At 44.4% G+C, this 1,153,433-nt stretch overlaps 1 protein-coding gene and 1 non-coding gene across 2 annotated transcripts; one reads left to right on the top strand and one right to left on the bottom strand.

Annotated features, from left to right (window-relative positions):
* Window positions 1-110,984: 110,984 nt before the first annotated feature.
* On the bottom strand, window positions 110,985-838,351 carry NOX4 (NADPH oxidase 4). Its single transcript, XM_086933983.1, has 18 exons — window positions 838,072-838,351; window positions 837,127-837,219; window positions 731,009-731,119; window positions 714,072-714,156; window positions 677,761-677,858; window positions 659,305-659,332; window positions 626,869-626,941; window positions 583,546-583,626; window positions 514,335-514,560; window positions 496,572-496,736; window positions 488,084-488,146; window positions 384,560-384,620; window positions 233,434-233,515; window positions 188,967-189,086; window positions 158,356-158,464; window positions 151,104-151,172; window positions 124,892-124,992; window positions 110,985-111,508 (listed from the first exon to the last, which is right to left on the bottom strand). Exons 1-18 carry the CDS (start codon window positions 838,195-838,197, stop codon window positions 111,388-111,390), a joined length of 1,812 nt encoding a protein of 603 aa, XP_086790109.1. The 5' UTR covers window positions 838,198-838,351; the 3' UTR covers window positions 110,985-111,387.
* LOC147696875 (U6 spliceosomal RNA) lies at window positions 700,534-700,640 on the top strand. The gene has a single exon (XR_015299513.1). It is a non-coding gene; the product is annotated as a U6 spliceosomal RNA (small nuclear RNA).
* Window positions 838,352-1,153,433: the final 315,082 nt, after the last annotated feature.

Consider the following 1,153,433-nt stretch of genomic DNA (forward strand, 5'->3'; position numbering starts at 1 on the left):
CCCACAGTCCGTCTGGGAGCGTTCCGCAGTGCACCGCTCCATCAGCCCTCCGAGCCGCATCCCCCTCCGGCGTTGCGCAGAGACACGGGGTCCTAGATCCAGGGCGCAGTCACGGTCCGCAGAGAAGCGTGCCACTACTCCGGACTGCAGATGGCTAGAGACACCGGGGGAGCACCTCCGGTACCAGCGCGACGTCAGCTACATCCCGCGTACAGTTTCTGTCAGGATCTTGAGCAGGATGGTACTGCAGGGAACAAAGGATCGGGGAGCCGGGCGACTACACGTCCGTCCCGGCCGCCATCTTGGCTCCTCCCTGATATGTGACCATCATTGATTTTGACAGCATTTTTAAATAATTTATCCACAGTCTTTACAGAAGTATACTTGGACCAGTTTTGACAGCTAACAGGAGTTTTGACTTTTACCTCATCACCGAGATTGAACTTGACAACCTTACACGATTTTCAAGCATCAAAATAGTACTTCCTTTTTTCTTGAAGAGCTCGTTCTTTGTCCCTCCAAGCACCAATACCATTGTCCTTAAGAACTTTCTCCAAACACATCCACCCTGGACACAATATAGTATTCGGAGCTCTTCCTTTGAATAATTCAAATTTGTCTTCCCAGTTGAAGAGTGAGGTGAAACTCTGTAAGCAGAAATGCGATTTTGTAATTCATCCCTCCAGTTAAAACTTTTAACTCTCGCCAGTTGTATGCTTTCCTTCAAGGTTTTGTTCAACCTCTCAATGGCACCATTAGACTCCGGATGATTATGTGAAATTTTATTGTGTTCAATACCACACTTCTCAAAGTAATTTTCCATTTCACGTGAACAAAACTGTGGTTCGTTGTTTGAAAGTAATGAACAAGGAAAGCTTTTGCGCTTGAAGATAGAATCCAGGAACTTGATAATGCATTGTGTAGTGATGTCCCTCACAGAACTCCCCTCAATTCATCCCAAGGACACATGGGTAATCTTCTACAAACCATGGGAGGTTGTCTGGGTTTAAGAATTTTGACACTCAGAGCAAGGAACACAATCACGCACCACACGTTCCACCATGAGATCTAAACCAGGCCACCAGAAATCATGTCTAATGCGCTCTTTGGTTTTAGAAATACCCAAGTGTCCTTTGTGGGCCATCTGTACAATATTATACCTTAAACTCTCAGGTGGAACAAGCTTGGTACCTCTAGACCAGAGGTCTTCAAACTTTTTGATGCTGAGACCCCTTGTAAAATCTTTTTAGGGGTAAGGACCCCCTTCCGACAAAAGTTTCTAGAAACTGGAACTCCTCATCATCATCTTTTGACAACCATAAATGCAACAGTTAGACCTCATCACATCCATCCATCATTCATCCACCCACACTTTCACACATCCATCCATCCATTCATCCTTCCATCCATCCATCCATCCTTCATCCATCCACCCTTTCATCTTTCCATCCATACATCCATCCTTTACCCATCCACCCTTCCATCCATCCACCCATCATTCATCCACCCACCTTTTCACACATCCATCCATCACTCATCCATGCAACTTTTTATCCATCCACCCTTCCATCCATCCTTCATCAGTCCACCCTTTCATCCTTCCATCCACCCTTTCATCCATTCATCCACCCTTTCATCCATCCATTCATCTGTCCACCCTTTCATCCTTACATCCATACATCTATCCTTCATCCATCTATCCTTCACCCATCCACCCTTTCATCCATTCATCCACCCTTTCATCCATCCATTCATCTGTCCACCCTTTCATCCTTACATCCATACATCTATCCTTCATCCATCTATCCTTCACCCATCCACCATTTCATCCTTCCATCCATACATCCATCCTTCATCCATCCACCCTTTCATCCATCCATTCACCCATCATTCATCCACCCTTTTTTTCACACATCCATCCATCCATCCATCATTCATCCATGCAACCTTTTATCCATCCATACATCCTTCATCCATCTACCGTTTCATCCTTCCATCCGTCCACCCTTCCATCCATCCATCCTTTCATCCATCCATCCACCCTTTCATCCATCCACCCTTTCATCCATCCATCCATCCATCCATCTTTTCATTCATCCATCTTTTCATCCATCCATCCACCCTTTCATCCATCCATTCATTATTCATCCACCCACCTTTTCACACATACATCCATCCTTCATCCATACATCCATCCATCCACCCATCATTCATCCACCCACCTTTTCTGTGCCTCTCTCATGGAGGGTGGGGGGGGGGGGTGTCTGTATCTCTCTGCGTCTTCTTCCTTCTTTCCTGATCATGGGAGGGCATCTCTGTGCCTCCCTGCTGGGTGCGGGGGACGCGTCATGGGACCCACAGCTCCAGGCACGCAATATCCATTGACCTCAAAGAGCTACACTACAGCCTGCTCCCCCAGCCCCCCTCCGCCCCCCCCCACTTCCCCTCCTCCCCCAGCTCGAACCGGCTTCAGGGACACACACACACATCCACACCGGAGTACTTCACAGATCTTTAATAGACCTTTTACTTGTTAATGAGGCTTTGATGTTTTTCACACCTCGGTGTGAAATAGGCCTCCGCCGTGAGCACCCTCGATCAGCCCAAGCCAGGAACTGGACTTTGATAGAATCTGTGACCCCCTTCCAAGGACTCCACGACCCCCCTGGGGGTCGCGCCCCGCAGATTGAAGACCTCTGCTCTAGACAAAATGCCATCAACAATGGCTAATTCATTTGACACCAATGACCAGGGCTTCTCAAATTTGTTTTCATTCCCTTATGATAACAACTCCATTACACCTAACAATGCTGGATCTTTCTATAATTCTTCCTTCCACTCATTTTCATTTATCACACCTAAAGTGACATCACACACAGATACATTAAACTCATCTTCTGTTCCTTCCTCACAAGATATCCAAGTCGACTCCACAGTGTCCACTAGACGCGAAAGGCAGTAAGGAGACACATTTGAACTCCCAGGAATATATTCAAATACAAAATTAAGCTTCTGCAACAATATAACCCACCTCCTGATCCTATAAGAAATCGAATCTAGACCTTTCTTTTCGAAAACCTCCTTAAGAGGCTTATGATCTGACCTCACGATAAAAGAAGTACCCAAACATTTTATTTATTTATTAAGTGCCCAAAAAATGGCAAGTGCCTCTTTTTCTATGACTGAGTAATTTAGCTCAGCACCTTTCGGACATCTGGAAGCACAGGCAACCAGCTGTTCATGCCCATCTCTCACCTGCAACAATAGCACACCCAAACCTTTTTTGCTTGCATTTGTTATGACAAATGTAACATCACCTAGTCTAAAAGCCTGTAAATTAAGTGCATTTTTTAGATCCATCCTAACTCCCACAAACTCCTCCTTAAACGCTTCATCCCACACAAACTCAGCGTTCTTGTGAAGTAAACTCCTTTAAAGTGCATATGCTCTCTGTGTAAATTGTTATTGTGATTGGTTATCCATTATTGGCATATTTGTTTTACCAGGAAGTCCCTAGTAAAGTGCACTAAGTGTGCCTTGGCTGGTGATTCAAATGCTACTAGTGGGCCTGCAGCACTGATTGTGCCACACGCATGAGTAGCCCTAAATTGGTGTCTCAGGCCTGCCACCGTGGTGCCTGTGTGCAGTTGCTAACTGCCATTGTGACCTGACCAGTGTCCACACTGGCCAGGTCTATCCCTTCCCTTTCTGTATACATTGGACACCCCTATGGAAGGCCCAAGGTACCCCCTTGGGGAGGGTTCAGTGTATGTGAAAGGTAGAGCATGTACTAGTGTGTGTGACATGCCCTGGTAGTGAATTACAGCCATTTTCGTTTTTCACTATTGAAAGGCTATCTTGCCCATAGGCTATAATGGGGAATGCTGTGTATAATGTTTACCTGCATATCTTCCCGTAGGAGCAAGATAGAAAATAAAAGTTTGGTATCCCTGAACTCAGAATTTAATAACCCATCTTTTAGGAAGGATGGTTTTTAAATCCTGTGTTTGAAAACAGCACTTTTAAAAAGTGGCTGCTTTCTTGTCTGACCTTTCTGTGTGTCTTTCGCTGTTTGAGAATTCACTGTCTGGTTTGTGAGTGGCAGGGATGGGGGATTCCAGGAGACGGAATGTGAATTCACTGTCTGGTTTGTGAGTGACAGGGCTGGGGGATTCCAGGAGACAGAAGGAGTCAGCCCAGTGGTGAATAGAGAGATCTGCATCTAGATGGACAGGAGGAGTTGCACCTGGGACCCGAATAGGACTGTGCCTGCCCCCCACAGTGCTGGCTCCACCCCCTGTGGTGCGTCTGATGTCTCTGCCCTGCACTGTGAAAGGAGAGAAGGCATCATGTCAACAAAGTGCTTAAGGGCTGTGCTTTCCCTCCACAATGCTGTCTCCACCTCCTGTGGGGCGTCTGATGTTTCTGCTCTGCACTTTGAAAGGAAAGATGGAGTCATGTAAACAGAGTGCTCCAGAACTGGTTTGGACCGGGCTCGAAGCCCTTCTGCACAAAGGGAACACAGACTTTTTGGGGTAAAAGTACAGAACCCCAGACCACTGAACTTTAGATCATCCTGGAATCAAGAAGGAACCTTTGCCAAGGAGAAAGCTGAAAGACTGAAGAGGAAGGACTGTCCTATTGTGTGTTTGTGGGTTGACCTAAAGTTGCTTTGCTGCCAAGGAGAGGGGAAGGACTTTGCTTTGTGCTGTGGCCCCTTGCTTGAAGAGATCTCCAAGGGCCTGAGTTGAGCTGGCTTCCTGTTAAGAAGTCCCAGGAGCAAAAGAACTACACCCCCAGCTTTCCCCCTGAACTCTTCTGAGAGAGTTCTGTCCTTCCTAGAGTGATTGGGCCAGTCGTGGTGCCTCTGGAGGTTGTACCTGTTGTTTGGGAAGCTGGAAAAGAAGAAACTGAGTCTTTCTACAAAGTTTTACGCATCGCTCGCTTGTGGAGCGCATCACCGTCAGAGCGTGAAAATTCCTGCTACCGCAAAGATCTAGATTGTCGCAGCCCCTGTTGCCGCTGCAAGAACCGACCCATCCTTCTCTTGCGGATCGCTTATCTCCGGTGCAGGGAGATTATCATTGCTGCGAGTATCGTTGCAAAACCTGTAGTCACTGGGTGAGATCGTTGCACCGCCTGCTTGCGGACTGCATCACGTCGCTGCGAGAGTCATCTCTGAGCCATCGCATCGAGGGGCCACAAGAGGAGAAGATCGATGCTGCGCATCGCTGCCCCACCTGAGATCGTCGCAGTGGTAAAGATAATCGCATCCTACCTTTGCGAGACGCTTCCTACGAAACCTGCTCACCAGAATCCACACAAGGTATTGCATCCCTCCCCATACAGACCGGAGTCACTGCAACACGCCCGCTGCATCCAGCGGGGTCATTGCATCACCTCCCCTGGGTCTTAGGAGTGACACATCACTTGTTTGTCAAAGCTGCAGCTTTCCCTTGGAACTTTTGTCGCATCTAAAGGTACTGTTGGCTAAAACGTGACGCAACTGTGGATTATTTTAACGCAACCTTAAGAACTCTTTTGAAATCATATTCTTGAGTTGTGTATGTTGGATTTATGTCATTTTGGTCTTGTTTAGTTTAGATTAAATAACTCTATTTTTCTAAACTGGTGTAGAGTCCATGTGTGGTGTTTTCACTGTGTTACTCTGAGTGTTGGTACAAATACTTTACACATTGCCTTTCATAAGCCTGTCTGCTCATGCCAAGCTACCAAGGGGGTGAGCAGGGGTTATCTAAAGAGTGTACCCCCTTACCCTGACTAGAGGCCATAGACCCTATTTGTCACAAGTACCTACCGGTGCCAACTAGAGACCCTGAAATCTAACCTGCACCACTTCCAAAAATATGATGCCCAAGATAATCAACTTCATTTACACCAAACTTACACTTGTCGCAACATAAAATTAGACCAGCCTTAAGTAATCTTTCAAGCACCTTTGCTACCCGGCAATCGTGTTCTTCAATGTTTTTCGTAAATATCGACACATCATCTTGGTAACATCTAACACCTGGAATACCCTAATGACATCATTCATAATTCTCTGAAAAACAGAGGGAGCTGAGACTAAACCAAAAGGCATTCTCAAGAACTTAAATGCCCCCATGGCATTTATAAATGCAGTTGATTCCTGTGAGCTCACAGAGAGAGGCTCCTGATGGAATGCTGACGCCAAGTCTAAGGTACTAAAATAACATGCACCCTCTAAGGTCGAGACCATTTCCTAAATATTGGGAAGTGGAAACTTGTCCACAACAACCTTTTTATTAAGACGCATCTCATTATTGGTCTTCCGTGCTACAACTATGGGAGCCAACCATTCTGTAGCTTCCACAGGCTCCATCACACCAGCAACCAGTAGTTTATAAATCTCTTTCTGAACTGCCTCCTGCACACTGATTGGAATTCTCCTCACTTTAGCTGCAACAGGTTTTGCACCAAACTTGAGTCTAATCCGACGATTATAACCTTTTTAGCAACCTAAAGTAACCTTCAAACTGTTGCACAAATTTGTTGTCAACGTTCTCAACTGTCTGCACTTGCACAGGAGGTTTACCATTGGGATTGAGAATAACACCCACACGTGCTTGATGAATCCAACTCAACAAGTTGTCTCCTTTCTCAGCCACATCAATTTTTGGATCTGTGAATCTTCCATTACATTCCACACAAATCATAAAATATCCTAACATTTTAATAGGAGTTCCACCGTAGCCAGTAGGTCCTACGTCAGATTTTAACAATTTGATCTTACTCACAAAATTCTTCTCAAACACCTCCTTGGATATTAAAGTGAGATGGGAGCACAAGTCAAATTTCATTTTACCTTTAACATCCCCCACCTTTACCCACTCAGAAGGATGTTCCACCCCACACTCATTCACCTGAAAAGAGACCTATCTCACTTCATTTTTACTATCCGTTCTGTTACGATAAAGACAGTTCTTTGTGTAATAACCCCTTTTCCCACACGAGCAACAAACTACCTTAAGAGCAGGAAACTTTCTTGCATTCACTTTGTGCCCAAACTTACCACAGCGATAACATTTTCCCTGAAATAACTTTGTGAATCTTTTCTCCAAATTTGTACTCTCAGTCTTGTTTTCTACCGCTCTACCTTTGTTGATGGAAAAGTTGGACTTTTGCACAGTCTGACATACAATCTCTTCCACTTTCTCTGGTTGACTTGTTGATTTTCCCATCTAACTCAACTCACCCACACATTTTAGCATATGTCCCACACGTTTACCAGTAATCATAACCTTGTCTAAAGGTGGCTCATCCTTTAACCAAAGCTCTTCTCTTATTTTATCACTGCTACACCTTAAAACAATTTGATCTCGTATCCTTTCTTACACTAGTTCACCAAATTTGCAACTTGAAGCTTACTTCTGTAGAGCAGTCACAAATGCCATCACACTTTCATCTTTACCTTGTTCTCTCAACCCAAAATAATATCGCTCCATAATGGTGCTCACTTTTGGCATATAATGTAAATCTGTTTGCTTGATGCAAATCTCATATTCGTTCAACCCCTCTGGACCGCAGGGCTCACCTGTGGAAGAATCTCAAGCACCTCCTGCCCTTTACCTCCTAGACAGTGAAGCAATAAAGCTTGCTTCGTCGCAGCACTCAAGTTAGACCCACACGCTCTTGCGTATTTTTCAAAAATCTTCTTGAATGAATGAATGAAAACAAATTTATATAGCGCTACTAAGCCCAATGGGCGTCAAGGCGCCTAACCAAAAAGAAGCTAGCTGGAGCAAAAATGCTCTCTTACTGGTAGGCCTTGATAAAGCACCAAGTTTTGAGCGCTTTTTTGAAGAGGGACAGAGACGGTTGGGCCTTAATTTCCAATGGGAGGGAATTCCACAGCCGAGGGCCAACGATGGAAAATGCTCTGCTACCCCAGCGGACCTTCCTAATGCAGGGAACAACAAGCAGGTTCATCTCCTTCGATCTGAGGGTCCTACTGGGCACATGGCGAGTTAAAAGAGAACCCAAAGGGTCCAAAGGACCAGCTGCGAGAGCTCTATAAGCCAGGCACAGGATCTTAAATGAAATCCTCTGTTGTATAGGGAGCCAGTGCAGGCTCTTTCTGGCCATTGCAGCCGAGGATGAATTGGGTAGAGCCAGGACAAATCTCGCAGCCGCGTTCTGGATAACATGAAGGCGCTGAATAAGGCCATTCTTGGAGTCTGCATAAAGTGCATTACAATAGTCCAACCTGGAACCCACTAATGCCACCACAGTCTGCTTACGTGCTTGGGGGGGAGAGGTAATGCATGATTCTTTTAAGAATCTTAATGACCCCCCAGCAAGTGGCCACGGTTCTGTTGACCTGTAGAGTCATGGATAGTGATGTGTCAAATATGACGCCGAGATTTCTGGCCGATTAGAAAGGAGATGGACAAGTTCCCAAAGATGGAGGCCACCACTCGCTAGACCAGATGTCCTGGTCCTTGCAAAGACCAGGATCTCTGTTTTATCGCCGTTCAGCTTTAGGGACTTCTGAATCATCCACTCCGCGACTGTCTGCATACAGTTCCTAAAGTTGACGGCGGAAGTCGTAAAAGAGTGAGCCAGAGACACCATGATTTGGGTGTCATCGGCGTATGACACAACCTCCATCCCCTGCGATTTTACTAACCTAGCGAGGGGAGCCACATAGATGTTGAATAGGGTCGGACTCAAGGCCGACCCCTGTGGCACCCCGTCCTGCAAGGATTTAGCAGGGAAGAGGAACTCACCTAGCATGACTCTCTGCTCTCTTAGATGTAAGAAAGAGTGCAGAAGGCTCAGGGCCGGCCCCAAAATCCCTGCCTCCCTCAAACGAGATGTTAAAGTAGAGGGAGACAGGGTATCAAACGCTGCTGTGAGGTCAAGTAGGACTAACACAGTGGTTTGGCCTGAATCCACCTACAGGCGGATGTTATTTACAACCATAGTAAGAGCTGATTCACTACTATGGGCTTTTCTGAATCCCTACTGGGAGCTGTCTAAGAACCCCGAGGAATCCAGAAAAGTAGATAGATGTAAATTCAGGTGTGACTCGAGCATTTTTGCTGGGGCAGGTAGCAAGGAGATGGGTCTAAAATTCTTAAGCTGTTCGGGGTCCAGGGTGATCTTCTTCAAGAGGTGCTTCACTATCGCCTTTTTCCAAGCCGAAGGGAAAGTACACTGAGCAATGGCACCATTTATCACTTCAAGAAGAGGCGGGACATGGGTCCAAAGGAGAGGCCGACTTTATACGGTCCAAAAGAAGATCAAGCCCATCAAGGGCCAGTGGCGGGAAATGAGTGAGGGTCTTGGTGGGGTCTCTCGACCAAACCTCTAGATTAGCTAGAGTGTGAGAGGAAGAATCCCCCAGCGTATTCCTCTGAATTTCCAACGCATGATAAATATCCTCAATTTTTTTATGAAAGAACTCAGAAATTCGGTTGCACAGCTCCTGTGAGCCCACAACGGGGTCAGGCACTTGAAGGGAACAGAGAGAGTCCACGATCTTAAAAAGTTCCCTAGACGAGGTCAGGGATGCAGTAAGATTTGAGAAAAACACCTGTTTTTCCTTAATTACCCTAGCCTTGTAGTCCCTCAACAGGCGCTTGTGTGCGTCTCTTTTGAAGGGGTCCCAGGCCTTCCTCCATCTTCTTTCCTGTCTCCTGCAGCTCTGTCTCAAAAGTCTTAACGACTCTGTAAACCACGGAGTAGAAGATTTGCGTCGTGCTGAATATCGATAAGATGCAGGGGCTATTTCATCAACCGCTTTGGTGATAGAATTAGCAAGCTCATAGGCTACCTTATCAGCTTCTCTCAGACAAGAGTACCCAGTGATCTTTATGTAGGGGGCAAGGGCTTCGTTAGTGATATTCTTATAATTCCTTTTAGGTCCTCTAGTAATAGCAGCTGGGCCAAGCGTCTCCGCCGAGACAGATGCCAATTCAAGAGCCACCGCCAAGTGATCTGTCCAAACTAGAGGCACTGGAAGACCAACTGAGAATCTAGGGTCATTCGTGAACACCCCGTCTAAGATGTGACCCGCCCGATGGGTTGGGCTATGCACCAATTGGGTAAACGCACAAGCTCCAAGTGAGTCCACTAACATAGCGGTATCATTGTCCCCCAAATTATCCAAATGGAAATTGAGGTCCCCTAAGATGGTAAGGTGGGATTTACCAAAATAGGGTTCAAGAATTCTCAGAAGATCACCGCTAAAACCGGCTCTCGGACCAGGCGGTCTATAGATGAGAATACCAGTAAAAGAGACCGAGGGAGCACATAGAATAGAAAAGTACAATGCTTCAAAAGGGTCCGAGGCCTCAGACAGAGCTTTTATGGTACAAGGCAGAGAATCTTGACAGAGAACAGCCAGCCCCCCCCCCCCCCCTCTGCGTTTGAATCTATCCTGTCTAAGCAGTTTAAAACCCTCAGTAATTGCCAACAATAAATCGTGGCCTGAGGTCTCAGAAGCCCATGTTTCCGTCACAAACACCCAATCGGGTTGTCTATCCGACACGAACTTGTGAAAGGCGATGTTATTTTTAATAAGCGGCCTAGCATTAACCAGAAAGCCCTTTCTGGAAGAAATGGCCCCATATGACGTTGACGAGTTTTGAAGCCTGCTCTTAGAGGCAGCGGGGGACAGAAGGCCAACTTGCAGGTGTTCCATTCCATTTTCCATTTCACTGGAGGTTCCCCAGGATTTGACAGAAAAAACGTGGGTGGAGTTACATTTTGCATTATCACTTACAATTTTCCAATCTACCAACATTTTGAAAAAAACATTTTTTTTTAACACTAACACTGTCACCATTACCATTACTGTCACCATTATCAATTAACTTTTATCCCCTTTTCTTTTTCTTTTTTTTTACACACTGTCTTTCAAGCCAAAATCTCTAGTCACATAATTAATTCTTCCCAATTTCTAATATGGTGTGCCTATCACCGCGATCACAAGCCTGAACACTTGAATTTTTATGCAAATATGTGCCTTCAACACAAAGCATCAGGTGTGCTTTCACTGTGAAGTCAAACTCCATCAACTTCTGAAATCGTCTTCAAAGTTTTCCAAATAATAAACATTTAAATAGGTGTGATGACAAGCTCCAATATCTTATGTTCAAAAACAATTCAAACCTTCTATTTCTTAAAGATGTTTGAAAATTATAACATTTCAGTTTTTGAACTTCAAAATGGCCGCCGACGTATAAACTTAAACATCAGGGCCTTTTTCTACAGTAAATAGGGCTTGTTTTCCAGTAGCATGCAGAAATAGCCTTCGTGCTTATTTCCACATGAAATAGAGCGCATTCAGCGATGACGTCACTAGTGTGAGCCGCAGGCAGGCCCTTGCACTTCACTCAGCAGCGCTGTGCGTTATTTGAATCCACAATACTTGCCGGTTCCCAATTTGCTCTCAACCGCTCCGCGCTGCCTTCATTGACCTGCCAACACCAGTTACACACAAAAGTGATTGGATGACTCGTCTTCTCCTTCCGCTCTCAATTCCTTGCTTAATCTGCTTGATATCTTCCTCCTTTAAACGTTTTTTCGATGTTGGGGTTGTCTGTTACTCTCCATTTCTCCGCTACGCGATTGTCACCAGTTGTTGGAAAGTGGGTTATTGGTAGGGGCAAATGTAGGTCTGCCACTGGCAATAAGGCCACTAACACATGATAGGACTCAGCATAGGTCTTAGAAAATTATTCCTTTGCTCAACCCTTGGTAACGTGGCAGCGAGCAGACAGGCTTAACTTCAAAGACAGGTATGTAAAGCATTCAAAAACACAATTTCAGTAAATAATTAAGACAACGCAAAATGAAAATCCAACACCAATTTATAAAAATAGGTAATATTTTTATCTTTTAAATGACAACAAAACGAAAATAATCCACTGTAGGGAACCAGAGATATGAATTTTTAAAGATTATTCACTTTCTAGTGCTTAGAAACCACCAGTGCCCCTTAAGTCATTTCGTTTTCTCTGTCAGGGACACACCTTTATAAATTGTTCTGAAGAATTCTCACAACTGTAGTGGGCCGCCTTCTTCAGCAAGCGGGGTCCATTTAAAACACCTTCCTGGTGTTCTGCTTGCAGGTACCAAAGTATCCAACAAACAATCTAAGGTTCTGGAATCTCCAAGAGGTTCCTTGAAAGTGTGAAACTTCAATTCCGCAATCCACTTGAACAAAACCCTTACAAATACACTGGTACTCCAGTCTTTGAATTCTTTGAGGGGCTGTCCATGTGAGGTCTGTTAACCTGTAGCTTGCAGGGAGTTTCAACTCTTGAGTCTTTTGGCAGCAAGGTAATCCATGGGGCTGTAGTTTCAGATGGTGCAGTCTTCATAGGTCAGGCCTTAGAGTTCCTTGCACATCAAAACCTTCAGCAGGGCACTTCTTGCTTCAATTAGTTTCAAGCAGTAGATCTGGAGGGCTCTGCCCCTCTCAGATACTTATTCAAAATTCTCTGGGTCAAGCACCAGGTCACTGCTGACCAATGAGAGCAGGGCAACTCCTCATAGTTATGACCACATCCTGTGGAGTGTGGCATTAGTTTGTCCCAGAGTGCATCATCCTTCCAAATCCATAATGGCTGATTTTCCAGCAAGGAGGTAAGAGCTGGCTGAACACACCCCCTGGGATATCTCATTTACATGGACCATCCACATATCATCTGCAAATACCTTTCTTAAGCCTAGTCCTGACTCTGGGTCATGACTGTCATAGTGGACTAAAACCCAGGCCTCTCCTCTTGCCTTTGAAGAGCGTAGTTTACAACGCCACCTCCTGGCCTGCCATTCCTATAGAACAGATCGCTTCCCTCCCAGCAGCCTGGCTAATCCACTTAACTCTGACCAATCAGGGCAGACCACTGAAAGGCTGAATTTGGACTTACAAAGTCTCATAACTTATTGTATGTACACTTTAGGAGAAATTCAACAATATAAAATCGTTGGATTTACTACGCCCATTCTGGGAAGTCTTTGAATGGTCCGGCTAGTCCTCTCCTATCGATATTTATTAATCAATCACTTCCTACCATGTTAACCTATGGGCCATGGGGTTTGCAATGGGGAAAATGACTTGTGCCACGTTTGTAGCACCAGGGCTTATAAAACCATATTTTATAAGTATTTCCCTAATTTCTACCGGACCCCCAACCCCTGTGCAACTAGGGGAGACTTTAGGGGTTCTGAATCTGCAGAAATATTGCAGATCACCCTTACCCAATTCTTCCAGCATCAAAGTCGAATTTGAGCACCTCTTTAAGACAATGTGGGGAGTGAAATGTAAAATTTCCCTTTACGCAGGCTTCTAAAAACTCAGTTCATAAGGGCGCTCCTTGTAGATAACTGACCCCCCACCCCTGGGATACCTAGGGGTGACCCTGGAGGTCCCTAATATGCAAAAACATGGTAGGTTTTTAATTTTTAAGGGCCCCTACACCCAAAGTCGAGTTTGGGCACACTTTAAGGTTTTAAAAGCGGTCCTGGCCACCAGTGCAGCTTTAAACTGACCTTAGGCTTCAGCACTGCACACAAGAGAATCTGCTGGCCTCTAAACTGCCATGCCCCAGGATACTGGAGACTTCTAGGTAGTTTCAATCCCATGCCATAATTACATGCTAGGATTTTAGGTGGTAGGTCATGCCAACTACAGGGGTACCCCACCATACTATAGTGTACTCTAGTGTATGTTGGGTGTCTTAACTGTGTTCTAATGTGTTCCTTTTAGATTCGCCCTGGCTCTGGTTAAACAGAGCCCGGGGTCAGTCAGAGTCAGTTACCACCAGTTCCAGTCAGCAAAAAGTTGGGGGTGCCCAGGGCACAGGATGACTTTGCAACACCAGTGAAACAAAGTCCAAAGGGAGACACACAAGGAAAGTCCAAGAGAGACTTTAATGAACAACCCCTACCATCTTCAAGCAGGGTGTTGTACATTGATTCTTCATGTAACATGGTTGTCTTTTGTCTTAGTCCTTTCTTTGTGTTTTCTTGTTCTCTGCCTACCACAATGCCTATGTATGTTCTGACTTCTACCTGGAGAGTTCCACTAGTGTCAGTTGGTGGTCTGGTCAGCTGGCGAGGTTTGTGCTCGGCTGTGTTCTACAATAAATCTACATGCAATCAACTAGAAGTATCTTGTCATCTATTACGATCTTATTTACAACATTTTGGCGACGAGGGTGTACCCTTCTTTGGGGAGGGTGTGGGGCCTGTTGGTACCCTTAGTTGTTGTTGTTGTACTTTCCTATGGTGGTGTTTTTACCCGTTGGTGTACCCTTCTTTGGAGAAATTGTGTTGGAAGTTAGTCAATCTCCAGGTTAACCATCCTGTGCTGTCGTGTGGTGTAGCCTAATTTGGAGGGTGTGGAGTTGGTGAGTAATCAATACCTATATTAGTTCTCAGGTTGACTGGTTTCGTTTTTCTGTAATAGGTAGTAGTGTTAGTGCTGCTCTTATTGGTCATTGCCCATGTCAGTTCCCAGGTTGTCTATCCTGAGGTGTACCCTGTTTAAGGAAAGTTGTGTTATTTACCAGGCTTAGTTCCTTATGTTGTTCCTTATTTTGAGGGGTCATGTTTACACTGTCTGTGTGTCCGTAAAAAGGGAATTTTTGGTTTCTTTACCTTTCTTGGGGTATGTTGTGTTTCTCCCAAGGGTCTATGTTTATGCCTACCTTTGGTTAATAGGGTTCCTACCCTATGGTGTACTCGTGTTTGGGGAGGTTGTGGGCGCGAGCACCTTTCCTTGTTGGATTGATTTTCTTTCCTCTAAACCTTGTTTTGGTTTCTCTAAGGGAGGGGGATGGAGTGTAATGATATTTCGGATTTATCTTGTTTTTGTACAACATGGGGTAGGGGTTGTTTGGTTGTTTGAGTGTTTTGTTTCACCTCACTCTTCTCTTTTCATCCTGTGTCTCTGATTACTCTTTTGTCTTTGTGATTGTCGTTGCAGTCTTTTGTATTGTAATCTTTGTTTTCCTTTATTTCTTTTCTTTTCTATAAAGGAGGGAGATGTGTTGTACATTGATTCTTCATGTAACATGGTTGTCTTTTGTCTTAGTCCTTTCTTTGTGTTTTCTTGTTCTCTGCCTACCACAATGCCTATGTATGTTCTGACTTCTACCTGGAGAGTTCCACTAGTGTCAGTTGGTGGTCTGGTCAGCTGGCGAGGTTTGTGCTCGGCTGTGTCCTACAATAAATCTACATGCAATCAACTAGAAGTATCTTGTCATCTATTACGATCTTATTTACAACACAGGGCAAACTGGCAAACTTAAAATTCGACGAGGCCACAGTTCCACGCTAGAACATGGAACGTTGGACCAAGCCATGTCACAATGTTGTGTTGAACTTGGCTAGTGCCAGCATCGAGCTTCCCCGTTGTAGAAGAAGCCTCCTGGGCTTGCGTGGCCATGTGCTGTGTTACGTCAGCACAGAGGCCAAGAAGCAATGCGCTGGGCCAGTGCCCGTGCTGTGTTTTCAAGATGCAAGGAGTTGTCGAAGAGGCCTGTTATTTCTCTTTGGCTTTGAACAGGGGGCCCGCCGACTGACCCTTGTAGATATCTTGGGTCCACACAGGCAGACATGGTATCAGAAGGGCAGCTCACAGCAGCAGTAAAGTCCTGCTGAAGCAACAGTAGGTCTTGGGCAGCAAGGCAATCCTCGTCAGCAAGCCAGAGTTTGGGCAGCAGGAAAGACTTCACAGCTTAGCAGTCCTTCCTGGCAGAATGCACAGCTTCAAAAGAGTTGAAGAGGTAGCTCTGAGGGTCCACTATTTATACCTGGTGCCCACTTTGACTTCCAGAGTCCTCCCCCTAAGGTGGGGTCTAGAATTTCCTTCCTTCCTGCCCCAGCCTGTCTGGGGCACAAACGATTGGCGTGAAACCCTTTGTGAGTGTGCTAAGGCAGAATCTTTGTGATGTGCAAATGTGGTAAGTGACAGCTCCTCCCTCTTATCCTGACAGAGATGGTCCATGCTGATAACCTCTACTCCCTCTTTATCTCACTGTCTGGCAGTAATACACAAAGACCAACTGCCAGCTTCACCCAGTCATGTGACTAAGGATACAGGTGCCAAATGGTTAGGAAAAGAAAATGTAATGTTTCTGAAAGTGGTACTTTCATAATTAGAAATTAAAATCCAAGTATAAGAATTTGGGTTACTGGTTGAGGGGAGCAAAACCTTTCCCAAGCAGCAACCACAATTCTTCTCAGGGCGTAGTCAGAAGCAGACCCTGAATTAACATTTGCTCAGCCCTTGAGTAGCCTCGCACAGAGAAGTCCGGCTTATCTCAGAGGCAGTATGTAAAGTATTTGTGCAACAACTCAAACAGTAACACAATGACAACACACCACAAAAGGAGCCCATTACAGAGTTAGAAAATGTAGTAAGACCAAAACAACAAAAATCGAGTTAAGAGAATCAGAGATATTGAATTTTAAAGGCTTAGAGAAGATGGTACCAAAAGGCATAAAGTGAAAAACTTGTCGTGGTGGGACGAAGTCACAGATCAGGCTGACCGCGATTGAGTGTGGGACGGCTATAGGCGCCCAGTTATACACGCTGAACACAGTACTTTAAACCCTGGGTTGTAGAGCCTAAATCTGCATGAAAGATGTGTTGTGCAGCCAAATCAATGCGTTGGTTCGGAAATGAGATGAGGCTGTGATGCAAGGTCTTTTTGGGCCAACGTCAGGGATCCTGTCAACTGAGCTTGCGTTGCGTAGTCTGGCACTGGGGATGCGACACACAATCCAGGCAAAGCATCTGTGGCGAAGTCAGAGATGCCATCGAGGCTGCCACCGAGCGGTGCGAGGGACTGTAGTGCAGCGGGGGTTCTGAAGGTGATGCAAGCTGTGGCAGCGAAGCAAGTCTTTGCGTAAGGTCCAATCCCTTAGAAGCAGAGATGCATCAGTTTTGCACGGTGCAGCAAAGGATATGTCTGTTCTGATGGATCCATAGAGGCTTTCAAAGCACCTTAATCTCCCTTCCAAGGACCCAAGATTGGAGGGGCACCACTTGGCAGGGTAGACTCACAAATGGCAGAGTGCAGATGCAGATGCAAGATTATTCGAAGCCTAATATGTCCCTGAGGCTTCATATCAGGAAGTCAGTCAACTAGCGATTGGAGTCACTCTGGGTTCTAGGGTTAACAGATGCAGGTCCAGTCCTTCTCACCTAGGCAAGAAGGCAGCCTGTCAGCAGTGCAAGCGCCCTAGCGAGTCCAGTCCAACAGAGTGGCAGTCCTTCAGCAGTACAGTAGTCCTTCCTGGTAGCGTATCCACAGGTACAGAAGTGTACTGAAGTGGTGGTTACTGAGATCCCCTAATTCTACCCAGTTGTGTCTTTGAAATAGGGGACATGTTTATAGAGTGTCATGTGGTCTGGCTAGGCCTGGTAAGGAACACTACTATTTACATCCTCATGGTTCTTAGTTACCTTCTCTATTGCCCACAATGGCTTTTAACATACATTGGCATGCTTGACAGTGTAGGATAACATTCTCTGAATTGGCCATGCTTATATTTCTACTTCATATGCACACTATCATGACACACTTGAACATTTAGTACAAGGTATAAAGTTCAACGTGCAAATATCAATATTGGAATTTTCCAGTAAGCGACAAAGCTCTCACTATTATAAACCGTTGCAGCCTGACAGGTGTTGCGACAAGCCCACATGGGTGCTGTCTAATATATATACAGAAGCACTTCCTTATTTAAGGGAGAGGAGCACTCGGCTGACACTGTAAGGTCACTGCATGCCAGAATTCCATCTCAGCAGATTCCTGTTTACCAACACAAGGGCTGTTCAGCTCTACCACAAGACTGTCAGCCTTATGACACTTACCAGCAGGTAATGAGGAGTTAGCCCACCTGACAGGGATTTGGCAAATCAGCCACCCTAGGCAAGAAGAGATTAGGGAGCTTTAGGTAGGACTACACTATACACAGTACTTACATGCCTGCATATATTCACTGTTATAGCACAATGGTGGAATCATTTATCCTTTTCCCTGTCCTTATGGTGCTAAGTACTTGTTTCATTCTGCTTGGTATCAAAGTGCACTTATTTTATACAAGAATCACCATGCTTCAATAAATATTGAAATTCCTTGCTGAGTATTTCTAGTGTATGTCTTTGGGTATACATGAGAGTCCAAACGAAAGGGTTCCAGATCTGTTACCACTATTTCCTTTGGGGATCAGGGTTGTCATGTCCTGAGGTTGCACACACATTTGTTACCCTGTAAGATTGTGGGTCCAGATGGTACACTGTGAGCTAGCAGGGATATAGGCCAGCATTTCCTGAGGGTGTACATGGAATCAGCCTGGCACAATCCTGAGGTTTATGTTGTCTAACAAATACACAGTTTTACCGGAGAGGAACAAGCGGTACGATATGGCACCAACGTTCTCTGTCATGCTCCATTTAATGAACCACCAGAGTAGTTTCTTTTGTGTACCCTAAGACCCCTACTCACCTAATAACGGGAGAAGTCCTTGATGTTTGGGAAAAAATCCTCCTCTGCTGAGTAAGTTAAAGCTATTTATTGTGTGTAGGTTGCTCAAGCTTGAAACTTTCAAAGGATCACCCCATAGTGATACCCTGTCTGAATTTGAAATATTCTTATGGCTGAAACAGCAGCACTGAATATACTTGAAAACTGTAGACATGTAGTTATTCAGAAGATGCTACAAAACAATCTGACACTTGGGGTTGAGGATGTTGTCTTTGTGGTTGATGCACATGAAGCATCTGGGACAGAGGTATTCTATTTATGGGTTACATTCCCAGCAGCAAACAACCTCTCACAGTTGTTTCACACTTACACTGCAACTGACGTTCCAAGAAACTATACAGCTTTAGAAATACCATTGACATACCAAAAACATCAAAATTGATTTGAAGGCGCCCTACCACACACTACTGAAGAAGTTAGACTGGGTCCCCTTAGCAAAGAGGAAGCAACATGGCCAGTCTTAGCCGGTTGCATGCCACACCCAAATGTAGCTTATATGTCCGCAGCAGAGATGCGAAGAATATATGTGAATCTAGTCAGAATATATAGGAGTCTGACGCAGTCTGTCAAGGTGAACACTGACAGTAAACCCCATGAGGACTACTCAAGCTGTACAATCATAATTGGTTGCACCAGGCCTTAGTCCACCGACTAGCAACGCTGTTATGGGTAAAATTCCCACCAGACAGGAGGAAATTCTGTTCTGGATTGCACAAAAAATAAATCTGCTTTAAGCAGTATTTCACAATACATTACCCCAAGAAAAACACAGAATTCTTACCATATGCTTGCCAATTTGGATGCCCCCCCTGTTGAAGACTTCGCCACTTGGGGCACAGTCTTCACTGCAGAACATATCAGAACTCATGGTACATCCTCATTAGCTGTTTTGCCAAAGGTGCTTAAACAGATCCAAAAGGAGTGTAGACAGCCCCTGCCCTAGATTTGAGGATGAAACTGATGGGCAATTTTGCCTCAGTATGCACCATTATGTTAAGCAACATTAAAGGGGTGGCAGCAGTGTTGGCTATATGCCAGAAACTCACTAATTGGCTCCGGGACAGCAGGAGTGTGAATTAGCAAAAATTATTGAAGAATAGGCAGAGATAATTTGGGAGCCAGACCTACAAACCCTCAAATTAAGAGTAATTCTGATAAGGATAACGCAGCAAGCACCCAAATCTTCATCGAAAAAGAAGTGGTGTAATAAGAAACATAAAGAAAAGGGTAAGTCACAGGGCGGAGCTCCTCAACAGAAGGCCACTGAAAAGCACTATAATTTGCTTAAATTGTGATAATATTAAGACACCTGATACTTTTCAGGATATCGATAAATGTCCATCTCGTTCATTTTAGGATAAATTCGAGAAACAATCGGAGAGAGGTGGACGGTCACAGCACTGATCAGAGGAGTACACAAAACTGAATGACTCGCAGTGCTCTTTGGACTGCATAATAAACAAGCATTGGCATAGCCAATAGGTGTCGCCTTTGGGACCTTATAAGTGTTTAGCCATGTAACAGTTCATGTTGTTGCAATAAGGATATTGGCTGCATAACTAAATACTTATAAGGTCCCAAAAGCGAGACCTATTGGCTATGCCAATGCTTGTTTCTCTTGGAAATATGCCAGCCCTATGCACTAAGGATTGTTTTATCTTCAAGGTTATGGCTCAATAACACGTAGGTTAAGGATGCTGATGCTATATGCATGTGAGGAATGTATTGGCGCATGCTGTGTCCTGAGACAGTGAAGCATTTAGGGCGTCCACGTAAGAAGCCGCCCCCTCTTCTGGACCGGAAACAAAGGCTGCAGGAGGAGTTGATGTAAATCCACTGTGCTGTATATCAGGCGCCTTCACCTGGGCAGAGGTGGCTGACGCGGTTTACGTGTGCTTCGGCCGCTGTGTGCACCAGGCCGCAGCCCAGGCGGCTCTGGGCTCAGCTTTCAGCCGCCCAGCAGGTGTTTCTTTACACGGGGCAGGGGAGAAGGTGTTTGGCAAGAAGTGCCACTGATAATTGATCGCTGCACTTCAAAGAGGTTACGGCATTCAAAGGAACTACAACAAAAAAAGAAGAAAAGGGAGGGAAGCTGAGGCGGGAGCGTTGGAAAATGCTTCCCCAGGAGACATGCAAAAGGCGAGATTTGTAGAGCGTTTGGCGGTGACTCGTCCCACGCCTGCTCCATTACTTCATTTGTTTCTGAATGCCAGAAAAGTACGCGCAAGCTGAGAAAACAAGCGCATTCCTTGTGCAAAAAGGAGGCAGCAGGGTGAGGGGCGAGAGGAGGGGGCGAGTGAAAGAGTTTCACTTGCGAGAGCGAGCAGCGCCAGGATCAATAATTACTGCCATATGGCGCCGCGCGCACTCCCGCAAGTGAATCGCAAACCTGCACGCGTTGTCATTGAAGGCAATGGAACGCTTGCATGATTTTGGCTGAAAAGCCAAAGCGTTTGCAAAAGGTCTTTTTGCCTATGCAGCGCATGCGCGCTACGTAGGCGAGACCTAAAAAGGAAGACCAACCCAAACCTCAATTCAAAAAAAGAAGGTAGCAAGACTCAAAGTCAAGCATGCCACGGATATTGAGGACACTGCTTCTGAGCGGAGAGTGGGCTCTGACCATGTTGGGCGGCACAGCAGAAGTCATAGTTCACCAGAACCTGATGTATTGTCTGGTAGCATTGAGTGACAATATCCAGGTGGCAACACCAGATACTAGGGTAAATGTACTGCAGGGATGATATGAGATACAACTCCGACTGGAGAGGGACATACCGAAATACATTAATGATCTATTTTGGAAGAACTTGTCATTCAGCTAAGATATTAGCCGAAAAGGATTGGCCACATGAATTTGTAATGGATTGCCCAGATGGTGAAATGGTAATTTTACCTGCTTCTTCCGACCTCATGGCAGAATCAGAAAAACCTTCATACACCAAGGAGTGGGTGTTAGCTCCTTCTTTATACTGCAACCATGTGGTGAGGGATGACGGTTCCCCTTATCATGTATGACCAGTGATGTCAACCCTGCAACCTCAATGACAATACTCCATTAAAATGAGGTGAACAAAACAAGTTAGTCTCACACAACTTGAATACCAAGGTGTAATAAAAAGTTGCACTGCTCCTTTGAATAATCCCTTGTTTTTAGTAACAAAACCAGATCATTCATATCTTCTAGTATTAGATTGTAGACATCTAAACAGCTAAACGTACATTTGCAGTACAAAACGCGCACATCGCAGCACTAATGAATAATATAATGCATACAAAACACTAGCTATCGCAAATGGATTTTTCTGTCAAAATATAGCGCCTGAAAGCAGGTACTTGGCAGCATTTAGCATGCTGGGCTCTTGAATACAGTTCTGTTGTTTGCTGCAGGGGTATAAGAACAGCCAATTGTTGTTTTCATCCTGGATTATAGAACTTGTACAAGAATTTGATGACCAGGCATTGTCCTATGTTGATGACACATATTTGATGGATGATTACCTTTCTACACCCTTGACAAGGGTAGGTCGCATGGTTCTGGGATTTGCTCACTTGGGCTACAAACCCAAATTTAAAAAAATCAAAGATTGTCCACCTCGATACCCTGTTTCTGGGATATGGGATATCAAGTGAAGGCAAAAGCCATGGAATGCTTTTCTTAGAAAGGTGTGAGCTTTTACAACCACCAAACACATTGAAGAAGCTTCAATCCATATTGGGATTCCTAAATGTTGGCAGAATTTATATTGCAGATTACGCAGAACGGGTCAAACCATTCTGCGACTTGTTCAGACTTTTCAAGCACACGCTGAACAACTAAACACACACAGATTTTATGTTCAGCACAAGCTGACCTGCTAGCTTGAAAACACTTACACATGTGTAAACACAACACACCTGGTGATCTGTATCATTACACGTGCACCAGGATATACTTTTGTTACATTAAACGAGGGAGAGACTGTACCAATTGCATATAAATCACATTTATACACCAATGGCGAGGTGCTTTTGCACCAATATAAAAGATCCTGATGGCGGTACAGACTGCTCAGTGCACTGGCTCAGTGAAAACGAATATTTGTTGTGGCTCCAGTGTCGGCTTTGGAGGATTGTCACAAAGGCCAGTGTTCCTCACGCTAAGGCTATACATCCAAAATGGATTCAGCGGGCCAATTCTCTCACCGCAACAGAGGTAGACTACAGATTTTGCTCTACACTACAAAGACAAGCATACCAGCAATATAAAAATGAATTCCCTCTGCCTACTGAAGGCATGCCTCTTGATCAGTATGATTACATCTCCTATACTGACGGTTCTGGACTGTCTGCCATAGGGTCACATCACCAATACTCTGCAGTGTGCACCGCTGTTAAGGGTAGATAGCAGAATGGTACATTCCACCCTGAAAAGTCCTACACACAGTAACTAGGGGATTTCACAGCACAGCTGGTGGAACTCAGAGCTCTAATTCTGGCACTGGAGAATACGGATTCCCTACACTCATAGTGTGCGGTTCGTATTATTGTGTCAAGTCTTATAATGACTATCTACAGTACTGGAGCTAGAATGGATTCAGATATTTATATAAAACACAAAGCGCTTTGGGGACAAATAGCTAAGCTGAAGGAATGCTTGCCAAGGACTCGGGATTTACACCTTGAGTCATCAACATGTAGGAATACATGCTGCAGGAAATTCCATGGCTGATGAGGCACAAAAGCAACCGTGCAAATTGTTGCTATCACTTTGATTACTCGTTCAAGTACAAAGATAGAAAGACATTATGATGGATATCAACACTGCATGTGACGATACAAGCTTGTCAAAAGGCTTTCCAGCTAAATACTCCTACCAATTAAGTGCTCAAAACATACTGTTTGCCCATATGCCCAGAGTGGGGGATAGAATAATACAAAATTCAGATCACAGGTTAGGGTTAATCCTAGCAGCACATGAGGGCCTAGCATCTGCACATGCAGGGATGGCAGCTACAATTTCACTATTGCAGCAACGCTATTGTTGGGCAGGTCTTTATAAGAAAACTAGGGGCTTTTTCCTTAAATACAACATCTGCCAACAGTTGAGGGTTTCCACCATAGCTTGTCCATCACAGACACCTCTGTTAATCTCAAGCAAGCCATTAGCTTGTGTATATCTGGACCACTGCGGTCCATTATAATGAGATGGGTTTTACAAATATATCTTGGTTGCAGTGGATTATGGCTTTCCATTCCTATGGTTTTGGACACAGCGATCGGCTGACACCCAAACTGTTATACAGGATCCGCAAGTCTTTATCAGGAGCAATTCAGTTTGGACCAGGGGGTGGCTTTTGCTTTGAATGCTTACAAAGATACAATGGGGAAAATTGGGTGTGACCATGCAATACTCCTTCCCCTACCATCCTGAGGGAAATGTAGTAGTGGAAAGAAAAACCGAGACTTAAAGCAGTCTTCCACAGAGAGGGCATTAGACTCCGGTCGCATTTGAGTCCATCACCTATATGGGGTCTAGAGAGCCCTCAACAATCTGCCTAGAAAATCCCTTAGTGTTTGGACTCCCTGTGAGACCATGTTTGGGGGTAAGTTGTATTTTGAATTTGAATTTGAATTTAAAAGCATTTGTTTAGCGCGCTTATACCAAGCGGTTTCATGGCAGTGAAGGAGCTGCTACTAGCCACAGCAACAAGAGGGACAGATTAGGCATCAAAAGCTCTGGAGAAGAGGAAGGTTTTAAGATTCTTCCGGAATTCCAAATAGGAGGTTGCAGATCTGAGATTCATAGGGAGGGAGTTCCAGAAGACAGGTGCGAGGACCGCAAATTTCGCCCCTCCTGCTTTCTTTTTCTTGAAGCGAGGGGTGGCCAGGAGTGCCATGTGGGTAGAGCGGAGTTCTCTGCCCGGCAGGTAAGATTTGATGGCTGAGCATATGAATTCGGGGGCAGTGCCCATCCTAGCCTGGAAGGTGAGGCAACCTAGTTTAAATAAGGCCCGCTCCCTCACAGGTAGCCAGTGCAATGATTTCAGCAGTGGGGTTGCTCGATGGAATTTGGGCAGCCCGTGGATCAGGCGGGCAGCCTGATTTTGCACTAGCTGCAATCGGTGTATGACATAGGCCGGTGCGCCGTTGTAGATTATGTTCCCATAATCGAGGCGCGAGAGCACCATTGCCATCACAATTATTTTCAGTGCCTGGAGGGAAAAGAAACGGGATATCTTCCTAATTATCCGGAGGGAAAAGATGCAGGAGGAGACCACAGAACTCACCTGGGAGTTTACAGATAGTTGGGGGTTGAGAAAGATCCCGAGTGTTTTAACTTTGGGGACCGGGAGGGGGGGACACCAAGTGAAGGGGGCCAGAACGATGGGGACCAGGGACTGCAACCACCTCCTGTCAAGACCAACTCTGTCTTGTCAGGATTGAGTTTGAGGTGGTTGCAGTTCATCCAATCTTGTATGAATAGCATGACGGTTTGAAAGTTCTGAACAGAGGAGGTAGAGTGAGAAAGATTAAAGATAAGCTGGAGGTCATCGGCGTAATTAAACACCGTGACCTCAAGCTGCTGTAATGAAAAGATAAGAGGGTAGATGTATAAATTAAACAAAAGGGGGGATAAAGAGGAGCCCTGAGGGACGCCGCACTCCACCTTTCGTGAGGAGGCAGTAAAACCAGTGAGATGAACAGCCTGTGCCCTGTCACACAGGAAGGAATTAAGCCAGGAGAAGGCAGAGCCCTCTATGCCCGCCGCCCTGACACGAGTGAGAAGAATGGAGTGATCCACCGTGTCAAAAGCGGCGGACAGGTCCAAGAGAACAAGGGCTTGCGGAAGGTTGATGTCAATACCCTCGCGGAGTCTGTCCATCACTGAGATCACCACCTTCTCTGTGGAGTGTAGAGGTCGGAAGCCCGCCTGGCAGGGGGAGAGGCATTGATTTGCCTCCACATAAGTGCTCAGGGTAGTCGTGACGTGGGTTTCTAAGACCTATCCAAAATAGGGTAGGAGGGAAATGGGGCTGTAATTAGCTGGGGACAGGGGATCAGCGCCATTTTTTTAAAAAATCGGGATAATGACTGCTGATTTGTGAGAGGGAGGAACCACACCGTTATTTAGTGAGTCGTTGAGGAACGTAAGGGGAGGGGTGGGGCAGGCCGAGAAGATCTCTCTTAGAACATAGGCAGGGCCGAAATCCAGAGGGGAACCCGACTTCACCCGTCGAAGGAGAGAGTCCTTGGTCAGCAGTGGAATGCTAGCCAGTTTGGAAGTAGAAGGGGGAGGGGACGGGTTAACAAAGGTTAGAGAAGGAGGTGGTATATTGATTTTTATCTGTGCGACCTTCTCAATGAAAAATTCATTCAGCGAATCGCAGAGATATTGAGACGGAGGGACTGTTGTCGTGGCTCTGTCGGATGCTGCCAGTTCATGGACCGTAGCAAAAATCTCTTTGGATTGGGACCCTGCCGCTAAAATCCTTCCTGAGTAATATTCTGTTTTAGCCTCAAGAATACCTTTTTTGTAAATCTGTAAGGCAGAATGGTATGCGGCTTTCAGTGAGGGGCTGTAGGCTCTCCTCCAAGCTCTCTCAGCTCTCCGTGCCGCTAGTTTTTTTGCCTTAAGGTCAGAGTGGAACCACCTATTTGCTGCATGGGCTCGCTTGACCGTAATCTGCCTCAGGGGAGCGAATTCGTCACCCGATTTAGTCAGCCAATTATTGATGGATTCCAATTGGGCTGAGGCTGCAAGGCCTGAAAGGTCGGGGCTGGACCTGGACAAGGACGAGCAAAGGGACGGCATGTCTGCTTTGCCCCATTTCCTGATCCAGGTGTTCTTGGGGAGCAGGGGCTTCGCCTCAGTTGTGGGTACTTGACCTCGACAGTCACAGCACAATGGCAGCAGAAACAACCTTTGACATCAATGAATGTTTGACTGTTTTACAGGTACTGAATGGTTTCCGGGATGCACAGATCAATGTCCAAGTAAAACTCACTAACACTGGAAAAGTGAAGGAAGCACCAGCAACCACTGATTGGATCCCCAAGATTGGTGAACAGGATGCACAGTGCATCATTGATTATTTTTAAGGTTGGGCTCACCATCCATCAACCTGAGCTGAAGCCTGATGTGAGCCTAGCAAGCAGACTGTTTTCCTCTATAGAGTATTTGAGTTGGATCTCTGTGGTGCTCCCTAAGAGGCCTAGAGATTTTCACCAGAAGTGACAATTGGTTGGCTCGATGGACACTGTGGGCCAGGTTTACAGTAGATCATTCCGACTGAAAGATCTGTGGACAGAAAGCTTTCTCATTGTGATTAATAACATGGCAATAACATGCAGTTTTTAGAATTGTATTCTGAAAGGATAGGAGATGCCCTACAAAACACTAACAACTTGAGCAGTTTGACAGAGCAAACAGTGTTGTTTATGACAGAAGACTTTGGCTCTGTATTCCTCCACTTAAGTAAGTACTTAGTGAGTTTATAATACTGTCTGCAATTTTCTACATTGATTCCCTTGTTTCATTATTCCTTACTTTTCGTTTTCATTGGAGTTGGAAGCTGTTCTTGGTTTGATATGTACACAAACACATGGGCTTTAAATTGTTCATCTTCTGGTCCTTTTAGTGATTCATTCTTGGAATTTGTTTTATATCCTATCCCATATGTCTTTCGGGATCAAATAACTGGTCCTAACACTGTAAATAATTGCCACAACTAGTGGATACTGTTCAGCTTACCATTAAGTTCCACTCATCAGGCAGTACACCTACTTTTATTCTTTTTAAAATTATTTTCCTCTTAATAGAATGTTCTTGTTTCTTGTAGACCATTGATAATGACTATAAAATGATGTAGCATTCGAAATGCCATTGACCATTCCGGCTCCTAAAACTATGAAAACCATTGTTAATATAGATTTGGTGGTTCTGTACTTTGGCCCCAGTTATAAGATACTTATTATGTTGGTATGGTTAATTTATGTACTGTGTGATCACTTTTTTTCATTGAGCATGACGGGGATGCGGCCTGTCACTCAGTCTTTCCTGGCCGATATAGGGGTAAACATAAGTGCCCTGTTTGTAAATGGCATCCTACTCGCAACCTCCCTTCCATCCGCCCTATTAAGGACTGTAGCATTAAACATCTTTGTCTACTCCTTAATACCAGGTCGCTGCATCGACACACTCAGGAGATTTTTGATCTCCTCTCTACGACCAGTCCTACTTGTCTGATGCTCACTGAGACATGGCTCAATGAGTCCTCCCACCCGGACATTACGGCAGCCATTCCCTCTGATTACATCATCCATCGACAAGATAGAGATAAGGGAAGAGGGGGAGGAGTCGCACTGGTTGTGAAAAAATCTTTTCCGTGCACGGTCACGCACACAAACACCATCGTAGGGGCTGACTCTCTCGCCTTCACCATCTCCCTATCGCCTCAGCAAGCGCTGAAGGGTCTTGTTGTTTACAGACCTCCGGGCCCTGTGGGATCTTTTTTTGATGATCTCCAGCAGGTTCCGTCAGTCCTTGTTTTAAGATCGGAGCGGTGTATACTGGCTGGAGATTTTAACTTCCATATGGATGATCACCAAGACCAAGATGCTATCAAGCTGTTGGATATTACATCTACCCTGGGCCTTTCCCCCTATCTCTTCGGCCGGACCCATGATAAAGGCCACACACTTGACCAGGTCTTCTCCACCTCACCTATTATGGCTGTAACACTTCTACCGGTCTTATGGTCTGATCATTGTCTTGTTCACTTTGAAATATCATCTACTGTGAATTCAACGGTCAGTGCCACGAGACTGCAGGGTAGCAGCTATAGGGCGTTCCATCGGGTGACACCAGATCTGCTAGCGCAGGCTCTGGTGGACCATCCTCTGTCTTATACGGGTGATCTGGAGAAAGACCTGGAGAGCCTGCAATCCTGGCTCCTAGCTAGATTAAATGAGCTCGCCCCACTACAGTCAGCCAGGTCTGCCACCCAACGGATCTCGACCCTTGATTTACGGAGGAATTGGCCCATCACCGTAGGCAATGCAAAGTCGCAGAGCGGGCTTGGAGAGCCCAGTACGATTCTGAGGCCAAACAAATCTATAAAACCATGATGAAATCCTATCATGATTTAATACTTCAGGGCAAGAAATGCTATTTTGCCAAAAGAATTGAAGATGCGGCAAACTCCTGCAAGGAGATTTTCTCAATTGTTCGAGAATTTACCAGCCCGCGCTCAATCTCAGCTCAGGACGCTCCGGCGGAGACCTGGGCCAACACCATTGCTAATTTTTTTACCACCAAAATTAGGCAAATTCAGGATTCCTTTCCTTCGAGACCAATGGATGACCCGTCGACTCTGCCGATCGAGACAACTCTCCTGTCGACTCCAGGCCCAGTCCTGCTAGATTTCCCGCCCCTTACGGTTTCCGCATCCTTAGCTTTGATGAGGAACCTTAAATCGGGCTCGCCGCTAGAGCCCTGCCCAGCAAAATTCTTAGCGAGAATGGCAGATGCCGTTAACCCATAGCCAATCCCATTCTTAACCTTTCCCTGAGTCAGGGATTTCTGCCTCAATATTGGAAACAGGCCATGGGTATCCCTCTTATCAAGAAGCCTAACCTGGACCCAGAAGTGCCCTCCAACTATAGGCCAATCTCGCTCCTTCCAGCACTTACCAAAATCTTAGAGAAACACGTTCATAGCGTGTTATCTAACTTCCTGGAGTCAAACGAGCTACTCCATGAATCCCAATCGGGCTTTCGCTCCAACTTAAGCACCGAGACGGCGCTCTTGGAAGTCTCTGAGATTGTGAAGGAGGTGCTGGATACCGGAGGCAGGGTGATGTTAGTTATGCTAGACCTGTCGGCGGCGTTTGACACCGTCCCCCATGAGGATCTCCTCACTAGACTACATGACATCGGTCTAGGGGGGACGGTGCTCAACTGGTTTCGTTCCTTCTTAGCCAACCGCCGGCAGACGGTCTGGGTCCCACCTGGATCTGCCGAAATGCCGCCATTGGGAGTCAGAGTGCCTCAGGGCTCCGTACTGAGCCCCACTCTATTTAACATCCTCATGACCCCTCTTGCGACATTGGCAGAGTCCTATGGGGCCCGGATCGTCTCTTATGCTGACGACACCCAGCTTCTGTTCACCTGCCGCAAGAGCGAAGAGTTCGATGGAGAAAGTATCCGTGAGTGCCTTGGGGCTGTTTTTAATTGGTTCCAACTCAACAGCCTCAAGTGCAACTCGGATAAATCCGAGATACTATTCTTCGGATGCCCATCGGAACCAGATTGGCATGGTTGGTGGCCCGCCGACATTTTCCCTCCAGCTCAGTCATCTAAATGGGCTAAGAACCTGGGAGTCAAAATTGACAATGAGCTTTCGCTCAAATCCCAGGTCTCCACTCTTACGGGAACGTGCTTCGGGATCCTCAGGATGCTTCGCAAGTTCTTTCCCCTTCTATCCGAGGAACATCGGAGGATAACTGTTCAGGCACTTATAGGATCCAGATTGGATTATGCAAATGTTCTATATCTGGATCTGCCAGAATATCTCCTTCAGCGCATGCAGGTGACCAAGAACGCTGCAGCTCGAGCGATTTTTGGCCTGCATCGCCGCACTAGTGCCTCCAACCTTCTTCTATCCCTCCATTGGCTTCCTGTACGGAAGAGGATACTGTTTAAGGCCATGACCCTAGCCCATAAAGCCCTGCATGGTAATGGTGCAAAATATCTCCAGAAGATGCTGGATTTCTACCGGCCTACACGGTCCCTTAGATCGGAAACATTGGCTCTGGCAATGGTGCCACGTATCAAAAGGGCTCGACTAGGCGGCCGGTCCTTTAGATTCCTTGCCCCCCAGCTATGGAACTCTCTACCGGTGTCCTTGCGGACCACTTCGAACTTGCTTGCCTTTAGGAAAGATTTAAAAACTTGGCTGTTCTCTGGTTAGTGCGCTTCTCCTTTTTTAGGTTCCTGTCTTTTTTTACTGTTATGTTTTCCAGCTCTTTCTTTAGGTCTGGAGCACAAAGCGCCGGGACACTCCTTTGGAGTAGCCGTTGCGCTATAAAAGTCCCATTTTAACATAACATAACATAACATTATTATATCTTTTTGATCTGTTAGGATTCATAAAATAATTTATTTTTATAAATAGTCCAGTGTGTTTTTGATTACTGTACTGTTAACTGAATTAATGAGCAATTTAAAAAGTGCTTTAAAGGGAGGGGGGTGCCAATGTCACAAGACTTAAGAAGTGCCCCTGTGGAGTCTGGACCCTGTTTGGATTTTTTCAGACGCTAAGAAACAATCTAAACAGCTCATATTTCTTCACTTGGCCGGCATGCAGGCAGGAAGGCATGTAGCTTTTGAGTGATGACCTCAGATCCTGTTTGGATATGTGGACATTTTCAAGCTCTTGCAAATGTAGACACCTGTAAAGTAGGGTCAAAAGGCGAAGTAGAGGGAGTTGCAAAGCAAAGTAAGATGCCCCGCAAAGTTGACTCTTGTACTGTTACAAGGGAAACCCAGTAAAGCTAGTTGGTCAGGGACCATGGGTACATATACTATTTTCAGAAACAGTGATCCCTAGACAAGGAGGGATACTCATGCGAAATATATATAGATCAAATGAATTCTATATTCTCTGTCCAGCCCGACAGGATTTAATAAGTAATAAGATTGTGTAGTCAGTTTATCTATACAATATCAAGTGGGACACAGCATGTGTCCTACTACCACATATAGACAGATGTGAAATGCAAAGAGGGGAAGAGGGGGAAAAAGTTGTCAGGCAAGGAGAGGCAGTCTGCGTACAATCAAATTTCGCATGAGTATCCCTCCTTGTCTAGCTCTCACTGTTTCTGAAAATAGACTCTTGTACTGTGGCATTCTTCATATGCAGCAGCATGTTTTGGGAAAAGTATCTTGAAGATAATATGATACTCTTCACATATCTGGATGCCAGTAGAACAACATAGAAACGTTTGAGTGGTTTGGCTTGGATACAGTATAATGAGGAATTCATGGGAAGTTGGAGATTGTTCACCACTAAATTGTGGGCAGAAATTGAGGTCACGTTGTTGAGTTTCTGAGCTGACAACTTGAAGTTGTTGAAAAGATAAGGAGCTTTGCAAAAAACTGAATAAAGAGGTTCAGGCAGGAAGGATGGTGGGTCCCTTTGTAGGGATGGAGCTCTCAGACTGAATTATTTCGCCACTGGGAGTTCTTCCCAAAAAAGTGGAAGGAGAGTTCCAGCTCATACACATTTGTGATGGTCAGAAGGTTATCAGTAACAGTAAATGACTACAATGGTGCGGGATGGGAGATGAGATGGGTGAAACAGATATGCCGCCATCATTCAGACTTCAGCCAGTAGTACATCTTGAGGATTTCCATCTGACCGGTATTCAATTTGACAAACAAATCTTACTGTACAAAGCAATACTGATGGGCTGCTCTCTGTCATGTGCCATTTTAAACATATTAAGCTCCTTTCTGGAATGTGTGCTAAATAAAGTAGTGTGATTTGAGGAAATGTGGCATGATGATTTGTTTTTTTGTTAGTAGGATGGAAGGGTATTTGGGGGAGTGTAAGAGATGATGAGAGTTGAAAAGGAGATGGCATCAGACTTTGGAGTGAATTTTACACAAGAAAATACTGTGGATACGTCAATAGCATTCCTCAAAATTGAAATTGACTCTTTGGCCATGATGTCACAATTGCCAGCAGGCATGCAAGTGGAATTCAGGGCACCGCTAATGGAAGTGGTGGGCAGAGAAAAAGGTGGTCTGAAAAAATCCGCAGCAGGTTCTTGACCACTTGAACTTTGCATACAAGATTATGGCACCGCAGTTTTTGCACGCAGATGTCTGTGGCCATAACAGCCAAAAGACTTAACTATAGAATGGTGCTTCATTATACTCCAAGATAGGATTTGCTCAAATGTCTTTGGCTTTCCGGGCTGCTACATTGGAACAACAGTGTGGATGAAGACAGATCTCTCCATTTGGACAGTTGACATATTTTCAATAGCATCAGAGGTCGTAGATTTCAACCTCAACTGGAAGGGCAAATGGTGCCCACAGGGTGGTGATTTGATTAGGCACAACAAAACCACAGAATTGCATTGCTGGAATTTTTCTCAGCAATGTCAGCACTGAGACTGTCGGGACCCGACTGGGGGAATAGGAAGACTTGGAGTATTGGTCACTGAGAATTAGGCAGTGTTGAGTGATCAACAAGCTTTCTGCCAGCGACAAGTAGATGTGGCTATTGCATGTGCTGGTTTTGGAATGCGGCAACGAGGAATTTGATATTTAGACCCAGGCATTTAGTGGACTTACAGAACTACGTAGCTAGTGCTTTGTCACAATTTCAGTGGTTGGGATTCCATTGGTTGGCCCTGGGGTGGACTAACCGGCAGCAGCAATGCGAGAAGAAATGTGGAACCAATGGAGCTGAGGGTGATAAGTTTACTCGAAGAGTTGCTGGCCCCTTTCACAAGAGGCAGCTACCAGCAATCATGGACAAAATTTCTGAATAGGAGGTAAGACAAAGGAGTCTTGACAGGTATGGTATGATAAACCTGAGAAATGGCGTGGTGAAATGTGTGTTGTCACTGATCAACAAAGGGCTGTCGCAGCAAACATATGGGAAAAAATAGCAAGAAAAGCTTTCTTCAGGAAGTGGTTTTTTGGGTATGAGCAGTAGTGGGGATTGGGAGGAGTTGTAAGTAGCATCATTGAGAGATGGTGACAAGAGGAGGTGTTCGAGAATATTGATGAGCAAGCAAAACTTGTGTGTGCTTCCCCTTGGAGCTGTCTTATGTACTGTATATTCTGCATTTTGTTCTTTGGAGCTTTTTGAATATCTGAAGTGGTGGGGGTAAAGGTTCACTGGGGTTCGGTCATCTGGCACTCGACAGAGAGTAGTTACATGTCCATGTGCACAAGAGCAAGAGTTTTGAGAGGGGATCAGGATCAAAAAAGTTGTTTATGAAGTCAGGAAAGTTGGGAGTGTGCCCAGTGGAGGGTTTTGGGAGGTATGTGGGTGTCACGGGCTGCGCACAGGGAAAGATTGTATTCATGAGGACAGGAGAAGGGCAGCAGGCAGGCAGGACTGGATGATTGGAGCAGTGTCTACCACTAGGGTAGCTGCCCCAGAAAAGTTTTTGTACATACTTATTTAGGATCCGGGCAGCAGCAGAAGCATTTAGGTTGCGATGGGGGAGTTCAGACTGAAGAGGCTTCAGAGTTGGAGATCGAACAAGGTGTGAAGTGACATGGCCAAAAGAGCTGACTAGGACAGATGAGCAATAATATGTTTTGTATGCAGTGGCTACAGACCTAGAGCTACGGAGTATAACATGATGGACATTAAATGCATAAAGAAACCTAAGGACAGGTTTTGTATTGGAAGAGTAACAGGTGTTAGTGGTATGGACTGTTTAAAGTGGCATGCATTGAGGGCAGTTGTTGCCCATGGTGGTTACAAATGTGCATATAGGATATGCCCAGAAAGGATGTATGTTGTTACAATGCATGCTTTTTCCACGCATGCCTTTACAACGCAGGTTTTACAACGCAAGTCGTTACAATGACTTGCGTTGGGGGGCGCTGGATGGTGAATAGTTTAATTTACTATTCCAACTCCAGTCCCCGTGGATAGTAGGGAAGGTTTTGGATAGTAAATTAAACTATTCCCTATCCTACAGCGCCCTCCAGCGCAAGTCGTTGTAACGATGGTCTAAACAAACAAAGTCATTCTAGCAGAGCTGATGCCGATGTAGAAATACATGACACAGCAGATGAAGTCCTTGACGGACATGGTACGTGTCCTGGAGTGCAAAGCAGAGGATGCGGAAGGGCGCAATCCGAGGAATAATTTGCGGGTGGTGGGGCTACCGGATAGAACAGAAGGGGGCAATATGGTAGCTTTCCCAGAGACATGGTTCAGGAGTGTTGGAGCCTCCCCCGGAGGGCCTCACTGCCTTTTACTCCCTTGAAAGAGCTCACAGAGTTCCAGCCAAACTGCTGGCCCCGGGGAGGCCTCCGAGACCTGTGGTGGCTCGCCTTCTCCATTTTCATGATAGGGATTTGCTTTTGCAAAAAGCAAGAACTGATGGCCCCTTCATTGTGGATAATTCTAGGGTTTCTCTGTTCCCGGACTACACACTAGAGGTGCAGAGGAAGTGGGCCTCCTACATGGCAGTTAAGAAAGCGCTCCAAGATGAGAGCATCCAATACTCTCTGATGTTCCCGGCCCGCTTGCGCATTATACTAGATCGTACTACACACTACAGACTCTCCTCAAGAAGCTTGGGACTGGCTGGAGATGTACAGGAAAGAGACACTAAGGGGAGAGAACTCCAGGGGCACATAGGATCGGACCCCACGCTGAACTTTACGATCATGCCGTCGCCTCCCTAATAGAACCCGGAAGAAACTCATAATGTCCCAGACAGCTTGGGAACGGACGAAGGCATTGCGAGCTGTGGTGGCACTGGCACAGGAACCAACTGTAGTTCCGGAAGGAGAAGAGGTTATCACCACTGAGGACTCTGTGGGAAATGACTCGGACACGTTGCATGTTAGTGGGAAACAGCTGCCCGAGGTGACACCACAAACGGCAGATGGCATTATCTGAAGGAGGGTGGTAAGCTTCAGAGGGTGCCTCAAAGAACACTTATGCAGTTAAGGCCAAGCGAAGGTCCTGAACTACTTTGCTTACAAGGGGGCTGATGTGCAATGGGAACTGTAGTCCCGAGCCCGCTGCGGTCCCCAGAACCTCTGTATTCGACAGAGGACTTAATGTGTGTTATCTTTTTTATGGTTTGGATGGGTACTAGTTTAACGGTAGCTGTCCTGAGGAGGGGGAGTTGGGGATGATTTTTAGGTTGTGGGATAGGTAGGACCAGGTATGTCACTAGAGCAGATTTTAGGGTAGAATTACCGATACTGTGGGAATGGGCGCCGCCAATGACTTAAAGTGTATATCATGGAATGTGCGGGGCATGCACTCTATGTGGCGTCGACATAAACTGCACGCATATTTAGAACGCTGGGGGGGTCCACATAGCGATGCTGCAAGAAACCCACTTACAGGCGCAGGAAGGTGTAGCGTTACAACGGCGCTGGCATAGCCAACTGTTCTATACAGCCTATTCTGGCATTTGCCCGAGGAATGTTGTTTTGGGTGCAGGCGGGAGTGCGCTTCCAGTGCAGGGAAAACCTTATATACCCGGAGGGTAGATACATGGTGGTGATTGGGAACTAGACGGGTGTGACATAGTTTTGGGGAGCATATATTCACCCAACACGGAACAACTTGCCTTTTTTCACAGCTGTGAGGGAAGCTAGCTCCCTATCTCACTGGGTCAATATTGATTGGAGGGGACTTTAACTGTATCTCTGATGTGATATTGGACCGCTCCCCCATTTCCTAATGCGCCCACCCATAAGATTGAAGACGCAAGGCGGAACTAGCAGGGCCAATGGGGACTAGTAGACACTTGGAGGGTACAGCATCCTGGGGAAAGCGACTACTCTTTCTTTTCCGCATTACATGACCTCCACGTGCGCTTGGATGCATTTTTATGCACCCCGTACGTGCATGCGGGAGTGCAGGGAAGCGAGTATCTCGCTAGGACATTATCAGATCAGAACCCCATTTTACTCTGGATGCAATGGTCGCAGGTGCGAGCCAAGCTCCCGACTTGCCGATTGCGCCCGGAGGCATTAGAGGACCAAGTGTTTCACGCCGTGGTGGGCGTCTCCATTACTCAGTATTTTGAGGACAATGAGGGATCTGCCTCAACATCCTTAGTGGAATGGGACGCCTTTAAAATGGTGATTCAGGGTTGTAGTATCGCTGAGATGGTGGGTGTGCGGAGAGTGCTTTTAACGGACCTAGCAGACACAGTACAGCGCCTTTGGGAAGTGGAGAGAGATCATCCTGGAAAGCCAGATTAACAATGGGAGATAGCGGAAGCGCGGGAGGCAGTGACCGCGCACGTGGAGCGATAGCGATGTTTTGATCACAAAGTTTATATTACATGCACCCACGTAGAAGAAGACAAATCTGGTGCACTACTGGCCTGGTTGGCTAACCCGTCGCGTAGAGGCTCGATGATTCTGGAGATTAGAGATCTCCGAGGCGGCGCTTTCTACACACAAAAGGGTATAAATTAGTTGTTTTACGACTACTACAAAGACTTAAATAAGAGCAAGACGACCCAGACCGAGGACGATTGACATGGGTTTACACGTGAACTTCAAATCCCACAACTAGCTGATGATCAGGCGGAGTTGTTGAGCAGTGACATTGAGATTAGGGAAGTAAGAGCGGCTATTAATAACATATGGTAAGGAATGAAATATCGGGGATGGACGGACTCCCGATAGAATTCTACTTAACTTATCATGAGCAAATGTAATAAATAAAATGAAACCCTCAAATAATTAAGGTTTTTTAATTTATTTATTGATAAATGGGGTTAACGCAGTCAGGGCAATGGAGTATATTACTCCCTCGACTTGACAGAGTCCCCGTCTGCCAAATTTAGAAATTACCACCAAGCCAGCGATCATTTCTAAAGCATTGACAAGAACTGCTGTCACATGGCTTCCTCTTGTGCTTTCTTAACATTGATGCACAGCTTCGTCAAAATGCCAGTGAAGTCAGTCAAATGTTTTATTTTATTTTCAAAAAGAAAATCCAGATATGGGATTTTCTTTTTGAAAATTAAAAAATAATGCCCCCCATCGCATCTGGAGATGGGGTTTCATTTTTAACTGCCCCTTACATCTAGATTTGCCTGGCGATGATGGGGAATAAAAAACTGAAATGGGTCCACCCATCTAAATTAGGTGGACAGACATATAGTCGATCTCTGAAAACCCTTACTCCATCAGGTCGTCGGAGACGTTTGGCCATGGCGGTGACAGAGTAGTCTTAGCCATGGGAAAACTATGGACCGCCTTTATCTAAATTAAGTAGAAGGACCATTATTTTGATTATTTTGGTGGTATTCATAATCCATCGCCTTTGTGTCAGAGTATGCTTACCACCACTGAATAAATCAAGCCCTAAATCTAATCAGTATGAATTTTTAAAGTATTTTGTGAAATCTAGTGCCTAAAAGATCAAAGCCTCAACCGCAAGTATCTGGTCGTACGAGAACGGGACAAAGTCAAAAGCTAAGGCTAACCATGATGGAGCGTGGGTTGGATTGGGCCCGGTCTTGGTTTACCTTCAAACTTAGAAACATTTAACAGAAAAATGTCCAGGAGAAGGTAAAGTTCAGTGGGGCAAGGCAGCAGACTGTGTCCAAGGTACACTCATTTTCACTGGGGAGCCACTAGTTGAAGTCTCAGTGAAGCAGTCGATGGTGGATGGAAAAAAGCTCAGAGTGGGAAAAGCTGGATTTCCAAGATGATGAGATTGCCATCTTTTATGGGGAGCTGGCTGCAATCGTACCTGGTGAAGATTTTTATCTGTGGAGTCAGACAACTTTATGAAGGTTGGAGACCTCCAGAAGGATGAAGCTGCAGGCTGTAGCCAAAGAGGGCTCACCAGACCAGATACCATTACTGAGAGGTACTGCAGGGAAGAACGTAGCAGGAGCTAGTGGGAAGTCAGGATGTCGCAATGCACCTTGGGCGGATCATCTGGCAGGTATGTCCCAGTCTTCTGTTGGTTCTCCTAGAAGTTGCAGGTGAAAACATTTTAGGTGAAAACATTTCTAAGTGTTAGGAACCCCAATGCACCCCAATATAGTCCTAGGTAGTTGCATAACCTTTAACCTATATGTTCTACATAACTGTTCTGGTAATGACCTTTTAAGTAGTTAGGTGGCGTATACATTTTTTTGTGTGGTTTTCTCTGAACACTAGCCTAATTTATTATGCAGGGGGATTCTCAGTATCATAGAAGGCTTACCATCTTCTGCATAATAACTCTGTAAATGCGTCACCACTATCGTCATCCTTGCCCGACATTCTCACAAGTACCATGACACATCTAGGTAGCACCCCTGAGGGTACCTTTTGGGTATATAAGTACCACATCTTTGCTGGGTAGGGAGGAGGAGAAAAAGCTTCCATATTGACACAAGACGCTGAGGTCCCTACATGCAGACACTCCAGAACACAGTGGTATGAAATTCCTTGCAATGACACATCTAGGTAGAACCCCTGAGTGCACCTTATGGGTATATAAGTAATACATCTTTGCTGGGTAGGGAGAAGGAGAAAAAGCTTCCATACTGACACAAGACGCTGAGGTCCCTACATGCAGACACTCCAGCACACAGTGGTCTGACATTCCTTGCTGGGTGTCCAACTCAAGACCAAGATGGCGTCCTTCATTCTCTCACTTCATGTAATGGGGTTGGCTCTTTCCTAGGGGGATTCTTGGCTATGTACCTACATAAATTCTGGTTACACTTAGGTGCATCTAGTTAGGGTTAGCATCGTAGGAGTAGACAATATTACCGTCATGTATCCATATGCCTGCATGAATTCATTTGTTTAGCACTATGGTAGAATTCTACCTTTTCTTTACTCTAGTGGTGCTTATAACCATATACATATGTTTCTGTTTAATCGTTGTGTCAGCATGCGTATTTTATACTGAATGACACTGGTTCAATAAATGCTTATTTAAAACATCCCCACCGGTTATTCTGTGTATCTCTCAGAGACTGAGTGAGCACAAGGGACTGAGCGAAAAGTGCTGTACTGTGTCCATGATCCCTGAGGGGTCAGGGTTGTCATGTTCGATAGTTGCAAGAAACTATTTGCTCCTTGGTAAGAGGGGCTCATAGTGGCACTGTGAGACAGCTGGTCCACAGACTAGCATATCCTTTAGGTGCATCTGGAATCAGACTGGACACCAGTCTCTTAGTGTATGTTGTCTAAACGCGCAGATCCTATATAGATTTGTAGGAACTATACGACATGGTGCCGCCAGAGTTAGTTTGGTTCTTATTTAACGGTCAAATCTGAGTAGTTCAGTCATGCTCTTCTCAGAAACCCCTACATTTACCCAGAGACGTCTGGAGTGGGACAGGAAAATCCACCGCAGGTTAGAAGGTATCCCCCATGTAGTGGCTGTAGGTTTATTCAAGCATGAAGGATTATAGTTCCCTATATTGTTCCAAAACCTTATCTTTTTCTATAAACTTCCACCCATAATGTCTCGGACAACAATCACTGCTGCTGATGGCAGTGCTTGTACAAGTAGGGAGGAAGCAGAGCAGGCAGGTGCAATAAACATTTCGGAAAATTGCAGAAATGCACTTCCTGCAAAACCAGCAATTTTGGTCCCTCAACATTAGAAGGGACCATAGCATTTGTGATTGAGGCACACAAGTCATTCAGGACAGAGGTATTCTATTCATGGGTTAAATTCCCACCTGAAGATTCATGTACAAATACATGTTGTTCTTATACTCTAGATGAAATACCAGAATACTGTACATAAGAGGACATAGAAGTTCTGCTCACATACGAAGAGCATATACATTGGTTTAGAGGTGCCCTCTCACACATTACAGAAAAGTTGAGACTTGGTACGCTCGGCAGAGATGGAGCAACTTGGCCGGTCCTAACTGCTTATAGACCGCATCCAGGAATTGACACATGCCAATAGCAGACTTAAGTCCACTTCACAAAGAAATATTAATACTTTACTGAAATCTTACACAGTTTGTTATGAGAACACTCGCACTTCAACCTACAAGGGTTACTCTAGCAGGTAAATTACGAGGGACTGAAACTAAAATTACCCCACAAACACTGAACGTAGTTATGGGAAGAATGCCCACAAAACGTGAGCAAATGATATTCTGGAAAGCACAGAAAATAGCACAGCTAGAAGCAGTGTTTCTGCAACAGGCCCACAAAAAAACACAGAATATTAAAAATCTGCTTGCCAATGGGAATAGCTCCCAAGATAGAGGACTGTACAACTTGGGGCACAATTTTCACTGCCCTCTATACCAGGACTCATGACACCCCTTCAATAGCAGTGATACCAGAAATATTAAGACAAATATAGAATAAGTACAGGGCAAAACCTGCTCTGAAATTAGGGATGAAATTAATAGCCAGTTTTTCCCAGGTGTCCACGATTATGTTGGCAAACATAAAAGGGGAGGCACCAGCGGCGGCCATACGCGAACGCCTTAGGGAATGCACTCCTGCACAACAAGAGCGAGATTTACCTAAAATTATCGAAGATAACTATGCTTCATTAGGTAGAGAGAATTTTTGAGCTAGACTTGCAAAACCACAAGTAAGAGGTAGTCCTGAAAAGGATAGCTCCAAGTAAGCACCTGATTCTTCTGAAAAGAAATGGGATAATAAACAACATACAAATAGAGAGAATAGAACACAATCACAGGGTGGATCTCTTCAACAGGAGCGCTCTGACAGGAGGTATAACCTTAGAAATTGTGACAATATAAAAAACCTGACAGGTATCAGGATACTGATACACGTTCCTCTCGTTCCTTTCAGGATAAATGAAAAAACTCAGAGGCAAGGACGGTCAGAACACAGATCAGAAGAGCGAGCAAAGTCAAGGGATACACGATTCACTTCAGACTATAATATCAAAAAAGAATATAAACCAAAATCCAAACCTCAATTTAAAAAGAAGAAAGTAGCTGGTCTTAAAATAAGAAATGCCCAGGCTGCTGAGGACTCAAATTATGAAAGGAGAAGGGGCTCTGGCGGTGCTAGACAGCGCAGCAGAAGTAACAATAGCTTGCCAGAACCTGATGGAATTTCTGGTGACAGCAGCGTTGAATGAGTATATCACAGTGGAAACACCTGCTACTTGGGTAAGTGTCCCACACCAGTTATATTAAATAACACTCTTTATGGAGGGGGACATACCCAGAAAAGTGAAGTCTGTTTTGGAAGAACCTGAATTTTGGATATGATATCCTTTCGGATGAAAAAGATTGGCCTTCAGAGTTTGTTATGGACTGTCCAAAGGGAGAAACAGTAATTTTACCTGCTTTTTCCGACCTTGTTCCAGAATCTTTAAAATATTAATCCGTGCAGGAGTGGGTGGTAGCACTAGTTCCTGCATTATACTGCAATTATGTAATGTGAGATGCTGAGTCACCTCACCATGTAATCCTAGGGAAAACAACTCCAACTCTGCGAAAGGAGTACCCTATAAAACACGATGCGAAGAAACAAGTCAGGGAGAACTTAGATCAACTTGAATACCAAGGTGGTAATGAAATAGCATCTCTTCTATGAATAATCCTTTGTTTCCTTTAATGAAATCCGACAATTTGAACACATGCACGAAAACATTTGCAGTACAAAATGCACACAGTGCCGCACTAATGAATAACATTGTGCTGAAAAAATTCAAAACAACACTAGATATCTGAAATAGATTCTTTTGCCAAAATATAGCTCCTGAGAGCAGGCATTTGACAGCATTTTCAGCCTTCCGCGTCAATTCTGTTGATTGCCCCAAGGGTAAAAGAATAGCCCTGGGTTGTTTTCAGCAAGAGTATCAGAGTTACTTCAATATTTTGATGAAGAGGCACGGTCTATTGGTATTTATCTGATGGCCAATGAATTATTGAATCATGTGAACAGGGTGAACAACATGATTTTGGGGCTTGCATCTGGGGGCTACAAATGTAACTTTAAAAAATCAAGTATTGCCCCTCTTAATGTCCTATTTTGGGGATATGAGCTCTCAAGTAAAAAGGAAAAGCCTAGCAGCCAATGTATTTGAAAAATGTGCTCTGCTCCAACCTCCAAAGACTCAGAAAAATCGACAATCCATTTTAGAATTCCTAAATTTTGGATTATGCAGAAAAAATGAAACCATTCGACAACTTAATTAGACCTGATTTTTCAGTTCGGCATTGGACACAGGAACATACAGAGATTATCAGTTCCCTACAAGCTGACATGATAGCTTCCAAACACTTACATACATGTGTAAATACTACAAATCTTGGTGATCGGTGTAGTCCTGGGTCAATCAAGATACACTTACCTAACATTCATTGAAGGGGAAACTGTACCCATTGCAAACAAATCACGTTTGTGCACGAATACTGAAATGCGGTTTGCATCCACTGAAAAAATACTGGCAGCAGTACAGATATGCTATAGTGAGAGAAAGACGCAGAAAAAAAAGTGGACCCAACCTTCCTTTAGGGAAGTTCTAGTTCCTTCACAAAGGAAAACAACGTTTTCTGTAAATCCCTCACCCTCCAGGGTTACCCCTTGGTGGCATGCTTCATCATAGGGTCCTTCCCGATCTGCTGCAGAACGGGGCGTGCTGCAACCAGTCGAACTACGTGGGATCACTACATTTTTGACTAGGAGAGACAATGGTATCTGCAGGAAAGGAGTGATGGTAAAGGATGGTGATTTATAAATACTAGTGGGTAATGACTAAGCGTGGGCGGAAAATCCGTTCCGCTCGCGGATTTTGCGGATTTTCGGGAAATCCGCAATCCGCGAGATTTGCGGATTTCCCGCAAAATCCGCAAATTCGCACAGAGCGGATTTTTTTGGCGGCGCGCGGCGTTGGTGATACAATTTTTGCGGCGCGCGGCGTTTCTCATCGTTTGCCGAGTTGTTTTTCTCGATATTTTGCGAGTGCTGCGCCATTTTGGATCTTGCTGTGTGATCCCGCGGGAATTTGGCGAGCGCGATTACGTCATCGCGGCTTGCCAACTTGCACAGCGAGAGTTTGTCAACGCGAGTACGGCGAGATCACGTCTCGCGGTACTTCGCAATTGCAAGATTTGAGATGCGGCGAGCGAAAATATAAATTTGCAATTCTGCACAAGAAATCCACCAGCAAGCAGCATAAACCTTCTAGAAATGATGATTTTTATGTGAATAACTCCTTAGTTTGACATTTGCCTGCACTTTTTTAGCGAGGAGTCCATTTTGGGGAGGGGGCAGGGGGGTGGGAGGAAGGAAGTGCCCCATAGTCTTCAACTTCCTGTTCCTGTTCAGCAGGCTCCTCCCAGTGCTTTGTCCATCTCCTGGTCACTTTTCATTTGGATGTGGACCTGGAAGGATTACTTTTTGTGGATGCTGCTGGATCTTTGGATTTGAGGCCTTTTTGACTTTGTTTGGATCACTGTTGGATTAGAAATTTTACAAGTAAGTTTGTTTGGGGCATTACAGTTGCTGCAACTAAAATTTTGGGATTTTCGATTTTTGGGCTGTTTTGGGGCCTTTTGCCCAGGGCCCAGGGTACTCAGTGGTGGGTGGACTGATTCTTTCTGTGGGTTGTCTTGAACTTAAACATCATGGAGGCCATAGATGAATTGGGATTGTGCTGATTTTTCTGTGTTTTTCGATTTTTTTTTTTTTGTAAAATTTTGTGTTTTTCGATTTTTGACCTGTTGTTGGGGCCTTGACCAGGGGTAGTGAGTGGTGCATGGGCCTAGTCTTTCTGTGGGCTGTCTTGAATTTAAACATCATGGAGGCCATGGATGGAATGGGATTGTGCTGATTTTGCAGTGTTTTTCGATTTTTGGGCCTGTACTTGTGGCCTTTTCACCAGGGGTATTTGAGTCTAGCATGGGCCTAGTCTTTCTGTGGGCTGTCTTGAATTTAAACATCATGGAGGCCATGGATTGAATGGGATTGTGCTGATTTTGCAGTGTTTTTCGATTTTTGGGGGTGTTCATGGGGAGGGACATGCCATGTGGCTGGTGGCCATTTTGAGTGCAGCTACAGGCACTGGCCATGTGCTGGCAGGCAAGTGGCCATTTTGAATGCAGGCTTTGTTGTTAGGCCTCCAACCATTTTGCCTACTTTTCAACCTTTATTTATGCCCAGGGGTAGTGAGTCTTGCATGGGCCTAGTCTTTCTGTGGGTTGTCTTGAATTTAAACATCATGGAGGCCATGGATTGAATGGGATTGTGCTGATTTTGCAGTGTTTTTCGATTTTTGGGCCTGTACTTGTGGCCTTTTCACCAGGGGTATTTGAGTCTAGCATGGGCCTAGTCTTTCTGTGGGCTGTCTTGAATTTAAACATCATGGAGGCCATGGATGGAATAGGATTGTGCTGATTTTGCAGTGTTTTTCGATTTTTGGGCCTGTACTTGTGGCCTTTTCACCAGGGGTATTTGAGTCTAGCATGGGCCTAGTCTTTCTGTGGGTTGTCTTGAATTTAAACATCATGGAGGCCATGGATTGAATGGGATTGTGCTGATTTTGCAGTGTTTTTCGATTTTTGGGGGTGTTCATGGGGAGGGACATGCCATGTGGCTGGTGGCCATTTTGAGTGCAGCTACAGGCACTGGCCATGTGCTGGCAGGCAAGTGGCCATTTTGAATGCAGGCTTTGTTGTTAGGCCTCCAACCATTTTGCCTACTTTTCAACCTTTATTTATGCCCAGGGGTAGTGAGTCTTGCATGGGCCTAGTCTTTCTGTGGGTTGTCTTGAATTTAAACATCATGGAGGCCATGGATTGAATGGGATTGTGCTGATTTTGCAGTGTTTTTCGATTTTTGGGCCTGTACTTGTGGCCTTTTCACCAGGGGTATTTGAGTCTAGCATGGGCCTAGTCTTTCTGTGGGCTGTCTTGAATTTAAACATCATGGAGGCCATGGATGGAATAGGATTGTGCTGATTTTGCAGTGTTTTTCGATTTTTGGGCCTGTACTTGTGGCCTTTTCACCAGGGGTATTTGAGTCTAGCATGGGCCTAGTCTTTCTGTGGGTTGTCTTGAATTTAAACATCATGGAGGCCATGGATTGAATGGGATTGTGCTGATTTTGCAGTGTTTTTCGATTTTTGGGGGTGTTCATGGGGAGGGACATGCCATGTGGCTGGTGGCCATTTTGAGTGCAGCTACAGGCACTGGCCATGTGCTGGCAGGCAAGTGGCCATTTTGAATGCAGGCTTTGTTGTTAGGCCTCCAACCATTTTGCCTACTTTTCAACCTTTATTTATGCCCAGGGGTAGTGAGTCTTGCATGGGCCTAGTCTTTCTGTGGGTTGTTTTGAATTTAAACATCATGGAGGCCATGGATTGAATGGGATTGTGCTGATTTTGCAGTGTTTTTCGATTTTTGGGCCTGTACTTGTGGCCTTTTCACCAGGGGTATTTGAGTCTAGCATGGGCCTAGTCTTTCTGTGGGCTGTCTTGAATTTAAACATCATGGAGGCCATGGATGGAATAGGATTGTGCTGATTTTGCAGTGTTTTTCGATTTTTGGGCCTGTACTTGTGGCCTTTTCACCAGGGGTATTTGAGTCTAGCATGGGCCTAGTCTTTCTGTGGGTTGTCTTGAATTTAAACATCATGGAGGCCATGGATTGAATGGGATTGTGCTGATTTTGCAGTGTTTTTCGATTTTTGGGGGTGTTCATGGGGAGGGACATGCCATGTGGCTGGTGGCCATTTTGAGTGCAGCTACAGGCACTGGCCATGTGCTGGCAGGCAAGTGGCCATTTTGAATGCAGGCTTTGTTGTTAGGCCTCCAACCATTTTGCCTACTTTTCAACCTTTATTTATGCCCAGGGGTAGTGAGTCTTGCATGGGCCTAGTCTTTCTGTGGGTTGTCTTGAATTTAAACATCATGGAGGCCATGGATTGAATGGGATTGTGCTGATTTTGCAGTGTTTTTCGATTTTTGGGCCTGTACTTGTGGCCTTTTCACCAGGGGTATTTGAGTCTAGCATGGGCCTAGTCTTTCTGTGGGCTGTCTTGAATTTAAACATCATGGAGGCCATGGATGGAATAGGATTGTGCTGATTTTGCAGTGTTTTTCGATTTTTGTGGGTGTTCATGGGGAGGGACATGCCATGTGGCTGGTGGCCATTTTGAGTGCAGCTACAGGCACTGGCCATGTGCTGGCAGGCAAGTGGCCATTTTGAATGCAGGCTTTGTTGTTAGGCCTCCAACCATTTTGCCTACTTTTCAACCTTTATTTATGCCCAGGGGTAGTGAGTCTTGCATGGGCCTAGTCTTTCTGTGGGTTGTCTTGAATTTAAACATTATGGAGGGCATGGATGGATTGGGATTGTGCTGATTTTGCAGTGTTTTTCGATTTTTTTGTGCTCTATAACTGAACTGATGTTCCTCTGTCTTCCATTTTTTTTAGGTGCACAAGACTCAAGAGAACCACCAGTGCCAGGAAGAAGTCCTGCAGCGGTGCGTGTGTGTGTGCAGCATAACGTCACGCGACGTCACGTCTGGCCTCAGACAACTCTACAATTCGTGCAACTGCGGCCTGCTGTCTGACCTGCTCTGAAGAAGATGGCCCCGCCCCCAAAGAAAGTTCTCCGTAGCTCCTCTAGCAAGAAAGTTGCTAGTAAGCAGCAGAAGAAGCAAGTTACCAAGGAGGCTGGTGTGCCACCCGCCACTTTTTTTGGGAGCAAAAAAAAAAGTACGCCTGCAGCAGCAGGATCTGCTGGGGACCAACCTGAGAGCAGCACCCCTGCTCCATTGGGTTCAGTGCCTCCACCACCAAGGCAACTTAAGTCAAAGCCCTTGAGTGCTTCAGAGGCAGTCAGTGTACTTCTCCAATCACCATCGACCAGTGATGTTGGCTCATCGCAAGAAAGTAGCAGCAATGTCCCTGAATCAACACAGGTTGTTGTAACTCATCTGACAAGTGTTGAACAACCACAGCCGCAACAACACCATGTGCAAGTACACGCCCAAGTACATGTGGAAGGAGAGGCAGCAAAAGGAGATGCGCAAGCAAAGGTGCATGGAGGTTCACAAGTGCCCACAATAGTTGTTCCTCCCGAAGTAGGGGCACATTTGGAAATCGACATTGAAGCTGAGGTATCATTGGAAGCCGCCACTCCTGATGATCATTCATTGTCTTCCACATCCCTAGCAAGGAAAAGATCAAGGGGGGTGTCTACATCTTCTTCAAGCCCACCTCGTTCTGGTGCAAGTGATCTGTCTTGGGAACCACAACAACTGCGGTCTGACAGTGAGGCAGAGGCACACCATGATCTGACACCGGCACCTAAGCGTAAAAGGAAGGTCGTCCAAAAACTCAAACCTATGGAGTGTGATGAGGCTCAACAAGAAGTGACAGATACTGCTGGTGATGAAGCCTCTCACGATGACGACGAGCCAGTCATCACAAAGGTCACTGCAGCCCCACCGGGCATGCAGCAAAGAGACATTTTGACCCTATCCCGAGAAGCTGCTGAGCGTGATGATGATGTCGGCGAGGAGGCAATGGAAATGGAATCATTAGATTTGGAGTTAAGTAGTACACCAAAACCTACCGCTTCCATATTTCTTCGCAAGAAGGTACCCACCTCGTCCTCGACCTCAATTCGTGGTGGTGAAAGTGCAAAACGTACTGAAGTTCGGCAATCCACATCCTCCACTTCATCTGTCATTAGCAGCAGGACCACCACCACCAGTATCGCCACCTACTCCGGCCCCCGAAGACATTTCAAGTCTCCAGTTTGGGACTTCTTTAGTGTTTGCCCAAAAAAGGAAAACGTAGCCATTTGTAGCCTTTGTAAGCTTCGATTTAGTCGTGGTAAGCTTGGTTCTAACTATGGTACCGGAGGCCAGAGAGGTCATCTTGAGAGAAGGCACGCTGTCGAATGGTTTCCGCACCTAGAGGCGGTCAAGAAAGCCGGAATTGCACGTAATGAAAACGTTGATTTGTCATCTGCTGATGACGAGGAGGTAGAAGAAGACGATTCAAACACTTCACTTACACCCAGTTCCCATGTCAGCAGCACACCCCATGGGAGCCACACTAAGAGTGTGGGAGAGAGTGAGACATCAATGCGGAAAAGTTCATCAGCGAGCGTAACTGGGTCGAAGAGATCATCATCATCCCGTAAATCATTGGTCCAGGGCAACATTAAAAAGATGTTGTTTACAGAAGCGCAATATGAACGCAACCACCCAATGACCCGTCTGTATAACACTAAGCTGGCTAAAATGCTAGCTCTGGACCTTCTCCCTTTTTCTTTTGTAGAAGGGGTTGGTTTTCTAGAATTAGTGGCAGTGCTCTGCCCTAAATGGAAGGTTCCTAGCCGGTTCTATTTTGCCCGAGTTGCGGTTCCAGCACTACATGAAGATGTTCTGAAGGTGATTGGGGCAGCTTTGCAGAAGAGTGCTGTTCACACTATACATCTGACAACAGACATGTGGACCAGTGGCGCAGGCGCTGATTACATGTGCATCACTGCACACTGGGTCTCTTTTTCAGGGGCTAAAGCAAAGCTAAACTCAGGTGTTGACACTAACATTGTTTTTAAAGGTGCTCGGAAACATGCAACACTAGCCATGTTTGGTTTGGAGAAACGTCACACAGCAGAAAACATTTTGGATGTCTTTAACACAAAGGTCCTTAACTGTCTGTCCCCACTAAAACGCAAGGTTGGTTATGTTTCCACGGACAATGGCTCCAATATAGTTAAGGCCATGAGGGACGGTTACTATTTCAGAGTGCCGTGTTTGGCGCACTGTATAAACCTGGTTGTCCAAAAATTCTTGGGTAATAAACGCAGTGCAGCGTACAGTGTATTGGAGAACTGCCGAAAAATTTGCAAGCATTTCAGGCATTCTTTTAAGGCCCGCAAGCAGCTGAGGAGCATGCTATATCAATGTCAAATGCCAGTGAAAGCACTCATCCAGGAGGTGGTAACACGTTGGAACTCAACCTTCTACATGCTTGAGCGTCTGTATGAGCAGTATACGCAACTCGATCAATATTTCTTGAAAGAGGGTATAGAGGAGCTGAGGATGGGTGGGCCGCAATGGAACATAGTTGAAAGCCTAACACGCATGCTTCGTCCTTTTGAGGTCTTCACGCGTGCAGTCAGCAAGGAGGACTCTAATTTGGGAAAAGCTATCCCATTGTTGTACATGCTGGAGGACCAACTGAAGGAGGTGTGTTCTGTGTTTCGAAAAGATGACAAAAAGAAAGACTCTTCTTTGCTTCTGGCTGAGCAATTATTAGAGCTCCTACAAGGTGATGAACGTCTTAAAAAGATCCACTCAGAACAGCATTACATTTGTGCTACTATTCTGGATCCACGCTACAAAAAGGCGCTGGCAGGCAGAGCATTCTTTCCTTTTGCTGATGAAGATGTTACAAAGTACAAACGTTGGCTAGCCTTGTCAGCCAAGAAGTTTGAAACAGAACGGCTGGAAATTGAAGGAAATGGCAGTACATCAGCAGGCCATCCCCAGTCAAAACAATCCACTTCTGCACCTGTGGCTGTGGCACAAGTGACCTCTCAGCCGTTAAAGACACCGGCAACCGGATCATCTGCACGAAAGACAACAGAAACATTGGAGGCTGAAGAGGATTGGCTAGCTCTGCGTGGGTTTGGTTCTCAAAAGGTCAGAGGCACAGCAAGAGCTACGCAAAGTGGAGGAACCTTGGAGGAGGACCTTGAGTCGATGGTGAAGGACTATCTGAATGACTCCACAGAGGTCTATGTTAATTCTGACCCATTGGCGTATTGGCATGGGAAAAAAGAATTGTGGCCACAGCTCACCAACCTGGCTTTAAACTACTTGTCTTGCCCACTCGCAAGTGTGTCTTCTGAACGGGTTTTCAGTGCGGCTGGTGGGATTGTAACTCCCAAACGGAGCCGCCTCTCGCCCAAAAATGTGGAGAGGTTAACAATGATCAAGATGAATCAGCACCTCATACCACCAGATATAAGAGTACGAGAGAGCGTGCCGGATGAAGAGGAGGTGGCCAGCACCATAGATGAGGGAATTTCTACTCTGTCAGGTGGCACTGACCTCACCCTGGCTGAATTCGCAGAGTATGATGACGAAGCCTTATTCTTATTCCTGGACCGTGATACCGACTTCGAGCCCTGAAAATGAGACAACGAATCAATAACTTTCTTTTTCATCCTTATTCACTTTTATTCCTGTGTGTCTGTCTTTCTTTGTTGTGCACAGTTAATATAATTCAAACTTTAATCAGATAATCACAAAAACAAGCCCATCAGCAGAACTGTCTTCACTTGTTTGCTAATTTATTTGAAGGTGCCGCAGTCTGCATTCCTCAGGTTCACAAGTTCAGAAGAACATGCTCCTCTATCCTCCTCCTCCAGACTCCTATTTCCATCAAAGCAGAGGGCTGGTTTACGCCCAATGAAGAAAGACTCAGCACTTGTGGGGGTGTTGTTCTACCTCTTTGCAGGTGAGTTGACGGGTCTGGGGCCATTGCTGGGAAGCACTAAAAGTGGTTTGTGCCAAATCCGAGGCGGAAAATTTTTTGTGTTTTTGATGACTTGCTTGCCTTTGAGGTGCTCTTAGGGGGGGTTCCGTCTGTTTGTGGGTGAGTTTCGTGGTCTGAGAGCATTGCTGGGACACTCTAATCTTGATTGCATTTGCTTTTCAGGAAATCCGTCGTGCCAACCCCGACTTATGGCCTAGCTACGCAGCGCGTTTGGACCGAAGGCCCAGAAATATTGCAAGTATGAGATTTTGCTTTTGGCCTGTTTGGGGGTGTTATGCTTCTTGGCGGGTGGGTTGCCGGGTCTTGGGGCATTCCTGAGAAGGTCTAATACCGGGTAGAAGTGGTTGGTACAAAATCCAGGCCGATTTTTTTTTGGGCTATTTCTGACATTTTGCTCTATGTAGCGTTTTCGGGGGCCTGTTTGGGGGGCTTCCTGGTGTTTGTGGGTGAGTTTCGTGGTCTGGGAGCACTGCTGGGACACTCTAATCTTGATTGCATTTGCTTTTCAGGAAATCCGTCGTGCCAACCCCGACTTATGGCCTAGCTACGCAGCGCGTTTGGACCGAAGGCCCAGAAATATTGCAAGTATGAGATTTTGCTTTTGGCCTGTTTGGGGGTGTTATGCTTCTTGGCGGGTGGGTTGCCGGGTCTTGGGGCATTCCTGGGAAGGTCTAATACCGGGTAGAAGTGGTTGGGACAAAATCCAGGCCGATTTTTTTTTGGGCTATTTCTGACATTTTGCTCTATGTAGCGTTTTCGGGGGCCTGTTTGGGGGGCTTCCTGGTGTTTGTGGGTGAGTTTCGTGGTCTGGGAGCACTGCTGGGACACTCTAATCTTGATTGCATTTGCTTTTCAGGAAATCCGTCGTGCCAACCCCGACTTATGGCCTAGCTACGCAGCGCGTTTGGACCGAAGGCCCAGAAATATTGCAAGTATGAGATTTTGCTTTTGGCCTGTTTGGGGGTGTTATGCTTCTTGGCGGGTGGGTTGCCGGGTCTTGGGGCATTCCTGGGAAGGTCTAATACCGGGCAGAAGTGGTTGGGACAAAATCCAGGCCGATTTTTTTTGGGGCTATTTCTGACATTTTGCTCTATGTAGCGTTTTCGGGGGCCTGTTTGGGGGGCTTCCTGGTGTTTGTGGGTGAGTTTCGTGGTGTGGGAGCACTGCTGGCTATATATACTTTACTTTGCAAGAGGTTTGAAGCAAATCCATGGTGGCTGAGGGGACTTAGGGCCTAGCTGCAGAGCGCGCGCGGAGTGATTTGGGAAATTTGTGAAAAAGTGACTAAGTCCCCATTTTTGTACTTTTGCTCTTTGGCTGTTTGGGGGTCTTCTACTCGTTTTCTCCTGGGTTGACGGCTCTGGGGCCATTGCTGGGAAGCTCTAATACCGGATAAAAGTGTTTTGGACCAAATCCCAGGCGGAATTTTTTTTGTGTTTTTGATGACTTGCTTGCCTTTGAGGTGCTCTTAGGGGGGGTTCCGTCTGTTTGCGGGTGAGTTTCGTGGTCTGGCAGCACTGCTGGGACACTCTAATCTTGATTGCATTTGCTTTTCAGGAAATCCGTCGTGCCAACCCCGACTTATGGCCTAGCTACGCAGCGCGTTTGGACCGAAGGCCCAGAAATATTGCAAGTATGAGATTTTGCTTTTGGCCTGTTTGGGGGTGTTACGCTTCTTGGCGGGTGGGTTGCCGGGTCTTGGGGCATTCCTGGGAAGGTCTAATACCGGGTAGAAGTGGTTGGGACAAAATCCAGGCCGATTTTTTTTTGGGCTATTTCTGACATTTTGCTCTATGTAGCGTTTTCGGGGGCCTGTTTGGGGGGCTTCCTGGTGTTTGTGGGTGAGTTTCGTGGTCTGGGAGCACTGCTGGGACACTCTAATCTTGATTGCATTTGCTTTTCAGGAAATCCGTCGTGCCAACCCCGACTTATGGCCTAGCTACGCAGCGCGTTTGGACCGAAGGCCCAGAAATATTGCAAGTATGAGATTTTGCTTTTGGCCTGTTTGGGGGTGTTATGCTTCTTGGCGGGTGGGTTGCCGGGTCTTGGGGCATTCCTGGGAAGGTCTAATACCGGGTAGAAGTGGTTGGGACAAAATCCAGGCCGATTTTTTTTTGGGCTATTTCTGACATTTTGCTCTATGTAGCGTTTTCGGGGGCCTGTTTGGGGGGCTTCCTGGTGTTTGTGGGTGAGTTTCGTGGTCTGGGAGCACTGCTGGGACACTCTAATCTTGATTGCATTTGCTTTTCAGGAAATCCGTCGTGCCAACCCCGACTTATGGCCTAGCTACGCAGCGCGTTTGGACCGAAGGCCCAGAAATATTGCAAGTATGAGATTTTGCTTTTGGCCTGTTTGGGGGTGTTACGCTTCTTGGCGGGTGGGTTGCCGGGTCTTGGGGCATTCCTGGGAAGGTCTAATACCGGGTAGAAGTGGTTGGGACAAAATCCGCGCGGAAAAGCCTTTAGTTTTGGCACTTTTTGTAACTTAGGGTTCGTTAGGGTTAGCCCTAGCAGCAGGATTGCATGTGTTTCGGGGTGTTCTAGATTTTTCAAACTGAGTTCTGGGGTCTTAGAGCACTCGTGAGAATGTGTAATTTTGGTTGCAAGTCATTTGAAGAAAATCCATGGTGGGAAAGGGGGGATTTGGCATAGTTAAAGAAAGCCTTTGCCACTATTCTTAACTTAGGGTTCGTTAGGGTTAGCAGTATTTCTATTGCATGTGTTTGAGTGGGGGGGATTTCGAGTCTTGGAGCGATGCTGGCTATGGCTACTTTTGCTTGGTTGCTTGCAAGTGGTTTGAATGCAATCCACGGTGGGTAATGGGTAATTAGGGTACTTCGGCCTACTTTTACTTTCAAAGTAAGTTTTGTCACCAGTTTTCTGCTAGGCCTCGTTTTTTGAGATTTGATTGGGGGTCTTCTACATTTTTGCGACTGGCTTTAGTAAGGGTCTGGGTGGGAGCACTGCTAGGAAGATCTAATTTTGTTCTAAAACACAGTTTACAGCCTACATACCTTATATTTATTTATCAGTGGTGTTGTAATATTATATCACTTCCTGTTTTTCGTTGAATAATTACAGGCCGGGTTTCAGTCTCTGCAATGGGGAAAAAAGGATGGAGTCAGGCTTCACAGTAGCAAGCCACAATTCAGCATCAGGCAGGCAGTGGACAGGGTGTCTTCTGGTGACCAACATCGATGGACGAAGCGTCGGCTGCAATGGAGGAGTGCCGCTAATAGGAGGATTTTTTTTCTGCGGGCAACTTACTTACCACTTCCAACAGGACCACTACAACCACATAGATACAGTATCCCTTGCCTTTTTCTCTGACTGTGACTGCATTTCTTGGCTCTCTCTCTGCTTCTACATTGATCCCTTAACACATCACTTAGTCCACTCCACTATCACATCTGCACCACACATAGTCATTTGTAAGTGCTCCTACGTAATTCGCAAGTCGCAGCACGCCCCAGGCCGTAGAGGACTGGGATGGCCCCAATGATGAAGCATGTCACCAAGGGGCAACCCTGGTGAGTGAGGGGACACCTAGAAAAAAAGCAATTTCTCCTTTTCTATCTACTATACCTTCTGTCAGGTTACGCAGCCCCTAAGCGCCTACCGTACTATGAAACTACATTTCCCATGAGTAGGCGGGAGACTTGCAGACTATTTAGTGAGACTATATGAGAGTACCCTTGTATGTTAGGACAGCACTTCACTGATGCCTGTCTTGTCTTCTGTTACAGGTATCCTTTCCCTGCTGACCCTACCTTTACCCATCCCACATTTTTTATTTTAGTTTGTTATTTTTCTCCCCCGCCTAATGCCTCGAACACCCTGTGTTTACACTTCTGGGTGTTGGTGACATTTGGAGGTGGAACCATATTTGCATCGACTGGATCACGGGGAGTAAACCTGACACCTTCCAGACCAACCCCATTGAGTGTTGTTGTGAATGGATTTATAGTGACCAGCAAGGCTCTCAGGTATCTGGCTACAGAGACCTTATGTTGAATATAGTTATCAATATTTCCACCCACGCCCTGTACTGTCGCATTCTTTCTTCCACAGTTGTCGAAAGTACTAATTACTTTTAACTGACATGCATGCAGTTACAGTAGTGTATGCACTTTCAAAGATTGATGGATAGGTTTGTACCCAAAGATTTGTTTATGTTCACAATTGTTCGTCCATGCTGTGCTACTTTTTCTTGTCTCCCAAAACCTTTCCCAAAAACCCCCGTACCCATCCATTTTTCAAACCCTAACCCTCTTCCCCCGGGCTGTGTGGTTTTGATTGATGTGTGACTAAATTACAGCAATAAATCCACACACTTGCTGGGGAGGATAAGGTGATAGCAACAGGCTGGTGAAGAAATCCCAGGATATATTCTTACTCTGCTTGACAAAGACCCATGGCTAATGTCAAAGAACTTCAACCGAATTAGTTATACTTTAACATTTGTTAGGCTACAACGTGCCACTGTTCTAGTGTACTTCTGTCACCTGCTATATTCTGTATTGTACCTTTGTATTGCTCAGGAGGACAAACCAGATTTCATTTTCTTTTTTTCATAGGCAAGCAACTGCCACTGTGTCACACCACTAGTACCACCGCTATGAGGAAATTTTATCCGCCCAGGATTGCCAACCTTATTTGCTGTTTCCCGTGGAGCCAGCCCTGGGCCTAGCCCTACTTGCAAACAGAAATTACAGGTAAGATAGGCGTTTGGTTGGAGGTAGTATAATGGAGTATTAGGAGAGACGAGAGATTTGATTGACGGTAGTACTACTAAAGTCCTAGGACTATTCAGGAAAACAAACTTACTGTTATGTTAAACCCCCACCCACCAGACTCAAAAGCAGTAAAAAACAGGTATGGTCAGATAAAGTTTCAAAAAGTATATTTTTATAGCCCTAACAAAAGAATCTCCCGCAAGACCCTCCCTAACCCCAACGATTGTCCTTCAAAAGTCCCCAAAAATCCCAACTCCCAATTCCCACCCCCCAAAAGTCTCTAAAAAAGGGGCAAGGGACACTATGGCAGGGTGCTGTTGGAATTAGCAGCCAGGGCATCATGCTCCTTGCGGAGGGTGGCAAGTTCGAAGCGGAGGCCCTCCACCACGTTCTTATAATTATGGACCTCCTGCTCCAGGTAGGACAGTCTGAGGGATAAGCGGCGCCGGTGTGCCTTGCAAATCCTGTGAGGGGCAGCTGCTTTCTTTGCTGCTGGGCGGTGGCGTTTGGCTTTGGTAGCCCGGCTCCGTACCGCTGGAGCACTGCGCTGGCTGGCAGCCCGCACGGAGGAGGAGGCAGCTGTCCCAGTGGACGTTGTTGTTGTTCCAGACTGCGTCTCCTCCTCCTCCAGGGACACCAGCCGCCGATATTCAGCAACAGTGGCATCCAGCCTCCGTTGCCGGGCCATTCGAGCCTGCTCCTTCCTCCTTGATGGTGTCTTGGATTTGGAAGGAGCAACTACATGAAAAAAGAAAGACATAGTCTGTAACCAATGCTCCTTAAGATTAACACAAAATGATTGAGCAGAAAGTTGTCACAGTACAAGTAGCAAATTGAAAGCACAGTGCATAACTAATGAGGACAGTATCTATGTAACCTCCGACTTCTTCATCCTTGCTCTAACATTAGTGGGAGTTTAAGGAACAAATTCTACGAGCACTATGGACTTCTATTACAGTCGACTATGACAGTACACCACTCTTATTCTTCTTCTTCTCTCTTGTTTAGGAAAATTGGTACGTTATCTTATGCAAGCCGGCATAATGCCAGCGCAGTGAACTTGCACCCGAGAAACAGACGCACACCATGGTGAGTGAGACAGACTTGCGTTACTGTACCGGTCCAGTACATGCAGGTGGTGAAGCTCTTACTTTTCTATTACGGGTGGCACTGAGAATACTCTGTTAAAAGGGCTACTGCTTAATTAATTTAGCTTTCACCCTACAGTGCAAATGAGTATTAGAAAAGGAAAATGAAGAAGCTAAATTATCTGATTATCTATCACTTCACATGGGATGTATTTGATGACATATGGGATGACTTTAGGTGCTTTGCTTATTATTGAGTGAACAGTGATACCCCCACACATGAATGACGTACTACTACTAAACTAAAGTTATTAAGGGAGGTAGGGAGTGCCCACCGTAATAACTGGATATATGCTGTGCTTGCAGTTGCAATACAAACTACTGCTACTATTCATGGTAGTCTTTGGACAACGTTACAACTTCTTTTCCTTGCCTTTCCTACACTGGAACGGACGTGCGGGTGCGGTGTTACATGCTCTTCAAAGTAACACTTAGTTCATCCAGTGACCGTCTACTCTCTCTAGATTCACATATGCTATCTAAGAGTCAGATAGTACCATGAATGATCCAGGCATCCATCCATCCATTCAAAGTATATTGCACACATACAGTTTCTGTCTCACCCACCCAGGCTGTTCTCCTTCCACCCATCCTTGCTTCATCATTCACCCAGCCATGCACCATACCATTTTCTTACCTTCCCAGCCACCTCGGGGACCAAGCAAACACATATCATTCTTCTTTGCCAGTCATCATTACATTTCTCGTGCTTCCACACTTACTTACACCCTTCTTTCGCTTTTCGTTCATCCCATCCATCAAGTTCACCTCAGATCTGATTGGGATTCTTCTCGCCAAAAACTTCACAGCTAAGTCGAAGTACATTTAGAGGAGGCTACTACCTGCTTTTTTTATAATACACCCGTGCAGAAAGCACACTCTGCAGTCTTCAATCTCAATGACTAAGGAATGTATAGCTTACCTCTGCCCGCCACCACCGTGTGAACCCTCACAGGCATGTCCTTTTCCGGCACTTGCACCGCCTCCTCCCCAGAGTTGTCCTCCTCGTCCAATGCCACCACCTCCGCGCTGGCCCCGTCTCCAGATGTTCCACCTACAAAGTACATTTAATAATGTTAGAATACACCACTCACTACTATATAATATTTGGTCTAGGAGGAAGAAAGAAATGTGAAAAAAAGTGTACAATTTAATAATTTTTGACTGTGTACTCTAGAGTAAAAATGTCCCTTTTTCCAGGGAAGGCTGTTGTCTTGCTGCACTTTTTGGCACAACTGATGAATGTTTGCTTTTTACTTTTTAACACGCACCACTTTTTCTCCTAACAGACAGAACCTTGACTTCTAAGAACACGAGCAGGATCAAGTTCAAACCAGGTGAGAGCTCGGCTCGACCACAAGAAATGTGTCCAATTAATCGTCAGCACTAAGCACTTTTCCATTTTCAGTTACACGTTCACTTTTATGACAAACTTGAATTTAATAAATGTGTTTACTTTTAATAAAGCTTTTAAACTTAAATAGACTCTGTGGTTTTTGGTCCTCCAGACTAGAGTGGATGAGCTAAAGGTTTTCGAATTTTTGCAAGCATGAGTCCGTGCCTCTGCCATCGGTGACTTTGGGAGCTAAATGACTCTGCCACACTATCTAGTCAGTAAGGAGATTGGGGGTTCAACTACAAAGTCTGTTATCACTGAGGTATGTGGAAAGTCTAACAGTTACAGCACCTATTATAATTGATAAGCTAAGCGATGCATTATTTAGTGTCCATAGTTCTGTTTGTGCAGATTTGTCCCTGCAACAGTAGTAGAATGGATTGTCCTATCCAAACCAAAAGTAAAGTAGTATCTTATTATTTCTTGGTGGTGGTCATTCACCTTTTTATTGTTGGCAATGGTCAAAGCATAAACATTTAGAATACTTGAAAAGACATTATGGACAATCCCAGAGGACTACACTCAGTGCATAGAGCTATTGCTGACTAGAATGGGAGTCCAATGGAAATGCCAAATGTGCAATCTTAGTTAGCTACACAGACAGACTAATAAGAATAATCTAGTAATACCACACGGAGTCATAGGGATAAGAATTTAGATCCTGTCTACAAGAAGATCAAAGACGATTTAGAAAAAATCGAATGAGGAACGCTAGGAAAAAATAAGTACTCTATATTACAATTAAAACTTACTGGGGCCAGCAAAGGAGCCCTCGACTGCCCGGTCCTGGCCTGCATCGACAACAGCACCCTCCTCCTCCTCCTCCTGTGTCCTCCTCTTGCCCCTGGGGGAAGCTGATGTACAACATGAAAGAAAGAAAAACAGAAAACATGGATGATATTTATTTCTCAACCAAATCAAACATTTAAAAAAGAACTAACAAAGTAACAAAATATTTTTGCGAAATAGCAAATAGGGAACGACTCCACGGGATATATTATTGACCAATCTCATGTGGTCGACTACGTCATTACTTTAGTATTGCTTGATTTGCGGACCGTCGAATTGGAAACTACCCTATGTAACTCACTAAACAAAGTACTAAAAAGGTTTGCCTAGGATTGGCAGGCAGCAGTCCGCAGCACGCAAAGTGACAGCCAAAGTCCATCGTGATTGAAGATCAGCGACAACACTAAAGTTTCCTACTACATTCACCAGGCATTAAAATACTCAAACTATTAATCCACCACCACTATTTCTTCTTATCGCCATGTGTACAAAGGAAGGACTGGACTTGAGTCTGTAGGGGCTGATTTATAAGGCCCTTGCGGCTCTTTTGCTCCATTGTTGCGTGACTTTTGTGACGCAGCGACAGCACAAAAGAGGCGCAATGGTGCGGCGTATATTAACAACGTGACGCATCTGGGAGATGCATCACGTTGTAAAGCCCTGCGCCAATAGGGGTGTTCCGGCGCAAGGGAGGGCGTTCCTGCGCAGGAACGCATCCTAAAAGTGGCTGAGGGAAATCTACAAGATTTCAATCAGTCACTTTGAGGACAATGATGCGTGACTCAAACCCTGCGCCTGCTTGAAGCAGACGTACGGCTTGACGCAGCATTGGGGAGATAGGGCACCCCAGAGAATTGATGGAGCTGCACCATCGTTGCGACGCAACTCCAGCAATGCGCCACCTTTACGGCACAGATGCGTAACGCTTTGGTGACGTTTTGGGCCCATGGCGCGCCGCATTGTAATACGGCGCACCATGGGTGATGGTGGCGTGATGCACAATTACTGGCGCATCCCTGCAACTTTGCAGGGATGCGCCGGTAATTAAAAATCTGAACCTTAGTGTGTAGCATTGCGCAGTTCTTTCAACTACACTCATACATAATTTCACAGGCCAATGAAATGAACACAAAATCTAAAAAAAATAAGCATAGTAGCAACACTACTGAGAAGGAGAGCAGTGTACCTGAAATGCACAGAAGATTTTGAAATAAAATGTACCTACAATGTAATGAGCAGCATTATTGCTCTTGGTAAAAAACAAAAATTTGCAATATAATAACACAGCAGGAGAAAACATAGTAGTAAAGACATAGCTACTACTACTCACCAAGCCCGGGGATCTCAAGGCCAAGGAGGTCGAGCAGATCTCGCTCACGGGTCAGGACATCCGTCCAGCGGTGGGTGGCCTGGTTGTAGGTGCGCCAGACCCGAGAGTGGTGGTAAATGGCCTGGCACACCTTCTCCCACCGCTTCCGGCGCTCCCGGGCCCCGTACCCGGCACTGATCTTGCCGCCTCCCATGATGGTCCTGGGGAGGCGGCGCTGAACATAAAAAATGAGTTGGGCCACCTCCTCCGGGGTAAAGATCTCCCGTGGCATCACTAGCTCCCCCCTCAAACGCCCGCACGGGAGCCGGACACGGGGTGCGGGACCCTTCCCCTTCTCGGGATGCTTCCCGGCTCCCTTCACCATGGTCTGGGCGGAAAGGAATAAAGAAAATAGAATAGGGAAGAGAAGAAAAGAAAAGAGTTTACAAAAGTAGTTTAAAATTAACCAAAAGTAGCAGTAAACACAAAAATATAGGGCTAGAAAAATAGAGGGATAGATAATAAGTAAAATAGATTAAAAAAAAGTTCAAACAAGCAAAGGATGGCAGAGATTGACAGAGGATACAAAGACCATGCCCAGAACCATAGCAATGAATGAGAAACAAGATGGCCGCGCCCGTTCACGACCGCGCGGGTAAGTTCGCGCGAGATTTTCCTTGCGAACACGCGCGAGACTGTACTGGCAAACCGCGGACTTTGCGAGATTACACTTCGCGCCCGGAAACGGAAATACGTCAGGCAAACAAGATGGCTGCGCCCTTGAACGACCGCGAGGGTAACTTCGCGTCTTGCGCTACGAGCGGCTCGCAAAAACGCACAAAACCTTGCCAACTAACACGCCGCAAAAAAAACAAATTGCATATTCGCACGAATTTGCGGCTTCCGAATCCGATCTTGCGCGTGTTCGCACCCCGCGAACCCCGCGAAATTGCAGAAAAACGAGTTTTTCAAAAGTGAAAGCACTCGGCAGGGGCAAGAGTTCAAACTCATCATTAGTAACAATTCCCGGTAGTGCTTCCTGACTGGGGCCCCTCAGAATTCAGTTGCTAGTTGCAACAATTGTATGACCCTGCTCTGACCCTCACAGCAGGCTCATACAATAGCTACAAGTAGGCCACAAAGAAGGTCCTGGGGAAAAAAAATGCACTGCAACAGAAAGCAAAATTACAGATAAGGAAGCAGGTGCCAGACTGGAATTTTAAAACAGTGACACATTAATAAACTAACCCCAAATTAATTCATCTGAGTTGAAGCAGGGATGGTGTGCTTGCTTTTCCCCCCCATAATCTACAGTAATGATGAACCAGAGGGTGGCATTGATGTAACAGAGGGTTGCAGTGGTGAAACAGAGGGTGCTGGGAACCTGTGATGATGAACCAGACGTAGAAACAACATAATTCGCGACCGTTGCGCGACGAAATGTAAGTTCGCAATTGCGAACTGGTACGAAACCCTCGCGAACTGGCAGAAATCCTTGCGAACACAAAAAAAAAAAAAAATCCGCAAATTCGCAAGAATTCGCGGATTTTGCGGATTGCGAGTTCGCAAATCCGCAAATTCGCGAACGCGAGATCCACAAAATTCGCTCATGCTTAGTAATGACTACTTTTTTCCGACCCATAGTGGATATGGTTAAAAACAGGGAAAAAGATTAGGTATCGTGGATTCAATGTTTCGAATACCTAATGGTTGACATGTTTCTAGCCTACCCCTCTCGGCTAATATTCAGGACCTAGTGTATAAAGTGTCTGATACCTAGTGCCACTCCTATGGTTGTCTACTACTCACAACATTCAGAACTACTTCATTCTTAAGTATTTATAAAGGTGCATATGTATTTAATACCACATAAGATGCGGTTCCTAAACGCAGGAAGAATAGGTAAAATAGCGAACTACGGCCCTGACGAGAGTGTGACTACAGACCGTACTTCCCACCGGTTAAACCATAAGTGCTGGTTTCATACCAAATATGATCATTTGAAAATACAAGTACAGGTGGTATTAAATATGTATGCACCTTTATAAGTACTTAAGAATGAAGTCGTTCTGAATGTTGTGAATACAAACTTGACTCTACCTTAAAAACACAAACATTTTTGCAATATGGATGAATACCCTCTTCTGAATTAAGTCATCCCTTTAGATCAGTATGAATACATAATTTACACTGATGATTCAGCTTAGCCAGCCATAGGAAGTAAACAGCAATACAGCCCAGCTTGTACCATTGTAAAGGGGCGTATGCAGGATAGTAAGTTCCATCCTAGCAATACGCAAATGCAGTGTCTAGGAGATTGCACAGCACAGCTGGCAGAACTAAAGGCTCTGATACTGGCTCTAAAAAATATGGATTGAGAATTCCCCACACTAATTGTGTGTGATTCATTGTATTGTGGCCAGTGTTACAAAAAATATCTTCACTACTGAGGTCAGAATGGATACAAAATGTTGCACAATAAAGCAAAAATAACTTTGGGAACAAGTGGTAGAGCTGAAAAAAGGTTTGCTATAGGCTCATGTGATTCATTCGCTGAGTAATCAACGTGTTGGTGTGCACGTTGAAGGAAATTAATTGGCTGATGAAGCCGCCAAGGGGACAGTGCGAACTACTGCAGTTGCTGCAATCACTCGTTCTAGCACGAGAATAGACGGACAGATAATGGTTGCTGTCATCGCATCACATAAAAACAGCAAAGCCTTGTAGAAAGGTTTTTCACTCAACTACTACTCCAAATTAGATGCACAAAATATTCTAGATGCGCAAATTCCAGGAGTGGGGGAATTAGTAATACCAAACATGGATCTTAGATTACGTTTAATACTAGCTGCACACAAGGGTCTGGGTTCCGCGCACGCAGGTATTACTGTGACAGTGTCATTGCTGAAGCAACATTATTGGTGGTGGGGTCTTACAAAACAGACCAAGGGCATCATCCTTAAGTGCAACATCATCTAGCAGATGAAGGGTTCCACCATAGCACATCCACCACAAACACCTTTACTGATATTAGACAGACCTCTCGCGTGCTTCTATTTGGACCACTGCGGCCCCTTACAAACTGAATGGGCTTACAAGTACATCTTGGTGGCAGTGGATTCATGCTCTAGATTCCTGTGGGTTTGGTCTTGGTGCTCGGCTGACGCCCTAATTGTTATAAAGGACTTGCGAGTCTTCATAGGGACATACGTAATTGGCACATTACATTCTGACCGTGGCCCAGCATTTAGCTCTCGGGCTTACAAAGAGGCTATGGGAAGTTTGGGCGTAGCATTGCGGTACTCCTCTCTGTATCATCCCAAGGGAAATTCGATTGTGGAGAGGGAAAAACAGGAATTGAATGAAATGAAATGAAATGAAAATGGGTTTTATAAGGTTGCCCAGGGGCGTCCAAGCGCTGAACTAAGAGGGGTTCCTACAGATGGACAGACAGCTCCGGAAAATAAAAGAAGGGACCTATTTATTGAACAAAAAAGTTTTCAATTGTTTCCTGAAGGAGGTTAGGTCATTAAAGCAATCCTCAAAATCAAGGGTATTAGGCTTGGGTGCCAGTTGGGTTAATCACCTATATGGGGTCCAGAGGACACTAAAAAAACATGCCAAGAAGCTTTTCTAGCTTTCTACTCCATAAGAAATCCTGTTCAGGATTAGAATGTGGGTACCTGACCTCGATTGTAGCAGCATAGTGACAGATGAAAAACCATTTGACCGTTCACTATCATACAGGAAGTTCAGACAGAAAGACTAATAACATTTGAAGATTCTACTCTAAGAAGTAACCGAGTTGCCAACAAGGGAATGGAACTCGTGCCTATTGAAATTGAACAACAAAAAAACACAAATGAAACACAGATCTCAATTCGGCCTAATACTGACATCTATGTGAATATGCCTCACAACGAGTCATCTGCCAGTTCAACAAAACCTTCTGAGCTACCAATCCCTTAGTTTATGTTGTCTAGATGCGTAGATCCTATACTAATTTGTAGGAACTACACAACAGTTTTAGGATTAGGATTAGGCAGGAGCAGTCCCATAAATACCACTTCCAAGAGACCAGGACCTGGGGGGCACCACTTGGGGGTTAGAACTCACACCAGCAGAGGCAAAGTGCAGGGTTCAAGAGATCAGAAGCTTAGTACGTCCCTATAACCTACACAGGAGGGCAGCCAACTAGCCCTGTAATTCGCTTCCAGTGGTCCTGGGTTCAAGGTGATGTTCTTCAAGGGGGCGTGGCTTGGACACCATCGGACATGGACGCGTGAGCTGAGAGCTCCGTGTCGGCCTCGACAGTCATCCTGATACCAAGAGTCTCCTGGTGGCGTTTGGGGCTCAGAGGAGGGCCCCTAGGGCTGGGGAGTGCCCACACGACAGTCGAGCGGCATTGGGAGGTCCCGAGAGCTGATTACGTGGCGATCCCCGCTGTCCCCCTGGCGCCGCGCGGCCATTTTGACCGCGGCCTTTGGGGGGCCTCGCATCCCCGGCCTTGCGTAATTAGCAGGCCGCTGGAGGAGCGCAGCTTCTCAAACCTGTGGTGAGGCGCTGAGACCGACCACGTGCTGTCTGGACTCCCTGCCGGGGACGGACTGTGCAGCGTGTCCGGCGATGTCTTGGGAGGCACCCAGAAGACCCTGAAGGCATTGTGAGAGCCTTGGAGAGGCAAGACGCTTGGAGCGGAGCGGACGTCGCCATTGCCGGTAGCATCCGCCCCAGTGGCGAGGAGAGGGCACCGTCGGATTGCCGATCCTGCCCTGGCCCCGGCGCTCAGACGTGAGGGACTGGGCGTCTGAGGTCGTGGGGACCTTCCTGAGCACAGTGAGCAGCAGAATATGGACAGACCGGCGTAACTTGGCTGCGAGCTGGTGAGACCTGACAAGGAGGTAACAGAGGTGCTTTGCTGGGAGAGGACACTGCAGGAGCCCTGCTCTACATCTAAACCCCTCTTGCGCCTATACTCCCAGCACTTTGGTGAGGTTGGGGGGCTGTGCACACGGTGGGGTGAGGACAAGTGGAGGAGACCCCCCCCCCACCCCTCAGTGTGGTGTGCTGGTAGACGGTGGGCCAATACCTAGATCAGTGACGGGAGGACTAGCTGGAGTGCAGGGAAAGGGCGCGCAGCTGCTGTGGAGGTGGCGTGACGGTGGCTGTTCCCCGCCTTCCCCCATTAGATCTTCTCCTCGGGGCCCGACCTACTCTGGACATATCGGGACGGCTGGCTCCGCTTGGTGGAGGCCGAGAGGCCCTGCTGGAGATGGCCCTGGCGTGATTAGCGGGCCTGGCACACCGGACTGTGTGGATACAGTGGTGCTTGGGAGCGGATCGCACCAGTTGGGTGGAGAGCAGTTGTGGTGCCCGGGGGCTCGGCGCACCTGAGGAACGTCGCCACCTGGTGGGTCTGGGAGCGGAGCCTGAGGTCGCCTCTCCGGATGGTGGTGGTTGATGCTCTCGGCCCTTGATCTGCCAGCGGGGGGTGGAGGAGTAGTCCTGCAGAGCTGAAGCTCGTTGAGAACACTGGGGCGGTGTAGAATATCTGGTGGACTTACCCTACTCCCCGAGTAAAGCGGTTACGGACACACAGTCCTCGTGAATTGGATTGGAATCCTACCTTCGGGATTGGAACATGGGGAAGCCGTGACGGACAGTTGGGGCGGTGCAATCTGACCAAGTTGAAGACTCTCCTGAGACCCAGGAGTTGGGCTCGACTGGAAGCCAGGCTGCAGGGCTACAGCAACAGCAGATGGAACAGATCCTCCAAGCTATATCAGACACGAAAGAGGCGCTACGTCAAGATATATAGCGCAGGTGTCCACGAGTCTAGGGTTGTTGCGGGCGGATCACGGGAAGCTGGCTGACCGCGTTAAGAGCACAGAACTTGTATTGGAAACGCTGGTGCCGGCCCAAAAGGCGACGTATGCCTCAGTGAGTGACTTATTGCGCAAAGTACAACAGCTGGAAAAGAGGGCCGAAGATGCAAAAGGGCGCAATAGGTGCAATAACATGCGGGTGGTGGGCCCGTCCGAAAAAGTTGAAGGGGACAATATGGTTGCATATCTGGAAACATGGCTGAGAGATGTGGTCGCCCCCGAGGGATTGTCGCAGTTCTACACGCTGGAAAGGGCCCATCGAGTGCCAGCTCGCCCACCGGCTCTGGGCCGCCAACCACGGCCGGTGGTAGCACGCCTGTTGCACTTTAAAGATCGAGACATTATATTGCAGAATGCCTGGACATCCGGCCCATACCGGGTAGACAACGCCTCGGTCTCCCTCTATCCTGATTATTCCCAGGAAGTACAACGGATCTGTTTCTCGTTTTTGGCAGTAAAGAGGGCCCTCCGGGAGGAGGGTATACAATATGCGCTGCTATTTCCGGCACGATTGAAGGTGATGATGGATGGGACTGCGACCTTCTTCGACACGCCGGAGGAGGTGTGGCACTGGCTTGAAAAGTTTCGAGTGGGGACGGATGGCGCCGGGCGATGGGAGAAGACTGCAGAAACTTCATCGAAACCTCGTAGGGGCCGACGTATCAGGAAACGTGTGAGGAAAGACCAGTTGCCATCGACTTCTCAGACGGAACTGGAAAGGCAGGCGGCCTTGTAGGCGGTATCTGTTATTTCGGGAGCTGCGGCCACGGCTTCACCGGCGGATTCGGAGTCCCTGCATGGCTCAGAGGAAGCGGTGTCGGAGGGCTCTGAGGAGGACTCTGGCAATTTACCGCAGGTCACCCCAGGAACTTCTGATGGCCTATTGGACGAGTGACTATGATTGACTCCAGTCCATGTACAGTAAGGGGGCGTGCGTCTAGTGTTGCCCGCTATTGAGGAAGGGAGTGGGTAGGATTCTATGGGAGGTGGCGCGGGGCTTGGCTCTTGGTTGAAGAGGGGGGATGTAGCACGGGAGGGAAGAGGAGATCCTGAAGTGGGGGGGCTCGCCCGGGGCGGGGTGCTACTAGGAGGGGGGGAAATCTGTATAAGAGGCTCAATTAATACGCAGAGCTGGTTAGATCGCTGTCCGGCTCGGCGTGGTGTAGAGTCACCCCCTCTGCCTCACACTTACTGTGAGACTCTGGTAGCTACCAGGGTATTTTCCTTTGCAGGGACTATGTTTGGATGGGTAACTATGGTTTAGCGCCTGTTCTTGGGAAGGGTGGGTGGGGGGTTTGTTGGGGATGTTCTACAAGTTGTGGATGTGTCAGTGTGCCCATTAGGCTGTGTTGGATTGTGCTCTGTTGTAGGCTTCCCTATGGCGACCCGACTTGAGGTTAGATGTATCACCTGGAATGTGAGGGGGTTGAACTCAATGAGGAAACGTTATAAAGTGTATGCATACTTAGTCCGCAGGGGGATCCACGTGGCCTTTTTACAGGAAACGCATATAGATCAGGTGGAGGGAAGGGCACTGCAGAGGAGATGGAGAGGGCAATTGTTTTATACCACCTATTCTGCGTTCGCCAGGGGGACCTTAATCTGGGTGCGATCAGGGGTTCCCTTTCAACCTATGTCCACCATAGTGGACACAGAAGGGAGGTTTGTGGCGGTCCTGGGTCACCTGGATGGCAGAGACGTAACATTTTACAGTGTATACGCCCCAAACTCGGACCAAGCCGCATTCTTTTTCGCGACTGTCCGGGAGGTTGGCACCGTATTTAGCGGGCTCGGTGTATATGGGAGGTGATTTTAATTCCATCGCAGATGTGGAGTTGGACCGCTCTCACCCACCGCTGGCCCAATCAGCGGTTCATAGAGTTGCTAAGGCGAGGAGGGAATGGCAGGAAGCATGGGGCCTTTTAGATGCTTGGCGGGTGCATCACCCCACAGACAGGGACTACTCGTTCTATTTGGTTCCGCATGACTTACGTGTGCGACTTGATGGCTTCTTGTGCACCCAGGGGGCCCAGGAACTCACGTTTCATAGGGAGTATCTGGCAAGGACACTCTCGGACCACAACCCCTGTTTGATAACAGTGAGTTGGTCGAGGCAGCGGCAAGTGATTCCGACATGGTGTTTGAACCCAATGACTTTAGAAGACCCAGTGTTTAAGGCAGAGGTCAGGGAAAGCATTGAACATTATTTTTTGGAAAACTCTGGGACGGCGTTGAGTAGTGCGCATGAGTGGGACACCTTCAAGGTGGTAGAGCGGAGGGCATGCATTTCATCCGTCACGGGCGGGCGGGAATCGCTGTTGCACAACATAGATCGGGAGGAGGCTCATCTGTGACAAGCAGAAAGAGACAGTCACGCGGACGGGGGCAGTCAAGCGGGGGTGATGGCTGCGCGGGAGAAGGTGGCCGCCCAGGTCGAGCGGCATCGCTGCTATGATTATAGAGAATACATGGTGCGCGCACACGCCGAAAGGGACAAAGTAGGGTCGTTACTGGCCTAGCTGGCCAATCCGGCTCTCAGGGGATCTCCCATAGTGTCGCTCTCTACGGCGGATGGGGGTCTAGTCTACTCGCAGAAGGAGGTCAGTGACCAATTTCTGGACTACTACTCACTGCTTTATCAGTGTAGGATGAGAGAACCGCCGGAGGGGCTGGACGTTTTCTTGGCCACAGCACGGTTGCCACGCCTGGACCTGGAGCAGGCTACCAAGCTAGGTGGCGCTATTTCCCTGGGTGAGATTAGAGCGGTGGTAAAAGGCATGGCCAGGAGGAAGACGCCGGGGGCTGATGGCTTCCCGGTGGAGTTTTATGCAACATATATAGACCTTATGGCGCCGCATTTGCAAACTGTGTACTGAGAAGCGTGGGAATTAGACAGACTGCCAATAACCACGAGAGAGGCGATCATAGTGCCATTGCTGAAGAAGGGCGGAGTCCCCACTTCCAGATCAGGGTACCGGCCACTATCGATGCTCACGGTAGATTACAAGGTCCTGAGTAAGATCCTAGCCATGCGCCTATTGGACCACATGAGTACCTTGGTGCACCCGGTCCAATCGGGCTTCACCCCCACTAGAAATACTGCGACGTGCATACAGAGGCTGACACGGATTATAGGGGAAGGAAGCGATGGTTCGTCTGGAGCTTTGGTTCTATCGGTGGTTATCGAGAAAGCATTCGATAGCGTGGAGTGGCCATACCTATTCCATGTGCTGAAGGAATTTGGTTTGGGGGATAACTTTGTATGTTGGACCAAACTGTTATACAGCTCTGCCACGGCCAGGGTTTGTACGGGGAGCACTATATCAGCAGCATGCAAGTTGGAGAGAGGTACCCGACAGGGTTGTTCGTCATCCCCGCTGCTGTTTGCGCTCGCAATCGGGCCTCTGGCAGCGCATGTTCGACAGGGACAGTTATATCAGGGGGTCTTGCTACGCGGAGAGGTTCATTATATCTCCCTTTACGTGGATGACCTTTTGTTGTATCTGGCAGATGCAGGGGACTCCTTGCGAAGCGCTAGAGCATTCCTTAGGGAGTTTTGTCACTTTTCGGGCCTACAGGTGAACTGGAATAAGACCTGTCTGTTTCCTTTGACCTCCGACAGTCAGGAGCCTCTGACACTGGAGGATCTGCGGTGGGAGCCTAGGTGCTTGCAGTATCTGGGCGTCCGCGTGTTCCACACTCACTCTGACCTTCTGGAGGGGAATGTGGGCAGCGCGATGAGGGGACTTAGAGGTACATGGGGTTCTGGCACACCCTTCCCCTCTCGGTGGCTGGGAGGGTGGCACTTCTAAATATGGTGGCACTCCCGCAGTTGCTCTACTTCTTTCGTACATTGCCGGTATGGCTCCCTGTCTCTTTTTTTAAGATGCTACGGGTGTTGGTGACGGGGTTTATCTGGGGATCAGGCAGACGGCGTGTTGCGTTGAATACTTTGATGCGGCCGAGGGACGAAGGGGGATTAGCGGTCCCAGATTTCGAGTGGTACTACCTAGCGGCACAGCTGCATTGGCTTACGCAAGCCGTAGCGTGTTAGTTTAGAGGCCCGGAAGGACCACAGGGTAGAGTTATCCCCCGTCATGTGCTGTCATTCATAGTGATTCAGCAGAGGATCAGGTTGGATCAGCTCATGCTTGAGGAGCGCACCCTCCGCCAGTGCTGGGCTCGGAGCCAGGCACCGGCGGGTTTTGCTGTCCATTATGCCCCGGAGATTCCCTTGGGCATGTGTACTGCCCTCCCGCATGGCAGAGACTGGTCGTCGTTGGCTGGCTGGGAGGAGCGCAGGGTCCACATGGTTGGGGACCTGTATAGGGACGGCGTTCTATTATCTTTCCAAGAACTGCAGAGTATCTACGATTTACAGAGAGGGGATTATTTATTGCTTGCCGCTCTTGTGACGGGAATTCAGAAGCAGTGGAAGATGGGACTGTCAGAGCCCCCGACTTCGTTGGGCTGTCAATACATTACAACGGTGGCGGGGACGTTCAAAGCTATTACTTGTCTGTATAGGAGACTGTCCACGGAGAGGCTGTTACCCCTGGAGAGGTTGAAGGGCCAGTGGGAGGAGGACCTTGGCAGGCCCATTCCCGAAACAACATGGCCGTTACTGTTGAGAAGGGCCTGGAAGGGCACACGCAATGCCAGGTTTCAGCTGGTTCCATTTTTTACTCTCCACAGGGCCTACTTAACCCCGGTTAGGATTCACCAGTATTTTAGGGGAGCTCCACCAGTGTGCCCCAGGTGCAACGCAGAAGGTGCTGATTTCGGCCACATATTTTGGTCCTGTGTGGCTCTGGGATCTTATTGGGCGGAGGTAATGATGTGTTTGAATCGGGTAACGGGGCGTTAGCTGGAGGTAGAGATGGGTACTTGCCTTTTGCTCTGGTTTCCGCATACTCCCAGCACCAAAATTACTAGCAAATTTTATGATTTGGGGTTGATAACGGCAAAGAGGGAGCTCACCATGCATTGGATAGGGAGGGCGGGACCCAGCCTACAAAGGTGGAGGGCGAGCTTTTCGAGCTGGGCGGGCAGTGAAGGGACTCTTCGTCTGCAGCTAGCTAGGCGTACCTTCAATGATAAGGCGCTAGAAGTGGCAAGAGCATGGGGGGCGTTAGTGGCAGAGCTTCAGTCACCAATGGATGCAGACGAGGGGGATGCAGATAACGCTTGACCTGATCAAGGAGCAACGGCAGGGGAAAGAGGAACCGGGGGGCATAATGGAGACGAGGACAACTAGGTATTTAAGGAGAGGGGTCCGCTCACACACTCTAGGTTAAGAATTACTGGGGAGTCATGACCAGGGGTCTGACCACATGAGTAATTATATGGAACCTTTTGATTTCAAAGACTGAAGATGGTGTTATTTTACAATGGCTGGTATGGAGGGCACACTGACGGGGGGAGGGGGTAGAAAGGGAGGGGGTGGTATGGTTAGGAGAAGAATGTTGAAAGTTAATTTCTCCTGCACTGTAAGCTGGATAATGGCCCATCTGGATGATGGTCTGCTAGGTGTCATTGTAATGATCATATGTTGGATGGAGAATTTCAATAAAAATTGTTTTAAAAAAAAGGAGATGTTCTTCAAGCAGTAGAGTAGTCCTCTAGTAGCAGCAGAACAGCCCTCAAGGAGCAGGGCAGTCCTGCTGAAGTCTTCCACAGGTCCAGGAGTGTACTGAAGAGTTGTTCTGAAAGGTCCAATATGTATACTTGGTGCAGACTTGCAACTTGTCCTACACCCACATCTGATTCTGGAAAGTTCTTTCCAGCCCCTCTCAAGGCTTCAAGCAGTCGGGGTGACATAAGGATAGCATCAGGGTCCTTTGTGTGGGCTAGAGGAAAGCCATTTCAACTTTAAATGGGCCACGGAATAGCTCCTCCCCCAGCCACCCTGGCAGAATGGCCCATCTTGCCCACATCTAGTCCCCTTTTCTCTCAGTGTCTGGTAGGAATACACAAAGCCCAACAACAGAGCCACAATCATGTCACTCAGGACACTGGCAAGAAGACGCAAATAGGACAGGAAAAGGCCAAATTTCTAAAAGTGGTATTTTCAGAATTGTGACTTAAAATCCAAATTTACCATTAAAAAGAATTTTAAATTACAGTTCATTAGAGTGTAAACATGATATCTCTCCCTCTTCTCAATCTAAAGTTAACACATATCAAATGTAATAAGGCAACCCAATATTAGTCAAGGGGAGTGATTGATGTTACAGTTGTGAAAAATGGCTTCAGGAGGTTTTCACTACCAGAACTTGTAAAACTTAACCCTGCATGTCCAACTTTTTAAATACAATGCACCCTGCCTTATGAGACTTTAAGGCCTACCTTATGGTTGGCTTACATGTATAAAAAAAGGGTAATATCAAGCCTGGCATAAGGTTTATTTATTTCAGGTTGAAATGGCACTTTAAAACTGCACTACAAGCTGCAATGGTAGGCTTGAGACATGTTTTAAAGTGCTGCTTTAGTGGGTGGCAAAATCAGTTTTGCGGGCCCACTAGTAGCACTTTATTTACAGGCCCCAGGGTGCATGATGTATCATATACTTGGCACATATAACTAAATTAAATGTGCCAATCAGGTGTAGGCCACTTTTATAATGTTTTAGGAAGAGAGCACTAGCACTTTAGCAATGGTTAGCAGTGGTAAAGAGCACAGAGTCCCAATGCTAACAAAAACACATTTTTGAAAATAGGATGGGTGAAGGCAAAGCGTTTTGTGAATACCACACCAAGGATGTCACTTAAAACAGCATGGCAGGGTTATATTAGTCAGTTTGTATATATGTCTAGTCAGTTTGTATATATGTCTTTGTGTGCTCCAACATAAACATAACATAAATACTATGAGTCAATTTTTCAAAATAAAAGCATGTTTTGAATTATTTTCCCAAAGTCCTCTAAATTTAGAATGTGGTCATTTGATGACCCATCATGTCAGTGGAGTATCTGCAGGTCAGATGACACCTTCAATGAAAAAATGGATAAATCTAGTAGGGCCAGGCTTTTAAAATGTGATGCTGACTGGGAATCTGTGTTAACTTTTGCTTGTTAGAAGACTTTGTGGCCACATAGCCTGCCCACTTCTTATCTGCTACTAACAAACTTCTGCTTTGTCTCAAGGGCAAAATTAGTATCTATATGTAGACATAGATAAAGCGAAGCTACATAATGGATAGATTAATCTATACTGTTCCGTGCCATAACTGCTCCTAGTTTATAGTCCCGTCTTTGTCTCACACTGTTTGCAGTAGACCTATACAAAGAGTGACATTCAAAACTAGTAATGCCAAACAATTATTGTTCTCCGACAAGTACAAAACTCATATTGACCCAATAAATCATACAACACCTAAACACACAAGCAGCCAACCTGGAGCTGTATTGCATACAGTGCACTGGAGGGCACAATTCACATGTGCCACTCTTTTTCGCACCCTCGAGGCACTGTAGCATTACAGAAGTTGCTACAGATGCTTGTGTTGCTCCTTCTGTAATACTGATAGTGCTGGTGGGCATGTAGCGGCAGCGCAATCTTCAAAGGGTGTTCTCTCATTTGCCTGGCAGAGTCGCCCCATGCAAATGAAGGAATCATGTTGCCTCTGCGCTCATGCCTTATCACCTCTGTCGATACAAAGGAAACAGTCCCTTAGGAAGTGCACAGACAGTGGACCACCAAAAGGTGGCGCATTGTTAGTGTACCTGCAGGCGAGTGCAGTCACTCACTTCACCCACCTGCAGGGGGATCTCAACCAGTCTTTGAAGTGCAGGTATGCTGCGGCCGGAACAGAGAAACAGACACCAGGGCAGCACTCATTTGCAGCTGCTCTGAGCGCACCACGTTACTTTTAATAGGACAGACTGTCTCTGCTTGCATCTCATGCATGTTTAAAAGTGCGCCATGGCAAAATATGAGGCATGGAGTCACCAACCCCCTCTACCTTAAGAAGGAACGAACAGTGCTAACAGCAGGTGAGGACAAGGGCAACCTCACAAGGGTGATTTGTGTGTGGGCCTGTCTGAGCCAGGTACCTGCAAAGAGCCAGTTAACAGGCAGATAGGCTGCTCCCCTGAGCCATCACAGGCTTCCTACCCTCTTCATCACACACCTTCTCCAGATATCATGAATTTTCTAAAATTAACCTGACTCAATGCTCACACAACCCACAAAACATCAACATTCCTCTTACGACAATACACAATAAACACACTGAACATCCATTAAATGTCATGCTGACCAATCAGGTCAGATATAACAGACTTCATCACCACCCAATGACTTGAAGCAATCGCATATCTGATACAACAAGAAAATTGGAAGCATTTGCTGTAATCCACAGATCAACATGGTCCTGTACAATTATCCAGCAGTTATTTTGAGCTCCTCTCTTGCCACTTCCTACTCTGAGCAATCAAGAACACTTCATTCCAACTGAGTTTACCACCTATCCAAGCACTACCCTCCTTGGCCATCCATTATCACCACCCTTTCCCAGTCCTGCCAAGTATCACGCATCAGGCGTTAGACTAACGCATTTCAGTGAGGTACTCCGCATTACCGCACTGAAATGCTTTGTCACGCCTATGCTGTGTGTCCACTGTCACTAAAAGCGCTGAGAAAAACCACGAGCCTGTAGCATCGCGCAGCCTGTGACTTGCGGGCACTGCTCCGAGTCCAGCAGGCATGGGGTTCACAGCGGAGCTAAGGCTGGTGGTAGCTTTAGCTCAGCTGGTACAATGTATCACACATTTGTGATTCCAACTGCTGGGGCTCAGGTCCTACTGTCAGCAAGCTTGACGTCATCACGTGGGACGGGACGTCAAATCTGTCTGCCTAGCGCGAGGAGTAGTTTCCATGAGATCAAAAGTGTTACAAGAGCAGCAATTCAAGGTGACCTTTCTGAGAGTGAGTATTTAAAAGACGTCTGGATTCTGAGGGCCTTGTTAGGTAATCGACATCTTGATGAGAACAGGAAACAATGGCATGCAGTCAAGTGCTTGTATAGGGGTTGGAGCGATCATGGTCAGATAAAGCGCCCATTTATGTGCAGCAACATATAATTAATGTCAACTCCAATGCATGGAAAAGAGTGTCTTTCTTGTTTTACTCGAGGCATTTGCTTTCAAGTTATTAGCAGAGGTATTCATTTTGCAAATGTGTAGAGTTGTAACTTTGTATTTATTAAACGCAAATCCGAACATGTCTCTGTTTAACTGATATATGGCAGAAGCAAAAAGAAAAAAATGTTGTTAACCATGTCAAAATGTGATAAGAAAATAAGTAAGTACCCAAGCAAAATACACAAATTGTTTAGTGTTGGTTATCTTCTGATGCAACTGAGAACTTAAAATATTTTGTTTAATGTTTTGATAGAGGGGAATGGGTTGAGATAGACCATTCGGGACAGTTGTGGCATGTGATGCAATTAGAGTAGCTGTATTAAGGTGGTGTACAGAAGTAGTGGGTTCATAAAACATCAGAGGCAGGGACTGGAATATGGACGTCTGGAAGGACACTGTATTGTAGTGTAGTTCCTATATTCCCAATAGACTCTGCGCATTGGAATAACATAAACGATAGTTTAGACGTAGGACTGAAGCCAACTAGGTCTCTATTGAATATGTTAGATTTAATTTGTGAATGCCAGCTAGCTCAGAGGTCACTAGAAACTTTCTTGTATACACAAGAAGGGATTCGTTTCTGACAACCATATAACATGACAACTTTGTTCCCCAAGAATAAGGAATGTATCTCCAGAGTCGCGGAAACAATAGATGGCTATTTCACTCAGTCAATCGTGCATGCTTCGTTTCACCAGAAGTGCAGAGAAATAGAGAGACAGGTGTTTTCAATAAAAAGGTTATTTATTGAGCAGTCTTCTTTCTCATGCAAGAGAAGTGAATTGCTACAATCGCAGTATTTGTCATTAAGTAAAGTGCGTACAGTAAAAAGAGTATTATGAATTTATTTGGTTTCTAAGCCATAAGACACTTCAAATGGATAAAATATATAAAATGATAAAAGATGACTAAACATACTCAACTGGTGCTTCTAAGATACGCCTACCCCGGTGTACCTAACCTAAGCCTAGTACATGGGAAGGAGTAAGTGAGATTTAGTTTGAGTTAAATAGTTTCTGCCAAGAATCTATCCGAGAATTCTCTAAGGGTCTAATCAGCTCCGTACCTTGTTTATAGAATGTAGGATGTCTTGTATCTCTCTCTCAAGACTCGATCTTCCAGTAACTCGCAAGGGTAGCCGGGAAACACCAGAGCTGGATTTCTCGTCAAGAGAAAAGACAGCGTCTCTCTCAGTGCGTCAGTTGGAGGGTCGACTTCCTTTGTCACTCGCTACAGCAGGGCATCGGGCAAGTAGTCAGTCGATCTGCTCTAAACCACTGTGTGTTTTGCTAGGGCAGATGCTGGTATATTTATACCTGGAAGGTGCCGAGTTTGACGTAAGGTGGGACATAATACGTCACTAAGAACTCGCAGTTCTTTTAGGACTCCAGTAGTTCTAGGACAAATCAATACAGAAGCAGGGGAAAGTCCCGGACTGCTGGAGGTTTGGCCTCTCCAAGAACTCGTCGTGATTTCTAGGAATCTGTGGAAGTAGCCATGCCGTATTTGGACTAGATTGGCTGTGTCTAAATATGGTTATGATTTTGATGCCTATATAAGATGTGATAAGTTATACCTATATAAGGGCATGAATCGGGAAAATTACATTAGAGCCCTAGATTCGTCTACAACACCCACTCCACATAGAATGTCCATCTTTACTAAGTTCTAAAGCAAGTATAACATATCTAAGCATGTGTTTACAATCCCACCCAAAAATACATAAAATGCATTTGAAATGGTTTATACGCGAAAAATGAGAATTGTACTTTACGTTTTGTAAGCAGTGGTATCATTCAAACAATGCATATAGTTTACATTTGAAATGCTGACTGAATGAATAACGAAAAGTTACATTCATGAAATGGCTCTTAATACAGAAGAGAAGGTCGAGACCATTTCATCACATATTTATACAAGACTGTACATGTGCTAGAGGCTGAGTTCAAATATTGTCTCTAGATTTTTTTTCTTAAAAATAGAAATCTTGTTCTCTAAGAATAGTTCTACTTTAAGCAGATTACTCTGTGCCAAAAAAAGTAAATATTTTGGGAATGAGAAAAAAAATTTTTGTTTGAGGAAAAAATAGTTCCAAAGTTTTAGAAGTTCTGTTTATCAATAACTGAAGGCCGAATTCAAAGTTCAGGGAACGCTGTGTGCTCGTGTTTTCAAAAGTTATTCTCGTTGTTAGGGGAGAACATTAACTCAGATAGGCTGGCAAAGAATTCGTCTATAACAATAGGTGAAAGTTGGACCATGTCCAAAAAAGTAGAAATAGTGCATATGTGAGATGCATTGCCGTCATTGTTGTCTAGATCAGCAATGGTCACGGAATGTTGTACCTGTGTGCCGCTTTCATCTCTTACCTCACTGCCAGCATGTTGCTGTGAGGTCTCAACGAATGCCGTCATCAGAATTGGTAGCTGCTGGGGAAGACACGTTGCATGAGCCGTTACCGAATCAAGCAAAGTATCGAGATCCATAGGTACTGCTGATGGGAGTGTGAGACAGACGTCTCACACACATTCTTCTCCGCAGAGCAGGCATCATAGAACAGGTAGGATGCAATCTTGTCAGATTGGTCTGAATGAAAGAAACCATGTGGTATTCAGATCTCTTAGCCGAGCCAAGCTGAGGATTTTGGTAATCCTATCTCTGTACCGCATTGCCAGGATCGTTTGTTCCATGGTAACCTGGGTATTGCTTGTGACTGGACTTGCTATATCGGAGCAGGAGGAACAAAAATAAAATTCCTGCTACGAGTCCCAAGATGAGAGGCAGGCCGCCGAACACAGAGTGCACGAAATTCGGGAAGATGCTCAGGACTGCTTCAAAGGGTGATAATAGTCCCAAAAAAATTGTCTTAAATACATGTGCGATGCCGCTGGTATCAGACATGTTTAAGATTTGACTTAACATTTCTACGAAATGCACAGGCAATTTGTTGATAATAATGCATGTATCTCTGCTGACGTCCTTGCGACTTGCAGATCATACGTCTCTCTGGACGAGGTCAAAGGCACAGTTTTTTGTAAAAGAATGGCTTTCATTCTGCTTAAAGTATCAATTCGAATAGAAGAGATATTCAATGAAGGCCATATCATTGCCTCCTTGTCTGGTTTGCTGTTTGGATACAATACTTGCATACAGCAAGTGACCCTGGATGTAACACTAACGAGATAGGCCGTTCCTGGCAACATGCCCCAACAGCTGTGGTCACTTAACATAACGTAACTGCAGTTGGAAAGTTGTCTGAAAAAAGGCTCTTTTTGTGTGGCTGGGGTGCCGTGCAGGTGGCAAGAAAGGTCATTTGATGAACCCTCGCAGGCTCCATGCAAGTTAATTCCTTGCCACAGAAGTGTACCACTTAGTGAGTTTTTACAATTGTTACCACTAAGAAATACCTCTTTTTTCCCCCCACTACAACATCTATGTGTGTAAGGTAAATTCCAGGTTGACTTGATGTACCATTTACCCAACTTTTCATACAGGCCCGCTGGTATGTGCTTTAGCAATATTGAAACTGAAATGTCGTTATTGGTATTGTAATGGTGCCATGTATTATCCATTCAATGACAGGTTTTTCGGAAACTGTCAATGGTAATCTTTCTAGTTTTTCAATGCTCAGCACCGTATAGTCTGCTCCTCTTTGTGCCAAAGAGATTTGTTTATCTGTAAAGTTAAAGATAGAAAATAATGACGTTGTGTTGATTAGACGCCAGGGCACGTAGCCTGAACGGAGATTTTGTAACATCCAGCCTAACAGTACAATAGAACGTAATTGGGACTAGCCATGTTGTACCATTAGCATATCCAGTTCTATTATATCGATAGCAGATGATACAATGCTGTCCAAAGAATAAATTCTGGAGGACAGAGTCGTTAACCCATTGTCCACTACAGACAGTGTTTTTCCAAATTAATACGATCAATTTCTCGCATTTTTTCAGCAGTTTCAATTGCGTTACTTTCCAAGCTTCGTTGTAAGCAGCATATATACCGGTGTATATGAAACGTTTTTGACGCTGTTTGCGAGGTCCCAATAAGAAATCTCGCAAGTCAACGCCTTCTTTAAGTAAGGTCAAGTGTTGCTTAATTTCAGGTAGTGTGGATTTCTGTAGCCATTCGAGGCATAGTTTCCCTACACTGTATGTTGTTATTATCCCTAGATGTTGTCTATGGGAATATCTTGGGTCTGGCCTGTTCCGTGTGAACCCCTGTGTTTTGTTCAGGAATCTATCTTGACAGTTATAGATCAACCATTTTCTCCTATCAGGATTAGTTATGTTTTGGTGTAAAATATGGGTTACGTCTATCTCCTCATCTGTAGTGCTATTACTATCAGGTAGGGGCTTTGGTATAGACGGCTTGTTTAAATTCTTTATCTTGGCTAGGCCAAGACAAGTTGTTTGTTGAATGGTGTCATTCAGGAACATTATTTGTTCTGGGATCATACAGGCTCTTAATAATGATTCTAAACCGTGTGCCTACCAGTCTTTTGTACCCCAGACCGTTTTTGTCTCAATGTTGTCTTTCCAAAATTCAAAACCAAATGTAGACAATTGTGCATAACATTTTGCAGAATAAATTAGTTTAGTATTTTTCAACATGTTTTTCATTCCTGTCTTATTCATAATTTTGAAATAAAATGTTTCTGGATCTGTGTTATTAAACCCTGAGAAGTATGAGAATTTCTCAAAAAATGTTTTCGAGCTGCCTTTTGGCGGTGTTGGACAATGTTCCCATTGATTATAAGTAAAAACATTTCTAGGATTCGCAGATTTATGCAAAAGTGGTGCCCATAATGATTAAAGCAATACATTTCTTCATAATCCGATGAACCTTCTAAATAAAAATCATGTCAGTAAATTTTGCTGACATTTCTAAATCTGACATCATGTTGTTAATAGTTTCAAAGTTCCAATCATCAGAGAAAGTGCTCGGTGGGACAAAGTCACTTAAAGAAACCTTGAACTGGTGTGGATACTTCAAGAGTTCAATCGGGCCATAGATGTCGTAATCAGTAGCGTCCCTTGCTACACCACCAGGTATAGGAACGGCTGTGATGTTCACTGATGACAGTTCTCTTTTTTCAATGTTTGAAGATTTGTGAGGCTTTAGAACCAAGTTGATTTTCGAACTTGCTGTGTCCATTGTACTGTATTTTCCATCAATCATTCTTCCCAAGCTTAAAACTAAAATGAGCCAGAGCAGGAGGAAAAGTATACCTAACACAATCCACAATTCAATCCATGGTGAAATCAGATATGTTTCTGCAAGTTGATGAAAGAGTTCTGTAATGTTTTCTTTGAATGTTGTATGTGCTGGCTTTCCTTCAGGTTCACTGGGATCTTCAGAAAAGTCATCAAAATCGATGAAATAGCCAGAGGCAGTTCTGTCAATTGTTGGAATGGCATCAGGATTGTTATTAATCTTTGTATTTGCTAATTCCTTTGTCATATTAGTATAATCATTGTAGACTGGTGTTTCTTGATGAACTGTTGCAATTTGGGTTTCAAGAGGCACTAGTTCCATGGCTTTGTTGCATAGTCCTTCTTTATTCACTGCAGGTTTATCAAATGTGATTAGTCTCTCAGTTTGAACCTCTTGAATTGTAGCAAGGTTTGGTCTTCTGCTACATCTTGGGAGTCCACTGGGCCTACTTCTTATTATTGGCCACATGGTTGTGGTTTTACCAGGTCGATTGATACAACTCTGTTCTCCTTTTTTCCAGCAAGGGGCAGTAGTACTACTGATCTTGTTCTGTGGATTGCTAAGACAGGTACTGTTTTTCTGTAAGAAGGCCCAAATTCCTTCTTCACCGCAATGTTTTTCTCTGACCAGATCCCCAATCTTTGGAATTCAGACAGATCTTGCTGGGACAGGTGGTTTTTCTTCAGTGGCAGTTGGCTTTTGCTTTGTGTTACTTAGACTTCTTCTTGTTTCATTTAAGTCCTGTAAAACAGCCAAACGATCTTTGATATCAAAGGTTTTTTGTTCCACCACTGAAGTCTGATGATCAAGGTCTTCGATTATTATTCTAGTACCAAACAAAAGTTTATACGGAGTGATTCCACCCAGAGAATTTCTTGGCAGATTATTTAGACTACTTTGGATATTTATTAGATGTTTGACCCACCCATCACCCGAACCTAATACCCTCGCTGTTATAGATTGCTTTATGTCACAGTATTTTCTTTCCACTACCACATTACCCTCAGGATGGAAGGGACTAGAGTACCGCAATGCAACACCCAAGCTGGCCATGGCCTCCTTGTAAGCCCGAGAGCTAAACGCAGGACCCTGGTCAGAATGTAGAGTGCCGATTGCGTATGTGCCGATAAAGACTCGCAAATCTTTTATAACAGTTCTGGCGTCAGCCGAGCGCTGGGGCCACATCCAAATGAATTTTGTCTTAGTAGTTGTGGGGTCGCATTCGTCCATAGGGACGCCTGCGTGTAGACAGTCTAATGCTATCTAACAGAGGTGTCGCCTAATCGGAACGTACTTTGCTGTCCCTGCAACTGGAGAAGCCATCAATTGCACTTTGGGGGATATCGAGCTGGAAGTACAGCGCAGCGCCATCCACGGCTGTTAGTCCCCCTCGCCGCTGCTCATTGACATCGAGTGGCCTCCGAGTGGGGGGACTAAAGCCCCCACAATCCCTGCGCTGCCCCGCCTACCAACCAGCACTTCCGTGCCCGGAGGCACAAAACAAAGCTGCTCCCTCGGTGGAGCGGGAGCCGCCTAATCGGTCAGAATGTACTTTGCTGTCCCTGCAACTGGAGAAGCCATCAATTGCACTTTGGGGGATATTGAGCTGGAAGTACAGCGCAGCGACATCCATGGCTGTTAGTCCCCCTCGCCGCCGCTCATTGACATTGAGTGGCCGCCGAGTGGGGGGACTACAGCCCCCACAATCCCTGCGCTGCCCCGCCCACCAACCAGCACTTCCGTGCCCGGAGGCACAAAACACAGCTGCTCCCTCCGCGTCGCGGAACGAAGCCCGGGCAAAGGGCGGGCCCTCTGTGGCCCTCCGAGGACATCTGTGGCAGGGCTGGGCCACCCTACGTAATTGTGGACTACGAGATCCCTGAGTAAGCTAAAGATATATGGATAGTACTCTGTATTATAAGGCTTTGGATTAACGGTATATAGACTTACTAGGAGGGCTATTGTCTGTAAATTGTTTGTTCCTGTCTTTTTTCTAGCTCCATATATAATCATTAGTCAGAATATGACCACCAAAGGGGTTCCGAAAACTATTATCGCCCAAGGGGGAACGCTAAAGGGGACAATAGATCGCTACCTAACAAAGGCAACATCTGCCATTGAACGAGAAATAGAGAGAGCCGAACAACGTCTATCCCTGGAAAACACATCCAATAAACGATCTTCGTTGGTGTTAACTGAACTCTCGCAAACTCCAATTGTACCAGGGGATGAAAATGAGATTAGTACCACTATATGTATCCCTGCAGAACGGGAATTAGAGCCACTCAGTGCCCCTTGCCTTGAGCCAACCTCAGGTAATATAAGTGCTGAGTCCAGTGTACAATTTATATTGGACGAAAGCCTTTTGGATAATGCCCCTATCTTACCAACTAAAGATAACATGAAACCATCTGCACCATTACAGACTCCATCTGTCAAAAGGAAGCGTAAAGGTGCAAAACATAGGGGGAGATAAGCGAAACCACAAAAACTGCATCTAAGCCCCCCAATAGTTAACAACAGCTCCCCAGGTTTGCCAAATTCCACAAGTTCCTGTATTTACCCTGCTGTCAGATCTATTAGTTCAGATGGAACACATGGTTAAATCCTTAATATTACCCCTAGTAGAAAGACTAAAAAGAATAGGGGAAAAGGTGGGGATCTTAGAGAAGATAGCAAAAGAGAATGCCATACTAATAAGTAAACGCACAACCTAACTGAAATTACTGTGACCAAAAGTACTGGGCCAGGGAATACCGCCTTAAACCAACTGGTGGCCCCAAAATTATCATCTCCAATTATTCAGGATCCAAAAACAACTCAAAAACCAGTAAAAGTAAAGAGTCCCGCACCCACATTAGGGTAAATTTAAAAAAGCATTATTCTAAATGGGACAGGTCCTTATCAGGGTGGGTTAAACAGAAGTTTTAACCGTATAGATTTACCACCGGAGGCTGCCCCCTTTGTGTGTGTCCTCTTGGGGGTTCCTGGGCTCATCAAAGAAAAAACTGAAGGACATCAAGAACTAAAAAATAAGGTAGCCTTCTGGCTAACTAAAAATCGACCTCTTCCACCCAATATTGATGGGAAAATTTTGAATGTAAGAAGGGTAGGGTGGCTAGGCCATATGCCAAAGGATATACCTGGAGACTTGGTTATATTAAATTTTAGGGACAAACATGTTATTCCGTACCTCTTAAGCTGGCAACCTCAAATAGGAGATGGCCCTATAGTAACTTGGGAATTGAGTGACTTTTATCCCAGAGCACCACATCTCCCCTCGGTAAGACCACAATTAGAAAATAACCTACTTAGGGGCAATGCAGGCTGTGTACCAAGTAGCTATAATATATCAACATACAATCGGTTTGATTTATTCTCAGGCCTAGATCTGGTGGACTGACTTGATTAATTGATAGTTTGCAATCTACCCATAGGGTCAGTGAGATAAACAAACCAAATCTAGTAGAAGCCATGAGATGTGTAGGGAAGGCAGCTTCATATTGTGTAGACTCTATGCCCCTAGAGACCCTTAACACTAATGAAGGGGATTGTCCTACGAATAATAGTAATACTGAAGTAACGCCACAGGAAAATTGTGGAAAATCTGGATGCTTGGCGGATGGGAGTGAAATAGGTAATGTGCTTATGACTGAGCAAATAGATGGGGCTAATTTGTCTATGATTTCCTTGTGTAGTACTGAAAAAAAGGAATTTTGTAGTTTTATGTTCTGGAACGTGGCGGGGTTAAAATAGAAAATTAAAAACCCTATCTGGGAAAATGTAATAAATAGATATGATATCCTGGCTTTACAGGAAACTTGGCTAAGAGAGCCACTCCATATTAATGGCTATAAAACACTGTTTACATCGGCAGTGGCGGGAACGCATGGAAGAGCAAAGGGTGGCTTGACTACGTATCTTTCTAACCGGCTTAAGTATGAGAAAGTACAACTATTATCAAAAAGTACTTTCTACCAGATGGTAAAGATTGACGTTAAGAAAGCGGTTAGCTTTAATATCATACATTTTTATAATAACATCCCAAATAGTGATGTTGTCATCACTATAAAAACGTTGAGTGATGATTTAAAACAATAAATAGATACCAGTAAGAAAGAAGTAATAATTTTTTTGGGGGAGGATTTTAACTGTGCTCTTTGTAAAAGGGGTCAAAAAGGCATTTGCGGTCTTATGCTAGAACAAGACATTAGCCTTACCCATTTAGAGCATTCAGTGTGTGGGAACATGGGCGAATTTTGCGAATTCGCGATCCGCGAATTTGCGGATTTGCGAATTCGCGATCCGCAAAATTCACAAATTTGTCCGAATTTGCGAATCCGCGAATCGCGCGAAATCGTGGTAAAATCCACGAATCAGCAGGGACGAATTTTCAGCCAAGCACGGGTTACAGCAGCAGGTGCAAAAGTTGAACCTAATTTCTTTGTAACCTTTTACAAAAGGGTTACAAACAAATTAACTTCAACTTTGACACCTGCTGCTAATTGCTTCCTGGTGCCTCGTTGCCTACTTGCAACTATTCTATGACCCTGCTCTGACCCTTGAAGCAGGGTCAGAGAATAGTTACAAGTAGGCAACGATGCACCTTTCCAAGGAATTAAACCTCATCAGGAAGCACTTACAGATATAAAAAACAGGAAGAAGGGAGAGGATGGCAAATACACCCATTTTGAGTTGTCAGGAGGGGTTAAACTAAAAGAGACCTTTACAGCACAATTTTCATATGCATTTTGCTAAAAATGAAAAGCTGTATGTTCGATAGGGGCAACTCAGGAATCTGGCCCTTCAGAGATCCGGCCTCTCTTTCTTTCTCTCGATCTCTCTCTCCCTCTCTCTTTCCCTCTCTTTCTCTCTCTATCTATCTATCTATCTTTCTATCTATCTATCTATCTCTCTCTCCCTCTCCCAATCTATCTATCTCTCTCTCCCTCTCCCATAAACGACTGCATGGGTAACTTCGCTATGCAAGCGGCTCGCGAAGACGCAAAAAGCCCTGCAAACATGCAAAAACCCCGCGAACACGCAAAAAACCCAGCGAACACGCAAAAAAACATTCCCGGACACTGTCTAGGATTCGTATGTACAAGAAATGGGTTATTGTCTGAGGGGTAGAAACCCCTAATCAAACAACAACTACAATCCTTGTCCAGGTGACCCACAAAAGTCACAAAATTAGCATGTACTTAACCCTATGGTAACTTGGCACAAAAGCAACCAAGCCTAATTTGGAGGCATTTTATTAACTATTTATGCAGCACATGAACAGTAATAAAGTAAAAACACACTAAAGAAAAATCCAAAACCAATTTCGAAGGATAGAGTAAAGTTTCATTAACAAAATGAGACAATTGGTGTAAGGTAATTCATTCCGTTTTACTCAATTTTTCTAAATTTATGTGTAATTTTTCTTGTGTTGTGGTTTCACTTTATTAATTCTTGTGTGCTGCTTAAATTCCTTACACTAGTTAAGCTTGACTGATTTTGTGCCAAGCTACTAGAGGGTGGAGCACAGGTTACTTTAGTGACTTTTTGTGGTTCATCCTGACAAGGGTTGTGGTTGTTGTTTGAGAAGGGCTCAGATCCCCCTCAACCAACAACCCAATTTCTCACACACATCATCTCTTGTGGGAATATATACGCCAATGTTTTTTTAACCTGAAGGTAGTCACTAATTTAGCCTTCCTCTCATTTCCAAAGACTGCAAAAGATCAGGAAAGAGAGATCCACTGGTGAATTTAGACACATTCATTTGAGTGTGATGGTTGAAAGCTACAACCTGATTTTTAAAATTAAAATTTATTTGTTAAATATTTATTTTAATATTTAAAAAATATTTATTTATTATATTTAAACATTCTCCCACGCTTTCCCCTTTTTTATTTTTATGTTCTCTGTTTTGCATATTTTTCTTTAGTTGGTTGTTTGTCAGAAGGTCAAAATCAACGGATGCTGCAGCTGCGTGAGGTAAGATCAGCCCTTTTAAATTAAATTAAATTTTAGGTTAGTATTTAAATAACCTAAACAGTGATTTACACTGCAAGGAGAGATTTGGGGAGGTAGTAGAGTTAAGGTAGAAATGTTTATATTTTGCCTCTTTATACCTTTTAAAGCTCTACACAGGTCACCAGTGAATGCGTTGATCTATTTAAGTTTTTCTTTAAAATAGGATTCCCATTTCAAATTGGCAATCTATTTTTTGAAAACTTTGTCTGGATTTTTTGTCAGGGTATACTTTTCCTTTAATTAAGGAAAGGATCCTTTTTTTACAAATAAATATTTCGGAAGCAGTTTAGAGTGGTCGTAGTGGATGTAGTGCAGTAAAACATCCCCTAAACAAACTAAAATATATAGGGGAGGATAACAGTTATCAGTACTATTTGACTGCTCTGTTATAAAATGTACTAACTTAATTCACGTCAGTAAGACAGGGTTTTTGTTGTTGATAAGTTTTTGAGTGGAGGGCAACCCTGTCCGTTCTTTCCCTCTAAGCTCCTTTTTTTGATAGGCTTAACAACAACATCCCTACATCTTCTTTACCTATTGCAAATGGGGTGTGTTTAAAAAAAATGATACGCGTTTTTTTTATGCCCGTGAAAGGTATATCGGATTTCTGGAAGATCTTGATGAGAAGACACAGAAGGTATCACCAAGATTTAAAAAAGAAAACTTCTAAAGGTTAGACATCTTTTCATTTAGAAATGTGAAAAGTTAGCTTTACTCTGACCAATTGGACTACTGAAGGGGAGCCTCAGAGGACCTTTCTTGCACTTGCACTTTTGAGCGGAACGCTACTTGATAGGCCGAGGCGTCCCGCAGTGCTGGAGTCTCAGAGAAACTTTCTGCACTTTTGAGCGGAACCCTGGTGAGAGGCGGGACCAGCAAAGGAGCGCTACTTGAGAGGCCGAGGCGCCCACAGAGAGGGACGCGCCCTGGCAAAGACCGGGCGAAGACGGGCCCGTCTTAGCCCGTAAGAGACCAGAGGAGGCTGGGCTGGGCTAGGCCTACTCCTTTGGCCCTGTGACTATTTGGGACTACACTCATCTGATCCTGAGAGAGCGTGCCTGTAGGGACACTAGTGGGACTGCTACATACAGGCAGCACAGAGTCGAGGTAAGCAAGGATGCAAACTCTTCGATACACAGGACGCATTGGTACAACACCTGTGAAGCAACTCTTAACAGTGGTTACTGTTCCAAATACGTATGCAAAGACTGATTCTATCTGGGGTGTGGAAGTGTAAATTATATCATCCAATTCCTTAGTTTCAGACTATTTACTCGTGGTAAGTCATTGGAACATACAAATGCCCTATTACTCTGTATTCACACTTGTGGAACTTGTGATATATATCTGTCATTACATGATGGGGAAGAGAACGGCTATAACTAATCAGCCCCCACCCTCAAAGAAAGTTCCTGGGATAACACACCTAATGCTTATGAGCTATCTAACAGGGGCTATGGGGGCAATTGAAAGGCAGATATCCAAAGTAGAAGAGTCAATGAATTCAGAAAAACTGGGGATCAGAGACGGATTACATGGGGTAACCACTGTAGTGGGTGGCTCTTCCGCCGGGTCTCCAAAAGACTTAATAACCCAGAATGGCTGCAAACAAAGTGTGTTTGATCATATAGCCCTTAGTGATCACGAATCCGTCACACAGCCCCCTTTGAAATGCCTTAGAAATCTGGTAGTAACATGCAAACCCAATGTGGGTGCAGTCGAAGGCGAAAAAATTAACACATCCAATAGGCCCACGCCATCCAAACCACGTAAAAGATTGACTAAGTCCAATAAAAAAGCGCCCCACCAGATGTAGGAAATAGGGCTAAGATTAAATCTCATTCTAATGAACTTGGGAACCTTACCACACAAGTGGAAAAACTAGATGTATTCTTAAGAAGCTCACTGGGCCACATTAGAGGAAAGAGTCACCCATATAGAAGTAAGACTGATCAACTCCCTGGACAGGAAGGGGTGGCTAAACATATAACTAAGCACAGCAGCCATGAGGGTGAATGAGAACTTAATAGGTCAGAGACAATAATAAATCATAACGATCAGTCAACCACCTCAGTAAATAGAACGGTCATAGGGTTTCAATCTACTAAGCCCTATACACAAACAGTCTCGGGTACCCCCATAGATACTCTCCCGACCCCTCTGGTCCACCACCAATCCAATGTTAAGACAGACAGGGGCAGTAAGGACACCGACACACGGTCAGCCAGTTCCAACCAGACAAAAAAAAAGCTAGTGGAAAACATTCTTTGGAGGGCAGGTAACAACACCGTAATGACATCTGGTATCAATATATTAACTTTGGGTTTCTTTTATCAGCCACCCTCTAATTTGACCCCGAGAAGTAATAGAAGGGATACAAATGAAAGAAACCATTATACATACAATGTTGCAGTGAAAAAATGATTTGACCTTCTCTCCACACTGGATGAGGTAGACGGACTAAATAAACATGTCCCACATGAAACAACTAGAGTAATAGATTACAAGGCGCTGGAATTACCCTTAATTAACCAGCAGGGAAAGCAAATGTATAGATACCATGAATCGTTTTTCTGTTTTATTTTGGAACGTTGCCGGGCTACGATCTAAATCGACAAATCACCTCTGGTACGAATTTGTCAGGAAATGTAATATACTTTGTTTCCAAGAAACATGGTTGGCGGACACAACACATATTAAAGGTTTTAAGACTTTTCATACCTCCGCAGTACCGTCTGTACATGGGAAGCCCTAGGGTGGTCTAAGTATATATGTGTCAAATATGGTGAACATGCTTAAAATATCTTTAATGACCACAGAGACTTACTATCAAATTGTGAACATGTACATGGACAATCAAAACTGTATTGTATTGATTAATTTTTATAATAATGCCCCATAGGAACACGGGGTGGTAATTTTGAAACAACTTAAAAATTATTTGTATAAGCGACAGAATGGAAGTGAAGGGGATGCTTTATTTGTATGGGGCACGGATTTTAACATTGCTTTGTGTCCATCAACTAGAGATGTAACTTGCGGCCTATTAGACGAGGACAACAGCATTTTCCCCCATTTTTATCATTCAATTTACAGGGACTTTTTAAATGAGATGTTATTTGCTTATGATTTAGGTTTTGCTAATGTGTTATGTTCTCCATGAATACCTTTCACTTAGACATTTAATGGGAGAGGTTTGAGTACAATTATAGATGTTATAATTATATCAAACGGATATGCGAAAATCTTAGTGTAAACCAGTGCATGCGGCCCAGAATATAGCAATGGTAAAATGAATGCTTATTCCCTGAAGTGGGATAATGTAGATCCAATTGAGTTTACTAAGAGAGTCATGGAAAACAGTTACAAATCCCTCTTAACCTGTTTGGATGAGACCACGCCACACGATGGGATTTCGGAATCTTATGCCCAGATAACAAGGGATATAAGGAATGCCCTAAAGGTGGTATCAAATAAAGCTCATAAGAACAATCAGGGGTGGTTTGGCTCCAGATGTACAAGAGCTTATTCAAAATTAAACATGTGTTACACAAGCCAATAAGGGATAGAACTAAAATTATGGGGTGCAGGAAGGAATGTAAATGTGCTTTGAAATTGCTTAAAGGTGAATTAAAAGATAAGGCATGGGCCAACCTACATGAAGCTAGTCTGAATAGAGATAGCACAGCCTTTTGGCATGCAGTGAAAGCTCCTTTCCTTACAGTTCAGGATATTTCAACCATAAAGACTGCTATTGATAAAGGGCAATTGGTGGAGTATTTTTCTGAAATGTATAGACAAGAAAGGGTGGTGGGTGGCCCGGATCCTCATTTGGCTCCACAAGTAACATTCCTACTGGCAAACTACCCCATAGCTTTAGCTTTCACCTTAGATGCGGTTAATCGTGCAATAAAAGCCAGCAAGGGAAGAAAGGTTCCCAGCCCTGACGGAGTACCAAAAGATGTTTTCAAATCCAACTTAGATTAATGGGGTCCACTTCTAATGCAGGTTTTAGAATCCTGCTGTACAACTGGATTTATAAAGACCTAGTTGGAATCTATTGTGGTTGCCATATACAAAAAAAGGTGACAGGCAGAACCCAGCATGCTATCGCCCAATATCGTTGCTGGATTCCCTGGTTAAGGTGGCGGGCGAATAGTGCTCAACCGGCTCCAGGAATAGGTAGAAGATAATAATGTTTTATCAGATTTACAGTTTGGATTCCGTGAGGGCCTGGACACAATCGAACAAGGACTCAACCATAATATTTTATTGGGAAAGTATACACTGTCAAAAAAGGGAAGATTATATTTGGCTTGCGTAGACCTCACAGCAACCTTTGACTGTGTAGTCCATGAGAAATTATGGAATACTCTAGCCGTTATGGTGGTGGAAGTACCATTAATACACTTCCTAGGGCAGCCGTATAGCAATGCGAAAGCTAGGGTTCAGTTGAGGTCCAAGGGAGAATGTACTGCGTTGTTCAATGTGGAGAGGGGGTTAGGCAGGGCTGTGTCCTGGAACCTTCTCTAGTCACACTATATGCCAATGGTCTGGAGCAAACCATGGTAGAGAAGTGCCGGGACCTGCCACAGATACACAATCGCCCTTTACCTGCGCTTCTCTACGCGGACGACGCAGTACTAATGGCACGGACCCAACTGGGTCTTCAACGGGCACTTAATAATTATACCAAATATATGAAAAACTAAAGTCTGAGAGTGAATACTACAAAAACCATTATAATGAAATGCAGGCAAAGCAGTGCGATATTTAGAGACGTTTTCACTGACAGTAAAAAGGTGAAAACGACCACCAAACACCCCTACCTAGGCATTTTTTTCGACCACAGGGGATCATGGTGCCAGGCTGTTAAGACTAGAAAACTATTCTTCATGAAAGCAACAGCAGCCCTGGTTAACTTTGGGAAGAAACTAGGAAGAAGACCCCCGGCTGAGATGCTACACATTTACCAAGCTAAATGTGTGAGCACGGCCATATATGGTGCCGGAATCTGGGGATACTGCAAAATCAATCCAGGAGGCTGAGAACGCCCTTTTAAGATTCTTACTGGCAGTTCCATGTAGCACTTCAACATATATCTGTCATGCAGAATTAGGGATCCCGTATATCTCAGACGTAATAAAAGCCCAACCGGTTCTCCTATGGCACCGGATCTGGTCCTCAACTAAAACTTCCCTCAATCATGACATCATAAAAGATAGCTTTAAGCTAGATCGAGTACAAGAGATTTGCTGGCTTATATATATTAAAGATTAATGACTGATCTGGGCCATCTGGAATTCTATGACAACCCTGTCTCTATGTGTTCTATCTACAAAAAGGTTTTAAAAAAACATTGTATGACACATTTAGAGGTAATCAGATTCGCCGAGGAGGCATCCAGACCATTGGTACAATCCAATCAACTGCTTTTATGTACTCCAGGTATGCAACCTTATTTATACAATAGCAAGTGGGTACGATAGACTTGTCCTGACTTGCCTTATTTATTCAATAGCGAGTGGGTACGATAGATTTGTCCTGACTTGCTTTAGACTTGGTATTTTTCACTGCTTTGTAAGCTTCCCCACTATAAATGACTGGTCAAAAACATTAAGTAATTGTCCGTGCGACGAAGTTTCTCCACAATCGTTAATGCATGTAGTTTTATTTTGCAAATGTTATATTGCACAAAGTGAGAGGAGGATCAAACCTATTTTAAAACTGCGGGGTCTTAGACAATGGCGACCAACCTTCTTAGCATTACAACTGTTTCTCAAGATCTATTGCACTATTTCTAAAAAGCACAATTAAGTGCAGGAAAGCTATCTGCACATGAAACTGTATAATGTAAATTTATCTGAACATGTGTTAATGGATTCTAATCATATTCTGTTCAGTGGCCTAATCTGCTATCAATTCTAACTGTCTATCATAATATGTGCTTTGTTTTTTAAAATTGTGCGCTTTTATGTTTTTTTAATCTGAAAATCGAATAAAGCTTATTTGATTGATTGATTGACTACAGGAGGAGTAATGTCAGCTGTTGATGGCATTGTTAGTTTTTCCCTCTCCCTCTAAACATGTAGAGAAGCATTTCCTCCACCCGATTGGAAAACATAGTTTTCTTCAGAAGTCTGACCTGTTTAGATGACCAATGCAGGCTTCTTCATGATAGTTTTTGCAATGGAGACATTTTTGCTTCATGTTGTGAAAAAAAGCAGATTGTGCCATCTAAAGTCGAGGAGGTACAAATTGCAACACTGTTTATTTTACTTTAGTTTGCTATTAGACACAGATTCTTCTGTTTGATTTTTCTTCCAATATTCCCAGTGGAAATGAAAAAAACACCCTTGAATTTGTGTAGCTGAATACATTTTTGGATAGTATCAGTCACTGATAATTCAAAGTCTATTATAGTTCTCCTAGTGCTTGTGTTCATGGTAGAAAAGATTAGTATTTTCTTTTGAGAGTCTTTGTTACACGCCATCTGTTCAAGATTCCCAAAACAAGTCTGTGTCATGCTCACTGACCTCCCTCCCTGCACTGGTTACCTGTCAACACCTGTAATGACCTTACATCCCTAACAGGACTTAGCAACATGAATTGGTAACTCCTAAGATCCGTAGGACGAGAAGTGGTGGTCAATCATTTGCCTATATTGTCCTTAGACTATGGAACTCTTTGTGTTTTAGTATACACAAAACGGAAGATATGAGTTTCAGAAAGTAACTAGTTGTCTAATTCGGTGTGAAATAGGGTCTGAACATTTTACCTCGTGATGGGAGGCCCGTTAGGGTAGCATTAAGCTTCAAAAATGCATACAATAGAATCATAAATCTGGAAAGGTTCATGGTTAAAAGATTCAGTTACTTCAAATAGTATGTTCATTTCCCTAATGTTTTGGGTGTGTTGCATAAACATTGCTTGTCTGTTTTTTCTATGTACGATTCTTCTCACATTAGAAATAGAGGGAATCTTGCTAGCATCATTCATGGGACTATTCTGTGATACTTCTCATAATAATAAGCCATATGGTTCACTGGAAGGTGCCACCAGCATTTATTAACATATTGGACATTTTCATATACTTCCAAGTCAGCTGCAGAGGCAGAGGAGTTATGATTGGTTGGTTTTCAAACATGTCACCCAACGGAACAGGGCTGCCTCTGCAACAGGTTGAGAAGCAGTCCACACACCTCCAATGAGCAATAGGCTAAGTATGTCTCTACTTGCAGTAAATATACCCCCAAGTTTAAGCAATATGTTTCCATGTTTTACAGAGTATAGTTTCCTTTTTGATTGTATTCCATTTTTCTTTCCTAAAAATGGTTTTGAAAAATGAAGTCAAGAATAATTTGGTGTACAATTTTATTTATGTTTCTCATACTCGCCATGCATTATACCCTCACATATTACATCACTCGTGACATGTTTATTAACTGCTTTGATAACATATCTAATGACTTCTGAAATCGCATCATTGATAACAGCCCTGTGCTTAGAAAGGGTGCGAATTATAGTTACTTTAGGGCACAAGTTATAGTTATTTGAGATAACTTTAACTGATGTGTTTTAATGTTTTTGTTAGTTTAAAAAATTATGTTTTAACAAATATTTTCACCTACCTATAATTTCCATTTAACCTTCGATTTTTTTCAGTGACTTTCTAAAGCTTTTTTTTTTTTTTTACTGTAAACCAAGCTATTACAATTCCTAACTATAACCTTTGTTTGTTATTTTCAGTGTATGATCCTTTATAATATCTTCTAGGGGATGTATGTTGCGACTGGGGATGCTGATATACTCTGGTGGTGTCTGCAGATGCACCTTTTGCTGCTACACGATAAGGGAAGCAACGAAATTCCCTCTTTGCCCCCCTAGCTCTGGCCGTTTCATTATCTTTCTTAATTTTCTCAAAAGAAGACTCTATTGAGGGCCACAAATTCCACATCAAAAGGAAGTGCGTGAATATTTTACTGCATTTCTGGCTTGTAAACTGAAACCTTGAGCCAGGCATGTCTTCTTATGAAGAAACTAATGTTAATGTCTCTTGTGGCCATATCAGCTACAACTAGTGCACAGCATATCAACGGGTTAGCTATTAGTTTGCCACCTGAGGCAATGTCAAATGCCTGTTTCTTGTATTGTTCTGGGAGAGGTTGGTGGAGCATCTCCAGTTTGTCCCAGTGAGCTTTGTCACAGTGGAAAGGTGACTAAAGGAGCGGACTATCCTCCAATGGTTGGCTGATTGTGCTGCCACACTCTCTTCCCAGCCACACCTATTTTCCTAGCCTCTTTTTCAGGGGGGGGGTGCCTTTTGTGAGTTTTCCCTCTTTCTTGCTGTGGCAGCTACTAAAGAGTCAGGAGCTAGTTGACCATTTATGTATGTTGGGTCGGTAGGGGACGACTTATAGTCTTTATCCACTCATGGTGTATTGACCTGTGCTGGGTTTAAAAAAAATATCAGTTGGTTGTCTTAGCATACCTTTAAGCATGGGCAGATATTGTGTGGCTGAAAGTGTCTTGAATAGAAAATCATCCTCCAGTGGTTCGGTGTGGAGCTAAACCTTATGATAGCTAGCTGCTCTTCCTATGATGTCATGGTAAGTGGTAGCAGTATTTGGAGGGGAAGTTTTCCCCGGATACAGATCTCGATCCATGGTGGCTGGGGGATCTGTGTCATATGTGTCTGACAGATCATCTTGAGAGGTAACAGAATATTGTTCCCCATGCCCCCCAAATGAATGATTTGAATCCTCTGGGGAGTAGTGCGTATCTGCAGGAGGTGAATGTGATTGAGTGTGCGCCCTTGGAGTCACTGATGGTTGGGCTAATAGTTAGTGGACTGGTGTCCTTGTTCATCCTTCTTCTGTGCTTTGGTGGGCAGGGGCTTTCGAAGGCTTCTTAAAAACGTAACTGTCTCTTTACTGGCTTTCCCCTGGATTGAGGTGGTGTAGCCTTGATTCTACCCGTGCCAGGGTGAATCAACAGTTGTTTTTGCCTGGCATCTAGATGTACTTGTAAGTGTTCAAGTACAGGTTCCACAGTTTCGGAGCTGGCCTTTTGTTTGGCTGCAGTATAGGACTTTGATTCTGAAGCAGCTTTCGGCGCCAATGGTTCGATGCTAAGGGTTTCTGGCTGGATGTACTTGGCTTTGTTGCTGAGGCAGACTGAGGATTCGGGCGCTGAGACTTTCGATTCCAAGTCTCGACTTGGGACATATGACCGTAGGGCATGGGCTTTTTGCTGCTGTTTCGGCGCTGGGCTTGGGCTAGTTGTTTCTGGTACATATGTTTGGTGCCGCCCATTGGCCAAAGTTCTAGAGAAACAGGGAACCCTACTCACAAAGGAACCAGGGTAATGGTTATATAGGAAAAACAGTGGTTGCTGAGGAATGATATACTATGAGGTTATGATACTTAAGCACAATCGTAATATAGAGGGTTAGATAATGGCAGAGTGCGAAGGAACTACTAACACATCGATTCCAGTGTAGTATATTTTATGGATTTTTTAAACAATAAAGTTAGAAGTAAACATTATACATCAAAACAAAATTTGTGTATAGTGTCCCAAGTGACAAAAAGAACCTAAACCTAAATGACAATGTGAATATTATATACAAAGTTTCCACAGTTTGTACAAGTCAACCATTATCAAAATAATTCCATGTGAACAGCAACTATGTACAATGATATGTGTTGGGGAAATGGTTCGCTCCTTCTGTTTGTCGATGGCGTTTCGACCCTCAAAAAAATGTGGGGTCTCTATAGGACTATTGAAGAAATGACTTCTAAAATGGGAATGAAATACAAAGAGCATAAGGCCCATATACCAGCACAAATGCAAAAAAACGAAAATAAAGGCCGTTGGATAAAAGGTACCTGGATTGCGCAGCCTTGTGAAAATGATGTACCACACGTGAACAATAGAGGAAAAGGGTTTACTCACATGAGGACCCGTCCGGGTACTATGAATGTGAGAAAAGAAGAAAAGAAGAATGCTGCAATTACTGATAATAGGACAATGCGCTGTGTATAAACAAATACAAGTTTCACCAAGGATCTTACCTCAATGTGAGGACAGGCTGTCAATCCAATGGGGTATGTAGGTAGGCCAGATGGGCTCAATTAATTTTACGCCACAGACATAGAGTTGTAGAATCCCTTTGTGGATTAACAGTGACAATGCACTGGATGTTTCTCTGGAAATTCAAATAATAATGATATTGGGTCAGTATGCTAAAATAAGGGCTGGGCGCAAGAGCTGGGCGGCCTGGATGTGCCATTCCTTAACTCGGTAGAATATTAGAAAAGCGGCACAGCGCTCCGTGTGTAGATTCAGAAAAAGGTGCGTCAGTCAGCTTGATCAGGTACAATGACAGAGATCCTCATCCAGAGAGGATTGTTATATACAAGGTTTCCCGCTATTTTTGCCAAGGGAAACCAGCATACCTAGCTAGGGAAAACCGCTGCACAGAGCAATCCGGTGCTCCGGTTACGTGATCGGTAAAGAGTGAAAAAAGACCTCAGTGGGAGGTGAAGAACTAGAAGTTGTGGCACAATAGTGGTGTTGCTGCGCTAATGACAGTGGTGAATTCTCTGTTAATAAGTAGAAATTAAGGCACACTATTGGTAATGGGTACAAAATAGGGAAGAACAGGTAAAATTACATATATCCTTTATATATTTAAAAAAATCTGAATTTCGCCGGTATTTGTAATATGCATTCACGCATGCGGAGCACTTCATGGAGTGTGAACATTGTATGCGTGCAGACATTTCACAGTTGTAATTCTTAGTTAGTGAACATGTGTTTCATGAGAGTAGATCTAATATATACAGTTCAAATGTCACAGCAAAAATGAATTAAATAAAGCTGTTGGAGCAAGCATAGTCGGGTGTCAGATGACATACAGGTGTATTCAGGCCACAATTGTTATATCACAGACAGTTGTTTAGCAAAGGGTAGTGACATATCCTCTTCATTCCTCAGCAGAATTAAGCCCTTCATTTATTGAATTAACCTTGTCTATCTGTGATTCTGAACCCGTTTTATAAGATCATCGTATCGTGACGATTTTGGTAACAGCGAACCGCAAATGATGAGTGCGGCAAGTACGAGTGTTTTCGTCATGTTCGATTGATGGATTCACCATGTATACATAGATTTCGTTCTGAACCTTCGGGTTCCATTTTGTGTACGGCAGCCATTTTGTGGTTGCCCTCACATAGGCCAATGACTACGGCCGAGCTAGTCTTTGGGACATATACACCTTTAGTTGACTTTTAGGTGACCTGAGCGAACTGACTCCATTGCCCGAAGCTAACCTTGTTGAGCCAGTTCCTTGTTCGGCAGCTGGTCAAGATAGAGATCAAAGAGCAGGACATTGCTGAGTTTATGGTACACGCACACACCCTTCTATCTTGCTTCTCATCTGTTTCTGTTCCTTCTTTTATGGCCTATTTATGATTTGGTTTTGTGGTCTTTTATTATGGGATCGCCCGGCCTGTCCGAGCAAGAATGTTGGGTTTTCCCCGTGTAATTGATGGTGGGCTGGACAACTGAAAAGTGGGCTTGTCGTTATGCAATACCTTTTGCAATGTCACTTGTGATTGGATAGTTTGTAAATAATTGTTGTTTGTCAGGAATGTGATTTTTGGCATAAAAGACGATGTCTCGCAATACGAAAATTGAGCAGTCTCTGGCGAACCACCCGTGTCGTGCTTTGTAGACTTCTGTTCCTGGTTGCAGCCAATAAATTTGATCTTTGACGTCACCGATAAGTATCCTGTGTCTCTGTATTCTAAGACAGGTGAACCCGAAGACATTGGGTGTGCCCCTGGCGCCGCTGGGTTCTAAAACCCGGTTCTTCAAAGCTCCGCTTCACACAGACGATCACATCGCGAAAATAATTAGCGAACCCTCCCTTTTTTCCGCACAACCTAGTAGAAGCATCAACCCTTGACAACAACTGCTTGAGAAATTAGAAAAGGCCAAAAAGAAGGACGTCGGAACCGAGCTTCGTGCACGGATGCTGACGGAGTACCTGAAGGCAGGTATCATACCGCAGGGACTACATGTCAGGAACGTTCCTGGCATTTTCAGGGAAGACCCCAGGTTCAAAGGCAAATTTTGTCATATTCCCACCACCTGTTCCCGCCATTGGATGGTGTTAGGTGTGGAAACAGCAATTGAGCACGCCAAAGCCGAACTCAAGTAAATAGAAGAGTTAGTAAAAGAACTCCTTGAGGGTGACGCAGTAGCAGAGGCAAAAACTCTACTAGATAAATCAAACAAAACCATGCAGACATTTCCTCTGGGCCATGGTCTGCTGGAACCCATCTGCAAGTGACAGATGTAAGCTATGAGTAACCGCGATAGGTGAAAATACAAACGGTACCTGCCTAAATGCTAGTTTTTCGATGATGTTGAGACCAAGCAGCGGAGTCCACGCGCAAACCCGAGGGGAAAAAAAGCAACCCTAACAATGGAGTCGAGGATCCCACGCATTGCAAGCAAGAGAAGGGGTCACAACACCTTGTGACTCGAAAGACTTCTTCGACGAAAAGCAACTTGCACACATCTGAGCCCAACAGTAGATGGCAGACTTATGCTAAGCAAGTGTAACTACGGCCACACATGCAATCAAACATATGTATTATATATATATATATATCCTCATGAAGACAATTAAGTTTAAATTTCTTAAAACCATTAAAATCTAACTGACTTGCAAAGTAACGTACTGAAATATAACCTCAAAGTAAAAACTGCAAAGTATTGGTAGCACACCAAACTGTACGGTACACAGATGCAATGTTGAAGTAGGAAAAATAAAAATATTTCTCCTTGTTAGCAACTGTCTCAAGAAGGCCTTATTTCTTGGTGCAAAGACCGGTCTGCCATTGTAAATAGATAGAGTTGTATATCAAAACCCATGGGTGATAGTTCGGAATGTCCAGGGGACATCCCCTCGATGGAAAGTAAACAAAGCAGTGCAAAGGGTTACTTTCTAGTGTAAAAAAATGTCTAGCTTGGAAAGTAAATATTTTATTAACACTTAGTACCAGTTTATGACACTTGCATAGAAACTGTTGGTAAATCTGCTCTTTGTAAATAATGAGCTATGCATAGAATTCTAATCAGGAATGCATAAGGCATTGTGGTAGAGCTGTAGGTAAATCTCAAGAGTAGGAGTTACCCTGTGGAAGTGATACAGAATCCTAACCAGTGCCCTGAAAATTGCTAGCTGCATTGAAAGCCCCAACTTTAGTGAATGCAGTAAATCATCCACTGCCTATGGAGGAATTGGTAGGTCAGGTTTATGTTGAGACCTCTCTTTCTTCTACACCTTGTACAATTTGAGGATTGTCTCTGACAAGCATGGCCCCAGATCATCTGCCCATGATGGATCAGAACTCTCCTAGTGCCAGAGCAACTAGCTCTTGGGTCTTCAGTCCAATGGCTCCAGTCTGTCTCCCAAGGGATGGCTCTATTCCTGAATGGGGCACTGCAAAATGAGGCTTTTCCCTTTTAGGTCGAGGTAATATCTGGTCTGCCGAAGTCCGAGATTTTTTGTTTCTTAGTGTTGGACTATTGTCCCGCCTCTGTTTTTTCCTCTCTCCCATTGGCTGGCTTCCTAAACGGAGGCCAGCCTTGGAGGAGAGAGCTGTCCCTCTGAATAGGCTCCATCTTTTTCAGATTTGGGGGCGTAGGTTTTGCTGTTCTTTAGACAGTGACGTTGTCTGTCTCTCAGAACCTCAAAACCACTCCCCCATTCCGAAAAAGACGGAAGCTTGCGGCCGCCATTTTTTTTTTGTCCCGAAGACAAGCTGCAGGACTCCCTTCATCCTCACCTGTGCTGCCGGGCTCTATTCCGCCTTGTACCAATATCTAATTCACTGTCCCTTCGTTATATGGTGCCCCTGGCCCTGACTTGTTTGTACTCTGCAGTGATGGCTTGCAAGCTAGAAACCCTAACCTGGAGACGGACGGAGAGACTGCTCTGTTGCGGCCACCATTTTTTTTTTGTCCCGAAGACGAGCTGCAGGACTGCCTTCCTCCTCGCCTGTCTGTGCTGCGTTCCAAGGAGAGGAATACTGAGGTAAGGACCTGCACAGGGACATGTGACGGGAATTGGCCCTTCACAAGGAATCTCCAGAGCTCCCAGGGCCCTGGGCTTCAGGTGGCAGGGCTAAAAGGCAGAGGAACTGCTCCCGCTTCAAGCGCCTCCGTGGAGTTAAGGGCCGGAGAAGTCTAAAATGGCGGGCGAGCGGGAAGCCAGCTAGGCAGGATCCCCTCAGGAGACAGCCCTAGCCCCCCCCCGCCACCCCCGGCATCTTGCCTGCAGGGCCCCGGGAGGTATCCAGAGTCCCCGTAGGATCAGGGCAGCGAGATCAGCGCAGCGGCGATGTCCGGCACCTAGAAATCTTTTTATCCCCCAAACAGTTCCTTTGAAGCATACTGCCACCCAATATAAACATGATATATATGAAAAAATACATAATATACCTAACAAATAAGTGAAATATGGCCCAACAAAGTCACCCGATGTTTCTGGTGGCATTTACAAGATTCTCCCCCGAACATCTCGATAGAATGATTGAACCATAATATTTACTTTGTGTGCTTTGTTTCATGGCCCAAGGTTACCCTTTTCCCGCTTCACTGCACCCTGGGACATAACGTTTACGAGAATAACTAATGTGCGGGATTTTGTAATCAATGTTATGGTATGTTTTTAGAGGTTTGTGTAATTTAAAGGCCGCTACACCCACCAACAGAGGTGTGAGCGTTAAGAGCAGGACACGCTATCCACCAGCCGCACATGCCGGGTCTAACTCACAGAGATTAAGATGCAGAAATCAAACAGAGCATTGCGCAGGACAAACCATGCGAAGCCTCCCACGCAGCAGCGCCGTGATTACAAAAGCTGCTTCACAGGGACGGAGAGTGCCGGGAAGAGCGTCTCAAGTGGAGGAGGGTGGGCTGCGCCCCTCTCTCTGGCAGCCCCGGGGCACAACCCGATCCATTACTGGTGCAGCGCCTGCCACAAAAGACTTGGCGCTTTACTGGCATCAGGGGGGTGAAAGGCGAAGTTAATCGTGTCTGGGTTCGTGCCGCTCACCTGTAAACTACGCGCACATCTCCCCAACATAGCTCAACTCTCTTCATCTCCCTCACACACTGACCGCAGGGCAGAGAAGGCAAAAGAAACGGAAAATAAGATTCCATATATATGTTGCATTTTCAGAACAAAACCCACTTAGATTTGTTTCGCCAAAATAAAGTATTTTTTGCTCAATGGATTACATGCAAAGCAGGAAAAGTCACTTTTATAAGAAACGCAGCGTCCCTTCATATTATAATTGACGACAGCAGGCACGGAATTGTCTCCTGGCGTGTAAATATATAGTGTTATTATTGATCCGTACACGTACATTCAGTGTATAGTGCTTTGACAGAACGAACCGTGCCAGGAGTCAAGCACTCATCTGGAGCAGGTGCATTAACCTGCTGAGCAATCCTCCTGGGATGGGTACAGGTGACATGTACGAGTCGCTGCACACTGACCTATGCAGCTCTCGGCCGCGCTGAGGCTGAAACCTGTTGCAAGTCAGACATATTTCTGCAGCAGGCGCTCAACCGAGTGAGCGTTCAGCATGTGGAGGAGTCTGTCCCACACGCAGTCCGAAGACTCACAGACAGCACGAGTCCTCTGGCCTTTGGGGATTATGCATCAAGTTATTTAAACGACTTCTTTCTATGGCCGCCTTCGGCCAGGACACAACCAAGGTGAATTCAGAAACAGAAGCTTCCAGAGTCCCTTGTTCGGAGCACGACAGGCGCTGTACAGAATCCACATAACCGAGAGCGCACGTCCGTCCGCACAGGCCAGGCAGCCTGGGACTGGTGCTGCGGGCGCACAGAGCACTTACCGGAGTCCAGAAGGTAGGGCGGCACGGCGCTGGCCGCCAGGCTCCACCAGACAGCGTGCAGCAGCCAGAGCTGGCCCCGGGGCCGCATCTCCGTCATGGTCCCTCCAGCGGGGCTCTCATAAGACAATGACAATGCCATTTATTTAACGATTAAGCTATTGGCAATGTAAATGACAATACCTCTGTGTGTGTATGGGTGGCTCTGTATGTTTATGTGGCTGGCTCAGTATGTGTGTTGGGTGGCTCTGTATGTGTGTGGCTGGCTCTGTATGTGTGTATGTCTGTGGCTCTGTATGTGTATGTCTGTGGCTCTGTATGTGTATGTCTGTGGCTCTGTATATGTGTGTGGGTAGCTCAGTATGTGTGGCTCTGTATGTGTGTGTGCGTGATTAACTTTGTGTGTGTGTGGCTCTGTGTGGGTGGGTCTGTATGTGTGCGTGGTTGACTCTCTCTATCACTAACTCACTCTCTCTCTCCCTACCTCACTCGCTCTCTCACTACCTCACACACTCTCTCTCGCTAACTCACTCTCTCTCTCACTACCTCTCTCTCTCTCACTACCTCACTCTCACTAACTCACTCTCTCTCTCTACCTCCCTACTCAACTCTCTCTATCTCACAACATCACTATCTCACTACCTCACTAACTCTCTCAATACCTCATTACATCACTATCTCTCCCTACCTCACTCTCTCACTACATCACTCTCTATCTCACTACCTCACAACTTCACTATCTCTATCTCAATACCTCACTCTCTATATCACTACATCACTCTATCTCTTTCTATCTCACTATCTCACTATCTCGCTCTCTCACTTTCACTACCTCACTCTCTCTCCATCACTACCTACCTCACTCATTCTCTCTAACTAACTCTCTCTATCACTCTCACTACCTCACTCTCTCAACATCGCTACTCCACTAAATCTATCTCACTAACTCACAACTCACTATATCAAAGCCTCAATACCTCACTCACTCACTACCTCAATCTCATTCTCACTACCTCACAACTTCACTCTCTCTCTCTCTAACTGAATACCTAACTCTCTCTATATCTCACTACCTCACACTCTCTTTCTATCACACTAATTCACTTTCAATATCTTTCACTACCTCACTCTCTCTCCAGCTCACTACCTGACAACCTCACTCTCTATTTCTATTTCACTACCTCTAACAACACTATCCCTCACAAACTCACTCTTGGACTACCTCACTCTCTCTGTCTCTCACTACCTCACTCTCTATCTACCTCACTCTCTATCTCACTACCTCTCTCTACCTCACTACTCCACTCTATCAATCTCACTACCTCACTATCTCACAACTTCTCTGTCTCAAAACGTAACTACCTCACTCTCTCACTACCCCACTCTATATCTCACTACTTCACTCTCTCTCTCTCTAACTCACTACCTCACTCACTCTCTATCTCACTACCTCTCTCTCTCTCTCTCTTTCTATCTCACTAACTCACTTTCACTACCTCACTCTCTCACTACCTCACTCACTATCTACCTCACTCTCCCTCTCACTACCTCACTCTATCTCTATTTCACTACCTCACTCTCTCTTTCTATGTCACTACCTCACTCTATCTCTATCTCACTACCTCTCTCTCTCTCTCTCTCTGCTAATGCAATAGGTCTCGCATATGCAAGCAAATAAGCTATTGCCAATACAAATAACAATGCCATTTATTTAGGGATACAGAAAAAAAAATAATGAGCGATGCCAATAGCTCTACCTATAATATTGATGAGACCATTGCACTGTAAATTCTTGTTCTAATAGCCCCTGCTGGGCTGGATAGGGCTAGTGGCCCACCTGCAAGCCCTGTGAATGGAACAGCACTCCTGTGAGATTCCCACTCTTTTTCTTGAGAAGGAAACTTACTCTGAAGAATCCTCCAGATCTTATATTCATTGTCTCAACAGTCATTCTCCTAAAGGGGACTACACATCCCATCACTGCAGTCATAGTCACTCAAACAAGACTCAGCTTCTTGGGCATGGTACCAGAAAATCATGGATTAAATATTGTCTGACGAAACTATTGTGTCCCAGATATCATTTACTAAAATATTGCTCCACTGGAGTTAACAACATTAAATTTACATCCAATGAGATGATATTTAGGTAAACAATACTTAGGACCCAATATTTATGTTAGGCGATATTGTTATTCGGTCATACCCCACTAACTCATGCAGCATTTCTCAGCAGAGATGCAATGTCGCACTGTCTACCAGGCCTTTCAACGGTGGGGTTCTGAAAACCAGTAAACCTACTACAATAACTCCTTGGACTCTGTATTCACACTTCACATACACTATGTCCTTTCCTTCACCAGGTACTCATCTTTTCTGTATTTGAAATGCATGTGTGTCCTCTGGTCCACAACTGCATCCTCAAATTACATATGTTTAAAAATTAAAATAACTCTTAGTTGTGCGTGGGTGAGAAACGAGCATGGTGCTCAAACATAATACACAACTTGATACAGTAATATCAATGCATCATGCAGAGTGTTTGCAAAATATGACCCTGACAACAGAAGTAGTAAATTAAGCTATTGGGATCACATTAGGACTCAAGATGGTAGGAGCACGAGAGCAAGTGATAGACTGAGCCGAAAAAGAATTCAGCAATAAGTCTTGCAAATAAATGGCACAGATGTGTAGAAAATCATGCCATGCAAAAGTCACTGACAGTTCCAAAATTCTAAAAGGAGGAGAAAAAAGAAAGTAGTTAAGGGATTATAAAAACTGACTGAAGGTGCTATGAATGAAATATAATAAAAGAGGGTAGCCAGTTAACTCACCCACACCACACTCTTGTCCAACTAATGGGGAGCGCTTCATGGGCTGCATGAATAATTTGGGAAGTAGGGTAGGAGAATATTAAGAACAGAATTTGTGAATATGATAAAAAGCCCCAAATTGTGGGTTTCCCCAATTGAGGATCGGATCAGGAGCTGAGTGCTCTGGTTCTCATAAACAAAAAGGGCCAGGATGGGTGTAGCAGTGCAGTCCATGATGGGTGGCCTGCCATTAATCTGGACAGAATATCCAAAGATAGGTCTATATAGATTAATACATTATTTTGTATCCACCAATATTATATGCGACTGTGCTCAGGGTAAGTGGGATCGTGCTGTATTAGGAAGGGTGAGGGCCGGCAGCTGTAAATGGGACTGCACACATGCGTATTGTCCGAATACAAAAATATGGGACATCTTGGAAAGGGAACGCAATAGTAGGAGAATAGTGGGGCCTAGCAGACAAGGCAAGGGAGAGAGTGCAAGGTTCTACATTATCAAGGCAGAAAGAAAATAGAAATAAAGTAAAGGAGCAGAACTGAAATAGAGAAAGCGATGTCATGTAAACATCAGATCAGAAATATACTACAGAAGACATATTGAAGAGGAAGGAAAAAAGGGGAGTCAAATTCATGGATAACCCATTTTTTTTTTAAATCCACCAATTACTACGTAAAAAAGGCAGTATAAATCAAGTCCATAATTAAGTTAGCACAATCAGGGCCTGTCCTCCATATGGTTAAGACCAGAGCTGATGGTATCACATCTTTAAATCCATTCAGGCACTTCCTTATTCAGTAGGCGTGCGGCTCCTCCGTGTCTAAGATCAGATTCTGAATGTTCTTAAAAATGTTTTACCAATGGCACAGTGTGGACCATAAACCCTGAGCCCACTTGTATGTTGGCAGATACGAACTTGAATTTCCTGGGTTGTCTGTCCAATATAAAGAGATTACACAGGCAAAATACCATAGATTATGTTACTGGTGTTGCAATTGGAGAACTGTCTAATGTATGCCCTACTTCAATAACTGATTCATGCTTCAAGCCGGGATGTCCGACAGTTACAATGCCAACACACGAAGTTTTAAAATGATAATTTTAGGCTTTCAACTAATTTTTCATCTATACCCATTCATTTTGCCTTTTTGATTTTTGCTAGCTTTGATATAAATGGAAAAATGCAACCCTGCAATTATCATAGGGAGAAACTATCTCTTATATCATGTGCTACTGTTCAATGTTAGCAGCAGAAAGACCTGTGTATCTAGCACCTGATTTTCACAGGTTAGAGCGTTGTACCTGTAAGCAAGTCATATACAAGTTTTAATTGCACTGTCTGGCTTTTTTAGGTCGAGCCTGATGGCAACACACATGCGCTATCGCTATGGCACCGATCTATTGTATCTGAAAAAATAACTATACAAAAATGGTCTTTTAGCTCGCCCGTTACTTACTATTTGTTAGCTTTATTATCACTCTTGTTTGCTGCCTTCTAATTCGGCAGCCTGTGGGATGCTGTTACTTCCTTTTCTCCAGATAGAGCATGGCCCAAGTACAGATTGATTTAGCTTAATTAGTCTCCGTCCGCCCAACTCGTTGTGATTGAGGTACTATTTCCTTTTTTTCCCATTTTTAAACAGCGTGAAATCGACCTGACCGAAAGTTATGTAGTGCTTCACATGAGCACCAGTTACATCACGCAACTTCACATCCATTTTTATGGCAGGTGAGATTAAGTGATTTACCCAGAATCACAGGACGTTGAGGTGACACTGAGATTCAAACCTGGGTCCTCAGTTCCAAAGTCGACATCCTGTCTGCCTATAGCGCCGCTTTCTTCCTATTGGTGTCAGTTCTTGCTATCTAGATAAGCACTTCAGATGTAGACTTCTGAATGACACCTTGTCCCCAGTGTACGTGACATGCTGCAGCATTTCTGGTGCAAGAGCTTTTCTTTTTTTTAATGGTTCCTCTCTGTGTAGTCTTTTGATCTGAAAGTACAATTTGGCAGTTCTTTCCGTTTTTACCTTCCACGTACACCATAAGGAACTCCAAAATAGATTCGAAATTAGGAGAAAAAAAATCAGACACACCACATGATAACTGTATACCATAAATGTCACTACGTGTATGGATCAATTGCATACTTTGTTGTTGTCAAAATCAAGGTGAAACTGGTATTTCTAACTAAATAGGGATCCTGTAACCTTGGCACGGAACAATTTATTTTAGTTTTTTGGAGACAACATTTTGCATACCAACCACTAGTGCAGACCTAACTGTGCCACCCTAACTCCACACCTTACCAGAGTCCTGTTTTTCCCAATTTGCCAGAAGAATTTCTGCTCGATTGTCAGAAGGCAGTACATCACACGAACATCTGAAGATGGTGAGAGGGGGCTGAAAGCAAGCAGTTAGAGAGTGTGGTGTCAAGAACCACATGCAGCCTTGATCAGCAATAAGACCAGAATAGCTCTCTGAAATCGAGAAAACCTCTTGAGTGTTGGTTCCTCGATGTGGCAGCTCCTTTCAAAACCAAACATGAATAGCAAGTGCAATTGAAAGGACACAAACTCTTTAAATAGAGGTGCTGTCTCAGAAGGCCGTGCCCTCAAGCATGTTCCAAAACGTGCACCTGATGTGAAAGGGAATCCACCCTGAAGTCATCTTCTAGTATACCCAAACACAAACATATGAATCATCAGGCTCAGCAGGTTATTGGAGCATGTTCCAGCACTGACACCTGCTGCCAAAGGGAAACAACGAATGAGTCAACAGAGTCAGCACAAACAAATGAGTGAAGCCCCTTGCTCATGTGAGTGTTAAAGCACACAAAACAATAACAATTAAGACATTAATATATGCTGTTTATACATTGGAATATTATTGGTACAAACATGCTGATGAGATGGAGCTTTAATACTTCTTTTAATACTTGGCAAGGAGTTTGTGACAATTTCTTATAGAAATCCAAATGGTCTCAGGACAGACACCAACACAAACCAATGTACATCTTCACCGAATCATTCAAAATCTTTCTCATTTACTCTTGTGAATAAGCTGCCAGCTGAAGTCCACCTATTACACATAAGAAGAGCACACTTCTTACCACTCTAAACACTACACTCTAAACTTTAACAAAAAATTCTCACTCCCTGAACTGAAGTCCACACTATTTACATTGTGTTCATAGTGCAATCAGCATCACAGCTACAACAAAAGGCCTTCTAAAAACTAAGACCTAACACAAATTCTAGGTGAATCAAACTTTCTCCTGACTCAAGCATACCCTAAAGCAGACACACAATAATTATTATTTGCAGTTCTGTTAAGCCCTTACAACTTTCCTCAGGCCAACAATAAAACAAAAGACTTCTTCTAGGGCATCAAACATTGTATTAATCCTTTAATGCTCACAATCTTAATTTAATGCATAACTTCACTAAGATACATCAAAACTTCGTAAATAATCACAATCGAATTCAAGCTCATCACAACATGCAACCACATGGAGAAATCACACATACGCCTAAGCACATCATCACGTCATGGCACTCTTTCAAGCCTATGACCAATAAATCCCTTAGAAGATTTTCCACTCACAAACTGCAACCAAATTTGCCACAATAATCTATCATTGACTCATTCTCTCCTAACTGTCTCTCCCTGCCTTGGTTTCTCCTCTCATAAAGGGTGCCTTTCACACCACTTAAAAAAACTATAAGATACTATAACTCTTCAGGAAACCATACCCTAACCGTGACCGAGAGACCTTTTACTGTTCCTAGAGAAAGTCCTTAGATCAGAAGCCAAATTGTTCCATATTACATGGACAGTCTATATGACCACCCCGTCATTTTAGTTGTTTTAAGCCCTTACAGTGCAGTGCAAAGGTTGCAGTAGAAGGGCGTGTTTCTAGTTTCATAGTGGCAAATTGACCCCAGAATCTCCCCAAAAACTAGAGAGGTTGAGAATGGGAGGCCACATGTCAGAACTATGTGGGGCAGAAGAGCTGAACCACTTTACCTGAGGAGATCAGAGCACTTTAAAAGCAGCCTAAAAAGCAAGTGCCTTATTTAGAGTATGGGTAATATGAAATATCAACCACAAATTAGTGTCAGTCCCACCTGCCCTATTTCGATTGTATAGGGCCTCTAAGCATTTTAAATAGAGTGGGCAGGACATGCATCTTTTGGCAGATTTCACATATCTGCTAATCTCTAAACTAGGCTTTAAACTTTAAATGCCTGAAAAACAAGATGTAATCCCTGATTACAAGTTTGGCGGTCTTCCTGTAGAACCACCACCAAGGCACTCCCAGGAAGTGAACCCATCTGCTGGATACAGAGTTGAATCCAGGGCTGGGGGTGCGGGGGTGTCACAGCGGTGGGAATGTTTGGATCATTGGAGAGCCTAAACAGCATGCCACTGCCATGACAGTACCTACAGCACCTTTGTGCATGGTGTGGCATGCACAATGTCGTGCACGCCACACAGTGCACACAGATGTGCCCCCACACACTCTCATTAGAAGATTTGCCCGGGGGTCTTGTTGGGGACCCCCTGATGTGCCATTCCACCAAGAATTTTGTGGCTGGGTCCCCGCCATGAAGTGCTTGGTGGAAAGGCAGGTCGGAATTTGCTCGCTCGTGCCAGTATCGACACCTCCGTGTTTCCCGTAAGCTTTCTCCACCGCCGCTACCATGGGAGCCTGGTGGTGGTGGCAGTCTTGTGCCTGTCCCATCACCACCATCGTAATACGGTGGTCAGAACGCCAGGGTGGTGGGGGTCGGACCTCGACTGCGAGTAAGGCGGCACCAGGACTCCGATATTCACAATAAGGCACTTAATCGTGTTCATGCCTGTAGGATATATATCAGTAGTGGTGAGGTGGGGGCGGGGTGTTTGCAGGAATGAAATTTAAAAAAAAAACACTTACCTGGGCTGGCCACCGCCTCTTCTCCTTCCTCTTCTTTCCGTCTCAGCTAGCAGCAGAAAGCACCTGGTCTCCCAGCTCCCCATAGTCAATCACAACACTGCGTTCACCCGGTCTCCCAGACTCCCCATAGCCAATCATAACACTGCAATGCAGTGTTGTGATTGGTCTGAGTGCCAAACCACGGCGCTCAGACAGGGACTTGGAGGCTCTGCATGTTGCTCAACAGGCTGTGTAAAGCAAGCATGGTAGGGAAGATGCAAAGTATGTAGGACTGTTTGCCGGCCCAAGTGGGCTGGCCAAGCAATCATGCGCACTTAAGGAGTGAAAACAACTCCTCTCCCTGCTCCGGCCAGCCCCTTCCCCCCACCCCGAGAGCCACTGACTTCAATAGAAAAATTAAAATGATAATAACTGTTCGTTATTATCATTTTATTTTTCCTTTTGATCAGTGGGTGACGCTCCTCCGCCCTAGCGGAGGAGTCGCCACTGGTACATATAATTTGTGAAGATGTCTTTGTTTTGATAACTGTACACTACTGTCATTGAGTATCCAAGTGTATTTATTTTTCATTGAACTAATCTATCTTATATGATCTGGAATTGAAACAGTCCTTACATCGCATACCGGCACAATGCAAGCTAATAAAATACACACATAATTTGTTAAATCAGATTTTGCCATGCACACCCACACTGCATATGCTTTAATCACAGCACTAGCTCGCATCAAAATCGGAAAGTGTAGGAGGATAAAAGCATTATCTTATATATAGATTCTTGCAAACATCAGCTGTACTAGTGGTTTACATAGAACAGCCTTGTTCTAATAAAAGAACCAGAATCTGCCAAGCCACAATCCTTCAAGAAATCTATTTAATATTCCTCTCTACCCAGACTCATTTTTACAGTCACAGAATACAGCATGGTTATAAATATCCAATCTTCAACAAGGGGACCTGCTAATTGCCCTCACAATAATACTTAAGAACCTTTACAACAACCATATTTTAATAATTAAAATATTTTAAAAGGCGTGTTTTCTTCTCCATGGAAGTTCACAGTGTTAAAAAAACATTGTGCACACAATCACACGAATGAGAAACATCTTCTACAGCTTTGCTACAATACAGTACATAAGACGTCCTACAGCAGTGCTCGTAACTATTGCCTCAGTGTTTTTAATAATTAAATGACGCAGTGCATGTGCTTCTCTTTGGCATATTGTGCTAGGATTCTCCTGCCGGGCGCCCCAGAATCCATTAGCTGAATGATTCCTTGTTGTACTCGAAGGTTGTCCCGAAGGAATTGCTACTGTTGCAAAGTCTATGCAGGGCTTTCGAGATCCCCTTCGGCCCACAGCAGAAGACCCCGACTGTTTTCCTGAAAAAAAAGTTATGAAAGAAATTCATGTCATCAAAGTGTGTTCTCCGCGTGCATTATAAACTGTGAAGCATGTTGTTTATCATTTGTACTAAAAGCATTGAAAGTGACTGGAGCGGAATTTCCTCATTTGTAACACAGAATCCCATCTGAATACAACTGTTGTCTCGCGCCTATGACTGAGGTAGCAGTCCAGTGCCCAAATGTTGCGCTTGCATGTTTACATTAATAAATTAAGTAATTTGCTGAGGGATATATAAGACAACCCCAAGCCTATCGCAGTGGCATAATGAAATACTGATGCTGCGTCCTCCAGCAAAGTTACATAACACTACCCCTAACCGGCCCACCAAACACATCCTCCTACTTGATGACCCACCTCCAAGCAGAGCCCGCTCAGTTAACCAACTCCAAACACAGACCACTGCCGTAGTTCCTGCTACTAACGCATCCATTACACTCTACTCTCACCCCTACGAAACCAGCAGTTATGCTTTTCCACCTGCCTTTAAAACCACCCCTCGGATGTCACTGTGAACCAGTGACCGTCCCCCACTGCTCCCCTGTCCTCCACCAACAGAAAGACTGTGCCGGCCCCATCTAACCACTGCCTACCAGTAAAGACAGAGCCTTTCAGCTATTGCCCTCCCCAATGCCACTGTGATAGTTTAAAACATGTTAAACCATCTCTTTAACTGACCACTCCAACAGTTCTTCCTGCTAGCCTCTACGGCATCAAAGTCGTTCCTGCTACTTTTCATCCTCTGCATGATGCACACAAGAATATTAAATGTACAAAGGGTCCGATTTTTGTTTCCTTACGCCAACATTAATTTACACTATGTACCTAACAGGTATGGTTTATACCTCCTGTCAAAGGCAAACCTGATCCCATATCTAGCACCAGTCAGCAGGTACCCCTAGGACAAACACCAGAGAGAATGCACAATTCATGTAATTAAATCTACAGTGACACGTAAAATTTTCCCACCCACTGTCAGGCCAGCTATGTCTGCAACCGCTCAGTAGCCATCAATACCGGCAAAGCCTATAGCGTATTTCCACTTCCTTTCATTGGCAGCTCCTGATACATATACCTATGCCTTCTGGGCGTAATCTACCACAGACCACAGAATTCTTTGTCTCCCTAAGACTAAACGAAATCAGTTGGCAAATGCTTCTCTTCCCGCTTCCTTACTAATATCTAATATCTAATGGAGGATAAAGAAAAAAATATATAGTATTTTCTTACGTAAATAGTGTATCAAGCACATGCTGTCCACAGTCCTCACCAGATCCACACGTATCAATATTCTGCTGTGCACCATCCTGTCAATCCTAATATTATCTGTAGATGTTTTTTATCCCTTCCGTGAACTGGGAAAAGCAATACCTTGCACGAAAACAAGTCTCTTTAAAAACTTTACTACTTATACAGGCTGGCAAAGCACTTACTTGTTTTACTAACTATTATTGTAAAGCAAACAGGTAACTCATTCTAGGATTGGAATTACTGCTTAGAAGTGTGGAAGTGAATACTGAGACGTAGGATGATTTTTTGCATGTCTGACAGACACTAGTTCTTTCCTGCATGCGCACACAATTCAACAATACAATTTAGCTTAACAAATTGTTCAGAAATGTACAGGAAGGTAAAGAAACAGCCCATATTATTTTTACAAAGAAAAATAGACACTAGTCAACTTTATACCCCATGACATAAAAGCGTTAGCATGCACAGCTTGTTCAAATCCACGCCACCTAATTCTACCATACACAGCACATTTGAACATCTCAAAACTCCATGCCACACAATTCAACTGTAAAGAATTTAACTCTACAACATTCCGTACCACATAATTACAATCCTAAAAATTAAAAAAACACTTATTTCCACTTCACTCCATATCACATAATTCCACATTACATAACATTCCACACAACTTAATACCACTCCAAACCACATAATTATACTCCACATAATACCACTCAGCACCACTAATTAACCTCCACGTGATTATGCTCTACTCAATATTGCATAAACACACTCCACATAAATCCAGTATAAGCCACGTAGCAACATTCCACATAACAACGTTTCACACCAATTTGTATTAATTTACACAAAAACTAATTATTCAGTTATTATTCACATCACATCATGCCTCATAATACCACTCATAAATGAACAAAGTGGAATCCACTAAGGAGGTGGTGGTGGTCCCCACTGTGGTGGGGAGCACACCGTGTTGTTTAAATACCCCTAACACACCAACAGGCCCCTTGGTGTCATGCTTCATCATTGGGGTCTTCGCACCCCTCTACGGGATGCGGCGTGCTACAACTGATGACTACGTGGGAGCACTTGCTGTGGACTATGCGTGGATGTGTGTGGGGTATTCTATGTGAGTGGTAGAGTGGTGAAGGTGATAGTTAAAAAACACCTGGCTCGTGGGGAAAAAAAAAGACTATAATTAAGCCCCTGGCTGGTATTATTAAAAAGGGTGCAGTGTGAGGTTACTGATGTATAATTATGTACATTAACCTCTCTAGTGCGTTGACATGAACATGTTTCGGAGTGTGAAACTCCTTCTTCAGGACAGGAAATGCACAGAATTCCCCACCTTACTCACATGGATGTATATATGAAAGTGTATCATACAAAAACTGTGAACTATAGGTGTGTATGTACCTAAAATGTAGTTCAACACGTAGTCTCTGCGCCCAATTGGCGGTTTATCAAGACTTAGTATTTTAGGTTACAATGCCTCATGAGCCCTTAGCGTTTTATTGGGGGTTCCATTATGCTAGGATCAGCGATGGTTTTACAGGAGACGATCTGCCCTCTTCCCTTCAGCGCTGCTTCAACGTTTTTGTGTGCTTTAGCACTCTGCACATTTCACCACTGCTAACCAGTGCTAAAGTGCTAGTGCTCTCCTCTCTAAATACGGTAAAAGTGTCTGACACCCAACTGGTTTATTTAACTAAATTGTAAGTGCCTAGTAAAGTGGTTTAACAGGTACCCTGGACTGTAAATTAAAAATGGTAATAGTGGGCCTGAAGCACGTTTTTATGCTACCCACTTAAGTAGCCCTTTAAAACTTGTCTCAGGCCTGCCAATGCAGCCTGTGTGTGTGTGCAGTTTCTAATTGCCCTTTTTTTGCAATTCTAATCTAGTAGGCATCCTCGCCCTCCAAACACACCTGTTGAAGTGTGAAAGCGTCAGGCTTAAGGTACGTTGTCATGCATTCGCGCAATGTTCCCGTATGCCGCAGAAATCTCAGTAATAACGAGTGCGATGTTTACAATATCTGTGCCTCTATTTCTTTGTGAATTAGCCTTTAAAAATCAATATCCTTTAAATCACTCGAGAAATGGGTTTCCTTGTGCTCCGTGGTCTCCTAATGCAACGAGTAGCACTTTATAACAAATAGGGCTCCCTCTAATTTCGCGCAATGTCCCCGTATGCCACCGAAGTCTTAGTAATTACGAGTGCGATGTTTACAATATATGTGCCTCTATTCTTTTTGAATTAGCTTTTAAGAATTAATATCTCTTAAGTCACTCGAGAAATGGGTTTCCTCATCCTTAATGCAACGCGTAGCACTTTACAACAATTAGGGCACCTTCTAATTTGTAATCAGTGTAATGGACACAGTATGTGAAGAATAACAAAAGTTAACACGATACCTGCCACTTCTATGCGAGCAGTGAACTTTCTTCACTGAAATTAACATGTATTATTCTGCTGCTAATTTATGCCAATACCCAAGAATGCAAGCTGATAGCAAATTCTATCTTATTGACAGTTGTTCATATGTGTGATAATGGATACATCTGAGTGAGTTGAAACTCCCAATTACAGTGGGGTTAGCAAGTATCGCTATTTTTAATTTTTAAGTTATAATGTTAATTGTAAATCATGTTCTGACCCAAATGACCATTACGTTAATGCCAAAGGGTTTAGTCATTTCTTGTGCCCACAATGTCCTCCCCTCCCCCCTCTCCTTTAATGTCTAAATACTGTTGATTTTGTCTTACAGGTACAATGAGACCTTCATGAAACCAAAGAGAACAGGTTACACCATTTCCTTCTCTTTTATCCTTATAATTAGACAGTATCTATTATAAGACACTATTTCAAGCACTTAGGTCCTGAAGAAAGCCCGTTAGACCTATCTAGGCGAGAAGGGCTGAAACATGTCGACCAGTATTAATTACCCAACTACGTGCATTTGAATTCATAACAAATTCACTTAACGCACGTTTCATTGAACGGGTTATCCAAATCCAGACTGAATAAAAGATAAAATCTGGTTGTCCGGATATTAGAATTTTTCGTTTTGCACCATCACATCACTTATCACTACTGCTTTTAACCATGGGTAAGAACCTCCGGGTGGAGGCTGCATAACCAATCAATCCAATGATTATGCACACACGTGTATGAAGAGCGGAGAATCAAGATATACCGCTACCTCGATCTTTCCAACACGTTCATGAGGGTTTTTTATTTGGGACACACGAATCGTCAAGACCTGCATACCCTGGTTATGCAGGACCAGTGATCCTTCCCTTTTGATTACTAATATTCAAGCCTAGGAAGCTGAACGGATCAGTGATTTCCCCCCCCCCCCTTTTTGATAGAATTGTTACAGAGGATACTTCCGACTCTACGCTACAGGTGTCACACCTTCATTACGGGTGGTACACATTTTAATATGGACAAGGAACTCCTTATTACATAATGGTCTACTACTTGTGTTTAGCCTTGGGAAAGTCCTTTCGGACTAAACACTTGATGGCTGCCTATTTCGGATGACATTAAAACCATGCTTGATATACAAAGAAAAATCAAGACCGTTTTATGGACTTCTTGTATTTTTGAGTGTCTAAAGCCAATTGTACTGTGTTGGACTTTCTTTTGTGCCTCAGCATTTGTGTAGCTCACTTTCGTCTCTAACATCAGGTCCAGTTTGTCAATCTGGGCTGCTTTACGATTGTCATCCATCACCACTGTGAGGGATCATCCCCCATCCTGGTGGGCGTCGGGGGTTCTCTAGTCACCCTGTGACTCCTGCATCTTAATCTTTATTGCTTTTGGTCATCCCGTTTTTATAGGTCTGCGTTTTTTAGACTTCTAGAGTCTTTCTAGGTCTTTCTTTATTGCTCTGTACTGCCTCTTCATCCAACTTGTATCCCAGTCTGCCTCACAATTCTACTCAATTAGCCACTCATCTCCCAAATAATGATTGGCTATATACAGCTTTTCAACTGTAGTATCCTTTCTATGTGTCAGCCTCAGATGGCCATTTTCGTGGCTCAATTGTGCTTCTTTCGTTGCTTTTGCAAGACCCCCCTTGCCCTCTGGGTCTGTGGGGCTCAGTTACCTCACTTTCCCTGGATTAGAGTTATTGAGATCAATGAGTCTCCCTGTCAGCTTCTACATGGAGGGGTGTGGTACTGAAAATTCTGGACCCGTGTTATAAACATCGTCGTATCATGACGATTTTGGTGTCAGCAGACCGGAAATGACGAGTGTAGTGTGTCTGAGTGTTTTCGCATGAATCGACCTAAGAGAACACTCTGTATTCAAGGATTTAGTTTGAACCCTCGGGTTCCATTTTGTGAACGGCAGCCATTTTGTGATTGCCCTCACACAGGCCAAATGACTAAGGCCGAAACGAGTCTGAAGGACACGTACACCTTTGCTGACTCCTCTGTGACCTGGGCAAGCTGCCTCCACTGCCTGAAGCCAAACCTGTTCGGCCAGTTCCTTTCACAGTGGCCGAATGAGATTAGTATCAAAGCACAACATGTCATAAACCTTTCACTGCACACAAACCATGCCTAATCTTACACACACCTGTCCCTGTTTCTTTCTTTATGACTTGCTTTACGAGGAGGAGGTGCCCGTTTTTATTGGGGGTCCGTCGATATCTGATGAAAATACTAGGCCTTGCCGGGTAATTGATTGTGGGCTGGACAAACTAAAATATGGGTTTGTCATCATGACTCTGCTTTTTCTTTGTAGTGAAACTATGTGAATGGTCAACTGTAAAATAAGGAATGTTTGCCTAAAGCATAATATTTTGTATAACAAGAGAAGGCTGATTTGTAAGTTTGAGCAGTCTACTGAGACCATACACCGTGTTGTACTTCTAGGATACCTGTTACTGGCTGCAGCCAATAAATAAGATCTTTGACTTCACCAAGAAGACTCTGTGTTTCTGTAGTCTGAAACAGGAAGAACTCGAAGTCTTTGGGTGTGTTCCCTGGCACCGCTGGGTTCTTAAAAACCCGGTACTTCAGGGGGAGGGAAAAGAGTGACAGCAACCAAACGCCTGAGTCTTAAAATCCACAATTCAATGTCCACCTCAGATCAGGGATGATTTAATGTCTTGAGTGTCACCGCTGAACTGATCTATTTCAGGGATGTTTATTTTATCTCCTATCCGCTTGGCCCTCGCCTTTGAGTCTGACTCCACCACTCCTTTGTCATCTGTTTGGTAATAGGAAGTCACGAAGGCGCTAGGCTGCACTCCTTTGGGGAGGGTAATCTCAGTGGAAGTTAAAAGGCTATCCTGGGTAAACGTTGCAGGACCTCTGCTTTAGAGACATTTAGGCACTGTCAGTAACACTGTCTAAAATATTGGACAGCCTCTGACCTGTTGGCAATACTCAGGGCCATCAAAGACTTTTATGTGTAGAACTGCTAGGCAGTTCTGACAGTCTAAGACACATATGAGTGGTGTCATGGAAGTTCAGTAGAGAATCAATGTCAACATAAACCTTTGTGGCACACAACAAGGGAAGATTGTCAACTCCTGATAGCAAATTAAACATGTTTCATTAGTTGTGAACTGAGGCGAAGAATTTAAATTGTAGCAGCACTTCACCATGTTTCATACAGAGCTTCTAGAGGTGGTAGAGGCTAATACTGTGATCCATAGTCCCAAATATTGAGGAGAGATTAAGACTCAGTCCTGGCCCTAGAAGTAAATGGTTCTTCATGAAAATTCATGAGCGTGAACTCAGTTCCACGCCAAATGTAGAAGTCTAACTGAAGATCACTGAAATGAAAGTTGTACTGCAGGTGGGCAGGCCACCGTGTCATCACCAAGATTCCTAGGACCTTTGCCACAAGTGCAGATTAGAGGTAAACTGATAGTTTTCCTGACCTCCAGGTTGGCAGCTGAAAACCTTTGGATCTGTTCAGGGAGAAATGAGAGCATGGGCCATCTAATTTGTGAGTCAGTTAGAGGCAAAAGACCAAATGTCCCTGTTTACTGGATGCCTTAGACTTCTTAATATTGTAGACATAATTCTACTGGCTCCACGGTTCATGAGTAATAATGCACTCCTTTTTAAATGAACTCCTCTACAAGTCTCACACACATTTTTCACGAATTTCGAATTCATTTGTTTGTAAAATGAAACAGCAGAATAATCACTTTCGCGTAATCAGATGATAAAATAAAATGTCACGTGGCGTGGTTCGCAAAGTCCCAGACGCTGAGAGTTCCCAATGAATCTTGGAAAGCGTCGAATACCCATCTGCCTAATGACGCTCGTCGTGTCTGGCTCGCGCTTCTCCCGGCCGGAAACGCAAGGGTAATAGCGCGCGCATTGCCATTATCTGCTGAGTATATTTCCACTGCCTCAAATGTGGCACATAAAATGACAGAGCGTTGTTACAGTCTGGTGCGTGTGTTTTACAGCAGGGTCTTAAATGCGCCACCTTGATTTCTAGTCAGTAGCAGCCACATTGAATATTGCGTAGTGAACAGATTGCTCCATTTTGCTCAGTCTGAGAAGGGTTTGCAGATTTGGTGCCCCTCCCCCCAGTTGCTATTAGTAACTACGGAGGTTTGAACAGACGTCTCAGTAAAACCTGCAGAACACAATGGCACGTGGTGGATTGTTTTGCAATCTTGTCTATTACAATTTCCCTCTGGCTCTTTTACTTTTATGTTTTGCGTATATGAGATTCCGCTCTTTAAATTTGCAATGATGAACTTGGCATTCCATATTTGGCAGAATAAACCTTGGACATCCTAATATGCCGGAAAACTGCTTTCAGCAGCGCGCGCAGCACTGGCCAGTACCAGGCACTGTATTTCGGTGAGTAATATTGTAATAAAAGCAACAACAGATGGTCCTTTTTTGGTCCCAACAACTCTGGAACCGGTTTCCTTGAAATCTGTGGGATGCTGCAAGAGGAGAGGAGGGGGAAGAAGGAATGTGTTTGCTTTGGTGATGGGTGAAAAGCGCGCCAAGCGTTGCCAATACTATGAGCCTAGAGCAGCAGAGGGATCTTAATAAAGATTCCTTGAGTGGATAGGCTATATCTGAGACAGCAGTGTTGGCAATACCAACTACTCAGGTTGTGGAGTGGTGTGGCTAACTGGTTAGAGGCAGTACGGAGCATCTCACTGGTTAGAGGCGGCAGACCCGGGAGCAGAGGACGGCCCAGGACCAGGGTTCAATTCCCGACGCGGCAGGGTCGTGGACCAGGGTCAGCGGACTCGATAATTCTCACCTCGGTGCCTACTCTAACCAGGGATCACACTTGGCAACTCTGGGCATTAGCTTGCCTCATCTCCACAACGGACCCCCACATACGCCGGGGATGCCTGGTTTCACCTTGGAGATACCCAGTAGGGACCATCTCACAGGGAAAGCCAGGACGGGTTCCCCAGCGGTCTACTGCGCAGAGATATTCCTTCGGGAGTCGATTCTAGCACGTTAGAAACCCACAATTAAATTAAATTAAATAGGGGCAACCCAAGGTCAATTTTCTGAATAGGGGCCCACGTGTTTTACATGCAAAGTTCACTGTAATGTAGTAAACTTTCAAAACCCGGCAGCTGAAGCTTTAGCTTGTATTTTGATAAATTGAACTACACTTCTGACAATGTGTTATATATTATATCATATTATATATTAAAATATATTATATCATGTTGTATTATATTATATTACATTATATCATATTATATCGTATTATTATATATTATGTCATATTATATATTATATTAGATTCTGCTTTTATATTTTTTTATATTACATGCATTCCTACCATACCAACAGGGAGCTCTATGCAAGAACCAGAATAAACAAGATTGAGTTTGTAAGAGTAAAGGATCTATGAGCATCCTTTAAATACATTCAAACTGTAGACGTTTTAGGCAAAGCAGGTTCCACCCTGGGATAATAGCCTGTAATTACAAGTGGGAAAAAGGGTAAAGGAGAGGGCTTCAAGAAGTGTATAATTGCTTACCAGGCTCTATCTGGGGGAAAAGTGGGTCTCTAAAGTTACACTATTAGTACATGGGTTCAGCATAAAACAAAACGTAAAAAATGTATTTGGTTTGATACTGGAAAAAGCCCTCCAGGCTACTGAAATACTAACCCAAAACAAATTGCATGAAGCGTTGACAAAATATTTTTAGCTATAAAGCCTACAAAAATGATTTAAAAAGGTGAAGTTTAACATATTATTTGTTTTTCAGATATTTTAATATTATTAAAGTAAAAAGGTTTGTTTTTAGCTTAAGACCACACCCAAATTCCTTCCCCTTCTTAGGAGGGAAGCGGTCTCTACCACTCCCGCTAGCTTCAACCTGTGGCGCAAGCCACTTGCAGCATGGTAGTTGCCTGCAGTCTATATTGCTAGGTGGCAGCTTGTTGAATAACAGTACATTTCAGTTACAAAATCCTGCCACAGGTTACATCTATTGAATCCTGTCACGGGCATAGAATATTCCCTTGATCTAAATTCTGCACTAGATTCTTGGCCAAATTGCTATCCTAAAATCGTGGCACAAATGTCATTCAGATGACTCAAACCTTTACAGTCACAGAGTACTGAAGCAAATTATTACCACAAGAATGACAGAATGTTGCCACAGATTGCATCAACATACTTGTCCCACAAATTGCTTCCATAAATGTTTTCCATAAATTAGTGACACAAATTACTATACAAAATGTTGTCTCAGATTACTTACACAGATTATTGCTAAAGACTACTAACACAAATTACTGGCAAAATCACTTGCATAAAATACCACTACAGATCACTGTAATCAATCTCACCCACAAAAATATGACAGTCAAGGCATGTTATTTTCACAGTATAATTTCACAGATCATTACCTCAAACTATTGCTCCTATATGCTCGCATAAACTCCTTACACAAACTTCTCTTGCACCCTTATTACACTCTACTCTAGACTTTATCAGTTTTAGCTGCAGGGAGTAGGGTGTGGGTGGGATGGTGCTGCATGGCACAGTTAGGACTGAGGGCAGGCCCTGACAGGTTCTCTCTCCCTTGGACTAGAAGCCAATGATGATACCGCCAGCGACTGGTCCACTCAGCCCGGCTTCTTTATTGACTTGTGAAAACTATCAATGGCAAAGCCAATAGTCCTCGAGTTGTCTACCGACTTCTTGGCTTTGTCAATCCTCATTTTCACCAACATAAAAATCTTTCGCCAAAAGCAAAAATATTTTAGTCTCAAAAAACACACATTGCTATAGAAATATCTGGCACTCAAGGGAACTACTTTGTTTACTAATGTGCTCCTTATGAAAGAGCAGAATGATGTAACTCCCAGTGGAGTTAGCAAATAGCTCAAGTGGGCTGACCTATTAACCATGTTGTATGCTGTAGTGGATGGGGGAAAAATGTCAATGCCACAAAACAGACCAATGCTTAAAGATGACTGGATACACACCCATATAATAAGTTAGTATATTTTGTATATAAAAATCAAAAGGTATTTGTGATGGGAATCAGGACCTGGTTGCAGTGTCCCCCACTTTTTCCCTCATTTGAGACCCCTAGATACTGGTTTTCTGTTTCTGAGAGTGCCCTGGGCTCTGCTAGGCAGGACCAGGACCAGAGCTAATGTGAAACACACTTAAAATACAGTGAAAACACCTACACATACTTAGGTACACTATGAGTTAGGGTACCACTATGATTGGCATGACTTCCTCTATAAGGCCCTAGTCCATAATAGGGCAGGGGGATCAAAACTACCTCTACGTCCCTAGTATATAATAGGGTATTGCAGTTTAGAGGCCAGCAACCCTTTCTACACTTGCATGTAAATTGTATCCAAACTCGACTTTGGTGTTAGGGGCACTTTTAAATTGATACCCTAAAATATTTTGGCATATTAGGTACCCCAAGGTTTCCCCTAGGTGTCCCAAGGGTGGGGGTCAGATACTTAAAAGGAGGAACCATATAAAATACGTTTTATATTTCTGGTGATAGTGTAATTACACATTTCACGTCCCTCATTGTAGTAAAGTGCTGCTCAAAATCCACTGTTGTGCTCGGAGCACTGTGGAGTGAGAATCTGCTATATTTGTACATATTCAGATCCCCTAAAGTTTCCCCTGGTTTTTCCAGGGGTGAGGGGTCCTGTAGCTATGAGCAGGGTCCTTATAAAAAGCATGTTTTATAAGCCGTGGTGTTGGAGAAATTGCCTAGTTCAATTTTCCCATTGCAGATCCCCAGCCACATAGGTTAACGTGACATTCAGTTATTAATCAATAACTAACGCTAGACATTGAATTTTCTTTATTTGTAATGTTTATGAAAAATAAAGAAGTATACTGGAAATGTTTGCTTCAGTCATGTGCGAAATGTGAAAAAAAATCTTACAAGTCGTGTGATATATTTATACCCAATGTAAATGAGTATGCAGTATGGACTTTAGGGGTTTGTAACAAAATATCTTATTGCAAGTACTGAACATGGTGCAGTATTAAATATAATGCACCATGTGATGTTAGCCTAAGGCACACTGTGTGCATGCACAGTAGATCCTTGCCCTTCAGCAATGCCCATTGCACGCTGATTTTGAAACGGTATTATGGACATTTCTATCAACCATTCAACCGTGTTTCCCAGAGGTATCAGACATGCATGAGCATTCAGCTCTTATGCATCCAAATTCAACGAAACAAAGAAAAGCAGCCTCCTGCAATTGTAGATTGATAATTGGCCAAAATCATATTCCTTCAGGATTGCATGAATTTTAAATCATGTTTAAGCCGTTTATACTATTTAGAGGGCAGGGAGTGTTCAATGAATTGGAACCCCACTCCGAAAAATTGCTTTGCCCCTCGAAAGTGTTGTTTGTTAAAGTTCTTTCAATACGTTTGAAGTTATACATACGGTATTTCTACAGCGAGAACGAAGCCAAAAGGCAGTGGAGCAGTGTACATGGCCAAAGGGAAGCAAGCAGTCACCAAGTGATAGGGAAGATAGCTGTTTTGTAGACTGTTAATGCATTGTAATGTAATGTTCTTAACAGAAGGTTGTCAACTTGTTTCTAAATTGGAACAGCTTTGAGGCGGTCTTAATAGACACAGGGATTTTGTTCCAGTACTTGGGTGCATAGAATGGGGCCCAACCACACATTTACTCTCTTTGGTCGGCCCACCAGTGGCGGTTGCTCCGCTAAGGCGGAGGAGCATCACCCGCTGCTATTAGGCAGTGTGAGGACAGGAAAAATAAAATAATTTGTTGTTATCATTTCATTGTTTCCAGCTGCTTTGTGGGAAGGACTGCTCTGCTCTCAGGGCAGGGGTGTTGTGGTTTGCCCACTTAGAGTGCGCATGAATGCTTGGCCGTCCCTCAGGGGCTGGCCAAACAGTCATGCGCACTTTGCATGTTCTCCATGCAGCTGCATTGCAGCCTGCGTGGAGAACATGCCCAGGCCTCTAATCTCCATCTGAGCGCCGAACCACAGCGCTTATACCAATCACAACGCTGCATTGCAACATTGTGATTGGTCAGGAGAGCTTTGGTGCTTACCAATCACACTGCCACCCCCCTCCCCCCCCCCCCTCCGTTCTGTGCCGGCTGACACTGCAGCTCACGAATCATTCTCAAATAACTGCGATATCTGTTGTAGTTCCTGCTGGTGAGTTTTTCCTTTTTTCCTTCTCCCTTCCCTGTCTTTGGTGCCTCCTAACTAAGCATCCAAGACTACCATTGGTGGCATGCAGCACTTTACATAAGTTACAAAAAGTGCTTTTACAAACACCGTTCATATATATTTGGAATTGCATTGCGTAGATATATTTGGGGCTCGTCTGCATGGATTTGTATTCGTTACAAACCAGTTCACCGTGGGTTGACTCAACAAATACACACTTTGTGCAACAGGGATATGTATCTAAAGTGTTTAATCTCAAAGATAAAAAGATAGCCCAGTGGCTGAAACATAAGAGCTGCCACAAATGACAAGCAATTCTAATTTTTTTATATATAAATTGGGGCTCTTGGATTTAAGACATGCACCAAATTGTCTTGTTTATAATATACAGCCTCTTGGTTAATCTGTACTGTTACTTACTGTCGGTTACATTTGGCAAGCTCCTGAAATAAAGTTTTCCAGTTCGGTCGCCCAACAGAAAGACGAGAATTCAGTGCGTGGTATTTCTCACCAATTATTTTCTGCAAAAAATATTAAAATCAGCAAAACATCCTTTCCAAATGCGTGTATACCACATAGTTGTCTACATAAACATTATTGGATAAGAACAACCATTACTACACAAACACAATTGACAAAATTCCATACAGGTGCTAAAATAAATAGTGTTGATAATACCCAACTAAGCACCTGATCACAAGTTTAGGTGCCAGCTATCGCACCTGATAAACAATGACACCACAGGGTATCTTATTTATCGGGTGCAATCATTAGCAACTGTTATGAGTTATTGGGAAATTAAATGCAGATTGTGGTGTTTAATGCACCAAAATCCGCATGAATACTGAATGCTTTCCCCTGTTACATTTTGAAAGGTTTGACCTACTGAAATGTAATGAAGTTTGCGTCATTTAATGCATTCGATAATAATTGGGTACTTTAAATTCCCCCAAACCCGTAATGGTTTAATATTTTGAAATAAAAGAGTTCGTTCAGCTCCCTGCATCCATATGTTAGAGCTGGATGCTTTGCATTTAGATGTGGCGAGAAGTAATTTTCTATACAACAACAAAAGAGTGAAACAGAGGTGCAAAGAAAATTTCTAATAAGCAATGCGACCTAAGTAAGAACTAGCAAGAATATATAAACCATAAAGCCCAGGGGATGTGTGATTGGTGGAAAAAACCTTAGTTTTATGAAAGAACCCTTTCACTTTTCTGTGTCACTCTTTTGTTGTTGTATAGATTATCTTAGGGGTAGAAGAGTGACTAGTTACCCTTTTCTCTCCCGTTGTTTAAGTAGAGAAGTTATTTTCATCATATTAATAAATGCTTTAATGCAATGGAGTTGTAACCAATTTGCAGTGGTTTTTTTTACTGCAAAGGAGCAATAGCAGAAGTGTAGCACAATTTGCCCTTGTCAGCATGTATTTCACAGGGGAAGTCTAAATAATATGCATTGCTAGCTGGTTGTGCTTTTGTTTTCTAGTGCATAAACAGAGAGGCACCTAAAATAGATGAATACATGCCAAAATATCTCGGTACTTGCAGACCATGCAAGAGACCTGCAGATATCCATGCCCATACAGACTCACATTGGTAGAAAGTCACACACGCAGGGCAACATAGACACACGCTTCGACAAGCATACATTTATACATGCAAAAACAAGCAACATGTGTAGCGGTGTACAAGACAACACAGAGAGGCTTAAATACCTTCACAGGCAGCACACACACACTGTCACAGACAAGAAGTGTTTTGAGGCATGCACGCAAACAAAGGTGGATGGACGCACACGTGCATGTTGTCTGCAACTAGGCTTGCTATCCTTGTATGTATGTCTCACTCTGTGTTGATTTTGTCCTTGGATGCCTCTATATGTGTTGACTGTACGTGCATGCATACATGCTTTTATGTTAGTGTCTGTGCACAGGAGTGCCTGTATCTATTTTGATGTGGGTTTAGCAGTTTATATAAATGTTGTTTTGTGTGTGCATATATATGTAGGTGTTTTACTTAGTATGTAAGTTTCTGTCCATGTGTCCCTGCATTTTGCATGTATGTATCATTGGCTCCTTGGCTGGTGGGGAGGTGCATTAATGTACAAAAATAAACTGTGGGTGAAAGATGGCAAAATATATATAAATATATATATTTTTTTCCCCACCAAAAGAATTATACTCGCACTCCACCAGGGTATCGATTTTAGCAGGTTTTATTTTATCAATGTGCCATTACAGCACACAGCCTTTAACCTACGCGTTTCGATCTCACAATCTTGTTCACGGTTACAAACATTTGTCCTCCTTTGATTACAGTCTTTTATACCAGTTGTCATAGCAGCACTATTATGGTGCATTATGATTCTGGTAGTTACTATTCAGTTCATACATAGTTCCTTGTATTGCAAATGTTGTGCTTTGTTACATAGTAGTCTCTGGCAGAGATATGCACAAACGTCTTAGCTTATTGACAATTATAACACTTATAATTCTTAAAGCATCGCAGCGCATTTAGTGCATAATCTCTCAGTGAGTTAAGTGGATGTACATTGCTGCATGCATCAATAGTATAATTTCGTTATATATACCCACTTGTCTACACATTACATTGTCTGCTAGACTGTTTTTGTGCATTTAAGATTGTATAGGGACTTAATGCCCAATTTCTAAGACAAATATACACTGTACAATGTTAATCGTTGTTTTTCTTTGTATTAACCAGATGATTTCTAAGGAGGTTAGAGTTGCTCATAGGTGCACATAAAGTTCTTCGTCCCCGTTCAGTCCATAAGGGCTTTTTGTTTTAAATCGAATGATTAATCTCGATTCAAGTCGGCGTAAGGTCATCAGTCTTTTTCCACCTCTCTCTTTTATCGGCACTGTGGCCAATCCACTGTATGTAATGTTCTTCCATGTCTTTTTTTCTTTTTCATGGGTCAACATGTGTATGACTGCGAGCCATGAATACCGAATTGGTATTCCAATTTTATCCTAATGTTTTTAGATATTTTCACATGCCACTCTCACCGAATTTACACACGTGAGAGGGTTGGATACACTTGTGCAGTGGTGTTGTGACACGCCTGACTCTCACTGGCATGTAAAATGCACAAGTTCTAGAGTCACTGATGCACCTGTTATCATTCTGTTTGTGATATGTTCTCCCGATTTCCTCCAACAGGTACTAACATTCACAACTAGAAGAAGGGTAATATAATAGTGTTTTTCCCTTCCCCCCACTAATGTGGTAGCCATATAAGCACATAGACACCACATTCTAATAGCGTAGACAGTCCTACACAATTAGATACCTGCTAACAGTCAACTAGGTCCTGAAGAATCGCTAATCAATCTTCACAGTAGCGAGAAACATGTTGACCGGACTAAACATTTGTTGATGATAGCTGGAAACAATATTTTCCACCACTCTCCTCTAGAATAAACTTTTTTAACTAAAGCAGTGGCCCTTATGAATAAAGTATTCCCAGTACCACTAGCTTTATTTTAATTTCCCATATCACATCACGTCTACCCTCTAGTTCTGGCCCCACACCCGCACTTCATCCATACGGCTGTTGGAAAAAGATCTCTGCCAAAGAGCCCCTCTATGAGGTGTTGCCCGTTGGGTATTGCACCGACAACCCAACGAGGAGCAGGCCCAAATGATGAAGCATGACACCTGAAAGGGTGTGTGAGGGCATTAAATCCAACAAAATGGATTCCCAGGGCTACCGTCTGGTTACCCTGCCATAAATCATCTGCATCTCAGACTGTAACATTTCTTTCTTTCTCTCAGGAACAACACGATAACCTTTTTTTTAGATCAACTTGTGTTTAGCCATTGCGTAGCTTTGGTCACGATTCTCAATTGCTCGAATATGTTCCAATATTCTGTTATGTAGAGGGCAAATGGTGCTTCCGATGTATCTTTTGCCACAAAAACATTGTAATAAATATACCACATGCGTTGTTTTGCAGGTAATTGTATCCTTTACACTAAATTCCATTATGATTGTTTATAGTTACGGCTTTATCAAGTCCGTGTCCTGAGGAGAACCCATAATCTTTCTGTGGTTCGGAACACGTTGACCCCGAGCCTGTGATAAAGAAGAAGGGTGCCACTAGGGATAAAAATAATACCACGCTTTCCACCCCTAGCAGTGCAACCCTACAATCATCTAATCCCTGGCTCAGTAAGATAGGCAGGCAGTATCCATGAACTCTGTTGTCTGCCTGGCTTCTGGTATATAATACGAAGGACTGGTGCCTATTTATAAAATGGTTCTTAGGCATTGTATTAATTTATTTTTTGTAATGTATTTTTGGTGTCTTTGAAATTGAGTAATGATTTTGTACATATTGAACACTTGTATATATTGCGCACATTGTTCTCTGAATGCATTCTTTATTGTTTGATAACTGTTCTTTTGATGACATACAAAAAATCAAATGAAAAAGTAAAATGAGATAAAAAAAACTAAAATAAAATAGTAGATCACTCAGTACTCACAGGCTGGGTATGATCAAATGACAAAAAAGTAAACCTGTCTGGCTATTTGTTCTGTTTTGTATATTGGAGTGGTCCAAGCCGGTCAGAGATAGGACCCAAACCTCCCTTGTTGCCCAGTTTGACTACAAGGCATGCCCACTATTTGTAGCTGGGGTACTTCCAATACACAGCAAGTACACTAATCTTTTTGCCATGCTCAAGATTATCTTTTGCATGCTACGCATCCACCTGTAAAAATTACAGGAGTGCGTCACTGGGAGATATTTCTCTTTTCTCTGGTATTGCCCCGAAGAATGCCCAAGACCTGTATGGATGTCAGCGTGTTTAGGTTAGGGTCATAGGACCACAATATCTTGATTTCCTCATTTATTCATAGTTTCTAACCATTCCCACTTACCCCACGAATAAAGGGATAGCTTGGGGGGAATGAGGAATTCTTTTATCTAATATTTACCCCCAAGAAAAAAACAATACTCAAAAGAGCTCCCTGGAATATGGCCGAGCCCATCCTGACCTTTAGGAGTCAGGGTGAACCCGAATTTGAAGCATACCACTACTAGAGTGGGTGAGGTTTGTATATTATAAAGGTTTTTCCTTTCCCCACCACTGAGTGCGGCAGAGTACAGGTACACTGGTTTTTAAGGGAGGATACTATTTTTGTTTTGGTTATTGCACAGGGAGTATGCATCCCCTTTCTTTTCAGTTTTTAAAGGATCTCTCTACCCTTGTGTGACCACAAGTTGTTCTCCAGGTCCTAATTGGTTAAAGGCTCCCGTTTGGGTCATGAGAGCGTGATACCTGGAGTTCCTGAGCCTTAGCATATATCCTCCGATGAGGCTACTTCTTCAGAAGGACCTCCTGTCTCAGCAGCAGGGCAGAGTTCTCTACCCAAACCTAAACAATTTACACGTCCATGAATGAAGACTGAGTGGTGGCAGGTAACTGCTTTTGATCTGCTGCCTGAGGTCGTAGATGAAATTCTCACCACCAGATGTCACTTCATGAAATCCATGGGTGTTAGAAGAGGATCGTTACCTGGTGTGGTGCCTGGGACATTGGCCCATTTAAAGCGAAGTTGTCAGACATGTTTTAGTGCGATTTGTCTATAGCGCTGCAAGACCATGCAGTGGGAACTGTAAAATATTATTGATCATCCATTTTGGCCTATGTTTGTTTGCCAGACCAACCATTGTTGTGCAGTTCACCTGTGTGATTAGATTTATTAAAGGTTTGACCATACATGTTCCATCCCACACCGTTTGTGATGCCACAATAGGGTGTTAACTTGGTCTTGTTTTTTTTAATTGTTTGTTTTACTTATTTGTATTAAACACTGCTTCCATTACATCCAAATGTGGACACCTTTCAAACCTATGCATGGTTGCAGAGAAATCTGTGTTTCGATAGAGGATGCACCAGAAATAGCATTAACGGAGGTAAGTAGCTTGTTCTTCTAAAAATGCAAACCAAGTTTATATTTCTCTACATTGAGAACTTTTGGGAAGGAAGTTGAAATTCCTTCTTCTGCATGTAGAAGTTGAAGACAGATTCCTTTTTCAAATAGTACATTAATGAAATCCAAAACCTATATTGCGTTCAACATCAAATTGCATTACTTGTTCACACAACAGGGTCCTTTCTTGCCATAACAAGCATTTGCAATGCAATAGGTCTCGCATTTATGTGAGTTTGAGCTATTGACATTGCAAATGACAATGCCTTTTATTTTTGCTTCCGTTTTTAAAACCTAAATAAAATGCATTGTTATTTTTAAGGCCAATAGCTTAAACTTGCGTAAATGTGAGACCTATTGCATTGCAAATGTTTGTTTAATGTATATGTTTAGTGTGAGTTGTTTTATTTGTAGGGATAAATGGTGGGGTGGTAATTAACTATAATTCTTTAGCAATACATTTTTATTATTAACATTTTAAGTAATATTTTATTATGTATCATGCAAATATTATCTTAAAAAACATTTATAGATATGTGTTGTATACTGTACCGCGCGTAGTTGCTGTGACTTACACTCCCCAGTGTTTCCGTGCGGTAACTGGTCCCACTGGCGGTAACTGGTCTGTTGTTAATACCAGGTGCGGGCAGTTCACCCCGCTGTCCTATAGAGGGCACTCCTGCTCAATTTACCGTGACTCCCACCGCCCGGTGTTTCCCAGGGGTAACTGGTCCCACCGCTGCTGTTCTGGTGCTAACAAAGCCCCGGACAGCCAGGCCCTGCGGGAGGCAGAATGATGCGGTGCCAGCTGTGCAGGGCACTGCGACACAGATTGCGTGTCACTGTTCTGAGTGGAGGGGGGGGGGTGAGTGGGCTGTGTTGGGCAGTGAGGGTGCACTATGGCGCTGCTGTAGTTACGCCACACCCTGGGCAGTGGTGCCCTCTGTCGCATGCCCGGTTCGGAAGGGCGGGGGTGCAATGTGGGGGGGCTGCATGCAGTGAGGGCTGCAGGGTCTGTAAGTGGCAGTGCCCTGCGTGTGTGGACTAACATAACAAACATACCACGTCACGTGTACTTGTAAAGAGCACATTCACCCGGGGGCACTTTGGCACTGAGTAGCAGGTGCTCATTGTTAAACAACTCATTTGTACTCGTTGTTCCGACCTTAGAAGGATGAAAGGCTGAGTAAGCCCACCGGGACTTGATCCTGTGACCATGAGGTCACACGCAGGCCCCACACTATGCCACTTTGCCACTGGTTGTGGTACACGAGGCAGTAGGTGATCTGTAGGGCAATTCTCATTGAAAGTACCAATCTTTGAATGTTCTACCTAACACGAGCAGCGACAATAGGAGCTGCAAGTAACTTTGAATGTAAAGTACTTATTTGACACCAAGACTTAGCTGATAATGAGTTTGTTGGATAGTAAGGGTGAACATTGCCATGGGTATCAGACTTGCTAAAACGTAATTTGTGTGCCCTTCGCACCAGTTCTTATCCACTGGAAAAATACAACAAAACAGAGAAAATGCAGCGCAGTGGTGAAAGCACTACTACAGACCAGGCTTCAATTAACCATAATGCAAAGAAGGACTTAGTTTAAAATCAACGTCCTTTGGATTAACGCCCCAAAAAGCAAAGTTCATAGAAACAATTTAGCATTACGCATTAAGCTGTCCTATACATTAGACCTAAAGGAGTCATACATGTCAAATGCAAACAAGCTTAGTATCCGGGCTGGGAGGAGTGGGAGGGCGGGGGCTGCCTGCGCATGCGCAACATTTTTAAGTTTCGTTTTGAGGTCGGAACGCGAGCCCGGCCCCGGAGCGACAGCGAAGTGCCGTACCTGAAGTCCCGGGACCCAGGAGGGGGCCCGGGTGAAGACCAGCGGGGAGACCCCCAAGCCTAAGGGGAGAGCCCCGCATCTTGCAGGCATGGCAGAGCAGCTCGAGTGCTCTGCGAGGCTCCCGAGAAGCCCGAAGCCCGGTTAGGTAAGAGAAAGGAGGGGAGAGGGGGTTGCCTGTATTTGCCTGTATGTGTGTGCCTGCGTCTGGGTGCCTGCGTGTGTGTGCATGTGTGTGTGTGTGTGGGTGTGGTGTGGTGTGGTGTGGTGTGGTGTGTGTGGGGGGGTGGGGTGTTGAGTTGAACGGGCATCAAAGGACCTTGAGATATTTAACTGCATCTTATCCTGGTGGGAGGTTGAGTACCGCAGTTTCCTGGGGTGTTTAACCTGCGGACTAAATGCATAAAGTGTGTGTGGGGGGGAGGGGAGGGGAGGGGGGGATGTTTGGACGGGCATCGAAGGTCCTCGAGAGATTTCACAGCATCTCATCTCCTGGTGGGAGCTTGAGTTGAGTACCGCAGTTTCCTTGGGTGTTTAACCCGCGGAATGTATGCAGGAAGTGTGTGTGTGTGTGTGGGAGGGGGGGCACTGAAGCACCTAGAGAATTTCACAGCATCCCATCTCCTGGTGGGAGCTCGAGGGCAGGCGGGCTGAGCAATTTGCCGTGACCGGAGGTCCAATTTTGCTGCCTTGAAAGGAAACAATCAGCCCCGACTGTTCTCTGGAAATGAGTATGTAGATTTGTTAACCCCTGCACCGACGCTGCCTAATATCGCATATTTATGTAGAGCGCCGTAGCTCATATAGAAGGGCTGTTTACCACGTGCATTGTGTGTACCATCATTCTTACGTTATTCGTAACATCCAGTAATTCAAGGCACTTTTAAATTGGCGTGTCCCTGCCGTAACTGTATACGTGTCTGTGTAGAATAAAAAAAAGCCTTTTCCGCGTTGTTGACGCCAGCCCCTTTGATAGCACATAAAGGGTATGTGCGCATGCGTGAGTGAGGCTTTCTTTGCATGGGAATATGAGGCACGGCGACGTGTGCGCTCACAAGGTACAATCTCTGGCAGGAGAAGCTCGTGACAGTCTGCTGTCCACATTCCCCCAAAAGTGGTTACATAAGTTGTCTCACCCTAGACAGCAAAAGCTTCGCTTTTGCTTTCGTCTAGGCGAGACCTAAAAATGAGTGTAGATGGTAATAATTTATCAAGAAGTTTCATTCACGATGCACTATTTTCCATTTTACTAAACCTCTCCATGTAAACTCAGACATTCTTTTGAAGACTGTTCTGCTTCTTGACTTGGAGATCAACATGAGTGTGCATTTCGGACCCACATGAAATATTTATTTATTGGATCGTGCTTGTGATCTGTGTATAGAATGCATTTATGCATCCCCTGTTTTTCGTTTTTTCCTTTTTATCAGCTGATGCTTTTCAGTGGCTTTCTTGTAAGCTGCAATTAGAACGCCATTGGCATTTGGGGGCTTTCCTTTAATGATTCCATTCCATTAGTTTTGAAGTTTTGCACACTTTTCTTAGTTCACACAGGGAACATTTGATAGTTTGTATATAAGATCATCAATAAAAATATCAGTATTTGTGATTGTTGTCATCTTTTGGTCGAGAGTGGAACACAGATGACGATATGGCTTCTATACTACCTCTTACGCTGTGTCCCAATGGGCATTCTCATGTCTTAACCATTTACTTTGAGTGATGATGACATTTCATCACAAGTATACAACAGTGATCATACCATTTTTTAGCACACTGGTGAGGAAGAGGGCATTTGTAAAAATACATTTTGATCTACTCTAAGTGCATTAAATAGTTGTAATTATGTCATCATCACAACACAAGCTAATGTTTATTTTAGACTAGCTAGATGACAGTGGAAGTAATTTGATACAGGTAAACTATCAGAGCAAGTGTTAATTGTATTTATTATTAACCTGACGTGTCTGATTCTGTCCTCAGTGAAGATGACTCAATTTTATCATAATTCTACTTAATATTTATATGACACTCTTGTTTTAGTTAACTGATAAATGAATCCCTTTTGCATGTAGCCCCATTTAGTATTTCAATGGGGGAGAAGTATACTTAAATTTCACAGTTCCCCTACTCAAGTCACACACAGGACACTCCTCTGTAGGACTAATGCATCTTTGAGGTGAATGAACATAGTTGGAGAGTTAAGGGATGAAAGTGGAATTTGCAGGTACATATTTGAACTTCCTCAGGGTGTGAACTCTGTTTAAGATAGACATAATGTTTGTAGACCACAAGTCCAACACTATAATTTTCCTCCATAAAGTTATAAACTATATACATCTATAAAAAAGAGAAGCTTAAAAGTCTCAAAGACTGGCACAAGTTGATTGTGCAGATACTTCAGATGTCTCTGAACCTATCTATTAAGAATCACCAAAAGAAAAGGGGAAGTAGAGCAAGCAGCAATTTAAAAAAATTTGAATTCATTAAATACACAGTGGATGAATTAGTACCAACGCAAATATTCAAATGTAAAACATTCATAAAAGTAAGTACTGAAATCGTACCTTCATCAAATCAGTGTCTTAAAGTGGCGGTACAGGCAGGAACAAAGAAAGAAAGTGAGGGGGTAAACTGTGTAATTATTTTCCTAACATAACTTGCACAATTCTAATGCAAATTTCAAGTTTTACATGTATTTTGTATTGTGAGTCATTAACCTGAAAGTGTTAGTGAATAATCATTTCACAACATATCCTCTTATACACAAGGCTTGCAAGATGCATGCTGCAATGTATGTAGTGTCTGAAGTTATGTGGTGAAGGATGCTAGTGCAGTACATGCGACCATGGAACACATTCATTTTCAAAATTCCCACTAGGCTTCTTCTGCTAAAACCAAGTCTGCCAAGAAGGAACATTAAACCATCTACAAAAGCACACAGAAATTGTTCCTTGTGTTAGTTTTGAGAAAATTAATTAAATTGGGATGAGATTAATTTCAGGAGATTAATCTTGTAGTAATTCATTTTGATTCCCTATTTCTACTCGCTTTGGAAATAACACCAGATAAATTAGATATGATTTTTTGGAGGGCTGTATTTGGCAGTGTCTGCGATATCTGTACATATATTACACAGTGACGGTCGGCACCGTATATTTATGGTTCAGCTGCACTTTCTATTGAAAAAGCATTTTCTGATTTTCCTATAAATTTTGACCCTAATTATACATGAAATGTGGCACTCTATCAAACAAGTCAGCTAATTTTTGCTATGACAATTTTCATGAAGATGCATGTATTGGGCTAGAAGCACTCAGGGCCACCATCAGGGATCTTGGGAAGTGCTCCAATGGCAGTAAAATTAGAGTGAGGCAGAGGGTGTCCAATGCAGGTGCAGATTTGTACACATACCACCAGGACCGGCCAGCACAGGTAGGAGCGGTGCGGTACAGCGGGTGGGTCAACAGACAAAGGCATAGGTAAAATAAAATTTAAAAAAATAATAAAACCACTTACTGAGATACTTAGCTAGAGCAAAATAATAAAACTTAAGTTAATATGTTGTTTCTTTTTCCAACAAACAGGCACAGTTACAATTTGAATAAAGTTTACAAAAAGAAGAAAAATACATTTACCACCAATCAGGTAGGAAATTTCTGATTTTCAAAAGTATGCCATCACAATTGAAATATTTATTTTGAAATTAATCTGTTTAAAAAAATTATCGAAATTCACCGGAAAAACACAATTAAGAGTGGAGTGATTGTTCAGACTCAAATTTGTTAAACCACTGAAATTCATCAGGTATCATTTTTGATGCAAAACATAACTATCACCTCCATTTGCGTGCAAATGTCACCACAAGCAACACCATTGATGACATCATAAGTGACAACATTGATTACATAACTTATGGCATCACCAGTGCTATAACCGCTTAAAGCATAACTTGCGCCACCCCCTTGAGCTGACTATGCTATCACACATGAGCACATACGATATTGCACTATTGATTACCGTGATCACATCGCCATGTCCAACATGGATATGAGGCTGTATTGGGTTATAAAAATAGGGCAAAATGATAGACCAGCATTTTACCCAATAAAACGTAATTACATCCAATTTTAGGAGCATTTTGAATAATTTCTGAAAAGAAAATTACATGGATTTCATCAGGCCTAATTACATGCTTCCCTGCATATAAAAAATTTTCTTGGTTCTGATTGTACTGTATTTGCAGGGTACTCTGTTCCCAGTAGGTCAGTGGGGAAACTCTCTGGGGCTGAAAGCATTTGTTCTTAGCATGTGTTCTGAAACTTTTTAAAATCTTTTTTAAATTGATTGCACTTTGCACAGTGGGTGAGGCTTCTTATCTGCCACTTATCCCGGTCCACCGCGGCAGGCTGCCGATTGTGTGGAGGACAGGGTTGGCAGCAACATTCTGCTCAGCTGCACTCTGATGCTGGAGTGAGCAGAACTTGTTTTAACGCACGCTTCCCATGTAAAGCGGCTGGACAGCGGACATGCAGCGAATCCTGGTAGGACTGCTCTCGTGGCTACTGTCAGTGGGGAACCTCTCTGGGGCTGAAAGCATTTGTTCTTAGCATGTGTTCTGAAACTTTTTAAATCTTTTTGAAATTGATTGCAATTTGCACAGTGGGTGAGGTTTCTTACCTGCCACTCGTCGTGGTCCACCGCGGCAGGCTATCGATTGTGTGGAGGGCGGGGTTGGCAGCAACATTCTGCTCAACTGCACTCTGACGGTGGAGTGGGCGTAGCTTGTTTTAACACACCCTTCCCATTTAAAGCAGATGGGATCGCGGACGCGCAGCAGGTGCGCCAATGGCGCGCCGAAGGCAAGCCCGTCTGCGCCCGGCCCGCGTCCAGAGCCAGCCATGCTGCCCTTTCTGATCCATCAACAAGAACTGTCTGGTCAAGGTACCAATTGCTTGAGCTGTACTCAGGAGGTTGACCCGGGCAGCACGCCTTGTCCATGTCCTCTGGAATTAGAGGGATATGCCCAGGAGCTGCGCTGTAAGGCATGCTCCTTTGTACTTGATAAAGGGCAGATCCTGGGAAACGGTGGCAAGGACAAAAGTAAGGCAATATCCGCCATAGCACACACTCCAGCCGCTGGGTCCAATATTAACGCATATTTAATCACCTGCAGATCCCTCCTCAAACATAGGGATGACATCTGGCTTACACTGGAGTCAAAAACCTGGGACTTCATGTTTCTTACTGATACATGGTTAAGAGAAAGCTCTAACCCTGATATACTGTTGGCCATTCCAGAAGGTTACAGAATAATTACAGCCAAGCGGACAGGCAGTGGGTGGCGGGCTTGCCGTGATCCTAAGAGATCACTGGGAGATCTCACATACAAAAATTGAACAGACCAGACTAATTGAAGCAATGTCTTTCAGTATTAAAATCTTATGCTGTGGCAGGACTGCTGGTTTACAGACCCCCGGACTCTGAGTCCTCTGAGCTGCTGGAGCTTTGCGATGTGGTTGCAGATATTTCACTGAGACACAAGAATTTTATAGTCCTGGGCGACTTCAATGTCCATAAGGACAATGACAGTGGTCTCCTGGCCTCCCAGCTGTCCGACTCCTTAAAGGGATCAAACTTTACCCAAAAGGTTGTTCTTCCCACTCATAAAGCTGGCCATATGTTAAATCTGATCTTCACTAATGTCTCTACTTTAAAAGTGGAAGACCCTATTCCCCTTACATGACCAGATCACAGCCAAATACCATTTAACCTCGCTGGTTCCAGCTACAAAGATCCAGCGAGAGCAAAATACGAAGATAGAAGGAATTGGAGGAAAGTGTCCCCTGAATCTATGGAGCTAACACTGTCAAATACCTCTCTGCTGCTCACAGGAAAACCTAGTTACGATGCCTCCACCTTTAACTGCTGGGTTACTGCAGCCCTTGACAAAATAGCCCCGATTAAAAACACGAAAATGGCCAGAAAAAACCTTCCGCCCCTTGGTTCACAGCCGAACTCCACATGGAGAAAGGCCTCTGTAAGAATCTGGAGCGGGTATGGCGAAAAACACACAACATAGAGACTAAGAGCGCTTACAGAGCAGCACTTAAAATAATCAATAAACTCAAACGCTACACCATTAGGGCCTTTGTTGCTGACCAAATTATATCCTCTGACAACTCTGTCAAAGAAGTTTTAGGATTGTTCAGGGCTTTATAAAGCCAGAGGCCTTGAGAAGCACCATAGAGCCTACAGCCACCCTGTGTGAAGATCTTTCCAGCTTCTTTCAGGAGAAAGTTCAGGCAATATACTCTGAGTTCACTCCGACAGGAGCTCCAACCTTGCCCCCACCTAGTCTTCACTGCTCAGATTCCTGGTCTGAATTTCACCAGTTCAGCTCCGATGAGTCCCTTAAAGAACTGATCAAAGTCAAATCTGGATCTCCGATTGACCCATGCCCGGCTAAGTTTTTTACACTAGTCGCCCCGTTATCTTTACCTCACTTAACCAGATTTGGAATGCATCCTTACACTCAGGCATCTATCCATCTCTCTGGAAAACCGCATTGGTCCAGCCAATCCTTAAGAAAGAAGATGCAGACCCGGCAGAATTAAACAAATTCAGGCCTATCTTTCTCTTGCCAGCATCAGCCAAGACCCTGGAAAAGGAAGTGCAGAGACAACTATCAGCATATCTTGAATCTAACAACCTCCTCCATGACTCTCAATCAGGATTTAGGTCAGGTTAAGCACAGAGACAGCTCTGCTTGAGGTGGCGGAAACAATACATGGAACCTTGGATCATGGTAGCTGTGCAATGTTAGTGCTGCTGGACTTGTCCGCAGCATTTGACACGGTCTCACACCAGATCCTCCTTGAGAGGTTTGAGCAGACGGGAGTGAGGGGTACTGTCTTAACTTGGTTCCCCTCCTTTTGTGAGGGCCGCTTCCAGAAAATCCTTCTACGCCCCCATGTCTCCTCCACTCACCCACTTGTCTGCAGAGTCCCCCGGGGCTCGGCCCTGAGCCTGACCCTATTTAATGTTTACCTCGCCCCACTTGCCTCACTTGTCGAGCAACAGGTGGTCTTGTATGCTGGCGACACCCAGCTGGTGTTCTCTTTCAGGGATCACTCTGAGGCAGCTTTCTTCAACTTCAAACAGTGTCTGATTAACATCTCATCTTGGATGTCTGACAACTGTTCAAAGCTAAATACGGATAAAACAGAAGTCCTGTTTTTCAATCAGCCGTCCCCTCCTCGAGCTGACCTCTGGTGGCCAACATAACTTATTCTTCCTCCTCTTCCAGTCCCATCTGCTAGAAAGCTAGGGTTTAAGTTCGACTCCACCCTTTCTGGAAAAGCCCAGATATGCCAAGTCTCATCCTCGTGTTTCTGGAAGCTAAAAACCCGGCGGAGATTCCTTCACCTCCTACCAATGGATTGCAGGAAAACGGTGGTTCATGTACTGATCACCTCAAAGTTAGACTATGCCAACAGCCTATACTTGGGTCTCCCCGCTTACCTGATTAGAAAATTGCAGGTCATTCAGAATGCGGCCGCCAGGCTCATTAAAAATGTGCTACTCCGCCACCACATTTTCACCCACCTGCACAGCCTACACTGACTGCCTGTTGGAGGTAGTCGTGCGCTCTACAAGTTTCACTAATAATTCTTTTTCTGTAATGAAGAAGACTGAAATGAAAAGTAGAAGTGACCGACAACTAACTTGAGCCTTTTCAAACTTTTTAAATGATTTTATCAAATTTATTCCATACTTGTGGTTCACAGTATTGGCTTGAAAACATCCTGATTTCATCAGTTAATGACCGCTCTGCAATGAGGCGGTAATTGGATCTTTATTCACTGTCCCTGACTCTAGCCCAGCACACCAGCACTTTCAGCCCGCTCCCTAGAGGACGCTATTTATCATCAGAGCCGGTCCTGCAGCGCGGGAGACCGCTCTGCAACGAGGCGGTATTTGGATCTTTATTCACGGTTCCTGAATCTAGCCCAGCACACCAGCACTTTCAGCCCGCTCCCTGGAGGACGCTATTTAACATCAGAGCCAGTCCCGCAGCGCGGGAGACCGCTCTGCAACGAGGAGGTAATTGGATCTGTATTCACGGTCTCTGACTCTAGCCCAGTACACCAGCACTTTCAGCCCGCTCCCTGGAGGACGCTATTTAACATTAAAGACGGTCCTGCAGTGCTGGACGCGCGCATGCTCAGTAGAGGCCAAGACCGGGCCAAGACGGGCCCGTCTTAGCCCGTCAGAGCCCGGAGGAGGCTGGGCTGGGCTAGGTCCCTTGGTCCTTGTTCCGGATTGTATGTATGCTTTAACCTCAGAATTCATTAACGAGAACATTGAATGTTTAACCCTTAACTACATCTAATTCTGCCTGTCCTTGTTCCGACTTCTGATTGAAAAAGAAGGCGGTAAAATTACTGCTACTGTTGACCAGATTAGCATCGCTAACTATAGTCGGACACCGTGCACCTAGAAGTAGAAAGCGCATTTTAGTACGTTAACTACAGGAGGCAGTATTATGGGGAAGAGAAAGCTACAAAATATGAGCTCGGGGCAACCGGGTGGTAAACAAGTAAATGTCAATAAGACCATTTTGAATTATCTTAAGGGAGCGGTTGGGTAATTAGACAAGCAAATATCTACGGTTGAGGAGTCGCTAAAAAGGAATCCACAGGATGCAGCTATCACAAATAAGATCATTAATATACAAGAGACGGAGAGGGAAGAGGTTGGGGAGAAGGGACCGCCAGGAAACCCCAGTGGGGAGTTCATAAATGGTTGTATCAAGGTCACTAGCGATGAGATTTTCGCCAGTGACCTGGATACGGAGCCGTCTCCCCACCCAAAAGATGCTGCATGCCAAAATCAAAGACTGTGCCCGGAAACCCACCGGTTGTGATTCACAAAGTTCCACCAGAGCTCCCCTTGCAGACAATTATAGTTAAGAACAGACAGGTGGAATGGCAATTCGGCAGAGTGCAAAAATAAAGGCGCGGGCAGAAAACCCACAAAAAAGGGGTCATGGGACTCCTGACGCAGAAACAAATAGTTTAGCCAATGAACTGATTGATTTAAGTAAATATATCAAACAATCAATTTGCGCCATGGAGTCAAGACTAGTAAAGATGGAAAAGGGTTTGACATTACTAATAGAGAATCAAAATAGGCCCCTTATAGTGGATATTAAAGGAAACAAAAAGAAAGCAGAGAACAAGGGAGACATTGTTAAAACGCATGGCCTGAACACATTAGGTAATACTGTTCCCCCTGGGAAGCAGGTAAAAAGAGGGAATCATACTATGTCGGCTACCGAGCCCAAAAAAACAACTAATGCTGCACATACCAGATGTCTAGTGAATGGTGGTGAATCAACAGAAAAGAGTAGCGATAGAATGGATAAAAGGCAGGATAATAGACAAAAGAGGGAAATGGGCCCTAACACCAGGAAAGAAAACAAAAAAAACGCCTGAACAGCTAGGGAAATACCAAATACTAAATTTACCACCCGCAGCGCAACCATATACAGTGGTGCTGGCAAACGTTCCCACGTTGTTTGAAGGAGAAAAGGAAACATGGGACACACTAAGGACCAAGACAATCCACTACATGGGAACTAGAACAGGTTTAACTATGGATCTTTTCTTAGCCTTCAAAATGGTTAGACGGGTGCCTTGGGTGGGTATAATTGGTAAATGCGTCCAAGGGGACTGTGTAGTTATCTCTCTAGGAACACCATCTCTGGTTCGGGAAATTTTCTGACGAACGGGCAATAATATTAGCAACCTGGAAGCAGGCATAAAGGTTTTACCCCTGAGTCATTTCTATCAACCAGGCCTTCTAAATGGTATAGGGATAGGTATCCCCACGCACAGACCATAAGCAAGCAGGCATATAATATAGAGGTGTCTAATAGCTTCTTGCCGCTCCAATCTTTAGACGAGAACAATTGAATCTGAGATAATGGCAATGGGCATAGTGGTGTTGAAAAAGTAGCACCTCCAAAATTTATCATACATTTTTAGAGAGCGAAGATGGAGGATGTATCTTGGCCCAGAGTGGGACAAAAGATAAAAGGGAGGAATTGATAAATGTATTGATTGATGAGACCAGTATCGTAAGTTTAACCCCTTGGTGGCTTATGACGGAACCACGCTGTAATAAGTCACGGGCGGCGTGTGCTCATGACGGCGTGGTTCCGTCATGCGGCTGCCGCTCCGCCCACGTGGCACTATCTCCACCTGTGCGGGCAAATGAATGAGCGGGCGGGGTCATGACGGAACCACGCCGTCATGAGCACCGCAGCGCCGTACTCACCCCCTAACCCCCCCACGCCGCGGAAGAATTCACACCGCAGCGAAGGGGTTAACAAATGCCTTTCAAAGCAGCGAGAATAAGGAATATACCAACAGAGCCACTGCTCGTGATGGTCTAAATACATATGTTTCGGACAGGATTTGTGTGCTCTTTTAAAATATTGCTGGTTTGCAATCAAAGGTACATAACGCTATCTGGATAGATTTTATATATAGTTTTGACATTTTATGCTTCCAGGAGACCTGGCTACTAAAGGAGGTTAATCTAGATGGCTATAAGACATTTCACATACACGCTGTTAGATCCACGCACGGAAGACATAAAGGTGGCTTGTGTATATACATCACAAATTTGATTAAGGTTAAAAAAATAGAAATGTACAGTTTCACAAGTTACTACCAAATGTTGGGAATCCATTTGAATGCTAAAGTAGTACTATGCGTAGTAAATTTTTATAATAACATCGAAAAGGGTGAAGTGGGCAAAATTATACATTTGCTCAGTGATGAACTGCATAAAATAAGGGTACCAAATGATACCGATGTGATTAGCATATGGGGTGGGGATTTTAATACTGGTATTTGCTGTAATATAGAAAATGGTCAGTGTGGGGTTTATGATGAAGTAAATGTACATATTCCTCATTTTATCCATACTGCAAGGGGCGAAATGTTCAATGATTTTATGGCAGGGCATGACTTGGGTTTTGTACATTTTCTGTGCACTCCTCATGTTGATTTTACACACACATTTATTGGCAGATGCCAAGTCTCATTAATAGATTTTATAATCGTGCCTATTAGATATGCTTCATGGTTCGATAATTTTAAAACTCATTCCAATACTTAATCATCCCCAAACTAGTCGAACAACTAAATAGTAGCTATCTGGCATCTATAAAGTAGAAAGTGCTAAATAATATACTCATGTGTTGCAGTGTTACTGCCCAGAAATAATATAGATTAGGAATTAAAAGCCCTCCCCGGTGTTGCTGTAAGGTCATGGATTTTAATTATCTCCTAATTTTCTTGTACCCCCATATATATTGAGAAAACATTCCCTCTGCATTTTTAAATATGGAATTTCTGGTTCTAAAGGTATACACCGAAAAAGATAAAGCACCTTAAACACCAGTTGGTCTATTTTTTCTCCCAAATTTAGAGGGGGGTTAGTTACAGTCAACAAGGAGCTAGAGCACAATTTCTGTTGTTTTGGATTATTCCCTGTGGGGTTGACCCCATCCCACTTCCTTTTGCTGGATAAGGAGTGGGGAAGAACTGTGTTTTGTGTATTTGCGTTTTTGGGTAGTGAGGGGTGTTCGAGGGGGCTGGCGATTGGAGTTGAATTACGGGCTCGTTTAGCAGGGCAAGGGGAGGAACTTTTGATTTCATTACTAACTTCCACAGTGGCATACCTTGTTTTGCAAAGGGAATTTAACTCGTCCAACAGCGAGAGGTGTTGCGCTATGCCATTCGTTGGGTTGGGAGATTGGTTGGTGGATATGCTGTCTATAATCTTGGCAGGTTCATTCGTAATGGCAGTGGGCGGAGATGACCTACAAAGAACTTGTGACCCAAAGCGTAAGCCTCTCTGGCTGATAGGTAAATTGGTCACCCCCTTGCGAGTCATCATGGAGTGTGCAAATATCAGAGTATAGCAAGGCCGCAAGGCAATCTGGGGATCGTTGGGAATTTTCGACTAAAGTCTAGTGGGGTAATCCCTGTGGGGTAATCCCTTGCCAGAATGTCAGGAGGGGTCAAAAAGTTGTTACCTTAGCGGTGTGATGGAGTCAAGGGGGGTGGCCCCGTCCCGTCCTCCTCGTGCCTCTGAGGGCCACAGAGGGCCCGCCCTTTGCCCGGGCTTAGCCCGGCGTCCCGCTCACGTCCCGCGAGGGAGGGCTGTCCGAAGTTTAATGCGCTTCCTGGCGCTACGATTTGGTCACGTGGTTCTCTGGGCTGCTGGGGCTTGTAGTTCCCTGACCTGCACTACACGCGGCGGCCAGCGCTTCCCCAGATGGCAGTGGGAGCGGGCAGCGGGAGGCAGCCAAGCGGCAACCCCAGCGAGTCAAGAGGGTCAGCAGTCCTCCAACCGGGCTCCCCGGCGGCAAGAGGCAAGTTCCCAGATGCTCCCCCCGCTCAGCAGGGCTGTCCGAAGTTTAATGTGCCTCCTGGCGTTACGATTTGGTCACGTGGTTCTCTGGGCTGCTGGGGCTTGTAGTTCCCTGACCTGCACTCCACGCGGCGGCCAGCGCTTCACCAGATGGCAGTGGGAGCGGGCAGCGGGAGGCAGGCAGGCGGCAACCCGAGCGAGTAAAGAGGGTCAGCAGTCCTCCACCCGGGCTCCCCTGCGGCAACAGGCAAGTTCCCAGATGCTCCCCCCGCTTAGCAGGGCTGTCCGAAGTTTAATGCGCCTCCTGGCGCTACAATTTGGTCACGTGGTTTTCTGGGCTGCTGGGGCTTGTAGTTCCCTGACCTTCACCCCGCGCGGCGGCCAGCGCTTCCCCAGACGGCAGTGGGAGCGGGCAGCGGGAGGCAGGCAGGCGGCAACCCCAGCGAGTCAAGAGGGTCAGCAATCCTACACCCGGACTCCCCAGCGGCAACAGGCAAGTTCCCAGATGCTCCCCATATCAATGCTTTTACAGTATTATTTCATAATACTACTTTTACTGTACGCACTTTACTTTACAATAAGTAATTGTGGCAATTCATTTCTCTTGCATGAGAAAGAAGACTGCTCAATAAAATAACACCTTTTATTGAAAACGCCCGTCTCTCTATTTCTCTGCAATCTGGTGGAACTAAGCATGCACGACTGACTGAGTGAAATACCTGTCTATTGTTTCACACGACTCTGAAGATACACTCTTTATTCTGGGGGAGCAAAGTTGTCATGTTATATGGTTGTCAGAAGCTAATCCCTTCTTGTCTAAATCAGGACGGTTAACTCTTTCCTGAACATTCGAGAAAGTTTCTAGTGACCTCTGAGCTAGCTGGCAAAACTAATTAAGTCTAACATAGTCAGTAGAGACCTAGATGACCTCAGTCCTACGTCTACACTGCTGTTTATGTTATTCCAATGCGCAGAGCCTATTGGGAATATATGAACTACACCACAGTGTATTGAAGTAGGTGAGTCCGCTGGTGACTAAGGGCTTGGATGACAGTTTTTCTGGTGTTAATGGGGAGCCATCTGCAGATGTTTCAGAGCATGTGAAGGGAGGCGGCTTCATTGATCTGGCATTTCATGGTGAGTTTGCTGTCTAGGATGATGTTATCTCATACCTCGGTGGCGTGTTTACAGAGCGAGCAGGATACATTGGAGTGATTGCGTAGCGGATGCAGTCAGTGAGGTAAGTGTGGTGAGGGTTCCCAAGGTGGCAGGAGATTCTGAGTTGCAGGCTAGGTGACAGTGGCGGCAGGTGAAATGTCCTATGGTTGATCTAGACAATGCAAGGCAGTGCTTGTCTTGGGTGAAGCTTTGGAGCTAATGCAAATTAGCAACCTTAAAGCTCAGCCAGAAACATTGACAACTTTCTAAACATTTATTTTCCTAAATATTCATTAAAAAATCAACTTCACCATTGAATTGGAATTAGAATAACTTTTAAAAATAGTAATGTATTTATTTTTCTAGCTGGTCCCTTTGTTGAGTTATCACCAATTGTATTTTAATCTGCACTCCGGTTTTCTACATAGAACAGCTAGGCCTGCCATAGCAAATATAGCTTTTGGGTCATGCCACTATGGGGATATGTTAACGTTAATAATCTACATGTCCCAAATATATAAATAATAATAATAAAAATAAATACCATGCACCCTACCTTGGGGGCTATAAGGCCTACATAGGGATGACATGCTAATATTTAAATAGGAGGTTTTTACCTATCAAAAATGTTATTTTAACAGGTTGCACTGCAGGTTTAAACTGCAACAGTCAGGCAAGAATGGTAGGCCTGAACTCCTGTTTTACTTTTCACATTAGTTTTAGGTACAGTACACGCTGCAGTCCACAGTTGGCATCTAACTTTCTCTGCCATGGTTGCAGTTTCTACACCTTACAATGTGGCCTTATAGCAGAGTAGTTGAATACTTCAATCAGGGAATAGCTAATTTCTACATTTTTTATGAATCACAGCACATACATGGCCCCAGTGTCCAGAATCCAAAAATATGCACTAAAATTCAGCCAAATATTGGGGTGGTCACTCAAACGGGGAATTTGCTCACAGTCATCAATGGGGTTTAGGTCCATGTGTAATGCAGCATCTACCACAAGGGATATCTTGGTGTTAAGACCAACCAGGAGATCCAAATAGCTGTCACTAGGACATCAAGTTGAGATGTTAAGATTTTTTAAAAGAAGGAAATAGACAAGTGTTTAAGGCTTTCCTAAAATTGCTTTGATTGTCTTCCTGCAGAAGGTGGAGATGTAGGACTTTCCTTTTGGTTGCTAACATGTTATGAGTTATATGTAAGGTTATAAGCAGTGCATTACGGGTGCTAGTTAAGATTAGTTTATCTAACTATAACTATTGAATTTCAGTGATTTTTTGGTTTTATTCTGTAACCATACTTGCACTTTAATAGTGCTTTTTCTGTGAATTTCTGAGTTTTTTACAACATACATTAAGGTTCTATAAAGTATAACCAAAGAAAACCATAACTTCACTTTAACCAAGAGGATTTATGTGATTCACTGGCTGTAGCATTTACCACATAATTATGGATTAACCACGTATGCCACTTAATTGCCACATATTTAGCATAATATATAGATTTCACAAAAAGGTATTTCCAGCTCAAATGAGTGAAAATAAAAATGCCAGAGAATGTGCTGCATAATGTACTTTTTTGCCACATAAATTAGATGACCTAATTTGGTCCACCATTCCACATAATCCTAGTAGCCCTAACAAAGATAAAGTAATGCAGAGTGATTTGGGGGCCGTCAATATGTTGATGAAACTCATATTTCACAGGGAACCATGAAATAATTCTAATATTTCAGGTTTATCCATGCAATATGGGTTTTTATACCACTGTGTAATATTTCAAATAGTTGTCTCTGAAGTGCTGACATCCAATCCATTTCTACATACAAAAACAAACAAAAATAGGCACATGGAAGAACTAGACAAAAGAGATATAGAGATATCTAGGGGCTGATCTAATAGTGTTTTATTATCATATTAAAGAGGCTCTAATACATTATTCATTAACACTAATGAAGTCATTTCATCAGAGAAATGTAAGACTTGGTAACCAATTAAAAGTTGATATAACACGCAATGATCAAACACACTTTTGCTCGCTGTTTTAGCGTGGACTAACCATGAAACAATTTAAAAATTAATAATATAAAACGTGGCTGGGATTCTGCTGTTGTGTAGATCACAAAGGGTTGCATTTTTAAAAAAATTACACGAAAAAGTGCGCATGTCAGTGGCCGGGGACTTTTTACAATCGCCTCCACTTAAACACATTAACCCCTTCCACGCTCATGACGAGCTGGGCTCGTCATGGTGTAGCCTCCTCGCACGCTCATGACGAGCTCAGCTCGTCATGTAACATGGGTTTTTTAAAATCTCAGCATACGGCCGTAATTACAATAGCGCCCATGAGGTTAAAGCGTTTACCTGTTAGAGGGAAATAAACATAAATCAAAGCTTGAAATCCCTGGCGGATTAAAACTATTCTGCGATTAGGCTGCCACACGGCGATTCCTATCAGCAGAACAATAAACAAGGCGCCCTTTTATTTCCCAAGGCCTTACATAGACATTTTAAATCCATTAGCATCTAAAGGCTGCGCAGTATTTTGTTTTTTTTTCTCCTTTCATCTACATTATTCTCCGCTATTTGACTGTTTCTGCTCGTTGGCTGTTGTCAGGCACTAGTGTGCCAGCCAAATGTCCTGATTAAAGATAGTTAATCCGGGAACCATAATATTTCATTCTATTCTTCAGGTCCAGTTATAGCTAGCTGCCTTGCAGCAGGACAGCGCCTCTGCAAATAGGCACAAGAAGGGATTACATTCCAACAAATCACTTCTAAAATGGCCAAGGGGCTACGAATTTCCTTGCACAGGAGATGTGAGTCTCTACCATGGAAGACTGTGATTCAAGCCGTGCAGCCGACTCTAACGTTATTTGTATGTTTTGGGCCTGTCTGCACGAGGTCCCTCCGAGGCTAATCCACCTGTGTAAGTATCAACTCAAAGCATGCGTGTGACGCCGAACATGAAATGGCAGCTGGCTTGGAGTGAAGGCCCAGAGAGAAGGCCCCATGCAGCAGAGTCTACCAATGCGGCTGAGGAAGTCACAGAGAGACAATCGTGACCAGGGCACAGGCTACTTTTCAATTACACCATCACGAGTTCCTCTGTGGCGTCCCTGACTGCGGAAACTGCTACAGCTACAACGAGAGGTGAGAGCAAGAGCGATACCCCTGAACGCCCAGGGGGCAACCACTTAGCTGTCAAGAGACTCCCGCCTCCTAATCTGTGGCGCGCTAGCCTGAGTGGAACCACTAGCAACGGGGCTGAAGGCAGGCTACTGCAGCAAGGGAAGAAGCCCCCAGAAAAGACCTGCCTGACCTCACTGCCTGAGCTTAAGATGGCGGCTCAATCCCTTATATCCCTTATATCTCAAGCTCTAAAGGCACCCAGGGGTATACAATAGGCCACGGCCACTCGCAGGAAAGAGACCCTGACCTACAGTGCCACTTGAGAACCACAAGTCTAGTCTGCACACAAGTCTAGTCTGCACAGCCAAGTGAGAGGGAGAACACACGAGTGCACCAACGTGCGGCTTGGCCCCCGGAATGGCCCCTATGCCTCCCAAAAAATCACAAGCCAACAAGGTCTTAAGCTACTTTGGAAACTCGAACACGGGAGACGGACAAGAACTAAGGCAAAGGAGAATATGAAGCCGTGATGATCTCCTGGCCACACTCAGGGGCTTTAAAAGAGAGCTGCGCGACAGCATTAAAGCCAACATCAGCGCCTCTCTTGATGCCTTCAAATCTGCCCCTTACCCTTCCTTGCTCCATCCATCTTGTCCCCTATGTTCCCCTTACCCTTCCTTGCTCCATCCACCTTGTCCCCTATGTTCCCCTTACCCTTCCGTGCTCCATCCACCTTGTCCCCTATGTTCCCCTTACCCTTCCTTGCTCCATCCACCTTGTCCCATATGTTCCCCTTACCCTTCCTTGCTCCATCCACCTTGTCCCCTATGTTCCCCTTACCCTTCCGTGCTCCATCCACCTTGTCCCCTATGTTCCCCTTACCCTTCCTTGCTCCATCCACCTTGTCCCATATGTTCCCCTTACCCTTCCTTGCTCCATCCACCTTGTCCCCTATGTTCCCCTTACCCTTCCTTGCTCCATCCACCTTGTCCCCTATGTTCACCTTACCCTTCCTTGCTCCATCCACCTTGTCCCATATGTTCTTTAAATGCTTTTTTTGATACTTATGTAACTTTTAACTGATGTAAATTGCAACATTATCGTGACTCATGTAAAGCGCTCTGATTCCTTTTGGTCTAGCCAGCGCTATATAAAACTCATTAATTAAATATGTTCCCATTTAGTACTCTTTCTCTCTATGTCTACTTCCCTAGCCCCTATCCCCTCTCCCCTGAATCTCTCCACCTTGCCTGCTACACCGCCTAGGTCCCTGTCCTTCTTTGCCTTTTGACTAAGCACTCCTTCTCCCCTTGTTGGGGACAAATCCAATATTTATATGCTGGAGTCTCAGCGAACCCGCTGAGAGAGTCCACCGTGCCAAGGAAGCCGCTCACAGCTGAGGTAGGGTATGGCACCCCTTGCCAAAGCACTCCCTCTCTCCTTTTTGGGGAAGGATCCCGCATGTAGGCCTTGGAGTCTAAGAGACCCCTCTGAGAGAGTCCACTGCGTAAAGGGAGCCTCTCGCAACATAGATTAGGGAAGTGATAGCACTTCCCCTGGGATCACAGCATACTGGACTTTGGACGTTGCTTTGACTCGTCTCCGGTTTGTGTTCCGTTCGCCCTTCCCCTCCTCTTTCCATGCTGTGTCTCTCACACTCCCCTCCTCTTTCCCACCTTCATTATCTGTCCACTTCCCCTGCTCCAACCCCCTCCCCTGAATCTCTCCCCTTGCCTACTTTTCCACATACGTATTTGTGCTTATTGTTTATCTCGACCTTACAAGTAACTATGTTGCCATGCTCTAATAACTGTGTAACCTTTGTAACAATGTAACCTGTAACTATGATCTGATGCTCATGTGAAGCGCTCTGATATCACCGGGTCTAGCCAGCACTATAAAAAAACTTTAAAATAAAAATAAATTAAATAAATACCAGGAGGGGGATGCAGGGTACATTTTGTCAGCAGCTACTTTTCCTTGCAAGCGTCTCTTTAGCTGTCGTCTGCCTCCGTTACATACAGGTGTATCCCAAAATATTTGATTTATTTATAATATTTTTTCTCTTACCTGTATTCCATCTGCTTGGCTCAGGTACAGCTGGATATTCAAGTAGTCAGGTCGGTTTTCCTGCCAGAGCTGGAGAGAGCATGTAAAAGAAAGCCTGATTTAATAAGTGGATAAGCTATGTATAATTTGTTTTTCCTAATGTGCCTAAAAGGCAGATTTTTCATGCTTCTAGCAGACATTAGCATCACAGTCATATATACATAATGCTCACGATAGACATATACGCAGGGCTTATCATGCTCGGAATGTTAAATATGAAAATCATTTCCACTAGTGCATATTTTATGCTCAATTTTGTTATCATTAGAACGTACAAGATAAACATGCGTAGTGACATAAGCGTAATAATGTCATCAACACTGATAAGACATTTCATAAGATAAGATATTTATTAAAGATAATGCAACAGCAGAACATAGAGAACTGAATGAGAATATTTTGCAGAGACAATGTTTGGAATGAATGAGCTTTGAAAGGTATAATTCACTTACATTTAAAAGTAGTAGATGAGAATATTCAAAAACAGCGAATCCATATGAGTACAGATGCAACATAGTCTTGAAGTTTCATACAGAGCATTATGGCAAGTTCCAAGCATACAAACTGTGGCAAATTTAGTACAGTGAATAAGTAGTGGGCAACCTTACCATGGGCAAACTGGCTGAACTAAATAAACTGATCACATAAAAGAGTGGGGCACTTGATTTTTCACATTTTCTTTCTGTAGTCCTGGTTTCTACACTTTCCTGTTTAAATTTTCAAGTTCCCTCATTTCATCCATGTGTTGGGCTTCTCCACTTTGCATCCCCAAAGCTCCTTTATCTAATTTGCTTCCCAGGGTCATCTGTGTTTTGGGGGTGTAAATTGACTGTATACCCAAAGTGGAGTCATTTAGGAAACTGTTCCTACTTTTCCAACTAGTTCAAGTTAATAGGTTCCAATCAGGCAAAGGCCTACCTAATCAGGGAAACAAAGAACAATGCCCTTTAAAAGTGGGAATCGAAACTCAGGAAAACAGTGCATAATTACGTGGATTAGAGTGTGTGCAAGGATTTTAACTGATAAAGAACTTTATCAAAAACCCACAAAGCTTGATGTAATTGATATTAAACTCAATACAAAAACATGGCGTCTGCCGAAAAAGTTACCCAGTACACTCCAATACTATCCAAAAGGTTGCCACTAGAGAGTCACTTGGAACTCAACTTGCATTTTACATTCGTAAATAAGTAAGACAATCTGGGATCTCAAACACTTCCGCTGTCCGACAGGTTATGGGGTATATTTACAAGGGTATTGTGCCATGGAAACATCACTTTTACTGACGTTCCGGTGGCGCAATGCCCTGCTCCATATTTACAAAGTGTGGTTAGGCCCCTTTTTGTGGCTTAACAACGCTTTGTAAATATGGTACCCTTTCACGCAGTTTACTGCATTAAAGGGGCGGGCAATGTGTGTTGCTGTCAGCGTTTCACTACAACACCCATTGCTTTTTGATGCTGCCCCAGATTTACAAGGATGGGTAAATCTGAGGCAGTCATTTTGTAAGAGAAGCACAATTAGCACCGGGTTTTGTGCATGTTTTTACACATCCTCAAGACGCCTGATTTTATCTAATATAATTCAAATAACAATTATGTTTCTGATTGAATTTTACTTTATTAGATATATTTTTTTCTGCTTTTTATATATTATATTTTTATGTGCAACAAACCATTTCTTATTCACATTTACAGAGTACAGTGATTATTTGATACAGCATTGTTATTCATAACTATATAAAGCGCGAGGTTGACGTTAAACGCCGCCACATACTGAGATGAGATGCCGCTAAATCACAAGTGAACCTTACAATCATTCAGGATATACCATGAAATTGAAAAAAATCCTGGACATCTGATCATCTCCTTAAAGATTATCAGTTTCAACAAGACTGTAGGACCAGTTATAGAATCAAGAATCCAGTTGCCATTCGGACATATCCACATTGTGAGACCAGACACATACTCATTTATCATAGATATCCTTATGATGTCACCATTTTAAACGTCACTTGATGAACTAGGACTAGTCATCCAGTGTTACCGCTTTATGAAGGAGCCACATGCAGGCGGTGGGCTCCACTTTGAAGTCGATCTTTATATCTTCACATCCAGCTATCAATGGTACAGAATATATACAAAATCCCTGAGGAAGGCCAAGCCGAAACACGTTTAAGGACATTTTTCTGTATATAGTTATGAATAACAATGCTGTATCAAATAATCACTGTACTCTGTAAATGTGAATAAGAAATGGTTTGTTGCACATAAAAATATAATATATAAAAAGCAGAAAAAAAGGATAAAAATATATCTAATAAAGTAAAATTTAATCAGAAACATAATTGTTATTTGAATTATATTAGATAAAATCAGGCGTCTTGAGGATGTGTAAAAACATGCAAAAAACCCGGTGCTAATTGTGCTTCTCTTACAAAATCGCTTTCTTCCTTGCCAGGGTTCATCCTTTTAGGCAGGGGCCCCCAATCTTTCCTAAAATAAATCTGAGGCAGTGCCATAAAATGAGGCCATGAAAAAGCAGGCGTTAGAATGGAGTAACAAGGAGAAATACTTTCATTTCTCCTCGTTTTTGCTTTTTCTATGTGTCCCTCATTCTGCTGCACACATAGCAAAACGCCATTAATGATTGTTTATGTGCAGAAAGATGTCCCTTCCTGCACATAAACAATCATTAATGGCGATTTGCTACTTCTATGTGTGCTGCAAAATGCAGCACAAATAGAAGTAACACATCGTCATTATTGATGGTTCATGTGAAGGAAGGGACACTCTCCTGCACATAAACAATCATCCCTGCAACACAGGCACCCTTGCACTATGTAGCAAGAGTGTCTGTGTTGGCGCTAAGCAGCTATTTTTAGTGCAAGCGCTAGGGGAAACACAGGGTGCGCAGCATCCTTGTAAATACGGGGGATCCCTCTGTTTTGGAAATGGCACACCATTTCCTTGTAAATATGCCCCTATGTTTCCCACACCTTCCCATAACTGCTACGGAACTTCTTTGTTGCTGTTGTCCCCCTGAAAAGAATGATTTCCTTGCAAGATAGGTGGATGTGCCACAGGTACTGCTCTGTGGACAACATTGAATAGTTTTTCTCGTTGATTCATAGCTTGGTCTAGCTTTTTTGATTACCTGGGATTTGGCTTCAAAGATGTGGTTTTTTGTAGATTCTTCTTGCAGAGTGTGGTGTGGATAGTGCTTACTGAATTGAATTGAATTGAATACACATTTATATAGCGCATGGCCAGAGATTCTATTATTGCCATGAGGATGTTCATTTTAAAAACAATTGTGTTCTGAATGTTGGCAGATAGTTCTCATAACAAATGAGAGAAGTTTGTTGTGAGGATTGGGAAATTTGGGACATTGGTGTGGCAGTTAGTGTGCATCAAGTTATTTTGCTTACCAGGGAGAATGGGGTGGAATGCATAGGATATACTTTTGTAGGAGCGAAGAATGGGTGCTTGATAGGGGATAAGAGTTGTAAGAGATCCGAGTGGATTGAGATTGGGACAAGTAGTGTGTGTTGTGTGTGAGGTGGTCGATGTGACGTGCGAGTGAGGGTTAATGGATTTTGCTAGGTTTTGTTAGATGAGAGGTGTGTGGTCTGAGTAGTGGGTGCTAGTTCATGTGTGTATGTGCTAATAAAATGGAAGGAGTTCTATAGAGGAGTCAAAGAGAGATACGCATGAGGGTCGGTGAAGACTTACTGGTCTTTCAAGAGGAATTGTGAGAAGAAGTGTGTGTTTACTCATGTTAAAGGGGGAGAATGGGAGGGGAAGTATGACAGGAATTCTTGTTGTGGGGGTTTTAGTGGTTATGGAGGAACAGTTGGATAGAGAGAGAGCTCAATAAATGGGTACTAAGGGCACTTTGGGCATGAACAACTTAAACAGCACATCTATGACAGTGAGGGGAGTTTGTGACTGCTGCATTTATTGCTGCCAGATTTTATATTAAGAAGCATTTTTAAAGGAAAGTTAAACAGTTTCAGATTGCCATGCAAGGCTTGTATCATGACCTTGCTGTTGTTGTAGATACAAATTGCCAATTCTGATTTAAGTTGGGATGTGGAAGAAGCTAAGAGTGTCCGTACATATAGAATTTGGTGAGTATTTTTCATGCTTGGCATAATTCTTATTGCTCTGATCTGGGCATATTGATCAAAGGAAAGCACATATCAAACTGTAGTCATACTTTGAGGTTTCAGTTGCTGAGTAGCTGTGAAACGCCTTTAGGTGAATAGGTTGAGGTTTCAGTCGCTGTGGATCACATGTGTTGATATGCAAGAGCTGTCTTCATTTCACGGTCCACTCAAGAGGCTTCCCTGTTACATGGCATGATGCAGCCATCCTGTGCATTACTTAACTGTCCAAACAAATATAAAGATAACATTTAAAAAATGAGTAATAGTGAGTAATATGTCCAATGGGGCACATACACAGTTATATCCCTTTCCTTCCTCCACCTCATGACAACAATCATTAATTGAAGTTCTATCAAAGTCATGCTATGTCAGAACAGAGGAGATCTTACATGTTCCACATTTGGACACAATGCTCATTTGAGTGAGTTATCGGGGTCCAGTGACATGCTGTGGATGTGATTCATGCTACTCAATATGGTAATCAACAGATAGGTCCCACTCATGGACAACTATAGACACACTTAGTCTATATTACCACTATACCTACTTAGAGCTAGAGTGTAAATCTGTCACCATCCTGGAACTGCTAGTGACCAAAGGCTCAGAGCAGTATCCATGCGGTACATGGTTAGAACAGGGTACCACCTACCACTCAAATATTGTGTTTGAATTTGAGGCAGCAAGTCTTGGTTATAAGCATCAAAACCAGTATCTATACAGTGACAAAATGTGTTCTTGTACAAGAGCAATGAAGAAAGTTGAATATCAAGGTCATAATTGCTACAACTGGGAGTTTTCTCAATGTAGGCTTTATGAACTTCAGATAACTAGGAACTGAGCAAGGCTGATATTTACGCGGTTAAAAATAACAAAAATCTGAAAGGTGACCATTGACAATTTAGAACCAGTAACTTTACCTCCATCTGCTTTTGTGATTTTCAAGTGTGCATAAGAGATTTACTGAGATTATTAGTTGTATTTGAATACTGGCTATAACTTTTCATAGCAGTGGCAGTGTCTTTTTCATGTAGTGAGTGCTGGGCTATGATTGAGACAGTGCCAAGAGTTCCTTACATATACACCCTGGGCTCTAAACATTGGAATTACCACCAATGTGATTTTCTAAGATGTCATTTTCTGCACAGTGCATGATGGGATGGGTTGAAGGGGGAAGATACATTCAAACTCTTCTCACACAGATCATATTACATTCTGTGCATTGTATAGTGGGATGGGTTGAAGGGTGTGTGTGATTTGACCCCTGGGGTGCTCAGATATTAAAGTCACTTTCTGGTAGAACACTTCCTGCTCTATCTGGTCTTAAAAGGGGTTCATGATAGAGTCTACTTTCAGGGCAGGGATTCTGGGTCAAGCACATAGTTGATCTCTCTTCCAGGTTAGGGTCTGTAGATGGTGTCACTTTCAGATCATAGCTTGTGGGTCAGGTTCTACTTGTATGTCCAACTTTGGGTCATGGTCTGTGGCTGACATCACTTCCAGGTCACGGTCCTTGGATGAGACCTCTTCAGGGTCAAGGCCTGTGGATAAGGTCACTCACAGATTAATTTACTGCTGTAACCCAGCAATTGCCTTTCTTATGAATCAAGACGTACCAAAAGGACAGTTGTCTTAACCTCTGTTCAGTCAGATTTCCTTTTTTTTTTGCCGCATGATTTGTCTTTTATTGCTGTGATGTTGGGTCAAGACTTGCACTATTGTGTTTGTAAAGTAGTGGTTGCTAGAAATATTTCTTTTTTAATAAAACATTTTAAACAGTTTTTATTGAACAGTTTCCAGTGCATTTCAATGACAATGGACTTTACTTATCTTGTAAACACATTAGTGCCAGAAGCACACCAAGTCTCTGATATTGCATAAGGAAAAACATTTTCATCACATTTCCCCTTCTTAACCCTCCCTCTACTGCGGGGGCACATTGCATAAAATTATACATCATGTTAAGCTCAATAACTGACATCAGAATCTGAATCTTCAGGTGGCGGGGTTCACATTTCCATCCTCGATAGGTGTTCCATCCCCTCATACCCTCTCCCACTTTTTCAGGCATCCCCTTTGAATATAGACTGGCTGCTCTGCAACCATAGCTAGGTCCATATCTCTGCACCACTGAGCGAGGGTGGGCCCAACCCTAGAACCCCAGCGCTGCGCGATGTTCCTTTTGGCGATTGTCATACCTAACGTCACCCAGTCCTGGGCCGTCGTGTTTAAGTCTGTTGGGTCCCAAATATTGAGGAGGCAGCATCTCGGACTTGGCAACACAGTGATCCTCGTCACCTGGGAGAGCGTCCTCATTACTGCCATCCAGTATCCTACTATCCTGGGACAACTCCAGATGGTATGATAGAACGTTCCCATTTCCCCACATTCTCTAAGACAGTGCAGCGTGTCCACCCTCCCTATCCTGTGGAGGAGCACTCTTGTATAATATGTGTGGTGCAAAATTTTGAGCTGCACTAATCGTAGCCTAGAAGGAATGGCTGCTTCCTTAGGGGAAGCAAGCGCCTCTCTCCACTCCGCCTCATCCATTTCTCCTACTTCTTGCACCCACTTAGCTTTCAGGGTCCCTGTAAGATCTGGTCTGTTGTTTATTATTTTTTTGTATGTTAGCGAAATTGCTTTTTTCTGTAGGTGATCAGTCAGGAGCCTATCCTCCAGTGGCGAGGAGTCTTCCGGGTTTGTGTCTGGTGGTATCAGTTACTGTAATGCATGTGTAATCTGTATATATCGGAACTTCTCTGTCTCCGCTAGATCATATGTGGCCTGCCAGATTTCATTTTTTGATTACTTCTTTATTATGCTGTGTCTATAAGTACTAGTGACCGAAATATGACAATTTTTATGATTGTTGACTGGAAGCCCAATAGTTATTTAGAATAATGTGCAGAAGATTTGAAGTTGTAGGTTTCTCTGATGTAACACTTTACAGCCATGGCTTTGACATGACACACTGTGTTGAAGTACACAGCTTAACTCTGTTCGGATATGAACAAAACACAGGTTTCAATTGACTAGTAGGCTTACCTTGTTATGTAACATACATAGTAAATCGGCAAACCATCGAAAGGACTCAATGTCCCTGCACACCCAAATAAAGTAGAGTCGCCTTAGCTTATACTGCTCCCAGGAACTTCTGCAAAGTGAACATAACCCAAATTAACCAAAGAAACAATTCAGGCGAATTTATTAACATCGAATGAATGTTTTATTAACTGTAGGACTCTACACCAAATGAATCCTAAGGCTGAAAGCACACAAAAAAATAACAATAGTGAATTTAAAATGAAAATATTGTTAACTACATCTGACATTGAAAATGATTTAAATTTGTGGGAGAAGTAAACTAAATATAAGCATACACTAGAGGTTAGGTTACATAAACTGCTCTGTGTGGTACCAGTTTTAGGGTCTCAGCTGTAGACAATACTAGCTGTCTCATGTCATTGAACAATATACCCATATGTACATACATAATACTGAAAGCAGCTTTTACACATCCCCTTTTAAGCCATTGGCTTATGCTGTTGAGATGACGTTAGTCATTGACCAATGGGGTTGTTGGTCATCGTTGGTCACTGCCCATTGCATTTAGCCCATGTGGACTACTTGGAAAAGTATTAACATACTTTTTCCATTTAATTCAATCTTTGTAACCGATTTTACATTTCTTTTTAAAGTAGTTACCTTTTTTTAAGGTGTGCTGCCTTTTTTATTTTGTTGCTTTTTCATTTGCAGCCAAGTGCTCTTACAATTACGAGTGCCAGACAATACCCATTACACGGCCCCTGCTTGCTCCTCTCTCTTCTTGTCATTGTCAAAGCTTTTTTTTTTCTTTTGACGGGCTCAGCAGCAGCTGCTAACTGCTCCTCGGCTACTCTGTTATTTTTCTGCGCTACTAAATGCACAAACTTTGGTTTTTTTTTAAAAACTCAAAAGTATTCCAAAATCGCCACCAGTCATGAGTGTCGTGTCACCATGCATGGAGCTCCATTGGTCTTTAGGTCTCGGCTAGGCAGCGCATGCGCTGTCTCATCGAGAGATGCTGTATACAGTATTGTATGGGGAAGCTCCGCCCACTTCGTGTCTATGTTTTTCATTGGCTTCAATCTTAAATGCTGCATTTTGATTTGCTTTCAGGTTGTCAGTCCCTCCTCCTGACAGCCATGTTTTCATTTATATCCTTTCCTGTGTTCCCCCCCCCTGCCTCCTCCCGCAGTCCGTAATTTTTCACCCCCCCCTCTCCCCTCTACTCCTGTTCGTGCCTTCCTGGACCCCCACCTTCCCATTTCCAATGCAATAGGTTTCACTTAAAAACGCATCCTATTGCATTAAGAAATGCTTGTTTGTCGTGCGATTGTGGGTCAATTCGCACTCTTTGTCTCGCATGCGTGCTATGCCTTACATTGTACGCATGCGCGACAAACAGTGGCAGGCAGAGACAGCAGAAGAGGCGAAGCGGTATCCTGCAGCCTTCTGAGAGCCGAGAGAACAATGGTGAGGTGAATTACAAGCAGGCGCTGATAACTCTGGACCCCCGACTGGGCAGTGCGACATGCACCTATCAGAAGTCACCTCGGTGCAGCTGTAGCTGCGGCACTGCAGTGGCTGTATTTGCAGGGGCACTGGTCTTCAAAGGACCGCACTCCTATGTTGTACAAATCGGAGTTTTGGTACATTTCATTTCCTTACTTATATTTGTGGCACATTCACTAACTGCACCGCATGTGGCTGCAGCACTGTGTATGCGGACGGGCTGCCCTGGGGGCAGAGCATTCGCATGCAAGTGAAATATAAAATGGCTGCTTTAAAGCCGCTGCATGGTTCACAGCACAGGTGGCACCCACCTGCTCTTCCAAGATGGGAGAGAGATCTCCTTGCAGACAGGTGTAGTGAGTGACTACACCTGCCTGCAGGGGTGTGTCTGGGGTACCATGGGACCCACTTTCTTTCCTCGAGAAGGATGTCTTATAGAGGCGTACTGACAGTTTGACTCGATTTTGTGGCACACTGTCAGTACACCTCCTGAGGATGTTTTCCTCTGCTCCAGCATTGGTAATACAGTGCGGACACAGACTCAAGGTGATTTCCATATTTGCAGAGGGCCACGTCACCATCCACATGAGAGACAGCCCTCTCATGATAGTGCTGGCGCTACATGTGCACCACCACTATCAGTCAGTATTACAAAAAGCAAGTTCTGCGGTCCCTTCTGTAATACCAGAGTGATCCTGGGCGTTCAAAGCAGGAGCACACACCCATTGCTCCACTGGGGCACAATTTCTGTAATACAGCCATGGAACGTTACTTTTGACTATTCCGATTAAAAAAAGTTTCACAATATTGCCTTAGAGACGGAAACAGGATAAATAATGAGCGAGGAGATATTTCATCATGGAGCTCCCAAATAAGAGGTCATTACGATGCCAGTTGGACTGGCTGTCTGACCGCCATCCTTGCAAGCCTTTTCCAACCGCCGAGGCCAGAAAGATTCTCCCCGCTGTATCACAATGCAACCACTGTTACCGCGGGGGTCACAGCTACGGCTAAACACATATCCCCAAATATGTTGCTGCAAATGCATACAAAACTCACATTAAACATGTTAATTGTACACAGATGCATGACATTGTGGTGATATGCTTTGTGCACAATGTACGTCATTGCTAGAGTGTGGAGGACTTTTGTTAATTCTACCCTCAGTACCAAGTTTGAGCAAAATCAACTCTAAGCATATAGACCTATATATATTTTGAAGAGACATACACATGTAAATATAATGATTGTTAATTTTAGTTCCAACTCATTGGTTTAAGAAATTGTTTGATCAGTTGATGACGTAAGATGACTTGGGTTTGATGTCCTTGTAAATGAGGAAAACTGGCATATATTTCGAACAGAAAATCTATCTGGAGGGAATGGGGATTATTGAACAAGGGAGCAATTCAAATTTATCAGATGATGGTTTACACCTCAATGGGAGGGACACCAACCTAAGGCCAATGGTTTGAGAGAGATATATGTATGCTGAAGTGGAGGAAGAAGAAACACCCAGACATATAGCATATAGAGACAGACTGGAATTGGATTGCAGCTGCCATCAACGCAGACACTTCACTGACAAAACTGTACGGTTTCTAGCAGGAACACCTTGAATATAATTTTGCGGAATATTGCAGATCTAAAGAGGAACTGACAAAAATTAGATCCAAATCTATTTGAGCAAAATATCTGTACTAACTTTACAAGAAACTTGGGAAATTGAATTCAATTATGGGAATAATTCACATTCTGGCAACCCTTCAGATGGTTTTATTGTAATCAATATTTACTTTCTCCCTGGTAAAACAACCCTATGGTGATATGAGAGTAGGTAAGGTTTATGGTAGTGACTATATGATAGTAGTGGTCGTAATGACCATATACAATCTCCCATTAATTTGAATTTGGTTAAAAAAGGAGGCAAATGTGGAAAATTAAAAAAGTAATAATTAAAAACAATGAGTTTATTTGGTCAGCTGCTGTAAAATAAAACTATCATTGTATAAAGAAATAAAGGTATATCTCAAGAACACACATAAACCAAAGATATATAAAAGAAATGAAAAAAAGAGAACTTCCTATAAAAGATTATAAGAAACAGCTTTGAAATACAATGCGTAAAATAAAATACAAGAATGAAAAACATGGAGTATAGAACCATCATCATTAAAGGATAGAAAACCAACGTTTTTTGGGAACTTGTGGAACACGATGGACAATAGGAAAAAGATAATGGCTAGCCCATTAAGGGAAATATAATGGACAGTGTATTGCACATAAATGTATAGTCTTAAAACTACCAAATAACAGATCTTTTTTCCACTGCAAAAGAAAATAAATAAAACATGACTGTTAGCAGGTTATCAAAGGAACTCTAGATCCTGCTTGAGGACCTGACTATCCAACAGGGAAGGAACTTGAAATCTATGCAAGAGCAACTAAACCTTCAAGTGCTCAAGCCTGGTTTAGAGTTCAGCAAACATACTAAAATCATATGTGAATATCTGGCCATCAGTTCAGCTTCCTGTGATAAAGACCTAAATAGATACACACATGACACTGAAAATCCTGACAAGGAAGTATTTATATCGGGGGAATACAATGGAAACAAAGAATTACTTAATGGACATTCTGGGTAAAATGTATGCACAACCCATATTAACCCTATAGGTGTGGCCGTCAGTGTCGGTGCTGGGGCCATTGGCTGACACTCGTGAGGCACCTAAAGTCCCCTCTGGTCCTTTATTTATATTTTCATCATGCTGTTTGGCAACAGCTTCCTGAGCAGTTTTTTTTTTTTTTACTACAATGCCGATCAGTGCGCAGGGCACGCTGGCGTCATTGCAGTAAAAGTGGCTGATGGGCTCGTTTTACTTTCACTGAATCAGTGCTCAAGGCTATCTCACCCCGAGCATTCTAACGGGAGAGGTATCACTGGAAAGGTTAATCCTCACTTTCCAATGGTACCTCTGCCCAGTGGATCCCTGGTTCGGGTTCGTCGCAGGAGAGTTATTCCTAAGCAGGGATCCACCCACTAGACACCCGTAATATGGGGAGCAGCTCCTTGGGCAAGGGCTTGTGCTCTTTCTTCACTAAATATTTTATTTCAGTCTTTTGCCCCCCTGGGTGGGGCAGATGGGGCAATTACACCTGATCTGCCCCCCTCCCCCCCCCAGAGGCAGAAAGCCTACTAGGCAAAAGGGTTATTTTTCTATAGATATGCCCCCACCCCGAATAAATGTTAACACAGTCTTTCGCCCCCCCCCTACCCCCCTGCCCCCTGGAGACAGATTGGGGTAATTACTCCTGATCTGCCCCCTGGGGATAAAAAGCCCACTGGAATACAGGGATTTTTTGTAATATAGGGGTGGGGCTGTCCTGCATGGGCATGGCTATTCCCCCCGCCGCCCAGGTAAATGGGCAATAGTCTTTCTGCATCATGGGGCAAAGGAGGCAATCACCCTCAATCTGCCCCCCCTGCACTGTATGATAGCAATATACATTTTTAATAAAAACAATGGGGTGGGTCTTGCCCATTCTAACATAAGGCCCCTAAAACCTCAACAATAGTTCTGCTCCTCTGTGGACTAAAGCATCCCATACCAAAGGCAAGCAAGAGGAAATTTGAATCATTTGGGTTTTGTTTTAACATATGGGCCAGGAGGAAAGTGTGGCTAACTTCAAATATTATACACAACAGAAAATGAGAGGAGGGTCTAAGGGCAGATTTAACGACTAACCAGGTACACGCCCCAAACACAATATCATGACACCAAATTGTACCTAGGAGTCAAAAAGAATAAGTCATTCAACATGGATCACAAGACCAATACCATACAGATAACACCAGTGGGAACACACCATGCAAGCTGGTATACAATGCTGGCCAAGTCAAGGCTCAAGAGCATGTGGAGAAAGTTCCCATCAGAAGCCACACTGTACCGCCCTCTTTCTCATCATTTGGGTTCTCCTTACCCAGGAGACAAAACGACCGGTCTGATGTTACCGTGACCGATATAGATGTGAAAAGTGGGTAGTATATGTTATTCAAATGTTGAGGTGGCTACTGAAAAAAAGCAGTGTGTGTTGATAGGAGTGAGATAGTGAAGGGTTTTGTTAAAATTAGGTGAATCGGGTAGAAAAACAATTTTTATTAGTATCTCCCAATCCCTAAGGTTAAAAGGCAAGTGCAAGTGCGGGTTTGAAATAATAACCATACTTGATAGTGGTCAACATGTTTCTGCATTAAGAGAAAAGAGTTTCAAATGCATTCTTCAGGACCTGTTGTTTTAGAACTACTGCTTTACGTGAATAATAATAAAAAAAGATATCACCTGAGAGTCCCAGGTTGTGTGCTCAACCATATACTGTTACCGCATCGTACCACACGGCATTGGATCCAACAGAAAGACAAACAAACAAGAAAAATAAAAGAACATGAGTGTATCATATTCCCGCGGTTTGTTTGGAATATTTTATCAAATAGAACCTCAGTGCAATGACGCCACATTCACACATACCGGAAAATGAATTCCAATATAGACACTAACCCATACGTGGTGGTTGAGGAGCTTCACCCCACCTGGCTGCGGCTCAGGTATGAGGAGCACCGCTCTAGAAATGAGTTTTTAAAAAATGAGTTTAAAAGGAGAAGGAGGCAATCATGGCTCAGTAAAATCCATCGAATGGTACATGGATTGCTTATGAGTATCCCTGCTTATACTGATCCTGTAGAATCAGATATTTGACTATTAACTCAGTTAAAGTCTCAATGTTTTGTATAGTATAGTATATTTCATTGTATATGTAAAGGGTCACGGTAGTCCAGTAATGCCTCAAGACGTCCGTCTTGTAGTTTCACAAAGAAAGAAAGACAACCCACTAGACACATATACACAAAAACATGAATCCCTGGCTTATCGGCGCATTTTGCAATATGCTCGGTTCAAAGTCTACAGGTATGCAAGCCAACACGCTTGCGCTACGTTGCCTATGCGTATATGTTGCCGTCTCCATAGAGTACAGTTGACGAAAGTTGTCTGCCAAGCAGTTCGCGCGCTAGCGTGTTTAGGCACGCGGATACAGGGCAGCCGGCTTACCTGACCGTCGGTGTCTCCTGACAGTCGTCTGAACTGTCTGGGGGGGCACCGGTTGTCTGAATGGAGACGTGTTTATGCGTCCGCTTTTGGACGATAGAGTCACGTGATCGGCTATGGTCACGTGAATCTAGGAATGCCGGGAATTGTAGTTCAAAGGACGTATCGCCGTGGTTTGTGTAAAAACCAAACATTAAACCTGTTCTGTGTGTTGAAAAACGTAACGTTAAGCCTGTTGTATTTGCTTTTTCGTTTTCTAACCACTTATAATGAATTATAGGGAGGCACATTATTATGTGTAGAAAAATTATTGTTTTAGGACAAACAGAGTTTTAATGGGACTAATAGGACTCATTCATTGGAATGTATTATCCACCATAATATATAGTGTATTAACGCCGTCTAATATGTCCAAAGCCTCAAGAATAGGTTGTTCAATTAGTTGATATTCAGTGTATGTAATTTAAAGGCGAAAACCAAAGGCAAAAAACAAAGGCAACAGCAAGTCTATTGGGTCTATATGCTGGACAGTGTATCATGGTAATTTAGAGGGACATCCAAGGTATCGGCTCATTGAGTCCCTCCTTATCACTGTTCAGTCTGTAGACCCATTTCTGTTCAATTTTGAACAGAAAGCGACTAATGTCAGTGCAGAATTCGGGAATCTGTGGTTGTTCTAAGACGGTCCAACAGAATTCGTCGGGGCCATGTCCTTTCTCCAAAAAATGTGCAGTTAGGTGAGTAGCCTGTTTGCGACACCGTACTGTACTCTTGTGTTCTTGTATTTGCGTCCTTATTTTTCTAGTCGTCATGCCAACATATCGAAGTTGGCACGGACATGTTATCAAATAAATAAGGTTACTGCTGTTACAGTTGGTGAACCTAGTTTGTGTCCATGGTCTGTTTGTCCCTATGTCTATGCTGGTTGATTTGCAAGTCTGGGGACATACTGAGCAAGCCCCGCAGGGATGGTGGCCAACGACAGGTGGCAGGTCCCACAACGTGCCCACTTGTCTTGGTTCTTTGTTCCATGGGCGTGTGTGGACTAACTGGTCCTTGAGATTTTGTCCTCTTTTAAAGGCAAAGAGTGGTAAAGGGATATCATCACCCCCAGTTTTTAAGATCGACCAATGTTTTTTTATGATCCTTTGTACTTGATTGGATCTGCTGTTAAATGTATTTACAAAAGTGATACGGTTGGTATTTTCTTTGGGAGGATGTATCTCAAGTAGAGATTCTCTGTTGTTGTTAGATGCCCTCTTTTTGGACTGACGAATGATTTTCTTTGGGTAGTTTTTCTCACTGAGTTGTTGTTCTAGATTTCGCGAGTGGATCTTAAAGGCCTCTTTACTGGAACAGTTCCTTTGCACTCTAAGAAACTGGCCGAAAGGTAAGTTATCTCCTAATGCCCGAGGGTGAAAACTATCGTATCTCAGAAGGGCATTCCTGGCCATCGGCTTACGATAGAGTTCAGATTCAAGGCCTTTAAGATCCACTCGCGAAATCTAGAACAACAACTCAGTGAGAAAAACTACCCAAAGAAAATCATTCGTCAGTCCAAAAAGAGGGCATCTAACAACAACAGAGAATCTCTACTTGAGATACATCCTCCCAAAGAAAATACCAACCGTATCACCTTTGTAAATACATTTAACAGCAGATCCAATCAAGTACAAAGGATCATAAAAAAACATTGGTCGATCTTAAAAACTGGGGGTGATGATATCCCTTTACCACTCTTTGCCTTTAAAAGAGGACAAAATCTCAAGGACCAGTTAGTCCACACACGCCCACGGAACAAAGAACCAAGACAAGTGGGCACGTTGTGGGACCTGCCACCTGTCGTAGGCCACCATCCCTGCGGGGCTTGCTCAGTATGTCCCCAGACTTGCAAATCAACCAGCATAGACATAGGGACAAACAGACCATGGACACAAACTAGGTTCACCAACTGTAACAGCAGTAACCTTATTTATTTGATAACATGTCCGTGCCAACTTCGATATGTTGGCATGACGACTAGAAAAATAAGGACGCGAATACAAGAACACAAGAGTACAGTACGGTGTCGCAAACAGACTACTCGCCTAACTGCACATTTTTTGGAGAAAGGACATGGCCCCGACGAATTCTGTTGGACCGTCTTAGAACAACCACAGATTCCCGAATTCTGCACTGACATTAGTCGCTTTCTGTTCAAAATTGAACAGAAATGGGTCTACAGACTGAACAGTGATAAGGAGGGACTCAATGAGCCGATACCTTGGATGTCCCTCTAAATTACCATGATACACTGTCCAGCATATAGACCCAATAGACTTGCTGTTGCCTTTGTTTTTTGCCTTTGGTTTTCGCCTTTAAATTACATACACTGAATATCAACTAATTGAACAACCTATTCTTGAGGCTTTGGACATATTAGACGGCGTTAATACACTATATATTATGGTGGATAATAAATTCCAATGAATGAGTCCTATTAATCCCATTAAAACTCTGTTTGTCCTAAAACAATAATTTTTCTACACATAATAATGTGCCTCCCTATAATTCATTATAAGTGGTTAGAAAACGAAAAAGCAAATACAACAGGCTTAACGTTACGTTTTTCAACACACAGAACAGGTTTAATGTTTGGTTTTTACACAAACCACGGCGATACGTCCTTTGAACTACAATTCCCGGCATTCCTAGAGTCACGTGACCATAGCCGATCACGTGACTCTATCGTCCGAAAGCGGACGCATAAACACGTCTCCATTCAGACAACCGGTGCCCCCCCAGACAGTTCGGACGACTGTCAGGAGACACCGACAGTCAGGTAAGCCGGCTGCCCTGTATCCGCGTGCCTAAACACGCTAGCGCGCGAACTGCTTGGCAGACGACTTTCGTCAACTGTACTCTATGGAGACGGCAAGATATACGCATAGGCAACGTAGCGCAAGCGTGTTGGCTTGCATACCTGTAGACTTTGAACCGAGCATATTGCAAAATGCGCCGAATAAGCCAGGGATTCATGTTTTTGTGTATATGTGTCCAGTGGGTTGTCTTTCTTTCTTTGTGAAACTACAAGACGGACGTCTTGAGGCATTACTGGACTACCGTGACACTTTACATATACAATGAAATATACTATACTATACAAAACATTGAGACTTTAACTGAGTTAATAGTCAAATTTCTGATTCTACAGGATCAGTATAAGCAGGGATACTCATAAGCAATCCATGTACCATTCGATGGATTTTACTGAGCCATGATTGCCTCCTTCTCCTTTTAAACTCATTTTTTTAAAACTCATTTCTAGAGCGGTGCTCCTCATACCTGAGCCGCAGCCAGGTGGGGTGAAGCTCCTCAACCACCACGTATGGGTGAGTGTCTATATTGGAATTCATTTTCCGGTATGTGTGAATGTGGCGTCATTGCACTGAGGTTCTATTTGATAAAATATTCCAAACAAACCGCGGGAATATGATACACTCATGTTCTTTTATTTTTCTTGTTTGTTTGTCTTTCTGTTGGATCCAATGCCGTGTGGTACGATGCGGTAACAGTATATGGTTGAGCACACAACCTGGGACTCTCAGGTGATATCTTTTTTTATTATTATTCACGTAAAGCAGTAGTTCTAAAACAACAGGTCCTGAAGAATGCATTTGAAACTCTTTTCTCTTAATGCAGAAACATGTTGACCACTATCAAGTATGGTTATTATTTCAAACCCGCACTTGCACTTGCCTTTTAACCTTAGGGATTGGGAGATACTAATAAAAATTGTTTTTCTACCCGATTCACCTAATTTTAACAAAACCCTTCACTATCTCACTCCTATCACCACACACTGCTTTTTTTCAGTAGCCACCTCAACGTTTGAATAACATATACTACCCACTTTTCACATCTATATCGGTCACGGTAACATCAGACCGGCCGTTTTGTCTCCTGGGTAAGGAGAACCCAAATGATGAGAAAGAGGGCGGTACAGTGTGGCTTCTGATGGGAACTTTCTCCACATGCTCTTGAGCCTTGACTTGGCCAGCATTGTATACCAGCTTGCATGCTGTGTTCCCACTGGTGTTATCTGTATGGTATTGGTCTTGTGATCCATGTTGAATGACTTATTCTTTTTGACTCCTAGATACAATTTGATGTCATAACTTCAAATATTGCAATGGTAAATATCTGCACTTTTTGGGCTTGGGTAGGCTTCTGCCTGGTAAAACCTATCAGACTCAGACAGACCTGAAGACTAGACATATGGGGGAGTCTAGGGTGGTGTGCTTCAAATGCATTCCCCACCATTTTCCTGCACACACTACCATGCAAAACTCAAACGATCAGTAAAAACACATTTGTCCCTCACATTTCTTTGTGTTAAACTTCTGGAATCTGACGGGAGCTCACATTTCCTACCACACAGCATTCCCCCAAAGTCTCACAATATAAATGGTACCTCACTTGTGTGGGTGGGCCCAGAGACCTTGAAACAAATGGCCCTAAAGTGCTATTTGGAGGGATTAGCAATATGATTAGCTGCAGGATTTGGGGCCTTGTTCGTCCGCCATCCATGGAAAACCTCTAACCACAGTCACTTTTTAAATAGTAGACAACCAAGGGAATCCATGGTGGTGTGCCTTGCATGAATCCCATGAGGTTTTCTTACCCAGAAAACCCTGCAAAACCTACACTTTCCTAAAATCATGCATTTCCCGTATATTTCTGTGATGAAAACTTCCAGAATCTGCAGGAATCCACAAAATTCCTAACAACCAGCATTATCTCACTTGAGCCAATAAAAACGCTGCACCACTTGTTTGGTAGGCCTAGTGCTCGTAACAGAAACGGATCAAACCGAGTTCATTAGGATTTCCACGCAAGGGCTGTCATGGATCTTGGTTTGATCGTGGTTTAATTGTCGGTTACAGGAAAGGTCACTCCAACCCCAATGGGTTTTGACATGTGGGCGTCATTCGTTCCATAGATAGAAATAACCTATTGAGAAAAATGTAGTTCTTCATTTTTTTCTGTTTCCTTTCTCCTTGTTTCCTTCATTCCTTGTTTCCTTTCTTTCTTTCCTTTCGTTTTCATTTTCTTTTCCCCTTTCCACCTCTCTTTTTTTATTCTTTCATCACCGTTCATCTTTTCTTCCTGTTTCTATTCCTTTTTCTCTTTTCTGCTCCTCTGTTTCTTTCCATCTGTCCCTTCTTTCTCTCTTTCTTATTTTTTCTTCTCTCGTTCCTCACATTCTTTCTTTTTTTCCTCCATCTTTTCTCTTTCTTCACTTCCTTTTTCCTCCTCTTGTGTCTTTTTTTTCTCAAAAGTACAATACTTTCTAAAGCAATCTCTTCACTCATTAATTTGTGGTTTATCTTTGTCTCAGAGATCTAATAAGGAGTATGGGGTGGCTGCAGACATATGCCTACTTGTATAATGCTGATGCCTGCATGTACATACCCTTAATTTTAAATTATTAAGGCAGAACCAGTTTCTGGACATCAAACAATGAACTGTAGAGCATATAGCCAGATAATTGAAGTCTTTTGGGTCCCAGATCTCACAACGAGAGTACTATCATCTCATGTACTGCATGACAAAAAACCCACAAACCCCAGTGAGAGACTGTTCACACATGAAACATAAAAAAATTAAAGGGACAAAATTTTTCAGATAAACCTTTCACCTACAGCTCTTATGCCAATAATGTCATTTGCTGATAGCATCAGGAGTAGGTGCCCTAGGACATTGGACTTTATATTTATGTCTCTTAACCTACAAGTGAAGAGGGGGAGATCAGGCCACCGTACATCCGCCCTAATCAACCACAAATAGGCACGGTAGCTATAGACAAAGGAAACTTGACTGTTTTCCTATTTAGGAGGACACGTCAGAGTCCAATTCGGACATCACAGAACTGCTGCCTGAATTGCAGGAGAAGAGAAGAACATTATTATGGAAGAGGAAGCCTCACACACATATGTGTGTCATGTTTTATCATCAGCAGCCTTACCCACCCTCATTAGACAGTGTCACCTGGGCGAACTTAACCTCCATATCGACTGAAATATGGAGGGAGTTCTTAGATAAAGACAAAGATGGGATCCAGATAAATTAGAAATACCTACCTTGTGGTTCCCCGGAATATCTCCTTTAGTAGGTGGGGACCTCAGGTATGACTAAAAACTGAAGCAAGATAATGTGTTGAGGACAATGGCTCACACCGTCTCTCTAGACCAACATGTTTCTGCCCTACTGTTTAGCCCTATCGGGTCATGGGCATTCTTCAGGGTCAATGATCTCTAAATACCTTAATTCAGCCTAGTCGCAGAACTTTATAATGCTAAAACCAACACAGACCCGGGTGAGTCCTACCTGAGTAGAGGGGGAGGTATATTAACCTATTGAGTTAGATTAAAAAGAAGAAACAATTATTTCTGACTTCCCTACATAAGACACACCTTAACATGATAATCATAATGTGGGCACACCGGTGACACAACACAGCACACCACTGCAAAGTTAACACATGTAATATGTGAGAATGCACCTGCAAAACTAACACACATGCAATGTGAACAATACAATTTTGTCGTTATCATAAGGAGATGAACACTTCCTTATCTTACAAACAGAGGCAACTACCCCTTCCCCTAGATTATAGGGGATGCTGGCTTCCTGGTTAGGGAGGGGAACAATGTACTTTATAATTCACACATTAGTAGAGAATTATGAAGGGTAATGAGAAAGGTAGCGTAAACATTTCGAGTATAATGGACACAAGGATTCTGATTAATACAGGTTGGGCTTAAGATGATGGTGTGCCCGCTCATAAATTGGTGATATTACCCAGATGCATACTTGTCCCAACAGATAGCATAGACAAGAGCTGCTCAAAATAAATGGTCTACATGAGTAATATTGCCAATGGGTGGCTGAATGGCTTGAGTATGATCCAGACCCCAGTAACCTTGTACCCATAGCGTAATGAATAGTAACGGACTTGGGACACATTCACTTTCATTTATTGGTCACTCGCAATCGTTTTTGCAACCCAGTTGGTGCTGAGTAAAATTATACTTAATAGGTTAGGAGATAAGGTAAAACAACCATGCTCCCAATCATAGGTACTGTGGGGCATACAACACCCAATTACTAATCTCAAAGGTACATTGTGCTTTTCCACCTAAACGTATCCTCTCCCAGCCACTGCTACAGTTGGAATGGACGGCCACTCTGCTTATGAAGCCGGCATTCATGGAGCTTCGGACGTGCTAGCACACGTGATGCGTGATGTATCAGCATCAAGTGGGACGCTGTTCAGCAAGAGGCGTCGTTGGCGTTCCATTCTCAATATACTTAAAGAGAATGAAAGCGTCCCTTGAGTATGACCAAGACTTCCATTACCTCGTACCATTAACAAAATGAACAGTGAAGGATCCAACACACATACACCCTCATTGTGATAGCCACTTGCACTTGTTTGTGCAATCCGATTGGAAGTATGTAAAATTATACACAATAGGTCAGGTGCTGTCCACAAACACAGTCATTGCCCCAATGGAGGCATACGACACACACACTACACAAAAGGTACCTTGTGCGTTTCCACCTAGGCGTGTCTGGTACGACTGGAAAGAGCGGCTTATGAAGCGGGCACGCTTAGAGCTTCTCACGTGCTAACACGTGATGGGAGATGAATCAGCATCACGTGCTCAGAGATTCATCAAAAGACAGTGCAGCGGGGGCCCTGGGAAAAGTAGATTTTACGCACGCTCCCTCATTAATAGGTTATGCACATGTCCTCCTTTTTTTTTTTTTTTTTTAAACAATTTTTTATTGAAGTTCTTTGGATTCTTAAAAATCTGAGCCGATATATACAATGTCAAAAATCGGAAACAAGGCATCTGTAAAGTAACATTACATGCAGAATACAAACATAGAATAAATTGAAATAAAAGAAATAACAAAAATAATAATAAACATTATAGGGCGACTTTTTACCAAGCAAAAACAGATCCATAGTTACTCAAAAAACGAATCCCAAGTCTTTTCAAATTTCCTCAACCCTCCTATCCGTTTTGCATATAAAAATTCACTTCTTCTAACATTTCTTATCTTTTGCAGCCATGCTTGGAGCGACGGGACCTGAGTTGATCTCCAATTTTGCAGTATTAACGACCTTGCTACAGCCATTGCAATATATAGCAATTTGACGGTTTGATCATCAATTTCCAATTCGAGATCATACCCATAGAGCATCAACTTTTCATTATATAAAATCTGAATCTTACAATCAGTTTGTAGAAACTTAAATAACTCATTCCAAAAGGGTACAATTTTAGGGCAGTTAACTATGGTGTGAGACCAATTAGCAGGGGAAAAGTGCTGGCATCTAAAACAATTGGCAGATGTGTTAACGTACATTTTTGAGATAGCGGCTGGTGTATAATATAGCAGCCATTTATTAAAAAATAACATTCTTCTCCAATTAGCCCCCCGTAACACTTTGAAGTTTAACTCATTTAACGTTTTCCAAACATTTACAGAGAGAACATGATGTTCTTGATCTTGCCATTTTTTAATAGCTTTCGGGATGACATCTATCTCAATTTGAAGAGCTAAACAGCGTTTCCATTCCCCTGGTTTCTTGGACCTCACGACCACAAACAAATCTTCCCATAGCTGATTCTGTAAACTAAGATTGCCTGGGTCCAGTTGTTCCAGCATTTTATAAATCAGAATATAAGAACCTATTAGCAGATAATTCCCCTGAATCAATAGTTGCATCTCGCACGGCTTTATCCAGACTCCATCCCTTATGAAATCTGATAAATTGTTAAAACCTCGATGAATCCATTGCATAACAATATCTGAACTTATTTTAGTTTCTGTGTATTTGAAGACATATTTCAGAGGAGTTTTAGAGTTGAAGCGTGGAAGGGAATATCTTTTGAGGATAGCATCCCGTCGTTTAAAAAACCAGTTCATGATCTTATATCGAACTAATTTTGGAGATTTCGGAATTTGCAAAACGAAGGGAGTCTGGGTATCATTACAAATAAGGTCAAAGAAGAAATTAATAAATAAACTAGGTCTTTGCGCTCCATTCTTAAAGCGCTCTAGATATTGTGCAAAATATGCACTATAATAATCTTTAATGTTCGGTAGAGATAGCCCACCCTGTTTTGTATCTGTATAGAGAGTACTTAATGCTAGTCTAGCTGTTTTTTTTGCCCAGATGAAACCAGAAAATAAAGATTCTACCTTTGAAAAGAAGGCTGCAGGAAGAAAACATGGAATAGCTGCAAACAAAAAATTAAACAGTGGAAGCACGGACATCTTAATCAGGGCCACCCGTCCCAAGATTGATAATGGCAGAGGACTCCACCTAGTAAACATTAAATGTATTTTCCGCAAAAGAGGTTCAAAATTAAGTATATATAAATCTGCGACCGAAGCCGAAAAGAAAATTCCTAAATATCTTTTTGGCCTTGGATTGATACATCCGACTAACTCTGGGTGAACATTAAGATCCTTCCCTCCACAGACTAAAATTTCGGTTTTTCTTTTATTAATCCTATAGCCACCTAAGGTTTCGAATTCCTCAAAGAGTTTTAAGGCGGAGACCTGAGATTTCATATCTGGTCTGATTAGCAGCATGATATCGTCTGCATACATTTTAATTTTGGCCATAGTAGGAACAGGAGGGACTATATCTAGAGAATTACGAATTGCTATGGCTAAAGGCTCAATAAAGAAAGCAAAAAGAGTGGGGGATAAAGGACAGCCTTGTCGAGTCCCTCGCTGAACTAAGACTGTACCTACTAAAGCCGAATTAACAATTATCTTAGCTTTAGCACCCGTGTACAAATTTTGAATTAAATTAATAATCTGTGTGGGAATGCCAAATTGTGTCAAAATAACAAAAAGTGTGTTCCAAACCACCAAATCAAAAGCTTTTTCTGCATCAAACAATAAAATTAAAGCAGGGATCTTCTTCATCTCAAAATAATCTAAGGCTTCTACTAAAAAATGAGTGTTCGTTGCAAGTTGGCGGCTTGCAATGAATCCATTCTGATCTGGATGTATAAGATCCGCAGCCGCCATGGAGTTAAATCGCAAGGAGAGCAGTTTTGTTGTAATCTTATAATCAGTATTGAGTAAGGTAATGGGCCTATATGAATTGGGGTCTTTACGATCTTTGCCTTTTTTAGGAAAGCTAACCACCGAGCCTTCCGTAAACGAGTTAGGAACTTGGCCCCCATTTAACATAGAATTTAGCAACTGAAGTAGTAAGTCCGTGCACATGTCCTCCTTGATTGGTAGTTTGTACTGAAACATCAAAATACATAGGATAACATAAAGACAGGACCTATTTGTAAGAAGGAGTCAGTTAGTGTGACAGGGGTCAGGCAGTAGTTCTGTTACGTCCTTGATCCTTATGTACCATTATATAATAAGCAGTAACTCAAGATGTTCTTCATAGATCAGAAGTAGCTCTCACCATTAAAAAGATTGGAGATCCCAGGGGATGTGTTACAGAAGGAGCCCACAGTCCCTGTCTGCACCTTGCACATCTTTCAAACACTTATGCGCTGAGGGCAAACAGGGACAGTGTGCCCTATTACAATGAATGTGCTATCCTGGGGACAACGCATTCAGTGAAATATGGAGCGGATGCTTCAAAGCTGCTCTGTGTTCTACAGTGCAGGCACATGCCACCTGCACTTTAAAGAGGGGAGAAAGATGCAGTGAGTGACTGCACCCGTCTGCAGAGGAGTGTCTGGGGGAGGATGATGGGACTTCATTTCCTCCCATTCCAGGGGGTTGCATTCAAGAGCTGTACTGTGAGTGCATCTCCAAAAGACCTGCCTCTGTCGGCACCTGCATCTATAATGCGACATGGGCGCAGAGGCACAGTGATTTCCTCACTTGCATGGGACCATGCCCACATGCAAATGAGGGAACATCCTCTCCTGATAGCTCTGATGCTGCATGTGCACCTGTGCTATCAGTGTTACAGAAGGGGCCACACAGGCATCTGTAGCCCCTTCGTAATGCCATTTTCCTTTTTTATTTATTTATTTATTTTTTGATTTCCAGGAAGCAAAAAATACACACTTTTTATATATATGACATACCAGTAGTGACATATTCCAAACAAGCAGATAGAAACCAATCTGTATTTACCAGAAAGAAGCGGAAAAATGAGACCAGCAAATAAAAAAAAACAAAAAAAAGGGAGAGAAAAGAAACAGAGAGTGGGGACAGCCAAACAGTAAAAACATATATTAGATGCAGACCAAAACAAGCTAAATATCCAGACGTTCTGCCTCTCTTCCCCCTACTCTTCCATCAATAAACCCCAAACCTGTCGATCCCACGCCCTCCCCCTCCGACCTTTACATTCATACAGTGCCATCTCTAGATTAAATATATGATACAGTCTAGCATACCATGCCTGGTATGATAGTGGATCTACATCCTTCCACATAGTAGCAATCAAAATGCGATAGACAGCTGTCGCCATAGAACATAAATACCCTTGAGTAGGGGTTAGCTGTAATCTTTCATCAAACCCCAATATTAACATGCTTGATGTTAGAGATACTTCCCACCCCAGATTTTGGCATAAAAACTGTTCCATACCCTCCTTCAGGGCCAGAAATTTACCACAATCAGCAGACATATGAATTATATCAGCTGGTCCCTGATCGCACCTTGGGCATTTATTATTATCCCGTTTCCCCCACGCCCAAAGTTTATCTGGGGTAAAATAGAGTCTGAACACTGTTGGGCTTTGAGGTTTGCACTATTTCTTAGAGAGCTCTAATGTCCAATTTAGCTGCCCACGCACTTTCTACTTTACAGATGTCATCCGAGGTGGCCTCCAACAATATTGTATAGACATCCTTAACACAAACCTGTTTTTTCGTTAAAAGTTCTAATACCAGAATTCGAGCCACGTTAGTAAATTGCAAGACCAGCTGATTTATCAACTCCCTTGCTTGTATATATTTAAAAATAGTGCACAAATCTAGCCCATATTGTGTCTGGAGTTCCTCAAGCGAAGCAACCCCATTCTGGTCGGCGATGTCACCTATCTGTTTTATTCCTGCCTTTTCCCATATTTTACTTGTATTATCATGGAAGGGGGCTGGAAAGGTGGATGAATGCCACAGCCATGTATGTTTTTGAATTCTGGGTATGTCCACGTTTTTACTAATCTTTCGCCATATATTCCAGGCAGCTCTTATAATCTTAAAACGTGTTTTCTTATAATAACTGCCTTCCAGCTGCCTTAACACTAATCAAGGGGTCTATGTAGAGGGCAAATAAGATAGGGGAGCATGGGCACCCCTGCCTTGTCCCCCGAGTGATCTTAATCCTGCCTGACTTCTTCCCCGTTAGCTGAATTTTAGCATGTGCCTCGACATACATTGCCTGGATAGCAGTTATTATTCTTGTACCAAATCCCTTAGATCTTACATTTTTCCATAGATACGCCCACTCTACTTGATCAAATACTTTTTGTGCATCTAGCAATATCAAAGACATCTGTGTCCCTGTGGCTGCGGAAATATCAAATAAAGAAATAACCCTTCGAACATGATCCATGGTACTTCTACCAGGGATGAAGCCGTGCTGCCATGGGCCCACTAGGGTCCCAATTACCTTAGACATTCTTAGAGCCTATATCTTAGAGTATAATTTCTCGTCAGTGTTGATTAATGATATTGGTCTGTAAGCAGCAGGGTCTTCCGGCTCCTTTCCCTTCTTCAGAAATATTACAATATTAGTTTCCTGCCAAGATCGTGGCGGGCCCCCTTATGTTGTACCAATAAAAACAGATCCAGCAATATTGGGATTAGTTCTGTCTGTAGAGCTTTATAAATCTCCATTGGGATCCCATCCGGGCCCAATGCCGTACCTGAAGCCATTGTCCCTAAAGCCTCAAGGACCTCATTCAGTGTGATATCTACTTCTAGCTCCAGGAGCTGAGGGGCCTCATTCTCCACCTCTACCCCCACTCCATCGGGTATGGAATCCTAAGAGCGATAGGATCCTGATAAAAGTCAGAAAGTATTTTTAATATTCCTGATAAATCTGTAGCTATTATTCCATCCTTCCTCTTAATTGTAAAATATTGTTTGCCCCTGCCCTTTGTTTCATTCACAATGCCAGATGCTTCCCCGCCATCTCTCCGTACTTGTAGTTATCCCGAGTTGCCATTTGAAATCTTTCAGCCATTTTCTTGTTATAAATTCCATTAATTTCCGCTTGAAACCTCCTTACTTTTAATTCTAAACCAGTTTGCTGATCTTTCTGCTTCTGTGCTATGGCAGCCATATGTTGTCGCTCCATCAAACTCAATTCTTCTGTCAATGCCTGTATTTCATCCCTGTGTTGTTTCTGATAAAATACCCCAAAGCTCGTTATTTCGCCCCTAAGCCCTGCCTTATATGCGTTCCAAACCATTTCTCTAGATGCACTATTTCTATTCATATCATAAAACTGTTTGGTCCACCCCCTGATATGTTCTATAAATCCTTTGATTGCTAATAATTTTTTATCGAACGTCCATTTCGTCGAGCCCTTTATATGTGTCGGGCCTCAATGCTCATTACCAGTGGGTTATGGTCCGAGAGGACCTTAGGCAGTCTTTTAATCTGCGCCCCCTCAATAAGAGAGGCTGAAACTAAGAAGTAGTCAATTCTGACGTACTTCCTACGTGGGCATGAGAAATAAGTAAAGCCTGGATCCCCCGTTCTTTTACATGCCCACATATCTACCAGACCATAACTTTCTGTAAGAGCATTTAGAGCTTTATAAACCTGAGGCTTCCTCCCTATATACCCTCCCTTACCCCATTCCCCAGTATCTATATGAATATTCAGGTCCCCACATATAATTAAAGGTGCTGACCAGGCCGCTAATTCTGTCTCCAACTTTACCCACAATTCTGCATCATCAATATTGGAACCGTATACCGTACAAATAGTACAATAATTAGGTATATGAGCAATAGCCCACTGACCCCATTTATCTGCCTTAACTCGGTTAATAGGTAAAAGTCGTGAAGAAACATGTATTGCCACTCCTCTGGTGTTGGTGGATTGGGCTGAGAAAACATCTTGAGAATACCCTGGTATAATATTAACCCCTCTTTTCTGCCAGGGAATGTGTGTCTCCTGCTGACATATGATATCAGCCTCTAAGTGCACGGAGCATTTCCCCGGCCCTGTTTCTTTTACCTCTATCATTTAGTCCACCAACATTGAGTGTAGATATTGTCAGCCTACCCATATTTGCGACTTCCCTGCTTCCTAATTTGGACTTTTAGCCTCTCTCTTGCCCTCCTTCTAGTGTAGCTGCTACCACTGGTGCATCTTGTCTTCTGTCCACCTCGCTTGAATTCCTGGATTTTCTGCTTTTTGCCCCCCTCCGCCCCCTCTCTCCCACCCTCCCTTCCCACCCCGCTCCCCGGGTAGTCCCTTCCCCCCTCCCTGCTACGTAAGGCAGCATGCCTCTCTAGGTCTGTATGTGATGAGTGGTGGCCCTTTCCCTTCCCATGTGATGGTGTGCCATGTCTTCCTGTGTTTTAATCTCACCTAAACATCAAACCTAGACCCAAATGAACACCCCACCCCACACAAATAGCTGTATTTAATCACACTTTCTAGAGATAGGAGAACATAAACGCAAAAAATAATAATAATTGTTTTTGAAGAAACAACATCTTTTAATCACTCTCTAGCCGTTAATTCTGTCAACAAACCAAAAAAGAGCCAAAAAAAGAGTCAGCAAAGATTCACCCCCCTGTGTTAAAAAATTCCTTGGTCTTAATTTCTGATATAAAAAACCGAGTTTGCTCTTTCCAAATGACTTTCAGCCGAGCCGGGTTAAGAAGAAAGGCCTGTGCTCCCTTCTCCTGGAACTGGGCGATCATTTGCCGCAACTGCCATCTTCGCTCCACTGTAACGTGGCAAACATCCGGCCTGGTAAAAAAAGTAAACCCATCAGCCGCCCTCTGTGCTTCTGGTCTAGCCTTTTCAAACACTTTCTGTCTCAACAAATAATTTTCAAAATACACCAGAAGAGCTCGAGGTTTGGCATCTGGGCGAACTGGCTGTCGAATGTTAAAGGGAACTCGATGTGCTCTTTGTATTTCTTGAGCCCAGTTCCATCCTGCCAGTTCGGGAAAAGATTTCTCCAGAAGCTGGACCATGAAAATGCGTGCATCGGAGCCTTCCTTCCCCTCCGGAATTCCCAAAAAACGCAGGTTATTCCTTCTTTGGCGATTTTCGCCTTCTTCAAGTTTCCACTGAATATCAGTGAGCTGCTCCTCGTGTGCAGTAGCTTAACGATTTCCTCTTTTAATGCAGCTGTCCTTGTTTCGAGCTCCGTCATCCGGTCACTTATATCATTACAAGTTCTGGCAATTTTTCTAATTGCACCCTGAATCTTCCGATTGGTGTTCTGAGAGCGCTTACTTTCCATTCGGGCTTCTTCCCTGTGTGCCATAACATACTTCAATATGGATTCTAAAGTGGGGGAGAGTACCGGTGATCCTGACTACCCTTCTTCTAAATTAGGCTGATTCCAGACTCCTACCAGTTGATCTCCTGTAGAATAATCCCGTCTCAGATCATTTTGTTTGGGGTTACCCATTCTCCCGGACTGGAGGTGGGTTTTTCTAATAGATGTAATCCAATCCCTACCTTTACCTTCCATATCCATACCCGAGATACTGTCTACCTCACTTGATTCTGAGTTAGTCCCGTGACCTGAGCCCAGTACAGACCAAGTAGCATCGGAGAGTGAATAAAAATCATTTGCTTCCGAATCCACATCCTTCTCCCTGCCCCCTAAGATGCGCAGGATCCCGCAGGGGCCCTTTACCATCTTTTTTTTTTCCCCTTAAATTTATACGGAATCCTGAGCTTTCCTCCTGTTGCATCACCTTCACATTTAATGGCTCAATATGTCTTAGACCCCCAGTGAGCCCTGATTCACCCACTATAATGCCTTGTGTCTGAGAATGATTGTCTCTATTTCCTCAGATTCCGGTATTTCCCCCTGACCCAGCGGTGGCTTACCGGTTATATTTAGTCCTTTAGAGGTGTCTTATTTATTGCTGCACAGCTGATCCTTTGCAACAACAGAAGCTGAGCTAATCCCTGTGCCCCGGAGCATATCAATTATAGTAGCAGGTCTGGTGGCTGGGGCTGTGCACCCGCACCCCTCCCCGTCCCTTCCTGGGCATTCTCTGTCCTCACACGCTGCTGCCTGTGACCCTGCGCGGCAGAGTTCGGATCCGATTCCGCTATACTCTCCTGCTGGGGCTTTCTTAGGGCTTCCACTGGAGCAGGCAGCACTGGACCTCCTTTTGCTTTTGGGCCCGTCTTCGGAGCCATATCGTCGACCTCTGCGCCCACGGTCAGCTGGGTTCCTCCACTCCCTCTCACGCCCTGAATCTGGGCCAACTCCAGCTCTAGACCGCTGCAGGCAGCCAGCAATCAGCTGCTCTGCGATCTTTGCAAGTACCGATGCCCCCCGCAAAATCTCCGGTAAGCACCTCTCCGTTAATGCGAGCTTCCTTATGGGGGTATTTCTATGCGGACCAAACGCCATTCAGGTCTGCTTTATCCTGTATATAGTCAACAACTTGCCATCACTGGGAAGGCCACCAACGACCGAGCTCACTCAGTCGCCATCTTTCCTCTGCAATGCCATTTTCCCATGGAGCACGCAAAGCTGGCAGACATGCGCATTTATGCCACTGGGGCACAATGTATAATACAGTCCATGACCTACATCCAGCCTTTTGCTGTGCCGGTGCACTTGGGCAGCAGGAACTGCCTGGTTTTTGAGGGTTGCATCTCAGAAAATTCAGGATTCATCCTTATCCAAATGCGCAGTCAGTTGAACAAAAGAGACACCTGCGTACCTACATCTAGAAAGTCTCACATTTTGTGCAACATAACCGATAAAATTTGGTTTTAAAATTCAAACATTTTATATTCGCCACAGGCTTACAAGGAGATTTTCTGACTTCTCTGGAGTCCTTGCTTTATGTGCCCATAACACTTCAGAGAGACATCAAACTAGGCTTCAGATTTTGATCCAACAACGAAACGCCTGAACTCTCTTATAAGTGTAGCTGGAGCATAAAACACTTTAATACCAAAATCAATCTAAAGGGTCTATATAGAAGACATCCTAAGCCACTCAGGTCTGAAATAGCACTGTGCCTATTTCTGAGTTGAAAAGATTCTGAAGAGGAAAAAATGTGGCACTAAAATGTGCTAAATTTGAAGGGCACAAATTTATGTTGGCACAGTAGGAGCAGATTCTTGAAAAAGAAATATGGCACTGAGCTACAGGAGGATGGAGTGGGTGCCCTTCATTCCGCTATTTTCCAGATTTTTTTCTGGTTGCTAAGTAACTAGATCGCCAAAATAGCTAAAGAAAGAGCGGAAGCGGAGCTTTAAGTTATGCAGTTGTACAAAATCTTGCAATTCAAGGAAGAGAATGTCAGATTTATTTTCAGTCGCACTCAGTGGTAAAATGACATGCAGCAGAGAATTATAATTTCTGAGGCAGCAATGAGATTTTAAAGAGACCTAGCAAATAACAATAGACCAAATTGAATCTCCAAGTTGCATCACCTGTGAGACTTTTAAGCTATTAATTCCGGTTTGAAACGAGCATTGGCAAAGCCAATATGTTGCAGCACTCTAAGAGCTATTGGCGTTGTCAATGTCTTTTTAGCCATGCCGAATAGCAGCAAGTCAAGCCACACAACACGGTATGGGGTGAAGGACTGTTAGGGAGAAGGTAAACGAGCAAAATAATGGGGAGGCAAGTCAAGCAACACAATACAAGAGGGGGTGGAGGGCATTTGCGATCTTAGAGCCCATGCACCAGCCATGCTCTGAAAATATTTAATATGTAAATCAAACAACATACATTACATAAAATATGATGTTTGTTCAAAATTCAAAAAACTGTCTTTGTTTTTTTCCATGTGAAATGCACGAGTTATATGGCTAGGTATGTGCAAATGTAGCAGACATGAAATAATACAGTGACTAAGTTTAGATACTTTGATAAAAAAAAAGAGTGGCAGGAAGTTCAAATGCTGCTCACATTAATACTAACATTGCTAGAAGCCACCGTAGTTTATTTGGAGTTTGGGAATACAAAAAGAAGCATTTCTTTTCTGAGCGTGCCACTGAAGTACAATAAACACTAAGGGCAAACAGTTCAGCAGCACACAGGAATAAAACAAGGCAGGGCTACTCCATGACCACCGGCCTATGCTCCCTGCCTGCTAGTTGCAGTCACCAGTCCAGTCCTAAACTAAAGCCAGCCATAACAATGAGCTGTGCCAAGGCGGGTTCCACCTCCTTCCACAGCGTTTGTGTTGCAACCTGTTTCTAGCAGTTTGCTTATAACAGCCACACCTCGGTACCCCCAACTCACTCACGCGACGACGAGAGGGCACGTCATTAGGCCAGAATGTAGATGAGCTGTGACATTAGTAAATAATAGCACTGCACTGAGAAGTTCTTATTATAAGTTTTGTCCAGCTGGTATTCTGAACTATTTGAAAGCGCTAATGAAGAAAAAAAAAAGGTTTGGTGAAATAAAATATTTGGCCAAGAGCTCACATTTAAATTGGAGAAGCTGCGATTTATCCAGGTTTTCTGGTTTCACTTTGTACAGCTCAGTCAGGAAATAGGTATTTAGTTGTCTCTCCTTGTGTTAAGGCCTTGAAATCAAAGCACTTTGCATAAGCACTAATTGCATTACACATGTTCACACGGACTGTTTAGAGGCATGGGGGTGTCACAGAATGTTGAGCAGGCACCGAGAGGGTTGGTAGGCATGGACACAAAGCAGATGATATTTCTGCTAAAGAAGATATTCCACGGGGAGACCAATACATTTGAAGTGCTTTTTAGTGACATCCAGGACCATCTGCTTTTATTCACAGCTCATGTAGAGACCAGCTTCGGGGTGGAAACCCAGCAGTAATGGAGCAGAATAACACATAAAATCAAAAGCATTTCAGGAGCTGCTGTACACAAAGGAGCCACCACCAGCACGCCCCTCCCACCCTTGTCCCTGCCTGAGTGGGGAAGCATGTAAAGCACACCAAAGATGCCTAAAGAAAAACAAATAAAATTAAAACCAAGCACCAAAACAGCTCCCAGTAAGATGGTTGCAGGGAGCGCATTGTTCCACTTGAAACCGCTTCTAGCTTCACTGCCACAACACGAACTAGGTCGGCTGGGGGAAATGGGAGGCTTGGGGGGGGGAGTTTATGAAGCAGGGAGTGGATGAGTGGGGGTGGAGAAGAAATTAAGGAGTGCTGGAACACAAAGAGACAAGCATTTGCAATGCAATAGGTCTCGCATTATTAAAGTTAGAGCTATTGGCATTGTAAATGGCAATGCCTTTTATTTATGTTTTTGCTTTTAAAACATAAATAAAAGGCATTGTCATTTACAATGCTAATAGCTTAAACTTTCGCAAAAGTGAGACCTATTGCATTGCAAATGCTTGTTTAAAGGACGCCCCAGACACTTCTTCCCCAACCTACCAACCTTCAGCGATAGGACAAAACTGCAAGCTTATCTTAGCAAGTCCATACCTGAATACAGCGTGCTTGGAAGAGCAGCACATGCGCTGCTCAGGATTGACCAAAAAAGTCTCTGTTTTAATAGCATTATACAATATGCTCGTGTATACAGGAAAGAGCTGGCAGTGTTGGATAGTTGTCAGGGGCTATTTATTCATTTTTGTGTTAAGCGCTACACATTTAGCAAGTCCATACCTGAATACAGCGTGCTTCGAAGAGCAGCACATGCGCTGCTCAGGATCGACCTAAAAAGTCTCTGTTTTAATAGCATTATACAATATGCTCGGGTATACAGGAAAGAGCTGGCAGTGTTGGATAGTTGTCAGGGGCTATTCATTCGTTTTTGTGTTAAGAACTACACATGGAACATTGTTTAATGTAATTGATACCTAGTGTTAATTTGTCCTTTTTTTCAGTGACTTTGTGTGCATGCGTGCGTGTGCATATATGTATGTGTGTGTGCGTGTGTTTATGTGTTTGGGTTTGTTTGTGTGTGTTTGTATGTACGTATGTGTGTGTATGTATGTGTGTATGTATGTATGTATGTGTGTGTGTGTGTGTGTTTCTCTGCAGATTATAGGTTCACATCTCTGCTGGGCAGCCTCTACCTTTCATCCTTTGGTGTCATTCTCCCTCTGACACGTCATTGGTTTCACACGAGTCTCACTGTGGTGAGAGTGCTGCAGGAGAGTATCAGGGGTACTGGGTCTCTGGATGACAGTTTGTGTGGAATAATCTTTTTACTAGAAAAGTGCTTTAGACCGATGACCCCAGAGCCTGCTCCCTTCCAGTGTGTGGTGAGATTTTTAGGATGTGGGGGCTCTGAAGCGACAAGTTTTATAGCGCTTGGGAGCGCTGTATTCACCTGTCTAGCGCCATAGCTGCCAAGGTTTCAGATTGCTATGTGTGACATATTCATAATTTCAGTGTAATTATGAGTGACATTTCAATGACTGTGAGTGACACTAGCTCCGTCCCCACTGACTAGTGTCACCCGACTATCACCAGCGCGGCCCAAACATAGCTGCCAAGTTTTTAGTACACACGAGTAACATTTCTATGTTTTCAAGACAGGTATAAGTGATTTTCACATATCCTGTGCAACACCTTTAGTGATACCTTATAAAGAGCAGTGGTTTAAGAAAATGTATGGTACAAAACGAAAAAAAATTTTTTTAGTAAGTGCAGTGTGGTGCCTGGATTAAATACACCACTCACACCTGACGTGATTTGTGAAGTTGCCCTGACCCTTTCCAACCATACCATACCATACCTTCCTGTAAAATCTTTTAGTAGCATCTAATCAAATTCAGCTGGTAATCTATACCAAATAACAGCTGTCTTATCTCAGTGTCGGCCTGTATATACCCTTTTGATCTGTAAGTTAGAAATACATTTTGTTGTAAAAAAATGTTACACTAGTTTGGTATTTCAATTCAGTTTCACAATTGATACCCATTACCTAAATTAATGACAGCAGTTTTGCGATCTCTGAAAAACTTAGCTGCCATCTGCCAGTGAGCACGCTGCACATTTATCACTGCTCCCAACCAAATTGTTGCTGCTGGCTGGCCACATCCTCACGCTGGGTTGTATTGTCTCCCAGGTTCTACAGTACATATGTCACAAGCCTCGACTCGGGCTGTTGACATCTTGGGCTGGTCAAGGTCACACTTAAACGCTTGTACTGTCTGCTAACCGAAAAAGGCCCGGGATCGGGAGAATAAACAAACGCTGTGCCCCCGTTCCTGAAACAATATGTGATCGGAGGGCAAGAGTTGTGAAGCGTTTTTTTACAACAATCTGAGGTAAATCTGTGGGGGTTTAGGAAGGCATGGGCCCAGCAGGCTGCAAACCAATACCCTCCACCATGACTCTCCCCACAACACTGTAAGGGTCGGGTCAGATGGCACAAAGACTGCGGATGGCGGCGCTGCAATGAAAAACAAACATGCCGCCCGGCGTCATTCTGTCTATCTGAGGCCAATCTGCGAAGTGTGTGACACTGGTGGTTAACACCGACAAACAGGGTGGTAAGTGGCTGAAACTACTGTCTACTTACAGTGATGGTTTTCACCCAGAAGAGTGATTGGCACGTCGGTGACTCGCACTGCAATTGGGCTGCTGGGTGCTCATGCCACGAGTGAGCTACCCCTTTGGCAGACTTCTGCCAGGCTGCTGCTGTCCTCACGGAGTCCTGGCTGCCGGCGCTGTAAACCGACAGAGACGCCTGTCAGTCATGGCTTTCCATTAACCCGTCCACTGCACTTATTCCCTCTGCCGGCTCGGAAATTCTAACTGAAGAATGAATGCTGCAGCGGCCTGATTATAATGGCCTACAGCACTGAGCAGTGTGTGGCCGGGCCATCACGTACGAGCAAAAGCGCCACTGCCCCATAATTTGCGGCTGCCTTGGCGCCTTAAGTAATTAAATTCTGGAGGGAGCCTACCCCTCGTGTGTCCCCCCGCATCACCGCCGCAGCCCGGTACAAACCGAACATCGCTGCCGGCCTGCGACCAGGAAGTCAGGCCGGGCGGGACAACCGGAAACAGGAAGTAGGAGGGCGGGAGCCTACCCCGCCTCCCACGGAAGAGGCGCGGCTGTTTTGAGCACCGGAGCAGGCAGGAGCCTACCCTGCGCCCCGGTGCCGAAGGAGGGAGGAAGAGTCCTTCTGCCGGGCCCTGCAGCTGCCGATGAGAGGAGAGCTGCCGCCGCACCAAGGAAGCCGGTGAGTGGGGCTTCGCCTTGTTGCTGAGCTGCGAGGGCGGGGCGCATGTGTGTGTGCGCGTGCGGCGGGGGGGCTGTGTATGTGTGTGAGCGTGCGTGCGTGTGTGTATGTGTCTTGGAGTCTGTGTGTGTGTGTGACTGTGGGGGGGGAGTGGGGGTGTGTGTGAGCGAGTGTCTGTCTGTCTGTGTATATGCGCACGCATGTGCACGGCGCGGGACGGAACGTGCGCGTTCGCGCACCCAAATCTGGCAGCAAAAGCTCGTAACACCCTCTTGTCCCTCATTCCCCGGAGACAGGCAGCTGTAAGTCTCCGCCTGGACCCATCCTTCGGATGCTTATTCCAGGCGAGACCTAAAAAGTAGCTCCAAAAATGGGACCAGTGGATGTACAAAAGTACTTGGTCCATGCTCCAGGGCAGGGACAGGCATAGGGAGAGGGCATGATGTAGGCACGCCTTCACAAACCGGAATGTAGGAAATGTAGGTAATGATAGCGACGCTGAAGCAAGTAAACAAACATCTGTGGGCAGGCTATAAGCCCACAGGGGCAGCATATCTTTGAGATCCCCTTGCATCACTATTGCACCACGCAATGAGGTGCAAGAGTGACGCAAAACAAAAATGAGATTTATGAAGCCACGCAAGGCCACCTTGCGTGATTTCATAAATCTTGAGTCATTTTACGCAGCGCAAATCGCTGCGTTGCATTACTCTGTGTCAGGAAGGTTTCCAGGGTGTTGCATGGGTGTTCCTACTCAACATTCATTATGTTGATGCATTCCCAGATTAAAAAGAACAGGTACACCTGGGAATGAGCCAATAAGATATGCCTTCCCCAGGAGAGGCGTAACAGGAAGAAATATCTTAATTTCTCTCAGGATTGTTTTGTGCAGGAAGGTGCCTCTTCCTGCGCAAAAACGATCCTGCATGCAACGCAGGCAGTCTATTGTGTGCCAGTGCAGTGGAAAGGACAGGAATGCTTGTGCAATGCAGTGCTTTAAATGCGGCATTTTCCTTCCCTTACTCCACCACCTTTTCATACGTATGTCTCACAGTGTGTAAAACAGAAATACAGAGGGCGTGTACCTCTCCCTATTAAAAATCCTTACCCGGCATAGGGATACTCTGTCTCCTGTTCCCTGGGTTTTTTCATTTTAATTGCACTTCCCAGGGATAAATGCGCAATTTAGAGGAAAAAAACATTCCCAAGGATAGCTATTATTAACAACTGAACACTGACACTAAAGCTTTGTGTAACTTTTTAGTTTGGTGGTACTTATTGTGAAGAAGCGGGTCTATAGTGAACACAGGAATACCTTGGTTGAGTGTTGTAATTGACTGGAACATCATTGGTGTGTGATACATATCTGCCATGGGGGGGCTTTTATTCTACTGGTCGGTAGTGCCCTGCCCCAGGGTCTGTGGGGCCCCTCTCATTTTCTATTGACCTCAGTGTGTAAACAACATGCCTCGTCTAGGCGAGGTCTAAAAGAGAGGAACTGCGACTGTGCCTGAGGGACTTTAATGCAGGGGCTCCTTGTATGCTGTTGTCTAAAACATGCTTGATTGTGAAATGTAAGCATGCAAGGCATTTCATTAACCTTAAATATGACAGTTTACATACCGTAGTTGGTTGAGTAGCGACGCAAACGGGGTAACTCCAATACCACCAGCCACACAGAGGCTAACCTCATAATTTAACACTTCTTCAGAGGGGCTCCCAAAAGGGCCGTCAATATAAAGTCTGAAAAGGAAAGAAGAATTAGTTGTTTGAATAAATGTGAATGATGAAGAAGATGCATTCTTCGAATGTACTTCCAGTTCGATGTAGTTGATAAAAGTTCTGTCCATCACTCGTTTGATTCACTATATGTGAATTCGCAATCTAATCCCGTTTTAGTACAGTGTTTAGAGAAATTAATGAAACCTACGTCCTTTTTGTCAAGTAATGATATGTGCAGTTCCCTCTGACTTCCTGTCTTAGGGAGCATTTTAATGAAGGAACGGTTCCATAGTTTGCCTGTAATGGCCGCACAATAAAATGTAGCAACATAATTGTCCCCACAACAACTACAGTTACTTTAAATCCCAACGATTACATATATAATACATATTTTATACAATAATTTAAGCACTGTTTTTCCCTCGCACGTTTTTTGAAACCGCAGTCTGACTGCAAGGCAATGATATCAGATCCGAGCCTGTTTGAGCTTCCCATTTTTAGAAATAAGTACTTCAAACCAGAGACCTATTTCACAAAGGAAACTGGTAGTCAAAAGCTGACTGTTGCAATTCTAGTTAGCTCGATCAGCGGGCTAAGGGCTAGATGTAGGTAAATAGGATTTACCGATTCTAAAATACCAAATTTTACCGATTCGGTAATTTAGAATCGGTAAATCCAATGTAGCTAATAATTCGGTAAAAATTACCGAATCGTTAAGATTCGGTATTTACCGAATCGGTATTTACCGATTCGGTATTTGCCATTCATTCCTATGGGCATGGAGGCCCATAGGAATGAATGTCAATTACCGATTCGGTAATTACCGATTCGGTAAAATAGGGAAAGAGTCAAGGGTGGCAGGGTGTCACTTTAACACCCTGTTGCACCCCTGAATAGTGCTTGTGTGCACATGTGGCACACATACATGCCCTAAGGGCATGTATGTCTGTCACATGGCACAGGTGTAAATGCACAGATTAGCATTTACAGAGGAATTCGTTATTTACCACCAACTAATAGTTGGTGGTAAATAACGAATCCTTAAAGCACAGAAGCACTCTTTAAAGTGCTTCCTACATGTCATTACCGACTCGGTAAATGATTCGGTAAATACCGAATTAGTAAATTTCGATTCGGTATTTACCAAATCTGTAAATTGGTCCCTACATAACAAAAGCCCGGCCGTTACCGACCGGTAATAGCCGTCCTACATCTGGCCATTAGTTACCTGTTTCAGAGATCTGTGTGCAAGCTGAGGCACAGACTGCAATCCAAGTGAGAAGTTATAGTGGTGTTTTGCACCTACTGCAAACATGGGAGCACAACCGGTTTGAAACACATCCCAGTCCCTGTCAGCTTGCTCCCTCCCAAGATTGCACTGAATGAGTGAGCTCTGCGTCTATGGATCATGACAGCATATAAGGGAAAATAAAAAGTTGACTTTTATGCACCTAAAATTCACCCACTATTGCAACAACATCACTCCAATCGGCACACATCACAGTCTCTGCTTCTACTGTCCCACTGCTGAATTGCCGCTAGTTAACAATAAAAGGGTAATTGTGCCGTCAAGGGTTTTGTTGAACTGTAGAGTATTCAAAATTATATATTATTTTGTGGTCCTAAGCATTTGACACCACTGATGCACAATTTGTGTCAGACAAAGTTTTTAAACAAATAGAGCTAATACCAAATGGTAATAAAAAGAGAGAGCAATAGCAGGGTGTATGGAAAAGTTCTGTTTGTTTTAATTATTCACAGAACAAAAATAAAATATACATGGGTATACCATTTGTTGCAAAAGCTACAATAGGAAAAAATATCAATAAAACAGCCTATTTGCAGCAATTGTTGTAGCTTATCCACCTATTTACAAGTTATATCATTAAAAGCAGTGGAATAAGCGCAGTCGACGTTTCGGTCTCTAGACTTGCGTTATGGAGACCATCCTCAGGACAGACAAATCAAATCATGAATACCCTTTCTTATAGATAAATGAAGCTCATGGAGTTTAATAGGCCTCAAATTCAAGTAGATGGTAGCGATGAGTACAATCATCTGTAAAGACAGGAATCAACTGATTTTATTTCTCCCTGTGTGACTTTGGAAGTGGCGCTGCTGATGAAAACGCACAGACAGTCTATACTTCAGTTTTATGTGTATTTAAGCGATTTGCAGGCCCTCGATCACTTTTAAATGAAATTCACTTAAAACGGCGGTCCTGGTTAAACAAAGGTCGAAGGCGATCCTCGCAGTTCAACAGGCAGCAGCAATTCGGCAGAGGTGTCAAATGCTTAGGACCACAAAATAATATATAATTTTGAATACTCTACAGTTCAACAAAACCCTTGACGGCACAATTACCCTTTCATACCTACCGCCCAAGCCCTCAAGGGTATATTGGGTTGCTCATTCTTAGTTGACGCTAGTAAACAATGGCCTCTAATAATCAGTTCCACCACCCAGCCTACCTCCCAATCATTTAATGTTCACCCACTGAATCACCAATTCCACTGCAACCTCCAATGCAAGCTAATTGGTGCAGCCTCACACCACAGAGCCGTGCCAACCCTCCCTTCACCTGACCCCACCCACTAGTGAATACTACCACCAGTCTTAAAATAAGTAAAAACCCAAGAGCTATAGAAACCAAACAACCATTAAGACTTCTATTTCAGAAAGTAAAGCACTTCACAACTGGACTCCGCATACTGAAAACCTAAACATGTGCTGAAGCCCTCAGTATTTAACACACAAAACACAATCCCGTTTTTAAATTTTTGATAAAAACATCGTACAACGACGTGCATCTCACTAATAGGGACCAGCTCGTTCCCAGTCGTATTTAGTACTCCGTAATGATTAAAGAGAAGAGAAAGGTCAGGCAGTCAATTCTTGATGATTTAGAATCTTCAGAGGAGGGGGCATGGCTTGGCGCCCGATAGCGATGGCGGCGCCCGTGTGAGGCTCCGTCAGAGACCCGGGAGACTTACCGTTTGGAGCCGCTTTATCCTGCTGGACGACTACAATTAAGCGGCGGATGGTTGCCTGTTGCCGTCGCGATCGCCGGCTTTGTGTTCAAATGCCCTGAAACGGTGTATTCACAATTTGACTGCAGTTCTCCTTCAGGTACTGTTGCAGCCGCCATTTTCTAATGCCGCGTACCTTAGACTCTTCCTGTTCGGGACCTTCTGCGTAGCTGCCGCCGCTTGCCCCCTGACACTGCTGAAACAATTTATTTGTTTATTTTTCCAATGCCTGCAAGCATTTCCTCCGTTTTTTCTCTTTTTAAATTGAACTACGCAATACTGCTGCATCATTCTTCCTCATCGACCGCCATTTTGTGATGCCCATGGAATTTTGCTTTTTTGCTCCGCTATTGTGGTATGGAATTGCCTAATTTTGCTGCAGACAGCCCTTTCTACATACAATTGCAGCTAAATATTATCAACAAGTTTCCTCTTTATGGGTGATTACTACCCTGTCTGACAACAAGCTGTTACCTCTTTGCTATGATACCTCTCTTACCTCAGCTTTACCAGCTATGTGAGCGTGCGGTGTCATTAACCCCTGCATCCTGACTTCCTACCATAACAATGCATTAGAAGATTGCCGCCCTGTTGTTCTTTTCCATCACTACCTTATCTCTTCATTGACACTCGCCTATCCTATTCTGATGGTGGCACACGAGAATAATTATTGCTTCTTCTCTACCTGTCGTTCCACACTGTTGTTTTGGATACTACAGTTGCTGTGCTGTGCTGAACTCTAAATACTCAGTTTCTCCTTGCGTTTTCCTAAACTAAGGCTTATTGTCATCAAGTGTGCCTTCTTGGACTATTTCCCTATACTACACTTTGTGCGCTTACAAACCTCCTTGTGCTCATGTCCCTTCTGTTACGACAGTGATGCGCACTGCGTAGGTTGATACCGTCTCATATATTGTATATGGGCCGCCTGAGATCTATGTCGCGCTCAACCTCCAAAGCCACAACGAAGATAGCCTTCGTGAAGAACTTGAAAGTATTTTCAGCTTTTTCTAAATTAGAGGATTCTCTCACTTCATCAAGTTCCGACACTGCCATGGATCCCTCCCAGCCAGCACCAGGGATGGCCACTACCAAGAGGCTCAAAAAAGACCCTCCATCACCTCTTAAATTGTCTACGCCGGTCTCCATGGAACTCTTGCTGGAAGAAATAAGATCTTTCCGCCCTTTCTTGGAGGAAATTGGGACATTGCGTCCTTTTATGGAGGAAACCAACGTTAAGCTCCAGGCTCTTACCGACAATTGGTCGCAAATTGAAACCAGAGTCTCCTCTGTTGAGCAATCTGTTGCTTCGTTCCAGGAAACCCATACCACGGTTTCTCACCTAAACTCACAGGTTGGCACGCTCCAGCAGCAGGTGGAGGAATTGGAAAACAGGAACAGGCGGAATAACCTTTGCATTTACGGTTTGGTGGAGGGCCTTGAGGGTTCGGACTCAGTCACCTTCTTTCGGTCCTACCTTCCTAAATTGCTTCATCTACCGGAGGGCACATCTCTTAATATTCAACGTGCTCATCGATTGGGTCGCCTGCCTACGTCTGCTTCCATGTCGCAGCGTCCAAGAGGTGTCATTCTCTAATTTTTAGAATACACTGACCTTTTGAAGGTTCTTGCGGCAGCCAAGGCTTCACCAAAATTATCATGGTCTGGTTCTCCTTTGTTTTTCACTCAGGACTATGCTAAAGCGACCGCTAATCAACGGAAGGCCTTTTTAGGTATGAGAGATGTTCTTCGTTCCATGGGCGCTAGATATGGGCTGTACCATCCTTGCTTGTTCAAAGTCACCTACAATAACAAAATGACTACGTATGAAGATCCAGTATGCCTACAGAGTTTCATTAATGCAAACAAGACTTCCGCCATGGACTCTTCTAGGCCTTCTTCATCCAGGCCTGGTTGAGCAGATTTTCTGCTTCCTTATGTTCCTTCTGATGCTCTTGTCTTGACCATGTTTCCCCTTTTTCCTCGTTTTGTTCCCTAGCTTGTTCATTCTCCTTTTATTATACTGTTGTTGAATACTCCTTTTTCCTTGGTCTCTCCATGTGTAATTGGTCTCCGTATTTCCTTGTTTTGTCTCCACAGGTTCCTTCCCCGTTTGATGATGTCTCCCCGGTTATCTGCTCGGTCGAGCACGGTTTTGTCGTCTTGCCTCGGTGGCCCCTTTCCCCCAGCTCCATTCTTGTTTTCTCCTTTTGTAGGTATGTTTTCCCTTTACCCCTCTTTGTTATTCCTTTCCCTTCTTTTGGATTCCCTGTTATTTTTCCCTCTGTTCTTTCTCCTTACTAGTTCTTTCATTTTTGCTAATCCCTTTTTTCTTTCTCCTCTCTTTCTTCTATATTGCTTTTCTTTCTTCTACTTCTTCCTTCTTAATCTTGGGTCTTTCTCCTATTATTACATATATCTTCAATGCACACTGTTTTCTTCTTGTTCAACTCACTTTCCTCTTTCTTCTCGCACTTCTAATCACTTCTTTCTTCTCTCTTGATTTACTCACTTTTATTGATTTCATTATGGATTTCTTATTTAACAAAGTTGTTGCTCTAATGTACAAATTATGTCTTTGAACATAACTTCCTGGAATGTTGAGGGTATTAATTCCCCAATTAAACGACAGCGCATTTTATCTCACCTAGCTAAACTAAATGTTGATATTGCATTCCTTCAAGAAACTCACCTTTCTGACATAGAATCTGATAAGCTTAAAAGAGGTTGGGTGGTTGAAGTCTTCTATTCACAAGGTGATGATAAGCGCAATGGTGTTGCTATTCTATGTCGCAGGTCCCTCCCCTTCTCAGTCATTTCCCAAGAATCAGACACTAATGGCAGATGGACACATGTCAGACTATCGCTTAGAGGTGTTCCAATCTCTCTTCTTAATGTTTATGGTCCCACAAACGGTGAAACCCTTTTTTGGGCTGAGTTTTCTCCGCGCATTACCCAATTCATGGATGATAATTTCATCCTTGCGGGAGATTGCAATCACCCTCTTGATCCTTTTTTGGATAGGAAGTCTGATGCAACTTATATTCCCACAAAACCACATAAGCTTTTGCCCTATGCTATTTCCCAACATAAGCTTGTTGATTCCTGGCGTTTATGTAACCCGACTTTACAAGAGTTTACTTTTTACTCACTTCATCACCGTTCCCAATCACGACTTGACTATATTTTTGTTTCCCATGATCTTGCTCAAACGCTCACTACGGCGGAAATTGGTCCAATATTGCTTTCCGATCATGCCCCTGTAGTAGTTAGCCTTGAGGTTATACCTAAAGTTGATGGACCTAGAAGATGGCGTTTTAATAATGCCCTCCTTTTAGATCCCAAGTTTTCCACTTCCTTCTCTAACTTTTTTGATGTTTTTTTTCTTTTCAATGATGTCCCACCCGTTTCAAAACACAATCTCTGGGATGCTTTTAAAGCAGCTGCACGCGACTTCATTATTAATTTTGTCGCTAAAAAACGCAAGACTGCTCGCTAATTCACTAAATCCCTCCTTCATGACAATAAGCGATTGGAAGACGCCTATTTCACTTCACACTCCTCAGATAGTCTGACAGCTCTGGTCGCTGCTAAAATTAAATTTATTGAGAAATCTACTGAAGATGCTTCTTTGTATTTGCTTAAGTCAAGTGCCACATTTTACGGTGGTTGGAATAAAGCTGGGAAAATTATTGCTAATTACTTAAAGGTCAAGCACAATAAGGTGAACATTGAATCGATTTATGATACGAATGCACACTTACAACATAAGGATGCTGATATTCTTGCTACTTTTTCCCATTTCTACGAGACCTTATATACTTCTGACACCCAATCTTCTCCTCAGTCTCTCACTCACTTCTTTTCCACCATCCAAACACCTACACCTTCCCCTCCTGACCTTTCCTCCTTAGAATCTGATATCTCACAGAAAGAATTGCTTACTGCCCTCCAACGTCTTAAACTCAACAAAGCCCCTGGCCCGGATGGTTTTACCGTTGAGTTTTATCTCCACTTCTCCAAATTGTTGATTCCAAAGCTCCATTCCCTTCTGCACTCTTTTGCTGAATTAGGTACTTCCTCTGGCACCTTTTCAGACGCACATATTTGTTTAATACCCTAACCCGGGAAAGATGTCCAATATTGCAAAAACTACAGACCCATCTCCCTGGTTAATATTGACTATAAAATCTTTGCCAAATCATTAGCGATAAGATTGGACCATTTGCTTCCTGACCTCTTAGGTGACGAACAATCAGGCTTTGTTAAAGGTCGTTACATTACCGACAATACCAGACTCTTATTCAACATATTAACAAAATCCTCCCATCTCCATCATCCTCTCGCGGCGATAGCACTAGACGCTGAGAAAGCGTTTGATAGGGTTGAGTGGCCCTACCTCTTTCATACTCTTAGATGGTTTGGGTTTGGGCCTAAATTTACTTCCTTAATCTCACTATTGTATTCTCGTCCACGAGCTGCAGTTTATGCTAATGGCCAAATTTCTCCTTATTTTGACCTTGGTAGAGGTGTTCCCCAAGGATGTCCCCTCTCACCTTTTCTTTTCAACCTTGCTTTAGAACCCTTTTTGTCCAGACTACGCCAAAATCCTAATATCCACGGCTTTCAAACTAGGGATCTTTCCATTAAACTTGCTGCCTATGCAGATGACAAATTACTTTTCATCTCCAACCCATCGGTCTCCGTCCCCGCTTTTTTGGAGGCAGTACAGACCTATTCCTCAATTTCTGGTTATAAACTCAACCATGATAAATGCGAAATCCTGCCCTTGACGAAATTCACCTTTAAACCTGATTTCAGCACCTCCAATTTCACTTGGAGCTCATCCCATATTAAGTATTTAGGATTGCATATCACTCCTTCCATCCCGGATACTGTTTCCCTTTGTCTTACTAAATGCATTCAGAAATTATCCGACCTTACAGCTAAGTGGCATCCTCTCTACCTGTCTTGGTGGGGTCGCTTAGATACTATTAAAATGATGCTTTCCCCTATTGTTCTTTATACCCTTTCCAATATTCCCATTTCTATTCCAGCTAAGTTTTTTAAGAGAATTAACTTAGTCTTATCTTCCTTTTTATGGCATAGTAATAAACCCAGAATGTCTCTTGCTAAACTCATTCGTCCCGCTTCTGAAGGTGGTGTTAATTTTCCGGATTTCCTGGCCTATCACAAGGCTTTTTTGTTGCGTCAATCTTCCTTTTGGCTACAAGATCCCGACTCCCCTTGCCCTCTGTGGACTAAGGTTGAGCGCCTTTTCCTTTCCCCTTTCTCCTTTGCTGAGTGTATCTCCTTTTCGCGCAAGCCCTCTTCAATTCTTACTCCTATCCATAAATTCACTCTCAAACTCCTTTTATCCTCCAATCCTCCTCCTCCTGTTTGTGTTGCCGATTTCCTTTCATCCACTATTTGGCACAATAAATACCTTCTACTCCGGGGTAAGCCTTTTTACTGGAAATCTTGGAGAACCAAAGGTCTGCTTTGGATATCACAGTTATTCTCACATTCTACCTTTTTTGCCTTTCCACACTCTTTGTTCCACTTTTGATTTACCCCTCTCTTTTGCTCCCAAATACCTCCTCCTTCAAGCATCGGTCATGGAAACCTACAACAGACTTTCCAAACCTATCCCTTCTTCCATCTCACCTGAACCCACCATTCACCTTCATTCTATCTTACACACCCTTCCCAAAGCCTCTGTCATTTATAAACACCTTCATGCAAATACACTGCCCAGATCCAAATCCAAGGTGGAGGAGCATTGGGAGAATGATTTTTCCACATCATGGCCAATTTCTCTTTGGGACAAGATTTGGACAAAGATTTGTAAAACTTCTAGGGCTGCATCTTTAACACAATCTATATTTTTTATATATAATCGCTTGTTACACACTCCTTCTACCCTTCACAAATGTTTCCCTGCCACATCCGATACATGTTGGTCTTGCTCTTTACCTAATGCCACTTTATTTCATATGCTGTTTCTTTGCAAGAAGGTACGCGCCTTCTGGTTACAAGTTTGGGCACAAATTAATGTTATTTTTTGTACTAGTATTCCATTCTCCCATACCCATATCTTTTTGGGAAGTCTTTCCCCCTGTTGGGACAAGACTGATCTCAATGTTCGTATTGTTGATTTATTATTGGCTGTTGCATTTCAACAAATTACTATTAATTGGAAGTCTTCGTCTACTATTACTTTCAAAGCATGGTGGTATAATGTTTGTCACAATCACAGACTTGATACTGCTTTTGTTTTTCCTGCCCATTTGGCAGCTAAGTGTGCTGATTTATGGCTTCCTGTTACGCTGTATTTAGATAATTGTGCAACTCGCTCCTTTCGTCCACGACCTGCTCAGCAGGAGGTTTCCAAACCCCCTTGATGCCCTTTCTCATTCCTCATGTTCTGCTAAGATGTTTAACTGCATAATTATAATTGCATTTGCCTTTATTGAATAATTACTGTACCCTTTCTTTTTACTTCCTGATACCCATGATTAGTTTACTATGTTTCGTATTGCTCATTTCACTTTGCAATGTATTTTGACTATCATTCTTGTGATTCCCCTTCCTTTCCCTTCCCCTTATTGTTTTTCCTCATAATGCTTTACTTATATTTTGTATTCCTACCTTGCACTACTATTAATAAACTTATTTTGAACTCAAAAAAGAATCTTCAGAGGACATTAAGGTCAGTATTAGGCACCTGAAAATGTGGCACTAGCATAAGAAATCACATATCTAATCTATAGCATCCCTTTGATATGGCACAAATGAGTTCCAAGAGATCATAATTATGTTATATCAGGAATTTCAACCTGGGATCTGTATATGCTCAGTCTGCCGGCTAGAGCATGGTTTTAGGGCTCAGCTGCTAAAGGCTGGTTCTAGGCTATCAAAAGATTTCAGTGGCGACCAAGATGCGTTACTTGAGCATCTGAACTGACTTGTGAACAGGTTGCACTTTAAGGCAGATTCTTTATTGGTGAAGAGGAGTAAGTTGTGGGTGATGCACGCTAGGTTGAACCAGAATACACCTTCTGCATGAAGGTAATATTGGCTACCCCGGGGTTGGAAGATAACGTCAATGCTGTTTGCATTGCAGCTAGAGGGTCTATGTTACTGCTGATTTCCTGCATTGAAATGAAGAGATGAGTAGAATAATGATAGCCTGTGATGGACGACCATCACAATGTCAATAAAGGAAACTCATTTGAGCATTCTTCCTTCCTGTCACATCTCAGCCTATACTTTGTATGCACCAAACAAGTATCATACATCGGTACATTTCAAAAATAGAGTGTGAGTCATAGCATCTGAGTTGTAACAGCATTAGCAAATTCATGTGAGTCACAAGAGTGGTAGCATCAATCAGGTAGCTATGAGTCTAGTCTGTGCGCTCTTTCATAACTGGCGACCGAGTGATGGCAGAAATGGGAGGGCAAGGTGACTGCACTAGTATGTTCTTGGACAGATAGCATTAATGGCCTTGAATAGGGAAATAATGCTAATGTGGTCATTAGAATGTTTAACGTTCCATTGAAGACAACGGAGTAACAGAGAGCCAACAATGGATATACACGGGTTCTGCTTTTACGTTCTACCTGTTTAATTTAGAACATTGAGAGGGAAATATTAATAACCTTATAGCACTTCTGCCTTGGGCTATACCATTGTCCTCTATTGTGAGCCAGGCCATTGACTTGAAAAAAAGAGGGCATTTAACAACTGTTGTAGCCCTAAGTAGTGGGCTTTCCTACTATATTTTTGTTTCCATGATTCATAAGCTTGCATCTCATTACCAGAAAATAACTAGCAATATTGAAAGCTCTAAGGTGAAAATGACTATATTGCTTTAGTGTACGATAGTAATATAGCAGTTCCTAATTTGAGTGTTAGTTTAACAAAACAGTTTGTAAGTTGCAAATATGGACAAAATAGGAGAATGGCAGATTTTACATAATATTATACCCCTGCCAAATCTAGTGAAAGAATGTAAACATTCAGGTTAGGATTCCTCTGCATATTTTTCCTGGGAAAGTATTTTTAAAGGTCATAGAATCTCAAGGTGAGCATTTACAAATTCCCAAAATAATGGACTATAATACGAATATAATAACTAACAAGTATGGCCTCCCCACAAAGAAGTACCTTTCTGGAGAGTACTGGAAGCATGAGCCATGTGTCAAGGGTTACCAGGCACTGGGATGTGGTTGAAGCAATCACATATCTACTGTGAGTACATTTCCCATCATGCATTTGGTGAGAACTAGGACAGTCTAGCCAGCCAGTGTGGAAACTCTCTCCCCTTTGGTTGACTGTGAGAAGTACATAACTTTATTGAAATAATGATCTATCTTTGGACAATGAGGACATGCCCATTTGTTACTACAGAGGATTAGGGAAACCTTTCATTCCAAACAAGAACCAGAGTGCACTAAGTTGTGATACATGCATTTGTAAAGGCATTCGTGTAGTTCAGTAGTGCTTTCAAAATATCGCACCCTTTCACATGTCCGGGATTTTTGTGACCGAATTACAACTAGAACAAAGGATTGTCAATTTGTAAACACTCTTGCAAATTCACCCTTAATGCCAATACTAGTTGTATTATTAGCAAGTGTGAGTTTACTGGAATGCTTAGCTAGGTACACTTCTTTGTTCTTTTTTAAGAAACAAATGAAATGCTAATTTATTTCAGGTTTGTGGAAGTTGATATGAACTACACAATAAAATAAACAGTCATAGGGGTTTGTTATTGTCTGGTGTTGTGGTTTTGGAATCAAGGGTAAAATATTATTGCTTTCTGTGTATAAAAATTATAAGAGATACAGAACATAATGTATCATGAGCTTGTGTACTTTTTTGTAAAGTTGTACCTTAAGCATTTCAATTAAAGCATTCCAGGGGAGACAGAATGACACAGCTAACAGCCTTTACACTCAAATGAAAAAGAATGCTCCTCTCGGCAAACCCCAACCCCACTTGATGTATGTGTTAAACAATTAGCAACAACAGACGAAGCAGAAAGATGAGTAGTCAAACCAGACCGCATATAAAGAGCCAAACATACAATATTGTGTACAGCTATGTGAGTGTTCAATGGAATAAACTGATGAGATAGAGGAAAATATTAAATATTAATGTAAAAACTGCTGGAAACGTAAATTTGTAACTCATTTTCTGTTCGAAACATCTGTAGCCAGCTCTACACAACTCTTAGAACGGGAATTTTTGTATTATATGCGTGATATGTAATAGTACACAATCATGTCCACTTTTGTTGGTTGTATTCTTTTTGGAGGACATTGATTGCCTTGCTTACACACGGGTGTGCAGTACTCTGAGATGAAAGTGGGGTTTGCAAACAGACACCACCATTAGAAAGTCGAGCTCTGAACGGTGTCACACATTATCAGGAGACAGATGTCTGTTTCTTCTTGGCTGAAGTGTGTGTCATCGATTACTGGCTGAAGCCCGAATTGATGATTTACCCCGGAAGCAGATAGTCCTTACAAGACGCAGAGCATTAAGGAGTGTTGCTTGTCAGGGGATGCAAGTAAATTACTAGCAGTGAATGGCTGCATCAAGTGGCCTGTGATTTGTGTATGTTGACAACATGAGCCGAGGTGATGAAACTATGAAGCCACAGACCACGGCTGGCTGCTACTGCTGTCACTAACAATGTCCTGAGCTAAGGACATGTATGACAAATAAAAGAGATGGTTTGTACGTTTATCCTGGACATACTAGTTTCACTAATCATTTAATTATATTGTTTTCAAAGTGTTTTACATTTGTAACTATATTGTCACCCTTTACGGTTTGCTGCAATTGGTGAAGCCAATCAGAAATTTTGGAATGCTGGCATTCGCTGGTGTTTTTGACCTGCAATCTAGTTTAGTGAAAGAGTATAGTAGGGATAGGAAGAATACTGGGCCATTTCTCGTCCAAGAGGGGGTCATTTTGGGGGTCTGTTCTAACAACATTTCTGTGTACAAGTTGACCAGCGTTACTAGTCCTCTTCAGGATAATGCATTAACTGATATTAATGGCCCCGTCACAGTACAATAACAATCACACGTTAACCACATGCGTGCGGGGGTTATTTTTGCGCTGTGCGGCTTTTTTTGAAAAACCGCGTTACATGACGAGCTCAGCTCGTCATCCGCACACGACCACCGTGGCTGATGACGAGCTGAGCTCGTCATCAGCATCGAAGGGGTTAAAATATCTTTTTACACATAGAATATACTTCCTATTGACACTTCCTGATGGTTATCCAGATGTAAAATTACTGCAATGAACACAGAGGATACCCTCATTCCCTGAAGACGATTCAACCTCATCCACTCAGTCCTGGCAGCCACACTGGACACTGTCTTTACATTAGTAAAGCTCTCCTACATCACTGTTAAACGAAGAAAGGAATTACAGGAATACCATGCAGAAACTCACTGGCAAATGAAGTAGGACAAGATTGGAACTAAGAACATAGGATGGGCGAGAAGCAAAAAACATTCTGATGTCTTCTTCAACTTGCTATTTGGGAAGTTGCAGACGTTAATGCATACTGCTAATATATGTATACTGTAACAAAAATGACGCCTCATTCAGTCAACCTTGCTCTCAGCAAGTGATTTGAACTGCAATCTTGGACTGAACATCTCCATCGGTAGCCATAATACATAAAAAGTACAAAGAAGAAGACGGCGGGGGACACAATAGTCCCCTGCATGGTGACAGACATGTACCCCTGCCTTGAGTGGCTCAGCTCCATACTTATCTGGACCCCAGTACTGATATTTTGGTAATGAGCAAACAAACATGGCTCATGCATGTGCGCTATTCCCTACACCTTTCTCATGATAATGTAGTCCTACTAGATTGGGTGGGATGCCCAAGGACTACCCTTGTAGTGGGAGAGGGCTACAGCATGTGCTCTAGTGTAGTTCCTATATCCCTAATAGGCTATGCGCATTGGAATAAAAACACACTATAGATTTGACATAGGACTGAGGTCAGTATGTCTCTATCGAGTACATTAAACTTAATTGTGTGTGCCAGCTAACTCAGAGGTCACTTGAAACGTTCTGGAATCAACAAGAAGGGAATAGTCTCTAACAACCGCATAAAAATGACAACTTTGTTTCCCTTAGACTCGGAACAATATCTTCAGAGTCGTGGAAACAATAGATAACTATTTCACGCAGTCAATCGCGCATGCTTTGTTTCTACAGAGTCGCACAGAAATAGAGAGATGGGCGTTTCAATAAAATGGGTTTATTAAACAGTCTTCTTTCTCATGCAAGAGATTTGAACTGCTGCAATCGTAAGACAGAATGCGAAGTATAATACGTACAGCGTAAACAGTAATATAAAATAATACTGTAATAGCATAGTCTGTAGCTATGACATATATAAAAATAAATAACACAGGCTAAAATACTCAACTGGTGCTTCTAAAATCCGCCTTCCCCAGTATACCTAACCTAGGTCTAGTACGAGGGAAGAAGTAGGTGCTGGTTTAGCATAGGTTTTAGTTTTGCCAAGAATTGCCAAAGGTTTCTCTAGGTTCTAATCAGCTCCATACCTTAGAATAAGAGAGGTTGGTATCTCTTTCCCGGGACTCGATTTCCCAACACCCCGCAAGGGGAGTCAGAAACACTGGAGCTGGATTCTCGGCAGGAGGATGACAGCTTCTGGTCAGTGCATCAGCTGGGGAGTTGGCTTCCTTCAGTACTTGCTGTGGTGAGCTGCGTTGTACAAGTGGGTAGTTGAACTGCATCAAACTACACCGTGCTTTGCCATAGCAAGTGAAGGTATATTTATACCTTGAAGGTGTTTTAGGAAAGCGAGTATTGACGTAAGAGTCGGGCATATACACATCATAAATGAACCTCTAAGGAATAGATGTTCATGCATAATAATGAGTTTCTTGGAGAAATCAATATTCAAGCAAGGGGATGTCCATAACGGCTTAAGAGTCTGGTTTTCTAAGAAATCGTTGTGACGTAGATGAACGGATGTAAGTAGCCATGCCTGTAAACGGGTAGTATGGGCGATGCCTAAATAAGGACTGGATATCTATGCCTATATAAGGGCAATGTGAATTGTACCTATGTAAGGGCATGAATCGGGAAATTCATACGGAATCTAAATCGATACACAACAATGCCAGGAGAAAAGTGACACAGGAGCAGTGGTAGCAGCACACCAGTTTTGTGTTTTATAGGAATCAGTACTTTGAACAGGCCTTGCTACTCATGTTACAGGAGTAGTGCCTATGGACCACCCATATAAAGTTTGTGCTGTGTACTTAACTCACATTTGGCGTACATGATGTCCTTATATAGCACTGTGTAGCAAGTGGTGCTGGTGTGTGCATGGTCGGATGCATCTGAGTCTGTTGATGGTAAATGACAAGGAGGCCTGTGGTTAAATTTTGGAAGCTCAGAGTCTGGAAAGGCTAGCTGTGGGTGAGGAGGACTGCAAATCAACAGAGAGGAGAAACGGATTGTTAACATTCCTGAGGGCTGAGGTGGGAGCACACACACTGGAGGAAGGGAAGCAGGGGCCTGAACTCATGGCCAGGTGAGATGATGGGGCTGATAAGGTTGACATTCTAGGACCAGGAAACCATAACAGGCAGGAAGATCTAGGCAATTGTGAGGCATATTTCAGTGGAGACTGACTGCCAGGTGTGATCACCAATTACTCCCTTGGCATGGGTGGTGGGTCAGTCAGTCCTGCTGTGTGTTCTTTTGATCCTTTGATAAAGGAGCAAAGGAAAGGGCAGGAAAGAGGACAAGGAAAACAGAACAAAGTGGCTGGGCAGGGAAGTTTAACAAAAACAAATTACAATCACGTAGTCAATATATACCACGTGACCACCGGGTGAGAATCCCAAAGTAAATTTATTTTTCTTTTTAACTTGAATTCAGAATTCGAAAGCACGGGCACAAACAAAACCAATCTTACGACAGTGGATTCATGATGACATTATCTACAAATATACAAGATTTACAAATGTACAACACTTACAAAGATACATCAAGCAATACAAGTAAACAGGACACACCAAAATGATACAAAATTCAGGAAACAACATCAATTGCCATTATATACAGTGAAAAAACTTTCAGGTGAAAATATGTGACCAGTCCATAAAAATGAGACCATGGGACAGGCCGAGGAGATGGAATGAAAGGCCTGCCTGTCAACCAATCCTGTGGTTAATTATTTATAACGGGTTTGCACGACTAGGATCCAGAGTGATTGATGAAATTCTATCCTAGGGGCACCCTTAGGATTTGCCACAGGGTGGGAGTGTCGACGCGTTTCGAACCAGCGTTATTACAGGTTCTCTTCAGGACAGGGACTGGGGGCTGTAATTCTGTAAAAGACATACAGAGTGGGTGTCAGATGTTTCTAACATGTTACTGTTACAAGATACTCTGACTCCAGGGAACAAGAACACAATAATTACCTGCACAATGGCATATAAATAGTCGCGGTGTCAGTTGGACTCAACCGGGGAAAATTTTTTTCTGAAAAAACAAGTAAAAGAGGGCTCAGCGCGGTGGCAAACCAGGGGAGACGGGTGATACAGACATGGTGGTAGCAAGCAGTGAGTGCTGTTATCAGGGTCCTACCTGTGCTTCAACCAGGACAGAGGTTGGGGTGCAGTGCCCGCAACGCGGTGCACGAGCGGAGTCGGAGATAGCTCACATGTTGAACCGTCTCTGTATGGGATCTTGGGGGTCATAAAAAATGAAGTCCAGAGTCAAAATTGCGCTCCCACAGGTTCTACTAATGTACCCACAGGGAAAACCACGTACCTTAAGTCCCAACCAATCGGGGATGACTACTCCGCGCCAGCAAGCGGTTAAAGATTTAGGCTGGTACCTGTCAGGGAAAGTGCGAGCTTGCATTAGTAACAGGCTCGAGTTTTTGACACATGGCGAAAACAAGGACAAACGCGTCCCAGGGGCGCGAGGCACTTACTCTGTACAGGGGAATGAATCCGGCGTTCTGAGCAGCAGTGCGGTCAAACGGTAACGCGCCGCGCTCAAACCCAGTGCTAAAGAACCCGCCCGGTCGGACGGCCGGTGGGTGTGGCTTAGGGGCTCGCCGGGGATGCTGGTTACTGTAGTTGTAACGGCTCGACTGTGGAGAATTAACGTGGGGGGGGGGGGGGGGAAATGAAAACGAGTATCTTTTTTGGATAAGGTGCAACAATTTTGGTGAATGCGAGCATTTATACACATTGAACATTTCACCACAAAAGCGGATAAATTACGCAACAATTTTGTAAACAGCACAGTAGGGAGAATATCACAACAACTCATTTTACATATTGCAACAATTATGAAGTATGAGAACAAGGAATGTTTGATCTATATACAGTGAACAATCTACACATCAACCCCAGGGATCCCAAGAGTACGTACGATGATATTTAAAACAAAGTCTCATAGACAACGGCCCGCTGACCTAGGTAGTGTGTCAGATGATATTTGCAGGTCCTAAGAAAGACATCCGTCTTGGGCAAACAACCATAGAACTACATTACAGACTTCTGCCCACCCACCCCCGGTTGCCTCAATGCGCCAAACAAGAGAGAATGAAAAAACAAACAAAGTGATAGATTCAAAATGAGCGCACAGCCAAGCTCAGCCAAAAGATTCAGTTCATAGGCTAGTAGATTCAGTCATTTCATTCAGGCCAGAATTAGATGTGTCAAACTTTAGTATGAGATACGCCTCTTTTTGTGAGAGACGGGCATCTGGGTCACCACTGCCGCCCTTGATGACCGCCAACACTGTCCATCTCATATCCTGACTGGAATGTTTTTGTTGTACAAAGTGCGAGACCATGGGGGCCGTCAGGATTTTATTGTTGATTCTTGACCGGTGTTGTATGATTCTCTGACGAACCTCCTGTGTGGTTTTGCCAATGTATAGCAAATTGCACGGACATAGTATGGCGTAGACTGTATATTTGGTCTTGCAGTTTGTGTGTTCGTTGTGACGCCAAAACTTTTTCCCATCCGTGAAGAGTGAGCCTTCCATCGTGAGTTCACAAACGGAACAGGTCCCGCATTTGCGATGCCCTGTAACCGGACTTGCTCCGAAGATTGTGCTTTGAGAGACCTTTTTAGGTGGTGGTCTGGTAGATGTAATCATTTGGCCAATACTCCTGTTCTTCTTCAGTGCAAAAAGAGGAGTACCTATATCAGGAAGGATTTCTTGCACCAAATGCCAACTCTTTCTGATGATTTTCTGGAGTTGATTCGTGTGGGGGCCAAAGGTAGAGACGCACACCATCCTCTCCGTGGTCGGCCTAGGTCTTTTTTCTAGGAGATGTTCCCTAGGTGTCCATCTGGCTCTCTTCATCGAATGCTTCAAGAGTTTTTGGGGATAACCCCGTTCCTGTAGCTTCAAGGTGAGGTTCTGGCCATGTAACTCAAACTGCTCAGTGGTGGTACAATTGCGTCTCACTCGGAGATATTGGCCATAAGGGAGGTTATCCCTTAGGCTCCGCGGGTGGTAGCTCTTGTAATGAAGAGCATTATTCTTGTCCGTCTTCTTTTGGTACAGAGAACACGACAACATATTGTCTCTCACTGAGACTTCGACATCCAGAAATGGAAGTGATCTTTCATGGTAGCTCAAACTGAACTTGATGTCCGGACTCCTGTTGTTCAGCCATACGTGGAATTCTTCCAGTTGTATAGATGTTCCGTTCCACACACACCACACGTCATCTATATATCGGAACCACTGTCCAATGTTGCCTCTGTAAGGGTTGTTATTCAGAACATATTTTTCTTCGAATTGGCCCATGTACAAGATAGCCATTTCGGGGGCAAAAGGGCAGCCCATAGCTGAGCCTTTGATTTGGAGGAACATTTCCTCTTCGAAGGTAAAAAAGTTCTTTTTCAGAGCCACAGTGGCCAAGGAGATTATGAACTCCGTGGGGATTCTGTGAGGGCGTGGTCGGTTATCCAGATACAGTTCCATCACGTCTAAGCCATCTTGTTGTGGTATTTGTGTATATAAGGATGACACATCCATTGAGGCAAGAAGTTGAGTGGTGGGATCAAACGGAAGGCCTTCAACTTTGTTTATGAAATCCATGGTGTCACGCAGGAAAGATGGTACTTGCACCACAAGGGGTTTCAAAAAAACGTCAACAAATTTAGAGATGGGCTCAAACACAGAGTCACACCCGGACACAATGGGGCGGCCGGGAGGTAATTTAGGAACCCTGCATCCTTGGACCTAAAGAATCTGAATACCTCATTAAAAAACACCCAAGAACCCCACATCTGTACTTCCTCCCCAAAGTGCACAAAGATCCTAAATTACCTCCCGACCACGCCCTCACAGAATCCCCACGGAGTTCATAATCTTCATAATTGTTGCAATATGTAAAATGAGTTGTTGTGATATTCTCCCTACTGTGCTGTTTACAAAATTGTTGCGTAATTTATCCGCTTTTGTGGTGAAATGTTCAATGTGTATAAATGCTCGCATTCACCAAAATTGTTGCACCTTATCCAAAAAAGATACTCGTTTTCATTTCCCCCCCCCCACGTTAATTCTCCACAGTCGAGCCGTTACAACTACAGTAACCAGCATCCCCGGCGAGCCCCTAAGCCACACCCACCGGCCGTCCGACCGGGCGGGTTCTTTAGCACTGGGTTTGAGCGCGGCGCGTTACCGTTTGACCGCACTGCTGCTCAGAACGCCGGATTCATTCCCCTGTACAGAGTAAGTGCCTCGCGCCCCTGGGACGCGTTTGTCCTTGTTTTCGCCATGTGTCAAAAACTCGAGCCTGTTACTAATGCAAGCTCGCACTTTCCCTGACAGGTACCAGCCTAAATCTTTAACCGCTTGCTGGCGCGGAGTAGTCATCCCCGATTGGTTGGGACTTAAGGTACGTGGTTTTCCCTGTGGGTACATTAGTAGAACCTGTGGGAGCGCAATTTTGACTCTGGACTTCATTTTTTATGACCCCCCAGATCCCATACAGAGACGGTTCAACATGTGAGCTATCTCCGACTCCGCTCGTGCACCGCGTTGCGGGCACTGCACCCCAACCTCTGTCCTGGTTGAAGCATAGGTAGGACCCTGATAACAGCACTCACTGCTTGCTACCACCATGTCTGTATCACCCGTCTCCCCTGGTTTGCCACCGCGCTGAGCCCTCTTTTACTTGTTTTTTCAGAAAAAAAATTTCCCCGGTTGAGTCCAACTGACACCGCGACTATTTATATGCCATTGTGCAGGTAATTATTGTGTTCTTGTTCCCTGGAGTCAGAGTATCTTGTAACAGTAACATGTTAGAAACATCTGACACCCACTCTGTATGTCTTTTACAGAATTGCAGCCCCCAGTCCCTGTCCTGAAGAGAACCTGTAATAACACTGGTTCGAAACGCGTCGACACTCCCACCCTGTGGCAAATCCTAAGGGTGCCCCTAGGATAGAATTTCATCAATCACTCTGGATCCTAGTCGTGCAAACCCGTTATAAATAATTAACCACAGGATTGGTTGACAGGCAGGCATTTCATTCCATCTCCTCCGCCTGTCCCATGGTCTCATTTTTATGGACTGGTCACATATTTTCACCTGAAAGTTTTTTCACTGTATATAATGGCAATTGATGTTGTTTACTGAATTTTGTATCATTTTGGTGTGTCATGTTTACTTGTATTGCTTGATGTAGCTTTGTAAGTGTTGTACATTTGTAAATCTTGTATATTTGTAGATAATGTCATCATGAATCCACTGTCGTAAGATTGGTTTTGTTTGTGCCCGTGCTTTCGAATTCTGAATTCAAGTTAAAAAGAAAAATAAATTTACTTTGGGATTCTCACCCGGTGGTCACGTGGTATATATTGACTACGTGATTGTAATTTGTTTTTGTTAAACTTCCCTGCCCAGCCACTTTGTTCTGTTTTCCTTGTTGTTGAGATCCGGGCTGGGTAGGTGTTGGATCCAAAACCTTCTCTGTTCTACAGGAAAGAGGACAAGGCACTGTGCTACTGGAACCAAGTTACACCCAGCTGATGAGCCTCAAACTAGTCTTGGTTTGCTTGTGTTTCAGTTCAGGGAGGAAATGACCTCGCAGTTTGGGCAAGACCTTTCCTACTGAAGCTGGGTCATGATTGATTTGCATATAGCTGGGTTCAAACTGAAGTGGAAAAAGAATGATGAGTTGCATTGCTGTCCTCAGCAATGTCCAGTGGCTAGGTATATTGCAAACATTCCTCCCATCACCGTTTGTGTGTTTGATATTCAATCTTAAGTGGCAAGCTTATAGCCAGAAATGGTTCTGTGCAACGTGTACCACTGAAACGAAGCTACACCCTACTATTGAGCTTTAATCAGGACAAAACCATCTTGGTTTGCTTTACTTTCTATTCAGGGATCACCTGGCCTGGCAGTTGAGGTTGGACAGTTCCCGTTGGAGCTGAGTCAAGAATAATTTGTATGCGGCTGGGTCCAAACTAAGGTGGCATGTTGGGCAAAATAATGATGGGTTGGAATACTACCCCAGGCAATTGCCAGTGGTTAGACTTATTGCAAGCATTCCTCCTATCACCATTTGTGTGTGTGTCTTTGTTCTTTATTTCTCTTAACTTGCCATTTTTTATTTTTTATTATGCCACTCTAATTGTAAGGGGATCTTGGACTTGACATGTCCTGTCTTTGGGCCTGGCGGTTGGGTATTTACATTGTCAGGGCAATGGAGTAAAGTACTTTTTCACTCTAAGGGAGTATCTGCCCACCAAATTTGAGGTGTCTTTCGGGCAGTGGATATCTCTTGCATTTACTGGAACCTCTGCCACAGCAGTTCCTGAAAATGCATTGATAGTTTGATGGACAGCTCCGTCAACATGACTAGCTGTGTGACAAACCTTCAATGTTTTTTTCAATTTTCAAAAAGAACATTTCAAAGCAGGATTGTATTATTGAAAACAAAATAATAACCTCAACGTGGGAGTTTTCTCCCATGGTGTAGGGGGTCATTTTACAGTTTTCCTTGTCCCTTACCACAAGGGTTAACCTGAGGAAGATGGACACGGAAAACTGCCCATTTGTCTGTTTACTCTAAGTAGGGTGGGCTGACAAATAGCCAAACCTCTGACAGCCGTTTCTCAGTCAGGCCGTTACAGATGTATGTCAGCAGCGGAGACAAAAGTACCCTCTACCTTCATCACACTGAAGGTCCGTCCATCTATAAATGAGGCGGATCGACCTTCAATTTAACAAAGAGGGTACAGTTGAGATGGACTACAGCTCTGATTTGATTTTATTTACTTGCAAACATATGTTTGAGGTTACCTGGCCTTGCTTGTTTTACTTTCTGATGTTATTTTAATTATTTTATTTGATGGTGTATTTTTCCAATTTTGGTCTGACCTCCACCTGATTGTGGCTGGAGACTGTAGTGCTTGCAGTGACAGCCTCACACTGCTGTCTTATTTAACACCTTCAGTGCGGCGCAAATTCTCGCGCTGTGCTGAAGGTTCTAAGAAACGGGCGTGGCCGTGACGGAACGGTTCCGTCATAAGCACAGCCCAACCGGTGCTCGTGACAGAACCGTTCCGTCAGAAGCATCGAAGGGGTTAATAGTAGCCAAGTCAGGTATGTCTCCCGTGGGGACACTCCAGAGACACTGAATGTGCCTAATGTATGTCCATCTGCACCAACCGCCCCTAGTGGTCAACCATGCAGCCTCTCTTAACTAACCCTGGGCGGAGATTGCGTAGTAGCACTCAGTAAAATTTCATGGAGTTACTAGAAAACTCTGTGAATTTTCTCAGGAACTCACTAGGAAACCTGTCCTACCTATATGCCTTACCTTTGTGCAAGTTCCACCACAAGGCTTCCATTGCTGCTTTTGAGAAGGCGTTATTAATGATGCCTCTTCTACTGACAACCACCTTCATGGAAGTTGAAAGAGCTACTCTGATTACCCTGTTTTCCACACTTTGACCTGCTTCTTAAATTTTACTGTGAGGAATTAAATGTGTAGTTTGTAGTCTCTGAGGATCCTCTGTTAATATATCATTTCCAGGGTCCCACAATTGTAATTCTTATTCTTATTCAAACTAGCTTTTCCCCTAGTTGACCATGCAACCCATGAATTCTCTCTGCTCATACCAACTTTGTCCAATAGTGTCAGCATTTACAATTTCTAGAGCAAAGCAATAGGTCAAGAGAAAATTCTTACTTTCCATCTATCTGTTTCTTACATTTCAGAGTACAGATAGTAAGAATTCACTTTCTGCATGAGCTGTCTCCTCCTCTCAGACAAGTATGGTTTAATGTTTTCTCCAAGACTGAGTATTACAGTAGGATTGAATTCTACATGGCAGGGTTGCCCTTAGTGTATATCAAACCATGGCATGTATCTCAATATATTCCAAGATAAAACCTGTTAATTCAGGGATCCAGACTACACCTCAAAGTAATACCTTGCGCCCAGGATTTAGAACAACATTCCCATATCCGTCAGGACTGACCTAGAGCTGGAATGTTGACTGTTTATTTTTAGATGTGCTAAAATGTAGAGGAGTTGGCCTAATGGCTAGGGCGGTCGACCTCGAATCTGGGGAACCGGGTTCGAGTCTTAGCAATGACGCTAAACATCCTGTGATTTTGGGCAAATCACTTAATCTCCCTGTGAATGTGTCCTCATCTAACGCAAGGGGTACTATGTAAAGCGCTCTGAGACTCAATACCTTCGGGTCTAGTTTGCGCTATATAAAACTCTGGGGAAAAAAAATATTATTGCTGAATTGCATCCATTTATTGTGTTTACATTTCTAATTAATTTACATTAGTATATGAGGCCTTTCCCCCATACGCAAAAAAGGCTTTTTACATGTATCAAACTCCATTTTGCGATTCAGTAATCTGCTACCGAATCGCAATATGGGTTTGCGATTTGGTATTTGGAAGGGGCGTGTTTAGGGCTTCCTTTCCAAATAGCGAATCCTAACGGTATGTATGAATGTTTTGTGACCATAAATGCGGTCGCAAAACATTTATATTTTACCACCTACTTCAAGTAGGTGGTTACCCATTCGCAAATGGGAAGCGGTCCCTTGAGAATGTTTGTTAAAACATTTTTAAAGAGCAGGCAGTGGTCCCTTGGACTGCCTGCTCTTAAAAAATGAAAAAAAAAGTTTGAATTTTTATTTTCTAAACTCAACCCGTTTTCCTTTAAAGAAAATGAAGTGCATTTAAAAAAACTATTGCTTTATTTAAAAGCTGTCATAAACATGGTTGTCTGCTGACCCCAGCAGGCCACCATCCCAGTGATTTTAGTGATTCCTAGGAGGTTGTAAATTGCGTTCTAACTCATGAATATTAATGAGGTAGGTCGATTTGCGACCCACTAGTAATCGATATATGAAATTTATGGAGTTTCATACATTTGAAGTAGCGCTTACCTAATTGCGATTCTCAAAAAATCGCAATTAGGTAATTGCAATTTCCAAATTTGATACATGTGGCCCTTAGAGTTTGGAATTCAGTCTGAACTTGGGCCTTTACCATGGGTTATCACTAGCGGTTTGCGAAATTTACATAATTTAATTTGCATAATTCTGCGAAATTTCTGAAAAATAATCTGAAATTACGCAAACTGCAAATCTGATACCCAGCCCCATATTTAATGCGGAATTCATCTTTACTTATGAAACAATATAAATTGGTAATTTAAAATGATAAATATGAAAAGCTCCCAAGAATCCGATTAGAAAGAAGGTTCATTTCAATTCACTAACCTACAGCACACAGGAATTTCATGTATTAAACAAACGAGTTTCTGTCGTGATGAAAGATGAAAATAACGAGTATAGGCTTCTGTTCAAGAATGCAAAATGATCATAATTTTTGCTGACTCAATATAATAATTAAGTGATGAATCAAAAGAGGAATTTATCAAGAAACTGAAAACAAAAGAAATACATCCCGGACACATTTATTTTGATTGGGCATTTAAAGCAAACGCGCTAGACTGTAAAAATGGGTCCCATTAATTGTGGCTTACAAATACATTTCCAAGAATACAATGAAAGCAAAGTAATCCATGGGTAAGCAGTCGGTCTTTAGCATAGGAGGAAGCGAAAAGCTGTCTGCCCTTGGGACAGCTCATCCTCTGGATGGTAAAATGTCAGGGAAAGTAAATGAGCCAAAGACGCTGTAAGACCTGAAGCAAAAGAAATATGCGATTTTATTTAAATCCTCCCTAGAGAGCAGAAGCAGCCTTCTCTGTTCCTTGGAGAATTATCAGATATCCAAACAGAGAATAAAATGAGCCAGAGAATACCATGAGCAATTCCATCAAAACAGGAAACATGCCTCTATCGATGGGGTTGAAAGCAATGTTTAGAAACAACGGGTAGCCGCGGCTCGTGCAGGTAAGAGTGGTGGGGCGTTGGGGTGTTGGGGCTGGGTTGGGGTGGGATTCGACAGATGATGACGAGGGAAAATTAATATTTTTTTTTGCTTGTGTGGTAGTCTGTTGAATCCCCCCCAATCCGGTTCCACCGCTCTTACCTGCACGGGCCGCGGCTGACAACGGGCCGCGTTATCTCACCACATGAGCAGTCAAATTAAAAGACAAATCACACATATAACCAGTAGTAGATCTGGGACTGTATCATTAAAGTAGGGCTTAGTCTAATTTAATTTTTTTTTTATTTAAACCTATTTTATTGAAGTTGGAATAAGACAGAGAATACACAGTGCAATTTCTGTAAAGGTTGACAGTAAAATCACAGAGTGAAAAGAGCCACAACAAGCAAAACAGATAAATGTCATCTGTAAGTGCCATAATCTTTAACCGGAATGAGTGAATAATCATATGCAGGAGTCGTAAAAACAATCCTTATCAAATGCTTGGCAGAATAATCTAATGTTGTCCGTCGCCAGTCTACCCTTCAGGAAGATGGTTTGAGAGGGGGCAATGAGCTTTAGTATGACCTTTTCCAAATGTAATGCCAGAATCTTAGCATATAGTTTACAGTCTATATTGATTAAGGAAATAGGCTGGTAGTTTCTTATATCCAAATGATCCTTCCCTTCTTGTAGAATAGCCACTATTGTGGCCTCTGTCGCAGAGCCAGTTACAGAACCTACATTTGTGTACTGTTCAAATGCAGAACCAAGAGAATCTGTTACTTGAATCCACAAAGACTTTATAAAATTTGTCAGTGTAGCCATCCGGTTTGGATGCCTTTCCAGCTTTGATAAAATAAATGGCCCTCTGTATCTCTTCACTATCAGTTGGGGCAGTAAGAAAAATCCAATCTTCCTGCGAAGCTTGAGGGAGAGCGCAAGATGAAAGATATTCACGGCTTAGCTCAGGAGAAGTTGTAAGGTTTGGATTGTATAAATCCACATAAACATTTTGAAACTCATTCAGGATGTTCTGAGGTGAGGTGGCAAACTTACCAAACAAGTTACTGATAGCAGAACAGTGGATTTGTGTCTTCAGGTAGTTCGCAGAAACATTCCCTGCTCTGTTTCTGTTCATCATAATATTAATATTCAAGGTCTGCACCCACTTTTGTGCTCTCAAGCTGAGAATTTTATTATAGTCATTTTGTAAACTACTAAATCTTGGAAGATCAAAGGATCCTGCAGAATGTCTGATAGAATAGGAATGTTGCTTGATTTGAGATTCTATGTCTGCCAGCTGGTATTCATGAGTTTTATACTTGTGTCTGCAATTTTTATGAGTGTGCCTCTAAGAGTTGCTTTTATGGTTTTCAATGGCAGAAGTGTCCTCTGGAGGATTCTCCTCTTTAAATTGGGCATTGTTTTTTCTCAGTGAATTTCAAAGGTTTTTTAATTCTATTTCCTAACTATAACGTTGCTGTAACTTTCGGTTTTATTAGTGAAAATATATATATATATATATATATATGTATATATTACCTACTGGCGGTTGCCAGTAGGTATATATACTTAGGACCTAGTTTCCATAGGAAATCCACAACATTCTATTGGGAATAACTTTGGCGCCGGTTAATGAATCTATGTGAATTTCTCAAAGAAGATGGCCCGTTACGCTCCGCTCCTTCCCTGAAAGTTTCGGGGAGATTCGTGTAGCGGGGGCCGAGAAAAAAGGAGGGTCCCAAAACGTGTTTTCCCCTATGCAATTTTCCATAGGACATCTAGACAAGGCTACAGCCCGAACCGATGAACGGAATTACACCAAACTTGGCAAAATGGTAGGGCCTGGTACAGAGTACGCCCTTTTGGTAAAATGGTGTAAATCCCTCCAGTAGTTTTTGAGAAAATCAACTTTGAAAAATTATATATCTATAGGTGGGACACCGTGAGTGCACCCGTGCATACGGGTCCGCGCACGTGCGCGGACCCCGACGTGTGCGATTGAGCTCCTTATTGGCTGGCAGTCGTCTGTCAACATTCCAAACTGTTGAAACCAGAAAGTGTTGGCCACCATCTTGTTTTTCAGAGAACTGAGGCACAAGGGAGCCCAAAACAAGAGTGGAAAATGCGAAAAGGGGGCAGGGTAGAGACCCCCTGACCCCCTAGCCCTTCTCAGGGGGTCCCTGAAGGACCCCCAGGGCAAAAATCTTGTGCTCAGTAGACCGAGGCACAAAAGAAGCAGAAAAACAAATGTGTAGAGTGCAAAAAGGGGGCACAGTAGAAACACCCTGACCCCCTAGGGCTGCTCAGGTGGTCCCACAAGGATATTAACATATTTAAACATTATCCGCTAATAGATTTAGCATTTAGAAAACCTTTGAAATTCATTGAAAAAAACCATAGGTTTCAAGCCTGATATAGTTAGGAATTAGCATTTAAAAAACCTTGCAAATTCACTGAAAAAACCATAGGTTTCAGGCCTTATATAATTAGGAATTAGCATTTAAAAAACTTTGCAAATTCACTGAAAAAACATAGGTTTCAGGCCTTATATAGTTAGAAATTAGCATTTAAAAAACCTTGCAAATTCACTGAAAAAAACCATAGGTTTCAGGCCTTATATAGTTAGGAATTAGCTTTTAAAAACCTTTGAAATTACCTGAAAAAACCATAGGTTTCAGGCCTTATATAGTTAGGAATTAGCATTTAAAAAACCATTGAAATTGCTCCTATATAGTTAGTTGTACTAACTATATTTTGCACACCCGCAATCCACTGCTGATGATGTCACATATTACATCATTCATGACATGGTCAGTGACATCACTGATGACATCACAAATTACATCACTGATGAGATCGCTGATGACATCATCTACGTGACAATCACATACACCTTTTCATACACTAGTAACATCTTTCATCACTCTTTGTAAAATACAGAGTATCATATTTGAATCCATTGACACAGCAATACAAGTATCTAAACACCCACTCAGTGATTCCCAGATGTATACACACATCTAAACACTTAGCTGTAGATTCATTTATACATGCTGTCAATGACAAATAGAACACTAATCAACTATTCACACATGTTTGGGCAGTCACACACCCCCCACCGAACCACACACATTCACTCTCCCATACAAATACTCAGTTAACTAATCAATAACTAATATAGACTTTCACATAGCTAGTAACCAACTGCAGAACCAGTTTACACAACAACTGACAAAGTGATACAGATATTCACGCAGTTTAATCACTATGCACTATATTTAGTTAGACACTATAAAATGTTAACCGCATCGATGCGGATGGTTTTCCCCTGGTGCGCTGAAGCACCACGAAAACGAATGCGATCATGACGAGCTCAGCTCGTCATGAGTGAGGCTCCACTTTGCCTCATGACGAGCTGAGCTCGTCATTAGCGTCGAAGAGGTTAAAGTAAACAGTCAATTACACTGCTACTAAATCCTCCATCCAAATATTTATTTCTATATATCCACTCATTCTTCAATGCAAATTGCTATATATAATGCATATTTAAATAACCAAGCAAACCACATTCACTGGATGATGTCACCAGTGATGTCATCAGTGATGTCATTTGAGATGTCATCAGTGATGTCACTGACCATGTCATGAATGATGTAATATGTGGCATCATCAGCAGTGGATTGCGGGTGTGCAAAATATAGTTAGAACAACTAACTATATAGGAGCAATTTCAATGGTTTTTTAAATGCTAATTCCTAACTATATAAGGCCTGAAAACTATGGTTTTTTCAGTGAATATATATATATATATATATAAATATATATAAACTCACTCTCTCCTCCATAAAGAATATCACCAGAGAGAAAGCGGGGCTTCAGCAGGTATTTTATTCAGGGACAGTGGCATGACCGGTTTCGGCTCTTGCCTTTCTCAAATGCCGTAGTCCGTAGCAGTTCAGGCACCCACCCAACAAATCATTTAAAGCTCCTCCTTCCAAGTGGTGGTGGGCTCACCTGCGAAGGATTGTCCATGCTCACATCAGTATTAGGGACTACCAGTCCCAAAATGCAGCATGCTGGCATTCCAAATGCAGTGTGGTGGGGCTTCACTTAAATAAAACTTGTAGCTTCTAGAGCCCCGAACTTTCTGCCATAACCTCAGAGGCAGCACACCTGAAGGCACAGATCAAGTAACGGCGTCTCTCCGCACCATCTATGCCTGATGTTTTCAGCTGCTTTGAGTGCCTCAGAGGCTTCAATGGCGGGCATAGATTATCCGACTCCTGGGTAACACATCAATCAAGTTCCAATGGTATCCACGGCCACTTGGTGAAAGGGTCCCTCGTGCGTGTCACAGGAACCACGCTAAATATAAACTCACTCTCTCCTCCATAAAGAAGATCACCAGGGACACAGCGGGGCTTCAGCAGGTATTTCATTCAGGAACAGTGGCATGACCGGTTTCGGCTCTTGCCTTTCTCAAATGCCATAGTCCGTAAGCAGTGCAGGCACCCACACAACAAATCAATTAAAGCTCCTCCTTCCAAGTGGTGGTGGGCTCACCTGCAAAGGATTGTCCCTGCTCGCATCAGTATTAGGAACTACCAGTCCCAAAATGTGCTGGCATTCCAAATGCAGTGTGGTGGGGCTTCACTTAAATAAAACTTGTAGCTGCTAAAGTCCCGAACTTTCTGCCATAACCTGGACTGTTCCCATGAGGCACAGGGCCAAGGCTGATTTGCATATAGCCAGTGTCTGACCTAGGGTGGTGTGGAGTGCAAAAAAACAATGGATTTAGGCCCAGATCTTTGTACTGGGGTGAATGTAAGACATTGTTCTGCATTCTGTCCATCAACTGTGTTTTTTGCAATTTTCACCCTGAGTGGGCTGGGTATGCTCAGACGTGAGTCCCAGGCGCTCCACATCACTGGAGTCAAGCTATCCAGGCTGAAGAAGGCTGATAGCCAGAAACCGGTCCTTGGATGCTTGATTCCGGTCTAGGAAAGACATGGCTTGGTAGTTCGGGCTGGACTGTTCCCATGAGGCACAGGGTCAAGGCTGATTTGCATATAGCCAGTGTCTGACCTAGGGTGGTGTGGAGTGCAAAAAAATGATGGATTTAGGCCCAGATCTTTGTACTGGGGTGAATGTAAGACATTGTTCTGCATTCTGTCCATCAACTGTGTTTTTTGCAATAACCTCGGAGGCTTCAATGGCGGGCCGTAGATTATTCGACTCCTCAGTAACACATCAATCAAGTTCCAATGGTATCCACGGCCACTTGGTGAAAGGGGCCCTCGTGCGCATCACAGGAACCGCGGTTAATATAAACTCACTCTCTCCTCCATAATATATATAGTTCCATATTCCAACAGGATCAGCACCCCTTCCTGGGCCACGTTTGACCCCGCGGACCCCATCGTCTGGGGCCTGGCACATCATTTACAGCTGAGGGGCACCCTCCCGGGAATGCTTTTGACCTCAGGCACCCCATCCCCCCGGGCCCAGAAACGTATTTAAGGGGAAGGGGGCATGTGGCCTATGTCCCTGAGTCGATTTTGGCTCTGGGGGCCCGCACCATATTTAAGATGAAGGGAGGCATGCAGCCTCCATTCCCCGGGCTCATTTCGGCCAAGGGAATCCCATCCTTTGGGGCCCTTCAGCATATTTACAGAGGAGGGGACATGTGGCCCTCCACCCGGGCTGTTTTTGGCAAGAGAGATCCCATCCACTGGGGTCCAGCCAAAAAAGGGTGGGTGCCACTGTACCCAACCAGGGCACCCACCACACTACCCCCCAAGGCCCCAGCAGGTCCCACATTGGAGATGCATTGAGCAGCCCCAGTTGTGAGTAAGCGGGGCTGTGATGCAAGGTCTGTATTTAAGATACAACATGCACAATGGTTCTGATGAGCTGCAGAGCTGTGATGGGAGGCCCTGTGTCAGAGATGCAACGCACAGCAGCAGTTCCGAGGAGCTGTGAGTCGAGGTCTTGTCTCAGCTAGGCATTGCGCAGTGGCGTTCTGAAGGGCTGTGGGCTGTGATGTCAAGCTGTGAGGAGTTGCGTTGAGTTGCGTAATTTCTGCTGAAGACCACAACTGGGCTGGCTTAGCACCACTTCAAAGGGTAAAGGCTGCTGGGGAACCACTTAAGGGGGGTTGGACTCACAGCAGGTAATGTCAAGGTGCAAGGTTGGAGCCTTTTCTGTGCATGAGGCTCTGATGAGGAGGCCAGCCAACTAGCCCCTGGAGTCACTCAGGTGATCCTATGATCAAACTTCAGGTCCAGTTCCTCTCACACAGGCATCAGGGAAGCAGGGAAGTCCTTCTTGCAGCAGAGCAGTAGAGCCTTCCTTATTGTGAGTCTTCCACAGGTCCAGAAGTGTACTGAAATGCCAAGTCTAAGGGTCCAATATTTATACCTGGGGCTCTTTGAAGTGGGAAAACTTCTCGAGTCCCCCCTCTACAGAGGTCTGTGGAACTTCCGGCCTTCCTACCTTGGCCCAAGCTGGTCTGGGGGCAGAGAAGACTATTGTGAAACCCTTTGTGATTGTGCTGAGGCAGACCCTTTGTGATGTTCAAATGTGGTGGTAGACAACTCCACAATGCTCGTCCTGATAGAGATGGCTTGTTAATATTGAAAACAATTATGTCAATTTGAATAACGATACATTTATGTATAAAAACGAAGTTGCATCTTTAGTGATGAACCCCACGTCAACCCCAACTTAGAAATACGCCGTCAGGCAGGTGCTGAGACCCAGGCCTGAGGTCATTCATTGACAGGTCAGAGGTGGGGTGGCACATAGCTAGCAGATAAATGTATGAACAATAAGCCCCAGATCAATCCCACAGATAGGCACAGTGACACAATAATGGTCCAGGGAGTTTGGCTCAACCAAGCACACATGGCTGGAGGCATACATGCGTTCCCAAAACACCATAAAGTCAATCAATCAAATCTTTACTCTGATAAATATTTATCCATAAAAGCAGATTTAAAATGCATGGCATTAAAAAGCTTTGCAATATATATTATAAAAAAAGTAATATAATAAACAAAATGAATTTTACAGTTACAGAAACAATATCTTGATCCAATTTACAACCTAAAATGAACTGCACATAAATATCCTAAAACTACTATTAGAAACCATTTCATAAAGATCTATTTCTTAAAAACGGTTTGCCAGCTATATCTTCCTTATTCAGGGTACTATAGGCTCTAATCTTCATATTTAAGATCGTCCAATTCTGCTAGTTATTTTCCTCTAGCAATAACACGTGTAATATACATTGAAACAGTATAAAAGACTAATTCATTCTTGAGATTACATAGCCGTTTAACCCCTTAAGTGCTGATGACGGAACCGCTCCGTCATCAGCTACGGGTGAGCTGTGCTGATGACGGAGCGGTTCCGTCATGGCCCGCTCGGCGCACCTGCGCGGCGCGAATTTCGCGCCTGCGCTGAGCGTTCTATTGAGCGGGGCGGGCCATGACGGAACCGCTCCATCACAAGCACAGCTCAACCGACGCTCAAGCCAGATGTCCAGGCGACCCTCTTAGGGCAGGACACAAACTGATATAATACGCCCAGTCGCATACGTGCATGATAGAATCTCTGCTGGGTGTTTTTCACTAATGATAGATGCTTAGGTAAATCCAGCTGAGACTGAGTAGATATATATCTTATCACAGAAGATTTACCATTCACACTATTCTCCCTCATGCACCTCCTAGATTATTAAAGACCAATTTTAGCTCCCACTTGCTAAACTGCAGGAAGCTTGATGTTATGTTATGTTATGTTATGTTATGTTATGTTATGTTATGTTATGTTATTACCACAAGATGGACCACCTGGAAGACAGATGGTGGTTAAAAGCTTACCATGACCAGAGATCGATGGGCCAGGGCCAGCTGCCACAAAATCCTCATCCATAAAACTAAGCGCCAGGAAACCCCGAATTATTCAGCCACAGGGAGGTCAGTCAGCCATCGCACCACCGCAATAGGGCTCAGATACTTGGACAGACATGTGGCAACAGCAACCTCAGACAGGGACAGGGAAATCAGTCCAGCAGGGTCCAGGGCCACAGCCTCTGCAGGGAGGGGTAACTGTCTGGGGAGGTAATGCCTTCACACAAACACAGAGTCCAAATGTCCAGTTAAACAAACCCCAAGAGTAAATGCCACCCATTCACCTACATCCCAAAAATCAACTGTACCAAAACCAAAACAAGGACCAATGAGACAATGTTGGGCATACAAACTTTTACTGCTGCTGGGGATTCAGGCCTGCTGTATGTTTCCTGTCGATCGGGTATCCTTACTACGCAATTAAGGGAGCCTGCATGACCAATGCATCACTTGGCTGCTGATCCCCCCAGTTGGGGATCAGCGGGTAAGCGAGGTGGTCGCACTACATTAAGGGGCCGATTATGATATTGGTTTTCCCGCATCCTCCGGGCCGGCGGAAGCCACCGCCGACCCGGAGGATGCGGGAAAACCGCTGCGGACTGAAAAAAGACCCCCCGCCAGATTAGGATGGCTGGGGGATCTTTTTACCGTCCGCAGCTTTTCCGCTGCGGTCGCCTCCCGTCCGCGGCAGAAAAGCACTAACATGGCTGGCAGTGCCTATCAGACACCGCCAGCCATATTAGGATGTCTGGAATTCTATGCCTTTACACGGTTGCATTTCCGCCGGCAAAGGTATACAGATATTTGTTTGGGGGCCCGTTGCGGGCCCCCAGGGTTGAAGGGGGGGTGGGTGGTGCACATGGGGGTACCTATGGTACCTCACAAAGCGGCAGGCATCGCGCGGTGCCTGTCGCTTTGTGCATGCAAATGCACAGCTAACATTTTTGACATTGCTGCGGGTGCTGCTTCAAGCAGCACCCGCCGCAATGTTAAAAATACAGGATGTGACCGCCAGGGTGGCGGTCACATCCTAATTTGCACAGAGGGCCCGCCGCTGCCCCTACGGATGGTCCCTCCTACTCCGGGGTGGGGGACGGAGTCAGGTCCGTCCGCCATCATAATAGGCCCCTAAGTCGGTTCTTTAGGCAATAAATGCCGGGAACTGAAGCGTCAGTGTCCGCTCCTGAACTCCAATTGAGTAATATTGAATAATACCCATTGAATAAGGATACACCTACAGAAGAGGATGTGTGCCTCCTGCATTGTACTAGTAAGGATTCTACTGGTCCTCTCCACAAAACATTTCGGATGTGACACACAGACACCACATCACCCAGTTGGTTGCCCACCCCAGTCCTGAAGAAGACCTGCAGGCCAAGGCTCCAAGTACCCTCTGTGCCCCAAGCCAAGTCGGGTCGAAATGTCGACACCTATACCCATCGAACCTGGACAAAAACAACCCCCATACATGTCATGCTAGAAAAAGATACACTCTTGGATTGTGTAATATATGTAAATAGACCATGTAAACTATTGATACTCTATGGCCAGGTCACCCGGATTGATATTCCTCTATCAATCAAATTGCTGAACCACTTTCTAAATTCTCTTCTTATTTCCATCTGGGATCCTTCCCATTCACCACATGTGAGCACCCACTTTTTTGCACGTTCCCTTGGAGCAACCACTCTGCATTTTTTGTTGTTTATAAATATATGAATGTAGGAAAGTCTACAACTGCTTTTCCAATTATGACTGAATGAACTATGTTATTCTGGATATCATTGGCTGCTGCACATTATTCTCTGATACGTTTTAAATACTATGAGCAGACATTTCGTGATCTCTAAAGATTGTTTTGATATAATTGATTTATATTGCATAAAGGAAAGGTTTAGGACCATTGTTTTCTATATCGAACTGAGCCCAGGTCCAAGACTGGTATTGGGTCACCCCATTTTTGTAATGAATATGAATAACTATGCATTAATATATAAAAAGAAGTTGCATCTTTATTGACGAAATTGCTCATTATGAACTCCACGCCAACCCCAACTCAGAAATGCGTAGTCAGGCAGGCGCTGAATCCCAGAACTGAGGTCACTGATTGACAGGTCACAGGTGGGGTGGAATGTAGCCAGGAGACAAACGCACAAACAGGAAACCCCAGATCAATCCCACAGATAGGCGCAGAGGCACCACAATGGTCCAGGGAGATTGGCCCCAATAAAGCATGCATGGCCGGTGGGATAAGTGTGTTCCCAAAACACCAAAAAGTCAGAGGCCACATGAAGTTAGCAACACGTAACCAATCAGAACAGAGCTCATTCAGTGATCATGCATTCCCAATGCCGGATATCTGAACACGCTTCCCACTGGCCACATTGTGTCCACACAAGGTCGAGGCCCATCTGGATTCCTCATTGAATACATTAATTTATGCCTGACTGATTCCGAGGGGCTTTGAGGCTGTGATGTGAAGCTGTGAGAGGTTGCATTGGTTTTGCTGAAGACCACAGATTAGCTGGCAGAGAAACTTTAGCACCACTTCCAAGGGTCAAGCCTTCAGGGGAACCACTAGGGGGGGCCCGGGCGCACATCAGGTAGTGTCCAAGTGCATGGTTCAATATGGTTGGAGCCTTTTCTGTACCTGGGGCTCTGATGAGGAGGCCGCCCAACTAGTCACTCAGATGGTCCTAGGATCAAAATGCTGGCCCAGTTCTTCTCACTCAGGTATCAGAGTAACAGGGAAGCTGGGAAGTATTTATTGCAGGAGAGCAGTACAGCCGTCCTTATTCTGAGTCTTCCACAGGTCCAGAAGTGTGCGGAAGTGCCAAGCCTGAGAGTCCAATATTTATACCTGGTGCCACTTTGAAGTGGGAGAATCATCTAGAGTTCTCCCTCTACAGAGGTGTCTGGAATTTCCTGCCTCCCTGCCCTGGCCATAGCTTGTCTGTGGATGGGAAGACTAATCTGAAACCCTTTGTGAGTGTGCTGAGGCAGAACCTTTGTGATGTGCAATTGTGGTAGGTGACAACTACACATCCCTCAATCTGACAGAGATAGCTTATTAACATTGAAAAAGTTGATGTCTATGTATAAAAATGAAGTTGCAATTTTATTGACAAATTCGCACATCAAATCCCAACTCAGAAATATGTAGTCAGCCAGGCCCTGAGGCCCAGGCACGAGGTCATTGATAGAGAGGTCAGAGGTGGGGTGGTATGTAGCCGGCAGACAAACGTATGACAGGAAACCCCAGATCAATCCAACAGATAGGCGCAGTAACACCAGGGAGATTGGCCCCAATAAAGCACACATGGCCTGAGGCATCCGCGGGTTCCCAAACACCATAGAGTTAAATGCCATATGAATTTAGGAACATATAGCCAATCAGTACACAGCACACGCAGTACACAGCACACGCAGTACACGCGGTGATCACATGCTCTCCATGCCGGATATCTGGACACATTTTCCACTGGCCACATAGTATCCACGCATAATGTGCAAAAGACAGGGGTTCACATTCCTTACCAAAAAAGGATCACCAGAACTATGTTATGGCATTGAAAAAATTGTATAAAAACCCATGTCAGATTGATAGTAAGTTGAGACAGTCCTCACACCCTATGCCCGTAACTCTTCTCCCAGCAGCACTGTTTAATTAAATGAACTGTTCCTGATTTGCCAAACGCTTCTGGTCTCTTGTGTTTTTCAAGGTACTTCATGTTCAAGCAACATGCTCATTCTGCATATACCTAGCTCCCCTTTGTGTTACTGTCTGGAAGCAATACACAAAGACCAACTTTCCAGCTACACCTAGTCATGTGACCCAGGATACAGGTTGCAGGCACCATATGGTCAGGACAAGAAAATGCCATATTTCTAAAAGTGGCATGTTCAGAGCTGTTACTTAAAATCTAACTTTACCATTAAAGAGGGTGTTAAATTACAATTCTTTAGAGACCAATCTTTACTTTTTTACCCACTCTCAATTGAAAGTTATCGCTTATTAAATGTAATAACATAACCCAATGTTATCCTATGGAAGAGACAGGCCTTGCAGTAGTGAAAAACGAATCTCAGAGTGTTTCACTACCAGTACATGTCCAACTTTTTAAATACACTGCACTCTATGGTCTGTCACGGCCTATCCTAGCGGTGATTTATATGTATTAAAAAAGTAAAGTTTAGGCCTGGCAAAAGGTTTATTTTGCCAAGTCGAAATGGCAGATTAAACCTACATACACGGGCTGCAATGGCAGGCCTGGGAAAAATTTTACAGGGCTACGTAAGTGGGAGGCACAATGAGTCGTGCAGGTCCATTAGAAGCATTTAATTTACAGGCCTGTGTATATGTAGTACCCTTCACTAGGGACTTAGAACTAAAGTAAATGTGCCAACTGAGTGTAAGCCAATTCCACCATGTTCAAGGAGAGAGGGCTTTAGCACTGGTTAGCAGTGGTAAAGTGTGCAGAGTCATAAGACCAACAAAAACAAATATATAAAAAAACAGGAGGTATAAGATAAAAGGTTTGAGGGAAGACCATCGTAAGGCTGACAGGTCTAACATACACGCACAGTGCTGGATATAAATGTCATGGATTTAAAGGGCCTGGCTGCGGAGGGGATAGTTCTGGCTGCTTGGTATACCACCACTAGATGCAAGCTTGACTGATTCAAGTAGCCCTGCAGTGGAGGGGCTAGGTTAGCCTTGTTGGTACATCACCACAGGGTTCAAGCTTCATTGACTAATGGTGCCCACCTGTGGAGACACTAGTGCACCACCACCAGTTGCAAGCTTCATGGCTGCATATGGCCCAGAGGAATGGTTAAATGTACCGCAAACCTACTGCCAACCTGGCATACCAACACTAGGACAAGCTTTACAGACCAAAAGAGCCTTACTGCACCCAGCCCTGTAACTGAACCCCACTACGTACTGTCAAAGACCATGAAATATGGCTATTGTTTATTTATTTATTTAAAACATTTATAGAGCGCGACTGTCACCTGGCAGGTATCCTGGCGCTGGTAGCTTACTCCTGGGTTAGAAGCAACGGGAGTTAATTAAGGGGGGGGCGGGGGTGGAGGGCTGGGGGAAGAGCCAAGTTTTTATTCGTTTCCTGAAGGGTAGGAGCTGAGGAATTTGGCGAATGTCGGCAGGCAGACTGTTCCAGAGCTTGGCAGCAGCTACTCTGAAAGATCTTCCCCCGATCCTAGCCTTCTTAAATCTTGGTACTTTCACGAGGCAGGCGGTCGCGGATCATAGCGTTCTGGTAGGGATGTACCAAGAGAACAGATGTTGAAGAGGTCTTGGTCCTGAACCGTGTAGTGCCTTGAAGACCAAGCAAAGGGCCTTGAAAGCTATTCGTTGCTTCAAGGGAAGCCAGTGCAACTTGGCCAAGGCAGCAGTGGCCGAGGATCTCCTGGTCCATCCTAGGGCCAGTTTGGCTGCTGCCGACTGGACTCGTTGGAGTCTGTCCAACAGTGTCGAAGGAGATTCAAGCAGGAGGGCGTTACAATAGTCTAGGCGACTTAGAATAGTGCACCTGACTATCAATGCTCGGGCTGGAGGTGGTAACAATGGAAGGATTTTGCGCAGAGAGCGCATAAGGGCTGAGCAGGTGGCGACTGTTCTTGTAACCTGCGTTTCCATGCTAAGTTTGTTGTTTAGCATGACGCCCAAATTGCGAACGCTGGCGACAGGTAGCGGATTGTTTCGGTTTTCCGGGGGCCAGAACTCCGCAGGCAGAAGGCGAGGTATACGGCTCGCAGGACAGAACAGAACCTCAGTTTTCGAGGAGTTGAATTGGAGGGAGTTCCGGTGTACCAGCCTGCGGTGTCTCTTAGGCAGTTGTGGAAGGCTTCCAGAGGAATGGAGTCTTCGCCCTCCCAAGAGAGAATGAGCTGGGTATCGTCCTCATAATTTACTGTAGTCATCTTGTGGGATTTGATTAAAGTGACCAGTGGTTTTAAGTACACATTGAAAAGGATCGGACTGATAGAGGAACCCTGGGGTACACCGTGAGGGACAGGGGAGAAGGCAGATTGGAAAGGAGGGAGGGATACGGCCTGTTTTCTATCTCTAAGATAGGAGTGAAACCAGAGCAGGGCCGTGCCATCAACCCCAGCCTCTCTCAGCCTCTCTCAGCCTCTCAAGCAGGGTCACGTGGTTGACAGTATCGAATGCGGCAGACAGATACCTACAGAGCAGTTGATTTAGGTTTGAAAACAGATTCTGCATACAAAATCCCTGGTACAGTTAAGTTACAGAGACTAGCCATAAACATGTGTGATGCATTCAACCCCTGCTTTGTATGTCTACAAGCCATGTCCTGCAATAGTTAGGTTGTCTTCAAAGGTTTTCTACAGAAATTGCAGCAATTCCTTACTAGTCACAGCCAAAATATGTGGACAGCAATGGTTAGAATTTAACTTTAATATGCTTAAAAACCACAGAAATTCACTAATAAAAACAAAAGATTGAAGTGCAGTTATGGTTAGGCTTGCTCACAACACCATAGCATATGTTTCGGAAACCTCAGACATTCAATGAACAAACCAAAGTTAAGGTGCAGTCATGGCTGCAAAACAAAACCTAAAAAACACTAAAATTCTGACATTATGGTTCAGTAAACTAACTTTCACCCAGTCATGTACTGCTTAAGACATCACATATTACATCACTCTTGACATGTTAAATCATTAACAGCATCATTAAAGACATCTCAAATTACCTAACAGAGGACATCACCAAAGTCGCAATGAGAGGAAGGCCAGATGTTGCCTACAATGCTTTGCTGCATAATAACCAGACCTGCCTTTTATGACGAATATGCCTGAATGATATTCTGACAGCAGTGATAATATATTCAGAAATGTACTGGGTGTCCCAACAGTGCCCATTTAACATTTATTAATGGAAGATTGTAAGAAATTGGACTATTAGTTGGGGATGAGAAGTAGTTGAGGGAGGTCAATTAATAATGATAATCTTTATCAGTTTGAACCACAAAAGTCATTAAATAAACCTGTGCTTCCCCTTTGGTAGCTTGGCACAAAGCGGGCAGGCTTATCTTAGAGGCAATGTGTAAATTATTTATGCAGTACTCAAATAGGAATGAAGTGAAAACACAACACAAGAAAAATCCCATACCAATTTAGAAATATACAATTGATTTTAATAAATAAAATGACACCAAAATGAACAAAACCCAATATGCAGTGCTGGAGGTATTAATGTTTTTACTTTCAAATTAAAACAGTGTCAAATAGAACAAAGCACCATCCATGGTTGTCTGATCACGCTAGCCAGGATCAAAATCAAAATGCAGTGGAGTGTGGGTCGGATACAAGGGTCAGGTTCATCCCTGTGAAAAGTTTACCTTCTGATTTAAAAACTTTTATAGAGAAAAAGTGATCATCGACACGTAGTCGGTGGGGAAACCTGCAAGCTGGATCCGAAGTGATGCTCAACAACAGGAGGTAGCTGATAAGCTGGGAACTGGTGCGGTCGTCAACAAAGGCGGGAAAGTCACAAGGCCTTGATGTTGGTCGGATGTTGATCATCATCGGTCTTGATGACGCCCTCTAAGTTCGAACCTAGAAATTTTTCCAAAATTTGGATCTCCTTCAGCAGCACACACCAGCAAGTTGAGGCAAATGGGAGATTCAACGTATGTTGCTACAGTTCCATTGTGACCCTGGTCTCTGTCTGTGCTTTGAACAGAAAATTGGCAAAAAGTTTCCAAGTTCCACTTCTTGTGATTGGGGGAGAGGAGGAGTACATCCAAACACCAGGACCTGAAGTCAGGACTCACTCTAACAGAGGCCAGCAGCAGGGTCCAGGGCAGGTCCAGTTGGTACTGGTCAGACGATCCTCTGGAAACGTGTGTTGTCCCTATAGCTTAAGTAGTAGTTCGCCAATTGACCCTTGTAGTCACTTCTGGGTCCTGGGTTCAAGACAAGCAGGTACAATCTTCCATCAGGTTTCAAACAGCAGGGAAGTCCTTCTTCTGATCTTCACAGGCCCAACAGTGTTCTGACGAGAGGTCTGTGAGGCCCACTTTTATGTGCCAAAAAGTTGAATGCCATATCTAACATGTTTAGAGAGGAAACTATAAGGACTTTAGCACTGGTTAGCAGGACTAAAGTGCACCGTGTCCTATGGCCAGAAGAAACAGATTCAGCACAAAAAAGACAATCATCTGGAAGAATATCATGCAAAAAAGGGTAATTTCTAACAGATATACTTGCCCTAGTGATGGAAATCTCCACAAACGGCCAGAAAGTTACTAAAAATGAACTTCAGCTTAAAAAAAGAGTTGTCCGAGTTTAAGTGGGAGGAAATCTTGATAAGGAAATAATGAATTGCATCCATAGGGAGATCCTGTCCTTCTGGTGCAGGCGTAGATCTCTGCCTGAGGCGATCATAACATGATAACTTACCTTTGCGAATAGGATCAGTAATATTGAAAGGTGTGTAGCATGCATACAGGATCATTTCTATTGCAACAAACAGGGACAGACAGTTATATTATCACTACATAGGTTTTTACTCCAGAAATATGCTGGTAGCATCACCTTAAAAGTATAACAGTCCTTGAGGGACATAATGGCTCCTGTAAAGGGATGGTAATCCTGCAGAAAAGAATTTTGACCGCCCACAATAGGCATGGCCAAGAAATGCTGATCTATTACAAGTATTCTAGCCCTGCTAAGGAGTGCTTATACTGTCCTTTACAAGTATTCCAGCTTTTCAGAGAAATGCTGCTGATACTGTCCATTTCTAGTATCACAGTACTGCTAAGAAGTGCTGACGCTATCCGTCCATTAGAAGTATTGCTGAGAAGTGCTGGTATTGCCCCATACAAATATCACACCCCACTGAGACGTGAAGTATCGTAGTCCTTCTGAAGAACTAATGCAGCAATGCTGAAAAGTGCTGATACTGTCCTATACAAGAATTGCATTCCTTCCAAGAAGTGCCTATTATGTCTGATTAACCAGCCAAGTCCAGGGTACCTTAGCGACCACTTTATAGAGTTCAAACCCTTTTCGTTTTTGAGGCCTATATGGACCAGATCGATCCTCCCTCCACTAAATCCCTTTATATAAGGTTCAGGTTGAGCACTCTTCTCCTCACATCATTTACAGCTCTAAACGGGAACATGGCCAGTGGGGGAAGTAGCCTCTGTGCAGCATGCAATGGGTGTGAGGAAACTAACTACCATCTGCTGTTTTTTCCCCTTCTATTTCAGGAGCGCAAATGCGGGCTTGTCCCCCTTCTACGTTTGTTAGGAGTGCACCAGTATAGGGTTGCCCTGAAATTTTGCAGAGTCGTCACCTCGACCAACATCGTGTTTTCGATCACCAAGTTTCTAGAGAGTGTCTGGCTGATCCGGTGCAAAGCCATTCAACGCTAATCTCTAGGGCTGAGATACATTTTTTGTTGCATAACTATAGCGAATGGAATCATTCCTCTTGCACGCACAGTATATGTGTACATTTTTTAAAAATGTGAATATCTTTCTATTTATGGCTTTTAAATTATTATTTTATATTATTGGTTTTAAGACTTATGGTATTTGTTTTGCTGTCACTTAAGTGAGCCCACATTATTTTTCTTAAAACGTTGCGTTTTGTTAATAACTGTTTTTAACTGTGCTTTTTAACTGGGCTTATGTACTGTATTTTATTTTCTCCTCTGTGACTTTTATGGTCTATGACCGAAATAAAGTTTAACTTGACTACTTATACTGTCCATTTGAGGAACTGTTGCCTGTCAACATGACCTATTAGTTTCGTCCCTTGCACCTGCCGTGATAACACGTTCCCATTGGGACATTTTTTTCCTCCCATTTAAAGTGCCAATCCTAACATAGTGGCTCAAATTGGTTGTGTGAAATCACTTCCCACCAAACTGTTCTGCTCAAAATGGTCCAGCAATAACGTTTTGGAAGACTTGTGCCCTACTTGCTAAATTGGCTCTGAATCCATAGTTTATTTACTCTTTTTGTTGCCCGAACTACCAGTCGATAAGAAAAAAATAGATTATTCCGTTATGCTTCTTGGTGGGCCAAGGGCATCATCTAGAGGTCTTAAGACTCTTATGTACTGATACCAGACAACCTATTGTATTTGGTCTTTCTAGATTCTGGCATGCTCTTTGGATTAGGCGTAAAAAATTATGTAGCTGCGTCACTGTGTTTTTGGAAAGCCTTGCCAGATCAGAATGTTATCAATTTTCTTTTTTTTTTTTTTAAACATTTTGCTATTTTGTACTTGTGGGAACTTCAAGCACCTTATCCTGTGCCATACTTGTTGCTGCTTTGCACATATACACTTTAAAACTGTTCTTGGGGCCTAGTCATTTTTAATTTGTAAAAATGTTTTTATCAATTTTTATTCCATACTTTATCTATATATTTCGGTGTATACTTTCTTGGGACTATTTGCTATATACATTTTAGGATCTGTGTGAACGCAATAAAGTTGTAAGTAAGCAAGTTGTGTGAAAGTGGTCTTACCACTGCCATTCTAGTTATACAGGACTAAATGTTTTCCCAGCTTGCCCAAGCTCATTTTTAGAGAGTTACAATTGTTTTAGCATGCCTCTGCTTCTCCTGCATAGCTTGTTGAAACCCAACCTAATCTGTCAGCCTTAAAGGGGGATCCCAGCAGGTAAGAGCAGGGATTATCTGATAAAAGATCTGCCAGTGTCAAGTGAAATGAAACTGAGCCGCCCAGCTCATCCCAATCACCCTGCCAGCAGCCCCTCACCCAGAGCTGGTCCGCTGCCAGAGCGTGCCCATGGCTTCCTGGCACATCCAGGCAGAGCACAGCGCTGACTGCACAGGAGCTCTGCTGCAAGCTGCCCTTTCAGAAAAAAATGTTTTTACTTCTCAAAAACAAAAACACCCTAAAGACAATAGCAGAATCTCTCCTCCGCGCCTTACTTACGAGGGATAATGCCTTTGATGAAGGAACGGTAAAATCTCTGCAGCGTCACTGGAATGGGAAAGCAGTAAATCCCGAAATCTCTCTGCAAAAGAAAAGGTCACAGCCAGTAAATCATGCAGCTAGAATCCTGTTCTGAGCAACTGCTTTAATTGTAATTATTTCTGAAACCAGCTCTTTATCTAGCTCATAAAAGAAGATTAATGTGGGTTTGGAAAAGACATTTGGCACATCAATTTTCTCTATCCTCGTTTTACCTTTAATAAATGCATTATAAATAAAACAGGTTTTCGTCCTGGGCAAAATAAAGACGCACTAAAACTACAAAACAGCATTACTAAATTCATTGTCCATGCTTTCATTGAGGTTTCCTTTTTTGCTTGTGATACATAGAGCTCCTGAGCAAAGAGACCAGAAAACCTAGGATATACAATAGAACGGGTGGGGTGTATCTGTTTGCATAAACATAGCAACATAGCATGCATAACACAACATGACATGTAGTGAGTCGGAAACAGACTAGTTCTCAAGTCAGGGGATAAAATGCAGCGATTTGGTCCAATAGCCTCACTCCTACGTTTCAAGTAAATTCCTTCTTTTCAGGGACTCACAGAAAATCCCTGGAGAACTCTTATCAAACCAAGACATTCAGAGTTTTCCATGAGTACTTACATAACGCTGACAGATGCAAATATTCCACAATGGGAACATTCCTTATATGGAAATCCATCACAAAGCTGCATTTGCAGAGTGGGCTTTTTTTATTCACAATTTCGGTAAATAGGTCATCCGATAAAGGAACTACTTCCTCATTCATTCCCAATTCAGTGTAGTACCAGAATATTCAGTGGGGAAAGCTTGTTTTCGTGTAGGGGAATGGGGGGATTGACTTGTACCTCAAGGGGCACCATGGTTAACCACAGGAGACATTAAACTAGTATTGGAAATGCAATAGGTCTCGCATTAGAAAAGTTGGAGCTATTGGTTTTGTAAATGACACATCTGCACATAAAGTGCAAAGGACTACCGCGAACGTGTGCTTGTTAAGATTACAAATATTTTTGCTTTTGGCCAACTTTTTATTACATTGGTGATAGAGCCCTGGAGTCGGTCCAAAAATAACGTGTGCAAAAAACATGTCAAAACAAAGCTGGAATTGAGAATGCAAAAAGGCTGTTAGCCAACTCCAGACCTGTTGCTATTGCCAATGCTTGTTTGTGTTGTTTTATAGACGAGAGAGTCCCCAACAACCCCCCAGTTTCAGATTCACGAGAAAAACGGTTTAAGAGTTAGCTGATGAGAAATCAGTGCATTCATTGTCAGCAACAACTTGAACTCAGGAAATACTTATAAGTTCTTTGGGGTGGGAACTTCAAGAGGGCGTAAGCAAAGGAAATGCGGGAAGCTGTGGACTACAGGGGCCAATAATTACAGTCTATGTAAGACTTCACGCGCGTATGCAAGTGTGCACAACCCTAATTTGCATGCCTAGAAGGGAGCACGAGAGCAGCAGAGAGACGCGCCCTTGATGTTCCACTTATCCATGCTGCCCATTACACGGCCGGCCGTGACCTTTCCCCTCCCATCTCCTTCCGGGTTCCTCTGCAGTGCAGGCAGCCTTGCTGAATGGCACCTAGCCCGGCTGAGGCGGACACGCCCGGGGAGAGGAATCCGCGGCCCCCGTGTCTGGGGCTAATGCACAGGCTGAGCCTATGCACGGCGCTGGTGTGGGAGGGAGACGTGCATGGGGGCGCAGGGAAGCGTCAGGGGGAGTAGGCGAGAGGCATTATGGTAATGTGGCAGGTCACTGGGAGGTGCTCGGAGGGAGGTGGCAGCCACTCAGTCGTGTAATTCAATAACCGAGGCTCGCTTTCCGGGGTTCATAGGGCGGCCCTACAGATTAGTAACGAGAAAAGTGAAATCCGTGTTTTCCTTTGTTGCTGGCTTTATTCATCTGCTCGATAAATGGGAGAAAAAAAAATAGGATTGACAACAATTGGGCAAGAACATTTGTAATACAGCGCCAGTGGTAAGCAATAATGGCCCATAAATAAATGGAACATTGGACAAGGATCGTTGGTCCTGCGCGCCTTTGCCTTGCACCACGCAGAATGAAGCTGACGTCACTCGTACAATCCTACTGTGGAATGCATTTCCTGCATACTACGCCCAACCGTGGTTTCCACTTTCAGCTGTTGTATTTCCAGTTCTGGCTGTTTTAGCGTTATTGTTCTTCATGGCACTCCTGGGCGTAGAAAACAGCACATTGGCGCTATATATAACAATAACATCAAAATAGTATGTGCACACTAGACGCAAAGAGAGTTTCTTCACTGGACGCTGAAGTAATTGCAGTCCAATGAATGACCTGTGCTCAGCACACGCTGGTACTGGAGTGTCAGAGATTCCCAAGTCGTCACGGAGGTTTGCTCAAATCAGCTGCTTTAGTAGTTGTGTAACACGGGCCATTGAAGTGTGGCTGTGGTTGTGCATCACGTGACCCCCCAGCACCAGCTGCTTAAACAAGACGGAGGGCATTGCTATGGGGAGGGGGGAGGAGAAATGCGACAGAGCGGCGATGAGGGAATGTGTGAGGCAGCAGGGGCCTTTGAAGTGAAGCTAAGCTTCACTTCAAAGGTGTGGGAGGAGGGTTGGGGAACAGATGGCTGGCGATTTGATGTAGTGCACGTGCATTTTAACTCATTGCGCTTGCGCATTGAGCTAAAATCGCACATGCACTTCATCAAATCGCCAGTCTGGTCAAACTCTGTTTAAGCCCCTATAGTCTCGCTCCGCTCAATGCGCATGCGCATTGACAGGCGAGACCTAAAAACAGGAGGTGACATTAAGGGAAGCCTTGAACACTGGCGGCTAGTGTGAAGTCTAACAGCGGGTGGCATAAATATCTCCTACGCATTTCACATAGGGAGGGAGCAAAGTGAGAATGTTGCATAGGGTTCTCCACCTGAGAAATTGTTGTAATGTGGCCAAATGCTACATTTTAGAGCACAATTTGTACCAAATTGGCTAAAAAAAACTAAAAAAACCATACTTTCAAAGAAGAAAGTATGAAGAAGAAAACTTTAAAAACGAAAGGCAAAATTGCACAATTTCACGAAAATGACCAAAAGCCATGTGCATTAAAGGCACTTAAAAAATTTGGGATAATCGATTTAACATGAACAAGAATTTTTTTTAATGAACCTGCCCTCTTCCTTTACCGTACACATCTTTCTATTTTTCCATACTGCCCTACAAGAAGAATATCAGAGATCACTCTCCACGGTTGACAGGCTACTTGGAAGGGCCTGGAGAAAAAACGACAAGTTACACAGACACTAAAACTCAGATGGTAGACAGCAATCACAGACAGATCTCACAGAAAGACTCAAAGAACAGAGCTAGCTCTACATTATTGCCTCAAGCCTCAAACAGCAGCAGCCATCAAGTCATAACAAACTGAATCAGTATAGATGATGAAATGCCTCTAGTCGTGAATCAAAAGTCATAGCAGGAAATACCTCAGAGCACCATGAAAAAACAACAATAAGTTCTGGAAATATGCACACTTAGCTAACAATGTTAATATTTTGGAAAACTAATCATAAATATTCGAAAAAAGCATGGCATTTAAAAAAAATAACACTATTTTCACCGGAAAACTAGTGTATTTTTTTGTAAATATACTGTTCATCTTTAAAAAATGAGAATGCAAAAATATGCATGGATGAGCCCAGGGAACAATGTTGATGGTCGGTGTAGATGCAAACGAAACACCCTCTAAGAAGAGGAACGAGCATTTGCAATGCAATCGGTTTTGCATTTGTGAAAGTTAGAGCTCTTGGTGTTGAAAATCACAATATATTTTACTTTTGCATTTTGTATCCAGTGGCGTGATGATATTTGCTTTGCGCTATTGCCATTTGTATGACCTGGCGGCACTGAAGAACCAGAAAATGGTAAATAGGTTATGAGGGAGGGGAGACAATTAATATGCTGGCTGAAAAAAAAAATAACAACATCCTGGAAATAGCATACACTCATAGGGAATGCAAGATTAAGTAAAGCATGTGAAATGTAAGCAAGAACAACACAGTTACCTTAATGCTTTTACACTCATTATTCAGAAATCATTAAATGTGTTTGCCTGAAAAGTTAAGAACACAGACTACAGGGCCGGAAGGGACCTGTTATGAACTAAAATAAGGAAAACTGCTGATAAGATCACATTAAACGTTTTTCACTTTACGCATTAACCAGGTATTGCAGTACCTCCAGGAATGGTACACTTCCAGTTTTTCAAAGAAAGAGGAGAAAATTAAATTAGCTCTTCACTGGTAAACTCTATAAAGTGGTGCTAATGTGTGTGTTGTGAATAGAAACCAATCTTGCCATTGCTTTATTGCTTTACTTAGTTGTTTTTTTTGTTTCTTATTTTGAACCTTTTTTTCTCTCCGTCTCAAGGGTGCTTTTTGGAATAGAAAAATGACAGAAAAATACCTCAGAAAAAGACGAGATTTGCAGCCAAAGTATTTCTTTCTTTTTTGCATCCATTTCACTGGGGAACAAACAAAGGAAAGGAGAGGCAAGAGAGGGTAAGAGCCATTTGTTGACACCATAATTTTCAGCAAGTGAGAAGGAGCGAGACAAATACAGACAGAGAGGGAATAAAAGGAAGAGGATGAAAGAGAGAAAGGGAGGGGCAATGCAGAGCAGGAGAAGTGAACACAGTTGTTCAAAGAAAGAGAAATTAAAAGTAGCACTTCACTAGCAAACTTTGTAAAGTGGTGCTAATGTGTTTGGTTGTGAATTAAACCAATCTGACCACTTTTTTTTCCGACTCCGTTCCGAGGCTGCACTTTGGAATAGAAAAATGTCAGAAAAAGACATTTACAGCCAAAGTGTTTCTTTCTTTTTTGGATCCATTTCACAGGAGAACAAATCAAGGAAACGAGGGGAAAGAGAGGCTAGGTGACGTTTGTAGAAGTCATGGTTTTCAGCAAGTGAGCTGAGGAGCAAACCTAATGCTGTCAGATGTCCTCAGTGGAAAATGTTAGCATGACGAGCTGTCACTTTAGAACTAGAGAACTGTTGCTCGCGTAAAGGGTTCCAATTAACCCTGGGCGGAGTGGGCGGAGTGGGGCTTCGTGGAGCTACGCGAAGTGGGTGAGAAACTACGCCCACCTCCGCACTCCGCGTAGCCCCACTACGCAAACACCACTGGCCGCCAGCCCCGCCACCCGCCTCCCTCCCACCCTCCCTAAATACTTTCAATGAAACGAGTGAACTAATTAAAACGCACTTACCTTGCCCGCCGCGTCCCCGGGGCTCGCTATCTGCAGTCTTCCGTCTTGTTTACTAATGCGCATGCGCGGGCGGCCGCGCATGCGCATTTCTCACGAGAAAATGCGCATGCGCGGCCGCCCGCGCATGCGCATTAGTAAACAAGACGGAAGAATGCAGATAGCGAGCCCCGGGGACGCGGCGGGCAGCGGCGGGCAAGGTAAGTGCGTTTTAATTATTTTACTCGCTTCATTGAAAGTATTTAGGGAGGGCGGGAGGGAGGCGGGTGGCGGCCAGCTACGCTCCGTCTGTGGAGCGTGCGTAGTACCGCCTGGCTACGCCCGCTCCGCAAAATGCGGAGTAGGCGGCACTACGCACACTCCGTGCACGGAGCGTAGCTGGCCGCCCACCCTTAGTTCCAATACCTTCCAGTTGGGTTTGCGCTACAACTGCAAAAAAAAACCAAGCAGTGTTGTGAGGGTGCAGTACCACAGACTGTCACTAGGTGACCCTGGGGACCTATTTTAGCCACATATGGTACTTCACCCTGCAACATGGCTAGGCAAAGGAAATGACGCAGCGGTGAGAGCTAGTGAGCTGGGGATCCGTGTTCGAGTCTGCTGTTGGCTTAACATAGTGTGATAATGGGCTGACTGTTTAATGTCCCCCAGCCCTTAGCTAGAGGCTTTATATAAATAAAAAAGAGATTTTAATGTAAAATACCATAAGAATTCAATGGCACAGTCTTTGGGGCGGGCAAGCAGTGTTGTGCTGGGGGTGGGGATAGACTGCAAAGGAATATTAAACAAGAGCACGGCATTGCAAATTATGCGTAAATTAAACAAAAAAACTTGCAAAACAGCAGTTCCTCCAGCGGGCAGTGGGGGACTGCGAGCAGTGTTGTGAGTGGGGCATGGTGTGGGAGGGGCATGGGGAGGCAGGGAGAGATAAAGTGACAGCAAGCAAATGATGCAACCGAAGTTTCATTGCACAAGTAAACAGAACAGTTAATGAGCAAAGAGGCAAGTCAACTGAAAAAAGAGTTCTCTCTAAGTATAAATATCCTGAACAATAAGAACACATGCAGGAGGGCCAGTCCTCATGGGAGGGTACCAAATTCCAAAAGGAGGGCCTACTAAGTGTATTCACCAATGAAAAGCCATAATTTCTAAAGGACAGCAACAGGAACCAATGAAAAAAATGGGCAATTTTTCAAGCTCATATCCTAGAAACAGCATGCCTAGACAAGACCTAAAGAGGGATGAGACATACCAAAAATAGTACATGGTAAGCACACCATTTTAATACAAATGTCTGTTTTTTAGCAGGAAAATCTCCAGAGTGGGGAAAGTTTGTTGAAGAGTGGAAACTTTTAACATGAGTATTGCCAGGTGAAGGGGACAGACACACTCCCTTACACACATTAATACGCACACACAGAGACATTCACTAACACATGCACAAGGGCGCCCTGGAATTTAAATAAGGGAGAGGTGAGAAATGGAAAGCAAAGAATGCCCTTCCTATTACAACCAATTAACAAAACCATAGTTAGTACAGTAAATAAATAACAAATAACAGGTAGGGAGTCTCAGAGGTGTACAGTGGACCGGCCCCACGTGTGCTTTCAATATATAAATGATGTGAAATGGTTACAGGCTTGTCTGTGTCGTTCCACAGCAGATCCTGGCAACCTGCAACAATTTAGCCACCGTTTTCTCAGTATTTTAACTCCTGAATCGAGTGTTCTTATGACCTACATTCTTTGCATGATTTATTTCCTCTAGAATATCAAGGCCTAAATTTTCAATGAAGAAGTAAACCTGTGCAACAGGTAATGTCCCAAATATGCAAGTGTTCATGACGAAATGGTTGGGGTTTTGAAAGATCTGCTAGTTCAACTGTCCTTAACCTTTTGACTTTTGTGGACCGCTAATGAATCATTACTGGAAGATGAGGACACCTGCCGAAAACAATTTGTATGATTTGAACTTAAAACAATACACAACATTACAGAAGCAAGTATACATGAAATCAGTACACAAATAATCAAAAATGTGATTTAGATCACAAACAAAAGAGTAGGCACAAATCTAAATTTATATTTTTAATGGTAAGATTGGAGCCTTTCAAAGTTTACTTTTAATTCTAAGAGATGACGCGATAAGCTAGACTCTATCATATTATTTTCTCTTTTTGCTCCTGATGTATGCTCTCTTTTTGTCGATGCATAACAGTGCCTCTTTTGAGGCCACCAATCATCCATACATGATTCCATTTGCTATGATTGCACTGCTCTCATGAATCAAGATAAGGATAACAACTTAAGTTTTAGCCTCCAATTGCAAATACGTTCACATTTGCAGAGAGTATTAAAATGTACATTTTTCAGTTGTGCTTTTGTTTGTATATATACTTTATTAACATGCTAATTCTATTTAATTTGATAAGCAGCCACAGGCCCCCAAGCGACCTCGAACCACAGGTTAAGAACCACTGTGCTAGTTGTTTCCTTCAAAAGCAAAATGGAGGGGGTTGTTGACGAATTTAGGGTGCTGTCAAGAAAAATCTACCTAATCATGTAAGTTTAAGCCTGGGGTGCCAGTGGGGTGCTCTATAGAAAACATTTCTATAGAGCACACCACACAGAACTGCTTGTCTGTTGTGAACAAAACACTGAAAATGGCAGTAAGGGAATTTGTCTGTTGCACCACCTAGCTATACACGAAAGGTACTTTTGGTGGATATGACCTCACAAGCTGCCCACCTCACTAGTCCATTGCCACGGGACTAAACAATTATAAACAAATTAAAAGAGAACACAGAGAGGCAGCAATCACAATACACTATACAATGCTTCAATGCACATAAAGAGACACATGTCCTTCTTTTGGTATGAAAAAAGTCCTTATTTTTATTCTCGTTGTATTTTGCTGATAAAAAGATGTACAAAACCACAGCCAATGTTCATAATGAATGGAGACCAAGGAAACAGTCAACGTGTTTCACCCGTTTGCTTCTTCAGGGCTAAATAGTGAGAATACAACTGGTATCCACTTAAATAACTGATCCTGAATGAGTCCACTCAAGAGCTGGGACGATACGAATGGGACGTGAAAACACGGGTAGAAAGATTCCAACTATTTATGTCACGATGAATACTTTCAAAGCAAAAAGTAATGCCTCACTGAGTTCACAGTACAGTAGCACCAATTCACAAGTATATCGATATTTCAGGCATATTCTTCATGGTACTATGATATGTACCAATTCTGCAAGTCCAATGTTGATTATAACATCCCTGTTTGGTCCATAGTTCCACAGCTCAACAGCAGCATCACTGACAATTTTGCACGAGTTGTGAATACCTAACTAAATGATACTTGTTATATGCATGTCAGAAAGATGACAGGCAGAAGCTAACTTAAAGTTTTCATTTTATCAACCTCAGAAGGGTGAGACACTGAGCTTATGCTATAGGTGCCAATTTTCATGGAGATCTCTGTAGTAGGTTCTCAAATCCAAAGCAGTCCCATGCCCATATTCACAGTGGCATTGGGGCAGTGCCAGGAAAGGCATATTTGCTGCCCACGTCACGAATATAGTATACAAAAAGTGAGGGTGCAGTTCCAATTGAATGGGGTAGGATTAAGGATAAGAATTTACTCTTAAGGGACCATGTCAAATAGACACTCATGATTTTACAGATGGGTCTTATGTTACATATTCACTTCCCTTATTGACAAAAACATTTGCTGTGGTTATGCACCCCGATACTTTATATTCGCCTGCGTCAAATGTAGTAGAAACAAGTGGAAGCCACTTCACACAGTGGTAATTCCAGACCACTGCATTGAGAATTGCTTAGTTATGTATTTATGTATCCAGCATATGCCCAGTACCACAAGAGCCTATAGATATTAATGGTACCTCAAACATCAGCAATGGCTCAGTAAGGGATGTACTCTAGTTTGTGCTGCATGTGAACCTGGGACACAGGCCAAACTCCATGCAGCAAAAAACAATGAATATGCAGAAGCCACACATACTCCAAGCTCCTTCCTCTAGTGCAGAGGACAAAGAGTAGCAGACACACCCACCTAAAATCCAACAGAAAGAACTTCCCTGGGGTGAAACAAGAGCAAGCCACAAACCACAAATCTGCTTTGCACGATTACATTTTTACATCATATTTGTGACTTGCCCACCATTCAATAATAATAATATTTCACTAAAGAAAATCCTTGAAAACAGTCGTTTGGTACCAGCTGAAGAATACTTTTATAGTTGTGCAATGACTCGGACGTATGCTGGAACTGTCAAAACTCCCTACCCCTCTACGTGCTTATGTATTAGTTTAGGGAGTTTGGGGTAGTGGAGACTCTTTTTTGACCCTCTCCCCTCTTATGTGAGTTATAAAACTCCAGAGGCACCATTTTCCATATGTTTTTCCACTGTAGAAAACCAGGGCGGGACTGGAACGGTGGGGGCTGTTTTTGTTACTGGGTGCCAGTTTTGCAGCAGTGCAGCAATATCGACCCCTAGTAACAAAAGCAACAGTGGGCGGGCTGGATTACGTAAACAGCAGTGTTTCAATTAGCACCCTCTCCCATCCCCTGAACGTACCCAACTATCAACCTCCCTCCCATCCCTTAGGGGCCGGTCCAATTGAATTGCCAGGGCTGCTTTGTGTTCTCAGTCCAGTCCTGTAGAAAACTCCAATGTTTCTGGAACGAAATTCTGAAAACCATAAATGAAATCTTGAACATTGAGGTCTCCCTGAATATCCTTACAGTTACCTTAGGCCCTGGGCCCACTCTTCCACCCTGAAACTAAACCCATCAGACATGTGTCTCATGGATCTCCTACTAACACTAGGAATAAAAAACATTGCATGCGAATGGAAATCATTTCAAAACCTTTCATACTACTCTTGGTGGGCATGGGTGTGCTTCATGAGAAGTCGAAACAACATACTTTCTACCAACAACTACAACTATCAGACATTTCAGATACTATGGAATAAACCAGATTTAAATATGCAAAACATCGAACCTCCTTGAGAGTAGAACACCTCCACGCCCATTAATGGTGGCACTACACCACACCAACTCACCTCTTGCTGTTAGATGTTTTAGCAACAAATACCTACCTTCACATTGATGCCAGTACCCTACCATGATTAAGAGGAAAGGGGTCCCAGTTACGGAGGAGTGTATGAAATAAACAAACAATTCATTAAATCAAATGAACAAAAATGCATCTATATGTTTTATTCACATTATAGGATAAACCAACAATTATAATTTCAAACATTGTGTATTATGAACTACTGGTTTGAACTATGACCGTTTTGCTATACATTTATCATTGAATTTGTGCAAACGTTTGATATATCCGTAACTGGGACCCCTTTCCTCTTAATGCTGATACTACCCAGGTCCCAGTGACTTAATTGGGTTAACCCTCCTTTTTGATTCTATAGTACCCTACCATGGACATCTCTCTCCGTCCACCCCCTCTCTCCTATCCCACTATCTCCCTGGGGCCCCTCATCCCCGGTTTCCTCTACCGGGGTTTACCCTCATTAACCCCTTCGATGCTCATGACGTAACGGTTCCGTCATGAGCGTCGGTTAGCCTGTGCTCATGACGGAACCGTTCTGTCATGAGCCCGTTGGCTCATTAGAACGTTCAGCACAGCGCACGAATCTGCGCCGCGCTGATGTGGTTAATACCTCTGGGCATTCATATGTGATTTAGCTCTATACCCAGCTGACTATGTCTTATTTTACACAATATATAAGGACCGCTGCACTCCAAGGTGAAAAAATTAAACTGGGTAATGTGGATAATCTATTAGATAGGTGCGCAGGAAGTCACCTTCCTGGTCCAAAAGGTGCGTTTGATATGAAAGCGATGGGAGCCTTACAGGGGGTAAGGACAAATCCTGGGCACTCTGGTAGGCACTTTGGTGCGTAAATATATTCAATAAAGATCTGAATCCAATGTTGGACAAGACTATTGTTTGATTTATTTCAACAAATATTCATCATCATAGTAGTTAGTTAGTCAATAGTTCAATATTTCCATTGTCATATTCTAGTCATATGATCCAAAATCAAAGTTTCAATGTTCTTGTTGAATTATACGAATTATACATTCGAAAATCGTCCCCGATGCATTTCGTGCAAGGATGCACTTCTTCAGGGGGAATCTAAAAGGTAAGAGGAAACAATATGTAGGGCGCTAATACAGGAGTACTAAAAGCACACCATGCACTAATTGGGAGTGAATGAAAAAAAGGGGGAGAGTGATACTAAAGTTAACATAGCAGTGCTATAGGGGTGTGGGGTCATTGCCGGTCTGTGAGGACCGGCAATGACCTTATTTTACCCTTGGACGTACTTATACTTCTATACCACAAGCATTTCCTCATTATGATTATTCAATACCACCACCACCATTTTCTTTTGCCTACCCCTCGTCTTTTTGTACCCTCTAAAAATCAACCAAATATTTTGAAACAGATACTTATACAATGTGGTCTTGTGGTCACGTCAAAGGGCCAGGCCAACACCTACATCTTGCTATTTACACATAAGAGATTTGAGGCACCTGATCTCAGACTACGCACATGTCTAAAATGTTGCACATTTGCAAAAGGCCAAATGCTGTACTAAAGCGTTTGCAAAGGAAAAGTGCACATTCAGTACTACACAGCAGAGAGAATGTGTTTTGCTGTCCTAAAGACTCAAAGAGCAAACATTCACAAAATGGTGCGCACTAAATTTGTGAATATTTATAAATATTCACAAAAGGCATAATTTAGCCTTCATATTTTCACCGCACAAGAGAAAATGAAAGCCGCAAGAAAAGGTGCAGGCAGTCCATGGAGAATGCAGAAGGAGACAGCATGTCTTTCATACCAGATTTATCATATGCTAACAAACGGAGAAAGAAATCTACCAGAGATATTGATACAAATATGACACCATCCAAGTTCTCACTGCAAATCTAACATAATTCTTGAAGCCTCAGACACAAAAGAGCGATTCAGTCCCAGCACATTTCAGGTTGCTGTGCCTGGAACAGGGCAATCTGGCAGTGCTTGAAGGGCTAGTCTGACACATCAGTGTGTGGGCTGTTTGGCTGTTGTGGGCCTCTTGGGCCGGTTTTTTAGGTTTCGCTGGGGGGCGGAGCCGTTAGGCTCCTCCTCCAGAGAAATCTGTAGTTTCTAGTATGGGTTACTTGAACACGCCCCCCCGCCTCATTGGCTAGCTCCATAAATGGAGCCTAGCCATTGGACGAGGGGCCTGTCCATCAATGCCGGACCAGACACGGGGGCGTTCCCGAGATTCTTTGGCTTTGGCGACGTCACGCGACGCCGGGAACGCCCCCGAGTCTGGTCCGGCCGGGCCGTGCTTGCTGCTGTCCTGCCTTGTGTCCCTCCTCCCGCCGTCCCCACGTTTCCCGCCTCCCTCCCGCCGTCCGTTCCTCTCGTGTCCTTTCCCGCCCCCCTCCCGCCCCCTGTGTCTTCTCCCGCCCCCTCCCGCCGTCCGTTCCTCTCCCGCCCCCCCCTGTCCTCGTAGGTGCTGCCGCCATTTTTTTATTTTTTTTTTAAACCGCGGCTGCCCACGCCGCACTTGTGCCAATTTTCGTGCCTCACGCCCCCTCCCGCCGTCTGTTCCTCTCCCGCCCCCCCTGTCCTCGTAGGTGCTGCCGCCCGGCAGCTGCTCGGCACCTTGGCCGAGGCACGAAGGGGCTGCGACCGCATTGGTGGCTCGTCGACAGAGGCGCGCTCTGATTGGCCGCTGCAGTGGGCCTGTCCCCGTGAGCTGCGCCGCCGTTGGTTGGAGCCTCGCCGCGTCATCAGGATCTGCCCCGGGAGCCGCGCTGTGAGTGGCTGACTCCGGGGGAACCCTCGACGTCAGCGGAGGCCAGTGGGAGCTGCGACGGGGGCCGTGCCTGCGAGGGTGAGTCACACCGTTTTTCCATGGCGCCTCCCTTTAACCTGAATTTCACATCCTTGTTTTACAGTACAGAACATATTGTCACCTCACCAAAACAGCACCGACCATGTTTTTTATTCATATTTTTGGTAGTTTTATATAGCGCTAATTCGGCCCAAGGGCATCGGGGTCCATTACATGGGAGATGAAGTGATTTGTCCGGAATCACAGGTTGTTGAGCCGACGCCGAGACTGGAGCCGCATTCCTAGGTTCTGAAGTGCGCAGCTCTCGTCGTAATGCCACATGCACTTTTACCCACAACGTCAGCAGAGAGCGTCTGCATAAATAGTATAAAAGTATAATTATACATATTTATACTGCATTAACACCTGCGCTACTTCAACAGATACGGATACGGACAGATACGGCTAGCAATCCTTACAATAATTCGACGGATCTCTTCAAGGCGCTATCGGAGGTGCTTTAACAGTCGTGGATAAACAAGTTGCAGCCATCGCTGTACGCTTGTTCATAGACTAAAGGCATAAAATGCGTGTCTCAGTGGGTGACGTAAGGGCGGTAGTCTTTACCTCACCAATGCTCGTCCGCGCCAATCATGGCCTTACTTTCTGTCTCTGGCAGGCTGATTATTCATTCGTCATCATCAGAGTCCATTTGTTTGCCGTTGCAGACTACAGTGGTCAGCCGAGACTACCATTTCTTTTTTTATCATCGTGTAGTCAAACTATTTGAGAGGATTAATCAGGGGATATATATAACCCGATACTAAGACCAGCACTCTCAGGGAAACTGAGTGCCATGCTAGCAGGGCCCATGCTGAAGCCATTCCTGCTGCCTGGGCAGAAAGGGGAAGATATATATTTATTTATTGGAAGACAGAGCTTACTGTGGTATAGCTATTGCCCGAACATGAAAGTTCAGCACTCCTACATTTATTCATAAAACGCTGTCTGCTTCGCCTGAGCCAGACCAAGCCTTTTCTGTTTTTTAAAAACATTTTTTATCAAAGAATAGGAAATATCTTTACTTGCTCTGAATTTGAAGACAGCACTGAGAACCAAATATTTCTGACTGGCTTGGCATCTCCTTTTGGCACGTGGAGCAAAAGACAATCCTCGCAGAAGCCCGGTTTCCATAGCGCTCCACCTGGTACCGTGTTCTGCTGTGTAATATCAAATGAGTCGGAGAGAGCACTTACATTTAATTCATAAGGAGAACAAGCATTGGCAAAGCCAGTAGTACTCAAGGACTATTGTCTTTGTCAGTGGTGTCTAGATTGGCAAACGTGAATTATCCATTCTATTTCTGGAGTTCGTCTGCTACAACTACAGATCTCCCTACACTGTCAGTCTGTAAAAGCTTGGCAGTCCTGTTTTCATTGTGGCAGTTTCCTAACAGCAATCCTTCATTCCAGTTAAATAAGTGAGCTCTAACTTGCCCACAAGGGCTCGTGACAAAAACCTTCAAGGATGTAGACTTTGGGGGTTTCGTTTTTCATAAGACCCTGGATCGTGATTGCCATTCATGTCCTGTATCCTGGCTCTAGTGTATTTATATTTTACCTCTGGTGAAAATATTAAATTGATAGTGCCTGCAGTGTCCGTCTGTCTGTCTGTGTGTGTGCCTGCAGTGTCCGTCTGTCTGTGTGCGTGCAGTGTCCGAGGTCCGTCTGTCTGTGTGCCTGCAGTCTCTGTCTGTCTGTGTGCCTGCAGTGTCTAACGTCCGTCTTTCTATGTGTGTGCTGCAATGTCAGCCTGTCTGTTCGTTCCCCCAGCAAAAAAAAAAGTGAGCACCTACTGTCAAGGCAACCACAGTGTCATGGAGCAGCCCCTCTCCTATCTGTTCCTTCCTTCAACAAATCTCGCACCGGGTGAAACGCCGAAGATGCGCCACTCCGTGCCAGCAGGAATAAGAAACAACCCTTGTGTCTAGGTTTACAATGTCAACCGGCCAGGATACGGTGCCTGTCTGTGTGCCTGTAGTGTCCATCTGTCTGTGTGCCTGTAGTGTCCATCTGTCTGTGTGCCTGAAGTGTCCGTCTGTCTGTGTGCCTGTAGTGTCCGTCTGTCTGTGTGCCTATAGTGTCCGTCTGTCTGTGTGCCTGTAGTGTCCGTCTGTCTGTGTGCCTGTAGTGTCCCGCTGTCTGTGCGCCTGCAGTGTCCATCTGTCTGATTGCAATGTCCGTCTATCTGTGTGCCTGCGGTGATCGGCTGTCTGCCTGCCTGCAGTGTCCGTGGTCCGTCTGTCTGTGTGTGTGCCTGCAGTGTCCGTCTGTCTGTGTGCGTGCAATGTCAGCCTGTCTGTGTGCCTCCAGTGTCCGTCTATCTGTGTGCCTGCAGTCTCTGTCTGTCTGTGTGCCTGCAGTGTCTAAGGTCCGTCTTTCTGTGTGCGTGCTGCAATGTCAGCCTGTCTGTTCGTTCCCCCAGCAAAAAAAAGTGAGCAACCACTGTCAAGGAAACCACAGTGTCATGGAGCAGCCCCTCTCCTATCTGTTCCTTCCTTCAACAAATCTCGCACAGGGTGAAACGCCGAAGATGCACCACTCCGTGCCAGCAGGAATAAGAGGACTTTGCAAACAGCAAAAAAAAAATGGAGCACATTAAAACTTTGCTGCGCAGCCATGTAAGAGGCAGGGCATGTCTGCGCTTGTGCAAAGTAGTATATTATAACCAGCCACGTAAAAGGGCCGATCTGCGCTTGCGCAGAGTCCCCATCTCCAGACCTCACACGCGTCACCCAGCATCACAGGCACTGGTCACGCTCGAACCCGCGCCATCTTAAACCTTTGCACCTAGGATCTCCGTGCAAACCAGAGCGCTCCACAGCCCGGGGATGAAGTGCTGTGTAAATGTCACAGTGCAGTACATGGTATAGGCCAATTCTACTACAGTACCTGCTTCAGTGCACACTTGCACTGAGAGCAACTGCTGTACTGTGACAGCTGTGTGGGCGGATGGCTGTGAGAGCTGTGTGGGCTGTGAGAGCTGTGTGGGCTGTGAGAGCTGTGTGGGCTGTGAGAGCTGTGTGGGCTGTGAGGGCTGTGAGAGCTGTGTGGGCTGTGAGAGCTGTGTGGGCTGTGAGAGCTGTGTGGACTGTGAGAGCTGTGTGGACTGTGAGAGCTGTGTGGGCTGTGAGAGCTGTGTGGGCTGTGAGAGCTGTGTGGGCTGTGAGAGCTGTGTGGGCTGTGAGAGCTGTGTGGGCTGTGAGAGCTGTGTGGGCTGTGAGAGCTGTGTGGGCTGTGAGAGCTGTGTGGGCTGTGAGAGCTGTGTGGGCTGTGAGGGCTGTGAGGGCTGTGAGGGCTGTGTGGGCTGAGAGCGCTGAGAGCTGTGTTGGGCTGAGAGCTGTGTTGGGCTGAGAGGGCTGTGTGGGCTGTGTGGGCTGTGTGGGCTGTGAGGGCTGAGAGAGCTGAGAGCTGTGTGGGCTGAGAGAGCTGAGAGCTGTGTTGGGCTGAGAGCTGTGTGGGCTGTGTTGGGCTGAGAGCTGTGTGGGCTGTGTTGGGCTGAGAGCTGTGTGGGCTGTGTCGGCTGTGGGCTGTGTGGGCTGAGAGAGCTGTGTGGGCTGTGAGCTGTTGGCAATATAAATAACAATGCCATTTATTTATAAGTAAAAAAAAAAGAAATGTCATGAGCAATGCCAATAACTCTAACTTTTCCAAAGGCGAAACCATTGCATTGTAAATGCTTGTACTGTTGAAGTCTCTGATTTTACAACAAACGTTGTCTATAGCAAGCACAAATGCATGCAGTCTCCCGTACCTTGCAAAACACCCATATAGCTTATCTTTAGAAAACTAAAAATGCCCTGATTTGTAAATGTGGGTCACGTTTTTAGCTATCTCATTTACTAATGGGGGCTACTTTTTAGCTGTCTTATTCACTAACAGAAGCCACTTTTAATCTAGTACTCGGGCCTATTTTCTGTCCCAGTCCAGCCTTACCCTTACTATCCTCCTTGCCAAACAACTGCTGCAAATGTGCTTTACACCATCCCCAAATGAAATCTTTTAATAAGCTCAATAATTAGCTTGAACTTCAATCCACGGAAGATCTCAAGAGTAAAGCAGGAATCTTACAGTATTGCTAATTTCACTACAACGTTTGGTGTGGTGGAGGTTGATCCATTTGACCGCAGCTTTTAACACCGAGCAAATTCACAAGAATTGAAAAGTACTTTGTTCTTTAACCTCATCGCTGCGGCGCGAATTCCGCTGCAGTGCTGCAGATTCCAATCGCGGGCGTGGTCATGACGGCTCCCGGCCGTCATCAGCACACGCCCACCGTGACTCATGACGGCCGGGAGCCGTCCTGAGCATGGAAGAGGTTAAAAAATATTATGGTGTGCACCAGTGTAGCAACAAAATACGTACTCGTGGAGTGCCCCTGACTTTTGAGGAATATCAATCCGTGTGCACAGTTAGAAGAAGGAAAGTACATAAATACTTAAGTGATGGGTGAGTCTATGAACATCTGTTAATAGGCACAGATTTGATCTGCTGTGCACCATGAGTAACTCGAGTTTTGTATTTCACAAGTGCCTGTGTCTACACAGACCTGGATCATAACACTACACATTAACCCACAAGCATAATGTGCTATAATGGAGCAGATATCAGAACCATGGGAGTGGTTAAACTTATCTTTGAAATACTAAGGCCCAGGTACAGCTGTCTCCCTCAATCAGATTCCAGTTTTGCGATATGATCCTGAAATCCTACAGAATCCTAGCGGTGAATCTTAAGCTACAGAATCTTGCAATGACAAAGAAGCTGCATACAAATATGAATAGCTACCAGGACCACAAAATAGTGTATGAGCATGATTCTTGCTAGCAGTCAGTGGGTACAGAGACCACATTTTGATCTGTATGTTGGGAATATTGTTCATGCATGTTCATGTGCTTGAAACCAAATACAAAAATATTGCAAGCAGAGTAACCTTTTGCCTTCACCACTCTTGTTTTCTGAACCAATTTTTATTGGCTTTTAGAACTCTGTGGACTTCACCACTGCTAACCAGGGCTAAAGGGCTTGTGCTATCTGTAAACATGCTCAAATTGGCTTACACCCAAGTGGCATATTTACTTACTAGTAAGTCCCTAGTAAAACAGTACTACATTTATTCAGGCCTGTTAATAAAATGCTACTAGTGGACCTGCAGCACTTACTTTGCCATCCACTTCAGTACATTTTTAAGAAAGTCTCAAGTCTGCCATTGCAGCATGTGTGAGTAGTTTAACTCTTTGATTCCTATTCATATTCTAAAGATTTTATTAACCCTTTGTATACTCAACTGCAGCTGGATGTTTACATCTTTATTGCAACTCAGAAAATGTTGGTGCAGTGTTCCTCAAGTCACTTACACCACCCCCATTAGGTTTGACTTGGACTGCTCATCCAGGTCTACTTTGAGAGTCAATGAGTCTGGGGATACCAATTTTCCAACGCCAACTGAGTATCTACACTCCTAGTAGCTGGTAACACCAGAGCTTTCGCCCTTAACAGTGCTTGGTTGTTCATGAAACTTCATGGAACAAGCAAAAGCCCGAAACGCCCCTTGAGATCAAGAGGATGTCAAACGTATATCTCTTTGAAGAGCCACTTTCACCTGGGTTGTGGATAAAGTTTACTCGTCTGCATACCTGAGAGCTAATTTTCTAACTGAAAGTCATCAAGTTGATTCTGACACGTCTCCGTCTGTTGCTGTTGAGGCCTGTTGTTTTGTGGTGCTTCTGCTGGTTTACCAAATTGCAACTGGACCCTGGCTATGGGTTATTATCACTATGACCACCATTAGACAGTTTAGAGGGGATAGGCTAAGGGATAACTGGCTGCATGTGAAGTGTGAATAATTTTCCCTGGCTGGGGCGTGTGGAACTGCATCGCCATTGGTATAAGGACATGGACAAATTGGGAATATGGCAGCTGCGTATATGGTTTGAGCAACCCATATAAGATCATGTAAGCTCTGTGAACTTAATGGTCCTGGGCTGAGGCTGAAGAGGAGTAGTAAATAATGTCACTTATATTAGGCACACATAACTTGTGGCAAAGGTGCAGTTTCAGGTGTTGTTTATTTTTGCTTATCTGCATCTTCTATGGTCAGGCCCACATTTCCTGTGGCAATACTAGACTCAAACCTCATAGGAGGTTCATAAAGGCCTGCAATGACATGCTCTTCCTGTGGCGTCTGCTTCTGGGCTTGTGATGTTTGACCTGCAGTCGCAGACACTTTATTTACATTTTCCATTGTAGGCCTCTTAAAATTGGGATATCCCTTAAGCAGATACTCTATTACTCTATAGGTATCAATGCAACAGAATTCTTGGTTCAAGATTTGGGATGATCAAGGATAGGACAATGCCCTCCAGAAGCCGCCATGCTCTTCACACAGGTGCAGCACCTGATAAGAGTGTGGTGTCTATGGGATGTAGTCCCAATTTAAGAGGAAAAAACCTGCTAGGCCGGAGCTGGTGAAAGTAACACCCGGCCAGAAATGCATGGGTGGCACTAAATGATGACTAGGTGGCAAGAAGACAATCAAGGGACTGCAGACTACACAAAGCTGAAGAGCACCAAAGGAATAGAGACAAACTGACAAGAGAAGAGGAGATACTATAACCTGACAGGATTTGGATAATGAAACAGTGGGCAGTCAGGATTACGAATACAATGTGACACAGAGCTACTGTTCTGTTGGTATTTTTATACTTATAAGACAGGTAACAAGAAGTGTGCAACTGGAAATGCAGCCATGTTGGACTGAAATGAAGTTAGAAAAGAGAATTAATTCTGCCATCTTGGATCCAAAAATGATTCTTAGAAGAATGGGCAGGTATATAATTGTAAATATTAAAAAAACTATTCTGGTTTTCACTTTTAGTAGTCTCTCCATTACCCACCAGACATGCCAGAGGGAAATGTGGCGGCCTTGATGCTGTGGGGTACTCTGTCACTGACCCAGGAAATTTAAGCCTGTCGAGCCGCACTGCATGCTACCTGAGACAGGCTGTAGGAAGGCACCTGGAACAGCGATCCAACCGCTGGGTGGAGGACCACAGGTAAGATCCTGCTGCGTGGGATCACGCGTGACCATTCGCCGACTGGCACTCAAGCTCCTCAGTGCTGCACCCATGACCCCACATCTTGACAGCAGGCAATAGGTCACTTTCTTATATATCCATAACGAGATATCTGTTTCACATTTGAATTCACGTGGTGTAAAGGTGCACCAAACAACTTGCCCTGTGCTATGAGCACATCTGTTTCCTACTGGGTGAATTTATAGGTTCTCTTCCTGCCCATTTGCTGGAGTATGTACATGCATTTCTTTTGCCCACTGATGCAACACAAGGAGATGGAGAATCCAAGGTTAGTGATTGGCCTTCCATTTTGAAAATTCCACCCAATAGAAGAGGTCTGGTGTCTGAGCCTGTAGTACACATGGGCAAAACTAACAGTAATGCCAGTGGTGTAGCTGGGATAGGAGGTGGGAGCGATATGCTCCATGTGTCATTTTTTAGGGGTGGCGGCGAGCCACGAATGCAAGGTACGTTTTTTTTCTGTATTGTCCCCCGTCGCCGCCCCCGCTTGTTGTTGTCTGTTGATAAACCCCCCATCCTCCCCACACGTGGTCATTCGTCTGCACACGCCTCCACGCTCTTGCTGGCACTAGGCGGAAAACTGTGGTATCGACCTATGCGCCAAAAGCCTTAGCTACGCCCTGAATAATGCATCAGGTGAAGTGGCACTGGGGTCGGGGAAGAGTGAGCAAGGAGGAGTACGTGGCCCTATGCACCTAATAAGCAGCTGTCTAACTACAAAGCTGGTTGTTGGGGCGCCTTGTCCTTGCTTGCATAGGGTCCCTTGGCACCCTTGCTATGCTGACAGTACAAACTTCTCCACACACACTGGTAGCAGCACACTTCTCTTGTGTGTATCTACACTGCTCCCAGCACTCTTACGCCTTCTGTGATCCTATCAAGGAGCTAAAGTTGCTAATTGCTGACACGTCACAAATTTAGAAAATCGCAAACTAGAGATTTTCCAAAGATGTCTGAAAGATCACACATAAAGTGAATACATTTTAAGATTTGCTGATTTTTAAATGTAATGCTTTATTTTTGCACAGCAAATATAAAAAGAGGTTCTCGTTAGTAAATGCACCACTTTATTAATTTATAGTGGAATCACGTGACTTTGCAGCTAGCACTAGTATGATACCTCAACATGGAACATTCAAGAAGGAACCTGATTTAAAAATGATTTGTGTTATTGTTAGCAAAATAACAGCCAAAAACACATTTTTTTGTTCATTTCAAATAACTAGTTGCTGAGGGTAAGATTTCATTTTACCTTCCATTGTAGGTTGAATGACTTTAGTGATTTCATTTAAGTGGTGCCCAAAGGGGAGAACTGGCCCATACATGGCTTCTTTTGAGCCAAGCCAAGCAGACCACACATTTATCTTGTCCAAATGTATGTGGTGGTGTGAAGTAAAATCCTAACGCAATTGACATTTTGCTATACGAGCGTGGAGCCAGTGTGGACAGCTGTTGCAATCTGTCTGCAGCAGTAAATTGGCAAACAGCTTATGCTGTGCCAGCCTCAGTCATATCACAGCACTGGACATTGGTTGGAAACTGCATCTGGCATGGTCAGTGTTTTTTCACAGCTGTCATTTACGATTCCAGCACTGAATAGAAAATCCCCCGGATGGATTAAATATTGTGCTGGTTGTAATATTTCGTATTACGTTGTATTATATGAAGCCAGACATATTTCATGCAGTCACATTCATCTCAACAGGCTGCGTCAGGACATACATCTAAAAATAAGTATATTATGAGTGTTTAGTTGTGTAATACATATTGAATGGCCTTGTAAATAACACTCGCTACCGTTGTATATAACAGGTGATGCGACTATTCAATTTAATGATATTCTTGTTATGGTAATTAATGTTCTTCTAAACTGTTAGTCCAACTAATGCATGCGTCAAAGCAGTCTATATACTGCTATTACACTGTGCCATGTTATGCTATTTCATGTCAGGATCATGCCACCTTTAGTTATGCAATGCTGTGTTTTGCTGTATGAAGAGTTCTTTGAAGTGCAGTGCCAGTCGTGTTTCTCTGCTTAGAGGTGGGCGAGCCACTGAAAGCTCGAGCCAGGCTCGAGCCTGAACTGAAGCCTGGCTCTGGCACAGCTCGAGGTCCTGTTGTAACCTCGAGTCCATAACGAGCCCACTTTCATGTGGCTTCTGCCTGTCTCTCTCCCTGTACCTTGGATGTGGCCTTACGGCCAGAGCTGTCGACTCGACCTCGGCTCAACACCCTGTGATTCTGGGCAAATCACTTAATCTTCCCATCTCTCTAAACAATGAATGGTGACCTTGTGTACTGTAACTGGTGCACATGTAAAGGCTCAAGTAACGTCAGGTCGAGGTCACTCTATAACAAAACAGCAGAAAAGTGCACAAATAGGTGAAAACAAAACCCTATCATAAGGAAAGACAAATTGATACCCTGTTACTGGCCGATGTGTTCACTGTGAAACCAGAAAACCTGGATAATTCACAGCTGCCCCACTTAAATTGTGTGATCTTAGGTAAATATGTTAGTTCACCAAAAGTCTTTTTTCTTCATGATCCCATAGGAAAAAACGTTCAAATGTATGAATTCTGATACCTGTCGTTCAAAAACCTATTATGTTTAGTTGAATAAACTATAATGTTGCTCAATAATAATGTGAGCCACGTACATGACAATTGTTTTGCCTCTTAGTTGACTAATATTTCATGTTTAAAAAGTACCTCTTTTAATAAGGTGCTGTGCGATGCTGCCACATGTTAAAGAAATACATGTTTTTGAATTTTGGAAGAGACTTTTTTTCCTATCTTTATCATATCCAGGTGTATGATTTAATTAGTAAATATTTTCAGGACTCTGGATGTCAATTTCTTGGCTCCACCTCAAGTTTCTCTTGCTGCTTTTTAAGATGATGAAATCATCGCCAATGACGTTGACATAACCTCCTGACTGTTCTTTCACCCAAATTCTTTACGGAGAAACTAATTTGAAGTTTTATGGACGTGTATTTTGCGCATAGGCACTCTAATTACAAATTCCCTTCGTGTGTAGTAAGCCGCCCCCTCCCTGTCTTCCAGTAAACAACAGATGTTTTGTTTTAATCAGCCATTCATTATTCGTGACATTAAACCGGAAATGGCGTGTAACCTCACCAAGGGCGAGGCAGCGTGCGCGCGGGCTTGAAAGCCATTTTTTCCAGTTTAAGATTTACAAAAGCCGCCTCTGTGCCGTAGGTGACGTTTAGAAGCACTCAAACCTCCGCTCATTTGCATACACATTCTCAGGCCCTCCTCGGAGCCTGGAAATGCTGCAATCGGCACTTTCCTGATGCCCCATCAGCATCATACCCAAAAGGTACGCACTACGTTTAGTGTTATCAATTAAAAGCTGCGTAATGGCAAACGGAAAGAGCAACCGGAGGGCAGACGTTTGCCGCATGCCATTTGTTTTAATGGCTCATCCCTTGCATTTTTAATGCGGAAGTGTTTCCACAGAGAGCCATTTAAACATTCTTCAAAGGAGATTATTGCTGCGCGGGAGGATGATCGCCTCGGCTTGTGTTCAGACAAATAAAAACCGCTGGGAGATGAAAGGATCCTTTTACCCAGCGAGAGGGTAGCCACGAAATCCCTTGCAGCACATTCTCGGCTATTACTAATGCATGGAAATCCCTCCTCAGTCATCTGTGGAGGTGTACCCCTGCTCCTGTCTCTGAACTAGAAAGAGGACTGCCACCTCCAAATCCCCTAAGGGTGGGAAAGGGGAACACCAGTAAAATATAATTTTACACCCTGGAGCGCTCTCCTAAGTTCTGACCGGGTGCAGTGACGGGTCCCTGCCACTGTGTGGCAGCCTAAAGCTTACTTTCATCTGTCGAAGCACCTTCCTGGTCCACGTGCACTGGATGTGGCTGAAGCAATGTGCAGAGCCGACTGATTTATGTAATGTGGTGAATTGATCACACATGTGACTGCTTTATACATCGGCAAACACAAGGAGATGATGGACGGAGCGCTGAAACTTTTCAGGCACTCATGCCCAGTCATAGATCTGGGTTGAATCCGTCATTGTTCTTTAGCTCACTTCGCCACCCCAGTTCAGACACAGCTATATGCAAATCAGTCTTGACCCTGTGCCTCATGGGAACAGTTCAGCCCGAACTGCCAAGCTATGTCTTCCCTGGACCGGAATCAAGCATCCTGAGACCGTTTTCGGGCTAACAGCCCGAATCAGCCAGGCTAGCTTGCATCCAGTGCAAAGTGAGCAAGCGACCCACGTCTGAGCATACCCTGCCATATTAGGGGGAACAAAGCAAACACAAGGAGATGATGAACGGAGCGCTGAAACTTTTCAGACACTCACCCCAGACACAGATCTGGGTTGAATCCATCATCGTTGTTAAGCTCACTTCGCCACCCCAGTTCAGATACAGCTATATGCAAATCAGTCTTGACCCTGTGCCTCATGGGAACAGTCCAGCCCGAACTGCCAAGCTATGTCTTCTTTGGACCGGAAACAAGCATCCTGGGACCGGTTTCGGGCTAACATCCCTCATCAGCCAGTCTAGCTTGAATCCAGTGGCAAAGTGAGCTAGGGACCCACATGTGGGCATACCCTGCCAACTAACAAAGGAGAGTTTGAGCTATTGGCATTGTAAATGACAATAGCTTAAACTCTCATAAATGCGAGACCTATTGCATTGCAAATACTTTTTTGGTAAAAGGGCCCATGCAGCGCTTTCACGTTAATAGAGGCCACGCCCCTTTCTTTAGACAAACCAACTAAAGAAAGGAATGTGGCAGCTATTAAAGAGAAACCTCGGCATGGGGTGCTTTTACAAAAAAAAACCATTTGTTTGTCAAGTTGACAAACAAATTCTTTTTTTGTAAAAGCCCCCCACGCCACAATTTCACTTGAGTAGCTGCTGCAGACATTTTTTCCAACGCAGCTCATCTGAAGAAAGGGGCATGGCCTCAATATACGTGAAAGAGCGGCATTGAGCACTTCTAAACAAAACTAAAAATGGGGAAAAACTTTCGGCTTCATTCAGCACCGTAAAAAAAACAAAGGAGCGTCCGCCAGAGTGGCATGCTGTGCCATTAAAAAAAAAGAATTAAGCGTTAGGAGAGAGCGCGTCTTGTCTGTAACAGCAAGCAAGTGAAACCCATTGAAAGAAATGGGGCTCAGGGGCTGTAATTAAGGCCTACAGAGTAACAACACAAGTAATAGAGCCAGTCCTTATGGGAGGTTACAATATGAGACAAGGCAGTACTAAGGAGGGACTACTGAGCATATAGACCAATGAAAATCCACAGTTCATAAAGGACAATGACACAAGTCAATGAAAGATTATGGACAGAGAGTGGAGGAGCTTCAAGTCCATACCTGAATGCAGCATGCCTCGCAGAGCAGCGCAAGCTCTGCCCAAGCTCGACCTAAAAAGATGTTACCCTCTGTTGCTACCTCATAAAGAAATTTCAGGTGGCTCTGTCTGGACTCCTTAAGAGCTCCGGGAGCAGCACTGGAAAGCAGGGAGCATAGCTTATGAAGGAGAAGGCAGAGTGTGTGGTGGAGGTAGATGGCAGAAGGCTAGGTATTATTTTTTGCACATTTTGGACACAGAAGAGAGGCCATGTTATGTATGGCTCCCTCATTACTCCTCTGCTGCTGAGTAGTAGTTGAAAGCAAAGACATGATTTTGAAGCCCATACGTAATATAACATTATAGATGGAATAAATGTGAATTACAGAAAGGTTCTTCACTGGAAAAAAAGGCTTAGACGACAGGAGTGCACATTAGAAAAGAAACCTTTTATCTTCAAAACCCAGAAAAGGTCATTCAAATGACTAGAGTACGGAGAGAAATGTGACATCACTGACTTGGGAATCTCACAGAGAATACACCTGCGATTTTAGGTATCATGAATAATAAATTTATAAAATCCTTACTTTAACACTGCTCAATATGAGACAAATGAAGTCTCAATACCGATTAATCCTTGATAAAGATTCTCATCTGTCAGTACTGCTATGCTTGGAGGAGTTCTTTTGTAACAACCATATCCAAAACCAAGCAATTAACATCACCTTCCTAGGCTCTGCAGGGCACTCTGCCCTGAAACTGAAATCACACATTCAAGGCATTGTGAAGGGAACTGATGCATCTGTGGGAAGCACGTCATCACGGGGGAGAGTGGGGGGTGGGGGGTGTACTTCATTCACCGAAAAAGTGAATATCAGTGTTTGCTTCAAGAGTTAGACAGAATTCAGCCTGCAAACAAAATGGATAACACAGCAAGCAATCAGATTTATGAAGAGTTCCAATCTGACTAGAAGGTACGGAGAGAGGGGCTCAAGGAGACTCCGACATTTATATCTGTCCCACAGCCAGTTTAAGATTATATCTGAGGTTCCATGCCTTGATATTAGATTTAAAACACTTCACAATTAGTGTATCTGATTTCCAGGCAGTGGTGGTTTGCCAATAGGGGCATGCCAGTGAAGACAGCTCCCCAGAAACCCTGGAAATGTCATACTAAGGAACTGGGGGTTGTTGCTTTCTGTACACCGCATGCAGTGGCACTGTATAGATTCAGTCTCCCTAACTCACACCAAAGACCAATGTAAACTGTATAAGTATGGGCTGTGTGGCCTTTCATTCAAGCACTCTATAACCAAGGGCGGCTCTAGGCTCATGGCGGCCCTACGCAGGGAGCGTATGTAGGGGGCCCCGGAAGAGGGTGTCCGGGCGGGGCGGAGCGCGGAGGCCAGTGAAGAGGGGAGGGTTAGAGGGGGGGGAGGGGTGTTTGGAAATGTAACAGAGCCGGAGGCCGCCAAATCCCTGCCAGGGGCCACCACGCAAATATGTATCCATCCTCAGAGGATTATTATATTAAGGATATATATTGGCGTGGTGGCCCCTGTGGTTTGGTGGCCCTGTGCAGGTGCACAGCTTGCACATGCCTAAGGCCGCCCCTGCTATAACATTTTTAGGGCGTGCAAATACTAGGGAAACAGAGCTCTGTGCATCTTCAATCCACAGCCAATTACGCTCTTTTGCAGGTCTCACGTTCACCCATAATGTGAAGTAGACCGCGCAGACCTGCAGACCATGGCCAAGCACCATACCGGCTACTCAAAGCTGCATGACTAGTATCCACGTTTTGAAGACGCAAGGTGTCACTGGCCCTCATGTTTCTGATGGTCGGTGTGCTGTGGAAGAAAGAGGGTGCTGCAGTTCTTGCCAAAAACATAACAAGCATTTGCAATGCAATAGGTCTCGCAGCATTAAAGTTTGAGTTATTGGCATTGTGTATGACAATGCCAATAGCTATAACATTTGCAAATGTGACACCTATAGCATTTGTAATGCAATATGAGTTGTATTTACATGACTTAGATGTATTGATATTACAAATAACAATGGTTTTTCATTTTTTTAATACTTAAATAAAAGTTATTGTAATTGAGTTGGTGGAAGGGTGAAGTGGGTCGTGTCCCCGAGTGATGTGGTGGTGTCCCGAGTGATGTGGTGGTGTCCCCGAGTGATGCCCCCGAGTGATGTGGTGGTGTCCCCGAGTGACGAGTGGTGCCCCTGAGTGATGTGGTGGTGTCCCCGAGTGAAGTGGTGGTGTCCCCGAGTAATTACCACACCCTATAAATACTGAAAACCTCTGTTGTGGTTTTTATTTTTATTGTCTGCTATGACTGCTACATTCAAGGGTGGCAGACTCCAAACAAAGGTCCTCAGTATAAGAGGCCTCTTAATTCCTATGGGGCCGGTACCGGCTTCATTTGAATCACGTTTTTATGTCACCCAGAGTTTTGAGTTGCTAAAAGGAGCCAACAAGCCTGGTGAAAGTCCAACCAAAATGAGAATTTACCATGGAAAAGACACCCAGATTCACTGATTCCTGTGGGAATTCCTCATTTCTTAAGCTCTCATTATGAGTGGCCTGCTAAATGGCCTAGATTTTCGACCCGACCCCCCTCCCCACCTCAGCTGAAGTTCTCCCTCAAGAGTTAGAAAAAAGCATGTATAGGCAGCTCTGGGGTGTTACCGATACCTGGGCTAGGCGTACAGGCAGTGGTGGGGATAAACAAGCCCATTACAAGTTGGATCCTGAAAGTCCACCAAGAAATGAAGAATTACCAGGAAATGGGTAACTCTGGGTTTGATCTCTCTTGTAGTTCCTCATTTAGCAGAGGTGTTTGGGTCCTCCAGCGGAGGCGGTAACTTGAGGCAATTGCTTCTTATTCAAGCCTCAAAAGAATTTTGGGGACCTTCGTTTTTCTTTTAATTACCAATGAAGCACTGGAACAGTCCTACAACATCTTTATTCACCACTTTTTGTTTGCATTTTTAAAAACGTGTTAAGTATGGGAAAATTAAAACCACACATGTCAAAATGCAATCAGATGCCAAGTGGTCCCATTTTATTTGTAGCCCCTTAAGATTAAGACAGCCCTGGCTTCTAGGCATTTGCATTTTTGCATTCTTCAGCTTGCAAGTCTAACTTTGCATACTATCGTGCAGCTTTACACGTTTCCGCATGAAATGGCCGCTGGCCAAAAAGTCAGGGCTTCTTTGAGCCTGCCAGACATGAAATCCTGCGATATGACAACCAACTAAGATGTTGCACAACATAAATTAGAAATACGTAGGAGAATGTGACATTGTGATAAATTCACAGCTGGCACGGAGGACTTCACCCCCTGTTCCCCAGAAGGGAAATGCATCGGCTCCTTTCTGCATGTAGCAGCAAGTATTCTGCTTGGAAGACGCAGCACTGAACGTGATACCACTTCCGCTTCCCACATTACGCTTTACGCGCGCACGCTGACAGCGGCTTCTAAGAAGTTACACAGGTGCAGCCACCCACCCACAGATTGCGAAGGCCGACATCACGGACATATCTTTAACCGGATGGAACGCACTCCCTACTTTAATTTAAGTGTTAATTATAAAAAAAACAATTGTTATTTGTAATATCAATATATCTAAGTCACGTAAATACAACACATATTGCAGTACAAATGCTATAGGTGTCACATTTGTGAAAGTTATGACTATTGGCTTTGTAAATGACAAAGTTATTAATTTCTTGACTTTCAAAACCAACACATAAATAAAAAATGTGTCATTTATAATACCAATAGCTCAAACTTTCCTAATGCGAGACCTATTGCATTGCAAATGCTTGTTTTAAAGAAGTTGCACCGGGGTGTCATGATAGTCTACCTTTAACACGCTAACACGCAGCAGGATCTCGAAGGTGTGTTTAGAATGCCTTTGGGCTTTACCTCTAGTGTGTAGTGAAATAGATAACACACTCTACACAGATAGCGCTGTGTTTGTGACGCTAATTCCACATACACTTTGTCTTGATGCAGGGTTGAAGTGAGAACCTATCTTTATGGCACATACTAATGACAGGCGCGTCATTTGTAAGCTTCAAATATTACTGTATGAGGATTTGTCATTCAGGAGGACTTCATGCTATGAGCATACAAAAGCGACAGGGGTGTTTATTAAACGGTTACGTTATCATTTTTTAACTAAAATTAGGAATACATACATACTCTTATGACCGAAAATGTTCTTTCAAAGTTGTTCTCCTGCTCGATGCTGTTGTAATCTGGTTCACACATAGAGATTTAAAAATCCGGACATGAAACATGTTGACAAAGAACCGGCGGTTTATACTGGGCAGCAAGAGCGAAAGCACCAAACTCATATTACATTAAGGAAACACTAGAAACCCAATTTTGCAAGAGGGAGGGCGTTGCAAAGGGAGGGTAAATTAAATTAAGATGTGCCGCCTGCTCGCCCTTTGCTCCTTTGCCGAGGCTACCGCCAAAGTGCAGCACGGCTGCATACGTCACCCATAGCTCTCTCCTGTGGAATGGGCGTGGCTCATGGGGACACTTGCGCTTTCTGATTGTATTTATATAGCGCTTACCTAATTGTGTATGTATGTATAGGCATTTATATAGCGCACTACTTACCCGGAGGGTCCCAAGGCGCTTAGACCGCTGCGAAACCCTTCCTGGCTTCCCTGAGAGATGGTCCCTTAATGGGTATCTCCAGGGTGAGACCAGGCATCCCCAGCGGTCTGGTGGGGCCGTTAGTGAAGATGAGGCAAGCTAATGCCCAGAGTTGCCGAGTGTGATCGCTGATCAGAGTGGGCACCGAGGCGAGAGAATTATCAAGTCCGCTGACCCTGGTCCAGAAACCTGCCGCGCCGGGAATCGAACCCTGGTCCCGGGCCGTCCTCTGCTCTCGGGTCTGCCGCCTCTAACCGGTGAGCCACACTACTTCAATTGTGTCGCACTTGGGTGTTTAATAACCCCATGCCTTCAGTGATGTAACACTGATCGCTGCAGTGTAGCACTCCACTCTGTCCGCTGTTCCAGACCACCTGTCCGGAGGTCGTGGGGTCTCCCACCCCACTTTTCAAGGGGCACCTGAAGATAAAGTCAGGAATCCCGTGTTCAGGGCGCAAGGGGCGAGGCCTCCTCGCCTCACCTGGGCCCACAGCGCGCGCCTCCAATTAAATCCGGTGTTTCTTTTAATGGCCCTTTACGCTGACAAGTGGCGCTCTTCCCGGGCCAGAAATACTGGGTTGATAATGCCCAGCGCTTTCAATCAGGGCCCTCTGTGCGCGCTAACCACTCCGCAGCCTCCCCCAGGGCCCGGCGCTTTCCTCCCTTTCTTGTCCTCCTTCCCGGCCATCCCCGCTCCCTCCTTCCCGCAAATTACCGCACAAAGCGTGCGGCCGGCGCGGGCTCGGCGGCCTGTCGGCCCTAATGAGGCAATGCAAGTTTGCGCCTCTCTGCTAAATTCTCTCTTGATTGGCAGCTGCTCGCGAGCCGCGCTCACAGAAAACCTCTCCATACACCCCGGAATCCCGCCGAGGCCACCCCGGAAGTCAGGCACGGTCGCCTGTGACGGGGGCGGGGCCACGTCCAGACCAGAAGAGGAGGCAGGCGGAGGCAGGCGAAGTCAATGCGTCTCGCGGCCCGGGGCTCCTGTGAGCGGTGTGGAGCCCCGGGGCCGCGCTAGCAGGAGGTTGGGCGCCGCGTGCTGAGAGAAGAGTCCCCGACATTGGCCAGGTAAGTTCCAAAGGCTGGGGGGGCTTGGTGCACTTGTGTGTGTGTGTGCGTGTATGCTCGTGTGTGTATGTATGTGTGCGACGGTGACGGCGGGGGAGGGGGGCCTCGGTGCACTTGTGTGTGTGCACGCGTGTGTGTATGTGTCAGGGGGGGGTGTCTCTGTATGTATGTATGTGCGTGCGTGCATGGGCGCTTGTGTGTATGTATGCGCATGCGTGTGTGGTGCTTGAGCTTCCCAGGAGACAGCGCCTGGCCACAGCGCGCGTTCCCGTTTCAAATCGGCTCCAAGGATGCGCGCGGCCGGGACTGTCTCCTGGGAAGCACAGTCGCTAACAAAAGATCTCTAGCGAGACACAGCGCTGACGCGCTGTGTTTTCGCTACGAGACCTAAAAATGGATGGACGGAATGCTCGTATTAATCCCAGCTGCCTGTCTAGTACAAACTCCAAGCTATTCCCTACCTGAAAAAGAACACAGGTGGCCCAGCAGCTTTTTTAGTCCCTCAACTCTGCACTTGTGGTAGTGGATGAAAGTTACACAACATCGGTCAGAAAGGATTGGGTAAATACATCAACTGTCGTGTGGAGGAGTGCTACCAGGAGAGGAAAGCATAGATGGATGTCAAGGTTAGAGTGTTCTTGTGCATGTATGTGTCTTTATATCAGTGCCTTTGAATAAAGCCTGCATTCATAGGTAAATGCATTTGTGCATGTGATTTCTGTGTATGTTTGTGGCTACCCCAGAGCATGTGGTGGCCACCAAAAGTGTAAAAATGACTTAAGTTTCCCTGGAGCAGGCTGCAACCTTGACTCCTTCATGTGGGTTGGCTCATGTAACAAGACTGGTGACGTTCTAAATACAGGAGGTCTAGTCACATGCTTCACTTAGCTAGAAGCCCAGAGGACAGCCTTTAGGCCTATGTGTGCCAAAGCAACAGTATAGCATTGTCCGGTGATGCTACCCACAGCATGTTTCAAAGCAGGCAAACATTATTATTCAACAAACACCCCACTGAAATCAGGGACCTGCTACATAACGTTATGGCCCAGATTTTCTCTTTCTTACAGAAACCTGGCGAAACCCTACCTCTGCACCCGGCATTTCTACAGCCATCCCGGCCAGCCACAAGACTGCCAGGCAGGACAGTCAATGCAAGCTCAAAGGTGGAGTCGCCATAGTAATCAAGGACCCCATCCACACCTACTAGCTACATGGAACATCTCGCTTTCAAGCTGCTCATCACAGCAAACGTCAGCCTATGTGGAATCCTTATATGGAATCCTGGTATATATTCTTCAAGGACAACTCACTAACTTTGCTAACAACATCAGAGACTTTGTAGCAATCTTTGTCGTTGACTCCAGCCTTCATCTTGTTTGGAGACCTACATTTTCACTTGGAAGACTGCACAGCTTGAACATGATTGACATCCTAGCTAGCATCAGCTTCGCATACCATGTTACCGGACCCACCTGGACCCAATTTTCACCTCCCACATCAACGTCACAGTTGACAAGCCATCATCAATTACATGGACAGATCAGACCCTCGTCGGTTTCAGCATCCCCATCACGCATCATTACAGATCATAAACCACTGGGTATGCCCTCCGCAGCTGGAAAAACATCCAAGAGGAAGGCTGGACTTCCACGCTGTCAGGGCACCAGCCTGAACACACCAACAACCTGCCAGAAAAAACTTCAACATTTAGATCACCACATGCACTCACACTGTGGATTCCTTCAAGCGCAAAACCAACTAGAATCCAGCCACAAGCCAGCTGGTACTCAGGCTGACAATGTGTCACTGCAAGCAACTGCAGTGAAATTGGAGAACGATTCAAGACACTGTAGACAAATGCATCTTCAAATATATCAAAATACCACAAACAGATCCAGAATGCCATACACAAAGCACTCATAGACCCCATTGACGCCGACACTAAGAGTAGCAAGGAAATCTTTGCCATCATTAAAGAATTCATAGAACCTGTAGCCACCTCCAGCAGTATTACCACGTTTGCGACAAGCACTTGGAATTCTTCTGCATCCAGATCACCTCCACCTCAACAGAACCCCATCACCCTTCCCATCACGGCCGATGAACTGACCCTCACCTAGTGATCAGCCGTCACCGCAATTGAGAGCACCAATACCATGCAGTCCATTCACTCTGGGGCCATGTCAGACCCCTGTCCCCATGCCTTCACCAAAGGACGTCTACCAATCAACAAAGATCAAACACACATCCTCAGTGCTTCCATCACCTCAGTCTCCCAGATGATTGGAAATACACCATCACACCCTGCTCAAGAAACCATCCACAGACCCAGCCATTTCATAGACTACAGATAATGTCATTTTATGTTGTATGGCTTAGATTTATAAGCTAAAACAAACTTTACTTACCCACAGACCACAGATCAATATCCCTCCTACCGTAATTTGCAAAGGACTCAGAGAAGCACACCAACAGACACCTCACCAAACACCTCAGCAACAACCAGCTATTTGAAGCCACACACTCTGGTTTCATACCCAACCACAGTGCTGTAACAGCTGCTTTCGCCACCATAGATGACATCAGCATGATGTGGTCATCCTCCAATACCACTCAGCAGCATTCAACAAGGTCTCTCACCCCATACACATCAGACATCTACACAAGATAAGAAGCAAAGGGCCCTCTATCCACTGGATCTACTCCTTCTTGACAGATAGCACACAAGCTGTCACCCTGGCACTGTACCTCAAAAGCCTACAGTCTCATCTGTAGTGTGCCTCATAGTTCGTCCTTTAGCCCAAACCTCTTCACCGTATACATGATGCCAATGTCATACTCATGAAATCAGCATCCTTTCCTACACCCATGACATGCAACTCATACTCTCCCTCTCGGACAAGAGCCCCAGCACAAGGAATAAGCTCACTACATGCATGACCAAAGTCGCCAACTGGATGAAATTCAAATGTCTCAAACTTAACACCGACAAGAAAGAAGAAGTGATTTTCAGCAAGAACACCTCTCCAATGGACTCCATCTGGTGTTGGACCTACCTACCTTGGACTCACACCCACCGACAGAACCCTTGCTAGAAATCTCAGGATTATCATGGACAGCAGTTTGTACATGACCAAATAAATCAGCAATGTTACAGTGACCTGCTCCCACACCCTAAAGATTCTGAATAAAATATTGAAATGGATCCCAAGCAACACCAGGAAAACCATCACTTACGCCCTCGTCACCAGCAAGCTGGACTATGCGAACATCTTCCATGCAGGAATAATCAAGCAATCCACTAGAAGACTGCAAACCATTCAGAACTAGTCAGCCAGATTCATTGTTTTAAAAAAAAAAACAATTTAAGACCTTTATTTCGAAAAAAGTGCACACAGCTATTCAGCCTGACATCCCAGAGGCAAGGCAGCATAACGGATCAGGAGAACAATAGTGCAAGAATCAATGCAGCAGCACAGTGAAGGTTGATTTTACTTTTTTATAAAGGAACACAGAGAAAAGAAGAAGAAAAAGGAGCGCCAGATAGGGCGCAAAGAGATAGGCAATGGAGTACAAGAAATCAGTGAGGCGTTGTTGGGGGGCAGGGGGGAACATAGGGAACACAAGTATGTAAACAGGATAAAAGGTCAGAAGCGAGGAGGGGAGGGAGGAAAACACAGGATAATATTCCCAGCGTATTGCAGTTGGTGTCGCAGGCTACGGCGACAGATGTTCCTCCAGCGAGACAGGTTCCGGGGGTATGCAAATGTCTCCCCTGTACGTATTCCAGGCCCCCCACAACTTCTGCCACTTTTTGGGCTTACCCCTGGCAACATAGACAGTCTTCTCCCTAATCATACACCAATCCATATTGGCTTTCCATTGCACAACCTTAGGAGCTACCGAGGCTCCCCACTTCTGAGCGATATCACGTTTAGCCACCATGTTGCCAAGGGTCACCCATTGCGTCTGAGCCACGTTGTGGTCCGTCGGATCCCAGATGTTGAGGAGGCACCTCCTGGCCTCCGCATTCACCGCCACCCCAGTCACCTCACCCATAATCAGGTGCACACGTCTCCAGTAAGAGTCTATGGCTGGGCATTCCCAGAGGATGTGCATAAAAGTGCAAGGGCACCACAGCCGCGGCGACAAAGCCCATCGACCGAGTAGCCCATGTGCACAAGTCGGGGGCCAGTCACGTAAACCCTGTGCAGGATCTTAAGCTGCACCAGTCTGAGACGGGAAGAGATGGCAACCTCCTTGGGGGAGGACACCGCACTCTGCCAGTCCTCGTCATCGATTTCCAACCCATCACGCACCCACTGATCCCTCACGCCCAGGAGGAGGTCGGTACGACATTTATAAGCTTCTTATAGGACAGTGAGATGGCGCTGTCCGGCATATGGCCGTCCAGCACCCTATCTTCCAACGGGGAGCTTTCTGGGATCGCCCCCTCTTCCGGCCTAGCAGAAAGCAATGCGTGTCGTAGCTGGGCATACCGGAAAAATTCCGAGGTACCCAACTGGTATTCATCCTGTAGCTGGGGAAAGGTCTTAATCTCGCCTCTCGACAACATATCATCCACTCTGGAGATGCCTATAAGGTCCCACTTATCAAAACCCTTGGTGTGCCACAATTTGCCCAGGATGTCCGAGTCGTATAGTGGGGTCAGCCTGGTCAGTAGCCCTGCGCCTTGGTAATTGCCCTCCAAATATGAACCACCGTTTTCGTTGGACCCGACATCCGCCCATACAGAGACCCCGAGTAGAGCGCCCTATAGTAATTTCCGCCACCCAGGAGCCACCTGTCCATGGCGTATCCAGGGTTGTCTTCCGGACCATAGAGACCGTGATTGATGGCCGATAACTGGGAGGCCCAATAGTATCTACGCACATCCGGTAGCGCTATTCCCCCATCGTACCACGGAAGCGTGAGCTTCGTGATAGCGATGCGGGGCCGGCCATCCCAAAGCAAAACACGTTGAAGGCCCTCGATCTCCCGGAAGTACCAGGCGGGGACCGGATCCTGAGTATTCTGCAGGGCATAAAGGAACCTGGGCAAGGACATCATTTTAAATAGTGCCGCGCGCCCAAGCAAAGAGAGCGGAAGTTTGCGCCAACCCTCCACATCTCGCCGTAGGCGGAGAAGAGGGGGAAGCAGGTTATGTTCATAGCGCGCCTTCGCATTACTGGAGATATAGATCCCCAAGTACCTGAAGCCCTGGCTGGCCACCTGGATGCCGCAGCCCCTAGGGAGGCGCGGTGTTACCCCTTTCAGTACATACAGATATGACTTGGCCCAGTTGATAACAAGGCCAGAGTACCGGCCAAAAAGCCTCAGTATATCACAGGCCACGATAAGGGATGTGCAGGGGGAAGTGAGGTAAAGCAGAATATCGTCCGCGTAGAGGGAGACTCTGTCCTCGAAACCAGGGGCCCACCTGATACCATGCAGATCCGGATGAGTCCGCAACAAGGCCGCGAGTGGCTCGAGCGCGAGTGCGAACAGAAGAGGCGACAAGGGACAACCCTTCTGGTGCCCCTGTGAAGGGCAAAAGTCGCCGAAACACGGCCATTAACGGCAACATTAGCCAGCGGTTCAGCGTACAGTAGTTTAACCCATCCCACAAACACCGGGCCAAAACCGAGCTTCGCCAACACTGCCCAGAGGTAACTCCACTCGAGGGAGTCAAAATCCATTGTGGCGTCCAAAGACGCCAGGACAGCCGGCTCCTCAAGGGTATGGGCCCTGGCCAGGGCACCGTGTAGCCTACGCAAGTTAAGGGCAGTGTTGCGGTGTGGAATAAAGCCCGATTGGTCCGGGTGCACTAAGTCGCCGATAACACCAACCAAACGATTGGCGAGCATCTTGGCGAGAATCTTAGGCTCAGCGTTCAGGAGGGAGATGGGACGGTACGACCGGCACAAATCCCTCGGCTTCCCTTCCTTATGGATGACTACAATGGTGGCCAACCTCTGGTCAAGGGGAAGTAGACCATTCTCCCGTGCCTCCAGGAACATATTGCTCAGGTGTGGGGACACCACATCCGGCCTGATCTTGTACAATTCAACCGGGATACCGTTGGGACCAGGCGCTTTGCGCGACTGCAGTGAGCGGATCGCAAGTGCGACCTCATCTACGGAAACGTCCCTGTCCAGGTCATTACGTTCTTCGTCCGACAAGCACGGGAGATCGATATTGGAAAGAAATGCGGCCGAATCGGTCTCAGACCGGTCCGAGACAGAGGAGTAGACACCTCGAAAGTAATCCGCAAAGGACTCAGCAACGGCACTCGGGTCAGTGACCACCACTCCGTCCTCCCCCAATATCTCAGGTACGACACGACTGGCCCTCTCCCTCCTGTCCAGCCAGGCCAGCAACTTCCCGGCCTTGTCGCCGACGTCATAAATCCGACCCTGCTGTTCTTTAGCCAGGACGAGGGCGGCGTTAGTAGCGAGATCGCGGCACTCCGACTGTTTAAGGGAGAGATCATGTAAGAGAACAGGATCGGGCTCTGCCTCCAACCGGGTGTCCATCTCCATGATCTCCGCCTCGATGCGCACCAAATCGGCATCTCTAACTCTACGGGCGTCTGCTATAAGAGCAAATCCCTCGCCCCTCAAAACTGTCTTAAATGCCTCCCATAAAGTGGCGGCCGACATGACCGACCCCTCATTTTCGGTGAAGTAGAGATCGATGGCCTTGGCCAGGAGACTACGAGTTTTGGGGTTGCGGAAGTACCACGGGTTGACGACCACCGGTCGTTCCGACATAACAATATCAAAGTCAAAAGAGACCAGACAGCGGGGAATGATCAGAAATACCCCGTGCCAAAAAACGGGCCTCGGAAACCGCAAGCGCGTGAGTCGCCAGGGTAAGAACGTAGTCGATTCTGGAAAGACTACCGTGGGGGCCAGAGTGGAAGGAATAGTGACATTGAGTGGGATGCAGGAGTCTCCAACTATCGACCAACCCCAGTGTCTCAAGGAAGGTGGGCAGCCACAATTGGGAGCTACGGAGGTCTCTAGGCGGATGTCGGATCAAGGAACCGGAGCAAACCGAGTTAAAATCACCCCCCACAATCAACAACCCAGCAGGCAAATTCAAAATGGCGCCACCAAGGTCCTGGAAAGTGCTAGTCTGTAAGCCCGGGGGAACGTAAACTGAAAGTAATGTCAGGGCACGCCCTTCCCATCGACCCGCAACGGCGGCATACCGCCCCCTCTCATCAATCACAGTAGTGTCAATCTCAAACGGAAGGGACGTACGCACAAGAACACCCGCCCCCCGAGATCCCGAAGAGAACCCCGAATGGGCCACCATTTTAAACCCTTTACGGTTAAGCGCTTTACATGTATTGCCAACCAAGTGCGTCTCCTGCAAGAGAACAATATCCGGCATATGTCGTTTAAGCAACTGGAGCACAACCCCTCTCTTAATACGGTCACCCAAGCCATTGACATTCCAACTGAGAACTTGCAATTTCCTACCCCCCATCATCATGTCCCAGGTCCCACCCAACCCCGAAAAGCCTCAACAACAAGTGAAACAGAACAATACATACGACCCATTGCCTAAAAGACAGAAAAGGAGAATAAAGAAAGAACAATCGAACATCCCCACCACCACCCCCCACCCTGCACCCCTGCAGCAGACTAAAAAGCCCCCCCAACCAGCAGTGTGCCTGTCGCCCCATAAACTAATCTACAAGAAAGACCCTGGAGGAGTGAGGAATCCCCTCCCGCCACCCTCCATGTAAAAACAGAAGAAACAAAAAATGGAAAAGCTTTGGCATTCACAGACACAGACATCGGGAACACCAACCGCCAGAGTTGGCGCAACAGAACCTAGTCCTGGAGGTCAAGGCCCCCGGTTGCGCCTCCGGAGTGCTCATCATGCTCTTCTCGACGTTGCGGCAAGGTATCCAGCTAGTCGCTCGCAGACTCGGGCATGTCGAAGAACAGGGCTCGGCCCTCGTACTCGATCCGGAGTTTAGCAGGGAACAGCATAGAGTACTTGAAACCGATGTCTCTAAGGCACCGTTTCACCCCCGCAAAGCTCTGACACTGTCTCTGAACGGCCCTGGCGAAGTCCGGGTAGAAGTGCACTTCAGCGTTCTGGAATTTAAGCGGCCCATGTCTCCTGGAAGCTTGAAGGATCACATCCCGGTCTCTAAAGTTGAAGAGCCGGGCGATGATGGGTCTAGGTACGACACCCGACTTCGGAGGGCCGCCAGGTATCCTATGAGCCCGTTCCACCGAGAAAAAGTTACTCAGTCCGGCTGGTGCAAGATGTGTCTGTATCAAGTCCTCCACGAAGAGGTCTACAGCCGCCTCTTCCGCTCCCTCCGGTACACCAATGATGCGGACGTTCTGTCGCCTTGCACGCCCTTCGAAGTCCTCCAGTCGTCTAGAGAATTGGTCGTTAACCGATCGTAGGGTCCGGACCTCTGCTTGCAGGTCCGAGACATCGGTAGTCAGGCTGGAGGTCTTAATATCAAGGGATTTCACCCGATAATTGGTTTTGCCCAAGTCGGCCCTGATCAGGTTGAGATCAATGGCCAGGGTGTCCACCTTATGTGTCAGGACCTCATGCTGTTTCTGCATTTCAGTCCTGATGCCCGCGATGGCCCCCATGATGTCACCTAAAGTGGGTTCCGAGCCGTCAGGCGAGCCCGTGCGTAGAGAGTCTTTAGAAGGAGCCACCACAGAAGGCGAGGTCCTTTGCTGGGCATAACGGTCGATCTTATTCGACTGTGGCTGAGTCGTCCTCCGAACGCCTCTGTTCGCCGTCCTGTCGGGGTCCCCCCTGCCGGCCATGATGGATTCAAGGAGAACAAAGGGCTACCCAGCCCAGACAAAGTGGGCAGATGCGTAGGGCCGAGGCGAAGCCAGCACACAAGCCAGGCCAACAGCAGGCGACTCCGCAGCTACGTGCACTCCGCCAGTAGGGATCGAAGGTTCTCGCTTCGCATTTCAATCATGCGGCGCGCCGTAACGATCATCAGTCACCCATGAGACAATGGCGCATCCCTGGCACAAAGTTCAGCACGACGTAGCTTCATCTAGGAACAACGGATTTGTAGGCGGAAAGCAGTTCCCGCGTCTGCGACCTTTCACCAATCGAAATCCACTACCGTGGAACAGGATAACCTGAAGGATATTTGCGGAGGGTCCGCGGAGCTCCGAGCTTACGCGGCCATCTTGCTCTCCCGCGAAGCTCCTCCCCCAGATTCATTGTTAACCTCTTATTCAGAACACAGATCACATCACACCTCAGGAAACTTCACTGGCTCCTGATTCACAAACATGCACATTTTAGACTCTTCACTCATGACTTGAAACCTAACATCAAAAGGTCCAGCCTGCCTAAATGTTTGCCTTACCTTCCTCAAACCTCCCTGACACCAGTGGGCTGCCGGTCTCCTACTCAGACAAAACTTACAAATGCACAGAAATAGATCCGGAGGCCGGAACCTCCCATACATCGCTTGTAATGTGTAGAACGATCTCCCATCTCTAAAATCCTCTCTACCTTAAACCCAAATAACCACTTCAATGAGCCGCTACAATCCAATTGCCTCGCCGCAGCCTCCCAAGCCATTGTTCCTTGCTGGACTGCAATAATCAACACCTCTCTCCAGCAGGGATCGATCCCGGACCCCTTGAAAGCCGGCCAAGTCCTCCCTATTTCAAAAAACCATTGCTGTATCCTGCCTCCCTTGATGATTTCAGACCTATCTCCAATATCCCTCTGTTAGCCAAAGTGTTAGAGAAGTGTGTCCAACAGCAACTAAGTCAACACATCAACACATTTAAGCATGGGCGTAAAATTCGTTCCGCTCATGGATTTCGCGGATTTTCGGTAAATTCGCAATCCGTGAACTCTCGCGAAGTTGCTGAAAATCTGCAAATTTGCACGCGGCGGATTTTTTTGCTTGGTGATACAATATTGCGGCACGCAGCGTTCACTTACCGTCATTCAGCGTTTGCCGAGTTGTTTTTTCTCGATATTTTGCAAGTGTTGCGCCATTTTGGATCTTACTGCGGGATCCCGCGGGATTTTGGCGACCGCGATTACGTCATCGCGGCTTGCCACCTTCCACAGCGAGTACGCCGTGATCACGTATCGCGGGAGTTCGCAATTGCGAACACGTAGATGCGGCGGGCAGCAACAATCTATCGCTCGCGAAATTACAAAATTTGCAATTCTGCACAAGAAATCCACCAGCAAGCAGCATAAACCTTCTGAAAATGATGATTTTTATTAGAATAACTCCTCAGGTTGACATTTGCCTGCACTTTTTTGGATTTGAGGCCTTTTTGACTTTCTTTGGATCACTTTTGGATTAGAAATTAACTTTCACAAGTAAGTTTGTTTGGGGCATTACAGTTGCTGTTCTGCAGAAAAACGAGTTTTGCAAAACTGAAAGCACTCAGCAGGTGCAAAAGTTCAAACTCATCATTAGTAACCATTCCCTGTAGTGCTTCCTGAAAGGCCCCTCCAGAGTTCAGTTGCCTACGTTTGTTTGGGGCATTACAGTTGTTGTTCTGCAGAAAAACGAGTTTTGCAAAACTGAAAGCACTCAGCAGGTGCAAAAGTTCAAACTCATCATTAGTAACCATTCCCTGTAGTGCTTCCTGAGGGGCCCCTCCAGAGTTCAGTTGCCTACTTGCAACTATTCTATGACCCTGCTCTGACCCTCACAGCAGGCTCATAGAATAGCTACAAGAAGGCCACAAAGGTCCTGGGAAAAAAAATTGCACTGCAACAGAAAGCAAATTACAGATAAGGAAGCAGGTGCTAGACTGGAAGTTTAAATTCAGTGACACATTAATAAATCAACCCCAAATTAATTCATGTCAGTTGAAGCAGGGCAGGTGTGCTTGCTTTTCCCCCATAATCTACAGTGATGAACCAGAGGGTGGCAGTGTTGATACAGAGGGTGCTGTGAACCTGTGATGATGAACCAGACGTAGAAACAACATAGTCGCGACCGTTGCGAGCCGACAAGTAAGTTCGCAATTGCGAACTGGTACAAAACCCTCGCGAACTGGCAGAAACCCTTGCGAACATAAAAAAAACAAAAAATCCGCAAATTTGCGAGAGTTCGTGGATTTTGCGGATTGCAAATTCGCGAATACGAAAAATTCGCAAACGCCAGATTCGCAAAATTCGCCCATGCTTAAAAACATTGATGACTTTCAATCTGATTCAGACCGGAGCACAGCACGGAAACTACTATGCTCCATATCGTGGACAACGCCTTCCAAGTCCTTGACCAATGCAAAACCTGCCTTCTAATCCTCTTAGATCTATCCTCCCCCTTTGATACAGTCAGCCATGAAAAACTACTCGAACGCCTTAAACTCAGGATGGGTCTAGATGGTGTTGTCCTAGAATGGTTTAGGTCCTTCCTCCATAACCGACCTCAGAGATTCCTCATTAACGGCAACTTATTAGCTCCCACCCCAGTCACAGTTGGAGTCCCCACAGTTCCTACCACATGTACGCAGACGACACCCAAATATACATTAATATTGCATCACTCGAGGAGATCCTTGCCCTGAATGAGACCCTGAACCTAACTGTCCAATGACTAACGGCTAACCAACTGAAACTCAATGCAAAGAAAACTGAATTTCTCCTGATCTCCCCCTCAAAAGTCAACCTGGAGATTCAGATGTGGATTAATGCCATCACAGCCTTAAACTTCCCGCCGACCATTGTGGACTTTGTCAAATCTTTGGGCATATTCCTCGTAACTTGAACATGCGAGACCACATTAACTCAATGGCTAAATCAGCCAGATTCCACCTGAGCTACCTGTGGAAGCTGAAACCTTTCATCGATGCTCCTGACTTAAAAATGTCAGTCCAAGCACTAGTCATCTCCAGACTGTAATATGGATGTTCCACCCTCACGGGATTACCCAAGATCTCCTGGGCACCTCTAAAAGCCTGCCTCAACACGGCTGCCAGACTACTCACAGGCACTAGGAAATTCGACCACATCTCTCCACATATGAAAGCACTAAATTGGCTCCCTCTGGAGGCCAGAATACTGCTGAAATTGGCATGCATTACACACAAGGCCTTATACACAAACTCTCCTGCTTATCTGGCACAGAAACTTGTGATATCTGGAGGAAGCAGGAACTCCCGGTCCGCTAGAAACCTCCTGCTCCAACCTGCCCATTTAAAAAAAAAAATAACCTACAATAGGGTGTTCTCCGGAGCAGCACCAAGAATTTGGAACTCTTTCCCACCTGAGATCAGAAAAACCCCTTCTCTACCATGAAGGAGGCCAAAACTTTCCTCATGGGTAAATTCCTGGTCTAAGGCCTGCTCTCATCCGCACAGTGTGCCTGACAAATCTAAATCCATTGCTTTTTCCTCAGATCACCAACTCACCCGACAAAAAAATGTGGGGCTTCTGTTTTTACTGATCCTAATTATAACCGTAACCATACATTTGTGTCCCCTTTTGTCTCTATGCTCTCAGCACCGCTACCCAGCGTCAAACGTTGTATTTTTCTGTACTTGAGACTGTTTGTTTGTTTACCTCTGTAAGCCGTGTAAAACGCTTTGATACCCTCATGGGTCAAGTTTGCGCTCTATAAAACATTACAATAATAAAATAAAGTAATAAATAAATAAATAAATAATAATGAATAAATAAGTAAATAAATAATAAACATCAGAGTCTCCTCCTCTTTTCTTGAGTTCCACAAGAAGCCAAAGACCTGGCTTTTTAAATAACTCTGACTAGGCTAGGATTTGCACACATAGTGCCAGTGCCAGTTTGTCTTCACAGATCATAGTGCACTTTATAAATACATATACCATAGCAATATTATTGTACAGCTGCACACATACAGAGCATGCAAGCTGTTGCCACTGGAGATGTGACATATGCTGGAGTCAGGACTGAACCTATTCTAGAAAGTGGTTTCACTAGCATCACACATAGTTAGCAAAGGTAAGTGTGGATGCACAGCAGCAGTTCTATCTTATGAAAAAATGGTAAACGCTACCATTGATGTGACCACCTCAGTGACCTATCTCCCTTCTGAGTCAATCATCCAGGTGGAAGGAATCGCTATAGTGTGTGCACTTCAGAAAATACCAAATTACATGCAGCTTTATGGATTTCACATTTGCACATTTTATTTTGGTCACTTTACCAACTACTGAATACCAGGGACAGTCTGTATTTCTTTTAACAATGACCTCTGCCCACCAGTGCTTAGTCTGAGCCCATGGTTGCAGGTGGGGGCAACCAATACTCATTTTTGGAGACAAGCACTTATTTTGATTCATCTGTTTTTGAGCAAGAGAGTGAAAAATACATATGAGAGATACAGAAAGCAGTAACATGCAAGAATGTGATAAAGGGGCAGTGAGTGTCTGGTGGTGGATTAAAGAGGCCTGGGGTGGATTCACTACTACCTAGCCATGGGAGGTGGCATGCAGACATTCAATAGCACTGGCCGTGGGCTTCTGAGCAAGACATTGGGCCCCCACACTTTTTCTTTCACAAATTAAGCACTGATGTCCACTGTATCCAATCCTTCAGCTCCCCTTTTTCCTATGTGATCACTGAGAGCAATTACATAATTATAACAGGACTAAAGGCCATGGCCCTGTCTGCAGGATCACCCTCAAACCTTTTGCCTTCACCACTCTTGTTTTCTGAACCCATTTATATTGGCTTTTAGAACTCTGTGCACTTTACCACTGCTAACCAGATCTAAAGTGCTTGTGCTGTCTGTAAACATGCTAAAATTGTCATTCAACCAAGTGGCATATTTACTTATTTGTAAGTCCCTTTTAAAACGGTACTATATTTATTCAGCGCCTGTTAATGAAATGCTACTAGTGGCCCTGCAGCACTTACTTTGCCATCCACTTCAGTATATTTTTAAGCAAGTCTCAGGTCTGCCATTAGAGCCTGTGTGTGCAGTTTGAAACTGCAATTATAGCCTGGCAAATAAACCATTTGCTGATCGACACCTTCCTTTTTAACACATATTAGTCACACAGAGGGTTGGCCTTAAACAGCTCAAAGGGCAGGGTACAGTGTATTTAAAAAGTTGGATATGTACTTTTAAGTTTTACATGGACTGGTAGTGAAAAACTCTCAAATTAGTCTTTCACTACAGCCTACCTCTCCCATAGGATAACAGGGGGTTACTTTATAACATTTAATAAGTGATAACTTTTCCTTAAGTGCAGGTAGGAATGTTGTATTTGGTGTCTGATAAATTGTAATTTAAAATTCTCTTTAATGGTAACTCAGATTTTAAGTCACAATTCTGAAAATACCACTTTTGGAAAGTTCGTATTTTCTTATCTTAACCATGCATGGCCTGCAGCTGGTTTCCTGGGTCACATGACTGGGTGTAGTTGGCAGTTGGTCTTTGTGTATCCCTCTCAGACAGTCACACAATGGAGGGTCTGGATGTTGGCAGGTTGGGCCATTGAGAGCTATTTGTAACAGCGAACGGACCTGTTCCAGTCAACATCTTTGTGCTGGACTTTAGAAGGTAGCTTTTTCAGCGAGACTAACCTGGTCCTTTTATCCCGCCCATTTTCTATTGCGGTCAACCTGAACTTGTGGTTTTCACCCAGTCTCGTAGGACCAGATAACTATGAGTGGTGCTTTGTGATTTAGGCGCTACACTTACCATAAATCTTTGAAATTGCATATCACCAGTTCTACTGATTGAATTTGTGTCATTTTGATGTCAAATCATCAATTAAATTTTTTTCTATTTTTCTAAAGGTGTGGGATTTTTCTTGTGCTGTGTTTTAACTGTATTACTATTGGTGTGCTGCATATATACCTTAAACATTGCCTCCAAGTTAACTCCTTCGCCGCTGGGGGGATTCCCCCGCTGTGCTGGGGGGCGGGAGGCGCGTACAGCGCCCCCATGCTCATGATGAGGTCAGCTCGTCATGAGCCACGGCGCTCCGGTACTCATGACGAGCTGAGCTCATCATGACCGCACCCGTTCCAATGGAACGTTCAGCACAGCAGGGGAATCAGCCCAGCATGCGAGCGTTCCATCTAACGGGCGCCGTCATGACGATCTCAGCTCGTCATGAGCACCGGAGCGCCGTGGCTCATGACGAGCTGAGCTCGTCATGAGCGTCCAAGAGGTTAACCCTGAGTGCTTTTTGTGCTAAACTACGAGACGTTTAAGCACAAGTTAATTTAGTGGCTTTTGTGATTTACCACAGCAACGATTGTGGCTGATGCTTGAGAAGGGCTCACACCACCTCAACCAACAACTCAATTTCTCACAAAGAACTTAAACTCCTACCGACCCCTTAATTTAAAGGTGCAAAAAAACTGTCACACTAATTCTAATTTATCCTCAGTTGGAGGCAAATTAAACACGAATTTAGTTGCCCCCTAGAAAAATTACCTGCTTTATAGAATAGAATATCGCAGCGAATGTGTACTGTGCTTTGCAGCAGGCAGGCCTGGCAAAGGGAGTAGAAAGTTAGACTTGGATCTACTCAGATTTGTCTGGCTGCAGATCGACATTGTTTGACACCTATTTATGGGTTGATGTTCCAATAAAGAAATGTTTTTGATGGGTTGAAGCTGGGGAATGAACTGGATCCAAAAAGCATCTCAACTGAAATGCATTGGTCTACAGTCCAAATAACAAGAATAACATTGAAATAATAACACAGATGTTAGGATTACCAGGAATACCAATGTGCACGGGCAGTAGTGTAAACGAAGATTGCCCTGCAGCATTCATGCAATAAGGGACTGTTTGGTTGCTGTGTGCTTCTAGGGAGAAACGCATTTTAATCCCAAATCTGCCGAAGTCATTCATATGTTTTAAATTTGGAGCCAGTCACCCAGTTTGCTCTGAACTGGCATGCTCAAAGCGAGGTATGCTAATTGAACTGAAATAGAACATCAGAAGTGAAAGATGAAAGAAAACGAATAAATCAAAAATGCAGACATGAAAATCTTTCTTAAAACAACTATAAAAAAAACAGGAACAAATTGGAAACATGCTAACAAAAAATAACCGGAGTGCATACTAAGGACAGCAAGAAATGAAATATCTAAGTTTTAAAGATGAAAATAGCCAATGGCTATTCTGTAACAAAGCAGAAACAAAATGCATGCTTTTCATGCGCATTTAAACATGAAAGGGCTTTTTTTCAAAGGCAATTTTGAGTACATAAAGTATTATACCTTTACTACGATTTTACTCATATATGTCTTTGTTAATTAATCCCCAAAACACAAAAATAGGAGTTAAGGGGGAATATTCATGTACCAATAGTACAAATAAAAAACATTGTGCCCTCTGCGTTTTTCACAAAAAAGGGCTTGTAAATTGGGTGGCTAATTCACTTAGGCGTCAAGGAGTATGTAAAAGAGTACTCCTGTAGTACTTCTTCCCAGACTCAAAAATGCATTCGTCAATTGGACCTTGAAAGTCTAAAATGAAACTATTATATTCTTTGAAATCTTTAGAATGGGGGAAGGGACGCTGATTACAGAAGGGTGAAGCTGACTACAGATGGGTGGGGGTTAGAGGGGTGCAAACAAATCTTTACCTCCCTAAAAGTCTGAAGGCCACCCCCCTCCCCCTCAGAAGAGAGTGAGTACTGTAAGCCACCTGCACCAGACCATGATTGCTTCTCAAGTGTTCCAACTCCAGCATGTAATCATTAAGCAAGTTTGTGATAGGCAACCACAACACCTGCCAGAACACAAGTCACCCTATGCTTGCCTGATGCTGCACTCTATATTTGGCACATGTTAAACATGGTTCCCTGGCAGGTGCGTGGTTTCGATCCTGGAAAGAATATTGGTGTACCGAAGACCGGTCTGCTTACCAGCCCTCTCAAATCACTGCCTCTGTTAAGTGGGGGCGGTTATCAACAGAACTGGACAAGCGCAATAGTGCGCTTCGGGGGGCATTTGATTTGGAACACTGCAGTTTTTAAACGTGTTGTGTGTGAAAATTGATTTTTAAATACTTACCTGGCACATTTTCGATTATTTGCACGGTTGCTAAAGTTACACGCTTGAGGGGAATTAGCACAGTGGGAGCCGCCATTTTGGTCGGTGCGCCAGTTATTTTATTTTCTCTGACCAACATTATAAATGAAGGCTGGGGCACGATCACTCTGTTAACGCGACTCGTCGCAACTGCTCGCTTTGTTTACCCTGACCAACACTATGAATGAAGGCAAGCCCGTTTGCGTCTGTCCGAGGATGAACGGTACCAGGGGCCAGGAACACTGCTCCACCAAGCATAAGTAAGTTCAAACATTCTTCACTACAGTTGCGGGCTTTGAAGAGATCAACCATAGAGAAATGCCTCCTCTCCATCGATTTATTAAAAGAGAAAATGCAATGCAGGAGCTGTGCCTTTGTCCCTCAATACACTTCCACCTCCAAGATCGCCAGTGGAAAAATGACCAGCTGGAATATGTATATGATTAACTGGAGATTGCTGCATGGTCAAAAGTTGGAACTTTTCTCCTTCTGGGAGGAGAAAAAAACAACAAATTACTGATGGAAACCTGGCTTCATGCAGAGGCAGGACCTGATATCACAAAAGCCGTTCCCTCAGGTTTTTACATATGCCGGAAAGACCATATAGATAGGAAGGGTGGGGGATTGCAATCATCCTAATGGAAGCTTTCAAATGCTTCCACAAACCCCTACTACTCCCAGACTGCAAAAGTATGGCATTTGCAATTTGGCTGTCTCCAACATTCACCTTCTCATTTGTGCTCGTCTACCACTCCCCTGGCCCGTGCTGCCATTTTATCCAGTCCTTCCCTGAGACAATTGCCAGTGGGGCAATTAAAAAAACAAACTTCACCATATTGGGTGATTTTAACTCACATTTGGAAGATCCAGTAGGCTCACAAGCCGCTGGTCTTCTGCAAGATCTCTCTGCTATACAAATGTCTCAAAAAGTACTCAGCCCAACCAGGCCCGGACTGGCCATAGCGGGCACCGGGCAATCCCCCGGTCCGCCGCAAGGGTGGGGGCCGGTTTTGAGCCCCTGGGGGCCGATTTTGTTACAGGACCGTTTTTGCAGCATAGCTGCTAAATCGGCCCTTCAACAAAATCGGCCAAAAACCGACCCTAGCAAAGCGCTCTGCGGCACCTCCAGCCCCCCTAGTCGGGAGGTGGGGGGGTGGGGGGGGCGGCCAAGCACTTTGCCAGGGCCGGTTTGGTTCCCAGTCCGGCCCTGAGCCCAACACATGAAAAAGGTCACTTGTTCGCCCTGTTTTTACTAATGATCCCGTATTCAACATGCTGGTCACGTTCCTTGTGGTGTGGTCAGATCACATCATGATTCCCATGACCCTGAACACTCTCAGTCGTAACACACTTCCTAATCCAATCATCTGGAGAGATCTTAGGGGCATATTATCAAGGGCCTTATCTCTGCTTTTTTGGCTTTTAAAGCCAAAAAAGCGGAGATAATCTTTTTGCCCTATTTGCAAACCGGTGCTAACATGCATTAGCGCATGTTATCAGCCTTTTTGCCTCTAATGAGATGCAAAGTGGGCGTCACTGGGCGTAGCCCTGATGGACTACCCTATAAATTATTGCTAAATGCACATCACAATATTTACAAGGTGGCCCTCAGGATTTTAGCAGACCTTAGTTTTTGGCGAAAACCGCGGTTTTCACCAAAAACTAGCGTCTGCTAAAATCCTGACTATTGTATGTTGACAATGGGAGGTGGATTGATGTGTTATGACCACAGGGTCGTATCATCAAGCATATCGCCATTTTGCAGGGAACATCGCTGGAAAACCACCGATGTTCCCTGCAAAACCGGTGATTTCCCCGCTATCACTGGATTATATATCGCCCAAGAGTTATGCGTTGATGATAAAACGCTAATTCGGCTACTTAATTCAGCGATAGCCGGCGTTAAGGAAATCAGAACTAGGGGCGCTTGGCGATAATTGTCGCCCCTCGTTGTTGATACGCACCTTAGATGGTCAAAATTAAATAGGACAAAATGGAAGCATACCCTCATTGGATCTAGGTATTCCCACAAAAATCCTAACCCAATGTGCCAAAAACGAATCTGCCCTGTCGTACACCCCATACCTACCGGTTCTAAAAAAAGAGTTTAAAAAAGGGGATAGGAAATGAAAGAAAGACTATGGGGAGTTAGGTAAATTATAATATCGAGAATCCATGAGGAGATACCACTCTGGCATTAAAAAAAAACAACAGGCATTAAAAAAAATAAAAAAACAGCATATTACGGAACTAAAATCAGTGGCACATCCAATTACACACATGAAATTTTCCAGATCATGAAAACACTGCTGGAGCCCACCACAGTTCCTCCCCTGCACCTACACAAACTCGCTGCAATGAACTAGCAAGATCCTTTCTTTAAAAATTCACTGACGTATATTCAGTATTTCATGAGTAGGATAAAGACTCAGGGCCCATCTTCACCAATGGTAAGCAAGAAAGCATCCTCACAGACTTCCCCAGCCTGACCTCGATAACTTTGCAATTTTATTTAGCAAAGTTAAATTAGGATCACCACTCAAGCCTGCCCCACCACATTCTCTCCAAAGCAGCAGAAGCCATCTTCCCTATTATGCTGGAACTGGACAATCTTTCCCTTGCACAGGGAATGGTATCCCCATCATGGAAACATGCCATGGTAAAAGCCCTCTTGTAGAAACCCAACACAGGTCCTTTGTGTTCAGGTAATTTTAGACCCATCTTGCTTCTTCCTGGACTAAGCAAAGTATTAAAAAAACATAAATCATTATCTATCAGACTTCTAAGAAGTAAATAATGCCCTCCATCTCACCCAAACGGGATTTCGTCCTAAACACAGCATGTAAATCGCCTTCCTGGTTGTAGTGGAAGAATAAAAATGGCTGCTTGATCAAGGATCATACTCCTGGATCTAAGTGCATCATTTGATACAGTAAACCATGCCATCCTTTTCAAAAGAAGCAACAGTGCAGAAGTCAAAGGAACAGCATTAAATTGGCTACTCTCTTTTCTGAAAGATAGAAACTTTCAGGTATTTGATAAATCCTACTCATCAGCTATTTCCCCTCGAAAGTGTGAAGTACCGCAGGGCTCGTCACTGAGCCATGATCTTTTTAAATTACATATGCACCCACCTGCAGACATTGTATTGTCATACAGCATATCTATAGTGTGAAATGCCGACGACACCCAACTAGAGTTTTCTCTTACTCCTGGCATAATCTCCAACCCTGCTCATTGGGACCTTGTCTGGAGAAAGTAGCAAGCTAGATGGCCAAGTTCTGTCTCAAATTAAATGGGGATCAGACAGGGCTCATTGTACTAGGTAACAGTATTTACCCCCACCTGAGGCTAGGCTGGCCATATGGTCTGGGCATGCCTTCAGACCGCAAGATGGTTATTACACATCAGGGGCATGGCTGGACAAATCTCTGTCAATAGAAGCTCAGGAATCAAAACTCTCAGTCAGCTACTAGGCATTCTTAGAATGCTTCGCAAAATCCCACACCTGCTTCCATTCCTCTCCAGAAGGCTAGTGGTCCAGGCGCTAATCCTCTCCCGCCTGGACTATGGTAACACGCTATACCTAGGAGCGCCAAAAGAGGTTACAAAAAAACTCCAAGTTGTGCAGAACGCCACAACCCGTACCTTGCTCAACGTCCCCAAACACAATTCAACCCAGTTGTACTTGGCCACTCTCCAACTGGCTACCGTTTGAGAAGAGGGTTAAATGCAAAGCCCTATGAATAGCACATAGGGCGCTTCTAACCAAAAACCTATCAATCCTGTGCACTTTGCTTTCACCTTACACCCCGAGCAGAACCCTTCAATCCACCAATTCTAGACTGGCCACAGTTCCAATTGTTCGAAAAGCAAGAAGCAGATGGGGTTCCTTTGGCTATAATGTGGCTAATCGCAGTAGCGGCTGCTACCGGACCTGGGTGGTGACGCAGGGGCAGGAGGGTGGAGGGGAAGAATTTTTTATTTTTTTTAAACCACTTACCTGTAACGACTGGACAGGCACCGCCTCTCTATCATCCTCTTCTTCCTGTCTCCAGTACGCAGCAGGATGCAGGAAGCAGCAGTAAGCAGCCCCCAAGTCTCCCGATGGCCAATCACAATGCTGCAATATAGCATTGTGATTGGTCTGAGCGCCGTGGATCAGCACTCAGCCAGGGAATGGGGCTTGGGCATGTTCTATAATGCAGCCTGCAGGGAGAAGATGCAAAGTGCGCATGAATGTCTTGGTGCGGCCAAACAGTCATGTGCACTCAGGAGTGGGAAAATCACTCCTCCCCTACTCCTCTGTAGTCGAAGCAGCCTTGCCCCACCCCACAAGCCGCCGCTGCAGATGGAAACATAAAATGATAATAACCCGAGTTATTATGATTTCATGTTTCCTTTACTTCACTGCTGTGAAGCAGTGAGGAGATGTTTCTCTGACTTAGTGTAGGAGCTGCCACTGGCTAATTTGTGGAACACCCTTCCCCATACAATGCAGCTCATGGACAATGAACTGCTGTTCCAAAAAATTCTAAAAACCTAGTAATTCGACAACTAAAACCTCCTTTAAACCCCTCGAGCATAATGGTGGTTCTATGTTGTATTGTGTTGCTAGTGCTGGGATGCCCAAGGATAGGCAAGAGCTCTATAAATGTGCATAGAATAGAATAGAACTTCTGGTCTGTCTTCAGATTCATCCATGTCAAGCTTTCAACGTTATTACAGTCTAAAACTCTGTTGGTGGATCAGTAAAAAGAGGTGTGTGAATGTATTGTAATTGTGCACTGGTACAGAATTATAGTTGCTGGTTATCAAGCGTTGATAGATAATCTTTAAATTCTGGTGCTTTTAGGTTTGAATGTCTAGAAGGGAGAAAGATACAGGAAACGAGGCTTGTCTCGTGCATTTTTTAAATTATTTAAAAAAAATATCTTTATTGCATTTTTGAATTTTGTAATATACTGAGGTCATTCGGAAAAACATACATACAAGTACATATCTACACTGTAAAAGAGCACATATAGCAGAGGTGCATATCAGAAACATGAGTAAAGGATATATGTGGATACATACATCTCTACAGGTGTACCATGTTATTAATCAGTTGCATGCTGCTCACTTCTCGTATTTCACCGTACCAGTCTATTATTCACAGATAATAACGTCTGCCAGATATGCAGTCACGTCTCACATGACATCGCTCAACGAACACGTGTAATGTACAGAAGCGAATCACATGGGGGCTGCGAATGTATGGCCACCTCAGTATAAATTAAGAAACCGCAAAATGTGTCAATAAGATATACGTTATCTGGTATGCTAAACTAATACCTTACTAAACAAACTGCCATCAAGAATTCATACACAACTGGGTATGGGCTTGTGCGTCGATTAAATTATACCATGTGGACTCGCCAGGGGGCACTATGACTCATACAGGTTATGAGGAGAGGGGCTGTGAGAAAGTCATGGGAACAGAGAAAGGACTTACCGGACTATCACGGGGGGGGGGGGGGAGAGCGACAACAACGGGTTCCATCTCGGAACTTTAAAAAGGGACTACCGATACCATACTCCTTTCCTGTTTCTCCACAGGAAAACGCCGACAAGGACAGCAACCCGGAAGAGACCCCTATGAAATCCGGAAGTATTAGGGACGGTCCAATGAAAAGCGACCAAGTTCAAAAGGCAGGGTCAGAGAACGTTGGCGCGAAAGGAGCGGAAAGGAGTTGGAGTGAGGAAGTGAAGAGAGAAGACGCGGGACCCGAGGAAGAAGACACAGGACCCGAGGAAGAAGACGCGGGACCTGAGGAAGACGCGGGACCCGAGATACCCGACGCAAGACCACCAACAAACCAGGAGGGAGAAGAAAGCTGGTGCCGGAACTGGTGGTGTCCGGAGGATGCTGGGGAGCGGCCGCAACTCTGGAGAGTTGCGGCAGAGCCGTGAGTACTAGCGGCTCAAGGGTACCGGGAAGTGGGTTGGGGGAAGTGGAAGGGAATACCGGGTGGGGCTATGGACCGAGGGAGGCCTCTAGGCATTTTCCTGGTTGGAAAACTTGGTTATATTGCAGCGTATCGGTTTTGAGTATACAAGTCACATTATTTTGCGTCGTCTTTTCCCCTATAAACACCCCTAAAAGCACCAGTCTGAAAGATACCCTATGCACTTAAAACCTGACCCTCTTCCTTCACAAACCCCTATCTGAGCACCAAGACTTTCCTACCCTTCACTGATTTTCTTATGCACAACTATAACTCTACAACACAAAAAGGTGTGGTGAAGGTAGAATCCAAAACCTTAAACAGAGCATTTTCCTTACGGTTCCCTCATTGTTTCTCATCCTCCTATGAGCCTCCGGGGAGACCACCTCAGTCAAGAGGAAAAGGAGAGCGAGTCATCACTTGTGCAAGTCTCAACCCCCTCCAGCTCATCACAGGATTCATCATAAGAAGAAGAACCCTCGGGACAGTCAGCCAACCAAACCAAAACCCCTTCTGTTGTCAATAAAACTCCCTATTTCAGACCAATTCTCCAGCCTCCCCGCCTGTTTATGAAACTCGCAATCCCAGAGGGGCATACTAGATAATCGGTCGGGGACCATTGGAGATCCTCAGCGGCGGGTTCAGGCCTCAGACATGCTTCACAATAGGTAGTAAGGGTAATAATGGAGTCCATAAATTTGCGGGCTCGGAGCCTCCGCTATGAAAGTTATGCACCAGCAACTTCATTGGCATTCTTGTGCGTGAATGCTGTGAGTATGGTATCCCAGTGCTGTGCTATCGGATATTTGCGGAGCCCAACTGTCTCCTCCCTGTGCAGTGTTGTGCTTTCCGCTGACTATTTCTGGAGTGGTATTGTGTTTCCACCTCTTCGTGATCAATAGCTTTGCCACTATCAGACCCAGATCCCAAATCCAGATTGTGACCTTATTTTTTTTTTTACCTGGCATATAGCCCCAGAATACAAACTTCCCATGTATTCGGCAGGGGTAGTATCAAGTGCCATGGTTACTGAGTGCCATTAGAGTTGTAGGGAGGAGCAGGACCAAAGCATGTGCTAACAGGTTCGCATTAAGCTGTGGACAGCACGGACACGCAGAAATGGCAATGTTAAAGTACTTGTTTATGTCATCAGGTGAGAGGTATGCTCTATGGATAATGTATGTTTGTATACGCCTAAATTTGGAGCTTCTCGGTATAGATGTGGAGCTGACTAGGATAGCACTCCATTCTTTCTCCATCCACAGTTGCCCCCTGTCCACTTCCCAGCGCGTGCAAAGACTCAGCATGGGTTTTAGTGTATGTGTAAGCAGAGCTGTCACCAGCCAGTGCACTATGTGTGAACCCTCACCCATTACATGTAAGTACTGCAACAGCATGTGTGTTGTCGGTTCAACCGTCATGACCCCCAGGCAGCAGAGAGGGCCCTTGTGAGAGAGGTGTCCAAGAGAAACTGCCTTGCCGGCAAGCCAAAATCTCCCGCCAGTGCCTCAAAGGAGAGTAGAGAAAAATCCATAGTTGGATCATGCTCATGTAGTGGTCTCCCAGATCATATTTGTGTATAACCAACACTAGATGGGGCCACTCCAGGGAGTCAAAGGCCTTCTCCAAGTCTAGCACTAGGCAGTCAGAGCTTGGCCAGCTGTGTAGCGCATATTTTTGCACCCGGAAGAATCTACGTATATTAAGTGAGGTGTTTCTGGTGGGGACAAAACCATTCTGATGGGGTGCACCAGAGCCTTTACCAATGGCGACAGGCGTTTGGCAAGAATTGATGCAAAGATCTTGTAGTCAGTGTTCAGGAGGGCCAGTGGGCGATAGGAGCCCAGGGACTCAGTGTTCCTTCCAGGTTTGAGGAGAGAGATCAGCAACGCTTTGTTTTGCGTGTCAGTAAGTGTAGTGTCGTCCGCCGCTGTCTCATACACTTTTAGCAGATCTGGCGCTAGTATATGTGCTTAGGTCTTTTATAAAATTCTGTCGAAAGACCGTTAATTCCCGGTGATTTCCCATTTGACAACGAGAATATGCAATCCTGGACCTCCTCTCGAAGGATGGGGTCATTTAGTTCCTCTCTCTGAGCCTGCGTGGGATGTGGCAGGTGAATCCCTCAAGATAAAAATGCAGTTCCATAGGGGTAGCCTGCACGTGGGATTTATATAAGTCTTTGTAATGCATCACAAACCTGCAATGTATGTCTCGCTGTGTGTATGCTGTAACCCCTTGCGCCGTACGTATTCAAGCCACAGGGGTCGATGACTCATCTTAGCGAATCAGCCACTTGAGCAGTTTCCCCGCTTTGTCCCCCATGTAGTGCGTTTGCGTTGAATACGCCGCATAATTAAGGCAACGTATCCGTTCTAGCAAGCGAGCGCGTTCCTCCCAATGTCGGGCAAATTGCCCTGAGGATTCCTCAGTCGCCTCTTGTTCACTAGATGCCAGCTTTCACTCTATAGTGGTGAGATCTTTCTCTAGCCGTACTCAAATGCCCGCTTGTTCTCCCAGACAATGCCCCCTCACAACTACCTTAAGGGTGTCCCACTCCAACAGTGATGACGAGGCTGTGCCTGCGTTTTCCTCAAAGTATTGTGCTATGGTAGTAGCTAACAAATTACGAAAAATGTGAACCATAAACAAAGAAGAATACCAAAAGGGTGAGTGTGCAACAGGCAATCGTCCAAATACAAAGCAAGAGCAGAATGCAACTAACGTATAGCGGGGATTATCGCGCACAGCAATCTACGAGGCGTCGGTCAGCAGGGATCCGTCACTAATAGCTCCCCCATCCACTGTCCAAGTACACATGGGGAGGGCCCTCATTTAAATGTCATGCATAATGTTCCCACAAAGAGGGAGGCCATAAGAGCTCGCCACCTAGTCGTGCCGGGACCTGACCGCTATCATATTACCCGCCTCCCGATTGCAGTTAGGGCCCTAGCGCTAATACAGATTTCTGACAGTGGAAGCAAAGGGAAGCGCTATGCAGCCTGCGCACAGGTCCATTCTACTTGAGTATAGGGTGACACAGTCTTCTGTGTGGCCAACAAAGAAAGCAGTAAAATCAGGAGATTAGGCAATATCATCAGAAGTCTGTGGAGTGACCTGGGGCAATTCACATGAGTCTTGTGAAGCAGGAAAACTGTCCGAAAGTACGTCCTCACTTGGCGGTCCTTGCTGGTCAGAAGACGAATTCGCCTCTTCATCCTGTGTCCCGCTGATTACTGCCACCGCCTGTAGGGCCTGGATCTGGCCTTTTAGTATCTGTTCCAAGGCAGGACCGAGGGATCAAGAGGTCAGGGCCTGTACTTTCTTCCTCCCCCTGTGGCGGCGCAACCAAAGACCTCCGGGTTCAGCTCTCTCGCAGGGTCATAGGTGTCCAGACAGTCCTCCGCCCCCTCTGAGGTGGTGAAAAAAATTAGTCTTGCTGTTTGCGATCACCCTCAGCTTTGCCGGAAACCGGAGTCCCTGGCGAAACGTAGTCGGCGCCTCCCAAGGTAATGGAGACCCGCTGGGCGGCTTCAGGGTCCGAGTGGTTTGTTCCATCTCCTCACGTCACGGAGGGAGTGTGAGTTGGCGGTCCCCTGCGGATGTATGCAACCGTTGCTTTGTGGCCAGGGAAGGGAGTCTGCAACTGAGCTCTACATGAGCACGTCTGACTCCATTGCTGGCTTAGCCACGCCCCCCGAGGCTTGTCTCATGCATGATGCTGAGCAGGTTGAGTTCTTTGTTGGGCTCCTCATATGCTGTGGGGAATGCCAGAATGCCCTTTCACTTGGAATGCATTTTTTTAACTGTTCAATATTATTAGAGTTGTTGCGGCTTGATTAGGAACAACGTAAGAAATTTCATCTTGTCCCTTGTTGGGGTATGATTGGGTGATCCACGTATGCTTCCCTTTGCATTTCCATGCTTTTTGGTTCGACGTTTTTCATTTTTGTCAATGGGCTATCAGTGTTTGAATGTGTGGAGAAGGGTAGGACTGGAACTCTTATCATTGGATCGCTTTTCTTTTCTTTCTGCTTCTGCTGGCCGCTACTCAAGGTGTCTTGCATGAGACATGCATCACTTCCAACTATCTCAGATGCACTCATTATGAGTGACTTCTTAATTCTTAATCAGTATAATGAGATTTGAGGAACAAAACAGACCAATGAGGAAATACCAGGAGAATCAGATCCAAAATTACTGATTCCATTGGTAATTCCTCATATCAAGGAGAAATCAGGGTTTCATCTGTAATCCCCATTGAATCAATTTCCCAGAGTTGCCAGATCCTCTGGTGGTCAAGGGGGGGTCTTACCTAATGGGTCAAATTCAGGCCACTCATATTGAGTGCCAAGGCGGCCAAAGATAGTTCTTTACAGCCAAGCAACCTCCACCGCCCTTGGAAAATGTGGAAGTTGTCTTCTCTGATTGGGGAGTACAGGCACATTATCCTGATCCTAATTAACCCAAACAACCTAATACCTACTTCATTTTTGTATTTGCATGTTATAACTTACATTCATTGTGGCAATTTCTTTTTGGCATTATGCGATGAAAGTGTTATTAGTTTAGCTCATATTAATTTTCTGATTTCCATGTTGACAGCAAGTAATTTTACCTAAATTGTAGTTATTTTCGTAAATTACCTCATAAGGGTACTGGCTCCACTCTTCTGGGCTGAAAATGAGAATCAACCGTGTACAGGTTTTAATGAACATATAGACCGACAACAACGGTTGGAAGCTGGAAAACTACGGAAGGTCATCCTGTATGACCCCGGAACATGAACGTCAATCCGCCAAAATGTCTGGGGTAGCGGCGGTGACATCACACGCCATTTAACCTTACTTTCACTCACACGCATGATTACACATACACACACATACTCTCTCTTAAACACTTTCACCCGCAAGCATGCACACTGCCGCATGAATTTAAAATCATTTTTCACTTACCTCATCTGCCGGGGAGGGTCATATTCCAGCAAATTGTAATTCATTATTTATTATACTTTAAGAAGGATCTCAAAACGTACCTGTTCTCACAATAATAGCTATACTCTGATGCCATCTTAGATACTGTGGCTCTGCCTCTCCCACCTATTCTAGCGCGGGGACACGCCGACATGGCGTAACCAGGCGCTTTACAAAATTCATTATTATTATTATTATTACTAATAGCGAATGATATAACATTTAATTCACTATTAGAGTAATAAAACATTGACAGGAAAAAATGAATGTGGAGCTGTCCTTGTATTCTTGGCACTCATTTTGCTTCTTCTGAGGCCAGGGGTCGCAAAGGCAGCCACAGGGGTCTCAAGGCGCAAGCCAGGGGTCACAGCTGCGACCCTTGAATGACATCATATTTTCCAGGGGATTTGTGTTCAATATGGATCGCTCCCGTTCAATTGTTGGCATGCAGGAGGGTGGTGAAAGCAGTGGAGGTCATATGGGATCAGTCTTTGAATGAGCCAGATCTGTAAGATTATACATATGGCACTTGCCACACAACAGTGATAATGTATGAAAAGAAGGAAATCTAAGAGACATGGCTTAAAATAAATAAACTGTTTAAAATGTATGAGCAACTGAATGAGTTAGTTTAACATGGAAATGGCACGCAATCCTTAACCCTGTAGCCCCGTCACGCATACAATTGCAGGCTTCCTCTACAACATACAACCTAATCTCCTCAGTTGTTGTGCATTAAATCATGAAAAAAATGTATATGACATTTTCTTATGCCCCCCTAATCCCTCAATATCTGGGTAAATGGCCTCAGACCATAAATCACCCCCTTTAAAATATGATTCCCAATAATTGGACTCGGGAGAGATAGATGCACGCTGAGCCCTGTCTGCTACTGAGGACTGCCGTGAAAACAGCATTTCTGCTGTATTTCGTCTGTTCACCCATGACTGCGCAAGCATAAATGTGATAACACAGAAAAGTAATTCACACTGAATTTAATCTTGGATGATGGAATGGGTGTCCTTAATAGATATGAACATCCCTAACAACAGAAACAGCTTGGTACAGCCGGTCTACATACCTTTTACCTCTAATGTATAGATCAATCATCCTCTCTCTACACCATGAAAAGCTCTGACAAATGGGAAAGTCCTATTACATACACATTTTTCACCCTGCTTTGCTTTTGAGCAAATGTATTGGAAGTTAGGTCAGATAAAGGAAATGTACCATCCATTACAATAAAAAAACATGCATCATATCAGCTTGCTAGAGTGACAAGAAATGAGTAACTCTCAGGGGGTCTTAATGTCTCACTGCTGTGGCAGCCCGTCTCCAAGAAAATTGGCACTGGCAAAATTGCAGACAGCAGGCAATCCATGAAAGGTGCCATCTGGTCAATGACATCCAAGTAGGTCTCGAATCCCAAGCAGACATCATCAAACAAAGGAACACTCTAGAACGGTAATTGTTGGTGATTTTAAGAGATGCAGGACTGGGTAAAGAGAACTTTCGTGATACCCATTTTAGTAACATCCAGTTCTCTAATACTGTTTACAGTCAGATCTAAAAAGGTAGGAGTTAGGATACACTATAGGTGTACAAGTATTATAGCTACAGGAAGACAACACACTGGCCATTTTTTCATTGCTTGATTATTTATTTATGTTATTTGACGTTATAGCACAAACTCGGCTCAAGGGCATTGGATTGCTGTATAATGAGCTCTGTTAGACCTGTTACCTTTAGCTGGTAGTCCCCCAAAATCTTTTGATTTCACCCGCCTGTTTGCTGAATTCGGTGTTGTTGGATTTAGGACTCTGTACGCTTTACCACTCTTAAACAGAGCTAAAGTGCTCCCTAAAACATGTTAAAATTGGACTACACCTATGGGCACTTAATATCACTCCTTCGATCTGCAGGGTCAAAGCGGATCTTAAGGTGTGACAGTCTCTCCCATAGACTATTCCTCTATAAAATGATGGTGCTGGCAAGTTTCCTTTACCTTTTGGAGAGCATTCCATAGATGCTACCCCACCACTGGTTTCAAGAGATGGACTCTCTGGCCACCGCCTTTTTGTGGCACGATTGAAGACCACACTTGGCCTATGCCAAGTGTCAATGCGCCCCATATGATGGTGGCCTTGGCATGGCCATCTCATATCTGTACTATCTTGCATCACAGCTCCTAGTGATTATTGACTGGCTCACCGGAGAGTGGTCCGACCTGGCCTACAGAGTCGAACTTAACTCAATAGGCTTTCACAGATTAATGACAATGCTCTGCGGTGATACGGTCCCAGCTACACTACCTGAGGTGACCCAAATGGTGTTTCTTGTACGGAAAGTGTCAATGCACCATACAGGATGGAGCGCAACACTCAACCAACAGACTCTGATATCACAGGGCAGGTGGTTGGGAGAGGTGGTCTCCGTACACGTTCCCGAATGCTTCTGCTGCTCCAAGTCTCCTACAGATTTCTATCACATGGTCTGGTCCTGTCCACTCATACAAAGCTACTGGAAGGCTATGGCTGCAGAACTCTCAGCCGTACTGGTATGTCGGACCTCTCCCTGCTATTGCTGATATTGGGAGTACTTAAGGGCATGGGGGCATATGGGCAGGCCGGGCCCTGCTAGGCACGTCCACTATGGTGGCAAAATGTGATATAGTGTCTCACTGGAAATCTTCTGAACCTCCCACAATATCTCATTGGCACCGTGGCATAGACTGGTGCACCCAACAGGAGAAGTCAGTGTACAAGGCCCTGGGCTGCCCCAACTAATACATCAAGGTATGGAACAACTGGTGGGCTGACTCTGGAATAGATCTGATGTATTAAACTCAGACACTACACCGATTAATTAGCTGTCCTGTTGGTTCTCTCTGGGTGCAGTACTACCTGTTTGGCTACAAGTATCTAAAAGTGGTTCTGACGAAATCCTTGATATGCTTATGACCTGCTGTATTGTTTTAAAATCAATAAAGTTGTTTATAAAAAAATATTGGCCTACACCTAATTGACATATTAATTTACTTGCACGTCCCTAGTATATAGTACTACATTTACCCAGGGCCTATACATTAACTGCTACTAATGGAGCTGTAGCACTCATTGTGCCACCCACTCAAGTAGCCCTTTAAAACATGCCTCAGGCCTGCCATTGCAGCCTGTAGTGCAGTTTTAAACTTCAATTTCTACCTAGCAAAATAAACCTGTTGCCACGCCTAAATGTACCTTTTTAATACTTCAAAATCATCCCTACGGTTGGCCCAAATGCTCACAGGGCACTCAGCCCCCTGAGCTAAAGCCTATTGACTTATCTATCCTTGAACCCACTGGTGTGAAGAAACTAGGGCAAGGTTCAGATCTATCACAGTATACTTGAAATATTGTATCATTTGATGTAGCACCATTCTGGTATTGACAAGAGCATTTGAAAAGTGCTGTAGTAGTGCTGCAAAGTGGGCCCCAGCAGCTTCTGAAGATAGTGCAGCTTGTCCAAACCTTTCCCTAATGGTTGGCAGTGGCTCTTTATCCACATGTTATTTTCAACATACAAGCAAATTAGTGAACTTTCAGATTTTTGTCTTATCCATTCTTTTTGAGACATTACTTTGATATTCATAAATAAAAGGTATGGTTTGGGGAAGCTACCTAACAAATGAAACCCGCCTCTATACATTAATGGTACTGCATAGAGTCAAAGAAAACATAACAGCTATGCATTTGAAGACCATCATTCTTTCACTGATAACAGCACAACTATGATAGTGGCTGCACACGTGCAAATCCTTTAAAAGTTACTGTTCTGTCTTCTAAATAATACTAATGTTTTCTGATGTGTACAGTTGTACACCCTTAAATATTCAAATTAAGGTGTGTAAGGTTCCATGGTGATGATCAGTACAGTTCATAGACGTGTGACTGTGAGGGTTCAATATTTGCTGGGTGTGAAGTATTTTTCTACCCAAAAGCCAAGGTCACAAAATTCTAAAAAGAAGTAGTCCATTCCCTTCAGACTTTCATAATATGAAGTACAGTGGTGGTGGCTGGTCAATTTTTGAAAGTGATGGGGCTATCACATGAAAGTATTAAATGGTAGTCAGGACACATACAAACAAACACTCACATACGCTCATATACACACACACTGGCACAATCTTGTCGACAGGCACATAAACATAAGCACGCTCTGAATCATACAAACGACATGGAAACTTACCTGGGTTAGTCTTAATCATACAGTTTCTTTTGCATGTCGATTCCCAACTTTCACATCAAACAAACCAGGCACCAGAGCGAGGCTCACACATTTATGCCCAATCAGAATCTCGGATAGGACGGAAGGGTGTCTTTTATCATGTATTGTGGCTTCTGATGGAGCATAAGGGTGCATGGCTGACAGGCCCCAAATCACCATTCTCTGACATGCCACACTGCCTGACGCTAGAGCAGCATGTCAGAAATGTACGGCATTTGTGAAAGGACAGGCTGCAACGGCCCACGCCTGACACATGTGCAAATTATCCCATGGGAGTCTCTTCAGGTGAAGGGTGATATTGCAGCTTTTACATGCAAACAAATGACTGGTGAGTTTATTTTGTTACATGTAAAAGCTGTATTAATGTACAAATGAGATGCAAAAAGTGACCCGGGATTGCTTGGGGTCGCCGCCCTTTTGACCCTCATGAATTTTGTATCATGAAAATGTTTTGCATTTTTTTAATATGAGAATAAATTACAAGTCTCTTTCATATACAGTGTGAAAACTAGCAATTTTTGCTCCCCAGAGCAACTCCTGCCTATTGAATGCTTGGTAGTCTTTGGGTGGAGATGCGCAGGGCCATCAGAGGTGTAATACATTATGTGGGTTTATATAGTGTTACCGGATACTTAATTCTGTCCGGAATATGTTCTTCTGTACCGCAGCGCGGGGACACACTAGTCAGTGTAACCATGCGCTTTATAAATGTGTTTATTATTATTATTATTAAGTCGCATTGAAGCACTTTACAGCAAGTAACAAGGTACTCTGGAACCAGAGATTAGTGGTTCATCCAGTGGCTTTTGGTCATTGTTGGTTAACTGGGATTAGTTGTCCACCCAAGGAAAGAATTCAATGCATTTGCCTCAGTTTTCTTGTAGAAGATTCGATTTAAAAGGTAGGAGTTTGTCTGTAACATAACTGGTGCTCATGTAAAGCGCTCTGATACCTTCGGGTCTAGTTCGCGCTATATAAAACTCCACACAAAAAAAAGTGTACATTAAAGAGGCTGTGTGAATTCTTGCAAATGGGGATAATGGACAGATTAGAGGAGATTAGACATTGACTGGTTGCATGGATGCGGTTCCAAAGAAGCGGAGGTTGTGATCTATGAAGGGAGGTGTAGACAATCTGCAGAAATACTACAAATACTATCATGCCCTATATATAACAGAGAACTCAATTTAATTTTTTCCATTTTACCATTGGTGGTTTTTCTTTCTCGTACCACCTAGACCTCAGGCATTGGACCGCCTATGTTGAAAGCCTTCCTTATGGCATGGGTATGGATGTATTATGCTTAGATGGGTTAATTATTTGTTCATTTCCATTCTCTCCTTAAAATTATTTTCATATATAATTTATTGCCTATATTTTTGTGATTCTTTGTTGTATGTGTTATCTATCAATATAAACAGACATGTAACTATTGTACCAACAATAGCAGTGACAGGTCAAGGCCAACTACAGGTTATGTATCTAAAAAATAATTCAGGATTGTGATATGATAATGATTGGTGCTCTCTTCACTTTATTTTTCTTTTCTTGTTTATTTCCACCAAGCATGTTGGGATGACGATTGTCAGACCAACATCAAATTTTCTTGGCTTTGTTGATGACTCTCTATTTCATTCCGTAGCCTGTGGCTGACATAGCTATATCTCTTTTTACATTTTCAATAATTAATGGGTCTCTACATTATTAATATTTGAAAAGATACCCAGGGGATGGAAGTTACAATCTTACCCATGATTATAAGTCACTCAAATTGCCTAGAAAGGCCATGGCATTAATACTACCATTAAAATAAGTTACCAGATCTTGATATGGCTGCAGTAGCCCGTTGCTAGGACTGTCATCGTAAATGTTTTTGATGTAGTTAAATATACCAGTATTTTACTAGGAATCAAGGGATCTTTTTCCAGATTCATCAGGTGAAGTGAGTATTAGTCCATTAAAGAGTACTGTGTCTACCACAAAAGATCTGGATTGGAGTGTAATAGCATACGCCCATGGCACAGATTCATGTGTGGCTTGTACTGCTTTGTAGGAGACCCAACATGCCATCTCATTCAGATTCAACCACGTGCCGCAAACATTCAAGGAGGCAGCACTTGGAGATGGCAACACAAAATATGCTTTGTTACTTAAACACCATATTAGAACATTGGAATGTTGTTGGTAGCTTCATTGAAGACAATGGAGTGCTCCGGGCTTCTAATGGCTGGTAGAAGCATCTACATTCCATTGTTTGTTCACAGCTATTGCTGTGAACAAAGCCCCCAGGGAGCCAGAGGGAATTTCAACCCCAGGGGCTCTGTGAGGTCTTTGTTTTACAAATTAGAACAATCTGCCCACTAGGGGTGGAACATTCTAATAGCATTAGAACCTTCCATAACGGGCTCTACCGTGTTTATTGATTCCGTTTTATTATACCTCCTTAAATTTCATTTGTATATCTCTTATGCCTCTCGTTGATTGACTGTATTACATTTTGTATTTATGCTATGTTGTTGGTTTCAATAAACTTGAACTTAAAAAAAAAAAAAAGGACTGCTCCCTTGGTAAAGGCTTGAGCCGAATACTGGAGGAGGCCTTTAATGGCCCGTAAAGCCTAGTAAGGAGGGCTCTAAGGCTATAATAGTGCATCTCTGGTTCTAAGCATATCAAGTAGATTAGAGATTAACAGTAGCTAGTGCCAGCCAACACAAAATGACTAATGCACAAAAGGCATCATCCCCAAACTAAGCATAACACCACATTGCTAGTTGCTCATCTGAAATAATGAGTGAGCCTCTGCATCGCAGTCCACTGGTCACTTATCTGGAGGGTCACCTTTATCTCTTTCTGACTTTTTACTCAGGACTTCCCATACTGATACTTACTGGAATATTCTTATTTTGGGAAAACTGAAACTGCTAGTTTCATAATCAAAAGTATTCTCTGCTACAATGCCAGGACTAGCTGAAGGTGGACCCTAATGACACAGATTGGTTGGCGGCCATACAGGACCTAGATAAACTACTTCAAGTGAGTGGCGCACATACGACTTATACAGACACAGGAAAAATTGAGATGGGCAAGTTCAATGATAGACCAAAATCTACCTGTGAGAGAGGGCTGTGGGAGCTACCCAAGAAGAAGGTATCTTTAACAAAGCGGAAGGTTAGCTTAAAAGTGGAATACTACATAAAAAGAACTATGACTTTACAGTGAAAAGAATAATTATGGAAAATATTTAGGGCATGCAAAGTGGAACATTCTAAAGCACATTAGAACTCGGTTGTAGCTTAGGAGTAAGCATGGGCGGAAAATCCGTTCCGCTCGCGGATTTTGCGGATTTTCGGGAAATTCGCAATCCGCGAGATTCGCGAATCTCCCGCAAAATCCGCAAATCCGCGAGCAGCGGATTTTGCTCGCACTGCTCGCACTGTTCGCGTGAGTTCACGCCCCGCGAATAAGTGCAAAATTGCAGAAATACGCTCTTAGCAAAACTGAAAGTAACTACTTACCAGGTTCAAAAGTTCAGGCTCATCATTAGTAGCCATTTCCTGTAGTGCTTCCTGAGGGGCCCCTCCAGAGTTCAGTTGCCAGTTGAAACTATTATGTGACCCTGCTCTGAACCTCAGAATAGTTACACATATGCCACAAAGGTCCTGAATTACAGCTAAGGGAGACAAGCAGGAGCCAGGCTGGAAGTTAAAATCCATTAATCAGCCCCTAATTCATTATTGTCAGTTGGGGCAGGGCAGGTGTTGTAACTAATTTTGCAACAATGAAAGCACTTAGCAAGTGCAAAAGATCACTAATCAGGGCGCACTAAGGAAGCAGGTGCCAGCTAAAAAAATATTCTGTGACACATTAATCAGCCCCAAATTAATTCAGGTCACTTGAGGCAGGGAAGGTGTGCTTTGCTTTGCCGAAAATAATGTACACTGGACAACCAGAGGGTGTGGTGATGAAACAGAGGGTGGCATGGGTGGGCCAGAGGGTGGCATGAGTAGTCAGAGAGTGGCAGTGGTGACAGAGAGTGGCAGTGATGAAGAAGAGTGTCCCAAACAGGCTGGACACGTAGAAACAACAAGTTCGCAAAACTTGCGACCCGACAGGTAAGTTCGCAAATTGCGAAATTGTAAAAACCCTCGCGAACTGGCAGAAACACGGGCGAACACACAAAAAAAAAAAAATCCGCAAATTCGCGGGAATTCGCGGATTTTGCGGATTGCGAATCCGCAAATCCGCAAAATTCGCGAACGCGAGATCCGCAAAATTCGCCCATGCTTACTTAGGAGCAGGTCAGCAAGGATGTTAGCTTTACTGTGTTTGTAAGTGCGAGTTACAAAGCAAAAAAGGTGCCTTCCAATGGGAGTACCAAGGAAGATGGCCTAGCAATTATGGAGAACACCTTAAAAGTCATAATGCTGTTGGTGTTCACAATGCAATTTCTACATTTGTTGCATTTCTAAACCTAATGATATTGATGGTTACTGGAGTAGAGTACAGAAAGAAGAAGGGGTTCCTTCTGTTAAAGTACTTTACTTGAAAAGAAACAATGGGAAAAGAAAAATGAGCAATTTGCATTCACGTGGTGTGGCTGACATGCGTACGTTAGTGAAATATGAAAGTTGTTTGGTAAAGTTAGTGCCATTACTGTCGGCAATGGTAACATCTTTTTAGGTTGAACATGGGCAGCACATGCGCTGCTCTGTGAGGCATGCTGTTTTCGAGTATGGACTTGAAGTTCCACTCACTCTTTGCCCATATTTGTCATTGACTTGTGTCATTATCCTTTGTAAATGCTGGTTTCTGATTCGTTAATAGGCTTGTTAGTCCCTCCATAGTACCGGCTTGTCTTCATTTGTATTCTCCAATGAGGATTGGCCCTTTTTCTTCTGTTGTTACATGGTATGTCTTATTTAGTCTGTAAGCACTATTTTCTTTAAGGAGTTTCTCCTACTGCAGGCACAACATGCTTTCCTGCAATATTCAGTGTGCAATGCGCGCTTTCACTTTCCAAGCAGCTCGGGACAATGGCGGCCGCATTTACAAGAGTGTAAGCTCTTGGCATTGTAAATGAAAATGCCCTTTATTTATGTGTTGATTATCAAAACAGATAAATGAAAGGCATTGTCATTTTCAATGGCAATAGCTCAAACTCTCAGAAATGCGAGACCTGTTGCATTACAAATGCTTCTTTTAAAGTCATGTTATTAAAGTGCTTAGAAACTGTATTAAGTTCTTTACGAAGTGGTATGTTCCAAAACCGCTATTAGAGTTAGATTTTTTTGTCTCTGTGTTCCTTAAGAAAAGCCTCCATTTAGCAAGCAATAATCTCCTCTTTCCGCATTTGTAATTATAGTGCATACTGAGCAAGGCTTTCAGAATATATCCCTGGTGAGAGAGGTAGGACATGTTAATCATTTAAGCTTGTTTCCTAAAACCATCATCATGCATTCTCTCTAGGTTTTATTGTTCAGATCTCACCATGATATTGCTCATCCTCACATGTGTTGCTGTTATTTTCTTTTTCAAATCATGTCCTGTGTTACTTTCCCTAAGCAGCTTATTTTAAAGACAACCCTTCTCCATGGCCCTCTAGATGAGAGCAGCTTTCATTTTCCTTATTGCTGTTGCCAACTAATTACACAATTAATCCACTTTCACTTCACAGTAATGTCATTAAGCGACTTTGTAATGAAGAACTGAGGCAACCGAAAGAACAAACTGAAGATTGCTGTAGGTGTTTTGAGACTAACAATGTTACAATTAGGCACAGAACTGCACCCTACACATGGGAGGCTGGTCCCAAATTTCATTAATCGAACAATTCCCTTTTCATTATGGTTGAGGGCTGCAGTTATTGTGGTTATCATCATGCATTGTTTACTCTCTGAACAACAAATGGAGGAGAAATCAAACATACATTCCTACTTGTATATTTAAGCCATGCAATATGCATTACCTGTTAGATAACAGGTCCCATACCGAAAACAGAGCTATGATAACTTCATCACTAAGCAATCCTATTGGTTAGTTGTATGGTGTTACCAGATGGCTCCATGTTACCGGAATACCATATTTTAACGAAGAGAAGGGAACGGATGGGATAGGTTCAGTGGAATTGAGCCGGAGCTCACAGCTTCGCAAGGTACCACAGAGCTCACCATTATAGAAGCTCATATTAAATGTGTACATGCTCCCACTCACCAAAATTTGGACTTTACCATATTCATTTCCAGATGTATTCCATAGACATAAATACACAAAATAGAGAGTAAGGGATTTGATTCACAAACGTGAATGGAGAGTACTCCTGATCCCCTGGGTATCAGTAATAAACAAACAAAAAGGAGTACCATCAGAAATAGCTTAAATAAAGCGATCTGAGTGGGATGATTGAAAAAAAGAAGAGAGTCTTTCCTTTATTAAAAACCCCTCACTCACCGACCTAGTCGGTGACATGCTTCATCATCGGGGTCCACCCTGACAGCCGAGTGCCATCAGGGTGTGTTGCGACACCTGGACTACAGTGGAGCTGGTATTTGTGTGTGTGAAGTGAAAAAAAGTGTTAAAAATCGTCCTGGTATACTTGTATGAAAAATGTATTCGCAAGAAACTGGACAATATTAAAATTAAGTGTGTGGATACATTAAGGTGTTATGACCATGTGTATCACTTATGTGTGAGGTCTACATGTTTCAACCCGTAGGATGGAAGGTACCGGGTTTTCGTCAGGACCAGAAGGAAAATGGGTGGTCAGGACACACTAACGCCCTGCCGTTCCCTAAATTCCAGTGCACTACTGACAATTAGTCAAAGTGAAAAAAGCTCAAAAACAAAATAGTCGAGCTAAAAGCAAAAAAGACTCCTATTATGGATCTTTTAGGCTTCACGGGGTGGAGGGAAGGTAATAAAACTCAAACTGCCATATTAGTTTAGTTGGGTTTAGGATTCTGAGTACCTATCCCTCAGCGGGGAGGCACAGAGAGGCGAGTAGGTACTCAGAATCCTAAACCCAACTAAACTAATATGGCAGTTTGAGTTTTATTACCTTCCCTCCACCCCGTGAAGCCTAAAAGATCCATAATAGGAGTCTTTTTTGCTTTTAGCTCGACTATTTTGTTTTTGAGCTTTTTTCACTTTGACTAATTGTCAGTAGTGCACTGGAATTTAGGGAACGGCAGGGCGTTAGTGTGTCCTGACCACCCATTTTCCTTCTGGTCCTGACGAAAACCCAGTACCTTCCATCCTACGGGTTGAAACATGTAGACCTCACACATAAGTGATACACATGGTCATAACACCTTAATGTATCCACACACTTAATTTTAATATTGTCCAGTTTCTTGCGAATAAATTTTTCATACAAGTATACCAGGACGATTTTTACCACTTTTTTTCACTTCACACACACAAATACCAGCTCCACTGTAGTCCAGGTGTCGCAGCACACCCTGATGGCACTCGGCTGTCAGGGTGGACCCCGATGATGAAGCATGTCACCGACTAGGTCGTTGAGTGAGGGGTTTTTAATAAAGGAAGGACTCTCTTCTTTTTTTCAATCATCCCACTCAGATCGCTTTATTTAAGCTATTTCTGATGGTACTCCTTTTTTGTTTGTATTCCATAGACACCCAGTTCCATCTCCGACTGCAGAACAACGTGTTTGATCAACGCCCATCACAAAATACCTAAAGTACGTATTTCAAAGATGGTGGACAGTTTCCTCTGTCGTAATAGTTAAACACTGACGTTCTTGTATATTGGAGGGATCTGAACACCAACCCACACCTACCTCCAAAGCATTTTCAGTTACAAGCAACAAGCCCTTTATAAGCAATATGGATCCCAATCATGGATCCTACAACCTCTCTTCACCCTGCCTCTTACATTCTTGCTATTCACATTAATATATTATGCTGTTGTTTGATAGAGAATAAAAATCTAAGCCTAAATTCATTTTAAACCACAGGGGAAAAACAATTGTACACATTACCCACAAGCAGCTGCACTTTCCAAAACCAAAAGACACCTTTTTAAATATTGGATAATTTTCATTAATTTTATAGCGTACATCGAATGCTTTAAATGCAAATGATTGCGCTGTTATAGTACAGAGTAGTGTAACCACTTAAAAACATTGTAAGAATGTAATTAAAAGATTTCTGCCTCAAGCCTTATGCTTTGTATGGCTGTAAGCTCCTTGGAGGCCTATCATTTATTAATTTACAGTTGTCAGTAACATTAATCTGCATATAAAACTTAATTCAGGATTTTACTATGATAATGTTTAGTGCTCTCTCTTCTTGAGTTTTCTTTGTGCTAATTTGAATCAAGCATGTTAGAAGGATGATGGTAAGCACACCATCACATTATCTCGACTTTAGTGATGCCTCTCTATAGAGGTCTGTAGCCAATGGCTGACATAGCTATATCTCTTTTTACATTTTGGAAAAAGTTAATGGGTCTCTACATTATTAATATTTCTAAAGATACCCAGGGGATGGAAGTTACAATCTTACCCATGATTATAAGTCACATAAATTGCCTAGACAGGCCATGCATCAATATTACCATCAAAATAAGTTTACCATGACCTTGATATGACTCTAGTAACTATTCTAATTTCTCTTTAAGAACCCATCTTTTAGGTCTTCAAACTGAACACTGAAATGGAGAGAGCAGAAAGCCTCCCTTCCTACCACCAAGAACACCTACCTGCCTACAACAGGCTTTGCAACCTTTACCCTGAATCACTGCTCTAAGTACTTGTTCTAAGAACTGTCAGAGATGGTTCACTGATTGCATCCTGGGACAGACGATCTAGGTGTGATTGGGTCAGCTTGTTTACACGCTAGGGTACAAGTCTCCCTGACCTATGGTGCTGGGTTGCTGAGAACATCCAGATCATTTAGGTACTGACCTTTTGGGGAATTTCGAGTTGGCTGGTGAAGTAGCAGGAATATTTACTGGACCAGTGACATTTGTGTCAGGTGATGTGGTGCTGTTCATTGTTGTAAACCACTATCAAATTGACTCCCTATGGTCTAGAATGCAAAAGAAGAGAAGGTCCAGTAACAGAAGTAGCATGCTATAGAGTAACTTAAGTGGAGTCTTGGGAGGTATTATTGGACTTATTTTCAGTTTTAGGAACCCAACAAGAGAGAAACAACATGCTTCAACTAAGGTATGTGACTTCACCACAATTTCGGTGGTCAGTGGGAGGGCTTATGTTCTTAGAAAATTTCCCTTGGTGCAATGTTGGGGACATTGTTTTAAAATAAATGTATTTTTTATTGCTTTTTTCATATAAAGCAAAACATAAAACAAAGCATAAATACACAATACACAGCGCATAGCATTTCACAGTGGCCCCGTAGGGTGAGCATAAACCAAAAGAACCATCTCGGTTGAAGCTAGACAGAAGTGCGAGCGGGCTAGGTGCAAAGGGAGGTCAGAGGCAGTAGTACATTTCTCATGGTTACACATAGTTAGAACAAACAGTACATCAGTCAGGGATCTGCCCTGTGTCTTTCGGACGATGGAGTCCCGCCCTCTTCATCTCCTTCCACTTCCAGACCATAGTATTTAATCCATGGGGCCCATATTTTTTACAAACATTTTAGGACAGCCTGGGCCTTATATGTCACCCGTTCCGCAACCATGCATAACTCCAGACTTGCCCTCCATTCAATATTAGTAGGCGTTTGTGGAGCCCCCCAGTATTTGGCTAGGTCCCATTTGGCTACTATCAATCCCAAGTTAGCTAAGACAAGTTTGCGCCTTGGGATGTCTACCTCTGGTTGCATCCCCAAAAGGAGAAACCGTGGCTCCAATTCTTTTTGGACTTCCAATATATGATTGAATTCCCCGACAATCGATCCCCAATAGGCCTGTATCTCAGTGCACTTCCAGAGAGTATGGATAAACCTCCCAGGCTCAGTGTGACATCGGAGACACTTGTGGCTCTTCCTATTGTATGCAATTTGGCTCTATCAAAATATGCGCGGTGTAATATTTTGTACTGGATGAGATGTAGCCTCAAACTCAATTGCCACTTTGCGTGGTTGCATGAGAGCTGCCTCCCAATCAATGTCCTCCAACCCACCGGTGACCCTTTCCCACTTTGCTGGTCTAGCCAGCATGTTATTAAGTAATATTTTGTAAGTAAAGGAAATGGCTTTAACTGGGAGTTCCTCCTGAAGAAGACGACCTTCTAAGGGGGCACATTCCGGCAGAGTTATACCATCTAACCCCTCCGCCATCCAAGCATGCTGCAAGCGAAGATACGCTAATGCCTGAGTGTCGTGCAGTTGATATCTAGCTTGGAGCGTGCAGAAAGAGGCCAACACACCATGATCAAGGACATCACCAATTTTGGAGATCCCAATTAGGTCCCATTGCCTAAAGCCTCTCAACTTTCCAATCTCCTTTAGCCTAGCCCCCTCCCACAGTGGGGTTTCCCTGGTGTATTTTTGGTCCCACTTTATTTGGCGCTTTGCACTCTTCCATGCCTGAAGTAGTCTTCTACATCCCTTACCTCCATAAAGATAGTGAAGAAGGGTAAGGTCTTTAAACTGCTGCCTTTCGAACCTATAAGTCGGATGACCCCCAGATGCATGAATCCATTCATTAATGGCAATAAGGTGAGCCGCTCTATAATAAGACCGAATGTCTAGCAGAGCCAAGCCCCCATTATAGGGATTCCGCTGTAGCATTAAAAGTGCAATACGTGGATTGGCCCCATCCCAGAAGAGTAAGCGTAGCTCACTGTCAATGCCCTTAAATATCGGATCTGGTATCTTAATGTAAGTATTTTGCAATACGTAGAGCAACTGCAGGAGCGTTACCATTTTAAACATGGCAGCCCTCCCCATAATAGTTAAGGGAAGCCTCCGCCATCTCCTAACATCCTCTTGAAAATTGGAGAAGACCTGCCGAATATTGCGAGCCAGACTGTTGTGTACATCCAAAGTAATGTACAAGCCAAGGTAGGTGATTCCCTCGGTGGACTGGTAAAAGCAGCTAGGCAGAGCCTGAGTTTCCATCACCCCCCACTGGGGACAGGGTGGACTTGGTCCAGTTAATCCTATCCTGCATAATACCCTTAATCTTCAACTATTCGCAGGATGTGAGGGAGCGTCTCTGTCAGATTCGTCACATACAGTAAAATATCATCTGCATATAGTGATATGCCTTCCTCTACCATCTGTCGAGAATCATCTACGAAGCCACCCAGTCCCGGGTAGGCCCTAATGACACAGGCCAGTGGTTCCAAAATAAGTGCAAACAATAGGGGGATAGCGGGCAACCCTGTCTAGTCTCCTGCGGAATCAGCCAGGTCTCCGAAAGAGCACCATTGACCCTGACCCTGGCCTCGGGCGCATTATATAACAAGGCAGAAGCCCAATTTCTCTAAAACGTGTCTCATGACGGGCCAATGGATGATGCTGAACGCTTTTTCTGCGTCCAGGGAGAGTAGCAGATGAGCCTCTCCTCGGTCTCTGACCTCATCCATCCACTTGGCCACTCGTCGTAGGTTGTAAAGTGTTACACGTTTCGGCATGAAGCCAGTCTGGTCCCCATGTATCCGGGAGGTGATAACAGATACGAGGCATGTCACCAGACAGTGGCCAGGATCTTAGTTTCTATATTTAAAAGTGAGATGGGTCGGTAAGACCCACACTCATCTGGGGGTTTCCCGTCTTTAGGAATCACCACCATCGTCGCTAGTCTAAGATCTGCCGGGAGTACCCCTCCCTCTTTAGAGGCCACAAACATCTTAAGTAAGTGCGGAGCCAGCATGGAACTATACGTCTTAAAAAATTCCCCTGGAAGGCCATTAGGACCCGGGGTTTTCCCTGCTTTCAGCCGACCAATGGCCTCCGTGAACTCTGCCAGAGTGCTATCCTCATCAAGCCTGTCCCTCTCATCTGGGGGCAGACAGGGGAGTTCAACCTTCTCAAGGTATTGAGCTATTTGTATCTCGGTGGCCTGCGTCAGGGCGGCATAAAGCTTTGAATAGTATCAAGCAAATGCCTTCACAATGTCTTGTGGGGCAGTATAAACAACGCCTTGTTCTTTGATAGTCGAGACCTACCTCGACTCTTGCTCCTTCCTGCCCAATCACAGCGGGTAAAAACAATTTACCCGCTTGGTCTCCAGTCCCATACAGTCTATGTTGGACTGCGAGTTGATGCGCCTGAGTCTCTTTATTAACGAACGTTTGATATTCCTGTTTAGTAATGTCTATTTGACGTAGGGTATGTTCACTCAAGGGAGGGGCACTCCCTGTTTCAAGTTCCAATAGCCTGCTTTCGAGCTCCAGTGTCCTCTGAAGTTCCCGTCTCTTTTTGTGAGCTATAATATTTTGGGCCCTATCATGTAGTACAGTCTTTAAGGCCTCCCAGAGAGTGACCGCTGACTGCACAGAGCCCTCATTTTCTTTAAAATAGAGGTCAGTGTCCACCCCAATTTCTGCAGCAACCGCTTCATCCCTCAGAGCCGAAGCATTCAGCCTCCATGTGGTGCCCTGACATCTCTGTCCTCTCCCCACCCGCAGGTACAGCGGTGAATGATCTGAGATTCCCCTGGCTAAATAATCCATCTCCTCGATCCGGTCAACCTCACCGGCTGGGGCAAAAAGATAGTCCAGCCTAGAAAACACTCTATGGGCCCCAGAAAAGTAGGAGTATGCATACATGGAGGGATGATGGCGCCTCCAAAGGTCAGTGAGTCCAAGGTCTACCTGAAACTTAGCCAAGGCTGTGGCCTCCTGTCGCTCTGGTCGCGTCAGTGTATGATCTAAGGCAGGATAGCTTACGTCATTAAAGTCTTCTATGAGGTGTGCCGCAGGGCCAGACTGTAGCAAGAGGTCGGACAGTTTATCCAGAGTACGCTGCTGGAGGCGTGGGGTGCATAAACACTGATAATTAACCAACATCTGTGCTTTCAAGTGTCTTGGACTGCCACGTACATGCCCTCTGGATCCTCCTACCGTCTAGTGACCCGGAAGAGCGATGACCGCTTAACTAGAATTGCTACTCCCCTCGATCCTCTGGTGAAGCAAGCGTGTGCCAAAGTAGTGTATTGTCTCCTGCCCAGGAAAGCGCAGTGTGACCCCATGAGGGGAGTATCCTGTAATAGTATGATGTCTGGTTTAAGCCTCTAAATATATTTCGAAACTAACCCCCTTTTGATTTTATGTCCTAGGCCATGGACGTTCCACGTTAGCACTGAGTACCCATCGATAGCCATTGTACAAGATAAATTAGAGATTCCTGCTCCCATCTGAGTCCCCCAACACCGCCCATGCCTTCCCAGATCACTGCAATGTCAGCATTCATGCAAATTTCAAAAACAGAACTAACCCCCCTCCACCCGAAACACGCAGACCAAAATAATTAACAGTATCCATCGTGTCTCTCTGCCCACACTCTGCAGGTACCCCCACCACCCCAAATCTCATTAACACGACAACACTGGCACAGGTAAACCACCCAGAGGTCTGTAACCCACCCCCTTCCCCACATACTCAACTATTTGACACTACAAAAAAAGAGCAACCCGCTGTATAATTCCCTTCCCCGCAGCAAAGGGACCAAATGTCCTCTACACCTCAGGGTTAATACGCGTCTCTAGGAGGATGTCTGGCCCCACCACATCATTCCTCCTCGCCATTAGTTAGAAGCTGCAATGAACAGGAGACCCCACCCGGGGGGCCCGGGTCCGAAGTCTCCAACTGCTGAATATTCTCCAGAAGAGAGTGTGTATCGTCTGAAATCCGGGAGTCATGCTTTTCCGATTGATCAGAGTCTCCATGGCCACTGGACCTCTGAGAAATTCTCGACGCGTATTCCAGGGCTATCTCATCGTCCGAGTCTGATATAGTAGCTTTCAGGTCTCTGGGCCTCAGGGATCTCCCTGGCGTAGCCCCGAAGGAAGTCCGGTGCTTGAGCATTCTTCTTTGTCACTTTACTTGAGGGCACTTCCAGCTGGAGCTTGGTTGCTTAGCAGCGGACAGGAGAGCAGGAGAAGGTGACCCACGTCATAGTTGAGGCCGCTCCTCAATCCAGGCCAATGCCTCCTCTGGTGTCTGAAAGAACTGTGTGGTACCCTGAAAAATAACTTTCAGTTTGGCCGGGAACAGCAACATATACTGGAGTTCAAGGGCATAGAGTTTCACTTTTATGAGGTCTAAGGTGCGCCGCTGTTTTTGAACATCTTGCGAATAATCAGGGAACACCATAACTCTCATGTTCTCATATTTGATCTCACCCTTCTTTCGCAAGTACCTGAGGAATAGATCCCTGTCCTGAAAATTCAAGAATCGAGCTATCAGCGGCCGAGGGGGGCCCCCGTCTGTGGTCTATCCCCAGGCATCCTATGCGCCCGTTCTATGACAAAGCATGAGGAGAATTGCACTTCAGGAAGGGCATAAGAAAGGTCAAAAGAAAATGTCCCGGGTCCGAGCGCTCCGCATTTTCCAGAAAACCTATAAAACGCAGGTTGTTCCTGCAAGCCTTGTTTTCGGCTGCGTCGACTCTCCAGGCCACGTCCTTCACTGCAGCCCGGAGATCAGTCACGCCTTTGCGCATGGTCCACAAGGTGTGTCGAGCTCTGAGACACGTTGTTCAAATTCGGTCACCCTCTTGGAAACCTTGCACAGGTCCTGACGCAGAAAGGAAACTTCCGTCTGCACCTCCGCCATCTTACCCTCCAGGCTTTTTCGAGAGGCATGGATCACCTGTAGGATTTCATCATTGTCCGGGCGGGGGTGGCGGGCCTCCCTCCGCCCCTGCGTGCGCAGAAAGGACTTTCGCAAAGTGTTGGTGACATTTTTGATAAAAAATATTATTTTGGTGGTAAAGGTTTGCCTAATTTGCTTTTGTCACAAGGTTATTCTCAAATATGTCCAAAATGTGCAATTAGTGTTAAAAATTGTTTTTGAAATGCTTTAGTTTTAACCCGTTCGATGCTGATGACGGAACCGCTCCGTCATCAGCTGCGGTTGGGTTGTGCTGATGACGGAGCGGTTCCATCATGGCCCGGCCGCCGCGCCTGCGCGGCGCGTTCTATTAAGCGGGGCGGGCCATGACCGAACCGCTCCATCACGAGCACAGCCCAACCGCGGCTGGTGACGGAGCGGTTCTGTCACCAGCATGTGGCCGCCCTGCCCTGTTAGCGCTGCGGCGGAATAGCCACCGCAGCGAACGAGTTAATGATGCCTATAGTTGTAAAAATGGATGCCGTTTCTTCTGTTATATTCAACTAGTCCTGTCTATTCCCCCCTCTGAATCAGTGTCCCGCTGCAAAACCACCTCTCCTCTTGTACACTGAGAATCAAGCAGATGATGTCAACGAATCAGCTCTGCATAATGTTTTGTTTGAAAGTGTGTATAGTGAATAAAACTTCCATGATGTACCCAAAGTATCACTTTCATGAACGTCCGCCAGAAGTTCCACTGAGCAACTGTGAGTTCTATGAGCCATGGTCTTAAAAATGTTTCATTTGTGTTATGCATCACCGGAGTGCAGTTGCTGTTGTACGTTGTGGTTTCTGATTTTCCAAATGCGACCCTAACCATAATCATGCTATGCTGAATTTGCAGAATGTATTAATAGAATGTGTGGTTTTGTTAGAAAACCTTCGGTATCTTGTATTTAGTGAGAGGATTGTTATTTGGCCTATGTGCTTTTGATGGTTTTCATTCTTCCTTTTTCATAGATCGGGATACTTTGCCATTTTCCTTTTATGCTGTCAGGACCCTTCATGAGATTGACATTTAGCATTGTTATTTAGAATATGCACGACTGAGGTTTATGATTTTGCATTGTACGTCTGCCTTGAACCTACATGGTGATTTTGATTATTCTCCTTAATACAGCGTTTGATATATCTCTGTTTTTGCCTATTTTTCATGTAGAACTCAGTCCTTTACAAGTCTGATATTTTATTACCTTTAACTCTGCTAAATTGGTGTTTCCCTGATGAGAAGTGCAGTCTCTAACAGCTAGATGAATTCAAGATCCTGGACCAAAATTTTGGTAAATATTGGGGTGATCAAATATTTGGGTTCAGAATATTATAGAGTTTCAGTTCCGATTCTTTCAACTGTAAAGTTAATGGTCAAAGAATATTTTCAGAAAAAATTAAAGTCTCATTTATCTTTGCTTCGGACATTTCTGTTTCATGTTTAGCCCATAAAGACCCAAGGGCTGTGTAACCCATTAATTTGTTTATTAATGACCATTTTGTGGTGTAGCTTTTTTATTTTAAAGTCTTTATGCTCTTTAGTTCCCTAACTATATTGTTAATTGGCTGGCTTGTTACACACAACTTCTCATGCATTTCTATTGTAATCACTTTGCTCTGACCTGGCTATTGACCTTTATGGATTCCTGTGAGCCTTCACGATTTCTTTTATTATGGTAACTTAAGTGTGGACTGTGGGCTCTGCCTCCCAAAGCATGTCAGTCTGATTTCCTTTAGTATATGTTTTTAACTTTATTATCAGGTCCAAAAGAGGTAATGAATGAAGAAACGGAGAATAAAATAGTCCGAATAGCCCAACTGTTTCTGGTCTGATGCATTTACTAAAGCTTGTACGATGTATAAAGTGAACGGTACACTTGCATGCATGGATATACACTCACCACAGGCAACTGTGCATACCCAGGTCAAATGAAGTGAACACTCATACGCCATACTACACTGATCTGACAAAACAACTTATCACCAAGTTTGTTTTTCATGTAGATCACATATATCCATTTGTTTGTCCCAGGATACGTCTGCCTTCTCTAAAAATAAGTCCCATGTTGGTTATTTGTGCAGTTTTCAGTGGCTTAGCTGTCAGTTTCAGGAGATTTTGTACACAGCTCCTGATGTTTAGGCTATTGTATCTTACTTATTAGATACACTTATTCTATGTAGAGCCCAATGCTCATTGAGGACTATTATGGCGAGACTGCACCCAAAAATTAAGGATGGTTACAAGTGATTAACTGGAAAAATATTATGTTTCCAAATAATTTCTGGAGGTTGCCAGAGAGGGTTGAGCCATCAGTATTGAAAGCAAATGAAGAGGATTTGCTATGTTATCGCTGCAGGAGAAATCGCACCAGGGTTCAAAGCATGAGGAGCCATTTGCACCCCAACTATAGCCATATTTCATCACCTAACCGGGGAATCAGATTGGGATTAGGGCTCACGAACCCTTACTGTGCAGTGAGTGAGGAAGCGGGAGGAGGATTGGAAGGCTGCATTTCTGCACATAAAAAAGAGTAACAGAGTTCTCAATTGTTTGGAGTGTTGTAATCTATAACAGGCCAAGGCAATCTGTACAGCAATGGGAAAAAATTATCTCTGAGGAAATGTCCCAACAATATTTCTGGCTCCATTGTTTTGCAGGAGTAGGAGTTTTTTTTTTTACACATTTGTTTGGGAAATCAGGGAAACATCACATTGTAGCTTCGTTGGATAAAGAGAAGAAGGCAAGAGTTGACAGATAATATTTCATTGATAAGGCATAACCTATAAGAACTGACTGGTCTAAGTGATGAAAAATATCATAGGGTCAAAGTAAATACTGCGGTTTCTGACTTCTCTCAGAGGCCAGTGGGGAAAACACTGGGGGCTAAAAGATAAGTTGTATGGGTTAAATTATTTTCCGATTATGGGAATTCTGAATCTGGGTTCATGAAGCTCATGCAAGTTGTATTTGATTTGGTTTTAAAAGATAAAAGACCAAATCTGGATCACTGATGCTTGCTCCCCTTCTAACTAGAAACTCTGCATTTATGTAAATGAATACTAAATTACCAGTGGTTTCATGCAAGTATTGAAAAGCATTAGAGTTATAGTGGAATCTTGTGTGACCCATACAAAAGCATCTTAAAGTGGGTAAATTGAGTCATTAAATTTGACTCCTGGAATACATAAGAAGGGAAGGAAATACACAATTGTAAGACAGTATATCTTTTACCAAATTCAATTTAAGCATCTCAAAACATTGTAGTTTGAATCAAATTAACCTTTCTGATAGGCGTTATTAGTCTAAAAGTAATAATGATGGTATTAATCAATCAATCAGGATTTATAAAGGGTGGCTAATCACCCATTAGGGTATCCAGCTGCTTGAAGTTCCCGGAGGCCTATTCAAACAGTCAGGTCTTGAGGGCCAATCAGAATTCTTGAAGTGAGGTGACGGTCCGGCAGTGCGTGGGGAGTCTGTTCCGGTTTCATGTGGGAGAAAGAACATCCTACATTTCTGCTTCGGTAGATGCGGGGAGTATGGGCAAGTGAAAGGGAGGTGAAAGGGAGGTGGAGAGTAGTCTTCTTGATGGTTGGAGTAAGTTCAGGCGATGGTGAATGTATGGGATGGTTAATGTATGCAGGTCCTTGGTTGTGTGTAGCCTTCTGTGTGTGAACCAGCAGCTTGAATTGGCATCTCTTCTGTACAGGGAGCCAGTGGAGTTGCCTGAGGTGGGGTGTGATGTGGATTCATCGGAGAAGATCAAGGATGAGTCCAGCTGCAGCGTTCTGTATGGTCAGAAGTCTCTGTAGGACGTGATCAGTGATTCCTATGTAGAGGGTGCTGCCGTAGTCCAGTTGGCTGGTGATGAGGGCCTGTGTCATGGTGTGTCTCATTTGTAGGGGTAACCACTTGAAGATCTTATGTACCATGCGCAGAGTGAGGAAGTAGGCATAGGAGATCGCGTTGATCTGTGATTTCATGGTGAGCTTGTTAATTCTGAGGTTTCTGGCATGGTCAGAGGGAGTGGGTGCGGGTCCTAGGTCTGATGGGCACCAGGAGTTGTTCCATATGTTGTTGCTGTTGCCAAAGATCAGTACTTCCATCTTGTCTGTGCTCAGCTGCAGTCAGCGACATTTGTCATGCATCTTTGGAAGTTGGTTCTGGTGGTGGTGGGGTTGTCAGTGAGTGAGAATATGAGTTGGGTGCCGTCTGTGTACGAAATTATGTTGGAGCCGTGGGATAAGACGATGTTCTCCCGTAGGGTAATATTTGCATTGATGAGCGTGGGGCTGAGGGATGAGCCATGGGGGACACCGCAGGTTATCTCCTTGGATTCAGAGGTGAATGGTGGGAGGTGGATCCTGAGGGTTCTTTTGGGGAGGAAGGAGGTGATCCATCTGACTATGTCCCCTTCAATGCCGATCAGCGTGTGCTGGGGTACGTTGTCAAAGGCTGATCGAGGAGGATCAAAGCTGCTGTTTCTCTTTAGTTGAGGAAGGTTCGGATGTCGTGGTGGCTGTGATCAGGGCCATTTTCATGCTGTAATTGCTACAGAAGTCGGATTAGGAGGCATCAAGTAGCTGGTTATGCTCTAGGGGTGTCCTGAGTTGATTGATGATGATCTTTTCCAGTACCTTCACTGGGAATGGGAGCAGGGAGATTGGCTGGTAGTTTTTGAGTTCGGTAGGATCAGCTGTTTTTTTTTTAGTAGTGGTCTGAGTTCAGCATTTTTGCATGCAGTGAGAAATGTTGCATTGGTGATAGAGGTGTTGGGCAGCATGGTGAGTTCCTGGCCGATCCTTTGGTTTCCAAGGTTGAAGATGTGGTGCGGGCATAGGTCTGTGTGAGCTCCTGAGTGAATGGATTTCATGGTGGAGGTGGTGTCCTGGGTGGATAGGGTGTTCCACGTGGTCAGTGTGTGTTTTGTATCGGTTGCGATCAATGTGTATCTGTGGAGGAAGCCCCTAGGTATGGGTTGGGGTATGAAGTTTTCAGTATAAGATTGCTATCTTGTTGAGGAAGAAGTGGGTGAGGTTGTCGCAAAGCTCCTGTGAAGGTATGATGCTAAACCTCCTATTTCTATTATGTTCAACAAATGCTCTCTCTTCGGTCATTGCTGATTTAATCTAGTTTTGGTACCTCTATATTACCACACCCTTGAATATCATCTAATAATTGGTGAACTTATTCTAAGGACTGGGTATGATTATTTGAGGTTTTCTCACTATGCCTGGCTACGTATATTATTTTGGAGATAGGTCTGCAATTGTACATGGATAGTGGAACCCATAAAGGTTTTCAACAGCAGTATTATGATGGAGTAAGTTAAAGAAGCAGACATGAGTCACATCAATGAAAAATTCCGGAAAGTCTTCAAATTGCTTGTTTATGACTAAGAGCTTAGGTATCACTAGAGAATATGCAAACTTTTTTTGTTTTGTCCGATCCAAATGATTTTTTGTGACTAATTGTTGTGAAGAAGCAGAAAGTGTCACCATTCATTTTTCACATGATTGTTTGACCAAATTGTCCAGTATGAAATCCCAGAAGGTTGAATAAATAATCATGTTTTCAAAAAAGAGCGGGTCTTTGATGGCAAGTCGTGACCTGCACCAGTTTATGGTCTCAAGAGTCTGGTACTCCTCTCAGGATATGTTTACAAAGACCCCAATTTGCACTCCAAATATACGTGCTCCCCCAAATGCTACCTTTAGAAATGCATCTTCATGGTCATTGAGAAAGAGAGGTGCAGCTTCTGGCTTCCACAAACGTATTCTAAGTTCAACTCCTGCCTCCTGTCAGACTGATCTCCAACTCAAAACCGACTAACATTCTCCTTCACCTCATCACCAGTATAAACATTCCACTGATAATAGGATGCTTCAGCCTTCGCTAGCACTGAAACATTCTGCACAACAGAACATCTGCATATAAATGTTACACAGATAAACAATCTGCAGAAACTTGGTGAAAGGTGCATCTAATCAATACACAATATAAATGTTAGCATAAATCCTATTCAAGTAAATTACTTTGAAAAATACAATATAGTGCACTAGCATCACCTCATCTGCTATCACTCCTATGCACGCATTTGAAGACTGACCCCCAAAAGGCTGGCAGATACAGATATTGTAGTTATGTTATAATTTGTTTATGGCCTTAATGAAGTGCAGTAGCACAGAACATATGGCAGTTGCAATGTGGGCTATCCTTTTGCTATTCAATAGTGAATACAATAAAATTAGCAACATGACGTGTGCCTGCCTCAACTAAGTAATTCATATTGAATTGGATGCGAGGCCAACTCCAGAAAGTGCATTCCTCTCCCTAAAAAAAAGTAGAAGACATGAAAATATATATTTTTTTTTAATGAAACCGTAAATTGTAAATCCCAGACTGTGAGTGATTGTAAAGAATACTAGGTAATCAAGGTACTTTGATGGTGATCTCAGACCGTGCAACCAGAACTTGTGAACATTTTGGAGAATCTTTTTTTTCTTTTGAAAGTGTGTTTTGCAGCTAAATACAGAGTTGCATTCCAAGGTTGAAGTCATGTTTTGGAAACCAACTATTTTGATATAATGCTTCTGAGATTACCTTTAAGAAATATAGGACAACCTCCAATTTTTATATCTATTGACCCTTGAGCCTTGAAGTTTTATGGCGGCTCTGTGCTTTGTTTAGAAAAAAAACCCTGCCTTTTTGCACATTATTTTATTCTTTAGAATGTGAGGAAACAGAAAGGATCCTCTTGAAATACTTATGATGAATTTATTATATTTAAACCAGTGTTGGGGGCGTGGCTTGGATGGCAAGGAGGCAGCAGACCTAAGTCCGGAGCTCCCGACCCCCAAGTCGAACGAACGGCGAGCAGGAGAAGCGAAACGCCAACAAACACAACAAAAAACACAAGGAGAGGTGTATGAACGGAAGGGGCACCCCCCACAAGCATCTGCAACCTGCAACGTCCGCTGAGAAGGCAGATCGAGGCGAGGGAAAATTCAGCAAGACGAGAGAATAAGGAAGCGCAAGATGGCGGCGAGCACCTGAGAGACGACCCTAGACTACAACGGATCGCCGGACTCCAAGTAAGAGCGACCAGGGCAGATGCCGGAAACAAGCCGCACGCAGTTTCTTTCCAAGCTGCTACTCCCCCCCCCCCTATGCGAAGTCCTAGAAGACCGCCAACCGACATCAACGCAGGGGGAAGAGGGGGCATAACGCGAACAACAGGAAGCGGCCATATTGGTTAGGACCGAAGCCGAGGGCGGCCATTTTGGAACAGGCGGAAGGAGCATAACGCCGACCAGCGCAAAAAAGCCACAGAGAGACGCGCACAACAGCAGGTAGCGCCCGCCTCAACTGGTAACAATCACCGCAAGCTCACATACGCCAGCGCCCGCCGAAACGCCGACCAGCACGAAAAAGCCACAGAGAGACGCCCATAACGAGTTGCCGGCCTCCAAGCAAGAGCGACTCAGGGCAGACGCCGGAAACGAGCCGCAAGCAGTCTCTTTCCAAGCTGCTACTATTTCCCCCCTATGCGAAGTCCTAGAAGACCGCCTAACCGACATCAACGCAAGCGCAGGGGGAAGAGGGGCACAACGCGAACAACAGGAAGCCGCCATATTGGCTAGGATCGAAGCCACAGGCGGCCATTTTGGAAGAGGGGGAAGTAGCGAAACGCCGACCAGCGCGAAAAAGCCACAGAGAGACGCGCACAACAGCAGGCAGCGCCCGCCTCAAACTGGTAACAATCACCGCAAGCTCAAGCTGCAACGGATGGTAACAAGCCTAACAAGCCAGATTTGAGAGACACACCACAACCACCGCTACGCGACGCAGGCAGGCAGGCAGAAGGGGCGGCCATCTTAACTGAGGCACGAAGTAAACAAGTGGATACCTCAAGGGCGAGGCGCCACAGCACCGCAGTAAAGGGCAACCAGACTGGGCAAGAGTTTCGCGCCGACCTGCGGTGGCCAGAAGAGCGGACCATCCGCCAACAAACCCAAGGAGAAGTAGACGGGCACCTTCAACGGCACAGGAGCATAAGGAATAAAAAGGTAGACACCGCAGGAGGCTGGCGGAGTCCAGGACCAAGACCAGAGTGGTCAAGTGGCCACCCAGATTCAGGGATTGTAACCTAACCACAGCGTCCATCCCAAGCAACAAAGAGGACACAAGACAAAAAAAAGGACCCACAAAACACCAACCAACAGAAGTGAAACCTCAGACACATCAGGTCAGAAGGGGTTTTGACGCAATGGCAGGGAAAGATGGCAACCAAATCACAAATGTCCAAAAGAAGAACAAGAACGATCTAACTGCCTCACCCGCGAATGAACGAGGAGAGCAAGGCAACGAAACAACCACTTTGGACACACTACTAAGGAAGATAACAGAGGGTAATGACCTAGCAAAAGCCACAAAGAAAATAGTGTACAACATCCAAATGGAACTAATAGCAATAAGAGCCGAGTAAAGCAAAGCCAACGGCAAAATAGATGAGGCAGAGAAAAGAATAAGCCAGCTAGAAGACCGTGCCAATGTAACACACAAGGACCTAGGCCTAGTCATAAAGAGAACAACAGCTATACAGAGATCCATGGCAGAGCAAGAAGACAGAAGCCGCAAAGGGAACATAAGACTACTGGGGATACCCGAGGACGAAGAGGATACCCCGGGAGCATGCGCCCTGATGCTGGAAAGCTTAATCCCCAAATTGACCGGTCTCACTTTCGACAAACCGCTCGAACTCGTCAAAGCATACCGCATACCAGCAAAGAAACAAACAAACAGCAACACCCCCAGACCAATAATATGCAAACCACTACGAGACAATCACACAGATGCAATATTCGCAGTGGCCAGGAAGGGCAAGCCAATGGTGATAAATGGAAAAAAGGTAACAATCACCCAGGACTTCTCTAGGCTAACGGTGGAGGTGAGGAAAGGCTTCCTAGCCCAGCGGGAGACCCTGCGTAAAAACAACATTACCTTCTCCTTCGCAGGACCCTCAAAACTGAGAATCCTAGACAGACATGGGAGCAAAACATTCGAAGACCCCAACGAGCTGCACAGGTACCTGCAGGGGCCGGCCCCAGAAGAAATGGAGCACCAAAGCCCAGGAGCAAAGAGAAGAGCTTCCACAGACGGGGCAGAAGAAGAGGACATATGATAAGGACAGAGAACACGCATCTAGTAACCCCTGAACTTTGAACCCAAACGACCATACCCACCTCGAACATGCACATACACAACAACGCATCTACCTCAAGGCGGGAACGACAGGAAGCGACAAAGAAGGACCAAACAACAGGCATATCCTTTTTTCTGTTTCCGCAATGGGTTGTATATGCTTATTTCTCCCTTCACACCCCAGGCACGGGAACTATCACTTCACACCGGCGGAAGAGGCTATGTAAGGACTATGTAAGGACTTGGGGGGGGGGGGGGAGTGTGAGGACCCTTGCTGTCGCACACCCGTTTCCCGTTTTTCTACAGGCGGGGGGAGGGGGGATGGGGGAGGTCAGAGGGGGCGGGCGGGACAGATGGACATGAAGGCTGACGAGACAACAGGCATTTGTGCAACGTATAATTCCTTTTTCTTCCTTTGCTATATCCATTCCTTACCTATAACCCCTTCCCACTCACTAAAACCCCAGGGGGGAGCACTCAGGGCTCACAATGGAACAAAGACTGGCATCTCGGAATCAGGTCAGGAAGCAGACAGAAAGACTAGCGAAAACACGGAACCCCCATGACAGACCAAACAAGAGCCAGCCTAGCCACGAACCTAAAGGTGGTGTCCATGAACGTTAAAGGCCTGAACCATCCAATCAAACGCAGGAAAATACTAGACCATCTGGCAAAACTTAAAGGGGATATTTACACGCTACAAGAGACCAAACTCTCAGAGGAAGAAACAAAGCTACTCAAGGCAAGATGGATAGGAGACGTCCTGTGCTCGCCAGCAAGGGGTAAGAAACGAGGTGTAATAACTATCCTAAGCAAGAAAGCCAACCTCACCATCCAAAAGACGCACACGGATGAAGATGGTCGCCTGCTGATAGCAAGTGTCCAGAGAGGAAATGATCGGATACACGTGGCCAACATCTATGGGCCAAATTCGGAAGACAAAGATTTCTGGCACATGGTGGACAGCAAGCTCAGCGATCTACCGCAGGAGGACCTTCTGATCGCAGCAGGTGACATGAACAGGACGATGGACCAGACCACGGATAGACACCCGACCAGACCAAGCCACAACTCCCAGAGCAGCAACACCCTTAAAGACCTATGCATCAAACACCACCTAGCAGACCCATGGAGACTACAGCACCCAACAGCGCGTGAGTACACCTTCTACTCGCACCCGCACAATTCATACAGCAGGATCGATTATATACTGATGTCCAACAACCACACACATCTAATCGAAAACACGGAGATAGCCCCCATAACCATCTCCGACCATGCGCACATACTCCTCGCCCTGAATGGCAAACACAACGACAACCCGACGAGAAGATAGAGACTGAATGACGACATCCTACAGAACAAAGAGAATGTAAAAGAAATAGAGGAGGCACTAAAGGACTACCTTAAACACAACGACAACGGCGAGGTAGGAAAAAGCACCGTCTGGGACGCACTCAAAGCAACACTAAGAGGCAAACTGATAAACATCAAATCAAGAATGAACAGAAGCAGGAACAAGAAAATCTCAGAGATAGAAGGCGAGATAGATGCACTGGAAAGAGGCCACTGCGCAAACCTAGCAGACAAGAATACACTCACCACGCTCACAAAAAAAAAGTACGAACTGAACAAAATCCTGAGCGAACGAGCAGGTTCGTGGCTAACAAAATTCAAATCCGTGAATCTGTGCAGGGCCAACAAAGCAGGGAAACAGCTGGCGTCCTACCTCAAAGCGAAGCAAAGGCAACACACAATAGCAGCAATAACAGACAAAACAAACAAATCGCAAACAACAAACAAAGGAATACTAGAAGTCTTCAGACAGTTCTACCAAGAGCTATATTCCGAAGATAAGAACCTGAGTAGAGATGGAGGCTGCGCTCTCCTAAAAGACATCAACCTGCCAAAACTCAAAGAGGAGGACAGAACAACCCTCGAAGCAGACATAACGGAAGAAGAAATTGAAGCAGCAATCGGCCAACTAAAACGGAACAAAGCGCCGGGACCCGACGGATACACCACCGTGTTCTACAAAACCTTCTGCCAAAAAATCAAAAGAATACTATCGGAAACATACTCCGCCTGTATACACAACGGCAAGATGACAAGCACCATGAGTGAAGCCAACATTACAATAATCCCCAAGGAAGGGAAAGACCCTCAATACCCGCAGAACTACAGACCCATCTCGCTCATAAATGTCGACTGCAAAATCTATGCAAAAGTGCTGGCAAATAGATTAAACAGAGTCCTACCAGACATCATCCACAACTCACAAGTGGGATATATCAAACATAGACTATCGCAAGACAACACAAGGCTGCTATGCCACCTAATCAACCACACAACACAAAGTAACGAGCAGGCAGTCATGATAGCGCTGGATGCTGAGAAGGCTTTCGACAGAGTCTCGTGGCCCTTCCTCAGGAACTGCATGGCAAAGTTCGGCCTAGGGGAGAAATACATAGCAATGGTAATGGCCCTATACAACAAACCCAGAGCAAAAATAGTGGTGAATGGAAGCACATCGGAGACGCTCACACTAGGAAGAGGAACTAGGCAAGGATGCCCACTGTCACCAGGCCTCTTCCTACTGGCACTAGAACCCCTACTAGCAAAAATAAGAGACAATGAGGAGATTACGGGTGTTAAGATCAAAGAGAAAACAGTCAAACTGGCAGCATACGCAGACGACATCCTCTTCACAACCACAAACCCATCAACGTCAATCACAGCGCTCATGGACACAATAGGAGAGTACGCAGAGGCATCAGGGTACAAACTCAAAAAAGACAAATCGGAATGCAAACCAATGAACATCCATACCACAAGATCAGTACTCGGGGACTCAGGCCTAGCCTGGCAAACAAAACCACTCAAGTACCTAGGGCTACAGTTTGGAAGAGACCTAACATCCACAATACAACACAACGAGGACTCATTGCTAAAAAAAGTAAAAGAAAGACTAGAACTGTGGTCGCCAAAATACATCAGCTGGTGGGGAAGGATAGAAACGATTAAAATGATGTTAACACCTGCAATAAACTACACGCTAAACATGCTACCGATCCCAATGACAGAAAGCTTCCACAAAAGATTGGACAGCATGATCAACACCTTCCTATGGAGAAACAAAAGACCCAGAATCGGCCTACCCAAACTGAGACTAGCGAAAGAACTCGGAGGCCTCAACCTGGCAAACTTTAAAGTCTACCAAACAGCGTGCCTGGCGAAACAAGGGATGGCATGGATCAACGAAAAGCAACAGTACAAACCGGTCTGGCTAGAGCTGGAGAAAGATCTCCTGGGAGGTATGCACCCGATAGCTATACTAACGGCAAACAAACATCCCCTAAGGTCGAACACAATACTGAAACACACCAGAGAAGCGCTGATGAAAATTGACAGGCGAATGATACGGAAACTGAGAGGTACAACATGGGAATCCATCTGGTTTAACACAAAAATAACATATCAAGGGGCAACAATGAACAACGACACATGGATCAAGAGAGGAATCAGCCTCCCCAAACAGATGGATACCAAGGGGAAACAGCTGACATTTTCAAACATACAACAACTAAACGACCTCCCCAACAAAGAGCTATACACCTTTCTAAAGATCAGAACTGCCATAACTAGAGCTAATCTACACAGAGAAGAACCGGGCATCGTCAAATACGTAGAAACCCTAAACTCGGCAGGCCACCAAACCGCAAAGATCTATAAACTACTGAGCCCCTCCACCATGTCGCTAAACAAAAAAACGACAAACTCATGGGAAACACTTCTAGGCAGACAGCTAAATGAAAAAGAACAGGCACAAATGTGGAGCTCAGCAACAACGAACAAAATAACCCCACAACTGGCGCAAACAAAATACTGGCTCCTCCACAGAGCCTACTGGACCCCATCCAGGCTCCACAAAGTCGGCATCGCAGAATCAAGCAACTGCTGGAACTGTCAGAAGGAGGAAGGCACCCTCGAACATCTCATCTTCGGATGCGTGAAAGTCAAGAAGCTCTGGGCGCAGATTAACGCATTCATAAACGATATGCTCAAAACAGACTTAACAATCAGCTATGCGAGCCTGGCGACAGGGCACCTAACAGCGAACCTAAACAACAGAGAAGAGAGAGCCCTACTAGATCTGCTACTCACAGCGGCCCTAAAGATAATCCTAACCAACTGGAAAAATACGGCGAAAGCAAACTTCAAAACATGGATCAACTGGGTCACCTTCCTGAGAGGAGCAGACAACATAACAGGCAACTTCTTAAAAGAGCACACCCCCAGGGGGCTCATGTGGGACCCACTCGACGAACACTTAAAGACAACGCAATAACCCCCCCCCCCTTTTTCTTTCTTATCTCTCTTCTCTCTTCTCGACAAGCCAAGAAATATAACTAACACAAATGGACTGTATACAACTGCCAATGTACATTCCATTTATATTTTTCAATAAAAAACTTTTATAAATCAAAAAAAATAAATAAACCAGTGTTATGTTTTAGAAGAAGAGATCAATATAAACTATATATTTCTAGTCAATGGGCGCTGAAATTCAGTGCTTTACCCCAATTGGTCTTCAGAGGGTGTTAGGGCGCTGCCTCACTAGCGCTGCCTCACTCACAGGTAGACCTGCTGGTCCTGGGATCAAGAGGGGCAGAGTCCTTTTTGGGCCTCAGCGGGTTCCCCCTTCCAGTTGTTCATGGCTGTCGCAGTCCCAGGCTTCAGCATTGAAGAGCACAAAACAGCACCAGCCAAGAAAGTCTCCCCCTTGTGCAAGCATTTCTAAAGAAGGTGTAGAAGATTCTAGGAGCCAGGCTCCCCTGGCTAATCCTAGGGTGCAACATCACCTCTCCACCCCGGTCCCAACCCTCCTTCACAGCATGCTGGGATGTTCAAGATGGAGTCATCCATGAGTCACTGGTCATATGTGCTCCTTGTGACTCGGATCCACTCCTCAATAACATTACTGGCAGGGCCTATCCACCAAAAGTTCAAAGAGGGACCTCTTCCCGTGTTGGCTCCAGTTGTCCGGGCTTCCTCCTTTGTTCAGTTGGTCTGAGCTGTCCCCTGCCCTAGTGCAGTATCACAGACAATTAACAGATGCAAATTTTTATCTTCACCCTTCCCTTCTCAGGAGCTGAGGAAACCACTGTCAATTACTACTTTTGTGTGTAGCAGCCTTTGTTCCTGTTGCTGGAGAGAAATGCAATAAACTTGGGGCACAGCAGGATGACAAAAAGCCTGGTCACCCACCCTAAGCTGAGGCAGAGAAATATGGCAATTCTGAATAAACCATAAGTTGTACCGATATACTCTTGGAACTCGCAGATTTGAATCTTGCACAGGATCCCCCCCATTTTCATATGTCACTGGACTTTGTAGGCCAAAGGGATATAAAACTGCACTCTAAGTTTTCCCCCAATTTGTATGATAAAGTGTCACTACAGACAAAACAGTAAATCACATTGACTTTCCCTCTGAGTATACACTAACAGTATAAGGCATACCCCAAGTCAATATCTATATATGCAAAGTCCCCTCTGAGCTGGTCTTACTGTGCACAGTTACGGGGCTACGCATGACTTTAGTTTACACGAATAGCCGTGCACCTACATGTAGCCAGTAAGGTCACCCTCACCCTAGCTGCATCACAGCGGCCTTCTCTTAAAAGCCAGACAATGGTGGTAAACACGCGCCGTCCATTAGCCATGCGATTTCTGTGGGTGAGCCACGCGTAGTTAAACTCACCTGCACTAAAAAGTCCAAAACCGGGTGAGCCAAAAAGCAAGAAAATCCAGGCATTTTGAATGGGCGAAACCCAATTGCAGCAGAACATAAGACAATGATGGTGTTTCATGTTTTTTTTGACTGACCACCAAGCAAAATTAGGTTTAAAATGCAAAATTAGCTTTGGAGGAGATAAATAAAAATGGGTGTATTTTTTGGTCTGACACACAATACACCCTGTGTTTTGGCTGCCCATTCCTTCTAGGACCCCAAATGTTTGCAAATGGATGTGTTGGCTGTGCACAAGAATTCCAGTTGGCTACAACCATCCAACCAGAATATTACTATTATAGGAACATATTCAGATTGGTTAAAAGAGTAGTCCCTTTTTAAACAAGTCAGAAAAGGGTCATCTGTTATGTTTCTAACATATCTTCGTGAACTGGCCATTGCTTGCAACCAGGTCGGTATTTTGCTGCTTGAAGTTTGCCTCCTTATTAGTCCATGTCAATAGAAGCAGATCCTGCAAAAACTAAAGATTTGCATTGGGATTCACTTTTGTTTAAGACAAACAAAAACTTGCCTTTCACCATTTTCTGCTCCTTAACAACCTAGCTGTTAACCCTTCCCTTTGCCTCCTCTGCACCAAAAAGTGTGGAGGTGTCCCTCATGCTTCTTGCTGCACCAGACTGCTTTGTTAGCAACACTGTTAATGGCTTCTTGAATCCTCAGACCTTCCATTCATATGATAGAACTTGTCAGTTTGTATACATTTGCAAACATGAACGTCCGAATTTTAGGCTTAGCTTTCATAATTTTCATTTTCTACTCTCATCCTTGACCTTCACATCTTTTTCTATTTTTTATTATTTACCAGTGAAGAGGGAATTTCCTATGCATATCAAATATCAAATGGTTTTTCACTAAATGCCAATCATGTGTGTCAACAATCTTATTCATACTGACAAGGGTAGTATCAAGATACTATACACCCTTTCATGCAGAATAGGTGCTGCAGTAGTTTGCACATGTGAATCCTGTGCTTGATGTACCACAGGACACAAGCTGCACCTCATTGATGAGACCCCCCCCCAAAAGAATAATATATCCCCATCTTAGTTTGCTTCTGCTCCCTTTCAGAGGACACATGGTCTAGCATTTCAGGCTGTATTTTTTAGAGGCATACCTCTTATTTTTATCTAAATTAAACACTTTCAGGATTCTGGGACCTGTGGGAAGAATACCATAAGAGATGAACTAAAGGGTGTGGTATATATAATGTCTATTTGAAACTTGAAGGTAACATTCCTGGCTTTCTATATCACCTCCTCTGTTTACGGTCCAATGATTACGCTATCGCAACAATGATGAGAAAGGCTTGTAAGAGTAGCAAAAATGGCTAGCTCAACCCACTAGGAAAAACCATGCCTCCTCCCTATAAGTATGTGGACGTAAGGGGTTTCCTTTCTCAAGGGTGCCACGAATGTTGAGAAGGATCCCCGAAAACTCCTGACTTTTAAATGTTGCGTAATGAGGACACAAAAAAAAAAAAAAAAAGCATTTCAGGCTGTATTTTTATTGTTTTGGAAAGACTAAAGCTCATTTGAATAAGGCTGGTCACTGTCTGGAGTGGGTCTGGGGGGCTAAAAAATGATGAACTGGAATTCAAACAAGATTAATCAACAGCACCTAAGTTTAATTAAAGCATTCCACCCATCACTTCCCAATTTTTCGTGGTCATGTGAAACCTATCGGATGCACATTTAGATTTACTTTAGTAATTATTAAGGGTAGAATCTGATATAATGACGATTCTGTAGGCGATTTCAGTACCTACGGTATATTTTACAGTTGTCAAAACCACAGGGAAAAATCAGATGAATAAAGCAGAATATCCAGGCTTTTAAAAAAGAGCGTAAGTCAAGTTAAGTCACTGAAAGCTTTCACTAGCAAATGTCGGTTGCCTGGCAACCTACCAAAGAAATGGATTGCATTTTTCAGCAAACAAAGCAAGCAAACAAGCTAATATTTTTCATAAAGAAATGTCACCAGAGTGGGCAGAGCTAAGAATGGACTACTCAGTGTAGGTACATCAGATATGCTGAAAATTGCATAATGGCACAGGTTTCCACTGGACATTTAGAAGCTTCAGCGCATTTCACCCTTTTCGGAATAATGACAGGCATGATGGGGAACTAGTAGCGCTTTTGAAGAAAACATTTTGTACTTCTGCATGCTGTGTATAAGCTCACACTTTCTATAAACAACCTGTCTTTGAAAAACAACGCTACATAATAAGCTGTCCGGATGGCTGATTAGAGTAACTATTTCAGCAACTGACTGCCCAGTCACAATTGGTGTGCGTGCTTGTGAGAGGCCATTATAGTCATTTAGAGTTGTGTGGATAAAAATCACTGCTGTTGATTGCCAGTACTCTTGTCTGCTCTTCCTTTGCTTGTCCTACTCCTTTAGAATTGGGGGATCCACAGGATTTCTGATTGGAAAGCATCTGCTATCGAAAACCCTGGACCTAGTTGCCCATCTGCCGCAGTGAAGTGTGGAATGAATGAAATGAAATGAAATGAAAAAGACTCTTATACAGCGCATGGCTACTCGGGAGCATACCAGTGCTTAGAAATGACCAGAAGGGTGAGGGCAGAGTGCGGAGAGGCCAAACAAGCCTGGGGATCTAGACTCTAGGGAATAGCCAAGTTTTTAACTTTCTTCGAAATGCGAGGAGATTGGGCTCCTGGCGAAAGGATGGGGGCAGGGAGTTCCACAATTTTGCCGCATTATATGAAAAAAGACGGCCGCCAGAACGGGTCCTATTGATTCTAGGGATCTCTGCAAGGTTCAGATCGTTAGAGCGCAGAGTTCTGGGTGCTTTGTATGGTCTGATCATCTTGTCTATAATGGGGGGGCCTCTGCCATGGAGAGTTTTATGCACCATACAAAGTGTCTTGAAATGGATCCGTTCCTTCACAGGGAGCCAGTGGAGAGCGTTCAACGCGGGTTTGGCTGAGGAGCGATGACTGGTGCCCATTAACAGTCTCGCCGCAGAATTCTGGACGACCTGAAGTTGACGGGTCACCGATGTTGGTGATCCTAGGTAGATCGCGTTACCGTAATCTAGCCTAGATAGGATTAGGGCCTGAACTAGGATTTTCTTGGCTTTTTCTGGCAATTGAGGAAGGATGCTCACTTGTAAAGGGTCGAGCCCTAGGCCCCCATCCAGTAATAAGTATCACACAGACATAGTTACTTGGCATCTGGAACTGGCCCAGGGGACATGCGCCCGGCCCCATTTATTGGCAGGGTCACATGTTCTGTGACACCTGTGATGGTTGGGTGTGGGGGGATAGTATAAGCCAGCCTTGGGGGAATGGCTGGTACGAGAAACACTAGAACAGTGACCAGCCGGTCACTACATCCCTTCCAAACTTTATTGCAAATGGAACAACAAGTTCAAACTGTGGAAGAGTACAAAACAATAACAGAAAACTCCACAGAGCCTATTAGGCTGCTTTCTGGACAGGATGAGTGTACATGTGCAGTTCTAATCGGCAGAGCGTAACAGTGAGCTGTGGATCCTGTCCTACCTGGACTCAATGCATGGAATTCTATTCACAATGTCTATATACACTGTTTGCTGTGACAGTGCATGTGGAGCAATAGTGAAGTCAGTCCTGCCTCCATGAATATCAAGCCTCCTGAGACATTGTTGACGAGCCTTCCTCAGATGCTGCACTGCTTCAAGATGCCTGAAGGTGGAGCAATTTCTGACATCCTTCTCTCACTAGGATTCCCCCTTCATACCAAGATTCCGCTCTCATGTGAGGCCCCTGAAGTCCTCTCCACCAGGCTTCCACAGGACTGTGTGGACTTCACGGGTCGCTCCAATGCCGTTTTTAGGCCCCTGGAGGAATCTCTACGAGTCCCACGTTCAATTCACTCGCTCCGCCTTGAGGGTAGGGGGTTCCAGATTGGGTTACTCCTGCCATCCGGCTCTAGTGCACTGGCATGGACAGGGGAGTCTTTGGAGTATTCAGGCTCCAACAGAGATCTTCATGCATCCCGATACCTGCTGGGGAGCTGCTGCAGATGCAACTCTCATGTCGGGATCCCTTTATCACCAGTAATTCCTGAGGCTCTTGCCACTGGCTGGTGTGGATGGATTGGATTCTCTTTTAGACCCCACGACCGAGGTCACTCCGGGCGTCCGAGCAGAACCACCATCCAGTCTCACATGCGACCCGATAGGTGGATGATACAAATGGTCTAACTCGCTCTCTTCCACAGACTTCAAGTGTGCTTGGTGAAACCAAAGACTTCGAGACAGCCAGCTTCTCATAGTGCCATGGATGTTGTTCTTGGAGATGCACTGGAAATCAACAGCACTCACAGTACGTAGTGTGCCAGGTGTCAACTCCACACCATTCTCTCCTTCTTTACTTCAATCATTCCTCTAATTTAAACTTGTGGCCTTATGCCACTTCTTCACTTTCATCTTCATCCTTTACATGACGCGATCTGGTGCAATCTTGTCTTACTCTTCTTTCTTTTGAACAGGCCTCTCTCTATGTGATGTGCACTTCACATGGGTCTCCCTGGCCATGTCCTACCCCTCGGACTGAATCTTCTCCTCATCCACTGACCAGACCTCTCGGTGTGACCTTCTTCATTTCGCAATCTCTCCTAGGTCTTCTTCTTTCTACCGCTTGCAAATCCTCTTATCCGACCTCACAGGCCTTCCTCTCTAACCTCTGTCCGGTCATCTTCTCCAAACTCTCACAGGTCATCTTCTCTGACTTCTCAATGGTCATCTTCTCTGACCTCTCGCAGGTATCCTCTCAACCTCTCACAGGTCTCTTCTCTTGAGGACGCACTCCTGGCACCAACGCGGCGCTCTCTTCAGTCTCCACTCAGGCAGGCTTTGCAGGGTCTATCACACCCTGTAACGACATTGGCCCTCTTCTTCGCAGGGCTCTCACTCTCGGGCTCCAGCCCATACTGTCCGCTTCTCTGGGACGGTCTTCAGCGCACTTCTGACTTTTGCGCCTTCAGTCCACTCTTTCTGCTGGTGCCTTGCTCACCCTGTTCCTCATCTTGCAGTGGCATCCCTTTGCCACTGGCGATAAGCCTGCAGCATGCATTCTTCTGTCCTTCACAGCCTTGCTGCCTGAGGCCTTGCTGTTTAACCCTCTTTGCCATTAGTGGACTCTTGTTAGCTTCCTAGACTCACAGCCTGGAGCTTCCTGGAGTTCGTGGTGGGGAACAGACTCTTCCCCCAAACAGTGAGCTGATCACTGGGAGCATGTGGCTTAGTCTAACCCAGTCTCTTTCTCTGGTGCCTGGGAGACATGTCTAGCCGTTCTTCCTCTCAACTCTCGCTATGGGTGCTGCCCCTATGTCCACTGCAGCCCATGGCAGCCTTCTTCGCGCTGTGGTCCTGTCTTTTGTGCAGTGTTTACTCTGAAAGAATTGAGTAACCACCTATGAATGTATTTATGTTCCTTTATTCTGCAAGCAAGAGCCAATACAGAGACTGCTACTGCTGATAGGTACAATCCAACTGCCGCCTGTAACGTTCTCTTAAACATACACATATTCTATATTACCTCACTACATTCTACCTGCATCACTAGGAAGCAAGTGATGTAATCTTCAATAAGTAAACATAACAAAATACATAAGGGGTACTCGAAATATATCGTCCTATATTGCCTTCAAAAGGTTCTGGGGACACTTAAAAAACAGTCAACCCTATGCCTCAGGGTTTATGATGTCACCAGTACCATCGGTGGCAATGGAAATATTAAAATATATTACAGTTACCTGCTAAGTATTCACACATACACATTATAGGTGAAAATTAAAGTGAAAAAATAAAGGGTTAAATTAAAAAAACACCACTGAAATTCACCAGGTATAATTATCTTAAGTAACTATAACTCATGGCCAGGCCCTTCAGCCAACCCCCGCAGGCAAGCAACCCCACGCTGTGCACAGGCTTCTCCCTTGCGCAGCATGGGGTTGGTCGCAGGGCCTGGCCTACGGCAGGTCCAACCACCCCTGCTGAAGTCTGTGTGTGAGAAGGGGTTGGTCACAGGGCCGGGCCTTCATCCATTTCCCCCCCTTGGGAACCGAACCTCTGCTGAAGGCTGTGCGTTATGAGGGGTTGGCAGCAGAGCCTGGCAACCCTGTGGCAAACCATTCACATGCAAGCAACGGCACATCACGCACAGACTTCGGCCATGTGCGGTTGGCCGCAGGGCCAGGCCCTACGTCCCACCACCCATGGTCAGCCATTCCCCACCATGCATAACCTTTGGCTGTGCGCAGCATGTGTTTGGATGCAATGCCTGTGGCCAACCCCCACAGACAGCCAACCTCCCACTGTACAGGCCATGTGTCAGAATGCAGGTCTGGGAGGCATTCAAGTAGACTTACTAACTGCCAAAGAGTTACAACATCAAATTATTAAAAGAGAGCCAATGATAAGTTTTTCTTGAAAATCACCACTATTATTTTTACTTTCATACTGTGTGCCCCATTGTTTTTGTTTAGAAATTGGCCCCAGGGGATTGGATACCCTGGTCCCAACAGCGGCTCTGGGAGGGGGCCCCATTCACACTCCTCTACCCTAATATTTAATAACCTCCCAGCCCTGGACCATTCTTAGACCTGTCAGCCTTAGGGTGAACTTCCGCGAAACTGTTTGCCCTACTTCTTTATTTCTGCTGATCTCATTTTGTTTGCCTTAGAACTCTGTGCACTTTACCTCTGCTAATCAGTGCTAAAGTGCGTGTGCCCACTCCCTATAACATGGTAAAATTGGCTTCCACCCAATTGGCATATTTAATTTACTTGTAAGACCCTAGCAAAGTGGTAATAAATGGTACCCAGGACCTGTAAATTTAATGCAACTAGTGGGCCTGTAGCACTCTGCCATTTCGACCTAGCAAACTAAACATTTTGTCAGCCCTGAACCTTTCTTTTTAAATCCTATAAGTCACTAGGATACGCCCTAAACAGCCCATAGGGCAGAGTGCAGTGTATTTTAAAAAGTTGGACATGTACCTTTAACTTTTACATGTCCTGATTGTGAAAAACTCTTAAATTAATTTTTTACTACTTCAAGAGCTGCCTCTACTATAGGATTACATTGGGTTATCTTACTATATTTAATAAACCATAACTTTCAATTGGGAGCACGTAGAAATTTAGACTTGGTAATTTAAAACCCTCTTTAATGGTAAAGTCTGATTTTAAGTCACAATTCTGAAAATGCCACTTTTAGAAAGTTAGATCGCATGTATCTAAATGATATCCTATATACTCATTAGTAAGTGTGTTTGATGGAAACAAATTGTCTTCATGACAAAAACCCTCACTCATCCAAGGGTGGCATGCTCCATCATTGGGTTCCCTCCTCACACCTGAACTGCAAGGTCCATGGTGTGGGCTACAACTCCCCAAAGGGTAGAAGCGGAGATGTTTCACAAAGATGAGCAATGAAAAGGGCTTATCGAGAGGCAGAGGTCAGCAAAAAATATATATATACACCGGTGATAAATAAAACTACCTCCGGGGGTCTGAGTAGGCTTTATTTAGTGGGCCTCTAGGATAGACTTTTAAATGAGGACTAGGGATCAAACAAATATATCCCTATCAAGGAGTGACATGTTTCTGCAAATATATGGTCCTTTAACGGGATACCGGGCAGTTATCAGGACCTTAAAAGTTATATAGTCACTCTGCGAAAACCTGTGAAAATCGGAAAAATTTAATAAATGTAAACATACTGGCCACCACGCGATCAAAGCGGCCAGGATAGCAATGACCTGTATTATTCTGGGAACACCGTCTAGCGTCTTCAGTTATCATCACAGTGTACAAAAATTTCAAAAGGTAGTTCAATTCCGTCCATACCCTGTATCTATTGGAACTCTTCAATAGTAAAAATATCTGTGAAGAGTTTTGACTTTGCTAGGTAGTGTATAATTGATCTGACCTAGCGTTCAGAAAAGTGGGGTCCACTCTCAAACCATTCAGTACGTCTTGTGGTGCCCAACTGTAAGTGAAAAATGCAGCAATTGCTGACAATACATTCAGAGCTATGAAGTCTCACAAACTACAGGAGATACTGTGTCTTGGTCTAAACGGGATATATGATATCTGGGGAGGGGATTTGCAAGACAAACTCTCAATATTCTTTTTTGTACGTCTTGCAGTGCCCATCTAAAGGAAAATTATGTGCAGATATAGACATTGCATTCAGGGTAGTGGGAAATCACAAACTTCACAGGATAATGTATCTCTATCTAGTCACGATGCATATCTCGTACAGAATAATCTACTAAAACATCAGCAGAGATTGCAGGCAACAGTGTCCTTTTATAATATCTGTGAGTAGATCTAGCAACATGTATATATGTGTTTCTAGCAGTATGCATATACGTGTGTATGGCATTGTCCATACAAGACCGTCATGTGATCAGGGCCAGTCAAATCAAAATACCATGTGGTCCCTCCCTCCTGTGAAGGGGCATTTTCCGTGTGGATCTTGCTCTGTCTGTCCATACACCCTTGAGACACACAAGATTGATCTGGGACTCAAAACACCATGGGAACTCTTGAAGTATACGAATTGCAACACAGAGGGTGTCATATATCTACTCAGATGCCCCTGCAAACTGAATTACATAGGCATGACCACTCGTAACGTTAAGACCAGGATCATTGAACACAAGAGCTCAGTGAGGCGTACAAAAACCAACACCAAATTCACCAGATACGTTTTGGAACTATCACACACAGAGAATGATTTAACACTGTAGGTGACAGACAACCCAAACTTCTCACCAGTAATGGGCTCCCATGCATCAGTCTTTTTCCAGTGGGAATAATGCTGGGTCTTTAGACTGAAGAGTGATAGATGTGGACTGAATGATGACATCCCGTGGACCAGCATAAATTTTGACTTATAACAACTTAAAGTCTGGAGAGATACCACTTGATACAGATTAAGACCATACACACAATAAAGCCATGTTAATACATATCCAGTTCGAGGTATATAATACCTAAATATGTCTTTTATATAGCACTTTTGACCCTTCTCTTTTAGGATCTCTATCATGGCCCTTGATGACCTCCTAAATGGCTCTTTTTTATTCATTTAGATAATGGACCTTCCATTGAGTACTCACCCAGGGGAAGGAGAGAAAACACACACATATCAGACGCAGTATATAAACACCATAAGGCATCTGTAATGCAGGACATTGCCACCTCAGTGCACTATACAAACGAGTATACAAACTTGAATCTTTAAACTATCACAATAAACACAATGAGTATTTTTTTACACTGCCCGTATTTTTCTGGACTACATATTCCGAGATTCCCAGGCAGTAAGTCGCGGGCACTTCGCGCACGCTGTAGGCGTCATGCACCAGCCCTATGAACAGTACACGGACAGCAGTAATTTTTGACTATCACTGGGACGTCTGTTTGGGGTTGGCACCTACCAAAGAAATAAACGGGGCACGGTACAGCTTACTAGCTTCACAATGAATAGCAGGAGACCCTGACAGAGTCATGCTAACCATCTGCGCTGCAGGGTCATACTAGTCGGTTTTTCACCAACGTCCTCAGTTGTAGTCTGGAGGAGCCTACTGTAAATTCATAATATTAACTATCACCATATCTAAATACACGATATTCTGATTTGGGTAGGGTCTACGAGAGAGATTATGATACATCCCCACGTTCACACGCACTCATGTACTGCCATACACACGTATATACATGCTGCTAGACACACATATATACATGTTGCTAGATCTACTCGCAGATATTATAACAGGACCCTGTTGCCTGCAATCTAGGCAATAAAAATATCTCGGCTGATGTTTTAATAGATTATTCCGTATGAGATATGCATCCCAACTAGATAGAGATATCTTATCCTTTGTAGTTTGTGATTTCCCACTACACCGAATATAATGTCTATATCTGCGCATACTTTACCATTAAATGGGCACTGCAAGACATAGGTTTGTCTTGCAAATACCCTTGTGTGATATCAGATATCCCGATTAGACCTAGACAAAGTATCTCCTGTAGTTTGTGAGACTTCATAGCTTTGTTTTTATTATCTGCTATTGTTGCACTTTTCACTTACAGTTGGGCACCACAAGACGTACCGAATGGTTCGAGACTAGACCTCACTTTTCTGCTCACTAGGTAAGACCAATTATACACTACCTAGCAAAGCCAAACCTCATCACAGATACTTTTAACTATTGAAGAGTTCCAATAGATTAGATGCAAGTTAAGGATGGAATTGAACTGCCTTTTTACATTTTTTAACACTGTGATGATAAATGAACTATGACCTCTGTTTTTACTATCACTTTCAGGTAGATTGTGTTCCCAGAATAATTATGGTCATTGCTATCATGGCTGCTTTGATCTCGTGCTGGCCAGTATATTTACATTTATTAAAGTGTTCTTGTTTTCACAAGTTTACGCAGAATGTCTCTATAACTTTTAAGGTTCTGATAAATGCCCCGGTATCCTGTTAAGGGACCAAAATGGGCAGAAACATGTTGACCCTTGATAGGGATACATTTGTTTGATCCCTATTCCTCTTTTTACATTCTACCCCAGAGGCCCACTGAATAAAGCCGACGCAGACCCCTGGAGGTAGTTTTATTTATCATCTATATTTTTTTTTTTTCTGCACTCTGCCCCTCGCTAACCCCTTTTCATTGCTCATCTTTGTAAAACACCTCAGCTCCTCCTCTTTGGGGAGTTGTAGCCTACACCATAGACCTTAAAGTCCTCAAGCATGACACCCTTGTGTGAGTGAGGGTTCTCTGCCTAAAGACACATTTTTTCCATAACATACACAGATCCTCTGTGTGGAGACACATTTAGAAACTTGCTATTTCCTTGTCCTAACCATTTAGTGCCTGCAGCCTATATCATAGGTCACATGACTATGGTGTAGCTGGAAGATGAACTTTGTGTGTATCTTCCAGATAATGAGACAAAGACGGAATAGGTGATGGCAGGATGGGACACCATTGACTTGATAGGGGAGGAGCTGTCACCTACCATCTTGCACATGCATCAGAAAAGCTCTGCCTCAGCACACTCACAAAGGGTTTCACACCAGTCTATTGTGCCGCCAGACAAGCAGGGGCCAGGTCAATGATGCAGAAAATTTCAAACACCTCTGGGGGTGGAAACCTACAGAACCTTCTCATACTTCAAAGCTGGCTATAGGTATAAATAGTGGACCCAGAGACCCAACTCTTCAGTACACCTCTGGACCTGTTGAAGACTCTGAAGTACTGCTGTGCTACTCTTCTGAAAGAAGGATTGATACTCTGGTGCCCTGCTTCCTGATTGAGAAAGACTGGACCTGCATCTTGAACCCAGGACCATCTGAGTGACTCCAAGAGCCAAATTGTCTGAACTCCTGATCAGAGCCTCAGGGACAGAAAAGGCCCCAAACACCTTGAACTCAGCACTTGAACTCTGTCTGCTGTGAGTTGTATCCAACAAGTGGCACAAACCCCATCCTGGACCTTAGGAGGTAGGACTGAAGGTGCTCTGCCAGCCCATGTAATCTTTTGGACAGAAGCAATGCAGCGTAATGCATCTCTTTGCAGGTCCACACCCGCCTGATGCAGGACAACGCATTGCTGCTCGCAGCACCTCAGAACAGCCACCAATACGTGATGCACCCCAGGACTTCGCATTGCAAGCCCTTGTCAACAGCCTCTGTGACGACAATGCAGGACCTCGCATTGCGAGCCTCGTCAACGGCTTCAACAGAACCACCTCTATGCGATGCATCTCCAACGCAGAACATCGCATCGCAGCCTGCAGCATCTCGGAACCACTGCTGCTCAAGGCATCCTCAACTTGGGCTTTCACAAAGCCCTGCAACCAGGATTTAAGGTAATTTGTTCCGCGGGTCTAACTTTTTCCCTATATCTGGCCCGTGCTCCATATATGTTTTTCATCTAAGTGAGTGTATATATGTATATATATATATATATATATATATATATATACTATAATGAAGCAGAAACTTTCAGGCTTTGAGGCGGGTAAACTCGGGAACCACTGCGCCAATCTACACACCGAGTACACCGTTGAAATCGGCAGGGTGTGTAGATGGTGATTGGTTACATAAACTAAAAAAATAAACGGTATTTAAAATTTTTAAAAAAAAAAGTAGTCCCTCAAAAGTAGCGCCAGCCGCGACGTGCGTGGTCACGTTAGGAGCACGGGGAGGAGCGGCTTCCGAGGAGCGGCGGACATGGCGCGGGGGAGAAGCGGTGGTGTGAGCGGACAGGCGGGAGCCGCGCCGCCGGAGGTAAGGGCACTCATGATGGGGCAGGCGGGGGTCGGGCAGGCGGGGGTCAGGGCAGGCGGGTGACGGGACGGGACGGGCGGGTGGCGGTCGGGGAAGCCTGAGGACAAGAAAGAGGAGGCAAACGGTGCACTACAAATGTCAGACAAACGGTGCATTACAGGAGGAAAACGAGGAAAAAGTTATGTGTAGCCAGAGGGGTTTTAGATGCTGTAAATGTTTGAGCCACCTCAGCTTCCGTAGGATAATCCCATGCTCTTCTCAATGGGACTCTGTGCTCCGCCGTTAACAAAGTGCGCAACGAAGGTCTACACACGGTCAGGAGAAAAACGGTACCACCTCGAACGAGGCCACCTTCTGTCAAAAAGGGGAGAGTTTGCTCACATAACTGTCAGCGGTGAATATGTTATTGTTTAGATGCGTTTGCTTCACTATAGGAGATTATATTTATATAGGAATATTTCCTCCACGAATACCTGCGTCCCTTGGGTGGAGTGGAGGGAAGGGGGTGGATGACGTGTGCACGAGGAAAAAGTGGCGTGCGCAGGTTACAAAAGTGGGGCGGGCGGGGGCCCTGAAGCAAAGTAAATTACAGGAGGAAAAAGTGACGTCTGCAGGTTGCAAAAGCGGGGCGGGAGGGGGCCCTGAAGCCTAATTGCTCCCGGGCAACGTCGGGACGGGCTGCTAGTATATATATATATATATATATATATATATATATATATATATATATATATATATATATATATATATATATATATATATATATATACAAATATACATAGGTTAAATTGGATTTATTCCCTTTTGAGTGTTGAGCTTGACCTGAACCTCATTGTGCTATGTGCTACCCTGATCCCGAAATGTCACAGGACTATGCACACCAGGTACAGTGAATTTCTATGGTCTTCCATCAGGTGCTATTCATCAAGATAGTTGTTGTGTATACCTGTGTCTGTGCGCTGGAGTACGCTGTTAAGGTTAATATACTTGGTTCTGCTTATCTGCAGGAAGCCCATAGGTGCCCCCAGGTGCACTCCCTTTAATGGTCACCTGTATACAGATATAGAAGTGACAGGTGTCTCAAAGTATCCTTCTTATGCCTCTCTGCTTTTTTCACTGTCTTGACTGTGTATACATGTTTTATATTTCTGTGCCTGATTAATTTGCTGTGGATTTGCCAAAGGGTGGTAAAGTTAATAGTGCATAAAAACATTGTTAACACTTGTCACTGCATTAAACATGGGATGCTTGCACTGTTCAAGTTGAAATACTTACAGAAAAATCCATGATGGAGTTTATCTGGAGTTGCTAAAAGGGGGCCAAAGTCATTAGCAAATTAACACAATTTGCCACCCCGCCCCTTAACTATACTCCCTTGACGGATATTCATTAAACTCAAACTAACAAAAATAAGTTAAGCTTGCCAAGTATGTGCAAAAACAATTAGTGCTAACATATGAAATAACACCAAACTAATAGTAAATTAAGTAGGTTGAACATATCATGTGTCTTCCAAATGTTGTAGTAGTCCATGAAATGGCACCAAAATTATAAGCAAAGCCAATGATTTATTACCACCCCTTTTACTCCCCTCCCAATTGATCTCAATAAAACCTGAAACACCTGCGCTATGCTTAACTTGCGAACAGCCTACAGAATGTCATGGCGATTCATTAAAGATCACCGAGTTATCAGCAAATACACACTTTATTGTAACACCTTCTTTAACTGTGCCTCTCTTGACAGATTTTCATGAAACTCTAAATATCAGGAGTAAGATAAACATGCTTAGTGTCTGCCATCTGCTGTAAAGATCCCTGACACTGCTCCAAAGTATTAGTTTTTCTGTGAAGATCCTTGACACTTCTCCAAAGGTATTAGTAAATCATTTCCTTTTTCCTCCCATTTAATTTTGCTTCCCACTCACCTTTTTGGATCTGCATGAAACTTCAGTTTCCTGTAATGAACTGCCTTGTCGATAGCCTGCCACATGTCATGCAGATTAAATAGTACTTATATTACTGTATGAAAAATGTGCCACCCCTTGATTAATTTGCACTAATTTAATAATCTTCAGAGTAAGCAATGTATTCTAATTGGCTCCAAACTTTATGCAAATCCATAAAATGCTGCTAAAGTTGTAGCAAACCAAAAAATAATTATCAATTGTCAAAATATTTCTAACATTTAACCCTTGAAGCCCACTCTATGCATTTGTCTACCGACTATGTCTTAAAACTGTAAGTACTGGTCTGTTTTGTGGGCTGAATTGTCTCCAGAATAAAAGGAAGATACACCATATACAACAGCTAGATGCTTCATTCGAAACAAACTAAAGCTTGTTCATGTATTCCTGCCATTACATTGCCTATATTCAGTCATGTGCAAATGCCTTGTTTGCAGGATATTGACAATAACACAAACAATGTTTGAGGAACATACAATCCTCGACATGAAACTGGCAACAATTCTAGGCCTAGTTCTTTTAAGCTATAAACTTAGATTCAAATCATTACCTAAATATACAAAACAAATGAATGCTGATCAATAACATTTAGTAAATGGATGACAACTGTTTTCTTAATTTGTTTTTTGAGGGAGAGATGACTATTGCAGTAATCGTTCTTGAGGAGTAGCAGTGACATCAGATGAAGGCTGTAGTGTTCTAGAAGCCAGATTGATTGTATTATATGCAAGAGACCTATCTACGGCTCACCTCGTTTTCAGGACTGTCTGCATGCGCCATGAGACTCCCTTGGATGTGATATGTGCGCAATACAAATGTCCAGACTAGACTAGACTAGACTAAAACAGGACCACAAAGGTCATATCAATAGTGAGACCAAACAGAGGCCTAAGAGAGATTCATGGAGGGAATGGCACAAAGGCAAGATTTTAGTCACAGACTGATCAGAAACTATAAGCTTTCCAGCCTATCTATTACTTTAGTAAATCGTTTGAGAATCTTTAGCGTGCAGACCCCTTGTGCCACAGCACAAATCACTGTGCAAGCAGTAACATGCCACCAAATAAAATAAGATACTCTTCAAACTTGTGAAAAAAAACATTTCAGCAGCAATATTACTGGTTGATGGTATTAAAGCTTCGGAGTATGTTAAGACATCATTGTACATGGCAGCTTCACAAAAAGTAGAATTCAGACCTCCAAACAATTTTCTGGATAAATGAACAATTTTTTAGTTTTGAGAAGAGCAGCAAAGCATGCAGGTGTTCTATCCTCTCTTGCTTTTTAGGTCTCGCCTAGGCAGCGCTTGCGCTGACTCTCCAAGACAAGCTGTATTCAGGATATAAAGACTAGGGGCCCGATGTAGGTGGCAAATACCGGTCGGAAACGGCCGAATTCGGCCGTTTCCGACCGGTATTTGGCATCTTGAGATGTAGGGGGCCAGATTTTACAGATTCTGGAAATTTACCGAATCGGTAAATTTACAGAATCTGTAAAATACCGAATCAGTGTTTTTACCGATTCGGTAATTCCCAGATGTAGGTGGGACTCTTCTGAGTCCCAAAGGCCCTACAAATTCGGTATTTTACCACCCAATCCAATTGGGTGTTAAAATACCTAATTCAGGTGTGCATGCACATGTGTGCATGCACACCTAGCCATGTGACAGACAGACATGCCCTTAGGGCATGTCTGTGTGCCAAATGGCGCACATGCCTATTTTTGGGGTGCCAGAGGGTGTCAAAGTGACACCCCCTGCACCCTTGCAAAATTCTATATTTACCGATTCGGTAATTACAGAATCGGTATTGCCCATTTATTCCTATGGGCTTTAAGGCCCATAGGAATCAATGGGCAATACCGAATCGGTATTTACAGATTCGGTAAATACTGAATCTTAACGATTCGATATTTACAGAATCTGTAATACCTACATCTCCCCCCTTCATATTTACCGACTCTTAAATACCGAATCTGTAAAATTTGGTATTTAAGAGTCGGTAAATATGAATTACCTACATCTGGCCCCTAGTCTTTTCATAGTATGGCAGAAAAGGATTCACTTTCGTTCAGTGAGAGCCACATTCAAGACTTGATCGCATCCTCACCTTTCTCATCTGTTGCACTCAGCACTTCTGCTAAACAGCAAAACAATTCTGAAAAATTGATTCGTCTTTATAAGAAACATATAAGGACAGAACTACATGGACATTTTCTTTTAAAACATCTGAAGGGAGGCCCCAATCCATGGGGTCTCCAGGTTAAAAATGTACCAGTGATTTTTGTGGAGGACACCGAATATAAAAAGGGCTTTAGCTATATAAACACCAAATGTAGTAGGGATTTGATGGTTCACACAATTGAAACAGCTCAGAGACTTTGCCGCAAAGAAGAGGAAAATATAGAAGAACTTACTCAAGCTTTAAGCAACAATCAGGCGGTCACAGACGCTAAGGGTCTTTTAGAGAAAATCGACAAAGAAATTCAGACTTTTAAAGACAATACAATTAACGACAAAAGTAGTAAATTTGAGAGAGACTCTAAAGCCTTCAAAATAAAAGGTCGTCGCAAAATACCATGGGAAATGAGGACAAGGAACCAATACTACAAATCGTAGGAGGTCCCAGTACGGTGGTCAATCTTTCTCCAAAAAGTACTTTCTATTGATGAAGAGGCTGTTTTAAATTTGGGTTTGAAGTTCGTGCCATGTAAACAGACTGAATTTACTAAGCTCAAACTAGAGGCCATAGATTTTTGCAGAAAGATACGCTTGAAGGCTTTTTTTGCTAACCAACCAATGATAACTAATGAAGAAACTACTGGTCTCAGAAACAAATCAACATTTGTTCCTAATCAAAACATCCTGAAGCAGGTGTATGCTTTCGAACAAGTGCTACTGTCATCAATAAATAATTTTGAAAAGGGTAAAAAATACGTGAAGCAAAATATCAGCCACAACCAACGCATGGCGATACAGTCACTGAAAGAAGATCAGTCTGTAGTGATAAAGCAGGCTGACAAAGGCGAGGCGGTAGTCATCTGGCCCTGCGACATGTACCTGACTGAAGGCCTCAAACAGGTACAAAATGAGATATGGTACCACCATCTCACTGAAGACCCATTAAAACAGATTCAAGGAATAATTGCGGACAGTTTGCTAGCAGGTAAAGACGAAGGATATCTGGGAGCAAAGGAATGTGACTTTTTAATACAAAAATTTCCCAGGACACCCGTTCTTTACCTCCTACTAAAAATTCATACAAACTTACAAAACCCCCCTGGACGACCCATAGTTTCTGGGTGTGACTCCTGCCTTAAGCCCATCTCAAAATATGTCGATTGTTTTCTTGAAGCCATTCCTCAAGGATGTCAAATCTTACTTGAGAGATACGACCGATTTTCTGACTAAGGTAGAAGGCCCTGCTTTTGATCCAATGACACAGATAATGGTCACTATGGATGTTATGTCCTTATACACCCAGATCCCCCAGGACGAGGCACTAGAGGTTATTGAATTGTACCTCGAGAGCAGAGACAGACCACATCAAGTGCCTACTTCATTTATTCTCAAATTGGCTAAAGTGGCTCTAAAAAAATACTACTTCATGTTCAACTAAAAATTTTACATGCAAGTGAAGGGGACTGCCATGGGATGTCCTTATGCCCCAGAGATGGCAGTCCTCTTCATGGCACAGTATGAGAAGAAATTTGTTGAAATGAACAATCCATTTAAGGAGAATATCAATCAATGATTGGCGCTATATAGACGACATCTGGCTCCTGTGGCAGGGGAGCCAGATGGAACTGTTGGCGTTTCATGGTTGGTTGAATGCGAGACATGCTGACATTAAATTCTCGATTGAGTCCAGCAAGGTACAGATGACATTCTTAGATGTCGCAATAACAGTAGCCGAGGGTCAACTAAAGGCTTCTTTATATAAGAAAGCGACAGATAAAAATACCATTCTTCATCATAGAAGTGCCCACCCTAGGAATCTTAAGGAGAACCTGCCTTACGGACAGTTGCTCCGAATGAGAAGAAATTGCACAGAGCTAAGTGATTTTGATGAGCACTCTCAAACCTTCTGTAGTGAAATGACACAGAGGGGGTACCCCAAAAAACTCCTGACCCATTCTCGCAAAAGAGCAAGATTCACGGCCTGTGATTGTCTATTAAAAATAAAACCAAAGAAAGAGCTAGATAGACTAGTATGTGTGACCACGTTTGGCCCCGTGACACACAAAATGAGACAAGCGGTACTTAAGAGCTGGCACCTCCTCGAGGGTCTGGAATGCCCCTTTCCGAGACCTATTTTTGCCTACAAGAAAAATCAAAGTATAGGCCAACAGATTGTCAGGGCTGACATCTCTGTCCCTAAGGCTAAAAATGACTTACTCAGTCAGTGGAAGAGGAAACCACTTGAAGGCCATCACAGGTGCGGGAATTGTGTTGCCTGCTCCAGTACGGTAGAAGGAAACGAATTTTCACACTTGGGCACGAAATGGAAACATCATGGATTTACAACATGTAAAACAAAAAACGTGGTGTATGTCATAATATGCCCGTGCAACAAAATCTATATTGGCAAAACTAACCAGTAGGTCAATCTGAGAATAAGCCAGCACAGATCGCGCATAAAAAAGAACGTCATGTCTGCCCCTATGGTCGAGCACTTCCTAGAGAAAGGTCATAGCGAGAATAATTTTAAATGGTCGATCTTATTCACTATGAATCAGATCAAATGTCTAACTGATGTAGATAGAGTTCTACTACAGTAGGAGGCATACCTCATTCTGAAATTCAACAGCACGGTTACAGGATTAAATAGCCTGTCAGAAATAGCACGTCTGTGAGTATTCCAATTGATGTAGGTACTAACATTTGGAATTCCATAATGTGCCCCTTTGTCCTGCCTCCGTAATTTTCATATGCTGCCAAACAGGACAACATTGATGGCCTTTAATAATAATCTCCTCTGTGCCATGATTGCTGCTATAATGGCCGTTTCTTGAATTCTAGTTAGCCCCTCCAAGATGTAGATAAGTTACAAAACCTGGTTTCCGTAATTAATACTGGTCAGGCTTTATTTCAATCGAAGGTCCGAATACAACACGTCTTATTTTAGTACATCCAAATACACTGAAATCTCGTTGTCACAGGTCTTTTTAGCACCCTTAACGTCCGCTTCATTTATAGAAACTACGAGTCCCAGAAATCTTGAGGTGACCGTTTAGTTTGATATATAGGCCTTTTTTGACGGCCCCCGGGAATACCAGCATCGAGTGATACAGTTCCAGGCGAGTTGGTGACAAGAGGTACGAGTCAGAAAACCTTTTGTCTTAGCGTTGTGTTCAAAAAGAAGCTGCGGTATGCATCTTTAAGTCCTTGCGTACTAACAAAAGAATGTTTTTTCCGTAGGTGTTGTAGTGAAGGACAAGCTTAGTCTCTCTCAAATAAGCTACGCAGACAAAACAAAAAGCGCACAACTATTCGCGCTCTCAGCGCTCCGCGAAGGAGCCCTCTAATGGGCGATTGTGAATGATATTTTCCTTCGCGTATTTTGGAAAACAAGGTATGGGTTTGTAAGACTTCTATACAAAGCACTTTAGCGCAATACCTTAAAATATATGGGGCTAATGAGTCAATCCATCCCTTTACTAGATCCCGTCACAAAATAGGAGCAAGAATGGATACATAGCCAGGTATGGCATTATTGTGTTCTACTTTCAATAAGCCCTAATGGGATTCACTTCTCAAAAGTTACAATGTAGCCTCCATTTCGTTTTTAGGTCGGATTGTCCTCATTTCCCTATAAGTAACAGAACAGTTTACAGATCCTTTTTACCTGAACCTGAAGATACCGAAAGAGGTCAAAGGTTTTTTCAAAAGATCCCAGGTACTTTCTTGTGTAAATAAGGGAGATGCACGGATACTTTTAGGTCGGAGAAGGGGGTTCGCCAAGGGTGTATCCTGGCCCCCCTCCTTTTCACCATTTACATAAATGGGTTGGGAAAACATCTAGAAGAGGGGGCGATAGACGTTCCGCGTGTGGGAGGACTGCAGGTCCCGGCCCTCCTATACGCGGACGACGCCGTATTGATTGCACGTACAGGCATCGGTCTACAGACATTATTGGATCGGTTTGGTTCCTTCATGGAAAATCTTGACTTGAGAGTAAATGCCAAAAAATCTCATTCCATGATAGTGGGTAAACAGAGAGGAAAGCTTAGATCCAAAAGCCTCACATGAAAAGGCCAGGTGGTTTCCAAGGTTCCGGTCTTCCCTTACCTGGGGGTCCTTTTTGATGAAAGGGGGTCCTGGGCCACCCAGATAAAGGTGAAGAGTCTATCCTTGGCCCGTTCGACATCTGCACTGTTGGGTTTTACTAAAAGGTTGGGGGCCAGGCCGATGGAAGCGCTTTTAAAGGTTCATACCACCAAGTGTATTCCCATTGCCACCTATGGGGCCGCCTTGTGGGGCTATGCTACCAATGACAAAATCCAAAGGGTAGAAAATGGGATAATTAGACAATTGCTCTCTGTCCTCAAATCCACCCCTACCTTTTCTATCCACGCGGAAGTTAGTTTGCCTTACATCGCAGATAGGTTGAACTTGGCACCCCTCTTATTCTGGGCAAAGACATGGCTTAATTCAGAGTTAACTCTGAACCATCTTTTTCTGGAGGACGTCATTTCTTTGGAACACGCCATGAAAATACCGTGGCTGAAGTACTTAAAGAATACATTTTCTGTTCTAGGTAGACCGGAACTTTTTTTATCTCCATCTAACATCAGGAGAGAAGATGTAAAATGGATCAACAAAGGAGAATAAAGAAAACTTGATATATATAGATCACAATGGAACTCTATATAGTCTTAGAATTCCATGACCAGCCGGCCAAGGAATATTTATTGATTCAATTGTTTTATGATGTCAAAGTTACGGCAATTAACCCAAACAGTATGGGTTAAATTGGGGCACAGTCCTGTGCCATCCAAGAAAGGAGAGAACAAGAGGGTAAAGGTAAGTGGGGAAAGTTATCAGGCAAACAAAGTGAGCTGACAGGTCACTGGCATTTAGTATACATTTAACAGTGTATCCTGAAGTCATTCATACACACAATAATATTATGTAGGTACATGTATGAATTACTTAAAGGTCGACGTTTCGATCCCTAGCTCAGATATAACGGGATCATCATCAGGACAAGACATTGATATTGCCTGAACATAATTATTAATAACACCTGTTTTGAAGGAAAAAATGGAAAAGGAAGAAAGACAAGGTATACAAAGTCATTGTTTGTGCGGTCAGCGCTCACTTATTAACAGTAGACATTTCATTCGGAAACGCAGTGGTCCGTGTTGCCATGAGGCGTGTGTTTTTGTGCTGAATCTCAGGAATTCATGCAGTTTCTGGGATCTATCATGCGTAATGGAGTGGGGTGTTTGTGATGGACCACACTGGAGTTGTGAATCAAAGTGATGGGGGAATTTACATGAGCCGTGAGTGGGTGAGGCTTGTGTTGGTTGACAAGTGTTGGTAGACAATTGGGTTTTTTGGGGGCGGACTATCAGGGCTCATGATGATTGTAGGCCTGGGGCACCTACCGAGTTGGGGACCCGGGAGGGTGTTGGCTTCAGTTCAGAGGGCCTTCTTGGCGGGGTTGCACGAACCAACTGGATTCTGCAAAGAATAATTGATATTACTTCCTGACCGGGGATTTACAGGCAGAGGGGAACTTGATATTAAAGAGCCCGAGTACCTTAGTGGGTTCAATGTACTTCAATCAGAGGGTGTGTTGAAGTTCTTTCGAAACGCTGGTCAAGGTTTACAGACAAGCCCCAATCTGGAAATAAAGGGTTATGTCATTTCCTTGGAACACACACATTTGGGGTGTTGATCAGAGGGGGGGGGGGGGGGGGGGGGGGGAAGGGGGGGAGGGGGGAGGGAAACCATGAGAGGGTTACCTTCAGGGTTTGTTTAATGAGGTTCCAAGTCTGGGGAATCCTCAATTTGAGAGCTTCTCTGCCTCTTCAGTTGGTTGCTAGTAAGCAGATCAGAGAGAGCGGCGATTAAATTAATTAATATAAAATACTAGTGACATCAAGGAATGTAAACTCCGATGCAGTTACCATGGTTTCGAGTGCCAAAACTTAGATGTGGCATGAGTTCTAGGGGTGAATGAAGTTGCTGGTTGATGCCTCTCAATCGAGCTAGACAATATAGCCAATCTATATGGGGGACAAAAAACAGTTACAACGGGAGTGAAGTGGGGCGGGAGATGGGTGGTAGAGGGTATCCGTGGATCGCGTTACATTACCGGATGTTTTTAACGCGGGTGCGCTGTCCTCGCGTATCCTCGATCACAACCAGGCGACGGAGTGCGGCCAGGCAGTTAGCTGGTCCGCTGAAGGTGAAAATTAAAGGGGAGGTTAAGTTTAGGGCGTTTAACAGAACATGCCTGTTCTGTTCGAGTAAAAAGGCGGCGCGCTTACCTATGGGAGACAAACGTTCTCCGGGAGTGCCGTTCAATGAGGCTGCTTGCGTAGGACCCTTCCGTTTACTTGTGAAGCGCCCTGCTTATTGGCTGTGAATAAGGTCACGTGGTTGGGGACAGTGAACCGTGATTGGCTAGTGGGAGGGCACGTGATGGGGGTGGCCGCCGGTCATGGTGGCTTCAATACAAAACGGGGCGGACATGTTGGACCGGGTGAAATTGTACTTATTGGAAAAAATGCCTGTTAATTAACATTAGCTTTGGGCAGTTGCTAGGAGTGAAAAAAACCCCTAATCAGTGGGGGATTGGTATGAAAGGTGCCGAAAAAGTGCTTCCAACATGCATATCATTTCCGCAAACATTAGTCACACCAGTATTTAAATTGCATTCAGTTAGAGCAGTTCATAAGTAAGGTTATACTTAAACTGATCTACGCAGTCAATTGTCTTTTCAGAGTATCATCAGTTCTGGGCCATGACAAGTGGTACATGGTGGTTAGCTGGCTTAAAGCAAGGTTGTCCAGTCCTCACTTCTGTTTAGCCCTGTGTGGATGGTGTCGAATTGTATGATTGTCTTTAGTTCCTCTCGATTGAGGAGTTGAGCCAAGTTACCCCCTCTTGGCGGGAGTTTCACTGTCTTCAACACTGTCCACTTGATATCATCCACGGTGTGTTTCAAGTCTGTGTAGTGCTCAACGAGCGGTGCGTTTGGGGTCCCACAGCGTATCCGGCTTCTGTGCTGGCCAATGCGAGTTTTTACTTTCTGAGTGGTCTGGCCAACGTACATTTTTGGACAAGGGCAAAGGATGGCATAAATGACATTATTGCTGTTGCAATTCGTGAAGCTTTTCATGGTCATTGTCACATTATTATGACTGAAATTGCGTGTCTCAATAGTAAATTCACACATCGTGCAACTGCCACACTTAACGTGCCCTAGGATAGGAGGGAGGCCCCAGTTGGATTCAATTGTAGTGGGTGGGGTAGAGGCTGGTAACGCTGCTCTTATCAGATGGTCTCTCAGATTCTTACTTTTCTTAAAAGCGAATACAGGCCTCTCTAAATTAATAGGTCCTGCATTCAGGGTGGGCCAGTGCTTTAGAATGGATTGCCGGATTTTATTGGAGACAGGGGAAAAGGTGGTTACGCATGCTATCCGTTCGGTTTTATCCCTTATTTTTGGTGTCAGAAGGGCTTCACGGGGGCAGTACCAAGCCCTTTTAGTGGCTGTTTTGACCAGTCTCCTCGGGTAGCCACGTGCCCTCAATTTGCTTGAAAGCACGTCTGCCTCCCTGAAGTAGTCTTCTTTAACTGAGCAATTTCTCCTGATCCTTAGAAACTGGGAGTAGGGTAGGGAATCTTTTAATGCCCTAGGGTGGTTACTTTGGTAGCTCAACAGTGTGTTGCGTTCCGTGGGTTTGCGGAAAAGGCGTGTTAGTAGCTCATTGCCATGATGAAAGATGGTCAGGTCTAAGAAGGCTATCTGGTTCTTATCATGAGTCAAAGTGAAATTTAAGCCATCACAGTTGTTGTTGAGCCAGTGATTGAAAGACTGTAGTGATGGTATGTCCTGATTCCATATAAGGAAGATATCGTCTATGTACCGACGCCATAAGCAAATCCCGGTATGGAAGGGATTGCTTTCTGTTAAAATGTTACTAGTCTCCAAGGCATCCATGAAGAGAATCGCCAGGTTGGGGGCAAAAATAGCCCCCATGGATGTACCTTTCACTTGCTGGTAATAGGTATTGTCAAACATGAAATAGTTTCTGGTGAGGCAAAGTTCAAGGAGCTGTAGGATGAAGATCGAGGGAACCCTGTGAGGACGAGGACGGGAATCTAAGGTTCTTTGGATGACTAGTAGAGCCGCTGTTTGTGGTATATTTGTATACAATGACTCAACGTCCATGGTACATAGGGTATGTGTTGTTGGGTCAAATGGGTGATGCTCCACTAAATTGATCATTTGCATACTGTCCCTTACGTAACATGTGGTGGTCGGTACAAATTCTTTTATAAAGAAATCAACATAAGAGCCCAAGGGCTCTAAAATTGATCCACATGCAGACACTATGGGTCTGCCCGGAGGACAGTTTATGCTTTTGTGAACTTTGGGTAGGGTGTAGATGACTGGCTGCCGCGGGCTTTTTACGTTGAGAAATAGAAATTCTTTTTTACTCAGGAACCCTTGGGAAACTGCATCTGTGGTGATCTTTAGTATTGTTTCCTGTATACTTTTGGTGGGATTACTTGGTAACCTCTTGTAGTACTCAGTATTACCTAGCTGTCGTAAGATCTCCAATTTATAGGCATCGACATCTTGGAGGACAATTCCTCCGCCCTTGTCGGCGCTTTTGATCACAAGAAGGGGGTTGGTCTTTAGTGTTTTGATGGCGTCTTTCTCTGCCACTGAAATATTATACGGTACAAACAATTTTTTATTTTCAATGGTACAGAGATCCTTATGCAGACTGAGCTGCTCAGGTTTTTCAGACTAATTCGCTTGAAAGCCTTTTTTCAGCTGCATCCTCCGCCAACCACCACCGCTAACACTCCTTTTCGACCACCCTCTACATTCCTCCCATCAGCGAGCATGATTCCCGCAGAGGTCAGAACCTTTGAAAAACTGGTACATAAGGATCTCTGTACCATTGTTGGGCAATATTTACGTTACTTTTAGCGTTGCCAGTTTTCTAGCGGAAGCTTTTAGAATTAGGAAGAAACGTGTACCACTGAACACCTCATTGTAAACATGGTATCGTTTTCACAGATTTTGTAATTTTAGGTGCCAAATACGATGTAGAGCAGTCTAATCATGATCTGCACTGATTTTGTATATAAATGAATTGTTGATTTTATTAGTATCCACTCCTGGAGTGTTATCATCCTGGAGTGTTATCATCAGTATTCATGCCACTATTCAGGTTCAGGATAAGTGACCAAACACGAAGAACCATGTCAGTTTGATTTTGAAGAGTATAAATTATTCTCTCATGTGATTCTGTTTGGAACATAGTTGTCAACCATTCTTCTTGGGAAGGAGGAGATGTAGATTTCCAATGGCGTAAGGACATAGCTATTTGAATGTACTCATAATACTGGATTTACCACATCTACTGCAGGATGCAGTACCATATGTGACCAAAAGAGGTTTTCTTTTGCCCACATATGGTACTGCACCCTGCAACATCGCTAGGTTAAAAAACATCGCCATTTATAATGCCAATAATCCAACTTGTAGACATGCAGTGCTGGTGCCAAGCTCAGTAGGGACCTCTAGGAGCAGCTTCGGTACTTCACCTAGACACGCAGGGCTGGTGCCTTGCTCACTAGGGACCTCTAGCTGCAGCTTGCGGTGCTGCACCTAGACATGCAGTGCTGGTGCCTTGCTCACTAGAGACTTCTAGGAGCAGTTTGCGGTACTGCACTGAGATATACAATGCTGGTTCTCGCATTACTGAAAGTATGAGCTATTGGTGTTGCATCATTATTTACATGCTTGATTCCGTTCTGGGAAGGACATGGCTTTAGTAGTTCGGACTGGACTGTTCCCATGGGGCACAGGGTCAGAGCTGATTTGCATATCGCCATTGTCTAACCCAGGGTGGTGTGGAGTGCAAAAAAACGATGGATTTGGGCCCAGATCTTCGGACTGGGGTGAATGTGTGACATTGATCCACATTTGGTCCATCACCTGTTTTGTTTGCATATTCCGCCCTAAGTGCGCTGGGGATGCCCAGACGTGGGACCCAGGCACTCCACACCACTGGAGTCAAGCTAGCCGGGCTGATGAGAGGTGTTACCTCGAAACCGGTCCGGTCCTCGGATGCTTGATTCCGTTCTGGGAAGGACATGGCTTTAGTAGTTCGGACTGGACTGTTCCCATGGGGCACAGGGTCAGAGCTGATTTGCATATCGCCATTGTCTAACCCAGGGTGGTGTGGAGTGCAAAAAAACGATGGATTTGGGCCCAGATCTTCGGACTGGGGTGAATGTGTGACATTGATCCACATTCGGTCCATCACCTGTTTTGTTTGCATATTCCGCCCTAAGTGCGCTGGGGATGCCCAGACGTGGGTCCCAGGCACTCCACAACACTGGAGTCAAGCTAGCCGGACTGATGAGAGGTGTTACCTCGAAACCGGTCCGGTCCTCGGATGCTTGATTCCGTTCTGGGAAGGACATGGCTTTAGTAGTTCGGACTGGACTGTTCCCATGGGGCACAGGATCAGAGCTGATTTGCATATCGCCATTGTCTAACCCAGGGTGGTGTGGAGTGCAAAAAAACGATGGATTTGGGCCCAGATCTTCGGACTGGGGTGAATGTGTGACATTGATCCACATTCGGTCCATCACCTGTTTTGTTTGCATATTCCGCCCTAAGTGCGCTGGGGATGCCCAGACGTGGGTCCCAGGCACTCCACACCACTGGAGTCAAGCTAGCCGGGCTGATGAGAGGTGTTACCTCGAAACCGGTCCGGTCCTCGGATGCTTGATTCCGTTCTGGGAAGGACATGGCTTTAGTAGTTCGGACTGGACTGTTCCCATGGGGCACAGGGTCAGAGCTGATTTGCATATCGCCATTGTCTAACCCAGGGTGGTGTGGAGTGCAAAAAAACGATGGATTTGGGCCCAGATCTTCGGACTGGGGTGAATGTGTGACATTGATCCACATTCGGTCCATCACCTGTTTTGTTTGCATATTCCGCCCTAAGTGCGCTGGGGATGCCCAGACGTGGGTCCCAGGCACTCCACATCACTGGAGACAAGCTAGCCGGGCTGATGAGAGGTGTTACCTCGAAACCGGTCCGGTCCTCGGATGCTTGATTCCGTTCTGGGAAGGACATGGCTTTAGTAGTTCGGACTGGACTGTTCCCATGGGGCACAGGGTCAGAGCTGATTTGCATATCGCCATTGTCTAACCCAGGGTGGTGTGGAGTGCAAAAAAACGATGGATTTGGGCCAGATCTTCGGACTGGGGTGAATGTGTGACATTGATCCACATTCGGTCCATCACCTGTTTTGTTTGCATATTCCGCCCTAAGTGCGCTGGGGATGCCCAGACGTGGGTCCCAGGCACTCCACACCACTGGAGTCAAGCTAGCCGGGCTGATGAGAGGTGTTACCTCGAAACCGGTCCGGTCCTCGGATGCTTGATTCCGTTCTGGGAAGGACATGGCTTTAGTAGTTCGGACTGGACTGTTCCCATGGGGCACAGGGTCAGAGCTGATTTGCATATCGCCATTGTCTAACCCAGGGTGGTGTGGAGTGCAAAAAAACGATGGATTTGGGCCCAGATCTTCGGACTGGGGTGAATGTGTGACATTGATCCACATTCGGTCCATCACCTGTTTTGTTTGCATATTCCGCCCTAAGTGCGCTGGGGGTGCCCAGACGTGGGTCCCAGGCACTCCACACCACTGGAGTCAAGCTAGCCGGGCTGATGAGAGGTGTTACCTCGAAACCGGTCCGGTCCTCGGATGCTTGATTCCGTTCTGGGAAGGACATGGCTTTAGTAGTTCGGACTGGACTGTTCCCATGGGGCACAGGGTCAGAGCTGATTTACATATCGCCATTGTCTAACCCAGGGTGGTGTTGAGTGCAAAAAAACGATGGATTTGGGCCCGGATCTTCGGACTGGGGTGAATGTGTGACATTGATCCACATTCGGTCCATCACCTGTTTTGTTTGCATATTCCGCCCTAAGTGCGCTGGGGATGCCCAGACGTGGGTCCCAGGCACTCCACACCACTGGAGTCAAGCTAGCCGGGCTGATGAGAGGTGTTACCTCGAAACCGGTCCGGTCCTCGGATGCTTGATTCCGTTCTGGGAAGGACATGGCTTTAGTAGTTCGGACTGGACTGTTCCCATGGGGCACAGGGTCAGAGCTGATTTGCATATCGCCATTGTCTAACCCAGGGTGGTGTGGAGTGCAAAAAAACGATGGATTTGGGCCCAGATCTTCGGACTGGGGTGAATGTGTGACATTGATCCACATTCGGTCCATCACCTGTTTTGTTTGCATATTCCGCCCTAAGTGCGCTGGGGATGCCCAGACGTGGGTCCCAGGCACTCCACACCACTGGAGTCAAGCTAGCCGGGCTGATGAGAGGTGTTACCTCGAAACCGGTCCGGTCATCGGATGCTTGATTCCGTTCTGGGAAGGACATGGCTTTAGTAGTTCGGACTGGACTGTTCCCATGGGGCACAGGGTCAGAGCTGATTTGCATATCGCCATTGTCTAACCCAGGGTGGTGTGGAGTGCAAAAAAACGATGGATTTGGGCCCAGATCTTCGGACTGGGGTGAATGTGTGCATTGATCCACATTCGGTCCATCACCTGTTTTGTTTGCATATTCCGCCCTAAGTGCGCTGGGGATGCCCAGACGTGGGTCCCAGGCACTCCACACCACTGGAGTCAAGCTAGCCGGGCTGATGAGAGGTGTTACCTCGAAACCGGTCCGGTCCTCGGATGCTTGATTCCGTTCTGGGAAGGACATGGCTTTAGTAGTTCGGACTGGACTGTTCCCATGGGGCACAGGGTCAGAGCTGATTTGCATATCGCCATTGTCTAACCCAAGGTGGTGTGGAGTGCAAAAAAACGATGGATTTGGTCCCAGATCTTCGGACTGGGGTGAATGTGTGACATTGATCCACATTCGGTCCATCACCTGTTTTGTTTGCATATTCCGCCCTAAGTGCGCTGGGGATGCCCAGACGTTGGTCCCAGGCACTCCACACCTCTGGAGTCAAGCTAGCCGGGCTGATGAGAGGTGTTACCTCGAAACCAGTCCGGTCCTCGGATGCTTGATTCCGTTCTGGGAAGGACATGGCTTTAGTAGTTCGGACTGGACTGTTCCCATGGGGCACAGGGTCAGAGCTGATTTGCATATCGCCATTGTCTAACCCAGGGTGGTGTGGAGTGCAAAAAAACGATGGATTTGGGCCCAGATCTTCGGACTGGGGTGAATGTGTGACATTGATCCACATTCGGTCCATCACCTGTTTTGTTTTCATTATTTACAAAGCCAATACCTCAAACTATCAGTAATGCGAGACCTATTGCAGTGCAAATGCTTGTTTTACTATTGTAATGGAACTTTTCTTCAAAAATAGCCTGATATACATGTTTCTGGAGAAGTAGAAGCTAGAAACTCGAACACTAAAAAAAACAATCGCACAATACACTACTGGACTATGACATTTCACAAATCCTGATTATTGCAAGGGTTTTAACTAATAATAAACCAAGGATTGATTGTCACCTGAATCAATACAAATACTTTTTCTCATATTTTTATGCCTAACTCATAAAAACCTACCCTTAAACAACTATGCCAACTCTTAAGTGAGGTAAATGGGTTTACAGGCTTGCGCGTAATACAAACCACATGATCTCAAGACCTGGATGTTTGTTTTAACCAATAAGAGAAAAGGGAAATCGCTCTCCCAGCGCATCAAGACCCTCAAGGGTGATGCAGTCAAGCTGTCCAAATTCGATTGATTGACTGATATAATGCATAAAGACAAATCTTGTAACACAATTGCTTCACCATTTCTCAAGAATCATTCTGTTGATACTGAAGGAATTCTCAACAGGTTTACTAAAAATTGCTTTATGGGGCTATATAAGAATCACCAAATTAATGTTGCTTGGATGGAAAATTAATTGCTTTATGTGTCCTTGATATTAAAAAGCACTACCAGGTTTAACATTTTGGGGGCACTTGTGCCTGAAAGTTCATCCCACACTTCGGTGATGTGAAAAAACAGCTTCCAATATTAGATCTCTGCTAACTATAAAGACGTACATGGAAGTACAGTTCTAAAAACTCAGAGGTGTTTTCCGACATTGGAGGACACTGATGAATGTGCTAGCACATAATTTTATATTACATGGGCGCATTTTAGTGAACATGAATATCACTTGCAAAAATAGCAGAAGCAAGAAACAAGTGCTGGAACTTTATTGTTGAGGTTCCCCAGGGCAGCAAAAGGAGTGTGTGTCCTTTATTTATCCCAAGCCCCCTTCATCATTTCAGTATTAGACAAGGGGCTGCAGATTGTGTGTGGCGCCATCTGTACAATGGATCTTGCAGGTCAACATTTTCCACCTGCCTGAGGCCACATGCAAATACTGACTTTGCACCCCTGCTCCTGAGAATTTACAAAGAAACAAAATGCCCTTTATTTTTGCACTGGACAGAAAAGAAAACTGTTGTTATAAAAGACGTAGTGAAACACAAGCTATCCTAGTAGCATCACGAAAGCAGCAATAGCAAACCTACCTACACATTGATAACTTGTGATGATTCCTACCACCTCCTGAAATCATGGGTACTTATGCCTCCCCGAATCAGTGACTCAGCAGACCGCGATTGTCGGGCTCCTTGACTCTCTGCACATGGCTCCTGTCCTCTGCTTTCTGCAGGATTGGGGGCAACTGATTGTGCTGGCAGATACTCCCTGACAATCCAAGAGCTATTAGGAGTACAACCACGGAGGTGGGTGATTGCTTCTCTCGCCGGCGCAAATGTTATCAGCTCACAGTAGAGGAGTGCTGACAGCATAGGACGCCTAACAGCAGTTCCTAATTTGAGCCGGTGATTTCTGGGGCTCAGCACCAGCACTTAATTGCCAGAACCTGCACTTATGACTGCTGCCACATGGTGGCGCTGTTTGTGAAATTTAAAGATGAGCAGAAAACAGCTGTTTGTTAATTCATTATACATTAAAAACAACTAATACCAGCCACCCAAGCCATTCTTAAAGCTTTGGCAGCCGTGAACTTTCTGAATTGTCACACTAGCAGTGTGATGGTTAGTAGTTGTGTGGTGCAAACTGTAGTGGCCTCACAAGGGCCAGGCACTTATTTTGTTTTTACAAATCACACACTGCCTAACAGACAAAGAGTTGAGCAAGCACTGTACCTCAATCAGTGAGGGGAGAAAAAAAGCCCTTCATCACCATGCCTCCACAGCCCTTGGTGTGCTGGGAGTAGGGAGGTAAGTGGAAGGTTGCGGGGATACAGAAAAACCTTTGTCTTTGCTAGTGCAGAAGAGTGGCTGAAAGGAAGCTACTCCTGGGTGACCCACTGTTTATTGTACAGTACTCTCAACACAGCCAAGGTTAAAAACAAAAGTAAAATAAAGAAGTTCAGGAAGAGCTCGGCTTGCGCCTCAGTGGTAAGGTCAAAGTAAATATAGGACAGAATAAAAGGCGGTGATGGAAGATGAGGTAGTCTATTGTGTTAACTTCTAGACATAGCTAAAAGTGCTCTAGGGCATTTCAGACTTAAATCATTTTCAGTAGACAGCAAGAGGAGTTGTCGTATGACGGAAAAGATTTTAAACACGAGGGAAAAGAGGTTACAAGAGGTTATACGTTTTTATTCTCACCTGGTTATATAACTAATCTTGCGCATATAATAAGGCCTTACGAATCAGGGAATTGAATTATACCTGAACAGGAGAGAGATGCAATCAAACCACAAGTAAAATCATTCTTTAAAAAAACAGGCTGGGTTGATTTTGCATCAAAATGTTTCCCTGTGATACAAAATGTAAGGGTGCAAGACTAGCTCAAATGTTCTTATGGACAAAGGTAACTTAGAATTTATGCTACCAAGTATGAGAATGGAAGATCCAGTTTTTTCATTCTGAAGGGGGCACTGCACCCATACCATATTACTGGGGCAAAGAAGCCATTGGAAGGCCCATTAGAGAGCGCAATTTGAATGAAAAGTATATCCGTACCATATTTACAAGACTGTAGCGTAAAGTTAGCATATGTAACGTAAGTAATAGGAAATGTATCTGTATTCACTCTAGAAAATGCATTAGAATTAGGAAAGCCGTATATAGGATGGGCTAAAGTAGAAAATGTGTAAATGTTTAAGAACAGTAGAACGTGCTAAACAGAGAATGTACGTATGTAATTATAAAGCAGAGAAAGAAGATGAAATGTAAAGTGAAGAAATGTGCAGAACGTATAGCACTGCGTAAGAATAAGAGTATAACGTTGTATTTTATGTAATATGGATTCGATTATAATCAAATGATTTGCTAATTCGATTATATATATATATGTGTGTTAAAAGTCATACCGTGTAGAAGAGTTTGTAGGAATTTTAGCATAATGTGTTCATATGTGGTTTTAACCTAACTGACCAAGGGTTCGCAAGAGTGTAGTTCACTGCATGTAATTTAGTGGGCTCACAGGAATAGGGGATAGCTTTGATCTGAAACGTGCGAGCCAAGAGTCAAAGGTCTTGTTTAATTTAAAGTGACAATGCTGGACGAAGTTTATGGCCTAATGAGATAAGAGACGCTTGGAATTTGGGGTCTTGTTTAGAAGTGACTGTTCACAGGACCAAAAGAGGTTATAATCACAACTGTAATGAATAGAGTTCTGTTGAGGTGATAGACTTTGGACTGAAAGTGTCAACTGGAATGTCATGAGGTTACCAGCACGAAGATGAAGTTGGCGCCTAAGAAGCAAGGTCAACTTAACAGACGACGCAAAGAGACGAAGCTATGGAAAGAACCAGAAGCGGGATCACGTGAAATGAGCACATGGTGGGCGTCTCAAAGGGGCGTTCCACCCATACTGTGATTTTGTATTTAGGGACAGCACCCCGGGGACAGATCAGAGCAGATGGCCTGAGCAAAAGAATAGAGAAGTCAGAGCAGCAGAAGAGAGCAGTAGGCCGAGGACCCTTAGAGAGCGGATGGGTAGGCAGAAAGGGTACTGCTTCTCGACATAGGTTTCCATCAGAGAATAAGAGAGTTTGAACTTCTTTGGAAGTCAAACTGCTGACACCTTTTTAGGTAAAGGACTTGCTAGTAGGGATGTCATCTAGCATAGAGTAGGGACAGATTTAACTTGTTTATTCACTTTCTGTAAATGACGCATCAGATTCACTTTGTGTCTATGCTATTCAATTTGCTGATTTTGGAATTAGTTTTGATTGTATTCTTTTGTAGACTAAGATTCTTTAGGGAATTTATGTTCCTTTTAGTTCCTGTATACTTGTTGAATCTTATCTTGAGAGGATTGTATTTGCAATTATCTATGATTTTATATTAAACTTTTAAACTTTATCAGTCGTAAGTGGTTCTTCAGAGTTGTGTCAGTCTATGGGGTTGATTTAACTTATGTGGGTTTGCCTTTTACTCAATGACAGATAATAATCGATCCAAAATTGGATGAATGAGATAGGTATCTAGGTGATCAGAAAAGGTATCAAAATCTCATTCCCCGCAGTTGGTAGCAGAGAAAGATGGTTTTCTTCTTGAGGAAGGCAACCTAGGTCAGGTCTAGATTACCCCAAGGTCCCTAGTCATCGACGACCAGAAGAAGAATCCCTGCCGAAGAAGGTGCGGACGGTTCGAGAGAAAAAGCAGCAGAGTCGGTCGAGAGTGAGTATAAGGGTCATGCGTTGCCAGATTGCGGTGTTTTGTGTTGTACCTGTGTTGTAATGTCAAGCGGAGTTGAATGCCTGTAGTGTGATTGTGGGAAGGTTGTGAGCGCGCGCAACCGGATAAAATCTTAAGTCCACAGAAGGGCATAAGTGGTTCGGGTGTATCGAACACCCAGAGTAATTGTCTACCATTGTAAAGGGGGTCATGAGGTACCATTGATCGCCCGTAGGACCGTTGATAGGGGGAGTGTCAGAGTGAGTGTATGAGTAACGGACGCTGGTCGGACGTTTACTGTGTGTGAGTAACCTATCAGTTAAGGCGAGCGTCTGAAGTGAGAGGAAGACGTCTCGCCAGTTGAGGTGACAATTACAGTTAGACTGTGGACGTACAGTCAAGAAAAGTGATCGCTTGGTCGGAAGTAGTCATTTTTCGGTGTATGAATGAGACGCATGCAAGACCGCGAGACGACCTGAGAAAGGAGGGGAACTGCTGCAGAGGGGACGAGTGACATCAGAGTAGAGCCGCGCTGGGATTGGCCGGTCAGCGTAGAAACGCGCTGGGATAGGCTGGTCAGCGAGAGCCGCGCAGGGATTGGTGGTTTGTCATCGGGAAGTAAAATAAGGAAGAGAATTAAGGAAAATCGTAGATTCTTGAAAATGAAGTGTTTTAAACGTTTAAGGGCGATCTTTAAGAGAGATAGAGGAAACTTGTATGCAGGGGAAGAAGCCCCACCAGAAGGCACACCAGCTTATTATATGGCTGTGAATGTAGGGTTACACTCAATACTATGGATCTCCGAGTGGAGTAAGCTAACAGAAGGAAATGAGGAACTGACGTTCCCGAGATACGGGACGTTTAGGGTAGAAGCATTGAACTAACTGAAAGCGGTAATGCCCGCAACGAGACCTCTACCGAGGCCAACACAGTTCGAAGCCCTCAATGCATGGTTCAGGGCGGCACACGATAGGAGCTTGAATAGACGCCAAGAAAGAGTAAGACGATCGGTAAGAGCAGTGCAGGATGCTAAATGGGACGATGAAGCTAAAAAGTGGAGGGTGCAAAAAATAGAAGCAGACAAATTGTACCCAATGCTAGAGGCTACGGGAGAAAAGAAGCCTCTAGAAGAAGATGAGGACAGCGAGTCGGACGATGGTCTGATAGAGAGGCTATTAATGGACAGACCACCTCCGTACAACAGAGAAGCCGAAGGTCCCGAATTACAGCAGGGGGACGGGGCTAGGCAGGGGGAATATAAACCGCTCCCCATGTCGGAGTGGGAACCCAAGAAAGGTGAAGAAATATCTCAATCTAGTCCCATACAGAGAGTAGTAGGAAGGTTTGTGGTCCAGAAGGTGCCAGAAACGGAGCGTGCAAGGTCGTATCAACTGCCCGATGCTCTACAAGTACCTGTTACCATAGGTCCTATAGTGTCAATTTATAACCCGGAGGGAGCCCAGCAGGAGGAACAGGCACGGTGGGACAGGGAAAGGACAGAGATGGAAAGTAGGAACAATACGATCAATTCCCAAAGGCAGTTGCTAGGACCAAGGAGTCGGAGTACCCCATTGGATCCAGTAACGGATCCCTGGATAGAACAGGGGGATCAGAGAGGACATATGGATTTGAGGGGACCGAAACCGAAATCCTTTAAGGACTTAAGGGAATACTTGAAAGAATGGGATGCTTCCGTAGAGACTCAGAATAAAAGAATAGAAACAGAAACAGAATGGAGAGATCAGGATAACAGGATCCTCTCTCACTGCGGAGCTGGCGAAAGCAGTCCGGAGTGGGAGGGAGGGAGTCAAGGAAGCAAAGGAGATACTTGCCATACTATCAGTGGCAATAGACAAATGTGTGAAGACAAGAGTACAGGCTGTGGGGGAGTGTCTCGCCCCATCCTTAGTGAGGGAGAACGAAGGACACAGGAGTACCAAGATAGTTACAGGTGCCCCACCATACCCCGGATGAAAATGTGCGACATTGGAATTACGAGAGTATAGGGAGTCGCGAAGGGTCTTGCCATGCATCCGGTGATCACGGACGAGATCGCGGGAACATGGAGGGCCGTGAAGGATCTTATCGTTTATTGAGCGACACCAGACAGCAAGGGAATTGCAGTGATTTAGAACAGAACGGAGGATCCTATCTCGCAGCTAGAGAGACCGAGCCGAAAAGACAGACTGTAGTAATGGGGAATAGAACATTGTTCCACCACACCCCTAGGGAAGATGGGAAAGCTTGGGACCTAGAGAGGTGGGAACAAAGAGAGGCAAGGAGGACTCCTCATAACTCACCTGTGCCTAGACGTAGGACTCGTAGTGGGGGTGAGAGGGATGTAAAAGAACCACCTAGGAGTGAGGTACTGAGAGCTGAGATAAAAGCAAAACGGCTCGATGTAATCAGTTTAAAATCAGACTTGGAGGAAATAATAGACGGCACATTGCCAATGGAAAGGATCGATCTGTATGAACAGGATGAAATACTGTTTATGTCTAAGGATGTTACTCGGAAAGCGAGGTCAGTTCATGAAAAATTATCTGAGTTGGCAAACAGGTATATGATAGACCTATCACGAACTAAAGCTTTACAGGGTAACCATAGGCTAAATTGCACGGATCAGGATCTAGATGAGCGTAGGACGATTGGGCTGAAAATACACATTAAAGAACTGATCTTGAGTATCAGAATGTGGAGGGATTTGGATAAATGGGAGGAAAGATGGTCCAAGAAGGGAACCGTCAGAAGGAGTATACTTGCAGGGTCCCCGGAGGGAGGGCTAATGCGAATGGAAGCTTTCCCTTTGCGAGAAATCGCGAACGGAAACTACGTGCACGTGCCCTGGAGTAGGGGGGATCTAGCGGCATTTACTAATTCCTTCCCAAAGCTAAGGGAGAATCCCGTCGAATGGTACAAACAGGTAGAGAGGTTCGTGAAGATCTCTAAGGTGCTGTGGGTCGACTTGAACACCCTGTTTGACATTGTAGTACCCGGAGATTTGTGGACAGCATGTAAACTTAATGTCGAATGGCCCATTTGTGAACCCGAGAGGGATCCCCGGACGAATGGACCATCAGAGAGAGTCATGGAAAAGTACGAGAGGGTAATGGCATGGTTAAAAGAGAAGGTGCCGTTGCAGGACATAGACTGGGTTAAGATAGATCGAACAACTCAGGAACCTAAGGAGACCGTTCACGAGTTCTATGAGAGATTGCTGAAAGCATTCAAACAGTACAGTGGATTGGACGTGATGGATCCTAAGGACATAGGACAGTTTGTGTCGAAGTTCGTTCTGGGATTGAGATCAGACATAAGCTTAATGATTCAACAGCATTTGATCTGTTGGCAAAACAAACCTTTAGATGAGATCCTGAGGTATGCGAGGTATTGCAGCAATGAAATAGATACGAAAGCAAAGAAACTTAAGGAGAAGCTGATGTTAGTGCAGATGCAATCAGCTGGAAAGGGTGGACAGCGGCAACAGGGAACAGGAACCCTAGGGAAGAAACAGAATAATCAAAGTAGAGATGAGGAGGAAAAACCGAGACCTAGGGTAGATATCGCGACATTGAAAAAGACAACGAGGTGCCATCAGTGTAACGAGGTGGGACATTGGAGACGCGAGTGTCCCTATAATGTCGAGATGGGGGAATTAGAACAGGAGGAGGATGAGGTTCAGAACAGCCTGGTAAAGGGAACAGCGGTCCCGAAGGGAAAGTTTGTCAAAGGGGGGACTCAGACTCCTCGAGCTCAGTTCCCTCAACCGCCTCGCATTGCAAATGGAGGGAAAACCTATAGACAACTGCCACTGTTCGTATGTGGAGAAGAATGCTATTACGTTGATCCCCTTACGGGAAAACGAGTGAATAGGGATGAAGACTGTACTCTAGGAGCAGCCCTGGAGGTAGACCAGAGAGGACCATACGTGGAAGCTGAAGTAGCTGGATGTCCTACGCCCTTTTTGGTGGATACGGGGGCCACTCGATCCACTTTGAGATCGGCGGTAGTCCCAGGTCTGCCAATATCGGGAGAGACGATCCAGGTGGTAGGAGTCGCAAATAGGAGAATGACGAATCCTCTGACCGAACCAGTATCAGTGAAGATAGGGAAATACAGTGATGAACACCAGTTTGTGATTTGTGATTCTAGCCCTGTGTGTCTGCTAGGAAGAGATCTGTTGTGTAAACTAAACTGCACAATATATTGCACATCTGAAGGAGTAGAAGTGCAGACTAACGATGATGATGCCGACTTTAAGGTTGTAAACTCGCAGGGATGCGTGGAACTATACCCTACCTTAACGGTGGAGGAGCTTCCACAGGATTTGAAGGAGATGGTGTCGGCTGAGGTGTGGGATTTTACTGGAAAAAGAAATAGGACTGATCAAAGGAGTAGAACCGGTAAAGATCATGGTAAAGCCCAATGCCGAGTATCCAAGAACACCACAATATAAGTTGACACCGGAGACGATTGCTGGAATAAAGCCTGTGATCGAATCCATGATTAAACAGGGAATACTGAAGGAGATCGTGGGAAGTCCATGTAACTCCCCGATTATGGGTTTGCAGAAGCCTAGTGGGAAATACAGAATAGTGCAGGACCTTCGAAAGATTAATAATATCGTTGTTTCATGTTGTCCAGTGGTACCGAATCCATCAGTGATATTGTTTCAGATACCGTTCCAAGCTGAATGGTTCACAGTGATAGACTTGTGCCAGGCTTTCTTTTCAATCCCTTTAGATGAGGAGAGCCAGCATCTGTTCGCTTTTAAGCTGGAAAATCGCGTTTTAACATGGTGTCGTATTCCCCAGGGGTACACAGAAAGCCCATCGATTTTTAACCAGCTGCTGAAGAAAAATCTTGAAAGTCTAGTACTGCCTATGAACTCGGTTCTGGTCCAGTACATAGATGACCTACTTGTGGCGTCAGAAACTGAGGAAGCTTGCAAAACAGACACCATCACCTTATTAAATCACTTGGCCGAGAACGGACACAAGGTGTCTCCAAGTAAATTGCAGTATTGTCTGACCGAAGTGCAATACTTGGGCCACAGGATTGAAAAGGGAAAACGGAAGGTGTCTCCAGACAGAATAGAGGCGATCATGAAAATGAATGCGCCTAAAACACAAAGAGAAGTCAGGATGTTTCTAGGCATGGTTGGTTATTGTCGGCAGTGGATAGCCAATTTTTCACTGAAGGCAAAACCTTTACAAAAACTGACGCACAAGGGGGTGAGTGATCCGGTACCATGGGACAAAGATTGTTTGATGGCATTTTTGCAGCTGAGGGAGGACTTGTGTCGTGCCCCGGCTTTGGGAATGCCTGACTACGAGAAACCATTCTTGCTTTACTGCTGTGAAAGGGAAGGTTGTGCTTTAGCAGTTTTGGCCCAGATACACGGAAATGCCCGTAGACCAGTTGCATATTTTTCGGCTACCTTAGATCCAGTAGCCGCAGCGTTGCCCGGATGTCTCAAATCCGTTGCTGCAACGGGTGTCAGCATTGAAAGGTGTGAAAATGTGGTTATGGGGCACCAGTTAGTGGTGTACGTACCGCATTCTGTGGAATTGTTAATGACCAGGACCAAGACTCAGCATCTGACGAATAGCAGGCTCACACGCTACGAGCAAGTCATATTGGCTGCTGAGAATGTGACCCTAAAGAGATGCTCTGTTTTGAATCCTGCTACTTTGATGCCACTTCCAAATGATATTGATGATGAAATTTGTACAGATCATGACTGCCTTGATGTGACTGAACTATGCACCAAACCAAGACCAGATATCGTAGATGAGCCATTGACTGACCCTGATGAAATATTCTTTGTTGATGGTTCATGCGTAAGAGATGATATCGGTCAGCTGAGAGCAGCATATGCAGTTTGTACAATTACCGGAGTAGTGGAAGCCGCCTGCCTGGAAGGAGTACATTCCGCTCAGGTAGCTGAAATCATTGCTTTGACCCGTGCCTGTTTGGCAGGCAACAAAATTCGAGTCACCATATACACCGATAGCCAGTATGGTTTCGGGGTAGTTCATGACTATGGGCAGTTGTGGTCTCAAAGAGGTTACATGACCTCCTCAAGTTCTCCTATTAGGAATGGAGAATTCGTGAGATTATTGTTAGAAGCATTACAAGGACCAGCAGCTATAGCGGTTGTCAAATGCGCCGCGCACACGAAAAATACAGATTTTGTGTCGCAGGGTAACCGATACGCAGATGAAGTCGCACGTTACTGTGCGGAACAGGGGTATTCTCACACCAAGGTAGAAGTGGGGGGAATACAGGAAAGAACTGATTTGACTATGTTGTTAGACACTGTAGATACGTGGGATGAACTGAAGTGTGTCCAGGAGAATGCGCCTGATTTTGAGAAAAAAGTATGGGAAACAGCAGGTTGTACCAAAAGTGAGATGAATTTTTGGATTTCTGCAGATGGGAGAGCAGTTTTACCAAACGAACTTGTTAGTCCAATGGCAAGGAGATTGCATGGACCAGCACACATAGGTAGAGATGCTATGGTGAGAGTATTCAGTATAACGTGGTATAATTCGAAGTTTAGAGTAGCGGCAGAAGCAGTATGTCAGCGTTGTGCGATTTGTCAGCAGCTAAACGTAGGAAAAAGAACACCAGTCACATTAAGTCACATAGGGAGGTCTGGGGGGCCTTTCAATAGAATGCAGCTGGATTTTATTGAAATGCCCAAGTGCAATCGACTCAGATACGTCTTAGTGATTGTCTGTATATTTTCCAGATGGGTTGAGGCTTATCCTACACATAGGTGCGATACACTTACAGTAGCAAAGTTGTTGCTTAGAGAGTTAATACCGAGGTTTGGGGTGCCAGCCTCTTTGGAATCGGACAGAGGAACTCATTTCAACAGATAAATAGTGAAGATGCTATGTTCAGCCTTGAGCATAGACCAGAAGCTCCATTGTAGTTATCGACCAGAAGCTTCGGGGATTGTAGAACAAATCAACAGCACAATAAAGTCCAGACTCGCCAAAGTTTGTTCATCGACATCCCTGAGTTGGCCTGATGCACTTCCATTGGTTCTTATGAGCATACGTAGCACACCAGATAGAAGGACAGGTCTCTCTCCACACGAGGTGCTAATGGGGAGAGCTATGAGACTGCCATCGGTTCCGACTGCAGCATTGTTGAACATCACAGACGATTTGATCTTGGACTACTGCAAGGGACTATCTGATGCCATTCATTCTGTGTCCCTCCAGGTCCAGGCTGTAGAGGTTCCATCAGCTCAAGACCTGTGCCATGACCTGTGTCCAGGGGACTGGGTCCTGGTGAAGAAGCATGTCAGGAAGAACTGTCTAGACGTGCGCTGGCGTGGACCATTTCAAGTCATACTAGTTACGAACACTGCAGTAAAGTGTGGAGGCTTACCCAACTGGATACACGCCTCGCACACTCGAAGAGTTCCAGCACCTCTGGAAGAAACAGCTCCTCTCTCGGATGAAAATCCAGCAGAAAGCGGAGAAGCCACAGAGAGGGAAAGTCAAGCTGTAGAGGTGATTGAAGAGGCTGAGCCTGTGTCGGAGCAGGCTGATGACGGTCAAAACACCAGTGAGACCGAAGCTGTCTCAGAAGAGGAAAGTAGTTGGGAATTCGAGTCAGACACCGAACAAGCGATAAGTGATCAAGAGACGAGTCCAAAAACAAGGAGCAGGAGGACAAGGAATGGAGAAGCTAGTTGGCCGGAAAGAAGGAGAAGGTCGACCTTGAGAGCAAATCCAGAGAGCACCCTTGTCCCGATTGCTGAAGATTCAGATCTAGACGAAGAAGCTACGGACTCAGGCTCTGAGAGTCCGAGAAGATCCAGGAGGGTACGTGTGCCCTGCAGAAGATACGCCACCCCAGAGTGGACTTATCTAGCAGATGTCTTGGGGACAGAGATCTGGGAGAGTGAGAGAAGTGCAAGTGACCAATCTCGATCCAATTGTGACGGTGGAGATATGGATGTTGACGCCTGGAATCGAGACTGAGGGGTTACTGACCTTCACACTTCCCATTCCCCTTTACCTAAGTCGGATCAAAGACCTGGTGCTGAATCGATTAGAGTTTCCAACTTTTGGTCATCCAATACCAGCACAAGAAGAAAAAGTCATTTGTTTAGAACTATTGGAATATGTTATTAGAGCTGCAGGTACGAGAATCATTGTAGATGCATAAAGACTTTTGTGATTAAGCTATAAAGAAGAAGATAACCTAGCGCCGAGTGGAAAGAAGAATAAAATTAGGATTTACATTTAGAGGACGGAGAAGGGTTAGGGTTGTCTGTTGCTAAAGATAAAAGACATTGTTGTGAAAAAGAGACTTTTTGTTGATTATGAGCGCTTCACGGATTGAGAAATCAAATAAAGCAAATAAAGACTTGAAAAGAAAAACTTTTCCACGAGAAAGAAAGAGCTACATTGTTTGATAACATGGAGAATGGCAACCCAAACCGAAAGACCAAATGCATATTAGGTACACTAATAGCAGTAGTAATTTTTCTTATTTTTACAGTAGTTACCATATCATACATAGTAGGACATACAAGTGTGAAGGAGACAACAGATGTAAAGCCTGTAACGACCTTGAAACATGCTCTTGTTGGGAAGAAGGAGGAGGGCAATGTAATCCATGAAAAGGCGTTACTGGCAGATGAAGCTCGTAGGTTACACATAGACGAGTCACAGGGAAATTTTAAATCAAATGCATATGCCAAACTATTGTATGAGTATATCGATGCCATGGAGGCCAAAGATTGTTATGTTTGTATGCAATTGCCGGCTTCTGTAGATGAAGGTATCAGATATCATCATCTCCCACTGACATATGGGATAACATGTAGTTTATTGCTTAGTATATTTTATGGTAGAGAGGGGTTTGAGTACTACTTTTCAAATTATGATTCGGTACTGCCTGAAGTCCCGAATTATAAACAAATGAATAAGTGGGACTACTACAAAAAGGAAGATAGATTGGCAAAATTCTTTCTTCCTTGGGATACATTAGATACTTCATATGCACGCAGAAATAATCTGACTTGCAAGATGTCAGAGGTAGAGAAGAAATTCATTGGACAAGTAGATGACAGATACAGGAGGCAGAAGATTCTAAAGATGTCACGACAGTGGAAAACAGATTGGACCGAAGAGGAAAAGGCACACAAAAGGAAAGGTAGCAATGGTCCAATAGCTTTGGATAGAACGCAGAAAGGAAAGTTATGTATAACTCGAAGCAAGACATATTATGAGAGTGTATTTGTAGGTGAAGTTAATTGCAAACATGCTTTCAGGTTAGAGTATTATACGAAAGATTTCATGAAGGAGATGCAAGCGATTCCTAATGTATATTTTGTATGTGGAAGAAATGCCTATGTAAAATTGCCTGACAATTGGTATGGTTCATGTTATCTGGCAATTGTCTTCCCCAAAATATATCATGCAAAGGATTTAGAGATCATAGAAGGAAAGGCTTCGACAAGAGCGAAAAGGGAAGTAGGAGATGCTGAGGTAGTTGGAGACATATTTGGAGCAATGTTTCCTCTTTTAGGTTTGGTACTTAACGATGTTAAGATCAGGAGACTAGCTACAGTTGTGGATAGATTGTCTGCTAGTACTGCAAGGTCATTGATGCTAGTGGAAGGAGAGATGCAGTCGATTAGAGCAATGGTTCTTCAGAACCGTCTTGCTTTAGATGTTCTGCTAGCAAAAGAGGGCGGAGTCTGTAAGGCTTTGAAGGTCCAGGAATGTTGTACTTATATTCCAGACAATTCAAAACCACTTGAGAAAGTCATACATAACATTACAGAGATACATCAAGAAATCGAAGATTTAACAAAAGTAAATGTTTGGGAAAAAGTAGGTCATGGAATGGGTAAAGTTGGAGATTGGTTTGCCAATCTGGGTAAAAGTGTTGTTTGGTACATCTTGAAACCTGTCTTAATAATATTGATTTGCATAATCGTATTGTGGGGTTTAGTGAGATTGTACAAATGGTATAGGACGAACCGGTTGCAAAGGTCCATGAGAGAGCAAGAAAGGAGATTAGCTGCTTTACAAGATCAGCAGTATAAAAGTTTGAGATCTCTCGAGACGATAAAAAGAGGGAGCCTTGTAACTAGTTCTGTGTAAAGTATCATTCAAATTGAGGTGTTAGTGATGACCCCTAGAGGTCATCAAAGGGGGGAACTGAGAGAGCGCAATTTGAATGAAAAGTATATCCGTACCATATTTACAAGACTGTAGCGTAAAGTTAGCATATGTAACGTAAGTAATAGGAAATGTATCTGTATTCACTCTAGAAAATGCATTAGAATTAGGAAAGCCGTATATAGGATGGGCTAAAGTAGAAAATGTGTAAATGTTTAAGAACAGTAGAACGTGCTAAACAGAGAATGTACGTATGTAATTATAAAGCAGAGAAAGAAGATGAAATGTAAAGTGAAGAAATGTGCAGAACGTATAGCACTGCGTAAGAATAAGAGTATAACGTTGTATTTTATGTAATATGGATTCGATTATAATCAAATGATTTGCTAATTCGATTATATATATATATGTGTGTTAAAAGTCATACCGTGTAGAAGAGTTTGTAGGAATTTTAGCATAATGTGTTCATATGTGGTTTTAACCTAACTGACCAAGGGTTCGCAAGAGTGTAGTTCACTGCATGTAATTTAGTGGGCTCACAGGAATAGGGGATAGCTTTGATCTGAAACGTGCGAGCCAAGAGTCAAAGGTCTTGTTTAATTTAAAGTGACAATGCTGAACGAAGTTTATGGCCTAATGAGATAAGAGACGCTTGGAATTTGGGGTCTTGTTTAGAAGTGACTGTTCACAGGACCAAAAGAGGTTATAATCACAACTGTAATGAATAGGGTTCTGTTGAGGTGATAGACTTTGGACTGAAAGTGTCAACTGGAATGTCATGAGGTTACCAGCACGAAGATGAAGTTGGCGCCTAAGAAGCAAGGTCAACTTAACAGACGACGCGAAGAGACGAAGCTATGGAAAGAACCAGAAGCGGGATCACGTGAAATGAGCACATGGTGGGCGTCTCAAAGGGGCGTTCCACCCATACTGTGATTTTGTATTTAGGGACAGCACCCCGGGGACAGATCAGAGCAGATGGCCTGAGCAAAAGAATAGAGAAGTCAGAGCAGCAGAAGAGAGCAGTAGGCCGAGGACCCTTAGAGAGCGGATGGGTAGGCAGAAAGGGTACTGCTTCTCGACATAGGTTTCCATCAGAGAATAAGAGAGTTTGAACTTCTTTGGAAGTCAAACTGCTGACACCTTTTTAGGTAAAGGACTTGCTAGTAGGGATGTCATCTAGCATAGAGTAGGGACAGATTTAACTTGTTTATTCACTTTCTGTAAATGACGCATCAGATTCACTTTGTGTCTATGCTATTCAATTTGCTGATTTTGGAATTAGTTTTGATTGTATTCTTTTGTAGACTAAGATTCTTTAGGGAATTTATGTTCCTTTTAGTTCCTGTATACTTGTTGAATCTTATCTTGAGAGGATTGTATTTGCAATTATCTATGATTTTATATTAAACTTTTAAACTTTATCAGTCGTAAGTGGTTCTTCAGAGTTGTGTCAGTCTATGGGGTTGATTTAACTTATGTGGGTTTGCCTTTTACTCAATGACAGATAATAATCGATCCAAAATTGGATGAATGAGATAGGTATCTAGGTGATCAGAAAAGGTATCAAAATCTCATTCCCCGCAATTGACTGGTCATCCTCTAGGGAGTGACTCAAAATTAGCATGTCCCTTGAGGGCCAACAAGCTCCTGATACTCCCTCAGTGGGTGAGTGCAGTCAAACACAGAACCTGCCTGAGAGGGAAGCCCTGCCTCCTCTTTAAACTGAGACCAGTCTATCTGTATTGAATAGTAGACTGGTGGTAAAAAACTATCTATCTGTCTTTCATTAATTTGCTCTCAGGATTTAAGGGATGAATTCATGCTTTCATTGGTGTCAACATATTTTCCCTTCATTCAGACTCATAGTCCTGGTCTGTGCCTGATACACTCAAAAAGGGTGGTCCACAGCGCAGACTGGAATTTTGCAGTCAATGATTGTTGGGGACAGCTATCGATAGGGTAACAAATATGTGATTCCAAATCTATATACATTTTTGCATAATTATGGATTTGTCATATGATTTATAATCTGCACAAGGGTTGTATCTAGCTCTGTTGAATGCTGTTTTCCACCATTAGGGATTCAATTTTGCCATGTGGTGTTAAAAGTGTGTCTAATAGAATGACTGGGGGGTGGGAGTACTTTTGACCCCAGCAGGATAAACATTTTTATATTTAAATACTTTATAGTTGGTGCAAATAATCATTCTTTGAAATACAAATGCCTGTTTATGAATGTTCTTAAAGAAAGGTGTCCAAAATGTAGAAGAATCCCAAAACTTTGAATGTCATTCTGATGCCTTGATTCTTAGTAATGCCTTACAGTACAACACTTATAAGTTATAACAAGTATATAATGCACAAGACTGTTCTGAAGGTTTATTTTTTCTTGGAAAAGGGTGCTTGCTCCAAATGTTTTGCACTGTCAACATAGAACAGATCTCCTTCTGAGGTCCAGGAGACAAGTATGAAAGTACAGTTAGGATGTGCAGACGTTAAGTCATGTAAGTTTTATCACAAGACATTTGGGTGTTGTGTTCTGATGAGTACAGCACTGTATATGTTTTGCACAAATTATTTTATTCTGGAAGGTAAAGAGGAAATTATGAATGCATTTGCATTAATTTGCTCAAATATAGTAGAAAAATAATGAATTCTTAGTGAGAAACATTTTGCTCAATATTGGCTCAAGCTTCGCATTCTTCCTTTTTTTAAGCAATGCCTCTATTTTTAAAGCGTGGGGATTCACTTTGTATCAACGTACTTGAACATTTCACAATAGCTAGGTAGATGATGAAATCAGAGATTGTCACATAATCTGGTTTTGAAATGTAGTGCGTAATATGCAGCATAACCTGCCCTTTCTTGGTGCCTAATTTAGTCCACACTGCCACATAACATGTTCCTGCTACCATTATCCTATTAAGGATTTTGTGGACCAAGAACAAGAAATAATTGGGCATTCCCTGTTTGGAGCACCTTTCAATTTTCTTTACCCAAGTTCTTCCAATTCGCGACCCATGGTTCAAAAACAATATTGAATTGTGTTCAATAAAGGGTGAGCTTGCGAAATTGACAGAAGTTATATAGAGAGAATGTTCAGTCTCTTAGGAGCCTTTTGGAAGGTTGGGGTCCAGGGCAATTGCCAACTTTGCCATGCCCTACAAAGCCTCTGCCTGCTGCCACTTAATCACAGTGACCACAGATAGGTAAACAATCAAAATGGTATCATAAAGATGAAATGCATCGACACGTTGTCATCACTAAATGGAAGGCGTTCACAGGGTCAATTGGTTTCCTCCTGTGAAAAGATTTACAGCTAGATTCATCAACGTAAAATCGGCTCGCAAATGGGCCAGATTCTGAGAATCTGGCCCTTTGCGAGCGCAATTTTTGCATTTGGGATTCATCATCCCAATTGCAAAAATCGCTATTATAGAATTCGCAAATTTGCGAGGAATTGCATTTAAGGAATCTCTATTTGAGATTCCTTAAATGCAATTCATGAAACATTTAAAAATTGCGAATTCGCAATTTTGGCCAGTATTTACCGCAAGGTCAAACCTCGTGGTAAATTTTGCGATTTCTACATGCATCCCGTTTTGCGAGTCTTTAATAGCGATTCCTTAATAATCGCTATTAAGGACTCGCAAAAGAGGAGCATGATGAATCTGGGGGTTAGAAGAGTATTGTATTCTGGGATATTGTAGCAAAGACGAAAATGACCTTGCTCTAAAAGATTAATTTAATGGCCCATAAGGAACCGATGATAGATTGAAAAAAATGAGAAACTTGGGGAAAAAAACAAGCATTGTTTAGCAATGTATAGAATACAGGTGTAAACTGATTAAGGGATGAAGAGGAGCTGCTAGAGAAGGAGAAAGAAAGAAAAGATTGCAGGAATACAAACTTTTAAGCCATTGTGGACATTACGCATCAGCTTATTTCCTCATAGACACAAAATAGATAAAACACGTTGGCACATACGGCCCCAAATTCCTTCTGGGTTGTAAAAGATGAAAAAGCTGTACTTCAAAAATAGACTAAAATAGTAAATAAAGAAGTAAACAAGGCGAGAATTTCATTTTAGTCTCAGTCTTATTTTACTCTCGATGAAAATAAGAGAGAATAATAAATGTGCCTGAAATCACAGTCTCAGCGTGTGTTCTTACTGGTCAGGCTAGACCTGATCCCCTTCACTGCTAACAGCGCCAGAAGACATGCCAGGCAGGGGTTTTGCTGCAGGAAACAAGGATCAGGGAAAGAGGCAGAACAAGCCCTGTATCTGGAGACAATTACACTCGGAACATTATTTTTTTAAGGAGAACAACAGAAATGATGAATTATGTATTAAATATTAAATTGAAGCATATTCTACCACATTTTTTTGCTGTCTCGTCTTGATGAATAATGGTTGAGGAAAATAATTTGATTTATTCCTGTGATAACTTTTTTAGATCCTTATCTATCCCCTGAGGTTACTTTGTGTATGATCTTCTATTTTTAATGATGTAATATTTACAATCGATTTTAAAACTAATTTTTAATGTAACACGATCTAGTAAATTTTGTGTGTGTAGTGGTTGAGAGTATAAAATGTTTTTTATCCCACCCACCTATCTTTGCTCCTGTGCCCCATGTTGACTATATTTATGTAATATAGCATGTAGAAGCAGCACCGACATGTAATGTTTATGAATTGTATCTTTTATGGTTCAAGTGACCGAAAATAAAGAATAAATGAAATTTGATTAAAAGAAAATAATTGTGATCCGGTAAATTACATGCGAGAAATATGTCAATAGATGCATAAAATAGCATGTAAGACATGCCCACCAGCAGGAACGTGCAAAACATTAAATAGGGTGTAGAAAATTGCCCCTTTATTGCATTGAGGGCTCTATTACACAGTATGCCTTGGTAACTACTGTCATACAAGATGTATTACAATCCTGAAAAGATCCCACATTTGCATAAGGCCTTCTGACATTGCTATCCTGTTGATGCTTTGTCAGCAGGTGGGGAGAAACATCACAATGACCTCCCAGCTGCACACATGTGTGAGTGAAGTTCCAGACTGAGCCTCCATAGTGACATGGACAGCATCCGACCCTCCACCACCCAGTCCCCCCCGACCCCCCAAAAAAGACAGACCTGGGCTGCCCTGGTGCTTATTTATTTATTTCGTGTAGCACGAATTACAAGCATAGCAAAGAGCTTAACCTAACTTAAATCAGGAAACGAGAATAAGCAAGGAAGATCTTCAAAATGTGTCTTTCCAGTATACTTTAGAAAGACAGGCTATGCCACAGCCCTTTTCACTGGTTGATGCTTTTCTGTAGACAACAGACCAACACTGCTTGCACACTAGTAAGACCCTCTGCTTGGTTGCCATCTTCAGATTCTTTTTTCCCCTTGGCGACTCCTACCATTGACTTGGCTTCCTAGTTCCTTCTAAATACTGTTTCCACTTCTTGGCTACACATTTCCCCATTTCATCGGATGTGGGTGAGGGTCCCATTTGAATCTCAAATATTCTTCTAGGTGCAAAACTACTCCAACAGTTAGGTAACCATTTTGTTTTGCAGCATGAATCTTTTCTGTATTAAATTGCTGTGCATCAATTTGCTAGTAGTATTCTCCCTTCTTAAGAGGCTGTGTTGAAATAAGTGTATTTGTGAGCAGGTGCTTCAATATTCTGTCCCACCTGTACCTCTTTGCTAGCTGGGATATTCACGCAGTAATGTTTTGTGAATGTGTGTACAGAGGATTATGTGGCTGCCATACAGATGTAATTTATGGAAACATTATCTATGAATGCCAGAATTGCTCCCTTGTTCCTTATTGATTGTGTTCACTGTTTTTTTCTCCCAGCACTACTCCTTCTGCCTTGTAGCATGTCTATATTGGCTGAACTATCCATCTCGTGAAGGTTCCCAAAGTTACTGGTGAGCCCTCTCTTGCCAGGGCAAAGGGGATCAAAAATTGGTTTTCTTCCTGATTTGGCTTGTTTCCTACAGGTACTACATGACTGTCTTCCATGCGTCCAGCATCTGAAGACCCCTTTCTGCTTGTGATCTTCGTTGTTAGAGAAGAAATGTAGCAGTAAAGCATGGTTGACATTAAAATGTGATACAACTCTCGGCAGGAATTGTGGATTTGTCCTCATACATATTGGGTCCTTATGTATATGCAAGTAAGGTTCTTGTGATGTGAGTGCTTGTAGTTCACTAACTAATTACAAGAATGTGATGCAATCAGGATGACTGCCTTGCTTTTTAGGCAATTGAGTCCTTTCTTATGCATAGGCTTGAAAAGCAGCTTCATCAAATGTGTTAGCACTAGGTTTAGGTTCCACAGTAGTGTGGATGCTGACCCTGGTGTAACTACCCTGGTTTATCAATCTAGGATTCTCTAAATACGAGCGTGTTGAAAAAAAGTCTTCCAATAACACCCCTTGGGTATACCACTGCAGCTGAAAAGTGCACTTTTAGTGAGGTGTATGAAAGGACCTCATCTAGCAGGTGAGTAAGATGCCTGACAATAGTAGTGCCCTTTGTCCAGCTGTCCCCTAAGCTGTTCCATTTTGTGGTGCATCGTTTTTTGAGTGGTAGGCCTTCTGGGCTCTTGTTGGACTTCCATGGATTTCTGGGGTAGTCCTAGGTGACTTAATTTTATGTCTTCAAGAGCCAAGCCGCTAGGCTGAAAGGGGCTGGTTCCAGGTGATATGCCTGGCCTCTTTGTATTGTTAACACGTCTTGATGAGCTAGCAGTCTTCTCATCCAGTCCTGTGCCAAATACAACAGATTGGACAACCATGCATGTCTGGCCCATTGAGGTGCTATTAGGATTTGTATCATGGTTGTTTGCTCCTGTCAAACTTCAATGGCATAAGCGAGAATGGGGGAATAATGTATGCAAATTTTCCAGATCGGTCTATAGATACATCATTCCCTAGCGAGCGTTTGTGTGGGTACCTGGAAGAAAGGTTTTGGTACTTTGCGTTCTATTGAGTGGCAAAGCAGTTTATCTGTGGCTTGTCACACTCCTGAAATGTTCTCTACACCATTTGCTATAGCTCATATTCATATAAGGCACTTGCTTGCTTGTTTAGTCTGTCCACCTGTTTATTTTGAATCCCTGGTAGATGCATGAATACTAATGTTATCCTTCTCTCTTGGGTCATTTCCATATGTCCTGAGCTATCTGTGAGAGTCTGTGTGACCTTCTTCCCCCTTGTTTGTCGAGGTAAAACATAGTGGTCACGTTGTCTGTGTGGATTTAGACCTTTTTCTTCTTGACTTTCTGATCAAAAGCCGTTAAGTCAAAGAATACTGTCTTCAGTTCCAATAAGTTTATACGTTTTACTGGTTCCATTGGACTCCATAGGTCCTTTCTCATGTAGCCTCCCTTCCTCCTGTGGGATGCATCTGCTGAGATGGTTACATAGGGAGAAAGTTGTTTTAATTTTATGTCTACATGATGTTATTTGTGTTCCAGTACTGTATTCCGTTTTCCACTTTCTCTGTGACAACCACTAGATCCTCCCAACTCCCAGTTGCTTATGACCATTGATGCTGTAGCCTTTCTTGTAGTAGTCTCATGTTTTGCCTGTCCTGTGCATTAGGGGTGTGAAAGATGCAATCATGCCCATTTGTTCACCACTGTCAGAGGTTGCCCCTTCTGAAAAAGGCAAGTTTGCGCTGTCATTGCCAGGATTCTCTTAGTAACTGGGAATGCCTTGGCTCCCAGGAATCTAGTCTCTCACCCAAAATTGTGTTCTCTTTCTGAGGGACTGGTGATGGTTTCTCCAGGATAAAGGAGAACCTCACTCTCTTGAGTATCTAGACTGCATTTATGTTCTTCTGGCACTGTCTGAATGACTTTGCTTTACCAACCAATCATCTAGGTGAGGGTAGAGTGGATCCTCTTTCCCTTCAAGTGCATTGCATCTACAGCAAGATACTTTGTGAAAACACTTGGTGCAGATTTTATCCCAAAGTGGAGTACCCTGAATCTGTAGCATACCATGTCCACAATGAACCTCAGGGACCACTTGTGTCCGGTGTTCATCGCTACATGCAGATAGGTGTCCTTGAGGCCTATTGTTGCCATAGTGGCTCCTTTCCACAGTCAAGGGATGACCTCTTGTAGCTCAGCAATTTTTAACATTTGCGTGTTTATAAACTTGTGCAAAGCACGTAGGACTAGAATGGGTCTGACTGTCTTGAATGGCTTTGGCAAAGGAAACAAGCAGAGAATAGTAATGTATTTATTACATTGGACCCCTCTCTTATGCCTGTTTTGCTTAGAAGGTCTTTGGCCTCTTGGTGTAGATGCAGCATCTCTTCCCTGCTGCAGGTTGTTGTTTTTGACCTGATGTTTCTGTATGATAACTGTTGAATTTTGTATAGGTCCATTTATCGGAGGCGATTGCCCTCTTTTGCTGTGTGTAGAGGTCATTCCTTTGGCAAGTCACTTGCTCGATGGTTAAGACCCTTGCAGGGCGGTACATCTCCCCTGGCTCTTCCTTGAAAGGGCGATCTTGGCATATTAAGATATTGCCACTGCGATGGTGCACTCTGGGACTAGTATGTGGAATGCAGTTCGCATTGAGTTTGTGGTGTTCCAGTCCTCTTGCAGACAACCACTTTGCTGTTTCACTGATTTTTTTCATATTCTGCAGCGACTCATTCACTGCTAGCTCCAAGAGGTTCTTGCCCATGCATGTCAAATTTACTACTGCTACTCCTACTTATTACTTGAACCCAGACACCCTCAGCCAGGCATGTCTTCTTAGGGTGGTGCCTGCACACAGTTGCCTATTGGCTATATCAGCTGCATCCAAAACCGATTTTAGGCAATTGTTGGAGATGGTCTTGCCCTCTGGATCCCTGCCTAGCTCTCTTTCATTACTGCTGTGGGAGGTGCTGCATTAAATCCTCCACCTCCTTTGGTATCTGTATCTGTTGAGCAGCGTGTTGAAGTTCACAATGTGCCACTGCATTGCAGATAACCCCTCTAGTATTTGACCCACCATCTCTATCCTCTTAATCTCCTTTCTATCCTCTTACTCTCCTTTCCCCGTAGAGGTTCAATGGCAGTGGGTCTGTTGGCTCTCTTGCAAGTCAAGGTGACAATGATGGAATCTTCTGGAACATTGCCTTTGAGGTAGGTAGGGTCCAGGGAAGAATGTCTGCATTTCTTCTCCACCATGAGGGTTATGGTTTTGGCTGAGGCTGGCTCCCCAAAGGCCTCTTATCCCTGGTCCAAGATGCTGGTAAACATTGGAAATAATTATTTTTAGGTCTGATATGGTAACAGGCTCTCTAGGAGGACGAATGATTCAAACTGATCCCCGTCCAATTGGAATCCATTGGTTCCCACTGCCCTCTTGATTAGGGCATTATACACCACAATGTCATCAGGGTAAAGATCTGGAGGTACACAGGTTGACCCTTTCTCCTGGGGAGTCAGTCTCTAGATCTTGCCACCCCTCCTCCATTGATTCTAGGTGTTACAATTAACCCTCTTCAAATAGACCTTCTTTCAGGTTAAGTTCCTCCTCTTCTTCAGGTTCTGGCATTGTAGGAGGCTCCAGCTCTGTGTGCTGCTCTTAGTGATCCTTCTCAGTCTGAGGTCTTAAAGGGATCCAAAATCTTTTGAGGAACCTGTAAAACTCCTTTTTATTTCTCATGAAGACTTCCTTCTCCGCTTTGAGTCAATCTTTTTTTTTTAAAGTCAATACGTTTTGCTCGTTGTTGAGCACGGCGGCCTTCCTCTTTGGTGTAGAGCCCTCCTATCCAGTTTCCTTCTTCCTTCTGTGCCCTGGATCTCCCTTCGAGGTTGGGGCTAGTTCTTAGGTTTTACCGCTAATGGTGTGCTTCAACTTCAACCCCTGGCACTCTCTCTGCTTTTCCTTGTCCTCAATCATCAAAAGCTTCAGTGTTGTGATACCTTCGGGGGACATCAGGTCAGAGGGCTTTGGTTATGTCTTATTGAACCCCTGTGGTGTAACCTGCTGCCTCTTCAACTGGGTATCCTTCTGCATCTTCAACATTGTCTCCTTCTCTGTTTCAATGACTTCTTTAGCATCTGAGCCCTCCCCTTGTTCACCTCAGTTTCCTCTATGCTCTATTTGTTGCTCTATAGCCCGAGGTCCCTTAGCAATGTTTTCTGATGTGACTGTGTCTTAACGTACTGTGCTCACTTCTGCCTCTACTTTGTCTTCAAAGTACTAGGCAGGAACTCTGCATGTGTTGCCCTCTTCAGAGCTGTGATCGTTCAGCAGACCAAAGTTGCAGACCTCATGACGGTCGTTTTGTGTGAATTTGCAGTGGCACTTCAGTCAGGACCTAAAGGGAGTATGGGTGATCCCGGTAAATATTTTAATTTCCACAGGGTCAATGTTCATACATCAAAAAAGCTCCCAAAACTTCAGTTGTCTTCAGTGTTAACTGGGTTCCCTCAACATCAGTTGTCTAATCCATGGTCCCCTTTGAGTTTTTTTCTGGTGATCTCTCGAAAAAGCTTTGTCTTCAGTTCTTTGAAGCTTCAGAATTTCTGCAGTACTTCCAGACTCAATGGTGAAAAAAAAAGAATCTGAATGTGACGACCATGCAGAGGAGCTTCCAGTGATTACATCTCACATCACTTGAGATGGACATAATACCAAATGGTTGATACCAGCTGCAGAAAAAAACAGACGACAAAGAGAGAATTGAAGACCCAACCCCTAGATGATGGAATGAAACACAGCATGTGAATCCAGAAAAGATTCATGCTGCAAAACAATATATGCAGATCTAGAGAGTCGCTGGTGTTGAGAGTGCTCTAACAGGGGCTGCTTTCCACCTAAACCTGAGAACTACCCAGAGTTCTCTCCTTCTTTTTTGTATATATATATATGCAGCGTGATCAAGGGCATAATTTGCCAGAAACGCGTAGCTGCTCTCTGTGCATCAATAAACTTACCGATGCTGATTCATTGTGGTCCGTCTCCCTTTGTTTACTGGCGTGCGAGGCTGTGCTGGGTCTGAGACGCCGAGAGATTCGAGGAGGAGCCACGTGGTATATATATATATATATATATATATATATATATATATATATATATGACAACCAAGTCCTTGAGAAGCACAGCAGTAGGGCAAAACTCCACCCAGCGCCTCGAAAACAGGACCGGACCGCTACAAAAGGTAATATTCTTTAAAGTGCAATTTTATTTTCCTCCAACATGACGCGTTTCAACCAGGTTTCCCCGGCCTTGATCACATGACATGCTTAGAGAACCCACGCCCTTAAATACCACATGGCTCCATTGGAAACACTCCCCACAGTTCATAGAAATAGAGAGCAGACTTTGCAATTAAAGTGCTACATAAATAACACACATTAAATTATACATTACATATTACATTATCTGCATTCATATATAGATATCCACACCACTCCACTCCCACGAGCTGGTTGCTTGCGCTTTCTCTCCCGGAAAGAACGTGGAGCACAGACCCAGGTTAGTGCCAAAATTCTTATTTATTTAGCTGTAGTTCTGTCGGCCATTACGCGTTTCGGTACACAACGTACCTTGATCACATGACACGGAAAAATGTCACCTGATTCTTTAAATGCCAACAGTTCTCACTTTTTTTCTTTTTTTGTGATGCAAACTTAAAGTGACAGTGCTCATATTTTAGTGCAAAACGCTACATTGTGACATCTTAATTGTTATATCGGTACAATACCTGACTACAATTGACCTCTTTACAAGTATGTACGTATGATTTTATCTATTGATTTGTGTAATTTCGCATAGATATGTGCAAATTACGCAATACAGTACATCATTTTATACAAATTTCTGTTGTTCTCGTGCAAAGCTCGCAACAATTATCACGGTATAAATACCATATGTGCAAATCCTGCTTTTATGTGCAAATGAACAAGTCGATATTGTATATAAATATAGTGCAAATTCAAACCTATACATATATATATATATATATATATATATATATATATATATATATATATATATATATATATATATATATATATATATATATATATGTTAAACACACACACGCACATAAAAAAGGAACTTTCACCTGATTGGTCGTAAACCCTATGTACACTGCTATATTAAAGTTGGCTTTCATTTTCCGGTCAAGTGCAAGCTTTTTGAATGAACATGTAAGGGGACATTCCTTCAAATGCATTTACCACGGTGTCTTTTCCACACATGCAGGTAAGAATCATTTTATGTTAATTTAAAAGAAAATTGTGTATGTGCGGGTAAAGATAAATGGCGGTAAGTGTGTTTTTAGCGGTCAGTGAAGATAAAGGGAGGTTGAAAGAAGGGTGGTAGGTGAGATTTTAGGGTTTACAGGTTGGTAGAAGTAAACAAAGGTAAGGGTAATTTTAGGGTTATGGGTGGGTGAGGGTAAAAGGAGGTCAGGGTAATGTTTTGTAGCGGTAAAGGGATATATGGAATACAAAATGGGCAGTTGTGTGTGTAGACAAAGACATACATATATAGTGGAGTAGAGTGGAGTGGAGGGGCATGGCGTAGAGTGGTGTGGAGGGGCGTAGAGTGGAGTAACGTGGATTGGAGTGGTGTTGAGTGGCTTGGAATGGCGTTCAGTGCCTTGGAGTAGAGAGAAGTTCGGTAGAGTAGAGTGCCGTAGAGTGGAGTGTCATAGAGTGGAGTAGAGTGGCATAGAGTGCCACAGAGTGCAGTACAGTAGCAAAGGGTAGCATAGAGTACAGTGGTGTAGAGTAGAGTGGAATAGAGATAGAAAGAAGTGTAGTACAGTGGATATATATATATAGATCGAATGGGGGAGTAGTTGAAAGTTTTTTTTACTACTGTGTAAGTGGAATTATTTACTCGGTAGACAAACAATTCATCACATTACCGTTCAAATCCTCTTATCTGAAACCTGCACATTTAGTTGTATTTTATTCCATTATCTTTCCAGCACTTGGCAAAGGACAGAGGGTTATTGTTGAAAGCAATCTAAATGCTACATATGATTATTAATTGCAGAACCGACAATCTCAGCATCTGCCAGCTCGTAACATGGTCGATGAGAGGCAAGGCGCAGCAGGAGCTGTTTCACAGCAGCCCAGTAATTAAACCTTCCTTCTGATGCCTGCGGTGGGAAGTGCATGCACGGAGCGCACACGCCCCCAGACCCAGTTGAAACTAATTACAGCACCAAGCCCTGGCGAGGGCATTGTTTCTACGTACCCGTCCAATCTCCCACGACTTTCAGATGGACTCCGAACGTCGCTTTGTTATCTGTAGGGCACTGAAAGGAAAATCAGATACACGTCTATCAACAGAATAGCATTCGAAAGTCAGAACTGAATGCATTAAAGGAACATCAGCAACACAAACGTTAAGAGGATTAAATAACGAGCTTTGTATTCGCAATGGTTAAACAAAAAAAACATCAAAAAAAACAGTGGTAAGCTTTTTGATACACCGCGTGGCAGATAATGAAGGAATACATATTGCCTGAACATTGACTAGCTTATTCAGAACTCTTGGAAAGAAGGCTGTATTTTATGTGGCTCGCTAACCTTTGCAATGCTGATATGCTGTAACAGTGCCACGTTGACTGTATTTATGTTTTCTTTAAATTAAAATTGTTTATAAACCCACAAAACGATCCCATAAGCACACATTTATAAGGAATCCTTTTTTAAATCCACGGCAGACTTAAAAGCGGGCAAAATCATTATATGAACGTGCTAAAGGAATCACTTTCACATCATTTTAGGGACCTATGGGCGAGAGATCTCAGTCTGGTTGTAAGCCTGCTTCTGGGCTTTGGGTGACTTGGGAGCGTGCACTGCAATGGTCCCCGATGACCTTGAGGCAGGTAGATGCGTCACTTTGTAAATCCCTGCGCCACATTATACCTGCACCAGGCATAATGTATGCAAGGGGGCGTTTTGATGCACGAAAGGGTCATGGAAGTGAAGCAGTGAAATCTATAAGATTTCACAGCGCCATTTCTTGGCCGCTAATGCGTCAAAATCTTACGCCTGCTTCATGGCAGGTGTAAGACTGACGCAGGCACTAACAACATGGGACTTGCCCATGTGAAAGTACACATTGCTGGAGTTGCGTCACTTTTGTGACACACTCCAGCAATGCGTCACTTTTGCGCCTACAGATACGTCAGAAATACTGACGTATCTGTAACTCCTTGCGACGCATCAATCATGACGCAAGGAGTGCGCACTGAGAAGTGACGCATCGGTGCTTTCACGCAGCGATGCGTCATTTCTCATTAATAAGGCCCTGTGTTCAGGCTCCTGGCATGAGCAGATCACTCTCCTCTGACATTATGGGTAGGGGGCACGCACGCTTTACAGTCAGCTGCTTGTGGCTAACCCTGGACAACCACACCTCCCTAGGAGGCTCCTTCCCTCTCTCAACAGGCAAGTTGGTTTCCTGGAGCTCCAGGACAGTTTTTTATTTCTAGGGTAGACTCCAGGTGATGTCGCCTCAACTCTATGAAGCTGACTGTCAGCCACACACCATCTCTGGTTGCACAGAGGTCCTCAGAGTGCTCTGCGGACCACTCACTTCTTTTGATAAACTAGAACTTGGAACAAGAGAAACAAGTGGGTCAGCAGCTCCCACTCTTATACAGTTGAAGCAAAGGGGAGTGTAGATTCCTTGTCTGCAATTTTAGAACTGGTTTAGGGTGGTTCTAGTTTTGTGTATCGTCTCCAGGCAGATCACCAGCTACAGCCTTTGTGAGGAGTATTATTCATCCTCCAGTACCAGCAACATAGGCACAAAGAGGTGTGAGCTTTCTACACCTGGCTACTAATAGCCACACTGACAAGTAATCAGGAAGGAGACAGTAGACATGCCTCACCTAAATGACCCTTCTCTCACTGAATAGCAGAGGTTGCATCCCACCCTTCACCTTCTACAAAATTGCAATGGTGAAGAAAACTAATCAGCAGTCCCTCTCAGAGACAGGACTTACTTTCTAAAGGGAGCCCTCTATCATTTTCCCATACTTCAGAATCTAGGTCTCCACCCTCCAACTTCATGATTGTCAGCAATACACTTCCAATGTCTGAAAAATCATCCTCACCTCCATCTTGTGCACTTGAACAGGGCAAGGACTTCCACAACAGAACCTAAAGGCCTCAATTATTCTGGTTCACTCATACAGCAACAGCATGTACCACTATAGCTACACAAAAGTACATGCATACCATACTTGGGGTGCTAGTGCTAGGATCTGGGTTTGCTCATAGAGGCGGAACGTCACATAAGTGGGCCAGAAGCCCCCATGCTAGTAGCACAGATAAAAAGGTCTGGTCACAACTACTGATTTGCAAACCACGGTACAGTGCAACCACCGTTCTACACGCTTAACCCCTGTTAGGGACAGTCATCCACTGTGAAACAATTGAAGCACACTTTGTGCGCCATTCCAGGTCTGTGACCTGAGTCATATCAAGGGATAGGCCAAGGCATTTATGCACACTCTAAACTTGGCCATAATCAAAAACCTCGGCACGAGGTACTCACAGTTGGGCACTCAGGACATGGGAACACTCCTGCACACCATGCAGGGGAGATTTCTGTCCCAAAGCTTCGCTTCAATACCACTTATTGGTGTTAGCACAATTAATCATGTGGTTACATTTCATCCCATTTTTCTTCACTGCAACTCCTGCTGAGTATCTTGATCTTTTTTGGCACTCGAGTTTAGAGAAAGGTGGCAGAGCCCCTTTGTGAGGAGGAGGTACACTTTAACAACATACTGCTCAGTACCTGTCCAGGATCAACCTTTTCTGCACAGGGACATCTCTACTTGAATAATGTAACCAGATTCTCAGGTGCCCAGCTGAAACTCCAAACACGTAACATCAATCCAGCCTTAATAGAATGAAACAGTTGCAAGGAGCTGCAATGACGCTAAATGTGAGATAATGCAACCACAACTCCAGTAGATAGTTCTATTTAAGGAAAGTGTAAGGAAGTGTTTACCACATGAACAACTCAAATTTCACTGCAATAAAGCAAGGTGTGGGAAAATCCATTGCAACATGCCAAGACGCCCATGGGCATACGCCGCGCTTTATACATTTTAAAAATAAAGAAATAAATAAATAAACATCAATAATTACAATGACTGTAACCATGAGGACAACAATACTACAGGGAGACCAGAAAGAGAAGGTTTTTTAAAGCAAAGGAATACATCCGTAGGTTAACAATGTTGGTTTGATGGAGAGTACCCACATTATGTATGATGCACATTAACAAATAACAAAATATAAACTGAGGGGGTCAGTACGATGACGCGAGACCGCCACTGACAGGCTGTCGATGGTGGTCTCACAGCCATCGGAAGGCCATTCCCCTTCTGCCACATTACATCCACCACTCATCTGACGGGCTCCTTGAGCCCGACAGTGCGGCGAAGGGCCTCCCAATCCCTGCATTGGTGGCAGTGCCTACCAGGCACCACCGTAGGGATTAGGATGTCCCTCCCCGCTTGCCTTTCTATCGCGGTTCACCCTCCATAAAAAGGCTGATGGGGATGGACATTGGTAGCCCGTAGCAGACCCCCTTCAACTTTGGCACATTTCTTTGCGGCAGTCGCATCATAATTTGGCCTGTGGGACCGCCGCCTTGTAGGCGGGCGGTCCCAAATACGATGCGATGGCAGACGGACTGATGTCCGTCCGCAATCGTAATCACCCTCTTAGTTTTTATATGACATACATTTATAATTCGGGGTGAGAGTAGATGCAAAGATTGCACACAATCGCATGATTCTTGGTTACTTTCCTAAACTGGGGTTATAATCCATATGTTTGGGATACAAGAGGTAAAAGGAAGGTTATCTGAATATGGTAAGTGACAGGTCCTGTTTAGTGATTACAAGGCAGGCAGTGGCTACTGAGCCTCAGCCGTGGTGGTTGAGGCTATTTGCCTCAGGTGTCCCGGGGCCCACCCTCCTATATTTCCGTAAACTGTGCCAAGCACAACCCTTTCTGCACTTTACTCTCAACAGTAGCAGAGGAGAGCAGTCGCAGGGTGCTCAGGGAGGTAGGCTGGAGTGTTTGAGCTCAACAGTTAACAATAGGCAAATTAACTCCAATGTCCAGCCCATTGTTTGTCTTTTAGAAAAAGTACTTTTAATCACAAAGTTTAATTAAATACTATACAATCTGCTTAATTATACGTTTAGTGCCCAGTGTCCATGGGTGTGCTACTTTTTTTGTGGTACTATACACAAGATCCCCTTTATCAGCCCCTCTATCTGCTGGGTCCCGCTCTTTGGAATCAGGTAAATTTTGAATCAAGTGAGGATGCAGCCTTTTTGTTCTCACACAGTCAAATGTGCACTCAGTTCAAGCCTTACCCTCTTTGCTGAGTTGGCTAAGCAAAAACCGAGTTTGTGTTCGTTTGTAATAGGCTGAGTGGCACACTCGCACATCTTGTTGTAGGGGCCACAGTGAGCATGAAGTTCAGAAATCACCATTGAATTTGGGTGCGTGCTGCATCTCACTACGTGCCCACCCAACCTCAGTCTTTCTTAAACCACAGGCACTGTCACAGGTGGAGACCTGGCTGTGGAGGTTACTAGCAGTTACAAAGCTGCAGCCTGGGGCTGATAACATAACATAACATGTGTATGTGTAAAGCGCACGTTCACCCAGAGGTCTCAGGCGCTGAAAAACAGATGTTCATTGTTACCCAAATCAATGGTACTCATTTTTATCGACCTCAGATGGTTGAAAGGCTGAGTGGACCCGCCGGGATTTGCTAATGTGACCATGAGGTCGAACACAGGCCCCTGCAATGGATGCATTAGTCCATTGAGCCACCAGACCCGGCTGGCTGATGACAGTCGCAGCCCCGTTCCGGCCATTAGTGGTCACAGCAGTTGCAGTTCTGATTGTGGCAAGTTATAGTTGTAGCCCTAACTGGGCCAATGATGATCCAAGCAATTGCAGACCCAGTCCAGGCCTGCCATCTCACACTTACTACCCCAATTCACAACCTACATATTTATTCTTAATTTAAAAACAATGATGGAACACACAGGGCAAATGAGTGGGCCAGTGCATCACTGCAGCCTTCCACCCCATAACCTGGTCTGTTCCCCTCCCTGAACAGAATTTTGGATGGCTTGCACAATACGCGAAATGGTTTTCCTGGTTTGCCTGCCTCATTCCAACTGCACCTTGACCTTACCACTTCACACTAAATTGACACCACTACTCCCCCGGCACTGCTCTAGCCTCCCTTACAAGAACCCACTGATGTTATGTGAGATGGTGCAAACCCTTCTCCTTAAAGAAAATCAGGTTTTGGCCCCAGGGAATGGGGCCAAAACCTCTGCTTAGGGAGGGGGGATGCACACCCTCCTCAATAAAAACATGATTTGGCCCAGAGAGAGAGTGATACCCAGGGCCATAATTTGGCATGGCAAGGGGGTGGGGTTACATACCTCCGTCCTCTATATAAATATATTCTGGTGTTCCCTGGGCCACCCTGGGGAAAGGGAGCTTAAAAAAGGTCGGGAGCCTATTTTGTTTTTAAAATGTAAAGTGGATCTGTAGAACCTCTGGAATCCCCCACTAGGCCTAAGGGTGCAGGGTATCCCTTTCCTGCCTCCCTGTATGCTTTTTAACATTATTTGAGAACAAGGAACAGAGTCCAGAGTCCTAAAATGGCTGCTGCCACAGCTTTGTCAAACAGACCTAAAATTGTAATGCCCAACTTCAGTTTAATTAATTCAGTGGGACAGACTCTTTGTGGAATCAATACTTACCTCTACATTCACCTTTGATACGTAAATTGTGAAGTTTTCAGCAGTGTTGCTCTGATGCATTCTTAGCGCACCTTTACCCTAAATGCATTTTACTTTTTAATTCATAGAACAAAGACATTTTCAAGCTGTTTTTATGGAAATATCAACACAAGCTTCTTCCAATTTCCAATCACAGGTACTATTAGTACGCCTTGGCGTAAAACCACTCAATAAACACAGGGGAGGGTTAGCACCAATTAATGTTACTTTAGTTCATTTTTTAGATCACACTAAGTCACGCCCTGATGAGAACCCCACAAATAGTTTTGGGGTTTGAAACGCGTCGGTACCTTTTCCCAGTGTGATACCTTTATTGCATTTGAACCTTATTTTAGGAAATATTCATTTGTTTAAATAAGACTATCCCTAGATACATAAAATATGTTCCCACTGGTAGCAACCCCTAACTTGGATTTTAACGTGGTTAATGGATTACCAGAGGTTGCTTTTCTTTGTTGAAACCATAACTGGCTTTGACTTGATATATTGTCAAATGTGCACCATAATGTGTTGGTTTTCAGTTGTGTTGATTGTTTGTTCAGTTGTGTAAATATTTATGTTTCCCTTGTTCTGAACACACTAAAAAGATACAAATTATTTTTTGAAACAAGAGAGTAATTGAGAAAATAAATACTCCAAACCATAGAATCGTCATATGGTTTGTTGTTTAATCAATATTTGTGCTAAATGTGATGACTAGATTATCCTGCTGTTTCCAGCTTCAGGTTAAGGCATTCATCATTTTATTGCTTGTCACCCAAAGACCCAGATAACTTCATTTAAAACAGTCTTAAAGGCGAAGACACCACCAACGTTCTTGTATGGACTTGAATTCATTAATCAGCCTTACTAAACTTGGAGACAATATTATTTTCATTATATTTATTTTGGATTCCTAAAACGAAATCCATACTACAGTGTATGAGGCCCCAAATTTTGACTTTGGTTTAGCTGATCATAGATCTAAAGGGACTGCACAAATGCCTTAAACTTGACTTAAACTTCCTAAAGCTCCAGAGAACACCCATGGTCATTGGTTCATAAGGTGGTGGATCAACCATCAAAAGAGAAGCATATGAATTTGTGTTCCATACACCATGAAGAGATCTATATGTCATTCAGCTGAAATATGAGCAATAAGGTACAGATATACCATCAAAAACAGCAATGCTATCAAGTAACAAATTCAATCTTTAATTGAGGTATTGCTTATATTAACAGCAACGTGCACCAGTCACCAAGCGGCCCGGTGGCTCAACAAAGCAATGTAATATATTCAAAAAACCAATTTGCCTCCTGGGGAGAAACTGTTTTCTAATTTTGGAACTGTGAGACTTCCACTTAGGAGGAACATAAGACAATGTAATAGGTTGCAATTACTTAAGAGGACTTGCGATCTGTGCTACACAGCATCTCATGAGTTAACACATTCACAGTGTGGGGTTAGGGTGTCCCGGGCCTCAATTATGTAAGGAAGGAAATTATAACCACCCTCCCACCCCCAATCAACTGGCTTTATAGTAAAAAGAACAGCCATTATTAGGGTTGACATAGCCACCTAACACTCCTGTGCCAGGGCTTTAAGTGGGCCGGGTCTCACTGGTGCTGAACACAGGCAGTTTTTAGGTCTCCTGGCGTTTAACAGCGTGTCAGCGCTGTGTCCGCCAGGAGATCTTTTGTCAGCGACTATCATTCCCAGGAGACAGTCCTGGCCACGCGCATCCTTCCAGGCGATTTGTAACTGGAACGCGCGCTGTGGCCAGGCGCTGTCTCCTGGGAAGCGCAAGCACCACACACGCATGCGCATACACACACACACGCGCCCACGCACGCACATACATACATACAGAGACACCACCCCTGACTCATACACACACGCGCGCACACACACAAGTGCACCGAGGCCCCCCCTCCCCCTGCACCGAGGCCCCCCCTCCCCCGCCGTCACCGTCGCACACATACATACACACACACACACACACACACGAGCATACACACACGTGCACCTACCTTACCTCAGCACGCGGCGCCCAACCTCCTGCTGGCGCGGCCCCGGGGCTCTACACCGCTCACAGGAGCCCCGGGCCGCGAGACGCTACGACTCCGCCTGCCTCCTCTTCCGGTGTGAACGTGGCCCCGCCCCTGTCACAGGCGACCGTGCCTGACTTCCGGGGCGGCCGCGCAAGAAAACTGCAAACAGGTTGGGCTTAAGCAGGGCTTTCACTTATCTGCCCCCACACCAAAAAAAAATTAAAAAATTGCAGCCACAATAATTTATTTTAGACATTTACTAACTATATTAATTCATGGAAAACGTATGGCCTATTGGGAATTTCTCTTTAAAAACTTATCGGGATTTTTTTTCTTTAAAACTCTTGAGCATTTTGCGTCACATTAAAATGCGTTAAGGTATTTCTCCAGCACATTTAATGCTTTTGTCCATGTGAAACAAGGGCTTCTGTGTTTTCCCACGTTCTGCACCACGTGTGCCAGTTACTTTAGGGGTGAATTTAAAACGGCGTTGAGCGTGGGAAAGGCATGGCGAATATTCACATAGCCGTGACCCTTTGTGGCGTGTCCAACACAAGCCCAGGAGAGCGGGATGCAGGCTGCATTTTAATGCTGTCCACTTAAGGCACATACAACCAACCTGTTGTGCGAGTGGCCTTTTATGTTTAAAGTTTGGACTAGATCCGCCCCCGGGCCTGCTGTGCTCGACACCCCACCCATAGTGCCTCATGACCTCTGCACACTTCAATTTATACTTATTTTAGCGTTTTGCAATCATGCTGAAGTCGAACTCATAGCTACAATGGAAGCATTTGGCCCGACGAAAAAGTACGTCTGCTCTGTGCAGTTTGTATGCAACATGCGCAGTTAATTGAGGGGGTGGGTGGGGGGGCGAGGGGAACGGTGGATAAAAATTTAAAAATTGCAGCCACAATAATTTATTTTAGACATTTACTAACTATATTAATTCATGGAAAACATATGGCCTATTGCTGAGTGCAGAGTGCAGAGTGCAGAGTAGTGAGTGCAGAGTAGTGAGTGCAGAGTAGTGAGTGCAGAGTAGTGAGTGCAGAGTAGTGAGTGCAGAGTAGGGAGTGCAGAGTAGTGAGTAGTGAGTGCAGAGTAGTGAGTAGTGAGTGCAGAGTAGTGAGTAGTGAGTGCAGAGTAGTGAGTGCAGAGTAGTGAGTGCAGAGTAGTGAGTGCAGAGTAGTGAGTGCAGAGTAGTGAGTGTGCAGAGTAGTGAGTGTGCAGAGTAGTGAGTGTGCAGAGTAGTGAGTGCAGAGTAGTGAGTGCAGAGTAGTGAGTGCAGAGTAGTGAGTGCAGAGTAGTGAGTGTGCAGAGTAGTGAGTGCAGAGTAGTGAGTGTGCAGAGTAGTGAGTGTGCAGAGTAGTGAGTGTGCAGAGTAGTGAGTGCAGAGTAGTGAGTGCAGAGTAGTGAGTGCAGAGTAGTGAGTGTGCAGAGTAGTGAGTGTGCAGAGTAGTGAGTGTGCAGAGTGAGTGTGCAGAGTGAGTGTGCAGAGCATTGTGTGCAGAGTGAGTGTGCAGAGCATTGTGTGCTGTTGAGTGCAGAGTGCTGTGTATTGGCAATGTTAATGACAATGCCGATTATTTGTGATTTAAAGAAAAAAAAAATGTCATGAGCAATGCCAATAGCTCTACCTTTAATGATGCCGAGACCATTGCATTGCAAATGCTTGTTCTTGCAGCATTTACCATCTTTATACAACAATTCAGAGTTTGATAACAAATTAATGTAACACATTGTAATATACAATGCCAATAGCTCAAACTTTAAAGCTGGGAGACCTATTGCATTGTAAATGCTTGTTTAAGGGGGCCTCGAAACAAGTCTCTATCTGGCTCTGTTTTGTGCCATGGCACAGGCGGTCCATTTTTTTACAGACTGCAGTGACAGCAGGCACATGGATGCTCACACTGCTCACTTCTCACTAATGGAGACGTTACGACATGACGTCATGCCATGTGAGCGTTGTAGGAGAAGGGAAATCATTTAAAGAGAGTCATTTTCTCTCTGGATTTCCCTTCTCTTTTTGAAACTCCAGAGCAGCAACATTGTTGTGGTGTCACCAGGACTTCAATATTATATACAAGGCATAGTTGCTGCTTATTTATCTTATGCCACTAACAACCGTTGACAAAGCCAATAGTCCTGACTTGTTGTAAATATGAGGTACTTGTATCATATATCTGGATGCAATGACAGAAACAGCAAAATACAAGTCGGGCGGCACACTATGCTAAGCACAGATTTTTAGCTTACATGTTTTAAGCCACGCCCTTAATTACATTGGCCACACCCCTTTGAGAGACCCCCCCCCCCCCTCCCCCCGAGTTTTTTCAACCCACTTAAAGCCCTGGCTTCCCCAATGCACGGTTGGTATTTATTTGTCCTGGACTGGTCAGTGGACAGTGGAAATACACGAGACCTTTTATTTAGCAGGACAAGCTGCCAGGATATGACTTGTTTAACTCAGTTTGTGTCTATATTTGTGACTACTTACATTTTTCACATGTGAAGTGTTTTATTATTAAACTAGTACATTTTCCACATGTGAAGTGTTTTATTATTTAACTAGCCCCTTCTTAGGCAAACTGATTGAAGGTGCTACCTCCAAACAGGTCAGCGATTGTCTGCAAGGAAGCAAGCTACTTCCAGGCCACCAAACATAGTTCCACCCAGAACAGGCATCAAATGTGCCATTTTCCATCAGGAATAGACTCTTTACAAGAAATGGGCTTGTCACACTTCTTCTCCTGCACCGATCTACTGCCTTCGACACTCTACACTACCCCTTCCTCCTATTCAGATAAGAGGAACTTGACAACGAAACCACCACCCTAGTCTGGATAGGTTTCTACATTTTAGCCACATCTCGCCGACACTAGGATCTCACATGAACACAGCACTGTCATACCTCAGGATAGGACCACCTCCAGACCTCATCAGGAATGTCAGCCTGTCCTGCTAAAACTATACTTCCTAAAGATGGAGAACCTGCGTCTATTGCTTACATGTTTAATGGCATTTTGTTTAATTTAATTGAACAGAGTTTTTTCAATGGGTTTTGTTTCATTTTGTTCTCAAAGTCGTTCATTTGATAAACAGATGGCATCCGCAGCCCCTTTGGTTTGTCTGCTAATGCCACTAGTGATTTGAGGATCAGAGGTGCTGGCATTTCCAATGCTCCACACTCTCATTTTACAAAGCTGACACTTCCCCACACACTGCATTCAGAGATGCTGCTCCAGTTTCCACAAATGACGGAGAATTATTTTTTGACAGCGGAAAATTAAAGCTGCCGCTGGCGTTATTGTGTTGTCAAGTGCAATAAAATGTGTCACTTCAATGAATGGCTGCTTGACAGCTTTTTGAGTGATTACAGTCAAAAGCGGAGCAGAGGCCAGCATCCATAATACCTTTTGTTGTTGGCCATGGCATGGAAAGCGTCGAACCTGGCCAAAACCTCTGTTCGATGTTGCTGTCTATGAAATTGTTTTGCTTTATGTGGTTCTCAGTCATCATGGCTGGCATTTATGGGGACTGGTGGGCGGGAAAATGGTTGGTGGGTAAAAATAAAAAACACTTACCTTAAACACGACTTCCTCCTCGCTGCACCTCTTCCTCCAGCCTCTGCAGTCCGACGTGGTCCCCAGCTAACCAATCCTGGCGCTGCTCTTACCAGCATGAGAGAGGCATCAGTATTGGAGGGAGTGACCTCTCAAGCTGCTCCCATGGACACTGGAGCCCTGTATTTGCTCTTGCTCCAAACCAGCTGTCTCAAGACAGCTGGGTTAGAGCTTTCAAAGGGCACAGGTCTGGCTAACCGTCGCAAGATGGGCGGCCAAAGGGATAGGCGCACTATGAGAAGTTCCCTGGCAGTTCAGCCTCCTCCCAGCTGTGATCACTCTGCAAGCCCCGCCCCATCCTGACCCTCGGTTCGGGTCAGAGTGATAAAAAAAAATGGTAATAAATTAACTTTATTACCATATTTTTTTTATCTCTGAGGATTTTGGGGGCAATTTAGGTGGTGGGCGGTGCTCCTACTCTCTCACAGAGGAGCCTCCTCTGGTGGCACTGTCGTTTGGTGTGCTGAATCAGCAGGCACCTTTAGCATCTGAAGTAGCAAGCGCTCAGTACTTTCTATGGAGCTGCTTCTGTTGGCTGTTTTGGTGGCCTCTGTTATTGCTGGTAAGTGTGCTGCTTCCTCCCCCTTTACTTCTTGCCTCCGTATCCTTTTAAGGGTGCGATCACGGGAAGAAAGGAGAGGATGGAGGTGCGGGGTGCTTATGGATAGCCGTGCCTGGAAGCATGTTGCCTGACGTCTATATTTCAGGCTGTGGGTGGCCGTCTACTCATTACTTTCTCATCATAGTATCTTTGGCCACTGCTCATCAAGAACCAGTACTTCATTTTTAGGTTGAGCCTAGGGGCAGCGTGTATGCACTGCTCGCTTTGCGAGGCATGCTGTAATAGAGTATGCAGTGGAAGCCCAGCCCACTCTCCACCCATATTTTTAATTGGCTTGTGTCACTGTCCTTCATAAACGCTGGCTTCCGAATCATTATGAGGCTTGTTAGTCCCTCCTTGATACTGCCTTGTCTTCGATTGTTACCGCCCATGAAGACTGGGGGCCATATGTAAGTGAGGGACATTTACCTATTCTAAAATACCGAATTTTACCGATTCGATAGCTATGTAGGGAAAAACTGGTAAGTATTACCGAATCGTTAAGATTCGGTGTTTACCGAATCGGTATTTACCGATTCGGTATTCCCCATTCATTCCTATGGGCCTGGAGGCCCATATGAATGAATGGGAATTACCGAATCAGTGAATACCGATTCGGTAAAAGGGGGAAAACATTGAAGGGTGGCAGGGTGTCACTTTGACACCCTGTTGCACCCCTCAATTGTGTATGGGTGCACATGTGCCACACATACATGCCCTAAGGGCATGTATCTCTGCCACATGGCACTGAAATAATTTGCATGAAATTGCTTTTTGTTTTTTTTTCGTTATTTACCACCAACTTGTAGTTGGTGGTAAATAACGAGTCCTAACATGGGAAAAGCACCCATTTAAGTGCTCCCTTCATTAAGAATTCGGTAATTTACAGGAATCGATATTTAAGAATTCGGTACTTTACTGGTTCCTTAAATTACTGATTCGGTAAATTACCGAATCCTTAGATTAGGCCCCTACATCAGAAAAGCCTAATACCGGTCGGTAATGGCCGAAATTCGGTAATTTCGGCTGTTACCGACCGGTATTAGGCTTCCTACATCTTGCCCTGGACCTTTTACTCCGCTACTTACATGGTCTGTTTTATCTAGTAGGTGAGCATGGGTTTTTGTTATGGACACTGATGGGGACAATGGTGGCTACTTTGTTGTTAGGTCTCGCCTAGGCAGCACGCATGCGCTGCCTTAGGAGGGCCTTTAGCCATCGGTCTGCTCATTTTCAAGCACGCTCGTGCTTGTGGCAGCATCCACCTTGCTGGAGCGAGCAGCGGTGCGCGTGCTAATTGGCCGCTGCTCGCTCTCGCAAGGCAGATGGCACCACAAGCACAAGTGTGCTTGAAAACAGCTACTGATTGTTTCAGCATTAGTCATTCACAGTCATTAAACACAGTGCAGGCCACGTTTTCTTTTTTTTTCGCATTGTCTGATTTGAGTTTCAGCATAAGTCATTCACAGTCTAACTCTAAACACCCTCTTGGTGGCATCACTGCTCCAACACACCACAGACCAGGGCAGCTCATCCTGACTTCTATTCGTTGGCCTCTTGGCTGAGTTAGGTGGGATTTCCTCATCAAATGAAAAAACACAATCGCTGCTCGGTGGCTTCTGTTGACACAAGCTGTTTTCTAATTGCTCTAAAATGCTCTGAAAAACAGCTGCTGCGCCACCCTTCGCTCATCACACTCTTCCCTCTTCCTTATTTACACGTTTTTTGCTGTTATGTCCCCCTCTAATGAATTATTACTTTTCATTACAGCTTTCTACTGCCTCAATTCCCAAGTACTTAATGAATCCTTCATTCGGACACAGTACTTCACCTCTGGGATGTGTAACTAGCAAATCCCTCATTAACTTGCCGGTTACCAGCGAGTTCTCCGGGATTGGTGCCTGGAGAGAAATGCTGTATAGGCCGGGCCATTTTATTGACAGCCGCGCGGCCCACGTCGTTGCTCGAAGCGAGGCAGGAAGCTTCTCAGAGGACAACTCGAGTGCTTGGCTACAGAAATAAATGCTGAAGGCTTGCAGGAATCGTGCAGAATAAATGACGGCATAAACACGAGTCCCCGGCAGCAGTGCTCAGAGAGTCGCGTGCTGCTGTGGGATTACAGGAGACATCATGCCTCGTTTGGTGTCTGTAGTAACAGTCCATAATGCCCCCTCTCGATTAGAATACCACTGGCTCGTTTTACCGTCTAAAAGTGAGAAATGCTCTGCTTGGACAATTAACAAGCATTGGCATAGCCAATAGGTCTCGCTTTTGGCCAATGCCTATAACCATTCAACAGCTAATGGTGTTGCACCAAGGATATTGTGCTGCATATCTAAATACTTATAAGGTCCCAAAGGCAAGACCTATTGGCTATGCCAATGCTTGTTGTATTTGTATGCTGTGCGTGGCGCCTGCTTTAGGGACACCGCGCTCTGTTTGTTGTTATTTTTTCAAACTTTAATACTGAGCGCAGGGCCCGCTTCAGGGACACCAAGCTCAGTTTTATTCTTTTTTTTTTTGTAACTTTAATACTGAGCGAGGTGCCAGCTTCAAGGACACATTGCTCTTTCTTTTTTTTTTTACTATTGTAAATGCTTGCTATTAAGATGCTTGCTGATCATGCTAAACATTACGCCATGTATGGGCAGTACTTCACAGCGGAACCGGCTTGAGCAAAGAAGCAGTCAGAGACAGTACTGGCCTGTCCACGTCCCTCCATGTTTACAACTTTACACTTTCACCAAGCCCAGCTTCCCAGGGACAGCCGCTGTCAGAAGTGCTTCCAGCAGCATGTTGTTGAGCTGCCTTAAAGTCCGAACCAGCCCTCATGTTCCCACGCACGTCTTGTCAGAAGTGGCCTCTCTCTTTCCTGCCTTTCATTATTAGCTCAGGCATTCAACCAGGAGAGACGTTATGTTATGTTATATTTAATTTATTCAAAGCGATACCAAAGGGGTTGATGGACGGAGCGTTTGAGCAAATTAAACACTCACCCCCAGTCAACTGATCTGGGTTTAATCCATTATCATTCTTTAGCTCACTCCACAACCCCAGTTCAGACATGGCACAGGGTCAGACTGATGCATATGGCCATGTTTGAACTGGGGTGGTGGAGTGAGCTAAAGAATGATAATGGATGAAACCCAGATCAGTTGACTGGGGGTGAGTGTTTGATTTGCTCAAACCCTCCGTCCATCATCCCCTTTGGCATCGCTTTGTTCGCCCTAAGTTGGCAGGGTATGCCCAGACGTGGGTCCCTTGCTCACTTTGCCACTGGATTCAAGGTAGCCTGTCTCATGAGGGTTATGAACCCAAAACCGGTCCCAGGATGCTTGTTTCTGGTCCAGGGAAGACATGGTTTGGCAGTTCAGGCTGGACTGTTCCCAGGAGGCAAGGCACAGGGTCAGACTGATTTGCATATGGCCATGTCTGAATTGGGGTGGTGGAGTGAGCTAAAGAATGATGATGGATTAAACCCCGATCAGTTGACTGGGGGGTGAGTGTTTGATTTGCTCAAACGCTCCGTCCATCATTCCCTTTGGTATTGCTTTGTTCATCCTAAGTTGGCAGGGTATGCCCTGACGTGGGTCCCTTGCTCACTTTGCCACTGGATTCAAGGTAGCCTGTCTAATGAGGGTTATGAACCCAAAACCTGTCCCAGGATGCTTGTTTCCGGTCCAGGGAAGACATGGCTTGGCTGGACTTTTTCCATGAGGCACAGGGTCAGAATGATTTGCATAAGGCCATGTCTGAACTGGGGTGGTGGAGTGAGCTAAATAATGATGATCGATTAAACCCAGATCAGTTGACTGGGAGTGAGTGTTTGATTTGCTCAAACACTCCGTCCATCATCTCCTTTGGTATTGCTATATTTAATTTATACAGCGCACGGCTACTCGAGAGTGTCCTGGCGATTGCTCCAGAAAGAAAAATGCACACAAATCAGAGGCTAAAAAAGCAACATTTTTAGTTTTTTCTTAAGCAGCAGTGGATCCTGGGTGCCCCGAAGAGCCAAGGGCCTCATGTTCCAAGCCAGACCAGCTTTCCGCACAAAGGAATTCCCACCGAGTCTGTGCCGATTGAACCTAGGGATCTGTATCAGCAGCTGAGCAGACGAGCGCAGCAGTCTCCCTGGTTTTTAGAAGGCAAATCTCTTTTGCAAATAAATAGGGACTAGGACATAAAGGGCCCAATGCGCGATAGACAGCATTTTGAATTTCAGACGAGATTCAACTGCGAGCCAATGCAAGGAGCCCAGGTGGGTGCGAACATTGGCAAGAAAGCCCAGACTACCACCCAGGAGGGCGTTGGCATAATCCAAGCGGGACAAAATCAGGGCACGGACCACAGTTTCTTTGGCACTACCGGTTTGAAGGGGAAGAAACTTCCTGAGGGTTTTCAAAGTGCCAAAGCAGGTACCAGCCAACTTCTTCACTTGTGTCGAAAAGTTCAGATTTTCATCGAACCAGACGCCAAGGTTTTTTGCGATTCAGAAAAGGGGGTGGTGATGGACAGAGTGCCTGAATTAAGCAGACCACTCCTACCCAGTCCAAAGATCAGGGCTTGATCCATCACCGTTTTTTAGCTCACTGCACCATCCCAGCTCAGAACCTGGCTACATGCAAATTGATCTGTCCCTGGCCCAGTGCATCATGGGAACAGGGCAGACCAAACTACCAAGCCAATTCTTTTACTGGAAAGGAAACAAGCTTCCGGGGACCGGTTTCTGGCATTACAACCGTCTTCGGCCCGGCTTGCTTGAATCCTGATGGTGCAGTGAGCAAGGGACTCACATCTGAGTATACCCTTCCACGCTTATGGTGGACAAAACGATTCAGAAAAGGGGGTCGTGATGGACAGAGTGTCTGAATTAAGCAGACCACTCCTACCCAGTCCAAAGATCAGCCAGGTTCTGATCTGGGATGGTGCAGTGAGCTAAAGAACGGTGATAGATCAAGCCCTGATCTTTGGACTGGGTAGGAGTGGTCTGCTTAATTCAGATACTCTGTCCATCACCACCCCCTTTTCTGAATCGTTTTGTCCACCATAAGCGTGGAAGGGTATGCTCAGACATGAGTCCCTTGCTCACTGCACCATCAGGATTCAAGCAAGCCGGGCTGAAGATGGCTGTAATGCCAGAAACCAGTCCCCGGAAGCTTGTTTCCTTTCCAGTAAAATAATTGGCTTGGTAGTTTGGTCTGCCCTGTTCCCATGATGCACTGGGCCAGGGACAGACTAATTTGCATGTAGCCAGGTTCTGAGCTGGGATGGTGCAGTGAGCTAAAGAACGGTGATGGATCAAGCCCTGATCTTTGGACTGGGTAGGAGTGGTCTGCTTAATTCAGATACTCTGTCCATCACCACCCTCTTTTCTGAATCGTTTTGTCCACCATAAGCGTGGAAGGGTATGCTCAGACATGAGTCCCTTGCTCACTGCAACATCAGGATTCAAGCAAGCCGGGCCGAAGACGGCTGTAATGCCAGAAACCGGTCCCCGGAAGCTTGTTTAATATCCAGTAAAAGAATTGGCTTGGTAGTTTGGTCTGCCCTGTTCCCATGATGCACTGGGCCAGGGAAAGACTAATTTGCATGTAGCCAGGTTCTGAGCTGGGATGGTGCAGTGAGCTAAAGAACGGTGATGGATCAAGCCCTGATCTTTGGACTGGGTAGGAGTGGTCTGCTTAATTCAGATACTCTGTCCATCACCACCCCCTTTTCTGAAAGGTTTTTTGCGGCGCCTTTGCCCGCAGTTGGTCGCGGAAAACCGTGAGGCCATAGCCTTTCTCTGAAATCCGCTGAGAAAGAGCCATACAGGAGCATCTCAGATTTTCCTTTGTTACACTTCAGCTGTGCATTCGCGAGCCAGTGAAAAACCGAAGACAAACAATGTTGCGCAGCCACAACCGAGTCATCCTCCTTGGTCCTGGAAAACAAGGGCTGGGTATCATCGGCGTATTCCATCACTTTAGCCCCTAATGACTCTGCGAGATAGACCAGCGGAGTCACATAGATGTTAAAGGGGAGGTGGCTAAGTGATGACTTCTGCGGCACACCAGTAGTCATCTGCATAGGCACGGAGGAACATGGAGGACGCCAGACCTGCTGCGACCGGCCTTCCAAGAAGGACCTCATCCACTGCATAGCCGAGCCAGAAATGCCTATTTCTGATAGACGGTCAAGGAGCAGGGAGTGGGGCACGGAGTCGAATGCCGCAGAGAGATCTAGCATAACCAAAGCTGCTCTCCCGCCGGCATTCAAACACTCCTGGATCGCCTCTGTCACCTCTAGCAGTGCTGACTCCATACTATACGAGGCATGGAAACCGGATTGTGCCGGATGAAGCAGGCCTGACACCCTTACATAGTTGGTAAGTTGAGACGCAACCACCTTCTCAGTTCGCTGCAGTTTTTTACTTACGAGATTGTAATACGTAGGAGCCCCCGGTCCATGTGTACTGCCAGGGTGCGAAAGAGAGTCCTCCTGTGCACCGGCTACCTGCTGACATGAGCGGCAGTGTTTCAGTGGATGGAGCAGGGAGCAGACGGAGGTTAAACACAGGACAAACCACCACAAACTCGACTTGAGGCACAATTTTACCTGTCTGCAGTTGAAAGATTTGGAGCATCTCTGTTAGAAATGGGATATCTGGTTGTTTAGGCTTGCACCAAAGCCAGGCAGAGACCACCACTCTAGTTAGGGCAAGGGAGTTACATGCCATAGATAACCCCTGCTCACCCCTTTGGTAGCTTGGCATGAGCAGTCAGGCTTATCCCGGAGGCAATGTGTAAAGCGTTTGCGCAACACACACACAGCAACAACATACTAGGCACACCACAAAAGGTTATATCAAAAATAGCCTTGGTAGTATCATAAAACACATTAGAATAGTAATCACACAATATACACTCTGCCAACTGGCACTAGGAATTATTTACAGGGGATTATATGCACCTGAAAGGGGCCAATTGGGCCACTGTCAAAACTATCACAAAGTGAACTTAGTAAATGTAGAACATATCATAAACGTAGAACACAACCAGTAATTACTGGCAAACACTGTACTCAGCATCATCCTGTAACACAAACCATATTATGCCCAGTATCACATTAGGTGTGAAATATTTTCTGCGCCAACCTCATAAGCCTAAACATATTAGACCATAACCTCCTAAGCATAAATCATAGATTGCAAATTACTTCAAAAACATAGACCACAGTTAGAGGCATAAAACAGAGTACGCAAATCATCGTACATGAATCACATTTCCTAGCACCACATAAATCACCTTAGGGGTTGGCACCCTACAAACCCATGGTTCCCCGGGCCAACTGGCTTTCTCAGAGGCTCAAATGCACTATGTCCAACAAAGAAAGTCAGGGCAGCTGCAAATGCAGCAATATCCAAAAGCGTGCTATTGCGCAGGGGCGGAGGAGTGCATCTCACTCCTATCTTACTCAAAAATGCCCCCAAAGAACTGCGGCCTAAAAGTGGCAGATGACAGTACTTGCTGTGCATCTGTGATGAATTGTAGGCCTGGGCACTTACTATGCCCTCTGAATAATTATGCACAAACGTTGCAGCTGCCCGCGCTGGTGCGGTGCAGCTGAGGATAAACACGCAGCACAGGGGCCTTGGCACATCTGGGCCTCTTCAGCCTCTCTGGGCCCTTCTCTAAATCAAGTTGCCCCCTCGTTGCAGCTGCCTGCACTCTCCCAGGACAGCTGGGATCAGCCATCAGCCGACGGAACCCCCTGGGCCCACTTGACCACCACGGGGGCCCTAAAATCAAATGTGGCCACGTTGGAGGGCAGGCACCGACAATGTGCCCCGATGCACCGCCCCATCAGGGACTCAAAAAGCAAACAAGCCCCCGTTTTTTGGAGCAGCCCCCTATCAGGTGGGGGGCGCTCAGGACCAAGGACTTGCACTGTGAATTGCTCAGCACCAACTCAGGAGGGGCCCTAACTCACCGGGTCTGAAGGCTCTCTGGCAGTGTCACCTTCCGGACAGCTGGCGGTCCCTCGGCAAGGCCAGCACTATGCGGGGCTCTCTCCTAACTCACGGGAGCCCCGCCCTGCCTTCGGCGGCCTCGGCCGCTTCTTTAACTTCACCCGGGCCCCTCATGGGACCCGGGACTTTGTTGTGGAGCCCACAAGGCTCCGGACTTTCGGTTCTTTCGGGCGAGGCACCGCCCACGTCCCAGTGAAGGTTGTCTGACTTCCTGCCCCGCGGTCGGGGCCACGGCGTGATTCCTCTCGGCCGGACCAATGCGGGTTGGGAACCCGCTTAATTAATAAAACATAAAGCGGGGTAGGCACCCGCTCAAAAGGCAAACTAGCCGGGGGCACCCGCAAAATAAATAAAAGAAGGCATAAGCTGGGAGGGCACCCGCAATTACACCGGGATCACGGGGGAATCCCCATGATGGGGATTCCCTCTTAAAGGGGCTGCAGCACAGAACTGCGCATCACACACGCTCTTCTGGGGAAAAATACAAATAAAGTGCTCACAGGGCGCAGGATGCTGCACAAAGTCCTGAAGGATAAAAAACACAAAGCAAAAAGTCCCTGGGGCATAGCTGGGCCCAGGGAGGCAGCCCTCATATCAGTTACTCCTGGGCCCCAGCAGCAGCACGCCCCAGCAGGATCAGGAACAGCACCAAAGTACAGATATGAACAATTTCATGGGGTCACAGCCCCTGTACTTATACCATATAATCCTTTGTCTGTAGTGCAGGGCATGGGGAAACCAGATGCAACTGGTTCAGGGGGAATTGGAGCACTTTGTTTTGCAAGCTCCTCTTCCCCTTTGTCAGGTGGGGGCTAGGTGATCAGACACACCACAGGGGACGGAGCCAGCATTGTACAGGGCAGGCACACTCCTATTCAGAGTCAGGGGGTTACTCTTCCCACTACTCCCAGCAGAGATGTACTTTTCAGCCCAGCGCTGACTCACCCTGCCCCTCCTGGAGCCACACACATCTCCCAGCCCCTGTCACTCACAAACCAGACATGCAATTCACATCAGGCATGAAGACACATAGCCCACAGAAATGCCAACTTCTAAAAGTGGCATTTCTCCCATAGTCATAATAAATCTGCGCACACCATTGCGCAGCATTTATTCTCACAATTTCATACATACTAAACTTGACCACACTGCTCCTCCCATACAATGAATTACCACTGACCCAAACTGATAAGGGTATCCCCAATGCATTCCAATGGGAGGGCAGGCCAACCTTACTAAATGTACACAGAAAGCGCACGCACTTTATACTGGCCCACAGGACTAAAGTGCCCAGAGGCCTAAAACTACCAACACCAGGTCACAGAAAAGGCAAAAGGTTTAGGGGTGCACCTGCCAAAAAGGGCCAAGTCCAACAATCTTATTGAGGTAAGTAAGGTGTGACGGTCCAAATTCATCGAAGCTGCCCATGTTTGGTTGGCGCAGACAAATGGACTGTATTGCATTGTAACTGCATTTATATGGTGCTGCTAAGCCCTAAAAAGGTACAAGAGCATTTTCTGGATGGGTAGCACGCTACTCCTTGCATTGGTTGGAAAACTATGTATGATAAATGGCTCATAAAGGTAGTGTCGATATTGTCCAAGTGGACAAAGGTTCCGCTCTTGTCTTGTTTTGTGGCTTGCGGCAATTATGCATGAGTTTGAGGCTAAAAGGAGTGAGAGATAGGATACTGAAGGTTAAGAAATGCATGATGCGAGCCATTATGCACTCTACCTGGCTGGTGGTGAAGCAGGCCTTAATGCTAGTGAGGACAGCAATACCAGGGCTGTAACGGGTCCCTCAGCATAAAGGCCCTGTTGCCAATGCACCTGCTGCACCATTGATAGGTATGCCCCTGATACCTACCTACCATTTGATGTCACAGTCTAAGAATAGTGGTACGGATAGTTCAGTATAGATTTTGGCCAGTTCAGACAAGACTTGAAAAGCTATTAAATGGTGAATGTGTGTTATAACTCTTCTTTGAGGTTCTTTTTATAGGACATGTTTAAAAAAGTCCACAGGGCTAGAAGATATAGAGAGATGTATGTAGTTATGTCAGGTAATTTGGTACTTGCATGGTGCCAGCAGCTGCCACTAGTGTGGCACTCTGTATCCAGCAATGGCAGGTGGACCTACTTGTTTGGTTGGAGAAGTGTGTGATTTTTGGATTATGTATGTGGGAAAAGACTGGCTGAGATCCTTAAGTGATTTGACAGTGTTGCGGTGGAAGTGCCCTGCTGGTTTGTGGTTCATGGTTAAAAGGCATGTTTGACACATGATAGAACATATGCCATGCAATTTATTTCACCTGATGTTATTGAGCTCTCTCCTGGAAGATATATTGTCATCTTTCGTATTGTGGTTCACTAGTTTTGAGGTTGTCTGGTGGTTCCATGGAGGATGCTTAGATATCCCTTAGTTTCCCAAAATTTTTAAAAAAGACACATTTTTAACAGCCTTCCACACAGCCAGCTGGTTTTCTGGTTTCCTTATGTGGATGTGGCTGCAGTTCCACAGTTTGTTTGCTTGAATTGAGAAGCAGTGTTGGACTGGCTTGTCAGGCACTCTGGCACTGCCAAATGGTCCAGCATGAAAGGACCAGTTTGTGGGCTATTATTGGACCCTTTACGGCCACAGGACCAACAAAAAAAAACGGCCCAGACAATAGCCTTTTTAAGCTGGGTCATCTGACAGTGCCAGACTTCCCAACAGGGCAGTATGACACTGCTGAGAAGAGAGATCTCTGTGCTGGGTTTTGTTGAAATGTGACACTTCGAGATGTCCACGTGTTGAATCATAGGGTTCATCTAGGGCATGTAAGGATGGGGCCCTAGGCCTGCATGATATAAATAAGTGTGACACGGGACACCAGCTTAGGGATGGTAACTCTGGCCACGAGCACGTGCGCTCGGGTTCTTTTATTAGCAGCGTCACCTGACCCAGTGACGTCTGTGGTGGGTGGGTGCACAGTGTTTGGTTACACTGAAAACAACTAGACTGTGTCCTGGCAGGACACTACATCCCTCCCAAAATTTAATGAAAGGAAAACAAAATGTCCAACCTGCAAGAAAACAGAACAACAACAATTTACAGCCCCAACAGATTTTTTTCAGGCGATCGGCTGGGAGATGTTGAAGTTCTGGGCCACAAAGTCAGTCAGATGAGCTTCACCTTAGCGGTGTACTTCAGATCATCCATGTCTTGCTGTGTTGACGCTTATCTACAGTGTTCATCACTTGGAGCATCGGGAGCAGAATGGGTGTGACCCTTGAGGGGTCTCGCAGGTGTTCCTAGTCCAGTGGATGACAAACGCTTGTTGGTTGGTGGAGACGACTGCAGCACAAGAGGTCTTTCTTTGGATTTGCTGATCTTGATGCTCTCACACCTCCATCCGGCCAAGTAACTTCCGACTTGCCTTTTTTGCCGGACTCCTCTTGAGGTTCCGTGACAATTGTAAGTGGTGTTTCCGACTCGCACGAATATGGTCGAGTCTGGTATCTATGAACCGCAAATGACGAGTTTAGTAAGTGTGCGCAGTTTCGCTGTGCTAACTTAAACCGTTCGTTTGTTACGTGGGTTTCTCATCTGTACCCACGGGTTCCATCTTAGATACGGCATCCATTTTGTCTCTTGCCCTCAAGTAGCCAGCGAACGGACGCTGTCCGCTTCGCGACCCTGGGACTTCCAAGATATTTTGCGGAAGACACATGTCCTTTGAAAGTGTCTTTATGACGAGGGGGTTGCTACTGTAAGGCAGGTGGCGCCGCTCGAGGCTCATCTTGCCGCACGGACTTATTGTCTCAGCCGTGCATCTCATTAGGCACGTCCCTTTGATGCCTGTATCTCGTGTTTCCCGATACCTCCCCTTTTACACCCTTTCCGATCTCCCCACTGCCTCCGTCTTCCTCTGCACCTGTCTTCGTTCCTGTTTCGATCTGTTTGATTGCTGATTGGAATTTGTTAATGGTGGGAAGATGGGTTTTTACAGTTGGGAACCGCCAAATGTTTCCGCACTTATGATCCGGACCTCATGTGTTTGAAAGCGACCAAAGCGACCCCTCTGGGAGCTTGATGTGGGAACCAAGTTGTAAACCTTTGTGTATCATGTTAGCCTATGGGTAAAAACTGTATAAAAGGAGCGATCCACAAAACCAATTTGAAGCAGTCTCCCCGAACTACACTCGATGTACTTCCTGTGACTTCTGTGTTCCCTGCAGTAAATAAACCTTGACTCTTTGACGCCGAAGGAAGTGTCCCGTGTCTCTGTGACTTGTACGCCGGAACAGGTTACCCACGAAGGTTTCAGGTGTTGTGCCCTGGCACCGCTGGGTCCAAAAGAACCCAGTCCTTCAGTTGGCGCCCAACGTGGGGCTGCATCAGTGGTACCGGTCCAAGCCCGACGATCGTGAGGAACTTCGTGTGAAATCTCCGAGGGAAGGTGCACCCCGCTTCATCGATCCTGTTGTCGAAATAAGTGGCCCGAAGACTTTTCCCGCGAAGATTCCCGCCTCCTGACGGCTGCGACGGACTGCTGCCCTGACTGTAGACCTGTTTTGGCGCCTGGCGTAGACCTTGGTATAGCGAGACGATTGACGGGCCTTCCTGAGGACGCCATTGATCTTTGAGTTAAGTATTTGTGGGTCGCTCCCAGAGTCCTTGGTTGTAAACACTTTAGCGAGTGTTTTTGTTGTAGACACTTTTAGCAAGTGTCCTTGTTGTAAACACTAGTGGTTTTTGTTGTACACGCTGTGTGAGTGTTTTTGTCGGTGACACTTTGCTAGCGTACTTTGTTGTTGTATTTGTTTGACGACTGCAGCCGCCAAAGACCGAGGGTTTTGTTCTTGCTGGGATTTGGTAAATCCCGTAACCCTTGAAGTTTGTGAAACTCGGCTAGTGTGCAAGATGCCTGGTCGCAGTACTTTGTTCAGTTGTTGTAGACCTTGTGGTGCGGATTCCCTGCTGGAGGACTCGTGTCCGATACCTCCGGTTGGAACTCCTACTTATGACTTATATAGCAAACATGGGCTAGGCCCGATTGCTTTTAACGATTACTGGATAAAATATACAAAGAAAGACGGCGATCTTCGTTGGCCACCTCACGGTAGCTTCGAAGCGTCGATCTTAGATAATTTGGAAATAAAGTTGTTCGAACGTAAATCTAGGCCGGCCATGTTTGATGCCTTTCGGTTGTGGCGCAAAGAAGCCCGACAGAAAGAAATCAGACAGAATAAACGTAGTGAGCGAGATAATGTTGCTACCATAGTGAAGAAAGCTGAGCAGTTTCAGCGTGATAAGGAGGATAAGGATAAGGAAGTGTTTGAGAGGCTACAACGTATGACCATAGATAAATGCTATCCTGTTTTGCCTAAGGAGTCGGATAACAAGGAAGAGGCAGTTGAGGATCCTTTAATGTCCTATCTTATGAAGTCGCCACCTCCGTACGTACAGGGTACCGCAGCTCCTGTGGTCCCTGCCGTACCTGTTCTTCCACCTGTTATTCCTCCACCCGTTCCTCAACCTGCACCCGCTCTTCCGACTGTTCCTGCTCCTGTGCCTGTTTCTATTCCTACTGCTCCTCCGCTTCCACATACTCCTACTCACGCTACTGCTCCTGTGTTGTTAACCCCTGTTGTTGCTAACGTTTCTACCCCTCCTCTTGTTAGTCCTGTGTCTTACTCTTGTCCCTCTACTCGTAACCGTAATTCTCCCATTGCGACAAATTTCTTTCAGTCGCTCGGACCTGTCTTTGGGTCCGCTGGTTCTAATGGTCCGCCGCAGAGGCGTAGCCAGCTTCCTGGTAATAGGGAACGCGCTGCGCTATACAATATGGCGATGGGTTGGATGGACAATCCGCAGAGAAATCCACCCCGAGTTGTTCTTGAAACATTTAGTCAATTCAACATACCAACTCAGAGATATGTGTTTGACGAAATGTGTAAACTTTTACATGATCAGATAGCGGCCGTTGCGCCTGACGAGGTGCTGACCGCCCTGTCTAATCTTCGGCTTCAGTTCGCAACTGGACTGATAGTCGATACTAATGTCCGACGTGCTATTGAGCAGTTGCTGTCTTTTCGGCTCGCTCCTATTCCTCACGCACTGTTTGTTGAGGATCTTGAACGCCAACAATCCGAGTCTGGCCAATATCCTATGCGTGAAGTTCCGCCGGTTTGGATACCAGCTGATAATACTAATGTTAATGCTCCAGTGGCAGCACATTTCCAGAGAGTGTGGATACATCTCCCATGGAAACGATCGGAAGTGCTTCAGGTGAAACAATCTTTGCCCGATCCTCGTAAAAATCCTGCTGGGTATTATAAGGAATTATCGCAGCTCGTAGATGCTACGGTAATGAATCTTGCCGATATCGACATGTTGTTTGGCAACGTCGTACCACAACCGGTATGGGCTAAGATTCGTCACCAAGATCACGCAAATGAATTAGGTGGTGATTGGAATGCCATTACAGCGGCAGACGCTGGACAAGTGGCTGCTACTAAACCCGATCAGTTGATTGAACTTCTTCCTCAGCGAATCATTACATTAATGAAAACGCTTATGCCAGCTATGAGGGTAAATTGGGACAAGTTGTCAGCCTGTAAGCAAAAGAAGGATGAGAGTGTATCAGACTTCTTTACGAGGTTTGAGGAAACATTTGTCGATCATAGTGGACAGGATCTGGGTACTGAGGGTGGACAGAGGTTGTTTGTGGATAAATTTGTATCGAACTTATTGCCCGACTTGTGCAATAAATTGAAGAATTCAGAAAGTGCATGGGCCGTTTCTACCTCAGCTCAGATTCTGGCTACGGCACAATATTATGAAAATAGAGAGAAAGAAGAAAATGACCGAGCTGATAAAAAAACGAAAGAGCTGAAAACTAAAGTGTTGTTACAACAAGCGTATCCGCCGCGTTCTAATCAGAATGCGTCTCAGCAGAATAGATCACAGTCGCAATCGAATCGATCGCAGTCGCGTAACGATTCCTCTTTCCAAAGATCTTCGTTGGGGTACAATCAATGTGCTTATTGTAGACAGGAGGGACACATCAAATTCAATTGTCCCGCTTTGAACGAACGTATTAGTGGTAATTCGTCTAGAGGAGGCCGTGGTGGTTCGCAGAATGCATCACGTGGTAGAGGTCGTGGTGCTCAGAACGACCGTTCTGACAACTCATCACATTCTAATAATTGTTTCGATCAACGTGGATCATCGCAAGGACGATCCGCGCAGTACAATGTAGACGATTATTACGTCGATCAGGGAACTGACGATAGTAACTACTAGGACAGCCAAAGACAAAAGGAGGGAGTGGTATCAGTTCCGGTTGATCAGAGAGGGCCTTACGTCGCAGTTGCTACATCGGGCGTCGTTGAGCCTTTTCTGTTGGACACTGGTGCAGCGAAAAGTTCCATTATGCATTCGAAACTCCCTGGCGCACCTTTGTCTGGCTTAACAAATGTTTCCGTTGGATTCTCTGGCGCCCCCGTTAGCAATCCAGTTTCACGCCCTTTGCCCCTTAAAATTGGGCCACGTGAGCTCGAAGCTCCGTTGATTTTGACCACTGGTTGTGGCGAAAATCTTTTGGGTCTGGATTTGCTTAAACGTTTGTATGCAACATTGTATTGTTCTCCTGCGGGTGTAAAGCTTACGTTAGGTGAGAGGGTTGTCTCTCCTATGTATTTGTCTCTCGATAAGCTTCCACCGGAATTGGATTCTCTTCCTACGTCTTTGTGGGCAACGGGTCCAAATGATGTGGGCCTACTTGATATCTCCCCTTATGTTGTTCAGTTGAAAGCTAATGTGCGATTGCCACGTATTCCCCAATATCGTATCTCCCTTGATGGTGAGCGGGCTTTGTTAGCGATCATCTATGATTTGATCGAGAAAGATGTTATTGAGGAGACTCGGGGAAACGTGTGCAATAGCCCTGTACTGCCCATTCTTAAACGTACTGATCCTACCAAACCGCCTGTTTATCGTTTTGTTATCGATTTACGGGAGGTGAATAAAATTGTGGTTCCTCAATTTCCTGTTGTGCCTGACATCACGGCGCTACTGACTCTGATTCCAGCTACTGCTTCATGGTTTTCGGTGATTGATTTGAAAAACGCCTTTTTCAGCATCCCGATCGCCGAAGAGAGCAGGGACCTTTTTGGTTTCTCTCTTGGTGGACGTAGCTTCCGGTTCAAACGCGCTCCTCAGGGCTACTGTGAAAGTCCGTCTATTTACAGTCAAGCCTTGAAGGGTCAACTGGATGCGTTTAGGTTGCCGGTTGGTGCGGCCTTAATCCAATACGTCGACGACTTATTGGTGGCTGCTGATACTCAGGACATTTGCAAAATTGCTACGGTGTCGTTGCTGCAACATCTCTGTGAGTTAAATCATAAGGTGTCACCTTCTAAACTCCAATATTGTTGTCAAGAAGTAACCTATCTAGGTCACTTATTGTCAAAGGAGGGAAGGCGATTGACCCCAGAGAGAATTGCAGCAATTGCGCGAATGGCTGTGCCACAAACCCAAAGAGATGTGCGTGCCTTTCTAGGTATCACGTCGTATTGTAGGCAGTGGATTCCTAATTTTTCATTGCTAGCGAAACCATTGGTGGCTCTTACGTGCAAGGATGTTTCAACTCCTTTACCATGGACGGAAGAATGTCAGAAAAGTTTTTCTGAACTGCGTGATTCATTGTGTTCGGCCCCTGTGTTAGGTACCCCTGACTACAGTAAGCCGTTTACGTTATATGTTCACGAGAGGGAAGGTTGCGCGTTGAGTGTCTTAACGCAACCTTTTGGTGGTAAGCAACGTCCATGTGCATATTTTTCCTCGACCTTAGACCCAGTAGCTAGAGCATTGCCGAGTTGTTTGAGAGCAACTGCGGCAGCTGCGGTCTCCATCCGACAATCAGCAGGATTGGTCATGGATAATATGCTTACGGTGATGGTTCCGCATGCAGTCGATACTCTTTTGAATCGAACGAAAACTCAGCACTTGACGAGTGCGAGGTTGTCTGGGTACGAATTGACGCTCTTGGCAAGCCACATTCAAATAAAACGTTGTAATGTCCTAAATCCGGCAACTTTGTTACCAATTAGTGCAGAGTCAGATCAAGTAACAGAACATGACTGCTACTTGCGTACAGAGGAGGAAACAAAAGGTCGAGTGGACCTTAACAACACCCCATTGGAAGACCCTGACGGCACTTTGTATGTGGATGGGTCATGTTTTAAATTGCCGAATGGTGATGTGACTACTGCTTATGCTGTTGTGACGTTGAATACTGTTGTTGAGACTGCGAGATTGAATCAGAATTCTGCCCAAGCTGCAGAGCTGATTGCTCTTACTAGAGCATGTGTATTAGCGAAAGGAAAACGTGTGAATGTGTACACCGATAGCCAGTATGCTTTCGGTGTAGCGCATAGCTTTGGACGATTGTGGCGAGAGCGTGGTTTCTTGACGTCACACGGTACGAAAATACAGCATGGCCAGCTTGTGAATGATCTTTTGGATGCATTGACTTTGCCTGCTCAAGTTGCGATTGTCAAGTGTAGTGCGCATCGTAAAGTGACGGATGATGTTGGTCGTGGTAATGCGTTTGCAGATGAGATTGCTAAGGAGACTGCCCGGAACCTTAGTACTCGAATGTATGTGACGAGTTCGGTTAGGTGGCCTACAGAATCAAGTATGTGTGTAGATACTTTTGAGAGTGTGAAAGCAATTCAGAATGAGGCCACTGAGACTGAAAAGACGAAGTGGAAAGAAAGCACGGGAAAGTTGGATGCGAATGGTTGTTGGATTGATTTGTCAGATCAGAAAAGATGGATGTTGCCTGATGCGTATGTGCTGGCCGTTGTGACAATGGCACATGGGTTAGCACATATCAGCGCGAAAGGTATTTGTAAGTTGTTGTCGCCTGTGTGGAAGAATGATGGTATTACAAAGTGTGCTGAACGTCTGGTGAAGAACTGTATGGTGTGTATAATGTACAATCCTGGCAAAGGAACCCCAACTCCCCCAGGCAGTTTTGCTCCTCCTTCGTATCCCTTTGAGGTGATCCAATTGGACTTCATCCATATGGAGCGATGCAATAACTTGAAATATGTTTTGGTTGTGGTTTGCGCATTCTCCCGATGGATTGAGGCCTATCCCCTCAAAGACAATACTGCTTTGTCTACTGCGAAAATCCTACTGAAGGAATACTTTCCTCGGTATGGAATGCCTAGAGTTGTGTGGTCAGATAACGGAAGTGAGTTTGTTGGGAGTGTGATGAAGAGTGTGTGTAAGGGCCTTGGAATTACTCAAAAATTCCATAGCGCCAATCATCCCCAGTCAGCTGGGTTGGTTGAGGGTTACAATGGCACCCTTAAACTAAAACTAGCGAAGATTCAGACTACGACTGGACTTTCGTGGCCTGACGCTTTGCCTCTAGCATTACTGTCAACTAGGGCGACTGTACACTCCCGAATAGGGCTTAGTCCCTATGAAATAGTGTTCGGCCGTCCTGCGAATGTGTGGGGGGTTCCTAGGCCAGGTATATTCGTTGATCTTGAGTATCCGATGTTGATTGACTACTTACATGACTTGACTGCTAAACTGAGGTTAATTCATCAACAGGTTTACGACGCTTTGCCGACGCAGACGGAGGGTCCAGGCCACCAGCTCCAGCCCGGTGATTGGGTAGTTACCCGTAACTTCTCACGCAAGAAGAATCTGGACCCCCGCTTTGTTGGACCTTACCAGGTGCTCCTGGCCACGAGGACTGCCGTTCGTCTTGAGGGGCGGAAGAATTGGGTACATGCTACCCATTGCAAACGAGTCCCTATTCCTTTGCCGGCAGACCCGTGGGTAAGGAAAGGCATTGCGTCAATAGAAGCAGAGACATTGCCGGCGTTTGTACCTTTTAGCGACGCACAGCTTGTTGAAGAAACCTCAGCGCAGCAGAAAGCCACTGATGAAACATTGTCAGCAAAAGACTTAAGACCAAATCAACAAACTGATCAGCAGGACGCTGTCCCTTCGACGGATCCTTTGTTCGACGAGCAGACACGTCCCGGGAGACATCGATATTCTTTGCGTTCTCACACTAAGGACAAATAAAGTTTTTCTTGCTTTGCTGAAATTGATAACTGCAATATTTTCGTTTCCCCTGATCAACTTTGAACATTCGTATCGTTGAAACTTGTTTTGTACATATCTCAAGCTTCTTCCTTGTATCCTTTTCCTTCCACAGCAGAGAATTATTGTGCTAAATAAATACATATTGTGTATTGAGGGCCGTAGGGCCGCGCGCGTACTTCCTTCTGGACAGTAGGTCTTGACGTTAGGTCAAAGGCCGTCGGTTCCTAGGAACTCCTGGGGATTGACTATTGCTGCACAGAACGAAGTGCGTCAAGAAACGTTGCGGACGGTCGTAGGGAAATGGCATTTTCGAAGCTGAATGATTTGGAAGGAGCTCAGGCGTACAGAGTCGAACTGCAGAAACTCAGTCGTACTAAATGTGTTGTATTCCAATTGTTTGTATTGTTTTTAACTGCTTCTGCATTCTTGGCGGGTGGGGTGTATTACACTATGTCTTACCTCTTACTTGCTACCCCTACTCCTACTCCTTACCCTAACCTTACTTTTACTACTACTACTGCTTCTCCCCATTCCTTTCATATTTTACCGGAACACGAACAGGCTAGACGTGTAGAATTCCGCAACAATTCCTTTATCCAGCTCCTCCATCAGCATCAGTTAGTGGTTAACACTACTAATTGTTGGGTGTGTGGGTTGATGCCACATACTACGGGTAAGGGAATTCCGTATCTGGTGTTACCGTATAGTTCCCAAGGGTCAGCTCGAGCATTCCAAACAATGCTTCGAAGCGCACTGGGTTTCCACCCCACTCCAGAACAACGTTCCCCCAACTCTGGTCCTACCTCGTATCAGTGGGTGCTATCGATGGCAATAGAGGATATGGAAGATGAGATCCATGATGCTTTTCTCATCCCTAAAGAAGAGGTACAAGCCTATAGGGTCCTGAGTAGAGGGGAATATAGTATGTTCATTAATGAAAAGCAGCTTAAAAGCTCGCCTCCAATATGGGTCGTACCCCACACTGGTAATCTTTGTCTCGTGGGTCGTGGTTCGCAAGCCTCACTTGGAGCCAGTGCTTGCATTGAAAGTTACGTTCTGCCAATGTCCCCGTCCCCTGTGTTTCTGGCTGCCAAGGGTACGTACTTCATCTGTCATGATCGTGCATACACATGGTTGCCCGTAGACTTTATGGGCTCATGTTTTGTTGCAAATTTGTTGCCTCCGACGTTCACTGTAGATGCCGATTACCATAAGACTAGAGTTGTACGAGGCGTAATTAGCGAAGAGGACACTGCCGGTCAAGAGGCAGGAGACTTTTTCAAGGGTTTCCTTCCGTTTTGGGGACCTATGGTTAATAGTAGGAACCTGAGACAGTTGACTCGAGTGGTAGAATCGACAGCTAATGTTACTGCTAGTGCCCTTGGTAATATCACCTCAGAACTTCAGGCGGAGAGACTTATGACGTTACAAAACCGTATGGTTTTAGATGTCGTCTTGGCAGATCGCGGTGGGGTATGTAAAGTGATCCATTCGAGCTGTTGCATTTTCATACCTGATAATGCTCCTACTGTCTATGAAGCCATCTCGAAGTTGCATAAGATCTCCGAATCCATACACGTGGATGTAGGGGATTGGACGCTACTCGGTTGGTTTTGGGGCCTGATGTCGACCTGGGGTTGGAAGATTCTGATGATCATCGGAGTTGTGGTAGTGTTCCTGTTCACGTGCTGCCTTTGTGTGCAGTGTGGTCCTGCCTTATGTGGCCTCTGTGCTACAACGTGTATAAGACAACCACCTGTTACCAAGGGGACTCGGTCGGACAGAGCTATGCTACAACGACATCTTGATGGTCTGATGAATATCGAATATGATTCCGACTAGTGCTTGCCTACATGAGGGCAAAAGGAGCGTCTGAGGTTCCGTGACAATTGTAAGTGGTGTTTCCGACTCGCACGAATATGGTCGAGTCTGGTATCTATGAACCGCAAATGACGAGTTTAGTAAGTGTGCGCAGTTTCGCTGTGCTAACTTAAACCGTTCGTTTGTTACGTGGGTTTCTCATCTGTACCCACGGGTTCCATCTTAGATACGGCATCCATTTTGTCTCTTGCCCTCAAGTAGCCAGCGAACGGACGCTGTCCGCTTCGCGACCCTGGGACTTCCAAGATATTTTGCGGAAGACACATGTCCTTTGAAAGTGTCTTTATGACGAGGGGGTTGCTACTGTAAGGCAGGTGGCGCCGCTCGAGGCTCATCTTGCCGCACGGACTTATTGTCTCAGCCGTGCATCTCATTAGGCACGTCCCTTTGATGCCTGTATCTCGTGTTTCCCGATACCTCCCCTTTTACACCCTTTCCGATCTCCCCGCTGCCTCCGTCTTCCTCTGCACCTGTCTTCGTTCCTGTTTCGATCTGTTTGATTGCTGATTGGAATTTGTTAATGGTGGGAAGATGGGTTTTTACAGTTGGGAACCGCCAAATGTTTCCGCACTTATGATCCGGACCTCATGTGTTTGAAAGCGACCAAAGCGACCCCTCTGGGAGCTTGATGTGGGAACCAAGTTGTAAACCTTTGTGTATCATGTTAGCCTATGGGTAAAAACTGTATAAAAGGAGCGATCCACAAAACCAATTTGAAGCAGTCTCCCCGAACTACACTCGATGTACTTCCTGTGACTTCTGTGTTCCCTGCAGTAAATAAACCTTGACTCTTTGACGCCGAAGGAAGTGTCCCGTGTCTCTGTGACTTGTACGCCGGAACAGGTTACCCACGAAGGTTTCAGGTGTTGTGCCCTGGCACCACTGGGTCCAAAAGAACCCAGTCCTTCACTCTCTCACTGGAGCCTCGAAGACTGGCCTCTCCTGCTAGGACTCTTCTGTGACTAAAGATGCTGGGAGGACCCTCTTGCCGGACACGATGGGACCGGGTGGACCGTGCGGGGCTTCGCATGAGCCGCGCAAAGGCGTCACTGAGGAACTGCCAATGGACTCACCGCCAAGTCTTTCATGATGTCCTCGGGGGTGTTGATGTCATCCGTCAGGATAGTCTTGCCGTTAGGACATCGGTTCAGTGCCTTCTTCAGACCGTTTCTCGGTCACAGGTGTTTTCCTGGGGCCTTCGTGCTTCCTGTTGCCTGTCGTGGAGCTACCACTGCTGCACCTCTCCCATCCGGATTCCTCTCTCACAGGACATGCAGCCGAGGCCCTTGTCCCCTGGACTGCCACTTGATCGCGTGGGCTGTGCGGGTCGCTGCGGAACTTCGGACATGCCACAGTTGAGTCTTGTGTAGTCCACAAGGGTGGATTGTCTAATGCTCGGGTATGCTCTGCTTCGGCAAGCTTCAGGTTCACGGGCACCCCTACGGTTCTTCAGTGGTTGGTCGCCTCAGGTGCAGGTTGTCGGGATTACTGGGATCCACACGATGTTGCGACGTTCCTTGGACAGCCCCGATGTTCCTGTGTGCTGACTGTTGCAATGCTCTTTGGACAGCACCGATGTTCCTGAGTTCTGACTGTGGTTCTCTCTCTTCCTCTGTGGAGTGATGTTGTGTTACTCCATTCTTCCTCTTCTTTCTCTTCCTCGACGCGGTCCGGTCTTCTTTCTTGCTTACTCATGCTAACCAGGCTTCTCCATGTAGCGGGCCCTCTACATGTCGTCCCCTTGGTCTTGTCCATGTGGTAGGACACTGTCTTCCCCTGGCTTGTTGACTAGACCTGTCGTCGTATCTTCCTGTTACTTGATCACTTCTGTTGACTTCAATCAGGATACCCTTCCTTGGTCAATTCCATTGTGACTCTCCTGTCTCGTCGGGTTCCTTTGGCTCTACTGTTCCTCCTTCCTTTTCTTTATGGCGTCGTGCCCTTCCTTTCAATGTTCCTTCTTGCGACGTGGTCTGGTCCTCTTGCTGTTGTTGGCCTTCCCGACCAGTCTTCCCCAGGCAGCGTGCACTCCACCTGTTTCTCTCTGGTCTGGGCATGGCGCTCTTCTCTTCTTTGACTGGACCGTTTGTCGCGATCTTCTCTGTTGCTTCTTTTCTTTCCTTGGCGACCAGACTGGGTGGTCGGCTTTCATCTTCGGCATGAGTCGTCATGCTGTGCTATCTTCTCCGTGGTCGTTATTCACCGTCACGGTGTTTTGGCGCTGGCACGCTTTGTCTGCGCGGAGGAGGGTTGCGTCACTGCTCCTGGTGCATCTCTGGTGCATGCCGCCATGTGTGCTGATGATGGTGCTATGGTTGCTGTGAGATGTCGCTGTCTCTCTTGGGGACCTTTGTGCTCTGTCCCGTGGCGTTGGCGTGTCGCTGTGCAGCGTCACTCTGGCGCTCTTGATTCCTGGCGCTCCTGGCACATTCCGGCGCAGTGCTGCGCGGTCCTGTCGTGCGGGTGTGGAGTTCTTGCACTCCTGGCGTGTTCTTGCGCTTTGTGGTACGATTCCGTGCTTCTGGTGCCTTCCTGCGCCTTGTGGCGTGTTCCTGCGTTGCTGGCGCGTTCCTGCGCTGTCTCATGGTGTGTTCCTAGCGCTTCTGGTGCGTTGCTGCGCACTCACTTGCTGCGTGGCCTGTGCTGTCTGTTGGACAAAGTAGACTCTTCTGTGAGTGCCGTGGGGTAGCTGGACACGTGCGCACTATCCCTTGCATGCCGCCATCCTCAATGTCCAAGGCTGTTTTTCTTTTCGTCCTGGGGTTTGGGTTCTTCTATTGTCGTTGTGGTGGCGGCAGCACAAACTTGCAGGTGTGGACGTGGCTTTTCCACTTGCTTCTATGGTTTGACCAATGCTTGCTTGCTGCTTTGCACTTCTTCCAAAAGGCCTCTAGATGGCAGTGGAGCAGTTCCTCTCTCTATGGCCAATGCTGGGTTCCAGTGCTGCTGATATGGTGGGGTGCAGAGCCTCTCGGGAAGTCAGTGCCGGACCCTCGTGCACCCCGTCCCGCTTTGTGCCTATCTTTCTGTCTTGGCAGAGCAGGCTACACACGTCACTCTCCACCTACTTGAGGCTCAGCAGCTGCTCCTCTCTGCCTCTGATGCCTTCCTGATCCCAGTCACCGGGACTACGGTAGGTGCTTTGACATTGTCATTGTTATATTTATTTATTTTGTTCTCCCCTCTCCCAGCCCGCAGCAGCTTGCGCTGGGTGGGGGAGAGTCGTTTCAGATGCTGGGGCCGGCCTTGCTGTCTGGAGCGTTCGCGGCTGCTCCTGCTGCTTTTCTTAGATCACTGTCACTGGGGCACTACCACCCCATGCTGTCCCATTCGCACTCACTGTGTCCACGGGCGCCACCACTACTCCGCCGAGGCCCTCACACCGGGCAGCAGCACCTCCTCGCTTCCCCCGGTAAGTTTATTCCCGCTTTGCAGCTCCAGCAGTGCGGGGAGGAACGGTGAGCCATGCAGGCTTCGGGAGAGTCTCGGGATGGTTGTGGGGCAGGGCGCCACTTAGGTTCACACAGCCCTGCGGGGCTTTTGCTCACAATCCTCTTCGCCCTCCCCCGCCGCGGCAGCTACACACTGTTCCTTTGGCTGCGCGCACATGGAGGGGGGGGCGCTGTACTGGCACCACACACTGCTTGCACAGAGGCGGTGCAGAAGTCCTTCGCCTCGCGGGTGGACTCTGCTTTCGTTTTCTACTTCCCCGGTGCTCTTTACACGTCCCTTCACTGTCGGGGCCTGTAGCCCTTCGCTGCGGGGCAATCGCGGGTGGGCTCCGCTTCACTTATTCGGCGCCCGGCAGCTATTCACACGCTGCGGGCGCTCCGTTATCAAGTTCATTCACCCCGCCGCCGCACTTCACACACGCGGCGGGGGACGCTGCAGGCAGGCCGCGGGTGGGCTCCGCTGGTCCTGCTTTAGTATATAAAGTTTATGGTTAGCCGCATTTCGCTCGGCATAGCGCCATTGCTACGCGGGTGGGCTCCGCTTTATTGTTCAGTCATGGGGGGTTGCTTCAGGCTCACGTGGTCCCCGAGGCTTCTTCAGTGCCCGGGCTTACCTCCGGCCGACGGGCCTCCTCTCACTTCATCGCGGTCGACGCGGGTGGGCTCCGGTCGATCCGCGTTGTCACTATCTCCCTTGCGGCCAGTACAGGTGGGCTCTGGCCGGTCCGCTTATTCTCTTGGGGGCACCGCCACAGCAGGGCGGCATTCCGCAGGCTGGAGAGGTGTGGGGTAGGCTCCCAGTCACCTCCTCCTTTTCCCCCAGGCTCGGGGCTCGTCGCATGCCCCGTTGGCCTCTCGTCGGCCGGCTCTTTCTTTAGGGGGTGTGCCTTCACTGCTAGCAGCTCCCCTTTCCTTCTTCTCGATGTTATTCAGCCGCGGCACGCGTGGCTAGCGTTACCGCCTCGTCGCCAATGCAAGGATGGGGCACTAGGCCCGCATGATATAAATAAGTGTGACACGGGACACCAGCTTAGGGATGGTAACTCTGGCCACGAGCACGTGCGCTCGGGTTCTTGTATTAGCAGCGTCACCTGACCCAGTGACGTCTGTGGTGGGTGGGTGCACAGTGTTTGATTACACTGAAAACAACTAAACTGTGTCCTGGCAGGACACCACAGGGCAGCGGGTCTTGGATTTTTGTCATAGGTATGCTGGCCCATCCCATACAGCGTGCAAAGTGTTATGAACAACGCTTTGAAACTGATCCTTTGCTAGGTTTCAGTGGCAGAGTAGCCTGGCAGCTGAATACTGCAACCTTAACATTTGCTTGAATACATTTCTGGCTCCTGCACCCATAGTTCAGGCGAAAGGAGAAGCTTGTCTACATCTTTGACTCGCTGACAACCTTTGTTGAGCATTTCCCTACAGCATCTATTTGCATTTTCAAAATATGAACCACATTTCGGATGACTCATCGGTTTTGGTTGTCTTTCTATGTGTGAGGTCTTCTCCCAGGTCTGCAGGCCAGGACTGGTTCTTTTGTGCCGGTGTCTGAGTTCCACATCTAAGAATTTGTTTTGACTGGGTAGAGCTTAAGATGGTTTATCGTCATCCCGTTTTTCAATGTGATCAAAAAATCAGCCATTTATGCCAATGCGTGTGTGAATAGGCACTGGAAGTACCCCAAAAATAACCACGTTTTGGAGTTCAGAAGGTGAATGAACAATAAAAATGCCTTTAGATTTTATCTTTTCACATTTGTTATGTGTTCAAAGACAGAAGTCAAATGCCAGGCATTGTCTTCTGACAATCAGCTGTTTATTTGGAAACTGGTGTTTACTTTTATTTCTCTTACTGCAAAGCGAGAGAATTTTGTAAAAGTGACCCAAGTGGCAACCTTGCTGGGGTACTGGAAGTGAAAAGAAGGGTTACAGGATGTCAGTTTTTTTCTAACAAACAGAAACATGTAAATACCTGTAAACGAACACATATACACATATTTTAACTATATCAGCATTAAGAGAGAGCAAATGAAACACATTTTTTCTAACTCTGAAGTGTGTTCAAAACAAAGATTTTAAAAGAATCAAAATAAAATCAAGATACTTTGCTTGGTGATGCGCAATTGATAAATATTCTGTGAAACTCAGTTTCTACACTTTATCTTTGTGTGCTGTGCAGCTGTACTAGTAAACTGCACGTCTACGCTAATTCAGTGGCCATTTCAATGAAAAATGTGCTGTCTGTATATGAGAGTGCACAACCAAAACAGTGCTGCAAAACTCAGCACTGGCTACATACCACACCCTTATCGCTCTCCTACTGAATTGGCGTGATACATTTGTTACCCTTGTTTTGGTGTTACTCTTGGATTTTTCACAATCTTTGTGACTTTAGTGATGTAACATTAATGGCAGCACACCCACTCTGACATCGGCCCGAGCTATCATCAGTGGGAGCCATCACAGTTTCCACCTCTTCTTTTGAGATAAAGAGATTAGTCTATCTGTTTTCTCTTAATGTCATTTTATATTTGATGTTAATAATGTAACAGTTTTTATCAATTTGTATCTATGGTATTAAATTTTACATGTGATTATAATTAATGGTTATCTCGCTTTCTTTTACTTGTGTTTGTATATTATTGTACTACAATGTTTTTTGCCAGATTATTCTTATCCCTTATTGCCTGGATATTGTTGTTCTCTATTACTTGTTGTTCCCTGGTCCAGGAATCTGACTTTGCTCAGGGGGTCCCTGTTTTCCACAATAATAGCACACCCACTCTGACAATTGTTCCAGCACCACTGTGTGTGTGACCCAGAGATTGCCTATAAGATATGGCAAGGGTAGTCAGTTAGGCTAAGGAACAAAGAGATCTGCAGAAAGTGTTATGTCCAGGGACAAAGGCTATGCTTAGAGCAGTGTGAACAGTGAAACGTGTGCCTCTATGTGATAGATTTACAGTGGTACAGTCAATGTGCTATCCAGAGACTGGACTAGAGAGATACAGAAAAGGTTAAATACAGGGTGTGGGTTTGTGCCTCTGGGCGGCAGGTTTAAAGAAGTACCATCGATCATACTCAAGGCGCCAATGGCAAATGCCATCTGTAGCTTGGAAATTGTGAGCTGTGAATTGCAATATTCATCTGTCATTGGGCTACTTTTTCTAATCAGAATCAAGGGGTATGGGGTTCATTGAGATTTCCTTTCAGAACCGCCCCTTTTTAGGTCGAGCCTGGGCAGCGCATGTGCTGCGGTGCGAGGCATGTTGTATTAGAGTATGGACTTGAAGCGCCACCCATACTTGTCATTGGCTTGTGTCAGTGTCCTTTGAAAACACTGGCTTCTGATTCATTGACTTGTTAGTTTCTCCCGAGCACCACCTTGTCTTCATTTGTAACCTCCGAAGAGGACTAACCCTTTTACTTCTCTTGCTACACAGTATGTCTTATTTAGTCTGTAAGCCCTATTTTCGCTAATGAGTTTCAATTAGTGCAGGCACAACATGCTTCCCTGCAACATTCAGCGCGCCATGCTCGCTTTCACTTTCTAAGCAGCCTGGGACAATCGTGGCCGCTTCTTCGAAATGAAATAGGTCTTGTGTTTGCAAGAGTTTGAACTATTGGCATTGTGAATGACAATGCCTTTTATTTATGTGCTAATTATAAAAACAGATAAATAAAATGCATTGTCATTTAAAAGGCCAATAGCTTAAACTCTCACAAATGCGAGACCTATTGCATTGCAAATGCTTGTTCTCAGTGGGCAATGGGCTTTGTATAACAAGAATGTGATTTTATAATTTCATTCATTGTTAGATAGAGCCTACCAGACAGCACAAGCTGCCAAGCTGCAAGGCCGCAAAAGATCGATAGTGGGTTGTCCAAGAACTGGCTTTCAGACCTGTGCACGAATAAATAATGCAGCTTTGCATCAATGTTTTACAGCACCACCAACAGGAATTGGACAAGCCAATAGGTTCCAAATGCAAGACCTATTGACTTTGCCAATGCTTACCAGCTTGAGCGCTATCATTGTTCTTCTTTTCCTTCCTTGTCACCTTTGTTTACTCTTGTTCTTTGTTTCGTCTTTTTTTTTATTATGCCTGTACTTTGTAATCATTGCCAATAAATATTTATACCATCTCAACAGGACTAAGGCTGATTTTCAGATGGCGGGTTCCTGTCAGAGGTGCATGATGGGAAAAAGAATAGGGATGCTGTACTGAGGAATTATGAGTGGCTGAAATTAATTCAAGCATTTCACCCATGACTTTTTGTATACCTCAGTGTAATGCCATACATATGACTGGCAAGCCAGGATATGGGCCCTTGCTCACTATGCCATAGGAGTCAAGCTGCACCGTACTAATGATGCTCAAACAGGCTGAAACCATTCTGGGGTTGCTTGTGTTCTTGGGTGCATTGAGCATTTTCTGCACCATTATGTTCAGAGCCATCTTGCAGATTACAACCACCTGGCTAGTGCCTTGAAACAGGCTGTTCATTCTCTCCATCTGGCTATTGCGTTATGGAATGTATGGTGGGAAGTTCAATTAAATTATGCTGTGCTATTTTAACATTCTGGTATGAATAAATGCCGTTTCCATTAACAGCTCCGGTGGTAGACCCCAGTGATTACTTCATTCATAATTATTATTTTTGTAATTTCCTAAATATTTCCTGAATTCCACTCAAAACAGGTGGCACATGAATCGCTTCAATAAAGTCTGTATTTTTCTACTCCTCTCTGGCCTTGTCATTTGTCACTGGATTGGTACAGGTAATTAATAATTCCTCATTTTGCTTCCAATCACTACATCTTTGCACAAACCCGCCTCTTTGTCTGTCTGTTCCAGGCACAAGTACATTTCTTTGAGACTTATTTGTCAGAATTTCACCAAATGACCTACATGTGCCAGTGAACTCAGTTTCATTCGTATAATCTTTGGATTAACCGATTTCTCCCTTCTCATCAACACCCCTTCCACTTTTGCGAACTTCTCCTCCCCTTCCGCTCGGTTTTGAGCGTCGGGTACCGAGGGATAGAGCAGGGCCTCAATTTCCCGAGCGGTTGCCGGGCGAGGTGAGGTCTTTACCTACCCAAACCTGGGAAGAAGATCTCTTTCCTGTCGTCAGTGGACACTGGGGTCCCAATTTTTGGGGAGAGACATGACTTCCTTAAGTTTATTGCAAGATATTGATGTAACTAATTCTTTTCTATGTTTGTACACCCCTCACACTGTGTTGCAGTAGCCTATCTTCTTTAAGGTCCTGATGAAAGCTGGAGCAATACTCCTTCTAGCTGAAACTAGTCGACCACTCTGCACAGCGCCATTATGTAGTTTTACTTACCTACTACTAGGCGTATTTTTAATCTTGACACCTACACTAATTTCTATAAGCATCTCCCTTAGTCTAGGTAGTCAATTTTAGCAAGCACTTTTTCTATAGCACTGCATTCTTTTTGTATTATACTTTGAGCACGACTGTGGCTAAATGTGCCGCTCTCCATTTCTGCACCATCACCTGATGGTATAGGCGGTGCATGGAGCGACTACCAACCCCCATATGATGATATGCCGCCACAAGGGTGGTCTGATGGGATTTTCTTACCCCAGCGAGACTCAATACTCTATTTCACACTTGTACCCGTGTGATTCTCGTTCACCATTCAAGACAGCACACCACCTTGGACCTGGTCTTCTCTTTCCGTGTTTCTAACTTCTCCTACCAAACAGTTGCAGGCAGTGTTTAACTTGTACAAAAAAAGATAAGTGCTAGCGCCTAAAATGTTCTAATAAGGAAAAGCCCACTACCTCTACCAGCCTCAGTGCCGCCTGCTTCTAGCTCTCTTTTGACATTACTTAAAGAGTGATCTGCCCAGACTGTAATCCTTGCCTCAGCAAACCACTACCCTTTGACAATGGCACTCAAACCACTACGCTCCTGGAAAAAGGCGGTCTGTGGGCCATTCTTGGTTCCAATGTAAAGAAGAGCTGTCTCCTCCAGGAACAGAGGAACTGAGATTCTGAAGCGACACTGCATTCTCACCTCATCTATCAGCCACCAGATGACAACACAGAATTTATGGAACACATCATTGAAATCATCTTGAAGAACTAAGTTGCAGCAGGCAACATTTCAGTCTACATTGGGCAAATCCAAGTGAGACATCCATTTAATAGCTTAATTCATTTTTAATAACAATACCAACATACAAGTCAATGATTGCAACACTCACTTTATTTGCTCAACCCTAGACTTTTTTGTAGCCAAAAAAGGGATGATCAAATTGGGGAAACCATTCACTGTGAACTGATCTCACTATCTCATATGCCCTTCATCTTCCTTTCCGTCAAACTCCTGTCTTCGGGGTAACTCAAGACACCCATAGAATGCATCAGAGATTTAATAATAATGACCTAGAAGTCACCTAGCTTACAACCAGGGCCGAACTGGGAACCACAGCCGGCCCTGGCAAAGTGCTCGGCCGGCCCCCCCTCCCCAATTGGGGGGGTTGGAGGTGCCACCGAGCTCTTTGCCGGGGCCGGTTTTTGGCCAATTTTGATACAGGGGGGATTTTGAAGCTATGCTGCAAAAATGGCCCTGTAACAAAAACGGCCCCCAGGGGCCCCAAACCGGCCCCCACCCGTGCGGCGCACCGGGGGATTGCCCAGTGCCCGCTGTGGCCAGTCCGGTCCTGCTTACAACCCAGTACTTAAAGACAATTACCTGAATCATTGATGCAACTGCTTCTAGGAGGTTTTGAGGAAATAACTACAAAAATCAGCAGAATGGTATTCAAGAAATCTGAATGATAAGGGAAAGACCTCAGCACTACAAAACACATTTGGGAAATACATCCTTAGCCTTTGACACTTGCAATTACACAAATATCACTTCTTATGAAGATAATGTCTTACCATCGTCCTTCAACAAAGCTTTCTCTGGGAACACTCTCTGACCACCACTTACCATTGTTAATGCCTCCATCACTCATCCCATCTTCTCTAAAGCTCTCTTAACCGGCCAAATCCTCCCACTAATAAAGAAACCTACACTAGGTGCTGATGACCTCACCAACTACAGACCAATCAATCACCTACCATTCATAGGCAAGATCACTGAAAAAGCAGGCTATATTCAACACCAAGGTCACATGAGTGCTATCCATCTCCTGCACGACTACCAGTCTGACTTTAGATCACACTGCAGCATGGAGAGCTCTACCATACACATCGTAGAAATGAGCTCTTGACTACAGATAAAGATTACCCCTGCTTTCTGATATAGCTGGACCACTTGGCTGCCTTCAACACAGAGGACTATCTCACTTTCATATGCACTCTGGAGCATTGAATGAGATTCACTGGTAAGGTCCTTCACTGGTTCTTCTCTTACCTTTTCCAACCAACACCAGTTTATTCACATGGGCACCTATAGGTAACAAAAGATTATCATCACCCGTTGAGTCCCCCAGGGCTCCATGCTGTCCCCTGCCATTTTGAAATGAAATGAAAAAAGTATTTGATAGAGCGCACTGCAGCCAAGCGGCTTTCCTGGCACTGGGGACCTGATCAAGCTCACAGAGGGAACCCAGGGAGACTAAGAAGGGAATGCCTGAGAGAAATGAAAGGTTTTGAGGTTTTTCACCCTTTACGTTGGGCCACTTGGTGCTCAACCCATAGATACCAGCATCAAAATTCACCAGTATGCCAATGATACACAACTCTAATTGAAAGTCTCTTATGCTTCTTCTCAAACACTGCCTGCATATTATCCTGAAGTAGATGTCCAGCGCTTACCTGAAGCTCAACCCAATAAAGACTTACTTTTATTTGTCAGGTATAGCAAACAAGATACAGTAAAGACCTGGATCAATGACCTAACCCTTGATGGATTTGAACCCCAATATTTTGCCCAATAGCATATCACTGTGTTATTCATCCTGGACACCAACCTCACCAACAAGGAAGACATTGCCAAAAAACACAAAGACGGCCTTCCACCAGCTCACCTTGTGAATAAAAATGTCAAACTGCTTCTTCCACAATGCAACTTCAGAATTGATGTTCAAGCCCTCATACTCTTGCATCTGGATGCTAGTAATGCCCTTCTCTATGGCCTTCCAGACTCACACCCATTATATTCTACATGCTGTAGCATGTCTCATCAAGAGCGTAGAGAAATATGATTGCATTAACCCTATCCAGATGGCACCACATTGGCTCCTTTACTAAGCCATCACAACCAGCACAACTCCCGTTCTTGCAGACAAGCTCACCATCTCTGGTGGTTCTTGGCACACCTACAGCGAGGACACCGTCAGACTGCAGATACTAAGAAGTGTAAAATAACTAACAAAATATTATTATAAGGTCATTTCTGTCTTGCACCTAGCATCATTAACAACATCTCTAAATCCATCAAGACCGCCCAACTCAGCTGCAAATTAGGAAAGAGTTGAATACGCACCTCTTTACACAACAGTACATCACAATGCATTAACTGTCCACAACCTAGATTCCTCTCCTATTACTCATCGCTTGTCTTTCAGCATGTACAGTGTTCAGTTTCTTTTGGCTAGGTTCACTCTATAGAAATACTATATATACACCTATATATCCAGCTATATATAGAGAGATATCTATACATCTCTCATCTCTCTCTCTCTCTCTCTCACTCTCTCTCTCTCTCTCTCTCTCTCTCTCTCTCTCTCTCTCTCTCTCTCTCTCTCTCTATATATATATATATATATATATATATATATATATATATATATATATATATAGATATATAGATATATACCATCGTAGAGTTTAGCCCTCGAAGGAAGAAGCCACAAGATCTGTAAAATTTGCATCCATTTCATTTAGGAGTCAACTGCAACAGGAGACGCAGAGAAAACAGTTACCATCTATTCTTTTCAGCCAAACCGGTTTCGGGAATCCTATCCCTTTCTCAATGGCATCTGCTGGCAATGATGATGCAGCATGCACGTAATTTAAAGCACCTGCCTCCATGGGCGTGGTCACATGAAATGGCCTTCTGGATTTTGTAGTGCATGAACCAATTGTCTCGAATGAGTTCATCATTGAAGCAGTAAATAACTGTGTGATTAAAACCCCTGTGGGCTGGTGAAAATGTTGAGCTGGGTGTCCTATTGTCTGTGGTCAGCTGCTCCTGGACACCAATCTCCCGTATATTGATATCGCCATTGGGCGCCATCACCGGTTCGCAGCAAGCGGCAGGCTTTCTTCCGCAGCTGGGCTACAGCCACAAACAAACCATCGTAGAGTTTAGCCCTTGAAGGAAGAAGCCACAAGATTGGTAAAATTTGCATCCATTTCATTTAGGAATCAACTGCAACAGGAGACGCAGAGAAAACAGTCACCATCTGTACTTTTCAGCCAAACCGGTTTCGGGAATCCTATGTGTGTACATATATATACACACATATATAAAATTTCCTCGAAGTCATACCCTGCACACTTCTCAAAGAGATTAGATCAGCAGTTTCTTTATGCTGGACAAACTGAATCATCACTTCTCAAGTCACAGAGCCAGAATGCTGAAAAATATTAAAAAAACTAAGTTGGAATCCGGAGGATGTAAACAGTTTCTGACTAGTGGCCAACCTACCCCTCCTACAACAATAGGTCTCGCCTTTGGGACCTTATAAGAGTTTAGGTATGCAGCACATTATCCTAGGTGCTACAACATCTACTGGTACTTCACATGACACTGCCTAATGGTCACAAAACAACCATGCAGATAAAAAGTATAGGTGTACACAGAGGGCATTTATCCTTGATAAAGCAGACAATGTGACACGATTACCCAAAGAAGTGCCTCTGTAAAATATATGTTGAGCTATAGCATACAAAAAGGCCAAGTGTACACAAATAAGTACAAGTGAGCATTCGCTTTTGTCTCCTGCTGCATGCCTGTGTGTGCAACATACTACGTTCCTTCTTTTATTAACTTAATCACAAAGATTTGGTAAACAGATTTTAATCCATTTAGTACGTTTTTATTATTTCATTTATTTGCATAATTGAGCTGCAAATAAAATCACATATACATCCATGTGCTCCCTCTCATTTCGGGATGCACTCCCCTGAAATATCATTTTTTTTAAAGCTCTTTTTTTGGCAAGGAGACATTTTGAATGTTTTTTTAAAATATCCAGAATGCAACCAAAGGGTCTTAATGACTGCCTTTTAAACGTTTTGTTTTTTGTACCAGACTTTATTTATTTCATGTAGTATAAATGGTAAATATTATTTGGCATTGACAGTTAGGACTTTTGAAATTCCATTCACTGTTATTTTCCACATTCTCCATGTTGACCACCAGGGTGCCTACCAGTTTAACACAGTGGAGCATTGCAGTTATGCACCACCTCAGGACACTACCATAGACAATCACTATTCACCCAGTCTGGGTTCTGAGCCTTCATTCTGTTTTATGGGTACCTACTTTCCAAATTATCACTTGGCAGAATAAGTTTGCTGAGACACTTTGAGTGTGTCACAGCACTTTGTATGCACTGGGTCCTTAATATGCAGGAAACCTGTACTGCATACAATATATGGCTACAAACCTGCTTAGCCTAATAGGGTTGCCACCTTTCTTAAACAAGTAACGTGGGGGAAGGGGAAGGGATGGAGAGAGGGGCAACAAGCAATGGAGTGGCAGGTGCATCCACAATAACGAAAGATGAAGCGAAGCGGCTGGGGACAGGGACAACAAGCAACGGATTGGGAGCTGCAGCCGCAATGACGAAAGATGAAGCGTGGCGGCCAGGAACAAAGTAGTGTTTACGTGAAGCCTTTATGGAACGTGTCACGTGACAAGGTCTGAGGCAGGGCTAAAGTAATGTGGTGGGAGGGGTGTGGGAGGGGTTGTGGGACAGCAAGCAACGGAGCGGGAGGTGCAGTTGCAATGATAACAAACAGAAAGAAAAACAAATTTGCATCAGACAAACCATAAATAAATGAATGAGTAAGACAACATGAAGCAGGGGTAGGCTTCATGGGAGGGAACCTAACACCTAAAGGGGACAAAGAAAACAAAGGGACCATAGAAAAGCAAGATTGTACTAAGTTCACTACAAGAAACCAATGAAAAATGATGGCAGTGCACAAAGCCCATAGAGCAGGTAAAGCATGTCTCGAATGAGACAGCACATGTGCTGCCTTGGTGGGACCTAAAAAAGCCCAGTGACTCATCTCAAAGAAATTATTGCCAATAATGATCTCATCAATAAACTTCAATGTGGCATCAGGTCAGTATGCAGCATGGAAAAAGCAAAAATGGTGGCCGATGCTCTTGGCATTCAACGTGACGGGCACTCCGGCATACTCATGCAATTGTATCTGTAAGCAGCGTTTGACACTGAAGATCATTTCTCTCTTCTTGGAATCCTTAGTGAAAGAATGAGAATGAGGACATCCTCAGTTGGTTCCCATCATATTTCAGTAACAAGTCCCAACACTTAAAACTGACTCGTTCACTCTCAGCCCTTTGAGGCTCAGACCATTGGACACTACAAACCCATTTAATATTAAAGAAGTAATTAAAATGTTTGTTGTTGTCTTTCACAATATTGTATCATATTCTTCACATTGTAAGCTATATTCCTCGTCTTATTTGTATTTATATTTCAGACTGTCCACTCGTATGTCTGATAATATTGGTGCCTATTATCTTAACCATGCTCCTGACATCCAGTTTTATTTGGTCTTGTTGGTGTAATATGCTTTGCACCCACTTGGTCTAGTCAGTGCAATACAAAACTGCTAGTAAATAAATAAGTATGCAAGTAATAAATATGTTTGCAATCCAAAATGTTTTTAATGGCTGCATATGGTAGAGGTAGTTACCAGTGCCAAATGTTAACAGGAACATAGCGTCGCCTGGTTTCAATATTGTCACAGCACATAAATGCACAAATGTAAAAGTTTAAGTTAGGGTAATGGCTAAGACAATGGTTAAGTCGAGCTGAACATGGTAAAAGGACATTAGCAGCATTTCCTTTTAAGTGGGGCAGATATGAAAACACCACATCTATGGGCTAATGATCTTGAAGAGGAGTTAAAGGAAATTCACAGCACTCCTTTGGCGTGCACACTCTCTGCATCCCTGCTTTGGTGTAAATCTGTCTAGCAGTTGTTGTTGTAGAGAACAGCAACAATTGCTATGGTACTTTGGGTAGTAAGTGCACGCTACCCCGTACCAATCTCCCTCTTCAACTTGGAGAATCATAGCAAACTACTCCGTGATCTGAATGACATTCCAAATATACTTCTTTCTGTAAAGTTGAGCATTGAATGGTATCCGAAAATCACATCTTTCAGAGTAAAGAGCAATTCAGCCAAAGACACAGTGGCAATCTGGCCTCCTCTATAATAAAGTTTAAATACTGCTTTACACATTCCCATCTCTTGAGATAAAGCAAGGGTTGCCATAATGGTTGGTTTGTACTGTTTGACAGAGACTTTCTTATAGTTTTTGTAATATCTTTTAATAGTTTATGACTAAACACCAATGTGTTAAAATGTCAATGTAATTGGCTGTATGAGGATGAATCACTTTCCATATGTCCAGCGTTTTTCATCTTTCTGTTTAAAAGAGCGGCGTGCTAATTAAAACAGTGCCACAAATGGCCCTTTGTGATGCCTTGATTAACAAAGGTGAAGGGATTACACACAGTACCACAGGGTCCTACAATGAAATGATTAACACTGTACGACTGCAAGTAGGTCAGTTGGTAGGCAGCAAGTGGGTCATGCAAGAGTACAACTCACAGTGATCATCAAACTACAGTGTAAAATAGAAACATGTCTCACAATGTAATAAGCCAGTGGCAGAATAGTGACCTAGAAAAGCATCCAGAAAATGGCCATGTAGCCCGCTCTCAGCCAGATACAAGGCAAATGTTTTCCAGATGGCACCAAACTATTGCTATCCCATTATATGATTAACTATCTTCCACGCCTTCATACAGAACAAACAGCATACAATATGAATAAAATATTAAAAGCAAGCAATAATGAGAGAAACAAAAGTTACTTTCAGGTCTGCATATCCAAGACTGACTCTTGGGACCTCATCCACATGTATAATGATGTGGATATTGGACCACTGCAGAACCTTTACATCTATGTGGATAATAATGGCATTTAAAAATTATTTTCATAATGCTTTTCTTTCAGTCTGACTCAGGATGCAACAGCATCATGTCTTCCACATAGGGCTTCTTCTACACTGCATTCTTGTTGGATATTCCTTGGTCTTGGAGACGGAATGACAACGGCCATTAAATACTAAGGGCCTGATCACGATGTGACTTAGAAAACCTCTGACTAGTGGTCGGAGGCTTTCTGGGTCACATCGTAGGTTTCACTTTTGACCGCCGCATTACAATGCAGGTAGTCAGAAGTGACACCGGCCCGTCATTCTGGCTGGATCCTAATGGGCTCAAGGAGCCCATCGGCCAGTCTGAGGCCCCACTGTAATACCTTTGGACGACGTTTCTGCCATTGGGATTACGATGTTGGTTTCCTTCAGGCTTTCCATGTCCGGCTTCCCAACATGGAGAGCCTGTCGAAAAGCAACTTTGGGGCCCCCTAGCAGGGCCACCTCCTCCCTGCGGCCACCGGTTGAGGTCGGGCGGGGGGGCATCTATGGTGCCCCCCAGTTAATCTCTGCACCGTGTGGCAGGCACCTTGAGGTGCCTGCCACGCGGTGCAGGGATGAACAGATTCTCGCATTTCTCTTTGCGAGCGTGCTACACCCAGTTTGCGGCTGCAGCACAAGCTCCTATAGAGAAATGGGAGTATGCAACAGCACCATGGGCTGTTGATTTGTAATACTGCGGTCGGGACCATCGACCGGAGGTAGGTCGGTCGGTCGGTCCCAATTCCACAACATTGTCCCGCTCAACATTATAATGAGGCCCTTAATGTATCCCACCACACACTGAAACCGGTCATAGAAGAAGTTGAACTGAGGACAACACTCTGTGCAATCTCAAAGTGGACAAATGCTCCTCTTCAAGGTGCACAATCCTGCAAAAACAAAAAAAGCTGACAGTATTTCCTTACTGAAAATCTAAAAGCTTAGGTAAAGCCTAGCTCTAATGATATTAAATACAGTGAAATGTTAATATTTTGGAAATACTAGAGATATTCAAATTCTTGTCTTATTTTATAGCAAGCATTCTTTAAAATAATTGTCAATACAGATCAGACCTTTTCAAAGGAATGGGGACAACTCATGTGGGCATTAGGGAACAGTTTATCACCGATATTTGACTGCTGCTCTCAAACGACTTGGTTTTTTGGCTTTAATTTGATACCCAAAAACATCATCTATTACCCTACTGCATCAGAGTTCGAAAAGTGTCAGAGGAACACCAGTTAAGTGGTATTCACAGCTCTGTAAATAGATGAAATTGTTAGCACTGCTTCTGGAATTCATTACAGTTACCGAGTGGTTACCACAAACCTTCACATTGTGATAGATCTTATTTCATATGTCTATACCACTATGAGATAGGACCGCTGGCTCCCATGAGTGGGGTTTCTGTTGGTATGACAATGATAGCTCATACTGCATTAATCTACAAGTGTTACAAATATTTTATCCTCAGTGATTAATTGTCTGACACGCCCCATAACCGGAAATAAAAGGAGGAGACACATGGTCTGATCGCAATACTGCAGTTTTGAACTCACTCCATTGTCTCACCACTACATAACATATTTTAACCCCCACTGCTTGGTGAATAAATCAGTGCCGGGGCCACCTTTTAGGTACATACCAGAATATCTCATCTCAATCACCCTTCCATTATACATTTGACCAGTTAGAAAAAAAAAGATTGTTTCTACCCTGGGTGCAATACCTGTGAATTCATGGTGGATATTAAAATTTCAGTGGTCTAAACTATGGAACACTTACCCAAGACACCTAAAGCATGTGATACATTTTGCAAATACCCAAGTTGCAATAAAGCTTGTTAGCTTTGTTGCAGCTGACTAATTAGAGGCTCATTTGGAAGTGTTACACACATGTGAGGGCTGTGTGTGTGAGACTGCTGTCATATGCAGCACAGTAACTGCACACAGGTAGCCTGGTGCAGAGGAGACTCTGCAGGATTAGATAATTACCTGACATAGGCCTTATAATGTTAGCATTCACTCATAAGGGAAGTCAGTGTGGTTTACTGTTTTGTCTGTAGTGACACTTTATCATACAAATTGGGAGAAAACTGCCTTAGAGTGAAATTTTGTTTTTCTTTGGCCTACAAAGTCCAGTGGCATATCAAATTGGAGTGGATCCTGTGTGAGAAAATCATATCTGTGAGTTCCGAGAGTATATTTGTAGCAGAAACGAGGAGAAATAGTATTACTCCTTGTTGCACAAATTTAACTCCTGCTTTTCAGTGGCGTTAGTTTTTTGTGCTGCTTTCAGATTTACAGATCTTTGTAAATCCGGGACAGCGTCAAAAAGCAATGGATGCTGAAGTGGAACGCCTACAGCAACACTCTTGCACACTCCTTTCAAGCAGAATACCTGCATGTAAGGGTTCAATGTTTACAAAGCAGTGTTAAGTCACGCAAATTAGCAAAACGCCACTTTTGTAAATACGGAGCAGGGCATTGTGCAACCAGAGCATCCAAAAATGTGACGCTCCAGTTGCGTATTGCCCTTGTAAATATACCCCATAGTGTGCTTTGACTAGACCATGTTTCCCGGAGCAGGCATACAGATTATGTTTTTACAAGTTCTTCGTGTGTATTTCCACTTCTCCCTTAAACCTTGTCACTCTATCTTCATACTTTTACCTATTACTAACATATCATATCTCCCTAGTTACTCAGTAGAGTTTTCTCCCATCTGTTTTGCATTTCAATTATTTATTCTTACATCCCTCTACTGTTGCACATACACTTTTATGCTTTCTTTCTGCATATATTTAATTAATTTTCTAATTGATACTGTAGCCGTCTCATAATTTAGAATATTTTGGACCAGCAAGTTGGTGGTGAGAAGTGAAAACTGAACCCTTAGAATACCCAGCTCATGTGTATCAGACCAACATGAGCATGGCATCAACATTCTGGTAAAACTAGCCCAACCCCTCTTTCCCCTGAATTCATACTCCCCTAGCTTCTAGTGCAAATACAGCAAAACAGGACCACACTCTGATTTCAAAGCGCCTGTTTCACAAAAGCATTTTTAATTAGGGGCTGTAGTTTTGCAGAAGTACTCTTTAAGATATGACTGCGTGCCTTTCGAATCGGCACTGAAACATCCAGCTCCGTATTAATAAAGGTGAGTAGGGCATTGTCCTTTCTATTTGTACTAATCGTTTATGAATATTTCAATTTTAAAGGTTTTTAGGCCAAATCACAAGGCATATACAGGGATACTACTTTACATACTCCAGAAAGGTTGTCTGAATAGGCAGGCTTAGTTGTCCACATGTTAAAAAGCAAAGGCGAGCAAGAAGTAAAAGAAAGAGTTCACCCAAAAAGTAAATAGTCACTCTCTTTGACACCAAATATAACATGTACATCTTGATTTTTTGTGATGGCTATATTCCCATGCTTATACTAACAGGCCTTTCTTACATTTGTAAAACTCAAACTACCATAAAGATCCACACATAATGCAGTCTGACCTCTTTGCATATACCCATTTCTTTCTATGTAAAACTCTCATCCAGGTTAAAAGTTATATCACTCTACCACTTCAAATGAATTTAGATGTATAGTAACTCAAGTCCAGCATAATCAATCAATCATTTGTAGAGCGCACTACCAACCCGTGAGGGTCTCAAGGCGCTGAAGGGGGGGCTGCTGCTACCGCATGAACAGCCAGGTCTTGAGAAGTCTCCTAAAGGTCAGCAGGTCCTGAGTCTGTTGCAGGTGGATGGGGAGGGTGTTCCATGTCTTGGCAGCGAGGTGCGAGAGCGATCTGCCGCCGGAGGTTGTTCGGTGGATGCGTGGAACGGCGGTGATGGAGAGGTCAGCTGAGCGAAGCTGGCGGTTCGGGATGTAGAAGGAGAGTCGTTTGTTGAGGTATGTTGGTCCGGCATCGTGGAGTGCTTTGTGAGCGTGGGTGAGGAGCTTGAAGGTGATCCTCTAGTTGACGGGGAGCCAGTGCAGGTCTCTCAGGTGGGCAGTGATGTGGCTGTGGCGGGGGATGTCCTCGGACGAGGTGTGCAGAGGCGTTCCGTGTTTGTTGAAGTCTTTCCTGTAGTTTGGTTGTGGTTCCTGCGTAGAGGGCATTGCTGTAGTCCAGCCTGCTGCTGACAAGGGCAAGGGTGACCTTCCTTCTAATTCTGGTGGGGATCCATCTGTAGACCTTGCGAAGCATGCAGAGGGTGTTGAAGCAGGAGGAAGAGACGGCGTTTACTTGCTGGGTCATGGATAGTGATGAGTCCAGGATGAACCCCAGGTTGCGTGCATGGTCGGTGCAGCATAAGTGATTGGGAAGGATCCCCTAGTCCCTCCGAGGGGCATCCAAGGATCAAGACGATGGGAGGAGCTTCATTAGGGGCTAAGGGGGGCTATCCATGTCCCGTGCTCCTCCCTCACCATGACCTTCAGCTCAATCCTCTATTTTTCTGTTGGAGACAGAGAGGTAGGTGGAAGTTAGGGTGGGAAGAACTGCCCTGATCTTCCTATATGCCTTCCCACCACTTCTCCTACCTTTCCATCAGAGGATTTTAACCACGAGGTGGGGACTGAATGGGGATGAGCTAGAATCGTTCCAAGTTCCACCATTCCAAGCCCTACTTCATGGCTCAGTTGCACACAGTTCCTTTACTTCACAATGGTTCTCTGTCCAAGAACCAGACACTGTTGGTGGAGTGGGGGGAGGGGTGTACATGAACGCTATGAAACTTTTGATCTAGGACCCTTGGAAGGGGCAGAAAGTCTTGCCTTTTGTTTTAAGATTGGTCCCTCCTAGTCCTTTGCAGGTGGGCTGATCTATTGCACCCCAGACTTAGGCCCCAGTTTTTTTTAGCAGCGTTAGGAGAAGCTTTTGGAATTTTAACTTTAATCTGGAATGTAGCAATGATCTGGAGGGTGCTAACTGTACTGATACTTTAAGTACCTTTGGTCTTTATCAATGGATTGATTCACCTATCCACACTGCAGGGCATAACATGAGCAAAATTTGCTCTAATAACTTCAATCTGCAGTATACCTGCTTATCCTGCAGGCTTGGGCCGACCATATGCTGATTCTGTTTAGAATCGAATTTCAGCCAGTTAGCCAATCTTAGTTTCAGGGTCCCAAAGCACATGGAAATGGGGCAAGGTGTTGTCTGACCCTAGTTTGTAAAGGCATGTATACACCTCCTCCCTTACCTTGTCGGGAATTGTAGCAGAGGCTGCCTTGGCCTTTAAGAGCTGAATTACCCATGTTATTAAAGAATTAGCTCCATCAATCCCTCTAAAGAAGAAATAGAGTTCTCAAACCTCAGATCCATGGTACACTCATGCTCTAGCAGAACAACATCTACACTGCAAGCAGCTTGAACGGAAGTGGCAGAGAACCTACATTGCAAAGAACCTAATCCAGTTTAGAAGGGAGAGAAAAATCTACCATTGCCAGATTCAAACTGCGAAAAAGGCATATTTCTCAAGGAAAATTGATGAAGGTCAAGCGAACCAAAAAACTATTTTCACAATTGCTAAATCATTTCTACAACCGAAAGCACCGTCCAGAGATATTCCACCATCTCAAACCCTATGCAACAAAATGTCTTTGTTTTTTTAAGAATAAATACGGAATATCCAATGGGAGTTTAGTTCTTTTTCTCCATTTAAGATTGACTTGAAGGACAATATCCCCGTGATAGGAGCGTCCTTGTCAGCCTTTTTCACAAAATTATCCTAGCTCAGTCACAATCAGCTACTCTGGCTTGTAAATCGGGATCCCAGTTTGACCCCTGTCCCCCTTCAATCCATCAAAAAGTTGTGGACATTGTCATTCCAGTGAACAATTAAATTTTGAATACTTCATTGGCCTCCACCGAGGTCTCAACTGACTGTAAGCTAGCAGCCATCAAACCTCTTCATAAAAAACATCTGGTGGATCCCTCAACTTTCTCAAACCTTTGTTCCATTTCATTACTTCCTGCTCTTAGTAAAATCACAGAAAAATTGGTAAAGGGTCAATTAATTACTTTTTGGGAAGAGGCTAATATCCTCCATTCACGGCAGTCTGGCTTTCGTTCAAGACACTCCACAGAGTCAACTCTGTTGGAAGTTGCAGACATTTTAAAGTTAACTCTAAATGTTAGAAATAATGCAGTGCTGAATTTATTAGACTTATTAGCTGTATTTGATACCATCTCCCATGACATCCTGCAGCAAGTTGTCAAGAACTGTGGTATTTCTCATCATGCCCTGGCTTGGATTAAATCCTTCCTTTCTGACTTTAGACAAACAGTTGTGTTAGGAACTTTAATATACCTCAAAAAGACAGTAATTTCAGGGGTATCGTGGGGCTCATCACTCAGCCCTTCACTATTCAACATTTATATGGCTCCCCTGATTTCATTGATCACTTCCTTTGGAATTGAAACTACATCATATGCCGATGATACACAGCTAATCCTGGAATTTGAATAAAGCATTCATTGGCTCTGAGTTTAACTTCAAATACTGTTTAACCGAAGTTATCCGGTGGATGCAATCCAATCATTTAAAATGTAACATCGATAAAACATAGATTATGCTGCTTGGTAAGTCCAATTGATTTGACCTGGTGTTATGGTGGCCGAATTCCGTCCGCTACAGTTGAGGTCGCAAAAAACTCAGAATGAAATTCGATGCTTATGGGGGCGTGGCTACGGCGCCGTGCAGGATGGACGGCTAAGGTGTTTGCTCCGCCACACCGGGCTTCTCACGGACACCTATGCTGCAGTTTTCCTGCAGCTCCCTGAATACAGATGGTTTGATCACGAACCGGAACGTTTACTGAGTTGGTATCGCTCTTGTCGCTGCAGCATGTTCCCTCTACTTCTGCAAGGAATGTTCTGACTGTCCTCAGAACTGTATTCTACTATAGTGCTCATCCATTTGCCTGCTCTATAGGATCTATCTGTTGACTTAAATTGGCCTGTTTTCTGCTTCTTTGGCTCCCTTTGGTGTAGCGGTTCTCTGCTCATCCACTGCTTGGAGGAATTGGCTTTTATGGGCAGACTACGTAATCCAAAGTTTGTTTTTGTTCCTTCTACGCGTGCTCCAGAGACAACTTCCTCACATTCTTCAACATCAGGCTATTCCTCCACTATCTCCCAAATGGCTGGAATGACTCCTAATCGTTCTTCTTCAACACAGCCTGTTTCAAGCAAGCCCTCTCCTTCTACAACTTCTACTTAACACTTGAAACAAGATCCCCCATCTCCGGATAAACCGTCATCTCTCATCTCTATGGAGTTACTTCTAGAAGAGATTTTTGCTTTACGCCCATTTGTAGAAGAGACTAATAATAAAATGCAATTTCTCGAGGAGAAATGGTCAACTATGGATAACAGAGTTACATCCGTGGAACAACAAGTTTCAGGAATGCAAGATAATGCTCAGCGCATCTCTTCTCTGGAAAAGTCGGTTCTTGCTCTCCAACAACATACTGGGGATTTGGAAAACAGGAATAGGAGGAATAATCTTCGTATTTATGGTCTGCCGGAATCCCTGGAAGGTGAAGACCCAGTGTAATTTTTTACATCTTTTCTACCAAAACTTTTGGACATGTCACCTACCACTTCTATCAGCATCCAAAGGGCTCACCTGCTTGGTCCACGTTCATCTACTTCCACCAAACCACGTGGGGTTATCATTCTCTTCTTGAAGTTTACAGATCTTCTTTCAGTACTTTCTGCAGCCAGAGCTAAACGTCAGATATCTTGGTTGGGTCAAAGAATATTTTTATCTCAAGACGTGTCTAATGTTACAGCAGCTAGAAGAAAAGAATTTCTAAACCTACGTGCTCCTCTGCGATCTCTTGGTGCTCGTTATGGTTTATTTCATCCATTTATTTTTAAAGTTACCTATAACAATCGAACTTGGACTTTTCAAGATCCTGGAGAACTTAAGAACTTCATTCACTCTAATGGCGGCATGGATACCTCCGCCTCTCCTAGTGGTTGATTGAGTGTTTAACATTGTTCTTTTTTCTTATTGCATCTCTGAGGATGTTTTGCATTTAGGTTTACCTTAAGATTAAAGTTTAAATGTTTAGTATGGTTCTTCTAATTGTTTATGCTGTTTGTTCTCACTTGTTATTGCAATTCCTTAAAATTTCCTTCGTTTCCACATAGCTTGTTGATTTGATTTGTTGTCTATATTCCAATGTATATACCTATTGTTAACTCTTTTTTTTTCTTCTTATGTTTCTTTATGTAGGTTCGTGGAAGTACTTCCTCTCAACTTATGTCATTTCCTTCTTTCGTTTCCCGTCCCGATGTGGATGGACTCCGTCTTGTTGAGGGTCACCATTGCCCCATTGTCCTCTTGTATGTTTCCCCCAGGTATGTTTTTCTCAGTCATCCTTTTGGATATGTACTGTCTCCTCTTGTATCTTCTTCCTCTCTTCCCTTCCCCTTTTTCCCTCTCTCTTCCTTTTCTTCTCTAGTTTTCCTCACTTTTCTTCAATTTTTCTTCTTTCTATTTCAGTATCAGTTTTCCTATTAGTACAGATTTCTTTTTCTTTCCTTTCCTTTGCCTCTGCACTCTTTTTCAATTTTTTTGCTGCACTCTTTTTCATGTCATCTGTTATATTCTCCTCACCCTTCTCCTTCTTTCCTTTTTCGGCTGTGTTCTACATATATAGCCTTATATTTATGTGTTAATGCTTTTTCTGTTTATATTAATTTTATACTGCTTAGTAATTCAGAGTTCTTTCCTGGAATGTCAAAGGTTTTATTAGGCCAATTAAACGGCAGAGAGTCCTTTCTCATTTAGCCTCTTATAACCCTGATTTGGTTCTCTTACAAGAGACTCATCTTACAGAGGCTGAATCCCTTAAATTAAAAAGGAATTGGGTGGGTACTGTTTTGTTTTCGCCTTCCACTAATAAGAAGAAAGGTCTTGCTATTTTATGTCACAAGAAATTAAAATGTAACATTTTGTCGCAGGAGAACGATGCTGAGGGAAGGTGGATTCTTGCTAAATTACTAGTTAATTTGCTTCCTTTGACTGTTTTTAATATTTATGGTCCCACGCAACCTGATTGTTCTTTTTGGCCTTCAATTACTAAGAAATGTATTCAATATAAAGATGACTTATTTATTCTAGGTGGTGATTGTAACCAGATTGTAGATCCATTCATCGTTCGTAAATCCACAGTTCGCTTTATTCCTCATAAATCTCACAAACAATTTCTCGACACCATATTGCAGTCACATCTTATTGATTCTTGGAGACTCTCTCATCCTGACATCTTGGACTATTCTTTTTTTTCTCCTCCCCATGCATCTCTTTCCCGTCTTGACTACATTTTCCTCTCTCAATCTTTTTCTCAAAACGTACTTTCCTCCTCTATTGAACCCATAGTGATCTCGGACCATGCCCCTGTTGTAACAGATCTTGATCTACTCCCACCACAACCTAAGTCTTCCCGTTGGTGCTTTAACACTTCCCTTCTTTCTTTTTTTTTTACAACAAATTTTATTGATTGATCAGGTAAAAGCAGGTATACAGTTCTCCACAATCAGGAGGTCACTGTAAATTATCAACACATAAGTATCATTGTATCCCAATCAATAAAAAAAGAAACATTTCGCCCTAACCCCCCAAATCCCACAGCCACCCAAGAACCCCACTACCCGCCCCTTATCCCTCCCTAGCCCTCTACACGTGATCATGTCAAGCCTTCTGTATGTGCTATTTGTAAGTCCGGCGCCATGCGTCACTCTAGGCCTGGCGTCCATCACCCAAATCTAGATCTTCGTCCGGCTCTGCTGGGGGATCAAGAGTCAAACCCCTGTAATCTGTCCACCGTTTCCAAATTTTATAATGCTTCCGGGGGCAACCTCTGGCCTCGAACACTGGGCGCTCCAACCCCATAAAATAATCTAGTCCAGCTTTCCACGCACTCAGGGGGGGGGGCTCGCTCATTCTTCCACGCTCGTGCCAAGTCCCGCTTGGCCACCACTAGGCCCAACAGCAAGAGATGACGTTTGTAAATATTTCCACCTACCCCCTCCAACACATGAAGGAGACCCAGACAATGGGTGCGGGGGAGATCCCAGCCCAGCACTTCCGACAAGCAACTCCAAACACCATTCCAGAACCTAGTCAAGCCAGCACATGACCACACAGTATAGATTAGGGAACCTATGTCCGCTCCACAACGCAGGCACTCCGGGGACCCGATCAGGCCCGCCTTCCACAGTCTCTCGTGTATAGTAGGCCCTGTGCAAGTATTTAAATTGGATTAGTCGGAGCCTTACCGCAATAGCACTTCCCTTCTTTCTGATCCTCATTTCTCTTCTTCTTTTCGTACATTTGCTAATGATTTCCTTTTGATCAATTCCGCTCCTAATACTCCTCCCCATATTCTTTGGGATTCATTTAAAGCCACTGCAAGAGGTTTTATAATTGATTTTGTCTCTAAGAAAAAGAAACAATTTCTCCAGAAACGTATGTGCTATTTGTAAGTCCGGCGCCATGCGTCACTCTAGGCCTGGCGTCCATCACCCAAATCTAGATCTTCGTCCGGCTCTGCTGGGGGACCAAGAGTCAAACCCCTGTAATCTGCCCACCGTTTCCAAATTTTATAATGCTTCCGGGGGCAACCTCTGGCCTCGAACACTGGGCGCTCCAACCCCATAAAATAATCTAGTCCAGCTTTCCACGCACTCAGGGGGGGGGCTCGCTCATTCTTCCACGCTCGTGCCAAGTCCCGCTTGGCCACCACTAGGCCCAACAGCAAGAGATGACGTTTGTAAATATTTCCACCTACCCCCTCCAACACATGAAGGAGACCCAGACGATGGGTGCGGGGGAGATCCCAGCCCAGCACTTCCGACAAGCAACTCCAAACACCATTCCAGAACCTAGTCAAGCCAGCACACGACCACACAGTATGGATTAGGGAACCTATGTCCGCTCCACAACGCAGGCACTCCGGGGACCCGATCAGGCCCGCCTTCCACAGTCTCTCGTGTATAGTAGGCCCTGTGCAAGTATTTAAATTGGATTAGTCGGAGCCTTACCGCAATAGCACTTCCCTTCTTTCTGATCCTCATTTCTCTTCTTCTTTTCGTACATTTGCTAATGATTTCCTTTTGATCAATCCCGCTCCTAATACTCCTCCACATATTCTTTGGGATTCCTTTAAAGCCACTGCAAGAGGTTTTATAATTGATTTTGTCTCTAAGAAAAAGAAACAATTTCTCCAGAAACGTATGTGCTATTTGTAAGTCCGGCGCCATGCGTCACTCTAGGCCTGGCGTCCATCACCCAAATCTAGATCTTCGTCCGGCTCTGCTGGGGGACCAAGAGTCAAACCTCTGTAATCTGCCCACCGTTTCCAAATTTTATAATGCTTCCGGGGGCAACCTCTGGCCTCGAACACTGGGCGCTCCAACCCCATAAAATAATCTAGTCCAGCTTTCCACGCACTCAGGGGGGGGGCTCGCTCATTCTTCCACGCTCGTGCCAAGTCCCGCTTGGCCACCACTAGGCCCAACAGCAAGAGATGACGTTTGTAAATATTTCCACCTACCCCCTCCAACACATGAAGGAGACCCAGACGATGGGTGCGGGGGAGATCCCAGCCCAGCACTTCCGACAAGCAACTCCAAACACCATTCCAGAACCTAGTCAAGCCAGCACACGACCACACAGTATGGATTAGGGAACCTATGTCCGCTCCACAACGCAGGCACTCCGGGGACCCGATCAGGCCCGCCTTCCACAGTCTCTCGTGTATAGTAGGCCCTGTGCAAGTATTTAAATTGGATTAGTCGGAGCCTTACCGCAATAGCACTTCCCTTCTTTCTAATCCTCATTTCTCTTCTTCTTTTCGTACATTTGCTAATGATTTCCTTTTGATCAATTCCTCTCCTAATACTCCTCCCCATATTCTTTGGGATTCCTTTAAAGCCACTGCAAGAGGTTTTATGATTGATTTTGTCTCTAAGAAAAAGAAACAATTTCTCCAGAAACGAAAATCCTCATTAGCTCATTTTAAAGCATTAGAACATACATTTTATACCTCCTCAGATAAGTCTATATCACCTGATCTCTCATGAGCTAAATTAGAGTTCAATAAGTATACCACTGATAATGCTTCTTCGATACTTCTTGATAGTAGTGCTCGTTACTAAGGAGGTCGAAATAAGTCAGGGAAACTTTTAGCTAACTATCTCAAAGCTCGCAAAGAGCGTTCACTCATTGATTCTATTTACTCTTCTGACAATACTCTTCTTCACAAGGATACGGACATTCTTGATCAGTTTCGATCATTTTATCAACACCTATATACCCCAGAATCTCCTCCCACTTCTTCCCTTATTCAAACCTATCTTGAGACACTTCCTAAATCATCTACTTCTCATCTTAATTTTTCAGACCTTGAATCTGATCTCTCATTATCCGAACTTTCCGCTGCCTTGAATACCCTTACTAAAGGTAAATCACCCGGCCCAGATGGTTTCCCAGTTTTACTTACATTTTTCTGATCTTTTACTTCCCAAACTTTTATCTCTTTTTCAATCTTCTTACTCATCTGGTAAGTCTGAGGGGTACTTTTCAAGATGCTACTATTTGTCTTATTCCTAAAGATGGTTGTGACCCCCTATTCTGTAAAAATATCATTAGTTAATGTGGATTATAAATGATTTGCCAAATTGCTTGCGTTACGTTTAGATTCTTTTATGCCACATCTCATTGGTAAGGAGCAGTGTGGTTTTGTTAAGGGTAGACTTACTTCCGATAACTTTCGTCTTTTTCTTAATGTTCTCAATAAGGCTTCCTCTCTTTCTATTCCTTTAGCTGCTATTTCTGTTGATGCAGAGAAAGCTTTTAATAGAGTCGACTGGACTTTTTTGTTTGCTTCCCTTCGTTGGCACGGTTTTGGCCCTAAATTCATTTCCCTTATTTTCCTGTTATACTCTGCACCTAAAGCTTCAGTCCTTGTGAATGGCCAGATTTCCTCATGTTTCCCTCTTCAGCGTGGTGTTCGACAGGGTTGTCCCTTATCTTCTCTTCTTTTCGGTCTAGCTCTTGAGCCTTTTTTATTCTCCATTTGTAACAACAAATCCATTTCTGGTTATCCTTTCGGTGATAATCAGTTGAAACATTCTGCTTATGCAGACGATATTCTTCTATTTATTTCTGATCCAGAAAAATCTATTCGTCCTTTATTGTCGGAGTTCGACTCTTTTTCACAGGTTTCAGGATACAAGATTAATTCAGACAAGACTGAAATTCTTCCTCTCACGAATTTTTGTCTTCCTCATCTCTTTTCCTCTACTGAGTTTGCCTGGAATAGTACGAAGATTAAATATTTAGGTATTTGGTTCTCTAATTCTGTAGTTAAGTTGAATATGTCCGCAGTCCTATCCCGCCTTCAAGCTTCTTTCACCTCCTGGAATCCTCTTTTCCTTTCTTGGTGGGGACATCTGGACTCCATCAGGATGGTGATTGCCCCCATATTAATATATGTTTTTTCCATGTTACCCGTTCATATTCCGATTATCTATTTTAAACGTATAGACTCATGCCTCTCGAAATTTCTTTGGAAAGATAAAATATCTAGAATTTCTTTAGCAGCTCTTCAGAACTCTAAATGTAGTGGTGGTGTTAACTTTCCAAACTTCTGTCTTTATCATAAATCTTTTTCACTACGCCAGACTTTGAGATGGCTTGCATCAGATCTCTCTCCCTTCGCTCCCCTTTGGCTCCTCATGGAACAAACACTATTGTTCCCCTTCTCATTTACTGAAGACATAAGCTTTTCTGCCAAATCACCATATATTTCATCTCCCCTTTTTAAACATACTTCTTCTCTCTTAAAACACTTGATACATCCTTCTTCCATCACACCTGAATCTTTTTTAACCACCCCTATTTGGTATAACTCACTTATTCTTCTCAATAATAGACCCATGGACTACCTGGCGATCAAAAGGTATTATGTGGGTCAATCAACTCTTTGATGGATTATCCCCTTGCTCCTTTCCTCAGTTTCGTCTCTGATTTCATTGCCCTCGATCCTTTTTACAGAAATTTACTATTCTTATGGCAGTTATTCTTGATTGTTATTGCTCTCTCCCTTCTTCAGCGCCTCTAGTTCCTCCATCTCCCCTCCTTGCGATTCTTTCTACCCTACCTAAGGCCTCTCTTATTTATAAATCTTTCTCTGCTCCTAATCCAGATCGTGTTAAATCTAAATTGGAACTCGCTTGGGAGTCGGATTGGGATGTGCCTGGTCTGTTGCCCTTTGGGATAAAATCTGGTCCAGAGTCTTAAAAATGTCTCGATCTGCTTCTCTCACTCAATCCCTGTTTCACCTATATCACAGACTTTATCTCTCCCCTCTTTCGCTGTCACGTTTTTCCTCCTCTTCTAACTCTAATTGTTGGACTTGTGATTTTCCTAAGGCTGATCATCTACATCTCTTTTTTCTTTGCCCTGTTGTTTCTAAATTTTGGGATAAGATTTGGTTATATATCACTCGCATCCTTTCACTTTCTATTCCTTACTCTATCTCTCTACTTTTCATAGGCAGCCTTTCTGATTCTCTTGACCTTCCACCACATTCACATGGTCTTTTTGATCTCATGCTTGCTCTTGTATTTCAACACTTCTCTTCTAATTGGAAATCTCTTGCAAATATCTCCATACAAGCTTGGTGGAACTCCCTTTGCCACTTTCACAGACTTGATGTTCCCTTTGCTTCTTCCTGTAAACCATCATGTAACATGGACCTCTTCTGGTTGCCTCTCACTTCATATTTGGATCATATGTCCCGGAAAACTTTTCTGCATTTCAACTCAGAAAATTTTAAACCACCTTGAAGGTCTTTGACTCTCTCCTCTTTACTACCTTTTACTAGTTGCTTTCTTCTGTATGCATCCTATTTCAGGCTTCATAGTACATATTGTTTATTCATGCCGTATGTTTGCAGATCATAACTGATATGTATATTTTGTAATGTTATTTATTATCCTTTCCCCCTTTCTTTCCTCCCTCTCCTTCCTCCTTTACCTCTGTCTTAAAACCTTAGAAAATGCTTTTTGTTGCTTAAACTTGATATCAGCCCTGTTACTGCTGTAGATGACTTGCAAATATATTTCCTGTTTTACGCTGATGTCTTTATATAATATCAGTTCTCTAAATAAAGCTTTCAAACTTTAAAAAAAAAAGAAATTCGATGCTTCTCTATCTTTACTTGCACAAGCTCTTGCAGTTGCAGAAATGTGTTTTACTTTAATAAAATCACTGAAAAAATTCTATAATTACCTCCCACTATCAGCAAGAAAGACAGAAACCTTTGCATTGATACATTCAGATTGGACTATTGTAATAGTCTGTATGCAGGTGCCAAAAAACAAACGATTCAGAAACTGCAGGTGGTGCAACAAGCAGCGGCCTGGCTTGCACTGAAACTGCCTCAACGATCATCAGCCTTGGCTGCTCTAAACACTCTATACTGGCTGCCAGCACATAACAGGGTCCTTTTAAAAATTCTTCTGTTTACTTTTAGAGCCTAAAGAAGTTTGGGGCCAAGATATCTAATTCTAGATTTACCTCCAATCCACAAGCCAATCTTCTGAAGCCCTAGCAACGGGCAGCTCAGGTAACCATGGTGGGGCAGGGCAGGGCAGGGCAGGGGGGTATCCAACAGACGACGGAATAGGTATTATTTATTTATTTATTTTTACCTATTCCGTCCTCTGTTGACTTATCTCCCTCCCAACCGCCTGGCCCAACGCTCCACCACATTTACCCGTGCCGGCAGCCGCCGTTGTGAAACCCCCTACTTTTGGACTCAAAACTAGATGAGGCAAATCATTTACTGTTATTGGTACAAAGGCCTGGAACCAACTCCCCAGTCACTTGAGACTCATTGAATTGGATTCCATCTTTAAAAAGCAGCTGTAGACTTGGATTTTTGCTGCCGCCAATTGGAAGTGTTACACGCTCATTCAGTGATTTTTCTCTCAGTAAGACTCACATATGTGCCATGAAGGCACTTTTTATTGCCATTTAGTGTCAGGATGGTCCTGCCAGGGTGACAGCTGAGCTTTAAAAATGATACTATTCATTCATTCATTCATTCATTCATTCATTCATTCATTCCATGTTTCTGAGTTTTGGGAAAGGGGACATTTGTTGCACCCCAAATTCTGGATTATCTGTAATGCATCATGATTTTCAGGATGTATTTTTAAAGAAGTGTTTTGTGGACACTGACATGATGCAAAACCAACAATATGAAGAAATTCAATAGATAGCAACCCTACCATCCTGCATTCCCCCCACCCACATGCACGCAAACACACCAATAGCCCACAAGCATATTTGCCTGGGACAGGGAAGGCCCAATATGAATGCAACCATGGAAAGTGGACGAAAACATTTTGGAATCCAGTTGATTTTTAGGATGTCAGTAAGCTGGGTGTTGTTTATTGCATGAATAACACTAATTTGTCTTACCGATAAAATGTATTCTGTCAAGATATGTTTCTGCGCATGGAAATCTAAAGGAAACTACCATACGTTTCGGGAAAAAATGCTGAAAATTTGGCAGATTTTTTATTTGTTACATTGTTCCAGCCAGCCAATCGGGGTAAGGGTTGTCAAGCACCTAGCAATAAAAACCATAAGAAGTGTAGATTTATAAAAATATGCCGCTGAGGTATGTTTGTATAGGGCCCGGATTTGGGACAAAAAGACAGATAGACTAAACCAGCATTTTGCTTTCTTTTGCTTTTGAGATTTCCCAAATGCACTGCACATTGTTTTTGTCTTTGGGCGACGTAAACACATAGAAATCCCTTACATATCTTACACTCCCATGGTCAGGAGACCCAGAGGAACAAAGTTGGGTTGGTAGGGATATGTTTCGGCACAGGAGAGACTTAAAGAAATTACTAATCTTTAAGAGAAATGCTAAAACGATGATAAACTTATTGTCCAGTGCAATCTATAAGCCAGCCATTTAGGTTGAGTGAGGACAGGCATCCAGTCATAGAAACCTTAGGATGTGTTGATCTTAGAAATTAATTGGTTCCTTTATGTTTCCTTACAGCCCATTGGTGACATGTGTAACCAAAAGACAGGCTAATTCGGCATTTCTCTTTCAGTTATTTTCCAAACATTCAGAATTCACGGCACCCAGTTTATTGCCTGTGAGCTCCTGGCACCCATAGAAAACTCATAGGCGTCTGGTACCACCATGCTTAGGACACCAAAGGAACAAAGATTGGGTCCAGACTTGGCAGGGATAGATTTCTGAGCACAGGAGACTGGAGGGAATTACCATGTTTTGAGAACACAGAATGGATAAAGTCTAATCTATGTCCTGTTCAGTGTGTTCTTCCAATGAGCAAGTCAGGGCAGGTGGGATCTGGAATACAAACCACTGTTGTCTTATATAATACAGAATAAGAACATTTATAGTTTTTATATTCCCACATAGGCCTGACTTCTGTGATCAAATAAGCGGTACACCATAAACCGTGATACTAGCACAATCGTGTGATCTGAGCTTATATAACATAAGTGACTGTGCAGATTACATTTTCTAGGGAAGCACAAACATTTGGTATTGCCAGACTCCCGATATTCAGTGCAACATTTAATTCCTCGTTTCCGGGAATTATGTTTGCCTGTTTGCGAATTTTTGAAGAAATTTGTCAAAAAAATGAAAACATCTCCACATTTTTCATTATGTGTTCAGGCTTCAATGCGATGTCAAAGCTGGGTTTGCAGAAATATATAGGCCAGCATGTTCTGAAACAAAAACATACATTTTGTATAGGTACGCATAGAGATCATAGGGGGTACGTGTATTTAAACAACCTAACACTAATTTGTCAAGAAATTAAATTCCCAGGCATTGGGATGTGCAAACAACACAGCAGTTAAAGGGTTAATCCAGCACGAGGCCATTTTTATCAAAATCATTATTTATTCCAGCTGAATAAAAAAATTAAAAATCCAATTGACTTCTAAGACTTGATAGCACCACTGTTCATTACCTTCTAAGACTTGATAGCACCACTGTTCATTACGTCTTATTAGCATCACTGTTCGTTACATCTTATTAAGAGCTTCACATTTTGAGTATGGCTCATCTGCTGTAGATTAAAAAAATCTCCCAAACCAGTCAGTGTATGTCAGAGATCTTCAAACAGGGGGCAGGCACCTCGGGGGGTCTGAATGTGTCCTTTGGGGGAGCACCAGACTCTGGTGAAGTGGAGCTCCCTCGGGAACATAGACAAATTAATTCTTAAACTGTGCTGTCTATTTTAGTCAAAGAAAACTAAGTGGAAGTAACCCACTTTGTAATTGGCAATTAGTAATATCTTTTTTCACTCATGTCCTGGCTGGGAGTAGGTGTCAAATTGGGGGAGATGGGATAGAGGACTCTGAATATCCCTCAAAGTCCCTCCATCTATTTCAGAAAAGGTTCACCGTGGATATGCTTACACTAGGGGCCAAGGGGCCAACTAGCATGTTGACAGTCATGCATATAATTGCATTTTTAAAAGGAATAGCGGAACATAACAGGAATGTCTGAATTGCTAAATAATTTCAGCACTGCCAGTTTTTCAGAATTGTTTTTTTTCATATAGTTTGCAATTAATTTCCAGTTACGTTGTACACCATTTCCAAAACTGTTGCAGTACATCAGGTGTATAAAGGCAGGATTAAATCACAACATAAGGAAAAAAACGTATTCCCCAACATCCCCACCCCCTGATTGCTCATGTGAGAATACAATATACTTTTAATATTATCGATAATCCACACAATTTGGATCATGGAGTATTGGTTTAAATTCGCTGTGGTCAGGTTTATCTTGCATTTGGCTGGCCTCTTGTTCACTTTCAAGCCACTTTCCTGGGATACAAGTTCCTTGCCTTCACCCTCTTTCATATTCCCTAGTACCCAGACCTAACGGAGCAATTTTTATATCTTATTACCAGATCCATCCTTCTGCTCCTCATTTTTTTTTTTACTTCAAATAGCATGCTAACATGTCCTCCCCAAGGCTTTAATCACATCTCGAATGCTTCATCCTAACCAACTCAACCTATCCTCATTCAGACATATCTTATATATTGGGGGGGGAGGGTATGCATTCATCCACTTAATGACAATCCTCCTTTTAGTAGCACCAAACCTAGCACCAGGACTTTACGAGTAAGTTTCCTTTTAGGAGGGGCTGGTATCAGATCCAGCAGTACCTTACATGGGTTACACAGCTCTACCCACCCGTCACCCCATTTAGGCTCCGCAAGACCTAATTCCAGTAGGGCACTATGAAGGAGCAGCTGCTCACCATATGTATAAAGTCGGCTTCAGGGACCCATATGGCAGGTATATGTCAGATCGAGTGGGATAAACGGCGTGGAGTGTCTTGGGAGGGAGGTACGCCTGGTGTATATAGTTATATTGAATAACTTTAAAGCATGCATTAGAGTTTACAGTACATGTCCCCATGTTTACTTTTTGCCATACTTGCAAAGTTAAGACCTCACCTAGCAGGTTCTTCCATCTGTCGTGTTTTTCAGGAACCACCTCCGGCATGTCTTCTCTGAGCGACTGATATAAATGTGTTATGAGTCTGCCGCCTCCAGTTAGATCTAAAAGTCTAGTCGGTGTCTGTGAAGGTAATCGTTCGTCGGGGAAACAGGACCAAATCTCACAGGTCGTAGTCGATAACTAAGCACATTGTTGATACTGTTCAGTACCCAATGCAAATGAATCCAGTGCATCGTCTCGCATGATAACATGATAAACTGTCCACCGAGATATAAGTCTCCCTGGGCGTCACATCCCCCCCCTGCCATCGCTGTACTGACATCACCTTTGCTATAGCCCGAATGGTTTAGAGACCTAAATTCGGCATATCTTGCGCACGGTGGAACACTCTCATAACCACTTGTTCCCATATGCAACCCATCTGTCGGTCCAGGGACAACTGTGTGGTTGGTGTCCGTGCACTGCACATAAGCAGCTCAGGGAGGGTGTAGCTCCCTTGTGAACCTCTCTTTTCCCAGTTGTTGTCCTCATCAATCCAGTGGATCGCATGCTGGAAGTGGGCCACAAAGAAGGAGAGTTCTAGACTGGGAAGTTCAATACCTCTCCGTTTCCACATCTACTTCAACAAGGCCAGCCCTATCTATTTCCTTTTAGTGGCACACAGGAGAGCTATTGTCAAACTATCTAATTCTTAAAAGTATCATACAGGGATCTCATGGAGCGTGCTCTGTAAGACATACAAGTAATCACAGATCTTTCTGCGTTTAGTTATTCATTGTGGAAACATAATCCTCTAAATCGACCAGTATTTTTCAGTAAAACTTTAATAAATACAATGATTAATTCTCTGTATTCTAGAATGTACTGAATAGAAACTGCTGCCTCCTGAATGACACACCAATACACCTTTAATGTGTAATTCTTATTCCTTTTTGATTTTTGTTTTGGTTTGATGACACACCTGGGGTCTACTTTGTCTTTTCTTAGTGTCCTGAAAGACACTCACAATATTGTTAGTTTAAATAATTCCTGTCTAATAAAAAATTCGGTTTGGCTGAATCGCAGTTTCTTACAAAAATACTGGCTGTGCTATTATTGTCCCTGCAAAATGTTACAGGCTAATACAGGTCGATTTACGCGATTATGTTTCCATAATGATTAAATCCACACAGAAAGATCTCGGACACTAATAATTTGCTTAAAGATGTGTTCCATGTGAACACCTGTTCCAATGATTACTTGATACTCCTGTTCAGATGGACATAAGGGTTGCTCTTGTTTCTGTAAGTTATACAAACATTATGGTAACCTCCTCATCGTCACCAATGCAACCCTGCCCATCAGGGAGTGTGGGAGTTCTTTCCAGAACCGTACCTAAGCAAACAAACCCTCATTTACTCTACCTTCCTTAAGATCCAGGAAATGCAGCTTCTCGTATGCAATCCTGATCGCAAAATAACGTATCCCCTCTGCTCCCCAAGGCAGCCCAACTAGTGGTAGCATATCAGTGTCCAGTCAAGACATGCTGCCCACCTGCAGCAGACATGACTTATTAATGTTGACATACAGCCCGCTCACTTCTCCAAATTCCTCGAGGGCTTCCAACAGCACTGGAATCGAGTTCACAGGGTCTCACAGGTACACCAGGGTACCATTGGCATTCAGAGACACCACATGTGTGAAGTCACCCACCCGGATCCCCATTAGTTCAAGCCTATGGTGCAACAGCACCACCAATGCCTCCTTTGCCAGGACGAACAACAGTGGCGACAGGGGACAACCCTATCTTGTGCTGTGATACAATGGACAACTCGCAGATACCAGACCCTAGCTTTTGGTTCAGCCTAGAGCAGTTTAACCCAATAAATATATCTAGGTCCAAGACCCACCCTCTCCAGGACAAACCACAGAAAGTCCCTCGAAACTGAATGAAACACTTGTTCAATATCAAGAAACGTCACAGTTTTACAGAATATTTATAAGAATCTGTGCGTTGGCACATGAGATTGGATAAGTGTGGCAAAAGAAAGTTTAAAGGCCAATTATGTATGTGGTATTTACATGAAAATATTTGCAGTTGCTTCTTTTTTGGGACTTTAAAAAATGTGTCTCTCAGATTGCATCTAAGGGTGGGTGGCGAACTCTGCTCCGCCAGTGGAGTTAGCGGAGTTTGGCCAAATCTGTGCTCCGCTGGGAGCGCGGAGTTCAGTAAAAAGAACTCCATTTCCGAAGGGTGGCTGAGTTTGCCCATGCCGCCCACCCCTAGTTCTCACAGACTCACATGGATCTCAGCATGGCGTTCTCCATGCCCAGGCCGTCTCCTCGGCGGTGCAGGATTCTTCTCCTGGGCTGTAACTAAAGAAACCCCCTTCTATGCAGGACTCAGGAGGACTCAGGAGGACTGTGCATGCTCGCGCATGGAGAGTGGAGACCGGGTTAAGGTCTCCACTCTCCATGCACGGGCATGCGCAGTCCTTGCAATTCCTGCAGCGAAGTGGTTTTATTAGTTACAGTCCAGGAGAAGAAACACCACGGATCACCGTCACGAGAGCAGGAGGGTTGGCAGCACCGGCAGCGCAGAAGAGCAGCAACTAAACTGCCCAGGACCTGGGGGGTCAGGTGAAGGGGGAAGAGCCCTCCATGACAAACGCACAGGGCGCTGCCCAGCCAGGTCTGGGACTCTGCTGCTGCATAGGGCAGAGCGGCAGAGCGGACCTCCGCAGAATTCTCGGAATTCTGCGTAGTGCTAATCAGTCAACTCTTCCCACCCTTTTATTGCATCAACATCAATAGGAAATAAGCAAAAGCAAATGGTTGGGGATCTGAAGGAGGAGGGGGTGCGAGGGATGACTGAGGATGGGGTAGCAGGGGAGGGAACACGGCCTGGGGGCATAGGGGAGGAGAAGCCGCAGAGCGCACGCTGGGCGAAGCCCTTTGATGTGCTGTGAGCGGCCGGGAATGAATGATTAGGGGAGGAGAAGCGGGAAACTGAAAGTACGGCCGGCCTGCGGCCGGCCGTGAATGCGCGTGCATGTTTGCTCACGTGATTCACGTGAACTGCAAGAAAACCGCAGGGCTGAAAGCCCTTGGTTTGAAGAGGATTTTGCCAACATGAATTCTTGCTCCGCTCAATGCGCTTGCGCGCATTGATAGGTCGCGAGACCTAAAAAAACAGTGTTGACTGCTGAGAGTAGACTGTAAATTTCTCACCTTTCATTCACATTAGTGCTTCATGTGCCAATATTTTAAGAAAGCTGGAAATTTAAACACTGAAAAAGATTGTTTTGTTTGTAAACCAAGCAGTTTCATAGCTAGCGATGGAAGCTACTGAATTTCAGTGTCCGAATGTCTGAATGTAATGTGTATATTTACAGGAATATTTCCACATAAACACAGTAGCACAACCCTATTTATATTTCCTCTAATGATACTGACAGGAGGGTTTGCACTGGTTTATTCGTAACCTATTAGTAAAATGATAAGTTCCATGGATGTTTGGTACATTAAACTGTTCTTTCCATTTTGAAACATGATGTACCCTAAGCACAGTTTCCTTCCATTTAACCCTTTTTTAAAAGATCCTCAAGTTTTCAAGTGTATAGCATTTGGCGTCAGGGAAAAAAATACCTAGCCCCTCTATCTGAATTCATTGGACTGCTCAGTTAGAATTTGGGACTAGATGTACATAGCATTTTTACTGTCACAAACAGCCCAATTCGCAAAATCAAGCCATTTGCAACAGCAAAAATGCTTTTTGTAATGCACAAACACCAAATTGAATACAGTAAATTGTTACCGAATTGCAGTTTGGGTTTGCGCACAAAACCAGATTTGCAATTTGGAAGGGGCGCATCGCATCCAAACAGGCACTAAGAATAGTCATAATAACAAAGAAGGAGTGCCTCCTTGACAGTGAGGAAAAAGGCAAATCGCTTTTCCCAAAGATATGTGTTAACAGAAGCACATTAGTGCCCCAACACCGTTCGCAGGACAGTAATAGTCCTTTAAAAAGACCCCTCACTCACCAACCTGGTTGGTGACATGCTTCATCATCGGGGTCCCACCCCATAGGCCGAATGCCTACAGGGTGTGCTGCGACACCTGATTACAGTGGAGCGGGATTTTGTTTTTTTATATGTGCTAACTATGCATGTGTGAGGGTATATTAAAAAGGGCCAGTACTACTCCGTTCAAGACTTTATTCTTGAGCGTCTGAACCCTAATTAAAAACAAGTGTGGCACCTTTGCCCAACTAGGAGGGCTTTGGTGTCTAGAGAAGTGTTATATTAAAAACCGTTATAAAAATAGCCAAGTGTGCTATGTGACATGAAATAATAAAGTAAACTAGGTCTACATGTTTCAACCAATAAAAAAATTCTATGGTTTTCGTCAGGACCGTGTATATTACAAGGGGCGGTAAGAATAGTCAGCCAGATTCATCATCGGCATGTTTTGCGAGTCTGTAATAGCGAATAATAAGGAATCGCTATTACAGACTCGCAAAACGGGATTCATGTAGGAATATCTAAATAAATTGCGATTCCTACACATTCCTTATTTGCGATTAGCAAATTGCTAATCGCAAATAAGGAATAACTCCCCATTCATTCCTATGGGCCTAAATGCCCATAGGAAAGAATGGGAAGACATATCAATGTGCGAATCGCTATTAGCGATTCGCATTTTGATTTTGCGATTTCAAGGGTGCAGGGGTGTCCAATGGACACCCTGTTGCACCCCTGAAATGTAAATGTAGCCTGATGTTGCGCACACACATGTCCAAAGGACATGTGTGTGTGTAACATACCACTTAGAAAAATGCACTAAAGTGCATTTTTCTAAGTTTTCGCTATTTACCACGAAGTTACACTTCGCGGTAAATAGCGGCCAGAAATAGCGAATTCGCAAATAATAAATGGATAATGAATTGCATTTAAGGAATCTCTAATAGAGATTCCTTAAATGTGATTCCTCGCAAATATGCGATTTCGCAATTAGCGATTTTTGCATTTGGGATGATATATCCCAAATGCAAAAATTGAGCTCGCAAAGGGCCAGATTCGCAGAATCCGGCCCTTTGCGAGCCGATTTTTCTTTCATAAATCTAGCTAAGTATGTACTAATGATTTGCGACCAACTGTCTGTACAAACACAGAATATACCTTGTCTCCATCATCTTACTAAAGTCTCCAGAGGTAGGAAGCAGGCAGACAGGCTCTCTCGGCCAAATGCAAACCACTCTGATGTTATCTCGTCATCATCTAAATGTAGTTCACTTTATTTTCAATTTCAAGTAAATAAATAACTTCAATAATCCATCAACACTGAGGAAGCAAAGCTTGTGCCCTGTCACATCTCATCCTTTTAGACTTACTGCATCCAGTGATAAAACTCAAATGGATTCTGTCAATTTGGAAGTTAATATTCAAGGCTTTAAAATATGTATGCATTGTGGTGAATATAGTGTCATAGCATGGTCCACAGGCTAAAGAGGGGGTAAAAGGTGTGATCAATTAATGTGCAACATTAACTTCGCAATCTCAGGCAGAGTAGAAATGGCAGTCGAGAACTTTTGAGTGAGAGGCAACAATTATGTGTCATTATATTAAATGTGGGCTTTTCTTTAAATCAGTAAATGAATTAGACTTTATTACACATACATTTTACAGAACAAGTTTTTTTCCAAATCCCAACTAAATTCAGAAAGGTACAACCAGTAGTTGTACTTCAGTGGTTAAAAATATTGTTCGGTTATTAATTTTTTCCAGTTTTGTATTTTAATTTGTATTTAAAAGGAGTCCTTTGACTCAGTCAGAGGAGACATCAGGAAAATTCATTGGCTCCTAGTCAAACAACGTGTTAGGTTCAAGGCACTCTGCTTGGCCTACACATCATTGCATGGACCAGGGCCATCTGGGTTCAAGAATAAGCTCAAATGGTATATCCCAAGGAGGACGGTACAATCCTGTTCAGCTATGAACCTTGTAGTCTCTCCCTTCAGGGGAACAACCTGAGGTGGGAAGAGCTTTTTCAAAACTACCACTCTGATCTGTAATAGCCTATCTTTGGGGCCCATTGGGGAAAGGGAGGGGGGGGGGAAGAAAAGCACCGACCCGAGACTCAATGTAGGTGTGATAAAGGCCGCTTTATTGGAAGCAGGTGCATCCTACACAATAACATCCTTGGCCTGCGCCGCACAATCTAAACCTCATAAATATGTAATTTCCTGACTCACCCCCACCCCCTCCCCTAACTGATTCCCACAATCCACAAACAGTAACAATTAGCATAACATCAATTTGCCTCTCCACCTGGCTAAATACTTTATTGTGCTTGACCTACCCCCGATAATCCAAACAGTTCTCCTACTCTTCCCCCATATATTAGGAAGAACCGCCCCTACATGCAGAATGCACCCCACACCCGCTCCAGCGACATGTGAAACCCCCCACCCAATCCTAAAACCCCCTTTGCACCAGCCTCCAACAAAACATCGCCCAAAATCCCCCGACACCCCCAAACTCCCCCAAAAAAGAAACTCACCCGAAAACAGCAATACCTGCCCTTGGGAGACCCCCCCCCACTGTAACATGACCCAGGGAGGGGAAAAAATGTCCATCCGCCACCCCCCGCCCGGCGGCCGAGACACCACACTTAAAATGGTGTCTCTGCCTCGTGCCCGGACGGATACCAAAGCCGAGCCCAAAAGAAGCCCAACAAAGCCCCACCCCCCAGCCCAAAAGCTACCAAAACACCCAAACCCGTCCCCGGGCGGCGCCAGCTCCACCCCCCCCTTTCCCCGGCCCCCAAATTCCCCCCGGGTGGGGCAGGCCTCCCTTTGGTCGGCCGCCCCCCCCAGGACCCCATTGGGACTTAAAGTTGCTCCCTCGCTATCTATTTTTTAGGAAGGCCTTGAAAACCTCTTCAGCAGGGTTAGGAGATATTAGAGTATCTGCAAGGACTAACATTTTTGTAGCTGCACTCGTTTTTTATAGCGTCAACACTCCCTTGGGAAAGATTTTGCGCATTATTCATCATGATGCATTGAATCGTGAAAGCTGAGAATTGCTATTACAATTTTTAAACTAGCAGTGAGAAAACCCGTGGTTTAACTATTTGTTGTAGTGAAAACCAAACAGGAACTCAACTTTCCTTGGTATCAAATATTTATTCAAAGCTGAGGTAAAACCTCAATGATGTCTTGCCAGGCACAGTTGGACAGTCAACTGCCAGATCCCACAAAGAACCCCATTACATCATCATGGAACACAGGTACATCATAGTTGGTTGTAGACCCAGCCTAACTGAGACTGCCTAAGTGCATTACAACACTATTTTACAATGAAACCTTATTTATGTTCACACACTGACACACAACTGCAGAAGCGGATACCTCTAGGACATATATGTAAAAGGAACAGGATAATGGTTACCGTATTGGAGCGCCAATAGGGTTCAGAAGGACTGGAGCAATATAACAGACGAGGGTAAATAATAGACAGCTTAGAGTTGTGAAGTAGAGATGGATGCAGAGGGGGAAGAAGCAGTAAAAGTGGTGACGGGCACTGCAGTGGGACACAGCGAGGATGAAGCAAATGTAATATTGACAGGCAGAGATCCACCAGTGTTCTTGTGAGCAAGCAGAAGGTATACCTCTGTAATGCAAAGAGCAGTACAATGGAGATCAGAAAGAGACAATGTTAAAATGAAGGATGTAGTGTCTTAGGTTATAAAGGATGTAGGTTTATTTAGTTTAGATCAAGTTACAGGTAAATCAGGTAAAGCCCCACCAGGAGCAGCATCCTACTGTCAGCCCTTCTCACTTCAACTGTTCACTCATTCAAGCACAAACACTCTTAAAATTCCAACTTTCCAATGACCTGACTCACTGGCTGAGCAGCAGGGACTTGAAACTCTGGGAGGGTGCATAGTAACAAAGACAAGCCACAACACGCAGCCTAACAGCATCATAAGCATTTTGATAGTAAAGAAAGCAACAATGAACAAAAATAATTTACCAAGAAATGATTATGAACTAGAAATGCATTTTACATTACATTGGCCATTAAGACCATTATAAAGAATGTCAAAATGAAAAACAATCCTTTACCACTAACTGGTCTTAAACTCAAATCCCAAGTCTAGTCGTTGTACAGTTCCATCAAGACAACAAATCCCAGAATAGGTTTGCCTCTCAAAAAGTCACAAAGACACGGAAAGAAGTTGACCAAACCTTTGAATATAAATCTGAAAATATCTAACTATAAACCACATGCAAATGAGCAAAGAAAAACAAAAAGTTGGAATCCATGACCTTGAATTTAGCTGGACAACAAGGCAGAGAAGTTCAGATTTCAACTACAAAAACTAGAAAATGGCTGGAAAAGCAAGATACATTAAGAAAGATCTAGGAAGATCTGAAAGTGATGAAAAGTAAGATAGTAGATGGTGGCACACAGACACAAAGGAATAATCTGTGAGTTGCTGGTATTATTGAGGGGTTAGGGGAGCATAAAGAAAATAAAGTTGTTTATGGCAGACTTAGTAAAAAGTAACCTATTTTCAGATGGTGACTACACTGATTTGACACTTAGAGAGCACATTGAGTTCATGCACATATTGCCCAATACAAAGACAGATAATGTTAATATATTTTTTTTAACCACTCTTTATTGAATGAGTTTTCATAACATTTTGTTCAACCCCCCCACCCACCCACCCCGATACAGGCAATTTTAAACGATACAAAAATCCATATCAGCGTACATTAAACATACTAGACAAAATAAACAACTATTACAAGAACACAATACTACAGATATTTTCAACAAGGTAATTAAAGTCATTACTGCTCTAGACATTCAATCCAGTGAGCAAGTGGGTACCACATTTCTAGTCCCTTCTTTTTCTTATTCATACCCTTCCTACTGTATATAGCTTTTTGCAGGCTATATGTCGATAGTAATCGTTGCCCGCCATTATTGGAAAGACGGGGGAACAGTGTCCAGCCAGGCCGAAGCCAGACAGATTCTAAGCACGGCCATAGAAATAAACAGGAGTACCTTTCTATTGTCTGCATTAACGTCTCTGTCTACCCCACATATTATTTCTGATGTAGTGATCTCCATTTGTGTCTCAAATATTTCAGAAAGAAAAGTAGAAATCTCACATCTAATGGTGCAGAGTGCCCCGCATGTAGCAAACATATGAATTAAATCTGCTTCAGGTATCGCACATCTGGGGCAAGATGTCCCTTTACCTGTACTCCATTTAGCTAGCTTGTAGGGGGTGTGATATCAATGAAAAAAAGTTTTATAGAATTGAGCTTGCAATTTAGAGGACATTAATAGCGAATGAGAAAATTGAAATGCTTTCTGGATAGAAGTAACTGGGGTTCCAAGTTTAGTCTGCCAGTTGTAAGTATGTTTATCCAGGTCGTTGGGAAAGCCAATGATTAAGTTTTTATATATTTCCCCAATTTTAAAGCCACTACACTGAACAACTGTTTCGAATAATTCAATTTTCTTGAATCCCACCCTACCACCCCCCTTCTTCATTATAAAATCCCTAACCTGTAAGTATTTGAAAAAATCCCGATGCTCTAAGCCAAATATTTGTTTTAAAGATTCAAATGAGATGAAGCCTGCTGTCTCATACAAAGAGCCAAATTGAAATATACCCAGTCTGATCCACCGAGTCATACAGGTATCCGAGAAAATCTCTGGGAGGTTTTTGTTACTAATAAAGGTCGTGTAGTAGGAGAACCTACCTAGCCCCAGATGCTTGTGAACATAATTCCAGGCAGCGTAGATGCCTTTAAAAGTTTTGAAGCGCACTTTCTTAAAATGGCAATCATAGGTCAATCGCCACAGATGTGTGCCCGCTTGCTTACCAAGAATAAGTTCCTGGTGAGTTGGAACTAAGCTCTCTAGAGCATAAACCTGATTTGAGGTTAACAACAGTCTACTGTATTTAGGAACTGCCGTCCACCAATAAGCTTTAAGGTTAGGAAGTGCTAGGCCTCCTCTGTCTGTTGGCAGGGTGATAAATTTGTTAGCTCTACGGGTTCTTCCATATCCCCATATAAAACGGGCAAAGATACTGTCAATTTCCTTAAATAACAGTGATTCAAAGTTTAAACAGATTGTGCAAAACAGATATAAGAATTTAGTAAAAAATATCATTTTGATTAAGTTACATCTTCCTATAATTGTTAGATGTAGATTATGGAACTTTAAAAAACTTTTTTCAGTTTGTTTCATTAAAGGGTCTATGTTAAATTTTACCATTGATTATTTCCCATTGATTCCTATGGGCTTCAAAGCCCATAGGAATCAATGGGTAATAACGATTCTGTGTTTACAGAATCGGTAAATACCGAATTTTACAGATTCGGTAATTCAGATTTTAAAATTACCTAAAACTGCCCCCTTCCCATTTACAGACTCTTAAATACCGAATCGGTAAAATTCGGTATTTAAGAGTCTGTAAATGGGAATTACCTACATCTAGCCCTTGGTTTCACCGTTAGGAGTCTTTATTGGCGTTATAGATGTATTCATTTGTAACCTGTGGATGAACGGGTCAATAAATATAGCAAATAGCATAGGGGAGCATGGACACCCCTGCCTTGTTCCTCTAGATACTTTGATTGTGGCCGAATTTTCACCGTTTATCGAGACCACTGCTTCTGGCTTGGCATACATCATGCGGACCGCATTAATAAATACATCCCTGATCCCACTCCTTAACATAGCAATCGCAAGAAACCTAATAACGGAAATGCTTACTACAAAAGCGATATTTAAAGCCACTTTTAATAGGGAGAAAGTTTACGAATTAAGTGTGCAGGTTGGACATCAGTTGGCAGTCTGTACAAGACAGCAGAATAGTGACAATAGAATCAAAAAAATTAGAGATCCCATTAATGGCCTTACTTGTGAATCCAAAGAGATTAGGTAAGCGTTTCATAGATATTACGAGGATTTATATACTGAGTCTGGGAAGAGCCAATCCAAAATAGATACATACTTGGATTTCTGTATGGGGGCCCAACTACCCCAAACAGATAAAGATACCCTTGCAGAGGCACCACAATGGGTCGAAATTCTCCTGTCTATTAGCCTCCCAACCGGTAAAGCAACGGGCCTAGATGGAATTCCGGTGGAATTTTATGCTAGATTTAACAAACAACTAAAAGAGATTTTAACTCAGCTGGTGAATCATGTCTTCCAGGGTGGACAACCGCCAGAATCCTGGGATCAGGCCAAGATCATTGTTTTTCCAAAAAAGAATAAAGACCCAACGGAACTAGGGGCCTATCGCCCCATTACATTGATAAATAATGATGCCTAAATATATTCTAAATTACTCGCTAGCAGACTCGCCACGGTAATTCACAAAATTATCTCCGTCAGGCAGCATGGATTCATCCCAGGCAGATTCACCACCGATCACATCCAGAGGGTGATCACACTCTTTGACAAAGCAGACGTTACAGGAGACCCTATGGCATTAATTCTTCTAGACGCCGAAAAAGCTTTTGATAGGGTCTCCTGGAAATATCTCTGGACTGCTATAATTTTAATATTTTAAATAATTTCAACCTTGAGAAAAAGATTTTGCCAGAGTTCACACGACTACTCTTCCTTGCATGCAATTTGCAGATTTGTATGATCTGACATTTCTAAAGATACTGATATGAGGCAATTGCAGATGGGTCAACTAGGGAAAAAGGTTAATGTACCGGAGCTTCAGCTAAGATGCTATACATAGGCAGATTACAGGCCAAGAACAATAGGAAAATGCTCTCCTTTTTATCAGTATTTGAAGTTAGCAAATATTTACAACCACTTTGAAAACCTAGATTCCCACTGTCAAAAGAGTTAAGTAAAACTCTCCCAGTTATTACTGATGGTGCACACTTCTCCTCCTCAGTATGATTTTTACCCCTTCAAAGCTTGTCGACCTAATAAACGGCTCTGATTTGGACCAATGAATAGGAGTCTTTCTCTTAGTAAGCAGGAGGGAGGACAAGAAAAGGGCCTAAATAGGGATGGGTGTAAGATCTATTGGAAAAGAAGTACTGAGACTGGTAAAAGTTTTTTCTCCAAGTTGTTTTAAAAAGCATTCAAAAAGGTTTAATGCTTTTAACATTTTTAGCCAAATAGAAGTGACATTGGCGCCACCATTAGCCTAGCATGGGGAATTGGAAAAAGTAATCTACTTGGAATACAATTGGTTTAAGGAATAAACTCAAAAGAGCATAGGATTTTGTATTAACTAGAGATTATGAACTATTACATTGTCGGTCTACTAGAGACCCATCTTAAAAGCAAAGAGGGACAGGAATTGATCAACTCGAAATGGATATGACCAAGATATTTGTCTAACAAGAATACAAATATAGGGGAGTTGCTATATAGTAGAATCTTTAATCAGAGTATAAACTAAATTTATTTGTGCTCTTTGGTACAAATGTTGGTACTACTAAATCTGTTAAAAAACTTGTGGACTTCATAATGACCAAAGATGGTCTATATATTGTTACCAGTGATTTTAATATGACTTTATATCCTCAGATAGATAAATCTAATTTTATTGGTCCAAATTGACTATCAAAATGAAGGAACACAGTCAGAGACATGAAGAATGATCTAAATTATAAAGACAGCTGACATAAAGTGTTATTCAGGTAAAAAAGATTGTCTTTTCACTCAGCTAAATATAAAACAATATTCAAATGTAGATAATTGTCTAATCTTAAACAAATTGATTATTAAAGTCAGCTTGTGTGAAATTATGCCCAGAAGTCTATCAGATAGTTCAATTGTTATTTTGAAAATTAAGCCTGGTTATGAAAAATGACTCCTTTTAGAGGCAGATGTTGGAAAAAAGCTTGCTTTTAAGAGCCTACATTGTTAATGATAAAAATGAATTTTCATGATTCATTGATTTTATAGGATGTTCCAAAGGCCATATAGGAGGTTGGTGCATGAAAGAGTTTTATAAATCAGAAGAACAAACACCAAATTCAAGTTAATATTATAGAATGTAAATTGATGAAATTGTGGAGCAAACCTAAAGCTGAAACACAGATAAGAGCTACTGCAGAGAAAAAGATAAAAGTATGAGATTTTTTAGATCCAAAATGTAAAAAGGTTTACCACAGAGATATTTAGGAAACAATGGTAAACTACATGGAAGAAATATTAAAAGGTTTTGCAATTGTATATTACAAACCTTATCAAAAAGAACATGAAGCTTGTGAAGAAGGTCTTAACGTTAAGTACTGCAACTAGAGCTTCCCAAATTAGGAAGGGGGACAACAATCGCTAGTTCCTCATTTTATATAAGAAACAATACTAGAAGCCTGGATCAGCCAATTTAATGGGAAAGTTTTCATAGAGGGAATGCCCTTTTAATTTTATAAAACCTTTTCAGACTTATTCATTTCCTTATTTGAATATTCATTAAATAAACTATTCTCTACTGGAAATACACCTAAATCCTGGCAATCAGTCTTAATAGCTACATTTAACAAACCTGTTAAAAACCCAATCTACTGTGCTTCCTACCTTTGCAATTTCATGCTCAAATTTGATGTAAAGGGGTGTGGCCAAGATGGCGGTGGCGTAGCTGCTCAAACATGGAGCAGAGCCATACCAGGCCCTTATGATGCTGAATGTGGGCTTCCTGGGACATCCGCTGCTCTGCTGAGCGCTCTTGCAGGGGCGAGCTCGCAGGGGTGTCCTCCAATGAAAGAGACAGCCATAACAGAGGCCCCTCTCGGGCTGTTCCAACACCTATACCATTGAGGCCTACGATGGCCTGCGGACTGCTAGAGAGTGGAAGCCAACTGCCGGAGTGGCAGCGCTCCAGGTGCGTGGGCTGCACTGGTGACTCCCCCAAAGTGCAAGAGCAGCATTTCTGGATGGCAGGGCCGAATACTGCTGAGCAGCCGGGGGCGGTTCCAGCTGCTGCCTGGTAGGCTGCCTGCGTCCAACCGAAAGGCTCTAGGGCCAGGTTGGCAGACGTCTGCGGCATTACACTATGACGGGCCCGGGGAGGGCGAGGCCTGCGCCGCAGGGCGGGAATATGGAGATCCCAGGAGGCACTGCTTTCTGTAGCAACGGAGGCAGTGGTGGAGAAGAGCGAGGCCCCTGGGGGCGAAGTGGCACAGGGAGCGAGGTCACCCACAACTTCTTGGAGCAGCTATTTAGCACTTTGCTGGATGATTTCGCTGCCACAGACATCAGAGTCATCAAGTCAGACCTTTCAGAGCTGGGGGCAGGGTGGACTCCTTGGAAAGAGCTGGGGACTGTTATGAGGAGAAGCTCCATGATCATGGGTGCGGGCTGTTGGAGCTAAGGGACAGGAATGAGGAGCTGTGCTACTCCCTTGAAGATTTTGGAAAACAGGTACAGACGCTCCAATATTCATATCAAAGGGGTCCCTCTCCAGGTGTACACAGGAAAGCTGGAGGAATTGGTGGTGAGGCTCTTCCAGCAAGTGGCACCAGCATTATGGGACAAAGACAAACATCTGGACCACACTCACAGAGCCAGACGCCCGTCCGCTGGTCTGGGTAGGCCGCAGGACATTCTTCCACTCCTACAAACAGATGAAGATGATCATGTGGCGACTCAAGACCTATTGGTCATATCCTTTGAAGGAGGGCAGGTGGGGATATATCAGGATCTCTCTCCACTTACAGTCTAGAGACAGAAGGCTCTGAGACCGGCCACAACATTTCCTGAAGGAGAAAGGCATTCGCTATAAGTGGGGGGCACTCCTTTCCTTTTGACCTATATTTGAAATCAAGTAACCCACATGGTCCGCACGTTGGAGGAGGCACAATCTGTGCTGGGTCTAGACCCGGCCCGGATGAGGAACCCAACACCACACAGCAAAAACCCACGAAGTAGCCAGGGAATGGTTCGAGGCGCCGATGTCTGAAGGAAAGGACCCTTCATCGAAGCCCTCAGATGCTGAGAGTCTCAGGGAGAGGGAGTCTTGCATCAGCAACGTGAGGATATGTCAGATGCAGTGGGTTCATAATTCATCGCTATTGCTGGCTCTGTGGGGGGTGTCCCTGCCCTGCCAGAGTAGCAGCTGGGAGGCCCAGTTGGCAAAGTCCTTTTCTGGCGGGCCCCCTTCTCCTTCCTGCTTCTGTGACGTAGAGATGGCTGGACATTTGGCAGATGAACCCTCCTTGATTGGTGACACTATCTCCCAGCTTTGTGACTCTTCATATGTTTTTGACTTACCTGTTATTGTTGAATCTCTCTGGGTGTTTGTTTCTCCCTCCACTTTGCCCATTGGTAGGATGTCCAATACCTATCCTTGGGGTTTACCTGTGTGCCACCATCTCAGCACTTTGCTGCCCTCTGCAGTGGCCACCCTGACATGCCTTCCTGGGGCTACGCTAAGGGATTTCGAGCACAGGGCCTCCCCCGCATGGACACGACCTCCTTTGTTGTTAACGTGTGCTTCTTTGGGGTGAGGGGGCTTCTTTGGCCCCTTTAGGCCTACCTGGCCTGATTCTGGAAGGAAACAGCAAAGGGTATCTATTGTTGTTTGCACAACATGCCCCTGGGATAACGTTTTTGAACTGGGCTCAGTAAGCTCTATCTTTCTTTCTCACTCAACAGCCCTTTTCTTTTTGTTTCAATATGCCTCTCCTGCTGTTTGCCACTGCTCTCTGCATTTGGGAAGGCTGGTGGCCCACCTTCTAATCACCTGAGGTTTTATATATATGCTCACTGGACCCATCAAGATATTGAGCCTCAATGTTGGGGCCTTAGTGCCCTGACAAAGAGGCTGGCATTGCTTACCTTTCTCAGGGAGTCTGGTTGCGAGATTTGTCTATTACAGGAAATGCACTTACTCCGCTGTGACTTGAATTGCCTTTGGTCCTGCTGCTTTGACTGCCAATACTTTTCATCCATGGCTGGGAAATGGGTGGGGGTGGTGATCCTGCTGGTGACACATTTTCAGGGGAAGATCCTCTCAACCCAGGCTGACATTCTGGGCAGGATGTTGTCCTTGCAGGTAGGGTTGGGGTGCCACACCAACAACATGTCTTCTATATATGCTCCAAATGTCTTGCTGGAGGCCTTTATTAGGAATGCTCTGGGCAGAGTCTTGGCATCCCTCGATGAGGATATAATAGTAGGGCGGACTTTTACATTGTGCATGACCCCACATGGACAGGTCGGCAGTGAGTTCCGGGAAGTCTGGGGCGCTCTTGGATGCCACCCAGCAATGGGTGGGGGGAGGTGGTGATGGTGGACATATGGCTGCTGCGCAATCCCTCGTCTAAGGAATACACCTTTTTTCTGCAGTACAACAGTCGTATGCCCACATAGATCTCTTTCTGACCTCCCCACGCATGTCTTTAGCTGTGGTGGCGGTAGAGATAGGAGCAGCAGATCTGTTGGATCACTCCCCAATCACCCTCTCCCTGCTGATTGCTGGGGGGCACACTCCCTCATAGGTTGTGGAGGCTGAATCACAGACTGCTCACATACGACTCCAATGTGGTGGAAATACAGAAGTCCATATAAGATTTCCTGAACTCTAACAATGACAGATCCACATTGATTGCGCTCCTGTGGGACACATTGAAGGCAGTACTCTGGTAACATTTTATGGATATTGCAGCTAAACTCAATAGGAATAGGAAGGTAAAAAGGGAACAGCTAGAAGACATGATCAGGGGACTGGAAGGGGTCCACCTACGCACAGGTTTCATTCAAGCTAGGCGCCAGCTCACCACAACTCGTAAGCAGCTGAGGGCACTGGAATGGAGAGGGTGGAGTATGCCCTCCTGCACACCAGGCAGAAGTATTATGAAGGAGGCAACAAGGCAGGCAGACTACTGGCACATAGACTCCGGACCCTGGTGGCTCAACGTTGGGTACAGTAATTGACGTCCTGGGCAGGGAGGGGCTGTGAACCGATGACTTTATAGCAGGCGAATTTGGGCATTTTTATTCCGCAATTTACACTGTGGAGGCGCTTGATGACGTGGTGGCAGGAGACTATGTCGCACAGGCTTAACTGACCCCGCTGATCAAACAGGATGCTGATATTAGCACCGAGGAGGTACTCTGTGCTATTCAGAAACTCCCCACTGGCAGAGCTCCCGGAGAAGACGGCCTTACCTCTGACTTTTACTAAATGTTTGTGCTCGCCCTCACTCCATTGCTTTCCCGTCTTTATAACTCATTCAGTGCTGCTGGATGCCTTACTCTCTCCATGCAGAAGGCTACATTTTTGGTTCTTCTGAAGCCAGCTAAGGACCCAAAGAGATATGCATTGTACCGACCTAACTCTTTGTTAAATGTCGATCTGAAGATTTCCACTAGTGTGCTGGCTTCCCGACTGGCACCGTACATGTAAGGCCTCATCGACCAGGACCAATCTGGATTCATCCCCGAGAGGGGTATAGTAATGGCACTAGGCGACTTTGCCACCTACTGGACAAATCACAACGCTCCCAGATATCTGCCTTGCTCATGTCCATAGTTTCATAAAAGGCCTTTGACAGGGTACACTGGCCTTACCTGCATGTGGTGCTTGCCAGATTTGGGCTGGGAGCAGATTCAAGAGCTGGATACACTGTAACTACACCACACTAGTGGCAAAAGTCTGTGTGAATGGAATCTCATCTTGCCCCTTTAAGATCTTGTGTGGAACTCGACAGGGGTGCCCCGTATCCTCTATTATTTGTGCTCTACATGGAGCTTTTTACAGAGCGAAGTCGTCAGCACACTGACATCTCTGCGTTCCACATGGGAAATAGGGAACACAAAATATCGCTCTATGCAGATGATGTGCTGCCGATTCTGACGCGGTCGTTCATGTCCTTGCCCCCTCTTCCCCAGGCAATGGCAGACTTCGGGTGATGTCTGGATTTAAGGCCAACCTCCAGAAAATGCTGGCCATCAGCCTGACACTTCCCAGGGATGAGCAATCGTGCCTGACGGACATGTTTCTCTCTGCCCGGGCCACTGAAGGGGTGACGTGTTTGCTACTTTTTATATGTCATGCAGACATTATTGCTGAAAGCCCCCTCTGTCGGTCCTGTCCAAGCTGCAGCTCCTCATATGAGATTTTGTGTGGGCTGGTTAGAGAGCCCGTATGGATGAGCACCAGGTGTTTCTTGAACAAAAAGACAGTGGGATGGGCATACCCCACTTGGAAAGGTATTATCAGGCCACCCAACTGCGTTATGTGATAGAATGGTACAGAACAGCATCTAAAAAGCATTAGTGCTTCATTGCTGGATACACATATGGAAAGATCCCCGGCTACTGAAGAAATACTAACCAGCAGGGGTGTACATTCCAGTCTCTAGGGCGATGGTGGGGTATGGGACAGGGTACTGGTAACGAGACACCTTTGCATGCCGACATCACCTTTGACACCATTTATTTGCCATCTGTTTCTCCCCTTGGCTCTGAAGGGAGATGGCTACATTACGTGGCAGGAAGCCAACTGTCGGAGACTGGGGGACCTATTTGATGAAGAGGGAGTGATGGACATCGCCCAGCCTTGTGTTGGATACAGCTTACTTCAGAACGCTTACTGGCAATACATCACCCTGAGACATTGGGTCACACAGCCTCATGTACGCTCACACACTAGCTGTCCCTTGACAGATTTTGAAAAATGGTTTGTTACTCGCCACTCTGACAAACGTTTACTCTTGGACATATACTCCTTCCTTACCAAACCTTTATACCACACGAAATCCCCAGTGCAGAGTAGGTGGGAGTCTGGATGTGAGACTAAATTTTCCACTAAAGAACAGCAGGACATCATCCACAGAGTCAGGGCTTCTTCATGCAGCTCAGCAGGCAAAGAAATGTTCCTCAAAATTGCTCATTAATGGTATTACACCCTGGTCTGGGTGGCCTGCTGGAAAACTGGGGGAGACCCACGTTGCTGGAGTCAATGCGGTCAGGAGGGAACCCTAACGCATTTGCTGTGGCAGTGCCCACAGATCCAGCTATTATAGTCAGCCGTCCTGTACCACATTGACGCCATCTATGAGACAGAGTTGCCCAGATTTCCGAGCCACATATTGCGGAGGCTGCCTAACGACTTGACCTACCCTCTCAGATCATGCATCAGAAGAGTTATTACCTTCACTTTAGGGGAAGCCAAGCAGACCCTTATATCCCGTTGGGGCACTGATACCATTCTGACCCGGCTGGATTGGTTGCGTAAATTGTAAGAATTTGTGGGTATGGAGAAGCTAATAGCCAGCGTTTCACACAAAGACTGCCACGCTTTGACAAAACATGGGGCTCCACCATTAGATTTCTAGCAACAGAGTTTGTCAAATTGACATGTCTACATATTTGCGTGCGCTTCACCTCATGCAGGCACTTCAAACTGAGGCTTAACCTGTACAACATAGGCACCTATGGCACCTCAGCCGGCATAACACTGCTTTCTGATGGTGATTTTTCCTTTCGGCCGTCGAGTGCTATTCTTCACTCGTCTCTTCGTTATATCTATTGCCTCTTTTTTCTTCTAATTTCCCCTCTATTTCTATAACGGTTGCTATTCCACACTTTCCTATGGATGTAGGTAGTGGCTGTTGTTCTTAGCTGATTAAAACCATAAGTTTTTGCAAATAGAATGAGTAAGATGTTAGACTCTATGATTCATAGAGATCAAAAGGGTTTTGTTCATACTCTATTATTCACACATATGCAGGGCTGTGGCTATTTGTAAGTATTACTTTCATTCTTTGGATTGCCTGAAGGCTATATTAAAGGATCATGGGCTTTTATACAAGAGGATTGAGTGGTCAAAGATTGTTGCTTATCTAATGAATTCAGTATCTGTAAGGAGGCAGAGCTGTCTTTTATCACCCTTCCTCTTTGCTTTTTCTTGGCAGCCTTTAGACCAAAAACTCAGATAAGACAATAATTTCTCTCCTTTTGCCATCTACAACAATCACGTACTTACATCTAAATTCTATGCTGACAACTTAGTAATCTATACCAACTACCTTGAAATGATGCAAAAGTGTACCAACTAAATCTTTCAACAATCTGAATTTCTGGCGGGTATAAGGTGAATTAAAAAAAATGCGAAATCTTCAATTGATTAACTCATTCCCTAATCCCCTGGAGAAAATAATGCTTAAATAATTTGGTGTTTAAATGTTTAAAAACTAAGAAAACTTTAAAAAATCCATATTTACTTTGCTTCAACAGATATCAAAATGTTGTTTAAAAAATAAGATTTTCTATATGTGTCACTAATTGAAAGGATACATTTTATTAAAATGCTTTTCATATAAGAACTGAATTTTCTTTTTCATGAGCTCCCTTTATATTTAGAAAACACATTTTTACATAGAATACAAACATCATTTATCAAATGAGGATGGACTCCATCAGAAGGTAAATGTACTATTGGAATCAGAACTCTATGGAATGAGACATTATCTCTATAAGAAAGATGAAGAGGAATCATTTTAGCAATTAAGAATGCTACTGCTGCCCTATTCCATGCTGTAGGTTTCCTGTATAGGTGTAGTGATACCCTGTTCTTAATAAAGGTAATGTTCAAAGTTATGAGGGGATGGAAGACAAACTAACGAGACATCATTAAGTATTATAAAAAAACTACAATTAAAAAAATGCATTTATATTGGCACTTCATTCTCCCTGGCAGACAATATAGCCCCCGCCCCCCCACCCCCATAAGCTTCTAATACAAGTGAAAATAAAGATTATTCAAGATCGTTTTCTGGATAAAACGTTATTACAAAGAGACAATAGGATGCAAATGAAAATGTTTGAGAAATACTTGTCTGATCTCGAGTGGACTGTAGTTAGTTGGCTGTCAGCTTGAGAATGAACTTTTAGAGTCTGAGTGAAGAAGCATCTCAATATCATCATTTAATGCTGCCTTGCTTGAAGCAGACAATGGTGAAATAACACACTTAAAACAGAAGGAAGAGCTAAACTTCATCAAATACAAGTATTGGCAAAAATGTGTGAAATACATGCATGAGATAGGCAAACCAGTCAACTACAAAAAAAAATACTATTTAGTTCTTTTCTGTTTATTATTTTCACCAAACTGTCAAACTGACATAATCGAAATAAGAAAAATAAGCCTGGGGTGGCAATATCCAGATACCACACTTTATCATATTCTCCCTAGCTGTGTTATTTTGTCACCCTTTTGGGTTACATTGTTTTTTGCTTTAAGCCGTTTGACCAGGCAAAGAATTACAGAAAGCCTACCTTCACTCATAGTAGGGTTTAAGCATTAAGAAGTGTCCAATATGCAAAGGAAAAATATTGTTGCTGCTGTATTGTGTCCTCGGATACAAACTTTGATAAGCTGTTGATCAAAAGTCTGCCCTTCTGAAGGTTGGAAAATAAAACTCCAGATGATTGGACTGCAAAGTAGGAAACCTAGGTTTGGTTCCTTCTTAAATTCTGGGTAATATTGTTTTGGCTGATGTGCTGGTGGCCTGAGAATGGAGTGACAACCCCTCATGAAGCAGATAAGAGAATACTAATAAAATAAAAATGTTTACCAGGCTTTCAGACAGGTTTAGACCACTTGTTGGTTCACAATGGCTCATGTGCTGGGTGGGTGAAATATGGGTTGGTGGGGTAGGAGTATGGAGGACTTGCATACTTAAGATTTCCATTGCATTTAACCTGCAAAACTGTATAGCTTATTTTATGCTTTTTTAATCCCTCACTCCACTTAGTTTTCCACCATTCACAAAATGACTTTCCTTATCTGTTGAGCCTTGTTAGACCTGACAGCCTTAGGGTCATCTGTCTCCCAACGTTTTGCCTTCATCCTCCTAACCTGTGCTAAAGTGCTTGTGATCTCTCCCCTAAACATGATAATATTGGCTCATCCCCAATTGGAATATTACATTTATAAGTCCCTAGTAAAATATACTACATGTGCCCAGAGCCTGTAACTTAAATGCTACTTGTTGTCCTGCAGTACGTATTGTGCCAACCACTTCAAAACCATCTAACCATGGCACATCCCTGCCATTGCAGAGCCTATGTCTACCGGTTACACTGCCTTTTCGACCTGGCAGGATAAACCTCTTACCAGGCCCAAACCTTCCCTTTTTATACATGTAAGTCACCCCTAAGCTAGGCCTGGACAACCCATAGGGCAAACATTCCTACCCATTTTCTTTTGTAAAGTCCTTTCTGGAATTGTTCATTGTACCACCAATGATGTTTTCCTCATTTGAAAATATATTAAATGGGCTCTAGCAAAAGTGTTAATGAGAAAACAGTTGCTGTGAAGAAAATCCCTCTCAGTCAATTTTGTATTTATTGGAATTGCATTTTTACCCTTTTTTGCAATAGAGTTTTCTACATAAATCTGCACTCTAAAGGTATACACCTAATTTGATTTTTAGCTTTTATTTGTTACTTTTCCCCCTGCTATTGATATACTCTCTTCAAAAGAATGTAATTAATTTTGTTAATTTACTTGCCAGAAGACACATTAGGGCTTTATAAATTAATTTCTTTAATTCTAGAAGATTTTTTGTTAAAAAAACCCTTGTAGGCACTCTTACCAAATATTAACTTTGATTTTCCCAAGCATCCAAGGAACTACTGGGTTGTCCAATTTTTTGTTAGTACTTTTAGAAACTTGGCATTTTTTACTTTAGTCATTTGGTGCCTGTTGCTTGTCTCTGGTACACATTTGGGGAGGGTGACAGCTGGACTTTGTGTATTCCCCCTACACAGCCACACACTAAGGTAGCTTAGGTGTAACTTGATGGGCCATTGTGGCAGGATGGGAGGGAGGAGCCATCTCCAGCCTCACACACACATGAATATCTTGTGTCCTGTCCCCACACAAAGGGCAGCATGCACCCCGTAGGGAGACTCGAGCCAGGGCAGAAAGGGAGGACCTCTGTGCAATTCAAATGCCCGTATTTGAAGTCTCCCTCACTTCAAAGGTACACCTGGGTATAAGTACTGGGCCTCTTACAGCACTACTTCAGTACACTTCTGGACCTGTGAAGACTCTGCCAGGAAGGACTGCTGTGCTGCTGAAACCTTGCTACTCTGCTGTCTTGCTGGAATTCTGCCTTGCTGTGCTGCCCTGCTGCCTGCTGTTCCCCTGCCTGGGTGAGAAGGACTGGACCTGCATCACTTGAACCCAGAGTGACTCCAAGGGCTAGCTGGCTGGCCTCCTGATCTGAGGTCTCAGCGATATACAAGATTTCTAACCACTCTACTTCTGCACCTGGACGCTGCCATCTGTGTGTCTGCCCACCAGTGGTCCCACCACAGTCCCAGACTCTTGGAAGTGGGCCTAGGTGTTTGCTCCATCGGAACCCATGCATCTTCTGTCGAATTGATGCATCACCACATGTCGTCGCTGCTGCTTAAATTAGGACCAATGCGCTGCTGCAATGGGGATAGGACCAGCACATCGTCTCGTCTGAACCCCACATCCTCGACATTGAAGCAACAATGATTAAGGTACTTTTGTTCAGAGGGACTCATGGTGTCCCTGCATAAGGCACCCGCTCTATCGCGGTCGGCCTGAACTTTTGACTTTTTCCTGGTCCGGAGCAACCAGATAACCCAAGTAAGTGCTTTTTGCTTCTAAGAGCTATTTTACAGTTTATTCTTTAAAACTTCATAACTTAAGTTCTACTAATTGGATTTGTTGTTGTTTTGGTCTTGTTTTATTTATTAAATAAAATTCTATTTTCCTAACCTTGTGAGGTGTTTTCACTGTTTTACTGTTTGAAGTGTTGCCAAACTACCAGAAGGTGAGCATGTGTTAATTTAGGGTTGCCTGCTTCTTACCCTGACTAAGATTGTGGATTCTGCTTGACTATTGCTCATACCCCAGTCGACCTACAACCCAAATTGGAACAAGCCTAAAATTCAAATGTCCTCAAAAGCACCCTTTAACAAAACAGAAGGAGAGAAAGAGAACTTAAGTGAGTATGATGAGCTCAGTAGGATAGAACTACAGGAATCAAACCGGTCCAAGAAAAAAGATTAGTTGACAGCCAAAATGAATCTGGGAAAAAGTTCTGCAGGGATAGAGATATACCATATAAAAAAAGATCTAAAAATCTGCTGTGGATGGCGTGTAACTTGGTTGAGAGACCTACAAGGGAGGAGTACAATCACTGGTCAGAGAGCTGTAATGGTGAGATGTATTATATGGGTAAGAGCTGCAGAGAGCATGTGTCTGCTGATAAATATAGGGTAAGATGTGTTATATGAAAGAGGCTTACAAGAGGAAAGATGTACTCTGAGGGAGAAAACTTGATCTGAAGCCGGGAGATGTGCCTTCAGAGCGGAAGAGATCTCCAGAAGGTATGGACATTTACAGGGAATATGCCCTACAAGACATATTTGTATGCCGATATGTGCTGTGGAATAGATTTTTCAAAGGTGATGGTGTCATGGGAAAGAGATCAGCAGGATTTAAAAATGCAATAGGAGAGCGAGACACGTGGTTAGATGTGTGTCAGAATGAAGACTTGCAGAAGTGATATACTAGAGCAGGGATATTCAACATAGGGCCCCGGGCTGCATGAAGCTCTGCTGACTAATAATTGTGGCCTCCTGGTGTCCAGAGGCTCTGGGCTGCTCTTCACATGACAGTTCAGGAACATTCAGAAAGCTGTTAAACTGACATAAATAAAGGTGTTCTGGTTTCACATTTTGCAATTCAGCCACCAGATGAGTATCTCTTTTCCTCTCATGTTTTACATTAAAAGTGACTGCTTTGACTTTAATTCTTGGTGCATGAGAATAGAGCATTGGTGGCAGCAAAAGTCACAAGGCTTGGTTTGTTGTCCACACCATGCATCTGCTTCACGCCCTCCTATGCCCACCTATCATTTCCCCAACTCTCGCCCTGCTGGCATAGCTGCAGCCCTTAGGCATGCCACAGACAGTACTTTGTGGTCCCCGGAGAAATGTTTGTGAGTACCCATGTACTAGCAGCATCAGCAGAAACAAAGTTCTGCAAAGATACAGCTATTGGTACTGAGAGGTGGGTATAAACCAAGTAGTAAACACACACTAGATTTAGTATTTTTGAGGCCACTTATATGATAACATATACCCAATGGTGCATGTAAAAGCTTATTTACCTGCAGTCTTGTGCATCTATATGGTAATGGAACTCTTCTGTGACTTGTAGTGTCATTATAACAAAATATGAAGGTACATTATCCTACATAGAAAGATGTTTATATAGTGCTGACACAACAATTAAGGTCTGAATTAGAATTGTGCTGACTAGTACTCCATCGCAACCATGATTAATAACTTGTCTGCCTTATTACAAGTGATTTAATAGACTCAGTATCCGTCTTGTTTGTGACAGAGTACCCATACACCAAAATGTAAATTAGGCCCTTAGTAATAGATTACTTCTTTAAATCTTTATTTATTTAGTGAGGTATAAATAGCTGACGAAGCACATTGGTCACTTCAGAGATATGGAGAGAAAATGTATTAAGGGTTTTAGAACCCAACCTGATGCACTGGAAGGTTCTATACCCAAGCAGTTAACAGCCACTCCAGATGGTACTAATCAATGATGCCTACATAGTCACATTTAGAGATTATCGCTAGCCCAGTTGTGATCTCTGTACCTTGACAGGTACTACTGTTATGGGTGTTTCTGTCAAGGTACAAAATGTTTGGCGGGTGGAAGCCGTCAGTTTTCATGGCCATTCACCAAAGTATAACTTTTCATTTTTCAAAAACAAACTCTGAAAGTATTGAAGAAGAAATAGTGACCTGCAAATCGAGGGAGTTTTCTCTTTGTATGTATTCATTATTTGTTTTTTCCTCTTCCGCACCACCAGCTTTTAACCTGGCCTATACAGACTGAATAAAAAAACATTACGCCATCCACCAAATACAGAATGGGTAGTGTAATGTGATGGAGTACCCTGTCCATTGATCTCTAAATAGCCCATATGTATTGAACCCTCTATACTGAGCCTTTACCATGCTGATGTGCTAGCAAAACAAGCTGAAAATATTTCCCCTATGCTGAGCAAAACATCAGATTGCGTTTTGCTTCACACATGTGAAGCCTAACCAAAAGGACCCAAGAGAGTCATGTAGAAGCTTGTTTCTATCAATCCAATAATGGAAATGAGCATCATTAATCATGTATATGCCTTTGTAATAAGTTCACTTGGTAGATTAAATGGCATCCATTCTAAACAATGTCTTCTTACTGTGACTTTGCTGTTACATGGGTGGGACGAGCATTTCTTTAACCCCTTCACTGCGGTGGCAATTCCGCCGCAGTGCTAGGGGGTGGGGGGAGGTCGCACGGCTCACCTGCGCTTGTGACGGAACCGCTCCGTCACGCTCCTCGGGTGAGCTGTGCTAGTGACGGAACGGTTCCGTCACGAACGCGCTCGCTCAATAGAACGCGCCGCGCAGGCGTAAAATCAGCGCCGCGCAGGCGCGTCGAGCGGGCCGTGACGGAACCGTTCCGTCACTAGCACAGCTCACCCGAGGCGCGTGACGGAACGGTTCCGTCATAAGTGCCGAACGGGTTAATATACTACATTGTGACTGTGGTTTAATATGCTTGGTTGGTGCTTATAAAACAATAGTAACACCAGCACCTACCCTTGGTGCACCACTGTTTCTTCTGACCTCGTCAACTGGATTGAATGAGGTTCTTTAAAGCCTGATATAAAACCCCTTTCTAAATGTCCTTTTATGGGGAAGAACTTTGCAACACATAAGCTGGTTATAGGGCTGCAAATAAAAAGTTAGTAACTATAAACAGAGTAGTTTATTCCTGTCAGATAAGATTTCACATTCAGCCACAAATCCTGATTCTGACAAAATTGGAGTTTGTCCATATATGGGAATTCCAAGACAAACAATAATTACTGCAACTTGCACAGTGTTTGAAGTGGGCGGGATCTGGAGGGCATGACGTGCCCATACTTAAAGAAAACAGTTCCCCTTCTTTTTGTGAAAAGACAACCAAGCCGGGACGGTTCATTCCGAGAGTTGAAATGCTTAAGCTGAAGTGGAGGGCATGGAGTCTCCTGTGCTGTGAAACCAAGGTGGGGCAGGCAGCTAAACAAGCGTTATTGCTAGGGTGCCTGCTTGCCTGAAAAAAAATGTAAATGTGCCCAACTTGTTAATCTGTAAATTTAATGGGTGCCTGAAAGCCTGTATTGGCTTTAATTGATGGGTTCACGTTCAGCTTCCTGATGACACAGATTTATCTTTTTGAGAGATATTGATAGATAGTTACCAGATTTGCTGTGAAGTGAGTGTTATAGTTAGTTCTCTATAAAAGTTGCACTGTGTGCAGTCTTGGTATTACAAAAATCTATATTTTGGACTTTTTTTATAGTTAACATTTTTGCGTATTTTGTAGCAGCCTATTTTATACTGTGTGTAATCTAAGTTTAAAATAATGACTTACGTATTCACAGTGCTTTCTGTCACAGATTGAGACCTCATAGCACTAAACAAACACATGTCACTATTCTCGACTGCACCAACTAGGATTTAGTTTTGTTGCTCTCTGGTTGCACACACAAACTTCTGCAGTGCATTAACTAAATAACAAAAAGAGGTTTCATAATGTACAATACTGCATTTTCCACTGATTAACTTAACTTGCATTTATTTGTCATTTAAGCTGTGCGTTTTATATATGTAGTTTCCTGAAGTAGAAAGTCTGAAAAAAGTTAAGAATATTGGGGCATATTACCAAGGGCATTATCGCCGCATTAGCGGGACTTTTTCCCGCTAATGCGGCGATAATTTTAGAGCCCTATTACCAAGCTGTCGCTAACACCAGTTAGCGACAGCTTGTAGGTGATAGCGGGCATTTAGGGGCCCACTTTGCATGTCAGCAATAATTATCGCTAATGACATGCAAAGTGGGCGTGCCAAGATGTTAGCGACTGAAAACAGTCGCTAACATCTCTAACTTCTATTAACAACTTTTGGAAATATTCGCGCTAAGCGCGAATATCTCCAAAAGCTAACGCCTGCTAAAAGCAGTTCTTAGCCATGTTATCCAATGGAAGGTGGATAACATGGCTAAGAGCATTGTCACGATAATGCATGAATATCGCTGATTTTTCAGCGATATTCATGCATTTCACAGGATTTTTACTGCTTTTGAGATAAACCTTGATAATATCAAGGTATCTCAGCGGTAAAAATCCTCGGTGCTCGGCGATATTTTTTTCCCGCTAACCAAGCAATAGCGATAATTATCGCTATTGCTTGGTAATATGCCCAATTATTTTTTTAGCCATGCATTTTACCCCACACTCACTCACCCCGCCCCCATTGTGTGGAACATCACAGTACCCATACTTTTTTATTGCACTTCAACCGCTGATCCTGTGGGTTTTTCCATACTATATTTGCACTGAGTATAATCTGGTGGCATACTTGTGGAGGGGGAAAAATTGCTAATATTCTTAGTTCTGGATTTCGGATTGGTGAGAAAACATGAAATATTTCAATGTTATAGCCCATTTGGAGGTGCAAAACCCTGTAAACACTGCAAACCACAGTTTTGTTTTTTTAAAGAGTGATGTATAATTGCACTAAATTACCGGCCTGGATAAAATAGGGCACAAATGTTTAGGGTAAAACAGAAGTACAATGGCCATGTCTTCAGATACAGTCTATAAAGTCGAAAGCTGATCATAGATAAGCAGTGGGCCTAACAAATCAGAAAGATTGGTTTAGGTGGAGGGATTTATTAATGTCAAATGGTCTAACCATACGTGGGGTGAGCATTTACACATATCAGATTTTTCCAGGTGGAGCTACAGGACGTATTGATTTGGATCCAAAAACATTTTAGATTTGGCGCTATTTCATGTCCTTGGTGGTAAGTAAAACAAGTGCTTGGTTGGATACACCTTTGACCACTGTATCACAAAAGCAGGTTTCTGAGGGTGGTAATGTACGATAATTCCATGCATATTTATGCGAAATTTTGTTGTAGTGTTGATGTGTTCTGTTGTTTTTGTGATGCATTATTGTAATTTGATGTTTTTGTGTTATACTCTGTTTGTTATGCTGTGTTTTGACTTTTGTTATAGTGTGTGATCTGTTATGTTTAAATTGTGTTGCGATGGTGTTTCGTATTATGTTATTCTCTCATGTTCTGTTGTATACTTTTCAGATGTCAACAAACACTGCTACTTTTCCAGCCAGACGCAGCACTTGTGTCCGTCATGCCCGTTTTCTTGAGTTTCACCATTAATGGCTTCTTCAGCTATCATCTTGGCTGAAGAAACACTTAACCCCTTGCCAGCGGCCAGAATTCTGCTCCTGTGCGGCACATTCCGATCGCGGGCGTGGTTATGACGGCTGGGAGCCGTCATCAGCAAATGAGCACTGTGTGCCATGACGGCTCCCGGCCGTCATCAGCATGGAAGGGGTTAACTGAACCAGGTTCCTCCACTCCGCCTCTGATCTTTGGGTGTTCATCACAAATCTATCCTTAACATTCACCTGTCAACAGTTTCAAGCACACCCCTGTTTGTTGCCCCTTCAGCTTCTCTATCTGCAGATATGTTGACGTGCACTTCCTAATATCGCTTGTCGCCAGTGCAAAGCTTGGTTTAATTAAAGTAGAGAGCAATGACCACATTAGAGACAGAAAGTATCTTGAAGATAGGTTTATTGCTTGCTCCTCGACCACCATCTTGTCCCAACTGTCTGGTCTTGCAACGTACCATCTTGATCAGAGACAACCATTCCATATAAGATGCCCCCCACACCCTACGGAGACAGATACCACTACAGCCTCCTGACTAGCAATCATTGGCCACTGTCTAAGGTGCAAAAATACTGTTGTTCCAGATTTTCAACTATTCAAGACACCAATCAGTCCAAATCTGTGGCAGAGACTCATCTTAAATTAACTATTTCAAGACTCACTGATCATCTCAAACATCCCAATAACTCTTGTCATTCTAACCCACACCTTAATTTAATTCTTTGTCATTGACCTTTGGTCTTGGCATATTTCAAGTCTCTTTTGTATCCATCATACAGCTGTTGGGCTATGGATACTGCTACATTAACACACAAAAGGTTATGGGAGGATGTTTCCAATAAGTCTAACCACTGGCAATAGCTGAGGGTAGCACTCCCACCCATGGTTCTTTTGGTCACCATGCCACCTCAGTTTGAACCCAGCCATATGTATATCAATCTCGAACCTGCTCCTCATGGGAACAGTCCAGCCTGAATCAGAACACAAACAACCCAGGACTGGTTTTGCCATAGTTATGGGCTTATAAGCAGAGTACAGCTTGGTTCCAGTGACACATTGAACATGGGACCGACGTCTGGGCATACCCATGTCACTTAGGGAGGTATATGAAACATGCACAAGGTAATGGGAGGCTGGATGCAATAAGTCCAACCACTGGCAATAGCTTGGGATAGAACTCCAGCCCATTGTTCTTTTGCTCACCATGCCACCTCAGTTTAGAGCCAGCCATATGTAAATTAGTCTTGACCTTGTGCCTCATGGGAACAGTCCCAACCGAACTGCCACACCATCAAGCAGCTGTGCATTATCTAAAAAAAATAAAAATAAAGGACCTGCAGAAGCACATGGCCCGTGGAGGGACACTGGCCTACAGATAGTGGTAGTTAGTCCATGGTAGAGACAAACACTGAAGCCCCAGGAGGAAGCAGGATGCGCTGACCTATAAGATGCAAGGAAACAAGAGTGAAATAGAAGCTAACCAATGGTAAGTTATAGTAACTATTGGGTGGCCGATTTTAAGCTTCTATTTGCAGTTCACAAAATATTTTGCTGACAGTGCTTCCACTGTCTTGAAAAAACCTAAACAATGACCCCAAATCATAAGACTCCCAGGGTATGGGGACCATTAGTATCAGGTTTTACAAAATGACTTCCAGCTTTGAGAGTTGGTTTCTGTAAAACAAATAGGTTTGCTGAGGGGCCATATGAAACATGGCTCTGCTCTTCTGAAAGCACAGTGATTTCCACTAGGCTGGCAGATATCTCTAAACATGGAAGTCAGTAAGCCACCATTGCCATCTTGGTGGATGGGGGCACACGCCAAAATATACACTAGGCTCATAGTTTTAATTCTATCAATACAAGTTTTTAACATGGTGTACAGTACGGTAATCTCGATCTCTCCAGACTGGATATAAAAAATATAAATTTATATAGGTATTACTGTGGAGCAGCCGCGGTCGCTACAGGTAAGAGCGGTGAGGCAGTGGTGCCGTTTGGGAGGGATTTCGAGAGACGACCACAAAGGAAAATTAAATAAATAATTTTCCCTCGTGGTCATCTCCCGAAATCCCCCTCAGCCGGCCCCACCGCCCCAGCGCTGTTACCTGCAGCAGCCGCGGCTGCTGTGGAGAAGTCTGTAACACATGGTTCCAATATTCTGGAGAAAGATTCCCTGTGTATCTCAGATTTGTAAGTTCAAGATCAGGAATTGACAATGAAAACATACATGGATTTCTGCCTATTGTTGACTATCTGCCAAGAGATGATTTTGGACCTCTGTTGTACTGGCAAAGCAAATCCATATCCTTTGCTTTTAGGTTTATCAACCAACTCTAACCCCAGGTTCTTATAGTACTTATAACACAGGGAAATAGGTGTTACCAGATTGTCAAAGATTTCGCAGTGGTTGTCCCCATTATGAATCTCCAACCATATTAGCAATTCAGTCATCTAAAAGTGTTGGGTTTACGCTGGTTCGGTTGGTGCAACCTGAAAGTATGTCCACCCCCAGGTCATGCTGTACCAATTATGTGTTTGAGAAAAAAAATGCATTGGTTCTGTCTCTGTGCTGCCTGGATCCTGTGTCATACAGAAGATTCGACTACTGCCTGTACCATTTCTGTGTTTGTAGGGGCAGCTTGCAGTGCTGCTACTGCCTGAAAAGTTACATCAGTGTTTGTATGTCGGAGTGGTGGAAAATAGCATTTTTCGCAACACAACTACTCTTTAACTACTGACATGCTATTCCAGTAGTATTTAATGTTAAGAACAGCAAAGGCAATGAGGGAAAACAATTACAGCCGCACTTGCTCTTCTATCACTCAATGTAAGTTCACCTAACTGTCTAGCTTGTACCCTCCTTTGTAAGTCCACTACCCTAGAACTTAAATTTAAACTATACAATATAATTGCTCAAAGAGGCACAATTTAAATAGCATGCAGTATGCGCACAAATCACACAGATTGTTAAGCAGACTTGTCTTCAGAGAAAAATCTTCTTTTATTCTTGATCCACACAGCCAACGCGTTTCACCCCAGCAGGCTTCATCAAGGCTATCGTGGAAAATTCTATTCCACATCCTAGCAAGTCGATGATCAATCCTCCAATATTCACTTCTTCTACAGATATCCTTATCACATTGGGATTCTCTATGATGTATCCAACGTTTGCGATCTTGCTCAAATTGGCCGTTTAAGGCTCCAGACAGGTTCAGTGCAATGCACTGGATTATCAATAAATTCCAGATTTAGTACTCTGTACTATATCCTTCTATATTTTAGCAAATGTAAACTCTGGGCAGAAAACCCAAGGCAGATGGAAAGGGACTTTGGGGGCCCCTAGAAGGGCAAAGTCCCTATGCTGCCTCCCTTAAGAGGTCTGGCAGGCACCTGCGGTGCCCCCCCCAAACATGCATGCCTGATGTGGAAGGCACCAGATGGTGCCTGCCACACGGGCATGGATGTTTTAAAAGTGTATTTTCTCTATTGCGGCTTGTGCTGCAGCCCGCAGCACAAGCCGAAATAGAAAATATACACTTTCTGACCGCCGTGAAGGCGGTCGCATCATTATCATGGGAGCTAGACCACAGACTCCTTGTCGGGTAGTCCCTTTCCGCTACGGTGTCCTGACTGAAATCGTAATAAGGCCCTGTGCCTTTAATGATGCACGCCACTGAGATGCATTACCCTGCTACACCACAATCTCCTCCCTCTTCCATATTTGCAAGAAACTTGAACAAATGTGAATATGATTAATTTGCTTCATTTTGCAAAACCTTTGAGACTGAAACCATGTAAACTAAAATGTGCTAATATTCAAAGAGGCACATGTTTGGCAATATGGCCCACATGCATCAAAGCAAAAACTGGTCGCAAACAGGCAGATTCTCAGAATCTGCCAATTTGCGACCGGTATTTTTGCATTTGGTATGCATCATCCCAAATGCAAACATCGCAATTTAAGTATCTCTAAATTGCGATTACTTAAACTGCTATTGCATTAAGGAATCTCAAATTGAGATGCAATGCAATAAAGTAAAGAAAGTAGCGATTTCGCTAATAGGGGGAGAAAATTACAACGAAGTTCAAGTTCATGGTAATTTGCAAAAACTTTGAAAGATGCCCTAAAGTTCCATTTTACACACACACATGCCCTTGGGGCATGTGTGTGTGCAAGATGTACTCATATGCAGATGTCAGGGTTGCAACAGGGTGTTCTTTTGACACCCTGGCACCCTTGAAATTGCATTTTCAGTTTGTGATTCTCTAATTGAGAATCGCAAATTGAGAATATCTTCCCATTCATTCCTATGGGCCTCTAGGCCCATGGAAATGAATGGGGAGGTATTCCTTAATTGCGACTCACAATTTGCGAGTCGCAATTAAGGAATGTTTAGAAATCGCAATTTTTTAAGCGATTTCTACATGCATAGCCTTTTGCTATTCCTTATTAGTGAATCCTTATTTTTCGCTAATAAGGAATCGCAAATGGCATTGTTGATGCATGTGCCAGATTGTTTATTGATATTGGAAACAGAATCACATTTCACAACAGTGGCAGTGCAGAAACAGAACATTTGCATTATTTGTGTTTGAATAATTATTGTTATATTTTGTTGTAACAAAGGTTTATGTTAGGAAAGAAAAAGATGTCAAAATGTGGAAATATTCCCCTTTCAAGGCAAAAAGGGAACTTTGGTGATTCCTTTTTTAAACAAAAATGATTGGCACATACACATTAAAGCATTGTGATAAACATTACTTTCTAATAATGGTTGCCGGTTCGCAAACAGATGGCTTCAAAGGCAATTAGTTCCACGAGCCATGGTGTGCATATTCTTGTTGTGAAATTGAATTGACGTGTGTTACTCCCACTTAGCAAAACAAAAGGCAAGCAGAAAAGAGCTTAACAATCATTTCGCTTCCGCTGATGAAATGAAAGACAAACACAGTGCGCACGAAATAGCAATTATGTGAGTTTAGAGAGCAAAGTCCTTCCTAAGGAATATTTTCATGAACCTTTTCAGACATTTTCCAATGAAGCAGAATGCTGATCTTACTGAAAAGTCATAGATTAAAGTGAAAGCTGCACTTACCATGGTCAGGGTGAAGGGATGCTGTTCCAATGCAGACACTCCTGGGCAGTGCAGAATAATATACTGCCAGAAACACCCACACAAACAGGAAAGAGAATGAAATATTGCGTAAGTGCATAATCGGCATTCTAGCACCAGCCTATACATTAAATATTCATCCTTGAAATAAAAATACGGATATTTGTCTCTAGCAGCGTTTAATGTCCAAAAAACATAAGTGCCGGGGGGCCTCCTCAGGAGGCAGCTTGCACCAGCCCATTTCTCCTGTTAGCGCCATCTATTACAGAACCAACTATTAACCATGAAAGTGGGGAGATGATGTGACATAATGACCAGAGCTGCCGACTTTAGAGCTAGGGAACAAAGTTCGAGTCTCTGCGCCTGCTCAACATCATGTGATTCTGGGCAAATCACTTTATCTCCCTGCGCCTACCATAAAGGAATGGGTTCAAAGCGCCAGTGTTGATGATTAAGTGCTAGTGCTGAGCACCGGAAATCACTGGCTCAAATTAAGCACTGGTCCTTGGCCGACCACTGCTATTACTATGTTGGCATTATTTTCTATGTACAGATAAATACAATGGTAAATTCATCTCTGCTAGTTATAGCATCTGAAAGGATGAGCTGACTGCAAAATAACACAAGCAGTTAGCAATCAGGTTGTAGTTCATAACCAGGGCTCCCTGTTTTCAGTTTTTACAGATTTTTTCAGATAAATACAGATAGAAAATATTTACTTTTTTCTCTGTATTTATTTTTAAATGAGGATAAAAACGGAAATTGGGTTGTTTTTTGAGTAATTCTAATTTCTGTCTGCCATGACTGCCAAGCCAATAGCTGTGTGGGTTGATAGGAAAGAGGGTAAAAAAGAAAGGGATTTTAGTAAAGAGGTTTTAACAGAAGTAGATATATACAAGCCTGATACTGGCATTTGCATGTTTTCATATAAGTGCATTGATTTGACTTCAGCGGGTGTTCTCAGGACTGAAAACTGTCAGGTATTCAAGCATGAGTGCATATCTATCAGTTAAATAAATGTGGAAATATACTAATTTCAGCTTCATTTTATCACAAAGACCAAAATAAATATAGATATGTACAGATAAAATTAGCAAAAAATAAATATGGATAAATACAGATGGAAATGTCAAAAAATAAATACCATAAAACCGGGAGCCCTATTCATAATGGACAAGTTACTTACCTTTGGCAACACTCTTTCCAGTGCATACCCTATCTAAGCTCAGATCCCTCACCTTTAGACTATTCCTAGGTGCCAGGCTACATCCAGGGATTTTTTCAGCAGTGCTCTGTGCACTCTTCTAGTTGGAGCTATAGAAGTCAGCTGTAAGTTCATACCACCCCAGAAGTCATGGATCAGAGACGCATATAGGTATCAGCCCTGGGCGCTGACAATAGTTTCTTAATCTTTCTCCTTCCGTGGCTTCAGATACAGAGCAGTTCAAACGAATTGCAGATGATAGATTGCCAAAATCTATGTTGGAAACATATTATGATGCTCAGGAGTCCACCTCCCAGAACTGGAAGGAGAAAGGGAACTGAGGAACCTGGGTTTACATTGAGTACACTCCAGAAAGAATGTTACCAGCTGTAAGTAACTAGAGGGCATATTATCAAGGGGGTTTATCTCCGCTTTTTTGGCTTTAGAAGCCAAGAAAGCAGAGATAAAATTATCTCCCTATTACCTAGCTGTCGCTAACACCAGTTAGCGACAGCTAGTAGGAGATAGCGACCATCTTGGGCCCCGCTTTGATGTCGGTGATATTTATCACTAATGACATGCAAAGTGGGCGTGCCAAGATGTTAGCGAATGGAAACAGTCGCTAACATCGCTATCTCCTATTACCAACTTTTGGAGATATTCGCGCTAAGTGCGAATATCTCCAAAAGCTAACACCTGCCCCATAGCACTTCTTAGCCATGTTATCCAATGGTAGGTGGATAACATGGCTAAGAGCATTAGCTCGCTAATGCATGAATATCGCTGACTTTTCAGCAATATTCATGCATTTCGGACGATTTTTATCGCTTAGGAGATAAACCTTGATAATAGTAAGGTTCCTAAGCGATAAAAATCGCCGCAGCTCGGCGATAAAAATATCGCCGCTAAACCAACATAGCGATAATTATCGCTAGTTGTTGGTAATATGCCCCTTGGTTTTCTGATGGATAGTTCTAATCACAAATGCCTCGCCTTTCAAATAGATACTGCTGCAGTAGCTCAAAAAGAAGGAGTGTCTCAGAAGAGGACTCAGGTTATGAAGTCTTGCAGTACCATGCAGGCAAATAGGCCTTCCCATCAGACCTGTCAAGGCAATGTTTCCTGAACATGCGCACCAGCGCCCACACCAAAGCCTGGCAGATGCCCAGAACCGATCACCCCCCCCCCCCATTTTCCAATACTAAAATTGTAGATTATCCAACTGGACAGAGTCCTCATTTGCACCGCCTTGCCTTTCTTGAGCACAATAAACACTGATCAATACGATGGTCTCTTGTATGCTCAATGATGATGATATGGGGTGGGATTTATAGAACGCACAGCTATTCCGAGTAGTGTCCTGGCCCTGAAGCATGGGTAGAGGTGATTAACTTTGGGAAATGAGTCAAGCTTTCAACTTCAACATCTTTTTGAAATGTTGTTCAGATTCAATTAGACGAAGATCAGAGAAAAGTTTGTTCCAGGCCGAGGGGCCCAAGTAGAAAAGGGATTGTCCACCTCCTCTGGAATGGTGGATTTTGGGTACCATAGCAAGAGCCCCTTGAGAGGGATGCAACTTCCTATTTGGAAGATATGTATGTAGCCTGAATGAAAGGTAGCTGGGACTGGTGTGGTGCAAAGCTCTGTGAGTAAGTACCAGAGTTTTAAACAGCGTGCATTTTCTCACCGGAAGCCAATGTAAGGATTGGAGATGTGAAGAGATTGGAGCTCTGAGCAGAAGCTTGCGAAGCAGGCAAGCATCTGCATTTTGTACCACCTGTAGCTTGTTTACTTGGTAATCAGGGAAACCAAGATATATAATGCATTTGCATCGTCCAGTCTAGACATGATGAGTGCTATAATAACCGTTTGTCTAGCTGGAACGGAGATAAGGTACAGGAACTTTTTTTAAGTGTGTAACAGGCCAAAGAAGGTCCCAGCCACAGTGATAACTTGATGTTGAAATCACAACTGGTTATCACACTTCACCCCAAGGTTTCTGACCACCTCTGATTGCAGGAATAGTGGAGGGGCACCCTCCGACCAGAATTAGACAGTTCACCGAAGAATTGCGGCTGAAGCAGAGAACCTCAGTCTTATCCACATTGCACTTTAATTGATTGAAGCACATCCAGTGTAGACAGCAGGTAGACAAGGTTTTATGGAATCCAATGTAATAACTTCTCATTTTTTAAAGGCGAAGAAGAGCTGCGGGTCATCCGCATGAGAAATTATTTTGGCACCAAAGGATTCCACCTGAGATGCCAGCGGAGTAAGGTAGATATTAAACAGTGTAGGACTCAGAGCCTGCCCTGAGGGAGCGCAACTGCAAAGTTCTTTCGTGCCAGGAGAAAAGGGGGGTCTACACCTCCTGTCCTCTAAACTCCAAGAAAGACTTCATTCATTCCAGTGCAGACCCTTAAGTCCAATACTCTGAAGGTGGGAGAGTAGCCTAGCATGAAGCTGCTGATTGGTCTGATAATATTAGCACCGCCTTACCCCCTGCGTCTAAAGTGCCTCTAATAAACTCCGTAACTTCAAGCATGGCAGTATCAGTGCTAAAATTGGCCCTGAAGCCCGACTGGCTTGGATGTACGAGGTCGTTAATCTCTAGATAGCGTGACATTTTCTGGTTGACACATTTCTCCAAGAGTTTGAGTAGCTATATGGGAGCAACACCGCTTAGCTTTCCTGCACTTACAGCACATGGGACTTTGGAGAGGATCAAAAACAGCCCCTGAATTGAAAACACAGTGGGACCTCAGTATTGAGTGCAACTTCTTCTTATGTTCTGCAACATTAAACTTTGATTACTGCTCTCTGATTGCATTTGTGTGCATGAGGGCAAACTGACTGTAGGACTTCGAATCATGACCAGAACCCAAGCACCACTGACACACTTCTTGTGGATCAGTGACCACCATCATTTTTCTGCTGTCACAGCACAGCTTTAATCCTGTTGTTTTTGAGAGGAGAGATCTTTCCTGGCACAATGTCTGTGACAAATGTAGTATTGTTGGAAAACCAGCACAGTTGGGAGCAAAGTGCCGAACGACATCAAAGACAGCGTAAAGAAAGGAACTGATGTCATCGTGCAGGGCTGGCACTTATATGCTCCCCTGCTCCATCACGTCTGGGGTAGGATGAAGTCACTGCAGAGCTATATGGTGCAACCCAACGGTGCAAAAGGAGCAATGTTGAAAAAATCTCAGGCTCTCACTCGGTGCATGGGAATCTTAAAAAGGAGAGGCATCTGCAGTTAGAAGTATCCATCAATAAATAATAATGTTGCTAATAATAACTTGCTTTGTGTATAGCACATTCTGTGCACTGTAAAGATCAGGTCTCACCATCATCCAATGTAATGGCGCTCCATTTACCGACCTTGGAAACTTGGAATACTGAGTCCGCCTTGTGGGATGAAAACTCATGACCTGAATCATTGGCTACCATCTACTCACTGGACCGCTCTTCTGGAACGCCAGCATTCTGTATTATGACTGGAAAGCTCATGTTCAAATGGATTATGTCATGGCAGAGCTTTGCTGAAGGTTTGGAATGGAAGTCACTGTATTTCAGCTCATCTACAACAGTACATCAATTGTGCCAGGGAGAGTAATTTTTTTCCTGTACAAAGTGCTTTGCGGAGGACATTCTTCTGGCGGTTAGCACTCTAGTTTCTATAGCAGTAATTTGCACAGCAAATAGGTACTATAGCAGCAAGCCGTTTTTTATTTTTATTTTTTAGACAAGAAACAGAATTTAGGGGCCGATTATGATTGCGGAATTTCCACATCCTCTGGGCCGGCGGAAGCCACCGCCGGCCCAGAGGATGCGGAAAAACCGCAGCGGACCCACCAAAGACCCACCGCCACATTAGGATGGCTGGTGGGTTCTGGTTTCCGTCCGCAGCTTTTCCGCCGCGGTTGGCTTACAACCGCGGCGGAAAAGCTCTAATATGGTGGCGGTGTCTCTCAGACACCGTCCACCATATTAGGATGGGCTTCCAAAGATGCTTTTCCGCGGCGGGTTTACCGCCGAGGAAAAGCATGTGTATCTTCACTGCGGGTGCCCGTTGCGGGCCCCCTAGGTGAAGAGGGGGTGGGGGGTGCACTTGGGGGGTACCTATGGTACCCTCCTGCATTTGTATACAGAAATCGGCAGGCACCGCGCGGTGCCTGCCGCTTTCTGCATACAAATGCATTGTATGCATGTTTAACATTGCGGCGGGTGCAGCTTGAAGCTGCACCCGCCGCAATGTTAAAGATATAGGATGTGACCGCCACTATGGCGGTCACATCCTAATCAGCACAGAGGGAACGCCGCTGCCCATGCGGACGTTCCCTCATACTCTGGGGTCGCGGACGGACTTAAGTCCGTCCGCGATCCTAATGACCCCCTTAATGTGCAATTGGTTCAAATATTAACAATTCAGCATACATTATCTGATGCCTGGCACGTACTGCTCACCAAATAATGCATCGCCATGTTGCAAGGTTTTCAGTGTTTAATTCATAAGCATGAGGATGGCAGTGGCCCTGCCAGCCAGAGCTGTCCAATCCAAACACGAGGATTTCAAGAACAGGTTCAACACCTTTAATCTCAATTAGCACCAATTGGGCAACAAAAATAAAACTATGTTAGTAAGTGACTCTTTATTGTTTCTATGTACTTAAAACACTAGGGAGAAAAGACCCCTCCGCCCCTTCCCCCGTAGAAAAGGACGAGACACATATAAAAGCGTAATGAATCATTCTTAGCTTCTCAAAAATCACTTACTTTCATTACAGCTAATATTATTTTTTAACAATCTAGCTATTTACTGCATTTATTCTATTTCTTTTGAGCACCATGTTTTAAACATTTTCTGAGCGGGCCAGCTCAGATATATTGCCAGTGTCACCGTTTAGGTAAAAATCCTATATTTTTTTTAGAAGCATCTGTTTGAGAAGTGTGGTTTTTCTTGGATGAATTCTGGGCAACAATAGAATAAGGAAAGGTGGATTTCGTCTTGCAGTTACAGAATCTACAGTGCAACTGATCAGCTGCTAAATTCTTCCTACTACCTCTTTTATACTTAATAGGAAGGACCATAATCCTATAGTCTGTTTAGAAGACCTGGTTATCAGCTCCCTCTGAAAATATTACACACATGTATGTATTCGGCACTCTGAAGCTTCAAAGACTTGACAAGAGTACAACATTCCTATAGTTCTTGCCAATCAAGTACAATGTCAGTGCAAACATTCACATAGGGGTGCCCAGACCCCTAGAGTGCGAGTCTGATGGCCCAGAGCAGAGGGGGCTAGAGTTATATGCTATTTATCAAACATGGGCATTGACTTGAGAGGCAAAGACTTGGGTGTGTGTCAATGTCTCCTTTCCCTCTCCCAACAGAGTTAATTCATTGTATTTCATTTTTGGTGGCGAGGCATATATGGTGTATAACTTTCTACTTTTTATGTGTAGAAGGTATAAAAAAGAATATAAACAGAACCAGAGCATAGGTTGTTAAATAGGGATATTTAGACTCGATCTCATTAAATAGGCGTTGAAAGAATGGGCAAAGTTGTTTTTCTCGATGAAGGAATTGAAACATTAAATAAGTAAATCACTCAGCAATGATTTCACAACTTAAGCTGTGGTTTGATAACAAACTGGCATTCAACTTTGCACTTCATTAGTAAATATATAACCTGTTAATTAGGACCATGATCATTTTCACTAGCATGCCAAACCGGGCGAAAACATGACTGTGAAGTCAGTGCTTAATTTGTGACCGTGGTTTCCGGTGCTTAGAACCTGCACTTAAATGGTATCAGCGGTGCATGTGACAGTCTGCCACAAGGTGGTGCTGTCTGGATAATTTAGAGATGACCACAACAACAGTTAACTATTATATCAATATACATTAAAATTACTATTACCCGCCACCCACGCCATTCTTATAGCTTTGGGGGTCTGAAATAGTCTGAATTTGTAACACTTGTAGGAGTGTGATGGTTATGTTGCTGCTATCATTGGCAGCATGGAAGAACAATTGTGTGGTGCATTCTGCAGTGTCGTCCTGACGAGAGCCCTGGCACTTATTTTTGTATAAATGAAGCAGCACTGGTATGAATGTTTGTGTGGGTGTTCATTGCTCCACTTAGGAGACAGTACTGATATAAAGTCTGATGTGCCAGTTGCTTTATGCAGTTGATAGGATGTAGCCTTAGGGCTAGAGCAGTCGACGTCGAAGCTGGGGAACCGGGTTCGAGTCTCTGCAACGACGCTCAAAATCCTATGATTCTGTTCTGGGCAAATCACTTAATCTCCCCGTGCCTAACAAAAATGAATGTGTCCTTGTGTAACGGAAATGGTGCTATGTAAAGCGCTCTGATACCCGATATCTTTGGGTCTAGTTAGCGCTATATAAATCTCTAAAAAGAAAAAGAAAGAAAGAAACCATAATTTATTGATGGGAGGGGGCGTGTCTCATGAGGGGCAAGGCTATGAGTGAGTGAGGATGCCCCTCTTTAGTCCAGCACTGATATTAAATAGCACACTATTGACAGCGAATCCGTCTTTATGGGTTATGCTGTTGGCAAAAGTTATAAGAATTAATATTTAATCAAAACCAGAGCTCAAGGTCTGTGCAGTGATGGCAATACCATTCACTTGGTCTTCACAGCATGGGTCCAGTTGATTTTCAATTTAAAATAATTTATTATGGAATCTAACAGATAGTACTCAGTGACTTAACATGAAATATGAACACTGTAATTGTGTGTGTGTATATCTACTATTGCTATAAGTAATATGTTTATTAGGCAATGCCTATTTTCACTGCCCTGGCATGGTACACACGTATGTTTTTGCTTGACAGCATGTGAATACTTATATGTATGAGACTGTGTGCACACCACTCTGGAGATCAAATGTGATGGTAAAGTCTGACTAAGCCACACAAACACCATCTGTGTAGGGGCCGACGCACTAGCACCAGCCCCATATTGTGTTTCGGTAGTTTATTGCAAATGTTTTTTAAAATTTGTTTTTCTAATGATGTACATTTTTCTCCTCTGAATAACACATGAAAGTGGATGTGTAATTAGAATAATAAATATACCCCTGCATGTATTCAATGTTCAGTCCACGTAAAACAGGGGATGGGTAGACAGAAAATCATGACTATAGGTATAGAGGTGACGCGTGTGTGCATATGTGAGTGTATGTATGGATAGGGTGCACAATTACAAGTCACTGCCTTTTTTGTCGACTCACCTGACCAGGCCTTGCTTTAAAATCTTCTTTTATCATCCGAATTTCAATGACATCACACGGGTGGCTGATTACCGAGGTGATAGTGACTGGCTTACTACTCCTTATGTATCTGTACAGCCGCTCTGCACAGTACAGGCACAGGGGTCCCGAAATCCACAGCCAGGTCTGTAAGGAAAACAACAAGCAACACAATTTAATCACAGTCTCCTTCCATGCCAGACAAATGTGCATGATCACCAGAAGAGGAACGACATGGAGCATGCCCCAAAATATTAAATTCAGATACACTTCAGATAAAAGAGCAATATACAAAATACAGTGTAAATTCCACTATGAAATAAGAATGTGTTTCTATCATTATGTCTCATGCTCCAGGCCCTTCCTAAATGTTATTTGGGTATGTGATAGTAATGGGGAGGTTTGTTTTGCATCACCAGACAAAATACTTCGGGGCAGATTTACAATAACTTGCGCATCCCCAGGGATGCGCCAGTTGTTGTGCGCCACAGCTCCGCCACCCATGGTGTGCCGCATTTACAATGCGGCGCACCATGGGGCAAAAACGGCACAGATGCATGACGTATCTGTGCCGTAAAGGCGGCGCATTGCTGGAGTTGCGTCGAAAGCGCGACGCAGCTCCAGCAATGCTCTGGGGGGCCATATCTGTCCAATGCTGCGTCAAGCCTTACCCCTGCTTCAAGCAGGCGCAGGGTTTTGACGCAGCATTGGCCTAAAAGTGCCTGCGTGAAATCTTGTAGATTTCACGCAGGCACTTTTGCGAGGCCCACCTACCCCGGAACGCCCACCCTGCGCCGGAACGCCCACATGTGGCGCATGGCTTTACAACGTGACGCATCTGCCTAGATGCGTCACGTTGTAAATGGGTCGCAGGGATGCGCCACGTTACGCGCAAGTCCGACATAAATCTGCCCCTTCGTTCCTTAATTAAAGTTTGGTGGATGGAATATTAGGTCAACACGTAAAGGATATCTCGGACGCCTTTTTGGAAGTGCCATATTCAATGATGCACTTGCGGTCCAATAGATGGGACAACGCCACATTTGTGACGTAGTCTGCAGTCTCCAAAATCTAACTAAAGCCCAATGTCGTAAATGCAAATACTGATGGGGGCATCTGAACTAGTCTAAATACTGGGAGCAAGAACACTACGGCAATAAAAACCTTAGTGCCGGCCATCAGGTGCTACGTGTTCCTAATTTTCACAGGAGTGCAAAGAATGTGGGTTATGGCGTGTAACAGTTTTTGGGTCTGTTTTGCATGTGTTAGTGCTTCGGTTTCAGTGTTTTGAAAATGCAATCGTGCCAGGACAATGCAGAAGCAGTTTGTCCAAAATTCCCAAAGGTCATTAGTATTCAGCTGTGTGGAAATTGCATTTGCACTTGTTTTACCATGTGGACTTAGGCCTATTATCCGGTGGCTGCGGTATATTCAAAATATCAAAACAGAAAATAACCATGGAAGAAATAAAGAAATGTTTGCATGAGGACGAACTGGCCTGTACCCACAGAAAAAGACTCTCCCAATTTCAGTATATCAAAATTGATGCCTCAGCTGGACTAATACTGTCCACTGGAAAATTCTGTGTTTGACCTGGGGACCACAAGCTTGAATCCTGAAGGGTTCATTCAGCCTTTTATTCTTCGGAGGTTGATAACACGAGCACCGTTAGATTAGGTACCAATAAACATCTACTATTCAGCGCCAGCAGACTCTAGGCTCTACAAACAAACCTTATGTTATATGGGTGTGCTATTACCAGAAAGTGTTCCATATTTTCATAAAAATAGCCTCCTCAAGGCAACTGCCTAATTTTTATCAGTCAGAAGTGAACTGAGCAAATATTTTATTGTGAAAACTACCATCATTTGGGACCTTATTCTTGCCAAAATAAGAAAGAGCTAGATAGAAGAATCGGTCTCCATGCTCTAGCAGAATCTCAAATTCTATCTGCGGGCTTGTACCTGAGCAGAGATCACTGCCCTGAGTAGGGAAATACATGGAAGTGACTTCCTGCAGACTCTTGTTCTGATAAAACCGTAAAGAAAATCTGAGACACCATTGGGTCCATGATGACCTTTCTTATTATCTACAGAAGTCTAGGTCTGTATTTGTTTGCCTTCAAGGACCTCGTTACAAGTAGTTTGGATAGTAATTATCACATGGTTTCATGTGTTACATCCGGTCTAATTGCAAGTTTTCCAGGTGTACCATCGCATCTGTCAATACTGGGTGTGATAACGTCAGGCTTGGATCATCACGCTGAAATACCAGGTGAAATAGCACACCCAGAGTTAATGCACTGAAGGGCAGATTTACAATAACCGGCGCATCCCTGCATATCAGCAGGGATGCACCAGTTATTTTGCATGACGGTTGAAACCCCTTGCCCCTTCATGGATGCGCCGCATTTACAATGCAATGCACCGTGGCGCAAGGATAGAGAGATGCGTGGCGCATCTGATGGCGGAAAGGGGACGCAGTGCTGGAGTCGTGTCGCAAGCACGGCGCAACTCCAGCACTTCTCAGGGGTGCCCTATACTTTCTGTGCTGCGTCACTCCTTATGCCTGCTACAAGCAGGCGTAAGGTTTTGACGCAGTGGGGACGTAAAAGTGACTCAGTGAAATCTTGTAGATTTCACTGGATTACTTTTACGGGACTCCCTTGCGACGGAACGCCCACCCTGCATACATTATACCTCACACAGGTATAATGTAGCACAGGGCTCACTTGATGCGTCACGTTGTAAATATGTTGCATAGTGGCGCATTGTTTACGCCACTGCTGCGTCACAAAAGTGACGCAACAGTGGCATAAAAGTGTTGCTAGGGACTTGTAAATCTGCCCCTTATTATTTAACGGGGCAGATCCGAACCTGGCAAGAAGAACCTTTTTGCAAGTTAAAACAGAAAATTATTGTTTTCACCTAGGACGTTGCACTAGTGCGACTGATGGACCGGGAGGGGTGTAATCCCTATACAAATCTTGATGCTCCCTACTGGACAGGTTTCTAAATTGGACAGGGGAGGTTCCTCTGTTTGAGTGGAAGAGCATCCCCCCACAGGCCAGAGTTGAAAAATTAAATAGTAATAAAGATTATGTATTACAGTTTTATTTTTGAGCAACCAACCTGTCCTGAACTGAGTAACAAGAAAGGGCAGGGCCAGTGCTGCTGTGCCGAGTGGCAGCAGCAGAGAGCTATGCGCTTTAAAATGCACACGTCTGTTGACTGGCCGGATTGCGATAGCCATTCTGACATGTGCATTTTAAAGTTCTCGAGAAAGCACAAGCTTCCTGCGCCTGTTAGGAGCACTAAGAGAGGCCGCTTCAACCTAATCCAGGTGCTGCTCTCGTGCTGTGAGAGCAGTGCCAAGATTGGTTAGTGCAGTTTCCTGCATTGGAGCCTGCCTGGAAGAGAGAATACCGGTGGAGCAGGACGTTGCGTCATACCTCAAGGTAAGTGTTTAATTTAATGTCATTTTTTCAACTTCCCCCCCGCCACACCACCCTAGGAACATGGCAGCCGCCACTGATATTGGAACATTGTAAATGACAATTTCATTCTTCCCAGGTAGAATCCACTTGGTCCTACAAAAATGACAAAAAAGACTTAAACCATAATGGTTTTATTTTCACAATTTGTCGTACAGAAATCAATTGGAATTTTCAGGATCACTTAATCAATAAATCAGAGTGCAAAGCTCAGTTAAAGTACAGAAATAAATCAAAGAACATACGGGCCGATTAGGATGGCTGACGGATCGCCACCGCCATCCGTGACTGACTGCCACCTATTTCCCCCCGCCATATTACAATGGCGGGGGGACCGCGGCGGACAGAAACACCGCAGCCGGGGCGACCGGGGTGGACAAGTATTCATATAGCTGCGGGTGTCTTCCAGACACCGCCAGCCATATTAGGATCGCCTCCTGCAGATGCCTTTCCGTGGCAGCAATTCCGCCACGGAAAGGCATGCGGTCTTTACTTTAGGGGCCCCCTGCGGGGCCCCCATGGTGAAGTCGAGTGGGGGGGTGGACATGGGGGGTACATGTGGTAACCCCCTGCATTTGCATACACAAAGCGACAGGCACCGCGCGGTGCCTGCTGCTTTGTGTATGCGAATGCATGCCTGCATTTTTAACATTGCAGCGGGCGGTGCTTTCAGCACCGCCTGCCGCAATGTTAAAAATGCATGAGGCGCCCGCCAGTGTGGCGGGCGCATCATAATTGCCATGGCGGGACCGCCGTTCATGTTGCAGACGGTCCCGTTTATACAGGGATGGCGGACGGGCAAAGTCCGTCCGCCATCCTAATCTGCCCCTTAGTAATGTTGCTGAGCAGAGCCGTTCGTGCTTTGCCATGCTGTGAGTCATTCAGGCGGGCCAGGCTGAGCTTCTGCACACTGGCTGTGCTCTCCGTGGTCCATGATTTTATGGAGTGCCTTCCATCACCTGGAAAAATGAGACTGGCTTTCTCACACCCAATAAGGTAATGTGCGAGAACGGTGGGCCACATGGAATGGGTTGAGTGGCATCACACAGGGGCTATTGCTCCAGCTGACACATAATGATGGGCATGTGTATCACCTATTGCAGTGTGATAAGGCATACATATTCTGCTTTGAGTTAAATTGAATGTTTTCTGGGACATAATATGTTGCATATGTTTCCATAATAACATTGCATATAGTAATATTAAGGTCTGCCATAGGCCATTTCATGTTCATTTCTGGTTCCCCACCAGAGCCGAAGCCACGAGCCAGTCCTTCCGAGCTGCTGATGTTTATTATCACACCGCCCCTGTCATCCCTGGTCTCCAGCAGCAATTCTGGCTCAGGACCTTCCACTGTGACAAGGCTTTTTCTCATGTGCTTTGCCAGGAGGTCCAGCTCCCCTACTGATATCTTAATAAAACTAACATCAATTCCAACAAAACAACTTTAAACTAGGAACGCCAAATGATATAAAACAACCTAATTGTGCATTGCAGATAACCTACATTTCATTGCCTGCAGTCTGAGCAATAAAGTCTTTATTGCCTGGGGCGAATATGCAACTATGGTTTTCTCAATTTACTCTTTACATTCCTAACAAAGTGAAGAATGCTGCCTCCAGGACAGACTTACTGAAGCTTTTGGCCAGCTTGTACCTTCTCCTTGGCCAGTACCACTTAAAAGACAAATAAGCAGCACCACAATATAAAAGTAATTTTGTTTGACCACAAACGCATTCTTGAACAAAACCATAAGAGGCACAACCAGCCGGCCCACTGCATAGCCCCTCCATGTCTACTGTTTGAAACCCAAGAAAACTCAGTAGTGTCCCCAAGAAGCACAGACCCCTCATGCTCTTAGGGTGTTCCAGCTCCACCCTTACTATAGCCTGCCATCTAACCCTTTCCCAAAACTGTGCTGTAATCCTAGCCCACACAATAATTCATATCCTAATTTAGGAAATGGCATTTACCTAAATTTAATTGTACCCTTAGCCCCTTCCTGTAATTCTGCACATTGCCCACTTGTTTCAATCTTTTTTCAAACTATTAACTTTTTACAGTTCCTTTCATCAGCCTTTGTTTCTCACTTTTTCCTTTTCTACTTTTTTTCTCACTTTTGACCTGAAAATGGTGGCGCTAATCTTTGGATTCCATGCAGGATCCTAATATAGTATTTGTAGCATTCAGAGAATATCCAGCTTGATGGTTCCAAGGCTATTGTTATTGGTCATCTGGAAGCAAAGAAAACGAATGTATGATGTTACATTGCACACATTTACAACGCATGCCTTTACAACGCAGTTTTTAGATAGCATGCCACTTCATCGCATTTTTAGAAACGACCTTTACAACGCATTCCATTACATCGCATAACACCATTACAACGCATACCATTACAACACATACCATTACATTGCATTTAGGGTAAGTGTTGGATAGTATAGTGGTAACAATTACTATTCTAACTCCAGCGGGTGCAACAGTAGGGTTAGCAGGGGGGTTTATTCAGAACAGACGCGTTTCGGGAGAACACTCCCTTCGTTGGTATTCACATCAGAGAGGCAGTATGCGGCGCCATTATCTATGTTTGTCAAAACTGTTAAAACAAACAAAGGACTATACCACAAGAGCGACATAAAGCGCCATCTTTGAATGTGCAATTTAGACATAAGCTATATAGAATTGCTAGCAGGTCAGTTACACCAGATATGAAGCCGTGTATTGGCACAATTGTTATCTTAAAAATAAACCACATATTGTACAAATTTGAAAACATTTTGTGGCTAGGATAACAGTTCGTTGTTAAACACAACTCAAGCCCCTAACAAAATCACAAAATGGATGTGAGAAGATCGGGCAAATCTTGCCGTGGATCGGCAATTGCAGTCCCTTTGGACTGCCACAATGAAGGTGTAACAAAAACCAAAGCAATTCTTCAAAGCAAATATCGCTTAAGGCAGCATCTTCTATCACAAAATCTCCAGAATGTAATACATTTCAAAGCATCATACTGTACTCGTTACATTTCACATAATACTGTAATTCATGTTCTCAACCCAAGTGAGAGGCCAATTCTTCTCCCATATTCAGACCTTTGGGCGCCTAAGTCTCCAGGTCTATAATATATCGGGACTCAAGTCTCCTAAGTGTGAGCAATCTATTGCCCCCTCTCAGATTTTCTCCTACTTGGTCCAGACAAAAGTACCTTAAAAGATTCCTATCACTGTTGTGTTTGATGGAAAAATGACGGGCCACTGGATATGAAAAGTCCTTATTTACAATGGCCCGCATGTGTTCCAATATTCTTAATTTAACAGGATTGATGGTACTTCCAACGTACCTTAACATGCAGGGGCATACTAGGCAATAGACTGCATGATCAGTGTGGCATGACATACATTTATTTATTTTCTTCCCACCCTTACAGCCAGGGACCTCATATGTTAATGTCCTTTTACTTGCTGCGCAGGCTTTGCACTTTCCACAATGGAAAAAGCCTTTTGTGTCCTTCAAAGTGCCTAGTTGTTTATGAATAGGTTGTAAATAGCTATGAACTATCTGATCACGCAGAGATCTCGCCTTCCTGAACGTTATTAACGGTGCGCTGGGAATGTCAGGCCCAACGATTTGGTCAGATTTTAAAATATGCCAGTGTTTAGACAGAATTAATCGTAATTTAAAGGAGTCCGCAGCATAAGATGTTATCATCGGAATCTCCCTTCCGTGGTAGGGCCTGACTTCTTAACAAAAAGACTGGCGCGTGGTATTTTCCTGACCTTATTAAGGGTCTCTTGGAGAAGATGGGGATTATATCCTCTCATTACAAATCTCTCCACACATTCATTAGCTGCTTTTTCAAAATACTCAGTCTGACTACAATTGCGCTTAAGCCGCAAAAATTCCCCGTACGGGATGTTGTTGATCAGTTTACGGGGATGGCTGCTGGACGCGTGTAAAACGCTGTTTCCAGCAGTAGGTTTGCGGTAAAGTTGTGTGCAAATGCGTCCATCACTGACATTCACTTCTAGGTCCAAATAATTGACCTTTTCCCTGTTCATTTCACCAGTGAATCTCAAGTGATGCTCGTTGTCATTGAGTAATTGAATATACCGATTGGCTTCATCAATCGATCCATCCCACACTAGGAACAGATCGTCTATGTATCTGCTCCATGCCACCACTTTGTTGTTCCACGTGGCAAGCCTGGGGGCCCAGGCTACCTGCTCCTCCCACCAGCCTACGAATAAATTTGCATAGCTGGGAGCGAAGCAGGAGCCCATGGCCATACCAGACAGTTGGCGATACATAGTGTCCTGAAAGAGAAAGATATTGTTATGCAAGCAAAATGCAATTAATTCCAATAACATCTTGTTATGCATTGCATATTTGAGTTCTCTTTTGTTTAGGAAATATTCCACTGCATGCAGGCCCTGTTCGTGATCTATACAAGTATATAAACTTGTGATGTCCAGGGTGATTAATATATAAGATGGTTGCCAATCCAGAAGTTCCATCTTTTCAATAAAGTCCGTAGTGTCTCTGATGTATGATCTCAAAGACAGTACAAAACTAAACAAATGGTGGTCAAGAAATTTAGAGAGATTCTCTGTCAGTCCTCCCATAGAGGAGATTATGGGTCTCCCTGGGGGATCATTAATGTCCTTGTGAACCTTGGGTAGGTGATAGAAACAAGGTAAAATAGGGTTAGTGGTCTCTAGAAAAAGGTATTCCTCCAAGTCTAACATCTGTTTATCGTACCATTTTTTAAGCAAGACATGAAGATCGTTAATGCTTGCTAGATATTCTTGTTTCTTTATTGGGGCATAACATGAAACATCCGATAGTTGGCGCATGGCTTCTGCAACATATTTGGGCCTCGACATGATGACAATGTTGCCTCCCTTATCGGAGGGTTTACACACGATGGTCTTGTCCTCCATTAACGTTTTGATAGCTAGTTTTTGCTCCTTGGTGGTGTTAAATTGTATCTTCTGATCACTTAGTGTTGTTCTCATGGCCATCAGATCCCTGGTGACCGCATCAGAGAAGATATCAATCGGATCCACAGGAAGCTGGGGGACAAATTTTTGAAGCCAGTTTGAAGTCACTCTTGGGTGCAACCTGATCGATGTTGACATTTACCAATCTTTGAGTGAATGTATTGTCCACTATGTTAGTTTCCATGTCGCCCTCTCGCCTCAAATTATGTAGGACTTCACAGGCTGCTTGCAGAGTGTCTCGTTTTCATGGTGTAAACTGGAGCGTCTATATATATATATATATATATATATATATATATATATATATATATATATATATATATATATATATATATATATATATATATATATATATATATATATATATATATATATATATATATATATATATATTGGTCCAGTTGAAGGCTAGGAGCCGAAACGCGTAAGCCGTCCGTTAATTGATGCACGTTATTTTGCACATGGTGTGTAAATAAAAATCTGTGAGCTGACCTGTTGCTGTGCAGTGACTTCATCAGTATATATATATATATATATCCAAACGAACACCTCCACCAGTAATGAAGGAAGGAGCCTCAAGCGGGGGTAAGTAGAGAAGTTCTTTATTTGCAGGCAGATACAGCGTTATGCATTTCAGCGTGAGCCTTCGTCAGACGCCTCTGCCCAACTGCGAGTTCATTCACCCAGCTATCCTCTGCCGCACCCTTAATTAACGAGTGCACGCCTCCCCCAACCACATGGTCGACAAATGCAGTTGGAAAGACTGAAACTGCAACTCCCAGAATGCTTTCACCCTGGGCGGTATTGCGAGGGGAAAAAACAAAGTCAAATCTCTGTGTTGCTAGGCGTGTGCAAAGCTGGGCGATGTTCAGGACAGTTAATATTTGCATTATGAACCCCTCCAGTCCCCGCATTCGCTTCAACCAACAGCTCATAGGTCCGCAGGATCGTGTGCTGGTAAAAGTTCACCAACACCATCAGTGAAGTCACCGACTGTATTCTCAGCGTTATTTGCTTTCCTGCTTGCTGCGGGTGAACTGCCTCATGCCAATCCCTTGGCGAAAACGAAAAACTGCAGGCGCAGGTGTCCAGATGAAAGGCAGCTGACTTGTGAAGCGCGGACTCCCAACCGTGTCTCTGGCCGACACGCAAAATATCCAAACGAACACCTCCACCAGTAATGAAGGAAGGAGCCTCAAGCGGGGGTAAGTAGAGAAGTTCTTTATTTGCAGGCAGATACGGCGTTATGCATTTCAGCGTGAGCCTTCGTCAGACGCCTCTGCCCAACTGCGAGTTCATTCACCCAGCTATCCTCTGCCGCACCCTTAATTGACGAGTGCACGCCTCCCCCAACCACATAGTCGACAAATGCAGTTGCAAAGACTGAAACTGCAACTCCCAGAATGCTTTCACCCTGGGCGGTATTGCGGGGGGAAAAAACAAAGTCAAATCTCTGTGTTGCTAGGCGTGTGCAAAGCTGGGCGATGTTCAGGACAGTTAATATTTGCATTATGAACCCCTCCAGTCCCCGCATTCGCTTCAACCAACAGCTCATCGGTCCGCAGGATCTTGTGCTGGTAAAAGTTCACCAACACCATCAGTGAAGTCACCGACTGTATTCTCAGCGTTCCTTGCTTTCCTGCTTGCTGCGGGTGAACTGCCTCATGCCAATCCCTTGGCAAAAACGAAAAACTGCAGGCGCAGGTGTCCAGATGAAAGGCAGCTGACTTGTGAAGCGCGGACTCCCAACCGTGTCTCTGGCCGACACGCAAAATATCCAAACGAACACCTCCACCAGTAATGAAGGAAGGAGCCTCAAGCGGGGGTAAGTAGAGAAGTTCTTTATTTGCAGGCAGATACAGCGTTATGCATTTCAGCGTGAGCCTTCGTCAGACGCCTCTGCCCAACTGTGAGTTCATTCACCCAGCTATCCTCTGCCGCACCCTTAATTGACGAGGGCATATATTTATTCATATATTCCAAGGTATGTTGAAGAATGAGTGGGTGGGTGTATGAGTGTCTGAATGGATGATTCAGTGGGTACATAACTGACTGCATAAGTGAGTGATTATGTGTCTTAGTGAATGCATGGGTGAATGACTAATCTGTGTGAATGTCTGTATCAGTCTGTCAGTTGGTGTGTAAGTGGCTGCATGGGTTGGTGAGTAGCTACATGAGTGTCTATATGGGTTAATGATTGGTTGTCTGAGTACATGTATGGGTGCCTGAGTGTCTGTGTGGGTGGGTGAGGGGGTGACTCCCTGCATGGATGTGCGATTGGGTGATTCACTGGGTGCATGGGTTCATGAGTGTATCTGCGAGGGACTGTATGGGTGAGGGAATCTGCATATGGCTGTGTTGGTGAGTAAATGGATGTCTCAGTGGTATATGTATGAGTGACTAAATATTTAAAAGGCAGTATATGTGGGTGTTGGAGTATATAAGTGACTATATGTGAGAGTGCGTGATTGTGAGAGTGGCTGTACGGATAAGTGTGTGCTTGTGTCAGTTATTGTATATGAAGTATGTGTTAGTATCTGTATGAATACATGAGTTAGTGTGTGTACACCTGTATAGGTGAGTAAATGGCAGTGTTATTGTTTCTTGGGTGACTGACTAGGTGTGTCATTTTTCCTTGCCGTGTTTTACTACAGTACCTTTTGAACTGCAGCCCAGCCTGTGCACAATGGTGCCTCTGGCAGCCATTTATTTTTGCCATATATGTGAGTTGCGTAAATAAACACTGTAGTGCACATATAAAATGTAACTTCGATACCCCAGTGCAATTTCTACACCACCTATTATGCCCTTTAAGGAACGTTAAACAGATCAATTGTGGTGAACGATTATCCCAATACTATTTTAGAACATGAGCACAATCACTGTGCCGCTGAATGAAGCAGTGTCACATTACACAGAATCCTAACACCAGCAAAAAAGTATCTCAACACATGTGAAAAATTAGGGTTGACCATGCAGAAAAGGGGGATTAGCTACAATGGGGGTTGCTAATACCAAACTGAAGATAGTTGTTTGATTAACCTCAAGAGTGTGAAGGCAGTTTCAGTTTTGCTGGGATGTCAACATGAATGAAAGTAGCACCCAGGTTGACATGTAACACACAGATTTATTACATGGAAAACATAGATACATCAATATTTTAGGATTCCTATATTGGATAGCAACAAAAATATATTATTTAAACAAGAAAGGGTACATGATTGAATTTGTGAAACCTATGTGGTTAAAAACAGTTTTCTAAAGCTTTATCTCTCAGATGTTTTTGACACCCCCTGACTGTATTCCCTTCACTGTCATGAATTGAGGAGGTGATGAGGGTGCCCAGGCAAAGTGTAAAAAAAGCCAACATAATTCACATAATTTCAGGATTACAGGGTTACGTCTATAAAGCAAAAAACCTGAAATTAAACCATGTGCCCTAATTATTCGCCGCTCATGGCAACAGAACATCTCTCTGGAATGAAGCGAATGACCAGAATGCAAGCAGCTTTTGTTCATGCCACTTGTGATTTTTCACGCTATATTTTCACCATGACATTTGTCTTAACATCAAAATTTGACATGATGATGCATTTCACACTTAACTATGGTGCTAAATAATTAATTTGTGCTTTACCTAAGTACATGTAATTTCATGATACTTTGCAATAGGAATACACTAATTAATTACTGAGAAGAACCAGCCTCTCTCTGGAGTAAAAACACAGGGCTAGGTAGTTGAAAATATTGTTGTTAAAAGTTGCAGGACATTATAAACCGGCGTTTTGCAACCCGTCTTTAATTATGTGATGCACCTATTTACTAGTAGGTTGTATTATGGATGTCCAGTATTGTGGGCCAAAGGACAACTTGCCTAATGAATATTAACTAGGCAGGTCGCTATCTGTGAACCCTTTGAAGTACTACAAACCCAGGGATGGTGACACAAGGGGGAAGGATAGGGATATCCTAACTCGTAGGCCTAGGGCCCAAAACATTTTTTTTTAAATGTTGCCCCAAATTCGCTGCCAAATATATATTCTCTGGTTTTGGCAGAAAGCCTGGACCTGGCACTGAATGGGGTCTCTGCAACTTTGTGTCTTAATAAAGCATCTCTACCCTTGATTTGTGTCTTCTGCAGTGCTTGGTGAAAGGATTCACTTTTACATTTTGGCGAATAACTTCCTGCGCTATTGACAGGAGAGACCCCAACAGTTTCAAATAGACCGGAGAGCTACTTTTACAGCCACAAATTTTGACTACATCAGAAAACTACTTCACGGACTCACACCCAACATAACAAATTCCAGGTGACCCACCTCTTCAAACTCTGAAGCTTCAGTGACTTCCAGTTCTACTTCAAGTCACCCATCATCCTGATAGAAAACTGCCATCCACCGTCAAGTCCACCATCCATCGACCTGGAACTACAAGTTAGTCCACAAGTATGGAGGAACATTTTTTTTCTTTGGGACTGCCAGGCACCCACCGTCATTTGGGTCTTGGCCCACCGTTGTTACTCAGAGTTTGGGGGTCTCTGGGCACAAGGGGAGTGCCCAGGAAGTAAACAGCGCTAAGATCTAAGGAAGAGAAATGCTTTTCCCCTTCAAGTGAACACAATATCACAGTTATGTTGGGCAAATAGTAGGGGTCAACAATGACAGCTCTTTTAAGCTCTCTCAAGTCCACACAAAGCCGGGCCTCTCCATTGGCCTTGCGAGCCATCACAACTGGAGAGACCCACTCTGTTGCCTCAACTTCTTGGATGACCCCCTTGGCCAATAGCTTATGCAGCTCAGCTTTCAGGCTCTCAAACATTCCTGGGAAGATCTATGGCTCGATGGAGGGTGATTGCCTCATAAGTAGGTTTCATCAGAGAGACCTGCATGTGTTTCTTGACCTCAATCAGTGCCCCTCAGTCTGTTTGAGAGAACTACCTCCTGTCATGGTAGTTGATGATTCCAATCGAGATTGGATCAAGGTATATCCTTCAGTTTTCGCTGGTGACCTGGGGTACCTTAAAAACTATGTACATCGCATAACGATTAAGTGTAATGTCGTTCCTAAGATTGCCAAGGTTAGGAATGTGCCCTTGTTGGTAAGGGAGAGCATGAAAGCTGAGTTGTATAAGGCCACCCCTCAAGCCACTTACTTTAAGGAAGGGGACCCCTCCCTGAGCCATTTATGGCCCGGGGACTCCATCCCTTGGACCGACTCACAAGCTAATTCCAGGGGAGCTCACCCCCTCAATGGAGAGGATATAGCGGTTTCCCAGCCCAAAACTGCTGCGGGCAGGGAAACGTGTGTTTGCTCTCACTTGGTGGAAGCATTTTTTAATTTTCTGCCAAGTAGGAGCAAACACCAAGTCCGCCCCTGGCGGGCAGGAGCTTCACAAATGCGCCATTTGATCTGAGTGTGGTCAGGGAAGCAGATCAAAAGATTGCTCCCACCCACAGGGAGCACAATTAGGAGCTGCTCCCTGCGTCTGGGAGCAATGCTGGCTCCCACGCTATGCTAGGAGCTGGCTTGGGCATTGGGGCTCCCCGGCAGTCCCCAATGAGACTATGGTGTGTATCCTGAGTGGGCACCAGGGCACACAACTTTAACTGTCCAGAGCCATGGGAAATAGGGTCCTGGATCTAAAGCAGCCCGGGGAGTGGGGCCTCACGAGCTTCCCTCCACTTTATTTTAAAAAGTGGCCCTGGGAGATGGTACCCCCAGGGCCTTGCAAGGCTCAGGATTGAGGCCACAAAGCCCCCTCTCCTTTATTTAAAAATGTGCTCCCAAGGGATTTTGTCCCTGGGTCTGATAATGTCTCAGGAGGGGGGTCAGAAGGCACCTCCCTCCTTTATTCAATTAAGTGCCACAGGGGATGGGGTCACCAGGATTAATAACAGTTCAGGAAGGGGGACCCTCACCTCCCCTCACCTTTATTTTCACAAATGGCCCTGTAGGATGAGGCCTCCAGGGCCTAACAATTGTTAGAGAGGCTATGAGGCCTCCCTTCCATGTACTTAAATAAGTGGTCCTAGGTGATGGGGTCTCCATGACAGATAACAGCTCAAGAGAGGGGCTGCACTGCACCACTCCCCTTCAATTACAAAACAAATGGCCCAGGGGGATGTGGTCCCAAGGGCCTTGCAAGGTTTGGGAAGGGGGTGCAATTACGTTTAGCCATTTGTGCTGTAGCCACGTCTAAACAAGTCCATGGAAATTGCATGTAAATGTTACGTTTTGGAACCCCCTTTTTTCTCTGCAGAAGGAGCTGAGGTGGATGAACTTTTGTTTTGGAAAGTTTTGTGATGATTCATCAAACGGCCAACCTTATTAGCAAACCAATAAAATGTTCAGTCTATGGAAAGGCAGAACTAACTATAACTACTCATTGGTGACCGCCAGTAGACAATAAATATTAACTATCAATAGTGACAGGGGACAAAATACCAGAATCCTGGAGAGGAGTGGAAATCATAACCATACACTAAAAAGGGTGAAGCATGTGGCCCTTCAAACTATAGACCGATCAGTGTAAGTGACAACGCACAGAAGATCTTTGCAAGATAAGATCTAGAGAAACTGTTAGATTGGGTGCATTTCAACAATATTATGTCCCCTTTTCAAGCTGGCTTTCAGCCGAAGGTCAGCACTTCCGACCACATTTTAAGACTCTCCATTCTATACTGGAAATATGGTTTATTACGGCACTAGAAGCTCTATGTGGCATTTGTAGACCTTAGAGCTGCATTTTACCGTATTCCATGCACTAACCTGTGGCACGTTCTGTAAAACATGGGGGTTCCTGGCAACTTAATCCAGCTTATAACTAAACTTCACGAAAAAGATTATGCTCAAGTTCGCTGGGAGCATTATGAAGAATTGACTGAATGTATCCCATGTTGAGCGTGGAGTGCGCTAAGGGTGCGTTCTTGCTCCAACACTATTTTCTCTGTACATGTACAATGTTGTGGACATACTGGTGAATTGTAGAAATTATTTCCCTGCTTTGAACAGCAGAAAGGTTCCCATTCTCCTATTCAGTGATGACTTCTTCCTTATTTTCAAGGCTCCCATGGGTCTCAAGCTCCTAATTAACACATTCTTAGGTTTTTGTAGGTCTAAGGGATTGGATCTAAATGTAAATAAGACCAAACACATAGTGCTTGGCAAGGGAGCGAGCAAAAATTCACTCATTCAAGTTGGCAGTGAGGCCTTCGAGAGGGTGCACAGTTTTGTCTAGCTAGGGGTTAAACTTATGGAGAACTTCAAATGGTCAGGTCAATTTAGCAGGAGTAATCTGCAAAATTGAACACAGATTAAATGCTATCAGAATGTAAAAGCAAATGACCTCACACAATGTTTTGATGGCCCTAGCACTCTACTGCTTCAAGGCATGAGGTGCTGTGCTTTATGGCGCTGAGATCTGGGACTTTGCTAATGTTCATTCTCTATGTATAGCTGAAAAAATAAAATGTGTCTGAAGTTAGTCTCTGTTCCAACAAACTCCCTCCTTACTCCACTATATTTTGATTTGGGTCTAAAAAGAATTGCAGATTTGGCTCAATTAAAACCACTTACTGGGTTTGCCTTATGTCCTCACCCGTGCTAAGAGACTATAGAGTATCCCTCACAGATCTATTAAAAATCTAGGGGACAGGACTCTTCCATGGGTCTTCTTTGTCTATGTTTGTTTGGGGAAATTGGCACTACAAAGGCTCTGGACAGAGCCAACTGCAATTTGCAAAGCTGATCTTAACACTCTGAAAACATGAAAGTGGGTTTACATCAATGAAGATCACAAATAATAGTTCACAAATAAAAGTTCAAATTGCTTCCTGTCCAACACATTTTTGGATGTAAGCCTTTTCCATTCATTGGGCAATTCTTAGCTCTAGTTTCATCACGTTTAGCCAAGAGCTTGTACATACATTTTCATCTTGGGATTCTTCCATTAACAAAGTTTACCTATAAATGGAACAAGGACCCAGTTTCTAATATATCCCAAACAACTGACCTATGTATTTTGCAAATGCTGAGTAAAAACACAAATGTATTCAAGTATCAAGAACTATGCAATTTTATGTGCATAGAAATAAATGGTTGCTTCAGTTCCATCACTGCAAGGATGCCTTTATGTGAAATGTTCTGGTCATTGTCTTCCACACTGGAGTAATCAAACTCCTTCTCATCAGGCATGAAGGCAGTCGCGCACTGGATGTCCTCAAACTGCCTTCAGTGCAACGTCAGCAAGACGGAAGTCATGCTGTTTGGAGAAGCCAGGATGCTATGGGCCCCGGATTGGTGGCCACAGGACTTGGGAGCAGCCCCAGAACCCAAGCAGATAGTAAAAAACCTGGGGGTCCGTCTGGACCAAGAACTATCACTAAAACAGCATTCCAATTTCATCTCGGGTTCCTGTTTCCATACCATCAGCCTGCTGCGTAAAGTCTTTCCTTTACTGCCAGATTTCTTTAGGAGGACGTTAGTACAGGCACTCGTGCTAAGTCGGATCGATTACTGTAATGGCCTGCTGCTTTCTGCCAATTAAGGCGTGTTGGCCAAGCTCCAGGTCATTCAAAACACAGCGGCCCGCCTAGTTCTGAATGCTCCGCCAAGAACCCCATCTAAACCCCTCCTTGAGCAATTACATTGGCTCTCGATCCGGCAAAGAACAAAATTCAAGATAGCCTGCCTGATACACAAATGCCTCCATGGACAAGGGCCTGCATATTTGGAAAACAAATTTATTCCCTACATTCCATCCCGAACACTAAGATCAAGCAATAATCTGCTCCTAGTGGTGCCCCGCGCTAAGAAAGCGAGGCATGGGAATAAAGCGCTGTCAATTGCAGGACCCACATTATGGAACAAACTCCCTTTGTCCCTAAGACAGTGTACTGAGCACTTAAAATTCAGAAGGCAACTGAAAACCGTCTTATTTAAAAATGAGATCTAGCATCTGCTCCAATTTACATCTTCTGTTTAGTCGGCACCACAAGCGCAGAGATACTCCTTCTGGAGTTGATTCGAGCGCTATAAAAACCAGCAAATAAATAAAATAAATCAGAACCGGTGCAAATAGTTAGCTGTCCCTTCTACAACTATTAGTCCACAATGCCTGATTATAGGATCAATCGGGTGCTTCACTGCTGGCCCCACACATGGAAGACACCAGATACTACTTAGCCTTAGAATTAGTTCTAGCCACAAACTACTTTAACTAAAACAAATACAATACAAAGTGGCACATACCTCTGGGAAATGAGGCTTGAACACAGGATCCTCAGTGCATACTTTTCCAAAGGTATTTTGTGCAAATGATTGCTTGGCTGGAAAGTATTGGTGGACTGTCTCTAGTGAAAGAGCAGAAGGTTCTCCAGCAAATCCTGGAACATGGATGTCACCCTGGGCAGATTTGTTTATGTGGAAACAACCAGGTGGATGTCCCTCTAAATTACTTTGGTACTTAAGTACTCCTCTGGAAAAGAATGGAAAACACAGCCGTAAACACTTGATCTCATGCAGGGTTTGGTCACACTGAGGTAGCAAGCATATGCCAGAGAAAGTAGCATGTATTCACATCCAGTTTCATTAAATCTGTCAAAAGGGAGGGACTAGTAAAATCAGCTTATTAAAAGTTCGCTGTTAAAGGACGGTGGGCCATATTATCAAGCAAGGGCGATACATTATCGCCGCTTTTATCGGCAGGAAACTGCAGCTAAAGCGGCGATAATGGGCTTGATAATATGCCCTTGTGAATTCCCATAGAAGCCCAGGTTAACACCAGAACCTGGGCGTCTAAGGGAATTCACAAGGGCATATTATCAAGCCCATTATCGCCGCATTAGCGGCAGTTTCCTGCCGATAAAAGCGGATATAATGGATCACCCTTGCTTGATAATATGGCCTGAGGTTTTATGGATAAGGGGCCATCCGGTGTACAGAAAAAACAGTTCTCTTTATCCATTTCTTGAAGTTTAAAAATCGACAACAATAGACATTCGGGAATATTCATTTGCATGATGATGTCTGTGTGGGTTTTGAGATGTATTGTGACATAAATCATCAGATATCCTCTCTAAACCTCTTCCAAAAAAAGACAAGACTGCAGTGATTCTATAAGCTTCAACATTTGGAAGAGGTACAACAAATCCAAAGGAGAGTTATTGAAGTGACCAGAACAACCTGAACTCAAGGAAGTTAAATAATTTCACACTTATCCTTAATGAACTCAATTGGCTTCAAGTGGCAGAAAGAATTACATTTAAAACACATATGTATTGGTTACAAAGATTTCCAAGGAACCCCACCAGGCATTGTATTGAGATGTGATCTTCATGACATTCCCCATCGCATCTTTCCATCTAGCCATGCCACCCTAATAGCCTATTTAAAACTCATGTACAAGATCTATGAAGGCAAAACCTTAAATCTAAACAATCTTTGACTATGTCACACACCGGATGCTCGCCTGAGAGCGCAATCCAGTATGGCATAAATCAAGAGAGCCCAGAAAATATCATTTTACAGGATACCTTTGACTCTTCTACAGATATCCACAATTGCAAGACTGATGAGTAAACTAACATTTCCCAGCCATGGCTGAAAGTTTCTTGGTAACCCAACCAAATTTGCGTTCAGATCAGGCATGAAATAAATCAATGCAAGTTTCCTCAACAAAGTCAACACTTTTAGTAAATGGAGAACCAGGAGCACACATGAGGAGAACAAACTCCAGTGTCATTTTCAATTAAAAAAGCAGAATATCACCAGTGATCTACTAAAACACATAATGCTAAATAATATATGCATGAATTCTTAATGAGCACTAATTCATGGGCATGATTGATAGTCAAATAATCTATTTATTTTTTGGTGTTAGTCCAGAAAGAGTGAAATTCAAAATTGTATTAAATAAACACATGAACAAAAATCAGTACTGCAGATCACAATTGTTTAATGCAAAGGAAAGGTAGAGTTGAGAAAAGAACATGGATGCTGAGATTTGCATGTAGCACTAGCCTGTAAAATGGCATCAGGAGATCCATTTAAAGGAAGTCAAGGTGACAATCTTAATTTTCAAAGTAATGCAGTCATTCTCAACTTATCGCTGATAATTTTAAAAAGGGTTGTTAGGACTTTATCCCATGAGCGAAGCAAGAAGTAAGCAAGGTGAGCAATGGAAAGAGACTCGAATCCATGACAAAAAGCAAATTGTGCAACAACAGTAAATCCCAAAACTGCTGTTAGCAACACCTAAAATTTGTGAATTTATTGTTTATGTAAAACAAGCTTGCAATTACTTTGAAGATACTGTACATCTAATAGAGCCATAGTATTTGGATAAGAGGAGAACTGAAAATGTTTCTACTACAATAAACAACACTGGCCCAATGACAAAGCACACTTGGAGCATATTTGAGCTAAGATTACTAAAAACACATTTTCTCTGCTTCCCTGCTAAGGTTCTCCCTTACTAAGGGGTCGATTATGATGGCGGACAGAAGGACAACCGCCGGCCTGGAGTATGCGGAAATTGCCTTTTTCAGTCCGCCAGCCGCGGCTAGTCCGTCCGTCATATTAGGATGGGATTCACTGTTAAATTTCCATATGCCGCGGAAGAAGATGCACCGCAGCGTAAAAACACCCAACCCCGCGGCGGACGTAACCGTACGGAATGAAGTCTTCGACCGTCCTCGATATCACGATGGCGGAAATCACACAGCAAATCGCTGCGGAGAAACCACCAGCCTGAACACGGCGGATTCACCACAGCGGAGAGACAAAACATTGCAGAGATACCCACCACAGGCAGACCGCCGTCATGGACCCAGCTCTACATGATTTCCGCTACTCTTCGTGCTCCACCACCAGCAAGTCATGGACCGTCGCCGCCGACGACACAGGTACGCAAACACACCAACCGCTTTCGGAAGGGGAGTACCTGCCAGGGCTGTGACGTGGGGAGGGGCATGTTGGGGGTCACCAAGGTATGGTAAACGGATGTATGCAGGTAAGTGAACATATAAATAAATCAAACAAATCTGATCGCACCCACCCAGAACACACACGCACCGCCAACAAACAGCCACACCACAGACAATGCAACGGAGCAGAGCAGAGCAGACGACGGAAACCATGTCCACAATCAACTAGGCAGGCAGGCAGGAATGGCTAGGCCACACAGCTCACAGGCCCACATACACATACCAACACACAAGGCATACCACACATAAGGAGACAAGCTGGCCCACACTCAGCCCAACCCCACACCTACCAAACTAACAGACAGGGGCCCATATACGACACACCACAAAAAACAACACTGCTGCACACACATAAACAACCAACACACACACGATGAGCCCTGACATGTACACTGACAAAGTCGACACTGAACAACCTACTGTGTACCCACAAATCATGAGTGTGACAGATGCACCAAATGAAAAACATCCACGTAACCTGCATTGCATGGGAAGCCACTGTTGCCCCAAAATAAGCCCCAGAGTGCCTCCTCCACCCTTACACAGTCCACAGCCACATTGTAATGACTATCCCCCCAGCCAAACGAAAGGAAACAGTACTGGGCAATGGTAATGTGAAAGTGGCAGACACAGCATAAACAATAGCACCAATATATCAACAATGCAAGGAGACAACCAGGAATGACACAGAGAAACCACTACACAGGAGTAACTTGCGTTATTGCACATAATAGAGTTTGAGTCCTAGAGTAGCCAGGAGCATGGCCACTGGATAGAACAGAACAGGTACATCTGAGGCAGCACATGACAGGGGCTAAGTGCATCAACAGTCCATGGTAGAGAACAGGTACATCTGAGGCAGCACATGAGAGGGGCTAAGTGCATCATAAGGCCATGGCACAGAACAGGTACATCTGAGGCAGCACATGAGAGGGGCTAAGTGCATTAACAGTCCATGGTACAGAACAGGTACATCTGAGGCAGCACATGAGTAGGGCAACGAGCATCAACAGGCCATGGCACAAAACAGGTACATCTGAGGCAGCACAAGGACGTGTGTCATGCGCACCGTCCCATGGACAATAATAATGCAAGGGTGGTTACAATGGACATTCCTGACATCAATTACAATGACATTTCAGTGATGTGAACTGCACCTCACAGCACAGAATCAGGTGGACTGTGTGAGCTTGTAGCTTCGGACACAGTCGCAGGATCTGATACAGGAATGGGAGATACAGGCTCAGTACTAGTGACTGACACATGAGCCATAGACCCAGACACACTGGCAGCAACAGATACAGGAGTGTGAGACACAGCCACAGATCGACTGACTGACACAGGAGCCATAGACCCAGACACACTGACAGCACCAGATACATGAGTGTGAGACACAGCCACAAATCGACTGACTGACACATGAGCCAAAGACCCAGACACACTGGCAGCACCAGATACAGGAGTGTGAGACACAGCCACAGATCTAATGACTGATACATGAGCCATATACCCAGACACACTGGCAGCACCAGATACAGGAGTGTGAGACACAGCCACAGCTGTAGTGGCTGACACATGAGCCATAGACCCAGACACACTGGCAGCACCAGATACAGGAGCGTGAGACACAGCCACAGATCTGCTGACTGACACATGAGCCATAGACCCAGACACACTGCCAGGACATGTCCCTTGTACAGTGACCAACAAGTACCATGCCAGCATCTGAGACATGAGAGTGGCGGACACACACAGTGGCAGTACCTGAAACAGGAGAGGGCACAACTGACACAGTCCCACTATCTGACCCATGAGAGTGAACTGCAGCTGACCCACTAGGACGGCTGAAATGATGAGCCACAGGGCTGTATGGTCCAGGAGGCAGGGTGGCTCTGGGAGCTTGTGACAGCTGTACTGGAGCGACATAGGGGTGGTCAGGTGCCACTGGTGTGTGTTTCCGTTTCTTTGGGATAAGGAAGGACATCCTGGACATCACTGGACTGGTAAGTGGTGCGGGTTCATCTGAAACATCACCCATCAAAGGTCGATCATGTGTTGTTGGGGGTCTGCTCTCTGGGGACATGCTGGACCCTGCTTGACGTTTGCTGTGGCCCTGCCTTCTGCCCTCTGCATCATGTGTAATGGGGGATGCAACAACAGTGTACTCCTTCCTCTGCTTCACCGTGGTGTGGATGGGAGTAGAGGTATGGGGGACTCCACCGCTGACACCTGTGGTTTACGTTCCTTCACCAACACCAGCTTCAGGGGACGCAGGGGTGATGTATGCCTGTCCTTGGTGGATGTTGTGTCCATGGGAGAACCCTTGGCCCTGGGAGGTGCCTGCTCCCTGGGAGATGCCTTGGCCGTGGGAGACGCCTTGGCCTTAGGAGGTGTCCTATCTTTGGAATGTGCCTTATCCGTGGGCGGTGCTCTGTCCCTGGGAAGTGGCTTGTCCTTTGTAGTGCCCCTGTCCTTGGGAGTGTCCCTGTTCTTGGGAGTTGCCCTATCCTTGGGAGTGTCCCTGTCCTTGGTAGTGTCCCTGTCCTTGGGAGGTGCCCTGTCCTTGGTAGTGTCCCTGTCCTTGGGAGGTGCCCTGTCCTTGGGAGTGTCCCTGTCCTTGGGAGTGCACCTGTCCTTGGGAGGTGCCCTGTCCTTGGTAGTGTCCCTGTCCTTGGGAGGTGCCCTGTCCTTGGTAGTGTCCCTGTCCTTGGGAGGTCCCCTGTCCTTGGGAGTGTCCCTGTCCTTGGTAGTGTCCCTGTCCTTGGGAGGAGCCCTGTCCTTGGGAGTGTCCCTGTCCTTGGGAGTGTCCCTGTCCTTGGGAGGTGCCCTTTCCTTGGGAGTATTTTTTGAGGGGGATGCCTGTGTGCCATGTGAATCCCTGTCCCCCCACACCCCTTGAGGATCCTGTGTGTCAACTCCAGAGTAGCTGGTGTAGTGTTCTGTGAAAGATTTCCCTGTCCCAGGGGATGGTGTCTGTAGCCTCCGTGCCCTGCCTTGCTGCCTGTGACTCCTTCTAGTGCAATAGCCAGAAAATTAGGCCTGTTCTGAAATGCCACTCTCCCCTGAGACATTAAGTGGTGTGGATGGGGGAACTGAAGTAGAACCTTGTCTATGCGACTGTTGAATGGCTGCAGACACTGTGTTGGATAATGACTGTACTGTTCTGTGGAGACCTGCAACATCGCCATGCATCCCCTCCATGAATGCTACCACCTGACCCAGCTTCCTATCGTGGTCCAGGAACGCATTAATCATGTTTGTCTGCCCTACACACAGCTGTCGCAGCAGATCAACCGCCTCAGCACTAAGGGCAGTTTGTGTCACAGGGGCAGGAGCAGCGGTGCCTGCACCAAAGGCCACTCTGCTCCCCCTACTCTGGCGAGTACGAGCAGTACTTGTTGCAGTTGGTGGCAGTGTGGGCCCAGTGTGCTGTGTACCTACTGAAGGTGTAGATTGTACACTCCCTGTCTCCAACAACAGTGCAAACTCATCACCACTGTCTGAAGATGAGGACGATGGGCTCTCCACATGTGAGTTCTCATGGACAGTTCTGTTCCCCTCTCCGGGGCGGCTCTCTTCAGTCTCAGTCTGCGTGAGTGTGATCTCTGATCCGGATGCATTGCCACTACTAAGCTCCGTCGTTTGTGGGTCAGTGCCCTCGTCCAAAGCTGAAAAAGAGAGAAAAGAGGTATACCTAAGTGCCACACTCACGTACTACAAATTCCAAAATCCAATCTTCCTTGACTGCTAACCAACATGTAGCACCCATCCTGCACACGAACCACCCCTACCAGACATCCTCATGTCAAAGAACCGGGGGTGCCTGGGAAACATCTACATCAAACAAACAGGCCAAGTGTATGCAGACCACCACACATGTGAGGCCATGGGACCCCAGACCTCAATGGCATGTCCGTGGACCCTGCACTACAATGCAACTGGTATGTCTACCTGGCTGACATGGATGCCATTGCTCACTCCGCTAATGGCACCAACATGCAATTACAGCACAACAGATACACCACGGATGTCACTACTGTGTCCGAGCAGAAATACATGCATGCACTCACAGTTTGCTGCTGCTCCCCTCTCAACCGGGCGGACAGGTCAGGATGTGTCACAGCTATGAAACGGAGCACTAGAGGGGTCATGGTACGTCGTGCAAGCCGGCATGATCTTGGAATCAGCCCCAGTGTCGTCTTCGCCACATTCTTGCTGAGCCTGGAGATGTTGCCCCACCGCTTGTGGCAGTGTGTGTGTCACTTATTGCACACCCCCACTGCCCGTACAACACGTGCTATGGTCCTCCACACAGCCTTGCGAAGGTGCAGTTTGACCTACCATGATGGGAGACAAGAGGGGGCAAGTCAGTGGACAGTTGGCCATTCACACAGATAGGAGCAACACGTATCTTTCAGCAGCCATGCACAATAAAACATATGTGAAGGTCCCACAGCACACCGCCAAGATTGCAGAAGCCAGGAGTCAGTGACCCCCTCATGCACACCAACATGTCCCCCACTGCACTTACCACCTGTCAGGGGGCACCGTAGAGCCGTTCATAGTGGCGGAGCACACCGTCCAGAAGGACCTCCAGCTCCGCTGCGGTGAAGGGACGAGACCGGATCTCTCTAACTCTCGGCATGGCAAGGTCCAGGACTGTGGCACAACAGCAGCAGTTGTTGGCGTGCTCAGCAGCAGCAGGTAGAGGTGATGTGTGCATGCAGCAGTGGCTGGAAGCAGTGGATGTGTGCTGGTGAAATTCACACATTTATTGGGCCCTGAGCTGATATCAGTGGCACACGTCTGCAGCAATTGGTGTTCCCGGGCTGCCTCATTCAAAATGAATCAATGACTGGCCCTGCTGTGGCGGTGCACTGCTTCCGCTATTTTTGAAATAGCTTACGCATCCCACGTTACCTGTTTCCATTGACTACATGTGCAAGGACCATCACGGTCGCACACCGCCAACCGCATGAGCGCGCTACCGCGATGGTGCATCATTTGAAATTCATCACTCACTGGCATCGCAATGGCGGAGCACGCATTCCGTGGGGGCGGGGCAGGCTAACACATACATTTGAATGTGCAAGTGGAAATGGCAGTTGGTACCCCCCTTTCAGTCACATTGCAGCACCCACTGCAGACTGCCTGGTGCGGGTGGTCACCCATCGCCTGGTGCGTGCGGTCACCCACTGCCTGTTGCAGGTGGTCACCCACCGCCGGGTGTGGGTGGTCAACCTCAACCGGGTGCGGGCGGTGGGTGACCCCCCTGTGTCTTATTGTTACCCCGGCATGGATGGCCATTGCCAGTCACCCACTGCCGGGTGTGGGTGGTGGGTGACCACCCTGTGTCTTGATGTTACTCTGGCATGGATGGCCATGGCCGGTCACCCACCGCTGGCTGCAGGCGGTCACCCACCACCGGGTGCAGGCGGTCACCCACCACCGGGTGCGGGCGGTGGGTGGCCGCCCTGTGTCTTGATGTTACCCTGGCATGGATGGACATGGCCAGTCACACACAGACTGGTGCGGGTGGTGGGTGACCACCCTGTGTCTTGATGTTACCCTGGCATGGATGCCATGGTCAGTCACCCACCACCTGGTGCGGGCAGTGGGTGACCGCCCTGTGTCTTGATGTTACCCTGGCATGGATGGCCATGGTCGGTCACCCACCGCCGGGTGCGGGCGGTGGGTGACCGCCCTGTGTCTTGATGTTACCCTGGCATGGATGGCCGGTCACCCACCGCCGGGTGCAGGTGGTGGGTGACCACCCACACCCGGTGGTGGGTGACCGGCCATGGCCATCCATGCCAGTGTAACATCAAGACACAGGTCGGTCACCCACCGCCCGCACCAGGTGGTGGGTGACCGGCCATGGCCATCCATGCCAGTGTAACATCAAGACACAGGGCAGTCACCCACCGCCCGCACCAGGTGGTGGGTGACCGGCCATGGCCATCCATGCCAGGGTAACATCAAGACACAGGGCGGTCACCCACCACCCGCACCAGGTGGTGGGTGACCGGCAAAGGCCATCCATACCAGGGTAACATCAAGCCACAGGGCGGTCACCCACCGCCCGCACCCGGCGTTGGTTGATCGGCCATGGCCAAATTGGCCATCCATGCCAGGGTAACATCAAGACACAGGGCAGCCACCCACCGCCCGCACCCGGCGGTGGGTGACCACCCGCACCCGGCGGTGGGTGACCAGCCATGGCCATCCATGCCAGGGTAACATCAAGACACAGGGCGGCCACCCACCGCCCGCACCCGGCGGTGGGTGACCACCTGCACCAGGCAGTGGGTGACCGGCCATGGCCATCCATGCCACGGTAACATCAAGACACAGGGCGGCCACCCACCACCCACACCCGGCGGTGGGTGACCGCATGCAGGCGGTGGGTGACCACCCGCACCAGGCGGTCTGTGGTGGGTGCCGCAATGTGACTGAAAGGGGGGGTACCAACTGCCATTTCCACTTGCACATTCAAATGTATGTGTTAGCCTGCCCCGCCCCAGCGGAATGCGTGCTCCGCCATTGCGACACCAGTGAGTGATGAATTTCAAATGATGCACCATCGCAGTAGCACGCACATGCGGTTAGCGGTGTGTGACCGTAATGGACCTTGAGCAGGCAGCCAATGGTACGCAGAATTGCAGTATCGAGAGTTCATGTTCTGTGATGGTGGAAGGCGTACCCGGATGCCGTGTGTATACACCCTGTATGTCTCCGCACACATGTAATGATTGTAGGTGTACATGTGTGTCAGGCCATGTCCGGAAAACGACAATACTCATTATGTCAAGTAAATGGCCCCTGTCCACGTGTCACATTAATGTCCATTTGTTGCATGTGTGATCATGATAATGACCTAGCCAGTGCTTTACAAAGCACAGTGATGTGAGCCCAAGTTGTGTCAGATGTGTATGGCAATGTGGTGACATATTGGTTTTGAGGTCACACGTTTGTAATTGTACACATCTACACAGTCCATTAAGGCTGTGTACCAACATTTTGAAGCAGTCGTGAGTGTGTGTTTTGTGTGTGCAAGTAGCAAGGATGGGGGTATACATGCTGTCCGTGTATGCGTCTGTGTGTCGTCTGTTGTATGTCCATGCCTGTCATGTGAGGAAGCACAGCTTTGTTGGTGGGGTCATGGGTGCAAGAAGACAAGGAGGGTGTGTTCCATGTTCGTGTTGTGAATGAACATCCATGTGTGTCTGTGGGGATGCTTGTCCACACATGGACCCTCAGTCATGTGATGTTGGCTGTTCTTTCAACATATGTACACGTAGCATTGGACATGTTTGCACACAGGATGTTGTTTGTGGGTGAACAGTATGTGTGTAGTTATCTGTAGTGCCTTACATTTCTGTCACGTCACACATACAATCAGTGTCTGCAACATGTATAATTTGAATTGTGTTGGTCAAGATGTGATACTGTGGCACAGCTGTGCGGTGTTGGACAATTGACATCTGCTACCATCTACTCCCACACAGGAGGACTCCAAATGTGCATCGACCATACACTGTGCTGGAGGACATGGTTGAAGAGGAGGTGATCCGCAAATTCCGACTTGACCGACCGACATTGCAGGACCTTGTAGCACAATTGGCACCTCATCTGCAGCCACGCAGGCCATATCCTGGAGCAATTACACCCACAAAAAGGTGATGGTGGCACTTCACTTCTTTGCGACAGGCACATTCCAGTACACAGTTGGTCATGCCGGGGGGATGTCCCAATCCATGTTCAGCATGGTACTGCGGGATGTGCTAGAAGCCATGATGCGTTACAAGGATGATTACATCCATTTCCTACGTCCGGCAGAGCTGGCTGCAGTGAAAGGGGACTTCTATGCCGCACGTAGTGGCACACATATTGGTCTGGTCCACCCCTGGCATGTGAACCCATCTATCGCAATCAGAAGCACTACCATTCTATCAATGTGCAAGTGGTGTGCCTGGCTGACATCATCCTCTTACATGTGTGTGCCAGATTTCCCGGGTCTACACATGACTCACACATCCTTCGGAGCAGCATTGTCCCCCAACTGTTGGCCAATCTGCGTCAAGATCGTGGCCCTGCCATACTCACCCGGCAAAGTATGCAAAATCGTGGTTGTCTGCTGCATGCTCCACTACCTGGCCTTGCGCAAGGATATTGAACTGATCATGGACCCTGCTGACCAACAAGTTACTCCCCCTTCCATCGCACCCATGTCCAGTGATGAGGATAGTGGGGAGGAAGAAGGTGTGGACCAGAGGAGTCAGCTCATTGATCGGTACTTTCCTTGATTGTGAGTAACTACCTCTTGTGCTGCAGTTCAATGATTGATGAATGTCTGCTGGTGATGGGTGGATTTGGTGTGTGAATGCTGCCTGTTCTGTTATGTTCTCTTTGCACATGTGTGTGGGACATGGTATATGAGCAATGCTCCCTGATGTGTGTCCTGTGTTCCGCTTGCTTTGTGATGATTGTGGTTTGTGGGATGTTGCAGTACGTTGTTGTGTGATGGGTGTGATTCATTTTCCTGACCTGTGCTTGTTGTTCTCTGATTATTCCTAGGTCACTCACACAGAGCCATGATTCCTAACAACATTGATCCCTGCACCTGCTGATGACAACAACTGAGACAAACCTGTGTTTAAACATGGAGATCACACAGCCTTGAGTGTTTTCGTGATTTTTATTTACAGGGTGTGGATTTGTGTCAGTACATATTTACAAATGGGTGGTGGTGGGGAAGTGTGAGTTGAAGGTCATGTCAGATGACACCACCGTTCGGACACCACATTGTGTGATGTACACCTAGTACAACAGACGTGTGCCAATGCTTGGCAATGTGGGGCAAGATAGTTCACAGTGTTAATGCCAGGCTCAAGGAAGGGTGTAGTCAGTGCCGGCCCCTCTTCGTGCTGGTGGCTGGTGCTTTGCCACTGCTCTGTCCTTGATCCAGCCTCGGACGGCCCCTCCGTCTTGGAGCCTGAGTGGACCCAGCTGTGGGGGCAGGTTGTTCGGGGGACACCTCCCTGTCAGTGGGCTCAGGTGTTGTTGGCGATGGTGGTGGTGTCCTGTCCTGCTGGCCACTTGTGGGAGGGGGAGGTGGTGTGGCACGGGATAACCACTCCCTCCAAAGAGTTGTTTGCTGCCCCATGAGGTCCACCATTTGGCCCATACGGTTGTCCATGGACCGCAACAGCTGGCAGGTGTCAAGTTAGTCTTGGCGCGCCTGATCCGTCTGTGCCTGCGACCGCTCGTACGACGCTTGCACTCTTGCAATGGCATCCAGGGTCTCGGTCCCAGGATTGTGTAGGTCTTGTCCCTGACCTCGCCTTGCACCTGCCCTTGTGTTTGTGAGCTGTGACCTCACCTGTGTCCTCCCCCGTCCACTCTCCCTGCTAGCCTATGATGTTGATGGTCCATCATCGTCCGATGGGCCAGGCAGGATGGCACTGGCAGGAGTGGTGGTGGTCGTGGTGGTGGTGGTGGTGGTAGCTGCACAGGTCACAGTGGTAGTAGTTGCTGTTGGTACAGTGTTCAAGGTGGTGGAGGCAGGGATGTCCTGGGAGTGTAGTTGGACCAGCATCGTCCTCCGCACCAAGGTGTCCACAGGATCATCACCTGAGAGTCCAGCCTGTGAGGGGGCGACTGATGCTGGCGGTTGCTGGTTTCTCCTGTCAAGTCCCGGTCACCCGAGGGACAAGAATATAAGAATAAATGCTGTGGACATGACAGGTTTGTTGTTGTTACATTTCAATTTTCTAGGGAATCAAGACATGGTTGTTGGTGTCATCAAACTGGTGTGGTACACAGTACTGGGCATTAAGGTGGTGTGGAGGTGGGGAGCCAATACTTGGATATGTGTGGTCCTGTCCTGCTATTGTACGGTGCCCCTGTGAAGATGGCTACCTACATGTAAGTTTGAAGAGGGAGATGCAGTGGTCAGCACATGGTAGGCGGACTCCATCTTGCTCTGGGATGGGACATGGGGGCCTGTTGGGATTGTAGTGCTAGACCCACCTCCACCCTCACCCTCCCTGTAGATATGGGAGCCTGTTGGGAGTTGTAGTGCTGGCCCTACCCTCACACCCACCCTCCCTGTAGACACGGGGGCCTGTTGGGAGTTGTAGTGCTGGACCCACCCCCACCCCACCCTCCCCCTCCCTGTAGACATGGGGGCCTGTTGGGAGATGTAGTGCTGGCCCCACCCCACCCCCACCCTCCCTGTAGACATGGGGGCCTGTAGGGAGTTGTAGTGCTGGACCCACCCTCACCCTCCCTGTAGACATGGGGGCCTGTTGGGAGTTGTAGTGCTGGACCCACCACCACCCTCATCCTCCCTGTAGACATGGTAGCCTGTTAGGAGTTTTAGTGCTGGACCCACCTCCACCCTCACCCTCCCTGTAGATATGGGAGCCTGTTGGGAGTTGTAGTGCTGGCCCTACCCCCACACCCACCCTCCCTGTAGACACGGGGGCCTGTTGGGAGTTGTAGTGCTGGACCCACCCCCACTCCACCCTCCCCCTCCCTGTAGACATGGGGGCCTGTTGGGAGATGTAGTGCTGGCCCCACCCCACCCCCACCCTCCCTGTAGACATGGGGGCCTGTAGGGAGTTGTAGTGCTGGACCCACCCTCACCCTTCCTGTAGACATGGGGGCCTGTTGGGAGTTGTAGTGCTGGACCCACTCCCACCACCACCCTCATCCTCCCTGTAGACATGGTAGCCTGTTAGGAGTTTTAGTGCTGGGCCCACCCCCACCACCACCCTCACCCTCCCTGTAGACATGGGGTCCTGTTGGGAGTTGTAGTGCTGGACCCACCTCCACCTACACCCTCATCCTCCCTGCAGTCATGGGGGCCTGTTGGGAGTTGTAGTGCTGGACCCACCCCCACCAACACCCTCCCTGTAGACATGGGGGCCTGTTGGGAGTTGTAGTGCTGGACCCACCCCCACCACCACCCTCCCTGTAGACATGGGGGCCTGTTTGGAGTTGTAGTGCTGGACCCACGCCCACCAACACCCTCACCCTCCCTATAGACATGGGGGCCTGTTGAGGAGTTGTAGTGTTAGCTGCTTGACCAAATGCAAGCGTGGGAACGTAGGAGGGTACATTTGTGGTTGATCATGGTGGGTGCATTTGAGCCCTGGGCTTCACATTTGGGTGACTGTGTGGTCCACATGCATGGATTGGAGCCTGGGAGATGTGTCTTAGCAGTTGTGCAAGGCAGAACATGACAGTGTGATAGTGGTCATTGGTTTGAACTTATCAGCCTTAACTCCCTCTTCTAATCCTTCTAGACTCTCAGGGTGCAGTATGCCTAGCACCTTCTCCTCCCATTCGGCGTATGGTATTTGCTCCGCGGGACCGCCACCGCCAGTGTCGTGTGCCCGCAGGTGGTTCTTGGACCTGATGCCTTTCACCCTTGCCTTGAGGTTGTGCCACCGCCTCTGGATGTCGTGTTTGGTGTGTGTCACGCTCCCTGAAGCATTGACTCTGGTCACTATCCTGTCCCACATAGTGGTTTTAGTTGCCAAGGTGGTCTGCTGCACTAGGGTACCAAACAAATGTGGTTCAACCACCATGACCTTCAACTCACTCTCTGTGAACTTGGTGTTTTTCTTGGGTGCCGTGTTGTGTAATGTGCAAGGTGTTCGTGGGGTGGGGTGCGCAGGTGTGTGGTATGTAGGGATGGTGTTGTGGGGGTTTGTGTGTTGGGTGTGTTGGTGTGCAGGTTGTATGTGGGTTTGTGTGTGTCTGTTGTTTGTGATATTCTGCCTCTTTCTTCCAGCTGTGCTGTGATGCAAAGGATTGTGGTAATGGGAGGGATTCCTTTTATACTCTGTGTGGTGGTTGTGTCCCAATGGTTTTTGGCAGTCAGGTGTTCTGTGGGTGTGGTGACTTGGGTGCTCTTGTTTGTGCTGGGGGGTTGTCATTGGGGCGTGTAGTTGTTGGGGGTGGGTGTTCCAGGTGGGTATGTGTCCTGTTTCTTGTGTTTTCTATTTACTTCCGTCCGCCATTTTTTAATCGGTTTGACGGCAGGGGTGATGTTCGTTTGGTCCTTCCGCAGTCATGCTCCATTTGTCGATGCTTTTTTTCCGCGGCGGTCGAGGACGGTGGTTAGTTCCGTTGGGATGGCGGGGTTATCCTGATCCTGCGCCCGGACCCTCCACAAGTCTGGCGGCGGTTGGACCTGTTCCTGCGGTCATTGCGTCCGCGGCGAACTTGTGTTTCTGTGGTTCCGTCCACGTGCGGCGGTCTTTGATGTGATCCATCCGCCGCGGTCAGTGTGTGATGACATAAATATCCTAATCGCACCCGCGGTTTATCCACGGTGCGGTCAGGAGTTTATTTGCCGTGACCATGGCGGTCAGACCAGTTTCCCTCCGCCATCGTAATCGACGCTTAAATCCCTAGGGCTTTGCTGCTCCTCGAAAATGTTCTACATTTCAGTGGCCTCTTCTCATTTGCAGACATAAATATAGCAACAAAAAAATCTTGCAGGATCATTCAAAGGTAAGTGGAGAAGACTGAAAAAGTATATTTTATATTGAAGGTTGTCTTGAGTGGAATGTGTGAATATGCAGAGTGAACAAGAAATTGTTCCACTGATTACATTAAGAGGAGACGAGTCTAATAGATCCTTAGAGGCCATAGAGATTTGCTTTGAGAAGGGCCACTCTTAGGATTTCCTCTCACCAAAAGCCCCTTTCTGTATTCTGTATTGGGTGGACATGAGACATAGAAGTGTGAGTGCAACGGAAAGGCCCAAGGTCAAGGGATATATACACCAAATGCGATGCAGTGCGCACAACGAAATTTGTTTTATTTATTTATATGTTTACTTACCTGTTAAGGTCCGTAATCCATACATTACTACCCCCCACCCTGCCCCTCCCCATCCCTACGTCACAGCCCTCAGGTACACCTACTACCGGCCGCAGCTGTCTTTGAAATAAGTATGGAATCATCTGCATACAGCAAAATCTGCATTTTATTTCTGTATAAGGCAGGGACATAATGTCTGCACTCCATAAGTTCACTGCCCACCTCTTTAATGTTCAAGGAATATAAAGTAAAAGTGACAACACAACCGTAGCGCACCCTGCGATAAATGGGAATTTTACAAGTTAGTTCACACTGTTATCGCCACTGAACATGGGAGTAATTATCCTCATGCAATCTCACTATCAGATTTACCAGGTAGGCGGAGACTCCCAACCCTAATAATATGTTCCAGAGGGTCTCCGGAATACGAGATCGAATGCCGCTCTTATGACAGCAAATACCACATGTAATATTTGTTTTTTAACAGCACTTATTTCCAGGTAAGTGATGTGTACCTGAAAAATTGATTGCATGTGCTTGTTCTGGCCAAAAATCCCACCTGATAGTAGGACTAAATTCTCCTGCTACCATGATTTTACTCTGGTGCTGGAAGGTACTGATCAATTTGTCTAATATGGTCAATACCGGAGAAGCAGTTCTCGAGAGAACAGACCTAGCGTAAACATTAAAAACAGTCAGAACTAATCCTGTAGGAAAAATAAGCTGGCTCCCCATTAGGTTGGGGCAATCAATTAGTAACAGCTTGTAAGTGCACACAATAGTGTTTTTTTACAAAACTAACTAGACCTCGACTAGCTCTGCCTGCTTTCTTTGGAGCAATCACTTCAACACTATATAATATATGTAACCATTGATTTACTCTTTATTCAGAGCCCATGTCTCCTGAAAGATGCAGATGTCGTTTTTGTCAATAAATGCAAACCATCCAGGACCAGTATATTTTGAATAGATCTCAGCCAAATTCTAAGAGATCATAGACAAGCCCATTTTTACCCCAGTATTCATCTCAGAGGTTAACCCTGGGACTTAAACCTCAGTTAAACAGTTAACGTCTGTTTCAGGGTTAGCTTTGTTAATCTGTATTGTCAGCAACAATAGAACTTGTAGCAGGAGCAACAGATCGTAATGTGGCCGAGAGATACCTTGAGGAAAAGGGATAATTAATTAAAGAGTACTCTTGTAAGGTAGATGTTTCGGCTGGACCAATTACATTTGTAACTGGAGAAGTGCGAGTGATACTACTAATCAGTGCAGGCCTAACAGAAGTGGGAACATCACTTGAAATATACTTTTGAGTAATGGGGTTCCAACTAGTGTAATACTATTTTTCGCGAAAGGACCAATAGTGGTACTAAATGTATCCAGTAGTCTAGGGCAATTGTTTTAACAGGTAGAACATCTGTGAAACTACAACTAGGTATGGATGTATAAACACTGTCAGATTCTGCCTTAAACTGATTATCAGGATCCAATAATGATGGACACATAGTATGTTGAGAAAAATTTGTTAGTTTCATGAATCAGTCAGTAGTCATTTGTGTCAACTTCACTACGAACTGATTCATACTTGAAAGCTTCAATTTCTAACCAGAAGTCTTCCACTATTGCATGTCTCAGTATTATAAGGCAATATAATCAATATGGCATCTTTTCAATTCTAGGTCATCACTTGCAATTAGTCATTGCATCTACATGTCCATCTCCAAATATGTGTGCACTAAAGTTCATGAAACTTTTCTGATAATATTAGTTCAATCATCTCAATGGCATTTCCATTATTTCTGCTCTCCAAACAGTTGTAGGCCAAAATCCTCTTTCAGTGCACTGCAAAGCTATTAAGTAACCATTCAAATACTCATGTAAGAACCTTTGAGGTAATATCATTGATTCTGTAATAAGCATAATTCATGGTGTGCTAATTAATAATATTCTGACTAAAGTCTGGCCATCACACAGTAAATCCACACGCAATATATCCCCTTGTCATTTCTGGTGAAAGGCTAGCTTAGCTGACCATGAACAATTCACCTCTCTGTTGAAGCCTACAGGTCATAAACAATATTGGATGGACATGTATTTTGATTCAGACAAAGCCACATTGTACCACAGATAAAATCATATTTTTTGAATTAGGTTGGCATATCACTGCAAAAAAACTTTTGCTAGCTTTTATAAGAAACATTAAAAAAAATATACATCAGCCACCGATTAGGTCCAAGGAAATAAAGTGTGCTATCATGTCCTATATCTTCATTGTGTTCAAATAGCTTTTGAAGAAACTGCTGCTGAATTGAAACATTAGCTGACGTTATGTCAAAGCTTTTTGGCCAATAAAGAACTCTTTAGCACCAACATCAAGATGCCCCCAACAAGACAGAAGTAAACATTTCGCCGCCCTGCCTCTATTGCTATTTTTTCTGAAAAGCTTGAATTCTCCCCCAGCCCCTGAGCCTCAAAATTAGCAGATGCCATCAAATCACAACCTGTACCACACATCATCAATAGCTCAAAGCTCCAAATACAATCCAATTTCTACTAGAATCTAACGTGAACACCTACATTTCAGAAGGCAACATTAAGGCTAATCAAGGGATGTGTTTATGTATCTAGCTGGCCCCTTGTTAATTATAAAACAACTTTAGGCTAAATTTCAACTCAGTCATTTGGTTTAAAAATTGATTCTGTCATGGTGTGTCACTGGTGGTCGCCACCACTGCTATCCACCTCTACTCCTGGGCATTATTGATCGCTTCTTCTAGCCCTTGCTCAGGACACTACCACAGAGGATGTTATTGTGTTACATTGTAAGAGTCATGGCACTCAGAATTGTGTTTGTAATATGCGTGCTGCCCTGTTGTTACCCCAACCCTCACCAACAAAGTCAATGCTGTGCCCATGCAGGCAGCCAAATAGCTGGGACTGTGTGCTCCACATGTGTGGAAGACCAAAAAGAGATTCAAGAATCTATGGCAGAATTTGAGGATCATGAGATTTGGTAATCTACTGTAGAATTCAAGAACCTCAGAATTAGAGAATATATTGCAGGATTTGATGATCCACTCGCAGTGCATGGACAAGGGCTTGGGTGTCCGCTCTGTTGTTGAGAGGAAGACTCTGCTTGAGCTCTGCTCTTCACTTGTGTTCCTCTTCTTAGCTTGAAAACCTCTTCAAGGAAGATCGTTGCTTGTGGCACTTCTTGAAATTCATCATGAGGGGAGACGCATGAGTGCGCGATTCAAAATAGTGGCTCGCCAATAAACTCTGGTGCGCCCATGGTAAAAGACGAGCTTTTCCTGCCTATATAACAGGGTAATAGTGCTCCTGTATGAGGTCTTCTTTACCACTTTGAGGGGACGAGTTTGCTGGTTCCATCTGGTGGCTTTGGATTTTACTGGCTTTCTCTGGCACTCGATTGCACCTGCACTGAGGCTTTTGGAGTTCCTGTCAGGAAGGCAGGGTTTTCTTCTGAAGGGCAAGACTTTGGCCTGGAAATCCTCCCACTGTCTTTTTTAGCTGCTGCACTAGATATTCACTTCATTTCTATGCTGGTTTGGCAATTAAGTACATTTCTATTTTTTTCCTACTATTTAGCCTTTATTTATATTTATACAGTTTCATAACCATGAAAAGCAAATCTTCAACTTTGTTCGTGCATAAGCGTAAACAAGCAGCATCTCCTCCACTGCTTAAGTTTAAAATGGTAGATTCATCGGAGCCCTCACTTACTACCATTTTGGAGGAACTGCAGGTTGTCGGGTCTAATAAAGGCAACATTGTGATGGAAATTAAAACTATACGTAAGAATATGGCAGGTCTTTTAATGAAGATTGAGGATAATGAAATTAAAATAAATGGCATTAAAACAAAAACTGATAAGCTAATGCCGCTTATCATAAAGATTCCCTCTATCAATACTAGATTCCTTGAGTTAGAAAATAGAAACTGGCAATATAATTTACGAATTATAATTTGCCTGAAGATATAGAGGGGAATGACTGTAGACACTACATTGATTAAACCTAAAATTTGCAGAAACATTTGAGATTGATAAACTACGTAGAATTCCATCTCATCATAAACCTGGTCAAACCAAATCATGCCAAGTCATCTTCGTCACCACCATTTTGTCCTTATTCGAAAAGCAGCATGAGAAATTCCTTTTCTCCTGGTTAATGGTGCTAAAATCTTCATTCATAAGGATTTTGCTAAAGAGACCGTCTCCATTCTAAGAGATGTTGAAGCTTTGAGACTAAAATTCAGCTTCAAATTTGTGCTCTTTGACACATCCACCACGTGTATTTGAAAAGAGGACATTTCCAAGTCATTTCATCATCCGGAGGACCTTCAAGCATTTCTAGATATCCATTTTCCTCTCTCAATGGATACACATGACCCTTCAATCTGAAAATGGTTTGACCGTATTACAGTTTACTATACAAATTGTTCATGTCTGATATGGATTATAGGTTTTTATTAACCCTGTTATTATAATTGATATTCTACTTGCTATGGGGGTCTCTCTCTCTATCCTTTAGCTAGCCATCTCATATGCACGTGTGTGTCATCAATTTTAGTAGGTTCTTCATTGTTTTGTATATATGTTTGTGTATGTGTTCTTTGTTTTATGTTCTTCTTTGTTCTAGAGCTACTTCAATAGTCTTCACTACTTCTTATTTCATATCTCATATTTTTCTATCTATCCTCTTTGCTTCACTTCTCCAACTTGAAAATGTTTCACTTATTGTTGGTGCAGATTTCAATTTGATAAGTGACCCCCTTTAAATAGGCTCTCTTCTACTACATTTTCAAATTCCAAAGCGTTTCACTGACTCAAAGTTTTGTTTAAAAACTATAATCTTGTTGTAACTTGAAGACTGCATTTCCTGACTCAGAAAGATTCAACCCTTTTCTCCAATCCCTATAACTCTCACTCATGCTTAGATTATTTGTTAACATCCTGAAATTTGGTAAAATCCATAACTCAACCCTCTATTGGTAATATCAATATTTCTGACCATGCAATTATTTCACTGTACCTACACATTAATCATTTTTCTGTTTCTTACTCACTTTGGTGCATGAATGTAGATATTGTCCTTCAAGATGTTCATAAAGGCACAATTTTAGCAGCTACTCAAGAGTAGTTTTCTCTAAATCCCGTTGGTGTAACCTCCCCCTTCATAAAATTGGACACTTTTAGGTTTAAAGCATTTTATTAAGACAAAAACATAGGGAGAGGGAACAGGAGGTTAGAGTTACATACATCATAGCAAAGAAATAAGCTGATATCACGAGTACGACGGTGGACTAGGCCGCTGTGAAAAAGGAAGCAACAGCAAGTGAAAAAGGCTCGATATATGCAATACCTCCGTTCCGAGCATAGTCAACACCATCAGTCTGAGCATTGAAAATAATAAGCAGTAACACACAGAAACCCAACCCTCCTTCCCCTAGAACCCTCCCCAAACACCCCAACTCCCCCCAACACCCCGTCCAATCTACCGCTAGAAACACCACCTGCCCCCCACCGCACCCCGCCCCTCCAGGAACCCAGCCCCTCTACCCCCCTAGTCAGCTGGAATCACCGGTGGCGTCAACCTTAGGAGCCTGAGGTACCTCGGACAGGTGAGTTCCCTAAATTCAGTAGGTAACAGTGCCTGAAAGGGTTGCCACAGCTCGTCAAATTGGTCTATCTCCCCTGCCACCGTGAGTGACAATTTTTCCATACCTAACACATGCCAAAGCCTGTGCAACCAGCCAGTGATGGAGGGGACCGTGGTAGTGCGCCAGTGGATGAGGATATTCTGAACCGCTGAGCCCAGCGCAATCGCGATTTGCCTGCCCCTACGGGACTTCAGCGGGTACATCAGGCCATTAGGAAGGCCCAGCAGTACATACGCCGGAAAGCGCGGTAACTCAGTTTCAAAGTGCGTATCCACCTCATCAAGAACCTCCTTCCAATATGCGGCCAACAAGGGGCAATCCCAAAGAATGTGCGTGAGGGTCTCCACCTGACCACAATCTCTCCAGCACTCCTTCTCAATATGCCTACTCATCTCATGCAGTCTCTCAGGGGTGTAATACCAGTACGTGGACACCTTGGTGAATGTCTCAGTGAGGCCGGTGTGATACGCTGAATGTCTCGCCCGGTGTGCAATCTGGTCCCACTCTTTGTGGCTAAGTGTCCTACCCAATTCCCTGTGCCATCGTTCCCTGCCCGGATTATAATAGTGAAACGGAGGAGGCTGTAAGAACTTGTAAAGATCAGTAATCAGTTTAGCATCCGAGGCGCGGGTCACCAGCCACCGCTCATATGGTGTTATCTGACGATCAGCGGTGTCCCGCACCTGGGGTTGAAGCGCCCAGTGCCGGACCTGCATATATCGCAGTCTATCAGACTCCGTCAGGCGGAACTCCTGTTGAAGCTGCTGAAAGGGGACCACCCCCTCCGGCCCATAGATCTGAAAGAGCGCCCGCCAGCCCGCCAACCGCCAATGGGAGAACGCGCCCGGCTCCATCCCTGGGGAGAAATCCGGATTATCCACAATGGGCGTAAACGGCGAGGGGAACGTGGTGAGGTCCCGAGTCTCGCAAACCGTGTCCCACACCCTCAGGGGGACCCTCGTGACAAAAGAAGCATAGAGGTTGGGAGGGCGGTGAGCCCGACGCAAGAATGGGACTTCCTGGAGGGTGCGCCCCGCTACCGCCTGGTCCTGAAAGAGCCAGTGCTTATCGGATTCCCACCTGCTACACTCCACAAGGTATCGCAACTGCGCCGCCTGAAAGTATTTCCGGAGGTCCGGAATACCAAGACCCCCCGCCTCCGGAGCAAGCGTGGAGAGAACTCTCTTCATCCGTGGCTTGCGACCCTGCCAGACAAAGCGCGCGATGTCAGCTTGCGTCTGCCTGATCCAACCCACCGGAGGCTGGAGCGGCAAGGCTCGGAAAAGATATAGGATCTGGGGTAGAACCGTCATCTTGACCGCCGCAATCCTACCAAGCCAAGACAACAGGCCCTTGCCCCAGCGGCCAAGTTCCTCCTTGATCTTCTTGGTGAGAGAGGTGTAATTAGCCGTTACCATCGCTGGCAACGTCGGCGCCAGCAGAATCCCCAAGTATGGCACCAGGGACGATGACCACTGCATGGGGAAGAGCCGCTGGAGGTCCCGTCTAGTGTCCGCAGCCAGAGACACGTCCAAAGCCACTGACTTGCCCATGTTCATTTTGAAACCGGCCACACGTGAAAAAGCATCCAACTCGTGGACGCAGGCGGGAAGGGATCTCCTGGGGTCATCCAGAGTCAGCAGGACATCATCCGCATAGAGGCTAACCGCGTGAACATACTGCCCCATCTTGATCCCTATGGCGTCCGGGTTTTGGCGGATCCTCTGGGCAAACGGCTCCATGTATAGAGCAAAGAGGAGTGGGGAAAGGGGGCACCCCTGCCTCGTGCCGCGCTCGATCGCAAAACTGCGGGAGCTACACCCGTTGACCCTCACCACTGCGGAAGGGTGCCTGTAGCAGTTGAAAACCATCGAGCAGAATTTATCACCGATGCCAAATTTTTTGAGCACCTGCTCGAGATAAGGCCAGTGAACTCTGTCGAAGGCCTTCGCGGCATCCACCGCCAGCAGCATCCGCTCGCCCGGGATCCGCGACGCCTTCTCCAGAATGTGCGTCACACGCTTGGTATTGTCGACAGTTTGTCTGCCGGGCACAAAACCGGCCTGGTCGGCCTCAACCAGGCCCGGGAGGTGCAGGGCCAGCCTGGACGCCAGAATCCCCGTGTACAACTTGAGGTCGACGTTCAGGAGCGAGATGGGCCTATATGAGCCGCATAAGGCCCGATCCTTCCCGGGTTTCGGAATCACCGAGACCGTCGCTCTCAGGAGATCCAGTGGGATGGCTCCCGATTCGGAGAAGGAGTTAAACAGCCGAGCGAGGATAGGGGCCACAACCGGGCAAAAGGTTTTGTAAAACAGGGACGTGTAACCGTCCGGGCCCGGGGCTTTCCCGTGCTTAAGTCTGGCAATCGCGGAAATCACCTCCTCAACGTGGACATCGCGCTCAAGATATTCCGCCCGAGCGGAGTCCAGTGCCGGAAGGCCACAGATTCCAGATAGTCCACAGATTCCCGCGGCGAGGAGGGCTCCCCGCTGTACAGGGCCTCATAGAAACCACAAAAGGCTTCCGCCACCTCCGCGTCACCCGAGACAGCCACCCCGTCCGCACCCAAGAGCTCCTTCACCACATTTCGCTGTTGCACGACTCGGAGCCTATGCGCCAAGAGTTTGCCACACCTATCCCCCCCTGTGTAGAATGCATGCTTTAAACGCAACGCTGCGTATTCCGCTCTGTCCATGTCCAGCGCCGACAGTGCCTTCCGGGCAGCCTTCAACTGCCTCCAAACCCTCGGGGCACCGGTACGGCGGTGGACCTGTTCGAGCTCCCTGACCTGGGAAGTCAACTCCTCCCTCTTCCGTTGCCGCTCCCTGTTGTCTGCCGAGGAGATAGAGATAAATTCCCCCCTGAGGACTGCCTTCAGCGCCGCCCACTGTGTCGCCAACGAGGTGTCCGAGTTGCTATTGTGTGCCTGGAAGTCCCGTATCGCCTCCTCAATGTGTTTTACCACTGTCTTCTTGTGCAGCAGGGTGTCCCTAAGGCGCCACACCCCTCGAGAGGGGGAGGACGCCGGCCACGCAAACTCACCCATGACCGGCGCATGATCAGACAGTGTCAGGACCCCAATGTCCGCCGCCGTAGCAGCGGCGCGCATCGGTCCGCTAACCAGAAAGTAGTCCAACCGTGCGTAGGTCCGGTGCGCATGCGAATAATAAAAGTAATCCCTATCTGTAGGGTGGAGGGTGCGCCAAAGATCATGCAGATCCATTTCGGCGACACGGGCCTTCCCGGCCTGGGAAAGTTCCCCAGTCTGCGGGAACCGCTGCGCCGATCTGTCCACTGCAGAGTCAAAGACAATATTCAAGTCACCCCCTAGTATGACATGACGATCGGGGGAAGCAGTTACATCCACCAGCACTGAATCCAGAAAACGTTCCTGATGGTCATTCGGGCTATATAAGGAGCCAATAGTGAACGATATGCCCCCCAGGCGGAGGCGGTATGCCAAAAGCCTCCCCTTTTGTTCAGCAAATTTATACAACACCTCCCCCTTAAAGGAGCTCGCTAACAGAATAGCCACCCCTGCAGTTTTGGACGCAGCAGAGGAGAAAAACTGGGTGGGAAACCTGGCAGAGCGCACTGAAGGACTGGGTTTTTTTTAGAACCCAGCGGTGCCAGGGCACAACACCTGAAACCTTCGTGGGTAACCTGCTCCGGCGTATGAATCACAGAGACACGGGACACTTCCTTCGACGTCAAAGATTCAAGGTTTATTTGCTGCAGGGAAACACAGAAATCACGGAAGTACAACCAGTGTAGTTCAGAGTAACTGCTTCAAATTGGTTCTGTGGATCGCTCCTTTTATACACGATCTTCCCATAGAGTTACGTTGAACACAAAAGTTTATGACCCGGTTCCCACAATCATCCCCCAGAGGGGTCGTTTTGGTCACTTTGAAACGCACAAGGTCCGGGACATAAGTGCGGAAGCATTTGGCGGTTCCCAACTGTAAAAACCCATCTTCCCAACATTAGTGCATTCCAATCAGTAATAAACAGATCGAAATAGGAACAAGAGCAGGTGTAGAGGAAGACGGAGACAGTGGGGAAATCGGAAAGGGTGTAAAAGGGAGGTATCGAGAAACACGAGATACAGGCATAAAAGGGACGTGCCTAATGAGATGCGCGGCTGAGACAATAAGCCGGTACGGCAAGATGAGCCTCGAGCGGCGCCATCTGCTTTACAGTAGCATCCCCCTCATCATAAAGACACTTACAAAGGACATGTGTCTTCCGCAAATATCTTGGGAGTCCCAGGGTCGCGAAGCGGACAACGTCCGTTCGCTGGCTACTTGAGGGCAAGAGACAAAATGGATGCCGTATCTAAGATGGAACCCGTGGGTACAGATAGAAATACCCACGCAACAGACGAACGGTTTAGGTTAGCACAGCGAAACTGCGTACACCCACTAAACTCGTCATTTGCGGTTCATAGATACCAGACTCGACTATATTCGTACGAGTCGAAAGCACCACTTACAATTGTCACGGAACCTCAGACGCTCCTTTTGCCCTCATGTAGGCAAGCACTAGTCGGAATCATACTCGATATTCATCAGACCATCTAGATGTTGCTGTAGCATAGCTCTGTCCAACCGAGTCCCATTGGTAACAGGCGGCTGTCTCATACACGTTGTAGCACAGAGGCCACATAAGGCAGGACCGCACTGCACGCAAAGGCAACACGTGAACAGGAACGCCACGACAACTCCGATAATCATCAGAATCTTCCAACCCCAAGTCGACATTAGGCCCCAAAACCACCCAAGTAGCGTCCAATCCCCCACATCCACGTGTATGGATTCGGAGATCTTATGCAACTTAGAGATGGCTTGATAGACAGTCGGAGCATTATCTGGAATGAAAATGCAGCAGCTCGAATGGATCACCTTACATACCCCACCTCGATCTGCTAAGATGACATCTAAAACCATACGGTTTTGTAACGTCATAAGTCTATCCGCCTGAAGTTCTGTGGTGATATTACCAAGGGCACTGGCAGTAATATTAGCTGTCGATTCTACCACTCGAGTCAACTGTCTTAGGTTCCTACTATTAACCATAGGTCCCCAAAACGGGAGGAAACCCTTGAAAAAGTCTCCTGCCTCTTGACCGGCAGTATCCTCTTCGCTAATTACGCCTCGCACAACTCTAGTCTTATGATAATCGGCATCTACAGTGAACGTCGGAGGCAACAGATTTGCAATGAAGCATGAGCCCATGAAGTCAGCGGGCAACCATGCGTATGCACGATCATGGCAGATAAAGTATGTACCCTTGGCAGCCAGAAACACAGGGGACGAGACCATCGGCAGCATGTAATTTTCAGTGCAAGCACTCTCTCCAAGTCGGGCTTTCGATCTTCGGCCACGACCCATCAAACAAAAATTACCAATGTGGGGTACGACCCATATCGGGGGTGAGCTTTTAAGCTGCTTTTCACTCGTGAACACACTATACTCGCCTCTACTCAGGACCCTGTAAGCTTGTACCTCTTCTTCTGGAATAAGCGAGGGATCATAGATATCGCTGTCTAAGTCCTCTATTGCTATCGACAAAGGCTTTTGGTACGAGGTAGGACCAGAGTAGGGGGAACGTGGTTCTCGAATGGGGTGGAAACCTAGTGTGCTTCGAAACATTGTTTGAAATGCTCGAGCAGACCCTTGGGAGCTATACGGTAGCACCAGATATGGAATTCCCTTATCCGTAGTATGTGGCATCAACCCACACACCCAACAATTAGTAGTGTTAACCACTAACTGATGCTGATGAAGGAGCTGAATAAAAGAATTATTGCGGAATTCTGCACGTCTAGCCTGCTCGTGTTCGGGTAAGACATGAAAAGAATGGGGAGAAGCAACAGTAGTAAGTTTAGGATCAGGTGTAGGAGTAGGTAAAACAGGAGATAGATAACCAGAGATCATATAATACACCCCACCCGCCAAGAATGCAGAAACAGTCAAGAATAACATAAACACTTGAGATATGAAACATTTCGTACGACCAAGTTGTTGCAGCTTGAATCTTTGTATCTGAGCTTCCTCCAAGTCCATCAGCTTCGAAAATGCCATTCCCTACGACCGTCCGCAACGTTTCTTGACGCACTTCGTTCTGTGTAGTAATAGTCAATCCCTAGGAGTTCCCAGGAACCGACGGTCTTTAACCTAGCGTCAAGACCTACTATCCAGAAGGAAGTACGCGCGCGGCCCTACGGCCTTTAATGCACAATATATATATATACAAAAACAATGTCTCTCGGCTGTGGAAGCAAAAAGTATGAGGAATGAAGCTCAATGTATATATACAGGAATAATCACAATAATATGAATGTTCAAAACTGATCACGGAAAACGGGATAATGCAGTTGTCAATACAGCAAAGCAGGATCTTTTATTAGTCTTTAGTGCTAGATCGTAAAAAGTATCGGGTTTTCCCAGGACGTGTCTGCTCGTCGAACAAGGGATCCGTTGAAGAGACAGCGTCCTGCTGATCAGTTGGGTGTTCTGGTCTTGAGTCTTTTGATGATAATTGTTCAACAATGTCTTTCTGCTGCGCTGAGGATTCTCCAACAGGCTGAGCGTCGCTGAAGGGTACAAACGCCGGCAATCCTTCGGTTTCAGTTGATGCAATGCCTCTCCTCACCCACGGGTCTGCTGGCAAAGGAATAGGGACCTTTTTGGTGTGGGTGCCATGCACCCAATTCTTCCGTCCCTCAAGACGAACAGCAGTCCTCGTGGCAAGGAGAACCTGGTAGGGTCCAGTAAACCTCGGGTCCAAGTTGTTCTTACGCGAAAAGTTCCGTGTCACCACCCAATCTCCGGGCTGGAGCTGGTGGCCTGGACCCTCCGTCTGCGTCGGCAGTGCGTCGTAAACCTGTTGGTGAATTAACCTCAGTTTAGCAGTCAAGTCATAAAGGTAATCGATCAACATTGGGTACTCAAGATCACAGAACACACCTGGCCTAGGAACCCCCCACACATTCGCAGGACGGCCGAACACTATTTCATAGGGGCTAAGCCCTACTCGGGAGTGTACAGTCGCCCTAGTTGACAGTAATGCCAAAGGTAAAGCGTCAGGCCACGAAAGTCCAGTCGTAGCCTGAATCTTTGCTAGTTTCAGTTTAAGGGTACCGTTATACCCTTCAACCAAACCAGCTGACTGGGGATGATTGGCGCTGTGGAATTTCTGATTAATTCCAAGGCCCTTACACACACTCTTCATCACACTTCCCACAAACTCACTTCCGTTATCTGACCACACGACTCTAGGCATTCCATACCGAGGAAAATATTCCTTCAGTAGGATTTTCGCAGTTGACAAAGCAGTATTGTCTTTGAGAGGATAGGCCTCGATCCATCGGGAGAATGCGCAAACCACAACTAAAACGTACTTCAGGTTATTGCATCGCTCCATATGGATGAAGTCCAATTGGATCACCTCAAAGGGACATGAAGGGGGAGCAAAACTGCCAGGAGGAGTTGGGGTTCCCTTGCCAGGATTGTACATCATACACACCATACAATTCTTCACCAGACGTTCAGCACATTTTGTGATACCATCATTCTTCCACACAGGAGACAACAACTTACAAATACCTTTCGCGCTAATATGTGCTAACCCATGTGCCATTGTCACAACGGCCAGTACATACGCATCGGGCAACAACCATCTTTTCTGATCCAACAAATCAATCCAACAACCATTCGCATCCAACTTTCCCGTACTTTCTTTCCACTTCGCCTTTTCAGTCTCGGTGGCCTCATTCTGAATTTCTTTCACACTTTCAATAGTGTCTTCACACATGCTCGACTCGGTAGGCCACCTAACCGAACTCGTCACATACATTCGAGTGCTAAGGTTCCGGGCAGTCTCCTTAGCAATCTCGTCCGCAAACGCATTACCACGACCGACATCATCCGTCACCTTACGATGCGCACTACATTTAACAATCGCTACCTGCGTAGGCAACGTCAATGCATCCAAAAGATCATTCACAAGCTGGCCATGCTGAATCTTTGTACCGTGCGACGTCAAGAAACCCCTCTCTCTCCACAATCGACCAAAACTATGTGCGACGCCAAATGCATATTGGCTGTCGGTAAACACATTCACACGTTTCCCTTTTGCTAACACACACGCTCTAGTGAGAGCGATCAACTCTGCAGCTTGGGCAGAATTCTGATTCAATCTTGCAGTCTCAACAACCGTATTCAATGTTACAACAGCATAAGCAGTAGTCACATCGCCATTCGGCAACTTAAAACATGACCCATCCACATACAGTGTACCATCTGGGTCTTCCAATGGGGTGTTTTTAAGGTCCACTCGACCTTTTGTTTCCTCTTCCGTCCTCAAGTAACAATCATGTTCTGCTACTTCATCTGACTCTGCGCTAATTGGTAACAAAGTTGCCGGGTTCAGAACATTGCAACGTTTTATCTGAATATGACTTGCCAACAACGTCAGCTCGTACCCAGACAATCTCGCACTCGTCAAGTGCTGGGTTTTCGTACGATTCAAAAGAGTGTCGACTGCGTGCGGAACCATCACCGTAAGCATATTATCCATGACCAGTCCTGCTGACTGTCGGATGGAGACCGCAGCTGCCGCAGTTGCTCTCAAACAACTCGGCAATGCTCTAGCTACTGGGTCCAAGGTCGAGGAAAAATATGCACATGGGCGTTGCTTACCACCAAAAGGTTGCGTTAAGACACTCAACGCACAACCTTCTCTCTCGTGAACATATAATGTAAACGGCTTGCTATAGTCAGGAGTACCTAACACAGGAGCCGAACACAATGAATCACGCAATTCAGAAAAACTTTTCTGACATTCTTCCGTCCATGGTAAAGGAGTTGAAACATCCTTGCACGTAAGAGCCACCAATGGTTTCGCTAGCAATGAAAAATTAGGAATCCATTGCCTGCAGTACGACGTGATACCTAGAAAGGCACGTACATCTCTTTGGGTTTTTGGCACAGCCATTCGGGCAATCGCTGCAATTCTCTCTGGGGTCAACCGCCTTCCCTCCTTTGACAATAAGTGACCTAAATAGGTTACTTCTTGACAACAATATTGGAGTTTAGAAGGTGACACCTTGTGATTTAACTCGCAGAGATGTTGCAGCAATGACACCGTAGCAATCTTGCAAATGTCCTGAGTATCAGCAGCCACCAATAAGTCATCGACGTATTGGATCAAGGCCGCACCACCCGGCAACGTAAACGCATCCAGTTGACCCTTCAAGGCTTGACTGTAAATCGACGGACTTTCACAGTAGCCCTGAGGAGCGCATTTGAACCGGAAGCTGCGTCCACCGAGAGAGAAACCGAAAAGGTCCCTGCTCTCCTCTGCAATCGGAATGCTGAAGAACGCATTCTTCAAGTCAATCACCGAAAACCACGATGCAGAAGCTGGAATCAGAGTCAGTAGCGCCGTGATGTCAGGCACAACGGGAAATTGAGGAACCACAATTTTATTCACCTCCCGTAAATCGAAAACAAAGAGATAAACAGGCGGTTTTGAAGGATCAGTACGTTTAAGAATGGGCAGTACAGGGCTGTTGCACACATTTCCCCGAGTCTCTTCAATAACGTCTTTCTCGATCAGATCGTAAATGATCGCTAACAATGCTCGTTCACCATCAAGAGAGATTCGATACTGGGGAATACGTGGCAATCGTACATTAGATTTCAGCTGAACAACGTAAGGGGAGATGTCAAGCAGGCCCACATCATTGGGACCTGTTGCCCACAAAGACGCAGGAAGAGAACTCAATTCCGGTGGAAGCTTATCGAGAGATAAGTACATAGGAGAGACAACCCTCTCTCCTAACGTAAGCTTTACACCCGCAGGAGAACAATACAAAGTTGCATACAAACGTTTAAGCAAATCCAGACCCAAAAGATTTTCACCACAGCCAGTAGTCAAAATCAACGGAGCTTGAAGCTCACGTGGCCCAATTGTAAGGGGCAAAGGGCACGAAACTGGATTGCTAACGGGGGCGCCAGAGAATCCAACGGAAAAATTTGTTAAGCCAGACAAAGGTGCGCCAGGGAGTTTCGAATGCCTAATAGAACTTTTCGCTGCACCAGTGTCCAACAGAAAAGGCTCAACGACGCCCGATGTAGCAACTGCGACGTAAGGCCCTCTCTGATCAACCGGAACTGATACCACTCCCTCTCCTTGTCTTTGGCTGTCCTAGTAATTGCTGTCGTCAGTTCCCTGATCGACGTAATAATCATCTACATTGTACTGCGCAGATCGTCCTTGCGATGATCCACGTTGATCGAAACAATTATTAGAATTAGAGGAGTTATCAGAACGATCATTCTGAGCACCACGACCCCTACCACGTGATACCTGATGTGAACCACCACGACCTCCTTTGGACGAATTACCACTATTGCGATCATTCAGAACAGGGCAATTGAATTTAATGTGTCCCTCCTGTCTACAATAAGCACATTGATTGTACCCTAACGATGATCTTTGGGAGGAGGAATCATTACGCGGCTGTGATCGATTCGATTGTGACTGCGATCTATTCTGTTGGGATGTATTCTGATTAGAACGCGGAGGATACGCTTGTTGAAGCAACACTTTAGTTTTAAGCTCTTTCGTCTTTTTGTCAGCGCGGTCGCTCTCTTCTTTCTCTCTGTTCTCATAATATTGTGCCGTGGCCAATATCTGAGCTGAGGTAGAAACGGCCCATGCACTTTCTGAATTCTTTAATTTATTGCTCAAATCGGGCAATAAGTTCGAAACAAATTTATCCACAAACAATCGCTGACCACCCTCGGTACCCATATCCTGTCCACTATGGTCAATGAATGCTTCCTCGAACCTCGTAAAGAAGTCGAAAACACTCTCGTCCTTCTTTTGCTTACAAGCTGACAATTTGTCCCAGTTCACCCTCATAGCTGGCATAAGGGTTTTCATTAATGTTATAATTCTTTGAGGAAGAGCAGTAATCATCTGCTCAGGTTTAGCTCCACCAGTTTGTAAAGCATCCGACGCTACAATGGCAGTCCAATCACCACCTAATTCATTCGGATGATTTTCCTGACGAATCTTAGCCCATACCGGTTGCGGTACGACATTGCCGAACAACATATCGATATCGGCAAGATTCATTACCGTAGCATCTACGAGCTGCGATAATTGTTTGTAATACCCTGTAGGATTCTTGCGAGGGTCAGGCAAAGATTGCTTCACCTGTAACACTTCCGAGCGTTTCCATGGGAGATGTATCCATACTCTCTGAAAATACGGCAGGATAGGTGGAACGTGAGCAGCATCGCCTGGCATCAACACGGGTGGAACTTCACGCATAGGAAATTGGCCAGACTCATCTGGCTGCCTTTCAATATCCTCAACAAACAATGCATGGGGTAACGGAGTGGGACGAAAAGATAGCAACCGCTCAACAGCACGTCGAACGTTGGTATCCACTATCAGTCCGTTCGAGAACTGAAGCTGAAGATCAGACAGGGCGGTCAGCACCTCGTCAGGTGCATCGGCCGATATCTGATCGCGAAGGAACTTACACATTTCCTCGAACACATATCTCTGGGTTGGTATATTGAATTGACAAAATGTGTCGAGTACAACACGGGGTGGACTTCTAAGAGGATTTACCATCCAACCCATCGCCATATTATATAGCGCAACGCGTTCTCTGTTACCAGGAAGCTGACTACGTCTCTGAGGACCATCGGAACCAGCGGACCCATGAACAGGTCCGAGCGAATGAAAGAAGCTAGCCGCAAGAGGGGTAGTACGAGAACGAGTAGAGGGAGAAGTATAGGACACAGGACTAACAAGTGAAGGAGTAGAAACAGTAGCAACAGCAGGAGTTAACAAAACAGGAGCAGGAGTATGTGGAAGCGGAGGAGCAGTAGGGATAGCAGTAGGCAAAGGAGCAGGAACAGTCGGAAGAGCGGGTGCAGGTTGAGGAACAGGCGGAGGAAGAATAGGCGGAAGAATAGGTACGGCAGGAACCACAGAAGCTGCGGTACCCTGTACGTACGGAGGTGGCGACTTCATAAGATAAGACATTAAAGGATCCTCAACTGACTCTTCCTTCTTTTCCGACTCCGTAGGCAAAGCGGGATAACATTTATCTACGGTCATACGCTGTAGTCTATCAAACACTTCCTTATCCTTAACCTCCTTGTCGCGCTGAAATTGCTCTGCTTTCTTCACTATGGTAGCAACATTATCTCGCTGATTTCGTTTAGACTGTCTGATTTCTTTCTGTCGGGCTTCTTTACGCCACAACCGAAAGGCATCAAACATGGCCGGCCTTGACTTTCTTTCGAACAATTTAATCTCTAGATTATCTAAGATCGGGGCCTCGAAGCTACCATGAGGTGGCCAACGAAGGTCGCCGTCCTTCTTCGTGTATTTGATCCAGTAATCATTAAAAGTAATCGGGCCTAGCCCATGTTTACTGTAGAGCTCATAAGTGGGAGTTCCAACCGGAGGTATCGGACACGAGTCCTCCAGTCGGGAATCCGTACCACAAGGTCTGAAACAACTAAACAAAGTACTGCGACCAGGCATCTTGCACACTAGCCGAGTTTCACAAACTTCAAGGGTTACGGGATTTACCAAGTCCCAGCAAAGAACAAAACCCTCGGTTTTTGGCGGCTGCAGTCGTCAAACAACACAACAAAGTATCAAGAACCACAAATGCAATGGAACCATGCAACCACTAAGTAACCACAACCAAGAACTCTGGGAGCGACCCACAAATACTTAACTCAAAGATCGATGGCGTCACCAGGAAGGCCCGTCAATCGTCTCCCTATACCAAGGTCTACGCCAGGCGCCAAAACAGGTCTACAGTCAGGGCAGCAGTCCGTCGCAGCCGTCAGGAGGCGGGAATCTTCGCGGGAAAAGTCTTCGGGCCACTTATTTCGACAACAGGATCGATGAAGCGGGGTGCACCTTCCCTTGGAGATTTCACACGAAGTTCCTCACGATCGTCGGGCTTGGACCGGTACCACTGATGCAGCCCCACGTTGGGCGCCAACTGAAGGACTGGGTTTTTTTTAGAACCCAGCGGTGCCAGGGCACAACACCTGAAACCTTCGTGGGTAACCTGCTCCGGCGTATGAATCACAGAGACACGGGACACTTCCTTCGACGTCAAAGATTCAAGGTTTATTTGCTGCAGGGAAACACAGAAATCACGGAAGTACAACCAGTGTAGTTCAGAGTAACTGCTTCAAATTGGTTCTGTGGATCGCTCCTTTTATACACGATCTTCCCATAGAGTTACGTTGAACACAAAAGTTTATGACCCGGTTCCCACAATCATCCCCCAGAGGGGTCGTTTTGGTCACTTTGAAACGCACAAGGTCCGGGACATAAGTGCGGAAGCATTTGGCGGTTCCCAACTGTAAAAACCCATCTTCCCAACATTAGTGCATTCCAATCAGTAATAAACAGATCGAAATAGGAACAAGAGCAGGTGTAGAGGAAGACGGAGACAGTGGGGAAATCGGAAAGGGTGTAAAAGGGAGGTATCGAGAAACACGAGATACAGGCATAAAAGGGACGTGCCTAATGAGATGCGCGGCTGAGACAATAAGCCGGTACGGCAAGATGAGCCTCGAGCGGCGCCATCTGCTTTACAGTAGCACCCCCCTCATCATAAAGACACTTACAAAGGACATGTGTCTTCCGCAAATATCTTGGGAGTCCCAGGGTCGCGAAGCGGACAACGTCCGTTCGCTGGCTACTTGAGGGCAAGAGACAAAATGGATGCCGTATCTAAGATGGAACCCGTGGGTACAGATAGAAATACCCACGCAACAGACGAACGGTTTAGGTTAGCACAGCGAAACTGCGTACACCCACTAAACTCGTCATTTGCGGTTCATAGATACCAGACTCGACTATATTCGTACGAGTCGAAAGCACCACTTACAATTGTCACGGAACCTCAGAATTCTATGGCAGTCGCGGGACAGCAAATGGGTTTCTTGCAGGAGGCAGATATCAGCTTGCGTCCCCTCTAACAGAGACAAAATCGCCCTACGCTTAACAGGGTTATTCAGGCCCTTAACATTAAGGGTCACCACCTTCAGGGACGACATATCTCCCAGAAGCCGGAGACGCTACGTCGCGGGCAGGCAACCGGAGGGGAAGGGGCGCAGGGCAGCAGCGCAGGACAGGTGCGCCAAGCCAAGTGCGTACACAGGAAACATCGGACGGTTCGTTCCCAACCCCAGAACAACACCCAACCCCACCCCAAACGAACCATTGGCAACTAGCCAAATACCAACACAAACAACCCATTGTCTCAGTCATGCCCCAAAACTGACAGGTCTGTAGAAAGTACCAAAATTGGACGTCCGGCCACTCACTTCTCCCGCTCCCCCCCAAACCCCCCTCCGACCCTCGAACCTGGCACTGAAGAAGCTATGTCTTTCTCCCCCCGGAGTGAGTTTAGGCCGTCAAGGCAACACCGTTCGAGTCAGCAGAATCCCTGGCCGCTTCTCTCAGGGCACTGGCCATTTCCGCTCTGATGGTGGGTGAGTCAGGCCGCCCAGCACTCGCCGCCGATCTCCGTCTCGCCGACCTCCGTTGTCCTCCTCTATCTGAGCGCCTCCAAGACGGCGTTGCTCCATCCTCCTCCGTAGCCGTGAGCCCCAGAACTCCGCAAATGTCCTGCAAGGAACGTAGCTGGTGCAGTACCCCGTTCCAACGAAATATCAAGCGAAAGGGATGCCCCTAGGAATACGGCGTCTCGTGCTCACGCAGGAAATCGGTCGCAATCTTGAAAGACCTGCGTTTCTGCAATGTGATGGCAGATAGGTCCTGATATAGCGCCACAGGTCGCTCCCTAAACATCAGTGGCTGTTTCCTGCGGGCCTCGGACATGATGCGCTCCTTCATCGGAAAGTCAGGAAGGTAGGCCAAGATGTCAGGCGGGGGTGCCGCCGACTGTCGCTGTCGGCCGACCCTGTGGGCCCTATCAATGCGGATCGGAAAGTCCGCGGCCTCTCCTAGGATGTCCCGGAACAGGTCTTGCAAGTAGCCCACCAGGTCTGTCCCCTCATCTGCAGACGGTACTCCCCGTACCCGGATATTATTCCGCCTCGACCTGTTCTCCAGGTCTTCGGTGTGGGCCTGGAGTTCAACACACTGCTCCCGGAGACGGAGAACGTCTTGTTGCAAGTGGACAATCTCGTCGTCCCGACGTTGGCCCGCTGTCTCCATCGTCTCTATCCGCTCACCAAGGCCCTCCACTTCCCTGCGGACCTCGCGTACCTCGCTGGCCATCTCCTGCTTGAGCGTCTGGAAGTCCGCTTTAAGCGAGCTGAACAGTTCCTCCATGAAGGATCTCGTGATGGGGGGCTCTCCCCCGCCCGTGTCTGCAGTGGCCCGGGAAGAGCCCGGAGATGGTTGCGCCCTGTCCCGTTGTTGCTGGGCCCTGCCAAGCATATCCGGCAGGGTACGGTCCCCCTTCCTCGATCCTCCTTTTCCAGCCATTCGTGCCTCGTACCTTGTTGCGACCAACTGAAGCAGGGACACGGGCTCCGGTCACCTCGGGGAGTTTCCAGCAGCCAGCAGAGTCCCTCAAGAAGGACCTCCCAGCCAGATAGGGAACCTGCGCCACATATGACAGAATGGCGGGCCAGTCCAGACACAAAGGGCCGATCGACGCCCAGCCAAGAGTTCAACAGGGGCTCCCGTCGGGAGACCTCCAGCCGAAGTGTCCCGCAGGAAGGAAGAGGCGTGCAAGAGCGGAGGTGCGGTGAGCGAGTTCAAGCGATCTCAAAGGAGGGCCGCCTCACCGTTGCTGTGAAGACAAGATGGCGGTTGGGCGGGGCCGGGAAGATCGTCCAAGGCCGGCGATGTCACCGGGGACACTCCAGAGGCCAGGCCTACGGGGAAAGGTTCCAACCAAGGCCGTTGGGCAAAGAAGGAGAAACAGTAGATCTGGCTCCGATTCCAAGCGTTGTCGTCAACCGGCCACAGGCCGGGGCTCGCACCCCTTGGGAGGCTACCACCGCCAGTCCAAGCACCACCTCGCTCACACGGCAGGGTCCCCGTGCAGGGAAGTCACACAGCCGATATCCCTCAGGCGATCCCCGTCGAGCATCGGGGCGGTCTCCGCACCAGATCGCTAGACATCAGCACCAGGCCCCAGCCGGGATGTCCGGACAGCGCCCCGATCAGCTCCGCCTCCAAGGCGCTCTGCCGTCCTGAAATAGTCTTTTAAGGTGCTTCCACCGGAGCGATCGGGGCCAAAGTAGTATCAATACGTTCCCCCAGGTCTCCGCCGTCCGCCTTTCATCCGCAGAGCTTCAGCGGGGGGAGAGAAGCTGACGAAAAAGGGCTCGGGCCAAGTCGGGTCGGAGGAGCTGCGGGAAGAAGCGTCCGCTCACCCCGCCATCTTGGCCATGCCCCATGGGACACTTTTAAAGCATATTTATGAGGAGTGATTTTTTCTATAATAGCCCATGAAAAAAAGCCATTTAACAGCAAATTATTAGATTAAGAGAAGCAAATAGCTAATTTGAAAGATTATTTATTTCTTCCCACAATATTACTTTTAAAACCACATTGCAAAAACTTAGATATGAATATAATGTAAAGCTAAGCAAAAGAGATGGAACTCAACTTGCTAATCAGAAAGCTACATATGCTTTTGATTCTAATAGTTTGGGGAAACTTTTGGCTAAATATCTTTGCATAAAAAAATAGAAATCTATGCCATGCTATCCAAAGGGAGAATGGTACAATTGCTGTGTCTACTTCCGAAATTCTGGATGAATTCCTTAATTTGTATTCATCATTATACGACAAACTAAATCTTCTGGACCCTCAAATTAGACCTAACCTGCCACAACCTTCCCAAACTGATAAATACAATTTAGATAATCCTATATCTGAAGAAGAAACAGCGGAAACCCTAAAAGTCCCCTGGACCTGATGGTATTCCTACAAAATTTTATAAAACGTTCGCTAATGTTCTTACCCCTCATTTACATCATTTATTTACTAATTTTGGTCAAACTGGTTTATTTAAAAATGTCTTTATGGAAGCTTTAATTATAGTTTTTCCTAAACCAGATAATGATCAGGCTAAGGTTTCCAATTATTGCCCTATCTCCCTTATAAATCAGGATTGTATATATTTTGCACACATCTTAGCCACTAGTTTAGCCCAAAATGTATCATCCCTTATTCACATAGATCAATCTGGCTTCATGAAAAAAAGATTATCTGTCAATAACACACAACTGCTTTTTCATGTCATTGTTAATATTTGCACCTTTACTTTACCAGTTGGTCTTCTCGCTTTAGATGCTGAAAAAGGATTTGATAAAGTTCATTGGCAATTTCTATTTCAAATGCCATACTTAATTTTGAAAATCATTTTATAAAAATGGTTTCAACATTATATGTTTCCCCTTTGGCACGCCATTTTTTTAGTGGTCATTCCTCTAACTCTTTTTTTCTTTATAGAGGAACCCGACAAAGACGCCCATTATCATCTCTTCTTTTTATATCAGCAATTGAACCTTTCCTCTCTCTTATTCGTAACTCCAATGATATCGCAGTAATAGAATTAACTAACCATACACTTAAAAACATCAGCTTGTGTAGATGATGTCCTACTATACCTTAGCAATCCAGCATCTTCTATACCATTTTAAATATTGTACATGAATACTTTATTGTTTCTGGTTATACTTTGAATACTCATAAAACAGAATTATTTACCCTAAATGTTCATTGCTCACCTATAATACTGGATAATACTGTTATTATTTGGCAGTAGAGGAAATTAATATTTAGGAATGCAATTTTCATACTCTTTAAAACATTCTATTACACTCAATTGTGATATTTTACTTACTAAAGTCACAGATAAAATTTGCCAACTGTCCACATTACACTTATCATGGTGGGGAGAACTAACTTGAGGCTGTCAAAATGGCACTTGCCCCTATTATGTTTTACACTCTGTCTATGATCCCATTACAGTTACCTTTTATTTTTGTTAATTTTTTTTTCCTCATTTGCCTTACCCTCAATTTGGGAGATACCAACCACCTTGCATGTCCTTCACTAAGAGCCGGAGCAAAAGTAGTTTTACCCGTCCCCAGCGCCAGAACTCGAGTATGGTATAATGGTGGCAGAGAGGTCCCAGGGGGAAGAGGGGCATTGGGAGCTTGCGCTGACTCAGTCAAGGTATGTTTCAACCTGTAGGACCAATATCGTAATGAGGCTAAACCCGGTTTAAGGAGTGTTGATGGCATAATCATAGGACCCGGGGGAAAAAAAACCCGTAATACTATCTCCACTGGGTCAACAGATCCCAAAAAGCCAAGTTACGCTTCCTGCCTGGTCTAGTCAAGTCCATCTTCGATGTTTCGTATAGGGACGTAAGCCAACCAGAGTGTGATGGGGCAGTTTTCTCTACCCAATGTATACAAATTTGCCTTCTGGCCAACAAAATGGCATAGAACAAAAAGACCTAGCCTTGCCGGTGATACTGTCCTCCAAGCCAAAGATAATAAGTGGCAGAGTAATTGACAGTGATATAGTTAGGATGGAGTTTAGAGTAGACTTCACTTCCTCCCAGAACTGGCCAATGTCAGGGCACTCCATGAATATATGAATGTCTGATGCTTCCATAAAGTTGCATTTATTACATTTCTTATCTGGGAGAAACTTGGAAAGTCTCAGCGGTGTAATATATGCCCAGTGAACTGTGAACAGATGGTTTCGTCTTAACCATGATGGTTTCACAATTTTGTAGAGGAGGGCAAAAGATTTTAACCATACCTCCTCACACTGAAAGCCAGTCGCCTCCCCCCACAGCTCATCTGGGAGGGAAAACTCCGCATCAATTTCCTCCAACAGCTGCCAATACCATAAGGCAACCTACTTTCCTCCCCTAGATCGTTCCACTAACAGCTGGTCCTGGTTACTGGCCTTCCCAAGTTGTGCACCTTTACGACACTGGGCCCTCACCCAGCTGTCCAGTTGGATGAAACTAAATCTGGAGAGTCCTGGCCCAATATGGTCACGTAACTCATCCCAGGCTATTACCGATCCTTCCACCAATAACTCACCCCATCTTATAATCTCGGCCTCCTCCAATGAAGATGACAAGCTATCTCTTAAACATAGTGGTAGACCCGGGGAGTCCCATATTGGGGCAAAATTAGAATAATAGGACAGCCCCAATCTTTTTCGGATGGCAAACCAGGCATTAGCCCATGACTGTAAAATTTTAAGCTTCATTTTTTTGAAACATTTCTGACTCCCAAACTTAAACAAAAACCCATCAGCTGGTAAATTTGCCCCGGTTAACATGGCTCTATAGATCGACCCACTAGGAAGGTTAGATGGTGTTTTTAAAAGCATCCTAGAATGTGACAACTGAAAAGCCCATGCATAGTATAATAAGTCAGGCAGGGCAGGACCTCCCTTTTCCCTCCTCCTTCTTAACTTCTTCCAAGCGAGTCTGGTAGATTTGTAATTCCAGATGAAGGAGTTAATTTCTCGCTGGCATTTGTCTATCATTTTGGCGTCAAACGCCAAGGGAATGGCATTGAAAATAAGCGTAAACTTGTGGAGAATGGACATTTTTTCAGATTCACCCTACCCAGTATGGAAAGTGGCAGGTGACTCCAAGATTTCAATAGCCCTTTACATTTTTTTAATATTCGATCCAGGTTGGTTTGTCCGATGCTGCCCACATCTTAAGTGATTTGTATCCCGAGGTAACGCATAGAAGTGGAGATATTTACCCCCAACCGTAAATCAGGTATATTCCATATCACAATTTCAGTTTTACTTGAGTTGATGTTATACCCCGAGATACGCCCAAACTCCTCTGCCCTCTGGATGACAGCGGGAAATGACAGTACCGGGTCCGAGTTAAAAACCAAGATGTCATCAGCATAAAGTGCTACCCGCCTTTCCCACTCCTTAAATTTAAAAGATGGAATATTTACCTCCGCCCGCGGAACCTGGGCAAACGGCTCGATATACAAATTAAAAAGGAGGGGAGAAAGCCGGCAGCCCTGCCTCGTACCTCTAGTGATCTTAAAGGCTTCTGTCAGGACCCCAATAATTAGCAGCCAAGCAGAAGGAGCCTCATACAACAGGGCAATGGTTCTACAAAAGCCCTCCCCAAAGTTAAACTTTTTTAATACATCGTTCAGATAGGGCCAATTAACCCTATCAAAGGCCTTTGCTGCGTCTAGGGTGAGGGTGGCCAATGGTAGGGAAAAAGCCGAGGCGATATCTATTGCCCCCACCAAGTTGTGCGTTAGGTCTGATAGTTGCCGTCCTTTAATAAAACTTTTCTGGTCTTGGTGAACTATGGTGCCAATTACACTGCCCAATCTTGCCAACATGATAGTAGTGAAGATTTTGTAGTCACTATTCAACAACGATATCGGTCGCTAGGACCCACATTCCGAGGGAACTTTCCCTGGTTTGGGGATGAGAACAATTGTGGCCTCACCCCATGATTTTGGCGGTGGATCTCCTTCTCTTAGAAGACCATTGAAAAGGGCCATCAGCACTGGGACGATAGCATCCCCCAATGCTCTATAAATCTCTCCAGGAAGACCATCTGGACCAGACGCTTTTCGTTTTTTTGTTTGCCCTATTGCTTTCCTCTCCTCAACCTCCGTTATTTCCATCTCTAGGCTATTGCTCTGTGCTGTTGAGAGGGTTAGAAGCGTGATCCCCTCCAACCATCTGTCCCTTGCTGCCTGATCATTGGGAAGATCTTCCCTGTAGATCGCCTGAAAGAATTAAAAAAAGGCACTGCCGATCTCTAAATTCGAAGATCTTAACGCAGCCTCCCCGTCTACCTTGATTTCTCTAATGTACTTGAGAGCTTGGTCGGACTTTATTTTCCGTGCCAATACCCTACCTACAGCCTCCCCAAATTCAAACTGGGAGATCTTACTTGCTTCCCACCTTTTATTCACCCTCTCTTGCAGGATATTTTCCAATTGTAGTTTTAACTCAGCCAGTTTCGTCTGCTCCTCTAAAGATCCTAAGGACGGGTTTTAGCTCTATTAGTTTCATTTCCTGCTCCAAGCTGGCTGTCATTTCCCTGTATTTTTTCCGCCGATAGGAGGCTCTACTAGTGATACGACCTCTTAAAAAGGCCTTGAATGCCTCATAGAAAACAGCTAGGACAGAGGATTCAAGATTTAATTCCAAAAATGAGATAGTCTCTGCTACCAGAAAGTTAACTTCTTCGTCCTCCAGTAAGATTGTCCGGTCAAACGACCAAGATGGATATTTAATCTTACTGTCGGATCTTAGAGTGAATAAAAGAGCTGAATGGCCCAACAGATGAGAGGGGAGATAATCTATCGCTGTCAGAGTGTCCTTCAAGCAATAGCTAAAAAGAGCATAGTCGATTCTAGATGTATGCTTAAATCGACTGTTCCGGAAGGAAACCCCCATTCTGTTACCTACTCTTTCCCTCCATAAATCTGCCAGCCCAAGCTGGGTCATAATAGCAATGAGGGTTTGCCTAGACTTTGCGGAGCTACAGGCTCTAGAGTTTACCGATTTATCTAGACTGGGATTGAGCACGATTTTAAAATCCCTCATCCAGATCACCGGATCCTGAGATGTTACCAGATAATTCCTAATGGTATCCAGATATGATGGATCATCTGAATTAGGGCCATAATAACCCACCAAGGTACAAATCCGACCATCCAACAAGACTCTCAGTATCAACCATCTTCCTGTGTGGTCTTCTTTGTGCTCCAGAATTTGGACTTTTGCAGATTTTTTGAAAATAAATAGTACCCCCCTTATGTTAGCATTATGATCTGTACAACAGAATTTATTGATCCATCTCTGTTTTTTAAGTATTGCTGTGGCCTCTGCTTTAAGAAGATGCAACTCCTGGATGACAATGATCTGTGCGGGAGAGTCTCTCAAGTATTGTAGGATACGATCCTGCCTGCTTCTCACGCGCAGACCATTGACATTCCAGGACATGTATTGGACAGAGGTCATGATGTCGCACCTAGCCACTGCTCCTCCACAACTCTTAACACCCACTGGCGAGATCCTAACCTTAACATTTTAAAGTTCTGGTGTTGGACGAATATCAAGAAAAGACGTGCTGAGAAACAAAAAAAGGCAGGCTTATGAGGAACTTTTACTGTTTTTACCCTCCCCCCCCTGGAAAACCCACCCCTACTTACTCTGGCCTGATGTCTAGCCAGATTTACGCCCTCCAACAGCCTCCGCCCTCGACCCCACACTACTGCTGTACTCAGCAACCAAGCTACAACTGCCTGCCGAAGTGGACGCAAAGGGGAAACTTAGTTTATATCCCAGGGGAAACCCTTATGATGTAGTGCATTAATCTCTACTGTTTTTCTCCTCAATCACATCACTTATTATTTTTTTTTAAGTCCTTGCTACACCTCTTAGTGATTTGTTCCCCAAAAAGTATTATTATGTTTTACACTCTGTCTATGATCTTATTACAGTTACCTTTCTTATTCTATAAAAAATGGACTTATTTCCAAATTTCTTTAGAATTATAAACCACCTCATATTAGTTATGCTAAGCTTAAACCTTTGAAACTTATTGAGGGTTTTGGTTTGCCTGATTTTTTCAAATATCACAGAGGATTTATTTTATAACAAGGTTCACTTGGAGTTTACTTGCATTGATCCTAGGTATTCCCATAAAACAAAAAGTAGCTTTGCCATTTCCTCCTCTGTCAATGTTACCTATGTCCAATTCAAACAAACTTCTTAAGTCATCCTCCATTATCGCCCCTAATAAATTGATTATTGGCAACTTTGATTCTTCATTTTCTTCACATATTTCTGATTCTACCATTTTATTTTTCTGGTACAATCTTAAAATAAAGTTTTATCATATTGTCAAACTTTGGAGATTATGGATAAATGCTGGCATTTCTTTTCTTCAGGATGCCTATAACAAGGGAGTTTTATCAGAACCTTTCTAGGTTTGTTTCTTCCTGGATTTAGGTGAAAAGGATCCCGGTGTATTCGCTGGATATCTTTATCTAACTCCTCAACTGTTTCTTCGAGGTTAAGGGAGTCCTTTAATAGCTTAGATATAAAGCTTTTAAGATTTATGCCTTCCTTTCCTTCCGGGATCTTCAGGAGCCGAATGTTGTTCCGTCGGGAATAGTTTTCGAATACTTCAATCCGCTCCCGCATGCTCTCCCCGTCTTTTTGCAATGTTTGAATTTTAGACCTGGCAAATTCTAGATTAGATGTCAACAGGCCCACAAAACTTTCCAATATCTGTCCTTTCACACAAACCGTCCACCTTTTGGTCGAGCACCTCTCACAGGATGCTCTAATATCATTTTGGTTGGCCTTAGAGACCGCAAAATCACATCTAATCTCCTCCCTCATTGCAGTTATTGATTTGACCAGAGCCTCAAGTGTATTACCTACTCCCACGTCCCCGCGACTACCTCCTCCGCCAACGCCCATTGTCTCCTTTTCTGATGATTGTGCCACTTGCCCCCCTTCACCTGCCTGCCCATCTTGTGAGGTGAATGCCTCCCCAGAGTAGTAGGCTCAGAGGACTCATGTGAGCCAGATGGTACATTAGGTGATACAACAGGTAGAGAAATAACTGTGGGAATGGATGCCACTAAGGGAGCTGGTGACGCTATCTGCTTAGAAGCCAGGCTAGAAGCAGGCACAGAGACAGGGACAGACAAGTCCACCTGCGAAACCGCTGCCACGGGGGCTGCCATACCCGGTGAGATATCTAACACCTGTGGCAAAACTTTGAAAAAGGAATGTAGCGATGGTGTTATGTCACTTGAGACTGAAGCTCCTAAGTATAAAATTATTTGTAATGTCTTACTTAATTGTTTCCCAAATGTATTACCCCAGGCTACTACCCCTGATTTAGTATTCTGTGTTAAGCCTTTCCAGCATACTGTCTTCAAATTTTACAAACAGACAAAATGTAGGAGTGCAACCAACTTACATTTTGTGACCACCTATTGGAATGCAGAACTTTCTATGACATTTTCCATAAATGACTGAGGACAAATATGGACTGCTGATATTTCTGGCTGTTTTCCTGTATCATTATCACAAAATAATGGTTTTATTTAATTTTGTTGTTTATGGACTCCATATAGATTATGTAAGGCTAAACTTGTTGATTCGCCTCTTTGCTGGCATAGCAAACATAATGAGGGGTCATTAAATCATGTTTTTTTTGAGTGTGTAGCAATATTTCAGTTTTGGAGAAATGTTTGGGATGTGATTGTTAGAATACTTCCCGTAACTGATGCTCTCACATATAGCATACTTATTTGTAAATCCATGCATTATCTTCTACCTTATCAGAGCACTGTTCTAAACTTTTTGATCTTCTTATGTCTACCACCCTTAAATCCATTACATCTAATGTGAAGTCAACTGATGCAGCATCAGTCCAGGCTTGGTGGTCCCTGGCTAAATCCGTTAGATCTGCTGTCCAACTATCCTTTAAGGGAACATGTAAAAATACCTTTTTATTTCAACAGTTATGGAGACCAATTAATGATTACATAAATATGTACATGTAAAGTATTTAGTAATTCCAGTTATGAATGTATAGCTGTCGTTAGAAGCCTAATGCTTTAGGAAGTAGCCTCTATTTGTTCCATATTCACTATTTCTTTCCTATTGCCTTTAAGACATCTACAAGGCAGGTGTGCTGAAACTTGACAGAGCGGATAATGAAAATAAACCTGACAGCTCAATGGCAAAGCTAACTCCTGTCGGAAGTGGTTGGAATATATATATATATATATATATATATATATATATATATATGCAGCAACAGCAGTTTTACAAAGGCTCCGCTTGAAGTCGACCCAGGAAAACCACACGAATCCGACAAGTAGGTAAAGGCACAAGATTTATTTAAAGCTTCAGTCCAACAGAATCTGACGCGTTTCGGGCATCCGCCCTTGCTCACAGACAGTCAGTTAACGCGGCATACACATTTAAATACCAAGTGCTTCACAGTTTTTTTCATGTTTCAATTAACATTTTTTTCTCTCATTTTTTTCTTTTTTCAAACACTACACCATGTGATGATGAAAAGCAAAGACATACTCCATTATGGACATCAAAGAGTCTGTTTTCCAAACAAAAATCACATTACTTTAAATGTACTACTCACTAATAAAGGGTTCAAATCCACAAGTATTAAAATTATTTTTTGTGAAATGCATTAGTATTGTAAAGTGCATTTAAATATATATCACACGTGGCTACAATTGCGGCAGTGCAAAATGAAATCCAGCAAACAACATATTGTGTTATCATTCAAATAAAAAAGACATTTTTGTTTTCTTTACTTTGGATAAAATCCAAGCATTGTGCAAAATACGCAATAATGTGCAAACTCTGTTTGGCAGACTAAAGTGCAAATGCAAAGTGCAAAGTGCAATTGTCATTTATTTCTATACACTTGTAAAGTGACATTGTGCAATGTTGTGCAAAATGATGCAATAAAGTAAGCAATTGGCTAAAATCCAATATAGATGGATTATAAATGTCTATCAAATAACACGGCACTGAAGAAGTTAAATGCCAGAGATGCAAATGGCCAACAATAAATTTAAAGCCACAACAGGTAGTACAAAGGTAAAGAACCACTAATGATAATAATGTGATTGTGATAGAGGAAACTGAAATACTCAACTAATAACCCATGGCTATGTCTAAAAGGAAATGAGAAAGAAGTGTATCCCAAAAGAAAATAAAAAAATGGGCAAAAAAGAGAGCTTATATGGCAACAACCATGAAGCAATTTGTGATAAGGAAAAAAAAAAAATGATGGAGTGTATGAAAGAAATTCTGTGTCCAAAGATAATGCCAAAGATAAATTGATACTAATATATGTATTTACGGAGAATTAGAGCAACCAAAATCACTAAAGAACTACAGGAAAACGTACAAATCTTCAGTATCATTGAGCCCATTTGGAAATCTGCTGTCTAGTTCCAAAATAAACTGGGACTCAAGTCTCCTAAGCATCCTGTCATGATCCCCACCTCTCACAGGTTTCTCTACAGAGGCGATGACAAAATAGGATAGGCACTGTAAATCATTTTGATGATTACTCTTAAAGTGCCTTGCCACCGGATAAGATGAATCATTGTTCACGATGGCCCGCAGATGTTGAAGAATCCTGACATGCACAGGTTGTCGTGTACTGCCGACATACCTGAGTCCACATGTGCATGTCAGGACATATATGGCGAACTCAGTTTTGCAGGTGAACTGACCCCTGATGTTAATTGGGTCAGCACTGAATGGTGTAAAATACTGAGTAGTAGATTTGCCCACATGAAGTACAGCGTTTGAAACCATGACGTGATTTCATCCACTCCTCCTTTTTCCTGAGTTCGGGGAAGTCATGACATATATGTGATCTCAAGGAAGGGCCCTTCCGAAAGGTCACAGTTGGACCATCAGGCAGTCTAGGTTTAAGAACCTGATCATTTAATAAGACTGGCCACCTTTGTGACATGATGGATCTTATTTGCCTTGCTTGTTTACTGTAGGCCGTTATGAGTCTAGGGACTTCATTATTATCTTCAAGGCCCCTCTCAGACCTGATATTAGGTGTCTGATCTAACAGGGATTCACGAGTTCTGATGTTAGCCTTTTGCATTGCTACCTTGAGAATAGATTCACGGTAGCCCCTCTGTCTGAATCTTTCCAAGGCTTCATTCATGCAGAATTTAAAGTCACTCTCTGAACTGCATATGCGTTTGATCCTCAGTAATTCACCTAGTGGGATGTTATCCACTACATGTCTAGGGTGGGCACTCTGTGCAGTTTTGTAGCCAGATGTCCATTGCGTACAAAGATTTTGACATCTAAAAACTCAGCCTCACAGTCACTGATAGATTTGATAAAGTTTCTAAGTTAGTATTTAGACTGGTTACAAAATTATCAGCACTTGCCAAATCTCCCCGCCACAAAACAAAAACATCGTCTATATAACGAATCCACAATAAAACATGATTGTCAAAAATAATCGCATGTTGTCGCCTGAGGACCTGCTCCTCCCACCAGCTTACGTGTAAACACGCATAGCTGGTGGAAAAGCAGGCCCCCATAGCAACTCCACGCTTCTGCACATAAACATCACTCCCAAATAAAAAGAAGTTATTGTTGAGACACCAAGTAGTTAGTTCCATGAATACTTTGTTATGGCAATAACAGTTCATAGGTCTTTTGCCAATATATATATATAAAAACCTAATACATTCTAAACTCATGGCATGGAGGAGTGCTGGAGTAATTACGATGGATGAATTTAAATTCATGAAAAATGACAACCCAACCACTTCTGTCATATATTTCATCCCTAAGATCCATAAAAACAATACTGTGCCACCAGGGCGTCCAATCATTTCGGCATGTAATGGTATACTGGAAAACATAAGCAAATATGTGGACTACTTTCTTCAAAACTTTGTCAAAGCCTTACCATCTTATGCACTGGACACTAGTGACTTTCTCAGAAAGGTGTATGATGTGCAATGGAAACCCAGTTACCTGTTGATAGCACTAGATGTGTCTGCTCTATACACCAGCATACATCACAGGGATGGCCTAAGAGCTGTGCAGCATTATTTGAGTACTAGGCCAGACCATTGCGATACACACACACGAATGATCATGGACATGATCACCATGTGCTTAGAAAATAACTTTTTTCTATTCGGTAAGCAATATTTCCAACAAACCAGAGGAGTAGCGATGGGGGCCTGCTTCTCTCCCAGTTATGCCTGTCTGCACATGGGGTACTGGGAGGAGCAGGTCCTATCGGTGAACTACTCGGAGATTATGGCTACCAAAGTTATTTCCTGGCTAAGGTACTTAGATGACCTTTTTGTGATTTGGGATGGAAGTCTTCAGGAAGCTGTGGGGTTCATTGACAGTTTAAATGTAAATAACATGAATCTACAATTTACCAGCCAAATCAGTGATACCTCCATTAGCTTTCTTGACGTGGAAATTATTGTAAATGGAGGCAAACTGGAAACCAGGCTGTTTAGAAAGGAAACAGCTGGCAATAGTATCCTCCATTCCAACAGTCACCATCCTGTCCATTTAATTAACAGCATACCTTATGGCGAGATGCTCCGCATCAGGCGGATTTGTAGTACTGAACAAAGCTGTCTGATCGCACAGCAAGCGTGTGCGGTCAGATTTAAAGAAAGAGGGTACAGCAACAAAATAATAATGAGGGCCATGAATCGTGCTAACTCACAGCCTAGAGCCTCACTATTAAACATCCCTGTTAATGACCCTAATACAACCACTGTGATAAGTTCCACTGCTGTGCAGAAAGCTAAACAGCAGGATGACAATACAACCAGACTGATTTTAACTTACAGTAACCAGCACTGCACCATCAGAAATATTATCAAACGTAACTGGTCCCTAATTACTAGTGATCCAGTTATAGGTGATCATTTTAAGGGGGCTCCCTTGATTGCCTATAAACGTGCTAGATCTATGGGCAGTTATCTGGTTTCAAGCAGTCCTGAAACCCGTGCAGTGACTCCTTGAATAGACAAAAGCAAAGGGTTCTTGCGCTGTCCTACTTGCAAGGCATGCAAGAATGGAGTCAGTAAGAAGGAATACACTACGCCTTTCAACCAAATACCAACCACCATCAGGTATAAGTTGACTTGTCGTACTGAATACGCTGTGTACGTGTTGGAGTGCCCTTGTGGCCTACGATATGTGGGAAGTACAAGGCCACAAGTTTTCAAACGGATACTCCAACACCTCAGGGCCATCACTAATGGCGATACAGCGTATCCAGTAGCCAGACACTTTGAGTCCATGCACAATAAGAAGGCTGCTGATCTGCGCTATTTCGTAATAGACACAGTCCCTCCCCAGAGGAGAGGTGGAGACCGTGACCTTTTACTGCGCAGATTAGAAACACGACATATTATCTTACTCGACACCAAGAGCTGTAAGGAATTAAATCTGTCTCTAGTCCATTTTGCATACTAATATTTTAAAACAATAGTAGCTGCCTCAGACCATATATCACATTTTAATGTCACTATTTTCTTCACAATTTGTCACAGGGTAGCACATTTGCCTTGGAGTAGGTAATCGATAAAATATATTTTTTGCATTGTATATGTTAGCAGGCAATAATGTGTACATAATAGGATCAGTAATTGCACTATGCAATGAATATTACTATATCATGCACTTCTCTCAGGCAGTATAGAATTCTTCAAAGGAAGGGTTTTAAGCTTTTAGCGCAGTGGTTATTTATATTTATTTATTTTAACCGTCTTCTGCCTGTGAGAAACTATAAATTACGTTTACATGTGTGTATATATATATATGAATTTTGAGATTTTAGTAGTATATATTTATATGTATTTATTTATTGGATTTTATATTCAAATTTAAATTTGCACAGCATGATTTTGCACATTACTCAGAAATTTTACTAATTGTATTACATTGTGTAAAAATATATGAGGTTTTGCCGCACATATGTATACATATACAGCAATGCATTTATGCAGTAATTGTTTGTAATATACGTCTTCTATGTTTATGACGTTATTCTGATTGGCTCCAGGCAATTTATAATGAGCACGCCCGCCTTGCAGCGATTGTCATGTGATCAAGGTGCTGTGTGCACCGAAACGAGTCATGGCGGAGTGGTGATGAGGGATTTACTTAAATAAAACTTACCACATCCACAAAAATCGGGTTTGCCTCGTCTACTTTGCTGCTGCTGCATGCTGCTTCTACGGACGCCTTATGCCGAATATATATATATATATATATATATATATATTATATATATATATACATATTATATATATATATATATATATATATATATATATATACTTCAAACACTCTCATACAAAAGAGCAAAGGTGGGAACTCCAGGCAAGTCATAAATCTCTTTTATTTCTTGGAATCACCGTCGCCATGTCTGTACAGATGCGTTTCGGCTGGTCCCAGCCTTTATCAAAGGTACGTTATATATATATATATATATATATATATATATATATATATATATATATATATATATATATATATATATATATATATATATATTCACTGAAAAAACCATAGGTTATAGACCATATATAGTTATAGTCATTCTTCAATATGTAAGACATATTTTAACTTTACAGAAACATACAGTCACTGGATGTTGTCATCAGTGATGTCATCAGTGATGTCATTTGAGATGTCATCAGTGATGTCATCAGTGATGTCACTAACCATGTCATGAATGATGTAATATGTGACATCATCAGCAGTGGATTGCGGGTGCGCGATATATAGTTAGTGGAACTAACTATATATGAAATTTCAATGGTTTTGTATGAGTAAAATAAGGTTTTGTAAAGGCTAATCCCTAACTATATATGGTCTATAACCTATGGTTTTTTCAGTGAATTTTCAAGGTTTTGTAAATGCAAATTCCTAACTATATATGGCCTATAACCTATGGTTTTTTCAGTGAATTTCATTGGTTTTTTAATAGCAAATATCAAAAGCTGTAAAATGTCAAGTACGTGATAGGTAAAAACTTTTTCGTGTTTATGCACGCTAATGTGCTTTGAACGCTGCCCCCCTCCCCTCTTTTCTCTTAGTAGTACTCTCTCTTTGCAGATAGTGAAGAGTAGTTAACGCAGGCCTTTACCCCCGTTGTAATCCGTCGTGCCTGCTTCTCTCTCTATTTGATTGATTGCTATCCAAGCATTTACTGTTTTAGAATTGGTTCTCTTTGGTTCATTCTCTATTTACAAAGAAGCACAGAGTCGCAATACTCTGTTTAGTTTTTGCAGATAGTAAAAAATTGTTTAAAAAAACAAAAGGAATCAAGCAAAATCAGTAGGCCACTAATTGGATCTCTTTTTGACCTCGCTAAAATAGAAATATTAGGAACAACCCTTCATGAGAAATACGAAAATAGTGAGATGAACTGAGCTCCACACCATGAGGGCTGCAAGACAGCTCGGCTCCGTCACCCACCCCGCCCAAAATAACGACAAACCCTATGCAAATATATACAACACACCAGCAAAGAAACAGGGTAAAACATTTTATTAAATAACTATTTACATAACTATTTTATACTTTTTATTGCCCGATCCGGCTAGCTCAATCGATCGAGCATGAAACTCATGCACTCTGATAGCAAGCGTTGCTACTGATGCTATGCAGACCAAAACTGGTTTTCAGTTTGTACATTTTTCTAGATTTTTCCATCCAAGGTTGGTTGAGTTTGTAGAACGATGGCTTCAGATTTTCAACATACGGTGTGGTGGCGCGGACTGGGAGGGGGCGCTTCGCTCCTGCCCCCTCCCCAAGTAAGATTTTCATACGTGAAAGTACGTTAATGGTTTTGGTCCCTGAGTTGCTTCAATGTCACTGCCATTCTCAAATGGCATAATTTCTGGATGTTGGGTGCCATAGTTCAGAGTTCTGAGCAGCGCTTGTAACACTGTCTGAAGCTTATTTCCACCTACTGCAGCTTCACTATTCTCAAAGTAAGTGAGTGTCGTTTGTGGACCTGACTGCATTTGAAAACAATGTGATATGGTACCTCCCTAAACCGCTTGACGGAGGCCCCCGAGGGGCGGTGTGATGGCACGGACTCGGAGAAGACGCTTGGCTCCGACCCCCTCCCCAAGTCTTATAGCACCGGTTTAGCCTGAGATCGCCCCCGACATAGGCGGCCGGCTCCCGGGGTCCGGCAGAACTTTTTGCCTTTTGATGACTCTTCTATTCTGGACCTTGTCCCACAATCCATTTGACCTGAAGACACGCTGTAGTGGGGCGCCCCTTTACCGTTTTAGTTGCCATTCCGCCCGCTTTTGCTACACTGTGCCTCTTCCGCCATTCAGCTGTTTACCGCCCGCTCTTGCGACTACAGCGTCTCGCTCACCATGTAGTTGAGTTGCTCCCGCTCTTGCGGTGCAGCGATAGGCGACTGCCACAGGACTCTCAAAATGGCGGCCGGCTCTTCAGATTTGGGCGTGGTCCACTAAAATGGCCCTGGGACACCTTGGAACTCGGACGCTTCCCTGATAGGGCTTGGGTCCCATTCTCGAAAGCGTCCCCTCAGCCGTGAAGATTCTACAAAAGTCTTGGGGACCCCCGACTCCCGCAGGCTTCTGGTGGGGAGCGGCTGCCATGTCTGCTCGTGGAATGGCCACGACGGAGCTACGAGATGGTAGTGCTCTCATGCTGATGCCAGCTTTAGTCTGAAACATCCAGAAACACTGTAGACTACCAATTCGATCAGTTCCGGTAGCGCCCCAACATGACCCGGTAGAGAAGAACTTGCCCTCCCCTCTTTGACTGATGGTTCTTGTTGCCTGTCCCCTCTGTTGTCATTTTACAGGACTTTTTGGACTGCTGAAAGGGGTTGTGTTCCGAACGCTGGTTGGTGGAGACATTTTGACTATATTCTTGACCTACGTTGTCGCGTAATGCGTTATATGACACGCCGCGTTAGCGCACCCGGAAGTGATCCGGGGCGCGGCGCGCAGCGCGTAACGTAAGCATAACAGGTCATGTGACTTGTTAATAAAACTTTTCATTGGTTCATTTTACTTTTGTTATTTTAATAATGAAAAGCTTGGTCATATGACCTAAAAAATACGCTTTTTATTGATTTCGAACTTTTTTTTTTATAACATATATGTTATAATATTCCAGGCTAATGTACTTTCCCGGAAAATTTACAACTGTCCTGCAAGTAAAATATATTCCTTTTTCGAGAAAAAGGGCGTTTTTTCGTTCCATGACGGAGCCGTTGAGTAAAAGAGACTCGGCCTGCTGTCTTACTCGCCGATACGCCTGATTATCAGATTCTTATCGATCACTTTATGTTGCAGGAGTAGAAAACACAACTGCCCTTGACCATTTATCTTTACTGCGTTCCTACATATTATACCTTTTATCAATCATGTAATTGGACTGCTTTATTTCACTTGCCTTTTACTGATTCTAAAACAGTGACTAAAAGTAAAAACTTTACCAATGTAAATACTACTACCATGTTTTGTTTTAAAAACCTTTATTGTGAAAATGTCAGTATACAAATACGGGCCTATAACCACGTGGGCCGGCCACGGAGCAAACTGAAATCGTATATGATGAGGAGACATTTACATTATAGAGGAACGTAACGAACGAGCCATTAGGTTGCAAGAACTAAGGTGTCTAACAGTTGCGGAATCGGTGGACGTACATTTTGTAATTAAAATACGACAGGGCCACTTACAAAAAAGTTATCTAGATATACATTTGCGTGCAAGTACCATGGGTGACGTTAATTCGAACTTTCAATAGTACAGTAATCAATAACACATCAGAACTTAATATCAATAGGGATGTCGAAATATTCAATCAATTCTCGTCCCCGCCCGCCATGAGCATCAAAACTGCATTCATATCTCGTGATATCAAGGTTGTTCAACCAGTACACAACAAGGAGTTACGAGTCCCATTTATACCGGCGACATTTTGGGCGAGGCCGGGCAGGTCCAAGATATAGTCAAAATGTCTCCACCAACCATCGGCCAGACCAGAACCCCTTTCGACCCTTTATGCTACAAGATGGTGTCTTCCATTCAGAAAATATTGTTGACTGCATTTTGAAAGGAAAGATAAACAGCCGTTCTCCTAGTGAGTCTCACATTGTTACATTTAGGAAGAATGTTGAAGAGTAATATGTGGAAAATCTGAAGCCATTTTTCTACAAACTCTCAATCAGCCTTGGATGGAAAAAAAATTCCTGAAGAATGTACAAACTGAAAACCAATTTTTGTCTGTATAGCATCAACAACAACGCTTGAGTCAGCTTTGTGTCAAGCCGCCATTTTCATTCAATCAATAGCGTCCCCCTGCACACATTCAGGGACCTGGTCGTGTCTTCAGGTGAAACGGATTGTGGGACAAGAAGCAGAAAGGAAAAGGAAAAAAGTTCCGCCGGACCTCGGGAGCCAGCCGCCTATGTCATGGGCGATCTTTGGCCACACCAGGGCAATAGTGAAGCTGCCGCAGGTGCAAATAAGCTTCAGACAGTCTTCAACTTAGTCTGAATCTTATAATAAGTGCGTCGACAACACACACAAGTGAAATTAGGCCTCTCACTTGAATTCATTTGACTTTCGGCGCAGCACTGTAGGATGGCCACACCAGTGCGGCAACTTGCTGGACACCACCTCGGTGCCATCCGGATCTCGGCGCGTTCGAGTCACTGTACCGCAAGAGTGACCGCAACTCAGCTGGACACGCCGTCTTTCGGCGCAGCATTGTAGGATGGCCACACCAGTACGGCAATTTGCTGGACACCACCTCGGTGCCATCCGGATCTCGGCGCGTTGTACTGCCTTCGGCCTACTGTAGCCGCAAGTGCGGACGCAACTCAGTTGGACGGCGAGTGAAAAGATAAGGGGCGCCGCACTGCAGCCGAGGAGCCTCCATCTTGGGGGAGACGCACAGCCCCCACTGACTGACGCGACCTCACAGGCCAATGGGGCGCCCCACGCCGACTTTCGGCGCAGCATTGTAGGATAGCCACACCAGTGCAGCAACTTGCTGGACACTAACTCGGTGCCATCCGGATCTCGGCGTGTTGTGCTGCCTTCGGCCTATTCGCACACCGGTCCGCTACTGACGCCGCCTCACGTGCCAACGGATTTTCTACGCTTTTTGTAGCCCTATGCCGCATAACAGGTCATGTGACTTGTTTATAAAACTTTTCATTGGTTCATTTTACTTTTGGTTCCCTAAAGATGGAAGGCTTGGTCATATGACCTAAAAATAACACTTTTCATTGGTTTAGAACATTTTTTTTTCCTAAACGATGAAAGCCCCACCTTGTTTCTGGATGATTCAGACTGAAGCTGGCGTCACCATGAGAGCACCACCATCTCGTGGCTCCGTCGTGGTCATTCCACGAGCAATCATGGCAGCCGCTCCCCACCGGAAGGCTGCAGGAGTCGAGGGCCCCCAAGACTTTTGTAGAATCTTCACGGCTGAGGGGACGCTTTCGAGAATGGAGCCCAAGCCCTAGCAGGCAAGCGTCCGAGTTCCAAGGTGTCCCAGGGCCATTTTAGTGGACCAGGCCCAAAACCGAAGAGCCGTCCGCCATTTTAAGAGTCCTGTGGCACCCGCCTATCGCTGCACTGCAAGAGTGGGCGGAAGTCAACAACATGGTGAGCGAGACGCTGTAGCCGCAAGAGCGGGCGCAACTCAGCTGGATGGCCGCCACCTGGGGAGGCCCGTTCACGCCGCCTCCCCCACGCCCCCCCCCGGTCCGCCCCACGCCAATTTTCGGAGCAGCATTGTAGGATACCAAAACCAGTGCGGCAGTTTACTGGACATCACCTGGGTGCCATCCACATCTCAGCGCTTTCTGCTGCCTTGGGACTATTCGCACAACAGACCGCTACTGACGAGGCCTCCCCCCGCACCACCCGGGACGCCCCACGCTGTTTTTCTGAGCTGCATTGTAGGATCCCAAAAACCAGTGCGGCACCCAGGTGACATCACCTGGGTGCCGTCCAGAACTCAGCCGTTGTGCTGCCTTGGGACTATTCGCACAAAAGACAGCTTCTGACCATTGTTGCTTTTTTTTGTCAAAAATGTTTAAATGTTTGTTACAGTTTTTGTTCCGTTCGTTATATTTAAAAGTTAATAAAGTTTTATAATCCCACTTTGTTGGAGTGCTATATATTTTTTAAAAATCGGGTGAATGGGGCCTTGAATCGGGTTATTGTCATGTGTGGGCTTTGCAAGTGTACTGCTACAGGATCGGACATTTCAAACTCAAATGCACGTTCTTTTTCTTACCTTTCCGAAGCATGGAGCGCAATAGCAGGCAGAGAAAGGGTGATACAAGTGTTGAACACTGCCTGGCCTGGGAAGTTGCTGGCAGTGCCCCCCCCCCCCCCCCCCGCCCGCTCCTGAAAGAGGACACACCGCCGCCCCGAGTACTTCACAGATCTTTAAAAGACCATGCGCTTGTTCATGAGGCTTAAATGGTTTATCACCCCTTCTAGAACCCCTGCATCGACCCTCTGACGTTTCCTAGAAAAATTACCACGTAACACAATACCAAGCCTTGTCAGCTGAAACCCCCGAAGAATCGTGGGGCATATTATCAAGGGGGTTTATCTCCGCTTTTTTGGCTGTAAAAGCCAAGAAAGCGGAGATAAAATTATCTCCCTATTACCAAGCTGTCGCTAACACCAGTTAGTGACAGCTAAAAGGAGATAGCGACCATCTTGGGCCCCGCTTTGCATGTCAGTGATATTTATCACTAATGACATGCAAAGTGGGCGTGCCAAGATGTTAGCGACTGGAAACAGTCCCTAACATCGCTATCTCCTATTACCAACTTTTGGAGATATTCGCGCTAAGCGCGAATATCTCCAAAAGCTAACACCTGCCCTGAGCAGTTCTTAGCCATGTTATCCAATGGGAGGTGGATAACATGGCTAAGAGCATTTGCTCGATAATGCATGAATATCGCTGACTTTTCAGCGATATTCATGCATTGCGGCCGTTTTTTATCGCATTTGCGATAAACCTTGCTAATAGCAAGGTTTATCTGCGATAAAAATCGCCGATGTGCGGCGATAATTTTTGTCTCTAAACAAGTTAGAGACAAAAATTATCGCTAGTTGTTGGTAATATGCCCCCGGGTTTTTGCTTGCAGAAATCGGGAGGCGGGAGACTAGCACTGAAATCAGTAGTCTCACGCCTGAATCGGGAGGGTTGGCATGTCTGGATTCTCTACAGCTGGGGCCATAAACTACATCCGCAGGGCTAGGTGATAGCCTGGGACCGGCCTGGCATCAAAAATGGCTGCCGTGCACGACAAAATTGTGGCATTGGAAAAAAGGCAAGATGGCGCAGACAATGTTTATCAATAAGGATTCATTTATAACAAAATATTTTATCGCACTGACAAATTGGCGGTCAACACTTCCTGATTTCCATCGAATCGAACGTTAAAAGACGTCACGCAGCAACAAAAAAAAAAAAGCTCACGCACAGCCACTGGAAGACATGTATCAACATATATGAGCCTCCTCAGCCACCCTCAGAAAACATAAGGGATTAGGATACGTCTCCCGCACCCCCTTATACCTAGTAATTTAATTAAAACGAAGCACAAAATGGCGAATTCCCGTTTCGCTACCAGTTTGCGACCCGGTTAGCGGCCCGTGAAGCGCTTCTACCGTGAAAAATATTTTTTTTTTATTTTACCCACGGGACCCTTTAATAACCCCAACAACATTCCTAGGGGGTCAAGAGGGGTATACATTGCCCCCTTTCATTAAATTCCCCCTTCGTTTTTCACCTCTTCTTCTCTCTCGATCCTACCGAGAGATAAGATGGCGGCCGCTCCGGACTGTTTAGAATGTTGACAGACACCGGGGAGCAATCAGCTTCGCATCGCAAAGTTCCGTTTCGCGAAAAGTAAGCGGACCGGAGCGCAGCCCGGAGCGCTGTTACAGATATATATCTTGTTTTGAACGTTAATTTCTCAAAATCCACTGGAGCACATATGTTGAGACCTAGCAAAGGCACATCGGGCTAACAGTCCCTACAATTTTGCCAAGTTTCGTGCAAATCCATTCAGCCGTTCGAGCTAAAAGTGAGGCCAAAGGCCCTATGGAAATTAACATGGGAAAAACGCGTTTTGGGACCCCCCTTTTTTCTCGGCCCCCCCTTGGCGAAACCCCCCCAAATTTTCAGGGGCTGCTCAGAAACAAAATGTGCCATTTTCCTGAAAATTTCAGCCGATTCCGTCCACAAACGCCAAAGTTATTAGACATAGAATTTTCAAAAGTTCCATAGACAAATAATCTTAACTATATATACCTACTGGCGAACGACGCCAGTAGGTAATATATATATATATATATATATATATATATATATATATATATATATATATATATATATATATATATATATATATATATATATATATATATATATATATATATATATATATATATATATGTGTGTATATATATTACAAAAAGAGTATTTTAAAGTTATGTATCTATTTGTTATATATACAGCAACATTGTATAGTTGTTTGTATTGTCTTGTCTTTTTGTTTACAAAAACAATAAAATAACTAAAAAAATTAATTCATTATGCAGTGTCACCTCAAAGACTTTCCTTTCATTCTTGAATCTATTCGACATCTCCCAGAGCTGCCTTCAGAGGCCTCAGGTTAGAGATAGCTAGGGAGAGTTAGATTTTACTTGTTTCTTTAGAGGGACTCATGTCGGGCCTCATTCCTGTAAGGTTAGACCCACTCAGTAAATTGAAGCACCTCTCAAGTGCATACAATCAAATGTACCTTGGTGTTCCACAAAGACCAATGCACATCCCATGGCTAAACAGATCTGAATTAAACAAATTACAAATGAAAAACTCTAATTTTCAAACATCAGTTCAAGAAAATACCTTTTTTGCCCATATACTACAACCGACTGATGGGCGTAGTTGAATGAGAAGCACTAATAGGTTAGGTTGTAAGAATGCTCTGGGCCATTTCTTCCAATTTAATGCAGGTCAATAGACCTTGATAGTAGCCTGAGAGGAAAATGGGTTAGCAACAAATGTAATTCTCAAGATGCAATGTGACCATTAGGACCACACAGTAAACATAACTTGAAGTCAGAAGGTTTGTAATACAAACTGAAAACCAGACTAATATGAATAAATTTGAAGAACATACTATAAAAGTACAGGATTACAAAGGAAGACGAAAGTGATGTGCAATATTGGTCTCCAACAACAAGGGGGATATAATAATTTGGGTGGCAGCAATGCAAAAATTATGGTAAAGGATTTGATGACTAAATGAATGGTTTCAATCCTTCTCCCCATACATGGGAAAGCTATGCAACATCTGGTAAGCCCTACACTAAACTAAGGATAGGGAAAACCTATTGAGTCAAGGAAGATGTCAGGAATCAGAACTTCTGAAGACGTTCTATAGATATGAAGTCATGTTTAGCATGACGCCACACAATCATAAATGACAGGAGAGGTCTGTACCTATCCAAGTCTAAAGGGAATCTGACTAAACCCAAGGTGGGGTCACTAATTAAAATGCACAAATAACATTTGAGAAATATAACCTCATACACATCATAGTACTTTTCCAGTTCCCGTAAAAGACCTTGGCAGCTTGAACACTTCTCTCATATTACAGTTTCCACTTCCAAGGCGTCCTTGGATTCCGTCCTTCTGATAGTACAAACTGGTAACGCTTCCTGTTTTCTTCATTAGTTGACCTTGCCAGTACTTCCTCCCTAACTATCTCTGAAATACAATGGTTTTTTTTTACTAACCAATGAATAACTTTGGTCTGCACCTGCATAGGAGAAAAACATGCAGGAAAACAACTCTCCCATTAGTAATTATTGTCTCAACTGTAAGCTTAAGGCCCACAATCACACTAATTTAATGTTTTTCTTTAAATGCATGTTAATTCTACAACCTATATATAATCCAATAAATGATACTGTACTCCTATATGTGGCACAATAAACTAATATGTGTATTATTAACAGAAAACGACAACTGGACGCATTTTATAAAGAAAGCAATGAACACATATATAATTAATTCTTACTAATCCCTGGCAAACGCATTAAATGCATTTTAGTGCACCACCTTACAATCTAAACCTCTAGAAATTTTTGATCAGCAATCCAGATTTCTCTGAAAAAGGAAAAACTAATATGCACACATACATGTATATGAAAAACACACAAAGAATGCACCATCTATACCTTTAGTGCAGCAAATCTCATTGGTATTATTTCATCACACGAGTACATAAGACCAAAGTAATATATACAAGGTGGGTGCTTACCGCCGAAACGCGTCAAGCAGCCTAAATGAGTGAATAAACTTATTTGGAATCATCTATTTCACGGAGTCAGTGCCTTACTTGCATGAGAAAGTTTGGAGTGTTCCAGATATATATATATATATATATATATATATATATATATATATATATATATATATATATATATATATATATATATATATATATATATATATATATATATATATATATATATATATATATATATATATATATATATATATATATATATATATATATATGTATATATATATATATATATATATATATATATATATATATAACCTAGCCACACATAAAAAGATGAAGCCAAAATTATTCTACTCCAGTTGAAAAAGCCTATTTCTCACTGCTTCTTTTCTCCACACATTAACAAATATAATGTTCACTCAATTGGATTTTATAACGCCATGTAACCCAATTCTTAGCCCATATGGAATCAAGTAAGACAGTTAGCATTGTACATATAGGCCCTGTTTAAATTCAAATTTGTTGGTCGTGTATTAATCAAGTTCACTAATTTATTGAATTGCAGTATTTGCACAAATATACAATTTGCACTAAAAAGCGTAATTTTGCACACAGAGGTTTAAGGCATTTATGCCGTTATGTTTTAGCTCCATACTTTTTATTCCATATTTATAATTATGTGAAATTTTAATTATGAGTTGTTTACATAGCCTTTGCGTCATATTGCACAAAATACTTTTTAGGCATTTATGCTGAAATTTCACTATAGTTTTTCGCTTAATCTACAGTGCTGCTAACAATATAGTGAAACTTAAAATTAAATGAACAAATACATGGTTTTTAGTTATTTATTGCATTTATGCAGCAAATAACATACATATCCAACATGAACGGTTAAATCCTATTTGACAATGCATAAGCTGGTCACTACTGATGTATAAGGACATGATGTCAACAATAGTATCTCTTCACTGTTTAATGTCACATGACCACTATGCTTGAAAAAAATGTGTATTTAATGATGTAACTAACTGCAGTGTCACTATGTGATCAAGGTTACTAGTTAACCGAAACGCGTCATGCCTGAAATACCATTTTGTGTGAGCAAATAAATCTTCCCACTTGAAATTCATTTGCCGCTTTGGGGTCCTCCTTTCTGTTTGGTGTAAAACGCCGTGGTGAACAGAGATTGCAAGGATATATATATATATATATATATATATATATATATATATATAACCTAGCCACACATAAAAAGATGAAGCCAAAATTATTCTACTCCAGTTGAAAAAGCCTATTTCTCACTGCTTCTTTTCTCCACACATTAACAAATATAATGTTCACTCAATGCAATGCTAGGCTGATTTTTTACAATAGTGCAACTGCCTTAGTTTCCCTTTTCAAATATGCAATCCACGTGCTGCATTGCCAGGATGAATAATGTAATAAATCACCTTTCCACCTCCTGAATATTTGACTGGCAGTTTGCTAAACCAAAACCTGTGCTCAAAATGCACTGCCGATCCAGGACTTAAACCCCAGTGCAATGTGTTCATAATTTGACATTCCCACTGCTGCCAAGCGAGAACGAAACCGTCATTGTTTTGTTTCTCCCCGCAACCATCCTTTGATCTATATTTAATGAGAAGTGGGAAGTAATAAAAAAAGACCCAGCGCAGTACCCCTCTCTCTGTTACAAGGTTTGCTCTGCAGAATGAGCCTTTTGAAAAATATAGTTTCTGAACAGTCATCACTTTTTCAAGCAAGAGCTACATTTTAGCTGTGAATACAGTCAAAATGTCAGCCAGTGCCGTAACGTAAAATGGAGGCTTCCATCAGTACCCTGACTTAAAATGGAGGCTTGCGCCGTAAGCAGGGCCAGCTCTATGGTGGTGCGATCGATGCGACCGCACCGGGCGTTGACTTTGGGTGGGGGCATAATTTTTTTAAATTGGTATTATCATTTTAAAAGCACCTGCTGGCTCATTCCTGGCCTCCAGCAACTTTCGAACATCAATTAAAATGTTTTGAAAAGTTTCGAACATCAATTAAAACATAAAGAGAAGCCTGGTGATAAATCGTCTTCCTGGAAAGGGGTGGAAGGTTTGTCTAGTGGAAGTTTTGACTCATCCTACGGTAGCGCAGAGGGTTAAAATGCCTGCTGCTAAGAACGTGTACCATGCAGATCACAAAGTGCATATAATGTAAATAGGTCAGGGGTTACTGCTTCTGTAAGAGACATCCTTTTGTATCCTAATATAGAACCTTGAGCTATTAACTTTCATCCTAGAGCTGCATGCAAACTGAAAGGTATATGTTATAGCTATGTGTTTTTATGCCCAGTCTTTCATCATCCTAATCTTGTGAAAAGGGTTCATTGGGGTAGAAAACAATTCTTATTATGAAGGAGAACCCGTTACAATGATGTTTGAATTTGTGCTTTTTCTGAATAGGAACTTAAACTTAATTGCCTACCAGTATCGACACCTTGTAGTACTGTCTGATGTAACATTTCCTTTACACTGATTTACACACATATGAAGTGCTCTGACATCTTACACTGGTATGAGTGGCGCTATAAAACTAAATGAATCTGAGAGACAGTGGTTATGGAGACTTGAGAGGCACTGTTAAAGGGTGCTAGTGAGGGAATCCGTGGCAGAGGTGGTCATTGGGGGGGTGTCAACAGACACTGTTGCACAGGGCGCCACCAGCGCTAAAGCCAGCCCTGTTCGTGAGTATGAAGTCAGACAGCACCAGCAGCATCTTATACAGACTTTACAGCAAGGTTTGGAGCAACTGTGCCACTTGATGATGAAATAAGCAGCCCTGTTTTTATTCATGCATCCTTAGTATTATTTTAAAGGATACAGTGCGACCAATGGTTACATTGTAAACAAAAAAACCATAAGTGCACGGCCCAACTTTTGTTTTAAACCTGCGATCGTAACTGCTGAATGCCGAGGTGATTGAATACCAAGTCTGCCTGCCCTTGATTGTACCTCATTCCTCTTTCTTTTATCCATTCTACAATTCATATTCCTTTTTCGTGCACTTTTTCATCCATGTTTTCAGTCTTTGGCAATGTTTTCCTACCTTTCACATCTACCTATTGTCTTCCTTTTCTGCCTTTCTCTCTCTTGCCGTTCAACAAGTGTTAAAAAGAAGCATTGACAAAGGCAATCAGGCTCACCTTTGGGACCTGGGAGGAGCACATAGAAAGAAGAGAGCAACATGGAGTGTTGAGGAGTGTGGAGGAGGAAGAGAAGCACACTAGGGAGGCAGCTGGAAAACACATGCGCTCTTATGGAAAGCTTAAGGCAAAAACAAATAGTAGTTCCTTGAAAGTGAGCAGTGGAAGGACACAGGTAAGTTGGCGTTTTGGTCCAGGGGCAGACGAAAGACTGACAGGGTAAGCAATTGAAGAAGAAGCGGGCAAATGGGAAGTATAGTAAAGCCCACCAATGGGCTATGAGTAAAGCCCCTCTTTGTTCTTTGTAAGCCTACAATATGTCTTTAGCAACCACACAGCTGCGCAGGTTGGTAGGTGTGACCTAAAAATGCATCCAGTCTGCCAAAATGAGTGCTATGTTTACTATATGTAACCACTAGCACAAATAAGAACTACCTGACACTAATGAAGTCGAAGTGAACCGCCATTCTGCTGTTTCAATAGATGAACAAAGGTAGAAACTTTTGAGGGGCTCAAGACAATAAATTCAGGGGGCTCTCATACAACTGCTTAGGGAGATATGTTCTGCTTCTTAACAGAAAAGAAGTCAGATCAAGCATCTGGCCTTTCTAATGGTATTAGCAGTGCTGTCTACCTCATCATTACTAAACAGTGCTAGCTTATGTTACTATCTACAAATAAATGTTTCTGTACGAGCCAGGACCCTGATGAATAATGACCCTTATAGTACCCTGTCTGAAGATCCTTGATTATCCAAATAGGACCTAAAACAACTGTGGTCTAACATCATGCTATAGAAACTGTTAGCTGCAATGAAAATTGCAGCCAAGGTTACAGTTGTGGCTCAAATAAAAACTGCAACTACAGTGAAAACTCTAGGCATCCATTTGGATTTCTAAGGTTACCAGATGCTGCCAAGTCATCAGTGACACAATTTCCTAGTCCTGCTTTTCATTCCATACACCAATGCAATTCTGGAATTTTAATTCAACTGAGTTGAATAAGGACCACAGCTCCTATCGGAATTGCACGCAGCCATACTGTAGTACTTTCTGTTGAATAAGGGCACAGTGGAGAGTTACGCCCCACTTTGGGAGGTCTTTAACGCCTATATCCAAGAAGTTACGACAGCTAAAAATGCTGAGATTCTCTGAGATATACAAAGAACCGCTCACATGACTAGAACAGAAACATAAGGATCTTGAAGGTCTAGTGACACCAACTTCACAGCTCTAGATACTTAAAGAGCATCACCAGCTACTCCAGGAATTTAGAAACCTAGCGGACTGAGAGGTGCATTTTTTGGGCAAGAATCTACTTGCTCAACCGTATGGCAAGGGGAAGAAGCCGGGCAAAATCCTGTCCAGACTCTTAGGGTGCAATAGACGGCAGGGCAACATACACACAATAACGTCCCAGGTGAGCATGCCCTAACTAGATAATGAGAACATATTCACTCCAAACTGTTTATTTAATATTATACATCAGGAAAGTGACTGGTTTATTTTATCTGGCACTGGGCACAAATTCCCAAACATACTTGCAGGGTCTATGTTTATTTTGTATTTGCTTTTGGGTTAATGTAGCATAGAGGCACAATTTTTACAAATTATACTTTGAAAAGGGAAATATTATTTTACATCAAAATTGTGTTACAAACAAATGACAATAACCTGTCATCAACATTTTAGCAAACAACCTGTGCAGCTGAATGGCAAGTATAAGTAGCGTTTTAATAATTCTGTAACTTCAGGTGTGTATTTAGCATAGGTCATGCCATGACCCTTTGTGATATTCCTGGGTTAGGCCCATGTAGCGAGGCAGCTTATTCCTTACATTGTCCTAGAAAAGAACATTTCAGCGATTCATCTTTGCACACATTTGCATGCACGACGATACTGGATTAGTTTCTCTGAAACTGCTTTGTTTACACATCCAGCTTCGCAAAACATTATCACGGTGCCCTGAACATCATGTACTAGACCTCTCTATGCACTAGCTACAAAAGTCGTCCTATCTTCATCCACGAGGCGACAGCGCTATCCACATATCCATAACATCACTAATCTATCGCGCACATCCAAAAGGCTGCTTTTTATTATAAATAATAGGCATCCTGATAGTTTAGTAGAGGAGGCACTTCTGCTGACACCGAAGGACCCTGCATGCTGAGAAATCATCACGCACTGGTCTGACGTTCTGGGAGGGGTGTCCACCTCGAGACCAAGACGGGGTCTCCCATCTCTCCCATCATGTAAAAGGGTTGAGTCATCCCTTTGGGTGGATTCTTGGCCCTACACCCATACACACTCTAAGTACACACAGAGTAGGGTCTGCATCATAGGAGTATGTTAGATTACCATGTTGAATATATGCCTATATATAATTCATTGCTTCAGCAACATGGTAGAAATGTATCTTCTGTTCACTCATTTGGTGCTTGTAATCTTTATTTGCTTCCGTCTCCTAATCATTGCAGCACACGTATAACATTGGTTCAGTAAATATTATTGAAAACATCCTCCCTGTGTAATCTGTGTATATTTCTCTGAAAACAAGTGAACATGAGTGACTGAGCGAAATATTTTATGCTGTTTCCACAATTCCTGAGGAATCAGGGTTGTCACGTTCAGTGACTTAAGAAATTAAGATTCCCTTGAAGATTGCCAAACTGTATAAAATACTACAAGTTTGCACTATTCCGTTTTAGAATTATGCTCAAAAACAATTTATTAAGTATAAAAAATGCATTTATTAAACAAATAATGATTAAAAACCGAATAATCATACTAGTGATTATACTATTGTCAATTACTAATTACACATAAATTAAAATTCACAATCAATTATGGGGTACCTCTCATTTCTCATTATACGTTCAGTGGCTGCCAGAAACTGTTTGCTCCCTGGTAGGTTAGGGGGGCTTATGGTGGTACTGTGAGCTAGCTGGTCTACAGGCCAACATATCCTGCGGGGGTGTCTGGAATCAGTCTATTCACCAAGCCCCTAGTTTATGTTGTTCAAACAATGCGCAGATCCTATGGATTAGTAGGAACTACACAACACCTTCTTACATTAATATTTGTGAAGTCAAATACTATCAAAGGGGGCTTTGTGTGTCAAAATATTAGACCCTCACTTTTAAACAGCATATCTCGTGAAGCTGGTTACAATGTTTCTCAAACTCAACCATATGTCAACAAACAAAGCAATGGTCTAGAATGCTTATGGTTGGAGATGGTTAGTGACTAGTGGTGTCGTAAGGCCCCCTTCCTGCTTATGCAGCTGAAGTGGGGTGGTATTGACACTTTACAGTTATTTATGAACCTGTCTTTTCTACATCTATGCAGACAAAAGCTAGTTAACAGGGGTCAGAGATGCATAGTTAATCACAGAAAAAATAAAACAAAGAGAAAAAGAGAGGGAAAGAAAAAGGGGAGAGGGCTGGAAGGAACAGTGAAAGAACGACATTAAAATTGGGAAGAAATTGTGCCAGAAAGAAGGGCCAAAAGAATGAAAGGATGGATTCAATGGTGAATGGACTGATGAATGCGAGGGTAAAACAACATTTGCATGGTGGGTGAATGAAAGTGGTGGAATGATGAAAGGCTGGATGAATGTGTGGATGGATGAATGAATGGGCATCTCTATGGAAGGGTGGAAAGAAGGATGGATTGATAAAAGGAGGGAGACTTGATGGATGGATGAGAAATAATGAATGGATAGGCAAAAGGATGGCTAAATGGTCGGAAGTGAGAGTGGAAGGATGGATAGAACTCTAATGATAAATGGGGCTATAGATGGTATAGTGACAGGATGGATACATGGAAGCATGAACAGATTGATAGAAGGATGCATGAAAGGCTTAGAGGATGGAGGTACAGAAGATGGGCTGAAGGGACCTCATCTAGGGTGAGTAAGGCTTACTCGCTTCCCTCACCCGATGGCACTCAAGGTGCAGGTAAAAGTGTTTGTTTTAACAATTTTCTGGCTACTCCCTTGTTAGTGATGCAGAACTGGGTAAACAGAATAGCTTTTTTTACTACAGCGAATGGCCCCCTTTAATGCAAGGTCTTCAAAAGTAAAAGGGATGGTTAGGAATGTGTTGGCCTATTTACCAGTTAATGAATTCCACACTGCTTATTCACAGTGCTTTGCTTTTCCTGCACATGCTTAAAGCAGACTCTCTCAAGTACCTCCCTGGAACAGGTGCCGTGAAGGACGGCTGACGACACGATGTTGCAGTACATATGGATGCCAATAGTGGGAGGAGCTCTAGCAAAGATTGTACCACAGAATATGAAGCATAGGAATACCGTAGTATCATAACAACACCGAAAAATTACCGAAAGGTAGGTGCATATACAGGGAGTAATTTTTAACTCTTTATCTATGTGTCTTGAAAGTATATATATTGTCAAGGTACATATATGTGGAGTTAGGTATAACTCCACATTTCCAATTTATACATATGTATTTTGTCCCATGATATTCCCTATTGGGTATTTAGAAGACACATCCTAGAAATGTGCTTTCCACGGAGTCGATAAAGGGGTGAGAAGCACTCTTACACGCTTCAAATTTTCTTAGCAATGTCCTAATCCCTGACACTTTACAATGCTTTGCTCAATTGCTTCAAATGTCTAAAGCTGACAAATGATAACGTGACAATGCCATTTTGGGATTGCTTTATCAGCTTGTGAAAGTGATACCAGTACTTCGTAATCTAAGACATAAAATAAATAACAATGAAGTCAGAAATGTTACCTACCCTGAAACGTGCACAATCAGCAGCATGTAGAAAACAAAGAAGAGGTTGTGAGTGTAGAAGAAGATATTGTAGTTGGAAGTCCTGCAAAGGAAAATATACAAATTTAACACATAACGCATATGTATCTTGCCTTATATATGGGAGGAAAGTTACTTTTTTTAGTAATTAGTACAATGTAGTTGTATCCTAGTGCTCCACAACCACCCGCATTTCCCAGAATACCTTGTTGCGTGATCTGCACACAAAAAAATAAAAATGCAAAGGATAGTGGAGGAATAGAAGAGGAAAGGGTCAAGAAAGTGTTTATTTTGAGATCATAGCAGTAGGAGGAGGTTTGGGATGAGTAAAGGAGAGATGGTGGAGGGAATTTCTAAAAGTGAATTAGGCAGACTGATGAGGTATCGGATGGGTCTAGGAGGGATACATAAGAGAAAGGTTTAGAAAGCCTTGTTTTGGAGTTCTCAATCGTAAATGAGGTTTGAGATGATGCAAGGAAGAGTAGAGGAGGGAAGAGTGTTGAAAGGGTTATTTTAAAGATCATAGTAGTAGAATGGGATTTAGGATGAGCCAGAGAGTGGAGATAGGGGATATATTGAGAGTGGTACAGCGTGTGAAACGGGGTATTGCATTGGAGAGAGTAGTGGAATGAGGTTTGTGATGAGTCAGAGAGTGGCGGTAGAGGATATAATGAGAGTGGTATAGGGTGATATATAGGCTAGTGCACTGGAGTTGCTGTAATAGGAGTACAGTAATAAATATAAAGAAACATAAGTACATGGAACGTATATACGTATAAGGAAGGTAATATGTCTAGATTGAAGTTGTATTAAATTAACTCAGACTTTCATGTGTTGCTGTACTTTAAGCATATTTATTTGTTTTTAATTCCTTTTTTCCTTTTAGTAATTCAATGGTGAAGCAATTGTAGATAAATAATTATGATAACAATTACTTATTTCTTATTTATGCAGTTGCCTATGTACATGTTAAACATAGAACAATATAACCATAAGTAATATGTACATTTGTTAAGCAGACGTAACGAATATCTATATATTTATTAACATAATTAATAACAATACCAATTCCTCTTTATCCACTTGTGGACCCTTAATCTGTTTCTCTGCACTTCCTTACATAGAGGTATAATTAACCTACACTACATCGCTCCCTCCACTCATGAGCGGTTAGACTCCATGCCCGACTCCCGTTTTATTACCTGTTCCAAACATCTGATTGCCACTGCCACCCATTTTAGGAATCCTTTTATTGTTTACACTCAAGCGGGCCACTTTCACATATCAGTCTGTCATATAGGATATATCACCAATTCTAGCATTCCTGTAATTGTCAAGACTTAAGCGGGCCACTCTTATGGCCCACTGAATATCATTTTGTAATTTAGGTTATGTCACCGCACCACCTTGCTCACCCTTGTTCAGGTACACTGCATAGCTAATAAAGTTCTTATCCAACATGGCTGCTTCGGTTTACAGTCTAGTCTACCACGCAGCAACGCAACACGTGGCTCCCTCATAAACTGCAGACCCGGAAGCAAGCATTACAGGGTCCGAAGCCAGGGTAGCCCGGACGCCAGTTGCACTGCCTCCCTGCGCAAGTATGATTAACCCTTATCTGCCTGTGGATATGCCACGTCAGGACCCTGGTAAGTACTTAACTCTCCAGATTGTAATTGGGAATTGTACTTTCTCTTCCTTAGCATTAGAGCAACGAAGTGCTCTGCCATCCCTGTCAGCACTAGAACTAATCTTTAGGGGTGAGTTCTCAGTTTCACACTCTGTGCTCGACGGCACGTCTGGTTTCATCCCCACGTGTACCACCATTTTTAATTACCAACACACCGGTAGTGGGACCATTACTATTGTATTTGAATAGATGTTAACTCTGGTGTACGAATTCCCATCTGGCAGCACCTACCGCATTTCCATGATACTGACATCCACTGTATATGCCGCATGAATGCTTGTGTAAGTGTGCTTGTGATTACTACTCTTAATGTGTGCCATGCTTATTTAAAACAACGCCTATGAAATGATCTCCCAATGTCAATATGCATAACCAAATGTTGGTGCAAGATGTTGACTCTAGCCTCTCATGACCTTAGCCACTGCAAGTCTTAAATCAAGGTTGTTATCGACACCACCGATCCAATCACTGGTGGTATACGTGTAAAATCCGTTCCGCTCGCGGATTTTGTGGATTTTCGGTAAATTCGCAATCCGCGAGATTCGCGAATTTCCCGCAAAATCCGCAAATTCGCACGCAGCGGATTTTTTTTTTCTTGGTGATACAATTTTGCGGCGCGCGGCGTTTACTTCCCGTCATTCATCGTTTGCCGAGTTATTTTTCTAGCTATTTTGCGAGTGCTGCGCCATTTTGGATCTTGCTGCGGGATCCCGCGGGAATTTGGCAAGCGCGATTACGTAATCGCGGCTTGCCAACTTGTACAGCGAGAGTTTGTCAACGCGAGTACGCCGTGATCACGTATCGCGGTACTTCGCAATTGCGAGCTTATAGATGCGGCGAGCAGCAACAATCTCGCACTCGCGAAAATATAAAATTTGCAATTCTGCACAAGAAATCCACCAGCAAGCAGCATAAACCTTCTGGAAATGATGATTTTTATCTGAATAACTCCTCAGGTTGACATTTGCCTGCACTTTTTTTACGAGGAGTCCATTTTGGGGAGGGGGGGGGGGGGGGTGGGAGGAAGGAAGTGCCCCACAGTCTTCAACTTCCTGTTCCTGTCCAGCAGGCTCCTCCCAGTGCTTTGTCCATCTCCTGGTCACTTTTCCTTTGGATCTGGAAGGATTACTTTTTGTGGATGCTGCTGGATATTTGGAATTGAGGCCCTTTTGACTTTCTTTGGATCACTTTTGGATTAGAAATTTCACAAGTAAGTTTGTTTGGGGCATTACAGTTGCTGCAACTACAATTTTGGAATTTTCGATTTTTGGGCTGTTTTGGGGCCTTTTGCCCAGGGGTACTCAGTGGTGGGTGCACTGAGTCTTTCTGTGGGGTGTTTTGAATTTAAACATCATGGAGGGGCTGGATGGCTTGGGATTGTGCTGATTTTTCTGTGATTTCCGTTTTTTTGGCCTGTTGTGGCCTTTTCACCAGGGGGTAGTGAGTGGTGCATGTGCCTAGTCTTTCTGTGGGTTGTCGTGAATTTAAACATCATGGAGGGGCTGGATGGCTTGGGATTGTGCTGATTTTTCTGTGATTTTCGTTTTTTTGGCCTGTTGTGGACAGGCCATGTGGTTGGGGGCCATTTTGAGTGCTGCTACAGGCCCTGGCCATGTGCTGTGATGGACGGGGCCATTTTGAATGCAGGCAGTGTTCTCAGGCCTGCACCCATTTTGCCTAGCTTTCATCCATTATGCCCAGGGGTAGTGAGTGGTGCATGTGCCTAGTCTTTCTGTGGGTTGTCTTGAATTTAAACATCATGGAGGGGCTGGATGGCTTGAGATTGTGCTGATTTGTCTGTGATTTTCGTTTTTTGGCCTGTTGTGGACAGGCCATGTGGTTGGGGGCCATTTTGAGTGCTGCTACAGGCCCTGGCCATGTGCTGTGATGGAGGGGGCCATTTTGAATGCAGGCAGTGTTCTCAGGCCTGCACCCATTTTGCCTAGCTTTCATCCATTATGCCCAGGGGTAGTGAGTGGTGCATGTGCCTAGTCTTTCTGTGGGTTGTCTTGAATTTTAAACATCATGGAGGGGCTGGATGGCTTGGGATTGTGCTGATTTTTCTGTGATTTTAGTTTTTTTGGCCTGTTGTGGACAGGCCATGTGGTTGGGGGCCATTTTGAGTGCTGCTACAGGCCCTGGCCATGTGCTGTGATGGAGGGGGCCATTTTGAATGCAGGCAGTGTTCTCAGGCCTGCACCCATTTTGCCTAGCTTTCATCCATTATGCCCAGGGGTAGTGAGTGGTGCATGTGCCTAGTCGTTCTGTGGGTTGTCTTGAATTTTAAACATCATGGAGGGGCTGGATGGCTTGGGATTGTGCTGATTATTCTGTGATTTTCGTTTTTTTGGCCTATTGTGGCCTTTTCACCAGGGGGTAGTGAGTGGTGCATGTGCCTAGTCTTACTGTGGGTTTTCTTGAATTTAAACATCACGGAGGGGCTGGATGGCTTGGGATTGTGCTGATTTTTCTGTGATTTTCGTTTTTTTGGCCTGTTGTGGACAGGCCATGTGGTTGGGGGCCATTTTGAGTGCTGCTACAGGCCCTAGCCATGTGCTGTGAGGGAGGGGGGCATTTTGAATGCAGGCAGTGTTCTCAGGCCTGCACCCATTTTGCCTAGCTTTCATCCATTATGCCCAGGGGTAGTGAGTGGTGCATGGGCCTAGTCTTTCTGTGGGTTGTCTTGAATTTAAACATCATGGAGGGGCTGGATGTCTTGGGATTGTGCTGATTTTTCTGTGATTTTCGTTTTTTTGACCTGTTGTGGCCTTTTCACCAGGGTGCAGTGAGTGGTGCATGTGCCTAGTCTTTCTGTGGGTTGTCTTGAATTTAAACATCATGGAGGGGCTGTATGGCTTGGGATTGTGCTGATTTTTCTGTGATTTTCGTTTTTTTGGCCTGTTGTTGTGGCCTTTTCACCAGGGGTAGTGACTAGTGAGTGTTGCATGTGCCTGGTCTTTCTGTGGGGTGTCTTGAATTTAAGCATCATGGAGGGCATGGGATTGTGCTGATTTTTCTGGGTTTTTTCGATTTTTTTGGGGTGTATAACTGAACTGATGTTCCTCTGTCTTCCATTGCTTTTAGGTGCACAAGACTCAAGAGAACCACCAGTGCCAGGAAGAAGTCCTGCAGCGGTGTGTGTGTGCAGCATAACGTCACGCGACGTCACATCTGGCCTCAGACAACTATGCAATTCGTGCAACTGTGGCCTGCTGTCTGACCTGCTCTGAAGAAGATGGCCCCAAAAAAAGGTCTCCGTAGCTCCTCTAGCAAGAAAGTTGTTAGTAAGGAGCAGAAGAAGCAAGTTACCAAGGAGGCTGGTGTGCCGGCCGTCGCGTTTTTTGGGAGCAAAAAAAAAGTACGCCTGCAGCAGCAGTGGGATCTGCTGGGGACCAAGCTGGGAGCAGCACCCCCGCTCCATTGGGTTCAGTGCCTCCACCACCACGCCAACTTAAGTCAAAGCCCTTGAGTGCTTCAGAGGCAGTCAGTGTACTTCTTCAATCACCATCGACCAGTGATGTTGGCTCATCGCAAGAAAGTAGCAGCAATGTCCCTGAATCAACACAGGTTGTTGTAACTCGTCTGACAAGTGTTGAACAACCACAGCCGCAACAACAACACCATGTGCAAGTACAAGCCCAAGTACATGTGGAAGGAGAGGCAGCGCAAGGAGATGCACAAGCAGAGGTGCATGGAGGGTCACAAGTGCCCACAATAGTTGTTCCTCCCGAAGTAGGGGCACATCAGGAAATTGACAATCAAACCGAGGAAGCCACTCCTCCTGATGATCATTCATTGTCTTCCACATCCCTAGCAAGGAAAAGATCAAGGGGGGTGTCTACATCTTCTTCAAGCCCACATCCTTCTGATGATCTGGATGAAGATTGAGAACCATCATCACGGCAGTCTGAGAGTGAGGCACACCATGATCTGACAAAGATACTTAAGCGTAAAAGGAAGGTCGTCGAAAAACTCATAGCTATGGAGTGTGAGGAGGCTCAACAAGAAGTGACGGATACTGCTGCAGATGAAGCCTCTCACGACGACGAGCCAGTCATCATAAAGGTCACTGCAGCCCCAGCGGGCATGCAGCAAAGAGACATTTTGACCCTATCCCGAGAAGCTGCTGAGCGTGATGATGATGTCGACGAGGAGGCAATGGAAACACAACAATCATTGGATTTGGAGTTAACTAGTACACCAACACCTACTGCTTCCATATTTCTTCCTCGCAAGAAGGGACCTCCATCCACCTCGACCTCAATTAGTGGTGGTGAAAGTGCAAAACGTACTGAAGTTCGGCAATCCACATCCTCCACTTCATCTGGCATTTGCAGCAGGACCCCCACCAGTATCGCCGCCTCCTCCGGCCCCCAAAGACATTTCAAGTCTGCAGTTTGGGACTTCTTTAGTGTTTGCCCAAAAAAGGAAAACGTAGCCATTTGTAGCATTTGTAAGCTTCGAGTTAGTCGTGGTAAGTTTGGTACCAACTATGGTACCGGAGGCCAGAGAGGTCATCTTAGGAGAACGCACGCTGTCCAATGGTTTGCGCACCTAGAGGCGATCAAGGAAGCCCGAATTGCACGTAATGAAAACGTTGATGTTTCATCTGATGATGACGAGGAGGAAGAAGACGTGTCAAACATTTCACTTACACCCAGTACCCCTGTCAGCAGCACACCCCATGTGAGCCACACTAAGAGTGTGGGAGACAGTGAGACACCAATGCGAAAAAGTTCATCAGCGAGCGTAACTGGGTCGAAGATATCATCATCATCATCCCGTAAATCCTTGGTCCAGGGCAACATTAAAAAGATGTTGTTTACAGAAGCGCAATATGAACGCAACCACCCACTGACGCCTCTGTATAACACTAAGCTGGCTAAAATGCTAGCTCTGGACCTTCTCCCTTTTTCATTTGTAGAAGGGGTTGGTTTTCTAGAATTAGTGGCAGCGCTCTGCCCTAAATGGAAGGTTCCTAGCCGGTTCTATTTTGCCCGAGTTGCGGTTCCAGCACTACATGAAGATGTTCTGGAGGTGATTGGGGCAGCTTTGCAGAAGAGTGCTGTTCACACTATACATCTGACAACAGACATGTGGACCAGTGGCGCAGGCGCTGATTACATGTGCATCACTGCACACTGGGTCTCTTTTTCAGGGGTTAAAGCAAAGCTAAACGCAGGTGTTGACCCGGACCAAGTTTTTAAAGCTGCTCGGAAACATGCAACACTAGCCATGTTTGGTTTGGAGAAACGTCACACAGCACAAAACATTTTGGATGTGTTTAACACAAAGGTCCTTGACTGGCTGTCCCCAAAAAAACACCAGGTTGGTTATGTTTCCACGGATAATGGCGCCAATATTGTTAAGGCCATGCAGCTGGGTGACTATTTCAGAGTGCCGTGTTTGGCGCACTGTATAAACCTGGTTGTCAAAAAATTCTTGAGTGATAAAGACAGTGCAGCGTACAGGGTAGTGGACACCTGCCGAAAAATGTGCAAACATTTCAGCCATTCTTTTAAGGCCCGGAAGCATCTGAGGAGCCTGCTATATGAACGTCACATGCCAGTGAAAGCACTCATCCAGGAGGTGGCAACACGTTGGAACTCAACCTTCTACATGCTTGAGCGTCTGTATGAGCAGTATACGGTACTCAATCACTATTTCTTAACACAGGGTACAGCTCAGAAGGAGGACCTGAAGATGGGTGCGGCGCAATGGGACATAGTTAAAAGCCTGACAAGCATGCTTCGTCCTTTTGAGTTCTTCACGCGTGCAGTCAGCAAGGAGGACTATAATTTGGGAAAAGCTATCCCATTGTTGTACATGCTGGAGCACCAACTGAAGGAGTTGTGTTCTGTGTTTGAAAAAGATGAAGAAAACCAAGACCCTTTTGTTCTGGCGGAAAAATTATTAGAGCACCTACAAGGTGATGAACGTCTTTAAATGATCCACTCAAACCAGCATTACATTTGTGCTACTATTCTGGATCCACGCTACAAAAAGGCGCTGGCAGCCAAGCATTCTTTCCTTTTGCTGATGAAGATGTTACAAAGTACAAACAGTGGCTAGCCTCCTCAGCCAAGAGGTTTGAAAGAGAACGGCAGCAAATTGAAGGAAAAGGCAGTACATCAGCATCAGCAGGCCATCCCCAGTCACAACAAGCCACTTCTGCACCTGTGGCTGCGGCACAAGTGACTTCTCAGCCGTTAAAGAGACCGGCAACCGGATCATCTGCACCACCAGACACAACAGTAACATTGGAGGCTGAAGAGGATTGGCTAGCTCGGCTTGGGTTTGGTTCTCAAAAGGTCACAGCAACAGCTAAGCAAAGTGGAGGAACCTTGGAGGAGAACCTTGAGTCGATGGTAAAGGACTATCTGAATGACTCAATCTATGTTAATGCTGACCCATTGGCGTATTGGCATGGGAAAAAAGAATTGTGGCCACAGCTCTCCAACCTGGCTTTAAACTACTTGTCTTGCCCACTCGCAAGCGTGTCTTCTGAACGTGTTTTCAGTGCTGCTGGTGGCATTGTAACTTCCAAACGGAGCCGCCTCTCGCCCAAAAATGTGGAGAGGTTAACAATGATCAAGATGAATCAGCACCTCATACCACCAGATTACAGAGTACGAGAAAGCGCGCCAGATGAAGACGAGGTGGACAGCAACATAGATGAGGGAATTTCTTCTCTGTCAGGTGACACTGAGCTCACCCTGCCTGAATTCGCAGAGTATGATGACGAAGCCTTATTCTTATTCGTGGACCGTGATACCGAGCCCTGAAAATGAGACAATGAATCAATAACTTTCTTTTTCGTCCTTATTCACTTTTATTCCTGTGTGTCTGTCTTTCTTTGTTGTGCACAGTTAATATAATTGAAACTTTAATCACCTAATCACAAAAACAAGCCCATCAGCAGAACTGTCTTCACTTGTTTGCTTATTGATTTGAAGGTGCCGCAGTATGCATTCCTCAGGTTCACAAGTTCAGAAGAACATGCTCCTCTATCCTCCTCCTCCAGACTCCTATTTCCATCAAAGCAGAAGGCTGGTTTACGCCCAATGAAGAAAGACTCAGCACTTGTGGGGGTGTTGTTCTACCTCTTTGCGGGTGAGTTGACGGCTCTGGGGCCATTGCTGGGAAGCTTTAATATCGGATAAAAGTGGTTTGGACCAAATCCGAGGCGGAAATTTGTTGGTGTTTTTGCTGACTTGCTTGCCTTTGAGGTGCTCTTTGGGGGGGTTCCGGCTGTTTGTGGGTGAGTTTCGGGATCTGGGAGCACTGCTGGGACACTCTAATCTTGATTGCATTTGCTTTTCAGGAAATCCGTGGTGGTAAACCGGACTTATGGCCTAGCTACACAGCGCGTTTGGACCGAAGGTCGAGAAATATTGTAAGTAGGAGATTTTGCTTTTGGCCTGTTTGGGGGTGTTATGCTTTTTGGCGGGTGGGTTGGCGGGTCTTGGGGCATTCCTGGGAAGGTCTAATACCGGATAGAAGTGGTTGGGACAAAATCCACGCCGATTTTTTTTGTTGCTATTTCTGACATTTTGCTCAATGTAGCGTTTTCGGGGGCCTGTTTGGGGGGCTTCCTGGTGTTTGTGGGTGGGTTTCGGGGTCTGGGAGCACTGCTGGGACACTCTAATCTTGATTGCATTTGCTTTTCAGGAAATCCGTGGTGGTAAACCGGACTTATTGCCTAGCTACACAGCGCATTTGGACCGAAGGCCGAGAAATATTGTAAGTAGGAGATTTTGCTTTTGGCCTGTTTGGGGGTGTTATGCTTTTTGGCGGGTGGGTTGGCGGGTCTTGGGGCATTCCTGGGAAGGTCTAATACCGGATAAAAGTGGTTGGGACAAAATCCACAGCGATTTTTTGTTGTTGCTATTTCTGACATTTTGCTCAATTTAGCATTTTCGGGGGCCTGTTTGGGGGGCTTCCTGGTGTTTGTGGGTGGGTTTCGGGGTCTGGGAGCACTGCTGGCTATGGATACTTTACTTTGCAAGAGGTTTGAAGCAAATCCATGGTGGCAGAGGGGAGTTAGGGCCTAGCTGCAGAGCGAGCGCGGAGTGATTTGGGAAATTTGCAAAAAAATGACTAAGTCCCCATTTTTGTACTTTTGCTCTTTAGCTGTTTGGGGATCTTCTACTCGTTTTCTCCTGGGTTGACGGCTCTGGGGCCATTGCTGGGAAGCTCTAATACCAGATACAAGTGGTTTGGACCAAATCCGAGGCAGGAATGTTTTGGTGTTTTTGCTGACTTGCTTGCCTTTGAGGTGCTCCTTGGGGGGGTTCCGGCTGTTTGTGGGTGGGTTTCGGGGTCTGGGAGCACTGCTGGGACACTCTAATCTTGATTGCATTTGCTTTTCAGGAAATCCGTGGTGGTAAACCGGACTTATGGCCTAGCTACACAGCGCGTTTGGACCGAAGGCCGAGAAATATTGTAAGTAGGAGATTTTGCTTTTGGCCTGTTTGGGGGTGTTATGCTTTTTGGCGGGTGGGTTGGCGGGTCTTGGGGCATTCCTGGGAAGGTCTAATACCGGGTAGAAGTGGTTGGGACAAAATCCACGCGGAAAAGCCTTTTGGCACTTTTTGTAACTTAGGGTTCGTTAGGGTTAGCCTTAGCAGCAGGATTGCATGTGTTTCGGGGTGTTCTAGATTTTTGTAACTGAGTTCTGGGGTCTTAGAGCACTCGTGAGAATGTGTAATTTTGGTTGCAAGTCATTTGAAGAAAATCCATGGTGGGAAAGGGGGGATTTGGCATAGTTAAAGAAAGCCTTTGCCACTATTCTTAACTTAGGGTTCGTTAGTGTTAGCAGTATTTCTATTGCATGTGTTTAGGTGGGGGGGTTTTCGAGTCTTGGAGCGATGCTGGCTATGGATACTTTTGCTTGGTTGATTGCAAGTGGTTTGAATACAATCCACGGTGGGTAAGGGGGTATTTGGGCCTACTTTTACTTTCAAAGTACGTTTTGTCACCAGTTTTCTGCTAGGCCTCGTTTTTTGAGATTTGATTGGGGGTCTTCTACATTTTTGCAACTGGCTTTAGTAAGGGTCTGGGTGGGAGCACTGCTAGGAAGATTTAATTTTGTTCTAAAACACAGTTTACAGTACACCTAGCTTGAGGGGAAAGATCCGCTCCATTAATTTGCCCATACTTATTTATCCTTCAAAAGGTGACTCAGACAGAGTACGCACTTTCAAAAATATTTTACTGTCTACTAGGAAAATCAAAGTGTGACTTTTTGCACTCCACAGCCTACATACCTTATATTTATTTATCAGTGCTGTTGTAATATTATATCACTTCCTGTTTTTCGTTGAATAATTACAGGCCGGGTTTCAGTCTGTGCAATGGGGAAAAAAGGATGGAGTCAGGCTTCACATTAGCGAGCCACAATTCAGCATCCGCCAGGCAGGCAGTGGACACGATGTCTTCTGGTCACCAACATTGATGGACGAAGCGTCAGATGGAATGGAGGAGTGCCGCTAATAAGAGGAATTTTGTTCTGCATGCAACTTACTTACCAAATTCAACAGGACAACTACAACAACATACAGATACAGTATCCATTGTTTTTTTCTATGACTGTGACTGCATTTCTTGGATCTCTCTCTGCTTCTAAATTGATCCCTTAACACATCACTTAGTCCACTCCACTATCACATCTGCACCACACATAGTCATTTGTAAGTGCTCCTACGTAATTCACAAGTCGCAGCACACCCCAGCCCGTAGAGGACTGGGATGGCCCCAATGATGAAGCATGTCACCAAGGGGCAACCCTGGTGAGTGAGGGGACACCTAGAAAAAGAGCAATTTCTCCTTTTCTATCTACTATACCTTCCAGACCAACCCCATTGAGTGTTGTGAATGGATTTATAGTGACCAGCAAGGCTCTCAGGTATCTGGCAACAGAGACCTTATGTTGAATATAGTTATCAATAATTCCACACACGCCCTGTACTGTCGCATTCTTTCTTCCACAGTTGTCGAAAGTACTACTTACTTTTCACTGACATGCATGAAGTAGTGCATGCACTTTCAAAGATTGATGGATAGGTTTGTACCCAAAGATTTGTTTATGTTCAATTGTTTGTCCATGCTGTGCTTTTTTTACAGGGTGTCTTCTGGTGACCAACATTGATGGACGAAGCGTCAGCTGCAATGGAGGAGTGCCGCTAATAAGAGGAATTTTTTTCTGCATGCAACTTACTTACCAATTTCAACAGGACAACTACAACAACATACAGATACAGTATCCATTGTTTCTTTCTATGACTGTGACTGCATTTCTTGGATCTCTCTCTGCTTCTAAATTGATCATTTAACACATCACTTAGTCCACTCCACTATCACATCTGCACCACACATAGTCATTTGTAAGTGCTTCTACGTAATTCGCAAGTCGCAGCACGCCCCAGCCCGTAGAGGACTGGGATGGCCCCAATGATGAAGCATGTCACCAAGGGGCAACCCTTGTGAGTGAGGGGACACCTAGAAAAAATGACATGCATGCAGTAGTGCATGCACTTTCAAAGATTGATGGATAGGTTTGTACCCAAAGATTTGTTTATGTTCACAATTCTTTGTCCATGCTGTGCTATTTTTTCTTGTCTCCCAAAACCTTTCCCAAAAACCCCCGTACCCATCCATTTTTCAAACCCTAACCCTCTTCCCCCGGGCTGTGTGGTTTTGATTGATGTGTGACTAAATTACAGCAATAAATGCACACACTTGCTGGGGAGGATAAGGTGATAGCAACAGGCTGGGGAAGAAATCCGAGGATATAATCTTACTCTGCTTGACAAAGACCCATGGCTAATGTCAAAGAACTTCAACCGAATTAGTAGTTATACTTTACCATTTGTTAGGCTACAATGTGGCACTGTTCTAGTGTACTGTCACCTGCTATATTCTCTATTGTACCGTTGTATTGCTCAGGAGGACAAACCAGATTTCATTTTCTTTTTTTTCATAGGCATGCAACTGCCACTTTGTCACACCAGTAGTACCACCGCTATGAGGAAATTTTATCCGCCCAGGATTGCCAACCTTATTCGCTGTTTCCCGTGGAGCCAGCCCTACTCTAGCCCTACTTTCAAACACAAATTACAGGTAAGATAAGCGTTTGGTGGGAGGGAGTATAATGGAGTATTAGGAGAGACGAGAGACTGACGGTAGTACTACTAAAGTCCTAGGACTCTTGAATTCACTTCACTTACTCTGTGAGAGGCACTTAGTGTTGAAAACATTTGGGCATTTACATTTAAAGGAAGAAAATGGAACTAAACTTTCAGGAAAACAAAGTTGCTGTTAAACCCCCACCTACCAGGCAAGCAGTAAAAAACAGGTATGCTCAGATAAAGTTTGAAAAAGTATATTTATATCCCTAACAAAATAATCTCCCGCAAGACCCTCCCTAACCCCAACGGTTGTCCTTTAACACCTTCGCTGCTAAGGCAATTCCCCTCCTGTGCTGGAAATTGCTATATTTCATTGTTTTATGACGAGCTGGGCTCGTCATCAGCACACGACCACTGTGCACCATGACGAGCCCAGCTCGTCATCAGCATCGAAAGGGTTAAAATGCCCACACCCAACTCCCTATTCCCACCCCCCAAAAGTCTCTAAAAAAGGGGCAAGGGACACTATGGGTGGATGCTGTTTACTTTTTGGTCCAGGGCATCATACTCCTGGCGGAGCAAGGCGTGCTCTACGCGGAGCCCCTCCAACACGTTTGTAAAGTGGTGGAGCTCCTGCTGAAGGCGGGACACCCTCAGGATACTGCGGCGCAGGCGTGCCTTGCAGTTGCAATGGCTGTGAGAGGCAGCTGTTGTCCTTGCTGCTCGGCGTCGGCGTTTGGCTTTGGCAGCCCGGCTCAGTCTGGCTGGAGCACTGTGCTGGGTGGCAGCCAGTGGGGGCACGGAGGCCGATGCAGATGACGTTGTTGTCGTGGTCGACTGCACACTTTCGTCGTCCTCCAGGGCCACCAGCCGCCGATATTCTGCAACAGTGGCATCGATCCTCCATTGCCAGGCCGCTCTAGCCAGCTCCTTCCTCCTTGTTGGTTTGGAAGGAGCATCTATATGAAGAAAGAAAGACATAGTCTGTAACCAATGCTCTTTAAGATTAACTCAATCATTCAGCAGAAATTTGTGTTGCAGTACAACTAGCAACTTGCAAGCGCATTACATAACTATTGAGGCCAGTATCTATCTAACCTCCCACTTCTTCATCCTTGCTCTAACATTAGTGGGAGTTTAAGGAACAAATTCTACGAGCACTATGGACTTCCATTGGAGTCGACTATGAAAGTACACCAGTCTTCTTCTTCTTCTTGTCTCTTGTTTAGGAAAATTGGTACGTTATCTTCTGCAAGCCGGCATAATGCCAGCGCAGTGATCTTGCACCCGAGAAAAAGAGACGCACGCCATGATGAGTGACCTAGACTTGCGTTACTGTACCGGTCCAGTACATGCAGGTGGTGAAGCTCTTACTTTTCTATTACGGGTGGCACTGAGAATACTCTGTTACAAGGGCTACTGCTTAATTAATTTAACTTTCACCCTACAGTGCAAATGAGTACTAGAAATGGAAAAATTAAGAAGATTTGATTATCTATCACTTCACATGGGATGTTTTTGCTTACATATGGGATGACTTTAGGTGCTTTGCTTTTTATTGAGTGACCAGTGATACATCCACACATGAATGACTGAGTACTACTAAACTTATTAAGAGAGGTAGGGAGTGGCCACCGTAATAACCGGATCTATGCTGTGCTTGCAATAAAACTACTGCTACTATTGATGGTAGTATTTGGACAAAATTACAACTTCTTTTCCTTGCCTTTCCTACACTGGAACGGATGTGCGGGTGCAGTGTTACATGCTCTTCAAAGTTACACTTAGTTCATCCACTGACCGTCTACTCTCTCTAGATCATGGGTACTCACAAACTTTCTCTCAGGGGCTAAATTTACAGTGTAGTTTGTGGCCGAGGGCCGCACTGGTGGGGGCGGAGTCAGAGGGGGCGGGGCTAAAGCAAAACGAAAACTTGTGACCATGAGGTTGCACACAGGTCCCTGCAGCAGATGCCTTCATCCACTGAGCCACCAGACCCAGCATTTACATACATCTCTCTCCCTCCTGCTCTCCCTCCTGCCCTCCCTCTCCATCTCTCTCTCCCTCCTGCCCTCCCTCTCCCTCCCCCTCTGTCATCTCACTGTGTGTGTGTCTGTCTGTGTCAGCCTTCAGCCCGGGCTGAGACAGCTTCCTCAACGCGCACACACAGACAGCCACACCAAAGTACTTAACAGGTCTTTAAAAGACCATTAACATATTATTGAGGCTTTGTTTGTTGTATCGCCCCTGCATCTCCACCCTGACAATCACTGCTTGCCCGGCCCCACAGAGCAGAGGCTTTGTTCTATTTCACCTCTTTGTGGCCCTGCATCTCCACTCTGCTCTGTGGGGGCCGGGGGAGCAGTGATTGTCTGCAAGGTCTGCGCACCGCCAAGGAAGGCTTGCCGGGCGCCACCGGCCCGCGGGCCGTACTATGAGTACCCCTGCTCTAGATACACATATGCTATCTAAGAGTCAGATAGTAGCATGATCCAGGTATATGGACACATACAGTTTCTGTGTCACCCACCCAGGCTGTTGTCCTTCCACCAATCATTGCTTCATCATTCACCCAGCCATGCATCTCATATTCTTTCCTTCCCAGCCACGTCTTCAATCTCAATAAGTAAGGAATATATAAGAGCTTACCTCTGCCCACCACCACCACCGTCTCAACTCTCACAGCCGGCACTGGAGCCGCCGCCTCCTCCCCTGAAGAATTGCCCTCCGCCTCCGTGTCGAGCACCACCACCTCCGCGTTGGCCCCGCCACCAGATGTTCCACCTACAAAGTACATTTAAGAATGTTAGAATAAACCACTCACTAGTATTTGGTCTAGGAATGAAGACATGTGAAAACAATGTAATGCAGCACTTTTTGGCACAACTGATGAAGGCTGGCTTTTTAACATGCGCCATTTTTTTTCACACAGACAGAAGATGGACTTCTAACAACAAGATCAAGTTGAAACAAGGTGAGAGCTCGGCTCGACCACAAGAAATGTCTTCAATTAATCGTCAGCACTAACCACTTTTCCATTTTCAGTTAAACGTTTAGTTTTTTTATTATGACTTCATTTTAATAAATGTGTTTACTTTTAATAAAGCTTTTAAACTTAAAGAGACTCTGTGTTTTTTGGTCCAGACTAGAGTGACTGAGCGAAAGGTTTTGCAATTTTTGCAAGCATGAGTCCGTGCCTCTGACACTTCTTGACTCTGACTCCGTACTCTTGAGCTACGTTGGATAATCATCATTGGGGATCAATCATCGATGAATTCGGGAGGTAAATGACTGTGTCACACTATGTAGTCAGTCAGTAAGGACATTGGGGGTTCAAAGTCTGTTATCACAGAGGTATGTGGAAACTCTAACAACGCCTATTATAATTGATAAGCAATGCACTATTTATTGTCCATAGTTGTTTATGCAGAAGAATTGTCCCCGCAACAGTAGTGGTATGGATTGTTCTCCTATCCAAACCAAAAGGTAGTATCTTATTCTTTCTTGGTGGTCATTCACATTTTATAGTTGGGAATTTCCAAAGCAGATAGAACACTTCAAAATACATTATGGACAATCCCAGAGGACTGCACTAAGTTGATAGAGCTATTGCTGACTAGAATGGGAGTTTCGCCAACCGTGCAATCTTAGTTAGCTACACAGACAGACTAATACGAATAATCTAGTAATACCACAGGGAGTCATAGTAGAGGCAGGATAAGAATTTAGATACAGTCTACAAGAAGATCAAAGACGATTTTGAAAAAATCAAATGAGGAACGCTAGGAAAAATAGGTACTAGTCTAAAATGAAAACTTACTGGGGCCAGCAAAGGAGCCCTCGCCTGCCCGATCCTGGCCCTGTTCAACAGCATCCGCCGCCGCCTGCTGCTCCTGTGTCCCCTGGCCCCTGGGGGGAGCTGACGTACAACATCAAAGAAAGAACAGAAAACATGGATGATTGTTGCTTGTCAATGTCAACCAAATCAAACATTTCAAAACAACAATAACAAAATATTTCCGCGAAATTATATTGATTAGGGTTAGTTTTCATTGATTTGCGGAACTGCGACTTCGAAAGTCACGTAACTCACTAAACAAAGTACTGAAAGGTTCACCTAGGACTGGCAGGCAGCAGTCCGCAGGCAAGACGCAAAGTGACAGACAAACTCCATTGTGATTTCAGTCAGATCAGTGACAACACTAACAGTTGCCTGCTACATAACCAGTCATTTAAATAGTCAAACTATCAATCCACCGCCACTATTTTTCTTATTGTCGGGGGTAAAAAGGAAGGGGCAGATTTAAGCCCCTTGCGGCTCTTTTGCTCCGTTCTTGCGTGACTTTTGTGACGCAGCAGCTAAACAAAAGAGGCGCCATGGTGCGGCGTATAATATTATAACAACGTGACGCATTTGGGAGATGCATCCCGTTATAAAGCCCAGCGCCATCAGGGGGCGTTCCGGCGCAAGGGAGGGCATTCCTGCGCTGGAACACATCCTAAAAGTGGCTGAGGGAAATCTACAAAATTTCAATCAGTCACCTTTAGGACAATGATGCATCACACAAACCCTGCACCTGCTTGAAGCAGACGTACGGCTTGACCCAGCATTGGGGAGATAGGGTACCCCAGAGCATTGCTGGAGCTGCGCCATCGTTGCGACGCAACTCCAGCAGTAAAGCTTCTGTGACGTTTTGGGCCCATGGTGCGCCGCATTGCAAATACGGCGCACCATGTTTGGTGGTGGTAGCGGGCTGCACAATTACTGGCGCATCCCTGCTACTTTGCAGGGATGCGACGGTAATTGCAATTCTGCCCCTTAGGGGCATACTTACTTACGCATTCTGGCGCATCTCCAGAGATGCGCCAGATCAAATGCGTCACGCAAAACTACCCTTGCGACACGGCAGATGCGCCTCATTTACAATGCGGCGCGCCCTGGCGCAAGGGTAGGCACTTGCGTGACGCATCTCATCACGTAAGAGCGGCGCATCGCTGGAGTCACGTCGCCAACGCAATGCAACTCCAGTAATGCTCAGGGCCACCCAATACTTAACATGCTGTGTCAGTACTTACGCCTGCTTCAAGCAGGCATAAGGAATTGAATTGACGTAGCAGCGTCGCAGAAGTGCCTGCATTAAATTTTGTAGATTTCACGCAGGCACTTTTGCGAGGCGCACAGCCGCCGGACCGCCCACCCTGCGTACTAGGAACGCACCCATTGTGGCGCAAGCCCATGGCTTTATAACGTGACGCATCTCCCTAGATGCGTCACGCTGTAAATGACTCGCAGGGATGCGCCACATTTACGCCGCTGTTGCGTCACGCAAGGCAACGTAAACGTGGCGCAAGGGGCTTGTAAATGTAATCTGCCCCCTAGTGTCTAGCATTACGCAGTTCTGTAAAGTACACTCATACATAATAGTTACTCAGGCCAATGAGACCACAAATAGAAAACAAATAAGCATAGTAGCAACGCCACTGAGAAGGAGAGCAGTGCACCTGAAATGCACAGAAGATTTTGAAAACTAATTTAACTACAATGTAATCGTCAGCAGCATTATTGGCTTGCTCCATGTAAAAAACAAATATTTGCAATACAACACAGAGCAGGAGAAAACATAGTAGTGAGTGATGAAATAGCTACTACTACTCACCAAGCCCGGGGATCTCCAAGCCGAGCTGGTCCAGCAGGTTGCGCTCCCGGTCCAGGAGGTCCGTCCAGCGGTGGGTGACCTGACTGTAGGTGCGCTGGACCCCGGAGAGTTGGGACATGGCCCAGCACACCTTCTGCCACCGCTTCCGGCGCTCCCAGATGTTGTAGCCGCCGGCCGCGATCCTGCCGCCTCCCGCGATGGTCCTGGGCAGGCGGCGCTGGACGAAGTAGACCAGCGCGCCCACTTCCTCCGGGCTGAAGATCTCCCGTTGCGTCACCTGCTCCCCCCTCAATCGCCCGCATGCTGTCCTGGCTCGGGGTCCAGGACTCCTCCTCCCCGCCTCCGCTGCGGCCCTCAAGTGCCTGGGCAGCTTCACGGCGCCTGGCTTCACCATGGTCTGGGCAGGTAAGGTAGGAAGTAGAAAATTAAGAAAGAATAGGATAGGGAAGAAGAAAAGAAGAGTTTAAAAAAGTAGTTTAAAAGTAAACAAAAATAGCAGAAAAGACAAAAATATACAGCTAGGAAAAGAGAGGGATAGATAATAAGCAAAATCATTATAAAAAAAACTGAAAACAAGAAAAGGATGGCAAAGATAGCAAGAGGATAAACACCATGCCCAGACACAGGAAATGAATGAAAAACAAGATGGCCGCCCGTTCACGAGCGCGAAAGTAAGTTTGCACGCGATTTTCCTCGCGATCTCATGCGAACTTGTACTCGCAATGCGCTTACTTCGCGAGATTATACATAGCGGCCGGAAACGGAAATACGTCACGCAAACAAAATGGCCGCGCCCATACTCGACCTTGGGGTAAATTTGCGTGTTGTGCTGCAAGCGGCTCGCGAATACTGCAAAAAACTCGCAAAATAACACGCCGAAAAATATATAAAGCTCATTCGCACGAATTGGCGGCTTCCGCGGTCGGTTTCGCACGACGCCGAGCCTCACAAATAGCGCGAAATTACCGAAAAACGATTTTTGCAAAAGCAAAACAAATGAGCAGGTGCAAAAGGTCAATCTCATGATTTGTAACGATTCCCTGTTGTGCTTCCTGAGGGGGCCCTCCAGAATTCGGTTGCCTGCTTGCAACTATTGTGTGACCCTGCTCTGACCTTAACTGTATGCCACAAAGGTCCTGATTTACAGCTAAGGGAGCAGACAAGCAGGTGCCAGGCTGGAACTTCAAATTCAGTGACACATTAATTAGCCCCTAATTCATTATTGTCAGTTGGGGCAGGGCTGGTGTTGTTAATAAACTAACCCCAAATTAATTCATGTCAGTTGAAGCAGGGCAGGTGTGCCTGCTTTTCCCCCCCATCTTCTACAGTGATGATGAACCAGAGGGTGGCATTGATGTAACAGAGGGTGGCATGGGTCAAAGAGAGGGTGGCAGTGGTGAAACAGAGGGTGCTGGGAGGCTGTGATGATGAACCAGACGTAGAAACAATTTAGTCGCGACCGTTGCGAGCCGACAAGTAAGTTTGCAATTGCGAACTAGTACCAAATCCTCGCGAACTGGCAGAAACACTTGCGAACACAAAAAAAAAAATACGCGGGAATTCGCGGATTTTGCGGATTGTGAGTTCGCAAATTCGCAAAATTCGAGAACGCCAGATTCACAAAATTCGCCCATGCTTAACACTAATATTAGCACCTGATGCACTATATAGCCACTACTATAACTACTGACATTTTCACCTACCCTCGCACCTTGTCATTTGTAGTACAACCACTGTGTTTTTTAATGGTTTTTAACTACTTCTAAACAATACCTTGGCTCTCTCTTTTTTTATCTCCCTCCCCTTTTCCCTTAGGTCTTTCACCTCTGGATCATTCAACCCGGGGCGTTCAACTGCTTCTGGTTATCAGTTACGAATCGCTGAACCAGGTTTACGGTATTGCCAAAGCATCTTTTTATCACTCTCTTGGTCCTGATGAAGTGCCACCAGACCCGTTAGGGGCTAATTTGGCATGAAATATGTCGACCCGATGCACCACACTAGCCCTATAGGACCATTCGATCCAGCTAAGGTCCATTATTTTGAATTAGGCTAGTGCCCCCTGGTAATAAACATATTTAGTTTGGACTGCCCTAGACCTATTTTAACCCACACATTCAGCGCACTATCCAGCCCACACACCCGCACTCACCCTACGGCTTTATCTACAACAAGACCTTCGCCAAAGTGCCCATCGGGCATTGCAGTTCCAGCCCGACGAGGAGCAGGCCCATTGATGAAGCATGAAGCATGACATCCTTTGGGGTGTGTGAGGCCACTTTTTAGAAAAGACCTTATGTTATGTTAAATTGTATTTATAGAGCGCTAATCACCAGAAGGTCTCTAAGCGCTGTAACATAAATCAGAAGTTCCGGAATCCTTTCACGCAGCTATACTCAACACACAGCGGAGTAAACTTACCAAACGCCTCTGTGAACAGGAAGGTCTTCAGTCTCCTCAGGAATGGTAGTAACCTGGCTTCCTTAAATATACCGTTCGGTAGCTTGTTCCAGATCTGTGGGGTAGTAACTGAAAATGCCCGGCCCCCTAGAGTCGTTCTATTAAAACTTGGGCAGACTAACAAGCTAGACTCTGACGACCGGAGACAGCATCCAGGCGCATAAGGCCTCAGGAGATATTTGATGTATTTGAGTGCCTCTCCATACTGATACTTGTGTGCAATGCACAGCCCCTTAAATCTAACCGTTTGCTTAATGGAAAGCCAGTGTAACTGTTGTAGCAGAGGGGTGGCATGGGCTCTTCTTGGCAATTTATAAATCAACCATGCTGCATCGTTCATAAACACTTTGAGCTTCCCAAGGAGATATTCGGGAAGCCCAGTGTAGACTGCATTGCCATAGTCTAAGAGTGACAAGATTAATGCCATCACGACCGTCTGCATGTTGGAGAATGACCGCAGGGTCACCAGTTTCCGAAGTTGCCGCATCAAGCCTATAAAGCTACCCACAACAGCAGACACCTGGCTATTTAGGGTTAATATATTACCTGAAGTAAGAGCAAGCACTCCTATTTTATCTGGATTTACCTTCAATGTATTAGAGGTCATCCAGTTTATAGTGAACCGGAGAATATTCTGGACATTACGCTGTGAGTCCCCTCCTGCCCTTAGGAACTGCACACCCCCTTTGTTTCTCAAAATTGCCTTGGAGCATTTGTGACATGCTTAAATATAGCTCTTGGTTTCTCTTGTTTAACAGTATCATAAAAGAACTTTCCTTTGGACTGTATTTCAGGACTTGTAATAATATTAACTATGTGTACCAAAGTACACCTAAATCTCACTCACCCCGGCCTAGTTGGTACAGCGGTTCTTCCTAATAGGAACTGTCGTGTTTGAGTTGGACCTGTTAATTTCTTGTTCCAACCTCAATGGTCCCTTTTATAATTAGGGTTTTTCGGAGTGCGGGAGCGTCACAACGTCAGTCCGATATCATCCATGTATAAAATTCTATTCAAGTCCTGTGTATTTTATGATATTTTTAACCAATAAATAGATTTATACTTTCTCATAAAAACATTGTTTATATTGTGAGCCTTGGGTATACAGTTATATTCCCTTTACATGAGTGATGTGCACTTGTTTAAGACATACCTGGTGACCTGCCATGCACCCTAACCAGCCTGTTCATTACCTCATTTCTACCCCCTCAAAAAATAATGCCAGACTTCTGCCCCCCTTCCACACCACTCTCAGTATTACCTCCTTTAAAATGTTAAAAAGAACTACATGGTGTGTGGCCACCCATGCTCGTTTACAAGCTCTCCCCACCCAAAATTGAAAAGAAGAGGTGTCCTGACAGCCACCCACACCACTCTTTCAAATGCACTACCACCCCACTTGCATATATAAAAACAATACCCAATCTCTTGTCACTGACCCACACTACTCTTTGCCTTCTCTCCCTTTCCCCTCACAAAGCTGTGCGCTCTCCTCTCCATTGGGAAGCTAGGAATTTTTTAAGTAGGGACTTAGTCTTTGATGTCTTTGATGGGAGAAAGGCAGGGAATTGTGTGATTCCCTGCCTTTCTCCCAGTTCCTACGCATTAGGCGCAACTGCTATTTCAAGGAGGATTATTTTACTGAAGCTAAAACCCTCAGCCGCAAACTTAGGAACAGAGGTTACCCTTGTAAGCTAGTGCGCCGCTCTTTAAAAAGAGCCTGGTATTGCCCAAGGAAAACCCTGCTGGAACCGAAGGAGAAAAAAGATCAGAATAGACTCATTTGTGTCACCACATTTTCCCCAGCCTCCAATGCTATCAGAAAGAGTGTGCTCAAGCACTGGCCAGTCCTCAATGCTGGTCAACTGACACTAGAACGTCCAGTGTTCGCTTTCAAATGGGCCAAAAACATCAAAGACCACCTAGTAAGAGCATCTCTGCCTACACAACCCCTCAAAACGACTATAAAGGATGCATGGGGTCTCCCACCTTTAACTGGCCATTCTAAATGTGGGAATTGCATTTATTGTGACTCTACTATTGAAGGAAAATCTTTTGAATATGGTACTATCAAATTTGACCGAAGATACTTTTCCAACTGTAACTCTGTAAATTTGGTATATGCAATTTTCTGTCCCTGCATCCTTATTTATATAGGGCAGACAAGTCAGAAAGTAAAACTAAGAATTGGCCAACACCGAAGCAGGATCCGGTGTAACACGGCCAATGCACCACTAGTTGAACATTTCCACGAAAAAGGCCACAGCGAAGATGAATTACTTTGGACAGTTGTTTCCTATCATCAAACCACCTCCAAGAGGAGCGGATCTATCCCAATTGCTGAATAAAGATGAACTGCATTGGATTCTAAAAACTGACAGTATCAGAAAAGGCCTTAATTGTCTTGAGGACTGGACCTCCTTATTGTAATCTCAGTTATATGTCATTTCTATCATTTAAACTGGTTGTTTTAAAGAAGTCACATATTGCGGTTAATGCATGCTGCATTATTAGTTTTACACAATCACACTGATCCCTTTCACCACTCCAATATGGCCGCCGCACTAGTCATAGTAAGTCCATCATCGATTTTTAGAGACCATGTGGCTTTCACCACTCCAATATGGCCGCCGCACTGCTCTACCTAGTCACAGTAAGTCCATCATCGATTTCTAGAGACCATGAGGGTTGATTAGCTAGCTCGCATGGTTGCTCGGAAGTTCACTTACATCGGACTCCCGTATTAGCCACAGTGCTCCTGCCAATACAAGTAAGTGAATCTCGCCTGCCGGTAACTCTGTTTGGAGCACCCTGATACTTTTACATGCAAGTATCTAACCGCCCGCTCCCTTTCAGATTGAGCCATCGCGCTCCACTCTTGGCGTTTCCATACAACCTTGATGGAAGCACTGGAATTGTTTTGAAAGGTAGCTGTTTCCTTCACCCTCGATCCGGCACCCCGCCTTATTCATAGACCGGTACCGTTAACGTCACATTTTTTTCTTTCCTCAGAATGCCATTAGCCCCGCGGTTTCTCCTCAATAACCCAGAACGAGACAACCAGCAAGTAAACCGACATGTAGGTTTCTTCTCCTGCCACCACCCGCGATTATTGCCATAGCAATGACTTAGCCAATAACTGTCTCACGCCATTCACGACGTACCATCGCCCGTGATTATTGACACTTCCATGAACTTAGCCACAGTAATTTTTCATGCCATTCACGACTTAGCCTTTTCATCACCGGAACGATCGGGTAATCGTAACTAGTATTTTCCACCTTCACTTGCTATTGATCTTAATAGAGACCTGGAACTCACATATACCACCATCCCCTTCACTCGCCGATTATCGACTCCACTCAGCTATATTCGTGGTTTTTCACTCGCTGCAATTCTCATGTCACTCATGTTTTTAAAATTGTTCCTTACATGCTGATACTTATATACAATTTCTGTTTTTCCTTCCCCCTTGCCTCCCATTTCCTTCATGTAAAGTAATGCGATAATAGGCATTGTGTTAATAATTGTTGAACAAAACAATAATGCTGATAATTCTTGTCCTGAGGATGATGTCATAATTTAAAAAAGGCATCGAAACGTCGTCGACAAAAAAACCCATATGCAATATGATGAATGCTATATTGTTTGACGCAATGTAATGGTTATGTTTAAGAGATTGAGTCTGTAGCACTGAACAATAGTATACAGACAGATTTTCGCTTTGCCTTTTTGGCCATTTCTTTGTTGTTTTGTCTTAAATGTTGTGGGTCGCGGCTGTGCCCACTTGTTATCTTGGTCTTAAAACTCTCTCTATGAACTTGATCATTTAAAATAAAATTCTTGTCCGGCTGGACAAAGAAACATACTACTTATTAGGTGTATGATTATTATTTTTTGCTATCCTGTCCACATATAGAGACCATTATCTTTTGTAAATTTATGCAGGACATAGCACTCAGAGAATTCTACTAAATTTACAAGGGTATTCTATTTGAATTTTTTATTTTACCTTCTTATATTGCACATCACTATCCAGAGGGACTGAAAGTGGAGGGAGTAAATTAGAACTGGTAGTAGATATAGTGACTGTGCTCAAACAAAATTGTATTGTATTGTATTGTATTGTATTGTATGGGACATTTATATAGCGCAAAAACTGCCACCCTGCGGGTATCCTGGCGCTTAGACTGCATACTAGTCAGCACGAAGATCAGCCTGAGCTGGAAGGGAGAATCTACTTTTCCGCCCTTGGGAATAACCAGGTTTTCAAACTCTTTCTGAAACATAACAATGAGTCGGCTTGTCTAAAAATATATCTACAAAGCAAGTGACACATATGTAGAAATTACGTTATAATACAAGTGTCCCTATGTTTAGCCCTAGAATTGCTGCTCAGTATGTAGGTGATGATCTATTGATAGCTATGCAAGTATAGGCATTCGAACCAGTCAGTTGGAAGAAGGTAAATATATAAGTAAACATAGGAAAATTGAGGTGGATGTTAAAGAAAGGCAAATATTTTAATATTGTTGATAAATTGTGATTTGGGCTTTACCTACATGTGGTTGTCTGTATTAGAACAGTTATGGGTAGTAAAGGGGAGTTACAATATGGGGTTGGTAATGCAAATGCACAGCTGCAGGTACAAAGTATTGGCTATAGGAGTATTCAGAGCAGTGGGAGTACACAGAATACTGCTCTTGTAAATACCCAATAATTACCGCGTGTGTGTGTAGCAAACAGTGTTACTTGTTTAGAAAAAGCAGGGTGCCATAGCAGAAAATAGTATTTAATGTATAGGTTTACTGTAAATTTGATCCTGAAATTGCCTACGGTTAGGGTTAAGAGAGCTGGAGTATGGAGGGAATCCAATGCAAATCTATTAATAGTGTATATTTATGAGTATACCTCTCTGGACTTCTGTGAACTACCACTGAAAGAATAACTCTACAACTAACGTAGAGTCAAATCTACTCACCTGGATGTATTAATTGTGAACTATCTCCTTTGATATATGGATCTGTTCAGGGCTTAACTTTCAGTTTCTAGTGAAACATATCCTGAACATTTTGACTTAGTATGGTGTGAGTAGTATTGCTTCAAAATAGCAACTAACCCATTCAAGAGTGGGAAAGTAGATCTGCCTGTTCTACACAAAAGGTTTGGACTCCATTTTAGTCAATCCTTTCCAGGCTCTATCCAGATATCTATACTTCTAGACTAAACTACACATCCTGGTAAATGTGCTTTTAATACCTGGATGTTTTGGCAATATATGAATCAACTCTCTAGGCGTAACTCAGGGAAATTACGTGCTGCAGGATTAAAACATTTTTTGCACTGCAAATGCCCTGAATTGTCATGTGCACCCCTCGAGATCTGCTTAAAACACTGCACAGTATTAAAAGGAGTCTGTGACCACACATTTACAAGATGGTTATGGGACCTGTGCATAGAAATGGCAACTCTGACACTGATTCTGAGTTGAAGCATAATTGGCAGATTACTTGTGCCAGTTTTTTGCTTGATTATGTGTCTATCTATATAAAAAAATACATTTTAATCATGTTTATAATTTCCATAAATTTCTATTTTCACAACATTGAAAAATAAAAGGTATAAAGTCTTGTTCATTTCTTAGATTTTATACCCCTTGATTCCAATTGAAAAACGATTTTTAAAATCAATTTATCACAAAAGGTTTCTGCTATGACGTATAGAATATCAACGTGTTAATATCAGAAGGATAATACATGTATATACATCCTGTTTGAAAGACTGTTTACTGCCCTTTTAGCAATGTCAGTGGTGTGAAACCCAGAGTTTTCTCCATGTAACTGCACTATCGTGCTTACAGAGAAGAAACAATAGACCTGGAGCCAGAGAGGATGAGTCATTTTATTTGTGTTATTATCTACCGGTCAGAGTTCCAGCTCAGTAAAGGCTACTACTGAGAAGAGCTTTGAATGCAATCAAACACAACCATGACAGCTATATCAGTTGTTTACCTCACCTCTATGAAAAAGTGTTAAAAGATCAATTGCATCACCAAAGGTGAGCATTTGATAGCAGAGATGTCATCAAAATAGTCAATTTACGTATTGATTTCAAGACTGCTAGTCCAGATAGCATTTTTCTTCCTCTCCATGAAATATTTGGCTTCCAAAGGCTTCAATGACACATTTGTGTTGGAACAGCAACAGATGCCAACTTAAGAGCCATAAATCAAGCTGGAGGCGAGGATAAGCTTCTGAAGCTTAATCATGGTTTCGACTCACAGTGCCGACTCAGATACCCATGTGCTAGTGCGCTCAGTGCTGCCTTTCCATACTTATTTTCGAAAACTGCACAAGTGTCTTGGCTTTATTTAAAGTTTGGTGGGGAGTGCACTACCTGAAATTTTGCAGATGTCCCATCTGCCATATTATGAGCAATATATTCAATAGCATTGACATGGCGGACGTGGCATTCGGCACATTTCTGATGACTTCCTGTCCACCAAACTCCAAATATGGCCCTCTACTTTTTTTTTACATATATGTCCTTTATTTAATCCCTGGAGGGTTTCGATCTCAACAACTCATAAGACTTGCATTCTTATGTCCCTCATAAAAATGTATTAGAAAAAATAGTAGATACTTCCTGGAAATTGCTTTGGTTGTACTTGGGGATTCCAAATGTTTTGACACAATGGATTTTGGGTTATGCAGTGCAGAGCTGCTAAAAAATGACAGGAAACTTCATACATGATCTTACCAGGATCAATGACCTATGGTTAAAATTAACCAGTAATTGTTTACAAAATGACCAGCATTTGATTACTGATTTAAATCTACTGGTATGTCTCTAACCACCTAGCTCCACATAATCAAGGGATAGAGCTTACTCCATAGATACTAAAATCAGATTGTGTCCTGGAGTAATTTCTCACATTCAGGTTCCCTGATATGTATTCATATGACAAATAGGATTGTCTGTTGTGTTCTCTCCCTTTTCTCCCCTTTTATGATTTTCTATTTACCAGCAATTTCTTTTTCAAAGGATTGTTTTTTAATGGTTAATTTGTATGCTATGTGGTGCCAATGTATATGCTTTTTGCACTTGTAATGTACTGTTTTAACCTTGTGGAAATACTCATAAAATGTTTTTAACAAAAAAATAAAGAGGAATTATATAATTCAACGTTTGGTTCCGAAATATGCATTTCTAATATATGGGCTAAATTGATGCAAACTATACACCATTGTGTAATGGTAGCTTGTGTCTCCAAGGGATTTTCTTTCTCACTATATACTAGTACTCTAAACCCCTGGGCGTAAAGGGGTCTCTCTCTATTTTTTAACTAACTACTTAACCACTCTAACCGACGATGACATATAATTAGCCTTAGGCAGGCTCTTTTTAACCAATTCAGAGCATCTGTATTAGTTTCATAATCACAGTTTGTTCATTTGTATAAAAATCTTAATACTTATTTTATTTTATTTATTTATTCAAAGTTTTATATAGCGCGAACAAGATCTTTGCAGATATCAGAGCGCTTTACAGAAACAAGGGGTAGGGGCAACATGAGGGTGATTAAACCAACTATTGGGTACAATATAGTAGTCGATAGTGAGTGAGTAGCAAAATAGGATAGCAAACATGTAGCAAACATGTAACAATATAATACCAATAAACGATCAGGTAACCAATAATACACAAACGGTGCAAAGTCTTTGATCCAGCAATAATAGAGTTCAGGTGAACTTGGCCATAAGGATGGCTTTGACCTCCTTCCTAAAAAATGCAGTGGAGGAGATAAGTCTTGTTTCAGGAGGGAGTGCATTCCAGAACCTGGGTGCCATTCCTGAGAAGGAGCGTTTGTATGTTTTTTCCTTCCGGAGGTTTCAGGAGGAGATTTTTTGTGCTTCTATTGGATCTCGAGCCTCCAGATATAGTCAGCTTTTGAGTGAGGTAGTTGGGTGACTTGTGGTGTACGGCCGAGTGTGTCATACAGGCAATTTTCAGCTGTATTTTGGCTTCAACAGGCAGCCAGTTCAGGGATCTCAAGTCAGGGGATATATGCGAATGTTTTCTTGAACCAGTGATGAGTCTCGCGGCAGCGTTCAAGGAGGCTCTTAGGGGAGGGGTTGTTGAAAGGGGGAGTCCGCTGAGGGCCACGATTCCGTAGTCTATGCGAGAGATGACTAGGGCTTGTACAGCAGTTTGGAAGTCCTTAGCTGGGAAGAAGGGTTTAAGTTTCCTCAGAGTGTTGATTTGGAAATTAGCTCCTTTAGTTGCTTTGCTAATGTGCTGCTGCATATTGAGGTTGGCGTCAAGTGTGATGCCTAAGGATTTCGCGGATTCCACAATAGTGGGTTGGACATTGAGGGCAGTTAGGTGATTGAGCCAGGTTTGGGTGATGGCGATTTTCGCAGGAGGTGAGATCAGAAGGAACTCAGTCTTCAGAGCGTTTAGTTTGAGGTGATTATCGGCCAACCATGATTGTGTGTTTCTGAGTGTGGAATTCAGAAGCTTGATCTCTTCCGGGGATTGTAGTTTGAGGTACAGTTGAGTGTCATCGGCATACATATGGAAGTGTACACTAGATGCTTGCAGCACGGTGGTGAGTACTTTGGATAGAAATGCTCCTGGCACTTGCAGCTTCCAGAAAGTTTGTGCAAAACGTCACTGCAAATGTAACAGCAACATTTATGAGGGAGTCCATGAGAAAGAAAACACAATCAAACAATTTGATTTCAGTGGGAATGAAAATAAATTACTCAAACAAAGCACCCACTGAAAAGATGTGTTTCTGCAAGTGTTTCAGAGCTAAATGCCAATTTGAACATTGTGCATTTTAACACAACATGCTTCACTGATATTCACTTTAAAAAGCTCAGAAGGATGGAAGGTTGCATCATACATTAGTGAGATGTGGGTAACTCTGCCTTTCAGGTGTGTAGGCCTGTCATGAAAGTTTCCATTTGTAATATAAAACACCTCAATGTTTGTGTTAATATATTCATGCTGTTTTATTGTAATTCGACCAATAGGTATTTATATGAACCTCAGGCTCAGCCTCTTCGATGAATTGGACATAAAAAGGGATATTCAGAAAGGCAAACATTTACATGAGTATATCCACACATGTAAATATACTCTTTACACTGTTGATGAGCTTTACTACTTCTGGCTATTTGCAAGTGTAAAGTTACTTAAAAGTGTAGACTTTCATGACCCACCCCGAATTCAGATTTTCAATATACTTATAATGTATGTATACTTAATGCCATATCAGGTGTGATGCCCATACCCACCTGAATGTTGTTTTCTGGCTGACTGTTTGTGTGGAACGGTCATTATATTGTTCCTGTGTCAAGCTTATGGAAGTGGTCTGATAATGCCTTTTTGGAAATGATTTGAGACTGCTTTGTAGTAGATGTCTTTATCAGGAGCCGCAGCTGTTTCTTGCTGCCTCCCATCCCAACCCAGTTCCAGTCAGAGCACATGAGATATGTGGCAAAGGCTTTCTGGGTTGCTCATCTCACACCTATTATTGACAGTTTTAGGTCATTTCCAAAACGTTTCTCTGGGAAGCAAAGGATTCATGCATGTTAGGGGTGAACACTCGCCTTTTTGGGAATTTTCCAATCCTCATAACATTATATTTGAAAAGCTGGTGCTGTAAACAGATATCACTTCATTTTTTCACATTAACAATTTCTCCTCATTTTTTTCCCCCCAATGATTCACAATCATGCTTTTTGCTTCACCAAGACCATAAACTTTCCCCACTTAGAAACTATATCATAAATTTTAGGCTTTTCCACAAAAGAAGTCTTGGTTGCATTCACCATTCAGTAATGTATTTCTTACGTTTTCAACTGTTTCCCCACTTGAAGTGCTGAACGTCTGCTGTGTATCTCATTGTATAGTTATTTGTACTGATTATTAAAATGTTAAATGACAATCCAAGCACTCCCAACAAGGATGATGTTTCACAGTTACCCACTATCTTTATTGAGCTGCTTATGAATCTGTGGGTGTAACACCTGCCAGAGATTTTTATGACTATAAAGCTCCTCTAAGCTCTACTAACCAGATGCACAGTACAGTGTGAAAGAAATGGATGCCCTATATTGCAACCACCAATGTTTATTTTCATGTCACTCACAACTGAGATTAAGATAGATTCTTCAGCGTCAGCAGGGGAAAGACTGCTCTAAGATATTGAAAATAATTGAAGGATTTCACCAAAGTCTGCATGCCAGGTTCTGAGCAGAGGGATCCACCGAACATCCCTTTAATCCTTGAATTCTTATTAAAACTTACAATCATGCAGTAGGAAACAGAAACAACAGGCGAAAGAGTAAAAGAGAAATATTGGAGTGGAATATCCCATGAAAATTAAGCTTGGCCTATGAAAATGATTTAGTACATTTGTACAAGAATCTTGCTTAGACTCAGCTTTAAACCAGCGAATGTGTCTTTTTCACATACTTATGCTATATATATATATATATATATATATATATGTATATATATATATATATATATATATATATATATATATATATATATATATATATATATATATATATATATATATATATATATATGTACAAAAGAAGGTTGCCCTCTGTGGAAAGGTCGCACCCGGGGAGCTTGAACCTCCTTCGTGAGGACAGCCGTTGAGCCAGTCTCCCCCTCCAAACAAGCGCCAAACATGTTTCGGACAGCAAAGTCCTTGATCACTGGATCCACTTGGTTAAAGAACTACTCAGTCTTGGTGTGGCTATATTTTTGGAACTACCTGTACCAGCATGCCACGATGTAACACGCCCAGTGGGGCGGGGACTGACATTCAAATAAAAGTGATTTGTTCTTACATTGCTGTTTCCTGCCATCATGTAGCCAGTGAACAAGGGCTTCAATCAGCTCGAAACGCGTATGGCATTTGAGAAGGGTGCAGGCTGCTAATCCTACTTTCGCCTGTGAAGTGGTGTGCTTTAACCCCGACGTGTGCAGCATCTGTCAAGGGCAACCTGGTGTACTGTATATATATACACACACACACACACACACATATTTTACATTTTAAAAGAAAGAGAGAAAATGAAATTGATCGTACTGTTTATTGTAATGATTGGTACCCATCCCTTTCATACCGTTTTAATTTTAGGGAGTTTTTGAAATGCCATAATTTGTATATTTTAAGCTTGTATTCTATTTGTTTCTACTGCATCTGTCAATTTGAATAAAGACTTATTTGATTTTATTTAAAAAACTATATATTTATATATTCAACTCAGGCATGAGTAGGTAACAGACTTCAAGGACCACAGGACTAGCTATAAGAAGCTGTACACAAACTAAATACCAAGTACTCTCCATTGCTAAAGCAGTATTAGAAGAGGTTGAATAGTACATATCAGTTTTATCAGCAAAGGTCACTATTATATGCATCCATCCAGCCTGGATACCAGGTGTTGACCCCAGGGCACCAAGAAGACCAACTGAACCAGAGCTGAGAAAGCAAAAGGTAACAGAGGAGCCGTTACAAAAAAAGCCGATAACCTGCGAGGGAATCAGGGGATAGTCCTAAATGTGAGGTAGCCGAAAAAAGACGAAAACAACAGAAGTGGCTGAAAGCAATATTTGGCTTCAATTTACAAATAAGGAGAGAGGCACAACAAGCAAACAACGTGATGCCATGCTTGTACTCAATGTTTTAGCCTTTAGTGCTTACTCTGCCTAATCTTACTCAGATGTGCACCCTTAACCAGGAAATGAGTACCTAAATTCAATAGTTAGGTCTAGTGTATGAGTGTTTTCCTTTTCCATAGGCCTGCTCCCCAGAGGCCCTCCAGACCTACACATAATCCCATATCTAAACAGTGTGTAAATTCTGGGAGTACCAGACCCTCTATCCTGAAGCTTGAACCTCCCAGGGAACAGGAGCCAGGACCTTGTTTCAAAGAAAAGTGGTTGTGATATTTCTGGACCAGGTGAGGGTTATATAAAATGTCAGCTGGTTCCTAAGACCATTATGAGATATGATGCTCTTTCCAGGCCACAAAATCAAGTCTCAGATCACTCACTCACCCTGGTCCTGAAGAAAGCCCATCTGACGTATAGAGGCAAATCAAGGGCTGAAACATGTTGACCATTTTAAAGGACTTTTAAAAGTGCGGGAGAGCCATACCCAATCTCAGAACGCACATAACTCTATCTTTTAACCCATATCTCAAATCCAGACTTATTAAATCGATTCCTGGCTGTACAAGTATTTTTTAAAACCATACCTGACCCCTAAAAATCAATGATCACTACTGCACTAACCAGGGGTTCACCTCCAGGTGGAGGAAGCATGAGCACTAACCCCATGATGATGCTGTCACATGAGTAAGAGGCGGAGAATCAAGATATACCGCCAAACCCATCTTTTACACGTGATTGAGGGTTTTTTATTGGGACATTGAACACGAGGAACAGCTAACCCAGGTTATGCAGGACAAGTAATCCATTCCCCACTTGATTTTGTGACTTAGACTAAGGAAGCTGAATGGATCACAGTTTCTTCTTTCTCCCTCTTCTTTGATTATTTGCCCTTTCCAGGCCACCAATTATTGCGAAGGACTCCATTTCGTCCTGCATCAATAATTGCCTCTATTTTGTACTCAGAAGAGCCATCCACTATCATGGTAGAAGATGTGCCCAAAGAATTAGTGATAGGTTTCTTGATCCGAGATACATGAATGGTTGGGCAGAAGTGCAATTGTGAAGCGAGTACAAGATGATTGGTTAATATGCCCCCCTACCCCATAACATTATAGGAACCTACAAAGCAGCATGTAAACTTGGGATGGGACCCAAGGCTGGTAAGACTACTAGACAACCAAACTCTTTGCCCCTTTCGGCATGATCGTGCTAGACTCCTATGGCAATCAGCAAAACATGTATATACATTTATTTTTTATTTTATGACGTCTCAAACTGCAATACATGATTGTAAGCAGCTTTCTGGATGGTCTTAATACATTGTTGTAGGTCTGTGACAGAAGGGCTGTCAAAGGCAGTGATCCTGGCAGGATACATTTGTGGATGGAACCCATACAAACTTTAGAAAGGTGATCTTTCCAAAGATTATTGTAATGAATGAGGTATTGTGAGCAAACTCGCCTAGTACAATCTGTCAGTTCCAGGCATTCTGATTGCTCATCAGGAAACATCTGTGATATTTTCTTATAGACTGGTTCAAGCGGAACATGCCTCTGTAGTTTTCGGCTTCTGGAAGGCAGGTTCTTGTTTTCACACCATTCTTGGTTAATCAGATGAAGGGTTGAATAATGGTAGAGAAAAACTACATGAATCACTGACATGACTGTGCAGGCATCCAAAGAGTGCCTGTTTCTCTGCAGGCATCATTATTATGCAAAGTTGTACCATCAATTCCCTCAACTACTGCTTGGTTTTCCTTTGTGCTACTTTGAATTTGCTTGTCATGCTAGAATTTGTTATCAATAAAGAACCCTGAAATCTAAGAGGCTGCCAAGGTGAAGAAGGTGAGTGTGCCTCTAGAAGTGGTCAGTTAATACTTGCATATAATAATGAGACTTTATTGTACTCAACCAGAGAAATCCCCTTGCTCTCTGCCTTTTCCTTTGTCTAAGAGCATATGAGCCTTTCCAAAATTAAGCCAATTTCTTTGAGTTCTCCACTAGATGCTCTGTGATATGAAGGGCATTAAAATGAGACTTCTTCCAATTTCCTGGTTCCCAAGGAACTTTGTAATGTTTCTTTAACTTCTGTGATGTTTTCTTTTATTGCAAAGAGCTTTAGTTACTCCCATTCTGAAAAATGTACAGATGATCCCAATATCATGGATAACTTCAGGCTGGTTTCTCTATTTCTTTCCCATCAAAAAACAATGAAAGCCTTGTGAACTCCCGGCTCTTAGAGTATGCAGAAACCTCCAAAGCCAGAGACACATAAACAGTACCAGATTCCAGTGACATATGGATGATGTTATACAAAGCAGGTGAAGCCAGAATGGTCCTATTAGCCTGCAGCATTTGACATTGCCTCCCATGCCATCCTACTGAATTATCTTGCTGCCACTGGTATAAAAGATCTCACAAATAACTGCCAATCACCCTTCCCTGGAATGCCTCTCTGAACCAGTCTGCTTAAGTTACTTTCCACTTAGACTTCACACACATTCTCTGCTGGTAACCACAGTGGATGGCTTGAAGTCAGACTCTATTTAACATCTATTTGGACTCCTCTGGCTATCATACACATATAAACAAACTGCATACCAGTTGGAGACCCCAGGATGCCAAGAAGATCAACTCTACTGGAGCTGAAAAAGCAAGGCGTGAGTAGACTTCTGAAAGTACAATGAAAAGCCCAACACAAACTGAGAGGGGAACCGGGGAAAGCCCCGAACTTGGAGAACCAAAACGGGCATAAACAGTGTTAACGGGGGATAATAAAGTTGGTGAATTAGACCAAAGTGGAGAGACACAGAAATTAAACAACTGGACATCTACTTCGAGCTATTTTTGGCTTAAATACAGCCGCGGACGTTAGTAGGTGTACCTGCAGAGCTGTGACGTGGGGAGGGGCAGGTTGGGGAGTAGTAATGTATGGATTATGGACTTTGACAGGTAAGTAAACATATAAATAAATACAACGAATTTCGTTGCGCGCACTGCATCGCATTTGGTGATGCAGTGCACACAACAAAATTCGTTTTATTTATTTATATGTTTACTTACCTGTTAAAGTCCGTAATCCATACATTACTACCCCCCACCCTGCCCCTCCCGCTTCCCATGTCACCGCCCTGCAGGTACACCTACTACCGGCTGCGGCTGCTTAAATACAGTCTATGCTCAGACTCCCCAAAAGCGCACCCATTACCATAATTTGACTATTAAGGCAAATCTGAATTGTGCAGACTAGTGTTTGTGTGCTTTCAGTTTCCATAGCCTGTTTCCAGAGTTTCCAAGTCTTCTGAGACTTAATCTGTAAACACTTAATCCTGAGTCTATGCTGAGGGTACACCCAAATACTGCAGCTGAGCCTATATGGTTATTCAACATGATTAATCAAAAATGGTAACTGGGATATTGGTGAATAAATGTTCTCAATATGAAAGATCCAGATGTGGCTTCCTTAAAGGTAAACATGCCACTGAAAGGTTGCATGCTCTAGGAACAGTAATTCAAGTGAAAGATAGTAACATTCCCTTGCATCTTTTATGACTTGTGTTGATGCTTGAGCTTTGAAATTGTGATCCTCATTAATGGGAAACACAGTACTGACAGTCTGGCATTTCCATACTGATAGTTGGGGGTAATGTAGTGTTGGGATGATAGAACATACTCTTTCTACCCCTCCTCTGTCCCCTACTTACCATCACTATCTTCCCCACTCCCCTTCCCACCTACCACTACTCTGAGACCTGACATTCCTTAGCTACATGAAATGTATTGGGGTAGCTACTGTGTTATTCAAATAGGTGTTTCATCAGTGTTAATCACACTGCACTTTGACTGTTGCAGTGTCATTTCACTGGGACGGTTAACTCCCGCTCGACCCCAGGTTTGTATCGAGGATAGGTCATATATTTATACTATTATAAACCCTACTGATTTCTGGCACTGCTTGCATCTGCCTAATTGGTCAAATTTACACTAACCTTTTACTTACTATCATATGGAAATAAAAAGCCAATCTTATCTTATCGAACCAGGAGGAGGAAATGCGGTGTCTTCCCTAACCAGGTTTAAAAATGTGACCAGGAGGTTGCAGGTGGGCCTTCACATTATCATGAATTTTCTGTCTTATCTGAGTAGCATTCACAGATTTAATATTTTTCCTTCCCATTACCTTTTCTGCCCACTAATTCTGTCCCATACATCAGCATTCACTTTAAGAAGTTATCATTTGAATGTTTTACTATAAATCTTTGCCTTGAAACTCGAGCCTGCCTGAACATCTCCAAACATTTTGTGGTGGTTCATGTCTATGTTGAAAGCAGACTTTCCTTGTGAATGCACACTGATTGACCTGAACATCCCAGAGAGGCTTACCTTTTAAAAAGGTGTTCTCACTTCTTGGTATTATTAGATGTACTCATGCAGAGTAATTTAAAGGTTGTTGAGTCAATCAGCCTTCTCATGTGGGAGTTGTTAAAAGAAGAGTACATGATCAAATTTCACAGGCTCATCAGAGAGCGTACCTCTCTTTCAAGCAACTTAGAAGGATCTATTCAGGGCTCCAGATAAGGTTTTGAACCAGGAAGTTGTAGTAGTTAAAAGATTGTGTGTAACTGGTCACTGCTGATGATACAGATCACAACATATGACTAGGGGAGGGGATAACTAGATAGTTCTCTGCAAATGGGCATGTATTGGTGAGTGTTTTATCCTTTTCAGACTTAGGGGTCATCTTTGACTGAGCATGTTCTTGCTCCCCCCTTTTGTCGAACAAGAAATTCTTCATGATGAGGATAGATGGGGGGGTTAGTGGCTTTGCTTTGAGATTGGGCAAGAAGACCCCAGAGGCAATGCTTAAATTGTATCAGGCTAAGTGTGTCTCAATTGCAATATATGGGGGATGTAAGGGGATACCTGTGAGTTGCCTCACTACAAACTATCAAATAATTTTTTTGGAGAAGATTGTTGGATGTCCCTCAGTACAAATCCCTGTCCTCCACAAAGAACTGGGTCTCCTTTATGTGGGTGATGTAATTGGCTCACACCACCAATTAAGTTGTTTAATACCTGGACTAGTCCAGAGTTGAAGTTGAATCAGCCAATCTTGAAAGGCTGCCTTTCCCTCAATAAATGGTACTTAATACCGTGGTTGAGGTCTGTGAGTAATTGCCATTTGGATTTGGGAAAAGTAAGCTTTTTAAGAAGTCAGAGAAGATTGGGAATGCTGATCTTCCATGGAGGCACACCAATTGCCTCAGGTGGAGATGTACATCAAGGGAACAGAAAGAGCTAGCCAAACCATTGGTCAGACAAATTTCTTTAACCATATCTTAATGGTCCCAAATGTGCATCACTGGATTTTATTGACTTGTTTTGGACTTAATATGCTGCATCGTCTTCTGCGGTGGATAATGCAGCAGATCCTAATTACTTATCTGGCTTTCATGACTATGATGGCTTCTCTCCCCAAGACACATTGCAGTTTATTATGTTTTGCAGTCATTACAAACAACCTAGACTCTAAATTGTAGTGCTCCTGTTGAGAAGGTTGAATTTTAAGATCCCCTTGATGTATCTGCAATTATTAACTGATGTTCAAGTCTGTCTTTCCGTGGTCAGCTTTCTAGCAGCTAGTGCTAAATTAAGCAAATAACTGATCAGAAGATCTTCAAATTCTTTTTCTGAATTGTAATTGTTCTATACAATTGTGATGTACTGTTAGCTGTAATGTCATTTTTATCACAGAATTTTAGCTAATGTTATATTTTTTACTGTTTTATGTATTTGTATTTTTATGGTTATTAATTTTTCTAATGGAATAAAAGAAAGAAGGAAAGACTAGGTGAGGAAAAGCTTGTGAAGCCAACTTTCTAGCTCGGAAGGATCATGCTTACTTTTGCTGGGGCTGCTGACTCCCACTCAACCCTAGAACTGCAGTATTTTCCGAACTATAGGGAGTGAAACAGGTCGGTAGGCTGGATATTTTAGTCTAGAGCCACATTCAAGTAATTGACATATTATTAAACACAGGTGGATCTGACGTGCTTCTCATTTCCAAACAAAAGCAAAGTAGTCTTTGTAGATGGAGTTAGGCACTAAGTACAATTAAGTTTTTTGCACCAAGAAGAAAAGGAGACAAATTATTTTGGGCTAGGAGCCATTATCCTTGACAACAAAGAGCCAGATGCATTAAATACAGGTCATAAAAACTGGTTACAATTTGCAACCAATATTTTTTGTGGTCATTATACAAATGTATGAGTGAACTATGTAGTATAGATTATTCGCAAAATTCTGATTCAGAGAGGGTCGTGAGCCAACCTACCTTATGAATATTAATGAGATAGATCGCAAATCATAACTCATTTTAATTGGTAACCATCACAGAGATGGTGGTCTGCTGGAGTTAGCAGACAACAGACACCGTGTTAGTGACTGCCTTTGAGTAAAGTGAACTTTTTTTTATATGCAGCCCCTTTTCCTTATAAAAACAATTGCTTCCATTTTAAGAAAGTTTTTAAATTTTAAGTTGCCAGTGGTTTCCTGGATCATCAAACTTTTTTTTTACATTTAGAAAGGAAAAATGGCTCAGGTGGATCCCTTCCCTTTTGCAAATGGGTTATCACCCTAACTTTGGAATCAGTAACTTTCCAATGTTTTTGTTGCAAAACATTGACACATTACATGCCCATTCAAGTTTAGAAGGAACACCTTCAAGAAACCCCTTACAAATAACGGTTTAGTGTGGGGTCGCAATCCAATTTTTGGAGTTTGTAAAAGTGAGAAATTAGATTAATATGTGGGATAGATGACTGTCAACTATAATGAACAATCACAAGCCTCATCAGGGTGAACCCTTAAAGTCACTAAATTAACCCAAGCTCAATCCCCCAGTATCTATGGCACACAGTGGACAGACTTAAATTAGAGCAATGTTTAAATAATGTATGCAGTACTAAAACAGTAATAAAGTCAAAACTCAAAACAATAAAAATCCCTAAACTAAATAGAAAAAAAGTAGTACATTTTAATAAACAAAATTACACCAAAATGACAAATCAGCAATATGGGATACCGGAGATGTGAATTTATAAAGGTTTTAGTAGAAAGAGCATATAACAGCCCTACAACAGTAGACAGGACTAGAGATCTATTGTGAAATTACAATGGGCTTCCATCCAGCTCTATGCCTACCTTTGGTTGGCTTTATTAACATTCTTATTTGATTACTTCTTATTTGATTGTTTCCTATTCTCTTCTTACGTTTTTCCTTCTCATGGATCATAGCCTCTTTATGATTCATCTGCTTGACTGATTTGCATCCTTCCACTGCTCAAGTTTAGGTAACTACTTTTTTAATTTTCATTCTTCACTCCACAAGACTGCATGTGTTTTCTACCTATCTTCCTCATGTACTTATTCCCCATTCCCAAATACTCAGTCCTTCAATCCTTTGCTGTTTTTCTCCGCACCCTTTCCACCTTATCTGTAAAGGCACAGCAATAATTATATTTTTGCTAGGAAATGCCCAAAGTGCAGACTTATATTTTATGCCCTGTATTTCAAGTATTGAACGAAAATATAAGCTTTGGCACACAAAGGATCTTATGGCATTTTTGGAAGGGCCATCTGCTACACTCAGCTTGTGTCCGAGGCAGAAAGTGTGCTTAGCATGGCACTTCTCCAGGAGGGCCAAATATCTGCTTTCTGGGCTACTAGAGAGGACCAAATGGCTGAATCATGTTCTGACACTTCTATATTATTTTTCAATTATATTTAAAGTTTCCTTAGTGAAAAGTATTTGAACAATGAGGTAGAGTTTTATAAATATTGAAAACATTGAATTCAACGTACAATTTTAACATACATGATTGCTTTTCCTCTAGTATTTTGAAATACTTTTTTATTTTACTCTTTTTAAACAATACTTTAAAGAAATATTTGGCATTGAATTAGATATTTAAGAACTATTATAAATAGTAGTATAATTATCTATCTAGCTAGTCCTTTTCCTGAGATACAGTATTAGGATTTTAAGATGTACACTGATTTTGTACACAGGACATCTAGGACTACCACAGTGAAAAATAGCTGAGGGTGCTACTAATCGTTGTAAGGACATATTAGCATTACATTTCTAACACGTCCTACTTTTTAATACACTGCATCCTGCCAGGTGGATTACAAGCCCTACATAGCATGGACCTATTCATATTTAAAATGGTGGTTTTGACCTGTGTAAAGAGTTTATTTTGACAGGTTGAACTGCAGGTTTTACATTGCTACTCTCAGGGTACACAGGGTAGGCCTGAAGCTGTGTTTGCACTGCCACTATAGTGGATGGCACAAAAGGTGCTGCAGTCCACTGGTGGCGTTTACCTTCCATGCCCTGGTCACACGTTTACCATATGCCAATTAGGAATATTCAAATTTGACCATGTTGAAAGTGGGAGCGCATCCACTTTACCATTGGTTAACAGGGTTAAAGTACACAGATTTATATAGCCAACAAAAATATAGGGGCCAGCAAAAGGCAAAAAGTATGAGTGTCCACTCATGCAAGGGTGATGAGATTGGTACATTAGAAAAAGTATTTTTTAGGTTGCAAAATCCAAACCGGGATGATTGTGACCAATAAAATGCTTTGTACTCATAGTCCAAAGTTCTCTAGAAGACATTAGTTCCAGACACAGCTTAATTGAATGCAAATTATTATTGTGTGTTCCTAAAAATATCAGTTGCTTCAGCTATACTCCTTACCAGTAATTGATCTTTCATACTTCTGATCCATATTCTATTCTAATATACTTTATCTAAATAGAAGTACATTTTAATATACATCTTATCTTCGTTAAGACTAAATACACACACCAACGGTGGACGTCTATGCCGCACCTAACACTCAATTCTAGATGGTAATGAATTGGTGCACTCCAACTCTAATATGAGCAGCTGTGTGATATGACTAAATAGCAGAGTAAGATTCAAAACAAGGATTGAGTGGTGCACTGAGAAGTATGTTAATAGAAAAATATTTTTTTTTAAATTTCACTCCAGCTCTCATTTAGCATCCCACAACAAAAACATAGATGGTGGGACGCTAATGGAGCACTGCGAGATGGATACTGGAATTGTTTTTGGACTCTACTCTTGGAGCCTATACGAGTTGGCCTAAAATCTTATGGATAATTGATTAATAGAAAGCCAGACATGATCTGATATACAATATTAATACCAACCTAAGGAGTGAATATTAATACAGAACAAGATCAATAAAGCCCTAAAGAAGTTCAATGTATACCGAACGAAACGCGTTGACTTTATATTTTGGTTGCTGGACCATATATATTTTAAAATAATAATGAAATAAAAGAAGATTTTTTTCTAACAACCATATCTTAGTTGTATTGTATTGTATATTGGATTTATATAGCGCTTATCACCCAGGGGTCTCTAAGCGCTTGCCTTGGGAACCCGTCCTGGCTTTTCCCTGTGAGATAGCCCCCACAGGGCATCCCCAAGGTGAAAGCCAGGCATCCCGCCGCGGGGGGGGGGGGGGGTTTGGGGGCGTTGTGGAGATTAAACAAGCTTAATGCCCAGAGTTGCAGAGTGTGAACCCTGGTCCCGGGTCTGACCTCTGCTTCAGGGTCTGCCTGCTCTAACCAGTGAGCCACACTTCTCCACTGTCGGAAATGTGAAAGAAAAAAACACAAAACGATTTTCAGGGAGACATAATACATAAGACATGGATGGCATAGATATTGTTACAAGTGAACGTCTCCTAAAATTACAAAAAAAATTGAAACAACGTAGATCAAAACTATATTCTTGATCTGCCTCTTCTCCCAAAAAGTTCGTTTTCATAATATACGAGATTACTCGTGTCATTTCTCTATTCTTAAATATCCGAGTAGTTTTTTGTCTTTTGCAGTAATCTGCCGTAAATATGTTTTCATGCATGGTTATTCACCCAAATCTATGCCGGTACCAGGAATACGTTTTGAAATACATCCAGTGTGAAAACTGTGCCAGGGACGGGCTGTCCAGTTCAGAGAGATAACCACGTTTTAATTAGGGAAACCTTAATTCAGTTTTGGAAGCCAGAACTGAGTGGCAATGTTTACCTGAAAGTGCCCAAAAGTGCACCAATCAGTCCAAAGTCTTCTGAATGTGCCCTGGGAAGAGTGGAACACATCTAAAAAAGTGTGTTTTACTCAAGTGAAAATCTGTACAGTTAAAAAAATAGTATTAACCCGCCATATTTTCACCATAGAGCAGGAATATTCCGTGCCCGTTAAGAAAAATCGAGTCACGTCTTGCCTTGTGTACCATATGTTCTGCATATGTTTTAACATGTACTTCCCCCAAATTACGCGGAAGCGAAAGTTACAAATTACGCACAGTGGGAACTTATTTATTGCTCAGTTTATACGTCTAAAACAATGCATTTATGCATCTCCTCAATGAAAGAATTTGATTTCCCCTGCTTGGTTTATTATTCTATAAGCGCAGGAAACGGGAAATGCAATTTGTCTCCATTAATGCCTCAGTTTATCGTTTTTCCCACACATCGACCTCCCGCAGAGGTCTGTTGTTGGCAGTAGTGATTACAGGGGTGGTTGGCAGTGTTTGGTGTAACAATCAGAGCCTTACCTGATTGCAGTTGTAGACGCTGTGCACATTAGGAACAGGACCAGCACCATGAGGACACCCGTCACCCCAGGAACTAAAACATAAATGCAAAGCAATTTAGACTCTATTAGCGAACCCCGCAGCGCGCCGGCGCGTTAGTCACCCCAGCAGCACCCCAGTGCGCCTCTGCTAAGAATTCATAGCACACGCTTTGCAGTGACAGCCCTGCCTGCTCTATGCAGTGTTTAATCCGAAATGAAATCTTAGATTCTCTGCTATATCTCCATGGTGACGCGTTCACAAGCAGCGCTTTCTCTCTCTCTCTTTATTTTTAACCTCTCCATGAACATTTAAGACAAACAAGTAAAGCAACAATTTCTGACAGTTGGCGCTTTGCAATATTCCCCCAAGTTATTACAATGAGGTGTCAAATCAGTGCTTAATTTGAGCCTGTGTTTTCCGGTGTTCGGCACCGGCACTTAATTGTCAACACCAGGGCTTGTGACAGTCTGCCACAAGGTGGCGCTGTCTGGCTCATTTAGAGAGGATCATCACAATAGTTAATTACTAATTCAATATACATGAACAATGACTATTACCTGCCCAAGCCATTCTTATAGCTTTGGGGCGCTGAAATAGTCTGAATTGTCACACTTTGAAGGCCTGTGTTGGTTAATAGAGGAGCGGTACAAAAGGGGGTGGTGATGGATGGAGCATCTGAACCAATCAAACACTCACACCCAGTCAAAAGATCTGGGTTTAATCCATCACCGTTCTTTAGACCACTCTGCCACCCCAGTTCAGACATGGCTATATGCAAATCAGTCTGACCCTGTGCCTCATGGGAACAGTCCAGCCCGAACTGCCAAGCCATGTCTTCCCTGGACCGGAAACAAGCTTCAGAGGACCGGTTTCTGGCGTTCCAGCCGTCTTCAGCCCGGCTTGCTTGAATCCAGTGGCAAAGTGAGCAAGGGGCTCACGTCTGAGCATACCCTGCCACACTTACGTGAAGACGGCTGGAATGCCAGAAACCGGTCCTCGGAAGCTTGTTTCCGGTCCAGGGAAGACATGGCTTGAAGTTTGGGCCGGACTGTTCCCACGAGGCACAGGGTCAGACTGATTTGCATATAGCCATGTCTGAACTGGGGTGGCAGAGTGGGCTAAAGAACGGTGATGGATTAAACCCAGATCTTTTGACTAGGTGTGAGTGTTTGATGGGTTCAGATGCTCCGTACATCACCACCCCCTTTTGTACCGCTTTTGGCCGCCATAAGTGTGGCAGGGTATGCTCAGACGTGAGTCCCTTGCTCACTTTGCCACTGGATTCAAGCAAGCCGGGCTGAAGACGGCTGGAATGCCAGAAACCGGTCCTCGGAAGCTTGTTTCCGGTCCAGGGAAGACATGGCTTGGCAGTTCGGGCCGGACTGTTCCCATGAGGCACAGGGTCAGACTGATTTGCATATAGCCATATCTGAACTGGGGTGGCAGAGTGGGCTAAAGAACGGTGATGGATTAAACCCAGATCATTTGACTGGGTGTGAGTGTTTGATTGGTTCAGATGCTCCGTCCATCACCACCCCCTTTTGTACCGGTTAATAGAGGAGCAGCATGGCAGGGGGCAATGTGTGGTGCAAGCTGCAGTGGCATCCTGGCAGAGCCCTGACATTTATGTGTTTACATATTAAGCACTGTGTCAAACCCGGGAAGTTGCTGTCTTTAGTGCAGCATGTGTCAAAGCACCCACTCCAGTTAAGGAAGCCCCTTACTACTGAAATGGACAGCAGCGGGGCCCATTTTCTCTGTTTTCATTAAGGTTAACCAAATTTGCAAAGTGATGGTCTTTCCATGCTTGCCTCTTCAATAGCACACACACACTGTTTTTGGAAGTGGAGTAATACACAATAATGGTGCTCTGAAAAGACTGCTCAATCAATCAATTAATCAATCAGTCGATTTGTAGAGAGCAGCTTGTCACCCGTGAGGGTATCTAGGCGCTAAGCTAAGGTCCGCATTTTGTTCACTACAGCTACAGGGAAGCACGTCAGAGGCAGTCCCCATTCGTCATCACCCCTCCATCTCCAAATTTCACATAAGAAAACAAAGACCTGTGCTTTCCAACCATGCAATTGTAACCTCTGCCAACTTCGGGCCTGATTATGAGTTTGGCAGTGCGCCACCAAAGCCGTGGTCAGTCCGCCCGCCAGATTGGGAGTATCCCCCTGTCTGATGGGTTTTGTTTTTGTCGTTCCCACAGCGGTGCCCTGAAAATGGGCACCACAGTGGAACACCAAAAACAGCTACCGCACGGCATGCACAGTAAAGTACATTCTGTGCAGGAACTGGTGTGCATGCACACGGGATGACACATGTTGTGCCCCCCTGTGGGCATCCACAGGGCCTGAGGCACCAGGGGGCCCGTTTCCTCTGCCACGGTTTTCATGGCTGTGGAACCACCATCAAAACCATGGCGGAGAGGAAACTTGCAATAGGCTTGGCGGTACTGCGGCGGTCCTGCCTAGCATATTTCTGGCTCCTGACAGCCACAACACTGCAAGGGAACGGAGGCTGAGGTGGGCCAATGGCAGTCCGACCGCACTTGTTGTAATTGGGCGTTTGGGAGACTGCTGCGCCCCTTGAGTCCTCAAGGCCTAAGTGGTAATATCAGCCAAAGAGCTGTTTTGCTCAATATATTATTGAATAGCAAAACTCAATGCTTTTGTTTAAATACAAAAATGAGAAATGCTACAGTACGTGATGTGAATTTGAAGGAAATTGCGCAATCTGGGATAGAATATATAATTATTTCTAAAACCAGCTCTCTGTCCACTCATGAGCTCCAGTGCACATCTCCTTTAACCCCTTTGCTGCGGCGGCTATTCTGCAGCAGGGCTAAGGGGGCGGGGGGGCCGCGCGCGCGCCCATGCTGGTGACGGAACCGCTCCATCACCAGCCGCGGACGCGCTGTGCTCATGACGGAGCGGTTCCATCACTGCCCCGCCCGCTCAATGGAACGCTCAGTGCAGGTGCGGAATCCGCGCCGCACAGGCGTGCCGAGCGGGCCATGACGGAACCGCTCCATCATCAGCACAGCGCGACGGCGCTGATGACGGAGTGGTTCCGTCACCAGCAGGGGAGGGGTTAAGGAAAATTTTAATAAGTATTTGTTGTTCTTCTGTGATGCCTTAAGTGCAATGGGAGCTCAAATGTGGGCCACTTGCTAGTTGTACCATACGACCCACGCCACGCCTTACAAATGAGAACCAAAAGGCAGAAAAGAGTCTGGGGACTCGTGCTCCCATTCAAAGGCGATCTGGCCTTCTAGTTTAGACTGGACTGTTATTATTGGGGCAGGACCAGGAACAATTTGGATATGGTTGCTCCCCATCTGAATATCCACAAAGGGCAAACAATGACGGACTAGAATGCACTCCAAGTTATTCCCAATGGCGGTGTCCTATGGAATAAATCAAATCATTGTCTTTTGTGGTTTCATTTTTACGTGTGCCATCACCCTAAAAATATAGAAATATCATTCAGAACTATCCAGAACTTAGACCAAACACCAGTCATCGAAAAAACTCACAACTCCCCTCCACAGTCAGTAAAGTGTTCATTTATCAATTCCTATTCGTTGGGCACACATGCCACGGAAACTTCGGACCCTATACTTGGCAAGAAGACTGATTGCTATTTATTGCTGAACCATTGACTCATGAAGCATCCAACCCAAACTTAGGACTCACATGTGCATAAGTTCGGTCAGATATTCGTTCACGACTGAAGAGAACAATACTAAACGCATCATCCGCCTCAATGTGAATTCCACCAGAAGCAAAACTTCTTCTAGCTCTCTATGATGGAAATGATTACATTATTAAATGGATCGAGTCCAGCTCTTTCAAATTAAATACAAATACGTCTCAGGTACACATCATTGGAACAAACCCTTCAACTTGGCTACAGGGATGGTGCCCTTCTTGAACTGCTGACTCATATATCCCAGTGAATTCCCTGCACAAACTTGGCTTCTCTTTGAGCAATCGCTTTTTCTCTAATCTGATCAACAAAGTCTCCACTTCTTGCTTCCTTTTTCTGAGGATCTTATGCAAAATGATTCCATTCTTACAGGTCTATTCAAACATCACTATAGTTTATCTCAACTGGACTACAGTAGTACTGCACGATTGGGGGTAACACCTATGCATATTTACCTGACCAGTCTATCACATTGGCATTCGCCAGCGACCACTGGTGCAAGTACCTCAATCAGAAGTTTGCACATTTTGCATTTCCCATTCTCCTGTGCTGCAGATATATCCCTCTGTTGCTGTAAGAAATTGGGTTGTTTGTTGACTAGGTATGAGCCCTGGTCAAACAGCAACCATAATCCTTTTAAGGGAGAGGCAAGCCATCCCTAAATTAACCTGTGCTCTATCCTCTGGTAGCGTGGCACAAGGCATTCAGGCTTAAGTTAGAGGTACAGCATGTGAATCTAGAACGATTCACACTGCAAAACTAGTTTCATTGTCCCCTCTTTCGTTTCAAACGTGTGGGAGAATAACAATGAAGCAGAAAGATGTTGGCTACCAAGTGCTAACTTTCAGTTCTTACAGTCGGAAAAAAAATAAATAAGTTACAAGGGAAAAGTTAAATGGCTCAATGGTTCTGGGATTTTCTATTGTGCGCAGTTCAATGGTCCACAAACGTGTTAGATGTAACTTCCCCTATAAAGGTGCAGGCTATGACTTTTTGCCTTCAACCCTCCTGTTTGCTGAGTTTGTTTTTGCTGTCTTTAGGACCATGCACACTTTACCACTGCTGACCAATGCAAAAGTGCTTTTGCTCTCGCCCTAAAACATGGTATAATGAGCTTACACCCTATTGGCATACTTAATTTACTTGTACGTCCCTAGTAAAGTAGCACTACCTGTGTTCAGGTCCTGCAAATAAAATGCTAATAGTGGGCCTCCAACACTGATTGTGCCACCCACTTAAGTAGTTCTGTAAGCATATCTAAGGCCTGCCATTGAAAACTGTGTGTTCAGGTATACACTGCCAATTCTGTGTAGCAAAATAAAACTTTTGCCAGGCCCAAACCTGCCTTTTAATACATATAAGGCAACCCTAGGTCTGGCCCTGGACAGACCAGAAGGCAGGGATGCAATGTATTTAAAAAGTAGCTCATGTGCCTTTAAGTTTTAATTGCCCTGGTAGTGAAAAAACTCATTTGTTTTTCATTACTGTAAGGCCTATCTCTCCCAATGGCTAACACTGGAGTTAACTTTTTACATTTAATAATCTGTAACTTCCAAATTGGAACAGGTAACAAGGTCATGTTTGGTGTCTTTGAAATTGTAACGGAAAGTCCTAACTTATGATGAAGTTAGATATTAAATTACATTTTCAAAATTGCTCCTTTAGAAAGTTGGCATTCTCCTGCCTTAGCCGTTAGGTGCCTGCAGCCTATCTCTGGGCCACATGACTGGGTGTAGTTGACAGTTGGACTTTGAGTATTCCTCCTAGACAGCCACACACAATAGGGAGTTTAGGTGTGCCTAGATGGGCCATCACAGGAAGGATGGAAGGAGGAGCTGGGTACAGACCTATTTACATTTGACTAGGCTGTGTCCGGCCTCCACACAAAGGACTGCATATCCCCCCTAGTTAGTCTGGAGCCAGGGCAAGCAAGGGAGAGCACCTGTGTAAGCTGCCTTTAGAAGCTTCTCCCACTTCAAAGGCAATACATATTGGACCCCAGACACTAACTCTTCAGTACAGTTCTGGACCTGTGGAAACTCAGCCACGAAGAAGGATTCCTGTGCTGCTGAAAGGACTGCCCCTCTGCTGGACTGCTGCTCTGAAGGACTGCTGCCCTGCTGACCTGCTACCTGCTGCCCTCTTGCTTGGGTGAGAAGGACTTACATCTTTTGAATCCAGGCCGCTCAGAGTGACTCCAAGGGCTAGTTAGTTGGCCTCCTGAAATGTGCCAAGGAGAGACAAGTCTGCAACAACCTCGACCCCAGCATCTAAACTCTGCCGTCTGTGCATCTACCCTGTGAAGTGGGGCCACCCCCGTCTTGGACCCTTGGAAGTGGGCCCATGGTGCTCTGCCAGCTCATCTGGACCCAGCAGAACTGACACATCTCCTCTCTTCATTGCACAACCCACTGGCGTAACAAAAACTGAGGGGGCCTCCCTGCACGGTACGTAGAGGGGCACCCATCCGGGCTTAATCATGAGCTCTCTGTCCAGACTGCAGTGCAGAGGGGGCCCCTTGGAGCTTGAGGCCCTCCCGCACCGCGTGGGCTGCGGGGGCCTGTGTTACGCCCGTGGCACAACCCCAAGCAGAGCCAATGCCTTTGCAACTGATGTGTGGGTCTCCTGCGTCGCAAAGACAGGCATCACAGCCTGGCTCCTCAGCTGAGCACCGCTGTGTGATGCATCCTCCGCACAGGCCCTTGCATACCTCGTCGACAGCAGCCTCAACAATGACACCAGACTACGCATTGTAGCTCCTGGGAACCGAAGCATCACAACCACTGCATGACACATGTTTGACACCAGTCTTTGAAACGCATGTGCTCATCAATGGACTCCTTGACAACAATGCCGGACCTTGCAGGGCAGCCTCGACGTATTTCGTAACAGACACATTATTTTGGCTGCGCAACGCATCTTTGATGTGGACCCTTTCAACACTTTGCAAACCAAGATTTAAGGCACTATGTTCAGTGGGCCTAACTGGGTCCCTGTAGCAAGCCCATGCTCCTTCTCTACTAGCCTGAACTTGTGACTTCGTCCTGGTCTTGTGCGACCAGATATCCACTGTTGGTGCTTTGTGGCACTATTTTCACTGAAATCTGTAAAACTGCATATCTCCGGTTCTACTGATTGGAGTTCTGTCATTTTGGTCTTGTTTTATTTATACAAAAGTTCCCTATGCTTCTAATCTGGGGAGGGATCCTTTTTATGTGGTGGATTTTACTTTATTACTGTTTGAAGAGCTGCGTAAATACTTTACACATTGTCTTCTAAGTTAAGCCTGACTGATCTGTGCCAAGCTACCGGAGGATTGAGGTTAAGTTAATTTAGGGTAGGCTTGTGGCTCACCCTTACAAGGATTGTGGTTGCTGCTTGACCATGGCACCCACCCCAATCAATCAACAACCCAATTTCTTACAACAATGATTTCTTGTCATTGCATCATTATGAGCTAAAGAAAAAATGCTAATTTTTCTCCAAGAAGAAGGAATGTAGATGCAGAAATGGAGATACTGATCAGAAGGAGTTTATAAACAATGATCTATTTTTATCTTGGATAATAGAAAGAAAGGGAATGTAGCATTCCGACAATGGATTGATAAATTGTTATTTTATTTTCCCAGGTGTTGTCTGTAGTCTTGGTATTCCATCTTTTTCATTACTTGTCACATTAACAAATCTGACATCTTTGAACCACCAAATAAACTTAATTTCTATTCAAATGAGTGCAGTATTTGTATGGATTTAAATCTCATCTTCCTCTAATTTGTTTAGTTTATTATATTATCAGAACAGTTAATCCTGCAGGCCATAATTTATGTAGTCGCCATGAAACAGTTAATTAAAACTTGCATTTCCAGCATAATTAGTTATATAAACCACAGAGCTAGGCGAATTGATATTAGTAAAGTGCATAGTTGAAAATGTAAATTTAATTTGCAGTATTTGAAAAATAATCATAATAATCATTGGAAATGTGCTGCCAGGAGAAACAGATTTTGACATGTGTCAACAGAAAAGAAACACAATGAAACAAGCAATGATGTAATGGGTTATGACACATTTGATGGTCCTAACCAGTGGATGGTTTGGCTCTTTCCTTGCTGTACTGGCCCCAGGCATTGCAGACGCTCTGTGCTGATTCTACAAATATATTTTTTTTATTGTGAAGTTGGCTTTGAGTTTGCAAGACTGATAAGCCTCTGAGGCACAGACAACAATGGCAGCTCATCCATATGTGATGTGACTTTTTAACCCGGATCCTATTCTAGTTCTATTGTCTCCTTCCTTCTCCCCCAAGGCTGCTCCTTCGATACTCATGTATTTTGCTCTGCATGCTAAACTGTGGTTTAATTCTCTGAGGTGTTGGTTTCTCATATTCGAGGTTTTTTCAACTGCAAATGTCATTGGGTAAATCAAGTGGGGTAATCCTTACTGCTGCGCAGTTGTCTACCACTAGTCGAGATAGCAGATATTTCTGTGTAGCACAATAATTAATTATGATGCACGGTCTGCATTGCTATTATAATTAAATACAGTGGCATCACTAGGGTTGGTGTCACCCAGTGTGGGTAACTCATGGTGTCACCCCCTCACGACTTACCCCATGTCACTTCCTTTCTCTGCACACCCGTCTTCCCATATTACCCACACCCCATTCCCAGTTCCCATGGCCAGACTCTTTCTCAGCAGTCCCTTGGTGCCCCTCCTCTTACCTCCAGCCCCCATACCCCTCCAACAGTTCCAGTTTGTCGTCTGCACTCACAGTTTGTCCTCTGTTTCTGCCCACCCCCTCTCAGCAGTCTCGTTTCCCCCCTCTATGCCACCCACCCCTCTCTGCAGTGCAATGTGTAGCGCACCCCCCTGTCCCCACCACACCCCGTCTGCACCCTGTGGTCTGTATGTGCGCCCACCTGCTCCACAGAACTCCCCCCCCCCCCCTGAATAAACTTAAATTAAAAGATATCCCACCTTGGGAGTAGAATTAACCCCAAAATAAGGGTACATTTCGGTTCCGGAGTCACTGTACTGTGGCTCCTGCAAACTTGTGATACTGATTGTAAATGTTAATAATCAAAGATCATTTGTAGAAGCGCTTAGATTGTCACACCATTAAGCGAAGCGCTACCATAAGAAAACACAATAAAGCAATTTGTCCCTTTTAAATAATGTCTTGGAGGCTGGGGTTCCCTGTTAGAGTACTCGCCGCACAGATAGCACGGTGGGTTGTGCAATTGCTGCACAGATCTACTGTCAGCCCCCTATGGCACCGACTGAGACGGCCACCCTCCCAGTGCTTGAATAACTAACGACATTCAGTTGCATATTAACAACGCGCACTAGTGAAGCACGCGCGGGCAATTGTGCAGGTGGTGTCACTGAAAATAAATACCCCCATTTTTATTATGTATAGAGACACAGGAGTGCTAACCCATCAACCTCGTTGGGATTGGGGTAGAGAACTGTATATATAAAAAAAATATCCCAACTGGTGTAATTTGTAGACAGTTAATAAGGATATGCATGCAGCATTATTAAACGAGAAAGCAAGGAGACTCTATATATTTGTTGTACGTGCTCAAGGCATCATATATTTCAATTTTATCTCAACTCGGTAAATTAATGTGGGACGAGTCCCGGTGTGGTCTGGTCCGCGGTGTTACCCGCTGTAATTCCAACGTGGTCCGTGGATAATGGAGAGTCAATCTTTCCATGAGAATGGCCACCGTGAATGAATTGTTTCCCGGTGTTGCTGAGGTAACCCCGCGTTCTTCACGCTTCCTTGGATCGGTGATACTCCGTATTCTGCGGACTACGCCCAAATCACTACGCCTAACTACTGCAGATCTCACCGCATTTCAATTCGCCCCAACCTTATTTTTCATAGCTGCATCACGCTCAGTTGGATTCGTCTAACCCCAAGAACACCAGATTCCCGGTTGTCTCCATTGCTCTCTACATTGGAGGTATTCTTCCTCAGTAATAGTGGAACATCCCTACATACTGGCCTCTCGCACATGACCCTCTAAACGCGATATATGCACTGCCATCAATCCACCCTGTCCTGATGATGATCCTAATTCCTACGGATCGAAACGCCGTCGACTTATCAGCAAGACTTTAGGCGCCCCATACATAGTGGTTTTCGTAAAGATTGACAAAAGAAATTGGCTAATTTTAAATTGTTTTGACACCAGTCTGGTTTTTATTCACTGTATATATTTATGTACAAACATCTCGCGCCGCTCACGCTGATCACTTTGTCACGTGTGTTGCCGTAGTGTTACTCCCCTTTTCACTCGTGCACCGTGTACAACTTTGGGTTGTTCTGTTTGAATTGTAAATTGCAAATTGCAGTGCTGATATTAACTGTAATTGTACCTATCGGATCCTTTGAGAAAAAATTGAAATATATGATGCCTTGAGCACGTACAACAACTATATAGAGTCTCCTTGCTTTCTCGTTTGATAATGCTGCATGCGTATCCTTATTAATTGTCTACAAATTACACCAGTTGGGATATTGTTTTTTATATACCCATTTTTATTATGACACCAATCAGACAAGTTATTTTGGGGGTACATTTTGCTGCAAAGTAAGAATAGCTCAACAGTGTGGTGTCTGGGGCAGGGAGGGTGAGGGGCGTGCAGTTAAAACCAAACTAAAGGGAACATGTACTTGGCACAGTTCTCCTCAGCAGGCTATAAAGTAGGGGGACGCACATTTAATTTACATATATTTAGAATCGCACACATATTACTTCGGACGATGCACAATCCTTTGTGACACCAGGGGGCACTAGGCAGAATGACCCCTGTTTTTTAAAAAATCCGTTCAAGGTTTTGGGCCCCAATTGCCACCTGATTCCCCAGTTTCCTCTCAGGGGCCCTGGTAAACGACCTAAACATGAATGCCCTCAAGCACGGTGTGGGAAGCAATCGGGGGGCAGTAAGTTGAGGTATAAAGGGAGCAAGACACTAAACACACATATTAATACATGTGGAAGCTGCGTGGGGGGGAGAGGTGGTCAGTCCAATGGATGGTCAGTATGTCTGACCATCATCCCAAGTGGATCAATTGCCTCTTGGGTGCAAGGAGCAACGGAGTAAAATGGCGCATTTTGAACATCGGGGGTGTTTTTGCATTTTACGTTACCAGGCACACCTCTGTAGTCTGTAAGCAGCGCGTTTGAAAGCAGTGACCGCGTGCCTGAGCTGACCGGTGTCTGGAACGAAGGGTTTAAACCCAGGGTGATATGTTTCTTTACTGGCCCAACTTGCGTGGCGTCACTGTCAATCTATAAAGGACACACCACAAATAGACATATGTATTTTAAGCGCAAGGTGCTAGGATCGTCTATTACGATGGTATTCCTTTTATCAACATCCGCAAAGTTTTCACACCTGTGCATTGATTGCTTGCTTTGGTGCAGCGACGGGCGGCTTCGGCTGCACACGGTCCGGGCCTCTGCACCATCCGACTCTGGGACATCCAACTTCTAAATAAATGCAGAGAGCGAGAGTGAAACCTAAAAACCGCTATGACGACGGGGGTGGGCTTCCAACCCAACGTGTTTATCCCTAAACACTTCCACACCAGTCAATCCTGAAGGTGTTTTTTTCTTCCTGTATGTTTTTGTGCCCCAATGTTATTGCCTATTTTATTTCCTCTTCGATTTGGAAAAGTTTTCACACAATAGCAAAATATAGGGGGGAAATAGGCAGGGGTGTGGGAGGGAGCCAACCGCCCCCAGATCCGTGGGCTGCCCTGGCAGCGCCTCCAATGCCCTGTGGGCTCCTCTCGCAGATGGCTGTGCCCGGTGAAGCTGTGCACTGAACGCGGCTCAGGTGCGACCAGAGCAGGCCGACACCCCTGCTCCCGGACATCCCCTCCAGGGCCGGGGACTGAGGGCAGGAAGTGGGTTAGTAGTTGTGGGGGGAGTCAGTGGGTTCTCAGCAGGAAATCTGTCTGCAGCCGGGGTTGGGAGGGTGTCGAGTGTTGCTGCATTGCCTAATAACATCCGCACTCTTCATTGTGAAACAGCTCACAACAGTATCCGGTTACGGCTCAGACAGACACGCACCGGCGGGGTACGGGAGGGGCTGGCAGATCCCTCTTTCTGTCCCCATTTCTAGGGTGTGTCTTGATGTTCTGCTGCTCGGCCTGGGTATCATTATACACACTATACCTTCCAGGAGGTTTTACACAAAAATATACAGGCTTCAACCTGGGTGCAAATTCCCCCTTTCCCCCAAATTTAAAATGAAGTTGGACAATAATCATAGCAGAGTCAGAGACATAAGAATCAACAGTGTAACCCCATGTGATGGTGTCACCCGGTGCCGTCTGCACCCCCGCACCTCCCTAGTGACGCCACTGATTAAATATGTACTAAGGAAAAAACAAATGCTGTTTTAGAAATCATACTACTGTTTATACTCCATAAATGGATCTGGAAGAGCAATTTCTTTCTCTTGTTTCATATAAATATTAAAACAAAACAAACGCACAGATTTTAATTTAAAGCGTTTGGTTTGTAAATTTTCCCTTATCATCGGTTTCGGGTTTTATTTTGTTTTTTATATCATTGCTTCTCTTACAAAGAATTAGAAGTTTAACTGTTTCTAGAATCATCTGAAATGCTTGGCGGTACTATGCTTTTTGTTAGCATGGCCTTATAGATGTTATAGCCAAATCAATTTTAAAATACCAGGCACTGGCGGCCTTAACATTTTGAACAAGTGCATCACTGAGGCTGGGATGGCACATAGCCTGATGTGCATGCATGCAAAAAGAAATTCGAATGGTTGGCACTCTGTGCCTGCCGGTCAAGGGCATTTTTACTTAGGCTGTGGTTAGTCTGCTCTGAATTGCACTGACCTACTAGATTACTTGCCCAGGCTAGTCAGAAGCTTTTATTGAGGAGGGGCGTAACTTGACACCAGGCAAAGAAGACCACCTTCTAGCGGAGCTCTGGTGCGACTGAGGGGGGAAGTCAGCCCATAAGCATCTTTCCTGCTGCTAACCGCTCTACAATCGAAGTCACTTTATGGAGTGATTTTAATTGCACTGATCAACCAGGTTGACGGTATGTCCACTGACACCATGGTCACATCTGCCATTTTGAATTTCTTCATCAGGAAACGCCTGCAGCATTTTCATGGCGCTATGCTACATTCTAGTCATTTTTGAGGAAACATTCCATTATGTTTTATTATTAACCTTTTTTACTTCTGTTATAGTAATTTTTATTGATATTTTACCCTTCTGGTTTTATTTACACCATATTCGACGCACCTTATTAGTGATATCTGTCTGCACCAAATACTCCTACTTTCCCACCTGGGGAACACTAGGAACTTGAAACTAACTACTCCTATTCTTCCTGTGTCACTGAAATGTGCTGTAGATACTACCAACTAATTCTCTGCTGTGGATACCACCATGGAGAGAACCATGATTCAGACTAAAGATTATATTTAATCTTTTTCATCCTCAGTGGGTAGAATTCAGTCTGCTACATTTTCTAAGTTGAATTTCAAGATTTCTATGACACTTACTTTAATATCTAATAAAAGGACTAAGTAAGACCCTTCCTTCCCGTTCAAATCTCCTTCATCCATTTCCATGTAAATGTAAATGTAAATGTAAATGTACAGGAATTTATATAGCGCAAATCACCGAGCGGTTTCTAAGCGCTTGCTTAGGGAACCCGTCCTGGTATTCCCCTGTGAGATAACCCCGGCAGGGTATCCACAAGGTGAAAGCCAGGCATCCCGCCGCGAGGGGCCGTTGTGGAGATTAAGCAAGCTATTGCCCAGAGTCGCAGAGTGTGAACCCGTGAATCCGGTAGGCACCGGAGCGAGAATTGTCGAGTCCATGGACATTTTAGGACTCAAGACCCCGCCGAGCCGGGAATTGAACCCTGGTCCCGGGCTGACCTCTGCTTCCAGGTCTGCCTCCTCTAACCAGTGAGCCACACTTCTCCACGGAGCTCATACTAAATGAAATACAAGCCTTTAAGCCATATACCTTTACCTTTACCTTTTACTTACTGTGCTTTATGCCACCCCCCTAACCAAGTAGCGGTAAAACACACACTACACCTAGGTCTCTTGAATTGTAGATCCCTCCCCAGGCATTCGCTCGAGGTTAATCTCCTCATTTTGGAACAGGAGTTAGACATCCTGTTTCTAACAGAAACATGGCTTACGCAGGGCTCAGAAGCAGATATGGTTAACGCCCTTCCCCCTGGCTTCCTTATCCTTTCCCAGGATCGACCGTTGGGCCGAGGAGGAGGCGTCGCCATTCTGTATAAAAACTCACTGACCTGCAGAACCCAGAAAGGCGAGGTGGAAGACTGTGAGAGCTGCAAGTTCTCCTTCCAAATCTCACCTACTGTTGCAATGTCAGGGCTGTTAGTTTATCGCCCCCCAGGAAATACCAGTTCTTTTTTGGAAACGGTAATGGTTTGTGCTGCTTCTGCCACAAATTTCAATAGCCTGGGAGACCTCAATCTCCACTTTGATGACCAGGAAGACCGGTTGGCGACTGCCCTCCTATATGACCTTAAAACCTATGGGGTTGACCTCATAAATTTGGAGCCTACCCATAACAAAGGCCATTTGTTAGATCCCATCTTTGCAAATATTTCCATCATGAAAGCAGCCCCCCCTGTCCCCCTGCCATGGACGGATCACTTCCTGATCTCTTTTACCTGGGAAACTAAATCTGAGAGCACCCCCCCTCTAATGTTGGTGCACCAGATAGACCTTGGGCCAGGCTATCAGTAGAAAATTTCTCTCGTAGCCTGGAAGCCTCACGTCCACTACTTCCACAGGACCCTGTCTTAGCTGAAGCAGACCTCTGTAGGTGGATGTCGAACACTCTAGACGCCGTCCTCCCTATGAGATCGACAGGAATAAAAGAGAAAAGACTACACACCGCCCCTTGGTACACACCTGAGCTGAGGGTTATGCGGAGGGCATGCAAAAAATTAGAGCGTGCCTGGAGAAAAAACTGGGAAGTGGCTAGTAAGATGGAATACCGAACGGCAATGAGGAGCTATAAGCTCTCCATCCGGCTAGCTAAAACTCAGTTTTTGAGGAGAAAATTAGCAATGCCTCCAACTCCTCAAGAGAAACTTTCTTGGTGGTCAAAGAACTTTTGAGGGTTCCCACACCTTCTGCTCCCATGGAGGATCTGGAAGTAAAATGCAATAATCTGGCAGAGTACTTCCACACAAAAATTGAAAAAATTCTTATCTCCCTACCCCAGTCCAAGATAGGACCGGAACCATTGGAGGATGAGGGTCTTCCTCAGATGATCTTGGAATCCTTTGGGCCAGTCACTAAGGATGAAGCTCTTAAAGTCCTATGCTCCATTAAGAGTGGCTCCCCCCGTGATGTTGCTCCCATGAGGATTCTTAAACAGGTTGCCCCTTCCATTGTGGAGCCCATTACTGAAGTCATCAACGCCTCATTAGGCGCGGATATTGTCCCACCCAATTGGAAGAGTGCAATAGTGAAAGCCCTCCTAAAAAAATCCACCCTGGATCCCCTAGATATGGCTAATTACAGGCCCATTTCGCTCCTCCCAGGACTTAGTAAAATCACGGAAAAATTGGTTAATTCTCAGTTATCTAATTTCCTTGAGTCCAATGGTGTGTTAAGAAGCTCCCAAACAGGCTTTCGCCCGGGCCAAGGCACTGACACCGCCCTGCTGGCAGTCACGGAGGAGGCACGCTGCATTTTGGATTCGGGAGGATCAGTGGCAGTGATCCTCCTGGACCTTAGTGCAGCGTTCGACACTGTTAACCATCGAGTGTTACTCCAGCGACTGTCAGACGCTGGAGTGAGGGGGACAGCGCTGAACTGGTTCAAGTCATTCCTCAGCGAAAGATCTTTCCAGGTTTGGGAAGGGGGCGCACGATCGGCATCCACCCACCTCCATTGTGGCGTGCCTCAGGGCTCCTCCCTGAGTCCTACACTATTTAATGTGTACATGGCCCCCTTGGAGGATGTGGTGGCTCCATTTAACATCAAGATTGTGAGCTACGCCGATGACACCCAACTGGTGTTCACCCTCTCCCAATCCACGGACAACTCCCAGACACTTCAGGCCTGCCTTTCAAAAGTCTATTCTTGGATGGGGGACTCAGCACTAAAATTGAATGGGTCCAAAACGGAGATAATGCTGATGGGACCTAAAACTCCCTCCCTCCCCTGCCTGGCCTGGCCCGGCTGCCTTGGACCCCCCCCTGAACCAAAGGCTGAGATCAAGAGCCTGGGCATTTGGTTGGAACGAGATCTTTCCTTCAGAACCCAGGCCTCTAAACTAGCGGGTGTCTGTTTTGGTCTCCTCCGATCGGTACGCAAGGTACTACCTCTGATCCCTTTTCTATCTCGGAAGCTCTTAATCCAGGGTCTGATTATGTCTAGGTTAGACTTCAGCAATGCGATCTACCTCGGTGCCCCTGAGATCACTCTGAACAGACTTCAACAAGTTCAGAATGCGGCAGCACGAATGCTATACAACATCCCCATGTCTTGTTCGGCTAAACCAGCACTGAGGGTGTTACACTGGCTGCCAATACGGGAAAGGGTGAAATTTAAATCCCTTTGCCTCGCGCACAAAATCTTGCAAGGCAAAGTCCCTCCCGTCCTTCAGAAGATGGTGATCCCGTATAAAGCCAGTAGAACTTTACGCTCAGACCAGCAACATCTGACTGTTGGCCCTAGGGTAAAAAAGGCCCGATCAGGAGGAAGGAGATTCTCCGTCAATGTTGCCGCCCTTTGGAATGCCCTCCCTCTATGTCTTCGCGCGGAACCTTGTCTTCTGCGCTTTCGAAAACAATTGAAAACTTTTCTCTTCTGCTGACCTTCTTTGCCTCTGTTATTTCTGGTATACTCTGTTGGCAAAGCGCTGGGATGCTCTAGGGTAACCGTGCGCTGTACAAAACCGATTTAATAATAATAATAATAATAACAAGATTAGAAAACTTAAACAATTAGATGACAAATCATCTTTGATAGACAACAGAGTCACTGATGTGGAACAAGTTGGTGACTTGCTAGATGCCCAGCATAATATTAAACATCTCCTATCTGAAGTAATGCAACAAAGAAAGCCGGATGGAATGTTTGATTTTACCCCCAAAGTCTTTTAAATACCAGATTCAACTTTTTTAAATATTCAGCAGGCGCACAGATTTGGTCATAGTCTTCAACGACCCTCATCATCTCAGACACCCAGAGGCATTATTTACTTCTTAGCATATCTTGAGCTCCTTAAAGTCATTAAAACAGCTCAAATAAAATGTTGAATCTCTTGATCTGGCAATCCCTTATGATTATGATTTAGCTAAATCCACAGCAAACAGACAAAAAAAGATTTCTGGACATGCGTCCAGATCTTTGTTCTCTGAATGCTAGATTTGGCCTTTTTCACCCCTGATTATTTTTAGTGACACTTAAAAACAAGACTACGACATACGAAGACCAATCTCTTCAGCAGAAATGTATGGATAACTATAAAGAGGAAGCAATGGATACTTCTACGCTATCGGTCTCCTGATTTTTGTAGTCTAATGATTGTTGGAAAATCTTTAGATCTGTTCTGTGTTTAACATTTCGTATTGAATTTTTCCTCTCTGTCTTCTTTATCTTAATGCTTACATGTATAATCCTTATGTGTTAATTATTCTCTTCTTTTTGTTTATCTTCTCCCCTTAGGCGTTATTCTACCATGTATTTAGAATGTATACCCAAAGTGGTAAATGTGGTCTGGGTTACTCACTCTCGGCTGATTATGAACCTTAGTGGTGTCATCTTCCTTTTGTGGCCTCACACTCCTCAACCATTTGTTTGCTATTCCGGTATGCCTTTTATCCGTTTATATTGTTGGTATTAGTTCTCTTTTTTTCCCTCCCCATTGTTTTCTTTCCCATATTTCTTTTCTCTAGTTTTTAATTTTCCATGTCTATTCTCTTTTCATTTAGCCTATTCTAGCTCTGGTCCTTTAATATTTTTCAAATTCAAAGTATATACATTGGATTTCCTTACAGTCGTTCTTTTTGTGTAAAGTGCATGTTACAGTTTTTGTGTATATATGACTTTAATTGTAATGTCATGAAATTTTGAGGGGCTGGTTTTGCCTATTAAAAGGCATAGGGTATTGACATATTTAACCAAATTCAATGCTGACATTGCTGTATTACAAGAAACTCACATTGTTGGCACAGAGGTTAAAAACTTGTTTGAACTTGGGTTGGATTTGCTTTAGCTTCACCAGGAACTGGTAAATGAAATGGCGTGGTTATCATTTGTACAAAAAGCGTTAAATGTGACATTGATAGCTCAAGATTTAGATTTGAAAGGACACTGGATTATAGTGAAATTAATTTAACAAAATGGCTTTTACTAGTTTTAATTTTTATGCTCCTACACATTTAAATAAACCATTCTGGATTACTATTACACGCAAACTAATGTCTATCATAGAGGAGTATTTAATGTTTGGTGGTGACTTTTTTCTTGGTATGGATTCCCTTATTGATTACATCTCTAAAATTACTATTATCCCCTCTTTTATGCACAAGCAATTTATCTCTGCAATTAAGCAAATATCCCTTATAGATACCTGGATGATACGTCATCTAGGTTTAGAGGAATATAATTTTCTGTCTCCTGTTCAATTATCCCAATCCAGGACTGATCATATGTTTGTTTCCAGGGCCCTTTCACAACACATTTTACATGTTGATATTGGTACTGTATTTCTTTCCGATGATGCCCTGGTTACATTACACTTAGATCTTCGTTTTCCTCAAAAGACCGCATTTTAATAATACCCTTTTGCATAGTTATGGGTCTTTACATTTTGTCAACTCAATAATTCTCCTGATCAGTCATGCCATACTAGTTGGGATACTTTTAATGCTTCTTACAGAGATTTCAATATAACTTATGTCTCTCAGAAAAAGAAAGCACAGCCAAAAAAGCATTAGATATTATGAAAAATATCAAAACATTAGAACACTTATAATTTACATCAAAGTCCAAGATGTGTTTAGATGAATTAGTCAAAGAAAATAATTAATATAATAAACTCTCTACAGAGAATGCTACCTCTTACCTCCTTAAATCTAGTGTCTAATATTATGGAGGACAAAATAAAACATTTAAACATTTGGCAAATTAACTTAAAGTAAAAAAAAAATTGTGTCAAAATAAATCCTATTCTACATGATAATAACTTCCTGTATTTTAAAACAAACATTTTAGATGAGTTTGCCAATTGTTGCCACACTGTAATACACCAGAGGCTAACCCCACTCAATATGATATCAGTCATTGCCTGTCATGAATTCAGAAGGAATTGAATTCAAACTCTGATTTCTCACTTCTTGAAGCCGATATCTCAACTCATGATATTCTTGATACTATGCACTCTGTTAAAAAAGTGAAGGCTCCAGGTCCCAATGGGTTTCCTATCAAATTTTATCTCCAGTTTTCAAAATTCTTGCTCCCTAAATTATATCATTTATTTACATATTTTGTTACTAACAAATCAGTTCTTGGCTCTTTTCGAGATACTTTAATATATATTATTCCCAAAGACAATAAAGATCCTAGGTTTGGCAAAATGGCAGACCAATTTCCCTTGTAAACTCTGATAAGATTTTCACAAAATTTCTTGCTTTACATCTTGATCCTCAACTCCCAAATTTAATCAGAAGGGAACAGCCAGGTTTATTGGAAGGCAGACATATTTCGGCTACTGCTACACTTTTATTTAACTTTCTGAGCAATTCCAAATCTTGTAAAAACTCTTTGACAGCTATCTCCTTACATGCTGAGAAAGCATTTGACCGCATGCATTGGCATTTATATTTTTTCTACTCTCACTTGGTTTGGCTCTGGACCAAAATGTATTAATCTAGTCTTACTTTGATATTCATCACCTAAAGCCTCTAGTTTTGGTTAATGGTTTAATTTCCATACAAAGAGGGATTCGACAGTGATCACTTTTTATTTTAGCCCTGAAACCTGTTCTATCCAGAATTAGACATAATGCTAATATGCATGGATTAAATATGGTGATAAACAGCTTAAATTTTCAGTGTATGCTAATGACATCATTTTATATTTGCAAACACAAGGAGATGATGGACGGAGCACTGAAACGTTTCAGACACACACCCCCAGTCACAGATCTGGGTTGAATCCATCATCATTCTTTAGCTCACTTCACCACCTCAGTTAAGACCCAGCTATATGCAAATCAGTCTTGACCCTGTGCCTCATGGGAACAGTCCAGCCCGTACTGCCAAGTCAGGTCTTCCCTACACTGAAAACAAGCATCCTGGGACCGGTTTCAGGGTAATACTCTTCATCAGCCAGGCTAGCTTGAATCCAGTGGCAAAGATTTGTAAGGACCCACGTGTGGGCATACCCTGCCAACTTAGGGCGAACAAGGCAAACACAAGGAGATGATGGACAGAACATTGACATTTTTCAGACACTCACCCCCAGTCACAGATCTGGGGTGAATCCTTCATCGATCTTTATCTCACTTTGCCACCTCAGTTCAGACCTAGCCATATGCAAATCAGTCTCATGGGAACAGTAGGGCCCGAACTGCTAAGCCAGGTCTTCCCTAAACCAGAAACAAGCATCCTGGGACCGGTTTTGGGGTAACACCCCTCATCAGCCAGATTAATTCTTCCTAGTGCAAACTATGGAACCCATTGATGAAGCATACCATACTACGTAGACAAGTGTTCATCAAACTACCTGAGTACATAAATGTATGGTTATTCTATGAGGGATTTCTCTATTTCTGCAGCACTTTTGCACTTCTTGTATGTTTGTCTGTATATTAAAATCATACAGCAGTCCTTTAATGCCTCTCATTAAATCTTTACTGTTAACTACCTGTGTTGCACCTGTCCTGTATATGTGAGAGACCGGTGTGATGTTCCTTCTGCTACTGCCACTAATCTTTACTTATACTTTGTGTTAGGGAAGGCTATGCTGCAGCTGTTCATCTTGCACCAATTTCTGTGTAGAGAAGCTAACTTGCTGCTAAACATAAGAAAATCAGTCCACATTGCCAGTTCTTGTTTCAAGGCATGATGTGAGTGAACAGGTGATCCCTCACATAGTATATGAGTAGGGTTTACTTTTGGTGGTACAAGTCAAACAATTAGTTTTCCAAATGGAGTAGATAGCTCAGCAACATTTTCAAACCTAGCTGACATGCTGATCCACATCATGTATAACACATCCAGCCATTTTTGGCATTTTAACCAACAGCACTTTGCATGCTGAGGTTTTGAGCTGATTATGAAGCTGTTAAAAGCTAAACAATAAGCCTCACAATGCAATATGCTGTTGGCTGAAAAGAAAGTACATGTGGGTATCCTGTGCCATAGTGCCAAAGAACAGAGTTGTGCAATTCAAGTTAAATGTACTAGCTGTCTTTCTGCCTTTTTTTCTTTCAGGTTAAACAGCCAAGTGGGTGAGTGGGCAGAGACAGCATTTCAGATGCAGAGGAGAGCACCTCCAGCTAATGGGATAGCATTATCACTCCTTCAAAAACCTGCACGCTAAAAGACCTTATTTACTAGAACAGTGAGAGCATCAGCAGACTTGCCCATCCTTGGGGTGCTTGTGATTTAGGTGGCACAAGTACTACACCACTATGAAGTCTCTTACACTGAACAAGTACGGCGCAGGCTGCAGGTGCTGATCTTCGAGGGTGGCCAGTGATGGCAAGAATGCAGAGTTAAAGGCAGCCTGTGGATCACTAAGTTCATCCCTTGTTTCTATATACAGTGCAGAAATGGTTGCCATCATATTGCACTCATTGCTTTTCTTTTATTTGCTTGTGCTAGAAATGACCAGCCCCTCTACCAGACTGAAGTGTAACAAAAAACTTGGATACTAGGATATCCCATCGCATAAGTGAAATGTTCTAGTTATTTCACAACAAGCTATTTGTCATATCCAGAAGCATTTGGGGTGAGATTACCTGGAAGATGGGCAAAGATGATGTGTTGATGAAACCTTATGAAATTTGAATTCACGATTTTTTTTTAAAGTACATGTTCTCTGATACTGGAGGAAGCATGTTCCCTTGCCAAAGGCCTACAAATGTCTTTAATTAATGTCATTGATACTCTTGAATTGCCATTTAGCAATTTTCACATAAAATAGGGCCTATATTACTTGATCCTTTATTTTATTTTGCAGAGTTTTATTTAGCGCAAACTTGACCCGAATCGAGTATCAGAGCACTTTACAGAGCCCCAGTTGCATTACATGAGGACACATTCATTGTTGTTAGGCACGGGGAGATTAAGTGATTTGCCCAGAATCACAGGATATTCAGTGTCAGTGCCGAGACTCAAACCCAGTTCCCCAGATTTTAGGTCAACCGCACTAGCCGTTAGGCCAACTCCTCTCCCCAATGATCCTTTGTCTGATGCCACACTGTCAGGTGGATCCTCATCTTTCAAACGGTAAACAGCCATTATTGTGAGTTTTTTACTTCCCAATACCATTACAACTCATGCATTACCATGCATGCGTTATACATCGCGAAGTAAATTACTACACATTTTTTTAGAACGCATGGTCATTTACCACGCATGCCTTTACAATGAATTTCGTTGTAAAGGGATGTATATAAATGACCGTGCATTCGAAAAAAAATGTAGACCATCCACGTCGTTTTAAGGAAACAGAGGCTGTTCCGTTTCCTGAGAACGGCGTGCACTGCCACTCAGAGATGACATGAGGGAGGAACAACAAGGAGAAAGGAACCACGAGGAGAGAGAGAGGTAAGGGGGTTTGGGCATGGGGTGGGGTTACTTTTTAAGGATTTAGGGGGACGGGGTTTGTGTAGTGTAGGGGGTCGTGCTGGGGGTAGTGCTTTAGGGTTTAGGCTAGTGTAGTGGTGTTTGTGTAGTGTAGGGGGTCGTGCTGGGGTAGTGGTTTAGGGTAGCATAGTGGCGTATGTGTAGTGTAGGGTCGTGCTAGAGGTAATGTTTTAGGGTTTAGGGTAGTGGTGTTGGTGTAGTGTAGGGGTTGTGCTGGGGGTAGTGTGTTGGGTTTAGGGTAGTGTAGTGGTGTTTGTGTAGTGTAGGGGGTCGTGCTGGGGGTAGTGTTTTAGGGTGTAGGGTAGTGTAGTGGTGTTTGTGTAGTATAGGGGGTCGTGCTGGGGGTAGTGTTTTAGGGTTTAGGGTAGTGTAGTGGTGTATGTGTAGTGTAGGGGGTTGTGCTGGGTAGTGTAAATGTAGTGAGAGAACTGTCACTTACCTTAGAAACTTTTACCACTACTATACCTGTACCATGCATGTTTTTGTGTTGTAATGGCATACGTGGTAAAGGCATAGTCATTGTAAAAGTTTGTCTCGTAATTGACAATGTGTACTAATACCCGCGTTGTAATGGTACGCGTTGTATTGGTATGCGTTGTAATGAGTGCTAGTCCTTTCAAACTCCCCAGGCCTCCATTTCTACCACACACCAGAAGGAAGTACTAGTGGACAACACCTCAAGAAATCATGGCATAGAGCAATTTATAGATGCCACATCTACGTGCCAATGTCAGCTTTGTCTGAAACTGTTCTGGGCCTTAAAAATGGCTTGATCATGACAACTTGAAGGGATAACAGTGTACAACATGTAAGTTGGGATCCTTTAAGAATCATAAGCATCCACTCCAAAGAATGTGAAGGAGAGACAGAGGTTTTGAACCTAAGGTTAGAGTATCCACGAGACAGATACATCTAACTGTAGATTCCTCACCTTTTGAACAGATACTAATGCAATGCCTCCCAAAATACAGTGGGTCTGAAGAGTGAACTTATTCCAGGAAGTCCTGCAAGACTGAAAAGGAAAATAAACTTGTAAATTGAGATAGCAATAGTTGGTGGAGGCTTGGATGGATGGCTATGAAGCAGCCTGGCAGATGTCCAACTCTAGATCTCTCTCCTCATCAACATTGTATTCTTCTGGAATGAGCCAAAAGATCCTCAGAAGGCTTCTTACTGGCCAGAACATCTCACATTTTTATCCAAAAATATGAAACATCTGGAAAAGGTTAATTTCTGAATTGTCTCTGTGGTGCTCCTTAGTCTGATCAAAAGAGAGCTCTTTACATTGATCAAACAGATGAAGCCCCTCCCCGTACAGGGATATGGCATTGAGAAAAATGCAGCAATCATTATAGACTGTCCAACATGGAAGTGCACTACCACCTCTGGAAGAAAAGATGTATGGATCCAAATCACCAATTTATCAGGGAAGAAGGTAGTATATGGAAGCTGTACTAAAAGCATGTGCAGCTAAGCACACATAAGTAATTGCAATGAGGAAACAGTCTTCATGGTCACCAACCTCCAGAACAGCTGTGCATAGGTTCAAGTGGCATGCACATCAAGAACAAGAGGATGGAGTTGAGATCTGGCTGTAGCATGGTGCAGGAGGAAAGATGTATATGATCCTGTGCAAACACATCACAACTGGTGACTTAAACATTAAGGCTTGGTCAGGCAGACGTAAAAAGGTTGAAAAGGTTGACAGACAAATAACCTTTAACAGTATCCACAGTAAAATGTTGCCAGGCTAGTGGCAAAACAAACATCAAAATGTCAGATAGCTTGGCCTGAAGGGGATCAAACTGACTGTCTTTGCGCCAGGCCACAAACTTCACACAGCAACCAGAATAAGTTGATTTGGTAGACTAGCGTGCAGCTGCTAAGATTACAGCTACCATTTCTGTGGGCAAATCAAACATACTCAGTTGGTTCTACTAAATTTCTATGAATTGAGATGAAGGGTATGGAAGTTCAGGTACAGAATTCTGCACATATACTGTGTCAGTAGGTCCTCCTAAAGAGGTAGATGGTACTGAGGGCATACACTCATGCTCAAAATTTCCTGAGCTGTTTCCTGAAGGCGAGGTGGTCCTGGGTCAGGCGGAGGTGGGTCGGGAGGGAGTTCCATGTCTTGGCGGCGAGGTAGGAGAAGGACCTTCCCCCTGTGGTAGCTCTTCGGATGCGGGGGACGGCGGCGAGGGCGTGGCCGGTCGATCGAAGGTGGTGTTTGGAAGCGTAGAAAATGAAGCGGCTGTTGAGGTATCCTGGTCCTTGGTTGTGCGAGGCTTTGTGTGCGTGGGTGAGGAGACGGAAGGTGATTCTCTTGTTGACCGGGAGCCAGTGCAGGTCTCGCAGGTGTCCGGAGATATGGTTGCGACGGGGGATGTCCAGGATGAGTCTTGCTGAGGCGTTCTGGATCCGCTGGAGTCTCTTCTGGAGTTTGGCGGTGATTCCGGCGTAGAGGGAGTTGCCGTAGTCCAGTCGGCTGGTGACGAGGGCCTGGGTGACCGTCTTCCTGGTCTCGCTGGGGATCCACCGGAAGATCTTACGTAGCATGCGTAGGATGTTGAAGCACGACGAGGAGACGGCGCTGACTTGTCTGGTCATGGAGAGGGAGGCGTCCAGGATGAAGCCCAGGTTGCGTGCGTGGTCTGTTGGTTTGGGTGCGCTGCCCAGGGCGGGGGGCCACCAGGAGTTGTCCCAGGCGGAGGGTGAGGATCCCAGGATGAGGACTTCCGTCTTGTCCGAGTTCAGTTTCAGGCGGCTGTTCTTCATCCATTCGGCTACCTCCTTCATCCCTTCGTGTAGGTTGGCTCTGGCGGTGGCGGGGTCGTTGGTGAGGGAGAGGATCAGCTGGGTGTCGTCGGCGTAGGAGATGATGTTGAGGTTGTGCTGTCGTGCGATGGCTGCGAGGGGACTCATGTAGACGTTGAAGAGGGTTGGGCTGAGCAAGGAGCCTTGAGGAACGCCGCAGATGACTTCGGTGGCTTCTGATCTGAACGGGGGAAGGCGAACTCTCTGTGTCCTTCCGGCGAGGAAGGAGATGGTCCACTCCAGTGCCTTCTCCTGGATTCCGACATTGCTGAGGCTCTGTACTAGGGTACGGTGGCAGACGGTGTCGAAGGCCGCGGAGAGGTCTAGGAGGATGAGGGCCGCTGTTTCTCCGTTGTCGAGCAGAGCTCGGATGTCATCGGTGGCTGCGATCAGGGCGGTCTCGGTGCTGTGGTTGGCCCTGAAGCCAGACTGCGAGAGGTCGAGGGATCCGTTCATCTCGAGGAAGGTGGCCAACTGCTTGTTGACGGTCTTCTTGATGACTTTTGCGGGGAACGGGAGCAGCGAGATGGGTCGGTAGTTCTTGAGGTCGGAGGGGTCGGCTGATGGCTTCTTTAGTAGGGCACTGAGTTTGGCGTACTTCCAGATCTCCGGGAAGGTGGCGGTGTTGAAGGAGGTGTTGATGATGTCCCGCAGGTGGGGTGCGATGACAGCGTCGGCCTTGCTGAAGATGTGGTGAGGGCAAGGGTCGGTCGGAGATCCGGAGTGGATGGAGTTCATCGTGCGGATGGTGTCTTCGGTGCTGATCGGGGTCCAGGCGCGGAGGGTGGTGGTGGGGGGCGGTGGTTCGGTCGTGACGTGCGTCGGTTGAGTGCTGAAGCTGTTGTGTATGTCCGCGATCTTGTTGTGTAAGTAGGAGGCGAGGGAGTTGCAGAGGTCTTGCGAAGGGGTGATGTCGTTGTTTCCGGCGTTGGGGTTGGAGAGCTCTTTAACGATGTTGAAGAGTTCCTTGCTGTTGTGTGCGTTGTTGTCCAGTCGTTCCTTGAATGCAGTTTTCTTGGTGGCGTGGATCAGTTGGTGGTGTTTTCGGGTGGCGAGCTTGAGGGCAGTCATGTTGTCCGGTGTTGGGTCTCTGCGCCAGGCTTTCTCAAGGGCTCTGCAGTTCTTCGAGTTCTTGAGTTCGACGGTGAACCATGGTGCTTTCTTGCTGCTGGGTCTGCTAGGCGGGGTCCTCAGAGGGGCGAAGTCGTCTGCGCAGTCGCTGATCCACTTCGTGAGGTTGGTGGCCGCTTGGCTGGGGTTCGTTGCGCTGGTGGGTGGGTTCTTGCTCAGGGAAGTTGCGAGCTGGTCGGCTGTGATCTTGTTCCAGCTTCAGCGTGCAACCTGTTGCTGGTGGTGGTGGGTCGTGGTCCTTTTGAAGCTGAAGTGGACGCAGCTGTGGTCTGTCCAGTGGAGTCCGGTGGCGTGGCTGAAGGCGATGTCCTTGCTGGATGAGAAGACGGGGTCAAGAGTGTGTCCGGCGTAGTGGGTAGGGGTGGTCACCAGTTGCTTGAGTCCGAGGTTGGCGAGGTTGTCCAGCAGGGTGGTGGTGTTGCGGTCGTTGTTGTTCTCCAGGTGGATAGTGCACATTCTTGGTGATGGTAAAAAGGCTATCCAAGATGCACCCCACTGGGGAAGACACTTTTGAGCCACCTCCAGGGGCTGAGGCTATTTGTGGGCTGCCAGATGATGTCTGCTGAGCTCTTCTAGACTGGTATTTAGTGAACCAGCCAAATGATTGGATGACGAGAGAAATGTCTTTAGGGACAGCTGAATGGCACATTGTTCCAGAGGATTGACAGGGTATCTCTGATCCACCAGAGACCAAAGGATAATCATTTGCACCTTTTACAGGTGATTGCCTCACTCCAATGACATTGCATCCATCACTACTGCGAGCTCTGGGTGGGAAAGGGGAAATGGCCTGTAATAGGCCAAGTTGGCATCTATCACCCAACACTGTCAGTCTAAGATTAACTGCCTTGACTAAGATACTGATTTTGTCCGTGAGGCAACCCAAAGGCTGAGGTAAGGGTTTCCAGGCATAGCATGCATGTGCAAGTGAGCACAAGGAACCAGCATGAGAAAGGAGGCCAGAAGGCCATAAAGCCTCAGAATCATCCATGTCATAACACAGAAATGAGCCGAAAAAATCCTGCTCATAACCAAAATGTCCCAGAATTGCACGCAGAGGCAGAAAGACCTTGAAAGACACTGTGTCCAGGATGCTTCCTATGAAGGGAATGCTCTATGTCGTTTCGAGATGGGATTTCAACCCGTTGATTGAGAGCTCCAGGTAGGACAGCAGAAAGACCGTTGCCTGCAGGTGATCCACACTGTCTTCAAAGACGTCACTTTGAACAACAAATAATCAAGGTATGAGAATATGTGTATCTCTGACAAGCAAAGATGAACACAACTACTGCTATCACCATTGTAAGATTTCACAGCAAGCAGTCTGAAGCAAGTCATGGAGTGGATGCATCAGGACTATCTTAAATTAAACACAGACAAAATGGAAATCATGGAATTCTGGAATGGAATCTATCTTGGTGGCTGGTGGAAGCAGGTCACTGTCCGAAACCTGAGCCTAAAGCAAGGAACCTAGGATTCCTGTTTGATGTCCAATTAAATTTTGCAGGACAGATCAACCTTTTGACATTATCCTGCTTTCTAGTATTACAAACTCTGTGCAAAATGTTGCCTTTTATTCCACCTGACCTCCGAAAATCGGTTGTAGTCGCTGTAATCCTATCTTGAATTGATTATTGTAATGTCCTCTTTCTGGGCAAAGACAAATGCCACCTGCTAAAACTTTAATCACTGCAAAATGCAGTGGTGCGAGTGCTGCTCAATATTCTTAAATGCCACCATATCTCTAGCAGCATTAGGGAGCTTCACTGGCTACCGGTCAAACAGCGCATTGAGTTCAAGGCGCTTTGCCTGGTGCATAAAGCTGTGTATGGTGGAAGATAAATGGATTTAGAGAAACTTTCCAATTGTATTCCCTCGGCGGAATCTTAGATCTGCCAATAAAGGTTTAGTCCAGTTCCCCAAAATCCATAAAGACAGATGGGGAGGTAGAAGCCTTTCCTATCAAGCATCAACGCTCTGGAATCTGCTACCGGACACCATCAGGCTCCATCCTACCAGACCCCACTTGAGGAAGTTGCTTAAGACCTGGCTTTTACCTCTACAAGACTGATGCAGTATTCTTGCCTATGACACTTGCTTCCTTGCTACTCTTAGCACCAAGACGCCTCGGCATTCGTGCGCTTTACAAGTTCTTTTACTTACTGTTTTTACCCAGGGGACATAGGTGAGGCAGAGGGCAGGACGGTAAACTGAAAGTATTCCAATCCTACCACAAAGCAAAGAAACATCTGTGGGACTGTAGAACAGGCACGTGAAAGTACACATCCTGAAGTCCAAAGATCACCCAGCATAGGCACTGGAAGTAGGGATACTGGGGGTGCTTCAGCACCTCCAAAGTAACCATGCCTGATTTTCAGAAGTTGAATGAGCAATAAAAAAGCTGTTAAATATTGTTTTTATCTTGTCACATTTGCTGTGCGTTCAAAGACAGAGGTGAAATGTCAGACTATGCCTTCTGACAAATTGCTTCTTATTCTTATAACACGGAGACTGGTGTTTACTTCTCTTTATCTGACTGCAAAATGTTTGTAAAGTGAACTTTCTAACAATGTTGCTGGGGCACTGAGAGTGAAAGGAAAGGCTGTCAGTTTTTTCCTAACACAAAACAAAATCAAAATACCTGTAAATTAACAGTACAACAATTTCAAAATACATCAGCAGTTAGGAAAGTATAAATGAAGTTCATTTCATGTCATTCTAAAGTGTGATGAAAATAACGTTTTTAATCGGATCAAAGGAGGTCAAGACACATTAATTGGGGGTCTGCAAATGACCAATTTTTGCTGATTCCCAATTTCTACAGTATTGTTTGTGCTCTAAATAGTTTTATCAGCAACACTGCATGTTTGTGTGAATTATGTTATCATCACAATGGAAAATGTGCTGCTTTTAAATGACAGTGTGCTACCATTCTATGCCAAGGTTTGTTAAAAGTGTACTTCAAAATGCACCACTGGCTACATACCAAACCTTTACCATTGTCCAACTGAATAGGTTTTGGTCATTTACTACACTTATTCTTTGTATCACAATTGGATTTTTCACAACCCTTATGACTTCAGTGATGTAATACTGGTGGCAGCACCCTCACTCTGAAAATTGTTCCAGCTCCACTGACACCCAGTGGTCTGAGGTAATTGCATGCCAGCCAGGCAGACACAAATGAATCCTGCCCTGTACCCGCTGCCCATGACCACAAAGGGGAAATGAAAGCAGCTTGGCTGAAGTCTCACCATGCTATGAAGAGGAGGAGGAGAGTTACTGCCCTTGCTGATGGCCACAGTCTCTGCTGCCATTATGTCTGCTGGTGGGTAGACCAAAAGTACTATATGGGCTATTGCTCAGGCATCAAGGACAGCCTTTGGCAATAGATGAGACCCCAAGAGTAGACCCTGGACCTTTGGTATTGTTGATGGAATTGGCAGACTGGCGGTAGCATGATCAAGTAATGGGCATAGCATGGCTGTCTTTGACATGCTCCAATGCCGAATCAGTAGTAGTTTAAAAAATCTGCTTTATCTATAGAAACTCCTGTGGTGCACATCCATGCATGATGCCGGAGCATCACACTGGTGCCCAGAGTACATGCCTAAACAATCTCTCAATACATACTTTGCTGTTTTCTGTCCATCATGGATCTTTTGTGTGAACAGATTCCTGAATACCTCAGGAATGGCAGGCAACATTTCACAGGCCACATCCCAGTGTGCACCTGTATAGCGCTCCAGCAGACAAGCAGTGTTCAGTTGCCTCAATACTAAACTGGCAGATTAGAAAATAATTTTTCAAAATGCATCAGGGCGCTTTAATTCTCTGCCCAGTAGAGCAGTGGAGAACAAGGTAGGGCCACTAGCAGTTCGAAAATCTAAATACAGGCCTGCATCAAGGAAATAAGGGAGAATAAGTCCTCCACCTCCTCACCATCTGATCATAAGGACATTTGTGGAGGAACTGGACAGTGTCTGAATTCAATCTAAATAAATACTCTAGCCTCTGCTAGTACTGGCCTCAGAGTGGTGGCACTGCAAAGGAGTCCTCCCTCGCCAAAGGCTGTGTATTACTTATGTAATAGTAAGACATCGACTGAGCGGGGGCAGAAATCGGATCTGAATCTGTAACAGACATCAAGATTGAGTCTGGATCAAACACCGGCGTTGGAGAGGTCAGACTCAATTGGGCCTTCAGTGCGTTGGTGGTTGTAGGGTGGTGCAAAATGGGATCAGTTGGTGCCGGGCAAGTTGCTCTGGCGGACGTCCAACTAGAGCCTAGAAGATCCATGGGGACCAAAGGTGCTCCAATGGAACTCAGAATCATCCAACAGATTTTGAGCAAGGCCTCTTCCTGCTGCTGGCCAATGATGGCCCAGGAAACTCTGGCACGTAGAGACCGGCCTCGGGATAGGCTCAGAGTCAGTTGAGAGATTCAGAGTTGGATCCTTCGAGTGCTAACTATGTTACTTCTCTCCAGAGCGGGGAGTGAGGTGAAGGAGAAAACTCCTGTTTGCACTTCTGATGCTTATGGCGAGGACTTGTTTTTCAAGTGTAGGGTGATGAAAGATCGAGGCATGAGGTGGAATCTAGTCTGGCCAGCATAATATTCATCATTCCTGCACTTGGCAGCGCAAAACGAGGCAAAACTTTGGGTGCATGAAAGTCATTTCACCAAAATGCAAGGGGTGGAGGAAGTGGCATCTCACGTTCTTTGACCTTCAATTTCACTCACACACGTGCTCACACATACACACACATTCACACTCAGACACACTCTCTCTCTCATGTAAACAACACTCACTCGCAAGAACACGTGCACAACATACATTTAAAAGCATTTTTTCTACTTTCCACCGCAGCCACGGAAAGTCATATGCCTGCTAACAATGCTCCTTTTTTTAATTAAACTAATAGTGAATAATGTAGCAGTAGTCACTATTAGTGTAACAAAAAAGTGAGAGAAAACAAAGAAAATGGAGCTCCAACTGACGTCCACAAGGACGAGCTTCCACTGTGTTACTGGCATTGTTTTGCCACCTTTGAGGTCAGGGGTCGCAAAAGCAGTGCCAGGGGTCGAAAGGGGCAAGGCAGTGATCGGAGCTGCGACTCCTTAAATGGATGTCCATGTTTGGACTTCTGCACTTGTTTATTTATTTCTCAGGCCCTCTGTCTTTCTGTATATCTATTTGCAACAGCACGTTTCATCACACATATGTTAATACCAAGCTGCAAATCATTCAATTCCGAAAGAACATTCATCGGCTGCAAGTAAAGTCTGCACCATACAGAGAGCTGCAAATAGCAATCTTCCTACTTGTGAAATGCAAATGGGGTAAAAACATCTTTTATTCTGTAACGATCTAACACCAACAGGTTGGTTTAATACCACACTGTGGGAGGTGGACACATCTTGGCAACGAGAGCCCAGCAGATAAACCACCCTTTTACAGACACATGGGAACAGACAGCAATCATCTAAACTTCAGGAACAGGAAAGCACTTGAAACTGAGCCAATCTTTATCAGAGTGTGAAAGTACACTCCCGAAATCACAAATGTACAGCAACTAGCCTCGTGCAGTAAATGCAAGCAAGTAAAAAGGCCAATGCCAAATAAAATAAATGCCAGATTGGGTAAGGCTACATGCATTAATAGAAAATGGATGGTAAATAACACATTTACTAATAGTTTGAAGAATGGTAAATGGATTAGAAAGGCCGAATCTGTCAGGGAAATTAAGCCGAAGAATCATAAGGTTTGAAACAGCACCACAACTCCTAAAGGAACACATTCCATGCACAGCATACATACCTGCCTTTTTGGCGCTTTAGTAAATATTGAAAGACTCACCAGTAGCAAAAATGATTTTCCGCGGATCCTACAATCAACAAAACACGTGTTCAAACAAGAAGAAAATGGATTGCTTAGTTAAAAATCACAATAACAAGTTTGTAATCCACACACCTTGTTTTACATTTAGAAGAATTAAACCATTTTAACTTAAATGTGACTTCTTGAGTTGTTTCACTGATATATCCAATCCAATCCCAATATATCATTGCAACTACAGGTTATCGAGTAACACAACTACACAGTGAAGATTAACCCATATTAAACTATAGGCTTAGCTCCCTTGAACAGGAGATCCATGTATATAGCTGGTAAACAGCCAAACCTAGCAACAAAGGAATGGAGAAATGTACAGGAGAATGTAAAATATAGACAGACGCATGGGCGTGAGACAGTAGGAAGAGAAGCGGAAGACGTTTATATGGGGTAGCGTTGGGTCCAGAAGAGAGGCTTAGAGGATAGGGTGGGGTTAGCAGAGAGGTCCTGGAATGTGTTAAATTCTCGCTTGGACAGCGCATGCATTGTCTCTTCAAGACCATTTATTTTTTTAACAGCGGGTTTCGAGGTCCCATTTTGCTTACCATGGGTTAGTTTCATTGTCACTCATTTGCTTATTTTTTATTGGTCAGTTGCCATACGCTTCCCTCCTCTTCATGTGTTTGTCCCATACTGTGGTCTGGAATTATTATTTATGTCCTTCCACTGCTCATTTTCTAGGCACTAGTTTTCTCTTTGTGTTTAAGCACTCTACCAGAGGGTGTCTTTTTCAGCAAGCTCCTTCGTGTACTTCTTTATTTTCCGGGTGTCCACCCCCCTCGTCTGTGTTACCTGCCTCCATCCCCCTTTCCACATCCATGTTGCTTGCCTCCACTCACCCTCCCTCATCTCTGCTGCTTGCCCACATATGTTATTGTTTGGCCCGACCTAGCCTCCCTCCTTCTGTTGTCCATGTTATTGCTTGCCCTCAACTGCTCTCCCTTCTGCCTTCCATTGTTATCCGTAAGCACCCTTCCTCCGGTGTCGCCCGTGCCCACCTTTCCTCCTTGTATTGGTATCAATGTTGTTGCTTGCCCCAGTCCCTCCTAACTCCTTTGTGCATCAGCTTGGCCCCCATACTCCATTGTGCATGTTCTTGTTCCCATCCCCTCCTTCCCAACACCAGTTGTCTGTGTTGGCCGCATTATAGCCTGTTTGGCTGATTCATTATTTCTTTATTTATATCATTTGTAAAGCGCGCTGTTACCAACCGGTGTCCTGGTGCTGTATTGATAGCTCCCCTGGGTTCGAGCCTCCCTCCTAGTGAGAGAAAAGCCAGGTTTTTAGACTTTTCCGAAAAGTCATCAGGTCCGCACTCTGTTTTAGTGCCAAAGGTAATGCATTCCAGACGTAAGCCGCCCCTTTAACGAAACTTCTGCCCCCCCCAGCGTGCCTTCCTGATACGAGCTGTGCTTATCAGCCCCATACTGGCCGATCTGAGTTGTCTGCCCGGCCTGTACCATTGGAAATGCTGCTGGAGAAAGGATGGACCAAATCCATGTACCGCCTTTTAAACTATGCACATTGATTTGAACATGATCCGTTTACGCACTGGGAGCCAGTGCAGCTTCCCCAACTCCCGGGAAACGGATGCGAACTTGGGCAGACCCACAATCAGGCGGGCTGCAGCATTTTGCAGCACCTGCAGTTTATTGAGTAGCCCCTGTTGGGATTCAAGCAGTAGTCTGTTGCAATAGTCAAGGCGGGAGAGCACAAGTGCCATCATCACCGTCTTCTTACAACCATCCGGTGTGAAGGGGAGGATCTTCCTGATGATTTTCAGAGTCCAATGGATGGAGGAAGACAGCACATTTACTTGAGGTTTGAAGGAGAGTTGGTTATCAATAAGGACTCCCAGGTTTTTAACCTTGGTTACAGGAGTGGGGGGGTTCCCATTTCTTCTGGCCACCACTTAGGACTCCAGAAGTTGACATTGGAGCCAAAGAGTAAGACCTCTGTTTTGGAGGAGTTCCATTTAAGGCAATTTCTAGCCATCCAAGTACTGACTGCTTTCATGCAATCCTGAAACTTGGCTGCAACGCCTTCTTCTATCCCCGGGAGCAGCGATACAACAATCTGCGTATTATCTGCATAAGATGGTAATTCAAATCCGTATGACCGGATAACCGGGGCAAGAGAAGATACATATATATTAAACAGGGTGGGGCTTAGAGAGGATCCCTGGGGGACCCCCCTGGGAGTTCGAAAGGTCTCGACTTAAACTCTCCCAGGGCCACCACCTGAACCCTGTTCTCCAGGAAGGCTTTCAGGATGTTCAGGGCCCTCCCCTGAACCCCGCAGTCCTCTAAACGGTCCACCAAAATACTGTTGTGGACCGTATCAAAGGCCGCGGACATGTCAAGGAGGACCAGAGCCGCTCGGCCCCCCGCATCCATCGCCTTCCTGATCTCCTTGATTTGATCAGGGTGGTCTCGGTACTGTGACCTTCCCTGAACCCATGTTGGGCTTTATCCAGGCCCTGAGAGGATCCCAATAATGCGCAGAGCTGAGAGTTCATGACCTTCTTTATAGGTTTGGGTGGCAGGGGCAGTCTAGCAATAGGCCGATAGCTGTTGGGATCGGCAATGTCCAGCGTAGGTTTTTTAAGCAAGGGGACAATAGATGCCCGTTTCCAGCAGGTAGGAAAATCCCCGGTTTCAAACATCTGATTGAAAAGATTGGCAAGAGTGCCAGCTATCGGAGTTGCTGCCTGCTTTGCCACTGACGCCGGGCAGGGATCAAGGGGAGAACCTGATTTCGTGGCATACAGCAGTTTTTTGATTTCTTCTGGGCTCACCGGACCAAACACTAAAAGTTTTGCCTCCTATGAATTAGCAGCGGGATTCCTATGTGTCCCATCTAGCAAACTCTGTTCGACTTGGGGCTCAAGTGCGGTGAAAATAAGTTCCACCTTTCTTAAAAAGAACTTAGCTAGGTTCTCGCAGAGTTCCCTACTTGGTTGGACCGTCACTGGCTTGGGTATGGCCAAGCTGGAGACCGTATTAAAGAGTTCAATGGATGAATTTCTGGCCCCCTCAATACGGTTAGTAAATTATGTACATTTGGCCTTCCTTATCATGTCTTTATATACCCTCTGACTGGATTTGAGTTTAAGTTTATCCATCTCCTGGTAATTTATACGCCAGTTCTTCTCAAGTTTCTTGCAAACCAGCTTAAATTCTCGGAGCTCATCAGTGAACCATGGTGCTGATGGAATAGTGCGAGTGGGGCGATATATTTTTGGCGGAGCTAGTGAGCTACATGCCCGATCGATCCAATCAGTGTACATTGCAGCCACTTACTTCACGTCTGCTGGCAAAGTGATCGCAGAGGATACCAATAGCTCCTCCAGCGCTCTGCCATCCACCTTATTCCAGGTTCTGCACGTCCTGGCTGTTTTCCTATTCTGCCTAGCCTTAGGCAGCGAGGAACTCAAAATATTAAACAGCACCGCAGCATGGTCAGTCCAGTCCACGGGTACAGACTTGATGAACTGCAAGTCGGGGTTGTTTGTAAAGACACCGTCTTTAATTAATTCATTCATGATTGATTGAGAGTCTTTAGAGCTGGTGGCGCCCAGTGCGACAATGTTTGTTGGAGCCCCACAATGACCATCTCCACCACGGATTCCATCACCACCACCCTTTAACAGTGCCCAAGTCTCCATAACCACTCTCTCTCAGATGCATTTATAGCGCCACTCATACCAGTATAGGGTGTCAGAGCACTTTGCATCACACACACATTACACAGAGACAATTAATCATATGTTTGTAACTAAACGTATAGGAAATGTTACATAAGACAGAGGACTACAAGGTGTAGGAGTCACATGTCATCAATACTGGTAGGCGGTATAGTTAAAGAGGGCCTGGCCGGAGAAGCACAAACTCAGAATTTAAAAAGGAACACCATAGTCGTCAGGGGTAGTAAGCGCTATACAAATGCAATTACAATACAATACAATAGTTGAGGGTTCACTTTAATAATGAGAATAGATTTCTGACCAAATGAATCCGTTTTGCAACATTAATCTTAGCTCAGATCTATACTTAGCGGCGTGCATGCAGTTCTTTGATAAAAGTTAACAGTTCAGTACAATAACAAAGTTCATAGTATGTAAATCGGTCAGTGGGTTTCTGCTTTTGAAAGAGACAATTTTGTTACTTGCAATTTATGAATTCAAATCCTATATTGGGATTTTAATTTATAAATTGAAAGTAACAAAATGGTGTCCCTTTTAAAAGGAGTACCTACTGACCTATTTACATTCTATGCACTTTGTAATCAGCTAGGTACTTGTTTTCTGCAACAGGCGTATTAACCCTCTGTGCTACTTTATAGTGAGTCAACCCCCCAATTAAAAAAACTCTGATCTCTCTTCAGGAAGAACATTAATCACAGGGTTTATCCTGACATTTTTTTGTTGCCTCGAAATTGCTGGAGGAAACGAACGCGGCAGCAGGTGCTTTAAAACAATAATAAACTTGGAAACACAAACACGGCACACCCCGGAAGCCAGCACCCGGTGCGGTGGCACTGGTCGCACCGCCCATTGATTGTGGGTTTGAATCAAATGACTTAAAAACAAGTTTCATGTGCCCTGCATGTGACAGCAGGGATATCAGTAAATAGGGTGATTGCTTGTGTTCCTATTCTACAGACTAATTTAAGTTTAGGAGGTTTAGAAGATGGTCTGGCGACCATTCATCTGAATGACAGTGAACAGGGAGAATTGGATCGATCGAGTGGATCGATTGCTCTTGGAGCAAGATCATTCCCGAGGTACCTGCAGACAGTGAGCTGTGATATCATGAACTTTGACCTTTTCAGACATTTTAGTGTTAATTTGTTGAAAAGGTTTACTGACAAAATCATTATGTTTTCTGCCTCGACTCATTCAAGTTACGAAGGGAAATGCTGGCTCCAGTTGAATAGGAAAGGCAAGTGTTTTGTTCTTCCAATGAGCAGTGATAAGTCTCCTAAAGTGACTTCTATTCAGAACCCAGTGGCCAGGCCAATATTTTTACAATCAGTGTGCAACGAGGCGCCATTTGAATGAGCCAGTCCTCCTATCTTTAGAAAGGTGGATTTATTTCTACCAGTGAGGCAGGAAACTCTCTTTAAGAACAGTCCCAAATGCCCCCAGAAAATAGGACGACAGAAATTCTTTAGATGGGAGAAGGCATCTTTTAGAATTGCTGTTTTTTTCTCTATCTGCCTCTGAAATATGTTAACTAAGTTCTGTGGAGTCCATATCAGTTCCCCTTATTAAGTGCTTAATTTGAGCCCATGGTAGCCGGTGGGGCCACGCCACTCATTTTTGGGGACCAGCCCATATTTTTCCTCATCAGATATTGACCGTGTGAAAGTGAGAAAAAAACACGCAAAGGGATGAAGGAGGAAGAGAAAGATGAAGAAATTGGCACAGAGGAAGCATACATTGCACTTTGGTTCCTGCTATTTGTTGGATTGGTTTTGTTTAACTTTTCCTTTTCAATTGTCTCTTTGTTAACACTGTGAACTGTATTTCGAGTTAAGTTTGTTGTGTAACCCGGCGAGCACCTCTTTTGTATATTGCACATTGAATTTCTTTTTGTAACAACATGCTTTTATAAACATCAGATATGATATATGTTTTATGTCTAATTGTTCTTAGTACCTTTTCAGATTTGTTTGAGTCTCTGTGTTTTTTGCTCTTAAATTGAAGTGTTATATTTATGCAAAGAAATGGTAGTTGACGGTAATCTATGAAGTAGTTTCTTTAACCACTGTTGCTATAATAATCAAAGGGAGAAAGCAGGCGCTGTTAAGAGGCAAATAAAGGGGTAGCAGTGTCTAGAAGTGGATTAAAGAAACATGAGGTGAATTCAACACTACACAGTCTTGGTATGTTTAATAGCATCCCAGAGCAGTGCTTTGGGCACTGGCTTGAGCTCTGCCGTTATATCAAGAAATGCACACTACTCCTGAAGCCGTAGTTCTTTATACTACTACTAAGCTGTACAAACTCAAACTGGGTGCATTTGGGATGTTGATTTCTTTTTTAGGTCGAGCCTGGGCAGCACAAGCGCTGCGCTGCGAGGCATGCTGTATTCAGGTAGGGACTTGAAGCTCTGCCCATTTCCCTGCCCACCTCTTTCAATTGGCTCCTGTTACTGTCCTTTCTAATCCTTGCTTTTGATTGATAAATAGGCTTTTTAGTCCTTCCTTGGTACTGCCTTGTCTGCTTTGGTAACCTCCCATAAGGACTGGACTTTTTACTTGTATTGTTACACGGTCTGCTTTATTTAGTCTGTCAGCACTATTTTCTTTAATGATTTTCCCCTACTCCACCCACATCGAGCTTTACCATAACAAAGCACGACACTTGCTTTTATATTTTTATTAGTAATGCAGCCAGTCCACTTTAACTATAGCACACTCGCTTCTTTCAATTTATTTAATTTTCCAGAGCGGTCCACTATTAATATAGCGACCACGCTTCTTTATTTATTTAATTTGTCAGCGCGTGCCACTTTAACGATAGCCGTTGCACTTCTTTAAATTTTTTATTAGTCAGCGCAGTCTACTCTAACTTAAGCGGTTGCACTGCAGAACCTTTGTTTTTTTTTTTTTGGGGGGGGGGTGAAAGCGTCCTATAGGGTGCTTTCACTTTAATAGTGGCCGCGCCCCTTTCTTTCGACGCGGCTCGCTTTAACCTGAATATGGCGAGCAGCGACTAAAGAAAGGGGCGTGGCCACCATTAAGGTGGTCTGTCATTTGTGAGAGTTTAAGCTATTGGCATTATAAATGACAGTGCCTTTTATGTATGTGTTGGTTTTCAAAACACATTATTAATAGCTATTGTCATTTACAATTTCCAATAGCTTAAACTCTTTCAAATGTGAGTCCTATTGCAATGCAAATGCTTGTTCTCAATAGTCTTTGGAAGTACAATATAATTCCATTGCATGTCTCTGGTAGGAAATTGGGGCTGAAGATCGAAACTCCTTTTTTATATTTGCCCATGAGCAGTACTTAGCACAGGGAGAAGTGAGAAGTGACTGCCAGTGCCTGAGTACCAAGTTATCTGCATCATAAGGTCATGAGGGTAAGAAACTGCACCAATTGGAGCTTTGGATAATCATTAAATGAGCCATTGAAGCTTCAAGGACAGCTGATTGAAATGCTTGGTTACTGTGCATTGTGGATACTGAAGAACATGGTTTAAAAAAAAAGATTAATTATGGAATTGTGAGCAGATGCGTGGGTGCACTAGGACGTGCACATGCCTGCAGGAAGTGCATCACATAGGAAATAGCATGTGATGCAGCATGAGTGTGCTAGGGTGTATGTGTGTCCAGGAAGTGGTACAGTACATTGGAGGCAGCGCACATCTGAATGTGTTTGTATGCACCAGTATGTGTGCATTTGTGAAGAGCACAATACATCGATGACCCTGGGTTCCATTCTGGGAGACCCTAGTCTTGCTGAAGGAGCAGAGAGAGGTGGAGGTTCCCACAGAGAGATTCATGGAATGCTGCTTTTCTGAGCTGGATGGCACACACATTGGAGGAAGGAAGAGCCAGGCTCTTCGGAGCACTTCAATAGGTGCAACTGCAGACAACTAGAAAGGAAGTGGTGGACCAGTAAAGATAAATAGCTTTTGGACTGTTTTCACTGTAGGGACATGTGTAACATTAAGCTTTCACAGGTCGTACTCATAGATTCCATATATCCTGCCTCGTGAACAATAAGGACAACTTAGGGGTGACTTGCTAATATTTAACAGGGGTGACTTGCTAATATTTAACAGGAATGTTTAGGCCTATCAAAAGAGATTATTTTTACAGGTTGAATTTGCAGTATTAAAAACGTGCAGCCAGGCTATACACGGTAGACCTATAGTTATGTTTGCACTGTCATTGCAGTGAATGGCACAATGAATCCTGCTGCCCTCGAGTGACATTTAATTTACAGTCTTTGGGTACACCTTGTACCATATATTAGGCCTTTATAGGTACGTTGAATATGCTAGTCAGGGGTGTACTAATTTCATCATGTTGCAAGGGAGAGCATGTGTTCTTTACCACTGGTTAGCAGGGGTAAAGTGCAAACAGGTCTACAGCCAGCAACACAAAAAATCTGGGGATACCCCATGCAAAAGATGGGCTTTTTCAACAGCCCATAATGTTCCTGGATTTTAACTTGCTCTTAGTTTAGTATTCAAGGAAGAAAGTATTGGGCACTTTTGTGCTCTGTCCATTCTATTGTATTGTAAAGGTATCAGGTAAAGGTATCAGATTGCTATTTGCATCCTTGGCTCAGCAGTAGAGGGACATATGTGCATCTTTTGCGCCCAGTGGTTCTCCTCTGGCCTTCATTTTGCAGTGCTCAGGGTTCAATCCGATGCATTCCAGTAATATAGACACACTACTTTGAAGCACTGAATTTGGTAAGCCAGTCTCTAAGTTGAAAAGGTTGACCTGATCTTTTCTGGTATCAGGCAAAGTAGGCTGGTTGACTTTACTGGTCACAGGCACTGTAGAGCTATTTATTTCCCTACTCCTAAGAGAAGGTGTCTCTTCTTTCCCAGTGATGCTCGTCAGTAATAGATCTTCCTAGCTTTCTGTCCAGTGCAGAAATGGAGACCCTGAAATTAAAATGACTCTGTAGCAATTCACAGTTTTTTGCATTGTCCATTTTCTCATCTTTTTATTGACTCTTTTTTTGCTAGAATTATGTCTCTGTGCACTGTGACCCTGCCATTCGAAGCTACATTTCATGTGCTAATCTCCTAAACAAGTACTGTATAATTAGCTGCATCCAATATTAATAATTCTCGAATAAGAACTTCCTGCACCAATTACATGGACGTCATATATGAGTTTTTGTGTTTATGGACAAATATGACTAAAGTATACTGTTTCAGAGAAAACCAATGTGCGCTGACTGGGCTGGGGCTTAAAACCTCTTTGGTAAGTAAGAAAACCTATTTTATAAATTAGATATGTTGCCCCGAAGTGTTCCTTGGTAGACCATCGAAAAGAGTGATTAATATATGCAAGTAGAACATAGATATTTTTAAAGAAAATTAAACCTTCACATGCAGTAGTTGTGAAAAGCTGTCGGCCATTGTGTTGGCCAAACTAGGTTTATATAATTATGTCTAGATGTGATGTTTGTATAGCATAAACCTCGTCAAAATTAAGCCAAAGGCAAAAATACTGTCAGTGAGTGTTTGCATGGGAAACATGGTTGTGCTAGACGAGGAGGGCTACATTTTAAATGGAAAGTCCTGATTCTGACAAACATTCATTTTTCAGACGCATAAGTAAGGAAATTGTAAAATAATTCAAAGGTCATTTTCATTTATCATTACAAATGTACTGAAAATAGATTATTGATAAATGTAGCAGAAAAGCAACTTTTAAAAAGTATACTTTGTGCTATGACTGAGAGCAAGCTTGATTAAAACCAATAGGTCCAGTGGCTTTACTCCAGTGACCAAAATAAACATCCTAGGATAGGTGTGAATGACTGGCCTTCTGCATGATAATAACGCTCTCTCTGAGAGCACAAAGCTGAAATGGTGTAAACAGTCTAAGCATGAGCGGATTTTGCGGATTGGCAATCCGCGAATTTTGCGGATTTGCGGATTCGCAATCCGCAAAATCCGCGAATTCCCGCGAATTTGCGGATTTTTTTTTTTTTTGTGTTCGCCCGTGTTTCTGCCAGTTCGCGAGGGTTTTTACAATTTCGCAATTTGCGAACTTACCTGTCGGGTCGCAAGTTTTGCGAACTTGTTGTTTCTACGTGTCCAGCCTGTTTGGGACACTCTTCTTCATCACTGCCACTCTCTGTCACCACTGCCACTCTCTGACTACTCATGCCACCCTCTGGCCCACCCATGCCACCCTCTGTTTCATCACCACACCCTCTGGTTGTCCAGTGTACATTATTTTCGGCAAAGCAAAGCACACCTTCCCTGCCTCAAGTGACCTGAATTAATTTGGGGCTGATTAATGTGTCACAGAATATTTTTTTAGCTGGCACCTGCTTCCTTAGTGCGCCCTGATTAGTGATCTTTTGCACTTGCTAAGTGCTTTCATTGTTGCAAAATTAGTTACAACACCTGCCCTGCCCCAACTGACAATAATGAATTAGGGGCTGATTAATGGATTTTAACTTCCAGCCTGGCTCCTGCTTGTCTCCCTTAGCTGTAATTCAGGACCTTTGTGGCATATTGTAACTATTCTGAGGTTCAGAGCAGGGTCACATAATAGTTTCAACTGGCAACTGAACTCTGGAGGGGCCCCTCAGGAAGCACTACAGGAAATGGCTACTAATGATGTGCCTGAACTTTTGAACCTGGTAAGTAGTTACTTTCAGTTTTGCCAAGATCGTATTTCTGCAATTTTGCACTTATTCGCGGGGCGCGAACTCACGCGAACAGTGCGAGCAGTGCGAGCAAAATCCGCTGCTCGCGGATTTGCGGATTTTGCGGGAAATTCGCAAATCTCGCGGATTGCGGATTTCCCGAAAATCCGCAAAATCCGCGAGCGGAACGGATTTTCCGCCCACGCCTAAAACAGTCACCATTTAGTAGCAGTGATCCATCTGAGAGTGGAACCAGATCAGATGTAAACACCAATGACTGCAGCAACAGTCCTTTCTTTGAACTGGAGATCCCAAATGGTAGGTCTCAAATCCATTCAGTATCATTCTTAGTTATTAATTTGTGCTCACAGCCGTAGGAAACTGGTTCCACACAGGGAGAGTGGAAGTTCTTCATGTCAGTCGGGGTGTGTTTGGAATGGAATACCAAGATCCTCCAAAGGGAAGACGCCTAAAGCTTTCTTGAATGAGGAATCTTTACAGTAAAAAAGAAAGGAAGTCCTGCAAAATGAATTTTTGTATCATGTAAGAATTGGTTACAGGGAATAATCACTGGCTAGTGCATAGGATAAGAAAGACACCTCACCACCACTTCTTCAGAAAAGTTGTGGACCTGGAAAAACATTATCAAGAATAATGTTTTTCCTGACTGCTGGACAAAGAATGCTGAGGACTCTTGCCACCTGTTAGTAGCCAGGGACTGGAAGTGCAATCTAGGCGGCACCTTGTCTGGCTCCTGGAGCTGTTGCAGAGACACAAAAGGTAGACATTTTCTCTGCTCTGCAGAAGACTGAGCTGAGCAGTTTGGACTGGACCTTGAGTGAGCCTTTACTGAAATGTAAATGTAAATGTTGTAGTGCTTATATAGCGCACAATCACCCCAAGGGGTATCATGGCACTGTACACATACCGCTCTGGAACCCCTCCTGGCCTTTCCATGTGAAGTGCCCACTCCTGGGCCCCCCAAGGTGAGGCCAGGCATCCTGGCGCTGTTGGGGCCGTTGTGGAGATTAAGCAAGCTATTGCCCAGAGTTGCAGCGTGGGACCCATGATTAGAATAGGCACCGAGGCGAGAATTGTCAGGTCCGTGGAAATTTAGCCCATGCCGCCTGAGGCGGGAATTGAACCCTGGTCCGGGCCAGACCTCTGCATCAGGGTCTGCCGCTCTAACCATTGAGCCACACTTCTCCAAAAGAGACTCAGCGCTGAGAAGGCTACCCTGAAAACTTGAGAGCTGCAGGAGACATCAGGAAAGACTTTCTCAATAAGATTTTTTGGGGAATGTGGGCCTAATTTATAATTTAGTGAGTGGAAGCCCGAAAGTAAATTGACAGGATTCCTGTTCCACCAAACCTGTGGCTTGCCCATTCAGCATCAAGTTGCACTGACAGCACGTCCACTATGCAACTATCAGCTGCAGTAATGATCACCCCCCACACTTTTAGGGTTGCGGAGACCATGACTAGCTAGGTACAGTCATGCCAGGCTTGATGTTCCTGGGGCAGGGAAGTCTGTCAATGGTCTGCCTACACGGTGATAAAGGTGCTCCGTATCAGTACCATTGATGTTTTGTTTTTGTAGCGCAGAGTACGGCTTAGGGAATTTATTCCAGGAAAACAAAAAGGTTTGGCAACTAAGCACCATAAACATGGAACCCATTCAGCAAACTCTTTCACCTTCAGATAAACCACCACACAAGTGGTTAACTGGAAGATTTAGAAAGCCCCACCAGGCAGGCAGAAATCACGTAGGATGGGAGGGTGAGGGGCAAGCAAAGACCTGAAGCGGCACAGGAGGATTGGTGGGTAAACAGCAACACAGGCTAGGACAGGAGGATGAGAGAAACAATCAACAACATGAAGCAGGATGGGGTAGTGGGTGGGGGCAAACAACAACGAAGCGGGGGGAATAGTGGGTTGACGCAAACAACAAACAGAGTGAAACATTATGGGAAGGTGGGGCAAGTAACAACAGAGTGAGATGGGAGGGTGGGTGGGGGCAAGCAACAACATGGAGTGGGATGAGAGGAAAAGCAGAGCAAACAAAAACATGGAGCTCGAAAATTGAGTGTGAGATGAGTAAATAACAAGAAGCAGGACAAGAGGCTGGTGTGGGCAAATAACATAAAGCAGGATGGGAGAGTGGGTGGGGCCAACAACAACACAATGTGGAATAGGAGAGAGGGTGGAGGAAACACCAACATGGAGAGGGGTGGGAGGGTGGAGGCAGGCAACAGCACTGAGCAGAGCAGGATAGAATAGTTTGGACAACAAATAATACAGAGTGGGCGGTTGGGGCAAACGTCAGCATGGAGCTGACTGGGTGGGTGGTTGGGGGCAGGCAAGTTAAAGCCTTAAGCACACTGGCGAGATAGGGGATCATGAGCGCTTAATGGGAAATCATATGGATTAGAGCGACATCGCAAACGTATGTATTCGCAACACATGTGTAGCATCCTGTATATGTATTTATCCTGTTGCTTTCTCCTTAGCTACTCAGCTTGTGTGAATGTGCTGGGTGTTATGTTGGGGTGCTGATGCTGAATGGACTGTTTGCGTGTCTGTGAGGTGAGGTGTGACAGTTGGAGTATGGGCTGAGCAGCAGGCAGGCTGCTCCTGATGGGGCTGCTCTAGATGAACTTACCAACCTGTTACTAAAGCTAAAAAAAATCATCTTAAACTACATCTCGGCTACTGAATTTCATCACTACATTTTTGGCAAAGATTATGAGTAAGCTGAAAAAGTTTATTCTACAGAGAGAAACTATGAAACTAGGATTACATGAAATCACAGCCTGAGGAAACTACAGATAAAGTAGTTGTAAATAAATATTTGTTGAAGCTGAAAGTTCAGAGACAGACAGATTGCCCTGCAGCCCTTCAGGCCCCCCAGTGTCCTGTTCATCAGACATCCCTAGCCAGGGCATGCATCTGTTGGTTACATGAACTGCCATTCACTTTATTGAAGACAAGCTACAGAACGCTGAGTTATACAAGCATCATACAGTGTTTTTAAGAAATCTGTTAGCGCCTAGAACAGAGGTCTTCAAACTTTTGAAGGTTGAGCCCCCCCAGCTGAATTTTTTTAAATGTCGGGCCCCCCCACCACTTGACAGAAATTTCTGGAATCTGGTACACTACATAATCGACCGCCACCCGCATATCCCTGGCCATATCCGGCAAATAAAGTTCAAAACAATGAGTGTTTCCTCCTTCTCCATGAATTCCCTCACTACCACTCACCAACAATGCACCTCATCTCTCTATAGCACCTTTCTGGCAAACATATAATTTTTTTTATAGTGCTACTCATAGTTTCATCATACTCAGGGGCATATGTACAAGCCCCTATAGACACCACACCGTCACTTTTTACGACGTTGTGGTGGTGATAGGGGCATTGCCGTATTTACACGGCAGAGTTAAGCCACTTAACTTGGCTTAACGCTGCTTTGTAAATAAGGCCCTCTTTCATACTATGCTTAGCGTGAAAGGGTGGGCAGTGGGTGTTGCAGTGAGCGTTCCACTGCAACAGGCACTGATTTTGATGTTGCACCCTATTTACAAGGGCAGCGTAAAAGTGAGGCAGCGTTAAAATTAAGAACAGGGAAAACCTGGTCTTAAGCTGGCGAAACTAGGAGAAATGCATTATTTCTCCTCATTTTTGATTCATCCATGTGTGCTGCCTTGTGCAGCACACATGGAAAAAGCAAAATGCCTTGTATTTGTACTCTTTAAAATTTTTTGTCATTTCTGTGTGTGCTGCATTAAGCAGCACACATGGAAGTGAGGAGAATGGCATTTAAAGATTGTTTATGTACAGGAAGGTCCACCTCCTGAACATAAACAATATTTTCCCTGCACCCAGACACCCTTGCACTATGGCGCAATGGTGTCTGCATTGGCGTTACACTGCTAAGTGTAGCGCCAGCGCAGGGGAAACGCAAGGCTGCACCATATTGTTGTAAATATGGTGCAGCCTTCCGTTTCTGAAGTGGCGGAGAGAGGCTTTAACCCATGACTGCTAACGCCTCACTCCGCAACTTCCTTGAACATATGCCCCTCAGTTCTTTGATATGCATGGTACACCTTCTTTGTAGCAGGCACATTAACCCTCTGTGCTGTGAGGGTGGCAGGAGTGCTCATGTGAGTGCACAGTGAGGTATGCGACAGTGTGAGAGTAGGGTAAGTGGAGGGACTGCAGGGTGACTGAGGTGACCATATGAATTTGGGTGTGCATGTTAGTGCAGAGTAGGACTAATGAATGCATGGTTAGTGATGGGCTTGTTTAAGTGAGATTTCAGATTGAGCAGTGAGGGGGACAGGTGAGTGAAGTGTCACATGAGTGAGGGTGTGTAGTGTGCTTGTGTGGCTACAGGTTGAGGTACAGGGAAAACCGCGGAAGTTCATTGTGAGAGCAGAGTGATCACTGAGTGCAGGGTGAATGGTGTGAGTGCATGGGGGTCAGTATGAGGGAATTGTGATCGCTGTGAGCGCAGGGTGAGCATGAAAGTGCCTGAACGCAGGGTGCATTCCCAGATACTTGCAGTAACTCAGCATGCTATTGACGGCAGCGCAGGGTTTCAGATATGTTAAACTATTTCTATTGCAATTATGGCATTAACCAGGGATCGAGGGTGGAGGAAATAAATACTGGGCTGATCTTGCAACAAATTCCAGTTTTATGATTAGGGTTGCCAGCTCATTATTTTGATGTCCCAGGTGGTACAAAAATAAGCAGTCACCTAAAGCTCTATTTTCAGCACTTATCTGTGCATACTCTGAACAGCAAATATAAATAGAGAGCACTTTAAATTGTGTTTTATGTGATATGACTGATAATAAAAGGGAATAAAGACAGAAAAGTCACATCATAAATGAATACATACTTCTTTATAACCCATATTTAGTGTCAAGAGAAACAATTTGCAGACTGTTTAAACACCTGACTGGGATTTGTCTTTTGGCAACTTAAAGCCCTTTTAAAACTGTGATCATTGTGCTCCTGCCAGTGTAATCTAAAAAGCAACATTGTCCCCTTTCTGGGAAGAGCTGTCCCTCCCTGGACGGGGTTAAATTCCGAGAGCTGAAATGCTTCAGCTGCAGTGGGAGGAAGGAAGCCTTCTCTGCTAAAACTGAAAGCAAATAACAGACATTCATTTCATCTGCAGTGTGAGGCAAGGAGTCTCCTCTGCTCTGAAATAGTTGCTTTCAGTTTTAGAAAAGGGGGCTCCTTGCCTCCCACTGCAGCTAAAGCATTTCAGCTGTAGGAATTAACTAGGACAGCCCCCCCACAAACCCAGTGTGTGGCAGCCTGGATGTGACAGCTTCCCGTGCACACAGCCGCCAGTATTTCACAGGTCTTTAACCGCATCGCTGCTGCGGCGATTTTTGCGCTGTGCGGCTTTTTTCGATTTACCGCGTTACATGACGAGCTCAGCTCGTCATCAGCACACGCCACCCGTGGCTGATGACGAGCTGAGCTCGTCATCAGCAGCGAAGGGGTTAAAAGACCTTTTTCTTGTTAATGAGGCTTTAATGGTTTTCACCCCTTTATTCGGGCCCCTGCAGCTCCACTCTACCTTTGTTTCTTCAATCAGTAGAGGACAAAGGTGAGATTTACAGAGGAGTGCGCGCCCCCCCTGAGACGGTGTCGCAGAACTCTGACCTAGAAGGATGAAAGCAGCAGCTTATTTTCTCAGAACCTGGCAGTGCTCAAAAGATGGGTCATGCATTGCAACTATTTATTAAAATACATCAGCTGGTTTGCTGTCAGTATTGAGAAGTTTACCGTACAAAAAGAAAAATAGTAACTTTGGTGAGTGTTTGTTCTTCTCTCTCTCAGCACCATACTGTCCATTAGTGCATGTGGACTGGGCGGCCCGGCATTTAGTTTGATTCATGTGGGGCCCGACAGTTTCTGCTGAGTCTTGGTGCACAGATTTCCCATACCGTTACCATGGGGCGCATCACCTCTACGATCCAGGGCTGGAATACGTACCATGCTTAAAATGTCATGCACCTACGCACCTGGAGCTCTGTTCTGCATTACGTGCTGCCATTTTTATTATTTATTATGTGTACTTTCCTATGCAAGCATCTTGTCCCATCTAACATCCGTGGAGTGACATTCCAGGAAAAAACAAAGCAGCACTACCAGCTGTGCTGATGTTATGCTGCCAACCAGTTGCTGGTGAAGAAAGTTGCGTTCCTGTGGCACACGAGATGTGGAGAAGTGGGCGGACGCTTCTGGCACAGAAAATTGTTTGTGTCAGTAAGATAGTGCCCGGCTACAGGCATTTGAATAACCTTTAAAGTGTGGTAAATCTAACTGGACAATTTGGGCAATCTCATATGGATAAGCTTCTTTTTTCATTCATATTGGGTGCTTTACACCAGCATTTTTTTCTCTAGTGATTGTGACATTGGAGATCATTGCTTGGTTCCAATACTTGTCCTTCATCTAAGGATGTTGATTGAGTGTGAGTGTCACCTGTGATTTCTCCACTCACCCTTGTCTTGGGGACGTTTGGTCGGGTGTACTAATTCTACTACTTCCATGTTACACATGTCTGTGTCAGTCATTCGTACGGATAGTTCATATTGTGCTGTGCTGAGCCTCCCCTCATGCCTGTCTGGCCAGTGGGTGTGGTTGGTCGTAGTCAAAGGTACGATTGTGTCATTTATCTAACATATTGTTTCTTCTGCCATATTTTATGCCATATTTTAAGAAATGTTTCGAGGGGGAGGATGCATGATGTATTATCCTGTATATTTATCTATGCATCTTCTCAATTTTCTCTTGTATATATACCTATGCATCTTCGTAATATATTTTCAATGCTATATTGTTGCTCTTTATTCAGCTGTCTATCTTACTCAATTTTTTGCCATGTTTTATTATGGTTCTTCTGGTTAATTATTTTTTTCACTTCTTGCATTTGTGTACTTTAGCATATTTCTGTTTAATTGATCTTCTTGCCAATACTTTATTCCATTTTGCAGTTTCATTTTTGTGTTATATAAAGGGCGGGATATGTAGTATCCTGTATATTTAATTCTCCTGTTGCTTTCTCCCTAGCTGCTCAGCCATTGTGAATGTGCTGCATGAAATATTGGTGTGGTGATGCTGAATGGAATATCTGGGTGCCGGTGAGGTGAGGTGAGGTGACAGTTGGAGTATGGGCTGAGCAGCAGGCAGGCCGCTCCTGGTAGGGCTGCCCTACATGAACTTACCAACCTGTAACTAAAGCTAAATACATCCATCTTAAACTACATTTCGGCTATACATCCATCTTAAACTACATTTCGGCTACTGGACTTCATCTTTGCAAAATGTTTCAACTAAAAGAAAATAGTAGCTCTCACGAGGCAAGAAGTGGATGGATAAAAATGCTCGAGCCATGCTTGAGGGAAGAGTCAAACAGACAAAGAGGAACAGAAGCCGGCAAGCATTGACCAAAGAGAAGCAAGCAAATGAGAGAGACAATGAAACTAATCAATGGTATGTAATGGGAGGCTATAAGCCCACTGGAAGGTAATAAAATACCTTGCAAACGGCAGCGCCTGCATTCTTTCATGCGAGACCTAATGACACTTTTTATTGCGATTTTCACTTAGTGATCTAAGTACATATGAGAGGGTAAGTTCAAGGCATAAAAACAAAACATAATACAACACCTTTGTAACCACCGTTTGTTTTAAAAATGGCTTTATTAGACAATATTGTAAGTACTCAAAACATTGTATAATTTAGCTTTTGCAGATTGTCAAACATAAAATAAAATAAATGGACTATATCTTGAAACCTTTCAAGTATTTATTGATGGAAAAGCTAGGTGGATAGCATTGCACATAGAAGTTAGTTTGTATGAAGTGATATGACTGGGCCAGGCGGCATCTATGCGAGGAAATCCAACCTGTAAATATCAATCTTGAGATTAATATCTGCACTTGTCAAAAGCAAAAGTAGAACATGTCAACACACTGAACAATTTTTCTGGAACTGACTTAAAATAGTCTTACACCAGTACTTACTGACCTCATTCTCGTAACTTGCAACATTGAGTCCTGGAAAGTCCTTGTTGTAGTTCACAGAAAAGTTGAAGGCATTTATCATGTGAGCTCCAACATGAACTGCTATGTAAAAAATAACAAAAACACGAAATTAAGTGCAGCCCAAGACAAGCTAAAATCACAATTTCAAGTAAAGGCTTATTTCATAACAGTTAATATATAGTAAAACAATGACTGTCAAGAAACAGTGCCCGATAAAACATATTGAATGTTATAGTATATATTTGATTACTTACAAAACAAACTAATTTCCTTTACACAATCATAGAATTTGGTAGTCAGATTTGACAGATTTACATACTATGCCATGAGGGCACAAATACATTTAGAATTGTTTTTCCACTAAAGAAACTATTCACCATGGAAATAGCAGCTGTGGTAGAGAAATTATTCAGCAGAAAATCTGCCAGTAGCTATCAATGTACACACAGTTTCCCCAAGCAAATGAGGGTACTAAAAATGTACCCTCAATGTTTAGGTCTCGCCTACACAGCGTGCATGCGTTGCATAGGAGGACCTTTAGCCGACGCTCTGCTCTTTTTGGAAGCACATACTAGTGCTTGTGGCGGCATCCACCTTGTGGGAGCGAGCAGGGGCACGCCACAAGCACAAGTACGTGTTTCCAAAAAGAGCAGACTGCACGCGTGTTTAGACACAGTTGGACTGCAGTTGCACTGCATACAGTATGGTATTACTTTTTGTCGGGCAATGTTGCAGTCGTGTTTTTTGCTCTGCAAGAAATTGAAGCTGAGTTTGCATACATTTTTTATATTTTGCTATTTGTAATTGGAAAAGTCTGTGCCGGTTTCAAGCAAAGTTTTACCATTACATGGTCGATTCTAATATCAGCAGTGCTGTTGACTCAAACCCTTTAATTAAAGCTAGTGGAGTAAGTATACCATGATGGTAGACGTCTTTGTTTCAATCTCTGGGGGGTGTATGTGATAGGAAGCTACTAACTGACCTGTAGGGTCTCCTCCTGTTGGGAATGACTCTTCAGCATACCACGTCAGGTGAAGGGGTGTTTTTGTAGTACTTATTATACAGCTCCAACCTACCCTTCAAAGGAAGCTAATAGCTGTACATGGTCTCATGTAAGGATCCAGTTGCTAGACTTGTGACATTACAAATACATGCAAGTATGTTTAAAATGAGAACTGAGGGCAAGAAGCACGAAGCATGAATAAATAGAAGACATGCAACACATCAGTGCACTGAGGTAGAGGGAGGGAAGGATGCAGTCTAAGATTGTACACAGTTTGAAGAAGGGCGCTATTAGACCTTTCCCTAATTGCATCAGCAAGGGAGCAAGTCTAACATGTGAAGGGAGGTTGCCCCTGTCTGTCTGAGTAAAGAATACCTGTTGCTGAGGGCATTCTTTAAGTCTTTTGGATTTCTTGTGCAGCCAGGAATGCACTCCCATTAGTTCTGGTGCCACGGAAGTGGCAGATTTTACTGGCATGGTAGTTATTTGGTTGCGTATCTTATCACACAGCAGAATTTGAACTGGTTCCCACAGTGTAAAGAGAAACAAGGCTGTTCTTAAAATGTAGGAAGGTGTGCTTAAACTTTCTTTGGTTGGTGATTAGTCGTGTTTTGCTTACAGAATTACTTTGATTGGTGTTGGTGTCTTTTTGGAGGCCAGTGAGTAGTGTTTTGCCCAAGAAGAAGTCATCCACCAAAGTCAGGTCCTTTAGGAGAGGAAGGGATTAATTTTCAGAATGATTGCCCAGAATGAAGTTACCCTTGGCTGGGTGTGGTAAGTAATCTAAAAATGCCCTCTCCTTTTCTGAAACCGTCAGCACTTTACACAGCAGCTTTTAGCATCCCACCAGGCTCTGAGTGACATACAGTCTTTCTGATATGTCTCAGTAATTGTACATTGAGTGTCCTCATGAATGTAGTGTTCCATGGAAACCATGCCTGGTTATTTCAGTAAGTTTAAATATTGGCAGTCTTCAGAAGACTAGGAAAAACTAAGTTAAATCTGAGCATTGCCTCTTTGTCCTTCATCGGAGATCTTGACCCAGGATAATGTGCTGCATGGGTAAATACTTATAAGGTCCCAAAAGCGAGACCTATTGGCTATGCCAATGCTTGTTTTAAGTATGCTATGAACACCAAACATACTTACTTTACTAAAACAGTATTCTCACACTTAAAACATGTCTAATACCTGATAGGCTTATTCATCCCTCCTATAAGTCCATAGTATATGGTATAGAATCTACACCCATGGCGTACAAAGTTAAATTTTACCTGCGGACGGCAAAATCTATTGTGCAATCCACTACAGTGGTAGGGAAAATGTGACTTTGGGTCTAGCCTGCGTACCATAACAGAAGCAGCTTGAACCCTGCTGTACAGACCTAAAGGCAGGGAGGAAAACCTATTTTTTAATTTTGATCTGGTCATCCATAAACACAACCTGCTGCAGACAAGGTTGGCTGCTTGAGATTTCAGAGTGGAATATGTGTAACATTAGAAATGTCATAGTACCCTAGCGACTAAGCCCAAAACGACATTGTCACTTGTCACACTGTAACTGGCACATGGGAAAAGTCAAAGCATAAATTATACACTTTAATCTATAATTTTGACCTGTACCAGCTATAGATTCCATTCACCGACGAAGGGTCTGATTACGAGTTTGGCAGTCCTCATATCGGCCCGCCACCGCTTCGCCTACAGGAGGACCGCCAAGCCCATAGTGCACCCCCCTTCCAGATTACAAGTGTCATCCCTGGCGGGGGTGGTGCTGCAGCGGTCTCATGTTGGTGGTCTGCTAGGCTCATAAGAGAGCCTTAACAGCAGACCGCCACTGTAATAGTGCCTGCTGCACGTTCCTGCACAGTGTGGCGTGCACCATGTTGTGCATGCCACACCGTGCAGAAACAAAAGTGCATTTTCAGGGGGGACAACTTATGCCCCCCTGCATGCACCCTTAGGCCCTCAATCAGCTGGGGGCCCTGTTAGGCCTCCTTTCCTGCTTGCCCACTTCCCTTTTCATGGCAGGCTCACTACCATGAAATGGACGGTGGAATTCCAGGTTGTAATATGCTTGGTGGTGCCGGCCTCAGCACCACCAGCATATTGAGGTTGGTTGCAGACCATTGGCACAGCAGGATCCTTGATACCAGCAGAGCTGGCAGTCTTGGGGTGGTCTGACTGCCACACTGTAATGTGATCAGACAGCTACCATGAGTACAGAGGCCCAAGTACTGCTGTACTCTTAATTAGGCCCTTAGTTTTATATTTAATACAAATCCAATTTAAGTGCGAAGTTTGAATTTTCTTAAATCTGTGGTATGGGAATGCAACTTTTAAAAAGTTACCTTTACCATCCCTGAAGCTGCTAGAGGCTAATATGAATTAGTGCTCCAACAATTGTTCAGCTTATACCTGACCTCAATCAGGTGTCAAAGAGGTGCAAAAACTGCTCCAAAACCACCTACAATGGCCTGGGTGTAGGGAGTTCTTTTTGGGTGGAGCCTAGAGCAGCACACATGCGCTGCTCTAGGAGATGCTAGTGGCGGCACCCTCCTTGCGGGAGCGAGCAGTGGCGCGCAGGGGCCATCTGTGTTAAATTAACGTGGCCGCGCTTGTTTACATTTGCCTGCTCACACTCACTTTCATTTTCTTGCTGGTTCAATGATTATATACGCTCCTATAAAGAAGATATTTTATGGGAAACCTTAATATCTAGTTGCTAAACTTTTAAAGGCAGCCACTTGGGAATCATACCTTTCCGAGAACAGTATGACTCCCAAGTGGCTTTCCTTCTTCATTTCACATTTTCATTTCAGTTCATGGGACAACATTTGTTTTTTCATTGCCTGCTAAAGCCTCATGAAAACTCAGCCATCATGAGAAAGTTATGTCCGCAACAATGTGCCAGCTTTGAGCCGCATCCTGGCATTGGAGTAAAATCAGAAATATTGCATTTGTCTGTGTTGGTTTTGACTTTGATTACCGAGCTTTCCAGTGGCTCCACTGTCCTTGAGATGACCCCATGACACCGACAGTGAATTAACACTTCTTCACCCAGCTGTTGATTATATTCGCACAATCACTCTGGGTGGCTCCTGCTGCCAGGAGGTGGAGGGGGCTGAGATGAGTGAGATTTACAATCAACGCCTGGAGCCGGGACTCATTACTCACCCTCAGTCACACAAAGGAGGCCCCGGAACAAGCGATCAGCCCCATAAAGCAGTGGTTTGGCAATGTTAGCCATGGTCAATTGTCTGCCGCTTTGTGCTGTTGTAAATTCACCTTCATTCTAGAGTAATTAACCAAATGAATGAGGAAACGGATGAGTGAATGGTTGAGAGTGGCTGTGCTGGATATTATTCATGATATCACACCAATTAATAAAAAATGCATGGACGATGTATACTCATGGACGTCAATTCCAGGTAGCCAGGTGAAACCCCCGGAATGCCTTTTGCTATACCCTTCACTGTCCTTGCAGCCCATTTTCTCATGCATCTTGTAAACAACAGCAATAAGGGAAAGTAGTCAAGGTACTAAGAGCTAGGTTTGTAGTTTTCAGTTCTTCCCCTTTCCATGGCTCCTCTGCAGAAAATCGGAAGGTATTCAGGGGGTGAATAGGCAATGGGACACCCCTACGATGTCACAGATGAGGGGCAAAATGTGTGTCACTTCTTTGATAAAACTACAATCAAGGTTGGCTACGTTGTATGTGTAGCACCCATGCACCACCGTGTCTAGGTAATAGTGTCATATAAAGACCACAATGGCTCCAGAGAAAAATATTTCAACAAAGAACAAGCATTTGCAATGCAATAGGTCTAACATTTGCGCAAGTTTGAGCAATTGGCATTGTAAATAACAATGCCTTTTATTTATGTTTTGGACTTTAAAACATAAATAAAAGGCATTGTCATGTACAATGCAAATAGCGTAAACTTGCAAATGCGAGACCTATTACATTGCAAATGCTTGTGCTCTCTAGGAACGGTGAACCCAAGTATTGCCTCATTGCTACCAATGCCTCAGTTTAGATGGTTGTGAAATTGCTCTTAATCCCTAGCAGCGCAGCACCCAGTATAAAGTGCTGCATGGTTAAACACTTATAAGGTCCAAAAGGCGAAATCTATTAGCTATGCCAATGCTTGTCTTCCCCTTGCAAGAAGATTAGTTAAGGTGGACCCAGAAAAGGTATTTCAATTTTTACAAGCAAAAGCAAGGGATGCCTGAGGGGAGCCGCCTTTTGTTCCCCCCCAGTCATGTGGGCAACAAACCCAGTAGGAATGAAGCTACCCCAAAAACGAGTTTGTGTGACCACCAGTGGGCGGACACATCTTTGGATGGGCACACGTTCTCTGTCAAGGTAGACACATTTTGCTATCTACGAATTTCCCTCTCTTGGATTTTGGGAATAAGATGCACTGTAGGATTGTTTCAGCTGGCCCGAGAGGAACCACTGTACAATTGGGTAGGGTTGCACAAGGAACCTTTACCCCATTAGTTAGGGAAGAGCCAGGAGTCACCCCCAGCCAATAACTTGCGCCAAGCATAAATGTGGCCCCCCCTGAAGAACCATCCCCAGAGTATGTTCTGGACCTGTAGAAGAACAGAAGGAGGAATTTACCTACTGTCTGGGTCCTGTAATGCAACCTGAAGGCCTGGCGTGCTATCTCTTGAATTAGGAAAAAGATGTGGACTCCAAGGTTTAGTTGGCTAACCTCATGTGTGGCAACAGGGACACAACAACTGCAAGAGGACTGAAGCTTGCTGTCCGTCTATGTCTGTCATCCTGAAAGACTCTAGGTGTTTCCCCTGAGGTCATGGAGGCCTATCAGTCTACTCCTGAAGTTGTTTGGGTATCAGACAAAAGGTTTGGAGACTTTAAATATCTTTTCCTCCTGAGCTACAGCGAGACCAGTTTGGAAAAGTATCCTACCAGCAGTTCCATGGTATTGGAGTAGATATCAGCTTAGTTCCACGCAGAGTCCTCGGCACCTTCAAAAAATGACTACATCCCATTCTGCCTTAGGACTTAGAAAGTTTTTAGCACAAAATCTCTAATTCTCCCAGGAGCCCAACCTACTTAGGGTATCAAGCCTTCAGTTACACGGTGATCAAAACAGTTTCGGTGGCGTCAGGCTCAGGAAGAATTTTTTTCTCGATAATTCTGCATTGTGAGACTTTGAAGAAATTCTAATGCTTTTCTTCAAAAAACAGATAAAGTCTCTCTCTGAAGAGGTACGTAAACATTTTTCTAAACTTTTTGATTCCAGATTTTCATAGGGACAGTCCACTTGGTGTATCAGACGCGGTCAGCCTGAAATTACATATTGGTTCTAGTCTACGGAGATCATTAACTTACAATGACTATTTATTGGCTCGTTTTCAACCTAAATGTTTAAATATACAAATGTCTTTTTCCCCATATTGCCTATTTTGGATTTTTTCTGTTTAAGTTTCATTTTGCATATTACATTTTTCTCTGTTGTTAGAGATTGGTGTGGGATTTTTAATTGTGTGTCTTTGACTTTTTAACTGTTTTGGTAGTTCTAAATGCTTTACACATATTCTATGAATTAAGCCTGTCTGATCTGTGCCTTTGCTACCAGGAGTTGACTTCAGGTGTAAATTACTGAAACCCAATTGTGGCATAAGCACATATACAGTGGTGGGGCTTGGGCAATGGTGGAATTATTAAGAATTAAAAAAAACAGACTCACCTGATGCTGCCTGCCGCTTCGTGCCTCGGTGCTCCTCTGCTCTCCTGCTGTACCCAGCAGTCCTTGGGACACCATCATAGACTACTCATCCAATCCAGACGCTGCTCTCATACGAGAGCAGTGCCGGGATTGGTCTGAGCGGGCTGATTTTATGCTCACTCAGGCACAGGGAGTCTGTGCCATTTCTCCACCTGGCTGTGAAACACAGCTGGGTTGAAGAAACCTAAGTGTGCATGTCAGTTTGGCTGTCTTAAGACGGCTGGCCAAACTGACATGCACACTTAGAGTGCTCACCACTCCTCCTCCCTGCCATGGTCCAGGCCTGTCCCTCCCTACACACACATGGCACAGCCAGTCACTTAAAAAATAAAATGATAATAAAATCATTTTATTATCGTTTTATTTTTCAACTGTTGGCTTTGAGCAGTGGGGCGATGTTCCTCCGTCATTACGAAGGAGCAGCCGCTGCTGAAACCTTTGCCTGGTTCTGACAAGTTAGTGATCTTCCTAACTATATTGGACAACCATCCACCCCAATTAATAATTCACTTTCTTACAGTTACTTAATCGTAGGCTAGAGGGTAAGAAAAAGTGAGATAGAGGGAGCATTATAATTGAAACTCATTTTAGAATATTTGTTAGACTTTTTAGAGATATTATTTGTATTCTCATTATATGTTTTGGGAATAGATCTGATAAAAATCAACTTTTTATGGTCTAGCTTGAAAGAGCAGCTGCCGCCAGACAATAATGTGAGCATCACTAGAGAGTGGCTTTGGCTCCTCCCAATTGTTGGGAGCCTGGAGTACATGTTTTAATTGGACAGAGGTGGTGTGATTCTACAATAACAAGAGCTTTCCCTTCATGCAGTTGTGATCTTTTTGCTTATTTATGCAGATGGCTGTGCCTTAACTTTCAGGGGCACACACATGACAATGGAATACTATTAAAATGTCTTAGATAACTAGATAATTGATGGTGTCTTTCTCTGGTAGCGGCACAGATGGGAGGCGAGCAGTCATTAACCTACATGGATTTTTATGTCTGGCTTGACAGTGCAACCGTCTCCTGACCCTTTAACCTATACCAATATTTTATGCAGCTCTTTGCTTCCACACCAATACATATCTATTCCCATGCAAATTACTAGGAATGCTTCACATTACCATACAACATTCCTTTAAAGCCAGGCCTATCGTTCAAGGCTTTTTCTATTACTAATATTTCTATTATTTCCTCTCCTCCCTTGAGCCCACTATAAAAGCAATCTAATTTTATATGTTTTTTTTTTCTTTTTGGCAACTGATTTACTTTTTATAATTTGTGTAGTTAGACGAAAAGACACAAAATAAAAATAAAATAAAATACACTGTTGTCACTGGCATTTAATAATGGCATAACTGAATATCTTCAGAATTGACATGGACCCTATTGTTCCCAGCGATGGTGCATGATGAAACGAGTATTTCTAAAAATGGAAACATGCCTAGTAAATGGTACAAAGTGGATGGCCTCTGCTGGTACCCTTATATCTTCTATTTCAATTAGCTTTGAAGACGTTGTAGGTATAAAATTTCATAGCCATTCCACGAATAAATACATCTTTTGTATTTGTTCTTTCAATATTGAACTGCCACTGCCACTAACAGTAGCATGTCCTAGCAGCTGAAGAACCCGCTAAACTTTAACTAAACTTAATATTGACATTGGAATAGCACATAGACACCCAAATTTGAACACAGATGAATGTCAGCATATACGGAAAGCAACACATATACGGGTATCAATGCACACACCAAACAAGCACACCAAAAGACACCAAAGCACAAAAATCAACAGACACATAAACATGCATGCAGAACCACAAGCATGCAGACACACACATACACGGCGTTACATACCTACAAACAAACAGTGCGCCCGCAGGCATTCCTCTAAACAGACACTGTTTGGCAGCAATAATCAAAATATATATTGTCGCCACACACACACGGTTACAGACAGCACACACACATAGAATGACATATTAGGCCACAAACAACTAGCAAAAAAGGATGTCAACTGTGTTTTGAGTAGAGGTGTGGGGCAGCGGCCAGCGTGCCTAACTCCTGACCACAGGGTTCACGGTTCGATCCCGGTTTTGGCAGGTGGGATAGCCCAGCACCATGTGACTCTGGGCAATAGCTTGCATAATCTTCCCAATGGACACCTCCGTCGGAGGTAGCTGTGCACTTTACAAATGCTGGCATGTATTTATTTTTAGAATGGGGTGGGGACAGTGAGTGTGGGCGCAGGGTTAGACATGTAGTTAAAACAAGCATTTGCATTGCAATAGGTCTCGCATTTACGCAAGTTTGAGCTATTGGCATTGTAAATTACAATGCCTTTTATTTATATTTTGGTTTGTAAAAACATAGATAAAAGGCATTGTCATTTACAATGCCAATAGCTTAAACTCGCGTAAATGCGAGACCTATTGCATTGCAAATGCTTGTTGTGAAAAGGTGCTAGCTTCATTGGGTTATAGGGTCAGATTATTGCAGTACCTCTGCAAGGTCAAACAATATTAGCAATATATTTACATACCTTAAAATAGAGGGACTGATTTAAAAAGCTATTTCTGCACCTAAGTGACACACAGATGCACAAACTGCAGTATTTAAGAGTAGAAATTCAACTTTGTGGGTAACAAAATGCGAATTTGCACTGGTAAATGTATTTATTCACACATAAAATTACACTAGGATTCGTGGCAGACATACCGAGGTCTGTAGAACGGACAATATGTACCTATTTGTTCACTGTTAGTTAAGATTGTAGTATGTGATATGATGCATACGATCTAAACCTTAAAATGGGATGGATGTCCCAATATAAGTGCTCTTTGTACGTACAGCAATTTTAAGTACCAATAAAAAGACAAAAAATGATTTATTAAAGCTCTATACACCAGCTAACAGAGCCTTCACTTTGCTTTAGAACGTTGCAGGAGATTTTACACAGCTTACAACACAATTGGCCAGTCCCAGTATCAATGTAACAAGGTAAACAAGCTGCAGCCAGGACACCAGCAACCAGCCACGACAAGACTGAGCCCCTGATCCCCTCCCACATAGGTGTAATGCCCACCCCTGTCGCCCGCTCCCACTACAAGAACACCCCTCAACTCCCATCGCCTACACGATGAGAGGAGGGTGTCACCAGGGAACTCACACGTGGCGGGAGCACAGTATAGGGCTCCGAAATAAAAGAGGGCACAGACACACAAGTGTGTGACATCAACGGAGAAAACACAAGCCCTAAAAACAAGAGGAAGGCTCAGAAATAACAAGGAGCAGCCTACTGTCAAACTGCATATTCTAAGCTGTACCGCATAACACATGCGCTGCTGCTCTCGGGTCTCCAGTAAAGCTGGAAACCTCCACCCTTCTCATAGCCATTCCATGAGAGGGGGGACCTGACAAACTTTGACTATCCCATTAATCCTGCGGGCAGTTCCTGTCCTTCCAACAGGTTGTAAAGAGGGGATGGCGGCTGTCCAGAGCTAAGCAAAACCTAAAATAAAAGGAAAGAGACACGCACAGAAAATACACACGCACAGTAACACAGGACACACAGACATTCGCATAGAGAAACTTACAGAAACCCACTAACGCAGTTACAGAATCATATGCGCGCGTGCGCACCTACAAACACACACACAAACATATGCACAGAAAACACAAACAGAAACATAGTACACACATGCACATACAGACATTCGTATAGTGAAACTCCCAGAAACTGCGGCACCGATAGGCTTACATGCACGCACACCACACACAGAGCCACTTACAGACAAGCACATATAGGCATTCAGTTACACACACATATATGCATATATACTTACATAGATACACAAGGACACATACATGAAAGAACACACAGTCAATACTGAGGTGAAATGCTAAGAAACTGCGAAACTCCAACATCTTGAACACATCCGATTTATCACAAGTACAGTAGCCTTACAATAGACTTCATAAAGTGTTTCTGACTGTGCCCGAGCCCACTTGACATCTCCTAACACCGGCCCACGTAAGAACCTTACAGAATCTGTCTGAGATCCCCTGCATAGAAGGTGCCAAAACATTGGCGAGGGGGTGGAGGGGGGGGGGGGCCGCGAATGAGGGGGCATGCAGATTTACTTCAGACTTTAATCTGGACCAGACCCGCCCCCACACGCTTGATTCACAGTTCGGGGGGCACTCTTCTGTGGCAAATGATCCACGCTTAATTTGGCAGCGATGAAGTGAGCTGGTGGCTCGAAAACGCTCATCAACTTGTAATTGTTGCTGTTTTAAATAATGAATATTAAGGGACCCTGGGGTTCATAAAAGTGCAAATAATTACGCATTTTTTCTTAATTTCCCCCCTTTTCATCTGTCGGTCCTTCTGGCAACATAAGATTTTCGCTCAGAGGCAGAAGGATTTGTGGCGCTTGCATACCTGTTGTAAATAGAAAGAAGACACTGGATCCGGATAAGTAGCAGGTAAGTCGTTTAATACAGCAGACAGAGAAGTAACAGGACCGTATCCTCATCTGGCCAGGGAGTAACTGCCACAGAATGGAATCACAGAAGGTGAGGCAGAGAGAACCATGCAAGCAGTCTAGAAGGTTGGGGCCAGAGCAAGCAGGGAGAGGGCAGAAAGGGAAAAGCTATGTACAACACATCTCCCCCCTTTGGATACAAAACAAAAATGAGAGAAAGAAAGAGCAAAATATCAGTAACAAACATTATTGAACATAGTCACTCAGGTAAGCTGGAGGATGGCGGGAACGAGGACACCTTGAGGAAGAAGGAACACCAGAAGTAATATCAGAACTCCCAAGCACATCATCGCACACAGATGAAGGAGCATCGCCACCACCCACCTCCTCCCGTACAGCAGGTGAGTCACACAAATCAGAATCCCGTCGAGCAGACAACATATAGCCACTGCAACCTGTCTCAGAAGAATAGAGATTTGGATCTTGGGCATTGGAGACTTTCTTCTGATATAAGGCAACCCTTCTGTAGTTCCACTTAGCACCATTTTCAAGTAAAACGAAATGAGGAAAGGCTTTCTCAACTCGGAAGGGACCACTGAACTTAGAGAGGCCCTTAGAGCAGCGACCTGGCTTAACCTTGACTAAATCACCAGTGGATATGGGAAGAGGGGAAGCATTTGAAGGAGGAGAAAGCTTACTATCAACTTTCAACCAGGAAGGAGTTAGCCTGGACACAGGGGAACGCCCACGCATCAGTTCAAAAGGGGATTTTTCAGATTGCCCATGGGGTGTTGAGCGGTAAGCCCAAACCAGCTCTTGCACATGCTCGTCAGAAAAACACCCGCTAGCAACTGACATTTGTATCACACCCTTGACCAGACGATTGATCCTTTCACACAGACCATTGCTTTCGGGATTATAAAGACAGGTGCGGTGATGAGATATGCCACATTCACGCAAGAAACAGGCCATTTTGTTAGAGGTGAGTTGGGTGCCGTTATCCGTAATTAGAACTGAAGGGTAACCCTCATTCACAAAAACAGATTTGAGGAAACGAATAGTGGAGTCAGTTGTGATCTCCTTCATGAAACGTACAGTCAACCACTTGGAAAAGCAGTCAACAATGACAACGGCAAAACGTTGATTTAATGGTAGTTCACACATCGGGCCAATGAAATCCAAGCATATTGTGTGCCAAGGCAAGCTTTTAAAGGAAATGTTGCCAACAGATTGGGAACCAATAACCTTGAGACGCTTCTCCCCTTCCATGCACAAGGAGCATTTGACCACACAATCTACAGCATCGCTGTCGATTGAGGGCCACCAAAAGTTTTCCTTTACACGCCGCTGAGTAAGAGTTTGGCCCAAATGGCCCTCATGAGCTAAACTGAGGATCTTACCCCTCAAAGAGCTTGGAGGAACGTAGCGATCACCCCTCATGAGTACATTTTTCCCGAACACAGACAACTCATTAACAACTTTAAGAAAGGGTCTGACAGCTGGTTCTAAGGTACTTTCTCTTCTTGCCCCCTTGAGAACAAGATTGACAACAGCTTTCAAAACATGATCTTCATCCATACCCTTGGACCATTCCTCAGCTGAAAAGGAACTCTCACACAACGACACGACATCATGTAAGGAAGCAACAGCTTTATCATCACACTGTTCACTCAAGTAACCCCCAGGTTTAGGAGAAGAAACCGGGAGGCGCGACAAACAGTCGGCTTGCACATTCCTCCAACCGTGAACAAATTCGACCTCAAACTGGTAATCCTGAAGACGAGAAGCCAACCTGGCCAATCTAGGGGAGCCCTTGCCTGTACCACCAGGTGCCAAAACATTTACAAGGGGTTTGTGATCCGTGCGAAGAACAAACCGAGAACCCCACAGATATGTTCTAAAGTAGTTAACCCCCCACGCAGCCGCAAGAGCTTCCCGCTCGATAACAGAATAGTTGACCTCAGAGGATGACAGAGGTTTCGAGGCAAAAGCGATAGTTTTTTCGCCACACTCATGTTTCTGAAGAAGAACAGCTCCAAGGCCAACACCACTTGCGTCAACCATCAGAATGGAAGGTCGTCTAATGTCAAAAGGAGTGAGAACACCTGAGGACTTAAGTTCAGATTTGATACAGTTAAAGCAAGACTCTTGCTCACTCGTCCAAGAAAATTTGACTCCTTTCTTTAATAAAACTCTTAAAGGAGCAGTCTTCGAGGAGAAATCTTTGACAAACTTTGAATAAAACTCAATTAGCCCCATGAAGGACCTGAGTTGTTCTTTATCTACAGGAGGAGGTGCCAGCTCAATAGCCTCTAAAAGATTTTTCTTAGGTCTTACACCCTCAGCAGAAAGACAGAAACCCAGATATTCAACCTCCTCAACCAAAAACGCACATTTTTCTCGGCGCAACGTGAGACCAGCATCTACGATTCTCCCTAAAGCACTGCGTAAAACATCATTGTGCTCCTCCAATGTATTGCCAAAGATGAGAATGTCATCTTGGAAGAAGATAATTTTATCTAGCCCTTTGAACACTTCAGAAACCATGCGCTGGAAAACACTGGCAGCGGAGATTAGGCCAAAAGGTAAGCGAGTAAACTGGAAAGTTCCCTCGCCCGTGATAAAAGCTGTAAGATGTTTGGAGCTATCATCCAGACGAATCTGGTGATAGGCGTGCTTAAGGTCTAGTTTGCTGAAAAACCTAGCTCCTTTAAGGGTGGACACTAATTCGCCTATATTGGGTAAAGGGAAAACATCGGCCACCACACATTTATTCAAAGAGCGTAGGTCAACACAGAAACGGATCTTGTTATCAGGTTTCTGCGAGATAACAACGGGAGAAACCCATGGGGAGGCTTCAATCGGTTCGATGATACCTCCCTGTAACATCTCATCAAGAACAGCCTTAACCTCAGCCCGCAAGGCAAAAGGAACACGCCGCGCTTTGTGCTGTACGGGGATACTGCCCTCCTTTAGGAGTATCCTGTGTGTGTACCCTTGTAGCTCACCCAATTCCTCACGAAAAACTTGACTGTGACTGGCAAGTATGTCATCAATGTAACAATCATCCACAACAAGAACGGGTTCATCAGCTCTGGGATTGACAATAATGTGTAGGTCGTACTGATGAGAACGACCCAGTATTGCAGGACCATCCACAGACACATAAATCTTGCCCTGGGTTGACCTGTTCTTAAAAACAATCATGGCATTGAAATAACCAAGGAGGTTGATTTTTTCACCCTGGTATCCGGATGGAAAAATATCACTGTCTTCCAAATCTTTGTTACCCCAAACTTCATGCAACATAGACGCGGGAATGATAGTCCACTTGGACCCAGTGTCAACCATCAAATCAACCTTTTTCCCATCAATCACAAACTTTGCTTTAATAATACGCTCTCGCTTCTCATCGCATGCACACACCGAATCATACAAAATCAATATTTTGTTGACATCACGCTTCAACTCATTGTAGTCACATACCACAGTAACCCTCTGATTGGTTCTATTCTTGCAAACCTTTGCGAAATGGCCTATTTTACCACATTTTAAACATTCTTTGTTATTAGCGAAACAAAACTTTGCATCGGAAGAATGAGAGTAACTTCCACATCTAGAGCACATTTTAGATACAAATTTGTTAACAGGTTGTGACTGTGGTCTACTGAACGACTGTTGAGGCAAATTTTTCTTTTGTAACACATAACCTTTCTTTCTAACAATCGCAACAGCGGCAGCTTCGTCATCACTAATATCACTATTCACTAATTTATGGGAAACTTCAGCAACTTTGGTGTCGGAACCACATTTTGATAACTCCTTAATACATTTTTCGCTTTCCTCAACCACTTTGGCTAGTTCGATTGCTACTTTGAGAGTGGGGTTCTTAGCAGCCCACAAGCGCTCCTGGATTTTCCTATTGTTGACCTGTACAACCAATTGGTCTCTGATATGCTCATCAGCCATTTGGCCAAAGTTGCATTTGACTGATAACTCACGAAGGCGAGCAACAAATTCATCGATACTTTCGCCCTCAAGTTGTTTGTTCTTGTAAAACCTATACCGTTGAAGAATTAGGTTTTCCTCCCTTCCAAATCTGTTCTCCAATCTGGCAATTGCTTCTTCAAATTCATCCAAAGGCTGTGACGTGGCAGAGAGAACCTGAGGTAAATATTTGAAAAGTCTTTGTCCCTCTTTACCTAATGTGGTCATCAGAATAGCTTTCTTATGTTTGGCAGAGAAACCCTCCCCATCCAAGGCTTCAATGTAGTCATTGAACATAATAACCCAGTCCTCCCAAGGTGTAGAAGGATTGCCAGGTTCACTCAGGAACTGAGGAGGAAGAGCAATATTTATGGATTGCGCCATTATAATGAATATTGACCACGAGATACTCAACTCTCAATACAAACGGTAAAAACGATGTCTTAGAGTAAGTGCAGATCATGTACAAACATCCGTTTTTTTTTTTTTTTTTTTTTTTTTTGAGATAGAAGCCTTTGTCCAATTGAAAGCGCTACACTTCCAGGCGTTAAAAGTATTAAATAACGTGCTTACTTGAGTGGTAGGACTGTTGTGTGCCAACGATCTTAAGTGAGATCGTGTAATCCTTTAGTGAAGAATTGCTCGCATCGGACTGAAGCACTGTTCGCATCGGACTGCGGATGTAAACAAAGATGGCCGCCAGCGTATGTCGTCACGAAGGTCACGTCAATGACCTTACGTAGACAACGCGAGGCGTCCGAAAGTACAGTGCGAGCAGGTACGCGATGCGGTAATGCGCTGTCCAGGCACGAGACACCACTCGCGGTAGCAGTAATTCAGTTGCTATGGCTACGCAGGACGCAAGTAAGACGTTGAGTTCGGTTGCTACGCACCTCAGGCTTGGTTGTCAGGTGACGTCATCGGCAGCAACCACCGAGGCAAAAACGCCGAAAAAAAGAAACAAAGTCCGGAAAATCTCGATATCCAACAGCTGCAGGAGAAGGAGTCGTCGAGAGTTCAAAGCGCTGACACTCGTGGGTTCGTCGAGGAACGGATCACTGTTTTGATTGTCTTCTCGTAGGCTGTAGCAGCATTTGGCCAGATGCTCCCGTCCAGAAGTCGCCAAAATGTTGTAAATAGAAAGAAGACACTGGATCCGGATAAGTAGCAGGTAAGTCGTTTAATACAGCAGACAGAGAAGTAACAGGACCGTATCCTCATCTGGCCAGGGAGTAACTGCCACAGAATGGAATCACAGAAGGTGAGGCAGAGAGAACCATGCAAGCAGTCTAGAAGGTTGGGGCCAGAGCAAGCAGGGAGAGGGCAGAAAGGGAAAAGCTATGTACAACACGCTTGCATACCTGTTGGATGCGAAATGTATTAAGCTCCATGGAAATGGGACATGGACGCTGGGACAGGAAGCCATGGACGCTGGGACGGGGAGATAGGGACACTGGGGCGGGAAGACACGGACACTGGTGCGGGAAAACATGGACACTGGGGCGGGAAGACACGGACACTGGGGCAGGAAGACACAGACACTGGGGCAGGAAGAAACACGGACACTGGGGCAGGAAGAAACACAGACACTGGGGCAGGAAGAAACAGGGCCACTGGGGCAGGAAGAAACACGGACACTGGGGCAGGAAGAAACACACTGGGACAGAAAGACACAGACACAAGTGCAGGAAGACACAGGCACTGCACGAACGAGGAAAAAAAGTGCTCACATGCTTTTTCATGGAGCAATGTCTGCCTAAAGAGGAAGGCGTTTAGGAGCAAACTGCAAGCAGCGCTAGAGGGAAAGGTAGTTTTATTTAGGGGGCGGGGTCCAAGGGTTAATTTTACTGTTATATTTTTTTGATTGGGTTACGGAACCCCGATCAGGGCCACATTTAGTGTACAGTTCAAAGGTGAACTTTACTCTGACTTCCATAACTTGAAAGCACTACGGGACTAGACCTCGTTCTAGAGAGTTGATTAGTTTAGTACGCGGGTCGTCTTTGAAACCCAAGAAAAAGATACCCCAGTAGTGAAGAGCAGCCCCTACCTTTTAGCATAAGAGGCGAGACCCGGTACTCCTTACGAAGCGCTCTCCCTCAGCATCCTTTAGCCGCCGACGGATGTCTTCCCTTGTCCTGAACACATCCAGGTAGCCCCAGCCCGCCTTCCCCTCCCAGCGAGAGCCCTGTGCTTGCAAAGTCCGTCTCCTCGAGTCTCCTCCGAGAGAAGATCTTGAGCATGGCACTATGCCCGAGGCAAAGAGCAGGGGAGAAGGAGCCTTGCGCCGCCCGCTGCCCTTCTCCACCACGCCATGGGAATGAACGAGTAAAAACGAAACCGTAACTTACAAGGCGCGCGTCGTAAGCTGTCTACGGTAGAAGCTCACGCGGCGACCAAATCCCAAGGCGCGCATCGTAATCTGACTCTGCCATGCTGTCTCAATGCTGCGCGTGGCCATCTCTTGTCTCCACTCGTTGTCTGCTGAGCCGACGACTATAGTCTCGCGGCGAGAGCGCGCTTCGCGCTTTCGCCAGGGCGAGACCTAAAGAACACATTTTGTTACATTTTGCTGGCCTTTCAACTACAGGTAACTGCATAGAACTTGTAGTATAAACACCTTAAATTAAAAAATATATATATATAAACTTATCTGTGGGAAATGCATTCGCTTTAAGCCTGAGGCAGCATCCTAAGGTGGCAATAATGGTGCAGCAATGACTGATTTTTTAAAAAGTTTTGGTAAAATTAAAAACTCTTGCGAACTTGGGACAGTTATTCCCAATAGACTTCGCCCACTTCGACCTATGCAAACAACAGCCATCTAGACCTAGATGGAAAAATAGATTTCAATACAAATGGAAATAAAAATGTATAGGGGTAATCCCTTAGAGGAATTGTCTGTTTCTAATCTATCAGACCAATTACACCAAAACTTTGCTTTGAAGTACTCCTCTAGAACTCCAGAATTCCAGGAGCACGCATGAGAGTGTTAGTCTTACTCCTGGAATATAAGAGTCACTCATACATCAGTCTTTGTCAACCAAGTCCCATTGATTTACCTCAGTGTTTGGAAGGTCATTCCTGCACTATGAAGCAGTGCAGTCTGGGGTTACTTTAATCTTTCTCTTCAGTTTACTCACACTTACTTACCACCTGCATGCATGAACATGTAACACTGTTTAGTAGGTTTTTCTTTTCCAAATAAAAAAATGCATTTTTTATTTATATAATGACAATTTGACTTGTTGTTTACTGTTGTACAAAGTTACTACACGTTTATCAAATTACTAATTTGTGTTGTATGATTGCATGGTTTATCATTACCTCCTCGTTAGTCTTCCTCGCCCCCTGAGTTACAAAGTGAGCTTTAGCTCCACAACAGAACCCTCCAAAGCAAAAAGAAACCACCTCCCACCCCCTCCCAACATGGCCGACCAGTCCCACCTGACCTCTATAAGAGGCGGGCCGGCCCAACCAATCAGCCTGTTTTTTTTGTTCTGCACGATTCTCTCCAGAGCACTGTTCAGGTAAGATGGGCCGGCGTGAGCTGGCCCTGGGGTTTTAGGGTGTGGACCTGCTCTAGCGGTCTCTGGTGCCTTATGCCTAAAAATTCCCCCCCCCTCTTCCTTCCCCCGGTCCTGTGGGGCCGGTTAGGTGCTGCTGTAGCGTGCCATGGGTCTACAGGGGGGGGGGGGGGGGCGGCCGGGAGGGTGGTGTTGTTGTACGTGCCTGTGTCTCCCCCGGTCGTTACTGAGGGGCCCGAGCCTTTGAATGGGCTTGTGGGTCCTGCGCATTCTCCTGTATGTGGTCATGCTGGTGTTTGTCACTCCCCTCCGGTAGGGGTGTTTCCTGTATTCCTAGGGAAATGTTCGAAAAGTGAATGTTTTAAATACTCCGCTGGGTAGTTACCGCCTGGAATTGCGCTCTGACTACATGCATGTGCCTCGGTTACGGGGGTGTGTTGCGCAAGGTTTTACACCCTCAGGCAGCAGTTGGCGCTGTGGCACTGCCTGCGTGTGTGATTCGACTGCTCCCCGAGTTGGGGTCATGGATAAACATGACCCAGGTTCGAGTCCGATGTGGGTCTCGCATTTCTATTTTATAATGGGGGGAGACGATTTGGCATAATGGTCAAAGCTGTCGAATTCGGAGCTAGTGGGCCGGGTTCGAGTCTCGGCGTCTCTGGCTCGGCATTCTGTGAATTTCTATCTGCAGATGATCCTTCGCTGGTGCTCATGGAATGCGCCGGTGTTGCTGATTCAGGGCCTGTGCTGAGCACCGAATACCTCTGTTGCAATGTAAGCACTGATTTCTAAAGACACCGTGCTGGAGCCTTGCAGATCAGCGGCGCTTCGGCGGGGCGCCGCGCTGATTGTTGTGAGGCCGCTGGTCCGGCATCTGACCTGGAGGGGGGGGGGGCGGACTCGGTCCTACCTTTTTCTCGGCGGGTCCTCGGGGGCTCTGCGATCCGGACCGGGTGCTCCCCTCCTGCGAACCTGGGACGCTGGTCGCGGCCGGGTCTCCCATCTGCCTCCCTTAATGGAGGTGGCTGCCCTACGGGCCGCGGCGGTTTGCCGCGCTATGATTGGTTCCGGGCGCCTCCCACCTCTCGGGGGCGGGCCCAGAGTATTTGAAGTGTTACTCTTCGGCACGCAATTGCTGATGACGTGAATACTCGAGTAATTGCGAGTACTGTTCAGTTATGAGTGCCTCCAGGTGCGTTCCATTCGTCGGATTGGCAGCGCGTCTGTCTCCTTCTCGGAGGTCCGGGGAACCATTTCATTTTCATGTGCTCCGCGTTTCGGCTGTTATTAGCTCAAAGGGACTTGTGCCTTCGGTACACGTCGTGTGGTGCTGATGAGAGTAGGGACGGTCCGCACGGGCCAGGGTTCGAATCCTGCCTATGCTGTGGAGGTATCCCACGTGGAAATTTCTAACGGTTTTTTGTGCCCTGTATGGCCGGGCTGTTGACATACAACACGAGGTGAAGGGGTAGTGTTTATTCCTTCTTCGTGCAGCCATAGGGCCTGTGAGGTTGCCTCATGTACAGAGTGCCGGTGCTTGTCTGGCGCGCTCTGAGGGGGCGCGGTGCGGCATGGGGACAGTTCCCTTTCGTCCGTGTTCCCTTTTCTGGCGCCCTGGGGGACTCGCCCTGGGCCGTCGGGTTGAGCCGGTCGCGAGTGTTCCACTCGTGTTGTCCCATTCTGCGGCTGTGGAGATGCGAATCAGACCCTGGTGCAGAGGCGGGGTTCGATTCCCCCACCTCGGCGGGTCGTGGACCTGGCCTCCTCCTTGGGCCTCAGGGAGTGGGCCGGGTTGGGTCTTTCGGGGCTAGTGACTCCGTGGTTTGATGCATCTACTGCAGGGGCTGGTGTTGACCTCGTGGTCGCAGGTTCAAATACCGGCGGGCCCACTCGGCCTTTCAGCCATCAGTGGTCAGTGTGATTTTTTCCATTGCGTTGGGTAACAACTGACATCTGTTATTCAGCGCCAAGATTCCCGTAGGGGTGAATGGGCACCTTACTAGTACATGTGTTTTGTTATGAAACAGCGGCTTTCGTGCTTACGCCTTGTGCCCTTGCGGGGGGGTTGTGCGCGATTTTCGCATCATGTTGCGCTTCTGTGTCGGCCGGCTTGGCCCCTGCGCAGTTCAGGTGAGGACGTCCCGCCCTTGCATGGGTGGGGTCCTTCGGCGGGTCCGGGCCCGAGTTTCGGCGGTGACCGGTCTCATGCTGGTTCGGCCGCTCCCTGTCTCACCCTTAGAGACTGACTTTCGGCCCTCTCACTCCAGGGGGCCCCCTGGGGGGGGGAGGGGGGGGGCGGTTGCCTCCGTTGCATACCGTCCTGGGACGTGGCTGTCCCGGTTCTCGGGCTCTTCGGGCTTGCGGTCCGGTCTTGCGGATTTTCTGCGGGGGAAATGATTCGATCCCCGGCACCGGAGGCAGGTTAGCCCTGCACCATTTGACTCTGGGCTATAGCTTGCTTGATCTTCCCGAAGGCTCCCAGTGCAGGTATGCCTTCGGGTAGCTGAGCGCTTTGCATTCACTGGAATTCCATTTGGTACCCACCGTCTCGACGGGTTGGGGTCCCCACTCCTTCCATTGTCTCTCCTGTAGGTTTTTCTGGGACCATGGATTGGCCTGTGGGGCCGGCCTGCGTGTGAGGGTCCCCGCTCTCGGTTGCGGGTGCTTCCATTGGGCTTGCCTTCGGGCCCGTGCGGGGGGGGGGGGAGCTGTGCTCCTGGCCCGCCTGGTGGATCTTATTCGCCGGGTGTGGGTCTTGGGGTTCCCTGTCTGGCCGTGTGCTTCCTCACGGCCTCGTTTTTGTCCCCCCCCCATGGGAATGAGGCTTCACATCTGGCGGTGTCTCCGGTACTTCCCTCTGGTTCTTTCAGGGGGGGGGCGTCCTTTGGCGCCGGGTCGTTTGGAGGTCGTTGGGTTCTCCGGCGGCCGCTCAGCACCTCGTGCTTCGGGGGTTGCTGGATGTCTTCCTGGCCGGCCGTCTTTTTGCTGTGCTCGCTTCGGCAGCACTTTTACTAGCCTTGGCGGTGACTGGCTTGGCCCCTGCACGTTTTCGTGTGGCATTCCATTTGCCGGTGCTTGGGTCCCCGGGTCTTGGTCGGGTTGGGCGCCCTGATGGGGGTGTCACCGGTCCTGGCCCTTCGGGCTGTCTTCCCCCGGGGTCCGACGGAGTCGGGTCTGGCCTTCGTTGCATGGTCTCGCCCTGCCCCGGTGGTGTTTCAACGCCGGGGGCCTCGGCTCGGTCTGCCTCCGAGGTCTCTGTTCACGGAGGGGGGCTCGGCCCTCCGGCCCGGGTTCTACTCCTCCTTCCGGTCCTTATTACCTGTCTTCCGCGTGGCCTTTCGGTCTGCTGTACGCATCTCCCCCGTGCCCTCTGAGATCGTGGGTCCTCGACAGTATGCGCTTGGGCAGAGCCGGGGTGCTCATGGGCGCTCGGCTCAGCAGCGCATGGAACGTTGCAGTGGTGTGGTGCCTGGCACCCGCGCATGGTTGCCACGCAAGTCGTGGTGCGTTCCTGTTTTTGGTTCCCGGCGGGGTCCGCCGCCCCGGGTACCCTCTCCTATGGCGAGCTGATGGTTCGAGCCTCCTGGCCGATCCCGGATCTTCCCATACCGTGGTTGGGTCCCCCGCTCTCGGCATCGGTGTTGTGCCGGCTCTTGTCGGCTGGCCTGCCTCCTTCGGCAGGCCCGGTTCTGGTGCGGATGCTCGGGGTTGTGGCTTGCTACGGGGTTCCCGCAGGTCTGCCACGTGCTCTGCCTGTGCCCGGCGCTGGGCGCCCTTCTCGCATGGGCGCGGTCGGCTTGGTGCTGTCCCCGCCTCCGTGGTCCCCTTGCGGGTCTGGGTTTTCCGGTCTGAGGGGTGTTCCTGGAACGTGGCCCCTTCTTTCCTGTGGGCCCGGTGTTCGACGGCCTGGTTTCCTTGGTGGCTCGCTTGGCTCCGATGATATTATCCTTCGCCCACGGGCGCTCTGCCGGTCTCCCCCTTGGGTGCTCGCTTCGGCTGCACAGATACTAATAGTGGTACGTTACTGTGGAGATTTGCAGGGCCCCTGCGCGAGGGAGACTCGCAAATTCGTGAGGCGTTCCACAGGAGTTTTCTCTCTCGTTCTACGAGCTCTTCAGGGTCCGCCCTTTTGGGCCCCGGCCCTCGGTGGCTTTGCGGTTCCTCGCCTTTCAGGTGGGTTTCCCTGGTGGCGATGGTGTCTGCTGGGCAGATGGGCGTGCGGGGGTCGTTCCTCCGCTCCCTTCTTGCGGGTTTTGCCGGACGGGGTTGTTCCTCCGGCATGTCCCCCATGTCCTTCCCGGGGTTCCTTCCCTGGGGCCTCGGTCTCAGGTGGTATCTTTACCGCTTTTCCCGGCCAACGCGGTTCCACCCTTGTCCGTGCTGGTTGTTCGGCGTGCTGTTTTGGCTTCTCTTGGCCGCACGTCTTTCCTTCCCCGATGGGTTGACCTGTGTTGTGTCTTTTGGCCCGGTTCGTTCGGGCCGCTAGCCCTCGTTCCACCTTGGTTCGCGGGCTTACTCAGGTTGGCATCCTTCCCTACGCTTCGCTGGGTTCGGTGGATCCGGCGGGGGCCCAGGGTCGGTCCGCGAGGTGTGGCTCTGTTCCCTGGGCCCCCTTAGTGGGTGTTTTATCTGGCTTCGGCGTGGTCGTCCCCCGCCTGGTACGTGGGTTTCTAGCAGTCCCGGGGGGACTTCGCTGGGGCCGTTCTGAGTGCTGGAGCTGCGACTCCTGGTTGGCCTCCTTTTCCTGGAGGTCTTGGTTTCAGGTTTCCTGTGTCCCCTGTTTTCTTTTCAGTTGTTATACTTCAACCTTGGGTTGGTTTCTCTGCATCACCGTGTGGTGTTGTTGTTATGGTGGTCAATGAAGCCTTGTTGGCTTGGGTATTGGCTCACTTTGTAACTCAGGGGGCGAGGAAGACTAATGAGGAGGTAATGCCCCGGTTACTTACCGGTAATCTTCATTACTCCGAGTATAGTCTTCCTCGCCACATGAGTTCCCTCCCCCCCTCCCTGTCTGGCTATCGGCTTCATTGTTTGCTTGGTAGATCAGGCTGATTGGTTGGGCCGGCCCGCCTCTTATAGAGGTCAGGTGGGACTGGTCGGCCATGTTGAGAGGGGGTGGGAGGTGGTTTCTTTTTGCTTTGGAGGGTTCTGTTGTGGAGCTAAAGCTCACTTTGTAACTCATGTGGCGAGGAAGACTATACTCGGAGTAATGAAGATTACCGGTAAGTAACCGGGGCATTCCCTGCGAATATGATACAGCACACAAAATAATTAACTTTAATGCCACATGAAGCAACACGAGAGCGCCCGAACCACAGTTAAATTATGCATGTCCTTCAGCCAGCAGCTGTGATATCACAAAAGTACCCCAACATTGACTATGGAGACAAGACATCTTCAACAAGACACATAATGAAAACAGTAAGTGCCACATTAGCATTGCACAAGAGCAAACCCACTGGTGACATGCATGACAGTTGCATATTTTTTTGAGCACCAATTAAAAAGGCGTCTCTTTTACGTGCCAAAATAAAGATGTCTCTCTGCATTCCAGATATATTTAGCATGAACGCTGCTACAGGGTTATCAAAGTTAAACTTCAAAGATACATTAAAGTAATTTCAGTGAGAGACATATTTTACCCAGAATTTAACATGTATTATGCCTCACTTCACCTAAGCTACACTTACAGTGTAATGTCTTTCATATTAAGGAACAATGTCATAGTGGGCGGTGCAACGGAGGTGCGGGGCGGTGAGGAGCAGGAGAGAAGCAAGAGCTACTCTCGCTGATTTATATATTTCCTGGAAATAATTTATTATTCACCACATGGCAGATTTTTCAACCCTGATATGAAGGTAAAAAATGATCTTCACACCATGTACCTTTAAACGTATCTTAAAAAAAAACACACACATCTTTCAGGCACTGTAATTTGACCTTTATGCTTAGGTTTTAAAATAATGACCTGGCATCGGCGCTGGAAACAGGAGTGCAGCGCAGCCATAGCACCCTAAAAACAATGCTGGGGTTCAGGAGGTGAATGAGCAATAAAGATGCCAGAAAATGTGTTTTTTATCTTGCCACATTAGTTGTACGTTCAAGACAGAGGTTAAGGGCCTTATTACGACTTTGGTGGTCTTACTGCTGGACCGCCGAAGCTGGATCCACCACAAGACCATGTCATGGTTTTGGCTGTCTGCATGCTTATGCTCACTGAGTGAGACTGAAGCCGAAGCAGCAGCCCAGACGCGCCTGCACTGTTATGAGCATACTGCCGGCATGCACCATGTTGTGCTTGCCACACAGTGCATGCACCACAGTGCAGGCATGGGGCGGCACAACATGTTCCCCCAGTCACATAACGAAATGGGCAATGATGCCTAGGGGCCCGGTTTGGGGCCCCCTCCTTGACGTTCCGCCAGCTTCTTCATGGCGGTTATACCACCATCGAAAGGCTTTGCAGAAAAGCAAGTCGGAATAAGGACTGCGGTGCTGGACTCGGCACCGCCTCAATTCCTCCCCACTTTGAACACTGCCAGCACCTCAAGATCCAGGATCCTGGCAGTGCCAGCAGTGTTGTGGGGGGCTGGTGGCTGTCCGACTGCCAGACTCATAATCAGGCGGTCGGACCACCTAGGTTACGGTGGTCAGACCGCCACTATGGGTTCGGCAGTCTCAAGGCTGCCAAACTCGTAATAAGCCCCTTAATGACCAGCTATATCGTCTGGCAAAATTCTGCTTATTCTTTGCGCTAGTACTTCATTTGAGCCTGTGATTTCTGGTGCACAACACCCGCACATATGACATCTGCCACATGTTGACACTGTTTGTGTAATTAAGTGATGAACAGGATAACAGCCACATATTGATTCAATATACATTCAAAACAACTAATACAGGTCTGCGGACAGGGTTTCCGACTGAACGATTACGATGTCAGATTCCAACAGACTTTCCCAGTTGGCCTGTCTGACATGAAAAGGCTGTCAGACACTGACTTTGGGGACCGTTAGTAGGCTCCCTTCATCCTGAGGCCTCGGGTAGGGAGCCAAGAAAGAAAGATTTGGTCATCCTAGTAGGCCATGATGGGAGGGAAGGTACTGGTCGGGCAAACAAAGCAACACTGAGCTTTTGAGATAACATGTCTCCCACTCAAAGGCAGAGCCGGGGACAGATTGGGGGACATGCTGCACACTCACTACTCCTACACAGGCAGGATATGTTTTTAGGTCTCACCTAGGCAGCACTTGCACTGTCTGTTCAAGACATTCTGTATTCAGGATATGGGCATGAGGCTCCTTCCACTTTCTGCCCAGTTTTTTAAATGCCACCTGTCACTGTCCTTTGTAAATTGTGGCTTTTCATTGCTTAACACCTTCGCTGCTAAGGCAATTCCCCTCCTGTGCTGGAAATTGCTATTTTCATTGTTTTATGACGAGCTGGGCTCGTCATCAGCACACGACCACTGTGCACCATGACGAGCCCAGCTCGTCATCAGCATCGAAAGGGTTAATAGGCTTTGTAGTCCCTCCTTAGTACCACCTTTTCTCTTATTGTAACCTCCCATAAGGACGCCCCTGTTATATGTCCTGTTATTCGTTCTGTCATTTATTAGTTTTAGAACACTTTTTTCTTCTTTTTGCTTCTTTACGTTCAGGCACTGCATACAGCCATGCTAGCTCCCTCTCCCGGGTTGCAGCGGACGCCTTCTCCTCTCCCTTCACTCCCTCTCTTTGGCTTCAGCTGCCTACTCCCTCCTGCTTGTTCAAACACAGGGGCACCAATTTAGCATTGAAATCGATGAAAGTTAATGTAAATATTTTCATACAAAATGGGCACAGTTATTCATACAGCCCTGCAATATTAGTATTTTGTATGTATATATCTATTTCCTATATTTGTTGTAAAGCGCTCTAATACCCGCAAGGGTCATGTTCGTGCTATATAAAACCTTCAAAATAAATAAATATACAATCTGCTTATGTTTAGGATTGCGCTTTTTAACCATGCAAGCTTGTTATGGCCGCTCTGGGTGCCTCTCCTTGCTTCAACACCCCACCGCCACGGCGCTCGCTTGTAGGGTGAACAGGACAGCTGCGCTTTAACTTTTACTGGTTTAACTTTTATGGTAGGCGCACACCTCGCCAAACTCAACTTTTTTTTGTAAACCAGCGCGGTCACCCCTTGGGGCCTTACGCCTCTCTTTAACAAACCTACTTCAAGGAAGATTTCATTGCCATGGTAACAGAGGGAGAACGACTACTGCGCATGGATCTTCGCTAATTCTTCCGACTGTGCCAACTAAGCACTGTTCCATCTTAGGGAGCAGGTTCTCTATCAGCTATGCACATACCAGTGCACGGAAGGATTTGGCCCTTGTACGCCGAAGGTGTGGCCCAGTCCCTGAAGTGATTCCACCCCGCGTGCCTTTAACCCCTTCGATGCTCATGACGAGCTGAGCTCGTCATGAGGCACGGTGCTCGTGCGCTCATGACGAGCTGAGCTCGTCATGACCACACCCAGTTCTATTATGGCCCAGCACAGGAGAAGAATATCTCAAGCATCGATGAGGTTAAGAGGCACGCCACCTCCGGAGTGCACCGGGTGGCTCAGCAGTGTGCCCCGCAGCTATCTGTGCTGCACTCAAACCAGCAACTTTTACTTGCTGCTCAGATCTTTTTTAGGAATCGCTTATGATTTTAGTTCTGGTATTTAAAAAATCTGCTGGTTACCGAGAGTAGGAGCACACAATGGAGGGTTTTACCGAAGTACCACCAGGTGATGGTCCATTTGAAAGGATCTCAGGGGAGGGGTTGGGAGGGATTTCCTGGTAGAGACTCTGGGCATGAAGGAATCTCCATTGAATATTCTGCATTTGAGGAACCCTTTGAATTTAAAAGCCCCACTCGACTGCCTTTTATAGAGAAACTGCAAATTGGGATTTCTTTAAATGGGAGCTTTGAAAATCCCAGCCAGTGAAAGAATTAAGTGCAGCGCTTTGTTTGAAATGAGCAGTCTTTGCAGCAGTTCTTTGAAGTAGCACAATGTAGTCAGTTTTTGGGAGGAGAATGCTAAACAGCTGTCTCTGAATAGAAGCAAGTGTGTAATGTGCGGAATTACCTTCTACAGAGGGCAAAGCTTTGAGGATGGCATTTTCAGGTTAACATGTGTGCACCGCGTTTCGAAATCAACACGCGTGCGCAGGCAAGAGTAGCTACATGGGGGAGCATTTCCAGTCAACCTAGGCAGCAGGCAGAAGGGCTATTCTGAAGTCAACCTGGATGAGCAGGCAGGAGTAGTTGTACGGGGTGCATTTAGAAGTGAACATGCATGCACAAGCAGGAGGAGCTACAGGGGTGGGGAGGGCATTCCCAAGTCAGCATATGAGCACAGGCAGGGGTACCTGCACTTGGGGAATTATAAAGGCAACATTTGTGTGCTGCAGGAATTCATGAATACATTACATTTTTGTGGCAGCACAGTGCATTTGCAAGCTAAATTGAGTACACAGGCTGGAGTACCTGCATGTAGGGCATTTCCAACCCATCTTGGTGGAGCAGGCAGGAGTAGCAGCATGGGAGAGGGCACGTCCAAGTCAACATGCAAGCGCAGACAGGAGTAGCTGAAAAGGGGAGTTACCAAGCTAACACGCGTGCGCTGTGGGAGTGGCTAGAAGCAACCCACATGTCAAGAAGGTAACAAAAAAGGGAAGCATCTGTGGAAACATCTGACAGTTACTTCTGCTCAGGTAATGCTGCTATCCTTTAGTGTATTTACTATTTTACACTCTATATGACTGAAGCAAGACAAAACGTTGCTACCAATTTAAGTGCTTATGAGTTACTTAATCAACCCCGCTGTAGTACCCAAAAAAAGAAAGTACATAAAAATGCAAAAAACATGCGGTCAAGGTTGTCGCCTCGTGTCTATACATTGGAAGAGCATTTTACTAATTCCTTAAGAATGTATACAGAAGTGTTCCTAGATCTGGATTCTGTGACACTGAATATCTTTTCTGGGTTTAGGAAGCAAATATTCTCTAAACAGCATCACCGCAAACACACAATCTCAACTAAGATAGCAATGCCCAGGTAAGACTGTCTTCTCTCTCCATGTCCCAAGGTGTTATGACCACCTGACTCTAGATCATTATAGATACTGTTTCCTGTCCTGAAATCCTCACATATAAATTCTTGATTTCAGGTGTGGCAATCTAATTGGCGTCAATGCAAGCAAGAGTACAACATTGATAATTAATTAGCCTTTCAGACAAAAGTACATAACTGGAAACTTAATGAGTAGCCTGACAACCTGACACCAGGCCATTACATCACTATTCAAAGCCATGGTGAATTATCTTTGGTATGTATTTAGTTACACTGCAAAGTGACTGTGAATCTTGTTGCTTTGAGCACTCACAAGGTGCTCATGTGTTTGTTTACACTCCCTCTGTCCTCCGTCGCCTCTTCCCCAATCAACCCCAGCCACATCGCCCTGATATACAAACATGCTTTATTTCATCACTCTACAGAGTGCATCGTTTCTCTCCCCCAACTCAAAAACCTGCAAGCACTTCTCCTATCATTCCTTTTTATTTTTAAAATTTGTATACAGCGCAAATAAAGGTATCAAAGCCCTTTAACCCATTGCCTGAGGGGCTAATTCCCCCGCTGTGCTGGGGGGAGGGGGGCGCGCACAGCACCCCGGTGCTCTTGACGAGCTTAGCTCGTCATGAGCCACAGTGGCCGTGTGCTCATTCCTCATTATAAGTACTCTAGACAGTGCTGCATCTGCTTCTCTGGTCCCGACAGTAATTCCTCATTCTATGTCCTCTAGGCAGTGCTGCAGCTGCTTCTCTGGTCTCATTGGTAATTCCTCATTCTAAGTCCTCTAGGCAGTGCTACGGTTGCTTTTCTGATCCCAGTAGTAATTCATTGTTTTAAGTCGTCTAGGCAGTGCTGCAGCTGTGTCTCTGTTTATACATCAACTACACGCCAAACCAAAACACATAGGTAAAAGACATTGTCATTTACAATGCCAATAGCTCTAACTCGAACCAAATGCGAGACAAATTACATTGAAAATGCTTGTTATATCCTTTTCACACTGCTGCTTAATAGGATGTAATGTAATGTAATGTAAAGTACATTTCTATAGCGCTACTACCACTCCAAGGAGCATCTTGGCGCTTAATACCAGCCCAGATGAAATAGGTCGGTTAGCTGAAGCAGTTCGAAGGACACTACACCTTTTACACTAGAGCTTTACAAGCAGCATCAGTAAGAGAGAAAACCCAGGTCTTTAGGGCTTTCCTGAAGTGGGATTCTGTTGAGATTTGCCAAAGCTGAGGTGGCAATTTGTTCCATGCTCTGGAACCCAAGACAGCAAGAGATTTCTCACCTTTGGTAACAAGCCTGAATTTTGGGGTTACTAATAAATTCTGGTTAGAGGACCTCAAACTCCGAGTGGGTAAGTAGCGTTTAAAGCCTTTTGACGGATACCTGGGCCCTTGTGAATGAAAAGCTCTAAAAGTTATGACTAAAATTTTAAATAGAATACGCTTATGTATTGGAAGCCAATGGAGGGCATTAAGTGCAGCCGAGGCAGATGACTTTCTGGGCCAGCCAAGGACCAGGCGAGCGGTGGCATGCTGGACCATCTGCAGCCTGTGGAGCACAGATTTATTCGCTCCCGCATACAGGCTATTGTAGTAGTCCAGTCTTTTTTTTTTTTGGTAAACCTTTATTGTTCTTAAAGCAGTTACAATCACGGGCAAGCAAATCAATGAAGCCATAGCATGCAACATTCCGCCGTCAAATTGCCCCATTGTAGCTCAGGATAATGACCGTACCATAACGATACCAGGATGAAAGAGGTTTCTTTTTAAAAGCTTCTAGAAATTACAGGATCAATGCCAAGCGATCGTTTCAGGACCTACAGCTGGCCATAAAATGTGTAAAAGCAACCAGCATAACAGTTAAAGTGGGAGTGAAGGGCAAAGTAAACAATACAAAGTAGCCATCAATACAATCACTATACGTGATAAAACAATGCCCCACCCCACAAAAACTGAGTACACTACAGGAACCCTGTGGAACGATAACGCAGAAAAAGAATAAAGAAAAAGGGCCATAGAACCAAAGAGGAAACAAGAAAATAGAAAGAATCCCCCACCCCGCACCCCTGCAGAAGGCCATGACCTACCACCCCAGCAGTGTGCCCGTCGCCCTAAATAGGAGACACGAAATATAGTAAGACGAAAGAGAAAGAAAGTGGAGGAGGAGAGAGAATTAGTATACTGGCCCCCAGCCACCCACCCATCCGAACCCCGGCTCTTCAAATCGGCACCCGGGCGACCATCATTTCAATCAACAAAAGGCATGTCCCACATGGTCACCAGGAAATCAAACTCCAGCAATCTAGGACACGACCTCAACCCTGTCCCGTGCGATCTAATACACCAACGGAGTCCAGCCGCAGTCGACCCATTCCCATAACGAATATTGCGAGGGAACGGAGCCTCAAGTATAGCCCAGACTGCAATCCACACACAAGGAGGCGACATATCCGAATACAAACACAGTCATCAGCATGGCAGTCCAACGATCTTGATACCGCTCCGAAGCGTATCTTCCAGGTCATATGCACAATATCCAGGAGGGAGAGGAGAAACAAAATGTACAACAGTGTCTGAGACATCACTAGGGTCTGTGGGAGCATAGCGTAGAACGATACTGCCACCTCTGGATCCAGTGTTAGTCCTACCAAACAGTCCGAACATCCGGAACCCTGCGCACCAGTTACCACACGAACCGGGACCTCCGGTGTTACAATGTTCACAGGGGCAGCCATCGCGCTCCTCCCGGGTACAGATCCAGGCAGGTCATCGTGAGCCTGAAGACTGTCTGGTATCGAAAGTCTCAAGGTAGACACCACGGCATCCAATTTATTCCCCAATGCTTGGGCGCCATGTTCCAGGGTGGAGTGTAGGGCACTAAGAGCCGCTAGAAGGTCACGACACGTTAATCCAACTCCATGTGCCAACACTTCCACGCTCCTCATTTCCATGCACTCCCCTCCTTGCTGCAAGCCAGCACTTCGGGTGTTACACTTCATATTATCGATTTGGTCAGCAAGCCGCTCCACTAACATGTGGGGCCGAGCCTCAAACAAAGGCATATCAGGCTCCATAGTATTGCAGCAGTTCTGTAGGGGCAGCACAAATAAATGCCTAATTGGCAACATCCGATGCGATCCATCCGTGAAAGGGAGCAGTTCATGCGAAAATTCGGGAGCAGCCCGTCAAAAGCGGGCCGGGCGGCCAACAGCGTCCGATCGGCTCACCTGCAATTAGGCGCATAATTATACAATCCCTCGAAATGACTACGCCGGGCACACTCCGATCCGCAACGCTAGTTGTTCTAGCTGTCCTCGGCAAGAAGCAAGCCGATCATCTCATTGCTCCAGCTGACCGACTCCTCCCCCGCACGGGTGACCGCTGTTGTTCACTCAGTGCCCGGCCCCTTCTTTAACGCACAGTCCCGGTTCCAACACCAGTGCAGGCCGCCAGATGCGAATGGATGTTTCTCCGGGTGTATGGCTGGGAGAGACCTCGGGATCACGCGACCTGTGACCGGGCGTCCTCACCGACGCGGGAGCGTGAAATAGGTCCAGGATCAATTACAGGATATCCACTCGGTAGGAGAAGGGCCGCGGAGCCGAGGTCTCAGGCGGCCATCACAGTCGCTGTCTTGGCTCCTCCCTCCGCAGTAGTCCAGTCTTGATGTTATGAGCGCCACCGCTACCGTTTTCCTTGCTGACAATGGGAAAAGGTCAAAACATTTCCTGAGAGTTCTGATGATATGGAAGCAAGTGCCAGCCACGCCAATTGCTTGTTGCTTGAATGACAATAAGTCATCAAACTTAACGCCCAGATTACGGGAAGAGGAGATGGTATTGGGAGGGGCTTCAGCATCTTCAGGCCACCACTGTTTGGGAGAAAACACATTTTGGGGACCGAACGGCAAGATTTCAGTTTTCCCCGAATTACATTTGAGATGGTTGATCTTCATCCACTCAAATGTGGCAGTGAGGCAGTTTTTAAGATTTTCTTCAGCTTCTGGCAGCTCCCTGTCCAGTACCAGGATAAGCTGCGTATCATCAGCGTAAGATGTTGTGCTGATCTGGTAAGAGGAAATAAGCTCAATCAGGGGGACCATATATAGATTGAAGAGTGCCGGGCTCAGACTAGCGCCCTGGGGGACCCCTGTACTGATGGATTTTTCTTCAGAGTTAAATTCTCCCAGTACCGTGACTTGACGTCTTTGGCTGAGGAAATTTTTGAACCAAGTCAGCACTACTCCTCCTATCCCAGAGTTAAGAAGGCGGTGAACCAAGATAGTATGTGAGACCGTATCGAAGGCCGCCGATAGGTCGAGTAATATCAAGACGGCCTTCTTCCCTTGGTCCATAGCGGTTCGCAGGGTCTCTGCCGTAAACAGGAGGGCGGATTCTGTAGAGTGTTTGGACCTAAAGCCTGATTGGTTGGCGTGCAAGATGTTATTATCTTCTAGGAATTTCGTGAGTTGTTTGTTAACAAAAGATTCGGTCAGTTTAAACACTAATGGGAGCAATAAGATGGGACGCAAGTTAGAAAGAATAGTCGGATCAGGTAAAGATTTTTTCTGAAGGGGCTTAACGGCTGCTAATTTCCAATCACGGGGAATCTCAGAGGTGACAAGTGACGAGTTGATGATGCCATTAATAATCGGGTTTACCTCTTTGACCAAAGCTTTTAGGAACAAAGAAGGACAGGGGTCAAAGGGAGATCCAGATTTGCTAGATAGGATGGCCTGATGTGACTCCTCTAAGGAAATGGGGGCAAATACGTTGAAACAGGTCGTGTCAGAATTATTCTCCCTGCTCAGCTCCACCCTTTCCTTATCTGGGGAAGTCAATATAGGTTGGGGAAAATCCTTAACAATGTCTAGAATTTTCTTTTCGAAGTAATTAGCAATGGAGTTGCAGAGAGGCAGGGAAGGGGGAATTTCCTGTTAAAGTGCTCTAGGGTTTGTGAAACTGTTTACAATCTTAAATATGTATTTCTGTCCATTTTCAGAGGAGGCTAGTGCCTCTAAGAAGTAAGCTTTTTTCGCCGATTTAATTGAGGCGTGGTACTGCCTACGGGCTGCTTTATAAATACTACGGGCATCAGCTTCGTAATTCCTACGCCACCTTCGTTCCAATGATCTTACTTCACCTAACTCTACTTTGAGGGCTAGTGAGAACCATGGGGCGCTCTTTTTATTTTTAATACCACCAGAGTTTTTTTAGTTCATTGAGTCTGACTGCTTACTTAGTGTCGTGATCCACTCGCAAAACCGCTGATTGTCTGTCGAGGTGTGCCCAGTTAGTATGGGTTAACTCTCTCTTACTTTCTCCAAAAGATCTGGCTGGATAAGTAATTTTTTCCAGTCAGGTTTATGACTGCCCACTGTTCTTTTTATGGCTTTCACTGGGACATTATGTTTTAATACAAGGTCAAAAGGAATAAATTTGTGATCTGGCCAGGTTTGGACAGAGGGGGGTTTAATGGTCAGGATGTCTGAGTTGGAGCAAATACAGTCTAATATATGACCTGCTATATGTGTGGGTTCCTGCGTCAACAGGGTTAAGCCAAGGACACTAATTATATCCGTAAAACAGGTTGCCCCTGGTTCTTTAGGTGAATCTAAATGGATATTAAGATCCCCTAGCAACGTAAATTGGGCAAATCCGAGCGCAAGATCGCTCAGTACATCCCCAATGCTCTCCAGGAATTCTTTAGGTTGACCCGGAGGGCGATATACCAGGGCACCAGAAAACGTTCAGGAGTCATGGATATTAAGACAAAAGGCCATAGCTTCTGCCCCCTTAATGTCTGGCAGCTCATATGTGGTACTTATCATAGTGTCTCGGTAAATAATAGCCAGCCCCCCTCCCCCCTTGCTCCTGCCTATCTTGCCTATCCTGATACCCTTCTCTTGTTGAAGGGGCCATGTGGTCTTGCAAGCGCATAACTTTAGCTTTATCTATGTTACAGACTTTTGGAACTATTTTCTGACTGCCAGCATCTGTCAGTTTGCTTACCAGTCCTCTCTGCCAACAGCCCCACATTCCTGTCAGTGCTTGTTATGCTTTTTAGGCAGTGCCTTCAGTTCCTGAATTCTTTGTCAAAGTTATACAGTGAACCAGCCAGCCTTGACTACAATATGTACTCCAGCACTGAAGTGTAAGGGCCCGATGCACAAACGCCTGAAAGGACCCTTTCATTGCAAACAGTGATCTTCAAATCTATACCCAGCATGAAGAATATGATGTTTCACGTCGCAGAATTCGGTCTTGCACATTATAGAGGAGCCAGCAGCAGAGGCCAGTTTTTTGCCTCTTAACTCGTTCTAAATAGTCGCTAGTTTAGCATGCACCTGACACATATATAGACTTAGGTCTTCCCTAGGGCTACCTTTGAATGTCCATTTTCAGTGCACTCTGTTTGCCCTACATTTAGACACAAACATTTATCCATTTCTTCTAGGCATGCCAATTTTTTTTTAATGATTTTGAAACATCTACAGCAGTGGTTCTTAACCTGTGGCCCGAGGACCCTTGGGGGTCCATGAGGCCTGCTCTAGTGGGCACATAATATTAAAATGAATCAATAACATGACGTGTTTTTGTAAAGCACATGTTCACCTAGAAGGGTATCTTGGTGCTGAATAACAGATGTTTATTGGTACCCAACTCTATGGTATTCATTTTATCGACCTTAGAAGTATGAAAGGCTGAGTGGACTTGCTGGGATTTGAACCTGTGACTATGAGGTTGAACACAAGCCCCTAGAGTGGACGCAACAGTCTACTAAGTCACCAGAACTGGCTTAAAATTATAAAGTATACACAAATAAGCAAATAAAATGAAAATTTGAAACTTTTTTCTATTTGATTATGAATTACACAAAATATTCAAATATTTGAGCATTTGTTTGATGCACACTTGTTTTTGTAGTTGTGTGTATTGTTTTGCTGTCCAAATCATAGATATTGCTCAGGGACAGGGGTCCTGGCAGCCAATAAGTACTTAGGGGGGGTCCCCAGATTTCAGCCTTGATTCAGTGGGGGTCCACATATGTCAAAAGGGTAATAACCATTGATCTACAGGTCAAATACGAGCAAAACTCTCTTTATCCTGCTTTAAACAGCCAGCATGTCTCTGCAATGTAGGCTTGACCCCCATGCTTTACATTCATTCAGCATCACCTCAGGCCTGGACAGCCACATTCTCTGACAGAGCCTCCAAGGCTCATACACTATCCACTTCCTGATAAAAATTATTCCCTCCACTGCTTATATTCGCACGAATGCATCCCCGCCGAGGTATTGCCTTTTGCTAGTTTAACAGGTCCTGCAAGTGACCCTTCCAGGCAGATTGTTGCTATGCTCAACATGTGCGTAAAGGATGATTAACGATGCTGAATTCTTACCTGAAGCTACACATATGGTGATACCACATGTTGCGTGGAAGGTCTTGTTTTTATCCAAAAGCCTTCGTGTTTTCCTGCTCGGAACCTACAAAAAAAATTTGGTTTTTAGCTGAGGAGATATATCCGGACTTGAACGGCGTGCTCAGAGCAGTTTATCGTTGCTTGCACATTTATAATTACCCTACTTTGTCTACAGAAATGGCATGTATAAAATTGTTAACAAGTCTGAGCATTTAAGATTTTTTTTTAGAGTGGACCAACTTTTGGAAGTCAAATTTCCATATGTATGACTGAAATTAGACCACAAGTCCTATTTTAAAACTGTGCTACAATTTACACTTAAGCAAATTATTATCACTGATGCCCTCCCTGCGTGCTTTTGTCAGGCACATTCCCACCAGAAGGAAATCTGAATATCTCTGTGACCCCTACCGGTGCTTACTTACTATAAGGCAAGAAGTTAAAGTAGTAGTATGCTTCATGAGTGTCCATAAGAGGAACCCTTCTTAAAAGGTGAATATAAGTCTATGATTTTCAGAGGTGGTATGTCAGAATATCGAGCACAAAAATATCACAGCTAGAATACAATCTTTCAGTCATATTCATCAGATCTTAACTTTTTGCATTAAAAAGTGGAGGTATTCTTGAAATCTACAAATAGCAGACTTTGTCCCCAAAAGGTACTATTTTACACAAGTAGACAATCTGCCTGTTTAGGATTAGTGGAAATGTGTATTCGGTTATTTTCCCGGTGTATTCCTTCATATAGTTTCTGGGTGGAGGAATCTTTCCCATACACCATGAAAAAATATTGGCATGTGTGGGACACTTTCACAACTTAATGACAGATTTACGCCAACATGTCTGCCAAGAAAGGTGTATATGCTCTTTAGATGTGAAAAGTTATCCTCGAAGATACTATATTTTGTGTTAGATGTTTTTGAGAGTACTCTCTTTCAAGTATAAGATGTCAGTGGCAGCCTGTCATTAAGGCAGGAAGGGGCCTGCCCATAGCAAAGTAGGATTAGTGTTTGTCAGTTTGAGCAAAAGCAACTTGACTGACACACTACGTCAGAGTCAGGCAGCCAGGGGCTTTAACATAATATAACCTGTGTATTTGTAAAGGGCACGTTCACCCGTAGGTACCTTGGTGCTAAATAACAGATGTTTATTGTTATTCAAAGGTACTCATTTTATTGACCTCAGATGGATAAAAGGCTGGGTGGACCCACCAAGATTTGAACCTGTGACCATGAGGTCAAACACAAACCCCTGCAGTGGGACGCATTAGTCCACTGAGCCACCAGACCCGACCTTAGCTACCAGACTCGTACAAAATGTGAAAGTGTCTGGCTTCCTAGGCCAACCTTTGCCAGACTGAAGATTTCAAAGCCCTGAAGGAGTGGCCTCATAAGCCCAGCAAAGTCTTTTCAGATCCTCTCCCTCAAGATGAGGAGAAGTATCACAGATAGATTCAGACCTGGGCGATTCAGGTTTGAGCCCTGAAATGCCCACAACTGACTGACTGTCATAATGCCTCGTTGCAGAGCAACTCTCACAGACTTCTTCTCACTTGGTGAGGATGTAGGGAATGTCCTCCCCCGATTGGCTGACCAATGATGACCAGGTCAGTCAATGAGAGGAAGCAGCAGGAACGTCTGGCAGTCCCTACCTTCCCCACATCCTCCAGAAATGCCAGAGGCCTTTCTAATTCTCACTCCTGCCACTCAATGTTGTCCCTGCAGCCAGTAAGTTCTTGTTGAATGCTGGATACATGTTTGCATGTATGAATGTATGTGTACATGAGTGCTGTAAAAAGCGGTGTTTTTCCTACTCTTTAATGAATTCATGGCTTTCAAAATTCGGTCACTTGGTGGATTTTCTCTATTTATAAGTTCTGTATGAGACCGTAAATATCCTTAAATCCTGATTCTTGGAATTGGGGGGCATATTATCAAGAAACGGCGTTAACATTATCGCCACTTTAATGGCAGAAAACTGCAGCTAAAGCGGCGATAATGGGCTTGATAATACGCCCTTGTGAATTCCCATAGAAGCCCATGTTCTGGTGTGAACATGGTCTTCTTTCGGAATTCTCTACGGCGTATTATCAAGCCCATTATCGCCGCTTTAGTGGCAGTTTTCTGCCGCTAAAGTGGCGATAATGTTAACGCAGTTTCTTGATAATATGCCCATAGGTTCTGCCATTTGTAGTCTCAGTAGCTACTTTTGTGCACTTTAGCTTAACTTCATTTTGAACTGGAAACAAGTCTACCCCTGTTGTTCTTGGGATTTCTGACTATTATTCCAAAACAAGCCTGTACTTTAAATAGTGTTTCTAGGTTATATCGCACGATTTCTTGATGTTGTATTAGTTGAACTAGTGATATGGGGGTTTATCTCCGCTTTTTTGGCTTTAAAAGCCAAGAAAGCGGAGATAAAATTATCTCCCTATTACCTAGCTGTCGCTAACACCAGTTAGTGACAGCTAGTAGGAGATAGCGACCATCTTGGGCCCCGCTTTGCATGTCAGTGAAATTTATCATTAATGACATGCAAAGTGGGTGTGCCAAGATGTTAGCGACTGGAAACAGTCGTTAACATCGCTATCTCCTATTACCAACTTTTGGAGATATTCGCGCAAAGCGCGAATATCTCCAAAAGCTAACACCTGCCCTGAGCAGTTCTTAGCCATGTTATCCAATGGGAGGTGGATAACATGGCTAAGAGCATTAGCTCGGTAATGCATGAATATCGCTGACTTTTCAGCGATATTCATGCATTTCGGCCGATTTGTATCGCTTAGGAGATAAACCTTGATAATAGCAAGGTTCCTAAGCGATAAAAATCGCCGCAGCTCGCTAAGCCAACATAGCGATAATTATCGCTAGTTGTTGGTAATATGCCCCATGGTTTTTGCAAGTGATTACAGGAGATCAAATATCCTCCTTCCTCCAATATTTAAGAGTAATGGGAAGTGCAGCAATGTTTATTATATAATTTTTTCTGCTGACTTGATTCCCCTGTTGCATAATTATAATGTTGTCGCTAGCTGTATTAGCGACCGCAATCTGCTGATTACTTTTCGCCTTGAATCTAGTTGGGAAGGGTCACGAAGAGAGTCAAGATATTGTGAATTCCTGTAACAGTGGAATCAGGATTAATTAGGCAAAGATTGATAGAGATAATCCTATGCAGAAGCTTATTGGGGATAACCAGAATGTTATTTCAATTCTAGGTTCACATGATGAAGCCCCCTATTGTTGAACTTTTTGCTCACTTTGTGCATCCTTTTCTTCTAGGATGCTAGTTCAAAAATCACCCAAGAGTAAATCTTCTAAAGGGTGGTTTAATCATGCATGCTCAGTGGCTCATAAGTGGCTTACAATGGCTCTCATTCAATGCTCACTTTCTAGGAAATAAATTAAATCTTGAAGAAGGGCTTACAAACAGTTTATTGACCTGAGGAAAGAGGAGCTTACAAAGGAAGCTTGGGAGTACCTGGAGAGAGCAGGTCATTCTTATAATGATGATGCTTTCTAGAAAACTGTCAACAAACCATTCTTTACAAGCTACAATAAACCCATAATTGACTCAAATAGTATCGTGCATTCCTGGGTAGAACATTTCTCAGCTGTCTTTGATCCAACAAATGGCATCTCTTTACCAGCTAACTTGGAAGATATACAGTCTGATCAGGAAGCTAGATTGTACTCAGCCAGTCGACTGAGATCAAGAATGTTATCTCAGCAATTAAAAAAGCCCTCTGGGAAAGCACCAGGTCCTAATGGAGCCTCTATGGACTTGTTTACAGGAAATTGTTAATTTTTGGGCTCCTTCAATAACAAATGCACTAAGGGCTGCCATAACAAGTCAATTAATTCCATCTTGGAAGGAGGTGGTGGTTGCCTCAATCTTTAAAAATGGAAATAGGAATCTTCCCTGCTGTTACCTTCCAATCTCTTTGTTGGATAGTTCCTGAAAACCTTTGGGAAGAAGTATAGCTTCCAAAATGGAGGCTTGGATAGAAAAAAAGCAGATTCTTTCCAGGGTGCAATAAGGGTTCCGTAAGGTGTAAGCACCAAAGATTATAATAGGAAAATATGTCAATACCAAAAGAAGGGTCCATTCATTTAGCTTTAATGAACCTCCCTTGTGCATTTGACATGGTAAACCGATCTAAACTGTGGGCCATCAAGGACTCGATAAATCCTTGATTGGCTTGCTATAAAGAATGCACCGTAACACAGTGCCTAAAATTCGAAATGGGATAAATGGAAAACTTTCACCGGAAATTAGATCTACTATGGGTGTGCAGAAAATATTTGCCACAAATAAAGAATATTTACATTTTAATCCTGCTTTATGTGGATGATGGATTCAGTTTTAATTTCAAGAACTGCAATTGGCCTACAAATAATTATGGATGGTTATAAGGTATTTATGGACAACCTATGTCGGAAAACAAATCTTAGTAAATTTTTTATTATAAAAGTGGGGCCCAAGTATGCCAAAATAAAGAAATTTCAACCAGGGGGTATACAGAAAGCCAAGGTTACAAGCTTTACATACCTAGGGATTGAGTTTGACTCAAATCTGAGCTGGGAATGTTTATACAGATCACGAATACTCCAACATTTTGCAAAAACTAGACACAAGTCATACTCTTGTTATGTAGTGATTCATTTTTATTAGAAGTTCCTTAGCCACGAGGAAGAAGTATGGCTCAGGAATTTGTTTGTAAAAGATTAGGAAATGTGATGGAGCCTTTTCATACATAGGCGAGGATTTGAGTTTTTCTTCTTTCTTTGTTCTATATATTTATCTTAGAGGTTGTGTTTTTTGTGTCTTACATTAATTGTGCTTTTATGGCTGTTATGTCAGCGAAATAAAGACAATTGATTGATTGGCTATTTTTTCTAAAACAAGCCTGGACCTTAAATAGTGTTTCTTGGTTTTATTGTTCCTTACAGGGAGGTTTTTGAAAAAATAATACATTTTCATACCTTTTGTATTGAGGTTGTACTACTCGAACCAACCCATCTAGGTGTAGTCAAACATTTGATTCTAAATTAAGTTGCAGAGCCTCGTGCCAGCTTCCCCGCTGTGTGTCACTCGCTCGCCCCAGCTGCCTGCTTCCTGCATTGCACACTGTGTTCACACAAAGTACACCCTGTTATCACCAACCCCAATGGTATTTTTTATAACTGCTTAGCCTTTTACCTGCATAGTTTTCTCTGATGACATTTTATCTAATTCTGTAACAATCCTGTAACACTGTATCTCTTCTGCAACATGATGCACCAGGACCAAACCAACAAACAGAGAGGTGGAATTGCCATAATCTACAAGGACATCATCTGTTGCACAACCTCTTCGGACGACTCAACCTCAATGATGGAACACCTAAACTTCCACATTCACACAGATGGGAAAAACACCATCAGAAGTACCCTTGCCTACAGACCACCAGGACCACGTCCCAGCTTCTGCAACACTATTCTGGGCCTCATCGTCCTGCTGGCCATCAACTTTGAGCACTACATATTCCTAGGAGACCTCAACTTCCACCTCAATGACCCGACCAACATGAACACAAGAGACCTCCTGAAAAGCATGAGCATCATCGGCTTCAAGCAACTTGTTACGGACCCTACCCATTTCGCAGGGCACTCACTCAACCCCATCTTCACGTTCAGTGACAGAATTAAATACCACAACCAGATCAGAGCCACCAGGAGGAACTTCATCCCCAACAAAATCCTGGCCAACTCCAAGGAACTTTTCAGTGTCATTCAAGAATTCACCATCCCTAGACCTCTGCGACATTCTTGGAACCTATTTCCACCTCGAGATCAAAAACCTCTAAAACAACTTCATTGACCATCCACCAAGCGCCACACATGGCCCTCGCCCCCTAGAAACACCAGCCAGCCCACCATCTCCAACTGGACACCGATCACGGCGGAAGACACTGCCTCGACCATGAAAAGCATCCACTTGTGGGGCCCCCACTAACCCCTGCCCCCCTCACATCTACCACAGAGCCGCAGCCGCCATCCCACCTGAACTACAAAGCACCATCAACACCACCTTAAAAACAGGCACCTTCCCATATGACTGGAAGCGCGCAGAAGTCAGACCTCTGCTCAAGAAGCCCACAGCTGACCCCACCGACCTCAAGAACTATCGGCCCATCTCACTCCTCCCCTTCGTAGCCAAAGTTGCAGAGAAAACAGTCAACAGGAAACTGACACGATTCATTAAAGAGAACGCCGTCCTCGACCCATTCCAATCCGCATTCCGAAGCAACCACAGCACAGAGACCGCCCTACTCACCGCCACGGATAACATTAGCACCCTCCTGGACCAAGGCCACTCTGTAGCCCTCATCCTACTCAACCTATCAGCGGCCTTCGACACCGTCTCCCACCGCACACTAGTCATCAGACTTACAAGGCAGGCATACAAGGAACAGCCCTGCACTGGATCCGATCATTCCTCACCAGAAGAAGCCAAAGGATCAGACTCCGACCCTTCCTCTCCAACCCCATTAAAATCCCCTTCAGAGTCCCACAAGGTTAATCCCTGAGCCCCGCCCTCTTCAACATCTACATGGCCCCCCTCAAAGCCATCGTCCGACAAAACGGCCTCAACATCGTATCCTATGCCGACGACACCCAGCTCATCCTCTCCCTCACTAAAGACCTCACCACTGCCAAACTCAACTTCCAGAAAGGAATGCAAGTCGTCACAGTCTGGATGACCAACAGCTGCCTAAAGCTCAATACCGAGAAGACAGAAGTCCTTGTCCTTGGTACCAACCGTTCTGCATGGGACAGCACCTGGTGGCCGACCGCCCTCAGAAGCTCACCTACCCTCTCAGACCATGCCAAGAACCTCGGCATAGTACTCGACTAATCACTCACCATGAACCGACAGGTCAATGCCGTCACCTCCAGCTGCTTCAACACCCTCCGCATCCTCTGCAACACCTTCAAGTGGATCTCCCTGAGTCAAGGAAGACAGTCACCCACGCACTCATCACCAGCAGACTGGAATATGGAAATGCACTCTATGCCGGCATCAACAAGTCCCTACTCCACAAACACCAGACAATACAGAACACCGTCGCCAGACTCGTCCTCGGCAGCCCCGACACAAACACATCAGTCAACACCTACAAAGTCTCCACTGGCTCCCAGTGGAGAAAAAAGTCACTTTCAAAATCCTCACTCACGCCTACAAATGCCTACACAACTACAGACCCAAATACATCAACAACAGAATCAACTTCCACATACCAAAAGAAACCTCCGATCTTCCAACCTCGCACTGGCCGAAACCCTGTGCATCCACAGAGCCTCAGCAGGCAGAAGATCCTTCTCTCACATTGCAGCCAAGACCTGGAACGAACTATCGGCAGACATCAGATGCGTCCCCTCCCTGAACACCTTCAGGAAGACCCTCAAGACCTTACTCTTCGGCTAAACAGATCTGCGGACCCCTCCTCCTCAATGCCTCGAGACCATCATGGGTGAGTAGCTCACTTACAATTCGCCTGATTGATTGAAGACGAATGACGACAAACTTAAGAATGTCCTGAACACCTCCATCACTCAGGCCTTCTTCCCTGTGAACGGGAAACAGGCCAAAGTGAGGTGCTTTGTGAAGATAACCCTCCTCCAACCCAGCAGATGTGAAGAACTACTGGCCCATCTCCCTGCTCTCCTTCCTTGGAAGGTTCTTGAGAAGGCCATCAACCAGGAACTTACTGGTGCATACCTGGAACCCAACAACCTCCTGGACCTTTCTCAATCAGGATTCTGGGCCATCCACAGCACCAACACAGCCCTGATCATACCCACCAATGACATCAGGGCCCTCCTGGACCATGGAGAAATGGCAGCCCTCATCCTCCTGGACCTTTCAGCTGCATTCAACACTCTCTCCCACCACATCCTGATCAACAGACTCCACCACATCAGAATCCAGGGAGAAGCCCTCAAATGGATCACCTCATACCTAACTGGTAGAATCCAGAGAATCCATCTACCACCGTACACATCTGAACCCAAGAACATAATTTGTGGCTTCCCCCAATGATTGTCACTCAGTTTCACCCTCTTCAACACATATTTGACCTCCTCAGATCACACAGACTCAACATCAGATCCTACGCTGATGACACCCAGCTCATCCTCTCTCTCTCAAAAGACACCAGAGCCAAGTTCCATAGATGCATGATGAACATCGCAGAATGGATGAAGGACAACTGCCTCAAGCTCAGCACAGACAAGTTGGAAGTTCCCATCTTAGGGAACAACACCACATCGTGGAACGATGCTTGGCTAACTGCCGAGCTCGGCCCACTCCTCACCCCTACAGACCATGGCCACTACCTTTGCACCGTACTGGACAGAAATTTCTCTATGAAGAATCAAGTCAACACAGTTTAATCCACCTGCTTCTTCACCCTCCGTATGCTCCACAAGATCTTTAGATGGCTTCCTATCCACACCAGAAGGTCTGTAATGTAAGCCCTTGTCACCAGCAGACTGGACATTGGTCTTTTTTATAACTGCTTCGCCTTTTACCTTCATAGTTTTCTCTGATTACATTTTATCTCATTATGTAACAATCCTGTAACATTGTATCTCCTCTGCAACATGATGCACCAGGACCAAACAAACAGACACAGAGGTGGAATTGCCATCGTCTACAAGGGCACCATCTGTTGCACGACCTATTCAGACGACTCAACCTCAATGATGGAACACCTAAACTTCCACATTTACACAGATGGGAAAAACACCATCAGAAGTACCCTTGCCTACAGACCACCAGGATCACGTCCCAGCCTCTGCAACACTATTCTGGGCCTCATCGTCCTGCTGGCCATCAACTTTGAGCACTACATATTCCTAGGAGACCTCAACTTCCACCTCAATGACCCGACCGACACGAACACAAGAGACCTCCTGAAAAGCATGAGCATCATCGGCTTCAAGCAACTTGTTACGGACCCTACCCCATATCGCAGGGCACTCACTCAACCCCATCTTCACGTTCAGTGACAGAGTTAAATACAACCACATCTCACAGCTCACCTGGACAGAAAAATCCACAGCGTCCTCTTCACCCTCTCAGGTCCCTCAAGCACATCCATGCTGCCCTCCAACTCCAAGCACAGACAATGATAAAAGATATCAGAAGACCAGTGGCACAACGCCCTCAACGCTTATCTCCCACAAACCACATCCAACCCAGAACAAGCTGCAAAGAACTTCGCCTAATGGATTATACATTGTGCTGATAATATCACCCCTGCCAAGACCGCCAGAAGAGCCAAATGATTCACTGTGGAGCTGAAAGCCACTTAGTGCAAATGCTAGCAACTGGAGAGGAAACTCCAATACCACTGTCTCCTGAAAGAAACAAAAGAAGAACACCCTAGCAGACCACATAGAAGCAAGCACAAACCGCAGAAGGAGGTTTTCTCCATCATGAAGGAGTTCTCCAACCATATAGCTGCAGAGAACGAGATCACCCCTCTCATGAATGTTCTGACACCTTAACGGACTTCTTCTGCACCAAGATTGCAGTCATCTACGAAAATCAAAAACATCAACCCTCTGCCAATGACAGCACCAACCTGCTCACATCCTTTAAAACCAAGCACAAACACTTGCTCACCTATTGAGATCCTTTCACGACTCAGGCCAACATCTCCATCATGAACTCAGTGCACTTATGAGCACCCACGGACCCATGCCCCCAGCACATCTTCAATCTCAGAAGTAAGAAGTAAGACCTCCGACCCTCGGTCTAGGTCCACACGCTCACCACAGCTCTGCTGTGCCGTCTCTTGCCTCCAGACCCCAACCTCCTCCTTGGGAGGTTCGAGGCTGCTGCCAGCTCCAACTGGAACCAGACTGCCTACAACCACCGTCACCTTCTCAGCCATTTTGTTTTAAATTTTTCCCTGTTGTGCCACTGTTATTGTGCCTATCTGTGTCTTGCTCTAATTCCACCACTATTTTTATTTTCTCGTGCCTCCCCACTCTTTTCGCTGCTGCCGCCCTTACGGCCCCTCCCCCACTGAATTCCCCACGGAATTCTCCTGCTCCCGCCTCCCAGCCTCTCCTCCCTCCAACCTCCCCTACCTAATGATGACTGCTGCACGGTTGTGCAGCGGATGCGCGCAGCGGGTGCGCTGCCGGCTCGCCGAAGGCTTGCCAAAGGCAAGCCCGTCTGCGCCCGTGCACAACCCAACGGCGGCCAGCGCCAGTAACTCTGGACTTCCCACTACCAATCGCTACAACGCTACCACTCTCCTCGCACTTAACCCTGAAAGACTTAGAGAATGCCAACAGGGCTCGCTGAACATGACCCACGGCCAGTTCTTCTGCCTCCACTGCCACCAGACACTCACCGCCACCCCAGCCTCCAACACCGCCAACGCCAGCACCAGCAACACCCTAAAATGCATCCTTCTCAAAGTACGCTCCATACACAAACACGCCATGGAAATCTGGAACCTACTCGACTCTCTCTCGCCCGACATCCCCTTCTTCACAGAGACCTGGACCAACGCATCATCCACCCCGCCATCAGCACCGCCACCCCAGATGGATACAAGATCCAGTGGAAAGACTGCCCCAATCCACCAGGAGGGGGCCTCGCCATCGCCAACAAGAGCACCCTCCGCCTCACCTCCTCCAGTGAAAACTTCCTCTCTGCCGAACACCTGCACTTCCAGATCCAGACCACCCCCAAAGCCACACTTCGAGGAACCCTCGTCTACAGACCACCCGGCTCCTGAACACCCTTCGCCACCACCATCACTGACTTCATCGCACCCCACGCCAGCATCGGACTTACACAGCTCGTCAACACACCAACCTACAGAGCAGGACACACCCCCGATCCCATCTTCGCAGCAGGAAACAGCGTCCAATCCAGCCACACAACGCAGACTCCATGGACCGACCACCACTGCGTACATTTCGCCATTAACAAACACAAGGCACCCAAACCAGCCCCACACCCCTGCGAAGGAACTGGAGCAAGGTTACCGACGAGCAACTTAACTCGACCCTCACCCGAGACAACCACACCTGGGCACCCAATGCAAACGACGCAGCCAGAGACCTGCACACCTGGATCTCCGATTGCGCAGACAATCTCACCCGCTGTGCAACCCCGCCAGACAACGCCCCAGGAAAACCACCTGGTTTTCCACCGCTCTCCAAGAAGCCAGACGCCTGGAGAAGAACTGGAGAAACACCAAGACAACCGAAAACCACACTACCTACAAAGACGCCATGACGGACTACCACAACCAGATCAGAGCCACCAAGAGGAACTTCATCCACAACAAAATCCTGGCCAACTCCACCAACTCCAAGGAACTTTTCAGTGTCATTGAAGAATTCACCAACCTATGCAGCGAAGCCACAGACATCACCCCATCCCAAGACCTCTGCGACAAGCTTGGAACCTATTTCCACCTCGAGATCAAAAACCTCTAAGACAACTTCATTGACCATCCACCAGGCGCCACACATGACCCCGCCCCCTAGAAACACCAGCCAGCCCACCATCTCCAACTGGACACCGATCACGGGGGAAGACACTGCCTCGAACATGAAAAGCATCCACTCGTGGGGCCCCCACCGCCCCCTGCCCCCTCACATCTACCACAGAGCCGCAGCCGCCATCCCACCTGAACTACAATACGGTGTACAGACAAAATATCGACTCCAAAATATCGACTGGACATAATATCGAGTTTTAAATATAGACTGGACATAATATCGACTGGACATAATATCGACTACAAAAATATCGTTTTTCAGGTAAGTGAAGTAATATCGACTGTATAAAATATAGATAGCAAAAATATCGATTTTTTAATAATATATAATATTTTATAGTGTATTTTTATGTAATAATATGTGTGAATAGTGTGTATTAATGTTATAAAATATTTTATTAAATGAATTTTGTTTTTATAATAATTGCGTAATGTAATTCTGTAGCGGGTTGTGGGTTTATAGGGGAATAGGGTGGGAAGTAATTTAATATTAATTAATTAATTAATATATGTTTGATAATATTTTTAATTAATAATTAATTGATAATTAATTAATATTAATTAGTTAATTAATTAATATAATTTTGAACATATTTTGTATTAGTAATTAATTGTTAATTATTTATTTGTAATTAGTTAATTACATTAATTAGAGTACATTTTTAATATATTTAATTTTGTGTTATTTTTAAGTAATTAATTTGGAAAAAATAATATTAATTATTAAAATAATTAAAGCTAATGTTCTAATATATTTACTTTGTTGTTATTGTTAATTAATAATTAATTGGTAATTAAATAATATTGATACATTTTGGGTAAAGGAGCATTTTTAGGGTTCAGGGTCAGTTTTCAGTTTTAGGGTAAAGGGGTATTTTTGGGGTTCAGGGTCAGTTTTCAGTTTTAGGGTAAAGGGGTATTTTTGGGGTTCAGGGTCAGTTTTCAGTTTTTGGGTAAAGGGGCATTTTTAGGGTTCAGGGTCAGTTTTCAGTTCATGGGTAAAGGGGTATTTTTAGGGTTCAGGGTCAGTTTTCAGTTCATGGGTAAAGGGGTATTTTTAGGGTTCAGGGTCAGTTTTCAGCTCATGGGTAAAGGGGTATTTTTAGGGTTCAGGGTCAGTTTTCAGTTCTTGGGTAAAGGGGTATTTTTAGGGTTCAGGGTCAGTTTTCAGTTTTTGGGTAAAGGGGCATTTTTAGGGTTCAGGGTCAGTTTTGGGTTTTTGGGTAAAGGGTTATTTTTAGGGTTCAGGGTCAGTTTGGGGTTTTTGGGTAAAGGGGTATTTTTAGGGTTCTGGGTCAACTAATAAGATTGTAAAAAATTATTTTTATTATTTTCATTTATTATTTAATTATTATAATTTAATTTAAGTAGTTTTAAGTATATTTTAGTAATTTAAATTTAATATTAATTTAATTTAACACTGTTTTTAATAAAGTCGATATTTTTTACATCTATATTATTGTTAACGATATTTTGTACTCGATATTTTTGTACTTACCTGTTTGTAGATACAAACTCGATATTTTGACTGTCGATATTTTGTCCACGATATTCTGGCAAGTCGATATTGTGTCCGTCGATATTATTTCAGTGATCCCTACAATACACCATCAAAACCACCTTCAAACAGGCACCTTCCCAGATGACTGGAAGCGCCCAGCAGTCAGACCTCTGCTCAACAAGCCCACAGCTGACCCCACCAACCTCAAGAACTATCGGACCATCTCACTCCTCCCCTTCGTAGCCAAAGTTGCAGAGAAAACAGTCAACAGGAAACTGACATGATTCATTAAAGAGAAGGCTGTCCTCGACCCATTCCAATCCGCATTCCGAAGCAACCACAGCACAGAGACCGCCCTTCTCACCGTCACAGAGGACATTAGCACCCTCCTGGACCAAGGCCACTCTGCAGCCCTCATCCTACTCGACCTATCAGCGGCCTTCGATACCGTCTCCCAACGCACACTAGTCATCAGACTACACAAGGCAGGCATACAAGGAACAGCCCTGTACTGGATCTGATCATTCCTCACCAGAAGAAGCCAAAGGATCAGACTCCGACCCTTCCTCTCCAACCCCATTAAAATCCCCTTCAGAGTCCCACAAGGTTAATCCCTGAGCCCCGCCCTCTTCAACATCTACATGGCCCCCCTCGCAGCCATAGTCCGACAAAACGGCCTCAACATCGTATCCTATGCTGACGACACCCAGCTCATCCTCTCCCTCACTAAAGACCCCACCACTGCCAAACTCAACTTCCAGAAAGGAATGCAAGTCGTCGCAGTCTGGATGACCAACAGCTGCCTGAAGCTCAATGCCGAGAAGACAGAAGTCCTTGTCCTCGGTACCAACCGTTCTGCATGGGACAGCACCTGGTGGCCGACCGCCCTCGGAAGCTCACCTACCCTCTCAGACCATGCCAAGAACCTCGGCATAGTACTCGACTAATCACTCACCATTAACCGACAGGTCAACGCCGTCACCTCCAGCTGCTTCAACACCCTCCGCATCCTATGCAAGACCTTCAATTGGATCCCCCCTGAGTCAAGGAAGACAGTCACCCACGCACTCATCACCAGCAGACTGGAATATGGAAATGCACTCTACGCCGGCATCAACAAGTCCCTACTCCACAAACTCCAGGCAATACAGAACACCGTCGCCAGACTCGTCCTTGGCAGCCCCGATACGAACACATCAGTCAACACCTACGAAGTCTCCACTGGCTTCCCGTGGAGAAAAAAGTCACTTTCGAAATCCTCACTCACGCCTACAAATGCCTACACAACAACGGACCCAAATACCTCAACAACAGAATCAACTTCCACATACCGAAAAGAAACCTCCGATCTTCCAACCTCGCACTGGCCGAAACCCTGTGCATCCACAGAGCCTGAGCAGGCAGAAGATCCTTCTCTCACATTGCAGCTAAGACCTGGAACGAGCTATCGGCAGACATCAGATGCGCCCCCTCCCTGAACACCTTCAGGAAGACCCTCAAGACCTGGCTCTTCGGCTAAACAGATATGCGGACCCCCCCTCCTCAACGCCTCGAGACCATCACGGGTAAGTAGTTCACTTACAATTCGCCTGATTGATTGAAGACGAATGACGACAAACTTAAGAATGTCCTGAACACCTTCATCACTTAGGCCTTCTTCCCTGTGAACTGGAAACAGGCCAAAGTGAGGTCCTTTGTGAAGATAACCCTCCTCCAACCCAGCAGATATGAAGAACTACTGGCCCGTCTCCCTGCTCTTCTTCCTTGGAAGGTTCTTGAGAAGGCCATCAACCAGGAACTTACTGCACACCAGGACCACAACAATCTCCTGGACCTTTCTCAATCAGGATTCTGGGCCATCCACAGCACCAAATCAGCCCTGATCATACCCACCAACGACATCAGGGCCCACCTGGACCATGGAGAAATGGCAGCCCTTATCCTCCTAGACCTTTCAGCTGCATTCAACACTCTCTCCCACCACATCCTGATCAACAGACTCCACCACATCAGAATCCAGGGAGAAACCCTCAAATGGATCACCTCATACCTAACAGGTAGAATCCAGAGAATCCATGTACCACCGTACACATCTGAACCCAAGAACATAATTTGTGGCTTCCCCCAATGATTGTCACTCAGTCCCACCCTCTTCAACACATATTTGACCCCCCCTCAGATCACACAGACTCAACATCAGATCCAACGCTGATGACACCCAGCTCATCCCCTTTCTCTCAAAAGACACCAGAGCCAAGTTCCATAGATGCATGATGAACATCGCAGAATGGAAGAAGGACAACTGTCTCAAGCTCAGCACAGACAAGTCGGAAGTCCCCATCTTAGGGAACAACACCACACCGTGGAACGATGCTTGGCTGCCTGCCGAGCTCGGCCCACTCCCCACCCCTACAGACCATGGCCACTACCTTTGCATCATACTGGACAGAAATTTCTCTATGAAGAATCAAGTCAACACAGTTTAATCCACCTGCTTCTTCACCCTCCGTATGCTCCACAAGATCTTTAGATGGCTTTCTGTCCACTCCAGAAGGTCTGTTATGCAAGCCCTTGTCACCAGCAGACTGGACTACAGGAATACACTTTATTTAGTTATCACCGCACACCTACTGAAAATACTACAGGCAATACAGAAAACAGCAACTAGATTCATCCTCGACCTCCTCAAATGGACCCACATCACACCACGCCTCAAGAAACTTCAATGGCTCCCGATTCAAAAGAGATGCCAGTTCAAGATGCTGACCCAAGCAGACAAGGCCCTGCACGATAAAGGACCAGCGTTCGTCAACAAACGCATGACCTTCGACGACAGACCAGACAGCTGTGATCCGCTGGCTTCTTCATCGCTTACACCTCCTGGATTCACCATAGCAATGGTTCTTTCCCACACCTGGCAACCAAGGCTATGAACAGATTCTGACTGCACCTCAGGGCCACCTCATCGCTCCGTGAATTCAGGAAGGGACTTAAGACCCAGCTGTTGGAATGAGCAGCAGAACACCACAACAACCTAGACTTTCAAGCACCTTGAAAGCCTCAGGGGTAATGTGCCATGCTCTATCAATCCTTGATTGATTGATTGATTGATTGATTGATTGATTGAGAGCACAGACTTGACACATCCAGTGTCATATGGGATGGAAAAATCCATAAGCAACTGATGAAACATCTGTACAAAAAAGCCTAGGAATGTGGTGTATTCTCTATACGTGCAGTTACCTTATTTCAAACTTTTAAATTAGTCCATTGCAATACACTTATTTTGTAAAATGTTCTTACAGATCTTTTATATTGTGAATTTGTGTGAGAGTCTGTTAAAAATCTAGCTAAGCACTTCTAAAGTGAAACTGAGGGAGATAGTGTCAGATGTTAACAAGTAATTCAGCACCAGCGATGGTTAGTGCCCAAGAAGAAGAGAAGATGGAATACAACTGAAGGTGCAAATGATGCAGAAAATGAAAACAGATGTTTAATCAGTATATATGCATCAACAAATGCTAACATTCAATGATAGGCATTCCCAGGCGTTTAGGTAAATAGATTTAGTTATGCAAAGGGAAAGGGAATGCAAATTATGTAAATGAAATTTTATAATTAAAAAACCTGGCCAGACAGCCATCATAAAATACTGCTAACTGAACACATGCACTTGCAGTGATCATAAAAATATTAACATAGCAAGAGACACGGGGATGAGCGACTGGAGTTTGCACACATATAAGAAGTTTGTTTTGAAGAAAAAATGTATGGAGGCTGATAGGGCTGTCCGTTTTTTAACATAACTATTTTACATCATAATTAAAAAAAAAATACCTTTTGTGAGCCTTTTAGACATCCCAGAAGAGTTCGACAAATTGGCAAAAGTATGAGGCAGCAGTTGAGGTTTAGGACAGAGGCGGAGGCTCTGCTAATACACAATCCTAGCTGAATAAACAGAGAAAGTGTTAGTATACAATATAGTGTAGAATGAGGCAGAACAACATATAGAGTTCCGGCAATGCACAACCTTTGACAAACCATGGGAAACATTCAGATTCTCCTTACAAGGGCCAATGTATCTGGTTGTGGTAAAGCTGCCTAGGGAAATGCCATTGTGTGAAACCTTATTTGGCCACTTACAGTGAAGGCCCACAGACCCATTAACACTTGGCAAGTAGAAAGGTGGCACGTGCACTAACAAATATAGTAAAGTAATGGAATACTACAGAGATTTGCTTGTGTTCTGCAGATTGCAGATTTGAAACTAAAAATGTCGATTTGACATTCATTTTTCTGAGGTTAACGGAATGGCAATTGGAGAAAGTAATTAATTGAGCAACCACTAGACAATTTACTTTGTGGAATTTGAGCTGAAAGAGTTCAATATATCATGCAAACGCTTGAAGGAAATTAAACTGGGTCACACTGGGTCCTGGTATAATGTTTTGATAGTATCCACAAACCCAAGGCATTTCAGGGTAGAATTATTTCTCTACTATTCATGAACATGTGCAAATAAGTTGTACCCAAGGCAGATATGCTACATAGTTGGATATAAACATGATCACAATATCACTATCCACTTAGATACAACTCCCACAAAAATATCCAACTCACATCCAACACAGCACAAATATGCCGAATAGTTGGGTATCAGCAGTGCTTCATTTGAGCCGTTGGTTGCAGGTAGGCCCACCGGCACTCGTTTCTGGGGATTGGCACGTAATATGATTCATCGGGAACATTCAAGCGTGAGATAAGGGAGCAGGGAGTGCCTGGTGGTGGATTAAAGAGTCATGTGGTGGAATCAAGACTAAGCAGCCTTGCTATTTTGCATGTCAACATTCAATATCACCGGCTGCAGACTCCAGAGAAAGCTTTGGGCACCTGCGCTTATTTATTGACAAATGGGCAAGCTTAAGTATGGCATAAAGTTAAGTTCTATATATAACAGATTCTTGGTTTGAATTTACATAGCATACCTAGAGGCAGGACTGGCTTTATCGCTGGTGGCGCCTGGTGCAACAATGCTGGTTGACGCTCCAAATGACCTCCTTCGCAAAGGATTCCCTACCACCCAACAGTGCTCCTCAAGTCTCCATAACCACCCTCTCTCACATGTATTTCTTTTGTTTTATAGCGCCACTCATGCCAATGTAGGATGTTGGAGCACTTTACATCACACACACATTACACAGGGACAATGAAATATATGTGTGTAGGAAATGGTACATAAGACAGGACTACAAGTTGTAGGATTCACATGTAACCTATACTTGTAGGATGTTTAGTTTAAGAGTGCTTGGTCTGGAGAAGCACAAACTCAGAATTAAAAACATAACACCATGGTTGGGAGTTCTCTTTAATAATACAAATTGATTTCTACTCAAATAAACTCTTTTTGGGATATTAGGATAATGAAAAACCTGGTAAGAAAACATAATGTTCTTATCTATACCTTGCAGTCTGCATGCATCTCTTTGATATCAGTTAATAGGTCACTGTTAATATGTCACTGTTCTAATGTTAGGATTTTAACTTATAAACGGCAAGTAACGTAAGGATGTCTGTGACAAAAGCAGTACCCACTGAACTATTTGCATTAAATGCACTTCTCTAATTCAGGTTCTTTGCAGCAACCTTGTGATGTGCCAAAAACTCCACTTGACAATAATTTGATTTCTGTCTCCAGTAAACCCATTAATCTCCGGAGTTATCTTGACATTTTTATTGTTGCCTGGAAATTGCTGGAGGCAAAGAAGCTGCAGCAGGTGCTTTTTACAACCACAATATATATGAAAACACAGCGCTCCCCGGAAGTCGGCGCCCGGTGCCACGGCACAGGTCGCACCACCCTAAAGCCTACCCTGCCTAGAGGAGTTTGTTTCCCTCAGTAGGATATATATTCCCTATCACCCGCCCTAGTCTGGTTTATAAAGGTGGTATACCAGAGAACTACCTTTCAACTTTTTCCATGTGAAGTTCATAAAATCATGTACTTCGAGTACACTAGTCTCGTTATCCGCATTTCAACTAGAATAATTTGGTGACATATTCCAAACACACTACAATCTGAAACGCAATCCTCTGTGCTGATGAACGATAAGTGCTATTCATCCTTGGGTATCCTATAATCAATGGGGTCTTTCTTCTGATCCTTAGATTACGGTCTATAAAAAGTGCCTTGAATCTCTGGATCTGAATATTATTCTTTATCTTAATTGCACAATTTTATATAGTGCTTAACATGCTGACAGGGTTGTCAGAGCACTGTACAAGCAGTATTTACATTAAAATTGCTAGTATTGGAGAGAATTTACAATATTAACGTCACATTAGCACTGGGAATAAAATGGAGGTAGGGAAATGTATAAGAGAAACAAATATATTCCAGTTCGGGTTTGAATTTTAGGCACACAGGTTCAGTGGGTTTTGGATTTATCCTGGGAAATAGAGCTGCAACAATATTTTTTTCGTATTTTTTTTGATGTTTTCAATTGATAGGTTTATGCATATTGAAGGAGATCGATTTTCCTATTTTTCCACCATTATCTGAAAAAGAAAGAGAAAACCATGGCCTTGGCAATTTACATGGAGTGGAGACAGTGTCAAGATTTTAGACAGGTATGACAGGAGAGCCCCAAGGCATTCTTTTTCGAATTAATGCCTGCAATTTCGAGAATGCTGCTTGCTTCTATGGGAAGCCAGTTAAGTCTTATCAGTGCTGCCATTATATATTCAGAATGTTTCACTCCAGTGGTAAATGTTTCTGCTGCTTGTAGGGTTGCCTAAAATGCCTGGGGTAACGGAAGTGGCACCACAAACCCTCTGAACTTCACTTCCTCTTACATATACAAACAGATTCATATGTACACAATCTCTCGTTCAAGTAAACATGCTTTCACCCACAAGCATGCACACGATATTCATATGAAAAGCACATTTTTACTTCCCTTCAGCTGCCAGAAAAGTTCACATTCCAGCTAATGTACTCCAGGTTTTATTACACTAATAGCGGATAATATAATACTATTCACTATTATTCACTATTAGTGTAATAAAATTAATGAAAGAAAACAAAGGGAGTAAAGCCCCAACCAAGGGTCCTATGGACGAGCTGCCACCTTGTTCCTGGCACTGATTTGGCCACCTCTGAGGCAAGGGGAGGCAAAAGCAGTGCCTGTGGTTGCAAGGGGGAAGCATGGGGGTCATAGGTCTGGTTTAATTTAATAGTATTTAGGTTTTCATCATCAGGTCTAAACCCCTCTTTCTCTGTCTGATAGGTCTAATGGATCTTTGCCGTTGATTTAGCTGTTGTTTTAGAGAAGATCAGCAGCTGTACATCACATTAAATACTAATCACAAATATTAATCACAATCACTAATATATTTTCTATCAAAAAAGAGAGTTTGTTGTTAGTTAAAGGGTTTTATTAATCAAATCTTTTAGTCGTTCATCTTGAGTGGCATATCACAAGTTAAATTGGTATTAATCTCAATCATCAATATATGACTGACAGAAAAATAAAATAAAAAGTGGTTAAACAAAATATAAATGCCTTAAAACAACATTCTAACAAGCATTTACAATGCAATAGGTCTCACATTTACACAGGTTTCAGCTATTGGCATTGTAAATGACAATGCCTATTTATTTGTTTTTTAAAATGTAAATGTAAGTCATCGTTTTTTACGATGCCAATACCTTACACTTGCGTAAATGCGAGACCTATTGCACTGCAAATACGAGTTTAAGTGTAAAACTAAGCGTGGAGCCGCTTCAAGGACATAGCGCTCGTTTGATTTTTTTTTTTAACTTTAACACTGAGCGCGGTGTTCTTGTGCGGGTGCCGCTGTCAGTGTTAAAATGTAAAAAAAATAAAGAAGCTGATCGTACTGGCTTGAAGTGGTGCTTCGCTCAGTTTTACAGTTAAAAAAACTGAGCGCAATATCCCTGAAGAGGGCACCGTGCTTACTATAATAGTAACAAAACATTGAATATTCAACAGAGCGCTGTGTCCCAGACGTGGACACCGTGCTCAGAATTAAATTAAAATATATCAATAAATAAACTGAGCACGGTGTCCCTAAAGTGGGCGCCGAGCTCAGGATACAAATTTAAAAAAAATAGCAGCCGCTATTGTGCCGATAAGTGTCCATTAACAAAATAGTGCTCACCCTCTAGATAAAGCCAACCGTGTTCGGAGCCAAGTAAAAGATCCAGTCGTCATGGGCGGTCACAAATGGAGAAAGGGCGGTTACAAGGAGGGACTAAGAAGCCTCATAATAAATCGGAAGCAAGCATTTTCCAAGGCCAATGAAACCAGCCAATCAAAAATATGGGCGGAGAGAAGGTTTACACAGCATACTTGACTACTACATGCCTCGCAGAGCGAGCAGTGCTTACATGCTGCCGCTAGGCTCGACCTAAGAAGGAAGAAATCCCTATTCTGGTAATGGGGAAGGAAAGGTGTCAGTCAGAACCCATAAAGAGGTCCAGTTTAAGAGAGGGTGAGAGAAAAGCATAAAGCATTAGCATCAAAGTTAGCTATGTAAAATAAATCAATAAAGCAGAACTTCCCATAAAGAGATGTTCAAGAAACTCAGTAGAGTCTCTAGCAATGTGATATATAGGTCTGGGAAAATATCCAGACAAGTGTCTGGAAAAAAGCATGGGGAAGAATGGGGGGCCTACCCTAGGAACAGGCACTATCTCACATTTCACAAATCTAAAAGCTTCGGTCTTCCTCCTCCTTCATTCTGACAATCATCTCCGATGTTTTCCTTGGAACAAGATCACTCCCACTTTTCTCACAGAAATACAATAATCCATTGACGAGGATTTTAAGCTGGTTACTAGTTTGTAACAATTAATTGGGCAAGTTTCTCATTCAGGTTCCCTTTTTCGCGTTTAAACTACATTTCTAACCTTCTAATATGTCAAGTTTCTAACAATGGAGTTTTTAGAAGTCAAACAATTTGTATGAATGAAAAGAAAACATTTTGTGGAATCACCATTGAATGAGAGAAATAAATAAGTTAAAAGTCAAGTTCACATTTTAAATTCTGCATTTCTATGTATGAACTCTTCATTACCCTATTAAATGACAGCATTAATCATGTTTTAACAGTGGTCTTTGTGTAAGTAGAAACATTATGTGAAAATATATATAAATAATAATGCAACTATTATTTATTATAAAAAACATGTTCATGGAAAGGTCAAGAATATAGAATTTTGTACGTAGTCATCGCTTGTAGTTAAGTGAGCACGTCAAGCAATATTGCTTTAGACATTTGAGGCATGGCACGATTAAATGTGTCTGCTCATTATAAATTTCCATTTTCAAACACATTATTTTCATTAAAGCTTACATATTAATTCTGCACATTATTATAAAACTGTTAGTTTTTCAATATTATTAAAAACGCTTTCTCATTTTGCCCATCGGATGATTATTTAACCAGCACACTTTTGCACAAATGAATCTTTAGAGTTCACTCTCATCGTCAATTGAGTCCTTTCTCTTTCTTTTCAAGCTTTCATACGGATTTGCCTTTCTGCATTCTGACTATTAAGCAGGTTAAATTGTTTCCATAAGCCTTAACACTATCTTTATGTATGGATTGTCTAAAATAATGCCAAGATGTATCTATTTCTTTTGCCTAGGGGTGTAAGTGTATGCTCTTCTGTAATGGAACTCTAGAATGAACTAAGGGCCAGACTACAAGTTTCGTTGTGCCTCCGACCCCTAAACCAGTGGTGGAGGTGCAGTGGTGGATAGGGACTGCTGCATCAGTGGTCTGACCGCCGTATTACAAGTATGCCGGTTTGACCCATATGGGATTCACGCTTTCCGCTAGGGATCCATGATGCCTGCCTGATGGTGGCACAGTGGTTTGAGGCCGCAATATGCTTGGTGGTGGCACTGCAGCTCTGTCAAACATATTACAAGTTTCCTCACTGCAACCCTATCCAAGGCTGTGAGCCCCCCATGGAAAGTGGGGCAGTGAGTAAACTCTGGGGCCCATACAGGGACCCCCTTGTGCCTCTGTGCAGGGAGGTGCATTCAGGGGGGCACATGTTATGCCCGCCTGTGTGTATGCACCCCTAGTTCCTACATGAACGAAAAGCACAAGATTGTGCATTTTGGTTCGTGCAGGAACGAGATTTGGTGCTCCCAGTTTTTGAAAAGCCCTGCTGTGGGAAAGATAAACGACCGCCCGTCATGCCTCAAGGAAATTCATAATCTGGTGGGTGGCCAGCAGCCCTGTTGGTGGTGTGTGGGGGGGACATGGCTACCCGCTCCCACACTGCCAAACTCATATTCGGGTCTTTAGTCATAATTTGAATACAAATATTCAAAGTGTTCTCACCTATATATAAAGCTAAGTAAAATACTACATCTTATTGCATATGACAAAGGTATATGGCGATAAGTCACTTTCTCTGCAGCTGATGAAGGTACGTGTGCACAGACTTAACAGTCCTGTGCATCTAGTGGCTGTGTGTGTTCTTGAACTAATCTAGAATAAATGTTAATAGAATGATCATGTAATTCACAAAACATTCCTTTAATGTTGTCTCATTTATTGTGTGTGCAGATGTGGCAGTTTCAGGTGTTAACATGGATTTCTCAATCTCTGGTGTCAAATAAAATACTATTAATGTTGGTATGATTACTAACACAAAAAATGTAAGACCCATTATAATCTTGCATTTAGCTCTATTTAGAACACACGTTTGTTTGTAATCAGGTAGTTAAACAAAAACATACTGTTGCAATATTTTTAAAATTAGATGATTTTCAGATTGTTTTAAAGCACCTACTTAAGTTTTCTTTTGCAGTTAATTCTTTTAGCTTTATTTAAAACAGTCTTCAGCTGGTCACCCCTAACCCTACCCCATCTTCTTCCAAATGTGTTATCCCTACTCTTCTTCTGCAGCATTGGATCTAGGAAAATCTTCAAACAAAAAAAAATATTTTTATTTCAGTGTTTGGTACTTTCTCATTTAACAATGTCTCTCAAACTTTTGTTTCTGTTCAAAAATCTTTCCGAACAGCTTTTTCCCAAATTTGTTTTTAGTGTGATATCATGGGAGTTTAAACAGTTCTGATTTTAGATTAAGCAATTCATTCGCTGACTCATTTAACAGCTGATTTGTGTAGTATGTCCATTCATGTGCAGAATATCTTCAATAAAGCGGTAGTGGTGGCACAAGATGTTGCACATCATTCCGAAATAAATCTGATGTGGGTAACGCGGTATTGATTGCAATTCTATGACATGTAAAACATACCAATCCTGGGAACACTTGAGATCACAGAACACCCCACTACCTTGGATGTTAGTACACATTTATCCAGTCATTCCTACATGCTAAACTAAATAAAACAGTGTGTACCCCGGCACTCCTAGTATTTGTCCTCTCAATTCTCAATTGTGTTTGTGGCATAACATTCCATCTATATTTAAGGTGGCTCCAAACACAAGGAGCACCACTTTGTGATGTTGCACTGGGATTTTCTTAAATGTAATAGTTCGTTGTTGTACAGTATGTCATTTTATACAGAGATTCTAATACAACATCAATATATACATGCAATTGTTATTAACATTCAGCTTTTAGAGATGATACACTTCAGCAGTGAAAATCCAGTACTTGTCAATGGAAAAATAACACAGTCCGATGATGAAGAAACATGACAGCCGGCACGTGTTTCATTACAACCATAACTTTTTCAAGGCTGTAAATAATAGTAATTACAGTTGTAAATACACAACTTATTGCAACAACTGGTCAATACCTACAGTCAACCCAGTACCGAACCTGTCAAATGCTTCAGCCCAAGCCCTCGCTTATTATATGCCAGTGGCACAGGCAGGCAGCGTGCAGTGAACCACTCTGCTTGGCAGACTTCTTTGGGGACTGGACCAGGTCAGCTCATGACACTACAATGCAACACTGTCACTGGATGATTCAATCATTGCGCTGCGGGCATGAGTTATAAGCACTGACATCACTTAAGTCAGTGGCTGCCAATGGGTACCTCTGAGACATGACCAGTGAGGTCAGTGAGTTCTGAGAACCGTAAATCCTGCGGCCGGGCCAAGTAAAGACCAACACTCCACTTAACGTTAGACTGACTGACTCACACTGCAGTGGCCTGGTCAGTGGTGATTTATTTGCGACCCCATAGAGCACTAGGACCGACCTCTGACTGTGGCTGAGCCAGCCTGTTGCGGGCAGACCGGCACAAAGACACTAAGGCAAGCCCGGCGGCCGCCTCTAATGCAGAAATGCAGCTCTTGCTGGTCAGCAGTGGCCGTTGCTCAGGGGCGGATTGGCAAGGCGGGCATTCGGGAATGGGCCGAAGGGCCGGTGCCTCAGTGCCCTCTGTGGGCCGTTTTTTTCTCCCCTGTCCCAGTCCACAGAGAGTGGCACAGAGTGCACGGAGACAGAGACTGAGAAAATGAAAGCAGCCTCGCTGTGCGGCCAGACAGCGATTGTCAGCTGTGGGCTCTCCTTCGCCCCTACCCTGCCAAGCAATCAAGCTGAGGCTGGGCTGGGGAGGGGAGGGGTGATTGTTTGCAATAATCGGCCTCCATGGGGGCCAGAGTTTTTCAGGCCTTTGAGCCATTTGCACCTCGGCCCCCTGGCGCCCATGCAGCCCAGAAACGGTGTTAGTCTTAACACCTCGCCCACAGCCCTTCACATTCAGGGCATAGTGGGCGATGAAGAATGGGTCTTGCTGTGGGGGCCTGGTGATGTTTGGAATTTTTTTGTTTTATTTATGCGATTTTATATAGCGCGGACTTTACCAGAAGGTGTCAGAGCGCTTCACACTAGGAACAGCAATAATACAGGAGGAGAAAATTATAAGTGGACAAATTACAAAAGCAAACGTTAAGTTACATGAATCAAAAGTGACAATAGTGAGCAACCAAAATACAAGAGGAGCAAACGATACATTACAGGAGGAAAAAGAGATGTGTGCAGGTTACAAAAGCGTACAAAGTACAAGTAGAGGTATAATACTGCAATTAATGGCAGACACTCCAGCACAAGAACAAACGTTACGAAGGCAATGGTGGCACTGGTGCAAGTATCTAAAGCAAACAAAAGTGAGAGGTAGCAAACAGTGTGTTACAAGAGAAAAGTGACTTGTGCAAGTTACAAAAGGGTACCATACACAGGTACAAGGGTAATACTACAGTAAATGGTAAATACTCAAACTGCCAGAACACACTGGGAAGGCACTTCCCATGCACCAGCTTCACCTCAGCCTTTCCCCTGGCTACCTGGCTACCTTGGATGACCCAGAAAGCTGTGTTTTGTTCTCCCCTGCCAGGACATTTTCCCAAGGCCTAGAGGGTTGATTAATTTACTAATTGCAGGGGCCTTACCTCTGTTCATGTGCTCCTGAGCTGAAGGTCTGGGGAGGGCTGAGTAGGTTAGTAATAGCAGGGGCTTTGCTGCTTTTCAGGTGCTCCTGTGCTGGGGGGCTGGAATAATTTTGTGACAAAAAGGGGCCTTGCTATTTTTTTTTGTTGCTCAGCATGTAGGCCATTGTCACCTTGGCCCTGTGTCGTGTGCAAGAACAGTATCCTCCCACTTTCATTCCTTGTCTGTGCAATTGGTGTTTCATGAAAGGGCACGCCCCTTGAATATGGGCCACGCCCCTTAAATATGGGCCACGACTCTTGAATGTGGGCCACTTTTTTCGTCAGTGCCCGGGCCGAATTGTGATCCCAATCCGACCCTGCCGTTGCTGCCATTAATCTTCAAACTTGCAAACAAATAAGTTAGTGTGTGCCTAGTCCCCTGAAATCAGGAGCATAATTCAGTTGAATTTTGCGGGTATTAAAGTTTCAAATGTCAATCTTCAGCTTGCCTTGCGATCCTCCTTCCACACACGACACACCAGCACTCGCAGCCACGCACTTCACTCCATAGACCACGGCATGACACCTCCCTCAGGCTGAGAACTGATTGGATGATGTAACATTTGACTGTGTTGGTCTAAACATACTGACATGTCTTCTACTAATGCCACTGATCTTCCACATAATTAATTGCCCAGCATGCATCATGCACATTCAAATTAATTGTGCATTTAATTCACAGTCCGGACAGCGGTGTGCACGCAGTCTCACTCTACTATAGGTCTATGCGGCAGATGAGACCTTCACCCTGTTCACAGACCCCCGATCACAAACACACGCCCAGATTAGGCTGAGTTATGGTTGCATTTGGGTGGTGCATGATTTGTGGGAAGAGGGTAGACAACAACGCCATTGCCTGTTGCTAGTGTTCACTGCTGCAGTAGACAGCAGCAGAGTCGACCTCTACAGCTATTATTTACAGCACTGTGCATGAATGAGGAGCGGTGGTTGGAGGGAGCGGAGGGTGACTTTTCTAGAAAGTCGAACCAATTAAAACCAGTTCATTCACCATCTGTCTACAAAGCCAGCACAAGCCACATGTCTGCACAGTGCAGATTATTGCAAAAAATAACCTGCAATGGATTATGACCAGCTTGTCATTTGTGCATACCTTTTATCTACATGTTTTGGTCTGCACCTTTTCCAGGTTTACCTCGTTGCATGCTGGAACATTGAGTCCAAGCTTTCCTAGTGATCCCTTTGGCTTGAGCGAAGGACCGGATGAACATGAAACTGGAACTATAATTCCCAGAAAAGCCCTCACCTGAGAAGCAAAAAACTTTCCTGTCTACAGGAATCCACTATCAGAGCCTCGAAGTAAGTTCCTTGCGACCAGCTGATACTAAGTGGGCGGAGCCGAGGGATACAGCAGAAGCTGGGGTGGTGGGCGCAGAGGAACAACACCTCAAGCTAGCTTACGTGCTGGTAAGGAGAATTCCTGGGAGGGAGAGGATCTCAGGCAGGGAAGCCCAGATAGCAGAAGGTAGTCTAGAGGGTGAAAAATAGGCGACCCGTGGGCCTCCAGCAACATTCCCTTTAGTTTTTTTTTCCTCTCTGTGCGGCAGTGTAAGGCCTCTGTGCACTGCAGCCACGGCAATGTGTACGAGGAACCTGACCATGTGTGTGGGTGCACCGACAAATATTATTGCAGATTGTGCGAGTATTCATGTACATCACAGCGCCAGTCATGCATTGCAATTAACATGAATACTTTCTCAGAGGTACACAATATGCCACGCACAGGGCTGGCCTTAAAACTAGTGACGCCCTGTGTGACAATGTTTGTTGGTGCCACCCAACCACCACCTCCACCAGTGATTCCCTCACTATTACCTTTTAATAGTGCCCCTCCAGTCTCCATTACCCCTTGCTCTGAGTTGCTTTTAATTAGTTTTATAGCGCCCCTCAAACCATTAGTGGGTGTACTTTACATTGCACACACATTAAACAGAGACAATCAATCATAGGTATGTAAATCGGTTTATAAGAAATGTTACATATGACAGAGGATTGAAAGGTGTAGGAGTGACATGTCATTCATACTGGTAGGCAGTATAGTTTAAGAGTGATTTGTCTGAAGAAGCACAAACTCAGAATTTAAAATGTAACACCATGGTTAGGGTTTCTCTTTACTAAGAATTGCTTTGTACCCAAAAAACCCTTTGCAACATTAGGATAATGAATGGCTGGGGAACAAATAATAACACTCTAATCTACACCTTGCAGTATGCATGAAGTTCTTTGATGACAGTTAATAGTTTACTCTTTTATATTAGGATTTTAACTTATAAACTGCAAGTAACAAAATGACCTCTCTGACAAAAATAGTAACCCGCGAACCAATTTTCATTCTATGCACTTTGTGATCTGCATGGTACACATTCTTTGCAGCAGGCATATTAACCCTCTGCGCTACCTTAAAACTCCGATCTCTCTCCAGGCAGAACATTAATCACCAGTTACACTTCACATATTTATTATTGCCTAAAAATTGCTGGAGACAAGGAACTTCACAGCTGGTCCTTTTAAAACAATAATATACCTGCAAACACAGCACCCCCCACCCGAAGCTTTTGTTGACAAATGCAAGTTTTTCATTTTTGATAAACACATTCATATCACATATAAGCTTCTCATTTTGAAGGAAAAATAAAAAATATTATGCCTCATTATACCAATTTACAGTTTTAGTAAGTTTATAGTTTGTCTTTTTTTCACAAGTACTCACATGCATAATTGTCTCACATGGACAGCCTCTACCTGACATAGTTATGTGCAACCATCTCTGGGCAGGGAAGACCTCCATAATTGCATAAATGGCAGCAAAATGCAAAGGTTAGCCACCATTATTTCAGGGCCACCGTTAAGTTGGTGGCTAACAACATAACTCCTAGGATTTTCGCAGTATTTTGAGGATTACTACCATTATGCCATGGCAAGCCATAATTTGCCAAGAATGCCACCAGCATGCAAAAAGTGACCATCCCTATGACAGGCTAACACCTTAACCCCTCCCACGCTTGTGACGGAACCGTTCCGTCACGCCCCTCGGGTGGGCTGTGCTGGTGACGGAACGGTTCCGTCACGGCCCGCTCGCCAAGCCTGCGCGGCGCTGATTTCGCGTCTGCGCGGCGCGTTCTGTTGAGCGGGCGGGGCCGTGATGGAACCGTTCCGTCACAAGCACAGCTCACCCGAGGGGCGTGACGGAGCGGTTCCGTCACCAGCGTGGGAGCGCCGCACGGCCCCCCCCCCGCCCCTTAGCACTGCGGCGGAATAGCCGCCGCAGTGAAAGGGTTAATGTGAAGGAAGGCAAACTATATCTAGGACAGTCATCATTATACCATAAGTCCATTGTGCTATGAGAGAGATGCAGTAGGTTAACCTAAATTCCAAGTCTTACAAGATCCCAGTCTTCACCTGAGAAGAAAAGCCACAAAGGGGCACATGGCATGGCAGAGCTAGACATTAGCCATTACACACGCGTGTCAGCACTTGCTGGCACATAGTGCTCATGATCTGGCCCGCGCACCAGAATTAAAGGACATACGCCACGTGTTATTGTTATGTTAAGGCGAGACTCAGCGACTTGGGAACAGTTTTACATTCATGTTCATAAGTTGAGTTTTGTAGAAAAAAATGTTAACTAAACAGCATTTTACTGAAATGAATATTTTATGTATAATAAATGATCATTGTTTATTAAAATATTGAAAGCCCGGAATATAGGACTCTCTGTTTGCAAGGGTGTCTGCTTTCGTAGTATGGGAACAGTTGCTGGTGCAATCATTATCAAAAGACACCAATTCAAAATGGCGTTTTTATAGAGAGATAAAAAGTAGGCAATCAAATGAAGCATCGTCAGTCCTCATAGGGTTTTAATTGCACCTTATGTGCAAAACGGCATGATGCACTATTTGAGTGAAGGTGCATGATAGACCCAAATTCCACTCTGTTTCATTTACAATGCATTTTGATATAGTGATGCTAGTGTCCCAAAAATATATATTTTTTGAAAACAAGCAATTTTGTCAAATATAATTAGAGGTACCTCATTCAAGTTTGTACAATGTCCCAGCCTGAAGCTAGAGGCCAGTTTGCACTTTTAAAACCCACATAAATAAATACACAGAACAACAGTCAGCCTTGTTGACTTCCTAAAGTGATTGTGCTGATTTTAAAATAATTCCAATTCTTTCCCACTCAAAATCTATACAAATGCAACCAGGACTTGCAGTATAAATTTTTGGTTAACGTTGGAAATCTTGGAGGTGATGGAGCTATCAGTTATGGGCCCAGGTGAAACTGTCAGCCTAAACGGAGTAGGGCAGCCCTTTCATCCTCCGCGCTGTTTCTGTGTTTTTCTAATTTAAAGCGTAGCCAGCAGTTGGGTGGTTGTTTGTTCGACTCAGGCCTCATCTGCAAGGCCTATGACTACTGGGAATAATTGATGGGCCATTGCGCTCTTGGCTATGCTGTCTAGCTGTAACATGCTAAATCATCATATATGTTTGGGCAGGGCATTAAGTGGGATGAAAAACGAAGGTTCTCTCAAAGGGGCGTGGCCTATGGAATTAAGGGTGTGACCTAAAAACACATAAAGCTAAAAATCTCTGCATAGCATAGTGTCCATCCCGACTGGTATTTTGCTGCTTCTGTCATTGCATCCAGATATATAATACAACAAGTAACATTACACCTACAACAAGCCAGGACTGTTGGCTTTGTCAATGGTTCTTAGGTTCAGATGATAAATAAGCACCAACTGTTCCTTCTTTGTAGATAACATTGCTAATGCTTCAGTACTGACATGATGAGACTGAAAAAACTATAACGAGTCTCTTTGGATTTGCATCAAAGTCAGTGAAGGGTGGTACTACTGCAGAGTTTTTTTCCCCGTGGGCAAAAATGGAGAGCCCAATAGGGAACAGTCTCTGCATCTGGTGAGCACCGGCAGGACCCGGCTCACTTAAAATACTTTCTGTGTCCGTCCGCTCTCCTGAGTAGTGAGTCACAGGATTGAAAGAAATCCGTTGACACCCCGAGATGGCACATGAAGCATGTCATACTTATAGTCAGGGCTTGAAGTGGGATGAAAAAAATGGAGGGTCTCTCATCTGGGCATGGCGGATGTAATTAAGGAAGTGACTTAAAACACTTAAGCTAAAAATCTGTTCTTAGCATTGTGTGCTGACCCACTGGTAAAACAAGTCACATTACACCTACAACAAGCCAGAGCTACTGGCTTTGTCAATGATTAAAAATTGCATTAGATAAGCAACAACTATGAGTTAATTGTATATAATTTTCAAAATGCTTCAATTCTTGTGGGCGAGGTTGTGGCTAAGGCTAGGGCTGCCTACTTTGGAGCTGAGAAAGCAGCTTCTAGCTTCACATCGGCTCAACATCCTGTGATTGAAAAAACGAATATGTCCTTGTGTAATGTAACTGGTGCTCATGTTTGCACCAAGATTGTGCCACATAAAACTGAAAAATCAGTCTCTTTGAAGTTACATTAACTGCGTCGATGCAGTTGCGTGCTTATGACGGCAGGGAGCCGTCAGAACTTTGCCGCTCCGCCCACGCGTGGGTAATTCCCTGCCTGTGCAGGAGAATTAATCATAAACAGTGGACGGAGTTCTGGCGGCTCCCGGCCGTCATGAGCACACACTGACCATGATTTATGACAGCTGGGAGCCGTCATCAGTATCTGAGCGCCACGCCCAACCCCGCCCCCCTCGCACCACGGCAGAATTAACACCACAGTGAAGGGGTTAAAAGCAGTGACAGATGCAGAGTTAAGCTTTTTTTCCTTCACCCTGAGTTTAAAAATGGAGAGCCCAATAGGGACCGGTCTCGGCCCCTGCTTAAAGCCCTGTTTGTAGTTTTGCTGGATTTCTTTTGTTAATAGAGTGCAGCACACCTCTACAAGCATGACGTGTGCTTTCAGGTGAGTCTGAGAGCACACATTGTACTTGTAGACTTGCTGCATTTCTTTTGTTAATATAGTGGAGCACACACAAATGCCCCACTCTGTAATAATAGAAATGCAACAGGTCTACAAGCATGACGTGTGCTTTCAGGTGATTCTGAAAGCACACGTAGTGCTTGTAGACTTGCTGCATTTCTTTTCTTAAAAAGGCGTGGCTGTGGGGTATATTGTGTGCCTTTGTGAAAGTAATCATGTTAATTGCAGTGCATGACGGGCGCTGAGATTAACATGAATAGTTTCACAAAGGTATACAATCTGGCCGAGCATATTGTTTCCCCTGACCACCTTGCAACCACAGGGATAGCAGATTCCTGGTGGCTGCAGCTGTCACATGGCGGTCAGACTGCTGAACTCGTAATTTGGCAGTCGGACCACAGGTGTAGTGGTCTCGATCACCACCGCACCTCAATTGCGAGTACGGCAGTCCTATGGAAGGCCATACTCGTAATCAGGCCCTTAATCTTTCAATTACTCTCATTTTTAATGTACCATATTTTGGAAATCTCAAAGGACCTTCTTTTTCAGTGATACTGCACAATTGACAAAGCAACAAGCATGAGTACAACCTCATATTCATAGCCATATGTGCTGGTGTGGTTTCGGGAGGCACTTAATCACCTTCTTGTATCAGGATTGTTATATCACCTCTCTCAAGACTCTTAAAACCTTCACAATATTTAATGATTTTCGATTATTCAATAAGTAGCAAACAACATAATTCCAATATTCAAATGTTTTGATTCTATTCCGTAAATGCCTGATTTATTTTTTCCAGACTTGTTATAGCTTTAATAATTGAAGACCTGTCAAATAATCTCAATAAGGCATTCACACAAAAATTGACACATAGCATCTGTGTCATCATCAACCAATAGGAGCGCAGCAGTACAGCAACCAACCAATCTCAGCGCAGCACAATATATAATCTCACCCCTTGCAGCGGATCACCCTCCTTTACAATTTGTCTTGTACACTAAATCCTTCTTCTTTTTTGCTTTGGTTGACTGTAGAAAAATCTCTTATTTTCCCCTTTGCTTACCACAAGTATATTTCCTATTCCTCTAATCCTTCGAATCTTTTTTCCCTAATCTTTAAACATTTGTGTAAAATGTTACCATCACATTTCTCTAAAAACTCATTATTCGTACCGCCTTTCTCCAAATTTCTATTTGGTATAATAAACTTTTTAAACTTCAAACATGCCTCTTGTTTGGATGGGCTGGAGAGATGAAGATATAGAGGGATTATTTTGATTGGGGATTTATTTGTGGATAATGCTCCAATTTATTTCCCCAGCTTCAACAAAAATGGCTGTGCCCTGCATCTAAATTTTCTCACTTTAGATGTTTTTATAACCCTGCCTTTGACAATCCCGTAGGCCAGATGCTACTACAAATTTTATATGCTAAATTAAAGTCTCTATTTTTTATAAATCTTTGATTTCCGTCTTGCCACTCTCAAATTAAAACCTCTTTAGCCTCCATTTGGGATACTCCTGGCCTATTTCCCTATGGAATAAACTTTGGCTTAAAATTCATAAAACTTCCAGGACAGCTGCTCTTACTCAGACACTATTTTTTTTAATAAAACAGACTCCACTTTATTCGTTCTCCATATCAAAATTATTGACAACTGTTGACGCTTGCTGTTGGTCTTGCTCATGCACAAATAGTTCTCTTAAACATATGTTATTTTTATGTCCCAAAATTTTACTCATTTGCCATATAAAGTTGGAGTAAAATTATTCTTATTTTTCAAACTAAATTTATCTCAATCTTTTTAGGTTCTTTAGAGGAGCACTGGCATTTAAACGTTTCTAATGGAACTTTTTGGATCTTTTACTTACAGTTACTTCACAGCAGATTACTGCCGACTGGAAGTGTACATCTAAAATCTGTTATAAAGCCTGGTGGTATGCTGTCTGCTACCATCATAGATCAATAGATATGCAGACTCCATTCTTAGGTTCTGCGATAGTTAGTTAATATGGCTACCCTTCAAGTCATATCTAAACACAGTAGTGCACTTGTAACGGTCACACAGACTTCACACCCTGACACCTTTAAACTTCCATGACTGTTTCAGTTCTCTGACTCTTATTAATTTATCTGCACTCATGTCATATTTGTGTATATGTTATTTATATGAAGATGCTTCTATCCAAACTGTATTGTAATTATAAATGATCACCTTGTGGTTTTGCATACATTAATGAACTCATGATTTTCATCCTCATTCTTCCAAAGCAGAGAAAGTTCCCAAAAATAAGCTTGCATTCCATACTATAAAGCATGAGATTTTCTATTATGTATATTTATTATACTAGTTTACTACTCAGCAAAAAGTTACTAGTTTCTTAAAGGTTACTCTTTCTTCATCTCTGTTAAATTAATAATGTTTTCATTCGGGTTTTTTCTACATTGGTATGTGTGTATTGTGTCTCTTAATAAAGCTCTTTAAACAGAAGAAACATGAGCATTGCTAAACCTTTGCTCACTCAATGTGTGAGAGATTCCCTCTAAGTTAAATATAGGTACAGTCACAGTGAAGTATTGGCATGTTTGGGCAGCCAGACGTTACTCTGCGCACAAGGACATTCAAGCCAGAGTTTGATTTTAGGATATAGGCCTTAGACCCACATGCCACCAAAGACCAAACTAATGTTTTGAAGGGGTAGAGTTGATTGGATTCTCTGTTTGACTCCTAGTAAAGCTATCAATGTGATTTCAATTCCAATGCTTCTTCTTTTAAATCCATAATCAGTTATCCACAAGGGACTTGGAGCTGGAAAATAATAAACTTTCTATCCTGTGTGCACAAAAGTAATGATTTACTTCTTTCAAAGTAATGTGATAAAACAGTACCCACTGTTCAAATCTTGTGTTATTGTACTATAAAGTTGTAATACTCCTGTGATATATCTGATAAGTTAAAAACTCTCTGAGAGTATGGTCAATAGAAATACTTTTGGGGTAGTTTGTTTTCCCTGATGAAGGAAGCCATCCACTGGAGTGCGCTGATACATCAACATTTTCCTGGACTAAGAACCACTGATCACAATTAATTCAATCTATACCATAAAGTGTTGCCAATTTACTCAGATAAATCAGTCAATCAATCAGGATTTGTGTAGCACAGCTGCTTCACCGTTGAGGGTTCACGAGGTGTTGTTTTTTATTAATTTGAAGTGTTGACAAAATATGTGATCAGCATTAGTTTATATTGTTTCACACTTAATTTGATAGCTATCAGATACATAGTAACAGATGTGGGGCGTGTGGAATGTGCTGAGTTATGCAATGTAGTGATGCTACCCACCATACATGAATGAAAAGTATGTTTACCTCACACAGTTATAATTTTGGCATTCAAAGTGTTTTTAACACCTTCTTCTTGATCTACAATACTTTTCGTAAAGAGAGATGTTTCACATATAAATTGTTTATATTCTACTGTTGTAGGTTGACCAGACGTGTTGGAAAATAAATATTACTATGTATCTCTTTCCTTCAGCTATTGGAAATGTGCCATGTTTTTCTGATTTTACAATTTGACATATATTATGGAATGCTGGGTGTAAGAACAAGGACCACATTCTTGAATGTGCAGAAGTCAAGAGACATAGTAGAGTACCTTGGAATTCTTTAGGAAAATACCTCCTAGTGTAGCCCCTTTGTGGTATGCTTGGCTACTTTTTATTAACCTTCAAAATTAAATGTAACAATGTGTGTACAACTTATTAGATAGTGACATTAGTAATGGGACCAGTTTGATAACCTAAAGTAAATGCACAATTGCATATATGTATTTATCTGCTGTTTCAAAAGCGATATCACTGCCTACATTTCCGATTATTTTTCTACCAGCTTGACTATGAATGGAATATTTGACCTTATGTTCTTGAAATGTATAAACATTTAAAAAATATATGGCAGCCCTAGGCTATGTAAATCAATTCCTTGTACTGCTATTGTTTAGCCTCAGGGCAAGTGCACTTGCATTCTTTCTAGTTTTTGAAGGATACAGTCTAAATTATAGATTTAATATCCGAATAAAAATCCCCTTTTCAATGTAAGTGCTATATATAGGCTTAGGTCCCAAGCTAATATCTTTTAACATATAATTCATACTGCTGCTATGAGAGAATTCGAGGTTTTCAAATATATATTGAAGGCTAAAATCTGGCTATGACACACTGAACATTTAAATGAAATCCCTTTTTGTTTCTGATAAAAGCTACATTAATTACTGTTCAAAGCCTTGTTTTCCAGCATTGCACTGGACTGTTTACTTAAAGTGTGTGATTGTGTAGTCAGTGTAACTGAGAGCATGTTGTTTGTGGGTGAGTTAGAAGACAGGAAAGAATAAGTGAGAACCCTCTAGAGCTTGGGCTAGTTAATCAGAAAAAAAGAGAGACATAACTCTAGTGGGATAAATTTATCTTGCATTTTAGGTCAACAATAACACATTCTTATTATTGGGTATATAAATCATACTAACAGTGCATTGATGTAATACTTTTATCTAGATAGCTTCTTTGCCATCACCAAAATATCTAAATATTTCATACATGGACAAAACAATGTATTATGTAAATGTATACATTAAAAAAGGTTCCCAAATCATTGAAACTAGAATCACACTATCCTTGTGTGGGATACACAATAATTTCATGAGACGACCAAACGTACATTTTCAAGAAATGTTGGTCTAGTGGTAGTCCACTTTATCTTGGGCCATCAACTACATTTGTGTGTAGAACATCTAACAGGGTTTGGATGAAGGAATTGCCCTGCCTAACATCCAAACATATTATAGAGCAGCGAAGTTAGCAACTATAAACCAGTGGGTCCACCAACCAATACCCGAACCTGTCTATGGGATAGACCGACTAGTTCCGGTGGACCACACCATCCTCCTCCACCGTCTCCAAAAAATCGGCATCACTGGGACCGCCATGGCCTGGCTACAATCATTCTTGGAACACAGGACCTTCCAAGTAGCAGACAACTATGGTCGCTCCAAAGCTTTCCCCTGAACTGTGGGGTTCCCCAGGGATCCTCCCTGAGCCCCACCCTTTTTAACGTTTGCATGGCCCCTTTAGACGACATTGCCTCACCATTTGGCATAAAGGTGGTCATGTACGCCGACACACACAACTAGTCGTCTCCATCAACCAGGCAGACCAATCCATGGAGAACCTAGTCTCATGCCTCCATAAAATATCCAAATGGATGGGCGACTCCAGACTAAAACTTAACGGAGAGAAATCCGAAATTATGCTTCTAGGCGACCCAAACAAACTCCCTAAAACCCTTGCCTGGCAATCTAGCATGGGCACCCCTCCCACACCTAAACAAGAAATCAAGAGCCTAGGCTTTTGGCTCGACCAGGACCTCAGCTTCAGAGCCCAAGCAAGAAAGACAGCCGGCACCTGCTTCAGGCTCATGCGAGCAACTCGGAAGATCCTCCCATTCATTCCCCTCCAGTCTAGGAAAATTCTGATCCAGGGCCTCATCATATCGAGACTGGACTACGGAAATGCCTTGTACCTGGGCGCACCAGTAGCTGTTATTAAAAAACTTCAGCATGCCCAGAATGCTGCAGCAAGATTACTAATGGGGACGAATACAAGGTGCTCAGCTAAACCTTCCCTCAAGGCACTTCATTGGCTTCCCATCCAGGAGGGCATCGCCTTCAAAGCCCTGTGTATCTCCCATAAAATCTTACAAGGCAAAGGCCCACCCATACTAAGACCACTCATCAAGCCCCACAAATCCACCAGACAGCTCAGGTCGGACTCCCTATTTCTGGCCAGCGTCCTAGGAATAAGAAGAGCTCGCAAGGGCGGTCGCCGCTTTTCTTACAATGCTCCTAAACTCTGGAACAGCCTCCCCATTAGCATCCGCAAAGAAAACAATCTGCTCACATTCCGTAGACTACTGAAAACCTGGCTGTTCCCTCAATAATGCCTCCACAGGAGTACTGTTAAGCTGTCACTTTAGCGCTGGGACGCCCGAGGGTAGCTACGCGCTCTATAAATCCGCAATCAAATCAAATCAAATCAAAACCGAGGGGATACTTCCATGCTTTATATACTGATCCCTGGCGCTTTCCACTGAAGGGACCCACAGCTCGATTCTCTCCAAGTTAGAATGCAGAGCAAACCCCCTATGGGAAGCCGAGCAGCTGGGAGCAATGGGCGCAAGAAGAGGATTTGGCAAATGGGACTTGATTGGGATCTTGCGAGTGGGAGAGCTTCACTCTGGGAGAGGCATAGTTTCCTTCACAGAGCTACAGAGGACCCATGACCTAGCCCCACCGAAACCTTTCAAAACCTAGAGATTTGTCATGCCATGCAGACAGTGGTGACCCATGGCACAACCTTGCCAGAGATGCCACCATTAGAATGTAGACTCCTAGAAGAACATTTAACTTGCAGGGCAACTTCACTTATATCAGAAACTCATTAACAACTCCCCTGATACCAATACATGCCTAAGGGAATGCTGGGAAATGGACATTACAGACCTACATGAAGACGATTGGCCAGAAGCCCTGGTATCCCCAAGGGAGCTCGCTTTAGGTTACTCCAGCTCAAAATTATGCATAGAGCTTACATCTCCTGCAACACGCTGGTCAAAATAAGTAGGAAGGCAGATACACTTTGTCATAGATGGTGTTGGGAGGAAGGGTAGTTTTATCACTTTTTGCGGTCTTGTCCTAAAGTTATTGGGATGCTGTGGTGTCCTGCATGAGGTATGTGCGGAGAAAGTAGTACTCTCAGCCAAATGGTGCCTCTCTAATGTTTGGGAGGATACAGACCAGGGACGAGCAGATCAAACACGGGTTACCCTATGTCTGGTGCTAGTAAAGCACAACATAGGGCAAAATTGGGGGGAGGGGGTGGAGGCCCTACCAGTCCTTTGGGACTGGAAGAAAGACATGGGTTGGCATATGGTGGCAGAAAACTCAATCTGTGTGAACAGAGGGTGCCCGAGGAAATGGGGAAAAGTGTGGGACAAATGGAATACATATAGGAGGAATCTATGCACTGCACCCATGGGAGGAACAATATACTCCTTGATACATGAAGAAGAAGACTAAATGGTGCCCCAGATGAGGTGAAGGTGGGATTGTTACTTGCTAGACTAAAGCAATCTGATATTATGCAATACTGTACTGTTGTACTTTACTGTCATGCTGTTCACAACAGTGGTGTGATGCTTATTTTTACTGCCTCAATTTAATAAAAAGATATTTAAAAAATAAAATAAAAAACAACCATTTAAAAAGGAAAGTAACAGGACCAATTGAAAAAATGGGTAGAAAGATTGCGGAGCATAAAGTCCATACCTGAATACAGCTGTCTCGATGTAAGCGCTGTCTACGGGAGACCTAATAAAAAATATGGCTTGAAGATTCCAGATTTCAAACATTCTAATTAGCATATTGATGACATCACAGTAAATTTACTACAAATGATTTTTATCTTCACCTTACCAGATCAGAAACAAAATGTGGCTTGACTAAAATCATAGATATTTTATGGTGCCCCCAAGAAATTTGGCTGCAGATGAGGAATGCTGGTTCTATTCAGTCTAGCAGTTTATACCATTTCTTATTTCAGTAACCATATCTGGCCTCAAGGTTTGCCCTTGTCTTTTTTCCCATAATATTTGTCATTTGGCTCTTAGGATCAGTCAGAATATCATTTATCAGCATTCTCACTCTTGCTGGACCCTACGTTGTCTCCATCTTCTCCCTTCCTCCCTCATTTGCAGACGCTCTAGCATTACTTTCTTCTATATTTAATCGCGTAGAGGAGAGAGAGGAGGAAATAATTGGAAAGAGTAGACAGGTTTAGGAGAATGGAGCTAAATAAGACCTGGGTTTAGAATGGGAAGGTACGATGATAAAGAGGAAATAGAGCCTGAAGGAGGAGTACAAAATTGAAAAGGAAAGATAGCAAGAAAAAGGGGTGAAAGGTACAGGGAGTAGAAAGGAGCATAGAGTAGAACTAAGGGAAGACAATCTGAAGGAGAAAGAAGCATAGAGTAGACCTAGGGGAAGACAATGAGGGGAGCAATAAAAAAGGGTATGGGCAGAGAAAAGAGAAGGAGGCTAAAGGAAGAAGATACAAGTAAGAACTGGAAAGACTGATAGGAAGAAGATATGAGGAGAAGAAAATAGGGTCAAAGGAGGAAGTAAGAGAGGAGGCTGGAGAATAGTGAAGAAGGATCGAGAGAATGGAAGAGACAACAGAACAAAGGAGTGAGGGGGAAAAGAACAAGCATTAAAAATGCAATAGGTCTTGCCTTTCATTAAGTTAAAGCCATTTGCTTTGCTATACAATACCATTAGCAAAGCAAATGGCTTTAACTTAATCAAAGGCAAGACGTATTGCATTTTCAATGCTTGTTTTTATTTCTTCCTCACCTATCAAGCAACGAAAGCTGTAAAATCATTAGTAACAGGATATTGGATGTATCCTGAGGGCACCACTCAAAGGAATTTCAGTGGAGCGCGGCAGAAAGTCCATAGACTGCCTTTACCTTGGGGGAGCGAGCAGTGCCAGGCAGGATGATTGGAAACAGATGGCACAACTGCTCACTCTTGTAAGGGAAACACCAAACGTGCACAAGTGGCAATACAAACCAATGGAAAACATGCATGCGGTTAAGCAAAAGTCCTAGGTGATTGCTAAAGGTCCCCTCCTAAGTAGCGCTTGCGTGCAGCTTATGCGAGACCTATAAAAGGATCGAAGGTCATAACAACTGGAGGTTTAACAAGGAAGTAAGAATAGGCTGGAAAGGAGGTGGGAGAGAAAAGAGGTTGATAGGAGGGACAAGTGGAGATTAAGGAGACGGGGTGGTGGGGAACAGAGGGAGGAAGACCAAAATGTGGATGCTCTATACAGAATATATGAAAATGAGGGGTGGAGGGAAAAGAGAGAGAACACATGTAACATAATCTGTGTATTTGTAAAGCGACATTCACCCTAAAATAACAGATGTTTTTTGCTAGCCTACTCAATGATGCTCATTTTGTGGACCTCTGAAGGATGACAGGCTGAATGAACCAGCCACGATTCAAACCTGTGTCCAAGTTCCCTCGAGTGAATATATTAGCCCACTGACTCTCCAGTCAAGGCTTAAGGAAAAAGTGGAGTAAGTGGAAGAAAAACACAGGATGCAAGATTGAGTAAAAAAGATATTAAGGAAGAACAAAGGAAGGGAGGATTAAAAGGGAGGGACAAAGTTAAAGAGGGGAGTACTGAGAGAGGGAGCCAAGGGGGAATGAAAGTAGAAAAGCATGCCAGGTATAGAAAGAAGGATCGCTGTCCGACAGCTGGATTATGATGCCGGCAGTCGGAGCTCTGCGGGCGGGGTAGGAGAAGACCGCAGCCTCCAACAGAATTGGGATCCTGTTGGGCCGCAGTAAGACAGGTAATCCCTGAAAGACGGTGGTGTCTGGCAGGAACCGCTGTCGTGATCACGATGTCCCTTTTAACCCTGGGTGTAGTTTGCATAGTAGCGCTACGCATAGCTACATTAAAGCACTTCGCACTACGCACACTTCGCGTAGCTATGCGAATAACGTAGTGCAGTAGGGAAAATGCTGGTCCCACTGATTGCACACTGCTGGATGCTTGTCCACACTGTGCAATCATTGCAAACGGCATATTGCACAGTGCAAGCAGTCGTTTTCTGCTGCTCGAGTAGGTTCGTACTCAACGGCAGCTTTCTCAACGCGGACTTGTAGTTTCTCATCGCGAGCGGTCGCGAGCATACTCTACCATTCACAATGAGAAACCTGACCTCCCTGCGTTGAAAATCTCGCCTGGAGGTTTATTTTCCACGCTCGCGATCGTCAACTTGATGTTGCTGATCGTGAACGAGGAAAAAGTCTTGCTGGGATGTTGAATTTCCTTGCTCCCGGTCGCCAACTTGACGTTGAGGACCGTGAGCAAGCACAAAATGCCCACTACGCTACGCGTTTTTGCACTGTGCTACGTGCAATTTGCGTACTAGCGCAAACTATGCACGGTCTGCGAGCGTAGCGTAGTACTACACCCAGGGTTAGTACCTTTCACTCTACCTTTTCATGGCTGTCCGACTGCCATGAAAAGTCAGAAGGAAAGCAACTTTGCGGGTCGTGTGCCAGGCACCACATAGTGCCTGGCACACGGTGCAGGGATGTTTCTAAACAGGACTTTTGCATTAAGGCTTGTGTTGTGGCCATTTTTCGGGCCAAAGCACAAGCCTCAATGTAAAAAGGCATGTTTCCGACTGCCTACACATTGGTGGGATTGTAATTTGGTGTTTGGGACCGCTGCCTACTTGTTGGGTGGTCCCGATCACGAAATAATAACAATTGGATGCTCAGCTGATTGCCATCTTAATCAGTCCCTACGTTTACATGTTTAAGCCACACCCTTCATTAAATAGGCCACACACTTTTCAGGCCCCTTCACTTTTTTCACCCCACTTAAGGCCCTGAGCCGACCACTTCTGCCTTCCAAACTGAAGTAACACCTTGACTGAAAATACTTTTCTAGAAGGCGTGCTATGCAATAATTACAGATATACAAGCCATGACGAAGCCCAGGCCGATTTGTGCATGGGGCGAAACACATGTTGGCTGGAAATAAACCTAAGGGTGCCACACATCATTCAAAATGATGCATAAATGAAAATTAAGCAATAAAATAATTATATATTGTTCCCTGTCAGTAGATCCTTGTCTCCTGGAATGTGTTATTAAAACACTGATCTTGATACTCCTAATTTACAATAATGCTAATATGTCCAAACTATTAGACAGAGTCATGTTAATATAATTATGTGTGTGCTTGGGACTCTTCTTATTAATGAAGAAGAGTCAAACATGATTGATTGGGTAGCCGCCAATGCTGATCCACGTTACCTGGCAGCAGCAGAGGGCAAGCCGTGACTCGGAGTCCCATTAGCCCTTGCACCGCCATACGCGCTTAAAAAGGCACCAGCAGTCCTGTGGCCGGCGTAGCTGCCAATGCTCATCCACTTTCCCTGACAGCAGCAGGGGGCAAGCGTTGCAGTGTTTTCTTTCACAGTACCGCTGGGGACTTGGAGTCCCATGAGCCCTTTGACCGCCTATGTGCTTAAGAACCGCCAGCAGTACCACAGCGCAGGACCTTCGCGGGGACACACCTGAACTGTGGCCGAGCCAAGGGCGGGTACTTCCACGCCTGTTGGAGCCCAGAGGAGGCTGGCCTGTGCCCTCCCTCTAACAACTGGGATCTGTATAAGGTACTGTGATAATAATAATTAATTGATTGATTAAAACTGACTGCACCCGATTGAGGAATGGTCAAGCAGAATGGGCCAAGTGAGCAAGTGGGAGGAGTGGTAGGAAGCACCCTTGATACATTTTTAACAAGGGCAGCAAGCGTCCTCACATTTGAGTTAGAATTAACAGAGCAACACCTATCATTGGATCCTCTGCCCTCTCAGAAGCGATCCTCTTTAAGGGGTAAAAGCTTAGATAATGTTCCCGTGCAGACCTCTCTACCAGCCCCATTAGATCACTTGGCAACTAGGCCCCCAGAAACATCCCCTGTGACAGATACCACCCCCCTAATAGTTACTACGGGTCCTGTACCTCCAGCCCACTCTGATCCCAACAACGAACCACCAACTAAGAGAAGAAGGGGCGGCAGGGCACAGAAGCAAAAGCCTGCAAGAGTAGTCACTCGAGTGACAAAACCAAGGGTGACCACAACCGTGGAAAATAGCAAGAGTATCTTTCAGCCCCCGATTCTGCTTTCTTTGATGAACGATGATGATATGTGAAAAAAACTAGAAAATATGGTAACCATTTTATTGAACCCTCTCCTACTCAAATTAACAGACTGAAGGGAGAGTATCCTGCCTGAGGAACAGGGTGCAAACAATTTACAATCTTTAAATCTTTTGCGCTCTGGGACTGTCCAGCACCCGCAGGCGAGGAGTCATTCAACTGAAGCTGATCGATGCCATCCTCAGAAAAATCTGGGACAGGTTTTATATTCAAATGATTGTACTGAACCTGGACCTCACTCTTTGGCATACATGACACCTGAGCAAGCTAATGCCCACCCTGAGAAGATAACGGAAGACATAACGCCAACTCCACATACTATAAGTTCTCCAAAGAGACCTATAGTTCAGTTGATGGAGGATTTGGGGAGGGACGACCCCTAGAGGCCAGAAAGACATAAGGCTGGGAAGAACTTTTACTCGTATCAGCCACTGCACCTTCCACCAGCGGCTTCCGCACTTGTATTGGTTCTGGCAAATGTACCCATTCTGTGGGAAGACGAGCAAGAATCAACAATCCAATTAATGGATAAAACCCTGCACTGGTTGACGCGACATTCAACTTATTTGGGAAGGGAGGTGGTCCTTTGTCCATTCAGATTATTATGGCAATGAGAGTAGGGTGGCTGGGCACCTCCAGTAAATCAATATCAGGTGACTGTGTTGTAATAAACTTCAACAATTAATTTGTAGTTAGATCCCTCTTAGACCAGTTACACAAAGTACCCCTTAAGGGCACACTGATTATAGCTTTACTGTTGGAGTATTTTTATAGTCATATCTCATTCTTGGAAAATGAACATAGAGGAAATCAGAGGGAAAGCCCTATATGGAGCCGCACAGATAGAAATATTGGTGCTGCAGGGCTGAGATTGGAAAATAGATACAAGCCCTGACAGACGTAGAAGCAAGTGATTGACTACTGTTAGGTGGTATTGATCTCGTAGAGGGATTGGTTAGATCAGATGGCGATACTCACAGGAGCCCAACAACTCAGAACATGGCACATAACTACTTAACTAGATTAGCTTCCTGAAATGTGGCTGGCATTGGCCAAAAGCTAGCCAATGTACATTGGCAAACAAATTGGAAATCCCAGGACATCATATGCCTACCATAAACATGGGCCAAATATTGCATTTATATAAATGGTTACCATTCATTCCAGACAGAGGCAACAACATCAATGTCAGGCAGAGCAAAGTGGGTCTTTTAACCCTAATCTTATACACCCCACCGATAAAAGTAAACAAGTTTGAAGTTCCGAGCGCCCATTTCCACATGCTCCTGGTAGAGGTTGCCAATGAGGGTGCATAGCTCTTAATGAATTATTATAATAATGATTTTGGGGAAAACATGCACTGAGTGATAGCTGAGCTGAACAGGGAGGTAGATAAACTTACCAGGTGTGTTAACAATGGAGCACTTAATATTATATGGGTGGGTGATTTTAATGCACATCTTTGCAAGCACAAAGAAGATTGTGTCTGTGGTCTAAAAGATGTGCTGGGTAACCCTATTTACCACTTTGCTCATAATGAATACGGAAATAGCTCAAATAGGATGCTATATACTAGGAATATGATACTAGCCAATAAACCAAATTCATTAACAGGCAATGCGGGGAAAACCTTTAGACGGAATGGTTATGAATCCTTTATCGATTTTATATTAGTGTCAATTCTTTTAACTATAAGGGTACACGTTTTAGTGATCACACCATTGTATTTATACAGCTGAGTTTGGCCATCAGGGAAGTGACACAGCATCGGGAAACAGGAAACCTGACTCTGTTCAGAAAGAATGGTTTCCAACTAAAGTGGGCGCAAATTGCTAAGTTGAAACTGATCCCTGTGATTATATTGAATATACAGGATAACATCTTCAACTATCTAGAATTAGAGTCTAGCCCAGCATCATTACTACATTTCATAGAACTTCTAGGGAGAGTAAAATTGGCCCTTACCCATCATAAACCGGCGAATAATTCTACATCTAACCGCTGGTTAGACTCCCCCTGTACAAGATATCGAAAAGACCTCACCAAAGCTCTGAAAATCAACCTAGAAACGTATTTTATTTATTTATTTATTTATTTTAAAGGTTTTATATAGCCCTGGCTAGACCCGGAGGGATTCCAAGATAGCATGAAAGAAAAGAGAAAGGGTCATGAGGGAGGAGGCGTTGGCTAAACTTGAGCATGCTGCCAGGATGGGAAATAGCTGAGACTTCTTGAAGTTAATCAATTCACCCTGCTTCAAAAACCCTAAGGATCCCACGTTCGATACTCATGTAGGTGAAGAAGCATGGGTGACACACTTTGAACATATCTTTGTCTCCAGTACATCTCTTGCATTTGGACAAACTAACACAGATCCTAAAACAGAGGGTAATTTATCTTTCTCACGTCCAGAAGTAAAACGAGGTGTGGTGGCCTGTAGTGCTGGGGAGGCGCCGGGCCCTGATGGGGTACAGATAGATTTTTTCCAGGAAAACCAAGACCTGTGTGCCCCTCTAATAACCAATGTCTTTAGTAACATCGCGAAAGTCAGCCCCCGCCTTCTTGGAAGACCAGTGTAATTGTCCGGATATTCAAAAAAGGGGACAGGGAAACCCACTGAACTATAGGCCAATCTATTTGCTAGATACAACCGCCAAGCTTATGGGTAGACTCCTTCTATTCAGGCTCGAAGGACGGGCCCAAGAGAAAAATAATTTAATGCAGGAGCAGTATGGGTTTGAAAGGGTAAAGGGTACAATAACCAAGTGCTTTAATTTATCGTTAACCATAGATAAATATCCCAGAGTGAAAGGTGGAAATATTTATTTGTCCCTTATGGACTTATCAGCAGCATTTGACTGCGTGAGCCACTCCAAGCTATGGTATATAATGGAGTGATGGGGATTGATCTAGCTATAATTAAATGTATTCGCCAATTATATTCCAATGCCACAACATATGTTCATTATGGCAAAAATGGGGAATGCACCCACTCTTTTAAGATTGCCTGGAGAGTTAGGCAGTGATGTGTCCGTGCCGAGTTTCTTTTTTCCACCTCTACAAACGGGGTTAAGGCATCCCTTTTGGGTTTATCTCTGGATGTCCCCGTGTTTGATACCTACTCCCTACCTATAGTGGCTTATGCTGATGACGCGGTGTTGATCGCCAGAACGGGACTGGCCCTTCAACGACTTATAACATCATATGCGTCTTTCATGGCATCATTGGATCTGAAAGCTAATGGAACTAAATCTTTTGTCATCATAGCAGGGGCTGGCAGCTGTGATAAAGTCCTGCACTTCAATATGGAATCTCGTAAAATAAAAGTGGTAGATACCTTCCCTTACTTGGGGGTTTTGTTTGATAAAAACCAAACCTGGTCAAACTTCTTGGTGGGTAGGGCACTAGGTATGGAGAGGAGTTTGACAGCTATTATGTCCTTTTTTTAAAAGCTGGGCTTAAGACCTGTAGACCTAATAAAAAATATCTACCAGGCTAAGACGAAATCAGCAGCTATGTATGGGGCGGGACTTTGGGGTATGGCGCCCATAGACTTTCTCCAAATTCTTGAAGACAGTTTTTTGAAGAGCTATGTGTCCCTTTCGTCTTCCTATTCAAATTATATTCTACGCACAGAATTGGGTTTGGCCTAAATGTCAGATCCGATCAGAGCGGCTCTGATCTTACTATGGTTTTCTATTTGGTGTAGGGATATGGTAAATCTGACGTAAAATAAAATAAAACATTGTTTAAAACTGGAAATGTGGAGTTAAATCAGATCGCCATTGGGCTAGTAGAATTATTTATGGATCCACCTGCGTGCAGGAAGATTTTGAAACAGAAACTGATCGATACCTTTATGCTAAGGGCACACTATGACCGAATGGAAAGGAATAATAGCAAAGAGGCAGTCCTTGCACACCACCTGATCCCACCCAGGATGGAGGGAGGGCACTCCTATTTAGCAAGCACTAATATAACACAGCATTGATGCATTTTATTGAGATTTTGTTTGAATCTGATCCTCTGATGTTAGGAAAGAAAAGATCATATTTTTCCGATTTTAAGGCGTTACAATTTTTAGCATTATATTTTTTAAAGACCTTTCCTGATCCTTTTGTTTGCTTCTTGGTAGCCACATTCTTGTGGGCTTGTATAAGAAGGAGAAAACTGTGGGGTTTATAGATTGTGTGGAGTATTCATTCCAAAACCAAGCAGTAGATAAAGGGTAACCATATTTATATTGTACTAGCTTACCCGTCGCGCGTTGCTGCGATCTCAGAAGAAAGGAAATTTAAGGAAACTGGTTATGATAACATTCAATATACATTATGTCATTTTTATTGAAACGTATTCATTTTAATACGGAAAACATTTGAAAGTGTGGCTTGAGCAGTGCGTACTCGATCGGCATCCAATCTTGATTCTAGTAGCTCTCCTATTTCATTCGAGTGGGCTTGTGCAGTGCGTAATTGATCGGTTTCCTATCTTGATTCTCGTTGCTCTCCTGTTTCATTTGAGCGGGCTTGAGCAGTGCGTAATCGATCTGTTTCCAATCTTGATTCTCGTTGCTCGTTTGTTGAGAAGAACGGGCTTGAGCAGTGCGTACTCAATCGGCTTCCAATCTTGATTGTCGTTGCTCGTTCCTTTGAGAAGAATGGAAAGGGGCGACCATTCGGTCCCCCCGAACGTATGGTGGAGTACCTCGATCCCCCCGGGAGGCCATCTTGGGCGGGAGGCGAGTCTCGGCTGGTATGCCCAAAGCGGCGTAGCCGGGGCGCGCTTTTTCCCGCCCTGGAGTGGGTTGTCCTAGACACTGACACGGCCGGCCACGCCCAGGGAGGCAGGCGGAGGCGGGTTTACGCCCGCCCGAAGACGGATAAAAGGAGCAACAAGCCAAGAAAGCATCCTCTTGTTCCTGTGCTCTGAAGCTGCACCTCCCCGCTGCACGTGAGCTCGAGACGGAACGAAGAGCCAATTTTGAGCGTTGTAATTTTTGTCTTTGTTTTACAGATATCTTCGTTCAAGAATGCCGGGCAAGAAGGTCGGAAAGCGGGTCGGGACCGATCAGATGCTCCGCATGCTCATAAAGGAAGTAGCCGATTTGAAGAAGCAGATGGCGGTAAAGAATGGGGAGGGAGGACCGAAGCGGATCGTCGGACCAGCATTGCCGGGAGTAGTCCCTAGCGGGAGAGGCAAGAGGTCCAGGAGGGGGGCACCTGGGGGGGAGGCCCCGGTTCCCGATACACCGATAGAGGAGCCTACCCAAGTTCCGAAGGAGGGGCATCCAATCCCCGTGGTAGTCACCCCCGTGAACGGAGAGGATATGCCTCCCGAGTTGGCGGCACAACTGGCAGCGTGGTTGGGAAAAAATAGTGAGGGCACCACGGCTGACGACGCCAGGGCAGTAATGAGGCAACTGCGGGAATCTAGAGAGGCTGCGAAGGCACCATCTTCTGTTCCCCCACAGGTTCCGGTGGCTGAGATTGCAGCAGGCGCGAGTTCGGCGGCAAGTACAGCACCTAGTGCAGGTAAGCGGCTACTGCCGATTGCGGGGGAGGGGTCTGTACCCTCACGAAGGGAGAAAGTGGCCCAGCATGTTCCACTTGAAATTAAGGAAAAGATTTGGGCCGATAAGTATGTGAATATGTTTTCTTTGCTTACTGACCATTACGAGATGGAGCATGTGAAGGGCCAAAAAGAGCTTATGCATCCGAGTGTTTGGCGCGCAAAAATGGCGGCCTTTAAGGTCGACGAAAACATAGGTACTTGGGGCAGAGCGTTTGGAATTTTTACCTCCATTATGGGTGAGCGAAGGCCTGAGTTGTTGATGGAGTTGCCTATTTACCAGACACGTATCATGGAGTATTCCCTAGCATACGAGGGCAATCAGTGGTTTTGTTATGACAATCTTTTTAGGAAGGCTAAGGAACACGACCCAGTTCTAACATGGGATTGTTATGACTCCATTTCTTGGCAGAAAATGGAGAATTCAGGCATGTTAAAAGTACCATTGTCGGGGAGTAACGGGGGTGAGTCTTCCCGCCAATCCTCTGGGACACCCTTTCGGACGGGTGCAGGTAACGAGCACCACTCGAAGTCGAGTGGCAATGCAGGTAAAAGGGGATTTGTTGGAATTTTAACAGGGGAAAATGTACAAGGCCCCAAGGGTCATGCAAGTTTAAACATGAATGTGGGGGGTGTGGACAATCCTCCCATCCTGAGACCATGTGCAGAGCCAAAACGGGTGATAACGGTGGTAGGGGAAGCGCCAAACAGGTCTGAAATAGTCCGAGGGGCGCCTCTACCTACCCCGATTGATACCATGGCAATGATTCCTTGGCTCAACGAATACCCGGACCATGTCTCCGCTGGGGTGTTGCGGGACGGTTTTTCATATGGTTTCCACATTCCAGTGGGGGATTTTCGGGGTGAAGCAAGTTGTAAGAACCAACTGTCGGTCCTGCAGCATACGGCAGTGGTACGGGAAAAGATTGGGAAGGAGGTGACTCGAGGGCGGGTTGCCGGTCCATTCGATTTTCCACCAGTTCCTAACTTTGTTTGTTCCCCATTAGGGGTGGTCCCCAAGAAGGACCCGGGTGAGTTTAGGCTAATACATAACTTGTCAGCCCCACGAGGTCTTTCCGTGAATGATGCGATAGACCCGGAAGTGTGTTCGGTGCGGTACGCATCTTTCGATGAGGCCGTCGCCATGTTGAATCGCCTGGGGCCGGGGCGCTGATGGCAAAATCAGACATCGAGTCAGCGTTCCGGTTGCTCCCGGTACACCCAGACGATCAGCGTCTTCTTGGGTTCATGTTTCAGGGTCGCTATTATATGGATAAATGTATGCCAATGGGATGCTCTATATCTTGTGCTTACTTTGAAAAGTTCAGTTGTTTTCTACAATGGGTATTCACAAGAAGGACGGGTTTTCAGCATGTTATGCATTATCTCGATGACTTTCTGTTCCGGGGGACAGCCGGGGACCCGGAATGTGGACAGGCTTTAAATGAATTTTGTGCCTTAATGAAGCATTTTGGTGTGCCATTGGCACCAGGTAAGACTGTTGGCCCCTTGACTTCACTCGAGTTTCTGGGGATCGAGCTCGACTCGGAGGAAGGTTGTTTTCGGTTACCCAAAGAAAAAGTGTTAAAAGTCAGGGCATCCCTTGAAACATGTATTCGAGTGTCTAAGGTAAACCTGCATCAATTGCAACAAACAGTGGGCCAGTTGAATTTTGCCCTCAGAGTAATGCCAATGGCCCGCCCCTTTTCCCGCTCGATTGCACAAGCCATGGTCGGCCTGAAGGAGGGACACCACCGCACGAGGCTCTCGGCAGAGATTCGCCAGGACATGCGCATTTGGCTGGCATTCTTGGCGGATTTCAATGGTCGAATTGTCTGGAACAAACCGGCGGTGTCCTCCGAGGAGCTGGGGCTGTGGACAGACTCGGCGGGGAGTATAGGTTTTGGCGCCATATTCGGTACGCAATGGTCGGCTCAAAAATGGCCGTCATGGTGGCACGAGTGCGGGCTGACGAGTAACATTGCTTTTCTCGAACTCTTCCCCATTTTGGTGGCCCTGAAAACATGGCCTGAGGGGTTCCGGGATCACTCTGTGGTGTTCTGGTCTGATAACATGACCGTTGTTGAGTGTATCAATAGTCAGGCAGCACGTTGCAAATGGATTCTGAGACTGCTCAAGGAAATTGTGTTATTGTTTATGCAGTTGAATGTGCTCTTTAGGGCGCGACATGTCCCGGGGGTGTTGAATCAAGCGGCTGATGCACTTTCTCGTTTCCGTATGCAGGCCTTCTGGGGTTTTCTGCCCACAGCGGACCGGGTGGCGGCACCCTTTCCCGAAGCTCTCTGGTCTCTCGGTGCCCCGAACTACAAAACCTCGTGGGAGAGAGTTTAGCACCCAGGACAAGGAAGGCATATGAAGGGGCGTTTCGTTCCTATTGGTCCTTTTTGGGTTCTGCTAGGGGGGAGCTTTGGGGCCAGGAAGAGCTTGTCGTAAAATTTTTGCTGTCTTTACATCGGGCAGGCAAATCAGTAGCTACGGCCCAGAGGCATCGGGCCGCTATTTCCTTTATGGCAAGGGCTCATGGGATCCGGGACCCGACAGCGTCTTTCGTGGTACAGAAAGCGCTACGTGGGTGGCAACGTCTGGAGGGTCGCAGAGTAGATCGGAGACACCCGATAGGCCTGGATAGGTTGGCCCTGTTGTTTTCTGTACTCCCTGCGACATGTTCATCCCGGTATGAAACAGTGTTATTCCGAGCCGCTTTTGCGCTAGCATTCCATGGGGCTATGCGGGTAAGCGAACTGGTGGCGAGGAACAAGCAGGATACGGTGGGGGGACTGTGCCGAGAGCACATTCGGGTTAAGGGGGAGACGATGACTGTCTCGTTTGTCAGGTCCAAGACCGATCAGGGTGCGATTGGGGACTGCATAATCATACATAGGATCCCCGGGTCTCCCATGTGCCCTGTTGTTTGCGTAGAGGAATATTTGGCGCAGAGGGTGGCATCATGGGGGGGAACCTTGTTGAGACACGCTGACGCCACCCCACTGACGAGGTTTCAGTTCCAGCGGGTGCTTGCGATGGCAATATCGGCTGCGGGCTTGAACCCCGGCGAGTTCGGGACCCATTCCTTTCGGATAGGGGCCGCTACTGAGGCTACAGCCAGGGGTCTGAGTGTGGAAAAAGTGAAACGTCTGGGGCGTTGGTCCTCGAATTGTTACAAAAAGTATGTGCGGTTGCACATGTTGTGAAGCTGTAATGATGTACTCACGCTTCTTGTTTTGTTTGGTTTACAGTTTCGCAAGCTCACGAGGCGGGGCGGACTGTGCAGTCGACCCGACACCTGGGAACCAGCGGTCAGACATCACCGGCTGCGGGAAAAGTGGTGTGGGTCGTGGGCCACTCATACGTGAGGCGTGCCGCGGACGTATTCCACGCAGGTGACATGATTCACATGGCTGGGGAATACGGGTACAGGGTGACCTTCTACGGAAGGGGCGGGCTCTGTATTGACCAGTTTCAATCCTTTTTCGAGGGTTTGTTAGGGCGGACAAGGTCACCGCCGTCTATAATCATAGTCCATCTTGGGGGCAACGATTTGGTGGCCACTGGTAGACGACTTCTTCTCGAGGCAATGCTCTCCACTGTACGTTGGTTGGCGAGAAGAGTTCCAGGGTGCACAATTGCATGGTCCCATATGATTCCACGGAAAGTGTGGCGGGGGGCGAATTCGGTTTCTGCTCTGAATCACTCAGTGAAGAAAGTAAATAATAAATTGGGTAGATTGTTTCGTTCAAGTACACTGCATTCTATTCCACATGGTTGTATTAAGGGGGACAGTATGTACCTGGGTGATGGGGTCCATTTGTCCCGGGTGGGGAATGAGTTACTCATAGGAGACCTCATAGCTTGGCTAAAGAGTTTAAAACATGACCTTTAGGCAGGAGTTGTTGTGGGGGGTCCGGATAGCCGGTCAACTATCCGGCCTGTGGCGGTAAGGTCATGATCGGTGAGCAGTAATTGGAAGATCCCTATGGGGGGGCGTCACCCATTACGGATGGGAGCGCTCGGGGGAGGTGGCCATTGGCCCCTCAACGGGGAGGCGGTCCCTTCTAAGGATGGGCCGCCGGAAGGAAAGGAAAGGCGGTCAAGGCCCCTTCCTGGATAGGAGGGGCTACGGGCCCCTCCTGGGGAATTTCCCGGGGCCAGGACACCTGCGACGGCAGATGTGGTAAGTTGTGTGGGGTGGGGAGGGGGTTTACGCTACCTTCTAGACACCTCACACGAGTCCTCGGACGACCTTTAAATGGCGTCGAGTTCATTGGGGCCCCCGTCAAGTCAAGGGAAATTGGTAGATGCACTTGAGGTACGCCTCTGTGCGGTCGCCCCTCACAAGTGGGGGAGCTATTTCTGGTTTAGGGATCTGACACCGGTTGCGACCTTGCCGTTGGCCCTTAAAAGTTAGGATGTACAATTTCAAGTTAAATGTTTTGTAGGATGTTAGTTCGGCTAGGAGAACCTTTGTATTAGAAATATGTTAAGGTTAGCCAAACATCGTGATGTGGAAATGAAATTGTACATAATATGAAACTGTTATTTTAATGTTTTGATTTTGTTTCATATTTTAATAAATACGGCCGGGAGGGTCACTCCCTCCCGTCTTCCAAAAGTTCAGAACCGTTTCCGGTTTCCCATCCTTGGGGATTGTGTCGAGAGGGGGTGGCGGGTATCTCAGCCATATGGAAAGGGGCGACCATTCGGTCCCCCCGAACGTATGGTGGAGTACCTCGATCCCCCCGGGAGGCCATCTTGGGCGGGAGGCGAGTCTCGGCTGGTATGCCCAAAGCGGCGTAGCCGGGGCGCGCTTTTTCCCGCCCTGGAGTGGGTTGTCCTAGACACTGACGCGGCCGGCCACGCCCAGGGAGGCAGGCGGAGGCGGGTTTACGCCCGCCCGAAGACGGATAAAAGGAGCAACAAGCCAAGAAAGCATTCTCTTGTTCCTGTGCTCTGAAGCTGCACCTCCCCGCTGCACGTGAGCTCGAGACGGAACGAAGAGCCAATTTTGACCCACCCACCAGCCCCTGAGGACAGCCAGTTGTTTTTTAATAAAGTTTGATGTGGTAACTCTATTTCTTACAGGTTGTGATGATTCTCGTGTTATTTTGAGTATGCAATAAAGAATGGTCATTTACAGTATGTTTTTCCAATAAAGTGATTTTGCACTAGTGTTGATCGGTAATCATACGTGAAATAGTGAGGGTTGTTTTGTAATTAGTAGTTTTAGTTAAATTGTCGTATTTATTTTGGTCGGGCGGTAAGGTCATGATCGGTGAGCAGTAATTGGAAGATCCCTATGGGGGGGCGTCACCCATTACGGATGGGAGCGCTCGGGGGAGGTGGCCATTGGCCCCTCAACGGGGAGGCGGTCCCTTCTAAGGATGGGCCGCCGGAAGGAAAGGAAAGGCGGTCAAGGCCCCTTCCTGGATAGGAGGGGCTACGGGCCCCTCCTGGGGAATTTCCCGGGGCCAGGACACCTGCGACGGCAGATGTGGTAAGTTGTGTGGGGTGGGGAGGGGGTTTACGCTACCTTCTAGACACCTCACACGAGTCCTCGGACGACCTTTAAATGGCGTCGAGTTCATTGGGGCCCCCGTCAAGTCAAGGGAAATTGGTAGATGCACTTGAGGTACGCCTCTGTGCGGTCGCCCCTCACAAGTGGGGGAGCTATTTCTGGTTTAGGGATCTGACACCGGTTGCGACCTTGCCGTTGGCCCTTAAAAGTTAGGATGTACAATTTCAAGTTAAATGTTTTGTAGGATGTTAGTTCGGCTAGGAGAACCTTTGTATTAGAAATATGTTAAGGTTAGCCAAACATCGTGATGTGGAAATGAAATTGTACATAATATGAAACTGTTATTTTAATGTTTTGATTTTGTTTCATATTTTAATAAATACGGCCGGGAGGGTCACTCCCTCCCGTCTTCCAAAAGTTCAGAACCGTTTCCAGTTTCCCATCCTTGGGGATTGTGTCGAGAGGGGGTGGCGGGTATCTCAGCCATACGTGCTTGAACAGTTTGTGTTCGAGCAGCTTCTAATCTTGCTTCCCGTTGCTCGTCTGTTTCTGAAGCTTGTAATGCCTTTTTCTTTTGTGCTTCAGATGTAGATCGACCAATCGATTTCCGTTTGGGGGCATAACTGTCGACGATGCTCGCAAATTCGCTGACAATTTCAATATTCGAAAGATTATGAGGGCCCTGGGGGACCGATATTTAAAAACAAAATTATGCCAGAAATCTTCGCGGGAGTGTACTCAACAACTTCCCAAAGTTTCATGGCGATCGGATGAATGGTGTAGTAATGCATAGAGGACAAACAGACTGACAGACAGACATTTGTTTTTATATATATAGATGTGGCCAAACACTGCAGGTTTTTATTGTACTTCTTAGTAACACCTATTTATGTTCTGTACAGGTAATCTTAGTCACTATATGGATTTTAGAATTTATGAATTGGAGTTTTATGCTCAATGTTGATTTTATCGGTGCTTTTATGGTCTGTATTTAATGGATCGAATAAAGAATTTATTGATTGATTGGTCGATTGATTGATTGATTGGGCAGTTGACCTCCACGTACAGTAGTCTCCTGCACCATTGTTGTGGATGATGGTTTGGCTGCAGAAGTGTCAGTGAGACGGTGGATATATTACATTCACAGAACAGGATTTATATGCAGAAAGATTAGCAGACAGAACATTTGCAGGCATTACCACACACTTTCCATTTACAGCCCTTCTCTCAATCAGGCCACAGAACCTTTACTCCCTAAAAATACACATAATTTGTTTCAAGGCGAAGCTATGACTTCTGGGCCAGTAAATGCGGAAGTTCGCTGTTTCACAGTACAGACACGAGTCACTAGGGAAGCAGTTTGACCTTCAAACAAACCTCTTTCAAATGTGGTAGAGTTAACTTTGTTTGTGCAGGTCTATTCTCCAAGCATTAAAAGTAGGTATTCGCTTTTTTGAACTATGTGCTTTGTTTCCCCTTTTGTGAGCTAATAGCTATTTCATCAGTGAACGAGGCAAGAAGGCTGGCATGTTAGCTTCACCAAAGGAGCAATCTTTCTGTATAAATACAGCAATAAACTGAAATAGACCAATACAAACCGCAATCACTGCAGAATATAGCTTTTCCTGTTCTGCCCGGCATCATCTACGTTCCTAACTTTCATACACTTATTAAGGCCCCCCGGCAGCTTAAGATTCACGGTGCACATGAGCAACATGAAATTGGACTCCAGTCTCCAAAGCTGGTTCTATAATAAAACACACATAACGCTCTCGGTGTACATCTCTCTCTCCACTGAAAAAGAGGTGTGCTTTGGATGTACACTATTGAGCCTTGGGACTTTACCCGCCCCTAACCTTTTTTTTTAACCACAGTGCTCAATTTGTAAAAGAAAAATAAGTGCCAGGGCCCTCATTAGGAGGAAACTGCAGCTTGCACCACACATTGCCCCTGCCATGCTGCCAATGACAGTAAAAAGACAACTACTAACCATCACACTCCTACAAGTGTGACAATGCAGACTACGGCAGGAAATAGTCATTTTTATTATAATGTATAGTGAATTAATAGTTGACTGTTGTCATCTCTAAATTAGTCAGACAGCACCACCTTGTGGCAGACTGTCACAAGCACCAGTGCAAAAAATTAAGTGCTGGTGCCGGGCACCGGAAACCACTGGCTCAAATTAAGCACTGCTGTGTACGTCAAATCTTTTGCTATTCCTGTTAAAGTATATAACGTTTCAGACACTTCGCTTGCGCTATCACATCACCTCAGCCAACATCATGCAGGCATCGGGAGCTCATCAGTCATTAGGATCTTCGGCCTTCCTAAATCCACTTGCACACATTGCTCATAGAGCAGGCATGGCTACAGTATTAGTAGGAAGGCCGAACTCAGGCCATATTTTCAGGCTGATCAACAATCATGCGAATGAGTTCAATATACAATCACTGCATGTAAATTCATCTTACATAGATAGCCTACGATTGAGGCACAGATCTGTCCCTCCTGGACAACCTAGCATTAGCTACTCAAAATTAAATACCAGGATAAGTCACAGAAATAGACATGCGTTGTCAAAACCAATAGTCTGGGCTATAACTGGCCAGGCTACTGACTCTGCCAATCCTTGTTCACAAGATTGCCTGCCCATTGGCTAGGGTATGCACCTAAGCAAAGGCAGAACCCACCACTCCAGTCAGGGTAAGTGAGTTACAGACACAAGATAACCCCTGCTCACTTCCTTGGTAGCTTGGCAGAGCGGTCAGGCTTATCCCAAAGGCAATGTGTAGAGCGTTTGCACAACACACACACACAAACACAGACACACACACATACACATACACACCGGTGACACATTAAGCACACCACAAAAAGAGACTCCACACATGGTTATATAAAAATATCCTTTGTATTGTACATAAAACATTTAGACCATAATCACATAAATCACTTTGCCAACTAGGCAATTATCATGATGTCGCATTTATCATAGAATCACTTTGCCAATAGGCACTGGTCATAAAATTACAAGTTAGTGCAATCCAGTAAATACGTGTAGTTTGAACAAGTTGTAAAACCATCCACCACTTTCCATATAAGGCGAACCCTGAAATAATACTCATTAACTTGACAATGCAAGGCAAAAACAACCTACATTAGAAAATATCAGGGCCTAAAATACAGGTTAGTTTATACATCACTCATGGCTGCTCGGCATACTATGCCTGTCCTGGAAATGTAAGCCAACATAAATCACAACATCAGGGCATAGGTATGAAGCAGATAGGTAATAACACACATAAACGCCCATATGTCAAGAGAAAACAACCAGTATCACCATAGAATCCCAATAGAACACAGCGTTCTGTACTTCTAGCACACCCTCTACAGTAAGGTTCACCGCAAACGTAGGTTTCAGGGCCACCATAAGGGCGTACAAACTTGAAATTACCACAGCCCAATCCACTTACTATAAAGAGAAAATCATGTCAGCTAGATCCAAGCCTAGAGAAATTTACCAAATAGTCAAAAGCCTCTCCAAAATGTCACCCCCTGCAGTCCCAGCCGATAATCCCATGGCTCGCTGCAATGACCTAGCCGATTTTTTCCATCAAAAAATTAACAAGATATATAGCCTCCACCCCCGAGCTCAGCGCCAGTGAGCCCCAGCCTCCGACAGCAACAGAACACCCCCTGCGAGTAACCCTGAGCAACTTCCCACTATTAGACTTAGAATCACTCAAATCCCTCGCGCAACAGATAAAATCAGGCTCCCCTTCCGACCCAGAACCCCCCCGCACGATGACCATGGTTAGCCAAGTCATCCTCCCCACTCTCATTGAGCTATTGAACAGCTCCATGCAAAAGGGAGTTGTACCTCCTACCTGGAAACAGGCGATGGTGAAAGCACTACTGAAAAAACCCAATCTCAATCCGAATGATCCTAACAACTACCGTCCCATCTCCCTGTTACCCTGGGCAAGCAAGATTCTGGAGAAACATATCAATCTCCACCTTACAAAATTCCTCGAAGAAAACCTTCTACTGGACTCCACCCAAACAGGATTCCGCCCCAAACATGGCAGAGAAACAGCTCTTCTAGCCGTGACGGAAGAATATAGGAGGATCTTGGACCGAGAGGGATCAGTGGCAGTTGTCCTCCTCGATCTGAGCGCCGCGTTTGACACGGTGTGCCACAAAACTCTGCTGCACAGACTATCCGATCTGGGAGTCTCCGGAGACGCTCTTGCCTGGTTAGGATCCTTTTTGAGTGGAAGGACCTTCCAGGTCTTCGACGGTGACTCCTGTTCCACCAGAAAACCTCTGGACTGTGGGGTACGGCAGGGCTCTTCCTTAAGCCCTACGCAGTTCAATGTGTACATGAGACCGCTGGCTGAGGTCGTCCATCAATATGGTATCAAGATCATCTCGTATGCGGACGACACTCAGCTTGTGGTCTCCCTGGCACAGAAGAACAGCGGGCACCCGCAAGTCAACCTGGCTGCCTGTATGGAAGATGTCAGGAGATGGATGGCGGCATCCTCATTAAAACTTAACGGTGACAAAACCGAGATCTTGCTTCTCGGTCCCCCACTCTCACCACCATCGACCAGCTATGGCCCTCCAGCTTAGGCCCACCTCCAACCCGAAGGAGGACATCAAAAGTCTAGAAGTCTGGCTTGACAAATCTCTCACCCTTAACACCCAGGCAACTAAAACCTCTGCAATCTGCTTCGGGATCATTCGGATGCTAAGAAAAATCCTACCGATCCTGCCCTTTGAAGCCAAGCAAGTTGTCATTCAGGGCCTCATCCAGTCCCGGCTTGACTTTAACAATGCCATCTACCTGGGGGTCCCTGAATATGTGCTGCAAAAACTTCAGCGGACCCAGAACTGCGCAGCATGTACCCTACTCCAGATTCCTCGCAGAGAATCGGCCAAAGCAGGGATCCGGTCACTCCACTGGCTCCCTGTTAGTGAAAGAATTAAATTCAAGGCCCTATGCATATCCCATCAAGCCTTCCATAGAGCCGGCCCGAGATCAACCATTCACTTCTCATCCCCTACTGCCCCGGCAAACGACTCCGATCAACTAACGCATTTCTTGTCGCAGTTCCATGAATCAAAAGGTCCAGAGCAGGAGGCAGGTCCTTCACGTTCAATGCCGCCAAACTCTGGAACTCCCTTCCCTGTCCCTTAAGATCCAACCCCATCCTCTCGTCCTTCCGTAAAGATCTAAAAACATTCCTTTTCAGAAACTAATTGACCCCACTTCCTTCAGAGTACTTCGTCCTCTATTCAGCGCTTGGACGCCCTTGGGCAGCAGCCGCGCTCTACAAATCCCCTTTCATTTCATTCATTCATTTCATTTCACCTGCCACCTACAACAGTGAATGCGGCACCCAAACAGAGCCTGGCTGTACAAGTATCTCGTAAATCACAGGAGCATAAGTGTGTCTACCAGTAGGATTACAGTAATTTCAAATCCAGATCAGAGTGCAGGAACACCTGGCCTCCTATTAGGGAAAATATGGTAATCTGTGGGAAAGTTCCCTACACTGCGAAGCAGGTTGGCCCTTCCGTTGAGGACTCCACTGGGATCAGCATCCAACCAGACAATGCCCCCAAGGTATGTGCACACTATGGGTGACGGGACACACCTACTGCACAGCGCTGCGGAGAGACCTCGCTGCCCCCCAAACAGTAGGTAAGAGTGCAGCAGCCCGCAATCATGCGGTGCAGCTGCGAGCAATGTCGGGGAATGCGTTCGAGACCTTTCCCGATCTCGTGTAGATGCTTTGGGCGTGGCGGCACTGCCATTCCACCCACTCCTGGCAGTACTAGTATGGCGGCTGACCGCGAATATGCGGTACAGCTACCATGCAGTGAAGCTGAGCCCCACTCACCAGGGGTTCAGGGGTTTGTGCTGGAGCTCCTTCTTGCTTGCCGTACTTCTTTTCCCGGCCCAGGTCACAACACCCAGCTTGCAGGACTCCTCTCTGCGCTGCAGCCTTCTGCATCCTCTACGATGGCCCGCACCATCCCTCCGTGACGTTAGCATTGCCCCAGCAACGAAGAAGAACTCCCGGCCGGGATTCCTCACTGCCTGGGTGCTGTGATACTTTCCAGCCCAGGGACACGTTGCAGAGCCCCGACTGCAGCTAAAAATGCAGGAACACAACAGGCCACCAAGTAGAGGGAGAGAGCTTCTTCCCCCTCAGCTCTCCCCTTCTTCACTTAGAAATCACTAGGAGAGCTCAGCGTGGCAGGCGTTGCAGGGCAGATCAAAGCGCTCCTGAGTCGCTTACACTTCAGTAAGTGAAGGGGCAGAACACAATGCACTGGTAGCTTAATCAGGAGGAATAGAGGCACTCACCATGAGTTTACAAGGACCAGGGGCAAAACAGCAGACCTGGGTGAGTACTTGGGGCACACCAGTAAGATGCAGGCAGGCAACCCAGCACCAGGGTCCTCAGAGCAAAGTGGCAGTACTTATTTTAGCCCCAGAGGCAGTAGATTAGCACTTTCAGAGTAATAAGGTCCCATGACAGTTCCTCCTGGCAGTCCAGCAGTCCTCTGGTGTAGAACCAGCAACGTCTGGTTACAAGTCCACGCAGTGTCTCAAAACAAGAGGTCACAGCCCCTATACTTATAGGCCAAAAGTCTTTGTTCTGGGGCCACTTCAAACAACTTTCATACGTGCACAACACACCCATTCAATCCCAAGCCCTGGTCCATACACACTATAGGGGGCGGAGACAGCATTGTGAAAGTCGGGCACAGCCCTATTAAGGTGCAGGTGCAACTCCTCCCACCGCTCTAAATGCAGGCCAGGCCTATTCAGGTGCAAGGGAAACTCCTCCCACCACTCTAAATGCAGCCAAGGTCTAGTCAGCCCAGCGCCCAGTCACCCAGGAAAGGCAGGAAACACCTCAACTCCCATTGTAACTGTGTAGAGTTAATGCCCATCCCCTTCTCCTGTCAGTCTAATCCAGATAGGGAATCCGCAACAAGGCAGGGCCCTAAGAGTCATAAGCAGACACTAATTCTAAAAGTGGCATTTCGAAAATAGTAAGAACAAATCTGCTTTCACCAAGAAGCAGGATTTATTACTACTATTCCAAACATACCAACCATGGCCACGCGATCCCTTTCACCTCAGAAATTACCACTGAAGCACATACCAGGGAATTCCCAATGCAAACCTATGAGAGGGGAGACTCACAGTAGTGAGAAACCAAATAGGCTGTCTGTCACTACCAGGACATGCCACATAACAAAGGCACATGTCCTACCTTTTACCTACCAATCACCCTGCCCATAGGGCTACCTAGGGCCTACCTTCGGGGTAACCTATATATATATAATAAAAGGGGAGTTTTAGATGTGGCAAACACTTTAAGTGCCACGTCACTGCATCAGTAAACTGGAGAGGCCAGAAACAGGTTTGAAAGGCTACTACGGTGGGTGGCGCAAGCAGCGCTGTAGTCCCACTAGTAGCATTTTATTTACAGGCCCTGGATATATGGGATACCACTGTAAAATGGATGTACAGGCAAATTAAGTATGACAAACAGGTGTAGACCAATCTTACCAAGTTTACAAGAGTACATGTACTTTAGCACTGATCAGCAGTGGTAAAGTGCCCAGAGTAAAAAACCAACAAAAACAGGTAAGAGAAAATACTTGAGGAAGGCAAAAGGTCATGGGGTAACCCAGCAAAAAGGGCCAGGTCCAACAGCATTCATGTGTCAGGACATATGGATGCACATGCATCATGGAATGTACGTGAGGATGCATAATCATATCAGTACTGTGAAGCATGCCCACAGGCGTCATGACATGTGCACACTTAAACATCTTAAAGCATGTATGATCATGACCCAGCCACCCTTTTGTTTGTTTTTTATTACATTTCTGTTCCAAGATGGTAGATGCCCAACCTGGAGAGGAAAATTAACAAAAAACAATAAAAATTAATTACGCACTTTGAGGAAGGGATGGTGTGGGAGCAATTAATAGCTGCCAGGCCCTCCGAAAAGTGCTTTTAAATAAATATACAAAAGATGGATGCAATTGGAAGGGGCATGTAAGGAATGGTAGGGAGGGTGGAGTAAAAACATCCGAGCAAGGAGAACTATGTTTTTAAGAAATAAAATTTAAATAAAAAAAATCTGGGAGGGCTGGTAAGAGCAATGTACAAGCTTGGGAGAGTGAAGCAATGCAAAGAGGGGAGCAGTACATGGGCGAGAGAGCAAGAAACCTTGCACTCCCATGGGGTGCTGAAACGAAACAAACATTAGCAAAGCAAACATTTCTTTCCTTTCTGGGAGGTTCTAATTTTGTTTTCTCTATTCTACAGTAGTTGTATGGATAGTAAGTGTAGATTGTTTGTGTTAAAAAAATAGTTTTTTATATTTTGATAATTAAGTGATCTATTTTGGATGTTTTGTCTCCCTAAGTAGACCTACTGGCTTTGCAAATGTTTTTTGTCGATGTTAATCAACTGAGCATTAATGTCCTCCACTTCCTCAATGACACTGGAAACCATTACAGCAGATTACATAAACTCCCTTTGGCATTTGTTCAGCGAGCTATAGTACATGCTTTTCGTAAGCCATTTCAGCACAGCACATAGAGGCTTGGTACTTTCAATTTGAGAGGGGGTCTTATTTTAGCCTCCATTCAGTACAGAAGTTGTATGCATAAGGTATTTATATATAATCATAATTGAAAGGCAGTGGAGCTCTGCATATTGTAAAGGCAGAGACATCACAACATACAACCAAAGTGGTGGGTGAGTTGTGGAGTATTGCTGATGCAATTTGATGTAAAAGTGTGAATTAATGTCTATAAATTAATCCTCACTTGCAGCATCATCTCTGCGCAACCTGTCAACCAACTTGAGTCACATGAGGCAGCGCGAAGAAGATGAATTAGACTGCTTGCACAACTGCTTTCCTTGCTCCTGAACATTAATGTTTGGACCACGTGGGGTAGCCGCAAGACTGTGCACTAATGGTTCCTTTTATAAAATACATAGCTGTAAAGTTTCGGGTTTATATATATGGTTGCAATAATTATTGCTACTGCATTGTGCGTCTGTGTGATGATTGGCGGTTTAATGTGTGTATGTAGCTCAATTGGAAGCAGTTGTAAACAGGGGCCAGAAGCTAAAGCAGGACTCCAAGGAGAAGAGGCGGAAAGAGTGGCCGACGACAGATGGGGGAAGCAGAAATGAGGGAGGCGATGGGTGGACAGAAGAAGTGCCCTCGGAAAACAACAAATGTGATGAGATAAGGACAATATTTTCAGGCCTGTTTACAGAAATGGTGCTGGGAGCATCAACACAAACAAAAAGAAAAATGGGAAACATCCCAAAAAACAGGCTGAATAAACAAAACAATTGTGCGCATACACAAACTGAAACAGACAAAAGTGAAAGGATACAAGTAATAGGCCACTGCTGTATGGGAGGGAGCAAAGCACATGAAGGAGGGACACAAAAGCACAGACTAACCACATTGAAGCAAGGTGTTGGGAAAGACATGCGAAGAAACAAATCAAAAGCAATAAGCGGGCTGTAAGCCCACAGAGTGGATACAGAATGTATCAAAGAGACAGTGCATGTGCTGCATAGGCAAGATCTAAAATGTAGCTTCCTGATTCCAAACATCAGCAGTGGGAAGCTACATTTCAACCTCTCAGAACAATCTCAGACTGAAATGTTCCTGGATTGGGCAAACACAAGAATAGGGAGAAAAGCCATTGATTAAGGAGCAAGGAAGTGATATAGACAACAAAGCCATTCAATAGCGAGCAAAGGGATGGTCAAGGTTCCACTCAAAGTATATGTAATGTACTCAAAGCAACAGATCTGTCCAACTAGTGTGAATTTGCACTTTCAGCAGGGTCACCCAGGATGTTTTGTCTTCTTTTACTGAAGTCATTTTTGTTGGCCATAAACTCTGCACACCTCACCCTGCTAACCAGTGATAATGTGTGTGTGCTCTCCCTTTTAAACATGATAATATTGGCATACACCTAGTTGGCACATTTAATTTACATATAAATTCCTAGTATACTGTACTAACCTTTACCCAGGGCCTGTAAATTAAATGCTACTGGTGGACTGCAGCACCTGTTGTGCCACTCACCAAAGTAGCACTATAGAACATGCTTCCAGGCCTGTCAGTGCAACCTAGGTGCAGCGGTGTAACACGGACCCCTGCAGCTCCAGCGGTGCAAGGGGTCCCATCCCACCAGGGGCACCCAACCCTTTAAGGAGGTACCCATTGAGTCTAAGGCCAAGGAACATCTGTAAGAGATGGGAGAGTCAGAGCCCTCCATCACATTCTGCAGAGGGGCCCATCATTTTGCTTTACACCACTGCCCGGGTGTGTAGTTTTAAACTGTCATTTCAACCTGGTAAAAAAAAACCTTTACCAGGCCTAAAAATTGCTTTTCAATACCAACAAGTCTCCCCTAAGGTAGGCCTTAAACACCCGTAGGGCAGGATGCATGGTATTTAAAAAGTATGATATGTATAGTTAAGGGTTTATCAGTTTGCACAGGTTGTCCAGGAGTTTGTACAGGTTATCTAGGATTTTGCACAGGTTAATAGAAAGTCTAACCCTACTCTTAGTCCCACAACTAGTCCAACAACCAATCACACCAGAAGTCCTAAATAGCTACTTCCAATTAAAGGTCTAACCCTAGACCTTGTCACACCCTACTCCCAGCAACCAATAAAATAGGAAGTCCTAGTCCCTACTTCCAATAGAAATTCTAACCCTACCCATAATCCCAATCCTACAATGATTGAATCACAGACCCAGAAACCAATCAGAACCCTCAAATACCCAACCAATGACCCTAACACAATAGAAAAACCAGATCCAACCACCAATCAGTGTACACATGTGCCAACCACTAGCAAACCATATAAGGTCCCAGCGACCTCAGACAAGGTTTGCTGGCCAGGGAGTTGGAAGCTGCTTCTCCTGTTTAGAATCTCCTAGGAGACAGACAGGCTCAATCCACACTTTGGACTTCTGCATGTAAAGGCTTCACTAACTAGAAATCTAACAATACTGTTTGAATAAAACTTTACTCCCCCTGCTGGCCAAAAATTGAAGTGCCTAGGCCCCAGTTAAGTACAGTTTAAACAGCTCACAGAAGCACCCTCTGATGTAGAATATCCCTGTTGCGGGGGTGCACTATTTGAACACACAGGTCTTAGCACAGAGCAAAGGAGAAATTTGGAGGGAAAACAGATTTGTCACCAAGGAATGAGAGGGACAAACTACAGAGGTTGGACTGCAAATCGCACAATTCAACACAGTAAATGCAAGCAATCATGGGCAGGGAAAACCACAAGTTTCAAAGACAAAACAGGTGATAAAATATGCAATCACAGGCAGGTAAAAACTGCAATTTTAAACTGTAACCACCACATGCTAAGACAGTAATCACTTTTTGAGTTCTTGTGGAAATATTCCAGTAGTTAAGGAATCGTTGATGATTCTTCTTACTGGAATGGCAGCAGAGGTTGTTAAAAAAAATTGTCTTGAAAGTTTGTGGCGGACAGGGGTGAGAAGGGCTGCCGGCAGGCCTGCTTGCTTTGACCAGGTCATAAATTAATTGTGTGAGATGTGTTGGAAGGAACGGAGAGGCTTGATTAGAGCATTCTTGGATAGTTGTTTTGTACAAGGGTTAGTGCTGGTGCTTTGTTTCTGTTTTAAGTATGAGTCCAACGTGTCTTCTTTGTCCGTGTCATGATTTGCCAGTTTGTCTGTGAAATCTTGAGTAACAAGATGAATTCCTTCTAAGCAATTCGGTTTTCGAAATTCATTGAGTATTTTATAGAATTCTTTATTTGCACATTTAGCGTTTTGAATTCTGTCTGAATAGTACCTTTTCTTAGCTCTTTTGATAGCCGACTTGTATAAACTGTTAATTTTCTGTAGGTGAAGTTTGTCTCATTTGGCGTTTATTTTGAGCCAGGTACGTTGCAGCTTTCTAAATTGTTGTTTTATGTCTTTTATTTCTATGTTTCGCCAAGGCTTTTTTTTTTCTTTTGTTCGGTTGTACGGTTTTGAGTGATATCAGGATGTCAAAAGCTTCATTTAATGGTTTCCAGATTTATACTGGATGTTAGTTGTGTTTCCAAGTGTTCCAAATGGAGTTTGTTCCACTGCCAATAGGTGGATGGATGTAAGGTAGTTTTAGGTGTAGTTGCTTAGTGTTGTTTTATGTTGGAAAGCAAGCAGGTGGTGGTCTGACCATGTGACTGGAGTAATAGTTTGAAAGGTAACTAGTTCAGTATTAGCAAAAATGACATCTAGGATATGTCCAGCAGTGTGTGTCGGATTGTGGACAATCTGATGCAGGGTCAATGCGTTTCAGTTGTCCAACAAACACCCTCCTCTCCCTCCTACCATAATAACACTAACACACAACACACACACTGCACACCAATTCACTTTGTAACTCTTGAAACAAACCAGTCTAAGATAAACACTCACGTCTACTTCATTCTCTCCTACACACAACCTACACTCTACTCATAAGCACATCACCACCCCCTCTACGTCACAAGCTCCTCTCACAAACACTACACAACCAAATCCAGTGCATGAAACCTATACATCAGCACACCTTTTCACTACACCTCAAAAGCAAAACATATCACACACACCAGCACAACAAGATCTTCAGAGCACAACACCTCATAACACTTACCATCACAAAATACATACATATACCCACCTTTCAAACCACATAAAGGAACAAGCTCCAATACCAAGCTTTCACTATTCCACCACACCTAACACAGATACAGCAATACAGCACCTCTCTTCTAACCGCCTCTCATCCATTGGACAATTTAGAACATTACGACATGACCCACATGCTGCACCACCTCCCCTGACTCTTACACCTTCCGCCATAAACACATGCAAAAAATATAAGCAACATGCCACACCTCACAACTTTGCTTCCCCAAGTCTACCTCACAACATTGTTACACCACAAAAGCAACAGAGCACTCCAACTCACTCTCAAACACCATCTCCAACCCATACACAAGCAGACCCATCAAAATGTCTTCTTAGCATGCTGGATTAGGAACACGATACAGATCAGCTACACGATTGCTATCCTAATACAGCTAATACCAGCACTACAAACACACCTGATACACACCCGCACATTACTAATCACTCTTCCACAAACCAAAGTCCCATTAACACTTTAGGGTTAGGCTTTCTATTGGAAGTAGGGACTAGGGCTACCTGTGCCATTGGTTGCTTGGACTTGGGTTGAGACTACTGGTAGGGACTTTAATTGGACGCAGAGATCAGGGTTTTTTAACTGATTCGGTGCTTGGAATAGGGCTAAAATTGGTTGTAAGGTCTTGGTCTCCTATTGGTTCTAGACGTTAGAGCTAGTGTTGTTATTCGGATAGTGTTAGGGCTAGGGTTCCCATTGGCTGAAGGGGTCACCTGATTACTAGGGCTATAGAAAACGCCAGGTTTGGGGCGTCTCAGCTAAGGGCGGAGAGGACAAGGGTAGTTGCCTGTTTGAGCCTGTTAAGGGCGGAGAGGACAAGCGACGTAGCCTGAGCCTATTTGAGCCTGTTTGAGCCGGTTGTGGATTCCAGCCGGTTTGAGCCGATTCGAGATGCCAGCCGGTTTGAGATTTCAGCCGGTTTGAGCTGGTTTCAGCCGTTTTGAGCCAGTTTGAGCCAGTTTGAACCAGTTTGAGCCAGTTTGAACCGGTTTGAGCCAGTTTGAACCCGTTTGAGCCGGTTTGAACCAGTTTGAGCCGGTTTGAACCGGTTGGAACCAGTTTGAACCGGTTTGAGCCCGTTTAAGCCGGTTTGAGCCAGTTTGAACCGGTTTGAACCAGTTTGAGCCAGTTTGAGCCGGTTTGAGTCGGTTTGAACCATTTTGAGCCAGTTTGAACCGGTTTGAACTGGCTTGAGCTAGTTTGAACCGGTTTGAACCGGTTTGAGCCGGTTTGAGATTCCAGCCGGTTTGAGCTGGTTTCAGCCGGTTTGAGCCAGTTTGAACCGGTTTGAGCCAGTTTGAGCTGATTTGAGCCAGTTTGAGCCGGTTTGAGTGGGTTTGAGCCCGGTGAACCAGTTTGAGCCGGTTTGAGACATTTTGAACCGGTTTGAGCCGGTTTGAACCAGTTTAAACCGGTTTGAGCCGGTCTGAGCCAGTTTGAACTGGTTTGAAACGGCTTGAGCCAGTTTGATCTGATTTGAGCCGGTTTGAAATTCCAGCCGGTTTGACCTGGTTTGAGCCAGTTTGAACCAGTTTGAGCCGGTTTGATCCTGTTTGAAACTGTTTGAACCGGTTCGAGCCAGTTTGAACGGGTTTGAGCCGGTTTGAACTGGTTTCAACCAGTTTAAACCGTTTTGAACCGGTGTGAGCCAGTTTGAACCGGTTTGAGCCGGTTTAAACTAGTTTGAGGTTTCAGCTGGTTTGAGCTGTTTGAACCAGTTTGAGTCAGTTTTAACCAGTTTGAGCTGGTTTGGGGTATAAGCCAATTTGAACTGGTTTGAGCCAGTGTGAACCGGTTTGAGCCGGTTTGAACTGGTTTGAGCCAGTTTGAGCCAGTTTAACCAGTTTGAGCCGGTTTGAGATTCCAACCGGTTTGAGCTGGTTTGAGCCGGTTTGAACCAGTTTGAGCCGGTTTGAGCCGGTTTGAGCCGGTTTGAACCCGTTTGGTTTGAGCCAGTTTGAACCAGTTTGAGCCGGTTTGAGCGGTTTGAACCGGTTTGAGCTAGTTTGAGGTGGTTTGAGCCAGTTTGAACCCGTTTGAACCAGTTTGAGCGACTTTGAGCCGGTTTGAGACATTTTGAGCCGGTTTGAGCCGGTTTGAACCAGTTGAAACCAGTTTGAGCCAGTTTGAACCGGTTTGAGCCAGTGTGAACCGGTGTGAACCGGTTTGAGATTCCAACCGGTTTGAGCTGGTTTGAGCCGGTTTGAACCAGTTTGAGCCAGTTTTAACCGGTTTGAGCTGGTTTGAGATTCCAACCGGTTTGAGCTGGTTTGAGCCGGTTTGAACCAGTTTGAGCCGGTTTGAGCCGGTTTGAACCCATTTGGTTTGAACCAGTTTGAGCCGGTTTGAGTGGTTTGAACCGGTTTGAGCTAGTTTGAGGTGGTTTGAGCCAGTTTGAACCCGTTTGAACCAGTTTGAGCTAGTTTGAGGTGGTTTGACCCAGTTTGAACCCGTTTGAACCAGTTTGAGCGACTTTGAGCCGGTTTGAGCCAGTTTGAACCGGTTTGAGCCAGTGTGAACCGGTGTGAACCGGTTTGAGATTCCAACCGGTTTGAGCAAGTTTGAGCAACTTTGAGCCGGTTTGAGACATTTTGAGCCGGTTTGAGCCGGTTTGAACCAGTTTGAACCGGTTTGAAACGGCTTGAGCCAGTTTGAACCGGTTTGAGCCGGTTTGAAATTCCAGCCGGTTTGAACCAGTTTGAGCCGGTTTGAGTGGTTTGAACCGGTTTGAGCTAGTTTGAGGTGGTTTGAGCCAGTTTGAACCCGTTTGAACCAGTTTGAGCAAGTTTGAGCAACTTTGAGCCGGTTTGAGACATTTTGAGCCGGTTTGAGCCGGTTTGAACCAGTTTGAACCGGTTTGAAACGGCTTGAGCCAGTTTGAACCGGTTTGAGCCGGTTTGAAATTCCAGCCGGTTTGAACCAGTTTGAGCCGGTTTGAGTGGTTTGAACCGGTTTGAGCTAGTTTGAGGTGGTTTGAGCCAGTTTGAACCCGTTTGAACCCGTTTGAGCAAGTTTGAGCAACTTTGAGCCGGTTTGAGACATTTTGAGCCGGTTTGAGCCGGTTTGAACCAGTTTGAACCGGTTTGAAACGGCTTGAGCCAGTTTGAACCGGTTTGAGCCGGTTTGAAATTCCAGCCGGTTTGAACTGGTTTGAGCCAGTTTGAACCAGTTTGAGCCGGTTTGAACCTGTTTGAACCTGTTTGAGCCAGTTTGAACCCGTTTGAGCCGGTTTGAACTGGTTTCAACCAGTTTAAAACGGTTTGAACCGGTGTGAGCCGGTTTGAACCGGTTTGAACCAATTTGAGCCGGTTTTAACCAGTTTGAGCCGGTTGGAGCCAGTTTGAACCGGTTTCATACCTGCTCAAACTGGCTCCGTTTGACCAAGTTTGAGCCGGTTTGAACTGGTTTGAGCCAGTTTGAGCCAGTTTGAACCGTTTTGTGCCGTTTGAACCGGTTTGAGCCAGTTTGAACCGGTTTCAGCCGGTTTGAACTGGTTTGAGCCAATTTGAACCGGTTTCATACCGGCTCAAACTGGCTCCGTTTGAACACGTTTGAGCCGGTTTGAACTGGTTTGAGCTGGTTTAAGCTGGTTTGAGCCGGTTTGAAACCGGCTCAAACTTCGCTCAGTTTGAACCGGTTTGAGCCGGTTTGAACTGGTTTGAGCCAGTTTGAACCAGTTTGAACCGGTTTGAGCCGTTTAAACCGGTTTGAGCCAGTTTGAACCGGTTTCACTTGGTTTGAACCGGTTTGAGCCAGTTTGAATGGTTTGAACCGGTTTGAGCCCGTTTGAACCGGTTTGAACCAGTTTGAACCGGTTTACTGTTTGAGCCAGTTTGAACCAGTTTGAGACGGTTCAGAAATAGGGCCAGAAATGCTGCCCTTTTTTTTTATTTAGAAGTTCCCAGCCCACACCATCCACATCCACAAACAGAGCAACACACTCAAACCAAATGTACATCATGCACAACACTATGCACAGATTAATGTACGAGCATGCCATACCAACCCAACCGAACCACATCTACGTACCGTACTATCCCAACTACCACACTTATCCACCATCCCCCACAAACAGTACACAACTCTATCCTATACCACTAACCAATACACTCATCACTAACACAACGCCAATCAACACCTTACATAGCTACATCCCATTCAGACACACTCTCCCCGCTGTAATTACGCCTAACGTCTGTAGGAGAGTAGGGTCTGCTTCCTATGGTCATCCCCACTTTTTGCTTTTGCTTTACTGGTTTTCGACTTAGATGTGGCTGCTGGCCTGCTAATCAGACCCACAGCCCAGATGCACTCTTTCTAAATTTAACCTGTACCCTAGGTACAGCCATAATTGGGAATTGGTTCACCTTGTCTGCCCCTGTACTAAGTTTACCCTAGGTACCCTTAGTACAGGGGCTGGGCATAGGTGCAACCAAGGCCTACCAGGGGCTGCAGCATGTATTATGCCACCCCTGGCTGGCCACTCAAATAGACACAACACTCAGCTGGGGCAAGGTCGTGTAATCACTAACCCTGGGCGAAGCACTACGCTACGCTCGTGGAGTTTGTGAAGTTTGCGCAACTTCGCACTACTCAAGCTGCACGTAGCACAGTGCGAACACGCGTAGTGCAGCGTAGCGTAGTGCAGCACTCATTTTTTGCTTTTTCGCGGTCCTGAACGTCATGTTCGCGACCGCGAGCAAGCAAAATGACAACCCGGCGAGATTCTCAACGCAGGGAGGTAAGGTTTCTCATTGTGAGTGGTTGCGCATGCTCGCGACCGCTCTCAATGAGAAACTACCAGTTTGCGTTAAGAAAGCTGCAGCTCGAGTAATAATCTACTCGAGCAGCAGAAAACTACAGCTCGCACTGTGCAAGATGCCGATTTCAATGATTGCCCAGTGCCGGATGCTTGTTCGCACTGTGCAATCATTGAAAATGGATCTTGTACAGTGCGAACATGCTACTACGCAGCTCGCGTAGTGCTACGTGAAGTTCGCGTAGTGCGAAGTGCACTTCGCGTAGCGCTACTTCGCGAACTACGCCCACCCTTAGTAATCACCCCTTGCTTAGGTGAAGTATTGCTGTATCTGTGTTAGGTGTGGTGGAAGATTGAAAGCTTGGCATTGGAGTTTGTTCCTTTATGTGGTTTGAAAGCTGGGTATATGTATGTATTTTGTGATGGTAAGTATTATGAGGTGTGCTCTGAAGATCTTGTTATGCTGGTGTGTGTGATATGTTTTGCTTTTGAGGTGTAGTGAAAAGGGGTGCTGATGTATAGGTTTTATGCACTGGATTTGGCTGTGTAGTGTTTGTGAGAGGAGCTTGCGACGTAGAGGGGGTGGTGATGTGCTTATGAGGTTGTGTGTAGGAGGGAAAGAAGTACACGTGAGCGTGTATCTTAGACTGGTTTGTTTCAAACGTTACAAAGTGTATTGGTGTGCAGTGTGTGTGTTGTGTGTTAGTGTTATTATGGTAGAAGGGAGAGGAGGGTGTTTGTTGGACAGCTGAGGAAAGGATAATTATATTTTTGTTATTGATAAAAGGTAGTCTGTTAGGTGTAATTACAGCAGGGAGAGTGTTTCTGAATGGGATGTAGTTATGTACGGTGTTGATTGGCGTTGTGTTAGTGATGAGTATATTGGTTAGTGGTATTGGTTAGAGTTGTGTACTGTTTGTGGGTGATGGTGGATAAGTGTGGTAGTTGGGATAGTAGGGTGTGTAGATGTGGTTTGGTTGGGTTGGTGGTGCATGCTGGTACATTAATTTGTGCATAGTGTTGTGCATGGTGTACATTTGGTGTGAGTGTGTTGCTCTGTTTGTGGATGTGGATGGTGTGGGCTGGGTATTTCTAAATGAAAAAAAGGGCAGCATTTCTGGCCCTATCCCGAACCGGCTTGAACCGGCTCGAACCGGTTCAAACTGACTCAAACCATCTTGAACCGGTTCAAACTGGCTCAAACCGGTTCAAACCGGCTCAAACTGGTTCATACCAGTTCAAACCAGCTCAAACCAGCTAGAATCTCAAACCAGCTCAAACCGGTGCAAACCGGCTCAAACCGGTTCAAACTTGTTCAAACTGGTTCAAACAGGTTCAAACTGGCTCAACCCGGTCCAAATGGGCTCAAACCGGTTCAAACCGGCTCGAACTGGTTCAAATCGCCTCAAACCGGTTCAAACCAGCTCAAAACAGCTAGAATCTCAAACCAGCTCAAACCGGTTCAAACCGGCTCAAACTGGTTCAAACTGGCTCAAACAGGTTTAAATGGTTCAAACCAGTTTAAACCGGTTCATACCAGTTCAAATCGGATCAAACCGGCTCAAACTGGTTCAAACCGACTCAAACCAGCTCAAACCGGCTGGAATCTCAAACCGGCTCAAACTGGTTCAAACTGGCTCAAACTGGTTCAAACCGGTTCAAACTGGCTCAAATCGGCTCAAACCCGCTCAAACTGGCTCACACCGGCTTGGTTGAAACTGGTTCAAACCGGTTCAAACTGGTTCAAACTGGGTAAAACTGGTTCAAACGGCTCAAACCAGTTCAAACCGGCTCAAATTGGTTCTAACTGGTTCAAACCAGTTTAAACCAGTTGAAACTGGCTCAAACTGGTTGAAACCGGTTCAAACCAGTTCAAACTGTTGTAAACTGGTGCAAACTGGTTCAAACCGGTTCAAACTGGTTCATTTTGTCTCAAACTGGTTAAATGGTTCAAACCGGTTCAAACCAGTTCAAAGCAGCAGCAATCTGAAACCGTCTCAAAACTGTTCAAACCGGCTCAAACTGGTTCAAACCGGTTCCAACTGGCTCAATCCTTTTCAAGCTGGCTCAAACTGGCTCAAACCGGCTCAAACTGCTCAAAGCAGTTCAAACCGGCTGGAATCTCAAACCAGCTCAAACCAGTTCAAACCGGCTCAGACCGGCTCAAACCGGCTCAAACCAGTTCAAACCGGTTCAAACTGGTTCAAACGGGGTTGAACCGATTGAAACTGGCTCAAACCGGTTTAACTGGTTCAAATTAGTTTAAACCGGTTCATACAGTTCAAATCGGATCAAACCGGCTCAAACTAGTTCAAACTGGCTCAAACCAGCTCAAACTGATTCAAACGGCTCAAAGTAGTTCAAACCGGCTGGAATCTCAAACCAGTTCAAACCAGCTCAAACCGGTTCAAACCAGTTCAAACCGGCTCAAACTGGTTCAAACTGTTTCAAACCGGTTTAAACCGGTTGAAACTGTCTCAAACAGGTTCGAACTGGTTTAAACTGGTTCAAACTGGTTCAAACTGGTGCAAACCGGCTCAAACTGGTTCAAAGGCTCAACCCAGTTCAAACCGGCTCAAATCGGTTCAAACTGGTTTAAACCGGTTTAAACCGGTTGAAACTGGCTCACACTGGTTCAAACTGGTTCAAACTGGTTGAAACCGGTTCAAACCAGTTCAAACCAGTTAAAACCAGTTCAAACTGGCTGAAACCGGGTCAAACCGGTTCAAACTGGTTCAAACTGATTCAAACCGGTTGCAAACTGGCTCAAACTGGTTCAAACGGCTCAAAGCAGTTCAAACTGGCTGGAATCTCAAACCAGCTCAAACCAGTTCAAACAGGTTCAAACTGGCTGAAACCAGTTCAAACCGGTTTCAACTGGCTCAAACTGGTTCAAACCAGTTCAAACTGGTCCAAACCGGCTCAAACTGGTTCAAACCGGCTCAAACCAGATCAAACCGGCTGGAATCTCAAATCGGCTCGAACCAGTTTGAGCCATTTTGAACTGTTTGAGCGAGTTGCCAGTGTGAACCAGTTTCAAACCGGCTCAAACTGGCTCAATTTGAACCGGTTTAAACTGGTTTGAGTCGGTTTGAACCGGTTGGAGCCGGTTTGAACCGGTTTCAAACCGGCTCTAAATTGCTCAATTTGAGCCAGTTTGAACCGGTTTGAGCCAGTTTGAGCTAGTTTGAACCGGTTTGAGCCAGTTTGAACTGGTTTGAGCCGGTTTGAGATTCCCGCCAGTTTGAACTGGTTTGAGCCAGTTTGAACCAGTTTTAGCCATTTTGAACCAGTTTGAGCCGGCTTGAGTCGGTTTGAGCCGTTGAGCCGGTTTGAGCCCGTTTGAGCCGGTTTAAGCTGGTTTGAGCCGTTTTGAGCCAGTTTGAACCTGTTTGACCCACTTTGAGCTGGTTTGAGCCAGTTTGAACCCGTTTGAGCCCGTTTAAGCCCGTTTGAACCCATTTGAGACGGCTTGAGCCAGTTTAAACCGGTTTGAGCCGGTTTGAGATTCCAGCCGGTTTGAGCCCGTTTGAACCAGTTTGAGCTGGTTTGAGCCAGTTTGAGCCGGTTTGAACCAGTTTAAACCGGTTTAAGCAGGTTTTAGCCAATTTGAACCAGTTTAAACCGGTTTCAAACACACCTGCTACACACCCACACAATACTAATCACTCTTCTACAAACCAAAGTCCCACTATCACCAAAGGCCACTCTCTACATTGTCTACTAATAAATGCTAGATCCCTCTCTAAAAACAAGCATCACACCTACGACCTTCTCACTGATGCAAAACCAGACATACTATTCATAACCGAATCATGGCTGGGAGAGGATATGGCTCCAGTCCTGCATGAAGCCATTCCTCTAGGCTATCAAATAATCACCTAAAATCGTATTGCCACAAAAGGAGGTGGTGTAGCTGTTGTATTCAGGCAACAATACATATCACTAAAGTTGACAACTTCTCCATAAAGAATTGTGAGGCTCTTCTTACAAGATGCAATCCTACACCGTCTTCCACCTGTAACTTCCTGCTCCTTTCCAGACCTCCACCTAGCAAAGCAACATTCCCAGACGCACTTCTAGACACAGTTTCAAACCTGATAACAATACACTCCAACCTATGCGTTCTGGGTGACCTCAACATTTGGTTTGATAAAACCAATATGACCCATCCAAAAACAATAATCACCGGCCTAGACGCATTGAACCTGCATCAGATTGTCCACAATCCGACACACACTGCTAGACATAGCCTAGATGTCATTTTTGCTAATACTGAACTAGTTAGCTTTCAAACTATAACTCCAGTCACATGGTCAGACCACCACCTGCTTCCTTTCCAACATAAAACAACACTAAGCGACTCACCTAAAACTACCTTACATCCATCCACCTATCGGCCGTGGAACAAACTCAATTTAGAACACTTGGAAACACAACTAGCATCCAGTATAAATCTGGAAACCATAAATTCTGTTCAGCATCTATATGAGTGGCTACAGGAAGCTTTTGACATCCTGATACCACTCAAAACCGTACAACAGAACAAAAGAAAAAAAGAGCCTTGGCGAAACATAGAAATAAAAGACATAAAACAACAAATTTTGAAAGATGCAACGTACCTGGCTCAAAATAAACACCAAACGAGACAAACTTCACCTACAGAAATATAACAGATTATACAAGTCGGCTATCAAAAGAGCTAAGAAAAGGTACTATTCAGACAGAATTCAAAACGCTAAATGTGCAAATAAAGAATTCTATAAAATACTCAATGAATTTCGAAAACCAATTGCTTAGACAGAATTCATCCTGTTAGTCAAGATTTCACAGACAAACTGACAAATCATTACACGGACAAAGCAGACACGTTAAATTCGTACTTAAAACAGAAACAAAGCACCAGCACTAACCCCTGTACAAAACAACTATCCAAGAATGCTCTAATCAAGCCTCTCCGTTCCTTCCAACACATCTCACACAATTAATTTATGGACCTGGTCAAAGCAAGCAGGCCTGCCGAAAGCCCTTCTCACCCCTGTCCGCCACAAACTTTTAAGACAATTTTTTTTAACAACCGCTGCTGCCTTTCCAGTAAGAAGAATCATCAACGATTCCTTAACTACTGGAATATTTCCAGAAGATCTCAAAAAGTGATTACTGTCTTTGCATGTGGTTGTTAAAGTTTAAAATTGCAGTTTTTACCTGCCTGTGATTGCATATTTTATCACCTGTTTTGTGTTTGAAACTTGTGGTTTTCCCAGCCCATGATTGCTTGCATTTACTGTGTTGAATTGTGGGATTTGCAGTCCAACCTCTGTAGTTTGTCCCTCTCATTCCTTGGTGACAAATCTGTTTTCCCTCCAAATTCTGCTTTGCTCTGTGCTAAGACCTGTGTGTTAAAACAGTGCACCCCCGCAACAGGGATATTCTACATCAGAGGGTGCTTCTGTGAGCTGTTTAAACTGTGCTTAACTGGGGCCTAGGCACTTCGTTTTTTGGCCAGCAGGGGGAGTAAAGTTTTATTCAAACAGTATTGTTAGTTTTCGAGCTAGTGAAGACTTTACCTGCAGAAGTCCAAAGTGTGGATTGAGCCTGTCTGTCTCCTATGAGATTCTAAACAGGAGAAGCAGCTTCCAACTCCCTGGCCAGCAAACCTTGTCTGAGGTCACTGGGACCTTATATGGTCTGCTAGTGGTTGGCACATGTGTACCCTGATTGGTGGTTGTATCTGGTGTTTCTATTGCTTTAGGGTCATTGGTTGGGTATTTGAGGGTTCTGATTGGTTTCTTGGTCTGTGATTCAATCATTGGCGGGTTGGGACTATGGGTAGGATTAGGATTTCTATTGGAAGTAGGGACTCGGGCTTCCTATGTTATTGGTTGTTGGGAGTAGGGTGGGACTAGGTCTAAGGTTAGACCTTTAAATGGAAGTAGCTATTTAGGGCTTCTGGTGTGATTGGTTGTTGGACTAGATGTGGGACTAAGAGTAGGGTTAGGCTTTCTATTAGAAGTAGGGACTAGGGCTATCTGTGCCATTGGCTGCTTGGACTTGGGTTGGGACTACTGGTAGTATCTGCAAACGTGTAATTTGCAGTTCGCTGCATGCCTCCCTTCACATATGCAACATGTGAACTGTGCTATGCAGATTACAAAGTGCATAATAGGGTGACATTCCCAAAGTTGCCTTAAAACATTTTGACCAGGACTGCTAACCTTACAAATGTCAAATGTACACCACTACACATTCATGTTGCCAAAAACTTGTGAAAAACCTGACCATCCTGCGTCACCCTGTAACATTGTAATATAAAAGTATCCTAATTCTTAATTAACATGCTTTAAATTACATAATTTGTTGCACATTTTCACCAAAAATCCTCAGGGAAGTGTATTCTATAATCAACAAAATGCAAATGAAATAGGTCATCTTCTTTGAAATCACACTAATATAGCAGATTTTGTTTTCTAAAACTTTAAGGCAATATATCCTGGCCGGAACTTACTCATTATGTTTACAGGGGCCAGGCCCCCCAACCAAATATTCCTGGCTACGGGCCTGGGGTTATATATCCTAGTGATGAAAACCGTTCAAAGTCGTTTTCCACGGGGCAAGGTTAGCTCTTCCATTGGAAAATATTGGGTTACACTAAAACAGCTTATAGAGATAAGTTTCAGTTTGGGAGCAGCGAGAAAAATGATTAAAGGACTCATTTTAATAGTAATTTTAATCCAAAGTAATGGTTAAGCCAGATTTTACATTACTATTTTGAAAATGGCACTTTAATAAAGTTGTCATTTCCTACTTAAAACTGAAAGGCTTTCCAGATAGTGTTCAGATGATAACTGACCCATGATGGCTCCCCTGTGGTGAGATTTGTATTGCTCCCAGGCAGTAGGCAAAGGGCTGTGTGTGGAGGGGGCACTCCTCCCTTGACAGGATAGCCTTGAGGGCCTGTGCCCAGCCCTTTCTGAGCTTCAAAAGATGCTTACCTTGTCACTGACAGATGACGATCACACCTAGCCCTGCCTCCCTTTTATCTCTCTAGTCAGGCTGGCACCAAACCAAGTGGGAGCAGAGGAACTGACTACACTGGTTTAGAGAGTAAACAAAGGCTTATGCTCCATCCACAGCCTGGCACTGGGAACTATTCACTCTAGGCCATGGCAATGCATCTCCTTTACACACCTGCCCTTGAAGTAAACCCAGTGCTTGAACTGAAAAACATTGACAAAGGCACCCTTGGTCCCTTACTTCGTGCTTCCTACTGAGACAATTTGATGCTCTTATGTTTGATCTGCACCTGTGCTGAGAAGCGCCAATGTATCTCTTTGTCTAATAAGGGAAGTGCTGCTACTATAATATACTTATATTACCTGCAATTTAAAACACAGACTAGGACTCGTGTTTTCTCCTGGACTTTTAATTCTCTGGACAAATCTGCTGGACACAAGCACTTTCTGGCCTGCTACCGGGCTCATACTATATTAATCCCACGCAGGGTCAGGAAAAGGCCTTACCTTTGAGAGTCTCACACTCTAGATCGCTGCTGGTCCAGTGTTTATTATGTTTTTCGTTTTCTGGGTGATTATGAGCCTGGTGAGCCTGCATCCACTGTACACCTAAGAGACCCCCACTCTCCGCATGCATGCTCCGGAACACCTCTTTCTTTCCCCCCCACCTCTCAATCAATGAAGTTACAAGGACAGCAAAATTCTGACACCTTTCTCCCAATCTCCAATTTCAACAGCTGGAGGGTTTTTGGTGCTCATGTGGTCTTTAATGAATAGGAGTGGATTGTGTATGACACGAATGCAGTGAAGTGACAGCCTTGCCAGCAATGCTTTTCATTGTATTGTTTTGCATTCCCCTAGATGTATGAGATGTATGATTTGACTCCTTCCATGAGTTATAACTTGGTTTACTCATTAGTCTTTTCAGTCCTCAAGTCCAATTACGATTTTCGAAGTACATTTTTTTGCTCCACTTTTATCCTTCTAATCCTAGGGTAACTGGCTTGAAAAAACATAAATGATACTTGTGATATTGACTAGACTGTCTCTAGGTATCTTACAGAGGGTTTCCCCTCTCCAATTTGTTTAATTGATATACGGATGTCAGCCTTTTCATATATGCATGTATTATACATGCTTTCACTTGAAAACGTATGCCCTGTGGGATCACCTCATTCACTACACACCTCATAACACCATCTACATATGACTTCGATATAACATATACTGGATTTGTGAAATAGCTGCCATAACAGAAAACCTCCTGTTATCTGAGCCTATTTGTTTTGCATTTATTGATTTCCTGTTTGATTCTATATGCATCATATTTTGCATTATCCTAAACATTTATATGGAGATTAGACTATCACCTAAGACACCACTTTTCAGTAAACAAATTCTCGAAAGATATGAATGGTTACAGGTATAACATATGTGTATATGTTTTTGAACACAGTACTCTACCAGCTTACTTGTTCTTACCTTGAAGAAAACCTCACTTTGAAAATTATCTCTAACATTGGAGGTCGCAAAGTGTTTGAAGTTAAAGTATGAACACACTGGATGGACATTGAATTTAAACCTGTTAGAAATTTAGTAGGAACAGGATTACTATATAGTAGTGTACTGACCTTATTAGGTACTACATATACTGCATTTTTACATTGTGGGTGAAGCAACTCTTCTGATTAATATTACTCAGGACATTTTGAAACGATGAAAGGTTTGTGTTGGTTGCATAAAATCCCTGCATAGTTGTCTTCAAAAAATCTATTATGCCTACAATATTTTTCAATTTCAAGGGTGTTAACCTATGATAAATCGATCAATCAATCACTGCATTTCTAAAGCGCGCTACATACCCGTGAGGGTCTCAAGGTGCTGGGGGGGTGGTTGCTACTGATCGAAGAGCTTGAGAAGTTTTCTGAATGCCAGCAGGTCCTGACTCTGTCGTAGGCTGGCTGGTAGGGTGCCAGGTCTTGGCGGCGAGGTAGGAGAAGGATCTGATGCCGGCTGTGGTTTTTCGGATACGAGGAACTGTGGTGAGGGCGAGGTTGGCTGAGCGGAGGCTTCGGGTGGGGATGTGGAAGCTGAGACGGTTGTTGAGGTATGTGGGTCCGGTGTTGTGCAGTGCTTTGTGTGCGTGGATGAGGAGTTTCAAGGTGATCCTCTTGTTGATGGGGAGCCAGTGTAGGCCTCTCAGTTGGGGTGTGATGTGGCTGCGTCGGGGGATGTTGAGGATCAGGCGTGCCGAGGCGTTCTGGATTCGTTGTAGTCGTCTCAGGAGCTTGGTAGTTGTTCCTGAATAGAGGGCGTTCCCGTAGTTGAGTCTGCTGGTGACGAGGGCCTGGGCGACGGTTTTTCTCAGGTTGGGAGGGATCCACTTGAAGATCCTGTGGAGCATTCGGAGGGTGTTGAAGCAGGATGCAGAGATGGCGTTGACTTGCCTGGCCATGGAGGGGGTGGAGTCGAGGATGACCCCCAGGTTGCGTGCGTGGTCTGTGGGTTCCGGGGCTGTGCCGAGCGATGTGGGCCACCAAGAGTCATACCAGGCTGATGGGCTGGGTCCTCGAATGAGGACCTCCGTCTTGTCTGAATTCAGCTTCAGTCTGCTGTCCTTCATCCAGTCAGCTGGGTGTCATTGGCGTAGGAGATGATGTTGAGGTTATGTTGTCGTGCGATGTGGGCGAGCGGTGCCATGTAGATATTGAACAGCGTCGGGCTGAGGGAGGATCCCTGTGGGATGCCGCAGATGATCTTGGTGGTTTTTGAGCGGAAGGTTGGGAGGCGGATGTTCTGGGTTCTGCCAGAGAGGAAGGATGTGGTCCAGGCCAGGGCTTGCTCTTGAATTCCGGCGTCATGGAGGCGTGCTGATAGGGTGCGGTGGCAGACTGTGTCAAAGGCTGCTGATAGGTCCAGGAGGATGAGGGCGGCTGTTTCTCCTTTGTCCATTAGGATCCGGATGTCGTCAGTGGCGGTGATGAGGGCGGTCTTGGTGCTGTGGTTGCTGCGAAAGCCAGATTGGGAAGGGTCCAGGATGTTGTTGTCCTCGAGGTAGCGGGTTAGCTGTTTGTTGACAATCTTCTCTGTCACTTTCGCCGGGAACGGGAGCAGGGAGATGGGCCGGAAGTTCTTGAGGTCCTTGGGGTCCGCCTTGGGTTTCTTCAGAAGGGCGTTGATCTCGGCGTGCTTCCAGCTTTCCGGGAAGGTTGCTGTCTCGAAGGATCTGTTGATAGTTTTCCGGAGGTGAGGCGCGATGGTTGTGCTGGCTTTGTTGATGACGTGGTGAGGGCAGGGGTCAGATGGGGATCCGAAGTGGATGGAGTTCATGGTTTTGATGGTGTCTTCGTCGCTGACATTGGACCAGGCGATCAGGCGGCTGGTGCGGGTAGTGGTTGCGGGGGTGGTGGACTCGGTGGTGGGTTTGTAAGAGAAGCACAGCATCAACAGCATAAACAGCATACAAATGAATGTATGGCTAGTGTGGGGGCGGGTCATTGTTTTTTGTATGTATACATAGCGGATTCTTCCCCCATGAGCCTTAACATGATCCAACCCCGTTTTTGCGGGTTTTTTGTAGGATTTCTACACTGAAGGGGGAAGAAATGTTGGGACATCCACAATATCACATAAGAACACATGCTGGTACATAAACAACAGACTCCTGGGTGACGCTGAGGGGTGAAGGACCCCAGTAATGGAGAAATGAGCGGATTAGATGCAAAATGTAGTCCAATACAGTTCGGTACTCGGTTGGGGAATAAAAGACAATGTGCAGGAAGTCAACTAGTGGTCTCCAGCATGCAAGCCAGGGGTAAGAGGGTGATATGGACTTGGAGGCTTTTTTCCTTGAGTCCTCATAACCCCATTGTGCTGGATTATCCTCATGTTACTAGCAGAACTCTGTCCAAACCCTGGCATTATTAGTGGGATGCTGATGTCTCCATCTGCACAATTGTGCTTCTAATAGCATCTATGGTGCAAAATCTTCAGTTGTCCATCTATCCACCCATTTTTACACTCAATACTCACACTACCAATGATCCATCCATCGTCTTTCCCAGTCACTTAACCATTAATAAAACATAACATAAGAATCTAGTATTACATATATGGAACGCCAGACATTATTATTAGCTTTGTCAATTCTTTTATTTTAACTATGATCAATTCATCCATCAACCCTGGCATGTTCGCTCGTTGGCAATCTCTTCCATTCATTCACACATTAATTTAGCCATGTGTCTGCTCAAAAGCTTCTACTTTCCTTCGATAATTCATTCATCCAATAAACCACCCATTCTCACACTCATTCACTCTTACATCATCACACTAGTGAATCATTCTATTCATTCTCACATATTTTCATCTATCCATTCTCACACTCACCATCCCACCCATTCATCCAGCCATGCCAAAACTCATATTCACCTCTGCATGTTCATAAAAAATATTCATCCATCATCAACCTATGAAACCCTCCATCCTCACCTCATTCAATAACTCTTCCATACAGCCAGTAATTAATTAATTAATTAATTAACTCATTCATTCAAAGACTTTCATTCTTCCATTTACTTGCTTACTGTCCTTAAAAAACATTCTTTTGGGACGAGAACTGTGGGCAGTCTTGCCTTTCGTGCCTCAGTTACGGATTGGGGTACATGATGGTGTTTGTGCCTTGAGCGCAGTGAAGGTTGTTTATTCTATTTTCTGCTCTTGCTTTGATTGTGAGGTGCGTTTATCCACACATCCTTCCTCAATTTCATGTGCCCATTCATTCATCCTCACACCCTCATTATTTCAGCCAGCCATCCTCACATTCCTTTATCCTTTCAGTACAGTTCATCTAATCCATCTATCCAACTTTCCAATCTATCCATCTAATTCATCTAATCAACTATCAATCATTCGGTCTTCAATAAATACAAAAGCAGAATCACTTCTGACAGCCATGGAAAAAGCAAACCCGTCGCCTTTTGAAGCATTTCTTTCAGCCTAGGACGTCCTTGCCTTCGAGATATGAAGTCTGTTTTTCAGGCCATGGCTTGCATAAAGGAGAGCGGATGGTTTTAGTTATATTGGAGGTGCAAATGACACCTGCACAGATGTTACCTAAATAAAAGAATTCACAACACAGCATACTACTGTTTCATAGTTCATTGGTATCTCATTCTCTAAACCAAATGACTTCCAGATGATGCCGAGCTCAGTGTGAGGAATGCTTTTTAGCGACTGCAGAGTACTTTATATGCAATGATAAATAAATATGTTTGCTTTTTCAGTAGAAAAAGTAACTTTTTGGATACGATTCACAAAAGTAATCTGAGACAAAATCCTAACTTTATGACTTTCGGTATTCACAAAGTGGATTTTGGAGTAGCAAAGTTAGGATTCCTAAAGTTACTACTCCTAAATGCACCTTGTGAATACCAAAAATCGTAAAGTTAGGATTTTGTCTCAGTTAAACGTAAGTTTTGGTCTTAAGTTAACCAAAACTTAAGTTTAACTGAGACAAAATACAAACTTTACAACTTTCGGTATTCACAAAGTGCATTTTGGAGTAGTAAAGTTAGGATTCCTAACTTTACTACTCCTAAATGCCCTTTGTGAATACCAAAAATCGTAAAGTTAGGATTTTGTCTCAGATTACTTTTGTGAATCAGGCCCATTGCTACGTGTTAAGCTGCTCTGTGGTATACATTTGCTTAACATACCTAGCAATGGTGCATACGACCTCCAAGTGGTAGATGGTATTCAGTTATGACTAGAAAGTAAACTGAGTCCTGACCCAACAGCATAAACCCCAACCTGTCACTGTTGTAACTCCTTCGGATTGTTTATGCTCCGAGTATGCACACTCCACCACTGTTGCTGATTTTATTGCGTTTCTAATTTCCTCTGTTTTATGGATTGGTTATGATGAACACAGCTGGATGTGGTCTGTAGGACCCTTATTGGGGGATTATGTATTAACCATATTGTGGTATACTGTTCAATACAATGGCATGATTGATCTATGGGTTACAAGGTGCTTCGTCTCTTTGCTGTATGTACTCTGGCAAAATCAATAAATACAATTTGAGGAGAAAAAAAAGAGTCCTGATCCTGTACAAGTAGCCAGACCTGGTGACTTCCAGTTTTTCGGTATGTACTCCTTGATTAATTCCTCTCACACCTGTCTCCGTAGGTAACAAATATCAGATTAAAAATTATTGAGTTTTGGAATCTTTATAAATGAAGAACATGGGAAAGTATTAAACCTGTCTATCCCCAATACTCAGTTCTAGCTCATTAGACAATTTTTAAGGGGTTTTGACTAATCTAGAACCCAGTGGGACTAATGATCTCTGTGCCACCAGAACAGTGCTTGGCCAAAAGTCGGTACCTGCATACCTCAAACTTTCGAGGCCTGCAGATGTGATTTTTGATGTTTGTACAGAGACAGCAATGAATATCCCTGAAGAGGCCTTGGGTGATACAAATGGAAGTAGTCCACAAGCTGGGTTAAGCAGTTCACTCGCCAGGGCCGTGGAGGCATCTTAATATTCCAATCCTGAAATCCATGGGTTCAGAGCACAGGAGTCTGAACCAAGAGTTCGTATCATGGTTTGATTTGCTGGCCTGGTATATGATGTCTACTTATATAAGAGGTCACCTTGCACCAGTCCATACAACCCTTATGGTGATTTAAGAGGGATTGGACAACCTTAGAAAGCTCTCTAAGTGGTAGCTGTCGAGAGCTGCCTTCAGGCTTAGTCCAGAAGGAGTATAAAGCAGCTTGTTTTACCAGAGTGCAATAAAGGGGCAGATTACGATCTCTCTAGAAAAGCCCTCTGTACAACTCAGATCCGGAGGGCTTTTTGAGCAACTCATACTCCGGGAGTCTGAACGAGCGCGTAGGATGCATCCATATGCTTACGGACTCTGTTTGTTCAGACTCCCTTTGAAGTCTATGGGAGCCTGTATACCAACGCGTACACAGCATCCCATAACAAAAAGGTGTGGGTGGGGAAAAGCGTACACCCTGTGGTGGGCACCCCATGGTGCCCACCCCATGGTGCCCGCCACACTGTGCATGCTTGGATCGGGGGGACCCATGGACACTCTCCATGACCGATTCAAAGGGCCCCAGGGTAAAGGGGGGCCTGCTACGGCCCCCGAAGTCCAATTCTGACAGCTGTTTCGTCTCGCTGAGACGGAGTCGATGGGGCTGTCTGAATCGTGCATCGTACTTGTTCGTTCTGAATCCGGATCCATTGCGTGGCACGATTCGGCTATGAACGAGTCGTAAGGACTCAATCAGGTTCGGTAATGATTTGGTCGACACATATGCTATCTTCGAGCCGTACTTGGTTGTTCGGACCGGTGTACGATTCGGTCGGAAACAAGGGCTACAAATCGGATCAGGTAAAGCCAAATCGGATTTGTAGGCCTTCTGAACGACATCGTAATCAGGCCCAGATATGTGACGTTACAACGCATGCCATTACATCGCATTCATTTTGTATTCCAACTCCAGTGTGTGCAACAGTAGGGAAGAAGTTGGAGTTAAATCCAACACCTTCTAGCCACTGCTGCACACCTTTTGCGTTACAACGACACGCAATGTAATGGCATTCATTGTAATGGTTGCGTTGTGAAGGTTGTTTTCCTCAGGCCCCAACTATTGACAAAAATATGTATCTATCATATAATACTCTATAGTACATTCCAGTGTCTCCAACACTGAGATAAACACAATGCACACCATACGTTATCAAAGAAATACAGTAAATAGCACGAAATACACAGTGGCCCCAGGGCGGGACCAAACCATATACTATGAAAGTGATATAAGAACCACGACTCGAGTCAGGACAGTGTTGAGAGGAGGTAGAAGTGCTGGAACACCGAGGAACCACTCAAGGTGAGTAGATAGGAACCCTACAGAGAGTGTGTGCAGTGTGGAAACACGACCTTGTGCTCCGTACAGCTCTATGTGAGAGTCGCTGTTGGATTTTTAAAAATTAAGGACCCTTCCCGGTGGACTCTGAAGAGACCCAGTTGAAGACAGAAGATTGGAGAGCCACTCCACCTGTGGATACTCTAGTGCCCACGTTACCTACACCAGGGAAGCAAGGTGCATACGTGGGTAGTGGTGCCGGAAACCGCCATCAAACCCAATGGAGGACTTCAGGAATGTGCTGCTGGCGAAGAAAGAGAAAGTGTCCGATGGAACCCAAAGATGGATTCTTGATGAGAGGTACCTGCAAGCAGAGGGGACAGAGTCTATGTCACTCAGGGGTGACCAAGAGACTTGGAAGATGAATGCCCTCCGACGTAGGGTATTGAAGGATGGAGGACGATGAACTTGACTCTGCAGCTGTGAGGACCAGGCGACATTGAGGAGGACCAGGAGTCATGCAGGAGCTGTCCCATGAGTGCTGATGGGTCGGTGTCTGACGGGAGCACCAACAAGCCCTGGCAAAGGCAAGCCACACAGGAATCAAAGAAGGAGCAATGTCGGGACCAGCAAGGTCCAGGGGACTCACCAAAGGCAGGGTAGGCCCGATCAGTCAGGGTAGCTCAAAAGAAACAAGTGTGACCCTCAAGTGGGCCCACAGGCTGGAGGCACTGGAGTCGCAAGAGGACCTCAATCAGCTCACCAAAAGAAGCAGGCCACGATGCACACATTGCAGTGTGGCTGAAGATTCTAGTCACTGGAGGTTCTCGAGGTTGGGGTACTTGGAGCCCAAAGATCTTCTTGCAAATAAGCCAACAAGTCTATGCAACTGCAAATTAGACTCAGTGCACAAGGGTTCGGTTATTGCAACCCCCATGAGAGAAACAGTCCTCAAACTTTGTGAGAGGGCAGGGCAGGCCTCGGGAGCTGTGAGAAACTACCACCTGTGTTGCAGAACCCATGGAGTCCAGAGGAGCTCAGGAACTCCAGACCGGTCGACTTTGCAAGGGGGTGACTCCTTCACTCCAAGGGAGATTTCTTCAGGTGTCTTTGAGTCTTCACAGGCCTTGGAAGGTTCCTGTATGATACACAGGCAAAGACAATGCAGCAGACTGGAAGGAAGATGAAATCAGGCCCAAACAAAGTCCAGCGAAGTCCAGAGTGCCCAGACGGTAAAAGTGCAGTGGTGTCTGATCTGAATCTTATCCCATGACGATTCTAGAGACCTACATCGAGGTAAGCCCTAAAGTACCATATGGAAAGGGTTGGGAAGATTCAGGGGACCCTGCCAGGGGAGGGTCTCGATAAGGGGAGGGTACTCCCATGTCCTTTGTCCAATTTCGTGCCAGAGCGGGTGCCCGCAGCTCCCAGAACTGGTTTGAACTGGATTATACACAGGAATACCAAATGTGCCCATCATGCAGACTTTTTGGCGCTGGCAATCGCACCCACCCGGTCGCAATACACTAGATCTTGTCTGGGAGGGGGTCACACCTCCCTGTGACAGGATGCCTATTGTTCCACCTTCGTCTGCTTGAGCTTGGCTCAGCAACAGGAGGGCAGAAATTTGACTCTGGTCGGCAAGAACCATTTTGTGCTATCCGGGTCTAGAAGGTTGGCACCGGGAACACTGAGAGCCTAATGGAGAGCTCTTCCAGGGCTTGGAATCATACCTCCCACATCATTTACCATGTAGGGGGTGTGATTTCAACATGTTTGATACCAAAAATGCTAGGATACATTGCAGCCATTTTCGAGATGACCATCACGTAATTACGCTGTGCCCCTCAATATAGTATATGGCTGCATCACTGACAACCTGGGAGAATGGACTCCAAAGGATGCAGGGGTGTCCTGCTCATGCAGGTGATTGAGGTAAGAAGTGTCTACAAGGGATTTTGTTTTTTGAACTGAGTACATATAATTTAAAAAATATCACTTACAGGATTCGTGAATCAATTGAACCTGACTGTATCCATAGGATAACTAATGTATTCCAATGTTGTTCAAAATAATACATTCAATGAAGAGCAAAAAGAGAAGTAATTGTAAAACCAAACAGTAAACTGATTATATATAGAAAAGACTTATATTTGAAAAAATCACGGGGATATATAGAAATTAATCAAAGTATAAAAGTCATGAAAGGCTGTACATATGAATTCACAGATCAGTTCACAACATAGCATCAACTCCGTTAATTGATGAGGAAAATCCAGTTCATAAATGTAAAAAAAGGTTTCTCCAATGCACAAATCCTGTGGAGATGATGTTATTGGTCGACGTTTCAGTCTTCCTTGTTGCCATCTATGAGACCATCATCAGGACTATTGTTTTTTCAAAAAGAAAGCCCCTTGAAGTAACTGGGCACAAATTGCCACTGGTCTCCAAAATGAACGATTGTTTTCTCTTGAATCCAGGAGATCTGAAATGGTAATACTGATCACTCAGTATTACAGAAGTTTTTATTCCAATAGTAGCCGCAATTGAAAAGGCCAAGGTCATGGTATTAATCTCAGGATCGGCAATTAGACCCTCCGCAGTGTCGAGCAGACCTGTAACTCGTTAATTTCTACATACTTACTGGTTTTAATCTCTCTCTCAATTCCATCTTTCTGAGTCTACCTCTCAATCTTTCATCAACATTTCTGCTTAAAACTTACCTAATCTCTCTTTCTTTCACCACTTCTACTCCTAGTCAACTACTTTATCATTCCCTTCTCACTTGCATTGCTATTCTCTTCCTACCATTCTCATTTCTATCTTTCTGAGTTTTCTTCTCTCCCCATCCTGTTCTCCTCCCTCCACTGGTTTCTTTCTTAACTCCACCTCTTTACTTCTATTACATTGATTTAGTCCAGTTTCCCATTCACATTCAAATATGTGTCTCTTGTTCTTACCCCTCCGCTCTGTTTCTTCACACCTCCACTTCTGGATCACTCACATATGTAACAGACAGTTTTGCCCTTTCCTCTATTTCTCCTGGGTCTCTCATTAGCTCCTGCTGTCTCTTACAATTTGTTGTTTACTCTCAGCCCTCGAACTCTCATTCTCTAAAGTCTACCTGTACCTATCCTGGGCTCACCTTCATCTCTCCCAATTTCACTCCCAAACCCACTGCTCTTTCTCCACTCATCCTCCCATTTTCCTTTAAATTGTACATTTCACTCTCCTCAATTTCTATGTCATCCCCGTTCCCTATCACATTCAATCCAACCTTATCTCACTAACTATCTCCATCTTTTCAGTTCATATGTTTCTTCCAGGTCTATTTCTCTCAGTCTCTCACTCATCACTCAATGCCAATTACAACAACATAATCTCTGAAATCTTCTCTCTTCTGCATCCCCAGTGTCTCAGCTCCCTCCATCTGTACCCCGCTTTCTCATTTTCAAACTGTTATCAAATTGGTTTCCAACACTTCTACCTCTCTCATTATCTTACATGCAACTTCCAACTTTGTGAATGATGACAGTAAATGGAAAATACAATGTCCCTTTACTTTCAACTTCCGTCTGCCTTCTTCACTCTTCACCCTTATGAATTCTATGTTTTACACCTATCCCATCTCTCTTTCCAATTTTTCACACTACTCATCCTGTTATATCCATGTCCCGCCCTTCTGAACTCCTTAACCACTTTGCAATGGATATCTCTCTCCATTTTATTTTGCCTCCCACACCTGCACAGACTCTTGCTCATTCACACTCTCTTTGCCATTCTTCAGACTTTAATCTCACTCTTTCTAGCCTTTCAGTTTCTCGCATGCTTTTTTCAAATATTTTGTAATTTCCCTTTCAGTTCTTTTTTTGTACCGGTATTTCCTTGTACCTTTCATTTTAATTTCTTCTTTCTCCCCATCTTACATTCCCTTTTTCCCTCTCTCTTATATCTGGTTTGGCTCCGGCTACAAAATCGACTTTTTTGTTCCATTGCCTGCTTTCTGTCCCATTCCGGGTATTCCTATCTCTATTATTATCTACCATTTGGGTATTTTCCTTTAATTTCTTACTTGCACTCTCACGTTTCCCCTTTGTTATTCTCTCCCTTTGTTCCATCTCCTGTGATTCACTCTCCTTTTTCTATAATTACTTTCTGCCACCATGCTGAAACCGGACTTCTCTACAGCCCCTATACCCAAAGTTCTGTCAGGTCTGCCTCATTGCTGGGTCATGCTCATTTAAGACCCCTGCCTAAGTGCAAAGGATTTCATTTCAAGATTTGCAATGGAATGGACTAGCAAAAGCTGCAATAGAGCAAGATTCTCACGAAAAAGGGTGATGAGAGGAATGCTTGCAAATATTCTAAAATACTGGTCATCACTCTGGGTAGCATTCCAGCCTATTTTTCTGCACCAGCTGAGCCACTCTTGGCAAAGGCGCATCATATGTCAATACCATTTTAACCTGTATTGGATGTAATGCACTAAGTTCCCCCACCCCACAGGGTTTATAACATGCAGGAATGTAAAATTCTCTCACAGGGAAGTAGTACATAGTTACAACACAAGAAGCAACAATGTAAGATTCCTTCATTCAGAAGATGAATGGCATATGGGGCTACCTGCAACTTTCCCTGGTTCAAAACAAACATGGGTACGGCAACAACTGTGCAGGCTTCATTTGCAACACAGAACAGGTACACTACGAGCAGCAGCATTGGAAGTTTCCTTACAGAGAAAAGGTGCAGCCTGGACAGCAGATAAAACAAATTGTGAATTACAGTCAACAGCATTGAAAGATACTCAAGGAAAACATGTCCAGGGGGTGTGACCTGATGCTGTGGGGATTGGCCACCAACTAGCACAGCTCCGGACCTGATGGGGAGAAGCGTTCAGCCAGGGAAATATAACTGGTACTATGGAGCACTGAACTCAGAGGAATTGTCAGGGGAAGTACTGCTCCATCACTTCAGTCAACCAATGTGTCGTATTGTGGTGGCGCTATGGTTGTCTCATTATGATGGAGAGTGTGCTGACTGATTGAGTCGCACCTGCCATTCTTTTATTATTTTAGTGCTTCCCTCACTTCAACAGATATCTCAATGGCATTATTTGATATTAGAATGCATCATCATGATCCAGTTGACACTATGTATTTCTATTGATTGTAACTTTTGGCTGCATATTTATCTCTGGATTCCTACATTTCGTCAATGCAGCAGCTTGAATCTCTTTTGCCTCTCATTATTAAATAATCTGAGGTCACTTAAAGCTTGCAATTCTTTTATGGGGAAAACAAGTAATCTTAAATTTAATGCACCTCTTATTAAAACATCCTCTATTAATTCGACATTTTCAGACCCTAGCCCATTCTCGGCATTACTTTCTGACATGGAGAGTTCAGACCCTTTATCGCAGTTTGCCTCAGTATCTAACTCACCAATGTCTCAGCCTTTGACTCCAGTTTCTTCCAAATCTTCCAAATCTGTCACCAAAGTGAGTAATTCTTCAAATTTTTCCTCACATAAAAGAGTCTAAAAAAAGATCCTCACTCTCCAGTTAAGTCTTCCTCTTCTACCACCATGGAAATTATCTTGGAGGAAATTCATACTCTCAAACCTTATGTGGAGGAAACTAATCTCCACCTACAAAATCTGGATGAAAAATGGTCTTCATTGGATGCTAGGGTTGCTGACGTAGATAACAAAATAGGACTTTTGCACAACACTAATCATCAACTCTCATTTGTACAATTGGAGGTGTGTAAACTAATAAAACATGCTGAAGAATTGGAAAATGTAAACCGCAGGAATAATCTTCCCTTTTATAGATCGGCAGAAGGTTTGAAATGTTCAGATATCTCATTTTTAATCCTTTATCCCCAAAGTTTGCCAGAAACCACTAACTTAAATATTCAACTAGCTCACTGTCTCGGTCTTGTGCCTAAAATTGTGACAACCTTTCAGACACCTACAGGGGTCATCATTTTGTTTCTGAAATATACTGACTTGATAAAGGTTCTTAGGACAGCACATGGTAAAGCCATTTTCATGGATGGGATCCAATTTATTTTTCACACAGGATTATGCCAAGGATACTGTAGATAGGCAGAAGAGGTTCCTGGAGATGTGCCCTGCTCTCAGATCACTTAATGCACATTTTGGATTATTTCATCCCTGCTTATTTGATGTCACTTATCAGAACAAAACAACTACTTATGAGAATCCAGTGCTTTTATAGAAATTGACAGTTGCAAAATGGAAGTCATGGGTCTAACGAGATTTGGTCTACCTTGATCTCTGTACCTTGATCTATACTGTTTTTGATAATGCCATGGATCATGCTTTCTTCTTTTTTCAATTTCCTCCATTTAGTTATGTTTAGGGCTCCCAGTTTTCAGTTTTTACTGATTTTTACAGATAAATACAGACAGAAAACTTTTTTTTGCTGTCTGTATTTATTTTTAAATACTGAAAAATACGGAAAATATGTCTTCTTTGGATGTTTTTTCTACTGTCAATCATGAGTGCCAGGTTAGTAGGTGAACAGATTGAGAGGTAGGGGAGATGAAAAAAGACAGTAGATTTCCTAATTAAGCTTAATTAAGTGCAGATCAACAGTTATTGATGCTATTCTACAATGCAAGTGTTTTCAGATAACGCTATTGCACTGTATACTGCTGAAACCTTTTGGACATTCAAAGGTGAGTATACATTTATCAGTCAAATAAATGTTGAAAAATACCCATGGCTGCTTCATTTATATAGAAAACACAAAATAGAAATGGATAAATACAGACAAAATTTGCAAAAAATAAATATGGATACATACAGACGGAAATGTGGAAAAAATAAATACCATAAAACCGGGAGCCCTAGTTATGTTACCTCACCTTGATGAAAAGTTCCTACACCTGTCAGTTATGTCTTGAGGTCGGGTGATTCGTTTTTCTCATGTGGTTTTCCCATCCCTAATTTTTTTATGTATTCTAGGTATGTGTTATAGGTTGTAATATGTTTTCAGTAAGCTGGTTATGTCTTCTGTGCTTCTACCTTATTCTCTACTATATTCTCTCCTCATTTCTTACAGCAGTTTTCTTACACTTCTTTTATCACTTATGATGTCTATATTATAGTTGAAGTTGTTGGTTTAGGACGTTACTAATAACCTCATGGATTGTTAGAGGGCTAAGTTCACCAATTAAGTGTTAATGTGTATTATCTCATCTGGTGAGGCTGGACACTGATGTGATTCTACTACAAAACACACATATTGTTCAAAGTGAGATTAACAATCTTCCTCAGTGATGGGTGGGCCAAGTATTTTCCTCCTCTGGCTTAGGGAAGAAAAATTGTGTTGTTGTACTTTGTCAAACATCTCTGGATGTGCAACTAGTATCTCAAGATTGTGATATGGAGGGCTATTAGCTCATTGTTAAATTGCTCATAAACACAAACCCTTTTACAATATTTAACTTATAAGCACCTACACAACCAGACAAGAATATTTGACCTTGTATTTGCAATAAATTAATATCTCTCTCAGAGAACTACGTAACTCTAGGAGGGGATTGTAATCTAGTTATGGATCCATATATTGATAGAAAATCTAAAGTTCCTTTTATTCCTTCGAGCATTCATAAACAATTCAGATTTGCAATTAAACAACTTTCTCTGGTATATGCTTGGAGACTTGGTAATCCGATTATACAATAACACACCTTCTTTTCTCTAGTACACTTTTCACAATCTAGATTAGTTCATTTATTTATTTCTAAAACGTTATACTATCATATTTGAAGTCAGGAATTGGTTCTATATGAATTTGGGACCATGCACCAGTTATTATAGATTTGGACTTTCTTTTGGTTTCTTAGGGAAAATAAAGATGGTGATTATATAATTATCTTCTCTTAAATACTCAATATACGCAGAGCTTTGAATCTTTTTTCCAGGAGTTTTTCATTATTAATGATACCACTAATATTTCCCCTCAAATTGTATGGAACTTTTTTAAAGCTTTGTCTCGTTTGTACCAAAACAGTGTAATTCAAATCATCAAAGATCATCTGCCATAATGAAAAATATTAAATGACTAGAACAGCTATACTTCACTACTAAATCTAAAGCCTGTCTAGTTGACTTAATTCAAGCTATATTTCAATTTAATAAACACTCCACTGAAGATGCAGCATCATATTTACTTCGGTCTAGCGCTAAATATTATGGTGGCCAAAACAGAGTAGGAAATCTCTTAGCTAATTACTTTAAGAAGGAGAGAACAAAGATCGAGTCATTTTTAACAAAGGACAATATTTCCATTTTCAAAGATCAGAAATTTAACCTGATTTTAAAACTTATTATTCAATATTATACACACCTGAAGCAACCACATCTTCAGATTTTATAAACCGATATTTAACACAGAATCCTAAAGATAATCACTTGCTTACAGATTTTTCCCTTCTAAAAGATTAAATTACTGTTACTGAAATACTTTCAACAATTAATTTATTTAAAAAAGGGAAAAATCCAAGGGCCGGATGGATTTTCAATAGAATTTATCTCCACTTTTCTAAATCACTTCTCCCTAAATTATTTAAATTAACTTCCTTATTTATTACAAAAAAAAACCTGCTGAATGTACATTCCAAGATGCCCGCATTTGTTTAATCCAGAGGAAGGTAAAGATCTTACACTATGTAAAAACTATAGTCCAATTTCTTTGGTCAACATTGATTATAAATGTTTTGCTAAGCAAATTGCATTACGGTTTGTAACACTGTTACCAAGACTGCTAGGCCACGAGCAAACAGGATTTTGTTAAAGTTCTACATTTATCAAACTACACTAGATAATTTTTTTACATTTTAAGTAATCCCATAAATATAATTATTCATTGACAGCTGTTTCACATGATGCAGAAAAAGCAATTGACAGAATGAGTTGGTCATTTATTTCTCATTTACTTAGATTGTTTGGATTTGGTCCAAATTCCCTTAATTTAGTGTCTTAATTATATCCCTCACTGACAGTTTCTATATTTTCAAGTGAGTTGTTATCCTCTATTGTCCTCCTGAAAAGAGGTGTTAGACATGGTTGTCCTCTTTTCCCACTGCTTTTTATCCTGGCATTGGAACCTTTCTTACTTAAAGTCAGACATAATCTGAATATGTTGGGAGTTCCATATCGGGAAGCGGATCAAACTGGTAGCATATGCTAATGATATTTTGATGTTCAGCTCTAATCCAACTTCCTTGATCCCAATCTCAGGGTATAAACGTAATCTAGATAAGTGTGAAATTCCCCCTCTCACCTTGTTTCAAACATTAATTTGATTCTATCAACTTCACATTTACCCCTCAGAAAATGTAATATCAGGGGCTCTGATTTACTGATAATATTAAAGATATTATTTCAGTTAGTTTAAGTCAATAATATCAATAACTTCTCCTTTAACATCTAGGTGGAATCCATTGTTATAATCTTCCTGGGGAAGGTTAGTTTAAATTAAAATGCGGATTGTGCCTAATCTTCTTTTTATTCTGTCTAATCTCCTGGTGCAGATTATGAACCATTATTTTAAAACAATTAACAATATTCATTCTAGGTTTTTATGGCATAATAAAGAACCTCGAATGCCCCTTTCTAGATTACAGTGCCCTAAAGAATTAGGTGAGGTCCATTGTCCTAATTTTCATGCATACCACAGTGCTTTTTTCCTAAACCAATCCAAATATTTTCATTCAGATGATAATCCTTCTTCTCTTCCTCTTTGGATAGATGTTGAATTATCATTTCTATTTCCATTTTCATTAGAGGAGGTTCTAACATTTACTCAAAAAGCCTGCATACTCTTCCTCTTCTTACGCACCTCCATAAAACAAACACATTTCTAGAGGTTCATCAATCTGAACGTAATACATTTTTCCATAGGCCTCCCTTTGGTGTACTTAAATAATCAAGATTAGTGGTGGAACAATTTTTGGGAGGTTCTGGAGCAAGAAATGTCTATTTGGGTTAAACAACTTGTTGACGAAAATACCTGTATGACATTTCAGAAAGCTCAATCTTGTTTTCATCTACCTAAGTCCTTTGTTTAAAAATATACCTTGCTATGATAAGTTCTCATAGACAATAGAGACCCTCTCTTCTTCCAGTCAGATAGAGCCCAAAGTCAATTGGTATTCCCTAAAACTTTGTCTTCCAGTGCCAGCATTTAATACAATATTTACAACAAGGGGTGGTGAGGGACAGAGTCTCTGAATTAAGCAGAAAGCTCTCACCCAGTCAAGAGATCAGGGCTAGATCCAACACCGTTTTTTAGCTCACTGCACCATCCCAGTTTCAGAACCTGGCTGTATGCAAATTAGTCTGTTCCTGTCCCAGTGCATGATGGGAACAGGGCAAACCACACTACAAAAGCCAATTCTTACAATGGGAAGGAAACAAGCTCCCGGGGACCGGTTTCTGGCATTACAGCCGTCTTCGGCCCGGTTTGCTTGAATCCTGATGGTGCAATGAGCAAGGGTCTCACATCTGAGAATACCCTTCCACGCTTAGGGTGGACAAAAATATTTACAACAAGGGGTGGTGAGGGACAGAGTCTCTGAATTAAGCAGAAAGCTCTCACCCAGTCAAGAGATCAGGGCTAGATCCAACACCGTTTTTTAGCTCACTGCACCATCCCAGTTTCAGAACCTGGCTGTATGCAAATTAGTCTGTTCCTGTCCCAGTGCATGATGGGAACAGGGCAAACCAAACTACAAAAGCCAATTCTTAAGACAAACTTAAGACAGACTTAAGACAGACTTAAGACCGACTTAAGACAGACTTAAGACATACTTAAGTTAGGATTTTGTCTTAAGTTTGTCTTAAGTCTGTCTTAAGTCTGTCTTAAGTTTGTCTTAAGTTTGTCTTAAAACAAAATCCTAACTTTACTACTACTAAATGCCTTCTGTGAATACCAAAAGTAGTAAGTTTAGGATTTTGTCTTAAGTTAGTTCTGTGAATCGGCCCCTATGTATTTATAACTATTTATTATCCTCTCTATGTTTACACGTACAATATGTATTATCTGTATTTATTCATAGCCTTTGTTTTGAATATGTATGCTTTTCTCACTAACTTCACCACAGGTCATCTCTTCTTTTTCCTGTTATTCTTTTTTCTCTCTTTTGTTCCTACATGATATTTGTCATATATATTTAATAGAAATTGATATGTGTTTAGATAGCTTGTGATAGATTGTTTCTTTTTACATAATAAACTTTTTTTTTGTACATAATACACTTTTCATAAACTTAACAAAAAGAAAGGAAAACAGGTCCAGAACAGGCAGCGGGTGTGCAAGCTTTTATCGCACCAAACATGAATACTAAGAGCAACAACTGTAGAAGTCTCCCTCTTAAGGCAGATACAGTATGGGAAAGAAGGAGCACTGCAAACATCCTTCATAACTGTGCTGCACCACGGGAAGCAAGCAGCAATGTCGGCTTTGAAAGCATCTCCCACCAAAACAGGGAGAATGGCACAGCAGCAGAGCAAGCTTATCTCACAATTCAGATGATGCATAGCAGCGTGAAAGATGAAATGTGCACAGCTCTCAAATATCAATATGTCATCTATAACGCTCAGCCCGCATTGAATTTTTATCCTAAAGCACTGTGCAAACAGGGTTTTATGCAGACATATGTTTAAAAAATTGCTAACAAAACTACAAGTACAAGAATGCCCAGTGATGTTGGCCGAAACACTGGGACTAATTTCAAATGGGGGTTGGGGGAGGGTGGGTATGTGTGTGTGTGTGAGAGAGAGAGAGAGAGAGAGAGAGAGAGAGAGAGAGAGATAGAGAGAGAGAAGGTTTGTGTGTGTGTGTACTTGTGTGTATATCTGTGTGCGTTTGTATGCATATGTATACTAAGCAATCAAACGTTCCAGGAACAAACATAAAATATCAATCCTAGGCAATCTAGAATGTCAGACTCAAGATAGATAATAAAATAAAACAGTATGTAATATATGAAAAATAAAACAGCGATAAGTGCGAAATATATTCCAATTTTAATAATGATAGTTTAAAAAAAAATCCAGAACGGAAATTACTCAATGCATTACAATACAATACATTTCAATACTCTATTTGTGTGTAATCATAAACAAATAAACATTAAAAACATATTATTGTTAAAAAGGCCATTTGGTAAGACTTGTGTTATAAATTCATAGTCTTATGTTGTAAATACAAACAATGGTAACTTCATCTCGTTTAACCTTTGTATAGTTTTCAATACATATCCATACAGATATTCCCTTCCCGGTTGTCTAGCCCTGTATGGGCCAAAATATATATATATATATATATATATATATATATATATATATATATATATATATATATATATATATATATATATATATATATATATATATATATATATATTTCCGCCACTCCACTTCGCACGCAAGACGCAGGCGCTCTCTTCTCCCGAAGAGACACATGGAGCACAGACCCAAGTTAGTAGAAAAATCGTTGGTTTATTAGCTGCTACTCAATATATATTGCCGCCGGTTGAGGAATCTGCCTGAAAATTTCCTCAAATTTGCCTCGCGGCGCTCCGGTCCTTCCCTTAAAGTTTGGGGGGATTTGTCAAGTGGGGGCCGAGATAAAAGGGGGGTCCCAAAACGTGTTTTCCCCATGTTATTTTCCATAGGGCGGTCGAACTCACTTTTAGCCCGAACGGCTGAATGGATTTCCACCAAACTTGGCAAAATTGCAGGGACTGGTAGCCCGATGTGCCTTTGCTAGGTCTCAAGAAATGTGCTCCAGAGGATTTTGAGTAATTTAGGTTAAAAAAAATATATATATCTATAGGCGCGCCCCGGTACGCGCACCGGGGAGCGCACCGGGCGCGCTACGCGAGTTGCGCATGGAAAGCTGATTGGCTCTCGGGTGTCTGTAAACATTCGAAACAGTCTGGAGCGGCCGCCGTCTTGTGTCTCGGTAAAATCGAGACACAAGAGGTGGCAAAAACAAAGGGGGAAATGACCATAAGGGGCAGAGTAGACCCCCCCTGACCCTCTAGGTTTGATGTGGGGGTCATAAAAGGGCCCCGCGGGGCAAACATTTTTTTTTTATTTGCGCGGGGGGAGCGCCCGGTACGCGCACCGGGGAGCGGACCGGGGAGCGTAGCATGGGGAAAACCCAGTTTATTCACTGCGTCATCTCTACGATCCTTTCTTGCGTCAATACGCCCCTTTTGAATACATTACACCTGACGTAGGTATAATGTGGCGCAGGGGTTTGCAAAGTGACGCATCTACCTAGATGCGTCACTTTGTAAATATAACTCAATAAGGTGCATGTTTTACGCTGCTGATGCGTCACAAAAAGTGACGTACCGGTGGTGTAAAAGTGACGCATGGCCTTATAAATGAGGCCTTCAGTCTTCTACTCATGCGTCATATTAAATATATGACGTATTATGTCGCAAGTACTTACAGATACGTCAGTATTTCAGACGTATCTGTAAGCGCAAAAGTGATGCATTGCTGGAGTGTGTCACAAAAATGATGCAACTCCAGCAATGCATCCTTTCACAATGGGCCAGGCCCATGTGAAAGGGCCTGCATCAGTCTTACGCCTGCTGTGAAACAGGCGCAAGATTTTGACGCAACAGCGTCATAAAAGTGACGCAGTGATATCTCATAGATTTCACTGCGTCACCTCTTGCGTCAATACGTCTCTTTTGCATACATTACACCTGAGGTAGGTATAATGTGGCACAGGGGTTTACAAAGTGACGCATCTACCTAGATGCGTCACTTTGTAAATATGACTCAATAAGGTGCATTTTTTACAGCACTGGTGCGTCACATATATTCAAATTTTAATAATAATAGTTTAAAAAAAAAATCCAGAACGGAAATTACTCAATGCATTACAATACAATGCATTTCAATACTCTATTTGTGTGTAATCATAAAAAAATAAACATTAAAAACATAATATTGTTAAAAAGCCCATTTGGTAAGACTTGTGTTGTAAATTCATAGTCTTATGTTGTAAATACAAACAATGGTAACTTCATCTCGTTTAACCTTTGTATAGTTTTCAATACATATCCATACAGATATTCCCGTCCCGGTTGTCTAGACCTGTATGGGCAAAAAAAAAAAAAATATATATATATATATATATATATATATATATATATATATATATATATATATATATATATATATATATATATATATATATATATATATATATATGTGAAAGGGCCTGCATCAGTCTTACGCCTGCTGTGAAACAGGCGCAAGATTTTGACGCAACAGCGTCATAAAAGTGACGCAGTGATATCTCATAGATTTCACTGCGTCACCTCTTGCGTCAATACGTCCCTTTTGCATACATTACACCTGACGTAGGTATAATGTGGCACAGGGGTTTACAAAGTGACGCATCTACCTAGATGCGTCACTTTGTAAATATGACTCAATAAGGTGCATTTTTTACAGCACTGGTGCGTCACAAAAAGTGACATACCGGTGGCGTAAAAGTGACGCATGGCCCTATAAATGAGGCCTTCAGTCTTCTACTCATGCGTCATATTAAATATATGACGTATTATGTTGCAAGTACTTACAGATACGTCATTATTTCAGATGTATCTGTAAGCGCAAAAGTGATGCATTGCTGGAGTGCATCACAAAAATGATGCAACTCCAGCAATGCATCTTTTCTTACCCTTCCACACCCCTGTTCCTTTTCTACATTTTCTTTGAATATCCACATTCCCCATGTTCACTCTCCTTCTCCTTACTTTCCTTCCCAACACTCACCTTCTTTCAGTCCCCCTACTTCACTTCCTTTCCCCTCTCATACCTTTCTGTTCTTTCTTACTCATTTTCCTTTCCTTTATCAATGCACTCCACTTCACTTCCTCTTTTTCATTTTTTTAAGAATATAGCTCTTTGATGAGAATTGGAGGTAGTCCTGAAAATAACTTTTTTTTCTTCTTTTTTCTTTTTTTAGAACAAAAACAGGGAATGGAAACTGCTCAACAGGAGCAAAAAAAAAAATAGTTAGGGCTGGGAACGGCAGCGATGGTTCTCCAATGATCGAACCATGAGCAGAACACTTTGCTCCCCATAGCAAAGTAGCTGATCACAGTATCTGCATTTAAGGACGCCTTTGTTAAATGCAGGCTGAATGTTCGGAACCAGCTCCTGTGATCTCCCCCTCACCGATGTTGTTGGTCCTCCGGTGGATGTAGAGGCCCCATCACTGGGAACCTCTTGTGCCAGAGCCCTGACACTTTCCCGGGCAAAATTCTGGGGGTGCGTCCTCTCCACATGGCGAATCATTGTGGAGTTCCCAAAAGAATATTTTTTAGTGGGGTCACCCCGTGACAGGACTGTGTGACAGATCCTGCACTCCACTTTTGGAGCATTTACCTTCTTTTGGTCTTCTGGTATGGAAAAAAAATTCCAGATGAAATGTTCTTTGACCTTCGGCTGAGGAAGCTCTTCATCAAGGAATTCATTGGAGTCATCTTCACTGCTGGATGGTCTGGCAGCCATGATAATCCAAGATATCCAACAAAGAACCGAGAGCAAAAAGGCAGGTCATTCAGTCACAAAAGTGAAAGAAGAAGTGAAGGAAATGGGTGGGGATTTCATTCTTTGTAGAAAAAACTGTTAGAAACCAATGAAAAGTGTTATTTTAAGGTCACATGACTTGACGCGCTTACGCTGCGCGCACCGAAGCGCTTCCGGGGGCGCTCACGCGGCGCGAACGTAGGCGCTTCCGGGGGCGCATACGCGGAGCGAAGGAAGGCGCTTTCGGGGGCGCTTACGCGGCGCGCCTAAGTGACGTTTTGATAGTTTCACGGAAATGCAAAATCATTTTCATTTCCTTATTCAAAAAAACTGCCTTATTATACTAAATGTCTTGCTTTATTATTTACTTTTCATTCATATTTTTTTTCACTAACGCAAGTAGCGCTCTGGGTGCGCTTTCTGGAGAGCTTACCGGTGCGCGCACCCAGAGCGCCCCAGGAAAAAATTATTTAAAAAAACATATATATTATAGAAAATAATAATTAATACTTACACAAAACAGCAAATTTATAAAAAAATTGTAGGTTAGAAACTCGATATAGAAAGGAATTAGCTTTTAAAAAACCTTTGAAATTCACTGAAAAAACCATAGGTTTCACACCAGTTATAGTTAGGAATTAGCATTTAAAAAACCTATTAAATTCACTGAAAAAACCATAGGTTTCACACCAGTTATAGTTAGCTGGAAATTTTACTAACATAAAACCATTGAAATTCCCACATTATAGTAAGTTGGACTCACTATAACTTGCGCGCCTGCAATGCACTGCTGATGACGTCACATATTACATCACTCATGACATGGTCAGTGACATCACACATGACATCACTGATGACACCATCCTTGTGACAGAGTGACAGACCTCCTTTCAGTGTAATGTAACCCTTGAAACACATATTCAAAAATAGAAACTAACATTTTCAAAAAAATGGAGATACCCATACCAGTTACAACAACCAATTCAGTAATTCCACCATCTATATACACATCCACTCATTCATTAACAGTTCTATATAGTCACTCATACATATACTCACTCATCATATGTAGTGATACACCTATACATCCTGTTACACACCGACAGTCATCCAAAAGTTACTCACACACATACTCTCACATGCAAATAAACTATTGAACATCCATTTATTTGCATATACAGCTATATACACACACTACCACCTTACTTCTAAGGAAACTTACACATACTTACTCTCTTAAACAATCACTTATAGAAACACATACTTATTTAAACAGGAACTCTTACAATCTCTCACTCTCACATATACTCACTTATATACATCAATACTCACATATACTAGATTAAAACATATGTCGTTACTGATAAAGACACTAGTGAGACAGTCATTCACTCACTAACACACACATATACACATTCATCCACCCATACAGTCCTGCACATATGCTGTCTTCAAAACACATACAAACAGTGAGTCAGTCATTGATGCATCTATGTACTAAGTAATACCCCCACCAAACCATACAGACACTCATACTGATACTAAAAAAACATCTAATAACCCATATACACACACATGTAGCTACTCACCAACCCATGCAGCCACTTATACACAAAGTGAAACACTGATACATATATTTAAAAATTTAAACATTACTCGCTAATAAATGTATTCACTAAGATACACTTAATAAGCCAGTTAACCAATCAATTTTTTTTTAAAACATCCATTTAGACACTTATTTAAACATGTATTCTTCCATCTACCTTTACATATACATATATAAAACATATTTATTTTTCAGAAAGACACACATTCACTGGATGGTGTCATCAGTGATGTCATGAGTGATGTCACTGACCATGTCATGAGTGATGTAATATGTGACGTTATCAGCAGTGCATTGCAGGCGCGCAAGTTATAGGGATACTTTTTATAAGATGGCGGGGGTGGGCGCTAGAAGCATGGAGAATAGAATTTCCAGCAGTAATTTTTCTATGAAGTTTAGTTTGAATTGTGTTCTCAGAAATATAAACTTCAACATCCAAAAATTCAACTCTCTCATTGCGAATGGTAGCTGTGAATTCCAAATTAAGCATGGTGTTATTAATATTAGCCACAAATTGTTCCGCACTTTCTTTAGAACCAAGCCAGATTAAAAACACATCGTCTATGAAACGCCAATAGTGAATAATGCCTGTTTCCTGGTTCCCATTGCAACCACGGGCGTGGCTCAGGACATGCTCCTCCCACCAGTCTACGTGTAAACACGCATAGCTGGGGGAGAAGCATGCGCCCATAGCCACGCCGCTTAACTGCTGGTAAACCTCATTATTGAAAAGAAAACAATTGTTACAAAGACACAGTTCAATCATTTTTACTAGCATTTTACTATGTTAATAGAATTTGATGTCTCTGCGTGACACAAAATGTTGTATAGCTAGCAGACCATCTTGATGATTAATCGATGTGTAAAGAGAACAGATATCTATCACAATAAAATGGTATTCTGGACTCCAATCAACCTCCCTAAGTTTAGTTAGAAAGTGCCCGGTATCTCTGATGTATGAAGGACGTTCTTCCATATACCCATGCAGAAACAAAACCAACGTATTTAGTGATGGATTCAAGAAGTCCATTTTGGGTAGAAATAATGGGACGCCCTGGTATAGGAGACACACCCTTGTGGACTTTTGGTAATAAATACAGAGTGGGTGTAATCGGGTGGTCTTTTTTCGAATAAAGAAACTCAGTCTTAGTAATCAGACCATCTCTTTTCCACTGAGACAATGCTTGTATACAAGATCTTTAACCTTACCCAATTCATTAAGAGACACCTTCCTATAACACAAAGGATCATTTAACTGTCTTTCCACTTCCTTAACATACATCTCACGAGGCCATAAAACAACATTGCCCCCTTTATCTGCCTTATTCACAATAATGTTCCCATGCTCATTAATTTTACGCATAAGAGTGGAATATCGTAGCTCAGTATAACTTCTACGTTTTTGCTTACGCGCAATAGATCTATTCAGGCCTTTTAAATCATCAACCATGCGATCATTAAAAACATTGATCGCATCCCTGGGCATCATGGGAACAAAAGTGGAACGGGGCAAAAGGGAGTGTTTCCTCTATTACTACTAGCAACACCCATGGATGTTAACACCAAGGGAATGCACAGTTTTCAAAGTAGGCACATCAGAGATTTAAAAATTCTTGCTTGGTTGAGAATTAGCAGTCATAACATTGGCAGAATTATTCACTTTATTCAGTTTGTGGAATGTCATTAATTTCAATTTGCGAATAAATGTAAATACATCAATACGAGATTGAACGTACCTAAAATTATTCTTGGGACAAAAAGATAAACCTAAAGCCAAAAGTTGAGTCTCAGCTACATCTAGTTCGAGATCTGTTAAATGAATCACAGTGTTGCCGTTGGCAGTGTTCGTGGTTGTTATAGTGGTAGTGTTCAAACCATTTGAGTCGCTCCTATATATATATATATTATATATATATATATATATATATATATATATATATATATATATATATATATATATATATATATATATATATATATATATATATATATATATATATATATATATATATCTAAGCTCACTACCCGTCTGCTCCCCTTCACTCGCGACCGGGTGCTGTTACGGCGGGAGACGGTACCTCGCCAGTCCAAGACTCAGCTCCTGTGCACAAAGCACTCAGCACTCACGGGGGACAATTCAAATATTTTTATTCAAACTCTCCCAAGACGCGTTTCGGCAACCGCCTTTGTCAATTAGATATATATATATATATATATATATATAAATATATATATATACATATATATATATATATATATATATGTGTGTATGTGTGTGTGTGTGTGTGTATATCACAAGTTCAAAAGCATGAGATAAAACAAAACACAAGCAGATAATTATGGTAAAACACCTGCAAATAATGAGCACTTACAAGTCAAATAATAAGAATAGAGCACAACATAAGCAGATTATAATAATGGACCATTCATAAATCAAATGCAAGAGAAATAGAACACAAGCATGCAATAATAATAATAGTGGACGTCAACTGGAAGAAATGGGCACTGTTAAATGCAAGTAATCAAATACAAGAAATATACCCTGTCGAATGAAAGCATGGAAATGTATAAAATATATAAAACAGAATACATTGGATAGTTATAATACACATATAAATGAATGCCAATAAACAAGAACCACTGAATACCTGAATGTGTACACAGGCACACTCACACATCACAATATAAATAATCTGAAAAAATACCTCACCGGCTGCAATAGTTTCATCTTAGCCCACACAAGACTAAGGGCTCCCAAATGACAACCCTGGGGCCAACATATTTTCATGCTAGTAAATCCAACACTGAGCAGATGCATCCATCCGTCAGGAAGAGAACCCAGTTTTTTCAAGTCAAGAGACCCCAGTTTTATTATATTCTCAATGCACAAGAAGTTTCCAAGAAGACCTCCTTTGTGCCGAGGAAGCTTACCAGAGTTGGCGAAGGTGTTAAGGTGTAACTTATTGTTCTGCGATCCCACACTATATGTTTTCCTTATCTTGCAAAAGTTTGGGAAAGTACAAAAATATTTCACAAAGTACAAAAACACAATTCAAAGAGGAAACCAATCTTAAACGTGATTACTTTGATTAACCGTGAGTAACCTAGGGGCCTGCTTGTGTGTTCAAAATTCAGGAGTCAGATTCAAGATGGCATGAGGGCATGTCAAAGCCAGAAGTAAAAACTTCATAAAACGTCCCAATGTCCAACATAATGCACATTTGTGCACCACTGCCTATAACACTACACTCCGAGACAGAGAAGTACATTCCACACATTTCTCTCTTTCTCATGCTTTCAAACGCACATCCCACACATTATGTTACAGAAAGGCTGGTTTGAAACACTCCTACTCTGCAGCTTTAAGAAGACACAAAATGAATTCACAAGTTAAAATGCAAGTGCACAAAGAATGATGTAGTGAAGTAAAACACAGAGTCCATCAAAACAATGCTAGTCAAGGGTCATCACGTGGTTCCAATACGTGCGAGTGCCTATAGCACTACACTGACCTACTCACATAAGACTCTACACATCCAAGGACCTGCCTAGAATAACCTCCACCTGAACTTCCACCAACCATTGACAAGGCTATGCGACATCCACCTTTCACTTGCTCATACTATCTGCATCTACCGAATCTGAAGACACTTCTTCTCCCAGATCACAGCAAAGGCATGGAACAGCCTTCCCACGCACCTCTGGACAATCAATTCATTTTTATTCTGAATGGCCTTCAAGACCTGGCTGCTCGAAAAAGAATCTGGGGCCTGAAATGGTCTGGATATCGTATTGGGTGATCAGCTGTGCTTTATAAATCCTGATGGATTGAAAAACATTTTTGCCCCACCCTGATGACAGTGCTATTATTAAACTAAGATACAAGTCAGTTGCCATGTGTTCTCTACTTGTAGCCTAGGTTCTTATTGTATGAGAAGAAATATTTAAGGATATTGAAACAAACATATTAGAGGTTTGTGTACAGTCCACAGCCTGAATTCATGTATTTGAAGGTGCTGTCATATGTGATAACAAACCAGAAAGGAGGCTTGTTGAAATAAAGTAGCCCAGGATCACACAAATTGTTTAAGGAGGGAAGCTGGAATTAATCCCAGATTTTCCAGTTTCACACTGTTCAATGTTTTTACGTTTTTTTTTAGTGTTTTGTATAGCTCGAACTTGACTGGAAAGTTTCAGAGCGCTTTACATGAGCACCAGTTACGTTACATATGGGCACATTAATTTTCGGAAGGCATGGGGAGATTAAGTGATTTTCCCAGAATCACAGGATGTTTAGCATCCCTGCCGAGATGAGAATCCAATTCCCCAGCTTCGAGGTCGAACGCCTTAGCCATTAGGCCTCATCATCTCTGGCTATCTCTTCCGGACATCAAATGTTATTGCTTTGTGCTTAGTTTTGGGAGAATGGAATTAGATAGTTGGTGAAAGGCAGAATGATCATTTTATTTTTGGCAGTATTTTATAGCCTGAACCTTACACAAGCATATAAGACCACTCAACAAAAGAAACATCTACGTTATGCTTTTTTTCTTCTTTTTCGGCTAGGAGGAGATTTACCAGAATTTACAGATGCTGAGCTGATAAATAAAGCAGGGTTTCCATGGTGCATGGTTGGCAACTGTGGCTACTAGGCCACATCACCTCCTGTGAAAGCTTGACTAGTTTTGGGTTTGAGGCTCCAAGAGGACCTCCAGCTGAGTCAGTGCCATTCTTCTGGTTTGAGCTTTCGGTGGCTTGTCCACCTCTACCGGAAACCGAGGGTCAGTAACTCGGAAAACCTGACTCATTTCCTCGGCAACTAACGAGGGCCAAATTTGACTATGGGCAGTTCCACAAAGGCACTTCTTCTCACTATAACAATCCTCAAAAAAACATGCTGAGCACATATCCGACAGAGACTAGATACACCATACCTGTGGCTCTCATGGTCCTCCCTGAGGGTCGAATTGGCCTACAGGGAAATCTGGCAATGCCCAAAAGGTTGTTCTGAAAGGTCTGTGTTTGAGCCTGTTTTTTTAGCTGTTTATAGGCCTGTTTTATTGTCTTGTGAAACTGGCCCACCTCCACATCAACCACTAGAGCAGGACACCTCCCCCCGCGGTCAGGCATATAATTTGTTTTTAGTGTGCCCTTACAAGTTCAAAACTGACACAATTTGCTAATATTTTTAGATATGCAACTTGCTAATGGAGCTACTTTTATTTTGGTGAGCAGGCCTATTTTCTGTCCCAGGCCGACCCCGCCTCAAATCTATCAGGTAAGTAATCAGAAGGTAACCTCTCTGCCTTCAGCCACTATACACTAAAACAAAATACCCAGGGCCAGCGCTAGGCATGGGCAGTGTGGGCAGCTGCCCAGGGCCTCGCACTGAGCCTACCGGCATGGGGCCCCGCAATAGTGGTGTATCCTGTTGTTTCCCTAGCAATCAATTTGGAAGAAAGGTGTCTCCTTACAATTAGGGTCCGGGAGGGCCCCCCTCCCAGGGCCTCTCAGGGATGGTGTCTGGAGGCCTAGGGGAGGGAGACGCTTCCTCTTGTCCCAATTGTAAGGAGACCCATTCAGAGACACTGTGGGATGCCCATTGTCCAGCATATTACCGCCCCCACACTTAACTTTTAGCCCACAAGCAATTCTCACACCTATCGGGCTGAGGGTGTGATAATTGCTTTTGGGTTGAAAGTAAAAACTGTGGGGCGCTAAAATGCTGGACAATGGGCCTCCCGCAGTGTCTCTGAATGGCCTCCTTTCAAGGGGTCACTTATTTAAATTAGAGGGGCCTCACACGTTCCCTTTTGGCCCAGGGCCTCGCAATCCTAGAACCGGCCCTGAAAATACCCATAGCTCAAGGAATGAGAATGAGCCACCAGATCAGACCAAGTCAAATTTAAAACAATGAATGGCGTTTCCGGCTCAGACTGACCAAAAGTCTCGAGCTTAGTGTTATGTACTGGCTTTAGTGTAGCGCACCTCATGCCACTAGTGTGAGTGGCATGAGGTGCGCTACACTAAAGCCAGTAACATAACATAAGCTGAGCACTTTGGGTAGTTTGAGGGAAACGCCATTCCTGTTTTCAAATTTGTGGTCTGAATGTGGTCAATTCTCATTATGTGGAGTCATTATTGTTATTATCTTGTTTTGAACTTTATGCACCTCACACGAACTGTTAATGGAAGTGGTGCAGTAAATAACAAATGCTTGTTTGAATCCTCCAACGATAAAATGCGTGTGCTGGGTCTGTGGATTTTGTCAAGGTAAAAGAAGAAAATATTGCCATCCTACTTTTGGGATGTTAAGTTAAAAACACAGAAAACTACATTTTTTAGATTCATTTAATGTGGGGGTTTTACAAATCCTCTAACTGTTTGGATACCAAGAGGCCATGTAAATGACAGACTTTGTATTTTGCAAGTTGTCGACTAACAATAACAGTAAAATACTCTGGAAGACTCATATTCTGCATAAATCAATTTAAAAAGAAGATAAATAAATATATTAACACATCTTAAAGATATACGTCCATTAAAGTTTGATTGAAAAAATGTGGTAGTTTAGCTTGACAAAGTTCTCAATTTTTTCAAGTTTTTTTACATGATTTTGTAATTGGCTAAATTGGACTACTAGTCCCGGAATGCAAAGAAAAACACTCAGTCATGGATCTGGGCCCTGAATTGTGCCCTCGGGGCAACAGTAGGCATGGCGGACACTGGAAGGTAAAATATTCTTTTTTAACTGCAGTCCTAGAATATTTGGGGAAAGAGCAACTTTCTTTCAAATATTTCAGGAGGCTTATTTACTATTCTAGCTCTAGCCTGAAGTATTTGTGGATAGTTATAGACTTGTTTCTTGGCCCAGGAGTCAATTTTATACCGGGAGAAAGACCGATCACCCTTCATGTAGAAACAAGGAGACTAACACAACACCTACACATTTTTAACTGATAGCTATAGTCTAAGCTCCACTGCATGTACAACTCTAACCTACTTCAGCTGACAACTCACCCCACAACTCCCAACAGAACCCTACAAGAGCCACTCAAAATCTATCTCAACATGGCCCCCCAGAACATTGATCGCATACTTAGGCACTTAAACCACAGCACCCCACCTCATTTTGAGTTGAACCTGAGTGCAAAGAAATATGAACTGTGTCCTACTCCTTCCCCACTCTTCCCAACTTTGCCCTTGAGAGATAAGGCCCCAACTCTTGGAGCATAAAATATGTATATCACATTTCAAATAATTCCCCAAACATCCTTCTCAAGCAACTCCCAGAAAGACTAATTGCAGATACCTACTACACAGCCAACAATGGCACTCTGAAAACAGACTTCATCTTATACTCCAAACGCCCTAAAAAATGGAGAACCATTTTCCTTCTCCACATTCATATCTCAAAAAAAATGAAAATTACATATAGATTTAAACTCGCATACACCCCCTCCCACAGCTTTAGTGGGCCGATCCTAATTTCTATGAACAGAACATGCAACATACTAATCCAAGCATCAGACCAGCACCTCACCATCTTTGATCGACACTTCTCGTCACTTATTGCCTCATTAACACATGCTGGCCATACTCCCAACCCTCCCCTCTACCGTTCTCCTTTAACAGTCATCACTCTAGCCACTCTACTTCTGGTTTCCTCTACCACTCAATCCACCGCTCCTTCCTCTCCTGTCACACGCCTTAGTCGAGTAAGCATCAGTAAATACCCCACTGCTCCCACCCTTACACTCGTTCACACTGCAATGCATTCCCTAGATGTGCTCACCGATCATGACAGTGCCAGCTCGACTTCTAGTCCTTACACCACTGAGCCCCTCTCGAACACAATACTGACTCCCCACAGTAAACCCACTCAACCCAAACAAACCCTCCTTTCTGCTCACTTTACAACTCTGCCCTTCCCTCCTTTAAGGATCACCTGTCCACCTAAGTCCCGGGACCCTCTGCTTGTCCACTCACCCACAGAATAGATAGCCTCCTTGACACTCTCACCTTGAGCCTGAGCCAAATTGAGCAAAAACTTGACTCTCTAGTCACAGTCATCTCTCTTGTTAAAAATTACCGCACGATCCAGACTAAGGTAACACACTACTCTGCCCCAAGAATAGAGAAAGGGTCATCCCAAAAAAGAGCTCTGAGAAACAAGCAAAACACCCCTGCCATGCCTCCCTCCTCTTTAGCTGATGTTCCCACAGAGCCTTCCAGACTCTCAAACCCATTCCCCAATAGAAGCTTTATGACTTAGCGAATTCTACAGCACAAAAACACTGCTTGCTGACCATAAATCTCTCTCCAGAATCCCTGTGATCCTGGGCCCAAATCAATTCCCCCGAGCCCACATGTCACCTACACCTCCTACTCAATACATCACTGTCCAGACAATACACTCCAATAATAACAGTCCTAGCTTGTTAGCCTGTATGCACCTTAACTGCAGATCGGCAGTGAGACATGCCATCGATCTAGCTGAAACTATACTTGAAGAAGGAATTGACATTGCATTTCTAACCGAAACCTCGCTCACCTAACACTCTACCCTGTTTCTGGACTTGCTCACTCTGCCTGGCTATTCTAGCATCAGACAGGAAAGACCAGGTCAAACTGGGGGTGGGCTAGTGATCATCTACAAAGAAGAAATTAATTGTAACACACTAGAACCTACAAACGTTTTGACCTTCAAATACCGTCTACCACCCCCCTAGTGATCGCACAATCTTCACTGAAGAACTAACTGACTTTATTACACAACACTTCCTAACTGACACAAATGACATTTTTCGAGGTGACTTCAATCTGTACTGGAACAATGCTGAAGATGGCACAAACCGTAACTCAACTAACCTTCTTGATATCAACAACCTCAAGAAATATTGCAACAAACCGACCCACAGGCAAGGCTCTGCTCTTGAAGCCATAATTTCTAAATATAAGCTTGTCTCCCTCCAATCTATCAAGCCCACCGACTTGTCGGACCACCATCTCTCACTGTTCAATCTTAATGCCCATACTCCATACTCCACCCACCACCACCAACAAACCAACGTACTGGGCAAGAAACATTAAACACATCCCCTTAACAGAACTGGAATCCTGGATCTGCACCCAACTACACTCGCAACCTCTCCTTCACACCATTGACAACCTTACCAACCATTGTATACCAAAACCAAGGAGTATCTTACATTAGAAATACAATCTGTCAAAAGTCATGTGTAGACATATATCATGCAACAGAAAAAGAAACTCTTTGTAGCAGGCTTGTTTCTTCTTTTGGGTTTTTATTTTTATTTCCACTTCAGGTATTATTTTTGAAAAATGCTTCACAAAACAAGATGATCAAATGAATCCAATTCAATTGATGGTCAACATATATCACAATACAGCCAATACAGCCTACGCGTTTCGTCCTCAAGGGGACATCATCCTGGCTGTGAAAATAAAAAAAGAAAAACAAATATAACTAACCAATTCAAAGATACTACAATTATCCAATCTATAATCCTACCTATATAACAATCTGAGGCAATATGGAACTCAGCCTGCCTATATAACAATTCTGCTAAACAATATCATTGAAATACAATTTTGGTGTAAAAAACAGAACCACTCAATCTGAGTGTGACATAGAACCTGTTTAACCCTTCTTTTGGTTTATCAAGGCAAAAAAACATTTTACCACTGAATAATTCATTCCATGTCAACGTGCACCTTAAAATTAACAATTTACCTCTATTTGTGCAACAGTGTTCAAGGATCGCTCACCTAAATTTCTAGAGCCCACGGGAGAATTTCTTTCGTAAAGATATGAATGGTTTTCAATGAGGCGGTTGAGAAGTCTCCTAATTTATGAACACGTCTCTCATATGATCCACTAATATAAAAAAGAAAACAACATTGTCACGAAAATATCTTCTATGAGATGTATTCGCAATTCAAACTACTTTCTGTAAATATGCTCAATGAGTATTTCCAGCATTTTTCTATGTATGTAGTGACATGAATATTGCACATATAGAATGTAGGAAGTTACAGCAAATTGTCGACTCTTTACCATGCGGGTCGCCGAGGATGTAAGACACGGGAGAAGCAGATCGTTACTGATTGAGGTAGGTGCTTGAGGGACATGGGGCTCAACTAATTGCCTAGCTTAGTTTAAAATTGAGAAGATTATTTTAAAAGGAGACTACTAATTACTTTGTCTCCGTGTTTATTCGTGTCAATTATTTACTCTCAGGAAACCGTTTGAATTGCGAATACATCGCATAGAAGATATTTTCAGACAATATTGATTGAACAAACCAGCTCGCATCAGCTCAAGCAAGTCTTGAAGGTTAGGAGTTATATCAAATTGTACTCTTATGTTGTACAGACACAGTGTTATTTTTAGAATTTAAAATTTGTCCCTTAAGTATTGGAGTCAGGGGACTATACGTTGTCACTATGCAGGGGTGCAATATTCTGACTAATAAGTTTAATGAAAAACACATTTTCTTGGAACTCGTCCATCCAATTGATTTTCAAAATCATATACGTTTTCTTTTTTATATTAGTGGATCATATGAGAGACATGTTCATAAATTAAATAAATTTGTTTAGCAGAATTGTTATATAGGCAGGCTGAGTTCCATATTGCCTCAGATTGTTATATAGGTAGGATTATAGATTGGATAATTGAAGTATCTTTGAATTGGTTAGTTATATTTGTTTTTTAGGTCTCGCGACCTATCGATGTGCGCAAGTGCATCGAGCGGAGCGAGAATTCAAGTGGCGAAAACATCGTGAAACCAAAGGGCTTTCAGCCCCGCGGTTTTCATGCAGTTCCTGTGTACATGCACGCGCATCGCATGCAAGCCCAGCCTCTCGCATTCACACCAGCAACTCCCCCCTCCCACACCAGCACCTCCCCTCTCTCGCATTCACGCCCCCCCCATCAGGCTTCCCTCCCAATCCGCCTGCCTCCCCTCGCGCATTCACGCCCCCCCACCAGGCTCTCCCGCCCCCATCCGGCTTCCCTCGTAATCTGCCTGCCTCCCCTCGCTCGCATTCCCTGTGCTTCTATTCTCCTGCAAACTAAAACCACTGAGTAAACAGTACCTATCACCTACATTGATCCCACCATGTTTCGGGTCTTGCACTTTTATTTAGAAAAAATTATGGTTTTCTAGGGGCTACAGTTCTGAGCTGCCTCCACCTAACCAATCGGATTTGCACATCTAATGACAGCAAGCACAGAAATTGAAAGTAGTTTCCCTACAACATATAGCAAATTAGCAAACCTGTTGGTAAATACAGCATGTATTTTACAAGCGTGTGCATGGAACCCAAAAAAGACCCACCCAATTGGTTTTTTTTGCGTGAAACCGAGCCAGAAGTACTGGAAAGCTTTACATGAGCAACAGTTACATTATACAGCAACTCCCCCCTCCCACACCAGCACCTCCCCTCTCTCGCATTCACGACCCCCCATAAGGCTTCCCTCCCAATCCGCCTGCCTCCCCTCGCGCATTCACGCCCCCCCACCAGGCTCTCCCGCCCCCATCCGGCTTCCCTCATAATCTGCCTGCCTCCCCTCGCTCGCATTCCCTGTGCTTCTATTCTCCTGCAAACTAAAACCACTGAGTAAACAGTACCTATCACCTACATCGATCCCACCATGTTTCGGGTCTTGCACTTTTATTTAGAAAAAATTATGGTTTTCTAGGGGCTACAGTTCTGAGCTGCCTCCACCTAACCAATCGGATTTGCACATCTAATGACAGCAAGCACAGAAATTGAAAGTAGTTTCCCTACAACATATAGCAAATTAGCAAACCTGTTGGTAAATACAGCATGTATTTTACAAGTGTGTGCATGGAACCGAAAAAAGACCCACCCAATTGTTTTTTTTGGCGTGAAACCGAGCCAGAAGTACTGGAAAGCTTTACATGGGCACCAGTTACATTATACAGCAACTCCCCCCTCCCACACCAGCACCTCCCCTCTCTCGCATTCACGCCCCCCCATCAGGCTTCCCTCCCAATCCGCCTGCCTCCCCTCGCGCATTCACGCCCCCCCACCAGGCTCTCCCGCCCCCATCCGGCTTCCCTCGTAATCTGCCTGCCTCCCCTCGCTCGCATTCCCTGTGCTTCTATTCTCCTGCAAACTAAAACCACTGAGTAAACAGTACCTATCACCTACATCAATCCCACCATGTTTCGGGTCTTGCACTTTTATTTAGAAAAAATTATGGTTTTCTAGGGGCTACAGTTCTGAGCTGCCTCCACCCAACCAATCGGATTTGCACATCTAATGACAGCAAGCACAGAAATTGAAAGTAGTTTCCCTACAACATATAGCAAATTAGCAAACCTGTTGGTAAATACAGCATGTCACCAGTTACATTATATAAGGTCACGTTCACTTGATAGTATGGATCTGCGCGTTAAGCACGTGCAGCTTGTCTTGCCGAAGGGTCAAGGGACGGAATCTCGGTAGGGTTTGTACTTCATAATTCCAAGGCCAATACCATTAGTACCATCACGTTGCGCAACAAAAGCAGCTGTATTTAGAGCCAAGCGTCATTTTACTTTACGCTCTACATCATTTTATCAGTACCACTTTTGATTATTGTGTCGGATGCTTTAGTTGCTTATACCTGAACGAATTATAGGGCGAATACAAGAGGTTGGTAAGTGACAGAGGTACTAGGGCCCTTACGTTTTCGCCCACGGCTACATTTCGTATTACAAATACAGGTATAACATAAGCTGATGTTTCACATTTCCATCATCTGGCAAAAGCAATTGTTTAGCGGTGTAGAACTACTATGCAGATCAAAACCGGCAGGTTTACATTTAGCCAACTAGACTAACATTCACGCCACAGCTGTGTTGTGAAGCGTTGACATCTGAACAGGGCAGGTACACGTGCAGATGGGGACAGAGAGAAGCAGGGGGTGGCGCACTCAGTGTGAAAGATAAAGCTCCGGTGGCTCCCAGCATCGGGTTACGCCACAGATGCTGCAACTTCGTTACACCGGAGACGTGTGGGCTGGGCCACCATTTGTGACGAGACAACTTACCAGCAGTCCTACAATTCGGGAGACTTACTGCTCTCTTCCTCCAGCAAGACTCTTCAGAGCACCTCAGTCAGTAAAGGAATTAACAATCTCTTTGCACTTTGATTAAAGGCGTGCAGCCAATGAAAAAACTGGTTATATTTAATTAGCAGCAGCAGCATTTCTCCAGCGCCAGGCCACATCAAAGGCTCTGTGCCACTTTCACCCACACAGCAACACTTACAGACACGCAACGCCACTCACACCCACGCAAGCCCACTATCATCCACGCAACACCACACTCACCCACGCAACGCCACTCACTCACTCAAAGCCACTCACACCCACGCAGTGCCACCTTCACCCACACAGCACCACTTTCAGACACGCAACACCACTCACACCCACGCAAGCCCACTATCACCCACGCAATGCCACACTCACCCAAGCAACGCCACTCACCCAAGCAACACCACTCACACACGCAACACAACTCACCCACGCAACCCCACTCATCCACGCAACCCCACTCATCCACGCAACGCCACTCATCCACGCAATGCCACTCATCCACGCAACGCCACTCATCCACGCAACGCCACTCACACATGCAACGCCACTCACACATGCAACGCCACTCACACATGCAACGCCACTCACACATGCAATGCCACTCACCCACGCAACGCCACTCACCCACGCAACGCCACTCACCCACGCAACGCCACTCACACACGCAACGCCACTCACCCACACAACGCCACTCACACACGCAGTGCCACTTTTACCCACACAGCACCACTCACACACGCAATGCCACTCACACCCACGCAAGCCCACTCTCACACACGCAACGCCACTCTCACCCATGCAATGCCACTCACCCACGCAACGCAACTCACACACGCAACGCCACTCACCCACGCAATGCCACTCACCCACGCAATGCCACTCACCCACGCAACAACACTCACACATGCAACGCCACTCACCCACGCAACGCAACTCACTCAAAGCCACTCACACACACGCAGTGCCACTTTCACCCACACTGTGCAGTGCACAATAGGTCTCGCAGTAGGAAAGTTGGAGCTATTGGTTTTGTAAATGACAAAGCCCTTTATGTTTTTAAAATGAAAACAAAAATAAAAGGCATTGTTATTTGCAATTGTAATAGCTCCAACTTTCCTACTGCGAGACCTATTGGCAACGCCAGTGCTTGTTTTTTTTTATTTTCACAGCCCTGATGATGTCCCATTTGAGGACGAAACGCGTAGGCTGTATTGGCTGTATTGTGATATATGTTGACCATCAATTGAATTGGATTCATTTGATCATCTTGTTTTGTGAAGCATTTTTGAAAAATAATACCTGAAGTGGAAATAAAAATAAAACCCAAAAGAAGAAACAAGCCTGCTACAAAGAGTTTCTTTTTCTGTTGCATGATATATGTCTACACATGACTTTTGACAGATTGTATTTCTAATGTAAGATACTCCTTGGTTTTGATATAAAATTGTTTATTCTAGTGGCCTTTTGTGGTGGGCCATCCCAAGTGGAGTGTCTAAAAATTATCTATAATCAGATGGTGTTAAAATTGGATTTCACAAAGTGCTTAGAATAGGGAATCCTCACCACACAGCATAGTTGTTTCAACCTTACCAACCACTAGAACACTGCTATTACTGATGCGATCTACGAAATTGCACAGCTTGAACCTAAGCGCTCTAGAAAAACTCAATCTAGAACCTTGTTCAATTCTGACCTTAACTTTGAGAGGAGAAAACTTAGACAAACTGAAAGGCTCTGGAGACAAACTTTTCACTGGCTTACCTTGAACTCTTTAGATCCGAATGGCTATCCTACAAGAAGCTACCTTCTTTCGCAATCAACTGGATCTAGCAAAGAACTGACCTAGGGAGCTCTTTAACATTATTAAACCTCAAAGCACTTACACCTCCGAACCTGATACACCAGTCACTGTAGAACATTGCAAAGAAGTAGGTAACTACTTCATTGAAAAGTTGCAGAAATCTAACAATGTCTTTTCCATGATACTAGTCTGACATCTCTGCCCACCTGCATCATTGTCCCCTCGGTCACCACTAAAATCTCCACCCAAGGCTTAACCAAAGACCATTATGCACCAAATAAACCCAAAGTCAATCATGAACGCCTACAGCCTCTGTGGACAGATTTCAAACTCTTGACTGAAAGCGAAGTCTTCAAAATAATTGCAAACTTGAAGCCCACATTCCACACCACGGGTCCACCACCCTTCAGCATAGTGAAGAACCTCAACCACATCAACTCCCTGTTTTGGACCTAAATCGTCAATGTATTTTTTTCATCATGCTGTGTTCCTGAATCACTCCAAGTAGGACTTGTCACAACCATTCTCAAAAAGCCAGGAGCAGACAGACCCCTAGCGGCCTGGACAACCTTAGACCAATTACCAAGCTTTCTTTCCTTGCAAAAACACTGGAGAAGTGTGTCCTCCTTCAATCATGCAACAGATAGAGGAATTCAACCTCCACAACACTTTCCAATCAGGATTCAGGAAAGGCTGTAGCACTGAACCCATCATGATCAATTTTTCCGATGACATCCACAGATCCTTAACCCCTTCCGTGCTCCCGTCGGCCTCCCTCCCCAGTGCTGCCGACTGCCAACGGCTGACGCAGCCCCACCCACCCTTTAGAACGCCTGCACCGCAGCGGGAAAAACCGCCCCTGTTAAGGCGTTAAATGAAGGCAATGCCTGCCTCCTAACCCTAATTGACTTGTCCTTGTCATTCAATACAGTAAATCATCCACCTTTACTTGAAACTCTGGTCCACGTCCCATTTGCAACATCGCTGTCAGCAAATTAAAATCAACAGCTGTCTCTCTAATCCTGCTCAGTACCACAAGGCATACCCAAAGGCGCTATCCTTTCCCCAGCCCTTTTTAACCTCATCATTTTGAACCAAGCAGGGGTTAAAAATCACCTATACGCAGATGACACACAACTCTACTACAAAATAAAATCACCCTGTGACCTCCAACATCTGAACACTACACTATTTAAGAAGCAAGCATGGCTAAAAACCAACCACCTTAAACTGAACCCCAAAAAGGCAGAACTAATAATCTTCTCCCCTAAAAATGTACCTGTCCTAGAATGGATCAAAAATATTGACATGCTTAACTGCTCTCTTTCTCTTTCTAAATCCATAAAGTCCTTGGGCATCACCCTGGACAAAAACATATCAATGAGGGAGCACATTAACAACTCAGCTAAAGAAGCACTCTGAATACTCAGACACCTGAAAAAAATCAAACCAATTATCCACCCAGACGATCTTAAGGTGGTATTGCAATCTCTTATCATCATAAAACGTGTCTATTGCAATGCCCTCCTTACAGGAAATCCTAAATGTCGCCTTGTGACCCTTACAGCAGCTCTCAACGCGACTACCAGACCCCTCACAGGAATAAAAAGATTCTATCACATCTCTCCTGCCCTCAAAAGTCTGAACTGGCTTCCCATCAAAGGAAGATACATCTTCAGAACAGCCGGTATCACCCACAAGGCCTTCATACAATAAACCCCAAATACTTGGAGACCAAAATCTCGAGAGCAGGAAGAGTCCGGGCACTGAGAGGCTCCAACGCTCTTCATCTCATCATTTCGAACCTAAAGAAGAACTCAAACCAGGTGCGCTCCTTCTCAGGAAATGCACCTAAGACCTGGAACTCACTCCCCAAGGATCTCCGCTGCAACGCCCCTTTTCCTTCCTTCAAATAGGACCTTCAACTTCTACCTCTCAACAACTACTTCAACACAGGCACAAGCTGCTCTGTGTTTCTCTCATTGACTGGCTCCTTCAAGACTGGCCACCTGACCTTTTTAATCACCTTTATTCTCCTCGATGCCATGCCTCAATGTGCCCTTGTATTATGCTGTTGTCACTTGGAGAAGCGTGGCTCAATGGTTAGAGTGGCAGACCCTGATGCAGAGGTCTGGCCCGGGACCAGGGTTCAATTACCGCCTCGGTGGCTCTTGGACTCAATCTCCCCGGACCTGATAATTCTCGCCTCAGTGCCTAGTCTAATCAAGGGTCCCACTCTGTGACTCTGGGCAATAGCTTGCTCAATCTCCACAATGGCCCCAGCAGCGCTTGAATGCCTGGCTTCACCTTGGGGGTGCCCAGGAGTGGACATCTCACAGAAAAGCCAGGAAGGGTTCCACTGTGGTATTAATACAGCGCTACGAGACCTCTGGGTAGAAGGCGCTATATAAATACAAAAACACACACAACACACACTTTATAACCACCTAACTATGTATTGCTCTTTTCTTTGACCCTTATGAATCCCCTCAGGTACATCTTGTAAATGTAATCTCATAACATATAAAGCGCTCTTATAGCTTCGGGTCTAGCCAGCGCTACGTAAACCTCAAAAATAAATAAATAAACATATTCCCAAACTATTTTCAGGTAGGGTTGAAAAGTAGTAATTTTGAATGGGAGAAAGTGCTGCCCCGAGGGCGCAGCCGAGGACAAAAAACGTGGAATACTTTAAGGTGAATGCTCTACGTCTACACAAGTTTACATTTTTGAGTGTCAGATCCGCTTCTAGTGAGAAACGAAAACCCATTGCAGTCATGTTCTCTTTTCCCATTATTGTGGGCGTAGAGAGGAGTTCTACCTTTATCACTTCCCCTTGTCATTCTATTCATTTTTAAGTTTAAAAGGCTGCCCTGCATGCTGTTAATCATGCAATTTTTCAATTCATGTGAACCCCTCCTCTCCTATGATCATTCACGTCCCAGGTGTGGAGCATCACTTACCCCTATCATCTGCAGCAGATAGTAGTACTGGGGTCCACTGTAATAGAGGAAACTCCCACAGAAGAGCCATAGATTGAGCGCCAGCCAGAAAACCTGCAAGGAAGAGAACAATCTATAGGAATCCAGAAATGCAGTGTCAAGCCCTAGTGTGTCCAGCGGGAATGAAAAAACACATTTATTTTGTAACTAACATCAGCCATTTAAATGTTAAGCTACAAGTGGCACATTCTGCCAGTTATGGATTTTTAATTCACTACAGTTTGCAGTTTGGGACTGTTGATCAGTATTTATAATGCTGGACGAAACTTCAAGTCCCAGAATGCAGCAAACCAGATATTCGTATTAGGGGATTTGCTTCCATCACTGTAGATGTGTATTAAAGAAATGCCACTCTCTTAAAAGCGAAATAACAACCCTGAAAAAGATGCATTCTGGGGCTTGTAGTTTCGCGTTTAACTGTTAGTTTAGGCAAATAAAAAAAAACAACACAAAATGCATGATGCGCTACATTTTCAGAGTATGCTCATGGTCTGACCTGATGCGGGAGCATTTGGCAACTGAGAGAAAGGACAGGGGCACTTAATTTGTTTGTATGCTCGTACCCAGTTTGGACAACCAAAGATGAAAAGTACGTGATCCTCCTAGTTTCCAAAAATGCGACGTTTCAAGAAGTGGCCACTTCCAAACAAAACCATGCCGATGTACATGGCAGAGGAGAGGCAAGTAGCCTCTAACATGTATGTTGCCTCAGGCAACAATGCATGTTAGATGTGCCGGAGGATGGATACCTCTGCACCAGAAAAGCGGACACAAATGCAAACTTGCAGATTTCAGATGTGTCATGCGCGCGCCCCAGCACAGCCACCCAACAAGTTATTTTAATAAAACAGCTAGCAAGACAACCGAAACGTCACCCAATTTAACTCCACTCACAAACCACTTTACCAAAAACAGATGTTTTGCCCCCTCGTTGGAAAGCCAGCTCTTCCAGTGGACGGACATGCTGCTCTCGCCGGGACACCCCTCCTCAGCACGGCACGGCCAGGCAGCACCAGAGGGTGCCCTTTTCATGGAAGTTCAAAGGTTTCCTCACAGGGAGGCTGGGGACGCCGCGCTGCCTCCGCGGACCCCTTTGATGGTCATGTTTGCATTTTGTCCGTAGTTTTGCAGCGTCCCCTTGAAGCCCGTGCGTGCTGGTGTCCCGCGAGCTCCTTTGTTTAGGAGTGAAGTTGTCCCTGCAGGCAGCGCGAGGCACAGCTGAGTCACAGGAAACGCGGGCATCAAATTTCTCCCCCCCCCCCAACCAAACGTGAGTGACAGCATCCAGAGTGGGCAAAACATGGCCCGCTGCACCTCATCAGCCCTTAAAGAATGCTTAAACTAGTCTAAAAACAAAGTTGCAGTAGTGCGCATACATGTTGTAATATATTTGAAGGGGTGTTCTAGGTTATGTATTAAGACATGAGATCAACTTGACCAGTCTTGCTGAAAGTAACAAACGAGTGCACAACTAGTTTCCTAAGCTGGCTGTAGCCCTCCCCTAACGCTTACAGATGTGGAGGGAGGAAGCGGGCTGTCAGGGAGCTGAGGTGCTGTAAACTCATTATGCAAAAGCACAGCTGGGCTGGGGCGTGCGTTAGACCTCGTGTTAAATCTCTTTAGCATGGTACAGCGAAATGTAAAAGCAGAGCACAAGTCTAGCGACAAACATTGTTTTCATGAGGTGTTTTACGTGTCGCTCCTTGGCTTTCAATTGAGGAAAATAAAGGGAAACTCCTAAATTAAGATGCTATACAGTCTGTCATTATCTCGTTTTCGTTTTTAGGTCTCGCCTGTCGATGCGCATGCGCATCGAGCTTGCGAGACTATGGGGGCTTAAACAGTCTTTAACCAACTTGCAAGGAATCGTGGCGATTCCTTGCAGTGCCCGTGAAATTCAAGCTCAATGCGCATGCGCATTGAGCTTAAAAGCGCGTGCACATGCCCCCAGCCGCCTGCCTTGCATGTATTTTCCCTCAGGCGCACTCCTCCCACACCCCCGCTCCGCCCCCTCCCCTGCCTGCTGTGTCGCATTTCTTCAGTTCCCTCAGCCGCACTCCAGGTCCCTGCTGCTTTCACACCCTCTCCCCGCTCCGCCCCCTCCCCTGCCCGCCGTGTCGCATTTCTCCTCCCCCCTCCCCTTCTCTGCCTTCCCTCCGTCTTGTCTCTTTTGGTCTTATTCTTGGTTTAACTTTTTTTTCATCTTGGTTTGCCTTTCTTCACTTTCTACTGCAGTACCACACTCAGTTTGTCCCTTCACGCGACAGCATCTCTCAAATTGCAGTAAGTCTACAGCGGGTCACTTGTTCTTTTTGATGCTCTACTTCGTTGCAGTTTGTATTTTAAATTTGCACACTTTTGATGCGGCCGCTGCTTACACTTTCGCGTGCACAGGGACGAGTCCTCTTCACATCCACCCCCTACAAGTGGTGCCTCCCGCTCACGTGCTGCTGGGTGGCTCTTGTTTACCCCACACTACCCAACCCCCCATCTTCGGGGCACTGCACTGTCTCGCCCGCCAGATTGGCATTTTGCCTAGCTCCCTCGCCTTCAGTTCTCGTTGACAGTAAATAATAAAGCGTTTCCGCTATGCCGGCTCTGCAGTGCAGGACCATGAACCATGTATGATAACATCACCCAAAGTCGCCATTCACATAACGTCTATACTACCGACTTTCAAAGGCCCTCATGCTTGTCTGGCTCCTCCCTAAGTAAAGCAATCCAGAAGTACAACTCTGAATCAAAGACTCTCTGCCTCATCTCTTTTACGCTGAGGTATCACCAGGTTAATATTAGGTTAATATCAGCGCTCAAGAAAACTGGATCTTCGGTGCAGTGAGGAAAGAAATCATTACCTTTCTGTTTATTTCTATTTACAAACGTCTGCCATCTAGCAAAGTTAAGAGGCAGCTTCTAAATGCCTTAGCTGAACACCTGTTGTTTCTATCATCCACTATTTCCCACAGAATATTAAAAAGATGAACCTGTACTCCCTAATATGAACCTTTTGTTTTGCCTCGAACTTGTTTCTTACTTTGGAGGCCATTTCCTGTAATATAGCTTGTGTCCTTATAAAATGGCAAAGTGACTGAAGCTGGCATATTTTTTAAAATGTCCTCGTGGGAGTGACCAGAAGCCCTCTAACCCCCTCTCCCTGCTCTCCTCTCTCTCTCTCCCTCACTCACTCCACTCCCTCTCCTCTCCCTCCTTCCCTCTTGTCCTCCCTCTCTCTCCCTCCCCTCACTCTCTCACTCTCCCTCTCTCTCTGTCTACCTCTCTCCCTTTCCCTCACTTCCCTCTCACTCTCTCCTCTCTCCTTTCTCACCCTCTCCCTCTCTCTCTCCTCTCTCCTCTCTTTACCTTCCCCCTGCTCTCCTTTTTCCCCCTCTCCCCATCTCCCCCTCTGCCTGCTCTCCTCTCTCTCTCTTCCTCCCCTCTCTCCCCCCTCCGTCCTTCACTCTTGTCCTCCCCCTCTCTTCTTACCCTCCCTCTCCCTTACCCTCTCTTCCTTTACCTCACTTCCCTCTCCCTCTCTCCCTCTCCCTCTCTTCCCTCTCCTCTCTCCCCGTCTCCGTCTCTCTCTCCTCCATCCCCCTCGATCTCTCCTCTCTCCCCCTCTCTCTCTCCCCCCTCCCCTCTCTCTCCTCTCTCCCTCTCTTTACCCTCTCCTTTTTCTCCCTCTCCCCATCTCCCCCTCTGCCTGCTCTCCTCTCGTTCTCCCTCCCCTCTCTCTCCCCTCCGTCCTTCGCTCTCGTCCTCCCTCTCTCTTCGTACCCTCCCTCTCTCCCTCTACCCTCTCTCCCTTTCCATCACTTCCCTCTCCCTCTCTTCCTTTCCCTCTCTTCCCTCTTCTCTCTCCCTGTCTCTGTCTCTCTCTCCTCCATCCCCCTCTCTCTCTCCTCTCTCCCCCTCTCTCTCTCCTCTCCCCTTCTCTCTCTCCTCTCTCCCCCTCTCTCTCCACTCCGTCCTTTGCTCTCGTCCTCCCCCTCTCTTCTTACCCTCCCTCTCTCCCTCTACCCTCTCTCCCTTTCCCTCTCTTCCTTTCACTGACTTCCCTCTCCCCCTTTCCCTCTCTTCCCTCTCCTCTCTCCCCGTCTCCGTCTCTCTCTCCTCCATCCCCCTCTCTCTCTCCTCTCTCACCTCTCTTCCCCTCTCTCTCCCCCTCTCTCTCCTCTCTCCCTCTCTTTACCCTCTCCTTTTTCTCCCTCTCCTCATCTCCCCCTCTGCCTGCTCTCCTCTCTCTCTCCCTCCCCTCTCTCTCCCCTCCGTCCTTCGCTCTCGTCCTCCCCCTCTCTTCTTACCCTCCCTCTACCCTCTCTCCCTTTCCCTCTCTCCATTTCCCTCACTTCCCTCTCTCCCTTTCCCTCTCTTCCCTCTCCTCTCTCCCCGTCTCTCTCTCCTCCATCCCCCTCTCTCTCTCCTCTCTCCCCCTCTCTCTCTCCTCTCTCTCTCCTCTCTCCCCCTCTCTCTCCTCTCTCCCTCTCTTTACCCTCTCCTTTTTCTCCCTCTCCCCATCTCCCCTCTCACCACTCAACACTCTACCCTCTCACCACCCACCACTACACTCCCTCTCCAATCCCTCTCTCTCTCCTCACTCACCTCTCTCTCGCCTCTCGCCCCACTCCTCACTCACCCCTCTCCTCACTCTCTCCAGGCCTGACTCTCTCCTCCCCTCTCACCACTCTCCCCTCTCACCACCACTCTCCCCTCTCAACACTACTCTCCTCACCACTCTCCCCTCTCCTAATTGCATTTTTTCACGGCCGCCTGGCCGTGACACCACATCAAAGGGCTTCTCCTCCCCTAATTATTTTTTTACGTCCGGCCGGCCGTACTTTAAGTTTAACGCCCGCCATACAACATACAACCACACATACAACCACTTGCACAACCAAATCAGTGCACGCTTTCACCAGTCACACACACACCACAAGCCGTCGGTGCACGCTTTCACCAGGCACACACCACCAGCGTCAGTGCACGCTTTCAATAGGCACACACACCACCAGCCGTCAGTGCACGTTTCCACCAGGCACACACACCACCAGCCGGCAGTGCACACTTCCACCACTCACCACCACAGCACCACTCAGCACCACTACAGCATCACTCAGGGGCACCACAACATCACTATGTGCTACAACAGCATCACTGAACGCCACAGCATCACTTGTCCCCAAAACAACATCACTCAGCGCCACCACAGCATCAATCTGAACAACCGTTCAACAACAACTGGTTCAAATATTTTCTGTCAATGTTTCAAGCTTTTTTACAAATGTCATAAAAAGATGTTAAATGTTTTCACTTCTGTTCTTGTTAAAACATTGTGATTTGTCAAATCAATACATGTAAAACAGGGGAAAACTAAACATGTACCTTTACTAATGCTATGGATGTAACATTTGCTAACTTTATAACTTTTGGCATTTCTAATAACAAAATTAATACTTTTATATTTTGAAAAACATAAACAAAAAATAAAATGTATTTACATTTTACACACCAAAAGCTCAAACTTTTCACATCCACAGCCACATCCACCGCCACATCCACCGCCACCAGATCCACCACACCCACCACCACTACATCCACCACCCCATCCACCACCACCACCACCGCATCCACCACCACCACATCCACCACCACATCCACCATCACCACCACATCCACCACCACATCCACCACCACATCCACCACCACATCCACCGCCACATCCACCACCACATCCACATCCACCACATGCACCACCACCACATCCACCACATCCACATCCACCGCATCCACCACCACCACATCCACATCCACCACATCCACCACCACATCCACCACCACCTCCACCACCACATCCACCACCGCCTTCCACCACCCCATTCACCACCACCACCGCATCCACCAACACCACATCCACCACCACCACCACCACATCCACCACCGCATCCAACACCACCACATACACCACCACATCCACCACCACATCCACCACCACTTTCACCACACCCACCACCACCACATCCACCACACCCACCACCACCACATCCACCACCACATCCACCACACATCCACCAACACATCCACCAACACTTCCACCACCACTGCATCCACCACCACCACATCCACCACTGCATCCACCACATCCACCACCGCATCCACCACCACTGCATCCACCAACACCACATCCATGACCACCACCACATCCACCACCACATCCACCAACACATCCACCACCACCAAATCCCCCAGATCCACCACCACCACATCTATATGTGTGTGTGTGTGTGTGTGTGTGGCTCTGTGTGTGTGTAGGTGCAAATGCAATGTTCTTGGATTTTCGTCACAATAAAAAACACTGAACATAATCTTCACAAAAGTTATTTACAAACGTTTAAGGTATTGCCATTATAAATTACAATAACTTTTATTTAAGTATTAATTATTTACAAAAATAAAAGCCATTGTTATTTGTAATATCAATACATCTAAGTCACGTAAATACAACACACATTGCATTACAAATGCTATAGGTGTCACATTTGCGAAAGTTAAAACTATTGACATTGTAACTGACAAAGCTATTAATTTTGCTATTTTCAAAACCAACACATAAATAAAAAAGTGTCATTTACAATAACAATCGCTCAAACTTTCCTAATGCGAGACCTATTGCATTTCCAATGCTTGTTGTAGGTTCTGTATAATACAGAACCTGGAAAAAAACGAAAACTAGATACATGAAAAGTTTCCACGGGTAACATTATGAGATATGAACATAGCAAAATGATGATGAGTGAATGAAAGTTAAGCACAAGAAGATTTGGGGCACTGAAATCTGTATTTGTGATAAAAGAAATGAACAACTACAGGTCCACAATGCAATGGGAGCGCAGAAAGGGGAAGCGCTTATTCAAGGAAATGAAGAGTTGGGCAAGCCACAAAAAACAAGCATTGGCATAGCCAATAGGTCTCGCCTTTAGGAACTTATAAATATTTAATTATGCAGCACAATATCCTTGGTGCAACGTCAACCATTGCATGGCGAAACACTTATAATGTCCCAAAGGCGAGCCCTATTGGCTATCCCAATGCTGACCAACAGATCTGGCCAACAGATCTGACATTCTTACAGTGCATGCATATCTCTTATATAAAGGCACTGAACCAAGTCAAAAGCATGCATCTCTTAAGTACTTGAGAAATAATAACAAGTTGCATGCCTTTGCTTTTCCTTTATTGCATATGCATCGAAGTATGAGGCTACAGACCGCGCCCAGCCAGGATCAAACTTGAACAAAAGAGGACGGATATCCCCTTAGCTTCTGCCTTTACCTCTGACCTTGCTGGAGGTGAAAATAAAACAAGCATTTACAATGCAATGGTCTCGGCATTATTAAAGGTAGAGCTATTAGCATTGCTCATGACATTTTTTTTTTAAAATCTTAAATAAATGAGAGCAAGCACAGCGAGGGGCAAGGAAGCAAGCACAGCCAGGGGGCAGGAGAGCAAGCATAGCTAGGGGGCAGGGGAGCAAGCACAGCCAGGGGGCAGGGGGGCAAGCACAGCCAGGGGGCAGGGGGGCAAGCACAGCCAGGGGGTAAGGGAGCAAGCACAGCCAGGGGGCAGGGGAGCAAGCACAGCCAGGGGAGCAAGCACAGCTAGGGGGCAGGGAAGCAGGCACAGCCAGGGGGCAGGGAAGCAAGCGCAGCCAGGGTGCAGGGAAGCTAGCACAGCCAGGGGGCAGGGGAGCAAGCACAGCCAGGGGGCAGGGGAGCAAGCACAGCCAGGGGGCAGGGGAGCAAGCACAGCCAGGGGGCAGGGGAGCAAGCACAGCCAGGGTGCAGAGAAGCAAGCACAGCCATGGTGCAGGGAAGCAAGCACAGCCAGGGGGCACGGTAGCAAGCACAGCCAGGGTGCAGGGAAGCAAGCACAGCTAGGGGGCAGGGAAGCAAGCACAGCGAGGGGGCAGGGGAACTAGGGGGCAGGGGAGCAAGCACAGCCAGGGGGCAGGGGAGCAAGCACAGCCAGGGGGCAGGGGAACAAGCACAGTGAGGGAAAACAAATCCATGTGGAAAAACATCTAAATACTGCCATGAAAGTCAAATTGTGAAAAATGCCCAAATAATGTGTAATAAACAATAAAGACATGACAAAAATAAATCAATGATGAGTAAAACACAGATTTGTAGCAAGAACGAATGATTTAGTGGCAAAAACAACCTTTTGCTCCCTGACTCACTCAAACGAGAGGTGCACTTTTCCAGCACGTTCCTCAGCCATTAAAACAACATACTTGCTTAATAATTACTTATTTTGCCTTATGTTTTAATGAGAGGCCTGCAGCAGGGAGAGTACGGTAAGAGCGGGTCACAGCAATGTGTTTCTCTGCAGTGTTTTCATTCATGCAGGTGGACCCAGATCTGAAGAGGAGGAGGAGGGACGGGCAGCAGATCACACAGCTCAGACCCCAGCAGCAAACAAACAGGCAAACACACACAAACACAAACAGGATTACCACCCGGAGCGCATCCCTGCATGAAGGGGACAGAGAGAGGGGCGACTCCCTGCCAGTGCCTTGGACTGCAGAGGCGGACAGGGGCGCCCGACTCTGGACCACTGCAGGCCCGCTCAGCTGACTCTCTCAGCCGTGAGGGGAAGCCGGCTCGTTGGCAGTCCTCAATCCTCTTCTGCACGGGCCCCGACTATGAAGAAATCTACCCTGGTCTTTCCATGTGAGAGACAGCTGGGAGATGGGCGGCCCAACTAGCAGGCAATCATAGACGCAGGTATCAGTGAGTAGGAGGTGTGAAGATGGGCAGGTGGGGCAAGAGAAAGCTAAAGTGCAGAAAAACGAGGTAGTGCAAATTAAGGGAAAGAAGTAGAATTTTGAAAAAAGAGTTAAGGGTGCACTTCCCATAATCGGGCTGATTATAGCGCCTGAAAGGTTGTGTTCCTGGGAACGGGACCGAAGGGCAAAGGGGTGGTTGTTCAAGGGGGCTAAAGCAGGTGTGCCAGGCGGCAATGGACCAGGAGTCGGATACGTGGGAAGGAGTTGGACCATAAAGGCAGGTTAGTGTTGTCGACAGAGGCCGGGTTTGATGGGAGGGAAGAGAGAAAGGTGAACGGGAAGGGAGTGGTGAACAGATGGGACAGGAGATGGAAATGGAAGACAAACGAATGGCGAGGGATGTGGGTCACATGAGGGGTTCATGTCGATGATATTCCTGGGGTTGGAGATTGAGCAGAAAGCTGGGGAGCCAATGTGAGGCGAGATACATGTTGTGACTTGCAGAGAGCAATGCCTCGTGAGAGATGTTGGGGTGAGCGAGAGGTACCCAAGGGGAGTACGGGACAGGATAGATCTAATGGGGGATTGATTACCTGCACTTCAAGCAGGGGTGCATTCTCCCCGGTATTGCCACGTGTGGCGGCATGGGTTGGCCTGGGCCGCTATTATACAAATAACTTTATCCTAGGCAACTATTGGGTCCTGAGAAAATAACAGGTACTGTGAAACATCAATTATTCTAGCCAAGAGGTAAATCAACTAATGTAGTGCACATAGTAATATCAACAATAAGAAAAATTATTATTTATGATCAATTCATTAAAAGTACAGAAATTCTTAATCAAATCATTGACATAATTAAAAGATCACACAATTAATACATCATGGATGCACAATTTTACAAAAATGCCAACAATTTAAATTTATACATATATATTAAAAAACAAATTAAAAACCAAACAAGTCGAGTATTTGATCTGTCTCTACGTGCGTTTCGGCGTATACACGCCTTCTTCTGGAGAGCCACTTGGTATTTCTAGATTGGTTATGGTTGCAGCTAGTTCAGATACTGAGTTCTGTCTCTGTGTAGGGATGCTTTAAATGATATAGTACCCTTTAGCCTGGCAATCCTGTCCTTTCATTTAGTTCCCTTTGCTTATTGGGTCACAAGTTGCGATGTACCAAAATTACAGGTTGCTTCTTTTGTTTTTATTTTCAGAAGACAGGCACTGAGTTAACACTATCCGCTGAGTGACTGATATTTTTAGCATATGTAACTTTTCATTAGTAAAAAGCCGTAATTGTGAATTAGGAAATAGCACTTAACGTCGCAATGGACTGGACCTTACAATACGGCTGTTCTAAAGTCCCAATGTGAATTTATAAGGGGCATAGATGGCCTCCTAGTCTTTATCTTGATGCTTGATAGCGTTATAGCGCGTAGCCTCAGATGGGGGTCTGCTGCATGCTGTTACGGGGCTCGCCAGGGCCTGAGTTTGTCTCTTCTAGCGGCCGCACCTCCATGCCTGAATCCGTGAGAGTTGATCCCTGGCGTGGGAAGGCTCGGCATCCTGAGGAAGTGCGCAGGGTGGGACCGGCAGCCACTCTCAGAACACCGTCAGGAAAGGGTGCTCCTCCGCCTGGGGCGTGGGGACGGGTGTCCGCCAGTGCTCCCCTCAGCACTCGCAGAAGAGAACGAGCCCTGTCTCTGTACAGTCTGTTCTGGGAAAATTCCCCCCCCTTCTCTTTGACTTGTGTGCCTAGTCCTTGGGAATCAGCAGGGGCGCTGGGACACTGAGGCTAAGAGGAAAGGGGGTAACTTACCTGGAGTGGCAGCGAGGCTGTTCCGGGCAACAACAACAACAACAACAACAAAAATTGCGGCCGCAAACGTCCGAAATTTTTGGAATCGGAGGCGTGTTTTTTGCGTTCTGAGTGACGGATGACATCACAGGGCGAAAGAACGCAAAAAACATGCCACCGAATCCGAAAAAGACGGGCTTCAACCGAGTCACGCCCCTCTCCTCCAATGGCTGGCCTCCGTTTAGGAAGCCAGCCAATGGAGAAGAGGGGCGGGTTCAAGCCCCCCTAACTCAAAAACATAAAATCTTCGGACTCCGCCCACTGCTTCGCAGTGCGACGGTCCTCGACCTAAAAAGCATCTTCCCTGCCTGCACGTTGCTGCTGGGAATGGAAAACAGACAACATGCAGGCGCTGCTGAACGTGTCCTGGTGTCTGAAAATTACACCAGGATAAGTTCAGCATATTTCAGTAGGGCCCAACTTCTTGGCAGGGTGGACTACGTCTACATTGTGAAACGGTGGGTGGACGTCGTCTTCCCGCATGTACCCCCAAAATGTGTCCTAGCACTGTCAACTTTTTATCTGTGCAGCACTGATATTTTAAAGTCAAATAACATCTGGAAAACAATAATACTCTCTGAAACAAATGACTAGTGTTATACTTACAGTCCTCCTTCCAAGAAATTACAAACATTGTCATTCCTCTTAGAAGCCAGGTGAAACGTCCCCCTTATTATTAGGTGCTGGGTATCTTCAGTCTGAAATAAACACGATTTTCATTAACAGTGACCTCACATTTAAAATAATCAGTGTCATAAAGAATAAACATTGTGGTATTTGCTCATTCTGAATAAAGGTTTTGAGACACCAATAAGTGTGTTCTCTACATTTTCTTGCGCTCTCAACTGTCCGCATATTAGAGTGTACACCAGCAGATCCACTAAGCCTAACATATTTCCCCGTTTGATAAAAAGAGTACCACCTAGTTTGACACAATATCCCTTACTCATTTGGATTATGTATAGAACGGCTCCTGTGACGGTTTGGTTGGATGATTTTGCATTGCTCGATGGAATAAACATTTGTGTAGGAATGTTGTGGATGGAGGCGATGTGTTTTGTGTTTGGCAAAGGGGTTTCTGATTCCAATCAAATGCTCAATGTGGGAAAGAAGGGATGTACCATTTAATAATACAGAAGGAAGGGAGAAAGGTGGTAAATAAACTGGAAAGCGATCACCGCAGTTTTAAAGCAAAAATTTGCTAATTCATGCAATATGGATCACACAATAGTTTTCATCAACAAAGCAGATTAATTTCACATTAATAAGATGCATTTAATATTTATTTATCTACAATCAATTCTGATTCTACTCAAGTTTCTTGTTATTGCTTTTTTCGGACAAACGATGATGAGTTGACAGTCTAGGGCATAAAGTGGTACCTCCTAATATTCAAGGATTAGGTAACTGAATTTTTTTCATACAACTGCGGAGGAAAATTGGTGAGGAAAACTGCTATCCGAATAATCATTTAGTTGCATATAAAATAGTTGTTTAGGCTTTTTTTCTTCCTGATAATTAGCCATTTGCAACAGGGTCAAAAGTCAGTGTGTTAATATGGATATTATGCGATATTCCTTTATAACGTTAATTTTTAAATTGCAAAGGAGGAGATGTCAGTGCTTCCATCAGCTAGCAGACTTGAAGCTATATAACGAAGTATAGTTGATAGCTCATGAACAAACTTGGTGCTGTATGTGCCTCTTTCAGTGATCTGTGTGATTTGATGCAGCACTAGTGCTGCTCTTACTGCCTATAAGCCTATTCCTCATCATGGCTTGAAAGTTCCCCCTCCTGGTTGTAGCTGTCGGTAGTCACTCGTCTTAGGTTATGGTGTGTCCTATTCAAACCTGCCTGATGCCCTTACAATAAAATACTTCTGCCTTGTTTGTTGCTCACGGTAACGTCTGCCCAAATTCCTGTGCTGTTGATGGTTGTGTACTGAGAGTCTACGTTGTAGAATATGTTTTGCTCTGTTCTTCCTGATTTTTTGAGCACACTGCCATGAGTGATGCTTCAGGTGGGAATTATTCAGGTATTACTGTGTCAGTTTCGTCCGGATGTGTGATGCTTTGGGGAATGGCACTACACCCTTGATGTGGTGTCCCTATTTGTGTGTATTAAAGGTTGCATTGTAAGAGTGCAGCCCTCCATGTGCACAGAAGGTGCAGTTTCAGGGTTCTTGATCTCTACCTGTGCACTTGGTCTGCTGTGTCGCAGTCCCTTCTCCTTGTGCCCGTTTGCTTGATTGCCCTCCCTCCTCAACCCCCGGTTTTAATAGTACTCCGCTCCTACGTAAGTGCTGCTGGCATTGTGTCATTGCCCCTCCCTTCTTGTGTTTCTGGCGGGGCCAGGGTCAGCTATTCGACTAGTGGGCAGCGTGATGTTTGCTTAGCGAGCTGTCCCCAGTATGATACTGGTGCTGTGCAATGGCTCTGGGTGATGGTTCCGGGATAGGAGGAGCAGTCTTTTACTCACATAATGCTCGTAGAACTTGGAGAGCCTCAGTTTTTTTGCCGTGGTTGTTGAAGATAAGTATGGCTTTGATCATGCTGAGGCCGGCGCAAGGTTATGGGGGCGCTGGGAACAGCGTGGAAACCGGGGTCTCCTCTTGCGTAATTGCCTCTTCAGCTCAGGACGACTCCTCTCTCGGTCATCAGGTTCTGACACAAGTGCGCATGGGCATGCAGCCACCATGTCAATTACAGGATAATTCAATAGTACTGCAAATACCATGGAACAAATCTTCGCTAGGAAAGTTTGGAGAAGAGCTATTTGCAAACCAGCAGCCAGGGAAAGGAACGTCATTAAAGCTGCACTTTAAACAATCGCGTTCCTCTCAATAAAAGGAGGCAGCAGGGGGCGGGTCGACAGGAGGCGGCAAGTGCATTTCACTTGCGGGGGTTGTGCAGCGCCAGGAGCGATAATTGCTTCCATATGGCGCCGCACACTCCCGCAAGTAAATTGCCACAAGTGCACGTGTTGCAATTGAAGGCAATGGAACGCGTACACGTTTTAGGCTGAAAAGCTGTGGCGATAGCAAACGGTCTTTTTGCCTATGAAGCGCATGCGCTTCGTAGGCGAGACCTAAAAAGTAAGGGCAGAACCAGAGCCAAGGGTCGGCTCTGGCTCTAAGCTGAGCTTTGGCAATATTTGGAATGTAAACCTTGCAACAAACATCGTCAGGATATGATAGTGTCTTCAGATTTCACAAACGTGTATTTCTTTACAAGCGTTACACTTTAGCACATCAGGTTATATCCCTACATTAAGAAGTAGTTGTTAAAAGTGAGAGGATTTAAAAATGCACCAAGAAACATTCCTGCACACACCACCCTAATGAAAATGCTTTTAGTGAAGTGTGAGGCAAATCACTTGTCAAGTGCACCCTGTATGTAGCTCATATTCTTATCATAGATGGAGCAGCATTATAGGCTATTCAATCAAACAGAGGTTTTTGTTCAGCTCATTGCCTGTACTAATGTATTTAAAGGTACTCTCATATGTGATAACGAGCAAAAAGGAGGGTTATCGAAACATTTTTTTTTTGTTGCTTAGGATTACACAGTGTAGTCAAACTGGGAAGCCGGGATTGACCCCTCATTTCAAACCGTTTAATTCATTCCCTAGAGAGGACTCTCTTTCTGGCAATAAAGGTTAAAAACTTGTCCTTAATTCTAAGGGATAAGATTTGAGAATGGGTGTCAGGTAGAATCTTCATTGTAATTTTTCCAGTTTGATGTATTGCAAATCTTGACCAAGGACATAATAGGGTTTTTTTAACTACACACAGGTTGCACATTTATGTTTTTCCAGTACCAGGAGATTTGTGAGGATTGACGGAATGCAGAATCAAGACTGGGATTCAACCCCAATTCCTGGTTCCCTTTGTTACACAGTCAGTAGATGTAGCCACGAAACCGCTTTGGATCCCATTAAAGCCCGGCTCGTTTTGCTATTTTGGTTCCAAGAGAACCTCGAGCCGTGCCAGAGCCAGGCTTCCGGCTCTAGCTTTCAGTGGCTCACCCACCCCTAACGAAAGGTACTCCCTTGATCAAGTGTTATCAGATATTTTTTGGGTCCAGCATGTTTATATTACCTTGCTGAGCACTCCGATTAGCTGCAACTCAACACAACCTGTTGTTAAAACATACAATAATTGTCTGACCAGCAGACAAGAATATTTTGTTAGCCATCAGAAGGGACGATGTCGATGGCGTTAAAACCAGTGTGCTCCTTTAGAAAGGACAAAGACATACTTATAAACCACACTATGCTCTTTTTGTTTTCCGTAGAATTCAATTGCAGAAGCCCATTTCTAGGTTTCACCTACAAACAGAATTCGTTGTCTCTCGGCAGTACTTATAGTTTCCATTACATTACATATACTCAGAGTGGGCTGTGAGTCAGTCCCTTCCTCATGATTGTCCGGTTTTGCTGTATAAGTCCCTTTCCTGCTGTTGATTCAATTGCTTTCAACTGACTCCTGTGTTTGTCCTACCCTGGATCTTTTCAGTCTCACAGTATTCAGTATGGACGATATATCATTGAACAGCTGACGTCAAACCTTGCTTTGAAGTGCATGGAAGGGACTACCTTCTCTCCCTCTCACTCTCCTTGCACCTCCTCTTTCCCATCTACCTCTTTACTTCTCCTCCCCACAGCATCCTCTTCCCTCCCCAGTTCTATTTTTGAACCCTTTGTTGCTGAAAACATTGCCAGTCTGCCGGACTGCTGCTCTGAAAGAACTGCTGCGCTGCTGTGCTTGCCTGCTGCCTCTTGCCTTGGTGAGAAGGATAGGACCTGCATCTCTTGAACCTAGAACCCCAGAGTTACAAAGGCTAGTTGACTGGCCTCCTGATCTGAAACCTCAGGGACACAACACACTTCCAGCGACTTTGCACCTGCACCTGGACTCTGTCATCTACGAATCTACACTGCCAAGTGGTGCCACCGCAGTCGTGGACCCATGGAAGTGGACCTAAGGTGCTGTGCCTATGTCGACTCAGCAGACTGATGCATCTTCTCTACTGTGAGTCACAACCTTGAGCAGAACCTACGCATCGCCACTGCTGCATTGATTGGGTGCGCCAACAAGACCTGCATAGCCTACGCAGCCGTAGCCTCTTCAGAGCCGTTGCTGCATGACATATACCCCACACAAGCCCTTGCATCCCTCATCAACATCCGCCTTGAGGATGATGCCAGACTCCGCATTGCAGCCTCCCACCTCATTGGAGCTAATGTATTTCCCCGATTGTGCAATGCGTCCTTGACAGTGGACTTTTCATCGCAAACCCTCATTGACAGGATCCTCGATGATGTTGCAGGACCTCACATCTCAGCCTCACTGCACCTCGGGACCTACACATCACTTTGGCTGCACGATGCATCTGTGACGTGGATCCTTACAACGCTCCGCAAACCAGGATTTAAGGTACTTTGTTCAGCAAAACGAACTGGGTCCCTGTAGCTGGCCTAGGGTCCATTGCGGTTGACCTGAGCTTGTGAATTTATTACAGTTTAGCATGGACAGATATCCAGAGTTGGCACTTTGTGCTATTTGGCGCTATTTGCACTAAAACCTTTAAAAGTGCATATCTCCGTTTCTACTGATTAACTGTTTGTCATTTTGGTCTTGTTTTATTTATTACATTTACTCTATTTGTCTAATCTGGCGTGGAATCCTGTTTTTGGCGTGTTTTCATTTCATTACTGTTTGTAGTGTTTCACAAATACTTTGCACATTGCCTCTAAGTTAAGCCTGACTGCTTGGTAAGCCTGACTGCTTGGTGCCAAGCTACCAGATGGTTCAGCATAGGTTCATTTGGGGTTGTTTGTGACCTCACCCTGACAAGGATTGTTGTTACTACTTGACCAAGGCTCACACTCCATAAAAGGAAAGGTTGTATTGATTTCAACCTTCTCAGTGGTGATATTCATTATGCACAATTTTAATTTTGCCACACTAGTGGTTGTTTGGTGGTGCTGCAGTAGCAAACTTTGACTAACATAGGTCCTAAAGAAAGCCTTGGGCATTTTTACCCTGATGGCTGAAACATGTCGGCCTTAATAACTCTCAGTTATTTGTTAACAGTGCCTTTTGCACTGTTTTTATCTAGAGTGTGGGGGGAATATTTGGAATAAAATGTGGTTTCTCTCCGAACAACTCTATTTTAAATATTGCACTTACTATTTCATGCACTGCACAAGTTCTCTGTGATCACTGATCTAAGTAATTGACGATCTACTTGCTCATGGTACCTGGCCCTCTCTTGTTGACCCAAGTGAGAGAGTTTTTCCAAAGAAGATAGTCTCTATGATCAAGAGATATATCATTCTATATGGCAGATGACCAGATGATAATACTGATCACGGAGACAATTTATGGGAATCCAAGCTTTGCTCAAGGGTCCCTTGTTTCTCACAATACTCCAGTTCTTTAATTTTTTCTTTCTTCTTTCTGTCCTTTGGCACTTGTTGGCCTTTGTACGAGACATCCAGTTCCTTGTGTTATCAGTATGATAGATTTGGGGAATAGAACTGTGGCAGGTCAGTAAAATATCCCTTTGACCCTCATTCTCTCCGTATTTGTTGGTATCCTGAGGGTGCACATGATCCCAGAGGAGCACTAGGGAGGTGGCCTATGTAAGCATATGCCTCCAGTGGGAAGGGACACACTCCTCGCCCTAGAAGTAGAGGACCAAACCAGGTAAAGTCATCCTTTGGTTTGATCCCTGAAAAGTACCACCAACGGTACAGGGACAGCCACAAGCTCCCAAATCAGTTTTGGGTGAAGTTCTTGAACTACCCCAACAAGGCACTTAATGGCTGGGTGAGGGACAGTAAGAATAATGATTATGATGGACTGTACAACTTGATTCCTAGGGAGTGCATACTCAATATTGGGTTTACAGAGAAGCACCAGCACTCAGTGGACAGCAAGCTTGCAGACCCCAGGAAGAATAATGAGAAAGACCTTTGGGTCACTACCAGACTGTCCAAAAGGCATCTGGGGAGACTCCCAAAAGGGTGTTCAGGGGTCCCACCAGAATAAAGAGGGGAGAGAATAACTTAAAAGTAAGGAGTTCTTTGATAAGCAGAGAGGGAGGTATGTCCCTCAATTTACTGAGTGTTTCAAATTTGGGCACTCCAAGGGAGACACCAATCAAGCCAAGAGGGCACAGCCCCCACTGGTGGGCAAACACCTGGGTCATCGAGTGTGGTGCTTGGGGAGGAGGTGGTCCCAGTTAGCTTTGGGGAGCAACCTAGAGGTTACCCTACTGTGCCTGGGGGATAAGGAAATGGTGCCAAAAGCCCATATGTCTGCCAGTACTTCCAAGTATATGCAATGGGTCACCATCAATGGGCAACGGGTGGAGATTCTGAGGGACACATGAGCCAGCATAACTACTGTAACATCAGCTGGTATCCTCAGAGCAGGCCCTCACAAGCACACATTAACAAGTCATAGCCACAGACAACCGGAAGACTCACCCACAAGTGGCTGTAGCTCCCTTTAAGGTGGGGGTTAGTGCCAGGTTCTCTAAAAGTAGCTGTGAGCCCTGCCATGCCTGTAGATTGTCTGTTAGGCAATGACCTGGAGCACACTATCTTGAGGGAGATAGAGCTCACGTCACACATGGTGATGTTGGGATTGCCTGAATGGGTTGGTATGACCATGAGGTCCACTGCTGCCTGTGAATGGAGTCAAGGCAGTCTGGGGCCTGTATCAATGGCCTGGACAGCTGCTGAGAAGGGTAGGGGCAGGAAGCACAGGAAATTAGCAACAGGAGTTGCTGCACAACAGGTTGATGGGGCACCTGAGGAGGATGCCTCTGGGCCTACCGGGGAGGTCATTGCTACCCTGAGTGATCTACCTGAGCTTGCTGGTTGGCAAGTTGAGGGTGGGCCCACCAGGTAGGAATTCTGTCAACTGCAGAGATAATGCCCAACCCTAGAGGGCTTGAGGTCGCAAGCTGAGACCCAGGCAGCAGGTGTTACCTCTAGGGATGACCTTATCTATTGGGAGAACAACCATCTATATAGTGGACATAAGGTTCCTGGACCTGGGGAAGTCTGTGTGCTCCTGATCCCCCAGTGTTCTAGGATGTTCCTGCTGGGGTTGGCTCATGATATCCTCCTGGCAGGACATCTGGGGCAAGACAAGACCTTCTCCACTTCTATTGGCCCGGATGAAGACGGCCTCAGATGTATTCTGTATGTCCTGTCCCACCTGCCAGTACAGTGGGAAGTCAGGGTAAAAGCATAAGGATCACCATATTCCACTACTTGTTGTTGTACTGCTTTTAGAGTGTTGGCATTGACATTGTTGACCCACTACTCAGAGTTCATCCCTCTGAGATCTGAGGCTGTACCTGCAGTGTCCAGGGCCCTGATGGACATTTTTACCAGTGTGGGATTACCCAAAGAGGAAGTGTCTGACAGAGGTACTAGGGTATTAACTTTGTGTCAGCATGCATGAAGTCCATGTGGGGTGAGTTTGGAATAAGATCCCCATGCCTTATCACCCCCAAACCCATGATCTTGTGGAGAGATTCAACAAGACTCTCAAAGGCATAATAATGGGCCTGGCTGAGCTGATGAGGCATAAGAGAGGCACTCTCCTGCCATTCCTTCCTTTTGACTATAGGGGGTGCCACAGAAGGGGTTGGTCTAGTTCCTTCAAACTCCTATTTGGCCACCCTGTTAGGGGACCTCACAGCCTTTTAAGAGAGATGTGGGAGCAAACTCCCAGGAACCCACTTAGGATGTGGTCAGCTACATGCTGGCACTCCACAACCAGATGCATTGCTTCTGGAAAAAGGCGAAAAGCAATATTGGGGCCAGTCAAGTAGTAATGAGATTCTGGTATGACCAGCAGGCATCTCTGGTAAAGGTTACACCTGACCAGAAGGTATGGGCTATGGAGCCTGTGGAGCCCTAAGTTATCCAGGATCACTGTACAGGCCAAGGTGAAGGTGAGGAAGTGGAAGGGGGAGTACACCTACCTGGTGGATCTCGGGACCCCTAGAAACCCCCTAAGGGTGCTCCATATATAAAACAAAATCTATAAGTAGTCAGATAAGGTGAGGACCAGTATCAAAGATGAGGTCTCCAGGATGCTGGTGTTAGGGGAGATTGCGCCCTCCAACAGTCCCTGGTCAAGCCCAGTGGTGTAGGTATTGAAGGCTGCCCCAGGGGGCACCACTCCTGAACTTAGGTTCTGTGTGGACTATAGAGGACTCAATTCAGTCATCATGACTGACGCACACCCAGAGGAAAGTTACACATCAATGTGCAGCAGTCGGACCACAGGAAAAGATGTCGGAGGCTCCTGGGAGTGGAGAGGCAAGTTTTTAGACCTTTAATTGGTCTGTTTGTCAACTTGTTTGCTTTTTTCTCTCCACTCCCGGCTCGCTCAGCTTTCTGGCAGCTATTTTGTGAGCTGGGCGCTCATTATTTCCTCAGAAGTCAGCGGACCTGCAGTGTCTCCACAGAAATGTATGTTTATTGTTGCTAAGAAGCTAATTTGGAGGAATCATTTTCTTTTTCTATTATATGCCCTCTTCATCGTCTTTATTTTTTGGGCATTTTTCAATTACTTCAGGAAAGGTTCAATACTGTCTCGTGGAGGTGAATTGGTTCGACACCCTTCCACATTTCTCTGTTTATAGCTTCAGCTGTGTGGAACACATGCACAAAAGGTGATGCTTCAGACCCTGCAGCAGACAGGCCTGACTATCAAGGCCAGTAAGTGCTAGATAGGGCAAGGTTCTGTGGTATATTTGGGCCATATGGTGGGCGGGGGCAAGGTGCAGCCAATCCAGGCCAAGTTTGAGACTATCTTAGCCTGGCAATCCCCTAAAATAAAGACTGAGATGAGGGCCTTCTTGGGCCTCACAGGATACTTTATGAGGTTTGTTAAGAGATAAGGGATATGGTACCATTGCTGCCCCCTTAACAGAGCTGACTTCAAAAGAAACTGCCCAGAAAGGTGAGCTGGACAGAGACCTACCAGAAAGCCTTTGACACACTGAAGGAGGCTGTATAAACAGCACCGGTATCCAAAGATCTTGACTTAAATGAGGATTACCTAGACTAACCCGTAGTCTTCAATATTAGGTTACTTCCTCAGGAACAGAGGTGGAATGGCATTTATAGGGAGCCCTTTGCTGTGGTCTGGGTACTGAAGAAACTGATACCATAGCTGTTTGAGACTAACTTCCAGGCTCAGACAGACCACAGGCTCCTCAGTTGTCTCATGCAAATGAGGGTTGAAAATCCTAAACTGTTCAGGAGGTATCTACCTACAGGGAATGGGCTTTAAGGTGGAACACCATCCTGGGTCAGACCATTCCAATGCTGATGGTCTACCCAGGATCTTCCACTTTAGTGATAAGAACTCCCAAGGGGTTGGGTAGTTCTCCCCACTTTCAGCTGACCTGTCAATTTTAGGGTGGTCCTGCACCCAAACCTTTCCTTCCTTCATTCCTCATATTTGCTGTCCTCATTTTGCAGAACTTAGGACTCAGCATACTTTACCACTGCTAACCAGTGCTAAGGTGCATTTGCTCATGTTGCATGCTTATCTAGGTTCCTGATCGATACTGTGACCTTATGCCCCTATTCGGCTATAAATCCATTTATTCCCTATATTGGCATAACCGTTCAAGTGCGATTTTCTGAAAAGTCATCTCTGGCCTCACACGAACAGAGCCACATTCCAGCATGACTCTCTGCTACTTCCTTTGCGACCAATTAGTGCAATGACAGAGCAGCAGTCACTATCTGATATTCCTAGATAACACTCCGAGTTCTTCAACAAGATAAAAACTTAGCAAACCTGGAAATCCCTGCTTGCTTTGTTTTGATTAGTAATGGAACTCTAATGAGCAACTGATAACTGTCACTTCCTAGTGACATCTTTAATTGACGTCTTATGTCCAGCAAACTTGCGTCAAACCCGGCACCTGTCAGGTATAAATATTACCAACGTTGCCTTAAGCAATGTGAGTTCGTTGCCTGTTGCTGATGCCAGCTGCCTGCATGACCCTGTGTTGGTAAATCTAGCACTCTGTCGCTGCAGCCTGCTATCCTGTGGTGGTGAAGCTGCTGATTACCATTATCGCCGCTAAAGCGCGACCTATGGTGCAGTACGCTTAAGGAGCTGAACAGCCGTCCTCTGCGAAGACATCCAGCCGATTCCAGCTGCCCGCGGACGCTGTCACCCCTCCTTCCTCGATGCGCTGAGAGAAGCCGCTGCCTTTCTCGTGCAGAGAAATCCAGTCCCGGCGCTTCCGGTTTACCCTCGCGGGTGACTGGGATATCGAGAGAGACCCCTGAAGGAGATACTAATCCTCCATCATTCCATTCAGAGGTATGGTGTTGACTAAACCCTTAGACGAGAATTCTTGAAACAAACCTTGGCAAAACCAACTTAACTTAAAGCTACTTAACTTACTCCCCTTTCACGTGTTAGGCTTAGGTCAGGCACACTGGGGTAGGCTTAGTTAGAAGCACCAGTTGAGTATGTTAGCCTGATGTATATATGACTGTATATATGTTTTATTACTTTTAAACCATTGTATGGCTAAGAAACCATATCAATGCTTTTACAGTTCTATTTCGCCATACTTATCTTACTGTACGTACTTTTTATAATAACAATTATTGCAATTGTGGCAATACATTTCTCTTGTACGAGAAGAAAGACTGTTCAATAAATGTTAACCTTTATTGATACACGCCCGTCTCTCTATTCTCTACATACCGTGAAAGTAAACTGCACTAGACTGACTGAGTGAAATCTATGTCTATTGTTTCACACGACCCTAGAGATCGACTCTTGATCTGAGGAGCAAAGTTGTCATGTTGCACGGTTGTTGGAAAACTGAATCCCTTCTTGTCTGTGCCAAGGAAGCTGATCACTTCCTATGCAGAGAAGAAAGTTTCCAGTGACCTCTGAGCTAGTTGGTAACACAACCCAATTAAGTTTAGCATAGTCAGTGGAGGCCTGGAATATAAGCAGTTCCACGTCGATACTACTGTTTATGTTATTCCAATGCGCAGGGCCTAGTGGGAAACTAGGAACTACACTACATGGCGCCCAACCGTTTGGTAAGGCGATAAACTAACGCAAGACTTGTAGAGTAACTCAGTCGTGCATATTTCACACCCCTTTCTCCCGTAAATACTCCAATAGACGTCTGGAGTGGGTGAAAGGTTAAAATCCGCCCGACCTTAGTAGGAAGAGATTCCTATGTAAAGCTCTGGTTTATTCAACGTTGAAGGATACAGTGTTCCAAAATATTGTGCACCTAATCTTTGTCTCCTTGGAGACCTACTCTGCAAAGCCTGCATTTTTAAAATGACAGACAGTGAAGAAGAAAGGGAAGCAGTTAGACTAGCTTCCATACTAATTGAGGAGGACTCGAGTCTCCTACAGACAGACCCGGATGCTATAATCATCCCGGTCCAATTAAGAAAATCTATAACTTCAAAACTTATAGTAAACGGACTGACACCTCAGGGTGGTACAGTAATTTTCGTGATAGAGGCTCACGAGTATCGGCAGACAGAGGTATTCTATTCATGGATAAACTTTCCAGCGGTAAACGCTATAACAAAAGAGTTTCACTATTACAAAATAGAGGAACCTCCGGAAGAGTACGCTCCTTTCGAGGAGATTGAAATTCCACTTAAATTTCAAGAGCACCTGCTCTGGTTTAATGGCGCCCTAAAACACAATGATCACATTACTAGGCTCGGTCCACTAGGTAGACCAGGAGCCACGTGGCCGGTTCTAGCCAGCTACACACCACATCCTGACATTGCAAACATGTCTAAGGAAGAGCTGTTAGCACAGCTCAAAACACTAATTAAAATACATAGGCAATTAGTCCAATATGTAATGCGGACTGCAACAGTCCAGCCAGCTGTTAATTCACACCAGCTGACCCCTCATCAGGGGAACACAAATAAAATTACACCACAGAACATACAGTCATGTCTTGGTAAAACACCCGTAAAACGGGAACAAATTCCTTTCTGGTTAGCCCAGAAAATCACTCAAATAGAGGCAGTTTTTCCTGATACTACCCCTATTGAGAAACACAGAATCTTGACCATCTGCCTTCCTATGGGAATCGCACTACACGTGGAGGACTGCGACACTTGGAGTACAGTCTTTGCTTCCATTTACACAAAAACACACGGTGTTCCGTCTATGGCGGTAATACCAGAAGTGCTAAAACAGATTCAAAATGAATTCGGTCCAGAGCCCGCTTTAAATCTAGGTATGAAATTACTGAAAGACTTCAAGCAGGTCACGGCTATATTATTAGCCAATATTAAATGAGAAGCAGCATCTGTGGCGATTCGCCAGAAGTTGAGGGAAACAGATATAAAAGATCCTGTTGAGCTTGCAAAAGTCATAGAAAAGTGCTATGAAGAATTAGGTAGAGACAGCTTGGGTGGAAAACCAGTTAAGCCCCAACTGCTCGAAAATCCTGAAAAATTATTTATTAAAAATAATTTAAACACTCCTAAAAAGAGCTGGGATGGAAATAAACAATCCACTCCCAATGAAAAAGTTTTCCAGTCCAGAGGAAGGTCTCCTCGACGGAGGGAAAGAACTCCGACTCGAGAACGCCAGTCTCCCCAGCGGGAGCCCTCTGAGAAAAGATATAACCTTAGAAATAGGGATAATCTGAAAAAACCTGATAGATATCAAAGTATTGATACACGTCCCTCTCGATCTCTTCCACAGAATTCGGAAAGAAGAGGACGGTCAGACCCAGGAGAGCACACCAAGTCCAAAGACAAGGAACCTGCTCAAAATAAGAAATCTCAATTTCCTAAAAAGAAGGTAGCCAGTATTAGAGTAATCAACCATGCCGAGAATACTGAGGACACAGTTGAAAAACGGGGAGTGGGCATTGACAATGTTGGACAGTGCAGCAGAAATCAGTATAGCGCGCAAGATCTTGATGAGTCATCTGGAGACAGTGGACACGAATGAATACATTCAGGTTGAAACTGCCGACGCCAGACTTAGCGAGCCCCATAAAATATACGAAATAACATTGCGTATGGAGGGTGATAAGACTAGGAAAATTAAGGGTCTATTTTGGGATACGCTCTCAAAAGGCTATGATATTCTGTTAGCTGAAAAAGATTTGCCCCCGGAGTTTGTCAGGGAGTGCCCTCGTGGCGAAGAAGTGATTATGCCTGCCTTCTCGAATCACATACCGATTCACAAAAAATACACATATGCAAGGAAATGGGCGGTAGCCCAGGCACCTGCATTGTATAAAAATCATGTAGGATGGGATGAGGATTCACCGCCTCACAAAATCCAACTAAAAAGTGAACCAACTGCCCAACGGCAGTATCCCATAAAGCAAGAAGCTAAAAAACAAGTCAGGGAGATCTTAGATCAACTTGAGTACCAGGGGGTGATTGAAACATGCACCTCTCAAATGAACAATCCTTTGTTTCCTGTCTCCAAGCCAGACAATTCATATCGTCTAGTTTTGGACTACAGACACCTTAATACATGTTGCAAAACTTTTGCAGTACAAAACTCGCATAGTGCAGCCCTAATGAATAACATAGTTAGGAAAAAATATAAAACGACATTAGACATTTCTAATGGTTTCTTTTGTCAAAACATTGCACCGGAAAGCAGATATTTGACCGCTTTCTCCGCATTTGGGTCACAGAAAAAATTCTGTCGACTCCCACAGGGGTTCAAGAACAGCCCAGGACTATTCTCAGCTAGGGTAACAGAGTTACTACAAATGTATGATGATGAAGCATTGTCTTACGTAGATGATATTTATCTCACAGACGACGACTTGGATACTCACTTGAAAAGAGTGAACACCATTATACTTGGGTTCGCAGCAGAGGGTTACAAATTCAACTTTAAAAAGTCCCGAATTGCCCATCTGACAGTACTGTTCTTAGGGTACGAATTATCAAGTGAAGGGAAAAGCCAAGCTCCAAAAACGCTGAAGAATTTACAATCGATACTAGGTTTTCTGAATTTCGGAAGAACTTACATACTAAATTACGCAGAGAGGGTTAAACCTCTCTACGAACTAATAAAACCTGATTTAAAACAAATCAATTGGACTCAAAAACACACAGAAATTTTGAGATCACTGCAAACAGACATGTTAGCAAAAACTAAATTAGATACACGTGACAACACACGTGATCTTGTAATCCGAGTCATCCCAGGAAGATGCGGATTCACATACCTAACCTCTAATGAGGGAGAAAAGGTACCAATAGCTTACAAATCACATTTGTACACAAAGGCTGAAATAAAATTCAGTTCAACGGAAAAAATTCTAACTGCGGTTCAGACTGCTGTAGCGAAAGAAAGGCCCCTAGCACAAGGTAAACGAATAATAATCGTAACACCCATACCGGCTTTAGAAGCGGTAACTAAAGCAAGCATTCCTAATGCTAAAGCTTTGCATCCGAGATGGATTCAGTGGGTTAATTCTCTTGCTGCAACAGACGTAGTTTACGAATTTGATCCTAACTTAAAAACACAGGAATTTTTACAATATGAATACGAATGTCCTCTGCCAATTGAAATCCTGCCTCTCGAAGAATACGGAAGTATTATATATACTGACGGATCAGCACAACCCGCAGTTGGGGGTAAGCAAGCTTACAGTGCTGCGTGCGCGATTGTTAAAGGTCGCTGGCACAAAGGAAAATTTAGACCATTGGTCACTAAAACACAATCTCTAGGAGATTGCTCGGCTCAACGAGCTGAATTAGTAGCATTTAAGATGGCGCTAGAAAATACCGATCGCGCATTCCCCACACTTATAGTGTGCGATTCTCATTTTTGCGTCAACTCTTACAACAATAAACTGCAGAGTTGGATCGAAAACGACTACAAAGATGACACAGGTGCCACAATAAAGCATAAATTGCTCTGGAAACAGGTAGCTCTTTTACACAAAGAACTACAAAAGACTCACGTGATTCACGCACAGAGTCTTCAACGTGATGGCGTTCACGTTGCAGGGAATTCATTGGCTAATACAGCCAAAGCGGAAGCAACTAAACCGGCTTCCGTAGCCACAAAAAAGCGTACAGATAAATACATAGACGGGGAAACCATGCTGGCAGTAAAAACGACCATAAAAGGCGACTGTGCAGCACTACCCGTGAACTATCCACTCAATTATGCATACGTAATCGATGCAAACTCCGTTCCTTTTGCTCGAATCCCTGGAGTGGGGGATAGAGTAATTCCAAACATGAACAGGAGAATATTTTTAATAGCAGACGCACACATGGGTTTGGGTCTACGGCACAGAGAGATCAAGGAATCACTGACTGAATTACAATCAGTATTCTGGTGGCCGGGAATGAGTGTAGAACACCAAATATATGCAAACAACTGTGAAAACTGTAATAGGGATCGCAGTAGCGAACCTTTCTACCGGCTACCAGTCAGAAAGAGCGTAACGCTGCCTACACCCCATCCTGCGTCCGATTAATAGTTAAGACGAAAAGCACTTAAAAAATGTGGCCCCAGCGCTCGGCTGACGCTAGAACGGTTATAAAAGATTTGCGAGTCTTTATCGGCACATACGCAATTACCACGTTCCATTCTGACCAGGGTCCTGCTTTCAGCTCTCGAGCCTATAAGGAGGCCATGGCCAGCATGGGAATTGGGTTGCGGTATTCTTGTCCGTCGCACCCCGAAGGGAATAGTGTGGTAGAAAGAAAAAACCGGGACATAAAGCAATCTATAACAGCGAAGGTATTAGGTTCAGGCGCTGGGTGGGTCAAACATTTAATAAGTGTCCAGACTAGTCTTAACAACATGCCAAGAAATTCTCTAAAAGGTTTCAGCCCATACGAACTATTGTTCGGAATTAGAATGAACGTTCAGGACCTCGATAGTCAGATGTCAGTGGTACAAGAAGAAACAACGCAGTTTGATGTAAAAGACCGTTTGGCTGTTTTACAGGAACTGAATGAAACAAGAAAATCCTTAAGCAACATAAAGTTAAAGCAACAGCCAAGTACCACTGACGAGGCACCACCCGCAACAGCCCCAGCAAGGCCTGTCTGGATTCCAAAAATTGGGGATCTAGTCAGAGAAAAGATCGCGGTTAAGAAGGAATTTGGGCCTTCTTACAGAAAAGCAGTACCTGTCTTAACAGTCACCGGAACAAGATCAGTTGTGCTACCGCCCCTTGCTGGAAAAAAGGAGAACAGAGTCGTGTCTATCGATCTGGTAAAACCACAAGCATGTGGCCTATAATCAACAGTAGGCCCAGTGGACTCCCAAGAAACAACAGAATACCCAAACTTGCAACAATCCAAGAGGTTCAAACTGAAAGACTAATCACATTCGATCAGCCTGCAGTGCACAATGAAGGACTATGCAATACAGCCATGGAACTCGTGCCTCTTGGAACACAGATTGAAACAGTTCGTCAAGAAACAGCACCAGTCTACAATGATGTGGCATCAGAAAGTGCTACCGAGAGACAGATTGAAAGAACAATCCCATCAATTGACAGAACAGCCTCTGGTTATTTCATCAACTTCGACAACTTCTCTGAAGATTTAAACGAGCCCGAAGTGATGCCAGAAACAAAAAAGTCTTTTAAAGAGAAAGTAACGGAACTCTTTCATCAACTGAAGGAAATCTACCTTATTTCCCCTTGGCTAGAGTTCTGGTTCGGTCTAGGTGTATTTTTCCTACTGCTTTGGCTCATCATGGTACTATGTTTGGGAAAATTCATTGAAGGAAAATATATTACAATGGACACAGCAAGTCAGAACATCAACCTAGTCCTGAAACCACACAGATCATCCCACGTGAAGAAAAGAGAACTGTCAACAGTAAATGTCACAGCAATTCCAATACCTGGTGGGGTAGTATGGGAGAAAACAGACTATGAGATATATGGTCCGGTCGAAATCCTGAAGTATCCTCATCAACTAAAGGTTTCCTTAAGTGACTTTGTGACACCAAGTACATTCTCTGATGATTGGGACTTTAACAGTATTAATGACATGATGTCTGATTTAGTAATGTCAGCTAGATTCACAGATCATGATTATTTACAAGGTTCATCTAGTTATGAGCAGTTATTCTGTTACACCCACTATGGGGATCATTACTTGCATAAATCTGCACAGCCTAGAAATGTTTTTATGTATAATCAATGGGAACATTGTGCTACACCACCTAAAAGCAGTTCTAAAGCATTTTTTGAGAAATTCAAATACTTCTCAGGGTTTAACACCAGTGATGCAGAAACGTTTTATTACAAACTGTTAGATAAAACAGGTATGAAAACAATGCTGACAAATTCTAAATTGATATATTCAGAAGCATTTTATGACAAAATGATGACATCTGGTTTTGATTATTGGAAAAATAATATTGAAACGAAAACAATTTGGGGTACAAAAGATTGGCAGGTGCAAGGCATAGAAGCACTATTTAGAACCTGCATGATACCAGAACAAATGTTATTTTTAAATGACACTGTACACCAAACATCTTGTCTTGGCCTAGCTAAGATCAAAGACCTTAAAACACCGTCTATTCCAAAGCCAATACCTGAAAATGCAACAGCTGATATTGAGTTAGACGTGTCACAAATTTTACATTTCAACAGAACACATCCTGATTGGAAAAAGTGGTTAATCTGGCCTACAGACACAAATAGCTGTCAAGATAGGTTCCTGAATAAAACACAGGGTTTAAAAATGACCAGATTAGACCCTAGATACTCCCAGAGACAACATCCAGGGATTATAACAACATACAGTGTAGGGAAACTCTGCCTAGAATGGCTAACTACATCCACACTAGCTGAAATTAAGCAACACTTGTCTTTATTAAAAGATGGTGCTGATTTGCGCGATTTCATTCTTAGACCACGCAAACAGCGTCAAAAGCGTTTCATAGCGACCAGTATCTATGCAGCTTACAACGAGGCTTGGAAAGTAAAGCAAATTGAAACTGCTGAAAAAATACGAGAAATTGATCGTATTAATTTGGAGAAATCACTTTCTGTGGTAGACAATGGGTTAACGACTCTATCTTCCAGAATATATTCTTTGGACAATATTGTATCCTCTGCCTTTGATGTGATAGACAGAGATTTGCTAATGTTACAACATGGCCAGTCTCAATTACGCTCTATTATAGAATTAGGCTGGACGCTGCAAAATCTTCGTTCAGGCTATGTGCCTTGGCGTTTAATCAACACAACGTCATTATTTTCCAGTTTTAACCTTACTGATAAACAGATCAGTTTGGCACAGAAAGGAGCAGACTATACAATCCTGAGCATCGAAAAACTCGAGAGATTACCATTGACAATGTCAGAGAGTCCTGTCATTGAATGGATAATACACGGAATTATCACAATTCCGATAACAACTTTCCGATTTAAAAAGTGCCTTGAATACATACCTGCTGGCCAATATGAACAATTGGGTAAGGGATATGTTAAATCCGAATGGAAATTACCATACACTCATTCTTGCTATAGTGACAGTGACAAAAATGTATTTCTTAGTGGTAACAACTGTAAACATTCACTAAGCGGTATACTTTTGTGTCAGGGTATTAATTTACACGGAGCATGTGATGGAAATTCAAACAACCTTTCATGCCACCAGCTAGTCACACCTGCAACTCAGATAGAGCCCTTCTTTATGCAACTCGCAAACGGGAGTTACATTCTTAGAACGGATCACAGGTGCTGTGGCCTGACGCCAGGGAAAAGTTATCTAGTACAAGTTACGTCCATGGTCAAATGTTGTATGCAAGCATTGTTTCCGAGCGGGCCTCCAGACATAGTGACTCCCCTCTGGCCTCGTCTGAATCTCTATTCTATACGAATTGATACATTAAGCAAAATGAAATCTGTGCTTTTACAGACAACCGTGCCTATAACGTCATCTAAAGAGACGTATGATCTTCTAGTCGCAAGGACGGCTACTGAAGTCCATGACCTTTTATCAACAAATTGCCCCGTGCATTTCGTAGAAATGTTCAGCCAACTCCTTAACATGTCTAGTGCTACAAGCATCCCAGGCATATTTAAGACAGTCTTTACGGGACTGCTAACACCCTTCCAGGCAATTTTGGGAATCTTTCCTAATTTTGTGCACTCCATTTTTGGCGGCATACCACTATTTTTGGGACTCGTTGCAGGGATTCTATTTTTGACCCTCCTGCTACGTTATGGCAAGCCTCGGCTCAGACATAGCTCCCATGGGAATGGAAGAGACAATCCTAGCAATGCGCTACAGGGACAGGATAACTAACGTCCTCGGATTGGCCAGGCTGAGAGATTTAAACATGACCTGGTTCCTTTCATTCAGACCGATATGGCAAAATTGCATTTTACCTGTGCTACGGTGTATGCTTTGCGGCAATGAATGCGTGTTGGACATCTGTCTTTCACTTCCATCAGCAGTACCAATGGACGTCGATACTTTGCTCAGTCCAATAACGGCTCACGCATTGTGTTGTCCCCAGCGGCTACCAATCCTGATGACGGCATTCGTGGAGACCCCTGTACTACAGCCAAGTGGTAACAGTGGAGCGAGTGACAAAAGCAACATCATCCAGGTACAACGTTCTGTGAGCATTGCTGGTCCTGCCTTCGATGACAGCAATCATTCTCACACCTGCCAAGTTACAGCGCTATCTAATTTGGTTGAACTATCACCTGAATTTGTAGACCAATTCTTTGAGAACCTGTCTGATACGATGTTCTCACCCACAGAGAAACAATAACTTTTTGAGAAGCTTTCCGACACACAGTGTTCCCATGAACTCTGAATTCGGCCTTCAGTTTTGATCAACAAAGACTGCAATAAGCTTTGGAACTCTATGTTTCCCCGTTCAAGCATTAAAATTTTTTTTTTAAATTGAACATTTTTAATAATTCACCCTTTTTTGGCACGAATAATTCTTTGCTTAACGTAAAAACTATTCTTAGAGAACAGAAGCTTCATACTTCTATTTCTAAGCACATCTAGAGACATAACAACATAACACCAGCCTCTAGCACACATGTTATTACAATGCATTTTTATGTGATGATTTATCTCGCCTTTCTTCTGTCAGAGATACTTCATGTGTAATTCTTTATGCATACTCGTTCATTGATTTCATATGCAACACTTTTTTGAATGGTTACTATGCTTTAAAAAAAACGTACAGTACCTAAATTCCATGTATTACAAGTACGCCTATTTCGAATGCATTTATGTATTTTGGGGTGGGCAATGTTACACATGCATCTAATTGCTTTAGTTTTAGTAATTTTGATGGACATGAAAACGTGGAGTGGGTGTTGCGTGCTTATCTAGGTTCCTGATCGATACTGTGACCTTATGCCCCTATTCGGCTATAAATCCATTTATTCCCTATATTGGCATAACCGTTCAAGTGCGATTTTCTGAAAAGTCATCTCTGGCCTCACACGAACAGAGCCACATTCCAGCATGACTCTCTGCTACTTCCTTTGCGACCAATTAGTGCAATGACAGAGCAGCAGTCACTATCTGATATTCCTAGATAACACTCCGAGTTCTTCAACAAGATAAAAACTTAGCAAACCTGGAAATCCCCGCTTGCTATGTTTTGATTAGTAATGGAACTCTAATGAGCAACTGATAACTGTCACTTCCTAGTGACATCTTTAATTGACGTCTTATGTCCAGCAAACTTGCGTCAAACCCGGCACCTGTCAGGTATAAATATTACCAACGTTGCCTTAAGCAATGTGAGTTCGTTGCCTGTTGCTGATGCCAGCTGCCTGCATGACCCTGTGTTGGTAAATCTAGCACTCTGTCGCTGCAGCCTGCTATCCTGTGGTGGTGAAGCTGCTGATTACCATTATCGCCGCTAAAGCGCGACCTATGGTGCAGTACGCTTAAGGAGCTGAACAGCCGTCCTCTGCGAAGACATCCAGCCGATTCCAGCTGCCCGCGGACGCTGTCACCCCTCCTTCCTCGACGCGCTGAGAGAAGCCGCTGCCTTTCTCGTGCAGAGAAATCCAGTCCCGGCGCTTCCGGTTTACCCTCGCGGGTGACTGGGATATCAAGAGAGACCCCTGAAGGAGATACTAATCCTCCATCATTCTATTCAGAGGTATGGTGTTGACTAAACCCTTAGACGAGAATTCTTGAAACAAACCTTGGCAAAACCAACTTAACTTAAAGCTACTTAACTTACTCCCCTTTCACGTGTTAGGCTTAGGTCAGGCACACTGGGGTAGGCTTAGTTAGAAGCACCAGTTGAGTATGTTAGCCTGATGTATATATGACTGTATATATGTTTTATTACTTTTAAACCATTGTATGGCTAAGAAACCATATCAATGCTTTTACAGTTCTATTTCGCCATACTTATCTTACTGTACGTACTTTTTATAATAACAATTATTGCAATTGTGGCAATACATTTCTCTTGTACGAGAAGAAAGACTGTTCAATGAATGTTAACCTTTATTGATACACGCCCGTCTCTCTATTCTCTACATACCGTGAAAGTAAACTGCACTAGACTGACTGAGTGAAATCTATGTCTATTGTTTCACACGACCCTAGAGATCGACTCTTGATCTGAGGAGCAAAGTTGTCATGTTGCACGGTTGTTGGAAAACTGAATCCCTTCTTGTCTGTGCCAAGGAAGCTGATCACTTCCTATGCAGAGAAGAACGTTTCCAGTGACCTCTGAGCTAGTTGGTAACACAACCCAATTAAGTTTAGCATAGTCAGTGGAGGCCTGGAATATAAGCAGTTCCACGTCGATACTACTGTTTATGTTATTCCAATGCGCAGGGCCTAGTGGGAAACTAGGAACTACACTACACTCACTCCTTAAAACATAGTAAAATGGTGCACCTGGACCTGTGAATTAAATGCTACTGGTGCAGGAGTGATTGTGCCACCCACTCATGTAGGCCTTTAAACATGTCTCAGGCCTGCCACTTCAGCCTGTGTGTGCAGTTTACAATTGTTATTTCAACCTGGCAAAATAAACCTTTTGCCATGCCCAAACCTTTCTTTTGAATACATATGTCAGCCCTAGGGCAGGCCATAGACAGCCACAGTGCAGGGTACAGTGCATTAAAAAATTTGGAGATGTACTTTTAAGTTTTATGTGTCCTGGTAGTAAAAAACTCTTACATTCATTTTTCACTACTGCAAGGTCTATCTCTCCCAAAGGATGACATCGGAGCTATTGTAGTGTAGTTCCTATTTTACCAATAGGCACTGCACATTGGAATAACATAAACAGCAGTGTAGAAGTAGGACTGAGGTCATCTAGGTCTCCACTGACTATGTTAAACTTAATTTAGGTTTGCGCCAGCTAGCTCAGAGGTCACTGGAAACTTTCTTAAATGAATAGGGAGGAACAAGCTCCCCTGGCTCAGACAAGAAGGGATTCAGTTTCCGACAACAGCATAAACATGACAACTTTGCTCCCTCAGAATAAGAGTATATCTCTAGAGTCGTGTGAAAACAATAGACAGCTATTTCACTCAGTCAATCGTGCATACTTAGTTTTACCAGAGTGCAGAGAAAATAGAGAGACGGGCGTTTTCAATAAAAGGTGTTGTTTTATTGAGCAGTCTTCTTTCTCATGCAAGAGAGATGAATTGCCACAATTGCAATACTCATTATGAAGTAAAGTGCGTACAGTAAAAGTAGTATTATGAAATAATACTGTAAAAGCATTGATACGGTTTCTTAGCCATATGATACTTTAAAATGGATAAAATATATACATGCATAAAAACATTGACTAACGTACTCAACTGGTGCTTCTAACTACGCCTACCCCGATGTATCTGACCTAAGCCTAATACTTGGGAAGGAGTAAGTAAGTAGCAGTTTAAGTTAAGTGGGTTAAGATTGTTTTTGCCAAGGATCTGCATCAAGAATTCTCTTAAGGGTTTAGTCAGCTCCGTACCTTGGTAATAGAATGTGGGAGGTCTGGTATCTCTTTCCTCAGGACTCGATATCCCATCAACCCGCAAGGGTAGGCTGGAAACACCGGAGCTGGATTTTCTTGGCTGGAGAAAAAGACAGCGTCTCTCTCAGTGCGTCAAACAGGAGGGGCGGCTTCCGTGGGCTCTCGCATCAGCTGGGCTCTCGGGCAAGTAGATGGCCGCTCTGCTCCAAACCACTGTGTGTTTGCTTAAGGCAACACTCCAGGAGTTCTTGTTCAAATCAAAACAAAAGCAGGGGGGGGGAATTTCCCGGGCTGTTGGAGGCTTTGTTTGTTTAAAGTACGCGTTGCGCTTTCTAGGAGCCGATGGGAGTAGCCGTGCTGTGCTCTGGACTGCATGGGCTATTACTGTATATGAATCTGATTCTTATGCCTTTGTCAGGATATTTATTGATTATAACCTCACAAGGGCATAAATCGGGAATATTGAATTAGGGTCCTAGATATAAACACAACACCCACTCCACGGACTGATGTCCATCATTACTAAAAACTAAGCAATAGTAAACTTATAGCGATGCATGTGTGTTTTTCAACCCACCCCAAAATACATATTTCGCATTTGAAATGGTATATGGTAAATACACGAAAAATTTGTATTGGTACTGTACGCTTTTCAAGCAGTGTCATCATTCATATAAATGCATATATATATCAGCTGAATGATTTGCGAAAATTACAAATGAAATGGCTCTGAATACAGAAAAGAAGGTCGAGACCATTCCATCACATATTTATACAAACATGCCATACATGTGCTAGAGGCTGAGGTAAATTATTGTCTCTAGTATCATAAAAATAGAAGCTCTGTTCTCTAAGAATAGTTCTACTTTAAGCAGAGTACCATGTGCCAAAAAAAGGGGAAATATTTTGGAAATGGAAAAAATAATTTCGTATCAGGGGAAAAAATAGTTCCAAATGTTCTCAGTAGCTTTGTTTATCAAAACCTGAAGGCCGAATTCAGAGTTCAGGGAACGCTGCGTGATCATTGTTTCAAAAGTTATTCTCGTTTACTGGAGAGAACATCATTTCAGACAGACTTGCAAAAAATTGGTCTACGATATCAGGTGAAAGTTCGACCAAGTTCGAAAATACTGCAACTGTGCAGTTCTCTGCGTGATTGCTATCATCGATGGTTGGATCAGCAATGCTCACAGAAGGCTGTACCTGTTTGGTGCTGCTTTCCTCTCGTACTTCACCGCCACCCATTTGTAGTGGTGAAGTCTCAACGAATGCCGTCATCAGAATCGGTAGCTGCTGGGGACAACACGATGCATGAGTCGTTACAGGACCTAGCAAAGTATTGATATCCATTGGTACTGCTGATTGTAGTGTAAGACAGACGTCCAACACGCATTCTTCTCCACATAGCAGACATCGAAGCACAGGGATGATGCAATCTTGCCAGATCGGTCTGAATGAAAGAAACCAGGTTGTACTCAGATCTCTTAGCCGGGCCAATCCGAGGACCTTAGTGATACAGTCTCGGTATCGTATTGCTAGGATCGTTTCTTCCATCGTTGCTAGAGTCTTGTCTGTGGATTGGCTTGCCATATCGGTGCAGAAGTAGCAAAAATAAAATTCCTCCACGAGTCCCAAGATTAAGGGTAGGCCGCCAAAGACAGAATGGACAAAATTCGGGAACATGCCCAGAACTGCTTCAAAGGGTGTTAACAGTCCCGAAAAAATTGTCTTAAATACATGTGTGATGCCACTGGTATCAGACATGTTTAAGATTTGGCTTAACATTTCTCCGAAATGCACGGGGCAATTTGTCGATAAAAGGGAATGTATCTCTGCCGATGTCCTTGCCACTTGCAGATCATACATTTCTTTGGATGACGTTAAAGGCACAGTTGTCTGTAAAAGAATAGACTTCATTCTGCTTAAAGTATCAATTCGAATAGAAGAGATATTCAACCGAGGCCATAACGCAGCCCCCATATCTGGATTGCTGTGTGGATACAATACTTGCATACAGCAAATGGCCCTGGAAGTTACAGTTGTCAGATAGGTTTTTCCTGGCAGCATGCCACAACAGCTGTGGTCACTTATTAAAACGTAACTGCCGTTAGAGAGTGGTCTAAACAAGCATTTACAATGCAACGGTTTCGTCTTTGTAAAAGTTAGAGCTATTGGCATTGTAATGACAATGTTTCTCATTTATTTGTTGGTTTCATGGTAACCTGCCAGCACAACCTGTAATTGTGAAAATTCAAAGCTAGCTCCATGAGGTGACTGCAGCGCTATACTATGTACAGGTCATGTATTCATTCATCTCACTCAATTGTGGTCAACTGTTGAAGGACGGACCGGAATCAAGGATTTCACATTCCCAAGTCAACAACTGACCGACTACACCGCGAACAGTTCCTCCCTTTTCTTCTCGAAGTGAGCATTTGCGCGAGCGCGAATGTATGTATGCATTTATGAGTGTGTGACAGAATAACTAATGCAGGGGCTTTTTTTGCATGTCCTCCAGCTCACCTTCAAAAAAGGTATCAATCATACAGGAAACTAACTACGCCTTGATATTGATATTGTACAATTCTTTCCCACCCTGTTTCTACTCTTGCCTCAGCAACCAAACAACTCCGTCGTCCCTTCTCCCCTTCCTGCACACGTCACCTCTCCCCCTTCTGCACTTGGCCAGCCATAGGCTGTATAAATTGAGGTGGCATGTGCAGCTGGATAAATAAAGGCTGCAAATTGTGTTTCCTAATTTTTTTTTGTACGAGCCTTCAAAAACGCAGTAGGCCTTGCAATTTCTTTTGGAAAGCGGAAACACAGTTTTTACACATAAATAAAAAATGTTTACCCTCAACTTTTCAGCTAGCCGACGCAGTAACGAGAGCATGTGCTTCTTGGAGCTACCAGGCATGCATTCCAGAACGAAATGGCTTCCTGTAATGCACGGTCATATTCAAAGCCTGCTTGGGGTTGGGTAAAATGTGTATGCAGCGTTTACCTTTAAGCGGAGCCAAATCAAATGTTTTTCGAGACCCAGCAGAAACAAAGAAAGAACACGCATTTCACAAGTGGGGCCGGAGAACTATGTGATTTTTTTCTCAGGTGACCGCATAATGGGTTACTAAATGACTCAATGTTATGGGAAAATATTTCCAATCCCGGGTAATCAAATAACACTTTGGCCCTTTCTAGATGAGGGATGCCGTCTAGATAATCTTGTTTCATTGTTAGTGCTCTGAAAAGGCACAGGTGAAGGCAGAACTCCTATTAAATAAATACATTAGACTTAAGCTGGGACAAACATTCCTCCGGGGATAGCGTTGGCAAACCCAAGAATAAAACGTTGCATTCCAGGTTAATAGAGACATCTGCTACTTTAGACGTGAGGGGACATATTTAAATCGACTTCTTCCGTAGTCATGCGCATGAGAGGTATTTTTTATTGGGAACATAATATTTCGAAAACTTTTTGGTCAAAGAAAAATGGAAAATAAAAGCTTCACTTTTGGAATGTGAGGTTTTCTGTTGTGCAGAATACCTGTATCTATTCTGGGTGGTGGGAAAACGTGTCGATCAGAATCTAGAGGTGGTTGGGCACTGAATACTGAACTTTCCATGTTTAATTTCTTCTTTCCTTGTAAAAAGGGCTCTGCGTGAGCTGGCAGTGGCACTGCAGCTGTATAAGCAGTGCCAGTGATCGTTCGCCCGGGTAGACAGAGGCCAGCCCCTTTGGAGGCGGGCGGGGCAGTTGGCCCCGCTCCTGGTCCGGCACGCCTCCTGGACCAAGGTTGTGTAACAAGCTCCTGTAGCGTCTCGCGCACACGGTTAGCTGTTCAACGACCCAAACAATATATAAATAGCTCGTTTGCAAAATTAACAACTGGCACAAGGGTGGGCTTGGTGAGGCGCAACACTTTAGGGAAGGGAAGGGGCTTGGTGAAAGACATATTCAAGTTTTTAATTTAAGAGTGTGCGGCGAATATTTCACACTTATTATAAACGATATCAATGCACTCCCATGGGTTGTGGCAAGTGCCGTGGATCTACTATTCCAACTGCAAACTACCTCGAGCACAGGGCATGCACTGTGCAACTTGTTGGCATCCTTGTAAATTTCCATTATCAGATGAACTCCAAGCATGCCCAGACCCTAATACCCGGGACCACTTCATTACCAATGAAAGTCACGAAGCGCCGTCCATGAAAGAAGCTGTTAACTGCGTCCAATCCATTCACTCGTAGGGGCACTGCGACATTGGATAACACAGTAGAACTTTCCTTCCCCGCAACACGGACCATGTACGTTTCTAAAACACCCCGAGGCTCGCTTAAATAAATCTCTATTGTTTAATACTAGCAATTTTATTGAAAAAGTACCGTTCAGCGCTAGCATCTACATTTACACACCCAGTAAGTTTGTATTGCTTCAATTATTTTTAACAAAACTGCCTAGCGTCATGTGGACAGTACGGTTTTTGTGCAGGTTAGCCTAAAACAATAGCGTGTGCATAACTTGAATGACAGATGAAAATACATCTTTTTTGGCAACAGCCCATCCCATTGTAATTGTAATTCAGCGAGGTGTGGGGTAATAAAATGACACCGTCTGCAGGAATCTTTGTATGCCTTGCCAGTGCCTATTCCAAAAAGCATCACTAATCTATGCATAAATGGTTTACCATGTGTGACACATAGCGCAGAACCACATATTCGCATTAGAAAATAAAACTTTAAAAAGTTGTTTTCTCGTGCACCCCCCTTCCTGAATCTCGTGAATGCGACTGAAGCCATCCCAGTAAAACAAGCACCTACGAGGACACGGTGGCGGGAGAGGACACAGACGGCGGGAGGGGGGGCGGAAGAGGACACGGACAGCGGGAGGGGGGTGGGAGAGGACACGGACAGCGGGAGGCGGGAAAGGGAACCACACATTCGCATTAGAAAATACAACTTTAAAAAGTTGTTTTCTCGTGCAACCCCTTACCTGAATCTCGTGAATGCGACTGAAGCCATCCCTGTAAAACAAGCACCTACGAGGACACGGGGGCGGGAGAGGACACGGACGGCGGGAGGGGGGGCGGGAGAGGACACGGACGGCGGGAGTGGACACGGACAGCGGGAGGGGGCGGGAAAGGAACGGACAGCGGGAGGCGGGAAAGGAACGGACAGCGGGAGGGGGGGCGGTAACGAGCAAATGGACAGCGGGAGGGGGGGCGGCAAGGGGCGCACGGACAGCGGGAGGGGGGGGCGGAATCAAAAGCACTCACCTGGAACTGGACTTCCTCCAGCGGCGGCGGTCGGCCACGGAATGTGCTGGATGCCGAGACAAAAAAAAAAAAAACTCCGCCCTCCGCCGCATGACTACACAGAGGGAATGCCCAGGGAAAAAATTGCGGGAACGACCACGAATCTGGTCCGTGAATGACGGACAGATCTCTGTTCCAATGGCTAGCCTCCATTTATGGAGCTAGCCAATGGAACAGAGGGCGGATTCAAGTCCCCCATACTGCAAAACTAAAGATTTCTCCTGGGGGCGGAGCTAGGAGCTTCGTGCCCCAGGCGAAACTTAAAAATGGCTCTATCTGTTTTGCAGGCCTGCCATGCAGGTGACATGAAAGGTTATTTGAAGACCCTTCGCAGGCTGCATGTAAATTAATTCCTTGACACAGAAGAGTACCGCTTAGTGATTTTTTACAATTTTTACCACTCAGAAATACCTCCTTGTTTCCTTCACTGTAACATCTGTGTGTATAAGGTAAATCCCAGGTTGATTTGATGTATTCTTTCCCCAACCTTTCATACTGGCCTACAGGTATATACTCTTGACAGTATTTAAACTGGAAAGTTGTTATCGGAATTGTAATCGTTCCATGTATTATCCATTCAATGACAGGTCTTTCTGACATTGTCAATGGTAATCTCTCAAGTTTTTTAATGCTCAGCATCGTATAGTCTGCTCCTTTTTGTGCCAAACTGATTTGTTTATCAGTAAGGTTAAAGATAACGAATAATGACGTTGTGTTGATTAAATGCCATGGTACGTAGCCTGAACGCAGATTTTGCAACGTCCAACCAAGCTGTACAATAGAACGTAATTGAGACTGACCATGTTGTAACATTAGTAAGTCCTGCTCTATTATATTAAAAGCAGATGATACAATGCTGTCCAGTGAATATATTCTTGAGGACAGAGTCGTTAACCCATTGTCCACAACAGAAAGTGATTTTTCCAAATTTATACAATCAATTTCTCGTATTTTTTCTACTGTCTCAATTTGCATTACTTTCCATGCTTCGTTGTATGCAGCGTATATACCGGCCGCTATGAAAAGTTTTTGACGCTGTTTGCGTGGTCCCATTATGAAATCACGCAAGTCAGCACCGTCTTTAAGTAAAGTCAAGTGTTGCTTAATTTCAGCCAGTGTGGATTTCTCTAGCCACTCAAGGCATAGTTTCCCTACACTGTATGTTGTAATTATCCCTGGATGTTGTCTCTGGCAGTATCTAGGGTCTGGTCTGGTCATTTTGAACCCCTGTGTTTTGTTCAGGAATCTATCTCGACAGTTATTCGTGTCTGTTGGCCAGATCAACCACTTTTTCCAATCAGGATGTGTTCTGTTTTGGTGTAAAATATGGGATACGTCTATCTCCACATCTATAGTGCTGTCACCATCAGTTATGGGTTTCGGAATAGACGGTATATTTAAATCTTTTATCTTAGCTAGGCCAAGACAAGTAGTTTATTGAATTGTGTCATTCAAGAATATTATTTGTTCTGGGATCATGCAGGCCCTAAATAGTGCTTCTAGGCCTTGTACTTGCCAATCTTTGGAACCCCAGATCGTTTTTGTTTCAATGGTGTTTTTCCTAAATTCGAAACCAAATGTAGACATTTTGTCATAAACATTTTCAGAATAAATCAGTTTAGTATTTGTCAACATTGTTTTCATTCCTGCTCTACTTAACATTTTGAAATAAAACATTTCTGGATCACTGTTATTAAACCCTGAGAAATATTTGAATTTCTCATAAAATCTTTTTGAACTGCCTTTTGGTGGAGTAGGACAGTGTTCCCACTGGTTATAAGATAACACATTTCAAGGCTGAGCAGTTTTATGCAAATAGTGATCACCATAATGGTTGTAACAGTACAACTCTTCATAATTCGATGAACCCTGCAAGTAATCATGTTCTGTAAATTTGGCTGACATTACTAAATCTGACATCATATTATTAATGTTTTCAAAGTCCCAATCATCAGAAAAAGTACTTGGTGTCACAAAGTCACTTAATGAAACCTTAAACTGGTGTGGATATTTCAAGAGCTCGACCGGGCCAATAAATGTCATAATCAGTTCTGTCCCATGCTACCCCACCGGGTATTGGATTGGCTGTGATGTTCACTGGTGACAGTTCTCTTTTCTCGATGTGGGAGGATGTGTGAGGCTTTAGGACCAAGTTGATGTTCTGACTTGCTGTGTCCATTGTACTATATTTTCCATCAATGATTTTTCCCAAACATAGAACCATGATGAGCCAAAGTAGGAGAAAAAGTACACCTAACACATTCCAGAATTCAATCCATGGTGAAATCCGATATGTTTCTTTCAGTTGGTAAAAAAGTTCAGTTACTTTGTCTTTGAAAGTTTTTGTTGGAGTTGTTTCTTTATGCTCGCTTGGATCTTCAGAGAAGTCGTTGAAATTGATGAAGTAACCAGATGCAGTTCTGTCAATTGTTGGGATTTTTCCCAGATTTTCATTTGCTTTTGCATTTTTCTTTGTTTCATTAGAATAGTCAGAGGCTACATCATTGTAGACTGGTGTTTCTTGACGAACTGTTGTAATTTGGGTTTCAAGAGGCACAAGTTCCATGGCATTATTGCATAGTCCTGTATTATTCACTGCAGCTTTCTCAAATTTGATTAGTCTCTCAGCATGAGCCTCTTGGATTGTAACAAATTTTGGTATTCTGCTATTTCTTGGGAGTCCACTGGGCCTACTACTTATTATTGGCCACATGATTTCGGTTTTACCAGGTCGATGGATACAACTCGGTTCTCCTTTTTACCAGCAAGGGGCGGTAATACAACTGATCTTGTTCCGCTGATAGCTAAGACAGGTACTGCTTTTCTGTAACAAGGCCCAAATTCCTTCTTTACCACAATCTTTTCTCTGACCAGATCCCCAATCTTTGGAATCCAGACAGGTCTTGCTGGGACAGGTGGTTTTTCTTCAGTGGCTGTCGGCTGTAGTTTCAACTTTATGTTACTCAGGGTTTTTTCTTGTTTCATTTAAATCCTGTAAAACAGCCAAACGATCTTTGATATCAAAGGATTTTTCTTCTACCACTGAAGTATGACTATCAAGATCCTGAATAAGCATTCTAGTCCCGAACAATAGTTCGTATGGAGTGAGACCTTTTAGAGAATTTCTTGGCAGATTATTAAGACTATGTTGGACACTTGTTAAATGTTTGTCCCACCCATCACCCGAACCTAATACCCTCGCCGTTATAGATTGCTTTATGTCCCGGTTTTTTCTTTCCACTACCGCATTTCCCTCAGGATGGAAGGGAGAAGAGTACTACAATACAATGCCCATGCTGTTCATGGCCTCTTTGTAGGCTCGAGAGCTAAACGCAAGACCCTGATCAGAATGTAGCATGGCAATTACGTATATGCCGATTAGGACTTGCAAATTTTTTATAACATTTCTGGCATCAGCCGAATGCTGGGGTCTTAATTTTAAGTGAATCTGTTCTGAAATCTTATGGGTACGCATTTCTCCGGCTGGATTCTTGCGTATGGATAGCCTGATGCTTTCTAATAAAAAGGTCCTGGCAATACTCCGGTTCACGACTGCGATCTCTGTTACAGTCTGGACAATCCTTTGCAAATGTATAATGTTGCAGGCTCATCCCAGGCCACCAGTATTCTGATTGTAATTCTTTCAGAGATTTTACGATCTCTTGGTGCCTTAGACCGTCTCCCATGTGTGCGTCTGCTATCAATAAGACTCTCCTGTTCGTGTTTGGAATTACTCTATGCCCCACTCCAGGGATTTGAGCAAAAGGAACGGAGTTTGCATCAATTATGTATGTATTACTGAGTGGATAGTTCAGAGGTAATGCTGCATAGTCGCCTTTTATGTTTAAAGTATTTTATTGAAAGGGTACACAGAACAAAAGGAATAACATTCAAGCAATTGCATTGTGCTGCAGTCCCGGGAGCCCATCTTCAAGTAAATGCTACATGTCCCGCAAGAGCAGTAGAGGCTGTGTGGGCTCCTCGTCCATCAACATTACATTCAATAACACCCTGAGGTAGAAAAACGTGTCCGTGCCCTCCCCTTTTATAAGAAACAGTTCCCCCCCAACTCCCCCCACCCCCCTCTTGTACCCCAACACCCTCCCAACACCCCCGTCCAGTGTCCCGTCTTTAGCCAAACCCACGGCGTTTAGTCCCCCCACTCAACCCCCAAACCTTATCCAACCCATGATTATTGTGCAGTGAACTCTAGCGGTGGTGTCAATCTCAAGAGCCTCAAGTACCTCGGACAGGTCAGTTCCCTGAATTCGGTAGCCAGCAATGCGTGGAAGGGCTGCCACAGCTCCCCAAATTGCTCCACCTCCCCGGCCATCATCAGTGACAGTTTTTCCATACCCAGAACGTGCCACAGCCTATGCAACCAGCCCGTGATAGATGGAACAGTGGTGGTCCGCCAATGGATTAGGATAGTCTGAACGGCGGAGCCCAATGCTATTGCAATCTGTCTGCCCCTACGGGATTTCAAAGGATACATCAGCCCGTTGGGCAAGCCCAACAGGACATACGCCGGGAAGCGGGGCAACTCTATTTCAAACCGAGTGTCAACCTCATCTAGCACCTCTTTCCAATAAAGGCTCAATACTGGGCACTCCCACAGCACGTGTGTCAATGTGCCCGGGTGCCCACATCCTCGCCAGCATGTATTATCAATATGCCTGTCCATCTCATGTAATCGCTCCGGGGTGTAGTACCAATACGTAGACACTTTAGTGAAAGTTTCAGTAAGTCCTACATGATATGCAGAGTGCCGTGCGCGATATGAGATCTGGTCCCATTCTTTATGGCTCAACGTTCTACCCAGCTCTCTGTTCCAGCGTTCCCTACCTGGATTATGAAAGTGTAAGGGGGAGGGCTGCAGTTATTTATATAGATCTGTGATGAGCTTAGCGTCCGAAGCACGCGTCACTAGCCACCTCTCGTACGGCAATAGTTTCCTATCTGCCAGCTCACGTACCTGCGGTTGCAAAGCCCAGTGTCGCACCTGCCAGTAACGCATCCTGTCTGTCTCAGCCAAACCGTACTCCTCCTTAAGCGCTTGGAAAGGGAGAACTCCGTCCGGCCCGTACACGTGGAAAAGTGACCTACATCCAGCAGCCCACCAGTGCGCGAAAGCCCCCTGAGCAACCCCTGGTGTAAAGTCCGGGTTGTCCGCAATAGGAGTAAACGGGGAAGGGAATGTGGTAAGCTCGTACGCCGTGCTAGTAGCGTCCCACACCCTCAGCGGGACCCTTGTTACAAAAGACGCATAAAGATTCGGAGGGCGATGAGCCCTGCGCAAAAAAGGCACCTCTTGTAAAGGGCGACCCGCTACCGCCTGATCTTGAAATAACCAATGCTTGTCCGACTCCCATCGGCTCCATTCAACCAGATATCGAAGCTGCGCCGCTTGAAAATACTTGCGTAGGTCTGGGATTCCCAGCCCCCCAGACTCCGGTGCCAGCCTGGAGATAACTCGTCTCATCCGTGGTTTGCGGCCTTGCCAAATAAAACAGGATAGGATCGATTGTGTCTGTTGGAACCAGCCCTTAGGCGGGTGGAGCGGCAGGGCCCGGAATAGGTACAGTATCTGAGGGAGGACAGTCATTTTAACCGCTGCCACTTTCCCTAGCCACGATATCAACCCTTTGCCCCATCTCCCCAATTCCTCTTTAATATTCCTAGTCAAGGCCGTATAATTGGCTGCTACCATGGCCTGCAGCGTGGGTGCCAACAGTATGCCCAAATACTGGACCTGGTGAGCTGACCAATGCATGGGGAAAAGGTCCTGTAACTCTCGCCGTATTGCGGGAGTCAAGGAGATGTCCAGTGCTGTCGATTTGCCCATGTTCATCTTGAAGCCAGCCACCCGAGAGAAAGCCTCCAATTCACCGATACATGCGGGCAGTGCGCGTCTCGGTTCCTCCAAGGTCAAGATCACATCATCCGCGTAGAGGCTGACTGTGTGGACATATCCCCCCATCTTCACTCCGGTAGCGTCCGTATTCTGTCGGAGCCTCTGAGCGAGTGGCTCCATATATAAAGCGAAAAGGAGCGGGGACAGGGGGCAGCCCTGTCTAGTACCACGCTCTATGCCAAACCTCCGAGAGCCATAGCCATTCACCCGCACCACTGCCGACGGGAACCTGTAACAATTAAAGACCAGGGTCCGAAATTTCTCACCTATCCCCATCCTCGTCATAACCCGCTCTAGATAAGGCCAGTGCACGCGATCATACGCCTTTTCGGCATCCACCGAAAGGAGCATCCTTTCTCCCGGAATCCGGGAGGCCTTCTCCAGAACGTGCACCACTCTCTTGGTGTTGTCCACCGTCTGTCTTCCGGGGACAAAGCCAGCTTGGTCCGGTTCCACCAGGCCCGGCAAGTGAGGTGCTAAGAGCGCCGCCAGGATACCCGTGTACAGTTTCAAGTCCACGTTTAAGAGGGAGATCGGGTGGTACGAGCCGCATTGGGTCCGATCCTTCCCTGGCTTAGGGATAACCGAGATCGAGGCCTGTAGGAGGTCCGGAGGGATTGCCCCCGGCTCAGGGAATGAATTAAACAATTTAGTTAGTACGGGGGCCAACTTGTCACTGAACGTCCTGTAGAAGAGCGCCGTATAGCCGTCCGGGCCTGGGGCCTTCCCATGTTTAAGCCTGGAGATGGCAGCGACCACTTCCTCGACCCGTATCTCCCTTTCGAGATATTCCGTTTGCGATGGTTCTAGGGACGGGAGTGTAACCGAGTCCAGGTAGTCCTCCGACTCCTGATCCCGCAGATCCTCCCCGGCGTACAAGTCAGCATAGAATCGGCGGAAGGCCTCGGCAATCTGTTCGTCCCCCGTAACTAGACAGCCATTCTCAGTCGCAATTTCCTTTACCCGATGACGTTCATTGGCCACCCTGAGCTTATTCGCCAGTAAGCGACCACACCTGTCTCCCCCGTGTAATACGCGTGTTTCAGTCGAAGGGCAGCGTATTCAGCTCTGTCCATATCTAAGGACGACAGGAGCTTTCTCGCTGCCTTCAGCTGTTTCCAAATCCTAGGGGCCCCCGTACGGCGGTGCACGTCCTCCAATTCCCTTACTTTTTGGGTGAGCTCGTCCCGCTTCTGCCTCCGGTCCCTGTTTTCCGCAGAGGAGATCGCCATAAATTCCCCTCTGACCACTGCTTTAAGAGCGGCCCATTGCGTCGCTGCCGAGGTATCTGCGTTATCATTATGCATCTGGAAGTCCCTGATCACCTCTGTAATCTTCTCCACCACAGGCTTGCTGTGTAACAGCGCATCTCGGAGGCGCCAGGCCCCCCGGGGGGCCCGGTCGACCGGCAGAGAGAAGCTCCCTGAGACCGGTGTGTGATCCGATAGAGATAAGACCCCCACCTCCGATGCCGTAGCTAAGTCACGTACCGGACCGGTAACTATGAGGTGGTCCAACCTCGCGTAGGTTTTGTGTGCATGAGAGTAAAAGGAGTAATCTCGGTCTGCCGGATGCAGGTGGCGCCAAAGGTCATGAAGATCTAGGTCTACAAGTTGGGATTTAACTGCTTGGGACATTTCCCCTGTCTGTGGAGAGCGCTGTGCCGACCTATCTAGAGTGGAGTCTGCCACCATATTTAAATCCCCACCCAAAATGATGTGCCTGTCTGGAGATGCTGTTATGTCCACCAAAGCCAATTGAAAAAAGCTATCCTGACGCTCATTCGGGCAGTAAATCGAACCAATGGTAAATGTCAAAGCCCCCAATTTGAATCTGTGTGCTAATAGTCTCCTTTTATGTTCCGCAAACTTGTGGAGGACCTCCCCTCTAAAGGAGCTCGACACTAAGATCGCCACCCCCGCCGTCTTAGTGCTAGACGAAGAAAAAAGCTGTGTGGGAAATTTGCGGGATCTTAACCTATGGCAATCTCGTGCAAGCAAATGAGTCTCCTGTAAAAGACAAATGTCCGCTTGTGTGTTCTCTAGCAGGGATAGAATCGCCATCCTTTTAACAGGGTTATTAAGTCCCTTGACATTAAGGGTTACTACCTTAAGAGTTGCCATCCAGAATCAAGACAGAATGTGACATGCAGTGGGTCCTGAGTGTCGGGGGGAACCCATGAGCCTCAACTACCTGTATCTCCCCATTAGGCCATCGTGAAAAGATCAAGAACACTGAACGGACTGCACTCCCCCCTCCCCTACCCAACTCCCGACCCGCTGTTCCCTCATCTCCCCTACTCCCCTTCCTCCCGTACCCTGTTCGGTCCCCCAAGTCCCTCCCCTCCCTTCCCTCCCCCAACCCCCAAAACCCCCCAACTTCTTCAAACAAATTGTCCCAGCCATGTCCTATCCGGACAAGTCCGTGGTAACTTATCGTAGTGGACGTCCAGCCACACCCTTCCCCCCTCTGCCCCTCCCCAGCCCATCATGGCTCTAAGCCGGCAAAAACAGAAATGCAAAGTCGTTCTCCCCCCGGAGCAGTCTTACGCTGTTAGTGCGACTCTGTCGTGCACCATTGTGTCTCTGGAGGCTTCTTGAATAGCACTCGCCATTTCAGCCCTGATGGTAGGCGAACTCGGACGTTGGGATGCCGCTGATGTTCTGCGTCTCGAGACCCTGTGCCAGCCGTCCCCGGAGGTGCGTCTCCTGCGAGGTGTGGCGGAGGGCTCCTCTTCCGCAGTGATCCCCAACACCTCGCACGTGTCCTGTAGGGACCTCAATTGATGTAGCCCACCGTTCCAACGGAAAATAAGCCTGAAATGGTGACCCCAGGAGTACGGCGTTTCAAGTTGTTTCAAGAAGTCTGTTGCGATTTTAAACGCCTTCCTTTTCTGGAGGGTGATGACGGACAGATCTTGATACAAGGCTACAGGGTGTCCTCTAAACATCAGCGAGGGTTTTTTCCTGGCCTCCGCCATGATTCTTTCTTTCAAGGGAAAGTCAGGGAGAAACGCAAGGATATCCGGCGGTGGGCCCGAGGCACGTCTACAAGGCCACACTCGATGAGCTCTGTCAATTCGTACTGGAAAGTCTGCTGCTTCGCCCAAGATGTCCCTGAAGAGTTCCCTCAGATATTCCGCTATGTCTGTCCCCTCTTCCGTGAATGGTACACCCCGGACCCTGATGTTATTCCGCCTAGAACGGTTCTCCAAGTCTTCGTTGTGGGCCTGGAGGTCCATCTGTTGGTCCCTCAAACGCAACACCTCCTGTTGTAGTTGCGTGATCTCCTCGTCCTGCCTCTGAGCGGAGCTTTCCACCGTGACCACTCTCTCGCCAGGGCCGTCGACTTCTCTCCGGACCTCGCGAACCTCCCCGGCCACCTCTTGCTTCAACGCCTGGAAGTCGTCTCTCAGCATCCCAAAAAGCGACTCCAGAAAGGACCGAGTGACTGGGGGTTCACTGCCGCCTGTAGCATTGGAGCCACTCGCTGCGTTCGGGGACGGTTGGCTCCGGTCGCCCCTGGTTTGAGATCTTCCAAGCATCTCGGGGAGCGTGCGGTCGCCCCGTTTATTGCCCTTCTGACTCGTCATCTCGTCGTCCAGGCCGCCCTGCCAAGAACTGGCACCTCGTCAGCTGGGCTCCGGGGCAGCGACTCCACTCGCCTCGTCTGGCTAGAAGGGCTCTGCCTCGTGTCGCAAGGTGCTTCTCCGGGACCCTCGACGTCCAAGGGGGGACCACAACGGCTGGGCGCTGTCGCCTCCGGCCTCGCCACAACCAGGGGCAAAGGGTCGGCCCCAGTCGCGCACACCGGGTCCTCTGGTCTGTCTCGCTCCTCGGTTACTGCCCAGTGAGCTGCGGTGAAACGATCATCCCCGAAGTAGGTCACAAAGGCTCAACACTACGCCGTCCGATTCTTCATCATCACCGAGAGCCAAAATGGCGCCTCCGAGTGATCCTGTAGGCCATTGTCCCCTTTCCAGCGAGGGTTCCGGCTATGGGTGTCACCCCGCCTGTGTCAAAGTCAGTCACTAGCCGGCCAGACGCGAACTCCTCCACAGCAGCAAGAGGGTCCCGGTTCCCGTCTCGTCGCTGCAACACCGTCGCTGCTTATGCGTCCAGTGACCCCGCCCTTCCGGCTCGCGGGCCTCCGATCGGCTAGGCCGCAGCCACGGCCTCAATTTTGATAGGGATCAGCAGCTAGGGGGCGTGTCGTCTCCGCCAGCAGCTCGTCCCCTTTCCAGGTCGCAGGTCTCGTCACGGCGCTTAGTGTGGCGCCCGTACCACCGCCGGCTTCTACGTGCTTCAGGGAAGGAGCTCAGGACGGCCGCAGCCAGGACGCCATTTCTTCCTCGCGTCCGGTCTCTGCGTTGCTCAGCGTTCCGGGCCGAATCCTGATCACTCCGAGGCTAGAGCACGGCTCTGGTACAGCCCGAACCGTTCCCGCACCTTTCCCCACCCGGTTTCTCACCGATGGGGGGGAGAACAAGCTATACTAAAGGCTCAGGGCCCGGGCTGGGTTGGGAGCTCCGGGAGAAAGCGTCTCCTCACTCCGCCATCTTGGCCACGCCCCCCATAGTCGCCTTTTAAAGACGCTTTTACTGCAAGCATGGTTTCTCCGTCTATGTGTTTTTTTGACCGCTTTTTTGTGGCTACGGAAGCCGGTTGAGCTGCTTCCACTGTGGCTGTGTTAGCCAATGAATTCCCTGCAACGTGAACGCCATCACGTTGATGACTCAGTGTGTGTATCACGTGAGTCTTCTGTAGTTCTTTCTTTAAAAGAACTATTTGTTCCTAAAGCGATTTATGCTTTATTGTGGCACCTGTGTCATCTTTGTAAACGTTTTTACTCCATGTCTGCATGTTACTGTTGTAAGACTTGACGCAGAAATGCGAATCGCACACTATCAGTGTCGGGAATACACGATCGGCATTTTCAAGCGCCATCTTTAAAGATCTTATTTCAGCTCGTTCAGCTGAACAGTTTCTGATTGATTCAGTTTTGGTAATCATCGGTCTGAATTTACCTGAGCGCCAGCGACCTTTAACAATCGCGCACGCAGATTTGTACGATTTTTCCACTTCATTGTAGTGTTGTGCAAATGTGTCCATGTAGATTACACAAGTGTATTTTTGGAGAGGCAGAATTTCGATTGGCAGAGGATATTCTTGTTCGTATTCTAGATCTTCTAGTTTTTTCATTTTTGGGTCAAAATAGTATTTCACGTCTTCTGCAGCAAGAGAAGTTTCCCATTGTATCCATTTTGGATTTAATGCCATCGTTTTTAGATTGACTGGGCTTGTTAACGCCTCAAGGGCTGATTCTGCTGTGTAAACAGTTATTCTTCTGCCTTGGGCTTGGGCTCTTTCTTTTGCTACAGCAGTTTGAACCGCAGTTAGAATTTTCTCAGTAGAGCTGAATTTCATTTCAGCTTGTGTGTATAAATGAGATTTGTAAGCTATTGGTACCGTTTCTCCCTCATTAGAGGTCAGGTACGTGAATCCGCATCTTCCTGGGATGACTCGGATTACAAGGTTGCGTACGTTTTCACATGTTTGCAATTTTGTTTTAGTTAACATATCTGTTTGTAGTGATCTTAAAATTTCTGTGTGTTTCTGAGTCCACTTTATTGGTTTGAAATCAGGTCTTATTAATTCATGGAGAGGTTTAACTCTCTCTGCATAATTTAGTATGCATGTTCTTCCGAAATTCAGGAAGCCTAGTATTGATTGTAAATTCTTCCGCGTTTTTGGTGCTTGGAGCACAGCACATTTTTCTAAGAAATTGTCTGCTAGGCTCTTGCCTTCCCTTGACAATTCGTATCCTAAAAATAGAACAGTTAGATGGGCAATTCGTGACTTTTTAAAGTTGAATTTGTAACCCTCTGAAGCAAACCCAAGTATTATGGTGTTCACTCTTCTCAGGTGAGTCTCCAGGTCATCATCTGTGAGATAGATGTCATCGACATAGGATAATGCCTCATCATCATATATTTGTAGTAACTCTGTTACCCTTGCTGAGAATAATCCTGGGCTATTCTTCAATTCCTGTGGGAGTCGACAGAAGTGTTTTTGTAACCCCATTATTGAGAAAGCGGTCAAATACCTGCTTTCAGCTGCCATGTTTTGACAAAAGAATCCATTAGAGATGTCTAATGTCGTTTTATATTTTTTGCGCACAATGTTATTCATTAGTGCTGCACTGTGTGAGTTTTGTACTGCAAATGTTTTACAACAGGAGTTAAGGTGTCTGTAGTCCAAAACTAGACGATATGAATCGTCTGGTTTGGATACAGGAAACAAAGGATTGGTCATTTGAGAGGTGCATGTTTCGATCACCCCTTGATATTCAAGTTGATATAAGATCTCCCTGACTTGCTTTTTAGCTTCTTGTTTAACTGGGTACTGCCTTTGTGCAGTGGGCTGATTTTTAACTGGATTTTGTGGTGAGGTGAATCCTCATCCCATCCTACATGGTTTTTATATAATGCAGGAGCTTGGGCCAATGCCCATTTTCTTGCATATGTGTATTTTTTATGAGCTGGAATATGATTAGAGAAGGCAGGCATTAATATTTCTTCGCCATGAGGGCACTCCCTGACAAACTCTGGTGGCCAGTCTTTCTCAGCTAACAGGATGTCATAGCCTTTTGAAAGTTTTTCCCAAAAGAGACCTTTTATCTTCCTAGTTTTATCTCCCTCCATACGTAATATTATTTCATATAGTTTATGGGGCACACTGACTCGTGTGTCTGCAGTTTCCACCTGAATGTATTCATTCGTGTCCACTGTCTCCAGAAGATTCATCAGGATATTGTGAGCTATGGTCACTTCTGCTCCGCTGTCTAGCATTGTCTGGGCCCACTCTCCGTTTTTCAGCTGTGTCCTCAGTATCCTCGGCATGTTTAATCTTAATAATACTTGCTACCTTCTTTCTTGGATACTGTAATTTTTTACTTTGATGAGCAGGTTCCTTGTCTTTGGACTTGACGTGCTCTTCTCTTTGTTCTGACCGTCCTCTTCTTTCCGATTTCTGTGAGGAAGATCGAGAAAGATTCAGTGAGAAGGATCGAGAGGGGCGTGTATCAAAATCTTGATATCTATCAGGTTTTCTTAATTTATCCCTATCTATAAGGTTGTATCTTTTTTCAGAGCGCTCCCTTTGGGGAGACTTGTTTCCTCGGTCTGGAGATCTTTCTCTCCGTTGAGGAGACCTTCCTCTGGACTTGAATCGTTTTTCCCTGGGAGTGGACTGTTTATTACCCTCCCAGATCTTTTTTGGAGTATTCAGATTATTTTTAATGAATGTTTTTCAGGATTTTCAGTTAGTTGGGGTTTTACCGGTTTCCCACCCAAACTATCTCTTCCTAGTTCTTCATAGGATTTTTCTATGATTCTGGCAAGTTCATGTGGTTGGTCTGCTATATCTGTTTCCTTCAATTTCTGGAGGTTCTTTATATCATCCCTCGCCAATTAAACTAATTCTCTATAGGCCTTTGTTAATTCTTTTAGTTTAACTAGGAGTTCTTCGCTTGACATTATTTCGTAGTCTGGGTGTGTTGCATAGTTGCATAGGACCGGCCCCGTTGCTTCTGGTCTACCTAGTGGACCGAGCCTGGTGTTGTGATCATTATGTTTTAGGGCGCCATTAAACCAGAGCAGGTGCTCTTGGTAATTTAGTGGGATTTCAACGTCCTCGAAAGGAGTGTATATATCCGGAGGTTCCTCTATTTTGTAATAGTGGAATTCTTTTGTTACAGCGTTTGCTGCTGGAAAATGTATCCGTGAATAGAATACCTCTGTCTGCCAATATTCATGAGCCTCTATCACGAATATGATTGTACCACCACGTGATGTCATTCCATTTTTAATAAGTTTAAGAGTTATAGTTTTCCTTATGTTGACCGGAATGATTATAGCATTCGGGTCACCTTGCTGGAGACTTCTGTCTTCCTCTAAGAGTTTAGTTGCTAATGCTTCTCTTTCTCTTTCTTCTTCAGTTTCCCTCATTTTTACTGACAGAAAGTTTTCTGTTGCAGATTGAGTTTCAAGGAAACAAAGATTAGATGCACACTGTATCCTTCAACGTTGACTAAACCAAAAACTAATACATAGGATTCTCATCCTACTAAGTTCCGGCGGATATTAACCTTTTACCCATTCCAGACGTCTATTGGAGTTTTCACGGGAAAAAAGTGGTCTGTGTGAAAAAGCACGACTGAGTTACTCTAGTGTCATGCGTTAGATTATCGCCTTACCAAACGTTGGGCGCTATGTAGTATAGTTCCTATTTTCCAAATAGGCTCTGCGCATTGGAATAACATAAACAGCAGTGTAGATGTAGGACTGAGGTCATCTAGGTCTCTACTGACTATGTTAAATTTAATTTAGGTTTGCCCCAGCTAGCTCAGAGGTCACTTGAAACTTTCTTAAATGAATAGGGAGGGACAAGCTCCCCTGATTCAGACAAGAAGGGATTCAGTTTCCGACAACCCCATAAACATGACAACTTTGCTCCCTCAGAATAAGAGTATATCTCTAGAGTCGTGTGAAAACAATAGACAGCTATTTCACTCAGTCAATCGTGCATACTTAGTTTCACCAGAGTGCAGAGAAAATAGAGAGACGAGCAATTTCAATAAAAGGTGTTGTTTTATTGAGCAGTCTTCTTTCTCATGCAAGAGAGATGAATTGCCACAATTGCAATACTCATTATGAAGTAAAGTGCGTACAGTAAAAGTAGTATTATGAAATAATACTGTAAAAGCATTGATACGGTTTCTTAGCCATATGATACTTTAAAATGGATAAAATATATACATACATAAAAACATTGACTAACGTACTCAACTGGTGCTTCTAACTACGCCTACCCCGATGTATCTGACCTAAGCCTAATACTTGGGAAGGAGTAAGTAAGTAGCAGTTTAAGTTAAGTGGGTTAAGATTGTTTTTGCCAAGGATCTGCATCAAGAATTCTCTTAAGGGTTTAGTCAGCTCCGTACCTTGGTAATAGAATGTGGGAGGTCTGGTATCTCTTTCCTCAGGACTCGATATCCCATCAACCCGCAAGGGTAGGCTGGAAACACCGGAGCTGGATTTTCTTGGCTGGAGAAAAAGACAGCGTCTCTCTCAGTGCGTCAAACAGGAGGGGCGGCTTCCGTGGGCTCTCGCATCAGCTGGGCTCTCGGGCAAGTAGATGGCCGCTCTGCTCCAAACCACTGTGTGTTTGCTTAAGGCAACTGTTGGTATTTTGTACCTGAAAGGAGCCGGTTTTGACGTAAGGTTGGACATAAGACGTCTCTAAGAACTAACAATTCTTGCTGGACTCCAGGAGTTCTTGTTCAAATCAAAACAAAAGCAGGGGCGGAATTTCCCGGGCTGCTGGAGGCTTGGTTTGTTTAAAGAACGCGTTGTGCTTTCTAGGAGCCGATGGGAGTAGCCGTGCTGTGCTCTGGACTGCATGGGCTATTACTGTATATGAATCTGATTCTTATGCCTTTACCAGGATATTTATTGATTATACCTCACATGGGCATAAATCGGGAATATTGAATTAGGGTCCTAGATATAAACACAACACTATCTTATTACATTTAAAAATCTGTAGCTTTGAAATGGGAACATGTTATCAATTCATGTTTCCTGTCTTTGAAATTGCAATGGAAAATCCTAAATTATGATGTAGTTGGATTATAAATTAGAATTTGAAAATGCCAATTTAAAAAGCTGGTATATTCCTGGCTTAGCCATTTGGTGTCTGCAGCCTGTCTCTGGGTCACCTAACTGGGTGTAGTTGACAGCTGGGCTTTGTGTCTTCCTCCTAGACAGCCATGTACAATAGGGAGCTTAGGTATGCTTGGATGGGCCCGTTGCTTCAGTTAGACCGTCATCCAAGCACTCATGACCAGCAGACTGGACTACGGAAATGCGCTCTATGCCGGAATAAAAAAACACTGCTCCGCAAACTCCAGACCTTTCAGAATACCGCAGCCAGACTCGTCCTTGACATCCCACAACATGACCACCCACATCAACTAACACCACTGGATCCCAATTAAAAAAAGAATAACCTTCAAACTGCTAACACATGCCTACAAAGCCCCCCACAACACAGGACCCCAATACCTCAACAACCTTCCACGCCCCCAAGAGAAACCTCCGCTCTTCGGACCTAGCCCTAGGCATGGTCCCCCACATCCACAGGACTAAAGCAGGTGGCAGATCCTTCTCCTACATCGCTGCAAAGACCTGGAACAAACTCCCTCACCGCATCAGAGCAAGCCAGACGTTGCACCTATTCAGAAAGGACCTCGTGACATGGCTCTTTGGATGACCACGGATCAGCTTGAACCCCCCTTCCCCCATGCCTTGAGACCCTCACAGGTGAGTAGCACACTTTAAAATCCCTTATTGATTGATTGAGCACTAGCAGGCTGGGAGGGATGAGCTGGGCACCGCCCTACTTGTAAATGCTGTGTCCTGTCGCCACACCAAGGGCTGCACACCCCCTGTAGTTAGTCCGGAGCCAGGACAGGCAGGGCAGGACAACTGTGCATTTCAAAGTAGTACCTCCAGAAGTTTCCCACACTTCAAAGGCAAAACTAGGTATAAGTACCAGACATTACAGACCCAAAGAGTCATCATTTGTTTCCCATGAAGAATTTATTTTGTATAACTCATGGCCTTCCTCTTATCCTCACATGGGACTCTCTCAATATGACAAGCACCACACAGATCCAATTTTCTATAAATGTTGGCATTCTTCGCTTGGTCCAACAGAGCAGTAATTACATTTAAGGTATATCCATTCTTTATCAGGATCTTATTAATTGTTCAGTGGTCTGTGCATGTCATGAGTTACCCACCCTTCTTTGGAACAAAGAACAAAGGATAAGAGGCTCAAGACTTTAAATGTCACATGAAGCATCAGGCCAGGGTTTCCTCAATGTATTTCTTTAGATGTTCATTTCCAGGTTTTGTGATAGCTAAATGGAATAGGAGCACCCGACTGAAGATGAAGTTAAAATATCTATCTGATGGGGGAGTGCTTCATCGTTCCCTATCAACACTGTATTGAACTCTTTATAACGTTCAAGTTGGTGCTTGCAGGTGGTATACCAATAACATTTAGTTATGCAGATGACAGGTTTATGGGCATTTTGGAAAAAAATTTGAATAGATGTAAGTGCTTTGCATTATTTATCTGCACTGTGAGTATATCTTCCTGAATATTAGATTTGCCAGGGTGATTTAGACACACAGCATAGGAAAATGGTGTAACAATGCTAAATAGTTTATCTCTTACCAACTGACAAAAATGGATTTATGAAGACCAATGTGCCAGGTAACCAATCATACCTTATGAGGAGAGAAGGATTGAAAAAAAGAACTGCCAATACTCACAAATGTGAGTTTAGAAGTATGTACAGCTTTCCGGAGCAACCCCACACCAGGAAAAGATTTAGCCACATAAAAGTATATATTTAAATAACTTCTTACTAGTGTAAAATACGTATGTGAAAATCAGATATGACTTACCTTTAAAAGTTGACTTACACATGCAAAATAACTTTCAGAATAGTGGAGGTATAACATATCGAGGAAGGAATATTCAGCTACCACAATATTGTAGCCAAAACTCTGTATTATGCTAGGTTTCCAGTCTTAATTTCCCCTGTGAGATTTCCTAAGACCAACAGATTGTCAGTTGAAATATGGTGGTCTTGGCAAGCCCTTGTTCTTGACCCTAAAATATATTTGGTTTCTGCCGTTCTCATTGAAACAGAGTTCATAAATACTTTGGGCCTGATTAGCAATTTGGAGTTCCGAGAGCCGCCAGACTTGCAAGGGTGCAGTTGTGGTGTTTCAGACACCTCCGCACTGGCGGTCCAACTACCCTATGACAACCAGGGCGATTGGACTGCCATTGCGCCACCAGAACCGCCAGAGATCATAGATCCCTGGTAGTCGCGCAGCAGTCTTGAGGCTACAATATGCTTGGCAGGACTGCCGCGGTTCCAGCAAGCATATTACCGGTCTCCTCTTCGCCATGGTTTTCATGGCAGATCCTACTCCATGAAAACCATGGCAGAGAGGAAAGAAAGAGGGCCAGGGGGTACTTGCAGAAGTTATATGAAGTACCCCCCTGTGTGCATGCACCCCAGTACCTGTACGGCATGGACTGCGCCCGTCTATGCTGTGCAGGTAAAGTCTTTAGCACTGCTGTGGAACTGCCAGAACACTGCCCACCAGTGACTATTAAAGTAATAATCTGGTGGGTAGTGCGCACACAGGTTTGGTGGTGTGGGAGTGCACTGCCAAACTAGTAATCGGGCCTTTTAAGTTGAGTAGGTGTGATAACCCCTCTCTGCATATACACCTGAGTTACAATAATTTTTGTTAAAATAGTAAAAAGAGTTGCCTTTGTTTGTAGATACTCAAAAGTAATTATTTCTACTAAATTGATTTGTTCAGTGGTTAGTTGGGTGGAAGCATCTAAGTTGTACATTATGATATATTACAAATGATGAATGACAACTAAAATTGATACAAAAATATTATCACTACAAAAGTATTGATGAATGGAATATACATGGTAAGAATTTATTGTTCTATTTATTATCATTTTATAAAATATTGTTGCATATTATACCATTAATTTATTATAGTTGTATTTAATATCATGTTTTCATTAATGTAATATACATTAGTTATTATATTAATATTGTGCATTTGTAATATGATAGTTTTACTTTTTTGTGTTGTTCGGAATGTGTATTTGAAATTGTATTACTTTTAACGAGTAGTTTATAATTTAATAACAGGGTTTTAGGTTTGTAGAGGAACAGGGTGTGAACTTATTTAAATTATACCTTATTATTTTATATCTTCAATTAATTTTTTACGTTAATTAAATTTTTCATTTCTGATAGATTATGTGCATTGTGTAAGTGGTTAATTAGGATTGTATTTATTTAAGTGTATTTTGCGATTTTTTAATATTTCCTCTATTTATGTGTAGTTTAATTACTAATTTATATTGTAGTTGCAGGTTTTTGGACTTTTAAGGGAGTAAAGTGGAATGTTGTTTAAAATATAATATTGCCTTTGATTTACAAATACATTTGTCTGTTAATTTAATGTTTAATTGGTAATTTTCTACATTGTTTAATTGTTTTTTTTGTAAATTATTTAGTATGTACATTATTTGGAGTAGTATTTTTTATTGTTAATTTATTGATGCATATATTTAATACTTAACATTGTGAAATATATGTTATAATAATTATCGGTGTTTATTTATTTTGTGTTATTTAATTGCTATTTTAACATTATTTTTGTATAATATATGGTACTTTTTGAGTGGTTAATGGATTATTTGGGTAGTATTTATTTTAAATGTATTCATTTTGTTTTGTACATAATGTTTACTTTATTATTTTTGTATACATTTATTTGGATTTATTTATATTGAATGTATTTTTAATTTGAAATTATTTTAATAATTTTATGTTGTTATATACTTCAATGTTTGTATACTAATGATTAGGAGTTGGAATGGTTTTATGTAACGCTTCCGAAACCCAAAAGTTTCCATGTTTTTCCTTACATTGGAGAAGGAATAATCAATGTAGCCCCTTTAAACCCCAACACTTTCCCTACTTTTGCTTTGATTTGAGTGGGCGCAGTTAACCTAACAGCACCAACGTTCAACACTTTCCGTGCTTTTGCTTATGTTGGAATGAAAATGGTAAATGTAACCCCTCAAAATCCCACACATTCCCTGCTTTTTAGGGCTCGGGCCTCCCCCACGAAGTGGGCGGAGCTTCCGAGCTCTTTAGTATTCGAAAAAAGAATTCAGAAAGGGGTCCAGGCTGGCACATTCCTTAGAGTTTTATGGCATCTGCCTAATGATTCGTCTTCGCTGTGCTGTGTATTTAGTAGCGTTGACGTGATAGGCTGTGTGTAATGTACGCGTGCCCGATTTGGCATATTCTGTGCGAGAACGAGCACGGAGAGTGATTAATCTTAATTAGGAGCTGTCAGAGTGCCCGTGTAATGCAATCCAGATGTTGTGCGCGCGTTAACCATCTAGCAGTGCGTTTGTCGGGCGCGCGTCAAGCAATGCGTGACGTCAGCACATGGTCGTAGGCAGCACGGAGGGCCAGTCCGGCACTTTAGGGACACATGTCCAGCACTTTTGTGCTGTGAGTTCTAAGGGAGCCCCAGTGCTGAGGAGGCAGACGTCGCATTCCCTGTTTGCAGCCCCAGGCGCTGCTTCCTGCCCCAGCTGAGTTTGATTAAATCTCTTGGCATTCCAGCAAGTTTAATGAGCTGCTGTCTCCCAGCCTGGGAGCCCTGGCAGACCGACAAGCCATCCTCCGAGCCTTGCATCCTGGCCTCTGCTCCAGCTCAGACAGGCCAGCGCCGGCGGAGGGAGAGAGGGAAGGCGTGAAAACGTTGGGACTTTTCTCCCTGAGACTGGAAAGTCGACCTCACTGCAGGATTTTCCAGCCACTTCAGGATTTTCCAGCCACTTCAGCTTTGCGGCGTAGAAACCCTGTAATCACGAAAGGGGGAGAGGGGGTCGCGGGTTGAAGAGCGGTGTACGGTGATGGCTGAGTGGTGGAGAAGGGATCTCAGCGCCACACATCGACACCTCTTGGAGGAGGCGCACCCCACTGACAGGGCCTCTGCCCCATCCAGCATGATCCGGGCACCACTGTGAGCCCACCGGTCCCGCGCAAACGTAAGGCTCACTTCTACCACCGGCCAAAGCTTGCTGCAAGGGAAAGGTGCGGGTGAGGTCTCACGCTGGCACATGAACACTGCCGGCTTTAGGCATGAGCGAGCTGGGCCCAGGCCTAGGGCGCCAAACTTCAGAGGGGCGCACGGAGCTGTATGCAGTTAATATTGGGGAGAAAAAAAATAGGCGACACTCTCATCTTGATCCAGCCATACGTGTGACCCTGTGCTCTTCTTTCTCTGTCAGATTTGCCCATTTAAACCCGTTTAATTCCTTCATTGTATCGGAGAAGATGCTTTAACACCCTATTAGCCCCTTTCCTCACCCTCCCTCCCACTCCTGCTGGCAAATATCAACACACCCCTCATCAGCGTGACACAGGTGAGCTGTGGATGATTTAGGTGAGCTGTGGAGGTCTGGAGATGTTTGTGTTCATAGGCCACGGACTGCTCATGCGAGGATTGATGGTCAACACAAAAGAGACCCCCCCCCCCCTTCCCCCCTTCCCCCACCTCATCTTTTTTTGACTAGCATCAGTATGGGTGCCGCATTTCTGTCTGGCCAGGGCGCTATCCTAGATAAGGCCAGCTCTGCCTAGAAATGAGCAGCTTTTAGGTTCTTGTGTTTTACTATGCATGCATGTGTAGTCCTACATCTATGGCGATGAATAAAGACCAGCACCAGTATAGTCCAATCATAACTACATATAGCTCAATACGAAGGAAAGCACAGGGCCAGCAACTTGAGGTCTTTTCAGGCGCCTTATGTGCCCATCTGGCACAGTTGTAGGTAACCTTCGCACACATCTGACACGGTTCACAGATAGCCGTTACTGCTGTGCACATCTGGCAGAGATTCGGGTAACTACTGCGTAATGTGGCAGATTTCTCGAATTACAGATAATTCTGCAAAGGTTCCAGCCAAGTCGTTTGAATGCAGGTAGAACGCGCGTACATGTGACCTTGCAGCACTTATGCGCACATCTCTCTGAGGGATTGAGATACAGGGTAATTTCCGTGGCCATTTTTTTGAGATTCTGTGATATAAGTACCTTATGCAGAGTTTATAGGCCACACAAGACTCTGGCACACATCCCGGAGACAAGTGGGGTTACACGTACCAGGGAAGAGGTGCAGGACTGCAGGCATCGCCGGCACAGATCAGAGAGTCTCCTCCGGGTACCAGCACCCCGTCTGCACATCCGTACCAGGGGAGAGGTGCACTGGTGCAGGACTGCAGGCATCGCCGGCACAGATCAGAGAGTCCTCGGGTACCAGCACCCCGTCTGCACATCCGTACCAGGGGAGAGGTGCAGCAGGACCGCAGGCATCGCCGGCACAGATCAGAGAGTCTCTTCCGGGTACCAGCACCCCGTCTGCACATCCGTACCAGGGGAGAGGTGCACTGGTGCAGGACTGCAGGCATCGCCGGCACAGATCAGAGAGTCCTCGGGTACCAGCACCCCGTCTGCACATCCGTACCAGGGGAGAGGTGCACTGGTGCAGGACTGCAGGCATCGCCGGCACAGATCAGAGAGTCCTCGGGTACCAGCACCCCGTCTGCACATCCGTACCAGGGGAGAGGTGCAGCAGGACCGCAGGCATCGCCGGCACAGATCAGAGAGTCTCTTCCGGGTACCAGCACCCCGTCTGCACATCCGTACCAGGGGAGAGGTGCACTGGTGCAGGACTGCAGGCATCGCCGGCACAGATCAGAGAGTCCTCGGGTACCAGCACCCCGTCTGCACATCCGTACCAGGGGAGAGGTGCACTGGTGCAGGACTGCAGGCATCGCCGGCACAGATCAGAGAGTCCTCCGGGTACCAGCACCCCGTCTGCACATCCGTACCAGGGGAGAGGTGCACTGGTGCAGGACTGCAGGCATCGCCGGCACAGATCAGAGAGTCCTCGGGTACCAGCACCCCGTCTGCACATCCGTACCAGGGGAGAGGTGCAGCAGGACCGCAGGCATCGCCGGCACAGATCAGAGAGTCTCTTCCGGGTACCAGCACCCCGTCTGCACATCCGTACCAGGGGAGAGGTGCACTGGTGCAGGACTGCAGGCATCGCCGGCACAGATCAGAGAGTCCTCGGGTACCAGCACCCCGTCTGCACATCCGTACCAGGGGAGAGGTGCACTGGTGCAGGACTGCAGGCATCGCCGGCACAGATCAGAGAGTCCTCGGGTACCAGCACCCCGTCTGCACATCCGTACCAGGGGAGAGGTGCAGCAGGACCGCAGGCATCGCCGGCACAGATCAGAGAGTCTCTTCCGGGTACCAGCACCCCGTCTGCACATCCGTACCAGGGGAGAGGTGCACTGGTGCAGGACTGTAGGCATCGCCGGCACAGATCAGAGAGTCCTCGGGTACCAGCACCCCGTCTGCACATCCGTACCAGGGGAGAGGTGCACTGGTGCAGGACTGCAGGCATCGCCGGCACAGATCAGAGAGTCCTCCGGGTACCAGCACCCCGTCTGCACATCCGTACCAGGGGAGAGGTGCAGACAGCCCGTGCCCAAACCTGGCTGAGCTCTTCGCTGGCAGGTACCAGCCATTCGCTCTTAGCCGAGGTGGGAAAGGTTGTAATCATGGCCTGAGTTATCTATTGACTGAATGTCCGAGGAACCGAGAAGAGTGATACACACTGTCAGTTTAAAGTCACCAACAGGAGGAGTGAGATCATCGTAGGTCAGCAGTGTCTTGTACCGCAGCACTGGACTGAACAAGACGGGCCCTGTGGGCTCGTGGCCCCTAGTCATAACTGTGGCCCCCACGGCTGTCGGAGGCATGTGACCTCGTCCCCCTGTATCCAGAAGGGGCAATAACCACATCTGATAGAAAGGCAAGTCTGTACGCTGGAAGTGTAGGGAAATCTGCAGACTGACAGCACAGGGGGGTCTGTAATCTCAAGCAACAGGAATGTCTGTCCGCTGGTGAGGACAGCGAAGCCTGTACACTGACACTGTGTGTAAACTTCCACTCTGGCACCACCGAGAAGCCTGCACCCTGAGACTACAAGGGCTCAGGGAAGCCGCTGCACTCACAGTGCAGTGAGGACACGCGTGCACTCTGCTGCGCGATGGAGCCGGCCCTCAGTACACGGGAGCCTGCTCTCTGGCACTCGAGGGAGCCCGCTCTAGGTCAGTTTGTCGAAGTCTTGGCGATCACAGTCTAGGAACCTCCAATGAACCCTGGTGTCTTCCGGCACAGGGAAAGATGCCCTCTGCCAGAAGGGATTCCTACACACGGATATTAAAAGGGACGCTGTCTGCATTTTTTGCTAGCACAGCACAGGGAAGGGTGTACGCTTACAGAGTATTCATAGTTAACACAATAGAGGTACTTCTGTACTTTAGTAGTACTGGCTAGCAGCCTTTGTATTGACAGTGCTGGTGAGTCTGCAGAGTCCGTGTGCTGTTACTGTACGGGCCTATGCATAGTGGCAGCATAAGAGAAGTTGTGGAAGGCTTTACATTGGCATTCGAGGGGAGTCCACGCTCAGTCCAGGGAAGCCTGTGCTCTGACAGTACAGAGAAATCTGCAGTCTGGCAGCATAGAGAAGTCTGCATGATGACGATGTATGGAAGTCTGCATACTGACAGTACGTGGAAGTCTGCATACTGACAGTACGTGGAAGTCTGCATACTGACAGTACGTGGAAGTCTGCATACTGACAGTACGTGGAAGTCTGAATGCTGGCAGTACGTGGAAGTCTGCATACTGACAGGACACCTAAGTCTGCATACTGACAGTATATGGAAGTCTTAATACTGGGGTTGATTTTGCACTGGATAAAACTGGAAACAAAAAGAAAACGGAGCATGTTTGGAGGTGTAAATTTACCAACCATTGGAGTATGGGCTAACACTTCAAACAGTGCGACAGAACGATGCTTTGGGCCACCAGAAAAATCCAAAGTGATTGGTGAAACTTGATAACAAATAAAACAAACAAGTTATAATACATTTGACACAATTTGTCGTCTACTGACCGCTCTTTAAAAAGGGAAATTAGTAATTTTACAACTAAAAAGTCGCTTTACAGATTTCAATGGAAAGCACTTTAGAACCAGTTTTCTTAAAGATTTCAGCAACCCCCTTTGACAATTTTTTTCTGTGAAATGACAGTGAATTTATTAAATATTTTAATTCCTTCTTCAAGTGAGTAGAGTAGTGAGTAGAGTAGTGAGTAGAGTAGTGAGGTGAGTAGAGTAGAGTAGTGAGTAAAGTAGTGAGTGCAGAGTAGTGAGTAGAGAAGTGAGTAGTGAGTAGAGTAGTGAGTAGTGAGTAGAGTAGTGAGGTGAGTAGAGTAGTGAGTAAAGTAGTGAGTGCAGAGTAGTGAGTAGAGAAGTGAGTAGTGAGTAGAGTAGTGAGTAGAGTAGTGAGTAGTGAGTAGAGTAGTGAGGAGAAAGTAGAGTAGTGAGTAGTGAGTAGAGTAGTGAGTGGAGAGTAGTGAGTAGTGAGTAGAGTAGTGAGTAGTGAGTAGTGAGTAGAGTAGTGAGTAGAACGTAGAGTAGTGAGTAGTGAGTAGAGTAGTGAGTGGAGAGTAGTGAGTAGTGAGTAGAGTAGTGAGTGCAGAGTAGTGAGTAGAGTAGTGAGTAGTGAGTAGAAAGTAGAGTAGTGAGTAGTGAGTAGAGTAGTGAGTAGAGTAGTGAGTAGTGAGTGCAGAGTAGTGAGTAGAGTAGTGAGTAGTGAGTGCAGAGTAGCAGAGTAGTGAGTGCAGAGTAGTGAGTGCAGAGTAGTGAGTGCAGAGTAGTGAGTAGAGTAGTGAGTAGAGTAGTGAGTAGAGTAGTGAGTAGAGTAGTGAGGTGAGTAGTGAGTGCAGAGTAGTGATTAGAGTAGTGATTAGAGTAGTGAGTAGAGTAGTGAGTAGAGTAGTGAGTAGTGAGTGCAGAGTAGTGAGTAGAGAAGTGAGTAGTGAGTAGTGAGTAGAGTAGTGAGTAGAAAGTAGTGAGTAGAGTAGTGAGTAGTGAGTAGAGTGGAGAGTAGTGAGTAGTGAGCAGAGTAGTGAGTAGTAGCAGAGTAGTGAGTAGTGAGTGCAGAGTAGTGAGTAGAGTAGTGAGTAGAGTAGTGAGTAGAGTAGTGAGTAGAGTAGTGAGTAGTGAGCAGAGTAGTGAGCAGAGTAGTGAGTAGTGAGTAGAGTAGTGAGTAGTGAGTGCAGAATAGTGAGTAGTGAGTAGAGTAGTGAGTAGAGTAGTGAGTGCAGAGTAGTGAGTAGTGAGTGCAGAGTAGTGAGTAGTGAGTAGAATAGTGAGTAGAGTAGTGAGTAGTGAGTAGAGTAGTGAGTAGAGTAGTGAATAGTGAGTAGAGTAGTGAGTGCAGAGTAGTGAGTAGAGTAGTGAGTAGAGTAGTGAGTGCAGAGTAGTGAGTGCAGATTAGTGAGTAGTGAGTGCAGAGTAGTGAGTAGTGAGTAGTGAGTAGTGAGTAGTGAGTAGAGTAGTGAGTAGTGAGTAGAGTAGTGAGTAGAGTAGTGAATAGTGAGTAGAGTAGTGAGTGCAGAGTAGTGAGTAGAGTAGTGAGTAGTGAGTAGAGTAGTGAGTAGAGTAGTGAGTGCAGAGTAGTGAGTAGTGAGTGCAGAGTAGTGAGTAGTGAGTAGTGAGTAGAGTAGTGAGTAGAGTAGTGAGGAGTGCGTAGAGTAGTGAGTAGAGTAGTGAGTAGAGTAGTGAATAGTGAGTAGAGTAGTGAGTGCAGAGTAGTGAGTAGAGTAGTGAGTAGTGAGTAGAGTAGTGAGTGCAGAGTAGTGAGTAGAGTAGTGAGTAGTGAGTAGTGAGTAGAGTAGTGAGTAGTGAGTAGTGAGTAGAGTAGTGAGTAGAGTAGTGAGTAGAGTAGTGAGTGCAGAGTAGTGAGTAGAGTAGTGAGTAGTGAGTAGTGAGTAGAGTAGTGAGTAGAGTAGTGAGTAGTGAGTAGAGTAGTGAGTAGAGTAGTGAGTGCAGATTAGTGAGTAGTGAGTGCAGAGTAGTGAGCAGAGAAGTGAGTAGTGAGTAGAGTAGTGAGTAGAAAGTAGAGTAGTGAGTAGAGTGGAGAGTAGTAAGTAGTGAGCAGAGTAGTGAGTAGTAGCAGAGTAGTGAGTAGTGAGTGCAGAGTAGTGAGTAGAGTAGTGAGTAGAGTAGTGAGTAGTGAGCAGAGTAGTGAGTAGTGGGTGCAGAGTAGTGAGTAGTGAGTGCAGAGTAGTGAGTAGAGTAGTGAGTAGAGTAGTGAGTAGAGTAGTGAGTAGTGAGTAGTGAGTGCAGAGTAGTGAGTAGTGAGTAGAGTAGTGAGTAGAGTAGTGAGTGCAGAGTAATGAGTAGAGTAGTGAGTAGTGAGAGCAGAGTTGTGAGTAGAGTAGTGAGTAGAGTAGTGAGTAGTGAGTAGAGTAGTGAGTAGTGAGTAGAGTAGTGAGTAGAGTAGTGAGTAGAGTAGTGAGTGCAGATTAGTGAGTAGTGAGTGCAGAGTAGTGAGTAGAGAAGTGAGTAGTGAGTAGAGTAGTGAGTAGAAAGTAGAGTAGTGAGTAGTGAGTAGAGTGGAGAGTAGTGAGTAGTGAGCAGAGTAGTGAGTAGTAGCAGAGTAGTGAGTAGTGAGTGCAGAGTAGTGAGTAGAGTAGTGAGTAGAGTAGTGAGTAGAGTAGTGAGTAGTGAGCAGAGTAGTGAGTAGTGGGTGCAGAATAGTGAGTAGTGGGTGCAGAGTAGTGAGTAGAGTAGTGAGTAGTAGCAGAGTAGTGAGTAGAGTAGTGAGTAGAGTAGTGAGTAGAGTAGTGAGTAGTGAGCAGAGTAGTGAGTAGTGGGTGCAGAGTAGTGAGTAGTGGGTGCAGAGTAGTGAGCAGAGTAGTGAGTAGTAGCAGAGTAGTGAGTGCAGAGTAGTGAGTAGAGTAGTGAGTAGAGTAGTGAGTAGAGTAGTGAGTAGTGAGCAGAGTAGTGAGTAGTGGGTGCAGAGTAGTGAGTAGTGGGTGCAGAGTAGTGAGTAGAGTAGTGAGTAGTGAGTGCAGAGTAGTGAGTAGTGAGTAGTGAGTAGAGTAGTGAGTAGTGAGTAGAGTAGTGAGTAGAGTAGTGAGTAGAGTAGTGAGTAGGACATCACAGGCAGCAGCTGTGCAAGCTTCTTACGCTCAAAAGTAGACCGCAGGCAGCTGAGGTGCAAGCTTCTCACACTCACAAGAAGGACATCACAGGCAGTAACGGTGCAATATTCTCACACTCATAAGGAGATCACTGGCAGTACACACCACATGAACACACTCCATAACACATAGCAACAATACATTGGCATTTACAATGCCATTAGCTCAAACTCAAATAAATCCGAGCCCGATTGCATTTCTAATGCTTGTTCCTATATTGGAGTGGGAATTTTAAATGTAACCACTCTAAAATCCAACACATTTTGTGTGTGTTGGAGTGTGAAGAGTAAAATAACCCCTTCAAAGTCCATCACTTTACCTACTGTTGTTCAGATTGTAGTGGGATTTGTAACTTTAACCCCTCCAAACTCAAACAACTTCAATACTGTAGCTTACATTGGAGTGGAAATAGTAAATCTATTTCCTGTTTCCATGTTTTTCCTTACATTGGTTATATAATAATTAATGTAACTCCTTTAAAGCCCAACAGGTTCCCTACGTCTGCTTAGATTGGAGTGGGAACAATAAATCTAACACCACCAAAGTCCAACACTTGCCCTGCTTTTGCTTATGTTGGAATAGGAATGGTAAATGTAACCCCTCAAAAATCCTACACTTTCCCTGCATTTGGGTATGTGAAAGAGGAAACAGTAAACCGAGCACCTTCTTTTTTTTAATATATATTTTTATTGGTATTTACAGGCTACACAATACAGCTACTGACAGACATATAATTGCACATTCTTGGTTAAATTCTCGTCAATGACTTAAAAACACGAAACAAACATATAACATATAGCATAGAACAGAAAGCGTCTGGTGGTAGCGGTTGGTTTAGACAGAAAAAACAGATCTGCTGGGTGGATTAGTAGAGCTTTGGTCCTGTTTATTATACAGCGATTGTGTCTTTGTTTGGTATGGAGCCTTCCTGATATATTTTTCTATTCTTCCATGATGGATGTAGAGATGCGCTTTTCCTATGGTGATTTAAAGGTGTCCATATGGTTTTCCAGTTTGGACCACATTGTTCTGCAGTGGCGTCTACCTGGCGTCTTTCTGAGGGTGGTCGTGTCTGCCCCTCTTAGGAAGATCACCCAGTTGAGCCAGCTTTTGAAGGTGGCCTTGGAGGTGTCCTTCCAGTTTGTCAAAATTGTTTTTGTTGCCGACGTGAGGCTCCCTACTTTGTCCTCTTGCATGCACTTTTCGAGGAAGTGCCAGGAGACCCTGTCAAACGCTTTTTCGGCATCTAGCCTGATGGCAACGGTTGGGTTGACTGAGTTAGAGCAGTGTTCGATCACCTGACATAGGAGTCTGGTGTTGTCATGCGACATGCAGCATTTCATGTACCCCACTTGTGAGTTTCCGATTAGCTGGGGTAGTATTTTGTTAAGTCTGGTAGCTAGTACTTTTGCATAAAGCTTGCAATCAAGGTTGATTAGCGATATTGGGCGGTAGTTTTTGGGCCATTGTGAACCCTTGCCTTCTTTCGGGATGACTATAATATCGGCTTGTGACATTGTTTCTGTTACTGTGCCTTCTTCTGCGCAGTGATTAAATGCTTTAGTCAGGACTGGGCCTAGAAGTTTTTGAACTTTTTGTAAAAAGGTGCTGTATAGCCATCTGGTCCTGGTGCTTTGTTGTCTTTAAGTGCGTTGATGGCGTTTGCTATTTCAGATTCCTTGAGATCTTGGCCTAGTTTTCTCGCTTCTTCATCAGGTAGCTTGGGTAGGTTGAGTCTTTTTAGGTAGCCTATAGTGCCTGTTTTGTCTATGTTGTTGTCCTTTGTGTAGAGTTCCTCGTAGAACTCTCTGAAGGTTTGTAGTATTTCTGAGTGGCCTGTGTGTGTTTTGTCCTGCTTGTCTGTGATACTTGCTATAGAGTGCTGTCTTTGCTTGCGTTTGAGGTATGACGCCAGTATTTTCCCTGCCTTGTTGACCTCGCACAGGTTGATTTGTTTGTACTTCTTGATCCACATACCTGCTCTCTCGCTGAGGATTCAATTGTACTCATATTTCTTGCTTGTGAGCGTTAGGTGGAGGTCTGAGTTTGTGGTGTCTTCAACGTGTTTTGCTTCTAGTACTTTGATGTCCCTTTCTAATTTGTTCAGCTGTGACTTTGCTTCTTTGTCTCCTCTGGACTTGATGTCGATCAGGTTCCCTCTTATGGTTGCTTTCAGGGCCTCCCACAGGCATTTCGGATTCGTGTCTACTGTGTTGTTTTCCGCTATGTAGTTTTTGATTGCTCCCTCAATTGTATCTTTGTCCTCTTTGTTTGCTAGCGTTATCTTGTTGAGCCACCATTTGCGGGTAGTCTGGTCATTATGTCTCCCTGACAGATGAAGGCTCATGCAGGAGTGGTCTGAGACCGTTCTAGTTGCTATGTCTGTGTGTTCAGTCAGGTGGGTGTGTGATTTAGAGATGAGGATGTAGTCAATTCTACTGTAGGTGTTGTGCGGGGTGGAGCAAAAGGTATAGTCTCTGGTGTCTGGGTGCTGTAGTCTCCATTGGTCTTGTAACTGAAATCTATTGCAGATGTGTTTCAGGGTGTTCTGGGTGGCCGGTGGTCTAGTCTTGGAGTGTGACTGTCTATCTAGTGTGCGATCTAGGACTAGGTTGAAGTCGCCTGCGACGATGTTTAGGCTGTTTGTGTGATGCTTTTCTAGCTTCCTGGTTACCCCATCCCAGAATACTGTGTCACCTGTGTTTGGTGCATAAATATTGGTTACCGCTATTGTTTCTTCTCCTCTTTTCAGTCGTTTGTGCAGTAGTCTACCTTCGTCGCCGTGTTCTACTCTTTCGATTGTTATCTTGGATTTGGAGCTCACTAGGGTGATTACTCCCCTCTTTTTCCCAACTGCTGGTGAGCAGGCTGTGTGGCTTTTCCAGCGCGCTTTGATTTTGTCCGCATCTTCTGCTGATAGTTTGTTTTTTGTAGGAGGATGATGTCTCCTTTTGTCTTTGCTGGGTAGTCTAAGATCTTCTTTCTTTTGACAGGATGATTCAGCCCTTTTACGTTCAGTGATATGACCTTGTGGTCGGATTGTAGTGTCGTTTTACTATTCATTCCGATGTTGTGTTGGTCGCTGTATCTTCAATTTCTGAGTCCGTGGAAAGTATGTGCTGTGCTTGCTCTTGTCGGGTGGCCAGTGGGCATTGTCTTCCTTACTTGGTCTTGATTTCTGTCTGAGTTTGCGCTTAGGGTGTTGGTGTGACTTACATAACGGACAGGACATTTCTAACTGATGGTACAAAACGAATAAACAAAACATAATTGAAACTCTCCCCTCCCTTCCCTTGTCCTTCCCTCCTCCCTTCCTACTTCTTTGTCGTGCTGGATAGCGTGCGACAGCAATGTCCTCTGCCCCTCGCCTCCCCGGGACTTTGTTTAGTTTGGTTATAGATCTTGTTCAAAAAAGTCTCTCGTGCCCCCCTTCCTTCAGTCTTTAGTTAATGGATGGCAGTACAGGCATTCCCATTCCCATTGATCTAATCGCTTAGATTCTCTTAAAGGATATGTTTGTCTTTGTTTCCGCTTATTTTCGCTTTGCGTACTGTTCAGGAGCCTTTTCTACACTCGCATGCTGTTCAGTTCGGTGTATCGGTCGTTAGTGTTGGAGGCACGCACGTTTGTTTTGGTTGAGGTGATACGTTCGTTGGTGTTCTCAGTGCTCAGTATCATAGTTCCGTTTCTTTTAGTGAGGTAGATATGTTTGTGAGTTCATGTTTGTTACACCTTCAACTTCCTTAAGTGAGGTAGTTAGGTCGATTGGCTTGCAGGGTGTTCATTTTGTAATTCTGTTCTTTGTTTAGAGCTTTGTATGAGCCTTGTATGAGTTAGATATTTTAGCTAGTGAGTTTGATGTTGGGTGTCCTTTCTATTCTGTTTCATTATCCTGCAATGCTCTTCTTTTCGATGATGTAGTCGCTAGTTCCATTTCTTGCAGTTCTGCTCCCGTCAGGTATCTTGACGGTTCTGTTGGATCATCGAAGATTAGTGTAGAGCCATTGTTTGTTATTCTGAATCTTGCTGGTCCGACGAAGGAATAGGTGATGCTTTTTTTCCTTAGATTTTCTCTTTGCGCCAGGAAGCCTTTTCTGATGTCTACTGTTGTTTTTGAGTAGTCTTGCATTAGTATGATCTTATTACCTCGCCATATCAGGTTTGTGTTTTTCCTTGCTACACCGAAAATGGCTTCTGTATGGTGTGATCGCAGGGGCTTGCATATTTATTGGTATTTACAGGCTACACAATACAGCTACTGACAGACATATAATTGCACATTCTTGGTTAAATTCTCGTCAATGACTTAAAAACACGAAGCAAACATATAACATATAGCATAGAACAGAAAGCGTCTGGTGGTAGCGGTTGGTTTAGACAGAAAAAACAGATCTGCTGGGTGGATTAGTAGAGCTTTGGTCCTGTTTATTATACAGCGATTGTGTCTTTGTTTGGTATGGAGCCTTCCTGATATATTTTTTATTCTTCCATGATGGATGTAGAAATGCGCTTTTCCTATGGTGATTTGAAGGTGTCCATATGGTTTTCCAGTTTGGACCACATTGCTCTGCAGTGGCGTCTACCTGGCGTCTTTCTGAGGGTGGTCGTGTCTGCCCCTCTTAGGAAGATCACCCAGTTGAGCCAGCTTTTGAAGGTGGCCTTGGAGGTGTCCTTCCAGTTTGTCAAAATTGTTTTTGTTGCCGACGTGAGGCTCCCTACGTTGTCCTCTTGCATGCACTTTTCGAGGAAGTGCCAGGAGACCCTGTCAAACGCTTTTTCGGCATCTAGCCTGATGGCAACGGCTGGGTTGACTGAGTTAGAGCAGTGTTCGATCACCTGACATAGGAGTCTGGTGTTGTCATGCGACATGCGGCATTTCATGTACCCCACTTGTGAGTTTCCGATTAGCTGGGGTAGTATTTTGTTAAGTCTGGTAGCTAGTACTTTTGCATAAAGCGTGCAATCAAGGTTGATTAGCGATATTGGGCGGTAGTTTTTGGGCCATTGTGAACCCTTGCCTTCTTTCGGGATGACTATAATATCGGCTTGTGACATTGTTTCTGTTACTGTGCCTTCTTCTGCGCAGTGATTGAATGCTTTAGTCAGGACTGGGCCTAGAAGTTTTTTAACTTTTTGTAAAAAGGTGCTGTATAGCCATCTGGTCCTGGTGCTTTGTTGTCTTTAAGTGCGTTGATGGCGTTTGCTATTTCGGATTCCTTGAGATCTTGGCCTAGTTTTCTCGCTTCTTCATCAGGTAGCTTGGGTAGGTTGAGTCTTTTTAGGTAGCCTGTAGTGCCTGTTTTGTCTATGTTGTTGTCCTTTGTGTAGAGTTCCTCGTAGAACTCTCTGAAGGTTTGTAGTATTTCTGAGTGGCCTGTGTGTGTTTTGTCCTGCTTGTCTGTGATACTTGCTATGGAGTGCTGTCTTTGCTTGCGTTTGAGGTATGACGCCAGTATTTTCCCTGCCTTGTTGACCTCGCACAGGTGGATTTGTTTGTACTTCTTGATCCACATACCTGCTCTCTCGCTGAGGATTCAATTGTACTCATATTTCTTGCTTGTGAGCGTTAGGTGGAGGTCTGAGTTTGTGGTATCTTCAACGTGTTTTGCTTCTAGTACTTTGATGTCCCTTTCTAATTTGTTCAGCTGTGACTTTGCTTCTTTGTCTCCTCTGGACTTGATGTCGATCAGGTTCCCTCTTATGGTTGCTTTCAGGGCCTCCCACAGGCATTTCGGATTCGTGTCTACTGTGTCATTTTCCGCTATGTAGTTTTTGATTGCTCCCTCAATTGTATCTTTGTCCTCTTTGTTTGCTAGCGTTATGTTGTTGAGCCACCATTTGCGGGTAGTCTGGTCATTATGTCTCACTGACAGATGAAGGCTCATGCAGGAGTGGTCTGAGACCGTTCTAGTTGCTATGTCTGTGTGTTCAGTCAGGTGTGTGTGTGATTTAGAGATGAGGATGTAGTCAATTCTACTGTAGGTGTTGTGTGGGGTGGAGCAAAAGGTATAGTCTCTGGTGTCTGGGTGCTGTAGTCTCCATTGGTCTTGTAACTGAAATCTATTGCAGATGTGTTTCAGGGTGTTGTGGGTGGCCGGTGGTCTAGTCTTGGAGTGTGACTGTCTATCTAGTGTGTGATCTAGGACTAGGTTGAAGTCGCCTGCGACGATGTTTAGGCTGTTTGTGTGATGCTTTTCTAGCTTCCTGGTTACCCCATCCCAGAATACTGTGTCATCTGTGTTTGGTGCATAAATATTGGTTACCGCTATTGTTTCTTCTCCTCTTTTCAGTCGTTTGTGCAGTAGTCTACCTTCGTCGCCGTGTTCTACTCTTTCGATTGTTATCTTGGATTTGGAGCTCACTAGGGTGATTACTCCCCTCTTTTTCCCAACTGCTGGTGAGCAGGCTGTGTGGCTTATCCAGCGCGCTTTGATTTTGTCCGCATCTTCTGCTGATAGTTTGTTTTTTGTAGGAGGATGATGTCTCCTTTTGTCTTTGCTAGGTAGTCTAAGATCTTCTTTCTTTTGACAGGATGATTCAGCCCTTTTACGTTCAGTGATATGACCTTGTGGTCGGATTGTAGTGTCGTTTTACTATTCATTCCGATGTTGTGTTGGTCGCTGTATCTTCAATTTCTGAGTCCGTGGCAAGTATGTGCTGTGCTTGCTCTTGTCGGGTGGCCAGTGGGCATTGTCTTCTTTACTTGGTCTTGATATCTGTCTGAGTTTGCGCTTAGGGTGTTGGTGTGACTTACATAACGGACAGGACATTTCTAACTGATGGTACAAAACGAATAAACAAAACATAATTGAAACTCTCCCCTCCTTTCCCTTGTCCTTCCCTCCTCCCTTCCTACTTCTTTGTCGTGCTGGATAGCGTGCAACAGCAATGTCCTCTGCCCCTCGCCTCCCCGGGACTTTGTTTAGTTTGGTTATAGATCTTGTTCAAAAAAAGTCTCTCGTGCCCCCCTTCCTTCAGTCTTTAGTTAATGGATGGCAGTACAGGCATTCCCATTCCCATTGATCTAATCGCTTAGATTCTCTTAAAGGATATGTTTGTCTTTGTTTCCGCTTATTTTCGCTTTGCGTACTGTTCAGGAGCCTGTTCTACACTCGCATGCTGTTCAGTTCGGTGTATCGGTCGTTAGTGTTGGAGGCACGCACGTTTGTTTTGGTTGAGGTAGATACGTTCGTTGGTGTTCTCAGTGCTCAGTATCATAGTTCCGTTTCTTTTAGTGAGGTAGATATGTTTGTGAGTTCATGTTTGTTACACCTTCAACTTCCTTAAGTGAGGTAGTTAGGTCGATTGGCGTGCAGGGTGTTCATTTTGTAATTCTGTTCTTTGTTTAGAGCTTTGTATGAGCCTTGTATGAGGTAGATATTTTAGCTAGTGAGTTTGATGTTGGGTGTCCTTTCTATTCTGTTTCATTATCCTGCAATGCTCTTCTTTTCGATGATGTAGTCGCTAGTTCCATTTCTTGCAGTTCTGCTCCCGTCAGGTATCCTGACGGTTCTGTTGGATCATCGAAGATTAGTGTAGAGCCATTGTTTGTTATTCTGAATCTTGCTGGTCCGACGAAGGAATAGGTGATGCTTTTTTCCCTTAGATTTTCTCTTTGCGCCAGGAAGCCTTTTCTGATGTCTACTGTTGTTTTTGAGTAGTCTTGCATTAGTATGATCTTATTACCTCTCCATATCAGGTTTGTGTTTTTCCTTGCTACACCGAAAATGGCTTCTGTATGGTGTGATCGCAGGGGCTTGCATATTTATTGGTATTTACAGGCTACACAATACAGCTACTGACAGACATATAATTGCACATTCTTGGTTAAATTCTCGTCAATGACTTAAAAACACGAAACAAACATATAACATATAGCATAGAACAGAAAGCGTCTGGTGGTAGCGGTTGGTTTAGACAGAAAAAACAGATCTGCTGGGTGGATTAGTAGAGCTTTGGTCCTGTTTATTATACAGCGATTGTGTCTTTGTTTGGTATGGAGCCTTCCTGATATATTTTTCTATTCTTCCATGATGGATGTAGAGATGCGCTTTTCCTATGGTGATTTGAAGGTGTCCATATGGTTTTCCAGTTTGGACCACATTGCTCTGCAGTGGCGTCTACCTGGCGTCTTTCTGAGGGTGGTCGTGTCTGCCCCTCTTAGGAAGATCACCCAGTTGAGCCAGCTTTTGAAGGTGGCCTTGGAGGTGTCCTTCCAGTTTGTCAAAATTGTTTTTGTTGCCGACGTGAGGCTCCCTACGTTGTCCTCTTGCATGCACTTTTCGAGGAAGTGCCAGGAGACCCTGTCAAACGCTTTTTCGGCATCTAGCCTGATGGCAACGGCTGGGTTGACTGAGTTAGAGCAGTGTTCGATCACCTGACATAGGAGTCTGGTGTTGTCATGCGACATGCGGCATTTCATGTACCCCACTTGTGAGTTTCCGATTAGCTGGGGTAGTATTTTGTTAAGTCTGGTAGCTAGTACTTTTGCATAAAGCTTGCAATCAAGGTTGATTAGCGATATTGGGCGGTAGATTTTGGGCCATTGTTAACCCTTGCCTTCTTTCGGGATGACTATAATATCGGCTTGTGACATTGTTTCTGTTACTGTGCCTTCTTCTGCGCAGTGATTGAATGCTTTAGTCAGGACTGGGCCTAGAAGTTTTTGAACTTTTTGTAAAAAGGTGCTGTATAGCCATCTGGTCCTGGTGCTTTGTTGTCTTTAAGTGCGTTGATGGCGTTTGCTATTTCGGATTCCTTGAGATCTTGGCCTAGTTTTCTCGCTTCTTCATCAGGTAGCTTGGGTAGGTTGAGTCTTTTTAGGTAGCCTGTAGTGCCTGTTTCGTCTATGTTGTTGTCCTTTGTGTAGAGTTCCTCGTAGAACTCTCTGAAGGTTTGTAGTATTTCTGAGTGGCCTGTGTGTGTTTTGTCCTGCTTGTCTGTGATACTTGCTATGGAGTGCTGTCTTTGCTTGCGTTTGAGGTATGACGCCAGTATTTTCCCTGCCTTGTTGACCTCGCACAGGTTGATTTGTTTGTACTTCTTGATCCACATACCTGCTCTCTCGCTGAGGATTCAATTGTGCTCATATTTCTTGCTTGTGAGCGTTAGGTGGAGGTCTGAGTTTGTGGTGTCTTCAACATGTTTTGCTTCTAGTACTTTGATGTCCCTTTCTAATTTGTTCAGCTGTGACTTGTTATGTTATGTTATGTTAAAAAAATTTATACCGCGCACGTACACCGAGACGGTTTCTTGGCGCTCATAACAGACATAACAAACTGAGGCAGGGAGCATTACTCAAAGGCTAACTTAAAAAGGTGAGTTTTCAGGGTTTTACGGAACAATTCGTAGGTGGGGCAATGGCGAAAGGAAGAAGGGAGGGAATTCCAAAAAGTGGGACCTAAAAAGGAAAACCGAAGGCCGCCGTGTTTTTTTCGGCGGATCAGTGGAATGCAGAGAAGATTATCGGCAGAAGATCGAAGGTTGCGGGATGGGAGGTATCGCTTGAGTTTAGAAGAGATGAACTCAGGGGCGTGGTTCTGAAGGGATTTAAATAAGGTGCAACCGAGTTTAAAGGAGCACCGTTTGGCCACAGGGAGCCAATGAAGGCTCTTCAAAAGGGGGGAAACATGCTGGTGTTTGGGTTGACGAAACACCAGGCGAGCAGCCTGGTTCTGAATTAACTGAAGTTTTTGAAACTGGTAGGCGGGGATCCCCGCATACAGGATGTTAGAGAAATCGACCCTGGAGATGACCGAGGCCAAGATGGTTAGAATGAGTGCCTCTCTGGTTAAGAATCTACCTATCTTGCGAATCCTGCGCAGCTGGAAAAAGCAGGATGATGTAACTGCAGAGATCTGAGGTTTCATAGATAGATCCTCCGAGATGATCACTCCTAGACTTTTCACGGTACTGACCGGGCGAGGGGGAACGCCAAGGGAAGGGAGCCAAAAATTGTCATCCCAAGGGTTGGTGGGGCCGCCCACCAGGACGAGTTCCGTTTTGATTCAACTTAAGTTGGCTATGAGCCATCCAGTCAGAAATTAGTAGCATTGTAGTTTGGATGTTAAGACGGGAGGTGGGGGAAGTGTCCAGGGGGAAAATCAGTTGCAGATCATCTGCGTAGTTATATATGGTGGCTGGGGAGTGACGAAGGGATGCCAGAAGTGGTTGCATATATAAGTTGAAGAGAAGCGGGGAAAGGGCAGAACCTTGGGGGACACCACAGGTGAGGGGGGTGAAAGGGGCGGAGAAAGTGGAGAGGTGGACAGCCTGAGAGCGGCCTTGCAAGAAGGATCGAACCCAATCAAGGGCGACCCCACGGATCCCAGCGTTGCTGACACGGTCGATCAAGATAGTGTGATCGACCGTGTCAAAAGCCGCCGACAGATCTAACAGGACAAGAGCCTGGGGGATGTTATTGTCGGCACCGGTCCTGAGAGTGTCCATTACTGCCGCAATCACCATCTCTGTGGAATGTAGTGGGCGAAAGTCAGCCTGATGAGGGTCAAGGAAAGAGGAAGTTTCCATAAAGGAGCTGAGGCACTTGGTTACATATGTCTCCAAGATCTTTCCCAAAAAGGGGAGGAGAGAGATAGGTCTATAATTACTCATCACAAGAGGGTCTGCGCTAGGCTTCTTCAAGATGGGTAACACAATAGCCTGCTTGAAAGCCTCGGGAACCACCCCTGATGTCAACGAGGAGTTGAGAAGGGCCAGGGCAGGATCGGGGCAGAGCCTAAAGATTTCTTTAAAGATGTGGGGAGGGCAGCAGTCCCTGGGGGAGCCAGAGCTAACTTTATGGAGAAGACTGTGAAATTCAGTGATAGAAATAGGAGGGAAGGTGTAAAAGTTCTGGACATTTTCGGAAGGGAGAGGGAAAGAGTTGGAGGGAGAGGGTGGGGAGATATTATTTTTAATTGTGGAGATCTTGTCTTGGAAAAAAGAGTTGAGCTCATCACACAGTGCCTGGGTGGGAGCAGGCGGAAGGGTGATGCGATCGGGGAGGGAGAGCTCATTGACGATTGAGAAGATGTCCTTAGCTTTTGAAGCCGACTCCAGAATCTTGCCTGAAAAGTAAGAAGTCTTAGCCTCAAGAATAGAAGATTTATATTTACTTAGTAAAGTAGTAAATTCAGTCTTGAGTACAGGGTCGTACTTCTGGCGCCAGCGACGTTCAGCCTGGCAAAGGGCCAGTTTATCAAGTTTCAGCTGGTCCGTGAACCAACGCTGGGCGTCATGGGGGCGAGAGATTTTAATGGACTTTAGAGGGGCTACGACATCGGCAGCTGCCTTCAGCCAGAGCTCAAGAGTGGAGGCTTTTTGGGATACGGATTCAAGGGCAGGGGGAGTTGAGGCTGCCAAGAGAGAATGGAAAGTGGTCATATGTGAAAGTTGAAGAAATTGATGTACATAGACAGCATTCATTCCCCTTCTTCCCCCACTCCTCTCCCTGTGAGCACCATGAATACCGTAAACTATTGACCGTATCACTCGGCCAGTAAGAGTCCCTACCCCTATGCATATGTACAGCCAGTTTAGGCACCATGGCTTTTTTTACCCATTGGGATCCTCGGCTTCCCTCCTGCGCGTATCTTAAACCCCCCCTCTCTCAGGCATAGACCATGGAACCCTCTCCCTCTGCGCGACCCCGCTGTGAAAGGCAGCACTCCCACTTGACTCGCACAAACCCCCCCCCCCCCCCCATTCCTTCTTGGAGAGGCATCCTTCGCCTTAGCTGACGTAGCCCTCCACAGCCGCACCTGACTGCCCCCGCTCTCTCATGTACGCGTCACAAGATCTCTCTCTCTCTCTGTGACTCTGTCCCTGTGTCCACCCTGGCTACCCCTCCCTTCTCCTCACGTGGGCAAGTCATAAAACCTTCTTCTTCTGCAAGACCCTGTCCTTGAGAGTCACGGCCGCGCCTGACCAACACCTCCTTCCCTTCCATGAATGCCCCTCTGTTGACAAGCCTTCCCTCTGCGCTCGATTGTCCACACGGCATGAATACCACTCCTTTGATGACCCTTTCCCCCGAGTCCGGCTGACCACACATGTCCGAGGCCATCGCCTGGGCCAGGAGATACCATTTACTGCCCTTATTGTATGAAGTCACTCCCCTTCAAAGGATCCTCTATTGGTCTTAGCCACCCCACCCCCTGGGCTATGATCAGGCGTACACATCCTACGAAACACTCAGCTGCGTGATTGCCCTCCCCTCTTATCAGCAGGTCAAGGGTCTCCATTGTGAATGTATGTGGGTAGGATCACCACGAGGATTATAGGATCACCACGAGGATTATAGGGATGTCTTTCTTTTGCGTCATACAGTCCTAATTGTGTTATCAAGTGTTCTGTAGGGTATAAAAGCAAGAGTCTCAGCTCACTTGTTAGAGCACCTCCCGAAAGACACTGTGTTTCGTGTCCGAAATGACTGGCTCTCCTCATGAGAAATAAACGCTCTTCTTGATTCCTGCTTCCAGCGCCCGTCTCTTTATTTTGGTAACTATTCAACATGGGAACTAAGAGGCGGTTTGCGCCAGCGGCCTGGGCATCGATAGGATCATGGGCTCGTTTTCTACAATTGGCGTCCCAACGCGGGGTCCATCAGTGACATGGGGTCCGATAAGAGAGATCCAGACGAAGAAGTGAACATCTAAATGATCGGGGCATGCCTGCCTTGAGAGGGCCCTCGCCCGGCTGCCGATCGACAGAACTTCACCAATTCTGAACGGACCTCTCTTGAAGTAACCTATTGTCCTGACTGGAATCCCACAGGAATGCTACATGGAGTAAGAGAACGAATGGGCGCTGGAGGAGGAAGTCGAAGAACTGTCCGTATGGTCCGGTCCGGGTAAGATTAAGTAGGGCGTTTTTACGCCTGATTGGTAGGGTGGTTCTATCCACCTGATTGATTGATTGTTTGTATTGAAAATCGGTATTTGTATACCGAAATTGTTGGTATTGGTTCATTTAGCTTTGAGGGCTACTTGACATATTGGTTCTCTTCTGAGAACGAGACATTCTCTGTTTGCAAACAGCGGCGAACAGGAACGTCGTCCCTCTTTGCAGATAGAGAAGGGTAGGTAATGCAGACTTTTGTCCCCGGTATTAATCCGTCATGCCTACTTTTCTCCCCACTGAATTGTTTGAAGTCGATTAATAATCGATTGTTGTTCTTTGAGAATTGTTTGAAGTCGATTAATAATCGATTGTTGTTCTTTGAGATCTTCCCTGTCTACAAACTGAGACGAGTAGAAATATTCTGTCTTCCTTTTTGGATAGCGAAGGGCAGGTAATGCAGACATTTGTCCCCGTTGTAATCCGTCATGCCTGTTTTTCTCCCCACTGATTGGTTGGTTGCCTGGACATTGTTGTTCCAGGAATTGTTTCGTTTGAGGTATTTTCTGCCTGCAAACAACGTGGAATAGAAATATTCTATCTAGTCTTTGCAAGTAGTAAAGGGTAGGTTATGCCCCTTTGTGAATTCGTCAGTCCTACCCACTGTTTGGGGGGTAGCTCGCATGGTCCGCCCAGGAGACTACCCTTATGGAGGACATATGCTCCCCGCTCATGGGCCATTTAATGGAGGTAGACCATCTGGTCCGTCCAGGAGGCTACCCTAGTAGATGGAAGTACATCGCTCGGTCTGTCCAGGATGATACCCTAATGAAGGAATATATGTTCCCCTTTTGATCGATAATCTCGTTCCACCCCGGACCATTTATTGGAGGGAACTCGTCTGGTCCGTCCAGAGGTACCCCCTAGTGAAAAGGACACATAAAAATATGAAGTGATCACTGTTCCCTACTAACAGAAAGCTTTAGCTCGAAACACGCTAAGGAAGAGAAAGAAAAATAGAAAAAGAAATCAGGCTAAGTCAGTAACCCCCTGATGAGCTTTTGACTTCACTAAAAATAAGAAACATTAGAAATAGTTCGTAATAAAATGGCGAAAAGTTTGGCAGCAAAAATAGCCACGAGGTAGCTAGGCTTCACTGCCTGATCCTGCTCCCAACATGCCTGCCTCATTGCCCGCCACGCCCAAATAACGGTCACATGAAATAGAAACAATCCAATAGGTACCTACCCTCATTCCGGAAGCTCCCAAAGTGCAACAGGTCCGCGGTTACGCCCATCCGGAAGGCGAGGCCTCGAGGCACGAGGGGCTCGCCTGACCACGGTCGGGAGGAGATGATGTTGGGCAGGCGGTCCAAAGAATGGCAGAGTCCTCTCCTTCTCTCCTCTTCCGCTGCCCTGCAGGCCACGGGGGGGGGGGCTGTCTTGCCTCAGCCACCGACCACCCCCCCCCTTCTGTCTCTCGCCTGGTCCGACCCACGAAGAAGGCCGAAGCCAGGGGCAAGAATGGCGGCAAATCAAGTAGTCCCGCCACACGTCAAATTCCTGGATAGTTACAGGTAGTGCCGCCACATGTCGACGCCTGGACAGTTCCAGATAGTCCCGCCACATGTCAAGAGGAAAGGGGGGGCTGTCTTGCCTCAGCCGCCGACCACCCCCCCCATCTTCAATAGCCAGCACGGCCAATATCGAAACGACGGAGCCGAGTAACGGCGCGGGGTCGCTGGAAGGGGGAGGTGACGCGAACGAGCCTCCCCCACCTCCCTCCAGGTGGAGGCTTCCAGCGACACCCCAATGCTCTTACTTAAAGAGGGTCAACATCATAAAGCGGTCTTCTGCCCAGGACGGGCACACGCTCCATGCCTTCTCCCCTCAACCTTGAAGATTCTATAAGAGCCGGGGGGCACCCCGATCCCTCCGCATGGGTGCCCCCGCCCCCTTCACTGGGAACCACGACACCGGTGCAACTCCTGCCGGCACCAGCCTCGGATTGGAAATGGCTAAAAAGAAGCCACGGCACGGACTTGTTCAGTTCCGGAGGAACGCCAGGATGACCCGGTAGGAAAATTGTTGCCGCCCTTCCCACTCTTTGACTCATGGTCCATATTTGCTAAACTGTTAACCACATAGCACAAAACTTTTTGAACTACCAACGGAAAGGTCTGGGCCAACCACGCGAGACTAGAGACTTTCTGACTGTGCTGGAACTTGCCTGACCCCACCTAACATGGCGCCGCCGCAAAATGAAACGTATTTGAATAAACTTTGTTGCACCCAGATTGCGCCGCTTGTTGTCCCGAGATCTATGTGCAGTTTTTGGATAATGAAAGTAGATATGAAGGGCGTTGAGTATGTGCTTGGATAATGAATTGACTTAGGATGGGTACCGATTATGATTTGGAAAATGAATTGGTGTAACTTAGATAACGAATGAGTATTGGATAGATGAATTTCTGAATTAATTGAAAATGAATTCTTGACATGCATCATGCTTGCTCTGTAAGGAAATTTTAATACGATTTTATTGCACTGCTGCACTTTATGCAATGAACTGCCACCAATTTCGTTTATTAAAAGTATTTTGAAGAAGAAAGCATGGTTGTAGCATTTGTATTAATGAATTTTGGATGCCTTACTACTGTGAGCGAAGAGTAAGTATGATGAAGGATGTAGATCAAAAGGGATCAGATATTTAGCAGCTACCTTATGTGCCACAAGCAGCCGGAAAAGTGTTTCAGATACCCTTAAAATGACACCACAGAAAATGCCACCTGACCGTCACCCTTGCACCCGAAAAGGAGGGTTACGACCAAGTAGCTCATGTAGATACTCAGATCGTCAATGATTATCTATCTGACACCACTGGTCCCTCTGGGCTGAAATATGGCAAGGGAATGCAGTACGAGGAGATAGGGCGAGTATATGGTAGGTAAAAACATTTTCGAACTACTGCATGATGATGTGCTTTGAACGCTGTCCCCCCACCCCTTCTTTTCCTCCCTTCTGCAGGACACGTCAGAACGTCGACTGAGGTGTGGAAGAGCGACGGTTGGACCACCGACGAAAAAGGGAAAGGGGGAATATGTGTTTAGTCGTTATAACGATAAGTATTTAAAAAGACGTAGGCTTAACATGACTGTTCCTCCTTAGGACATAGCGACTGAGAGGATGGACTGACATAGAAACTGGACAGGTACTGAATGACGAAAAATTGACTAGAAATGACGTGTTAAATAATGTAACTGGACGTTTGACTAGGTAGGGAAAGGACAAAGAAAAATTATACGGGTAAGGGTTGCCACGGCACCACCCGTCTAGGAAATTTGAAATGTTGCTGATGTTCAAAATGCACTACCCCCTTTCTCACACACTTATAGATATAGCCAAGCTGTCCGACTGTTCTCCCGATCAATACTTGCCGTTGCCTCAGCCTGGAGAACTTCCCACCAAAGGAGGGAACGGAAAAATGGCTTAAGATCCAACCATGGGTAACTAGCACGACCAGGTTAATTGCTGATCGACCAGCCGAGGTGTGAGTATTGGTAATTGGGAACGCTCGCAGGCGTGACAAGCGAGAAGGGAAAGGGGGAAGGGTAGAAAGAGCTAAGCACGTAGATAAAACAGGATAGTAAAGATACGTAGGATATACATATAAAAACAGATCTTGTAGGCTAATAATTGTTTCCTGTCTTGTCGTGAATGTCTTGTATATGTGTAATACATGTGTCGTCTTCCCTGTCTGAGTTTGTGTGTGTATAATGTACGAATTTATGTCTTCCCTCTGTCTGTATCTGTGCGTTACCTGACCTTTGCTGTTCCGTGTTGTGAGCGCACTAAATGACCCATTTTTGTACACGTCTCTGTCTATATCACTCTCTCTCTCTCTCTCTCTCCCTACATGTCATACGTGTACCGAATGGCTCGTTTAGATTACGGACGACTCTCACTCTCTATGAGAGTCTCCCTATTCTCTCTCTCCCTCATTGGTAAAATTGTGCCCCACCGGCACCAGTCTGATTTGATACATATTGAACACGAAGGTGTTCAGCGAAATTGACCGAAACTAAAATGATTGTATCTCGCCATATTACTGCCTCTCCTTTCTGTAAAAATGAATGAACTTGAATTGGCTGAGAAGGAAAGGACAGGTAAGACGACTAAAGTCCCCCAAATCTGGCCATTTATAGGGGAACTGTATGTCAATGGCACCTTATGTCTGTTTTTCAGAGAGGAACGCCCAACGCCCGGATTGCCCCACCCCCCCCCTTTTTTTGCACCCAAGCGCAAGCGCCCGAAGCATCCCCGCCCCATTTTTGATAAACCCCAATTGCTGTCCCGAATATAAACTCGATGCACATGAGTAGCTGTTGACCATCGAGAAGACCCTGTTTACCTGACTCTCGATAATGGCACCCCCGCCCTGTTCGAAAAGGTTAGCCAGTCCTGATGGGAAATGTTCTGTAAAATGCTGAATATGATGTAATGCACAGTTGATGGGAACCTCACTTGATTTATAGATAAAACGATGAATAGACCTGCCATGAACCCAGTAGGAATATTGACACATGCACTGCTTGGTAATGGACCTCTGACTGTGACCAATGAGCGTATCTCCCAAATGCGTAGAATTAAGGGAGGAATTCACATGCGTAGATATCTCCTTTTGCCATTTCACTGAAACCTTGTCTTGTACCTATTCAAAGATTCACGATCACCGAAGGAGATGGGTCAGAAGTGGCGTACAGCCTGGCTGCGGATCTTGGGACTCGTGTGACCTCGACCAAAGGTGGAGCCGCAGAGCAACAGGATACGGGACGAGACCGCAATTTCAACGTGAAAAATGAAAAACGGTGGGCCGCCTCGAAGCCCCCCGCCTGCTAACCCACGTGTGCCTGGAGTCTCCGTCCCCCTTCCTTGAGCCCGATGGATGGGCCTGCCTGCCTGTTATCCTTTGCCCCCTTGGTCCCTTTTGTGAGTCCCAAGAACTCTGACCCAACTCCGCCCTCTCACCTATCGACTATTTGAACAACACTCACCCTCTTTTCCACGTGACTTTTTGCCAAGGGAAAGAACAGCATCCCACTGGGAGTAGGGTGTTGCCATAGAACTGTGGGTGCCGAGCATAAGGCGCCACCAACCGGATTGTTTAGGGAACAGGACTGTGGTCTAACAGCAGAGGACTGACCGCACCCTGCAACGCGTAAGGATAAGAACCGAGCTGGACCTATAGCTCCACCGCCGGTGCTCAACAGCGCCAACGAAAGTACACGGACTAGAGCCTACCAGTGATGGCTCACTGACAAAAAGACACTGTGACGAAGAAATATTGTGTATTGAACTGAATTCCGCTCTCAACTACCTGGTCAAAACTGTTCATTGGTCACATTTTTTTAAGTCGGAAAGATTTTTGCTATGTAGTGCGTTTAATTGTTAGGAACCCAAAGAAAAGCAATTTTCTATGTACTGCATTCTGCCCATTACCTTAACTGTCTATGATTGTACGCCAAATGTTAGTATCGACAAAATGCTAATTCATCAACGATGCCTGTCTACCTGTAAACCCATCAATTGCAAATATGATTGCTGCTATGTAAAAAGGGGCGACTGTGAAAGTTGAAGAAATTGATGTACATAGACAGCATTCATTCCCCTTCTTCCCCCACTCCTCTCCCTGTGAGCACCATGAATACCGTAAACTATTGACCGTATCACTCGGCCAGTAAGAGTCCCTACCCCTATGCATATGTACAGCCAGTTTAGGCACCATGGCTTTTTTTACCCATTGGGATCCTCGGCTTCCCTCCTGCGCGTATCTTAAACCCCCCCTCTCTCAGGCATAGACCATGGAACCCTCTCCCTCTGCGCGACCCCGCTGTGAAAGGCAGCACTCCCACTTGACTCGCACAAACCCCCCCCCCCATTCCTTCTTGGAGAGGCATCCTTCGCCTTAGCTGACGTAGCCCTCCCCAGCCGCACCTGACTGCCCCCGCTCTCTCATGTACGGGTCACAAGATCTCTCTCTCTCTGTGTGACTCTGTCCCTGTGTCCACCCTGGCTACCCCTCCCTTCTCCTCACGTGGGCAAGTCATAAAACCTTCTTCTTCTGCAAGACCCTGTCCTTGAGAGTCACGGCCGCGCCTGACCAACACCTCCTTCCCTTCCATGAATGCCCCTCTGTTGACAAGCCTTCCCTCTGCGCTCGATTGTCCACACGGCATGAATACCACTCCTTTGATGACCCTTTCCCCCGAGTCCGGCTGACCACACATGTCCGAGGCCATCGCCTGGGCCAGGAGATACCATTTACTGCCCTTATTGTATGAAGTCACTCCCCTTCAAAGGATCCTCTATTGGTCTTAGCCACCCCACCCCCTGGGCTATGATCAGGCGTGCACATCCTACGAAACACTCAGCTGCGTGATTGCCCTCCCCTCTTATCAGCAGGTCAAGGGTCTCCATTGTGAATGTATGTGGGTAGGATCACCACGAGGATTATAGGATCACCACGAGGATTATAGGGATGTCTTTCTTTTGCGTCATACAGTCCTAATTGTGTTATCAAGTGTTCTGTAGGGTATAAAAGCAAGAGTCTCAGCTCACTTGTTAGAGCACCTCCCGAAAGACACTGTGTTTCGTGTCCGAAATGACTGGCTCTCCTCATGAGAAATAAACGCTCTTCTTGATTCCTGCTTCCAGCGCCCGTCTCTTTATTTTGGTAACTATTCAACATGGGAACTAAGAGGCGGTTTGCGCCAGCGGCCTGGGCATCGATAGGATCATGGGCTCGTTTTCTACACATATTGGCGTTTTTCCAGTTACGGGCCATAAAGGGCGCGGAGGACGGTGAAAACTGGGCAGGTCGACAGAAAGGGAGACAAGATAATGGTCGGACCAGGTACAAGGGGTGATCAGTGGAGGCGAAGAGTCAAGATTGGCCAACCAGACCTGGTCGAGTATATGTCCCTTGCAATGAGTGGGAGTGGAGATCGACTGCTGATAATTCAGGCTGGTAAGAGTTTCCGTAAACAGTTCTGACAGTCGGCTCTCTTGGGGATCAGAAGGCCAATAATTAAAATCACCCAGGAAAAGAATTCTGGAGTGATTAATAAGAAGCTGGGAAAGGAGTTCCCCAACTGAGAGAGCAAAGGAGGGCATATAGGTAGGGGGTCTGTACATGAGGACACAGACAAGGGAGGTGGAGGATGAGCGAAGCAGAATAACAAGGGTTTGAGAGTGAGGGATAGGGGTGCAGTCTAGGATGGAAAAGGCGTGTTCTTTGCGGATAATGGCTGCGACTCCACCGCCAACTTGCCCTCCGGGCCGATTTACATGCAGGATATAGTAGCCGTTAGGAAGAGCGGCTAGGATATCAGGTACAGAGTCTTCTGTCAGCCAAGTCTCTGACAGAAAGAGAATGTCTGCGTTGGTGTCATCTAATAGGTGGAAGATCTCAAGTTGGTGTCTCACCATGGAGCGCGTATTGAGATAGAGGATCTTAAGGGTAGCAATGGTAGGGGTGGGAGAAGGGGAGTCAGCGGAGGCGGGGAAGGGAACAGGGCCAGGTGAGGAAGGGAACGCCGTGCAAGGGAAGTTGGAAATACCGCAATCCTGAGCCCTTCTGAAGGCCTCAGGGGGCAGCGGGACAGGGTGTTGTAGAGAACATAGGTCAGCTGATGAGTAGCGGAGCATAGGGACAAAGTGGGAGGCAGCTAAGCGCGGCCCGGCGCGGACGGGCGCAGACGGGCAGGACTTTGGCTTGACTTCGGCGCGACGTCGGCGCTCCCGCTGCGCTCGTCCGCTGCGCTTCCGCCAATCCGCCATTTTATGTGGGGAGGGCGTTTAACCACTAGCACGCTGACCTGCACTGTGTGAAGCAGGGCGGAAGTGGGGAAAGGAGGCGGGTGAATGGCGCTCTGCAGGCGACCCTCCGCGCAAACGGCACTCAGCCGGGGCGGACCGGGGTCTGGAGCGTGAGGAGGCAGGTAGGGAACACTCGCTGAACGCGAAATAATAAAGCACCAAAAGATAAGAAATTACTGTCTCATTTAAAAGCACAACAGCGCTAAATGCAAAAGATGCGGAAAACCGCTTTAAAATCTGTTAAACAGCTCTACAGTATTCAATAAAAGGGGGCGAGTAGTCTGCACCGCCTGGGTCGCTGCGTCTGTCAATGGTGACCCGCAAGACACAGGAATTTATGCAGAATGGTCAACAACCACTAGCACGCTGACCTGCACTGTGTGAAGCAGGGCGGAAGTGGGGAAAGGAGGCGGGTGAATGGCGCTCTTTGCTTCTTTCTCTCCTCTGGACTTGATGTCGATCAGGTTCCCTCTTATGGTTGCTTTCAGGGCCTCCCACAGGCATTTCGGATTTGTGTCTACTGTGTCGTTTTCCGCTATGTAGTTTTTGATTGCTCGATCAATTGCATCTTTGTCCTCTTTGTTTGCTAGCGTTATGTTGTTGAGCCACCATTTGCGGGTAGTCTGGTCATTATGTCTCCCTGACAGATGAAGGCTCATGCAGGAGTGGTCTGAGACCGTTCTAGTTGCTATGTCTGTGTGTTCAGTCAGGTGTGTGTGTGATTTAGAGATGAGGATGTAGTCAATTCTACTGTAGGTGTTGTGCGGGGTGGAGCAAAAGGTATAGACTCTGGTGTCTGGGTGCTGTAGTCTCCATTGGTCTTGTAACTGAAATCTATTGCAGATGTGTTTCAGGGTGTTGTGGGTGGCCGGTGGTCTAGTCTTGGAGTGTGACTGTCTATCTAGTGTGTGATCTAGGACTAGGTTGAAGTCGCCTGCGACGATGTTTAGGCTGTTTGTGTGATGCTTTTCTAGCTTACTGGTTACCCCATCCCAGAATACTGTGTCATCTGTGTTTGGTGCATAAATATTGGTTACCGCTATAGTTTCTTCTCCTCTTTTCAGTCGTTTGTGCAGTAGTCTACCTTTGTCGCCGTGTTCTACTCTTTCGATTGTTATCTTGGATTTGGAGCTCACTAGGGTGATTACTCCCCTCTTTTTCCCAACTGCTGGTGAGCAGGCTGTGTGGCTTATCCAGCGCACTTTGATTTTGTCCGCATCTTCTGCTGATAGTTTGTTTTTTGTAGGAGGATGATGTCTCCTTTTGTCTTTGCTAGGTAGTCTAAGATCTTCTTTCTTTTGACAGGATGATTCAGCCCTTTTACGTTCAGTGATATGACCTTGTGGTCGGATTGTAGTGCCGTTTTACTATTTATTCCGATGTTGTGTTGGTCGCTGTATCTTCAATTTCTGAGTCCGTGGAAAGTATGTGCTGTGCTTGCTCTTGTCGGGTGGCCAGTGGGCATTGTCTTCTTTACTTGGTCTTGATTTCTGTCTGAGTTTGCGCTTAGGGTGTTGGTGTGACTTACATAACGGACAGGACATTTCTAACTGATGGTACAAAACGAATAAACAAAACATAATTGAAACTCTCCCTTCCCTTGTCCTTCCCTCCTCCCTTCCTACTTCTTTGTCGTGCTGGATAGCGTGCGACAGCAATGTCCTCTGCCCCTCGCCTCCCCGGGACTTTGTTTAGTTTGGTTATAGATCTTGTTCAAAAAAGTCTCTCGTGCCCCCCTTCCTTCAGTCTTTAGTTAATGGATGGCAGTACAGGCATTCCCATTCCCATTGATCTAATCGCTTAGATTCTCTTAAAGGATATGTTTGTCTTTGTTTCCGCTTATTTTCGCTTTGCGTACTGTTCAGGAGCCTGTTCTACACTCGCATGCTGTTCAGTTCGGTGTATCGGTCGTTAGTGTTGGAGGCACGCACGTTTGTTTTGGTTGAGGTAGATACGTTCGTTGGTGTTCTCAGTGCTCAGTATCATAGTTCCGTTTCTTTTAGTGAGGTAGATATGTTTGTGAGTTCATGTTTGTTACACCTTCAACTTCCTTAAGTGAGGTAGTTAGGTCGATTGGTGTGCAGGGTGTTCATTTTGTAATTCTGTTCTTTGTTTAGAGCTTTGTATGAGCCTTGTATGAGGTAGATATTTTAGCTAGTGAGTTTGATGTTGGGTGTCCTTTCTATTCTGTTTCATTATCCTGCAATGCTCTTCTTTTCGATGATGTAGTCGCTAGTTCCATTTCTTGCAGTTCTGCTCCCGTCAGGTATCTTGACGGTTCTGTTGGATCATCGAAGATTAGTGTAGAGCCATTGTTTGTTATTCTGAATCTTGCTGGTCCGACGAAGGAATAGGTGATGCTTTTTTTCCTTAGATTTTCTCTTTGCGCCAGGAAGCCTTTTCTGATGTCTACTGTTGTTTCTGAGTAGTCTTGCATTAGTATGATCTTATTACCTCGCCATATCAGGTTTGTGTTTTTCCCTGCTACACCGAAAATGGCTTCTGTATGGTGTGATCGCAGGGGCTTGCATATTATTGGCCTTGGTATCTGTCTGTTGCCTTGTTTGTGCACGAGAATTCTATATGCCTTGTCTAGCTCGAAGGGGTTTTCAAACTTTAGGTTGGTTAATTTCAGGATGAGGTCCTGCAGCATTGCCACACAGGATCCCGCTTTGTCTTCTTCCCCTTCTGGTATACCAAGGATCCTTATGTTTCCCTTCCTTTGTCTGTCCTCGAAGTCCGCCGCTTGTTTTTGTAGGTCTGTCGTTGCTTTGGCAATGTGTCCCATTGTCTTGCTCGCTAGTTGTGACTCACTCTTTGTTCGACTGTGGAGAGTCTACTGTTAGTTGTGTGGATGTCTGCTCTACAGGCTACGAGCTCAAGTTGTATGGCGTCGGTTGTTTTTTGGTTGATTTTGCTAGGTCGCGGACTTCGGCCAGTTTCTTCAGGATACTGTCTAGTGTGGCGCTAATATCCCCTTTCAGTTTGAAGGGTGATTCTGGCGTGTTTTCTGCTTTTGGCTTCTTTTGTTGTTGGGTTGCTTTACTGTCACTCCCTGCCATCTTGCACAGCCCTCTTTTAGTCTGTAGGCTCACAAATCTTTTTTTGCTGCCAAGTGTTGATGACTGCTCCGGTTTCTTGTCTTGCTCGCTTGCCCCAGCTGTTCTTGGTGCGGGGTATGATTTTGTGCATGTGCCTCCCGTCACGCTGCTGTTTTTTGCCTTTGGTGTACTCGATGTTGCTTCCCGCTCTTTAACTGTCTTAGGGTCTTTATCCGTCTTGTCGGCTGCTCTTGTGTTTGTTTTTGTTGTATGGGGTTTACTCTGTTTCTTCTGACTCACTGTCAAGGGACCGGTTGTCCGTATGTTGGGAGCTCTCAGTTCTTGATTCTTGACCGGCTTGCTCATCCTGACCTTGTTACGATGCGAGGCTTTTACGATTTCCACCCGACTTCTCCTTGTCTGGTGCGTTGCCTGGCTCGTTGGTGCTGTGCACGTTGATTTTGTTTATGCCACCCTCGGCTTTGTGCGCCTGGATCTGGCAGTTGTTTTTTTTGGAGGGGTGACCCTTAAGATAGTCGCCTCGGATAGAGTGGCTTTCGTTTTCGTTATTGTCTTTGTGTGCGAGGGCCTCTCAAGATGGCCATCCTCTTGCGATATCTGAACTTCTCTTGGCGTATGGTCTTAGGATGGCCGTCTATGTAAGCGTTTGTATTGTTTTCGATCTTTGGCCCCGATACAGTTTTGTATGTTGCCCTCCTGGTGGCTGATATCTGAGGGCTTATCGTCTGGATCTGCTTGCCTTGGTTGTTGTTGTTCTCTCTCTAGACGGCTTCTAAGATGGCTGTCGCTTAGACTGTTGCCGGCTCGCTTTCGCTTTTTTTTGTCGCTTGGCTACACGTTCTGGTTGTCGCACTTGACCTGACGTGGTACTTTGACCTCCAGCTTTAGCGCGCAGCTTTAACCGTGCGGTTCTGTGTTTGCTATTCCGCTGTGCCCTTCTGTGTTCTACCCCTCTGGTTGCTCTCTGGTTGCTGTAGGCGTTTTCTTTGCCTTGTTTCTGTACCTTGATCCCCTCTTGATATGTCCGCCACGTAGACTGTTTTCCTTTCGGCACTGTTTACCAGGTCATCTGAGGTGGTCGCATATGATGGCGCTATGCAATGCCTTGGTCGCTCCCTCGCCCAAGATTGTGACCCCTTATTTCTTGGCCGGTTTTGTATGTGCCCCACCTATGGTGGCCAGCGAGGATCGAGGTGGGTAGGCGGGTTGGGGAGGTTGGGAGGTGATACCGTTCTGGTTTGTTGTTTGGTACCGTGTTGCGCTCAACACTTGTCTCTTGTTTGTATCGCCGTTGCTGTTACTATTTACTGTTTCCTAAGATGGCTGCCCCCCTGTTTGCAATAGTTTCGCTTTCGTTTCTTGCTCACAGCACTGCCAGCATAAGTGCTTATTCTCTGGTTTTAGGTAAGAGAAAAAGGGGGGGGGTCCAGCTGGGGGCTAGTCTTTCCTGCAGGAGAGCGCAGCACTGACCTTTGGCTTTATCGACGACTCTCTGCAGGATTAGCGTTCCGTCTCCTTTCTGTCTCCGCTAGAACCTCTGTTCCGCCATCTTGCTTGTTTTTCCTCCACTCCGTTATTTTCCTTTGATTATCTCGTCTTTTCAGAGTGGGCTATTCGGTGCGCTTTTTCAGCCTGGCGGGTTCCGGTAGTAAATAAACTCTTTGGTTACCTCGGTGGTGATGGAATAGCACGGATATTTCTGGTTTGGTCCCTGGGTTCTGAGGAGCTCCGGACTTACTCAACTCCTCTCATTGCCGCCCAAGCCACGCCCCCTCGTAAACCGAGCACCTTCAAAGAACAACATTTTTCCTACTTTTGCTTAGGTTGGAGCTAGATTCGTAAATCCGTCTCTTTGAAGTCCAATACTTTTGCTTGTGTTGTTTATCTTTTAAAAAGAAATGTATACATTAGTTTTTAAAACAATTTTTGTTCAATATATTATTTTCTAATTTTATATTTTAAGTAAATTACCTTTAATGGTATATATATATATAAAAATTGATATGTGTACCCGAACGGGGCAAACTACAGAAAAGCGTGCAACATTAAGCCTTAGGTCCTCATTACGATGGCGTGCAGACCATCACCGACAGGCTGTATTTGGCAGCCAACTGCCATCTAGGGCAACGGTCCGATTGCTGCATTACAATGCAGTTGGCCGGACTGCAGAGGTCGGGGGTTGCACTGTCACCTCCAACAGGATCAAGCAGTCAGAGCAGCCGTCGGATATCTAATCCCAACAATGGATGCAGTACCTGTGCAGGCACTGCCGTAGGGATGAGGATATCCCTTTCCGACTGCCTGTTCATGGCTATCCCAACACCATGAACAGGCAGACAGAAAGGGACTTGGGGGTCAAAGGCAGGGCCCTGTTCTTTGTGGGCCTCTGCTTAGTGGCATGGGGGGGCACATGTAGTGCCCCCCACACATCCATGCACCATATGCCAGGCACATGGTACGTGGCACATGGTGCATGGATGTGTAAAAAATTTACTCCCCTAATGCAGCTTGTTTGTGGCCCTTTTCCTGGGCCGCAGCTCAAGCCACACCAGAAAAATGTATTTGGTGACCACCTTCATGGTGGTCGTATCTTAATAGGGCATGCGGAATCGCGACTCATTGTTGGACAGTTCCTGCCCGGGCGTCCAACTGCCATCGTAATGAGTCCCTTGGTCTTGTTAGCAAAACACTTTAGTGCACATTACTGACCCAAATTAGGTAAGGTTCAGTGCCAGGACTAGTGCAAATTGAAGCATTTGTCAGAACAGTGGGCTTGCCAGATGAATTTATCATCAAATAGGATTCCCAAATATGGGTTTGAGGGGACTGTGCTAACTTTTGTATTATTCACTGAAAAAATTATGAGCCTGATTTAGATCTTGGCAGATGCGTTACTCCGTCACAATGGTGAAAGATATCCCATCCGCCGAAATATAAATCCCGTAGGATATAATGGAATTTATATCTCGGCGACTCGATCTCTGTCACCTTTGTGACAGAGTAACCAGTCTGCCAAGAACTAAATCAGGCCCTATGTCTTTGTTTTTTCTTAAAACTATACACCTTTATGTGTATTTTTGCTTGTTTTACTGTAAGATCCAAGTCTGTCATAAAAGCACAAAACTGATCTAACAATCACTGCAACCCAATCGCACTTCTGCTCAAAAATACAGTGTCATCAGCATAAATCAGTGCAGGAACACTGCAATTTCCTACCCTGGGGCAGTCAGCATTAGTATCTAAGAAGTGTTTCTCGAGACCATTAACATACAGTGAAAAAACATAGCCCTGGCGTATGCCTCTAGTGAGCTTAAAGGCTTCTGTTGCTTGAGTATTGCGGAGGGACCTACCATATTCTGGCATTTACGCCGTATTGTACATCAGAATAACTCTGAGATAAGTGCAACAGAGGCATTACAACCAGAAGGTATTACCATCAACTTGTTAAAACGACAGCACCACAAACTAAGGTTTCAGTGATTGACACATGCCCTATCAAAAATGCTACAACAACTTTTATCTACTCATCTACCTCCGAGGATGCTAATTTCTATATATATTGAAACAGTGGTGAGGAACCTTTGAGCCTCATTTACTTAATCAGCAAGAGCATTTGCTAATATAGGCTCGCCAATACGCATAAAGAACACATCAAAGGATAGAGACCCATCCAATTTTCCTCACCTGACCTAAGATTGGCTACCCTTATTGACAACTGATGAATTTACAGTGATTACTAGGATGGAGTCCTGATGAAGGCTATGCTGAAACGCGCGTAGTGTGCCAACAATCCACCAGTTTTTGCACATCAAGTTCCTATGGTCTGAAATGTCAATTGACCACCCGAAAATAATGATTTCAACTGAAATAATTGAAATGCATTGTGATTGTTAGACCAGCATCTACACTGTCCTAATTGTGTATCAAAAATGTTATATACTCACTGAAATACTGTTATGATGATTTAAATGTAAACAATATGTGTATTTATTTACAAATGTATTCACATGCACTTCTAACAAATGAGCTCTATATATTTTGAGAATAAAAATGAGAATCAGTAATATGAAAAAATAGTGTAATTGTTATTGTTTTTGCTTTGGAACTGTTTTGCCTACATAACTTGATATCCACCCTACCCAGGTGTGTCTTTTCAAGTTTTTGTTTATTTCCTGTCAGGGTTTGTTCATCTTGTATATGGAGGCCACAGTCCTTTCCCAGAAAATGTTGTCTCCCCACCAGGGTAAAACCTCACGCTTGCAGTGACTTCTAGGTGTAACTCCCTCAGAAAGTAAATTGACAATCCTCATCTCTACCCCAAGTTCGATCATTATGGTCCAAAGCTTTGATCTGTTGACTGAGTCAAAGTCGAACTCAAATCCATAAAGGCTAGATACTTCTTTTCTTCCTTGGCCACTGTGTGTTTATTTATTAAAAGGTATAAATTAAGGCACTCCTCAATTTTACCAATGCCGGTGCGGAAGCCAAATTGAAACTCAAAGAGAACATTCTTCTCAGTCGCCCAGGTTTGCAAATGCTCTAACAGGTTCGAGCCCATTATTTTAGTTGTGGAATTAATTAGCAAAATTGGGCTGTAACATTGTGGATTCCCTGTGGAACCTTTCTTAAAGATTGAAATAATGGTTGCATGTGATCAAGTTTTAGAAGGGCCTGTTGTTAGAGAGGCTTGCAAGACATTGCTCAAAAGGGAAGTCCACAAGGACATATTTGCCTTAAAAATATGTATAGGTACCCAATCCAACCCTGGAGACTTCGCTGCTGGGCATCTATTAATGGCGTCTATGACATTGTTCAATTCAACCTCTAATCCAGTGGAGGGCATAAAAGGAGATAGAGACACTGTAGGAGAATTTGCATGTATCTCACTAGCAGAGGAACACTAAGTGGATTCTGGGCATTGAAAGTGTCAAACCCAGTCTTCCGGTGGAATCACTGTATCCAACCCAGTGTCGTGAGTATCCTCAAAATAATTACGATTCACTATCTGCCAGAAGAGTTTGGTATCCTTGAGTGCACTAGCCATTGTTAGAGTGTGATAGGATTCCTCTCTCACTGTTTTTGGGCCATTAACACCTTTTATATGCCTTTCTACAGCTGTGCACATGTTCTATGTCTCTAGGGACTGCTTTACACGCTAGTAGCAGCTGGGTATGAGACTTTGCAAATTCTGTTTCCTTTTGTGAGTGCTATTTGCAAAAGTAAGCATCCCAAGTACTTTCTCACAGATTCTACTATAGTTATTAATGATTGAGGCCCCCCAGCATTATTTGCATATAGCCATAGCGAGAAATCTGAATAAGTTGTGCCAACCAGGAAAGAGAGAAATTAGTCCTTGCCAACTTTAGACCAGCTCATGACCACCCCTTTATTACTCATATGGACCAACGGTATGGGATTCATCATCAACTGGCTTTTTGTAAAGAAAGTGTTGCTGATCGAAATACCTATCAGTTTATGATCACTAAGAGGTGAATCTAGTAGTACATAATCTTCCACCCAGCTCCTGATATTTGAGAAAATAGAATAACATCTATTAAACTACTGTAGTCAGAGATTCAAAGGCCAACACCTGATTGTATTTCATGAGGAGCAAATTCAGTATTTTTTTTAAATTTGACTTCAAGTGTGAAATTTTAAAAATGTTTCCATTGAAACTTTTATATGGTTTAATGTTAAGTTGTATTTACTTATTTTATTATGTAGTATTTTTTAGGTTATTTCTATGTGTCAGATTTCCTTGGTTCAATTTGGTGTTTATTTGTAATGTTGTGCTTTATGAATGTTGATGTGATATGTTGAAATGATTATTAAACATATTATTTTTATTTGTTTATTTATCAAACTTTTTTTCACTGTCATGAATATTTTGTTGACTGATATATAAAAATATATTGTCTAATATTTGTTTAAAATTGGTTACGTTATGGTGGTGTTTTCTTTTGTTAAGCTTTGTTGGTTAGTGTGTAGGTAGATAGGTGTTTTATAATATGGATTTTGCCATTGGTTATTGCTAATAAAGATTCTAACTGCATTCTACTGGTTTGTTTACTTATTTAAATTTTAATTTTGCCTACTAATTGCTTGATTCCTAGTTGTTGGTAGATTTGTTTTTTGGAGGGCTTCTATGAATGTGTAGAGAGTATTTTGGGTTCTCCCTAGTGAGGCTTTGAAGTCATTGCGTTGTTAATTTTGGCTTCTTGAGCCATGGTGCTGTCACAGACATTGCACCATGGTATTTGGAATTTGGGTTGGTATCTGTGTCCAGAGCGATGAAGTCTGCCAATCCAAGTGTCTTCAAAGTAGTCCATCAGGGGACTTAGCCTGCGTTCATTTTGTTGGTAAAATTAACTTTCTATAAGCAAGTTATAGAGGTTAGCTACCTCTGTTACAACTTTATTTGAATATATATTTTATAATAATTAAATAGTGTAGTTGGATGATTTATTTAGGTCAAGTTTAATTGTATGTGTTGTTTAAATTAAAATAGAGCTATTAGGGTATTTTGTTACATTCTCCTTTATTTTTTGCAATATTAGTGTAGTTGACATTGTGTATTTTGTTGTTTATGTAGATATGTCAAGGACACAATATTTTTGTTTCTGATATTTATGGTTCTGATATAAGTAGAAAGATATATTTTTAACAGTGATATTTTAGTCATCCGTATATGTGCTTTATTTAAGTAATTATAAGATGGCGATATTTTTGTAAACAATATTTTTTTTATATATTTTTGTGAATCAATATTTTTTTCAACAATATTAAGTCATTGTTCCCTTCCCAACAACATTATCTAGTCACTACATAATCAAATGCATTAGAATGGTTAAGAAAGAGCACAACCTCCATTATGCATTCTACTATCATATTACTTACCAAAGGTCAAACCATAAAGGTAGACTACACAAAAGGAGGTTTCTCTTTGAGGCACTAGTCACAAAGCCATGCACCAAAGTAACCACACACCTTAGAAATATAATCGGAAATAGGATAACAATTGTGGAGAGCACACCTTTGGTTTCTTTCTCCCACACTAGGGTGATGCGAATATATATACATTATTTAAAGCAGCGTAATAGGGGGACTAGTTTTAATTGAACCCACACATAAGTCATGTTAATATAAAAATGAGGGATCGGGGGAATTATGTGTGCCTTATCCTTCACCATTAATTTAATCACCCCTTTCTTTTATCCTTAAATGATAAGCCAGTGAAAGAGTAGCATTTCCCTCCCCTGAATATCTGTATTCCAAATACAGACCCATGAGATATCTCTCACCCTTCTTCATACCTATCATTTTAGTAGTACCATCTAAAAGTGTCCCTTTGGATTGTCAATGGCAAAAGCACTACCTTTAATCTTACAATGGATAGGGTTATTAAGGAAATGCGAGGATTGATCTCCACCCCTTATTTCTAGGAAAAATGCCTAGCAGTGTGGAGACTTACATAGATATATGCCTGTAGTGCGTCAGGCCATACTGGGTAGCAGACTGCGTGGTCTGGGAGCAGATAACACAACAGACTGTAAAAAACAATCTGTCTGGCACATCTCCTATGATTTTGCTATATGTCATAACAAGAACACTATTCTGGTGGCATGATGTGCTGGTTGTGGCCAAAGTGCCTCTCTCCACTACTAAGAGTAGACCATGTCCACTGAATGAGCAGCCATTTTATTCTTGATAACCCTTCGCTAAAGGTCACTGCCAAGCCACAACTGTTTGATTGTTTTTTTAGTTTGGTAAGAATATTCCATGTGTTAATGAACTTGGATTGTTGAAGTTAAATGGATTTGCCAACCTTCCGTCAGCCAATGTGATTCACTCCTTTCGTCCCCTGCTGCTCTCATTGGCGTTCTTGATTTAGGTGCAGAGAAATTGGAGCTCATGGCTTTCACATGGCAGTAGTATGTCCCTGCTGCCCCAAGGACATACTGTTCAACCCCCAGGTGCAAACAAAGTTTTGTTCACCGGATATATTATTTTCCTTGGCCTTCTAACACTTTCAGCTGTCCTAATTGTGTTTAATCGGCAGGCTCCATCTTGAGTATAATAGCTGTTTGATCAAGTAATCATGTTAATGTTAGTATGTATTTGTTAAGTGCTCGTACGCCCGGGGGCTTCATGGCGCTGTAGGAAGGAACGTAGCGCGTCGGTCACAGTAGAGAATAAGCAGCTCAGCAATGCGCCTGAGAGAAGAGCCAGGCTTTCATTTTGACATTGCCATTGTGGATTGTGGAAAACACTATATTATGTGATGGACTGATGCAGGAAAACACTATTGATGTTAATCATGGTATATTTATTTATTTATTTATAAAGTTTTATATAGCGCGAACTTGATCCCGAAGGATATCAGAGCAATTTACAATTTGAGGCAAAGGTAACACATCAGAACATTAGTGTAACATGGGGAATCTAATGATTGTTTGAATACTGAATGTAAATCTGTGCTCTTCGACAGAGGACCTGAAACCAGCACTCTGCTTGCGGCAACAGAGGGTGCACTTGGGGTCCATCCCTGGTTGGCTTGGAGTCTAGCATCAGCTATGGTAAGCTGTTAATGTAGAAATCCACCTTTATGACCTTGTGTACTTTGCCCTAATGCAACCCAGTCGGGGCACCACAGCGGCACGGGAAACCTTTCATCTCACTTTTGGTTGCAACCCAACTCTTCAGTGGTGTAGTAGTAGTAGTAGAGGTAAGTGCTAAAATAGACCCTTTAGGAGAACCTACAAATAGGATAGGAAGACAGACATAACTGGGGGGAAATGATAAGGAGGGCCTTCTAGTGATTTGTAGGGGAGAATCACTCTAAATGGCTTCTTAGATGTAGAAGCAGGTCTGTTTGAAATGAAGGAAATTGCTTTTACGTATTAACTACAAGATCTTCACCGCTTATATCTAGCTAAATGCATATGGGCATAGTCATCTACTAATTAGAAGGCGTCTGAACATTGTACTTTCTTCACTCAAAAACAGCAACTTTAGTTAAAAAACTTCTAAAAGTAAGAGGATAAATATAAGCATATTTATTTTCTCTTTCTAAAACAAAAATGATGTTTCTTTAACCAGCTGAAATATCACTCTGACTTCAGATAATAACAGAAAGTTTTGTTTACCAGCTACTGAAAGGGACAAACAGAATTGCTCTTGCCATGAGCCTAATGCCTTTGGTCTGATCTTATCAGCCTCTGAATTCTACATACAGAAAATGGAATTATATTAGATTTGTCTGAGTTTGAAAATGAGCACTTATTGTTCTGTTTCTATCAGCTTAGTTGATTAAATGAAAACGGGGAGCTACGTCTGTAATATCAAATAAGCATTCTCAAGGAATTGCTATGCGTAGAATAAACATAGGTCAGAGCTCTTTCTGTAGCCTCTGTGTCTGTGCACTAAAGCAGAAAAGAAATGTCTGCAGATGTCCACAGAAAAAGCCACTTGCAGGATAAATTCAGTTATGTGATGAATGGAGGATATGGCTAATGCTCGAATGTTTTCCTGTGATAATCATCGAAAAACCTGGAAGAAAAGAAGCTGTTCAAGCAAAAAAAAAAAACCAAAACAACCATTGGCTAAGGTAAAAACCCTTGTTTTGGCAGCACTATTGGCTGTGGCAATGCTTTTTGCCAATTGTTTGATGAGAACTGGGAGCGAGCACTGGAGAGCGGTGAAAAAGAGTGCCATGGGTTAGTGAAAACAGGGTGAACCAGCAAATGGATACATGCACGGCGACGGACTGCTGAAAATAAAATATAACAAGCATTTGCAATGCAATAGGTCTCGCATTAGGAAAGATTGAGCTATTGGTATTGTAAATGACAGATTTTTTATTTATGTTTTGTTTTTGAAAATAGCGAAATTAATGGCTTTGTCATTTACAATGCCAATAGTTATAACGTTCGCAAATGTGACACCTATAGCATCTGTAATGCAATATGTGTTGTATTTACGTGACTTACATGTATTGATATTACAAATAACAATGGTTTTTAATTTTTTTTCAATAATTAATACTTAAATAAAAGTTCTTGTAATTTATAATGGCAATAGCTTAAAGTTTTGTAAATAACTTTTGTGAAGATTATGTTGAGTGTATTTTATTGTGGCGAAAATCCAAGAACAGAAGTGAAATATTCACATCTTTTTGTTACATTTGTAATAAAGTTTGAAACATGAGAGAACATATTTGAACCAGGTGTTGTTGAATGGTTGCACAGATTGATGCTGTGGTGGCGCTGAGTGATGTTGTGATGGCGAACGAGTGATGTTGTGGCGTTCAGTGATGCTGTGGTAGCGCATAGTGATGTTGTGGTGCCTCTGAGTGATGCTGTGGTGGTGCGGAGTGATGCTGTATGCTATACTATGTTTTTTTTGCTATCCTATGTTTTGTTTTGTTATGCTATGTTTTGTTATCCTATGCTTTGAATTGTTATGCTATGCTATGCTGTGTTCTGTTATGCTATGCTATGTTTTGTTATGCTATGCTATGTTTTGCTATGCTATGTTTTGTTATGCTATGCTATGTTGTGGTGGGTTTTATTATGTTATGCTTTGTTTTGCTATGCTATGTTTTGTTATGCTATGCTATGTTTTGTTGTGTTTGGTATGCTATGTTTTGCTATGCTATTATGTGTTTTGTTTTGCTATGCTTTGTTTTGTTGTGTTTTGTTAAGCTATGCTATGTTTTGTTGTGTTTTGCTATGTTTTGTTCTATGTGTTGTTGTGTTTCGTTATGCTATGTTTTCTTATGTTATGCTATGTTTTGTTATGCTATGCTATGTTTTGTTTTGCTATCCTATGCTTTGTTTTGTTATGCTATGCTATGTTTAGTTTTGCTATCCTATGCTTTGTTTTGTTGTGCTGTGCTATCTTTTGTTGTGTTTTGTTATGCTTTGCTATGCTAAGCTTTGTTTTGTTATGCTATGCTATGTTGTGTTTTGTTATGCTATGCTATGTTTTATTGTGTTTTGTTATGCTATGCTATGTTTTGCTATGCTTTGCAATGCTATGTTTTGTTATGTATGCTATGTTTTGTTGTGTTTTGATATGCTATGCTATGTTTTGTTGTGTTTTGCTTTGTTTTGTTATGCTATGTTTTTTATGCTATGCTTTGTTTTATGTTATGCTATGTTTTGTTATGTTATGCTATGTTTTGTTCTGCTGTGTTTTGTTGTGTTTTGTTATGCTATGCTATGTTTTGTTATACTATGTTATGTTTTGTTGTGTTTTGTTATGCTATGCTATGTTTTGTTATACTATGCTATGTTTTGTTTTGCTTTATGTTATGTTATACTTTGTTTTGTTATGCTATGTTTTGTTATGCTATGCTATGCTTTGTTGTGTTTTGCTATGCTATGTTTTGTTTTGTTATGCTATGTTTTGTTTTGCTATCCTATGCTTTGTTTTGTTATGCTATGCTAAGTTTTGCTATCCTATGCTTTTTTTGTTATGCTATGCTATGCTGTGTTTTGTTACGCTCTGCTATGTTTTGTTATGCTATGCTGGTGAGGGTGTGTGAGTGTGTGTGAGTGTGAGTGAGGGTGAGGGGGTGTGAGGGTGAGGGTGCGTGAGGGTGAGAGGGTGTGAGGGGGTGTGAGGGTGTGTGAGTGAGGGGGTGTGAGGGTGAGGGGGTGTGAGGGTGAGGGGGTGTGAAGGTGAGGGTGTGAGGGTGTGTGAGGGTGAGGGGGTGAGGGTGAGGGTGCGTGAGGGTGTGAGGGTGAGTGAGATTGTGTGAAGGGGTGTGAGGGAGGGTGAGGGAGGGTGAGAGGGTGTGAGGATGAGGGTGTGTGAGGGTGAGTGAGGGTGTGTGAGGGGGAGAGGGTGTGAGGGTGTGTGAGGGGGGTGTGTGAGGGGGTGTGAGGGTGAGGGGGTTTGAGGGTGAGGGGGTGTAAGAGGGTGTGAGGGTGAGGGGGGTGTGAGGGTTAGGGGGTGTGATGATGGGGATGTGAGGGAGGGTGAGGAGATGTGAGGGTGAGGGGGTGTGTGAGGGTGAGAGAGAGTGTAAAGGTGAGAGGGTGAGGATGAGGGAGGGTGAGGGTGTGTGAGAGTGAGGGGGTGTGAGGGTGATGTGTGAGGGTGAGGGGATGTGAGGGTGAGGGTGTGTAGGCGTGTGAGGGGGTTAGGCTGAGTAAGGCTGAGAGGGTGAGTGAGGGTGTGAGGCTTGTGAGGATGAGGGGGTGAGGGGGTGAGGGTGAGTGAGGGTGTGTGAAGGTGTGTGAGGTTGAGAGCGTGTGAGAGTGAGGAGGTGTGAGGGTGAGGGTCCGAAGTAAATGTTGGCAGGGCAGACATCATAAGACAGAGAGAAGAGACTGCGTGGTGACTGCGTTGGTCAGTTTCAGAATCAGGAGGGGTAGAGTCAGCACAGTCTGAGAGGGATCGATGTGTCTAGAGGCAAAGCATAGCGGATGTAGCATTGCAGCTAAAAGTCGAGTGTTTTCAAGCTGAGTGTCCCTAGAGAGATGGCAACACAGCAACAGCATTTGAGGAGCAAGGCTACTGTAAACAAGCACGGTAGGCTTTCACTTTTGTCCAGAGAAAGGTGCAGAGAACGCCAAACAAAACACAGCTTCCCCGTGAAATGGATGCAAAAAAGACACAAGCTCTCGGCATTGCTGTCGCGGGAGGGTCAGGGAGCAGGAGCGCATTCCTTTGAAGTCTGATGGGGGGCGGGGGAGTGGCTTGGGAGCGGATTCCTTTGAAGTCTGATGCAGAGGCTCAGACAAATGGTGGCGTGCGAGCGGCTTCCTTTGAAGTCTGATGCAGAGGCCGATGGTGTTTGATGTGCACGCACCTGCCTCACACGCCTGCCTCACATGATTTGAATGCGATTCGCAGCTAGGTAGACTTTTCGGATTGCTTACTATAATCTCGCCTATTCAATCCCTAACGGGTTAGAATAGGAGAGACCTAAAAACCAGTTTAATCACAAATAAAGTGAATGAGAAGTACACAAAACATGAATTATAAAATATAAAATGCAAAATAAATCACACAATGAGAGCAGATGCAAAACACAATACAGTACTAGAATCAGGGGTTCTGGCTAACCACAATGTACTGTTCACAAAAAGTTCAACTGATGGCAAACTTGGACAGTACCTGAAAAAGAGGAATCATAGCATTGGACTGCTCACCCATTTCCACACTGTAATCTCTACTTTCTATTATGGACTGATTCTGCATCTAGAGAGCTCAGTGGCCCCTGTAATTTGTAATTTGTTTGTGTCATCCTCTGAGGCGGAAGCCGGAGGACTGTGTGTGGTGATTCTATTTTAAACCTGCACTGCTTTGTTATTGTGAGAATTTTAAAACCCACTGAGCATTCTCGCTCTAAGCGCCGATCTTAACGCGCTGTCACCGCCCTCCTCGAACCCCTGGAACAGCGACCCCTCGCTAGTCTGGAAAACGCCCTAAAGGCGATAGCCACGCCCACTGCGAGGCCACGCCCACCCCAGGAGACCACATAAACGCTGATTGGAAGCGCTTGTGTGTTTGTTTGTGTCATCCTCTGAGGCGGAAGCCGGAGGACTGTGTGTGGTGATTCTATTTTAAAACTGCACTGTTTTGTTATTGTGAGAATTTTAAAACCCACTGAGCACTCTCGCTCTAAGCGCCGATCTTAACGCGCTGTCACCGCCCTCCTCGAACCCCTGGACCAGCGACCCCTCGCTAGTCTGGAAAACGCCCTAAAGGCGATAGCCACGCCCACTGCGAGGCCACGCCCACCCCAGGAGACCACATAAACGCTGATTGGAAGCGCTTGTGTGTTTGTTTGTGTCATCCTCTGAGGCGGAAGCCGGAGGACTGTGTGTGGTGATTCTATTTTAAAACTGCACTGTTTTGTTATTGTGAGAATTTTAAAACCCACTGAGCACTCTCGCTCTAAGCGCCGATCTTAACGCGCTGTCACCGCCCTCCTCGAACCCCTGGAACAGCGACCCCTCGCAAGTCTGGAAAACGCCCTAAAGGCGATAGCCACGCCCACTGCGAGGCCACGCCCACCCCAGGAGACCACATAAACGCTGATTGGAAGCGCTTGTGTGTTTGTTTGTGTCATCCTCTGAGGCGGAAGCCGGAGGACTGTGTGTGGTGATTCTATTTTAAAACTGCACTGTTTTGTTATTGTGAGAATTTTAAAACCCACTGAGCACTCTCGATCTAAGCGCCGATCTTAACGCGCTGTCACCGCCCTCCTCGAACCCCTGAAACAGCAACCCCTCGCTAGTCTGCAAAACGCCCTAAAGGCGATAGCCACGCCCACTGCGAGGCCACGCCCACCCCAGGAGACCACAAATGTGCCGGCCATACCAGCGCAGCGGTCGAGCGCAGCGGGAGCGCCTAAGGCAAGGCCGTCTGCGCCCGTCCGCGCACGGCCGGGCCCAGGGCCAGACTCTACGCCTGTCCCTCTCAGTACGAAGGTAAGCTACTCACGTAGAGAGCTTCTCAGCCTTAGACCCAGTAAAATCAGCACATGCCTCGTCCCGCATGATCCGAATATCTCCTACTTTAGCTGCAACAACTGCAAACCGGCAAAGTTACTCCTCCCAAAACCCCCGGTCCCACCGCCTGTCCTTAAAATTGCGACACTCAATTGTAGATCGCTCCCTAAGCATGCTTTGCTTATTAATCACCTCATCGTCGATCTCAGTTTGGACATACTCTTCTTGACAGAAAAGTGGATCACTGAGCATTCCAATTCCGACATGGTACTGGCCCTCCCCCCAGGCTTTCTCATCATGTCTCAACCACGCCCCTTAGGAAGAGGAGGTGGCTTAGCCATCATCCACAGGGATCACCTCGCCTGTCGCATCAACGAGATGGCAACCCGGGACTCAGAGAGCTGTCTCTTCACGATCCAGCTAGCCCCGACCAGCTCCCTGTCAGGCCTTCTGGTGTACCGGCCTCCCGGCCACTTCGCCCCCTTTGCAGCGTCCCTCTTGGAAATTGTCTCTGCCTCAGCCCACCTGACATCGAACTTCCTAATAACAGGCGACCTCAACATCCACTTTGACGACCCTCTGGATGCAGGGGCAGCCGACCTTATTGGTGACCTGGCGGCTCATGGCCTTCTACTTGTCAACACCGGTCCAACACATATCAAAGGGCACCTTCTCGACCCGGTGTTCTCGAACATCCCCTCTCTCCAATTTATCAGCTCCCAATCGCTTCCATGGACGGACCATTTTTTGGTCGCATTCCACATTCCTGGGGCTATCAAGAAACCTCATAAACCCTCTATCTTTACCAAAGATAGATCGTGGGCCAAACTCTCTGCGGTGGACTGGTCTATTGCTCTGGACTCCTCTACCCCGAGTCTTGTGGCGGACCCGTCCGAGGCCGACACCCAAGTCAGGGACTGGATCTCGTCCTCCCTGGACAGCATCATTCCCATAAAAAATCGGGAGATCAAAGATAGGACAAAGGGCCATGCCCTATGGTACACCTCTGAACTCTGAGACCTCCGCAAAGAGTGTAAAAAGGCTGAGAGACTGTGGAGGAAAGACTGGCTCCACAGTAATAAGGACACCTACAATAGAGCGGTTAGACGCTACAAATCGGCCATTAAACTAGCCAAGACTACATTCTATGATAATAGAATAAAAAACGCGGCCAATTCTGCCAAAGAATCCTACCTGATAGTCAAGGAACTGCTCAACATCCCCTCCGCCCCCGCTGCCCCCCCTTCCCCTCCGGACAGAAGCAAGGACTTAGCCGCCTACTTCGATTCCAAAATCATGCGGATACTGGAGTCCCTCCCACCGATCAGCCCCCTTGACTCGGCTGATATTGACGCTTGCTCTACCAGCCCACGGCTGACCTCCTTCAGAGGAGTCTCCCTCGATGAGGTCACCGCCACGCTGGCCAAAATGAGAAGCGGATCCCCCTTGGACCCGGCACCTGTCAGATCCTTAAAAACAGTGTCTTCCAGCATTTCCCCCACCATCACGGACCTCATTAATACATCTCTTGCCCAAGGCACAGTGCCTCCCACATGGAAGGGCGCAGTCGTCAAGGCCCTGCTGAAAAAGCCCCACTTGGACCCGGACGACATGGCCAACTATAGACCCATATCTCTCCTCCCCTGCATCAGCAAGATGGCTGAGAAACTAGTCAACGGGCAACTTTCCCAATTCCTTGAGACGAACAAAATCCTACGTCAGTCCCAAACAGGATTCCGGCTGGGCCAAGGCACAGACACTGCACTCTTCTCCGTCATCGAGGAGGCAAGATGTATCCTGGATTCAGGAGGATCAGTGGCAGTGATCCTCCTGGACCTCAGTGCCGCCTTTGATACGGTGGATCACCGTGTCCTCCTCCATCGCCTGGCCAGGGCAGGAATTGAGGGAACCGCACATGCTTGGATCGAATCCTTCCTTTCCGGTCGTTCATTTCAGGTGTGGGATGGCAACTCACGCTCAGACCCCCTCCCTCTCACATGTGGAGTGCCCCAGGGGTCCTCGCTTAGTCCCACCCTGTTTAATGTCTACATGGCCCCCTTGGAAGATGTTGTGACCCCCTACGGGATAAAAATAGTCAACTATGCTGACGACACCCAACTCGTCGTCTCTCTTTCCCATCTGGACAATCACCCAGAAATCCTACTGAACTGCCTGCAAGATATACACACCTGGATGTGCGAATCCTCTTTGAAGCTGAACGGTACAAAAACCGAAATCATGCTTCTGGGCAATAAATGGTCCTCCATCCCTCCATCAGTTTGGCCGGACGCCTTCGGTGATATCCCCACGCCTAAGACAGAAATCAAAACACTAGGTTTCTGGCTGGAGCAGGACCTTTCCATGAAGACCCAGGCAACCAAGACCGCTGGGACTTGCTTTGGCCTTCTCCGATCAATTCGTAAGATTCTCCCCCTCCTTCCCCCCCTGTCCAGGAAACTTCTGGTCCAAGGGCTTATACTAGCGCGGCTGGACTACGGCAACGCCGCGTACCTGGGTGCTCCTGAAACCACCTTGGCCAAACTCCAACGTGCACAAAACGCTGCGGTGAGACTCATTCTGAACCTTCCTCCCAGAGCCCCGACCAAACCGGCCCTCAAATCTCTGCACTGGCTCCCTGTGCGCCAGCGAGTAGAGTTCAAGGCCCTGTGCACCACGCACAAACTCATCAATGGAGCCGGACCTGCCGCCCTCAAAAACATGGTCACCCCCTACAAAGCCCCCAGAAACCTTCGTTCTGACAGCGAACATCTGGCCATAGTCCCAAGATTTAAGAAGTCGCGCACCCGTGGCCGCCGCTTCTCGGTCAAGGCCTCTTCAAAATGGAACGCACTCCCTCGTATGTTGCGCCTTGAACCATGTCACACCCTCTTCCATAAAAAACTTAAAACCTTCCTCTTCCCCAAATAGTTTCTGGTCTCCCCTTCCTGGATTTCACACCCTTACAGCGCGGGGATGCCTTCGGGTCACCAGGCGCTCTATAAATCACAAAATAAATAAATAAATAATAAAATACCCACACTGGGGAATCTGGCCTAACAGATATGTATCATGAGCTAAGGAAAACTATTTTATGCTTACAGAAATATGTAATTACTACCAATGTTAATAGGTTCAGGGCTAAAAATTAGAATTGATTACTTTCTCAGGTTTGCTCTAACGGGCAGGGCAGTCAGCACTTTACATGGATTATGGCAAGTTACCTATTGAAATGAAAGTCTTACGTACAACAGCAAATCTAGGGAAATGTCTATCATTTACATATTTTTTAACTTGCTGCCTTTTGCTTCTCAACACAGCTATCTGTCTGTCCTTTTTACACCTACACGACACTGACAAACAGACGTATTGTGTCCAACTAGTGCTGACTAGTGCTTTTTAAAATTCACTTTCCCCTGCACCACACGCCACTTAACTGATTGTAGGATCCGTTTCCCTGCATCGGTTCGCTGGGACACTTCCGGTCGGCCAGCATGCAGAGCGGTTAGCGCTCTAGTGCACAACTTCCTGTGGCTATTTAGGCAGTACAGGGGCAGCAGCGCTTCGCGGAAAGGAGACAGTGGCAGTGTCCCTGACCCGCTTTGTGACCTGACCTGAGTGTAAGCTAACGCGCTGCGCTGAAATAACGCTATTCTTTTAAAATTGTTCTGAATGTTTTGTACACTCTGACTAGTGCTTTTTAAAATTCACTTTCCCCTGCACCACACGCCACTTAACTGATTGTAGGATCCGTTTCCCTGCATTGGTTCGCTGGGACACTTCCGGTCGGCCAGCATGCAGAGCGGTTAGCGCTCTAGTGCACAACTTCCTGTGGCTATTTAGGCAGTACAGGGGCAGCAGCGCTTCGCGGAAAGGAGACAGTGGCAGTGTCCCTGACCCGCTTTGTGACCTGACCTGAGTGTAAGCTAACGCGCTGCGCTGAAATAACGCTATTCTTTTAAAATTGTTCTGAATGTTTTGTACACTCTGACTAGTGCTTTTTAAAATTCACTTTCCCCTGCACCACACGCCACTTAACTGATTGTAGGATCCGTTTCCCTGCATCGGTTCGCTGGGACACTTCCGGTCGGCCAGCATGCAGAGCGGTTAGCGCTCTAGTGCACAACTTCCTGTGGCTATTTAGCCCTCACAACATCCTGAGCGCGCAGCGGTCGCGTGCAGCCCCGCCGAAGACCCGCCAAAGAGCTGCCCGTCTGCGCCCATCCGCGCTAAGGCAGCGCCAGGAGCCAGGCACTCTGCTCCTCATCCTGGCATTAAGGCAGTAAGATGTGTTACTCCAAATCCGAGCTGCTGAGCTTTCAGCATTCCTCCTGCTCCTGCACCAGACGCAACCCTGCTCATATACACCATCCGCTTGTTACTCCCTCCCAATTGTGCTCTACTTCCAAACGTAAATCCAAACCCCTCCCTGTCCACACCTTCAGGCTAGGACACCTTAACGTAAGATCCATGTATAAACATCATTCAGAAATTCATGATCTTTTAATTGACCATTCTCTAGATGCCCTGTTCATGACTGAGACATGGCTCCTTGACGAGATGGACTCGGTCTGCAACCTGGCAACACCTACAGGCTATTCTATCTATACTGTGAACAGGGGCACGAGAGGGGGCGGGCTAGCGCTCATAATCAAATCTCACTTTAAGTGCCAACTCGATAAAATAGACATCAGAGGTAGCGAAAGTGCTCGCTTCTCCATTAAAGTCAACCCCCAGTTCTGTGCTACTGGCCTTCTGGTCTATAGACCTCCTGGTGCTGACGTTCCCTTCACTAACTCCCTTCTACAATACCTGAATACCAATGTTATTAACTCTGCCAACTTCACGATTATTGGCGACCTTAATTTGCATCTTGACAAGAACACCGAGTCTAAAGCGGCAACCTTTTTAGCGGATCTTGCGGCTTTCGAACTCAATCAACTTGTCTGTGGCCCTACCCATAGAGCAGGACACCTCCTTGACCCCATTTTCTCCAACATCACCGGCGGGTCCTCTGGCACACCTATTCCCATGACCTGGACGGATCACTACTTAGTGATGTTAACCATCCCCTGTAACTCCAGTCCTGTAGTAGCATCCACTCCCTCAGTTCAGAAACGGCCATGGAGAAAACTCTGCCTTGAAGATCTACATGATATCCTGGCATTAAACCCTCTACTCCCGAGTGACGACCTGGATGCAGGTTACGATCAGTTCTGCCTCTGGATTACCCAGGCTCTCGACACTCTTATCCCTGCCAGATGGACCAAGGCCCGCATTCACACGGCAAGTCCATGGTACAACTCAGAACTTGCTACCTTGAAAAAGGAATGTAAGAAGGCAGAGAGACGCTGGAGAAAAAGTTATGATGCCAGCCTTAAACAAGAATATGTCCTGCTCCAAAAAACTTACCACCGTAAAGTCTGCAGAATAAGAGTGGCATATTATGCCAGTGAAATTAACAATAGCTCTAACACCTCAAAATCAGTTTTTAAAATTCTGAAAGACCTCACGGCAAAAAAATCTGTCAACGCCATCACTACCTCGCCCGACCTCTGCAACAACATGGCTAATTTTTTCACAGATAAAATCAAGAAGATATACGACACCTTCCCCAAAGTCACTGGTCACCTTTGATCCTACTAGGCCTTCCCTCACTTCCCTTCCTACACTTGACCGTGAGACTTTCTCTAAAATCTGTAGAAAGATTAAATCCGGGTCTCCGGCAGATCCCTTAAAGCCTGACCTTTTCTGTGACGCTCATGTACTCATCACAGATCACGTCCGTGACATCCTCAATCGGTCACTCTCCACTGCCAGTGTTCCTATCAAATGGAAGCAGGCATGGGTGTCCCCTATTCTAAAAAAACCCACTTTAGATCCCTCACTTCCGGAGAACTTTAGGCCGATCTCCCTGCTCCCTTGGCCTGCTAAAAAGGCCGAGGCACACGTCAATAACATCTTGTCCAACTTCCTCCTCACCAATAACATCCTGGATGACTCCCAACACGGGTTTAGAGCTGGCCACAGCACCGAGACAGCCTTGCTCAGTGTTTCTGAAGACCTCCGTTCCATTCTTGACGCCGGCGGTACTGCAGCACTGGTCCTATTGGACCTCAGTGCTGCCTTCGATACGGTGTCACATGAGGTCCTCTTGATGAGACTGGAGGAAATTGGAGTCACAGGGGCAGCCCTGGGGTGGTTCAGAGACTTCCTGTCTAACAGGTCTTTCAAAGTCTCCACCCCCCCTTACATCTCGAAGGAGCATAGCATTGGACAGGGAGTGCCGCAGGGCTCGTCCCTTAGCCCTACCCTGTTCAATGTCTATGTCCGCCCGTTAGCGGAGGTGGCCAGAAGGAATGGAATGGCTTTGATATCATATGCAGATGATACCCAGTTGGTGGTGGCTTTGAATAACAACAGTGGTCTGGAAGCCCATCTCTTTAAACAGACACTCATTGACATCACTAACTGGATGACGGCGAATTTTCTCCAATTAAACGCCGGTAAAACCGAGATTCTCCTCTTGGGAAAAAACACCGCTTCCTGGGGAGATAATTGGTGGCCTGACATTCTGGGCCCACCCCCCAAGCCAAAAGACTGTGTCAAAAATCTAGGTGTCTGGGTCGATTCAGATCTAAAATACACCATCCACACCAAGAAAGTGGCCGCCACGTGCTTCGGCATTTTACGCAACATCAGGCCTATCCTGAAGTTCTTTGACTGCCGCACCCGCCAGCTCATCGTCCAGGCGACGATCCTTTCTAGACTGGACTATGCCAGTTCTCTCCTTTTGGGAGCGAACCTGGCCGAAACCACCAGACTGCAGAGAGTCCAGAATGCGGCTGCCAGGGCTTTGGTCGGCCTCCCTCGCCACTCTTCAGTCTCAGGAACCTTTAGAAAACTGCATTGGCTCCCGGTGGGAAAAAGGATCCAGTTCAAGGCTCTATGTTTAGCCTTCAAGATCCGTAAAACCGCCTCTCCCCCACTGCTGAGTCCCCTCTTGTCTGAGTACACACCTAGCAGATCTCTCCGCTCAGAGGGACAACATCTAGCGATCATTCCCCGCACTAGACTTGCCAGAGTTGGTGGACGATCTTTCAGCCTCCTTGCTGCCAAGCTATGGAACAGCCTGCCTGTAACCATACGGGGGATGCATGATCTCTTAGCCTTTAGAAAGGCCATCAAAACCCATCTTTTCCAATAATCTGTTTTCTTTGTGCACCTTCATTCTGCACTCTGGTCAGCTCGCAGCGCCGGGACGCCCCTTGGCTGGGGCAGCCGCGCGCTATACAAATTCCCATAACATAACATAACATAACATAACATAACATATACTTAGGGCCTTATTACGAGTACGACAGTCTTGAGACCGCAGTACCATCGGTGGCAGTCCACCCGCCACTTCCTCAACGGTCTGACCGCCCTATTACGAGAATGGTGGTCGGACCACCACAAAACCACCACAACCGCCAGGATCTTGGATCCCACGACGGGCAGGAAAGCGGCACGCTATAAAGGCAGTGCCATTGCCGGCAACGCTGTGACGATTACAACACGCCTTTCCACCGACCATTCCATGGCGGGGAGCCCGCCATGAAAAGGTTGGCGGAAAGGCAAGAAAGGGGCCCCACCCCAAACAGGTCCCCCGGGTGTTATAGTCCATGGGCGGTGTTCATGGGAGCACATGTTTTACCCCCCTCTTCTTGTACTGTTGTGTGTGCACTATATACCATGCACGACATGGTGCATGGTACACAGTGCACTGATGTGCAAGAGGCAGTCAACGGTGGGGGCATGTGCTGCAGGCTGTCTATGAGCTGAAGCATGCCTCCACCATGGCACCGCCACTGTAACACCACTAACCTGGTGGTTTACTTGTTATGTGGTGATCGAGATGTGCCGGTTTGCCACCGTACTCCTGACCGCCACAATGGCGGTCAGGCAGTCCGACCACCAAACTCAGAATCACGGCCTTTGTGTTGGCTTTGTGTCCACACCTCGCGTATGATTCAATTGCTTTCTTGTGTATGTCAGTTGTCTATGCCTGCTCCTAATTCAAAGACTTTCCTCCCTATTCTTTGTTTGTACAACATAAAAAAGCATTTCATTCTCACCGTGATTGGCTGAGTTTACCCTTCCTCTGCAGATGTTATAACCTTGCATTGCAGTGCATCAGAGACTATGTTCCCTCCCTGTGTGTGTCACTCGCTGCCCCTCATACCCTCCTCTGTTGCCTGTTCTCTTCATAAATTAATTGCCACCCAGTGCCTACTCTCCTACAGCTACTTTGTGTTCTCACCACAAACTGCTACTGTATCGGTGGGTGGTTATCTTTGAATTAATTTAATACTGTTCCACAATGGGGACTCACGCGCACATATGCAATAGCCATTTCAAAATAATTTTCTTAAAACAAAAAAATCCATAAATTATATTTCTTCTATTTTAATAAATGTTTTTCAATGCATTTGAAGCAGCCATCTGGAAACAGACAAGCATTGACAGAGCAACTAGGTGTTACTACTGTGACCAATTGGATTTGCTTACGCTTCTTTTTGCTGTTTGCACTTTCATTTTAACTAACATATACCTTTATAACTTCCCTGGGAATTATATTTAAAACAACCCTGTGTCTGTATTTCTCCATACTGTAAGACATTTTCCCAATGTCCTTAAAATAGAAAGGTAAAAATAATTAAGAGGTACACCCATAGCATTCTGCTCTTTCCAAATGATTCATTAAACATCTCACCTACACTCTCAGTTTATCTCCCTTTATTTACAACTTTTTGAGCATTTTGTATTTCTCAGTGAGTAATGACTATAACTGTCTTACATCAGCATCTTTTCTTGTACTAAAGCTATTTACACGTCATCTACAATGTTTCCCGTCCCCCATGTTAAAAGTGATCATCGCTGTCTCTCTATGTTAAAAGTGATTATGGTTTTCAAATAATTTGTGCTCATTTACATATAATTTGGCGTCTAGGAGGTCCATTACAATGGTGGGCGGACCAAGTCTGCGTGCAAATGCAGAAGGGTACCATAGGTACCCCCATGTGCATCCCCCATTCCACCAACACCCTGGGGGCCCGCAACGGACCCCCAAAAGCAAAAACCGCCTGCCTTTCCATGGCAGCAACGCCACCATGGAAAGGTTGATCTCCGCCATCATTATAATATGGATGGCGGTGTCTTGCAAACACCGCCACCATATTATGCGCCTTTTCCGCCCGGTCGATAAGTAGACCGGCGGAAAAGCGGCAGGACCCCCCAGCCGTGCTAATATGGTGGGGATCAATAAGGCATGGATGGCGGGCGAATCCCCCCGCCAGGCCAGTGGTGGCTACCGCCGGCCCGGGCGATCCGCCCGCCATCATAACAGACCCCTAATTGTTTAAAATGTTGAGAATATTTCTGATCAAATTAACAGGTTGAGGGCCCGATTTAATTCTTGGTGGAGAAGGAATTCCATCACAAAGGTGAAGAAGTTCCCTCTCAACCCAGATTATGGTCCGCCCAACCAATTTGGGCAGTACATAGTTTGACAATGGAGTTGTTTGTTGTGCTCAAACTTCTCAGATGGCCAGACAGAATATGGGGCCATCAAAGATTTCTCTATATGCCTGCACACCTAATTTAGATGGGTGGACATTCAGCTGTTTTTCAATGCCCGCAACTGCCAGGAAGAACCTGGCAGTAAGTGCCATGGAAAAGGCAATGAGGGTATTATTTTTTTAATTTCAAAAAGGAAATCCTGCATGGGGATTTTATTTGGGGTATTTTTTAAATACTTTTTTTTTACTTTGCTCTACCGCTCCATCATGAATCAATCAATCAGGGTTTGTAAAGCGCAGCTACTCACCCATGAGGGTCTCAAGGTGCTGGGGTTCAGTCAAAGTGCGAGGACTTGAGATGTTTCTTGAATTGGGTCAGCAACGAGTATTGTCTGACGGGTATTGTCTGAGGTGGAGAAGCAGGGTTTTCCAGGTCTTGGAATTGAGATAAGAGAAGGATCTTCCTCTGGTTCTATTCTTGTGGATCTGAGGGAGATCTATTCTTGTGGATCTGAGGGACGGTTGTCAGGACCAGCTGGGCAGAGCTGAGGTGTCTGGTGGGTATGCGGAATGAAAGGCGGTAGTTCGAGTATGCTGGTCCTGTGAAAGGCGGTAGTTCGAGTATGATGGTCCTGTATCGTGGAGTGCTTTGTACGTGTGTGTGAGGAGATAGAAAGTGATACTTTTGTTGACTGGGAGCCACTGGAGTTCTCTGATAAGCTCGGTGATATGGCTGCGGTGGGGGATGTCGAGGACCAAATCGTCTGCAGCATTTTGAAAGTTCTGTCGTTTCCTGATGAGTTTCAGGGTGACGCCAGTGTAGAGTGCATTTTCCTAGTCGAGTCTGCTGCTGATGAGTGTGTGAGTGACTGTTTTTCTGGATTAGGTGGTGATTCATCTGAATGTCTTTCGAAGCAGGTGAAGCATGTGAGAGCAAGATGAGGAGAAGGCATTGATCTGACGGTTCATTGTAAGAGAGGAGTCCAGTATGATGCAGAGGTTTTGTGTGTGGTCCGTGGGGGTGGACGGGGTTCCCAATGCAGAGGGTCACGAGGAGTCATCCCATTCGAGGTAGCGGGTGCGGGCACAGGACTCTGGCTTCAGTCCTTATTACACCATGGACTTCATTACGCCTCTCAGGTACCATCGTGCTGAACTCCTTACCTTTAGAGATGGTCACTCGGTTTGTACTCATGCTCCGGTGTGCCCACTTGTGGGACCTTATGACTGTCCTTGTGGCAGGTTTTCATTAGATCCCCCTAGTGGGGTGCGCTCCTCTGAAAGACCTACTCTAGCTGCTCGTACTGACATTTATGGGCGAGCACTTAGTATATGGAGCCTTAATGTCAGATCATTGGTCAAGCACCATCAGTCCCTTCGCGATATGATCGACAAGGACTCACCGGACCTTATTTTTCTCACTGAGACCTGGCTACAGGACACCGACTCTGCCATAATAAATTTGGCCTTTCCTTCCACCTATACGGTCTTCACTCTGAACCGTACTTCCAGGGGTGGAGGCATAGCCTTGGCAACAAAATCTTGCTTTCCGGCGGTCTGGCAAGCTCTCGATCTGCCGATGTGCGAAAGCGCCTCTTTCAAGGTCACTGTCAGCCATCAGTTCACTCTTAGTGGACTGTTAATTTATCGCCCTCCAGGGAATGACACGGTCTTTAAGGCCGCTCTCGTTGACATGGTTAACTCTCTAGCTCCTAGATGTGCTAACTTTAACATCATTGGCGATCTGAATATACATCTTGATCAGACGTCTTCTTTATCCATCAGCTCTTTGATAGCGGATCTGGAAGCCATGCAATTGAACCAACTTGTCACCGCCCCCACCCATAGAGGAGGTCACATTCTTGACCCCTTTTTTACCACCTTGGACCGGGCCCTGGCATCTGACCCGATGGTGGTGGGCTGGACTGATCATCTATTGGTTAAAGTATCATGCCCTCTGGATGATCACCAATTTAAACCTGTGGACAGATTGACCTTTAAAAGAAATTGGCGTAAGCTTAAAATGGAGGAGTTCGTTAATATCCTCGAGGCACAGCCCTTGGGCAACCTGTCGAATGTTGAACAGGGATATGAACAGTTCTGTGCCTGGGTTCGTACTGCCCTCGATTCTCTTATACCAATGCGTTGGTCGAAATGTCATGCTAAGACTCGCAGTCCTTGGTATAATGAGTCCCTTGCTGAGCTCAAGAGAACTTGCCGACAAGCGGAGAGGGCGTGGAGGAAGTCTTTTGACCCCATATTGAAATCATTGTACTTTACCCAGCTTAAGAGCTATCACAGAGCTATCTGTCAAGCCCGGGCGGCATATTATGCGTCTGAGTTCTCTAACAGCCCTAACCCATCTAAACTAATTTTTAAGGTGCTCAAAGATCTGATGGGTAAACGGGCCACCTCGCTAGAAATCTGCACGGACTCTCATTGTGAAAGCTTGGCATCCTTTTTCGTGGAGAAGGTGCAGGTAATCTACAGAGGGTTTATGCCAGCTGTGCCCGATGCTGAGCCCAGGCCTGTTAGGGCTCCAGATTGTGAACCTTTGTCCTCCCTGCCTGCTATGTCGGTCGAGGCGTTTGACACCCTGAGCCTCAAAATTAAATCTGGCTCTCCATTAGACCCTTTGAAGCCAGAGCTTATTACTCTCCTCCCGCCCCTATGTCGTGAACCCATACTGGACCTGATTAATCTTTCACTTACGGAAGGCGTGGTTCCTGCTTCTTGGAAGCAAGCTGTGGTCAGCCCTATATTGAAGAAGCCTAGTCTAGACCCTCTGCTTCCTGAGAACTACCGCCCCATCTCCCTCCTGCCCTGGACCGCCAAGGTCACTGAGGCACACATGAATTCCATCTTGTCTGCCCATCTCTCTCGCAATAATATCCTTGACGAGAGCCAGAATGGCTTTCGGGCACAACACAGCACCGAAACGGCTCTGCTCTTTATGTGCGAACATCTCCGTTCGGTGCTGGATGCGGGGCAGACAGCGGCGCTCCTTCTGTTAGACCTGAGCGCCGCATTTGATACGGTGTCTCATGGCATTCTGTTGCGGAGGCTGGAGGAAGTGGGACTCGAGGGTAAGGCTCTTCAATGGTTCCGCTCTTTCCTTTCGGACCGGTTTTTTAAAGTGGCCATTCCACCTGGTCAGTCCTCGTTCCATCCTCTGGGGTTAGGAGTCCCTCAGGGATCTGCGTTGAGCCCCACGCTGTTCAACTTGTATGTGAAACCGCTAGCTGCTGTAGTTAGACAATCTGGCTTAACCATGACATCTTACGCCGATGACACGCAGCTAGCGGTGACACTCAGTGGGGACCCTGAGGTGACTGCCCCCAGGTTTCGCGCAGGGCTTCTTGCCGTGGCGGACTGGATGCGTATTAACTGTTTACAGTTAAACGCCAAGAAAACCGAAGTCCTGATTTTAGGAAAGCAAGCGGAATTGTGGGGAGATCAATGGTGGCCTCCTGAGTTGGGGGTGACTCCCATTCCAGCGGCCGAAGTGAAGAACTTGGGGGTCTGGCTGGATTCCAACCTTTCTTTCACCAGCCACACTAAGAAGATTGCAGCCACCTGTTATGGGATTCTGTGAGGACTGAGACCTGTCCTCAAATTCTTCGACCCCCCTACTCGGCAACTGGTGGTCCAAGCCTCCATTCTTTCCCGGCTGGACTACGGGAGTGCTCTGTTGCTCGGCGTTAATCAGGCCGAGGCGACCAGACTGCAGAGGGTGCAGAATGCCGCTGCGCGGGCCATTGTAGGCCTTCCGAGACGGTGCTCTGTATCGGCAGTCCTGACCTCCCTGCACTGGCTGCCAGATCTCCATTAGACCCTTTGAAGCCAGAGCTTATTACTCTCCTCCCGCCCCTATGTCGTGAACCCATACTGGACCTGATTAATCTTTCACTTACGGAAGGCGTGGTTCCTGCTTCTTGGAAGCAAGCTGTGGTCAGCCCTATATTGAAGAAGCCTAGTCTAGACCCTCTGCTTCCTGAGAACTACCACCCCATCTCCCTCCTGCCCTGGACCGCCAAGGTCACTGAGGCACACGTGAATTCCATCTTGTCTGCCCATCTCTCTCGCAATAATATCCTTGACGAGAGCCAGAATGGCTTTCGGGCACAACACAGCACCGAAACGGCTCTGCTCTTTATGTGCGAACATCTCCGTTCGGTGCTGGATGCGGGGCAGACAGCGGCGCTCCTTCTGTTAGACCTGAGCGCCGCATTTGATACGGTGTCTCATGGCATTCTGTTGCGGAGGCTGGAGGAAGTGGGACTCGAGGGTAAGGCTCTTCAATGGTTCCGCTCTTTCCTTTCGGACCGGTTTTTTAAAGTGGCCATTCCACCTGGTCAGTCCTCGTTCCATCCTCTGGGGTTAGGAGTCCCTCAGGGATCTGCGTTGAGCCCCACGCTGTTCAACTTGTATGTGAAACCGCTAGCTGCTGTAGTTAGACAATCTGGCTTAACCATGACATCTTACGCCGATGACACGCAGCTAGCGGTAGATAAAGGGGCAAAAGGATTGCCCACACCCACCGCACAATTGCTGAGCCTCTCTGGCGTCGCTTTTAGCATTTTCCATTAAGGTTCTTTTTAAACATTATTTGCCATTCTTTTAACAGTCTGTGAATAAATCCATTAATCCACGTTAGTACATGCTTTATATCACTCCACACTCAGGTTTCTGCTGCAATTTTCAAGTTTCTAGTACGAATGCTGTGCCCATCCGGACCTCTTGCATAAGCACGACAGAAGCAACGGGTTCTTCCAAAAACAGCGTTTATTTAAAAAAACCAATGCATTTCGAGCATCAAGTGCTCTTCGTCAGGGTACGCTGGAAGTAATACAGAAACACAATATTCAGTAACAGCATAGCTCTGCTCAATAAATGACATTTTTATATGTACTAAGTGCATACTTTCTCATTTGTGAGTCCCATTCATTTATATAAAAATCATTCTTTGCAGAACAAGTACAGACGGGTTTGTCAAATCATGTAAAACTCATCACTTTATAACATGTACAACCCTTATCATTAAAAAACTAACACGACCCTGGTATGTCCCCCAATCATGTGATTCTCTATGCTGTAGTTGCTACCTAAATTAGCGATCAGAATGCTTAGCATTACATGTCCATATGCTCCACTTCTTGTTCATTGCCCATATCTATCTGTAAATGCAAAAAACGTGCATTGTTCCCTTTAACTCTACACGCATTAACCGGACGTTCCATTCCCTTCATATATTATCACCTGTGCCTCACATTCATCTTTTTCCTACGTATTTCGAAAAAATTAATTAAAGGCAGTTGAAATTCTCTTGCTGAAACGCCCATTATCTACCCCTCAGTCATTATCGACACTCAGTGGGGACCCTGAGGTGACTGCCCCCAGGTTTCGCGCAGGGCTTCTTGCCGTGGCGGACTGGATGCGTATTAACTGTTTACAGTTAAACGCCAAGAAAACCGAAGTCCTGATTTTAGGAAAGCAAGCGGAATTGTGGGGAGATCAATGGTGGCCTCCTGAGTTGGGGGTGACTCCCATTCCAGCGGCCGAAGTGAAGAACTTGGGGGTCTGGCTGGATTCCAACCTTTCTTTTACCAGCCACACTAAGAAGATCGCAGCCACCTGTTATGGGATTCTGCGAGGACTGAGACCTGTCCTCAAATTCTTCGACCCCCCTACTCGGCAACTGGTGGTCCAAGCCTCCATTCTTTCCCGGCTGGACTACAGGAGTGCTCTGTTGCTCGGCGTTAATCAGGCCGAGGCGACCAGACTGCAGAGGGTGCAGAATGCCGCTGCGCGGGCCATTGTAGGCCTTCCGAGACGGTGCTCTGTATCGGCAGTCCTGACCTCCCTGCACTGGCTGCCGGTCAGACAGAGAATCAAATTTAAGGCACTCTGTCTGACATTTAAGATCTTGAAACTCTCGTCTCCTCCCGCCCTGATGGGCCTTGTTTCCCCATATGTCCCCAGGCGGTCTCTCAGGTGGGAATCCCTCTATCTAGCGAACATGCCTAGATTTAGACTGAGTAGGATAGGAGGTCGCTCTTTTCGTGTCATGGCGGCTGGATTATGGAACTCCCTTCCTGTCCATATCCGTGCCCTGAATAGCCTGACTCTCTTCAGACGGGTGATTAAGACCCATCTGTTCACCTCCGCTAACTAATTTCCTCTTCTCAGCGGCGATCTGTTATGTTGTGGTACTTGATCAGGCGCCAGGACGCCCCTTCGCTGGGGCAGCTGTGCGCTGAATAAAAGTTATTAACATAACATAACATAACATTCTGAGGGGGCGGGTCTCAGGATGAGGACTTTGGTCATGGCCGAATTCAGTTTAAGGCAACTGTTTTTCATTCAGGTGGCAACGACTTTCACCCTCCTGTGGAAGTTTTTTCTGGCGGTTGTGGGTTCTTTGGTGAGGGAGAGGATCAGTTGGGTGTCGTCAGTGTAGGAGATGGTGTGGAGTTGAAGGACTGGGTTATTTAGAACCCAGCGGTGCCAGGGCACAACACCTGAAACCTTCGTGGGTAACCTGCTCCGGCGTACGAATCACAGAGACACGGGACACTTCCTTTGGCGTCAAAGATTCAAGGTTTATTTACTGCAGGGAACACAGAAGTCACGACAAGCAACACACGTGCAACTTGGGGAGACTGCTTCGAATTGGTTCTGTGAATCGCTCCTTTTATACACAATTTCCCCATAGAGTTACATTGAACACAAAAGTTTATGACCCGGTTCCCACAATCATCCCCCAGAGGGGTCGTTTTGGTCACTTTGAAACACACAAGGTCCGGAACATAAGTGCGGAAACATTTGGCGGTTCCCAACTGTAAAAACCCATCTTCCCAACATTAGTGCATTCCAATCGGTAATAAACAGATCGAAATAGGAACAAGAACAGGTGCAGAGGAAGACGGAGACAGTGGGGAAATCGGAAAGGGTGTAAAAGGGGAGGTATCGGGAAACACGAGATACAGGCATCAAAGGGACGTGCCTAATGAGATGCACGGCTGAGACAATAAGTCCGTGCGGCAAGATGAGCCTCGAGCGGCGCCATCTGCTTTACAATAGCATCCCCCTCATCATAAAGACACTTACAAAGGACATGTGTCTTCCGCAAATATCTTGGGAGTCCCAGGGTCGCGAAGCGGACAACGTCCGTTTGCTGGCTACTTGAGGGCAAGAGACAAAATGGATGCCGTATCTAAGATGGAACCCGTGGGTACAGATAGAAATACCCACGTAACAGACGAACGGTTTAGGTTAACACAACGAAACTGCGTACACCCACTAAACTCGTCATTTGCGGTTCATAGATACCAGACTCGACTATATTCGTGCGAGTCGAAAGCACCACTTACAATTATCACGGAACCTCAGACGCTCCTTTTGCCCTCATGTAGGCAAGCACTAGTCGGAATCATACTCAATATTCATCAGACCATCTAGATGCTGTTGTAGCATAGCTCTGTCCAACCGAGTCCCATTGGTGACAGGCGGCTGTCTCATACACGTTGTAGCACAGAGGCCACATAAGGCAGGACCGCACTGCACACAAAGGCAACACGTGAACAGGAACGCCACAACAACTCCGATAATCATCAGAATCTTCCAACCCCAACTCGACATTAGGCCCCAAAACCACCCAGGTAGCGTCCAATCCCCTACATCCACGTGTATGGATTCAGAGATTTTATGCAACTTAGAGATGGCTTGATAGACGGTCGGAGCATTATCTGGAATAAAAATGCAGCAGCTCGAATGGATCACCTTACATACCCCACCTCGGTCTGCTAAGATGACATCTAAAACCATACGGTTTTGTAATGTCATAAGTCTATCCGCCTGAAGTTCTGTGGTGATATTACCAAGGGCACTGGCAGTAATATTAGCTGTCGATTCTACCACTCGAGTCAACTGTCTCAGGTTCCGACTATTAACCATAGGTCCCCAAAACGGGAGGAAACCCTTGAAAAAGTCTCCTGCCTCTTGACCGGCAGTATCCTCTTTGCTAATTACGCCTCGCACAACTCTAGTCTTATGATAATCGGCATCCACAGTGAACGTCGGAGGCAACAAATTTGCAATGAAGCATGAGCCCATGAAGTCAGCGGGCAACCATGCGTATGCACGATCATGGCAGATAAAGTATGTACCCTTGGCAGCCAGAAACACAGGGGACGAGACCATCGGCAGCATATAATTTTCAGTGCAAGCACTCTCTCCAAGTCGGGTTTTCGATCTTCGGCCACGACCCATCAGACAAAAATTACCAATGTGGGGTACGACCCATATCGGAGGTGAGCTTTTAAGCTGCTTTTCACTCGTGAACACACTATACTCGCCTCTACTCAGGACCCTATAAGCTTGTATCTCTTCTTCGGGAATAAGCGAGGGATCATAGATATCGCTGTCTAAGTCCTCTATTGCTATCGACAAAGGTTTTTGATACGAGGTAGGACCAGAGTAGGGGGAACGTGGTTCTCGAATGGGGTGGAAACCCAGTGCGCTTCGAAACATTGTTTGAAATGCTCGAGCAGACCCTTGGGAGCTATACGGTAACACCAGATATGGAATTCCCTTATCCGTAGTATGTGGCATCAACCCACATACCCAACAATTAGTAGTGTTAACCACTAACTGATGCTGGTGAAGGAGCTGAATAAAGGAATTATTGCGGAATTCTGCACGTCTAGCCTGCTCGTGTTCGGGTAAGACATGAAAGGAATGGGGAGAAGCAACAGTAGTAAGTTTAGGATCAGGTGTAGGAGTAGGTAAAACAGGAGATAGAAAACCAGAGGTCATATAATACACCCCACCCGCCAAGAATGCAGAAACAGTCAAGAATAACACAAACACTTGAAATATAAAACATTTCGTACGACTAAGTTGTTGCAGCTTGAATCTTTGTATCTGAGCTTCTTCCAAGTCCATCAGCTTCGAAAATGCCATTCCCTATGACCGTCCGCAACGTTTCTTGACGCACTTCGTTCTGTGTAGCAACAGTCAATCCCTAGGAATTCCCAGGAACCGACGGTCTTTAACCTAGCGTCAAGACCTACTAACCAGAAGGAAGTACGCGCGCGGCCCTACGGCCTTTAATGCACAATATATATATATATATGCAAAAACAATGTCTCTCGGCTGTGGAAGCAAAAAGTATAAGGAATGAAGCTCAATGTATATATACAGGAATGATCACAATAATATGAACGTTCAAAACTGATCACGGAAAACGGGATAATGCAGTTGTTAATACAGCAAAGCAGGATCTTTTATTAGTCTTTAGTGCTAGATCGCAAAAAGTATCGGGTTTTCCCAGGACGTGTCTGCTCGTCAAACAAAGGATCCGTTGAAGAGACAGCGTCCTGCTGATCAGTTGAGTGTTCCGGTCTTGAGTCTTTTGATGACAATTGTTCATCAGAGTCTTTCTGCTGCGCTGAGGATTCTCCAACAGGCTGTGCGTCGCTGAAAGGTACAAACGCCGGCAATCCTTCTGTTTCAGTTGATGCAATGCCTCTCCTCACCCACGGGTCTGCCGGCAAAGGGATAGGGACCTTCTTGGTATGGGTGGCGTGCACCCAATTCTTACGTCCCTCGAGACGAACAGCAGTCCTCGTGGCAAGGAGAACCTGGTAGGGTCCAGTAAACCTCGGGTCCAAGTTGTTCTTGCGTGAAAAGTTCCGCGTCACCACCCAATCTCCGGGCTGGAGCTGGTGGCCTGGACCCTCCGTCTGCGTCGGCAGTGCGTCGTGAACCTGTTGGTGAATTAACCTCAGTTTAGCAGTCAAGTCATGGAGGTAATCGATCAACATTGGATACTCAAGATCACAGAACATTCCTGGCCTAGGAACCCCCCACACATTCGCAGGACGGCCGAACACTATTTCATAGGGACTAAGCACTACTCGGGAGTGTACAGTCGCCCTAGTTGACAGTAATGCTAAAGGTAAAGCGTCAGGCCACGAAAGACCAGTCGTAGCCTGAATCTTTGCTAATTTCAGTTTAAGGGTACCGTTATACCCCTCAACCAATCCAGCTGACTGGGGATGATTGGCACTATGGAATTTCTGATTAATTCCAAGGCCTTTACACACACTCTTCATTACACTACCCACAAACTCACTTCCGTTATCTGACCACACAACTCTAGGCATTCCATACCGAGGAAAATATTCCTTCAGTAGGATTTTCGCAGTAGACAAAGCAGTATTGTCTTTGAGAGGATAGGCCTCGATCCATCGGGAGAATGCGCAAACCACAACTAAAACATATTTCAGGTTATTGCATCGCTCCATATGGATGAATTCCAATTGAATCACCTCAAAGGGACATGAAGGGGGAGCAAAACTGCCATGAGGAGTTGGGGTTCCTTTGCCAGGATTGTACATCATACACACCATACAATTCTTCACCAGACGTTCAGCACATTTCGTAATACCATCATTCTTCCACACAGGGGACAGCAACTTACAAATACCTTTCGCGCTAATATGTGCTAACCCATGCGCCACAACGGCCAGCACATACGCATCGGGCAACAACCATCTTTTCTGATCCGACAAATCAATCCAACAACCATTCACATCCAACTTTCCCGTGCTTTCTTTCCACTTCGCCTTTTCAGTCTCGGTGGCCTCATTCTGAATTTCTTTCACACTTTCAATAGTGTCTTCACACATGCTCGATTCTGTAGGCCACCTAACCGAACTCGTCACATACATTCGAGTGCTAAGGTTCCGGGCAGTCTCCTTAGCAATCTCGTCTGCAAACGCATTACCACAACCAACATCATCCGTCACCTTACGATGCGCACTACATTTAACAATCGCTACTTGTTTAGGCAACGTAAGTGCATCCAAAAGATCATTCACAAGCTGGCCATGCTGAATCTTCGTACCGTGCGACGTCAAGAAACCTCTCTCTCTCCACAGTCGTCCAAAGCTATGTGCGACGCCAAATGCATATTGGCTGTCGGTAAACACATTCACACGTTTCCCTTTCGCTAACACGCACGCTCTAGTGAGAGCGATCAACTCTGCAGCCTGAGCAGAATTCTGATTCAACCTTGCAGTCTCAACAACAGTATTCAACGTTACAATAGCATAAGCAGTAGTCACATCGCCATTCGGCAACTTAAAACATGACCCATCCACATACAGTGTACCATCCGGATCTTCCAATGGGGTGTTTTTAAGGTCCACTCGACCTTTTGTTTCTTCTTCTGTCCTCAAGTAACAATCATGTTCTGCTACTTCATCTGACTCTGCGCTAATTGGTAACAAAGTCGCCGGGTTCAGAACATTGCAACGTTTTATTTGGATATGACTTGCCAGCAACGTCAATTCGTACCCAGACAATCTCGCACTCGTCAAGTGCTGGGTTTTCGTACGATTCAAAAGAGTATCGACTGCATGCGGAACCATCACCGTAAGCATATTATCCATGACCAGTCCTGCTGATTGTCGGATGGAGACCGCAGCTGCAGCAGTTGCTCTCAAACAACTCGGCAATGCTCTAGCTACTGGGTCCAAGGTCGAGGAAAAATATGCACATGGACGCTGTTTACCACCAAAAGGTTGCGTTAAGACACTCAAAGCACAACCTTCCCTCTCGTGCACATATAATGTAAACGGCTTGCTATAGTCGGGAGTACCCAACACAGGAGCCGAACACAATGAATCACGCAGTTCAGAAAAACTTTTCTGACATTCATCCGTCCATGGTAAAGGAGATGAAACATCCTTGCACGTAAGAGCCACCAATGGTTTCGCTAGCAATGAAAAATTAGGAATCCATTGCCTGCAGTACGACGTGATACCTAGAAAGGCACGCACATCTCTTTGGGTTTTTGGCACAGCCATTCGCGCAATCGCTGCAATCCTCTCTGGGGTCAACCTCCTTCCCTCCTTTGACAATAAGTGACCTAGATAGGTTACTACTTGACAACAATATTGGAGTTTAGAAGGGGACACCTTATGATTCAACTCACAGAGATGTTGCAGCAACGACACCGTAGCAATTTTGCAAATGTCCTGAGTATCAGCAGCCACCAATAAGTCGTCGACGTATTGTATTAAGGCCGCACCGACCGGCAACCTAAACGCATCCAGTTGACCCTTCAAGGCTTGACTGTAAATCGACGGACTTTCACAGTAGCCCTGAGGAGCGCGCTTAAACCGGAAGCTGCGTCCACCGAGAGAGAAACCGAAAAGGTCTCTGCTCTCCTCGGCAATCGGGATGCTGAAAAACGCATTTTTCAAGTCAATCACCGAAAACCACGATGCAGAAGCTGGAATCAGAGTCAGTAGCGCCGTGATGTCAGGCACAACAGGAAATTGAGGAACCACAATTTTATTCACCTCCCGTAAATCAATAACAAAACGATAAACGGGTGGCTTCGAAGGATCAGTACGTTTAAGAATGGGCAGTACAGGGCTGTTGCACACGTTTCCCCGAGTCTCTTCAATAACGTCTTTCTCGATCAGGTCATAAATGATCGCTAACAATGCTCGTTCACCATCAAGAGAGATACGATACTGGGGAATACGTGGCAATCGCACATTAGATTTCAACTGAACAACATAAGGGGAGATGTCAAGCAGGCCCACGTCATTTGGACCCGTTGCCCACAAAGACGCAGGAAGAGAACTCAATTCCGATGGAAGCTTATCGAGAGACAAATACATAGGAGAGACAACCCTCTCTCCTAACGTAAGCTTTACACCCGCAGGAGAACAATACAAAGTTGCATACAAACGTTTAAGCAAATCCAGGCCCAAAAGATTCTCACCACAGCCAGTAGTCAAAATCAACGGAGCTTGAAGCTCACGTGGCCCAATTGTAAGGGGCAAAGGGCACGAAACTGGATTGCTAACGGGGGCGCCAGAGAATCCAACGGAAACATTTGTTAAGCCAGACAAAGGTGCGCCAGGGAGTTTCGAATGCATGATAGAACTTTTCGCTGCACCAGTGTCCAACAGAAAAGGCTCAACGACGCCCGATGTAGCAACTGCGACGTAAGGCCCTCTCTGATCAACCGGAACTGATACCACTCCCTCTCCTTGTCTTTGGCTGTCCTAGTAATTACTGTTGTCAGTTCCCTGATCGACGTAATAATCGTCTACATTGTATTGCGCAGATCGTCCTTGCGATGATCCACGTTGATCGAAACAATTATTAGAATTAGAGGAAGTGTCAGAACGCTCATTCTGAGCACCACGACCCCTACCACGTGATACCTGATGTGAACCACCACGACCTCCTTTGGACGAATTACCACTATTGCGATCATTCAGAACAGGGCAATTGAATTTAATGTGTCCCTCCTGTCTACAATAAGCGCATTGATTGTACCCTAACGATGATCTTTGGGAGGAGGAATCATTACGCAGCTGTGATCGATTCGATTGCGACTGCGATCTATTCTGTTGCAAAGTATTCTGATTCAAACGTGGAGGATATGCTTGCTGAAGCAACACTTTAGTTTTAAGCTCTTTCGTCTTTTTATCAGCGCGGTCGTTCTCTTCTTTCTCTCGGTTCTCATAATATTGTGCTGTGGCCAATATCTGAGCTGAAGTAGAAACGGCCCACGCACTCTCTGAATTCTTTAATTTATTGCTCAAATCGGGCAATAAGTTAGAGACCACCCTCAGTGCTCATATCCTGACCACTATGATCAATGAAAGCCTCCTCGAACCTCGTGAAGAAGTCGGAAACACTCTCGTCCTTCTTTTGCTTACAAGCTGACAATTTGTCCCAGTTCACCCTCATAGCTGGCATAAGAGTTTTCATTAACGTTATTATTCTTTGAGGAAGAGCAGTAATGAGCTGTTCAGGCTTAGCCCGCCAACTTGTCGCGTATCGGCCGCAGTAAGAGCAGCCCAATCGCCACCCAATTCGTTTGCGTGATCTTCGTGCCGAATCTTAGCCCATACCGGTTGCGGTACAACATTGCCAAACAGCATATCAATATCAGCAAGGTTCATTATCGTAGCATCTACGAGCTGCGATAATTCCTTGTAATACCCTGTAGGATTTTTGCGAGGGTCGGGCAAACATTGCTTCACCTGTAACACTTCTGAGCGTTTCCATGGGAGATGTATCCACACTCTCTGGAAATGTGGCAGAATCGGCGGTGCTCGGGTGGCATCACCTGGCATCCATACTGGTGGAACTTCACGCATAGGAAACTGACCAGACTCATCTGGCAGTCTTTCAACATCCTCAACAAACAAGGCTTGAGGTATAGGAGTGGGACGGAAAGATAGCAACCGCTCAACAGCACGTCGAACGTTGGTATCCACTATCAGTCCGTTCGAGAACTGAAGCTGACGATCAGACAAAGCGGTCAGCACCTCGTCAGGTGCGTCGGCCGATATCTGATCACGTAGGACCTTACACATTTCCTCGAACACAAACCTTTGAGTTGGTATATTGAATTGACAAAATGTGTCGAGTACAACACGTGGCGGATTTCGCAGAGGATGCATCATCCAACCCATCGCCATATTATATAGCGAAGCGCGTTCTCTGTTACCAGGAAGCTGACTACGTCTCTGAGGACCATCGGAACCAGCGGACCCAAGAACAGGTCCGAGCGAATGAAAGAAACTGGCCGCAAGAGGAGAATTACGGGAACGAGTAGAGGGAGAAGTATAGGACACAGGGCTAACAAGCGAAGGAGTAGAAACAGTAGCAACAGCAGGAGTTAACAAAACAGGAGCAGTAGCGGGAGCAGGAGTATGTGGAAGCGGAGGAGCAGTAGGGATAGCAGTAGGCAAAGGAGCAGGAATAGTCGGAAGAGCGGGTGCAGGTTGAGGAACAGGCACAGGAAGAATAGGCGGAGGAATAGGTACAGCAGGTACCACAGGAGCTGCGGTACCCTGTACATACGGAGGTGGCGACTTCATAAGATAAGACATTAAGGGATCCTCAACTGTCTCTTCCTTCTTTTCCGACTCCGTAGGCAAAGCGGGATAACATTTATCCACGGTCATACGCTGTAGTCTATCAAACACTTCCTTATCCTTAACCTCCTTGTCGCGCTGAAATTGCTCTGCTTTCTTCACTATAGTAGCAACATTATCTCGCTGATTTCGTTTAGTCTGTCTGATTTCTTTCTATCGGGCTTCTTTACGCCACAACCGAAAGGCATCAAACATGGCCGGCCTTGACTTCCTTTCGAACAATTTAATCTCTAGATTATCTAAGATCGGGGCCTCGAAGCTACCATGAGGTGGCCAACGAAGGTCACCGTCCTTCTTCGTGTATTTGATCCAGTAATCATTAAAAGTAATCGGGCCTAGCCCATGTTTACTGTACAGTTCATAAGTGGGAGTTCCAACCGGAGGTATCGGACACGAGTCCTCCAGTCGGGAATCCGTACCACAAGGTCTGAAACAACTAAACAAAGTACTGCGACCAGGCATCTTGCACACTAGCCGAGTTTCACAAACTTCAAGGGTTACGGGATTTACCAAGTCCCAGCAAAGAACAAAACCCTCGGTTTTTGGCGGCTGCAGTCGTCAAACAACACGACAAAATACGCTAGCAAAGTGTCATCGACAAAAACACTCTCACAGCGTCAACAAAAAACACTCGCTAAAGTGTCAACAACCAAGGACTCTGGGAGCGACCCACAAATACTTAACTCAAAGATCGATGGCGTCACCAGGAAGGCCCGTCAATCGTCTCGCTCTACCAAGGTCTACGCCAGGCGCCAAAACAGGTCTACAGTCAGGGCAGCAGTCCGTCGCAGCCGTCAGGAGGCGGGAATCTTCGCGGGAAAAGTCTTCGGGCCACTTATTTCGACAACAGGATCGATGAAGCGGGGTGCACCTTCCCTCGGAGATTTCACACGAAGTTCCTCACGATCGTCGGGCTTGGACCGGTACCACTGATGCAGCCCCACGTTGGGCGCCAACTGACGGACTGGGTTATTTAGAACCCAGCGGTGCCAGGGCACAACACCTGAAACCTTCGTGGGTAACCTGCTCCGTCGTACGAATCACAGAGACACGGGACACTTCCTTTGGCGTCAAAGATTCAAGGTTTATTTACTGCAGGGAACACAGAAGTCACGACAAGCAACACACGTGCAACTTGGGGAGACTGCTTCAAATTGGTTCTGTGAATCGCTCCTTTTATACACAATTTCCCCATAGAGTTACATTGAACACAAAAGTTTATGACCCGGTTCCCACAATCATCCCCCAGAGGGGTCGTTTTGGTCACTTTGAAACACACAAGGTCCGGAACATAAGTGCGGAAACATTTGGCGGTTCCCAACTGTAAAAACCCATCTTCCCAACATTAGTGCATTCCAATCGGTAATAAACAGATCGAAATAGGAACAAGAACAGGTGCAGAGGAAGACGGAGACAGTGGGGAAATCGGAAAGGGTGTAAAAGGGGAGGTATCGGGAAACACGAGATACAGGCATCAAAGGGACGTGCCTAATGAGATGCACGGCTGAGACAATAAGTCCGTGCGGCAAGATGAGCCTCGAGCGGCGCCATCTGCTTTACAATAGCATCCCCCTCATCATAAAGACACTTACAAAGGACATGTGTCTTCCGCAAATATCTTGGGAGTCCCAGGGTCGCGAAGCGGACAACGTCCGTTCGCTGGCTACTTGAGGGCAAGAGACAAAATGGATGCCGTATCTAAGATGGAACCCGTGGGTACAGATAGAAATACCCACGTAACAGACGAACGATTTAGGTTAACACAACGAAACTGCGTACACCCACTAAACTCGTCATTTGCGGTTCATAGATACCAGACTCGACTATATTCGTGCGAGTCGAAAGCACCACTTACAATTATCACGGAACCTCAGAGTCCGTGGTTCCTGATGATGGCAGAGAGAAGAGCCATGTAGATGTTGAAGAGGGTGGGGCTCAGGGAGGAGCCCTGGGGTGCTCCGCAGCTGATCTCCATGGGTTCAGAGAGTAATGACCGGTGAGGAAGGAGTGGATCCAGTCCAGGGCCTTGTCGCGGATACCAGAGTTGTGAAGTCCAGAATGAAAATGGCTGTGTTTTCTTCCCGGTCGAGAAGAGAGCGAATATTCATCGGTGGTGGCAAGAGGTGTGGTCTTTGGTGCTGTGGTTGCTTCTGAAACCTGATTGGGGGATGTCCAGGACATGGTTTGCTTCGATGAACTCTGAGAGTTGGGCATTGATTGCCTTCTCAATGAAATTGCCTGAGGAGGGGAGCTGGGAGATGGGTCCGAAGTTCTTGAGGTCTGTAGGGTTGGCGGATAGTTTCTTTAGCAGAGGGTTGATCTCAGCGTGTTTCCAGTCATTGGGGAAGGTCACAGTCTTAATGGAGACGTTTATGGTGTGGCAGAGTCCGGGACGATGGAAGTGGCTCCTCTATGGAAGATGTGGTTCCGGCATGGGCCCAAGGGGGCTCAGGAGTGGATGCTCTTCATGGTCCCGAGTGTGTTGTCTCTGGTGAGTGGGGTCCAGTTCATCAGGATCTGTTAGGGTGCTGCGTAGTTGTGCGCAGTGGTGTCAGGCTTGGTGGAAAGTTCTTAGGTGTCAAAGCTGTCCTAGATCTGCCAGTTACTCTGGTGGAAAAAGGCACTGAGTTTATCGCAGAGGTCTTGGGAGGGTGGGACGTCCGTGGTCTCACTGTTGAGCCTGTCAAACTCCATGATGATGGCAAAGAGTTCTTTACTGTTGTGTGCGTTGGTGTTTATGTCTTGGAGGGCCAATCTCTTTGTGGTTTTGAGGAGGAGATGGTGTGCGGTGATTGCGGCTTTGAAGGTTGTGTCGGTTTTGTTGTTCCTCTGAAGGACTGGGTTTTTCTAAGACCCAGCGGTGCCAGGGGATCACACCTAAAACCTTCGTGGGTAACCTGTTCCGGCGTACAAGTGACAGAGACACGGGACACTTCCTTCGGCGTCAAAGATTCGAGGTTTATTTACTGCAGGGAACACAGAAATCACAGGAAGTACAGCGTGTGTATGTTCAAGGAGACTGCTTCCAATTGCTACTGTAGGTCGCTCCTTTTATACACATTTCTGTCATACGTTAACATGGTACACAAAGGTTTACAACTTGGTTCCCAACATTATCCCCGAGAGGGGTCGCTTTGATGTATTCAGGGTCCGGAACATAAGTACGGAAACATTTGGTAGTTCCCAACTGTAAAAACCCATCTTCCCACCATTAGTACATTCCAATCAGCAATAAACAGATCGAAGAGGGAACAAGGACAGGTGTAGAGGAAGACAGGACAGTGGGGAGATCGGAAAGGGTGTAAAAGGGGTGGTCTCAGGAAACACGAGCTACAGGCATCAAAGAGACGAGCCTAATGAGATGCACGGCTAAGACAATAGACCGGCACGGCAAGATGAGCCTCGAGCGGGGCCATCTGCCTTACAGTATCATCCCCCTCATCATAAAGACACTGTCAAAAGGAACATGTGTCTTCCGAAAACGTCTTGGGAATCCCAGGGTCGCGAGGCGGACACCGTCCGTTCGCTGGCTACATGAGGGCAAGAGACAAAATGGATGCCGTATCTAAGATGGAACCCGTGTGCTCGGATGAAGAAACCCACGAAACAAACGAACAGTTTAGGTTAGCACAGCGAAACTGCGCACACTTACTAAACTCGTCATTTGCGGTTCATAGATACCAGACTCGACCATATTCGTACGAGTAGAAAACACCACTTACAATTGTCACGGAACCTCAGACGCTCCTTTTGCCCTCATGTAGGCAAGCACTAGTCGGAATCATATTCGATATTCATCAGACCGTCTAGATGTTGCTGCAACATAATTCTATCCAACTGAGCAGCTTTGGTAACAGGCGGCTGTCTTATACATGTCGTAGCACAGAGGCCACATAAGGCAGGACCACACTGCACACAAAGACAACACGTGAACAGAAACGTTGCAACAACTCCGATGATCATCAGAATCTTCCAACCCCAAGTCGACATCAAGCCCCAAAACCACCCAAGTAGCGTCCAATCCCCTACGTCCACGTGTATGGACTCAGAGATCTTATCCAACTTTGAGATGGCTTGATAGACAGTCGGAGCGTTATCTGGAATGAAAATACAACAGCTCGAATGGATCACCTTACATACTCCACCTCGATCTGCTAAAACAACGTCTAAAACCATACGGTTTTGTAACGTCATGAGCCTATCCACCTGAAGTTCTGTGGTGATATTACCAAGGGCACTGGCGGTGATGTTAGCTGTCCATTCCACCACTCGAGTCAATTGTCTCAGGTTCCTACTATTAACCATAGGTCCCCAAAACGGAAAGAAACCCTTGAAAAAGTCTCCTGCCTCTTGACCGGCAGTGTCTTCTTCGCTAATCACGCCTCTCACAACTCTAGTCTTGTGATAGTCTGCATCAACAGTGAACGTCGGAGGCAACAAATTTGCAATATAACATGAGCCCACAAAGTCAGAAGGCAACCATGTATATGCACGATCATGGCAGACAAAATATGTACCCTTGGCAGCCAGAAACACAGGGGTAGAGGACATCGGCAGAATATAAAACTCGGAGCAAGCACTCTCTCCGAGTCGAGCTCTCGCTCTTCGGCCACGACCCATTAAGCAAAGATTACCAAGGTGGGGTACGACCCATATCGGGGGCGAGCTTCTAAGCTGTTTTTCACTCACGAGCACACTATACTCAACCTTACTCAGGACCCTATAGGCTTGTACCTCTTCCTCTGGGATGAGCGACGGGTCATAGATATCCCTATCTAAATCCTCTATCGCTGTAGCCAAAAATTGTGATACGAGCCAGGACCGAGGTAGGAAGAACGTGGCTCTCGATTGGGGTAGGAATCTAGTGCACTTCGAAACATTGTTTGAAATGCTCGAGCTGAACCCTGGGAACTATAAGGAAGGACCAGATACGGAATTCCCTTATCCGTTGTATGTGGCATTAACCCACACACCCAACAATTAGTAGTGTTAACCACTAACTGGTGCTGATGAAGGAGCTGAATAAAGGAATTATTTCGGAATTCTGCACGTCTAGCCTGTTCGTGTTCGGGTAAGATATGGAAGGAATGAGGGGATACAGTGGAGGTAGGTTTAGGTTCAGAAGTAGGAGTAGGTATGGCAGAAGATAGGAAGTACGACATCATATAATACACCCCACCCGCCAATAACAAAGAAACAATTAGAAACAGGAGGAACACCTGAAACATAAAGCATTTGGTACGGGTAATTTGTTGCAGTTTGAATCTTTGCGCCTGAGCTTTTTCCGGATCCACAACTTTTGAGAACGCCATCCCCTAAAACCGTCCGCAACGTTTCTTGACGCACTTCGTTCTGTGTAGCAGTAGTCAATCCCTAGGAGTTCCTATGAACCGACGGCCTTTAACCTAGTGTCAAGACCCACTAACCAGAAGGAAGTACACGCGCGGCCCTATGGTTCACCATGATGTAAGGTATTTTATATACAAGTATGTACAAAAGTCTCTCAGCTGTGGAAGCAAAAACACATGTGGAAAAACTCAATATTTACAAAAATCACAATAGTATGTATGTTTGGACTGATCGTGGCAAGGGGGTTACGTAGATATCAAAAGGATAGAAACGAATCTTTTTATTAGTCTTTAGGATTGGATCGCAAAAAGTATCGCCTCTTTCCAGGACGTGTCTGTTCATCAAACAAGGGATCCGATGAGGGAACAGAGTTCTGTTGATCAGTCGATTGTTCCGATCTTGAGTCGTGTGATGATGAATGTTCAACAATGTCTTTCTGCTGCACTGAGGATTCTCCAACAGGCTGTGCGTCACTAAAAGGTACAAAGGTCTGCAGTCCTTCGGTTTCAGATGAAGTAATGCCCTTCCTCACCCACGAGTCCGCCGGTAAAGGTATAGGTACCTTCTTGGTGTGGGTGGCATGCACCCAATTCTTGCGTCCCTCCAAGCGGACAGCAGTTCTCGTGGCAAGGAGGACCTGGAAGGGTCCAGTGAAGCGAGGTTCCAGATTCTTCTTGCGAGCGAAGTTTCTGGTAACCACCCAGTCTCCCGGTTGGAGCTGGTGGCCTGGACCCTCCGTCTGCGTCGGCAATGCTTCAAAGACCTGTTGATGAATTAACCTCAGTTTAGCAGTCAGATCATAAAGATAATCAATCAACATCGGGTACTCAAGATTAGAAAACACACTTGGTCTAGGGACCCCCCAAACATTCGCAGGACGACCGAACACTATTTCATAGGGGCTAAGCCCTACTCGGGAGTGTACAGTCGCCCTTGTTGACAACAAAGCTAAAGGCAAAGCGTCAGGCCAAGAAAGACCAGTCGTGGCCTGAATCTTCACTAGTTTGAGTTTAAGGGTGCCATTATACCCTTCAACCAAACCTGCTGACTGGGGATGATTGGCACTATGGAACTTCTGAGTAATTCCAAGGCCCTTACACACACTCTTCATTACACTTCCTACAAACTCACTTCCGTTATCTGACCATACAATCCGCGGCATTCCATACCGAGGAAAGTATTCCTTCAGTAGGATTTTCGCAGTGGACATAGCAGTGTTGTCCTTAAGAGGGTAGGCTTCAATCCATCGGGAGAATGCGCAAACCACAACTAAAACGTACTTCAGGTTATTGCATCGCTCCATATGGATGAAGTCTAGCTGAATCACTTCAAAGGGACATGAAGGGGGTGCAAAATGGCCAGCAGGTGTAGGGGTTCCCTTACCAGGGTTGTACATCATAATTCTTCACCAATCTTTCAGCACACTTCGTAATACCATCATTCTTCCACACGGGGGACAACAACTTACAAATACCTTTCGCACTAATATGTGCTAACCCGTGTGCCATTGTCACAACAGCTAGCACATATGCGTCTGGCAACATCCACCTCTTGTGCTTCGTCAAATCAATCCAACAACTATTCGCATCCAGCTTTCCCGTACTTTCTTTCCACTTCGCCTTTTCAGTCTCGGTGGCCTCATTCTGTATCGCTTTCACACTCTCGATGGTATCCTCACACATGCTTGTTTCTGTAGGCCACCTTACCGAACTCGTCACATACATTCTAGTGCTAAGGTTCCAGGCAGTCTCCTTAGCAGTCTCATCCGCAAACGCATTACCACGACCAACGTCATCCATCACCTTACGATGCGCACTACATTTAACAATCGCTACCTGCTTAGGCAACGTAAGCGCATCCAAAAGATCATTCACAAGTTGTCCATGCTGAATCTTCGTACCATGCAACGTCATAAAACCTCTCTCTCGCCACAATCGTCCAAAGCTATGCGCAACGCCAAATGCGTATTGACTATCAGTAAACACATTCACCCGTTTCCCTTTCGACAACACACACGCTCTAGTCAGAGCTATCAGCTCTGCAGCCTGAGCAGAATTCTGATTCAATCTCGCAGCCTCCACAACAGTATTCAAAGTTACCACAGCATACGCAGTCGTGACATCACCATTCGGTAATTTAAAACATGAACCATCCACATACAAAGTCCCATTGGGATCATCCAAAGGAGTGTTTTTAAGGTCCACGCGACCTTTTGTTTCTTCCTCAGTCCTTAAATAACAGTCATGAGCTGTTACTTCATCTGACTCTGTACTGATTGGCAATAAAGTCGCCGGGTTTAGGACATTACAGCGTTTTATCTGGATGTGACTTGCCAAAAGCGTCAATTCGTACCCAGACAATCTTGCACTCGTCAAGTGCTGAGTTTTCGTACGATTTAGGAGAGTGTCAACTGCATGCGGAACCATCACCGTAAGCATATTATCCATGACCAATCCTGCTGATTGTCGGATGGACACCGCAGCTGCCGCTGTTGCTCTCAAACAACTCGGCAATGCTCTAGCTACCGGGTCCAAGGTCGAGGAAAAATATGCACATGGACGTTGCTTATCACCAAAAGGTTGCGTCAAGACACTCAACGCACAACCTTCTCTCTCGTGCACGTATAACGTGAACGGCTTACTGTAGTCAGGGGTACCTAACACAGGGGCCGAACACAACGCGTCACGTAATTCAGAAAAACTTTTCTGACATTCTTCCGTCCATGGTAAAGGAGTTGGAACGTCCTTACACGTAAGAGCCACTAATGGTTTCGCTAACAGTGAAAAATTCGGGATCCACTGTCTGCAGTATGACGTGATGCCCAAAAAGGCACGCACATCCCTCTGAGTTGTTGGCACAGTCATCCGGGCAATCGCAGCAATTCTCTCTGGGGTCAACCTTCTTCCCTCCTTTGACAATAAGTGACCTAGATAGGTTACTTCTTGACAACAATATTGAAGTTTAGAAGGAGACACCTTGTGATGTAAGTCACAGAGATGCTGCAATAATGATACCGTAGCAATTTTACAAATGTCCTGGGTGTCTGCAGCAACCAATAAGTCATCAACATATTGGATCAAAGCTGCACCAGCCGGCAACATAAACGCATCTAACTGGCCTTTTAAGGCTTGACTGTATATCAATGGACTTTCACAGTAGCCTTGAGGAGCACGCTTGAACCGGAAGCTGCGTCCACCAAGAGAGAAACCGAAAAGGTCTCTGCTCTCCTCAGCAATCGGAATACTGAAGAACGCATTCTTCAGATCGATCACCGAAAACCAAGATGCCGATGCTGGAATTAGAGTCAGTAGCGCCGTGATGTCGGGCACAACAGGGAACTGAGGAATCACAATTTTATTTACCTCCCGTAAATCGATAACAAAACGATAAACAGGTGGTTTCGAAGGATCAGTACGTTTCAGAATAGGTAACACAGGACTGTTACACACGTTTCCCCGCGTCTCCTCAATAACGTCTTTCTCGATCAAATCATAGATGATCGCCAACAATGCTCGCTCACCATCAAGAGAGATACGATACTGGGGAATACGTGGCAACCGCACATTAGATTTCAAATGGACAACATAAGGGGAGATGTCAAGCAGGCCCACGTCATTGGGACCTGTTGCCCACAAAGATGCAGGAAGAGAACTCAATTCCGGTGGAAGCTTATCGAGAGACAAGTACATTGGAGAGATAACTCTCTCCCCCAAAGTAAGCTTCACTCCCGCAGGAGAACAATACAAAGTCGCATACAAACGTTTTAGCAAATCCAGGCCCAAAAGATTTTCACCACAACCAGTGGTTAAAATCAACGGAGCTTCGAGCTCACGTGGCCCAATTGTAAGAGGCAAAGGGCGTGAAACTGGATTGCTAACAGGGGCACCAGAGAATCCAACGGAAACATTTGTTAAGCCAGACAAAGGTGCGCCAGGGAGTTTCGAATGCATGATGGAACTTTTCGCTGCACCAGTGTCCAACAGAAAAGGCTCAACGACGCCCGAGGTGGCAACTGCGATGTAAGGCCCTCTCTGATCAACCGGAACTGATACCACTCCCTCTCCATGTCTATGGCTGTCCTAGTAATTACCGTCGTCAGTTCCCTGATCGACGTAATAATCATCCACATTGTACTGAGCAGATCGCCCTTGCGACGATCCACACTGATCAAAACAATTATTGGAGTCAGAAGTGTTAGTGGAACGATCGTTCGGAGCACCGCGACCCCTACCACGTGATGTCTGTTGAGAACCACCACGGCCTCCTCTAGATGTATTACCACCATTACACTCATTAAGAACGGGACAGTTGAATTTTATATGACCCTCCTGTCTACAATAGGCACACTGATTGTACCCTAACGACGATCTTTGTGAGGAGGAATCATTTCGTGGTTGTGACCTATTTGATTGAGACTGCGATCTATTACGTTGCTGTGAATCATTCTGATTCGAACGCGGAGGATACGCCTGTTGCAACAACACTTTAGTTTTGAGTTCTTTCGTCTTTTTGTCAGCACGATCATTCTCCTCTTTCTCCCTATTCTCATAATATTGAGCCGTAGCCAATATCTGAGCAGAAGTAGAAACAGCCCACGCACTTTCGGAATTTTTTAATTTGTTGCTCAAATCAGGCAATAAATTGGAAACAAATTTGTCCACAAACAACCTCTGACCACCTTCGGTACCCATATCTTGACCGCTGTGGTCGATGAAAGCCTCCTCGAACCTCGTGAAGAAATCCGAGACACTCTCATCCTTCTTTTGCTTGCAAGCGGACAGTTTGTCCCAATTTACCCTCATAGCTGACATAAGCGTTTTCATTAGGGTAATGATTCTCTGAGGAAGAGCAGCAATAATCTGTTCAGGTTTAGCCCCACCAATTTGTCGTGCATCCGCCGCAGTGAGAGTAGCCCAATCACCACCTAATTCGTTTGCATGATCTTCCTGACGAATCTTAGCCCATACCGGTTGCGGCACGATATTGCCAAACAGCATATCGATATCGGCAAGATTCATTATCGTAGCATCTACGAGCTGCGACAATTCCTTATAATACCCTGCAGGATTTTTGCGAGGGTCAGGCAAAGATTGCTTAACCTGTAACTTTTCCGATCGTTTCCATGGGAGATGTATCCATACTCTCTGGAAATACGGTAGAATAATGGGGTTAGCATTAGGATCGCCAGGCATATACACTGGTGGAACTTCGCGCATGGGGTACTGACCGGATGCTCCTAACGACCCTTCAATGTCTTCTACAAACAACGCTCGAGGCATCATAGTAGGACGAAGGGACAGTAATTGCTCGACTGCACGTCGAACATTGGTACCTATGATCATTCCGCTTGAGAACTGAAGCTGTAGATTAGTCAAGGCAGTCATCACATCATCGGATGCGTTAGCCGATATTAGGTCACGTAAAGCTTTGCACATTTCTTCAAAAACAAATCTTTGTGTCGGTATATTGAATTGCTCAAACGTTTTCAATACCGCACGTGGAGCATTCCTAGCAGGACATCTCACCCAACCCATAGCCATATTACACAATGAGTCGCGCTCCCTACCACCAGGAAGCTGACTACGTCTTTGAGGACCGTCCAAACCAGCGGACTCAAGAATAGGACCAAGAGAATGAAAGAAGTTAGCAGCTACAGAAGGAGTACGACGTCGAACAGACGGAGACAAAGAATAGCCCAGAGGGGTAACAAGAGAAGTACCAGGAACAGAAGGAACGGCAGGAGAAACCAGAACAGTAGAAACAGCGGGAGCAGGAGTATGAGGAAGTACAAGTGGAGGAGCAGTAGGGACAGGAGCAGGTTGAGGAGCAGGAGCAGCGGGAAGTACAGGGACAGGAGCTGGTTGAGGAAGAGGTACAGGAGGTACCACAGGAACTGCGGTACCCTGTACATACGGAGGTGGTGATTTCATGAGATAAGACATTAAGGGGTCCTCGGTACCATCCTCCTTTTTGTCCGTATCCGCCGGTAATGCAGGATAGCACTTATCGACAGACATACGTTGTAATCTATCAAAGACTTCCTTTTCCTTTTCCTCCTGATCACGCTGAAACTGCTCTGCTTTCTTTACAATGGTGGCAATGCCATCTCTCTGACTACGTTTTAACAGTCTGATTTCTCTCTGTTTGGCTTCTTTACGCCACAACCGAAAGGCATCAAACATGGCCGGCCTTGATTTTTTCTTAAACAATTTAGTCTCGAGATTATCTAAGTTCGGGGTCTCGAAACTACCATGAGGTGGCCAACTAAGGACACCATCTTTTTTGGTATAGCGGACCCAATATTCATTAAAAGTAATCGGACCTAGTCCGTGCTTGCTGTAGAGCTCATATGTTGGAGTTCCAACCGGAGGTATCGGACATGAATCCTCCAGTCGGGAATCCGTACCACAACGGCGAAAACAACTGAACAAAGTACTACGGCTAGGCATCTCGCACACTAGCTGAGTTTCACAAACTTCAAGGGTTACGGGATTTACCAAGTCCCAGCAATGAACAAAACCCTTGGTTTTTGGCGTCTGCAGGCGTCAAATATTACAACAAAGAACCAAGTACTAAGAACCACAAATGCAATGGAACCATGCAACAACTAAGCAACCACAACTAAGGACTCTGGGAGCAACCCACAAATACTTAACTCAAAGATAGATGGCGTCACCAGGAAGGCCCGTCAATCGTCTCGCAGTACCAAGGTCTACGCCGGGCGCCAAAACAGGTCTACAGTCAGGGCAGCAGTCCGTCGCAGCCGTCAGGAGGCGGGAATCTTCGCGGGAAAAGTCGTCGGGCCACTTATTTCGACAACAGGATCGATGAAGCGGGGTGCACCTTCCCTCGGAGATTTCACACGAAGTTCCTCACGATCGTCGGGCTTGGACCGTTACCGCTGATGCAGCCCTACGTTGGGCGCCAACTGAAGGACTGGGTTTTTCTAAGACCCAGCGGTGCCAGGGGACAACACCTAAAACCTTCGTGGGTAACCTGTTCCGGGGTACAAGTGACAGAGACACGGGACACTTCCTTCGGCGTCAATGATTCGAGGTTTATTTACTGCAGGGAACACAGAAATCACAGGAAGTACAGCGTGTGTATGTTCAAGGAGACTGCTTCCAATTGCTACTGTAGGTCGCTCCTTTTATACACATTTCTGTCATACGTTAACATGGTACACAAAGGTTTACAACTTGGTTCCCAACATTATCCCCGAGAGGGGTCGCTTTGATGTATTCAGGGTCCGGAACATAAGTACGGAAACATTTGGTAGTTCCCAACTGTAAAAACCCATCTTCCCACCATTAGTACATTCCAATCAGCAATAAACAGATCGAAGAGGGAACAAGGACAGGTGTAGAGGAAGACAGGACAGTGGGGAGATCGGAAAGGGTGTAAAAGGGGTGGTCTCAGGAAACACGAGCTACAGGCATCAAAGAGACGAGCCTAATGAGATGCACGGCTAAGACAATAGACCGGCACGGCAAGATGAGCCTCGAGCGGGGACATCTGCCTTACAGTATCATCCCCCTCATCATAAAGACACTGTCAAAAGGAACATGTGTCTTCCGAAAACGTCTTGGGAATCCCAGGGTCGGGAGGCGGACACCGTCCGTTCGCTGGCTACTTGAGGGCAAGAGACAAAATGGATGCCGTATCTAAGATGGAACCCGTGGGCTCGGATGAAGAAACCCACGAAACAAACGAACAGTTTAGGTTAGCACAGCGAAACTGCGCACACTTACTAAACTCTTCATTTGCGGTTCATAGATACCAGACTCAACCATATTCGTACGAGTCGAAAACACCACTTACAATTGTCACGGAACCTCACCTCCATTTCTTCTCTAGTCGTCTGCATGTGCGTCTGGACTTGTGGAGTGTGGGAGTGAATGAGCTGGTTTTCTTGGAGTGTTGCTTGCCGGGTGCCTTCTTGAGGGTTGCGAGGGTGTTAGAGCAGTTGGAGAGCTATCATTGGAGGTTGCATGCTGTGGTATTTGCATCTTTCAGCGGTGTGCTAGTGCTGAGCGAGGTGGTGAGCTGTTCTTCGGTGACCTTGTTCCAGCTGCAGATGGAGGGACGGTGAGGGCATTGATGTACGGTGGGTTTGGTGAAGGCGAAGTGCACGCCGTGGTGTCCTATGTAGAGGAGTTCTGTGGTGTGGCTGTAGATGATATTGTCAATGCTTGAAATGTCCACTGGACCTATGGCCCTTTCAACATGTTTACCTCCTCATTTGAGTCTTTCATTTCGGAATTTTTTCTTATGCATCAGAAATCTGGAAAATCTTTGTACAACCACTAATTCCACTACTTATCTCAAAAAGTTAATTTCAGAAAAATGTAAATACAATAAACTTTCTACAGAAAATAGTGCCTCCTATGGCCTCAAGTGCTAGATACTAAGGAGATCAAAACAATGAAGTAAATCACTTGCTACTTACCTTATAGTTAAACAAGAAAAAGCAAACTAAAAGTGAATCTATTCTAACAGCAAATTCTCATCCCATTTCTAAAGATGCAGAAATCTTAGAACATTCAAAACATGTATACTTCTCATTATACCCCTGAAGCCATTCCAGATCCAGATGCCATAAGAAAATATCTATCATCTATTCAGAAAGACTTCGAGCCCAACATAGTTTCCCCTCATTGGAAGTAGATGTCTCCCTTAAATATATCTCTCAAGCAATGAGATCAAATAAAACAGGAAAATCTCCTAGTCCTGATGGATTTCCTATTGAATTTTGTCAAACTTTTTCCATAGTTTTGTATCAAAAATGTCATGATCTTTTCACTCATTTTCTTTCTTCCAAAGCATCCAGTGGGCACCTCTCAAGAGGAACTTAGTTGCCTCAATCCAAAAGATGGATAAGATCCACACTTTTGTAAAAACTATAGACCGATTTCCTTAGTAACTTATGATTATAAAATATTTGACAAAATTACCTTTTTATTGGTAAAGAACAGTCCAGTTTCAACAAAGGCAGACATATTTCTGATAATTCTAGGGTGTTCTTTAATATGCGAAGTAAATCCAATAAATATATCCCCACTGACGGGCAGCTAGTTCCCTTGACGCTGAAAACACTTTAGAGCTCATTAATTGGACATTTATTTTCCATGCACTTTCCTGGTGTGGTTTTGGCCCCAAATTTATTTCTTATATATCCTTGTTATACACTGCACCGACAGCCTTAATTTTTGCAAATGGTCTCATTTCTCCCACTATTTCTTTACAACAAGGTATAAGGCAGGTTTTCCCCTCTCCCCAATTCTTTTTATTCTTGCATTGAAACCTTTTCCTGCAGAGATCAGACAAAACTGTAATATGCTTGGATTCCAAACTGGAAATAATCACACTAAATTGTGTGGCTATGCTGATGATATCCTTCTGTTCTTGTTTAAACCTGATTCCTCTCCCCCAGCTTTCCTAGCAGAAGTCGTCTCCTTTTCCAGCCTTTATGGTTATAGATTAAATCATGACAAGTACGAATTCTTCCCCTCAATATGTTGGGTTTTTCTCAATCCAATTTTTCTTGGACTTCTCATAAAATTAAATATCTGGGACTGTGGTTCCCCCTCAATCAAAATTACTATCTCTCTAAACCGAAAAACACAGTTAACACTACCTCATCCACTTCAACTGCTAGATGGCGTCCTCTTTATCTATCATGATGCTTGCACCCATCATTTGTCATACCATTTCAGCCATTCCCCTAACAATTCCTGTTTACTTTTGAAAAAAATATACTCTATACTTTTCTCCGTTCTATGGAATAATAAAAAAAATGTCTCAAGCTTAAACGCAGTAAATATCAAGAAGGCAGTGAATCTCCTTGATTTTCAATCTTATCATACTGTGTTTCTACTTAAACAAACTTCCAAATGTTTATTAAATTCGCCTATGGAATTCTCCCCCCTATGGAAAGATATTGAATTATCCTTGTTATTGCCTTTTTCATTCAAACAATTCCTTTAATGTTATCAAAATAAATTTCTATTACTCCCTGTTCATAAAACAACCTGTAAACTACTAAAACCAATACTCTTTTCACATCTTTTGGACAGAGAAGAATCTCTGCACTCTTCTATTTGGCATAACAATCCTCTACAAATTACGGAGAGTTAATAAAGGTTTACTCTGGGTTCACCAGCACTGTTCAAATGACTCTTTTATTATATTTCTATAAGCACAATTGTTGGGCAAACTTCCAAAATTATATTGTAATAATTTCAATTAAAATCACATCTTCCTGTTTCAACACACAATAGTCATTTTCTCCCTGTATATTCTGCTCATCCCAATGCCTCATCTATTTACAAAATCAAAATTGAAACAGGATTTCATGGAGATAAAGTTACGCAAATTATGAAAATATACAAAGTATCAAGACCTGCTAACACTACTTAAACTCTCTTATCTTATCATAGACTCATGATTACCCCAGCTAATCTACATACATTTAACCCAGAATCTTTGTCAAATCATTGGTCAAGTAACGCAGAGCTGTACCATGTACTCATCAACTTTGGCTGAAAGTATGGTCTCACATTATTATTGCTATTTTTCCTATTCACATTCCACTTTCACTATTTTTCTTGGAAGTCTTTCTGATGTTTGGCACAACAGCAATTCTAAAACTGTTATATTAGATTTATTAATTGCAGATGCCTTTAAGCAGATTACTAAGAACTGGACGCAATCCTCACAAACTTTTTTTCAAGCCTGGTGGTATACTGTATGTTACAATCACCCATCAGATAGAGCAAATGTTACACCAGTTGCACTTGCTATTAAGAGAGATACTATTTGGTCACCTGTTACTATCTTTTTAGACACTTGCACTCAAGCTTTAGCTCATCACCAGCCTCTCTTGAAAGAAGTCCCCAAGCCTCCATACTATTATACTTCTTGTCTATATTCCCTCTTATGAATCCTTATAGATGATATGCTACTACTATTATTATTATTATTGCATTTCTTATATAGCGCCAGAATCGACCCCCGAAGGGGTATCTCCGCGCTTGCCTTGGGAACCCGTCCTAGTTTTTCCCTGTGAGATAGCCCCTACAGAGCATCCCCAAGGTGAAAGCCAGGCATCCCGCCGCAGGGGGGCCGTTGTGGAGATTAAGCAAGCTTAATGCCCAGAGTTGCATAGTGTGAACCCATGATTAGGTCAGGCACCGAAGCGAGAATTATCGAGTCCGTGGACATTTGAGCTCAACACCCTGCCGCGTCGGGAATCGAACCCTGGTCCCGGGTCTGACCTCTGCTTCAGGGTCTGCCTGCTCTAACCAGTGAGCCACACTTCTCCGCCACTACTGATGTTATACTTATACACTTCTTTTTCACTCTCCTCTTTTGCCCTTCAATCTATATTAATAGTATCTCTCATACCTTCCTCTATCTCTCTCATTCTTACTTATTCTTATTATGCTATGCTTCGGACCGGTTCACATTACTATCCGTATGACTTGTCACTAATACATGATCAGACTTGACCATTGATTACTTTTGCGCCTGACGAGCACCTTGACAACCCGCCGCTTTAACGGTTTCTGCACTCCACGTCATTATTAACAACACTTTGCACGCTTCGGCAAGCAATTTTAGTTGGCTGTACACCGACTTTACTTTCAGAATAATGCACACAATTTTGAAGTTCTTTTTCACCAATTTATTGCAGATCTTTGACGAGTAGTTTTTCTGCATACGTGGTAACTATAAACAGTATGAACATTCCTTGCTAATTCGAGCAATTTACCCATTCTTTCACTGGTATTACACATCAGCCACCCTTATAGATAGGATTAGATGCCCTCCAGTCTCAGGACAAAGATTCTAGTATGTTTTTATATGTTTTCTCTAGAACTTTTCCCCTGAAGAAGAGCCATTGGCTCGAAATGGATCGGGGACAGATGTTTCAACGTACTGCAACACTGATGAATAATTGAATATTCTGGATGTCTCATATTACTTTGATCTACTATTGGATACTTTATCATATAACGGAATATGATTTGATCAACAATTGAATAAAGATGACATCGATTAAAGTTGATTTACTGTTTGGATCTTCAATAGTACATTTGGCGATTTCTTCGCCCTCAGGTGTGCTGGTGAATTCAACCTTACACGGAGTAAGGTCCTCTGGATATATTTATTATAGCACCTCTAGGACTAGGAGGTGAACATTCCCAGCACCCTAACAACGTGAACATTGTAACACTCGATAAATTAGAGTACATTTGGAGTGCAGCGGTCACCATTCTTCACTAATATATTTGCCTCTGTCCACACCGCTTTAGCACCCATGAAGAAACATGTCTTACACAGATATTGCAAACTTAACAGGCAACAAAGCAGACACATTCGAATTTTCCGCAGAATATACTCGCTTGTCCAGGAGGGAGAATGCTTGTCATCCAGCGCCGGATCTGTACAATCCAACATTTGTCAGCTACTCTTTACAGCCAAGAGAGAAATCAACCAGTGATTACACGCTAGATACCATAAAGTTCAGAGAATACCTAGGGGGCTGCGGACTCCCCTTAAATCTACCTTATGCAAAAACAACGTTTGTTTCACTGAAAAATTGTATGGAATATAAACAAATGTTCCCTTGACTTGATTCTCCTAATCGTTGAAGAACTTTCCAAATTACTAGAGGAACTAGAAAGCGAAGTCAGCCAGTTGAAACAAGAATTAAGTAGTAAATTAACATCTGATAAATGCAATAAGACCTTGGAAGACATAAACGCTCAACTTGATAGATATACTAAAGAAATCAACGAAAGAAAACTGAGAAAGTTTAAAAGAGATACTGTGGACTATAAACTAGGTGAAGTTTATAATTGGGCAGAAATATATGCTGCTAGAAGACAACAATGACCTTCTAATAACAGATCCACAGAAGGTGAATCGTCCTCATCTGATGATTCGTCTCGACAAAGCTTTCAACACGGCACTCCGCGACAAGCCACCCAACAAAAGGATCCTCAACCCACCACTTCCAACACAGTACAAACATCACAGGTTCCTTTTTTAGGACAAGGCACAGACCAAATTGTCGATCCAGGAGGACCCAGTACAAAAGACACTCAACTACCCGTGGCGAAATCGACAAGGAGTCACAAAACCTAGTTATTAACATTTCCAACACTGATCTCAGTGTTATTCAAACCAAGGTGTTACAGAAGGGAATATTGTTTGTTCAATCAATCAATCAATCAATCAATCAATCAATCAATCAATCAGTGACACTTGTAGAGCACGCTACATACCCGTAGGGTCTCAAGGCGCTGGGGGGGGGGGGTGGGGGGTGCCGCTACTGCTCGAACAGCCAGGTCTTCAGCTTCTTCCTGAAGGAGAGGTGGTCTTGGGTCAGGCGCAGGTCGGGAGGGAGGGAGTTCCAGGTCTTGGCGGCCAGGTAGGAGAAGGACCTTCCTCCTGTAGTCGCTCTTCGGATGCGGGGGACGGCGGCGAGGGCGTGGTTGGCTGATCGGAGGTGGCGTTTGGGTGCGTAGAAGTTGATCCGGCTGTTGAGGTAGCTCGGGCCTTGGTCGTGTAGGGCTTTGTGTGCGTGGGTGAGGAGGCGGAAGGTGATTCTTTTGTTGACGGGGAGCCAGTGAAGGTCTCTCAGATGTCCGGTGATGTGGCTGGTTCGTGGGATGTCGAGGATGAGTCTGGCTGAGGCGTTCTGGATCCGCTGGAGTCTCTTCTGGAGCTTGGCGGTGGTACCGGCATAGAGGGCGTTGCCGTAGTCCAGTCGGCTGGTGACGAGGGCCTGGGTGACGGTCTTCCTGGTCTCGGTGGGGATCCACCGGAAAATCTTCCGTAGCATGCGTAGGATGTTGAAGCACGCCGAGGAGACGTTGTTGACTTGTCTGGTCATGGAGAGGGAGGAGTCCAGGATGAAGCCCAGGTTGCGTGCATGGTCTGTCGGTTTGGGTGCGGTGCCCAGGGCGGGAGGCCACCAGGAGTCGTCCCAGGCGGAGGGGGAAGAGCCCAGGATGAGGACCTCCGTCTTGTCCGAGTTCAGTTTCAGGCGGCTGGTCGTCATCCACTCGGCTACCTCTCTCATCCCTTCGTGCAGGTTGGCTCTGGCGGAGGCGGGGTCGTTGGTCAGGGAGAGGATCAGCTGGGTGTCGTCGGCGTAGGAGATTATGCTGAGGTTGTGTTTGCGTACGATGGCCGCGAGGGGGCTCATGTAGACGTTGAAGAGAGTGGGGCTCAGAGATGATCCTTGAGGGACGCCGCAGATGACTTCGGAGGCCTCTGACTTGTACGGTGGTAGGCGGACTCTCTGTGTTCTTCCGTCGAGGAAGGAGATGATCCATTCCAGCGCCTTGTCCTGGATTCCGATGTTGCTGAGGCGCTGTACTAGGGTGCGGTGGCAGACCGTGTCGAAGGCCGCGGAGAGGTCTAGGAGGATGAGGGCTGCTGTTTCTCCATTGTCCATCAGGGCTCGGATGTCATCGGTGGCGGCGATGAGGGCGGTCTCGGTGCTGTGATTGGCTCGGAAGCCGGACTGTGAGGGGTCGAGGGATCCGTTCGTCTCGAGGAAGGCGGCCATCTGCTTGTTGACGGTCTTCTCGATGACTTTGGCTGGAAACGGGAGGAGCGAGATGGGGCGGTAGTTCTTGAGTTCGGTGGGGTCCGCTGTTGGTTTCTTGAGTAGAGCGCTGAGTTCGGCGTGTTTCCAGCTCTCAGGGAAGGTGGCGGTGTCGAAGGATTTGTTGATGATGTCTCGCAGGTGGGGTGCGATGACAGCGTCCGCCTTGTTGAAGACGTGGTGAGGGCAGGGGTCGGTCGGTGATCCGGAGTGGATGGAGTTCATCGTGCGGATGGTGTCTTCGGTGCTGATCGGGGTCCAGGCGTGGAGGGTGGTGGTGGGGGGTGATTGTTCGGTCATGGTGTGCGTTGGATGGTTGTTGAAGCTGTTGTGTATGTCCGCGATCTTGTTGTGGAAGTATGAAGCGAGGGAGTTGCAGAGGTCTTGCGATGGGGTGATGTCGTTGTTTCCTGCGCTGGGGTTGGAGAGCTCTTTCACGATGTTGAAGAGTTCCTTGCAGTTGTGTGCGTTGTTGTCCAACCGTTCCTTGAATGCTGTTTTCTTGGCGGCGCGGATCAGCTGGTGGTGCTTCCGGGTGGCAAGCTTGAAGGAGGTCCTGTTGTCCGGTGTAGGTTCCCTTCTCCAGACTTTCTCAAGGGCTCGGCAGTTCTTCTTGGAGCTCTTGAGTTCGTCGGTGAACCAAGGGGCTTTCTTGCTGCCGGGTCTGCTGGTCGGGGTCCTCAGCGGGGCGAGCTCGTCCGCGCAGATGGTGATCCACTTCGTGAGGTTGTCGGCGGCCTGGCTGGGGTCCGCTGAGCTGGCAGGAGGGTGCTGGCTCAGGGAGGTGGCGAGCTGGTCTGCTGTGATCTTGTTCCAGCTTCTGCGGGCGGCCTGTTGCTGGTGGTGGTGGGTCGTCGTTCTCTTGAAGGTGAAGTGGACGCAGCTGTGGTCCGTCCATTGAAGCTCTGTGGCGTGGCTGAAGTCGATGTCTGTGCTGGATGAGAAGATTGCGTAGAGTGTGTGTCCGGCGAGGTGGGTGGGGGTGGACACCAGTTGCTTGAGTCCTAGGTTGGCGAGGTTGTCCAGTAGGGTGGTGGTGTTGCGGTCGTTGTTGTTCTCCAGGTGGAAGTTGAGGTCCCCAGGAGGATATAGTCAGAGGAGGGGAGGGCAAGCGGGCTGACGAAGTCGGCGATGTCCTCGCTGAATTGTGTGCGTGGTCCAGGTTCCGACGTATCAATCTAATTAACTGGACACTCAGGTTTGTTTATTCAAATTTATGAGATCCTGAGACTCAAACATTTATTCAAAAACATATGTGATTCTCAACCTCATGAAGAATCTGGCACCCTTTTAGATCTACTTCCCAAGAGTACTTTCGTGCCACCTGTAGGCCATATGATCCTAGATACTTTTGAGTTATTGGTCCAAAAAGATGTACACACCATCTTAAAAAACAAAAGCCACCACAAATCCAACATGTCCATTCAAGAACGCTAGGCCATTGCCCAACTGGCAAACAAAACAGGTGATGGACCGAATGTGGATCAATGTCACACATTCACCCCAGTCCAAAGATCTGGGCCCAAATCCATCATTTTTTGCACTCCACACCACCCTGGGAACAGTCCAGTCCGAACTACAAAAGCTATGTCCTTCCCAGAACGGAATCAAGCATCCGAGGACCGGACCGGTTTCGAGGTAACACCTCTCATCAGCCCGGCTAGCTTGACTCCAGTGGTGTGGAGTGCCTGGGACCCACGTCTGAGCATCCCCAGCGCACTTATGGCAGTATTTGCAAACAAAACAGGTGATGGACCGAATGTGGATCAATGTCACACATTCACCCCAGTCCAAAGATCTGGGCCCAAATCCATCATTTTTTTGCACTCCACACCACCCTGGGTTAGACAATGGCGATATGCAAATCAGCTCTGACCCTGTGTCCCATGGGAACAGTCCAGTCCGAACTACAAAAGCTATGTCCTTCCCAGAACGGAATCAAGCATCCGAGGACCGGACCGGTTTCGAGGTAACACCTCTCATCAGCCCGGCTAGCTTGACTCCAGTGGTGTGGAGTGCCTGGGACCCACATCTGAGCATCCCCAGCGCACTTATGGCGGTATTTGCAAACAAAACAGGTGATGGACCGAATGTGGATCAATGTCACACATTCACCCCAGTCCAAAGATCTGGGCCCAAATCCATCGTTTTTTTGCACTCCACACCACCCTGGGTTAGACAATGGCGATATGCAAATCAGCTCTGACCCTGTGCCCCATGGGAACAGTCCAGTCCGAACTACAAAAGCCATGTCCTTCCCAGAACGGAATCAAGCAAATTGCCCAACTGGCAGCAAATGAAAATATCATGATTTGCAAAGCTGATAAAGGTTAGGCATTAGTCATCCTCGACACCTCTTTTTATATTAACAACATTTCTTCACATCTTAGCGACAAGTCATTATACACAGAAGTTAACTCCGACCCCACGGCGGAATTCAAAGAGACTTTCCTGTTGCTTATTGACAAGGCCGTGAATCAGGGACCCATTACTAAACGAGATACATTTTTTTTTACTTAAAGACCATCCTCAAGTTCCATACCTATATTTGGTGCCGAAACTCCACAAACATGCTACCAGACCACCATTCCGACCAATTGTAAGCACCTGCAACTCCATCCACGAACCAATTGGGATTTCCATAGACAAACATCTGCAACCCAGTGTAAGAAATATGTCGAGCTACATCCAGGACACTACAGATTTCCTGCCAAAAATCAAAAATATTGTGATTGAAGCAAACTATCTGATTTACCTCTGTGCCATCGATGTTAACTAGTTAAACACCTCCATCCCCCATAATTTGGGATTAGAAGCTATGGAGTAATTTTTGTTGAAAAGCGACAAAGCACTTGACATTCAAGTATTCCTTATGGAATTCATGCTCCATCACAGCTATTTCAGATGCACAGATACATTTTTCATCCAATCTTCTGGAGTAGCCATGGGTAATTGCGCCGCTCCGGCGTATGCAAACCTTTTTATGCACAAATATGAATTAGACCAGATCCTTTCAAAATCTGAATGGCAAGAACACCTTAGTGCCTATCATCATTATATAGATGATATCTTTCTAGTGTGGAAAGGCTCAGAAACCCAACTTGTGACAGCCATCAACAACCTCAACCAAGTGAATGAACAAATCCAATTCATGCACACCATAAGTCAGTCTGAGATTGCTTTCTTGGACATGAACATCAAGATTACTGAGAATACACTGAAGACCTCAATTTACACCAAGCCCACAGACCACAATAATTACCTACATTTTCGTAGTTTTCACCAAATGAGCCTGAAAAAACAGTTACCTTACTCTCAACTAATGACAGCCAAAAGAATATCATCTACAGAATAATTGTTTCAAGAAAACAGCTCAACCATTGTGGAAGAATTTCACCAAAGGGGCTATCCTAACAGTATTACTCACACAGGGGTAAATAGAGTGAAAACAAAAGATCGCTCCTAACTGTTGGTTGCTAAAACACAGATTAAAGATGAACGCACAGTTTTTGTATCGAAATACTCTAAACAGAGCATCAAAATTAAACAATCCATCTGTAAACATTGGGAACTGCTCCAACTTGAATGGGATTTTAATAACATCTTCCACAATTACCCTATATTTGCTCACCAACGCTCTAGAAAAATCCAACAACTTCTGAAATCTCGAAAAGCATAACCGAAACGACATTCAAGGGGACGGTTCTCTGCCACAACTTTGGCAATTGTAACAGCATCATCAAAGGTACCACCATACCACACCCCTTTCAAGGGCCCCCTATCAAACTGGGAGTAAACGCTTCATGTGATTCCACCAACTTGGTGTATGTACTTAAATGTCTGTGTGGCCTACCATACGTGGGCAAAACAGAGCGAAAAATCAAAGTCAGACTCACGGAGCATCAGAGTAATATCCGCAACAAAAATCTCAAATCCTGTGTAGCAGCACACTTTGTTAACCAATCTCACCACGCCAGCCAAATTTGGTTCTTGGTATTTGTGGTCGTGAATAAGACTGATGGCCGAGATAACAAAAAGTTCCTACTACAACTAGAACTTTACTGGATGCATAAATTGAACGCCCTACATCTGAAGGGGCTCAATGAGAGATTGGAATACAGCTGCTTCTTATGAGTTTACTTACAGACTTTTCTTTTAATTCATACTGCTGACATTATTTCCCTCTGACACTGTACAGATGTAACTTTGATTTCATGTTCACACGCTGGCACCTTGTGCCCATGTTATATGTCATAGATTTCTCTTGATTAAGCATTCATTCATATAAGTCACGTTTTGAGCCTACAAACTTGTACTTTTTTTCACATTATAATTTATATGCATAATCATTTTTCTCCATTGGTTATCGCTGTTTCAGGTTCACCCATGCCTTGTGTACTGTTTTTTGAGCATTCACGTTCGTCACCCGATTTCATTTCACTATTTTCCTCATTCTCTGCTCTGCATGTAAAAAAAAATCTGTATTTTTTCCTGTATTGTTTATCTCCTATCTTTATTATCACCGGTGGTAGCGTTCCCTGCACTAATGTCAGCACCCGCACTGTAGTCCTCTTTCTGTGTTTACACTTACTTTTATTCAAATCGCCCTTGCGTCTTCCGGGTTTCATCCGAGAAGACGCCGATCCTACAGCACATTTGCCGGCTGCTCTACAGCCTTTCTCACGTTGTTGAGGTAAGCGTTCACCCACTCTCGTATGTACGCATTAAATTTAGAGATAACATTCAACTTTTTGAAGCACCACGGTCTTCGGACCGGTTCACGTTACTATCCGTATGACATGTCATTAATAAATGATCAGACTTGACTATTGATTACTTTTGGGACGTACAAGCACCTTGACAACCCTGCCGCGTTAACACTTTCTGCACTCCACGTCATTATTAACAACACTTTGCACGCTTCGACACACAATTTTAGATGGCTGTTCACTGACTTTACTTTCGGAATAATTCACACAATTTTGAAGTTCTTTTTCACCAATTTATTGCAGATCTTTGACGAGTAGTTTGTTCTGGATACGTAGTAACTATAAATGGTATGCACATTCCTTGCTAATTTGAGCACTTTACCCATTCTCTCACTGGTTTTACACATCAGCCATCCTTATAGATAGGATTAGATGCCATCCAGCCCCAGGACAAAGATTCTAGTATGTTTTTATATGTTTTCTCTAGAACATTTTCCGTGAAGAAGATTGATTGGCTCACAATGCATCGGAGACAGATGTCCCAACGTACTGCAACACTGTTAAATAATTGAATATTCTGGATGTCTCATATTACTTTGATCTACTATTGGATATTTTATCTTATGATGGAATATGATTTGATCAACAATTAAATAAAGATGACATCGATTTAAGTTGATTTACTGTTTGGATCTTCAATATTACATTTGGCGATTTCATCGCCCTGAGGTGTGCTGGCGAATTCAACCTTACACAGAGCAAGGTCCTCTGGACCCATAGAATATTTGACATACCAACACCATTGGCTAAAATTCTATTAAACATGGTAATCAAAATAAACATAAACGTCATTGCCTCCGCACTTGACCAGGGGTATCAAGTGCTAAATAAAGGCTTGTAGAATGTAATGCATTACAACTATGATATATGCTCTTGATCAAGATACATAAAACAGTACTTCCATATGGACATCTTCATGATCCTCTTCATCTGGTGATAATTTCAAAAACTCTTAGTCATATATGGTTCGTTGGCAGTAAACGTCTTCCAAATCAAACCATCACTTTGGCTCATCTCACCCAAAAGCATACTTTGGTTACCTATTGTCCAAGCTATTCCCTTACGTTTGTACATAGGATTCTTTTAGAGAAAAACTTCCTTTTCAACCAGAAATTATCAATCTAGCACCAATACCACCAATACTCTTGGGTTTTAATCGCCATTAGACATCCCCTTTTTACCAATGCTTGATTATCAGTTTAGAAATCTAAGATGGGGCATTTGACTTAAATCGAGTTAGAATGTGTCCAGCGTTGGCACTGTCCAACTCATTCCATCAAGCATAACTTGGCTCAATGTAGCTATCCTTATGCAAACGTATTGCCACTGGACGATCCTTTTATATAAATAAGCTTGGCCCAGGTGTCCCGTCATTTTAGATGAGCCACCTTTGGCTTCCAGTTCTATGGAACTGTTCTGACAGCTATTCCTCAACATTTTAACAAAAAGTGGGCGTCTGGATTTTTAGGGTTATTGTTAGGGAAGGGGATAATTAGCATATAAAAATACATCATTATTATGAATGTCTAAAAAATACATCAAGTAATTGCACTGCAATGAAAGCCTCACTCTGACATTCAAGTTGTGAATATAAGCAAGCATGTATCTTGTTTAATTAAGATTAAATAAATGACCTGACTACATCCAACCAGCTACTGAAACATCTTGCCTAGAATTCAGGGTACACATAGGATATAGCACATAGCACATAGGATATGCTGCATCAGCTTAAAATGCATCCATGTTGGTTAGCCTTCATAATTAAAAGGAAGGCTATACATTGCTAAGGAAACATAAAACACAGGAAATCAGTTTCCCATTCAGTTCTTGCCTCTGCACACAGAAGATCTGGTCCTCTCTATCTCCAAATACCTACTCATGTATAACTGATCTGGATGCCCAGTAACGTAATGTCTGCCATACCCATTCCACTTTCACATACTGGGTGGGTGCATTTATTGAGTGCAATGTGTGTTTATCCACCTCCACACTTATATGTATGTGTTTCCTCTCTTAAACAGTTGAAAAAGGATTGCAGTAAAACATGTTTTCAGTTTTATAAATTGTATAGAAATGCTGGGAGTGCTTTCATCTTGAATAGAGCAACTCTGCTTTGGACGCTAAGTTGTAATCTTGAAGGTCTCTCTGTCGGGTTGCAATAAGGGTTCCAGGGCCATATGTACGAATTCATTTTCCCATAGACACAGAATGGGTAGAAACCTTTGATACATCTGGCCCCCAGTGTTTAGGTTCCAGCCTAACTCTGAGTCTAAAGTGATTTGGTCTCCCTAATATTTGAAGCTACCTGGATGGAAACTCAGTTTGTCGTACAAATTCAATATGGCTTCACCCCTTTTATTGAGACTTTGAAGGAGTTCTTGCTGTATATTTCAGCTATATGCATTAGCCTTGAACCTGTGTTCATGGACGATCTTAAGGACGGTCTGCTCACTGAAAACCTCAGACTTATGCATCACACCACACCCAGTTTGCAAACATCTCGGAAAGGGGATAACAGACATGTCTGCCTTGTACCTCTTTCTGTGGGGAATGGTTTGGATACGGCTGCCTTCATCTATATTCAGCCTTGTGGAGAATTGTACAGCATGGCTAATTGCAAAACAAATTTTGTCCAAAATTAATTTTATGGAGAACGTGAAATAGAGGTCCCAGTTAAAAAATTAAAATGCTTTCTCAAAGTCCAACAATATTAGTGCAAGTTTGTGTGCCTTTTGACACTTTTGTACAGTGTCTTCTACTTCTTCCTGGATAAACCCATTCCGGTTAAGTGCATCAGGGGGACATAACTCTAATTAGCCTAGCAGCTAGTACTTTTACCAAGATTTTAGCATCCATGTTTAAAAGAGATACTGGTTGGGATTAGGAGCAGAGATCTGGGGAATTTACTGACTCCTATAATGGTTTGTTCTAGATCTGTCTGAAAGAAACCATTTCAACTGCCTCATGAAACATATTTTAAAAGATGGGAACTTAGTTGTCTGGTGAAGTGCACAATTGTCTTAAGTTAAACTCTTCAAAAACTGAGGTCCTGCTTTTCAGCAATAATCCCTCCTTCTGGTCTCCAATATGTTGGCCTCAAGAACTCAGCACCCTTCCCATCCCAAGTGCTAAGGTGAAAAACATGGGGATTATCTTGTATACTAAACTATCATTTGAAGGTCAGATAAATCACATCACATCTTCATGTTTCTATATTTTGAAACTTCTTAGAAAGGTGTTGCCATACGTCCCATTGACCCTACAAATAACAGCAGTCACGGCCCTCATCAATTCCAAATTAGATTATTGTAATGCGTTGTTCACCAATATCCAAAAACACTTTTTTTAAAAGCTACGGACACTTCAAACTGCGGCAACACGATTAATGCTTGGCATCCCCAGACACAAATATGCATCCCAAACTTTTATTCAGTTGCATTGGTTCTCTATCAGGAAGTGTACTCAGTTCAATGCACTCTGCATAGCCTTTAAGTCCCTACATGGCTTTGGTCCAACCTATCTGGTACAACACTTTCAACTATACACTCCTACACGACCTCTTCGCTCTTCCCTCAGTAGAAATCTTATTGTACCCAAATTCAAAAAAGCTAAATGGGGAGGAAGAGTTTTGTAGCCTGCACAGCAAGGTTGTGGAACTCGCTCCCCCTAGAACTCAAGAGTAAGCCAGACCTATTAGAATTTAGGAAAAGTCTCAATACTTTGTTATTCAACAAGTCGGTCCTGTTGTCTTGCTGTCATCATCTACAGTCTCTTTGAGTCTGCTTAGCATCTAGATACCACCGGGCAATAGTCACGCTTTAGACATTTTATTTTCATTTAATTTCTTTTATCAGGGACAGTTTTTTGTATTTTAGTGGCGTGGACTAAGTGCTTTACTGGAATTTGGTGTATTGAATGAGTCTAGCGCTCTATATAATTTTTTGCTTTGCCTCTCTCCAACTGGAGCCTGATCTCTGGGATCAGGTTAAATGATAATAAAAACGACGGTGTGAATTTAATTAGCCACTTAAGTTTGCTTTTAAGGCATCCCATATGGTATATGCCAGACTGAGCTAATTTTGTTGTGGCGGTATAGTATGATCTCAGTTTGTATGTAATCTTTTCCCTCGTTATTTACAAGCCAATATATGTTTACACACCATGCCACTTTTCCTGTGTTTCTCATCCTTTGTAGGGTCACTCACAGGGAGAGGTGTATGCAAGATGTCTAGAGAGCATATGTGACCCGTGAACCCTTGATAAAGCTTTGGCTGGTGTGAAGACATAGTTACGCCGAAGAATGATTGGTGTTGTGACGAGTAATATCTGTAAGTTTTCTCTTATATATGTCTGGTCTGCCATATATCAATGAGCCACAGTAATTGTGCTCCTTTACAGGATCACGCCACAATTGCGTTGAAGTCTTCTCCCACTATTGGTTTGTCCCATGGATGTTTCGTCCCAGTGTTGTGAAGGTCCTCAAGCACTTTTCTCATTAGTGTAGTCAAGGTATAGCCAATGTCTGCACTCCATGTTGCCTATAATTGCAATGTAGCACACCTGCGGATCTGCCTGTGTTTGGTAGGTTAAGTAGGATTGCTACTCCTTTAGACCCCCTTCTAGAACCTGCTTACTGTATTATATTATATCCATAGATACCTAGAAAGGAGGGTATGATGCCCATGAGAAGATTTGTTTTAATAGGAGGATGTCTGGGGAGTGTTGCTTTGCATATTGCAGGAACATGCCCTCCTTAATTTTGTTGTTGAGCCCATTCACATCCCAGGATAAAACTTGGCAATTAGGGATCTATATGGGGCACCCATACATGTTGTAGGCCACGGTTTAGGGGTGTGTGCTAATAGTGATATTGCTAACTCTTAGTGAGAAGTAAACTTAATGGTAAATACCCATCCCCTCAACAAACCGTTCTCATACTTCACAATTGTCATTCTTCATGTGTGTGAACATAAACATGGGAGAATGTGCTTATGCCCACTCCTAGGATAATGGATTGCACAAGCTCAATGTGTTATCTTCAATTGCATTGTCCCCGGCCCACTACTCCCTAAATCAACAGCACCCCCTCCCTTCAGCTGGAAGCAGTCGACCGGTTGCACTCTGTGGTGTCTGATGGATGATCACAGGTCTTCTTTCAGATCTGCTGGTTGGGTTCTTTTGCTTCCATCGTAGTCTCTGTGGACGGCATTTCTGCTGTAGAGATGTCTCTGTTCTGTGTCCATCCCATCAGAAGCAAATTCAGCTCTGTTGTTTTCCCCATAAACTCTGATGTATCTTTCATTACCTGGAAGGGTGAGGCATCCCCTTGGGCATGCACCACTTTTAATTTGCTTTCATTTTGGGATTCTTTTAAGATCATTGTGGAAATCTGAAACAACTCTATAAGCTTTTCAGTATCAACAAATTATACATGAATGGCACTAAAATTAACCACAATCATGACTTATTTTTTCATCATGTTTCATCCTGGGGTGCACTTTGTGTTTTTTCTAATAATGTTTCATCTCATTTTCAATTAATAGAAATTCTATGATGTAGATTCAGATCAGTTCACCATGCCTTACGAGTTCATATTTCAGTTTTCCAACTGAATGATCATTCCACAAACTTGTCTAACATGCAATTAAAAAACACATCATTATTCTATTAAACTGCTAATTATGCAGAGATGAGCCTTATTATCATTATTATTATTGGATCTTGCAGAGCACATGACTATCCCAAAGGGTTTACCACGCTGAACCAGGGAAGTATGAGTTAAGCCCATACATTAAACAACCAGGTCTTCATGTTCTCACAGAACACAGTGAGTGAGGTGCAGCTATGCAGAGTGTCCAGGAGGGCATTCCACAGCTTCGGGCCCACATACGCAAAGGTCCAACCTCATATGCCAGGTCAGGTGGCTCAGTGGACCAAGGCGTCCACTGCAGGGGCCTGTGTTTCACCTCATGGTCACAGGTTCAAATCCTGGCAGGTCCACTCAGCCTTTCGTTCATCTGAGGTTGATAAAATGAGAACCATTGAGTAACAATAAACTTGTTAATCACCACCAAGACGGGTGATCGTGCGCGTTGCAAATACATATGTTATGTTATGCGCACCCAGCGGATTCTACGCACTTTACAGAGGGAATGGATGAGTGATCGAAGCATGCGAGCAGGCTGTTAAGGCACCACCAGATTTTGAATGTAGTGTTGGCCTATGCAAGATCTGGCCTTGTACCTGTAAAAAAAGGCTTTAAACGGAATGTGCTTATCCATGGCCCGTGGAGCTCGCAGAGAAGATTCGACACAGAGGCAGACTTTGGGATGTGATAGAGGAGCCTTACCACAGCATTTTGGACTACTTGTAGGAACCAAATGGCTGCCTTACCTACTCCCAGATAGAAGATGTTCCCATAGTCAATTCACAAAAGAATCATGGCTTTCTGTTTAATGGGCTTTTTTACCCACTTTGGCACTACAAAGCACTTTGAAGCTACCTGTGGCTTCATTGATAAACTCTTGTCCACCCAGAAGCCAAGGTTCTTTACCTTGGGGGTCAGTTCTGGAAGGGTCCTGAGAGCCTCTTGCCAGTGCTGAGGGCCCCAAAGTCGAGGGTTCTTACCCAAGACCATAACCTTGGTCTTCTCACCATTAAGGTTCAGAACATTGTTACTAATCCAGGTAGAAATGTGGCTCAAGCAAGATTGCTTGAGCCAATCTTTCAGAGCTACAGACTGTGTCCCTGTGCAGATGACAGGGAAAGATGATAAGCATTTTATCTGTGTATGAGAACAGGGTTAATCTGCAGTTTCTACCACATCTGTGAGAGGGCGTACATATATGTTGAAAAGCATTGAGCTCCGGGCTGAGCCCTTGGGAACACCAGACATAAGAGCACACAGTTCTGATTTGGCATTGGCTGAGAAAACCTGGAATGATCGGTTTTCCAGGAACGAGGTCATCCAGGCTAAGGCTGTTCCCTGGAGACCCATTGTCATCAACCTTTGCAGGAGGATGGAATGGGACACAGTATGAAGGCTGTGCTGAGATATAATAAAATCAGTGAGGCTGTGCCTCCCTCATCCCGGAGTTGCCTGAGGTATTACGTGACTCCTAGGAGGGAGGATTTCGGACTATGTCGTGCCCTAAAATAAAACCCGACTGCGAAGAGTGGAGAAACCTGATCAAAAGCAGGTAGTAGCCTCCTGGCTATTTCTGTGCCAATTCAGGTAATGGCAACAAAACACTCATGCCATTTACCCATTGAGCCATACAATGCCACACTAGTGGCTTTGACTCACAAAAAATATATTTCACATTTACCCAGGTATCCAGAATAGCAGCACTCAGGTGTTAGACCTGTCGCCTTAGGATGGTCTCCCCCAAATGTTTTGCCTCACTCCTACATTTTTGCTGAACTTGTTTATGTTTGCATTAGGACTCTGTGTACTGTACCACTGCTAAACAGTGCTAAATTGCATGTGCTCTCTTCCTAAAACATGGTAAAAGTGGTTTACACCCAACTGTCACATTTAATTTACTTGTAAGTCCCTAGTAAAGTGGTGCTGCATGTAAGCAGGGCCTGTAAATTTAATGCGACTAGCGAGCCTACAGCACTTTTGTATCATCCAATTAAGTAGCCCTTTAAGCATGTCTCAGACCTGCCATTGCAGCTTGTGGGTGCAGTTTAAACTGCCTTTTAAACCTAACAAATTAAACCTTTTTCCACCAGGCCCAACCCTCCCTTCTTAGTAAATATAAGTCATCCCAAGGGTAGACCATACAAGGCCCACAGGGCAGAGTAAAGTGTTTTTATGAAGATGGACATGTATTTTTTAGTTTACATGTTGTGGTAGGGAAAAACTACTACATTTGTTGTTCACTGCTATGAAAACTACCTCTCCCATAGGATAGCATAGGGTTATCTTATTACAAGTGCTAACGTTCAATTGGGAGCAGGTGGGAATATTGGGATTTTTGTCTAAAGAATCGTAATTTAAAATCCTCTTCTATACTAATATTATAAAGAGAGAGCCCAAACCTTTGAGGCAGGTCAGCTCCGGAACCACAGCGCCAACCGGAACACCCAATACAGCGTTGGAAATGAGAGTATCAGCAGATGGACATAGGCTATACACCAGCCCAACATATACATTAGAAGGGAAAAAGAACGTTTGGGAAAAAGTAGTCCGTTGTGGGCGTGTGCGTTCTGCGATGGGCGTGTGCATACAGCGATGGGCGTGTGCATTCGGCAAAAGCCTGCGGTATTATACAGCTTGCGATAAGCGTTCTGTGTGGGACTAGCTTTGTAACACGAGTGGGCGTGCCCTTTGACATTGTTTTGGGCGTGTACCGTCGGAGATGCCGGAAGCATTCAGAAGCTGGAGTTGTGGCGTTTGCCGTTGACACCATGTGGGGCATCTAAGTTCACCGCGCCATGTTTGGGGAGTGCGTGCATTTTGCGGCGATCGGGGCGTTGGCTGGAGCAGGCACACATGTTCGCCTATTGCGGTAAGGACAACAAACAGAAGAGCACACGCTCACCTTCAGCGGTACCGAACGAGGGCTTCTGAGCGGACGCACAGGCAAGTTTTGAAATAAATTTGCCTTGCCTATTACAACCATTGCAGACATTATATTTCATCCCCGGACAACGTCGGGGCGGGCTGCTAGTTAATGGTAAAGTTGGATATAATGTTGTAATTCTGAAAAACTCCACAATTATGAGAGATGTACCCTTCTAACAAAAAGGCCAGAGTTCGATATGCATAAAAACAATAATAGATCCCTCTTGGAAAACTTGCCTTTATTTTCACATCTGTATAGTCTTCTTTTTATAGGGAAATCCACATGCATTTATCACCCCATAACTATCTATACTTGTGGAGAAGTGTGGTTAGAGCGGCAGACCCTGATGCAGAGGTCTAGCCTGGGACCAGGGTTCAATTCCCTGCCTCGGTGGGTCTTGGGCTCAAAATTCCACAGACCTGATAATTCTCGCCTCAGTGCCTGTTCCAATCATGGAGTCCCACTCTGCAACTCTGGGCAATAGCTTGCTTAATCTCCACAACGGCCCCCACAACGCTAAGGATGCCTGGCTGCCACTTTGGGGGTGCCCACGAGTGGACGCCTCACAGGGAAAGCCAGGAGGGGTTCCACAGCGGTATTCGTACAAGCGCCTTGAGACCCTTGCGGGTGAGTAGTGTGCTTTACAAGTATCAATTTTATACACTGAATTCTGTTTAATGTAAATATTTCCATTTTTATTACATTTAATAGATTCTCAGTACATGAAAAAATACTCCATTTAGGAGTGTATACAAAATCAATTAAAATATCATCAAATCCAATCGTTTAAAACATCTCAGTTCATATAAAATCTCAACACTTTAAAATACTGCCCTATATAGCTTTTTAGGCCCAATGTTAGTTCTTATCCATAGGTGTGCATTTCCAAACTTTTATTATTCACACCAGGCCAAACATTACATTCCTAGTTCTCCCCTGGTCATGCAAAGCAAAAAACAACATAAAGGGCCTCATTACGATGAGACTCGGAAAGCCTTTAACTGCAGGTTGGAGGCTTTCCGAGTCTCATCACAGGTTTCACTTTCGACCGCCGCATTACAATGTGAAACCAGCTGGCCATTCTGGCTGGATTCTGATGAGCTCAATGAGCCAGTTGGGCAATCGGAGGCCTGGCCGTAATCTCTATGGACGCTGTTTCTACCATAGAGATTACGATGTCTGTTTCTGACAGGTTTTCCATGTCGAGTTTTCTGACATTGAAAGCCTATCGGAAAGCAACTTTAGCAGGGCCCCCTTCACCCTGAGGCCTCCGGTTGGGAACCGGCACCTGTTAATCTCTGCACCATGTGGCAGGCACCTTGAGGATGAACAGATTCTCCCATTTCTCTAGGGGAGCTTCTGCTACAGCTGATTTACGGCCGCAGCACAATCTCCTATAGAGAAATGGGAGTATGATGCAGTCGCATTGTAATGCTGTGGTCGGGACTGGTGACCGGAGGTCGGTCTGTCCCGATTCTGCAATGGTGATTGTAATAAGGCCCAAATTATAAATACAAAACAAACAATATATATAACAAGTTGTTGACACAGCTTTTCGGTGGTATGCTGATGGTTCCTCCCACCTTCTTCAGGACAAAGTGTTAAAATTATGAGTCACTGTGGATTTTCTCTCCTTTTTGAGAGCAATTTAATTCACGTTGCTTATGTTCAATAAAAATATAACTGCTTCAGTTGGTCCTATTTTTAGAACGTCGCTCTTCGGTTGTAGAGGGTGAATCCCCTCTTTTTTTGTTCTGTTCTTTCTGTGATCCCCTTCACAATGGACCATTTCCATTACTTATTTCTTGATGTACTTCACAATGGTGAGCCTTTAGATAATCTGCAGAGGGCTTTCTTTCTTATCACCCTCTTGCTTTTCTTCGTCTCACAGTCCCGTCAAACCCATCGGGTTCTCATTAGTCAAAACAGATAATTATGTGGATGATAAATGCATGTGGATTTGTCTATAAAAAGAACTGTAATTCTAAAAAAGCCAGAAAGTTGGCATTTTCTTGCCCTAAACATTTGGTGCCTGCATCCTCTATCCTGGGTCATAAGACTAGATGTTGCTGACAGTTGCTCTTTGTTCATTGCTCCCAGACAGTGAGACAAAGGGGGAATTGGTGTTGTCAGTATGGGCCCTCTCTGCCTGGATAGGGGGAGGAGCTGTCATCTATCATTCTTGACATTACAAAGACTCTGCCTCAGCACACTCACAAAGGGTTTCACACCAGTCTATTGTGCCCCAGATAACCTGAGGCAGGGCAAGGAGGCATGGTATTCCAAATATTTCAAATATCTTGTGGTGGAAACCTCCAGAACCATCTCCAAAGCTGGCACTAAGTATAAATATTGAACCCTCAGACCCAACTCTTATGTACACCTCTGAACCTGAGGAAGACTCTGAAGGACTGCTGTGCTGCTCTCCTGAAAGAAGAACTAACAGAGTAACCCCAAGGGCTAGTTGGCTAGCCTCCTGATCAGAGCCTCAGGGACAGAAAATAATCCAACCACCTTGTAACCAGCACTTGGAATCTGCCTGCCGTGAGACATTCCCCCCAAATGGTGCTCCCCCAGGCCTGGACCCTTGGAAGTGGGTTTGATGATGCTCTGCCTGCCCAGCTGTGGTTCCAGCAGAACCGACACAGTGTGAAGCTTCGCCTTGAAGTCTCACCTCTGAACCACCACTGCATGACACATCCCCAATACAGAATCCCACAGCTCCTCGGAAACGCCACTGCCCATCACATCCTCTATACAGGACTTCGCATCACAGGCCTGTAGCTCCGCAGTACCAGCGATGTGTGATGAATCCTCAATACAACCTCAACACATAACTCCACATTGCATCAAACAGCTCACCAGAACCACCGCTGCCCACCGCATCTTCGACGCAGGCTCTGAAGGAACTCCCCACCCAGGATTTAAGGTTTTTTATTCAGCTGGAATATCCTGGTCCCTGCACTACATCTCGGTTGGCCTGAACTTGTGATTTTGTCTCTGCCTGGCAGTACCAGATAACCACAGTTGGTACTTTGTGCTTCTAAGTACTGTTATCACTTACACCTTAAAAATTGCATGTCTCCATTTCGACTGTTTGGATTTTTGTTGCTTTGGTGTCACATAATTTATAAGATTGTCTTTATTTTTCTAAATTGGTGTGGGAGTTTTCTTGTGTTGTGTTGTGAATGTATTACTGTTTGAAGTGCTGCATGAATAATTTACACATTGCCTCTAGGTTAAGCCTAACTACGTTTGTGCCAAGTCTACCAGAGGTTTGGGCACATGCTAATTCAGGGTTAGCTTGTGTTTCACCATGGCAAGAATGGTCGTTGCTGATTGAGCAGGGTTCTACCCCCCCCCCCCTCAGCCATTAACTCAATTTCATACAACAGGTCATTTTTATTCTCCCTTCCTTTCATAGAGGTCACAACTATCCGCATAACTCATTGTCATGCATGATGGGTGTGTATGATACCATTGCCTCCATGTAGTACATATATTCTTCACCTGTAGGAGAATGAGCCATGAGACAATCATATTGACTCATTAATCCTTGCCTGAGTATGTTCTAATTTGTGATAGCAGTAACTAATCATAGCAAGATAGACACATACTCAAGTTATCAACCTGTTCATTGAAGTTTGAAATGCAATCATGATGTGCGGCCAAGAAGCAGCTAGTGATGTAAGAGCATAGCATAATACTTCCTAATTTACTACAGCAGATAGTACTTGCTCATGATAAGAATGTAGTGAATCATCAAGGTAATTCACAATTTGCTCATTTTCTGCATCAGATGAAATAATGTCAGTGGGAATGGACTGCATGTATTCCATCTAATAGTTTCATAGTAATGAGTGATTCCTGCTCTGATTGCAGGTTTTGACCTGTTCCTTCATTGCCACACACTATTTAAGACAAAACTCATATGGATGTAACACAGGCCATTGAAGCCATGGCTTCACCATTTTGTGTCACGCCTCTGATAACTCTTGCGTCTAGCAAAGACTGTAAGTACGAGTTTCCTTTCTTACTAATATTTTGTGTTGCGGGCAAATTATCATACTTTCACTGAAATCTGATTGGGTCTTCAGGGGACTTATTTCAAGGTCACCTGCACTGTTTTGACCATTTAAATTTCATAACCCAGTATGAGAAGCTGCTGGGCTCTTATTTTCCAGTGTCACTGTAATTAGTATAATACCTACATTTCTCCTGGTTCCATTAATCATGAACTAAAAATGTGTACTTTTATATGTACTTTTTGATCTTTGCATTGTACTCTCACTCACTCTATTTACTGGCAGTGAAGAATATGCAGTAAGGAATGGAGAGGATGCACATGTTGGAAATACTAATTGGGCTTTTATTTTAAATGAATTAGGTCATGTGCTTTTGATTTTGATTCCCACCCCAGACACTGTCTTTTTATACGTCTCGCCTGAGCCAGCGCATGTGCTGCGAGACATTTAGTAAGCGGCTTTTGAAAGTGCCATCACAGGCTTTTGGTAGCCTCAAGCTTGTGTGCACGCGAGCAAGCGCGCAGCCGCCATCTGTCTTTCCTCCGTCACATAGCACCCGCTTCTCCCCCTCCCCCACCACGGATCTCTTCTCGCGGCCACTTGCGCGCGCGGGGCCAATGCTTGTCTGCCTTGAATTGTGTTTATGATTTTTCGTATGCTTGTTTGGCGCTATCTATCAGATGCCCATGTGCATGCTGCCATCAAGCGCTGTCAAGAATTCAAATGGTCGCGTTTTCAAGAAAGGAGGTGGCCCGCATAGCCAATGACGGGTTTCCAACTGGGTGGTGCGCTCACTGCGCTGATGACGTGTAATTTAACCTTAGTTTTGGCTATTTCTCAGCACTGCTTTCACTCGGTAACTATTGTAGTACAGTCATTATTGCCATTTTGCTAAATTTTTTAATGAGTTCATTAGATACAGAGCATCGCTGAAATCAGTGAAGTGCCTAATAGGGTTGACTATAATTAATAAGGAGCATTCCTGGAAATTATAATCTTAGCGAGGTGCGTGTTTTCTTTTTGCCGCTCGACACAGCTCGCCAGGTGTCTGAGGAGACACAGGCCTATTTTTTACACTGTTTATTTTTCGTATTTGAAATTCATCTGCTCTGTATTTACCTTGCAGTGTATCGAGATGCCCAGATTGTCAGAAGGGAGGTTTCTGTTGAGCCAAATCATTCTCAGACGTGGGAAATATCGCACGTTATTTGCAAAGGTGCAAAGGAGCGGAATGCTCTCCACCCATGACGATGCGCCTTGAATGATGTGTGTATCGTCCATCGTTGCTTTCACATGCTCTCTCGCATCACTTTCGAGTCCCTCATATGTGCCCCCTCTTCCGCCTCTAAGCTCCCAAAGTACTCTTTTTCTCCCTTCTTCCTCCTTTCTCTTCCTCCCCCACCTCTCCCCCAACCCCTTCCAGTTCCCTCCCCCTCATTCTGATCAACACATCTCCTTCGGTCTCCGTCTTCTAGCCACTCCTTGGGCCCACCCGCCCTCCAGTTCAGCCTCTCCTCTCTCTTGCTTCAGATCTCATCTGCATCTTTACTTTCAACTCTCTCTTTCTTCCCTCAGCACCCCCCCCTCGCCCATCTCACCTCTCATGGTCTCTCTCTCTACTCCACCTGCGTACCACAACCTCTCTATTTTACTACCCCCACCTAAGTTTTAACATTTCTATAGAAAAATATAAGTATACAACCTCTATCAGCAAGGCTTGTTTGAAGGTAGGTGCAATCGGGAGTTCTCTTGTGGTCACTTCTGTATCTAATTTACTTCATCAGACCCAAAGTCCTGGAAAGCAATTTCTCTCTTTACTATCAGCCAGGTTTCTTTTCACTGCAGCATTAGGTCCTCTGTCATGAAAGCCCAGTCATGATAAGGAGAGCCCAGCGACTTTTAAAAACAAGCATTGGCATAACAAATAGGTCTCGCCTTTGGGACCTTATTAGTATTTAATACTGCAGCACAATATCCTTAGTGTAACATCAACTGTTGCATGGCTAAACACTTATAATGTCCCAAAAGTGAGACCTATTGGCTATGCCAATGCTTGGTTCTCTTTGTATCTATATTGGAGCCTGACGGTAAAAGAGGCATTTGCTTAAAATCATGTGTAAATAGGTATTTTGACTCTCTTGGTTGTAAGAAATATACTGAATGTTATCCATATAATTATATATGATTGGATGTAATGTCAGGGTCATCGATTGCTGCCGAATAATTGGACATCCCAGAAGCAACATATTCTTCTTTATGTAGTCATGCTTTAGTTAATTAAAACCGTACATGAGAAGTAAAACAATACGAACAAAAATCAACACCGGTAAACGATTCCCATTGTAAACAACAGCTAAACTGATTAGGGTGCTTTGAACGATGCACAATATAGATAGGGGTCTCTAACCTTTAATGCAATAGGAGCTACTTATGTTTACTGATCCTGCTGAGCTACTTATATTGTTAGCAATGTAATAGTAACCACATCAGACAAGATTACATTAGCGGCCACCATATAAATGATTAACAGCACTGATCACCTCTGTGCATGAGGCACACCCATTCTTAATGTGCAACTCATACCAAATTCCAAAATAGGAACTACCAACAATGATTCAAAACATTTCCTTCATGCAAATAGCGGTATGTTGCCATTTGGGGTCAGATGTATCATCCTAGCAGTTTGCGAGTCCTTAATAGTGATTTTTAGCGATCGCTATTAAGGATTTGTAAAATGTTATGTTTGTAGGAATCGCAATAATGAGTGCGATTCCTTTCTATTCCTTAATTGCGAATCGCAAATTGCGATTCGCAATTAAGGAATACCTTCCCATTCATTCCTATGGGCTAGGAGGCCCATAGGAATGAATGGGAAGACATTCTCCATTTGTGATTCGCAATTTGAAAATTGCAAATTGAGAATGCTATTTCAAGGGTGGCAGGGTGTCAAAAGGACACCCTGTTGCACCCCTGGTATATGCATGTGTGCACATGTGGCGCACATACATGCCCTAAGGGCATGTATGTGCCCCACATGGCACTTTGAAAAATGCAAAAAAGTGCATTTTTCAAAGAAATCACAAATAATTTGCGATTCCTTAAGGCCAAATCGTACTTTATCTGTGCTTCCTACATTGTATTAAATGCAATCGCAAATTAGAGAATCGCAAATTTTGTGATTCTCTAATTTGCGATGCCCTTTTGGGATGATACGTTTGCAAAGAATCGGCACATTTGCGAACGGGAAAAGGATTCGCTACATATGCCCCTTGGTATTTTAAAATAACAAATCAGTAAATGGGATTCGGTATTAATCACAAATATGCATGGGCGGAAAATCGGTCCCGCTTGTGGATTTTGCGGATTTTCCGTTAATTCGCAATCCGCGAACGCTCGCGAATTTACTGAAAATCCGCAAATTCGCACGCAGCGGATTTTTTTTTCTTGGTGATACAATTTTGCGGCGTGCGCAATTGCGAACATGTAGGTGCGGCGGGCAGCAACAATCTCGCACTCGCGAAATTATAAAAATTGCAATTCTGCACAAGAAATCTACTAGCAAGCAGCATAGACCTTCTGAAAATTATGATTTTTGTCAGAATAACTCCTCAGGTTGACATTTGCCTGCACTTTTTTGGATTTGAGGCCTTTTGATTTTCTTTGGATAACTTTTGGATTAGAAATCAACTTTCTAATATAAGCTTGTTTGGGGCATTACAGTTGCTGTAATGCTGTTCTGCAGAAAAACGAGTTTTGCAAAAGTGAAAGCATTCAGCAGGTTCAAAAGTTCAAGCTCATCATTAGTAACCATTCCCTGTAGTGCTTCCTGACAGGGGTCCCTCCAGAGTTCAGTTGCTAGTTGCAACAATTGTATGACCCTGCTCTGACCCTCACAGCAGGCTCATAGAATAGCTACAAGTAGGCCACAAAGGTCCTGGAAAAAAATTGCACTGCAACAGAAAGCAAATTACAGATAAGGAAGCAGGTGCCAGACTGGAATTTTAAAACAGTGACACATTAATAAATCAACCCCAAATTAATTCATGTCAGTTAAAGCAGGCAGGTGTGCTTGCTTTTTCCCCCCATAATCTACAGTGATGATGAACCAGAGGGTGGCATTTGATGTACCAGAGGGTGGCATGGGTGAAACAGAGGGTGGCAGGGATGAAACAGAGGACGCAGGGAACCTGTGATGATGAACCAGACGTAGAAACAACATAATCGTGACCGTTGCGAGCCGACATGTAAGTTCGCAATTGCAAACTGGTACAAAACCCTCGCGAACTGGCAGAAATCCTTGCGAACTGGCAGAAATCCTTACGAACACAAAAAAAAATCCCCAAATTTGCGAGAATTCGCTGATTTTGCGGATTGCGAGTTCGCAAATTCGCCCATGCTTAATCACAAATTGAGAATGCTACATCTGAAGCTAATGAGGATCTCACCTAGTTCAGGAAGTGTATTTCCTGGGAGCGGCAGAGCACAGTCATCGTTTGCCTTCCAGCCAAGCACTTTCAACATTGAAAATGTTGAGCCAAGAGCCACAGAGGGAGGTGGGGGAAGGGGTAGTAAAAAAGAAACAATGATGCAGAGCTGGAGATTCTGGGGGAAGAGTGTGTGGGGGAGCATGACTGTCTCTTGGAAAGGCGTGTCTGTCTGTTCCCTAATCACCAGAGAAACAAATATGAACCACGATTCTGGAAAGAATTAATGTTGTTGGAGTGACTAAAGGATAAGTGGAAGAAAAACACAAGGGATTGCATGACCTCTGCTGCCCTACTAAGGAAGGTTGCAAATCGAATGAAGGCGGCGCTAGCTATTAGTGGAGGGAAGAGTGAAGAATCACCATTCCTCCCAGTGGAAGAGGTTAGGAATCCACCTTGTAGCCTATATCAAGATAATTAAATTTAGTGCGTATAACATTGTTTGAAAGATGCTAATTGTTTGAAAAATACTTATCAGCTTTTCATAGTGTTTGATACAATGGATTGTGATAATGTAGTCCAAATGTAGTTACAAAAATATTTGCATACCAAATAGAATTTCTCGCCTAAATAAAAAATCATCATTGTTGACATAGAAATTAAAATTTTCTGTAAAGGATAAACAAATATAAGTAATGCTACTTCTCACAATACAATTACATCACTATTAAACACATACTTTCAGTTTTTCAACTTGCTACAGATCATGCTTCAAATAATAACCAACCGGAAACTCAGGATATAGGTTAAACTTCATGGTGCACTGACGCAGCAGTGGCAGAAACTGTCATTAAAATTTCCACTGGCACAAAAATTGAAAGATCATTCAGTTCAACAAAACTTTAGTGGAACACAATACCACTAACATCACTTCAGCTACCAATAAAGAACAATAAAGAACAACGCATGCTATCAGTACCTTTAGTGCATTAATTAGGAAGGCCTGTTAGACAGACTGGAAGGTCTAGGAGTAAAGATGTGTGAGCATCACCTACTCCTGCCCAATTTCATGTTTTGGTGCAATCCATGCTGAAAATACAGCATAAGCAGAACAGAGCAGCATTTGAATTAAATAGGAGGGTAGAACAATTAGAGAGAACCATTACAGAAGGCAATGAGTTTATGCGAACTGGCTTTGAGGACTTAACTATGGCTATCAATGATTTGGGGACTCAAATGGCACAATCAGTGCTTGATTTGTAAAATACTGAGTAGTGGTGCCAAAGCTCTGCCCAGAAGCACGTGGCAGTGTAATTAAATGTTGGCATGCCCAACACCAAGGCAGCATAGTCTTATTCTGCCTTATGACTCTTTAACCCACTACCAGACACCCACTGTACTTTTATCTCACTCTTATGAGTTCCTGCTTACTCACTCTATTATGGTTTTTCAGTCTTTCTTTTTCCTTTGTCTTACCGTTTTGTTTCTTTTTCTTTCCCTGGCTCTCTAATGCAGAACAATAAGTGCTGGTCCCCATAAATGAGTGCCAGTGAGAACCACCAGCAACCACCACCTCAAATTAAGCATTGGGCACAAGACTTTGCTTCACACAGGTGTCAGCAGAGGCATAACAACACTCATTTACAAAAAATGTGGACATTCTGTGGAAAAGTTGGCCACAGTGCCATCAACAATGTGTAGCATAACAGGTAACATGAAAGCTGAATTAGTACAGCACAGTAATGGTGTTGTAAAAAGCATTGCACAGAAAAGTAACACCTTTGAAGAAACAGAAACTACTAATTCAGGAAATAGGCCCCAAAGGTCTTTTGGGGAAACTGCTTAGGACTCAACTGTAAGTAGTATATCCATGTGTGAGCCTGCTACATCTAGGAACGCTAGAAGCCAGATTGTGGAAAAGCAAGTATGGGCAAACAACATTCTCAACAAAGGCCAAGTACTGGACATCAAAGGTGCAAATAGTAACATAAGTTTTGACAAGCCTTATATGCAAGCATTCCGAATTGCTTTATTTTACTTCATTAACATCAAAGAACACATTTGTGATGTAAATTGTATTGGATATTTTATACATCATCATAACCTGTGAAAACAGATGATGTTTTGCTTAGTATGCATCACATCTAATTTTATGTTTTTCACCTAAAAATTGTTATTTGTAACATCATCTCGATGTGCCAATGTGCACGTCTTTCTGCAGCTCTTGCACTTTCAGGACCGGATGTGGAAAGCCAGGGGGGATTATTTCATTCTCCTTATGGAAATCATCACTTAATTGCTGCCTCCATAGATAGACCCTTACAAATAGCTTAGTTGTGCAGCCTAGCACATGAAACTGGAATCTTACAGCACATTGTAGAGTCATACTTCCGGGCATCCTAACTTTTATGCAGACATTTGATCTACTTTTATGAAATCTAAAGTTTTTTTTTTATAATTCATCTTGTTTGTCTGTGGGCAGCATTGTAATCCTCTGTCTAGGCTTGTGGGCTGTAAGTATGGAGTCATAATACCAGGCCTTAAGAAGTATGTTGAATCACCTGAAAATTATGAAAACTGGTGTACAGTGTATAACCTAACCAATTTGAAAAAAGAAGTTCACAAATTATCTAATATCCAGCCATCTCCAAACACTCCTCTGGATAGCTGCTCAAACAAGCCACAGTGTCTAAATACATAGAAGTCATTAAAGCTCCTAGGGTATTCTGCAACTAGGTATGTGAGCAGACATTCTGCGTTACATACTGCTTGTAATTTAAAGGATTGCAGCTATTATGGTTATGATACACATACTCTTTTTCAGAGAGTGGGCAAATTAAAATATGCATATTATCCTAACAAAAAATCAATTGTACTACTATATAAAATTGAAGGTTAGTACTTTACAATTCAGTCGGTAGGGAAAGAAATGTGAGAATGAATTTTAGACAACATTGCTCCTAAAAAATCCTGGCAACCCTTTATAAAGTCATTTCTGGAATTCCAACTGCAACAGCCACAGTGCGTTGGTAGCTACCAGAAGCTATCATGTGTAAATTACACAATACTGAAAATATGTAGGTATTGCTACACTGTGCTGGGTAGGTCTGCTTAATACATGGGCCAATTCATTAATTAAGCACAAAATAAATGATTTGATAAACCTGTATCGGGAATATACCTCCTTGTTTGCTGGTTCGAAAAAAGTAACCCTCTTCCTGAATAACCTTTCTCTCCTCCTCCACGATTGTGCTCCTATAATTTGCATTCTACTCACTACAGCATAGAGTGCAGCCATTGTGAAAGATTGCAAGGCTCATTGAGAACCCCTTTATACTTTGCACCTGGTTACCACCTGCTTCAAATTATGGAATTTTGTACCTGCAAAATGAAGTGGTTTAACTAAATTCCAAATTGCAAATGTTTTGTAAATTAAAATAGTGATTCGTTAATTGTTGTCACAAAAATAAGTATTAGCTATTTATTCTTTGTGGTGTGCAATTTAAAAAAACACTCATTTAGGGAGCCTTTGCTCATCACTAACCAATTTGTGATTAGTTATTAAATCACAAAATGTTCATAAATCAAGCCCTTTGTGCTTTTGTAGATGATCTACGTCTGTCCTTGGTAAAAGCATTTAAAATTGAATCCCCATGTCAGTGTGCTTCTGATTTAGTAGGTACCAATCTGGGGTAATGGCAAGCCATTATGCGGATAATAGGCCTGATTCACAAAGGTAAACGTACACATTTGTATAAGTATACTTTTGTCAAGGATGAATCCTAGGTTGCGTGCATGGTCGGTGGGTGTTGGTGCTACTCCTAGTGTGGTTGGCCACCAGGAGTTGTCCCAGGCTGAGGGGGTGGGTCCGAGGATGAGTACCTCCGTCTTGTCCGAGTTTAGCTTCAGACGGCTGCTCCTCATCCATTCGGCGACGTGGAGGTTGTTTTCATTGCGGATATCACCCCAGCAGGGGGAAATACCACTGAAGTTCTAGTCAATTGAAATACTTGAAGGAGATTTTGGCACCTACTGGCTTACTACATATTCAGGGCCAGATTTACCAATATTTCATGCAAAGCAGCACAGCAAAACAACTTGCTATGTTGTGTTGCATGAAAAGGAGAGAGCAGAAGTGCTCCATATCAAATAAGATACAATGCATTTCCGCTCTCTCCAATCTTTGGCACATTGTGTGCTTCCTAGCGCCAACACAGGTTATCTTGGGTCATACTGCAAGGGTGCCTGCGTTACAGGCAGGACTATCTTTGTGCAGAAAGGAATCTCTTTCTGCAAAAAGACAATCCTAAGAGGCAATTACTTTTTTTGTATGTGTTCTTCAGAATGCATCAAACACAGAAAGAGGAAGTAATGAGGAGAAATAAAGATATTTCTCCTCTTTACGCCTCTCTGTGGTAGGCACATCATTTTGGCGCAGTTCCAGGTATATTGCCTTGAGTAAATCTGGGATTGTGTCAATTTCCATAGCTGGATGCACTGCAATGCCCATGGTCCACCTACACTTAAAACACCTACCACAACAAATGTAATGCAATGCAGCACAAGCCACTGCGTTGCATTACATTTTTTTACAAAGTCAAGCAAGGTGGCAGAAATAGCCCCTTGTATGGCTTTGTAAATCCTATCTAAGGACTTGCATTGCCTTACAATGACTGGTGTCACCCACGGACAATGCAAGGCCTTATTTAATCTGCTCCTTAATTTGTTGCTTAGAGAATTTCATTAAATGGTCCTCACAGAAGTTCTGTTTCCTATCTCACATGCACAGACACTGCCTTTTGAAGAAAGATATTGAACTAAATATTGATGTTTAGAAAGCCTGAGGCTTTTTTTAGTTCAAGAGCATTTTGATTTACCAAACTGAATACTTATGTGTATATGTTTTATGCAAAGAAGGACTTCAAAGATCCAGGATGCTAATGTTACATATTAGCCTAAAGCTAGACCTTTTTCACTGTAGTAGATGGACCACCATAAGGTGCTGTCTCTTATATTAATGTTCCTTATTCCACCTATATGCAAAAACAGCACTGGAGTTTCATTTGAGAATTCACAGGGTTGTTAAAAGCACCATGAATTTGTCAAACCTTGGCTCTGATTTCCAGGTTCTTGGAGATATCTGGAAACTTTTCCAACCAATTCCAAACTTGAAAATTGCACATGCAAGTTCTCAAATAGATATGTTCCATCTCAGGTCTGTAGGAATCCAGGGCTTATGGAGGTCAGTGAATCCAAAATCTATAGAAATGTTTCAAACATGAAACACCTGGAATACCAGGAGTACTTGTTATTTTCTAAATTCACCTGTGCAGGTGGAAGCCAATTATAACTGCTGCTCCAACATATTCAACAAATCTAGGAATACGTCTAGTGGAGCATTTCTTAGGCCTCCTCTACCTTAGTAGGGGTGTGTACAAGTTAATTATCCGGTGATGGTAACTAGGGAGCAAATGGCTCACCCTTGTTTTTTGAACTACAAAGTACCCTCTGCTCACATAAGCATTACTCTGTCCATCATAAAAACCCAAAGCATGCAGGATGTGCACCCCTTCACCAACACAGGCAATTGCATAAGTGTAATTCCTTTTTTGTCATAATATTCCTCTGGGAAGATATCAGCGATCATAAGTACACTACCATTCACGCATGGCCATATTGAGACATGTTTCCTGGAGCAATGCCAGCTAGTTCATTATACCTTGGCTATAAGTGCCCTGAAATGTGCGGCCTCGCTTTCCATTCAGAAACAATCATTCACTGGGTCACAAACACAGCTTGGAGCTCCCTAACTCCAGTATTAAGGAAACATGCCACACTAATTACCTCCAGAAAGTCTTTCAAAACATTTGTTGATTTCATAATTACTAAAGTAACCCATATTGGTGGGACCCTCTTGGAGTAGCCCCACACCCAACCCAATTCACCACCTTGTTAAACCTTATTTAGCATGGTTAACTACTGCCTACTTCTATACATATGGTAATTTTTAAGTCTGGCATTAGCCAATACTTTCTGTAGATATAAAAATCCTTACTTCTAGAGACTCTTAGTTTCAGCCAGCTCTCTTAGTCTATTGGTTCATCAGTGTATCATTCGCATTTTGTTCTTCTCTAACTACAACGTACACCGTGGGCCACAGAGTCCACCTATTTCATTCACGGTCTTAGCACTCTGTAAGTGATGGAATTCTGGTCTTGCACAATAATAACTACACACAAAATCACATTTTTACAAAGCAAATTCACAAACATTGGCAAAGCCAAAAGTTGGCAGGCAACGCCAGCTTTATTGGCTCTGCCAATGCTTGTTCTTTCATTTGAAGCACCCAAATATGGTCAGATTGCCCTGTAAATAATAATTATCAAACAATATATAATTGTGTCTAGCCAGTGCTCTTTGTTCTCCCTGCCACAGCTTGTCCTATGAAACTTAAGCATTGATTACAAGTGCATGTGCTTCCAAAGGAGCTGGTAACAGGAGTCATAGGCCCCATCAGACTTATTAGATCCAAGGTAACATTATGGACCCAGTGTGTTTCTATTGGATGAAATATTCAGTATAAAATGAGGGCTAAACAGAAGAATTAGGGTCAGAATGATGCATCCCTCTCTTAATTCCTCTTTGCTAAGAAAAATCACTCACACACACAATATCTGGCATAGGCAGGCCTCTTAAATTATGCGATTGAACAGTGATTTTCGCATAACTATATATTTGCCACATAATGCATCATCTGTCGCATAATCTGCAGATTTTAACAAAAACTAATTTTGTTCCTAGCTCAAACGGTTCGAAAGGAATTAAAAACACAGAGACACATGTTCCGGCAAGGTGGAATGCCCTTTGCCCATGTTGGCTGGTCACCTTTCTGTTGCTTATTACTATATTTGGGTACTGAACTAGTATGAACGAGGAGCAACCAATGATCAGACAGTGGTAATACATTTTAAAATGACCAAATAATGACGCAATAACATCACAAAATGTGGCAAATTATGCCGCATAATTAGTCTTTTATTGCCACTAAATTTACTCAACCTTGCTGCATTATTTGACCCTCCCCTGCCGCACAATTCCAGTGGCCCTGAGTATAGGTGTGCAAGTAAGTGTAATAAAAACTAGTGAGGCTATTTGTGATATTTATCAAAGTTACACCTTTACAACTGCTATGATTGCAATTGCTTCTTGCTATGTTCCCAATCACCACCCTCATTGACCCTCTCATAGTAACACTCTTGTTACCAGCCCTGCTCCTCAAATTATGACTTCAGAACACACATTAGGCTATTGATTTGACCTTTAACCCTTTCTATGCTGATGACGGAACCTCTCCGTCATCAGCCGCGGTGGTGCTGTGCTGATGACGGAGCGGTTCCGTCATGGCCCTGCCGCGGCGCCTGCGCGGCGCGTTCTATTGAGCGGGCGGGGCAATGACGGAACCGCTCCGTCATGAGCACAGCCCAACCACGGCTGATGACGGAGCGGTTCCGTCACCAGCATGCGGCCGCCGCGCGGCCGCCACGCCCCCTTAGCGCTGCGGCGGAATAGTCACCGCAGCGATGTGGTTAATGTTAAACGGTGCATAATATTTCATTCCTTTCCTTTTCAGCCAAATATAGGCTGATTTAGATAACATTTAGACAGTGACTTTAGATAACATTCAGACAGTGACTTTTTTGTTCTTTCCATGGATTTCTATTGGGAACTTTGGGCCAAATGAACAAATTTATTTTTCAGTCTCAAAGCCTGAGATTTGTCAAAAGTAATAACGTTACTCTAGAGTCTAAGAGTTAGTTTAATAGTAGTAAATCTAAACATGTAGATATAGCTTTGTGAATAGGATCAACGGACGTAAAGTTAGTATCTGAGTGACCAAGAAAGTAAGAGTAAGGGGGATATTTACAAGAGTAGTGGTGGAGCGTGTCGTTAGGCTCCTTGGATTAACGCCGCACTCCGCCACTTCAGAAAAGCAGGGCTGCACCATATTTACAAGAATATGGTGCAGCCCTGCGTTCTCCTCTGCACTGGCTCTACGCTTAGCAGTGTAGTGCCAAGGCCGGCAACCTTGCTGTGCGTGCAGGGGAAGATTGTTTATGTACAGGATAGTCCTCCTTCCTGCACATAAACATTCCTGAAATGCCGTTTTGTCACTTCTATGTGTGCTGTTTAATGCAGCACACATGGAAGTTACAAAATATATTTTTTTAAGATGGTTTCTGTGCAGGAAGGGTCACCTTCCTGAATATAAACAACCAAAGGCGTTTTGCGTTTTCCATGTGTGCTGCACAAGGCAATACACATGGAAAAAGCAAAAACGAGGAGAAATAAAGCATTTCTCATCGTTTTGCAAATTTAAGACTAGGTTTTCCCTGGTTTTAATTTTGGCGCTGCCTCCTATTTACGCTGCCCTTGTAAATAGGGGGCAGCGTCAAAATTAATGGGTGTTTCAGCGGAACGCCCACCGCAACACCCACTGCCCACCCGTTTCACGCTAAGCATAGCGTGAAAGGGGGCCTTATTTACAAGGCGTAGCCCCTATCGCCTCAGGAACGTCGCAAAAAGTGACATTCCCGTGGTGATAGGGGCTTGTAAATATGCCCCTCAGTGAGGAAGACCAAATGAGCAGAACAGTCAATGTGCAAAAGAACAAGACAATGAATGTGTGTAACAGGAGTGATATTGTGAATGGAATGGAGAAAAAAAATTTCAGAAAGAGTAGGTGACAGGACAGTTGAGCAAGCCGTTCAGGAAGGGTGAGCCCAACAACAAAAAGTTTTTCCATGAGTAGGCATAACATAGTTTTGGAAATAGAGGAGTAAATTTCACTAATTCACAAAAGAAACTTTTTGAAACAACCCGAAAGAGGGACACTGATGAGTAGAGACTGATGGCCAAAGTGAGCAATTAAGGGAATATATGAGTGAAAGTGAAAAAGTGCATAGCCCATAATGCAAGCTCAGTATTCTCAGGATGCTTGATTGCTGTTGCTGCTCCCACCAGCACTTATTTTTAGGGACCAGCACTTCTTTTTCTTCATCAGACTTTCACCCGGAGCAGGACAGGGATAATCCCACACGTGGAAAGAAGGCGGAAGAGAAAGATGGAAAGCCATGACAAAGGGAGAAATGGGGATCCTGCAAGAGCAAGATGAAGGGGCAGAAAATGCTTGGTGGTGGATTAAAGAGGCCTGAGGTGGAAGTGACTTAGCAAGGGTGTGCAGGGATGTTCTACCCCGGGCTGCAACAGTTTTGGGGGCGGTGGCCTTCCCCCCTCGCTCTTACCTGGAGCAGTACGGGGCAGCCGTCTCGGGACCAGCAGAACACCCCCCCCCCCCCCCCACCCCCACGCTCTTACATGCAGCCGCCGGGCGGAAAATGCAGTGACCCCCATGGGTGGCACAATGTCTAGCTACACAACTGAGATAGAATCAAGACTTTGCGCAGGGCTCGAGTTGGGGTACCACGCGGGTGGACAGCGTCCCCCCACTTATTTTACAGGGTCGACGCCGTCCCCCCCTGCCAAACAGCTGAACTTCACCTTTTTGGTCTCTCTGGGACGAGATCGGAGCCATCTTTCTTGACGTCACTTCCTGTTGTGACGTCACTTCCGGTGACAGCGTCCCCCCACTTCTTTTTTTAGGACTTGTGCCCTGCTTTGCAGTCTGGGTGTTGGGCCATGCTGATAATCGTGCCTGCTGTGGACTTCTGAACAACATTTGGGCCATGGCACCTTTTCTTTTACAAATGAAGCACTTGGTGTCGAACACATGGAGACATTGCAACAAATATGATATACTTTAGGCAACAATCTATGGACCTCTAAGAATTTAAAACAGCTGCACACTTTTTCAGACTTTATTATTAATTGCAAGAAATGAAAATATAGAAGCAGCCACAAAATGCCTAGAAAGAAAACAGATTTATTTTAAAAAGTTTAAGAATGCTGCAGAAACGAGAAGAAAAGAATTGCGGCCGGATTCATGGCAAGACCATTCCTTTCTAGTGATCTCACCCCGCTGTTTACGTCTATACATGTTCACACCGCGCTGCTGCCTCGGGGCACAAAGATGTAAGAAGAGCCGATGAAATGAACTTGAAAGTGGGTCGTCTGTAGTTGAAATAGCGGTTGGCTTTCTGCCAAACAGCCCCTTGTAACCTACCTTGGAATTTCATGCATTTTGAAGGGAGGTCTGCACATCAATCACATGCAGCTACCGAGAGCGAAATACACAGGGGGAAAAGCTAAAGCTTGTGGTAACAGATACTGCATATAAAGGTATAAAAGCTTCTTCAGAACTGCAAATCACAACACAGTTTTCTTGGATCTTATATATATATATATATATATATATATATATATATATATATATATATATATATATATATATATATATATATATATATATATATATATATATATATATATATATATATATATATATATATATATATATATATATATATATATATGTATATATATATATAAAAATATATATATATATATATATATAAATATATATAAAAAATATATATATATTGAGAGAGAGAGAGAGAGACATACATACATACATACATATATTGATAGATAGATAGATAGATTTTTGTTTCTGAAAGCATAGAGAACTGAAATATTCTCAACACATGCCTTTCATGTTTTTTTCTGAACTGTTATGTTTATGTCAATCAATCAATCAAGGATTTATAAAGCAGAGCAAATCCCTGGTGAGGGTCTCAAGGAGATGTGCAGAATAAACATTTGCATATATAAACTATATGTATTTTTCTGTACAAATTATGTCATATCAACAAACAGAGAATACCCCATTCTTTACAACACAAAGAATTTGCTTTGCTCTGGTTACAGTTTATCAACCATATGGACATCCTAGTCGGTTGATTGCTTATCATAATCAATTTGATACATCTTCATTTTGTCACATTGAATGAAACACTCTATTAAGATTATGTCCGTTTTGATCAGAAAATATGTCTATTTGTAAATATGATTTTTCCCCTGGATTTGGAGATTGATCGCAATTTTATTTTGAAATGCCTTGCACATATATTTACATTCATCTGCAGCACGTATGCATAGTCATTTAGTGAAATTCGACTTAAAGCTGACTAGTTAATGTAGGCCTCAAGTTAAAATGGCTCCTGTCTAGTTACCATATTTCTCTGCTTCTTGTGTATTTTTCCACTTTCTAGTTGCAGGAACCCAGCTGACCAGCCAACATAAACTAAATGTGTTTCTTGTTTAGTTTCTGTGTGAATGTTTATCTGTGTATGTTCCTTGGACAGTAAAATAACTAGCACGCGCCTGCGAGTAGGAAGTCCTGACCGACTGGTATCATTCTTTTAAGGATATCCTGCTAAAAGTCATGCAGCACAGACTCTATGGTATGGTATCTGTGAGAAAGAGCTGGAGTTTTTTATTACAGCATGTTCGATTCCTGATTGGTTGCCTTCATGGGAATCGTGGGGGTTGTATCTTTTCGTAGAAGACATGATTTAAACTATGCAGTACTGAGTTAGATTCAGACAAGCTTTCCACTCTCCTAGAGGAGGCGCGTTCTTTGTCCCGTACAGTGGTTAATTTGTAAAAAAACAGAATTATTGGGGTTCTCGTTAGGAGGCAGCTTCGACTAGCCCATATCTCCTGTTAGCACTGCCTAGCACAGAACCAAGAAACCCTGCAAGTGGGGAGGGGATGTGGTGTAATGGCCAGAGCTGCCAACTTTGGAGCTGGGGACCCAGGCTCAAGTCTCGGCGTAGGCTCAACATCCTATGATTCTGGGCAAATCACTTAATCTCTATGTGCCCAAAAAACATGAATGTGTCCTTAACTGGTGCTCAAGCGTCCGTGCTGGTGATTACGTGCTGGTGCTGAGCACCGGAAACCACAGGCTCAAATTAAACACTGCCATTAGAGCTGATGTCTCACCTGAAAGACTTAGCCTTCTGGGCAGATTGTCCACCCACTTACTTGACTGAATCTTTATTTGATTTTGTCTTAGAGGCTTTTGCCTGCTGACACCTTCTGCTGGACTTCACCACAGTTGTCCCCTGCTTCTCTAGATTAGCATATAAGGGAATTTCCTTTCATGGGAAACTGTGCCTGCTCGGATTTACTTTAGAACAACTTTAAACCGCTTCTCGTTTGCAATTTTGTCTTCTCATATGTGATTTTGAATCGGGTTAAATCACAGTGACTAATGCTTCATCTACTGATTACTGAATTACCACTGTTTTGGAAGATTGGAGTTTGTAACTTTGCTAATCTGCTAATAAACCTTCATGGCTTGCAAATGTAATATTCACCATAATTTTTGTGGGGACAAATGTGCTTCACGGTATTTAAACGTAATTGATTTATTGTGATATGCCTCAGTTTGGAACCAAAGGCCCATCTTCTTAAGTACAGCTTGCATGAGGTTGCACCAGAAATCTGCACAGTGCAAATCTTCTGCAACAAGATTAGAGTTATGAGTTGCACCAGGGAGGACGTATATAATAGGAGTTTATTATTCATAAAGTTGACAGAACTGATCAAATCGAGATCAAATCATTCAGTGCTGCTCTGCTGATGTGTAAGTGGCAGAGGAATGTAGACATTCATGACTACATCTCACAGCAGACTGCCTGTGCTACTGACAATGCGTATCTGTCACAGATCAATTTAACAAATTCAGCTTTACCGAACGGTAATAAAACCACAACATAACAACAAACGTCCTGTTCCAAAGACCCCTCTTACTTTACTCTGTGCCCAACACGTTCAAAGGTGATGGAAGCACCAAGCTAAAACAAGCATTGGTCAAGCCAAACTGTCTTGCATTACAGTGGCTTATTTGACATTTTCAGTATGTTATTGCTATTTGGCAATGCTCTTTTGCCTTGGCAAAAAGAAAAAAATGGTTGTTTTCTGATGTGGAACAGCAACTGTAAAAACAAAAAAGGGCTGCAGCAACCCGATGACGTATCCACATGCATCTGTCATTACGCATGGGCATGTATTGGTCATGATGTGGCGAATATCTTTTTAACTCTTAATTTAGTGTTCTATGATGGTGGATGCCAATCTTGGATAGGTCAATTAAAAAAAAAACATGCTTGAAAGTGTATTTAATAGAAAGGAGTGACCAGGTAACAAATTGAAGCAGCCGCCCTCTAAAAAAGATTTTCAAAAAAGAAATCTGTTAATCTCGGTGTTAATCTTGTCAATGTGCATTCATTGGTAAAGCCCAGATTCAACCTACATGTTAATGATACAACTGATAAAATGGCACAGGAGCTTCTCAGCTCCTGTTTGGGTTTTCAAGTAGATCAAGTGGTCTCTGGACTCACACACGTTGCTGGCCACACCACTGATCTTATTTTTATTTACCATAGACTATTTACTTTTGCATCCTCCACTGAACTTGCTTGGCCTGATCATAAAGCTGTATTTGTCCAGATGCTTTGTCCTACCCATTGTAAAATGGATAGAAAAACTCAAGCTTCTCAATTATGTCATCCCTGGTCTGAACTCAAAGTTCTTAACTTAACCTCCATTCTTGATAACACCATGCCCACGCTTCACTGATAAATTAATTCTCTTTCAAACTTTATAACAACTAGGTCGAAGAAGTTATTGACACTATGATTTCCTTTAGAACTAGAATCTCTCAAAGACATCTTCCTTCAGCTCCATAAGGTGCTTCGATAAATTGGAAAGGCAACCCTGCTGACAAAGCTCTCTATAAAACTGAGCTTCACATCCACAAAAAGTTGTTTTTGAATACAAGACCTGAGCACTACCACAATCGCATTCCACATGCAAAATAATCCTTCAAAAGATGTTTTTTCAATATATCATGCTCGTGTTCATCCTGTTGCAGCTAATACTTCCATCCTTCGCACTCAACAGTTTTTCTCAGATCGCTCAGATTGTTTTCCAGAATAAAATTAATAAACTACCAAACAATTCCCCACTGTTCAACTGTCTTCCAGTTCAAGTGTGTCTCGGCCAACTCTCTTTCAAGTATCTCACTCTTCACCTAATCTTCTTTTGATTCTGTAGTTCTGGATGACATTCTTTCTAAACTTCTATCAGGTCAGGTTCCCCCTTGCAAGCATGCCCTGTCAAGATTGGCCTGTCGCCCCTTCCTTTGCTCCTTTCATTGAAACCCTCTATAATTCATGTGGAAAAAAACTCTTGTCACTCCTCTTCTGAAAAAACCTACGCTTAATCCTACTATTCTATCCAATTATCAATCCATTTCCCTGTGGTTCGTGACTGCCAAGATCATTGAAAGCTGTGCGAATCAACAGCTGTCGAGATACATATAAGAGACTAGGGCAGATGTGTAAGAGAGGAGGCATAGTTTGTTCAGCAATGGTGTCTGTTATTTCCGTTGTTGTGTATAGAAATATAAATGAGGTTGAAATGGCCTCTTCAGGAGTTACTGGTAGGTTAATCTTCTTATGTTTCCTCTTTAGGTCTTCAGAGAGTGATGGGGCCCTGCAATTTCGGAGAAAGAAAAGTAGAGGTAAGTATTTACACTGGGAAGGAATGATGACAACCGCTCCCCATACCCTGTGGTTCTCATGCCGGGGAAAGGAAGGTGAGAAAGGAAAAGAGAAAAGAATATATATGAATAGGAATTGGGAGAGAGGTACAGAGGACCTTTCTGTTCTCTCTCATGGGCTATACCACCCCCAATTGGTTTTATAGGACAACTCTTTGTATTCTCATCGTTTTGTGGCTCAGGGGAAGAAGGGTTTGACAGTATCATAACTCAGGTACACAGCGTATGCCAGGGTTTTCTTTATTGTTAGCAATCTTTGAGTAAGACTTTCCGGTTTTCAGTGTTGCTCGCTGACTTCTGGGAAGTGTAGTGCTATCATTTGCCAGATGTGAAAACAACCAAATGCCATGCATGCAAACACTGTGACCCTAACCCAAAACACCCTAGCTCTTAAGAATCTCACAACCCCATTTCCATTCTTTCTCCCTGCAATAAACCCTGTCTTTGATGCTCCAGGTACTCACCCACTATGCCGCAACTCTCCAGAGTTGTTGTAGCAGCTCTCCAGCATCCTCTGGGGCAGACGACCAACCTTCAGACCAGAACTCGTCTTTTTCAGTGTTCAAGACAGGTCAGTCTTGGCGCCTCGGTTCGGTGTCTTCTCCTGCAGCGTCCCAATTTATGGAAACCTTCTGGTGCGTCTCGTTGACCAGCATAGAGTTGCTCTCTCCAAGGGCTGCTCCGGTTTCCACACTGTCAGTCCTCTTGCCCTTCCATTTTGCCTCCCCTTCTGCGTCATAGCCTCCTTTTCGTCCCCCTGTGTCCTTTGGGTAGGTGCCCCAGTTTGCTGGACCCGCTTCCCTATTTAAAAAGACAGTGGTCTATTAATGCTTGTTTTGCCGTTGAGGGGGATAGTTTACTTCTCTCTTTATTTTACAGGATTCCTGACATCAAGGAGGTGTACCGCAAGGGTGGCGTGGCAACCCACAGGTAGGAGAAGGGTTACAGAAGCCAAATCTCTCACATCCCTCATTCCTTACTTTCTTGGTACCAAGAAACTTGGTGTGGGGATATCGGGACAGATAGTCTGCATTTGTTTGTTTGGTTGCTTTCCGAAGTAGGGTCTGGAATCGAAATGGTTGTAAGGCAAGAAACCAGCATATAATGCTTTCATTATACCCTTTGTAGTGTGCCATCCATTCCATTGGGGAAGGTCTGTGTAGAGGGTGAACTGATTGTCCTCCAGGTAATAGTGCAAAGTATTACTGTCCCATTTAATGGCTAAGGTTTTTTTCTCAATTGCTGTGTAATTATTTTCTCTAGGGAATAGTTTTCGACTGATGTATCTTATGGGGCATTCGTCTCTCTTTTTGTCTCCTTGGAACAACTCAGCCCCCAAACCCACATCCGAGGCATCAGTTTGAACAGTGAAAGGTTTGGGATATTCTGAACTGATTAGGACTGGTTCAGACAAAAGGGTCTGTTTAAGAGAATTGAATGCATCTCACACTTCGGGTGACGGATGTCGTAACTCCCTTTCTGTCTTAGAGGATTGTTTTCAGTAGATCTGTCAAAAGGGATTCTAACTGTGAAAAGCATGGTATAAAATGCCAATAATAGCCCAAAAGACCTAATAAGGCTCGCATCTACTTTTTCGTGCTGGGTAGGGGTATTTTGTTAATGGTGGCAACTTTTTCTGCCCGAGGTCTGATGTGTCCCCCTCCCAGATAGTATTCCAGATATTTCACTTTCATAGCGGCCAACAAACTCCTTTGACTTTCAATCCCCTGGAGTCCAGGGTGTATAGGACCGCTTGGAGGTGTTCCAGGTTTTGACTCCATGTATTACTGTATATGACGATATCGTCAATATAGGCAGCAGAGTCTGGGTATGAGGTTGAAGGATTGTATTCATTAGATGCTGAAATGTAGCTGGGGCGCCACAGTGCCCAAAAGGTAAAACCTTGAACTGATGCAATGCTTCTGGTGTTGAAAATACAATTTTCTCTCTATCTTGAGTCCTGAAGGGCACCTGCCAATACCCTTTACAAGGTCAAGGGTGCTAATATACTGTCCATTTCATATAGTGAATTTGTGAGATTTTTTAACGCAAAGTGAGATATTATAACCAAACCTACCTATAACATCACTTTAACCTTTTTGTTTTTCAGTCAATTTCTAGTTGTTTTTTTTAGCTTAAAGTAATATTTTATTACCGTATGTGATGCAAACCCTACGCTGCATATGGCCTTCAGCCAGACCTTGCGTCCTACCCTCCTGTGGGCAGCTAACCACACACGGACATGTGGGTTGGTAGCAGGGCCAGGCCTGCGTCCAGGCCCTGTGTCTAACTCCCCTGCAGGCAGTCAACCCTGCGCTTTATACAGACTTCAGCTGTGCATAGTATGGGATTGCCCACAGGGCCTGTCACTAGGCCTTGCATCCAACCTCTCCGCCAGGCATGGCCTTCGGCTCTGTGTGGTGTGGGGTTGGCTGCAGGAAGCCAATTAATCACTGTGCATGGCGAAAGACCACATGGCAAATTGCCTGCTTGTGGGAACCCACTGCAGACACTCAGGCTCAGCCCCTTTCATTGACATTTTTTTTTAACCCATCATATGTCCCATGGGAGCAACGCGGCCTCCTGTTCTCCCATGGGACTCCGGCAGGAGTTCAAAGGCCTTGCTGGCTCCAGTAGGGTACCTGCGTTATAATGTATACCAAAAAAACTGATATATTGTTTTATATTTTGGGCCTGAGGCATCCCTCTAGGACCCCTCTCCACATTGACCAGTAGGTCATGGTACCCCTATTCTGCCCCATTATACTTTCTTTTTTTTTTTTTCAAGGACACAGGCTGAGTGCCCATGTCCTGAAATGGCGGCCTCGACATTTATCCTCATGTTGTGGCCTGCCAAATAGAGCTCAAGCTTCTCCTGGAACTTGCAAGAGCCTTTTGCTCCCATGGGAGTGAGACGGTCCACAAAAAAAAGCACCTTGGCCAATCAGATCAGTCTATTATTTCATGTTGCATGATCGTGGGACTCTCGCGAGCCTCCCACAAGCCCAACAGTCTAGATATTCATAGTTTTTTAACCTTAATTTCTGAAATACTACTAAACAGATTTACACAAAATCACAAAAAGCAAGATTTCACTTTCTGGCAAATTTAGTGTAATTCTGATTAGCCATTTGCACTGCATCGCTGATCAATTTTAGCTTTAATACACCACAGAGACAGGGGAAAAAGAGATATTAACAAGAGAGAGCCAGAGGTGTAACATTTAGTTGTCAGAGAAACCACCTTTCAGGATACAACAGTGGGTTACATAGGGAAAGAGTGTGGAATGAAATAAGAAGTAGTCAATGCAAGGAACTGTTATCATGGACACTGTAGAGGGACATAAAGTCCTGATACCTAAAGTGAAAGAGGCACCACACATTCACTACATTATAATCCATCTTTATATCTTGCAATAGTGCATTGACACTGTCATTGCATTTGCTGGTCAGTCTAATCTGTATAATAGTCGATCAATGAGCAAAGTTCCAGTCACCATACACTATGAGTCAGGAGGAGGCAAATTGTCAGGAAGTCTGGGACACGTGAGAAAAGAATGGATTCTGGTTAACTTTGGGGAAGTATAAAGAACCTACTATCAATGTCCTATCCCTCAGCTTGAGCTTAGCAAATCTGTGGTCTTGCTCGGACCATGTCTCTATCACTCGTTGAGGCCTGGATTTCCATTAAGGATCATAACACCATCTGTCTAGGTATTGCAAGATGCTTTTTTACACCTTGTGCCTAGTGCTGTAGTGCAGCTGCTTTAAATCACTATGCCCAACCAATCATGTTTCAATTTCTCCTTTAAGATTCAGATAGGTGTATCTCTTGAAGAAGTGCCATATCTGTTGTTTTGGTATGTAAATTCAGCACTATATTTTTATGTTTAATTTAATGAGACAAACCATTGGCTTTTAGGGATATTACCTGAGATGTAGCCTAGGAGCCCTTTTAATTGACAGAGGTTCTGAAAATGTAGAATCTTGCACATGGGTATAAGGTCCGTCATATAAGAGGCAATATTGTCTTTCTCAGCCTTTTGGGTACAATATACAACCTGACATTACCTCAGCAAGAACAGTCTTCCATCTCCATCGGATTGTGTTTGAGCTTCAAGAGCCTGTGGCCTCAATTTTGGGTAGAGTTCAGTTTCCAGGGCCGGACTGGCCCTTAGCGGGCTCCAGGCATTTCCATGGTGGGCCCAAGGGGTGGGGGCCAGTTTTGTGGTCGCGGGTATACACCTGTTACAACGCAACTTTTACAACTACCTACTGTTACAACGCAACTTTTACAACGCATACCATTACAACGCATTGCGCTGCGGGGCGCTCTAGGATAGGGAATAAGTATAATTTACTATCCAACACCTTCCCTAGTGTCCACGGGGACTGGAGTTAGAATAGTAAATTATACTTACCACTATCCAGCACCTCAAAGCGCTATGCGTTGTAATGGTATGCGTTGTAAAAGGTCGCGTTGTAACAGTAGGTAGTCGCAATGGTATGCGTTGTAACATGGTACATCCGTGGTCGCGGGGGCTGGTTTTCTTACAGGGGACCGCATTTTCACCAGTGCTGCAATATGAGCCCCATGTAAGAGAAGCGGGAGTGGTGCTTCATGGCTACCTCCTCCCCCCACTCTCCCAGGACCGGTCGAGGAGCAAACTTCCAGGGCTTGTTGCTGTTACCAGTGCGGCCCTGCCTGTCTCCTCTTCATATCTTCGAGGTTCCACTGAGTCTATGCATGTACGAAAGGCACAGAGTTCGAAGCATGTGGACTTTTCCTCCCTCGACCTTTCCGTGACTGTAGGTTACATTTTCCCCAGAGCACAGTTGATTGTAGAGAGTTCTTTCCTCAGGGATTCCATTGTGGCATTTGGTGATTGTTAGACTTGGCATCTTTTGGCATGTTTTTCCTGTCTTTGTGCATTCTGACCACCCGGTTTTGACGCTGTTTTTGCTGGTTTAGTGTCACTGAGCACTTTCTCACTGCTTTCAGTGTTAAAGTGCAAGTGCTCCTGTTGTAAATTGTTATTACGGATTGGTGTTTCCATGATTGGCATATTTGATTTATTGGTAAGTCCCTAGTAAAGTGCACTCATTGCGCCAGGGCCTATAAATCAAATGCAAATAGTGGGCCTGCAGCACTGATTGTGCCACCCACATGAGTAGCCCTGAAAAGGTATCTCAGACCTGCCACTGGAGGGTCTGCCCTAACCTTTCGTTTTCTTACATATAAGTCACCCCTAAGGTTGGTAGGTCCAATGTACCCCTGTGTGCAGGGAGCTGTGTAGGTTAAATGTAGGACATGCACTGGTGTGTGTGACATGTCCTGGTGGTGAATTACAGTGCATTTCGTTTTTCACCACTACAAGGCTATCTGTCCCATAGGAAAAAATGGGAGTTTTACTTATACCAACTTATAAGCATAACTTTCTATTTGGACAAGATAGGGAAATGGAGTTTAGTGTGCCTGTACCCAGAATGTAAAAGGCATATTTTAGTAAAGATGATTTTTATGTTCTGTATTTGAAAATGCCACTTTTAGAAAGTAGATATTTTCTTATTTAGCCATCCTGTTTGCCTCTGCTGGGTGTGTGGATTGACTGTCTGGCTTTGGAGTGACAGGGGCTGGGGATGAACATTCTCTTCAGACAGCCACTGGGGGGTCGAGGTGTGTCCTGGCTTTCCAGGATGAGTCAGTGATGGCCTGAATAGACCTTGGCTGCATTTAGAGAAGTGGGAGGAGATTTCCTTGCACCTGAATGGGCCTAGTTTGCCTTAAACAATACTGTCTCCACCTCTTGGCAGGAAGCTGGACCAGAGAGGATACAACTGGTTGGGACTACGCACATACACTTTCTGCTTGAGAGAACAAAGATATTTTGAGTATAAATATTGGGGCCCAGGCCCCAGAACTTTAGAACTCACTGGAATCAAGGAACCTGCCAAGAAGAAGAGCTGGACGAGCTGCCAGGAGGAGTTCTGCCCCTTTTCTGTGTTGTTGCTTTGTTGGGTTGGCATGGAGTTCCTGCTTCTGCCTTGGGCAGTGAAAGGACTGGACTGAACTTTCTTTACTTGTGATGAGTGTCTCCAAGGGCTTGAAGTAGAGCTTGCCTCCTGTTCTTAAGTCTCAGGGACTGCAAGGACTTCACCAACCTCTGGGTACCGCTGCAGGAACTGCTGTTTCAGTTGCCACAGAGGAGGGGAACGCAACTGCCTCCGTCGCTGGCTCTGTGTCCCCTACGCCTTTGCTGCTGCTGACTTCGACACCTGTGACTACCTTGTGGCTCGGGCACAGCTTGTGAGTAACACAACACATTGCCTCGTCCTGCACAGCAGTCTGGGACGACCGGCGCCAGCTCTCGCTAATCGGCTCTGTCGCTTGAACTGCAACCTGCCAGGACTGCATTGAGCACTGCCTCACCCTGCACTGTACGCCTTGGTCTCACCAACGCCGTCTGGACGATCGTCACTGAGCCGCTGCCTGCACCACACCCTGCACCACTCCATTTTGCGACGCAACTGCAACAGTTGCCATGACCGGCTCGCACCAATGTGCCTGCCGCAACGAGAAAGGGACTGTTACTGAGTCTGTCCACGCTTTTGCTGGCCCGTACTGACACGGTTGGCTGAAATTGTTAGACTCTGTTATTTTCAGCACCGAGATAGCCCCGGATGTGCAAACTGTGTTTTTGAGGTATTTTTGCAATTTTAAGGATATCTTGCAAAGTATATATTTTTAAGTACTGTATGTTGGATTCTTATCGTTTTGGTCTTGGTTTGGATATATACAAATATTGGATATTTTTCTAAAATGGTGTGGTGTCCTTTTTTAGTGGTTTCTCTGTATTACTGTTGGTTATGTGCAAATGCTTTACACACTGCCTCTAAGAAAAGCCTGACTGCACGTGCCAAGCTACCAAGGGGGTGAGCAGGGGTTATTTTAGGAGTGTAACTCTCCTATCCTGACTAGGAAGAAGGGTCCCCTACTTGGACAAAGGTGCAAACCCTTGCCAACTAGAGACCCCCATTTCCAACAGTGATTTGAACATTGTTGAAGATGAGTGATGTTTACATCCCCCCAGGACCTCAGAAAAGAGCAACAGCCTCACAGAGGTTGGAGGGTCATGTGAGACCAATAGTGCAGAAAAGTACATAGGTCTCTTAGTACTGACCATACAGAGGATGGAGAGCAAGAAAAAGTTCTCACTCTAATGAGGTCTCACTGGATGGGATCATAGATGGTAGCTCTGTTGAGTGGTCAGTATAATTATGTTTGACCAACAGCTGGGGAGACCAACTGAAATCTCTTCGATGCAGAGATGATATTCCAGTCACTGAAAGCAGATCAAAACAAGTGGTGTAAAAGTGCAGAGACACAGAGGCATCAAAACGTTCCCATGGCATTAGATCAGGGCTCAAGAGGAGAGTTAAGGATCTTGGCTGTCAAACTCAAGTCACCACTATTTTCTTGTTCCAAATGTTCCTCCGTGAGTGATGCAGAATCTAACGGTCTCCTTCCCCAATGACAATGCTGAACACATCCAACGCTGCATTTGGTGTTAATGGTAAGTGACCCTAGTATTTGATGCACTATGGTAAACATTCAAATTATCAATGGCACAGTATTTGCTATATCCAAAAGAATCATCATCAGACTGGTGCTCCATTTTCTCATTGCAGTTGTTAATACTTCACAAATTGAGACACCAATCGGAAATAAATCTTCACACAGGATCTGTATATAAATCTGCAGAGCCTCAAGAGAAAGTTGTTGCAGCTCAGTTTAGAAGAAGTGATCGATTCCCAGTATCTAGGTGAAGGGGATAGTAAAGAAATGCAACAGGAGCCCCACAATCCAAGCAAGCAACAACTAACTCTCCTAAGCTATCACTAACATCATGTCTCTGAAGATAGTGTTGGAAGAGATCAAATAATCACAGGATGGAAGGGAAGTCTTCAAAATAACACTGCAGTAGGAATTTCTAAAACTGCTGCACACAGAAAAAATCTGGGAAAACGTTCTCATCATCTGGCTTGAATATAATATTGCCTACAGACTCTGCAACAAAGGCGAAGAGCTAAGCCCAAGCAGAGGTTATCCTATCATCAAAAGGGAGAAAAGACTAGCACAAGGCCCCGCCATGGTTGTAGCTTTTACACACTGAGGAATCCTTAATTCTGCTGTAGGTCCTCGAACTTCAAGATCTTTGAATACTGCTGCAAATCCTTGAAAAATGCAGTAGATCCTTGAATCTAATAGTAGTCTACCACTCTTAGGAGAGATACAGTCAAAGTTTTTGGCATGTCTGCATGGGGACAGGATTGACTGTGTTGGTGCGTGTCACCGCACTGGGGTGGGTGGTGTCACTTTGCAGTGCACACAGCTCTTCCACTGTGGAATACAGGGATTTCCAGTAGAGTCTAAGAGCATGGACATGCAATACAAGCAACCTACACTTTATAGGGGATGGCAACAGGAAGAGATCCACTCGACTGCCACCCAGTAAAAGGTTCATGTGCGGTAAAAATCGCGTTGTAATGGAATGCGATGTAAAAGTATGCGTGGTAACGTCATACATCCGTGCAGGGCTGTCCTGCCTCTGAGTCTCATTCAGGCTGCGCAATGGGGGAGAGGAGGATGGGCGTACCACTTTTCAGTGGGTCATGGGAGCAAAGCCGAGGGTACCTGCAGGGAAGGAATACTGGACCAGATTCATCTTTGTTGGCTCTAGTTGCCTTTGCGGTCACAAACTGTCCGGAACCCCTGATGTCCTTGGACCTGTCCAGGTAGCGCCTAGCCCCTCAGGAGTGTAAACAGAGTGACTGTCCTGAGATTTGCCAAGTTCCGGTTCCATTATGTTGTTTTATAGTAAGTGTATTATGTTGTGTGACTGTGTGCTAGCCGGGGTTATGGTATTATGTGTTTTTTAGTAATTTCGTTTCAGGCTGTACTAGGTCATGTTATGTTAGAGAGTGTTATATTATGTTGTGCCCTGCTAGGCTGTCATGTTATGATGTGTCATGATATGTTGAGTCATGCTTTACTATGTCTTGTCCTTTTCTTTGCTGTGTCATGCTATGGCGTGTTGTGTTATGTTGTCTCATGTTGGGCTCTGTTAATTTATTTTAGGATGTGTTGTGCTGTGCTATGTTCTGTTAAGATGTGTTGTGTTATGTTTGCCATGGCCTGCTATGCGGTGTTATGTCATGGTATGTTGTGTTAAGCTGTGTCATGCTGTCATATGTTATCTTACATTACAGTGTAAAATGTTGTGTTTTACCCAGCTATGGTATGTGTTATGGTGTGTCTGAGATTTAAGCTGTGTTATATTAGGGTGTGTTATGCTATGTTATGCTGTTCTATGCTGTGACATGTTATTGTCTATTGAATTATGAGTATGTGTAGGATGCTATCCTATGTTGTTTCATCTTATTGTTTGTGATTCTGTATCTTGTTATCATATTCTTTGTATGTTAGGGTGTGCTTTCCTGTGTTGTACTGGGCTGTGGTATTTCAGGGAGTGTTCTGTTATTTCATACTCTCTTATGCTGTATTGCGTAACATGTTTTGTGTCATTGTAAATGCAAAATACATCAAAGAGCAAACCACACATCATATTGCATCTGCATTTTAACAAAAGGAAACATTTATGTCCCATAATTTAAAACTAACCGGGACACAAACTGGGCATTGCAACCATACTCAAAATTCCCATCCAAGCAATTGCAAATCTTGAAAACCACATTAAAGCCAATGACTGATGGGGGCAGACCCAATGCCCACTTTCAATAATTCTGACTGTTCATTTTAGGTCTCGTTTCAAGGCAGCTTTTAGCTTTCCGGTCTCGAAGACCTATTGTGGACAGTACCAATAGTTACAGAGGGGTTTTGGTCAGCCCACTGCTTACCATTGGTTGGCCTTCTTGTCAATCTCATTTGCTTATTTACTGACTTTCCCTCCTATTTCTCCTACTTGTCTCTACCCTGGAGACACCCTTTTGATGGTTGATTTGTATTGTCCACTGGTTACATTCAGGGAATGTAACCAGTTTTTCTTTTTCTTTGAGAACTCCATTGCAATGCATGTGTTGTCTTGCTGTCTACCTCATGTGCTTCTTCACCCACAAATCACCGCCCCTCCACACTTTACATGTTGTTTTCAGCTTCCACCAAGCTCATCCAATATTTCCTCCTGACCTCTCCATCTGCTTTTTTATCTTACTTTTCACCTACACCAGCTCCTCCATTGCTTCCCATACCTCCCAGTGCAGCTTGTATTTAACTTACTTTAGCTCCCCTCAACCAGTTCCTCTGTTGCTCCCCCACTGCTGCATCCACTGTCCAGAATTGAATTCAACCATGACTCCCTCACTCTTCCAAAGTTGCTTCCCATTCCACATAGAATTATTTTTTAGGTCTCGCCTGAGCAGCGTGCATGTGTTGCTCTGCCAGACTTCTTGTAAGGGGGCTTCAAAAAGCTGACCACACGCTCATGCATGTGTTTCCTATTGCTTGCGGTTATCCGCACGGGCGCCAAATGTTTTGAATTATCGTGCCCAGACACAGGGACGATAATTCAAAACATATGACCTGGTGCTCGCTCTCACACACACAGGCTTGTTTTAATTAGCAGCGGGGAGTGCGAAGGCTGTCATGTGTTCCGGATCAGGTTTCAGCTTTCACTTTCGCATCTTACAGCACACGCACCACTCGTTTAGTTACAGTAATTGCTTAATCAAAAACTCCATAGTTATGCGTGACCTGAGACCACTCGGTAGTGATGCAGCACGTCAGTCGAATGCTTGTTTTGTGTAAAGAACAAATATCTTCCTGACATTTGCCCTTAAACGACATGACAGCTGATGATGTGAAATGCTCATTTTCTTTCCTTGTTTGTAGACTAGTAGACGTCTGTGTCAGTACATGGTAAGGCTAATTCCCGATGGTCCTAGTTACCAGTTGCCCGAGTCACCCAGGTTCACATGCTACAGCCCTCGGCTTTACTGGTGGAAAACGTTAAAACCATCTTTCCGATTCTTTAGTTTTGTTCACTCAAAACAAAACTACAACTTCCAGATTGCTCTGGGTAGTTGAACGAAAGCCCAGCAGTGGAATATCTGGTCTTGAGTGACCTTGGCTGTGCTACAGCTTCCTGCCCCTCCCCGTTCCTTGGGAAACCCAAAAGCTGTTTGAGGGTTTTACGAAGGGCCTCTCTGCTGAGGCACAGTTTATTTAATCGGGTCATGCACTTTGGGACCTTTAACAATATCTATGCAGCCCTTGGCCGGCTGGCGTTCACTACTGAACTCTTGTGATTTTGAACCAATGAATCCGTGAGAGGTCAGCTGCTCTCGAACCAGCAATAAACCAGTCGAGCCACTATATGGACGACATTATTATTTTTTTTTAAACCGCTAAACGTTGGCAGCCCATCTCCCCCCCCCCGCAGTCTCACGCCTTGTCTTCTTTACTCTTGCGCTGTCTGTCCACCACAACTTCCGTCGGGAGTCAAGAAGCGGAGGGTCCTTGCAGCTGCAGAGCCGTTACTGGAGGAGCCTGGGTCCGCCATGGAGCCTGCGTCCCCCTCCCCCCTAGTTGGTTCAGAGCTCTGTGAAGGTAACTTGTGTACAAGTCTTTTTCGAAGCTGAAAGCTTGTTTATGCGTGTGTGTGTATTTTTACTTCAGTACAAGTGCAGTCCGCTTCTGGGGTGGCAGCCTGTGGCAGTGCAGGTAGTGCTTATTGTAGTACATTGCAAGTTACCTTTCTAGTCTTTATGGAACTTACTTGTGCGGTATTCTGTATTCTATATTCTTTGTTTTGTAATGTTCTGGATTGTACTCTGTGGCAGTTTACTAGTTGCTGCTGCAGTGAAGGGTCTGCTCTTGTTCTACTCTTTGTCTCAAATAAAGAACCCTTCAAACTCTACCTACTTGGCCATTGGAGTCTATTTACTACAACTTTTTGGCGACATCTACTCGAACCCATCATATTTGTGCAACCTTTTGAAGCCAGGAAAGGAATCAACGGAGGTGTTTTTCCTGCCTTTTATCCTGTTGCTTCCGCTGGTGGAGTGAGTGTCTCATCTTCTTCAAGCGCTTAGAAGATTGTCAAACTACACTGACTACAATTTCCGGTTCATCATCCAGCAACTTTCTGACTTTAAGGTGACTTTTTATCCTTACCTTAACCTTTGAATGAGTGGATTCTCTTAAGTTATTGTCACTGAACAATAGTGACTCTCATTCCACTTTGGAATTACTCTCCGTAACTCTTTTCAACCCGCTTACCTCACTCTGCCCTTCAAGTCCTCTGTGTCTGTCTGGCTGTCCTGCTCTGCCTTCGCCGCTCCTCGACATACTCTGATGACGTAACAGAATGCTCTGGGGGAGTTGGTGGATCCTTTGATGACGCTTGGGTTATCATCCAATCACCGCATTGCAGTTCACTTTTCAGTTCTTTGGTGACGTTCCAGGCTTTAACGTCGATGCAGCAGAAGACACGTCACCGTGCCACGCAGCCGTAAGGAAGCCATTTTGGTCACTGTGGAAACCCGACGAATTCACCTCCAGCAACGCAACCTTCTCCGACGATGCGCACGTCTGTTGCGCATTAAAATTGTTGATTAATTCAGCGATACACATGCCAGTTGTGCACCCGGCTTGGCATTTTAGATTTTAACAAGTTTTTTCTATAGATGGTACGCACGTCTCATCCGCATTCATTCTTCATCTGCGATTTGGGAGTTCAGCAGCCTACAATATTATACGCATATGGCTTGAAGCTGTCAGTGTATGTCTACGACGATATACACGTCAATCTCTTCAGGGCTCAGGTACATTGCTGAAACTATCAAGTTTACTGGGTATCATTGTCAAATAGTCTGGTGAGCTGACTAACTGTCTTTGCCAATACGCTTCCATTTGTTTTAAATTCACAATTATTTCGTCAGCTCTTATCAGTCTATTTTCTCTCAATTTAGTTTCAGTGTACATATTATTTCAATTTCATTATGTCTGACCAAGCTGTTCCTCTAAATTGTTCTGTCATGCTGCCACCCAGTTTTCTTCCAAGCCCAGGTCAACCTACCATATCTTGGGAAGATTGGTTTCCCATGTTTGATAACTACTTGGATGCATTAGATGCACAAGAATATTCTGCTAAACGCAAAAAGGCTCTTTTATTGAGCTCACTAGGGAAAGAAGGTCAGCGTGTCTTTAAGTTTTTACCACAGGATCTTCAAGATGGTGCGCAAGCTCCTCTAGATGAATATAAGGAAGCTATTTCTCATTTGGAAGTGAGGTATTCAAAAGTAGAAAACCTAGTTATGAATAGGTATAAGTTTTATACAAAGAGTCAAAGAGTGGGTGAGTCAATTAATGACTTTGTGTCCAGACTTCGCGAAATGTCTGTAAAGTGTAAGTTTGGCAACAGGACTGATAAGTTGGTTAGAGACCAATTTATAGTCCAGTGCAATAATAAAAAAATCCAGGAACGGTTGTGGGCGGCCAAAAATCCAAACTTACAGACAGCTATTGACTTGGCCAAGATTGTAGAACAATCTGAGGGATGTATGAAAGAACTTGAAAAAAGGGTGGTTTCAAGTGACGTTAGTGAAGTGTCTCTTTATAATCCAACGGTAGTTCCTCAAAATGAAGAAGATCTAGGTGACATTGCTGTTGTTAAAAACAAGAAGCTCCTTAACAAAAAAACAGTTCATGTGAAATCTCAAAATCTTACTAGACCTTTCAATGCAAAACAATGTAAGAGGTGCGGTAGTTATTGTCACACGTCTGACTCGAAATTTTGTTTTGCTGCTAAGCAAGAATGCATGAAGTGTGGTAAATTAGGGCACTATGCAAAAGTGTGTAGGGGTAAAGCTCGCTCTTCAGTGTCTTGTGTGAGTGACATTCCCAGAGTCACGGATGAGAATAATAAGATTTTGACTGTGGGACTCGATAACTGTTCTCATGAGGATGAACCTAAACGGAGAAATAGGCCCAAAGCGTTGTTTACCATTAATGATAAAAATGTTCATTTAATGGTGGACACCGGTTCACGCTACACCATTATTCCCAATAGTGTTTATGTTGAGGTGTGGGGCACGGGGCCACTTCTTCCCAAAGACATTTCTCCTGGTGGGTACCAAGGAGAACCCTTAGACATTCTTGGTTATTTTGAAGCAAATATCAGGTTTTCCACAAGGCAAATCCAAGGGAAGGTGTATGTTTCTGTGACTGGTCCTGCCATCTTAGGGTGGGTTCCCCAGTATGTTCTTTGCATCATTGTCAATCCCCGTGCTGACCCACAGGTATGCTAGTTGAAGATGATGATTTACACTCGATCATTTCAAATTTCAAACATGTCTTTGGTGAGAGCTTCGGGCGTCTCAAAGGTTATTCCCATAGGATCATTTTAAAAAAAGATTCAATCATCAGGGATGAGGTAAAACGTCTTATTGATGACATGTTGCTTTCTGGTGTGATTGAACCTGTGGAGGCCTCTCCTTGGGTTTCGCCGATTGTCATCACGAAAAAATCGGATGGCAAGCTCCACTTCTGTGTGGACCTTAGGTCCCTGAATCAATGTGTTGTGGCTGACACCTTTTCCTTGCCCAACATCGCAGAACTTGTCACTACACTCAAGGGAGCTAGGTTTTTTTCTAAACTTGATCTTAGAAGCGCTTACCACCAGATTGATCTACATAAAGATTCAAAGGGTTTAACAGCCTTCATTACTCCGTGGGGCACTTTCCAATTCAAACGACTCCCGTTTGGCCTCAATTCTGCTGCCAGTGTTTTTCAGCGGATGGTCTCTAGCATTTTTGAGGGTGTACAAAATGTTGTTTATTTCCAGGACGACATATTAATTTATGGCCAAACTGCAGATCAACACAATTCCACACTCAAAGTTGTTCTTGACAAGTTGTCTACTGCTGGTCTTACTTTGTGTAGGGATAAGTGTTTGTTTTCAGTGGATCAAGTGGACTGTTTAGGCTACACCATCACTCCTTTGGGTATCAAACCAAAAAGAGATTCATGTGAGGCTATTTGTTATGCCCCTCAACCAGTGGATAAGGACCAACTACGTTCCTTTATGGGACTTATCGAATACCATTCGAAGTTTGTCAAAAACTTTTTAGATAAGACTGTCTGTATCAGGTCCCTGCTCAAACGTGGCATTAGTTTCACCTGGGGCGTCCAACAGCAGGAGTGTTTTGACAACATCAAGAATGAGATATGTAATGCAAAGGTATTGTCTTCTTTTGATGTTCACAATAAGTCCATCGTCACAGTAGATGCTAGTGCGACTGGGGCTATGATCTCGCAGATCAAGGGTACATCTGAAGTTACTGTTGCTTTTGCCTCGCGGACTCTCACTGAGTCCGAGAAAAACTATTCGGTCATTGAAAGGGAGGCGTTGACTGCTTCTTGGGCGGTTGAGTTTTTTCGCACTTATCTGTGGGGAATGAAATTCATCATAAGAACAGATCATAAGCCTCTCATCAAAGTTCTTTCTCCGGGAGGCGCAGGAAAGGGTTCTGCGAGGCTTATGAAACTAGCTGCCAAGCTTCAGAAATTCCAGTATTCAGTGGAATATATCCAGGGATGGAAAAACGTACCAGCGGATTGCCTCTCTAGGTTGTCTTTAGACTGGCGTACTTTCCATGGCTCAGAGCTATCTCGGGGTTTGGACGATGTGGATGTTGCCTCGATTGAGGATGCTGTTTTCGTTGGTGAGGGAGTTCTTTCAGCTAGTGACTGGTTGAAGGAAATGGCTGCTGACCACACTCTACAAGAAGTAGTTAAACTCATCAAGCTAGGCCCTAGGCGTGAGAGTTCTGTCTCCATCTCAGTCAGGCCCTTCATCAAGGTATTGGATGAACTTTCAGTTGTAAATAACATCTTGCTTAAAGGAGAGAAGTTCATACCTCCATTTGGTCTGAGGAATAAAGTGTTAGCCTTAGCACATGAGGGCCACATGGGACAGACTCTTACACAACGTCACATTAAGGATCACTTTTGGTGGCCAGGCATTGATGCCCAGGTAGTGGAGTGGGTTGAGAATTGTTTCATGTGCAGCGAAGCTGAGAAATGTTTGAAGACAGGACCCAAATCTAATCCTGATGCACACATACAAAGTCATGATTTACCTTGGCACACTATTTGCCTTGACTTCATTGGTCCAAGGGGTGAACTGAATGAGAGGGACAGGTTTGCTATGCTTGTTGTGCATGTTTTTTCGAAATGGTTAGTTGTGCATTTCACTAACGACATTACTACAGGAAACACAATCAGATTCTTAGGGAATCTTTTTAAAGATGAGGGTTTACCTTCGGTCATTATCACTGACAACAGGACTCAACTCACCTCTAGGGACATGCAGATATTTTTAAAGGAGTGTTGCATTTCACACCAACGTACATCCTTATATAATCCCCAAGGCAACGCAGTATGTGAGAGGGCCAACAAGGTGGTGAAAGGTATTATTCAGATGGCTTCCAGCAGTGGGGGTATTGTTAGAAAGATGGTGTGTGAAGTGTTGTGGGCCTATCGCACAATCCCTTTGGCCCATGGACACCAATCTCCTTTTCAATTAATGAGGGGACGTGATCCTGGTTTAAAGTTGTTTCCTTCATGGATGAGACATGTTGTCACTTTACAAACTCAACAGGGTGATGTCATTCCTCCTCCCGTTGTACTTGATTCTGCTCCCTTCTCGATTGGAGACTTGGTCAAAGTTAAAACTGGGAGAGTACAAAGGGGTTTGTCAAAATTCAAGGGTCCTTTCAAAGTGAAAAAAGTAATTAATCATGGTGTCATTCTTAACAATGGGGAGTGTTGGAACTTTAGGAGGGTAGCTCTTTATAAGAAAATGAAGACTGTTTCTGCAGGTAATGCTCCCTCCTCTCCATCAAGTGATGGTGGTGATTCTCCTAGTTCTTTCGTTCCTTCTACCAGTGGGTATTCTATATTATGTGTTTTGTAATGTTCTGGATTGTACTCTGTGGCAGTTTACTGGTTGCTGCTGCAGTGAAGGGTCCGCTCTTGTTCTACTCTTTATCTCCTCCTCCTTTATTCCCTCCTGTCAGGATAGAAGACAACTCTAACGACTAGTATCCTATGTGATTATCAGATTGTATCCATGTGTATCCCCTCCCTGTGTTTAGAACTATAGCTTTAACGTCTAATCGCCTGTGGAACTGTTGGAACACAGCCAGGTGTTCCCCTTCCCCCGTGTGAAGAGATAACCCTACTCACTAGAGCAAAAAGTAATGTGTTCCTAAAATGTGTAACGTAACTGATACTATGTAAAGTGCCCTGTAAAGGGGCAGCTGACATTCCAGGAGCCTAGTCCCGACAGCTCGACGACTCCGGAGGGTTGGAAGAGGTCCCCCGCTACACGGCGGAGGAGGGCACTGGACATCGAATGCTGTCTTATGTAAAGCGCACTGATAACCTAATCGGTTCAAGATCCTAAAATGTGCAACGTAACTGATTCTATGTAAACTGCTGTGATAACATGTAACGGAACTGGTGCTATGTAAAGCGCTCTGATAACCTAATCGGTTCAAGTTCGCGCTATAGAAAACTCTAAAAATAAATAAATAAATAAAATAAATCTCAAATAAAGAACCCTTCAAACTCTACCTACTTGGCCAATGGAGTCTATTTACAACAATTATCTCTGGAAATGTCTTTCTTATCCTTCATAGCCTATTTGGTAAGACCTCACTCCCAGGGCCAGACTGGAAACCAAAACTAGCCCTGGCAAAAAGTTCAAACCAGCCTCGCTCAGGTCATGGCAGCCAGTCCGTCCTGCCTTGAGAGCAGTTACAGGGCCTGCAACTCACCAGCCTGCAAACATGACAGTGGAATGATGGCAATCCTAACCCTGCTGTCCCCCGTCTTAAGGAGTGTTCCAGAGCCTCCTAAATGTACACAGAATTCGTTCTGAAATATACCATGGAGGAAGGCTTAAGAACATACATAACAAAGCTGCCTTGTAGTAGCTGGAAAGGGAAATGTATGGGAAAAGTGTGTTCAGTCATTAGCATTTATTAAGTTAAAGGTAACAAGTACAGCCACGTAGAAAAACTCCATAATGAGCTTATTCTTAACAACTCAGTACCCAGATTGCATCTGAGCCCCCAGGTACTGTCACATAAGGAATGTATATGACAATCATTTACAATGTAATAGGTCTCACATTCGAGCGAGTTTGAGCTATTGACATTGCAAATAGCAAAGCCTTTTATTTTTGTTTTAGTTTTTAAAACAGAAATAAAAGGCATTGTCATTTGCAATGCCAATCGCTTAAACTCATTTAGATTATCTTGGAGAACCTGCAGCTAAAGTTTGCTGCTGGGCCGTTCCTTTATGAAATAAAATCTGCATGCATGTGCTCCTTTTTGTAATGGTAAAATAAAAACAAAATGGCCACCGTGTCGCACCGTATGCAGAGGCAGGGACATAGCTTCAGGGGGAGTGTATGGGGAGGAACACCCCTCTAATAATTTCCCAGTTGGTCTTGGTCTGACAATGACAGTCGTATTAGTCAAGAAAGTATGTGCCATGTAAATTATGCAAGAAACATCAAGCACAAATGTGATAAAGTCCCTTCGAATTTAAAAAAAAAGTGTATTTCTTTAACATACAGAAATGTTTCATTTTGCTACTTTAGATTATATCACTGCATTGAAAGGCATATTAAAGTTTAAAACATGAATTTAGAAATGTTCATGCCTCCCCCCCTTACGACAGTGCCACTTGTGAAATCAGAGGCAAGTCAGTTGTCATGTATAACCAATATGTGGCCTAGATTATTTTTATAAATGGAGCAAAATAATAGTAATTTGAATCAAATGTGAGGTTTTTGAGCAGCGCTTGTTTTCACTATTATAGTAAATAGTGAGGTAATGCATAAAAGCAATGCAATCCTTGTTTGCATTTCATTTTAGCTTCATCATGCACTCCCTGAGAGTGTTTGTGTTTTCCATATGTTGCATTTCTGTCGTTTTTCATGTAGCATATGTCCATTTACATGAACCGTGTCCCATCTAGGTGTCTGAGTGTGTTCTGGTTGTTGGTGAGTGTTCATGATGGGGCACTAGTAAGAGCTGAAGTGAGAGTGCCTGCCTGTGTGTCATAAAGGTGTTCAGACTTCATGCACATGCAATCCTTAGCCTGTCTTCACAGAGCGTCCAGTATGATGGTCATATATGTATCAATTGTAATTGTCATTTTATGACAATGTGGGTGAAGGAGGTACACACTTCAAAATATTGACAGCGCCGCAGGAAAATAAAATTGAATGTTAAATCTGAGTGGATGGGTTGGGTCTCTGGGGAGATGGTGAAATAAGAAGATGGACAGAAGTATGTATAGAAGATGAAATTGACACTTCTTGTAAATGGATAATTGTACACCCCAGCAGAAAGAAACAATTTGGACTGTCCTTCAGCACACAAATCGCTGCACAAAATATTCATTTCTTTAAATTTGTACTACAATTTCTAACTTTTCTATTAAAATAGAAACCACTGGTTCCATGTTGTGTAGATCACCACGGTGTACAAGGCTTTTATGAACCAGTTAGTGTCAAACTTGCTTTGCTGGAGGTTTGGGCTCCTTATGTCATTAGACACTGCTAGGTATTCTGCAGCATTTTCTACTATTTTGCAGTTTTTACCTGACCTTCCTGATTCCTCTCTTCTTCCATGTGTGGACTGCTGCTCGGCCTGGACTGTTAAAAGGTCTGCTCTCTCTGCGTATCCTAAGCTTGGTCTGCTGATGTAAGGTAAGGGCAGGGTACCTGCCAGGTACACGGAGGGGCCCCTACTCTGGATTTAATCCTGAGCTCTCAGGCCTTAGTACTGTGCTGAGGGGGCCCGCTGTAGCTTGGGGGACCCGCACACCGCGGGGGTTGCGCAGGCCTGTGTTACGCCCCTGGGTAAGGGCTTATGCTTGTGGGGAATCTGGGATTCTTATCTAGATTTTCTTACCATTTTCTAGAATCCCAGGTCAGGTCGACTGGATCTTTTCCTTGTCTTAGAAGTGTAAAGGGAAGATTTTTGCAATCATATCTTTAAACAACTTTATAAAACAAATCCAAATTAGACTCAAAGGACCATTGACTAATAACTGAAAATTTGAAAATGTATTACAAAGTCAAAAATAACTGAACATACAAACATCTCAACAAAAGATTCAGGAAATAGACCGGCACTAATACAAAAGTAATCCTATGCAAGAGTCTCAGACGACTCAGAATAAAAATCAGGGTCAACTCGAGAAGCATTAGACATACCATTACCGACAATGTAGAAAGTCGAGACTGCATTTACAAAAAGGAAAAGAAATTTGTTAAACTGTCCCTACACTAACTCTAAGGTGACATCCCTACTTAACAAATTACCCAGCAAGAATAAAGGTGTCAGCTGTGATGACTTCCTAAGAAGTACATTCACCCTCCAATAAGTTGCTTCAATTTCTGAGCTCGTTCTAAGATGCTCCTTCTTACACCTTACTCTGCCAAAAGTTCACAAACTGCCTACATCTTGCCTTTCCCAAGCCCTCTTTCTAACCCCTAGTCTACTCTCTGCTCAGGACTACCTCTCCCCCTTCGGGTGCTGTTCCTAATACAAAATCCCCAAACAGCCGGCACACCCAGATGTACGCCCCTCTGGCAGGTTCAGATCTTCGGACTTTTCCACTATGGCACCTCTCCATCAAGCATCCGTTGGTGTGTCCTTGGGTCCCAGGCACCTTCTCCACTGAATGTTGCACTCCCAAATTCCTTGGCAGCGTCTCTGCACTCCCGCCCACTATCCTAACTTCTAAACGATGGACCCTTCTACCTAACGAGCCTTGTGGCCTTGCACCTGCAAGCTAGCATACGTGAGACCATCCTTGCAACATTCAAAGTTACAATTTAATATTTGCTGAGGACAGCTTTTCCCAAGTGAGAGAAATCATTCTTTGCTGACTGAGGCTAACCAAAGAAAAATACAGTTAGGCCTCTACTGGCTTCAATATGTCCCAGGCCTTTACACTTTTAAACGCACTTCAAACATGACATGACATTACATTTCATCACTATAAAATGTTAGTTCTGCAAGCAATATATTCTTCACATTAAACCCCATGTTAATCCACTCATTAATAGGCACATGTATTATTTCATTAAGGCACATCATTGTTAATGCAACATTTCACATATGATTACATTTCTACGTTATGCAGCATCACATTTTGATTAAGGCACAACATTAGTCTCTAAAAAATAAACACATCACTTCATATTGCACTGATTCTCCGCCTAATGTTACATTTCTAAACTACATTAGTAAGATCCTCTAAATATGTGGGTGCTGACTACTTCGGATTATGGCGCACCCCTACAAGTTTTTCAAAATAATATGGTGCTCTCTCACTAGCCTTCTCTCCAAGCCGTCTCTGCCCTACATTGCTGTGAGGAGGAGGAGGACTAGAGTGGACAACATAGCCCAGACTATCTCACTGAGGCCCTATGCTGACTTGCCATACTTTTACAAATAACAGAAAACTAATACACCTACCCTGTGAATTGCCAACATCCAGTGGTCCCTGCCTGCTCTACCCTTCTTAGTCGGGTACGCCTTAATGCGTGTTCGGAATTTTCGGACTCAGCCCCCCTAACTTTATTGACCAAGCTAGGCCCCATGCTTTTGCATGCATGGTAACACATGTGCGCATATACGTTATCATGCTAGTACCACACATGCACATGTACACATCATCAAGCTTTTTTATTTTTGCTAATACTGTTCTGCATCAGCAATATCTTTTTTTCTTATACAAGTGCTGAACAGCAGCCGCAAAAGCACTAACAAAGGCAATACAACTGCCAAAGGAGAGCTGTTGGCTTTGCCAATGCTTGCATTTGCAGGCTTGAAGAAAAGTATCACAAGGTACTGTCTCCAAGCGGCAGTAGTTTCATATAACATCCTCGTCTACTTGCATGTCTAAACGAAACATACACTGTCCTCACAACATTTCTAGTATATTGCCATTCCATAGAGAACCAAACACTGGGTTCTTCACACAGTAACGGGAGTACATGACGCAAGGAACCATCAAACCTGACTTCGTAACCATGGATACAAGGTACAAAGTGTATTACCTAGCATGTCCACCTTCCTGTGAGCCCTTCGCGGATCCGCCTCTTCATCAAACACTGTGAAAATATTCCATTGGCGCTTGTCTTAAGTTTCAAAACACTTTTCCATTGGCAGATTATTTTGAGGTAGGCTCCAGAGCGCCTGCTGCTGCTCACGTAAGCTCACAGTGTGATGCGTCATCAGGGCACAAGTCGTAAAAAAAGAAGTGGGGGGACGCTGTCACCGGAAGTGACGTCACAACAGGAAGTGATGCAATGAAAGGTGCCGAGCTCCTCATCCCAGAGAGGCCAAAGAGTGAAGTCCAGCTGTTTGGCAGGGGGGACGGCTTCCCCCCAGTAAAATAAGTGGGGGGACGCCATCCACCAGCGTGGTACTCCAACTCGAGCCCTGAGCGTCATACAATGCAGGCATTTCTTTAAATTACACGGCTCTACAGCACCCACAGTGAAGGAAAACAAAGCATGTGCGCTGTACCATGTGTCCAGGTGGCCAGCACCAAATTTCGTTATAAAGTCTCCTTGTCTGAGAAAAGGTATGCGTCTCACTGTTACTCTGTACACTCAAAACCTGCTACTTTTTAACGATCTTTCTTGACAAATTGATGCCTCTTTTACATTGCTAAAGACTTAGGTAACTGTATCCACATGTTTCCTGCCAGTGTTTTAATTTGGCCGGTACTGTCCATAATGAGTACCAGCACTTTTCTATTTTGAGAGGGAGAGTACCAGCACTTCTGAAGAGTGACGTAATACATCTAATTGGAGAGTACCGGCACTTCTTAGAAACAAGCAGGTACTCTGGTACAGAGTACCTGCACTTCTGTTTTTCCATTTCAACCACTGTTCCTGACTTCACAAATACCTGTTTTGGAGTGAGTATAACGCTGTGTGCTGCTGAGTATACATCTTTGTGCTGCTCCTACATATTCTGCACATTCCCACAGCTCTGCAAATGCACCAGCATGGCTACAACTAATCACTTTCTTCCTCTGCTGGTTCCCTCCCACCATCCCTTCTGTGGAGGAATTCAATCTTCCAGACACTGTCATGATGTGTTAATTGCCTTTGGCTTGTGGATGGGAGAACTGGTTAGGTCCTTCCTATGGGTTTCAACTACAGATAGTTTTTAGCTGCCTGTTGTGGAGGACAATTGTGGACTATACCAATACTTAAAGAGGGCTTTGGGTCAGTTCAAATGCTTATCATTGTTTGGGTTTCTTGCATTATCGTGTATTTCTTGTTCTACAGCTTTCTTAGCTTCCTTCCTCTACATGTGTTACTCATTCCCTGGAGCATACACCCTTTGCTATCCTTTTGATTGCATGACTTGTACCCTTCTACTGCTTACATTCAGAAAACCAATTTTCTTTTTCCCTCAGCACTTCATGGATGTTCATATCTTCTCTCCACCTCCCTTATGTCCTGATTTCCTTCAGATCCCTGCATGCTTTCCATTTTATGTCCCACCCCACCCCTCCCAATCCCAAAATCATATTTATAATGCAAAAACCCCCAATGCCCTTCATTGCTACCATTCTCCCGCTCCTAACAGCTCCTTGTTCATTGTTTGCCTGCCCCTCACTGTTGCAAAGTTTCTTTTTTGGAGGGCCTGGCTCGGGTTAGCTTTAGCGCTGGTGGCACCCAGTGCAATCATTTGTTGGCGCCCCTCATTGACCACATCCACCACGGATTCCGTCACTACCACCCTTTAACAATGCCCTTCAAATATCCTTAACCACTCTCTATCAGATGCATTTAGTTCATTTTATAGCACCACTCATACCAGTGTTGGGTGTCAGAGCACTTTACATCACAGACATTACACAATAATATCTTTGTAAATCAGTGTCTAGGAAATGTTTCATAATACAGGGACTACAATGTGTAGGAGTCACATGTTATCCATACTGGTAGGCAGTATAGTTAAAGAGTTCCTGGTCTGGAGAAGCACAAACTCAGAATTTAAACCGTAACACCATGGTTTGGGGTTCTCTTTAAAAATAATAAGAGATATTTTCCCAAATGCACGCTTTTGCAACGTCAGGATAAAGATAGACTGGGGAAGAAAATCATAACGCTCTAATCTATACCTTGCAGTTTGCATTCAGCTCTTTGGGGACAATAATAGCTCACTGTTCTATATTATGATTTTAACTTATAAACTGCATGTAACAAAAGGATCTCTCTGACAAAAGCAGTAACCCACTGACCTTTTTACATTGTACTTTGTGATCAGCATTGTACATATTGTTCGCAACAGGCATATTAACCTACTGTGTTTCAAACACATATTTTTTCCATTTTGTCAACCCCCTCAGTGATGACACCCGGGGTGGCATGCACAAACTGCACCCCCTTCCTACTCCACTGACTCCAATCTTTCTCCAGGAAGAACATTAATCACCGGATTAATCTTGACTATTTTATTGTTGCCTGAAACTTGCTGAAGGCAAGAAACGCATCAGCAGGTGCCTTTAAAACCTTAATTTGCTTGCAAACACAGTGCCCCCACCTAAAGACAGCGCCCGGGACAGTAGCACAGGTCGCACCGCCCTGGAGCCGGCCCTGTCCTGGCTGCTCTGATTTGCTATAGTAGTCCCCTTTCATTCTCTAATGCCCTTTCACATATGTTTTTGAATATCACTTCATGATTGTCATTTTGAAACAGTAAAGTTAAAGTTAAAAAGTCATCCTCTGCCATGATACACTTTTATTTATTTATTTATTTATGTTAGAAGTTTTCTATAGCGCTGTCAAGACCCAAAGGTATTAGAGCGCTTTACAGTAGGAACATAGTATATAATCAACAGAAACATGACAGTGAGCGATGTACAATAAACGAATGACAAAGTATAGAGCGACATAATTGTCACGTAGAGCTTCTTTGGTTTCAGGGTTCTTTGGGATCATATAGCTCTACTTGCTGTCTGTCCCGTGTTGTCCACATCCCAGGGAACGGGTGAGGAATAAGGATTTGAGTTGACTTTTGAATTCCAAAAAGGAGGGTATGGTTCTGGTGTGTGGAGGGATGGAATTCCAAATTTTGGGGGCGTTTCCAGTGGAAGAGCAGTCCGCTGTTCATTTCCTTCTAGTTTTATGTGGAATGAGTAGGAGGGAGTTAGAGCTGCTCAGATTTCTGGCTTGACCTGCTTTTTTGAGTTTTTTTGCCAGATATTCGGGTTTGCCTGTATGGAGGGCTTTGTGAGTTAGGCAGGCCGTTCTGAAGCTACTTCGCATTTCTACTGGAAGCCATTTGAGTTCTTTGAGTTCAGGGGAGATATGATCCGATTTCTTGAAGCCGGTGATCATTCTGGCTGCCACATGTAATGTTGGTTTGAGCGGTGCCAGATGCGCTTTAGGAATTCCTGTTAGGCCTGCGTTCCCATAGTCCAGTCTTGACAGTACCAGAGATTGTGTGGCCAGTTTGAGATCCTTTGTTGGAATATAGGTTTTGATTTTGTTCAGAAGTCTCAGGTTAAGGAATGCACTTTTGGCCGAGATCTTAATGTGCTTCATCATGTTCAGTTTTGAGTCTAAAGTGATGCCTAGAGATTTGACAGAGTCTGCTAGAGTAAGATTCCCTTTGAGCGCATCGATAGCCTTTAACCAATCTGCGATTTGTGTGTTATCCTCCTTGTTCGAGATGAGGAGTGTCTCGGTTTTGTCTGGATTTAGTTTCAAGTGATTGATTGTCAGCCATTCTTGCACATCTTTCAAGACGTCGTTTAATCTATGGATGTCTTTGAGAGAGGTAGTTTCCAGATAGATCTGCGTATCGTCGGCTTAGAGGTGGAAACGGATGTTGGCTTTTCTGAGTAGTTTGGATAGCGGTTCCATGTAGATGTTAAAGAGTTGTGGAGAGAGCAACGAACCTTGCGTGACGCCCTTGTTGACTTGCTGCGTTTCGGAGGTGAAGTTTTTGATTTAGATTTTTGGTGTGCGATTGTGTATAAAGGAGGAAAACCACTTGAGAACTACCTCGCCGAGACCAGCTATTTCTTGAAGAGCCCCGATGAGAAGTTTGTGGTCCACCATATCGAATGCTGCCAAGAGGTCAATGAGAATGAGGAGGCAACATTTGTCAGAGTCTAGTGATCCATGGATATCATCCATGATGTTCAGAATTCCAGTTTCTGTGCTGCAGCCTTTTCTAAAACCAGACTGGTGGGGGTCCAATAGGTTGATGTAATCCAGGTGCTGTGTTAGTTGATGAAGTACACAACGTTCTAGTGTTTTTGAGAGTAAGGGGAGGTTTGATACAGGTCTGAAATTGTTCAAATGAGTAGCATCAAGACCGGGTTTTTTCAGCAGGGGGGGTGACTTGCCCCATTTTAAAGCTGTTGGGAACCACTCCATTTTTTAAGGAGCTGTTTATGATTTTGCCCCAAAGCGGTGCAAAAGCGTGTTTCATTTTTTTGATTAGCAGGGGAGGAATGGGATCTGAGATATGCGCAGATGGTTTGGAGGTGAAGATCAATTAGATTATCTCCGTTTCTTGAACGGGGCGAAAGCTCAGCCAGGGGGTGGGCGAAGAGCCAGGCGAGAAAGCATGGGGTACAGCCGTGATACTCTTTGTGGGGTAAGAATTGTTGAAGGCTAATGATAGTTCGATTTTTGTGATCTTGTTGTTGAAGAAGTGGGCGAAGTTGTCGCAGAGTTCTTTGGACGCCTGTACGGATGAGGCCACTGGCTTGGAGGTTTGTTGTCTGATGATGCTATAGAGCACTTTCAGTCTATTTTTGGCACTGTCCAGTGCCTCGCAAAAGAAGCTGGAATTCTCGTTTTTGATGTGGTTGTTGTACTTCCTACGGGCTGAATTCAGTTGATCGCAAAGGATGGCGGTCGGGTTGTTTCTCCATTTTCTTTCTTTGGCCCTTAAGTTTCTCCTTTCTGAGTTGAGGCCAGAGTTGAACCATGTTCTGGATGGAATGGTTCTGCTCCTCTTGAGCTTAAGTGGTGCTATTTTGTCAAGTAAGGAAACTAGCTCAGAATTGTACCGGTCAGTGAGGTCACTGGTGGATAGGTGGACTTTGTTGTCCGTGAGGAGTCGGCTTATCTGATCTTCCAAGATATCCAGGGGCGGTTGAGAAAGGTTTCTCCTCCATTTAGGAGGATCTTGTGGGGGTTGGTGTTAGAGAGTGGGGTGATTGATGTGAAATAGATCATGTGGTGATCAGACCAGTCGACGGGAAGTATGTGGTTGATCGTGATTGAGTTCTTTTATGCAATGAAGCATACAGAGTGGCTCCTTTGTAGTGTGTCTCCTCTGTACAGTATTGTGTAAGATTGTTAACACATAGGAGACTGGATAGCAGTTGGATTACAGGATTGTTTGTTTCATTCCACCGTATATTCAGATCACCGAGAATGAAATTATTGGAATTACTGAGTGCCCCTTGCGCTATCAGGTCAGAGAATTGTTCTCCAAATGCGGCGTTTCTACCTGGGGGATGATAGAGCAGGTAGCACAGTAGGGAGTCACTATCTTTGGTCTTGATGATGGAGGAGAGACATTCGAATGAATCGTAATCGAAAGAGGTGGTTTCCGAGATGACCAGACTATCTTTGTGAATAATAACAACCCCTCCTCCTAGCTGATCTATCCTGTCTTTGTTGATCAGGGAGAAGCCAGGTGGTACCAACAAGTCTAGACAAGGGGGAGATATCTTGTTTAGCCAGGTCTCCGTGAGGAACGCAATGTCAATGTCATGTGAGAGTATAGCCTCGGCTAGTTCGGTTGCATGAAGTGAGGCCGATTTGCAGTTGATCAGTAAGCAGTTGGTGAAAAGCTCTTGATTGGTGGCGGTTCTTTCTTTGGTCGCCCTAGGTATGGAGGTGAGGACAGGCCGTCTCAGGGGTTTTGTGCAGGCAGGGTCTTTCCGGAGGCCTGTGATCACTTGGATTTTGGATTTAGGAGAGTCCGAGTAGGGGGAATCGTATGAGGAGGCTAGCATGGCTGCTTCGTTGTCTGACATGGGAGCTTCTGCTCTAATGGGCCTTGAGGTCATGTGACTTATATCAGACAATGAACTGATCTTGATCCTAGGAGATGGGACTCCGGTTTTTGAGGCTTCTTGTGAGCCTGATTTCAGAACCCTGGTGGTGGGACTTTGCTGCTGGATATCAGGGGTTTCTGAGGGCCCTGGAGGACAGTTTACGTTGGAGGTGTGGGGAGACCCGGGAGGGGATTTCAGGGGTCTGCGGGCTTTATCTAGGTTAGAGAGGATTTCGGTTAAGCCCAGGGAGATTGCGTCTATCTGACTTTTAAGGGCCGTGAGACGCTTTGCCAAGGAGTCATGGGAAGAGTTGAGGGTATCAGGGGCATCATCTTGAGTGGTGTGGATCAGGTTGAGGGGATGAGGTCTTTTATTGTTGGAGCATGTCGGGTTGTCTTTTTTCGAGATCGAGGGTGAGGTCAGAGGGAAGTGATGGATAGGGACAAGGGAGGGCTTAGAGTGATTGAGAGCTGGTATGCAACTAGTGGGGAGAGTGGTCTCTATCTGTGCGTTATGTCTGTGAGTTTGCTGAGGAGGGATCCAGTAAGGGGGCGAGGTAGAGCTTTCCGTAAGGAGCTGGGGGATAAGCTTGGTAGGGGAAGTGCAATGGGGGCCTGGGGCCCGAGGAGATGTGTCTGGAGTTTTCTGTTGTGTCTGATTGGCTGTAGGTGTGATTTGGGAAGTGGCGAGGCCTGGCGTGTAAAGGGGAGCGTAGCGGGCCGGAGAGGTACCAGGGGGGGTGGATGATAGAAACATAGGTTTCGGCGTTAGCTGTGATTGTAGGCGGGCTAGGGATTGAGACGGTGTGCGGTAGGGGTGGGAGGACAGATCTTAGTGCTGGAAATAGGGAGTCAAAGGCTTCAAGGTTTTCGTTGTGCTCATGCTTGATAACATACATGCACATACATGTCATCTGCAAACAAGCATTTTTTTTATTTTTCTGATCAGAACAGCAAAAGGTTCAGTAATGCCATTGGATGGCAAAACCTGTTGCCTTTGCTTTTGCTTTCCTGTCAAATTAATAATATGAGGAACTCCATACAGTTAACATACTAGCCATTAGACCCGATCCAGGTGAGAGACTCATGACTTTTGAAACCATAAATGTCTTTATTCTGGCTGCCTTCTGCCTGAAATGGCCTCTGCTTCAATAGAAATCAGTGGAGAAAATACATTCTCTTTATTCTTTGTTCTCCCACTTTCCTCTTTTAAAATGTTGGCCTGTGTGAGCTAAAGCTGTCTGTAGCTAGACCTAAAAGAGCAGGATGAAAAGGGGCACCAAGTTTGATTTAAACACCAAGAAAGTTTTGAAACGTTCGACTAGTTGATGTGATACCTCAGAAGTTTTCGACTTCCACTATACAGCAATGTAAATAGAATTTAATCTATTCACGTTTATATGTCTACTCAGTCCAAGGTGCCACAAATGTTATGTTTACTATTATCCTCTTTGTCCCAATTACTCTTTTGAATATGCACCTGCTCTCTACTGAATTTTCAAAATCTCCATTTTAATATTCCGAACTCTTTCATTCCTTTGGTAAATCAATATACTTTTGATGTGTTTTTATCCTATTCTGCCCACCAAACTCTGCCAGTCTGAAGTGTACTGAATAAAACATTGAAAAATCGGAGCAGGTTTGTAAATGTTCTGCTCCTTGGTTCAACTTAGATTTTTCCCTGGTTCTGTTTTTTTCTACAACTCAGCACAGAATAGCAGCCTTTCACCTTTCATTCTTGATCCATACATCAAGATATATTTATGTATGATATATATTTCACCTTTCATTCTTGATCTATATAGCACAATATATTTATGTATGATATGTATATACGTTTTGGTACTTGATAAGAGATAAAAAGAAATGTTCCTATATTCTTAGTTTGTTCGCATGGGTCTCCTCAGATGCATACATCATATCTATTTAATGCATCCCAGCATAGAAATCCGTGATTGCTATAAGGAACTGTGTGCAAACACTGCTCTGCGTTGCTCTGCCTTGAAGTTTAACTTGTGAAGCTTTTGGAAATGTATACATACATACATACATACATACATACATACATACATACATACATACATGCATACATACATACATACAAAGTTATATATATATTTTTTTTATGTTTGAAAGCTTTATTAATATACTTAAATAAACAAGGACAAAAGGAACTGTATGCAGAATATACAAAAGCAAGAAGATTATAACATTCCTAATGTCAAGAATCAATACATAAGCATTTTATAAGTTTTAAAGAGATGGGAGGGAGAGGAAAGAAAGAAAGAAAAAGAAAGAAGGAATAAGAGAGAGAAAAGAAGAACAGAAAAGAAAAAAGAAAAAGAGCAGAAGAAAAACTCAGGAAAGGAGAATATGAGAAGGAAATATGACATAGCTGTATGCTATAAATATGCAACAAATTGATGAAGTATAATATACAGGAAAATAACCTGATAGAAATATATCAATATATACCAAATAAATGTGTAGATTGTTAATGGAATTAAATAGAGAGTAAACATAACAATAAATCTGATTCATACACATGAAGAGAAAATAGTAGAGGGGAAAAAAAAAATTCAGGGTGTTTAAAATTCTCAGATGTGGTGGAAGAGGGACGATTCTTGACAGCAGATTAAATAAGTTCCAGTGCTCTAGTTCTGGGTCACATCTGAATAAACATTTTAATCATTTGGGTTTTGCACAACAGCACCACTAATAAACTGTTGTGGCATAATTTCCAGATTCCCAAAAACACATTTTTGATGTTCCGCTTTCTGAATAATAGTGAGTGTACCCAGCAAGTCCACTTGGCTTCCTCTGCCATACTAGCTTGGGTCTGTGCCCTTAGGCACCATGGGTCAGAGCAGGCACCTTAATGCCAGAAATGCTGTTGTTAATGCCTGTAGCACAGAAACACAATCACACTCCACCAACCATCGATGGAAACACTCGACTACACACTCAAACACACTCATAAACTAGCACAAACACATTCACAGAGGACCAGCATCCCCATTACACTCCTTCTTCCTCAGGAGACACATTTAATTATCTTGATAGTGAGCCACACAGCTTCTGTTACATCCAGGGCGACAGCATCCCATGGTGGATCAAGATTATGAACAAGGCCAGATACTGGGGATGGACTTGGAGTCAGCATGTTTCCAATTCGATCCTATTCATAATATTAGCTACTCATCTAATTCGATGGCAGGACTTCATAGGCAGCTCCAGCCAGCCAATGAGCAAGGAGGCCAAGCGTCCTCCCTCTTTGGATGGGTGCATCTGCCGGATGAAGCTTCAGTCATCCAATAAGGGGAGGAGGCCCTGATCTTGGAAGGGATCTACCTAGAATAGGGCTTAGGCCTGGTGATCTTCTGTCTATGTAAACCGCACTGTCCTTCTCAATTTCCATTACATTTGCATGCATCCTGTGTACATGTGCTGTGACAACAGACTCTGTAGCCTTTCCTTCAGACATGTGCATTGTGCTGGTAAAAACCAGCAACAAGGCTAATAACTAATCATACCTCAGTCCATGAGTATGAATTCTAACAGAAGAGGTTTAGAAAAGTGGTGGGCCCAACCCATGCGCCACAATGGGCCAGCCAGCACTGTTTGGCTGGGAGTTGAAATCATCTGCTACTATCAAATGATCAGTTGTGAGAGTGACCGACTTGCATCAGTTTCTCTTGGAAAAGCTCCTATTGAGATGATAGCAGAGTCTGAGAACATGACACGAGGCAAGTCCCTTGCATTCACACTTGACAGGGAGCTCTCCTTCAAAGATGCCAGTACTCGGTCTGGTGGCTCAGAGGACTAATGCATCCTCTCCTAAGATATGTGTCTGATCTCATGGTTACAGGTTTGAACCCCAATGGTACACTCAGCTTCTCCTCTATCTTGGTAAATAAAACAAGTACCTCTTATGTGAAACAAAATCAAGACCGCATTTGACCAACGATTCCTCACTCTCTTCTTTCCTTTAGTGTTGTAATCTTAAAAAAGACCTTCCTTTCACCGCTCTACTTCCCTCTTTCACTCTCTTGCCATGGTTCCTTATTCAAGCAACAGTTTGTCTAGAGACACGTCAAACCAGAAATACATACATGAAAGGGAATATGTGCTGCTATCCAACCCTCAGCCCTCAATTTGATGGCACACCTTCCATTGGCAAGGCCAAGATTGACCACTTTTTCTGGTAATGCAACACAGCATCCAAATTTTCTGCATTGTGCAAGGGGGTAAAAAGTGTAAACCCATACCTACAAAGACTGATCTGCTGCTGCTTTTATCCCCTCCTCTGGCCCCCAGACAATCCTGCCTTGCACCACAACCAGCCCCACATTGTGGTGCAGAAGGGAATGTGGGCAGCCTAGCATAGGGTTTGTACCTGGGTCCAGTCTTCTTGCTCATATAATGGAAGGTCTAGAGTAGCAGGTTTCGGTGGCTCTTATGTGCCCCTTCACCCTTGCATTTCAGAAGGGAATTAAAGACCTGTCTTTTGAAGGAGCACCTCCTGAACCATCAATAAAGTCAAGCCCAGCTCCTATAGTATACCTTATGGCAGGAGGAATTCCCTCCTTCCGTTAGAATTGTAATCTAAGATAATTTCCTTCCTTTCACCGCCCCCTGCCTGGTGGCACCCCTTACAGTGGTCCATTATTCAAGGAACAGTTTGCCTATAGACATGTGAAACCAGAAATACATGCATATGAGGAAATATTTGCTGTTTCCAGTTCTAAGTTATAACGGGGTAAACCCTAAGAACTCTCTGACCTGGGTCAGTTAAGTAGGTACATATGAAATGGTCAGAGTCTATTTATTTACAAAAACATCAAATGTCACACATCAGTATTGCCAATTATGAATTATCAATAGTCAGTCCATATAGTGCAAATTTTATTTAAGCACATTGTTCACTCGATACTTAGTATCATTCTATAAGTACCAGAGATTGTTGAGTCATAGCAAACATAAGAAAAAGCATATCAATTACTTCATTGAATCAGAAAATATATATGAACACAAAGGAGATAACTGATCTGAAAGCGGAGATTACCAGTCATTCAGCCTTCGCAAGTGCGAAGGAAACGCTTGAACGTCTGAACAAAACTCTCAAAGACTTCGACGTGGAATCACAAAATAAAAAACTGGAAAAATTGGCCAAGGACATCTAATATTATAATAAGAAGAAGACTTATCCATACTTGGCAGAAGACTATTTCAAACAAGACAACCAGGGCCGCTTCTTTTACAGAGGGAGAGGAGGATATAGGGGCGGATATCGAGGTGGCAGAAGATATACAAATTTTTCCGATTCTTCATACAGTGGGAGTAGTCACAACGAAGGAGCTGGAACCAGTGGAAACTACCAGAACCAAGATCAATGGTACCAACCTCCACAGGACCCCCAAAACAGACAACAACAGCCTTTTTTAGAGGACAGCACATGGAGACCCCCTCGTGGGAGGGGTGGTGGCTGGAACAAACGTCCTACCAGAGGGCAAAACCCACAGAATTGGGACGACACGAGACAGCAAGGCTACAACAGCAAACAAGTGAGATTCCAGCAGGACAACCACGGAGAGATAAACACCCGGAGGAAAACCTACTGCTGGTGAGCAGAGGATCCCCAATCATGAACTTATCTAGTCAAACACTCTCAGAAGATGAGATGCGGGTCCTCAGCAAGGGCCTATCATTTGTGCCTACATCCCACGCTAATTTGTTCAACATCAAAACTGAACTAGCTAAATTCTTCCGAAAGATCCGGCTAAAGAACTTCTTCTTGCACAAAACACCCAATGTGACAAGAGCATTCACCAGCCTACGACCACCCTCGACTTTCACGCCCCATACTGCCATGATCAACCATCGGATCCTAACCTACGAGAGCCTAGTTCTTAAAGATGTGCTCAAGACCTGTGTAAGAATACCCTATGTAAAGCATAACATCACAAGGAATGAACGCGTCGCCCTGGATGACTTGAAGAACAACAAAACGTTGGTTATCAAACCAGCGGATAAGGGAGGAGCAATAGTCGTCATGGATGTTGATGACTATAGACAAGAAATACACTCCCAACTGAGAGACGGAGGTAGCTATCGGCCGATAGCAACGAATCCAACTTCCGAAATTAGGCTCCTGATCCTTGCCATCACGGAAAAAGGCAAAGAAGCAGGATTCCTTACAGAGAAAGAATGTACGTTTCTGAATGTGAACCAACCGCCTATCCCTACCATCTATGTCCTACCCAAGGTCCATAAATACCCTTCCAAACCACCTGGACGACCGATTATATCGGGCTGTGGTTCCCTCCTGGAGCCACTTTGTAAATATGTGGATGTCTTTTTGAAACCATTGGCAGAGGCAACACCGACCTACCTGAGGGACACCATGCAGGTGATTAATCTTGTGGATCAACGACCCTTTGACAAAAAGAATCAATTACTTGTAACTATGGACATCGTGTCACTGTATACGAGTATTCCCCAGGGACCAGCTCTGACAACGATACGGAGAGCCTTGTCATCAAGACCACAACCAGCAGAGGTTCCTACCGAATTCCTAATTGACTTACTAGAGATCGCAATGACGAAGAACTTCTTTATATTTCAGAACAAGTTCTTCATGCAAAGTAAAGGGGTGGCTATGGGGGCTGCCTTTGCCCCGGATTTGGCGATCCTCTATATGAGCGACTATGAACAACATTGTATTCTTTCCCCTCATAATCCTTATCGAGTCAGAATATCCGAATATCGCCGCTACATAGATGATATTCTAATCATTTGGACAGGACAACAGCAGGAACTTGAGTCATTCACCCAATGGCTAAATACCCAGTCGGAGGGCATTAAATTCACCACCAGTTGTAGCAGTGAGTCAATCGACTTCTTGGACATTAGCATCAAAGAACGGGACGGATTGCTATATACCACACTATACAGGAAACCGACCGAGCGAAATACTTTACTAAGATACTCAAGCCATCACACCCGGGCCCTACGTGACAACTTACCCTTCGGGCAGTTCCTCCGTATTCGGAGGAACTGTACCTGGAAGGATAACTACTTTGCAGAACCGGATGAACTCATCTCACGCCTACTGGAAAGATGCTATCCCAAACGGCTGGTCAAAAGAGCAAGAAAGAGGGCGTGGTTCAGCGACAGAGAATCCTTACTTATACCCAGAAACCGAGCATCTCCAGAAGACAGGATGATCTGCGTCACCACCTACTGTAGCAAGAGCAATGAAATACGCAAGATAGTAAATAAACATTGGTACATCATATCAGATGTAATCGAAATGCCGAACCCACCTATGCACGCTTTCAAAAAAGCTTAAAGCGTCAGAGACTATGTGGTACGTTCTATGCTTGACAGCCCACCTGTTCCCACCATTCAAACAATGTAGAATCTACCTATCAAACTGGGAAACTACAAATGTAGCAATTGTAAAGCTTGCTCACTGTGCATAGAAACTAAGACAATCACGCACAATAATCTGACTATTAGCTTGAAATCATTCACGAACTGCAACAGCAACGGAGTTATTTACGCTATCTTTTGTCCCTGTGGATCCATCTACATAGGCCACACCAAGCAGAAAATTAAAAACCGTGTTCTGCAACATTGCAGCAGAATAAGATGTCAAACGGCAGGAGCCCCCTTGGTAGACCATTTTTTGGCGAACACACCTGAATCTCTAAAGTGGGTGGTCATTGAGAAAATTACATTGGGCCCACGGGGGGAGATTTGAACTCCATTATGAACCTAAGAGAATGTAAATGGATGCAGTCCTTTGACTCAGTCCATAGTGGTTTGAATGAGTTGGAGGCCACTTTCTCCCAGATGGCTTTGATCAATCGTGAATAATATAAAGCTCTAGTAATGTAAAAATGAAAGTTTACTTCTGTACATCCTCTGTCTGTACACCAACCTGCGAGTGAACATACAATACTGGGATGATGTATAACCATGGTATTCTCTCTTATATATATACATGTGGCTATGCAAAATGCGATAATTTGGTAAGAGATCCAGTGCACTGGATGCATGTGATTCCCCAGCACGACTTCCTTTTGCATCCATAACCAGATCCAACAAATATGTTGAATACGCAAACTTTAGGGACCCGGCAATCCATACTTGGTCCTTTACAGACACTCCCTGAAAGCAGATTTTGAGCTGCCTTTTGATTGGCTGAGCAGGGACAGACAGTATCTAGCGACTGCACCTCGAGGCTCCTCAGTCACTGCTCGGCAGCCGAACGTGTGAGATGGATACACACACACCTTGGTGAAGCTGAGGTAAGAAATGCCCCAAGATATCTTTCCACATTAAGATGTAGACTACACCTCGGTCCCCCAGACTTTTAAGTAGTTCCGCATGCTCGACTCTGTCGGTATGGATGACTAACGTAATTGAGATATCACGACCGAGTTTTTACCTATTGTGATCCATAACTCGATTTGTCCCCAGAGACTTTAATAATTAACATCTTGACGATACTATGCGGTACGAGCGAGCCCTTGGAGTAACTTAAAGATGCTCCATTCCATCAGGGTACAACTCGGCTCTAGATAGACTTTTTAATTGTAGCAGGTTCACTAATGTATTTGTCCTCGTCCTCCAGAACCACCAGGGCTGCGTGATTACTCGCGCACCCCCAAAGGCCATCGCTGGACAGATGACGAGCCTGAATTCTATACCAATGCAGATTGGAAAGTAACTACGTCCTAGTAAGTGTCCCTGTGCTATTTCTTTTAATTTTAATGAGACAGGGTTCCCGCTGGTACCCGACGGTAACACCGATCCCTCTAAACTATTGCAGGTCATATTCTCCGACATAGGAACCGATGACGGTCCAATCCCAACGGTCACTGAACGGCCTGTTGTAAAGTAAGATTTCTTGAATTCCATACCCAGTCCTAGTGCAACTATGATCACCACTAAAGGTTCGATACATTCACTTTCATTGTATTATTTATAGGCGCTCCTGCCCTTTTTTGTCCTGAAGAAGACCCCAGCATGAAGCTTCAACCAACCCTTTTGCCGGGGGTCGAAACGTAGACCAGACCACACTTTCCCTCTAACCATAGGAGAAACTAATGGAATAAAACAGATCCTATGTTAAAGAGCTTTATGGAACTATTGATCTAAAACAGACTGTAAAGGCTGCACTGAATCTCACTGTGATTGTATTATGGTCACAACAACCTTTACCCAGTCCCCACATTTACCCCATCACACCCATCCCTTCTTATCTACCTCTTTTTTCACATCACCATGAGCGCGTTGATATGTCAAAATGCAGATACAATATATGTGAATCGTTGACAATTATCAATTTTACATATGAAGATTTCCTATGCATCTAATTCATACCTGTTTTCATATATATTTTCTGATTCAATGAAGTAATTGATATGCTTTTTCTTATGTTTGCTATGACTCAACAATCTCTGGTACTTATAGAATGATACTAAGTATCCAGTGAACAATGTGCTTAAATAAAATTTGCACTATATGGATGGACTATTGATAATTCATAATTGGCAATACTGATGTGTGACATTTGATGTTTTTGTAAATAAATAGACTCTGACCATTTCATATGTACCTGTTTTCCAGTTCTAGGCCCTTGCATAAACAAGACCCAGATTTACAAGTAATTTATTGAAGCATCCACATTTGTTGCGTTGCGCACGAGAGAAACAGCGCAGACGCATATCTACGAAGACTGGCCTGCTGCTGATGTCATCCCCTGCTCTAGCACTCAGACAATACTGACTTGCACAACACACCACCTTTCATGGTGACGTAGAAGTGATTGTGGCACATCCTTACAGTACAAATTCCTATGCTTAGACAAACTCAGAAGGCACTCACATTTTTATTGCAGAAATAAACACATTAACTGCTGATTTAAATTGTTATGGTTTTTTCGCTGATCTGCCCAGAAACACCTCCTTGACCAAAGTTGTTCAAACCGCGCGCTGAAACGTGTACCTTTCCAGTGCTGCTCTGCATTGCACTAGCGTTGGTGTAAACTTTAGTAAATCTAGGTCAAAGTGTTACCTAGTGCTGCAGTTGCTTTCACCCATATTCATAGTATCCAGATATCCAAATATGTGTCCAGCCTTGCCTCCTTTCCCTATCTGCACCGTTCAGAGACCATATAACTGGCCACTATGCCTCATTGTGTGTTTTTTGTCACTTTAATAAAAAAAAATTGCATTTTTATATAGCGCGAACTCGACCCGAAGGTATTAGAGCAGTTTACACGAGCAACGGTGATGTTACACAAGGACACATTTGTTTTTGATCGCCATGGGGCGATTAAGTGATTTGCCCTGAATCACAGGATGCTGAGCCCACGCCAAGGATCGCACCTGGGGCCCGATGTAGGTAAAATTGATTTACCGATTTTAAATTACCGAATTTTACCAATTCGGTAATTTAAAATCGGTAAATCAATGGGTCCGACATGTAGGTATTCCAGATGTGCTGGAATACCGAATCGGATGAATTCGGTATTTACCAATTCGGTAAATACCGAATCGGTAATGCCCATTCATTCCTATGGGCTTTGAAGCCCATAGGAATGAATAGGCATTACTGATTCGGTATTTACCGAATCGGTAAATACCGAATTCACAAGGGTGCAGGGGGTGTCACTTTGACACCCCCTGGCACCCCCAAAACAGGCTTGGGTGCCATGTGGCAGGCATACATGCCCTAAGGGCAGGTCTGCCTGTCACATGGCTAGGTGTGCATGCACACATGTGCATGCACACCTGAAATCGGTATTTTACCATCAAATTGGATTTGATGGTAAAATACCGATTTGTTAAGGCTCCTGGGACTCTGAAGAGTCCCACCTACATATGGGTGGCTCCGAATCGGTAAAATTACCGAATCGGTATTTTACAGAATCGGTAACTTTACCGAATCGGTAAAGTTACCGATTCTGTAAAATATTGCACCTACATGCCAAATCATGTATACAGGGCGGTAACGGCCGAAAATACCGATTTTCGGCCGTTACCGACCGACCTACATCTGGCCCCTGGTTCCCCAGCGCCAAAGTGGCAGCTCTGGTCGTTAGGCCACATTCCCTAGATCAGGGCTCCAAAGCCAGAATACAGCGTTCTGAATCCGGTCCCTGGACCAGCCCCACTTTGCCTCAACAACACCCGACGACGATCAGTGGAGAAATAAAGAGCGTGAACCGGATGACGCACTTTACAGCCCCTCCGCGCAGACAGAGGCTCATTTAACTGGGATCGCTCAGAGGAGGCAATGGGGGCCGCCATTACGTGCAGTCAAACTGCCGCAGCTCTCATTAGGGGAGCGTGGTAAAATTACCCTGGGCCCTGAGAATCTTTGCTGTGTCTCTCGTGGGACACTTCCGCGCTTAAGGCTTATTTAAGGAGCAGGAAAAGCTTGGCTGAGTCACACTGTCTAATGAAAGGCTCCACTAACCACACGCAGCCAGCAGACTCACAAGAGAAGCCTCCAGACAAATGGTTTTGCCTGTTAACATTCTCCAGGTTGACACTTACAGTAAGTGCAAAATAACAAATATAAGGACATCTGTGCCTTCCAGTAAGAAAGTGGATTGTGGCTGAAATTTCAAAAGAGCGCTTGTTTTAAACCTTGCTTGCATAAAAGGTGGCATCGCTTTTTGCGTAAAAAACATGGATTTCATCCGAGATTGGGGCGAGCTTTCGCTTTCCTTGTTTTAGAATAGACTATGGGCCTGAATTACCCCCAGATGCATCAAGCATCCATTTTGCGATTCCTTATTAGCGAAAAATAAGAAATCGCTAATAAGGAATAGCAAAATGCTTTGCAAGAAGAAATCGCTTAAAAAATTGCGATTTCTTAAAGTTCCTTATTTGCGACTCACAAATTGCGAGTCGCAGTTAAGGAATACCTCCCCATTCATTCCTAAATTCTCAATTAGCGAATCGCAAATTGAGAATGCAATTTCAAGAGTGCAGGGGTGTCCAAAGGACACCCTGTTACACCCCTGAAATTGATCTGTGCATATATGTTGCGCACACACATGCCCTTAGGGCATGTGTGTGCGCAACATGAAAGTGCATTTTTCAAAGTTTTTGCAAATTACCTACCATAAAGTTCAACTTCATGGTAATTTGCGAGCCCTATTAACGAAATCACTATTTTTTAAACTTTAATGGATTGCATTTAAGGAATCTCAATTTGAGATTCCTTAAATGCAAGTAATCGCAATGTTGCGATTTCTTATTTTGCGATTTTTGCATTTGGGATGATGCATCCCAAATGCAAAAATACTGTTCGCAAAGGGGCATATTCTGAGAATCTGCCCCTTTGCGAGCAGATTTTACCTTCATGAATCTATGCCTTAGTGTTTTGATGGTGGATGATGTTCCATTTACCGGTGTGGTACATTCAGGTCCTCCACCACACTGGCCGTGTTAAACCCCAGGCCCGGACTGGCCGTTGCAGGCACCGGGCAATCCCCCGGTCGGCCGCATGGGTGGGGGCTGGTTTTGGACCCCAGGGGGCCGTTTTTGCTACAGGGCCGTTTTTTGCAGCATGGCTGCAAAAACGGCCCTGTAACAAAAACGGCTGAAAACCGGCCCTGGCAAAGAGCACGGTCGCACCCCAATCCCGAGGGGAGAAGGCCGGCCGAGCACTTTGCCAGGGCCGGTTTCGGTTCCCAGTCCGGCCCTGTTAAACCCTCCACATTTTGAGTTTGGCATCATGGTGGCTGAGCTTTCTACATCACAGTGGCCCTGTTTGCCATGCAAGAAGCCAGTCTGGGATACATCTTTGGCACAAATGTTTCCAGTTCCCAGCCACCATCATAGAATTCGCAAATAGGAACGCTACACACCAGAGATCCTTTTAGAGAATTATTTGTATTTAGCACACTCTCCAATGCATCTTTCATCTGAATCAGGTCTATATGTAATTACTGGGTCTTCCAGCGGCTTCACACCAAGAGTATTTTTGTCAACATCACAAGGGAAGTCAGACTCCATGACTTAAGTCTTTACATTCTAAGGAAGGCCTACCAGGAAACCATCAGATGAGGTCAACTGCTGCTTCCATTGGTGCATGATGCAGAAATAACATTGATCGAATAACCCTACCACGCGGTGAGGAAAACTTTAATTTAATCTTGTGCTGAGGAGCTCTTTCACTGTGAGTCTTATTTTCTATTAATCGCGCAAGTTATCACCAGTAAACCTAGTGGACTAAGGCAGATGCTAATTGGAAAAAACACTACAAGATGCCCAGGGGGGTCCAATCAATACATGAAGTAACAGTAGTTGAATAATGAGTACATTCTTCTAATTAGGGTCCAGGGGATTTTAGAACTGCTTAATGTGCTGATCACATAAGATGTTCATTTGGAAAATCTTAGAAATGCTCATTGCAAGACAGGTCACCTTGCTTTCATTGATCAACACAGATATATATATATAAACCGTCCTTATCTCAGCATGAAATGGTGATATAAAATATACATTGAAAAAGAAGAAATTGTACAGACCTGATTGCTTTCATGGTGCCGTGGATGCCTTACTGTGAAAAATGAGAAGTGGTGTCGATTTCAATACACATATATATATATATCGGTTACCAATCCACACTTCGCATTTAAGTAAAGGCACTGACACCGTGAATTTCCTTTTCAAAGTCAGATTTTATTCCCTGTTCGCTGCTCAGACGCGTTTCGGCGGAAGCCTCCGCCTTGATATACATATATACACATACATATATATGTGTGTGTGTGTATATATATATATATATATATATATATATATATATATATATATATATAGATAGGGGTCATGGTGTCCTTTTGATTCTGGGCAAATCAGTTAATCTCACTGTGCCTCAAATAAATAAAAGTAATTTGGCCTCGTGTAATCTAATCGAGTGCGCTCTAATGCCCATGGACCAAATTCGATATATATATATATATATATATATATATATATATATATATATATATATATATATATATATATATATATATATATCGAATTTGGTCCATGGGCATTAGAGCGCACTCGATTAGATTACACGAGGCCAATATATATATATATATATATATATATATATATATATATATATATATATATATATATATATATATATATATCGAATTTGGTCCATGGGCATTAGAGCGCACTCGATTAGATTACACGAGGCCAAATTACTTTTATTTATTTGAGGCACAGTGAGATTAACTGATTTGCCCAGAATCAAAAGGACACCATGACCCCTATCTGGTTCCTCACACCCAAAGTCTTCAGCTCTGTCCTTTAGGCCACATATATGCTATTGAAAGCAGCCCATTCCTTTCCTTTCCTCCTAAGCGATTATACTATTATCTCTCGTCTCTTCAACGTTATATTATAGGGCCAGTGTGCCAGACTGATCTTTTTTTCCCAACAGACAGACATGGGCTGCCCTACCGAGGATTCATTTGTTGGGCCAATGCGCTTTTATCAAGAATTAGAAATGCATCCCACCACACATTCCCATACGGCTGAAATTAAATGTAATTAAACGTTCGGAACTTCTATAAAAAGGCAGAGTGTAGTTTCCTCCTTGACAGCAAAGGGTAAAGTGACTAATAGCCCTGAGTGTGCATTCAATAATTCAGCAGGCCTTGATAGTTTAAAAAAAACCTCCGAGCGATGAGCGAGTCCATTTATCAAATACAACTCTTGCACCGTTCTAATGATCGCAGAACCCTTTGATGTCGAGCAGACAGAATCCCATAGTGTTTTAATGGGAACAGGGGCTTTCTTTAATGTGGTGTATGGTAAAACATTTGTGCTGAATGTAAAGCAGCGGAACTGCTCCTTTCTAACCTGCCTCCGCGCGCATGTTTTTTTTATTTTGGGAGCAGCTTAAGTGATTCATCGGGGAGTTGGCAGGAGAGAGAACTAGCGCCTTTCTGCGGCACGCACAGTAAGTGGGCGCTGTTCGAGCACAACAGAAAGGCATCCCTTGCATCCGAGCGGCGCTGCGGATTTGTGCATCTCGGGGGTCGAGGCGCTTCTATCTTTGGCGAGCACTTACCCCATCTGTTACTAGTGAAATGTAAGCTATTGCGTGCCACTGATTCTGTTCAAGCACCGCCAGCAGTCACGTGGAATGCGCTCATACTTGCCGGCAGAAGGACTTTAAAACACAGATTATTTTTGTTCCGTGACAGGGACAGGTTTCTCACTTACCATTCAAATGTATTACGAAGCATGGATACTGAGAAGAAACTACAGAAATAGATCCGAAACATGAATTCTGTTTATTAAATGCAGGAAGGGCCCATAATTTGCTTTCTAATGCAAGCATGAGTGTTTTTTCACAGTCGATACAGTAGCAGGCAGGGCTGCCCAGCAATATGAAATATGGCATTGCAGCTGTTCGCCCCCACATGGAATGCCAACTACTTGTTCATCCAGAATGCTGGCTGTCTAAGCCTCAATGACTCTCCATGAAGCTGCAGATGCACATTTAAGTCTTATTGCAAAGGAGGTAGCAACCGTGCTTAATTTGAGGCGGTGGTTTCCGGTGCTGAGCACAGCACTTAATGATCAACACCCACACTCATGACAGTCTGCCACATGGTGCTGATGTTTCTCTAAATTACAGATGAACACAACAGCAGCTGTTTATTAATTCATTATAGATTTAAAAAAATGACAAAAAACTTCTGCCCAAGCCATTCTTTTTGCTTGGGGCCTGGATTTGTCTGAATTGTCACACTTGTAAGGTGTGATGGTTAGTAGGTCTGTTGATTTTGTCATTGGTGATGCTGGCAGGGGCAATGGGGGGTGCAAGCTGTAGTGGTCTCCTGACGAGTGTCCCTGCACCTCGGTTTTTTACAAATTAAGCTCTGTTACATGGAGTAAAGACACAATGAAACACAGTTAGTACATCTGAAATAAGGATGTGGTTGGTCACCAGAATTGTGAGCTTTTGGAACCACACAACAAATAGAAATCCACAATAAAATAGTACTCAGTAGCAATGAAGTAGCAAACCAATGCCCCTGGATGGGCACACAATATACCTTTAACAGTGACTCTGTAACACTTCTGAAAGGAAGGACACAACACGACATAATGCACTTAGTAAAGAATGTTTGGATGGTTCTGGATCACTACCTGATCACTGACAGGGTGCTGCAAATGGTGGATTGGAACCCTCCTGCCAATTCATTGGTATTCTTCAAATGCGCTCACAAACCTTTAGTGTTCGTACTGTCAGTGACTGCGAACACTGAACACAAGATGAAATAAAGGAACCACGCTGCCAAATGAAAGAACAGAAATCCAGTCATGCTGCAAATAAAACATAAAGGGCCTGCTTGCGACTTTGGCGGTGCGGCGCCAGGTATGCCCTGCTGCCGCCCTGACAAAGCCGTGGTCAGACCGGCCGCCGGATTAGGAATTTCCTCCTGCCTGGCGGGCTTTGTTTTTGATGTTCCCACGCTGGTACCCAGAATGGGGGCACCACAATGGGAATGCCAAAAGCAGTTCCTGCACGGCATGAACTGAAAAGTCCGTGCTGTGCAGGAACTGGTGTGCATGCACACGGGGGAACACATTTTGTGCCCTCTTGTTTGCATTCACAGGGCATGAGGCACTAGGGGGCTCCGTAGGGCCCCTTTTGTTTCCTCTCCCCCACGGTTTTCATGGCGGTGGTTATATGCTTGGCGGGACTTGGGTGATAAGGCCAAGCATATTACTGCCTTCTGCCCGCCACAACACTGCCAGGGAACAGCAGTTACCTGTGGGGGCCCCACGGTCAATATCATAATAGGACAGTTGGGAGACTGCCACCACGGCACCCCTGTGAGTCATGTGGGACTCGTAATCGGGGCTAAAGTGTCTCAGACTTCGGGAGAGACATACATTTTTCAGGAAGATTCCTTTATCTCCTGTTTTAGAGTTAAAGGTTTTCAGCCCCTGCAATTGTTGATATCCCATGACCTGGGGGCCCCAGATGTTCTGGGTCAATGGTGTCCCACTTTTGTAGTTAAAGATGATTAAGCTGTGCAGACCAAAGTTTAAACCTTGAGGACAAAGTGTATTTGAGTCCAAAGGACACTGCATAAACATTGGGACCTCTCAAGCCCTTTCTGTTCTGCCTAACACAGAGGCCAGCTGGTTACCAGAACTCTGCACACAGAGGCAGTTTCATTGATGCAAAAGCAGTAAAAGAAGGGGAAGGGATTATCAGTGCTCTCCAAGCACAGTCACAACTCAATTGAAGCACACTTGAAGATTATATTTTTTGATGCATCCCTCTTCTGGTTCCTGGAGAGGAAACAGAAGACTCTGGGTGCAGTGCATTCATCTCTAGACTCCATGAAGGCAATTTGGCCAGCTGCAGCATTGCCAGTTGGAAATTAGCTCCAGATACTGGAAGCATCACACAGCAGGGTTCCAATTAGTCTATTTAATGTGATGTAGCGCAAATTTCACTTTTCATTTGTTGGGGCGCATCATAATCATGATTAGTCCGTACCCGCATCTATTCTTTTGTCGTATTAACCTGGGACAGTAGAACGTGAACTATAATAATGTGAATTGTGATGTATTAGGGATATTTTCGTATCAACATGAATACATTAAGGTTGAAACTAGACGTGTTTAGCTGAAAAAATGAACATTTAGAAATCGTATCTGCTGCTGACAATTATTCATGTATTTAATGTGCTTATGTAACATGTTAATTTAGGAATGCTCAGTAAAAGTGTTCATTTTATATGTAATTTCGTGAGGCCTGTATGCTCTTCTCTTATGTTGGCTGATTTCTGTAGACCTGAAATGCATTTCCCCAGAGAACTCTCGCATTAGATTTAATTGTCGATGTTCATGTGCATGTTGGATTTGTCCTTTCTCACGTTTCTGTTGCAGGTGGGGAATTCGTCTTTATTAGCTAGAATAATGTCTTTTTATTAGGAGTTAGGCTTAGGGCAAAGAGGATGGATTGAGCATTGTTACTGATAATGGAGAACTGATGTACTTTCTCATCAGAGTCAAGTCAAGTCAAGTCATAAAATTTGTATAGCGCACTACATACCCAGAGGGTTTCAAGGCGCTTAGGAAAGGGGAGGAGGATTATTTGTCAAATATCCACGTTTTAAGCTGCTTTCTGAACGCTAGGTGATTCTGGGTGAGGCGAAGGTAAGCGGGGAGTGAGTTCCATGTTTTGGCAGCCAGGTATGAAAAGGATCTGCCTCCCATGGTGGTCTTGTTGATGCGAGGTACAGTGGCGAAGGCTTGGCTGGAAGAGCGAAGTTGGCGGGAGGGGGTGTAGAAGGACAGTCAAGAGTTGAGGCAATCTGGTCCGATGTCGTAGAGTGATTTGTGTGCGTGGGTAAGCAGTCGGAAAGTGATCCTCTTATTGACGGGTAGCCAGTGGAGGTCTCTAAGGTGACCAGAGATGTGTTCGTTGCGTGGGATGTCTAATATGAGCCTGGCTGAGGCGTTTTGGATTCGTTGGAGTTTCTTCTGGAGTTTAGCGGTGGTGCCTGCGTAGAGGGTGTTTCCGTAGTCCAGTCGGCTCGTGACCAGAGCATGGGTGACTGTTTTCCTTGTTTCGGAGGGGATCCAGCGAAATGTTTTTCTGAGCATGCGAAGAATGTTAAAGCAGGAAGAGGATACGGCGCTGACTTGTCTGTTCATTGAGAGTGAAGAATCCAGGATGACGCCTAGGTTCCGTGCGTGGTCTGTCGGGATGGGTGCTTTTCCGAGGGCTTCCGGCTACCAGGAGTCGTCCCAAGCAGAGGGGGATGTACCTAAGATGAGGACTTCTGTTTTGTCTGAGTTCAGTTTCAGACGGCTTTGTTTCATCCATTCTGCGACTTCTTTCATTCCTTCGTGTAGGTTAGTTTTGGCGGTGCTGGGGTCCCTGGTGAGAGAAAGGATCAGTTGAGTGTCATCCGCGTAGGAGATGATGTTGAGATTGTGTTGGCGAGCGATGGCCGCAAGGGGGCTCATGTATACGTTGAAGAGGGTGGGGCTGAGTGAGGATCCTTGTGGTACGCCGCAGATGATTTCAGAGGCCTCGGACTTGAATGGTGGGAGGCGGACTCTCTGGGTTCTTCCGGTGAGGAACGAGGTGATCCATTCCAGTGCTTTTCCTTGGATTCCAATGTTTCTGAGGCGTTGTAAAAGGGTGCTGTGGCAGACTGTGTCGAAGGCTGCAGAGAGGTCGAGGAGGATGAGGGCGACTGTGTCTCCGTTGTCCAGTAGAGTTCGAATGTCGTCTGTTGCTGCGATGAGGGCGGTCTCAGTGCTGTGTTTGGCTCGGAAGCCAGATTGTGAGGGGTCGAGTGATTTGTTGGCTTCGAGGAAGGCGGCGAGCTGGTTGTTGACAGCTTTCTCGATGACTTTGGCCGGGAATGGAAGAAGCGAGATGGGGCGGTAGTTTTTGAGTTCGGTGGGGTCTGCTGTTGGTTTTTTCAGAAGGGCGGTGAGTTCAGCGTGTTTCCAGTCTTCCGGGAAGGTGGCGGAGTTGAAGGAGCAGTTGATGACGTCTCGGAGGTGCGGAGCTATGACGGAGTCTGCTTTGTTGAAGATGTGGTGAGGGCATGGGTCTGTGGGGGATCCAGAGTGGATGGAGTTCATCAGGCGGATGGTGTCCTCAGTGGAGATTGGGTTCCAGGCGTTAAGGGTGTTAACGGGGGGAAGATGGTCAGCAGATGGTAGGGTGGGTTGGCTTCCGGGTTGGTTGTCGAAGCTGTTGTGGATGTCAGCAATCTTGTTGTGGAAGAAAGAGGCTAGGGAGTCGCAGAGGGTTTGAGAGGGGGTGATGTCGTTGGAGTTGGCCGAGGGGTTGGAAAATTCCTTGACGATGTTGAAAAGTTCCTTGCTGTTGTGGGCGTTGTTGTCAAGTCGATCCTTGAATGCTGTTTTCTTGGCTTTTCGGATCAGTTGGTGGTGAGTATGAATGACGCTTTTGAAGGCATCCTTGTTGCTGGTGGATGGGTCTTTTTTCCAGGCCTTTTCAAGGGAGCGGCACAGTTTCTTGGATTTCTTGAGGTCATCGTTGAACCATGAGGCCTTCTTGTTGCCAAGTTTGTGATGACGTTTTTTCAGTGGAGCTAAGGTGTCGGCGGTGTTGGATAACCAAAGGGTGAGGTTGGAGGCGGCTTCGTTGGCGTTAGAAGAGAGGGCTGGGGGGTTTAGAAGAAGCGATGAGGAGATCCGGTCGAAGGTGATTTTGTTCCAGTTTCTTTGCAGAGTTGGTTGGGGGTGGTTGATGGGTTTCGGCTTGTTGTAGGTGAAGTGAACGCAGCTGTGGTCAGTCCAGAGGAGATCCGTAGTGTGGCTGAAGGAGACATGGTTGCTGGAGGTGAAGATGGGGTCGAGTGTGTGACCTGCGATGTGGGTGGGGGAAGTGACCAGTTGTTTAAGTCCGAGGTTGGCGAGGTTGTCTAAGAGGGTGGCGGTGTTGCGGTCGTTGATCTTTTCGAGGTGGAAGTTGAGGTCTCCCAGGAGGATGTAGTCTTTGGAGGGGAGCGCGTGTGGGGTGATGAAGTCCGTGATGTCTTCACTGAATTTTGCGCGGGGTCCTGGTGGTCTGTAGAGGAGGGTGCCTCTAAGAGTTGTCTTGGGCAAGCCTTGGAATCAATGTAATTTCGCCCAGGACTGGGAGCATCTCTGCCTAATGGAAAATCACCTATGAGGAGGTGGCTTGACTGGTTGGTGTGATACTGAAATGCATTTTGGGATACTACCTGTAGTATTGATGTATCAAAGTTAGGGAAAGTGTCCAGGGGACTTTTGCCGTGTCTTGAGAGAGAGAGCATCTTAGAACAAGCTCTGTAGCTTCATGCTACTTGACCCATCTGATGTGAAGAGACTTCTGAGGCAGGCTTCACACGCTGCCCCCTTAATGAATCCTGCCCTGGGAAATGCTATGTAGGGATGTCACACAAGTGATAGTGTAGGGACAGATTAATGCTTTATAGACACGAACTTCCAATAAAGGGGAATCTTAATGTCTGCTCTGTTATTTTCTGTATCCTGATTCTCGAACTGATCAACCTGTGCATGTTGCACTGCCTCAACTTTACCCATAGATTGGGCATTATATTAGTTCCAATGTATTTCAACACTCTCACTTTGAGGTGTTTGTATGTCCAGCTGTTTTTGGCTTTGTAATAAAATAAGTAAACTTAACTGGGAGTCTGTGATTCTTAGGAGTCATGGTAAATTGGAAATTAAATATTTGATTGGCTTACGATTTCTCTCCCCTCTACGCTTTCATGCTGACAAAAAGTACCATTGACCTGAGGTTCCAGAGCAGATCTAGAACATGGAACCCAGCTCCATTAAATGGCAGTGAGATTTTCCTTGATCTGGCAGGGAGCTCCAGTTCATATGTTTATTTCTTGGACACTGGGTAGAACCAAACTACCAATCATAGTCAGTGCATTTCAGAAGTTCATAAATCCAACTAACCAGGTTCATGCAAAACTTTTCTTTTCACCCAGTCTTTTGGGATGAACACCCTTTGGGTTCCTCCTAGAGTGTACTTCATGGTCCCTACATCCACCTGGTCATATATATGCATATTCTTTGGGAACGTGTTCAATTGGGAAACCTTGTGTACCCCCACTGGAGACAAAGGAATTAGGATATATATGAAATAGACATTGGGCAATTCCTGTTCTCTGGGAGCAACTGCCACTTTTCATCTTGAAAACTCTTTTCATACAAATACGAAGATGCTAGGAATCAGCTAAAATTAGCCCTAATTAATTTGTATTTGTAGGGTATTTTGTAAAGCGTGCAGCTGCCCCAACGGGGCGTCCCGGCGCTGTATAACGCTGTGGAACCCTTCCTGGCTCTCCCTGTGAGATGCCCCTCCTGGGCACCCCCAAGGTGAAGCCAGGCATCCCAGTGTTGTAGAGGCCGTTGTGTAGATTAAGCAAGCTATTGCCCAGAGTTGCAGCGTGGGACCCATGATTAGAGTAGGCGCCAAGGCGAGAATTATCAAGTCCGCAGACATTGAGTTCAAGACCCTGCCGCGTCGGGACTTGAACCCTGGTCTCAGGCCTGATCTCTGCTTCAGAGTCTGCCGCTCTAACCAGTGAGCCACACTTCTCCACGAATGGTTCACCAATAGGGTTCAGCTACTATCTCCAGTGCACCCACCTACTGATGTTTGAACTGATCATTGCAAAATATATGCCCAATTTTCCTGAATATTTCCATTCATTCAGAGACCAAAAATACAGTGGTCCCATTTTCCTCAGATGACTGCAATTAATTTATAAGGAGTGGCAAATAATTATATCACCTATGGGTCCAGTAGCTCCACACCCAAATACAATATTGCTGCCATCTTCCAGGGCGTTTGCAAATGGGGTCTTTGATGTTTATCCTATCAAGACTAGAGAGGGGGAAACCAGTGGTGGGCATCCACAAACTCAGGCCACAATAAGTGTGTTACAGAGGAGCACCAGATCTTTGGTTGGGGGAGTTAACTTGGACTATTGACTGCATGACTCTGGCAATATGGAAAAAATACATATTGCACAAGGGCAACTCATGTCTATATGTGTTTTTCTCTCATCTGTATCCTAAAAGGGTAGGTAGGTCTCAAATAATATCTCTTAGAGCTTGTGAGTCATCGAAAGTAGGAAGGACTCATCTGTTATGACACATATATTACTGTGTGCATCAGAATAAGCACATCACTATAGATCTAGGCACCGATCATATATATTAGAGGTCAACCAAAAGGTCCTGAAGAAACGCTGCTTGACCATATGAGGCGATAGAGCGTGAAATAGGTCGACCATGGGAGAGGGACCACAGAACACCTCAGGTTCAACTCTGTGTTTTTAATCTTGCCATTGATCCCCATATCCCATATACAACGGTCTAAAATCCTATGGAGAGCTGTAGACACTTTTATTTCTGTAATCCGTCTTACAATGCCCCACTGTTATCACTGACACATGAGCTTTTAACACAGGCAGTAAAAATATCATAATTAAATAGCCCTTGTTGAGAGGCCTGTTAGGAATTGCATCCTCAGCCTAGCACAGGAAGAATCCTATGATGAAGCATGCCACACCTTAGTGGGCAAGGTTTCCTGTCCCTGAACAAATTTCTACCTTTCTTTCCTGTGGGGCCGATCACACCATAGATCATACTATATCAAACAAATAAGTTCATCTCTACTCACTCCGGACCATTAAATTTCCCAATTTGATGTTTCAAAAAATACAGGGAGCCTTAGGACAAAGGAAAGCATTGCAAGGAGGTTGAATGCCAGAATATTGTAGTCAGAAATATTATTTTATGTAAATAATTTGTCCTAAAGATAATTTACAATTAATTGGTCCTATTGGCTGATAATTCCAATGGTGCACCTTCACACCTAAACCAGTTATGATCATTTCCTCTGCCTCCATTCTCTTTGGTGCCTGTCTGACTAGAGAGACAAAGGGGAGGTTTGCCTTGGTGTCAGCTTAAATTAGTAGGCATCCTTTGAAGCTCAGGAAGGGTCTTGGCACAGCCCCCTAGGCCATCCTTTCAAGGAAAGAGTCACCCTTCCCACTTACAGGCCATATGTCCACTGCTGGGAGCAATACACATATCACTCCAGGGGATCCATCAGAGGTCAGTTGACACTCGCTACTGGCAGGGAAGCCTTTCAGGTTTAGGCCAGAAAATGAAAACTTTCTAAAAGTGTAATTTCCAAAGTAGTAATATAAAGTCTGACTTTACCATTAAGTAGGATATTAAAATGAGTCATTTTATTTATGTATTTACTAGAGTTTTATATAGCGCTGGCTAGAGCATCAGAGTGCTTTACATGAGGAGAGTTACATAGGTTACAAGTTACACATTGTTACAGAAGATACGTAAATTACAAGTTACATCCGTTGGTTCAAGGCGTGTAGAGGATAAGGGGGTAATGTAAACGGGCAATGGGGAGGGAGATTAAGCAGGGAATTGGCACAAGGAAAAACAGAGCAAGCAGGAGTAGAGAGATGTTCAGAGCCATCTTGCAGCTTACAACCACCTGGCTAGTGCCTTGAAACAGGCTGTTCATCCTCTCCCTCTGGCTATAACTTTATGGAATGCATGGTGGGAAGTTCAATTAAATTATGCTGTTACTCTAACACTCTGATATGAATAAAATGCAGTTTTGAAGATCTATGCAAAGGACAGCAGCGGACCCTATGATGCCGCACCTAAAGTCCAGTTCCAAGATTAGTCCTATATCTTGTATTTGTTTTTTGTTTGTGCTGCCAACCCCAACGCCAGCTGCTGTTTGGCGTTGCTGTGCTCTCCAGATCAGTTAGATGGTTTTTTCGATGTTTGTGGGGGCGCACCAAATAGAAGTCCAAACAAAGCGTTATATTTGGGTAGTAGAAAAGTTCTTTATTTGTCTTTAGCCATACTTGAAATACAGATCACCATGTAGAGTACAAAAACAGATCAGCTAACGCGTTTCACTCCCTACCAGGGAGTTTCTTCAGGGCACTATGGTCTTTCCTGGAAGCGTGGGGTATAGTAATTCTCTTTTCAACTATTTTCTTATCGTTTCTGCACTTAAATATTCCTACATCAATCTTTTTCGTTGTATTGTGTTTATTCACGCTTCCAATGCTGGCGGTTGTTGCCTCAAAATAGTTCAGGAAATCCAATTATTTATTTCCCTGCCCTTGTCTGTGTAGGGTTGTTGCGATGCTGAGTATTCGGCGTTACAGTCTTCTCCGCGGCGGCATGGCTGGTTCCAAGCTTGGCAACAACCGCCAGCATTGGAAGCGTGAATAAACACAATACAACGAAAAAGATTGATATAGGAATATTTAAGTGCAGAAACGATAAGAAAATAGTTGAAAAGAGAATGCTTAAAGGAGAGAGCAAAAAAACACTTTAGCACTTGTTAGCAGTGGTGTAGTGTGCAGAGTCTTGAAGCCAGTAAAGACAAAGCCAGCAAAATCAAAGTCAGTAAAAACAGAAGGCTGGAAAGCAAATAGTTGGGAGTTAAACATTGCTTCAAGCTGAAGATTATATCAGTGGTCAAATAAAGGAACAAGTATGCAAACATTTTGGCGCCTATAAATTACAAGTATCGGGAATAGTTATCGGGCGGTATAACTTAAGTAAACCTATTCCACACTCCTTGATGTTTTGGTGAATACGCTGTTTAACAAACAACAAAAATCGGCATGCTATGTCTGCTAAAACACAGATGCATTAATTTTTTAAAAACAAACTTGCCTGTATATTGTTTAGCTATAAAGGCAACTAGCTATAACAACTTATTAATGAGCACACCTTAGCCTTATTAGTATAACATCCAAACGAGCTATCGAAAACAAACCCACAGATGCTCGTGTGTAAAACTATCTTGACATAAACGTATATAGAAATCGTATTATGTGCAATTTAACAAATGCTTAGACTTCGCACTTAAAAAATGACAATTTCATTTATTACATGTTTAAAATATGAAGCTACAATGTAAAAAAGCACAATACATTGTAAGCTTAAAGTTTATATATTTCTTCAATTAACCAGAATCTGACGGTCGTCCTTTTACTGATCAACTTGTTTTTGGACACTGTGTTGAATACTCGAAATCACCTCAGCAAAAGAAACGAGGTAAATAAATAAACTGTCCCCTTTCACAAATCTATGGCTCTACATGATGCAATATCATAATGAATTGATATCTCACCGGTTCCCCCCTCTCTTTTTACAGTAACTTTGGCATTAACGGATTAATTTCCTTTGCCGTCCAACACCAAAATTTATTGGAATTGCTGTTTTCTTTTGAATAGAGAGAGGATCTATCTCTACTTAAGTAAAAGTGAGTCTTTACTTCTCCGAATTCAATGACATTGTTCTGTGACTAAAATAAAGATAAAGAATTTTGCTTTCCAGTCGCCACACCAACTTTTTAAGGAAGCTTTAATAGATTTAAACATAAAATATATAGACTGTTTGAATTTGACTTTGTACAGTTTTTAACCAGGTCCAAATATATTGTAACACAATGTTGTTCTTTTTACAGAGGGTCATCTACTGTATGTAAAATTTCTTTTGTCCTGATGATGGTCTTATGATAAACTCCTTAAAAGACCGAAACGTCGACTACTCCGTCCAACTCTGCACGTGATCCATTGTACCATCTCTGATTTTCTTCTGATTTTAGTTGAAATCATTGTGTTATTTTGTATTAGCAGTCTGGACTTTCTTTGTTTAGATATACCAAAGGAGGAAACAACCTATACCTTGATTATCTAACCAATATCTGTTTATGTACCCTATTTTATAAAAATGTTTTCTTCTTTTTTATAAATATTTCTTGTCTTGAAAACAAATAATAATCTTCAGACAATATAAAATCCTGGTTTTTGTATTTATTTACTGTGTTAGTGTGGTAACACAGTATTTACTGTTTTCATATAACGTGTTTGATTGAAGTTATTGATTCATCACAGCAATTGATTAAGAACAATTCTAGGAACCCTGATTTTTACAACAGGCCCTAATAACGCTAACAAATAGCTTTTGAATAAAATCCCTTGCTGGCCTTTTCTCTTATAATAAGTATGCAAACATGGCAAATTAAAGGATGCATTCATTATAGGAAGACTATGCTCAGTTAATGTAAACTGACTTTTTGTGGGTTTTGTTGTTCACATGAATCCAAACATTCCTAAAATAAAATATAAATAGTACAAAGCAGGTAGTCGATTTATTTCTGATAATTCCCAGTTTGGGAGAAAACACCAGGTTGTGCTATGTTTTCTTTTCTTTTTGTGTTCAAATCGTTTTTATTAGAGAATAACGAAGAAGTGAAAAAAGGCAGGAGTGCATCAATGATACATACAATCATGTTGTTACATTGCCGATGTCAAAGAATTAGAATTTGCAATAGGAAACAATAAGAAAGAAGGAAACAACAAATAATAATAAATAAATACAAAAATAGTCAATGATCAACGAATAAATCAAATTAGCACATTGTTGATTCAAAGCCACACCTCCGTATTGGCATACATAGAAGATGCATACAATTGGTATGAAAGAGAGATTTTAGTTCCGTATATCTATGCAAGGAGACAGCATCATGATGGTGTAAGTGTGACTCGATTAACAGTCAGTGTTTCAAGCTATGCAGTGTACTAGCAACTGCCTTGTTGTGTATATTATGTCAGGGATATAGCCTATGAAATTAGGGTTAGCAGTAGGTCAAGAAGTTGGCGATCGTGGTCTCTTATCAGCATTGGGTCAATGGCCCCCAGAATAATGTAGATGAATTCCCTTCTAGGTGTGATGCCAAATATGTGTTCAATGTAATCAAAAACACTGGACCAGTACTTGTTTAGCATGGGGCAGTTAAATAGCATGTGTGGCAGATCACCGTCAGCTAGGGAACAGTTCCAACACTTGGGGGTATCCCTTAGGTTGAGTTTAAACAGTCTTTGTGGGGTCCAAAACGCCCTGTTAAGTATCATGTATTTAGTTTGTGAGAGGATTGGTGAAACTTTATGTGTAAGCGCCGAGGCGTGGATCCTGTCCCAGTCAATAACTATACCTGTATTGTTCGGATCTGCCTCCCATTTGAGTTCGTTTCGTCTTATTGATTTACTTGGCGTCGGCGCAAGCAGTTTGTATACTTTTGAGACAAAATGACCTGAAGAGTGCAACTGTGGAAGCGTCGACTCTAACCAGGGTGCTGATATTATGAACGAACGTGTGGACAAAACTGACTTTAGTTTTAGAAATGAGTAAAAGTCGATTGGGTGAAGGGAATGTTTAGCTTGGATCGTTGCGAAGGGCAAAGGCATGTGCCCCTCATAAAGATCCGAAATCACATTGATTCCTTTATCTGACCAGTGGTCCCAGGAAAGAAGCGATCCATTAATCTTGATAAGTGGGTTACGCCATAAGGATGGGATAGCCGACTTCCTTATCTGCAGGCCAGATTTATGTGTGTGGTCCAGTCTCAGAAGGGCTCTTTTGGTGTTAAGCATTATGTATTTAGAGTGTGTGAGGTGGGAAAGGTCCATTGTGAGTATCGCGGTGAGTGGGGCCTTGCCTATTATAGATTTTTCTATATTGATCCACAACGGCGTGTAGTCAGAGTCTTTGGCGAACCAGGAAGCTCCTTGCTTACACAGGAAAGCGGTTTGATAGTTCCTAAAATTGGGTAAGCCTAGACCGCCTCTAAGTTTCGGAAGTTGTAGTTTTTTCATAGAGATTCTGGGTTTCTTCCCTTTCCATAGAAAGCTAGTAAATAATGTATCTATTTTTTGCAGGAAGTCCTCAGTGAATGTCATGGGGAGCATGCTTGCCATATAATTAATTAAAGGGGTGACCATCATCTTTAATGTCTCTGCTCTACCCCACCACGACAAGAAGTTCGAGGACCACCCTTCCAGAAGTTTTTGTATTTTCTTGTAGAGTATATCTTCGTTAATTTTTAGTGTGGTAATCCGGTCTCTCTCGAACTCCAAGCCCAGGTATTTAAAGCTCTTTGGTTGCCAGGTAAGCCCAGAATCTCCTAGAATATTTTTATCACTCATGTTGTTCAGCAATTTCACCTCAGTTTTGTCTTTGTTCAGGGAGTATCCCGACACACAAGAGAACTCCTCAATCGTGGAAAGCAGGGCCGGTATGGCTCTATCCGCCTGCTCACTCAGGACCAAAACATCATCGACATAGGCCGTGAGTTTGATATTGCACTCCTTAAATTGAATTCCTGGAATGTCCGCATTCTCTCGTATGTGGTATAGAAAGGGTTCGATTGCCAGGAGGAATAAGGATGGGGACAAGGGGCATCCCTGTCTAGTCCCTTGTTCAAGTTTAAAAGGGGAGGAAAAAGCTCCACCAGCTCTCACTCTAGCAGTGGGGCAGGCATACAGTGACATTACGAGTTTAGTAAACAGAGGACCTAGTTCGAGTTTATGTAGAACTGCTTCCAGATATGTCCAGTCCACTTTGTCAAACGCTTTTTCAGCGTCGAGTGTAATCGCCGCGGTGGGTGTGGAGAGGAGCTTCGCTTTTTCAAGCACGTGAGCAAGGATTCTGGTATTGTCGCTTGACAATCTATTTTTCAAAAAGCCAGCTTGCGATGGGTGGATTAGGGACGGTAGTACCTTCTGGATGCGTCTCGCGAGGATTGAGGCCAAGAGCTTACAATCCAAGTTTATTAGCGATATTGGCCTGTAATTTTTTGGAATTTGAGTCCTTTCCCTCCTTGGGTATCACGGCAATTACTGCTTCGACCATTGTTCCTTTTACTTCTCCCGTGATACTAATCTCTTGGAATACGTCCAAAAGTGGTGTCGTAAGGGTTTGAGCGAAGCTTTTATAAAATTGTGCTGTAAATCCATCTGGACCGGGTGCCTTCCCGCTCTTAAGAGACTTGATCGCGGCAGCGACTTCTGTCTCAGATATGGGTTCGTTTAAGGATTCTTGTTCTGAGGGCGTAAGTGTTGGCAGTGCGCATTTGGAGAGGTATGTCTTAACTTTCTCTTTCTCCACATTCACATTCTTAGCGTATAATTTCTCATAGAAATCTTTGAATAGGTTTGCAATTTTTTTGGGGTCAGAATTGGGGGTGCCCTTATCGTCCAGTAAGGAAGTAATGGTGTTTTTTTTTATTTTAAATTTAAGATAGGCCGCTAACCCCTTCCCTGCTTTATTAGATTCGCAGACTTTGAACCGTTTTCTCCTATCCAACCAGACTCCTGCCTTCTCACTCACTAGTTTATTATAGGTATATTTTAGATTGGACAAATCAGTCAGTAATTTGGTACTTCTACTGGCTAGATATTCGTGTTGGAGTTTTGAGATGTCTTCTTCTAGTTTTAAGAGGGCGGCATTACGATTTTTGTTTATTGCGGATGATATTTTTATGATGAGCCCTCTTATGGTGGTCTTTAGTGCTTCCCAACGGATTAAGTCCGAGGTGTCCCCTTTTTTATTAAGTATTAAGAATTCCTTGAGGGCGTTTTCTATATTTTCTTTGTGTGTTACATCATTTAGTATGGTTGCATTAAGTCGCCACATCGACTGACGGGTTGTCGGTTTGATATTAGATAATGTGAGTGATATGCAAGAGTGATCAGAGACGAGCCGTGGTGCAATGTCTGTGTCTTCTATTCTGGCCACCGCGTTCCTAGTTATGAATATATAGTCAATTCTTGAGAACGAGTCGTGAGGTGGGGAGTAGAATGAGTAATCTCTGCCGTCAGGGTGTTGTAGACGCCATGTGTCTATCATGTGGAATCTATGACATAGCTTTGTAAATTCCTTGTGGGCTTTGCTTGGGCGGAAGGTGCACTTAGAGTCCCTATCTAAGGCAGGGTCAAACGGAAGGTTAAAATCTCCTGCTAGAATATGAACTGCCGAATCTGGGACGGTGTCAATCTGTTTCGTCAGTTCTAGCCAGAAGGAAGGGTCATGTGTGTTTGGTGCGTATATCGTTGTAATGTAGAATTCAGTGTCATCCTTAATTAATTTCACCGAGGCCCATCTACCCTTCGTGTCTACGGAAGAGGAAACTACCTCCACATTCGCTTTCCTAGCAAATAGCATCACTACTCCATTTTTCTTAGAGACGGCTCCAGAACCCACCACCTCAGTATAGAACTTGTTACGTAGGGTGTGGAAGTGTTTCGCCTCCAGCTTCGTCTCTTGCAATAGGGCTATATCTCCTCGTTGTCTACGTAGGTAATCAAGTATCTTCTGATGTTTAATCGGTTGGTTTAAGCCCTTAACATTCAGAGAGAGTAATTTAAGGTTAGCTATGGTTGTCGTCCCTATCGGGGTGTCTATAATAGGAGGCATCAGCAATCAATCTTGAGATATTCTAAGGTACTACATTGTGTTATATTAGTAGTAAGGAACTCATCCCAGACTGGGCCCCGGTGGAGCAGCATCACCCAGGAGACAATGTTGGTAAGAGCAAGAGGCACACTGGCCACAAGGTTATCATGAGATAAATTCGACTGCAAGGCAGGATGTAAGTACAGAAAAACAAGGCAAAAGAATATACAAAATACAAAAATTGAAAAAAACAATCCCCCCCTTCACCCCTGCAAACCTCCCTCCACCCTCCTCCCCTACCCACAGCCCACCCCTCCCTCCCAATAGTAGAAAAGGAACATGGCGACTCGGGAACGACGACCGCGAGGCCGCAAGCAGCCTGCTCAACATCATTATGTTTTCTTGAACACATTTTGCTAGGTGAAACCTGGAGTATTCTGAGTTTTGCAGCTTGGAACATGAAACGTGCGTCATTACCTCACCATAACTCACTATGGCATGCTGGTTTCTTAAACAGGAGGGCATAAGCAGTAGTTAATTACCATCACCCACGCAAACCTCTGGAGCTCATAATGGGGAGGTATTAATGCATGCACAATATACCATAACCCCCTCCAGCTTGCGAACCTTGTGATCGTAATGCACAAGTAAATACTGGGTAAAAAAACTCTTTGGCGAAGTTTTACTTTTTTTTCACGTAGCGCACTGCAGCAGCCGCAAATGTTGCACTGAGCAATGTGAAAAGGAGAGTGGAGGAGAGCAGCCTATTTACTAGAATAAGGCACTCTCCTCCCCTCTAACTAGTGCCGGCGCTGAAATCAGCTGCCGAGTGCCACAGAGACACCTTTGCGCCATGGTACAAGGGTGTGTCCATGATTCTAGCATAGGTTTTGTACTGGAAGGAACCCTTACAGTACAATATACTATGCACAGACTCACTGTAACCATTTTCCCACTTTGTATGTGTGCTGTAAAGTGCAGCTCCCATGCAAAGTCAGAAAAGGAAGGAGAAATGATAGCATTTCTCCTTCCTTGTGCCTACTTGAAAAGGGCGCAGTTTTCTCATGCTAAACTGAATCTACTTTATTTAGTAAATGGGTTTGGGGGGATAAAACGTTGGGTGGTTGCATGGGAATGCCCATGCCCCACCCTTGATAAGCTCCCATGAGCTGCTTCGCATTACTTTTCCGTTATTTCCAGTGCTAAACAAGTTTAATGCTGGAAAGTAAATTTGGAAAGAAATATTTTCTGCCCATTTGCGTCACTCTCACTATGCAAACATGGCGCAAAATCTTAGTAACCATCTCTCTTTGTGTAGAATCTGAAGCATGGCTATTTCAAAGCTATTTTACAGGACTCAACACTTCAGGGCACATCTCAAAAAAGTAATTTCACACATATGAACTTATTCTGGCATTCAACTTTCATTCATTTGATCAAAATAAGTTGTCTTCAACCTACTAGTGAACATCATTGTACAAATAGGTTGTTGCTTGAATGGGACAAAGCATAAAAACAAATCATCTGCAAACCTTCCTCTGGTGACTCAGTTCGCTGAAAGTCTTCACATCACAATACACCATGATAATTTCCCGGATGAACACTTCTCTTTGCTTTTAACATGTTCCATTAATTTCTCTGCTAATTCAAGGGCCTTTCCAGTTTAATTAGCTCTCATTATATTCATTAAATTAAAAGGGTGGAAAAGTAGAATACTTTGAAGAATACAGTATTCCATTTTCTATGAATTTTTTTCACTATATAAATTAAAATATTAAGGGCCAGTCCCATTTTTAGCTATTTAAAATGTGGGCAAAGGTAGAAGCTTGTTGTTGGACCTGACATCCTTGGTGTAGTTTTCCCCCAACCATTTGCTTTCCAGCCTTCTGTTTTTACTGACTTTGATTTTGCTGGCTTTGTTTTTACTGGCTTCAAGACTCTGCACACTACACCAATGCTAACCAGTGCTAAAGTGTTTTTTGCTCTCTCCTGCATGGTGGTATTGTCTTACACCCAATTGGCATATTTAGTTTACTTGTAAGACATTAACAAAGTGGTACTACATGTACCCAGGGCCTGTAAATTTAGTGCCACTAGTAGGCCTGCGGTACAAAAGGGGGTGGTGATGGACGGAGCATCTGAATCAATCAAACACTCACACCCAGTCAAAAGATCTGGATTTAATCCATCACCGTTCTTTAGCCCACTCTGCCACCCCCGTTAAGACATGGCTATATGCAAATCAGTCTGACCCTGTGCCTCATGGGAACAGTCCAGCCCGAACTGCCAAGCCATGTCTTCCCTGGACCGGAAACAAGCTTCCGAGGACCGGTTTCTGGCATTCCAGCCGTCTTCAGCCCGGCTTGCTTGAATCCAGTGGCAAAGTGAGCAAGGGACTCACGTCTGAGCATACCCTGCCACACTTATAGCGGCCAAAAGCAGTACAAAAGGGGGTGGTGATGGACGGAGCATCTGAATCAATCAAACACTCACACCCAGTCAAAAGATCTGGCCTAATTTTGCCACCCTCTTAAGTAGCACTTTAAACATGTCTCGGGCCTGCCATTGCAGCCTGTCTGTGCAGTTTTAAACTGTCATTTTGACCTAGCCAGATAAACCTCCTGCCAGACCCAACCTTCCCTTTCTAATAAATTTAAAACACCCCTAAAATATGCCCACAACAGACCAGAGGGTATGATGCAGTGTAGGTGGACATGTACTTTTAAGTTATAAATGTCCAGGTAGTTAAAAACTCAGAAACTCGTTTTTCAATGCTGTGAGGTCTACCTCTCACATAGGATACAATTGGATCAACCTATTACATTTATAAGTGTTAACTTTCAATTGCGAGCAGGTAGGAATATTGAGTTTAGTGTCTAAAGAATTGTAATTTAAAACCCATTTTACCGATAAAGTTGGATTTTAAGTCACATTACAAAGTTACAAACACAAGGAGATGATGGACGAAGCGCTCAAACTTTTCAGACACTCACCCCCAGTCACAGATCTGGGTGCAATCCATCATAATTTTTAAGCTCACTTTCCCACCTCAGTTCAGACCCAGCTATATGCAAATTAGTCTTGACCATGTGGCTCATGGGAACAGTCCAGCCCTAACTGCCAAGCCAGGTCTTCCCTGAACCGGAAACAAGCATCCTGGGACCGGTTTCTGGGTGACACCCTTCATCAGCCAGGCTAGCTTGAAGCCAGTGGCAAAGTGAGAAAGGGACCCACGTCTGGGCATACCCTGCCAACTTAGGGCAAACAAAGCAAACACAAGGAGATGATGGACGGAATTGTAGAAAGTTGGCATTTTCTTGTCCTAACCATTTGGTATCTGCAGCCTGTTTTCTGGGTCACACAGCTAGGCGTAGCTGGCAGTAGGTCTTTGTGCATTGCTCCTAAGCAGCGAAACAAAGGAGCTTAGGACTTGGCATGATGGCTACTCGGATTTAATGAGGGTGAGGAGCTGGCGCCTAGCACACTTGTGCAGCATGGCTGGAAATTCCAAGCACATGTAGTGTCTTATGAGTTAGAGATGATGGGCCCTTTTATTCCCTGATGGACTCCTTATAACAGTGACACAAGTGCTCATGTGTGGGGCTAGAATTCATGCTGTAGAATGTTCAGTTAACAGTTACACACTGAGGAATAAAGACGTGCAATACCAAGCTATTTGTGTGGTGTGATCATTGCTGGAGAGGGTGCTACAGCTGATGACGAGATAGGGGATTGCGTAAACCCAGAGATCCGAATAATCAAGAGTGCTTCTCCTGAGAGTTTGCAGTGGTCCAGCAAAGTGCTTGTATGTGCTGCTTGTGCCTCAGTCAGAGAAAAAATCGACAGTTGCAAATTTAGCTAGTTCAAGGCCTGTGAAGAAGGTGAAGGCCTTACAAAAAGTTGGTTTGTTGTTAGAAATTTGGTAGCAAAGTTGAGAAAAGAGATGCTGCGCCACAGCATAAAACATAACCATCATTCATACAGCATGACAATGCTAAGGGCAGCTAAAATCAGGCACAGAGAAGTGGCAAAGGCAGTGATCGCTGAGTGCAAGGAAGCACTAAAAGCTAAAAATATTTCTAATGCAAGAAACACTAAAGGCAGTGACAACCAGATACAGAAAGTGCAATGAGTGGCGAGTGCCTGGGAATGCTGTGAGTAGAAGCAGATAAATACAGAGAATCATTAGCGGCTTTGATAACCATATACACAGAGGATACAATCATGTTTACCAGAACCTAAGTAAAGATTGCAATCTACCCCCAGCAACAGGTTCCGCAACCCAAGCAGAAGTACAGGGATTGTGCTTACGAGGCTGGTTGATCCCTTCGGACCGATGGATAGGCTGTGATTGGTGGTTGGAATAGTGAAATGTTTCTTTGGCAATGGCAATGTGAAAAGAAGCCATACCATCTCAGATTAGCCATAATGGCCCCAAAGCAAGAATGTCACAATGACTTACAGATGCTGTGAAGTATGTAGGTCCAGGTGAACAGCATATACTCTTGTCAGGAAGGGCCATACCTGTTATGATACCGCTGCATTGCTGAAAGCACCTCTTCCCTTTGATACCACCAAAAAGGAGAATATTTTAATCAAATCTTTTGATGATTTCATTGATGTTCTGGAAGAAGCAAATTACATAAAGATCATTAAATATCTGAAGAATTTAGCGGGTAAAAGAGTTGAAGAAACTACCACACAGTGGGTAAGTGATGTGCCATCAAATCAAAGGGGCGTTAAACACCATGTTCAATCCAATGCTGCATGTCAACTAGGAAAGTATATTTTCACTCAGGAAAGGCAAAGGCCTGATTATTCAATGGATGCGTCTGCAGAAAGACTTGATTCGCTCATCAAACATTGCGAGTTCAACACGTTCAATGGTGAAGAGGCCATGCATCTCAGAATAATAGATGGTTGTCTCTCTGATTCCGTCAGAGAACAATTGCTGAAAGAGCCACTCGGGGCATATTTACAATAAAGTGGTGATGCATGTCGTTAAAGCCAACACAAGGAGATGATGGACGGAGCGCTGACACTTTTTAGACACTCACCTCCAGTGACAGGTCTGAGTTGAATCCTTTATCATTCTTTAGCTCACTTCGCCACCTCAGTTCAGACCCAGCTATATGCAATTCAGTCTTGACCTTGTGCCTCATGGAAACAGTCCAGCCCGAAATTACCAGCCAGGTCTTTCCTGAACCAGAAGCAAGCAATGAACTGTCTCCAGTGCCCTGTTTAACCCTGTCAAAAACTAAGGCTTTTACATGGGTTGCTTCAATGCCACTGCAAAGTCAAGGTTCATTTATAGCATTTATAGCAACTCTGAAGCCACAATTCATGTCTGCCAGTCACTTCATCGAGTGCATGTTTAGCACTGCTGCTGACATGGGGCTGATTTCTGTAAACTATAACATCACTGCCTTTCATGAGATAGTGAATCAGTTTCCATCCTTGTTTCATGGACGAGGCAGTCTTGAGACAGTAAAAGTGCAACGTCACATAAATGAGGACATGTGTCCTTTTGCTTAATGACATGGTCTAATTGAGTTTTATTTACAAGAGGCTGTTGAGAAGGAAATTGAGACATTATTAAAACAAACATGACATCAATCGATCTACTGGTCTGACACCATGAGTATCACCCACAGTGATAGTGACAAAAATGGACAGTGGATGTGCTGTGCGCTTCGGTGTTGATATGCGCCAAACAAAAAAGACAATTAAAAGAGAATGACATCCAGCTCTGCACATTGCTGATATGATTACGCAGCTGAATGGAGTCTATGTCTTGTACTGCCTTGATTTGAACAAAGGGTATCACCAACTCGAACAGGACAAAAATTGCATGTACATTACTACCTTTTCTACTCAAGTTGGTTTGTTTAGATATAAGAGGCTATGTTTCGGAGTGACATCAGCTGCAGAACTTTTTCGGGATATCATTCATTGTATAATACAGCACATCACAAATGCTTTCAATTATGGTGATGACATACTCATTTTTGGGGCCACAAAAAAGGAACATGATCAAGCCCCTTACACAAGTGTGTCGTATACTTGCTGATGCCGGTCTAACTCCATATACAAAAAATTACAGGCCTTGTCATCGGCTCCTTCCCCAAAAGATGTGAATATGCTGTGATCCTTTCTTGGTATGGCCAGTGACTGTTAAAGGTATATACGTGACTTTGCCAGTGTGAGTGCCTCTTTGAGAGACATAAAAAAGCTAAATGTTCCATTTCGCTGGTCACGTGACTGTGACCAAAGCTTCAAGAAAATCACACATGCAATTGAGAACGCCACTGAAATGACATACTTTGATCCAAAATTGCAGACAGAGATTGTTGTTGGTGTGATCCCAGTGGGGTTGGGTACCATCCTTGCCCTGCACAATGGACATCCCTACGCCCCAAGACACATTGTGGCTTATGCTAGCAGAAGGTTGACTTCGGGGGAACGTGTCTATTAACAACCTAAAAAAGAAAGCCTCGCTGTGATGTGGGTTGGTGAACACTTTCATGTGTTCCTGTATGGAAAGCATTTCATGATTGTCACTGTCCATCAACCATAGCTCACAATGTTCAGCAATCTGAAAGCTAAGATGCCCCCTCAAATTAAGAGCTGAGAGTTGTGACTGCAGAAGTATGAGTATACAAATGTCAAAATCCTGCTGGTTGCTTTTCAAGTGTGCCAATACAGTGTCATGGTACCACTTCTAGAGCAGATGATGCTTATGTTAGCTTCATAGTTAAGTCCAATACACCTGTTGCCATATCAGTAGAACAAATCATTGCTGCCTTGAGCTCTGACAGAGGTTTGCAAATCCTCAAAGACATTATTACCCATCAAACTTGGAGAAAGCATGCTCAACATCTTCATGATGACCTCGAATACCAGGAATTCAGAACTAACTTTCAGTTATTCCAGAAGGCATTATATTATGAGGCTTGAGAATTGTTATGCCCGAGAGTCTGAGACAACAAGTCATTGAACTGTCAGATGAGGGACATTGTGGAATTGTTGCTACTAAAGGAGCTCTACTGGACTGAGTGTGGTTCCCTGGTCTTGATAAAAGGGTTGAAAAAGAATTAAGGGCCTGTCATTTGTGCAACTTCTTGTCATCCAAAACTACCATGCATCCATTAAACATGTCAGATCCCCAAAGCATGCATGAAAGAAGATTGGAATTGATTTATTTGGACCTCTTGACAATGGACATCATCTACTAGTCATTGTGGATGAATACTCTAGTTTTCCCCATGCTTAAGATCTGTCACTGCAAAATTAGAAAGTATTTTTGTAACAAAGGGTGTTCCTTTGGTTTTGATATCTGACAATAGTTTGACCTTCAATAGAATAGTCGAGAATTTAAAGATTTTCTCACTCATCTGTATGTCAAGCATCGGGAAAGCACACCTCTCTGGTCACGGGCAAATTGCTATTGTAGTGAGATTTATGAGCTCCCTCAAGAAGACCGTTCAGCAGGCTGCACTGGGATAGCTTGAACTCAAATCCGTTCTGCAGTGTACACTTTCTGCATACAGGTCAACTTCCCATTCAATCATGGGTGAAAGTCTTGTCACCTTAATGTTTGGGAGTGCCATAGGAACCAAAGTGCCTCAATGGACCACTGAAAGACCTATTTACATTGATAAGCTTCAAGCTAGTGATTCATTTTACAAACGGAAAATGAAGACCTATGCTGATAGATGCTGCTGTGCTCGGAGCACTGTGTTCAGCAGAGGTGACTAAGTCATTGTCTGGCAGAATACAGAAACACAAGTCTGATGCTCCTTTTGATGCTGACCCACTGAGTGTTGGCAGTAAAGGACACATGGTGAGTGCTCACCATCCTGGAGATCCCATTACGTGAGATTCTTCGCATTTCAAGCACCTGCCTTGACCTTTGCCAGCTCCAGATGTCAAAAATGAGATTTAGCCACCTGAGAATCAGACAGCCCAACAACTGTACCAGTTTCTTTGTCATGAGTGCCAGTCATGGTCACTTCTTCTTTATCTCCGCAGCCTCTGTGTGATTGATTCAAGCACCAAAACGAATTATGGAAAAGTTGTGATGTATATATGTATTATTTGAACATTTTATGTAACAAAGATAGAGAGGCAGTGCCTTGTGAGTTAGAGATGACAGGACCCTTTTGGTCCCTAATGGACTCTGTAGAACAGTGACATAAGTACATGAGTGTGGGGATAGTATTCATGCTGTAGAATGTTCAGTTAACGGTTACATGTTAAGGAAGAAAGATGCCTAATACCAAGTTCTGTATGTGGCGTGACCATTTGCATGCACCCAGCTGAGGAGGATGTCACAGCACAAGATACTCCAGAATCCTCTTGACCCGTGTACCACTTCAAAGTGGGCACCGAGTAAAAATATTGGACCCTTAGACCCAACTCGTCAGTAAACTTCGGGAACTGTGGAAGACTGAAAAGGACTGGTGTGATGCTCTAGAAGAAGGGCTGCTACTCTCAGTGGCGGCTGGTGACATCTGAAAGTGGTGCGGCGTAAAATAATTTTCATACTGCGCCGTCGTGAGCGAGCCAGCCTGAACAACCCAGGGGATTTGGGGGATTCTCCCCGCAAAAATTTTGAAAAAAAAGGACAAATGGTGCATTTTCAAGCAAATTTGTGAAAGCAGGAAGGTTATTAAAGCAATTGTGAAAGTGCCGTTATTACATTAATAAAGAGATGTCATATAACATAGGTAGCTGCTTATTCAGTATACTGACAAAAGCAGTGACTCACTGACCTATTTACATCATGTGCATTTTTTGATCTGCATAGGGTACATGTTCTTTGCAGTAGGCACATTACCCTTCTGCGCTACCTTTCCATGAGTCAAAATTTCCACTAGACAAAACTCTGATCCTGCTCTCTCTCTCTCTCTCTAGGAAGAGCATTAATCACCAGCGTTATCATGACCTTTTTATTGTTTCAGAAAATTGCCACAGGCCAGTGCAGTGGTAGTGAGTGCTCTTAGAACCATAATATACTTGCAACTTCATTCACATTACGCACTAGACAAGAAAGAGAGCAATATGCTGCCTAAATAAAAAGTACCAACATCCTGGAAAAAGCAAAGTAAAGCATGTGAAATATAAGCAGAAAGAATACCAATCCACCCATCAATCAGTCATTGAAGTACCAAAGGATTGGTGCACTTCCCCACCTCGGAAAACAATGCTGTTCAAAAAAAGACAAGAAAACAAAAGTACTGCTTCACTAACAAACTCTGCAAAGTAGCGCTAATATGTTTGGGTGTGAATAATATAAATCTAGCCACTTTCTGAACACTCTGACTTGCTTTATTTCGTTTTTTAATTTATTTTTCATAGTTTAAACCTTTTATTGCCAAATATGATAACTTTTCTTCAGAATTAAAGTGTATTTAATTAACATGTGGAAATGTTCCACCCAGTACAATAAATTATATCACTGCATTTGGGAGTCATTCATTATATTTGCATCTAAGGTAAGGATATTCTTTTCGTACAAACGCTCATTGACCAAGCCTTAAGCAGATACCAGGCGTCATTTTTGCAAAAATACTGGTTTTACACTGCGGAAGGACGACTATTCAATTTGAAATTTTTGCCCACTCTTAATAATAAGAGTCCGGCGTTTCTCAGATGGCCTGAAAGAGGCCTACCCCAGCTCACATAACGTACAGATTGCCACATGTGGTCGCCGGCCTGGGCTCTGAGGTGGGGGGGTGTTGCACGGGGTATTAAAATACAATTTTAAAATCCTACCTGAGGTCCCGTCTTGAGCAGGTCCGCGCCGCCTTGGGCCCGTTGCCGCCTACAGCCCCTCGCTCTCAGCCAATCCTGGGCATGGCATATAGCCATGATAGGTGATTGGCCATACAGTGCAGCCATCATCAATGCAGCCAACACCCACGTGCGGCACCATCCTTCTGCAGCAGCCAATCCTGGCGCAGCGTTAACAGCGCCACTGCGCCAGGATCGGCTACGAGCAGGATACGATTCTGCCCATATTGAGACCGGGGCCCCGGTTCCCTGCCTTTGTCTCTGGGGGGTGGGGGGGTCATACCACACTATGCATGCGCGAGCCAGTCTAAATATTGAGGACTCCTGGCTTTCACATGCACAGTGCGCCGCTACTCTCTCTCTATTCTGCCTGTGCGAACTGTGCCTGTCACTCTCCGCTGCAGCCCCGCCCCCCACGGCCCACTTCCTAATGCATTGCCCGATTCTGTTGGGCTTGTCCGGCCGGGGCCGGTAGTGCGCAGTTTCAGTGTGCGCGCTGCTCATATTTATTTAAAAACATACTTTAATAATGTTGGCAGTGCCGTGCGGTCGCATCCATGGCTAGTGGGGCAACACCCCAACGCCCCCAATAGACGCACCGCCACTGGCTACTCTGTTGCCTGCTACCCTGTGAAATGACTGGACCTGGAACCCACGACCCCCAGAGTGACTACAACCAGGGCCAGACTGGGAACCACAACCAGCCCTGGAAAAGTGCTCAACCGGCCCCCTTCCCCACTCGGGGGGGTTGGAGGTGCCGCCGAGCTCTTTGCCGGGGCCAGTTTTCGGCCGATTTTGGTACAGGGCCGATTTTGCAGCTATGCTGCAAAAACGGCCCTGTAACTAAAACGGCCCTTGGGGCCCAAAACCGCCCCCGACCCGTGCGACGCACCAGGGGATTGCCCGATGCCCGCTATGGCCAGTCCGGCCCTGGCTACAACGGGTAGTTGTCTGGCATCCTGATCAGAGCCTAAGGGACAGAAAAGGCTCCAACCACCTTGAACCCCGCACCTGAAATCTGTTTTCTGTCAGTCCTACCCCACAAGTGGTGCTACCACAATCCTGTAACCTTGGAAGTAGGCCTGAAGGTGTTCTGCCAGCCCAGCTTCGGTCCTGTGAAGCCGAACCAATGCAGTGTAGCATATCTCCTCGCAGCGGCATCGGAACCACCGCAGTGCAAAGCATCCCTGAAGCTGAAATTTGCATCTCAGCTCTCAGTCTCCTCAGACCTGCCACTGCAAGACGCATACTCAATGCAAGCACCTCATCAACAGCATCCTGGACAATGATGAAGCTTTTTGGTACCACCGGTCTGTGGCGCATCTTCACCACAGAATTTTGCATCGCAAGGCCCTTGTCAACAGCATCCTCGACGATGACTCAGGACTCCTCATCGCAGACCCACAACTTCGCGGAAATTCCAGTGTGCGGCTTATCCTCAACATGGGATCTCACAATGCTCCGCAAACCAGGATTTAAGGTACTTTTGTTCAGATGGCCTAACCGGGTCCCTGTAGCCGGCCCACACTCCATCGTGGTCAGCCTGAACTTGCAACTTTGTCCTGGTCCGGAACGACTGGCCCCTGTATCTGGCCTGCATTCTATCGCAGTCACCCTAAAATTATAACATTGTACGGGTCCAGCAGGACCAAATAACCACAATTGGTGCTTTGTGGCTCAAAAAATCTATTACATTTTACTCTATTTTTCTAAACTATTGTCAGATTTTTCTGGTGCTGTGTTGTCACTCTATTTATATTTGAAGTGCTGCATGAATACTTTAGACATTGCCTCTAAGTTAAGCCTGACTGCTTTTGTGCCAAGCTAACAGAGGGTTAAGCACAAATACATTTGGGGTTTGCTTGTGTTTAACCCTGACAGAGATGATGGTTTCTGCTTGAGTAGGGTTTCACCCCCTCCAATCAGTAATCCAATATCCAAAATGTTTCGAGTACCTTAGATTTACGGACATTTTACACTTTTCAACTTTAGTGTACACAAGTATAGCTGAAACCCAAATATCAACGGTTCCCTTAAGTCTGAGAGAGCGCAATTTGAATGAAAAGTATATCTGTACCATATTTACAAGCCTATAATGTAAAATTAGCACTTGTAATGTAAAGTTAGAACCTATAACGCAAACGTAGAACTTGTAATACGAAGTTAGCACTTGTAGCGTGAAGTTAGCATATGTAACTTTAATAATAGGAAATGTACTTGTATTTACACTAGAATACATTAGTATTAGAAAGGCCCGTATACATATAGGATGGGCTAAAGTAGGAATGTGTAAATGTTTACGAACAATAGAACGTGCTAAACAGAGAATATACGTATGTAATTATTAAACAGAGAAGAAGGCGAAATGCAAAGCAAAGAAATGTGCAGACTATATAGCACTGTGTAAGAAACAAGAGTATAACGTTGTATTTTATGTACTATGGATTCGCTTATAATCAATGATTTGCTAATTCAAATATATGTGTGTTAAAAGTTATACTGTGTAGAAGAGTTTGTAGAAATGTTAGAATAGTGTGGTCATGTGTGATTTTAACCTAACTGACCAAGGGTTTGCAAGAGTGTAGTTCACTGCATGTAATTTAGTGGACTCACAGGAATAGGGATAGCTTTGATCTGAATGTGCGAGCTAAGAGTCAAAGGTCTTGTTAAATTTAGAGTGACAATGCTGGACGAAGTTTATGGCCTAATGAGATAAGAGACGCTTGGAATTTGGGGTCTTGTTTAGAAGTGACTGTTCACAGGACCAAAAGAGGTTATAATCACAATTGTAATGAATAGAGTTCTTTTGAGGTGATAGACTTTGGACTGAAAGTGTCAACTGGAATGTCATGAGGTTACCAGCACGAAGATGAAGTTGGCGCCTAAGAAGCAAGGTCAACTTAACGGACGACGCGAAGAGACGAAGCTATGGAAAGAACTAGAATGAGATCATGTGAAATGTGAATGTGGTGGGCGTCAAAGGGGCGTTCCACCTACACTGTGATTGTGTATTTAGGGACAGATCCCAGGGGAGAGGTTAGCTCAGAGCAGATGGCCTGAAGACAAAGCGCAGAGCAGAGGGAAGAGAGCAGTAGGCCGAGGACCCTTAGAGAGCGGATGGGTAGGCAGAGAGGGTACTGCTTCTCGACATAGGTTACCATTAGAGGTTAAGAAAGTTTGAACTTCTTTTGGAAGTCAAACTGCTGACACCTTTTTAGGTAAAAGGACTTGCTAGTAGGGATGTCATCTAGCATAGAGTAGGGACAGATTTAACTTGTTTATTCTCTTTTTGTAGATGACGCAACTGATCCACTTTGTGTCTATGCTTTTCAATTTGCTGATTCTGGAATTGATTTTGATTGTATTCTTTTGTAGACTTAGATTCTTTAGGGAATTTATGTTCCTTTTAGTTCCTGTACATTTGTTGAATCTTATCCTGAGAGGATTGTATATGCAATTGGTTCTGATTTTATATTAAACTTTTAAACTTTATCAGTCGTAAGTGGTTCTTTAGAGTTGCGTCAGTCTATGGGGTTGATTTAAATCATGCGGGGTTTGCCTTTTACTCAATGACAGATAATAATCGATCCAAAATTGGATGAATGAGATAGGTATCTAGGTGATCAGAAAAGGTATCAAAATCTCATTCCCCGCAGTTGGTAGCAGAGAAAGATGGTTTTCTTCTTGAGGAAGGCAACCTAGGTCAGGTCTAGATTACCCCAAGGTCCCTAGTCATCGACGACCAGAAGAAGAATCCCTGCCGAAGAAGGTGCTGACGGTGCGAGAGAGAAAAGCAGCAGAATCGGTCGAGAGTGAGTATAAGGGTCATGCGTTGCCAGATTGCGGTGTTTTATGTTGTACCTGTGTTGTAATGTCAAGCGGAGTTGAATGCCTGTAGTGTGATTGAAGGAAGGTTGTGAGCGCGCGCAACCGGATAAAATCTTAAGTCCAGAGAAGGGCTTAAGTGGTTCGGGTGTATCGAACACCCAGAGTAATTGTCTACCATTGTAAAGAGGGTCATGAGGTACCATTGATCGCCCGCAGGACCGATGATAGGGGGAGTGTAAGAGTGAGTGTATGAGTAACGGACGCTGGTCGTACGTTTACTGTGTGTAAGTAACCTATCAGTAAGGCGAGCGTCTGAAGTGAGAGGAAGACGTCTCGCCAGTTGAGGTGACAATTACAGTTAGACTGTGGACGTACAGTCAAGAAAAGTGATCGCTTGGACGGAAGTAGTCATTTTTCGGTGTATGAATGAGACGCATGCAAGACCGCGAGACGAGCTGAGAAAGGAGGGGAACTGTTGCAGAGGGGACGAGTGACGTCAGCGTAGAGCCGCGCTGGGATTGGCCGGTTGGTGTAGAACCGCGCTGGGATAGGCTGGTTAGCGAGAGCCGCGCAGGGATTGGTGGTTTGTCATCGGGAAGTAAATAAGGAAGAGTAATTAAGGAAAATCGTAGATTCTTGAAAATGAAGTGTTTTAAACGTTTAAGGGCGATCTTTAAGAGAGATAGAGGAAACTCGTATGCAGGGGAAGAAGCCCCACCGGAAGGCACACCAGCTTATTATATGGCTGTGAATGTAGGGTTACACTCAATACTATGGATCTCCGAGTGGAGTAAGCTAACAGAAGGAAATGAGGAACTGACGTTCCCGAGATACGGGACGTTTAGGGTAGAAGCATTGAACCAACTGAAAGCGGTAATGCTCGCAACGAGACCTCTACCGAGGCCAACACAGTTCGAAGCCCTCAATGCATGGTTCAGAGCGGCACACGACAAGAGCTTGAATAGACGCCAAGAAAGAGTGAGACGATCGGTAAGAGCAGTGCAGGATGCTAAATGGAACGATGAAGCTAAAAAATGGAGGGTGCAAAAGATAGAAGCAGACAAACTGTACCCAATGCTAGAGGCTACGGGAGAAAAGAAACCTCTAGAAGAAGATGAGGATAGCGAGTCGGATGATGGTCTGATAGAGAGACTATTAATGGATAGACCACCTCCGTACAACAGAGAAGCCGAAAGTCCCGAACTACAGCAGGGGGATGGGGCTAAGCAGGGGGAATATAAACCGCTCCCCACATCAGAGTGGGAACCCAAGAAAGGTGAGGAAATACTTCAATCTAGTCCCATACAGAGAGTAGTAGGAAGGTTTGTGGTCCAGAAGGTGCCAGAAACGGAGCATGCAAAATCGTATCAACTGCCGGATGCTCTACAAGTACCTGTTACCATAGGTCCTATAGTGTCAATCTACAACCCGGAGGGAGCCCAGCAGGAGGAACAGGCACGGTGGGACAGGGAAAGGGCAGAGATGGAAAGTAGGAATAATACGATCAATTCCCAAAGGCAGTTGCTAGGACCAAGGAGTCGGAGTACCCCATTGGATCCAGTAACGGATCCCTGGATAGAACAGGGGGGTCAGAGAGGACATATGGATTTGAGGGGACCGAAACCGAAATCCTTTAAGGAATTAGGGAGTACTTGAAAGAATGGGAGGCTGCCGTAGAGACTCAGAATAAAAGAATAGAAACAGAAGCAGAATGGAGAGATCAGGATAACAGGATCCTCTCTCACTGCGGAGCTGGCGAAAGCAGTCCGGAGTGGGAGGGAGGGAGTCAAGGAAGCAAAGGAGATACTTGCCATACCACCAGTGGCAATAGACAAATGTGTGAAGACAAGAGTACAGGGTGTGGGGGAGTGCCTCGCCTCATCCTTAGTGAGGGGGAACGAAAGACGCAGGAGTACCGAGATAGTTTCAGGTGCACTCACCATGCCCTGGGCGAAAATGTGCGACATTGGAATCACGAGAGTATAGGGAGTCGCGAAGGGTCTCGCCATGCATCCGGTGATCACGGACGAGATCGCGGAAACATGGAGGGCCGTGAAGGATCTTATCGTTTATTGAGCGACACCAGACATCAAGGGAGTTGCAGTGATATAGAACAGAACGGAGGATCCTATCTCGCATCTAAAGAGACGGGACCGAAAAGACAGGATGCAGTGATGGGGAATAGATCATTGTTCCACCACACCCCAAGGGAAGATGGGAAAGCTTGGGATCTAGAGAGGTGGGAACAAAGAGAAGCAAGAAGGACGCCTCATAACTCACCTGTGCCCAGACGTAGGACTCGTAGTGGGGGTGAGAGAGATGTAAAAGAACCACCTAGGAGTGAGGTACTGAGAGCTGAGATAAAAGCAAAACGGCTTGATGTAATGAGTTTAAAATCAGACTTAGAGGAAATAATAGACGGCACATTGCCAATGGAAAGGATAGAGCTGTACGAACGGGATGAAATACTGTTTATGTCTAAGGACGTTACTCGGAAAGCGAGGTCAGTTCATGAAAAATTATCTGAGTTGGCAGACAGGTATGTGATAGACCTTTCACGAACTAAAGCTTTACAGGGTAACCATAGGCTAAATTGCACGGATCAGGATCTAGATGAGCGTTCGACGATTGGGCTGAAAATACACATAAAGGAACTGATCCTGAGTATCAGATTGTGGAGGAATTTGGATAAATGGGAGGAAAGATGGTCCAAGAGGGGATCCGTCAGAAGGAGTACACTTACGAGGTCCCCGGACGGAGAGCTAATGCGAATGGAAGCTTTCCCTTTGCGAGAAATCGCGAACGGAAGCTACGTGCATGTGCCCTGGAGTAGGGGGGATTTAGCGGCATTTACCAATTCCTTTCCAAAGCTAAGGGAGAATCCCGTCGAGTGATACAAACAGGTAGAGAGGTTCGTGAAGATCTCTAAGGTGCTGTGGGTCGACTTGAACACCCTGTTTGACATTGTAGTACCCGGAGATTTGTGGACGGCATGTAAGCTTAATGTCGAATGGCCCATTTGTGAACCCGAGAGGGATCCCCGGACAAATGGACCATCAGAGAGGGTCATGGAAAAGTACGAGAGGGTAATGGCATGGTTAAAAGAGAAGGTGCCGTTGCAGGACATAGACTGGGTTAAGATAGATCGAACAACTCAGGAACCTAAAGAGACTGTTCACGAGTTCTATGAGAGATTACTGAAAGCATTTAAACAGTACAGTGGATTGGACGTGATGGATCCCAGAGACATAGGACAGTTTGTGTCGAAGTTTGTCCTAGGATTGAGACCGGACATAAGCTTAATGATTCAACAGCATTTGATCTGTTGGCAAAACAAACCTTTAGATGAGATTCTGAGGTATGCGAGGTACTGTAGCGATGAAATAGATTCGAAAGCTAAGAAACTTAAGGAGAAGCTGATGCTGGTGCAGATGCAATCAGCTGGAAAGGGTGGACAGCGACAACAGGGAACAGGAACACTAGGAAAGAAACAGAATAATCAAAGCAGAGATGAGGAGGAAAGATCGAGACCGAGGATAGATATCGCGACACTGAAAAAGACAACGAGGTGCCATCAGTGTAACGAGGTAGGACATTGGAGACGCGAGTGTCCCTATAATGTCGAGACTGGGGAATTAGAACAGGAGGAGGATGAGGTTCAGAACAGCATGGTAAAGGGAACAGTGGTCCCGAAGGGGAAGTTTATCAAAGGGGGGACTCAGACTCCTCGAGCTCAGTTCCCTCAACCGCCTCGCATTGCAAATGGAGAAAAAACCTATAGACAACTGCCACTGTTCGTAGGAGGAGAAGAATGCTACTACGTTGATCCTCTTACGGGACAACGAGTGAATAGAGAAGAAGACTTTACTCTAGGAGCAGCCCTGGAGGTAGACCAGAGAGGACCATACGTGGAAGCTGAAGTAGCTGGATGTCCTACGACCTTTTGGTGGATACGGGGGCCACTCGATCCACTTTGAGATCAGCGGTAGTCCCAGGTCTGCCAATGTCGGGAGAGACGATTCAGGTGGTAGGAGTCGCAAATAGGAGAATGACGAATCCTCTGACAGAACCAGTGTCAGTGAAGATAGGGAATTACAGTGATGAACATCAGTTTGTGATTTGTGATTCTAGCCCTGTGTGTCTGCTAGGAAGAGATCTGTTGTGTAAACTAAACTGCACAATATATTGCACACCTGAAGGAGTAGAAGTGCAGACTAACAATGATGATGCCGACTTTAAGGTTGTAAACTCGCAGGGATGCGTGGAACTATACCCTACCTTAACGGTGGAGGAGCCTCCACAGGACTTGAAGGAGACGGTGTCAGCTGAGGTGTGGGATTTTACTGGAGAAGAAATAGGACTGATCAAAGGAGTAGAACCGGTAAAGATTATGATAAAACCCAATGCCGAGTATCCCAGAACACCACAATATAAGTTGACACCGGAGACGATTGCAGGAATAAAGCCTGTGATCGAATCCATGATTAAACAGGGAATACTGAAGGAGATCGTGGGAAGTCCATGTAACTCCCCGATTATGGGTTTACAGAAGCCTAGTGGGAAATACAGAATAGTGCAGGACCTTCGAAAGATTAATAATATCGTTGTTTCATGTTGTCCAGTGGTACCGAATCCATCAGTGATATTGTTTCAGATACCGTTCCAAGCTGAATGGTTCACAGTGATAGACTTGTGCCAGGCTTTCTTTTCAATCCCCTTAGATGAGGAGAGCCAGTATCTGTTCGCTTTTAAGCTGGAGAATCGCGTTTTAACATGGTGTCGTATTCCCCAGGGGTATACAGAAAGCCCATCGATTTTTAACCAGCTGTTGAAGAAAAATCTTGAAAGTCTAGTACTGCCTATGAACTCGGTTCTGGTCCAGTACATAGACGACCTACTTGTGGCGTCAGAAACTGAGGAAGCTTGCAAAACAGACACCATCACCTTACTAAATCACTTGGCCGAGAACGGACACAAGGTGTCTCCAAGTAAATTGCAGTATTGTCTGACCGAAGTGCAATACTTGGGCCACAGGATTGAAAAGGGAAAACTGAAGGTGTCTCCAGACACAATAGAGGCGATCATGAAAATGAATGCGCCTAAAACACAAAGAGAAGTCAGAATGTTCCTAGGCATGGTTGGTTATTGTCGGCAGTGGATAGCCAACTTTTCACTGAAGGCAAAACCTTTACAAAAACTGACGCACAAGGGGGTGAGTGATCCGGTACCATGGGACAAAGATTGTTTGATGGCATTTTTGCAGCTGAGGGAGGACTTGTGTTGTGCCCCGGCTTTGGGAATGCCTGACTACGAGAAACCATTTTTGCTTTACTGTTGTGAAAGGGAAGGTTGCGCTTTAGCAGTTTTGGCCCAGATACACGGAAATGCCCGTAGACCAGTTGCATATTTTTCGGCTACCTTAGATCCAGTAGCCGCAGCGTTGCCCGGATGTCTCAAATCCGTTGCTGCAACGGGTGTCAGCATTGAAAGGAGTGAAAATGTGGTTATGGGACATCAGTTAGTGGTGTACGTGCCGCATTCTGTGGAATTGTTAATGACCAGGACCAAGACTCAGCATCTGACGAATAGCAGGCTCACACGCTACGAGCAAGTCATATTGGCTGCTGAGAATGTGACCCTAAAGAGATGCTGTTTTGAATCCTGCTACTTTGATGCCACTTCCAAATGATATTGATGATGAAATTTGTACAGATCATGACTGCCTTGATGTGACTGAACTATGCACCAAACCGAGACCAGATATCGTAGATGAACCATTGACTGACCCAGATGAAATTTTCTTTGTTGATGGTTCATGCGTAAGAGACGATATCGGTCAGCTGAGAGCAGCATATGCAGTTTGTACAATTACCGGAGTAGTGGAAGCCGCCTGCCTGGAAGGAGTACATTCCGCTCAGGTAGCTGAAATCATTGCTTTGACCCGTGCCTGTTTGGCAGGCAACAAAATTCGAGTCACCATATACACCGATAGCCAGTATGGTTTCGGGGTAGTTCATGACTATGGGCAGTTGTGGTCTCAAAGAGGTTACATGACCTCCTCGGGTTCTCCTATTAGGAATGGAGAATTAGTGAGATTATTGTTAGACGCATTGCAAGGTCCAACAGCCATAGCGGTTGTTAAATGCGCCGCGCACACAAAGAATACAGATTTTGTGTCGCAAGGAAACCGATATGCAGATGAAGTTGCACGTTATTGTGCGGAACAGGGGTATTCTCACACCAATGTAGAAGTGGGGGGAATACAAGAAAGAACTGATTTGACTATGTTGTTAGAGACTGTAGACACGTGGGATGAACTGAAGTGTGTCCAGGAGAATGCGCCTGATTTTGAGAAAAAAGCATGGGAAACAGCAGGTTGTACCAAAAGTGAAATGAATTTTTGGATTTCTGCAGATGGGAGAGCAGTTTTACCAAACGAGCTTGTTAGTCCAATGGCAAGGAGATTGCATGGACCAGCACACATAGGTAGAGATGCTATGGTAAGAGTATTCAGACAAACGTGGTATAATCCGAAGTTTAGAGTAGCGGCAGAAGCAGTATGTCAGCGTTGTGCGATCTGTCAGCAACTAAACGTAGGGAAAAGAACACCAGTCACATTAAGTCACATAGGGAGGTCTGGGGGGCCTTTCAATAGAATGCAGCTGGATTTTATTGAAATGCCCAAGTGCAATCGACTCAGATACGTTTTAGTGATTGTCTGTATATTTTCCAGATGGGTTGAAGCTTACCCTACACGTAGGTGCGATACACTTACAGTAGCAAAATTGTTGCTTAGAGAGTTAATACCGAGGTTTGGGGTGCCAGCCTCTTTGGAATCGGACAGAGGAACTCATTTCAACAGCGAAATAGTGAAGATGCTATGTTCAGCCTTGAGCATAGACCAGAAGCTCCATTGTAGTTATCGACCAGAAGCTTCGGGGATTGTAGAACAAATCAACAGCACAATAAAGTCCAGACTCGCCAAAGTTTGTTCATCGACATCCCTGAGTTGGCCTGATGCACTTCCATTGGTCCTTATGAGCATACGTAGCACACCAGATAGAAGGACAGGTCTCTCTCCACACGAGGTGCTAATGGGGAGAGCTATGAGACTGCCATCGGTTCCGACTGCAGCATTGTTGAACATCACAGACGATTTGATCTTGGACTACTGCAAGGGACTATCTGATGCCATTCATTCTGTGTCCCTCCAGGTCCAGGCTGCAGAGGTTCCATCAGCTCAAGATCTGTGCCATGACCTGTGTCCAGGGGACTGGGTCCTGGTGAAGAAGCATGTCAGGAAGAACTGTCTAGACGTACGCTGGCGTGGACCATTCCAAGTCATACTAGTTACGAACACTGCAGTAAAGTGTGGAGGCTTGCCCAACTGGATACACGCCTCACACACCCGAAGAGTTCCAGCACCTCTGGAAGAAACAGCTCCTCTCTCGGATGAAAATCCAGCAGAAAGCGGAGAAGCCACAGAGGGGGAAAGTCAAGCTGTAGAGGTGATTGAAGAGGCTGAGCCTGTGTCGGAACAGGCTGATGACGGTCAAGACACCAGTGAGACCAAAACTGTCTCAGAAGAGGAAAGTAGCTGGGAGTTCGAGTCAGACATCGAACAAGCTATAAGTGATCAAGAGACGAGTTCAAGAACAAGGAGCAGGAGGACAAGGAATGGAGAAGCTAGTTGGCCGGAAAGAAGGAGAAGGTCAACCTTGAGAGCAAATCCAGAGAGCACCCTTGTCCCGATTTCTGAAGATTCAGATCTAGAAGAAGAAGCTACGGATTCAGGTTCTGAGAGTCCGAGAAGATCCAGGAGGGTACGTGTGCCCTGCAGAAGATACGCCACCCCAGAGTGGACTTATCTAGCAGATGTCTTGGGGACAGGGATCTGGGAGAGTGAGAGAAGTGCAAGTGACCAATCTCGATCCAATTGTGACAGTGGAGATATGGATGTTGACGCCTGGAATCGAGACTGAGGGGTTACTGACCTTCACACTTCCCATTCCCCTTTACCTAAGTCGGATCAAAGACCTAGTGCTAAATCGATTAGAGTTTCCGACTTTTGGTCATCAAATACCAACACAAGAAGAAAAAGTCATTCGATTGGAACTATTGGAATATGTTATTAAAGCTGCAGGTACGAGAATCATTGTAGATGCATAAAGACTTTTGTGTTTAAGCTATAAAGAAGAAGATAACCTAGCGCTGAGTGGAAAGAAGAATAAAATTAGGGATTACATTTAGAGGACGGAGAAGGGTTAGGGTTGTCTGTTGCTAAAGATAAAAAGACATTGTTGTGAAAAGGAGACTTTTTGTTGTTTAAGAGCGCTTCACGGATTGAGAAAGCAAATAAAGAAAATAAAGACTTGAAAAAGAAAACTTTTCCACAAGAAGGAAAGAGCTACATTGTTTGATAACATGGAGAATGGCAACCCAAACCGAAAGACCAAATGCATAATAGGTACACTAATAGCAGTAGTAATTTTTCTCATTATTACAGTAGTTACCACATCATACATAGTAGGACATGCAAGCGTGAAGGAGACAACAGATGTAAAGCCTGTAACGACTTTGAAACCTGCTCTTGTTGGGAAGAAGGAGGAGAGCAATGTAATCCGTGAAAAGGCGTTACTGGCAGATGAAGCTCGTAGGTTACACATAGACGAGTCGCAGGGAAATTTTAGATCAAACGCATATGCCAAGCTATTGTATGAGTATATTGATGCCATGGAGGCCAAAGATTGTTATGTTTGTATGCAATTGCCGGCTTCCGTAGATGAAGGCATCAGATATCATCACATCCCACTGACATATGGGATAACATGTAGTTTATTGCTCAGTATATTTTATGGTAGAGAAGGGTTTGAGTACTACTTTTCAAATTATGATTCGGTACTGCCTGAAGTCCCGAATTATAAACAAATGAATAAGTGGGACTACTACAAAAAGGAAGATAGATTGGCAAAATTCTTTCTTCCTTGGGATACATTAGATACTTCATATGCACGCCGAAATAATCTGACTTGCAAAGTGTCAGAGGTAGAGAAGAAATTCATTGGACAAGTAGATGACAGATACAGGAGGCAGAAGATTCTAAAAATGTCAGGACAGTGGAAAACAGATTGGACCGAAGAAGAAAAGGCACATAAAAAGAAAGGTAGTAATGGTCCAATAGCTTTGGATAGAACGCAGAAAGGAAAGTTATGTTTAACTCGAAGCAAGACATATTATGAGAGGGTATTTGTAGGTGAAGTTAATTGTGAACATGCTTTCAGGTTAGAGTATTATACGAAAGATTTTATGAAAGATATGCAAGCGATTCCTAATGTATATTTTGTATGTGGAAGAAATGCCTATGTAAAACTGCCTGACAATTGGTATGGTTCGTGTTATTTGGCAATTGTCTTCCCCAAAATATATCATGCAAAAGATTTAGAGATCATAGAAGGAAAGGCTTCGACAAGAGCGAAAAGAGAAGTAGGAGATGCTGAGGTAGTTGGAGACATATTTGGAGCAATGTTTCCTCTTTTAGGTTTGGTACTTAACGATGTTAAGATCAGGAGACTAGCTACAGTTGTGGATAGATTATCTGCAAGTACTGCAAGGTCATTGATGCTAGTGGAAGGAGAGATGCAGTCGATTAGAGCAATGGTTCTTCAGAACCGTCTTGCTTTAGATGTTCTGCTAGCAAAAGAGGGCGGAGTCTGCAAGGCTTTGAAGGTCCAGGAATGTTGTACTTATATTCCAGACAATTCAAAACCACTTGAGAAAGTTATACAGAACATTACAGAGATACATCAAGAAATCGAAGATTTAACAAAAGTAAATGTTTGGGAAAAAGTAGGTCATGGAATGGGAAAAGTTGGAGATTGGTTTGCCAATCTAGGTAAAAGTGTTGTTTGGTACATCTTGAAACCTGTCTTAATAATATTGATTTGCATAATCATATTGTTGGGTTTAGTGAGACTGTACAAATGGTATAGGACGAACCGGTTACAAAGGTCCATGAGAGAGCAAGAAAGGAGATTAGCTGCTTTACAAGATCAACAGTATAAAAGTTTGAGAGCTCTTGAGACGATAAAAAGAGGGAATCTTGTAACTAGTTCTGTGTAAAGTGTCATTCAAATTGAGGTGTTAGTGATGACCCCTAGAGGTCATCAAAGGGGGGAACTGAGAGAGCGAAATTTGAATGAAAAGTATATCTGTACCATATTTACAAGCCTATAATGTAAAATTAGCACTTGTAATGTAAAGTTAGAACCTATAACGCAAACGTAGAACTTGTAATACGAAGTTAGCACTTGTAGCGTGAAGTTAGCATATGTAACTTGAATAATAGGAAATGTACTTGTATTTACACTAGAATACATTAGTATTAGAAAGGCCCGTATACATATAGGATGGGCTAAAGTAGGAATGTGTAAATGTTTACGAACAATAGAACGTGCTAAACAGAGAATATACGTATGTAATTATTAAACAGAGAAGAAGGCGAAATGCAAAGCAAAGAAATGTGCAGACTATATAGCACTGTGTAAGAAACGAGAGTATAACGTTGTATTTTATGTAATATGGATTCGCTTATAATCAATGATTTGCTAATTCAAATATATGTGTGTTAAAAGTTATACTGTGTAGAAGAGTTTGTAGAAATGTTAGAATAGTGTGGTCATGTGTGATTTTAACCTAACTGACCAAGGGTTTGCAAGAGTGTAGTTCACTGCATGTAATTTAGTGGACTCACAGGAATAGGGATAGCTTTGATCTGAATGTGCGAGCTAAGAGTCAAAGGTCTTGTTAAATTTAGAGTGACAATGCTGGACGAAGTTTATGGCCTAATGAGATAAGAGACGCTTGGAATTTGGGGTCTTGTTTAGAAGTGACTGTTCACAGGACCAAAAGAGGTTATAATCACAATTGTAATGAATAGAGTTCTTTTGAGGTGATAGACTTTGGACTGAAAGTGTCAACTGGAATGTCATGAGGTTACCAGCACGAAGATGAAGTTGGCGCCTAAGAAGCAAGGTCAACTTAACGGACGACGCGAAGAGACGAAGCTATGGAAAGAACTAGAATGAGATCATGTGAAATGTGTATGTGGTGGGCGTCAAAGGGGCGTTCCACCTACACTGTGATTGTGTATTTAGGGACAGCACCCAGGGGAGAGGTTAGCTCAGAGCAGATGGCCTGAAGACAAAGCGCAGAGCAGAGGGAAGAGAGCAGTAGGCCGAGGACCCTTAGAGAGCGGATGGGTAGGCAGAGAGGGTACTGCTTCTCGACATAGGTTACCATTAGAGGTTAAGAAAGTTTGAACTTCTTTTGGAAGTCAAACTGCTGACACCTTTTTAGGTAAAAGGACTTGCTAGTAGGGATGTCATCTAGCATAGAGTAGGGACAGATTTAACTTGTTTATTCTCTTTTTGTAGATGACGCAACTGATCCACTTTGTGTCTATGCTTTTCAATTTGCTGATTCTGGAATTGATTTTGATTGTATTCTTTTGTAGACTTAGATTCTTTAGGGAATTTATGTTCCTTTTAGTTCCTGTACATTTGTTGAATCTTATCCTGAGAGGATTGTATATGCAATTGATTCTGATTTTATATTAAACTTTTAAACTTTATCAGTCGTAAGTGGTTCTTCAGAGTTGCGTCAGTCTATGGGGTTGATTTAAGTCATGCGGGGTTTGCCTTTTACTCAATGACAGATAATAATCGATCCAAAATTGGATGAATGAGATAGGTATCTAGGTGATCAGAAAAGGTATCAAAATCTCATTCCCCGCAAGTCTTAGCCTGCTTTAATGCTAGGTATCAACATTGTTAACTTGTCCATATTACTCTGAAGAGAGTTGTTGTACAAGTATTAGCATACTGTAAGACATGACATAAATGCAGATATTTAGACATGCAAAAAATGTGCAGTAATTTTTTATTAACTCAATGAGCAAGCATATGAATTGGACTGTGCAGATCTATTCTCTAACGGAGATGTTTTTACAATGGGATGTTATGATTAACAATTAGAAATCATACTATCATGAGTATGAATTTATTTCTCATTTAAACTTTATATTAATGTACAGTAAATGAATTAAAGAAAAAATAATGCAAATGTGCTCCTTTACAAGTGTCTCACAGCCTTAGCTCTTAAGCAAAGAATGTTGTGAAGACCTGTAGATACACAGATATACAGACATAGAGACTCTCCGAAAAACCACTTTTCATCTTCATGGGCATTCTGAGACATCCTACAAACACCATAGGCAGTGGTCACTGTTAAACCTGGCACCATTGGCGTAGATCTCCCCTGTATTTTTTGCCTTTGTCTCCTGTGTTCTTGCTGTGTGTTGGACTTCGGTTTGCTGGTCTAGATGCTTTGGGCAATTTGTCACAGCTGCTCAGTGCCAAAGTGCAAATGCTCCATTTGTAAATTGTTGTTATGGATAAGTGATTCCATGATTGGCATATTTGATTTAAAAGTCAGTCCCTAGTACCATGCACTGTGTGTGCCCAGGACCTGTAAATCAAATGCTGCTAGTGAGCTGCAGCACTGATTATGCCATCCACATAAGCAGCCTGTGAATGTAACTCAGGCCTCCCATTGTAAGAGCCTGAGTGCAGTCTGGTACTGCCATGTCAACCTGGCAAGTGCACCCACCTGGTAGGCCCTAACCTTCCCTTTTCTTACAAGTTAGTCACCCCTAAGGTAGGCCCAAGGTGCCCCTGTGGGCAGGGTGCAATGTATGTAAACGGTAGCACATGCCCTGATGTGTGTGGCATGTGCTATCTTTTACATACTTTGTAAATAGTGAATTACTGCCAATTTTGTTTTTCACTATTGCAAGGGTACCTATTCCCATAGGAAACAACGGGGAGTTTGCTTATAACATCTTATAAACCTAACTCCCCCTGGGAACAAGGTAGGAAAATAAAGTTTAGTATGCCTGAACTGAATATTACAGTCTCTAATTGAAAATACCACTTATAGAAGGTAGGTATTTTCTTGCTTAGCCAGCCGGTGTGCCTCTGCTAGGTTTGTGTTTTTCATGTCTGACTTTGGGTGACAAGGGCTGGGGAGGAGCAGTGGCTCCAGAGAGTCTGATGAGTCAGGGCTGGGCTGAATAGACATGGGCTGCATTTAGAGTAGGGGAGGAGATTTCCTTTCACCTGAACGGGCCTGGTCTGCCTTCCACGATGCCGTCTCCACGTCCTGCCAGAAAGCTGCACCAGATAGGACAAAACTGGTTTTGACTGAGCACAGGGCTTCCCTACCACCAGAGAACGAATGATTTTGTAGTATAAATATTCGGGCCCAGACCCCAGAACTTTAGATCACTTCTGGGAATCAAGAGGAACCTTTGCCAAGGAGAAGAGCCAGAGAAGCTGAGGAGGAATATTGTTCCTGTGCTGTTTGCTGTCTGGGTTTGGCCTGGAGTGGCTACTTGCTGCCAAGGAAAGGAGAAAGGACTTTGCTGTTTGCTGTGTCCCCTGCTTGAGGAAGATCTCCAAGGGCTTGAAATAGAGCTTGCCTCCTATTCTGAATTCTCAGAAACACAAAAACTTTATTTCCTTTGTCTTTCTGCATCTGGAACTGCTGTTTCAGCTGCCACTGAGGGAAATTGCAACACCGACACCGGCGAGCTACGCCGTAACCTGCACCGAAGCCGTGGGCAGCGCTTGTGAAGAGCACGACGCACCGCCCGACTTGCACCGTAGGCCCGATGCCATGCCACAGATGGAGTTATTTTTTGCTACAAACTTTATTTGAGTGAATAACCTATTTTTAAGAATATCTTGATAACTGTATTGTAGTTTTTTGTCATTTTGGTCTTGTTTGGTTTAGATAAAGGTTACTTATATTTCCAAACTGGAGTGGTGTCTATTTGTAGTGTTTTCACTGTATTACTGTGTATGTCCACAAATGCTTTACACACTGCCTCTGAGATAGGCCTGCCTGCTCGTGCCAAGCTACCAAGGGGGTGAGCAGGGGTTATTTGAGGAGTGTATCCTCCTTACCCTAACTAGGAAGAAGGGTCCCTACTTGGGCAAAGGTACCAACCTCTGCCAACTAGAGACCCCCATTTCTAACAGTCACCATCAGATGTCTCTTCATATATTCGAACTAATACACCAAATAAGCTCATCGAAGATGAATTGCAGGAGGTGTGGGACCAGAATACTCATTACTATCATCGCCTCCTCTTCTTGTCTCCGTCATATTAGAATATATTCTGTTACAGCGGGTTTGTAGCCAGGCCTGTTTGGAGAGGAAGGAATGTGATGAATAGAAAAGGCAGAGTTACAAGTATTGATAAAATCGATGAGATAAAAAGACTGATGCAGGACACTTTGTTTTAGAGAAAACCTGATTTTAAGGACTAGGATGGAAAACAACCCTGGTCCTCTATAATCTATTTTATCTACCCCCCAATTTTCTATTCTGTAACGAACACCTTGAATTAAAGTTTAGAAATCATCATAAGGCTGGCTGGGTTTAAAGCAACCGCTGAAAGTTTATAAGAGACTGGTCACCGTACTATGCCTTAGTATAAAATTGGAAACGAACTGATTGTTTTCACTCAAGGCGCAAACTCAGGTGGCTTCGATGTAGGTGAGATTATAGAGGAAATAAAACACTTAGGAGCAAAGTTTGGAAATGTGGGGTTGCGAGTCTCAAAACCAGGATTTGTGTATCAAGAAATAATGGGCCCTTGTTCTCCAAGGCAGATGAGCATTAACTAAATGCTCCAAGTGAACCTTGACAGATGTTAGCCAAGCTGGCATCATAGTACAACAGTAGCTTCATGCAGAGATCTCGTGCAAGAGTTACAGAGGAGGTAAAGGTATATGTATTGTATTGTAATTGCATTTATATAGCACTTACTACTCCTGACAAGGCGTCGAAGCGCTTTTTCGGCGAGTAGCATGCTACTCCGGAACCCATAAAGGATTAGAATGTGCTCACATTTGGTTCATTGCAACATCACAACCTCATTTTCTGCTGATTGCCAAGGGAGCAGCCATGTGATGCTGCAAAGGGGTGCTCTGTAGCAGTGAGGTAGCACATTTCACAGAGGTAGCAGGGGTTCAGAAGAACCCCCTGCTGGTTGCAGACATCGATTTGATCCGAATGAGCTGGTGCGCCGATAATCAGGAGAACAGGGCTGACATGGTCAGAGAGAAGGTGGAAACAGAGCATCAACGCTTCAACATTCTGGAAGACTTGGAAATGTGTCCATGTGTTTTGTGTGAATCACTAAAAAGAACATTATGGTACTTCATGAGCTTGAGAGTATACAATAAAGGCATTAAGATGTAGCTTTTGAAACCTGAGGCAATAGAAATTCTCCCTTTTGTTTTCAAACGAAGTTTTTAGAACTGCAGTTAATGACGGTATAATAGACTCAGTTGCAAGTGAAGTCCCTCGCCGCTGCTTCTCACTATAAATACCTGCTTCAGAAACTTCAAAGTGTATCAAGCGAACATAATTGTTTTTTATTGTAACTTTTAGAGCTTCTGTAGTCTGTTTTCAAGCCATGGTTTGCACGCTTTACACCATGACAACATTGTCTAGCCGCAGAAAATACGTCCTGAAAAGATGTACCTACTACCCACAAAATAAATACAGTTTACTGTGCAGTCAACAGTAATTCAAATCCTCTTGCAAATGTTCCTCTTTTTCTGAATGAATTTTGATTGTAGTGCTCATTATGCCTAGCCTCCTCCTAGGTTCCATTCCTTACTAAACAAGCATTTACAATGCAGCGATCTCGCCTTTGCAAAAGTTAAAACTATTGGCATTGTAAATGACAACATTTTTATTTATGTGTTGGTTTTGAAAACAGATAAATAAATGGCATTGTCATTTACAATGCCAATAGCTTAATCTGTCGCAAATGCGAGACCTATTACATTTGCACCACAAACACACACAGAGCCACACACACACACAGAGCCACACACACAGAGCCACACACACACACACACACACAGAGCCATACACACACACACACAGCCACACATAGCCACACACAGAGTTACACACACACAGAACCACACACACACAGAGCCACACACAAGAGCCCCACACACACACACATAGCCACATACACACACACACACATAGCCACACACACATACACAGAGCCACATATACACAGAGATACACACACACACAGGGCCACACAGACACACAGAGCCACACACACACACACAGATCCACACACACACACAGAGCCACACACACACACACACAGAGCCACACACACAGAGCCACACACACACAGAGCCACGCACACAAGTGAAACATTTTGTCGGTCACAACTTACCTACCAAATAGCGTTTTCTTATGTTTTAGATAAGTTCGGCTCCTTCTTCCAGACGCCCGAAACTTTGAAAAATGCATTAAAGCTGTAGAATGGAAACATAGTTCTGTGTGGTGCGGTATCTGATTGATGGCCTTGATTGGCGGCGTGATGTGGGAGGGCACCACATGGTTCAGTGTTGTGTGGTATCTGAGTGATAGCCTCGAGTGGTGGTGCGATGTGGTAGGGCACCGCATAGTTCAGTGTGTGCGATATCTGAGTGATGGCCTCGAGTGGCAGTACGATGTGGTAGGGCACCGCATAGTTCAGTGTTGTGAGGTATCTGATGGGCAGCATTGAGTGGTGGTGTGATGTGGTAGTGCACCGCATAGTTCAGTGCGGTGCGGTATCTGACGGATGGCACAGTGTGGGTGTGGTCAGCAGTCTGGTTCGCCTTGATTAGGTCAGAGATTCCCCACTACAAACTCCGCGCCCAACAGCAGAAACCCCCCCGTGGTGAGACCCTCACACACACACACACTGCGTACACTAGTGCGAGGTAGGGGGGACCCTGCACGGTGTCTAGAGAGAGGGCATCACTCAAGCAGGCACCAAAAGTCAACACGAGGTGTAGCCCATGTGGCCAGCAAAGTGCCACCACTTCTGGGTCTAGGCCTGCGTTTTAAGGCAGGGGAGAGCGGGAAATGGCACAGGGCACCTGCCCGTCAAGGAGCCCCTCTGGAAAGTGAACCTTGGCTCTGTTTAACATATGCCTATTTTACTTCTCTATCAAGACCTCTCTCCTTCTCTATCCACCTGTACCTCGACCCCAGCTGTAAGACCCCGCTACCCCCGCCCCCGCCCACACCGTCCTCCTAATATACGAGTTTGATGATTTCGTTTTACACACAATGTTCTGTAAATACGACGTACACTTTAGTTTGCATGGCTTTTATTACCTACATGTGTCTAACTTGCTATTCTGTATAGTCTGCTTCTATAGACATTGTGAGAGAGTATTCTGGTATTCTGTATGAAAACCAATTCGTTTTCAGTTTGTAAAGCATTCTGAAAATAGGAACCATTCTACAAAGTTCCCTCTGCCATCTCGCATTCTTTCTCACACCTCCTTCAACAAATATGCACTGTTTGCAGGTCTGTTCACGTGGCTGGTACCTCAAAACCAGGCTTTTGCCTGTAGATCTGCAACCCACGTGAAAAGCATCCAGGCTCCTCCTGCCAGCCATTGTGCTGCTTCTTCCTACACCCCCATCTTGATTGTGCCACCATGGAGACCTAAGTTAGCACCTCAGAAATGCCAGATTGAGAAATGGAAATGCTGGGCATCGACGCCGGAAATCAGAGACCCTCCAACTTGCGTTCGAGCATTCGCAGACGCTCATGCTTTCCCCAGCTGAGCAGTACTTCCGTCTCCTGAGTGCCGGTTCTTCTATGTCGCCTCATACTTTCGCGCTCCCTCTTGTTCTGAACCTCATCTTGCGGCTCTCGCGTGCACACGTCTAGCGGTGGCGATCGTCCTCGCGCCTGTGAGAGGTGATAGAAATGGTTGCTAACAACACCGTGACACAGAGGATGTCACTGAGTGGACCTAGGCCCATGTACACAGCTTCAGATGGTCTTTCAGAGCACTAAATTGACACCTCCAGCAAGCGCGGCATGCGTCCTTTGTATACGCCAGCTAGCCACGGGTCATCACCTTTTGAACCATAGGACCCACACGCGGTACAGGAGTGTGTGTGTGGGGGGGGAGGGTCGGCATTGGCAGCGGGTGCTTGTAGTTTTGGCGGAGGGAGTTAGTTACCGAAGCCGAATCATTCCGTGGTTGAACAGCAGAAAACAGTGCGCTCGAATCAGGGAGGCGGAGGCAAGAATTGCTGAAAAGTAATAAGATTGTTGAGGAAAACAAACTATTGGTATTCGACGCGCCGTCATGGATTGAGATTAATGTAGCGTGGGGAGATGGATGCCATTTCGAAGACTTAAATGAAAAGCGCAATCATTGTCAATCTGAACGAGCGGCAGGTGAAAAAACACATACGCCCGCCCCTCCCCAGTATCCTCCCCAGTATCCATCCTGTTTACGTTTCCAGACGGGTTCTTAACACTGCTGCAATTTCATTATCAAGCTCCGTTTTCATTTACTTTGCACGTTAATTTAATTCGGAGACAAACAATACACCCCTGGAAACTCTGCTGTTTACTTTTGCTCTTTCATTAAAGGAACCCCTCAATTGTTCCCAGACTGAAGTGGATGTCCGAGGTTCACTTACAGTCTAGAGAAGCAAGCTCCATCTCCGCACTCTCAGTCTCCGTCAGACCAGCCCACTCACGAACAGCTCCAGCGACCTGCAGAGGCAAACACGGCAGGCTTTAAAAAACAAGCGCTCAGGATGACGTCAACTTTACGCTTTTAGCCCCGTCCTTTTCAGACTGGGCGCCCGACATCCTGCTGGGGTAAAATGTTCCTTATCTTCTTTATGGTGCCATCTGGACCCATAAAGAAGATAAGAAACCTTTTACTTCAGCAGTAAGTCAAGGAACCCAATCTGAAAAGGACGGTGCTTAAAGAGAAAGGAGAACGTCACCAGGACCTCTTCTCCACTGGTTGGCCACCGTTTAGGAGAAGAGGGGCGGGGCTTAACCTCGCTAGTGATACTGGGCCCGATTCACAGAACTAACTTAAGACAAAATCCTAAACTTACTACTTTTGGTATTCACAGAAGTTAGGATTTTGTCTTAAGTTTGTCTTAAGACAGACTTAAGACAGACTTAAGACAAAATCCTAACTTAAGTCTGTCTTAAGTCTGTCTTAAGACAAACTTAAGACAAAATCCTAACTTCTGTGAATACCAAAAGTAGTAAGTTTAGGATTTTGTCTTAAGTTAGTTCTGTGATTCGGGCCCATTCTCTCTATCTCATTAAATATGCGTTATAGAATTCCAATAGAAGCCCAGGTTAGATGTGCAGGACATCTAACCTGGGCTTCTATTGGAATTCTATAACGCATATTAGCAAGCCCATTATCGCCGTTTTAGCTGCAGTTTCTTGCCGCTAAAACAGCGATAACTTTAACGAGGTTCTTGCTAATATGCCCCTTACACATTTGAGTAAGGTTATTACATTTTGGTATTTACAAACTGCACTTTTGAGTAACTTACACTTTTGAGTAAGTTTACTTCATTTTGGTATTTACAAACTCCATGTTTGTAGTAACTTACACTTTTATAGCAAGTCCCTACCATAATTATTTTCTATGGGAGTGTGTTGCAACCAGTGGTTAGCCATGAGTCGTACTGAATTTACTACAAAAGTGTAAGTTACACAAAAGTGCAGTTTGCAAAATTGTAAGTTAGCTTTGTGAACAAGGCCCAAATTGTTCATCAGTATGTCAGATTAATAGTGTATAGAATAAGGTAAACCTACACTTTTGTGTAAGTCTACTTTTTTTTGCTAATCTAGATTTATGACTCAAGAGACTCTGCAGTCAGGTGGAGAACTCTGCAAATAAAAAGATAAGCCTGTCCTAACTTTTTTTGTGCGGAGCTCTCTGAACCGACTGCGGAGCCTCTGCAGTTATAAACTTACTATTAGTTTGTGAATAGCATAAATATAGTAAATTTAAACAAACTTTTCAGTTTACCTATGTGAATCAGGCCCTCAATGTCTTGAACATTATGAAAGAGAAAAGCTGACACAATATTTCAGTTGGATTGCCAGCTTTCCCTTGGTAGTTTGTTAGCTCCGAGCAGGGAGACATTGGTCTACTCATCTCTGCATCCCACGAACAAACAGACAATAGTAATCCCTAGGATTACCTTCCCTCAAACAATGAAAGGGTAACCTTGAGGGTTTATTTGCCTTCACAACATACATAGACAATCCTGGAGAGAGAATCGCATAGATTTTCCTAGTGTTTGAGCTACTTATGCTCCCGTTAAAATGTAAAGCAAGGGATTGTGCAATGTCGGCGCACAAAGCAAACAGTTGTAAAAGCAACATTTTGATTAAGACAGATAGACACAGAGCCAAAGCAGGATTTCCTGTGAAGAGCAAGAAAGGATGGGTTGTGATATGTCTATTTTCACAATCACATACACAGAGCTCATGTGTCCATTGCAAAATGCAATCACGGATGAAGAAGAAATGCTTGTGGTGATACATGCCTTTCAGATTAATAATGTGCCCCAACTAAACATGTATATGCCTCATAGGTTTGAATGAGCCACTATGCAGCCACATGTCTGCCTCGTCTCCAGAATCAAAGTGAGATGCAATTGCTGGTTCAGTGACTTAATATCGAGGAACATAATATAGAATGCCCAAAATATCGACTCCAAAATATCGACGGCCAAAATATAGAATCCCTATCTACAAACAGGTAAGTACGAAAATATCGAATCCAAAATATAGATTGTTAAAAATATAGTTAACTAAAATATCGAATTTTTTAAATATATTAAAAATAATATAAAATTAATTAAATATTAAAAACAATTAAATAAAACATTCTTAAAATAATGTAAAAAATTTAAAAATATAAAAATAATAAATGTCGTGTAAAAAAAAAGTAGAGAATTTGTTGGATAGCGAGAGGGTAAAAATTACTATTCCCACTCCAGTGAGTGCAATTGGATAGCGGAGGGGTAAAAATTACTATTCCCACTCCAGAGAGTGCAACAGTAGAGAAAGCATTGGATAGCGTAGGGGTACAAATTACTATTCCCACTCCAGTGAGTGCAACAGTAGGGAAAACGTTGGATAGCAGAGGGGTAAAAATTACTATTCCCACTCCAAAGACTGCAACAGTAGGGAAAGCGTTGAATAGCGGGGGGGTAAAAATTACTATTCCAACTCAAGAGAGTGCAACAGTAGGGAAAGCGTTGGATAGCGGGAGGGTACAAATTACTATTCCCAGTCCAGTAAGTGCAACAGTAGGGAAAACGTTGGACAGCGTAGGGGTAAAAATTACTATTCCAACTCCAAAGAGTGCAACAGTAGGGAAAGCGTTGGATAGCGTAGGGGTAAAAATTACTATTCCCACTCCAGTGAGTGCAACAGTAGGGAAAGCGTTGGATAGCATAGGGGTAAAAATTACTATTCCCACTCCAGAGAGTGCAACTGTAGGGTAAGTAATGATTTAATATTAAAATAAAATTACATTAATGATCAATACCCATAACTTTTTTAATACAAATTAATACAAAATTAATCACTAATTAATAAAAATTCATTACAATTAATATTTATCAATTAATTATCAATGCATATAAATACAAATAATTTTTAACTTTATTACAATTAAATCACTTCCCACCCTATTCCCCTAAAAACCCACAACCCTCTCCAAATAAATACAAGTAACATAATTGGTAATTAATCAATTAAGAAAAATTATTTACCAATTAATAACAATTATTTGCCAATTAATAAAAATGTATTACCAATTAAAAAATAATTATCCATCAATTAATTATCAATACATATAAATAAAAATTAATATTTAATTTACTATAATTAAATTACTTCCCACCCTATTCCCCTATAAACCCACAACCCACTACGGAATTAAATTACGCAAAAATTAAATTACATAACATTCATTACTTAAAATTTTTTAAAATACATTACAAAATGAATACATAATTTTAATACATATACTACCATACATAACACTAAAAAAAAATCGATATTATGGAAATCGATATTTTAAAATAGATATTATGGAATTCGATATTTCATACCCTAAATTCGATATTCTGGGCTGTCTATATTTTAGTAATTCAATATTTTGGGCCGTCTATATTTTTGATTCAATATTTTGGGCAGTCTATATTTTGGAATCGATTTTTAGGGTGTTCACTGCAATGGTTGACTGTTGTTTGTGGTTACAGGAGAACAGTACATATGTGTGTGAAGTATTCCCTTCACTTCACAGACAGCTTACATATTAATGGAGTCCCAGTGGCATCTAATATGATATGAGGGAGGGTGTGCTGGAGTGGCTGTAGTGCAGGGAATGCATCCAGGACCCATGTTAAATGCACAACATCATAAACCTACCAGGTCACTGGTTCCCTGTCCTGCTGTGACTTTGGAATGATAAGATTCTTTCAAGGGGGGTATGTGCACTTCACACATCGGACACACTTCTGCAGCAGCATGATTCGATCTGTCTTGGGCTGTGCTGAAGGGTTTGGAATTCTCTTCCATATTATATACACTCTTGAGAATTTAAATCCATTCTTTTGGAGCAATACTTCCCCAATCCACCTTTTATGGTTTTGGGAAGCAACACTTCCCCAATCCACCTTCTATGGTTTGGAGAAGCAATACTTCCTCAATCCACCTTCTATGGATTGGGGAAGCAGTACCTCCCCAACCCACATTCTATGGTTTGGAGAAGCAACACTTCCCCAATCCACCTTGTATGGTTTGGAGAAGCAATACTTCCCCAATCCACCTTGTATGGATTAGGGAAGGCGTACCTCCCCAACCCACATTCTATGTTTTGAGGAAGCAATACTTCCCTAATCCACCTTCTATGGATTGGGGAAGCAAGACCTCCCTGAACCCACATTCCTTGGTTTGGGGAAGCAACACTTCCCCAATCCACCGTCTTTGGTTTGGGGAAGCACTACGGGGCATATTACCAACGCTAAGCGATATTTGTCGCTAACGATGCTTAGCAACGAATTTTTTAACGCTAAGCATCGCCAGAAATTATCGCAGATAAACCTTGCTATTATCAAGGTTTATTGCAAAAGCGATAAAAATCGGCCGCAATGCATGAATATCGCTGAAAAATCAGCGATATTCATGCATTACCGAGCTAATGCTCTTAGCCATGTTATCCACCTCCCATTGGATAACATAGCTAAGAACAGCTCTGGGCAGGTGTTAGCTTTTGGAGATATTCGCGCTTAGCGCGAATATTTCCAAATCCTTGATAATAGTAGAAATGTCGCTTAAGAACATTTCTCCTATTATTTTCCTCTGGAACGCCCCCTTTGCATCTCATTAGAGATGCAAGGGGAAGCATAGAGAAAAAGGGTGCTAACATGCGAATTTGCGTGTTAGCACCCTGTTGCTGATAGGGAGATAATTTTATCTCCGCTTTCTTGGCTTTTAAAGCCAAAAAAGCGGAGATAAATCCCTTGATAATATGCCCCTACATCTCCAAACCACATTCTATGGTTTGCGAAAGCAGTACCTCCCCAATCCACATTTTATGGGCTGGAAAGAAAAGTAACTCAATCCACCTTCCATGGTCGCTAACTGTTACCTGCACAATATCTCAAGAGGTATAGTAGCAATAATGACTGTTTTACCCTTCTTTCTCTTTAATTCCGCCACTCACTCTTGGTGGAGGGCTCTGTATTACTGCTCTTTGCTTGTATGTTAAGCCTTCTGATACTCACAGGCCTTGTTTCTGCAATATAAACGAATCTGATTAACAACTAAATACAATCAATTCTTGTAATGCCAAACCAGGCTTTGTGGAGGAGTCTCACAGATATAGTGCTTTGATCTCCTAGCCCACATCAAATACTAGATGCGTAGCTTCCAGTCAAACTAAAGACACATTTGTGGTTCCCCTTAGATGGAGCATAAAAGCTCTGTGTCCAAGGCCCCCCCTCCGCAATACGATTCCCCTTGAGACAAGCCCAATCCTCCTGTTACTGAAATTTAGAACAGCTATAGGAACCTGGCTAGTCAGTGACTAGTTATTGCTTGTCTACCTTTGGATCTAGGTTGCTGTAGGTGCCAGCGTCAAGGGCCTCCACTGGAGTGATAGCTGCACTACCAACAAATACCAATACATAATTAAATAAATAACCATTTCATGACTCCGCTACCAGAAAATGTGATTGTGATTCTGCTCATTGAAAGCCTCACAAATAATGTGTTTAAAAATTAGACCATAAGCAGGGCGTAGATTCCGTTGGTGCAGCAGGTGCCATGGCACCGGGGCCCAGAGGCCTGGGGGCCCACTGAACCCTGAATATTGTTGCATTTTATCATTCAAACAACAGCCAAGGGGCCTATTTCCCCCCCTCCCTTACATTAGGGCCCATGAAACACAGAACTACACTGAAGACCCCAAGGTTATTCGATGCACATCTCTTGGCGTAAAGTTGAAGTAACGCGTGGGGAGGAAAGTTGAATTAGAAGAAAGTGTTATATGTGAACACATGTAAGAAAATCAATAAAAACAATTTGGGAAAAAGGTATTATCCTCTTGTAGCAGGTAGCCATACTAAATAATCATCATTTCTCAGAAGGGTTTTGTCTAGATCAATATAATCCTGTTTACTCTAAACATTGAAATCTAGATCTATTTAGAACAAGCATTGCACATTGTAAACTATCCTCAAACTCACCAACTAATGTTATGCAAGTGGTACAACCTGCATTTTAAAGTGCGGTCATTACAAATTTCTGCCTGGATCCCTTTGTAGTGCAATTCAATTTTAGGGAAGAAAGGCAGACAATCACACTGTATAATGAGCAGACTCCAGCCCTGACCACAGTTAAAGGGTCTTTTGGAAAGAAATAACCCATTAGGTGCAGGCTGCTGTAATGAATTATTGAAGACACTAGTTACACAATGAATACAAATAGGACCCGGTCCTTTTATGGGCAAAAAGTTGTGTGCATGATATGCATTAATATTCAGCTCATTGGACGCGGTATTAAATAATGTATCTAGTGTAACCAGACCAAAGACATTAAATGAAAGTCTGTCTCCTTGGGTGGAAGAGGAGGCGAGATAGCAAGGCCGAGCACTACACATGATCTGAGATGCGAAGTTTCAACTGCCACACACAATATATTTTTTGTGCAGAACTGTGGCACGCTTCCCGAATTTCAGTATAATTAAACTTCAGGGAAAAGGAATTTAACGAACACAGCCTTCATGAACTGAGAACTGGATGTTAAGAACGTGCATAGAATACTTAATGCTATCAAGAAGGCTACGGCTCCTGGGAAAGTGGGCCTACAGTTTTTAAGAGCTGCAAAATTGTGCTCTGCAGCTGAAGACTTTTATAATGGTTAGTAAATCAACACAATGCTTTGCGCTGTTTGCAACATAAAGTACCAGTACATAAGCTCCACTGCTGCTTGTAGTGAGGGCCAATAAGATTAAAGAGCCTATAAACGTAGGGGCATATTTACAAACAAATTTCAGAGTGTGGACCTGCGCCAAATTTGGTAGTGCCGTGCTCTGACATTTTTAAAATGCAGGGATGCGCCGTATTCAAAATAATACTGTGTGCCCCTGTGTTTTTTCCCTAGCGCTAACACAAAAAAAGCTGCCTGGAGCCAGAGCAGGCACTCCGCCGCCATGTTGCAACAGTGCCTGCGCTGCAGGGATAATTGTTTATGTGCAGGAAGGAACACCTTCCTGCACATAAACAATCAGTAATGATGATTTGCTCCTTTTATGTTTGTTGCAGAATGAAGCACACATGGAAAGAACAAAAAATGAGGACAAATGAATAATTTCTCATCATATCACCATTCTAACGCCTGGTATTCCATAGGGCAAACAAAGCAAACACATAGAGATGATGGACGGAGTGCTGAAACTTTTCAGACACTCACCCCCAGTCACAGATCTGGGTTGAATCCATCATCATTCATTAGCTCACTTTGCCACCTCAGTTCAGACCTAGCTATATGCACATCAGTCTTCACCCTGTGCCTCATGGGGACGGTCCAGCACACACTGCCAAGCCAGGTCTTCTGTGAACGGAAAACAAATATCCTGGGACCCGTTGTGGGGTAACACCCTTCATCAACCAGGCTAGCTTGAATCCAGTGGCAGAGTAAGCAAGGGACCCACGTCTGGGCATACCCTGCCAATTTAGGGTGAATAAAGCAGAGTGCTGAAACTTTTCAGACACTCACCCACTGTCACAGATCTGGGTTGAATCCATTATTGTTCTTTAGCTCACTTCACAACCCGAATTTGGACCCAGCCATATGCAAATCAGTCTTGACCCTGAGCCTCATGGGAACAGTCCAGCATGAACTGCCAAGCCAGGTCCTACCTGGACCAGAAACAAGCATCCTGGGACAGGTGTATGGGTAACACCCCTCATCAGCCAGGCTAGCTTGAATCCAGTGGCAAAGTGAGAAAGGGACCCACATCTGTGCACTTGTTTTGATGTCTGTTCTTTACTTTGCCTGATGATTGTAGATTCAGAAAAGGCTGATTATGTGATTCAGAGTGTGCCAAAAGGGAAGTGAAAGGAAATGGCTGTTTTTCAGCAGCACTGAGGGAGTGTGAAGGCAGACCGTAGAATTTTCCACGGTGAGCAATCACATAGGTCATCACAAGATCAGCCTTACACACATCAATTTTCCAGTTTTTCTTCAGTGAAATTTCCTAGATGTTGTGATTGTGCCCTGGGTTGGTTGTTGTTCAGTAAAAGTTTAAGAAGTTTAAGAGTAAAGATTCAGGAGGTGAGTATTTTAGTGGAATTTATTCCTGGTGGGCATGATTGTGGCTAGTTTTCTCTTACTTTCCATTTGGAACACACTAACATTACAATTGCACCATTTACACAAGATTTGCTGTGCTAGCTTAGGAGTAGTAACTAGGCATGGGCGGATTTCGCGGATCCACGATCCGCGAATTTGCGGATTTGCGGATCCGCAAAATCCGCGAATTTGCGGATTCGTGGATTTTGCGGATTTCCTTAATGGGGGTGGGGGGTCTTCTGTGTGGCTGCGACGACGCTCATGAATGTTTTTGGGCTGATGAATGAGTCACTGAATTTGAGCTTCAACTAGTGTGACTTTTGTGTTTTAATTAAAACTCCGAGTGCGCAGGTCAGCCCTCTTGTCCTCATTTCCAGGCTCCTGGTGGCAGTAGGAGGAGGTGTGTTGTTTAAAAACACAGCACTCTGTAGGTGGATGTTTGCATTGCACATGCGAGGGATAGACTTGGATGAGCCAGACAATCATGGGAAAAGCCAAGCCAGGAGTCCAGATTGGCTCTAAGAGCTGAAGTACGGGGCAAGCCCACAAAGAAATCAGCAGCAGCAGTCACAGCATGACATAAAACGGAGATCAACTAAGAAGGGCAGGGTCTACTTACCTTGCTGGTGTGGCATGCTACAGTGCTCTCCTCCCTCTAGATAATAATGAATGGACAGTGTTGCATATTTTAATGCACCTTTATTCCAGTCCTTATACTCTCCCCCACCACCCTACCACCCTCCATCTCCTCTCTCCCATTTCAGGTGCACCATCAGGAGGGTTGTCAAATGCATAATTCCAGCAGCTGTGTATGTGCTGGGGATTGTGGGGGAACCAAGGGAAGAGCGGGCATCGTACACCCACTTTAAGTTTACTGCTAAGCCAAGTGCTCTTCAAAAGCCAGCATTTCTCTTGCCTGTTAAATACTTTGGAGAAAATCTAATTGCCCTGTTGAGAGCCAAAAATTGACAATTTACAATCTGTCCAGTCCTGAGATGTTGGGGATCGAGAGGGTCATTGAAAATTCAAAGTATACCTGCATTGACATTGACTTCCACAGGTTACCACTTTTGCCCCCCAACAATTGTCCATTTGTCTATGTTTTAAGAATCTGCACACATGACCTGGTATTCGTAAAAATATCAAGTTAAAAATATCGAGACATATAAATATTGTTTAGTTTTTAATGCTGTGATACACAAACATCGTGATGCAGGAATTCGTTGACAAAATATAGGTTTTCTAAGGTAAGTAAAATGATTGTCAAAATTATTTATGTTGCTAATATCCTTTACAAAATTATAGTTGTAAAAAATATAGTTTTTTATTTATCTTTATGTATTTTAGTATTTGTTTCAATTGTATATTTTAGAAATTGTTTGTATAATTGTTATTGTTTTTAAATAAAGTTTTTAAATTGTGTGTTGTTTTTAAATGTAATTTAATAGTTAATTGCACTTTTTAGTGTTGTAGCAGGATGTGGGGTTTGTAGGGGTACAAGGTGGGAAGTAAAGTAATTCTAATTAGTTAATAATAGTACATGTTAATTACAATTGATTATTTAATTGATAATTAATCATGTAAATTATGTGACATATTTACTATCAAGTTTTGTTTTAGGCGCGGGTTGTCAGATTTGTATAAGTAAAGGGTGGAAAATAAGTTAATTATAATTAATTTTAATTAAAATTAATTGTTTATTTGGTAATCAATTATGTAAATTGTATAAATAATATAACTTGTAACATACATTTTATGTGTGGGTTGTAGGGTTTTTAGAGGTGCAGGGTGGAAATTTAATTAAGAAAAAAATATTATTATTAATTATTATTTTATTATTAATTATTTGTTGATAAGTATGTCAAGAATAAAACATTATCATATTTGTTAAGTTTGTAGCTGAATAGGGTTGAAAGTTAATTATATAATAATGAATTATTCATTTTCATTGAACTATTTATTTTATTGCTACTTTCGTAAAAACTTTAATAATTGTATATTTTATTTGATATACTAGGTGTGTTTTGTTGTGTGTAGTAGTAGAATAGGGTGGGAAGCTACTTAAGTAATAATAAATTAAACATGATTTTTTCTTTTATTACAAATGTTTACATTTATTACTTAATATGTTAATTGTGTTATACTTTTTTATTTCAATTACATTTTAATTGTTGGTTGTGATGTTTGTGAGACTATAGTGTGGTATTTTACTTAAATTAATAATATTTGTTTTAATTCATAATAAATATTAAAAATTGTAATAATTATGTAATGTGTGTAATGTTTGTTAAAATTTTAGACATATCATTTTTATATTTAGAATTTTAGTTGTTGGGCTATTTTACAGAGTTGTTAAATATGTTATTTGTTTGAAGTGAGCTACTCTCTCTCTACTGTTGCACATACTGAAGTTAGAATAGTCAATTTTATCTATCCGGAGTCAAACACTTTCCCTTCTGTTGCACCGACTGGAGTGGGTATAGTAAATGTTACTCCTCTTGAGTCCAACGCTTTCCCTACTGTTACACAGACTAGAGAGGAAATAGTAAATGTTACCCCTCCTGAGTCCAACGTTTTCCCTACTGTTGCACAGACTGGAGTGGGAATAGTACATTTTACCCTCCCGAGTCCAATGTTTTCCTACTGCTGCACAGACTGAAGTGGGAATAGTAAAATGTACACCTCCTGAGTCCAAAGCTTACATAGACTGGAGTATGAATTGTTTATTTATTATTCCTAGAATTTAATAGTTTTGTTAATATTGTTTAAATATATATTTTTATTATGTGCTTGTGTATTTGATTTGATATTTTTTATATATATATATATATATATAGCAAAGTTCTTACATGCAAGACCGAATATGCGGTTTACATCCTTGAATGTCCCTTTGCCCCATGTTATGTGGGGAGCGCCAAGCTCCCTGTCCACAAACATATGCTACAACATCTTAGGGCCATAACCAGCCAGGACAACACGTACCCGGTAGCCAGACATTTTAAAGAGCACCATCAGAGTAACAACAAAGGACTCCAATACTATGTAATTGATGCAGTAGGTGCCAGCAGACGGGGCGGAAATAGGGAGTCAAAACTGCGCAAACTAGAGACCAAATATATCCTACAGTTGGACACCAAGCAACCTGGGGGTTTAAATCTCACAGAGGATTTATATACTTGTTTAGACTAGGTTTTGTAGGGTTAGTCAGGATACATCAGAGACAATGTGGTGTAAGGGTAATAATTTTAAATAGTATTTTAAGAAGATTGATTACTATTTATTGTTTTAATGTGACTCATTTTAACATATTTGCACTATCCTAGGACTATCAATTGCGCTTTTTGCACTGGAACCCCATTTTTAGACTCTGTGGGCCCGATTCACAGAATGAACTTACTACTTTTGGCATTCACAGAATGCACTTACTACTTTTGGTATTCACAGAATGAACTTACTCATTTCGGTATTCACAGAAGTTAGGACTACTAACTTTAGGACTCCTAAATGCCTTCTGTGAATACCGAAAGTCTTAAAATTAGGATTTTTCTCAATTTAGTAGTAGTAAAGTTAGGACTACTAACTTTAGGACGCCTAAATGCCTTCTGTGAATACCGAAAGTCTTAAAATTACGATTTTTCTCAATTTAGTAGTAGTAAAGTTAGGACTACTAACTTTAGGACGCCTAAATGACTTCTGTGAATACCGAAAGTCTTAAAATTATGATTTTTCTCAATTTAGTAGTAGTAAAGTTAGGACTCCTAACTTTAGAACTCCTAAATGTCTTTTGTGAATACCGAAAGTCTTAAAATTAGGATTTTTCTCAATTTAGTAGTAGTAAAGTTAGGACTCCTAACTTTACTACTACTAAATTGAGAAGAATCGTAATTTTAAGACTTTCGGTATTCACAGAAGGCATTTAGGCATCCTAAAGTTAGTAGTCCTAACTTTACTACTACTAAATTGAGAAAAATCGTAATTTTAAGACTTTCGGTATTCACAGAAGACATTTAGGAGTCCTAAAGTTAGTAGTCCTAACTTCTGGGAATAACGAAATGAGTAAGTTCATTCTGTGAATTCCAAAAGTAGGAAGTGCATTCTGTGAATGCCAAAAGTAGTAAGTTCATTCTGTGAATCGGGCCCTGTGGGTTTAAGCCAGTGATTTTAAGCCACTGTATTAAATACTGTATAAATAGGAAGGGCACACCTCTATGCTGTAGTCTGGTTTTAATTACATATATCCCATACCTCTTAGGCAAATTATCTTATTATACATTTATGGAGTAAGACTGGAAGTGTAGATGAACTTGAATAGACAGGACTGGGCTCAGTTGGTCTTAATGAAATAACATTATTTGGATTGTAATTCAGCTATTTTAACTGCACATATAGCACTTTTTCATTCTTCACACGTACGTAGCACTTTAGGTATGGGTTACTCGAGTGAACAAGCCTTGTATAGTATTGCACAACATATAAAGGGATTTAACCCATAATTGTTTTGTTTATGACAGAATGACATATATAAATTACATCAATTGTTATGACTTGCGTATTTGCACAATATTGATGTAAATAGGAATTGCTTGTCAGTATATGCAGTACTATTTATAACCTTTGGTATTTTACCAGTATATAGGTTGGATTTACTTACTCTTACTTTTTTTATTCAAAAGAAGTTTTGTAATTAATCTGTCTTCGATGTTTACTGAATGTAACCCAATGAAATGGAGGGACTTGCACTTTAAAAATGGACTCAGCACTATGACACGCTGTCATGTGATCAAGGCTCCACGGAGCCGAAACGTTATGGCGACAGCACTGAAAATAAAATAATTTTGCATCCTATACCTTGGTTCGTGCCTGTTCCTGTTCGCAGCTGAGGAGAAAGGCTACAGCGCGAGGGAGACAGAGGTTTTGGCATATATATATAAATATGTAATTTTAAAGATATTTTTAGTGTAACTTATTTTTGTTTATTGTTTCATTTTTACATGTAAATACATTGGCAATATTTTACATTTTTATGCAGATTATTTGCTACAATTTATATTTTTATGTGTGAATATATATATATATTCTTGTTATATTAGTAAATTGTTAAAAATAAGAAAACTTGCAATATAAATTTAAAGTCTAATATTTTGTATAATAATTTTATATTATATATGTCCATATAAACAAACACACATATGTGTGTGTTTCTTCAAATATATTTTTAAATATGATTTAAACATATTTAATTTCAATTTTCAATTTTATTTTATTATGTTTTGGCTCTCAACGAGGGCCACATAAAATACATACAACAAATTCAAAAACAAATACAGCTAAAAGCATAATGTTCAATAAACATATTTAAATCAAATCCATTGATCGTCCATTGACAGAAATACAACAAAAAGCCGGGTCAAATCAATCCAATAACATATTAATAAATAGATAAAAAAACTTTAAAAAAATTAAAAATGTAGAAGCAGAACATTTCATTCGGAGGCCAATATAAGGATTGAACAAAAATATTCACATTAAAAATACCTAAACGAAGGCATATAGGTTTTAACCATTTAAGGCGCAATGTGCGGAGTGCAGGGCAAATCAGCGAAACATGCATACGATCCTGTATACTCAAATTACAGAGATTACACATTTGAGACGATCCGTACCATTTGGATAGAAGTACATTTAAGGGTAATAAGTCATAGCGTAGAAGGAACCATAATCTTCTAATGCCATGGGGCAAATTCCATATAGCATAGGGTTGGGCTTTCTTGACAACATATGAGTTAAGGAGAAGATCACAACCCCCTTTTCCTTGTATTGTATTCTTATCTGTCAGAAAGCATAGTTCCCACGATGCCTGTTTTAACAGGAATTTTAGTTGAGATTGTAAATGCAGGAACAAAACACTTTCATCTAACTTCAAAAGAGTCACAGCTCTTCTAAAGTTCCTTACAAGTTGTGAGAACTCTTTAAAGTTGCCCAATAATTCATTTTTGAGTAGGGCTCTCATCGTCCCCGGTTCTGCTCTAGCTAGGGAAACCATCCATCTTACCAAGGCACATAATCCCTGCACCCAACTGCTCCTAAGACCAAAATCAAGTCTGCAAGCAGCCTGAGAGCAATTAGTGTTTAGTGAGGATAAAGATTTTAGGAGTTTCCCTTCAATTTTATGACAGAAATCCCAATGTTTCAACTCTACAAGTTCGATACCATAGAGTAGGGTAGCGGGGATCTTAGCCCTGTAGACCTCTAGCATGCAGGCAAAATGTCTTTTTCCGGTCGCTAAGTAAAGGGAATTTAAACCTTTACCATGGGCGAGGGCTTTTCGAGAGCTATGTTCAATATGAGGCCTCTCACTCAGATTAGCCGCAATGATTTTCCCCAAAAAAGTGTAAGATTTAACTACCTCCAGCTTTTGGCCGCCTATATATCATCCAAAGTTTTCAGAGCGGCACTTCTTTTTCCCCCCTATGCACATAATTTTACTTTTAGATATGTTAATCTTCATAGAGTGGGAAACAGCAAAAGCATAGAGAGCTTGCAACCTATTTGCAAGACCTTTTGGTGTTAAATCTAAGACAAGAATGTCGTCGGCATACATCAAACAAGAGATAGGGGCCCCCCCTATCACTGGAGCAATACCCTCACAGACAGACAAGGCGGCAGGCAGGTCCTGCGTGTATAGGGAGAACAAAAGAGGCGCCAAAAGACAGCCTTGTTTTAGGCCGTTTAAAGAGGGAATTCGATCGGAGAGACCCCTTTCACCCCCTTGCAGCACCCTACACCAAGTTTCCGTATGAAGTGTACGAATAAGATCTAATATGTAAGAAGGTACCCCAAGGGCTGCTAATTTTCTCCACAGCGATCTACGATCCACTTTATCGAACGCCGTGGAGAAATCAATAAAAGCTGCATAGACCACCCCCCCTCTTACTTGCGTATATTTGTCCGATATCACATGAAGGGTGGTTAAATTATCTAGGGTGCCGTGATCCCTACGAAATCCAGTTTGTTCGAGTGGCAAAATATTGTTCTCATCAACCCAGTCGGAAAGTAGATTTAAAAGACATTTTGCAAAAACCTTACTGATTGAGTCGAGGAGAGCAATCAAACGATAATTACCAGGGCTATCCCTCGCTCCCTTCTTAAAAATAGGGACCAAGATACTACCCCTCCAGGATGCTGGAACCTTTTTCGAATCAAAGCAGGATTTAAACAATGGGTGAAGGATTTTACTCCAGAGAGAAGGATCCTGCTTCAGAACCGTCATGGGGAGTTCGTCAGGGCCCATTGCGCCAGAGGAGCGCATATTCTTTATGGCCGTTTCTATTGTTTCCTCCGATGGATACTTAATTACTCCTTCAGATGTTAAATCAGGGGGACTAACATCCACTGAAATGCCATTCCCTCCATAAAGCTCCCGAATATAAGCGGACCATACATCTTCGGCTATAGGAATTGGGCAAGGGTTTAATCTATTGCCACATCCCTTCCCGATTATGGACCAAAATTCACGGATCTTACCATGCGCTACTGCTTCCCTCAGGTTAATCCAAACTGTATCTTCCTTCTCCTTTTTTATTTTCGCTTTTAATCTAACTCTCTTTCTTTTTAACCTAGATATTTCTTTTTCCCGTTCACCAGATCTACCTAGGAATTGATCTCGGACTAGTGTATTTATTTCTTTGTTCAGGGTGCGCAAGGCACTAGGCAGGACTACCCTCTTCATGGGACAGCTAGCCTTTTTCACATCCAGGATAATATTCCGCATAAATCTTTCGAAACTAACAATTTCCAAACCATGCCAAGCATTTAGATCTAATATGGTTTTACATAGAATAGTATGCACCCCAGAAATTGCAGATGGGTTCCAAAAGCATCTTCCGGAGGATGCATGAAAAGTAGCATCATTACTATTAAGAGACCATGATGCTGTAGTCGGAGGTTTTAGAGAAATAGTTAGGAGCATTATATTATGATCACTCAACGTTGTGGGGACTATCACGAGATCCTGGATGCACGGGAAAATTGCATAGTCCGAGATCGCGTAATCAAGGATAGAGGGCCTACAATGGGACTTATGAGTGAATTCCGCAGGTACATCTGAGGGGAATCTCCCATTTAAAATAAGCCCCTCAACTGCCGATAATTCTTCTAACAGGATCTTCCCTCTTTTATTAGTTACTATTTTGTCTGGAAAGAGGGGTTGTGGTATAAAATGCGCTTCTTCTTTGGCTTTATTTCTAAAGAGGTTCAAACTAGTATTAGATATTTTACAGTTTAAATCTCCTACTAGTATAACTTCTGGTGAAGGTGAGGTGTTTTTGATCTGGCCAATATATTGGATGACATGCTTCAATAAACCATTAAAACGCTCTTCTGGAGGAATATACACATTAATAATTACGACCGAGGACTTCTTTAAGAATGTAGGGAGATTTGCTATTGTTATAGCTTGAAAGAGGTTACTTGGGTCAATATAGTGAGAGAATTTCCAGTGCAATTTATTCGATAATAAGCAAGCGATTCCCCCTTTAGCATGACCTTTCTTGGATGGGACGGCCGGCACTTCCAACACAAAGTAGTCCTTTCTAACATCAATAATATTGGTACACCAAGTTTCTTGAATGCAAATCACGTTTGCTCCCAGCGTAAATAGAAACTCGAATTTCTCTGGACTACTATGTATCCCGGCTGCGTTCCAAGAAATAATTTTCAGTTGGTTGTTAAAGATGCTGAAACAGTTTGGGGTTATCTGTGGTCTTAGACGATAAGGAATTATGCAGCCAATTCCACCGATTAGTATCCTCTATTAGAGAAGAGTTCTGAGTCAGTGGAAGTGGTTTTACCTGGGAAACCAGACGTTTCCCTTTTGCAACCCAAATTTTTAGATCTTTGAGTGGTAAAGCAACCCCATTTTGTCTATCATCCTTTTGAGAAATTCTACGGGGAGAATGGTTGTACCCAAAGCTGAATATAGGCAGGACATCAATACCTGTACATTGGAAATTCTCTGCTTGTTGTAAAATCAAATTTACAATAATTTTAGAATAAAATTTGACCCTTATACGTGAGACACTATCTCCCCCTAACAAAGAGACTAACTCAATGTCACTTGATTGGATAAGGTGGAGACTGTCCACCTCACTAAAGCGTTTAAGTAACCATGCTCTGTTTAATGGTAAGTCCGCATCGAATAGCGGAAGGAAGTCCAACACACAAGTGTCCACATAAGATGTTAAATCTTTTCGCTCTGGTAAGGGGAATAGTTGATCCCCAGCCCCAGCTGTAAGAGAAAAAGAAGAGGCCAAAGGGTTAAGAGACCCAAGCTTATCTTGATTAGCGCTCCTTATGTCCATCACTGGGGAAGTATTTAAGCCAGGACCGTCCTTTTGTGGTGGATCTTCCGTAGTCGTGGACAGAATATTACAAGAAATCGACAGGGAGGGCTGGATTCAATATCCACCTTTGCGGTCATCGGGATTGGCTCAGTGGCTTTATCTTCCTTATCATTTAGGAATATAGAGTTTTGGAAAATTATCCGCCTCTGTCTTTTCTTCCTGTATTTGCGGACCGGTTTCCTTTTGTTTCCTTTATTATTTTTGTGTTTTCCATTTTTTTCCTTTACTTCTTGCTTGTCCTCAGAATGCACTTTTTTGTTTTCCGAACAGAAAATGGGAAATAGTTCTTGTGGTACTTGACAGTCAGAGCTAGATATAATTTCTTCCTCTATCTCCAGATCCGATTTCATTACGCAATTGGACGCAGCTGTTACAGGCAAACCCATGACGTTATTATCATGTACTGGTACAGGTGCCTTTGTATCGGAATTCTCTGTGCGCACCTCTGTTTCCCCCTTTATCAAATTAGTAACGTGCGTGGAAAGGGGAACATTCTTCATTTCAGGTGCTTTTTGTAATAGAGTTTTCAAGATTTGAGTAACAGAGTCCAAGATGCAATCCGAACTGCCTACAAATTTCCCCAATAGAAATAATATGGAGGCTAACAAATGTTCCAGTGCAATCAAAGATTCCGATAAAGGTTTGTCGCCTGCCCCAGCAGGAGGACAACTGCCGGAGAGATTGAGAATTGGACTCCTGGAAGTATTTAACAAGTCGGACATATCTTGCCTATTCAATGATGGAGTACTGCTATATAGCAATAGCCCGGATGGAGTCGCACCCCCAGGAGGTTTACTAGTTTCTGGAGCCTCCGAGCTAACTGCCTTCACATAACGGCCACAAAGTTCAAGGTCAATGGAAAGCGGTGATGAGGCTTGACCATCCATAACATTCGGGGAGGAAGCTTGAGGGGGACCAGGATTGTTCGCTTGTTTATCATCCATGGCAAGTGCGAGAGAATTAATACCCCATCCTCCTCAGAATGCACAAGGCAGGGACTATCAATAATTTTCACTTGGGGTGGCTCTATCATCAAGGAGAGAGTATTAGTAGCAACAACTTGATTATGACCCTCCTGGATATCTGGAGCTAAAACATCCTTTCCAGCAGCAATTGAGATTTTATCCACAGGTTTTTCCCATTACTCAAAAAGCTGACATTGTCCCTTTAATAGATGGTTATTCACTGATTTATTTCGCAGGGGATTAGATTTTGTTTTGGCACAAGTTCTTCCCCCCACCAATCTCCCAGAGCGGAGTTTTTTTGGTCATCTTCTGCAAAAGCTTCCCACACTACGTCGTTTATAAAATAGTAATTTTCCAGATGAGGGTAAAGTAAAAGTTATATAAACACCATAAAATGGTTATTGGATTGTATGATAGAAAGCAGCTTTCAGTCACTGTCAATGTGGCGTCTCAGCTTATCACGCCTCGTGGAATTACTTCGTCTGAGCCAACCGGTGTAATCTGTAAATCAAATGAAAATAACGGGGCCCAGCTCAGCCTACCTCGGCCACTGAGGGCCACAGAGGGCCCGCCCTTTGCCCGGGCTTCGCCCCAGGCGCTCCCGCGCGCTCCCGCGACGTGGGGAGTGCACGCAATTTCAAGCGCCTCCGGTGGCGGGAACTGACGATGGCGGCTCCTGCTGCTATGCCCCCAGGGAGTTGTAGTCCCGCGGCCGCTGCGGTGGTATGCGGCGGCGGGAGGGCTGCAGGCAGCAACAGCGGTGTCCCAAGCAGCGGATATGTGGAGCACAACAGGTCGCCCCAAAACACAAAGTGAGCACAGATGCACCCGCTCCACCGGGAGTGCGCGCAATTTCAAGCGCCTCCGGTGGCGGGAACTGACGATGGCGGCTCCTGCCGCTATGCCCCCAGGGAGTTGTAGTCCCGCGGCCGCTGCGGTGGTATGCGGCGGCGGGAGGGCTGCAGGCAGCAACAGCGGTGTCCCAAGCAGCGGATATGTGGAGTACAACAGGTCGCCCCAAAACACAAAGTGAGCACAGATGCACACGCTCCACCGGGAGTGCGCGCAATTTCAAGCGCCTCCGGTGGCGGGAACTGGCGATGGCGGCTCCTGCCGCTATGCCCCCAGGGAGTTGTAGTCCCGCGGCCGCTGCGGTGGTATGCGGCGGCGGGAGGGCTTCAGGCAGCAACAGCAGTGTCCCAAGCAGCGGATATGTGGAGCACAACAGGTCGCCCCAAAACACAAAGTGAGCACAGATGCACCCGCTCCACCGGGAGTGCGCGCAATTTCAAGCGCCTCCGGTGGCGGGAACTGACGATGGCGGCTCCTGCCGCTATGCCCCCAGGGAGTTGTAGTCCCGCGCCCGCTGCGGTGGTATGCGGCGGCGGGAGGGCTGCAGGCAGCAACAGCGGTGTCCCAAGCAGCGGATATGTGGAGCACAACAGGTCGCCCCAAAACACAAAGTGAGCAAAGATGCACCCGCTGCACCGGGAGTGCGCGCAATTTCAAGCGCCTCCGGTGGCGGGAACTGACGATGGCGGCTCCTGCCGCTATGCCCCCAGGGAGTTGTAGTCCCGCGGCCGCTGAGGTGGTATGCGGCGGCGGGAGGGCTGCAGGCAGCAACAGCGGTGTCCCAAGCAGCGGATATGTGGAGCACAACAGGTCGCCCCAAAACACAAAGTGAAACATATTTAACTTACATTATATTAATGTTATATGTTAAAAAATTAAGATTTACTATTTTTACCTATATATATATATTAAAAAACTATATTTTTGTATATATTTTTTCAATGATAGTGTAAAACGATATTTCTTTCAATATTTTTGTACTTCCCTTTATGTGTATAAGAAAATTATATTTTTGTGCCCAATATTTTTGACAGGATATTTCTGTAGCACAATATTTATGGCTTTGATATTACTTTTCTTATTAGTAAAGGGGATCACTGCGTCAGCTTTAGAGCATGTTTTAATGTGCCTTCTTATATTTTCCTTTTAAGGGCCCGATTACGATCTCTCTAGGAAAGCCCTCCATACGACTCTGATCCGGCAGGCTTTACAAGCGAATTTTGGTCCTGGAGTACGATGCATCCATATGCTTACGGATTTGGTTTGCTCGGACTCCCATTGAACTCTATGGGAGCCAGTATACTGGACATGTAAAACAGGCTCCCATAGCAAAAATGGGTGGGTGTGGAGAAGCATACACCCTGTGGCAGGCATCCCATGGTACCCATCACACTGTGCATGCCTGGATGGGGGGGACCCATGGGCACCCCCGTGACAGATTTGGAGTGCCCCAGGTGAAGTGGGCCTGTTACGGCCCCCGAAGTACAATTCTGACAGCTATTTCGTCTCGTTGAAACGAGTCTGTCCGAATCGTGCTTCATATTCGCTTGATCAGAATCCGGCTCCATTGCGCGGCACGATTCGGCTCCGAATGAGTCTTATCGACAGTTTCTGGTTCGGAAACGGGTCGGTCGACGCGTTTTCGATCTTCACATCGTACTTGGTCGTTCGGACCTGTGTTCGATTCGGTCGGAAAAAAGGGCTACGAATCGTATCCAGAAAAGCTAAATCTGATTCGGAGGCCTTCCTAACGACATCATCATCGGGCCCTAAGTATGTACTGAGAAGGGGGGAAATACCGGCCTCCGTACTCTTTGCTTCTCTGTCCCTTCACTTAACCTCCCTCTGTTTCTTTATTTTGCAGTTTTTTTTGTGCAAACTCCATCTGAAGGTATTAGAGCACTTTAGATGAGCACCAATTACATTACATATGGTTCTGTAATTTTTTGTTTTTCAGCACAAGGACATTAAGGGCCCGATTACGTTGCTGGGTAGGCCATCGGTGACGGTCTGCCAGACATCTAGGACAGGGGTCCGACCTCTGGATTCAGATACCTGCAGTTGGAGCGCATCAGGTGGCGGGAAAGACCACCGCCTCTGACAGGCTCAAGGAGCCTGTTGGGGAGGCGGTTGGAGCCTAATCCCTACACTGGAGGTGATGCGTGCAGAAGCACCGCTGTGGGGTATGGATGTCAGTTTACGACAGCCTTTTCATGGCATCCCACTGCCATGAAAAGGCTGTTTGTGATGTATCAAATTGGGACCTGAAGCCTACCTGTGTGTAAGGAGGATCTGTCTCCCTACCGCGACAGTAAAGAGCTGTCTTTGCATTGTTAAGAAGAGTCTGTGTCTTTTTCCATGGTGAAGGTTTTAATTCACCCCGTAGCAAGCGCCCTAAAGCTAGCATAGTACTAGAACACTCTTTCTTCTTAGAATGGTAGGTATTGGAACAAACACCGCTCTTAAACTGTCGGAATAGGAAACCAAGCACAATTTTTAGGTCTCGCCTAGGCAGCCCTTGCGCTGTCTCTTTGAGACATGTTGTATTCAGGTATGGACTTGAAGTGCCGCTCAATATCTGCCCATCTTTTCAATTGGCTCATGTTACTGTCCTTTGTAAATGGTGGCGTTTGATTCATGAACATGCTTAGTATTCCCTCCTTAGTACCTCCTTTTCTCATTTTGTACCCTCCCATGAAGACTACCCCTCTTAAGTGTGTTGTCACTCTGTGTGTTTTACTTACAGTCTGTGAGCAATATTTTCTTAAATGACTTCTCCTTTGCACGCATGACATGCCTTCCTGCAACGTGCAACCGCTTATTTTTTCTAAGCAGTGCTGTTTACAGCCGCCCTTTATGTAATTTTTTCATATGCGTGGCGCGCTTCAGGCTTGAGAGTGGCAGCCGCGCATTTTTATGATACGCAATGTTCGCCCAAACAATCAACACACACTCAACAAAGGCACTCAAGCGGCTCGCAGACACTCATCCCAGTTCAGCATGGCTCCTGCTCTTATATTAATAACATAGGCTCTGTGCTTGATGTTACAGTGCAGCGCCTGCTTTTTCACTCTCTGCTCGACTGCGTGCTCCTCATCCCCCCCCCCCAGGCGCCATGCTTTAGGATTCAGCATGGTGCCCGCTTTCATATTAACAACACAGACTCTCACTTTTATGATTGTCTTTTTTTTAATTAACATGGCGTCCGCTTCACAGGCCGCCATGCGCATAACTTTTTTTATTAGCGGTATTACTCTGCTTTCACTTTCACAATGGTGGCCATGGGACAATAAGGGCTTTGCTGTAGTTTCTTGAAATTGGCTCTGCTCCCATACGTCTTCTGTTTACTGCCACCCGTGTGTCTGATCATTACAAAGAAGCGTTGTTTGGCAATCTTTCCTAGCAGGTGCCTTACAAGCAACCTCTAAGGACAGCTAAAATCACATTAATCAAAGAGCACTCAGGCTCTAAAACACAAAGACACAAGTTAGGTAGCATTTAAACATACACACACACACACATTTAGACAAAACTGTTGTAAAATCAAACATCGGGTGAGGGTAAAAAAAGTGTTATTAAAAGCCCATCTGTCCTCTCGGGGAAACTGCTTTTATAAATCAGGTTGTTAAAACAAAACTGCGCAAATACTTTAAATTACAAAATATGCTTCCAGAAAAAAGCAAAAAAAAGTAAAGAAATTTCGAAAAATGTGATCATAAAAGTTGCTGTACAAAAACAAAAGTGTGCGCTCAAAGAACAGCAAAATCGCTCCAGTGATGTAATACTGAGAGATCTAGGTGGGAATTTGAGAGGGGAAGCATCACACTGGGAGAAAACTAGAAGACACATGCAGTGGCGGCTGGCAGAGATCAGGGGTGGGAAGGCCGAGGGCGGAAAGGAGAGGGGTGAAGAAAAAAAGGCGGCGTCTCACCGCTCTGTCCACATCGTCTCTCCCGGAATAGGAACAGAGCACCCAGGAAGCACACAGGATTCCCTGAGCTAATCACAAAGCTGCAGATGGGGACTGGGGGCCTGGACATGTTCTCCACCCAGGCTGTAATGCAGACTGGGTGGAGAATATGCAAAGTGCACATGACTGTTTGGCCGGCCCTACATTCATGCGCACTTAGGGAGTGCAAACCACTCCTCCCCTGCTCTGTCAGCAGAGCAGCCCTGCCCCACCCACAAAGCTGCCGCAACAAGGAAAACATAAAATGATAATAACTTACAAATATTATCATTTTATTTCTCCTTTATTTATCCTGCTTAAAAGCAGTGGGGCAACGCTCTTCCACCTAAGCGGAGGAGCCGCCTCTGGACACACGCACTCTCATGGCATGCTGGTAGCAAAAGAAACAATCATTTGCAATTCCAACTGAAAGTTTGAGCTATTGGCGTTGCATTATTATTTGCAACGCCAACAGCTCAAACTTTCAGTAATGCGAGACCTATTGCATTGCAAGTGGTTGTTTGTTGGTAGAGTACAAGCACAAACACACTCCTTAGGCGGCACAGTGCACAGCGTTAGGGCTTGCACTACTCTTTTGCCCTCCAGTTTGTCTTTATTTTATTATAGTTGCATTATGGCACATGTCACTGGAAAGAGTTTCACCTGCACAACACAAGTTGCAAAGCCAATGCCAGTAGCCTAACCTCTACCTGCCCTTGAGAGGATGCTCGCCCATCACCATGCAGGCTGTGTATTGACCGTTGCGTCAGTGTGGGCCATGAAATGTCTCATTACTGCTGGCCTGATGGCTTTGTTCATGCCTGCAGTGCTCTGGCAGCCTGCTTCAGGGATGAGGCTGCAGCCAGCACGCACACTAAGTATTATAGATAGATATGGAACGGCGGAGGCGAGGGCATGCAGTATGATATATTAAAATGACATTCTCCCTGCACAGACAATACAGGAAAGGGCTAGTTTATGGACCCTGCAGGCTCTTAAAATTGTATTCTGAGGCTCCTAAGAGACGTGACCAGATGCAATTAAAATAAGCACCACTGCCAAGGAGTGGAGTTAATGCAGCGTGCTTTTTGGCACTTTGAAAGGTATAATCCGTCTGAGCTATCATCAGTGAATGACGACCAATGAAACCCCCAAATAGATTACACAGTTTACAAACATGCATCAATCCCTGACACCCTCTAGCAATGAACGGGTCTCTTTGTGCCGCAGACCCTTAGACCAGTGAAATGTGTGTAAAATACGAGGATTGTGCTGGGAATGCCGGAGTGTGGGGTTACATTGACACAGTTCTGATTTTATTTTTTTTAAACTTTATTTAAGTTCTGAATTTGATGCCGGTCATTGTGCACGATTTGCAGTGAGTGATGTGCCAGCAGAAAGTGTAGCTACAAAGCAGCATTTCCTATTTAATATAGGCAAACCGGATCATGTCACGAAACTGATCACACACATTGAAACATTGAGAAATGGTCTGAATATTGTCCCTGGAATGCTTGAATAAATCTCAAACACTGACAATTGCTTAGGAGGCGTCCCAGTCCATCGTTACTTTGCACACTATGCTGCCTCATTTTGGACCCAGCCATATGTAAATCACTTTGGTTCCAGTGACACAGGGACCCATCTGGTCATATCCGCCCCACTTAGGGTGATTAAGTGAGGTGCATGGTGTGCAAAATAACGATGAACTGGGACGCAGCCCCAAGTATTTACCAGTGACTGAGATTAATTCAAGCATTCCATCCGTCACATTTTTGTATACATTATTACTCACCTCTTGACAACAGTTCATAGTTGTGCCATGATTTGTCCCTCAAAAACCTCTTTTTTACTGCTGAGGTGCTAGGGAAAGGGAAAGAAGTGGAAACTACAAAAAGTGAACAGGATGGTTAAAGCCCTCCTTAGATCTGTTCCTGACACTGCCATCATGACCCATGAGACCAGTGATAGCAAGGTGAGTGCCTGGAGGACCGAAAAGTAAGGTAAAAGTAACAGCGGAGATTCCAAGCTGATAGCAGGTAACCTCCTGGGCTGTCGGTGCCATACACGGGTCCTTTAACGTAAAATGTGTCTGTTTAACAGAGGTCATGTATGTTTTTACCAGAAAATGTTATCAAGCCCACCGAGCTCCACATTCTTTTTTCTAGTGCCTCCATAGGTGGCCGTGTACTCACTGACAAATTGGATACTAAAACCTTTCCTAGGGCAGCAAAGTACGGTGTGAGGGACCTGTGGTCACTTCAAGGGTGTGGTGGGCTGCAGGGAGGGAGTTATACACCCGCTGCCGTCAGGCTTCCTCCTACCTGGCATTAAAAGCTACAGCATCATTATAGTCCCTTGGGCAGTCATAAGCCTGAGCACTGGTAACCTCCCTGGCAACTCTCTGCCCCGGCGCGTGAGTTCTATTTCTGGACTAGGGGGTACCAGAGTTTGGGTGAACTGACTGATGAAGTATAGCACTTGATCTAGGATATCTCTTGTGCTTGGTGGCTCATGAGGTAGATCTAATCATTGCTGGAAACCCTTGGATCTCCTGAGAGGTAACTCACTACTTTGCCTACTTCAAACACATCTTTAGCAATGTTTCTCCAACAACAAGGTGTGGTGTCATTTTGTGGTTTTGTGTTCCTTTTCTTTGAGGCCTGTGCAGTCATTCATCCTTGACAGTAGTGAGGGTGTGGGCCGTGAGCTGTTGGAGTTATGCAAAGAATGCAACATTTATTGCAGACTAGACTAATGTGGACACCTCCTCATCTGAGTCTAGTGTTACTATTTGTAGCATTGTCTAGGAGAGCCACTAAGCGTTAGCCACTCAAAGATCAGATATAAAGCCACCAACTATCTACCACTGCTAAAAGGAATAAGGGGCATATTATCAAAAAACGGTGATACATTATCGCCGCTTTTATTGGCAGGTTCTGGTGTTAACCTGGGCTTCTATGGGAATTCTCAAGGGTATATTATCAAGCCCATTATGGCCGCTTTAGCAGCAGTTTCCTGCCGATAAAAGCGGCGATAATGTATCACCCTTTCTTGATAATATGGCCCACCATTTTTACTCACCCTACTGTGACTGTGTCGAAAGCCATGCGCAGAGTGTATCTTCTTGACATGAAATATACATTTAAAGGTATTCTCCGTGCAATCTTATGAGACATCCTGTTCAAAAAGTCACGGGAGACTTTAAATTGCCGTTTCAATGCATTTGACATCGTCGATGAATAAATAAATGATAAAGTAAATAAATACATTGTAGAGACAGTTAAAAATACGAGTTAAAAATAGGACCAATGGAATTCCCCGAACAACAAGGAATGCACGTCTTTCCAGTCACATGATGATAAATTGCCATGCACATTTTGCCAACCAGGACAGAAAGCACGTAAAGGCTGGAAAGGGCTCAGAAACTTGGCTTCCAATTTTAAAAGCAAGTCTAGTTAAATAAGAATTGTTTACTTGAATGAGGATCAACAAAACTTTGTAAATAGAACAAAATATTTGGAGGGTTTTATTTTCCTCTTTTTCAATAAAATGCTTTGTTTTGTATCATTTTAGTAGAGCTTCTTTCCCTAAACAAAAATAGATTCTTTAACAATAAGATCTGGCAATTATTATAGTGCATATACATACTTAGCAAGACAATACCCGATTCACAAAGGTAAACTTAGGCCTGCAGCCGAAGTCCAAGTTTAGACAACAGGTCTAAACTTAGGGGCAGATTTATGTTAACTGGCGCATCCCCAGGGATGCGCCAGTTAACGTGCGCCACAGCTCCGCCACCCATGGTGCGCCGCATTTATAATGAAACGTGCCTGGTATTATGACCGACAGGCCCTACTACAGACCAATCGATCCACCCAGGATAACATCAATAGCAACCAACCCATCACATGTGTCTTGACATTTGGTACAGAGTCTACTCAAATTACCAAAATCATCAGACGCAATTGGCATTTGATCAAAAAAGCAGAACACCAATTACCCATTCCAAGATTTGCTTTCAAGAGTGGAAAAAATCTCCGTGATCACCTGGTAAGAGGTTATGTCGAACCAAAGACCAATACCCTAACTAGTCTATGGGGCTTAGCACCCATTGTGGGACATTTTCCTTGTGGTGTATGTACAGCTTGTGCTACTACTCAGGCTATGAAAACTTATTGTATTAATGGGAGACAAATAACGTTTAAACATTATTCTAACTGCCTGACCAAAAATGTGATCTACTGTATCCAATGCCCTTGTGCTCTGAATTATATCGGTAAGACTACACAAGAGATAAGGAAACGTATCTCACAACATCAGTCGCGCATTAGGTGCAATGTCAGTACTGCTCCGTTTGTGGAACACTATACCAGTATGTCACACAAACCAGATGATATGAAATGGTATGTGATCGATGTTGTAAAAGGTACAAGGAGAAGACCAAATGTTCAAAAATTACTAGCTCAACGAGAGAATAAACTGATCTGGCTTTACAATACTGTGGAAAATGGTCTTAATTCCCTGATTGAATGGCATACATTGGCCACTCTTGGCTGATTCCTAAGTGGCATACTCCCTGTCATGAAATTTCCTATAGTCTCTGCCTTGCGCACACGGCTGTGTGTCACTATTTTACAGACTAGTTCAGACCTTATGTATAGATTGTATTTTCTCTAGAGCGTTTTTAGAACTGAATAATGCTCAGGGAATGTATTTACGTTTTCAATGTTATGTAAGTTTTTTTGATTTTTACTATTACTTTGTATCTCACTTGTTAGTTTTTAAACACAATAGTACACGGCCGGTTCTATGTACTTGGTTCTTTGTTTTGACCACTCTAAGATGGCCGCCACGTTTCTAGTGGTATGACGTAATCGACCTTTGGCGTCTTTAGTCAGGCTGTGCATGCGAGCAGGTTGTTGCCTCGAGTATTCACGGGGACTCGGACTTTTGAACCGGTGTTTTGCAACTGAACAAGTAAGTGCCCTCGAGGACTCTAGTCTGTTTTGACCTAGCTAATTGAGAGTATGGCCCAGTATTGAATCGCTAACCGCGTCTTATTGACATTGTTTACAGGGCATCTGGTGGCCTTTTGATTCGTAAGTTGGCTCTTTTGACCGCGTTTGGGTGTACTGGCTTTGGGCACTTGATATTGTAAGGCACTATGTAGCTGACTAGATTCTTTGTTATGCAATGTTATTTATAGAATGACCCGTGTGGCGTTAGAAATACATGAGTACTATTGAATTACAGCGCTTTTAATACCTATCACGAGTGACAACTAGTGCGTTCTCTGGCATGATCCTGGGTCTTGTTTGCTTTCCATCACCCGCTAAATACGATATTAATTCCTCTATAGATACAACACTATTCAGTACTTTGGTAGGAACCTTGTAAGTTGCCACCATTATGTTCTGGTCACTTTAGCAACACTGCACCCTCTGTTTCATCTTTGGTGTGGTTGTTTTTGGCATTGTGCATGCAATCATGTGGTGTCACACATTATCACTTTGAGTCACTTTATTGTTTTTTTGAGCTGAGTATAGATCTCCTTGTACCTTATGGTTTCATGTACATGTATGTTTTTATGTTAGATTCTTCTGTGCAACTTCTCTGTCCTGAAGATGGTCCTATGGATCGTTGTGACCAACGAGGACCGAAACGTCGACGCCTAACACCTGTCACGCAACATAGCGTTTAATTCACTTAAAATTTAATGTGTGAATTCTACTCTGTATAATTTATTTATATGTGGTCTTTTATATGTACCCACATTATTTTGCTGAAGGTGTTCATGTACTACAAGATTACTTTGTTACACTGATTGTGGTAGTACTTATGTTGCCAGACTTTGATTGTCCGAAAAACAAGTTATTCATACACTAAAATACAGAAAATATTAAAAAGATTCTATTCTTTGATACAACTTCTAGTGTTGCTTGTGAAACCCTTTGGTCGCCATAGTTAATTAAGTGTTCACGGATGTGACACAAAGAAGCTTAAAAAAATTGATTGCTGAATGATTCCTTCCTGGACATCTAGCTTATACTGCATTTATAATGCAGCGCACCATGGTGCAAAAACGGCACAGATGCGTGACGCATCTGTGCCGGAAATGTGGCGCATTGCTGGAGTTGCGTCGCAAGCGCGACGCAGCTCCAGCAAGGCTCGGGGGTGCCCCATCTACACAATGCTGCGTCAAGACCTACGCCTGCTTCAAGCAGGCGCAGGGTATTGACGCAGCATTGCCCTGAAAGTGACTGAGTGAAATCTGATAGATTTCACTCAGCCACTTTCAGGAGGCGTTCCTGCGCAGGAACGCCCCCCCCTGCGCAGGAATGCCTCCTTATGGCGCAGTGCTTTACAACGTGACACATCTCCTAGATGCGTCACGTTGTAAATAGGGCACATTGTTTGTGCCGCAGTTGCGTCAAATAAAGTGACGCAATTGCGGCGCAAAGAGGCGCAACGGCCTCATAAATCTGCCCCATAGACTTTATATCTAAACTTAGGGCCTTATGACGACTTTGGTGGTCCGACCGCTAGACTTTCGATCCACCACAAGATCGCAATGCCAACGGTTTTGCGACGACCGTATTAAGATTGGACTGCCGGTCCGGCAGTGTGCGGCACACTGCACGCACGACTTTGCAGCCCATGGCAGCACCTCCGCTAAGGCGGAGGAGCTTCACCCCACTGCTCTTTTAGCAGTGCAAAAAATAAAAATAAAATGATAATAACAGGACATTATTATCATGTTATTTTTCTATGCAGGAGTCAGTGCGGGCTGAGCTCTGTGATGCCAGAACAGGGGAGGTGTGGCTTGCTCTCTAGGGCCAGCCAAACCGTCATGCACACTTGTCATGTTCTCCATTGGGCTGTGTAGCACAGCCCTGTGGAGAACCTGCCCAGACTCCCAGGCACTGCCTGACCATCCAAACAGGATGCTCAGACCTATCACGACGCTGCCCCAGTCATGATTGGCTGGGAGAGTCCATAAACCTTTGTGCTTCCGTGGCCTTCTGCAGACCAAGGATGGAGGAGAGGTGTACGGCGGAGAAGGTAAGTATTTTTTTTTATTTTATTTTAATCCATTCCCTCCCCCATGCCTCAGCACCCCCATTCTGATACACTGGGCAGGCATAGGCCTGCACAACATGAGCGCCCAGTTATATAACAAAATGAGCAACGCTGCCCAGTGGCCCTGTTTGAGGCCCCCTCCTTGCCGTTCCACCAGCTTTTTTGTGGCGTGAAAAGGCTTGCGGAAAGGCAAGTTGGAATATTGATGGCAGTGCCAGTATCCGCATTGGCTCCATTCCTCCTCACTCTGAACACTGCCAGCGCTGCGTGATCCAGGTTCCTGGCGGTGTTAACGGTGTTGTGGTAGGCTGGAAGCTGTCGGACCACTAGACACGTAACCTATTCTGCAACACATATAGAAAGAGCAAATTGCAGTTATTGATTGTTTATGTGCAGGAAGGACTACCTTCCTGCACATAAACAATCGCCCATGCAGGGCAGGCACCCTTGCTACATGGCGGCAGTGTGCCTGCACTGGTGCAAGGCAGCTTTTTTTGCACCAGCAATAGGGCAAACACAGGGGTGTGCTGTATTCTTGTGAATATGGCGCATCCCTGCTTTTTACAATTGAATGAGTACGGCGTTGGCAAATTTGGCGCAGCACTGCGCTCTAACATATTTTTGTAAATATGACCCTATGCCCTAATGCTAAAGAGTAGACACCTTGCTTATCTTTCCCACTGTTTCTTTGTAACTCTGGGCATCCAGGCTGCAACAAGAGGTGCGTTTTACGGATATGTGGTATAATGAAGAAATATGTATTCAACAGGAGGTGGCTTTTATTTCCTTTATTTGTGTTGTTTGTTAAATTGAAATGAATGATAGATTATAGAATGTATGTCTGCTTTGTCAACTTTTAGGTCTCACCTAGGCAGCTTGCATGCGCCTTCTCTCTGAGACATCCAGTAATCTGTATAGCGAGAGTAATCCCACCTGCTGCTTGCCTACGACTTGTTATTTAACTCTGTTACTGTCCTTCACGAAAACTTGTTTGCCACTGGGTAATCCTCCCTTTATGTCCCTCCTTTTAGTTTCCATTTTGGCCGGATGCAGCACCACCTAAGTACTATATTATTACACCTTAGGGGCCTCATTTATGAGGCCGTGCGTCACTTTTACGCCGCCGGTGCGTCATTTTTTGTGACGCACCAGCAGCGTAAAAAATGTGCCTTGTTGCACCACATTTACAAAGTGATGCATCTACCTAGATGCGTCACTTTGTAAACCCCTGCGCCACATTATTCCTGCGCCAGGTATAATGTATGCAAGGGGGGGCGTATTGACGCAAGGAAGGGTTGTAGAAGTGACGCAGTGATATCTATGAGATTTCACTGCGTCACTTTTAGGACGCTGTTGCGTCAAAATCTTGCGCCTGCCCCACAGCAGGCGTAAGACTGACGCAGGCCCTTTCACATGGGGCTTGCCCCATGTGAAAGGACGCATTGCTGGAGTTGCGTCCCTTTTGTGACACACTCCAGCAATGCATCACTTTTGCGCTTACAGATACGTCAGAAATACTGACGTATCTGTAACTCCTTGCGACATGATGCGTCATACATTAAATATGACGCATCAGGAATGTCGAAAGGAGTGCGCACTGAGAAGTGACGCATCGCTGCTTTCACGCAGCGATGCGTCATTTCTCATAAATGAGGCCCTAGGTGTTTATGTCTTCGTTTGTGGACTTCTTTTGTTTATGTAGGCAGTGTCACACCAGGGCAAGGATAATGGGGGGTGTGCCTTTCTTTTATTATTTACGGTGTGGAACGCTGCCCCATGCCTTTCTTTTTAACCGTCTCAGCACGAACAATGTCGGCTGAGCCCTGCTTCTGTTCTTGCGAACGCATGCCAGCAGGCACGAGACGCTCCTCCACAATGTTTTTTAAAATTTTTGACCAGCTCAGCACAAACAATGGCGGCATGCCTGCTTCTGTTTGTTGCTCTTGCATGCCTCTTCCTTCCCAATTTTTCACTTCGGCCACTAAAAAGGGCACCCAGGGGCTTAAGCGGTTTGCTGTATAGTACACCCATGCACTGCGCCATGTTTCCTATTTGAAGTTTTGCTTTTCCTCCATAAATCTTGGACTGTAAGCACGCAAGTGAGATTTCTTTTTAAACTGCGTTTCTTCACCTGCACTCCTTTGTCAAAATTGTTTATTTTTCTAGAATTTGCAAGTATATAGAGTAAGTGGATCCCTGATGCCAGCACTACATATAAAATCAAGAAAATAAGCCCAGAGGATCACTTTTCTGCTGTCAGACAGGATTTTCTGTGATTTAAGCACAACACAACCCATGCAATAAAGGGCTACACGTGCAGTGCAGCATTCTCTAACATGAAGCCGCAGCTGTAAGCTAGCTCTTCCTCGTGGTGGGACAAGAAGAGTACTTGAAAGCAAACCGAGGTGCACCACGATAATGGTAAAGTATTAATTGAATATACATTTAAAATGACTATTACCCGCTTCCCAAGCCATTCTTATAGCTTTGGTGGCCTGGAATAGTCGGAATCGTCACACTTGTGGGAGTGTGATAGTTAGTAGTTGTGTTCTTAGTATCATTGGCAGCACAGCGGGGCCATATGTGGTGCAAGCTGCAGTGGCCTCTTGGTGAGGATGTATGATAGTACAACGCGATCATTTTGATGGCGGTACTTTACATTGTGGATTTTACAACGCAAGTTGTTACAACGACTTGCGTTGGAGGGCGCGGATTGAGGTTTATTATAATTTTCTATTCTAACACCAGTCCACGTAACAGTAGGGAAGGCGTTGGAATAGAAAATTACAATATTCCTTAACCAACAGCGCCATCCAGTGCAAGTCGTAGTAACAACTTGCGTTGTAATGGCACCGTGGTAAAGGTCTTGCGGTGTAAACACCCCGTTGTAAACAACGTTTCCCCTTGGTGAGTGCCCTGGCACTTATGTTTTTTTTTTTTTAACGAAACAAGCTCAAAGTGCAACTTAAAGGATAAATAATTCCAGAATGTAGCTGTCTCTACAGAGATGACTTGATCACCAATGGAGACAGATCTGGCCACAGGTACATAAAGTCGAGCTGAATATGAGATATTCAGTGCTTAATTTGTAAAAGAATAAGAACTGGAGCAAAACCTTTGTTCAGAAGCCCGCATCCAGCACTCCCGAAGTTCCAGGTGACATACACAAGTGCTGCTTAGTCTTGATTCCACCTTATGCCTCTTTAATCCACCACCAGACACTCCTTATCTGATGCTTGCAAGTTATTTTTATTAGCAACTTACTCGATTTGCCACTATTTATCCATCATTTTCTTACTCCTTCTATCCTGCTTTTGTGATAATACCAAAAAATGAGTGCCAGTGGACCCCATCTGCATGACGGACTCAAACTAGGCACTAGCCATATTATGTAAAGGGTGCAATGATCTAATCAGGCTAAGGTGCACCTTTAAATGGGTGCGTAGAGAGCAGACCTGGTCAGTGCACCCTATTAGTGTGCTGCTCACAGGACAGGCTTGAGCTTGCGCCTGCTCTAGAGGCTGTGCATTAGTAAAATGTGGATTATCTGTTTGATGCAGCTGTCCCACCTTTCATTTTGCAAGTAGCAACATGGCCTGCCATGACAACACTGATGCCTGAACCACCAACTGTCTGGTGGGGGCATCAAAAAATGTAAGTATGGGCCTAAGACCTCTAATGGTGCCATAGCAGGAGGCCGCCACCCTCTTGGTGTGGCAAGTAAAACTGAGTGTCGGATCAAGCCAGACCCCAAGATTTTTTTATCTCCGATACTGGCGAGGGGGTCATACCCAGTTCCGGAGGCCACCAGTTGTCACTCCACAGCCCCCTTGCTTGCCGACTACCATGACCTCTGTCTTTTTAGTATTCAACTGTAGACAGTTAGAGTTCATCCAATTGGCCACTGCCCGTACACCGTCACGAAACCTGAGAGCCTCCACATCAGAGTCCCCACTCAACGTGATCGCCAGCTGCGTGTCATCGGCATATGAGACCATCACCAGGCCCCATTGCTTGACGACCGCAGCCAGCGGTCTAACGTAGAGATTAAATAAAGTGGGGCTCAACGATGACCCCTGGGCCAACGGGTAGGATTTAGATTTGCCGGGTGGAATCGCAAACGGGAACGATCTATCCGTAAGAAAAGACCGAAACCAACATAGGGCCGAGCCCTTGACTTCCACTTCCTCGAGTCGCTGAAGTAAGATTCCGTGCGAGACCGTGTCGAACGCGGCACTCAGATTTAATAACAAAAGTGCCGCAGTTCGACCAGCATCAAGCACGGAACGAAGGTGTTCGACCATAGAAAGTAGGGCTGTCTCCGTGCTGTGGCCCACACGGAACCCATTTTGAGTGGGGTCTAGAATGTTGGCTCTGGTAAGATGGTCTGCCAGGATACCATTCACATGGGCCTCAGCGACTTTTGTGGCCCAGGGAAGCAGGGAGATGGGGCGGTAGTTCTCAGGTTTGAGAGGATCCAGTGTAGCCTTCTTTAAAATAGGTGTAACTACGGCCTGCTTCCACCTAATAGGCACTATACCTGAGGATAGAGACAGGTTAATTAGAGACAACACCGGAGTACGGCATAGCGGCAGCATATTCCTAAGCTGAACCGGTTTAAGCGGATCCGCAGGAGAACCCGACTTAATTTTTTGGCTCAAGGAATCAAAGGCCTCCGTTGTCAAGGAAGGCAAAGTGTCAAGACACTCGCTATCTCCAATGATACCACTGGCTCACTCTGGATTCAACGCGCCAGTTGGGAAGGTGCAATAGATCGCTTGCACCTTCTCGAGGAAAAAAGAGGCCAGACTCTCACAATGGGATCCATGCATCTGTTGCCCCTCCGAGCTAGTGTACACAAAACACATACATAGGCTGTCCGGAATTCGGTTTAAAACAACTGTAACCGAGAAAACCCTACCGAATGAAAATCAGCTGACTTGATTTAAACCGAGAGTCACTGATTTTCATCATTGTTGCGCCTTTTGGCCACTTGGTGGAGCCAAAGCATTCCATTGGCCTGCCTGTGGTGGCCTGGCGCAGAGGTGTCAGGGGAAAACACTGAGGGGCATATTACCAACAACTAGCGATAATTTTTGTCTCTAACTTGTTTAGAGACAAAAATTATCGCCGCACATCGGCGATTTTTATCGCAGATAAACCTTGCTATTAACAAGGTTTATCGCAAATGCGATAAAAAACGGCCGAAATGCATGAATATCGCTGAAAAGTCAGCGATATTCATGCATTATCGTGCAAATGCTCTTAGCCATGTTATCCACCTCCCATTGGATAACATGGCTAAGAACTGCTCAGGGCAGGTGTTAGCTTTTGGAGATATTCCCGCTTAGCGCGAATATCTCCAAAAGTTGGTAATAGGAGATAGCGATGTTAGCGACTGTTTTCAGTCTCTAACATCTTGGCACGCCCACTTTGCATCTCATTAGTGATAAATATCACTGACATGCAAAGTGGGGCCCAAGATGGTCGCTATCTCCTACTAGCTGTCGCTAACTGGTGTTAGTGACAGCTTGGTAATAGGGAGATAATTTTATCTCCGCTTTCTTGGCTTTTAAAGCCAAAAAAGCGGAGATAAACCCCCTTGATAATATGCCCCTGAGTCTGCACATGGGGAGCCGAGGTGTGAATGGCCCAAGGGCCAGATCAACACCAGGCCCCCTGCCTGGCTCAAGTGGGAGGGAGAGGAGCTGTTGTGGTCTGCAGTCTGTCTTACTGCGGCCGCAACTGAGCACTTTACAGCCCTTTAAAAAGACCATTACTTTACGAGTAGATAGATTGTTTTCTTTCTAAAGCTAATAAAAAGTGCAGGGAATGATGACGTGCCCAGCCGGATCATGGTTGAAGGACTTTTCTGTTGCAGAAGACACTACTATCCAGCCCGTCAGCCTAAATACTGTCATACCCGGCCGATCCCATAAACAGAAGAAATCATGACTTGCAAACTCAAAATGGTGAGCAGAACCACGTCGAAAACTTAAGAAAAGCGATGAGTAAATGGCTGATGTTAAATCCTCTGCTGTACATTCAGAAGGACAGTAGGAAGCACCACCAATCAGGATTAGCGCACTGCAAAACTAAGCTCCTTCTAATTGGGCACTTCTGTGGGTATAGCATTAAAAAAAATGCTCGCTACGATTACATTAATTCCGCCATGAGGCTTCAGGTGTTTAAGGAACTTGTTAGTTTCCCGTATTGTGTACATTTATAAGCTACCTCAAAACCCACGAGGTGGAAGACAGGCTTTATTTTTTCCGGCAACATCTCAGTGCAGGATTCTCTGAAGAGGCACGCGGCAATCTGTTATTCCTGCAGTGGCTTGAGCTCGAGATACTGCAATTTAAAGAAGTAAGTGAGAGAGCGGTGCTGCAATGCAACCACTGACTGTTTGCATGTGGTTAATTAATTCCATGAGACAGCGTGCGATCGGCAGCTGCCACAGTCAGTGGGTGCCGGTCGTGTACAAAACTCACTGTAACTCAGAAGTTTTGTAGTGTCCTGGCATGGCTGCATGTTCCACTGTTGCTAATTTAGCATATATTTACCATGTTTGAACTGTGCTTTTGTTTGTCTAATTGGGATGAAAGGTGAAGTGGGCCTCTTTCAATTACAAACGTAGGAGTGAAAAAAGAACTGCGTTGATGGTATGGGAATGATGTTGAAAACCTTCACTATGTAAATAAGGTTCATTTTACTCTCCTCCACGACGGAAAATGTGCCACTGTGTATTTACACACAGTAGCACAGCTAGAGACAAATTTCGGGGGTTGGGGGCAGGCTTGAGGGGGCTAAGATTTTTTTTAGGGGAGGGGGAACGGCTGATTTTTCCAGAAATAGGCAGAGTAGAGCTGCAGGGGCTCTAAGAAGGGGTGAGACACAACAATGCCTCATTAAGAAGCAAATGGTCTTTTAAAGACCTGGAAGTACTGTGTGTGTGCCAGAGAAGCTGTCTCACCCTGGCTGCCACACACGACTGCAAGACTTTCACTTATCACTAGGTTTCCCATGCCCAGGGGAGGCTCGGTGAGAAGACCTGTACCTTCCGACCCATCCCCGAGCACCCTTCATGTGTTCCACCCCCGTTCTGCTTCGCAGGCGCAGAACCGATCAGGCTGCATTTAGGTCCCTGGGTTGCCTGTCACAGGCCTAGAATTGCCAGCAGCTGTACTGGAAGCCTCCTGGCTGTTTTCCTTCTGCTAAAAAATATAATAACTGGAGAAGCAGAGACTCAGGGTTGAGTCTGAGGTTATGTGTCTTCCGAGGCGTGCCAACTGATGCCTGCACAATGCTCACCTGTCATCCTGCTATTGCCTCCTGCAAACCCCACAGGGCTCTGAAAGTTTTATTTTATTTTAATGCATGCAGCATGATTTTCAAAAGAATCAGCATTCTGTGATCTGGTGACCTTGGATTCATCTCTCAGAATCTGGGAAAGAGCTCAGTGGAAGGGCAATTTCCACTGGCTCGAAGGAGAAGAGTCTGAAACTCAGAATTCCTTCTGCCTCTTTAAATGTAAAGCAGAAAGCAAACATATAAAGGATTACTTGTCACACCTGAACCATTACTGCTCACCATTCCCTGGCAACCTCAATGTGCAGAAGCATTTAGTTTATCCTAGCATGCGTGTACTAGTTTAGCATGCACAGTGGAACCTGTGGGGCACATAAAGACGGGGACCCTCAA

This window comes from Lissotriton vulgaris, chromosome 8 (assembly GCF_964263255.1).
Source record: "Lissotriton vulgaris chromosome 8, aLisVul1.2, whole genome shotgun sequence".
Classification (NCBI taxonomy): Eukaryota; Metazoa; Chordata; class Amphibia; order Caudata; family Salamandridae; genus Lissotriton; species Lissotriton vulgaris.

Coding starts and splice junctions, on each gene's coding strand:
- NOX4 (XM_086933983.1), bottom strand. CDS start 838,197: ATGAAAAGGGCACCCTCTGGTGCTGCCTGGCCGTGCCGTGCTGAGGAG. Junction 731,120..837,126: donor ATCTGCTGCAGATGATAGGG/GTAAGTGATGCT, acceptor CTGTTTATTCAG/CTAGGATTGTGTATTAGCAG. Junction 189,087..233,433: donor CATCAAAGGCATTATCCCTC/GTAAGTAAGGCG, acceptor TTTCCTTTTCAG/ACTTTATATTGACGGCCCTT.